Below are 1,153,433 nucleotides of genomic sequence, written 5' to 3' on the forward strand. Positions count from 1 at the left end.
CTACTTTAAGTAGATATCATCACTTTTCCCCCAGGGCAATGAGTGACTACTTCTGTTACATGAATATAACTGAGACAGGCTCCCGAAATGATTCTTTCCAAACAAGTAAGAGCTTCTCCAAGCAGACTTACAATCTCCACCTAAGCAGAGAAACGACTGGCATGTTTCAAAGGAAATCTTGTCTAATTTAAAGCTCTCCCATCTTCACTATGCTGTGAACTCCTTTAGAGCAGAGATGGTTGTGTTTCTCTCTTTATCTGTAATGCTCAGAACAATTTGTAACAGATGTCAAAGTTTTGTGGGATGAGTCCAAACATAAGATGACTAGGGCTTAGTCCTGGATACTGGGGTAGGGCACAAAGGAATGGATAGATTAAATTAGTGTCTAGGAAGGAAAGGGTTATAGAGGGGGTGAGGAACTGAATATAATTTAGAAGTTTTAGGGTTAGAGAACAAGCTGACAGCATGAAAGCATGGACAAAGAAAGTAAGATTTCTGCTTTTTCAACTGTGTTTAAGGTGGAAAAATTGAATTTCATTGGAGGATATAAGTGGGAATTTCACAAGTAGACAAGTCAGAGTGATGGAATGCAGTTTGGGTGGTGTCTATGAATACAAGGTATAAGGAGCTCTCAGAGGCAATTAGAATCTGAAGGAAATAGTTGCTCCATGATGGATCATAGCCAAATTAAAGGGAATCAAATGGAGAATGAACCAGCAATGAAGAAACTCCAAGAGCAAATAGATAAATAGAGAAACAATAATACTGCGATGGTGCCAAGATGGCCAGGCTCACAGCACAGTTAAACACCTAACAAGGAAGAATAAGGATAGATCCTTTGATGTAGATATACACACTGACCATGTATTAAATGATTTCAGTAAAGTGGAGATAATGAAAGCCACAAGAGAGAACACAAAAACGTGAAGAAAGTAGGAAGAGACTGCAGAGATACTCTATTTGGTGAAGATGAAACAGAGAGTGTAAAGGCATAAATGGTGCCTTTATGAGCAGAGGTGGTACCTCCACATGTTTTAATCCTGCAGGGCTAGAAGTAAGGAGGAAAAGATGGAACAATGAAAGACAAAGCAAGAAAAACAGGCATGGGGAGACAAGGCTGAGAGTAGATGGATGGATAAAGAATAGGTACGCCTGTGGAGAAGAGCTGGGTTATGGATATAATGTTGGGAGTTTGGGGAGAAGTGGGGGGAAAAAAGAGGTGCCACAATCAGTGATGTTTTCCCAAAGAGATTTCACAGTGCCTTGAAAGAAAAGATCAATGCGAATAGTAAACTTTCCAAACCAAGAGTTCTATTATGGTAAAGAAAGGAAGAGTAAAGAGAAAGCAGAAGATGGTATGAAAATATGGATTGCTTCACCTTGATGTGACTTGTCAGTCTCGTAACTTTCATTTGAACGGTATTCCAAGTGTGCAGTACTGTAGTCGATCATAGTCATGCATTTTGGATTAGTGAGGATTTAACAATAAATTTCATCATGACTTTGGTGCTAAATTATGCTATGTCCTAAACCACCTCAATTATGAAACATCGTTTTTCAGATTCTAGTTCAATAGTAAGGCACATGTACATTAGCAATTTTGAAAAGATATATATGTATATATATAATCCCAAATTTCAATATAAAAATCATAATTATCGTACAATCTTAGGTTCTGAAGACATATAAAAATTTAAGAAAGGCTATTTTCTCATAGTCAATGAGGATTAAGAGATTAAAAAAAAAAGCTTTATGAATTTCCCCATTGATTGAAGCTTTTGTTTCTTAAACATTTCCCTTCCTATTTGTTATTATTTTCAATCTAAAAATGCAATAGAGTCTTAACATAGCTTGAGTTACATTTATTTACTAATTTCCCATAACTTGCTTAAGAATTTCGAGAGAGTAGAAGTACTCTTCGAACTTCTACACTAATGCTGCTTTCACTGAACCCACCCAACCCATTGCCATCAAGTCGTTTCCGAATCATATTCAATTGGCACCTGAGCCTCATACCCACGTGCATCCTCCTGAAAGAAACATTAGAAGTTTAAAGAAACATTCAGTAAGCTTGCTTAGTAGATGTTCAAGTGTTGATTCTCAAGACTATTATTTTCACACAAATTCGGCTTCTGGTTTGCAATTTTTCCTCTCCCACTGTTAGAAGAGGGCAGAAATAAATACAGTCATTGGAAACATAGATTTTTTTTTTTTTATAAAATGAAAACGGCCTTGTTTCTATTATTGATCTCTCTCCTTTTTTGCTGATACTGGATAACAACTATTAAATTTGTTTGTTTTACTAACTCCTTGCTCAGCTCTCTGATGTTGTAAGAAAAAGACAAACTTAGATAAGGAGATGTTAGGTTACTATAAGAATGTTCTGGAAAGGAAGGAAACATGGGACCCCATCTCAGCAACTATACGCCGTTCAGAAATGCAGTCTCTCCAGGGCTGGATCACATCAAGCTTCATAAAGAACAAGAACAATGGCCATCTTCAGTCAGGATATTTCAATAAGCCTAGGACCTGTCTTCAAGTAGATCCCAAAACATTAACTAAAACCTGATATCTCCTTTATACACTTGAAAACAATAAAAATGAGCACAAACCAAATACATAAAAAGGGAACCCAGGGAATGATGGATGTAGAACTTAGGCTGATGGTGACTTTGAGCAGATGGGAACAGAGGCAGAAATGTGACATAAAGCAAAACACCTGACATTATGTCTCATGTTGATTTGACTATCCAATGTGGAGCACAACCCCAGTTGCACAGAGTTTTGTTCCAGGACATCCCAGTAGCAGGTGGCATCCCTTACATTTATACAAGTTTACTTTATGCAGGGTTATATTTTCTGCACCTGGCATAGCCATAGTAACTTAAATCGTAAGTTCATTTTTTTAGGATGGGTCTGAAGGCTCACTTGTCCACAATTCCTCTGTGGTATCACTGCTTCTGAAGGTACCAAACCAAACCCATTGCCATCAAGTTGATTCTGACTCATAGTGACCCTATAGTACAGGTAGAACTGCCCCATAGAGTTTCCAAGGAGCAGCTGGTGGATTCAAACTGCCAACCTTTGGGTTAGCAGCTGAGCTGTTAACCACTGCACCACCAGGGCTCCTTCTGAAGGTAGATGCTGTCTAAATAGTAAAACAGTGGTTCTCAAACGTAACTATATAAGAATAACCTGCAATGCTTTTTATAAAATCTAGGTTTCAATTCACACTCTATAGTTATTTTGATTAAGTCTAAAGAGAGATCAGCTCCTGCATTTTTAAAAAAGCACCTTCAGTGGTTCTGAGGTAGATGGTAAAGGATCACACTTTGAGAAATTCTGCATAAGGAAAATCCAGAAATTGATGTTTTTGTAGCGTGCTCTGCTTTGTCCAGAGTTGCTTGAAGCTACTTAGAGATTTAACCAGCCGCATAATCTTGCACTAAGGTACTTGAAAGTCTAAATGTTTCATTATAGCACCAAGACACCCATAGAATGAGAAGAGAACTCCCTGGAAAGAAAAGAGAGTTTTAGGTGTTACCTATCCACATCAAAAGAAGAAAAAGTGCTGTATTAGTGGTGACTGTGCGCAAAGTGGCCGTGATCACCACCATCACCACTTCTGCACAATTAGACATTGTTAGGATGGAGGCCATTGGAAGATACCACCCAGCTGGGCTTGGAAGTCTGATGAGATCATAGGCCATTGGCAGATGGTAGCAAAAAAAAAATAAAGCAAAGCACAAATGATAGCAGAAAATGAGCCTTTGCATTGGAAGGCAGTGCACTGCAATCTTTAACTAATGAATGAGAAATGAAATTCAGGTAACTAAGCTCATCAAAGCCTTCAGTATTATATGGTGTGAAATTGAAAAAACAAAATCTTTGCCAAACAAAAACAGGCTGTTTCTTTTAAGAAGAACTTAATCACCATGACTTATATCTTCTTATATTGTTAGATATTTCCATTAGCACATTTTTCTTGAAATATTTTTTAAACGATTGCTTCTATATTTGTAGTTGAGCATTTATGAACAAGACTGGAAAGATACATAAAACATCTCTGGGAAATTGTTGTTGTCAGCTGGCAATGCAAAAGTTAAGAACTAGTTTACTAGGCAGCAGTAGAGACAAACTGTCTCCTACATGTAACTTTCCTAAAGAAATTAAATGGATAATACTTCTAAAATATTATGGGAGATTTGTTTAAAACTGTATCTATTCAGCAGAGAGGATTTGGAAAAGCAGTGTCAATGAGCAAGAATGGGAAGATAGGCTCTGGAGGAAAGATCAGAAGACTAAGAATGAAAGAAGCTGGATAGGTTAAGCACTAAGACAGCACAAGTTAAGGGACCAAATAAAGAATTGGTTGAGGGCATATAATCTTTTTCTTTTTCTATCTGGATTTATGGAAACCCTGGTGGCGTAGTGGTTAAGTGCTATGGCTGCTAACCAAAGGGCTGGCGGTTCGAATCCACCCGGTGCTTCTTGGAAACTCTATGGAGCAGTTCTACTGTCCTATAGGGTTGCTGTGTGTCGGAATTGACTCGATAGCACTGGGTTTGGTTTGGGTTTGGATCTGGATTTATAAACCTCTTTCACTTACTAACAGCAAGCTTTTAGGGTTAATTTTATCAGTGCCTCAGCTTCCCTATTTGTTGTTGTTATTGTAGAACTGCCTCATAGGGTTGCCTAGGCTGTAATCTTTAGGGGACCAATTCACCAGGTCTTTTCTATGGTGGAGCTCCTGGTGGATTTGAACCACTGTCCTTTTGATTAGCGGCCGAGCACTGAACCATTGTGCCACCAGGGCTCCTTCCCTATCTGTGAAGTGGGGATAACAATGACATTTGTGCCTCACAGGACTGTTAGAAGCAGGCAATGAGTTAACCAGGTAAACTGCTCATGGCAGTGCCTGGCAGCACGTAGTAAGTGCCCAAGTAGCTCTTAGCTCTTACTATTGACACCAGGAGTCCCATGCTGCTTGAAGATATTAAGAAAATAATAAAAACTTCCCCATGGTTAGCCAAATCCCTTCTTCTCTTTCAATTTAAACTCATATTCTCTAATTCTGTCATTCATGGTGATAGGAGATAGTCAGACACTCCACTGCATGATGGCCCTTCAATGTTGAATGATTCCATGTACTTGGAAACATTTGTGGGTGTAGAGCTCTTCAGGGAAGCACGGGCTCCAATCTAATCTCACAAAGTAACATCAGGAAGGAAACAGTCAATGAGGTTACTCCAAATCAAAGCACTTGAGCACTTTAGAGAAGGACTCTTAATCCATCTTTAGGCCACTAAAACATGGAGAGAGAAGTACTGATGTTCAAAAGACACGTACAAAAGGGTTTCTTTCACCTCTTATTTCTTACTATATGTTGAGGTTAAAATTAAAGTTTAGAGAAAGGTTTAGTCTATTAAAATATATTAATTTAGGGTCTATTTATACATTAGGATAGCAGGTATTTATTCTGAATATTTATGAAATACGATTTTAGTTTATCTTAATCTTGGTTTTAATCACCTATTTTTAAAATTTGTTTTATATTTTGTTGTTGAGAATGCATGCAGCAATATATACACCAATTCAACAATTTCTACACTTACAATTCAGTGACACTGATTACATTCTTCAAGTTATGCAACCATTCTTATCCTCCTTTTCCGAATTTTTCCTCCCCCATTAACATCTATTTTAGATAGCAACTTGAAAATAAAAGATGTCACGTACACATATTTGGGTTCTCATAAATCTAGCAAATATTTTTACCCATTAAAAAAAAAATGTACGATAAAAAGACTTCAGGCCTAGCCAAGATGGTAGAATACACAGACGTTTCTGGCGAGCACTCTTTACAAAAAGACCAGATAAAACAAGTGAAATGAGTATATTTGTGACAAAATGGGAGCCCTGAGCTTCAAAGGCAAGCTTAGAAAATGAACTGAGGGGCAGGAGGAGGAGGAGAACGTTCAGAAGCGGAGAGGAGTTACTGGACCTCAATCGCGGAAGCCCTTGGGCACCATTCCCGGAGCGGCAGCGGCGGGCTGGTACTACCATTTGGCCACAGTTTCCTCAGGGAGAAGCAGCCAGTCACATAGCTTACTCACACCTATGGAGCCTGAGAAGAACAGCGCTCTCAGCAAAAGCTAAGTACTTGCGTAGATTACCTTGGCAGAAAACTTCCCTGATATCATGAAAGATGAGAAGATATCTATCCAAGGTGCTCATCAAACTCCACATAAGGTAGATCTGAAAAGACAGTCACCAAGACATATTATAATCAAGCTTCCCAAAACCAAAGATAAAGAGACAATTATAAGGGCAGTGAGGGATAAAAGAAAAGTCACCTACAAGGGAGAGCCAATAAGAATAAGCTCAGACTACTCAGCAGAAACCATGCAGGCAAGAAGACAATGGGATGACATATTTAAAAAATTGAAGGAAAAAAATTGCCTGCCAAGAATTATTTATCCAGCAAAACTGTCTCTTAAATATGAAGGTGAAATGAAGACATTTCCAGATAAACACAACTTGAGGGAATTCGTAAAAACCAAACCAAAACTACAAGAAATAAGAAAGGGAGTTCTTTGGTTAGAAAATCAATAATATCAGGTATAAACCCAAGACTAGAGCGCTGGGCACAGCAACCGGAAGTCAACCCAGACAGGGAAAGCCAAAAAAACAAAGCAAGATTAATAAAAAAAAAAAAAAAACCCTCAAAGAGGGGTAACAGTGATGTTATTATATAAAAGAAAACAACATTAAAATAATAAAGAGGGACTAATAAATGAAATCATACACCTTCCACATGGAGAGGAAGATAAGGAAATACGAACAAATAAAATTAGGTTTAACTTCAGAAAAATAGGGGTAAAAAATAAGGTAACCACAAAGGAGACAAACTATCCTACTTATCAAAATAAAACACACAAAAAAAATAGAGACTCAGTAGAAACAAAATCAACAACAATAAATATGAAGAAAGGACAATACATAATCTACTCAGTGCATAAAATTAAGTGGGAAAAAGAAACTGTCAACAACACACAAAAAAAGACATCAAAATGATAGCACTAAATTCATACCTATCCATAATTACGCTGAATGTAAATGGACTAACTGCACTGATAAAGAGACGGAGACTGGCAAAATGGATTAAAAAAAAAGTTCTGTCTGTATACTGCCTACAAGAGACACAGCTTAGACTTAGAGACACAAACAAACTAAAACTCAAAGGAAGGAAAAAAATATATCAAGCAAACAACAATCACAATCAAAAAAGAGGAGTGGCAATATTAATTTATGACAAAATAGACTTTAAAGTTAAATCCATCAGAAAGGATAAGGAAGGACAGTATATAATGATTAAAGGGACAATATACCAAGAAGATATAGCCATATTAAATATTTATGCACCCAATGACAGAGCTGCAAGATACATAAAACAAACTCTAACACCATTGAAAAGTGACATAGACAGCTCCACAATAATAGTAGGAGACTTCAACACACCACTTTCGCTCAAGGACAGGATATCCAGAAAGAAGCTCTATAAACACATGGAAGATCTAAACGCCACAATCAACCAACTTGACCTCGTAGACATATACAGAACACTCCACCCAACAGCAACCAACTGTACTTTCTTTTCTAGTGCACATGAAACATTCTTTAGAATAGACCACATATTAGGTCATAAAGCAAGCCTTAGCAGAATCCAAAACATTGAAATATTACAAAGCATCTTCTCTGACCATAAGGCCATAAAAGTGAAAATCAATAATAGGAAAAGCAGGGGAAAGAAATCAAACACTTGGAAACTGAACAATACCCTGCTCAAAAAAGACCGGGTTACAGAAGGAATTAAAGATGGAATAGAGAAATTCATAGAATCCAGTGAGAATGTAAACACTTCCTATCAGAACCTTTGGGACACAGCAAAACCAGTGCTCAGAGGCCAATTTATATCAATAAATGCACACATCCAAAAAGAAGAAAGACCCAAAATCAATTATCCCTACAACTTGAACAAATAAAAAGAGAGCAACAAAAGAAACCCACAGGCACCAGAAGAAAACAAATTATAAAAATTAGGGCTAAACTAAATGAAATAGGAAACAGAAAAATAACTGAAAGAATTAACAAAAGAAAAACAGAAGAGGAAGCAAATAACCCAAATAAGAAATGAGGTGGGTGATATTACAACGGACCCAACTGAAATTAAAAGAATCATATCAGATTACTATGAAAAATTGTACTCTAACAAATTTGAAAACCTAGAAGAAATGGATGAATTCCTAGAAACACACTACCTACCTAAACTAACACAAACAGAGGTAGAACTACTAAATAGACCCATAACAAAAGAAGAGATTGAAAAGGTAATCAAAAAAATCCCCCCAAAAAAACCCTGGTCCAGACAGCTTCACTGCAGAGTTCTACCAAACCTTCAGAGAAGAATTAACAACACTACTGCTAAAGGTATTTCAGAGCATAGAAAGGGACAGAATACTCCCAAACTCATTCTATGAAGCCACCATATCCCTGATACCAAAGCCAGATGAAGACGAAATAAGAAAAGAAAATTATCCCTCATGAACGCAGATGCAAAAATCCCCAACAAAATTCTAGCCAATAGAATTCAACAAATCACAAAAATAATTCACCATGACCAAGTGGGATTTATACCAGGTGTGCAGGGATGGCTCAGCATTAGGAAAACAATTAATGTAATCCACCACATAAATAAAACGAAAGACAAGAATCACATGATTTGATCAATTGATGCAGAAAAGGCATTTGACAAAGTTCAACACCCATTCATGATCAAAACTCTCAGCAAAATAGGAATAGAAGGAAAATTTCTCAACATAATAAAGGGCATTTATACAAAGCCAACAGCCAACATCACCTTAAATGGAGAGAGCCTGAAAGCATTCCCATTGAGATCAGGAACCCAACAAGGATGCTCTTTATCATCGCTCTTATTCCACATTGTGCTGGAAGTCCTAGCCAGAGCAATTAGGCTAGATAAAGAAATAAAGGGCATCCAGATTGGCAAGGAAGTAGTAAAAGTATCTCTATTTGCAGATGACGTGATGTTATACACAGAAAACCCTAAGGAATCCTCCAGAAAACTACTGAAACTAATAGAAGAGTTCAGCAGAGTATCGGGATACAAGATAAACATACAAAAATCAGTTGGATTGCCCTACACCAACAAAAAGAACATCGAAGAGGAAATCACCAAATCAATGCCATTTACAGCAGCCCCCAAGAAGATAAAATACTTAGGAATAAAACTTACCAGAGATGTAAAAGACTTATGCAAAGAAAACTACAGTACACTTCTGCAAGAAACCAAAAGAGACTTACACAAGTGGAAGAACATACCTTGCTCATGGATAGGAAGACTCAACATTATAAAAATGTCTATTCTACCAAAAGCGATCTGTACATTTAATGCAATTCTGATCCAAATCCCAACAACATTCTTTAATGAGATGGAGAAACAAATCAGCTACTTCGTATAAAAGGGAAAGAGGCCCCGGATAAATAAGGCATTAACTGAAAAAGAAGAACAAAGTAGGAGACCTTACTTTACTTGATTTTAGAACCTATTATACCACCACAGTGGTCAAAACAGCCTGGTAGTGGTACAACAACAGATACATAGACCAATGGAACAGAATTGAGAATCCAGACATAAATCTATCCACATATGAGCAGATGATATTTGACAAAGGCCCCAAAACAGTTAAATGGGGAAAAGACAGTCTTTTTAACAAATGGTGCTGGCATAACTGGATATCCATCTGCAAAAAAATGAAACGAGACCCATACCTCACTCCATGCACAAAAAAGTGCTCAAAATGCATCAAAGACCTAAATATAAAATCTAAAATGATAAAGATCATGGAAGAAAACATAGGGACAATGTTCGGAGCCCTAATACATGGCATAAACAGTATACAAAAGATTATTAAGAAAGCTGAAGAAAAACTGGATAACTGGGAGCTCCTAAAAATCAAACACCTATGCTCATCCAAAGACTTCACTGAAAGAGTAAAAAGATTACCTATCTACAGACTGGGAAAAAGTTTTTAGCTATGACATTTCTGATCAACGCCTGATCTCTAAAATCTACATGATACTGCAAAAACTCAACTACAAAGAGACAAATAATCCAGCGAAAAAATGGGCAAAAGATATGAATAGACACTTCACTAAAGAAGACATTCAGGTAGCTAACAGATATATGAGGAAATGCTCACGATCACTAGCCATTAGAGAAATGCAGATCAAAACTACAATGAGATTTCATCTCACTCCAGTGAGGCTGGCATTAATCCAACAAACACAAAAGAATAAATGTTGGAGAGGCTGTGGAGAGATTGGAACACTTATACACTGCTGGTGGGAATGTCAAATGGTACAACCACTTTGGAAATCGATTTGGTGCTTCCTCAAAAAGCTAGAAATAGCACGACCACACGATCCAGCAATCTCACTCTTTGGAATATATTCTAGAGAAGTAAGAGCCTTTACATGAACAGATATATCCACACCCATGTTTATTGCAGCACTGTTTACAATAGCAAAAAAATGCCAAAGTGCCCATCAATGGATGAATGGATAAATTATGATATATTCACACAATGGAATACTACGCATCGATAAATAACAATGTGGAATCTGTGAAACATTTCATAACATGGAGGAACCTGGAAGGCAGTATGCTGAGTGAAATTAGTCAGTTGCTGAAGGACAAGTATTGAATAAGACCTCTATTATAAGAACTTGAGAAATAATTGAAACTGAGAAGAAAACATTCTTTTGTGGTTACGAGAGGGGGGAGGGAGGGTGGGTGAGAGAGGGGTATTCACTAATTAGATAGTAGATAAGAAATACTTTCGGTGAAGGGAAAGACAGCACACAATATAGGGGAGGTCAGCACAAGTGGACTAAACCAAAAGCAAAGAAGTTTCCTGAGTAAACTGAATGCTTCAAAGGCCAATGCATTAGGGGCAGGGGTTTGGGGGCCATGATTTCAGGGGACATCTAAGCCAATAGGCATAATAAAATCTACTAAGAAAACATTCTGCATCCCACTTTGAAGAGTGGCATCTGGGGTCTTAAACGCTAGCAAGCAGCCATCTAAGATGCATCAATTGGTCTCAACCCGCCTAGATCAAAGGAGAATGAAGAACATCAAGGACACAAGGCAATTATGAGCCCAAGAGACAGAAAGGGCCATGTGAATCAGCGACTACATCATCCTGAGACCAGAAGAACTAGATGGTGCCCAGCTACAAGCGATGATTGTCCTGACAGGGAACACAACAGAGAACCCCTGAGGGAGCAGGAGAGCAGTGGGATGCAGACCTCAAATTCTCATGAAAAGACCAGACTTAATGGTCTGACTGAGACTAGAGGGACCCCAGTGGTCATGGCCTTCTGTTGGCCCAGGGCAGGAATCATTCCCGAAGCCAACTCTTCAGACATGGATTGAACTGGACAATGGATTGGAGAGGGATGCTGGTGAGGAGTGAGCTTCTTGGATCAGGTGGACACTTGAGACTATGTTGGCATCTCAATGGACACAAAAAGAGAGAGTGGAGGGAGGGAGTGGGCTGTCTCACTAGAGGGAGAGTAATTGGGAATATGTAGCAAGGTGTATATAAGTTTTTGTGTGAGAGACTGACTTGATTTGTAAACTTTCACTTAAAGCACAATAAAAGTTATTAAAAAAAAAAATTTGTTGACTAGTCGATTTCGGCTTATAGCAACCATATAGGGCCTAGTAGGACTGCTGCAAATGGTTTCTAAGGCTGTAATCTTTATGGAAGCAGGCTGCTACATCTTTGTCACACGGACTGGCTGGTTTGACCTCTAGGAGTGCGTGGTCCCTTAGACATCAGGACTCCTTTACCCATTAGAGGTGTTTGTTAAGTATTAGTGTTCAGTGAAACATCATAGACCAATTAGAAATTTAGAAGCTAACTTAATTTCCCGAGTTTTGTTTACTAGAAATAGCAGCAACTGGCAAACATAAGGATATTGATGCCCAGTAAATATGTTTCTTTGAGCAGTGTAAACAAATAGTAGGCAAAATCTGACATGTGTTTCATAACCTCATTTTCTTTAATGTTATTTTAGGAAATTTTAAGAAGTAAAGATTTGACTCCTGTTTACTTCTCCAGCTTAAAAAAAAAAAATGATCTATGAGGAAATTAGGCTGTTAGCAAACATCTCGAAAGGAACACACATAATAAGGCAATTTTGGAGCAATATTGCCAGAAACTCAAGGGGAATAAGTGTGAACCAAGAATTGTATATCCAGCTATGCTGTCCGTCACATATTAAGGCTATAGGAAAATGGTTGTAAGCACGCAAGAACTCAAGGCATGCTGTACCCATGAGTCCTTCTTGTCTTCTGTGCTAAAGGAATATTTTGTTAAAGTACAGTAATTCCCTTTGTTTCAATTCAGTTTTTTTTTTGTTAATTTCAAGAAAATTTAAATTTACAACTTTGTATTCAAAAAAGCTTTCTAAAATTATTTCTTTCGACTTCTCAGTATATATGTATACAGATATCTGAAATGATATTTGTCAAATATTAATCATGGTTAGCCTTGGATGGTGGAGTTTGTGGTAACTTTTTAGTTTCCTAATTTTCTTTTTTTGTATTACTGAAAGTTTATAAGCATACATTCTCTTTATAGACAAAAATTATTCTTAAGGACTATTAAATATTTATAGCACAAAAAAAAATCATGTAGGTTTTCCAAACTAAAAACCAAGACATACAGTATGATTTAAAAAAAAAAAAAAAATTCTGGCTTGTGAATATATGTTAAATAATGTGCTCCAAAGAGAAAAAAGATGTTGCAGTCTGCTTCCATAAAGATTACAGCATTGTAAACCCTATAGGGCAGTTCTATTCTGTCCTATACGTTCGCTATGAGTTGGAATCAACTCAGTGGCAATGGGTTTAGTTTTGGTAATGTGTTCCAAAATTACTTTTTTAAGTTACATTTGAAAAGTTGATTAGTAGTGTCTTAGTCATCTAGTGCTGGTATAACAGAAATACCACAAGTAGATGGCTTCAACAGAGAGAAATTTATTTTCTCACAGTCTAGTAGGCTAGACGTCCAAATTCAGGACATCAGCTCCAGGAGAAGGTTTTCTCTCTGTGTTGGCTCTGGAGGGAGGTCCTTCTCATAAATCTTCCCCTGGACTAGGAGCTTCTCCATGCAGGAAACCCAGGTCCAAAGGATGCACTCTGTTTCTGGCACTGTTTTCTTGGTGTTATGAGGTCCTCCCTCTCTGCTAACTTCCCTTTCATCTCTTGTAAGATAAAAGGTGTTGCATTCCACACTCCAGAGAAACTCCCTTTACATTGGAGCAGGGCCATGGCCTTAGTAAGGGTGTTACAATCCCACCCTAATCCTCTTTACCATAATCTATTCTTACCTTCTTAAAAACAGGTAGAGATTAGGATTTACAACACATAGGAAAATTACAATCACAAAATGGAGGATAGCCACATAATACCGGGAATCGTTGCCTAACCAAGTTGACACTTATTTTGGGGGTACACAATTCAAGCCATGACAATTACCATGTAAGACTAAATGCTAATTAATCTTCTGAAAAAAGTACGATTATATGAAAAAATATAATATTATATGGTTATTACAGATAAAAAACATCTTTGTATTATATCAATGACCAGTTTTGCTTTAGAAGATTACCTGCTACCCTGGAAATGTTAGAGCAGGGAAGGCTGAGAACTAAATGGCAAGTGAAGACTCTGGCCAGTTATGACATAAGATACCTTTTTTTTAATATGCAGACTATTGTTGGCCTGCTGTGGAATGGGAAAGAGGAGGTCAGGAAGAAAAGTTAGGCAAGCTACAATTCCCCACCTGGATTCCCCACCCAAGTTCCTAAGTAAATACACTTCTAAACTTGACTATAGTACCCAAAATCTTTCTAGGATACACAGGGCAGATTAACCAGTAAGTGCATCACGTACCGGTTTACTGTAAATGAGGTATTTTTGATGGGTGAAAAACAGGTGAAATTGGTCACTACAGATTAGTAAGTAGGCACAAGTAAGGTCGTGTATACCTTGCTTGTTTGGCAATCCATCCCTGAGGATACACCATAGGCAAGACTGTGCCATTCAGTTTTGGTATAAACTTGTGCTCTTTGACTTATCTGAGTTACACAAAAACCATATAATTTTTTCAAGAAAAAGAGAAATAAAACTATCTTTATACATTTAAGAATAATTGTTTTTCATTTTAATACAGCAAAGTTGACTGACAGAATTTTGATCCACAGAAATCTAGATTAGCCTTTATTATAAATCACACACAGAAAGACAAAGGGACACACACACACATATTTTTCCATAATTATTTGGCCTGATCTTTCCATGACAAGGCAATAATATGAGAATTAAAATAAATCTATATTAATTGACATATACTTAAGGGGAGACACACTTAAAAGATGGTACAAATTATGTTTTGAGTTTGGTACAAATGTTAACTTTACAAGTGTTTGTAAACTTACTAACTTAAATGTTCGTTGAGTTGATTAATGTTGGATAAGTAATAATGTGTGACAACTTAAAACATGTTTTGCATACTTTTTTAATAAGTAGGAATTATCATATACTGCTGATTGAGTATAAATTGGTTACTTGACTATATATATGAAAAGTCCTCTAGTATGCAGATATTTTGTCCCAGCTATTTTATTTATAAGAGTTTATTATAAGGAATAATAAGAAGAAACTCATCAAAAGTTTTATTTACAATAATCATCAGGTAATTTTGCACAATAGTAGAATTAGGATTACTATTATTCTTGCTGGTATGTTTGGTCTTTGGTTTTCTGAAGTTTTGCCAGGCTGTGTTTGTATGTAGATATTCTATTGTTTGCCATGCTTAGGGATTTTCTGAGCTTCTGAATCTGTGGACTGATATCTTTCATCAGTTCTGAGCTATTATTTTTTCACATATTACCTCTGGATGGTTCTCATTCTCCTCTCCATCTAGAGCTCCAATTATATGTTTGTTAGGCCTTTTCCTTCTATACACTATGTTGCTTTTATATTTTCCATTTTGTTGTCTCTGTGCTGCATTCTGGGTAATATATTTAACTCTAAAACATAGTTCACTAATTTCTCTTTGTCTGCAGTGTCTAATCTGCTGCTAAACACATCCATTCATAGTTTCTATTTTTTAATTTTTTTCATGCCTAGATTTTCTGCATGGTTTTGATTTTCAGAATCTGATTTTTCATTCTTTAAAGTTCCTTTAAATATATTACAGACTAATTTTATATTCAATTTCTGATAATTCAGAATCTGAAATCTCTGTGGGTCTTTTGTTTCTGGTGTTTCCCACTAATGGTATCTTATTTTCTTATGTATTTTGTGGTATGTTACTGTGAGCTCTTCACTTTTCTTGGAACTTAATTGTAAGATTTTTTTTTTCTTAAGGCCTTTGTTGCTCATGACTATCTCCAACAAGATTTTTTGTTTGTTTCTGCCAGGCAGCTGGAGACACTATGGATCTGGACAACTTTGAACCAAATTCTTAGCCTGACATTTTTCAGATCACCTAGATAGTAGATATTTGGGCTGAAAACCCATGTGAGGTTAATACTGTTGTTATTAATTTTCAGGGAAATGCATCCCTCCTCTTGGGCCAAGTTTTGTGACAGTAAATTTTTCTTAGCAGTCCCATTCTGGGTTCCCATCTTGAATTGCATGTTGGTTTACACTCATCAATTCATTTAAAAATAGCAAATAACTATGAATAATATAATAAATTTTATCCAGAATTTTAGCTGTTTTGTAGATATGTTGATGACGGTGCTAGTCTTCCATATTACCAGTAATGGAAGGCATATATTTAACAAGCAATTATATTTGGTTATAACAATTAATGACATGGAAATTAAGCACAATATATTTAAAGTGCAAAAAACAGTATCCTGCCAACTAGGTAAATCAGTATAGTGTAGACTTTTAATATCACAGGACTAAAAGATAAACGGAATTGTAGCTTTGACACTACTTAATTGTGTGACTTTTGGCAAGTGTGGTAGTCATGAAGATGCATTGCTCAGACCTCTTTTCGTAGGAATGTGTTGCAAGATTTGTAGTTGGCTGATGGCCTCCAGCTGTCACACCTGTAGATCTACCTCAGAATTCACATCAAAACTACATTTTCCATAGTCTCATCACCACAGCCAATGATTAAGTATGGCTGGAGTACTAGAGCTGGCCATTTCCTCTCAACTCAGGACTCATCTAATGGGAAATCTTTGCTCTAGTAGATACACCTGTCCCCTCCACCTAGAGCCAAGATTGGCGATATTTGGCCAAGACTATCAGAGCTGCACTGCATATTGAGTTTCTTCCTACACAACCTTCTTTCCTTCCTTCTCTTCTTTCACAAGTGTCAGTACTATACCAAAGCCTGAAGGCTCCCACTACCTTCTCCTTTTCCCTCTCCCCTTGGTCCTTCACAGGAATTTCTCTCAATAAATCTGCATCTCTGTCACATCTTAGCACCTCCTTCTTGGAGGACCCAAACTAAGACAGTAATTTACTTAACTTCTCTGCTTCTTACATCATCTATGAATGAAGGCAATAATGCTTACATTAATAAGTTGGGTATTTTAATTATTTTTTTTGTTGTTGAGAATACACAAAGCAGAACATACACCAATTCAACAAATTCTACATGTACAATTCATTGACATTGATTGCTTTCTTTAAATTGTGCAACTTCCTAAGTTGTTTTAAAGAGTAAAAGAATAATGTACATAAAGTGCATACCATGGGGTCTAGGACACTCAGTAAATGGTACTGTTACCAGAACTTCATTGAAAAAAAAACAGGAGAGGATTAACAAAACATGTATTGGGCTAGGGGTAATTTTTTTGGTCATCTCTGTGCTTATCCATATTTTCCAAAATTTCTTCAGCGAATTAGAAAAACAAATATCACAAGCTCGGATATCAGATTTGGGTGACCTTAAGCTCAGATTTTTTATCATGCATTTGTTAATCAATCTTCAACTTACAGTTACAGATATGATAGATTAAATAATTTGCAAAATAATTTTCTCAGCTGAAATTTTCCATTTCTATTCATATCCTATAATGTTAATTGTTTAACTCTGTATATTAAAGAAAATGCAAAACATACACTACTGTATACTTGAGTCTATCCAAATGGAATACACAGGAAACGAAGTGACTATGTTTGTGGAAACAGACTATGGAAAAGTTCAATATTATCTGTCAGAACAAGGCCAGGAGCCAACTGCAGAAAAGACCATCAATTGCTTATATGCAAGTACAAGTTGAAGCTGAAGAAAATTAGAACAAGTCCATGAAAGCCAAAGTACAACCTTGAGTATATCCCACCTGAATTTAGAGACCATCTCAAGAATAGATTTGATGCATTGAACACTAATAACTGAAGATCAGACAAATTGTGGAATGACATCAAGGACCTCCATATATGAAGAAAGCAAGAAGTCATTAAAAAGACAGGAAAGAAAGAAAAGGCCAAAATGTGTGTCAGAAGAGACTAAAACTTTCTCTTGATCTTCGATTAGCTAAAGCAAACAGAAGAAATTATGAAGTTAAAGAGCTGAAAAGAAGATTTCAAAGGGTGCCTTGAGAAGATAAAGTATTATAACAACATGCGCAAAGACCTGTATTTAGAAAACCAAAAGGGAAGAACACCCTCAACATTTCTGAAGCTGAAAGAACTGAAGAAAAAATTCAAGTCTCTAGTAGCAGTATTGAAGGGTTCTGTGGGCAAAATATTAAATGACTCAGGAAGCATCAAAAGAAGTTGGAAGGAATACAGAGTCACTACACTAAAAAGAATCGATCGACTTTCAAACATTTCAGGAGGTAGTATAAAACCAGGAACCCATGGTACTGAAGGAAGAAGTCCAAGCTGCACTGAAGGCATTGGTGAAAAACAAGGTTCCAGGAATTGATAGAATACCAATTGAGATGTTTCAGCAAATGGATGCAGTGCTGGACGTGCTCACTTATCTATGCCAAGAAATTCGGAAGACAGTTACTTGGCCAACTGACTGGAAGATATCTATATTTATGCCTATTCCAAAGAAAGGTGATCCAACTGAATGTGGAAATTATTGAACAATGTCATTAATATCACACAAGTAAAATTTTGCTGAAGATCATTCAAAAGTGGCTGCAGCACTATGTTGAGAGGGAACTGCCAGAAACTCAAGCTGGATTCAGAAGAGGATGTGGAACCAGGGATATCATTGTTGATGTCAGATGGGTCCTGGCTGAAAGCAGAGAATACCAGAAGGATATTTACTTGTGTTTTATTGACTCTGCAAAGGCATTCAATTGCTTTGATTATAACATATTATGGATAACATTCAAAAAATGGGAAATCCAGAACACTTAATTGTGCTCATGAGGAACCTCTACATAGACCAAGAGGCATCAAGAAGCAGTTGTATGAACATAACAAGAGGATACCACTTGGTTCAACATCAAGAAAGGTGTGTGTTAGGGTTGTATCTTTCACCATACTTATTCAATCTGTATGTTGAGCAAATAATCCCAGAAACTAGACTATATGAAGAAGAAAGGAGCATCAGGATTGGAGGAAGACTCATTAACAACCTGCCTTATGCAGATGACACAACTTTGCTTACTGAAAGTCAAGAGGACTTGAAGCACTTACTGATGAAGATCAAAGACTACAGTCTTCAGTATGGATTACGTCTCAACATAAAGAAAACAAAAATCCTCACAACTGGACCAATAGGCAACATCATGATAAATGGCGAAAAGATTGAAGTTATCAAGGATTGCATTTTACTTGGATCCACAGTCAACACTCATGGAAAGAGCAGTCAAGAAATCAAACAGTTTGCATTGGGCAAATTGGCTGCACAATACCTCTTTAAAGTGTGAAAAAGCAAAGAAATCACCTCGAAGACTAAGGTGCACCTGACCCAAGACATGGTGTTTTCAGTTGCCTTATATGCATGTGAAAGCTAGATAATGAATAATGAAGACTGAAGAAGAATCAAAGCCTTTCAATTATGGTGTTGGCAAAGAAAACTGAACATACCATGGACTGCCAAAAGAATGAACAAATCTGTCTTGGCAGAAGTACAGCCAGTATGCTCCTTACAAACCTGGATGGAAAGACTATGTCTCACATACTTTGGAGATTTTATCAGGAAGGATCAGTCTCAGGAGGAGGACGTCATGCTTGGTAAAGCAGAAGGTCAGCAAAAAGGAGGAAGACCCTCAATGAGATAGACTGACACAGTGGCTGCAATAATGGGCTCAACCATAACAACAATGGTGAGGATGGTGCAGGACCGGGCAGTGTTTTGTTCTGTTCTGTTGTACATAGTGTTGCTATGAGTCAGAACTGATTTGACAGCACCTAACACCACCACCAATAACAAGCAAAACAATTTTGAAATTTTGCACAAAGTCACTATGTTCAAAATTTTACACCTAGATAAATTTCTAAAGAAGATTTAAGAATTACATATACTTTTACTTCTTATAAAATCTTTCATATTTGTTTGTGTTTAATGTACCTCTTTCAGTGGATCCATCTTTATGTGATTAAAATATGTTCTTAAAATTCTGGTCATTATACTTTTGCACCTCATTTAGCAAAATGTTGTTGTTAGTTGCCACTGAGTAAATATCTATAAATCTTGAAATTTGTGCCAAGTTTTCCTTTTATTCTGTGCCTAGTACATATTAAAAATGTTAATTTTATTATCTTCAGAAAGTAGTTTTTGCTTTAACCATTTAGGGTATTTTGTAATAGCTGAAATATTTTTCACTTCAATAGAAATATGTTTAATAGTGGAAACTAGAAAAACAAAAACTTTACCATACAGTCTTTTGAAGGCTTCTGCTAATGATTTTTAATTTGTCAAAGTGCCTCAAAGTATGGGGTGATGCCAGTAGTTCCTATCCATTACTCTTTTCCTTCTTTTTCTTTGCCAACAAAAAACTAGTTTTATTTGTGAAGTCAATGTGCTCAGATAAAACTAATTTCCCGTACTGCCTTGCATCTAATTGCATGCATGTGCCTAGATCCTAACCAATGAGATAAAAGCAGAAATCTGTGGGGTTGATGTGGTCTGGGAAAGCTTATCCTTTCCGTAAAAATTGTGGCAGATGCAGGTGGCGCTATTCATTCCTTCACTTCGTCTTTAGAATTTAGATGTCTTACCTTGAGTTGTAGCAGCTATTTGTGACATGAGCCATTTGTGACAGAAGCATAAGGAAGAAAACCAACACACAACGTAAAGGTAGAATTCTTGATTCTTGATGGCACGTTAAATAACTAAACATATTCTTAACTGATTGGTATGATTGAGAAAAGTCCGTTGTTTCCTATGTTCTGTCATCACTTGTCTCCGTTGAACCAACACCATCCTTAGCTCTTCCCAGGCTTCTTTTCATTCTGATTAAGTTCTGAAGTTGTTTCATTAGATGATTCTAATCTCTATAAAAATAATTCAGAGCCTTTCCTTATACAGACCCAAACTTCTTACTTTCAAGTAGTACCAGGATATGTTTTACATATTAAACGTTAGCATGTGTGATTCTTTTGCTGTATCCCACAAGGCAGAACTGGGAAGATACATAACAAAAGAGAATCAGAATGTTTCAAGGTGAGTTTTTTCTACAAAGCCCAAAATAACTTTTAGTTGGGTTTTATCTCTCATAATCAGAATGTTCCTTAGAAGCAAGGATGGTGAGACGACGTCTCACATACATTGGACATGTTATCAGGAAAGATCAGTCCCTGGAGAAGGACATCATGCTTGATAAAGTAGAGGGTCAGCAAAAAGAGGAAAGCCCTCAATGAGATGGATTGAAACAGTGGCTGCAACAATGGGCTCAAGCATAGCAATAATTGTAAGGATGGTGCAGAACCATTATCCTACCAAGAGTTATATAACCTGCTCTAACTCTGGTAGAGCAGGTTATATAACTCTTGGTAGGATAATGGGCAGTCTTTCTGTTGTGCATAGATTGCTATGACTAGACAGCACCTACAACAACATCACTCATAACATCTCTCATACATGTGCTTGGGAAATGGGCAAACAACTTTAAATTATTTGAGATCATCCAACGTGAAGCTAAAAATTAGAATCCAATGATTACCCACCTCTGAACTATTTGAATTATAGCTTTGCAATAATCTTCCAGTAATTGCATGGGTCTAAGGTGTTTTCTTTCCATTTTGAATTCTTTTAAATATAAGCTTATTTTAAAATTTCATATTCTAAGAGTTTTACTTTGCTTTTACTTATGTTTGTTTTCATCCTCTATATTTAAATTCCTATATTTAGGCAATTTCCTACTGAAATTCGATCTTCAGGTGAGGTTGATGACTGCTGATGACATTTGAACTGTACAGAACTTTTGTTGTTGTTGTGTACTATCGAGTCAATTCTGACTCATAGTGAATCTATAGGACAAAGTAGAACAGCCCATAGGGCTTCCTAGACTGTAATCTTTATAGGAGCTGATTGCCAAGTCTTTTCTCCCTTGGAGCTGCTGGGTAGGTTTGAACTGCCAACTCTTTGGTTAGCAGCCAAGCACTTAACTATTGTGCCACAAGGGCTCCTACTGTAGAGGGCATACAGTGCCCAAAATATTCTTTACTTGCATGAATTTTCTACTCCTTTTACAATAAAAATATTTTGTCTCCAAAATCTCTTGTTAAAATTCAAATATTCAAATGTGGTACCTGGAATAAATAACATTTTAAGTCATTAACACTCACTAACACATTTTTTAATAAAATTAGTTAGTATACATGGTCCATTGAACCTTAAGTAGATAAGTTTTATAGCTAAATCAATTCTTGTGTTTATGAAATTATTATTTTTGAGTGGTATTTATTAATGGAATTTTATTTTAGCTTTCTACCAGAGTTAGAGCAGGTTATATAACTCTTGGTAGGATAATGAGATATTATTTCAGTGCTAGAAATATTAAAAACTAAAATTGGAAATTGAGATGAAAGACCAAGAAATTACCTTAAACCTCCATGGTATTTGCAAAAAAAAAGTAATATAAACTTAAAAAGTTGATAGGAATCAAATACTAAAGCCTGAAATGGAAATTTTAATATCTTCTCTTCAACTGCTATAAATTAATCAAAGAATAACTCAGTAGAAAGAGGACAACTCCCAAAAGAAAAAAAGGCAACAAATATTAAAATTCCTCAACTAAGTATTTAAAAATAAAAACGTAAATTAAAACAACAATGTGATACCAGGGTTTTATACTTGCCAAATTGGCATATTTTAAAAATTGATAACAATCATTGTGTTGAGAATACAGAAAAAAAAAGAACGAAGAAAAAGCATTTCCTTGTATTGATGAAAAGAAGGTTAATTGACAAAGGCTTTTTGGCAATTGGGTGCCATGTATCACAATTTTTCTGGCCGTTTAAAAATATGTACCAAATCTCTTGACATATATATTTATTGCCACAGAAACTCCTCTCCTAGAAATTTGCTCTGAGGAAATGACTAATGGTATCTGCAAAATATCAGCTTTATTAAAAGCTGTAAATGTCTAATAATCAGGAATTGGTTAAATAAATAAATGCATTTCACAAATTAATGGGCAGTCTTTTTAAATGGCCACATTAAAACATGTTTGTTGACATCTAAAATTATTCAGAAGTATTGCTAATGGGAAAATATTCTAAAAAATAAAAATACATATGCATATAAAATATAAATAGATGTAATTTTGGAAATATATACCACTGTGGTGGGAGTTTGTGTGATATCTTTTTTTTTTTTTTTCATTTGGCTCATCTATATTTATAATTTTGAAACAGTGAACATGTACTTCACAGAGTTTTTAAAAATATTCTAATAATTTATATACAAAAATGGATACGTCTCAAATATATCCTCCAAATAAACCTTAAGCTTTGATTCTTTTTAATGAAAGAAAATTGGAAAATGTATTAGAAACTCCTGAGCTGTACACTTGGCACAGAGTCCCTATGTCTAACCACTGTCCTTCTTCACCCCTAGTTGTAGAGTTTCACAGTTGTGTTTGTAATGGCTAAAGCTCTAGTGGGACCAGGTATGGACAGTTGAGCAAACGAAGCCACTTAATGTCACCTTCCCCATAATCTAGAATTGGAATTCACATTTGCTAGTGGGCATCACTGGACCTGAAGACAAATGAACCCAGATCTATGGTGTGCCATGATAGGAAGGAAGAGAAAATTGGCAGAAAATTGGCCTATTCAGAAAGAGAGAAAGAAGATGAGGAAATAATAATGAAGATGAGGAAATAATAATGAAGATGGGAGGCAACCTAATCCCAAAGAAACAAAAAGAGTAATCTTAGTTACAGGCTCGTCTCCAAAGCTTACAAAGCCTAATTGTACTTCCTAGCTCAGGATTCCAAGAGATACTTATATCCTTATGATAAAGTCTGTTCTTTTGTTAAACTAAGTTAATTAAGTTTCTGTTATTTGCAAAGAGCATGGAATAAGACATAGTCTATCAGCCAAAAAAGTAGAAATCACACCAATTATTTTAACAAAGAGAATTTAATAGAAGGAATTGGTTTAACAGGGACTAGAGGATTGAAAAGACAAAGAGGAATACTGATGTATCACAGAGGTAGTAAATGCAGTAAGCAGATACCACCCATAGAACTGAGAACGAGAATATTAGAAACTAGTAGTTGAGGAATGACTGCCTGACTGATACTTGTACTTGGGGATCTTGAAGAGGCTCCAGCAAGCTGACACTCAGACATCTGAGGTTAGAATGCCATCCAGCTGGTGCCGGTCTCACAAAAAAGGCAAAATGAGGCTAGTTATAAGAATTTCGGGGAAAGAACTGATGATTGGAACCAACTGCTACTGTTATTGGCTGTCATTTTCATGGTGAAAAAACCATTGCTCAGGTGATGTTGAAAGGAACAGGAAGCAGAACAGGAAACAGCATGGCCCTTCTTACTCCTCTAGGCTTCCAGTCTCCCTTTAGAGTTCTCTACTCTCAAAGTTGTATTAACGGGTCTTCCATGTAGGTGTATGGATATTATCCTATCGCTGACAGCATTGTGCCTCAGGGTGGATGTTGAAATGCTCTTTTAGACGATGAAAGTGATGCCATTTCTCTTCAATTTGTCATTCCTGGCATAGTAGACCATATGAGTATTTGATTCAAAATGGCCAATACCAGTCCATTTCAGCTCACTAATGCCTACAATATCAATCTTTATGCATTCCATTTCATTTTTGATGACTTCTAATTTTCCTATATTCATACTTCATACATTCCATATTCTGATTATTAATGGATCTTTGCAGCTGTTTCTTCTCATTTTGAGTCATGCCACACCAGCAAATGAAGGTCTCAAAAGCCTGATTCCATCCATGCTGTTAAGGTCAACTCTACTTCGAGGGGGCAACTCTTCCCCAGTCATATTTTGAATGCCTTCCAACCTGAAGGGCTCATCGTCTGACACTATATCAGACAGTGATCTGCTGCTATTCATAAGGTCTTCACTGGCCAATTTTTTCAGAAGTAAGCCACCAGGTCATTCTTCCTAGTCTGTCCCGGTCTGGAAGCTCCATTGAAACCTATCCACCATGGGTAAACTCAGCCAGTATTTGAAACAGTGTTGGCATAGCCTCCAGCATCACAGCAACAGGATCCACCGCTGTCAATGAACTGACAGATGTACCAACTATTAACACCAAAGATGAGAAAATTGAAGATTTTTACCAACTTCTGCAGTCTGAAATTGACCAAACATGCAATCAATATGCCTTGATTAAAAAAAAATTTTTTTTTTTTTTTTTGATAACTACTGGTAATTGGCATGTGGAAGTTGGAAACAAAGAAGAACAATTGGTAGTTGGAAATTATGGCTTTGGTGATAGAAACAATGACAGAGATCAATGATAGAATTTTGCAAGAACAACTTATTCAGTGTAAATACTTTTTTTCAACTACATAAACAGTGACTATAAACATGGACCTCACTGGATGGAAAACACAGAAATCAAATCAACTACATCTGTGCAAAGAGAAGATGAAAATGCTCAATATCATGAGTCAAAAAAGGCCAGGGGCCAACTACAGAACAGATTATCAATTGCTCATATGTAAGTCTAAGCTGAAGCTAAAGAAAATTAAACAAGTCCATGAGAGCCAAAGGATGACCTTGAGTATCCCACCTGAATTTAGAGACCATCTCAGGAATAGATTTGACTCATTGAACACTAATGACTGAACACTAGATGAATTGTGGGATGACATGATGGACATCATACACCAAGAAAGCAGTCATTAAAAAGACGAGAAAGGAAGAAAAGACCAAAATAGATGTCAGAAGAGACTGTGAAGCTTGCTCTTGAACGTAGAGTGGCTCAAGTGAATGGAAGAAATGATGAAGTAAAAAAGTTGAACAGAAGATTTCAAAGGGCAGCTCAAGAAGACAAAATAAAGTATTGAAATGTGCAAAGACCTGGAGTTAGAAAACCAAAAGGGAAGAACACACTTGGCATTGCTCAATCTGAAAAAACTGAACAAAAAATTCAAACTTCAAGTTGCAATACTGAAGGATTCTATGGGCAAAATATTGACACAGGAAGCATCAAAAGAAGATGCAAGGAATACACAAAGTCACTGTACCAAAAAGAATTGGTCAATGTTCAACCATTTCAGGAGGTAGCATATGATCAAGAACCAATGGTATTAAAGGAAGAAGTCCAAGCTACACTGAAGGTATTGGTCAAAAACAAGGCTCCTGGAATTGATGGAATATCAATTGAGATGTTTCAAAAAATGAATGCAGTGCTGGAAATTCTCACTCGTCTATTCTAAGAAATTTGGAAGACAGCTTCCTGGCCAACAGAATGGAAGAGATCCATATTTGTGCCCATTCCAAAGAAAGGTGATCCAACAGAACGCTGAAATTATCAAACAATATCATTAATATCATACACAAGTAAAGCTTTGTTGAAGTTCAAAAATGGTTGCAGCAGTACATTGACAGGGAACTGCCAGAAATTCAAGCCGGATTCAGATGAGGATGTGGAACCAGGGATACTATAGCTGATGTCAGATAGATTCTGGATAAAAACAGAGAATGCCAGAAAGTGGTTTGCCTGTGTTTTATTCACTATGCAAAGGCATTCAACTGTGTGGATCAGAACAAATTATGGGTAAAATTTTGAAGAATGAGAATTCCAAAACACTTAATTGTGCTTATGCTAAACTTTACATAGACTAAGAGGTAGTGGTTCAAATAGAGCAAGGGGATACTGCATGGTCAAAAATAATAATAATAAATTTTTTTTTAATATAAGAGTCAGGGTTGTATCCTTCACCATACTTCTTCAATCTGTATGCTGAGCAAATAACCAAAGAAGCTGGACTATAGAAAGAACGTGGCATCATGGTTGGTGGAAGGCTCATTAACAACCTGCCATACACAAATTACACAACCTTGCTTGCTAAAAGTGAAGAGGACTTGAAATACTTACTGATGAAGATCGAACACTACAGCCTTCTGTATGGATTACACCTCAACATATAAAGAAAACAAAAATCCTCACAATTGGACCAATAAGGAACATCACGATAAGTGGAGAAACGTTCAAGTTGTCAAGGATTTCATTTTACTTGGATCCACGATCAATGCCCATGGAAGCAGCAGTCAAGAAATCCAAGGACGTATTGCACTGGGCAAATCTGCTGCAAAATACCTCTTTAAAGTATTAAAAAGCAAAGATGTTACTGTGAGGACTAAGACCCAAGCTATGATATTTTCAATAACTTAATGTGCATGCAAAAGCTAGACAATGAATAAGGAAGACAGAAGATGAATTGATGCCTTTGAATTATGGTGTTGGCAAAGAGTATTGAATATACTATGGGCTGCCAGAAGAACAAACAAGTCTGTCCTGGAAGAAACATAGCCAGAGTGCTCCTTGGAAATGAGCATGGCGAGACTTTGTCTCACATACTTTGGACCTGTCATCAGGAGGGACCAGTCCCTGGAGAAGGACATCATGCTTGGTAAAGCAGAGGGTCAGCAAAAAATGACGAAGATCCTTGGCAAGATGTATTGACACAGTGGCTGCAACGATGGGCTCAAACATAACAATGATTGTGAGAATGACACAGGACCGGGAAGTATTCCGTTCTGTTGTACATAGGGTCACTATAAGTCGGAACCAACTCGACAGCAGCTAACAACAACACTGTCAAAGTCTAACAAGAAGACAGCTGGGAAAGCAGAAATGTGGTTTGCAGGGTCCCAGCCCTAGTAAGATAAGACAGAATATAAACAGACAGGTTTGAAACTGAGAGTAAGTGCCTTAATAACAAGCAAACATGGAAAAAGTAAATTTTATTTTACTTCTTAATTCTGTTTTATGCCAAATATACAGTCTGAAAATACTTGCAAAATGAATGAATAACTGTAGAGAAACCATAAGAACCACTCAGTAGATAATGAGTTCAGGGGAAATTTGCTATTTTGGCAGCCTATGTTCTACTAAAAAAAAAGTCTTTTAATTAGTTTTGTTAAGTCCTAAATATAATGCTTTATGAATTTACAGGCAATTTTATGTTTCTGTTGAATGAAAATGCAAATTAAGTTGCTAACTTTTTTGTTCAAACATACTGAATTTTGACAGTATTTGCATGTTAACATCTTCTGTCCACTGAGAGATATATCAGTTAAATTATCCTATTTTATGGGGTTCAAAAAATAAATTTACAGAAAAACTTAAATAGTATTACAAACTTACAATTCTAGATAAGATATAGTAGATAGAAGTAGGTCAAGCTGCCAATGAAATACCTAAAAGAAAAAACAAATTAATTAAAATATTATGCTTTTAAGGACACTAGAATCAATGAAGTCTAGACTAGTCAAAATTCCAAAAAAGGAAGCTCTCTTCCCAGGCAAGCTAACAGTCACCAGACATTTTCTTCCTTGGAAACATTTGCCGGTTCTGGACATGTGCTGTATGTAGATTGTTTGCAAAGATGGCCATGAAAATTCAACCTACTCCTGTATACATGTTCCTCTGTAGTGTGACTTTACTGCTCCTCCCATTAAAAGGGAGAGTGTATTTCCTCATTCCTTGAGTACGGGCTGGCCTTGTGACTTGCTTTGACCAATACATTTTGGCAGAACAAATGCACAAGTTCTGGACCCTGGGCCTCCAGAGGTTTTGTTTCTTTAGAACATTGACCTGAGATTGCCATATAAAGATGTCTGGTCTAACCTACTGGATGATGATAGGCCAAGGGGCAGAGACCCAAGGTACCCCAATCTATAGCTACTATTGTCATTGTTAGGTGCTGTTCAGTGGATTTTTTACTCATAGCGACCCTATGTGATGGAGTAGAACTGCCCCATGGGGTTTTTTAGGCTGTAAGTTTCACAGAAGCAGATCATTAGATCATTCCCCTACGGAGCAGCTAGATAGATTCAAATCACCAAACTTGAGGTTAGCAGCCAAGTGCTGAACTGTTGTGCCGTTAAAGGCTCCTAATCTATAGCACTCCCATGTACCAAACATGTGAATAAAGCCATCTTGGACCATTTAACCCCACTTGAGGTGAGAGATGACTGCAGCTACATGAGGACCCCAGGTGAGGCCAACCAATAAGCTACCTAACTGACTCTAGCCCAAATTTCTAACCACAGAGTTACGATGAAATAGTTGTTTTGAAGCCACATAGTTTAGAGTGGGTTGTTACAGGGTAATAGATAACAACTGAAGAAAATGGCATCACTAATGGCGTACAGGTGGTGTGGACCACACCAGGTGACACTGTCAGAAGGGGTGACACCAAAATGACTGTCAATAAAAATACCCCTGTAGTTAGTTATAACAAAACATTTTTTGTAAACCCAGTTTACATGTATCAATATACCTATGAGGCTAAAACTCTATGCTGACTTACTTTTTGAGCCTTCTAATGTGCTCTGGTCAGAGCTGTTGTTATTACCCAATTACAGTGAGGCTTCGAGTCGTGTGATTTCCTCTGCACATGCTATAAGCAATGGCTGTTGTTTTCATTGCTGCTGATGTTTTTATACTTGCTGATTTTGTCCAGTTTTCTGGTGTTTTAGCTACAGTATTGTGGTAATTAGCATTTGTGAACCTATATCAATAGCTTGTTCGAGAATGACGTAGTAATTAAAGGAGAAGAAGGAGCAATGATATATGGGAATTGGGATTTATGAATAACATTAGCACAAATATCACTACTAAGGATTCTGGTAGAGGAGGAGGCCCACGGTTAGGGGAGGGTGACACCATGAGTTACTGCACTGGGTGACACCAACCCTAGCGACACCACTGACTGAAGGACTAGCCTACAAGAAAGGAAGAAAGAGAAAGTAGTGAAGCTGTTGACGTCCACATGGGCTGAAATGACGGATTAGAATTTAGAAGATCCCTAAACAGTTGACTAGTTTTTCTTATGGAATTTTTCTGAAGGATGGAATGATACGGAAGGCTAGGGAGCAGCTGATCCAGAAACTTCTAACAGGCGGAAAGGAAACTCTCACAGTGTTGCAATGCTTAGGAGACAAAGTCTTGCCAGAGGGAGGGGGCCTGCATCAAACACATGTCCAGTCTCGTACTCAAGAAATTTGTCATATTTTGAAGCTACGAGAAGTAGAAGGACACAAACTTTAACTTAAACTTCCAAAGGGCCAAGTTGCATCTCCTATAAGCTTCAGGTTTGAGGTCACGGAGGATGGCCAGGGTCTCAATCAAAAGCTGAGGAGCCCCATGCTCAAGGAAGAGAGACCACTCAGAAGTGAACAGAGACTAAATAAAACAGCAGCCCAATTTAATCCTAAATTAGAGTGAAGTTATCAGCTCCTTACCCTTTCCATCTAACAAAAGAAGGGACAAGCCCTCCCTGGGGAAAAATAACATCAACCGCAGCCTCTATAATTCTTTTATACAACACCCAACATAAAATAAGGAATTCTGAGCCCAGTCCTGACACAGGCACCCAGCCCAGATGGCATCGAAACCCATCTGGTCACAGATACCAAGGGGAACTCAGAAAATGCCAAGGTCAAAGTGTCACCCTGCCAGAGGCTCAGGGCCCAGAGTTTGTGTAGATCTAAGGGCAGTGTGCTCCTGGAGCCCACTGGCCAGGCACTCAGCCTGTATCAGGGGCCGGTAACAAGGGAGAAGTCGTTTCTCAAAAGGAGGATGGTTATTTTCTAAAAACAGCATAGTTTTGCTGTAAAATTACAGAGGCCTCTGCATGATTCACTGATCAGGGCTGGCCATAGGGTTCGTAACTGTGCCACAAACACTTCAAGCAGAATTGCATCTGCTGGATCAGGTGAGTCAAGGGGAAGAGTGTTTTGCACTGCAGCCTTGACCAGCTAAAGAAACTTCTTTTGCTTTATACCCCACTCAAAGGTAGCAACTTTATGGGTTATCTAACAAATGTGTTAGAGCAACAAACTCAAATATGGTACAAATTACTCCAAACCTCAGAAGGGTTTACCTGGTACTTTGCCTCTTTATTAGCAGCTGCACATTGCCATCCAGCCGATTCTGAGTCAAAGCAACCCTATAGGACAGAGTAGAGCTGCCCCATAGGGTTTCTAAGGAGCTGGTACTGGCTACTGGATTCTGGTGGATTTGAATTGCCAATCTTTTGGTTAGCAGCCTAACGGTTAACCACTGAGCCGCCAGAGCCCTTTATTAGCAATAAGGAGTGCAGAGTATAGCAACTTTTAACTCTGGAGGGGATATTTCAACAATGTTTTACATTACTAGGTATCGAGAAATATCACTGAGGTGGTAGGCTCCTGGAATTTATAAGTTTTGTTTTCTATCTTCTGCATGTATGTGCATAACCCTGGCATCTAGAGTACCTGGTACCTAACCCTATGATAGGAAACCCTGGTGGAGTAGTGGTTAATTGCTATGGCTGCTAAACCAAAATGAATCCACCAGGCACTCCTTGGAAACTGTATGGGGCAATTCTACTCTGTCCTATAGAGTCGCTATAAGCCAGAACTGACTCGACAGCAACAGGTTTGGTTTTTGGTTTGACCTGATGATATGGAGCCCTGGCGGAGCAATGGTTGGCTGCTAACTGAAAGGTGAGTGGGTCAAACCCACCCGTGGCTCCACAGGAGAAAGACCTAGCAATTTGCTCCTATAAAGATTATAGCCTAGGAAATTCTATGGGGCAGTTCCACTCTGCACTATAGGATCGCTATGAGGTGGAATGAACACAGCAACAACAACAAACTGACGAGTTCAGCAATATGGCCCAGGGTGCTATTTTATAGACTAAATTGTGGCACAAAGCAAGGGGGTTGATACTACCCTAAGGTAAGATGATGATATTGTATTGCTATCCCTGCCAGATGAAATCAAACTGCTTTAGGTGTTCTCTGTTTGCTGGCATATAGAAAACACTCATTTGCCAGATAGCTTCATAGAGGACTTTGCTGATTTGCTCACATAAAGAGACTATATATGTACCGTCACCTGTGTTTGAAGTTACCACCTGATGAAACTTACAACATCCACTCGCATTCACCAAGACCCAACTGTTTTCTGCACAAACCAAACAGGCAGGTTTAAAGGGGATATGAGAGGAGTCACCATCTCACCATCGCCGCAGTGTTTCCTTCTGTTGTGCTTAGGCTCTCTATGAGTCGGAACTGCCTTGAGGGCACCTGACAACACTGTCCCCGCATCTTAAACTTTAGATGTCAGCTCTAGTTCTGCTGGGATGGATTTTGATTTTGGATTCAAATTTTGGTAAGGTGAGGGAGTTCCAGGGGCTTCTACTTGACCCTTCCTCCAATAGTTATTACGTCATGTGTTATGGGGGCCGATGCAGCAATTCTGAGAGGTACAAAGAATATGTATTGAAACTGTATATGTATGTTACGTGCCTGGGAAAATTTACAGGATTGTGAGGGAACCCTCTGGGCCTGTTATGAGACAGATTTGGGCCAAAATTCCATTTATCACACTGGGGCCCAGTTGACTAGAAAGACATTCTGGGGCCCCACGTCTTGGAATTGACTCCTAGCTAGTGTACAATAATTGCTCCCAGGTATTTCTCTTTCCCAAAGCACAGTAATTTACTCTAGTAAAAGCAACTGATTCCTTTGGAGGAAACTGGAGAAATTTTTGCATACATTATCATGTTTTTGGCTCCCCTTCAGTCAAAGTGTTTTGGTCTATAAAATGAATTGGGTCTGTGAACTCTCTCAGATCTAATTACCAGATGAGAGACTACCCACTGCCCACTGCCATTGACCAGGCTGAGGCAAATGAGGTGCCTAGAGCACAAAATTTAAGGAGGCTCTCTTTCTTAGGTTTGTGCAAGTGTGGTACTTGCATGACCCTGAGAAGGAGAGCTTCCTTAAGAGTCAGGCACCAAGGACACAAACTTTAAGGAAGCATTTATTTGCAGGTTTGTACAAGCGCAGCCACTGTACTTGCACCCTCAGAGTGAGTCTCTCTTTAAATTTGGTAGCCTAGATGCCTTGCTTCCCTTACCCTAGTCCCAAGCCTATAAGGGACAATGGTTGCTCACTTCCGGTCTTTTTGCCTTCCCGAGGATGGTGTTGTTTTTGTGGTTGTCATTTTTTACTATTGTTGTGCTATACAGTTCAAATAACATCTATGTGGACTGCCCATCTGATTCAGTCCTAAAGCCCTCATCATCACGAAGCCTTCTGGGTCAGATAATGTTGATTATCTTTCTACAGCTGTTGTCACAGATGAGAGACATGCCAAGTCTCTTTCCCATATAATCCCGTAACTTTCACATGAGAGACATACCGAGACACTAAATTCAAATAAAATTGCAATTTGGTAGCTACATCAATTAAATTAGAAAAATTCTTTTCAGAGTAGTTATAGAAATAGCCTGATGGTCTGACCAGGCCTTGAGCAGAGAACTTAAAATTTGACTTTGTCATCTTCTTTAAGGTCTCCTTTGTAATTAGAAGAAGCTTGAATTCTTCCCACTCCTTATAATGATCTATGGTCGCAGACAAGTCTGTCTGCAAAAGCCTTACCTTCAGTAGGCAGGCTTTCAGTTGACCACAGGTGATAATGTAAGTAATCTTTTCACCACTGTGGGCCATGAGGCCTACTGGTAGCTGGATCCTCACTACCTTAAACCAAAACCAAGCCAAACCCATTGCCATTGAGGCGATTCCAATTCATGTAGCATTGTATCCACAGATATAGGGGTTAGGATTCCAACACATATTTTGGGGGGAACACAATTTAATCCTTAATATTCTGTGTTGTTCACATCAATTCTTTTTTGTTTAAGATAACTGGAGTCAGTTACTATTGTTTGCAAACAAAAACCCTAAATGATACAATGGGGTTTTACAAAAATGTTTTCTTGACTTAGAAAAAGATTTTCAACAAATTATTCCATAAAAAAAAAGTAGCGTGCAAAATCATGTGATAGGTTCAACAAAAAGTAGTAAATTCATACAGAAAAATATTTGAAATGTATATATCAAACACTTAACAATGATTTTTCTCTAGGAGGTGGTGTTCTTGATGATTTTTACTCTCCTTGCTAATTCTTACTTTTCAAGTATTTTTAATACCAATGCATCAATTATTTAATCAGAAACAAGTATTTCTTGGAAGGAAAAAAAAAATCAGATTTTGATATTAAAGTTCAATTACTTAACTTTAAAAATTATGAAGAATGCTAACTAAATTCAAAACTAAAGGAAAGAATAAGGTCATTTTCATTATTCAAATAAGGTCTAAAACTGCAACATGGAAAAACAAGTTGGCCACAGTCAGTGCACTCTGTGACTTAGCCAGCCAGAGGCGAAGGGCCTGTGGGTGGAGGAGGAGCGCTACTAGATCTTTTGGAAACTTTAATTCCACTCTTGCACTCTGGAGACAGCTGATTACACTGGTGTATTATTCCTCCCACTAGCGCTCTGAGTCCTTTCCATTTCTTCACCTATTAGTTCTTCTTTTTGCATTAAGGCCATTTTCATTTGCAACTGACCGTAAACCCAACTCAAATCAGCTTATGCAGAAAAAAAGAAGTAGGGAAAAGGGTATTACCTTCCATAACAGGAAAGTCCAAGGATGAAGATAACTTCATACATTGTTATTGTCAGGTGTCATCATATCAGTTCCAACTCCTAGGGACCCTATGTACATCAGAATGAAACGCTGTTTGGTCCTGCACCATTCTCAGCAATCGTTGTTACTCAGCCACTGTGTCAACCCATCTCGTTGAGGGTCTTCCTCTTTTTCACTGATCCTCTACCAACCATGATGTCCTTCTCCAGGGACTGGTCCCTCCTGATAACGTGTCCAAAGTATGTGAGATGTAGTCTTACCATCTTTGCATCTAAGGAGATGGATGTCTTCTCAGGTGTCTTGGACCCCATGAGGCCATTGTCCTTTCCACTTTGAGGCCATATCTTTTTATAACCTCCAAAAAGGGAGTGGCTTGCATTTTTCCCTCATAGCTTAAGTTTTTTTCTGTGAAACATCTCTGGCACATTTGCGTCCCATGTGAGTATATACCAAATGAGGGAAATTCTATAATAATGCAAAAATAATATTACAAAACTGCGCCTTATTTTAAATTGCCATTTACTAGCTGTTGGGGAAATATAACATCTTGACATAAAAAAGAGAGAACTGGCTCTTCTTTCTAAATCCATAAATGCAGTTGGTAATGATCTTGCAGGAACTGTCTTACCAGAATGTCTCACAGAAATGTGACATTTGGTTACTAAGTTAGAATCCATTTAAAGATAAAAAAAAAAAAACCCAAACCCCTTGCCACTGATCCAATTCTGACTCATAGCGACCCTACAGGACAGAGTAGAACTGTACCATAGAGTTTCCAAGGAGCACCTACCTGGTGGATTTGAACCGCAGACCGTTTGTTTAGCAGTTGTAGCACCTAACTACTCTGCCACCAGGGTTTTCTATTTAAAGGTAACAGCATTAATTTCTCTCTTTTTTCCAGGTTATCCAGAATAACTATCTTCTTTGGTAGAAGATACTTCTGAAGCAAGAAGCAGAAACTAACTTAGCAGCTGAAAGTTTCCTAGTCTTAAGAATGGTGATTGTTGCTTATTACATCAGTGGACACAGATCTACAGAGCTGCCTCCGAAGGTAATTTTGAATGAATCAAGCCCTTTGGGAATCAAGGCAAAGGTTTCCTATGTGCCTGTTGATTTGAGTGTGTCTCATAGTGCCAAAGGCAGTAACGGAACCTGCAGCAACGAGCATACTGATAAAGGTGCGGAATAGGTCACTAGCCAGAGTTCAGCTACAAGATTTCTTTGTGGTCTGAATTTTCACAGCAAGGTGGTTATACAAGCTCAGGCAAATCTCAAGAGGTTGGATAATGATTCACGAGCCAATAGGAATGTTTCCATTTTAGATGTAGTCATTATTTTGGTAATGTCATTGATTGCTTAATTCTGCTAGTTTCTTTAACGGCAAAGGGAAATGGAAACCATTCCTGTAATTGCCAATACACAGCTTTGCACAGAAACCAGTTGAACTGCAATGAAAGCTATGCCAGGGTTTCGGTTAATGAGGTTTCCCAGTCAATCATCGGTAGTTTCAGAGGGCCTGCTCCAGGAGTGTGCTACTCCAGGTAAACTCTGCATTGTTAGCTGTTTCTATAGAGCTACAATGAGTGTCTCTCAAGAATTTGAAAGTAGGGGAAATGAGTTTGCCTTAGGAAACAAACCATTGAAATCAACGTGTGAGGTAGCACTAAGGAAATATGCCTCAAAGAGATTGAATGGCTCCACTGGCTAATTGTAACCTGACTGAATGAAACAGCAACATTTAAAGAAAGATTGTGTTAACGAAGGGAAAATGAGCTTGAGAGAGAGATTGAGGCTATAGCAAAGGGTTTTGTTTTGTTTTTACCAGTTGCCACCTATCTTAGTTATCTAGTGCTGCTTTAGCAGAAATACCACAAGTGGATGGCTTTAACAAAGAGAAATTTATTCCCGCACAGTCTAGGAGGCTAGAAGTCTGAATTCAGGGTGCCAGCTCCAGGAGAAGGCTTTCTCTCTCTGTCAGTTCTGGGGCTGCTAACCAAAAGACTGTCATCAATCTTCCCCTGGTCTAGGAGCTTCTCAACGCAGGAGCCCCAAATTCAAAGGACGCGCTCTGCTCCTGGTGCTGCTTTCTTGGTAGTATGAGGTTCCCGTCTTTCAGCTTGCTTCTTTCGTTTATATCTCAAAAGAGATTGACTCAAGATACAATGTAATCTTGTAGATTGAATCCTGCCTCATTAACATAACTGCCTCTAATCCTGCCTCATTAACATAATACAGGTAGCATTTACAACACATCGGAAAATCACATCAGATGACAAAATGGTGGACAGTCACACAATACTGGGAATCATGGCCTAGCCAAGTTGACACACATTTTGGGGGGACACAAGTCAGTTCTTGACACCATCCCATTTTTGTCAGAATAGAGTTGTGCTCCATAGGGTTTTCAGTGGCTGATATCTCGGGAGTAGATTGCCGGGTCTTCCTTCTGAGGTGCCTCTGGGTGGACTACAACCACCAACCTTTCCATTAGCACCCAAATGCATTTACCATTTGTACCACACACGGTCTCAAAAATACAAAAGAAGGAAGTATCAATTCAAGCATCCAGAGAAGGAATCTGGCAAACACGAATCTTACTGGCCAGTCTAGCTTTGCATTAGAGATGGCTGAGCCTGGCTATCTTTTACCTGAAGCTAATTAAACATTGGAATATTGCAACTTCCTTTGCTCCAATTCAGACTCCTGATTATAATAATATAGTTTTCCCTAAAAAGATGGTTTTTATGATTCTTTTCTGAATTGCTTATAATATTTTGTGCCTCTCTTACGATTGAGATGCATATTTGAAGCTTTCTTCCTATAGGTATTTCTAAGTACTAATCTTTTTTTTTTTTTAACTGTTGAAAAGATGTTCCACTTCCTCCTGTGTTAAATGTAGTTAGTTACTAAGGTTCCTTCTGGCTTCTCAGTATAAAAGTTCATCACTCTCATTTAGAACAAAGCATATAAGTATATTCTTATCTTCACTTCCAAACAAATCCAAATTCTTAGTCAATTTTCACTTGTAAGGACTTCTATAATATCCTTAAATCATCTCTTTTGTCTTATCCTCTTTAGTGCTAATCAACCAAATTATATATTGCAAACATGGCTCTCTTAATTAAATCATGATCTTTATATTATTATATCATAAGGAATCTGATTTTTTTCACAAAAAAAGTATAATAAATTTTGTATTGAAATAGCTAAATTATATCACAGCAGTTGAAATGTCATTTAATCTCATACTGTTCTAGAGAGTGTCAAAATGATACATTCCATCATCAAGACAGGAGGGGAAGTTTGGAATTAAACTGAACTCTGATAAATAGCAACATTCATTGGCAGCCAGTAATACCTGAGGTGCCATGAAAACCACAAGATCAAATTATTTTCTTATTCTACCTTAGCACACGTGGGGCTCAGTTGCAAAAGATTCAAATAATTGTGTCTGATTACTTTAGTTCATTCCCATGCTGGCTGGGTAAAGTCAGAAAAAGTTTACTGAAATAAATCTTAGCAGTAATGATCTGACCGAGACTAGAGGAACCCCCGAAGCCACGGCCCGCAGACTCTATGTTAACTCGGATCCAAAACTATTCCTGAAGACCACTCCGACAAAGATTAAACTGGACTATGAAACATAAAATAATACTCATGAAGAGCATGCTTCTTAGTTCAAGCAGATACACGAGACCAAATGGGTGGCTCCTGTCCGGAGGCAGGATGAGAAGGCAGGCAGGGACAGGAGCTGGTTGGATGGACACAGAAAACCTGGGGTGGAAATGGGGAGTGTGCTGTCACATTGTAGGGATTGCAACTAGTGTCACATGACAATATGTGTATAAATTTTTGTATGAAAGATTAACTTGAGCTGTAAACTTTCACCTAAAGTACAGTAAGATAAATAAATAAACCAAACAAATTGTAGCCTTGAGATGGTTTTTCTCAGGGCCAGGGCATAAAGTTGTATATGTACAGCTTTGTTGCTGTTAGCTGCCCTTGAGTCAATTCTGACTCATGGCGACCCCATGTGTGCAGAGTAGAACTGGGTTTTCAAGGCTGTGACCTTTCGGCAGCAGATCACCAGGTCTGTCTTCTGAGGTACTTCTGGGTGGGTTCGAACTGCCAATTTCTTGGCTAGTAGTCAAGTGCTAACTGTTTACACCACCCAGGGTGCCACTCACTTTCGCAGTTGCACTAGACTTGTGTACTTCTTGCAGTTTTGTCTCAGCAGACTGACTGTACGTGGCTTGAGAATGAGGAGGTTTTCTCCTAAACTGAACAAAAGCACCATCCTGGCTACGCCAGGTCTGGATTCTTTCTCCAGATACGTACAGTAAGCTGGAATCTCTACCTGATTAGATTACAGCTTTTACTAAACCTGTTTTCTTTATGTAACATTTCTCCAAGTAAACCAATGACTTTAGTGAGAATGCCATATTCTGAAATAAAATAATAAAAATAATGATTAACTTTTATGGTAGAAATATTAATGGAAATCTAATGCATTTACTATTGGTTCGTCCCTGTTACAGTCAGCCGTTGTAATTTATTTCAGTCAAAATATGGCTAAGAACTTTGAACATCATGATATTAAAAGGGATACAACTAGACAAAATATTGGAAAATGATCCATGTGTAGTTTAAAAAGCAGTGTAACAAAATAATAAATGTTGGAGAGGCTGCGGAGAGATTGGAACTCTTATACACTGCTGGTGGGAATGTAAAATGCTACAACCACTTTGGAAATCTATTTGGCGTTATCTTAAACAGTTAGAAATTGAACTACCACACAACCCAGAAATCCCATTCCTCGGAATATACCCTAGAGAAATAAGAGCCTTCACACAAACAGATATATGCACACCCATGTTTATCGCAGCTCAGTTTACAACAGCAAAAAGCTGGAAGCAACCAAGGTGTCCATCAACAGATGAATGGTTAAATAAATTGTGGTATATCCATACAGTGGAATACTACGCATCATTAAAGAACAGTGACGAATCTGTGAAACATTTCATAACATGGAGGAACCTGGAAGGCATTATGCTGAGCGAAATTAGAGGCAAAAGGACAAATATTGTATAAGACTACTATTATAAGATCTTGAGAAATAGTATAAACTGAGGAGAACACATACTTTTGTGGTTACGAGGGGGAGAGGGAGGGAGGGTGGGATGGTTTTTTACTGATTAATTAGTAGATAAGAACTGCTTTAGGTGAAGGGAAGGACAGTACTCAATACATGGAAGGTCAGCTCAATTGGACTGGACCAAAAGCAAAGAAGTTTCTGGGATAAACTGAATGCTTCAAAGGTCAGCGGAGCAAGGGCAGGGGTTTGGGGACCATGGTTTAAGGGGACTTCTAAGTCAATTGGCAAAATAATTCTATTATGAAAACATTCTGCATCCCACTTTGAAATGTGGCATCTGGGGTCTTAAATGCTAACAAGCGGCCATCTAAGATGCATCAATTGGTCTCAACCCACCTGGAGCAAAGGAGAATGAAAAACACCAAGGTCACATGATAACTAAGAGCCCAAGAGACAGAAAGGGCCACATGAACCAGAGACCTACATCATCCTGAGACCAGAAGAACTAGTTGGTGCCCGGCCACAACCGATGACTGCCCTGACAGGGAGCGCAACAGAGAACTCCTGAGGGAACAGGAGATCAGTGGGATGCAGACCCCAAATTCTCATCAAAAGACCATACTTAATGGTCTGACTGAGACTGGAAGAATCCCGGTGGTCATGGTCCCCAAACCTTCTGTTGGCACAGGACAGGAACCATCCCCGAAGACAACTCATCAGACATGAAAGGGACTGGACAGTGGGTAGGAGAGAGATGCTGATGAAGAGTGAGTTAATTATATCAGGTGGACACTTGAGACTGTGTTGGTATCTCCTGTCTGGAGGGGGGATGGGAGGATAGAGAGAGTTGGAAGCTGGCAAAATTGTCACGAAAGGAGAGACTGGAAGGGCTGACTCATTAGGCGGAGAGCAAGTGGGAGTACGGAGTAAGGTGTATATAAGCTTATATGTGACAATCTGACTTGATTTGTAAACGTTCACTTGAAGCTCAATAAAAGTTAATGAAAAAAAAAAAGGAGTGTAAGAAATAAAGTAAAAACAAAAGCACAACCAAAAATTTTACCTTAAAATACTTATGAATATTAGGAAGAAAAACCAGTGGTTCCCTATTAAATGCTGAAAAATCATAAAACAAATGGCAGTGAACGCAAAAACAATGTGTGAAGGAAGGTAAGTCTGTGCATTAACAATTATGCTCTGATTTAGAAGATATAGGAAAACAACACTTGTAATAAACTCCCAAAAGCAGGAGAGCAAAAAATGAAGATGCAAGGGCAGTTATGTTGTTAGGTGCTGTCACTTAACAACCCAGAGCAATGCCATGTGACAGAGCAGAACTGCCGCACAAGTTCCGTCGGCTGTAATCTTGATAGGAGCAGATCACCAGGTCTTTCTCCCACAGAGCCACTGGGTGGGTTTGAACCGCCAACCTTGAGGTTAACAGCCAACTGCTTAACCATTGCACCGCCAGGGCTCCTTAGGTATAGTTATAGGAATTTATAACAGGCCGAATCATATAGGTGAGCAAAAAGAGCTTGAAAAACAGAAAAGAACACAAGAACTGGGAAGGTTGTCCTGTAGTCAAGAGATCTTTAGGGATCTTATTGTAAATGGTGAACAATAATGAAGACATTAGAATAAACACTACAAGTAAAAGAAAAAGGAAAGACTGGCACAAAGGAGAAAAGAGTAGCCCCCAAAGTAAGGAGTCGTCCCTGGGTGGTACAGTTAACTTACTCAGCTGCTAAGCCAAAGGTTGGAAGTTCGAGTTCTGAAAAATTACTCCTACTTATGAAAATTTAATCACTGAAAATGCTGTGAAGCCCAGTTTTACTCTGACATGCATGGGGTTGCCACGAGTTGGAATTGACTCAATGGCAACTGGTTTTTTATTATATTGAAACCACCTGGTTTAATCCAGAATCATCTCCCTATTATAAAGTCATCTGGTTAAAAGAAATATATATATTTTTTTTTTTAAGTCATCTGGTTAGCTACTTTAATTCCCCTTTGCCATGTAACATAACATATTCATAGGTTCCAGGGATTAGAATATAGATATCCTTGGGGGGTAGGGAGGGGCATAATTCTGCCTACCACACTGCTAATTAATAATGTTACATATACATTTAATCCACTGTATTATTATCCTCATTTTACACTTGGAGACAATGAAGTAAAGCAGTTAATTACTTTGTCTAAGGTCAGACAGCCAGCTGAGTAGGAGAGCTGGGAAGAAAACCCAAGCCATCAGGCTCTGGAGGTTCTGCTCTTATTCAGACTACTCCTTATTCTCTCACTGAATACATTCCTCCTTACTTTGAAAAGCAAAAATAAAAGTAATTGCTGTTGAGTCAATTCCAACTCATGGTCATAGAAAAAAAAAAAGAGAGAGAGATTGCATTCTGGAGTTAGACTATCTGCATTCATATTTTAGTTCTGCCACTTACTAGCTGAGCAACTTTGAAGAAGTTACTTAACAACTCCAAGTCTCAAATTTCATCCTCTGTAAAGCTGGTCTAATAACAGAACCTACTTCATGGGGGTTTTGTGAGAATCAAATATATAAATTTCATGTAAAGCTCTTTGTAGAGAGCCTGGCCTATAATATGCACGTGCACCTTTATGTAAATGGCAATGTTTCTGGATTTAATGTTGTTGTTGTTGTTGTTAGGTGTCATAAAGTTGGTTCCGACTCATAGGAATTCTATGTATAACAGAACGAAACTTTGTCCAGTCCTGTGCCATCCTCACAATCATCACCATGTTTGAGGCCATTGTTGCAGCTACTGTGTCAATACATCCTGTTGAGGGACTTTCTTTTTTTCACTGACCTTCTACTTTACCAAGCATGATGTCCTTCTCCAAAGACTAGTACCCCCTGTCCAAAGTATGTGAGATGAGGTCTCACCATCCTTACTTCTAAGGAGCATCCTGGCTTTACTTCTTACAAGGCAGATTTGTTCATTCTTCTGGCAATCCATGGTATATTCAATATTCTTCGCCAACACTATAATTCAAAGGCATCAATTCTTCAGTCTTTCTCATTCATTGTCCAGCTTTCATATGCATATGATGTGACTGAAAACACCATGGCTTTGGCCTGATGCATTTAGTCCTCAAAGTGACGTCTTTGCTTTTCAGCATTTTAAAGAGGTCTTAAAAAAAAAAAAAAAATTTTTTTTCTTTTTTGCAGCAGATTTGCCCAACGCAATGCATCATTTGATTTCTTGACTGCTGCTTCCATGGGCATTGATTATGGATCCAAGTAAAATGAAATCCTTGACAACTTCAATCTTTTTTTCATTTATCATGATGTTGCTTATTAGTCCAGTTGTGAGGATATTGTTTTCTTTATGTTGAGGTGAATAAGAAATATTTAATGAAACTTAGATCAAGAAGATCTCTGCCAATGCCTTCTGTGCAGCTTGGACTTCTTCCTTCGGTTCTTGATCATATGCTACCTCCTGAAATGGCTGAGTGTTCACCAGTTCTTCCCGGTCCAGTGACCCCATGTATTCCTTCCATCTTCTTTTGATGCTTTTTGTGTTGTTCAGAGTTTTGCCCATAGAATCCTTCAATATTGCAACTCAAGTCTTGAATTTTTTCTTCAATTCTTTCAGCTTGAGAAATGCTGAGCATGTTCTTCCTTTCTGGTTTTCTAAATCCAGGTCTGTGCACATGTCATTGTAATAATTTACTTTGTCTTCTCAAGCCACCCTTTGAAATCTTCCGTTTGGCTTTTTTACTTCATCATTTCTTCCATTTGCTTTAGTCACTCTACATTCAAGAACAAGTTTCAGTCTCTTCTGACATCTAGTTTGATCTTTCTTTCCTGTCTTTTTCATGACCTCTTGCTTTCTTCATGTATGATGTCCTTGATGTCATTCCACAACTTGTCTGGTAATTTGGGCATTAGTGTTCTATGTGTCAAACTTGTTCTCGAGATGGTCTCTAAATTCAGGTGGGATATACTCAAGGTCATACTTTGGCTCTCGTGGACTTGTTTTAATTTTCTTCAACTTCAACTTGAACTTGCGCATGGGTAATTGATGGTCTGTTCTGCAGTTTTCCCCTGGCCTTACTGAGATTTAATATTAGCTGTTAAACCTTGGTAGCATAGTGGTTAAGTGCTACAGCTGCTAACCAAAAGATTGGCAGTTTGAATCCACCAGACGCTCTTTGGAAACTCTGTGGGGCAGTTCTACTCTGTCCTATAGGGTCGCTAGGAGTCAAAATCAACTCAACAGCAGAAGTTTTGGTTTTGGTTACTATTTTTGTTGTTGTTGTTGTTATTAGATCCTGGAATATTTTGTTTTCAGTTTAATTAGATATTCAATTTCAAATAATATAACAAAATTTGGTCAAGGGAGCAAGGCTATGGATTTAAGTAGCTTTGAGAAAAACCCAGGTAATTTTACATCTGAAAATTAGCAGCATCAACAAGGAGCATTAACGTCAGGATTGAGATTTTATTGTTAATAGGCTGTCTTGTTGCAGCAAGGAAAGTTTATATTTCCAGTCCGTTTTCGACCAGTCATTTGAATTCATTGGTGGCTATCATCAGGGTATTAGCATATGAGTATCTTACTATCCAAACTCTAGAATTCAAAAAAACTGTTGATGGTGATGGGAGAGAATGTTAATGGTATTTTCCTCCATATTTAAAATGCTGCAGACTTTCCCATATTCCCATCCAGGATATAGCTCTGTGAATAATACTGGCTTTTGAAAGATTTGGATAATAGATTACTAAAAAAAATACAGACTGTTGACTATTGTCCCACAATGTCTTCCACCTCACCCCTTATCTCTTGAACTCCAGCTCTTGGAAATTTGTGGGTGTGGGCATATGTGTGCCCAAGGAAAATTCATTTATATATATGGGAATGCTTCCAGGTAAAAGATCTCCAAATAAACAAATTCTGTTAGAATTTAAAGAGTCTTTTCTTCTGTGACTGTGTTTACAGTTGAGTCTTTTAATATTATTCCTTTGAAATATTTCAAGTTGAAAAAATTAGAATAGCTGGAACTAATAGAGATTTGTCCTGGAAAAAGCTTAATCATGACTTTTGGGTTAACTACAGAAAAATAGAGTTTATTTCAGACACAGACCTTAAAACTTACTCTGCTCTTTTAAAACTTCAGATGTAGGGGGGAAAGTGAAATCAATTTGCAGGTTCAAGTGTGCCAATTGTGAGGGGAAAGCAAGTGGAAACCAGCAACATTTTCCTCAGAGATGCACTAAATGAGATCTGGATTTCATGAGCTTTTGTAAGCAATTAAACATTACCATGACCTTGAGAGTGCTTTCTCTGAATTCTGGAGGCATGTATGGAATGTTTAATTCATTTTTTTTTTTTTTTGGGTCAGTATTTTCAATTGCTTTAATAGATTTATATACTACCTCTAGTACTTTAATTTTACACCTGAACATTCTTACTCAAACTAAAAAAAAACAAAAAACAAAAAACCCTTTTGTGTAATCAACAGTGTCTAAAATAATACATCATTTTTTAACATGTGGAGGTGAGGGGGGTAGGAAGAGAGAGGAAAAGAGGAACAGAAAGTAATGTCCATCTGTCCATCTAGGGAAATGGAGGAATGGAGAGGGGAGAGGTGAGGTAGGAGAAAGAATTTCACTGAAAGATGAAGAAATCTTTTTATATTGGATTATACAACCCTCCATCTTCTGTAAAATGTTGATTTTTTTTTTTAAGCCTAAATGAATGTTTATTTTTTACAAGTGTTTAGCAATATTACCTTATTTCTATTTTACAATAAATATCATTATCTGTCAGCAAAATGTTAATTTTCTATGGGTCGTTTTATTCCATGTCTTTTGGAACTTTTTTTTTTAATCACTCATTTTAATTTAATTTGCAAATGGTAAATTGAATCCATACAAAGTATACAATTTGTGGAGTTTTGACAGATGTATACACCTATAAAACTACCACTGCAATCAAGATACAGAATGTTCCGCTAGCAAGTGGCCATCTAAAATGCATCAATTGATCTCAACCTACCTGGAGCAAAGGAGAATGAAGAACATAAAAACACAAGGTAATTATGAGCCTAAGAGACAGAAAGGGCCACATAAATCAGAGACAATATCAACCTGAGACCAGAAGAACTAGATGGTGCCCGGCTATAAGTGATGACTGCCATGACAGGGAACACAGCAGAGAATCTCTGAAGGAGCAGGAAAATAGTGGGATGCAGACCTCAAATTCTCATAAAAAACCAGACTTAATGGTCTGACTGAAACTAGAAGGACCCTGGAGGTCATGATCCCCAGATCTTCTGTTAGCCTAAGACAGGAACCATTCCCAAAGTCAACTCTTCAGACAGAGATTGGACTGGACTATAAGACAGAAAATGATACTGGGGAGGAGTGACCCTCTTGGATCAAGTAGACACATGAGACTATATGGGCAGCTCCTGCCTGGAGAGGAGGTGCGAAGGCTAAGGGGGACAGAAGCTGGCTGAATGGACACGGAAATACAGGGTGGAGAGAAGGAGTGTGCCAATTGTGAGGGGGAAGCAAGAAGAGACCAGCAACAGCCTCCTCAGAGATGCACTAAATGAGGTCTGAATTTCACCATTAGGGGGAGAGCAACTTGGAGTATATAAAAAAGGTGTATATAAGTTTTTGTACAAGCGACCGACTTGATTTGTAAAGTTTCACTTAAAGCACAATAAAAATTAAAAAGAAAAAAAAAATACATTCTTCACAGCCCTTTGCAATCCTTCTCTCTTGGTCCCTGACCCTAGGCAACCACTCATCTCCTTTATATCACTATAAGCTTCTTGGCATTTTCTAAGATCTGAAAAAATGAAATTATATATACATGGTTTTGTGTTTGACTTCTTTTACTAATCATGATATTTTAGAGATCCATCCATGTTGTTGTATATATCAGCAGTTCATTTCCTTTTACTGCTAAGTAGTATTCCATTGTATGAATTTACCATTCTTTTTTCTATCCTTTCACCTGTTGATGAACATTTGGGTAGCTTCTAGACTTTAGCCATTGTGAATAATGCTGACCTGAGCATTCATATACAAGTTTTTGGGTGGACATAGATTTTCATTTCTCTCATGTAAATTAATACCTAGGAGTGGAATTGCTGGATCACATGGTAATTATATGTCTACCTTTATAAGAAACTGATCAGCAGTTTTCCAAGTAGTTGTACCATTTTACATTCCCACCAGTAGAGTGTAAGGATGCTCCACATCCTTACCAACACATGACATTGTCAGGCTTTTTAATTTTAACCATTCTAATGGGAAGTTCTACTCTGTCCTATAGGGTCATTATGAGTCAGAATCAACTCAACAGCACACAACGGAGACAATGGATATGAAAGGTCCCTGTTGGCACAAACGATTTGCTTTTGGCTACAAACTGAAAGGTTGGCAGTTTGAACCCACCCAGCAGCACTGCAGAGAAAGGACTGGTGATCTGTTTCCGTAAAGATTACAGTCAGAAAAACCCTATGGAGCTCAGTTCTACTCTACAGCACATGGGTCACTGTGAGTCAGAATCAACTTGACAGCAACCACTTCTTTGGTTTAATGGTTTTAATCTGCTTTTTCCTTTTGATGACTAATGATGTTGAGCATTTTTTATGTTTATTTGCTGTTTGTATATCTTCTTTTATAGAGAAGTATCTGTTCAAATCATTTGACTATCTTTAAACTGGATTATTTGGCTTCTTATATATATATATTTTTTAAGAGCCCATTATATACTCTAGAAACGAGTCCTTTGTCAGATATATGTGTTGTGAATATTTTCTCCCAGTCTAAAGCTTTTCTTTTCGTTTTCTTAATGGTGTCTAAGTTTTAAATTTTGATAAAGACCTATTTGTCAATTTTTTTTCCTTTATGGTTTATGCTTTTGACATTATACCTAAGAAATATTTGCATAACCCAAAGCTAGAAAGATTCTCTCTGATGTTTTCTTTTAGAAATTTTACAGTTTTAGCTTTTATACTTAGGTCTATCATCTATTTCACGTTAAATTTTTATGTATGGTGTAAGATAGTGGTCAATGTTCATTACTTTTTTAAAGAGTATTCAGTTGTTCCAGCAACAGTTGTTGAAATAGCTATCTTTTAAGGCTAACTCTCCATGTTCTGTACTAACCAAAGTTCACTTTAAAGTGTTCAGTGATATTATATCCATTTGCAATAAATATCATCTGCCAATAATCAGTAATTCTCCAAAGGAGATTTCATTCCTTACCTAAAATTGCTAAAGGAAATTTTAGAAGTGGGGTGGGGGGGGTGAAATTTGATAATCTTTCTCTAGGTTCCATTCATGAACTAATTTTATCCAATGGATGTTGTCGACCACCTACCTTGTGCCATGTATCACGTTAAGAAAGAGACAAGAATAAGAAACCATTTCTTAGAAGCTGTCACTCTGGCACAGGATAAAAACACACTATGCACAATTCAGTCACAGCTATAACACAGGTTAGGGAAAAAAAATTTTGACAGGCACAGAAGAGGGAAATTAACTTCCCAGGAAAGTGAGAGAAGACTTCACAGAGGTCGTATCACTTGGACAGGTCATCTTTGTTCTAATTCCTTTTACATTCTTTCAGAAAGGAATCACACTTCCTATAGCAAATCTAGAAAGTATAAATAAAGACATACTTTATCAAGCTAGCTTTTTAGGTGCTTGCAATCTCATCAGGATCAGAAAAGGCAATGAAGAGATGTGTCATAGGTAAAGAAACAAAGACCTGTAGGACTTACCTGATAGTCTCACCTATAGATGAGAAATTTTATTGATATGATCCCAAGATCAAACTGCACGTAAACGTAAACTCTTTGTTTTGGGCCAACAAAACTTGCTTCTGAGGAAAAAGGGGATGGATGTAAGAGGAAACGGGATGGGTACGAGAGACCCGGAAGTGAGGATTCCATTAACTGAGCAGAGATGTATCAAAATAGTTGTTAGTGGGTGCTTTTCAGTCCATTCCAACCCACAGAGACCCAATGTGACAGAACAGAACTGCCCCATAGGGTTTTCTTAGCTGTAATCTTTACAGAAGCCTATTGTTATGTGCTGTTCAGTCATTTCTGACTCATAGCAACCCTATGTACAACAGAATGAAACACTATCTGGTCCTGCACCATCCTGACAATGCTTGCTGTGTTTGAGCCCACTATTGCAGCCACTGTACCAATCCATCTCATTGAGGGTCTTCCTCGTTTTCACTGACCCTCTACTTTACCAAGCATAATACCCTTCTTCAAGGACTGGTCCCTCCTGATAGCATGTCCAAAGTACATAAGACAAAGTCTCCACATCCTCTCTTCTAAGGAGCATTCTGGCTGTCTTTCTTCCAAGACAAATTTGTTCATTCTTCTGATGTTCATGATACATTCAGTATTCTTCACTACACCATAATTCAAAGGCATCAATTCTTCTTCAGTCTTCCTTACTCATTGTCCACCTGTTACACACATATGAGGTGATTGAAAATACCAAGGCTTGGGTCAGACGCACTTTTGTCCCCAAGGTGACACCTTTGCTTTTCAACCCTTGAGGAAGATCTTTTGCAGCAGCTTTGCTAATGCAATATGTTATTTGATTTCTTGACTGCTGCTTCCATGGACGTTGATTGTGGATCCAAGTAAAATGAAATCCTGACAACTTCAATATTTTCTCTGTTTATCATGGTGTTGCTTACTGGTCCAATGTGAGGATTTTTGTTTGCTTTATGTTGAAGAGTAATCCATACTGAAGGCTGTAGTCTTTGATCTCCATCAGTAAGTGCTTCAAGTCCTCTTCACAGAAGCCTAGGGTCTGTGATTTGCCTCACACTCACCATGTGCCAAGCGTCCTAAGTGCTTCATTGAATTCTCACAGCAATCTTGGGAGAGTTTTACAGACAGAAAATGAGGCAAGAGATGTTAAAGCCACCATGATAGATTATATTATCACTTATTATTATATTATATTATCACTCTCACCTCCATAAGCCAAAAATAAACAAAGAAACAAACCCATTGCCATCAAGTTGATTTCAACTCATAGTGACCCTATAGGACAGAGTAGAACTGCCCAATAGGATTTCCAAGAAGCAGCTGGTGAATTCGAACTGCCAGTTTTTTAGTTAGCAACTGAGCTCTTAACCACTGAGCTACCATACATTTCTTCACTTTATCAATGCTTGTTTTGATCATGTGACTTGTTTTGGCCTCATGGTGGACAAAGTGTACTTCCCTGTCTCCCTGCTTTGCAAGCCTTTGAGCTAGGCCATATGTTTGCTTTGGCCAATGGGACGTTTGCAGATATGACAAAGGCAGAAGTTTAAAACATGTATGCAGGAATGGGTTCTTCTCTTATGTCTCTGCCATCACTAGGAGAAAAATGTCCCCTCAGGAGTCTTTTGTTGCAAAGAACCTGAAAGCATGGAGCAGACCTGAAACCAACCTGTAAGCTGGAGCACAGCCCAGCCTGGATCAGGTAACCCATAGAAAAGTGAGAGAGAATAGTTTATTGCTGCTTTAGTCATTCACTAATATTAGAGGCAGTTTGTTATTAAGCCACTTAGCTAAGTGGTAGAAAGGATCTGAGCCATGACAATACGGCTACAGAGTCTGTATGCTACCTCTACTCATAAATAATGAGTTATTTTCATACATGCAGATAAAGATAAATCAGTAGGCCAATGAAACTAGAGTTCTATAACTCAGGAGAAAGTTATAGGTCTGGAATTAAGAGCATGTCTTATTAATTAGTGTCCTGAACCATGGCAAATCATTTAATCTCTCTGTGCTTCCCTTATAAGACTATTGTAAAAATAAAATAAAGTAATAACTGTCAGAGCCCTTTGAAATGTTAAAAGTGGTATGGAAATGCAGGTTATGCATTTTTTAAGTCTGTTTTTGTGCCTAAAATTGTGCCCGGTGTGTAATAGGTGCTCAGTACGTATTTGTTAAATTGAATATTTTTCAAACAGTATCCTCAGTTTATAAATAACAAAAACATAATCAAAGTACGTTTATCATTAAGGAAGTAATTAAATTCTCTTCTTGCCAAGAATGCAGAAAAAGTCAAAGAAGTCACTTCTGCTTAGAGCAATAGACATGTATTAGATATACGGACAATGTTCATTTCTGCTGCCCTCTGGGTGGCGCAAAAGGCTAAGCACTTGACTACTAGCCGAAAGATTGGCAGTTCAAACGCACCCAGAGGTGTGTCAATGGCTTCTGAAAGGCCACAGCCTTGAAGGCCCTATGAGGAGTTCTACCCTGCGTACATGGGGTTGCCGTGAATTGGAACTGATTTGATGGCAACTAACAACAATTTTTTTTTTTTTTTAACAACAATGATTACCCAACTAACTGTTCCCAAGCTAATGTTCTACAGATTCTGTGATTAAGTGAGAACGTTGTTGTGATCTTATATTAGGACAGTTTCTAATTCAAAGGGTGTTTTATTAGTGGGAAACGATTTGAATTTACAATTTGTTAATGCAGTTAAAATTGTGCTTTATTTATAAAACGCAGATAATTCTGTAAATAGCCAAATAAGAATCTGAATATAAAAGTTGGATCACTGTGACAGGAAGAAAATGTTCATTTATTCTTTCTCCTTCTCTATTCACCATGAAGCAAGATAAAGCCAAATAAGATGCCTCATCTTTAAGACATTTGCACTTATTCCCTCAGGATTCAGGCTATGGTCATGCTTAGATCTTGCGTCTGGATGAGGTGGGCAGCTGTTCTTGCCTGTCACTCTTCTTCTGTTTCCTCACATCAAACCACAGCGAAATTCAAGACTGGAAATGTTATTTAACTTGTTCTACTTTCTGTCGTTAACATAGGCTGCCTCCTCATCCCAAACTTATCCGATAATTTCTTGAGAAAATTTTTAGTGGTGTAGATAAAGGGTTATTTCTGTTAAAATATTAAATTGGAACATTTGAACAGCATTGTGTCACTGACATGAAATTGACTAACACTCTGGAAGCAATAAATTTTACTTAAGCATCCTTCACTGAAGAAAGCACTTCATCTTGTGGCAGATATTCTCCAGTGAGGGCTTTGGGTGAAACTCCTTCTGTCTCAGCTAAAAATCTCTAAAAAGCAACTCCTGTCTCTGAACCATTTCTGGCCTGTGGTTAATATGCGCTAGCAATGTAATTGAGTCTATCAGTGTCATTAGTACATTAAGAGACATAGACTAACTATAGTACTGAAAGAAAGAAAGGAAAAGATCAATCATCTAATTATTTTTGCTGTAGATTTTTATCATAATGATTCCCTTATTTTAGTTCTTGAATATCTATCGTATCTGTAAAAGACCAAAAGTTTTCAATTCTTTAGAAGTGTCTAAGATAATGGCAGGAAAATAAATAGCATGAATACAAATATAACTAATATCCTGGATTCCTTGACAGGATCCAGGGTGTCAAAGTTGGTTTTAAACTACTCGCCAAAAGTTACTTAATTTTGTGGTTCTAGAGCTCCAGAGGAGCCCTGGCGGCGTAATGTTTAAGAGCTCAACTGCTAACGAAATTGTCAGTAGTTTGAATCCATCAGCTGCTCCTTGAAAAATCTATGGGGCAGCTCTAAGTGTCTTTTAGGGTCACTATGAATCGGAATGGATTAGGTGGCAACAGGTTTGTCTGTTTGTTTTTTCAATAGTTCCAGAAGGAGGAGCCCTGGTGGCACAGTGGTTAAATGCTCAGCTGCTAACTGAAAGGTCAGCAGTTCAAACCCACAAATTGCTCCACGGAAGAGAGATATCTTCCATGAAGACTACAGCCTTGGAAACCCTATGGAGCAGTTCTACTCTGTCCTATGGGTTTCTATGAGTTGGAACACTCCACGGCAATGGGTTTAGTTTTGTTTTGTTTTTAAATTTATAGCTCCAGAAGCAGAAGTTAAATAAGAATTTAACAGTATAGTAGGACCTTCTTAAATCTCCTTTTAAATGGGAAAAAAAAATGAATGTGTTGCTCAAGATTTCATGTTATGAGGAAGATATTAAGACTAAAGTGCCATTTTTAAAATCTGATGAAAATGAATTTTTTTTTTTAATTAAAAAGAGTGTTTCTAAGCCCAAAGTTGCACAAACCCAAATTTTGGAGGCATTCTTAACATCTTCCTCTAATTTTTGCCTTAATATTTGTTTCTTAGTCAAGTCATTTCAATTGAACCCCCCATATTTCTTTCAAGTCATCTTTTTTTTCCCCATCTCCATTGTCTTCACCTACTCTTTCCCTTTTCTGATCTCTACAGTATAACTTGAATAATGTTATCACAAAAATATACCTCTGATGCCTAATACCCATAGTTGCTCTTGGGCTAAAGTGAATACTGCTCAAACAATATCTTCAGTTCATAAATAACAAAAACAGTTAATTTCTACTCCTGACAAGAATGAGGAAAAAATATCTTCTTGATCTAAGTTTCATTAAATATTTCTTATTCACCTCAACATAAAAAAAAAAAAAAAATTTTTTTTTTTCATAAAGAAAGCAAAAATCCCCACAACTGGACCAATAAGCAGCATCATGATAAACAGAGAAAAGACTGAAGTTGTTAAGGATTTCAACTCAGATCCACAATCAACACCCATGGAAGCAGCAGTCAAGAAATCAAACAACACATTGCATTGGGCAAATCTGCTTCAAAAGACCTCTTCAATGTATTAAAAAGCAAAGCCGTCACTTTAAGAACTAAAGTGTGTCTGACCCAAGCCATGGTATGCTGTTTTCAATGGCCTCATATGCATGCAAAAGCTGGGCAATGAATAAGGAAGACCAAAGAAGAATTGATGCCTTTGAATTGTGGTGTTGGCAAAGAATATTGAATGTACCACGGACCGCCAAAAGAAAGAATAAATCTATCTTGGCAGATTTACAGCCAGAATGCTCCTTAGAAGCAAGGATGGTGAGACTTCGTCTCACATACGTTGGACATGTTATCAGGAGGGACCAGTCCCTGGAGAAGGACATCATGCTTGGTAAAGTAGAGGGTCAGCAAAAAAGAGGAAGACCCTCAATGAGATGGACTGACACAGTGGCTGCAAAAACGAGCTAAAGCATAACAATGATCGTGAGAATGGCACAGAATCACGCAGTGTTTTTTCTGTTGTACATAGTGTTGCTGTGAGTCAGAACCTATTTGATGGCACCTAACAACAACAACATTTATTACAATAAAAGGCAAAACCTTTAGTATGTCATAATAGGGCCTTACATTGACTAGCTCCACTTCTTTGTCTTCCAGTTACTCTAGACTTATTTCAAGAACTTGGAACAAACCAAGCTCCTTCTTGCTTCAGAGCTTTCGAAGATGATCCATCTTCTTCCTGAGAATATATGTACATGTATATACACACACATACACATAAACGTGCATATATACATACAGGCAGTCCCTGGGTTATGAATGCATTCCATTCTAAATCTGCCTTTAAGTCGGCACGGCTCCTAACTATCGTCAGTTAGTCAAATGTTTGTCTTAGTGTATAGTATATAGTGTAACTTTCTGTGCATGAAAAAACATTAAACAAACATTTCTAGATACACTAAGACATCTTTAACAAAATATTACAATAATAGTAATGTTTTGATGCAAAGGTAGTGCGCCTGTTTGTTATTACGAACCATTGTATGTACCTCAAATTTTCAATATATTAGGCTTTACCAGGGTTGGTTTGTAACTTTGGGTTGTAGTATTTAGTATTGAGATTCTTACACATATTCGTATTAACAGTTGCCTTTTGCCTATTGCTGTCAAGTCGATTCTAACTCGTAGCAATCCTAAAGGACAGAGTAGAACTACCCCACAGGGTTTCCAAGGAGTGGCTGGTAGATTGGAACTGCTGACCTTTTGTTTAGCAGCTGATCTCTAAACCATTGCGACGCCAGGGCTCCTAATACATGGCTATTTTTATTTCACCTGTAGCACCACCCACCCCACCCCCACTCCAGATAAATTCGCAGCAAATCCCAGACAAACTATGAAATCTCCTGCTAACTCACATTTATCCTTAAGACTTCTGCTCAGGCGTTACTTGCTTCCTTCATCCTCTGCCAGACCAGGTCATACTTTCCTGTTATATGCTCCCATTGCACCCAGCGCTTCAACTTTATAACAATTATTTCAGTGTGTAATTATTTATTTATTTGTGTGGTTCTTGAATGAATGTCTGTCTTCACCCCTAAACATTCTGTTCCTTCAGGGAGAAACTGTGTCTTCCCCTCCATCTCTTAGAGTGCCTGGCTCATGGTAAAAAAAAAAAAAGCTTTTAATAAATCTCAGTTGAAATAATTATGGTGTGGGGATTTCCGCAATAGAAGCCTGTTTGTGGTGCTTTCTCTGGATTCTTCATGGTCAATTGGCTGATATCAGAAGGTTTCCTAAACACAGCCCCTGCTCTCGTGGTACCCTTAGTCTCCCCAAATAGAGATTTTGTCTTCTTTTTTATTTCTTCCGAAGCACCTGATAAGGTGTTGTTTTTCCAGCAGATGCAATTGTTCTCATTTTCAAAATGAATGCACAAAACTTAGAAGTAGTGTTTATCTTCTTGATTTCTTTAACTTTCATTAAATATTTCTTATGTATCACAAAATTATTTTTCCCTAATGAACATAGAACAATATTGTCATAGAAAACAGTCTATAGGAAAGTACCACTGACGTAAATGTTCTTATGAATCATTGTTAACCAACACTATAATCAGTTGAATGGGGAAAAAATTAATGGAAAAGGTTGATAGATTATCTTATGAAAATGGTTCTCAACAACACTAGTTGATTTCAATTGCTTAATTTTAATTTTTTTATTCTAAATTGGAGAAACTAATTTTTGCCATATCACTGTATTTATGTAAACCCAAATATTATTTAGATTTTCTATTTCAGTATGGAAGCCCTGGTGGCATAGTGGTTAAGTGCTATGGCTGCTAACTAAAAGGTCAGCAGTTCAAATCCGTGAGCTGCTGCTTGGAAACCCTGTGGGGCAGTTCTACTCTGTCCTGTAGGGTCGCTTTGAGTCAGAATTGACTCAACGGCAGTGGGTTTTACTTCACTATGAGTAAGAAAATGAACATTAAGAAAGTTAGAATAAATCTGGGAGAAATTTTGAGAAGGCAAAAATGCCTTCATAAATCCTGTAGGGTACATTTCTTAGAACAATTTTATAGCATTTTTTTTAAGAGACCAGTATATTTTCCTGACTGAAAATTTACCCTATACATCTTAGCTCTTAACAAGAACTATTCATTGTGTTTTACTAATTTCCAATAAAATGCTATATAGGATTGTCTATTTGCTAGTATTTTCATAATGACTCCTTATCTAGTCAAAGTTTTCTGCAAAATTATAGCATCGAATTGAATTAAGAGATGTAATGATGGTTTCATCCAGAAGGTGGCACTGTTTAAAGGGAGAAGGAATTCTGAGCAATTGAAAGGAAAATAAATCTATAAAATTAAATATGTCCCCAAATGATAGCAGTAAAATATTAAATGAAGTTAACACGTGGTTATGTGACAAGTTCCTGCCTCGAGTACACCTGTGTAGATGGCTCAGAGATTTCCTGTCATGAACATACTTTCCGTTGTCGCCTTGTCACCCCCATACAATGGTATCTATTCCATTTGGCATAAGGTTGTTCATCTTAAAAACAAAGCGTCGTATAACCACATTCAAAGCCCTCTGCTTCTTGAATCTACTTATGAGAAATAGTTAAGCAGGAAATGAAATATTACTTCTCCTGACTGCATCACCCTAAATCAGAAATAAATTATACAACTGGCATATCTTAAATTACCTTTCCCTCACTAGGTAAATAATTTTACTGTATACAGAAAATCATTGAGTTAATTCCTTTACCACTCTGCATTTGAAAGGAAGTGCTTGCACGCAATGTCATTTCTAATTTCCATCAAATTGGATGTTTCAAAGCACTTTTAAAGACTACTGCTGACCTTCGTTGAAGTTGATACTGTGCAAAGCTCAACTGTTTCATTTGCTTAAAATGTGTATGTGAAAAAAGTCTGTTCTTCGGAAAATACTAGTTGAAACGAGAATTTTTCCAATTATTTGTTTCACCCATCATTGGCAACTAAATCTGGAGCAAAGATACTTCAGCAATTGTGTGATATGTGAAAAATAAGTTACTGTAAAAGTTCGGATCAGACTCACACTGCCAACTGCACAGCAGAGGATTTATAAAGATTCAACTCTAACCCGGTCTTTTCCCCACATTTGTAACACGTGGATTTTAGCATTTGACCATCTGATCAAATTAAATTAAAGGTACAGCACCATCTTATGGATACTTCTATATCTGTAAAATTTGAAAATATAAAAAATCGTTTTGACTGGGTTTGGAAGAGGCTTGTGAGTAAAACCGATATTGTGGGAGGAGAATATTTTAATTTAACAAGGAAAAAATGATGCAATATTGAATAATGCGGGGTGTGTGTGCATGTGCGTGCATGTGTGTGCACGTGTGTGTGTGATGGTGTGGTAAATAAAGGCACAAACTGAGAGTTGTACATTTTTTTCCTTTCAAAACTGAGAGTTCTGCCAAGCAGGAAAATGCACAGCTACTATTACAGTACAGATTCATCACTCTGCGAATTGAGGCATGTGGCTGAGAGAACTCTAAGTGTCTCAAAGACGCAAGGACATCACCAAGCATTACCTTGAAAAGATGCTTTGCAACTAGAGAACTACTGAGATTTCGAAGCCTTCTCACTAGCCACAGCCATGAGCTGCCCTTCTCAAAGGGTGCTGGGAAATTTAGATCTGATAATAAACGTATTTAACTAACTGCTGAAACTGTGAATCTGGTTATAAAATCTTTTTATATTTGTGTAAATCATAGGTGATTTATGCCTATTATCATTATTCAGATTTTTGACAGGGATTTTAAAAAAATGCACACTTCCTAACCATCCTTCCTATTATTTTATTATAGAACACATAGCCAGTTTAAGAAGGTTATAGAAAAATTGATGGTCCAAACTCCTCAATAGATTATTAAGTCATGGTTAAGTATGCATCACCGAGCCCTGGTGGCAGTGGTTAACCTGGGCTGCTAACTAAAAGGTCAGCAGTTTTAACCCACCCATCGCTCTGCTGGAGAAAAGACCTGGCGATCTGCTCCTGTAATATTTCAGCCTAGGAAACTCTATGGAGCAGTTTTATTCTGTCCTGTAGGGTTGCTGGAAACCCTAGGTGTGTAGTGGTTAAGTGTTGCCACTGCTAACCAAAAGGTCAGCAGTTTGAATCCACTAGGTGCTCCTTGGTAACTCAATGGGGGCAGTTCTACTCTAGGGGTCACCATGAGTCGGAATAGACTCCACCGCAACGGGTTTGTTTTTTATATAGGGTCGCTATGAGTCAGAATTAGCTGGAAGGGACACAACAACAAAAGTATGCACGGTTCATATCTTTTGTTCACCATAGCTGTCAAATTGATGTGTGATTTACCCAGGTCATATGGTTTAGAATCATTGCTGTTAAGTGCCATCAAGTCAATTCTGACTTCTAGTGACACCATGTGACAGAGTAGAATTGCCCCATAGTGTTTTCTAGGCATGGGAGAAAGATGTGACTGACAGTCTGCTTCCATAAAGATTTACAGCCTCGGAAGTCCTGTGGGGCACTTCTACTCTGTCTTCTTGTTGTTGTTGTTGTTGTTCTTAGGTGCCTTAAAGTCATTCCAGCTCATAGTGACCTTATTATGTACAATAGAACAAAACACTGCTTGGTGCTGCGCCATCCTCACAATCATTGTTACATTCTGTCCTATAGGATCACTGTGAATTGAAATCTTTATGGAAGCAGATTGCCTGGCTTTTCCTTCCTCAGAGTCTCTGGGTAGGTTCAAACCACCAGCCCTTTGGTTAGCAGCCCAGCACTTAAACACTGGACCACCAGGGCTTCTCAGTATAGAATCACTCCCCCTCTAGTCAAAACACAAGTACAATGGTTTTTACCATTTTAATATTTTGGACTCTGTGATAACCGCTTTGGATCCTCCCCTTAGAAAAAGTCCACAGATATAACACATTTTGTACACAATTTTAGGATTTTCTGGACTCCCTGTAGTTTATCTATGCTCTATGGTTTTAGATAGTTATTCTATTTTAACATTTATTTCTTTTTGGCCATAATTTTGACAGAAGTGAAAGTCATGAGCTTAATTAAAAAGATATGAATAGTCTTCTTTTGGAAGAGAGGGTCTATAATTTACAACACACACACACACACACATTCTTACATGATTTTGACTCTTTTCCCCTAGAGCTAAATTATATAAATTGTATAAACAAAGAGGTTCTTATAGGTTTATTTTTATATAGATTTTATTTTCATGTTATTCACTCTGGAATGAAATATAAATATATGATGCTGGCTACAAACAATATAGAATTTTTTGCTTTAACCTCACAGAACAGTGCAGGTTCTAAAATATTGTCCAATTAGGGATCATTTTTTATACAATGCAGATGCTTGACTCTAAATTATATTTAAAATATAAACTTGGCACCGATTTAATAAAATTAAGCTCTTTTTAGATAGCCAAATCAACAGAAAAAAAATTTGAAGAATTCTAAGCATACCATATACACAGTTTTATTTTCACTTCTCACATGTAGATAGGCATTTTTATCTTGATTGAAAACCAAAAGAAATTTCACAGATTTATAATAATAGCCTGATGTTTAAGTTCAGATCCAAGGCATTCTATCAGATGTCAAATGAAAATTTCCATGTTATTATATGCAGAATTATCTTTATATGAAACTTTGATTTTGTTTATTAATAATCAAGAACATTTTTGGTAATTTAGTACAATAGGAATAAAAACCTTTCACAGTTTATACCTTTAAGTTTAATAAAATTTACTGGATATATTTGTTCAGCACAGTGCAATACCTACTTCATCCTTAAGCCTGTCTGAGAGAAGAATATTTGAGTGCAAATTTTGCTGAGTAACAACAATGCATTATTCAATAGGAAAATTAAACACATAACCCTGAAGACAAGGTGTTCTCAAAATATGGTCCTCAAACCCCTGGGGTCTCTAAAGACCCCAGAGGAGTCTGCAAGGTCAGGCCTGTTTTCATACTGTTACTTGCCTTTTTCACTAGGTTGACATTTGCATCAGTGATGTAGAAGCAATCGTGGTAAAACCGTCGCTACCTTAGCGTGAATCAAGACAAAGACAGTGGTACCAAAATGCGCTAGTAACCGTTGTCCTTACCACCGCCATGCCACACCTCATAGGGCAAAAACAACATAAAAATACAAAACCAAACCAAGTCAAAGAAAACATAAGCTCCTTTCACTTAAGAATGTTCCTCATGAAACAGTAAAAATTATTAATTTTATTAAATTTGATCCTAGGTTACACTTTTTTCAATATTCTATGAGACAAAATGGGAAGGATACACCTAATACACCTCGGCTACGTATTGAAGTACATGATCGTCTCCACGCAAAGCAGCTATTTGAGTTTTGAGCTGATCTAGCCCCTTTCTCACAGGATACCATTTTTATTTGCGAGAACAACTGACATACAAATTATATTTATTCAGACTTGGATATTTGGCAGATAATTTCCTCAAAATTGAGTGAAGTGAGCTTATCATTTTTAGTAAAAAAAAATTGACAGTGTTTGTTTGCCAGTGATAAAATTTGAGCTTTCGGGCAAAAATTAGAATTTTATAAAACTTATATCTGCTGCAATGAGCTTGGTGGTTGCCGGGTACTTAAAGACTTTTCTCATGAGATCGCTGGTTATGACAAACGTGACATTTTGATACTATGTAATAAAATGTATCAACCTTTGAGAGATTACTTAAGTCAGTGAACCAATATTTTCGAAATGACCAGTGAATTATGTCACATAATTATGCATGGGTAAAAGATCTGTTCAAAATACAAGATAGAATAATGGATCGTTTTAATATCATAGAGTAAGAAAAATTTACTGATGTAGTTTCAGATCTACATTGGGACTAACCTTAAGAAACTATCACTTGTCAAGTTTTGGTGTAATATCAAAGAAGAGTATCAATAATTACATAAAGAAGCTATTAAGATATCCCCATTTTTCCAACTGCGTGTCTATGAGAGATTTAGTTTTCTTTATTTACTTCAACCAAAACAATATATTGCAACAGATTGAATGCAGAAGCAGATATGAGAATCCATATGAATTCTATTAAGCCAAATATTAAAGAGACTTGTAAGGTGTAAAATAATGCTATTCTTCTCACTCAAATTTTATTTTGGAAATATAATAGTTTTTGCATAGAAATATATTATTTATGTTATGTGATAGGTTTATTATTATTTTAAAATGTGTTAATAAATAGCTATTTCTGAATTTTTTTAGTTTTATTTTTTCTAATATGAAAAATACCAATAAATATAACCTATATAAACAAAAGTTCTTTGAGGTCCTAAATAACTTTTAAGGGTGTAAATGGGTCTTCAGAACAAAAAGTTTGATAATCGCTGATGTAGACTATAGTAATAAAACCAACAAACAAAAAAACCAAACCCATTGCCATCAAGTCCATTTCAACTGACAGTGACCCTATAGGACAGAGTAGAACTGCCCCATAGCGTTTCCAAGGAGAGGTTGGTGGCTAACCTTTTGGTTACCAGCCATAGGTCTTAACCACTAGTGTACCACCAGGGCTCCAGACCAGAGTAATAGTAAATGGTTAATAAAGACATATCCTTATTGTTCCCACCTGATGTCATTTTATTATCCCTTACATTGTTCTCCAGTAAAAACTCTACCTAGTAACGGTTTAGTCTTCTTGAGCATTATGGTTGAAATTGTGCCAGTTTTTTACAGTAGTAGAATTCTTATCTCTTTTCTGATCCATAGGTTGAATTCCTAGCCAATCAATGCAATTCTCTTTACAGTGTTCTAGTATACTGCTTAATATGAAATAGGTACTCAATCAATGTTATTGGTGGTATAAAGTGTATGTAACAACAAAATCGATTCAAGTGCAAAAAACTATGAAAGCTAGTGGAAAAATCTATTATACCTTATGGCATCAGTTTCTAGCTTTTATATATTCCCACAAAAATCTCACATTATTTGGGTCTTAATTAGGATGGCAATATTTACATTTAAATTACAAACATTATCCAATTCTAGGCTAAATATCTGCTTCTCTAGGGGGCTATAATACTTATTATATGCAATTATACCATGAATTCATGCAGTGCTTTTCCTCCTAACACCTTGAGCACATACGTCATATGGCTTCTACCTTTTCCTTCCTCTCCAGACTTCACAAACCAAATTATTTTCATTCCCTTTCCCTAAATATTTCACAAACTGGAAAAACCAAACAAACAAAAACAAAGCACTGCAATCTGTCACTAATGAATGTCCACAGATGGATTAGGAGCAGAAATACGGTAGTGTCTTGTTGTGGGGTCAAATCTCGTTACAAAAATTATGAAATATTTCACTTCTCAATAAAACACCAAAATATATGTGTGATGGATTGAATTGTGTTCCCCCAAAATATCTATCAACTTGGCTAGGTCATGATTCCTTTGTATGATTGTATAATTGTCTATTATTTTACCATCTGATGTAATTTCCCTATGTGTTGTAAATCCTATCGCTATGATATAATAAGATAGATTAGTGGCAGTTATACCGATGAGGTCTACAAGATTAGTTAGTGTCTTAAGCCAATCTCTTTTGAGATATAAAAGAGAGAAACGAGCAGAGACACATGAGAACCTCATACCACCAAGAAAGCAGTGCCAGGAGCAGAGTGCATCCTTTGGACCTGAGGTTCCTGTGCTGAGATGCTCCCAGACCAAGGGAAAACTGATGACAAGGACCTTCCTCCAGAGTCGACAGAGAGAGAAAGCCTTCCCCTGGAGCTGGTGCCCTGATTTCAGGCTTCTAGCCTACTGGGCTGTGAGAGAATAAATTTCTCTTTGGTAAAGCCTCCCACTTGTGATATTTCTGCTATAGCAACACTAGATAACTAAGACAATATGTCTGGGAGTTTCTTTGGTCTGATTGGAGCCCTGGCGATGCAGAGGTTAAGAGCTCAGCTGCTAACCAAAACGTCAGCAGTTCAAATCCACCAGCCATTCCTTGGAAACCCTATGGGGCAGTTCTACTCTGTCCTATAGGGTCACTATGAGTCGGAATTGACTCGATGGCAATGGGTTTGTTTTTGTTTTGTCTTAGTCTGATTATTTCATAGTTAATAATTTAGAAATACAAATTCTGAGCTGTGTAAAATCCATTCATGGAACCATTTACAACTTCATCTACATTATTTTCCATAGTTCTATGGTTAAAAGTGAGCTTAATAATAAAGTCATTATATGAACAGTAAAATACCTGACATTTACTGAGAAATTAGTATATATGCCAAATAGTGTTTTAAGCACTTTACATGCATTATCTAATTTAAGCTTTATAACAACTCTTTGAATGTATCTTCTGTGTGTGTGTGTATGTGTGTGTGTGTGTGTAAACGTGGACTACTCATTTACCAGTTACTTTATGTTAACCATTGCTATATATTTCCCCCCACTATCTGTAACAGGTGAGATTCCAGAAGATTTCTCTGCTAGGATGCAGATTCTAACTGGACATCTTAGAGCTTTAAAAGATTTATTGTTTTTATCTTACTTTTGTAAATTTATTACTCCATTTATTACGAGCTGGCCTTGTAAGTGGATAGTTTTTTTTTTTTTTTCATACATATTTTCAAAACTGGTCCTTTTATGTGACCTGAAAAAGATTTCTCTCTCTGTTGTAAAATAATTTTAGCTATAAACTGGACTACAATAGATAATAGGTTGTCCTCTTTCAAAACACTTAAGGGATTTTGTGAATTTCTTTTACCTCCATAAGAGCATATATTATTGTAATTGTTTATATTGTGTTTGTGTGGGTTTCCTATCATCCCCTCCAGGACTAAAGCTTGTTGTTTTTATCTACTCAGAATAGCACAGAGCCTAGAGTGGGTGCCCCAAAAGTGCCTGTTGAATGAAAGAATGACTCTGCCTGAGACTTGAGTTAATAGCTTCCTTTCAGTCAAATGCACAAATCAATTCTCAGTCAGAAAAGAGCCCACCTATAGGTATTCAGGTCACACACCTGTTCTTAACTATCATTGCCAAAACACATTTTAGAATCCATTTTATTTTTGTGCATCCATCTTTCCTTAGCATTATAGGTGTTTCATTAAAAAGCAGTATAACTTCGATTTGTTTTTATCCTCACCTTGAGAAAAGTAAAAATGAATCGTTGAAGAAGTTCTGGTGCATTCTGTATACTTATGAAATGGTACAAACCAATTGTAGTCTTATGTTGCACATTATTTATTCAAGTATCTTAATATTCTAACTACCTGAAAGATTTCATGTTAAAGGAAGAAATCTGGTAAGAACATTAATGTAAACACAAATTGGAATTTTTAACTAAAAATTTTTAGGGCACAATTAATCTTTAGTGATCAGGTCTTCTTTGCATGTTCCTATTCTTCCAACTATCCCTTAATTGGAGAGGTATGGAGGGTTTCTGGGGACCCCTCATTGGCCCTCTTTTCACTATGTGTACATAATTTCTGGACCATATAATCCACATCTGTAGCTTCAGCTACCACCAATGCTGATGACTCCCTTATCCAGCCTTGAGTAACAGGTTTGCATTTCCAACAGTTCTAGAAGCAGGATCTCTCTGATGTGCTCCATAAACCTCTTGAAACTTGATGTGTCTCCAAACCTGCTTCTCTTCTATAAGCCCGTATTTCATCTATCATCATCCATTTCCCAACTTACCCTATTCTGGGAATCACCATCCACTCCCTGCCTCAGCCCTTCATATATATTCTATTAATTCCTTTGTCCATCTTCATCTCCAAAGCTTTTCTCTTTCTCTTGTCCCCTACCTTAAATTCAATCCCTCATTATTTCTCTCCCAGATTCCTTTAAAAATTGCATAGTATCTTGCCTCTGGTTTCATTGCCCTTACATTGCTCCAAATAGATTCTTAAGAGGTGCAAGTCTTCCTGAAGCCAACTCTTTAGGCAAAGATTAGACTGGGCTATAAGACATTAAATTATACTGGCGAGGAGTGTGCTTCTTAGCTCAAGTAGACACATGAGACTATGTGGGCAGCTCCTGTCTGGGGGTGAGATGAGAAGGCAGAGGGGGACAGGAGCTGGTTGAATGGACATGGGGAATACAGGGTGGAGAGGAGGAGTGTGCTGTCACATTATAGGGAGAGCAACTAGGCTCACGTAACAATGTGTGTATAAGTTTTTGTATGGGAAACTGACTTGAATTGTAAACTTTCACTTAAAACACAGTAAAAAGAGAAAAAAAAGTTACAAATCGCATTATGTCTTACCTTATTTAAAATCCTTCTGTGTATTACCATTTTCTTCAGGATATGGTTTAAATTCCAAAGCATGGCACCCAGGGCCATTCCTGAATTTGCCTCTGTGTGTTCTCTAGTCAGGAGCTCTCGTAGCGCAGTGGTTAAAGTGCTCTGCTGCTAACCTAAAAGTCTGTGGTTGGAACCCACCAGCTGCTCAGCAGGAGAAAGATGCAGCAGTCTACTTCTGTGAAGATTACAGCCTTGAAAACCTGATGGCACAGTTTTACCCTGTTCCATAGGACAGAGTTCTGCTCTGCCCTATAGTTGCTATAAGTTGGAATCAACTCTAGTCTCATATTCCAAACATCCTCACATGTATCCTTCATTTCAGCCATGACAGTTTACTTGCAATTCCTTGAATGTGGCAAACAGTTTCATGCTCCACCTGTCTACAGTGCCTTCAAGAGCTCTGAATTATCCTTCAAGATACCCATCAAGCATTCTGGAAGCCTTGCCTTACTCCAAGCCTTACTCTGTCCTGAACAAGGTGTTTCTTCTCTGTATTCCCATAATCTGTGGTATTGGCCTGATCGTCAGATTGCAATGCCAGTATCAATTTTCTTTTTTTTTAGTAATTGATTTTCTAATTTGTCATTCCTTAACCTGTAAGCTTCTTGAGGTCAGAGCCTGCATCTTTTTCTTCTAAATATACCTGGAATAGGTTTGTTTGTTTTTAACATGTTAGTTTTTTAATCAATATATATTTAACTAATCAAATCCTTAAACATTCTCTTTGTTGTCTTTTGGACATTTCTTAAATTGATGCCTATTAAACCATTTTCCTCTTCATGGAGAAAACATTGCATATATTATTTTAAAAATTATTAGATGTTTTCCAGTGGCATCCCCAAAGCTTGGAGCATCTTTGATTTGGTCATCATTTTTAATAGGAAGAAAATAATAAGCTATCACATCAAGTAAGATGAACTCATTAGTAAAAGAAACTGAAAAATATGCCTTGGATTAGTGAAGAAAGGAAAAGCAATAAAACTGCTATCTTTGAATTGTACTTTTATGTCCCAGAATTAAATTCTCTTATTTTAGTCGTCAGTTTATTAAACACCATACATTTAATATATTGGTTTATTATCAAGGCAAAATTGCATTTAAAAAAAAAAAGCAGCTCTTTGGAATTAGGAAACCGTGTTCTTGTTCCTTTAGTTGCTAGTCTGTAACCTTAGGAGAGAGGAGTCTTTAAGTCTCAGGTTCTTTATCTGCAAAACGGGACTGAAAATAAGTAAATGAGATCATGTATGTAAAAGGCTTAGTGCGACAGCTGGTACAAAGCATGGAAATAGAAATAAGAATAATGATATATAATACTTGCCTCAGAAGATTACTTTGGTGACTGTACTGGATAAGTACTTTCAGAGAACTTTGCAAACTGTAAAGCATATGTAAATATTGAATATTATGACTTGAATGATTATCATTTATTGTTTACCTTGTCAAAAATAAAACGTCTTTAAAAGCATCAGTTTTTGAGATTTGTTACCTGCTGGCAGTTGGCAATCAGCCTGCTGTCATGCCCTGGATGAACACCTTTTATGTAAGCAGGATGCTCACACTGTGGGCACCAATTACGGAGTGACAAATAGGCAAGGCTCCCCAGGAGTAAATGCCTCATTGTCTTTTACCCCATCTAGGGAGAGGGTCAGTAAATGCGGAAAGAAAGCTTCTCTCTTGTGTACCTAACTGTGCAAGTGGCCTGGAAAAGCTAAACCTGCTATTTCGCCACGGGGCAGATGAGCTCAGAGCTGGTGATTGTTTTAATTGCCCGCTGTTACTTCCACTGAGCTTCCTCACCTCCTTGTCAGCCTGGTGGCTGCACACTCCCTCTTGTGTTGAATGTATTGTTTTGTCCATTTCCCCCTGTCAGGATTTAGGACACCAGAAATAGAATCACAAAAAGAAACTCCAGGTGGTTCTGGCATTGACTGAGAAATCTGCTCAGATATTGCAGGCTTCGGGTGCAGCTACCAGACGCCCACTGGAGGCCAGAGCCAACAGTGACCAAATCCACCGCGGGCTCCACCAAATGTTAACAGCGCGGGATACCGCGGGGCACGTAAATTATTTGCAGAATAAATGTCTACACTACACTGGTCTGAGTTAACCGCATTCCAACCCAGAAAATAACCGAGCTCCGTTTGAGCTGAATCAGAGTGCCATTTCGTAAACATAGAATCTATATTGCTCATGCATCTGCAGGAATAAAACAGTTTAAAAAGAGAGCCTCGTTTGTACTTTTGTTGTTGCTTTGTTTTTTAAGAACGTGCACCTGACTTGTATCATTTGGACTTCGGCTTGAGCGTCAAACAACAGCGGAGCAGGAAGAGGGACTTTCTGAAAGTCTCATCCCAACATTATTTCGGAGTGAAGTGTTGTGGCTCCATTTTCCGGCTCTCTGGTTTAACCCTAGACACCAGGGTCTGGTCCTGGCGATCTCTTGACCGCTTCCCTCCCCTCCTGTCGGAGGTCAACGGTCCCCCTCTAATGTCCCTAACCCCTAGGAAGCTTGCAGGAGAAAAAGACGTGTGTGTGTGTGTGTGTGTGTGTGTGGTCCCTACAGTACGAGCAGCCCCAGGTAAGTGTCCACAAAGTCACCACCCTTGCCAGCTCCCCGCCTTTGCAAACCGAACGCGGGCCACCCGGGCTCGCGGGTCGGGCGGCGGCGGCGGCGCGCGCAGGCGCAGTCCGCGGCCCCGCGCCCGCTCCTCAACATTCCATTCCACGTGTTGCTCGTTGTAGGCGCCACAGGTTCCCCACCTGCGCCCGGCGCTCCGGCCGCTCCGCCTCTGCGGGCCCGCGGGCCGGGACTGGCCGAGCAGCTCCCTGGCGCGCCGGCTCCCCCCGGCGCTAACTCCGCCTCTCCGGTCGGCGGCTGCCCTCTCCCCCGCCCCGCTCTCTTCCCGCTCCTGCCCGCCCCCAGCGCCCTGGTGGTAGGAACACTCTGGTCTCCAACTCGACGTGTCCGGAAAGCCCGGGCCACTTTCCCTTTCGGTCTGCGGCCGCGCTGCGGGCCCCGTGCTCGCTGGGACACGAGGGCGCAGCCGCCGGAGTGAGGCCACTCGAGCACCATGCTGGACCCGTCCTCCAGCGAAGAGGAGTCGGACGAGGGGCTGGAAGAGGGGAGCCGCGATGTGCTGGTGGCCGCCGGCGGGCCGCAGCGAGCGCCACCCGCCCCGCTTCGGGAAGGGCGGCGGGACGCGGCGGGGCGCGCGGGCGGCGGCGGCGCGGTCAGACCCGGGAGCCCGAGCCCCTCGGTGCTGAGCGAGGGGCGAGATGAGCCCGAGCGACTGCTGGACGAGGAGCAGGAGCGGCGGATCCGCCTGCAGCTCTACGTCTTGGTGGTGCGGTGCATCGCGTACCCCTTCAACGCCAAGCAGCCCACCGACATGGCCCGGAGGCAGCAGAAGGTGAGTTGCAGAAGCGGGCGCCTCCTGCTGCCACTTCTCCCCGGGGAGCTCTCCAGGGAGAGCCCCGGGGCGCCTGCCCGCAGTACTCTTAGGAGACGCAGGGCACAGTGTTTTTGTTAGGGTTTCAGGGCTAAGGCATCTTTGGGGGAAGACAATGCTTTAGTCTGCAGGTTGCAGCGGATGCGTCTTCTCCCGCTGGTTAGCAGGAGCTGTCGGCTCGCCATCCGTGAGTCCAAGACCGACCCACAGCGCGGGATTAGAATGCAACTCCCAGCAACTTTAATTTCTAGCAGTGGCGTACCCCTGCCCACCTAGCCGGGCAAGGTATTGCAGGAGCTGGGCTTTACCGTGTGTCTGAATGTGTGTCTCTGGCTGAAACAGGCGGAGCCTGAACATTTCTTCTGTTAGCTAGGGAGAAGTCTTCAGTAGGGCGAACGGGTAGAAATTCTACTTGATGAATAAAAAGAAAGTTCAGTTGACAGGTTTCTTCTATACTGCCATACAACCAGGGCATCAAACCCAAACACTGGAGAAGGCACACGGTTTTGTAGAGTTTTTCTGGCTAAGTAATTCCTGGTCTGGGTGGGCCTAATGAAACCCGCTATTGATCAAAAATAAAGGATTGGTGCATAATCACTTGATAACAAATGCTTTTTCTTTTCTCTCTCCCCAAAGAGGTAAGAGGTTTCAGGTGAAATGTCTGCCAACTTCAGTTTTAAAACAAGACCCCAGGGGTCTAATGTTCTGTAGCAGACAAACCTAAAGAGGTAAATTGCTCTAATTGGGTAAATGTTTACAATGGGAACTGTCTACGAAACCTTTTTAGTAGAATACTGAACCTGTAAGGTTCTGTAGAAATCTCTAAGAGTCCCCTCAGTTTTCAGCAAGACCCAGAGAAGACTGTAATTTGCCCAAGGCATACTGACATGCACAGCCGTTTATTGGTTTTCTGAAATATTAACTCCAGCTTGTGAACCATTTTTTAGGAAACTGAAGAGCCTTTGAACTGACTTGAAATACAACTGTAGTTCAGGGTAAACCAGTCCACCCCTCTCCCACCAGTAGGCCCAAACTGGGCAGCTCTTTTGGAACCATTCATTCTGTGAGAGTGTTTATGGAACCATTCCCTTCTGCTGTCAGCTGATCACACAAGTCCACCAGGTAACCAAACTGCAGGGAGTTCATGGAGTCACAGAATGTTAGAATTGGAGAGGCCTTGGGATCCTCTAGGCAGACTCCTGATTTTGGAGGAGAGAAGGCTGTCAGAGTCGTGTTTTCAGACCCAGACCCAGTTGGCATGACTGAAGCCACCATTCCTCAGGTGAGTTTTGAGTGCCCTGTGGAGTTTATGGTTGCCTCCTCCACCTCTGGTGAGTGCCGTACTTTCTAATCCAACCTGTTCCGAAGCAGTCACCCATTGCATCTACTCAACTGTGTAGGTCAAGCAGCTTTCAACTTCAAAAGTCATTCTTAAACTAAGTGTATGAAATTTTTGATCATATGTGACCATATAAAATCTATGAATATCATGCAGCCTCCAGTTGAGTCATCCATGTTAAACTGTGTTAAAGTGTAAAAATAATGCATGATGAAATTAAGAGCCTATTCTTACTTGGAATATTTTCCTTAAAAATCCTTTTGCAAAAAGCCATTTACTGGTAGCTTATTTATAGCCTTGTGAATACTTGTTACATTTTATCAACGAAACAAACTCTCCCTTATCCAAATAATACAGATCTCTCTGACCCCTCCTGTTTAAATAGAATGTTTGTTTCTCCAGAAATTATTTGAGTTGGCAAACGGGTGCATTGACAATACTACCAAGGTAACGATTGTTCTCACCTCATCCAGGTAGTCCCCCAAATAATTCCAAACTACAAAAAAGAAGCAAAGCACTGCATAGATTATTCTACGCAGGAATATTTGGAAAGCTTGGAAATTACTATTTTCTGTAAGTTGAGAGCCTTCAGATAAACTCCTGTGAATCACTTTCGTTTTTTATTAAGGAGGAGGCCCCATAGCAAGCTAAGTATTTACCTTATCCAAAACTTATTCAAAAGGTCCCCCTCTTTAAAAACAAACAAACAAACATGGTGTTTGCTAAAGGGATAAAGGGAGCTGGAACAATTCTTGGCGGTAAAGTTTCTTCCTGGGACAAAATGAAGTGGGAATTTAACTCTGTTCATGTGAATTTGATGCAGAAGCCAATAATTAATGCCAAAAAGTTTACTTTAAGTCTTGAATCATACAGTTGGGTTATATGAAATAAGTTAACAGGATAATTGCAACATCACTAACCGGTTTTATACTTTTATTCTCTATCTTCAAGTAATCAGACATCCAATAAGAGGACTTAATAGCTTATATTGTTGTCATTGAAATGCATATCGCGGCTTACTCACTTCTCTTCAACTTTGAGAATTTAGAAACTCGAAAGTTCAGTTCTGAAAGGGTCCTCATTTTATGAGTGAGGAGAATTAATCACAGACAGATAAGAGACTTAAGGACTCAGGTGTCTCATCACTTAGAACTCTCTGTCAGGACCACTATTTTTTCTTTTTTTTTTAAAACCGGAGCTGAGCCTTAAAAAAAAAAAAAATAGTGTTGTTTATTTTTCACTTGACTGAAATGGTCCACAAAACTAGTAAGGGGCTGTGTACATGAGCTGTTTGAGAAAGATTAATAACATTAAAGTTAAAGTTAACTAGCCATGAATTTCTTTGCTCTTGGCTGGATTATTTCAACTCAGAGGAATAACAGGGGTCAGTTTATGCCAGTCTGGCTCTCTGGTCAATTACTGGTGGCTTTACAGGAAATCCTGGGGGTGTGGACCGGATACCATGATCAAAGCTCCATGCTAGGTGGTCCCACCACCTAAGTGAACATATCCATGATTTCACGCATGATACAAGTATGAAGTATCAAACAGCCGTCACAAGATGAATTGTGAGCCATGCTCGAGCCTCTGATGCTTATTTACCTTGATTACCTTTGCGTCATCAATCATCACAATGCTAACAGGAATAATGATGAACTTTGGATGATTCTAAGATCATGGGCTAAGGTGGGATCAGTGTTGAAATGAGAGCAAACCAGTTATTACTTAATAAGGGCAGTTTGTTTATCAGATTTTTGGAAAACATTGAAAGCCTGGAGGAAAAAGTAATAAAGGGGGTTCTTGGTGGTTAAAAGGTAGGGCAACTCTGACAGGTGTAATGACCAACACACAGGAAGGTGACTTTGTCTGCTCCTGTAGAATGGCAGTTTCCTGTCTGCAGGTCTAAATTCATGACTGTCTTTTAGCTGTGTATGATTTAAAGTGCCAATAGTTTTGTTTAGCCGGAAGTCTGTAGGCTTCTAGTCAGTGGTAGCTCTCTTCATTTTGTTTTTATTATTAAATTCAGTAAAAGCCAATTAATATGTTGCTAAGGGGGCAACTCTTACTTTTTCATCTAGAAATAATGAAGAGGGAATTAAAAAGATTAAAATGGTATCTAATCACTTTCCATTTGATTCATATGCCTGTGTTCTTTGAGTTTCTGTGTGCCTTGCCACTGTTATCACACTGACTTGTGCCTTATTAAACCTTTTTATGTAATAATCACTCCCACCACTTTGCATTATTTTCCACGCTAGTTCTCATTTTAAGAAATGTGTACAAATAACATTGTGAAATTGCAAATGGTGGACAGGTAAGCTTCTTGGGTACAGTTGATCTGGAGGAGAGCATTGTGGGGAAATAGTATCTGGTGAAATAAGATATAGGGGTTCTTCCTACAACTCCCCCAGCTGAATATTGTACTACAATAAAGTCAGCACATTTATCTCTCTTTGGAAACAGTACTCTTTCCTGTTGTTATCTTCTGATTGTTTAAGTGATCCCCAAGCTCAGGGAAAGAGCCAATTTTATTAAAATAAAAGAGCTGGAGATTTATAAAGGCAGAGAGTCACCTTTCCTTATGCTACAAGTCACTGTACCTTAGAGCTGTGTTGCCCTACTTTTGTGCCCTAAGACACAGCCCCAGCCTGATGTATTCTTGTTGAGTCCGTTCCAACTTATGGCAAAACCAAGTATTACAGAGTGGAACTGCTCCATGTGGGAATAAGCCTTTCTTCTGCAGCTCCACTGGGTGGGTTTGAACCACTGACCTTTAGGTTAGCAATCAAAAACCAGCCTTATTTAGAGAATATCTCAAAAATTAGTGAGATTAGGGTAGAGGAAAGGTAATGTAAGTGCAAAGTTGAAGGGCCTTCTACTATTCTGTGGAAATGAGTGTTGCTGAACAATATTTACCTTTTGTAAAGAAAGCTATAAAAATGATGTTAACCTGTTGGTGTAGAACCAATGCGTTAGAAGTGACACTTTCCCAATGCCATTCCCAAACCCCAGAGACAGGTAAGCAGTGGGGAAGCCTTGCTTCCTTGCCTGTGGATTTCCAGCATATCTCTGGATAGCCTTAAATGGCCACCCTCTTAGGGAGCTGAGATACTTCATCCTTGTGCTCCTTGGGCTTTGGTACCTTCTGGTACAAACACAGAAGCCATGGGGTGTAATGTTTGCTGCTTTTAATAATAAGGAATACATTGTACTGTAGAGGGTAAGTTGGAAACCGCACATTAAAGTAAAACCTCAGACTGGCCTTAAAACAGTATCTCAGAGAAAAATGCTTGTTGTTCCAACTGATTGAACTAACCCTCCACAGGGTATCCTGGGACCACAGCACTTAATTTGGTGGAATGAGTTGTGCTAATGAGAACTCAGACGGATTAAGTGATATTGGTGTTTGCTTCATTCCTTCAAAAATGAAATCAGCTGTAATTTTGATACACCAATGACTGCTTACAAAAGTGAAATAAATAAAATATTGTAATTGTGTGTTTTCCCTCTTTTGATTTTTTTCTTTTTTTTAATGACACCATCCCCCTTCTTTGTAAATGGACAAGACAAACAGCACAGTTGTAAAGTCATTTAAAGATCTTCAAAACAAAATAAAGAAAGCTAGCAGCTGGATTATGAGGTATGGAAATCCTGAGTGGAAAATCCTAACAGTTTTCATCCCCTAGTGAGGCAGACCACTTTTGGTTTATTGTGCTACTTTATACAGATTTTCAAATTAATTTAGGCCTTTTTTTGATTGGGAAGCAGAGTGTGGGTTGCATAGCAGTGTGGTGTTCACACTTGCATAATTCAGTTTCTAAGCTAGGAAAGACCTAATGTTTGTACATCACGAACATATCAGTGTGACAAATGACATCTTCCTTAGAGTTTTAAGAGTGATCAAGAATCAATTATGGAATCGTTATCCAAAATCTATGTCATTTCATTTTATTACGACTGTGTTTATCGCAGGAAACCTGGTGGCGTAGTGGTTAAGAGCCACAGCTGTGAACGAAAAGGTTGGCTGTTTGGATCTACCAGGCGCTTATTGTAAACTGTATGGACAGTTCTACTCTGTCCTGAAGGGTTGATATGAGTCGGAATTGTCTGCAGTGGGTTTGGTGCTTGTGTTACCCAAGGATTTTGACTGTGATTTTTTTTGGTAGAGCTGTGTTTGTTATTCTTGGTTGCATATTTAGAATCACCTGGATTATTTTTGAAAATTTCATTACCCAGGCTGTACCCCAGACCAGTTAGTCTTGAAGCTTCCTGGGTGATTCCAGCTTACAGCCATGGTTGAGAATCACTGTTGTAAAGGCAAGCTACAGGGAAATGGCTTAGTTTCACCCAGACAACGTGAATGTGTTTGCAGTAGTGAGTGGGATTATGATGTAATTAAATGGGTGTTTTGTATTAAGGAAAAGGCAGTAGGGATGCTATAAGCAAGGAATAAAAAATGCACCAAAGTAATATTTTGGAGCCGTGGAGTTCATTGAATCGGTACATTGGGGAGGCCAGGGCATAGACTTTTAAAAGGTCTTTAATTAGGTGATACGCTGGAGGCTATTAAACTACATTAGCAATGATGTAATTTATTCATTATGAAACCACAGATTGACCACTACATTAACAACAGAAAAGAAATACAGGATGCTGAGGCAAGCAGGAGTGTTGTCGTCCATTCCCGGGATGAACTGGGGGGGAGAATATAGTGAAATCTCGAAGTTGGAGTTGACACTGAGTAATGTCTAACTGAAGAGTGCATTTCACAAAGGTCTTACAGGCTAGTTCATGGGCAGAATGTCTTCTCAGAGTATGAAATAGTAATGCATAAAGGTTTTTCAAAAAGTAAACTTTGGGAGGCATTCTCAAGTAACTATTTTATTAAAGTAATTAAAATGATTTAAATAAGAATTTATCCAAGACTGTTTTGAAATGCTTCTGTCATCTCCAAAATTCTAACATTAGGTGGATGGTAAGGAAAAGCCTCTATTTTCTTCAAATTCCATCAGTAGATTTAAGTCATTGGATTGCATTTGGGAATGTTCTACTTTTTAGAGCTTCCTTGATGCTTCACTTTGCTTTGTGAAACTTTATCACATCACTTTGTAAACTTTGTGGTTTCAGTATTTTCATTTTATATTCTTCATTTTTATCCTTCATCAAGTTAGTGATGAATTTTTACAGTGTAAATGTTACTGAGACAAAGGGTACCAACGATTTAAAGGTTATCTTTGCCAGTTTAATAGCTGAGATGATATTTAATTTGTTCCTTTTTTATTGCTTATGAGGGTGAATTTTTGTGTGTGTGTGGGTGGGTGTGTATGAATGGTCTAATATCCTTTTCCTATTTTTTTCTGCTGAGAGTTCATTTTTACTTATTAATTGACGTGAACTCCTTATCAATATATTGAGTGAAATGTTCCATTGTGAAGGCTGTTTCTATAATATGTTTGCCTTCATTTTTTAAAAAAAATTTGTTTTGTTTTTGGACATCCTTCTATTGATGTTTTTCTTAATAGCTTCTTATTTTTTACGTATTCTCTTAGACAGTTAACTTCCTATCTGGAGTTAAAGTTTGAGGTGAGGAAGTGACTTTTTTTTTTTTTTCCAATTAGCGAAGCAATTGCATACAGCCTAATTTTTTGATTAAGCTCTATTTTTATTACAAGGCTGAAAGGCAAAATTAGACGTATTAATTTGTGAATTGTCAAATATTTATTGAGCCCTCATTCATTAAGATGCTTCATCCTCCGCTTTGTAATAAGATAATGAAAGCATATATAGCTATGAATTTACCTCTAGGTGCAGTTTGGCATCAGCCCGTCTGTTATGTTACAGAACTTATATTTATTTTCTTCTAATTAGGCTATATTTCAGACTTTATTTTTTCCTTGAACAATATTTAAATAGCTAATTGTAAGAATAATTTAAAATTTTCAAGTGGTGAAGAAATTTTGTATTGGCAATAAATTTCTAATTTTATTACATTGATAGGATGTAGTTCACTGAACTATCCTTGGCATTTATAATGTTAGTTTTGTTAAGTTTTCCATTGAACATTAGTACATATTCTAACTTTAACAGTTTGCTGTATAGCTAGAAATTAGCATTATTTTAGTAATCACTCCTATCTTATTTTTGTTTTCTTGATCTGTCATTGACTGAATTAGGCTACTATAAATCATGTGTTTTTAATATATGTATTGAATTTATAGCAGTCCTTGGGCATAAGTTTTGATGCTAGACTTTTAGAAGTATAAAGATTCATAACTATATATTTATAATCAGTGAAAAGTAACTCACTTTGATCCATTTATTGTGTGTGTGTGTGTGTACATGTACCCCAGTGCTTCTAGTTTGTCAGATTTTAACATTGAAACAGCTACTTTCTTTTGGGGAGTTTATCAGAGATATGGATAAGTAGCCATACTACATACACACACACACACACACATATACTCACCTACATATACATACAAGTATGTAAAGACACATACATACGTATTCATACACACACACATTCTTTTTTTTTTAATTGAAAATTATTTTATACAATGATTTTAGCCTAGTGAGGGAGCTTGAAACATTTTATTAGTCATAGGTTTAATCTTACTCTGCTTTCCATTTTATTTGTTGTTTTTTGTTTCCTTTGTTGTATATCCTGCTGTCTTTTGCTATTTGGATTCTATTTTGTTAATTTGGAATGTATCTGGAAAAAGAGGAACTGCCAGGTGCAGTGGTGAGTCTTGCTTTCTCCAAAGAACGTTCTTCGCAGGGAGGGATTTGGCTGCCTGCATTTCTGGGCATTTCAGTGGTCCCTTCCTGGAGCTAGGATATGGCATCCTGGAGCTAGGTACAGTATGGCATGATATAACTTTTCCTCTGCCTTCCACATGATCATATGTACTGTTTTGATTCAAAGGGCAGAACACGTGTGTTTTAAGAGTTTGTTTCTCCAGTTTTCATCATGAATTATGACTTTAGCAGACATTCCTCTCAAAATTGAGCTATGGTTTTATCTTTTGTCTACAGTGTTGCTACCATTTTTTATTTTTATGGATCCATATTCATGTATTTTTGTACTTGGGATATATTATCAGGAGGGACCAACCCAGTCCCTGGAGAAGGACATCATGCTTGGTAAAGTAGCGGGTCAGCAAAAAAAGTGGAAGACCCTTAACGAGAGGGCTTGACACAGTGGCTGCAACAATAGGCTCAAAGATAAAGATTGTGAGGTGATGCAGGACCGAGCAGTATTTCATTCTGTTGTACATAGGGTCGCTATGAGTTGGACCCAACTTGATGGCATCTAACAACAACAAAAATTAATATTTTTATTGGAGGTGGAAAAAATAAATTCTACCATGAAAGCCTATATTCTTACTACTTTAACAAGTTTATGGAAATATATTCCATATTTTATTTAAAGAACTGAGAATCTTAATTGGGTTTTCTAGAAAAATATCTAAAACTCAAAATTCTACTTTAGCCAAAAAGTCTTATAAACTGCTGAATATCATCAGAAACAATTATGAGATATAGTAAGACAACTCTAGCCTACATTTGCAAAGCCTGGGTTTTCTTAGCAAGATTGCATATGTTCTGGAGCTGTGGTAGGTAGGGTGACTGAGATAGAGCCCATTCTTTTCTTCCATATTTGCTTCAAGGATATCCACTCTGAGTCCTGGGTGGTATAAAAGGTGAACGCGCTCGGCTACTAACTGGCTATTAACTGAAAGGGTGGAGGCTTGAGTCACCCACAGGTGCCTTAGAAGAGAGATCTGGCGATCTACTTCTGAAAAACCCTATGGGGCGTGGTTCTACTCTGACACACTTAGGGTCACCATGATTCAGAATTAATTCAACAGCAACAAATTGTTTTGGTATGTCCACTCTCTTTTGATAAGTTTTACATAAAGGGCATCTTTATAAAGCTTCCTCTCAAGAAAAAAAGGGTTCTTGGTTTACAGTAAGTTTGAAGGTCATTGTTTTAGAAAAATACAACTGAAATGACAGATTTTTGTTGTTAGTTGCTATCAAGTCAGCTCCAACTCACGGTGACCTTATGTATAACAGAACTAAACATTGCCCAGTCCTGTGCCATCCTCACAATTGGTATTTTTGAGCCCACTGTGGCAGTCACTATGTCAAGAAAGAGGCTAAAATTTCCAAATAATTATGAAAAATTATATCTATGTGATTCAAGTGTATAATATCATAGAACATTTTCATAGAGGGAGTTTGATCACTGTTATGGATTGAATTGTGTTCCCCTAAAATCTGTGTCAATTTGGGTAGGCCATGATTCCCAATATTGGGGGATTGTCCACCATTTTGTTATCTGGCGTAATTTTCTTATGTGTTGTAAATCTGTGATGTTAATTAGGCAGGATTAGTGGCAGTTATATTAATGAGGCAGTGCTAGGAGCAGAGCACATCCTTTGGACCTGGGGTTCCTGTATCGAGAAGCTCCTAGACCAGGGGAAGATTGATGACAAGGACCTTTCCCCAGAACTGACAGAGAAAGCCTTCCCCTGGAGCTGGCACCCTGAATTTGGACTTCTAGCCTCCTAGACTATGAAAGAATAAATTTCTGTTTTTTAAAGCTATCTACTTATGGTATTTCTCTTATAGCAGCAGAATATTTAACTAAAACAATCGCCAAACCTTCTTACTTTTAACCTCTTACACGTATTTATAACTTATAAATATATAAACAATATATAATATAATGACATAATTATATGTGATATGTAATATGGACCAATAAGCAACATTATGGTAAATGGAGAAAATATTGAAGTTATCAAGGATTTCATTTTATTTGGTTCCACAATCAACACTCATGAAAGTAGCAGGTAAGAAATCAAATGACGTATTGCATTGGGCAAATCTGCTGCAAAAGACTTCTTTAAAGCGTTAAAAAGCAAAGAGGTCACTTTGAGGACTAAGGTGAACCTGACCCAAGCCATGGTATTTTCAGTTGCTTCATATGCATGCAAAGCTGGACAGTGAATAAGGAAGACTGAAGAAGAATTGATGCCTTTGAATCATGGTGTTAGTGAAGAATATTGAATATACCATGGACTGCCAGAAGGACAAACACATCTATATTGAAAGGAATATAGCCAGAATGCTCCTTTGAAGGGAAGATGACAAGAGTTCATCTCAAGTACTTTGGACATGTTATCAGGACGGACCAGTCCCTGGAGAAGGACATCATACTTGATAAGGTAGAAACCCGTAAACCAAACCCGTTGACGTTGAGTCGATTTCGACTCATAGCGACCCCGTAGGACAGAGTAGAACTGCCCCATAGAGCTTCCAAGGAGCACCTGGTGGAGTCAAACTGTGGGCCTTTTGGTTAGCACCTGTAGCACTTAAGCAGTATGCCACCAGGGTTTCCTGATTAAGGTAGAGGGTCAGCAAAAAAGAGGAATACCCTCATCCAGATGGATTGGCACAGTGGCTGCAACAGTGGGCTCAAACATAGCAATAATTGTGAGGATGGTGCAGGACCGGGCAGTGTTTCACTCTGTTGTATGTAGGGTCGCTGTGACTCAGAACCAACTCTGTGGCACCTAACAACAGTGTATATATTTAAGAGATGAGTGATACAGGGATGCATAGTTTAATCCAACAGATCCTGGCATAAGAAGCTGAAATCTAGTAGGTGAGATGTTGCATTTCCAGTCTTTCAAATAGGTAGAGATTGAATAGACAGTTGTTTGCAGCTCAGAGGAAAGACTTGGGCAGGAGAAGTAAATTTGGGAGTTGTCATATGCATGATAATTGAAGCCAAGGGCTTAAATGAGATAAATGTCTTAAGGCAAGAGAATCTAGCATTGAGAAGGTTTCAATGGCTCGATCTTAAAGAACTTCAGGTTTTGGAAGACTGGAGAGAAGGCTGAGCTGGTAGAGGAAATGGAGATGGAACTGCCAGATGTATAAGAAAAAACCAGGATGGTTCCAAGTCACAAACTCAGAGAAGAGCTATTTTCGTGAAGGACATAGAAAACAATGTCACGTGCTCCTGAGAGGTGGAATAAGATGAGGATTGAGAAATGTTAATTGGATTTAGTAATGTGGAGGTGACCCCAACGTTGGTGACCCTAGCAATTCGTTTTAGATTTAATTTCACACAACCAACGTTTTCATACATTGTCATTCTGAAACTACTTTGTATGCTGGGTTCTGCCTTTCTTACATTAGCTGATGAACAGCTTGAGTTATTACTTGGTGGCTTTGCCACCTGAGAAGCTTCAGCTGAGCTTCTCTTCGTATAGACTTTTTCTTGGGAGGGGGAGGGAAACGATATAAATATAAATGTATGTATATGCATATGTGTATGTTGTTTTTATTTAATAAAAATTAATTAAAAATTTTAGCGATAAGCATAGGGTTCAGATGTGGTATCGTTGAAACGTAGATCATTAAGTGTGCTATAAAGAGCAAATCTTTAGCTACAGTTGGGTGCTATTTGTCAATGAAAAGAGCAAATTCAAAGAACTTGTGCAAATGCTGGAAATACATAGTCAAATGAAAAGGCGAGAAGAAGCCAGGTTGTTTGTAATAAATTTATCTCAGTTGAGGATAGCAGAGCAGCCGGTTAGGAGGAAACTGGGGTCCTGGCAGCTTTTTGTATGAGAGCCGCAACACCAGGTGAGACTTCTATATAAAAAAGAAGTGAACTTCTGTTGCATTTAAGCTGATTTGTTTAAGTTAACTTATTTAATTTAATATTTGATCTTTGCTATAACTCAAAAAACCAAACCCATTGCCTTCAAGTCAATTCCGACTCACAGTGACCCTATGAGACAGGGTAGAACTGTCCCGTAGGGTTTCTAAGGAGTGCCTGGTGGATTCGAACTGCCAACCCTTTGGTTAACTGCCCTAGCTCTTAACCACTATGTCTCCAGGGTTTCTGTCTTTATTATTAAAAAAAAAAAAAAAAAAATTATAGCAGGTCTTAAATGCATACTGCAAGTAGAATGCTTTGTAATTTAGAGTAGGTAGGTAGGCAGGTTTAGGTAGATAGAGAGATACAGAGATATATGGTGTTAAGTCCACGCTAACTCTTGGAGACCTTATGTACAACTGAACAAAAGGTTGCTGGGCTCTGTGTCATCCTCATGATCACTGGCATGTTTGAGTCCATCATTGCAGCTATTGTGGCAGTCCATCTTACTGACGGTCACCCTTGGCCTTGCTGGCCCTCTGCTTTACCAAACATGATGTCTTCTTCCAGCAATTGATCCCTCCTGGTACCAAGCCCAAAGCAAGCAAGTTGGACAGTGTTCTGTTATCATCCATTGAACTATTCACTGGCTAATTTTCGGAAGTAGTCACCAGGCTTTTCTTCCTAGCCTGTCTTAGCCTGGAAGCTCGGCTGAAGCCTGTCCACCATGAGTGACCCTGCTGATATTTGAAATACTGGTGGCATAGCTTCCAGCAACATGCAAACCACCACAATACAACAAACTGACAGAGTAGTGGTGGTGAAGTAATATACTCACACCTTCATTTCTTATTCCTTCCACTGTAGACATTATGTCTGGGCTCTTGCTACTGACAATTTTAATTGCTTATGAAACAGGCTGCTGAGCCATATCTTGAACAGTGCCTGAGCCAATTTTTTTTCCATCTTCCTCTCCTTGCCCTCCCCTAGCCCATCCCTGCCTCCAAGTAAAATCCTGATGTTAGCGCCCCAAATGGTGAAGTGTTAACCAGTGTTTCTTCTAAGACCGTGGAAAACAAGTGATACTGATCTAAGCCTGTCAAATAAGAAGGATGGCACCAGCCACCCCCCTGAGCCGATGGGATAATGGCAGGAAAAGATCAACATGTTTGAGATACAACCACCGAAACCAAACAGAAGAAAGAGAGTGCACATTCCACAAGTCCCTAAAACTTATGGCCCCTTTTCCCTTAAAAACCTGAGCTGATCGGTAGTCTGGTGAGACAGACGACTTTAGGAGGAGATCATTCCCCTCTGTCCCTGTATACCAGTATATCTAATAAAGCTCTTGCTAACGACCTTACCTGTCTCAAGAATTGGCTATTTGCGGCAGGTGGCTCTAACACGTGAAATTGTGGTAACACTTACATGATATGCATCTCCTCCTCCTTTTTTGTTAAAATGTCCTCAGCCCTAGATAAGACAATTGTTTTCCTAGCTTCCCTTGCAGCTAGGGGTGGCCGTGTGGCATAAGCTCTGTCTACTTCTGAGACAGAGACAGATAGCATTGCTGCTATCCTTCTCTCCTCCTCTCTCCTACCCCTGTAACGTCTGCAGCTGTAGCGGTCATCTTGTGACTATAAGGAGACTAGTAAGGGAGTTTCATGGGTACTGGTTTAGGCACAGCTGAGTCTGAAGCCATTGACAGCAGCATCTGCATCCAGGCTTTTCTCTGAGAAAAATACTTTCCTAAGGTTGATAATTTATTTTATGTTCTGTTACCATCATTAAGATCTCTGCAATTTGTTTGGTAGTTTATCCTGCAGATTGAAGATTGTTTAATGGAGTTTACGCTCTCAAAACTGAATACTTTTCACTGAACAACCGTGTAGCATGCCTTGCCTGCATTTCTTTTTCTTAAAAAGACTTTACATTTTTCCTGGGGTTTTAACTTGTTTTTCTCTTCCCTATCCATCGTGTTTGCCTTCGTTGCCTCTTCAAGTTGTTCCAAATTATGAACCACTAGCTCTTAATGAGGATGGTAGTGCTTCGTAGCAGACATGTTAGAAATTTGTGGGAGTGGGTTTGGTTTTCTCAGTGATTGAGGGTTGCTACTGGCATTTATTGAGTGGAGTCCAGAAATTCTAGAAACCCAGAACTGAATGATAAAAGAGTTGTCCTTCATCCTACTAACATTTAAATATCCTATCAAACATTGGAAACCCTGGTGGCATAGTGGTTAAGTGCTATGGCTACTGACCAAAAGGTCAGCAGTTCGACTCCACCAGGCACTCCTTGGAAACTCTATGGGGTGGTTCTCCTCCATCCCGTAGGTTCATTATGAGTTGGAATCGACTCGTCAGCAATGGATTTGGTACAGTAGCTTTCCTAGAAGTATGCACAACTCCTGTATAAATTGAGAGAAGGTTGAACTTTCCAGGGAATTGCTCAGCATTTTGGAAATAATGTCACCGACAGCAGTGATGCTTATGATATTTGCATCACGAATACATCATCTGGTTTCAGCCTTCATTTACACTTGCCACATTCTCCTTGATTTTATGGATATATACGAAACTATTTAGTCCTTATTTCACAACGTCAGAAATAAGGAATAGCGTTGACAGTATTCAGTTAAATATTGCCTAACGTCTCTTAAGTCAGGACTTCTTCATTTTCAGTGGGTGTGCATACCTAGTTCATTCTGTCTTCTAGACCAGTCATGCATAAGGGTTCACATACTAAAATACATAATATGTAAATTATTGTACTTAAAAAAAAATTTTTTTTAGCTTATTTCGATTCCAGCTAGGATATGTATGCGTGTATGTGTGTATTTATTTTAATTATCTGTTTGGATAATAGAACCTTGTATACATTTTATTTCTGGATAGCAAAAACAGTATCCTTTTAATTAGAGGGCGTAGGGGGTGGCTTATCAGTGAGGGCCCCACAGGAAATAGCTGTCATACTCCAAGGGCCAGTTCACAGAGGAGTGGGCAGGGTTAAGGGAACACATAAGGGGTGGTGAAGCATTTGAGAATGAGCCATTTGGGGGTGAGTAGCAGGGAAGCCCTTACTATCCCCCAGGACTAAGTGGGCAAAAGGGGGGAGCTGTGACCTGGAGTGGGCGGGGGCTGGAGCAGTGAGAGAGGGATCTCTGGCAGTAGTTGTGGCCTCCAGTTGAAGAATTCAGTCGCTGCCAAACAGTGCATGGCAGAGAGGGATATATCTCCCATCTTCTTTCTCTTCACTCTGATTTTTGCCTGGTACCTCCCCAGGTGGCAAAGGTGCCTGGGTGATGTGGTTCATGGAGGCACAGAGCAGGAAAGAGAAAAAAAGGAGAGTGGACCTGGGGGGCAAAAGGGGAATATCCACCTCATGGGATGTCCTGTCCAGTTAGGTATGTCCAGAGGATAACCTTAGTATCTCTGTACTAGCCCTCTTCTTCTAGATATGTCCCTCTGTAATTTTCCTCTGCCTTGCTCTCATCTGAAACGGATGTTTGGACAGCAGGCTGAGTCGGCATCTGTTCTTCATAGTTAAAATGTTTTTTGAGTGGAATCCATTGTTTTCTGACTCCCTCATTTTGTTCGAATCCATTATACAAGCACGTTCGTAAGAACAAGTATATGGTAAATTTTCCGATCTCTTGCAGGTCTAAAATTTTCTCTATTTTGATGGAAAATTTGGAAAAGCATAGAAGGTTGAAATCGTTTTTCCTCAGAACTCTGAAGGCATGTTCCACGATCTTCTAGCTTCGAGTGTCCCTCATGAAAAGGTTGATAGACATCTGGTTTCATGCATTTTCAAATGACCCATTTTTCCCCCTCTCAAGTGCTTTTGATGTTTTCCACTTTATCCTTGAGGTTCTAATATGTGATCAAAAAAAAAAATAAGTTTTGCTGAGCACTTACTGGCTAAAGTCAGCTAGAAAACCTGTTCTGTTGCTGTCAAGATGATTCTGGCTCACAGCAACCTTACAGAGTAGAGCTGCCCCATAGGGTTTCCAACGAGCACCTGGTGGATTCACACTGGTGACTTTTTGGTTAGCAAACAAGCTCTGAACCACTATGTTGTCAGGGTTTCCACATTCAGCTAGAGATAGGAGCATATCCTTCAACTTTTGGAAATTCTCTTTTCTTTGTGAATTTGATGTCGGGGGAGGCAGCGAGGTCAAGGGTGGCGTTGGCTTTTCTTTGGGGTGAAGCAGCTCCTCAGAGTCATCTTATTGTCTTTATTAACGCACTTATAAATTCCAGAAAGTTTATATGAATGAATTTTCTAATCATACTCTTCATATTGGTTGTAGTTAACAAACAAGTGTTTTATTTTAACCTGACTCTTGGCTTTTCTTTAGGTGTACAGGGTAATGCAAAACTTGCTTTGGAGAATCAAAGAATATTATAACAGCATACAGTCCATGGGTTACGAATGTCTGACTTAAGTACAACCCATAGTTATGAACCAATCCCACAAAGCCTATTAAAAATTCCAGGTACATAAAATGGTTTGTAATAACAAACAGGGTCTACTTTGCAATGCACATCAAAACGTTATTTTATGTTAAAGATGTTTTAATGTATCTGGAAGTGTTTCTTTAAATTTTTTATGCAAAGAAATGTATACTATGTACTATATGCTAAGACAACATTTGACTAACTCATGTTAGGTATGAACCGTACCTAACTCTTCCAGCTTATGTACTGTACAAATTAGACTTAAAGACAGACTTAGGAACAGAACTTGTTCATAATCTGGGGACTGCCTATATTCATATTATATGTGTAGTTAAAATATTCCCTGTTTTTCTTATGTTTCTATTTTCTGTGTGACTTAGTGGTGTTATTTTTGACTTCTCTGTGTATTAATGGATCTATAAGGCCCATAGATTCCAAAATGACCTTGATATGATGAAATGTAAACACCTGGCTGGAGAAGGAAACTTGGAAAAAAAAGAGTTGTTGCTCATTCACAATTATATTTTTGCCCAGAGCCATTAACTTCTATGTATTAATTAAGAATAAAAATGAGAAGGTTCTCATCTAGTTAACTGTCAGACTATCTTCAACATATGTATAATGATTCCCATGTTCCTGTAATCATTTATGAAATTTTATGAGATGAGATTTTTTGGGAGGATATTTTTCTTTAAGGTAAAATAGTGGAAACTCAATTAACCCAATCCAGTTAAATGGAAATCCTTAAGCAGCTTTAGCAGCAAACCAATAAGGAGGAGAGAAAATTAGGAATACATTCTAAAAAGCAATTTGTGAAGTATGTGCTAGGGTCAGGAAGAGACCTGAATTCATTAGAAACTTTTTGGCAGAAGTTGCATGACTCTTTTTATAGTGCGTGGCCCTTCAGCCTTGCTCCCTGACCAAATCAATATGTAATGGTTTCAGTAGGTAGTACCATCTGTGTTTTTTCCCCAAGAGTGAGGTACATGACAATGAGAACCTTTTAACTTTTTATGAAGCAACTTCTTTTATTCTCATTAAAGACAGCTCTCTTCAGCCTATTTGCTTAAATACTCCACTTTTTACTTGAGTTTTTCTCGCCAGGGACCTGACTAGACCCCAATGTTTTCATTAATTTCAGAATTCCACATGGCTGTTCAGAGGCTGCACAGGAGGATATTTTCAATATCTTCTCAAAAAAAGTATAGTTTGAAATGCCAGCTAGACATAATGCGCTTGAAATATTAATGTTTACCAGGTTCTGGGATGTCATTCTTCAGAGCGTGAAGGTTAAAAAGCAAGTGATAAAACACATACGGCTTTTAAAAATAAATGAGTAGGATTAAATGACATTTTTGTGTCTTAGAAGTTTGAGCTCATCTGATTTCTATTTCTGTAATTTGCTCAGAGACTTGTAAACAGACTGCTCAACCTCCTAGACTTGGTAAGTGATGGAGTTTGAATTTGAACTTAGAGCTCTCTGCCTCCAAAGCCTTAGATCTTTACCTCAGGTGCTTCCTCCAGGTGCCTGTCTTTTTTCCTTGCAAAATAAGAGCTGCTCTGTTTTGATCATAAGAGCTCTCATTTCAAATTGCTTTGGTAGATTGCACCAAACTCAGAAGTCTGTTGCAGGACAATCAGGTGTCCCTAAGGCATCTCCACACAGAGTGAAAGCCCAACATCATGTGGCTTATTTTGTGCTCTTCCACAGTGACTTTATAAAAGCTATTCCCTGAAATCTTACAACCCACCAATAGTTTAACCTGATTAATAAAAAATGTCTGCCTTGAGCATTATACTCCTTTAAGAATTGTCCATATGGGATCAAAATGACAACAGCAACTCAAAAGATTAGACAGGAAGCTTAGGAGGCTGTGAGTTTATGTTAATGGGGGAGGAATCACTTGGAAAAGGGGGGCGAGAATGGTTGTACAACTCAAAGAATGTAATCAGTGTCACTGAATTAAGTATATTCTCAACAACGGCAAAATAAAAAAACAGGAGTTCCTTAGGATTGTATGGGAAGCAGTTTGAATAGGAAAATAAAATGTCAGGACCTCATAATCGGACTTTTGAATTCTCATAAGCTGTAATATAGTCTGTCTAAACACTAAGGAGTTATTGATCTTTTTCTTTTTCCTTTTTTAAACTGTACTTTAGATGAAGGTTTACAGAGCACATTAGTTTCTCGTTAAACAGTACAGCACATATGGTTTTGTAACAGTGCCGCCAACCCCACGACACATCAACACTCTGCCCTGCTTGACCTTTGATTCCCTGTTACCAGCTTTCCTATCCCCTCCTGCCTCCTCGTCCTTGCCCCTGGGCTGCTGTGTCTTTAGTCTCATTTTGTTTTATGAGCCTGTCTAATCTTTGGCTGAAGGATGAACCTCAGGAGAGACTTCAGTTTTAAAAGGGTGTCTGGGGGCCATACATTCGGGGTTTCTCCAGTCTCTGTCAGACCAGTAAGTTTGCTTTTTTTGTGTGTTACTTAGAATTTTGTTCTACATTTATCTCCTGCCCTGCCTGGGACCCTCTATTGTAGTCCCTGTCAGAGCTGGACGTCATCTTGTTGTGCTGGACTCAGTTTGGTGGAGGTTGTGGTAGTTGTGGTCTGTTAGTCCTTTGGACTAATCTTTCCCTGTGTCTTTGGTTTTCTTCATTCTCCCTTACTCCAGATGGGGTGGGACCAGTAGAGTATCTTGGTGGCTGCTTACGAGCTTTTAAGACTCCAGACACTACTCACCAAGGTAGAATGTAGAACATTTTCTTTATAAACTGTTACGAGGCAGAAGATTTCTGCTTACTTCTCTCCATCTCCTTCCTGGATGGAGGGAGCTGACTCTCAAGCCAGGAGGAGTTATTGATCTTGATTGAGTACCTGCCCTTGGGGCCTCTGTACTCAGGGCTTACCACACCCTTCACCAAAGTAGCATTGATTGGGATTATTGAAAGTTGTCATTTTTTAAGAAGTAACTCAACTTAGTTTATCTTTTTTCAGTTTTTACTATCTGTTCTCTCTTATTTGTAAATCTCTAGAGTTTTATTATTATTTTTTTTTTTCCGATTATAGAAATAACACATGCTGGTAGTAAAGTGTTTGGGAAGTACAGAAACATACAGAGAAATAGAGGGAAAGATGCTGAGACTCTGACCAGCTGTGGCAGCAATGAGTACTGAGTCACACATATTTATTGGCATTGTTTCCATGCCACTTTTCCCCTGATCATGCTATAAACTCAATTTTATATATATATATATGTGTTTTTATTTTTCACTTAGCATCATATTCTGAACATTTTCCTATCCTAAAAAAACCTCTTTGTTATTTTTTTAAAGGTTATATACTTTTCCCTTATACACATATGCTGTGATTTACTTAGCATGTATGCCCTGAAGACCATCTGAGAATATATTTATGGTGGGGGTAGTCTCAGGAGTGAATTTCGTAATATTTCTAGGCTGGGAATAACCAAGTTGAGTGTTCACCTTTTGAGGCTTGGTCAGGAAAAGCGAGGGAAACACCATGAGATGGATTGACGCGGTGGCTACAACAGAGGGCTCAAACTTACCAAAGAGGGCTCAAACTTACCAGGACCAGGCAACATTTCGTTCAGTTATGCATAAGGTCACAATGAGTTGGTGCTGACTCAATGGCTATAAACAATAATCGTTACCGCTGTTAGGTGCCATCAAGTCGGTGTTCAACATAACGAAACACTGCCTGGTCCTGGCCGTCCTCACAGTCATTGCTATCTATGTTTGAACCCATTTTGTCAGCCCATCTCATTGAGGATCTCCTCTTTTTTGCTGACTCTACTTTACCAAGCATGATGTCCTTTTCCAGGAACTGGTCCCTCCTAATAACATGTCCAAAGTATGTGAGATGTAGTCTTACCATCCTTGGTTCTAAGGAGCATTTTGGTTATACTTCTTCCAAGACAGTTTGTTCTTCTGGCAGTCCATGGTATATTCAGTATTCTTTGCAACATCATAATTCAAGTCCTCCTCTTCTGTCTTCCTTATTCACTGTCCAGCTCATAATTTTTCTCTAGAACAGAGCCTGTTGCTGTAGAGTCGATTCCGACTCATACCAACCCTATAGGACAGAGTAGAACTGCTCCATAGGGTCTCCAAGGCTGTAAACCTTTACAGAAGCAGACTGCCACATCTTTCTCTCAAAGAGCAGCTCGTGGGTTTGAACTGCCAGCCTTCCGGCTAGCAGCTGAATGCCTAACCAGTGTACTGCCAGGGATCCTTTCTCTAGAACATGTGTACTAAGATATACTTTAATGAATAGTTTGTAAGAATCTTCATATCCCTGCGGCCTGGCCAGCCTTGAATATTATATTAGAGATGTCTCTGTACAATAGTTAAGATGCCTCCTTTTCATGTTTATCAGCCATGGTTGCAGCCTGTTACACCAAAGGCTCTCGTGAGGCAAGCTGAGAGCCGAGACTTCATGTTGGGGTGTCGCGGGAGGCCTTTACATAGAGAAGGCATGTGCCACCAGGAAGCTTGATCTGACCCCACCTCGGAGGATCTGTGGTGGGACGAGGAGTTTGGGGGCATTTCAGGAACCTAGGGAATGAGCATGAATTGACTGTGGTGGCGGTCAAGATAGAGAAGAAAGAGAGGAGCCCTAAAAGATGTTTCAGAAACAGAATGAGATGCAAATGGGCTGATGTGAAAGAAGAGGATTTAGAGCTTATTCTTAGGCTCTTGGTGTGCCTCTTGTGGACTGGCAATTGCCAAGATGTGACACACAGGAGAAGAAAAGAATTTGAAGGTATTCCAGTGAGGATTGCGTTGGCTCTGAATGGAAAGCCTGTCTAATCATGGCCTAAATCGTTGGGCTTTGTTAGGGATTGAATTGTGTTCCCCCAAAATCTGTGTTGTAAATCCTGACCCCTATATCTGTGGTTATAACCTCGTTTGGCAATGGGTTTTCTTTGTTATGTTAAGAGACCATGTCAGTGAAGGGTGTGTTTTAAGGTAATCACCTTTGAGATATAAAAAGAGCAGATGAGGTGTAGAGAAGCAGCAGAGGTGGAGGAAGATACATAACACACCATGTAAGGATCACCAAGGAACAAGGACTTTCCCTCAGAGCTGACAGAGGGAAAACCTTCCTTTAGAGTTGGCACCCTGAATTCAGACCTTAGCCTCCTAAACTGTGAGAAAATAAATTTCTGTTTGTCAAAGCCACCCACTTGTGGTATTTCTGTTATAGCTCTTTAAAGAATGAATTATTTTTTGGAATTTTTTGGTAATGCCATATTTTTTTCACTAACAGAATGGATGCTGAATCATTATTTGAAAAATGGGGTGCCAGTTGCAGGTGGGCCATATCAGTTCCGTGTTCCACAAAGTACATCACAAACACGGTACATATCAGTCCCACAGCCCAGGAAGTACATCACAAACTGTTTTCAGGGAAGCGAGCACTTTATAAAAGACGCCATCAGGGAGGTGAGTAATGCATGCGGGCCGTATTGGTCCTGTGTTGCATGAAGCACATCACACATATGGTACATATTGGTCCCGTGGCTCAGGAAGTACATCACAAACTGTTTTCAGGGAAGCGAGCACTTTATAAAAGACGCCATCAGGGAGGTGAGTAATGCATGCGGGCCGTATTGGTCCTGTGTTGCATGAAGCACATCACACATATGGTACATATTGGTCCCGTGGCTCAGGAAGTACATCACAAATTGTTTTCACCCCCAAAATAACTCATTTGCTTGAATATTTCCAAATGCCGTAATTGTACCTTCCCAGTAAGACAAAGGAAATAGTAAACACACTTGCAAGCCTTATCTTGCTGTAGAGAAACCAAAAGACACAAAAGTTTCACACAGTCACTTCTGCGGGGAGCATTGCCTTATATGAATGGCCCCCAACACTCTGATGTGGCGCAGACTAACGTCCTTGTTTTTTAGGCAGTTGCATGGGTACTCACCACAATGCCAGAACATACTAAAGTGGCACAAATGGCTGCCAGTAAACCTCCAGGGGTGGAAAACGTGATGGGTGGTTTTATCTACCAGCCTGCATGACAGGAATACAGCACAAGGTAACTAAGACAGGCTTTATCTCACTTTCTACGAACTCGGGCTGGGGTGGTGGCTCTGTGATGCATCAGAATGCAGCCTCCCTCTGTTTTCCTGCCCCTCCATCCCTAGCACGAGGTTTTTGCGTTCCTGGTTCCAACTACCTGAAGATGAGGCACCTGTGTTCCAGGCAGAAGGAAGGGGAGGGGTCCATGGGCTGCATTCTGGAGAGACTTTATTCTAGACCGGAACCCCTCCTCACTTTTTTCTACATCTTACTGGCAAACCATACCGGTAAGGAAAGCTGGGGATATTAGTATTTTGCTTACTAGTCTCTGTACTAGAGGAAAGCAGAGGGCAAGGGATTTGGAATGGGAATTAAGCCATCTCAGTAGGCCAGCAAGGGGGCAGATAATAAATTTTGGATGTGTTCATGGAGAGATGTTTAGGCAATGGAAAATAGTACGTAGATTTATTAGTGTCAGGGCTTGAAAGATGGATGTGGACGCAGTCTGTATTTGCTTCATAGTCAGTCTTACAGCTAAAGGACTTCAAATTGCTGTTTCTAAAGTGAAGCTCTCTAGGTTTTTCCTCTGTGGCTTCTGTTGTTTCCTAAATCCCATTCATTAGGTCTCATGTCACTGTTGTTTCAGGCCACACCCTGCACCATCAGTCACAAGCCAAGATTGTGTGCCAGAATGACATCCCATCACCCTGGTTCTATTTGCAGCCATTTTATTAATTGCCCTCAGAAGTTTTTTGGTTATGCGTATAGTGTGAATGAGACTGTCCTTTATTCATGTTTGGAATTTAATTCCAGTCTGCACTTTATTAGAGATATGACAATAGTCAAAGTTTTCAACATCCATCCCTTCCTCCCTCCCTGTAGATAACTATAATCTGTAGAATGGATTGCTGTGAGGATTAAATAAAATAATATATGTATAGTAACTCTCTCAATGACTGTTCCCTTCCTTTCTCTCCCTCCACTATTTTGATCACTCCAGGGAATTAGCAACCCCTTTCTTGAGGGTCTTGCTTGCTTCTCCCTGTCAGAGTTCCCTCGCTCCCTGGCTCCAAGAGATGAGGGTCAAAGCCACACGTAAAAAGTTTTCAGACTCCACCACAAACTACTTCCGCTCCAGGGAGAAAGGCTTTTAAGTAATTTGAAACCTTTTATAGGTTATATTTGTATGGGTCATATTTTCGTATATAACAAGCCAGTAAACATTAGCTAATTTTTTTTTTTAGGTCTTACACAATATAGTGATGTCCCTTTATACTATGATTTTTGAGGATATGCCTCTTTTTGAATTAAACTAAGTGGAACCAACAGCTGTAGTGCCAAAGTGGTGCTTTCATGTCCGCAAAGGTACCTGACTTCTCTGGGATCAATTCAGTATTCCTTTTATACCAAATGCTTACACAACATAATAACCTTAAGTGTTTTTCTATGTAGAGCATCTTGCTGTCTACACACATTTGAAACTATATTTTCTATCATTGTTTGTGCGTACTGTTTAACAGCACCAATTACTGTTAGGCCTGACGTTGCTTGTGGAAGCCTCCCTCAGTCCTCGCCTGTGTGCTTTGTTCCAGCTCAGCCTAGGAGAGCTAATGCCTGGTGTTTTGTTTGGTGATGTTCTATAGCAAAAGTGGATGGTATCTTTGTCTTTGCTATCCAATAGCTCAGTTCCTCTCTGCAGACTTTTCTGTTCATCCTCTTCCTCCCCTCTGACTTTGAATTATTACATGTTGTGAGTACCAGACAAGTGAAGACAAAATCCTCAGTTCTGGCAGCTCCTAGAACATGGAGTTGCTATGGCCTGGAGCCTTGGTGGTGGTAGCTGATTACAGCAGGCTCTCCAGAAGGATGGTGCTGGGGTTTTCTACCAGAGACTCCCAGCAAAACCAGGATCCTCTGGGGCTTTGCCTTGGGCTCCAGATAGAGAATGTTTGCAAAGCACTGAGCAGTGACACAGTGGCTGCCCTTTCTCCCCTCTTCTGTTGCCTCTCCCTTCTTCTCTAGTCTCTACCCACTTCTCCAGCCTCTTCCTTCCTCCCTCTTGCCTCCCTTCTCTCTTACCATCTTCCCCTATCCTCAGACTGATTCATTCCTCTGGGAGGGATTTGATATAAATAGTGTGAATCATTCAAAATGATATATGCATAGCTTAAGATTTTAATAAAACATAATACTTAAAGTACATTCATTTGTCAATCTTTTGGGTATATTGTTGGGGTCTATTCAGGAAAACAACCATTACCAAGTGGTTCAATAGAGGGAATTCAATATAGGGAACTAATTACAAAGGTATTGGAAAAGCCGAAAGAGCAAACAGCAATCTATTATACAATAAAGAAATTATCAACAGCAGGAAGCTGCTACCACCTCTTGGGCCAAAGGGACAAAGGAAGAAGTTGGTGTCATCAGAGTCAAGGAGGGTTGCTGCATGGTGGGAGCTGAACTATAGCAGAGGAGCTGCTTGATGAGAGCAGAACCCAAGGTCCAAGGTCACCTAGAGGGCACTGGAGCCATGGAGAGGTTGTCAGCTGTGAGCTGGAGCAATGGAGGAGAAGTGGCCACTGCTGGAGAGGCATGGGAAGCAGAAAGAGAGAGGAAGACATACCTTCACTTCTCATCTCATGCTTTCCACCTCCTGCAGCAGCTGTCTGGGAAGCCTGGGAAATGCAGTTTGTAGGGTCCGCCATCTGAAGGGGGAAGACTGGAGAGCAAACAAGTGAAGGACCAGCTTAAAGGCCAAGGGCTTTTCCTTAAGTACAGTTCTAAGGATTGGAGTCCTGCATGATTTTTCCAGCATGAGCCACATCCAGTGCAGATTCTTTAAAGTGGAGTTTTTGGAGTGGAGATTGCAAAGCAGTTTGCGTGCTGGATTCTGCAGTAGCCTCCTAAACGAGTTTCTGGCTTCCATCCTTGCCACCCCCAACCCCAGCCTGTTCTCTACAAGCAGTCAGAGTGGTTCTCTTACAGTGTAGGTCCGATTGCTTCTCTGTCAGGACCTTCCAGTGGCTCCCATCGCACCCCCACCCCAGTAAAAGTGAAAGTCCTTGTAGTGGCCTGAGTGGTCTCTGACCTCATCTCCCTCATCTCCTGCTGCTTCCACCTTGCTGTCTCTACTCTAGCCATACTCACCTTCCTTTTGTTCCTGGAACATGCCAGGCATGCTTCCACCTCTGCCTGTTTGTTCTTGCTGTTTCTCTAGCTTGAATACTCTCCCTCCAGGTGTCCCTCCCTCACCTCTTTGAGCCTTTGCTCAACCATCACCTCAATGAGACTTTCCCTGACCTTGCTACTTAAAATTGCCCTTCTGGGTCTACTTCCGCCAGTCCACAAACTGCCTCTCTCCTGCCCTGTTTTATTTTTCTCTGTTGCACCATCACCTCCTGATATACTATATAACATATTCGTTATCCACCCCACCTCCCTCCCCCACCCACGAAAATGTAAGCTCCATAAGGGCAGGAATTTTTTTTGGTCAGTTTTATTTGTAGAACAAATGTCTGGCACATGCTGTCATTGAACGAACGACTGGAGTATATTTCTCTAGATTTTTAAGATTTTTTTCCCCTGAATTTTTTTCAGTTGTGTTAGTTACATTTGACAGCACTAATTTATCAGCTTGCTTTCAATGAGTCTTTCCAAAGTATTTAAATTTTTATAGAACTAAAATAATTTTTACAGAAAAAATAACTTTTCACTAAAAGTTTTGAGGTCGTATAGGCTTCCGGGTTCAAGTTACAACTCTGCAACTTACTAGCTTTTTGACCGTGGGCCATTACTTGTGTGTCAGTTTCCATCTCTGTAATAAAAGGACAGTAATAGTAACCACCTCAGCATGGTTGTGATGATTAAATTAATGCAGGAAAAGGCTTTAAATAGTTTACACATTAAGTACTCATTAACTCTTAGCTGTTATTATTAGTGTCAGTTTACATGTCCAGGTGGCTGTGAGGATCAGGTTGTCTGCTATGTAAAGTATAATTGACTGACAGCCTCAGGTGCTGCCCCCTCTGCATCCACCTTCCCTCTGAGGCCACTTTTTCTTTAAGGCCATGCTTCCTGCAGGTTTCTCCCAGCCAATGACTGGGCAGGACCAGTAGTCATCAAGTTGACTGTGTCTCATGGTGACCCCGTGTATGTAGAACTGTGCCCCATGGCTTATTTTTTGGAAGTAGATGGCATCTTTTAAGATGCCTCTGGATGAACTTCCATTAGCAGCTGAACACATTAACTGCACCACCCAGGGACTCCAGTGGCTGGCAGAGAAGCAGTAAAAAGACAGACCCATTCTCGTGGGTTGTGAGAGTCCTTTAAGGGATGACTTAGGCCTGAGGACTCCTCCATCAGCCTGGTTGAGCCTTTCTTAGAACTGTGCTGTAGTCCAATCTTCCTCCCTTCCCTCTCTCCTTCCACAGGCATCAGACCTGTATCTTGACCTGAGGACTCTGCCTGCCTTCTCCTGCTCCCACCCAGTATGTCTTTTGCACACCTAATCCTGTTTTGGCGTCTGCTTCTTTGTGAACCCAAACTCATGCACAGGATAGTTAAATTACAACTAATTGAAGTGATAAGTAAACTGACATCAGTGAGTTGAGAAACAAACACAATTGAGTTATTATAGGGTGATGCAGATAGTTAACTTGCTCAGCTGCTGACCAAAAAGTTGGTAGTTGGAGCACACCCAGAGGCTCCTTGGAAGAAAGACTTGATCTGCTTCCAAAAACTCAGCCAATGAAAACCCTATGGAGTGCATTTCTGCTCTGACACACGTTAAAAAGAAAACAAATCCGTTGCCATCCAATTGATTCTGACTCAAAGCGACCCTATAGGACAGAGTAGAATTGCCCCATAGAGTTTCCAGGGAGTGTCTGGTGGATTCAAACTGCCAACCTTTTGGTTAGCAGCCATAGCACTTAACCCACTACACCACCAGGGTTTCCCTGACACACATAGGGTCATCATAAGTTGAAATTGACGTAACAGCAACTGGTTTAGTGGGAGCAGAAGTGCTTGGGTGGCCAGAGAGGAGTCTACTAGCTACATTGTGCCCTGGGCAGAGGAAAATTGTGCCAGGGTGCATGGAGACCATCCAGTGAGCCCTTTCGTTGGCCATGTAGGAGCTTCTGGTAGGAGAGATTATTAGCCTTTTGAATTTAAAACTCCTTGAATGCAAAGACCCAGTCAAATACTTCTTTTATATAAGCCACGACAGCTACCTATGGTAATAAATGTATAAATGCTTAATAAAAATTTGTTAAATTGAGTAGACATTCCTTAATGGATGCAGTCTATTCATACTTTGCTTGGAAAGTGACAGCAGGTGGTGAAGACGTTGGAGAGCTGGGGAGGGCAGGGGCTGAGGAGCGCTAGAGTTCATGAGGCCTGCGCCTCAACCCAGGGAACGCCCCTGGAGATCTCTAGCCGTGGCATTTCTGATGTCCTGAGCACAAATAGGCTGTCAGAATTCATCTGTTCTGGAAGTATATCTTAAAAGGCTTGTTACAGTGCAAATTAAAATTGTTTTTTGATGATTTTTGACTAAGAATATTAAATATAGTGAAAAAAATAATATTTTTTCCCCAGATACAGATAAAGTTTCAGAATGCTATAAAATCGTTTGTAAATAAAGCTTTTAAAACCTTCGAAAAACACAAATGCATTAGATTTGTGTTCATGACAAATAGTGGGCAGCTGATGTGCTTATTAAGTTAATAACTGCGAGAAATGGAAGTTTTTCAGTTGTCTCTAGATAGCATAGTAAGGAAGTTAAGTTTAGACTGAATTTCTTTTTTCACGTGCTGATGAAAACTAGATGCAGAAGGTGGAAATTGTTCATTAACCTGCCTGGGACTCTGGAAGGCAGGGCCCATGCCCTTGCATCAGAATTGTTAATAGAACATGCAGTGCCATTCCAAGATTTGTCAGAAGCATTTTTTCTTCCTTTGTGAAGCCTTCAGCTCTTGTGTGCAAATCACCCGGTTTCCTAGATGTAGTTTCTCTCCCTTGCTCCCCATCTACTGCTTCTGAGTTTATCTGGAGTGAGTTACTTATGGCTGCTGGTTGCCATGGTGTCTGAAACTCTTGAGGGAAAGATCATATAAATCATTGATTTGACACACTGATGCAAAGTATTAATACAGCTCACTAACTTAGAAATATTTATTTTACCCAGTGGTGCCTCTGGATGACAGAAAGGTCATGCAGAGAAAAACACGGGCATTAAAGAACATGGATGGCATCCCTTCCATTCACAGCTCTGCCACTTTCTAGTGTATTACTTTGAATACAGCCCCTGGGTGGCGCAAAGGATTCTCACGCTTTGCTGCTAACCGAAAGGTTGGAGGTTTGAGTCCACCCAGAGGCTGCTCGGAAGAATGGATGATCTCCTAAAAATTCAGGCATTGAAAACTTTATAGACCACAGTTTTATTCTGACACACATAGGGTTGTGTGTGGGAATCAACCCGACAGCAACTGGCTTTATCTTGAACACATTAATAGCCCTTTGTAAGCCCTGACTCCTTACCTGTAAAATGGGGTGAAAAGTTGTGAGGAAAAGTGAGCACAGACTTGGTGCATGCTAGCTTGTACATAAATGGTCTCTTCTCTGTGAGGCTGCACATGGGTTTGCCAGTTTCAGGGGAGACTTTTTTTCCTCTGGACTCTATACAAATTGAGGAGAGACTCAGATTCCCTTGCCCCATGTTCCGGCAAGGACTCAGCGTGTGAGGGCTGTGTCTCGGAGGAAGAGCTTGTCTTCCTGGGACATGGCCTCAGTGGGCATTTCTCTCTCAGCTGTGCTTGTTACTGGGCTCAAGAGTAACCCCAGTAACTTTTTAGGGACTTATGTAAAACTGTAAGGTTGGTGTGAGTCGGAATCGGCAGCAACGGGTTTGTTTTTGTATCAAACTAGAAAACCTAGCTCTAGGCAAAATGTCGAGTATTCTAATGAGGTCATCTCAGTAGATAGAAGGTTCAAACCTTCTATCCTGGCAAATTACCATTGTGGTTGCTCTATAGCAGTGGTTCTCTTCTGTTCTCACCTAATACTGCTTCTGTCATCTAGGCATGTTTTCTTTTTTTGGTTTTGCTAGATTGCTTTCAATCAGAGGCACTGACCAGGGCCTTAATACCCTTACCACTCTCACCACTTCTGCTGCTACCCTGTGCCAGGCACGCTCTCTCCTGCCTCCTTTCCATAATGTGAAATACACTTTGCTTCAAGAAGATTGAAGTCTAAGCAAGTAATATTTAAGAGCAACAGCTAAAAAGACTGTCGGAGTTTGAATTGTAACTTCGCTAATTACCAGCAGGGTGAGCTGAAGCATAATTACTTTTGAAAACTTCAGCTTTCCCATGCATTAAATGGGGTAAGAGTAGTACTTTCCCTTAGGGCCATGTTACCCTTGTTGTTAGGTGCCATGGAGTTGATTTTTGACTAAGAGCGTCCTATTGGTAGGGGGTCAGTGTTGAATTAGATTAGAAGTGAAGGGTGTGAGGAATATTGGAGAAGAGAGACTCATTGTCTTCAGAGCAGTGGTTCTCAAAATCTAGTGTGCACAGAAGTCACCTGAGGTGTCCTTTAAAATGCACATTCCTGGGGCTGGTGCCAGACATTCTGGGTCAACAGATGTGGGATGGGGCCCAGAATCTGCATTTTAACAAGTACCCCAGTTATAGCTGCTGGCTACACTAAGAAACTTGGTGGAGGGATGCCACAAGGTTGTAGGATGGTGTACTGCTCTAAGGGGAGTGGGTGCCAAGGTGAGGTCATCTTAGGAAATGAAAGAGAGATTTGGCTGCCTTTGTGATATAATCAGCTTTTGTATTTGTTTTGTGTCCTAGAACCTCATTTTTTTACTTTGCATTCAGACTATTCATTCTTGCTTATTCCTTATCAAGATATAAATAACTAGCCTATCCATTCCTTAAAATTACTTAGGAGCCCTGGTAGTGCAGTGGGTTAAGAGCTCAGCTGCTAACCAAAAGTTCGGCGGTTCAAATCCACCAGCCGCTCCTTGGAAATGCTATGGGGTAGTTCTGCTGTGTCCCATAGGGTGCTATGAGTTGGAATCGACTTGACGGCAATGGGTTTGGTTTTTTTTTTTAAATACTTGGAGAGGGTCCCTGGGTGACACAAAGAGTTTGTGCGTGACCGCTAACCTAAAGGTTGACAGTTCAGACTCATTCAGCAGTGCCACAGAACAAAGCCCTGGTGCTCTGCTTCCTTAAAGGGTGCAGCCAAGAAAGCCCGGTGGAGCAGTTCCAGTCTGTAACCCATGGGGTCGCCAGGAGCTGGAATCGGCTCGGTGGCAATGAGTTTTTTCTTTATTTTTATACTTGGAAAGTTAGCAATGTAGTCTTTTATTTCGTAGCTTATATTACAATTCCTTTATTTCTGTATTAATCCCCATGCTGAATCTCTATATATATCGAGACATTTCAAAACTGTGAAGTGGCCTTTCAAGCACCTCATTGTTGGCCTTAGATTTCCTGTGTTAGGCCACTTTCACATTTAACGAAACTCAACCTAAAGTTTACTTTTGAGATTTAAAAAGCATACCCCTTAGGATTCTCAACATCTGTAAAATATTTACAATGATTTTCTTGGTATTTGAGAGCTTTATACCTTTTGCTTTAGGCTGCAATTTAGTATATAGTATTTCTAGCATATGAAGCAATTTTTCTTGCACAGGGTTGTTAAATCAGTTTTACATCTTTTTATTCCTTAGAGATGAATAAACTTTGCTTATGAGGTTTTATAGTACCTTTATCACTTAATATTTGAACAGCCTCAGCACTTTAATTTTAATATGGCTAAATGGAATATGTAAGATATAAATGCTTGCCATTTAGTCCCTTGCATTATAATAAATGTTTAAAAAAACTTGGTCATGAAATCCCTGCAGATACACAGCTAGAACCCATCTTATTTCTTCAGTCCAGAATTTTTAGAATGCCTTCTCCTTTGATAGTGTTTTAACCATGGTGTCATTGTGCAGCCATCATGCAACTTTGTGTTTTCTGTCTCTTCAAATACTTTTTGATGATCTTCTAAAAAATCTTTGTCTTTGAATGGAATCTCAAGTAGGGACCATAACTTTTCCTGGATAATAAAAACCAACACCATTGCCATCAAGTTGATTCTGACTCATAGCGACCCTAGAGGACAGGGTAGAACTGCCCCATAGGGTTTCCAAGGAGCGCCTGGTACATTCAGACTGCTGACCTTTTGGTTAGCAGCTGAGCTCTTAACCACTGTACCACTAGTGCTCCCCTGGAAATAGCTTGGATAATATATCAAGTTTTCTTGTTGCATGTGGTCACATAAAGTCTCATTTTAGGAATAAATGTCCAATCTTGTGTCATAGTCAGAACCCCAGGCTTCATTTAAGGTTGAAGGTTCTCCCCTCCGCTTGTGGGCCTGCTTCAGGCTGGCAGCCTGCAGTGGGGCAGGTGGGCCAGGCTTGCTGGCCTGGGTGCCTGACTCCTAGGAGAAGATGTGATGAGAGCTGGGAGACGAGGCAGTACTGTCCTTTCTTGATTACCCTGCTGCTTTGTGGCATTGGCAGAATCTGGGCTTGGCAAGAGTTCAGTGTTAACTGCAAACACCGATGTGGATGTTTTCTTGTTTTTTTTTTTTTTTTTTAAGATTTTCTTCCGGGAGCTTCCAACTCCAGCCCCCACGTCACTGGCGATGCCTCTGTTTGATGGATTTTCTTTCTCACATTATACCTCTACTCACCTTCTTTTGAGTCCATCCCATGCTAAGCAGGAAGCTTATGTGATGACATTTTTAAAATGAGCCCAGGACAGTTCCCTCCTTCAGGGCCACATCTGGTTTTTAGCAGACACCCCCTTTGTCCCTATGCACTTTGGTAAGCTGCATGTCTAGTGCAGCCTTCTCTCTGGGCTCCGCCACCAAGCAGGCAGCTCCCGTCTCTGTTCACCTTTAAGGTTCTCAGACATGGATCTAACTGCAGTCCCTGGTGACGCCTCTAAATTCAACGGGGACATGGCAGGCTAGGCTATTCTATTGGTTTTCTTAAAGCTCCTCTCAACATAAAGTGGGCGGTGGCGATGGAGGAAAAAAACATGTCAACTGTTCCAATGACCCTATCTATGAAATTCTGTCTTGGCTTCTTCAGCTCAACCAGTTTATACTCCCAAGCTGGGTATTTAGCTACTGGCCTGAAAAACACTGTGTTTGATTTGTTTTGTTGCCACCTCCTTTAAGACCTGCACTTTACTTTGGGAAGTAGTAGTACTTGTCACCTATTGTTTTCAGGCCCTCTGTCTGCCTGCAAGCACAAACAACAACAACTACATAAGGCCTAGACCTGGCACCTTTTCTCTGGGCTGAGCCCTTCCCGAGGCTGTGCCCCTGCAGAAGAAGCCTGTGCTGAATTTCAGCCCCCCTGCCCTGTTGGTCAGCTGGGTGCCTTCACGCAAAACACTGACTTCACAACCCCATGTGGGGGTGCAGGCTGTTTTGTTCTTGGTCATTTGCAGCCTTGACTAAAATTGGCACACAAAGAGCCTTGCTTTAATATCCCATTGTGTTATACTGGGTCAGAATGAGCAATTTAACATCTAGTAGTAACCAGGTACCTACTGTGCACAATCGCTAGGAAAACACAAGCTGTACCTGGAATCCTCCCTGCCCTGGGAGATCCGGCAAGCACGCAGTGCACTTTTGGTTGAATTGATTTAGGTGACCTTACAGTATCATGATGGAGACAAATTTATATATAAATTAATAAATATAACATGAGGTATGTAGAAAGTGGAGAATAAGAAAGCATGGGAACACCTCTGCAACAGGGATTGCTTTTAATTGGGGTGACTGGAAAAGGCATAAAGAAGGTTGGTGCCATCTGAACTAGTACTCCGGTAAGATTTTAACAAAGGAGATGGGTTCAGAGGAGGAGAATGAAATAACAATAAGAGCCAAGATATGGATGTATGAGAGCGGCAGGATGGAGAAGCGTGAGAGGAGGACTTCCTGTGGTCAGTCTGGCGAGACTGGAATGTGTGCTCCAGGAGGACAGAGTCAAGTTGGAAAGGTCAAACTGTGGAGGTCTCCGAGGGCCATGTCAAGAAGGTGGAACTTTATGTGGGTAATACTTGTGTGGTAATGCCACATGCATCAGACCCAGCTCCCGGTGTGAGGTAGACCATGATGCTCTTGGAAGATGGTATGTAATCCACAGTGGTATCGCACAGCCACCACTCCCAGGAGGGCTGAGATTGTTGAGAAAGTCAGTCATCGCCCTGAGTCTTTTTGGCTAGTTTCTTGCTTCTGAATGATTAGTGGCATCATGGATTGAATTATGTCCCTCTCCAAAATGTGTGTATCAATTTGGCTGGGCCGTGATTCCCAATATTGTGTGACTTCCGTACATGTTGTAAATCCTGCCTCTATGATGTTAATGAGGGAGGATTGGCGTGGTCTTTGTATTAGTGAGGCGGGACTCAATCTACACGACTGGATTGTGTTTTGAGGGAATCTCTTGAAGTATAAAAGACAGAAGCAAGCAGAGAGACAGGGGGACCTCCTCGTACCACCAAGAAAGCAGTACTGGGAGCAGAGCGCGTCATTTGGACTCGGGGTGCCTGTATGGAGAAGCTCCTACTCTGGGGGATGGTTGATGAGAAGGCGGACAGAGAGAGAAAGGCTTCCCCTGGAGTTGATGCCCTGAAATTGGACTTTGGCCAACTTTATTGTGAGAAAATAAACTTCTCTTTGTTAAAGTCATCCACTTGTGGTATTTCTGTTTTAGTAGCACTAGATGACCAACACGGGTGGTGACCCTCTTCTTCTACCTCACTAATGGAATTTGTGGTAGAGAATTTAGGCTCAGATAGCATCAGTGGAGGAAGAGTGGTTGGGAGGCCTAATTTGAGTGTTAAATTTATCAGAAGCACCTTGATACTACTCTTACCATGAGCTTATGGGATGATAATAAAAGCTAGAAATATATATGGAAGGGGAGGATGGTAACAACCAAATCTTAGGCTAAATCTTACCTCTTTTAATTTGGATGTTGCTGCTTTGGGCCATGCATCTGTCATTACTTCTGAGCTTTGTCGAATCTCTTTAGTCTTATGTGCACCACCACTCCTCACCATGCATATGTTGTTTCGTAACTTTGAATACCTATCTCACCTTTCTAACTGCATCAGATTTCCAGGATTTCAGTTCTTTATCTGATGTGACTTCAGGTATATACTTGAGTGTATACATCATACCCAAATCCTAGACCACAAACTATGTAATTTAGGATACATTACTATTGATGCATGCGAAAAGAGATATTTTCTATTTAGTTTGTTAATTAATACTGTTTTCTCTCCTACTGCTAGTCTTCTAAAATGCTAATTTTGCATCAGTGTGACCGTACAGGATATCTAACGATATTTTTTTAATTCGTCATAGGTGGTATTGAGTATGGCTTTGATCGCATCTACATTATTATGCTATACTCTTTGAGAAGTTAGCTCTTAGAAATAAAGTAATTGAAAATATATGCCCATTAGGTGATTCACCTATTAGAAATGAGAGGTTTGTTAAGGAGTCCTGGTTTTCAGTGTATCATTGAGTATCCCTTTTTGGAGTTGCAGTGTGGTGGATCACTTTTGTGTGGTCTTTTCAGCCATGGTCTTGTAACTCCCACCCAAGTGATTGGGCGGGACTGTGTGATAGGGTAATTGTGGCCCACCAAAGGAATTGGTCAGTTTTGCCATTCCACTGGGCTTGAAATGAGCCATCCCATAGGTAGCAAAGAGAAGATTCCACCACCCCCAAGGAAAAACAGCCAGGAGCAGAGGGTGCATCCTTTGGATCTGGGGTCCCTGTGCCGAGAAGCTCCTGTACCCAGGAGACAGTGAGCTGTAACACTGAAGGCAGCGAGAAGCAGCAGTAGAGACCCAGTAGCAGTAGATCTGGCAACAGGAGACAGCATGATGGACTTCCTGGCGCACGGAGAAAAAAGCTGAGGGCCTTTGGGCAGAGACCTAGGGCCAGGGAGGGGCGTCCCTGTGAGTACAGCTGGGAAGAACCTGTCCTGATGGAAGAGCTATATCCTGAGTGTTCCTGAGCCTGAATTGTAACTGTTACTTCCCTAATAAACCCTGTAATTGCAAGTATTGTCTGTGAGTTCTGTGTGGCCATTGCAATGAATTACTGAACCCAGCAGAGAAGTACAGAGTGCTGTGGGAGGGGCAGTTTGTGTCAGATTGGTAAAGATGGCAGGGGGAGGTGGCATGTCTGCCCTTCACCTCCTAAGAGTCAGTCTTGGGCTGTAGATCTTGATTCTCCTTCCCCCTTGTGAAGTTAGAGGGAGTCAGACACTGCCCAAATGCTATTTTTATAGGTGTCAAGAGCACTGAGGATACATTTTTTAACTTTAGAACCGTGAAAGAAAATGTTTACCACTAATTTTAGAAGATATGTTTTAACAAATGTGAAATACAGTTTAGTCACTTCTGGGTGGTATTCTTGCTCTTCTAGTTCTCATCCTCTTGCATTTGTGACACTGAAACCCAACTTGTAGGTCACACTCCAGGCAGGGCTAGTTTTGTCTCTAGTGGGGCCTGTACTAGGAGCTGGGAGCAGAAAGCCACAGACCCAGCTTTGGGTTGGTCTTGTGTTCCACCCCGCTCTCAGCTTGGTGCTCTAGTTTCCTGAAACTGAATTCCTGTCTTACTCATCTGTGATCACTTCTCTGCTGGATCTCCTGGTGTCTTTTCAGACTCAGTGTACTCATCTTGAATACATTGCTCACATTTTTGTCAGGCCTCTCTGCTCATAATGCCTTGCAAGCTTTGCTGTCCCTCCGCCTGGATCCTGTTCACTGTGAGCTTTTGGCTCCTGATGACCCCCCACCTGCCCTTTTATCTTGAGACTCATCTTCCTGTCTCACATCTGCTGTTGCACCCTTGGTCCTCTGCCATCTGTCTGTTAGCCAACACTCCTTTTTCCTCGTGCTTGTCTTCTGATCAGTGTGGAATTTCGAGTCAAGCCCTCCCTGGTATATCTTGTCAAACCGCTCAGCTTTGTGGTGAAATTATTTCCTTTGTCAGATGTCATGAGTTAGCATGATAACATGATAATTAGGAACTGGGTCTTTGTTAGAGAAATCACACATGCATTGTTTGCTGTACATTTAAAAATATTACTACGTGTACCAAAGCACTAGTTTCTGTCTCCTTCATTTTGTTTTCCTCTCCAAAGAGGATCACGTTTTATTATCCTGAGAACTTTTCGAGGGCTAATCGGTTCATTCAGGTTTGAACCCCTGCTAAGAATTTGTATTTCTAACAAGTACCCAGAGGATGGTTGGTAATGCTGCTGGTTAGGGACCAATTCTGAGAACCACTGGTTGAGCTGTGGTCCTCAAAATTTATTATACATAAGAATCACCAGAGAATCTTGTTAAAATGCAGATTTCAATTTGGTATATCTGGGTGGAAATGCAAATTCTCAGCAGAGTTTCAAACCAGAATGAACTGGTTGAAGCCCTGAACTTGTCTCATGATTTCATGTCAAAGGTATATATAATATGCCAGGTCAACAGCCAAAGTATTTAAAGCTCCTACATATTTATGGGGCCCTGGTGGTATAGTAGTTAAGAGCTTGGCTGCTAACCAGATGGTCACAAAAGGTTGGCAGTTCAAATCCACCAGGCGCTCCTTGGAAACCCTATGGGGCAGTCCTACTGTGTCCTATAGGGTTGCTGTGAGTCAGAATCGTACTCGAGAGGCAACAGGTTTGGTTGGTTTGTGTCTTAGTCATTGTCATGGATTGAATTACGTCCCCCCAAAAATGTATGCATCAACTTGGTTAGGCCATGATTCCCAGTATTTTGTGGCTGTCCTCCATGTTGTGATTGTAATTTTATGTTAAAGAGGATTAGGGTGGGACTGTAACACCTCCCTTATTCAGGTCACCTCTCTGATCCAACGTAAAGGGAGGTTCCGTGGGGTGTGGCCTGTACCGCCTTTTATCTCTCAAGAGATGAAAGGGAAGCAAGCAGAGAGTTGGGGGACCTCATGCCACCAAGAACGCAGCACCAGGAGCAGCATCCTTTGGACCCGGGGTCCCTGTGCCTGAGAAGCTCCTTGACCAGGGGAAGATTGAGGGCAAGGACCTTCCTCCAGAGCCAACAGAGAATTATGAGTGATAATAGGTATTTCGTGTGTAAAGCCACTAAGTTTCAGGGTGATGTAACAGCAAGAGCTAATGCTTATGTGAGTCAGTCCTGGCAAGACCAGTGGAAGAACTGCCCAGCTGCCCAAATTGCCAGTTCACAGAATCATCACCTAATACATTGTCATTTTCAGCTGCTAAGTTTTTTTTTTTTTTTAAGTTTGGCGTTCATTTGTTACACACAGGAGCTAATTGCTATATGTGTGTATACAGTAGAAGCTCAGTTCTTATTTCCTTTCTATACTCAAGTCTCTGGTTGCCAAAATATGCCCATCTCCCTAATGTCTGTCCCTTGAGGTCCACAGTCTTACAGTTAATTTAATTTTTTTCCCTCTCTTCTCTTGCGATGTGTTGTTAGGCTCTTAGTAAGATCTTTATAGTGTGTTACTTATTTCAGTTACTGCCAACAGCAGGGCCTTGTTGCATTGTGGTTGGGCAGGAATAACAGCTGCACTGTAGACTCTGTTACAGCTCCCTCTATGACCTCCATAATCACACATGTGTTATAGTGACTTTACAGTGGGGCTTTATCATCAGGCAGATGCAGTAGGTAAAATGAATACTAAATCTGAAACCAGAATACTAGAGTAAAAACTCTAGCCATGCTAGTTATTAGCTGTGTGACCTTGGAGAAGTTTCTTTAACCTCTCCAAAACCTTAATTTCTTGAACTCTTGTCTTTTCACGTGTGAACTCATTTTCTATTTCAGTCTTTGGCTTTATTCTTTCCATTTCCAAAATGCTGCTGTATTTAAGATCCTAGGCTCTTTCTACTTCTATTTCCCTTTAACTTCCAACCTCAGATGCACAGATTGAGTTTGTATTTTAGATTAACCCAAAACCAAACTTGTTGATGTGGAGTCAATACTAATTCATAGATACCCTATAGGACGGAGAAGAACTGGCCCATAGGGTTCCCAAAGCTGTAAATCTTTGTGGAAGCAGACTGCCACATCTTTCTCCTGCAGGGTAGCTGGTGGGTTCAAACCTCTGACGTTTCAGTTAGCAGCCAAGTGCTTTAACCACTGTCCCACCAGGATTCCTGTATTTTATAGTCGTTAGGAACCATCTAGTCAGCTCTGACTCATAGTGATCCTATGTACAGCAGGACGAAACACTGCCTGGTTCTGTGCCATCCTCAACATTGTTATTATGCTTGAGCCCATTGCTTAGCCACTGTGTCAGTCCATCTCATTGAGGGTCTTCCTCTTTTACACTGACCCTCTATTTTACCAAGCATGATGTTCTTCTCCAGAGACTGGTCCCTCCTGATAACATGTCTAAAGTGTGTGAGACAAAGTCTTGCCATTGTTGCTTCTAAGGAGCATTCTGGCAGTACTTCTTCTAAGACAGATTTGTTTGTTCTTCTGGCAGTCCATGGCATATTCAATATTCTTCACCAACACCATAATTCAAAGGCATCAATTCTTCTTTGGTGTTCCTTATTCATTGGCCAGCTTTCGCATGCATATGAGACAATCGAAAATACCATGGCTTGGTTCAGGCACACCTTAATCCTTAAAGTGGCATCTTGAGTTTTAACACTTTAAAGAGGTCTTTGCAGCAGTTTTGCTCAGTGCAGTGTGTTGATTTCTTCTCTGCTGCTTCCATGGATGTTGACTATGGATCCAAGTAAAACAAAATCCTTGACAACTTCAGCCTTTTCTCTTTTATCCTAATGTTGCCTTATTGGTCCAGTTGTGATAATTTTTGTTTTCTTTATGTTGAGCTGCAATCCACACTGAAGGCTGTAGTCTTTGATCTTCATCAGTAAGGGCTTCAAGTCCTCCTCGCTTTTAGCAGGTAGGGTTGTGTCATCTGCATACTGAAGGTTGTTAATGAGCCTCCTTCCAATCCTGATGTTGAGTTCTTCATAAAGTCTGGCTTCTTGGATTATTTGCTCAGCATACAGATTGAATAAGTCTGGTGAAAGGATACAACCCTGATGCACACCTTTCCTGACTTTAAACCACGCAGTATCTCTTTGTTCTGTTGGAACGACTGCCTCTTGGTCTATGTATTTTAGAATAGGGACTCAACTGCAATGCCTGTGTTCATTCATAATCTCTTTTCTCTTGCTCCTTCGTTCTGCCCAATATTATACTCACTAGATAAAGTTGGACAGAACAAGTTGCAGTCAAGATTCTTTCATCTGTGAAGAATAAAACACCTATTTAGGGAGCTAAGGAACAAACAGTGATTTATTATAAGGGAAGGGTCTCTTAGTACTTAAGGGCAGGGTGACAGCAAGGCCTTATCAGGGGCTTGACTCAGGAACCCTCAAGAACAAATGCAGTCAAACTTTACTTTTCTGTGTGGGATCACACAGCCTTTCCCCTCTGCATCTCCTGGTTGTCTCATTCTTGATGCTGCAGGCCAGTGTATTCTGCTTTATCATATGCAGGGCTTTGAACAGATTATTTTTGGTTTGACCTACTGCTACGAATTTGCATTTCCACCCCAGATACACTGAATTAGTCTTATGTGTACATAAGAATCACCTGAAGATTTGTTAAAATGTAGATTCTGATTCAGTGTATCTGGAGTGGAAACGCAAATTCTAAACAGGTGGTCAATGGGGGTGGGGGAGTTGGGGTAGAGGGACAGCCAGGTCAAAGCCCTGATAGTGTGGCTGATCTGCAGCCTTGAAATTGAAATTGGTACTGCTTTAACTACCAACAGACTGCCTAGAATTAGTTCCTAATTCCTCAGAGGAGAGAGGGAGGTGAAGAAAGGCATACAACGGAGTATTACTAAGCCGTAAAGAGATGTGAAGTCCTGATGCATGTCACAGTATGGAAGAACCTAGAAAATATTATGCTGAGAGAAGTAAGTCAGTTTCAAAAAGACAAATACTGTACGATCTCACCTGTATGAAACGAGCAAATATATAAAAAATATATAAAAACCAAAAATTATTAGTCATTACAAGGGGTGAGAGGGAAGAGGACTGGGGGAGTCTTTTGTTTAGAGGGCATTGAGTTAATGTTAATGGTAGTGGAATAATTTGGAAAATGTCATCAATGTAATCAGTGTCACTGAGTTGTATATGTAGAAATTGTGGAATTGGCGAAGGTTTTATTGAGTATATTTTTACCACAATAACAAAAGACAAAGTGAAGGAAGTGAAATTGGAGCAACATCTTGAAAGGTAATTCGATGATCAATTTATAAGTAAGTGGTGCAGAATAAGGGATCGGGTAAATTCAGAGCAACAGAAACCAAGTGTAAAGGTACCAAGATGTGGTACCTTTGAGAGGCTTTGGGAGGTGTGAGCAGCAAGAGATAAAACTTGCCAGAAAGGCAGGAGCTGGGGATGCAGGCCCTTTCAAGGGTTTCCAAGGAGTTGTGTCTTCATTATGTAGATTGAGACCTAGTGAAGGGTTTTAAAGAGGGAGCAACATCAGACAAGTGCCTTTGTATACTGTCACCATGAGTTGAAATTGACTTCTTGGCAATGGGTTTTTTTTTTTTTTATTCTAGACAGCCACAAGGATGTTGGGTAGAGGAAGGCTTGGTGAGTGGCAGGGAAAGTCCTAGTAAAATATGCCAACTTGAACTAGGTAGTAGTTGAGTAGGTGGTTGGAGAGAAACTGTGTGAGGAGACTCAACAGAATTTGATCATGGATTCAGTGAGAGTGAGGAAAAGATAGGGATTTATGATGACTTCCAAGTTTGGGGTTTGAGCAACTCAGTGGATGATGGTACATTTCACCAAGATTGGGAATGCAGGAGTAGATGACTGTGATTTTGGCAGTATGATGGACTAGCTGACCCTTGGGGTTCCCAGATGTTGTATACTGAGCCCCTAGGTAAGGTCAGAGGTCTGAAAATACTGCAGTCCAGAAGTTTGGATAAGGATTCCAAAGTAAGTTGGTAAAAACAAATTCTCTTGAACAGGATCATACCGGTAAGTTGGAGGAGGGAGTTCACTAGGTCTGAGTCAGCTTGCCTTGCAGCCCAGATATCTTTGGGTGCCTTTACCTGGTAGAACCAGACACTGTCATTAAGTGTTGGTACGTGCATCTCAAGTTGTGTTCTCTCCAACGTTTGATTTTTGCTTTTTGACAGTAGGCAGTGACACTTTATAGGTCAACATAGTGGTGTGATCGGACTGGTTACATTCCTTCTAAACTTACGAGTTCTGTGCCCCTTTGATAGCCTTTTCCCCGTTGTGGCAGATACATATATAATTAAGTTCTGTGGCTTGCTTTCTCCCTTCATCCTTGTATGTAGTTGGGGGGAAATTTCTCCTACTATGTCCTTAATAAGGCTAAAAAAAAAAAAAAAGGGCTAGGAAAGAAAAATACCCTGTGCAGTAAATGAGCACAGGTTTTTTCCTGGCATTCGTTCAGAACTGAGGACTATTGGTATTCAAGGAAAGCTTTAACAAAGGCTTTTGTTTCTCCAACTCAGGTGTTCTTAGCTAATTCTGAAAATCAGCACAGTCTCTTAAGTACTTTAATCATACGAAATTAAAGCATTGTGTTCCCTTGCGCCTTCTCCCACATTCAAATTTGATAGTTGTGTTTTTGATTTCTGCTCCTGATTGTAGTTCCGTTTTAAGAACACTTCCCTGGTATAGTAGTTCCTGAAAGGCTCACCCGGCTCTCTAGCTTATTTCCTTTAATTGTCTATAGAGCAAAATCATGATTGTTCTTGCCCTAGGCATCGTCTGGACTAACAGTGGATAGTGTAGACAAGTGTTTACTTTTTTCCTTTCCCCTGCATTTATATCTTCTAGCTGTGTTTTGTGGTATAGTGGTCTTTGAATTTATACAATAGGTTAAAATATACCATCTTTTATCTACCAGCTTTCTGTTTTTCATTGTGATCCATATCTTGTTCATATATACAGCACATGCTTATAAAAAAATCACATGCTTTTTAAAATAATTTTTGTTGTTTTCGAGAATATACACAGCCGAAATACACCAATTCAGCCGTTTCTACATGTACAATTCAGTGACATTGATTACATTCTTCAAGTTGTGCAACCATTCTCACCCTCCTTTTCTGAATTGTTCCTCTCTCATTAACATAAACTCACAGCCCCCTTAGGTTCCTATCTCATCTTTCTACTTGGTGTTACCACTTTGATCCCATAGAGAAACCTGTCCCATTGCTGTGGAGTCCATTCTGACTCATAACGACCCTGTAGGACAGAGTATAACTGCTCAATAGGGTTTCCAAGGAGTGGATTCGAACTGCTGACTCTTTGGTTAGTAGTCAAGCTCTTAACCGTGGCACCAGCAGGCTCCAATCCCGTATAGATAGATCTTAAAAGAGCTTAAGGCAGACATTGTTTACTAGTTAAGCTGAGCAATTGTTTGGTTTTAAGAAGACTTCAGGGGACATTTTTGGTTTAAGGTTTAAAGATTATCTCAGGGTAGTAGTTTCTGGGGTACATGCTCATAAATTTTAACATAAAAATGTGTACTTTGTTCTTCACATACCATACTGTTAGTACTTTCTACATTGGACTTCATAATAATGAGCTTAGTGATTATTTCCATATTGTCATATTTTTGGTCATTATGCTTATTTTTATTTTTTAATATTAAGCATCAGAGTTGTCAAAGAGGAAATAGAGGAAGGCTTCAGATTGGCAAGGCTCCTTCACTGGATTTCAGGGTAGGCTTGAAACTGGCAAGAGCAAAGCTATGAACCGGAATTTCAAACAGAAGAGAGGTCATAAGTATAGACACTCAGAGGAATTACCCTCTTGGACCAGATTGCTCTTTTGTTTGCTCTCAGACTGACTGCACTGCACAAATATATCATCTGTTGATCAGTATCCCCTGAAGGAGACTTAGTGTGATTCTGCCACTCTTGAGACCATGCATGCTCTACTGTGGTATGCAGTGGTACCAGAGAGGTGGAGCAAGAAAACCAAAGGGGATCTAGACGTTGGCGAAGAAAACCAAAGGGGATCTGAACATCAGTGATGGTAGATTTCTCCTCGTTTTCTTTAACCGCCTCATTCTTTTCAGTGCTGTTTTATAAAACGCCGTGCTAGATGTGGTGGTACATGGTTGTCATTTCACTGTTTTTTCACCCAGGATAAAAAGTAAATTCCTTTTAGCACTCGCGCTGGTTTTATCTTAAACTGTATTTATTTTTTTCAGTGATGGTAGAGGAACATATGTGGTGGTGGTGATGGTGATGGTCAGTACTACAGAAGGAAAGTGGACCTACAATTACCATATAGTCTCAGATAAAATTGCCGGCTTTATAGAATTGTTTAAAACTTACATTTCCCAGAATGAGACTAGTGATTATGATGTTGGCGTGAGTTAATGTGCATTTGATAGTGATGGTACTGTGCCAGGAGAAATTTGATGACATTGAAGTAGGTGTGGTATGACCGAAATAGGAATTTCATATTGGATTCTTTTTCTCCCGATAATAGACAATGTTTTCTTTTTACTTTTCACTATGCCAGAAACATTTAAAAATGTTCGTAGTATATATTATTTTCTTTTTTATTACACTTACTGATTTTTATGCTTTTCTTAACACATTTTCTTGATTTAGATATTAGCTTGGAAATGTTTAATTCAGTTTTGTGCAAGCTGTTGCATCAAGACATCATTAGTTTTAGATGATAAAATTACAGTACCCACAGAACGAGTTTTTATTTTGTCTTCATTACGCTTAGAAACAAGGCTGTGGTGAAAATTATAAGGTGTAGGTTATTTTCATAAGCACTTGTATCAAATTAATGATCATCTATAAGATAAAATGTGGCATAATTGACTACAAATTACAATGCTGATTATAATGAAGCAGCAACACAAACATTGAACTTCTCAGTTTATAGTGGTTGTTGAGTTTTAAACATATAACCACCCAAAACCAAACCCACTGCTGTCAAGTCGATTCCGACTCATAGCGACCCTATAGGACAGAGTAGAACTGCCCCATAGAGTTTCCAAGGAGCACCTGGCGGATTTGAACTGCCGACCTCTTGGTTAGCAGCCATAACACTTAACCACTATGCCACCAGGGTTTCCTTTAAATATACATATACACAAATATGATTCTCCGATTCAAAATAGCCAATACTAGTCCATTTCAGCTCACTAATGCCTAGGATATTGATGTTTATGCGTTCCATTTCATTTTTGACAATTTCCAATTTTCCAAGATTCATACTTCGTACATTCCAGGTTCCAATTATTAATGGATGTTTGCAGCTGTTTCTTCTCGTTTTGAGTCACACCACATCAGCAAATGAAGGTCCCAAAAGCTTTACTCCATCCACGTCATGAAGGTTAACTCTACTTTGAGGGGCAGCTCTTCCCTAGCCATCTCTTGAGTGCCTTTCAACCTGGGGGGCTCATCTTCCAGCACTATATTAGACAGTGTTCCCCTGCTATTTATAAGGTTTTCACTGGCTAATACTTTTCAGAAGTAGACTGTCAGGTCCTTCTTCCTAGTCTGTCTTAGTCTGGAAGCTCAGCTGAAACCTTTCCTCCATGGGTGACCCTGCTGGTATCTGAACACCGGTGGCATAGCTTCCAGCATCACAGCAACACGCAAGCCCCCACAGTACGACAAACTGACAGACATAATAAACGGAGAAAAGATTGAAGTTGTCAAGGATTTCATTTTACTTGGATCCACAATGAACAGCCATGGAAGCAGCAGTTAAGAAATCAAAAGACGCATTTGCATTGCATTGTGCAAATCTGCTGCAAAGGACCTCTTTAAAGTGTTGAAGAGCAAAGACGTCACCTTGAAGACTAAGGTGCGCCTGACCCAAGCCATGGTATTTTCAATTGCATCATATGCATGTGAAAGCTGGACAGTGTATAAGGAAGACCGAAGAAGAATTGATGCCTTTAGAATTGTGGTGTTGGTGAAGTAAGTTGAGTATACCCTGGACTGCCAGAAGAAGGAATAAATCTGTCTTGGAAGAAGTACAACCTGAATGCTCCTTAGAGGCAAGGATGGCAAGACTGCATCCTGTTGTCAGGAGGGATCAGTCTCTGGAGAAGGACATCATGCTTGGCAAAGTACAGGGTCAGCGCAAAAGAGGAAGACCCTCAACGAGGTGGATTGACACAGTGGCTGCCACAGTGAGCTTAATCATAACAACGATTGTAAGGATGGCACAGGACCGGGCAGTGTTCCGTTCTGTAGTGCATAGGGTCGCTATGAGACAGCACCTAACAACAGCAACAACATACACAAATAAGACATGCATGGTATGTGTAAACCTGTGTCTTCCCCATGCCTAACGACTGACTCAATTAGATTTTCACTCTTCTGCTCCAACCCCCCAATGGCTGTCTGTTTCACTCAGCACAAAAATCCAGAGTCCTCACAGTGACCTACGTGATCTGTACTGCTGGCCCTCTGACTTTATCTCCTACCTATACGTATCTGCCTTGCTCTTTTCCAGCTACCACTGGCTTCTGCTGTTCCTCACACATGTGGGGCATGCTCCCTTCAGTGCTCTGGCTGTTCCCTCTGCCTGGGATGCTTCCCCAGCTAAGGACCTAGCCCATTTCTTTACCTCCTTCAAATCCTGGCCCAGGTGTGACCTTCTTTATGAGATGCACCCTGACTACTGTTTGGAAATGGATTTTCAGTTTGTCTGTACGTTATCAAGTTAGTTAACAGGGAAACTCAGGTCTGAGCTGGCCCTTTTTGGAAAATGTAACCTGAAAAAAACCAAACATTGTTTCAACCTGTCGTTTCTTTTGACACTGAATTCTTGAATGTCCTCACCACCAAATCCATTGGCCTCATTTTCAGCTGGTGTTCCCCCCCCCCCCCCCCCCCCCGTAGCAGGGTACTCCTCTGCTTCTGAAACTTTTCCCACTAAATTTTGGTAATTCTATCTCAGAGTACTTTTTTTTTTTTTTCTCACTGTTTCAATGGCTTTTGTCTGTTTTCTTTATTAGCACCAGCTTTCTCCAACTGCTTATTTAGGGTAGTCTCTCAAGGTGTAGGCCTTAAATCTTAGTGCTTTCCTGTTTAGCTGTTCTACCTTGATGATCTCCCCCAGTCTCATTATTTCAGTCATCACCTACCTCTCCCAGGCCTTTCTTGGCCCTTATCTTCAAGGGTACACCTTCCTGAGCAGTTTATAAGTTTGCTTTAGCCAAAGTGTTTATTAAGTTGTTCTCTGATTCCTGGATGCCTATCTTTTTTTCACACCAGTTAAAGTTTCCTTGTTCATTAAGAACCAGCTCAAATCTGTTTATCTTTTAAAACCTTCCCAGAGCACTCCAGTCTGGTGATGTGTCTTGAATTCTTACAGCAGTTCTATAATTCATGTCTCACTTAATCAAGGATTCTTTTATTGTTAACTTGAACTATTCTTTAAAAAACCCTTATTGCCCTTGAAGTACATTTTTTAAGGGAACTGTCTTTGGGTTAAAATTGAACATTGAAAGTGGACATGAACTTGCATCCTTACCTTTTCAGAAAACTTTTTTATGTAACAGTTTCTCTTTTTTCAAGTTTTAGTATTTAACGTAAAAGATGGTATGTATACATTCCTTAATACTTTCTTGAATTGATTTACAATAACATTTTAATTTCAATTGGATGGAAAAATGGTCAACTCTAGTAGTAATTAAACAATGCAAACTACTAGATGCTGTTTTCAGCTGATAAATTAGTAGAGATTTTGAATCCTGTAGTGGCCTATTATGTTGCCATTCAAAATATTATATGATCACAATTAGCTAAAGGAAAAATAAAAATGTTATGGATATAACAGGCTGGAAGGAAATGGGAAAATGTTACTACTAGTGATGCCTGGATAGTGAGGCTGTCTTTTCGCCTCTCTAGATTTTTTTCTCAAAATTTTTGTAGGATGTAGATGTCAAAGTACCGTATTGCTGTTCTGCAGTTCAAGGCGAGGAATGTGTTCACATAGGCTGAAGGGAGAACGGAAGTGCAGAGAAGTGCATCACTTCATTATCATTAAATTGTCTTTTTAAAAAGCCAGCAGTCCCTTATTCTCAGTATGAAGATTGCTTAATTTCATTGAGACAGAGCTCCCGCAGCGTGGCATTAAAAAATCCTGTTTTCTTTGTTTGGCTTCCTCCCTTACAGTGTTGCATTAAAAATCCTGTTTCCTTTGCTGGGCTTCCTCCCCACCAGCTTTGCATTGAAATCCGGCTTTTGCTTGGAAAGAAAAGGCTATATTTAAATCCCATTGTGCCTTCGAAGTATAATTAAGAATGTTGCTGATATAACATATGTGAACTCCCTACTTGTAAACCCCTTAAAAGTAACTTTTCTCCTAGCCCTTGGGGAGCAGTCTGGCAGCAGCAGCTCTGACTGACACCTTTTCCTGGAACAACGAAATAAAGGTGCTTTTCCTGTTCTCCTACCTTGATCTCTCGTTTATTGGCCAGTACCAGTCATGCTGATCAAGAACCTGGGGTTTTCACCTGGTGACGTCACTGCAGAGGAGAATTTGGGTGGTGCCTGTGTGACTCTCACTATGTTGTGGCAATTTGCATAGTGTGCTGTGATTTCTCATTCACTATGGTTTTCCTAGCCATGGTTTTGAATGAACTCAGTTTATATTTGTATACCAGCATTTTAACATCTGTTCATTTTTACATACGTGGTGCTACTTCATTTGGCTATAAATGGTAGAACCTGACAACAATTTACTGCTATTCGCTTCTCTCAGTAGGCTGATGAGTCTGAGTACCTGAGTACCATAGGCAGAGAATATCTATTTATGGTCCATTTCCCCGTAATGTGAATGAAAGGTCAGACCCAGGGAACATGCTGTTATATCTCCAGATGACTTCAGGACAGGTATGGCTGGGTAAGATATGGGTGAATGGGCTTTGATAGTCAGGTTCCTAAATGCTAAGGATTCAAGATTCTTTTTAAGTTCACAATTTTTAGAGCTTTTATTTATAGTTACAGGTGTGTAACAGTTACAGTTATTTACAGTGCAGGTCTGTGATTGTTTTACACACACTTTTTACATTCATCTATCTACGTTTTTTTTTCCTAACTCTGTTTTACTTAAGACCTTGATTTTGCTAACTGTGCCTTCGCCAGTCAAGGAACTGTTAGGAATGTAACCTGCTGACATTTTTCATGGAATGACAGTTCTTTTTTATATGCCATTCTCCATTAAAAAAAAAAAAATTAATTGCTGTCAAGTTGACACTGACTCATATGATCCCATGTGTAGAGTAGAACTGTGCTCCATAGGGTTTTCAGTGGCTGATTTTTTGGAAGTAGATCACCAGGCCTTTTCTTTCGAGGTGCCTGCGGGTGAACTCAAACTTTCAGTCTTTGTGTTCGCAGGTGAGCACATTAACTCTTTGCACCACCCAGGAACTCCTATTCTCCGTTACTAGGAGAGAATTAATTTTTCATCTCTGTATCTTAGCAATGATTAGGACGTGATAAGTACTCATTAGGTATTTTTGAGTTTTTGTAGAGTAAATGAAATATACACATGAGGATACACATAGACACATAAAGCCAGTGTTTTATAACATGATTTAGGTTATGCTCACATTGTCTAATTAGAATGTAGCCATTCTCTTTTTTTTGGAGTATTGAAATATGGTATGCCTTTCATTCTAAATTGTTATTTCCCTTTTTCTAAACTGATTTTCATTAAACTTGCAAAAAGGGAAGGGTATCATAAAGTATTACAAACTTCTGCCCCTTATTTTTACATCTGAGAGTGGAACTCTAGTGGGAGCCACAAGGTATGCTTTTGCCCATGTGGCAGCTTTCTTCCTCTCGCACTCACAGTCAAAAGAGATCTCTGATCTTTAGCAAAATTGCTTTAGTGCGACAGTGATGACTTTTTTCACAAGTTCACTCTGTGGCCTCTGCTGAGATGGAAAGTTAGGCATGAGGTTCATGTGCTTGAAGTTTTATTGGCAGCAATTCCACGGACTTAATGTAAACCAACAACTCGCAGGAGCTCAAGTACCAGTTCAAGTACTTCCCTGCCCCCAACCCCCCCCCCCAAAACTGTGCATAAAACTCCCAGATCTCATGGCTCTTTCTTTAAAAAGGAGTTTTATCCCTATATCTCCCACTGAAATACAAATGTGATAATAAATTCTAGTGAAAATCTCCTAATTGAAGGTATTGTTTTTGGAGGCTAGAATGATCCTCTTTTTCATGGTACAAATGACATAAGATTATATTTACATTCTATTAGGGGAAGAAAAAAAACCCAACAACGCCTGTAATGACCAATCACATTTCGTTGCTTGAGGTAATGGTGTAATGTAGATCTGAGTCACTTAAGTCTCACTTGGTGTGACATTGGACTTGGCTTAAATTTTGCAGTAAAGAGAGGAGCTGATTAATAGCCCCTGTTGATCATATTGGAGGGGAAGAAGGAAAAGGAGGAGGTGAACTTTCTAGTAGGTCACTGAGTTTCATGGTAGCACTTCCTCCAACACAGTTTGCAAATGAGTCTTTGAATAGCCTAATAGTAGGGCTCTCAAATGTTACTTTGTCCATAAAAAAGAAAAAAAAAAACTTCTGATTTGATTTTTCTTTTTGTACATTAATCCTCTAGTTCTTCTATTTACTTTTAAGCTCTGTTCATTGAAAACCCTGATTGATTTCTTTTAATGGTTGTGCTTTAGAAGTACCTTTTTTTTTAAATATAATTTTTATTGTGCTTTAAGTGAAAGGTTGCAAATCCAGTCAGTCTCTCACACAAAAACCCATTTACACCTTCCTTTTTTTACACACTCCCAACACTCCCAATTACTCTCCCCCTAAGGAGACAGCCCGCTCTCTCCCTCCACTCTCTCTTTTCCTGTCCATTTCGCCAGCTTCTAACCCCCTCCACCCTCTCATCTCCCCTCCAGGCAGGAGATGCCAACATAGTCTCAAGTGTCCACCTGATCCAAGAAGCTCACTCCTTACCAGCATCCCTCTCCAACCCATTGTCCAGTCCAATCCATGTCTGAAGAGTTGGCTTCGGGAATGGTTCCTGTCCTGGGCCAACAGAAGGTCTGGGGGCCATGACCATGGGGGTCCTTCTAGTCTCAGTCAGACCATTAAGTCTGGCCTTATGAGAATTTGGGGTCTGCATCCCACTGTTCTCCTGCTCCCTCAGGTGTTCTCTGTTGTGTTCCCTGTCAGGACCGTCATCGATTGTAGCCGTGTACCATCTAGTTCTTCTGGTCTCAGGACGATGTAGTCTCTGGTTCATGTGGCCCGTTCTGTCTATCTCTTGGGCTCGTAATTGCCTTGTGTACTTGGTATTCCTCATTCTCCTTTGATCCAGGTGAGTTGAGACCAATTGATGCATCTTAGATGGCTGCTTGCTAGCATTTAAGACCCCAGACGCCGCTCTTCAAAGTGGGATGCAGAATGTTTGCTTAATAGATTATGTCAATTGACTTAGATGTCCCCAGACCCTGCCTCTACTACACTGGCCTTCGAAGCATTCAGTTTATTCAGGAAACTTCTTTGCTTTTGGTTTAGTCCAATTGTGCTGACCTCCCCAGTATTGTTTGCTGTCTTCCCTTTCACCTGAAGTACTTCTTATCTACTATCTAATTAGTGAATACCCTTGTCCCACCCTCCCTCCCTCCCCCCTCTCGTAACCACAAAAGAATGTTTTCTTCTCAGTTTAAACTATTCCTCAAGTTCTTATAATAGTGGTCTTATACAATGTTTGTCCTTTTGCAACTGCACTCAGCATAATGCCTTCCAGGTTCCTCCACCTTATGAAATGTTTCACAGATTCCTCACTGTTCCTTATCGATGAGTAGTATTGCATTGTGTGAATAAACCATAATTTGTTTATCCGTTCGTCCGTTGATGGGCACCTTGGTTGCTTCCATCTTTTTGCTATTGTAAATAGTGCTGCAGTGAACATGGGCGTGCATATATCTGTTCGTGTAAAGGCTCTTATTACTCTAGGATATATTCCAAGGAGTGGAATTGCTGGATCGTATGGTAGTTCTATTTCTAGCTTTTTAAGGAAGCGCCAAATTGATTTCCAAAGTGGTTGTACCATTTTATATTCCCACCAGCAGTATATAAGTGTTCTAGTCTCTCCACAGCCTAACCCAGCATTTATTTTTTTGTGTTTTTTGGATTAATGCCAGCCTTGTTGGAGTGAGATGAAATCTCACTGTAGTTTTGATCTGTATTTCTCTAATGGCGAATGATCATGAACATTTCCTCATGTATCTGTTAGCTACCTGAATGTCTTCTTTAGTGAAGTGTCTGTTCATATCTTTTGCCCATTTTTTAATTGGGTTATTTGTCTCTTTGCAGTTGAGTTTTTGCAGCATCATGTAGATTTTAGAGATCAGGCACTGATCAGAAATGTCATAGCTAAAAACTTTTTCTCAGTCTGTAGGTAGTCTTTTTACTCTTTTGGTGAAGTCTTTGGATGAGCATAGGTGTTTTATTTTTAGCAGCTCCCAGTTATCTAGTTTTTCTTTTATATTATTTATAATGTTTTGTATACTGTTTATGCCATGTATTAGGGCTCCTAATGTTGTCCCTATTTTTTCTTCCATGATCTTTATCATTTTAGATTTTATATTTAGGTCTTTGATCCATTTTGAGTTAGTTTTTGTACATGGAGTGAGGTATGGGCCTTGTTTCATTTTTTTGCAGATGGATATCCAGTTATGCCAGCACCATTTGTTAAAAAGACTGTCTTTTTCCCGTTTAACTGTTTTGGGGCCTTTGTCAAATATCAACTGCTCATATGTGGATGGATTTATGTCTGGATTTTCAGTTCTGTTTCATTGGTCCATGTATCTGTCGTTGTACCAGTACCAGGGTGTTTGACTACTGTGGCGGTATAATAGGTTCTTAAATCAGGCAAAGTAAGGCCTCCCACTTTGTTCTTCCTTTTCAGTAATGCCTTATTTATCCGGGGCCTCTTTCCCTTCCATATGAAGTTGCTGATTTGTTTCTCCATCTCATTAAAGAATGTCCTTGGGATTTTGATCGGAATTGCATTAAATGTATAGATTGCTTTTGGTAGAATAGACATTTTTATAATGTTAAGTTTTCCTATCCATGAACAAGGACCGTTTTTTCACTTAATATATGTCTCTTTTGGTTTCTTGCAGAAGTGTACTGTAGTTTTCTCTGTATAAGTCTTTTACATCTCTGGTAAGATTTATTCCTAAGTATTTTATCTTCTTGGTGGCTATTGTAAATGGTATTGATTTGGTTATTTCCTCTTTGATGTTCTTTTTGTTGGTGTAGAGGAATCCAACTGATTTTTGTATATTTATCTTGTATCCCAATACTCTGCTGAACTCTGCTATTAGTTTCAATAGTTTTCTTGAGGATTCCTTAGGGTTTTCTATGTATAAGATCATGTCATCTGCAAATAGAGATAATTTTACTTCTTCCTTGCCAATCCGGATGCCCTTTATTTTTTTATCTAGCCTAATTGCTCTGGCTAGGACTTCCAGCACAATGTTGAATAAGAGTGGTGATAAAGGGCATCCTTGTCTGGTTTCCGATCTCAAGAAGAATGCTTTCAGGCTCTCTCCATTTAGGGTGATGTTGGCTATTGGCTTTGTATAAATGCTCTTTATTATTGTGAGGAATTTTCCTTCTATTCCTATTTTCCTGAGAGTTTTGATCATGAATGAGTGTTGAACTTTGTCAAATGCCTTTTCTGCATCAATTCATAAAATCATGTGATTCTTGTCTTCTGTTTTACTTATGTGGTGGATTACATTAATTGTTTTTCTAATGTTGAACCATCCCTGCATACCTGGTATGAATCCCACTTGGTCATGGTGAATGATCTTTTTGATATGTTGTTGAATTCTATTGGGTAGAATTTTGTTGAGGATTTTTGCATCTGCATTCATGAGGGATAGAGGTCTGTAATTTTCTTTTCTTGTGGTGTCTTTACCTGGTTTTGGTGTCAGGGATATGGTGGCTTCATAGAATGAGTTTGATAACATTCTGTCCTTTCATATGCTCTGAAATACCTTTAGTATTAGTGGTGTTAACTCTTCTCTGAAAGTTTGGTGGAACTCTGCAGTGAAGCCATCTGGACCAGGGCTTTTTTTTGTTGGGAGTCTTTTGATTACCTTTTCAAATCTCTTCTTTTGTTATGAGTCTATTTAGTTGTTCTACCTCTATTTGTGTTAGTTTAGGTAGGTATTGTGTTTCTAGGAATTCATCCATTTCTTCTAGGTTTTCAAATTTGTTTGAGTATAGTTTTTCATAGTAATCTGATATGATTCTTTTAATTTCAGTTGGGTCTGTTGTAATATCGCCCATCTCATTTCTTATTCGGGTTATTTGCTTCCCCTCCTGTTTTTCTTTTGTCAGTTTGGCCAGTGGTTTATCAATTTTGTTGATTTTTTAAAAAAAACATCTTTTGGTCTTGTTAATTCTTTCAATTGTTTTTCTGTTTTCTGTTTGATTTAGTTCAGCTCTAATTTTTATTTTTTTCCTGGTGCCTGTGGGTTTCTTTTGTTGCTCTGTATTTGTTCAAGTTGTAGGGATAATTCTTTGATTTTGGCCCTTTCTTCTTTTTGGATGTGTGCATTTATTGATATAAATTGGCCTCTGAGCACCGGTTTTGCTGTATCCCAAAGGTTCTGATAGGAAGTGTTTTCATTCTCATTGGATTCTCTGAATTTCTTTATTCCATCCTTACTGTCTTCTATAATCCAGTCTTTTTTTGAGCAGAGTATTGTTCAGTTTCCAAGTGTTTGATTTCTTTTCCCTGCTGTTCCTGTTATTGATTTCCACTTTTATGGCCTTATGGGTAAAGAAGATGCTTTATAATATTTCAATGTTTTGGATTCTGCTAAGATTTGCTTTATGACCTAATATGTGGTCTATTCTAGAGAATGTTACATGTGCACTAGAAAAGAAAGTATACTTGGTTGCTGCTGGGTGGAGTGTTCTGTATATGTCTACGAGGTCATATTGGTTGATTGTGGCATTTAGATCTTCATTGTGTTTATTGAGCTTCTTTCTGGATGTTCTTTTCTTCACCGAAAGTGGTGTGTTTAAGTCTCCTACTATTATTGTGGAGCTGTCTATCTCATTTTCAATGGTGTTAGATTTTGTTTTATGTATCTTGCAGCCCTGTCTTTGGGTGTATAAATATTCAACGTGGTTATATCTTCTTGGTGTATTGTCCTTTTAATCGTTATTTAGTGTCCTTCCTTATCCTTTCTGATGGATTTAACTCTAAAGTCTGTTTTGTCAGCAATTAATATTGCCACTCCTCCTCTTTTTTGATTGTTGTTTGCTTGATATATTTTTTTCCATCCTTTGAGTTTTAGTTTGTTTGTGTCTCTAAGTCTAAGGTGTGTCTCTTGTAGGCAGCATATAGACGGATCTTGTTTTTTAATGCATTCTGCCAGTCTCTGTCTGTTTATTGGTGCATTTAGTCCATTTACATTCAGGGTAATTATGGCTAGGTATGAATTTTTTTTATGAATTTCATTTTGATGTCTTTTTTTGTGTGTTGTTGACAGTTCCTTTTTCCCACTTGATTTTATGTGCTGAGGTAGATTTTCTTTATATATTTTTCTTTCCTCATATTTGTTGTTGTTGATTTTGTTTCTGGGGAGTCTGTATTTTTCCCTTGTATTTTATTTTGATGAGTAGGATAGTTTGTCTCCTTTGTGGTTACGTTACTATTTACCCCTATTTTTCTAAATTTAAGGCTAACTTTTATTTCTTTGTATGGCCGTATCTTCCTCTCCATATGGAAGGTATATGATTACATTTCTTAGTCCGTGTTTGTTATTTTAATGTTGTGTTCTCTTATATAATAACATCGCTGTTACCCTCTTTTAAGCTTTTTTTTTTTTTTAATCTTGCTTTGTTTTTTTGGATTTCTCTCTCTGGGTTGACTTCTGGTTGCTCTGCCCAGTGTTCTAGTCTTGGGTTGACACCTGATGTTATTGATTTTCTAACCAAAGAACTCCCTTTAGTATTTCTTGTAGTTTTGTTTTGGTTTTTACGAATTCCCTCAAGTTGTGTTTATCTGGAAATGTCTTCATTTCACCTTCATATTTAAGAGACAGTTTTGGAGGATATTTGATTCTCGGCAGGCAGTTTTTTTCCCTTGATTTTTTAAATATGTCATCCCATTGCCTTCTTGCCTGCATGGTTTCTGCTGAGTAGTCCGAGCTTATTCTTATTTGCTCTCCTTTGTAGGTGACTTTTCTTTTTTTTTTCTTTTATCCCTCGCTGCCCTTATAATTCTCTCTTTATCTTTGGTTTTGGCAAGCTTGATTATAATATGTCTTGGTGACTTCCTTTTAAGATCTACCTTATGTGGAGTTCGATGAGCATCTTGGATAGATATCTTCTCATCTTTCACAATATCAGGGAAGTCTTCTGCCAACAAATCTTCAACAATTTCCTCCGTATTTTCTGTTTTCCCTCCCTGTTCTGGTACTCCAATCACTTGTAGGTTATTTCTCTTGATAGAGTCCCACGTGATTCTTAAGGTTTCTTAATTTTTTTTTCATTCTGTTATCTGATTTTTCTTCAAATATATTAGCGCCAAGTGATTTATCTTTGAGTTCAGAAATTCTAGCTTCTACTTGCTCAATTCTGCTCCTCTGACTTTCTATTGAGTTGTCTAATTCTGTAATTTTATTGCGAATCTTCTGAATTTCTGATTGTTGTCTGCCTATGGATTTTTCCAGCTTATTAAACTTTTCATTATGTTCTTGAATAATCTTTCTGATTTCTTCAGTTGCTTTATCTGTGTGTTCCTTGTCTTGTTCTACATATTGCCTCATTTCCTTCGTGATGTCTTGGAGTGTTCTGTATATTAAACTTTTGTATTCTGCATCTGGTAATTCCAGGAATGCACTTTTATCTAGAAGATCCCTGGATTCTTTGTTTTGAGAGCCTGTTGAGGTGATCATGGTCTGTTTCTTTATGTGACTTGATATTGACTGTTGTCTCTGAGCCATCTATAAGTTACTGTATTAGTTTATGCTTCCTTACTGTGTCGCAGCTGCTTGCTTTGTTTTGTTGTGGTATACCCCCGTGGGTTGCTTGAGTGAGTTAGCTTGATTATTTTCGCCTTTGGAGCTCTGGTGTCCTGTCCCCAGCTGGCTAGAGCTGTTATCAGGTGTATCAGTCTAGGAGTGCATTCAGTTTTCTTGTATGAATTCAGCTCAGGTTTCCAGGTAGCTGATAATCAAGTGTGTGGTACAGGCTCTGTCCTACAGTCTTAGAGGGGCAGGGGGGATTGGCTTATACACCAGTACCTGATTGCAGCATGGGGTCACGCTGTGAACAAGGCAGGGTGCTGAGAGCCAGCCCCCAGGTTTCCCTGAGGAAAACGCGTCTCTGTTCCCTAGAGTGTGCTGGTGGGTGGGTTCTGCAGAGGGACCATGGGCACCCAATGTTTTTGTTTGTAAGGACTGTGAGGTACCAGTTATCTTTCGACCCCTGGTGCGAGTGGCTGGGTGACGTGAGTGGAGCTGCTAGTCCTTAAGTGCCTGATGTGGGTAGATGAGGACCTTGTTTAATAGGCAATGCAATGTCAAACGTCAAACAGCCACCTCTCCATCGCACAGCTGAAATGGTTGGAGTTTGCCAGCAAGGGCCTATTCTCCTGAAATAGGCCCACACAGGTCCATGCAGAAGGGAAAGGTGCTCAAGGTCCATGGACAGTTTATGCCTGGACAGGAGCCGCTTCTGTCCTGAGCTAGCAAATTATATTTTCCCCCAGTTGCAAATTTTTTCCTTGTCTAAGGCCAGGAGGATGGCTCTAGGCCCTCACCAGGGTCTGTCTCAGGCCCAGGGGTTCAGCCACTGAGGCAGCTTGGGGGTGGGGGTGCGTGGTAAAGTATACACAAGTACTTAGCTTTTGCCAAGAGCACAGTCCTCCCAGGCTCCGGAGGTGTGAGTGGGCTGGGTGGCTGGCTGCTTCTCCCTGAGGAAACTGCGGCTGAAAGCTAGTACCAGTCCGCTGCCGCCCCTACTGCCGCTGCTCCGGGAATGGTGCCTGAGGGCTCCCCACGATTCAGGTCCCGTAACTCCTCTCCACTTCTGATCAGCCTCTTCCTCCCCCTGCCCCTCAGTTCATTGTCTGAGCTTGCCTTTGATGCTCAGGGCTCCCAGCTTGTCACAAATATACTCGTTTCACTTGTTTTTTGGGGTCTTTGTTGTAAAGAGTGCTCGATGGAAGCGTCTGTCTATTCCACCACCTTGGCTCCGCCTTCCCTTTTTTTATATGTATTTTTATTGTCTAAGTGAAAGTTTACAAATCAAGTCAGTCTCTCATACAAAAATTTATATACACCTTGCCATATACTCCTAGTTGCTCTCCCCTTAATGAGACAGCACACTGCTTGCGTCCACTCTCTATTTTCGTGTGCATTTGGCCAGCTTCTGACCCCCTCTGCTCCTTCATCTCTCCTCCAGACAGGAGCTGCCCTCTTAGTCTGATGTGTCTACTTAATCCAAGAAGCTCACTCTTTACCAGCATCATTTTCTACCCCATAGTTCAGTCCAATCCCTGTCTGAAGAGTTGGCTTTGGAAATGGTTCCTGTCTTGGGCTAATAGAAGGTCTGAGGACCATGGCCTCCGGGGTGCTTCTAGTCTCAGAGAAGTAGAAGTACCTTTTTTGGGCTTCATGGTTTTATAGCTAGAATTTACAATTAAAAAAAAAAAAATTTACAATAGAGAAGTATCAAATGAGGCTTTTTTTTTTTTTCTCCAATTAAATGGAATAAGGTTACCTTAAAACTGAAGGGAATATTTAGTTATTGAACTTGGAACTATCTTCAATGTGTTGTTACTTTGCAGTTGATAAATTGTTTGCTTTATGATTAATCTATTTGCTTTTGTCATTTTTTCTAAATATCCTACTGTACAGAAAATTAAAGATGCCCCAGTTTCTAGTTGCAATTTTTTTATGTAACTGTTGCAAACTGAAAAATGCAAAATTACTGAAAAATATCTGTTGAGCCTATCTTTTATGTTTATCCTTTGCTAATATAATATGTATAAAAAATATGTATGGAAGCAGTTAATTTTTTTCTTAGCTTATTTTGCTGCTTACTGTTTGCTTATTTTAAAATTGTTGCATATTATTATTCAGGATTGCTTCTCTTCTTTGCAGGCCTTCTTTTGTAAGCAGTGGCGTTTGCATCCTTTGATTTTAGCAGGGTCAGAATTAGAAGATTTAATTGATTTCGTGCTATTTCCTTGGCAGTGTCAGTGAGTGCAAGCCCATTTGTTTGTTCTTGTTCACACGAAATAGAATCCTCATTTATAGAGTTTACATTTGTTTTGCTCCTTTATCTCACAACAGCAACATATTCCTTTGGTGATACCCCAGGGCTGTGGGTTTCTGCAGCATAGTCACACTGGAGATGGCCTGCCTGGGTTTGAATGCCTGCTGAGTCAGTTAACCTCTTTGTGTCTATAGTTTTCTCACCTTGAAATGGGGATAATTGTTCTTACCTAGGCTGTCTTTTTTATACTGTGATTATTGCTATGAAGTATAATGGGTAGTTGTATAGTACACCTCATTTTATAAATAACATAAGTGTTAGTTTTGTCCTTTCTTTGCTTACAGCATTTTGCAGTGTTTGGAAAGGTGGCTAATCTTGTGCTATTTTGAATGCGGCTGGCCTCAGTGGATTATAATTATTTGATTGGCAACTTTTGAGATATAAAGCTCTCTTTGGGGCCCCATAGAGGAAGATTGCTGTTATTGAAGACTTTTAAAAACAAATTTAAAAAAATACGAATTCCATCTTTTCTGCTGGACTCATTGTTTTCTAAAATGACTCCTTTCAAGTTATATTTTTAAAATTACTCTAATATACATGATTCATGAAGAGATGGAAGCTGATGGCTTAGAGTTACTTGAGAGTGAAGTAGATTATTTACGTAACTATTGAACTATACCAAAAGCTTTCCCAACAAAACTTTTAGGTAATGCCACCTTCACATGATATGAAACAAAGAGAGCTGAATCTTTACCAGTTTAACATTCATCATTTCTTTATTTCATAGGATAGTTAAAAAATTGTTTTGTTTTGAGTGTGGTTTTTATGTGCATAGAAGGTTGATCTTGTAATGCTGTTCACAAGATTTTTCTCCTCTTTGTAAAACACGTTTGTTAACAAAATTGATCTAGTATCTCTTCCTCCGAAGTGTGAAGGGAAGGAAACCTCGAAGTAGTCCTGTTGGATTCTTTGCTTTACCCTCTTGTTGAAGGAAAAATAATACATGCTAGAATTGATCATCGCAAGTAGTGTAAATTTTATACATTGCCTTAAAATGTGGTGAATTGAATTGACCAGGGTGGAGAGAGTGGAGAGCATTGCTCTTTGATGACCAGGAGAATGTCTAGGTGCTACTGTTACTGACCTCAGGCTGAACACATCCAAATATGGCTGAAGGCCAAAGCTCTACAGAGTTGCTCCTTCTTGAGGGAGAATAGAACAGCACCATCATCGTATTCCGGTGTCTGACTTCATTTTCTAGAAAGTTGATCTAGAGATGAAGAGACATTTTAATATTTAACAATGCTTAAGTTATTTAAAACATTTGCACACTTTAGGTCCAGAAAAGATAGTGTAAACCCCTTCTTCCGTGCTCTTTCCCTCTAAGCATACCACACACCCTGGAAAATGGCATAAGAGACAACCAAAAGAGAACTCTGAAAGGTGGTAAGAAGAAGGTGAGCTGGGCATTGTGTCCCCTTACCCAGGAGAAGACCACCCAGACCTAGCATTACTGGACCTGTGAGTTCAAGTGCTAAAAGAACAGAACGGTCAACTGCGAATTTTATACTTGGTGACACTATTGTTCCAGAAAGAAGGGGAAATAAATATTCTCAGATGAAGAAAAACTAATAGAATTTTTTTGCTAGTAGATTCACAATTAAAGATTGGCTAAAGAAAATTCTTTAAACAGAAAATAAATGGTAAAAGGAGAAATCTTGGAGCACCATGAAGGAAGAAGGAACAAAGGAAAGAGCAGAAATGTGTTTATTTACCATAGACTATTCTTCATGATTTTTATAAATCATATTTGATGATTGAAACAAAAATTTTAATACCATGTAATACTCAAGACAATGATATTTAAAAGTGGGAAGGTAAAAGAACCTAAATGAAAGTGAGATTTCACTCCTGTGATAGTCATACCAGTAGACTATTATAACTCCCACATATATATTATAATACTCAGAGCAACCATTACAAAAACTATACAAAGAGATACAATCAAAGTTTAAATAAATCAAGATGGAGTTCTAAAAATGTTCAAGTAACCTGAAGGAAGGTAAGAAAGGAGAAACAGAGGAATGAGAGCCAGAGGAAACAATAACATAACAGATTTAAGTATTAACATCAGTAATTATCAACTATGTTTGTGTATTTCTTTTTTTCAGTTCTAAGATTTTTTTTCATCATGTATCTTTCTGTTTTTTGGCACATACACATTTTTTTCATCATGTATCTTTCTGTTTTTTGGCACATACACATTTGTGTTTTCTTTTGGTGGATTGACACCTTTATCATAGTGTAATGTCCCTGTCTGTCTCTGGTAATTTTCTTTGCTCTGAAGTCTGCTTTATCTGATGTTAATATAGTCACTCCTGCCGCCCTTTGATTCATGATTGCATAATGTATCTTTGTCATTACATTTATTGTCAATCTGCCTGTATTGTTATATTTGAAGTTTCTTGTAGGCAGAGTGTAGCTGGGTTGTGGTTTTTATTCCAGTTTCAATCTCTGTCTTTTATTTGATATATTTAGACCACTTACATTCAATATAATTTTATGTTAGGGCTTAAGTCTGCTATTTTAGTCTTTGTTTTCTTTTTCATTTCTTTGTTTTTCTTATCTTCCTATTGCTTTCTTGAACATATTTTAGAATTTCACTTTGATTTATCTACAGTGTTTTTAGTATATCTCTTTGTATAGCTTTTTTAGAGGTTATTCAAGAATTATATATACATAACTTATCACAATCTACTGGTAGGCTCACTTAACCAGTTCAAGTGGTGTATAGCAACCATACCTCCCTTTACGTCCCTTTGCTTACCACCATTTTTAATATAATTATTTTAAATATCTCTTCTACATATATTTTGAACCACATCAGACAATGTTATAATTTTTTCTTTAATGACAAGCATAATTTAGAAAATTCAAGAATACCCATATTTTCTTTGTTCTTTTTTCCTGATGTTCCTGGGTTCTTTTTTTAAATCGTTCTGTGTTTAGAAACTTACTATTCTTTTAGGGTAGGCCTGCTGGCATCACATCTCCTAGTTTTTTTTTCATCTGAGAAAGTCTTGATTCCCTTTTTTTTTGAAGGATATTTTTTCTGGACATGGAATTGTAGGTTGACAGTTCTTTTCTTTCAGTGCCTCAATGATATTGTGGCACTTAGTTCTGGCTTCCATGGTTTCTGATAAGAAATCCACTCTCATTCTGATTGTTTTCCCCCTATAGTTATGGTGTCATTTTTTTGGGGGGGTGGGGGGCTGCTTTCAGGATTTTTTTTTTTCCTTTGTCTTTAAATTTCCAACATTTAATTATTATATGTTGGCATGGATTTCTTTGGGTTTATCCTACATGAGGTTTGCTTAGCCCTTTAACTCTGTAGGTTTATATCTCTGGCCAAATTTAGGAAGGATTCAACTATTGTTTTTAGTACCTTTTCAGACCCACCCTGTTTGTTCTATCTTTCTATGACTTCAATGACATGAAAATTAGATCTTTTGTTATAGTCCCATAGATCTCAGATACTCTGTTCATTTTTTATTTTAGTCTATTTTCTCTCTGTTGTCCAGGTTAGGTAATTTCTGTTGTTCCCTCTTCTACTTCACTGTTTTTTTCCCCCCGTCTGTCCCCTCTGTTCTGCTATTGAGCCCACCCATTAAGTTTTATTATTTTGGTTATTATATTTTTCATTTCTAAAATTTCCATTTGGTTTTTCTTTATAGCTTATATTTTCTTGCTGGGACTTTCTGTTTTTTCATTTGTTAAGAGTATTCATAATTATTACTTGAACCATTTTTATCATGGGTGCCTTAAAAATCATTGTCAAATAATTCTAATATCTCTGTCATCTCGATGTTGTTATTTCTTGATTGTCTCTTTTCATTCAATTTGAAACCTACCTGGTTCTTGGTTATGACGAGTGATTTTCGATTAAAATCTGGTATTCTTTGTAATATGTTATAAGACTCTGGATGTTATTTAAACCTTCCCTTTTAGTTGGCTTTTCTTTTTGGATTCTGTCCCAGTGGGAGGAAGGGGAGTACTGCCTCATTGTTGCCAGATGGGGATAGATATCCATGTTCTTCACTCGGCTTGAAGTTGACATCTAAGAGAGTGGAGCTCCTTCTTAAGACTGCTGGGTGGAGTTCCAGTTCCACTCCGCACTGATATCATGGTGGGAGTGATGTGGTTACCACTGGGTGGTGGTGAATGTCCTTCCCCTCCACTAGACAGCCTCTTCTGCCACTTCAGTGGGGACAGGGGAGGCTCCTGTGTTACTGCATGGGGGCTGAAGTTCAGGCTCCCCATGTAGTTTCTACTGACCCAGGGGAGGGGGCCTTATTACTGCCCGTTGGGAATGATAGTCCTGGCTGCCTACTTGGCCTTTCCCGTCACCCTTCAGGCAGGGGGTGTTGGGCATCACATTACAGCCTTGAGTAGGTAGAATTCTAGGCTCCCACTTGGTCTTTGCTGGCAGGGTTGGGGTTTGGGTTGTAGTTTTTTCTGTGGAAGTTAGCTGAAATAGAGAGGTTATTGTCTGAAAGTTTTCTGTTTGTTATGCTTCCCCGTTCCTGGTCCTTTGGTTTGTCCTTCTGTTGTTGGGAAATACATTTTCTCCATTTTAATTTTTTTTGTCCCCCAGCCCCACCCATTCATGAAGAAGGTATATTGAAACATTATTCTGTATTATGCTTCATTTAGTTTTCCTGGAAATTACTCTAAAAAACCAAACTAATTGCTACTGAGTTGATTCCAAATCATGGCGACCCCATGTGTGTCAGAGCAGAACTGTGCTTTGTAGAGCTTTCAGTGGCTGATTTTTTGGAAGTAGATTGCCAAGACTTTCTTCGAAGGTGCCTCTGATTGGACTTGAACCTCTAACCTTTTGGTTAGCATATGAGTGTGCTGACCATTTAGACCACCCAGGGAGTAATCTGTATAGAGATCACAGAGATGTTTCTCATTGCATTGCATGGATGAACTATAGTTTAATTGCTTTTATGAATCATGACATACTATCCTTGTGTTTGAGTCATTTTGTGTTTTTCTAGTGTATTTTGGGGATATATTAGAGATGGGATTTTTGGATCAAGAGTAAACATATTTATAACTTTGCCACAACTTTTTATTGTAGAGATCTTATAACATATTTTCACCATGAGTTGGAGCTGACTTGATGGCAGCTAGCAACAATCGGGTTGGACAGTTCCCACCCCTAGTTCCTCCACTTTTTCTGGCTATTCTTGCTATTTATTTTTCTACCTGAACTTTTTAACCAACCATCAAAGGACATCAGATTGTTTACAGAGTTTGAACATTAGATTATGTGTGCATTATCTTTTTTGTTTCATTGGTTAAAAATTTAGTGTGGAAAAAAGATGGCATCTCAAATCAGTGAGGAAAAGATCAACTTTTTAATAAAAAGTGTTGGAACAACTGTATAACCATATGGGAAAAGATAAAATTAGATTTCTTCCACACATGATACACCAGAATAAATCCAAATTCAGAATAAATTCTAAATATGAAAAATGAAATAGTATAAGCACTGAGGTGTGGGTAAACTTTTCTATATATGGTTCAAAGTCCAGAAGCAATTAAAAGAAGACAGTACATTTGTATGGCAGAAAACACATAAACAAAGTCAAAATACTCAGAAAAACTGGGGAGAAATTTGCAACCTAGCACAGATTAAGGACTAATAATCTTGATTTGTGAAGAGCACCCAAAAACTGAGAAGAAAAAGAGTGATAACCCAATAGGAAAAGAAACGGCAATAGATATGAACAGACAGTTCAAAGAAAAATAAATGCAAATGGCCCTTACACATATGAAAATATCCTCAGTATTCAATGATATTACAATGCCGATATGATATCATTTCTCCCCTATCAGACTGATAGAAATCCAAAAGTTTAATTATATTCTTTGCTAGCAAAGCTTTGGGAAAACAAACACTCTCAGACATTGGCCATGAGTTCAGATTGGCCAGCATCTGTACAAGAGTTGTTTCAAGATACAGTGGTTTTGCACATGGAAATTATAATTAGATTAGGCCTTAGCTCCTGCTAGCCATATGACCTTGTACAAATGTCTTAGCTTCTCTGAATTTTAGTTTCCTTGTCAATGAAATGGTGATGATACAAATATTTTACCTTGGATGATTGTTGTGAGAATTAAATGTTGCATTACATGTAAACACTCAGGTCTTTGTATCTTCATCTTTGTTCATTATTGTATTTTTTTTTTTTATTAAATGATGGGTGTTAGTCACTAAGGAATCAGGAAATTTAAGAGTAAGTCATTTGGCTGCAGATCAAGGAGGTGAAAGATACTTAGAGGCTGAGACTGGGCAATGGTCAACAAGCCAATGCTTTTTGCACGTGCGAGTTACTGGGCTTGGGAAGGTCTGAGCATGGAACTGGGGCTCTCTGCTGAGGTCAGTACAATAGAACCCCAGGAGAGCTTTTTAAAAACCCAGAACAGCCTCTCTCCCAGTCTGATGTTCACCAACTGGAGGAGATGGTAAGGGTCCTGGCCAAGAGAGAGAGGAGGGTGGAACAGATGTGAAGCAGAGAAGAGAGGCTCTTTTTCAGAGACCCAGCTTCAGAGTTAGGTCTATTCCAGGTCCTAGACAATGAAAATTTGCAAAAGCCAGAACCTGTGTAAGGCGGAAACCTGTCAGAGAAGGAAAACACAAATGTTTTCCACTAAAAGAGAGTGATAGAAAAGTGGTAAGACTGCATACTGTCAAAGGCAGAAAACTTGCAAGACCTAGAAAAACAAGGCAGTCCTGTTGAGTTCGGGCTCTCACAGGTTTCACTGTGTTTTCTTAAATATTCTGAGTGAGCTCCGAGTCTGTTTCTTGCCACCAAAATAGGTTTTCTAATTGCAGCAGATCACTGTCTATAACTAATTATCTCTTCCGTTAGTACATTTTTTTCTTCTTATTTTTTTTTTTTCTGGTGGCGCGTGTTTTCAGTATTAGAATGCTTGCTTACTAATTGAGTACGTTTAAATTTTTGATTGGCAATATGGATTTTGAGAAGTATGATCTGGTAAGACAAGCCACCAATGAGGCAACTGGCACTATGGTGCCACCCACCTGTGGTAGGACAGTATACCAATGAGAGCTATATAAGATAATTTATTGCCGGACCTTTCCATTAGGTTACATGGGGAACCTCTCATTTTCCAAACCCAGTGATGCAGAAAAAGCAAAACAAACCCATCAGTGCTCCATAACTGTTACATAGGAAAGCCATAATTAGGTTTGCAAGCCTTATCTCACAGAAATAAAGGAGATAAAGGGAAAAAAAGGCAAAAGTTTGCAAAACTAAGACATCCAGGAAGCATCACTGGATAGAATGCTCAACCTGCCTAACAGTGAGGCTCCAGCTCAGGTCTGCTGAGCTTCACACATTTCCAAAGGGTCCCATCTTGATGCTAAATACATTAGAATCTGAATAATGCCTTACCTCTGAGATCCAAAGGTAAAAAAAGTGGCTGGTGTGCCTTACCTTCGAGATCCAGAGGTAGAAAAAAGTGGCTGGTGTGCCTTTAGGAGCGCTGGTGACACAGTGGTTAAGAGCTATGACTTCTAACCATGAGGTCAGCAGTTCCAGTCCACCACTGGCTCTTTGGAAACCCTATACTATCCTATTGACTGGATGACAACAGACTTTTTTTTTTTTTTTTGGTATACTGTCAACCCAATAGTAACAAAGGAGTTTAAAAAACTTGCTACTCAAATCCATGGACAGACAGCATCCGCAGAGTTTGTTAGAAATTCAATCTGTAGCCCTACCCCAAGACTACAGAGTTAGAATCTGCATTTTAGCAATGTCTGCAAGAGATTTGTACGCACATTAAAGTCTGAGAAGCGCTATCTGGAGGATCCTAATACAGTAAAGCTATCTAGTGGGAGAGGAGGAGAAATAGAGATGCTATGCACCTAATTTAAAATTTTATTACCTGATTTTGCTACCCTTTCATTCAGAGTAGTAAGACTTTTTGGCTGTACTCTAAAAAAGTAATTTACTATGGACTTATAAGCTAAGTTTGTGCTAAACATTCTTCTCATGGATTGAATTGTGTCCTCCAAAAATATATGTCAATTGGATTAGGCCATGATTCCCAGTGTTGTGTGGTTGTCCTCCATTTTGTGATTTTCCTATGTGTTATAAATCATAATCTTTGCCTGTGGTTAAAGAGGGTTAGGATGGGATGTCACACCCTTGCTTAGGTCACATCCCTGATCCAATGTACAAGAGATAAAAGGAACGGGACTCAAGCAGAGAGTTGGGGACCTCATACCACCAAGAAAATAGTGCTGGGAGGAGAGCACATCTTTTGGACTGGGGGTTCTTGCACGGAGAGCCTCCTAGTCCAGGGAAAGACTGATGTGGGGACCTTCCTCCAGAGCCAACAGGGAGAGAAAGCCTTCCCTTGGAGCTGGCACCCTGAATTTGGACTTCTAGCCTATTAGACTGTGGGAAAATAAATTTCTTTTGGTTGAAGCCATCTACTTGTGGTATTTCTGTTAGAGCAGCACTGGATGACTAGGACAATTCTATACACATTTTGCAATTTAATATCTTGAATTTAGGAGGTAGGTTCTAGACTACCTGTTTTACAGAGGGGAAACTGAGGCAAAGGGAAGTCTTTGTTTTCCTAAAATACAATGGCATTATGCAATAAAGAAATTATTTTGATAGGACCATCAGATGTTTCTCTACTTGATACAGATTAAATTTGCTGGGGCATACTATTTGATATAATAAAATAGTTCCTTTAAAATTTAAACGGAACTTAACCTTTGAGAAAGTGGAACTTCATCTTTTCTTTCTGCTAACAGTAACTCTTCATAGTGACTCTATAGGGTCACTATGAGTTGGAATCGACTCAACGGCACCTAACAACAACAGTAACTCATCGCAGTGACTCTATAGGGTCACTATGAGTCGGAATCGACTCAATAGCACCTAACAACAACAACAACAGTAACTCATCACAGTGACTCTATAGGGTCACTATGAGTCAGAATCGACTCAACAGCACATAACAACAACAGCAACAATAACAACAGTAACTCATCACAGTGACTCTATAGGGTCACTATGAGTCGGAATCGACTCAATGGCACCTAACAACAACAACAACAGTAACTCATCACAGTGACTCTATAGGGTCACTGTGAGTTGGAATCGACTCAGCAGCACCTAACAACAGCACCAACAACAACAGTAACTCTTCATAGTGACTCTATAGGGTCACTAGGAGTCAGAATCGACTCAGTGGCACCTAACAACAACAGTACCTCTTCATAGTGACTCTATAGGGTCACTAGGAGTCAGAATCGACTCAACAGCACCTAACAACAACAACAACAACAGTAACTCATCATAGCGACTCTATAGGGTCACTGTGAGTCAGAATTGACTCAACAGCAGCGGTTTTTTTTTTTTTTTTTTGGTAACAGTAACTCAGTTATTTAGCAAAATGATTTCAATTGGCGCTACTTTCTGAGAGTTAAAAAGGAAATTTGACTTATTTTTCTATCAATGACTACTAAAAAAATTTTTTTTTTTTTTACTACTAGTTTAGAGGTAATAACTAATGTTGTATTATAATCATGTGGAAACTCAAGGGTTTATTCTTTATAATCCTTGTCCAAGTCTGATGATTCTCTGGAATCTACTATGAATTGTTTTGATATTTTTCATTATTAACCATGGCTTTTTTTTTCTTTAGGTCTGTTTCTGCTATGTTTTTCTGTTTCCAATTTCTTGCTTATAAGCCCTTCTTGCTTGTAAGCAAGAAGGCAGAGAATAAATTTTAGAAATATGTATTTTCATTGATTTCTAAATGAAGGATAATGTTTTGATCTTTTGCTGCATTTGTGGATGAACTTTTCTGGGATACCGCTTTATGACATTAGCTGTTAACTTTTTTCCAGGTGTGGGGTGAAAACAATTCTTTGAATACATGTATTAGCTCTTCAGCATTACTTGGGACCCTGGGCATTTTTCTTGCCAGAAGCAAATTAGCTAACATTTTTAGTCAGTCTGGGAATGAAAATGTAGTCAATGAGCTTTGCAGATTGACGTTATTAACAGTTTTGACTGGGGAAAACAAACTGTACGTTATGTGTAGGATGCTAAATATCATGATTTACAAGACTAACATACTTAAGCCACTTTGTTTATTGTATTTGTGTTGCAAAGTCTATGCAGAAAGTTTCTCTTAGCCTTTGTACATCTTAATGGCCCCTTGGCTTTTGCCTACAAATCTGCCTGCTTCATTTTTTTTTTTTTTAAACCTTCTACTTTTTACCTTTGGCTCTAAGTTTTGTGCAGAGCTCTGTAGGCTGAACTAGGTATAATTTTCATCTAGCCTCTTATCCAGAAGGTTTTTTTTTTATCCTTAGGAGGGCTTGATCACTAGAGGAGAATCTCATATTTGATGACGTACAGGGCCTATGGGGAGATGATTGACACAGTAGCCCCAATGATGGAGCTGAATATACCAGTGAGCATGAGAATGACGCAGGGCCTGGCAACCAATGTTTTGTTCTCTTGTACATAGGTCACCAGTAGTCAGGCTTGACTCGATGGCAGCAGTCTATCTATCTTCCTATGTACCTGTCTACCTATTTATCTACCTATTTACTTATGGGTGGGTGGGTAAGTATCTACTTAACTACCCACCCACCCACCTGCCTTGTTGTAGTAAATGGCCTCTGGGATCAAAAATATCTAAGGGAGGCTTGTATTTACCCAAAACAAGATTTAATAAATAAATTTAACCGTATTTGATTGGTGACATCATAGTTTTGTAATTCACAGTAATTTATAATAAAAAAGGTAGTGAAATGCTGGCTATATTCAAAACCATATAATGAAAATACAAGAGATTCAATTTGATGTGTATTAGAGCAGGGATTGACAGGAAACATGGAGCTCATCAAATCACAAAAATAAAGTGCTATTATACTTGTATTATAATATTATAACATGACCAGTGTTGCCCCCATATTCCTATATACACATTGATGAATTTAAGAAATAAAAAAGTAAAAACTAGAACAGACAGTAAAAATTCCCTTGAAAACTTTCACCCAGTTAGCATTTTTATGGAAGATGTTTATTTTATTCAGTATTAATAATCTAAGGGAAGTATTAAAAAAAAAAAAAAACTGGCAGCTAGTACTTCCATCGTTTAAAAAGAAACACTATCTATTCATTAAGATGTATTTTCCAAATATCCGTTGTCTCATGTGTGCTATGCTAAAAACAATGTAACCAACTAAACCCTTAAAAATAATTTTGACAACAGAGCTATTCTTCATAGATGTACAGTTTTCAAGCAATGACATGGTCATAATGCCCCTTCTTCAGGCTCCAAAGAAGGACTCTTCCTTCATATATTTCCAGGCATTTACTTTAGTCCAACTTGGTGTTGATAAAGTTCACTTGTCAAGAACATTTTTGTACTTTAATGACTCTTAACAAAAATAAGCAAGGTAATTTACGAGTGACGGTACTTTTGAATGGTTTTGACTAGGGAACTATAAACACTCCATTTATGGTAATAAACAGTTGGAAATGATGAGTTATATAATTTCACAATAACACTTTAGCAAAAAAACTTAAATGTAATTATTGCAAATTAGCATAATTAAGCAATATAATTACAGTGAGCTGTTCATATAATTAAATCTAAAAATTGAACTTATATAGAAAATTAAAGTGTTTGTTCTTTTTCATGATTTTGCTTTAAGTATTTTTTTTTAATTGGGAGCGGGAAGAGAAGAAAAACATAAATACAGGTATTCATTTGCATCTTGCAGTGAGGGTCAAAAGAGGCTCAGTATGATGAAGTTGTAATTAGTTTGCACTTTTCTCTGAAATAATAACATTAATTTTTAAAAAAACTTTTTCCCCTTAGTTATACAGCTTAAAAAACGAGAATGGAAAGTGAGAGGGCTGCATTCCTATTATTTTACTTTTCCTGCCATGTTCCCTATTGAATATAATATGAAAAGAATCTGATTCCTAGCTGTGGGTTACTAGGGAGGATTGACAAGCAGGACTTTGAGAGCCTACTAAAAATGTCCAATATGTTTTCTTGTATGTTAATCAACAGTAGCGTTGGTTCTGTAGAATAAGTTCATAGTAGGAAACTTTACTTGCTTTAAAAATGGCTATAGCATTAGTAACAGAACTAGGTTTTATCCTGAGCACGTACTCTGCTGGAATACCTAAAATATGGTCAGAACAGAAATATTTTTGAATGAATAGGTAGTATGTGCTGTGAGTTTGAAGATAAATAAGACATTGGTCCTACCATAAATAAAGACACTTTTTACATGTACACACACACACAGTGTTCTTCTGGTTTTGATTTACATGTTTTTTTGCTTTCTAGGACATTGATTACGTTATAGACTTTTTAGTTTTAGCATTTGTCAGCTCAGGGTTTTACAACATCTAAAGTAAACTGTTGTTAGCTACCTTTGAGTTGGCCTCTAACTCAAGGTGACTCCATACACAACAGACAAAATGCAGCCTGATGCTGCTCCATCCCCAAGATTGGCTGTGGATCAGACCAATGTGATCCATAGGGTTTTCATTGACTGATTTTTGGAAATAGATCACGAAGCCTTTCTTCCTAGTCCATCTTAACCTCGAAGCTCCTGAAAGCAGTTTAGCATCATAGCAATATGCAAACCTCCACTGACAGCGGTGGCTGTACGTGAGGTGCATTGGCTGGGAATCCAACTGGGTGTCCCACATGGAAGGCTGTAGTTACCTAGGAGTGCTAAATACTGCTTCTGTTGTTGAGTTCTGCTTTGTATCCATATGTAGTGAAAATTCTGTAGAGCAGTTTTTTATCAACTTATGTACCCTCTATGGTTATACCGCTCTTCCCATCTTCCAGATGGGGAATTGATACACTCCAGAAATCACTAAGTAAAACAATTGGAACAAATAGAATCTTTAGTCCTTTGAAACTTTAGCTCATTGATCATTTTTTTATTTTTATTTTTTTAATAACTTTTATTAAGCTTCAAGTGAACGTTTACAAATCCAATCAGTCTGTCACATATAAGTTTACATACATCTCACTCCCTACTCCCAATTGCTCTCCCCCTCTTGAGACAGCCCTTTCAGTCTCTCCTTTCATGACAATTTTGCCGGCTTCCCTCTCTCTCTATCCTCCCATCCCCCCTCCAGACAAGAGTTGCCAACACAATCTCAAGTGTCCACCTGATATAATTAGCTCACTCTTCATCAGCGTCTCTCTCCCACCCGCTGACCAGTCCCTTTCATGTCTGATGAGTTGTCTTCGGGGATGGTTCCTGTCCTGTGCCAACAGAAGGTCTGGGGAGCATGGCCGCCGGGATTCCTCTAGTCTCAGTCAGACCATTAAGTTTGGTCTTTTTATGAGAATTTGGGGATTGTATCCCACTGATCTCCTGCTCCCTCAGGGGTCCTCTTCTGTGCTCCCTGTCAGGGCAGTCATCGATTGTGGCCGGGCACCAACTAGTTCTTCTGGTCTCAGGATGATGTAGGTCTCTGGTTCATGTGGCCCTTTCTGTCTCTTGGGCTCTTAGTTGTCGTGTGGCCTTGGTGTTCTTCATTTTCCTTTGCTCCAGGTGGGTTGAGACCAATTGATGCATCTTAGATGGCCGCTTGTTAGCATTTAAGACCCCAGACGCCACATTTCAAAGTGGGATGCAGAATGATTTCATAATAGAATTATTTTGCCAATTGACTTAGAAGTCCCCTCAAACCATGTTCCCCAGACCCCCGCGCTTGCTCCGCTGACCTTTGAAGCATTCATTTTATCCCGGAAACTTCTTTGCTTTTGGTCCAGTCCAATTGAGCTGACCTTCCATGTATTGAGTGTTGTCTTTCCCTTTACCTAAAGCAGTTCTTATCTACTGATTAATCAATAAAAAACCCTCTCCCACCCTCCCTCCCTCCCCGCCTCGTAACCACAAAAGTATGTGTTCTTCTCAGGTTTACTATTTCTCAAGATCTTATAATAGTGGTCTTATACAATATTTGTCCTTTTACCTCTGACTAATTTTGCTCAGCATAATGCCTTCCAGGTTCCTCCATGTTATGAAATGTTTCAGAGATTCGTCACTGTTCTTTATCGATGCGTAGTATTCCATTGTGTGAATATACCACAATTTATTTACCCATTCATCCGTTGATGGACACCTTGGTTGCTTCCAACTTCTTGCTATTGTAAACAGAGCTGCAATAAACATGGGTGTGCATATATCTGTTTGTATGAAGGCTCTTGTATCTCTAGGGTATATTCCTAGGAGTGGGATTTCTGGGTTGTATGGTAGTTCTATTTCTAACTGTTTAAGATAACGCCAGATAGATTTCCAAAGTGTTTGTACCATTTTACATTCCCACCAGCAGTGTATGAGAGTTCCAATCTCTCCGCAGCCTCTCCAACATTTATTATTTTGTGTTTTTTGGATTAATGCCAGCCTTGCTGGTGTGAGATGGAATCTCATCGTAGTTTTAATTTGCATTTCTCTAATGGCTAATGATCGAGAGCATTTTCTCACGTATCTGTTGGCTGCCTGAATATCTTCTTTAGTGAAATGTGTGTTCATATCCTTTGCCCACTTCTTGATTGGGTTGTTTGTCTTTTTGTGGTTGAGTTTTGACAGAATCATGTAGATTTTAGAGATCAGGCGCTGGTCGGAGATGTCATAGCTGAAAATTCTTTCCCAATCTGTAGGTGGTCTTTTTACTCTTTTGGTGAAGTCTTTAGATGAGCATAGGTGTTTGATTTTTAGGAGCTCCCAGTTATCTGGTTTCTCTTCATCATTTTTGGTAATGTTTTGTATTCTGTTTATACCTTGTATTAGGGCTCCTAGGGTTGTCCCAATTTTTTCTTCCATGATCTTTATCGTTTTAGTCTTTATGTTTAGGTCTTTGATCCACTTGGAGTTAGTTTTTGTGCATGGTGTGAAGTATGGGTCCTGTTTCATTTTTTTGCAAATGGATATCCAGTTATGCCAGCACCATTTGTTAAAAAGGCTATCTTTTCCCCAGTTAATTGACACTGGTCCTTTGTCAAATATCAGCTGCTCATACGTGGATGGATCTATGTCTGGGTTCTCAATTCTGTTCCATTGGTCTATGTGTCTGTTGTTGTACCAATACCAGGCTGTTTTGACTACTGTGGCTGTATAATAGGTTCTGAAGTCAGGTAAGGTGAGGCCTCCCACTTTCTTCCTCTTTTTCAGTAGTGCTTTGCTTATCCGGGGCTTCTTTCCCTTCCATATGAAATTGGTGATTTGTTTCTCTATCCCCTTAAAATATGACATTGGAATTTGGATCGGAAGTGCGTTAAATGTATAGATGGCTTTTGGTAGAATAGACATTTTTACTATGTTAAGTCTTCCTATCCATGAGCAAGGTATGTTTTTCCACTTAAGTATGTCCTTTTGAATTTCTTGTAGTAGAGCTTTGTAGTTTTCTTTGTATAGGTCTTTTACATCCTTGGTAAGATTTATTCCTAAGTATCTTATCTTCTTGGGGGCTACTGTGAATGGTATTGATTTGGTTATTTCCTCTTCGGTGTTCTTTTTGTTGATGTAGAGGAATCCAAGTGATTTTTGTATGTTTATTTTATAACCTGAGACTCTGCCAAACTCTTCTATTAGTTTCAGTAGTTTTTTGGAGGATTCCTTAGGGTTTTCTGTGTATATAATCATGTCATCTGCAAATAGTGATAACTTTACTTCTTCCTTGCCAATCCAGATACCTTTTATTTCTTTGTCTAGCCTAATTGCCCTGGCTAAGACTTCCAACACGATGTTGAATAAGAGCGGTGATAAAGGGCATCCTTGTCTGGTTCCCGTTCTCAAGGGAAATGCTTTCAGGTTCTCTCCATTTAGAGTGATATTGGCTGTTGGCTTTGCATAGATGCCCTTTATTATGTTGAGGAATTTTCCTTCAATTCCTATTTTGGTAAGAGTTTTTATCATAAATGGGTGTTGGACTTTGTCAAATGCCTTTTCTGCATCAATTGATAAGATCATGTGGTTTTTATCTTTTGTTTTATTTATGTGATGGATTACATTAATGGTTTTTCTGATATTAAACCAGCCTTGCATACCTGGTATAAATCCCACTTGATCATGGTGAATTATTTTTTTGATGTGTTGTTGGATTCTATTGGCTAGAATTTTGTTGAGGATTTTTGCATCAATGTTCATGAGGGATATAGGTCTATAATTTTCTTTTTTTGTAATATCTTTACCTGGTTTTGGTATCAGGGAGATGGTGGCTTCATAGAATGAGTTGAGTAGTATTCCGTCATTTTCTATGCTTTGGAATACCTTCAGAAGTAGTGGTGTTAACTCTTCTCTGAAAGTTTGGTAGAACTCTGCAGTGAAGCCGTCCGGGCCAGGGCTTTTTTTTGTTGGGAGTTTTTTGATTACCGTTTCAATCTCTTTTTTTGTTATGGGTCTATTTAGTTGTTCTACTTCTGAATGTGTTAGTTTAGGTAGGTAGTGTTTTTCCAGGAATTCATCCATTTCTTCTAGGTTTTCAAATTTGTTAGAGTACAATTTTTCATAATAATCTGAAATGATTCTTTTAATTTCATTTGGTTCTGTTGTGATGTGGTCCTCCTCGTTTCTTATTCGGGTTATTTGTTTCCTTTCCTGTATTTCTTTAGTCAGTCTAGCCAATGGTTTATCAATTTTGTTAATTTTTTCAAAGAACCAGCTTTTGGCTTTGTTAATTCTTTCAATTGTTTTTCTGTTCTCTAATTCATTTAGTTCAGCTCTAATTTTTATTATTTGTTTTCTTCTGGTGCCTGATGGATTCTTTTGTTGCTCAGTTTCTATTTGTTCAAGTTGTAGGGACAGTTCTCTGCTTTTGGCTCTTTCTTCTTTTTGGATGTGTGCATTTATCGATATAAATTGGCCTCTGAGCACTGCTTTCGTTGTGTCCCAGAGGTTTTGATAGGAAGTATTTTCATTCTCGTTGCTTTCTATGAATTTCCTTATTCCCTCCTTGATGTCTTCTATAACCCAGTCTTTTTTCAGGAGGGTATTGTTCAGTTTCCAAGTATTTGATTTCTTTTCCCTAGTTTTTCTGTTATTGATCTCTAGTTTTATTGCCTTGTGGTCTGAGAAGATGCTTTGTAATATTTCAATGTTTTGGACTCTGCAAAGGTTTGTTTTATGACCTAATATGTGGTCTATTCTAGAGAATGTTCCATGTGCGCTAGAAAAAAAAGTATACTTTGCAGCAGTTGAGTGGAGAGTTCTGTATAAGTCAATGAGGTCAAGTTGGTTGATTGTTGTAATTAGATCTTCCGTGTCTCTGTTGAGCTTCTTACTGGATGTCCTGTCCTTCTCCGAAAGTGGTGTGTTGAAGTCTCCTACTATAATTGTGGAGGTGTCTATCTCACTTTTCAATTCTGTTAAAATTTGATTTATGTATCTTGCAGCCCTGTCACTGGGTGCATAAATATTTAATATGGTTATGTCTTCCTGATCAATTGTCCCTTTTATCATTATATAGTGTCCTTCTTTATCCTTTGTGGTGGATTTAAGTCTAAAGTCTATTTTGTCAGAAATTAATATTGCTACTCCTCTTCTCTTTTGCTTATTGTTTGCTTGATATACTTTTTTCCATCCTTTGAGTTTTAGTTTGTTTGTGTCTCTAAGTCTAAGGTGTGTCTCTTGTAGGCAGCATATAGATGGATCGTGTTTCTTTATCCAGTCCGTGACTCTCTGTTTCTTTATTGGTGCATTTAGTCCATTTACATTCAGGGTAATTATAGATAAATAAGTTTTTAGTGCTGTCATTTTGATGCCTTTTTATGTGTGTTGTTGACAATTTCATTTTTCCACATATTTTTATGTGCTGAGGCGTTTTTCTTAGTAAATTGTGAGATCCTCATTTTCATAGTGTTTGACCTTATGTTAATTGAGTCATTACGTTTTTCTTGGCTTTTATCTTGAGTTATAGAGTTGTTATACCTTTTTGTGGTTACCTTATTATTTACCCCTATTTTTATAAGTAAAAACCTAACTTGTATTGTTCTATATCGCCTTGTATCACTCTCCATATGGCAATTCAATGCCTCCTGTATTTAGTCCCTCTTTTTGATTATTGTGATCTTTTACCTATTGACTTCCGTGATTCCCTGTTATGTGTATTTTTTTTTTAATTAATCTTAATTTGTTTGTTTTTGTGATTTCCCTATTTGAGTTGATATCAGGATGTTCTGTTTTGTGACCTTGTGTTGTGCTGATATCTGATATTATTGGTTCTCTGACCAAACAATATCCTTTAGTATTTCTTGTAGCTTTGGTTTGGTTTTTGCAAATTCTCTAAACTTGTGTTTGTCTGTAAATATCTTAATTTCGCCTTCATATTTCAGAGAGAGTTTTGCTGGATATATGATCCTTGGCTGGCAGTTTTTCTTCTTCAGTGTTCTGTATATGTCGTCCCATTCCCTTCTTACCTGCATGGTTTCTGCTGAGTAGTCTGAACTTATTCTTATTGATTCTCCCTTGAAGGAAACCTTTCTTTTCTCCCTGGCTGCTTTTCAAATTTTCTGTTTATCTTTGGTTTTGGTGAGTTTGATGATAATATGTCTTGGTGTTTTTCTTTTTGGATCAATCTTAAATGGGGTTCGATGAGCATCTTGGATAGATATCCTTTCGTCTTTCATGATGTCAGGGAAGTTTTCTGTCAGGAGTTCTTCAACTATTTTCTCTGTGTTTTCTGTCCCCCCTCCTTGTTCTGGGACTCCAATCACCCGCAGGTTATCCTTCTTGATAGAGTCCCACATAATTCTTAGGGTTTCTTCATTTTTTTAAATTCTTTTATCTGATTTTTTTTCAGCTATGTTGGTGTTGATTCCCTGGTCCTCCAGATGTCCCAGTCTGCATTCTAATTGCTTGAGTCTGCTCCTCTGACTTCCTATTGCGTTGTCTAATTCTGTAATTTTATTGTTAATCTTTTGGATTTCTACATGTTGTCTCTCTATGGATTCTTGCAACTTATTAATTTTTCCACTATGTTCTTGAATAATCTTTTTGAGTTCTTCAACAGTTTTATCGGTGTGTTCCTTGGCTTTTCCTGCAGTTATCCTAATTTCATTTGTGATATATTTAAGCATTCTGTAAATTAGTTTTTTATATTCTGTATCTGATAATTCCAGGATTGTATCTTCATTTGGGAAAGATTTTGATTCTTTTGTTTGGGGGGTTGGAGAAGCTGTCATGGTCTGCTTCTTTAAGTGGTTTGATATGGATTGTTGTCTCCAAGCCATCACTGGGAAACTAGTTTTTCCAGAAAATCCACTAAAAAAAGAAATGCAGCCAGACCCCTATCAGAGTTCTCCCTCTGGCTCAGGCTATTTGGATGTTAATGAAGCTGCCTGGGGAGGGTGGGGGAGGGAACAGAGAGATAGGAGAGTAGCACCTCAGAATATAGCCAGAGTTGCTTGTCTTGCTTGGAATGACTATTATATATGAGATTTCTGCGGGCGGGTCGCCTATGTGTGCTGGCTGTGTGGAGATTGCCCCCGGGGGGTCTGGCCCGCTGGAGTCACGGTCAGTTCCTCCGCTTCCAGCCCCATGCCCAGCGTCAAGGCTCCCCTACTGGGACGGTGCACTCTCGACTCCAAAATCAGTCGCTGCCTCCCGGGGACTTCTCGTCCTTCCTGCCGCGTGGCCGTGCCGCTCCCGCGAACCAGGTGGGCCCCTTCCCGGGGTTAGTTCAGATGGGTGGAGCAGCTCCGCTTGCTTGTGCCGTGACCGAGTGTCCCGGCTGGGACGCTGTTCTCCCCACTCCAATACCAGTCGCTGCCTCCCGGGGACTTCTCCTATCGGCTGCGTCCCACGCCGCCCGTGCGACCCGGCTGGGCCCCTTCCCGGGGTTAGTTCGTGGGGGTGGAGCAGCTCTCTGTGCTTGTGCCGTACCTGACTGGTACGCTGCCTCTAGGCTCTGGAACCAATTGCTGCTTCCCCGTATTATTTCGTTCTCCGTCTCTAAATCTGTGTTTGTTGTTCAGGGTTCGTAGATTGTTATGTATGTGATCGATTCACTTGTTTTTCCGTGTCTTTGTTGTGTGTTGGATCCGAGGTGGCGTCTGCCTAGTCCGCCATCTTCCTCATTGATCATTTGATCAGTTCTTATTCTCTGTTCCTACAGAGCACAAAGTTTTATAAAAGGAAATATATAGGAGGAAAATACCCAAGTGAAATCTTTATATACCCAAGGACCAAGAACACTGGAATCAAAGTAGAAGAGGAAAAAAGCAACAGTAAATGGTTGTGTAGACAATTAAATAAAAGATGAGTTACTTCAGTTTAGAAAATTATCTGCCTTATCAGTCCTACTTAGCATTGTATAATGCAATAAACATTTTTGAAAAAAAAATCATGATTCTTTTATCTCTATATGTAAAAAAACCTCTTTAATCTGGTAAGGAAGTCAAAGAAACATATGTTGATGTCCTTAGCTCATTATGGTGTAAGAGAGAGCTCAATGATAATTTTACGTAGTGTGTATCAAAAGACATCATTTGATTTTTAAAACTAAAAATGGCAGTTTTTTTTTTTTTTTTTTTTTTAACTATTACAGTGTCTGTTACCCTTTTTATTTTGTTTTAAATGTTCAGACTTGAGGCAGGGCCAAGATGGCAGAGTAGCCAGACACTTCTGGTGGTCCCTCTTATGACAAAGACCCAAAAAAAAAAAAAGCGAATAGATTATACATGACAGTCTAGAAGCCCTGAACATCAAAGGCAAAGCTGAGGAATTGGACTGAGTGGCAGGGGGAGGGGGAGAGATAGTTCAGAAGCAGCAGGTAGTTGCCAGACCTGAACTGGCAGGAACTGGCACCCTGAAGGCCAGATTGTCTGACAAGCACAGTGAGGTAAACAGCAGTGTTCAGGATGTGTTTTGCACATCGGGAGAGACTGAGCAGCAGAGAGTCTGCTCAGCCCTCCAGAACCAGCAAGAAGTGGCCCACAATTGGCTAAAGATAAATATATACATCTAACCTACCACACAGATCAAAAAACAGCCCATTTGGGAAGAACCTTTCTTCCATTTACCTGCTCCCTCCCTGCTTTGCACCAGGTCCCAGGCCAGCTTTTGTGATTATCACTTCCCCTAGGCTGGAAGTAGTGCCTATCACCCACCATGAACCATTCTCCAGCCTGGGAGAAGGAATAAATTAACAAATGGGAAAAAATAATCTGCAAGCTCCCCTAAGCGAGGAACTCAGGTCAGGTATAGTTCCTTTGCCTAGGCACAGGCATAAGGGGTCCGCAGACTTTGAATGCCTTTCACCCCTGCATAGACCTGTGTGGGCCCATTCAAAAGTGTAGGCCCTCATTAGCACAGTACAACAGGGTATGACATGGAGCCTAACTTGACTGTATCAGCTACATGGCAGAGTGGCAGGTTTGTGACATTTGACACTGCTCTGTCCTATAGCAGGGTCCTCACCTACCCACATCATGGGCCTGAGGACTGGTGGCTCCACCCATGCCACCTAGCCACTCCTGACAGGGGTCTAAGAATAAGTGGTGCCTCCCAGTCCTTACAGCCAATAGCATTGGGTGCCCATAGTCCAGCTGCAAAACCCACCCACCTGTGCACTGTAGAGAACAGGGACATGCTTTCCTCCCAGATACTCAGGGGCATCTGTCGGCCCCCTGCCTTGCTTGGCGTGTAACCCCCTACTGCAGCCAGATATCTGTGCCTAGTCTAATCACTCCTGCCCGTCTAGGACTGTAGGTAAGAGCCTGCACCACACACTTGGTGACCAACTGTCTGGACTCCTGAGATGAATACATACCAGAAAAGTAAATAGACTCCTGGGCTCACATAAAAACCTAGTAACAAATCGAACTATGTGGTGACAGGATGTTAGAGCTTTGAAGGCTCCAATAATCACACTAGCTTACATGAACAGCCTATTTGGGTATATCAAAACAAAACAAGAAGCTAGGACATAGTGAGCAAGCATAAAATCAATATAATAAGTTATTGATGGCTTGACGACAGCAGTCAATATCAAATCACATAAAAAAGCGGACCATAATGGCTTCAGCAAACTCCCAAAACAAAGATTCAGGAAATCTTCCAGAGGAAGATAACTTGGAATTACCAGAGGCAGAATATTAAAGATTAACACACAGAACTCTTAAAGAGATCAGGAAGAAGATCAGCAAAAATGCAGAACAAGCCAAGTAACACACAGACAAAGCAATAGAGGAACTTAAGAATATTATAGAAGAGTACAGTGACAAATTTGACAGGCTGCAAGAATCCATAGAGAGCAAACAGAAATCCAGAAGATTAAGAAGAAAATTTCAGAATTAGACAACTCAGTAGAGAGTCATAGGAGCAGAGTTGAGGCAGTGGAAGTCAGAATCAGTGAGGCTGAAGATAAAGCACTTGACATCAACTTATTTGAGGAAGTATCAAATAAAAGAATTAAAAAAAATGAAGAAACTAAGAATTATGTGGGACTGTATCAAGAGGAATAAACTACGAGTGATTGTAGTGCCAGAACAGGGAGGGATAGCAGAAAATACAGAGAGAATTGTTGAAGATTTGTTGGCAGGAAACTTCTCTGATGTGAAAGATGAGAAGATATCTATCCAAGATGCTCATTGAACCCCACACGAGGTAGATCCCAAAAGAAAGTCACCAAGACATATTATATTCAAACTTGCCGAGACCAAAGGTAAAGAGAGAATTTTAAGAGTGGCTAGGGATAAATGAAAAGTCATCTACAAAGGGGAGTCAATAAGACTAAGCTCGGACTACTCGGCAGAAACCATGCAGGCAAGAAGGTAATGAGATGACATATATAAAGGCTTGCAGGAAAAAAAAATGCCAACCAAGAATTGTATATCCAGCAAAACTGTTTGTCAAATTTGATGGCAAAATTAGGGCATTTCCAGATAAGCAGAAGTTTAGGGAATTTGCAAAAACCTAACCAAAATTACAAGAAATACTAAAGGGAGCCCTCTGGTTAGAAAATCAATAACATCAGATAACAGCCCAAGACTAGAATATAGGGCGGAGCAACCAGATATAAACCCAGATAGGGAAGTCACAAAAATAAATCAAAGCTAAAACACTGAAAATAAGGAAACAGAAACGTCAATATGTACAGATGACAACATTAAAACAAAAAAGAAAAAAAAAAACAAAAAAGAGGGACTAAAAATGTAGTTATAGATTTTTCATACAGAGAGGAAGTCAAGGTGATATAAAGAAATAAAAGATTGGTTTAAACTTAGAAAAATAGGGGTAAATATTAAAGTAACCATAAAGGGAATTAAAAATCCTACACATCAAAATAAGAAAGAAGAAAAACACTCAACAAATACAAAATCAACAATGAAAAAGATGAAAAGAAAACACATAAAAATGACTCAGCACAGAAAAGTGAGTGGAACAAAGAAACTGTCAACACACACAAAAAAGAAATCAAAATGACAGCACTAAACTCATACCTATCAATAATTACGATGAATGTAAATGGACTGAATGCATCAATAGAGAGAGAGAATGGCAGAATGGATAAAAAAAAAAACAATCCATTTATATGCTGCTTGCAAGAGATGCACCTTAGACTTAAAGACACAAACAGAAACTCAAAAGGATGGAAAAAAAATATATCAAGCAAATAACAATCAAAGAAGAGCAGCAGTAGCAATATTAATCTCTGACAAAATAGACTTTAAAGTTAAATCCACCACAAAGGATAAGGAAGGACACTATATAATGATTAAAGGGTTGCTACAGCAGGAGGACATAACCGTAGTAAATATTTATGCACCCAATGACAGGGCTTCAAAATACATAAAACAAACAGAATCGAAAAGAGAGATGGCTCCGCAATAATAGTAGGAGACGTCAACACACCACTTTCTGTAAAGGATAGAACACCCAGAAAGCAACTCGGTAGAGACACAGAAGACCTAAATGCCACATTCAGCCAACTTGATCTGATAGACGTATACAGAACACTCCACCCAGCAGCAACCAAGTATACTTTCTTTTCCAATGCACATGGAATATTCTCCAGAATAGACCACATATTAAGCCATAAAGCATGCATTAACAGACTCCAAAGCATTGAAATATTACAAAGCATCTTTTCTAATCATAAAGCCATAAAAGTGGAAATCAATAATAGAAAAAGCAAGGAAAAAAATGAAACACATGGAAACTGAACAACACGTTGCTCAAAACTAATGAGTTATAGGAGAAATTAAGGCCAGAATAAAGAAATTCACAAAATCAAATACGAATGAAAACACATCCTAGCAGAACCTTTGGGACACAGCAAAAGCAGTGCTCAGATGCCAATTTATAGCAATAAATGGACACATCCAAAAGTAAGAAAGGACCAAAGTCAAAACATTAAACCTACAACTCAAATAGCAGCAAAAGAAGCTCTCTGGCACCAGAAGAAAGCAAATAATAAAAATTAGAGCAGAATTAAATGAAATAGAGAACAGAAAAAAAATGAAAGAGTTAACAAGACCAAAAGCTGGTTCTTGGAGAAGATCAACAAAACCGATAAACCATTGGCCAAACTGACAACAGAAAAACTTGAGAGAAAGCAAATAACCCAAATAAGAAATGAGATGGGTGATATCACCACAGACCCAACTGAAATTAAAAGAATCAGATTACTATGAAAAATTGTACTCTAACAAATTGGCAAACCTAGAGGAAATGGACAAATTTCCAGAAATACACTACCTACCTAAACTAACACAGAGGTAAAACAACTAAATAAACCTATAACAAAAGAAGAGATTGAAAAGGTAATTCAAAAACTACCAACAAAAAGAAGCCTGGGCCCTGATGGTTTCACTGAAGAATGCTACCAAACTTTCAGGGAAGAGTTAACACCACTCCTACTAAAGGTATTTCAGAGCACAGAAAAGAATGCAATACTCCCAAACTCATTCTATGAAGCCAGCATAACCCTGATACCAAAACCAGGTAAAGACACCACAAAAAAAGAAAATTACAGACCTCTATCCCTCATGAATATAGACACAAAAATCCTCAACAAAATTCTAGCCAATAGAGTTCAACAACATATTAAGAAAAATAAATAATTCACCATGACCAAGTGGGATTCATACCAGGTATGCAGGGATGGTTCAACAGTAGAAAAACAATCAACGTAATCCATCATATAAATAAAACAAAAGACAAGAACCACAGGATCTTATCAATTGATGCAGAAAAGGCATTTGACAAAGTCCAACACCCATTCATGATAAAAAAAACTCTTAGCAAAATAGGAATAGAAGGAAAATTCCTCAACATAATAAAGGGCATTTATTTTATTTTTTTATGCAAAGCCAACAGCCAATATCATCCTAAATGGAGAGAGTCTGAAAGCATTCCCCTTGAGAACAGGAACCAGACAAGGATACCCTTTATCACCACTCTTATTCAACATTGTGCTGGAGGTTCTAGCCAGAGCAGTTAGGCTAGATAAAGAAATAAAGGCATCCAGATTGGTAAGGAAGGAGTAAAAGTACCTCTGTTTGCAAATGACACGATCTTATACACAGTAAATCCTAAGGAATCCTCAAGAAAACTACTGAAACTAATAGAAGAGCTCAGTAGAGTATCAGGATACAAGATAAACATATAAGAATCTTTGGATTCCCCTACGCCAACAAAAAGAACATTGAAGAGGAAATCACCAAAATCAAAACGATTTACAGTAGCCCCAAGAAGATAAAATACTTACGAATAAATCTTACCAGAGACATAAAAGACCTATACAAAGAAAACTGCAAGGCGCTACTGCAAGAAACCAAAAGAGACCTACGTAAGTGGAAAAACATACCTTGCTCATGGATAGGAAGGCTCAACATGGTGAAAATGTCGATTCTACCCAAAGGAATCTACAGATACAATGCAGCCCCAATCCAAATTCCAATGGCATTTTTTAATGAGATAGAGAAACAAATCACCAACTTCATGTGGAAAGGGAAGAGGCCCCAGAAAAGTAAAGCATTACTGAAGAAGAACAAAGCGGGAGGTCTCACAATACCTGATTTTAGAATGTATTATACTGCCGTGGTAGTCAAAACAGCCTGGTACCGTACAACAACAGATGCATGGACCAGTGGAGCAGATTTGAGAATCCAGTCGTAAATTCATCTACGTATAAGCAACTGATATTTGACATAGGTCCAAAGTCTGTGAACTGGGGAAAAGACAGCCTTTTTAACAAATGGTGCTGGCATAACTGGATATCCATCTGCAAAAAAATGAAACGAGACCCATACGTCACACCATGCACAAATACTAACTCAAAATGGATCAAAGACCTAAATATAAAATCTAAAACGATAAAGATCATGGGAGAAAAAATGGGGACAACACTAGGAGCCCTAATATGTGGCATAAACAGAATACAAAACATTACTAACAACGTACAAACACCAGAAGAGAAACTAGACACCTGGGAGGTCCTAAAAATCAGACACCTAGGTTCATTGAAAGAGTAAAAAGACAACTTACAGACTGGGAAAAAAAATTTGGCTATGACATATCCAATCAGGGTCTAATCTCTAAAATCTACAAGATAATGCAAAACCTCAACAACAAAAAGGCAAATAACCCAATTAAAAAATGGGTAAAGAGTATGAACAGGCACTTCACCAAAGAAGACAGGAGGCTACCAGATACAGGAGAAAATACTATCATTAGCCATTAAAGAAATGCAAATCAAAACTGTGATGAGATACTATCTCACCCCAACAAGGCTAGCATTAATTCAGAAAAGAGAAACTAACAAATATTGGAGAGGTTGTGGAGAGACTGGAACACTTATACACTGCTGGTAGGAATGTAAAATGGTACAACCACTTTGGAAATCGATTTGGCACTTCCTTAAAAAGCTAGAAAAAGATGTACAAGATCAAGCAGTCCCACGCCTTGGAATATATCCTAGAGAAATAAGAGCCATCACATGAATAGATATAGGCACACCCATGTTCATTGTAGTACCGTGCACAATAGCAAAAAGATGGAAACAACCTAGGTGCTCAACAATGGACAAATGGGTAAATTATGGTATGTTCATACAATGGAATACTATGCAACAATAAAGAACAACGATGAATCTGCAAAACATCTCATAACATGGATGAATCTGAAAGACATTATGCTGAGTGAAATTTGTCACAAAAGGACAAATATTGTATGAGACCACTATCATAAGAACTCAAGAAATGGTTTAAACATGGAAGAAAACATTCTTTGATGGTTATGAGGGTGCCCCTTGGAAGTCCAGAATTATCCAGTTGAACAATGTATTGGTAGCAGCTGCGTTTTTGACTCTAGAAAGTCATGCTAGATGTGATGTCTTCATCAGAATGGTATTCACTAAATAGATAAAAAAAAAAATAGTAGATAAAAATTACCTTGGGTGAAGGGAAGGACAACACACAATACAGGAAAAGTCAGCACAACTGGACTAAACCAAAAGCTAAGAAGTTTCCTGAATACAACCAAACACTTTGAGGGATAGAGTAGCAGGGTGAGGGGGGTCTGGGCACCATGGTTTCAAGGGACATCTAGGTCAATTGGCATAACAAAGTGTATTAAGAAAATGTTCTCCATCCCACTTTGTTGAGCGGTGTCTGGGGTCTTGAAAACTAGCAAGTGGCCATCTAAGATACATCAATTGGTCCCAAACCAGCTGAAGCGAAGGAGAATGAAGAACATCAAACATAAACGAGGAAAATCGAGCCTAAGGGACAGCAAGGGCCACATAAACCAGAGACTCCTTCAGCCTGAGACTGGAAGAACTGGATGGTGCCGAGCTACCAACAATAACTGCCCTGACATGGAACACAACAGAAAGTCCCTGATGGAGCAGGAGAAAAATGGGGTGCAAAACTCAAATTCTAGTAAAAAGATCAGACTTAATAGTCTGAGACTGGAGGGACCCCAGAAGACATGGTCCCCTGACTCTCTGTTAGCCCAGAACTGAAACCATTCCTGAAGCCAATACTTCAAACAGAAATTAGACTGGGCAAGAAGACATCAAATGATACTCGTGAAGAATGTGCTTCTTAGCTCAAGTAGATACATGAGACTAAATGGGCAGCACCTGTCCAGAGGCAAAAAGGTATAGGAGCTGGTTGAATGGACACAGGAAATCTGGGGTGGAAAGGAGGAGCATGCTGTCACACTATAGGGAGAGCAACTGTGGTCACAATGCGTGTATAAGTTTTTGTATGAGAAACTAACTTGAACTCTAAACTTTTGCTTAAAGCACAGTAAAAAAATTAAAATTAAGAAAAATGTTTGACTTAATCATTGTGTTATAGATAAGTGGATTTTCAAAAAATAAGTGACTTAAACTTTCTATTGGCCAGTTTATTGTCTTAATCTTTAAAGTTAACCCTAACTTGGGAACGGCTCAAATTAAAAATAAATGACAGTATAATATGGAAAAAATATGACAGTGTACCTTGAATGTCCAGAATTTATCCAATTGAACAATGTATTGGTAGCAGCTGCGTTTTTGACTCTAGAAAATCATGCTAGATGTGATGTCTTCATCAGTCTATCCAAAGATGATTTATAGCCTTGCTCTTATACGGATAAGGAAATAGAAGAAGAAGAAATTCAGTGACTTGAATGGTAGTGGAAAGCTACTTACTAGCTAAATGACTTATGTGCTTTATTTATTCTTAGTTTCCGTGTGAGTCAAACGTGGTAACAGTGATCTTGTTCCTGGAAGAATTGGATGAGGGTATGTTGGCCTGTAGCAAATGCTGAGACAATGATGGCTCACTTGTCTATCTTGTCAGAATTAGAAATCGCTTTTATTAGAACGTGTCCCTTATTCCATGTGTTTATCAGAATTTGACATAGTTGCTGACATCTTCCTTGTTTACCAAAGAGGTCTCGCTTTCACTTACAGTCAATACAAACATGGTATATGCTAATTGCTAACATCTAGCACATTGACAGAAGTTAGATGCAAGGTGGATAGGAACAGCCAAGTTGGTATAAAACAGCATTTTTCAAAGCGTGACCTGTGGACAACCTGTTCAGAATCTTCTGGAATATTAGCTAAAAAGGCACTTTCCTGGGCCCCATCCTAGACTTTATCAGGCATGACTAAGTAGCTTTTGGAGCCCTGGTGGCATAGTGGTTAAGAGCTATGGCTGCTAACCAAAAAGGTCAGCAGTTCAAATCTATTATTTGCTCCTTGGAAATTTTATGGGGCTGTTCTACTTTGTCCAGCAGGCCACTATGAGTCCAAATCAACTCAATGGCAATGGGTTTGGTTTTGGTAAATGGCTTTTTGAAAATCAGCTCCTGGAATCTGCATTTTAAAAAGGACTACAGGTGATTCTTTATACTTTCAACCTTGAGAATTCCTGCCTACTGTGGTCTCTGAAACTCCTCAGTTTGTAGGGGCAACCAGTTTATCAAGAGTTTCTTATAGAAATGACAAACTGTACTATGGGAAATATGAAAATTACACAGATGACCTGCCTGGCATGCACCCAGCTCATCTTCCGGTCTGAGATCAACTAAATGCTGTGTGTGCCAAATGCAACTTGTTCTGAGCAGAGGAGGTAGACGAGCAAGAGAACATACCTCTTTATTTCCACTTATCAGGGAATGTGAAGAATTTCTAGGCAGAGGGAAAGAAACACTTCTTCTAAATTATTTCTAGAAGTGAAGCACAACATTTTCTAAACCTCAAAACAAACAAAACAAATCCGTTGCCCAATTCAGACTCATAGTGTCTAAACCTAGTTCCATGACAAAAAGGGCCTCAAGTTCAAATATATTTGGTCAAAAGCTTGACTGAACAAATTTAACCATGTTTCTCTATTGTATGGTGTCACAGAGCCTTGGAGAAGTGGAATATAGCATGCAGTGGTCCCCAAGCCGTTTGACGTAAAAACATGCCCGTGGTGTGTGTAATACCTATTAACACCTGGCATTAGTGTCTTCTTGTGAGTGTAATTTGGGAAATGCTAGCATACAGATTGACAGGTGGCAGGACAAAGCAAAAGCAGAGACTGTTAATAGAGTTGTATATACGGGCAAAAGTCTGTTTGAGAGTAAATGTAGACATTTACGTGAAGTTGCGCACACCAGATTTCGTTGTTGTTGTTGTTGGGTGCCTTGGAGTTGGTTCTGACTCATAGTGACCCTGTGCACTGCAGAATGAAACACTGCCTGTCGTGCACCATCCTTATAATCGCTATGCTTGAGCTCATTGTTGCAGCCACTGTGTCAGTCCACCTTGTTGAGGGTCCTCTTTTCCGCTACCCTGTACTTTGTCAAGCATGATGTCCTTCTCCAGGGACTGATCCCTCCTGACAACATGTCCAAAGTGTGTAAGATGTGGTCTCACCATCCTTGCTTCTAAGGAGCATTCTGGTTGTACTTCTTCCAAGACAGATTTGTTCATTCTTTTGGCAGTCCATGGTATATTCAATATTCTGCGCTAACACCACAATTCAAAAAAAAAAAAAAAGAAAAATTCTAAAAGGCGTCAGTAATTCTTCGGTCTTCCTTATTCATTGTCCATCTTTCACATGCATATGATGCGATTGAAAATACCATGGCTTGGGTCAGGCACACCTTCCTGTTCAAGGTGATGTCCCTGCTTTTCAACACTTTAAAAAGGTCCTTTGCAGCAGACTTACCTAATGCAATGTGTTGTTTGATTTGACTCCTGCTTCCATGGCTGTTGATTGTGGATCCAAGTAAAATGAAATCCTTGACAACTTCAGTATTTTCCTAGTTAATCATGAAATTGCTCATTGGTCCAGTTGTGAGGATTTTTGTTTTCTTTATGTTGAGGTGCAAGCCATACTGAAGGCTGTGATCTTTAATCTTCATTAGTAAGTGTTTCAAGTCCTTTTCACTTTCAGGAAGCAAAGTTGTGTCATCTGCATAATGCAGGTTGTTAATGAGTCTTCCTCCAATCTTGATGCCTTGTTCTTCTTTATATAGTCCAACTTCTCGAATTATTTGCTCAGCATACAGATTGAATAGGTATGATGAAAGGATACAACCCTGACGCACACCTTTCCTGACTTTAAACCAATCAGTATCGCCTTACTTTGTCTGAATAAATGCCTCTTGATCTATGTAAAGGTTCCTCATGAGCACAGTTAAGTGCTCTAGCATTCCCATTCTTCTCAATGTTATCCATAATTTGTTATGATCCACACAGTCAAAGACCTTTGCATAGTCAATAAAACACAGGTAAACATCCTTCTGGCATTCTCTGCTTTCAGGCAGGATTCATCTGACATCAGGAATGATATCCCTGGTTCCACGTCCTCGTCTGAAACCAGCCTGAATTTCTGGCAGTTTCCTGTTGATACACAGCTGCAGCTGTTTTTGAATGATCTTCAGCAAAATTTGGCTTGTGTGGGAAATTAATCCATTTGGTTGGATCACCTTTCTTGGGAATAGGCATAAATATGGATCTTTTCCAGTCAGTTGGCCAGGAAGCTGTCTTCCATATTTCTTGGCATAGATGAGTGAGTACCTCCAGTGCTGCATCTGTTTGTTGAAATATCTCAGTTGATATTCTGTCAATTCCTGGAGCCTTGTTTTTCGCCAGTGCCTTCAGAGCAGCTTGGACTTTCTTTAGTACCATGAGTTCCTGATCATATGCTCCCTCTTGAAATGGTTGAACATTGACTAATTCTTTTTGGTATAATAACTCTGTGTGTTCTTTCCATATTCTTTTGATGCTTCCTGGGTTGTTTAATATTTTCCCCATAGAATCCTTCGCTATTGCGACTTGAGGCTTGGATTTTTTCTTCAGTTCTTTCAGCTTGAGAAACGGCAAGCATGTTCCTCCCTTTTGGTTTTCTATCTCCAGTTCTTTGCACATGTCATTATAATACTTTATTTTGTCTTCTCAAGCTGCCCTTTTAAATCTTCTGTTTAGTTCTTTTACTTCATCATTTCTTCCTTTTGGTTTAGCTGCTCAACATTCATGAGCAAGTTTCAGAGTCTCCTTTGACATCCATCTTGGTCTTTTCTTTCTTTCCTGTCTTTTCAATGACCTCTTGCTTTCTTCGTGTATGATGTCCTTGATGTCATTCTACAACTTGTCTGGTGTTTGGTCACTAGTGTTCAATGCGTCAAATCTATTCTTGAGATGGTCTCTAAATTCAGGTGGGATATACTCAAGGTCATATTTTGGCTCTTGTAGACTTGCTCTTATTTTCTTCAGTTTCAGCTTGAACTTGCATATGAGCAGTTGATGGTCTGTACCACAGTCAGCCCTGACTTTGTTCTGACTGATGATATTGAGCTTTTCCATCATCTCTTTCCACAGATTAGTCAGTCTGATTCCTGTGTGTTCCATCTGGCGAGGTCCATGTGTATAGTTGCCGTTTATGTTGGTGAAAGAAGGTATTTGCAATGAAGAAGTCGTTGGTCTTCCAAAATTCTGTCATTTGACCTCTGGCATTGTTTCCATCACCAAGGCCACATTTACCAACTACTGATCCTTCTTCTTTGTCTCCAACTTTCACATTCTAATCACCAGCAATTATCAACTCATCCTGATTGCATGTTGGATCCATTTCAGACTGCAGCAGCTGATAAATGTCTTCTATTTCTTCGTCTTTGGCCTTAGTGGTTGATGCGTAAATTTGAATAATAGTCATATTAACTAGTCTTCCTTGTAGGCGTATGGATATTTTCCTATCACTGCCAGCATTGTACTTCAGGATACATCTTGAAATGTTCTTTTTGGCGATGAATGCAACACCATTCCTCATCAAGTTGTCATTCCCAGCAAAGTAGACTATATGATTGTCTGATTCAAAATGGCCAATACCAGTCCATTTCAGCTCACTAATACCAATGTTCATGTGTTCCATTCCATTTTTGACGATTTTCAATTTTCCCAGATTCATATTTCGTACATTCCAGGTTCCAGTTATTAATGGATGTTTGCAGCTGTTTCTTCTCATTTTGAGTTGTGCCATATCAGCAAATGAAGGTCCCGAAAGGTCTGCTCCATCCACATCATGAAAGTAAACTCTACTTTGAGGAGGCAGCTCTTTCCCAGTCGTTTTTTGAATGCCTTCGAACCTGGGGGCTTATCTTCCAGCACTATATCAGACAGTGTTCCGCTGCTGTTCGTAAGTTTTTCAGTGACTGATGCTTTTTAGAAGTAGACTGCCGGGTCCTTCTTCCTAGTCTGTCTTAGTCTGGAAGCTCAGCTGAAACCTCTCCTCCATGGGTCACCCTGCTGATATCTGAATACTGGTAGCATAGCTTCCAGCATCACAGCAACACACAAGCCCCCACAGTACGACAAACTGACAGACATTCTTAGGCTATATGGCCAGGTTCCATATAGCCTAAGAATAATGAGGAAGGAGGAATTTTTAATTCCTCTTAGGAGACTTGTTAGTGCATGACTTCCTATCATTGGTCTTTTCTTGGGTCATTATAATTGCTGAATTAAATGTTACTTTCAACTGCTGTTGAGTTGTCTCCCAACTCCTGGTGATTCCATGCACAGCAGAACAACATGCTGCCTGATCCAATGTCATCCCCATGACATGTTGTGGATCAGATTGTTGTGGTTGATGAGTACATTGACTGGGGATCAAACACTGGTCTCCTGCATGGTAGATGGGAATTCTTCCACGGAACCATCAGTGCCCTCCAGTTTCTCTTAGAAGACTCATTAGTACCAGGCTTCCTACTGTTGGTCTTTTCTTGGGTTTGTGTAATTGCCAAATTAAATCAGGATATTTAATTGGAACACATCATCATGAACTTCTGCTATGAAGCAATATTTTAAGTTGATGTTTGTAGAATTTTTAGAATACCATAGTACAGGATTGCCACATACTGGGATGTAAGTGAGCATAGTTTTTTTTATTTTGGATGACAATTTCCATACATTCACCCAGTATCTTAGTTTTATTGAAGCGGAATGTTATTATGGTAATTGTTGGGACTTCAGAAAATGTCAGAGGCATAGTACCTGAATTTGGTTTCTTTACATTTACAATGAATACTTCAGTTTAGATCTAAGAAGTAGACAGTTTGATATCTCATTCTCCATGTGCCCCAAAGCAACACTTTTAAGTGTCTGCATGGGTCTTCTCTCATAACAAAGAGGTGGTTATGCATATTTTTGTCACTTTAGCAGTAGGTAAAGCTGCTGTTACTCAGTTTCTTAATATTATATCACAGGACCTCATGCCCTTGATCAGTAAAGTTGTCGTGGGTTGTTAAGTGTAATAATTAGCAGAGAATTCAAGAAGGCCATACAACAATCTTCAGAACTTCATATTATTAATTCTAAGTCAGGTATGTACAAAACTACAGGAATGCTAAGGTTATAAAAACATGAACACAGAATGTGGGAGTCCCCTGCACATACAACGTGATTGCACCATTAATGCCTGTCAGTAAGGGTCCGTTCATGAGAGAGACCACGCAGTAATTGGAACAGAAAAAGTTTAATAAAAAATTATTGAATATAATAGAGGATTAACTGTAAAGGGATAAGAACTCTTAAACAATATTATTAGGTTGAGGGAAAGTGCCCAAGAAAGAAACAAACTTGGGAAGAGGGGTCCCCTTCCCAAGGCTGGGTTCAGACCTCATTGGAGAAGGCATAGTTGTAGCCCACTACATAGCAGAGTATTTTCCTGAGTTGTCCAGGCTGGTACACAATGACCAGGCAACCAAGAACCCGGCTTCAGATTACAGGTGGGTTAAGACTGTCAGGCAGAGAACAGGTTGAGGTGGCCTCAGTCTGGTGGATGGGTGTATGAAGGGATTTGGGTGATGGAAGCGTGCTTGCCGGCTGAGCAGTGTGAGTTCTGGGGTGTAGAATGTCCGCATTGGGAGGGCCATGGTGAGGCATCCACTGGGTCAATAGCAGGGCTGCACGCTCACTGACACATGTATCTGGCCTGGAGCACTACTGTGTGTACCCTTTCTAGGCCTTGCTTATAGCTGAGAGGTAGGAGCAAGAAGAAAAAAAGACAGGCCCACTGGGACCAGAAAAGAAAAAGCAACTTTCTCCTGAAATGTCCTTCTGGCATCCTCTACTGACAAAGCCTACCATCAGGTTTGTTGCATAGGACAAATGCTTACCACGCTCAGCTCCATTATCTAAAAGCAGGCAACAAAGGGTGGATTTGGAAGTGGGAGGCAATAGATTGATAGCTGGCACATCCTGATGTATTTTCTACCTTTCCTGTAAGTCATCACGGACAGTTTTTGAGTGTTTTAGGGATCATAAAACAAACCCAAGTACCTCCAATGGCTTATTTTGGTTTTAATATCTCCCATCCTTAGAAATTAAGCTAAATTTACAGATTTCTAGATTTGAATATGCTTCAATAACTATACAGGAAAAGAGTACATAAGGGGTAGTTCTGGCGAAAAAACCTTAGAGCTAACCTAAGTGATAGTTCAAATAATCTGTATTATGCTCCTTACCTAGATTGTTATACTAGAACATTCCATGGAATACTTTATGGTCAGCTGGGAGAAAAAAGATAAAATTATTAGGGTCACTGTTAATGGATGATGGGGACTCTGGATGATCAATTTGTCTAGACACATTAAGGTATTTAAGTCTGTTAAGCAGCATTTATGTTGTAAACCTATTAACTATCCTTGGTAATGTAGTAAAGTTGAGCAATAAATTCCAGATTCTAGCCTTTATTTTCCAATCCGAACATTTTGTTAGATGTGTTTTCTTTGTTTGGTGAGTACCGTAGTAGAAAAAAATATAGGTCAAAGTAGTATTTTTTTTATTGCCAGTTCTAAGCACTTTTATTTCAGTGTAGAGCTGAGATCATCCCCAAACTGATTTATTCATTGAGAAGAGAACACTAATCTTCTCCACCCTCAGAAATAAAACATTTATGTAGAGTCAATTTTTTTGTAACTTAAATATATAATTTTGCAAATTACCTACATTATAAATAACTTCTAACAACGTAATACTCAACATCTCTGGAGCGGCTCTACCACAGTAAGAATATCCAAAAACCGGAAGGAAATAGGGTTAGTAGCATTCATTTCTACTTCTGGAAAGGATCATACAACAATGGTTTGCATACTCAACACTAATATAAATATTAATACAAATAAAGGAATGACTCCTATTTAAAAAAGAAAGTCTAATCGTTGGAGAGGTCAAGATCGTGAAACATACAACATCCATACAGTGTTAGTGTTGTAGGTCAGTAAATGTTGCTCCTCCTTTTATAGACCTATTCGAGTTTAAGGTGGGGGGGCTATAGCAGATGAGCCATATTCACGTGCATTCTTTTTCTTTTTTGTTGGGGTGAGGGGTTTCTTTTCTGAGTTATAGAGCACACGCTTCATAGCAGCTGCTGCATGTAAAATGATACCATTGTCACTGTTGGCTTTTCCTGAGCTCTTCACAGTTTTGAGACCCTCAGTAGTGGCTCGTACCTGTCCTGGTTATCCGAATACTTGCTTTAATCCTAACTCAGAAAGATGGCTGTGTGACGGATCAGGGTAAAAGCGAAGGTAATTTTGGAATGACTACAACTCAGGCTGTGAGCTAATATAGGTAGGAGACTTAATTTTTGGTTTCACCGTCAAAATTAGTAAAACATTTCTCATATGGACGTAAACTAGCTAAAATACAATTATAAAGGAAGTAAACACTAAAAGTATGTGAAGATTCTTTCAGCATTTATCAGGGCACTCTGCTGTACTAGCTATGGGAATACAAGGGGGAATCGTGGCTTTTGCCTTCAAGAAACTCATTAAAGGAAGACAGAACACATATACAGGTAATATTAAATAGATAACACATTACTAAATAGGTACAAGAAAGTCCTTTCACTGAAGTATACATGCATGTGATTGCTAAGAATAAAAACGAGTTACCATCGTGTTAACTCAGGCTCTTGGCAACACCATGTGTGTCAGAGTAGAACTGTGCTCCATAGAGTTTTAAATGGCTGGTTTTTTTGGAAGTAGGTCACCAGACTTTTCTTCTGAGGTGCCTCTGGGTGGACTCAAACCCCCAACCTTTTGATTAGCTGAGCACGTTAACTCTGTACCACCGAGGGATTCCATTGTTAAGAATAATGTGTGCGTTGAGTTGGTTCCAACTCATAGAGACCATATAGAACAGAACAGAACTACTTGTAGAGTTTTCTAGGCTGTTATCTTTATGTGGGAACCCTGGTGGCATAGTGAGTAAGAGCTACAGCTGCTGACCAGAAGACAGGCAGTTCAAATCCACCACATGCTCCTTGGAAACTGTGAGGCAATTCTACTCTGTCCTGTAGGGTCGCTATGAGCCAGAATTGACTCAATGGCAACAGTTTTTTTTTTCTTTTGGTAATCTTTATGGGAGCAGATGGCCAGGTCTTTTCTCCCACAGAACCACTGGAGAGTTCAAACTGCCTACCTTTTGATTAGCAGCTGAGCGCTTAACCATTGCGACACCAGGGCTTTTTATTGATAAGAATACCCCTGGGGGTTATTCATTGTTTCACTTATAGTTCTAACAAACTTATTTACCTAGTTTCCAAGCACATGGTATTAGAAATAGCAGGTGAAGATAAGTGCTTCTGTAGCCAGTATAAGTGAATTAGAGTGAAAAATGATAGTTGACTTCAGGGCAAGTTTCAGGATATACTGTAGAGCAGATAAGAATTAGGGAGCCCTGGCAATCTACAGGCAATGTAGAGAAACTGACCCTTCATGATGCATTGTGCCCTGAGGGCCTTTCTGTGTTATAGTCTGCTGCGATAATGGACATTGACAGTGATGACAGAGAGGTTTAAGAAAGGCTTGCATATTTTCTGCCTCCCTACCTTAATAGCACATACTCTAGTTATAACAAAATCCTTGGCATTTCCTTAAAATGCCATTGAAGATATATTTTATGAAAATGGTAACTTAAATGAGCTTTTTGTCTTTAAACCAAACTCTCAGTGAGTCTAAAATCATCGGATATTCATTTGCGCAGGATTTCAGATAGCAGATGTCTTATTATATTGGAATTATTTTTTTCTGAAGGAGAAAAGATAACTGGAACGCACAGTTTATACCTGTGGTTGCCAAAATGCAACATGGTAGGTAGTCTTCAGCAATTGTAGCTATTCACCGGCAGAGTCTAGATCATGACGTGTAGCTATGTCAAGTTTTGGCTTATAAGGAGTCATTTTAAAGCAAGTTCATCAGTTTTGCCTCTTCTAGAGAAGCAGCTGTTACAACAGTGCCCTGGTACTGATGAGGGAAAAGGAAACGACAGGTGTCAGGATTAAAGCCTAGCTCCAAACAAACTGGAGTTCAGGTCCAGCTGGATCCTTAGTCAGGGGCCAAAGGGGCAAGAGCAGTGCAGTGGCTGGGAGCCTTGAGCACGGTCGGTGCGTTGTCCTCTTCGCAGCAATTGGTGACGGTGTAGCTGCCGCTTACTTTAAGCCTGAGCCTCAGTGCCTGCCTTGTAAATGCTTCTTTCCATTCAAGACTGGTTAAAAATACGGCATAGGTGGGAGTCACAGCTAGAGACCTTAAGTACAAGAATTCTCATTTTCTTAAGTAACCCACTCCCACCCCTCAGATAAATCTGAGTCTAAATTGTGGACTAGAAAACCAGTAACAACACAACTGTGTTACTTCTCATTTTAAAAAATAATTCATGGTTAATTCATCACAGTGTACCATTTTGCATATTTTTTAAATGACTTGATAGCGATGTGTGCTTGAACTGCATAATACTTGTCACAAAGTACTTGTTTCCGTAACTAAAACATTACATTTTTAAAAAGGTGAATTGAGCGTGTCTGATTTCTCTGACTGTTTCAGGAGAGGCAAGAGACCAAGGATGGCGGAGGCATAAGCTACTGAGCCACAAGATCGCCACCTAGTGGTGAAAGGTTACTGTGCTTTATGGTTTGTGTTGCGATTTCATATAAAATTATGATAGAAAATCCCACAGGAGATGACAAGCACTGTGTCACAAGGGCAGCCATCTAACATTCTTTCAGACCCTAACATGGGATTCCACAATAACAAAACATTCTCTCCCTGCCCTTCCTCTTCTTACCAGGGCCAGAGTATAGGGAGGTTTTGTTGTTTTTCCTAGCACGAAGGGAAGAAGTAGAAATCCTGACTTGTGATTACCCTTTATAGAACAAATACTGGCAATATTTACTTCTTGCACTTAAGTGTTGCATCTTTTAAAGCAGCAGAATAAGGAATTAAGTGAATGTCTTCAAACAGCTCTGAGCTGTATTTCCCAAGTGTGGTTTGATAAGTTCAATAGGATAACTTTTAATGTTTTTAATTTGTTTTTTCCTTTCTGAGTTTATATGCACTAGGACAAAAGTAATAGGAAGTTGGGGGAAGCGAAAGGTGTATTTCCTTAAAACACATACAAACAAACCCATTGCTGTCAAGTCGATTCTGACTCATATAGCAACCCTATAGGACAGAGTAGAACTGCATAGGGCTTCCAAGGAGCTGCTGGTAGATGCAAACTGCTGACCTTTTGGTTAGCAGCCAATCTCTTAACCACACGCCACCAAGTCTTAGTTGAGTTTTTCTCGTTTCAAAAAATAACTCATGTATATTTTAGAAATAGGAAAATAAAGATAATGAAATAAATGAAAATAAGGAAATTAAAATACATTGTTAATCAGAAATAGATTATGTAAGTCCTTACAGTCTCCTTTTGTGCACATAAATGTTCGTTACTAAAATGGGATCCTGCTCTGCTTTCCGTTTTATGTTTTCACTAACAGCTATCATTAACTATTCTTCAACAACATCATTTTAATGGCTGTGTAACACCTTGTACCAGCCACCGCTCGTTTGTCAGTGGGGACTTGTGCTTTGCTATGATACTGAACAGGCATCAGCAGAAGCTCTGTACTAAGATGGATTAGGAAGAAAGGCCTGGGGATCTACTTCTAACAATCAGCCAGTGAAAACCCTATGGATTACATCAGCAGATCTGCAACTGATCATGGGGCTGGCATTTCATTCCATTGTGCATGGGGTAGTTGTAAGTCGGGGTGGACTCGACGGCAGCTAACACCAACATATTCCATTGTATTGATGTGTAGTTATTTAGTCAACCAATTAGACTTTTATATTGCCGATAAGGAAACGCTGGTGGCATAGTGGTTAAGAGCTATGGCTGCTAACCAAAAAGTTGCCAGTTTGAATCCACAGGTGCTCCTTGGAAACCATATGGGGCAGTTCTACTCTGTCCTGTAGGGTCACTCTGAGTCGGAATCGACTCGACGGCAATGGGATTTTTTTTTTTTAATTGCTGGTAATAGTGAAAAATTAGACACCATGTTTTGAGGGCATGCTGAAAATGTTCTTGAGAACATAGCCTGTGTGCTAGACGTTATGCCAGGCCGGGGAGACGACAGGAGACATGGTCCCTGTGCTGATGGAGCTGTGTTCTGATGGGAGTGCCAAACACTAAGCAGGTAAACGTAGCCAAGGTTGTTAGAGCTGGAGATAAATGCTGTGAAGGAAATATGATGAGGTAGACCTTCAGCTGGGGTATGTGTGGACATGTGTGTGCATGTCTCTTTTAGATAAGGGAGTGGGAAAAGGGCTTCTTCCTTTGAGCTGAGATCCAAGGAGCAAGACTGAGGCCAGCCACCACCACAGTCTTGAAGAAGAGCATATGAGGCAGAGGGACTGGTAAGTACACAGGCCCTGAGACAGGGAGGGGCTTTGCTTGTTCTTGTGATGACAAGATCTTTGAGCATCTCTGATAGTTCTTATTCCTTTTTAGAAATCAGTCATGATTTAGTGTCTGCTCTTAAAATGTTGGACTTTCTATTGCAGCTGCATATACAGGGTAATTTGAGGGAAGTATTTGAAATATTCATGTTATAGTTTTCTCTGTAATGAAAATATGAAAACTCCTGCTCTGTTTATTTAGTTCTTTATGTTATGTCCTTTAGGAATTAAAAAAAAAAAAAAAAAGGTTTTACACATTCTATTGTAACTTTTTAGATACTTAAAAATATTTTTTCTATCATGAGAGATTTTTATTAAGAGATTTTAGTATATCGTATACTAAATTATACAATGACTTACAAAAGTCATTAGTTCTAATATTTTTTAAAATTGATTCTCTTGGTTTTTTCAAGTAGATAGCTAAGAAATTTCTAGTAAAGATAATTAAAAAAATTTTTTTCTCTCCCGTTTCTTCCTTTTGATCATTTATAATAAGGGATTAGGGAAGGAAGGAGAGAACTCCTTGGTTAGGGCTTCATCATGGTGTTAGAGTGCTTCCCTGGAGATTCTTGAAGGTATTGTGAAAATGAGAATTCTGGTTTGACCAACAGTCAAAGAATAATGTTCAAAGGTAGTGGTTGGAGGGTTGGGCCAAGGAGTTGTGATCTGTGGGAGTAAAAAGGAAAACTAATGAAATCATAAAGTAAATAAGGGCCTGAGTGGTCGGTCATTTCACACATTGGACATAAAGAATTTCTTTTAAAGAATGTAATGATATATAATATTACCTTATTTCCCACTCAGTACTCTTACGAACAAAAATCCAGTATGAATGCTCTAGTTTGTACAAATGTCTGGTGTGTGGTATACTGAACTAGAATTCTACAAACCCTATCCATGGTGCACTGAACTAAACTGACCGAGGCATGGTACATTGGGTTAGCTGTTGATGTTGAGATGCCAGTTGTTTTGCTGTGAGTAGTTTCTTTATCAGGGGTGAATGGTGTACCTTTATTTGTTCACTCTATTCATGCTTAAAACTGAACATTCTGCATTGGTTTCCCATCTCACTAATTGCTTTGCTTTTGTAAAAAAAAAAAAAAAAAATTGCTTGGCTTTTTATTTGCAAAGAAAATAGACCCTTTGAAGAACTACCACTTAAATTTACTTGGAATCTGTAATTCTATACGAAATACTTTTGAAGGAGCCCTGGTGGTGCAATGGTTAAGCACTTGGCTGCTAACCGAAAGGCTCTGTGGGGAGAAAGACCTGGCGATCTGCTCCTGTAAAGATTATCAAAAACCCAAACCAAACCCAGTGCCATCTAGTCGATTCCGACACACAGTGACCCTATAGGACAGAGTAGAACTGCCCCATAGAGTTTCCAAGGAGCGCCTGGCAGATTCGAACGGCCAACCCTCTGGTTAGCAGCCGTAGCACTTAACCACTACACCACCAGGGTTTCCCCTGTAAAAATTACAGGAGGAAACCCTATGGGGCAGCTCTACTCTGTCGTATAGTGTAGTTATGAGTTGGAATCGACTCGACGGCAGTGGGTTTGATTCTTTAAAGAGGGACTGTCGCATTTTTTAATAGTTAAAGGTATATGGAAATGGAATGTTTTCTGGACTAGTTTATCTCAATCACATTGTGTCATCTGAGTGATGAAAATCTCTTCTGTTCACTGATGGGTGTGTTTCAAAATGCATTTTGTCAGGTCCAAGGTTGCAGTTTGATTGGCAGGCACCAAGCCTGCTTTTTGTTTTTGAGGTTCCATCCTTTTGAGTATTCAACGCAAGAGAACAAATGTGCTGTGTGGAAATTGATCTATTGTTTACCGGCTGCCTTAGCCATTTGCTTTAGTTCCCTGAAGGCCTCAAACTAACAGCAAAATGGATTTTCTTTATTAGTGGTGATTTGGAGAAACACTTAGACGCATATAAATCAAACTAACTTTACTGATATGTCAGTGATACGACTGAGATAAAAATATATTTATTTCTGTCACTTAACCCCTTTAATTTGTCATTTCTGATACTGTGGCTTCAATTCTGAACAAACATTTTAGATCATGGTTTATAATTACATTGAGTTTTTTTGTTGTTCGTTTTATTTTTTCCCACATTTTAAAATTTATTCTGGAACTGAAAAACTTCCAAGATAGATTAATGTTTCTGTAAAAATTCATTCTTTCTGTCTTGCTATGCTTAGAATACTTAAATAACAATGAAATAAATACGTGGATAAAGCCGTGAAATCACAATGTACTTGGTAATGGCATCCTGTGTAGTCTTTCTTCAGACTGTGTTTCAAAAGCTGTTGCTAACCTGGCAACAACAACAACAACAACAATCTGGCAGCCCCTGTTAATTCCTATGCTGGTAGAGCTCACAGTGTACTTGACTTTACGCAGCTTGGGTCACACTGAAGAAATAGTTCAGGTTGGTGAAAGACAAAGAAAATGACCCTAGGAAGATTGGAATATTCGAAAGAAGAACCAAGAACCGCAAGGTTTAAGAATTTGTCTGTCTGTCTCTGAAAATAACCCTACCTCATCCCATTTCTAGTTTTCCTAGCTTTTCTTTCTGTTGTCTAAAATCTGAAAGTTAGACTTTATTACTTCATACCTAATTTCTAGCTCCTCAAGCATCATAGTAGTTGCTTATATAAGCCTGTGATGTCAGCCTTTAAACCGCATATATTACAAATTGATCATTTGTGCACACTTTTACCTTGTCGGCATACTTTTCATATCATTTATTGTACTTTATATTTTTTGGTCAGCATAGCTTCAGCAGTGTTTAAGAAGTCATTCAGTTGGGGGGATTGTGCATATGTATATACACTGTGGGTTCACGCATATTACACTATGAATTAAAAGTAGTTTTTGCCTTTCCCCTTCATTTTCCGATTTTCTGCACACCTACTTCATTATATACCTGATCATAGTTAGTTTCCCTAAACCCTTTAGTGCAGACTTAATGCCTAGGAAAAGTTATAGGGATGGGCTTTTGGGAGAGCTCGGCTCTACAGAAGGCTTGGGTTTTCTGTCTATGAATTTTCAAGTGGTGGACCAATTAAGCAGAAATAGTCAGGCACTGCAGAATCTTTAAGAACCATCCTGAAACAAATTTCAAACCTGGATGGTGTTCATTTGAAGAATGAATGGGGAGATGAGTACTAGATTTAAGCATAATTTTTAAGAGTTTCGTATAGATTAAGTTGGATGTTTTCTTTATGTCATTTTTATTGTGCTTTAAGTGAAAGTTTACAGATCAAGTGAGTCTCTCACACAAAAACTTCTATACAACTTGCTATATACTCCCAATTGATCTCCACCTAATGAGACAGCCAGCTCCCTCCCTCCACTCTCTTTTTCGTGTCCATTTTGCCAACTTCTAACCCTCTCTCCCCCTCATCTCCCCTCCAGGGAGGAGAGGCCAACATAATCTCAAGTGTCCACCTGATCCAAGAAGCTCACTCCTCACCAGCATCCCTCTCCAACCTGTTGTCCACTCCAATCCCTGTCTGAAGAGTTGGCTTTGGGAATGGTTCCTGTCCTGAGCCAACAGAAAGTCTGGGAGCCATGACCATGGGGGTCCTTCTAGTCTCAGTCAGACCATTAAGACTGGTCTTTTTACGAGAATTTGGGGTCTGCATCCCACTGTTCTCCTGCTCCCTCAGGTGTTCTCTGTTGTGTTCCCTGTCAGGGCAGTCATCGGTTGCAGCCAGGCACCATCTAGTTCTTCTGGTCTCAGGCTGATGTAGTCTCTGGTTTATGTGGCCCTTTCTATCTCTTGAGCTCGTAATCACCTTGTGTCCTTGGTGTTCTTCATTCTCCTTTGATCCAGGTAGGTTGAGACCAATTGATGCATCTTAGATGGCCGCTTGCTAGCTTTTAAGACCCCAGATGCCTCTCTCCAAGGTGGGATGCACGATGTTTTCTTAATAGATTTTATTATGCCAATTGCCTTAGGTGTCCCCTGAAACCATGGTCCCCAGACACCCGCCCCTGCTATGCTGGCCTTCGAAGCATTCAGTTTATTCAGGAAACTTCTTTGCTTTTGGTTTAGTCCAGTTGTGCTGACCGAACCTGTATTCTGTGTTATCTTTCCCGTCACCTAAAGTAGTTCTTATCTACTATCTAATTAGTGAATATCCCTTTCCCACCCTCCCTCCCTCGGCCCTCTCATAACCATCAAAGAATATTTTCTTCTCTGTTTAAACTATTTCTTGAGTTCTTGTAATAGTGATCTTATACAATATTTGTCCTTTTGCAGCTGACTACTTTCACTCAGCATAATGCCTTCCAGATTCCTCCATGTTATGAAATGTTTCACAGATTCATCACTGTTCTTTATCCATGCGTAGTATTCCATTGTGTGAATATACCATAATTTGTTTATCCATTCATCCATTGGTGGGCACCTTGGTTGCTTCCATCTTTTTGCTATTGTAAGCAGTGCTGCAATAAACACGGGTGAGGATATGTCTGTTCGTGTAAAGGCTCTTATTACTCTAGGATATAGTCCAAGGAGTGGGATTTTTTTTATGGTAGTTCGATTTCTAGCTTTTTAAGGAAGCGCCAAATTGATTTCCAAAGTGGTTGTACTATTTGACGTTCCCACCAGCAGTGTACAAGTGTTCCAATTCTCCACAGCCTCTCCAACATTTATTATTTTGTGTTTTTTGGATTAATGCCAGCCTTTTTTTTTTGTTGTTGGAGTGAGATAAAATCTCATTGTAGTTTTGATCTGCATTTCTCTAATGGCTAATGATCATGAACATTTCCTCATATATCTGTTAGCTGCCTGAATGTCTTCTTTAGTGAAGTGTCTATTCATATCTTTTGCCCATTTTTTCATTGGGTTATTTGTCTTTTTGGAGTTGAGTTTTTGCAGCATCATGTAGATTTTAGAGATCAGGTGCTTATCGGAAATGTCATAGCTAAAAACTTTTTCCCAGTCTGTAGATAGGTAATCTTTTTAGTCTTTTAGTGAAGTCTTTGGATGAGCATAGGTGGTTCGTTTTTCAGAGCTCCCAGTTGTCTAGTTTTTCTTCTGCATCATTAGTAATGTTTTGTATACTGTTTATGCCTTGTATTAGGGCTCCTAATGTTGTCCCTATTTTTTCTTCCATAATCTTTATTGTTTTAGATTTCATATTTAGATCTTTGATCCATTTTGGGTTCATTTTTGTGCATGGAGTGAGGTATGGGTCTTGTTTCATTTCTTTTGCAGCTGGATACCCAGTTATGCCGGCACCATTTGTTAAAAACTGTCTTTTCCCCATTTAATTGTTTTGGGGCCTTTGTCAATTATCAACTGCTCATATGTGGATAGATTTATGTCTGGATTCTCAATTCTGTTCCATTGGTCTATGTATCTGTTGTTATACTAGTACCAGGCTGTTTTTACCACTGTGGTGGTATAATAGGTTCTAAAATCAGGTAGAGTAAGGCTTCCCACTTTGTTCTTCTTTTTCAGTAATACCTTATTTATCCGGGGCCTCATTCCCTTCCATATGAAGTTGGTAATTTGTTTCTCCATCTCATTAAAGAACGTCGTTGGGATTTGGATCAGAATTGCATTAAAAGTATAGATTGCTTTTGGTAGAATAGACATTTTTATAATGTTAAGTCTTCCTATCCATGAACAAGGAACGTTTTTCCACTTAATATATGTCTCTTTGGTTTCTTGCAGAAGTCTACTGTAGTTTTCTCTGTATAAGTCTTTTACATCTCTGGTAAGATTTATTCCTAAGTATTTTATCTTCTTGGTGGCTACTATAAATGGTATTGATTTGGTGATTTCCTCTTTGATGTTCTTTTTGTTGGTGTAGAGGAATCCAACTGATTTTTGTATGTTTATCTTGTATCCGGATACTCTGCTGAACTCTGCTATTAGTTTCATAGTTTTCTTGAGGATTCCTTAGGGTTTTCTGTGTATAAGATCATGTCATCTGCAAATAGAAATACTTTTACTACTTCCTTGCCAATCTGGATGCCCTTTATTTTTTTATATAGCCTAATTGCTCTGGCTAGGACTTCCAGCACAATGTTGAATAAGAGTGGTGATAAAGGGCATCCTTGTCTGGTTCCCGATCTCAAGAGGAATGCTTTCAGGCTCTCTCCATGTAGGGTGATGTTGGCTATTGGCTTTGTATAAATGCTCTTTATTATTGTGAGGAATTTTCCTTCTATTCCTATTTTCCTGAGAGTTTTGATCATGAATGAGTGTTGAACTTTGTCAAATGCCTTTTCTGCATCAATTGATAAAATCATGTGATTCTTGTCTTTTGTTTTACTTATGTGATGGATTACATTAATTGTTTTTCTAATGTTGAACCATCCCTGCATACCTGGCATGAATCCTGCTTGGTCATGGTGAATGATTTTTTCGATATGTTGTTGAATTCTATTGGGTAGAATTTTGTTGAGGATTTTTGCATGTACATTCATGAGGGATATAGGTCTGTAATTTTCTTTTCTTGTGCTGTGTTTACCTGGTTTTGGTATCAGAGATATGGTGGCTTCATAGAATAAATTTGGTAGTGTTCCGTCATTTTCTATGCTCTGAAATACCTGTAGTAGTAGTGGTGTTAACTCTTCTCTGAAAGTTTGGTAGAACTCTGCAGTGAAGCCATCCAGACCGGGGTTTTTTTTGTTGTTGTTGTTGGGAGGTTTCTTTTATTACCTTTTCAATCTCTTGTTATGTGTCTATTTAGTTGTTCGGCCTCTGTTTGTGTTAGTTTGGGTAGGTAGTGTGTTTCTAGGAATTCATCCGTTTCTTCTGGGTTTTCAAATTTGTTAGAGTACAATTTTTCATTGCAATCTGATATGATTCTTTTAATTTCAGTTGGGTCTGTTGTAATATCGCCCATCTCATTTCTTATTCGGGTTATTTGCTTCCTCTTCTGCTTTTCTTTTGTCAGTTTGGCCAATGGTTTATGAATTTAGTTGATTTTTCCAAAGAACCAGCTTTTGGTCTTCTTAATTTTTTCAATTGCTTTTCTGTTTTCTATTTCATTTAGTTCTGCTCTAGTTTTTATTATTTGTTTTCTTCTGGTGCCTGAGGGTTTCTTTCATTGCTCTCTTTCTATTTGTTCAAGTTGTAAGGATAATTCTTTGATTTTGGCCCTTTCTTCTTTTTGGATGTGTGCATTTATTGATATAAATTGACCTCTGAGCACTGCTTTCGCTGTGTCTCAAATGTTCTGATAGGAAGTGTTTTCATTCTCATTGGAGTCTATGAATTTCTTTATTCCATCCTTAATGTGTTCTATAATCCAGTCTTTTTTGAGCAGGGTTTTGTTCAGTTTCTATGTGTTTGATTTGTTTTCCCTGCTTTTTCTATTATTGATTTCTACTTTCATGGTGTAAGTCAGAGAAGATGCTTTGTAATATTTCAGTGTTTTGGATTCTGCTAAGGCTTGTTTTATGACCTAATATGTGGTCTATTCTAGAGAATGTTCCATGTGCACTAGAAAAGAAAGTATACTTAGTTGCTGTTGGGTGGAGTGTTCTGTATGTATCTATGAGGTCAAGTTGGTTGATTGTGGCCTTTAGATCTTTCATGTCTTTATTGAGCTTCTTTCTGGATGTCCTGTTCTTCACCGAAAGTGGTGTGTTGAAGTCTCCTACTATTATTGTGGAGCTGTCTATCTCACTTTTCAATGCTGATGCGTTTGTTTTATGTACCTTGCAGCCCTGTCATTTAGAGCATAAATATTTAATATGATTATATCTTCTTGGTATATTGTCCCTTTAATCATTATATAGTGCCTTCCTTATCCTTTCTGATGGATTTAACTTTAAAGTCTATTTTGTCAGAAATTAATGTTGCCACTCTTGCTCTTTTTTTATTGTTGTTTGCTTGATATACTTTTTCCATCCTTTGAGTTTTTGTTTGTGTCTCTAAGTCTAAGGTGTGTCTATTGTAGGAAGCATACAGACGGATCTTGTTTTTTAATCCATTCTGCCACTCTCTGTCTCTTTATTGGTGCATTTAGTCCATTTACATTCAGGGTGATTATGGATAGGTATGAATTTAGTGCTATCATTTGGATGTCTTTTTTTGTGTGTTGTTGACAGTTTCTTTTTCGCACTTAATTTTATGTGCTGAGTAGATTATCTTTATATATTGTCCTTCCTTATATTCGTTGTTGTTGTTTTTGTTTCTGCTGAGTCTCTATTTTTTTCTTGTATTTTATTTTGATGAGTAGGATAGCTTGTCTCCTTTGTGGTTACCTTATTATTTTCCCCTGTTTTTCTAAATTTTTAACTAACTTTTATTTCTTTGTATTGCCTTATCTTCCTCTTCATATGGAAGGTATATGATTACATTTCTTAATCCTCTTTATTATTTTAATGTTGTCTTCTTTTATATAATATCATCGCTGTTACTCTGTGAGCATTTTTTTCTTTTTTATAATCTTGCTTTGTTTTTTTGGATTTCCCTGTCGGTTTTGACTTCCGCTTGCTCTACCCAGTGTTCTAGTTTTGGGTTGATACATGATATTATTGATTTTCTAACCAAGGAACTCCCTTTAGTAATTCTTGTAGTTTTGGTTTGGTCTTTACAAATTCCCTCAACTTGTGTTTATCTGGAAATGTCTTAATTTCACCTTCATATTTAAGAGACAGTTTTGCTGGATATATGATTCTTAGTAAGCAACTTTTTTCCTTCAATTTTTTTCTAAATATGTCATCCCATTGCCTGCTTGCCTGCGTGGGTTCTGCCGAGTAGTCCGAGCTTATTCTTTTTTTTTTTTTTTTTAATGATTTTTATTGTGCTTTAAGTGAAAGTTTACAAATCAAGTCAGTCTCTCACACAAAACCCATATACACCTTGCTATGCACTCCCAATTACTCTCCCCCTAATGAGACAACCCGCCCTCTCCCTCCACTCTCCCTTTTCGTGTCCATTTCTCAAGCTGCTGACTCCCTCTACCCTCTCATCTCCCCTCCAGACAGGAGATGCCAACATAGTCTCAAGTGTCCACCTGATCCAAGAAACTCACTCTTCACCAGCATCCCTCTCCAACCCATTGTGCAGTCTAATCCATGTCTGAAGAATTGGCTTTGGGAATAGTTCCTGTCCTGGACCAACAGAAAGTCTGGGGGCCATGACCAACAGGGTCCTTCTAGTCTGAGTCAGACCATTTAGTCTGGTCTTTGAGAATTTGGGGTCTGCATCCCACTGTTCTCCTGCTCCCTCAGGGGTTCTCTGTTGTGTTCCCTGTCAGGATAGTCATCGATTGTAGCTGGGCACCATCTAGTTCTTCTGGTCTCAGGATGATGTAGTCTATGGTTCATGTGGCCCTTTCTATCTCTCGGGCTCGTAATTGCCTTGTATGCTTGGTGTTCTTCATTCTCCTTTGATTCAGGTGGGTTGAGACCAATTGATGCATCTTAGATGGCTGCTTGCTAGCTTTTAAGACCCTAGAAACCACTCTTCAAAGTGGGATGCAGAATGTTTTCTTAATAGATTTTATTATGCCAATTGACTGAGATGTCCCCTGAAACCTTGGTCCCCAGACCCCTGCCCCTGCTATGCTGGCCTTTGAAGCATTCAGTTTATTCAGGAAACTTCTTTGCTTTTGGTTTAGTCTAGTTGTGCTGCCTTCTCCCGTATTGTGTGCTGTCTTTCCCTTCACCTAAAATAGTTCTTATCTACTGTCTAATTAGTGAATGCCTCCTCCCACCCTCCCTCCCTCCCCCCTCTCGTAACCAGAAAAAAAAAGTTTTCTTCTCAGGTTAAACTATTTCTTGAGTTCTATAATAGTGGTCTTATGTAATATTTGTTCTTTTGCAACTGACTAATTTCACTGAGCGTGATGCCTTCCAGGTTCCTCCATGTTATAAAATGTCTCACAGACTCCTCACTGTTCTTTATCGATAAGTAGTATTTTTTTTTTTTTTTTTAGTATTCCATTGTGTGAATATACCATAATTTATTTATCCATTCGTCCATTGATGGGCACCTTGGTTACTTCCATCTTTTTGCTATTGTAAATAGTGCTGAAGTAAACATGGGTGTGCATATATATGTTCGTGTAAAGGCATTTATTTCTCTAGGAAATATTCTAAGGAGTAGGATTTTTTTTTATGGTAGTACGATTTCTAGCTTTTTAAGGAAGTGCCAAATTGATTTCCAAAGTGGTTGTACCATTTGACGTTCCCACCAGCAGTGTATAAGTGTTCCAGTCTCTCCACAGCCTCTCCAACATTTATTTTGTGTTTTTTTTAGATTAATGCCAGCCTTATTGGAGTGAGATGAAATCTCATTTTAATTTTGATCTGCATTTCTCTAATGGCTAATGATCGTGAACATTTCCTCATGTCTCTGTTAGCTACCTGAATGTCTTCTTTTGTGAAGTATCTATCATATCTTTTGCGTATTTTTTAATTGGGTTTTTTGTCTCTTTGCAGTTGAGTTGTTGCAGTATCATGTAGATTTTAGAGATCAGGCGCTGATCAGAAATGTTATAGCTAAAAACTTTTTTCCAGTCTGTAGGTAGTCTTTTTACCTACCTACAGGAAATTTCTTTGCTTTTGGTTTAGTCCAGTTGTGCTGCCTTCTCCCGTATTATGTGCTGTCTTTCCCTTCACCTAAAGTAGTTCTTATCTACTATCTAATTAGCGAATGTCCCTCTTCCACCCTCCCTCCCTCCCTGCTCTCGTAACCAGAAAAAGAAGTTTTCTTCTCAGGTTAAACTATTTCTTGAGTTCTTATAATAGTGGTCTTATGCAATATTTGTTCTTTTGCAACCGAGTAATTTCACTGAGCATGATGCCTTCCAGGTTCCTCCATGTTATAAAATGTCTCACAGACTCTCCTCACTGTTCTATATTGATGCGTAGTCTTTGGTGAAGTCTTTGGGTGCACATAGGTGTTTGATTTTTAGGAGCTTCCAGTTATCTAGTTTTTCTTCTCCATTCTTTTTAATGTTCTATATACTGCTTATGTCATTCATTAGGGCTCCTAACATTGTCCCTATTTTTTCTTCCATTGATCTTTATTGTTTTAGATTTTATATTTAGGTCTTTGATCCATTTTGAGTTAGTTTTTGTGCATGGAGTGAGGTATGGGTCTTGTTTCATTTTTTTGCAGTTGGATATCCAGTTATGCCAGCACCATTTGTTAAAAAGACTGTCTTTTCCCCATTTAAATGTTTTTGGGCCTTTTCAAAGATGAACTGCTCATATGTGGATGGATTTATGTCTGAATTCTCAATTCTGTTCCATTGGTCCATGTATCTGTCGTTGTACCAGTACCAGGCTGTTTGACTACTGTGGCGGTATAATAGGTTCTAAAATCAGGTAAAGTAAGGCCTCCCACTTTGTTCTTCTTTTTCTGTAATGCCTTATTTAGCCAGGTCCTCTTTCCCATCCATGTGAAGTTTGTGATTTGTTTCTCCATCTCATTAAAGAATGTCGTTGGAATTTGGATCAGAATTGCATTAAATGTATAGATCGCTTTTGGTAGAATAGACATTTTTATAATGTTAAGTCTTCCTACCCACGAGCAAGGTATATTCTTCCACTTATGTAAGTGTCTCTTGGTTTCTTGCAGAAATGTATTGCTGTTTTCTCTGTATAAGTTTTTACATCTCTGGTAAGATTTATTCCGAAGTGTTTTATCTTCTTGGGGGCTACTGTAAATGGCATTGATCTGGTGATTTCCTCTTTGTTGTTCTTTTTGTTGGTGTAGAGGAATCCAACTGATTTTTGTATGTTTATCTTGTATCCCGATACTCTACTAAACTCTTCTATTAGTTTCAGTAGTTTTCTTGAGGATTCCTTAGGGTTTTCTGTGTATAAGATCATGTCGTCTGCAAATAGAGATATTATTACTTCTTCCTTGCCAATCTGGATGCCCTTTATTTCTTTATCTAGCCTAATTGCTCTGGCTAGGACTTCCAGCACAATGTTGAATAAGAGTGGTGATAAAGGGCATCCTTGTCTGGTTCCCGACCTCAATGGGAATGTTTTCAGGCTCTCTTCATTTAGGGTGATGTTGCCGAGCTTATTCTTATTGGCTCTCCTTTGTAGGTGACTTTTCGTTTATGCCTCGCTGCTCTTATAATTCTCTCTTTGTCTTTGGTTTTGGCAAGTTTGATTATAATTTGTCTTGGTGACTTTCTTTTCAGATCTACCTTATGTGGAATTCGATGAGCATCTTGGATAGATATCTTCTCATCTTTCATGATATCAGGGAAGTTTTCTGCCAACAAATCTTCAACAATTTTCTCTGTATTTTCTGTTATCCTTCCCTGTTGTGCTAATCTAATCATTCGTAGGTTATTTCTCTTGATAGAGTCCCACATGATTCTTAAGGTTTCTTCATTTTTAAAATTCTTTTATCTGATTTTTCTTCAAATATATTAGTGCCAAGTGATTTATCTTTGAGTTCCAAAATTCTTGCTTCTACTTGCTCAATTCTGCTCCTCTGGCTTTCTGTTGCCTACTTCTCTAATTTTATTGTTAATCTTCTGAATTTCTGATTGCTGTCTGTCTTTGGATTTTTCCAGCTTACTGAACTTTTCATTATGTTCCTGAATAATCCTTCTAATTTGTTCAGTTGCTTTGTCTGTGTGTTCCTTGGCTTGTTCTGCATATTGTCTCATTTTCTTCCTGATGTCTTGAAGGGTCCTGTATATTAAACTTTGTATTCTGCATCTGGTAATTCCAGGAATGCACTTTCATCTAGAAGATCCCTGGATTTTTTGTTTTGAGAGCTTGTTGAGGTCTTCATGGTCTGTTTCTTCCATGTGACTTGATATTGACTGTTGTCTCCCAGGCATTTATATGTTATTGTATAAGCTTATGCTTGCTTACTGTGTGATAGCTTCTTGCTTTGTTTTGTGTTGGTATACCCCTATGGGTTGTTTGAGTGAGCTAGCTTGATTATTTTCGCCTTTGGAGCTCCGACGTCCTGTCCCCAGATGGCTAGAGCTTTTATCAGGTATATCAGTCTAGGAGTCCATTCTGTTTTCTTGTATGAATTCACCTCAGGTGTCCAGCTAGCTGATCATAAGCATGTGGTGCAGGCTTTGTCCTACGGTCTTAGAGGCACAGGGGTGATTGGTGTAGGTACCAGTATCTGATTGCAGCAGGGGGTCATGCTCTGAACAAGGCAGGGGGCTGAGAACCGACCTCCAAGTATCTCTGAGGAAAGCATGTTCTTGTTCCCTACATCATACAGGTGGGTGGGTTCTGCAGACAGACCACGGGTACCCAGTGTTTTTGGTTGTAAGGCCTGGGAGGTACCAGTTATCCTTGGACCCCTGTTGCAGGTAGCTGGGTGATCTGAGTGTAGCTACCAGTCCTTAGGGCCCTGATGTGGGTAGGAGAGGACCCTGTTTAATAAGCAAACCAATGTTAAACATCAAACACCCACCTCTGCACCACACAGCTGAAATGGTTGGAGTCTGCCAACAAGGGCCTATTCACCTGAGATAGGCTCACACAGGTCCATGCAGAAGGGAAAGGTGCTTAAAGCCAACACAGACTGTTTATGCCTGGATAGGAGCTGCTTATGTCCTGAGCTCCCCCAGTTAGTGGAGCTGGCAAATTATCTTTTCCCTCAATTGCAAATTTTTCCCTCCTCCAAGGCTGGGAGGATGGCTCTAGGTGCTCAACAGGGCCTATCTCAGGCCCAGGGAATTCAGCTGCTGAAGCCAGCTTGGGGGGGCGCGGTAAAATATACACAAGTACTTAGCTTGTGCCGAGAGCACCGTTCTTCTCAGGTTCTGGTGGTGTGAGTAGGCTGTGTGGCTGGCTGCTTCTCCCTGAGAAAACTGTGGCTGAAAGCTAGTACTAGCCTGCCACTGCCGCACCGGGAATGGTACCTGAGGGCTCTCCACAATTCTGGTTCGGTAACTCCTCTCCGCTTCTGAACGGTCTCTTCCTCCCCCTGCCCCTCTGTTCACTTTCTAAGCTTGCCGTTGATGCTCAGGACTCCTAGCTTGTCATAAATATACTCGTTTCACTTGTCTTTTTGGGTCTTTGTTGTAAAGAGGGCTCGCCAGAAGCGTCTGTCTATTCTGCCACCTTGGCTCTGCTTCCGGATGTTTTCTTCATAAGAACAGCTAGTTTGGTCTTTAAATACCTTGATATATTTAATATTTAATTCCCTGTCATTCCTGTGTTTTCAGTTCATTCCTGTACAAAGTCTTTATTTTCAGCCATTAAATACCTTCTGTTTAGATGTCCTAGGTTTAGCCTGTCTTCTTTTTTAAGTTCAACCCATTTTTCATATTAATTTTTTTGTGGAGGGAGGAGTTAGGAGCATTTTCTTGGGTTATAAGAACTCTAATAAAATCCTATCTGAAGAAAATCTCACTTATTCTGAAATTGATTTGTTTTTTATTTTCAGTCCACACCTCTTTGTTTGTAGACTTTGATACAGGGGCCTTTGTTTTTTTCTTCAAAAAAACTGCCCAATACTTAATTCCTTATTCTCATGTGAACATGTAGCATTTATTATGTTTTATTTCCGTCAGCACTCCACTTTTAACCATAGCTTAACTAAGAAAATGGATAAACACAATTTGTATTTCATTTTCTGTGAATGACTTATTCAGGTCCATGATTAGTATTCTGTATGCTAAGGAAATTATCCCTTTCTCTCTCCAAATTGCAGATGCTTTTCCATGCATATTTTTGCTTTTCTAAATTATGTTTTCGTTGCATTGTTTTATTCATAAGTTTTAAAGTTTTATGCAGTCAAGTTATCATTGTTTTCCTTTATGACTTCTGGGTTTATCTGTAAATGACTCGAAAGCTTTTGTTGAACGTAGACATTTTTTCTGTAGACATTTGTAGGTGTACATTAATTTCTTAGAGAATACTGCTGGGATTATTTTGTCCTGTTGCTGTGGGAGGGGAAATGATGGGTCCCCACGAGTCAGAATCAACTGGAAGGCAACTGACAACAATGTTTGGGGACTAGATGTTTTGGATTGGGATGTGATGTTTACAGTAAATGGCTGAGTTTTTTGTATTCCTTAGAAGATACTCCCTGTAAGACCCCTTTTCCTTTTCCAAAGGAAGATAAAGTGGTTGAGGCAATTAAATAGGAGCTCGACTACTAATTACGAGGCCCTAGGAGTAAATGAGCAAATTAGAGGCTAATGCTTCTTTGAAATGTGCTGGCCTTTGGGGAGACAGGCTAGTAAAGAAGTAAGCCTTCGTTTCTGACAGATAAAAAAGAGGCTGTAGAAACATAAAGCCCTGATATCCTCTGGGCTGCCATAGTTGGCATTTTGCATCCATCTAGTCTGAATGATGCTCTGATACTGAAACCTACTCTTCTGGAGACATTCCCTTTGCTTCCTCATCTTCCTGTTTCCCACGGGTGGCCAATACAGCCAAGCTGAGAGCTAAGAGAAACCATTACCATCGTGCATACCATTTGACATTTCCCATTTCTGAGGGCATGTGGACTACGAGCATCTTCTACCCTGAACCAACATGAGAAATAAGAGGGTGAGCGATTCCTACTTTGCGTTCAACATCCTGTCAAGAGCCAAGGTATCCTGAAGCTGACAGCGAAGTTTAGTGAAAAGGAAACGATTAATGTTTCTACTGCTAAAATAGGCTTTTCCTCAACCCTGGTAACTAGTTCAAGACTGATACCTGGGGAGGACCAGTCTACTTAAGTCTGAATGAAGAGAAATGACGAAGTGGAGCCCTGTGACCTCCAGGAGACCAGATTTATTACATAAGACTCAATTGAATCTGAACTAGATCATGGAAACTTAGTTTTCTTTAATAATTTATTTTATCTTTTGATGTTGAGAATTTACACAGCAGAACATATGCCAATTCAACAATTTCTACATGTACAATTCAGTGACGTTGATTACATTCTTCAGGTTGCACAGCCATCCTCATCCGCTTTTTCTGAATTGTTCCTCCCCCGTATGAAAAGGCTTCTTGAGGCCTTGTCATAGCCCAGTCAGCCTAAGAACACCAGGGATGAAGCTGTAATTTGATAAAGTCAAGTGAATTGACACATTGCAGTGAAAGAAACCACATACCAGAGGAGCTCCTTACCTATCAAACGAAAAGAATTATGACAGGATTTTGGAGAAGAACAGAGTTTTGCTGAAATTTAAATGATGCAAGGTCTCTCTAGACTCAAAGCAAAGCAGACCAAACCAAAAACCACACCTGTTACTGTCAAGTAGATTCTCACTCATAGACCCAATAGGAGAGAGTAAAACTGCCCTATAGAGTTTCCAAGGACTGGCTGGTGGATTTGAACTGCCAGCCTTTTGGTTAGCAGCCCTTACTGTTAACCACTGCACCACCAGGGCTCCAAGCAAAGCAGGGCTATGTGTAAATGGATGCGCATCAGGTCTGAGTGCAAAGGGGACCAGAGTCTTGTTCCCTTGGAAATTACAAAGTTAAGAGTGATGTGGAATGTTGTGGCTAGAAACCCCTTTTCTGAAATGCTGCACCTGGGTTATAAATTAAGGTTGCCTTTCTGTGTCAGAGTGACTTAGATCCTCTAGGCAAGAGTGGAATCCTTCATCCTTACTAATATGGTTGTAAATGGCAAAATTTCCGATAGTCCACAATTTTAGAGAGCAAAGTTTCTCAGTGTGTGAGAAAACAGTGAATCGACTTGATGGCAATGGGCTCGATTTTTGGTTTTTAAGAAAATAGTAGACACTCAAAGAAGGGAGTTGTTATACTTCATAGTAGTAGCATGTCCTTGGGAGAAATAGTGTTTCCTTTTAACTCTTCGGAAACCCTGGTGGCGTAGTGGTTAAGTGCTATGGCTGCTAACCAAAAGGTAGGCCGTTTGAATCTGCCAGGCGCTCCTTGGAAACTCTATAGGGCAGTTCTACTCTATCCTGTAGGGTCGCTATGAGTCAGAATCGACTCGATGGCACTGAGTTTGGTTTTTCTTTTTTTGGTTTTAACTCTTCAGCTGGCCTTAACCATGTCTGTTATTTCAGCCTGATGAATGGCTGGGCTGATTTTTACTTTCTTGGTCTGAGTTAATTTTTACTTTCTCAGTCTCTTATGGCATACTCTCAGTTTCACAGGAGGATATTTATACTATCTAGTAAGGTGCCCTGGTGGTGTAACAGATAAGCTTTTGGCTGTTAATGGAGAGGTTGGCTGGTTGAACCACGCGGCAGCTCTGCAAGAGAAAGACCTGGCAATCTGCTTCTGTAAAGAATACAGCATACCAAACCCTATGGGGCAGTTCTACTTTTTCACATGGGGCCACTAGGAGTTGAAATTGACTTAATGGTACCTAACAACAGCAACAGTCTTTGAGTAATGAGCACTGGTGGCACAACGGTTAAGCAACTTGGCTGCTAACTGAAATGTCAGGAGTTCAAACCCAGCAGCAGCTCTGTGGGAGAAAGACCTCACAGTCTGCTCCCCTAGAGATTACCCATTGCCATTCAATCAATTCTGACTCATGGCAACACTATAGGACAGAGTAGAACTGCCCCATAGGGTTTCCAAGACTGTTGGAGATGCAGTGGTTAAGTGCTTGGCTGCTAACCAGAAGGTCGGAGGTTCACACCAATAAGCCATTCCACCAGAGAAAGATGTGGCAGTCTCCTTGCATAAAGATTATAGCCTTGGAGACCCCATGGGGCAATTCTACTCTATCCTACAGGGTCACTATTAGTTGGAATTGACGACACCTAACAACAACAACAGGTCTTTGAGCACTGTTTATGTCAGGGACTGTTTGTTCTCTCCAGTTGCACCATTTAAGTACTGCACAAGTACCTTTCCGGCTTTTTAAACTGGTGGTTGGACCTTGGGAGTTGTCTTGTGAGGGTGCACAATCACATTTGGTACTGCTTTGTGTCATTCCCGGGGTGAGGTGGATTTTTGTGAGTGACTAAAGATGTTCCTGAAGGTGCCCCTTCCTGCTAATGGCAGATTTCCTGGAAAATAGTTACTGTTAGGTTTGAATTGACTGCCTTGTCCCCTGCCTGAGGTGTATCATTCAATGTGCTATGCATTGCACCAGGCACCTGGATTAATTACTAAGATGAATATATTGTGGTTTTGTTTTTGAGGAACCACGATCTATGAGGGAATGGGTACGGGAGCAAATCATTGCAGTGTACTGTAGGGAGTATTAGAGTCAAGGTAAATAAATCGTTTTGGGGACACAAAGCTGCCAATGGCTAATGGCCCATTCCCAACTTTCGTTTGAACTTGAATAAGTAAGTCTTCAATCATCTAGAATCTAGGCCTTGGCACTGGAATATGTCTGGGTTTGAAGATGAGAGATGAGAGTCAAACTGTCAGCTTGCAGAGAGAAAGCATCATCCAGAAAGTGGTGTAATTGATAAATAACAGCTAGTAGGCCTACAATTCCCAAGAACATGTATACACAGGTCATGATATTTTACATAGCTGCCAAATGGCATAAAACACAAGTGCTTATACTTTCGGCTTTTTTTTTTTTTTTTTTGGTAGGGGAGAGATACAGGGAGGTTAGATACTTTATCTTAGATAGAAAAAAAAAAAAAAAAAAAACAACCCAGCGCCATTGTCTTAAATGACTCATTTGGTAGGTGGAGGAGCCAAGATCTAACCTGGAGTTTGAGCTGTTCTTGGCACGTAAAGTTTTTCTTCTTTCCGGAATGGCTCCCCCAGGGAATATTTAGTGCTGCAAAAGGGTCTAGAATAATGGTTTCTGAACAGTCCTGCATACCCTTAGGAAACTTATTATTTACACAAATATTGATCAAGGCCACTGTGTACCCGGTGTTTTCTAGGCACTAGGGATTTAGCTGTGAGAAACAAAAAGACCTCATTCTCATGGGACCTGATTTCTAATGTGGAGGTGGTAATCCTTGGGGCTGGGAGGGTGGGGGCCACCAGCCAAGATCAGCATGAGCCCCCACCTCCACCTCAGCCAGAGCAGTTTCACTTCATCTGTCTTCCAGGGTGGGCTTTTAGATAAGCTCTCTTTTGAGCAAGGGTGGGGGGTGCAAAACAAGTTGGAAAAATACTTTATAGAAAAAAAAAACAAAAAATAGGAAGCTAGCAATACTTTATTACCCCTTGCTTAATTCACTTATAATGGAGAGAGTTCTGAAAGTAGCAGTTGTTATCATGTCTCCAACACCAAACTCACAGCATTAATAAAAATATTTATACCTCAAATTTGAAAGACAATATTATCCATAAAATTTGGGTCATATCTTTATCACATACTCAGATCATAAGTATCAAAATTATAAATTCTTGCAAGCAAAATTTCCCAATGTTGACAAATATTAACTAGAATAGATGTAAGAATGTCAGTCCCTATTCCCTGGCCTCTAGCTGGACATCCTTACCGTGTAAATTGACTAACTTATAAATTTACTGCTTACATCTTTGTATCTATAAATCATTTTGATTGATTCAGGCATCATCTCATCAGTCCTTTCTAAAAAATCCCGTGACTGCTTAATCTTCCCTCTTCCTTTTGAAATTTGCTGTTGGCCTTTTAATGTTCCTTATTAGCACATCTGCCATGCTCCCTGGCTTCTCAACCATCTCCCTAATGAGTGCTAACTTGTCACTTACATGTGTAAAAACTGTATTTAGAAGTTGGCTGTAAACATTACCCGCACCCATTGCCATTGCATTGATTCTGACTCATAGTGACCCTAGAGTACAGGGTAGAACTGCCCCATATGGTTTCCATTGAGAGGCTGGTGGATTTGAACTGCTGGCCTTTGGTTTAGCAGCTGAGCTCTTAACCACTGCGTCAGCAGGACTGCTTGTAAACATTGGGGCATAAAAATTCAAAGTCCATATAATCCCTCCTAAGCAATTGACAATCGATTGCAACAAGTTTTTTTTTTTTTTTTCTTTTTGGTTTTAAGCAGGGCTTTGAACTGGTTCATTCCAGTTCAACCCCTGGCTGAGAATTTGCATTTCGACCCCCAAATATAAAAAAGTAGTCTATATACAGAAGAATCACCTGGGGATCTTGTTAAGATGTAGATCCTATCTTATGTGTGGAGCTCTGGTGGCACAGTGGTTAAGTGCTACGGCTACTAACCAAAAGGTCAGCAGTTGGAATCCACAGTCGCTCCTTGGAAACCCTGTGGGGCAGTTCTACTCTGTGATTTGACGACAGTAGTTTTTTTTTTTTTCTTTTTTATACATAAGAATCTTGAGAGAGAAAGAACTGAAGAAAAAATTCAAGCCTCAAGTTGCAGTAGTGAAGGATTCCATGGGGAAAATATTAAACGACCCAGGAAGCATCAAAAGAAGATGGAAGGAATACACAGAGTCATTATACCAAAAAGAATTAGTCGATATTCAGCCATTTCAAGAGGTGGCATATGATCAGGAACCGATGGTACTGAAGGAAGAAGTGCAAGCTGCTCTGAAGGTATTGAAGAAAAACAAGGCTCCAGGAATTGATGGAATATCAATTGAGATGTTTCAACAAACAGATGTAGCGCTGGAGGTGCTCACTCTTCTATGCCAAGAAATATGGAAGACAGCTTCCTGGCCAACTGACTGGAAGAGATCCGTATTTATGCCTATTCCCAAAAAAGGTGATCCAACCGAATGTGGAAATTATAGAACAATATCATTAATATCACATGCAAGCAAAATTCTGCTGAAGATCATTCAAAAACAGCTTCAGCAGTATATCGACAGGGAACTGCCAGAAATTCAGGCTGGTTTCAGAAGAGGACGTGGAACCAGGGATATCATTGCTGAAGTCAGATGGCTCCTGGATGAAAGCAGAGAATACCAGAAGGATGTTTACCTGTGTTTTATTGACTATGCAAAGGCATTTGACTGTGTGGATCATAACAAACTATGGATAACATTGTGAAGAATGGGAATTTCAGAACACTTAATTGTGCTCATGAGGAACCTTTACATAGATCAAGAGGCAGTTGTTCGGACAGAGCAAGGGGATACTGATTGGTTTAATGTCAGGAGAGGTGTGCATCAGGGTTGTATTCTTTCACCATACCTATTTAATTTGTATGCTGAACAAATAATCTGAGAAGCTGGACTATATGAACAAGAACGGGGCATCAGGATTGGAGGAAGACTCATTAACTACCTGTGTTACGCAGATGACACAACCTTGCTTGCTGAAAGTGAAGAAGACTTGAAGCACTTACTAATGAAGATCAAAGACCACAGCCTCCAGTATGGATTACACTTCAACATAAAGAAAACAAAAACCCTCACAACTGGACCAAGGAGCAACATAATGATAAACGGAGAAAAGATTGAAGTTGTCAAGGATTTCATTTTACTTGGATCCACAATCAACAGCCACGGAAGCAGGAGTCTAGAAATCAAAAGACACGTTGCATTGGACAAATCTGCTGCAAAGGACCTCTTCAAAGTGTTGAAGAGCAAAGATGTCACCCTGAAGACTAAGGTGCGCCTGACCCAAGCCATGGTGTTTTCAATCACATCATATGCATGTGAAAGCTGGACAATGAATAAGGAAGACCGAAGAAGAGTTGACGCCTTTGAATTGTGGTGTTGGTGAAGAATATTGACTATACCATGGACTGCCAAGAGAACAAACAAATCTGTCTTGCAAGAAGTACAACCAGAATGCTCCTTAGAGGCAAGGATGGCGAGGCTGTGTCTTACATACTTTGGACATGTTGCTCAGGAGGGATCATTCCCTGGAGAAGGACATCATTCTTGGCAGAGTACAGGGTCAGCGGAAAAGAGGAAGACCCTCAACAAGGTGGATTGACACAGTGGCTGCAACAATGAGCTCAAGCATAACAACGATTGTAAGGATGGCGCAGGACCAGGCAGTGTTTCGTTTTGTTGTGCATAGGGTTTCTATGAGTTGGAACCGACTCAACAGCACCTGACAACAACAACAACAACATCCCCCACATATTCCATCTCAGGACAAATGCTGACGAAATAGTAAGTGAGCCAGAACAGAGATTTTAAGATGGGAAAAGATGAAAAGAAAATATCTACAGTAAATCTTACGAAACGGAATAGTAAAATAACCAGCAAAGGCATTGCAAGAGGAGATTAAGCTGTACGTTTTATTGATATTATTTTGTCCTAAACTATTATAGTTTTTTTTTTTTTTATTATAGTTAAAAAAAAAAAGTATATGTATGTGTGTGGGTGTGTTTATTCGAATCCACCAGCGGCTCCACAGGAAAAGGACTATGGTACCTAAGTGAAACAAACAGTTTGTGCTTTTCCACCAACCTGAAGGTTGGCAGTTCAAACCTACCCAGTGGTACTGCAGAAGAAAGGCCTAATGATCTGCTTCCATAAATATTACTGCCAAGAAAACCCTATGGAGCAATTCTGTTCTGTCACAGATAGTGTCACCATGACTCAGAATAAATGACAACAGGTGTGTATATATATATATATACACACACACACACACACATATACACATACACATACATATACATATACATATACATATACATATACATATACATATACATATACATATACATATACATATACATATACGATTTAATAGAAGAGTTGAAGGAGCCCTGGTGGATCAGTGATTAAGTGCTCAGCTGCTAACCGAAAGTTTGTTTCCATAAAGATTACTGCCTTAGAAACCCTATAGGGCAATTTTTCCCTGTTCTGTAGAGTTGCTGTGAGTCAGAATTGACCTGACAGCACACAACAACAACAACATGAGAGTTTGATAAGGTTACTAGATACATGGTAAATATACCAAAGTCAATAGCTCTTCTTTATTCTGGCACTATGATCTAGAAGTGAAAGTGAAAATCCATTTTGAATAGTGACAAAACTGTATAATATTTAGTGATAACAGGAAAGGCATAAAACCTAGGTTAAGAAAAAAAAATTCCTGATATAACATTACATTTGAAGAAATGGATTGGCATTTCTTTACTGGATAGAAGATTAAGTATTGTGCAAATATCAAGTTGTCCAAAATAAATATACAGACTTAAAACCTTTTCATTTCAGATCCCAACAGGGTTATTTTTGAAACTGAATGAAATAACTGTAGAGTTTATGTGGAAGAATATATGTCCAAGAATACCAAAGTTTATAGAGGAGGAAATTGCCTTACCCAAATCAGAATATTCTCTGAGTACACTCTTGTAAATTCATTGTAATCCAAGCAATATAATATTATATTAAGAATAGTCAGATGAATTCATGGAACAGAAATTACAATCTAGAAATATATTCTTGTATAGATCAGAACTAACATGATGAAGGTGGTAATTCATTAAGAAAAATATAGATTATTTATTGAATGGTGCTTACACAGTTGAAGGAAATGTGAATTCACTTCTTACATAATATAACAAAACAAAACAAAGTCCAACTGGGATAAATGTAAATGTAAAAAGTAAAACAAAAACCTGGAAGTTGGAGAGACCTTCTAACCAAGACTAGAAATACAGAAATATAAAAAGAAAAATATTTGACTTTGTGAAATATTTCATGTAACAAAAGAGATCATAAACAAGGCAGTAGCCCAAAAAGCTAGAACCCCACAAATGTACTGCAGATGAAAGTTTATAGCAATAATATGAAAAACTTATTAATAGACAAAAGACAATTCGGTAGAATAATGAGAAAGAAATGAATGGACAGTTCACTTAAGAGGAAGTTGATATGATAAAATAATTTATAAAAGGCACAGGGTGGCAATTAAATGTTGCTTTATACTCATCACATTAATGTAATTTAAAAACGATTATAACACTCTGTTATGACTATGGGGGAAAAGGTGTTCTTACATGTAACTTTTTCACAATGATCTATTAAAACTAAGTACATCTACCCTTTGGTCCGGCATTCTCATACCTGGACTCTACCCCATAGATTAAAAGCACCGTTTAAGTAAGGACACATGTGCAAGGATTTTTTTGGTGCCTTATTTGTAGTGTCATAAAACTGAAAACAACGTAGATGCTATTAGAAGGGGAATGACTGGATAAATTGTGGTGAAGTCACACCATACACTATTATGCAGCCCCTAAAAGAATAACTTAGAGCTATACCAAATTTTTTTATATCAAATTAACCAAAAAAAGAATAACTTAGAGCTATACCAAATTAACCAAAAAAACCAAACCTGTTGCCACTGAGTTGATTCCGATTGATAATGACCCTATAGGACAGAGTAGAACTGCCCTAGAGGGTTTCCACGGCTATAATCTCTATGGAAGAAGACTGTCACGTTTCTCTCCCTCAGAGGGACTGGTGGGTTTGAACTGAGGACCTTTTGGTTAGCAGCTGAACCTTTAACCACTCCACCACCAGTGCACTTCCGGAGTGATTTCCTGGAAGTACAGTTGAGTAAGAAATTCAAGCTACCAAAAACTATAATTTCAAATTTTTGTAAAACAAACAAAAAATACAATAATTAAAAATCTCTCTATACAGTATGTCTGTGTTTAAGTAGTTGTGTATTTGTATTTGTAGAATTATAAGTATGAAGAAAAACATTCAAAGTTGTATTATGGTTTTTAGCAGTTGGTGTTGGCGAAGTCTGTTGAAGTATGAGTCCCAGTATATGGAAGAAGGTGAGGAATTAAGCAGTGGAATTAAGTAGAAAACCAAAAACAATTCAAAAACTAAATTAAAAAAATTATACTTTAAATATTATGATTGCATTTATGTATTTATGTAAAATTATGTATATGTGTGGGTATATGTGTAGAGAAATAAGATTTAAAGAAAATCATCATAATCTCTTTTTTTGGATGTCTGATTTCAAGATAAATCGAGGCTGCATACTTAACTCTTTTCTTCTAAAAATATTGAAGTGGCCAACAAATACAGAAAAATTAGAAAACTTGGCAATAGTGCTAGAAAACATGGAAGGATGCCACCAAATGGCCTGAGACTGAGGAATTTCTAGGAGTTCTGCAGCAGACAGGATCAGATGGAGAGGAAAGCCCATCAGAGCTGACTGGCCCTTGATGTAACAGATAAGGGAGGGGCCTGCCTAGGAAGTAACCTGGGAAATCAGTGAGTGGGTTTCACCCAAAAGGCTTCTGTGAGTCTTTGGACTCAGGGTCGCAGGCTATGGAAGCATGGTAGGGAGGGCTGTGGAATGGTGCAGAGGTGCAAAGGTGACAAAATGAAGGGCCTTGGTCCTGGGTTTTGGAACAGGTATCAGTGGATGCTACATGTGGACTCCTGGCTTTCCTCACTGAAGACTGTTCACAAAATAAAGTGGGAGATTTGCTAGTGGGCTTGAAAACCTTGTATGCTTACCCTGAATGAATACTTACAGAGGAAAAAAACATTGTGAACCAAGAACTCTATGCTCCTTCTTACCCACTCTGGGCAGAGTTGACTTTCCTGCCCTTCACTTTCGGTTGGCCTTATGACTTGCGATAGCTAGTGGGATGTTAGTGGGTATGATGTGAGCAGAGGCTTGAAATGTGCTGTGCTGTTGGATTTGCCTGCCTGAGAGCTTCTGAACACACCATAAGAACAATGTGCCTCTGGTAACTCCTGGTCCTCGAGCCAGGACCACTATGAAACCAGTGGAACAATCACCTTAACTGACCTGCAGCCTGGAACAGAGCTGGCCCAGTTGAAGATTAGTGAGCACGAGAACAAATGCTTATTGTGTGCGCTGAGATGCTGTGTTGGATGTTACGTAGCAGTAGCTGAATACAAAACCTGTTTTTGTTGTTTTAAGGTGCCCTTGAGTCAATTCCAACTCATAGCAACCCTATTTACAACAGAACGAAACACTGCCTGGTCTTATACCACCCTCACAAGTTGTTATGCTTGAGCCCATTGTTGCAGCTATTGTATCAATCCATCTTGTTGAAGGTCTTCTTTTTCACTGACCCTCTATTTTAATACATCTGCATCGACTACATCTGTGGAAAGATTTAATGGAAAAGCTCAATATCATCAATCAGAACAAGGCCAGGGACCAACTGAGGAACAGACCATCAGTTGCTCATATGTAAGTTCAAGTTGAAGCTGAAGAAAATTAGAACAAGTCCACGAGAGCCAAACTATGACCTTGCATATATCCCACCTGAATTTAGAGACCATCTCAAGAATAGATTTGATGTGTTGAACACTAATGACCAAAGACCAGACGAGTTGTGGAATGATATCAAGAACATCATACATGAAGAAAGCACGAGGTCATTAATTAAAAAGAAAGGCAAGAAAGAAAAGAGCAAAATGAATGTCAGAAGAGACTCTGAAACTTGCTCTTGAATGTTGAGTAGCTAAAGTGAAAGGAAAAAATGATGAAGTAATAGAGCTGAACAGAAGATTTCAAAAGGCAGCTCTAGAAGACAAACTATTATAATGACATGTGCAAAGACCTGGAATTAGAAAACCAAAAGGGAAGAACACTGGAGGTGCTCACTTTTCTACATCAAGAAATTTGAAAGACAGCTGCCTGGCCAGCTGACTGGAAGAGACCCATACTTATGCCTATTCCCAAGAAAGATGATGCAACCAAACACGGAAATTATGAACAATACCATTAATATCACACACAAGTAAAATTTTGCTGAAAATCATTCAAAACCGACTGCAGTACAGTATATTCACAGGGAACTGCCAGAAATTCAAGCTGGATTCAGAAGAGGATGTGGAACTAGGGATATCATTGCTGATGTCAAATAAATCCTGGCTAAAAGCAGAGAGTATCAGAAAGATGTTTACCTGTGTTGCGTTGACTATGCAAAGGCATTCAACTGTGTGGATCATAACAAATTATGGGTAACATTACCAAGAATGAGGAACCTGTGAATAGATCAAGAGGCAGTTGTTCAGATAGAACAAGGAGTTACTGCATGGTTTAAGTCAGGAAAGGTGTGCGTCAGTGTTGTATCTTTCCACTGTACCTATTCAATCTGTATGCTGAGCAGATAATCCAAGAAGCTGGACTGTATGAAGAAGAACAGACCATCAGGATTGGAGGAAGACTCATTAACAACCTGCATTATGCAGATGACACAGCCATGCTTGCTGAAAGTGAAGAGTACTTGAAGCACTTACTGATGAAGATCAAAGACCACAGCCTTCAGTATGGATTACACCTCAACATAAAGAAAACAAAATCTTCACAACTGGATTAATAAGCAACATCATGATAAAGGAGGGAATATTGAAGTTGTCAAGGATTTCATTTTACTTGGGTCCACAATCAACACCCTGGAACCAGCAGTCAGGAAATCAAAAGACTTATTGCATTGGGCAAATCTGCTGCAAAAGACCTCTTTAAAGTGTTGAAAAGCAAAGATGTCACCTTGAAGACTAAGGTGCGCCTGACCCAAGCCATGGTGTTTTCAATTGCCTCGCACATGCGAAAGCTGGACAGTGAATTAGGAAGACTGAAGAAAAATCAAAGCTTTTGAATTGTGGTGCTGGTGAAGAATATTGAATATACCATGGACTGCCAGAAGAACAAATCTGTCTTGGAAGAAGTGCAGTCAGAATGCTCCTTGGAAGCAAGAATGACGAGACTTCGTCTCATGTACTTTGGACATGTTATCAGGAAAGATCAGTCCCTGGAGAAGGACATCATGCTTGGTAAAGTAGAAAAAAACAAAAAAGTAAAGTAGAGGGTCAGTGAAAAAGAGGAAGACCCTCAGTGAGATGGATTGACATAGTGGCTGCGACAATGGGGTCAAGCATAACAATGATTGTGAGGATGGCACAGGACTGGGCAGTGTTTTGTTCTGTTGGGACTCGATGACACCTAACAACAACAACTACTACTACTTTACTAAGTATGATGTCCTTCGCCTTCTTAATAACATTTCTAAAGTACATGAGACGAAGTCTTGCCATCCTTGCTTCTAAGGAGCATTCTGGCTGTACTTCTAACAAGACAGATTTGTTCGTTCTTCTGGCAGTCCATGGTATATTCAATATTCTTTGCCAACGCCGTAATTTAAAAGCCTCAATTCCTCTTTGGTTTTTCTCATTCATTGTCGAGCTTTCACATGCATATGAGGCAATTGAAAACACTATTGCATGGGAATCCTGGTGACGTAGTGGTTAAGTGCTACGGCTGCTGACCAAAAGGTCAGCAGTTCCAATCCGCCAGGTGCTCCTTGGAAACTCTATGGGGCAGTTCTCCTCTGTCCTATAGGGTCGCTATGAGTCGGAATTGACTCAACGGCAATGGGTTTGGTTTTGGTTTTTTGGTTTGCTTGGATCAGCTGCAGCTTAGTCCTTAAAGTGACACCTCTGCTTTTTAACATTTTAGAGAGATCTTTTGTAGTAGATTTGCCCAGTGCAATGCATTGTTTGATTTTTTGATGGCAGGTTCCATGGGTGTTGATTGTGGATCCAAGTAAAATGAAATTCTTGACAACTTCAACATTTTCTCCATTTATCATAATCCACTGTATTAGTATCTTAGGGCTGCCATAACAAAATACCACAAACTTGGCTTTAAGGATCCCTGGTGGCCCAGTGATGACGGGCTTAGGTTGCTAACCAAAAAGGTTGCTGGTGCAAATCCATCAGCCGCTCCTTGGAAACCCTATAGGGCAGTCCTACTCTGTTCTATAGGGTTGCTATGATTTGGAATCGACTCAGCGACAAAGGATTTGGTTTTGTTTTGGTGGCTTAAGCAACAGAAATGTATTATCTCACGGTTTTGGAAGGCTGGTAGTCTGATCCTGGCTTCTGGTAGCCCCAGGTGTCCCTTGACTTGCAGTTGCATCTTAGCATTGCTGTCTTCCCTCTGTCTCACTGTGTCACTTCTGGTCTTTGTAAGAACAGATGAATTGGGATCCACCCTACTCTGGTATGACCTCATGTTAACCGATAACGTCTTCAAAGATCCTATTTCCAAACAGAGTCGCCTTCACAGGTACTAGGGGTTAAGACTTCAATATATCCTTTTGGGACACACAATTCAATCCATAATAGCAACAAAGGAAAGTTCAATAAATACTAAAGAGTGGAAGCCATTCAGTCTTTATTCTCTTGTCTAAATCCATTTAAACTAGAAATTGATAGAACTAAAAATTCTAACCTAACAGATACTAAACATTCTTCTAAATGATTTTGCTATCAGAGAGGGTATAAGTGAAATTAGATTGAAGGATTGATAAGAAACATACTCTGTAACAAAGCTTATGGTAAGTGGACAAAACTGTGGTTGGTAGTAAATATATAACCTTATGCTTTTGTTGAACAAAAAGTTCTGAAAATAAGCAGAGGAAGATTTCAGGCCTAGAAACTAGGGAGTCTAAAACAAGTAACTTTTCCTTAGAAATGGTTCTGGTTTTATTGCTAAATATAAGCCAGTGCTAACGCTGTTCCATTTTTAGAAAAGAAAAATATGTATAGCTCTTTACACTTTAAAGAAACTAAGTTGGCTGGAGGTAGAATTTTTTTTTTAGTTAGTATATATTTCCAGAGTGTATGTACTTTCTGTTTTTATAGAAAAGACTTGAATAAATTTTAGCAAATTAATTTTTTAACTTCAAAAACAACTTTCAATTATTTAGACCTTCTTTTAGAGATTAATACATATGGCAGTGTGCAGTGGTTGAAATTGGAAAGTTATTTTTTTTTTCTTTTTATTTTAAAGTCTGAAATGCTTGCAAGACTTAATTCAGTATCTGTGAACTAGATTGATTTTTTTCTGGCCTTTTCTCTCTCTTTTTTTCCAGCCTATAATTACCTAACAGATTTGACCTACAATATACAAGGTTTGCAGAAGACAGAAAACTAAGCAGACACAAGTTTATAACCTATATAGCATGGAGAACAAGCGGAGTGTGGGAAAATGTGAAAGCCAAACATGAGAGAGCAAAATGAGTGAGCTCTAGCTGTCTTCATTCCTTTAAAATGTGAAAATTGATTTAAGGAAAGCTACGGAAACCCCGGTGGCATAGTGGTTAAAAGGTCAGCAGTTCGAATCCACCAGGCAGTCCTTGGAAACTCTATGGGGCACTTCTACTCTGCCCTATAGGGTCGCTATGAGTCGGAATTAACTCGACAGCAGCGGGTTTGGTTTTCTGCAAGAAAAGTGGGATGAGAATTTGAAGTGCAGTCATAGGAAAGTAGTTCACTACAAATAGAAAAAAAGGTTAAAGAAAAGTATTTTGTAGGCCAGCCTTGTCTCTGATATTAAAGCAATGCCTGAAAAAGTGATGCTTGCTCATTATAAAGCATTAGAGATGTGTCTGAACATATAAAAATGGTCAATACCAAGGCTATGTTTCTTTTAGGAAGCCTTTTTTGAACTTCCGGTCTGGGATGTGTTCATTCATTTTGTGTCCAAGGCACCTTTTCATTCTTTCATAGCGATTGACACATGCACACATGGGGTCCCCATGAGCCAGAATCGTCAGGACGGCAACCAACCACAACATTAAAATGATCTATGTTTAGCTTTCCTGTTAGCCTAGATATCCTTAAGGTTTAAACAGTGTCTTCATTTTTGTACATCAGCCATCTAGTGCTGATAATTTAGTACCGCAACTAAGAGCCCTCATTAAGTGAACATTGATCACTGAACTGATTATTTTATTAGGATTGATATAGAAGGAAAGCATAAACATTCCTTAGGCTTTAGGCCAACTAGCTTCTCAGAAATGCTCTACCAGTTTTCATGCTCCCCATTAATGTTTGTACGTTCCCGTATCACCATGTCCTTCCCAACACTGAGCATTTTAATTTAAAAATATTTGTTAATCAATAAAAATAATTTTACTGCTTTACTGTGCCGCCTTTTCATAACTGGAGCAATTGGACATTGAAAAATGTATATTAAATCACGTGAATTGTTCATGTCTTCTGTCCTTTGGCTTTTTTTTTTCATTTGTCACTTTTTTTTTTAAATTGTGATTTAGGTGAACATTTACAGAGCAAATGAGTTTCTTATTAAACAGCTAATACACAAATTGTTTTGTGACATTGGTTGCCAGCCCCATGATGTGTCACACCCCTCCCTTCTCCACTGCAGGTTCCCTGTTTCAATTTGTCCAGTTTTCCTGTCCCTTCGTGCCTTCTTGTCTTTGCTTTTGGGCTGGTGTGGCCACTAATCTTGTATACATGATTGAACTGTGAAGCATGACCCTCACATGTGTTATTGTTGGCCCTATACCAAAAAACCAAATCCAGTGCCATCAAGTCGATTCCGACTCATAGCGACCCTATAGGACAGAGTAGAACTGCCCCATAGAATTTCCAGGGAGTGCCTGGCGGATTCAAACTGCCGACTCTTTGGTTAGCAGCCATAGCACTTAACCACTACGCCACCAGGGTTTCTTGTTGGCCCTACAGACCTGTCTAATCTTTGGCTGAAGTATGTTTTGATGTTTTGAGATATAACTCTAATAGAGTTATTTATTATTTCTTTGCCTATTTCATATGGTACAATTTTCTTCCAGTTTCCCTTTCAGTTTGCTCTGGGATCTGCTTTGACACACAAAGTTTTGTGTAGAGTCACTGATACTTTGTGAACTCTTTGGCATGGAAAGACCTTCTGTGACAAGAGCCTAGATATTTACCTTTATGTTCTCATAGGTTTGTATGGTATAAAGTTCCTGGGTAGTACAAATGGTTAAGCACTTGACTACTAACTGAAAGGTTGGTAGTTTGAACCCACCTAGAGATGCTTTGGAACCTGGTGACTCAGAGGTTAAGAGATCAGCTGCTAACCAAAAGGTCGGCAGTTCAAATCTACCAGCCACTCCTTGGTAATCCTATGGGGCACTTCTACTCTGTCCCATATGGTTGCTGTGAGTCGCAATCAACTCGACGGCAATGGGTTTGGTTTTATTTTTTTTAGGGGTGCTGTTTGGAAGGAAGGCGTGGCGATCTGCTTCTGAAACGTCACAGCCTTGAAAGCCCTACAGAGTGCAGTTCTACTCTGGGACATGTGGGATCGCTCTGGGTCAGAACTGACTCGACGGCAACTAGTTTGGTTTCTTAAGTTTTGTGTCACTATCTTGTCCATGTGTAAAAGTTCATTGCAATTACGGGATTTATATTAACCTATGTGTCAATTTTGGGAAGCACTGACACCCAGCCTCTCTCCAGAAACATGTGGTGTGTTTCTTCAGTTATTTAATCCTTCATTTAAATCTCTTAGTAAAGATATATATTTTTTCTTTATAGATTCTATAAGCCTTATTTATTCATTTTTGGTATTTCAGTTTGTGATTGTTTTTGCCAGAGGATTTTCCTATTAAATTAAAAAAAAATTATTTTTACTTTACAGGAAAGCTCTTGACTTTTGGCAAATTTAGCATCTAACTGTTGACTTTACTGAACTCCCTTATTAATACCAATACCTGCTCAGTTTACTAACTCAGGTTTTCTAGATAGAAAGTAAGAGTCCTGGTGGTGCAATCGTTAAGCGGTTGGCTGCTAGCTGAAAGGTTGGAGGTTTAAACCCACCCAGTGGCTCCATGGGAGAAAGACCTGGCAGTCTGTTCCTGTAAAGATTACGGCCTAGGAGACCCCATGATGCAGTTCTACTCTGTCCTTGATGGCACCTAACAACAACAAGAAAGGCAGACGGAAAATAATAGCTAAATTAAGTGGCATTCTTATTTTCTTCTGGCTTTTAATGGGACTACCATTAATATTCACCATTAGGAATGCTATTTTTTTGTTGTTTTGTGATATGCATTGTGATGTTAAAGCTATTAAAGTTTATTTAATTAAAAAAATCGGGAATGGATATGGAATTTTAACGAATTTTTTTAGCATGTATTAAGATCTTTATGTGATATCCAAATGTTTGAGCTATTAGAGTAACATATTAATAGAATTTTTATTATTAGACCATTCTTGAAGAAATATGACCTGGTCTTGATGGATAGTTATTGTCATATACCATATGGATTTACTTTTATATCCCAAATATTTAGTATAGTCACATTTTTCTTTCTTTCTTTTTTTTTAAACATTTTATTGTGCTTTAGGTGAAAGTTTACATAGCAAATTAATTTTCCAGTCAATGATTCTTACACAAATTGTTTCATGATCTTGCTTGCAGTTCACTGCAATGTGTCAGCACTCTCCCTGCCTATTTCTTCCCTGGGTTCCCCATTTCCATTAGTCTAGTTTCCCTGTCCCTCCCTGACTTCTCTTCTTTGGTTTTGGGCAAATGTTTCCCTTTTAATCTTGTACAGTCATTTGTTCTAAGGAGCACATTCTTCACCCATCTTGTTGATTTTATAGCCCTGTCTATTTTTGGGCTGAAAGGTAGCCTCCAGAAGTATCTAGACTTTCAAGTTAGAAGGTTGTCTTAGGGCAATCGTCTCAGAGGATCCTCCATTCTGTTTCAGACCTGTAAGACTTTTTTTTTTTCCTACATTTTTTTACCCGTTCTCCCTGGGACCTTCAGTTGTGATCCCAGTCAGAGTGGTTGGCCGTGGTAGCTGAGCACCATCTAGTTCTTCTCGTCTGAGGTTAGAGGAGGCTGTGGTTCATGTGAACCATTAGTCCTTTGGGTTAATTGCTTCATTTGGTCTTCGGTTTTCTTCATTTTCCTTTGTTCCTGGCAGGACATTTTTCAGTTTTCATGGGCTTCTCACACCCACATTCTGTCTCCGTTTTTCTATTCTCTTCTTTGTTGGTGATTTCACCTTGTCACCCTGACTCAATTCTAAGCTCTTTTCTTTTTTGCACTCTTCTATATCAAGTGGATCATCTCAGTACTAGTTCTATAGCTAAATTCATGGAATCTCTTCCCCTACCCATCTCCAAGAAGAGTCATAGTGGTGGTGCTGTGGTTAAGTGCTCAGCTGCTAACTCAAAGGTTGGCAGTTCAAACCCACCCAGCGACTCCATGAGAGAAAGACCTGGCAATCTGCTTCCATAAAGATTACAGCCAAGAATACCCTATGGGACAATTTTACTCTGTCACATGGGGCTGTTATGAATTGGAATTGACTTGATGGCACTAAATAACATCAACTCATATCCTTCACGTGGTTTATTTGAAAGTCCTCCTAAATGGTCTTTCTACCTGCCTCTCTTCCACCCTTCCTCAGCTGTCAGACTCCTTTTCCCCCTAATACACGCATCTGTTCTTGTCTGCTCCATTTTTAAAGTGAACTGGTGCTGTCCCATTGCCTTCACCGTAAAGTTGAAACTCATTCTCTGAGTCTTTTCTAGTTTTGACCACCTGTAGGTCCCCACAGTTGTACTTGCCCCAGCCTTATTGTATCACTTAATTTTACAGAAACATAGCATGAGGTTCTTGTAGCCTAGAATGATCTACTGCCTAATGTTGGCCAGGCGACTCCTGCAGCTTCCCTCAGTTCCACTTCATCTTGGAAGTGTTTTGGGATACCTCATCTCTTCACCCTAATTTTAGGTATCTTTCCTCACTACTGCTATTATATCCATCACATGTATATTGTATTTATTGCACAGTATTTTAATTGTTCATTTTCTTGTTTCTTTTATCCACTAGTAACTTCTCGAGGGTGAGAGTTGTGTGCCTTACTCATTGACTGTGCTTCCTAAATAATAGATGCCCAATAAGTGTATTGGGTGAGTGAGTGGACGGATGGATGGATGGATGAACACACTACCTCTTGCTCACATTGTAGTAGACCCAATCTTTTCTTCTTATCCCTCACGGCCACCAGAGTTTTCTTTCTGAAAGATAAGTCAAATCAGTTTACAACAGGGTTATAAATCCTCTAATGACTCTTGATACCCGTGTGATAAAGTACTGTAAGCTGTGTTTCCCCAGACCTCAACAGCACAAGCCTGTATTTCTCATTTTGGATTGCAGGTTAGAATTCCCTGGGAACCTTTGAACAATGCTGGTGCCTAGGCCCTACCCCAGACCAACTAAATCAATCTATGGGATCGGATCTAAAACAAGATAAAACTTGCCCTGCCCATAACCTCAGAATTTCTAACAGCGTCCAGTCACTCAGTTTATCTGGAAGTGTCTGAGTAGAGGCTCATGAGAACACTGAAAAGTCTTCCCTGCTCTGCTGAGACCTACTCCACTGCTCTGAGGTGGGCTCGTCAAGGGCATTGTTTCTCTAGTTGTCCCTGAAGCTGGACGCCTGCCCCACAGCAGCTCACACGGCTCCTGCACCCTGGTTCTGCCCCAGCACGTGTTGTGGTTACTATACAGTACTGCCTAGTGGGTGCCACTAGCACTCTGCAGACACATTGGCATCCTCAGTGTGCAGGAGCTGGGCCATGCTCTTCAGAACCCTCCAGAGACTTGATCTCTGTGGGTGCTTTAGGGGGAAGAGTGGCTTTCTCCTCTTTTTGTGTTAAACTCTGTTAAATGGGCACCAAACAAAACAAAACTGCCTTATGCCCTCATATGAACTGAGTTTGGAGAGTTGCAGATACTGTCTTCTGTGTAGTTCACTCCTCAGAAGGTTACTTTATCAGTAGGTTAAGGCGATCTGCCTGACTCTTCCCTTAGAGTGAGCTTTTCTTTTCTTTTTTTTAAACCTAGGGGACCTTGTTATTGTTAGTTGCTATCGGGTGGATTCCAACTCAAGGAACCCCCTGTGTCAAGAGCAGAGCTGCTCCATAGGGTTTTCAAGCTGTGACCTTTTGGAAGAAAATCACCAGGCCTGTCTTCCAAAGCATGGGTTTGAACCAACAACCATTTGGCTAATAGTCAAGTGATTAATTATATGTGCTACCCAGGGATCTTGGGAGCCCTTTTAGTCCTTCATATTAAAAATAAAACACAACAAAATGACAACAGCAAAACATTTCTCTATAACAGTATCATATTCTTTTACAACTTATTGTTATTGAATTGATTTCATAATCTGCATACCAAAGCTATGATGTTGTGTGGAGATGGGGTTGGAAAGACGAAAATTACTTTTTTTTGTTTGCCTGCTGTGTGGTTGGCACTGTGTAAGTGGGGCTTTACATACAGCAATCTCATCAAGTGAGGCAAGAGTCCTGCTGGTTAAGAGCTCTACAGAAAGGCCTGAACCCCAGTTCTCCTTCCATTGATTGGTGTTCCTGGGCAGTTACTTCATCTCTCTCTGTCTCAGTTTCCTTATATGTAAAATGGAAAGCAAAGAAAGAAGGAAAAACCAAATCCGTTGCCGATGAGTCAGTTCCGACTCACAGCAGCCCTGTAGACAGAGTAGAGCTGCCGCATAGGGTTTCCAAGGCTGTAATCTTTATGGAAGTAGACTGCTACATCCTTCTCCCATGAAACAGCTAGTGGGTTCAAATCACCGATGTTTCAGTTAGCAGCTGAGCACTTAACCACTGTGCCAATTTCATAGGTTGGTTGTGTGGATTAAATGAAATAATATATGTGAAATGCTAAAAATAGTATCTGACACATGGAGAGTGCTTAATAAATGCTAGCTATTATTATGAATATGGGAATTATAGTAATTTAACCCACACAGCAGTCATTTGAGAGTTATTTTACAATCCCTTTTTTAGAAGGCAGACAACTGAGCCCCAGAGAAGTCGCTTATTGAAGGTCACACAGTCAACAGCTGGCAGATTCAGACCCACATCCATCTATCATGAAGCCCATGCTATACCATATCGTCCCTGACAAAGAAAGAGATAAAGGCATTTAAACCACTAATACATATTTTGAAGCCTGTAGTAAGGAAGTTTTGAGTTTTCTTTTGATGTGAAAGCTGAGAATATTGACTTTGGCAAATGGGTTAATGAATGCCATCTCAGAAATGTTGTTCTATGTATAGAATGATTTAGAAGAGGATGAGGCTGTTCCAGGGCGAAGAGTTGGGGATGTGAGTTGATGGATATGGAATGAAGAAACAAGGTTGGGTCAGGGAATAGCCCAGATACCATAGCATGGAGCTCTCCATGAGTGCTCAAAACTGTGCCAATGAGAGCTGTGGAACTCAGTGCTGTGTTCCCAAGGTATAGACAGCTCTGACATGCTTTGAATCTGGAGTGAGCAGAAATGCTGCAATATCCCCATCCAAAGGGAGAGAATGAGATTTGGACTCTGAATTTTAGCTATGAATTTTAAAACCATGTGCTGGCAGAAGAATAAGAGCTAAGGTTCTTCTTATCCAGTAATCATAGAACTAAGCTGAATTGTCTTGAGGGCAGCGCTAACAAAAAAAGCAAAACATCAGATTAGTTATAGTTGTCTTCCTCAGTTATTTACTCGATTCTCTAAAAACTGTTGCGGTCTGTATCTCACATTGACCGCAGACCCAATTTGACAGTGCAATTTGAATGGAAGCCTTACCACAATCTAGAAATTTATATTTATGGCAGCTGTGACTTTTTTTTTTTTTTTTTGGTTGTGGCACTTAGTGTCAGCTGTATTTCAGGGTTTCTACATGTTTTCATCCAAGCTCTGCTTTGCAGCTTGGTTGTCATTCCTCATTTGGGTTTTCTTCTTAGAATAAAACACATCTCCTCTGCTCTCTTGTGGCTTTATTCGCATGGGAACTGTGGGCTATTTAAGACTGAAATACAAAACATAAAAGGGAAAATATTAAACATATGGCTTCCAAAGGAACTGTTATTACTGATATAATTGTGTACAATATGATTTTCTTCACATTCAAGAAGAAACTTTAAAAATAGCATACATTTCATTCTTCTCTGCAAAATTAAACATATTACTTAAGTCCTTTTTAGGCGTTTTGATTTTTTTTTTTTTCTTAAAATCACAGTCCTCTATTACTAATACTGTCTTAAAGGTCAGCATCGAATGGCCCGTGGGTGGTACCATGACATTTCTAAAGTGTTTCCACTTTCTCTTTACTTGGTCTTAAGACTAAGCCACCATCTACCTGCCTCCTAAATTTGGTTTTAAAAATGTCTTAAATAATATTTGGGAAAAAGGAGGAATATTTTTTAAATTCCTGTTTTCCTGACAGGATGATCTTACTTAGATTTATATATGATTCTGTTGCATATTTCTGATACAGGTAACTAAAACTGTTGGTTATCTTCACCCTTGCTACTCAAGCACTCTAGAGCGGAAACTAGGAAATGAAAGTCGATGACACCCTGGATTTGGGCTTGCCAGTATCAACCTTTTTCTATGCCTGATAGCTGTCAGGTGCTTGTCTCACTCGGCCCAGTCAGTGGTCACAGAAAGTCTAGGTGTCTGCTTTAAACCCTACTTTATAAATGACATGTTTGGCTGTAATTATCGTATTTCTCTTTGTCAATTAGCGATTGACAGCTGGCTGCAGACTATAATAAAGCTCTATATGAGACCAAAAATTCATTTTAGCATCTCTGCCCCTGGTCTATGCTTGTTTTTCTGGAATTGGGAACAAGAAGGAATGCAAGCTTAGCGTCTCCCCCAGTGAAATAACACGTGAGAGGGAGCAGGTCAGTCACAGTAAGGATCCCAGAATTCTAGAAGCTTAATTTTTCAATGGTAGGTTATCTAAGTTCTTCTCTGAAATGCTTGTTTCACCCTTTCTAACTACAATCTAAAGAGTAGACTGACTGTCTTGGAGCTTTTCAAATCATTGATAGCTTCCACTGTCATCTTTTACTAAAGGTGCTTCGAGTTAGAGTATTTGGAATGCCAATAAGTGACTAATTTACAGTTACTGAAACTGTTTACCCACTGTCTGGGGATAAGTCTAAGGAGATGGGAGAAAGGCACAAGGGGGTGCCAACTGTGCAGAATTAAAGCCTTTGTTGGTGTGACTGCATGCTTTGAATCTCTCTCTCAACTATTGATTTTTCCTTTTAGAAGTAATAATGTAGTAATCCCTCTCCAAGCAGGAAGCTTAACTTTCCTGAAAACCACTGTGGTTGGCACAACCATGGTCTCCTAGGAAATAAGGGGTTATGGTCACATAATATTTAAAAGCCATGGACTTTGGAATCAAGCAGATCTGGGTTTTGAATCCCAGCTGTATCATTTATCAGCATAGTCAGTTTCCTTAACTTCTGAGTTCAAGTTTTCTTATCTGTAAAATGGGGATGACAACTAAAGATTGATGTTGTTAGGTGCCGCTGAGTCAATTCCAACTAATAGCGACCCTATGGTGCGACAGAAGGAAATATTGCCTGGTCCTGCGCCATCCTCACGTCATTATGCTTGAGCCCATTGTTGCAGCCACTATGTCAATCCATCTCATTGAGGGTCTTCCTCTTTTTTGCTGACCCTCTACTTTACCAAGTATGATGTCGTTCTCCAGGGACTAGTCCCTCCTGATAACATGTCCAAAGTATGTGGGACGTGATCTTACCATCCTTGCTTCTAAGGAGCATTCTGGCTGTACTTCTTCCAAGACATATTTGTTCGTTCTTTTGGCAGTCCATGGTATATTCGGTATTCCTCGCCAACACCATAATTCAAAGGCATCAATTCTTTGGTCTTCCATGTTCATCGACTAGCTTTCACGTGGGTGAGGTGATTGAAAACACTATGGCTTGGGTCAGGTGCATCTGAGTCTTCAAGGTGACATCTTTGCTGTTCATCGCTTTAAAGAGGTCTTTTGCAGCAGATTTGCCCACTGCAATGGATCGTTTGCTTTCTTGACTGCTGCTTACATGGGAGCCCTGGTAGCATAGTGGTTAAGAGCTCAGCTGCTAATCAAAAAGTCAGCAGTTCGAATCCACCATCCACTCCTTGGAAACCCTCTGTGATATAGGGTCACTATGAGTCGGAATTGACTTAATGGCACACAACAACAGAGTTGTAGGAATTACATGAGAAAATGTTCTTTAGTGTCTTATACCTAGGAAGCATTCAATAAATGAAGAGATACTTATTTTTAAAAATTATATTTATCTTTAAAAATTTCGTAAACAAAATTTCGTAAAGCATCTGCTTCAAAACAATCTATGTTTGGTTGCACTGAAAAGCCTGCTTTTGTAGGCAGCTCTTCTCTACCAAAGCTTTTTAAAATTGCTTAGGGAATAATGATTTTTTATTAAGTAGTTAAAAAGTGCCAGACATTTGTCTTTTATATTTGTTTTGTTTTTTATATTTATTAGTTCATCTAATTCTTAAGTCAGTCCTGTGAAGTAAGTAGAACTGCCCTATAGGGTTTTCCAGACTGTAATTTTTACAAGAGCAGATCTCCAGGCTCCTCTGGTGGAGTTGCTGGGTGGTTCGAACTGCTGACCTTTCAGTTAGCAGCCAAGAGCTTAATTGTTGTGCCACCAGGGCTCCTAGACTCCTAGACTGGTAGAGCAAGTAGTAGAGCTGGGATTTAACTTCAGCTCTACCACCAGGGCCAGAGTTGTTACCTGTCACACCTTATCAAATCAGCTAGGATGTCATCTGCTGATGCATTCTCCCACAGTTTTCTGTTCCAAAAAGTAGTTTTAAAAGCCTGTAAAGTAGCCCTTACTTGTTTGAGATTTGGAGCCCTGGTGGTGCAGTAGTTAAGAGCTCAGCTGTTAACCAAAATGTTGGCAGTATGAATCCACTGGCCACTCCTTGGAAACCCTGTCAGGCAGTTCTATTCTATCCGGTAGGGTTGCTATGAGTTGGAATCTATTCGACGGAACGGGTTTGGATTTTTTTGAGATTTATTGTCTCTTGCACTGGCATACACTGTTGCTAGCACCTTTTCTTTCTTTCTTTTTTTTTTTTTTTAATTGTACTTTGGATGAAGGTTTACAGAACAAACTAGTTTCTTATCAAATAGTTAGTACACACATTGTTCTGTGACATTGGTTAACAACCCTACGATATGTCAGCACTCTCCCTTCTGAACCCTGGGTTCCCTATTACTGGCTCTCCTGTTCCCTCCTGCCATCCAGTGCCTGCCCCAGGGCTGGTGCACCCCTTTAATCTTGTTTTGTTTCGTGGACTGGTTCAATCTTTGGCTGAAGGGTGAGCCCCAGGAGTGACCTTATTACTGAGCTGAAAGGGTGTCCAGGGGCAATACTCTCAGGGCTTCTCCAGTGTCTGTCAGGCCTGCAAGTTTGGTCTTTCTTTCTGAGTTAGAATTTTGTTCTACATTTTTCTCCAGCTTTGTCGGGACCCTCTATTGTGACCCCTGTTAGAGCAGTCAGTGGTGGTAGCCAGGCACCATCTTGTACTGGACTCAGTCTGGTGGAGGCCTTGTTAGATGTGGTCCACTAGTCCTTTGGACTAATCTTTCCCTTGTATCTTTAGTTTTCTTCATTATTCCTTGCTCCCAAAGGAGTGAGACCAGTGGAGTATCCTAGATGGCTGCTCACAAGCTTTTAAGACCCCAGACGCTACTCACCAAAGTAGAATGTAGAACAAGTCGACGGCAGTGGTTTTTGGGTATTCTTTATAAACTGTGTATGCCAATTGAGCTAGATATTTCCCGAGATCATGGTCCCCACAGCCCTCGGCCCAGCAATTTTGTCCCTCAGGGAGTTTAGATGTGTCTATGGAGTTACCATGACCTTGCCTTGTACAGGTTGTGCTGGCTTCCCCAGTATTGTGTACTGTCTAACCCTTCACCAAAGTTTCCACTTGTCCATTAAGAGTTTTTCCTCTTCCCTCCCTTGTAACCATCAAAGATTTTTTCTTTTTGTATGTAAACCTTTTCGTGAGTATTTAGAGTAGTGGTCTCACACAATATTTGTCCTTTTGTGATTGACTTATTTCACTCAGCATAATGCCCTCCAGATTCATCCATGTTAGCATCTTTTTTTAAGTGTTAGCAAGATGGCTGTTCAGAATTACCTTGGTTGTTTAAGGGCGTGTTATTCTGAGCTGGATCTGTGTATCAAGGTGGAAGGGAATGAACAGTTCTCCTCGTTTCCCTATCCCATAGTCCCACAAATGTGGGCATTACAGCCAGGTAGCAGTCAGTATCAGGTTTGTTTGAGGGCAGTAAACGAAATGGAATATTGATGTAATGATCACAGATGTAAACATGTTCTTAAATCTGTATAAAATTGCCTTATTTCTAAATTAGAGTTGGCTAACAATTGCTCTATATTAGTATGACTCTGGTTCAAGTAATTCAAAAACTATATATTATCTGTTCATCTTCACAAAAGATAAAGAAATTGAGGCCAGAAGCCAAACCGACCTGGCGTTTACAGCCTAGCTTCACCAGCTGTGTATGGCCTGGGGCATATCTCCTATCTGGAGTGTGTCTTCTCAGCTATAAAATAAGGACAATAATAGCTACCACTTAGGCTTATTTGGATAATTAAATGAGTTTACATGTAGATGAGCCAGTTTAGCACACACTAGGCTCTTAGTTAATGATAGGTGCTACTTCAACTTCTTTAATTTTTATTGTTATTCAATACATTTCTCTACCCAGTCGTACCCATTACATTCTTAGCAGATGGAGTATGCTTTTGTTAAAGAAATGTCATAGACAGCTTTATTATAGATGCTGTTAGACCATTAGTGAAGTGGATGCTGTGGGAAGATTGAGAGCTGAGTAAAAGGTGTGCTGAGGTCCTTCAGATGTAGAGTCTGGGTGCTAGGGATTCAATGATGCCTGATCTCCTAACTGCTCTGCCTTCTTCTCCCCATGACTGACTGCTCAGTTGTGCATTCATCCATGCATTCATCAAGTATTTATTTAGATTTCTACCATGTTCTGGACACTAGTCTGGCTGTTGTTCTAGCTTCTAGGGTTTATTTATTCATTTATTGTATTTTTACACAGGTAAGGAGTCTAGACTGACCAGCATCCTCTCTATGCCCATTTTAGTCAGTTGTCTTCAACCAGGAGGGACTATCAGAATGGCATATGCTTTCAGACTGGAATTTCAAAATCCTTGAATTAGAGATGTTGAAGCCTTACATGATGTAATTGTCGCTTGAGCCCTGACTTTTTGCTGGAGTAAAATACAGCAGTGAGCCTTCTAAATCCTGACAACACATTGTTTGGCCAACACACTGTTTGAACAGCCTGACCTCTGTTACTTGCCAGAACATATACAGTTCAGTTGGTATAATCCATCACAATGTTGGATGACCTGCTCTGTTTGAATAAAAGTCATTGAGACAGTGAGTCAGGGAGCGACTCCACATATGTCTCAGCGAGCATAGCATACTTGGTGAGCCATCTGATTGTAACCCAGCTGAATTGCTGTAGGGATAGCAAGAACGGTGAACCCAGAGAGTAAGATGCCTGGGCTTCAAGGAGTGGTTTTGGTTTAATGGGCTCCAGACTTTGTAGATGGGGAGGATGAGGCTTGGCGAAGTGAAATGGTTAAGTGGGTGCTATTTAGCTAAGGATATTGGTTAAATATGCGATGTTCAAGAATATTGAATATACCATGAACTGCCAAAAGAATGAACAAATCTATCTTGGAAGAAGTACAGCCAGAATGCTCCTTAGAAGCAAGGATGGTGAGACTACATCTTATGTATTTTGAACATGTTATCAGGAGGGCTCAGTCCCTGGAGAAGGACATCATGCTTGGTAGAGAGTCAGCGAAAAAGAGGAAAGACCCTCAATGAGATAGACTGGCACAGTGGCTGCAAAAATGGGTTTAAACATAGCAACAATTGTGAGGATGGCACAGAACCAGGCAGTGTTTCATTCTGTTGTACATAGGGTCAGTGTGAGTTGGAACCAACTTGACAACACCTAACAATGACAACACAATTTGAACAACATTTAACCAGTTAGTGGCATATCTGCCTGCCTTGAATATTTCCTTCTCTGGGCTTAGGCATTTGACTGTTTCCTCTATTTGGGATATTCTGCTTTGGATATCATAATCTGATATTTGCATTTTTTTTTTTGCATTATCTCTTAGTCAGGTCTCCAGTCTTACATTCTTTAAAGAGTTTTTCCCTCCCTCACTATCCTATCTAAAATAGCACCCTGTTTATCCTTCTCTATCCTGTTATCTTGCTTATTTTGCTTTATAACACTCAGCTCCATCTTACCTTGGATTATATATTGATTTATTTTCTTCTGTATCTTTCTGTCTTTCCCTCTAGAATGTAACCTCCACAGGGTGGAGCATTTGTTCTTTTTACAGGTATATTCCCAATGCCTAGAGAATTTCCTGGCATGCAGGAGGCACTCTATAAATATTATTTGAATTAGTAAATAAACTGATTAGCTTATCAGACATTTATGTACCTATGGTTACCAATATTATGATGGTTGCTGAGGATGCAATTATAAATAGGATTGTTTTTTTGTTAGCTGCTATCAGTTGACCCGAACTCATGGTGACCCCATGCACAACAGAATGAAATGCTGCCTGATCTTGTGCCTTCCCCATAATCAGTTGCAGATTGGACTGTTGTGATTGGGAGGGTTGTCATTGGCTTATTTCCAGGCCTTTCCTCCTAGTCCGTCTTAGTCTGGAAGCTCTGCTGAAACCTGTTCAGCGTCATAACAGCATGCAAGCCTGTACAGACAGACAGAGGGACAGTGGCAATGCATTAGGTGCATTGGCTGGAAGTTGAGCTCCCACATGGAAGGCAAGAGTTCTACCACTGATCCACCAATGTGCCCATAAATAGGGTACAGTCACCCAAAACAGGATCGTATTTTCTCATAGAAGAGAGACAAGTAAAACAGGACATTTAATGTGTGTGACATTCTGTGATAGGGATATGAATAGGATGGTGTGGGAGCATATAAGAGGAATTTTAGCCTTAGGGCTCAGAGAAGGCATCCTGGAGAATGTGATGCCTAAGCTGAGCCTTAAATGGCAAGTAGAAACAGCTTGAGTGAAGAAATCTGGGGAGGGCTGGGCTGGGCAGGGCAGACATACCAGGTGGTTGTTGTTCTTAGGTGCTGTCGAGTTGGTTCCAACTCATAGGGACGCTATGCGCAACAGAATGAAACATTGCTTGGTCCTGCAGCATCCTCGCAATTGTTGCTCTTCTTGAGCCCATTGTTGCAGCCACAGGCTAAATCCATCTCATTGAGGGTTTTCCTCTTTTTCACTGACCCTCTACTAAGCATGATGTCCTTCTCCAGGGACTGATCCCTCCTGACAACGTGTCCAAAGTATGTGAGACATAGTCTCACCATCCTTGCTTCTAAGAAGCGTTCTGGTTGTACTTCTTCCAAGACAGATTTGTTCATTCTTTTGGCAGTCCACGGTATATTCGGTGTTTCTTGCTAACACCACAGTTCAAAGGCATCAAGTTTTCTTCGGCCTTCCTTACTGATTGCCCACCTTTCATATGCATATGAGACGACTGAAAACACCATGGCTTGGGTCAGGTGCACCTTAGTCCACAAGGTGACGTCTTTGGTTTTCAACATTTTAAAGAGGTCTTTTGCACGAGATTTGCCCAATGCAATGCATCTTTTGATTTCCTGACTGCTGCTTCCATGGGTGTTGATTGTGGATCCAAGTAAAATGAAATCCTTGACAACTTCGATCTTTTCTCCATTTATCATGATGTTGCTTATTGGTCCAGTTGTGAAGATTCTTGTTTTCTTTATGTTGAGGTGCAATCCATACTGAAGGCTGAGGTCTTTGATCTTATCAGTAAGTGCTTCAAGTCCTCTTCACTTTCAGCAAGGAAGGTTGTATCATCTGCATAACACAGGTTTTTAATGAATCTTCCTCCAATCCTAATGCCCCGTTCTTCTTCATATAGTCCAGTTTCTCATGTTATTTGCAAATTGAATATGTATGGTGAGAGGATACAACCCTGAAGCACATCTTTACAGACTTTAAGCCATGCAGCATCCCTTCGTTCTGTTCAAACGACTGCCTCTTGATCTATGTACAAACCAGGTTGAGGGAACCGCATATGGAAATGCCTAGAGGAGCAAGAGAGTTAGGAGAATTTTAGGAGTTATAACTATCTATGAGAATATATGGTGAATGAGATCTTAAAAATTGTATAGTTAATGAGATCTTAAAAAAGTTTTTTTTTTGGTCGTGTTGAGTATATAAATTTTTACATATGTTGATGAAATAATCAAATACCTACTCATAATATTTATTTGGCTATACATTTATTCCTAAAATCTCATATTATATAAAATATGTTGAAAATACTGCTTTAATAATTCCTCAAACATCTTGAAGCTTTTCATGTGTATTTTCCACATCAGTGTTATCATATATAGAACCTCTTGTGGGTTATCTAACAAACCTTTCCAGAGCTTGTCATATTTACTTTCCCAGGGTCATTCATTTATTCATTCAGTGAGCAATATAGAACAACTGCATTGTGCTAAGCACAGTGAATGAAAATGGACAAAACCCTTGTTCTCAAAGATGAAGCTTAGATTTTGAGTGTTTGTGATACAGTATGTTTTGAATGGATATGATGGTGTTGCTATCATTGTTATGCCCACATGTATCTATTTGTATAACATTAGGAAGACCACTTATGCCCTTTCATCTATTTCTTTGGACAATTACACATGCCCGTATTTTCAGATAATGTTCATACGCAGCTATCATTGAATTTGTCAGATTTCTTATTGTCTTGATTAGGAGTTATCATTCTTATCCCGCTATGCCCTTTACTTTCTTTCCCTTCCTTCATCACCCCCATAGAGTTGTATTAAATTTTTAATTCAAAAAATTTTTTTAATTCAAATCACTAGTTATTATATTATTATGGGCATATAAATATTCACAACTGAAAATTGTTGTACAGTATGATTACATTTCCTTCCTTTTATTTTTCCTGAAGCTAATGATGACTTGTTTATTTGCTTGCTTAGTTTTCACGATACCAATTCTTAATTTTCCTATATCATTGAACAGCCTCCCACCCTCCACAAGGTTGGTCATATTCAGGAACATATCTCTTCTGATTGTGTGTGTATGTGTGTGATTTAGAGACCTCCATTCACTAACTGGACCAGTTGCTGTCCAGGTTACCTTGTAGGTCTTCCTGGGACTTCCCTTTACAATTAACCTGGATACTCCCTTTGTTTTTTGCCTGAACCATTTTCCCTTATTCCTAAATCTACCTTTTTCTTTTTTGGTCTTTCCCTTGTTTGGGTGGAGGACAACAAAGTTCACTGTGATGGCAGCCCTTCACATGTCTGCCTCTTAGGTCATTGGTTGCCTTCTATGACTGGTACACAGCTATCATCCTTGGATCTCCACTCTCATTTTGGGAATTCCTTTCCCCTCTCTTGGTGGAAAATTCTATTTTCTGGCCTTGTCTTTCTCTTTCTTGGGAGAATACCTCACTTTGAAGAAGCACCTCCTGAGAGAGGGTGCATGGGAAGACTATTTTTTAAATACTTGAATTTCTGTAAACCGTCTTTTTCTCAACCATTCAATTGACAGTTTGACTGGGTATAGAACTTTAAGTTAGAAATCAGTTTCCTTCAAATTTTCGAAGCTTTTACTCCATTGTTTCAGTTTCCAGAGAAGAGCCTGAAGTAGTTCTGATTCCTAACCTTCTCTTTTTTTTACAGTGAGATGCTTTGATATGTGTTTGTTTTCATCCTTTGTGCTGGGAACTCAGCATTTTTAATATGGAAATTCATACCCTCCACTTTTGGGGCGTATTCTTGAATTGTCAATAATTTGCTCTTCAGTATTCTCTGCTTTCTGGAATTTCAGTTAGTCTGGTGTTGAACTGCGTCCCTGGGCCTGTAATTAATTTACCTTTTCAGTTTTATTTTCCATATCTTTGTCTTTTTTTTTCTCTGTGTTCTGGAATTACTTGAACTTTATCTTTCAAAACCTCTATAGAATACTTCATTTCTGTTATCATATTTTTAATTTTCAGGTGCTTTTTTGCCTGAATAGTCCTTCTTATAGCTTTATACTCTTATTTTATGTTGTATCTTTTATTTCTCAGATAATATTGGGAGTGTTTTCTGTTTGTATTGATATTGTTTTTGTCTTGCTGCATAGTCTGTTTCTTCCAAGTTGCATTTTACTATTTGTCGTGATTTTTACCTTTTTATTAAAGGCTTTTCTGACCTTTCTGACAACCTTTGTACATTTTTTAAGAAGAAAGGGATTCAAAAGCTGTTTGGAAGCTCTCAGCATATAGGCGAGGCTTAATGATTTGTGATCTGGCTGAGCTATTTGGGGGGAATCCCTGGCCATCACCTACATTTAGGTCTTTCACCTTGGCTAGGTTGGATTCCTCAGAGATGTGTCTTCAGTCTCTAGCCTGACTGCCAGTGTTCCCAGGAATGAATGGAGGGAAAAGCTTGGTGTTTAACGTTGTTTATGAAATGTTCATTTCCCACTTTAATTGTGTCTGGGTCTCACAGGCCAGAGACTCTCTCTTTTTCAGAGAAGAAATCTTTAGTCTTTTGCTGGAATGATGAGGGGTGATTAGTTGCTCAGCAATATAGTGTTGGATAGGAGATATCAGCACATGTTTTATAAACGGCTTTTCCCCAGACTTGTTTTCTTTATCCTCCACCCCTTCTTTTACCAATGGTGCCAGAGTTGTTTGCTGCTGCCAATTTATGAGGCTTTCAAGGATCCTTTTGTATAGATCGGAGTTGGTACTTAGCCATTTCCATTGTCAGGCTAGAATTTGGTTTACTTGGGTCTGCTAATTAAGTTAATAATTGTCCATATGTTTTTCCAGCTTCTAAAATTTTGTTGCAATTGAGATTCTTTTCTTATTGCTATTATTTTTGTAGTTGGTCTTAAAAAAATCTGTTTATACTTACAGTGAGTTTTTTTTAGGAATTAATATAGTTTAATGATATATATAGCTATTAAACAGGAAAAGTGAGTTAGATGAATATATCTCTATAATTATATATTTCTAAATGTATATACATATGCAAATAATCAACACTGAGGATTGCTTTGCAGTATGATTCTGTTTTTCTATTTTGTTTTTCCTGAAGCTAATGATAACTCACTCCTCTTTTTGCTTAGTTAATTAAACAGTGCTTTTTAATTCTATGTTTTAAAGAGCCCTGGTGGTGCAGTGATTAAGGTGCTCAGATGATAACCAAAAGGTGGGCAGATTGAACCTACCAGCATCTCTACTGGAGAAAGATGTAGTATTCTGCTTTTGTAAAGATTTACAACATTGGAAACCCTTTGGGGCAGTTCTGCTCTGTCCTATACGGTTGTTATGAGTTGGCATCAACTCGACAGCAGTGGGTTTGGTTTGTTTTTTGGTGTAATAGTATATTTTACATATACAGTTAAATATAAGTTTATTTAGTAATTGTATTATATCTATATATGCCTATGGATGTAATTAGTATATAACCCATTGTTGTCAAGTCAGTTCTGACTCTATACGACAGAGTAGAACTGCCCCATAGGGTTTCCTAGGCTGTAACCTTTATGGGAGCAGATGGACAGGTCTTTTTTTCTATGGAAACACTAATGGGTTCATACCACCAGCTTTATGTTAGCAGCCATGTGCTTAACTACTGCACCACCAGGCCTTCTCCCAATTTGTATATACATATTCTATATATAAAGTTATTCATTGTACATATATGCCCATACATGTGCTATATAAATATACACACATACATACACACATATGTAAGTACATGAATTTCTGAAATTCTGAATTATATTTAGTAAAGATTCATAAAAAAAAAAAAAAGACCTGTTGCTGTCCAGTCGATTCTGACTCATAGTAACCCCATAGGACAAAGTAGAACTGCCCCATAGTTTCCAAGGAGTGCCTGGTGGGTTTGAACTGCTGACCCTTTGGTTAGCAGACATAGTACTTAACCACTAAGCCACCAGTGTTAAAGATTCATATAAGCTGCAGTTATCTTCTATTTCATACGCTCACTTAAGAAATTAATCTTATTTAGATATTGATTCTTCCCCTTGGTAGATAGCTTTGTTAAAAATGTTTACCATATAATTTGAATGAAATAAGCGATGTAAGACTAAAATCGAATGAGGAAGATAAGTGGCTTTCTTCAAAAATGGTGACAATTGGATTAATAGCAAAGGTCTGGACAAGAAAAAATTATGTATTCCTACAATCTCATTTCCAGATATTACTCAGTAATCCATTAAAATCATTAAGGCTCTCTATAAATGAATGTGATGACTGTGTAGTCTAATGAAATTAAGCTCTCCTACATAATTTTCAGAAGTTTTCAAAGCCTTGCCCAGTGAAAGCTGGACAATTTCTGAGAATTTATCTCTTTATTTGCAAGGTGAATTGCATGATTACAGCACCAAGCTGATAATCATTTTCTATTTGTACTTTTGAAAAATTAGAAACTTTATTAAAATGGTATTTCTGTTTTTTTCTCTAATCTTTGCATTTTAATCCATCCTTTGTCTTGTGTCTTTAATCCTGTCTCTTTTTCTGCAGGCCTCTGCCTCCTTATTCTTAGGAGTGTAGGCCTTTTTATGTAAAATAACTATTACTCAGGGCTATAATAATCTTATTACATCACTGGACCCTGAGTTTCAGACAGGTGTCTAAAGATGTCATTCAGGTGAACAGACCCAAACAGGACAAGTTCCACATTGGTTTTAGCAGTGGTTCCTAAGACTATAGACTGTGATTCTCCATTTTGAGGGAAATTAGTAAATAAACAAAACTGTCTTAGAAGAAGTACAATCAGAATGCTCCTTAGAAGCAAGGATGGAGAGACTGCGTCTTACATACTTTGGACATGTTATCAGGAAGGATCAGTCCCTGGAGAAGGATATCATGCTTGATAGAGTGGAGGATCAGTGAAAATGAGGAAGCCCCTCAACGAGATGGCTTGACACAGTGGCTGCAACACTGGGCTCAAGCATAACAACAATTGTAAAGATGGCACAGGACCAGGCAGTGCTTCATTCTGTTGTACATAGGGTTGCTATGAGTCAGAACTGATTCGACAGCACCTAACAACAGTGAATTCCTGGTCTTCTTCAACTTCATAGAACATGGTTTCCTGCTCTGCTTCAAAAGTTACCTGCAGATTCCTGGGTCTGTTATTTTTTCTTTTAGGACCTCAAGTTTTTTGAAATGAGAAAAACCGTAGACATTATTTTTGATTTGTGCTAAGTAATATTTCCTCTTATAAACAAAATGTACTTTTTAAGTGTATTAAATACTACCTTAGCCAAAAACCAACCCATTGCTGTCCAGTTTAGTGCTTTTTATTTCTGGCCTTTTTTCTACTCTGAACTCTGTTGGTAAAGATTGGTTTAAGTAGGTGGTTTGCAGGTATCACTTTGTTCTTTAATCCCAAAGGCTTTCATGGTAGAAAAAGAATTAATTGAATGAACTCGGTTCTATCTAATTCTGAAAGGTCCTTTAGCACCAGCTCTAAGAACTGCTGAGGGAAAGGTCAGTAAACATGCAAATCCCATCTTGCTTTGGGTTTAAGAAGCTTTTGCCCCATGTCTGCGGGTGCCTGATTTCCTATACTGTTTTAAGAGAGATGGAGATTATTTGATATGATGTGCCATTTAAAACGTGGCAAAAATGTATTATGTTTTTAAGTAGGAGGTCCTCTTGAAAGAGGCAGAGACTAAAATTCATGTAGTTTACACCTAAGTTAGGCTCTTAACTTCAGCGTTTGGACGACATCTCAAAAATATTGTTGTTTGCACAAACATGGTGCTTTATATCAAGTAGAAGAGGCAGCCGTTTCTTGCTCTCGAAATAAAATGTGAGATTGTGTTTGCCTTGATTAACTTCTGGAGCTCTGGTGGCATGGTGGTTAAAGCGCTCAGATAATAACCAAAATTTGGATGGTTCGAACCCATCAGGCACTTTGAGGGAGAAAGATGTGGCAGTCTGCTTCAGTAAAGATTTATAGTCTTGGAAACCCTATGGGGCAGTCCTCCTCTGTCCTGTAGGGTCAATATGAGTTAGAATTGACTCGATGGCAATGGGTAGTTATACATGTATATAAATGTTTATAAGAGTCTTAATAAGAATGATTGCACATAATTTATTATATTTTACTTCAACTTCTAAAAAATGTGCTTTATTTTCAGCCTGACCATTTCTTTGTTCTACTGATCTAAATACATGACACTAACAGGAGTGAGAAATTTATTTATTTGAAAGCCTGCAGACAATATAGAAATGAATAAGGCTTGGCAGTTCTCAACCAAAAGGAACTTATAATTTCCTGGGCCGAGAATGGCAATATATATGTATAAAAAATTAAGATAAAATTGTAATACAAGATAACCAAAAAACCAAACCAAACTCACTGCTGTCATGTCAATTCTGACTCATAGTGACCCCACAGGGTTTCTAAGGCTGTTGCCATGCAATGAATTGTTTTTTTTGTGGGCTTTCTAGCCATGGTATTGAAACTCCCATCCAGATGATTGGGTGGGACTGTGTGATAGGCTAATTGTGGCCCACCAAGGGGACTGGTCAGTTTTGCGATTCCACTGGCCTTGAAATGAGCCACTCCAGAGATGGGAAAGAGAAGAGCCCACCACCACCAAGGCAGGAGAGACCAGCAGGAGAGACCCCAGGAGACAGTGCAATAGGCTTCCCGGCCCATAGAGTGAGAAAGCTGAATGCTTTTGGGCAGATACTAAGGGTCAGGGAGAAGCCTACGGCCTGACCCACAAATTTGGGACTTGCCAGCCTCCACAACTATGAAGACCTTTTCCTTTATACCATTCATGAGTTCTGTGTGATGTTGCAGTGAGTTAGGAAACCTAAAGATGGGAGGGAGAGTACTGAGGGAAGAGGAAGTAGTTGATGTTAGAGATGATAGAGTGGTACAGCAGCTTGCAAAAGTTGGACATGTGGGACATTTTTAACCTCCACCTCATAGGAACCAACTTTGTGCTGATTCTTATAAGAGAAATTGTTCGTTTAGCTGTAAATCTTTACAGAAGTAGATCGACACATCTTTCTCCCACATAATACAAGATAATATCGAAAAATTACAGTGAAATTATTAATAAATTATAAAAAGAAGCAGTCTCAACTTTTCGTATTTCTGTTTGCTCCTCATAATAGATGTGATGCTTTTATGAGGAAAATATTGATTGTGAATATCATTTTGTCAAATGAGGTTGATTTTTAAACTTAAATTTAGCATTCTGGGTATGAAAATCAGAATTGTTTTGGAAACCTAGCTATACGTATGTGGTTATCTCAGGCTTCTGCTGACCCCTAACTGTTTCTCTGTGAGCTATGTGGATATACTCAGGAAGACAGCTAGGCCAATGGGGTAAGGTCTAGCCTAGCTAAGCCGTTCATAACTTTCTGTTTATTTTAAAACCGATTCTCTCCTCTTTAGGCAGTATCCATGTGGGTAATGATTACCTATGTGGCTTTTTCTTTCGATTAATAAAATTATAGTTTTTCTTTGTTTCTCCTAAACTGCAAGTATGTAATAGTTGCTTGTCATTTGTTTCAAAAAAAATCTATTAGAGATTGGATGTCTACACAAGTGTTACTATAAGAGGGCTGTTCAATAATTTTTCACATTATTCAATTTTTCAAACTTCGGTCAATTTTTCAGGACATGTATATCAGTGATGCCTAGAATTGGGTAGGTTCAAACTGCCAACCATTTGGCTGGTAGTCAAGTGCTTAACCGTTTGTGCCACGCTGGAGCCGTAATATATGGTTATGATAAGGAAAAAAAAATCAGAGTGTTACGGAAATTCAATTACATATCAAGGGTACAAATATGCCTTAAATCTTACAGCTCTTCCTTTTATTTTATTAACAAATGTGATGTATACAATTCTTTTCATAATATAAATGGATTTCAAATCCAGTTGAACTTTTTCATATTGAGAATTTAAAAATAATGATACTGCATACATACATACATAGGTATTACTCTACAATATTAGGATACAAACGTTATCACCAACTACACACAGCAGTATTGATTTTTAACCTCACTTTTTCTAAGTCAAAGTTTTGTTTTGAATCCATAAACTTTGCTAGTACGCGTTAATATATATTCATGCGGTCCTTGTAATTTTCAATTAGTTCATTCTTGTGCTCCAGGGTTACTAAGTTAGCCATCTTTTGAAGCCAGAATCTAACCTTTAACAAATCTGCAAAATATTTACAATTTTTAAAAAATTCACCTGTCTTAGGGCTCTCTAGAGAAACAGAACCAGTAAGATTGATTGATAGATTGATTTTTAGAAAATGGCTCACACGATTGTGGGGGCTGGCAAGTCTAAAATCTGTAGGTCAGGCGACAGGGTGGAAATTCTTGTAATCTTGTATCCCAGAATTGGTAGGTCAAGTAGTGGGAGAGAGAAGGAATTCTGGCAAGATGTTTGTTTATAGCCTGGAGGTAGAATACTCTCTCAGGAAACCCTTTGTTCTTTTAAGGCCTGCAACTGATTGAATGAGGCCCACCCATGTTATACAAAGTAACCTGCTTTAGTTAAGTCCGGTTGATTTAATCATATGCAGCTACTTCATAACAATATCTAGACTATTGTTTGACCAAACAACTGAGCACCATAAGTCTATCAAAGTTGACATGTAAAATCAACCATCACAGCTCCTTTTTGGTCATAAAGTCTTGATTAAACTTATATTCTTTTTTGTACCATCAGTGTTCTTGGTAGAAAACAATAACAAGTGATATTCTGATCCCATTTCTTCACATAGAAGATGAAAACAGATGGGGCAGTAGCAGCTTGAATTTTATTATATTCTCTATTTTGTTAACATAATTTAATGTGGAATTCAGGGAAACTCTACATACGAAAGCTCCTTTGGAAGAAAAGGATGTGTTACTTGAATTGCAGTGTTTTCAAAATAAACTCTTAAAGTCGAAGTCTTTACATATTCCCATCAGTTAAAACGTAAACACAGACCCTTCTTGTATAATGTCTTGTTTCGTAGTTTTACCACTCTGAATATTTCGTCCCCAGTAGTTTGGATATTTTTCTGCAAAACAAATAGCGTTCTCCCAGGCATTGCTTTTCAGGGCTTTTTATTTTTGTTATAAATAGAGCACAGTTTTTAACTCTGGGGACTCATTAATACATAATGGAAATTTTCCTGATTTAATAACCCTTTGAGTTAATGCTGTGTCTGTCATCTGACAGCCTCGTCTCTACTAAATATTTAAATGACTGACCCCTTTTTAGTATCCTTATCTCACATGTAAAGTTGATCGTTTCATGTAGTAGATAAAATTAATGATAATACAGTTTATGAGACATTTTGGTTTTCAATATTGTGTGACCTTTGTGACTGGTTTATTGAGTTCAGTCTGATACTGTTCTAGCCTGCCTCATAAAATAATTTTGAAGATGCTTAATCTTCATCATGCTTTATGCTTAAGATGGATATGTTATGGGAATTTATCAGCGTGGTTTTCTTGGTACTTTTGCCTAACTTGGTAATGTTTACATGTGAATAAGACATTTTGGCTGCAGAAGAGAAGAATTATTGCAGTACACAAATCCAAATTTGATAGAATACTCATCATACTGCCTAATTAGTGACAAACTTTTTTATTTGGGACTGTTATTAGAAGAAGGAAACCCTGCTGCATAGTGGCTAAGAGCTACAGCTGCTAACCAAAAGGCTGGCAGTTTGAATCCACCGGGTGCTTATTGGAAACCCTATGGGGCAGTTCTACTCTGACCTGTAGGGTCGCTATGAGTTGAAATCGACTCTACGGCAGCGGGTTTGGTTTTAGTTTTACTAAAGAAAAAAAGAAAAAGAAATCCTGTTATAGTGGAAAAAGAGATCCCTTAAAAATTAAATCAGTTTGCCTATAAAGTTCTAAAGGGTACTGTGATCCATTATGAATTCAGAAACTTCATTTAGAAAGTTAAATTTGCCTGTATTCTTAAGAATATTGTTAAAACAGAGTAAAAATTTTTTAAAAAGTAGCAGTAGGAAATACTGAGATATGAATTTCTATTTAGTTCAATAATTACAGTTTAAAAATCACATGATAGGCATCGTATTTATAAAATAAAAAGAGTTTGATAAAATATATATTCTGAAGAGCTAAAAGCCTTTTAATAAATCTTTTTAATTAAATTACATTAATTCTTTATTTTTAATGCTGGAAGCTATGCCATTGGTATTTCAAGTATCAGCAGGGTCACCCACGGTGGACAGGTTTCAGCAGAGCTTCCAGACAAAGACAGACTGGGAAGAAGAGCCTAGTGATCTACTTCTGAAAAAATTAGCTGCTGAAAACCTTAGGGATAGCAGTGGAACGTTACCTGATATACTGCCAGAAGACGAGCCCCTCAGATTAGAAGACGCTCAAGTTATGACTGGGGAAGAGCTTTCTTTTCAAAACAGAGTGAACCTTAATGACATGGATGGAGTCAAGCTTTCAGGACCTTCATTTGCTGATGTGTCTTGACTCAAAATGAGAAGAAACAGCTGCAAACGTCCATTAGTAATCAGAATGTGGAATGTAAGAAGTATGAATCAAGGAAAATTGGAAGTTGTCAAAAATGAAATTAAACACATTAGTGAGCTGAAATGGACTGGTATTGGCAATTTTAAATTGGACAATCATATGGTCTATGCTGGAAATGACAGATTGAAGAGGAATGGCATCACATTCATCATTAAAAAGAACATTTCAAGATCTATTCTGAAATACAGCACTATCAGTAATAGGATAATATTCACATGCTTACAAGGAAGACCAGTTAATATGACTATTATTCAAATTTTTGTACCAACCACTAATGCCAAAGATGAAGAAATTGAAGATTTTTGCCAATTTCTGAAGTCTGAAATTGAGCAAACATGCAATCAAGATACACTGATAACTACTGGTGTTTAACATATGAAAGTTGGAAACAAAGAAGAAGGATCAGTAGTTGGAAAATACGGTTTTGGTGATCAAAATGACAGGGGAGATCCCATGATAGAATTTTGCAAGACCAACCTCTTACTCATTGGAGATAACTTTTTGCAACAACATAAATGACAACTGTACACGTGGACCTCACCAGATGGAATACACAGGAATCAAATCTACATCTATGGGAAGAGACAATGGAGAAGCTCAATACCATCAGTTAGAACAAGGCCAGGGGATGACTGTGGAATAGACTATGAATTGCTAATATGCAAGTTCAAGTTGAAGCTGAAGAAAATTAAAACAAGTCCATGAAAGCCAAAATACAACCTTGAGTTTATGCCGCCTGAATTTTGAGAGTTTCTCAAGAATAGATTTGACACATTGAACACTAATGACTAAAGAACAGACGAGTTGTGGGATGACATCAAGGACATCATACATTAAGAAAGCAAAAAACCTTTAAAAAGACAGGGAAGAAAGAAAAGACCAAAATGGATGTCAGAAGAAACTGTGAAACTTGCTCTTGTACATAGAGTAGCTAAAGCAAATGGAAGAAATAAGGAAGTAAAAGAGCTGAACAGAAGATTTCAAAGGGCAGCTCAAGAAGACAAAGTAAATATTATAATGAAATGTACAAAGACCTGGAGTTAGAAAACCAGAAGGGAAGGACAAACTCAGCATTTCTCAACTGAAGAAAAACTCGCCTTGAGTTGCAATAGTGAAGGATTCTGTGGGCAAAAAATTCAGTGATACAGAAAACATCAAAAGAAGATGGAAGGAATACACAGAGTCACCGTAGCAAAAGAATTGGTCAACATTCAATCATTACAGGAGATAGCATACGATCAAGAACTAGCGGTACTGAAAGAAGTCCACGTTGCATTGACTATATTGGCAAAAAACAAGGCTCCAGGAATTGAAGGAATACCAACTGAGATGTTTCAACAAGTGGATGCAATACTGGAAGCGCTCACTTGTCTATGCCAAGAAATTTGGAAGACAGCTACCTGGTGAGTTAACTGGAAGAGATCCATATTTGTGCCCATTCTAAAGAAAAGTAATCCAGTGGAATGAGGAAAATATTGAATAATATAATTAATATCACGTACAATTAAAACTAAGCTGAAGATGATTCAAAAATGGTTGCAGCAGTAAATTGACAGAACTGCCAGAAATTCAAGCCGGATTCAGAAGTGGACGTGGAACAGGTGATATCATTGCCGATGTCGGATGGATCTTGACTGAAGACAGAGAGTACCAGAAAGATGTTTATATTTTATTGGCTATACAAAGGCATCCTATCGTGTTGATCATAACAAATCATGGATAACCCTGCAAAGAGTGGGAATTCCAGAACACTTATTTATGCTTATGCAGAACCTGTACGTAGACCAAGAGGCAGTCGTTTGAACAGAGTAAGTTAATACTGCGTGGTTTAAAATCAGGTAAGGTGTGTGTCAGGGTTGTATCTTTTCACGTTACTGATTCAGTCTGTATGCTGAGCAAATAATATAAGAAACCGGATTATATGAAGAAGAACATGACATCAGGATTGGAGGAAGAATCATTATGAACCTGCAATATGCAGATGACACAACCTTACTTGAGGAAAGTTAAGAGGAATTAAAGCACTTACTGATGAAGATCAAAGATTATAACCTTCAGTATGGGTTACACTTTAACCTAAAGAACGCAAAAATCCTCACAACTGGACCAATAAGCAGCATCATAATAAATGGAGAAAAGATTGAAGTTGTCGAGGATTTCATTTTACTTGGATCCACAATCAGCGCCCATGGAAGCAGCAGTCAAGAAATCAAACAACATATTGCCTCTGGTAAATCTGCTGCAAAAGACCTCTTTCAAGTGTTAAAGAGGGGTGCCTGGCCCAAGCCATGGTATTTTCAGTTGCCTCATATGCATGCAAATGCTGAACAATGAATAAAGAAGACCAAAGAAGAATTGATGCCTTTGAATTATGGTGTTGGCAAAGAATATTGAATATACCATGGACTGCCAAAAGAATGAACAAATCGGTCTTGGAAGAAGTATAGCCAAAATGTTCCTTAGAAACAAGGATGGTGAGATTTTGTCTGATATACTTTGCATATGTTACCAGGAGGGACCAGTCTGTGGAGAAGGACATGTTTGGTAAAAAAGAGGGTCAGCGGAAACGAAGTCTCTCAATGAGACGGATTGCCATGGTGGCTACAATGGGCTCAAACATAGCAATGATTGTGAGGGTGGTGCAGGACTGGGCAGTGTTTCATTCTGTTGTACATAGAGTCACTATAAGTCAGAATCAACTCCACAGCTCCTGACAACAGCAACATTTATTTCAGAAGCAAACATTTTTCTAACTTTTTATGAAGTTCTTCAGAATCAAACTCTGGTTAATTAATTTTTTAAAAAAGGCAATAGTAGGTAAATGAAGACATACAAATAGATAAAATTTATAAAGTCAATTAAATTCAATTTCAGAGTACTTAAGAAGGTAAATCAAATAGAACAAGGGAATACTGCTTGTTTTAAAATTGGAGAAGGTTGCACCAGGGTTATAGTCTTTCACCTTACTCATTCAACTTTATGCTGAAAAAATAATTCAAGAAACTGGGCTATATGAAGAAGAACGGGGCATCAGGGTTGAGGAAGACTCATTAGCAGCCTGAGAAAGGCAGATGACACAACCTTGCTTTTCAAAAATGAAGACATCGTGAGGCACTGATTAATGTAGACAGCCTTCAGTATGGATTACATCTGAACATAAAGAAAATGGAAGTCCTTACAACTGGACTAATAAACAGCATCATGACAAATGGTGAAGAAACTAAAGTTGTGAAGAATTTTTTTCTTCTTGTATCAACAATCAATGCCCACGGAAGCAGCAGTTAAGAAATCAAATGACATATTCCATCGGCAAAGCTGTAGTTAAAGAACTCTTTAAAGTGTTAAAAAGAAAAGATGTCTCTATAATGACTAAGGTGCACCTCACCCAAGCCATGGTCTTTTCCATTGCCTCATATACATGCCAAAGCTGGACAATGAAAAAGGAAGACCAAAGAAGAATTGATACATTAGAATTGTGGTGTTGGTAAAGAATCATATACCGTGGACTGCAAGAAGAACGAACATATCTGTCCTTTAGGACGTACAGCCAGAATGCTCCTTAGAAGCAAGGATGGTGAGATTTTGTCTTGGTTACTTTGGACAGGCCATCAAGAGAGACTAATTGCCGGAGAAAGACATCATGCTTGGTAGAGGGTCAACAGAAAAGAGGGAGACCCTAAGTGAGATGTATTGACATTGTGGCTGTCGTAATGGACTCAAACATAGCAACGATTGTGAGGATGACGCCAGGACCTGGCAACATTTCACTCTGTTGTATACAAAAGGTCTCTGTGAGTCGGACGGGACTCAGGGCAGTTAAGTGCAATGACAGCAAGAAGCTAATAATAACAGTAATAGCAAGAAAAAAAATAATGTAGGTAATAATAAATGATAACCAACACCACCTTCTATGCTCGTAGAAAAAATTGTGAAAAGCAAAAGCAAATTAAATGGAATGGAAACTAAATATTTTATATGTGCATGTAAAACAAAACTTTTTTGATGATAAATTATGACTAAATGAATCCTATTGACTGGATGATTTAGCTGGAAGTTCAGGGAGAAATGTGATGTATGTGGGACTGCACAGCTCTGCTTGGTGGGGAGTGTTATGCATCATGTCTGATTGCACAAATGATAAGAAAGTTTATGCAGGGTGCCATTTCACTAGTGTTCAAAATGTGAATCACCTCTTTTCAATTTTTGAATTTTTATTAATAAGAGTTAAAAAAAAAAAATTGGTGATCTGCAGCACATTGGTTGGGAGGCTCTGCTCTGTAAAACCCCTGAGCAGGTGGGTAGGGGAGTATGTGTGTCCACAAGTGGGTGCAAGCGTTTGTGTGTTTATATACAACTAAGCTTGCTTTAAATTAGTCATCTTAATTTTTGGCAGCCCTGGCTTTTGGCTAAAGTGTACTATTATACAAACCAAGATCACAGGAAGAGAAAATGCTGCTTTCTTCAATCATAACTGTATTCGAACACTCCTGTCCAAGTATTTTCACTTATTTTACACTGTGTTGGGAAAAGAGGATGTATTTTCCCCAAAATATCACTGAACCTTTATTTGAAATTAGGCTTTTTTTTTTCCTCCTGCTTCCTTATCATAGTTCTTGGTATGTAGTAGGTTCTCAGTAAATGTGTATTGAATTATAGAATTATTTGATATTCAAATAAATATTAAATAGCAACATAGCCCTTCTAAATGAAAGTTGAGGCAATTATTGCTTTAAAATTTAAAGATTCCTGTTTGTATGCATTTAGAAAGCTGTAGGATGATATAATAACTAGAAGTGATGTGCAAGAAAACAAATAATGTGAGAATGAACTTTTGTGCTTCAGATGTATGTACCATAAATGCATTTTTGTCCTACAGAAGTCATGCTTGAGTTAATTATACCCTGTCAAGTTTTGCCATCAATAAGCTCATGTGTACCAGGGTAAAACTGTGTTCCACAGGGTTTTCAGTGGCTAATTTTTTGGACGTTGAGTACCAAACCCTTCTTCTGAGATGGCCTACTTTTGAAAGGTCACAGCCGGTGAGAACCCTATGGAGCACAGTTCTACTCTGACACACATGGGATTGCCACCAGTCTGAGTCAACTCAGCAGCATCTGGTAATTGAATTTTAATTAGAAAGCGTGCTTGTAAGGTATGAGTATTATTAAGAAACAAATCTAGAGGTACCAGTTGCTTTCAGTGATAAGTAATCTTTTCCCCTCAGGATTGTTGAATATCTTGATCCACTCCCAGAGCCCCCATTGGTCACTTCCTTGGGATGTCTCCCTTTGGAGAGTGAAGTTCCAGTATCAGCATCATACTATACACTCCCACCTGTCTCTTCTTTTTTCTTCCTTTCTCTTCTGAACCATCTGTCCAACCACCTCCTCCTTTTCCTCTGGCCTGCCCAATTCCCAGTCAATGGGGGAAATTATTATTTGATGTGCCTCTTTCTCTTAGGAGCAGGTTGTGAACCTACTAATCTGATGTTAAATTGCTATATACTTTACAGGACTGATGGGCTTACATGTTGACCTGTTGCAAGAATTTCAACAAGGAAGGGACCCCTATAACAATGCTAATCATCCCAAGAGCTTCTGTCATTGTAGAATGCCAGCCATACTGATGGGCAAAGGTAGGGTCTGTGACTAAAAGTCTGGGAAGATGTGGCTAATCACATGGAAGTCTTTGAATTGTGTAAAATTTGCCCTGTGTTTTGACATTTTAGTTAGTTCATAAAATTCCTTATACCATGCAAAGTATTTTGGTTCTAAATTATTATTTTTGTAATTGCTAATGTATTAGTTTAATTCCTATGTAGATGTTGTAATTCTTTTTCTACCTTACTTAATAGTTTTCACATTGATATCCAGGTACATTTTAAGAATGCTTAATATTAAGGATTTCAGAAATCTCTTCCAGAAAATATGAGAATATGCTATTTATGCTTGGCTACACAAATAATTTTGAGTGATTCTATAATTTAACAATGTAAATAGATACTATATAGGGTCAGCAGGGGTTTGTTAATAGAATTTTGTGTGAGAGACTAAAAAACTAGCATTCAAATAATGTCTTCCAGGATGGAAAAAAAATCATATCTTTCACACGAAATATTGAAGCTTTTCTGCATATTCACATCCTAGATTATCGTTCAATTTTTAGCATCCTGAATCTTTTTTGAGTTCTTGAACATCTGTCATGCCAATTTAAGTTCTTTCTCTTAGAAAATGAGCTGATAATACTTCCAAATGCTAATGGAGAGTGAATTCTTCAAGTTGACTATCTGTGTCTGTCAGTAGGCAAGCAGCAGGTGGGGGCAAAAACAAAGGCACACCTTTTACCAGTAGACCATATAGGTTTAGGACCAAAATACATATACCATGGCCTGAATTACACAGTATTTCCTGTTCGCCAGCCTTTGTTCTTACGTGATTAGTACAATGTAGGCTTTCCCTTTAGACCAGGTGAATGGGACACCTTGTCACCAATGAATGGCAGTGCACAGTGGCCCTTCTCCATCCCTTTGGCTTCCATTGTCTTTGGAGGCTTGTTTGTGCTATGCACGTGTGGCAAGAGCCTTTCCATGTTTACTTATGTTACTTTAACTTTATATGATATGGCCTAGTATTCTGTTAAAAAAGATTTTCTTGTAGGTTTGGTTTAAAGTCATCGTATACAATCGTCATCCACCTTCTGTACAGGCAGGTTAAGTTTAGGTTGTAAGTAAGGGCTAATTCTCCTGGACATGGTGAAGGAGAATATGTGTTTAGTGTTACCCACACTGTGTTCTAAAGAAAACAAAAATCCTCACAACTGGACAAATAAGCAGCGCCATGATAAATGGAGAAAAGATTGAAGTCAAGGATTTCATTTTACTTGGATCTACAATCAATACCCATGGAAGCAGCAGTCAGGAAATCAAAAGATGCATTACTTTGGGGAAATCAGCTGCAAGGGACCTCTTTAAAGTGTTGAAAAGTAAAGATGTCACCTTGAAGACCAAGGTGCGCTTGACCCAAACCGTGGTATTTTCAATAGCATCATATGCATGTGAAAGCTGGACAATGAATAAGGAAGACTGAAGAAGAGTTGATGCCTTTGAATAGTGGTTTTGGTGAAGAATATTGAATATACCATGGACTGCCAAAAGAATGAACAAATCTGTCTTGGAAGAGGTACAACCACAATGCTTCTTGGAGGCAAGGATGGCGAGACTGCATCTTACTTTGGACATGTTGTCAGGAGGGATCAGTACCTGGAGAAGGACATCATGCTTGGTAAAGTAGAGGGTCAGTGGAAAAGAGGAAGACCCTCAATGAGGTAGATTGACACAGTGGCTGCAACAATGGGCTTGTGAGTAACAAGGATTGTAAGGATGGCGCAGGATGGGGCAGTGTTTCGTTCTGTTGTGCATAGGGTTGCTATGAGTCAGAACCGACTAGACAGCACCGATTGTGTTCATTCTTCTGCTCAGTGGAATACATGGTGAGACTCAGAGGTTCCTTGTTTTAGTTCCCCATACTTGGAAAATGATGACGTTTTCCATTATGTCGAATGAGAGGTTTGCTTGAGACATAAGCATTTTTAGGTTACATGTTTTCTAAACAGATAAAATGTAAGATTCTTAAGAAGTGCTTATATTTTAAGCACTTTTTTCGGAATTACACAGACCTGAAGATAAAGCTGCTCACTATTTCTTTGTCAAGAGCAAAAGCCTGATTTAAATACTGGTTTTAGTCCTATCCTATGTAGCATGTACATCTATCTTTACATTTTAAGTTGGTCAACAATCTAAATTTTGACAATTTAAACCAAAAATACCCCCTGAAGTCTTCTTAAGACCAAACAATAGTTTAGCTTAACTAGGAAAAATGTGGGACCAGAACATTATGCTCTTTTAAGAACTATCTGTATGGGATCAAAGTGACAACAGCAACTTGAAAGATTAGATGGGAATCTTAGGGGGCAATGAGTTCATGTTGATGGGGGAAACAACTCAGAAAAGGAGGGTGAGAATGTTTGCACAACTTGAAGAATGTAATCAATGTCACCGAACTGTATATGTAGAAATAGTTGAATCGGTGTATGTTTTGCTGTGTATATTTTTAACAACAACAAAACAAATTTAAAAAAAATCTAAATTTTAGAGTTACAGCTAAGCATTATGATGCATAAAAACCAAACCAAACCCATTGCCGTTGAGTTGATTCCAACTTATAGCGACCCTATGAGACAGAGTAGAACTGCCCGATAGGGCTTCCAAGGAGCACCTGGTGGATTTGAACTGCCAACCTTTTGGTTAGCAGCCATAGCTCTTAACCACCACACCACGAGGTTTTCCTTATGATGCATAAAACCAGAAAACCAAACCCACTGCCGTCGAGTCCATTCTGACTCATAGCGACCCTATAGGACAGAATAGAGCTGCCCCATAGATTTTCCAAGGAGCGCCTGACAGATCTGAACTGCTGACCCTTTGGTTAGCAGTAGCACTCAGCCACTATGCCACCAGGGTTTCCTTATGATGCATAGATAAGTCTAAATCTATTCTCTGATCCCTTTCCTACTTTTGATTTTGTTTGGCCACATTTCTTAACTCTTTATTACCATCTTCAGCAAATTCCAAAGCCAGGCGAACATCAGACTTTCTCAGGAGCTTTAAAAATGTATGGCTTTCTGGGCCCCTCAATTCAAAATTCTGAAGTAGTAGGTCTCAGGTACCTGAATTTTTAATAAAGCTTCTGGGGATTATGGTTAGCTAGACTTGGGAAACTCCCTGGTTCTTCATTCTTTAAAATGGTCGCTTGATGTCTCTTAGTGGCATCTCAGCTGTTTGGTTTTAGTCAACACAACATGTTGAGTTTTGCTGTGGACATTTCCCTTGATGTTCCCCTTCAGACATCACTGACAGTATTAAAGGCCACGAAACAGTGTCAAGTCCTAAGAGGCAGAGGTAACTAGGCAGAGATGCCTAAGACAATTCAAAGAACAAAAGCAAGGTGTGTCAAAGACGAAGAGAGTGAGGGCCAGAAGCTGATGCTGAATCATGCTTAGATAGTCAAGAAAAGAAAGCTGGGGATTAAAATGACTGGCGAGGGTTGCCAAATAGAGCAAACAAATATAGGATGCCTAGTTAAATCTGAATTTCAGATAAATGACATGTAATTTTTAGTATAAGTATATCTCAAACAATGCATGGTGCATATTTATAGTAAAAATTATTTCAGATAAATAAAAATGCATAAACTAAAAAATATTCATTATTTATTTGAAATTCAGATTTAACTGGGCGTTCTGTATTTGATTTGGCAACCCAACCAGAAAACCTGCTGGCGTGGAAGGAAGATGCGGCATACTGTTTAGACGTAGCAGTGTAGCATATAATAGCATTCAACTAAACTAGCCCTGGAAGCAGGCTTTGTTTATAAATACCTTAATTGTGTTTGTACGTGTTTATTGCTTTCCTGGTTAATTTCTTGGAAGCCAGCTTTATAAGTTATAGAATGAGTTCCTATCGGCTTTTCCCTTTTATTGGGAAATCATTGTGTGTTCTTTTTTGACTTCACATGGTAAACAAATAAATGTGCTAAACATTTGCTTTTACTTATCAGCAATATTCTGGACATGCATTCAGGATTGCTTTTAGATTCAGAAAATCTAAAACAAATATTGATGTCACCCTGGTCTCAGTGAGACTGATTCCTAAAACTGTGCTTGGCTGCTAACGGAAAGGTTTGTAGTTCCAGGCCAATCAGAGGCACTTTGAGTCCCCCAAAGAGGTACCTTAGAAGAAAGACCTGGCAATCTTCTTCCAAAAAAATCAACCGTTGAGAACCCTATGGGGCACAGTTCTATTCTAATGCACATAGGGTCATCGTAAGTGGGATTTGACTCAATAGCAACTGTTTTGTTTTGTTTTTTTTAGTCTAGGTGTTAGCTTCTTTTAATATTAATCTTAAAGAGGACTTTTATCTGTTTAGTCTTCACAAATCCTTGAGTTTGGTAATATAAATATGTTTGCCCTGATGCTTAGGAGGTAACACAACATTTTTGCCAGACTAAATTTTGTAAGGTAAAGAAGGAAATAAATATGAAATAATTTTTATTGTTAAAGGGTGGTGAGATCCTTGTATTTTTTGCCCCTAAATATATGGATATAAATGTAATAATTAATCAATATAATTTTATTTATTGGAAATAAATGTTTTTTAAAAGTTGCTGTAGCCAGGACTTCTGTTTTAGGTATACACCAGAATTTTATTATTTGTTAGAGAAATGATAAGCTAGGTATTAGAAGATATTAACCATGCTTTGTGTGCAGCTTACTAGCTTAGGCCTCCTTTCTGGAAAGGTCAGGCAAAACAGACAGTGCTGGTTGCCTGCATAGCAGCCCTTGTTTTGCTACCCTTCTTCCTTAACAGACCCTTGGTTTTACTCAGATATCAGGCCCCATTACTATACAGGGCTGGCTGGCTTCCTCTTGATTCCCTTGGGTGAATTTTGCCTGATCTGTCACGGTATTTCAGTTTCTTTACCCCAGAGATTGCTTTAGGAAGGGCCACATGAATCAATTCTGGCCAGTGACATGTGGGGAGAATCTGCTGGATGAGGAGCTAATTCTGGGGTAGCTTTTTCTTCCTTGTACCCCTTTTTCAGGAGCCCCTGTGGCCAAGTGGTTAATCACACAGCTGCTAACTGAAAGGTCAGTTCAAACCCATCATTCACTCTGTGGGAGAAAGATGTGGCAGTCTGCGTCTCTAAAGATTTACAGCCTTGGAAACCCTATGGGGCAGCTCTGCTCTGTCCTATAGGGTCGGAATTGACTCCGTCAGCAACGGGTTTGTTTTTGATACCCCTTTTTCACAGTAAAGACATTTTCTTTAGCCTTTGGTTATTGTTGTGTGAGGATGCTTTGCGTAGAGTTAATGTGAATTTCTTTGGAGGTAATAAACCTGAGGACAAAAGCTAGCACATCAAGGATGTAAGAACCAGTTGCTGTTGAGATGGCTCCAACTCATGGTGACTTCGTGGGTATCAGAGTAGAACTGTGCTCCACATAGTTTTCAATGGCTGATGTTTTGGAATTAGATCACCAGGGCTTTATTCCAAATTGCCACTGGGTGTGCTTGAACCTCCAACCTTTTGGTTAGCAGCCAAGCACATTAACCATCTGTACCACCCAGAGGTCCCATCAAGAATATAGACAGATGGAAATAGTCTAGGTCCTTGATGACTTCAGTGAGCAACTGAATTAACTGACTCTGGAAAGTTCTTTCATTTAGACTCCTTGAGATATGTGATAATAACCCCCTTATTGTTCAAGCTATTTTGTGTTGGGGCTTCTGTTATTTAGTTGATAACATACTAACTGAGGTAGAGGATTAGCATTCCAGGTAGACCTTAATGGCTTATTGAGACCTGCCACTGCTTACGTCAGGGGATGGACCACTAAAGATGGCCGGCTGGAAGTTCCTTACCTCGCTCCTCACCCTTCCTTCACAGATAGCTGTTTCCACCATAATATACCTATTTTAGAAAGCAGACAAAAACTTCAAACCTTTCTGGGTAAATTTGTGCCATATTCTTTCAAAAGCAGCTATTCCAAACCAAGTATTACCTATTGGAAAAGGCCATTTTGTTGATTTGAGATGGTCAGTAAGTTTAAACTTTTAGACTGGCAAGCAGTTGTCTGCTTCTGAGTCTGTCTGAATATTCTGTGGTAAACATATAATCACTGCGTTTTGCAGATGTGGCTTCAGCATGCAGAACTTGCCGTTGAATACCAGATGGTATTGAGGCACGAAATTCTTCCTGCCTGAGAATAATATCATCTGCGAAACAGTACTACTCACACTGCCACTCAACAAAGAAACCCTTTGTTGTTTCTTCAGGACTCGCTTTGTCTGACCATCACTTATTATTTGGACAACTCACTAACTATCTTGGAATTCTCTTCTCAGACTGTGCCCGCTCCCTATTCCCACTCTCAGTTTTACCACCACAAGGATCTTTTGCTCAATGATTAGGACAGGAATCATGCCCAGAAGAGCAATACTGAACGGTGGTTGTTGTTAGGTGCCATTGAGTCGGTTCCAACTCGTAGTGACCCTTATGTACAACAGAACAAAACACTGCCTGATCCTGCACCATCCCACAACCGTTGTTATGCTTGAGCCCATTGTTGCAACCACTGTGGCAGTCCATCTCATTGAGAGTCTCCTCCTTTTTCGCTGACCCTCTACACAGCATAATGTCCTTTTCCAGGAACTGATCCCTCCTGATCATATGGATGATTCCAAATGGTAACAGTCTATTTTTTCTCCACCATTGATGAATTCAAGTTAGCAGATGTATTCAGTGTGGGGGATATATCGATGACTGACACCTTGGTTAAGGAATCTCTAGTCTAGTGAGGAGGAAGCCACATGAGCAAATGATAGAGGCACGAGGTACAGAAGTGGCACAGAGAAGATGGAATGACTTATTTTGGGGAAACAGGAGGAGGGAGACTTCTTGGAGCTTTCCTTTGAGTTACGTTCTAAAGGTTGAAAGGGTGTTTGCTAGGACATTCCAGTGAGAGGGAACAGTGTATGCAAAGTCAGAGTGGCATGAAAGAGGATGGGTGAACAGTGTTTTGAGGGCAACTTAGAAGGAGGAGAACATTTACTCACCTCTTAAGGCTAATCAAATTACGTGATTGGCTCTGCTAGGCTCTGGAAGTCATGTGTCTTGACTTGAGTGTACAGAATGTGACCTGAGTTTAAGAAGAAACCCCAAGGGTAGCCAGTGGCTAAGAGCATGTCCAGTCAGACTATCTGAGAGTATACCTGGCCCTGCTCCTTAATTATACGAACTGGGCCACTTTCTTAACAATCTTTGGAAAAGAGATTAGAAATGTGCTTAGTATATAGTATGTGGTCAATAAATATTAACTAGTATTACTAGTTATTAAGTTATCCATCTAATAGGGATGTGGTCATGGAGAAATCATATTGTTTCTAAAGGTCAGCAGTCCCTTCTTTATCTCCTTAGACATATTCCACCAGGCAGATCTAGGAGCATTTGCAGGTAAGCACTGGCTAGAAGCTTTGATGTCTAGTGATGGATTCTTTCTCTGAGGTTGCAGGACTTTCAGGTGGCTGAGCATGTGCTGATTGCCTCCCATTTCTCGCCTTGTTTTCCACAGGAGACATCCCAGGAGCTTTGTTTGGGAAGCCTTATTGATTTTGTCAGACCTTAACGATCTGTGTGGAGGGACTGCTAGATTGCAGTAAGAACTTCTCAGAGTGGTTTATAAACTTTGTTTCCCTTTCAACTCTCTACCCCAGTCATTCCTGAATTCCTTGGTTTCAACAGAGATCGCTAAAGTGTTGGTTTGTATTGGCTTTATTTTATTTTTTTCCATTTCAGTTTTCAAGTAGACTTTTTTTTCCTTTTCCCTTTTTTATTGTGGTAAAAATATACCCAGCAAAACCTTCACTAATTCAACAATTCCTGCATGTTCAATTCAGCGACATTGATTATATTTTGTTCAGCCTTTATCGCTATCCTTCTCCAGATTATTCCACCACCGTTCACATAACTCAATGTCCCTAAACAAAAACTCCCCTTTCACCCTCCCTCCCACCGCTGGTAACCATTAATAATGTTTGTTTTCTATACATTCACTTAGTTTATATCTGTGAGATCATACAGTGTCTGCCCTTTTCCAGCTCAGCATCGTGCTTTCTGCGTTTATCCATCTTGTGGAATGCATCAGGACTTCATTTCTCATTATGGCTGAGTAATATTCTCTTGTATGTATGTACCATATTTTATTTATCCATTCATCTGTTGATGGACATTTCAGTTGCTTTTATCTTTTGCCTATTGTGAAAAGTGCTGCAATGAACATTGGTATGCAGAATTCTGTTTGCATTGCTGCCTTCACTTCTTGTGGGTGTATTCCCAGGATTGGGATTGCTGGATCCTACAGTAGTTCTATGTTCAACTTTTTGAGAAACTGCCAAACTGCTTTGTTTATTTGTTAGCCCCCAAAAGGCAATGCCATAATGGCTTATAATTTTGCCAAGGTTTGAGTTTGACTGGGAAGCTGATGTGAATGTGAGTATTAGTAATTCACTTAGCTGGCGAGTGAGCCTAACCTGTCATTTACTATCCACTACACAATGGGATTTTGCTGTTTTGTACTAGTCATTTCGTTAAAATATGCTAAAGAGTTATTAGCAAAGTTGAGGCTTTTTAGCCCCCTTGTCAATACGTGAAACAAGATAATTCAGCCTCCCAGAATAATTTTATTTCCAGTCTGCCTCAGGCACTTAGATTCTAGCCTGCACTGTTCATTGGGGCTAGTTCATTGGATAAGAGGTTTTTCATATAAAATAACATATGGAAAGAGTACTATATATATATTGGAATAAATTAAAACAAACTTATCACCGAGGGACAATGTGCTATGGAATTTTCCCACTGGTTGATTACCTTATTAAGATTTGTATCACTTACTATTTGGTTCAACTCAGTATTACCAAAAAACCCCAAGTAAGCGTGATTTGTACATATAGTTTATTTCTCTCTCGTAAAGGATGTGCGAGGTCCAGAGTTACAGTGATCGCACCACACTGGGAGGACTAGACCCTTTTTATCTTGCTGCTCCACCATCCTCATGGACCAAGATGGCGGTTTCAGTGATCATATCTAATTCCATCCAGTAGGAAAAGAGGAAAGAGAGAAAGGGGTAAAGCATTTGCTTTAGCTGGCTTTTAAGCTTTCCTGGAAGTCATGCACACTTTTGTCTGTATCTCCTTGGCCTTAACTTAGTCACTTGACTATGTCCAGTGACAACAGAGTGGTATTTATGGTCTTAGATAGGCATATTCACTGTCCCAAATAAAATTGGGTATCAGTGATTATTGATTAAGAGGGTGAGAAAGGTTCCTTGGAAGGGAACTATTAATAGCAATGTCTCTCACTGGATTTGTAATGTATGAGGTGATGAAAGGTCTCAGAAAAATGGAAGGAGCTGGTTATTTTGCCCCAGTAGTTTTGTGGAAATCTTTTTTGGAAAGTGTTGGTAGGAAGGGAAAAGGAAAATACCATCTATCCTTTAGTCTTTGCCTGGTAGTATCTTTTACTGTATCTAACTAGGAGGCATTAAGTTCTGCCTTTATGCATTTCAGGGGTTATCTGAATCTGGGAGTAAAGCTTTTTACTTCCTTGAAAAACTTTTGTCTGCTTACCTCTCCTTGAGGTATGTATGTACACACCACCTCCCACCTTCATGTCCTAGAGATGCAATACCCACTAATCACCTGCCCTATTGATGTGGAATCTGATTGTGATGGCCTTTACTCGTCAGGATGTCACACAGCCTTCTCTGAGTGTCAAGACTGCTGGCGACAGGGATTGCAGGTCAGGGCAGGCTCCACACAGCATTGGTTGCTGGGCCCCAGAGCAGTGTAACAGTTGGTCTCCCGCTGTAGGAAAGATCCTGGGATAAGTCCTCTCTTGATCCATGATTTGAAAAGAAAGGGCTAGAATCTAATTTGAACATGTTAAAAAAAAAAAAAAAAAAGGAGAAAAAAAGAAAAGAAAAAGAAACACCTAAGAAATGGGAGACATCTCTGAAGTCTGGAAGCTAAGCATTTTTCCTGTGGCACTTATTAGCCACAAGATTTAGAAAATTGAGCTTTTACTCTTTGGTATTTGAAATATTCTTTTTATGAGGTGACTCCCTTGGTTGTATTTAGATATTTGCAAGGATATTTATGTTCTTGTTAAGTTTCTGCAATTTAGTTTCATATAAAAAGTTCTTTTAAATTTTCCCTTAGATAATTCTGATAGCCAAATATTTCTTTATATTTGAAAAACATTTTACTCATTCATTGGTAAATATAGAACTCTGAACACAGGATATGGGTAAATCTAAAATGTAGGCTGAATAATAATACAATCAACCGCCCCGAAAGAATGTAAACGGTAGGTTAGATCAAACTGGAGGAATATGAACATGTAATGGCATGTTTCAGGATTCTTTCCTTAACCCTGAACTGGTGAATATTTTTGTAATGACCCGGATTAAGACAATGGGTAAAACCAGAAACCAAATCCGTTGCCATCCAGTTGATTTTGACCTATAGTGACCCTATGCAATGGATAATGCCTTCTTCTTATTATTAGTGGATATAACAAAACCAGGAGAGCTATTTTGGTCATTGGTAAAAGAATCAGAATTCTTAAAAAAATTTTAATCAGCTGGGAAAATGGATGATCTAAATCTAGCCAGATGAAACGTTGCTTAATGAAGCACATGTAAGAATCTTTTAGAAAGTTTTGTTGATTAGCAGTGTGATGTGAGTCAGTTATATGATGTGACTGCCAGGAAGAGTTAATTTGTTTTTAGATTGAATTAATAGATGTTGAGTGCTTCAGATGTGGGAAGTGGTCCTCCCACTTGTCTCTCTGTTGGCCACACTATAATAGGAAAATTATGATCACTTTATCCAGTACATTTTAAGAGAGAGATTGCTGTTGTAATGAGTTTCATTTCTTGATCTTATAATTTTCAAATACTTAGATTTATTTAACATGCTTATTTTATGCACAGACTGGAAGTACTCTTAGGAGAATACCAGGATGGGGGGAACTGGAAAAGTTTATCCTAGAAAAGAGAAGACTTACGAATAAACCAGTACCTGTGAGTCGGGATTGACCCGATGGCAACGGGTTAGTCTTCAAGTTGTTGAACTGCTATTCTGAAGGAGAGTAACACTTAGTTTATTTTGTCTTAGACAGCATAGAGTTAGGATTGTGTGGAAATCATCAGGAAGCAGATTTCAATTCGTTTTTGCTGTACTAAATTAGAATAGGCTTCATTGTGAAACAATAAAAATGTGTGTGTATGTGTGTATGCTTGCATGTGTATATGTGTGTGCATTTGACTGAGCTCCGGTGGAGATTGAGAGACCTCTCAGGGTGGATTTTGTGACAATTTATTCCTTAATTAGAATGTTGAATAGGGTGATTACTGTAGCTCTTTTCTGACTTTTTAAATCTAAGGTTCTTTGCAATCCTCAAGTTTGAAAAGTTCAAATCGCACCTGAAAGGAGAATCAAAAAGTCAATTGGTCCGCTATGTGGCCCCCCTGTAGGGCCATCTCTAAACTATGTGCAGTGGATCATCCTTGTTCTGAATCTGAAGATGTGCAAGGTGCTACTATAGCTTATTTTAAATCACATTAATTAAATGTTGATAGATAATAAGGTACTGGGATTTAAAAACCAAAAGGAATAAAATGATGTCCATTGAAAATCTCCTTTCCATCTTTGTTCTCCATCTGCCCGTTTCCCGTGGCTACCTCCACCCCTCCCACAACTTGCATACAGAAGCAAATTGAAGTACATGTTCATTCTTACTTTGATTTTTTTCTGTGAACATGGTGGCTTGTTTTACATATGGTTTTTGTTTTTAATTTTTACTGTGCTTTAAATGAAAGTTTACAAATCAAGTCAGTCTCTCCTACAAAAATTTATATACACCTTGCTATATACTCCTGGTTGCTGTCACCCTAATCCCTAATGAGACAGAACACCCCTTTCCACTCTCTATTTTTGTGTCCATTCAGCCAGCTTCTGTCCCCCTCTGCCCTCTCATCTCCCCTCCAGACAGGAGCTGCCCATGTAGTCTCATGTGTCTACTTGATCCAAGAAGCTCACTCCTCACCAGTATCATTTTCTATCTCATACTCCAGTCCAATCCCTGTCTGAAGAGTTGGCTTTGGGAATGGTTCCTGTCTTGGGCTAACAGAAAGTCTGATGACTGTGACCTCCAGGGTCCTTCTAGTCTCAGATCATTAAGTCCGATCTTTTTACAAGAATTTGAGGTCTGCATCCCACTGCTGTCCTCCTTCAGGGTACATACCGTTTTATAACTTGCTTTCCTCCTAAAGATATTTTGAAGATCGTGTCATATCAGCATATTATTTTTATACAGTTCATAGTACTCCAGTGTTTAATTAGCCTCTTATTTATTTAATTAGCATCCTATTTATGGACATTTATGTTGCGTTTTTTTTTTTTTTCTGTTAACAAATAACCGAAACCAAAAACCAAACCCAGTGCCATTGAGTGAATTCCGACTCATAGCGACACTATAAGACAGAGTAGAATTGCCCCATAGAGTTTCCAAGGAGCACCTGGTGGATTCGAACTGCCGACCCATTGGTTAGCAGCCGTAGCACTTAACCACTACGCCACCAGGGTTTCCAATGCTGCAGTAAACAGCCTTGCACATATGTCATGTTGCACTTTGCAGGTATGTCTGTAATATCAATACCTAGAGTAGAATTGCTGATCAACAAAGATGCAGGAATTTATTTGCAAATTGTCCATTGCTTTTGTTATATTAATTTACATGCTTCCAAACATGAAAAAAAAATGATGTCTCATATAGTTTTAATTTGCACTTTTCTTATTATAGATGAAGTTAGACATACTTACATAAGCTTAAGAGTCATTTTGCTAAATATATCCGTTTTGTCTATTTTTTTTATTGGCTTATTGGCCAAGTTCTTATCAATTTCCAGGAGTTACTCTCTGTTTGGAAATTAGCCCTTCGACAAATGAGTACCTAAATTTTTTTTTTTCTGGTTCATATTTTTTCTAATAATTTTGCTTATGGTGTTTTTTTTTTTTTTTTTTTTGGCCATAGAAAATTTATTTCTAGTGTTTCTGCAGTTAAATTTACGACTTGTGGATTTTTGAGTTAATGGTTAGAAAGGCCTTCCTCATAACAGTGTTTAAAGGAATTCTCCCATATTTTCTTGTAGTACCTTTATGGTTTCATTATTCACATTAAAATTTTTAATTCATTTGGGCCATAACAGGGTGTGAGGTATAGTCCAACTTATTTTTTTCCAGATGGCTACAGTTGTTCTAACATCATTCACTGAATAGACCATTCATTCACTGAACAGAGGTATTTTCTAATACATTTTTGTTTGTACTTAGATCTGTTTTTGGGGTCTGTTCCATTGATCTATTTGTTGGCATATAATACAGCTTATTTTTATAATGAAAATGTTGTTGTTAGTGCTGTCAAGTCATTTTCGACTCCTAGCGACCCCATATGACAGAGTAGAACTGCCCCATCAGACTTTCTTGGCTGTCATTTTTATGGAAGCAAATTGCCAGGTCTTTCTCCCTTGAAGCAAACTGCCAACCTTTTGGTTAGCAGCAGAGTACTTAACTATGTGCACCACCAGGGCACCTTATAATGCTAATAGATTTTTAGGAAATTCTGCTTTTTGACAGGTGTGCCCGCTGCTGGATTTAAGTTTAATTTCCTTTTTCTCCCTATCTCTTCTGTGTGCAACAGTAGACCTCATCTTTATACTAATATAATATTTATTCATTTATTGACTGCTTGGGTAACACTGTAATATTTACTGTCATTTTATGTCTAAAAAAAAAAAAAAGCCTGATATTTAGTCAGCTGCTGTGTTCTGTAAACTACATCATCTTTGTTGGAGTTTCCATGAAGGTGGCTTGCTCAAATCTCCTTTTTTTGATTCACATGCATAAATTTTCCATTCCGTAATTACAAAAGAGTATCTTATTGTTAAAATACCTGAAATTAAACACTAATAAACTAGAAATTGCAAAGATGTTATTTTAGAGCAATTTTTAAAGAACAAAATGCCTTTGATGTAAGAAACTGGAATGAAGAAATCCACAGGTTCTAATTTTTTAATGATATTTATCATATTCATTAAGAGGGGATTGTACTAAAGAATTGAAAGTCCCCTCCAGTTCATTGCCATTTTCAAATACATTTCCATGGACCCTTGGATTGCAAGTCAAAGCCATTCTTGGCGATTCCTGGGGCTTGGCAGCTAAAGTGCTCTCAGCTGCCTCGCTCTCAGCAATTGCTGTTCAATTTCCACCTGGTCCCTTTTGTGAACCACGCTCGGGGAGCTGAAGTCATGGACTTAATTTGCTTTGTTGAACACACATACACAAGAGGTCCCTGCTTTCTTTCTCTTCATATTATAAAAAGGGGAATGAAATATAATGGCCATGTTCCTGGGTTTCAGATTGGTTTAGCTTCCCCTAAAATGAAGGCGATAACCTTGGTGAAGAAATGGAATGGTCTTCTGTCCTCGCTCCTGAGAACAAGAGCGTTTGTTTACACCTGGATAGAATAGAGCACTTCTCTATCAGCCTGTTACTACCAGTAACAGTTCCTTTACAAACTGTCTTGTTTGTTCAACTCCTAAATAAAACCTGTTTTTGAAAGAGCCTGTCTTATATTTGAATGGCATTTTAATAAGCCTTTTGAGCAGATTTTAAACTTATTTCAGTCAACCTTCTTTTCAAAGCCAAATCACACCGGTTTGTTTCGTCTTTCTAATCCTTTAACCGTTTTAGCCTCGGCATGTTTTCAAATGCTTCCCATCTTTCTGTAGAATTCAGAACTGGACTGAGTTCTTTAATAAAGTCTAATAGGGGATCGAATAAAATGGAAGGCTTACTCCATTGCTGTTCTTATATATCTGAGGATTTGTTGTTTTATCTCAAAGACTGTATTGTTCTTTCTCCATTTAAGTATTTAAAAGAAAGAAAGAAAAAAAAAAATCTCTGCATGACCTAGTCCACCCGACCTCCAGGGAGGTAGATGCTCTTGTAGTCATGGCTGGCTTGGTAGGCATGAGCCTGTGCCATTGCAAAAGGGCCTCGTGCTCAGATGGGCCCTGTGCTTGGTTTCATGCTCTGCTATTGTTGTCTTGGAGTCCCTGGGTGGTGCAGTTGATTAAGCACTCTACCACTAACCAAAAGGTTGGCAGTTCGAACCCACCTAGAGACACCTTGAAAGAGTGACCTGGCGTTCTGCTTCTGAAAGGTCACAGCCTCGAAAACCCTATGAAGCAGTTGTACTCTGTACACCTGGGGTCACTGTGAGTCAGAATTGACTTGATGGCAGCTGGGTTTTTTTTTTGGTTGCTGTCTTGAAATTCTTGATAATTTTTTTAACAAGGGGCATCACATTTTCGTTTTGCACTGGACCTTACAAATTATGTAGCCAATCTTGCTTGTAGCTGATGAGTAGAGGACACTGTTGCTAAGTTGTAACCCACATCTCACCCATCCTCAGTAATAATTAATCTAGCTAGGCCCACAGTGAGGAAATCTGGTTGTAAACTCTTCCTAGTTCCACAGCTTTTCTCCCAGCATGCCTGAAGACATTGTCGCTGCCCTGCTGTTTTATCTCTGTTCTTTATGTTGTCCTTTGGGCTTGTCTCCTCCTTAAGTTTAAAAGCTCGGCTGCTAACTAAAAGGTCAACAGTTCAAATCCACCAGCCAATCCTTAGAAACCCTATGGGCCAGTTCTCCTCTGTCCTATAGGATTGCTATGAGTTGGAATCGACTTGATGGCAACAGGTTTGGTTTTGGTATCATCGCTTCATTTATCTCATCTCAGGTACTGAGATATGTTTGTTCATGGAATCCAAACTTTTGGTATCCAACAGATGTTCTTCCCAGAGCATTCTTTCTCAGGACCCCTTCTGTTCCTTGCAGTCTTCCTTGCTATTACCTCTTGTCCTGGGCCGACTTCAAGAGTGCTTGTCCACTCTGCTCTCTCTGTTCAGGACAGCTGGTAATTCTGCACAACAGTTTCTCATTCAAATTTTCGATTTTTCCCTGTTTGTGCCAAGACCTGGGAGGTAATCATGGGGATCCCATCTGGAGTTAGAAAGTTGGATCGTTTTTTTTTTTTTCCTTTCCTCTGCCTTTTTTTTTTATTGTTATAAAAAATATAGATAACACATTTGCCAATTCGACATCTTTCCTGTGTACAGTTCAGTGACACCAGTTACATCAATCATGTTGTGTAACCAGCACTAGTATCTGTTGCCAAATTTTCCATCAGTGAATTCTATTTTAATATCAGAATTCCAGTGGACACAGGTCAGTGACTTGGAAGCATTTTAAAATTGAGCCATCAGTCAGAGTAGTAGGAATTTTTAGTTTTGATCTTTCTTTATGATAAGGTTAATCCTAGGTGTCAAATCTAATATACATGGCAAATAAACTTTTATGGATCATTACATTCCGTGGGTTAGCTAATTTATCAGCTAATTTCCTTTTTTCCTTGCAGCTTAACAAGCAACAATTGCAGTTACTGAAAGAACGGTTCCAGGCCTTCCTCAATGGGGAAACCCAAATTGTAGCCGATGAAGCATTTTGCAATGCAGTTCGAAGTTACTATGAGGTAAGTTTCAAGAGCTTTGTTTTTGGCATTCTAATTTTTTTTGTTTTGAAGATTTTTTTTAAATGGCTTTCCCATTTTTAGAAGCTCACCAGAATGATAGGAAGCCTGTGAGTTTGCAGCCTTTCTGAGAGCGTTGTCAATTCTATTTTGCAATTTAAGAACTTTAATTCCACAGCCTGGTTTTGAGAGAGAAACAGAATTGGAAAGTACCTGTATTCACATCTTTTGTGGAGAAGTAAACTGTTTAGAAAAATCATCTGGAAGTGATTGATATACCTGAGTATGGCTATTATCTTTGGGTCCACATGTCTAAATGATCCTTTCTAATCGAGATTTCAACAGTAAATTGCTATCTTGTGCCATTTTGTTCCCTGGCTTTGTAATAATTAAGGCAAGTAAGTAATTTCAAGAGGATAAATTGAATTCTCTTTTCTTCCGGAAGGAAGAATGCTACCAACACTACTTTGCTATTTCTTCTGATTTTAGCTTTGTGACTCATCAGGAATTCTCTGTGGATTTCCTATGAGCACCAGCTTTCACACATGGTCATTAACTGCTTTGGTGAGTTGCCAGTAGATGTTAAGTCTAGAGAGTTGCCTTATTTCCTAAGCCTTTCAGAGTCATTTGGGAATGGATTTCTTCCATTGTGCAGCTACTGTAAAGGTTTCATCTGAAGAACCAGAACATGCAAACATATATAAGACAAGTAAAAAAGAAAGAAAGAAAAATGTAGAGATGCAAATGTGTCTGAACGTCCCTGAAGCAAGGAATATCTTTGTGTGAAGGATAGAGTAACTGGATATACAGATAACTGGTTGGATTTGTACTTTGTTGATGTTATGCATCAGAGGCTACTTAATGCAGCTTGACGGAGGTTTCCATCATCCCAAGCCTTGATCTGTTCAGGTGGATGAGCTTAGAGATGCTTGCTTTCCAAATATGTGAATGACAATGAAGTTAGTGACAATAGTGGATACATTGTCTAACAGACCCTTAACTCAGAATGTCTAAACAAATATAAGACCTCAAAACTCTTAACAAATACAGGTTCATATATTTCGTCTTGTAAGAATCAAAGCCTGAGTCTTACGAGATCAAATCTTGCCCTGAATCTTACAAGATGAAATGTAAGGTCCTATACTTGCATCATGTAATAAAACAAAAGAAAAACCAAAAGTCTGTGTTCAGGGTGGAGGAAATTTTTTTAAAAAATAAAAATACGCTTATTTTTAGTTTTGATAAATATACTATGGTACTGTCAGATGGTGATATTAGGGAAACCAAAACCAGGTGAAGGGCATGTATGTGACCTCTCTGTACCATATTTTCAACATTTGTGTACATCTAAAACGATTCCAAAATTAGCGTGTTAAAAAAAAAAGAAAAGTAAGCATGGTATCATGTGGCCACAATTTAGTAAAGAGCACACTGAAGTGGTGTTAATAAAAATATTGTAACTCCGATGAAGGAGAGAATGTCCCCATTGTATTCTACTTGAGCGTTGTGCTTTCCCTGGGCACTATATGTAAATAAAAAGATGTGGCCCAACATAGGCATTTTGGATTTGAAACATATTCTGTGTAGGTTACTGGAAAGAACTGGAAATGTTTAGCATGGAGAAAGATTAGGCTTGTGCTGTTTGTAGTCCCAGGAGTAAAATTAGGACACAAGTGGGGAGGATTTCAAGATAATATCACCAGAGATTGGTTGCACTGCCCAGAGACAGGCTGGCCTGGCAAGTTCAGCATCACTGGAGGCTGGGTTCTGGCCATGCGTCACAATCTCTTGAGAAGCATATTGTACAGACAGTTCCCAGAGCTCTGTCCAGGACTTCCAGAAGCAGAATTTCAGAATCTGTACTTTACAAAGCCTCCCAGATGATGGTGCCTACAACTGGTGCATTGCTAACCAGTGAAATTAGATGGCTGTTTGCTAGCATTTTGTTCCAGAAAAAGATGTAAGCATCGAAGAGGTGGTTCAGCTAGGTGACCAAGGGGCTTTTATTCTTTTGATAGTATTTCTAGCCAGTGTTTACTTGTGAGACTATATCCAAATTGTCTTTGTGCTGTCTATAAAGTGGTGTCCAGATTTGTGATATTTAAAAAAATATTTAAGAAGGCTTCAGCTCCTGATTTCCATTTGGAAAGTTATTGTTTTCCAGATAGGTGTTCAGTAAACTCTTGAATGAATGAATTGTCTTGGAAAACATTGTTAGAAAAATTAAATAAGATAAAGGTGCATTGCTTCTCTGTTTTTTTCGCAAAAGACTTCTTTTTTTTAAGAATTTTTTTTACACTTTGCTATGACAAACAATGCTGGTACTCTTTACTATTAATTATTACTTTTATTATGTAGGGAAACCCTGGTAGCGTAGTGGTTAAGTGCTACAGCTGCTAACCAAAGGGTCAGCAGTTCGAATCCACCAGGCGCTCCTTGGAAACTCTATGGGGCAGTTCTACTCTTTCCTATAGGGTCGCTATGAGTCAGAATTGACTCGACGGCACTGGGATTGGTTTGGTTTTTTGGTTTATTATGTAGTATGTTTTCTACAGCTTACAGAAGGATATCACAAACATCTAATTTTTGTGTGTATGTGTGATGGTAAACAGTGTATGTGTTGGTACCCACAAATTACATAAGTAGAAAGTGAAGCTCACAGATGTTAAATGACTTTTCCAGTGTCATGTGTTTGGGAAGCATCTGAGCTAAGTGTGAATCCAGGTTTCCTGGCCTTCTGTAAACTGCAATTGTTTCACAGTTGTCATTTTGAACACCTGTGAGTTGGAATCGACTGGACAACAATGGGTTTTGTTTGTTTTGGTGTCATGTACTATGCAGAGCACTTGAAAAAATATTTTTATTCTTTACAATAAACTTTTTAAATGGGTAGAATTATTCCCACCTTACAAACTTACAGCCAAATGTAAATGACGTGTACCCAAAGCTGCATAGCTGATAAATAACCAAAAAACAAACCCATTGCCATCAAGTCGATTCTGACTCATATCGACCCTATAGGACAGAGTAGAACTGTCCCATAGGGTTTCCATGGAGTGGCTGGTGAATTCGAACTGCCAACCTTTTGTTTAGCAGCCTATCTCTTAACCACTGTGCACCAGGGTTCCAGCTAATAAATAGCAGAGCTAAAACCTCATTCTTTTTACCATAGTTTACTTAAAAAACAGATTCATGGGCTCCAACTAACACCTGTTGAATCCGAATCCCTGGGGGACCCTGAAGTCTGAATTTTGAACCTGAACCTGGATAATTTTGCTTCACACTAGAATTCAAAAAAGATCTTGACCTAGATCTTATAACTTGTAGAATATATGTTTCAAGAGGATGGAGCCATTTCTGTCCTTGTTGCCATTGTTTAGCAGACAAGCATATTCAACAATTACTTGTTGAATGAATGAATGGGTATTGCAGCATTTATTGCTCTGTATAGAAACTGTATATTTTATTCTTTTCTTTATTCTTATTTCCCCTATAAATCTTTTTCTGATAGTATCATTTCAGTGTTGCTTTGAGATTCCTATTGAATATGAGTATTCTCAATTTCATGGTTTTGTTTTTTCTTAAAGATGCATCGGAAGCATGTTTAGACTTCCTGTTTTTTCTAACTTAGAGATTTCTGTGGTTCTGTGATCTTTTTTGGCTTCTTAGGCTTTACGAAGTACATTCTTTCAATGATGCTGTGTGTTGTTTGCTATATAAGACTGTTTTCAACTATTAAGAAGTTGTCCTTAGTAATTTACACAATTATGAGGCGTAGAATCCTTTATCTAGGATGACCGTTTCTAACCATGGAATTTATATGACAAGTCCTAATGAATGTTTATAACCAATTAAATTGAAAATATGTCTTCATACTCTTCATAAAAGTTCTAAGTCTGTTTGCAATTGACTTCTTTCTCTCAGCTCCAGAAATGCTGTTTCTGCAATGATTTTATGAATAGCCTTTTCCATCTTGATTGCACATCTCTATTTTCTGTGGACAAAAGAGTCATCTGTATCTTCTTGTATTGGTTGTATCTTCATTTCTCTGGTTTACTTTCTTTCTCTTTAATGCTTGAGTTCTTAGTGTGAGACTCAAGATAAATTTCTTCTCTCCACATTTTTTAACCAAAAGCATTTCTCTAGGTACCATTCATTTTTTAAAAAGGTAAATAATTTCTTTCAATGGCATCATGACCAGTTGGGTTCTGTGTGTTTTTGTGGAATGTCCTCTTGGGCATGTATGGGTGTTTATCTTTGTATGCCTATATCTATGCCAATTTCAATAAATATTTATTGTGAATACTGTTCAATGTGTTACATAGAAGCGTATATCATAAAAATGATAATGATTTTTCAATGACAATATAATTCCAATGGCATTGTTTTTATAAAATGTTTTAAGTTGGCTGGACCACTAAAGCAATCAGAATAAGAAAGAAGAAACCTGGTTTTGAAATTTCATCAACCTGTTTCTTCCTAAAGTTAGCATAACTAGGGGGAAAAAAAAAGGCCGAAACATGGAAACCACTTAACTAGGCAGACATGGTGGCAGAGTAGGATTAGAATTAAAAAAAAAAAAAAGGAAAGAAAGAAATGTTCAGTAGCATACACAGCACCTTAATAAAAGTTAGCAGTTATAATCATGATAATTTTATGGCTGCTGCAGGGTTGCTCAAACCCTGGTGGTGTAAGTGGTTAAAGTTGGCAGTTTCAATCCGCCAGGCGCTCCTTTGAAACCCTATGAAGCAGTTTTACTGTGTCCTACAGAATCACTGGAAACCTTGGTGGCGTAGTGGTTAAGTGCCACAGCTGCAAACCAAAAGGTTGGCAGTTTGGATCCGCCAGGTGCTCCTTGGAAGCTCTATGGGGCTGTTCTACTCTATCCTATAGGGTCTCTATGAGTCGGAATCGACTCCTCGGCAACAGATTTGGTTTTGGTTTTTTATAGGGTCTCTGTGGAGCCCTGGTGGTGCTGTGGTTAAGAGCCTGGCTGCTAACCAAAGGGTTGGCAGCTGCTCTTTGGAATCCCTGTGGGGCAGTTCTACTCTGTCCTATAGTGTCGCTATGAGTCGGAATCGACTTGACAGCAACAGGTTTGATTTTTCAGTTTTTATTTATAGTTAGATTCTGCAATACTGTTACTTTTTTTTCTAATTGCAGTTTTTTTTTTTTCTTTTTTAATCCTTCAAGCATCTCACTGTCTACAGAGAGGCATAAAACGGACACAGATTCTATAAGTGTTTGTTTTTTCTTTCTATCCATATCTTTTTTTTTTTGTTTGGTTTTTGTTTTTCAGTTTAGGTCACTTGTGCTGACTGCAAATGTGTAGACATAGGTTTATTGCAATATGTTCCTTTCCAAATTGTTCTTCCCATCAGATATCTCCTTCTATTACATGAGACTCTGGTGAACTTTGTCCAAAGAAAACCCATGACGGTGTGATTTATAATGGATATGTGGACAAATAGCTGGCCTTTCACTTGAAGATTTCCAAAAGAAGATACTACATAACCGCTTACCAGCTGCCTTCAGCATAATCTAAACTTTCAAATCCCATTACTATGCAAAAGAATGGATGTTAGAGCTTTCCTTTTTTTTTTTTTGGTAGGCTAACTTTGTTCCCAGCATTTCAGAAAGGATATGTAGTTCTCATAATACTTCCGTTTGTTTGCTTTCTCTTCTGGTTCCAAAGAATGGGAGAGCATTACAAAGCCTTTTAATCTTTAAAAAATTCCCAAAGAAGCATTGAACTAAGTCTTGCCCCCACCACCACCCCCAGTGTTTGCTGTTCAGATTTCCTACCTGTATAATCAGACAAAGGAGAAAAAGGCAATACATTTTCAAACATTTCTGTGTTTATTTACACATTTTATATTAATAGAAAAATTACTCACTTTCATCTCTAAAATTTGAACTCTAATTTTGGCCCTTTTAAGTTTGTGTACTTTTAAGCAAAAACAAACAAAAAAATGTATTATTAAATTCTGGTGTTCAGAAGTGTTCCAGTTTGATACTACTTTAGGAACAATTTTTTAAATTATACTTTAGATGGAGGTTTACAGAACAAGCTAGCCTCTCTTCAAATGGTTAGTATACATATTGTTTTTTGACATTGGTTAACAACCCCACGACATTGTTAACATTCTCCGTTCTTGATCTCGAGTTCCGTATTACCAGCTTTCCTGTCCCCTCTTGACTTCTGGTCCTTGCACTTGGAACGGTGTATCCCTGTAGTCTCGTTTTGTTTTATGGGCCTGTCTAATCTTTGGCTGAAGGGTGGATCTCAGGAGTGACTTCATTACAGAGCTAAAAGGGTGTCCGGGGGCCATACTTTCAGGGTTTCTACAGTCTCTGTCAGGCCAGTAAGTCTGGTCTTTTTTTTTTTTTTTTTTCGTGAGTTCGCATTTTGTTCTACATATTTCTCTAGCTCTGTCAGGACCTTCTATTGTGACCCCTGTCAGAACAGTCAGTTGTGGTAGCTGGGCACCATCTAGTTGTACTGACCTCCGTCTGGTGGATGCCAGGGTAGTTGTTGTCCATTAGTCCTTTGGACTAATCTTTGCCTTGTATCTTCAGTTTTCTTCATTTTCCCTTGCTTTCCAAGGGGTGAGACCAGTGGAGTATCGTAGATGGCCACTCACAGGCTTTTAAGACCCAAGATGCTACTCACCAAAGTAGAATGTAGAACATTTTCTTTATGAACTATGTTATGCCAGTTGAGCTAGATTTTCCCTGAGACCATGGTCCTTATAGCCCTCAGCCCAGCAATTTGGTCCCTCAGGGAGTCTGGATGTGTCTATGGAGCTTCCATGACCTTGCCTTGGACAAGTCGTGCTGGCTTCCCCAGAATTGTGTACCGTCTTACCCTTCATCAAAGTTACTGCTTATCTATTGTTAAGAAGACTTTTAATATAAATAAAATAAACGTTTATGTTAGAGAATTTTTTAAATATTTAAAAATGAAAGCAGTTATCACCTGTATTTCCAACAGCTCTAGACGACTTAACAGTTTCTCTTTTATAGATATGGTAACTGAAATCATTTTAATTTTTTTTACATAATATATCATGTGCATTCTTTTCCTTTTTTTAAATTTATTTTATTTTTGTTGTTATTGAACATACACCAACTCAACAGTTTCTACATGTACAGTTCAGTGACATTGATTAATTCTTCAGGTTGTGCAACCATTCTCACTCTCCTTTTCTGAATGGTTCCTCCTCCATTAACATAAATTTACTGCACCCTGAGCTTCTCAATTAACGTTTCCAGTTGCTGTATAGGGTCGCCATGAGTCGGAATCGACTCGACGGCACTGGGTTTGGTTTTGGGTTTGGGTTTGGGTTGCCAGTTTGTTCACATATAGGTAGTCCTTTAAATAAGCACAATGTGTCATGAGCATTACTTAATATCCAATATTTTCCATAAACGTGGTTTTAAATTGCTGCATAATAGACCATAGTGTGGCTATATCTAAATTTTATTTAATTTCTTTTTTATCGTTAGACATTTATGTTTGCTCCATTGATATTCCTAAATTGGTGCATCTTTGATAAATTTCTGCAAATGGCATTATTAGTTTCTAAGAGATGAGCATCATTTAAGCTCTTTATACAGATTAGTGAATTGCCCTCAAGAAAAGTAGTAACAATTTATGCTACCATAACAATATATGAGAGTGCCATTTTCTTCTGCACACTCGATATTATGAAAACAAATGCCAGGTATTAGGTTTGCTGGTTTCTGTTTTACTGTTAGTGACGCTGAATATTTCCTTATGTGCATTGGTCATTTGGATTTTTTTCTTCCCTGTTCCCGTTCTTTGCCAATTCTTCCATTTGGATGCTTACCTTTTAAATGTTGTTTTATAGGTGTCCTTCCAATGTGAAGAAGACTATTAACCCTTTGTTATATTGCAAATTTTTTTTTCCTTTTGTAATTTTTTTATGTTTCCTTACCTCTGAAATTCACTTTTTAATTTGTTCTAGTAAAATAAAATACATTCACAGTACAAGTAGAGACTAAGCCCTGGTTGTTTCCCCCCCTCCCCTTTGGGTTCTATCTTAGATTCTATTTCTTGTTCATAAAGCACTGGTCACCGTGGCTGCATAGTGTTTCTCCCTCCCCTTTCTCATCCCAGCACCCGTCACTCGTGGCTGAGCAGCTGTGTTACTTAGGCTTCACTTAAGAGTGCACTGTGTTGGTGTTACTCATTCTACTGCTGTGGGCCTCGGTTTCCCTATCTGCAGAAGGCGGAAGATCATCTCTGAAGCTCCCTTCAGTTGCCCAAGTCACTGAATGTTAATTTGTTTCTTTATATGTATCGTTTTCCTTGTCCTGCCTGCAGACTTCCACATCCCCCATGTGTGAAGGATAAAAAAAAAAGAGGAGCATGGCTGGAGATTATACCTTCAGAACAAATCTTCAGTCCATTATTTTTAAATCTTTATATGCTTTCATGCTTTTTTTTTTTTTTTTAAGTGTTTATTGCTCTTCCTTCCTATTCCAGAACACTGAGGAACTTGACTTGGGGAGCCAGCTTCTTCCTGAGGAAATTGGCAAAATCGGCTTTATCTTCCACCACCAGCAATCATTTTTGTATCATTCTTTTTCTTTTATCCACTTTCTTCCCCTGACATTATAACCCAATTTTTAATATTTAAGAAAGAAGTGCAGTTGTTTAGTGTTTGGTTTGTGAAAATCGAGAGCCCTGAAGGCTTTTCTTTTATCTAATTTCCTTTTTTTAGAATTGAAATGTATACCGTCAGCGTTACTTGCCTTGTTTTTGCAAGCTGGAGAGTGCAGGACTGGAAAGATATGCATTTAAATATGTTTATGAAAATCTCTTGATACCATTTTACTTTGGAATAGAAATATTCACTTCTCCTATTCCAAGGGATGTTTAACCTGTCAGAATCTCTTCTGAATTTTGAAATAATGCCCTTGGAAAGGCCTGTTTTTTCATTCTGAATTGGTGGTCACTAAGTAAACCAAGATTGGCAGCCTATGGCAGGAAGGGGTAAAAAAAGGTCAACATGTCCATCGCTGAAATCCAGTCACCAGTAATGAGAAATGAGGTTTTAAATTTGCATTGAGCTCTGCCGATCACATTGTATTTGTATTTTTGCTATTAGCTGTTACAGTTCACATTGTATTTTCTTATACTCTATGTATGGCGTTTTAAATTAGGTATGCCATAAGACTCTGGAAAATGTGTCTGAAATTCCTACTTCTATTTAGGGTAACTCGGTGTGTGCTGCCTGTCACTGTGCTTTGTAGAGCTGCCTGCCTTCTTAATGGCGTCCGTTTTTTTATGAAGACTGGGTAATCCAGGGAATGTAGAATTTGGTTGCTGGAAGATAGCTGAGGAAATCATCTCGTTTGAGCATTTTCTTTCCCTTTCTTCACTCAATTTTTGAAGACACTGAGATTGTGACTTTTTCAAGCCCACACGACAAATTTGTGGGAGAGGGCAGGATGAGACCTTTCTTGCTTAACTCTTAATTTTCCCTTTCCTTCTGCTTCTACATTTTTACAAAAGGATATTGCATCTTAACAGGTGGGCTGTTGGTAAGTAGGCCTAGTGCCAATTCCCAGTTTATTTGGTCAGTGATACAGAAATTTAACAAACTGTAATAAACAAATACGATTTGTGCAAACTCTTTCTGAATTGTGGTTTCAGGCCTAAGCACTAAAATAAGCATCTCATTCCAGGTAGCCACAAAGAGCAGAAGCACATGTGGTTTATCTCAGTGTGGCATTTACCAATCCCCAGCCCCAACTAGGGAGCACTCAGGTTAGGGTTAAGACCCATCAGAAGGCAGGGCCTGGCCAGGTATGAGATGTGTAGTTTAGTGCTTAGGCCTGACACCACAGTTTGGAAAGAGTTTGCACAAATCGTATTTGTTTATAACACTTTGTTAAAACCCAAAACCAAACCCATTGCCACCGAGTTGGTTCCAACTTACGGTGACCCATGAGTTACAGAGTAGAACTGCTCCATAGGCTTTTCTTGGCTATAATCTTTATATGGAAGCAGATTGCCAGGCCTTTCTTCCACTGAGCTGCTGGGTAGGTTCGAACCGCCAATCTTTCCCTTAGCAGCTGATTGCAAACTGCTTCTGCTACCCAGACTCCTTAGACTTCCTTTTAAGGGAACGTTTGTAAGTACCAGATTATCAGACATTTTTGGTTCTTTAACTAAACACAGTGTCAGCAAAACCATATCCTCTCTCAGGGGAAAAGACAAGCGAGTGCTGAGTGGCTTCCTGAATAGAAATGCTGCCTGCAGCTTTCAGAGGCCCTGGAAAGCCCATTTGGGCACAGATTACATTTTGTGTTGCTGCTTCATTAATCTGGGCAGTGCTCTTTAACTTTGAATGTCTTATTCCTTCTGAAGCTGTTTAGTTTCATTTATTTTACTTTAAATTATCCTGTCAGCTTAAAGTTAAGTAGCATTTCTTTGAATACCTATAGTTAGCTATCTAGCTTATTAGGCAAACTATACCTTACGTGGATAGGTTTTTTGGTAGCAGAAAGGTCTTCTTAATTTAAGACTTGAAGTTTTCCTTCATTATTTTGATCATTGCCCCATTTCTAAAAGATTTCAGGGAAAAGCAACCTCATTTCTCTGACTCTCTTTATGCTCCTGAACGTCATGAAGTTTGTGCTTGCCAAGAGCCACTCTTAAGTCATTTCAGTGCACTTCCTTTGCTTATCCTCGATCAGATTTATTCAGTAGTCCTTTGTATCAGTAAGTTCTATTTTTAAAGCTTTTTCATTTTTCCTTTGGCTTCAAGGGTTAAATCTTGAGTGGAAACATGCGTACCCTTGTTAGCACAGGTGCGACAGGTGCTGCTGTTACCTTGGCATATTTAAACCTTTCCTCTCCCAGAGTCATAAAAATGGGAAGACTAAGCACCTGGAAAGGAGCCCTGATTGCTCAGTGGTTAAAGCACTAGACTGCGAATTGAAAGGTTGGTGGTTTGAACCCATCAGCCGCTCCCCGGGATAAAGATGTGACAGTCTGTTTTCTTAAAGATTACAGCCTTGGAAACCCTATGGGACAGTTCTGCTCTGTCCTATAGGATCGTTACGAGTCAAAATCGACTCCACGGCAACGGGTTTAAGCTCCTGGAAACCTTAAAGTATTAACCAAGTAAAATATACAAGATAATGACTGCTTAAGATGGTCGCTGATCATTTGTTTCCTATTACATTATTGTTTTAGCTGATTACATTCATATCAATTGCCATCTAAAATACTTATTGAAAGCCCTGTTTTCATTTGGTACCATGTAAAACACACTAAAGATGTGGTCCTACCATTTAACACTTTACAGTTTAAAAACAGTTACTCATTTTTGTCACTGAAGGTACCTGTATGATGGAGAATTTTGTTTTCATAAGGTTATTGGGAAGAGTTTTCTTCTGCATGTGAATCCAGGTTTGTGATTAGAGTTTTATTTTAAGGTGGCTCAACTGGTGTCAAATAAAAAAAATCCCAGCTTAGATAGGGAGAAATTTTGTCAGAAAGAAGAGGGAGAGGGGACTGTTGCAATAGAGGGTTTCTTAGGCTGAGTTCTTTAGAGAAGCAAAACTAGTGAAGTGTATCTATGTACGGAACCCTGGTGGCAGACTGGTTAAGAGCTATGGCTGCTAACCAAAAGTCTGGCAGTTCAGATCTACCAGCTACTCCTTGGAAACCCTGTGGGGCAGTTCTGCTCTGTCCTATGGGGTCGCTATGAGTCGGAAACAACTCGACAGCAGTGCGTTTGGTTTTTGGTTATATATATATATATGTATATATATAGAGAGAGATTTATCTCAAGGAAATGGCTTATGAGGTTGAGAGGCTGACAAGTACTGAGTCCGTGGGTCAGGTGTCAGGCCGGAGGCTTCTCCTGACTCACATAGCTGCAGGGGTTGACAAACCCAAGATGGGTACGTCACACGGTAGGCTGCTGGTTCAAGTCCCAAGAACCTGAGGTCAGGTGATGATAAGCTGGATGCAGGATGCAGAGCAAGCAAATTTGCCCAAACATTCCTATATATTGGATTCAGGCCACGTCCCTGAGGAAACTCCCCTTACAACTGATCACATCGGATCACATCATGGAGGTGAGTGACTACATTATATCACAAAATGAAGGATAACTACATCATTACATAACTGCCAAACCACTGAGAATCATGGCCTAGCCAATGGATACACAACCCTAACCATCACAGAGGGGTAGAGGGACAACTATAACAGGAAGAAAGCTCTGGCCATAAGACCAGCAAGCATCTCAAGAGTTAGGAAAAAAAAATTTTTTTTTCTTCTATAGAGATAAGGGTAAAGAAGACTAGGGAAAAACAGGTGTGGCAAAGTAGGATGGCTTATGCTGAGGCCAGCCTGTTCTCCAAGCCCACCCAAAGGTCCCTTAAAGAAGGGTTGTATGTTGGCTCAGGCTGAGGGCAGGGGAAGGAGGCTTGAGGGAAGGAGAGAAGCTTAACCAAAGTTTGGTTCACAAGCATTTTGTTTCTGATTGATGAGTGGGGACAAGCAATTCAGTTACTCATTTATGAGGCAAGGAATGGGGATTTGGAGGGTCTGTGTCTGGCCTGGCTACTGGTGAACAAGGTGGCGTCTTTGAGTCTTATGTAAGTCATGTGGGAAAGGGTGGTTATTTGCAGTAAGCTTTTTTTCTGAACAAAAAGGGTTGGGGTATTTCATTAGTCATCACTTTTTCCAGAATCACGAGGTTCAGGTCAAATTCAAGTTTGTCACTGGTCAATTAAGATTTAATGTCTTGAAGGACAGCTATTTGAAAACAGGCTATTTAGGAAATGCCTATTATTTCTAGGAGGCAAGGGGATAATCCGTTTTATGCATTTATCCCATAACCCTTCAGGCATCCACTGTGTGTGAAGTGCTATCCAGGTGCTCTTCAGGGTGCATGGGTTCTACCTTGCTCTTAAGCACTTGAGATTCTCTCAAGGGTTCAGGCATGTTTTCAACTACGATGTGAGGGAGAGCTGTGGTGAGTGCTAGAAGAGAAAAAGATGATTTCAGAGAGGAACTAATGAGTTAGCCCTTTACAGCTGGTGTTCTCAAGCCAGATAGAATTCAGGGGGTCCATCAGCTTAAATGGGAAAACAATGCATTTTTATTTCCACTAATCTCTAAATGAAATTAGGATTCACTTACATTATGAATGTAGACGGTGAACCACAGTAGTACTAGCAGTACCTGAGACTTTATCACCAGTAGAAATAGGTCTGTTTTTATATCATGTTGCATTGTATTACAGCTATATCTAAATACTGATTATGTTTATGAACTACACTGAAATTACAGTGCATTTAAACCCTCATTACATTTTGTTAATGAGTTATTAAAGAAACACATAGATTGCTAGAGCACAATTTTGTTTTTAAAAATATTTTATGACTGTATGTTAGTGTAATTGCTTTCCTCTGTAGAGAAAGGAATTATGGATTTCCTTTGGATTCCTGTGGCTTTAATTTTATACATCTAAAAGCATTATCCAGAAAGGGATCCCTGAGCTTTCCCAGACTGCCAAATGATTCATGCTACGAAAATGGTTAGGAATCTCTGACGTAAAGGACCTGTGAAGGCTTCGTCACAGAGGAAGTAGAGTTTAAGCCAAGGGAAACAGACAGGTGGACAAAGACAGTTGGAATTCCAGATCTAACACCGCCTAGCTATGTGGCTCCTGGAAATGATGTCACCTGCCTGTGCTTCAGTTTCTTCTCCTGTACAAAAGAGATAATCATGTTTTTACCTCCCAGGATTGTTGATGTTGATTAAACCAGTTAATGAATTTAAATTGCTAAGCACCTTCCATGCGCTATGTGTGAGCTGCTATTAATATTATCTCCTGGAGCACTGGTTTCCCAAAAGTACCCACCATTGTTCTGCACAATTCAACACTTCATTTATATCAACACATACATGTTTTCTAATAATCATAAGCTCTTTCAGGGCAATGAACTATGATTTATACAGTAGTATGTCTATATTAAGTAATCAATTTATTTGAGTTAAACAGTTCCTTACTTAAATATACAGGTACTTAAGTACCCAGTCAGCTACTGCCTCATAGCCTGGGAATATTAAGATGAATAAAGCAAGATCCCTGCCCTCAGTCTACTGGAAGAGACAGATGCATAAGCAGTTAATTTTTAAAACTGCCCTGGCCCATTTTACCCGTTGGGGTGGGGTACCACCTGAGGCCACACACCTCTTTTAAAGTTTTACTTTTTGTCTTGAACAAACACAGAGGGCTTCAATATGCTTGCACCTACCTCAAAATCAAAATACTACGTACATGTTGTTGTTGTTAGCTGCCTTTGAGTTAGCTCCCCAACTCACAACGACTCAGTGCACAAGAGAACGAAACGCTTCTCTGTCCTGAGCCATCCCCATGATTGGTTGCAGATTGGATCGTTGTGATTTGTGAGATTTTTATAGAAATTGATATTGTGGGGGTTTCTCATGAAGCTGTGCAAATTAAATAAGATTAAACACGTTAACTTGTTTAGCACAGCTTCAAATGGTAACTTTTAAGGTGAAACATAGGAAACTACCAATATTTGACCATTTTTGACCCACCAACCAAGGCAGTTTCATGTGGTAAGCCTAATAGCATTCATAACAGTAATAATGTATTCTACTTGCTATCTCTTGGATGTGATTTTATGTGTTGCGGTAATCTTATAAACATCCAGTTGTCAGAGGCTGGTTGATTTGCTTTCAGGAACATTATGGGAGGTGGATTACTTTTTAGGGGTGTACTAAAGACCCAAATATTCCCATACATATACATACCTTTATGAAATACTCTCTTACATGCTTGTATAATACATTAAACTTCATTTACTGTCAACATATATTTGAGAATATATACTTTAACACCATTATGTTTTTAAATATTTTGATATGTCCTCTCATATCAAATTTAGCAGTTAGAAGTGTTATTTAATGGTAGTGTGATTTCACTGTGGCATAAATTTATTGTCTTTAAAACCATTTTCTCTAGAGTGACTCATTAGGCCTGGTAGACACCTTCAGTAAAACAGTCATTTTTGCTTTATCACCACTCAGCGCAACATTCCAGTGTCCACTGATTATGTGCGATTGCAATAGCCAGTGCTCCAAAACTAGGAAGAGACCACAAAAGTGTTTCATTAAGACATAGTATGTAGGAAACATTATTTTAGTATTTGTAGTTTTCTATTGCAAGAACTCTTTCCTTTTTGAGCAAGTTCTTTTCACTTTGAGATGGTTTGTATGTACTTTTATAAATTATAGCAAATGGTTGTAGAGAGGTAGTTTTTCTTCCCCTCATGGCCTTTTATCTCCAAGATTTTCATGAAGCAGTAAGTGATGATTTTCTACTTTTGTGATTTTTTTCTAGTCACTTGGAATATATTTAATCTGTTACATAGTGATGCGATTTTAGCTTGACTACTGAGTTCTCTGTTCTAAAAATTTATGTTACGTAAAACCCGTTGCCATTGAGTCGATTCTGAATCATAGTGACCCTATAGGACATAGTAGAACTGCCCCATAGAGTTTCCAAGGAGCACCTGGTAGAATTTAATTCTTATTCTAGCTTACCTTCTACTTTTCTTATAAAATTGGCTGCATACCTGATGGTGTAGCATGGGCAGATGGTATTAAAATAGTGATGATTATAGCGGGATGTGAGGGGTCCTTCAAGAGGTAAGGTATTAAATATACTTAACCCTGTGCCATGCATGTTGTGAGGGAAAAAGCAGAGGAGCCATCCCTCTCTCTGCCCAGCATGATTGGCTTCATTGCATGCTCTAGTGTACTCACAGTGGTGAGTGTGGTATGAACGCAGCCCCCCTACTTTCCTTACCAGAAGGATCCTCCAAGGAAGTGGGTGATTTGAATAATCTAGAGAGCAGAGGAAGGAGCCCTGGTGGTGCAATGGGTTAAGCATTTAGCTGCTAACCAAAATATCAGCGGTTTGAACCCAACCTCTGGCTCCATGGGAGAAAGACGTGGCCATCTGCTCCCGTAAAGATCGCAGCCTGGGAAACCCTATGAGGCAGTTCTGCTCTGTCCTATAGCACCACTACGAGTTGAAATCAACTTAATGGCACACAACAAGAGAGCAGAGAGGAGGGGCTCTATGTGGGGACTTCTGGCTTGTTATCCTTCCAGAGCTTCCTCTATCTGTCAGGCTGGTCCCCCAACACCCTCAAAGGCTATTCCTGGTGATCGTCACTTTTGTGCACAATTATGCATACCTGTGAACTCTGACTTGCCCACACCTATCAGTGGATAAAAGGGGGGGCCAAGTCCATATAACATTGAGGAATTTGTACCTTGGCTTTCCGTATACTTCAAAATTTTGCAGACTTATAATGGCAGAAGGTGACAATCCTTGAAAGTGTGATTAATGAAGCAATAAGTGGCAAGTGATTATTATCAGAAACGCAGCAGCAGCTATACAGGATAGAGTCCACCATGACCATAGATTTTTTGGGCAGATGCTTTCTGACTGAGAAACAGGTTCATCTCATTGTACGTACCGCTATCTCAAACCAGCTGATGGCTGGAGTTTTGTGCCCATTCATGGTGATCTCTGAGAGGTGGTCAGTGGTTGCTGCTTCTACTTCTCTTTCCTTTAAGTCTGTGTTGTAATGCTCTGATTATAAAGGCCTTAACATGACACTGTTTGATCAATTCTCTGATGTGTTTGTGCCCTAGAATGCCATAACAAATGACCACAACTGGGTGGTCTATAACAACAGCAGAAATTTATTCGCTCACAGTTCTGGAGGTTAGGAGTCCAGAGTCAAGGCGCTGGCAGAGCCATGTTCTTCTCTCCTAAGGCTCTAAGGGAAGACTCTTCCTTGTCTTTTCCAGCTTCTGGTAACTCCCAGGATTTCCTTGGTTTGTGACAGTGTAACTCCAAATCTGCTTTAGTCTTCGCATGATTGTTGTCCCTCTGCATTTCTCTGTGTTTCTTTTGCTCTTTTTGTAAAAACACCAGCCATATTGGATTAGGGCTCGCCCTACTCCAGTGTGACCTCAGCTTAAATAATTACACCTGCACAAACCCTATTTTCAAACAAGATCACATTCACAGGTAAGTCGAGGATTTCAACTTACTTTTTGGGGGGACACAATTCAACCTATAACACCTGCCAATTTTTAAACCCTTATTTTACTTAACTCCTTTATACACACTTAACTCTTTAGCAATGGGAAAAACAGAAAGAACTGTGATTATCTGAATATGCCCTATGTAGCTTTCTTTTCATTATTCTGTTACCTTTGTAGAAGTCTCTGGCCACTCTTACCTACCTGGAGAACTCTACCTCTCCTTTAAGACTGAGTTCAGAGGTCACATCCTTTAGGTAACGTTCCCTAAAACCCCTCCTTCCTCCCCCTTCCACCTTCTCGTCTCCCCTCCTTTTTCTCATTCCTGTTTTTCCCTCTCCTTCCATTCTTCTTTTCCCCCTTTCCATGATTTTTTCAGGTCAAAATATTTCAAGATATATAGGAGCGTTGGCAATTGTTGGTATGAAGTTTTTCCAGTAGTCAAATTAAGATGCAATAGTTGAACTGCATAATGACAATCATATAAACTACATGTCTTAGTTATGTGGTGCTGCTGTAACAGAAATACCGTAAGTGGATGGCTTTAATAAAGACAAGTTTATTCTCTCACTGTCGAGTATGCTAGATGTCCAAATTCAGGGGACTGGCTCCAGGGGAAGGCTTTCTCTCTCTGTCGGCTCTGGAGGAAGGTCCTTGTCATCAGTCTTCCCTTGGTCTGGGAGCATCTTAGTGCAGGAACCTCAGGTCCTAAGGACGCACTCTGCTCCCAGTGCTGCCTTCTTGGTGGTATGAGGTCCCATATCTCTCTGCTTATTTCTCTCTTTTATATCTCAAAAGAGATTGGCTTAAGACACTACCTAATCTTGTAGACCTCAGCAATATAACTGCCGCTAATCCATTGTATTATATCACAGTGATAGGATTTACAACATAGAGGAAAATTACATAAAATGGTGGACAGTCACACAATACTGAGAATCAAGGCTCAGCTAAGTTGATAGATATTTTTGGTGGATACAATTCAATCCATGACACTACATATATAAATTTTCCACCTGAGGAAACCGAATGTGTTTTAAGTAAAGAATATGTAATATACTGCTGCTTTTTTATGCCAAGATAAGTAGTATTTCAGTATTGCCTGCCCAGTAATTTTACTATGTGAGGAAAATGATTATGCCCTTTCCAAGGTACATTCTTAAATTTAAGGCAGGTTAGCTAAAAGGTGGGAGGAACGGAAAGATTTCAGTTGCTAAATGTTGTATAAAATTTTTTTCTAGAATGCTGTTTACTCTGTAATCTTGAAGCTACTTTTTTTTTACTATTTACTTTTGGTTATGAAAATTACGTATTAGTTTTTGAGTTCCACAGTAACTTTCAGGTAGAAAATCTGAGAAGTGTCATCTGTAAGTCATCTGTAGTCAGTATTCACTGGAGGAGAAGAACGTTTCTGCTATTTTTTTTTTTTTAATGCCAATGCGTGATAATTCCTGTAAATTTTCCTCCGTGGTCTTATCCATTTCATCTTTTTGTTTATTCAAAATGAAAAAGAAACCTATCTTCAAGAATTATTTAGTCTGTTTTTTATGTCTTTGTACCTTCAATTTACACTTTTTTTTTTTTGAGGTTGCCAGACTTTTCAAGCATTGCTACTGAATATCTTTTATCATTGCTTGTTTGGTGAGACCAAATTGAGAAGAGGAGAAAACTTAATTGGGTTCTGACAAGCCTATTGGAGAAATTAACTCAAAATAATAATATAAGTGGCAGATGATACCAAATATGTTGAAAATGAGCTGTAGGATTGGTCATATTCCAAATTCAAAAGTAAGAATGTATAGAATTGATATATTAGGAAGGAGTCTTTGTTTTGCCATTTAATTCATTCTGAAGTTCCCATAAGTGGCAAATTTTGTTGGTGTATTGAAAATTAGATATAATACACATGTGTTACAGAGATTGCCAGCATTTGAAATTTTATTTTCTGTTCTTGTAGATTGAAGGAGGTTCCCATTCCAAGTAGAGGTGAAATCCCATTTTATTTCCGTTGGATCCTGTTTTCTTACCATTGGTGACTGTGATTTCTCTACTTCCCCTTAACCACTGAATTAGAGTAATCAATGCCCCAGGCCCTCTCTACCTTTGACCCCTGCCCCCACTGAGTTACCTAGTAGATGAGATTGGAAGGAGAAACTAGGCATATCTGCCTTTCTTTTTGGAGCTTGTTGCCTGCTGGAAGCCCCCTCACCCTCTATTTTTCTAGGCCATTAGCTGAGGCTGTTGGCAGAATCCGCCTACCTTTTTGGCAGTAGTGAGTGGGTAGGGGGTTGGCTTGCCCTGGGGAGGTTGGGCCACTCACTCCTTTCTGGGGTAGCCTGCAGCTTGGGGGTATGTGGGCCAGAACAGTGAGGGTGAGGATTACAGATCCACGATCCCTTACCCAAAAGCCTTGAAACCAGTTTTCAGAACTCTGGATTTTTCAGACTTTAGAAAAGTAACACAGTACATACACCATGTGTTAGGTAATATTCTCACTGGGGCCTGGAGTAGCTCTTGTCATAAAAGAAGTATTTCTGTAGCAACACGTATGAGTGTGCACACTGAGTGAATACATAGATTATCAATAGACTCACATTAGTTTAGATCAGGTTTTGCCCCCAGATGAGTTTGCTGCAAACTTATGGAGAGGAAAAACAAAAAAAATTTCCGGGTTTTTGTATGGAATTGTGGGTGAAAATTATGACCCTTAGTAAAATCTGGGGGAGCAAAATCATAGGTAGTTAGGTGATTTTAAGCCCCGGTGGTGCAGACCGTGTGGGGTCCTTACACTGGAGTTGTGCACTGTAGTTGCAGATTTGTGCTGTTTGCTTTTTGTCTGCTCTGGATTGCGTGAGAGGTTTTAAGCTTAATACCATGGCCAGTTTTGACCATGGCGGATAAGTACACCTGGCTTTGTCCGCAGGAAAGTAGCCCTTTCTTTAGAGGCAGGACTGTACACTCTAGATCTTCCTCAAAGGAGCATGAACCTCAGATTAGGCTAGAGGTGGGACAGACAGGTGGCCCTGGAATACAGCCCTGGAATGCCTAGCATTGTCATAACCATAGGTACAGGGAAGAGAGAATATTTTACTGCCTTTTAGGCATAGGCAGAACAATATTAGTTGCTTTCACATTACAAGGCACAAAAATCCCATGTGAGTTATAGAGGAACCAAACTTGTATCTGTATGCTTGCCCATGGGCTCAAGTCACCACCCTACCAGGTTGGCTCTGGAGGGAGAAACCTTCTCCATGGAGGAGGCAGGTTATGACATGTAATCAATCCTAACTAGAGACAGTGGCTGGTCTGATAATGTTAGTTCACAAAGAATGATACCATATCACTGGAAAGAAGTTATATGCAGTGAGTGGTAAGATTAACGGGAAACAGAAATGAAGAAGTTGTATATATGATGGAAAGGGTTAAGAACCTCAAATGATACCTGATAACTGAGGCAATCAGCATTGCAAAGAAGGAAACAGTGACTCAAATATCATCCTCAAAGAGGAGAATGTATACATAGATGGATTCCTCACCACCACCCAGGATTCATAAATTCATCCCACTAACCCACCACTGCCATTGAGTTGATTCCGATTCATAGAAACCCTACTGGACAGAGAAGAACTGCCCCATAGGCTTTCCAAGGCTGTAAAATCTTTCTGAAGCAGACTGCCACATCTTTCTCCCAGGCATAAATTCATTGTGCCAATATTCGCCTCCCAATGAGAGTAGTTAGGTTCACAGGTCATAGATTTAGGACAACTGGTGTAGACTTAATAACAACTTAGCAAGGCTAAAAGCAAGGGGTTTGTTTTGTTTCTTGTTTGCTCTTTTTAACTTACATTTATGAGTCCCTGCTGTAGTCTTGGAGCCCCCGTGGTTCAACAGTTAAGAACTTGGCTGCTAACCAAAAGGTTGGCAGTTCAAATCCACCAGCCGGTCTTTGGAAACCCTATGGGGCAGTTCTGCTCTGTCCTATAGAGTGGCTACAAGGTGGAATAGACTCGCTACGAGGTGGAATAGACTCCACGGCAATGGGTTTGCTTGGTTTTGGCTATAGTCTTTGCTGAATATTCTTTTGCCTGGGATAACTGTTCTAAAGCAAGTCTGGGTATTTAATCCTACAGATAATAGCCATACAGAAAAAACCTGTAGGAACTGGAAAGAAGAAAATGTGATAAAAACAGAAATAAATGAAATAGAAAATTTAAAAGTAGTAAAGAAATAAAACCAAAATCTAGCTAAGTGAAAAGACCTATGAGACAAGTGCTAATGAGACTGATGAAGAAAGTAGAAAAAAATGTACAAAGAAACACAATTAGGAATATGAAATGAGATTTAACTACAGACAGAGTAAATATCTTTTGAAATCATAAAAAATACTTTGAGCAATAAATTTGGAAACTAAAAGTGGATACTTTTGTTGGAAGCAAAATTGACTCAAGAAGAAATGAAAAACCTGGGTGAACTGTGGTCCATTGAGGTAGTGAAGTGATAACCAGGTCGCCTCTATCAAAAGTCTAGGCTCAAGTAATTTGACAAAACCTTCATGGAAAGGTAATTTCTCATTTATAAAAATTGCTTCAGATATTAGAAAAACAGGGAAATCTCATTTGATGAGGCTAGTATATCTTTGCACAAACCAAAATTTAAAAATAGAAAATTAAAAACCATTCTCATTTTGTATCTCATTTACATCTCATTACATGGATGCAAAATCCTTCATAAAAAGTTAGCACATAAATTTCAGTGGTATCCATTATGATGAGGTATTGTTTATCTCATGAGTGTATGAATGATTCAATATCAGAAAAGCTACTAATATAATCTACCACATTGAGATTAAAGAGAAAAAAACATGATTACTTTAATATATGCAGAAGTGGCATTTATTAAAATTCAACATCTATTAAGGATAAAAACTCTCAGTAGACTAACACTAGAAAGAAACTTTGAATATCAATCAGAAATTTGCATAAAATATCATTGTTAATAGTGAGGACTTGAAAGCTTTCCAGTGAAAATCAAGAATAAGGATGCCTGGCATCACCTCTACTATTCAGTATTGTAATGGAAGTCCTAGCCAATGCCATAAGAAAAACAAAAAGGAGCCATTGAAGTTGTAAAGGAAAATATAACCTATACTTATTCGTAGATAGGATGCTTTCTACCTAGACAATTTCAAGAAGACTTAAACTATTAAAACTAATACAACTTCAGCAATATTGCTGTATAAAAGCTAAACATACAAAAATCTGTAGCATTTCTGTTAAACAGCAGTGACTTACTAGAAAATATTGTTTTTGTTAGGTGCTCTCGAGTCAGTCCCAACTTACAGCAACCCTTTCTCCAGAGACCGATCCTTTGTGATAACATGAAAATAACAGTATAAAAAATAATTCATTCTCAAAAACAACTAAATCCATAAAGTACCTTTTAGTTATAAATCCAACCAAATACTACAAGGCCCCAAGGGAGAGATGTTATAAAACATTACTGAGAGATACAAAAGAAGAGAGATACCGTATTTTTTTCACAAATAACATGCCCATGTAAATAACGTACCCACACATATAACACACATAGCGTGCCTAAGAAAATAATCCACAAGGGGGTTGCGAAGTTGCCAAAAAAATGTATAAAGCCTGTGTTATTTGCATAAAAAATACAATATATCACATATCTGAATGAGAAGACTCAGTGCCATAAAGTTGTGGATTACCCTAGCTTTACCAGTAAATGCATTGCAACTATAAACAAACTCCTATCAGGGTTTTGTTTTGTCTTGTGTTACTTGATAAGCTGATCTTAAAATTTACATTGAGGAGAAAAGGATCAAGAATAGCCAAGACTATAATGAAGAAGAAGAATTATTTGGTGAGATTGGCTCTACCAAAGATCAAAGTTATTGTAATTAGTTTAAGCCACTGAGTTTTGGAGTGGTGTATTATATAGCAACAGCTGATATAGCCTCCTCTGCAAAATTGTCTCCCTTATTAATCTCCTTGAGGGCTGGAATTAAACCTTAATCTCATCTTTTTAATATGTAGCTTCTAGCACAGTATCTGGCACATCATAGGCTCTCAATGCGATTTGAATTAAATTCATAATGTCATTATTCTCTGTAATGTAACTTGGAATATTCTTCATGCAGTAACATATCTACTTCATTTTATCTTCATATTATTTCAGTAAGACTATAGAAGTTATAATATGCATAATGAGTTCAGCCTTTAGCTCTTCTGTAGATTTAATTCTCATAAAACTTAATATCTTACAGCCATACCAGAATGCAAAGATAAATAGGCATTTGGAATCTGACCAAATTCGTTTGAATTTTAATGGGCATAAATCAAACTTCATAAATTACACTCTCTTCTGCATTCTGAATTTAAGTCTAAATCTCGTAACTAACACTAAATTGAAAACAATTTCCCCTTCTTATTCAGTCTAGCAAGTTACAAGATAAAATGGTAATCAACGAAGTAGAAACTCATTATTACTGATCTTGGAAGTAGTGGAGGAAAAATCTACACTGTAACCTTTGTATTTGAATATAAGAGGAGATGGAGGGAGATGATGAACACATATGTAAACACAATTTTAATGACAATATTTGGTGGTATTGTTATCTTTGAGCCTAGAACAAAATATATCTTAAAACTAAACTCAACCATTTAGATGAGGTTAATGTCTGATGTGGAAAGTAGGCAACTCAAAAAAGAAAAAAAATATCCCCAAGCAGACCATTCTGAATAATCACCAGAACTTTTTCAGATCTCTAAACAGGTTTTTCTGCTCCTGTGGTTAATAAGAGTCAAGGATGAGGAACAAATGGGCATTGAGCCCACTTTTGGGGCTCTACCATTTCAAAGTTGTCCCGAAATCCTAAAATAGATTCTATGTCTTCCTAAGCCCCAATCAATCGTGGAAGGTTAGCATAAGCTTCGGCTTCTAAGACCAGCACCGTGGAGATCGGTTAACTCTGAGTGAGCTCTTACCAGTCAAAAATAGCAGGGCAGAGGTGATCAAGGAGATTTTCTCATCTAGATCACTTACATTTTTCCAATTCACAGGTCACAAAACCTTTTCTCATTTATTAGGTAATTTAATCCCTCTTGAAAAGCAGCAGAGAAGAAAATAGCACGAATATGGAGTCATCACACCAGCAGAGACAGTGCACTGAAGCGCCCGCCTTTGTGACAGACCTACCATGAAATCCAGTGTCCGCCACAGCCAGCTGTGTGCGGTGAACCCCTCTGAGTCTCAGCGTTCTCATTTGTAGGATGGGGAAATAATGCCTGTGTCTCAGTAACATGTCGAGTATTAGGTGACCGTTCACATTTATGCGTAAATCGTCAAGCACGCCGCTAGCGTGTTACCAGCGGTGGTAGAGTCAGTGCCAACTCGTGGTGAGCCCGTGTGTCAGCGCAGAACTTTGCTCCGCAGGGTTTTGAATGGCTGATTTTTTGGAATTAGATCACCAGATCTTTCTTCCAAAGTGCCTCTGGGTGGACTTGAACTTACGACTTTTTGGTTAGCAGTTGAGTGCATTAACTGCATCCCTTAAGGACTCTGCTAGCATGGTAGGAACTCAATATATGGGCTTTCCCTTCTTCTCCCAATTCTTTAAAATCCCTTTCTTTCCTTTTGCACCTAATAAAATGCTTCTCATCTTTCAAGAACAATCTCAATCTCCGTTTTATGATCTCCACAGCCAAAACTTCCTGATCTCATGGTGCATTATTTTCGTACCTGTTTGACAGTCATTAATTTTGCCTTATATGTACTTAGGTGCTTTTATGTCTGTCTGTACTTTCATTCGGTTTAGAATGTCTGGTCTTATATGTTTTTTTTTAATCCTGCCTCCTCTCTCCTGCCCTTATACTAGTACAGTGAAACTTGCTCTGCATCCCAACAAATGTTAGACTTTGCAAAACGCTCATTCTTGAAACTATTAAGGCTTTATTAGCGGCTTTTGTAACCTCTACTTTATACAGCTACCCATTTAAAAAAAGCAAAAGTAGAATGGGCAGTGATTTGACAAGTCTTCCTTCAGCAAGGCATTACATTGACAACAGTTGTCCAGAAAAAGGCTTATTTAATATCAAAAGATCAGAGGCCATCTGCCTTAACATTTTCTCTCCAAAAGCCAAGAGTAAATTCTGTCCACATCCCTGTCTCTGAAAAATGGAATGAAGTAGCAACAATTTTTAATATATAAGTAAACATTACTGGGTTATAAATCCTCCTTTAACTTATCTTTTATATTTATATATACAAAGTTATGTATGCTGTATTCTGTATTATATGTATAATATTTATGTATATATTATATATAAATTCAAAATGCTTATTATTAAGGGAAAACTTTATCATATTAATTATGTACACTTCAATACCTCAAAGAAAACCCTAATATCATATCATCAGTAATGCTTAAAGCAAAAAGTTCTAATGGCACCTAACCTCTCCAAGCTGGAATGCCTTCTATGCTCACCCCAAGACCAGTCAAATTCTGCAATTCACAGAAACCTTCTCTAGATCAATCCAGCCCAAAGTGAGCTCTCCTTCCATTTTGAACTCTTACATTATTATTTTCTTAACTTTGTATTTATGTTATATTTTACAATACAAAGTACATACAATATATATGTGTATTCTTTAAAAAAAATTAAACAATTTTTAAAGAATAAGCACTTGTTTCCTTAATTTTTCTACATCCTTTCTTAGGAAATTATTTATACACTACCTTGTGATATTTTTCTGCAGATATTGAATGCAGTGTTAATCTACTCCTTTCCCTCTTATAAAGGTTTACCTTGCACCTCAATTAAATTATAAGCTCCTCGAGGGTAGGACTTTGCTGTATTCCTTTGTATTTCACAGAGCCAGCACACCGATTTGTACAAAACAGGGCATCAAACTGGTTTGTTTCATTTGAATCCCTGCTGAGAATTTGCATTTCCACCCCAGATATACTGAATCAGAATCTACATTTTAACAAAATCCCCAGGTGATTCTGACATATAATAAATTTTGAGAACCACTGCTCTACTTGTGGTTCTCAGAACTGGTCCCTAACCAGGAGTATTATCATTGCCTGGGAACTTGTTAGAAATGCAAATTCTCAGCAGGGACTAACCGGTTCAAAGCCCTGGTACAAAATCAATACTTTCATGATTTTATATAATAAAAATGATTCTCTGTCATGATAAAGTGCCCAAATGAAAGTCAAAGAGGGGTATAACATAACAAAGAATTTAATGAAAATACTCTTAGTTCTTCTCCATTTTGAAGACATGTTCTATTGTTTTCATACCCTTTCCAGGAATACAGCTCAAGAGCAATCTTTTGAACAACTATGTGATTGATTGATTGATTCATTCATTCATTCCTATGTGTATCAAGAACCTATTATGTGCCATGAATAGTTCTAGATGCTGGAGCTAGAGCATTGATCAGGAAAGGAGCAATTTCCTCTGACAGGGATCACATTAGAGGGTTCTGGACGAGCTGGAGAAAAATGTAGTACAAAATTCTAACTCACAAAAAAAAAAAAAAAAGACCAAACTTACTAGCCTGACAGAGACTGGAGAAACCCCAAGAGTATAGCCCTCAGATACCCTTTTAGCTCAGTAATGAAGTCACTCCTAAGATTCACCCTTCATCCAAAGATTAGACAGGCCCATAAAACAAAACCAGACTAAAGGGGCATACCAGCCCAAGGGCAAGGACTAGAAGGCAGGAGGGGACAGGAAAGCTGGTAATAGGAAACCCAAGGTCAAGAACGGAGAGTGTTGACATGTTGTGGGGTTGTTAACCAATGTCATAAAACAATATGTGTGTTGTTTAATGAGAAGCTAGTTTGTTCTGTAAACCTTCATCTAAAGTACAATAAAAATAAAGAAATTAAAAAGAAAAGGATTCTTATCCTCAAGAATCTTTCATTCTATGTACCAGGAAATTCAAAGATGAGGTCAAGGTTATATCTTACACAAGAAGCTTACACTCTGATATGATAAATACTCTAAGGCATGAATTAAGTGTCACATGGGGCAGCCTCACCATGGGGCAGTTTATTGGCACACAGTTTTGACATCCTAATATAATATTTTCCCAATTATATTTCATACAATATCTTAAATGTGCCCACACAGCATGTGTTCAAAGCTTTTAAATTTCATATTTAAAAACAAATCTTAGTTTTATATAATTTTTCATAGATGTTTGAGCTCCTTAATTTTACTAGCAATAGAAATTATTACATTTTAGGTGTTTAATTACTCTATTTTTATGCAAATAATGCACACCTTCTGTGTTTGCTGCCACGCCCTTCCTGCAGGAGGTATTTTTGTAAGTGTGCTATGCTAATTTTTTTTACAGCAACAAGTGAAAGAGGATTGCCAAGGTGGCACTTCTGAGGGTGCCTCATGGGGAAGAGGGCGCACCAGCAAAACAAAACAAATGCAGAAGGCACGTGTTATTTACATAAGAATACAGTAATTCTTCACAGTATTTAAAGTACTTAAAACAGTGTCTGGCTCATACACAGACCAGTATGTGTTAACAACCAACAACACCATCATTATTGTTACATCAAAGTCTTATTTTCTTCCTTTATCAATAAAAAAGACTCCAAGGTCTTTAAGGGACTTTCTTAATCTCATAATTTTCTGCTTTGAGATGGAGCATGTGGTAGCACTTTCCATATATCAACATTGAAGACTGGTGATCTATTACATGTTTGTTAACATCTCCAGCTAAAATATGATTGGCCATTAGGGACAAAGTATTACATGATTTATAAAGGATTCAAGAAAATAGTTACAGAGCTTACATATGCCAACTTCAAATACAAGGTCTTTTTTCTTCTCTCACACCCACATACCTCCCCAAAACAAACAAGAATAAAAGAAAGCTTATAATTAGCTTTCTTGGTACAACATTTTTCAGTATGTCAGTGAAGAGCCTTGTTTCACCAGCTAGTTGTTACATAACTAACCCATCTCAAACTGCAGGAGGATCAGCTATGTCACCAATAACTCAAAATTTAATTCGAGTTTGAGGGAAAAAGGAGGTTATAGTCATGTGAGAAAGCAGAGTATTTGTATATTCCACATACAAAACTGGTTCTAAGCCAAGACCTAGAGGTAAGTTCTTGTTGTTCCAGTTGGTGTCTGTTTAACTGAGAAGATTATACAAATAGGAATTACGCAGGTGGGAAAACTAAGTCCATATGATTCAAGAGGAAGAGTGATAGGGTTAATCCAAAAATACAGACAGTTGTGTGTGATGGTCCTACAAGTAAATTGAAGTGGCCACAGTATTCACTGTTTCTATCTTCTCTATACTTTTTGAACCGTTTTCATCTTTCTTAAATTCTTAGCTTGATTTTCTACATCTCACTTTACTTTTGCATTTTAAGTTCTTTGGTAATTTCTTCTTCTATTTAATATTTTACTCTTCTTAATCATTTAATAAAATCAAACAAAAAGGGCCATAGGTGAAACAATTGTAGAAAAAAAAATCCATAGTAAACTGGTGAGATTGAACTACCCCAAATTTGATTTTTTATGTTTATGTCACAACAAAAGCACATCTGTGCAAGATGGTTTGCTAGGTGTGAGGCACAGATTGAGAATAAACTAGAACAAAACCCACTGCCATACACAGGAATACATCTATTCTCTAGGTGATTAATATAGTATTCTTACAAACTGTAATTGCTAATATTTAAACTATACCAGTTGCCATTGAGTTGACTCTGACTCATGGTGACCCCATATGTGTCAGAGTAGAGCTGTGTGCCACAGGATTTTCAATGACTAATTTCTCAGAAGCAGATCACTAGGCTTTTCTTCTGAGACGCCTCTGGATGCATTTGAACCTCCAGCCTTTGGGTTAGCAGCTGAGCTTGTTACCTGTTTGCACCCCTAGAGACTCATTTCAACTGTAGCTGTTCATAATTTGTTGGATAATAGTAATTCATGCTCAAAAACCAAAAACAGACCCATTGCCCTTAAATCAATTCTGACTCATGGCAACTCTATAGGACAGAGTAGAACTGTCCCATAGGGGTCCGAACCACTGACATTTGGTTAGCAGCCAAGCTCAGAAATCTATTTTTGCTTAGGAGTCTGTGGCTTGGCTGCGTGATTCTTCAGGTCTTGGATAGACTATTGTTTGTGGTCACCTTTGGATCATGTAGGCAACTCTGCTCACCTAGGCTCGGCTCCCATATGTTTGTAGGTGCTTGTCTGTAGGTTGATCTGGGGTGGCCTTGCCTAGAACAACTGTACCACCAAGTAGTTTTTCATCCTCTATCAGGCTGGCATTGTTCGTGTGGTAGTGGCAGGGCTCCAGTACAGTGAGGAAGAGAGCAAGACCTCCTGAGGCTTAGTTGGAACTGGCACACCACCATGTCTGTGGTAGTCAGCAGGCCATACAGATTCCAGGGTGTAGAAATGCATTCCATGTGATAGTAGGAGCTGCTAAGTCACACTGCAAGGAGTGTTGATACAGGGAGGGAAGTAATTGGGGCATTTTGCCCCAACTTTTTTTTTTTTTTTTTTACTGTTGGGGACAGATTGATGAAAATCTATTGCTGTTGAATTGATTCCAACTCATGATGACGCTGCAGGATGGAGTAGAACTGGTCCATAGGGCTTCCTAGGCTTTACCATTTATGGAAGCAGATGGCCAGGTCTTTTCTCTTGTGAGGTGGCTGGTGGGTTTGAACTGTCGACTTTCTGGTTAGCAGCAGGATACTTAACCATGTGCCACCTGGGAAGTTTCTGGCTTCACTTATCAGCAAGACTTGACTCTGTGTCTCATCTCGAACTGGCCTTTCAGAGTCCCTACTCTCTGCTTCAGCTCTCTGAGGCTTTTATTTTTTTTTGCCCCTGAAACACAGGCTTCATGAGTACACATTCCTAATAACTGCTACCTTACTTCTGCAGTGCTGACTCTCTGCCTGTGTGGACCCCTCCATAAGCTGCCCCCTGCTGGAACCTCTGAGGACCTTGAGCTCAGTTAGGAGCTCTCTGATGATACCTGTCCTGCCTGCGCTTCTCCTTTTCCTACTCCATCACCTTCCTCTACAACACACATCTCCTGATTGGGATCTACTTTAGAAATTCATATTCACTTATTCTTGTTGCCGAGTTAACAGACCTCTTACCATGCTGTCATATTCCCACATTTTCTACTCCCAGCTTTTTCAGTCATTCGTCCCTGTCTTGTAGAATGTAACTGTCAAGGTAATTCAGAAGCCAATATAACTATATTATATTCCATGTTTAGCATACTCAGAACTCTCTTTCTTAGATTCAGAAAGACTAAGAGGAAAAAGGGTATTTGTATTTAAAAAAAGAATTTTTTTCCCTGTACTTGTTGCATTTATGTCTGAGAATATGTGGGAGTAATTTAGGAGAAATGAGAAATTAAGGAAAAAATACTACATTAATGTACATAAGGTTTACCAATTTGCAATCAAATATAAAATGTTAAAGTAAAATTTTGTTGTAAAAATAAAGATACTGCTTTCAGAAAATATTTATTGTTAGCGTTACTTGCTTTTTTGTTGTTCTCAGTAAACCACTTAGAGCCAGTATTCTGTTCCCCCCAAATCCCATTACGATGCATTTAGTTCCTCACAGAAATTGTCATTTTCAAGCTTACATGCAAATTAAGAGTTGTTTGATTCCTAGAGATGTCATAATTTCATAGTCCTAGATACTGTGACTTGTGGAATAATTTATGGCCTCTTCGGAATTCCCTACCTCTTAGAGTTGCTATCTGGGTAGTGCTGTGTGAATATATTTAGCTATTTTTCTTATCACAGTAGAGATATCTGGGAGTTTGGACATTTCTAACAGTAGAGGTCAAGGGACAGCAGAGAGATGGAGATTAGTTGGTCTCCCTACCTGCCCCCCGAAATTAATGAAAGTTATAACCTCCTTGAAATTCTAATTTGGAACCTAGAAGTTACAAAATTCATACTAAAGCACAAAACCCAAACTCATTGCTGTCGAGTCAATTCCAACTCACAGCGACTCTACAGGACAGAGTAGAACTGCCCCATTGGGTTTCCAAGGAATGGCTGGTGGATTTGAACTTCCAGCCTTTAGGTTAGCAGCTAAGCTCTTAACAACTGCACCACCAGGGCTCCATAGGATACATGCATACACCTAATTTGCATTTAACTCTCTTCTCCTTACCTAGATGATGACCTCTTAAGGCCAGGGCCATGTTGTATCCTCTGTAACATAGACCCCGGCTCATATCGGTACCTTGTGTATAGTATCTGAGTGTTACATGTTTGTTGTTGGTGCTGATTATTTAAGCATTATTCTTTTGGACATTTAGTCTGTGGCAGCATTTTCTCATCTCCTCACTGTCTAATTCATACCTTTGTTCCTTGGTGGCAAACACTGATTATCTTCACTCCTTCTCTGACCACATGCTCAGCCAGGGAAGGAGTTCTCCACAGCAGGAGAAATCTTGGTAAGTCCAAGTCTGTCATTGTGATTACATTCCGATTTCCAGAGAATCCATTAGGCATGAGTTTGTGAAGCAATTCTAGCCAAAGAGACATTGAGGTAAATCTGGTAGGTTTTGGGGGAAAAAAAGACAATCCTTGCTCTTAAAAAGAAATATGGGAGAAGAAAAATCTCTTTATGCCCTAAATTTTGTCCGTATTTGATACCTGAACTACAATAACCACCTTGGGACCACGAGCGAAGCCAACATAAAAGGACAACCCAACATACTTTAAAGAGGCGGAATGGAAAGATGGGGAGAGCGGAGATTTTTGAACCACTGGATCAGCCAACCCTAGTAGCATATTTCAGTTATCCTTAGGCTACCTGCATGGTTCAGCAGAATCAAAATACTCTTTAATACTAAACTTTTAAGTAATTTTGATTTATCTTTCAAATCTCAAAAAAAAGGATCCCCTTATCCAAGTTTGGCCCCCTTTCTCATTTATCCTTTCTCTTGGTACTCTGTGCTTTTCCTTCGTAGCCCCTTATCACGATTTGCAGTTATGTTTTTTTTTTTTTTATGGGTGTTTATTTGTTTACTATCTGCCCTTACTAGATAATAAAACAAAAGCAGGGTTGTGTCTGTTTTCTTCTCCAATATATGTCCCACACTTATATTTGCGTAGCACTTAGTAGATTCTTGGAAACTCTGGTGGCATAGTGGTTAAGTGCTACAGCTGCTAACCAAAAGGTTGGCAGTTCGAATCTACCACGCGCTCCTTGGAAACTCCATGGGGCAGTTCTACTCCGTCCTATAGGGTTGCTGAGTCAGAATCGACTTGACGGCAACCAGTTTGGTTTGGTTTTGGTTTTAGTAGATTCTCAGCAGCTATTTCAATGAATAAAGTTGATTTCACCTTGTAAGGTGGCAATATATCAGGTTAACAAAATAAGTTTATGCATGTTTCCCTTTTGTTGAATCTTTAGGCCTAGGATAAGCATTTAATGATAAAAGAAATTGACAGTGAATTGGTCCTGCTTCTCACAGCATGGTATACTGGGTGGCATGGGACAATACACAAGAGCTGGTGCCTGGCCAGCTACATGCTCTAACACATGAATGATTCCTGTCTTTGCCTTATGAGTAGAAAAACAAACAGTATGAAGTGGTTAGGTAGCTTTTCCCAACTATCTAGAACTAAAAACTAGGAAAGAAAATTAGGGCTTAAAAAAATTCTTACCTATTTATTGTTTTAGAGTTTATTCAAATTGTTATGTACCATGATTAAGTGCCTAGTGTCCTCTGGCCAATAGGATTTCAGTATGCAGTGCACTAATATAAACTCTTGGATTGGCTTAACTACTTCTGATGTCACAATCTCCCCATTAAGTCATAATGTTTTTGAAATCACATTGTACTAATCACAACTCTTGTTATGTTGTTTCTTTACAAGAAAGATAAACCACCAAAAATAAAAATGCTGGATGGAGCAAGATATCTTTGATCCACATAGACCTTTCCCATTTACATGCTTTAATTATCTACTGCCAGCAATTGAAGTCAGCTTCTGTACTTTCTTTTACATTTGATGTTATTTTGTTTTTCATGTATGTCAGTTAATAGGCAAATGGAGGGATGAGCCTACGTAGAATTACTCTTTCAAGTCACAGTTCTGCTTCGTCTCGACTATTGAGGCTTAGCATCTTTCTACTCCTTAGCCTTCCGGACACAAAAGGAAAAGCCATTTGGACAGCCCACCTGAATATAACATTTCAGGTGGGAAATCGGATTATATCAGAATTAGGAGAGAGCGGAGTGTTCGGGAATCATTCGCCTCTGGAAAGGGTGTCTGGTGTGGTGGCACTTCCTGAAGGATGGAATCAGAATGCTTGTAACCCTATGACCAATTTCAGCAGGCCTGAACAGGCAGAGTCTTGGCTGGCCCTTATTGAACGGGGAGGCTGTACCTTTACACGTAAAATCAACGTGGCAGCAGAGAAGGGAGCAAATGGGGTGATCATCTATAACTATCCAGGTACGGGCAACAAAGTATTTCCCATGTCTCACCAGGGAACAGAAAATATAGTCGCTGTGATGATAGGCAACTTGAAAGGCATGGAACTTTTGCATTTGATTCAGAAAGGAGTGTATGTGACAATCATAATTGAAGTGGGGAGAATGCACATGCCCTGGTTGAGCCACTATGTCATATCTCTGTGTACCTTTCTGGCTGCCACGGTTGCTTACCTCTTCTTGTACTGTGCCTGGAGACCTAGAGTGCCCAACTCCTCCACCAGGAGACGAAGACAGGTAAAGGCGGATGTGAAGAAAGCTATTGGTCAGCTTCAACTGCGAGTGCTCAAAGAAGGTGATAAGGAACTGGAACCAAATGAAGACAATTGTGTTGTTTGCTTTGACATATACAAACCACAAGATGTAGTGCGTGTTTTAAATTGCAAACATTTCTTCCATAAGGCATGCATTGACCCCTGGCTTGTAGCCCACAGAACATGCCCCATGTGCAAGTGGGACATTCTGAAGACTTAAGGAACCCAGAGAACCTTCTCAAGATGTAACTGAGTTTTTCCAAAGATTAAAATTAGGTGAATTCTCTTGTGGTACTTTACGTAGAGAGAAAATCCCACTTCATCTTCTCTACCCAAGTACTAAAGAGGATGAAATTCGTGTGTTTTTAAAATAAAACTCCTTATCACGCCCAGCTATTTGAACTTGTTGTTTTTCTAATTGGTTTTACTTCTTATACATTTTTGCCCGCATACAAATAACATTAGTATAGGTTGAAAACAATATTAGCCTTTATCTTCAAATTAAAGGGCTTAATGACATTGATGTCACAGAGAATTAGTCATGGTACTTTAAATTTTCTCTTTAAAAATACTAATATACGTGTTTTGCTTCCATATTTTGTTCAGTTTTTGGTATCCATCTCTGATCGATAAACTTCCTCCTAGCTTTAGATCTTGTTTTAATTCTATGTGATTAATTAATTTTATTAATACCCAGAATTTTCAGGAAATCTGGTTTCCAGAGCTACTGACTGGGTGGGTGGGTGGGTAACGTGTTCTAAATAGTTATTTTAGATGGTAGTTGTTTTGGGGACTTGACTAAAAATGATTGGAAATATTATGGCCTCATTTAGGGGAGGCTTACAAACATTCACCTTTGTTTGCCAGAACCCTTTAAATCCTAGCATGGTCAATCCCATTTCCCTTCTAGAAGTGTCTCTAGTAAATGCTTCTCTTTTCTTCTCAAAATGGTGGTGAGTGGTTCCTCTGTTGGGTGCATTTTGATAACAGTGAAACAGCAGAGCTTAAATTTTGTTCAATTGGTTTTTCAAATTTTACCTTTAGCCTTATTTTGCCTCTTTCTCTGTATACCAATAAGAGGCTGAAAGAGTGGGGTTTTGTTGTTTTATTGAAAATCTCCTTTTATGGATGATACGCTAAACCGTTAATTTCCATCTTGGCACTTTGTGTGTCTACACACTTATGTATTACACTAAAAAAAAGGCAGAGGGAGTTATATGGAAAACAAATCAAATTACCAGAAGATTTCCAACTCGGCACTTTGTGTTTCTACACACTTATGTCTTAACACTAAAAAAAAGGGGGGGGTGGTTATATGGAAAACAAGTAAAATTACTGGAAGATTTTAGGAAAGAAAAATCAACCATTGTGAGCTGACGTTTTCACACAGATTGTCTTTTCTTTCTGTGCCCTTTTGTTTTCAGCCAATGGAGACTTTTCCCCTCCCCCTTCCCCTTTGTTCCCTTAAGTTATCATGTTTTAGCCCTAAAATTGTTTAACATTTCATAAACCGTGCTGTTCCCTTAGTCCCTGGGAGACCCAAGCAAAAGGATCTCTTAGTAACTACACATAAGAGACCAGAGACATTTATGTTCAAGGTCAAAATCCTTGGCTTTTGTTTTCCAGGTGGTGAAAAAGAACCACTGAAATATGCCCACGGGAATGCATATGGCGGCAGCAGCGGTTGCCCATGCTTGTTAGCAAGTCCTTCTTTGGCTCTGAAGTGATGTTGTGCCACTGACACCAGTGCAGTGAAAATGTAGGCAGAGCTGACTCTATGTGTGGGGTCTTCCACCAGGGATGTTTGATGAGCTTGGCAAAAATTTTGTTTAAAAAGCATCAATTTATGACCTTTAACAGTCACTGCTGTCAATGGTTAACTTTAAGTGGGGAGCTTGAAGTTTTTCTTTTTTAAAATAAATAGTTGCATTTTTGTTTAGAATGAATCATGCTAAACTAATATTGCTATTAGGAAGGAAGGCCTGGTGATCTCCTTCTGAAAATCAACCAGTGAAAACCCTCTAGAGTGCAAGGGCCCTGATCTTCAACCAGTCCTAGAGATGGCCCAGATCCAGCCAAAAGCTTTGTTCTCTCGTGCATGGGGTTGCTGTGAGTTGGGGCTGACATCACGATAGCTAACAGCAATATTGCTATATTTAATCATTTCCTCTACGGCCTTCCTGCTCTTCCCTCAAAACAGTATTAAATTAGGAACAGATGTTAGGGTCTGCAAAGAAAAGAGCTTCTCTGGACACTAGTCTTTGTTTTTACTCCCATCACCCATAAAGATAGTCAGTGTAAGAATGAGAAAGTGAGATTCAAATAAATTGAATGGGATACTCTACTTAAAAAAAAAAAAAAAACTATCAATGAGTTTTTATTACATAAATTTAGTATGATGATTTATAAATAAAAAATTAGCACCTGAGTTCACCACTTTTATCTCACATTTGGTCATAGTGCTAATTTTTTATCATTTGTTTTTTTAAAAGCTTGCCATTTTGTTGAAAATATTTTCTTCCCTCCTGGTGAAGAAAAATAATTTTAAATGGCTTTCTTAACATATGCTTTCAGGCTTTGAAAAGCATACAGTGTATTAATTTTATATTTATAAATGAAAATTACATTTAATTTTTAACTTAATGTGATACTTGCTAACATTATATGTAGCACAGTAATTGAGTTCATCTTATAACAGCATAGAAATCACCCATAACAACATTCAAAACATTCAAGCCAATAAATTCGCAGCATGCTCGAAGCTCTTATCTAATTGGCTGTGTTGTCTTTTATGTCATAATCCCTCACCCAACAGTAAGCAGTATCTAGAGATACAGTAATGAAACTGGGATTTTTTTTTTTTCAATCTAAAGTTTTTCTCTTTCTCTCTCTAATAAAACATCTGGAACTCATAAGACGTCTTTAAGAACTCCTTATAAAAACATGCTGGCTGACAGTGGAACTTGCTTTCACCCAGAAGATTTTTTTCATTTTATCATTTTCAATTGATTGCCAACAGATGTGGAAGCCACCTTTTTTTATTGAGTCGGTTCTTGAGTCACTAGGGGAAGAGAGAGATGAATCTACTCAAGACTGGCACCGGGAGAATCAACGCTGTGTCTTCCTGGCTTGCGAAATTCAGTTTTCTTTGGCTTCTTAGTCAGAACTGTTGCAGAGCCAGCGCTGTTTGGACTGCTTACATGAACATATCCTTCCATGTGGGGAATCGCGTGTTGTCAGAGTTGGGGGAGACTGGAGTATTTGGAAGAAGCTCCACTTTGAAGAGAGTAGCAGGTGTTATCGTGCCACCAGAGGGAAAATCCCAAAATGCATGTAATCCCAGTACCAGTTTCAGCCGATCAAAAGGCACAGAGACTTGGCTTGCCCTTATTGAACGGGGAGGTTGTACGTTCACACAGAAAATTAAGGTGGCAGCTGAGAAAGGAGCCAGTGGTGTGATCATCTATAACTTTCCAGGAACTGGCAATCAGGTTTTTCCCATGTCTCATCAGGCCTTTGAAGACATCGTGGTGGTGATGATTGGCAACTTGAAAGGCACAGAAATTCTCCATTTAATCCAGAAGGGAATTCACGTCACAGCTGTGGTTGAAGTCGGGCGGAAACACATCATCTGGATGAACCACTATTTTGTGTCTTTTGTTATTGTTACCACTGCAACCTTAGCCTACTTCATCTTTTATCACATTCGAAGACTTTGGGTAGCAAGGATTCAGAACAGGAGATGGCAGCAATTAACAACAGATCTCAATAAGGCATTTAGCCAGCTGCAACTCCGGGTGTTAAAAGAGGGGGACGAGGAAATCACTCCAAATGGAGACAGCTGTGTAGTTTGCTTTGAACTCTATAAGCCTAATGATACAGTTCGTGTTCTGACTTGTAAACATTTTTTCCACAAGAATTGCATTGACCCTTGGATTCTAGCCCATGGGACATGCCCCATGTGCAAATGTGACATCCTTAAAGCTCTGGGGATTCAAGTAGATGTTGAAGATGGAGCAGAATCATTGCAAGTTCTGATGTCGAACGAATTGCCTGGTACCCTATCACCTATTGATCAGGGGGCGAATAGCGAACTTCCTCCTGCAAGATTATCCGATAAAGTGACCCACGTGGATGAGCAGCCTAGGTCTGAGAATGACAGCCAGCCTAATTCAGTAGTAGAAGAGGTTCATCCTTCACCTTGACAGCATGACCTTTGAGGAAGTGGATTAAACCTGTTGGTCAAATCAGGTCCAAATACTGACAAGCAGTTGGTCTGTTTGAAGTGTGATATTTGTGTCTTTTTTTGTGAGTTCAGTAATTTTCTAGATTCTTTATCAAGCCTCAAAAACAGAAAGAAAAAGACCTAATAGCAGGATTTAAAAAAAATTTGATCTTCGCTAAATTAGTTTTTTGTCAAGGTGTGTTACACCTATGAGTGTATATATGTTTTTATCTGTGTACACATACATGTAAAAAGCAAGGACAAACGCTTTCCCCTAAATGCTTTTTGTATGTATATTGGACATACATTGTACATGGATGTTTTGGTAAGAAAGTTGTTAATATAGTTGCATGTTGGTTGTAATACAGAAGCCGTCGATTAAGTTTGAAAAATGTAAGTTGTATTTTATGTGCTACAAACAGTAAAATTTATCTTTTGATATTATAGTTATGGCATGATGTATTAGTTTTGGAAGCATTGTGCTGTATTTTTTCATTCTCGGCATGAGAATTTTTGTTGTACAGAATTTTCTTGCTCTTATTCTTGATATGGTTTTGTTCAAGCAATTAGTACATTTTACATGGTCAGCATCTGTGTAATGACAGCAACTCTAAAAGAAAAATACCAGCATGCTTTTAAATGAATAGCACATATTTCAATGGTCAATATTATTTATTAGAATTGTTAAATGTTCTTCATACCTAGAAATATTTAAATGATAGAGAATTCCAATAATATTTGATCACGAGCTATTTATTTCACATGTGATCCTCCCCACTTCCCAATCTTATTTTACCATTAAATAAAAAATTTTACAATATGCCAGATTATTTGAGATAAGTAACAAAGTATTAGAAATGATTATGACATCTTGGGATTATGTTTTGTTCACTGTACCTCCAGGGCCTGTCACTGTGCCTGGCACTCAAGCATTTGTTGAGTGAATGAATGCATGGATAGTGATGAATAGCTTTTTCATAATGCAACTATGATGCGTTCATCTGGAAAAACTGGACAGTTTCCCTCAATCATACAAAATGATGAGAAATAAATGCTGAAAATTTCCATCCTAAATTACTCTGACAAAAGATTAAGTTTTGATTTTAACCCAGAATTCATGACTTCAATTTAGTGTGCATGATTTTGTTAGGGAACTTTAAACTTTCCAGCGCCAACACTAGATTTGAATTGTTGGGGCAACCCTTGGGAGAGGCGTAGCGAAGAGGGATTTTGTGAACTGCTCTGTGCAATTAAAAAAAAAAAAAAAAAACCCGTTGCTGTCAAATCTGTTCCGACCATAGCGACTCTATAGGACAGAATAGAACTGCCCCATAGAGTTTACAAGAAGTGCCTGGTGGATTCGAACTACCAACCTTTTGGATAGCAGCCGTAGTTCTTAACCACTATGCCACCAGGGTTTCCGCTCTGTGCAATAAGTACGGGAATTCAGAGACAGGCAGAGAATCATGCTCGGCTCTCACTGTGATCCCCAGGAAGACTAAGCAAGGAAGAGGAGCACTCATATAAGGTCAGGAAGAATCAGGGCACAGCAAAAAATGGGCAGGTGACCAGGCAGAGGTGATGCTGTGTTTGGCACACACAGGGTTTTTACAGCCAACCCTGGGGAGGTTTTGACGATGTGAATCACAGGGTCTGTGTTCTTCTGTGAAACAGCTGCATAGCACCAAGGCTGCTGAAGCTTTAGCTGTGTTGAATCTTTTTGAGTTTACCTTGGGAGAATAAAGTCATTCCCTGAGGGACCAAAGACCACATTGGAGAGGCAGAATACCAAGGGAGGATCACCACCTAAGCCAGGATAAACTGCGTTAGACCAGCTACTCTTGCCCTCACTGCCACTAGGAGCTCATAGCTAGGGTGGTTTCCGCTGGTTGCCCAAGGGAGTCTTTGGAGCCATGGAAAGAAATGCACCCAGTAGTGTTGGCAGTTCCCACATCCAGGGCTCTAGGATCATTACAGCTTTGAGCACTGTTAGAAAATTTATGTGGGTAAGTGTTCCTTGATAGACCTGGCTCTCGATGAGTTTCTTGGTTGCTCTTTATGCTAACAATGCCATTGCCTTCTCTTTCCCTTCTGCCTTTGCATCCTCATTGGTTTCTTCTTTCACCTCTTTTCCTTTCCTTTGCTCATCAGTGCCAACTTTAGACCTGGTGTGCTCCTCCTGTGTAAGAAATTAGCTCATACACAGTTTTATAGTAGGATGTCTCTTGTTAATTAGGACATTTAGTGTTACACACAGTGTGCTTGTTTTCTCAATTTGAGTTTTCAATGGACGTTCATTAAGGGGTGGTTAGCATGTATATATGTGTGTGTGTGTATGTATGTATATATATTTGAGGGGTACCTTAGTTTCCTAGGACTGCCATAACAAAATACCACAAAGTGGGTGACTTTAAAGACAGAAATTTATTTTCTTGCAGTTTTGGAGGATGGAAGTCCTAATTCAAAGCATCGGCAGGGCCATGCTCTCTCTTCTGCTCTGGGGGAACATCCTTCCTTGTCTCTGCCATCTTCTGGTAGCCCCTGATGTCTTTGGTGTCCCTTGACTTGAAGATGTATATTCATATGATGCCTGTCTTCCCTGTGTGTGACCCTGTCCGCTTGTCTGTCCCCTCCTTTAATAAGATGCCACTTAAAGGGATTAGGATTGGGACCCACCCTGCTCTGGTCTGATTTAACTGATATCTTCAAAGAAAGACCCTGTTTCCCCAAACAAGGTCACACTCACAGATTCGGTAGTTAGGACTTCAACATATCTTTTTGAAGGGCCAATTCAATCCACGGCAAGGGGGAAGGGTGGGTCAAGTCAGTGCACTTGGGAACTGTCACTGTTGAGTGCTTACCAGACAGTGGACTAAGTGCTTTCCATCACTGTTTCTTGTATGTCAGAACAAAACAGCAGTTTTAATCCTTGTCTTTGGAGAATTGTAAACAGATCAATAAACCACTGCTACTCTGGGTTTTTTTTTTTTTTTTTTAACTCTGGGTTTAATAACCAGGACCTGGAAATAGCACTGCTATGTTGAATATTAGGTATTATTCATTGTAGTCAGTTTTTACCTTTTCTGTTGGCTATACGTATTCTTTTTGTACTTAGCGATGCAAATATATTTTGCCACAATGACGTGGGAATATAATGTGAATTATTTTGCTCCTAATATGGGTGTTGTAATGGGTTTCATTTTTACTTCTTTGTATATGATTTTGCATTCTCTGGTAATAAAATTTTTACACCCCCTCCCCCTTTCTCTGCTCAGTGGAGGTTGATGTTCCTATAAAAACTAAGACTTTTTTTATTATTACTGGCAAAAATTACATTTAATATTTACTAGAGTGCAAATGATTTTAAAGCACCTTACCACTGAGTGGGTGATGCTGTAGGTAGAACTATTTACCCTATCTGTGCAGCACCTTTTTATTCCAAGGCACCCTGACAGTCTCTTGTATCTTGCTATAGAATTATTATAATGCCATTGTCTTATAGGGAGATGTCGGTCAATCATTATCTGCAGTAATGTAACCACTTTAGGGGATTTAGCGATCCAGGGATCTGACTTTTCTGAAAAGGGATTTAAGCTTAGTGTGCACTTAGTGGGATTTCCCCTTATGCACTCAGTGGTTCTTGAAGTAGCATGCAGGATTGATGTGGGAAAAAGGATGAGAGTTTGGGGAAACGTGGCAGTACAGAGAGGAAGTCTACACATGCCCTGCTTTGAAGGAGTCATTTAGAGTGGTGACTTCATGCTCCACTCCTTCATTTATTATGAGCACTTGTGTTTTTTTTTTTAAATAAATGTATTTCTTTGCCTTTGTATTTACTGCATTTTCCTTTAAAGTTTAGTACTTAGTGATGAAAAACAAGGATTATTGGTTATTACAGTTACCAGTACAAAAGTACCTTAAAACACATACCTAGTTTTCTGAAAAGCAAGAAATTTTTTAACGCACTTTCACTTTGCAGTAAGAGATGAGCTGCTTCCTACTCACAGGCGAAGAGTTGCTTCACCACACTTTCCACAAACACATCCCCTTTTCCCTGCTACGCCACTGCTTATAACACCTCTTCCAGCAATTAATGGCATTGTATTTGCTAGACCCTCAAGACACAGTTTTTTGGTGATTTCTGCTGCTGATGTGAATTTTATTCATTATTTATTACTAGGGATACCGTGATTTCAAAATTTCTCTACACCCATAACCATCTCCATTTCAGCATCATGCAATTGTTGCCACGCATCAAGTTCTGCCATGTCTGAAAGTTGCCCCAACTTCCAGCATCTTTCTCAGAATCCCTCTCTGAACTCATTGATCCTTTGTCTCCACACTTCTCCAGGGTTGCTCTTTGTTCTTCTTCCCAGCAGAGTTTCCGTTAGCCACCTGTTTCATCCTGGCCCATCTCTTCTACTTTCAGCCTAGAGCCAATTGTAAACTATTTTAGTCTTACTCTACCAAGTGCTACTGAATTCCTTGTCTCCTAGACTTTCTGTAATACCATTTGTCTACCCTGAATCATCCTCACTCTCTGCTTTTAACACTTCCATTCCAGAACAACCACTTATTCCTCAAGTTCTAAAACATGATGACCAGTATATTAAAAATGATTATTATCCCATTTTACCCAGGCCTTTACTTCTGTTTAAAAATCCTTTATTAATTTATTAACACCCTTTTACATTCCCCAGAGAGCAGTGCTTCTCAACCTGGCTACACATCAGAATCACTTGGGAAAGTTGTACGAAGCTCAATGTTCAAGCTGCACCCAAGACCCCAGGGTGGGACCTAGGCATCAGTGTTTTAAAGACCAGAATTTATTAGTGGTTACCAGGGATGAGCAGAAGGGAGGGGAAAAGGGAAACTCACTCCTTCAGAGACACTAAGCTTCTGTTAAGGGTAATGGGAAACTTTGGAAATGGATAATCATGATGATTGAACAACACAATAAACATGGCTCATGTCACTGAATTATACATTTGAAGAATGCTGAAATGGCAAAATATTTATTACATACGTATTTACCTCAATTAAAAAAAAAAAAAAAGGTTGTGTAGGTGATTGTAATGTGCTGACGAGGCTGAGAACCACTGCCATGGAGTGCCAGAGAAATCTTACGTTACAGGCAGTCCTCGGGTTACAAACGAGATCCGTTCCTAAGCGTGTCTTTAAATCGAATTTGTAGGTAAGTTGGAACAGGTGCATATGGTCCTTATTTAGACTTACTTTAATGCGAGACAAGGCTTGAAGCCTTGTCAGTGATTTAAAAGCTGTGCATGCAGCAAGTGCAGGTGATTGTGATGAAGAATTTGCTGGGAGTAGGAAGGGGTTGGTTCATTCATTTCAAAGTGAGGGCAAATTTACAGAACATTATAGACAGGTACAACTTGTCTGTAATGTAAATCGGAAGTTCATAAATTGCAGATTTACTGTAATCAGATTCCCAATTTCATCCTCTGCTTCTTTCAGTTTAATTTGTTCTCATTGTATTTAAAATATTTGGTTCATAATCACTCTTCTCTCCTCATATCTGTTAAATCACCACACAGCTTCAATTTATCTTTAACAATTTGCTCTTTTCTTCTAAGTTGAAGGAAAGCACATTTCTTTCTAGGACTTTCCAGTCCCTCATCCTATTCTTCATTCTTGGTATGCTCCAGGACGTTGTTCTGTTGCAACACATTTACAGGCATTTCTAGATTGGTGAGAGAAGGAAAACCACTCTATATAAGACACTGACTAAGGGAAATAAATATCTACAGCAGCTTATGTTCCTCTAGTCAAGGTGATGTGACATGTATACAGATTCCTTCAGTGCAAGGAAGAAAGAGTTAAGTTTCTTGTAGAGGAGTCAGTCGTTTTCTGGGACTATGAAGGAATGGATTTCAACTGGACAAAATGAAAAAGCCTAAGAAGGAAGAAGGGCATTCCAGTGGAGAGAACAGTGTGAACAGAAGTTTTTATAAAGATGCTTTGAGTATCATGTGGAGTTTTGGTTAAGAAACCTGAAAATGTAGACAGATATCTCAGTAAGATGACGTTCATATGACTCAATCTATATTTATTAGGTACGATATTAAAACAAGTCGCCTTCGAGTTGATTCAGACTCATGGTGCCCCCATGTGTGTCAGGGTAGAACTGTGCTCTGTAGAATTTTCAATGGCTGGTTTTTTGGAAGTAGATAACCAGACCTTTCTTCTGAGGCACCTCTGTGTAACTCAGGTCCCTGGGTGATGAAAACAGTTAACGTGTTTGTCTGCTAACTGAAAGGTTGGCGGTATGAGTCCACCTGAGTGAAGCTGGTGAATGCAATGGGAGTGGTAGTGGTAATAATAGCTACAATATGCCAGGGAGCTGTTATATGCACTTAACAGGTAAAAACTCATTTAATTCTAACAATAACTCTGTGAAGTAGGCACTGTTAGTATCCTGTTAGTATCCCCAGGTTTTAGATGAGGAAACCAAGACTCAGAGAGGCTAGGCAACTTGCCCAAAGTTAAACAGCCAGTGTGTGCAGAGCCTGGATTTGAACTTACTCTGATTCACAGCCCATGATCTTAACCCTATGCTTAAACTAGCCTGATAACACTGATTTGTAAGTAAAGGGGAAAGTGTTAATATTAGTCTAATTTTGAGCATTCAAATTATTGGACGCTGGAGGGAAAACCCCAGCTGACAGCACTGAAAGTGGAAGCAGAGGGTGGTTGAAGTGATACCTCGTGAAATCTCAGTATAACCAGGAAAGGTGAAGGAGGGGACATGTGTGAGGGTCTGGGTGAGGTGTGTCTGATGGGGCAAAAAGGAAAAATAGATCAGCAGGAATGGATGCTTCCATTTAGGAAGTACTGATTCTGGAGTTGGTAGCTGTTTTGTGGGTTAATTAGTCAGAAGGGTTTTGATACAGGCTGTCATTGCCTTCTTCCTGAAGTCTGAAAAGGGCGAAACGTAATTTCTAAAATGCCCCTGATAATTGGTATCAATCATTTTTAAACATTCAGGGGTGAGAAGCACAGTTGCCTACTGAAAAAAAGATCACGTGAGTTTACATCAGGTGACCTTTATTTGCGTCTTGTCCCCCGGGCAACCCATCTTATGTGTCAGACCAGCAGTATCAGCATCGCTTGGGAACGTCCATTGCAGACCTAGTGGATCAGGAACTCTGGGGGCCCAGCATCTCTTTTAACAAGTCCCCCAACTGACCAATGCACACTCAAGTTTAAGAAACTCTGTTGTCTTAGTTCAGTTAGCTAGGGATTCTTCAGACAGCTGTAATCATTAATAGTATAAATGAAAAGTAATTACCAGCCTTACAGCACTACACCAATAATAGTTGGTATTAGGACTAAGCAATTCTACTCTGTCCTATAGGGTCGCTATGAGTCGGAATCGACTCGACGGCACTGGGTTTATTACTAAACTAAGATACATTTTCAGCATATTTCACTTGACTTATGCGTGACTTGTACATATAGATTTTAGGCAAGCTGAAAGAAGATAGTTTTTTCATTCCACCGCTTCACTAGAGGTCTGAGAAGATCTCGACATGCTGAGAAATTGGGCCAAAAATGAAATTCAGAAAGGAATCATGTAAATTTCTAGGCTTGGATCCCGAAAACCAGCTTCATAAATACTGAATGAAGGGAAACTCGGTTTTGACTCTGTAAATACACAGCTGAGAATAAGCACAAGGTGAACCATTGGGCATGTAAGTGGGCCATCTGAAGGTGAATGGCATTGCCTGCATTAATAGCAGCGTTGGTTTTTAACTAGAATTAATTGCTGTCTTCTCCTTGATGCTGAGGTATTATCCGGAAAGTAGGTACCCTCATTGATTGATTGGTTCATACGTTCATTCAACAAATATTGATTGCCCTGAAAATACAAAGGTGAATCATACAAAACTCCTGGCCCTCACGAGCCTTACTTTCTAGTGGGAGAAAAAGATGATAAACAAAATAAATGTACAGTTTATTAAATGGTGTTAAATGCTATGGAGAAAAATAAAGCAGAAGACAGGATAAGGAGCTGCAGGAGGGAGAGGTGCAATTTTAAATAGGGGAGGCTTCACCAAGAAGAGAAACAGTTGACCAAAGATGTAAAGGTGCTGAGGAGCTGAGCTGTGCCTCATTTAGAACCTATACAGGAATAGCAAGGTGTGTGCAAAGGAGGGCTGCCAGGATAGTAAGGGGATTCTGTCATCTGAGGAATGTTTAACATGGAAGACAGAAGATAGCTGTTATGGATTGAATTGTGTCCCCTCAAAATATCTGTCAACTTGACTAGGTCCTGATTCCCTTGTATGATTGTAGGATTGTCTATCATTTTATCATCTGATGTGATTTTCCTATGTGTTGTAAATCCTGTAACTATAATGAAATGAGATGGAATAGTTATATTGATGAGATATACAAGATTAGATAGTGTCTTAAACCAGTCTCTTTGAGATATAAAAGAGAGAAGTGAGCAGAGAAACATGGGAACCTCATACCACCAAGAAAGCGGCGCTGGGAGAAGAGGGCATCCTTTGGACCTGAGGTTCCTTCCTCCAGATCCGACAAAGTCCTGAATTCAGACTTCTAGCCTACTGGACTGTGAGAGAAAAACTTCTCTTTGTTAAAGCCACCCACTTTATTAAAGCCGTTTCTGTTACAGCAGCACTAGATGACTAAGACAATAGCATTAGCTGCCATTAGACACTTGAAGAATGGCCTTGGGAAGAACTTATATTTTCTTTGTTATTCCAGGAGAATGTTGCCACCTGGACCCAAAGAACTTTCCAGTAGTGGGTCCTGTCCATAGACAAAGTATTATAGAGTTTCTCTTTCTTAAAGGAGTTCGCTACTGTTCGAATGTCATCTTAATGGTAGTGGCGGTGGTGAGGGAATTCAAGTTTTGAAAGGGTGATTGGATTTATACCTTTGAAGTCCCTTACAATCCTGAAAATCAGATTCCGAGATTTAAAAACAATAACATTGTTTTTCCACACATAGTTGCCATCTGGTGGAAAAGCAAATAACTACATGGTATAAACAAAGAAATTCACTCAACAAATATTGATTGAGAGATACTATATGCCAGGGAAATTTAGTAAACAAATGTTAGATTCATTTTTCTGTAACTTAACAGAATGTTTGCTTTTAAGACGATTTATTTTCCAGGATTTGTTTTTCCATTTTCATTTTGGAGCTTTGTTTCCCTGCTGTAGGCTATTGGCTTATCCAGAGTAAATAACCTGCTATACTTAGGATTCATGTTTTATAAATTTAGAATTTGAGAGGGAAGTACCTCATTCTCTGGTGTCCTGGTAGTATTGTGGGAAATAAAATGGCTTGGTTTTTTAAAATGTCTTTTCTCCCAACCTTTGTGTCGACATTGGTACATCACCCATTTTGAAGAAAACTCTTTTGTGTGGTAAAGAACCACTATGTATCGCTTTCCAATGCATGTGGAATGATATTTTGCAAAATACAAAATCATGTGTTTGATTTACTCTGAAATGCATAAAAAAAATAAGTTGAATTGATGAGTAGATAATGTGATTGAGCAAATAGAGTAAAATGGTAATTGTAGAATTAGGTACTATATATATATGTATATATATGGGTGTGGAACCCTGGTGGCACAGTGGTTAAGAGCTCAGCTACTAACCAAAAGGTTGGCAGTTCAAATCCACCAGCTGCTCCCTGGGAACTCTATAGGGCAATTCTACTCTGTCTCATAGAGTCGCTATGAGTCGGAATTGACTTGATGGCAATAGGTTTATATATATATGTGTGTGTGTGTGTGTTCACTCTAAGATAGTTTCAATTTTTCTGTATGTTTAAAAATTTTCGTAAGAAAATGTTGGGGAGATATCATGCTTGTGGGTGTCATGGTAATGTCAGATTACTTCAAAAGTTTCTAAAAGTTTATTCTGTACTTTTCTTGTTGAGGGACAGGGAGCAGTTTGGGGACTGTCAATGGTCCAAGGGTCACACTTTGAGTAGCACTGATTAAAAAATCTATGTCATATATATTTTCTCATATAATACTAAAAAATTTAGGAAAAAAAAAAAGATAGTATCCCTATTCCTCCAGTGAGGAAATCCCAGCCACAGCTGTCAGTTCTGACTCATAGCAACCCCACAGGGTTTCCAAGGCTGTAATCTCTGCAGAAGCAGACTGCCATATCTTTCTCCATTGAGCCACTGGTGACTTCAAATGGCCGACCGTTCGGTTAGCAGTTGATGGCTTTAACCACTGTGCCACTACGGCATCTTCCAATGAGGGAGTTGACCCAGAAAAATTCAGAGTCTCTCAGCTTGAACTCTCAGGTTTTCTGGTTCACCTCCAGTTTTTGCTGCATTATTTCCCTGCTGAACTTGGAAGAACTCAACAGATCACATGTATGCTAAAAATAGAGGGGACTTGGTGGGAGTTGAAGGTAGTTAAGCTATAAGAGAGTGGCGGGGAAGTAGAAGAGAAGGTGAGGTGAACAAAATGACGCCGTTTGAGGTGAAATAATGTAAAGCTGCAAGGCATCTTGTTTGCTGTATTTAATAAAGATAAGTAACCTTAAGGGTTTACTGAACATTAGATATTAAGAGAGTTCAAAGGAAATATACTAAATTTCTAGACTTTATTTTTTATTTCACTTTAATGGGGGCAAAAAAAAAAAAAAAAGCTTTGTAAACTGGGCAGAATAAGGTAGCTCAGTTCAAGAACTTTCAATCACTGCGTGAAACATGGCCTGGAATAGGGAAGGGCAGAAGGATTGGCTGGGAGAGGGGTATCTTCTTTGATTTTGTATGTGCGTGCATAAGCTTTTCTTTGGAAATTCACATTTACCATGTCATTCCTCCCTTTTTCCTTGTGAACACAGCAGCATGATCTTTCTTCACCATCAGGGCCTCAGTCTCAAGTTATACAGTGTTCCACAGATTGCAAGCCCAGCTAAAGTCCGGTGATCCCTTTATAATTGTGGCCATAGTGAGTGGTTTGGTGAATTCTTCAGCTTCAGGCTCTGTAGTTAACAGAGTTAAGGAGAATTTGCCGTGGTCTTAGGGAGATTTAAGCTAAGTATTGAGTTGGAACATACCTATAAAGGGAGGTTCAGTGATCTACTATTAGCTAATCTTAGAAGAAAAAAGATTTAGAACAACTTCATTATACTGATAAAATAATGGGAACATCATATATATTCTTTTTTTTTCTTCATATATATGCATACAGATATTTTTTTCAAACAACGCTGTTACGTTTTTCAAATCATCTTTATGTTCATCTCAATTCCTGCCACAGACAAAGAAAGAACATTGGCAGCTTGCGGCTTTCAATTTGCTTTATATTTGATGTAAAGGATTTAGATTAGTTATAAGGAAGAGTCTTTTGAGAGTACCTGCGTTTCTAGGTTACAGAAAAAGGTATAGGGTTATCCTTTAAGTTTATTCTTTAAATAAAAGACATTGTTTACTGTCGGTTTGAAGTTGTAATTTCTTCACGTTTGATAAATCAAGCAAGCGAGATTGGTTAAATCAGTTGTTTCCAAAACTTTAGGTTTCATGGATCAGTAAAACAAAAAAGGTCAAGTACAGTCTCTTCTCTTTTTTCACTTTTTATTTATTTATTTTCAGCCAAGAAAGATTATTAACAACTACAACAAGGAAAATAAACCCACTGTTTACTCCTAACGTTGTCTTGAAGGAGCCCTGGTGGCGCAGTGGTTAAGAGCTTGGCTGCTAGCCAAAAGGTCAGCAGTTGAAATCCACCAGCCAGCCACTCCCTGGAAACCCTATGGGGCAGTTCTACTCTGTCTTATAGGGACGCTTTGTCTTATAAATGAAGTGACTTTTTACACATATCATTTATTATGATATTGAAATATTGAATAAATTTTGCTATGTGAAAGTGTCCTTTGTGGTACTGATGTTTCTTTTTTACCTCGATTCTGTGAAAAGTTCATCTCACACTGGTCAGAAGACCAGCCTTTAGGTTAGATAACATTCAGAGTCCATGACTAGTCCAAGGACCTACTACTGTACTTTAAAATGTGAGTATCTGATGGCACCAGACGCTATGGAAGCTTTAAAGGTGCGGCGACAATTCCTTGCTCTCTCCAAGGAGAGTGAGAAGGATACACAGGCACCATGCAAAGTCTGCTACACCATGAGGCCAGGTATATTTAGTGCCTTCAGAGACATGGAGAACTGCCAACGAGGCTCAGAATAAAGAAATGACATCAAGCTGTGGAGTGCTTCACAAAGGACATGAAGTCCACTCTACCTGCCAAGTCCTCTCCAGTCCTCATGCTCCTGGCCCTCTTCAGCTCCATTTAAGGAGCCATAAGTTGATAGATATATCGCCAGATTTATCTGCAGGATGGGGAAGAGAGAGAGCATCTGTGCTTACATCTTGCCTTCTCTGCACTCTGGCTGTGTGTCCGTGGGTCTATCTTTACCTCTCTGTACTTCCATTTTTTACCTTTAAAATGAAGATACGTGTGTTGTCGTTGTGTGCCATCGAGGTGATTCTGACTCACAGTGACCCTGTAAAACAGAGTAGAACTGCCCCATAGGGTTTCCTGTGCTGTAATCTTTATGGAAGCAGATTGCCAGGTCTTTTCTCCCTCAGAGTGGCTGGTGGGTTCAAACCACCAACCTTTCAGTTAGCAGCCGAGTGCTTAACCATTGTGCCACCAGGGCTCCTTAAAATGAAGACTCTAGTGCCCATGTTATGTGGTCGTGAGGGTTAACTGATAACACGTAAAGCCTCTTGAATAAATTTCAGCTATTTTCAAAATGCAGTTTTTTATCACATGGCTCCCTGACTTAAATGTTTTAAGGGCATTGTGTACTCTTGGGATAAAGACCAAACTTTTTTCCAGGACTTACAAGACCCCCATTCCTCTCTAGCCTCCTCCCACTGTACTTTTGGTCCCTTTGCTCCAGCCAAAGGGTCTTCTTCAGGCCCACCTCTAATGGTCGTGTTCCCGTTACCCACTGGGCCTGCTGCATCCCCTCCTTTGCAAGCTGATTCCTCTCAGTCAGCTCTCTGCTCGCCTCCTCAGAGAAGCCTCAGTGACCTCGCAACTAGATTCAAAACCTTATTGCAAACTCTCATGGCACCGGAAATCCTCAGTCATGTTTACCAAGCTGCAAGCTATATTAATTTATTCAGATATTTGATTGTTTTCTCCACAGTAAGCTTTGTGAAGGCAACAAACCCACGTCACTTGGCTTCCCAGTCTATTCCCAGCCCTGAGCGTACTGCACAACCCAAATTTGCCTTGGGAACTATTTATCGAACGAATGGATGAGGCAGGGGAGAGGGAACATACGGAGAGTGTTGAGGGCTGAGCAAGTTTTGTCTTTTGTTGGAACAGAAAGTCTGTTCCTGGGAGCAGTGGCAGAGGAGGCTGGAAAGGTAGGTTGAAGGAGATTTGAGTGAGTGATGAGACTGGTGCAGTGCCAGCAGGGAACCCATTGACTGGCTTCGAACGATGTAACTCACTAAGAAATACTGGTTTTGAGACAGGAAAACCTGAAAAACACTTTCAAAAGCTCTGTGATTATTTCTCCAAGGACAGCAGAAATTATGGGGATTAGTGGACACCATTTTATTTGGCATTGTTAAGGAGAAATTTGCATCTTTTATAAGTGGAGCTCTTGTACGTTCTCTGTGTTCTCCTGGCTGAGCACAGGCTGGCAGCCTTCCCAGGATCCATCTCGTAGATAGCCACAATGATTTGGCAAGCAGGTAATGCTTTTCTCGTCATTGTAAGCCTTTTTAATCAAAGAAACAAGGTATGGTTTCTTCAAATCAACAGCTATGTGTGAACAATAAATGTATTTGAAGTCTTATTTGTACAGCTGAGCAGACTTATCCCTTTGCACGTATAGTTTCTTGGTGTAGTCATCCCATTTCAGTGTTGTTATTAGTTCACCATGACCTTGTTATGATATTCAATGACTTTCTTTGGTATACAAACTGAGCAGGTGAGTGGAAAGGGCAGCAGTTGGTGGTAGTCAGCTGGAGGACCTATTTGTGGTTAAAACGCCCTGAAGTATGGAGAAATGGAACATACATAGCAGTTTTTAGTTTCCCGATGTTAGCTTCCTAACCTCCACGGTGAATCGGTTATGTGTTCAGTGGCATTTTCACAAGAAGGTCACTGACTGTTAATTCCACAAGTGTTGGCCAGCACCCAGCAGGGTGTATGGCTGCCAGAGGAGAACTTTGGCTGGGTGGGGGTGGGGGAAGGTGAAGGAACCACAAGAGTAAGTGAAACAATGTTGCTTTTGGAATCCAAAGGCCAAGATTTGGTCTCTACTCTCCCATAACTCTGTGACGTTGGTCCAATCTCTTCTCAGCCTAAACCACTTAATCTGTGAAAGAGAACAATAATCAAGGAGGCACAGGATGGCTATGAAGACTCAAGGAGGTAATGAGAAGAAGCCCCATGAGGGTATGAGGTCTTATTGTGGGAGAAAATATCTGCTCATCAGTGGGTCTGCTGATATACTGAGCAACCATGACATCTTCAACACTAACATAGTCCCCTACGGATAGAGAAGTTAGCTTCACATCTTTATTACCCTGGGTAGTGAAAAGTTAACATAATTGGCTGCTAACTGAAAGGTTGGAGGTTTGAGTTCACCTGGAGGCCCCTCAGAAGAATGGTCTGGTGACCTACTTCCAAAAAAGTAGCCTTTGAAACCCCTATGGAACACATTCTACTCTGACACACATTGGGTTGCCATGAGTTGGAATCCACATGACAGCTACTGGTTTGATTGGCTTAATACCTCATTAACCAACTCGGAAAGGATTCAGTTGGAGAGATGTCCATGACCCTTAGGTGGAAGGCATGTAGGTCAAGATGGGATCATATTACAGGCCCTTCAACATTGCATACTGCCTGTCCTGAACATCCCTACGTTTTGGAGAGGAGATTTGGGGCCTCCATTATGTCATTAGGTACCATGAGTTATAAAACATTTTGAATCACTGTGGAACATAAAATATTTGGAGATATTAATTGCCTGGAATGCAAAATGCAAGTGGCGTTAGTGTCCATGCCTAACTGTAGATGACTTTTCTCCCCCAGGTTTTTCTAAAGAGCGACCGAGTAGCCAGGATGGTTCAGAGTGGAGGATGTTCTGCTAATGACTTCAGAGAGGTATTTAAGAAAAATATAGAAAAACGTGTGCGGAGTTTGCCAGAAATTGATGGCTTGAGCAAAGAGACAGTGCTGAGCTCATGGATAGCCAAATATGATGCCATTTACCGGGGTGAAGAGGACGTGTGCAAACAGCCAACTAGAATGGCCCTCAGTGCTGTGTCTGAACTTATTCTGAGCAAGGAACAACTCTATGAAATGTTTCAGCAGATTTTGGGGATTAAAAAGCTAGAACACCAGCTCCTTTATAATGCATGTCAGGTAAGTGGTCTATGATTTTTTCCACTTTCTCTGTCTGACTCATAAAGCAAACATGAAGTGTTTATAAGTCTATGAAGGTATGCTTTGCTTCCTATAATCATTTTGCTTGAAATGTTGAGTGAAATTGAATTTTAGTAAGTCAAATGATGATGCTTGAAAGAAACTTTGAAAGAATTATTTGAAAGAAGGAGAAGAATATTAGTACTTTTTATCTAGTAGATAATCGTTCCCATGTACTGTATTTTATGACATCAGGTTTGTGCCTCTTGGGTATATGTGGAGCATGCCCCAAATAGTAAAATGAAAATTGTCTGATATCTGAAGAAACTTGACAACTTATAAGAAGCAGGTATTTCTCAGTGCAAAATAATTTTTCATATAGATAGGATGCTGATTTTCTGAGTTTTCTGAAACTAACTAAAATTTCAAATTTTGTTCTCTATCTCACCCACATAGAAATGTAAGAAATGACTGTTAAACTATGTGATTTAAAGAGGTGACGAGTGAATAAGATTTTTTTTTTAGTTGTTATTCTAGTCGTGTATATGAAAAAATTGAATAAAATCCCGTGTTCTATATCTTTCATCGTTAGACTACGTGATTTGTCTGATAATGTGTTCCTTCTGTATTTGCATTTTGTTTATTTTGGAGGAATAAATTATTTAACTATGCCCCAATATACAATTTAAATTGATAAAATTCTGGCATTTTAAAATTCGTATGTTCATTAAGAGCTATGTTTCTGTAATGTACATTCATTTATTTTTAATCTTTCCACAAATCTACTTAAATTCTAGATTCTATCCATATCATGTACTTTGCATTACTATTTGTGGATCATTTCAAATAAATAAGTCAAATCCCGCCCCCCCAAAAAAATCCATTGTTGTCAAGTCGATTCCAACTCATAATGACTCTATAGAACAGAGTAGTACTGTCCCATAGGGTTTCCAAGTAGTGGCTGGTGGATTAGAACTGCCAGCCTCTTGGTTAGCAGCCAAATTCTTGACCACGATGTTACCAGGAAACCCTGGTGGCGTAGTGGTTAAGTGCTATGGCTGTTAACCAAGAGGTCGGCAGTTCAAGTCTGCCAGGTGCTCCTTGGAAACCCTATGGGGCAGTTTTACTCTGTCCTATAAAAAAAATTTTTTTTTATAGGGCCGCTATAAGTCAGAATCAACTTGACGGCACGTGGGTGGGGTGCTACCAGGGTTCCACTAAATCAACAGAGTTCATTAACAGTAAAGGAATATGGTACCTTGGCCCATGAACAATTCACATGCACACACACACTAATTCTTTTCACTGTGCTGTTAAACCAGGTGGTGGTTTGATAATACTGGAGGATGATCATGCAACCAAAAATCTTCTATTTTAAAAGATAAATGTAACTCTTGCTTTGTATTTTTAATGACAGAGTAGCTTATTTGTACAGTTCAATATTGATGAACATAATTTGGTAGCACGATTGAGATTTAGACATTCAGTAAATATTCATTGCGTGCTTATTTCAAGTCAAGAATCTTGCTAGATGTTGGAAATACCAAGCTTAGCAAAATAAAATTTCTCTTCTCCATATGTCAGTCTCATAAAGAAGATAGATCTCTAAATGAGTAATTACATGCGCATTTGGAGTTTGTACTAAGTGTTCCCATTGCCGTCAAGTTGATTCTGACACATAGTGATCCTATAGGACAGAGTAGAACTGCCTCATAGGGTTTCCAAGGCTGAAAATCTTTATGGAAGCAGACTGCCGTATCTTTCTCCTGTGGAGCGGCTGGTGGGTTTGAACCACCGAACTTTTGGTTAGCAGCCAAGTGTTTTAACTACTGTGCCACCACGGGTCCCTGTACTAGGTGTTACAGGGACATAAAATATATTCCCATGTACCTTTGAGTTTATATTTATTAACTGAAAATGTTTTTAAATTAATACTTTAGCCTACTTTTTAAGATTACTCCTAGAGCCATAGTGTGGACCCCCCCACCATGTCTGTCCTCTATGACTTAGAATATACTTCTAATTCAAATCTATAACTATAACTATAACAGCGGATTCCTCTATTTTTTCTTTCAGCTCTATCAGTTTTTGCCTCATGTATTTGATGCTCTGTTGTTAGGAGCATACACATTAGGATAATATGTCTTCTTGTAGAGTTGATTCTTTTATTGTTACGTAATGTCTCTCTTTATTCCTTGTTCTGAAGTCTGCTTTGTCTTAAATTAATATAGCTACTCCAGTTTTCTTTCTCCATTGCTTTACTTTTTTTATTAATTTTTTTTTTATTTTGGTGAAAGTATACACAGCCAAAGATACACCATTTCAACACTTTCTACACATATAATTCAGTAACATTGACTACAGTCTTCAAGTTGTGCTACCATTTTTGATATCCTTTTCCAAAATATTTAACCTGAGTCTTTAAAGTGGATTTCTTGTAGACAACATATAATTGGGTCTTGCTTTTTTTAATCCACTCTGACAGTCTCTATATTTTAACAGGTGTCTTTAGACCATTCATATTTAAAGTGATTCTTGCTATAGTTAAGTTTTACAGTCTTTGTAACTTTTATCTAATCCTTGCATTTGTTGTTTTTCCCGTCGCTTTTTTTAAACTGTATCTAGTTTTAGTTGCACCTTGTATATGATTACATTTTATATTTGCTTTTGATGTATCATTTATACCTTTTTGCAAAGCTTATTTAGTGGTTGCCCTCAAGTTTATAGTATGCATTTTAAAATTATCTAAATATGCATCAAATAACACTGTACGAATTCATGTGTAGTGTAGCTGGTAAGAGACTAGAGATATCAGGAAGAGCGTCCGGAAATCAAGCATAAACAGGAACATGATATATTCAAGAAATTCTTTCTGGATAAGACATTGAACTATTAAATATATCTGTGTATATGTATGTATATTAGACATTTTCTGTGTGCCAAGCTCACAGTATCAGACTTTATTTATTGTTTTATTAATTGTGGAAATGTATTACTACAAAGCATAGCACTTGTTTTTTCTGGTAGATTGTCAGAATTTATCCTTTTTTAAAAATAACTTCAAAAGCTATGGAAAAGATTGTTGTTGTATACCCACAAAAAGTTCCCAGTAATATTTAATGCTTTTAACTGATAATTAAGGTCATAATATATTAAATCCTTTTTGCTTTAGATTAGAAAAAGTTAAATGTTTCTTTTTACCCTAATCACCTTAGAGCAGGGCCATCTGGTCCTTATCTTAGTGTCTTAGACTGCGTTCTCTAGAGAAGCAAAACCAGTAAAGTATATATATATATACACACACACACACACGCACATATATATATATATGTATATGTATATAGAGAGATTTCTGTCAAGGAAATGGCTCACATGGTTGTAGAGGCTGGAATGTTCCAAGTCTTTGGGTCAGCATAGAGGCTTCTCCTGATTCATGTAGCTGCAGGTGCTGGCAAATCCAAGATTCGCAGGTCAGTGAGCAGGGCACTTGCTCACAGGCTGCGAAGATTGATGAATCCCAAGACTGGCAGACAAGACCACAGGTAAGCTGCTCACTCAAGTCCCAAGAACCATAGGTCAGACAAACAGGAGCCAGCTGTAAAATCCCATGCAATCAGTAAAGCTCCCAAGCCTTGCCAGAACGTTCACTTATATTCGATGCAGGCCATGTGTCCAAGGAAACTCCCTTTCAACTGATTGTCTCCTCACAGAAGATCCCATGATGGGGGTGATCACATATCAAATCTCAACAGAGAAATTATCACAACATTTTACAACTGCCAAAACACTGAGAATCATGGCTGAGTCTTAACCATCACACTTAGGAAGATCTTACTTGTGTAATGAATAAAAAAAAAAAGTAATGGATGGCAGCCATTAATTCTAGCTATTTACCACAAACTGGTAGAAGGGCCTCGTTAAACATTAAAAAATGTTTAAAACTGTGTAATTCTTTAATTGTGAAGTGTTTACATGATTCTTATATCAAGATCTTCAGATGAATGTGGCTCTCAAATAGGTCTGTGAATTGACATCCAAGGCTTGTGAACTTTCTATACACATGGTATGATACTAAGATCAATACCAAAAGCCAACCCCATTGCTGTCGAGTCAATTCCGAATCATAGCAACTCTATAGGACAGAGTAGAAGTGCCCCATTGGATTTCCAAGGAGTGCCTGGTGGATTCAAACTGCTGACCTTTTGGTTCATGCCAAGCTCTTGAACACTGCACCACCAGGGCTCCACTGAGATCAATAGGGTTTGAAAAGTATAGTTTCTCTACCTGATTTATTTTGAGAAATTAGATGCTATTGGGATTGTTTTTGACCCTGAGTGAGAGCCACTGAAAAATATTGTGGTAGTAAAAGACAAATCTTTGTTTCCTTTTGAATATCACTGTTTCTCCTTTTCTAGTTGGCCAGCTCCCCATTCCACCCTGTATCACTATAGCCCATGAATTACAAACTTGCAAATTAACAAATCTGAAACTTCCCAAGCTCAGTGGGTTAAAAATGTGAATTTTTTTCGCCAAACCTGGTTTCCCTTCTACTATAGTCATAGTACAGCCTCCTACTTATATAACCTGTAGCCCTACCTATCTTCTTGACTTCCCAACCCAAACAATTGGCTTGTACTGCTACTTCCACCATAATAATGCCTTATTTACACTGTTAACTATTTCCTAAACCATTGCCATAGCCAGAGACATGAATACCTCACACATGGAGCATAGCAGTAGCCTCTTACGTGCGTCTTTCTTCCAATCCTACTTATTTTTATTGCTATATTAATATTATCAAAGCATTATCTTAAATTTCATCACAGCTCTGGTTTAAATAGGAAAAAAAAAATAGGATAATGGTTTCTCTCCATGAACATAATAAAGTCCATGTCCTTGGCTAAGCTTTCAGCAACTAAGGTGTTTGTCTGCTCCCCACCTGCCTTTCTAATATACCTTCTGATGTAACAATTCTTTATACACTTTGTGTTCCAGGTAAACTGAATTGCTCCCTGTTCCTCACTCACACCCTGTGTTCTCTTGGAGTTTAATTTTCGTTCACACTGTTGCCTTCACTTGGAATTTCCACTTCTCTATTTTTCGAGACCCAAGAGGAAGCTTGACTCCCCCACAAAATCTTCTCTGCTTTTTCCCTTACTCATTTTTCTTAAATATTGTTGTTGTTGGCTCCTATAGAGTCAGCCACGACTCATAGTGACCCCATGCACAGTGGAACAAAATACTGCCTGTTCCTATGCCATCCCCATGGTTGAGGGTTAGACCATTGTGATCCACAGAGTTTTCACTGGTGGATTTTTGGAACTAGATCACAGACCCTTCTTCCCATTGAAACCTGTTCAGCATTATAGCAACACATTAAAACTCCACTGTTAGATGGGTGGTGGCTACACAGGAGGTGCATTGACCGGGAACTGAACCTGGGTCTCCTGCAGGAAAGAAAGAACCCTGCCACTAAACCACCAATGCCCTCTTTTAAATGTTGTGGCAAGGAAAAAAATCCATGAGGAATTTGCAATTATAATTCCTGATTATAATCCAAAAGCCTTTGATATTCTACTCTGTACTATAGATATTTATGTATACCTCTTTCTCCTACTACATTTTAACAATTTGAGCTTTTGATAAATATTTAATTGATTTTTGTACCTTTGATTCTACAGTATATTTAAGGTATTTCCTGTTGTAAGCATTATATGTTGAATGACGGGAGGAACATAAAGTTGAATGTGGACATTGTTGAGGAGTGTGAGGTAGTTAAGTTGGACTCTGGAGTAAAACTATAGGGTTTGGCCCTTGGTCCCACCGATTATTATGTGTGCAACCCTGGGAAAATTGCTTAAACCTCTCTGTATACTTCACATTTGTACCACTAAAATGGGATGATGATAATTCCTTTGGATTTCTCTGAAGTTTAAATAAGATGCTTATAAATGTTTACAACAGTTCCTGATATAATAAATGCAATATAAATTTAGCTCTTATTAGCTATGATTAGACTAAGGTTCTAATCTACTCTAGGAGACTCTTGTAATATCATTGATAATGTCTGTGTTATAGTATTTAGTGCTAAACTCTCAATCTCAGTATTCATTATTAATGTGAACGTGTTTCAACTATTTCATTGAGGTAAGTATAGTTAGTATATAATAGCTTGAAAATATTAATTCATTACTTTTATCAAAAAGATGAAATGTTAATACCAAATTGAAATACTAAAGAAAATGTGTAGGAAACTTTACCAAGTTAGAGCTAGCATTTTATACACACACACACACACACACACACGCATGCCTGTTTTCTCTAGGCTATAGAAGTCCTGTGGTTTTTATTTTTTAGGTTAAATTTCTTATGTTCTTGCTTTTGAACACTTTGATCGATTATTTAATATAGCTTAGTTCAGTTCACATAGGGTAATTTTATATCTAATTAACTCATTCATCTTTTCCCTACTTGAAAATATTCAAAGGAAAAGTGTGGTTTGGGGAATGCATCTTTGAGGCTTTTTGAACTGTTCTACAAGAATTCATGGCAGAACTGCTATCTCTGAGTCAGGTTTTTATGCATAATTTACAAGGTAGATATAAGGCAGTTCACTAAAATCTTTGGAGCCAGCATACAGAATGCTGCCTGATTCTTTCATGCATAACATTGTATAGGCAATGTGTTACTGCTCTTGAGAGTTTGGGAATAGCCTCAATTCCTTATGTTCCTTCTGTGGTATGAAATTACAAATAGAGTAGTAGTTACCTTGTAGCTGTTGGCTAATTCTCAAAGGTCAAAAAAAAAAATGGAAAAAAGGGTTTTCTTTTTATGGGGCTGCAGGGTGTCTTATTAAAAATGGGTCATCTTGGAGGAAATGTTAAGGTCTAAGAACCTTTAAAATACAAGTGAAATTATTCTTTGTGTTTTCATTAAAAGCGAGACTTAGTTTTATCATTCCCATCATTGGAGGTGGATTTGTTTTACTCCTGTCCTTGGGCTAGGATGAGCCACCAAAGGGCATACATTGCAGTTCGAGGTAGAGAAGTGCAACAAGCATAAGACAACTATGAACAATATGTCATCAGATAGTACTTTCTTTGTTGCTAAATAATTTAGGCAGTCTTCTCAGAAGATTTGGAGATTGATCCTGGGCAATGACGCAGGGAAGAAGGCAGGAAAAAACAAACCAAACCAGTTGCCATAGAGTCAATTCCAAGTTATTGTGACCCTATGGGACAGAGTAGAGCTGCCCCATAGAGTTTCAAAGGAGCAGCTGGTGGATTCAAACTGCTGACCTTTTGCTTAGCAGCCAAGCTCTTAACCACTGAGCCACCTGGGCTCCAGGTAGGAGAAGCACAAGCAAAATACTTGATTTGTAAAATGTAACATATTTGTTAAACAACGAATAAACCAGTTTGTATAGATAACAGAATTATACAGAAGTTAGGTGTATAGATTGCTGCAAAATATGAGGGGACCTGAATAATAGGCATCATTTTCTCATTCATATTCATTTACTTTCATTCATTCATATTCTCTTCTTCCCCCTGCCCCCTCCTCTCCCTCTCTCCCACCACTTTCCTCTACCAAAGTTTCTCATCCAAATCAAAGAACAAAGAAAGTGATTTGAGTGACAGTTTTCTCAATTCACCCAAGTAAGGCACATAATTAGAACTGTTCTGGATGCATAGAAGAGAGTTAAATTCATTACCTATAATTAGGTCTTAGTTCTGTCTGACAGTTGGAATCTTTGAGAAATTTTGAGCAGGGAAAGGACATGATAAAAACTTGTAGTAAGGAGAATAGTCTGGGGGTGGTTTAAGGAGAAGAGTCAGATTTGGGAGACAGTAGAAAGCATTTGATAAGCTAACGCACTAAGTAATCCAAGTGTGCAGCGATAAAGTCTCAAACTAGGCTAAAAAAAAAAATGGTTATGACAGGCTGTTACTAGAGATCTTGGAAAGGGTATAGTGATGTTAATTGATGACTGGGTATGGGAGGGAAAGGAGAGGGAAGGAATAATGGCAATTCTGACATTTTACCCTGATCAAGGGTGGTGGAACCATGTGTAGAAATAAGGGGACCATGTTGAGGAATGGATGGGAGTAATGATCATTTTAGTCTGAGTTTGAAGTCAGTATGGGCTAACAGAAAGGAAAGGCCTTGCCTTCAGTTGGAGATGAAGTGCTGGAGCTCAGAAGAGAGGCCTGAGCTGTGTGCTGACATAGGCCCTTTGGTAGAGACAACTGCAGACACTCTGAAGTGTAGAACAGCCAAAAACCAAGGCTGTGTGTTTGTGGCTCAGAAAATACAGGGCTAGCAAAGAAGACAGAGCAGGAACAATCAAAGTCACTGCAATAGAGTTACTCTCTATCTTTTTGATAAATTTGTGATTCAGGTGATGATAGAGAATTAACAGGGTCATTGATGAAGTAAACTAATTTGCTTATACTTAATAAAACATTTAAGGAGCTCTGGTGGTACGGTGGTTAAGTGCTTGGCTGCTAACTGAAAGAAACGTTGATAGTTTGAACCCATCCAGCTACTCCATGGGTGAAAGACCTGGCAATCTCCTTCTGTAAAGTTTACAGCCAAGAAGACCTATGGGACAGATGTACTCTTTCCTGTAGGATCACTATGAGTCAGGATTGACTTGACAGCAGTGGATTTTCTTTGGTTTAGTGGTCAACAATATTAATATCAGGACAAACACCCTGACTCCAGAAAAGAGATTAATTGATGCTTAAAAAGTGCTGTAAAAAAACACTACTTTAAAGGCCTTTTTTTTTTTTTTTTAAAGAAATGACCAAATTTAATAAATTCAAATAGGTGGTATTTGTAGTTTTTAAAGAATTGGAAGGGTAATATTACAAGGTACAAATGGAGCTGTTGGGTAAAATGTAGCAAAGTTAGTTTTATACTGTGTTTTGGATTTTCTTAACAGGAAGATAGTTGGCCACCATCACGAGCTTCCCAGCTCTCACAAGGACTTCTGCTAAGGGAGATTTGCTGATCTCCCTCTGGCCAGTATTACTTTCATGGAGCAAGAGAACATTAGAGTAAGGAGAGCCTAGGGTTGAGATTTGAATGAGGACTAATAGACTGCTGCATAAGGTCAGCATTTTCTCTAGTTCTCAAAGTCCATTATTTTGCCATCTTCGCAAACCCATTGGCACCACTAACCAGGAAGAAATCCTCTTCCCTCTGAATTTTCACAATACTTGATCAGCACCTTTCTCATAGCAATTGTATTGTGTTTTACATACTGTTTTTGCTTGTTTCTGTATTAAGTATGAACCCCTTGAGGGCTACAACCTTTGTAGCTACTGAAGAGCATGCAACACTGCTTTCTGTAGGTATAGACAAAAATGCTTATAAAGTCAATAAGTACCTCACGTACCATCCAAATTGTCACTTGGGAACATTGAATTATGTCCCCCCCAAAATGTGTGTATCAGTTTGGCTGGGCCATGATTCCTGGTATTGTGTAATTTTCCTGTATGTTGTAAATCCTGCCTCTGTGATGTTAACGAGGGAGGATGGACAGCAGTTGTGTTTGTGAGGCAGGACTCAACCTACAAGATTAGATTGTGTCTTGAGGCAATCTCTTGAGATATAAAAGAGAAAAGCGAGCAGAGAGACAGGGGGACCTCATACCACCAAGAAAGCAGTGCTGGGAGCAGAGCCCATCCTTTGGACCTGGGATCCCTGTGCAGAGAAGGTCCTAGTCCAGGGGAAGACTGATGAGAAGGCCAACAGAGAGAGAAAGCCTTCCCCCGGAGCTGATGCCCTGAATTGGACTTCTAAACCTCTCTCTATATATATTTGTACACTTTATTGGTTTTGCTTCTCTAGATAACCCAGCACAAGACAACAGAGTTTTAGCCTGTGTCTTCGTGTCTCTTTACGAAGAATTTAACAAACCTCTGTAGTCTCAAGGTGGATGAAGTGTAGGTCTGAGGTTGCCATTTTCAATGTTTTCTATCCCAAAAACCATAAAACCTCTCCTAGAACAAAAGAATAGAGGCTCCAACGCAGGACATTCTCTCAGAGTGGTGATGTTTTTCCTTTTCTGAGTTAGCCACCCCCTCGAGAATCTTGGGTAAGCTATAAAATTCAAACAGTCCCACAGGGGGAAAAATATATATTTCTACAAAATTCTGTTCACAGCTGGAAAAGGTTCATAGACCTCAGATTAAGAACTCCCTAGCCTACAGAATTCTGAATGTGGAAACAGTAATCCACGCGTAATGAGCAAGAGGAAAATAAAAAGTACCTCTTTGCTAAGTATTTGTCAAGGCAGTGAAATAGTTTGATAACTAAAGTGGTAAAATACTCCGTGTAATAGAAACTAGAAGCATTGCAGAGTAAAGACGCAGTTGGGCATCTGCTACTGTCAGGGTTGAATGACCCTCTTTAAAAGACCTGGGAAATATTCTGTGCCAGGAAAGGACATCTGTGGGGTAAGTAACCTTTTGTCACATAAATGTTCAAGTTAGGCATTAAAAGTAAAAGAAAATAAAGTTAAAAGATGGACTTGTTCTCAGCGGGTAGGGACTTGCCTCTGGTCTTTCCCACAGGCACCAGAGTCCACCTATCCCCACTGTCTGTATCCAATAGCCCAAGGACTACGCTCGGATGTGTTATCAACATTTTAATGTCTAATGCCCCACATCTATAATTTATCCATTTAGGCTTTTCATTTTTGTTTGTGTAAAACTACATAAGTGCTGTGGAGGGTTCAGAAGAAAGAGAATTATTTTCATTGTAACAGTACTTGAACTATTTTGGCAAAATGAGATGTGCCTGAAGTGCTAGAGAAACATTCTGACACAAAAAATGTATAGAGAATCCTGGCCAAGGAGTCTCAATACCTGATGCTGGTTTGCCTTATGCCTCAATGGTGTAATTCAGGACTTCACTCTGCATGATTTTGAGTGGACTGGATGTGAGCTGTGAGGGAAAGAGTGAAGTCAAAGACCACACCTAGGTTTGGGGCTTGAGCAGTTTGGAGAATAGGGGTACCATTTATATGAAATGGGATTACTCATAGAAGGAGTGATTTGGGGTGGGGAGCTAGAAATCAAAATTCTGTTTTGGTCTTGGTAAGTTCAGGGTGCTTTCCTTCTTGCAATTTGAGATGATAAGTAGACAGTTGGAAATATGAGATTGAAACCCTGGCAAAAGGATGGAGCTATAGATACACACTTGGGAGTTGGCAGTGAGCCGATGAGATTGATAGCCATGGACTTGGAGGAGAGCACCTAAACATGTAGGTGGAGAAAAAGTTCAAGGCCCAGGTCCTGATGCTCTCTGATGTTTACGAACATTTACCTTTTGTGGGAGTACATCTCTAGTTTCATGATTAAAATTAAAGGAAAATCCAATTTTGACTTAGTACAATTTATTTTTAAATATTGTGTAAAATGAAGCATATCATGATTAAAATTAACCAACTGGAGATTGGTTGGAGGGATGTGGGTGTGGTTATAAAAGGACAACACAAGGGATCCTTGTATTGGAACTACTCAGTGTCTTGACTGTGGTGGTGGGTACACATAGGTGATGAATTGTGTAGAACATAAATTGTGTAGAACATAATATGCACATATGCACACAAACGAGTAAAAATAAAACTGGAGGAATCTGAGTAAGACTGGCGATTGAAGCAAAGTTAGTATCTTGGTTATATATCATACTGTGTAGTTGTTGTTGTTAGGTGCCATCAAGTCAGTTCCCACTCATAGTGACCTCATGTACAACAGAACAAAACACGGTCTGATCCTGTGCCATCCTCACAATCATTGCTATGTTTGAGCGCATTGTTGCAGCCACTGTGTCAATCCATCTTGTCTAGGGATTTCCTCTTTTTCACTAACCCTCCACCTTACCAAGCATGATGTCCTTCTCCAGGGACTAGTCCTCCCTGATAACGTGTCCAAAAGTATGTGAGACAAAGTCTCGCCATCCTTGCTTCCAAGGAGCACTCTGCATGAAATTCTTCCAAGACAGACTTACTCATTCTTCTGGCAGTCCATGGTATATTTCATATTCTTTGCCAACACCACAATTCAAAGCAGTCAGTTCTTCTTTGGTCTTCCTTACTCATTGTCCAACTTTCCCATGCATGTGAAAAAAACCTGTTGCCGTCGAGTCAATTCTGACTCATAGCGACCCTATAGCACAGAGTAGAACTGCCCCATAGAGTTTCCAAGGAGCGCCTGGTGGTTTCGAACTGCCAACCTTTGGGATAACAGTTGTAGCACTTAACCACTATGGTACCAGGGCTTCCCCATGCATATGAGACGACTGAAAACACCACGGCTTAGGTCAGGTGCACCTTAGTCCTCAGTGTGACATCTTTGCTTTTAAACACTTTAAAGAGGTCTTTTGCAGCAGATTCGCCCAATGCAATTGTTGTTAGGTGCCATCAAGTTGATTCCAACACATAGCGGCCCTGTGTACAACAGAACAAAACACTGGCAGGTCCTGTGCCATTGTCACAACCGTTATGCATAATTCCATTGTTAGAGTCACTGTGTCAATCCATCTCATTGAGAGTCTTCCTCTTTTTCGCTGACCCTCTACTTTACCAAGCATGATGTCCTTCTCCAGGGACTGATCCAGCTGACAACATGTCCAAAGTATGTGAGATGTAGTCTCGCCATCCTTGCTTCTAAGGAGCATTCTAGTTACACGTCTTCCAAGACAGATTTGTTCATTCTTTTGGCAGTCCATGGTATATTCAATATTCTTCTCCAACACCAAAATTTAAATACGTCAATTCTTCTTCAATCTTCTTTATTCCTCGTCCAGGTTTCACATGCATAGGAGGCAATTGAAAACACCATGGGTTGGTTCAGGCACACCTTAGTCTTCAAGGTGACATCTTTGCTTTTCAACACTTTAAAGGGGTCTTTTGCAGCAGATTTGCCCAATGCAGTGGGTCTTTTGATTCTTGACTGCTGCTTCCATTAGTGTTGAGTGTTGATTGTGGATCCAAGTAAAAGGAATTCCTTGAAAACTTCAATCTTTCCACCATTTATCGTGATGTTGCTTATTGGTCTAATTGTAAGGATTTTTGTTTTCTTTATGGTGAGGTGTAATCCATACTGAAGGCTGTGGTCTTTGATCTTCATCAGTGCTTCCTGACCTCTTCACTTTCAGCAGGCAAAGCTGTGTCATCTGCATAATGCAAGTTGTTAATGAGCCTTCCTCCGATCCTGATGCCCTGTTGTTATATAGTCCAGCTTCTCAAATTATTTGCTCAGTATATAGATTGAATAGGTATGGTGAAAGGATGAAACCCTAATGCACACCTTTCCTGACTTTAAACCATGCAGCATCCCCTTGTTCTGTTCGAATGACTGTCTCTTGATCTATGAACAGCTTCGTCATGAGCACAGTTACCTGTTGTGTAATCCCCATTCTTTGCAACGTTATCCACAGTTTGTTATGATCCACACAGTGGAATGCCTTCGCATAGTCAATAAAACACAGGTAAACATCCTTCTGGTATTGTTTGCTTTCAGTCAGGATCCATCTGACATCAGCAGTGATATCCCTAGTTATGCATCCTCTCCTGAATCCAGCTTGAATTTCTGGCAGTTCCCTGTTGATATAATGCTGCAGCTGCTTTTGAATGATCCTCAGCAAAATTTTACTTGTGCATGCTATTAATGATAAAAATTGTTCAATAATTTCTGCATTTGGTGAAATCACCTTTCTTGGGAATAGGCATAAATTATCTCTTCCAGTCAGTTGGCCAGATAGCTCTCTTCCAAATTTCGTGGCATAGATGAGTGAGTACTTCCAGTAGTCCATCGTTTGTTGAAACATCTCAATTGGTATTCCGTCAGTTCCTGGAGGCTTATTTTTCAACAGTGCCTTCAGAGCAGCTTGGACTTTTTCCTTCAGTTTCATTGGTTCCTGCTTTTATGGTACTGCCTGAAGGAGTTGAACATGGACCAGTTCATTTTGATATGGTGACTCTGTGTATTCCTTCCATCTTCTTTTCATGCTCCCTGCATCGTTTAAGATTTTACCCATAGAATCCTTCACTATTGCAACTTGAGGCTTGATTTTTTCTTCAGTTCTTTCAGCTGGAGAAATGCAGAGCGTGTTCTTCCCTTTTAGTTTTCTATCTCCCGGTCTTTGCACATGTCAACATAATACTTTGTTTTCTTGTGCTGCCGTTTGAAATTTTCTGTTCAGCTTTTATGTTATCATTTTTTCCTTTTGATTTAGCTACTCCACATTTAAGAGCAAGTTTCAGTGCCTCTTCTGGCTTCCATTTTGGTCTTTCCTTTTTTTTTTGTGTATTTTTCATGACCTCTCGCTTTCTTCATATATTATGTCCTTGATGTCATCCCACAACTCATCTTGTCTTTGATCTTTAGTGTTCAGTGCAATGTGTCATTTGATTTCTTATTTTTTTTCAAATCCTGAATTTTTTAAGTAATTTTTATTATGCTTTAAGTGAAAGTTTACAAATCAAGTCAGTCTCTCCCACAAAAACATATGTACACCTTGCTACACACTCCCAATTACTCTCCCACTAATGAGACAGCCTACTCTCTCCCTGCACTCTCTCTTTTTTGTCCATTTCGCCAGCTTCTAACCCCCTCCACCCTCTCATCACCCGTCCAGGCAGGAGATGCTAACATAGTCTCAAGTGTCCACCTGATCCAAGAAGCTCACTCCTCACCAGCATCCCTCTCCAACCCATTGTCCAGTCCAATCCATGTCCGAAGAGTTGGATTCAGGAATGGTTCCTGTCCTGAGCCAACAGAAGGCCTGGGGGCCATGACCCCTGGGGTCCTTCTACTCTCAGTCAGACCATTAAGTCTGGTCTTATGAGAATTTGAGGTCTGCATCCCACTGCTCTCCTGCTCCCTCAGGGGTTCTCTGTTGTGTTCCCTGTCAGGGCAGTCATCAGTTGTGGCCGGGCACAATCTAGTTCTTCTGGTCTCAGGATGATGTAGTTGCTGGTTCATGTGGCCCTTTCTGTCTCTTAGGCTCGGAATCGTCTTGTATCCTTGGTGTTCTTCATTCTCCTTTGATCCAGGTGGGTTGCGACCAATTGATGCATCTTAGATGGCTGCTTGCTAGCGTTTAAGACCCCAGATGCCACTCTTCAAATTGGGATGCAGAATGTTTTCTTAATAGATTTTATTATGCCAATTGACTTAGATGTCGCCTGAAACCATGGTTCCCAGACCCCTGCCCCTGCTGTCCTGGTCTTTGAAGCATTCAGATTATTCAGGAAACTTCTTTGTTTTTGGTTTGGTCCAGTTGCGCTAACATCCCCTGTATTGTGTGCTGTCTTTCCCTTCACCTAAAGTAGTTCTTATCTACTATCTAATATTTTTTTTAATCTAATAAGTGAATGCCCCTCTCCCACACTCCCTCCCTCCCCCCATCATAACCACGAAAGAATGTTTTCTTCTCAGTTTAAACTGTTTCTCAAGTTCTCATAATAGTGGTCTTATACAATATTTGTCCTTTTGCAGCTGACTAATTTCACTCAGCATAATGCCTTCCAGGTTCCTCCATGTTATGAAATGTTTCACACATTCCTCACTGTTCTTTATTGATGTGTAGTATTCCATTGTGTGAATATACTGTAATTTATTTATACATTCATCCATTGATGGGCACCTCGGTTGCTTCCATCTTTTTGCTGTTGTAAACAGTGCTGCAATAAATATGGGTGTGCATGTACCTGTTCGTGTAAAGGCTCTTATTTCTCTAGGATATATTCCAAGAACTGGGATCTCTGGATCATATGGTAGTTCTATTTCTAGCTTTTTAAGGAAGTGCCAGATTGATTTACAAAGTGGTTGTACCATTTGACATTACCACCAGCAGGGTATAAGCATTCCAGTCTCTCCACAGCCTCCCCAGCATTTATTATTTTGTGTTTTTTGGATTAACGCCAGCCTTGTTGGAGTGAGATGAAATCTCATTGTAGTTTTGATCTGCGATTCTCTAATGGCTAATGATCGTGAGCATTTCCTCATACATCTGTTAGCTACCTGAATGTCTTCTTCAGTGAAGTGTCTATTCATATCTTCTGCCCATTTTTTAATTGGGCTATTTGTCTTTTTGCAGTTGAGTTTTTGCAGTATCCTGTAGATTTTAGAGATGAGGCGCTGATCAGAAACGTCATAGCTAAAAACTTCTTCCCAGTCTGTAGGTAGTCTTTTTACTCTTTTGGTGAAGTCTTTGGATGATCATAGGTGTTTGATTTTTAAGAGCTCCCATTTATCTAGTTTTTCTTTTACATTCTTTATAATGTTTTGTATACTATTTATGCCATGCATTAGGTCTCCTAATATTGTCCCTATTTTTTCTTCCATGATCTTTATCATTTTAGATTTTATGTTTAGGTCTTTGATCCATTTTGAGCTAGTTTTTGTGCATGGAGTGAGGTATGGGTCTTGTTTCATTTTTTTGTAGCTGGATATCCAGTTATGCCAGCACCATTTGTTAAAAAGACTGTCTTTTCCCCATTTAACTGTTTTGGGGCCTTTGTCAAATATCAACTGCTCGTATGTGGATGGATTTATGTCTGGATTCTCAATTCTGTTCCATTGGTCCATGTAGCTGTTGTTGTACCAGTAGCAGGCTGTTCTGACTACTGTGGCAGTAGAGTAGGTTCTAAAATCAGGTAAAGTAAGGCTTCTCTGAATTTCTTTATTCCATCCTTAATGTCTTCTATAATCCAGTCTTTTTTGAGCAGGGTATTGTTCAGTTTCCAAGTGTTTGATTTCTTTTCCCTGCTGTTCCTGTTATTGATTCCCACTTTTATGTCCTTATGGTCAGAGAAGATGCTTTGTAATATTTCAATATTTTGGATTCTGGTAAGGCTTGCTTTGTGACCTAATATGTGGTCTATTCTAGAGAATGTTCCATGTGCACTAGAAAAGAAAGTATACTTGGTTGCTGTTGGGTGGAGTGTTCTGTATATGTCTACGAGGTCAAGTTGGTTGATTGTGGCATTTAGATCTTCCCTGTCTTTATTGAGCTTCTTTCTAGATGTCCTGTCCTTCACCGAAAATGGTGTGTTGAAGCCTCCTACTATTATTGTAGAGCTGTCTATCTCACTTTTCAATGCTGATAGGTTTGTTTTATGTATCTTGCAGCCCTGTCATTGGGTTCATAAATATTTAATATGGTTATATCTTCTTGGTGCATTGTCCCTTTAATCATTATATAGTGTCCTTCCTTATCCTTTCTGATGGATTTAACTTTAAAGTCTATTTTGTCAGAAATTAATATTGCCACTCCTGCTCTTTTTTGATTGTTGTTTCCTTGATATATTTTTTTCCATCCTTTGAGTTTTAGTTTGTTTGTGTCTCTGTAGGCAGCATATAGATGTGTGTCTCTCGTTGGCAGCATATAGATGCATCTTGTTTTTTAATCCATTCTGCCACTCTCTGTCTCTTTATTGGTGCATTTAGTCCATTTACATTCAGGGTAATTATGGATAGGTATGAATTTTTTTTTATGAATTTAGTGCTATCATTTTGATGTCTTTTTTTGTATGTTGACAGTTCCTTTTTCCCACTTGATTTTATGTGCTGAGTAGATTTTCTTTATATATTTTCCTTTCCTCGTATTTTTTGTCATTGTTTTTGTTTCTTCTGAGTCTCTATTTTTTTCATGTATTTTATTTTGATGAGTAGGATAGTTTGTCTCGTTTGTGGTTACCTTATTATTTACCCCTATTTTTCTAAATTTAAAACAAACTTTTATTTCTTTGTATTACAGTATCTTCCTCTCCACATGGAAGGTGTATGATTACATTTCTTAGGCCTTCTTTATTAATTTAATGTTGTCTTCTTTGATATAATAACATCGCCATCACCCTGTGTTGGGCTTTTTTTTTTTATAATCTTGCCTTGTTTTTTTGGATTTCCCTGTCTGGGTTGACTTCTGGTTGCTCTGCCCAGTGTTCTAGTCTTGGGTTGATACCTGATATTATTGATTTTCTAACCAAAGAACCCCCTTTAGTATTTCTTGTAGTCTTGGTTTGGTTTTTACGAATTCCTTCAACTTGTGTTTATCTGGAAATGTCTTAATTTCACCTTCATATTTAAGAGACAGTTTTGCTGGATATATGATTCTTGGCAGGCAGTTTTTTTCCTTCAGTTTTTTAAATATGCCATCCCATTGCCTTCTTGCCTGCATGGTTTCTGCCGAGTTGTCTGAGCTTATTCTTATTGGCTCTCCTTTGTAGGTGACTTTTCTTTTATCCCTCGCTGCTCTTATAATTGTCTCTTTATCTTTGGTTTTGGCAAGTTTGATTATAATATGTCTTGGTGACTTTCTTTTAAGATCTACCTTATCTCGAGTTCAATGAGCATCTTGGATAGAGAGCTTCTCGTCTTTCACAATATCATGGAAGTTTTCTGCCAACAAATCTTCAACAATTTTCTCTGTATTTTCTGTTATCCCTCCCTATTCTGGCACTCCAGTCACTCAGAGGTTATTTCTCTTGATAGAGTCCCACATGATTCTTAAGGTTTTTTCATTTTTTTTAATTTTTTTATCTGATTTTTCTTCAGATACATTAGTGCCAAGTGATTTATCTTCGAGTTCAGAAATTCTAGCTTCTCCTTGCTCAGTTGTGCACCTCTGACTTTTATTGAGTTATCTAATTCTGTAATTTTATTGTTAATCTTCTGAATTTCTGATTGCTGTCTGCCTATGGATTTTTCCAGCTTATTAAACTTTTCATTATGTTCCTGAATAATCTTTCTGAGTTCTTCAGTTGCTTTATCTGTGTGTTCTGCATATTGCCTCATTTCCTTCCTGGTGTCTTGAAGGGTTCTGTATATTAAACTTTTGTATTCTGCACCTGGTAATTCCAGGAATGCACTTTCATCTAGAAGATGCCTGGATTCTTTGTTTTGAGAGCCTGTTGAGGTGATCATGGTCTGTTTCTTTAAGTGACTTGGTACTGACTGTTGTCTCCGAGCCATCTATAAGTTATTGTATTAGTTTATGCTTGCTTACTGTGTCATAGCTTCTTGCTTTGTTTCGTTTAGGTATACCCCTATGGGTTGCTTGAGTGAGGTAGCTTGATTATTTTTGCCTTTGGAGCTCTGGTGTCCTGTCCCCAGCTGGCTAGAGCTGTTACCAGGTATATCAGTCTAGGAGTCTATTCAGTTTTCTTGTATGAATTCAGCTCAGGTTTCCAGGTAGCTGATATCAAGTGTGTGGTACAGGCTCTGTCCTACAGTCTTAGAGGGGCAGGTGTGATTGCTGTGTATACCGGTGTCTGATTGCAGCAGGGGGGTCATGCTCTGAACAAGGCAGGGGGCTGAGAACTGACCCCCAAGTGTCTCTGAGGAAAATGTGTCTCTGTTCCCTAGAGCGTGCTGGTGAGTGGGTTCTGCAGAGGGACCGTGGGCACCCAGAGTTTTTGGTTGTAAGGACTGGGAGGTACCAGTTATCTTTGGACCCCTGTCGCAGGTGGCTGGGTGACCTGAGTGGAGCCACCAGTCCTTAGGTCCCTGATGTGGGTAAGTATATACCTTGTTTAATAGGCAAAGCAATGTCAAACGTCAAACAGCCACCTCTCCACCGCACAGCTGAAATGGTTGGAGTTTGCCAAAAGGGTCTGTTCTCCTGAAGTAGGCCCACACAGGTCCATGCAGAAGGGAAAGGTGCTCAAGTTCCATGGACGGTTTGTGCCTGGACAGGAGCCGCTTCTGTCCTGAGCTCCCCTGGTTAGTGGAGCTACCAAATTATCTTTTCCTCCCCATTGCAAATTTTTTCCTTCCCCAAGGCCGGGAGGATGGCTTAGGTGCTCGCCAGGGTCTACCTCAGGCCCAGGGATTCAGCCTCTCAAGCGGGCTTGGGGGTGGTGGGAGCACGGTAAAATATACCAAGTACTGAACTTTTGCCAAGATTGCTGTTCTTCTGAGGTTCCAGAGGTGCGAGTAGGCTGTGTGGCTGGCTGCTTCTCCCTGAGGAAACTGCGGCCGAACACTAGTAGCAGCCTGCCGCCACCGCTCCGGGAATGGTACCTGAGGGCTCCCTGCGATTCAGCTCCAGTAACTCCTCTCCACTTCTGAATGGCCTCTTCCTCCCCCTGCCCCTTAGTTCATTGTCTAGGCTTGCATTTGATGCTCCGGGCTCCCAGCTTGTCACAAATATACTCGTTTCACTTGTTTTTTCGGGTCTTTGTTGTAAAGAGGGCTCAATGGAAGTGTCTGTCTATTCTGCCATCTTGGCTCCACCTCATTTGATTTCTTGACTGCTGCTTTCATGGGTGTTGATTGTGTATCCAAGTAAAATGAGATTCTCGACGACTTCAATCTTTTCTCCATTTTTCATAATGTTGCTTATTGGACCGGTCGTGGATTTTTGTTTTCTTTGTGTTGAGGGGTAATCTATACTGAAGACTGGAGTCTTTGATCTTCATCAGTAAGTGCAGTACTATAGTTTTGGAAAATATAATCAGTGGAAATTGAGCAATGTGTATAAAAGATCTCTCTGCATTTCTTACAACTGCATGGTCATCTGTAATTATCTCAATTGAAAAAGTAAACCTTTAAGAAAATTTCATAAAATATTAAATTATATAACCTTTCAATTTAAATACATTAAATGTTAAGCTATTATAAACAACAAAGTTAATAAGTAGTCAAAACTTAAAAAAAATCTGGGATATTAAATAGAGAAATTTACTAATTAAAAAAAATTACCCCACTGATTTACCTCTTTTAATTCTATCTAGAATTACATAAAGCAAAAGATAAGCAATTTATATTATGTTTGTTTCCTCTGTCCTATAGGGTTGCTATGAGCCGGAATTGACTCGACGGCACTGGGTTTGGGTTTAAGATAAGACTATTGAAGGACAGTGTAGTACAGCAATTCTCTGCTTTTCTTTGCCTGTAGTTTTCAGACAAATGCAATTAAGGTATTAATATTTTAGAAAGTAGTAGAAAACTATCTCCTACGAAGAAAATACTTGCAAAATTGAGAAGTGATCTAAACAATTTCACTTAAAATTAAGTAACAGCTGTTAATCTGAAGTTATTTAAGTGTTTAAAGATGTTAAATAGTGGTTTTTGTCGAAGTTGGAAGGACAGCTATGGTCTTTTGTTTTAAGATGTCAGATGTTATTTCTTGGTGGAGCTGTAAAGGGAGACTATGACTCCTGTAGAATCAAATAATCAGCTTATTATCATTTTTCTGTGGAAGAAAAAATATTTACAATAATTTAAGCAAAGATCAAAAGATAGTCCATATTACATTTAGTATATTTGATGTGTTGTAGTTACATTGTTCTTATACATCCTTTTTGCTTTTAGAAGCTGTAATAAGTGATTTAAGTTACCTGGAGTAGACACTTATCACATATTCTTTCCCTTCATAATTGTATTAATTCTTAATTTAAATCCCTTTGGCTTTAGACACAGTGAAGACAGAGTTGTTTCCATTTGATTTTGAGTCATATATTCATTCACTTACAATAAAAAGTGTCTTAGTTTTTTAAGATGAGATAGAAACTCTTTCACAACAAGGATTTACTTGAAGAAAAACTTCCTTACTTTTGCAACTTATTTTAAAATTAACTTGATTTTTTTTATCAACTTGAAAGATATTTTTTTAAAACCAAACCAAAAAAAAAAAAAAAAAGACTTCTTTGTTTCCCTTTAACCAGTCCTTCCTGCCAGACACAGCATGATCTTTTCTCTTCAAAGCACCTATCTGATCATGTCACACCTCTGCTTTAAACCCCTCAGTCAATTCCCATTGCTGTAAGAACAAACTCCCTATGCTCTAATGTGACTTATAAATACTATTAGTCATTTATGAAGTTACCTGCCTCTCTCACCAGCCCCACTTCCCCCCTGCCTCTTGTAGCATCCCATTCCCTCAAAACACTGTCTAGTCTCACTGCCGGAACTTTTATGTCATCTTATGGAACATCCTCCCCTTTCCTTGACTGTCCATATAATCTCTAGTACTACCATCCTGTTTGCCTGGTTTACTTCTACTCTTCTTTTCAAGGCTGTTTTTTAAGTGTAATATGGTCAATTTGTGCTCATTCAGCAAATGGACAAAGCTTATCTGTATTCTGTTGGGTGTTTATTGTTGTATTCAGTTCCTATCTGATCTTTATGTAGACCTTTACCAAAGTGTGGATGTATTGTTGTGTGTCCATGGTTCTTAATGACAGGAGTGGGAGAGGGGATGGAATTAGGACCAAGAGAAATGTCTGTCTTATTCAGGTCTGCATCTCCAACCAGTATTTACACTGAGCATAGCTATTAGGAAGTCCACAATTTCACATTTTTTTATAGTGAACTAAGAATGAAGATTGAAAAAATAATTGGGGAAAAAGGAATTGTGAGGAAAAGTTAAAATAAGTTATATAAAAAGCTAAAGAATTATTCCAGTGGAGAAGCAAAAGTAAGTTTCCATCAAAATCGAGGATATCTCAGGAGGAGGAGCCAACGTGGAGCTATAGGCAGAACTACCATGCCATCTCTCCACAGCAGACCTGAAAAACAAAGTAAAATAAAGACAAACACTAGTTCTGGAACCTTAAGGATCAAATGATGAGATAAAGAACTCAAGCAAGAATCGAATGGATTAAGAAACTGACAGAGAACAGAGAGCAAGGAGAGATATGGAGTGGAGGTACCTTACCGGCTAATGCAGCATGCACTCGCCATCTTGGACTCCTGTCGAAGATTGGCAAACAGGGAGTATGGGAAATCAGCTTCATGGAGCTCCCAGCAGGAGACAGAGCACCCAGTAACCAGCAATATACACTATCCTACCCCCGCACCCTTCTTCCCCCTGATTGGCCTCCGCCACTTCCTGGAAAGCCAAGGTTGCTTGGCCAGGGAGGCGCCAGCTCCATGCTGCTTGGATTCACCCCACCCACACAGGCTGTCCCCTTCAGTGCCATCTCTTTGTTGCCAGTGTTGCTTTTTTTGGCTTCTTTTAATTTCTTTTCCGCCTTTCACCTCCTCCCCCTCCTTTCTCTTGAACACCTGGCTCCACGTACCATCTTTGCTTCTTGACAGTGTGTAAGCTGCCACTTGTCTGGGGAACTGCTTCCCTGATCTGTGCCACCATGTTGGTGGAATCCCTGGGGCTGTTATATTGGTTTTCTTTTTGCCTTTTTGTTTTTCTTCATTTCTCAATCTCTCATCTCTTTCTACTTACCTTCCTCTCTTATCTCCTAAATACCTGGCACTGTGTGCCATCTATGCCCCTTCTAGCCAGACTGTACTACAAGGCTGACGACCACCTCCCCCATCTCTGCAGCTGCACCAGTAGGATCCCTGGGAGCATTTTTCTTTTAATTTTATTTATTATTCTTTTAATTTTAATTTTATTTATTATTATTACTTTTTCTTTTTTTTCCTTTCTGTTTTTCTTCATTTCTCAATTTCTTGTCTCTCTCTACTTACCTTCTTTTCCTGTCTCCTGAGTACCTGGCAGTGTGTGCAATCTCTTCCCCTTCCAGCCAGGCTGTACTACATGGCTTGGGAACCATATCCCCTGTCTGCACAGCTGTACTGGTGGGATCCCTGGGAACATTTTTTTTTTCTTTTTTCCTTTTTGTTTTTCTTCATTTCTCAGTTTCTCACCTCTGCATTCCAATGGCAGGCTCCCTTAGCACCCTGTTTTCTTTCTTTTGGCTTCTGTTTCTGTCTCTTCTCCTTTCCCGTACCCAACTTACCTCCACACATCACCTCCCCCCACAACTATCTGAAACATGTGCTGAACATTGCACCCCTGAGCAGCACAGGCACAGCCTATTGGAACCTGCTCTGCACTGACCCCTGGCCTGCCCTACTGGAACCTGCCCTGCATTGACCCCCGGCCTGTCCTGTCAGCCCCAGTACATGCCACAAACAACTCATCCCAGCCCCTCCCCTTCAGCTGGACCTGCCTTGCTGCACTATAACTGAGTGACTGGCCCTGCCCATTGGACAAGGAGGTGAAAAGTATCATGCCCATAGACAAGCAGAGACTGCACAGCCTACTTGCTCAGACATAATCAAATAAAATAAAGCAGGGTGAAACAAAAATCTACAATCAATAAATGAAGGAAATAACTACTGAATGTCCTGTAGACAGCAGACAATATCAAAACATAAAAATAAATAACAGGACAGGATGGTTCCAGTAGTCTTCCAAAATAAAACACCAGATGACTCACTGGTTGAAGAAAAGGCTCTGGAACTACCTGATAGGGAATTCAAAACTCTAATAATCAGAGCTATCCAAGAGTTGAAGCAAAAAGCAGGAAAAAATAGACAAATTCATGGGAAAGGCAGACAAATACATGGAAAATACAAAGAAATAGAAGAATTCAGGAAAATAATACAGGAACAAAATGCCAAAATAAATTCACAACTAGAAATCATAAAAAAACAACAGTTAGAGATCCAACAGATAAATAACAACAACATTTCAAAAATGAACAGTGTCATAGGTCTGAGGAGCAGGTTTGAAACAATGGAAGACAGGATCAGCAAAATTGAAGACAAACACTTGAATACCACTGTGTTTGAGGAAAAATCAGAAAAAAGAACAAAGAAAAATGAAGAAGCCCTGAGAGTGATGTGGGATAACAATCAAAAGCAAAAATTTATGAGTGATCAGAGTTCCAGAACAGAGGGAGAAACAGAAAACACAGAGAGGATCATTGAAGAATTGCTGACAGAAGACTTCCCTGATATTGTGAAGGATGAAAAGCTGACCGTCTAAGCTCAACGAACCCCAAAAGAAAATCACCAAGGCACATCATAATCACACTCCCTAAAATTAAAGACAAAGAAAGAATCCTCAGATCAGCTCAAGAAAAACAGTCACATTTACAGAAGGGAAACAGTAAGACTAAACTCATTACTCGGCAGAAACTATGAAGGCAAGAAGGCAATGGGATGACATATATAAAACCTTAAAAGAAAAAAATTGCTAACCAAGATTAATATATTCTGCAAAACTCTCCTTCAAATATGATGATGAAATTAGGACATTTCCAGATAAGCAGAAATTAAGGGAATATGTAAAAATCAAACCAAACTTACAAGAATTATTAAAGGGTGTGCTTCAGTTTGTGAAACAAAAACATCAGATGACAGCCTGAATCCAGGATGCAGCATCACACCAGCCAGATACCAACCTAGGAAACGAACTCTCAAGGACTATTCAAAACCAAAAATTTACAACAGGGAACCAGAGAGGTTAGTCTGTAAATGACAACAACATCAGAACAATAAATGAGGGAATAAACAGTGCAGGTATAGAACTTTGTAATGGAGAGGAAGGCAGTGCAATACCACCTAATAAAAGGCTGGTTCAAACCTAGGAAGATAAGGGTAAATTTCAAGGTAACCACAAAGAAAGTTAACAAACCTACTCCTCAGAATAAAGAAGAAAAACATAAAGTCTCAGAAGTCTCAGTGAAAACAAAATCTGCAAAAACAAAAGAAAAAAAAAATCCACAAACAAAAGGAATTCAGCACAGGAGAGTAAGATGAACAAAGAAAATGTCAGCACCACACACACAAAAAAGAAAGCCCTACAAAATAACAGTAATAAACTCACACCTACCAATAATTATGCTGAAAATATATGGCCTAAATGAACCCATAAAGAGAGAGTGACAGAATGGATAAAAAAACAGGATCAGTCAATATGCTGTCTGCAAGAGACACACCTTAGAAACGAAGATGTAAATTTATTAGAAATCAAAGCATAGAAAAAAAGTATATCAAGCAAACAGCTACCAAAGAAGAGCAGGAACAGCAATACTAATCTCAGATAAAATAGACTTTAAAACAAAATCCACCATAAAAGACAAAGAGCATTATATAATGATTAAAGGCACAATTCATCACGAAAACATAACCAAAATAAATATCTATGCACTGAATGACAGGGCTCCAAAATACATAAAACAAACTTTAACAACACTGAAAAGAAAAATTGACCATTCCATGATAATAGTAGGAGACTTTAATACACCACTCTCAGTAAAGGACAGAACATCTAGAAAGAAACTCAGCAAAGGTACAGAAGACCTAAAAGACACAATCAGCCAATTTGACCTCATAGACATGTATAGGACACCCCACCCAACAGTTGCAAAGTACACATTCTTTTCCAACACACATGAAATATTCTCCAGAACGGATCACATCTTAGGCCACAAAGCAATGCTCAACAAAATCCAAAACACTGAGATAATACAAAGTATCTTCTCTGATCACAACACCATCAAAGTAGTAATTAACAACAGAAAGAGCAAGGAAAAAAAATCAATTACATGGAAACTGAATAACATCCTGCATAAAAATCACTGTGTAACAGAAGAAATCAAAGATGGAATAAAATTCCAGAATCAAAGGAGAATGAAAACATATCATACCAAAACCTTTGGAACGCATCAAAGGCAGTGCTCAGAGGTCAATTTATAGCAGTAGAGGCACACATCGAAAAAGAAGAAAGGGCCAAAATCAAAATATTAACCCTAGAACTCAAACAAATAGAGAGCAGCAAAAGAAGACCACCGGCCCAGAAGAAAGGAAATCATAAAAATTAGAGCAGAAATAAATGAAATAGAGAATAGAAAAACAATTAAAAGAGTTAACAAGACCAAAAGGTTCTTTGAAAGGACCAAAAAAAATCAACAAACCACTCTCCATATTGACAAAAAAAAAACAGGAGAGAACACAAATAACCCAAATAAGAAATGAAATGGAGGACGTTACAACAGACCAAACTAAACTAAAAAGGTTCATAACAGAGTATTATGAAAAACTATAACAAATTTGAAAACCTAGAGGAAATGGACAGATTTCTAGAAATACACTACCTACCCAAACTAACACAAAATGATATTGAAAATCCGAACAGACCCATAACAAGAGAAGAGATTGAAAAGGTAATTTAAAAAAAAAAAAAAACACTCCCAGCAACAAAAAAGCCCTTGCCCAGATAGCTTCACTGGAGAATTCTACCAAACTTTCAGGGAAGAGCTTACATCAGTAGTACTCAAACTATTTCAGAACATGGAAAAGGAAGGGATACTTCTGAAATCATACTATGAAGCCAGCGTAACTCTGATACTGATACCAGGCAAAGACACCACAAAAAAAGAAAATTACAAACCAATATCTCTCATGAATATAGATGCAAAAATTCTCAACAAAATTCTAGCCAATAGAATTCAATAGCACATCAAAAATAATAGTAATGATAATACACCACAACCAAATAGGATTCATACCAGGTATACAAGGATGGTTGAACGTTAGAAAATCAATCAACGTAATCCACCACATAAATAAAAGAAAAAAATCACATGATCATCTCAACCGACATAGAAAAGTCATTTGACAAAGTCCAACACCCATTCCTGATAAAAACTTTCAATAAATTGGTGTAGAAGGGAAATTCCTCAAGAAAATAAAGGACATCTATACAAAACCAACAGCCAACATCACTTTTAATGGAGAAAGGCTGAAAACATTCCTCTTAAGAACAGGAACAAGACAAAGATGCCCTTTATCACCAATCCTATTTAACATTGTGCTGGAAGTCCTAGCTTGGTAATAAGGCAAGAAAAAGACTTAAAGGGCATCCAAATTGGTAATGAAGAAGTAATACTGTCCTTATTTGTGGATGATATAATACTATACATAGAAAACCCAAAAGACTCCACGAGAAAACTACTGGAACTAATAGGAAGAAAGATTCAGCAGAATAGCAGGATACAAGATAAACATACAAAAATCAGTTGGATTACTATATACTGATAAAGAGAACAATGAAAACAAAATCAGGAAAACAACACGATGCATAATAGCCCCTAAAAAAAAAAAAAAAAAAAAACCGCTTAGGAATAAATCTAACCCGGGATGTAAAAGACCTATACAAAGAAAACTATGAAACACTACTACAAGAAACCAAAAGAAATCTACATAAATGGAAAAACATATCATGCTCATGGATAGGTAGACTCAACATTGCGAAAATGACAATTCTACCCAAAGCAGTTTACAAACACAGTGGAATCTTAATCCAAATATCAACAATATTCTTTAAAGAGATGGAAAAACTAATCATTAACTTTATATGGAAAGGGAAGAGGCCTTGGATAAGTAAAGCACTATTGAAGAAGAAGAGTAAAGTAGGAGGACTCACACTACTACCTGACCTCAGAACCTACTATACAGCTATGGTAGTCAAAACAGCCTGGTACTGGTACAATGACAGACACATTGACCAATGGAACAGAATTGAGAATCCAGATGTAAATCCATCCACCTATGCTCACCTGATCTTCGACAGGAGCCCAAAGTTCATCAGATGTGGAAAAGACAGTCTTTTTAACAAATGATGCTGACAAAACTGGATGTCCATCTGCAAAAAAATGAAATAGGACCCATACCTCACACATACACAAAAACTAATTCAAAATGGATCAAAGACCTAAGTATAAAACCAAAAACTATAAAGATCATAGAAGAAAAAAATAGGATCAACTCTAGTGGCCCTCATACATGGCATTAACAGGATGCAAACCCTAACTAACAACACACAAACTTCAGAAAATAAACCAGCTTACTGGGATATTCTAAAAATTAAACACATGCTTAACAAAAGACTTCACAAAAAGAGTAAAAAAAGAACCTACAGACTGGGGAAAATTTTTTGGCTATTATAAATCTGACAAAGGTCTAATCTCTAAAATCTACATGAAAATCCAACACCTTTACAACAAAAAGACAATCCAATGAAAAACCGGGCAAAGAAAATGAACAGACACTTCACCAAAACAAGACGTTCAAGAGGCTAACAGACACACGAAGAAATGCTCGAGATCACTAGCTATTAAAGAAACGCAAATCAAAACCACAATGAGATATCCTCTCACCCCAGCGTTACTGCCATGAATCAAAACAAAACAGACAATAACAAATGTTGGTGAGTCTGCAGGGAGTTTGGAACTCTTATGCACTGTCGGGAATGCAAAATGGTATAACCATTTTGGAAAATGATATGACGCTTCCTTAGAAAGCTTGAAATAGAAATGTCATACAATCCAGCAGTCCCACTCCCAGGAATATATCCTAGGGAAGTAAGAGTTGTCACATGGATAGACATATACTAGGGAAGTAAGAGTTGTCACATGGATAGACATATACACATGTTCATTGCAGCATTGTTCACAATAGCAAAAAGAGGGAAACAACCTCGATGCCCATCAATAGATGAATGAATAAATGAATTATGGTACATACACACAACGGAGTACAATGCAACGATAAAGAACAATGGTGAATCTGCGGAGCATCACACAAGATGGATGACTCTGGAGGGCATTATTCTGAGTGAAATAAGTCAGTCACAAAACAACAAATATTGTACGAGATCACTGCTATAAAAACTCATGGGAAGGTTTACAGGCAAAAACAATCTTTGATGGTTATGAGGGAAGGGAGGAATGGTGATGGAAAACACTAAATAGACGATAGATAAATGGTAACATTGGTGAAGGGTAAGACAGTAAACAATACTGGGGAAGCCATTACAACCTGTCCAAGACAAGGTCATCGAAGCTCCATAGACACATCCAAACTTCCTGAGGGACCAAATTACTGGGTTGATGTTTGTAGGGACCATTGTCTTGGGGAACATCTAGCTCAATTGGTATAACATAGTTTATAAAGAAAATGTTCTACATTCTACTTTGGTGAGTAGTGTCTGGGGTCTTAAAAGCCTGTGAGCAGCCATCTAAGATACTCCAACTAAAGACTCAAGGGAAAGATTAATCCAAAGGACTAATAGACCACAACTATCACGACCTCCACCAGACTGAGTCCAGTACAACTAGATGGTGCCCACTGACTGCTCTAACATCGATCACAATAGAGGGTCCCGGACAGAGCCGGAGAAAAATGTAGAACAAAATTTTAACTCACAAAAAAGAGACCAGACTTACTGGTGTGACAGAGACTGGAGAAACCCTGAGAGTATGGCCCCAGACACCATTTTAGCACAGTAGTGAAGTCACTCCTAAGGTTCACCCTTTAGCCAAAGATTAGACAGTCCCATAGAAAAAAATGATACTAAAGGGGCACACCAGCCCAGGGGCAAAGATTAGAAGGCAGGAGGGCACAGGAAAGCTGGTAATAGGGAACCCAAGGTCAAGAAGACAGAGTGTTGACATGTCATGAGGTTGTTAGCCAGTGTCGTAAAACAATATGTGTACTAACTGTTTAACGAGAAGCTAGTTTGTTCTGTAAACCTTCATCTAAAGTACAATTAAAGAAAAAGATATCTCAAAACAAAAATGATAACGTGCTTTTCTTTCTTTCAATCAAACTTAGAACAACAGAATAGAATTCCAATATGGGTCCAGTCTGTAAAAGAGTAGGATTTCTTGGCAGAAGAAATCTATTTGTAGGAGACTGAGAGATATATGAAGATTTAAATGATGGGGTGTTACATCAGTCAATCAGATAGTACTTTTATAGTTTAGCACTAATACAAACTTATAAAAATGAAAGGAATATTTTTAAAAGTACATAGAAGGAAGTAAAACATTACTCAGTATCTCACCATCCAGAAGTGTATCAGGGAAGTTTGAAAGAACAAACAAGGGGTTCATCTCTCTGGAACTATTAAGGACTGACTTGCGTGAAGATGGAGGTATGGGCTGAATGAGCTTAATGACAATCTAATGTAGCCCCATGGAAAGAAGGACTTCTTGGTTTCAAATTGTTGTTGTGCCCAGATTGGGCAAAGAGTTATTATAATTAGATTTCTTGGTAAAAAGCTTTTTTTTTTTTTTTTGGTGGGGAAAAAAAAATAATGGAAAAGTACTCAAGGGATTAAATTGGGTTATCAATCTAATTAAACAACATTCTGCATTTCCTTTTCAATAGGTAGTTGAGAGAACTTATTAAGATTTTTTGAGTCATTTAACCCTTGCTTAAATCTGTAGATCACTACCATTAAGTAATCATATGTGTGTAATTTCTGTTTTATTTTTAAGCTGGATAATGCTGATGAACAAGCAGCCCAGATCAGAAGGGAACTCGATGGTAGGCTGCAGCTGGCAGAGAAAATGGCAAAGGTAAACTATTAAGTTTGACATACTGCACTATGTTTCTTTCTGCATAGACTTTGTGAATGGAAAGCATAAGACTTTATCACAGGATGAGAAAGCCTGCATAATTTCTACTCTTTTTAACACCTTTTAACCCCAAATATCTGAATGCATATTATCTAAGTGGAGCATCTTGTTCTATATCCATCCTTATAAATGAAATACCTAAGTTAAATGATAAAATTTGGTTTTTTTCCTTTAAAGCAATACCTGGATTTCTCAAACTTCCAGGTTTAGGAGAATTTCAGTATTGCACTAAGCAAAACATAATCAGGAAGAAAATCTCTCCTCCCTGAATTATGTAATATGCTCCAGAGCGTCCAGCATGGGGCCTGGCACGCGGTGGTGTCCACTTCGCATCTGAATTAGTGATTCAACGATGGGGCCTGGCACACGGTAGTGAATAAGTGATTCAATGAATAAATGAAAAATACACTTTGAAAAATCAAGTACATAGCCTGGAGGATAGAGTGTGTTCAATACCATAATGTAGTTATTTTTTTGTGTGTGTAATCACTAGGTTCCTATGAATAGAATTAATTTCACATAAATGCCATGAGTTTCTTTTTAATGCTGAAGGCATTTTTGAAAGAATGGAACTTAATTGTCTTAATTATTCTTTAGTGAATTGATGGATTAATTTACTTTGATGATATAAAAATTTTAATCTGTCCAATAGAATTGTGGTTATAGTGCTATTGATTGTTCTGAGAATGAAATTTTCTACCTTTCCCTTCACGCTAAGCAGAAACATTAAATGTTTAATGTATAGAACTTCTCCCTCTCAAGAATCCTCCCTATTTAGGGATTTTTTTTTTCCACTTTTTTGTTGTTGTTGTTGAGGTATAACATATATACAGTAAAGTACATAAATCTTTACAGTCTGATGGATTTTTTTTATGTTTCTACCCATGCAACTACCTTCCAAATCAAAATATTGATTTTTCTGAACTTGAGAGGGCTCCCCCATAGTGAATGTTTTTTTTTGCTTTTTTGTGCTTCTGCAAAGAAAATGTGTATGTATGAATATAAAACCCACGAAATACATGATATAAACTATGAGGATGATAATTCTGTATTTATCGAAATATTTATTAACTTAAAAAAGTAGACCTTTTAACTCAATACTGAAGTCACTCCCGATGTTCACCCTTCAGCCAAAGATTAGACAGGTCTATCGGGCCAACAATAACACGTGTGAGGGATGTGCTTCATAGTTCAATCATGTACACAAGACTAAATGGGCACACCAGCCCCAAAGCAAAGACCATAAGGCAGGAAGGGACAGGAAAACTGGATGAATGGAAACAGGGAGCCTGGGGTGGAGAAGGGGAGAGTGTTGACACATCTCGAGGTTGGCAACCAACGTCACAAAACAATTTGTGTATTAATTGTTTAACGAGGAACTAATTTTCCCTGTAAACCTTCACCTAAAACAATTTAAAAAAAGTAGAGGAAAAGGGGTAGCAGGAACCCATAAATTGGGTAACAGGGGTCACAATAAACTGTGAGAACCAAACCAGAGATACCTGAGGAAGAATCTCCAGATGAATGAAGACACGGGGAGGATGTGAATTAGGTGCTAAAGAGTTACATTTACATAGAGGGCAGGGGTTGAAAGGATAACATACCACATTACTATTCTCTGGATATCTGGAGGGACAAGACATCATTCTAGGAAGACGGTATAGCACTCTAGAGATTCGAGTATGGAATTCACGGGATGGAAATCAAACAACTTGAGGCAGTTAGAAGCTTTAGAGAGAACAGCGCTTTACCTAAAACCTTTACCTCAATTGGAACCTAGCTGGAAGGGAATTTGTTTTTCTTAATGGCCTGAGATGAAGAATTAATACAGGGAGGTGTGCCAGGCATAGTGGGACAGGACACTGGACCTGTGTTGAGCATTTGTTAAGTTGCCCTTGTGGTGCAATGGTTTCGTGATCATCTGCTAACCAAAAGGTCAGTGGTTAGAACCCACCAGGAGAAAAGATCTATTGATCTGCTCCCATAAAGATTACAGCCTAGGAAACCCTATGGGGCAGTTCTACTCTGTCCTATAGAATTGACCCAGCGGCACACAACAACCTTGTATATAGATTGTACCTGAAACAGCACATGCTGTCATAAATTAGACTGCTCCTCCAAGGGCCTGACTGAATAGGCAATGCCTTCGGATAAAATTCAGATGATTTGCCAGAAGATCATGGGATAGGACAGTCAGCCTCCTATGTGTTCTCAAGTTCATGTCTGAGGAGAAGAATGCCTGTTCATAACCTCTGGGCCATCTAAGAGGAGAGGGCCAGTGATGAACACAGAGGCTCTTGCCTGAGAGGACCCTGGTGGTTTCATCAGAAATGTTGATAAAATAGAGAAGTGTGGAGAAGAAGTGAAGTCTATGGCATTGGACAGGAAAACAAAAAACACCAAAGATACCTTTCAGTGAAAATATTGACATAGCAGATACAGCAGATTTAATTATTTTCTACTTCAAATTTGCCACACTTAAGCCATTTTAATAAAATATTTAAAGTCTAATTATAATTAACTGACCTTATTGCATTATAAACCCACTTCTGTCAAGTCAATTCTGATTCAGAGCAACCCTATAGGATACGTTAGAACTGCCCCATAGGGTTCCAAGGCTGTAATCTTTACAAAGCAGACTGCCACATCTTTCTCCCACAGAGTGGCTGGTGGGTTTGAACCATTGAGCACTTAACCACTGTGCCACCAGTGTTCTTTCTGTTGCATTATATCCCTACAATAATCTTATGAACCTACAAGCATAGACCATATCATTAATTTATTTTTATAGGCAAAGCAACTGAGGTTTCCAGAAAATTATAGACATCACCAAGATTACATGACAAATAAGTGGCAGAGGCAGGAATCAAACCCTGGCCTTTCGACTCCAAAGCTCAAGCTCTCTTGCTTAGACCTTACTGCCCCTCCAGCCCAGTGAATTCAGAAGTGTGGTTTATTAATAGTTAATAGTTGGCAATCAGGAACCCCTCTTCTACACTTCACAAGACAGCACAATATAACAGTAAACCTCAGGACAAAAATCTGTTTCAAGAGCTATAAATATGATTTTAGCATTTTAGCCAAGAGATAATTAGGAAGGGATAGAAAGAATATGAACTGGTCCAGAAAGACCTGTGGTCAAATCCATGATTGCTATTTGCTAGACGTAAAATATTAACGTAAGTTATTCACTGTTTTTGAGCTTCAATTTTTGTTTCTGAAAATTCTTTGAACAAGTATTTATCAAGCACCTGCTATGCACTAGGCACTATTTTAGGCACTTGGTATACATCTGGAACAAAAACCAGACAAAATTCCCTCCGTGCCCTAGTGGAGCTTATATTTTAGTCGAGACAGACCCACAATAATTGTTACTTAGAAAATAGAACAGAAATAGTGAGACAAGGAGTGTGGGAAGGAGGGGAAGGTGATTAAAATTTTCAGTGAGGCAGTCAAGGTAAAGAAGATGGCATTCCGTGAAAATGTGACCACCCTTACAACCAATAGTTCAGTTGGTGCCATGACCCTGAGATAAAAACCTAAAATTGATGTAGGCGTGAGAAACAGAGCAGAGATTAGCTTGGAGAAGCTATTCGGTGGTATGAACCCCAGACTTTATCTAGTGAAGAAGTTGACTTAGCAAGCTTTATAAATGAGAAATGTTTTATGAAGCACATTATTGTTTTCCTATATCTATTGTGTTAGGGCCACTAGACATTATCTAATGTGTTAGAGTCACTAGTGAGTGAACTGTTCTGTACAGTGAAATAAATTAGCCCATCTAAACATGGCTTGGAGCCCCGGTAGCCAAGCGGTTAAGAGCTCAGGCTGCTAACCAAAAGGCCGGCAGTTCGAATCCACCAGCCACTCCTTAAAAACCCTATGGGGCAGTTCTACTCTGTCCTGTAGTGCTGCTGTGAGTCAGAATTGACTTGACGACACCCAACAACAAACATGGTTTATAGGAGAAACTCTTCACAGTTAAACAGCTAGAGACTGGCCCTGTCTCTGGTTTAGCTCTAATTTAGACCTGGAAGTGAAAGGCCTCCTACTTTGTTCTTCTTCAGTATTGCTTTAGTTATTTGGGGCCCCCTTCCTTCCCATATAAAGTTGAAAATTAGTTTTTGCTTTTCATTAAAGAATGTTATTGGAATTTGGATTGGGATTGCATTATATCTATAGATCCCTTTTGGTGGTATTGACATTTTCACAATGTTAAGTCTTCCAGTCCATGAGCATGGAATGTTTTTCCATTTATGTAGATCTCTTTTTGTTTCTTACAGTAGTATTTATAGTTTCCTTGTATAAGTCTTCTACATTCCCTGGTTAGGTTTATTCCTAGGTATTTTATCCTTTTAGGGCCTATTGTTAATAGTACTGATTTCTTGATTTCCTTTCAGAGTCCTCCTTGTTACTGTAGAGGAACTCAAATGATTTTTGTTTGTTGATCTTATACCCTCCCATTTTGCTGAAACTGTCAATTAGTTTCAGTAACTTTCTTGTAGAGTCTCTGGGATTTTCTATGCGTAGGATCTTGTTGTCTGCAAATAAGGATAGTTTTTACTTCTTCCTTTCCAATTTGGGTACCCTTTGTTTCCTTTTCTTGCCTTATTGCTGTAGCTAAAACTTCCAGTACAATATTGAGTAAGAATGGTGATAAAAGACATCCTTGTCTCGTTCCCATTCTCAAGGCAAGGGGAATGCTCTCGGTCTTTCTTCATTGAGAATAATGTTTGTTTTGCATCTAAGTCTTCAATTATTTTAGGGAATTTCCCCTCTATTCCTATTTTGCTGAGAGTTTTTATCAAGAAAGGTGTTGGATTTTATCAAATGCCTTTACTGCATCAATTTAGATGATCATGTGATTCTTTCCTTTGTTTTATTTATATGGTGAATTACATTGATCAGTTATAATTTAAAGCATCAAATTTAACATATGTACTTGTCTTATGTACAATTGGTTTTATTGTTTCAAAGTGAGAGGCAACACAAGCAGTCTTTAAAAAGTTGATGAAATACTATCAGTAAACTTCAGAGCTATACACAGAGTTGTGACCTTTTTCAAAGGTAGTGGAGGGGAGATTCTGAGCATAGTCTGTTCCCTGGAGAGTCTGAAAATACTGATAAAACACTCAATTTTGGTGATGGCTGCCACTGTCGTCCTTGATAGATGATAGTGAATGGGGTGTTTTTAGTTAAAGCCAAATAAGAGTAGGTTTTTCTCCCCACCCCCCCCGCGCCCCGACGTGCCGATTTTAAGATTTCCATAAAATGACAGCTTGAGAATTTAAAAAAATTTGACGCCCCAGAACTTTAAAGGATGTAATATATTTGCCTTTGTTTTGGTAAAATATAATTCTTAAAAAGGCAAAGTCATGACTCGTGCAAATATAAAATGAACACACATTAAAGATTTTATTCAACTTCTAATTAATGAATGAACCAGTTAGGTATTAAAACTAGCCCAAAGAGCACTTGAGAAACTAGGTGTTTTTAGGCAATGTTAAGATTTGTGGGTGTTATGATTTGAATTGTGTCCCCCAAAAATGTGTGTCGCCTTGGCTAGGCCATGGTCCCTGGTATTGTATGATTGTCCACTATTTTGTTATCCAGTGTGATTATCCTGTGTGTTGTAAATCCTTCCTCTATGATGTTAATGAGGCAGGATTAGAGGCAGTTATGTTAATGAGACAGAACTCAATCTACAAGATTAAATCAATCTCTTTTGAGATATAAAAGAGAAAAGTGACCAGAGAGACAGAGGGACCTCATACACCAAGAAAGCAGAGCAAGGAGCAGAGCGTGTTCCTTGGACCTAGGGTCCCTGTGCTGAGGAGCTTCTAGACCAGGGGAAGATGGATGATAAGGACCTTTCCCCAGAGCCCACAGAGAGAGAAAGCCTTTCCCTGCAGCTGGTACCATAAATTCAGACTTCTAGGCTCCTAGACTGTGAGAGACGAAATCTCAGTGTGTTAAAGCCATTCACTTGTGGTATTTCTGTTATAGCAGCACTAGATAATGATAAATAAACTCTGCTGTGTAGTGGTTAAGTGCTAGGGCTGCTAACCAAAAGGTGGGCAGTTTGAATCTATCAGGTGCTCCTTGGAAACTCTATGGGGCCGTTCTACTCTGTCCTGAAGGGTCGCTATGAGTCGGAATCAGCTCAACAGCAATGGGTTTTGGTTTTTAGATAACTAAGACACTGGCTTTTGGTTTAAGACACTGGGTTAGATTGAAAAGTGGTTAATTTCCTAGAAGGCTTCAAACTGTAACCTTCAGGATATGTTACTCACCAGACACACATTATCTGCATCTTTTCCAGACAAAATGCTACAAGGTAGCATGTCACTTCACTGGCTGGGACCTTTAATCGGTAGTAAACAGTGACTTGAACTAAAAACATTTCCCCAGATCAGCCTTGGATGGCTTTTGCCAACACATGATACTGAAAGGACCTGCCTTTCCTACCTTTTGCCTTATTCTTATATTTTGGATGATTTTTCTGACAAGTTTTAAAGTTAGTCCACAAATATAAAAATATTTTTCATGGCTTATTTCACTTTTTTAACCTAAAAACCATTCCAAAACTGTGTATATGTATATATATATATAAACACTCACACGCATATTATAGATATGCACACATGTATACACATATACACACCCATATATATATAAATATACAAATTTCCAAAGAAAACCAAGTATTCTATAGTTGGGCAAAAAACATCAGTTGCCGTTGATTCAGTTCTGACTCACGGTGATCCCATTTGTGTCAGAGTAGAACTGTGCTCTGTAGGGTTTTCAGTAGCTGATTTTTCAGAAGTAGGTCATCAGGGCTTTCTTCTAAGTCATCTCTGGGTGCAGTCAAACTGTAAGACTTTTGGCTAACAGCCAAATTTGTTAACCATTTATACCACCCAGGGCTGTATGTTTTTCCTAAGGATGCAAGGCTACTGTTTTGGAGTGCTGACTGAAGCTATATAGAGGTGTTAAAAGGAAAAGTAAAAATTTTCCTTGGGAAAGTTAATAGTTAATGTAGATATTGTATTGAATATCCCTGCGATCATAAATATGCAGTTTAATCTTGATTATATGTAAATTATATTTAGAGAAATATAGCAAGGTTATATTAGAGGAAAAAAACACAGGTGGCGTGGGACGCTGGGACCCACTCATGAAGTGGAGCCAGATGTTCCTTTCCACGTCCTGAACGAACTGGTGCAGGCAAAGCAGAGAATAAGTGCAGCTTGACAAGAGCACCATGAGGTGTTCTAGCCGGCCTGGCGATATGGATTTCTTAGGTTCTGCTTTGAATGATGCAACGGGAAACCACAGTAAAGGCAGTGATTTTCTGGAGCATTAGGTAATTACTTTAAAGATGGCTGCTTTAGACTTTCATCCTCAGCCTTTGTACATTTGGCGCCCTTTTGACATTGTAAAACTTCATATTCTCTTCTTGTAAGGGAAAAAAGCTAAGTGCCAGGTTGGCAAAGATTAAAGAAAGAAGCAAAAATGTGAGAACCAAGTACTCTCATTTGCTCTTTGTGGTAATACAAATTGGTATAATCTTCTCTCAGGGCAATTTGGCAGTATCTGTCAATATTGGTCTAAATATAAATATTTGGAATATTCTTTTAACTGAGTAGAAGAAACCAGTCTATTTGCAGAAATAGAAGAATGGAATGGCAATATTCATATGGTTCAGGAAGAGATTAGAATTTTCCAAATTTATATTGTTAATCTCTTTTTTACTTATAGCTTTTATCATAAATTGACTTTTTGTTTTAAAGTTAAAAATGTCAAAAACCTTTTGTAAAAAACTGAATTAGTGACAACAAAAGAACTTGGCCTATTTATGTAAAGTGAAAGATTAAAACTAATTTTAGTCATATGGTCATATTACTATTCCGCAGAATGAGTTTTTGTACTTGAATGCTTTTTTATAAAAAGCACACCCTCCTAGCCTCCCAACAATACATATCTGTGGTAAGACAAAGTGATGAATCTTTGTTTCCTAAAAGGCAAAGCAGTGTATCCTGGACATTTTTCTTATAGACCAGTTACCCCAAGCATCAAAACTACCCGTTGTCATCGAGTCAATTCTGACTCATGGCGACCCTATAGGACAGAGTAGAACTGCCCCATAGGGTTTCCAGGAGCACCTGGTTGATTCGAACTGCTGACCTTTTGGTTAGCAGCCATAGCACTTAACCACTACCCACCAGCATCAAAACTCGCAGTAGCTAATTAAGACTCCTGAGAAAACCCTGGTGGCATAGTGGTTAAGTGCTACAGCTGCTAATCAAAAGGTCTGCAGTTCAAAAATCCACCAGGCGCTCCTTGGAAACTCTATGGGGCAGTTCTACTGTATCCTATAGGGCCACTATGAGTCGGAATCAACTCGATGGCAACAGGTCAACAGGTACATACCTGAGCGCCAACGTGTCTTACATGCATATTTTCAGTTTGTTTTTCCCTTATGTACATATCTTTTCAAAACTAAAGTTAGTGTGAAAATGTATATACGGTTGTTCATTTTTTACCACAGTGATCCTCAGTGAGATTTATAAGGAACCTTTACATATAATCAAAATGTCAAAGCCTGAGGCTTTGAAAGCCTAGAGACTAAATTATAAGGTGGTGGTGGTGATGGTGGTGGTGGTACGTGCTGTCAAGTTGGTTAGGACTCACAGCCACCATATGTACACTGGAACAAAACACTGCCCGGTCCCGCACCGTTGTCCCAGTCATTGCTGTGTTTGAGCCCATTGTTGCAGCCACAGTGTCAGTCCATCCCATCGAGGGTCTCTTCTTTTTCACTGGGCATCTACTTTACCAACCATAATGTCCTTCTCCAGGGACTGATCTTTCCTGATAACATATCCAAAGTATATGAGACGATGTCCCCCCACCCTCGCTTCTGAGGAGCATTCTGGCTGTACTTCTTCCAAGACAGATTTGTTCGTTCTTCTGGCATTCGGGATATATTCAATATTCTTCACCAACACCATAATTTAAATGCATCAATACTTCTTCAATCTTTCTTATTCATTGTCCAGCTTTCACATGCATATGAGGCAATTGAAAATACTGTGGTTTGGGTCAAGCACACATGAGTCCTCAAGGTGACATCTTTGCTTTTTAACGCTATAGGGTTGATACATTATTTTGCAACCACTGTGTCAATCCATCTCATTAAGTGTCTTCTTCTTTTTCTCTTACCTTCTACCAAGCATGATGTCCCTCTCCAAGGACTGGTTCATCTTGATAACATGTGCAAAGCGGCTGCAACAATGGGCTCAAACATAGCAACAATTGAGATGATGGTGCAGGACCGGGCAGTGTTTCCTTCTGTTGTACATTGGGTCACTATGAGTCGGAAGCAACTCAACAGCACCTAACAGCAACATTATATTGATATTGCTACAATTTCTAAAACACTGAAGTCTAAACATCTTGCATAATCTTTTGTGATAAAAGTGAAATATGACTTCTGTTAGTAACATTGTTATTTTTAAAATTATTTTTAAGGAAAGAAAATTCCCCAAGTTTATAGCAAAAGAAATGGAGACTATGTATATAGAAGAGTTGCGGTCTTCAGTGAATTTGCTAATGGCCAATTTGGAAAGTCTTCCAGTATCGAAAGGTGGTCCAGAATTTAAATTGCAAAAATTAAAACGTTCACAGAATTCTGCATTTTTGGACATAGGCGATGAGAATGAGATTCAGCTGTCAAAGTCTGACGTGGTGCTGTCATTCACCTTGGAGGTAAGTGGCTTTATCCCATGCTCGCCTCTGACAGCATAAATGAGGCTGCAGAATACTTGCTGCTGACCTTTGTGGTGTCTTTTAGAATTTAAAGCAGTGTAATATGTTTTGAAGTGGTTAAATTCTTCTTCATTTCCTAGACAATCAGGTTGTGCATGCAAATGAATGCAAATTGTCCCTTAAATGTAACAGCAGTATTAGGATTAAATAATAAAATAATAAAAGTTTTGAAATCAGTCTTTTTTACGCCAACTAGGCTAGTGTAAGTTCCTTGCTAAAGTAAATATCAAAGTATATTTGGGGTGAAAATAGCATTTAAAGATATCATTGAATTCTTTATAATTCAGAAACCCCTTTCAGGCTTTTGGTTAACCTTGCTTTTAATCTCTTTCATCGAGGGGATCCTCCTTCTAGAATGAAATCAAATAAACCAGGTGTAACGGACAATACTGGTTACTGTAGATGATGAAAAGTAAAATCAAGATTTCTCCCATTTGAGGATGGGTACAGTAAATATTTTTACAAAGAATAAGAACAAATGCCGTGCATTTTAAATTGTGTTCTTCAAAACTTCAGTTTTGGTCCTTTCTGTGCAAATCATTGGAAACCAAAGATGCTGATACTGAACCTTAAAAGATCTACCTGTTTTTCGTGATTATATTTCTTCATTGCTAAACTATATATATGTATCTATGGGTTTGTTTATACACTGCACACACCACAATCATTTAGTTTCTAGAAGAAAGTGTATGAAACAAAAGATAAAAGATTATATCATAATTAAAAATGTCATGTTACTAAAAAAAAAATGCCAACTTTCTTCTATAATTTCTGCTCTGTAAGTAAATACTAGCAATGTCTAGCTTAAATTTACAGCTGTTTCAAAAACTACACTGTAGCTCATAGCTCACTCCTTGCATTCTTTTTTAAATTAATATTTTATTGTGTTTAAGGTGAAAGTTTACACAGAAAATTTAAATTGCAAAAATTAAAATGTTCACAGAACTATGCGTTTTTGGACGTAGGCTCCCATTAGGTTCCCATTTAACAACTCTGCATTCTTATTCTTATTCTTCTCCTCACTTATTGACTGTATCATTATCTCACATTTCACATTTACAACAATAGTAGAAAATGTACTGTCAACTATTTTGCTCATTAATATCATACCCCTGGCAGTAACAAACGCTGAGGTAAGCGAAGCAAGAGTAGCACTGGCCTTGACATTTAAGGTTATGTATTAACTTGGCTGGGCCATGATTTGGCAGTTACGTAATCGTGTAATTAGGCAGTTGTGTAATGATGTAACTTGGCAGTTATATAGTGATGTAGTCATCCTCTGTTTTGTGTTCTGATGTGGTCATTCTCCGTTTTTGCATGATGCTAATTTCGCATTTAACAACCTGGTCTTTGGAACCTAACCATGTCAATAAGTAAAGAGAGGGTATAGTCTCACTTTGCTGGTTCCCAATGCTGCTGATTGACAAAGAAAAGTACTTGCAGTCTTAGGAGATAATTTTAAATTTCTTTGTATGCTACTTACTCTTGATGTGCTCAGTTCATGGCACTAAAAGCAAATCTCAGGGTTTTTTTTTTTTCCCTCCTACTCAACTCTAAGATGAATTCAAGCCTGATGATGAGACATCTGCCTCTCACTTTCTTAACTTCCAGTCTAAGAATATCTTTGTAGGTTAATAGATTAAACTTAGTGTCAGAGTAAAAATATGAGGCTTTCTTCTTCCGACTCAAGAGTCAGTTCTGGGTTTGCCTATTGACTTTGCCAAGTGGCCTTGCTACTGAACTTCTCCTTAATCTCTTCAGCCTCATAAACTAAAGATGTTTGATTTGAAACATCTTTGTTTATTACTGTAGGACTTCCTCAGCATTCCAGCCTCAAACCTCCTATTGAATGAAATATAAAATGCCAACTCTTTTATTTTTAAAATATTTTAAAGAAAACAAAATCAATTATTTAATTCCAATATAATTTTTTTCTAATAAGACCTTAGCATTTAAATTCATCAATGGTTAAAAAAACATTTTTTGTAGAGCAGATTATTTTTGTGAAGTCTAAATCTACCATTATCTCTATATTTACAAATGCAGAACTGAAAAGAGTTCAAAATATTTTTTCTTTTGTACTGTTTAGCAGTGTTAAACAATTGCAAGTAATTAGTTTCTTATGAATTCCGTTTTCTCTTTTGAAAGCAAAATTAGGCTGGTTAGTCAATGCTTAAGCGGCACCACAAATTGGTATTCCGTACTTCATTGCCAGTATGTGGAAAAGGTGCTGTTTAGCTGACAGTAAAATGGTCTTAGGAAGAGAATCTGAGCTGAAACTTCATTTTGCATGATCTGAGAATCTTGAATATTTAAGACGTTGTTTTGAGTTCCTGGACTGCTGTGCCTATATGAGGCAGATATTTTTCTACCATAGCATACTATGGATCTATTCTCTGGTACCCTCAGTATTTTAAGTAGGAGCTATGTGTCCCTGGGTGATGCTTGGCTACTACCCTAAAGGTTGGCAGCCTACCCAGTGAAGAAAGCCCTGACAGTCTTTTTCCATTAAGATTACAGCCAAGGAAACCCTATAGAGCAATTCTACTCTGTAACACATGGGGTCGCCATGAGTCAGAATCAACTCCATGGCATCGGGTTTGGGTTTTTTGGTTTTTATGTGTCTGATGAAATCATGTTAAGTACATACTGCACAATGCTTCTCCATACAACAGCTGAGAGAATAGATTAGTAGTAGGAGGGCCCCCGTAGTCATAGGGCCTGTGCCATCAGCCTAGCTAGCCTGAGTAACTAGCCCTAGGCCATAAGCCTAGCTTTGCTCTTCAGACCCCAGGTTTCAAACTAAGAAAACTCCAAAAGGCAAGTGGTTAATTCAAGTTAAAGCGCTCACATTTCACCACTCAGACTTGGCAGCTGGTACAGTAGAGAAAGAATCGTTTCTAAGAACCAAAGATTATGTCTAAGGAAAAAAAATTGGATTTGAAAGACTTTGCTCAGATTTCACCTTCTATATCGACTCGATGGCACTGGGTATCTAGAATTGCTATACACCCATTAATCCTCTCACTACAACCTCTCCCCTTACCAAACTCTACTTTTATCACAGCATTTATCAAATCAGTTGTCACTGAGTCAGCTTCGACTCACTGGCGACCTATGTAGAGCATAGGGTTTTCAATGGCTGATTTTTTGGAACTAGATCTCCAGGCCTTTCTTCAGAGGCACTTCTGGGTGGACTCGAACAGCCGACCCTTCAGTTAGCAGTCAGTCAAGTACTTAACTATCTGCACCACCCATGGGCTCCCACAGCCTTTATTACCTAACTACCTAACGTATGCTGCTGCTGTTGTGTGCCATTGAGTCAATTGACTCATAGCAACCCTGTACCTAACATATAATTCAGTTATTATGTTTATTACTTGTTATTTGCTCTTCTCTGCTAGAATGTAAGCTCCAGGAGGGAGTTTACTGATGTTTCACAAGAGCCTAAAACAGTGCCTGGTGCACAGTTCACTCCGTATGTATTTACTGAATTGCAGAGGTTGATGGCATCAAAAAACAGCAGTTAGTCATACAAGATTACTTGAAGATCTCCCCATTCAGAAGCCTTTAGAGAGAATAATAAAGCAAAGAGGCAAGCTAATCCACAGAACACTAAGCCTACAATAACATTTTTAAAAATTAAATAATAGAGTAAAACTAGAAAAACAAATATCCAACTGTGAAGTTCTGAGTCTGTATTCTCTAAGGTGAGTGGTGCCAGTGGCATGAATACAGTTGCTTTTTCACACTGTTTTCAATGCCCTCAGGCTGGCAGACCCCATGACTCCCTCTCTATCTAGTAACATATGGTCCCCGTTTTCATCATCTTGCCCACCGCCATTTTCTCACAACATACACAGGGGCATGGGTCACATAACTCTGGTCAATGCATCACTCAGAAGCATATTATCTGGTTTCATATCTTTCTTTTTGCTCCTAGGGTAATGTTGACTATTTTATCTTTTTTTGCATCAGTCACAAAGACTTCCCACAAGAGAAGATGAAACATAACCATAGGTCCATTTTATTTCATGTAGTTCCATTAATATGTTTTGGTGGAAAGTGGTTGAAACAGTTATCTGAAATTAGTTGGTTGATTGTCCATGGAAATCAGGGGTGTCTTTATCATTAATGATTGAAACTAGCTATTTTTTGTTGGTTCGGATGGTTGTATTTCTCTTTTGGAACTCAGAGATGTAGAATTGTGTTGTTTTGTTTATATGCATAGATTCATAACAGAAGTTACATCTTTTGAACGTGGCAATTCTGTAGGATAAAACATTCCCTGCACAGATGGGAGTATTGTTTGAGAGCAGAATGATGTTTCACAAGTTGTATGTTTAAGGAAGTTCTATTTACAGTGGCCTGTAGTAGAGGTGACAGAAATAGTGCCAGGCAGATGCTTGCTCCCTTCTCTCTTGCACTTTGGCTATTAAACACACCACAGAAAGAGATGCACTACAAGTAGCCGTGTTCCAAAACAGGAACCAATGACATCAGGATGTCTAGACTTATAGTGCAGTACACGATTCTGGAGTCTCAAATGTTCTAAGTGACCATCAGAAATTTTATCACTGAATGAAGAAAAAAATCATTAGAGTCATGGTGGTCAGTGGATAGTACGTAGTTGGCTTTTAACTGATGTGATTACACATTTCATTTGTGTGGACTTCTGGTTAGTTGCGGTGGTGTAAGAGTTTTACCCGTTTTAATGTTACTAACCACAACCTTGAGTCATTAAAAATGCTTAAGTTCTTTTGCTTATTTTATTTAATTAAGATTTAGTCCTTCACCCCATTTTCCCTGAGTATTAGAATAGCTGTGAAAGGTGTAATTTTTTATCTGTTAATTCTTCATTAAGTCCCTTCGACCCTTTTCACTTAAGTCCTTGTTTTAATTCACATGTTTGCACATGCATTTCAGTGTACAAAGGACAAAAGCTCAGGCTGCGGAAGCTAAGCGGTTTGACTTTCACCTGTTCCTTTTTAGAAATCAGTTTCCCATATATTTTAATGAAACAAAACAAATCACAATGTGTATTCATATTTACAAACATAGACCTCCTGTTGCACCAGAGCTGAAATGAAAACCAGTTCTTTTAAGATGGATTTATTCTTTGAGAATAATTTTGCCTCAAGATTCACGTCATGACTGTCTGAAAAGTGGGATGACTCTCATAATGTATTACGTGATCAATAAGTGATATTGATGATGTCTTGGTGGAGGCTTTGGTAGCTACATACCGTGAGTGCTGTAATCTTGTTTGTACAAATACAATGTGAGATCAATAAAGAAATTAATGTGCATATATAAAAATGTCATAAAATCTATTATTTTGAGAATTTAGAGAAGTTCATGGTACAAATTTTGATTAAAAAAAACTTCAGCAAATAATATTTACATTTTATGTGTGCATTTAATAAGAATGTTAGGACTGCATGCAATATTAAGATTGGAAGCCTTTTATACAAACATAAAAAAACACAAACATTAAAAAACACGTGACCTATGTGAGACCGAATGGTCAACAGTTACTTTAAAACAAAGACAAGAATGTAGAGAGACAGGGAAACTAGATTAATAGAAACAAAACAGCCAGAACGGAAATAAAGAGAATGGTTGTGGGTTGTGAAGAATGTAACTGATGTCATTGAACAACTGTGTAGAAATTATTGAATGGGAATCTAAACTGCTGTTAGACTTCACCGAAAACACAATAAAATATTATTTAAAAAAATGTATACGTATGTGTTTCCTGTCTCCTAGGAGTTACAGATACAAAAGGCAGCATCAGTTTTTCCACACTTTTCCAATTCATTACATTCAATTAGTACCTTCCTTTATTATTTTTTTTTTAATGGGTAGGAAAATTATCTTTTCCTTGTCAAGTTAGTATTAAGATGTTCAGTGGAAAATTATATTTTCTGTATGTTTTGAAGGAGCCCTGGTTTCTCAGTGGTTAAAGCACTTGGCTGCTAACCAAAAGGTCAGTGATTCAAACCCATCAGCTGCTCCATGGGAGAAAGATGTGGCAGTCCGCTCCCATAAATATTTGCAGCCTTGGAAACCCAATGGGGTGGTTCTACTCTGTCACTGTGAGTCAGGATAGACTCTATAGCAATGGGTTTGGTTTTGGTTTGATACTATTTTGATAATAAGATATACAATGCCAAAAATGGCGTAAAGAAAAAGAAATTTTTTTTAATAGTAGTCCTCTAAAATAAATGACTATAGAAAATTTCTGATGGTGTAGTATATTGATATCAGTGAATTGGTATGATAATGACAATGAAATACCAGCCATAAAAATTATATCACTTTGTACAGAACTCAACATATATTTCTTTATCACATTTGCAGAGTTTTCATTTATGATTTTGCTTTACCTCATGCAGACGTTCAGTAATTTTTTAAGGGTCAGAACTTAAGTTTTACTTAATTCATTAAAGCTTATATTATGAGATTTTAGCCTGACTTTCATTTAACAGCTGGTAGGAGATATTTCTTCAGATACCAGACTTCCTCAAAATGTTATTTACTATAACTTCAGTGAATAGAGATAGATTATAAAGAAGACAGAAGAAAGACCATTGATGTTACCAGATAACTCTTTCAGTGGTCTTCCTCACTGCAGTTCATGCTACTGTCTCTATATATTGCTAAGTGTTACCAACTTGACGTATTTTTTAATATGTTTTATCTTTAGATTGTCATAATGGAAGTGCAAGGCTTGAAGTCAGTTGCTCCCAATCGAATTGTTTACTGTACAATGGAAGTAGAAGGAGGAGAAAAACTGCAGACAGACCAGGCTGAAGCCTCAAGGCCACAGTAAGCCATGTGAAAAAAAGAGTTTTTTTTTCTTCCCAAAGAAGCATACTTTATTTATTTGCAGAATGGTATGGTATTACACTCTGAAATTGCTATTTGGCTAGCTTTGTTTCAACTGTGTCAGAACCAGTGTGTGCCTTTCTGGATAATGATGTCGTAATTAGAACCATAGCAGAATCCCTGTGCAGTACAAACAGAATATCCAGCATTCAAATGTGAAGCTAATTACTAGGCAATAAAATGTAAATAAGCCTTTTCTAAGAAAAACGCGTTATTATTACAAATAATTATTTACACTGTAGGACAGGATCCCATTTCAGTTGTTAGAATTGCAACTCAGTAGCTTTTCCATCTCTAAGTCCATATAGTTCCGTGGTGATGTTGTTGTTGCTGTTGTTAGGTGCTGTGGAGTTGGTTCCAACTCATAGCAACCCTGCGTACAACAGAAAGAACACTACCCGGCGCTGCGCCACCCTCACAGTACTTGTTATGCTTGAGCCTGTTGCAGCCGTTGCATCAGTCCATCTCATTGAGGGTCTTCCTCTTTTTCACTGACCCTGTACTTTACCAAGCATGATGTCCTGCTCCAGGGACTGGTCCCTCCTGACAACATGTCCAAAGTATGTGAGACATAGTCTCACCATCCTTGCCTCTAAGAAGCATTCTGATTATATTTCCTACAAGACAGATTTGTTCATTCTTTTGGCAGTCCATGGTATATTCAATAATCTTCTCCAACACCACAATTCAAAGATGTCACTTCTTCTTCGGTCTTCCTTATCGTCCAGTTTTCACATGTGTAGGAGGCGGATTGAAAACCAAGCTTGTTGACATCCAGTCAATTCTGACTCATAGCAACCCTGTAGGGCAGAGTAGAACTACCTCTGTAGAGTTTCCAAGGAGTAGCTGGTAGATTTGAACTGCCGACCTTGTGGTTAGCAGCCAAACTCTTAACCACTGCACCACCAATTTTGCATCATATCTCAAAATGTTTTGGAGAGTATGCTTCAGTTAGAGACATAAATGTTAATCAGGAATGATGAAGCGTTCCTTGCTGGCGTTTTTATGCTTTAAATGCTAGGAGTGAGTTTAATTAAATTTGGAAGATACTCTCTTTAACGGATTTAAACTTAGGAAACATCACAGTTTCTGGTAGAAATAACCAGGCAGGCCTAAGGAAATAGAATGAAACTTGCCCGGCTTTCATGTGTACACTGCCTTTAGAAAACATTTTTTTTTTTTCATTCCATTTAGACTCTATTCAGAATGTCTTACAGAACATAGGGGTTTTTTTTGTTTTTTTTTTTATTACCTTGTCACAGTGTCAAGTATGTGACCTGTTCGTTCAGGAAACTTCTGCTGAGAACCTGGCTAGGCAGTAAAGATAGAGATGCCATTTTCTTTAGGGCAGGCACAGTCTAGGGGGTTATGCCAAGGGGACGAAAAGGGTCAAGTGCAGCAGAGAGGTATACACAGAGTACTATGAGAAGGATCAAGCCCACGCTTCTCCCTGTGCCTTACAAACCCCTATAGATCTGCCTATGCCTCATTATATCCAGGACCTTATCTTGCCCCTCTCCCCGTGTCAACTGCTATCAGCTACCCTGAACTTCATGTAGTTCCTCAAGCCTTAATCTCATCATTGCAGCTATTTTTCCTACTGTCTGCAGTCTTCTTCCTTCTTACCTTTGTACAGCTGGATACTTGACGTTGAGCATCTTAATGTAAAAATCACCACCTCAGAGAAGCCCTTCCCTTTAAGATACTTCTGGCTCGTTGCTTTTTAATTCTTAGACTGACGTGTTTCTCATTTGTTTGTTTGCACTTGCTTCTCTCTTGACAAAAGCGCACAGATCCTCTCCTATTTATGCCTGTATCTCAGTAGCTAGTAAGCACTCAATCAGAATGTATTAATTCAGTTGATTGAACTTATTTTTTTGACTTAGACACAGCAAATATTTGTGGGTATAATATTTACTGTGGCAGGCAAGTAACTGTTAGAGTTGTTGGGTGCTAAAGTGAAAGTTACAAAAAGAAATCATATTTTTACTCAGAGGCAACAGAAAAAAACCCATTGCCACTGAGTCAGTTCTGACTCACAGTGACCCTATAGGTCAGAGTAGAGCTGCCTCCTAGGATTTCGAAGGAGCGCCTGGTGGGTTTGAACTGCCAACCTTTTGGTTAGCCACCGGTAGTTCTTAAGCACTAGCCACCAGGGCTTCAGGAGGCAAAAGGTTTGTTTGTTTGTTGGTGGTGAGAGAATAGGAAATAGGGCTGTTCTTATCAGGGCATAGGAGTCAGGGAGAGGTTTTGTTTTGTTTGTTGGTTTTAAAGAAAGATTGTCTTGGAAAATGTGTGCTGGTGGAATGATCCAGTAGAAAGGCAGAGAGATGGGGAGTGGAAGTAACTGCAGGGAGAGAAGGTGAGTAAGTCAGCTGTTGACCTGGGAGAATGAATAGCTGAGCTTGGAGAAGCAAGAGGTGAAAAGTCAGTTAATCAAATATATTTGAAAACTCTTATGTTTTTTGATTGCTGGTTGTATTAGGAATGAAGTAACCATAAATGTGTTATAACTCACGTGCTTACTTGCGTAATCACCAAGAATTATAAAGATAACGTATACATTCAAGGCAACACAGGCAAAGCAAAGCAGCCTCATCCTTTTATTTTTTAAATACATCAATGGGAACAAAAGATAAGAGGCCTACAGTTCATCTGAAAAGTCATCTCGGGAAACAATAGTTAATGATTTGGAATTATATAATACTTTGTCTTTTTTCATGTAGCACAAATGTTCATTGTAGCATTACCTATAATAGGCAAAAGGAGGACCAACCCAAATACCCATCAACTTAAGAATGGATAAAAAAAAATGTGGTATATCCATGTAGTGGAATATTAATCAGTCATAAAAAGAAGTGAAGTACTTATGTCTGCTACAACATGAATAACTCCTGAAAACATTGCTACATGAAAAAAGACCAAAAAAAAAAAGTATTATATAATTCCAAATCATTAATTATTGCTTACCAAGGTGACTTTTCAGATGAACTGGATGTCTCTCTCTTTCGTTCCCACTTATGTATTTAAAGTGCTTGCAGCATTATAAATTCTCTCCAGCAGTTTCTCCACACCCTCACCCATGCTCCTTTTTATCTGATTTTTTTTTTTATTATAGTCATAGAGTAGGTGTGAAGTGGCATTTCATTCTAGCTTTGGTTTGCATTTCCTTAATGATTTATGATGTGGCGCCTTTTTCCATGAGCTTATTGGCTTTTCAAGGAGTCCTGGTGGTGCAGTGGTTAACAGCTCAGCTGCTAACGGAGAGACCAGCAGTTCAAACCCACCAGTGTCTCCTTGGGAGAAAAGACCTGGAAATCTGTTCCTGTAAAGATTACAGCCTGGAAAATCCTATGGGGCAGTTCTATTCTGTCATACAGGGTTGCTGTGAGTCAGAATTGACTTGATGGCACTCAATAACAACATCATCTTTTCAGCTATAGGGAAATAATGAAATACAAGCCCTAGGTCCTACCATGCCACCCCAGTGACAGAGAATTGTGGTCTTGGCACTCCGGAAACCCACTGAAGGCACATCAGTGTGCCACCACTCACTTATTGGGAAGCTCTCTTATGGTACTTGTGTTAGTTTATTTTTTAATCTTCCCACCAGTCCTTGAGATCTTGAGAGGGTACAACTCCCCTGAGAATCTCAAGGCCATGTTATCTGACACTGAAATTTCTTCTTTTTTTAGGATTTGTATTGAGGTATAATTTACATGCCATAAAATTCATCCATTATAAATGCATAGTTGAATGATTTTTAGTAAATTTCTACAGTTCTATAACTATCATTACAATTCAGTTTTGGAACGCTTGCATCAGCCCCCAAAGTTCACTTGTGCACATTAACCGTCTATTCCTTCTCCTACTACTAACTCCAGGCAAATGCTGATCTGCTTTCTAGCTCTAAAACTTTACATTTTCTGGACTTCTCATGTAAATGAAATCATGCAATATGTAGTCTTTTGTGTCTGGCATTTTTCACTGAGCATAATTCCTCCAAAATTTTGAACTAATTGATACTTAAATATTTGGTCAGTGAAATGGATTGACTTATATCTAAATAGTTACATTATTTCAACAGTAACTTTTTTCTCAAATAGTAAAAGTTTTCATAAGGTGTTGCCCATTTGATTTTTAATATACTCCCAATGTAAGAAATTCTAGTAGTAAAGAAATGTAAATGAATAATTTAAATGATTTAAAATACTTGGAAGTTAAAAGAGAAAATATTACAAAAAGCCTCTAGTATTCTCAGAAAAATAAATTTTTTGTTACCTTTTCCACAAGGAAATTGGCTAAAATAGCCTTTCTGTGTTTCCTCATGAACACTGAGTTAACTTTTAAAATGAATTAAAAGATTTGTATTTATCATTGTATTCAAGGGGTAGATTAACTTCAAAATGTATCTCCTGAACGCTGATCAACTGCAGCTTTTCAATGATGTCGTTACTTTCATCTTGCCACAACAGGAGAGAATTTCATCTCCTCCATTATCATGGTGAATTATGCCTCAGACACGTTTTCTAAATTTTATTGCTTCAACAGTTTGTGCTTTGTTGGAGATCAATTCATCCTTCCGTCTGGTACTAATTAAAGTACCTTATTTAATCCATATTTCCAATAAATGTAATCAAGATTTCTAGCCTTTACTTATTTCATTCCTGTAGTTCAGATTTCCTGCCGGCAATTAGGTGGAACCAGCATATGAGGTTGGTACATAACTTAGAATTTAGGACCTGGGGTCTAATAAAAGTGGTGATTATAGACCAGTTTGATTTATAAAGAGTGGTAGCAAGCTGATCTTTATTTGTTAGAGTTTTATTTTTAATTTTTATTTTTTAACATAGGGAAGGGAATATGAATAAACTGTCATTTTCACTTACAGAGAACACAGTATTTATGGGCATTTAAGTTATAGTTTCATAGCGTCTCAGTGAACCAGGAAAAGTTTTGCTGTCTATGAATGAGGTATGGAAGCATTGTTGCCACACTTTTCTAGCTTTTTACCATTTCTAGACATTGCAGTATTTCAGTTTTAACTTAAACCCTTAATGATACCACCTGAAACGAAACAAAGAGATAGAGTCTTAGTCTGGGTCCTCTAGAGGAGTACCATCAGTGAAACGAATATAGGTGTAAATAGACAGAAATTTACTTCAGGGAAATGGCTCGCACAATTGGGAGGACTGAAAAACCCCAAATCCACGGGTCAGGCAACAGGCTGAAGACCTCTACTGGCTCACAAGCTTGAGGGGAAGGGACTGCTGATGAACCCAAAATCTGTAGGTCAGGCAACAGGCTGGAGACTGCTGCAGACTTACATTCCAGAGGTCAGGTGATGAGAAGAGTGCAGAGTTGAGAGAGAGCAAGCTATGCCAGAACATCTATTTATATCCTAGATGCAAGTCACACCCCCAAGGAAACTCCCCTTTCTACTGATTGGCTGCTCACATCCGATCATAAAATGGAGGATAACTGCATCATGACTGCCAAGCCACTGAGAATCATAGCCTAGCCAAGTTGGCATATAACATCAACCATCACAGATAGTAAATGATTAGCTAAAAGCAGGGGCGGGGGGGACAGTCTGTAATGTCATGTAGTAGTCACAAATGTCCTGATATGTAGTGATCTTTAAAACACAGCCCCACAAATGACAAGCATACTTTGCCTAAACAAACACAAGAACTCGTAATACCTGACAGAGGGTCAAGACAGAAATCGCTATTAGGGAAACACAACCAAAGAAATGGATTGTTAAAAGCTAGATAACTGGGATCTTCTAAAAATTAAATACTTCTGCTCATCAAAAGATTTCACCAAAAGAGTAAAAAGAAAACCTACAGGGTGGGAAAAAAATTTTGGGCTATTACAAATCAGACAAAGGTCTAATCTCTAAAATCTACAAGAAAATCCAATACATTTGCAACAAAAAGACAAATAATCCAATTAAAAAATGGGCAAAGGAAATGAACAGATGCTTCACCAAAGAAGACATTCAAGTGGCAAACAGACACATGAGGAAATGTTCACCATCTCTTGCCATTAGAGAAATGCAAATCAAAACCACAATGAGATGCCCTCTCACCCCGGCATTACTGGCACAAATCAATAAAACAGGAAATAACAAATGTTGGAGAGGCTGCAGGGAGATCGAAAGGAACTCTTATGCACTGCTGGTGGGAATGCAAAATGATAGCAACCACTTTGGAAAATATGGCACTTCCTTAGAAAGCTAGAAATAGAAACACCATATGATCCAGCAATCCCACTCCTAGGAATATATCCTAGAGAAATGAGTCATTACCCGAATAGACATATGCACACCCATGTGCATTGCAGCATTGTTCACAATAGCAAAAAGATGGAAACATCCTAGATGCCCATCGGCAGATGAATCGATAAACAAACTATGGTACATACACACAATGGAGTATTATACAACAGTAAAGAACAATGATGAAACTCTGAAGCATCTCATAACATGGATGAATCTGGAGGGCATTATGCTGAGTGAAATAAGTCAATCACAAAAGGACAAATATTGTATGAGACCTCTATTGTAAAAACTCATGAAAAGGTTTACATACAAAAAGAAACAATCTTAGATGGTTATGAGAGAGGTGAGGGGTGGGGATGGAAAAACACTTAATAAACAATAGATAAGTGGAAACTTTGGTGAAGGGTAAGACAGTACGCAATACTGGGGAAGCCAGCACAACCTATACAAGGCAAGGTCATGGTAGCTCCATAGACACGTCCAAACTCCCTGAGGGACTGAATTGCTGGGCTGAGGGCTGTGGGGACCATGGTCTCAGGGAACATATGGTTCAATTGGCATAACATGGTTTATAAAGAATATGTTCTACATTCTACTTTGGTGAGTCTTAAAAGCCTGTGAGTGGCCATCTAAGATACTCCACTGGTCTCACCCCTTCGGGTGCAAGGAATAATGAAGAAAACTAAAGATACAAGGGAGAGATTAGTCCAAAGGACTAATGGACCATATCTATCATGGCCTCCACGAGACTGAGTCCAGTAACACTAGGTGGTGCCCAGCTACCACCACTGACTGCTCTAACAGAGATCACAACAGAGGGTCCTGGACAGAGCTGGAGAAAAATGTAGAACAAAATTCTAACTCAAAAAGAAAGACCAGACTTGCTGGCCTGGCAGAGACTGGAGAAACCCTGAAAGTATGGCCCCTGGACACCCTTTCAGCTCAGTAATGAGGTCACTCCTGAGGTTTGCCCTTCAGCCAAAGATTGAACAGGCCCATGGAACAAGTCAAGACTAAAGGGGCATGCCAGCCCTGGGGCAGGGACTGGAAGGCAGGAGGGAACAGGAAAGCTGGTAATAGAGAACCCAGGATTGAGAAGGGAGAGTGTTGTCATGGGGTTGTTAACCAATGTCATAGAACAATGTGTGTACTGTATGATGAGAAACTAGTTTGTTCTGTAAACCTTCATCTAAAGCACAATTTAAAAAAAAAAAAGGATTGTTAAAAATCCTGGAAACAACATGTGCCATGTCCTCTGCCCCTTCTCCACCTAATAGTTGTTTTATTAAAGGCATTTGAAGGTTAATGGGTCTCTGTCCCCAACTTCCTCAAAATAATAGAAAGGGAAAGAGTGATAAGAAAAACTAAAAGTTGAGTTGTTAAAGAAATAAATTTAAGAATATTAGGACAGAACATTCTTCTACTCCGTGAAAATTATGGCTGGTATAGACTCCAGTACCTTTACAGGAAACTTTAAATTCTGAGGCAGAAGTATAATAATCTGTCAGACTTTTGAAAGAATACTGCAGCTACAAATGGAAACGTATCAGAATGACAAGGTGCTCGAGCAAGTGCGTGGGAGATTAAATACAGGTCGCGTATAAACCAAGAGAAGCGAACCATGCTTTTTTTTTTTTTTTTAACAGCACGTTAGTTTTCATTTTAATTTAGTAATGTCAGAATAATTTTTGAAGTACGTTCATTAGTCAGCTGCTCTTGCAGACTAGAGATAGAATATGCTACTTTTTTATGTATGATCCATCAAAAAGTGTGCCTATTTTAATAAACCAAGAGAAAATCTCTCAAACTGTACAATTTTTTTGTCTTTTGTCATTTTCATCTTTAAAAATGTGGCAGATTGCTTCTCCTTATATAAATAGATTCACTCAAAGTAACATTTCTCTAAGACTGATACTGCTGGTGCTGACCAAAATGAAGCCTAGAGAAGAAAAACATTGGCCACATAAATTACAAATATTGAGAGTTTATTTGCAAGTAAATAATTCGGTTCATTTAGTGGACACTTTTTTTTTTTTTTAATCTGTGGATCCCCACATAGTTTGTGGCATCTTTATTAAAGGGAAAATATGATGGGGCTTGGGTTCCAGGTGCTGGATGGAGAGCAGTGGTGAGCTCCAATGGCAAACAGGGAGAGAGGTTGGGAGAAAGCTTGTATAGTTATGATTATTAACAACAACAACAGTGGTGGATTTATAGCTTGTAAATAGCTTTACCTTACATTCTGTAATTTGGTTTTCAGGGTACCTTTCTCCATTTCTTTTTATTATTATTCCATTTGAGTTATATAGCCAATTTATCAAAGATGTTAAATTTAACGAGTGTAAATAGACAAGAACTTTAAGTCTTATACCACCAATGCCCTCAGACACTCTAGGATCTCCCTTCTATGTCCCTTGAATACATCTTGGCAGATTCCACAGCTGTTCTGGTCACTTTCAGGTATTAAGTACCATTTTCAGATATTTGAAAATTTCAGTCTAGTTTAAGTCAAAACTTGGACCTTTCCTTCCAGCTGACCCAGAGACCTGTAGTTGGGAAAAGGGTACTGTAGCCTGTTCTTTTCACTTATCTTATTTTGTACCCCCACCTGCTCACCATCAACTCTTTCTTCCACTTTTGGGTAGAGTTCAGGTAGAGAGGAGAAGGTAAGGGGTCAAAATGTCTTTGTAGAAGGTGTTGTTTGTAGTTCTGTCTTGATCACCAAATTCTGTCATGGAAAATGTCCAAATATAACTTTCTGTGATGTGCTTCTTCGGAGACCCCCTGCTGCCTGGGACTTCTGACAGTCCTCCGTTCTTCCACAGAGACATGTAGTCTGTGGCTGCCCTCTTTCCTCTGCCCTTGACCTAGTGGTCTAATATCATCCACATATTCTCTTCTTGCTTGAAAATTATTGCCCTAGCATATGGCTGAGGTAAATTGGAAACTCCATGAAAACAAGGGCTATTTATTATTCCTCCTGGTTACCCTCTAACATCAGCCACAGTGACATGCCTCAGTAGGTACATAGTAAACTAATTACTTTCTGTACCCTTTAGGAAGTTTTTTTTTTTAAAAAAAGACCTCCCAGTGGGTCTTGGGATATGCCATTTGAGCCAACATCTTCCCAGATTAGCAGGATGTCCAGTCTGGCTCTTCCACCTCAACCCCCATTGTTTCTGAAATTTCATGAAAAACATATTCACATTAAAGTCAGCCGTTTGCTTGTGTGTGTTCACTTAAGACTGGCGTTCCAGGGCCACTTCCAGATGTTTTCTACCCTGGCTGCAACAGTGTTTTTCAAACTGAGATATGGGACCACCTGGGTGAACAAGACAGCTTTCCAAGGAATGTCTAGGGACAAATATAGTTTTAAAAGAATCTGTATATGAATTCTCAACTTCCATAAGTAGTCTTTCCTAAAGCTCTCCTGTCCCGCAAAGGGCCTGCTATAAAAGGTCTTTTTTGCTAATCCTTTTTCACAGTTGTCCATCTTCCACTTTACAAAGAAAGGCATGCTTCTCACCAATTGGAGTCTAACTATGGTTCTTGTCCCAGAGAGGAAAAACCTCCAGGGCACCATTCAAAAGACAAAGGTTAGCAGTTTTAATCCACCAGCCGCTCCTTAGGATCCCTATGAGGCAGTTCTACTTGTCCTATAGTGTCGCTATGAGTTGGAATCAACTCAGTGGCAATGGGTTTGGTGTCTTGTTTTGTTTTTTGTTTTTTTAAATTAATTCTGACAGTGTGATCGATTGATGATGTGATAAACCTTCTACATATTAAGTAGCTTCTACTTCTGTGCTTTCAACAAAGTTGATGGATTTATTCATGTTTCAACTGCTAAGTGGTTGAAAAACAGTTTTTGCTTATCAATCAATATGTGGTTGGGGGCCATTTAAATAGGAAGGAATTAAACAAATTGAGGGACATTGCTATAACGAGGCCCCCATGTACTTATTTTCTTAGATCTTACAACAGAAAAGCAAAAACCTGGATTAAAATTGATGCTAAACTGTCTCTCAATCTAGCATTAAGTGATATTCACCTGTGGATACATGAATTAATTGGGAAAAAAAGCACTATCCATTTCATTGAGAAAGACATACATATCTAATGAACATTTTTTACTTTTTATATTTATTACTAATACAAATTTGTGATATATTTGTTTTGGATCTGTTGAATACTACTAATAATAGTGATAAAAAGTCAATCCAGAAGAAAATTTTACTCCTTAGAGTCTTAGTGTCCAAGGAAATGAACATTAAATATATATTTCTTTCTTCAGAGACTGGTCCCTCCTGATAACATGTCCATGAGATGAAGTTTCTTGTCCTTGCCTCTAAGGACCATTCTGGCTGTACTTCTTCCAAGACAGATTTGTTCCTTCTTCTGGCAGTCCGTGATATATTTAACATTCTTTGCCAAGACCATGATTCAAAGGCATCAATTCTTCTTCAGTCTTCCTTCTTCATTGTCCAGCTTTTGCATGCATATGAGGCGATTGAAAATACCATGGCTTGGGTCACAACACATGTGTATCAGGCACACCATAATCATCAAGTGACATTCTTTGCTTTTTAACATGTGAAAGAGGTCTTCTGCAGCAGATTTGCCCAATGCAACACATCATTTGAGTTCTTGACTGCAGCTTCTATGGGTGTTGATTATGGATCCAAGTAAAAGGAAATCCTTGACAACTTCACTGTTTTCTCTGTTTATCATGATGTTGCTTCTTGGTCCAGTTACGAGGATTTTTGTTTCCTTTATGTTGAGGTGCAATCCATACTGAAGGCTGTAGTCTTCGATCTTCATTAGTAAGTGCCTCAAGAGAGTATGTACATTTTAAAAATTATTTTAGGTAGTGTCTGAGAAAAAGTTTGAAGGCCATTTCTCTAGGGCATGTCGTGTATTGAAGCCAGAACTAAGTCTTCAGGTCAGAGGACTCTACTAATTGTTCCCAGACCTATCATGCTTCTGATGCTGATACAAACTGCTTCTCCTCCACAGTCAGAAGGGATGCTTTTATTCTCAGCTGCTGCTACCCTGAAATCTAGAGCTCAGTCCGCAGTTCAGGATCTAGGCCTGAGACCCACCACCACAGACCAGAGTGGTTCCTCAGGTGACAATGAAGGATGACTCTTTCCTCAGAAGGCGCTCAGTCAGTGCCATACTATACTAGAAAGAGCCTGGACTGTTGCCTTAGAGCTCTTTATTTTCCTTCAAAAGTACTTCGCCCAGGATGGCTGAGTGTTTGCTGCCTCAGAGACACAGAATACCATTTTTAGGTTGATTCAGGACAAGCCCACTGGTACCATCCCTTCCTATCCTCATGGTGATTTTTTTCTCATAAGCCATGTCCTTTGTGCCACCGACTGCCAGAACAGCTTCATTTACCCTCACAGTCTTCTTCACAGAAAAGGAATTGAAATCCCAATCTAGATCCACACTCCTTACTTCCCCCAATCTCTTGCCAGCCCCACTTCTGCAATCTTCAAAGAGCACAAGTAGAAAATAAACAAATCAGCTTTATGATTATGTAAGAGAAGAAGTTCTGCCTCACCAGACACATCCAGGGTACTAATTACTCAGAGTATTACTGTGAAAGAGAGTGGGATTTGCATATGTAAAGACTTCTCAGGATCCTTGGAACAATCAATAGATGAAGATAATATATAAGTGACACTGATACTGATAGGTAGGAAGGACATCTTAAGAAACCTAGTTGAATACCATTCAGTGTGGGTTGGTAAATAAATTCATATTTTTAAAAATGACCACAATCTATAATATTTAAAGGTAAAAAAGAAATATATTGGAAGTGAAGAATAAGAAAGTAAAGTTTTTCAATAATTCCAGATTTCAAGGTTTTGAAAAGTGAATTCAAGGGTAATTATAGTGGGTATTTATCAGGACCGCATGGTTTTTAGTCAAAGAATGAGACAGACAAGAGTATAAACCCCAGCTTTGCCACAGATTAGCCGCGTTATCATGACTAATTACATAAACTTCTTTGAGTCTTTTTCTTCATTGGTAAAATGGGGACAGTAGTACTTATTTCAAGGATTATTTTGTGACTTCATTGGGATAATGTGTATAGGGACACGCAGCCATGCTCTCCCCATATACTCCAATTTTTTTTAATTAATTTTTATTGTGCTTTAAGTGAAAGTTTACAAATCAAGTCAGTCTCCCATACAAAAATTTATACACACCTTGCTATACACTCCTAATTGCTATGCCCCTAATGAGACAATACACTCCTTCCTTCCACTCTCATCGTGTACATTTGGCCAGCTTCTGGACTGCTCCACCCTCTCATCTCCCCTCCAGACAGGAGATGCCAACATAGTCTCATGTGTCTACTTGATCCAAGAAGCCCGTTCTTCACCAGTATTATTTTCCACCCCATATTCTAGTCCAATCCCTGTATGAAAAGTTGGCCCCAGGAATGGCTCCTGTCTTGGGCTAACAGAAGGTCTGGGGACCATGACCTCCAGGGTCCTTTTAGTCCCAGTCTGACCATTAAGTCTGGTCTTTTTACGAGAATTTGGGGTCTGCATCCCACTGCTCTCCTGATCCTTCAGGAGTTCTCTGTTGTGTTCCCTGGCATGTACGCTAATGTTTTTAGTCTTTGCTTCATGTATTTACTTTTGTATTTCTTTACTCATGTGTTCATATGTCTACTTTCTTTAACCCTTTTCTATAAGCATTCTGTTTTTAAGTTTAGAGAATTTCTAGGAGGGTCCCCATACTTGACGAGCAATTGCATATTCTTAACAAGAGACAAGAACATTATTTCATGAAGCGAAATTTGTTTTTGTCTCCTGAGCCCTGTCTGAAAATTTTGCTTTGAGCATTTCTATTGTCAGTGAACATTTATTTGTTAGACACTCCATGACCATTTTTTAAAGATTTGAGAGTTAGCTTTTATCACAAAGAGATAGTTTTCAACGTGAATAATGCGCTAGTGTCAGTTATGAGGAGAAAACGTTCTTTGGTTGTCATGTATTTACTATCAACGTTGGTTTCGTTTCTCAGTTCATGTCATTGAAGGTTTATATCTGCCCTGGTAAAATGTAGCTGTCAAAGCATCACTAGCCCGTGCAGCGGAGCATTCTGCAATTCTTGGTGGAAACTGCAGCCGTGTCTTCCGTGTCGGCGCTGTGTTAATACATTACGTGCAGGGCGCTCAACTATGACTTCTTCTGGGGCTGTGGAATTGAAATTCAGCTGGAGACTCCCACTGAGACTGACATGCGGATCAGCAAAAGAAACAATAATACTAGATAGAATGCAATCTTGTATTATCATGATTCTTTCAGATATATGGAAATATGGAGGGGTTCATAAAAATGTCTGGGAACCCCTTGCAGGTCCTCTGAAGTGAGAAGAAAATTCAGAAGAGTGTTTCTGTAAATCAGTGCTCAAATGGCCCCGGAAAACTGGAGATCCAAGTGGAGTGGGAGCCCAAAATACCATTCTCTGTCATGCCTCTGGACCTGGCCACAGCGTGCTCCCCCTGGCCTTCCTCTGCCCAGGAACTCTGATGAGTGTTTAAAGACCCACTTCAGCTTGCTGAGGGTTTGCACCCACATTGATCTAAGCACACTCCCTTCTTTGATAGCACTTCTTTTGCTTAAAGATAGTACAGTGTTAATACCATATGTTGTAATGTATTTCAATTTTTATATTCATTCCAGTGACTGGTTATGTATAGATTCATAGGAAAAATATTTGTTTATAACATCCGTAGTGTGTGTTTATGTATATACACATAAGTATGCAGAGATTTTTTTTCAGTTAGGTAATTGTATGGGATATGGTTGCAGTGATTGTAATAAGATGAAGATTGGCATTCTTTGCAAGTGACCTTTATTTTAAACACTTGTGTTTTAGTTAGCTAGTGCTGCTATAACAGAAATACCACAAGTGGATGGCTTTAGCAAACAGAAATATATTTTCTCACAGTTTAGGAGTCTAGAAGTCTGAATTCAGGGCATCAGCTCTATGGGAAGGCTTTCACTCTCTGTCAGCTCTGGAGGAAGGTCCTTGCCTCCTCAGCTTCTGCTTCCTGGTTCCTTGGAGATCTCCATGTGTTTTGGCATCTGTCTTACCCTATCTCTGCTTCTAGCTTGCATTTAATCTCTTTTGTATCTCAAAAGAGATTGACTCAAGATACATGCTACACTAGCCCTGCCTTATTAAAATAACAAAGATAGCCCATTCCCAAATGGGATTATAACCACAGGTACAGAGGTTAGAATTTACAACACATATTTTGGGGGACACAATTCTATCCATAATAGCTATATACCTCCTAGCTCATACATTTAAATGGTGTAATTCTCATTTAACAGAAATCAGCTATCTTCTTTTCTTACTTCGGTCATGCTTCTGATCTTGTTTTATATAATAATAATATATGTGTGTGCAACTGCTACAGATTCTCTATTTTAAAAAGAATTTTCAGCTCAAACCACATAAATGACAGTTGTCCCCTACTAAGGCACTTTTGAAGGAGCCCTAGTGGCACAATGGTGAAGCTTTTGGCTTCTAACCAAAAGGTCAGCCATTCAAACCCAACAGTGGCTCCTCAGGAGAAAAGACCTGGCAATCTGCGCCTGTAAAGATTACAACCTGGAAACCCTATGGGGCAGTTCTACTCTGTCACATAGGGTCGCTATGAGTTGGAATCTACTTGACCGCACATAGCAACAAGGCACTTTGATTAGTACATTCATGGCAGTGATTTTCCTCCTTATATTGTATTTGTTTTTGTTGTGGTTATTTAGTAAACCCAACACGAAATTGATTATTTTCAAGTTAATACGTGTCTGTCAGTTTGTCATACTGTGGGGGCTTGTGTGTTGCTGTGATGCTGGAAGCTATGCCACCAGTATTCAGATACCAGCAGGATCACCCATGGAGGACAGGTTTCAGCTGAGCTTCCAGACTAAGACAAACTAGGAAGAAGGACCCGGCAGTCTACTTCGGAAAAGCATTAGCCAGTGAAAACCTTATAAATAGCAGCAGAACATTGTCTAATACAGTGCTGGAAGATGAGCTCCCCAGGTTGGAAGGCACTCAAAAGATGACTGGGGAAGAACTGCCTCCTCAAAGTAGAGTCAACCTTAATAACATGGATGGAGTAAAGCTTTTGGGACCTTCATTTGCTGATGTGGCACGACTCAAAATGAGAAGAAACAGCTGCAAACATCCATTAATAATCGGAACCTGGAATGTACAAAGTGTGAATCTAGGAAAATTGGAAATCGACAAAAATGAAATGGAATGCATGAACATCAATATCCTAGGCATTAGTGAGCTGAAATGAACTGGTATTGGCCATTTTGAATTGGACAATCATATAGCCTACTATGCTGGGAATGACAACTCGAAGAGGAATGGTGTTGCATTCATTGTCAAAAAGAACGTTTTGAGATCTGTCCCGAAGTACAACGCTGTCAGTGATAGGATAATACCCATACACCTACAAGGAAGACCAGTTAATACGACTATTATTCAAATTTATGCACCAACCACTAGGGCCAAAGATGAAGAAATAGAAGATTTTTATCAGCTGCTGCAGTCTGAAATTGATCGAACATGCAATCAAGATGCATTGATAATTACTGGCAATTGGAATGAGAAAGTTGGAAACAAAGAAGAAGGACCAGTAGTTGGAAACTATGGCCTTGGTGATAGAAACAATGCCGGAGATCGCATGATAGAATTTTGCAAGACCAATGACTTCTTCATTGCAAATACCTTCTTTCACCAACATAAACGGCAACTATACACATGGACCTCGCCAGGTGGAACACACAGAAATCAAATTGACTACATTTGATGGAAAAGCTCAATATCACCAGTCAGAACAAGGCCAGGGGCTGACTGTGGAACAGACCATCAGTTGCTCCTATGCAAGTTCAAGCTGAAACTGAAGAAAATCAGAGCAAGTCCACGAGAGCCAAAATATGACCTTGAGTATATCCCACCTGAATTTACAGACCATCTGAAGAATAGATTTGACGCATTGAACACTAGTGACTGAAGACCAGATGAGTTGTAGAATGACATCAAGGACATCATCCAAGAAGAAAGCAAGAGATCACTGAAAAGACGGGAAAGAAAGAAAAGACCAAGATGGATGTCAGAGGAGACTCCGAAACTTGCTCTTGAGCGTCGAGCAGCTAAAGCAAAAGGAAGAACTGATGAAGTAAAAGAACTGAGCAGAAGATTTCAAAGGGCCTCTCAAGAAGACAAAGTAAAGTATTGTAATGACATGTGCAAAGAGCAGGAGATGGAAAACCAAAAGGGAAGAACACACTCGGCGTTTCTCAAGCTGAAAGAACTGAAGAAAAGATTCAAGCCTCGACTTGCAGTAGTGAAGGATTCCATGGGGAAAATATTAAACGACGCAGGAAGCATCAAAAGAAGATGGACAGAATACACAGAGTCATTATACCAAAAAGAATTAGTCGATACTCAACCATTTCAAGAGGTGGCATATGATCAGGAACCGATGATACTGAAGGAAGAAGTCCAAGCTGCTCTGAAGGCACTGGTGAAAAACAAGGCTCCAGGAATTGATGGGATATCAATTGAGATGTTTCAACAAACAGATGCAGCGCTGGAGGTGCTCATTCTCTATGCCAAGAAATATGGGAGACAGCTTCCTGGCCAACTGACTGGAAGAGATCCATATTTATGCCTATTCCCAAGAAAGGTGTTCCAACTGAATGTGGAAATTATAGAACAATATCATTAATATCACATGCAAGCAAAATTCTGCTGAAGATCATTCAAAAACAGCTGCAGCAGTATATCAACAGGGAACTGCCAGAAATTCAGGCCGGTTTCAGAAGAGAATGTGGAACCAGGGATGTCATTGCTGATGTCAGATGGATCCTGGCTGAAAGCAGAGAATACCAGAAGGATGTTTACCTGTGTTTTATTGACTATGCAAAGGCATTGGACTATGTGGATCATAACAAACTTTGGATAACATGCGAAGAATGGGAATTCCAGAACACTTAATTGTGCTCATGAGGAACCTTTACATAGATCAAGAGGCAGTTGTTTGGACAGAACAAGGGGATACTGATTGGTTTAAAGTCAGGAAAGGTATGCATCAGGGTTGTATTCTTTCACCATACCTATTTAATTTGTATGCTGAACAAATAATCCGAGAAGCTGGACTATATGAAGAAGAATGGGGCATCAGGATTGGAGGAAGACTCATTAACAACCTGCATTATGCAGATGACACAAGCTTGCCTGCTGAAAGTGAAGAGGACTTGAAGCACTTACTAACGAAGATCAAAGACCACAGCCTTCAGTATGGATTATACCTCAACAGAAAGAAAACAAAAATCCTCACAACTGGACCAGTGAGCAACATCGTGATAAATGGAGAAAAGATTGAAGTTGTCAAGGATTTCATTTTACTTGGATCCACAATCAACAGCCATGGAAGCAGCAGTCAAGCAATCAAAAGATGCATTGCATTGGGTAAATCTGCTGCAAAGGACCTCTTCAAAGTGTTGAAGAGCAAAGATGTCACCCTGAAGACTAAGGTGCAGCTGACCCAAGCCATGGTATTTTCAGTCACATCATATGCATGTGAAAGCTGGACAGTGAATAAGGAAGACCGAAGAAGAGTTGACGCCTTTGAATTGTGGTGTTGGTGAAGAATATTGAATATACCATGGACTGCCAAAAGAACGAACAAATCTGTCTTGGAAGAAATGCGGCCAGAATGCTCCTTAGAGGCAATGATGGCAAGACTGCCTCTTACATACTTTGGAAATGTTGTCAGGAGGGATAAGTCCCTGGAGAAGGACATCATTCTTGGCAGAGTACAGGGTCAGCGGAAAAGAGGAAGACCCTCAACGAGGTGGATTGACACAGTGGCTGCAACAATGAGCTCAAACATAACAACGATTATAAGGGTGGCGCAGGACCAGGCAGTGTTTCGTTCTGTTGTACATAGGGTCGCCATGAGTCGGAACTGACTCAGCAGCACCTAACAACAACAACATGGCTTTTAAAAAAAATTATCCTTTCTAAGCTTTCCTGTTTTGAAGGGAATAAAATCAAACCAAACCTGTTGCCATAGAGTCAATTCCGATTCACAGCAACCCTATAGAACAGAGAACTGCCCACTAGGGTTAACAAGGAGAGGCTGGTGGATTCAAACTGCCAACCTTTTGTTTAGCAGCTGACCACTTCACCACTGAGCCACCAGGGTTCCGTGAAGGAAGTAGAGACGTAAATAAATCTTCTAAAGTATTGAGAATTATTCAGGGAACATTTGAAGAACCCGTTGTTCATGGTAGTTTCTCCTTCCTTATGACATTTGAAGAAAGCTTATTAAGTATAGGAACCCTGTTACCCAAATGATATATAACAGTATTTTTCCTAAAGTTTTGTTTTGCTTTGTTAAAAGAAAGAATAAGCCTTATGTAAACTGGTGGTGCAGTAGTTAAGAGCTCGGCTGCTAACCCAAAGTCGAGAGTTCGAATCCACCAGCCAGTCCTTGGAAACCCTCTGGGTCAGTTCTACTCTGCCGTATAGGGTCTCTATGAGTCAGAATTGACTCAACAGCAACGGATTTGGTTTTGGTTTGGATGCATCTTCCAAATAAAAACTATAAAAAAACAATAAACCAAACCCATTGCTGTTGAGTCAATGCCAACTTATAGTGACCCTATAGGACACAGTAGAACTGCCCCATAGGGTTTCCAAGGCTGAAATCTTTACAGAAGCAGACTGCTACACCTTTCTCCCGCAGAGCAACTGGTGGGTTCAAACCGCCGACATTTCAGTTAACATCCAAGTGCTCAACCACTGTGCCACAAGGTCCCCTTAATAAAAAAAACTATAGGCTCTGGAAACACTGCTGCAAAGATATTGGCATTACATTATTTAGAGTTTGGGGCGACAAGTCTATTTTTAGTTTCCTTTGCTCTTAGAAAGAACCTTATTGACTTAAGACCCCAAAAGAAGCCACACTGATGGTATGTGTGGCAAAAGAAATAAAAGAAGAATTAGCTTATTTTGAGAAAAGTAACACTTTTGTATTCCTGGCTTAGATTTCCTTATTACATAAAATGCAAGATGGGTTTAGTTGGCAAAAATTTGAAATCTTTGGCTTATAAAATAGCAAAATTCTACCTGGAGCAAGTTTGTGAAATTCTCACTGTTCTAATGTTTAATTTTCCTCCTTTTGCCATAATATAGCTTTGCTGGCAGATGGCAACATTTGGATCATTTGAATTTGGCAAAGGCCCCTAAGAATTTTCAAAAATCTTAATATTTGCATGTGGAAAAAATCTGAAATTTTACATAGCTCTGCCAAAATGATAGAGACTGGGTTTTCTGCATTTTTCTTATTTTTGTGTCCTTTATTCACATTTAAGTACTGTAGATTCTAGGAAAAAAGTGAAGCAATACTTATCCACTGTATTATAATTTTATGGATTTAAAAAGTTAACCTATCAACTTTCACATCTAAAAACTGTGTTCCTAAAGCAGCATTGTGTGTTTTTGTTAAAATAAAACCAGTATCTGAAGGTCAACGTTTACATCAACATTAAACAACTTTACCTGTCAGTTCTTCCTGAAAACTAAAAATGTTCACATCCAATTAGTTATTTGAGGCAGGTGGGCCGTTTCAGGGTACCTCATTCTCACATTCTTTCTCTGCAAATACTATATTCTAGGTGAAAGCCACAAGCCACAGGCCCAAGTTCTAAGGGGGAAGCTCATTATGTATAACTCTTTAATAACTAAAACAAACCAGAAAACCAAACTCATTGCTGTCAAGTTGATTCCGACTCATAGCAACCCTATAGGACAGAGTAGAACTGCCCTATAGGGTTTCCAAGGAGAGCCTGGTGGATTCGAACTGCCAACCTTTTGGTTGGCAGCCATAGCTCTTAACCACTATGCCACCAGGGTTTCTGACCAAAACAGACGTAAGTTATTCTGAGTTCAAGTTGGAAAGAACTCATGTCATAGCAAGGTTTTGGTGGACTTCAGAATTTGTTTGAGCTCCATGCTAAGAATACACTCGTCTAAGAGTGGGACTAGGATTATAAAATGGTTTAAAGCATCCTGATTTCTGCAGCAAACTCATTAAAATTGCAAAAGTAACAGTATTTCTGGAAGACTCAGAGCAGATTTGTGGGCTCAACGTGATTAGTCACTTTTGTGATGAGATTTACTGGCAGATGGACTTGTTTTCCCCATAATCAGACAGATTGGCGATTACATTACAATTTCTTCATTAATATTTTCTCAGGCATATCTGTGAATGTTTAATGGCTCAGTTTTTCAGAGAAGATCCCCAACCAAGCCAGTGACCTTTGCTGTTTTCCCTCAGTTGGTGGGATCCTTAGAAAGAGAGATTGTTTACACCGAGCTGAGCTTGGCTTTGTTGCTTTGACTCCATGGGGCTGCTCTTTCTATTTGCAAAGAGGCTAATTACTTAGCTACTGCGTTTGTTGTTTTGGTTTGTTTTCTGGCCATCACGTAGCTTGTGGTGGCCTGGGCAAAAGTGTCCCTCCACCATATAGTCATCCTTTTCTTAAAAAACCAATCCAGAGATGTAATAATCAAAGAGTGAGTTCCTAGGAGTCGATCAAACTGGTTCATTGCTTTCTGGCACCACTGATATAAATTAAGATGTATTACAAGGAGAATAATTAATCTGATCCAAGAATATTTATCCATATGGCAAGGATGAGCAAGAATTTCACAGTAAATCATAATCACTCTCTCTTATTAGATAGGAGACAGATACAATTTATCCCGTATTACTTTAATATATGTTTCATATTGTATGCAGTATTGTCCTTTCTAAAAGCAACTTTTACAGTGGCCAATACTTACGGAAGAATTGAAAGAAGTAAATCTCAGGGGAAGGCTATTGCTAAAAGAAGTCCTACGATTGAGTTATCCAGGCTGATGCTGGGCAGTATACCCTCCTTCTTTCTGGGCACCTTCACTTGAACATCTTAGACTCTTCAACATCAACACACTCAAATAGAAGCACTTATTTTTCACCTTTGAACACATTCCTTTTTTTCTGTCTACCATCTTAATAAATAGCACCTCTGTCTGCTGAGGTGTCCAAGCCAGAAGCTTGGGCATTTGTAATTCCTTCTGCTTTCTGACTCCCCACATCTAAGTCCCGGTGATTCTGCCTCCTTAATGCCCACCAAGCCTGTTTCTCTTTCAGTGCCTTCATTGCCAGAGCAAGGTTTATTTCAAGAACCTCTATTTGATCGCTCTGCCTTCGTTCTTTCCTCTCTTTAGTCTCATTTCTAAAATAAAGCTCTGATTATGTCATTTCCATCCTTAACATGTTTTAGTAATTTCCCTTTGTCTTCAGGACAAAGTTTGGCACAAATGAGTCTGCATCCCCCAGGCCTTTTTTACCTCTCCACCATACCTCTTATGTCTTCCCAGCTTAGGTGCTTACCCTACAGGGTCTCCCAGCAGGAGTGCTGTGGGCATTTTGGTGGGAGCAGTTTTCATCTGTGGAGCTGTCCCCTGCATTGCAGGTCATTTAACTTGCCTGGTCTCTGCCCACACACATTGCCAAATGTCCGTAGCAGGATAAGATACATCCCTGGGGAGAACTACTGACTACCCTCCTGGACCTCATGCTTGTAGCCTGCCTTCCTTTCATTCTCACTGAACTACGCATAACTTGTCTTCAATGGTTTAGGTTAGGGCACTTCTCTCTGTAAAGCCTTCCCTGAGCTCCCACCCAACCTCCTCCCCGAGGTCTTCCTTCATGCCTATGTATACTCCGTCCCCTGAAGTTCTCACATTTTGTTGTAGTCGTGTCTCTGTCTGCTGCCCCCCATAGACTGCGATCTCCCTGAGGCAAAGGCCAGGTCTTGGTCAGCATTGCATCCCTAGGATCTGGCTCAAGGACTTACCTCTGACTTGAGGAAGCATTTGACCCCCAATAAATGACAACAGTCTTGAGTCTGTTATTGAAGCCTTGGTAAGAGTAATTCATCTATAGTGAGAACACAGATTAACCAAAATTAGACACACCCGTAAGACTGTAGATATGTACTGACGTACCCAGTAATTTAACCAGTTGCCGTCCCGTCAAGTTGACTGTGACTCATGCAATTTCATGTGTTTCAGAGTAGAACTATATTCTATAGGGTTTTCAATGACTGATTTTTTGGAAGTAGGTCATCAAGCCTTTCTTCCAAGATACCTCTGGGTGGACTGAAACTTCCAACCTTTCGGTTAGCCACCAAGCTTGTCAACCAATTTACACCACCCAGAGACTCCACGTACTAACAAGCCTACTAATGTTCATGCCTGAGAAAAGTTAAACATGAGTCCAAATGGTCTTACTAGCAGCTGGGAGCAGGTTGTCACTTAATTTCTACCCACTACACAGTTAAATACAATCTGCTAAGTGACTTTGTAGAAGGCACTTTCTATGGCCTAAATCTTTCTTTACAAATTGAGAATAATATAAGACTAACATTTGTGCAAGAAAAAAAATGTCATGTATTATTAAAAGCTCTGTAAATCACATGGAGCTTCTTAGAGAAAGCACACCTTAAATTTAAGCTGGTATTTTAATATTCCTAAAGCTGCTATAGTAGTCTAATTTAAGAAGTGTGGGGGTACTTTTCAAAAAGACATCTTTGTGGCCAAGGTAGAATATGTTTGTTTAACCAGATACACAACTGTGATTGTTTTCACTTAAAATTTTTCCACCCACATTGCTTGCTTCTAGCTTTTGTGTATGTAAATAAGGACTAACAAAGCAATAGCTAAAAAATAGAGACATAATGTAAGAAAAAGGAAGCTGTAATTCCAGAATAATTAAATATTTAATCTGGAGTCTAAATTCCATCTGATCTTGTTAACAGATATAATTTTTGTGGTCAGAGGACCCAGATAATGTTGTATCTTCTAAAACCATGCTACTTTCTTTTCAAGAAAATCCTAAAAAGATACCAAATTTGCCTTTGGCACAAGTTCTACGTGCTTCCACTGAAAAATATACCAAATGTGTTTTACCTGATTAGATTGGAATACAAATCCATAGTTATATTTTGCAATTCTTCCAAACATATATACTTATCAAGCATGTTATTTGGTTAACTTAATATCTGTGACACATTAAAAGGGAAATTGGAGGTAAATAGTTTTCTAACCTTTAAGATAACGTTTTGAATTTACAATATCTACAAATAGACTTTACCTCAGTGCTTGGTTTTTGTTTGTTTGTCTTTTAATTGTGCTTTAGGTAGAAGTTTACAGTTCAAGTTAGTTTCTCATTCAAAAATGTATACTCATTTTGTTTTGTGACATTGGTACAATCCCCACAATGTGACAGCATTCTCCCCTTTTCCACCCCGGGCTCCCTGTGGCCATTCTTCTAGTTCCTGTCCCTTCCTGCCTTCTTGTCTTGATTTTGGACAAGAGTTGCCCATTTGGTCTCCTGTATTTGATTGAACTAAGAATCACATTCCTCGTGTATGTTATTGTTTGTTTTATAGACCTGTCTAATCTTTGTCTGAAAAGTGGGCTTCTGGGGTAGTTTCAGTTATGAGTTAGCAGAGTGTCCAAGGCCATAGTCTTGTGGGTTCCTCCAGTCTCTGTCAGACCAGTGAGTCTGTTTTTTTTTTTTTTATGAATTGCAGTTTCAGTCTACAGTTTCCTCCCACTCTGTCCAGGACTCTTTGTTGTGATCCTTGTCAGAGCGGTCGGTGGTGGTAGCTGCACACCATCTAGTTCCTCTGCACTTACGCTGGTGGAGGCTTTGGTGCATGCAGCCCTTTAGTCCTTTGGGCTAATATTTTCTTTGTGTCTTTAGTTTTCTTCATTCTCCTTTGCTCCAGGCAGAATGGGACCAATAGGTGTATCTTAGATGGCCACTCCCAAGCTTTTAAGACCCCACACACAACATCCGACAAAATGGAATGTAAAACATTTTCTTTTTGAGCTATGCCAATTGACCTCAGCGTCCTCGGAGACTGTGGACCCAAACCTCAGCCCCAGCAACTCGTTATCACAAGGTGTTTGTATGTGCCTAGCAAACTTCTACGACTTTGCCTTGGTCAAGTTGTGCAGATTTCCCTTATATTGTGTATTGTCTTCTGCTTCACCATAGTTGATACCTGTCTACTCTCTAGTTAGTGATTTCCCATCCCCCTCCCTCCCCAACTTTGTAACCATCAAAGAATGTTTTTTGTATGTAAACCTTTTCTTGAGTTCTTATAATAGTGGTCTCACACAATCTTTGTCCTTTTGTGAATGATTTATTTTATTCAGCATAATGCCATCTAGATTCATCCATGTCGTGAGATGTTTGGAGAATCATCATTGTTCTTTATAGTTGTATTCCATTGTGTGTCTGCACCGTATCTTGTTTGTCCACTCATCTGTTGATGTGCACTTAGGTTGTTTCCATCTTTTTGCGATTTTGAATAGTGCTTCAATGAACATGTTGTTGTTAGGTGCCATCGAGTCAATTCTGACTCATAGCAACCCTATGTACAACAGAATGAAACACTACCCCCAGTCCTGCGCTATCCTCACAATCATTGTTACACTTGAGCCCTTTGTTGCAGCCACTGTTTCAATCCATCTCGTTGTGGGTATTCTGCTTTTTTGCCAACCCTCCACTTTACCAAGCCTGATGTCCTTCTCCAGGGACTGATTCCTCCTGATAATACGTCCAAAGTATGTGAGATGTACTCTCGCCATTCTTGCTTCTAAGGAGCATTCTGGTTGTACTTCATCCAAGGCAGAGTTATTCGTTCTTTTGGCAGTCCATGGTATATTCAATATTCTTTGTCAACACCAGATCAAAGGCGTCACTTCTTCCATGAATATGAGACGATTGAGAACACCATCATTTGGGTCAGGGGCACCTTAGTCCTCAACATGACATCTTTGCGTTTCAACACTTTAAAGAGGTCTTTTGCAGACGATTTGCACAACGTGATGCATCTTTTGATTTCTCGACTGCTGCTTCCGTGGGTATTGATTGTAGATCCAAGTGAAATGATATCTTTGAAAACTTCAGCCTTTTACCTGTTTATGTTGCTTATTGGTTCAGTCGTGAGAATTTTTGTTTTCTTTATGTTGAGGTGTAATCCATACTGAAGGCTGTGGTCTTTGATCTTCATCAGAAAGTGCTTCAAGTCCACTTCACTTTAAATAAGGAAGGTTGTGTCATCTACATAACGCAGGTTGTTAATGAATCTTCCTCCAATCTTGATGCCCTGCTCTTCTTCTTGTAGTCCAGCTTCTCGGATTATTTGTTCAGCATACAGATTGAATAGGTATGATGAAGGGGTACAACCCTGACACACACTTTTCCTGACTTTAAACCACCGAGTACCCCCTTGTTCTGCTCAAACAACTGCCTCTTGACCTATGTACATGTTCCTCATGAGCACAAGTAAGTGTCCTGGAATTTCCATTCTTCGAAGTGTTTTCCATAAATTGTTATGGTCCACACTGCCAAATGCTTTTGCATAGTTAGTAAAACATGGGTAAACATCTTCCTGGTATTCTCTGCTTTCAGCCAGGATCCATCTGACATCAGCAATGATACCCCCGGTTCCACGTCCTCTTCTAAATCCAGCTTGAATTTCTGTCAGTTATCTGTCAAAATACTGCTGCAGCATTTTGGATGATCTTTAGCAAAATTTTGCTTGCATGTGATATTAATGATATTGTTCAATAATTTGCACATTGTGTTGGATTACCTTTCTTGGAAAAAGACATAAATATGAATCTCTTCCAGTGAGTTGGCCAGATAACTGTCTTCCAAATTTCTTGGCATAAATGAGTGAGTACTTCCAGCACTGCATCCATTTGTTGAAACATCTCAACTGGAATTCTGTCAATTTCTGGAGCCTTGTTTTTTGCCAGTGCCTTCAGTGCAGCTTGGATCTCTTCCTTCAGGATCATTGATACTTGATCATAAGCCACCTCCTGAAATGGTTGAAAGTTGACCAATTCTTTTTGGTATAGTGACTCTGTGAATTCTTTCCATCTTCTTTTGATGGTTCCTGCGTCATTCAATATCTTGCCCATAGAATCCTTCAGTATTGCAACTAGAGGCTTAAATTTTTTTCTTTAGTTCTTTCAGCTTGAGAAACGCTGAGCATGTTCTTCTCTTCTGATTTTCTATCTCCAGGTCGTTGCACATTTCATTACAATACTTTACTTTGTCTTCTCAAACTGCCTTTTGAAATCTTCTGTTCAGCTTTTTTACTTCATCATTTCTTCCTTTTGCTTTAGTTACTCGACATTCAAGAGCAAGTTTCAGCGTCTTTTCTGACATCCATTTTGTTTTTTTTTTTCTTTCCTGTCTTTTTAATGACCTCTTGCTTTCATCACATATGATGTCCTTGATGTCATTCTGCAGCTCATCTGGTCTTAGATCATTAGTGTTAAATGTGTCAAATCTATTCTTGAAATGATCTCTAAATTCAGGTGGGATATACTCAAGGTCATACTTTGGCTCTCGTGGACTTGTTCCAATTTTCTTCAGTTTCGACTTGAACTTGTATATGAATAATTGATGGTCTGTTCCATAGTTGGAAGCCCTGGTGGCATAATGGTTAAGGTTTTTTGGTTTGGTTTCCATAGTTAGCCCCTGGCATTGTTCTGATTGAAAATGTTGAGCTTTTCCATTGTCTCTTTCCACAGATGTACTCGTTTTGATACCTGTGTATTTTATATCCAAGTGTATAATTGCCATTTATGTTATTGAAAAAAGGTGTTTTCAGTGAAGAAGTCATTGGTCTAGCAAAATTTTATCATATAATCTCCAGCATCATTTCTGTCTTCAAGGCCATTTTTTTCCATCTACTGATCCTTCTTATTTGTTTCCAACTTTCGAATTCCAATCGCCAGTAATTATCTTTGAATCCTGATTGCATGTTTGATCAATTTCAGACTGCAGAAGTAGGTAAAAGTCTTCAATTTCTTCATCTTTGGCCTAAGTGGTTGTTGAGGAAATTTGAATAACAGTTGTATTAACTGATCTTCCTTGTGGGCTATGACTATTATCCTATCACTGATGGTGTTATACTTCAGGATAGGTCCTGAAATGTTCTTTTTGAGGATGAATGCAATGCCATTCCTCTTCAAGTTGTCATTACCAGCATAGTAGACCATACGATTGTCCAGTTTGAAATGGCCAATATCAGTCCATTTCAGCTCACCAATACCTAGTATATCAATGTATATGTGTTCTTTTTCATTTTTGATGATTTCCAGTTTTCCTAGATTCATACTTTGTACATTCCACATTCCAATTATTAATGGATGTTTACAGCTGTTTCTTCTTTATTTGAGTCATGCCACTTCAGCAAATGAGGGTCCAGAAAGCTTGACTCCATCCAGGTCATTAAGGTCAACTCTACTTTGAGGAGGCAGCTCTTCCCCAGTTGTATTTTGAGTGCCTTCCAACCTGAGGGGCTCATCTTCCGGCACTGTATCAGACAGTGTTCCACTGCTATTCATAAGGTTTTCACTGGTTAATTGTTTTCAGATGTAGACTGCCAGATCCTTCTTCCTAGTCTGTCTAGGCCTGGAAGCTTAGCTGAAACCTGTCTACCATGGGTGACCCTGCTGGTACTTGAATACCTGTGGCATAGCTCCAGCATCAGAGCAACACACAAGTCCCCACAGTACGACAAACTGACAGATGTGTGAGGGGGTAATGAACATGGGTGTGCATATGTCTATTTGTGTGATGGCTCTTATTTCTCTAGGATATATTTCTAGAAGTAGGATTGCTGGATCATATGGTATTTCTATTTCTAACTTTTTAAGGAGGTGCTATATTGTTTTCCATAATGGTTGTACCATTTTACATTTCCACCAGCAGTGCATAAGAGATCTAGTCTCCCAGCAACTTCTCCAACATATGTTATTTATTTATTTATTTTTTGTTGATATTGTCTGGGTAAGGTGACATCTCACTGAAGTTTTGATTTGCATTTCTCTAATGGCTAATGATCATGAACATTTCCTTATGTGTCTGTTAGCCACCTGAATGTCTTCTTTGGTGAAGTGTCCAGTCATACCCTTTGCCCATTTTTTAATTGGATTATTTGTCTTTTTGTTGTTGAGGTGTTGAAACATTTTGTAGATTTTAGAGATTAGATCCTTGACAGATACGTCATAGCCAAGATTTTTTTTTCCCTTCTGTAGTTTCTCTTGTTACTCTTTTGGTGAAATATTTTGATGAGCATAAGTATTTAATTTTTAAAAGCTCCATTTATCTAGTTTCTCTTCTCGTGTTTGTGCATTGTGATTGTTTACATTCCATTTATGCCATTTAGTAGGACAGCTAGCGTTGTCCGTATTTTTTCTTCCATGATCTTTACTGTTTTAGGTATTATATTTAGGTCTTTGACCAATTTTGAGTTAGTTTTTGTATATAGTATGAAGTATGGATCTTCATTTTTTTACAGAGGGACATCCAGTTACGCCAGCATCATTTGTTAAAGAGACTGTCTTTTACCCCCATTTAAGGGACTTCTGCCTTTTGTCAAATATAAGCTGCTCAGAGATGGATAAATTTACATCTGGGTTCTCAATTCTGTTCCATGTGTCTGTTGTTGTACCGGTACCAGGCTATTTTGATTACCATGACTGTATAATGGGTTTTAAGATCAGGTAGTAGGAGGCCTCTCACTTTGTTCTTCTTCAATAATGCTTTACTTATCCTGGGTCTTTTCCCTTTCCATATAAAGTTGGTGATTCGTTTCTCCATCTTATTAAAGAATGCTGTTGGAATTTGGATCAGGATTGCATTGTACCTGTAGATCACTTTGCATGATATTGACATTTTCACGATGTTGAGTCTTCCTATCCATAAATATGGTATGTTTTTCACTAATGTAGGTTTCTTTTAATTTCTTGCAGTAGTGTTTTGTAGTTTTCCTTATATCAATCTTTACATTCCTGGTTAGATTTATTCTTAACCATTTTATCTTCTTGGGAGCTGCTGTAAATGATACTGATTTCCTTTTCAAAGTTCTCTTTGTTGGTATAGAAGAATCCAGATGATTTTTGTATGTTAATCTTGTATCCTGCAACTTTGCTGATTTTTTCTATTAGTTTCACTAGCTTTCTTGTGTATTCTATGGGGTTTTCTATGTATAATATCATATCATTTGCAGATAGGGATAATTTTACCACTTTTTTACCAATTTGGATTCCTTTATTTTTCTTGCCTTCTTGCTGTAGCTAGTATTTCAAGCACAATGTTGAATAAGAGTGGTAATAAAAGGCATCTTTGTCTGGTTCCCGTTCTCAAGGGGAATGCTTTCAGTCTCTTTCTGTTGAGAATGATATTGGCTGTTGGTTTTGTATAAATGCCCTTTATAATATCAAGGAATTTCCCTTGTATTCTATTTTGCCAAGAGTTTTTATCAAAAATGGGTGTTGAACTTTGTCAAATGCCTTTTCTGAAGCTATTGAGATGATCATGTGATTATTTTCTTTTGTTTTATTTATATGGTGGAATATGTTGATTGATTTGCTAATATTGAACCATCTTTGCATACCTGGTATGAATCACACTTGGTCTTGTTGTATTATTTATTAGATATACTATATAATTCCATTGGCTAGAATTTCGGTGAGAATTTTTGTGTCTATATTCATGAGGGATATTGATCATTTTTTTTTTTTTTTTCGGTGGTGTCTTTGCCTGGTTTTGGTATCAGGGTTATGCTGGCTTCACAGAATGAATTTGGGAGTATTCCTTCCTTTTCTATGCTCTGAAATAGTTTGAGTAGTATTGACGTGAGCTCTTCTCTGAAAGTTTGGTAAATTCTCCTGTGAAACTGTCCAGCCCAGGGCTTTTTGTTGTTGTTGGGTGTTTTTTGTTTTGTTGTTACCTCTTCAATCTCTTCTTTAGTTATGGACCTGTTTAGTTTTTCTACCTCAGTTTGTGTTAGTTTAAGTAGGTAGTGTGTTTCTAAGAATTTGTCCATTTCCTTTAGGTTTTGAAATTTGTTGGAGTATAATTTTTCATTGTATTCTATTATGATTCTTTTTATTTCAGTTAGGTCTCTTGTGATATCACCTGTTTCATTTCTTATCTGGGTAATTTGCTTCCTCTTTTATTTTTCTTTTGTCAGTTTGGCCAGTGTTTTGTTGATTTTGTTCATCTTTTCAAAGAACCAACTTTTGGTTTTGTTTATTTTGTCCATTGTTTTTCTGTCCTCTACTTCATTTATTTCTGCTCTAATCTTTGTTATTTCCTTTCTTCTGGTGCCTTTGTGCTTCTTTTTCTGCTCTCTTTCTATTTGTTCAAGTTGTAGGGTTAATGTTTGATTTGGCCTTTTCTTCTTTTTTGATGTGTATGTTTTTGCTATAAATTGACCGGTAAGTACTGTTTTTGCTGTGTTTCAAAAACTTTGGTAAAATGTGTTTTCATTCTCATTTGATACTATGAATTTTTTGTTCCATCCTTGATTTCTTCTATTGCCCAGTAGTTTTTAAGCAAGGTGTTGTATAGTTTCCATGTATTTTATTTTTTTCCCTTGCTATCTCTGTTATCGATATCTACTTTTATGGCATGATCAGAAAAGATGCTTTGTATTATTTCAATGTTTTGGATTTCCTTGAGTCTTGCTTTGTGACCTAATGTGTGGTCTATTCTGGAGAATGTTCCATGTGTGTTAGAAAAGAATGTATACTTTGCTGCTCTTGGGTGGAGTGTTCTGTGTATGCCTATGAGGTTGAGTTCGTTGATTGTGGCATTTAGATCTTCTGTATCTTATTGAGTTTCTTTCTAGATGTTCTGTCTTTCACCGAAAGTGGTGTGTTGAAGTCTTCTACGATTACTGTGGAGCTGTCTATTTCTCTTTTCAGTGCTGTTAGAGTTTGTTTTTATTTATTTTGGATCCCTGTTGTTGAGTGAGTATATATTTATTATGGTTATGTCTTCCTGGTGCATTGACCCTTTAATCATTGTATAGTGTCCTTCCTTGTCTTTTATGGTGGGTTTTGCCTGAAAGTCTGTTTTATCAGAGATTAATATTGCCATTCCTGCTCTTTTTTTTATTACTGTTTGCTTGATGTATGTTTTTCCATCCTTTGAGTTTTAGTTTATGTCTTTGTGTCTGAGGTGTGTCTTATAGACAGTGCATAGATGGATCATGTTTTTTAATCTGTTCTGCCACTCTGTGTGTCTTAATGGCATTTATACTATTTACATTCAGTGTAATTATTGATAGATATGAGTTTACTGCTGTCGTTTTTCCTTTTTTTTTTCTTCGCGGTATTGATGGTTTCTCTGTTCCACTTAATTTTCTTTGCCAAGTTCTTTTTGTTTATGGATTTTCTTTCTTTTTTTCATTATTGTTGATTCTTTGTATATCTGAGTAGGCTAGGTGTGTGTGCTACTTTGGTCATTAATGTGGCCATAATGAAGCCCTTACCTCCTGTCTCCAGGTGGGAGGAACAGCTACTAGAAGTGTGAGCACTGGACTCTGTTTACTGTTCTTTCAGAGCTGCTGAGGATGTAGGTGACTTTGGTGAGGTGATATATCTGTCCTGCTGGTCAGCTGGTCGTGGGTTCAGGGGGTGTTCTCCCTGGTCGTTGGGTTGGGTGTTGTGTGGGTGCTCCACCGCTTGCCAGATGATCAGGGCAAAAATGCCTGAGTTGTTGGTCACCAAATGTGTGGTGCAGAGACTCTCACTTACAACCCTGGATGGGCAGAGCTATGTGGTGGTGTGTGGAGCTGGCACAAGTCTCTAGATACAAGTGGGGGGCAATGCGGGGGGCGAGGCAGGGAGCTAGTAGCTGTTCCCTGCCTGGTTAGAGGGCGTGTCCCTGCCTGTTAGATCACATAGAGAGGGGGCAGGGTTAGTGCAGCCAGTCCTTGGGCACCTGGAGCCATTGGCTGGAGGGATTGGGGGATGCCACTAGTCCTCAGTCCCCTGTCATGGGCAGCTGGATGGAGTGGGCAGTACCATTGGCCCTCAGGCCCCTGGCATAGGTGGTTGAGGCCCCTTAGGGGATGGGGCAATGGTGAATGCCATAGGTCTGCAGCTCATTTTTGACCTCTTCAAGTGGGCTTCCGTTGGGAACCCTGCCCTCCTTGACCTAATGAGGACCATCTGTGCCAGCTCATCCAGCAAGGCACTGGTGCAGGTGATCAGAGGAGGTAAGGGCACTGCAAGACTGTGGTCCCCCTGCACAATGGCTGGGTGAAGGGGTGGGTACTTTGGAATGGGCCTAGAGCTACAGACTTAGAGGGCAGGGCCGATGCCCAATGCCTTAGAACTGCAGCTCCTGCCTGGCTGCTGCCAGTGAAAATGAGCTTCAGCTGGGAACTCTGCCCACCTCATGCCAATGTGGACATGCTGTGCCTCAGCCAGCAAGGCAGTGGTGCAGGCTATCACAGGAGGTGTAGGGCACCTCAAGCCTGTGTACCCCCTGTACCAGTGGCTGGGCGAAGGGGCAGGTGGCCCCAGACAGGGACTGTGAGTTCCTGGCTTAGGGGACATGGTAGTGTGGAATGCTAACAGACTGGTGCTGGAGAAGGTAGGGGGCTTAGTAAGGGGGAGGGAGTGTTCCTCGGCCTGTGAAGCTCTGGTGGGTCACCAGAGCTGTGATGGGTTGGGTGTGTGCGATTAAATTTCACAGTTCTGGTATCACTCCTATTTGATTCTGGACGTATGTGCAGAGTCACTCCTGCTTAGCTGTACCAGATGGGGTGATTTTTAACTTGGGATGCTGCTGCTTATCTTAATATATCTGTACTGTGCTAGCTTGACTAGCAGGACACCGGCAATCCGGTGATCCATAATTCTCCATTTCTGCTGTTTTTGAATTGTCTCTCCTTCCACTTGTCGTTCAGTCCAATTCTTCTTCTTTGTCTTTGATTCTTAGGGTCCCTAGATTGTCATATATATCCAATTGTCATGGATTGAATTGTGTTCCCCCAAAATATCTGTCAACTTTGCTATGCCATGAATCCCAGTACTGTGTGATTGTCTACCATGTTTTCACCTGATATGATTTTCCTGTGTGTTATAAATTATATCTCTATGATGTTAATGTGATGGGATTAGTGACCGTTATGTTAGTGAGGCAGAACTCAATCTACAAGATTGGATTGTGTCTTAAGCCAATCTCTTTGAGATATAAAAGAGAGATGGGAGCAGAGAGGCACGGGGCCTTATACCACCAAGAAACAAGAGTCTGGAGAATTGTACATCCTTTGTACCCAGGGTCCCTGTACTGGGAAACTCCTCGACCAGGGGAAGATTGATGACAAGGACCTTTTTCCAGAGCCAATAAGAGAGAGAGAGCCTTCCCCTGGAGCTGATACCCTCAATTTGGACTTCTAGCCTACTACACTGTGAAAGAAAAAAACTTCTCTTTGTTAAAGCCATCCATTTGTGGTACTTCTGTTATAGCAGCACTAGATAACTAAGACACCAATTCACTTGCTTTTTGGGGTCTTTGTTGTAAGAGGGACAAAATGATGCATCTGACTATTCTGCCATCTTGGCCCCACCCCTCAGTAGTTTGTTTTTTATTTTGGGAAAGAATTTTTAGTGAGTGAAAGAATTATTAGAGAGTCATCTCATAGAGAAAATTATGATTACTGCTTAAGTAATCATGTAGCATTTAATTCTCATGAAATATTTTATAATAATTCTCAGGCAGGGCACAGATGTAATGACATATACTGAGGATAAAAAAAAAAAAACCCATTGAATCAATTCCAATTCATAGGAGCCCTATAGGACAGAGTAGAACTACCCCATAGGGTTTCCAAGGAGCCACTGGTGGATTTGAACTGCCACATTTTAGTTAGCAGCCAAGCTCTTAACCACTGCACCATCAGGGCTCTATACTGAAGATAGGACAAGAAAAGTATACTCAAAAAGACAAAAAAAAAAAAAAAAACTGTTAAGCACCAAAATGCAGAAACGTAAATTAATTTAGGCTCTCAAAAATAAGTTCTTATTGACGCATTTTTCAAAAGACACCTATTTCTCACTAAAGAATTTTGTCTAAAGAAATTCTCATTTCTTCTCAATTGGCTGAGTTAAAGAGATTGGATGAGAAAAGAGCAGTAGTCTCAGATGAACACACTTAAAATACAAATGAGTTGTTTACCAGCCTGGAAAAATCTGATATATAGGTATTCACTTGAGTCATAGAGTCTTTCTCAATCACTATAAATATGCTAAAATCACTGTTATTATTTTAGTTAAATGTAATGCCATATCACTTTAAAACATTGTTCTTCTTAGGTGTCGTTGAGTCAATTCAGACTCATAGTGACCCCATGTGACAGAGTAGAACCACCTACCCCATAGGGTTTCCTAGGCTGTAATCTTTAGGGAAGCAAATCGCCAGGCCTTTCTCCTTTAGAGCCCCTGGGTGGGTTCAAACTGCCAACCTTTTGGTTAGCAGCTAAACGCCTAACCTTTGCACCACCAGGGGCTCCTTCACTTTAAAATACAGAGGTGGTTTTCAGTGTCAGGTGATTGCTCTGATTTAAAAACCCCCTTTGAGTTGTGGTAACTTGAGCCATAAAGACTGTCAGTCTGAAGACATGAAATATTTTGCATATTTTTTGTGCACGTCAATAGCAATCTGGTCTAGAGCTGTCATATCTCCAACTTGTGCGATTGTCCAATGTGGCAGTGATTGAGTGACCACAGTTGCTGATTTTACACAGTTTTCCCCTCCTGTGATAAACTATACACAGTGTAGTAAAATATGCTGTCAAAAAACATATTGGTCATCTAATATTGTGGCTCTTCTTGCATTCCTTTAAAGAGTAATTGGAAAAAAAGAATATGGTGTCATTCATTCATTCTTCCATTCGTCCAACAACTGCTTATTCATCATTCCTCTGTGCCAAGGATTGCACAGGTTTGGGGCTGAAATGACACCAAAGACAGACATGGCCCCAGCAAATGATGCTTGTAGTCTAATTGGGGAGACAGCTAACACTCTGGTAATATATAATTACAAATGGGGTAATTGCTCTGAAGAAAAAAATAAGATTATAGTCTAATTTATTGAAGAAGGGGGTGCTCCAGCAAAGTAGGTGGAGATGGTTAGGGCAGTCTTTCCGAGAAAGTAACTTTGAACTGTCAACAGAATAACTGGAGTAGTTAACGAGACCATGGTAGGGGATGGTGGGGCATCGGGAATGAGCATTACTAATGAAGGAACAAGTAAAGGCAAATGCCCTGTGGCAGATGCTTATTGGATGCAGGTGACTGAGGAATTGGGATGGTTGAGATGAGGCTTGACAAGTATCTAAGGGCCAGATATGACCAGCCTTCAGGGCCATGTTATGAATATTAATCTTCACCTCACTATCTTGTTCCCTTATCTTACATTTTCTCTTTCACCTTTTTCCCATGTTTTATGGTAGCACCCTCAGTGTGCTTTGAGTTTTAGCTTTTGTTTACAGATATAAGATTTTCTTAATGTTCTTCAGAGCTATAAAGTATTACTGGAGGAAAGAAAAAGGAATGGCTTTCATATTCTGGAGTTGGTGGTAAACAGCTGCGTATAAAAATAGCTCCTGTAGAAAACACCAGCTTTGCACTTCTCCTGCGTTACTGCAGGAGCTATCCTTCATGACTGGTTACTCCATCTCTGCAGCTGGATAAAGCACACCAGATAAATATTTTCTCCTCTTACTTCTCAGGTTACCTTAACCCCCTTCTTCTGAATCTCTTTTCCCTAATTTATCATTTTCTCATCTTTCAACCCTACATCTGCTTTTTTGGAATGCCCCCAATCTCCATGTTGTTGTTTGGTGCCGTGGAGTCGGTTCTGACTCATAGCGACCCTTTGTATCCCAGAACGAAACACTGCCCAGTCCTGTGCCATCCTCACAATCCTTATTATGCTTGAGTCCATTGTTGCAGCCACTGTGTCAGTCCGTCTTGTTGAGGGTCTACCTCTTTTCCACTGACCATGTACTCTACCAAGCATGATGTCCTTCTCCAGGGACTGATCCCTCCTGACAACATGTCCAAAGTATGTAAGATGTAGTCTCGCCATCCTTGCTTCTAAGAAGCTTTCTGGTCGCACTTCTTCCAAGATAGATTTGTTCATTTTTTTGGCAGTTCATTGTATATTCAATATTCTTTGCCAGCACCACAATTCAAAGGAGTCAATTCTTCCTCAGTCTTCCTTATTCATTGTTCGCTTTCACATGCATATGATGCCATTGAAAATACCATGGCTTGGGTCAGGCGCACCTTAGTCTTCAAGGTGACATCTTTGCTTTTCAACACTTTAAAGAGGTCCTTTGTGACAGATTTGCCCAATGCAATGCATCTTTTGATTTCTTGGCTGCTGCTTCCATGGGTGTTGATTATGGATCCAAGTAAAATGAAATCTTTGACAACTTAAGTCTTTTCTCCATTTATCGTGACGTGGCTTATTGGTCCAGTTTGAGGATTTTTGCTTTCTTTATTTTGAGATGTAATCCATGCTGAAGGCTGTGGTCTTTGATCTTCATCAATAAGTACTTCAAGTCCTCTTCACTTTTAGCAAGCAAGGTTGTGTCATGTGCATAACACAGGCTGTTAATGACTCTTCCTCCAACCCTGATGCCCCGTTCTTCTTCATATAGTCCAGCTTCTTGGATTATTTGTTCAGCATACAGATTGAATAGGTATGGTGAAATGATACAACCCTGACGCACACCTTTCCTACCTTTAATCCACTCAGTATCCCCTTGTTCTGTCCGAACAACTACCTCTTGATCTACGTACAGGTTCCTCATGAGCATAATCAAGCATTCTGGAATTCCCATTCTTCTCAATGTTATCCATAATTATTATGATCCACACAGAAGAATGCCTTTGCATAGTCAATAAAACACAGGTAAACATCCTTCTGGTATTCTCTGCTTTCAGCCAGGATCCATCTGACATCAGCAATGATATCCCTGGTTCCACGTCCTCTCCTCAGTCCAGGGTGAATTTCTGGCAGTTCCCTGTGATATACTGCTGCAGCTGCTTGTGAATGATCTTCAGCAAAATTTTGCTTGTGTGTGATATTAATGATATTGTTCGATAATTTCCATGTTCATTTGGATCACCGTTCTTGGGAATAGGCATAAATATGGATCTTTTCCAGTCAGTTGGCCAGGTAGCGTAGACAAGTGAGCACTTCCAGCACTATATCAATTTGTTGAAACATCTCAATTGATATTCTGTCAATTCCTGGATCCTTGTTTTTTGCCATTGCCTTCAGCGCAGCTTGGACTTCTTCCTCCAGTACTGTCGGTTCCTGATCATATGCTACCTCTTGAAATGATTGAACATCAACTAATTCTTTTTGGTATAATAACTCTGTGTATTCCTTCTACCTTCTTTTGAAGCTTCCTGCATCATTTAATATTTTCCCCATAGAATCCTTCACTATTGCAACTCAAGGCTTGAATTTTTCCTTCAGTTCTTCCCTTTATTTTTCTATCTCCAGCTCTTTGCATGTCATCGTTTATGTTGGTGAAAAAAGGTATTTGCAATGAAGAACTCGTTGGTCTTAGAAAATTCTATCATTCAATCTCCAGCATTGTTTCTGTCACCAAGGCCATATCTTCCAACTACTGATCCTTCTTCTTTGTTTCCAACTTTTGCATTCCAATCACCAGTAATTATCAATGCATCCTGATTACATGTTCGATCAATTTCAGACTGCAGAAACTGATAAAAATCTTCAGTTTCTTCATCTTTGGCCTTAGTGGTTGAATAATAATCATATTAACTCGTCTTCCTTGTACAAATATGGATATTATCCTATCACTGACAGCAGAGTAGACTATATGATTGCCCAATTCAAAATGGCTGGTACCAGTGCATTTCAGCTCACTAATGCCTAGGATATCGAAGTTTATGCATTCCATTTCTTTTTTGATGACTTCCAATTTTCCTAGATTTGCATTTCGTACATTCCATGTTGCGATTATTAATGGATGTTTGCAGCTATTTCTTCTCATTTTGAGTCGTGCCACATTAGCAAACGAAAGCTTTACTCCATCCATGTGATTAAGGTTGATTCTACTTTGAGGAGACAGCTCTTCCAAGTCATCTTTTGAGTGCCTTTCAACCTGGGAGCTCATCTTCTGGCACTATATCAGACAATGTTCCACTGCTATTCATAAGGTTTTCACTGGCTAATACTTTTCAGAAGTAGACTGCCGGGTCCTTCTTCCTAATCTGTCTTAGTCTGGAAGTTCAGCTGAAACCCATCCTTCATGGGTGACCTTGCTGGTTTCTGAATACCAGTGGCATAGCTTCTAGCATCACAGCAACACACAAGCCCCTACAGTATGACAAACTGACAATCTCTATACCTGCCTGTTACTTCCAGTACCATGTGCCACCTACGTGTGCCATCACGTTCTACCACTTAGCCTCGTTATTGGCTCTGGCCATTCTAGGCAACTCAGCCCAGTTGCCATATGTCTTAGGCTGGCTTCTCTAGAGAAGCAAAACCAGTAAAGCATATAAATATACATAGAGAGAGAGATTTATATCAAGGAAACTGCTCACGCGATCATTCAGGCTAGAATATCCCAAGTCCATGGATCAGCGTAGAGGCTTATCCTGATTTACTTAGCCTCAGGGGCTGGTGAACCCAAGATCAGCAGGTCAGACAGCAGGGCTCTTGTTCACAAGCTGTAAAGAACAGTGAATGCCAGCATCATCAGGCAAGACCACAAGGCTTCTCCTGACTCATGTAGCTGCAGGGGCTGGCAGACCTGAGATTGGCAGGGAAGAAAGCAGGGCTCTTACTAACAGGCTGTGAAAATCAATGAATCCCAAGATTTACAGGTAAGCTGCTGGCTCAAGTCCCAAGAACTGGACGCCAGATGATCAGGAGGCAGCTGCAGGATCCAGCGAGGCAAAAGCCAGAATGTCCACTTATATTCGGATGCACACCACATGCCCAAGGAAAATCCCTTTCACCTGATTGGCTACTCACAGCAGATCCCATCATGGGGGTGATCACATATAAACACTGAGAATCATGGTGCAGCCAAGTTGACACACAGTCTTAATCACACCATTCTTCACTTTTCATGATTACCTCTATCTGGTTGATTTAAGGCTCTTTTGGTAATCATGGTAGCTCAAAGCGGGGTTAATAAAGGAACATAAACAGGGTCAACCTCTGCATGTACCAATCAAAGCATGGGGAGAGACCTTCAGGGTAGAATCCTGAATGTTAAGAGAGACAGAATTCCCTTCTAGATTAGACTTCCCATGAATATATCACAGCTAAAGCCCAACCTAGAGTCTAAGGTCCTTAGACCAGTCAAAACAAACACCAGCTGTGTACTGCTACAAAGTAGTACGAGGACTGGAATTTCAAATTTTTCGTTTCAGAATTCCTTTAAAACAGAACATGTAACGATTTGGGGGATTATAAATTTCCTTGATGGTATCTTACTGTCCGATACAACATTCCCCAAAATGCTTCCTACGTCAAGATTGGTCACCATGATTACACAAAAATAGTTGTGCCTTACATTCACCAATGGGGGAGCGTTAGCCGTGTTTTCTGTAGCTAATGCAGCTTTAATGGACTTCCAGAAAGGCAGTAAACTACAAACAAAAGCTGCATCCTCGTCTAATATGGATAAAACCCAGGGCGTTTTAAGACCTGCTTTCTACTATACTTAAAGGACACATTTTCTGCCACTTTCCACCACAAATAGACTGTAGGATCACTCACAGTGTTTCCCTTAGAGAAGTGGGTTTGAGATGCAGTCACGACCTACTCCTTTGCACCTCCGCCCTGACATTAGGGAACTGGAGAGCTCAGATGACTTAAGAACAAGCATTTGTTTTGTATGCCTTCTAATTTGCCAGACATTGTGATAGGTATTTTGACTATTGATTTCTTTTATTCTTCTGAATTATTATTTGAGGCAGGATTTATTCATTTTTCTGTTTTCTAGATAAGAAAACAGATCCTCAAAAAGTTTAACTGACATACCTAAGGTCATTCAGCTATTGACCAGTGTTATGGATTGAATTGTGTCCCCCCACAATGTGTATCAATTTGGGTAGGCCATTATTCCCAGTATTATGTCATTGTCCACCATTTTGTCATCCGGTGTGTTTTTCCTATGTATTGTAAATCCTACCTCTATAATATAAATGAGGTGGGATTAGAGGCAATTATGTTAATGAGGCAGGACTCAGTCTGTAAGATTAAGTTGTGTTTTAAGTCAATCTTTTTTGAGATATAAAAGACAGAAGTGAGCACAGAGACATCGGTACCTCATACTACCAAGAAAGCAGCACCAGGAGCAGAGCACATCCTTTGGACCCGAGGTTCCTATGCTGATGCCCTGAATTCGGACTTCTGGCCTACTAGACTGTGAGAGAATAAACTCCTCTTTGTTAAAGGCATCCACGTGTGGTATTTCTGTTATAGCAACACTAGATAACGAAGACAACGGTGAAGCCAGAATTAAAACTAAATCCTCTTAGATTCCCAAGGCCATATTCTTTCCATTATATCATAGTCTTCTCTAGATTCATCATATTCATGTTCTTTAATGTGTGCCTGGTATGTTCAGAGCACAATGGTGATTCCTTCGGGGGATGCAGCAGTAGTTGCTAAGTCGTGAACATAGAAAGGTAGTGCAATAAACTTCCTCCTTAAAAGGAAGGCTGTATGTAACCATTCTCAGTGCTACAATACTTGTTTACATGCTGCACGCTTCTCACCTTGCCACAAATCTGAGTTCCTGTAGGCCAGAGACTTTTTTCCTTTGTCTTTATATTCTCAGCATCCAGCCTGTGATGGACAGGCACATTGCCATTGAGTTGATTCTGACTAATGGTGAGCCTCTGTGTGCAGAGTAGAACTGCTCTGTAGGATTTTCAGGACTATGACTTTTTGGAAGTAGATCACCAGGCCTTTCTTCTAAGGTGCTGATGAGTGGGTTCAAACCACCAACCTTTTGGCTAGAGGTTGAGCACATAACCATTTGTCCCACCCAGGGACACTTGTGATAGGCACATACTAGGTGCTTATTAAAATATCTTTCCAGAGGCTCTACAAGTTAGGATGAGAATTACAGAAAGTTGTTAATTGCATGCTCTTCAAGCACCACCTAGGTAAACGTTGGAGAAACATAGATCATACCAGCAATTTCTACCCTTTAGAACCCTTTAAAAAACTTTAAGAAGATTCCCATTATTTCATGGATATAAAAAATTTTTCCAAAAAAAAAAACAATTTCAGTGTCCTCAAATTTTCAAAGCATGTCTGTGCAGCAGTTATGTTCCAAGGTATCTAAAAATTAGATACTGGACCAAAAGAACTAGATGGTGCCCAGCTACCACTACTGACCTTTTTGGTCAGGGCTACAATAGATGGACCCTGATAGAATGGAAGAAAAACGCAGAACAGAACTCAAATTCTTAAAAGTCTAGACTTACGGGATGAGATGAAACTAGAATACTCCCTAAGACAATCGCCCTGAGACACTCTTTAAACTTCGAACCTAAAACTATCCCCTGGGGTCACCTTTTAGCAAAATAACAGATTGGCACACAAAATAAAGGATATTACATATATGAATGGTGCTCTACTAAAAAAACAAAAACAATCTGTATGAAACCAAAAGGTCAATGATTACTCTAATGCAGTGATGAGAATATAAGGGGGGGGGAGGGTGTGACAGGGAAACTAGAGTGCTAGAAACGGATCAGCCAGAACCAATGAAAGAGAATATTGACACATTGTGAAAAATGTAACTAATGTCACTGAAAAATTTATGTAGAAATTGCCAAATGGGAACCTAATTTGCTGTGTAAACTTTCACTGAGAAAACAAAATATTATTTAAAAAAAGTTTAGTTACCAGCCATCATAAATCTACAAGTAGGGGTTTCTTTTCTGGATTTGCATAGGTCTCCACAAGTCAGGGGCCGACTTCACGGCAGCTTACAGCACAACAAGAGGTCTCTTAGGGGCCAGAAGCAGTGAGATGCCAGTGCTGAATTCTCTGGTCTGTGATGAGTATCAGACACTGCTACTTAACACGTTTCCTCCAAGGTTGCTTGTGATGGTGTACCATAGTGCTAGTACTCCATTAGATGCTCCTGGACAGGTGTCAGTCCCCCCTTCCCCAGCCATGTGTTACATACTTCAGTATCTGCTTGCTTCTGCTCAGTACATGTTGCCCTTGTTGAATGGCTGGGTGCTTTTGGCTATCTTCACACCCCCTCAGGAATGGTCTCAGGCAGCTCTATTCTCCCTGGCATCTGGGTTGTTGTTGTTAGGTGCCATTGAGTCAGTTCTCACTTACAGCAACCCTATGTACAGCAGAGGGAAACACTGCCTGGTCCTGCACCATTCTCACAATCGTTTTTATGTTTGAGCCCATTGTTGCAGCCACTGTGTCAATCCATCTCGTCAAGGGTCTTCCTCTTTTTCACTGACTGTCTACTTTACCAAGCATAATGTCCTTCTTCAGGGGCAGGTCCCTCCTGATAACATGTCCAGAGTACATGAAACTTGTTCATTCCTCTGGCAGTTGGCATCTGCCAGATACCATACGACTTCTGTGCAGTTGGAAAGTCTCTTTATTTCACCTGAAGAAACCAACATTCAGGAAAGAAAAAAAAAAAGCTTTCATCAGCAGGAAGGCTAGAGGAGGACCATTCCCAGGAGAAATGAATTAAAATCGTGTACATAATTCAGCATAGTATTTTCTCTTCAAAATCCCCATGTTACTGCCCCAAGACAGGATCAAGAGTCTTTTTGCCTTTGGATTGGCCCCCAGCAGCTGAGGAGCATTTGCTTTTAAATGTAATCCATTAAGGATAGGATGCACTGAATTATATTAATGTGTCAAGTCTTAGGCCTTCAAATTAAGGAAGACATAAACAAAGAATATCCTCACCCACATGACCAGCCCCAAAGAATTTTAACACTTCCTAAATTTCTGTCAAGTTAGAGATTAATTGTTGAATGTTATCCGGTAAAGCAAGTATGGTACTTCAACTTAGTAATGGGTGTGTACTCAACTGTCAAACTTGGTAGTGATTATAATCTAATGTTTTGGACGTCTTGGAAGAAATACAACCAGAAGAATAGTGAGAATGCCCCTTAGATGCAAGGATGGCGAGACTATGTCTCACCTACTTGGGAGCTGTTGTCAGGAGGGATCAGTCCCTGGAGAAGGGCATCATGCTTGGTAAAATAGAGGGTCAGCAAAAAAGGAGGAAGACCCTCAATGAGATGGATTGACCCAGTGGCTGCAACAGTGGGTTTAAGCATAAAAATGATTGTAAGGATGGCACAGGACCCAGCAGTGTTTCATTCTGTTGTACATAGGGTCACTATGAGTTGGAACTAACTCGATGGCACCTAACAACAACAACAATACATTGGAATCCTATATTTGTAGTGCTTTTGGTCTTTAAAGGGTAATACATTAATTCTATGATATTTCAAAAGATTTTTCCCAGTTCATATAACACATCCAGATTTTACTTTCATGTCAAAAAGTAGGAGCAAATCAGGCTGATGTTGTACCCCACATATAGTAACACCATGACCATAGCTTCGAGATTGAGAAAATAGGACCAGTGTGAATGTGAATGTACACATAGGTGAATCACTATAAAACAGCTAATTATTGGTTTATACAATATAATTGTGCTCATTTCCACAGATCATTGCATTTCATTATTTGAACCTCATTCTAGGGATTTGTATGTATGTAACAAAACTTTATACTTGAAAGTTAAACCAGTTTATCTTATATATCTATTACTTCGACTCTCTGCCTATACATAAGCTCCTAAAAACTGTGGTTTCCATCTTATAAAAAAAGTTATACTTTCTTTTTTAGACTGGTTTGCCTAAGCAAAATTGTAATTGAAGACGGGACAGATTGTTGTATTTAAAATGAGATGCTTCAAGCTAATGTCTTTGAACTCCCCTGCTCTGAGGGGGAGAAAGGAAAGTGCTGTAGAGATGTATCTTCTGTCTTTCTGAAGCCTGATTTTGAGCTAACTTGCTTGCTAGACTTTCCTCAAAGAAAATGGTATGAGTGCAGTATGATTTCTCTGCTCTGGATGTGGCATGGAAACTCGATAAAGGAAATACAGACTTTAGAGGACAATCTTACCCCATTATTCTTGAGGCTTCACAAATCTTTAGGGCAACAAAATGGGAGCTCTCTCTTTTAAGGGAAAGGGGACTATCTGAGAGACTGAGGATGAAGCCCAAAGGATTTTTCTAGTACTTTGAAAGTGGTCATTACCCCCCCACTAATCCCAGCCCCACCCCCAAATATTCTTCTATTTAAATAAGTGCAAGATGTCATCCCAGGATTTCTTCTTTCTTTACCATGTTTGAATAAACAAATACATTTGTCTTGTCTTTTCACCATAATAAAAATTTTTATTCAGTGTTTTTGAAAGGTCCTCCCAAAAGCCTAAAATGATAACATTTAGTTACTTAAAGGGATGTTTTCTGTTTATTCTATCAAAATATACATTGTATCAGCACTTAGGTGGTATTATTTTTTAAAAAAGAAGTTTATAAAGATAACATGCAAAAATACATTAAGTAACTCTCAGTATATAAGTCTAACGATTCTAGGTTAGTCTTTATTAATCCTTCCTCCCCCCCCAGCCCCCTTTCTCCCTTCCTCCTTCTCACTTCTGTCTCTCTTCCCTGTTTTTGTTTTTTTGTTGTTGTTGTGTTTTCCCAGTCCTTGAGGTCTCTCATTATCTCTTTGCTATTGTCTGGATATCTCTGATATTGTCTGGATTTTAGTGTGGCCATTTTATGAAACTATAATTTTCAAAACTATCAATTTCTTTTAGGTAGATATTTTAGCAGTAGAGTTAAAGTCATACCACTACCACAGATGCTAATAAGAATAAAAAAATCCAAACCACAGCCGTGCCATTGCCATTGAGTCAAATCCGACTCATAGCAACCCTATAAGACGGAGTAGAACTGCCCTATAGCATTTCCAAGGCTTTAATCTTTACAGAAGCAGACCGCCACATCTTTCTCCCATGGCGTGGCTAATAGGTTCCTTCTAATGAAAATAGCTAACATTTATTGAACACCTTCTGTTTGACAGGTGCTGTGCTCTTATGGGTGTTAACATGAATCATCTCCTTGTATGCCTCAACAGTTTTATAAGGAAAGTATTATTAAGTTATGGAAAAGCTCAGTGCTAGTACATGTTGGAGTTGAATCTGAGCCTAGACACTAGGTTTCTGGAGTCTGAACTCTTTAATCTCTTCCTCACTGTGACTGCACTCTTTATTGTAAGGGAAATATGTAAGCTCAGATATTGATTGATTTTTTCTTTCCCTTTTTTTTTTTGTTTTAACTTAATATGACTTTTTGTTTATGCAGCATCGTTCAGCACAGTGTTGTGATGTTTGCTTCATTGATTTCATTAAGGTTATCATCTTCAATGTACAGCCATGCAGAGTAATTACCCTGGTGGTGTTAAAAGGATAGAATGGCATGCTTTGGGGTCTCAAATGACAATGTCATTTATAGGATAACAGGTTTTCCTTGTGGCCCAGGAAGTCATGCCATAATTTTATTTAGTGCCACAGCTATATTGCTTTGGGTATGTGCTTAACCTCTTCATGGGTCAATTTAGAGCGCTCAGATAGAAATTTCAAAGCTTTTAAAGTATGTCAACAACAGTAACACTAATACGTGAGGCAGTTTTTATAAACACTATTGGACACCCAACTTAAACTTAATAAAATATATGAAAACTTTTTATAAATATATTCAATATGAAATTAAAGGAGGAAGTTTAAAACCTGTTCTGTGGATTAACTTAAAATTAAAGGAGAAGGTTGTTTATCCTAAAATTTGAAAATTACAGCAAATGATCTTGAATTGTGAATTATAATGCATTATTTTAAAATCTAGAGTTCAAATTATAATGGGATGATTTGTAGTAAAACTTGGATGCGTAGATAAACGTTTTATGAATCAGTCTGTTTAATTACTTATGATAAACTTTCATATTTAAGAATATTCTTGAATCTTGGGCCGCCTTAGAATTCTCTTTGGTCTTTTGTCCTTTACAATATTTCTGTAAAAACTATTGAATAAGTACAAGGATGTCTATTGCAGCATTGCTTGTAATAGTTAAAATTGGAAACAACCTAAAAGCCCATCAATAGGAGAGCAGTTGAATAAATTATGGCACGGCCATACAAGGAAATGCTTTATAATCTGAAAAAGAATAGTGTAAATCTCTGCACTAACACCTAAAGAGGTTCAAGACACAGTGTTACATCAAAGTACAAGTTATAGAACAGCTTGAATAATCCCATTTATTTTAAAATGAATAATACACATGCACTGAGATGCACATACCCACACAGGCATACAGATACATGAATAGGCCTGGACTTGTCAGGCTCAGGTCTCTACCATCAGGAAGTTATAATGGGCACCCTTCAAAGCTCTTTCATTCTCAGTTTCTCCTACCACTCCCGTGTTAATCATTCCCAAGTCTGTGTCTTCATTATCAGCCTGTTAGCAATAGTCCACACCTGGATTTCAGGCAGCTTGTGAGAATCAGACACTTAAATTTCCCAAAATCAGTTTCTTCACCTCTTCCAGTTTTGACCATGGTAAATGATGTATCACCAGCCATCTATGTTCCCGTGAAAACTTAGTTCTTACACCAGTCTCCCCTTGACTTTGGTTTAGACCCATCAGTATTGGGTAAAATGTTGATACACATGGGCCCAGTGAAATCCCTTAGAAATGTTGAACTTTCTTATTATCAAAAGCTGCTCCTTGAAAAGTGTCACTTCCTGCTTAGAAAGATCTTTCTGTGAAACTGTCTTAGTTGCTTATATTCATCAGGAGTGTTGTATTTAAAAGCAATTTTTACAATGTTTAACATCATTTTTTTAATCAGTGTTTTATTATTTCATTTCTATTTATATAGTTAATAACCAGGCTCTTAATAACTATCTTTTTAAGCTTAATTCCCAATTTTCAGAGATTATTAAGTTATTCAGTTAAAAAGAGGTAGCCCTATATGTTTTTTATTTGGAGCCTTGATGGCACAGTGGTTAAGCACTGAGCTGCTAACCAGAAGGTCAACAGTTCGAATCCACCAGCTGCTCTTTGGAAACCCTTTGGGGGCAGTTCTACTCTGTCCTATAGGGTCAGATGGCAACAGGTTTTTTGTTTTATATGTTTTTGATAGTAAGATATTGGGTCTACTTGGTATATTTTACAAGTATTCCCCATATACCTGTTTTACATATATATACACCTATTTCAGAGTGGCTTTTTAGAGTACACGTGGCCATCATGAGCAGGATGTTAACTTATAGTAAGGTACCAATAGACAAGGCAAGGGATACGGGTTTCTTTGATGTAAGTAAGAGATGCTGGAGCTCATGTGAATGAAGTAGGGTGCACAGAGCAGGGAACACAGCTCTTTGCCCTTCATCAGTGAGACAGGTTTCGCTGACACCCAGTCTCCAAGATGATACATGGTTGCAGATAGTACTACTTGACACAGGTGACGATACCAGCAGATATTTCTGATCAACTCCCTTCATCTCCTTCTCAGTGTCATTATCCCTCTTGATCCTTCTTAGTGAGCTTGTGAAGGGTACCCATCTGTCTTTTCACCAGGTGGGAAAAACTAAAAACAACCCAGCACAACCTTGGCTGTTTACCATGAATTGGGTGAATCCAAATTCCATTATCCTGGAAAATGCCTCCATAGAATAGCAGAAATAGAACTCAGACCAGCTTGACACAGGGCTTCCAACCAGTTCCTTATGGTTTGAACTCCTGCTGTCAATTTGCATTCCACCCCAGATACACTGAATCAGAATTTACATTTTAATGAAATCCCCAAGTGATTCTTATGTATAATAAATTTTGAGAACCACTGCTCTACTAGTGCAGGAGAAAGTTGTGGCAGTCTGCTACCGTCAAGATTACAGCCTTGGAAACCCTATGGGGAAATTCTACTCTGTCCTATAGCGTCACTGTGAGTCAGAATCGACTCTGTGGCAGTGAATTTGGTTTAGCTCCAAAGCCCTGGCTTGAAGTCTATTGCAGAATACTTTTGTAAAAAGAATTTTTTTTTCTATTTCCCAAGAATATCTAAATCAGTGCTCCCAAATATCTGGTGTTTAGAAAGATGTTTGAATTAGGAACCAAAACTTTTATATAGGCAGATATTCTTGGATGAATCTGTTATATCTTCTTCATTTTAAGATGACTAAATTATTAAAATTAAAAAATTGCGGTGTGGGAAATCTTAAGAATTATATGCAATTCTTTCAAGACCTTTCATTTCTACCTGTGTAATTGGATACTTTTTTAATGTTTTCTGTTATAAAATTAGTGATGGTTTTGGAATTACATATAATTGTTATTTGATTATTTTAATTGCTCAATCATTGTAATAAAATTAATGCTAATTTGATGAAGACATTTTAAAAAGCAGTCATTAGATTTGAAACTGAAAAAGCAGAACTATCATTTGAACAAAGGGAGTTTAATATTGATTCGAGTATTTAGTATTTAACATACAAAAACCCATGGCTTTCTTATATAACAGTAGTCAGACACTGTAATGGAAATAGATCTCTTAGGACCTCAGTATAAGATATATAAGATACCTAGTAATAAATTTAACAATAAATGTGTAAGACCTACATAGATGGGAAAATTTTAATACTTCACAAAGAAATGTTTCAAAAATAACATTTTTGAATAAATGGGAGACCTCCCTTTTTTCTGAATAAAAATATTAGTTTATAAGAGTCCATTTCCTATTTGTTCTAACAGATATCATAACATCTTGTAAAGCAACAGTGATTAAAACAGTATAGCACAGCTCAGGTGATAGATTTATATAACAGTTCAAAACCAAACCCAAGTGTATATAATAATGTCATAGTATCATAAAGATGATTTCTTAACCGAATGAGATTTGGACTACTGGAAAATTAAATAAGACTCCCATTTTGTGTCAGTATTAATTTTAGAGAGCTTGAACATTTAAATAATGGAGGCATTAGAAAGAAAAATAGGTTAATAATCATATAGTCTTTGGTTAAGAATAGAGTTAAGTACAATGTCAAAATCAAATTGATAGAACTGGCTACCTCATAAAGGTGCTTTGTAGTTATTTTATCCATTGGAAGATTTACACTGGAAGTCTGAATCCTCATAAATAATATAGTCATAGAAGCAGAGAAAGGCAATGTATTTTGAGTCAAAACCAACTGACAGCAAGATTAGCGTATTCTTATATCACATAATACAGAAAAAAATGGTAGGAAGATAATAACTGGTATCAATTCCTAAAAGTGTTCAAACATGCCAATTAAGTGGGGAAGAAGGAAACGAATATTGAAGATAGGCTTATTATCTTGCTGCCTCCTTACCGACCTTTTTGGGGGGGAGCATGGATTTTAATTCATCCCTTATTGAAAGCAAAAACATTTTCTAACTGTGCATACCTTTTTAACTTTTACTTTTCACAGGAGAAATTATCAAAGTGTCACCATTTATGTTTGCATACTGGAATGTTGAGATTTGTAAGGATAGTTAAGGAGCCCTGGTGGCCTCGTGGTTAAGAGCTTGGCTGCTAACCGAAAGGTTAGCTCCTTGGAAACCCTGTGGGGCAGTTCTACTATGTCCTATAGGGTCACTTATGAGTAGGAATAGACTCAATGGCAATGGGGGGTTTGGTTTGGTTTTTTGTTTTTTTTAGTAAGAGCCAACATATTTATATTTATACACCCCTTTAAAATCACACCTTTTTGTTTAATGTCAACAGAAGCTTTGTCCTCTGGCCCTGTTACAGTTGGGATCCGCAGACATCCTTTTGTCTCAGTTTTTCCTCATCTTTACGACTCGATGGCACTAGTTTTTTTTTTTTTTTTAAGCATATTATTTACACCTTCCTTATTTCATGGAAACTGGATAGTCCCTGTCCTTGTCTGAGAGGTGCCAGACCTTCCAGATAAACTTGTTCTTATGCATTGCTGTAATAGTCACCTAGTTACTGCCTCCATTGGCGTACTGGTTTCAGGAATGGATATTCCAGGTTCCCTTCCAGGCTCTAGCTTAATAATGCCTTCCTATATAGCCAACTTTGTTTTCTAATGCATGACCATGCTTATGTTTATTAGATTCGTCTGATGTGTCAAAGCTTGCCTGTCCCCTTATCACCATTCCTAGCATCCTGTTAGTTCTCTAATTTTGCACAAGTCTAATGATTGAAAAGGGAGCCCTGGTAGTACAGTGGTTAAGTGCTTGGCTGCTAACCGAAAGGTCGGTAATTTGCATCTACCAGCTGCTCTGCAGGAGAAAGATGTGGCAGTCTGCTTCCATAAAGATTACCGCCTTGAAAACCCTACGGACAATTCTACTCTGTCCTATACAGTTGCTATGAATCAGAATTGAGTCAACGGCAGCCAGTTTTTGTGATGGTTGAAAAGCAATCATGTCCCTGAGGTTATAAAATGAGCAAATTCAACGGGTTGGTCACTTTCGAACATTTGTACGTTACCAAATGGGACACTTAAAAACATTTGGAGATAAAAATATTTTTTACTGAATAAAAATTATAAGACATAGTAGTTTATTTTTTTCTAAGTCCAAACATTTATTTTCTCTTTAGTTCTAATCTCTGTCTTGTGTATGTTACTCAATAGACAGTAAGAGTGTAGGTTGACCTCCATATTTCCAGCTGTGTTGATTATGTATATGATGACATCACTGAGTAGATGGAGAATGTAGGAGGTAGAACTACTGGGGGTGGTTGATGATTCTAGTTCCAGACATGTGGAGTTTATGAACATGTGAAACTTTTGGGTACCTTTCCATTAAGGAGGCAATAGGCTAAGTAATTTTAATCCCAGCAGGGAGATTTGGATTTAGGCAGAGATCTGAGCCATCAATCAAAGCATTTTATGTATGCATTGATATTGATTCGTCTTACTCTGTCTAATAAAGTGAAATTGGCAGCACATTTCCATTCATATAGAATAGCAGGGGGTGGGAGGGGCGAGCTTAAAAGACAAAAACACAAGGTGCCTCAGTGATGGTTAATGAGGTCAGTCAGTATGTTTCTCTTTGGAGAATCATGTATTGGAGTAGACTGGGAAATTCAACTGGATTTCACAGAAAGTAGGGTAGCAAAACACACTTCCAGAGGATTTTGAAATCAGAGGGAAAAATGTCATTGATTTAATACAAAAAAATAGTTTTTATGAAAAGGGTTTAGTTTAAAAGATCAGCAAATTCTGTGGGAAACTCTTAGGCTGTGTCTACATGACTTGATTTCAATAAAAGAAAAGGCCTCCAAGGGTTAGCCTTCCAGACTTAACCACATGATGTCGAATAAAGAATAGGCCAAGGGAATTGACTCGGGTTTTTGACCAGATTGCCTGACTATATCCAAGGCTTAAGATTCCATACCGTAAATTGAGAAATATTCTCTACTCTTTTATTTTGGTTCTGAATCTACTTTTATTTTTAATCCTGTTTTAGCCCTGCTTTACCTCAGACCATCTTAATTCTGTGAAATTGCAAAGGTTTTTTGTTAACCCCTTTCTAGAAATCTGGAGTAGAAATTAAACTGCTTTTCCATCCTAATTGAATCTCTCCCTTCCCTCTGGCTTAAGACTTTAGTTTCAAAAGAACAGACTATATCTACATTCTAGTTTCTTGAGTCATTGAAATGGCCTCTTTGCTTTATTATACACATGGTACAATATCATACCTACTCTGATAGGAGAGAAAGACCTAATCGCAATTATTTGTTCAATGCTTATGTTACTTGCTTTCCTCAGTTTTCTGTATTTCCCAAGCTTTCTGAAAAAGATTTACAAGATAAAATAGTTTAGACAATTCCATGGCAATGGCAAATTATTTTGTTGTTTCGTTTTTTTAAACAACGTAAGAAAATTGGTATTTTCTCCTTGGCAGCGTATTTTTAACATGAATCCTGATTTTGTCAAATTTCATATTTTCTTTCACTTACATGACGTTTTGCTCAATAGCGTTTTATTCATGCCGTGCTGAGTCTCATTGCTTGTAATCTCTCATAGTTATGAGAAAAATTGCTAAGATATTTTAATATCAGGTGTGTGTCAGTTACGTTTGTAAATAAGCTAGGATGAATTGGTGTGTGGTAGAGACAAGATCCTCTTAATTAAAAGATAAGCCAGGAAAACATGTTATTTTATTATGATGACTTGAAAAGCCAGATGTCGACAGACTTATTCCATTCCTAAGAGAGTGAATTGGTAAATTAACTGCAAAATATTCATATTTTAATGATGCATATTTGTTTCTTTTTGACAGGACTTTTAAAAAACCATATAAAGTAATAGACCTGAAATAATTACCTCCACTTTTAAAAAAAATAAAGCAAAATACCTATCATAGACTTTTCTAAGAAAAGACTGGGTAAGATCTTTGGCCTGAAAAAAATAGTTTTCCAAGAAACCACCCCTTATATGAACATATCCCTCAGCCATGCAAAAACGTTATAATTTGCATTTGTATTCATAAAATAATAGATTTCAGTAGCCACGTTTATAATGCTTGACCATAACCTAAATTCGTATTGCACCCTATGTGAAGTGTATTACTTACTGTTATTTTTCTTCTTGACTGTGCCATCTGTCAGACACAAAGCAAAGATGAAACTCTTACTGAGCCACGAATAGATTCTGTGTTACTTTGTGTCCCATCTAGGAAGATATGGCTATCTGGAAAAAAATTAATGCTGTATTTTAAAAGAAATCTCTCTTCCTTCTTTGCAGATGGGGAACCCAAGGAGATTTCACCACTACCCATCCTCGACCTGTGGTCAAAGTAAAACTCTTTACAGAAAGCACTGGGGTTCTGGCCCTTGAAGATAAAGAACTGGGAAGGGTGAGTTGTGTGGTCAGCTCTGTGTTGGAGGTAGCTTAATGTTAACTTCTTTGGATTCGGAGTTAAGGAGGGCCAGTATGAACTTTCTGTTCATAAATTACGTAAAATCATGTATTTGTAATCTTTCATGAACCCAGTGTAGAGCTCTCATTTAAGAAACATACTTTTGTCTATAACATAGAAAATCTTGTGAGAGATTTTGAGTGGGTAAGCGGTAAACATAAGATCATCATCACTGACTCAGTCCTTCTTCTCACACCTGTGCTTCATTGGTCATCTAGTGTGAAGGGCACTGGCTGACTGTCCTCATTTGGTGGAAGGTAATTCTCATTTAATATATTTCTATCCATGGTTAGACATATCATCTTTATATTGAAAGTCATCCTTCTCTTTATCTTCTTTGTGATTAGAATAATTACAGAATACCTCTTAAGTGCATTTCTCTCTCTTACCTCTTCCATTTTCCCTGTGAGGTCTCCCACACCTACCTTTCAACATTGAATTTTTTTTTTTTCCTATATTTACTTCCTCATGCCTAGATATATTTCATCTCTAATCCCAATATACCCTCACTATACTCAGCTTTGGCCAGTAGTAAAAACATTGATATTAGGGTAAATTTGGGATCTTAGCACCTCTCTGTGTGAAAGATTATACCCAGTCTTATGTATGAAGTAGATGTGATCCAATGATATGCTATAAGGTTGCCTTCTATACTATAGGAATCTGTCTTACCCAGCCTTCAAACTGCATTCATTAATATTTTCTGGAAAACAAACGCTTCAGATATGTTACTTGAAAATTTCTGGTGAGAAAGATTGATGATGATAGCTTATGTTACAGTCGATGCTGCAGGATACTAGGATCATTCCGTATATTGGAATTTTCTCCCTAAAAATCAGGATTTCTATTTACTTCAAATCCTCTTCTGTTGTTTCCTTCACTCTATTAGAATTTGTTCCATTTCTTTGGATTTTGTGAGTCTGCACGCATTCTCCAGAGTTGTAAGTCTGTACTCACGTTCTAGATTTCTTCTATTGACTTGGTGTATGTAGCTATTAATACCTAATAGAGCTAGGCTATACTTTTCATTCATTTCTGTGCTTATATATTCATATATACAAAGATATAGAGGTAGCATAGTCTAGCAAAAGAATTCTGGAGACTACATATGGTCTTTATGAATTTTGAATCTGGGTTTTTTATTTAAGCTGTTAATACATTGAGTTTACCTTATTTCTTTACACACACAAAAAAAAAAAACATGTTTAGCATATGTGTTCAGTTTTGTAATCCAATTTGTAATGATTAGTATACTTTTTCCTTATTGTAACTATTATTCAGTATTTAACAGCCATTTTAAATTTAATGCTATAATGTAATTCTTGAGCTATTTTTAATTTACTTCTCAGCTCGTGAAATAACATATTAAGCAGTTTTTAATTGTGTATCTAAGTGTTACATTTTCCAAGCAATTGTATATCTGAGGAAGGTCTTTATGATTTTTCTCCATTCACACAAGAAAGACATTTTTTTAAAACCTATTCTACACTTTCTTAACCTCAGCAATATTGACATTTTGAGTAGGATAATTCTTTGTAGTTGGGAACTGTCCGATGCATTTAATGATATTTAGGAACACCCTTGGCTTCCACCCACTAGATGCCAGCAGTCCCCTTGACCCCCAGTCAAGACAATCAAACATGTCTCCAGGTATTTCTAAATGTCTCTGGAGGGCCTGGGGGGAGCAAAATCACCCGAGGCTGACAACTACTGATCTACAGTGATACCTCAGTAGGCTCTGTGGTTATAAACATCATTTATGTTGTAATGACATACAAATTTTTGTTATTTTTCTCCCTTGGAATTCAAAATTTATATATCCAACTTGATATTTACAATTATATATTAATATATATATATATCCAACTTGATATATATCCAACTTGATATTTACAATTAATATATAATTGTAAATATCAAGTTGGATATATAAATTTTGAATTCCAAGGGAGAAAAATAACAAAAATTTGTATGTCATTACAACATAATATAACTGAATACAGGCATGCCTTGTTTTATTGCGCATTTCTTTATTGTGCTTCACAGACATGCATTTTTTTACAAATTGAAGGCCTGTGGCAACCCCGCATCGAGCAAGTCTATCAGTACCATTCTTCCAACAGCGTGTGCTCACTTCACGTCTGTGTCACATTTTGGTGATTCTCACAATATTTCAAGCTTTTTCATTTTTATTGTATCTGTTATGATGATCTGTGATCAGTGGTCTTTGATGTTGCTATTGTAATTGTTTTGGGGCACCACAAACCATGCCCATATAAGACAGTGAACTTAACTGATAAACATGTGTGTTCTGACTGTTCCACCATCCAGCCATTCCCATCTCTTTCCCTCTCCTCGGGCCTCCCTATTCCCCAAGACAGGATAATACTGGAATTAAGCCAGTTGATAACCCTACAATGACCTCTAAGTTTTCAAGTAAATAGAAGAGTCCCATCACTTTAAATCAAAAGCTAGAAATGATTCAGCTTAGTGAAGAAGGCATATTGAAAGCCAAGATAGGCCAAAAGGTAGGCCTCTTGTGCCAAACAGTTAGCCAAGTTGTAAATGCAAAGGAAAAGTTCTTGAAGGAAATTAAAAGTGGTACTCCAGTGAACATACGAGTGATAAGAAAGCAAAACAGCTACGGAAAATGTTTTGGTGATCTGGATAGAAGCTCAAACCAGCCGCAACATTTCCTTGAACCAAAGCCTAATCCACAACAAGGCCCTCTCTTGAATTCTGTGAAGGCTGAGAGAGGTGAGGAAGCTGCTAAAGAAAAGTTTGAAGCTAGCAGAGTATGATGGTTAAGCTTGTGTGTCAGCTTGGCTGGGCGATGATTCTCAGTGTTTTAGCAGTTGTATAATGTTGTGATCATCTCCCTATTGAAATTTGACATGTGAAATGTGATATGTGATTTCCTCCATGATGGAATCTGCTGAGTGGTACCTATGGGAGTGGGGCTTATGGCAGCTCACCACCCCCTCAGCATTCATCTCTCCGTGCTCTGCCACCTACTTCCTTTCTGCTCACCTTGCCAAGGCTTTTAGCTTGTTCTGGATCCTGCAGCTGCCTCTGGTTCATCTGACCTCCAGTTCTTGGGACATGAGCTAGCAGCTTACCTGCCAATCTTGGGTTCGCCAGCCCCTGCAGCTGCGTGAATCAGGAGAAGCCCTGTCCTGATCCATGGCCTTGGGACAGTCCAGCCTCTACAATCACATGAGCTGTTTCCTTGATATAAATCTCTCTCTCTCTCTCTCTATATATATACATATATACTTACACGCTTTACTGGTTTTGCTTCTCTAGAGAACCCAGCCTAAGACACAGGGGTCAGTTCATGAGGTTTAAGGAAAGAAGCCATCTCCAGAACATAAAAGGACAAAGTGAGGCAGCAAGTGCGATGTAGAAGCTGCAGCAAGTTGTCCAGAAGATCGAGCTGAGATAACTGAGGAAGGCGGCTACACTAAGCCGTAGGTTTTCAGTGTAGATGAAACAGCCTTATATTAGAATAAGATGCTATCTGGGACTTTCATAGCTAGAGGGAAGTCAATGCTTGGTTTCAAAGTTACAAAGACAGCCAACTCTCTTGTGAGGGGCTAATGCAGCTGGTGACTTTAAGTTGAAGCCTGTGCTCATTTAACATTCCAAAAATCCTAAGGCCCTTAAGAATTGTGCTAAACCTACTCTGCTCGTGCATTATAAATGGAACAACAGAGCCTGGATGACAGCATGCCTGTTTACAACATGGTTTACTGAATGTTTTAAATCCACTGTTGAGGCCTACTGCTCAGGAAAAAAAAAAAAAATTCCTTTCCAAATATTACTGCTCATTGACAATGCACCTGTTCACCCAAGAGCTTTGGTGGCAATGTCCAAGGAGATTAATGCTGTTTTCATGCCTGCTAACACAACATCCATTCTGCGGCCTGTGGATCAAGAAGCAGTTTTGACTTTCAAGTCTCATTGTTTAAGAGGTACATTTTGTAAAGCTGCCATAGACAGTGGTTCTTCTGGTAGATCTGGGCAAAGTAAATTGCGAATCTTCTGAAAAGGATTCACCATTCTGGATGCCATTAAGAACATTCGTGATTTCATGGGAGGAGGTCAAAATATCAACCTTAACAGGATTTTGGAAGAAGTTGATTCCAGCCCTCATGGATGATTTTGAGGGGTTCAAGACTTCAGCGAAGAAAGTAATTTCAGATGTGGTGGAAATAGCAAGAGAACTAGAATTAGAAGTGGAGTCTGAAGATGTGACTGAATTGCTACAATCTCATGATAGAACTTTAACGGATGAGGAGTTGCTTCTTGTGGATGAGCAAAGAAAGTAGTTTCTTGAGATGGAATCTACTCCTGGTTGTAATGCTGTGAACATTGTTGAAATGTCAAGAAAGGATTTAGAATATTACATAAACTTAGTTGATAAAGCAGCAGCAGGGTTTGAGAAGATTTACTCCAATTTGGAAAGAAGTTCTACTGTGGGTAAAATGCTATCAGACAGTGTCTCAGGCTACAGACAAATCTTTCATGAAAGGAAGAGTAAATTGGTACTGCAAACTTCATCGTTGTCTCATTTTAAGAAATTTCCACAGCCATCCCAGCCTTCAGCAACCACCACCCTGATCAGCTAGCAGCCATCAACATCGAGGCAAGACCCTACACCAGCAAAAAGATTACAACTCACTGAAGGCTCAAATGATGGGTAGCACTTTTTAGCAATAAAGTATTTTTAAATTAAGGTTCATACATGTTTTTAGACTTAATGCTTTTGCACAGTTAGTAGACTACAGCATAGTGTAAACAACTTTTATATGCACTGAGAAACTAAAAAAACTGTGTGACTCTCTTTATTGCAATATTTGCTTTATTGCAGTGGTCTGGAACCAGACCCACAATATCTCCCAGATATGCCTCTATATTTCAAACAGAAATTTTGATTCCTACCCCACAGATTTCTCCATAGAAGCAGTTATCAAGCCAGACCTAGACATCATTGTTTCTCCTTCCCTCATCCTTGCACACAATCTATTTGCAAATTCTGTCAGCTTTCCCTAAATTTATCCTGAATCTATCCACATTTTAACATCTCCACAGTTACCACCCTAATTCAAGGCCATGCTTTCTCACATATATTACTATAATAGCCTGCTTACTAGTTTCTTACTATCTTGTTCCATATGAACCATCTGTCAACCTTCAGCCACTATGATCAGTTTAAAATTCAAACCAAATCACCTCATTTTGTTCTTAAAATGCTCAATGACTTCTTTATTTGAAATTGAGATCAGACTTCTTATCCTGGTATAGAATGCTCAACAGGAATTCTCAATATGTGGCCTTGGACCAGCAGTATTAGCAGCACCCGCACTATATCTGCTACTTCTCAAACTCTGAAGGTGGGGCCCTGCAGCCTGTTTTAACAAGCCCCTCTGGTGATTTTGATACACACGAAAATTGAAGAATCCCTGATGTACATGCATTGGCCTCTCTCTCCCCAAATTTATCTCCTGTTTACCTCGTTGCTTACTATTATCCTTCCTTCATGCCTGGCTTTCTTTCTTGTTCTCAAACATCTCACACTCATTCTGCTTTAGACATTAGGTGGTTAGACATTTTGTAGCCTAGGCGAGTGTTGGTGTACACACAAGTAGAAAAAATTAGTGACCATTTTTGGATGGCAGAGCTACTTATCTACTTTTATAATTAGAAACAATAAGTTTTTCTTTTAATTTGAATGAAAAAAACCATACACAATCTAAAATCTATAATTTAAAGTTGTTGCAATACATATCTAGTGATCTTGGTTTCTGTTATGGATTGAATGGTGTCCTCCAAAAAGTTATATTGAAGTCCTAACCCCTGTACCTGTGAATGTGACCCTGTTTGGAAATAAAGCTTTCTTTTGCTCTGTTAATGAGGTCATAGTGGATAGGGTGGGTCTTAAACCTAATCCTATCTGAATGGTGTCTTATGAAAAGGGAAAAGAGACATGGAGAGTCACAGGCACAGGGGGAACATGCCATGTGGGGATCCGTCTATAAGCCAAGGAACACCCAGAAACAATGAAGGCTGCCAGAAGCTGAGATGAGTGGAGAGAGTGTAGCCTTGCCAATGCCCTGAATTCAGACTCCTGGCCATCAAAACTGTGAGACAATAAATTGCTGTTCTTTAAAGCCACCCACTTGTGGTATTTTTATTGTGGCAGCACTAGGAAACTAAGGAAGTTTCTAAAGTGAAGTTTGTTGGGTTTTTTCCCAATTAAAAATTTGTGTTTTAGCCAAAATAAAGCATTTTTTTTAGAAAGGCAAGAAACAGAGCACTTACAAATAGGTTTATGCCACAACAAGATACCACTGTGCACCTACTATAATGGCTAAAATCCAAAAACCTGACAATAATAAATGCTGACAAGGATGCAAAACAACAGGAATTCTCATTCATTTGTGGCAAAGTAAAATTATACAGCCATTTCGGAAGACTTCCAAAGTGTTTTCCAACAAACTTGCCAGTTTCTTGTAAACTTAAACATAGACTTACCATGTCACCCAGTAATTACCCAAGTATTTTTAAAGTTTTTGTCCACACAAAAACCTATGTATGAATGTTTATAACAGCTTTATTCAAAATTGGTAAAAACTGGAAACAATGAAGATACCCTTCAGCAGGAGAATGGATAACCAAACTGTGTACAACCATACAATGAAATACTATTCAACAATAAAAAGAAATGAGTTATTGGCTCACACAGCAACATAGTTGAAACCTAAATGCAAGTAAAAAAAGTCAGACCCAAAAGACTGCATACTTTATGATTCCATTTGTTCTAGAAAAGACAAAACTATGGGGACAAAAAACAGATGAATGTTTCCCAGAGATTGAGCAAGGGGGGTGTGGTTGACTACAAAAGGGTGCACAGGAATTTTTGGGGTTAAGGAGCTGTTCTGTACGGTTGGGATGTTGGATGCATGATTGTATGTATTTGCTGAAACTCATGGAACTATGTATCACAAAGAATGTACTTAAATGTATGCAAGTTAAAACACACAAATATCAACAAGAATCTGAGGGCATCCCAGCATGGAATGCAGCTAATGACAATTGAATTTAACTGTATTACAAATATATGCCATAACTGCTCTGAGGGGGTGGTAGGAGAAGGAGCAGATCTAAGTAGCCTAAGGGAAAAATAGTCACCTGAGAAACACTACCTTAACCAAATGATGAAACTTAACACCATCAGTGATGTCATATGCATATCATGTACCCCCAATACGATGTGAGGAGAAGGATACATGTCAACTCTGGAATTCTTTCTAAAAACCCCAATGTAAACCCCGTCTAACCAAGAGAAAAACATCTGACAAACCCAGCTGGGGGAACATTCTACAGGATACCAGGCCAGCTCTCTTCAAGACCGTCAGAATCATGAGAATAAGTCTAAGGAACTGTCACAGAGCAGAGAAGACTAAGGAGACATGACAGATAAATGCAGTGTCATGTCATGGATTGGATCTTGGAACAGAAAGAAGACATTAATGGAAAAACGTGAAATCTGAGTAAAGTCTAGAGTTTAGTTAATAGTAAAGTAGCCATGTAAGCATCTTAGTTTTCACAAATGTACCATAATAACATATGCTGTTAATTATGGGGGAAACTGGGAGAGAGGTATACAGGAACCCTCAATACTGCCTTTACATCTTTTCTGTCAATCTTAAATTATTCCAAAATATAAAGCTTAAGTAAAAAAAATTATAATAAAGAAGCCTTCGAAGTAATTTTTTCAAAATACTTCAGGTTGTATTTTCTAAGAAAAGAACATTTTCTTCTATCGCCTTAATTCCATTATCACAATAGTAAGTTTAATGTTGATTCAAGATATGTGATATATAGTCAATACTCAGAGTTTCCTAACCCCAAAAATCTCTCTAAAAGCTGGTTTTCCCCCAGTCCAGGATGCAGTCAAGGATCATGCATTGCATTTGTTTGTCATGGCTCTTTAGTCTCCTTTATTTAGACTGAGTCCCTTTGCCTTTTGTTCTGTTTTCCTTTTTTTTGTTTGTTTGTTTGCTTGCTTGCTTGCTTTCATGATAGTGACATTTTTAAAGACTTCAGAGTGGTTGTTCTGTAGACTGTTTCTCATTCTGAATTTCTCTTGCTGTTTCCTTGCGTAAATATTTTCAGCATGAACACCACCTAGATGTATTCCCGTTGCATCGTATCCGGAGTCCTATAATAGCAATTTTTGCCAATACTGGTAGTGTTAAGTATGATCACTTGGTTAAGGAGGCATCTTCCAATTCTCTTCCCTTTAAAACACCTTTTTTATCTTTTGTATTTAATAAAAATCTGTGGGTGTTACTTAGAGATTCTTCAACTACCTTTCACCTGTGGTGTTATCTACAAACTCATTCTTTTTTTTAATTCAGTGTATTATAATCAATTTCTGTAATTATTCTTTTGTGATGATCATATTGTTCCAAAGGCTTGTGTGTGTGTGTGTGTGTGTGTGTGTGTGTTTCCTCTTCGTTCCTTTTTCTTTTTAAACATGGGCCCATCAGTCTTTGCTTTCTGGTACATGAGATGTTACAGGCTCACCTTGTCCCCCTGCACCACACCTGTAATTAGCCCTGATTCTTTTTAGTGGTAATGGAATTTAAAAGTCAGTATTCTGTGTATCAGTGTGATGGTGGTCGGGCCTGGCCCTGGGTGTGCAGGGTGTTGTCCTGCGGCTTCCAGGGCTAACCCAAGTGAGATGGAGTTGCTATGGCCCTGAATACCAGGATCCCCAGACTGATAAGGAATATTACCGCAAGCCCATGGCCAAGCTGACTAAGGAGGAAAAGTATGAGCAGGAGCTCAGTAAGACTCAGGTCATCAAAAATGCCCCAGCGACCAAAATAAGCTCTGTGTTTGAAGACCCAGTGGTCAGTAAATTCACCAACATGATGACGAAAGGAGGAAACAAAGTGCTGGCCAGGTTCCTCATGCTACAGACCTTGGAAACTGTGAAAAGGAAGCAATTTGAGAAGTACCATGCTGCTTCTGCAGAGGACCAGGCAACCACTGAACACAATCCGAACACCATCTTCCACCAGGCTCTAGAAAACTGTGAGCCTGTGATTGGGCTGGTACCTATTCTCAAGGTCAGCCTCTTCTACCAGGTTTTCGTGCCCCTATCCAACTGGCATCGCTGCTTCCTGGGCACGAAGTGGATGCTCACTGAGTGCTGGAGGGAAGAAGCACCAGCAGATGTGATGCCGGAGAAGCAGTCACATGAGCTGCTACAGGCTTTCCACAACCGAGCCTGGTAAACAAGAGGAAACACAACATGCACAAGATGGCCCGCTACCAATGGTGGTAGAGAGAGGATCAAGGCTCCTCTACCCTAGGGAGTCAACAACTGCCATTCCCTGACACATCACAATAATCAGCCCAGCCTTTCTACCCTAGTCCAGGAAAGAGGGAAGCATGTTGAAAAGTGGGTTAAGGGTGCAGCTCCTTTATAACTGCAGGCCTCACGAAGATTGGACAGCATGCCAGTTGTTCATTAATCCCTCTTTCTTTGAGGGCTAGAACATGCTCCCCTTAGCCCATGTCCTTGCTAAGGGGGAACATGCTGACTTGAGGAATTCCACCAAGAAATTCAGGGCCCATCCAGCCTCCTCTTCTCTCAGCTTGGAGTGGACCTTTGGCTGATATGAAAGAAAGCAGTTTTAGTATCAGAAAAGGCTTATTGACTAGTGTAGCATGTGGTATAGTACAGCCATTTATTGAAATCAACTGGAGAAAATAGGCTTATTTCCAAAGTGGTCCTTATATAGAATGCATAAAAGCCCCCCCCCAAAAAAAGAGATCATCACTTCATAGTTAAAAAAACATTTTTAAATCCAAGAGCGTCTCGAGAAGACAAAGTATTATAATGACATGTGCAAAGAGCTGGAAATGGAAAACCAAAAGGGAAGAACACACTCGAAGTTTCTTAAGCTGAAAGAACTGAAGAAAAAATTCAAGCCTCGAGTTGCAATAGCAAAGGATTCTATGGGGAAAATATTAAACGACGTAGGAAGCATCACAAGAAGATGGAAGGAATACACAGAGTCATTATACCAAAAAGACTTAGTCAATGTTCAACCATTTCAAGAGGTGGCATATGATCAGGAACCGATGGTACTGAAGGAAGAAGTCCAAGCTGCTCTGAAGGCATTGGCAAAAAACAAGGCTCCAGGAATTGATGGAATATCAATTGAGATGTTTCAACAAACAGATGCAGTGCTGGAGGCACTCACTCGTCAATGCCAAGAAATATGGAAGACAGCTTCCTGGCCAACTGACTGGAAGAGATCCAAATTTATGCCTATTCCCAAGAAAGGTGATCCAACCAAATGTGGAAATTATAGAACAATATCATAAATATAACATGCAAGCAAAATTTTGTTGAAGATCATTCAAAAACGGCTGCAGCAGTATATCGACAGGGAACTGCCAGAAATTCAGGCCAATTTCAGAAGAGGACATGGAACCAGGGATATCATTGCTGAAGTCAGATGGCTCCTGGATGAAAGCAGAGAATACCAGAAGGATGTTTACCTGTGTTTTATTGACTATGCAAAGGCATTCAACTGTGTGGATCATGACAGATTATGGATAACTTCGCGAAGAATGGGAATTCCAGAACACTTAATTGTGCTCATGAGGAACCTTTACATAGATCAAGAGGTAGTTGTTCGGACAGAACAAAGGAATACTGATTGGTTTGAAGTCAGGAAAGGTGTGTGTCCGCGTTGTATTCTTTCACCATACCTATTCAATCTTGTATGCTGAGCAAATAATCCGAGAAGCTGGACTATATGAAGAAGAATGGGGCATCAGGATTGGAGGAAGACTCATTAACAACCTGCGTTATGCAGATGACACAACCTTGCTTGCTGAAAGTGAGGAGGACTTGAAGCACTTATTCATGAAGATCAAAGACCACAGCCTTCAGTATGGATTACACCTCAACATAAAGAAAACAAAAATCCTCACAACTGGACCAATGAGCAACCTCATGATAAACGGAGAAAAGATTGAAGTTGTCAAGGATTTCATTTTACTTGCATCCACAATCAACAGCCATGGAAGCAGCAGTCAAGAAATCAAAAGACGCATTGCATTGGGCAAATCTGCTGTAAAGGATCTTTTCAAAGTGTTGAGGAGCAAAAATGTCACCTTGAAGACTAAGGTGCCTCTGACCCAAGCCATGGTGTTTTCAATCACATCATATGCATATGAAAGCTGGATGGTGAATAAGGAAGAACAAAGAAGAATTGATGCCTTTGAATTGTGGTGTTGGTAAAGAATATTGACTATACCACAGACTGCCAAAAGAACGAACAAATCTGTCTTAGAAGAAGTACAACCAGAATGCTCCTTAGAAGCAAGGATGGCGAGACTATGTCTTACATACTTTGGACATGTTTTCAGGAGGAAACAGTCCATGGAGAAGAACATCATGCTTGGCAGAGTACAGGGTCAGTGGAAAAGAGGAAGACCCTCAACAAGGTGGATTGACACAGTGGCTGCAACAATGAGCTCAAGTATAACAACGATTGTGAGGATGGCTCACGACCAGGCAGTGTTTCGTTCTGTTGTGCACAGGGTCACTATGACTTGGAACTGACTCAACAGCACCTAATGGCAACAACAACAACAAATCAATATATTTATTTTCTGTCTTAGAATACATGCAAAATAGTTTCAGAAATACTGTACCAATACCACTATGAACAATAAACTTACAAAATAAAGTTCAGTGTTTTTTTTGCAGTTCTTTTTTGTCCTTGGAATATATCCCAGTAAGTGTGTATGTTTGATTACCCGGTCCAAGAGCACCTCAGTGTGATAGAAGATAAAAGTTCTCTTTTATATTCTAACAGTGCAAATCACCTAAGAAGCTATGGTTCAGTCATTATGGGGAGATTTTCAACAACAAATCCATCAGATAATGGCTCTCACCTAAGCAAATAACAGAAGGACTTATGTGATCAGTTTTTCTAGACTGAAGTAAGATTGACTGCCTTGATTTGCGACTAAGTGGCTCTGTGATCCGGAGGCATTTATTCTTTGGGTTTCAGGCTCCTTAGTCTGTAAAGTGAGTGAGGTAAACAACAAAGCCATTTTATACGATGATTTGAATTTTGTGAATGTGAGTTTCATTCTCTCTCTAGCCGCCAGTGTACTTTTATTTGTGTTAGTGCCTCTCCACCCTCTGTGTACTTAAGAACCAACTCGAAGAGAGTTTAAGACTCAGGCTCTGGCCCGCACCCAAGATTTTCTTTTAGTTAGTCTGGGGTAGGCTCAGGAAGGGGTATTATTTAAACATTTCCCAAGTGATTCTTATGTGCATATTGGGGTGAGATGCACAGATAGAAGCTGTATCTGAGATACTAATGTGCATCCAGGGTAGAGAACTAGTGACTTATAAGAATAACAACAACAACAAAATGATCGTAGTGTATAGATTGGTAAATGTAAAGCTCAAACTTACATGGGCCTTGGACACCTGACGGTCGTGTTCTTTGGCAAGGACTTGGTTTACAGATTCTCTTTGTAGATGGCAGATGCAAATGCCTGTTTAGGGACATAAAGGTGGCATATGGAGATGTTTCATCCGAATTGGTAGCCAGCCCTCCACCAGGTGCTAAGGGAATACTTGGAGGATGAGCAGGGATTTTTCTCAGGAAACAGTTATGGGTATGTCCTAGCAGGTGAATAGCTGACCAGTCAAGCACCCAGAATTATAATCAAGATGATTTGGGCTTGAAAACCTTCAAAAGAAAGGCTTATCTAATATAACCATATGACAGTCTCAGTCATAGTCCCATGTAACATCTATTTGTGGACCCTGGAGTTTCAGAATGAATTATTGCATAGTATACTAGAAAAAAATTTATTTATTTATTTATTTTTTATACTAGATAACTAATTTGCTGAATGGAGATCCTGGATACAAAGTAAATCTTAGAGCCTTTCTACCAAAATAAATTTTTAGTTTTAGAAATGTTGTCATGAGACCTTTCTGATAGTTGTTAGAAAAAAGACCTACTGTCTGTTCATACAGCTGAGTTTATGGCTTGGTCCCACATAATCAGTACACACAGGAGGAGACTGATGCATCTGCCTCCACATGGCTGAAGGAAACACAAGAAGCAGAGAATCTGTTTTCACTTACAGTGCAGTGGTGCCAGACATCTTATCTTTTCTAATTTGATTAAATATTTCAAGACAGCAAAAAGGCTAAAGGCTTGCTCCCTTCTCAGATATAAATTTCGAGAGAAGTAGTTGTTATTTTTAGTTGCCTTCAAGTTGGTTCCGGCTCACAGTAACACTGCTTACAACAGAACAAAACACTGCCCAGTCCCATGCCATCCTCACAATTGTTGCTATATTCGAGCCCCGTGTTGTAGCCACTCTGACAGTCCATCTCCTTAAGGGTCTTCCTCTTTTTTGCTCACCCTCTACTTTATGAAACATGATGTCCTTCTCCAGGGACTGGTCCCACCTGATAACATGTCCAAAGTATGTGAGAGGAAGTCTTGCCATCTTCCATTCTCAGGAGCATTATGGCTGTTCTTCTTCCAAGACAGATTTATTCGTCCTTCTGGCCATTCTGTTGCTGTTGAGTTGATTCCTACTCATAGCAACCCAATAGGACAGAGTAGAACTGCCCCATAGGGTTTCCAAGGAGCGGCTGGTGGATTAGAACTGCCAACCTTTTGGTTTGTAGCTGAAGTCTTAACCACTGTGCACCAGGGCCTCCATTCTTCTGGCAGTTCATGGTATATTCACGATATTCTTCACTAAAACTGTAATTCAAAGGCATCAGTTAATCTTTGTCAGTCCTTACACATTGTGCAGGTTTCACGTGCATATGAGGCAATTGAAAACCCACCGTGGCTTGGGTCAGTTGTGCCTTAGTCCTTAAAGTGACATCTTTGCTTTTTAACATGTCACAGAGGTCTTTTGCAGCAGATTTTCCCAATGCAATGTATCATTTGATTTCTTGACTGCTGCTTCCTTGGGTGTTGCTTGTGGATCCAAGTAAAATGAAATCCTTTACAACTTTAATCTTTTGTCCATTTATCATGATGTTGCTTATTGGTCCAGTTGTGAGGATTTTTGTTTTATGTTGAGGTGTAATCCATACTGAGGGCTGTGGTCTTTGATCTTCATCAGTAAGTACTTCAAGTCCTCTTCACTTTCAGCAAGCAAGGTTGTGTCATCTGTATAACGCAGGTTGTTAATGAGACTTTCTCCAATCCTGATGCCTCATTCTTATTCATATAGTCCAGTTCCTCAGATTATTTGCCTCAGCATGCCGATCGGATAAGTATGGTGAAAGGATACAACCCTGACACACACCTTTCCTGATTTTAAACCATGCAGTATCCGCTCGTTCTGTTTGAATGACTGCATCTTGTTCTATGTACAGTTTCCTCATGAGCACAATTAAGTGTTCTGGAATTTCCAATGGTAATGTTCTTGAAATTAAAATTTTCGTTTTATTTGTTTCTCTCATGTTTTTCTTACTGTTTGAGTGTTTGTACTTCTATTCAACATTTATTAATAAACCACAAAAAAAAAAATCTATTGCCATCCAGTCGATTCGTACTCGCAACCCTATAGGACAGAGTAGACCTGTCCCATAGGGTTTCCAAGGAGTGGCTGGTGGATTCAAACTGCCAACCTTTTGGTTAGCAGCTGAGCTCTTAACCACTGTACCACCAGGGCTCTTTTTGTAATATGGATATGTTCAAACTTAATAGTTCAAAGTGACAGTCATTATGCTTTCTACATGTCAATACTATTTGGGAACAGCAAGTTGTGGTCAATTTCAGATACATATTAAATATTAAAATAAATGAGCTTTGCTGAACTGATTATTCTATTGAAAGAAACTATCTTTTAAGCCACTTATCAAATCTGAATGTTGCAAGTAAAAATCAGCTTGTATATTTGTCCTTTCCATTGTTGTTTCCTCTGTTTGCTTAAGTATCAAAGGAGAGCCATCCGAGGAATTATTAGAATATGTACAATTTTTGTTTGTTTCTGAAACTTGACAAGAGAAGCTATTTATTGTTGTATTCAAACAACCATCTTTTTTAGAAGGAAATACTGTCACCTTTGTTGTTGTTAGGTGCCATCGAGTCAGTTCCAACTCACAGTGACCCTGTGTACCACAGAACGAAACACTGCCCATTCTTGAGCCATGCTTACAATTGTTGTTATGCCTGAGCCCATTGTTACAGCCCCTGTGTCAATCCATCTCAGTGACGGTCTTCCTCTTTTTCACTGACCCTGTAGTTTACCAAGCATGATGCCCTTCTCCAGGGACTGATCCTTCCTGACAACATGTCCAAAGTATGTAAGACGCAGTCTCACCATCCTTGTTTCTAAGGAGCAATCTGTTTATACTTCTGCAGAGACAGATTTGTTCATTCTTTTGGCAGTCCATGGTATATTCAGTATTCTTCTACTGTCTCCTTTTAGGAGCTCTAATTCACTAAAACCTGTTGCAGTTGAGTCAATCTGACTAATAGCAACCCTATAGGATACAGTAGAACTGCCCCATATGGTTTCCAGGGCTGTAAATCTTTATGGAAACAGACTGCCACATCTCTGTCCTGTGGAGCAAGTAGTAGGTTCCAACTGCTGACCTTTTGGTTAGCAGCCAAGTGCTCTAACCACCAGGGCTCCTTCTAATTCACTAACCAAACCAAAGCAAACACATTGCCTTGAAGTTGATTCTGACTCATAGCGACCCTATAAGACAGAGGAGAACCGCCCCGTACGGTTTCCAACGAGCGCCTGGTGGATTCGAACTGCTGACCTCTTGGTTAGCAGCCATAGCTTTTAAGCACTACACCACCAGGGTTTCCTCTGCTTCACTAGTCAGTCTCATTTCTCCCTTCTTGCCCCTGTTGTTTGCCTGGAGTACATATATGCTTTTTTTTTTTTTTTTTTTTCTCCGTATCTATATAGTTCTGGTCGATTTGAGTTCTCTGTAAATTCCTCATTTTTGTTAAAATTTTTAGGAGCTACATTATTTTTTCAGCTAAATGCAGCAGCATATTTAGCTGATATCCCCCATATATAACTAGTTAGGATTAGAGAATTTAAAACGTGTCTCTAAGTGCCTGCCTTATAGGCAGTTATCCTAGAACTTTTCTCCATACGAAAAAATACATCAGGAATAGATGACAGATATTGAATAATTAACCACCCTAATTTTTCATGAATAATCATGCAGTTAAATTCATAAAAATCTCTTCAGACATTTCCTTTACTCAAGCAGACAAAATTTGTATTTTAGAATTTAAAAAGAAATGCAAGCATTATCCATGTACATATGAATCCAAAAAGCATTAGAAAAGCTGCTGGCAAAATCATAATTGTAGGTAATTTTCTTCAATATCAAAGAAGAATTTAACGTCCAATTTTACTGAAATAGCCAGGACTAGATGGCTGCTACTCTAGTCAGTAAATAATATAATTTGCTGCAAAATGGAATGGAAGTTCGGTTGCATTTCGTACATGGCTAATTCAATTCACCTTCCACAGGAGACTTTTATTTTTGTTATTTTAGCAAGAAGTAATTGCTTTTCTGAAACTAAAAATCACCGAAAGGTTCTCCTTCCTCCTTTAGTCCTTTCGTATAGCAAACAGTTCCCTCACAAGACTTCGTAGTCCAATCTCACAGGTGAAGGGCCAGAAAAATTCATACATGGTTTGCAAATTCCTTTTAAATTTTTTTTTCAAGTAGCAACTAATTTTATGGCAGGTTCATGAATCGTGCTGTGAAGTGTTACAGAGGGAGCTTGTTCTTTCAATTCTTACGTTAAAGGGAAAGGTGACTTGAGAACTTGCATCAACTGTCCCGCAGCAAGTTTACCTTAGATCTCTGAGGAGCTGGCCAGGATCCTCACTGTTGAAGTAGAGGAAAGCATTTTCTCAGTTTCTAACCACTAAATCGGGGAAGAAAGTTAGGAACAGGCATCCTCCATGGAGGCTTCGTGTGAGCGATTATAGTAGCAGAAGCCGATACTTCACTATTTCCTCAGACAATGGAGGCTCACCTCTGTCCCAGGTAGAACAAATATTAGACGTCCACTGTACTCCTTCCTTACTTCTGGGTGATTACGTAAAAACCACATTATTGTTAGAGCAGAATGTTTTAAACTTAAAGCACTTTGTTTTCTAGGCTAAAGAATTGCCAGCATTTTATGTCTACATATGTATCCATAAAGGATTAGTGAAGCTTTTCATCATAGGTATTTTTTTTTCCATTTGAAAGAAGATAATGAATAATCCGAGGCTCAGTTATGCAATTTGAAATGTAGGCAGGACACACAAAGTTCAGCTAAACACAACTTTAGTATTCACTAACCTTAGCTCCTCTGCACCTGGTTCACGCTCCCTTCCAACTTAGCCATTTGATGACGGTCCTAGGATGTATCTGATTTATGTCAGAAGAAAATTCAAATGCAAATTTCATCTAAATTTTGCCACCACCTAATTCCCAGACTCTTAACCGTTTCTCAAATATAAACCAAAAACCAAACCCATTGATGCCTGGTCAATTCCAACTCATAGCAATCCTATAGCGACCCTATAGGACAGAGTGGAACTGCCCCATAGGGGTTTCCAAGGAGCGCCTGGTGGATTCAAACTGCCAACCTTTTGGTTAGCAGCCGAATGCTTAACCACTAGGGTTTTTCAAATATGACCTATACTAAATCCATATTAAACTATGTATAATTTTCTCAGCAGAAGTCTTTTACTCCTCTGGGTCTTTGCACATACTCATTTCCTAGGTCTTACCTTTCTCCTCTAGGTCTGTCTGTCAGATTCTCATTCCATTTTCAAGATGGTTCAAGCAATACTTGTTGTGTAAAATCTCCCCGCTGTAGAATGAGCCAGTGGTTTCCCTTCCTTTTATTCAGGCCCCATCTTAGCTCGTTGAATTACAATCTTTTAAGTGTTTTTTCCTCCCCTTTTTGTGAATATGAATTTCTTGACGTTAGGAACTGTGTCATATTCTAGATGCCTAACAGTGTCTGGAATATAGGAAATGCTTAAACTACACAATCTCGCTAGGAAATTGAGTATTTGCCCTGTAAAGTTGTTAAAAATTGAATCCTGATAAAGAAGCAAATATTTTCAAAGTAATTTGGAGTAAAGATTCAAATGTGTGTGCTGTATGTTATACCTTGATTAAAAAAAAAAAAGTAAGCTGTGTTGTGGGTGTATGTTTGTGTGTATGCACGGATTATCTATTTATTGTTCTACTTGCTAGTGATTTTGTTCTTTTAACTCTAAAGAGTTTACTAGCACAGTTGGTTGAGTTTACAGGAAGTAACTCCATTTAAGACACTCGACGGCACTGGGTTTTTTTTAAGACACTATTAAGACTCAGATTGTGGCTGTCACTAAAGTCTTTGTGAAACCAGTGAAGAAGAGAAAGCTGATAGGGTAAAGGTGAGAGTGATCATAGCCTAGTTCATGGAGAAGGGGATACTTATGTAGGGGCCTCATGAAGGGGTACAATCCGATGGTACGCAGTCATCGTGCCTTTGGACTCCCAGTGGTGAAACATTTGTTGGAGACATGTTAACTACAGTTTCTTCCAACTTCGTACATTCACAACTACAGTGACACTTAGCGCTTTAGCTTTTGCTTTCCAACAACAGAAAGTGTTTAGCTTACTCCAGTTGTAACTTTACACAGATCCCAGTAGTCTAATGACATCCTCTAAAATTAACTTTCTTCCTGAAAAGCAGCTTATACACGAAGGCTGCCCCATGGCTATTAGGTCTAATTTCTTTCAGATATGAAGCTGATCTATTTTACTTTTCTCTTAACCTTGAGGCAGGTGAGAATCGAGATAGCTGTTCAAAAGGAAATATATTTAGTCAATAAAGAAGATCTACTGGAAAGAATTATTTCCTTGTCAGAAAGAAAATTTTGGGGAAGAAAATTCTAGCATTATTTGTTGAAAAATCTGTCCTTTCTCCACTGAATCACCTTAGCACCTTTGTTAAAGATTAGTTACCTGTTTATCTGTGGATCTATTGCTAGACTCTCTATTCTGTCCCATTAATCTATATTTCTATCTATATAATAAGTCTTGAACTCAGATAGTGATAGTCCTCCAACTTCCTTTTTTTTTTTTTTTCCGCCCCAAGTGTTTTGGCTATTTTGGGTCCCCTTCATTGCCCTATGGAAACCCTGGTGGCATAGTGGTTAAGTGCTACGGCTGCTAACCAAAGGGTCAGCAGTTCAAATCCACCAGGTGCTCCTTGGAAACTCTGTGGGGCAATTCTACCCTGTCCTATAGGGTTGCTATGAGTCGGAATCGACTTGACGGCACTGGGTTTGGTTTGGTTTTGGTCATTGGCCTATGAATTTAAGACTCAGTATGTCAATTTCTAAAAAAGCTCAGTGTATACACACACACACACGTATGTATAGATATACACACATATTTGTATATATATATATCTATAAATATATATATACATATATATATGTGTGTGTGTATGCTTCACTGGTTTTGCTTCTCTAGAGAACCCAGCCTAAGACATTCACTTATTAGTTCTATTAGCTTTTTAGTAGATTCATTGGCTTACCCCATAGGCAATCCTATTATCTTCAAATAGAGACAATTGTACTTTGTCCTTTCCAATCTAGATACCTTTTATTTATTTTTGTTGCTTTATTGCAATGGCTAAAATCTCCAATAAAATGTTGAAAAGAAGTGGTGAAAGCAGTCATCCTTGTCTTGTTCCTGACCTTATGGGGGAAAGCATCCAGTCTTTTCCCTTTAGGTATGATATTGGCTGTGGGTTTTTGGTAGATCCTCTTTACCAAGCTGATGAAGTTCCTTTCTGCTGATTTCTGTCTAATCGATTTGGCTCTTATCTTTATTTCTTCTATTCTACTTGGTTTGGGTTTAATTTGCAAATTTTTTTTTTCCTTAAAGTAGAAGCTGAAGTCATTGATTTGAGGGATTTCTTTTTTTCTAATATAGGCATTTAATGCTGTAAATCCCCACTAAATACTGCCTTAGTGACATCTCACAAATTTTTATACCTTGTTTTCTCACTTTCATTGAGTTCAGAATACTTCCTTTTATTTTTTTACGCCATCTTTGACCCATAAATTATCAGAAAAGTGTTATGTAGTTTCGAAGCACTTGATCTTTCTGGGATTGGCCCTGCCATAGGAGCCATTAAGTCATGAGCAAGTCACTTAACCTCTGTTCCTCTGCTCATGGGTCTCTCTCCTGCCTTGAACTTCATGCTCCACCACCCTCCCATCTTATCATGTACCTTTCTGAACTCACTCAGTTATTTGGAGCATATGAAAGTATATCACTGAGATTTCTCATACTCTCCTGTCTATCTTTGTATCCCATTATTTAAGTGACAAATCAGGAAGGTTTTCATAAGTCTTATCATTTTGTAAACTGTCAGGTTTTAATTGTTTAGACCTTGCATAGATATCTTGTTGAGATATTGAAAGTCAAATTTCCTATTCTTCAGGTTGGTAGTTGCTTTTTAATATAAATCTGTAACCTATAAATTAGCTGCTGTTATTGTTAGTCACTATCAAGTTGATTTTGACTCATGGCAACCCCATACATGCAGAGTAGAACTGTTCCATAGGGTTTCAATGGCTGTGACCTTTCAGAAACAGATTGTCAGGCCTCACCTCTGGGTGAGTTTGAACTGCCAACCTTCAGTTATTAGTCCAGCATTTAACTGTTTGTACAACCCAGTGTTGTTGTTGTTGTTAGGTGCCGTCAAGTCGATTCTAACTCATAGAGACCCTGTGTACAACAAAACGAAACACTGCTGGGTCCCGTGCCATCCTCCTGATCGTTGTTATGCTTGAGCCCATTGTTGCAACCAAGTGACTCCTTATAAATTAGCCAGTCCCAAAACATTCTGCTATAATTATAGGTTCCATGTTCTTCAGTTTAAGACTGCTACTGAAGTTACTCAAGCTTAGACATTATCTTTTACTCACTTCTTTCCATCATACCATCATACGTTATGGACTGAGAGAAATAAAATTGACTTGACACTAAGGAGTCTCATAGTACTTAATCAAAAGAGTGAGAAGGAAACTAAATAAATTATGTTAATGTTTCTGAAATAATTAAGGGGTTAATGTGCTGAGTTGAGGAGAGGATGTAAAATGCAAAGTGCCTATTGTTTTCTTAAAGTAATTTTCCTTAGGTATTCATTTAACTTCAGTGTCAAATTATTTACATAACAAGAGTAATGCCTACTTTTTAAACATGATGTGAGAATTAATTTAAATTTCACAAAGCACTGTGAGACAGATGCTCATTTGAAAGGTTCTCCATAAATGCCAGGCATTATTATAACTAGACTAGTAAAAAGAAAAGCCATAAAGCTACTCATGCACGGTCTTCTAATGGAAACTGTATTGGTAAGGAAATTTAAAGGTTACTGCTATTCATAATTTATGGCTGAGAGGAGTATATCAAGAATAGTAATGATGCCTTCCTGTCTAGATAAATGTTAAGAAATATAGATATAGCCGTGATGGAGTATATTGTTCCATCCAAGAAGTATGAAATCCATACCTTACAAGCAATAAAAGTAATATACAAAGGTGAATCGAGACCATTTTCTTTAATTTAGCCAGGAAAAATACAGTGACAAACAAACATGGTTATGTCTTTCAAAATCTTCAAGAAAAGCTTTGAAATAGAATAAATAATCCTTAGTTATTTGAGTATATAAAACTTAACATTTATTAGAAGCACAGTATGCTTGGTAGAGTTCATGCTAAAAAAAATAAAATAACCAGCTTCAGGGTTAATTGTTTTGAAAAGAATTTTGATTTAAGAAAGGAAAGTCCAAACTTTCAACTAAATGAATTAACTCAAAGTGAAAGAAAGATATTCCCAAAAGATTTCATATTAGTGGAATGCTTCAGGACTCTAGGAGAAATAAGCCTTAACTAAGAAAATAAATGTTCAAGTAATCAGAAATAGCTAGTGATAGAAATCTGTCTAAAAATACCTTTGAATCATGTACTTAATAAGAAATTTAAAAGGCAGGTCGATTTTTCCTTTATAATTAAATCTCAGCTTTATTGTCTATGCATGACTTTCCTATTGCCACAGTAACAAATTACCAAAAGCTTAGTGTTTAAAACAGCACAAATTTGTATCTTAAAGTTCTGGAGGCCAGAAGTCCAAGTGGACCTCACTGGGTTAAAATCAAGGTGTCAGCAGGGTTGTATTACCTTTGGGAAAAATCTTTTTTTTTTTTTGGCTTTTCTAGCTTCTAGAGACTGCCTACGTTCCTTGGCTTCTGACCCCCTTCCATCTTCAAAGCCAGCAATGACTCATTGAGTCTTTCTCACATCACATCACTTCAACAGTGACTGTTCTACCTTCTTCTACATTTAAGGACCCTTGTGATTATATCGGGCCCAGCTGGGTAGCCCATAACACTCTCCCTGTCTCAGAGTTAGGCGGTCAGCATCCTTAATCACATCTTCAACCTTAAACCCACCTTGCCATGTAAGGTAAGGTATTCACAGTTCCTGGGATTAGGGTGTGGACATTCTTTGGGAGGTGATTATTCTGCTTACTGTGGTCTACAAATGGAAAGATCAAAGTTTCATAGATGTTTAAAGACTGGCAAATGTATGACATGCAAATTCTGGCATTTACTGCTGTCATTATTTTGTTATCAAATGTTAGTAGTACTTTAGCTGGCAATCGTTTTTCTCTTTTCTTCTTAATGCAGAGTCAGTTGTAGGTTTGCCTAAATCTGAAATTTTAATTTCTTTAAGCATCCTTCCATCCAACCAACCAATAAACTAACCAGTCAACAGATACTTATTGAGTGTCTACTGTAAGATGTCATGGGAACCATGGTGAAGAATGGCTTAATTAAAGATTCCGGCTTAAATTGCCCTATGTACCAAGGATGAATAAGACACAATAGCTCCTTCCCTATGCCTACTCCGTTAAGTGCATTCCAAGTGTTCCTTCACATGGTAGTTAATTATTAAGTACAGATGTCAGAAAGATTTGAGAATAACTTATATACCTTTTTTTTTTTCTCTCTTGCCCTCTCTCCAGCCCCTCAGTATGCCAAAACAACAAAGCTTTTAATCTGTGTCTTTTACAAGCTGCCAGGAAAAAGTATATAATTAGCATAATGCTTTTTTTTTCTTTTACACAGAGGGAGCCCTGGTGGCGTAGTGGTTAAATCACTCTACTGTTAACCAAAAGGTCGGCAGTTTGAAACCACCCGCGGCTCCATGGGAGAAAGATGCGGCAGTCTGCTTCTGTAAAGATTTACAGCCTTGAAAACAGTATGGGGTCACTATAAGTTGAAATTAACTTGATGACAGTGTTGTTATTTTGCGGGGGGGTAGTTTATAAAGAACGTACTGTATAGAAGGAAGGAGAATCGTGGTTCTCTGTCAGGTCAAGTACGCATTTAGTAAGGGGTTGGGAGTTTGATCAATTCCGTATTGTAAATTCCAGGACTCTTTCCAGCTTTGAAAATAAAGGGAACTGGATTTGGCTTATGGACAATAAGGTTGACAGAAGACCGAATGCTGATCTTTCGGTCTACAAAAGAGCATTGTGTTCGTGAGAGTGAACAGGTGTTCTTTATCAGCTGAAGAGGACGTGAGCCAGTGATATTAAACCAAAGGAGAAATAATTTAGACTGAGCAACCTCAAACGTACTAAAACACTAGGAAATGTTAGTAAGGAACTATGTATTTTGGAGGAAATTAGTGCTAGTTATTAACAAGTGATAAATATTGATTGAAACGAAGTAAATTCAGTCAGTCCTTTCACAATGCATGCTCTCTCAAGGTCCTAAGGTTTCAAGGAAGTACTTGAATGGCTCAGAAGAAACAGTCATTGTGAATCTTTGCTAAACTATAAAACCTCTGTCAGCTCAGTAAGAAAGAGAGAAAAATGTCAACGGAGCCCAAAAAGTCAAGGTTTCTCTTAGAGATAGGCTGTCCTTATCTGGAGAGATGGTCCCTCAGGCATTTGCTTAAAATCCCCTCTGTCTCAAGGACATCTGATTGTTGTCACAAAGGAATTTTAATAAAAAATTAAACATGATTCCAGCTTATTAGTCTTTCAGTCTATTCTTACTCTGTCTTAAGGATATTTTTAGGGCCAGTCCACCTCTCAGTGGGATATGAGGATACCTGACCAGTAATTAAGTCACGTGACTCCTGTATTCAGCCGGATAGAGATTATTCTTTATTCGAGGGTCTGAAAAATTGATTATGTCTTTCCCTGGCTTAAAAACATCTTTTGATTATATGTTACCTGTAAGATAAAGTACAAACTCCTTAGCAAAACACTCCTTCTTTTACACTCTATTCCTAGTCTTTCTTTCTAGTCCAATCTCTTAGCACAACCTTTCAGTTTCCTTACCCTCTTCAACCCATCTGACCATCCTCATCTTCCCGGCCTTTGCACATGTTGTCTTTCTAGCTGAAATGATTTTGCCCAACTTGTCTGGTCTTGTTCACTTAAGACTTAAGTGAAGTCTTCTCTGACTCCTCGAATAGAATTGGTTCCTCAAACCATTGCAGCCTGGCCTGCCTAAACCTCCTCTAGTCGAGATCTCCAGTGACCTCCCTATTGTTAAACTATGCAAGCTATCCTTTCAGTATCTTCTGCGCTTCACTTTTCTGATTGTCATGTGGCACTGATGGCCATTTCTGACTCCCTGAAACACTCTCCTCTTTGAGTTTGCTGCATTTTGCTCTCCTGGTTTTTCTTCTACCTGTTTGGACCCTGGTCTCAATTACAGGGTCCACCTTGAACCGTGTTGGCGCAGTAGTTAAGAACTTGTCCGCTATCCAAAAGGTCAGCAGCCTGAATCTACTAGCTTCTCCTTGGAAACCCTATGGGGCAGCTCTACTCTGTCCTATAGGGTTGCTTTGAGTTGGAATTAACTCAAGAGCAACAGGTTTGGTTTTGGGGGTTTTTCTTTCTTTTCCTAACTCTTAAAGTAGGTGTTCCGTGGGAATCTTAGCAATCGAGGAGATAAAGAGAATTGACATGGTAGAAGATATAATGAGCATTTATATTATTTGAAGTTCTTTTAAAAAAAAAAAATTTTTTTTTTGGAGGGGGGGCAAGCACTGGAAATGGACATATATTGTTCATTTTTTCTCTAAGAAATATTTTTTGGAAAAGGCTCTGAATTTTTTTCTAGCCCCAGGGCCTAAATATATTTCACACCATTCAGTTTTTTTAGCTCATAGTAGGAATGCAGATGTCCGTTGGGATAGAGTTTAAAATTTAGGGAGTCATGGATTCATAGTTCACAAACTTCAATTAATATGATGTGTACACAAATGCACATGGCTTGGCTTTAATCAAAGCATTTCAATAAAAGGAAAATAATATAGAGGTGCCAACTGGTACAAGTTTATTTTAAAAGATTATTCTGGATACCATATTGTTCTAAACATAACCATGCATATATATGTACATATTTTACATTTTATTTTTGAGCTTTATTTTTTCTTATGTATTAAATTTGACAGAATGTTAAACAAAGCCTAAAATTCCATTTTGTGCTTATCATTACACTTTAGCAAAGATGACAAGTGATGTTGACATTTTATTATGAGGAAGATACATTGGCTTTATATTTAAGATAAGAAACCGTTGAGTTTGTTAACTGACAAGACATTTAAAGTGTTAGGGACAAAAATAAACTAGAAGAAGCAGAAATGTATATAGAAAGGTTAAGAGAAATGAACAGCAAAGAACAGAATACACTGCTATATAAGAAGTGAACTATTTTTACAGAGTTTTAAGATAATTTAGATGTGAGTCTAGAATACAGGAGAACTTCAGTTTTTATTTCTGTTAAATATCTTAATACTTTAAACACCTCTCTGAACATGAAGTAAGTACCATTGAAATAGCACTGATTATCATGAAAGAAATTTCTGTAAGTACTTAAGTAAAATATTTATAAAGCACTGTATTAATATGTCAGGTACTGCTAGATGCTATAACAAACAAATTACAGCATTTCAGTAGCTGGGCACAATAGCATCCATACAGTTATCAATTATCTGATAATATTATCCTTCCATCACTCAGGTGCGTAACAGTTTCCTGCTTTTGTTTGTTGTTATTATTAGGTACCCTCGAGCCAGTTCCAACTATAACGACCCTATACACATCAGAATGAAACACTGCAGGGTCCTGCACCATTCTTATAATCGTTGTTATGCTTGAGCCCATTGTTGCAGCCACTGTGTCAATCCATCTTATTGAGGGTCTTTCTCTTTTTCACTGACCTTCTACTTTACCTTTTTCTTTTTTCTACTTTACCAAGCATGATGTCCATCTCCAGGGACTGATCCCTCCTGATAACATGTTTATATCTGGGTTTATTTGCCATCATCTGCTTGGCTTCTCTGTTTTCTCACATACATAGCTAACTCCCTGTATTCCCTCCATTTGATAGACCTGGAATTTTTTCAGTTATCAGATCTGAGGATTCTGATAATAAGAGACTGTGAGCTCCTTGAGGGATCGTAGCCATCCATACCCTTTTATCTTTGTGTGTCCTGTAGTGCCACAGATTCGGCATTCAAAGGCTTCTTTAGTTGAACAGGGCTGAGCAGTAAATCCTTGCACTGACTTCAGTTAGAAACACCCTTGAGAAAAATGAAACGTGGCAGAAAGTGTGGTATTTCATACTGGAATGATTCTTAATTGCGGATCACCTGCAATTAGTTCTGTTGGGATCTCATTCCGTAACCCCACATTGGCATTTAGACAAGGAGAAATTATTTAAAAAAATTAATTTAAGCATTCTTTTCTTTTAAAATACTTTTAGAGATCGAAACAATACCAATTTTTATATAGACATTGAAGGAATAAAGAGGAATAAAATCTGTAGCCAGATCATGCTTTAAAAAAAAATAAAAAGTAGGGTTGGAATAATGAAGGGAAAGAATTCCTCAGACTTACTAGGATCTATATGCTCTGTCTTGGTCTTTCGTTCTTTTTCTGTCATCTTCTAAGTTAATATGACATTCCTTTGACTACTGGTTTGAGCCGAAAATTATCGACTCATTTTTCTTTTTTGTCATTTAAGAAAGAATCTGTAAAATATTCTGTGGGGTATTTTAGCGGTCAAAGAGAACTAATTCTAGAGGATGGTGATAAGTTTTTAAAACATCACAAATGCCACTTGATTTGTTCTTGAACAAATCATTCATATGCTTGAGCGTCTAGATACGCTTGACTCAGCATAGCTGTGGCTTTTAGGATAGGCTGGAGAAGTAGGCTGGAGAATTTAACAACTGGCAAGTTGAGAACAGTTGGAGCAAAGTTTTCTTGGCGATGTTGTCTTTCCCAGAGAGAGAGAGAGCCTTGCTTAAAGAAGATTTCTCTGTGAATATTTCCACTCATGCATGAAATGAGGATTTTTTTTTTTTTTTTTTTTTTGGGCAGGGCATGTCAAATTTAGTTGCCAAGTACATTTTAAAAATAGTTTTAGCATAGGTGAGCATGTTTATACTTCTTCATTAACATCCAAACTTCAGGTGTATTTACCTTCTGTGTTGGTTTAAAATAAAAATGGTTTAGCTCTAGTGCACTACATTTTATACCTTTGTCTTGCCCTTTAGAATACATCGCATGCCATTCTAAAATATCCGTTGAGGCTTAGATGTAGGCTATGTCTAAACGGTTTTATGACTGATTGAAAGGGAAAAAGTGCATTGTTTTATCTGTATATATAGCATTTAACATCCAAAGAGTAGGCTTTCATTGCTGTGTTGGCTTTGTGGAGCTGTACTGTTGTAAAATAATCATTTGGTAATTTGACAGTTTTATTAAAAATAATTACTTTGTTTCAGGCATTAAAATAGCATGGTTATAGTTTTGAAAACATCTAGTTAGAAAAAAAAAATCTTTTGGTATTGATCTAGAGCAGAAAATGTGTTGTGGTCAGACTTTTTCATCTCTAATTGATTTGATTTCCACTAATACTATTTTGCAATGAAGCATATTAGTGCTGCTTCACTTTTTTTTTAAGCATGTTATCTGTAATTTCAATGAATATTTCTTTCTGAACTTTTTTGCTGTGAGGAGTTTAGAGGATTCTTGAAATTATAGATGTCCATTAAGTATTTTTCAACTGTCAATTCAAATGTCGCTTGCTGTGCTATTAATTCATTAGGAAGTGACACAGGAAGAAAACTCATTATGTGATAATATGAAAACACATATTTGTCAAAAAATAAATGAGCCTGCCTTGAAAATCCATCTGCTGTGGTGGGAGGGAGTCAAATGGTGTGTATTAGACACATTGAAGCATTGACACCTTCTTTTCAAACAGGAAAATTCGTAGCAAAGACTTCGGTGACAATCCGTAGGCACTCTGTAGCATACACTGAAGTATTCCCTTTTGTGTTCCCTACAGGTGGTATTATACCCAACTCCTAACAGCTCCAAGGCAGCTGAGTTGCACCGAATGATAGTTCCAAAAAATAGCCAGGACTCTGACTTAAAAATCAAACTGGCTGTGCGAATGGATAAACCGCCACACATGAAACACAGTGGGTGAGTGTGCACTTGATGGTATTTTCCCCTGAATTATTGGGTTTCATTGCCATGTAAAACTTTTGTCATTTTTGTGGGAGACCCAGTGTATCAGGCTTTCATGGGGTTTTCTTCTCCCAGAATGAAAGATTTAGGTTGTTTTATTTATTTATTCATTTAATCCGTAGACATCTTTAAAGCTAGATACATGTGTATTGAGTTCATATAATGGTCTGCATGCTAATTAATGGCACCTGATTGTCTTGGTTTTGTACTTTTTTATGTTGATAAAGAACAGTGATGTCTGGAGAGGACTATTACAAAATATACATCAGAATTTAGTAATGATTCAAGCAAGTCTAGCATGCCGTTTCCTGGAAATAGTTAAACTTATCTAGAAAATACAAAAGCTGAAAGGTGGCTCAGCTATAGCCCAGAAGGCAGTATGAGTTTTGACAGGAGGGAGATGAGTGTTTATCCAAAGTGTGAGTGAATACTAAATCAACACTGGAGGAAACTGATGCTGAGAGATAAGCCAGAAGTACAGGAACCATCCCGTGGGGATCACCGTGGGGCAGGGTCAACCTTCGTCTCTGCCAAGGTTCTTTTTCTCTTGTAGTTGGTGAGGAAACCAGTCTGAATTCTTGAATACAATAAAAAGAATTTTCAAAAATCCAGGTCTTTCTCAGATTAACACTTTAGGGCACACTACAGCCAAGTCCGGGATTGAAGTGTTAACCATAAGGAAAGAATGTGACTATTTTTTCTTGCTATGGAGAGAAGTAATTGCTAAAGTGACTCACTCTGAGATTAGCATAACAAATAGTCTAAGAAAGTACATTCCTGCACAGAGAGGTCTACTTGCTTTGGAGCAAATCACCCACTGGGGAAGTTAATGATTCAGCAAGATAAGGAGGACTCTTTGGATGATCATTGAGGAAAATAAAATTACTCTGAGCAGGGGGCAGCCCAAATGTATCTACTACAGTTGGAATGCAACTAAGGACCATATTGCTTCCTTGATCTCAGTGGGCAGTGTGTACAATGTTGGAGCAAGCTTCACAGAGGACAAGGGAGGGTGGACTCTTAGAAACCAGTTGTCCTTGTGTCCTGTTAACCAGTTGGACCAGCTGGGGACTCTGGGAACAGTAATTTGGGTAGCTATGTTATATCATCTTAATGTAGTATTGCAAAGTAAAGTCTACTGTGGCTCAGCTCCTAATTCAAACGGAGTTCTTTCTTTCATTCATCCATCTGTCTGCTCAACGTTGATTTATTCAACAGACTTATACTTTGTTCCAGTCAGAACAAACCGAATGAGCTACCATCACAGGCCTTAAGGAACTGATAGTCAGAAATCAGACAGATGTACAAATAATTATAATATTGAGTGATATGTGCTATAAGAGAGGAATGGGAATCTGGTAGAAGCAGCACCTGATGCTGGCTGGGAGAGTCAGTGAAATTCTCACAAGACATCTGACTTTTGGGCTGAAACTTGAAGGATGAACACAGCAGATGGGCAGTGAGGAGGAAAGCATTCATTCCAGTCACATGACATAGCATGAGTCCTGGAGGGCTGTGAGCTTACAATGGCCAACTAGGGTGCTTTGAAACTAGAGAGTTATGTTCGAGTTAAACGTAATATAACACAGTATGTTCCAGGATCTTTAGTTATTTCTTTGTTATTTTTTACTGAGTCTCTTCTTCTGATGAATGGCTCAAGAAGAAATGGGAGCCTATGGATTATAACACCAAGATGGCCTCAGTTTACGCATGGCCAGCACCATGGTGAATACCCCTGAGGCTTTCAGACTGTCCGAGGGCACAGGGCAAGTTCTGCAGTCTTTAGCTCCTATCAGGATAAAAGTCCTGCTTTAGCCTTTGCAGTTAGTTAGTTTGGAATGTTCCAGGGCAGGTAGTACAATCCAGTTCTGTTCCAAGACTTGACTGTTTTGCTCTTTTATCACTCCTTTGGAGGAAGGAGAATTCAGACCTTGTTGACCAAATCAGGACCCCCCCAGAATGGATGTGGAGTTGTCTTCTGCCCACAACTACAGGTGTAGGAAAATGAAAGGGGATAAATTATACTCTGTCAGTCTAATCCATAAAGCTCAAGAACTCACCTTGGATTCAGACCAGGTATACTTCATACTGTAGCCACGACAATGATTATGTGCCACTGCTAAGAGATATTAACATGCCTTTCTAGACATTTAGGTATCTGCAGGTAAAGAAATGCGAAGAGAAGGAATTCTAGAACTAAAAATATCTGTGATACTGCACTACAATAATGTGTGATGCAGTGTCGTTAAGATAAGAATATCATATCCATAATAATAGTTCAATAAAAACTATTTTAACACCAGTCTTGGAAGCAACAAATAATAATCTAACAGAATTAAAAGTTTTCCACATTGCTGCTGTAAGAGTAGTATATTCCTATGGTCAGGGGCTGACAGCTGCTTAAGCACAAGCATTGTTCCGGTTTCTTAGTGCCTGTATGATAAATCCCGAAAAACCAAAACCAAACCTTTTGCTGTCGAGTCAATTCCGACTCACAGTGACCCTGGAGGACAGAGTAGAACTGCCCTATAGAGTTTCTAAGGAGCACGTGGTGGATTCAAACTGCCGACCTTTTGGTTAGCAGCTGTAGTTCTTAACCACTACGCTACCAGCGTTTCCATATGATAAATATGGTTGTTAAATAAATATCATTAAGTATTTTGACTATCACCTTGTATATAGATATATATGGGAAAGCATGATTTGACCCACAGTATTTTTATAGCTATGTTCATCTTTGCCTGAAGTGCTTCATAAATGGATTTTACTTTACTTAATTACATTTAAGAAGAGAAATAAAGGCAACTAACCTTTTTTTCTTCTAAGTATTCTATCACACGTGAAAGTAATAATATAACAAGAGTAGTAGATTAATAGCATTTTGCTTTGGGACTGGATTGTGTTCTGTGAATAATTCATTCTGTAATGAATAATTAACAGATGAATAATGAATAATTGAAAAAGAAACAAGCCAGGTTTTAAAAAGATTAATTTATCTTTAAAATACGGCAACCTCCTCTTACAGATAGAGTTGCTAAGTGGATTAAAAAATAAACTTGAGGATTATGGGTTTTTGTCTTCAGAGCACTTTTCAGAATTTGAAATACTTTGGGGCTTTAGTCATAAAACATTTTCTCTGTTATAGTAATTTGGGCAACAGATACCTCTTTCATATGAACTGTTTCAGCATGTATTCTCCATTTTATTCATTTGCCACTTATATATGACTGTTGTATTGCCCTTAAATAAATATTTTTTTGTGGATGCTATTTACATTATGTGTTCCCAACTACAGTGTAAGTTTCTTAGACCAGTTTGAATCTCCAGTGCCTCCCACGGTGTATAATCAAAGATAGATATTAATATGAATAATGGTGATGAAAATGATGGTGTGGTCCTTAGAATTGTAAGGAACATAAAAAAGTAAGAGCAAACTGCATTTATAAGTTGAAATTGTGGTGCAGTGGTTGACAATTCAGCTGTTAACCAAAAGGTCAGCAGTTCAAATCCACTAGCCACTCCTTAGAAACCCTATGGAGCAGTTCTACTCAGTCCTAGAGGGTCGCAATGAGTCAGAATCAACTCAATGGCAATGGGTTTTTTTTGTTGTTGTTGTTTTAAACACAATTCTTAGGGGATCGAGTATAATTTTAATGTAAAACTACCTGAAACACATGGTGTTAGTTCTCAACTGTTGCATGTAAAAATGATCTTTTTTTGAAATAGAAAGTAAAATGTATCTGATCTATAGCTCGTGTTTCTGATCAAGTGATCTGTCCATGACTATGCATTAGAGTTTAGTTAACAGGTCTAATAAAATGCAAATGAAAATAGATATTTGATTAGGATTAAATAAACAATGATGATGTGATCCTCTTAAAAACCAAACTGGGCATTACCACATGACATATATTTGGCAAAAAAAATTGAGCTCATTTTTTCTTTAGGAGTATATCATATAACTAACTCTTAGATAAATCTGTTAAATGAATTACCAGCTGGAGTTTGAATGGTTAAAGATCCACATCCAGCTTTTGAATTTATATTACTGCCTTTCTGTGTAGCTGGAAGAAGTGTTCTTGAGCAAATGAGCTAGCCTTGAGCATAGCCTAGTGGCTAAGTAACAGTATTAACATAGAACACAAAAACACTACCCCAATTTTTATTAAATGACATTAATTTCCTAATTCAAAGGTTGTTTTCTCAGCCAAAAGAAAGGCAAAAATAAGGCTGAATTAAGAAAACAAACAAGTATGATGGAAATTATATCTACAACTGAAAAAGAGAAAGGAGAAAATTCAATTGGTTGTCACCGATCTGTGAAGACATCATGACCAGAATCTATCAGAAGTGTGCACGCAACTGATTATTTTTATAGTAAAAAATGAATAAAATATCATAAATATATAGAGATTGAAGCTTTAGCACAGGTAAGAATTGGCAAGATAAAATTTTAGCAGAATCACTGCTGTATTAAGGTTTCTTTTTTGTAAAATGTCATACTCAGCTCTTTAAACATTGATTGACTAAACGGTGGTATCTGATTTTTGCATTTGTCATTTATGAAACTCTCCAGCTTAATGTTCATTCGTAAAGGTATACAGGTAGTCCCTGACTAATGATGGGGTTCCAGGCCAATGACTCCTTTGTAAGTCGGTTCTGACTTAAGTCAAATACCTTTTTTTTTTTTTTTTTTTAATTTTTTCACTATTGCCTTTTATTATCAGTATCTTTATAAATCCGAACTTTGTCTTTGGGGGTTGGGAACATTATGTATAAACTTACAGATATATTTTAATACATACATACATACATAAAAAAAAATCAATAAATCATAAAAATTTACTCCAACAAAGAAGACGAGTTGGATGACGTTGGCATTTTGTCGGTTGCGATAATAACGCCACTTGTGGAAGGTTCTGGATTATCTGGATGACCTCTGGGAATGGGGATGGTGTTTCTAGTCAGAAAATTAGTGAGAGTCATCAGTATGGTCCTTTTGTTTTTTTCTTCATATATTTTGTGGTAACATCTCACTGCTTCTTGAATCTGCCTATCGATTTTAGCAAGGTGATCAGCATTTGCATCCATGTTTTCAAGAAACTGAAGCCCTGATTTAGTTTAGAAAATGCTCCAGCTAATCCTTTCACTGTAAGGTGTTTGTTTTTGTTTTTGACAACTTCTCTCCTTCCTCTTCCTCATGATTTCTTTCTTCTTTGGAGTTTCTTTCCTCTTCAAAATCCATTAAGCCCTGATCTGTCAAGCCCCTTTCTTCACGACTTATGAGCTGTTCCACATCAGCGATATCAAGTTCTAAGTTCAGCTTTCTTGCCATATGGACAATTTTTCCACCAATCTCTTCCGTTATATTATTCTGATCAGATGCTTGGAGTGTATTCACATAACTCACCTTTTTTTTTGCCCCCCATACCCCCTGTGTGCATTTTCCTGTAATTTCCTCCCAGAAAATGTACTAACAATAAGATGTACAAAAAAGAGAAAAAGCTGAAGGTTAAGTGCTGTTCGTCATAACTAAAATACGTCATAAGTCGGGGACTACCTGTAAAGTCACTGGGTTCATCTCTTGCCGCTGAGGGGAAGAAAACAGTTCAACTCTAGCCAGAAGAAGGTTCTGGATAAGCACCAAGCTGACTGCATTGTTATATTATCTCACGCTTTCCCATAAAAGGGATCGGGCAATCAGGGTCTCTGATTTCATGCCTGCATAACCTTTCAATCATACACTAAAATTCAAGCATAAATTTTGCTCCTAAAGTGAAACTTGTCGTGTGCCATTGAGTCAATTCCAACTCATAGCAACCGTATAAGACAGAGTTGAACTGCCCCATAGGGTTTCCTAGGCTATAATCTTTAAGAGAGCAGATCGCCTGGTGTTTTCTCTCATAGAGTAGCTGTTGGGTTCAAACTGCTGACCTGTAGGTAACTGAGCACTTAACCATCATGCCATCCGGGCTCTTTGAAGTGAAACTACTGCACTCTAATAAAGTTGTATTATCTTGGTTATGAAGCCCTGGTGGTGCAGTGCTGGATTGGCTGTTCAAACCCACCCGTCGCTGCGCAGGAGAAAGATGTGAGTCTGCTTCCGTAAGATTACAGCCTTGGAAACCCTGTAGGGCAGTTCTCTTCTGTCCTATAAGGTCGCTATGGATTGGAATGGACTCAAGGGCAATGTGTTGTCTTGCTTATAAGGACCCCTGGTGACCCAGATGGTTAAGGACTGTGCAGCTAGCCCGAAGTTCAGCAGTAGAAACCTCTCTAGCTTCTCTGAAGGAGAAGAACCTGGTGATAGGCTTCTGTAAAGATTACATCCAAGAAAACCCTTGGGGGCAATTTTTCTTTGTCGTATGGGGTCGATGTGAGTCAAAATCGATTTGATGGCACCTAACAACAGCAACAACTAATCTTGCTTATAATCTTCAGCTAATTTAGGGTATAGTCTGATGACCAACAAAACAAAAAAACCTGTTGCTATTGAGTCAATTCCGACTCATAGCAACCCTATAGGACAGAGTAGAACTGCCCCATAGGGTTTCCAAGGAGTGCCTGGTGGGTTTGAACTGCCACTACACCACCAGGGTTTCTGGTGACCAAAGGGAGGAGAATATTATGTCAAGGTGTCATTTGCTTGAAGGATTCAGATCTTCCAGAAAGGACAGGTCTGGTCTTTCCCGTAAAAATTTGATCTCTCGCAGAACAACAGTAATGAAATTAATGTGAACGCTCACGCACTGAGAAAAACGTAACCAATGTCACTGAACAATTTGAGTAGGAATTTTTTAATGGGAACCTAAACTACTGTGTAAACCTTCACTGAAAACATAATAAAATATTATTTGTTTTAAAACGATCTCCCATTTTAAACCTACCTTTTGGATTTGTTTCTGTCTACATCTTTATTTAAAATAAGTTTTGTTTGGACGCCTGACCTTCACCTGAACATGTATATATAAGCCTGTTGCCATCCAGTCAATTCCAACTCATAGCTAGCATTGGTGGTATAGTGTTGTGTACAGCTGACTTCCAAGTCATTGACTGGGTTTGATTCCCAGGCAACACTGAATATGTTTTTTTTATATTTATATTTGAAATTGCAATTTGAACTTTGCTTAGTCTGGCTAATCCTGATTTCAAAGAAATTCCACTTCTTGTAGTTTTGCCAAAACTTCCAAAAAAGTTCTTAGATGATTGATTCATTTTCCAAATATAGCTTTCAGAAGAACAGTCTATATGGGGTAATTTATAAACAGTTAATGCACAGAATTATAATGGAACAGTTTCACTTTATTAATCGAAGCATTATTATAAAATCTTTGTATTATCTAAAGACACGGTAGTACTTTTTTTTCCTTTGCATACATCCATAAGTTTTGAAATATTAACACGAGTTTATAAAGCAAAAATCTTGGGCTTGTTTAAGCCTAAGCATTGTAGGTCAAAAAAAAGTTTTAGACTTTATCTTCAAATATTTATATTTAGACCTTTTCTCGGGTATATGTGGCCGAATTTGGGGGCAGATGGGGGAAGGTGCAATAGTAGTTATACAGAATAAGGATGAGTTTAAGAGCCAAAAGACTTGTGTTTTGGTCCCAGCTGTACCACTAACTTGGGCAAGTCATGTCATCTTTGTTGGCCTCAATTTCATCAGTTGCAAAAAGGGACAGTGGACTAGAAAATTTGAAAGGCCCATCCTTGTTGTTGTTATTGTTGCTGTCGAGTCTATTCTGACTCATGGTGGCCCCATGTGTGCAGAGCAGAATTGCTTCATAGGATTTTCAGTGTTGTTACCTTTCCGAAGCAGGTCACCAGGCTTTTCTTCTAAGGTGCCTCTGAGTGGGTTCGAACCACCAACCTTTTGGCTGGTAGTCAAGGGGTTAACCATTTGCTCCAACTAGGGACTCCCTGAAAGGCTCCTTAGCCCTTGGAAATTTGTGGTTCAGTAAATCATTTCCTCTCCCAACCTCTCTAGTTGCCCCCTCCACACATTCCATAGCCACACCATACACTTAAAGGAGGAACAGAGTTCAGGGAGAGTAGAATTGGTAGTAAAAGGCAACATACAGAGATATGAGAGATTTGGCAATTTTTTTTGAATACTCTCTAGGCAAGGAAAAAAGTTATGAAGACTAACTAAAACATCAGGCTAAAAAAGATTTCCATGTAAGATTAATTTGAAAAATGCAGGATATGCTATACACCCAGGATACAACAATTGGTTTCTATTCACCTGGCACAGCAGAGGAAGAAGGAGATCCAGGAATCGGAGAAGAAAATGGACTATAAGTTTAATGTGACATGAGACGAGAAGAAATGAATGGTATCTAGCTACCATTACTGAATGTTTTGATCAAGGACCCAATAGATGGATCCTAATCAAAAGGAGGAAAATCAGGGAACAGAAATTCAAATTTGTTATGAAAACCAGACTTACTGAGTCCATGGAGACTGGGAGGCACTCCTCAATCTACTGTCTGGAAACAATCTTTAAACCTTGAACCAAAACTACCCCCATGAAGCTATTATTAAACTAAACAACAGGTTAGCTCAATTAGTAAAAAAGGCTTGCCTTAAGCATTGTGCTGTTATAAGGGATTATCTGTATGAATTCAAACTGGCAACAGTTAATCTAAAGCATAGATAAGAGCTTTAAGGGTCAGAGAGCCTAAATGGTGATGTAACAGTATGGGTAGAGATAGCGAGAATGATGACACATTGTGAAGTATGTAATCAACATCATTGAATAGCACATGTAAAAATTTGTGAATGGGTGTATGTTTGCGTATGTATATTTTGCAGCAGATTTGCCCAAAGCAATACATTCTTTGATTCCCTGACTGCTGCTTCCATAGATGTTGATTGTGGATTCAAGTCCAATGGAATCCTTGACAACTGCAATATTTTCTTCATTTATCATGTTGCTTATTGGTCCAGTTGTGAGGAATTTTTTTGTTTTCCTTTATGTTGATGCATAATCCATACTGAAGGTTTTCATCAGTAAGTGCTTCAAGTCCTCTTCGCTTTCAGCAAGCACCCAGTGATCTACTTCTGAAAAACTAGCCACTGAAAACTCTATGGAGCACAAGTCTACCCTGACACGTGGGGTCGCTGTGAATCGACTATACTGTACCTCGTTTTTGCCCTTCCTCGTGCCCCTTCTCAAGCACCCATGATGGCTGCTGGGGACCAGTAAGAGAAAGCCTGAACTGGGAGTGCCAGCTCTAACCAGCTGTGTCTTCAGGTCACACTGGGTTTTCAGTCACGTGACTCCTTAGGTCCTTCAGTCACGTGACTCCTTAGGTTCTTTATCTGTACAGCAACACATTGGGCTCCCTAGATGATCTTTATGGTCCCTTTCAGCTCTGAAGCCTTTCTTTTAATTCTTTACTTTAAACTTAAATTAGACCTATCTTAAGGAAAATAAAATGGAAATAGGCATGCTCCTAGGCAGGATGAAAACAGTTAAGTGATTTCCAAGCCACAGTATTCTCTTTAAAGACAGCAGTATAAACGGGAAGCAGGATGCAGCGTGGTGAAGAACAGACTTTGGAGTTAGACAGACCTGGGCTAACCCTGTCACTCACTATGCAAACTTGGTGACATTATCGAACTTCTTATATGCACACTTTTCTTATCTGCAAGGTTGGGTTCTCCTGAACATGAAGTGAGATATGCCCGTTAAGCATGTAGCACAGGGCCTGTTACATAGTCAGTGCTCAACTAACTAGTAACAGTCATTATTAAAGATAAGTTTTATTTTTAAGAATTATAATCCCTTCAACCATAATAAAATATTCTTTTAGTTTTAACCACATCATTTAATTTTATTCAGAAGAATGCTCGAAGACAGATGGGAAAACACAAGTATACAAATCATTAATGATTCTTCAAAGGTATAAGTTATTTCCCTCCCTGGGGTCTTCTGCTTAATTGTTAAACCATAATTTACATTTTTATTTGACAGCCAGTGTGGATGTAGATAGTGATGGTTTGTTTCTCTTGGTTTGTTTGTATTGCTGCTAACTTTATTTTGTCTTCTATGTACAAGGGGAGAAAAGTGAAAATCTTACATAAAAGCTTTCCACTTTGTCTAAGCAACTGACTTGTGTGATTTATCTAAGAAATAAAGCTCAAGCTCTAAAAAGAACACCTGGAGGTTATTTCATGACAAGTGGGAGGAATGAGATAGACTTTTTTCCTAAATTTCAGCCCAGTGCATTCTAGTTTTAAAAAAAAAAATTGCAAATGCTTTTAAAACATGATTTTTTAAATAACTAGTGGGGTCTTTTATAAATTTTCACACAATTTCTCATTTTAACTTAATTTTCTTGTTTAAATCACTAAACAAGTATTGCTTGATCTACCCAGTCTTTTAGGCTGTGCTACTTGTCGTATTAAAATTTGTGCAGTTTTATGATACGTTGTTGATCCCAATAGTTTTTACAAACCAAAGAGGCTACTTTAAATTTCATCTTGAGTATTTGTATGTGTGTATATTTTAAATTTACTTCTCTGTGTGCTCCATTTAGGAGACATTGACAAGCCTGAAGAGCCTACTCAGTACTTTTTGTTGTGGTTGATGTGTGCCTTGGAGTCTATTCCAACTCATAGCAACCCTATAGGACAGACTAGAACTGCTCCATAGAATTTCCAAGGCTGTAATCTTTATGGAAGCAGACTACCATACCTTTCTCCTGTGGCGTGGCTTGTAGGTTCCAACCACCGACCATTTGGTTAGAGGCCAAGTATTTAACCATTGCCTCACGAGGCCTCCTCCTCATGTCTACTGAGAGGCCCATGCTGACCACCATACACAGAGTGGTGCTCTTCTCCCCTCCACCATCTCTCTCTGCTTTTAAGCAACTGGATTCTTTTTTAAGCTCTTATATTTAGCATGATATATTCATTTGTGTTTGACATTATATTTATTTAACTATTGTTCATTAACTTTGTCCCCAACTAGAATGTCATCTCTTTAGGATGATTGTCTTATTGACTAGCTTTTCAATTAAATATAATCTCCATAAGGTAGGAACCTTGTCGTCTTTACTGCTTGTATTTTAAACCCAATTTTTAGAACATTGCTTAAAAGCTAAATATTTTTTGAGTGAATGAATGAATGTTTTTATCCCAAGAAAGAATAGAATGCATAATTTATGTTCACAGGCTTTTATATTCAAAGCAAGTAACCGATTGTTTGGATATAAACTTCAAATTATAATATTATTTAATTGGTTACCACTGTGAATTTGTTGGAGGGTGTTGCAAAATATTATTGCCCTGGAAGAATTATAGGAAGTTTCATTAGTCCACAAATTTCTGTATGAGTAGAAATCTAAATACCATTATTATAAAAAGTATGGTCTTTTCCAAAAGCTGTAAATTCAAAATCTTCATATTCTTTACAATGAGGTTTCCTTTTTTTTTTTTTTTTTTTTAATGACTTTTTGGGTAACTGTAATGGAAAAAGTAAATTTCTAATATTATCTATTAACCGTCTACATTTATATTTAGACCATTTCTATAACATATGGAAGGACCGTGGGAGGAAGTTTCAGCAACATTTCCTATGAGAAGGATACCCTAGAGTTCATACTTTTTTATTTCATAAGAATGATGCAGTATATTTTAAAAGTAGTATATTTAAAATGAGATTATCAAATTCTGAAGGCAAAAGAAAGTTCTAGATTTGAGCTTTGTTCATATTATCTTTAGGGAATCAGTAAGAGTCATTTTGTTTTCTTTCTACTACAGGAGCCTTTGAATTTGAAGTAGTCATACTGTATTTATTTATTCTGAATTTATTCTGTCAACTCTATCTGGTATACACTTTTACTCAAAAATGCTTCAGAAATATATTCTCCCAAACAACTGACAAAAAAGTAGAATGACGGGAAATCAAAAGCAGCCAGTGCCTTGATCATCAGAGAGACAAGAGGAGGCTTGGAGTGATAAACGAGAGAGGAGTGGAGGGGCAAGGAAAGGAATGGGCTGACTGCCAGCAAGATTTGCAAAGATTTCAACGGGTCAGAGCACAGCAGTAGGTCAAAATCAGCGTGTAATTTAGGAGCCCAATGGTTTCATAAACTGGAAAGAAGGATGAAACAAGGGCAGCAGCAGCAAAAGAACTAGATCAGTATATACTGTTAGGAAGCCCCTGACACAGGGGGAGTAAAATAGCTTAAGGGTATATGACAGAGCTCCAAAGGGAAGAAAATCAGTGTTAGCGGGAAGCAATGATGGGTGGGACATTGTCTGAAAGTACGGAAATGATTAGAAGAAGTTTTTTCTAATTTATCTAATAATATATTTAATTCTGGCATTCTTTTCATAAATGATAACATACAATCCTGAGAAATATTTCCTACTCCTTTCTATGTGATTATAACTAGAGTTTGGCAGAATGGGGCATTGGTAATTGTCTTAGTTATTTAGTACTGCTGTAACAGAAATAACATAAGAGGGTGGGCTTTAACAAACAGAAATTTATTTTCTCACAGCTCAGGAGGCTAGAAGCCAGAAGTTAGAGTTCCAACTCTAGGGGAAGTCTTTTTCTCTCTGTCGACTCTGGAAAAAGGCCATTGTCTCTGCAGCTTCTGCTTCTTGGTTCCTTGGATATCTCCATATGTCTTAGCATCTATCTTACCCCATCTCTGCTTCTAGCTTGCATTTAATCTCTTTTATATCTCAAAAGAGATTGACTCAAGATACATCCTACACTAATCCTGCCTCATTAACATAACAAAGAAAACCCATTCCCAAATGGGATTATAGCCACAGCATAGAGGTTAGGATTTACAACACATATTTGGGGGGAATACAATTCAACCCATAATATTCCACCCTTTGGCATTCAAAAATTCATGTCCTTGCCACACGCAAAAACACATTCACCCAGTCACATCATCCCAAAAGTCTTAAATCAACTCCAAGTCCAAAATCTCATTTTCTGAATCATCTAAATCAAATATAGGTGTGACCTTAGGTGTATTCCATCCTGGGGCAAAATTCCTCTTCATCTGTGAACCTTTGAAATCTAGAATACAAGTTATCTGTTTCCAAAGTACATTGTTTGAACAGGCAAAAGTAGACATTTCCATTTAAATGGGAGAAACTGGAGAGAAGGAAGGGATAACAGGCACCAAGCAAATACAAAACCCAGAAGAACAAATTACATTAGTTCTCAATGCTTGAAAATAATCCTTTCCTGTCTGAAACCATCTAGGCAATGGCACGGCACTCCAGACTCTGGGTATTAGCTATGCACTCTGGATTCTGGGGGGAGGCCCTCAGCCCGGGGCTTCAGCTCTGCCTTTGAGGCCCACTGGGAGGGACAGCAACTCTGCTCCCTTGGCTTTGGGCGGCCCCATTCTCCTAGTCTATTTGAATGGTGACCCCACCCCTTCAGCCCTGGCAGGCCCTGTTCTTCTGCCTCTTTGTTATGGCAGCCCCTCCACCTCAGCTTTGGGCAGCAGCTGCATCCCACTGTCACATCTTAATGGCAGCCCTACACTCCATAATCAAGTTGGCAAAGATCTAACTCTTCTAAACCTAGGAGGCTGTGGCCCCACACTTTTAGATCCAGGAGACAGAGCCCCAGCCTTTGAAACCAAGGAGGCCCTGCTTCCCATGTTCCTTCCAACAGGAATGGTTCTTTTCTTTTCTGGGAGGACAACAGGTGTAGCTCTTTTGGCCTGTTCCTTACTTGTAGAATTTCAAGAGGCAGGTAGCATTTTTTCCTTTTGTTCTTTGTCTGTGTCCTTCAGTCTAAGCTGATAGGTTTTCTGCTATGGTAGTTGCTTAGCTCCATCAGTCACAGGCTTAATCCCTTTAACAAAAGTTTATATAGCCATGTCCTTGGTGAACATTCTAGGACACATGTCCTTAGTTTGTTCAACAGAATTTTCCAAATATTTAAGTTCTGTTTTCATTTTGCACAATTCATTTTTAAGTCCATCTCTTTCCTCTTGCATTTTAGTATATGCAGCAAGGAGGAACTATGTGGCCTCTTTAAGATCTTGTTTAGAAATCTCATCAGCCAGATATCTAGGCTCATTACTTACAAGTTCTACCTTCCGCCAAACATTTGAAAGTAATTCAGACAAGTTCTTTGCCACTGCGTGAAAAGCATCATCCTTCCTCCATTGTCCAATTACACGTTCACCATGTTCTTTTAAAGCCTCACCAAAAGCATATTTAACATCCACATTTCTAGCAACATTTGTTCCTGGTGTCATACATACTCCCTAAGATGACAGAGACTTTCTCTATAGCCCTCCTCACTTTCTTCTGAGCCCTCACCAGAATAGCCTTTAACATCCATGATTCTACCAACAGTCTCTTCAAGGCAATCTGGGCTTTTACTGTTAGACACCTTAAAACTCTTCTGGCCTCTACCCATTACCCAATTCAAAAACCACCTCCACATTTTAGGTGTCTGTTAGAGCAGTACCCCACTCTTCCAGTACCAGATGTCTTAGGCTGGGTTCTCTAGAGAAACAAAACCAGTGAAGCATATATGTATATATATATACGCAGTTGTGGAGGCTGACAAATCCCAAATCCATGGGTTAGATATCAGGTTGGAGGTTTCTCCTAATTCATGTGGTTGCAGGGACTGACAAACCCAAAATCAAAATCAAAGTCAGGCAGAAGGCTGCTGGCTCCCTGGGTTGTGGGAACTGGTGAATCTCAAGATATGCAGGTCAGACAGCAGGCTGTCGGCTCATATTCCAAGAACCAGATGTTAAAGGATGATAAGTCAGATGCAGGATCCAATGTGAGCGAGAGAGAGCTTTGCTGGAACATCCATGTATATACTGCAGGCAGACCATACTCGCAAGGAAACCCCTTTTTCAATTGGTTGGCTGCTCATAGCAGATTTCATCATGGAAGTGATTACATTTTATCAGATTTCATCATAGAGATTACATTATGGAAGAGCAATCAGTCCAATGTCTGCCAAACCACCAAGAATCACAGCCCAGCCAAGCTGACATACAACGTCAGGTATCACAGTAATAGAATATAATGTCACAGGCACATTTTAAGTTAACAATAATGGGGTTGGAGGCAAAATGAATTTGTTTTAGCTGGATGAATGGGAGTTCTGATTATTAAAAGAAAAGTCATCACAATTTTATCACTAATTGATACCAGGTTGATGATATGAGCAGAAACCAAAAAGGATTTGTTATTGTTGTTGGGTGCTGTTGAGTTGATTTTTGCCTCATAGTTATCCCACGTGACAGAGTAGAACTGCCCCATAGGGTTTCCTTGGCTGTACTCTTTATGGAAGCAGGTCACCAGGTCTTTTTCCTGCAGAGCCACTGGGTGGGCTCAAACCACCACATTTTCTGTTATAGGCAAGTGCTTAACTGTTATGCCATGAGGGCTCCTTACAAAAAGTTTTCAAGTATTAAAATCTCTAATCTATCCTAGAATCATTATATCCTTAAGGTTAAAAAATCCAAAATCCAAATGCACTGCCGTCGAGTCGATTCCAACTCACAGCGTCCTTAAGATTAGTACATAAATATTTAAACTAGAGGGAAGAACGCGTAAATTCATAATTTTAAAAAGAAACTGTGTCTTTCAGAAAAATATGAATATATCTTAGTACGTTTACTTATTTCATATGTTAATGCTTCTAAAAAATGTTTTAAATTTCTTTTAACAATGGATTAGCAGGATATAGCAAGAGTCCAAACGCCAGTTAGAGGAAATTTGAATATCAGCTGCTTTCCACCTTTGTGAAATTGGCAGCCTTATCCTTTCTTCCACTTAAATTAAAATTGATCCTTAATTTACCATTTCCTCTTTACCCAAATTAGTTAATCCCTATCTCTCTGTAGTGTTTCCCACAACTAAATCCCTTTCCATTCCTTTGTATACCTTAGTTCCATCTCCATCCTCTCAACAAACAGTTTCAATAACCTCCCTGCCCCATTTTCCTGTATTTTGACTCTGGTATAGAACCTATTCAGGAAATTAGAATTACTGTTTATATCTCTGGTTTAAAAAAAAAAAAAAGTCTACTGCTTCACCATTGCCTATGGGATTAGATTCCAACTCTTTAACCTAGTATCCAAATTCTTCAGAAATCTGGCCCCATCTAGTCTTTCCAATATTTCTGCTCTTTATACCCAGCACAAACCCCCAACTTCAGCCAAATTGATCAATTCATATACCCTGAACATGCTTTTACTAACTCAACTCTATTTTTCTACTCTTTTACTAAACCAGACTCTACCAACACTAGCACAGATACACCAAGAAAGGTGGTGTATGTACTCTATAATTAATCTAACCTTCCTCATGAGCAGACTCTCAGCTAACGGCCAAGCTCACTCAGCTCTGCCCTACTCCACTGGTTTGAAGGACCTTGTGGGTCCTTCTATACCACAAGAACCTAGAGAAAGGCTCAGGGGAACTCTGCTGTGACCCTCCCTCTTCCTCACTTGACACCTGCCACTTTGTCACAGGGCAGCCTGCATGTCAGTATCCTCTTTGGGATGTGGAGCTGAAGCCATTCTACCATGGGCACAGTCCTCAACTCCAAGGTGTATTTCTCACAGCATGAAGCACTCTCCATATATGTAATGTTCTGACTATTCAAGCTGTATCATGAATAAATGGGTTAAAAATTATTTATTAATTAAAATTATCCCTACAAGTTGCATTTATGCAAAATCAATTGGTTGTAATAAATTATATAAAATGAAAAATTGAACTTTGTGAAACGGAGCACAAATCGCATTAATGATTGATAGGTAATATGAGTGGAATGAAAAATTATGAGGCAAGGAGAAGAACGTGTTTATCCTGCTGGCAGATATTCAGTGAATGGATTGCAACCATGATCTTGCCTGTAATGTTTCCCATGGTAATTGTCAGGAAGAGGTATGAAGAATAGCGGGACCTTAATAATATGCCTTGCCATTTTAATTGCCGAGAAAAGCAAGAGAATCTTAATTGCCAGGAGACGCATTACTAATTAAAGTGTCATTCTGCATTCATTCTGAAATAATTAGTTTGAATATTTGTAAGAGCTGAGATATAAATTTAGTTCCAAATTCAGGAGCATACCCACAACAGACTTGGTTAAAATGATTTATGGTTAAAAAAGGTTAACAATCATAAAATTTAAATGTTTCTTTAATTTGGTACAATTTAATTTTTTATTGGATTATTGAACTTGAAAGAATGGAGTTCAGAGCATTTTAAAACAGTATAATTTTTAAACTGCTAAAAAATAATTTTTTTATAATACTAAGTTGAATTCCTAAGTTGCTTTCAGATTTCTGGGGTATTGATTTTTTTTTTCCCCATTATTTTGTTTCAGCATTTATCACAATTTGGGGAAGATCTACTTCTTTTATCAATAATGCTGTCAACATATGGTTTCAGTGTATCGGAAATTCAGTTGTGATTAATAGACTTTTAAAATTCTAGATTATATCTCAAAAATCACTGATTAAACTAAATTAATCTAAAATGACATGAGCTTGAAAGGAATTTAAACAATATATTTATCACCAAAAAAGAAATCAGGTATCAAATGTGACCTGAAACATTTTAAACGTATAGTTACCTAAAATCACCAGATGAAGTTTCACCAAGATTAAGGACATGCTAGGAAAAATGAAAAAATAGAATGTCTTTCAATCTGTTCTATAGGGTCACTATGAGTTGTAATCGACTCAACAGCATTGGATTTTTTTTTTTTCAAATGCTTATCGTATAAAATTAAAGTCATGTGTCCTACTTCCTCAACAATTATAAGACTTACATCTGAAAGTTAAAAAATTAAGAGTACTCATGTTTTTCTCTTTTACAATTTGTACACATTTCTACTCGTTACAGAGACTCCTGGTGGATCTACCCTTACCACCATGTTGGTTGATTTGGGATATGAGGCACAGAAAATTGAAGGTTGTATTACTCAGTTCATGGCGCATCATCCCAACCCCTCCCTTGTTTTGCTTCTTAATCTTTTCATCCTTGATCTCATCTTTCATTCTGCTCATGCCCCATAGGTAGCTGCTGGGTATTTGGTATGTACTCTTGAATGTTATGTATCTTTGTAAATTATGTAGTGTTTTGTATGTTTTAAATTTAGATAGATTGTGCTGTAGATAGTCTATGCTCTGATATTTTACGTTAAGTATTAGGTATTTAAGACCTTTGTACATTGTTATGTCTTCTAGGTCATTGTTTCTTGGCACTATATGGCATTTCATAGTTACCTACCACGTTTTACCAATCTAGTCCCAAAATGATGAACACCGAATTGTCTCCAGTTCCAGTTACCCTAAATAATACTCCAGTGATCATCCTTTTCTATGTCCATTTGTGGACCTGTGTGAGAATTTCTCCACCATATATAACCAGAAATCGGGCATATACTGAATTTCACTAAATATTCCCAGATTGCTTTCCAGATTAGCTGTTCCTGTTTACAATCTTGTTTCCCTGTGTCTTCATTCAAAATTATATTACTTACCCTTTAAACTGTTGCAGTTCTGATGATTGGAAAATAATGTTTTCTTTTGTTTTATAAGTTGGAGTGTAATGTAGAAAAGTCCTCTATAGGTCTGGAGCTATCCTTTTTTCATTCCATATTATTTTATTTCGTATGCTTTTACGTATTTCTCTTTATCATTTTCATTATTTCTAAAGGATTTTGTCTATCTTACTACTCTTTTTAAAGGACCAACACTTGGTTGTGTTACTTTTATCTCTATTTCATTGATTTCTGCCCAAATCTTTGTTTCCTTTCTTCTTGTTTCTCTAGGTTTGCTGGGTTGTGACTTTTCCAACTGCTTGAGTTCTGTACTTCAGCTCATTTCCTGTATTTCTTGGTCATCCCAATAACCTTAACATTTTAATGTGTAATTTTTGTATGTTGTTTTATTTTGATTCTGGTTTGGTTTGGTTTAGTTATTCGTGAATGGTTTTTTCCCTCCAGAAGATTGTGTCACATTGAAGGAGATTTGTTGTTGTTGTTATATTGGTCTTTTGCATAATTTTTTACCTCATTTTATCTTTAATTCCCTTCCATATTGGCATAACTATGAATCTTTGTTCTCTTTGCACCACTCTTCACGATACTCTTTTGGAATTATTCCCCTGCAGTCTTGTGTTTCTCTACTCTCAGAAGCAGCATCTTTTGTTCCTTTCTTTGCTTTTTTCACTCTTTGCAGTTATTTGTCGTAACTACCCAGAACAAATAATTGTATATGTGTTTCTTGGATAAATAGTTGTATACATACATGCTTCTTGAAAGTCTTCTTGAATATTTAGCTTCCCTTAAGAGTCTCAACCATTTCAAACTTTCAGCACTCTCACAGATAAATTAATTACTTGCCCTACTTTTTGGAGGTTAATTTATAATATGGTAAAGTTTGGGTTTGGGGAAACCCAATTACAAAAGGTGATTTCTGTGAGGAGTCCTGTCCTGTTACAGGTTCTCCTCCTTCTCCACAAAAGGGAGATCTAGTCTAGTGTTTCCTCTAAACTCTTGTTATCCTTCCTTATCCTCAAATATTACTGGAAAAGCGAGAATAATATTTACAGTGAAGTTTTTAAAATAAGTTCTAAGAGCCTGTAAGGAACGTGCGAGTCACTCGCACTAAGTAGGGCTCACTGTCGCAGCCCATCAACCTGCAACTCTTACGATTAGCCTTTAAAGCAAACTGTATATGCCATAGGATTCTTGCCCAGGTTTCTAATACATGTGTTTTCATCAGTGATGTTCACCATCAGTTCTGAAAGAAACACGTAGTCAGTAGAGCAACAGTATAACTGTAGTAGTTGGACCCTTGCTGTATCAGTGATGTGAATGTACTGGAGAGATTCCTTAATAGTAGCAGGCTGTTTTTAAATAAAGTGTGTATCCATAGTCTGTTAGGCCATTACCCTTTGAGAGTATTCGTCTATTAAACCACTATTAGCAAGATGATTCAGCAGATGACTTCTTATTCCTGAACATCAAAATAAAGAAGCTAACATTCATTAAAGTGCTAAGTTCTTCGAATATATTTCCTTATTTAGTTCTCACAACTCTTTTTGATAGCTACTCTCATATCAACTTACGGATGAGATTACTGAGGCATAAAGAGGTTAAGGAATTTGCATATAGCTAGTAAGTAGCCAGGGTTTTAACCCAAGTTTGTCTGGTTCCAAAGCTTGTTCTCTGATTCTCTTGGCAATACTGCGTCATAGTACACAGTATGAGTTTACAAAACTCAAATGCCACCAAAGGCCAGGCAAACCAGATAAATCCATGACATAATCAGATGGAAGTTCATTGGAGTGAAATGGTCAGGGTTATGGGACTCAAGAGAATATGCCCTGAAAAAGGAATTCAGTTGTTTTTTGTTTGTTCGTTTGTTTTTAATGCTGTGCTTTCAAAGCACATCTTCAGCCAGATTTGCCCTAGAAGTTCCCCGTTTTGCATCTGTTGGTTTAGCCTCTCCCCACCCCTGTGAATTATTACCTGTGAGTGATTTTGGAGGCTCTGCATGTTGCCACCTATTTGGAAACAGCTTTTATTATTTTCTTAACAAGTTAAGGACCTTGTTGTTTTTGTTAGGTGCCATCGAGTCAGTTCCAACTCGTAGCGACCGTGTGTACAACAGAATGTGTCAGTCCATCTCATTGAGGGTCTTTTTTTTTTTTTTTTTGCTGACCCTCTCCTTTACCGAGCATGATGTCCTCCTCTAGGGACTGTTCCCTCCTGACAACATGACCTTGGGTAGCCACATATTTTGAAATTCATTTCCTTGAGATAAAAGAATGTAAAGAATTAAAAATAATGCAACTTATTTTTTAAACCTTCTTTGTGTGTTACTTTAAAATAATGAAGTCCTCGTTAATTTACGCTGCTATCACTCTGCCGTCTAATCAAGTGATGCTTTCTAGAGTGTCTCTGTGCTTATCTGATGTGGAGGTTATAGAGGCACAGCCTTGTTAGTTTGCAATAACTGATTTGCAAATATTAGGGCCTTGATTTAGGACATATAATTTGTCATCAGTCTGATATTTATTCATCTTCTCAGAATTTTAATGGTCTCAAGGTTTGGCCTGGTGCATATCTTAATTCATAACTATGTTTTAAGCCAGTGCCTTTGTAGTAAATTATATAAAAATAAAATCCGCGTAATATCTTTCAGCCAAATGAATACACTTGATCTCCTGTATGTAGCTCCTTTGCTAAACTGCATTTAGATACTATGCCGGGAAACACTTTCGACATAGGCTTTACACGTTAAAAGTTTAGGATATTTTGACGTAATCAATTCAAAGAATTTACCTGATTCTAAAAGCAAATGGTTTTGATAGTTTAAATGGAAGATTAGGAAACAGAGTTCTTGATGTTAAAGTGTTCTCCAGTTTAGATAAAAAGATAAAAAGTCCTTTTAAAAGCGTTCAGGTATAATAAATAGAATTTGGATCACCAAATATTCACACTCCTAAATCAATGGCAGATTAGATAGCACACAGGGCTGGAGATGTGAATGTTATATAATGAGGATAATAAAGGAGTTGAATGTGATGTGCCTCGGGTGCATGTTAGTAGCTAATTCCAGTGTGAACGCTTTGCAATCATTTGTTGGTTGAGATGCATGTGTTCAGCTAAATGGAAACCTTGGACCTTCTCTCATACACTCCATTACTTGTAATTGAACACCTGACTTCTATCATGCAGCAAATTACCATCTGCACTGGATCTGTCTTTTGTGCGTACGGATACCCTGATTAGAATTTTGCAGACAGGCAGATACAGGAAAACACAAAGACAACATTGTGAAACACTTCCAGCCATAATTTTTGATTACATATTGAGACTCGTTTAATTATCTTCCTCCTTTTAATTAGCCCTTCTTCTTAGGTCAATTGCTTTTTTTATTAACCTGACATGTTAGCAGTTTGTTAATTGACATGAAATAACATGAGACTTTTCTGGGTATTTCGTATGAGAGATACACGTACTTCAGGAAGCCAGGGAAAACACGAAGAGGTACATTTGTTCATTAGCCCCTTACAGCATTTGTCAGTAGCATTGCGTGGTGCAACCAAAAGGTGTTTTCTGTCCTTTGAATTCCTGTCCTTCTGTTACTCAGAACGAATTTTTTTATTTGAGCTGTTACAAAAATGTGAGGCTGTGGGTGTATGTTGAAAAGAAAAGAACCTTTTCTGAAATCAAGAGAATGATGAAAACTGAAGAAGAAATGGACATCTATAGATGCTAATAGGTAGGAGAGAGATAGGCAGAGAGAGCTTACCTGCAGGTAAGAAAATTAAAGAAAAAGATTTAGTCATTATCAAGCCTTGAAGCTCCAAGCCTATATACTGCTGTTTTATATTACACAGAATTTTTATGTGCCAGTAGTATCCCTTTTGTGACATTGACTAAGACCCCCCAATTTGTTAATTCCTTACATACAAGTCAAAGTATAAAATATATTCAGGTGATGAGTTTTTTTAATGAATTGTAGTACGAGAAAATAATACATACATTTCTATGGAGTATACTGTAAAGACATTACTGATTATGCCTAGAAAGATAAATTTATTTTCCTCCCCCAAATTCCTCTAGGATCTGGTATAAGTATCCTATACTGGGAGTGGAGGAAATGTTTAACTGGAGCCCACTTAACCATTGGCATTGTATTCAACCATTTCAATAGGACTGGTTTTCTTTTTAAACCGTAAATGAATCGTTAATAATATATCATCACAACTTTGAGAAACTATGTGATAATAATAGAAAATCATTTGTTTCTCTGTTATATATTTCCTTATAGTCTACTTTATTCTAAAGACTGTTCGTCATTGCTTTATATGGGCATAGAACTTAAAAGCCAAAAGGTTTTGGGACTGCTTGGTGCAGTATAGATAAAACACTAACGGTAAGAGTAGTGGACCTTTCTAAAAGTGTGTGTGCATGTGTGCATGTGTGTGTGTGTAACCTGCACTGAATGTACTCTGGGCAAAGCACCAGGATGAATATTCTGGCAAATACAAAGCTATATTTGCATAACCCTATCTTTTTTTTTATCGAAACCCTGGTAGCAGAGTGGGTAAGAGCTGTGGCTGCTAACACAAAAGGTTGGCAGTTCAAATCCACCAGGCGCTCCTTGGAAACCCTATGCGGCAGTTCCACTGTGTCTTATAGGGTTCTTATGAGTCAGAACCGACTTGATGGCAAGGAGTTTGGGTTTTAGTTTTATCCATAGTGAGACTTGTGCAGTTTTCCTGTCTTGTTTGTAATGTTTTCATCCACTTGGGGGCACTATAATCAAATTTAAGAAGAAAGGAGAAAAAATGTTATTTTGTTTATTTCAGTTAGAGAAATTGTTTGCTCATTGTATTGTAGGGATATCTAATTAATTATATACTTTTAGATAAAATTCCTTTTTACTATATAGATATTATTGGGGTTTTTGGTTTGTTTGTCAGTTTCAGCATAAGTATAGATTAAAATAGTGGTTCTCAAAGTGTGATCTCCTGACCAGGAGCAGCAGCAACATCTGAGAACTTGGTAGAAACGCATGTTCTCAGGCCTGCCCTACTGAATCAGAAACTCTGGGGTGGGGCTCAGCAATATGTGTTTTCACAGTCTTGCCACGGGATTCTGATGCTTGCCAACGTGCATGTTGAAATAAGTGCTTTTTGTATCTCCAACCATTAAAACATTGCTCTAGCAATTAGCTTGGTGCTTGACTTGTAAAATTTTGTTTTTTAGGAAAGGTTTTTTCCTGCATTAAAAATAAATAAGTGTGAAGACTTAAATGAAGCTAATTTTTTGTCACTTATTGTACATGTGAATGAGAACAGCCAGTTGATGAGTCAATTTTATCACTCCTTCCGAAAGGAAAAATTTTGGTCAAGTAAAAATTTGAGATAAATCATAGTATTATGTAGACAAGTCCTCCAGTTAATGGAATTCTTCTAATCTAACTCCTTGTAATGATAACCAAGGCATGGCCTAGATTTCGCGATAACAATATTTCTTTACACCCCTATCATATTTTTACATTTGTTAAAAGGGCTGTCATATGTATTAAGTCATTTGATCCCCAGGATAACCCCTGGAAGTGATCAGAAAACCAACCATTACCTCAATTTACAGTTAGAAAAACTGAGACTCAACTGAGACCAGGTTTGTAGTTCTTCACTAAGTTGAATAGTCTAGGGACTTCCTTTAGACTATTGTCTTTTTAATAAGTATTGAACTTTGTTCCTCTGTTCCTGAGAGGTAATGGAAACTACTAGAATAGAATACTGCCACTCTTAAGGAAAGAACTGCACACTTTTAATGTTTTAGTCAGGAAGGAGAATCTTCAGGTGCAAGTGACTGGACTCTGAGGTTGGGACTTGATTTTCGGAGTTTTCCCTTCCTGTGGGGTTCTCTCACACCCTTTCCTGACACTGTGCCGGACTTCACATGTGCCCTACCTCTGCCTCGTTTTCGTCTGTTGTTGACAGTCTTTTCCTTGTTTCTCTTTGGGTGGTTAAGGTAGTATAGAACTTGCCGACGGAGAACAAATGAGAAAGTAATCACAGAAGATAGAAGAAATTTCCAGCAGAGCTTGCTGTCAGTCTGGTGGATTCTGACCTGTTTGTCTGTCGTGGTAGTTTGTGCTGGACTTAGAGATCACCTTGTGAGGGTCCTCTGTTTTGCTTTTAGTCTTTTCTCCAAATGAAGGCTTTTACCTTAACATCCACCCCCAAGGAAAGGCCTCCTGTATATGGAACACTTTCCATTTCACAATCAAGAATGATGCTTCTATCAGCATCTGTGATAGCATGCACCTTGCTCCATATATAAGGAGTGCTCTTTACCTCATGTTAGATCCTGTTGTTCTCAGAGCTGACCACCGTCTCCATATAGAAAAGGTACAAGCTTATGTGAAGATAAGTGTAATATGTATATAGTAGCTGGAGGCCATTCTTTCATAATTAACTATAATGCTAAAGTCAATCTTGTAGCAAAGCCTGGAAGGGTAAATACTCAATGCACATTGCTAATCAGTACTTACAGATTGGCCTTAATATAGTTTTGTAGTATCAAAAGTATCAGAAGTTAGTTATAGAATGTGTTTATTGTAGTCTGTAGCATAATCATGCCTAGCCAATACATTGTTTTATTAACTGAGATAATATGTGTCAAATGCTACGCCCAATGCCTGGAACTTTGTAAATCTCAAAGAAAGAAAGGAAAAAGAAATCTGTTTAAGGAAAATGATGATGATTAAAAGCACTGAGAATAGTTACTCTAAGAATATTTTACATTCTTGGAACCTATTCAACATAGAATATACCTTAATGTAATATTTTAGTCTTATCGTTTTTCTCAGAATTTTTTTTTTTTACTTTCTGATGGAGTAAAAGCTTAATTAACTTGAATGCTAGGAAAAGAAGGCTAATTTAAGTTTAAGTGGAAAGCTATTTTTATTTTAAAACTTACTGTAGGAAATTCTCTAAAATTTACTAGAATTCTATGCTGCTTTTTGGAATTAAAAAAAAAAAAAAAACCAGTGTCGTCCAGTCGATTCCGACTCATAGCGACCCTATAGGGCAGAGTAGAGCTGCCCCATAGAGTTTCCAAGGAGCACCTGGCAGATTCGAACTGCCGACTCTTTGGTTAGCAGCTGTAGCACTTAACCACTGCACCACCAGGGTTTTTGGAATAGAGTCCATAAATACATTTTAATATCCTCTGATGAAGAAGGGTCATTTACTTGCCTCCGATCATTGGGCTGAGAAGCTCTCCTTTCTAAGAGCTCCCATTCTCATACTATTTTCTGCCTTACGTTAATGTTACTGGTGAGTTCACCTTCCGTTCTAAAGTGCACATTATCTACTGCAGATTTGCTCACAATTATAAGGGTATCAATTGTCACTAAATAGTACTAACTCCAAGACCTGTCTTGCAGTCTCAGAAATAAGCTTATTTTCTTCCCCCTTTTTCTGTAAGTGTAAAACAAAGAAAAAAGAATCAAATTAAAGATTATTTAGATTCCAGTCAATTTAAGATGATAGTAGAATTGATGATAACTTTCTTATAATTCGTGTATCACACTGGAAAGCAGACATAAATGTACAAGCAACTGAATCAAACCCCACTCCCAGGGATGTAATTACGGTATGGATCTTTAACCAAGATTCCTGTTTTATTTACGTAGGGAAAAAAATAACATGGTTTCTTAATTGAAAATGAACAAATCTCAAGTTTCTTTTCCATTCTTCTGCTACTCAGTGGGGCCACCATAAAAAAGGAGGTAAAAATATTTATAGGCTGTTGCCCTTCTTGCACTGATTTTTATTGTGATTTATGTTATCAGTGTTATTTCGTAAGACGAATACATAAAAAAACAAACCCGATGCCGTGGAGTCAGTTCTGACTCGTTGCGACCCTACAGGACAGAGTAGAACTGCCCCATACAGTTTCCAAGGAGCGCCTGGTGGATGCTTTCAAATTGGTTTTAACTCTTTGCTTTAAATTCTTTGCTCTATAAATTCATGAAACAGAGTTCTAGTCTTTCTCCCTAACTTTATGGCTAAATGGAAGAGGACCTCTGTTTATGTTTGTTTTAAAATGAGGTGCTGGTATACTTTTTTAAAAAACAGTAAAATATTTGACATATTTCCTTTCCTCTGTCTGTGTTTCTGTACTTCATATCTGGTTTATGAATGGGCTATTCTCTGTCAGATGATTGTCTTAAGATAGGAATATTGGTTTGAACTAATGTATGTTAGTGTTGCTTTGGGGGAAAGGTGCTCATTTTCTGTACAGACTGGTGCCTTTAAAAAAAAAGAAAAGAAGGAAAGCAGAGGATTTGCTTTGTTCCAAAGTGGGATTTTAGAAGGAACTGCTTCACAAGTTTCTTTGGATGTGGTGTTACAATTGTTTTCACAGAGGTAGTATTATATTTTTCCAGTAGATGGCGCTAGCATTCCCTGAAAATAGAAAATAGCTATTCTCTCTTGAACAAGAGAACTTGGTATTAAAGGTGGTACTGTTTAAGTACTATTAAGTAATCTTCAAGGCATTGTCTTTAAAAAAAAATGTAAAAAGAAAAGGTTAAAAAGAGGTGAAGTGCTAGTTCACTTTAGACGTATGAAACTTGTTAAGAACCTTTATCAAATTAATACAGAAAAGCTTTAATGTTTACTAGCATGTGAATAATCGGAGGTATCGCTTAGGGCAGTTTTAACCAAAATTATCTGAGACTTGAAATTCTGAATATGTTGTATAAAGGCCAAAGGTTTGGTTTGGTTTGGTTTCTGTCGATTATCTTGGTTTCATTTTTCTCGGTAACCTGCATTCCTAGGCCAGAAGTGCAAGTACACCCTAGTTTTGTAGGCCCTGAATAAATGGATCTAATTCTAGGCTTTAAGTTAAAGAAGAAAGAGAAACATACAACCCTAGTCCAACGAATCCCAGCCTTTTTATACATGGGATCCTTGTTACCACTTTCTTGATTCTCTGATACTTTCTCCTCTAAATAAACAAATGTATGAAAGGGAGAAACTGTACATCCAGGTACTTTTTGGTAGTAGCCAAGAATTTTCTAGTTGGTTGACAAGTAGCGATTTCTTAAGAACTTAAGTAATTCAGTAGCTGGAAAACATAATGTAGGTACAATATACAAATATTGCTTTAACTTGATAAATAAGAAAACCTAGATTTGTTGTTGTTGATGTTTTTAACTTGGATGATGTCATAAATATACTTCATTTTAGGAAAGGTATTCCCTTTTTCTTCCCCACCGTTTGAAAGTTTTTTCCCCCCTAAACAGACGAATGGTGAAGAATTTATTGCCCCCTTCTACTCCACCTAGCTTCCCAAGTTTCCTTTAGAAAAGTTAGGTTGAAATATATTTGTCTATTCTGCTGCTTTTAACAGCAACAGCAGCTGTAATAACAGTGCCCTGACTTGTATGGTGCTTTTTGTTTTCAAAGGCCCTTTCCATATATCATTTCACTAGATTGTTATAACAACTCTGTCTATTGCAGTCAGGGCAAGTATTGCTATTACTATTTCACAGATGAGGAAAGTGAAATTCATACCTGCCACATAGAGGTTAAAGGCTAAAAGGACGTATCTCTCCCTCTTCATCTCTGTCTCTCTCTCTCCTTCTCCCTCTTCTTCTTTCTCTCCCTCTCGTCCTCCCTCTTCATAACTCTCTCTCTTTCTGTCTCTCTCACACACCCAGAGATTATTTTAATTCCTTCATCTCTATTTGGAAGGAACACTTATTCTGCGCCCCAGCTGTTTGCTCCCCTGTGGAGGGACACTCTTTACAGTAGTACCCCTGGCTTCTGTCCACCCTGTGTTTTGACTCCCTGATTGGGTAAAGCTGAAAATGGGCACGCATAGAGCAGCCCTTTCCACTCTTTCTCCTTTGAAGGTAAGGTATCATAGGAGGACCTGCTCCTTCCCACATAGGTCTTTGAGGGGCAACTTCTCCCCATAAGAGGCTTGCCCTGTCCAGCACTGCCTGTGACTGTGGTGGGGAACATGTGTGTAATAGTAATACTGAACCTCATAAGAAAGCCAACTTCTAACTGAAAGAAGCCATATTCTTCAGTGTTATCTTTACTGGTTGGTGTTAAAGGTGATATTTTGGCCTCCATTTGTCAACTCTTTTGTCTTAAATCAATTTGTTCAGAAATAAGGCAGAGAAAAGGGATACTAAATGACAAAAAAAAAAAAAAAAACTCACCGCCAAGTCGAATCCAATTCATATAGAGACACTATAGGACAGAGTAGAACTACCTCATAGGGTTTCCCAGGCTGAAATCTTTATGGAAGCTGGCTGCCATATCTTTCTACTGAGGAACAGCTGGCAGGTTTGAACCACTGACCTTTTGGTTAATAGCTGAGTGCTTAACCGCTGGGCCACCAGGGCTTCTGGTACTAAATGGTTGGCCCTCCTTAAAGGCTAACAGTGTTTATGTATCAGAAGGTCAAAAAAAAAAGGATACAAGTGAGAATTAGAAATCTGGTGGCATTTTGAGACCTTAGGACATAGATTATTTTCTATTCCATTTTGGTTAAAAGGCCCTTGGGATCCTCTGAGCTTGGGCCATTTACAGCAGAGGTTCAAACTGTCTGCCCTAAAGTCCTGGGCACTCATTGTGGGATAAATGGGGTAGGTCCCTAGGTGACACGAACAGTTTGCACTTGAGTACAAACCTAAAGTTTGGTGGTTTAAGCCCACCCAGTGGTGCCACGAAAGTCCTGTTGGCACGGTCCTACTTTGTAACACGTGGGGTCTCCATGAATCAGAGCCGACTCAACCACAACAGTTTTTTGTTGGTTTTGTTTTTTGGACTCCTGAACCTCCATGCCTGCTTTCTTGGCATCTGCTTCCTACTTCCTATACATTGTGATCTTCCATACTGAGTTAAAGTTTAAGATGACATTCTGCTGCTAAGGCCATTTGAATACTCTTAATATAAATATGAACAAATATAAAAGTACCCATTTTATGAACAATCCAAAGACTTTTTACTTTGATCCCAAAGTAAGGTGTTATATAAATTTTTGCTAGAAAGCTGTCTATAGATACAATGCAATCTCAATCCAAATACCAGTGACATTTTTTAATGAGATGGAGAAACAAATCACCAACTTCATATGGAAAGGAAAGAGGCGCCAGATAAGTAAAGCATTACTGAAAAAGAAGAACAAAATGAAAGGCCTGATTTTAGAACATATACTGCCACAGTGGTCAAAACATCCAGGTACTGGTACAACAACAGATACACAGACTGATGAAACAGAATTGAGAATCCAGACATAAATCCATCCACATATGAACAGCTGACTTTCACAAAGGCCCGAAGCCTGTTAAACAGGGAAAAGACAGTCTGTTTAACAAATGGTGCTGGCATACCTGGATATCCATCTGCAAAAAAATGAAACAAGACCCATACCTCACACCATGTACGAAAACCAACTCAAAATGGATCAAAGACCTAAATATAAAATCTAAAATGATAGATATCATGGAAAAAAAAATAGGAACAATGCTAGGAGCCGTAATACATGGCATAAACAGTAGACAAAACATTACTAACAATGTATAAACACCAGAAGAGAAATTAGATAACTGTGAGCTCCTTAAAGTCAAACTCCTATGCTCATCCAAAGAGTTCACTAAAAGACTAAAAAAGATTACCTAGAAATTGGGAATAAGTTTTTAGCTATGACATTTCTGATCAGCATCTGATTTCTAAAATCTACATGATAATGTAAAAACTCAACAGCAAAAAGACAACCGAATTAAAAAATGGGCATAGGATATGAACAGGCACTTTACCAAAGAAGACATTCAGGCTGTTAACAGATACGTGAGGAAATGCTCACTATCATTAGCTATTAGAGAAGTATAAATCAAAACTACAATGAGATTCCATCTTACTCCAACAAGGCTGGCATTAATCCAAAAAACACAAAATAATAAATGGTGGAGAGGTTGTGGAGAGACTGGAACACTTAAACACTGCTGGTGGGAATGTAAAATGGTACAGCCACTTTGGAAATCAGTTTGGTGCTTCCTTAAAAAGCTAGAAATAGAACTGCCATACGACCCAGCAATTCCACGCCTTGGAATATACCCTCAAGAAATAAAAACCTTCACATGAACAGATATATCCACACCCATATTCATTGCAGTACCGTTTGCAATAGCAAAAAGATGGAAGCAACCAAGGTGCCCATCAACAAATGAACGGATAAATAAATTATGGTATATTACACACAATGGAATACTATGCAATAATTAAGAACAATGATGAATCTGTGAACCATTTTCTAACATGGAGGAATCTGGAAGACATTATGCTAAGTGAAATTTAAAAAAAAATGAAATTAGTCAATTGCAAAAGGACAAATATATGAGACCACCATTATAAGAACTCTAGATAAAGTTTAAACACAGAAGAAAATATTCTTTGATGGTTATGAGGGTGGAGAGGGAGGGAGAGGGGTATTCACTAACTAGATAGTAGGCAAAAAATTTTTTAGGTGAAGGGAAGGGCAACATATAACACAGGAATAGTCAGTACAACTGGACTAAACCAAAAGCAAAGAAGTTTCCTCAATACAACCAAAACCTTCGAAGGCCAGAATAGCGGGGGCGGGGGTCTGGGGACCATGGTTTCAGGGGACATCTAGGTCAATTCCTATAACAAAATGTATTAAGAAAACGTTCTGCATTCCACTTTGGTGAGAGACGTCTGGGGTCTTAAACGCTAGAAAGCGACCATCTAAGATGCATCAATTGGTCTCAACTCACCTGGAGCAAAGGAAAATGAAGAACACCAAAGACACAAAGTAAATATGAGCCCAAGAGGCAGAAAGGGCCACAAAAACCAGAGACTCCATCAGCCTGAGACTGGACGAACTAGGTGGTGCCTGGCAGGGAATACAACAGAGAATCTCTTATGGAGCAGGAGAACAATGGGATGCAGATCTTAAATTCTCATAAAAAGACCAGGCTTAATGGTCTAACTGAGACCAGAGGGACTCTGACGATCATGGTCCCCAGACCATTTGATAGCCCAAGATTGGAACCATTCCCAAAACCAACTCTACAGACAGGAATTGGCCTGGACTGTAAGATAGACAATGATGCTGGTGAGGAGTGAACTTTGTGGCTCAAGTAGACACATGAGACTATGGTGGGCAACTCCTGTCTGGTGGCAAGATGAGAAGGAAGACGGGGAGAGGAGCTGGTTGAAAGGACACAGGAAATACAGGATGGAGAGGAGGAATGTGCTGTCTCGTTAAGGGGAGAGCAGTTGGGAATGCACAGTGGGGTGTGTGTGGCTTTTTGTTTGAGAGACCAACTTGATTTGTAAACTTGCACTTAAAGCACAATAAATAAATTAAAAAAAAATTTTTTTTTGCTAGAGATTTATCTCTTTCATTATACTTTTATTATAAGCATTCCTAAAGACACACCTAGGAACAGCCATTTCAGTTATTCCAAAAATATTTATGGAATGCCTGCCATGTGCGGGCACGATGCTGAGTGACAGAGATAGGTGAGTCCTCACTGACATGGTACTGGCTTCATGGAGCTTGCAGTCTTGTATTGGAAATAGACATTAGTCAAATGATCCTAAATCCGTGGCAGGGCAACCAATGGAAGAAATATCTACATGTTTTATAATGAGTGTAATCTGGGAATATAACCTTGTTAAGTAGCCCTGAAGGCACAACTGTTAAGCATTCAGCTGCTATCCAGAAGATTGGAGGTTCAAACCAACCAGTAGTTTCATGGGAGAAAGACCTGGCGATTGGCTGCCATAAAGATTACCAAAAAAAAATCCTAGTGCCGTGGAGTCGATTGCAACTCATAGCGACCCTATAGGACAGAGTAGAACTGCCCCATAGAGTTTCCAAGGAGCACCTGGTGGATTCGAACTGCTGACTCTTTGGTTAGCAGCCATAGCACTTAACCACTATGCCACCAGGGTTTCCGCCATGAAGATTACAACCTAGGAAATCCTATGGGGCAGTTCTACTCTGTCACGTGGGGTCGCTATGAGTCAGAATTGACTCGATGACAGTTTTGTTTATGATAAAACGCATTCAGTGATGTTCAAATAGGAGTAAATCATCAAAACTTTTGAAAGAGGAGGAAGAAAATACAACCAGGACCAAGGACTGCACAGCAACAACCACCACCTTGTTGGGGATGTCAGGGAAGGCTTTGCTGAGAAAGTGACAGTTGAGTGAGGGGACAGGAAGAAATGGGACATGTGGGACTCAAGAAATAAACCAATTTAGTGTAGATACCGGATATGGATGAAATTGTAAGATACGTGGAACTGATGAGGTAGGACCAACAACATGCAAACAATGGAGGGAAGTCAAATTGGGCAGCTAGAACCAAGACAGTATATTTGCAAAGGAGTGCTTTAATCTTTGTACCACCAGGGCTCCTTACATATAAATATTGCGTATCACATTTAGCAATGTTTAATCATTGAACTTTGCTTTGGGAGTACTGTACCTTCAAATATAAATGTAGTTTGATAAGTGCATAAAAGTCTTTGCTAGACTTTTTGTGTCATTATTTCCAAGCCATCTGCATTTTCAGGGAGACGTATGCTTAATGGAGTACGTCACAGATATCTAGGATGGCGTACAGTGAGCTATCTTATTTTAATTGTCAGGTGCTGCAGAGCTTTATGTCAAGTGGAGCAGCGTGTCCTTCCCTTTGGAGCGCCTTGTCATCTGACTCCCAGAGGGTCAGATCTTTTCAGCTTCTACCCTTTTCCCCAGAACCTTGACCTAAACTTGGCTCTGTGCCAAGGGGAGGGGGCGGTTGCTCAGTATGTTCCTCGGACATTATTTCCATCTTATCCCTGTTATGAGACGTTTTATAATCAGCTTGGAAAGCCCACTAATTTTCTTTAATTTTTAAACAAAGAAGCGAAGGTTCTGCAGATGTAGAAAAAGTATTAGTATATTTTGAAGGACATTTAAATTGGGCAAGATCATAAAAACCATGCTTTACAGAGTTTGCTTGCTGTGGTAGAATATATTAGAATGATATCCAAACATACATACGTAGTTTTATAAGTATCAACATTGGCAAGATCATGAACTATCATATATATATGAGCATTTTTTGCTGCTAATTGAGATACAAAAGAAAGTTGATGAGTATTTATCAGGAGATAAATACAGAAAAAAAAACTGCCTTTCTAATTAAAGGTTTCTCTGTCCAGTTTGATTTAATTGGATTGTTTGGCTTATATTAGCTTTTTAAAACTACTTTTCATAGAACTACTGGTAGAATTTTCCCATTTCAGTTTTCTGTTACTGAGGTGAACACCCCCTTTAAGAGTGACCAGTTGTACTTGTTCTTGATGTCTTGTCTGAGGGTGGAATGGGGCTTTATGCTTTCTCATCTTGGCAGGGTGCCTCTATTCATATTCTACATTGTGCAATGGCGAGTCAGTTTTTAAAAGATAGTTTTTATCCCTTACTCTGTTGTACTTATCTAATAATGCTGATATGAGCTAAGATTTAACTCAGATTTAACTGAACTTTAACCAGCAGAAGGTGAGACTTCTTAGCAAAAGGGAGGGTGACAGTTTTTATGCTACCCACCCTACAAAGGAAACCCTGGTGGCATAGTGGTTAAGAGCTATGGCTGCTGACCAAAAGGTCAGCGGTTCAAATCCACTGGGTGCTCCTTGGAAACTCTATGGGGCAGTTCTACCCTCTCCTTTAGAGGTTCTATGAGTCAGAATCGACTCCATGGCACAGGGTTTGGGTTTCTTTTTTTGTTTGTTTACTCTACAAAATGTGGTATAGAAAAATAAGAACTTTACGTTTTGTTCACGTTTGGTTTTATAAAGTCTCCTCTATGTGTGTGTGTATATGTTGTTGTTGTTAGGTGCCGTCGAGTCGGCTCCGACTCATAGCGACCCTGTGCACAACAGAACGAAACACTGCCCGACCCTGAGCCATCCCCACAATCGTTGTTATGCTTGAGCTCATTTTTGCAGCCACTGTGTCAATCCACCTCGTTGAGGGTCTTCCTCTTTTCTGCTGACCCTGTATTCTGCCAAGCATGATGTCCTTCTCCAGGGGCTGATCGCTCCTGACAACATGTCCAAAGTATGTAAGACGCAGTCTCCCCATCCTTGCCTCTAAAGAGCATTCTGGTTGTACTTCTAAGACAGATTTGTTTGTTCTTTTGGCATTCCATGGTATATTCAATATTCTTCGCCAACACCACAATTCAAAGGCGTCAGTTCTTCCTCGGTCTTCCTTATTGCATTGTCCAGCTTTCACATGTATGTGATGCAATTGAAAATACCATGGCTTGGGTCAGGCACACCTTAGTCTCCATGGTGACATCTTTGTTCTTCAACACTTTAAAGAGGTCTTTTGCAGCAGATATATATATAAACCCACAGCGGTCAAGTCAATCCTGACTCGTAGAGACCCTATAGGACAGAGTAGAACTGCCCCATAGGGTTTCCAGGAGCAGCTGGTGGATTCGAACTACCTACCTTTTGATTAGGAGCTGAATGCTTACCTCTTGTGCCACCAGGGCTCCACTTCCTGTTTATATAGCACGCACAGTTTAGCTGTTCCTGCTTAACAGTAGGAGTTGAACAATTTGGATTTTCTCTGGTCATAATTTCTCTCAAAGTTTTACTTTTTTTTTTTTTTTTGGCAAAGATTTCTTTCTTTGTTTTTCCACCTCTTGTCCTCTTTCCCTTAAGAATTTAGAAAGTGTAAAAACCACTGGGAAGTCTTTACCTCTGGGTGTCTTCATGCCCAGGTCATGCTGTTTTCTTGAATCAGTTTCTTTTCTCATCCTTAGCTGAAAACCAAACCAAAAAAAAAAAAAATCTTCCTCTTACGGGGTTAAATAAAAGCCAGAACGCAGTGAAAGGAAAGTTCCTTTTATGCAGGCAGCAGAGAATGTGCAGGACTGACTGAAAATGCCCGAGGGCATTCGGTCCCTATTGGTTTTCACATCAAATGCAAGGGTGCCCACAGATAGCCTGTATTGTTGTCAGTTAAATGGGATCATGAGTGTCTGAAAGGTGTTTGAGAATGAACCGAAAATCATTTTCACAAGTGGATGATTACTTCTGCCACATGTTAACCGAACTCTATCAGAATGGCCCAGATTTTTGAGCCTGCATTAATTGCTCTTTCAACCTTGACTGAGGTTTCTCTTTAAGAAAGCCCTTTCCAGGACGAAACTACTCTATATATTGATTTTTATATATATATATTCTTTTTGTGTTTTTCTTTGAAAAAATGAAAGCTCGGTAAAAGAAAAGCCTTGAACATTCAATATGTAGATAGATTGTTTCATTTCTTAGAATGAAGAATTAGACTCATGAGTAATCTGCCAAAAGTAATAGCCCTTTTTTCTAAGCAGTGTATAATTTCCGTATCCTGTATACAATTATGTTTTTCAAATATTCATTAGTGATGATTTTTCATCATAAAGTAAAACCATGAACTCTCACAGCATGGATTCACTGCAAATAAATTGTCATTGTCCCTATCTATTAGAACTATATGCCACCAGTCTAATTGAAACCAAACTACAATATTTAGTAATATGTTTGGAGAATTTTTTGTGTGTTGAAGCATTCTTTGAACAAACTTCAAGTTCAAAAGGGTTTATAAAGTACTCTTCAAGGGTTTAAATAAACATGTTCTTTATTTCACATTCCCATTTTCTATTCTAAATATGGCATAGAGAAGTGTAATGCTTATTTGCTATAACCTGAATAATATAAGATACCTTATAGTTCAGACTTTCTTTTGTGTTATGAAGATGAACCAAATCTCAATTTTAGAAACTAATCAGAAAATGAGTTTTTGAAATTTCATTAGCTTTTGTGATTGTATATATTAGCACAGAATATATAGTATTTATGGGGAAAAAGATGACTTAATAAAACTAATTTCTGAGGTTGTTTTTTTTTTTTTTTTTTTGCTTAAAAGAAACAATGTTATATGTGAATCTTATTTTTTTTTTAAATATTCAAAGGGGTATACTTTGTAAAAATGGGCATTTAAAATTATTTTATAAGCATTGTAGTATTAACATGTGATGACATGTAAAAATCTATTTGAAAATTCAGCAAAAATCAGCATAGTAGTTATGTTGATTTTTGTTCTACTTAAAGTTTATTTTTCCCAACCCTCACTTTTCCCAATAAATTCTATTGCAGAAAGCCACTTTACTGAGACTAGAATAATACATATTGGTAATGGTTAGCTTATATTTCAAGAAAAGTTTTTATGTTGTTGTCACAGAACATTCTGATGGGTTTCATAAAAGACTGTGTTTTTTCTGGAAATGAGAGCTTTTAGAAGAAACTAGATCTTTCAGGTGGCCTATTAAGTCAACAAATAGCTCTTTGGAGGGTCCTGTTGATACCACAGGGGGAAAAAAATTTCTAATGTAAGTGTTGAGATACTCTAATGACTGTAGATAACTATTGATATCAAGGATTTTTTTTTTTAATTCCCAATTTGCCTTATTGGTAGTAACTCTTTAGACTTGAGGTTTGGCCATTTCCTAAAAAAAACAAACAAACAAAACAGAAGTGGGTCAATACCAAAATTATCTTCTGATCATGTTACTCTTGACTTTTCCCCTAACAGCATAGTACAAATTCTACACACCCACCTCATATTTTAAATATACAATCAAAAATCTTACAGTTCAGTTTCTCATGTCTCTGATATTTGAGGATAGTATATAACCTGAGAATAGTTGGAAATACTTAAGGAGTACATTGTCACAGATGATTGAAACATTGATAGGATTTTATTTGGTTTTGCGCCTTGCTTCCTAGAAATGACTTTGATTTTTCTTCAGAATAAACTGTGCTCCCCACTGGAAACAACCGTAGAAGAGGGATTAATACCTTAAGATTATTGCTGTGTATACTGATTTATAAAACCAAATGCTTCCAAGCTTTGCTCTTGTGTTTTAAATCCGAGCTTTGTGTCAGTCAGTGCTGCTAATTTCTTTGTTACCTAATCCCATGTAAGAAGAGAAGATTTTAAAGTTAAGCAGGCAATTTTTTTGTTTAAGGGGAACAACTTCTGAATTCCTTACTTAAGTTGGATATGTTGATGAAAGCAAACATTTTAAGTAGTATCTGAGCACTTATTTTTAAATAATCTAAAATACTCTAGTTAAGTGAGTATTGGAAATATTTCAATGAAAAAAGCATTATATTTAGAGTAAATCATCATTGAAAATATAGGCTTGTGAGATATGTTATGCACAATAGAATATTTTTTATCCATTCTAATAATAATTCTTGGGTCAAATATAACTTCGACTAGAGAAGTTTTTCGCCTCAGGCTGTACTCTGATAGACTGAGAGAGTACTGGAGCTTACGGGATGATTTGAAGCCTGCTGATATTTGTGTTCCTTCATTTTTCATCTATATGTGCCTTGACTGAAAGAATTTAACAAGGATAAGAAAAAAACCATCTGTGTAAAGCCAAATTCTATAAGTTGATGAACATGAGTAATGTTGAATGCCCCACCAAAAAAAAATTAACCACTTTCCTCTTAAATAAGGTAGAAAAAATTCACAGTACCTATTAGAGAATTTTTTATTAGAGAATGTTTCTGTCATGCTGAGAGATAAATACTTATTTTATTGGATAACATTATAACTTGTCACATAAAATCCAGTTAAATATGTGTTCCCAGTTTGTCTGGTATTTGGCAGGTATGATTTACATACCCGTAAGAAAATAACAACTTTCTTTTTCATTCAAGTTAATCATACAATTGAGAAGAAGCTGGAATGACTCAGCAGCTTACAAAATATTCAGGAAGAATACAGCTGCAGAGCCAACCCACCAACAAATCTGTAGTATTCTAGCCAAGGCACCTCCTCCAGGACGATAAACAATGGATGATATTCTTCTCTGCCTTTATTTGATAGAAGCGGATTTCATAAAGCTGTAAAAAATCAATTTGTCAGAATGCAGATAACAAGAAAATATTAAAACCAGCTTTGTTTTTTTTTTAATATTCTAGACTGTTTTTATGAAACAGAAATAAATGAGAAGTAAATATGTTGCTATCAAGGACCTATTTAATTAGCGCTATGGCCATGATAAGGAGCCCTGGCTGCGCAATGGTTAAAGCACTCAGTTGCGAATTGAAAGGTCAGTGGTTTGAACCCACCAGTGGCTCCATGGGAGAAAATCTTGGCAGTCTGCTTGCATAAAGATTACAGCCTAGAGAACTCTATGGGGCATTTTACTCTGCCATATAGGGTGGCTGTGAGTTGCAGTCAACTCAAAGGCACCCAACAACAACAATATGGCCACAGTATATCAAATAGTTAGATTTAGCCCTGGGTGCTGTACCTTCTCATGTTACAAAATTATGCAGTTATAATTGATGTTCATAACAATGATCCTTTCCTAAATCATTAACTATATATCAAATTATATTTTGTGACTATTTGGGATGAAGACAATCTGTTGTAGATAGAGCATTTGAAAATTGCTTATAGATAGATAGAAATATGTTCTATCTGATAATAGAGTAATTCATTTTTGTGGTAATTAAGGATATTTGAATGTCCTATGTGTGATAAACGGAACCTAGTGCCCAGTAGAACATAGTATCAGGTTCAATGTAACTTTTATATATTTTTCTAAAATCAAGAAAAGCTTCTTGGACCTTAAAAAAGACCTTAGATACTGTAAATTAAAATTTTTAAAATAGATCATTTATAACCTAACTCCAAACATTAAAAAAAGACTAGTGATTCAGCAGCTATGCTAGGCATAAAAATGGGTTGGGGGAGTGCATTTTTATTTTTACAGATGCTTTCTAATAAGTGGTTTATCTGATGGTGACTAAAGATTCCAAAGATTTTGACCCATTTTCCTTATTCCCTCCTGATCCCAAACCTCTCAAAGCTGATAAGACCTGCCTACAAAGAGTTCAAACTTGATATTGGCCTTAAAAATGGAAAGCTCCATTTAACCATGAAAACTTATAGGAGTTCTCCATGTACTCAAAGGGACAAATGTCCCTATCTTTGGTCTCTAGGTATTCTACTTAGTTTACCAGAGAATATTACTACAGTCATCCACATCCTTCAAATCTTTAACAGTAGTAATGTTTCTGATTTTAAAAGTAAGATGTGTAAAGATAAACTAGTCAGCACAAAAAATTAAGTGGGAGAAAGAAACTGTCAACAACACACAAAATAATACATCAAAAGGACAGCACTAAACTCGTACCTATCCACGCTGAATATAAATGGACCAAATGTACCAATAAAGAGACAGAGAGTAGCAGAATGGATTGAAAAAACACGATCTGTCTATATGCTGCCTACGAGAGACACACCTTAGACTTAGAGACACAAACTAAAATTCAAAGGATGGAAAAAAACATATCAAGCAAACAACAATCAAAAAAGAGCAGGAGTGGCAATATTAATTTTGGACAAAATAGACTTTAAAGTTAAATCTACCACAAAGGATAAGGAAGGACACTATAAAATGATTAAAGGGACAATAAATCAAGAAGATATAACCATATTAAGTATTTATGCACCCAGTGACAGGGCGGCAAGATACATAAAACAAACTCTAACAACATTGAATAGTAAGCAAGACAGTGCCAAAATTATAGTAGGAGACTTCAACACACCACTTTCAGTGAAAGACAGGACATCCAGAAAGAAGCTCAATAAAGACACGGAAGATCTAAATGCCACAATCAACCAACTTGATCTCACAGACATACACAGAACGCTGCACCCAACAGCTGCCAAGTATACTTTCTTTTCTAATGCACATGGAACATTCTCTGAAATAGACCACATATTAGGTCATAAACCAAGCCTTAGCAGAATCCAAAACATGGAAATATTACAAAGCATCTTCTCTGACCATAAGGCCATAAAAATAGAAATCAATAAAAAAAAAAGCAGGGAAAAGAAATCAAACACTTGAAAACTGAATGATACCCTGCTCAGAAATGACTGGGTTATAGAAGACATCAAGGGTGGAATAAAATTCATAGTATCCAATGATAACGAAAACACTTCTTATCAGAACTTTTGGGACACAGATAAAGCAGTGGTTCGAGGTCAATTTATATCAATAAATGCACACATACAAAAAGAAAAAGAGGGCCAAAATCAAAGAATTATCCCTACAACTTGAACAAACAGAGAGGGCAACGAAAGAAACCCTCAGCCACCAGAAGAAAGCAAATAATAAAAATTAGAGCAGAATTAAATGAAATAGAGAACAGAAAAACAATTGAAAGAGTTAACAAGACCAAAAGCTGGTTCTTTGAAAAAATTAACAAAACTGATAAACCATTGGCCAAACTGACAAAAACAGAAGAGAAAGCAAATAACCCAAGTAAGAAATGAGATGGGCGATATTACAACAGACCTAACTGAAATTAAAAGAATCATATCAGATTACTATGAAAAATTGTACTCTAACAAATTTGAAAACTTAGAAGAAATGCATGAATTCCTAGAACCACACTACCTACCTAAACTAACACAAACAAAGGTGGAACAACTAAATAGACCCATAACAAAAGAAGAGATTGAAAAGGTAATCAAAAAATCCCAACAACAACAAAAAAAAGCCCTGGTCTGGATGGCTTCACTGCAGAGTTCTACCAAACTTTCAGGGAAGCGTTAACGCCACTACTACTAAAGGTATTTCAGAGCATAGAAAAGGATGGAATACTACCAAACTCATTCTATGAAGTCACCATATCCCTGATACCAAAACCAGGTAAAGACACCACAAGAAAAGAAAATTGCAGACCTGTATACCGCATGAACTTAGATTCGAAAATCCTCAACAAAATTCTAGCCAATAGAATTCAACAACATATCAAAAAAATAATTCACCATGACCAAGTGGGATTCCTACCAGGTATGCAGGGTTGGTTCAACATTAGAAAAACAATTAATGTAATCATCATATAAATAAAAGACAAGAACCATATGATCTTATCAAATGATGCAGAAAAGGCATTTAACAAAGTTCAACACCCATTCATGATAAAAACTCTCAACGAAATAGGAATAGAAGGAAAATTCCTCAACATAATAAAAGGCATTAATACAAAGCCAATAGCCAACATCATCCTAAACTGAGAGAGCCTGAAAGCATTCCCCTTGTCGGGAACCAGACAAGGGTGCCCTTTATCACCACTCTTATTCAACATTGTGCTGGAGGTCGTAACCAGAGCAATTAGGCTAGATAAAGAAATAAAGGGCATCCAGATTGGTAAGAAGTAAAAATATCTCTATTTGTAGATGATATAATCTTATACACAGAAAACCCTAAAGAATCCTCAAGAAAACTACTGAAACTAATAGAAGAGTTCAGCAGATTATCAGGATACAAGATAAACATACAAAAATTAGTTGGATTCCTCTGCACCAACAAAAAGAACATCGAAGAGTAAATCACCAAATCAATACCATTTACAGTAGCCCCAAAGAAGATAAAGTACTTAGGAATAAATCTTACCAGAGACCTAAAAGATCTATACAAAGAAAACTACAAGATACTACTGCAAGAAACCAAAAGAGACCTACTTAAGTGGAAAAACATACCTTGCACATGGGTAGAAAGATTTAACATTGTAAAAATGTCTGTTCTACCAAAAGCGACCTATAGATATAATGCAATTCCAATCCAAATTTAAATGACATTTTTTAATGAGATGGAGAAACAAATCACCAACTTCATATAAAAGGGAAAGAGGCCCCAGATAAGTAAAGCATTACTGAAAAAGAAGAACAATGTGGGAGGCTTCACTCTACCTGATTTTAGAACCTATTATACTGCCACAGTAGTCAAAACAGCCTGGTACTGGTACAACAACAGATACATGGACCAATGGAACAGAATTGAGAATCCAGACATAAATCCATCCATATACAAGCAGCTGATATTTGACAAAGTCCCAAAGTCAGTTAAATGGGGAAAAGACAGTCTGTTTAACAAATTGTGCTGGCATAACTAGATATACATCTGAAAAAAAATGAAACAAGACCCATACCTCACACCATGCACAAAAACAAACTCAAAATGGATCAAAGACCTAAATATAAAATCTAAAACAATAAAGATCATGGAAGAAAAAATAGGGACAACACTAGGAGCCCTAATACATGGTATAAACAGTATACAAAACATTACTAACAATGCAGAAGAGAAACTAGATAACTGGGAACACCTAAAAATCAAACACCTATGCTCATCCAAAGACTTCACCAAAAGAGTAAAAAGACTACCTACAGACTGGGAAAAAGTTTTTAGCTATGACATCTCTAATCAGCATCTGATCTCTAAAATCTACATGATACTGTAAAACTCAACTACAAAAAGACAAATAACCCAATTAAAAAATGGGCAAAGGATATGAACAAACACTTCACTAAAGAAGGCATTCAGGTAGCTAACAGATATATGAGGAAATGGTCACAATCATTAGGCATTAGAGAAATGCAAATCAAAACTACAATGAGACTCCATCTCATTCCAACAAAGCCGCCATTAATCAAAAAAACCAAAATAATAAATATTGGCAAGATTGTAGAGAGACGGGAACACTTGTACACTGCTGGTGGGAATGTAAAATGGTACAACCATTTTGAAAAGCAGTTTGGCACTTCCTTAAAAAACTGGAAATAGAACTACCATAACTACCATATGATCCAGCAATCCCACTCCTTGTAATATATCCTAGAGAAATAAGAGCCTTTACACAAACAGGTATATGCACACCCATGTTCATTGCAGCACTGTTTACAATAGCAAAAAAATGGAAGCAGCCAAGGTGCCCATCAACAGATGAATGGATAAATAAATTATGATATATTCACACAATAGAATACTACGCATTGATAAAGAACAATGATGAATCTGTGAAACATTTCATAACATGGAGTAATCTGGAAGGCATTATGCTGAGTGAAACTAGTCAGTTGCAGAAGGACAAATATTGTACAAGACCACTATTATAAGAACTCGAAAAATAGTTTAAGCAGAGAAAAAAATATTCTTTGATGGTTATGAGAGTGGGGAGGGAGGGAGGGAGGGAGGGGGTTTTCACTAATTACATAGTAAGTAAGAACTGTTTTAGGTGAAGGTAAAGACAACACACAATACAGGAGAGATCAGCACAACTGGACTAAACCAAAAGCAAAGAAGTTTCCTGAATAAACAGAATGCTTCAAAGGCCAGCGTAACAAGGGCAGGGGTTTGGGGACCATGATTTCAGAGGACATCTAAGTCAACTGGCATAATAAAATCTATTAAGAAAAAAATTCTGCATCCCGCTTTGGAGAGTGGCGTCTGGGGTCTTAAACGCTAGCAAGCAGCCATCTAAGATGCATCAATTGGTCTCAACCCACCTAGATCAAAGGAGAATGAAGAACACCAAAGACAGAAGGTAATTATGAGCCCAAGAGGGCTCATAAACCAGAGAGTACATCAGCCTGAGACCAGAAGAACTAGATCATGCCCAGCTACAACCGATGACTGCCCTCAGAAGGAACACAACAGAGAACCCCTGAGGGAGCAGGAAAGTAGTGGGACGCAGATGTCAAGTTCTTGTAAAAAGACCAGACTTAATTTTCTGACTGAGACTGGAAGGACTGCGGAGATCACGGTCCCCAGACCTTCCGTTAGCCCAAGACTGGAACCATTCCCAAAGCCAAGTCTTCAGACAGAGATTGGACTGGAGTATGGGATAGAAAATGATACTCATGAAGATTGAGCTTCTTGGATCAAGTAGACACATGAGACTATGTGGGCAGCTCCTTTCTGGAGGGGAGATGAGAGGGCAGAGGGGGTCAGAAGCTGGCTGAGTGGACACAAAAATAGAGAGTGGAGGGAAGCGGTGTGCTGTCTCATTAGGGGGAGAGCAACTAGGCGTATATAGCAAGGCGTATATAAATTTTTGTATGAGAGACTGACCTGTAAACTTTCATGGAAAAAAGCACAACAAAAATTAAAAAAGAAAAAATACAAAAAAAGTAAGATGTACTCTCATACAATGCAAAATCGTACAGCTACTGTGGAAAACAGTTGGACAGTTTCTTTTAAATTAAACACACACGTCTTATAAGACCCAGCAGTCCCATTCCTAAATATTTACTCAGAAGAAATGAAAACATATACCCACACAAAGACCTGTACCAAATGTTTATAGCACTTTATTCGTAACAGGCAAAAAATGGAGGGAAAAAAAATAAACAATGTCTGTCAGCTGGTCAATAGGTAAACACATTGAGGTAAATACATACAATTGAATACCCTACTCAGCAATTAAAAAAAAATGAACTCCTGATACATACAATATGAATGAATCTCAATAGCATCATACTAAATGAGAGAAAGCAGACATAGTAGGCTGTTGTTAGGTGCCCTCAAGTCAGTTCTGACTCATAACAACCCTGTGTACAACAGAACAAAGCACTACGCAGTCCTGAGCCATCCTCATAATCACTCCTATGTTTGAGCCCATTGTTGCAGCCACTGTGTCAATCCATCTCATTGACGGTCTTCCTCTTTTTCACTGACTCTCTACAAAGCATGATGTCCTCCTCCAGGGACTGGTCCCTGCTGATAACATGTCCAAAGTACAAGAGACGGAGTCTCACCATCGTTGCTTCTAAGGAGTATCCTGGCTGTACTTCTTCCAAGACAGATTTGTTCGTTCTTCTGATAGTCCGTAGTACATTCAATGTTCTTCGCCAACACCACAATTCAAAGGCATCAATTCTTCTTTGGTCTTCCTTTTTCATTTCCCGGCTTTCGCGTGCATATGAGGCCATTGAAAATACCATAGTTTGGGCCCCAAACTCCTTAGTCCTCAAAGTGACATCTTTGCTTTTTAACACTTTAAAGAGACCTTTTGCAGTAGATTTGCCCAGTGCAATACATTGTTTGATTTCTTGACTGCTGTTTCTTTGGGCATTGATTGTGGATCCAAATAAAATGAAATCCTTGACAACTTCAGCATTTCTCCGTTTATTATGATGTTACTTATTGGTCCAACTGTGAGGAGTTTTGTTTTCTTCATGTTGAGGTATAATCCATACTGAAGGCTGTGGTCCTCGCTCTTCATTAGTATTTCAAGTCCTCTTAGCTTTCCAAGTAAGGCTGCATCATTTGCATATTGCAGACTGTTAATGAGTCTTCCTCCAATTCTGATGCTATGTTCTTCTTCATATAGTCTAGCGTCTGGGATTATTTGCTCAGCATACAGATTGAATAAATACGATGAAAGGATAAAACCTTGATGCACACCTTTTCTGGTTTGTATCGTTGGCTACATACCGTATAATTCCTCTTAAAAGATGTTCTGTAGAACAGAAAACTATATGGTTAGAAATCAGATCAGTCATTGCCAGGGCTGGGGATGTAAGAAAGGGATTGATCATAAAAGGTCATAAGGGAATTTTTCAAGTGATGGAAATATTTTATACACTGATTGTGGTGGTGGTTGGTTACATGACTGAATATGCTTGTCAGAACTCATCAAATTGTATACCTGAAACAGATAAGTTGTATTGTGCATAAATTGTATTAATAAACTTAAGAAAAGGGAGACAGGCTCAATGTAGCAATTGTAGAAATGCAAAAATGCATAAAGAAGAATATTAAATACATCTTTAATCTCACCAGCCAGAGATTAGGTACATGTTTACATTTTGGCGTACATCTTTCTGTTTTCTTTTTTTTTTTTTCTCCTTGTACATGAAATGAGCTCATATGACTGATTTTTTTTTTAATCAATATCTTATTGTAAGAAATTTTCTATGCTGTTAATTCTTTTGAGTCATTACTCTTAATGGCAATGTTATAATTTCTAAATGTTTGATTCTTAGATTGATTTTTAGGTTTGGAATTTTCAATGTTGTAAACAATATTACAAACATATTTTTCTTCACTCTTCTCTCATTTTTGAATGTGGTCTCTATGCCAAAAATCTGCTTCTATATCAGTGAAAAAGGAAGCTAGACAGTGACACTGAATACCTAATCCCAGAATTCATTCTTTTGGTGAAAAAAACCCAAATTAAGTTTGTTGAAGTTAATTTCACCGTATTCTCATTGAGTATGGTTATCTTTTCTGATGTATTTTATACGTATCCATTTTTGCATCAGAATTTTGTCTGGCTAATGTGAAAATTTTAGGAAGGCAGAGACTATTATATTTTTTCTGTATTTATAACATAAAACCCCATATAGCACTGATAATATTCCCTTTAGACAGATAGTCTTTTCTTGAATATTAATTTTTTTCTTAAGTGGACATGATGGATGTTCTTATGACCTGTTTCTTTCTAATTATGTTTGGTCAATTGTCATTTCTTTACGTATGTTGGGTTGAATTCCTTCTTCTCGTGCAACAGCCCAAAATACCTCAGAGTCCCAACATTCAATTTCTTACCTTGATTCCAGTCTCATATTCTATTTTACTACCTTTCTTATAACACCTTCCACCAATCCTTAAATATACACATGTGCCCCCACCCAACCTCTGCTTTCTGTCTTCGGGGAAACCATACATCATCACTGGAATTTGTTGAGCATCATTTCGAATGTTATTGCTGCTAACAGCATTGTTCCTTATGCAGGACATTTCCCTGTCAGCAAGACCTACGCTGGACTTGTTTGCTTGTTGATGGTTTGTGTATCACTACTCAGTTTCACTTGCATGTGACCCAGTTGCCGAGCAGCCTGCCAAGTGAGACATTTTGAGAGAGCTAAGAAGCAGGCTGTGGTCACAGACAAAGGTTATTCTAAATGTCCTCTGTGGCTCCTGGGCAGCTATTTGGTGTGTATCTTGATCATGCACTTTTATAGAGGGCATCCGTCATGTCCAGAGTATCTAGCTCCTGAGGTCATTGCAGTGAACCCTGCAACAGGAGCTTGGAGGTGTGCATTTCAAGAGAGGGAAATTACATACGAAAGACAGAGAGCAGCTAAACACCTATCGCTACAACTGTGGAAAGAGAAATTAGAGGCCAGAACAAAGATGGGGTAAAGGGTTTTCAGGAGACCTTGAGAGGAGATAGTGAAGAGATGAAAACAGGAGCAATAAGTGCTTCTGTCTGTCATTAAGTGAATTTTCCATTACATCCACAAGCCCAGACAATATGGTATCACGAGGGCACAATAGACGTTAGCCAAACACTTCAGCTAGCTGATGATTCTGAAAGAAAATATATAATTGATTGGGACAGTTTTGGTTATGCTTTCCAATGCAAAAGGCTAGTTGTTTTTATTTTAGTATTTAGTAATCTTTTGGTATTAATAAAAGCCCATTGCTGTCAAGTTGATTCTGACTCATAGCGACCCTGTAGGACAGAATAGAACTGCCCCATAGGATTTCTTTCCAAGGCTGTAAATCCTTACAGAAGCAGACTGTCACATCTTTCTCCCATGGAGCTGCTTGGTGGTTTCGAACTGCCCACCTTTTGGTTAACAGGTGAGCACTTTAACCACTGCACCACCAGGGCTCCTTTTAATACCAGTAACTTTTTTTGTCTGATTCTGAAAATTTAGAAAATACAGGGAATAAAGAAGGACATTTAAATCTGCCATAATAGTGACACTTGAAGGTAGGATTCTATTTTGAAATATTTATTTCATATAATTCTTTTAATTCCAAATTATGAAGTACAGTTTTGGGTTTTATGTATAGTTTTAACCTTGCTCTTTTCACGTAACGTTATACAGTGAGATAATTTCTACGGTGTCAATTTTGTCAAAAACACGATTTTAATGGCAGCATAGTATTTCTCTCTATGGATATGCCAGCATTTATTCAAACAGGTCTACTGTTGGACATTTAGATCGTTACTAGCTTTTCAGTAACACAAATAACACTATTCTGAGTATCCATGTAGTTACATACCTCTACTTAAATGTCTCTAATTTTTACCTTAAAATAAACTAAAGGGTGAAAAGAAAAAACAGGTAGGATTCTTTCTGTGTTTTGTCAAGTTGTCCTATAGAAAGTTGGTCTCTGCTAGTCTCCCACCTCAAGCAAAAAAGAATGCTCATTCATTTCACCACTCCTTAACCGACATCCCATATTGCTTTTTTTAAAGGGAGCAAAAAGTATATTTCAGCTTTGTTTTGCAAAAGAAAATTACTTTAATAAGGCCAAAACTAAAAATTCTAGCTAAGGTTTTAGTTTGAAGAATTGCAAGAGAAAGTCTATAAAGACTCGAAGCCCTTGAGTAAACTGTGTTTTTAATGGTCTTTTTTTATCACTCAGATTGTATCCAAATTAGGTTAGTATGAATAATCTGTGCAATTCTGGACCTTCCCTTCAGAAAACTGATAACTTAAAATATTGACGAATCTTACTGTAACTTTAAAATTCGGCCTCCGTGTCTTGTATTTTTAACTTTTGACAGTGTTTCTCATGGTTGTAGGAGATGTGTGTGCGTGAAGTTTCATAGCATGATTTTAAAGTAGCTCTCCACGGCAAGCTCACGACAAGCTTGATTCATTTTTAATTTCCTATTTCTCCTCTCTGGTACTTAAGCCTATCATCTATATATTCAGTAAGAACAAAAATTCTGTTCTCAAATGATTGACTACTGTAGTCATTTCAATTCCAGTTACTAACAGCAATGCAAAGTGAAACCATGAAACTGTGCTAAATTAGGCAATGTCATCTTCACTATTATCAGAATTTCATAGTTAGAAAAATTTGTAGCAAGAGGCTCCCACAAGCCAAGTACATGAGCCCTTAGAAATCAGAAAATCCAATCCTTTCATTTGATAGTCAAGGAAATGGAAACTGAGGCTGGTGCAGTCACCACTCAAAGTCATCCAGCTGAACAGCTGTCCTTCACCTAGGGTTCTCAACTTTACAGCCAGCGCCTTCTCCAGCCACACTAGCCTGCCCTGGTCATATCAGAACCGAGGCATTTGAGTGCCATGCTCTTCCTTCATAGCCTTTGCCTCTTCCAAGAAGTGTGTGTAAGAATAAAATTCCTACCCGTTCTTTGATTATCCTTTCTAACTCCAACTTCGTTCAATTTGTGGTAAGAACTGACAAATTGATAAGCCACATAAATCAATTTCCTTTCAGGAACATGGAATAAGTTCAGTCATTTTGTAACACAGAAGCTGCATGTTGCCTCCAGATTCCAAATGATCTAAACTTTCTCTTTAGCAGGCTGGTCTCAAAAATAAATACCTATGGACGAAATAGGATGACTCAGAGATGCAACATTTTTCATGTAAAATATTCTTTTGCTTGTTTTCCTTACCAGATATCTGTATGCACTTGGACAGAAGGTTTGGAAAAGATGGAAAAAACGTTACTTTGTTCTTGTTCAGGTGAGCAAGTTTTTTTTTGTCTTCGTTTTTGTTTTTGTTTTCTTCCTGCTACATAGCTGGGAAACACTGGTGGTGTAGTGGTTAAGAGTTACGGCTGCTAACTAAAACGTCAGCAGTTCAGATTCACCAGGCACTCCTTGGAAACCGTATGGGGCAGTTCTGCTCTGTTCTATAGGATCACTATGAGTTGGCATCGACTCGATGGCAATGGGTTTTGGCTACATAATCACTCTAAAGCTAGGATTGACAAACGTTTTGATCTCAGGACCCTTTCCTCTCTTAAAAATTATTGACCTCAAAAAGCTTTTTTTAATGTGGGTTATATCATTTGCTGTATTAGAAATTAAAACTGAGAAAATTAGAAATTATCTTTAATTCATTTAAGGTTTAGCCATCTATCCATTGCTGAGTAAGGTTACTTTATTGATGTCCCATTATAGTGTGGTAACTTCGTGAAAAGTAAAAAATTCAGTCAAAGGTAATTTTATCTATATAGCAAACATCCAGCCAATTTTTTTTTTCCTAACTGAAAAATAACTTTATCTGATATGATTAGAACAAATGTGTGGTCAACTAATTAATAAAATACCTAAATGTGTATATATACAAATGTGTGTGTATGTGTGTTGTGTCTTAATTAAAAACATATAAATGTGCATTCTTTTGCCAGGATAGCCCAAGCCTGTATGAAGTAAAGGTCCCGGTTTGGAGTCCTGGGTGATCCTCCAAAACCACACATGTAAATCATCGTCGGTGGAGCAAGAACTTAAAAACATTTACTAAGCAATTGGAGCCCAGATCTTTCTAAACATTCTTATTGTATTCCCATCTTTTATAGATGGCTATCCCACATCCAACTTGACAAAAGTTTGTGCCTTTATCAAGTCCCTCCAAAGCATTCAACTGATTTTTCACAGAAATGACTACTTTTTCAGTCATATTTTATGTGTTTATATAGAATCTAATTTAATTCCATGATTACAATAACTAATGTTATTGGCATCAACTAGTTTGACACCCTTTCTAAGCATAGATTTTAACTGGTGGAAACACATATGAGAACACATGAGAGTGTGGCCCAGGAACCGCAGATGTTCAACACGTCACACGCATTAGTCATTATGTGTTTAAGGAATGAATGGAGGATGTTAATCTGGAGGCCTGGTTAAGTGATAGTGGGCTAAAAGAGCTTCAGTAGATTGTTTGAACATGAAAACTAGACTTTGGTGGATCAGTCTTGAGGGATCAAATGATCACCTCATGCTTCTCGCCAGGTGAGGGTCTAGATAATCCCTTTCCTTTTACCTTATTTTCCAGCATAGGATTACAGAATCACAAACTATTGAACAGGCAGGTATACTTCATATTATCATTCCATGAGAAAGTTTAGAAATGAAAGAAGGGAGATTGTTGTTTAGTTTGTTTTTTTGTCCGTGTCTTTGAAGAGCTAGAACGTTCTCCCAGTGACAAAAATATGTGTTTAGCATTTTAAAAGGCAAAATCCAGTTTAAACCAAGGTAGATAAGCTCATGGAAACCCTGGTTGCTTAGTGGTTAAGTGCTATGGCTGCTAACTAAAAGGTTGGTAGTTCAAATCCACCAGGTGCTCCTTGGAAATTCTATGGCGCGGTTCTACTCTGTCCTATAGGGTTGCTATGAGTCGGAATCGACTCGACGGCAATGGGTGTGGGTAGGTAAACTCATATACTCCATATTTGAAATTTAAGAAAACACTGACCAAGCTACAATGAATTCACATTTATTCTATCTGAGATATCCTATCTTAAAATTTGAAGTCATGTGTAAGCATTATATCTTCACATATATGTACGTATACATATAACACTCACACACAGAGTCCCATGCCCAAACATATTGAGGCATACATGCCAGTATTCTACTTTTTTTTTTTTAATGTACTTTAGATGAAGGTTTACAGAACAAACTAGCTTCTCATTAAACAATTAGTACACATATTGTTTTGTGACATTGGTTACCAACCCCACGACATGTCAGCACTCTCCCTTCTCGACCTTGGGTCCCCTATTACCAGCTTTTCTGTCCCATCCTGCCTTCCAGTCCTTGCTCCTGGGCTGGTGTGCCCCTTTAGTCTTGTTTTGTTTCATGGGCTTATCTAATTTTCAGCTGAAGGGTGAACCTCAGTAGTGACTTCATTACTGAGCTAAAAGGGTGTCCAGGGGCCGTACTCTCAGGGTTTCTCCAGTCTCTGTCAGACCAGTAAGTCTGGTCTTTTTTCATGAGTTAGAATTTTGTTCTACATTTTTCTCCAGCTCTGTACAGGACCCTATATTGTGATCCCTGTCAGAGCAGTCATTGGTGGTAGCGGGGCACCAGCTTGTTGTGCTGGACTCAGCTTAGTGGAGGCTGTGGTAGTTGTGGTCCATTAGTGCTTTGACCTAATCTTTCCTTTGTGTCTGGTTTTCTTCATTATGCCTTCCTCCAGATGGAGTGAGACCAGTGGAATATCTTAGATGGGTGCCCACAAGCTTTTAAGACCCCAGACGCCCCTCACCAAAGTAGAATGTAGAGCATTTTCTTTATAAACTTATATCATGCCAGTTCAGCTAGATGTTCCCTGCGACCATGATCCTCACAGCAATTCAGTCCATCAGGGAGTTCAGATTTATCTATGGAGCTTCCATGACCTTGCCTTGTACCTGTTGTGCTGGCTTCCCCAGTATTATGTACTGTCTTACCCTTCAGCAATGTTACCACTTATCTCTTGCCTATTTAGTGTTTTTCCATATCCCCCCTGCCCCGTAACCATCAAACATTGTTTCTTTTTGTGTGTAAACCTTTTCATGAGTTTTTATAGTAGCGGTCTCACAATATTTGTCCCTTTGTGATTGACATTTTTCACTTAGTGTAGTGCCCTCCAGATTCATCCATGTTGTAAGATGTTTGGCAAATTCATCATTGCTCTTTATCGTTGTGTAGTGCTCCGTTGTGTGTATGTACCTTAGTTTGTTCATCTGTTCATGGACATCTAGGTTGTTTCCATCTTTTTGCTATTGTGAATCATGCTGCAGTGAACATAGGTGTGCATGTGTCTATTTGTGTGACAGCTCTTATTTCTCTAGGATATATTCCTAGGAGTGGGATTGCTGGATCGTATGATATTTCTATTTCTAGCTTTCTAAGGAAGTGCCATATCATTTTTCAAAATGGTTGTACTATTTCGCATCCCCACCAACAGTGCTTAAGAGTTTCAGTCACCCCCTAGCCTCTCCAACATTTGTTATTTTCTGTTTTTTTGATTCTTGCCAGTAGTGCCAGGGTGAGATGGTATCTCATTGCGGTTTTGATTTGCATTTCTCCAATGGCTAGTGATATCGAGCATTTCCTCGTATATCTGTTACCTGCATGAATATCTTCTTTGGCAAAGTGTCTGTTCATTTCCTTTGCCCGTTTTTTAATTGGATTATTTGTCTTTTTGTTGTAGAGGTGTTGAATTTTCCTGTAGATTTTAGATATTGGACCTTTGTTAGATTTGTCATAGCCAAAAAATTTTTTTCCCAGTCTGTAATTTCTTTTTTTACTCTTTTGGTGAAGTCTTTTGGTGAGCAAAAGTGTTTAATTTTTAGAAAATCCCAGTTATCTAGCTTATCTTCTGGAGTTTGTGTCAGTACTCTACTTTTTGAAGTTTTAAGCACAAATGAATTTTCCTTTCAATTCCTAATGTAATGGGAAGACAAACTGAATGCACACACTTCAAAATCAAGATGGATATGTATGGAGTTTCAACAAGAATGATCCACGGGGAGAAACTGGGTAGTCTTTATGCGTATGTTGAAAGACAGCTATCATTCTGCCTGCACGCAGCTTGTAGGTCCATACCTGCAGGCTGCATTATTGAAAGGTGAAGGAGTCGTTTTTTTTGTAGAGAGGACAGTGCATCCCTGCTGTGCCTGCTGCTGCCATCTGCAGAATGGTGCTCTGGTGATAATGTGACTCTCATCACCACTGGTGAGTGTGTATTAGATGAGTGATATAGCTGGAGATCTAGCCATCAGCCCAAGAATTTGTGCTCATGAAAGCTGACTGAGAGTCAGGTTTGGCCAGCTGCAAAGTCATTGTTCAAAGGGAACGCTCGAGAAGCTGCCGAGGTGAACAGACTTTTCAAAGGCTCTCTTATATAAACATTTAAATCAGAGTCAAAAATGCAAAACAGAACTACTTGTTAATATGAGGATGTTTAGCTTCTAGGTAAGACCAGTTTGGGCTCCTGTTTAGATTCTAAAGCTAATATAATTATGGTAGTAAATAGACTCTCATGTTTTCTGAGAGGCAGAGATATTTTTTATAATGATGAAGGTAAATTTTGGTTCAAGCCAGATTGAAAGAACAGTGATTTTGAAGAATACGCTTGAAGTCTTACCAAAATTAATTTGTGTATGTTCGCTTATTCATTTTTCTTGTGCTTGTTCGATATTTTAATATTAGATTTGGAGGATCTCATTGGTGCAGAGTACTTATTACAACTTTAATATATTTTATTTCATCATAACGAAACCATTAAGTATCTTTAAAACTCTGTATTTGTGATTTAACAAAATCAGTTATTTCTGAATTCTGTTTTCTGCTAGCACCACATAAAGAAACTGTACGCTTACAGATATTACATATTCTGAGGTACATCCAGAAATTCCTGAATTGCTCACCTATTAATGTAATAATTATTGCTGTATTATCTTTAATATATTACCTTATTTACTCAGAATAAGGCTATGAGGGGAGGTGTTATTGTTATCTCCATTGTACAGACAAGAAAACTGATGTACAGAGGGGTTGTGTCTTACCCAGGCTGAGGCAGTTAGCTCTTATTTCCTCTGCCATATTGCTGTGATTAAATCGATGCACACAACTACAGATGATCTGAAGACAAGCAGGTACAGGATTAATCACCGTGGATCATTAGTTCCACGAGGTACAAATCAGTGTTACTACATAAAGAAATGGCCAGTAAGCAATGCCAAAAGAGTTCTCTTGGAGAGGTCGCATACCGTGTGACATCACTGGAAACTGAAGCTGACGTCTATGTTGCTTTGGCCCTGTATCAGAGTGTTCCTTGCTCGTCGTTGATGTGTCAGAATCATGACTCAAAGTTGCTGCAAACAACAGCAGACTATCAAGACATAATGTTAATTAAATATCAGCTGAGTTGGCACAGGATGTAAACAGTCAGCCATGCCATGGGGTGATCCGTACCCATTGCAAACATGCGAGAGGCAACTGTTAGTGAGATTCCGTCAGAATCTGCTTTAAACTTAAAGAAGCGGCTGCCCCAGCCTACTGATTTCTGAGATATCCCACACACGTGGGGATCCCCTGCCGTAGGCTCCTCTCACTGTCAGTCGGAATCAACTTGACAGCAACTGGTGGGAAGCCCTTCTATAGAAATTGTGATGTTCTACTGCCTTCACTTTCCCCATGGCCGAGATATTTTTTATAACGATGAAGGTAAATTTTGGGTCAAGACAGATTGAAAGAATAGTGATTTTGAAGAATACGCTTGAAGTCTTAACCAAAATTAAATTGTATATGTTCGCTTATTCATTTTTCGTGTGCTTATTCGATATTTTAATATTAGATTTGGAGGCTCTCATTGGTGCAGAGGACCTATTACAACTTTAATACATTTTATTTCATTATAACGAAACCATTAAATAGCTTTAAAACTCCCTCTTTATATTTGTGATTTAACCAAACTTACCCATTCAGTAATCAGTTTAAATGTCCTTTTTTCAAATGGGCCTTTTCTGCTCATCCAACCTAAAATACCCTCCAAATGTATTTTCAAAGCATTCATTTCTAATTAAAATTGTCTTGTTTGTTGATATGCTTATTTTTTTTTATTATCCCTGTACCCCATCTACAATGTACGGTCCATGAAAATAAGGATCTTTCTTATAAACTGTTGTATTTGTGGAACCTTAAACACTATGTGGTACGTGAGTAGAAACTGAGTAAACATTTGTTGAATAAATGAATACATGCAAATCACTCTGAGCATTGTTATAAAAAGACTGCCTTTTCTTTCTCCAGCTTGCACATTGATCGGTAAATATCTTTTTTATGTCATTTGGACAAGACAGTTAATAAATATATATTCCCTTCTAATCTGTCATGAACTTGAAATATATTCATTTTCCTTGATCAAATTAAGGTCTGGGATCCCTCCCCCACCAAATAACCCTAGCAGCACCTTTGGCCTCTGCCAAGAATGTTTCCAGCCAAGGATTTGTTTTAAGCCTTAATCTTCACTGAAATTAGATGATGGCAGTTGTTAAGCTGCCAGCTGTTAACATGATTCCTACGGTAGGAATACAGCATACAAACCTGAATGCTGCAGTTGCTAAAGACCCAGAGTTAGCATTTATATATGTGGACACAGGCAGGTGTTGAACAGGTTGACAATTGAGAACCAAACAGGCAGTTTCCCACACCAGATGCATATACCTCATGGAACCACAACAACTTAAAGATGAGGTGCTCTGTCAAGAGCAGTGACAGCTAAAACCTCATTTAATGCTATGCACAGATTAAAGTTGGATTATATCCCCCAGTTCTCGCTAAATCCATTTTTTTATGGAGTTATTAAGAGTAGGTTGGGTTAAGGACATTGAATATTTACCATTGCTATGTCTTTCCCCTGAAGAGATTTTCAATTGCAATATAGTAAGTTATTTCAGCTTTGTTCGGTAATACACCAGTAAGCTTGTAAGTGAAAACAAATACTAGGCTGAAAAATTGAGAATCAGTCATACCACCTGTTTCTGTCTAATTCCCATCCCAAGGACCTGGCACATGATGATGTGGCAGAGTGGAGACTGCAGGACGGCTTCAAGCTGGGAGCACAGGGGCAGAGTGAAACCCTGGTCCCCATAGCTAGTCTTTCAGCAGAGTATTTTAATTATTAGTGCCAACTAATACAGACAGTTCTTTTACAGTGCACCTTCTCCAGATTCCCCTTGATGTGGATACTGGCTAGCAAGCCTGTAGCTATGTTAGCACTCTTCGGAAGGATTCACCTGAATGTGTACTATGGATTCCTTGTAGGGCTGGCCTTGAGAATGTCATTTAGCATGACAAGGAATGGGTAAAAGTAAGAACTCTTGTAGGTATTGGAGGAATCAAAAGAAGAATGAAATGTGGCATCATTTTGTGGAAATATAATCAGGAATCAGTGAGTCAGAAGGATTGTATTAAATAGTTAGTTGCTTCTGCAGCCAATGTAGGCCAGAAGCCAAACTGTACTTTCTTCAGTTGTTACCTGGGTCAGATTTCCTAATTGTCAGTGACAGCTTTGATAGTCGTTGGTATTTTGTTACTCACCCATCTGTACTCTTCATTATGGCTCCAGGCCTAATTATCTACAACAGATTCTGGTTTTATTGGGTGATCTTTTAATATATCAAAATAATATTAAAAGAAATACAAAATAAAATTTAAAAGTGTGTTTAATATATTATCATTTAGATGGCCATGACTCCGGAAATTGGGGAGCTCCTCTACAGCTGGTTTATTTTTTCAAGTACGCTTAAAGACTCTTTAAACTGGTACTTAAAGTTTTATATATTCAGCATGTTCAGAAATAATCATATTTTTAAAGCAAGCTAGAAATACAATACTTAAAAATAAAGTATGAAACCTCAGCTTAACCTTTTCTTGAGGTTACATGAAGGGAATAGCAACGTTAGTGTAAGCAGTTAACAATGCTTTTAAAAAACAAGTAGTCTTTGACAGCTAATTTTTAAGGCCAGGTCTTAAATGACAAGTAAATTTTTAGCATTTTAGGTAGGTTATGCATATCAAGTTTGGATACTTTTAACATATGGCAACATGAACACATCAATAACTTATATAATAAGATCTTTAGAGATAAACCTATTTTTTATTTTTTAAATTTAAAAAATATTTATTGAAATATATATCCAAGATAATGTTCATTGGAAACAGAGGATAGTAGAGGTATTTCTGCTTTTTCTTCTCTTCTTCAGTTTCTTATTCATTTATGTATACATATAACAGACATCTTCAATAACGTAGTCATTGTGTTCTTAGTTTGCCGGTAAAACTATGTAAAGGAAACAGCCAGTGAGGGTGGATGTAGAGAGAGGCAGAGGGGGCAAGAGAGAAGCAGGTGTGAGTCCTAGGAGAAAGACAGAGAACTCTTACCTCCATTGTTCTTCCCCAATAGAATTTTATCTTCATAAATAATTGTTACCCTTCCGAGTCATCTTGATCACTGTATTATTCTTATCTGGAATTTTTTTAAATCTACAAAATTGAAATTGAATAAAAAATAATTCCCTATAACCAAAAGACTTGCAGTGTTAAAACAAATTTTTAATACTGAAGTATAGCTGCAATTATCAGTAGCAAGCAACTGATAAATGCATAAATATATGACATATATTGATGAATACTTATTAAACATAAAAAAGTTAAATTTTATGAGACATACCTTTATTAATGAGTTATATAGGGCTTCTCCCAATTTATCTGTGAACCAATATTATTTATTCAAAAATTATAAAGAGTTCCATATTCATTCTTTTTTGTTTGTGCCATTTGTAGAGACACAAGCATGGAGAAACCTGGTTCACATAAATATGAATACGAAAGCTGAAGTTTTGCCACAGTAGTCACTCAGTTTCTCCAGCTGTTTTTTTAAGGCCCGAGTTAGATGCCTCAAACACACAGAAACCTATTATAAAAGCTGTTTTTAATATTCTTTCAGTTTGCAGCTAAATTAGCTTCTTCTACAATTTTGCTGAAAGCAAAAAACATGAAAATCGTTTCAAAATAATTTGGTTTGCCCCCGAGTCTAGAGAACCATCTCAGCCCATTTCGATCTCAGTCCATCTAAACCACACTGCATATAAATGCCTGTGAGAAAATGAAAATTGGATTTGCGATTGTTCATTTCTGTCTGCACCCTAGCTAGAGAGTAGAGGGGTGGGTGGATTCTGATAGCGCACTAGTGGAAGAGTAGCGGTAGTCCAAGGGAATTTCCTGTCATTTGACAAATATCAGACCACAAAGGATCATTGTTTATTCAAGGAAAAGAGAAAAGGACAAAAAACTAGTATGGAGACCTAAAAGAGATTCTATAACATTAAAATCAAATACATTGGCTTTATGTTTTTAATGATTTATAAGAAAACACAGACTTTGTTGAACAGTTTGGGAAAATGAGATAAGAGAATTGGCCATGATTAAAAGAAATAAGAGGAGTGAAACTTAAAAAAATTGTTCTCCACTTTCTAGACAGTAATGTACAGAATTAACACTGCATAAAGCAAAATCAGTACTGTAGAAGACAGGATAGACAAGCTCTAGAAATCTAAAATAAAAAAACACAAGTCACAATGGCAGATATTAAGGAAAAAAACCAAAGATGCAATATATGAAAAACCCGTGTTTCCAAGTGGGAAGAGAAGAGGAGAACACAGATAAACAGAGCAGAGTAACAGCAGACAATGTAAGAAGCATTTGCTGATATTAAAAAGAAGCTAGTCTGCAGATAAATAGACTTCCCACATTTCAGGAAAATTTAGTAAAAAGAGATTCATATCCAAATATTTCTTCCTAAATAATTTCTCTTTACCAAAATGTATCAGACATCTCCTTAGCTCTTAATTACAGAAGTCAACAGAGTTATATCTACAGCGAATTGATGGAAAATTATGTGACTAAGGAATTTATTGGACCGGGCAGTGTTTCCTTCTGTTGTGTGTAGGGTCGCTATTAGTTGGAACTGACTCAATGGCATCTAACAACAACGAGGAATTTATTGCTCATCCAAGAAATTCCTCATGAATATAAACATTGTAAAGATATTCTCATAGGGGTCAAGATTCAGAAAAATATAATTCACCCCCTTGAAAATATTTAAAGATGAACTCCCAATATTTGAGGGATGAGTGAGTAGTATCTGAGAAATGTGAAACAATATAAAAGAATTAAAGAGAACGATGATAAAAGATTAACATAGAAAGCTAAATCTAAATCACCGTGTTGTGCGTATCCTGATTCAAATGTAATCATGAAAAAGGATTCTTAAGATGGATTACATACCATGTAAAGAAAAAAAAATTTTTTTTTCATGTGGAATACATAAATTAGGTCATTTTGACAAGAAATTTCTTTTTAATGCAAATAATCACTTCCTGATTAGTTATTTCCCAAGTTGTTTTGGGTGTGTTGTTTCATTTTGTTTTTCCAGAATTTTCATTTTGATGACTTTTCTTATGACTGTGATCCCTCATAGATATGTGTGTCTCCTGACATGGTAAGACCTGATTCCCCCACGGCTGTGATGATTGGGCCTATAACATAGGTGGTGCTAGAATGTGCTAGTTGGATGAAGGGATGAATTTGACCTCATATTTATTGTTTCCTAAACATTTTAAGTGAGTATGTGAGAATAGAAAAAGCAAATATTGCTTGTTATGGCAAGTGGGGAAGGATTGATTTAAGAACACAAGTTGGGTTACTTTTACAGCTAAACTGTTAGAGTTATTTTTTTAACAAGATAAATACATGCTTTGTACTTTCAAAAGTAACACATTTTAAAGTATAGCATCATAGTGAATTTGTTAAATTGAAATAAATTGCATTTCACAGAGAAGAGGCAGGGGGACAGTGTGCCAGACATCAGTTTAACATGTTTAATATGGAGAAACTGAGTCAAAAACAAAGAAACAAGAAGGAAGGAAATGTAGTTGGAAGGAGACAGGGACAAATTTGTATGGGTCTTGGAAGAAGGGGTGGGTTTTACTAGATTGAGAAATAGATAGAAAATGGAATTTTAAAGATGAAGGTGATGTTTTACTGCTTGGTAGTCAGGTGAAGAAAGAAATAAAAGTGGGAGTCTTGCTGGATAGTCTGTCTAGAGTACCTAACACAGTGGTAGCTATATATTCCAACTAATAATTGCTGGGGATCTTTGGAAGCTGCCCAGGGAAGGCAGACCTTCCTGTGTTCTTCATCTTTCTCCCAGCGGATTCCACATTGTTCGTGTGGTGGTGTGTCAGGAGACATTCGTTTAGCCAGGTTTTTAAGACTCTTCCAAATGAAAGGAGGAGATGTGAAACTTTTGAATTATTTGCTGTACATATTTTCTATTTTATTAATAATTGATCACAAAAGCCTTCCTTTGTAATAGTCCCCTTTGTAATAGTCCCCTGATGTCTAATAATTATAACTTAATTATTCATAAGATAAATTTGGCATGTGCATTTGATGTTATATACTAACCCCGTCGATCATGAAATTTTTTTCTGGAATGTAATGAAAGGAGCATGCATAGAGTCATACATACAAAAGTTAGATTTGTTATTAAGAAACCCCATAAAACAAAATTAAAATGGAAGGATTGACCAAGGGATTTAAATTGGTAGTCTCAGCTAGTCCTAAGAATTCTTTTTTAGAGAAACACCTAGAAATGCTGGATAAAATATAATATGTAACCTTTTAAATGCATAGCTCAAACTGCAAAAAGAAGGAAAAACCTCAGGGACCAAAACCAACCAGATGGTTAAGCTTGTGAGTTGTCATTGTAGTGCTCTGGTGCCGGAATATGGAGACGGGGGGGTGCTGACATTGATATTTAGGGACTTGGAATTTAGAGATTGGGATTGTTGATTTAGAGAAAGAAAACACGCCCATGGCCATTCTCAGAGTGGGAATTTGTAGAAGGGATCTTCTCGTATAGTATTTCAAATTTGTATCTCCGTATGATGGTGAACTAGAAAAAGATCTGCCCTTAAATTAGCGAGCCTTGTTTGGCCTGAAGCTCTGAATGTAGAGAAAAAAAGCAAGCCCTGGAAATTTTTAATTATTAATCCATACTTTTTTTTTTTTTTTACTGATAGAATGTTGAATTCTAATTCATTTTATCCAAATGTAAGGGAAACACCCAATTTAAGAAATGACCATAAAAATTTCTCCTATATTGATGATATCTCCGGGGCATCTGGCATTAAAAAAAATAATAATAAAGGAGAATTGAACCCTTAAGTTTTATAGGATCTCCACAGATAAAACTATGCTAAAATGAGGTTGCAATCTAATTACGAAATGATAAACTGATTTATTGACACCCCCAAGAATTTCAGTAATAGAACTATCATGTAATATATAGTTGTATTTAAGGAAATGAAGTATGAAGCAGGTTCAAAAATATAAGACAGGAACAGACACTCTGAAAAATGGATAATCAGTTTTGAAGAGGGACAAAAAGAACTACTAGAAATAAAAACAGTCATTGAGATTAGAACCTTCATGGATAGGTTATACAGTAGGTTAAACATATCTGAAGAGAAAATTAGTGATACAATTGATGATAGAAAATGAGTTATGATCTGAAGAAATTACTCAGAATTCAGCATGGAGAGATGAAGAAATATAAAATGTAAAAGAGTGTCATGGATTGAATTGTGTCCCCTAGAAACATGTGTTATAAATCCTAACCCCTATATCTGCGGTAATAATATAATTTGGGAATGGGTTTTCTTTGTTAAGAGGCCATATCAGCATAGGGTGTGTTTTAAACCAATCACCCTTGAGCTATACAAATAGCAGATTAGGCATAGAGAAGTAAACAGAGATGGGGGAAGAGAGATGTTGTACCACATGAAGGTCAGCAAGGAACCAAGGAAAAAAAGCTCAAAAAACACAGGGACATTCCCCCAGAGCAGAGAGAGTGCCTTCCCCTAGAGCCAGTGCCCTGAATTTAGACTTCTAGCCTCCTAAACTCTGAGAAAATAAATTTGTTTGTTAAGACCACCACTTGTGGGATTTCTGTTAATAGCAGCACTAGATAACTAAGAGAGATTAGAAGATACAGTAAAAAGTAATTTGTGTTCTTGAAAAATTTTCAAAGAACACAAGATAAATAACCTATAATCACACCAGTCAGTAGTAATCACTGTAAATATTTCAGTATGTGTCCTTTTCTTCATATATATGTATACATATATAATGTTTACCAAAAAAAAAGCACACTCTACATTTCTGTTATTAACCTGCTTTTTTATGTCATATCTTATAACTACTTTTGTGTCAGGAAAAAAATCAGTCACATTTCTTTTAATGGCACATAGCATTATACTGTGTGGTTATGCCATAATATATTTAATCAAACCACTTTTTGGTTTTTCCTGTTTATTTTCTTACTTTATGCAACACTGCAGTGAGCATATTGCACATACATCTTTGAGTATTTGTTCATTTGTTTCCTTGAGAAAAATTCTAGATGGGTCTTTGCTGGATCAAAGGGAATGTACAATAGTAGTAAGGCTTTTGGTACCTGTTGCAAAATGGCCTTTCAGAAAGTCTGTGCTTGTTTCCATTCCCACCAAAAATCTACAAGAAAATGCATTTCTACACAACTTCCCTGAGTATTAACAATTGTTTTTTTTATTTTTACCAATCTAATAGTAAAGATTGTGTCATAATCTTGTTAAGTTAAATTTTTAACTTACTAATGAGGTTTTCATTTATTGGCTATCTGTGAATTGAGTAGGTTTATTTGTAAAGGAAGTCCCTGGGTAGCACAAACAGTTTGCACTTGGCTGCTAACTGAAATGTTGGTGATGGGGGGGTGGGGCCAAGATGGCAGAATAGACAGACACTTCCAGTGAGCCCTCTTACAACAAAGACCAAAAAAAAAACAAGTGAAAAGAGTATATTTATGACAAGCTAGGAGCCCTGAACATCAAAGACAAGGTTAGAAAATGAACTGAGGGCAGGGGAAGGAAAAGACAGTTCAGAAGTGGAGAGGAGTTACCGGACCTGAATCGCCGGGAGCCCTCAGGCACCATTCCCTGGAGTGGCTGCGGTGGGCTGATACTAGCATTTGGTGGCGGTTTCCTCAGGAGGAAGCAGCCAGCCACACAGCCTACTCACACCTCCGGAACGGCGCTCGCTCTCGGCAAAAGCTAAATACTTGCATATATTTTACCATGCCCCTCCCACCACTCTGGCTTCAGCAGCTATTGATTTCCCTGGGCCTGAGATAGGCCCTGTTGAGTGCCTTTAGCCATCCTCCCAGCCTTGGAGAAGGAATAAATTTGCAGTTGGGGGAAAAGATAATTTGCCATTTCCACTAACCGGGGAGCTCAGGACAGAAGCAGCTCCTGGCCAGGCATAAACAGTCCTTGGACTTTGAGTACCTTTCCCCTCTGCATGGACCTGTGTGGGTCTGTTTCAGGAGAATAGGCCCTTGTTGGCAGACTATAACTATTTCAGCTGTGCAGTGGGGAGGTGGCTGTTTGATGTTTGACATTGCTTTGCCTATTAAACAGAGCCCTCACCTACCCACATCAGGGGCCTAAGGACTGGTGGCTCCACTCAGGTCACCCAGCCACCCACGACAGGGGTCCAAGGATAACTGGTACCTCCCAGTCCTTACAACCGAAAACACTGGGTGCCCATAGTCCGTCTGCAGAACCCACCCACCTGTACGCTCTAGGGAAGAGGGACACACTTTCCTCAGAGACATTTGGGGGACGATTCTCAGCCCCCTGCCTTGTTCAGAGCGTGACACCCTGCTGCAACCAGATACCGGTACCTACACCAATCACCAATCACCCCCTGCCCCTCTAAAACCGCAGGACAGAGCCTGTACCACACACTTGATGATCAGCTACTGGACACCTCACCTGAATTCATATAAGAAAAGTGAATGGACTCCTAGGCTGATATACCTGATAATAGCTCTAGTCATCTGGGGGCAGGACTTCAGAGCTCCAAAGGTGAAAATAATCAAGTTAGCTCACTCAAGCAACCCATTTGGGCACATCAAAACAAAACAAAGCAAGAAGCTACGACACAGAAAGCAAACATAAAATAAGCTAATACAATAACTTATAGATGGCTTGGAGACAACAGTCAGTATCAAATCACATAAAGAAACAGACTATGATTGCCTCAACAAGCTCTCAAAACAAAGAACCCAGGGATCTTCTAGATAAAAGTGACTTCCTGGGACTACCAGAGGCAGAATACAAAAGATTAATATACGGAACCCTTCAAGACATCAAGAAGGATATCAGGCAATACTCAGAACAAGCCAAGGAACACACAGATAAAGCAGTTGAAGAAATTAAAAAGATTATTCATGAACATAATGAAAAATTTAATAAGCTGGAAAAATCCATAGACAGCAATCAGAAATTCAGAAGATTAACAATAAAATTACAGAAGTAGACAACTCAGTAGAAAGTCAGAGGAGCAGAACTGAGCAAGTGGAAGGCAGAATTTCAGAGCTTGAAATGTTGGTGATTAAAATCTACCAAGGAGTACTGCAGAAGAAAGGCCTGGCAATCTACTTTTCTAAGATTGTTGTTAGGTGGCATCACGTCGATTTCAACTCATAGCAACCCCATGTGACAGAGTAGAACTGCCCCAAGGGTTTTCTAGGCTGCAGTCTAAATGGAAGCAGATCGCCAAATCTCTCTTCCTTGGAGGAGCTAGGTGAGTTCTAACTACCAGCCTCTCAGTTCGTAGCCAAGTGCTCAACCATTGCGCCACCAGGGCTCCTTCTATAAGGTTAAACCAAAATCAAACCCATTGCTGTCAAGTGGATTCCAACTCATAGCGACCTTATAGAACAGAGTAGAACTGCCCCATAGGGTTTCCAAGGCTGTCATGTTTCCATATTTGTGCCCATTCCAAAGAAAGCTGATCGAACAGAATGAGGAACTTATCAAAGAATATCAAGATCACATGCCAGTAAAATTTTGCTGAAGATAGTTCAAAAATGATTGCAGCAGTACTTCAACAGGGAATTATCAGAAATTCAGGCTGGATTCAGAAGAGGACTTGGAAGAAGGGATATCATTGCTGATGTCAGATAGTTCTTGGCTGAAAGCAAAGGATACCCGAAAGGTGTTTACCTGTGTTTTATTGACTATGCAAAGGTATTCGACTATGTGGATCATAACAAATTATGGATAACATTGCAAAGAATGAGAATTCCAGAACACTTAATTGTGCTCAGGTGGAACCTGTACAGAGATGAAGAGGTAATCATTTGTGGTTTAAAGTCAAGAAAGGTGTGTGTCAGGGTTGTATCCTTTCAATGTACTTATTCAGCCTGTGTGCTGAGCAAATCTGAGAAGCCAAACTACATGAAGAAGAACAGGGTATCAGGATTGGAGGAAGACTCATTGACAATGTGCAATAAGCAGCTGAAACTACTTGCTGAAAGCAAAGAGAACTTGAAGCACTTTTTGATGAAGATCAAAGACCACAGCCTTTGGTATGGATTACACCTCAACATAAAGAAAACAAAATCCTCACAACTGTACCAGTAAGCAACATCATGATAAACAGAGAAAATGTTGAAGTTGTCAAGGATTTCATTTTACTTGGTTCCACAATCAATGTCCATGGAAGCAGCAGTTGAGAAATCAAACAATATATTACACTGGGAAAATCTGCTTTAAAAGACCTCTTTCAAGTGTTAAAAAGCAAAGATGTCACGTTGAGGACTAAAGTGCACCAGACCCAAGCCATGATATTTTCAATTGCCTCATATTCATGGGAAAGCTGGACAATTAATAAGGAAGGCTGAAGAAGAACTGATACCTTTGAATTACGGTGTTGGAAAAGAATATTGAGTATACCATGGACTGCCAGAAAAACAAACCTGTCTCCAAGAAGGTACAGCCAGAATGCTCTTTAGAAGCAAGGATGGTGAGACTTCATCTCACGTACTTGGTCATGTTACCAGGAGGGGCTAGTCGCTGTAGAAGGACATCATGCTTGGTAAAGTAGAGGGCCACCAAAAAAAAGAAGACGACTCTCAACCAAATGGATTGACACAGTGGCTGCAATAGTGGGCTTGAACATAGCAACAATTGTGAGGATAGCGCAGGACTGGCAGTGTTTTGTTCTGTTGTAAATAGAGTCACTATGAGTCAGAACTACTTGAGGGCACCTAACAACAAGCTTTTCTGAATCATACTGCCGCATCTTTCTTCCACAGGACAGCTGGTGGATTGAACCTCTGAGCTTTTGGCTAGCAGCTGAGGGCTTTAACCACTGCACCAGCAGGGCTCTTTCTGTAAGATTACAGTCACTGAAAGCCCTACAGAGTGCAGTTCTACTCTGAAACTCTTGGGGTCACCATAAGTTCAAATGAACTCAACAGCAACAAATTTGTTTTTTGTTTTGTTTGAAAAGCAGATTTTGAATAGGGTCATGCCTCAGACTTACGGAATTTTTTTCTCAGTGGGTTATTCTGCTTGATTGTATATGGAATCACCTAAGCTCTTTTCTTAAAGATAATCAAGTTTGTGTTTTTTAGGATTGCCAAAGATTAGGAATTGCCAAAACAAAAACAGTTTAGAGATGTAATCTATACCCCAGTGTCATAGGAATTCATTTTTGTTCATTTGTTTGTTTTTAACTTAGTTCCCTAAGTGAGAGGAAACTACAAGAGGGGAGTGGTCAAGTGACAAAGTGTGTAAATTGAGGCACTCTCTATGGACCCATCCATACCTAGCTGTGGTAGACTGACTGGAAGAATCGCTTTCTTTCCTTCCAGGCTACTGTTTGAGTAGTTGCTAGGTCATTCCTGAAAGACGTCGGAGCCCAAGAATCAGGAGGTCATCAAAGATGACTGGATGCGTTGAACCTATAGAATCTAGAAGTTGCAATAGGATCTAAAAGTTGGTGTGCAGTTCAGTAGACTCCAATGTAGTGATCAACACAAACATCTGTGCATTTTACTTTGCAGAAGAGCAGAGCCAGCTCCTCCCTTCTCAGGAGCAGATCACATGTTTTTTTTTTCATTTTTAATGTAACAATGGCTATCTCCACACTTACACACACCATTACCCCCAACCTCTCTTTCTCACCTGGAGTACAGACTTCCGGTGAAAATAGATGCTAAAATAAAAGATAGATAAGGCCATTTTATGCCCGTTTTTCTATTGTGTTTTCTGTGTCTCCCTGATTGATATATATTTTTGACATATTCTGGATATGAGTCTTTTGTTGAATATACCAAAAACCAGTTGCCATTGGGTCAATTCCAACTCATAAAGATTCTATAGGACAGAATAGAACTGCTCCATAGGGTTTCCAAGGAGTGGCTGATGGATTCAAACTGCCAACCTTTTGGTTAGCAGTCAAGTTCTTAACCATTGCACCACCAGGGCCCCTTGTTGAATATATGTATTGCAAATAGCTTCTCTCAATCTGTGGTTTGCCATTTTTGCTTTCTTTGTGGTGTCCTTTAATGAAAGCAAATTCTTCATAATATAATCCATCTTATAATTTTTTTTCTTCTGTAATTAGCTGTTTGTGTCTTCTGTAAGTAATCTTTGTTTATTAAAAGGTATGCATATGTTTCCTTAGTTCCATCTAATTTTTAAGAAAGCAAAAGGGAAGTAATTCACATTAACTAAACTGTTTTCCATGCAACCCTGTGTTCTAGGATATTTTGTAATTTATGTATTTATTAGTCCACCAAACATTCTTTTCTCCTGCTGGAAACAGCTTCTCCCTTTTTCTGTTTTGGGGGAAATTCTGAGGGGCTGCTTGTCATAGCATTCAATGTTCTTTGCCACTGTTGTGAGCACTTGACCCAAATTGGGGCTCATAATGATAGTCTCACCCGTTGGCCACACCGATTCGTCCAAATATGGCCTTATGACCCAAGCTGGGACAACCAGGGAGGCGACTGCAGAGCTGTTGGAAGCTATGGTTCCAGCCCAGAGAAAATCAACAGAAGAAAGTGAAGCCAATTCCAAAAGAGAAGCAGAATTGAGAGATGGAGCAGATCTTGGCCATATTAAATCATTGGTTGCCTAAAGCATACTCTTCCCTGGCACTTCCTGTGGGTTTTGTTGTGTGGGCCAATAAATTTCCAACTTTTATTGAGTTTTTTTCACATGGGGCAGTTCTACTCTGTCCTATAGGGTCACTATGAGTCGGAATCGACTCGACGGCACTGGGTTTTTTTAAAGTCTTAAAATAAGTATGCTTTAAAGTAAGATACCATATATTAGTGTATTGAAAGTCGCAAGCAACCCAGCAATAAAAGAAGCCTGTATATCTTTCTTTAACCTAATGATCCCCAAACTTACTTTTAACGTGAATACTTTTCATGACACTTCTATTAATATCTCATGGAATCCTGGCCAGTAGATCATTGATTTGGGAAATGCTCAGCAATGACCTAACTACCAGCTGACAAATGAAAGATGATTTAATTTCTGAGCAAGATTTTGAAAATGCTAAGTTTAACAATGATTTATATGCAAATTATGTTTTTCTTTTTATATTTGGTAAAATAGCCTTCTGATAAAGAAAAAGCTAAATTTTATGAAGTTCATGTCGCCAACTACAAATTCTTTTTTTTCTCCTGAGCAGGTTAGCCAGTACACGTTTGCTATGTGCAGTTATAGAGAAAAAAAGTCCGAACCACAGGAATTGATGCAGCTTGAAGGATACACTGTGGATTATACAGATCCCCACCCAGGTAATTCTGAGTTGAAGCACTTTCCCCACCCTGCACGTATGTCGTTCTTACCAACATCCTTCCCCTGGTCTACATTTCAGACTCGACTCGAAGATCAGGTACTTATTTCACTTATATACCAGACAAGACTTTATGAGATTCAAATTATGTCTTTTTGTGGGCTGTTTAATTTTAGCCATAACTCATCATTTCAGTTATCTTAATATAAGGACGCAATAAATAAGAGTTACTATAATAGAAAACTTACACAAGAAATATCAGCAGTACTTACAGACACTTCTTCACTGGGAAGCAGAAAGGTACAACAGATAGAAACAGGGAGAGAAATGCCAAGTGAATCATTATATATTATATTACACTAAGGAGCCCTGGTGACACGACAGTTTTAAGTGCTTGGCTGCTAACTGAAAGGTTGGTGGTTCAAACCCGCCCAGCGGTTCCACAGAAGAAAGACCTGGTGATTTTCTCCCATAAAGACTGCTGCATCCTAGAAAACCCTGTGGGGCAGATCTGTCACATGGGGCCACTGTGAGTTGGAATTGACTCAAAAGCATTCAACAACAACAATTTTATTTCCCAATAGCATATTCTTGACTTCTCTCCTTTCCTCCATGTTAATACTTGACATTGTACTAGACACCTGGTATCCAAAAATAGTAAGTAAATGAATGAATCAATAAATACACAGAGATTAATGAAATTAATATGGAGAGACAGAGGCAACTCAGGAGAAAAACTTGGCAATTTACTTCCAAAAATTCAGCCATCGAAAACCCTCTGCTGCACAGTTCTGCTCTGACACACATGGAGCGGCCATGAGTTGGAGATGAATCAACTGCAGCTAGTTTCACACGCCCACCTGAACTGCTAAACTTAAGAAGTCCAGAAATATTAACTGCTGGAAAGATGAACTTTGGGAACTCTCATGCGCTGTGGGTGGGAGTATTAATTGGTACAACTGCTTTGGAAGACAGTCCAGTATTATCTCCTGAAGTCTACATGCTTTTGTAATTGGTATGTTCTTTAAATTTCCTATTCTGTTTGTTTTGATACATAGAAATTAAGACTTGATTTTTGTATTTGACCTTGTATCCAACAACCTTGCCAAATTCAGTTATTAAAATCTGCTAATTTGTCTGAGAAAGAAAAAAATAGAAAGATTAACAAATAGAAATCTGTGACCACACTTGCTAACTGGTCACTTCAAATGCAAAATTTTATCTTCTCTGTGAAAAAATTTTGCAAATGATACAACATCCATATGTACTATACAATGAAAAGGTACCATTTTTAAAGCCTTACGTATTATTTTGGCTGCTAATCTCAATCATACGTTTCTTCTGCACGTAGGAAGAGAGATGTGTCAACAGATTAGACTTCCTTCTGTGGCAGATAGGTGTGTGTGTGGGGCATGTTTGTAAATGTTTGTAAAATGGTACTGTGTAATGGACTGTTTGTTTCCCTGAGTTATCTTAATTTCCAAAGTGATGGGGAAGCTTAAACCTTTTTGTTACTGTTTCCCTTCCAATCTTGAGTTGTGGATTTGGTCCTCAACTAAAAATTTTTTAAAGCATTAAGCTGCTGATGTCAAATCCATTCTTACCCCATGAGGCCAGTTAGTTAATAAGATTGAAGTCTGCCAGTAAGTTTGGAATGATGTCTTTCTTCCTCCACAGGCCTTCAGGGCGGTCAGATGTTCTTTAATGCTGTGAAAGAAGGAGACGCTGTACTATTTGCAAGTGATGACGAACAGGATAGAATATTATGGGTTCAAGCCATGTATAGGGCCACAGGTCAATCATACAAACCCATTCCTGCAATTCAGACCCAGAAGCTGAATCCCAAAGGAGGAACTATCCATTCTGATGCTCAGCTTTGTAAGTTTTGTTAAAAAAATAATTTGAGTATCAATTAATAAACCTTAATAAGATATAAAATTATCTGAGGCAAATTTGTTCAGTGTTATAGTTTACATCATTAATATAAGTTATGCTAATGTAAGTTATTAAGAATAATATTTTTCATTTTATTTTATTAGCGAATAAGAAAATTATGAAATAATCATGGAAACATTTTCAAATATAGCTTTAATAATTATTAAATCAAATATTTTAACATGTTATACTCTTTGCAAAACTTTTCGGATTTCTCCTAGGATAAATTAATTTGTCCTTAACTTTAAGCTCAAATTGCAGCTTTTCGTTCAACACCCTTTAATCTCAAGATTCTTCTCCAGGGGAGTGACCTCTTGCCACGCGTTATTTTCTTCTACTTTCACGCATCCAATAGCTTCTCTTTTTTCTTTTTGACACCTTTCAGTATCATATCTGGGCATCTTAAACAAGGCCACATTAGGGCAAAGAATTAAAGATGGAATACGAGCTCATCTTTTTTTCTATTTTCTTTAAGAAATCACAGGTCACGTTCATAGGTTATCTTAGTTTTAGACACATTTTTTTTAATTGTAGTGAAAACTGTTGAGGAAACCTGTATATTCAAATTAAAAAAATTGGTTTAAGCTTCTCTTATTCTTTTAAATTAGTAGCATTATGATTTTCAAAAGTAAAAGTAAAAAGAAAAAAACACATTATGGTTCATATTTTCACCTTAAAATTTTTACTCTGCCTATCTGTCCCCCCACTCCCCACACATACGTGTAGAGTATGATATAGCAGATATGCATTTTTCCTCAGAACTCTGGTGTGCATAAATATAATTTTATTTCTCTATACCTGAGCAAAGGGAGCCCTGGTGGCCCAGAGGCTAAGCATTCAACCACTAAACAAAAGGTCAGTGGTTCGAGCCCACCAGTCGCTCCATGGGAGAAAGACGTGATAGTCAGCTTCCATAAAGACTACAGCCTTGGAAACCCTATGGGGCAGTTCTACCCTCTCCTGTAGGATCCCTGTGAGTCAGAATTGACTCCACAGCAATGGTTCTGATCTGGTTTTTATACCTGAATGTATCTTGAATTCCCATTCCTCATGTTGCCAAAAACAATTCAGGTTAACACAGTTACTCTCAGATTTAAATTCAGTCAGTGCAAAACTCTTCTTCTTCCTCTTCTCATTCCCTTTCATCCAGGGTAAATTAAGTCAGAGGAACTGCATATAACTATGACGTCATTTTATGCGACATCTGGTTCAAGACTATTCTCTGTCCATAATGGCCTAGGGTATAACATGGCTTAGTGGCCCATTCATTGTGTGCCAGTATGTTTTTCTCAAGGAGCCCTGGTGGTGCAATGGTTAAGCTCTTGGGTGTTAACCAAAATGTTGTTGGTTTGAAACTCACCCAGAGGCTCCACAAGAGAAAAGACCTGGCAATCTGCTCTCATGAAGATTTCAGCTTAGGAAATGCTACAGGGCAGTTCTACTTTATCCTGTAGTGTCGCTAGGAGTTGGAATCAACTCAGTAGCACACAACAACATTGTTTATAACCATGGACCTGCCATGACAACTGGTATTGAGGTCTGCCTGCTCTATGTCCTCCTTGCCTCAACTCCAGATACCTTTGAGTCCTTTACCTCATGGTTGCTTAGTTCTTGCCATAGTGGTGCCATAGTAACTTGTTAGGTATTCTCCTACGGGCCACTGGAGTGCAAAGTACACTGGAAGGCTCACTTGGGACATTTCTGTCTTACCACAGCCCTTATCCATTGCTTCTTTACTACGTAAGGATCTTGTTGGTTGTATCTCTGATCTTCCAGACGCAAGCCCCCTTCAGCACTGTGCAGGAGCGTTCTTATTGCCCAGCTCTGCTGCAGCGTAAACTCTGGACAGATCTCTTCCCAGTCCCCTTGCCTGACCTATACTTTTTGGCTTCTGGTTTTGGCTTTTGCCAGGTGAAACCAGTGTTTTAGAACTTGACTTTTCTTCCATCTCCATAGGCCAGTCCTTGCCCCTTCCTTCCTCCATCCGCCCACAAGAAGCCATTCCACAGCATTCAATGTGAATCTCCTTTGTTTGTCTTTTTGCAAAATTGCATTTTTTGTGCATGCGTTTGGCGTCAATCTACTTAAATGGTATCGTTATTTATCTTACTCTGTTTCACTTTTTTCACTCAGCTCCATGTTTTTAAAACCCACCCGTTTCTATGTGTTCGTCTAATCTTATTCTTCTGATTGCTTCCCGCTGTATCGTGGTGTGTATTTGCCTCATTTTACCTCGTCACTGTGTCTTTTTGACTATTCACTCTCCCAGTGATGGAAACCTAGAATGTCTCCAGCTCCCTGCCAACATAATGTTTGGTTATTCCAACTATGGTTAGGAAATGTCTCTACATTTGTTCAAATCTTCTAAGTCATTTACATTTTAATCTTTTCTCCAGAGAGCTCATTTATATTCTTGGTTAAACTAATTTCCAAACAGTGCATAGTTCTGTTGTTGTTGCACCTTATTCCTTATTATATTTCCTAGTTGGCTATTACTCTTACAGGGAAGTGCTGTTTTCAGGTGCTTATTAGTTAGTTTTAAGAACTTATGACCTCATGGTTATCATCGGCCTTGTGTGTGGTGGCTAGGAAAAGTGTCTGAGAACCACCGGCCCAGAACATTAAGACCAGTGCTAGACAATATGGAATTAAAAAATGATCTAAATAAGCAATTGCTGCAGATAGCTATGTAATCTATTTCTATTAAAATTTTTCTACTGTTAGTATCAATTTATTGTCAAGGCAGTGCTGATCAGCTAAATGGAACTGAATTTTCTAGTCCAGCTGATTAACTTGTCTAGCTAAAATCTAAACTTTCAGTTGTGTTAACAATTTGCGTGTTTTTCAATCTGTTAGTAATTTCCAATCAGAGCAGACTCCTGGTGTTTTATCTCTCTTATAAAATGAAAGAAGGAAGGGAGGGAGGAAGGGAAAATAAAAGAAAGAGAGAAAGAAAGGCAGGAAGATAGAAAAACTTGTTTCTATCTCATCAGACCGAGAATACTAACCCTGCCATTGAGTCGCTGCAGAGAGTAGTTTTACACTCAGTATCTTCCTTCCTTCCTTGTCTTATGCCTTATTGTTTTTTCTTCTTTCCTGGTTATCTTTTGGAAGTATAACTTTTAGAGTCAGTAGTAGAAACTGAGAAAATAAAATAAAATTAATGTGACTTGTTATATAAATAACTGTTCCTCACCCATTGAAATGTGCCTTACTTCTCATTTCTTTGCTGACCTGTAGCTGGTAAAGGTAAGTTTTCTCTTTTTCTTTTTTGGCTTAAATTTATTAGCATTTTTGTAATGATATGATCTTTGAAGAAATATCATGATGCTGTTTACAGTGCCAGTCATCTACTTTCTAGCCAAACTCTCCTACTTTTTAGCCAAACCCAGAATATTTAGGTTAGCTTAGCTTTACTATTTAGGAAACAAAGATGTCTGTTTATAACAACAGAGAAGTAGAAACAACCTAAATATTTACTATTTATGGAGAATTAGAAGTAAAGACTATGACCGACCATGTTACAATAGCATGCAAAAAATTATATGTTAACTGAAAAAAAATTAAATTATATATATGACATTATTTTCACAGTGTAAGAAAAAAACAGTTAAAAAAGAAAGTGTAGGTAGAATTATACCTAAAATATTCAGAGAATAGGTTTAATTGGAAGGACTAATTGCTATTTTATTTCTTCCATTTCCCAAATTTTCTTTTAAGTATTTATTTTATAACTGGAAAAAAAAAGTTTGCTTTTAAAACTAGGCATTTTGAATATTTAGGGGTAGTCAGAACAACATAATAATTTTGCAGAAGAATATCTAAATTTTCTTTTTTAGGCTCTAAATAATCGGTTGCCATCGAGCCAACACCGACGCGTGGCGACCCCGTCCGTGTCAGAGCAGAACTGTGCGCCACGGGGTTTTCACTGGCTGGTTTTCCCGACACAGGCTTCCAGGCTTTTCTTCTGGGGCACCTCTGGGTGGACTTGAACCTCTAATCTTTTGGTTAGAAGTCAAGCATGTCAACCGTTTGCACTGCCCAGTGGTACAAATAATAGTATTTATTTATAGATTTCTCTCATGGATGAATATATTCTGTTTCCTTTTTCTCTGACACTCAGAACATCTAAACAAAGGAAACAGAGAGAACTAAAGGAGAGTGGGTTGTGCTGCCGTCTGGTTTTTCTGCTTTGAACACCGTTCACTGTCTTTTGCCTGACCTGCACATTCTTTGGTTGAACCATCTTTGCTGTCTCCAACCAAACCTTTGTGCAAGCACCCTGTTGTTCTCTCACTTATGTATGTAACAGAATACAATATGATGTTACATAATACGGTATAACACCGTAGTAACTGACTTCCGATAATAATGCCAAAAGTGAACCAACAAAGTTATCTCTTATTTGATTTTAAGCCAAATTTTTTTTAAAACCTTAAGTTGGGATATTCACTTAAATTTGATTCTGCAAGTTTCTTTTCCTAATCAATCTAATAAATTAAAATTTTCATACTTCATAGGGGACGTATTAGTCTTACTTTACATTGAAAACATTTCAGATTAATGTTGAATATTGGTGTACTTTGGTTATCTGTGGATCTAGATGTCCGTGTTGATTAAAATTATCACACGAAAACGTTATTTACATGTTGTTTGCTGCAAAAAGCAAGATGCATAAATCTATACATCAGTTTTTAATCAATTTAACAAAAGCAAGCTAAGAAATTACTTGGGTCAGCAATAGAGGTGTGAACAAACCCTTCGTTAATGTATCTCTCAACCGTTACTCGTTTGTCTTCAGCATAAAACTTGAGTGCGTGGAACAGGAACATAGCAACCAGACAGATCTACGTGAAATGTTAAAACATTAAGTCTTCCTATTAGAGACTACACGTGTGGTATAAAAAGAAAGATGGTGTGTACTTCTCTGTGCCACTTTTAACTTTCTATAAATTTTCAAGTTCAAAGACAGCTTGAGCTAAAATAAAGTCTAATGAGGTATAGGTAGCAGTAAATGTAGCTACAGGCAAACTCTTAAACATAAAAACTCTTAAACATAAGACAGTTTAAACACAAGTTATTATCTTTCAAATATGGTTTAAGCCAAATTTGTTAAACCAAGTTATTGTGCTTCAAAAGAGTCCCTGGGCAGCACAAACTGGGGGTTAAGCATGGTTAAGAGGTGGGCATCTAACCAAAAGGTCAGCAGTTCATATCCATCAGCCACTCTTGGAAACCCTCTGGGCAGTTCTACTCTTGTCCTTTAGGGTTGCTATGAGTCAGACCTGACTCGATGGGACCTAACAGCAACTAATCTAAAGGTTGAAATTTCAAACCCACCCAGAGGAGCTTTGAAAGAAGTGCCTGGCAATACTCTTCTGAAAGGTCACGGCTGTGAAAATCCTATAGTCCAGTTCTACTGTGATATATATGCGGTCACCATGAGTTGAAACTGACTCAACAGCAACTGTTTATTATTATTATTATTCATGTGTTTCTAAAGGGTCATTTGCTGCTTAGGTCAGCTCAGAGTTTTTCAGAGGATGAGACCAGCACTTAGATCGCAGCGCCCTCTTCTGAGTCCTTCTGATCCCAGGTCTGGGCACTGAGTGGTCTCAGAGTACTCATGAATGGTCTTCTCCTCTCCCCCAGAGTCCCTCTTGCCCCGTTTTTTCTTCTCTTTTTCTTTTATATCCTAAATCTCTCGTAACAATAGCAAAAAGGCAAAATCATTAGAATTAGTTGCAAAGGAAGAAGAAACTTTGCAGCTAAGTTTTTTCTCATCTCGTATTCTGAACTCTGATTTAGACACTTTTACTGGAACCTGGATTCTTGAGCACATCGGGCTGGCTGTGGGCAATGCCCACTAAATAGGCCCCCTCCACAGTGGAGCCTGCCAGCTTGCTAATAGTCCTCACATTGCCTTTTATGTTAGCGACTTTCTAGTCAGTGTTAACTGTTTAAATAGATACTGGCAATCTACTTATTCCTCCCTCTTGTCTTCCAGTGCCTACTACTGTAATGAAAATTTTTAATTTTCAGGTTCCATTTGAATAAAACCTCTATAACTTCTTAAGCCTATAGGCACAATAGTAATCTTTCTCAGTTAGGTTTAATTCCATCCACTGTTACCACACCTGGTGACAGTACCTCCTAAGACACTGGAGCATATATCCAACTGTTACCATAGAAACTCTACCACTATGCTCAATTACCGTTTCCCACATCTGTAGTTAGTCCATAGGTTAATCATCACAATTTCTGACAGTTCTGCAGCACATTGTTTAAGCACATATCTTGTTGCTTTGTTTTGATAATTTCCTTAGATCATTTCGGAAGACAAGCAGAGCTCAAATGTGCCAGTATCAGTGAGCATTTGAATAGTGCCATGAATAATTTTCCACTTAAAACTAGTCACCATAATTTTATGTTACAGTAAGCATTAATCGAAAGTAGCTCAATAGAACCCAATTTTAAAGCAATTCTCCAAGCCTTGGATTCAGTTATGTTTATTGATTGAAGGCATGTTTTCCATTTGATTCAGATGATGTCTCTGCGACACCTAAGAATTAAAAGTAGATATGTTATGCCAAAAGGAAGCTATGTGAATATGCTTTTATGAAAATAGGAAGCTAGACAATGATACATCCATGATAGCTGATTTCCTATTTTATTTTAGTTCATGAGAGAATTTTAAAATCAATGATTTCTCAGACAGGGATATCAAAACTGTTGGTTTTTTGGTTTATTTTTATTTCTTCGTCAATAACATATTGACACGTGATGAAGTAGTTTTGCATAAATTTTTTTGAATTGTGCTTATCTGACCTAGAAGGGGAGACCTAGAGATGCCTGGCCCTTACAAACTCTATTGTAAACATGGAATAATCCATCACTAAGAGTATATTTTCCTTTGATAGGATTAGAGCCCCAGAGAGATTACAGGGATTTTTAATAAAACTTTTTAGTGGGTTGTTTGTTCTTTTCATTGTTAGTATAGTTCTACATTTTATTATTTAAATTGATATCATGGCTATTTTTGATCACTAACAGTAATTGTTGGACTAGTGTTTTTCCACTCATGTGTCTGATTTGGCAAGGCTTGCCACAATAGTAAATACAGTGGTTTGGAGCTACATTTCATGAAGGAAATACTTCATAAATTCTTTTTTTTAACTATGATTTAATTATAGGGATAGACTGTAGACTCATGTATTTACTCATGTATTTTATTTAAAAAAAAAAAAACCTAAGTATGTTATTTTAAAAGAAAATTTCACTTCTACAAACCTTTACGGTAAAAGGAGAATTACGGATTTTTTTCTCTATGATTTATTATATATGCTGTTCCCAACAGATAAACCATTAACAGGCGTTATTTTTAACTTCTTCTTCTGACCTTTTCTGGTGAGAGAAGTAATGAATAAAACTCAGCAGATGTTTTATAAAAGTAGTAATTTAATTTCATACAGGTTGTACTAAAAGGATTTTTTTTTACCCAGAAAAGTGGAGAAATGAAGATTCTCAGATAAATTCTTTAAAATGTAAAATAATATCCAGATTTTATAATACACGTGCCTTGTATTTTTCACTACTCTTCTGCCTACTCATTTGAGATTATTTCACATTATCATTTATTTCACATTAAAAGACTGTCAGACAAAAGAATATAAGAGACATCCAATCATCTTAATTTCTCAGCTCAGGAAAAGCAGTTTAGTTTTGTGTTCATCCAATTACAGTAATATTAATTTACCACATACAATGTATTTAATCATTCAAGTAAGTGATTATGAAATGTAAAGGAATACATAGGCTGCTTTTTCCATGGACCATAATCTCATACCTTATCTCATCAATGAACCGACATTTATGCGTACTTGCTACATTCACCTTTTGGTATCTGTCATTGATGGGATAGAAATTAGTTTGTTTATCCTTTTTTTTTTAAAAAAAAATGTGATTCTGAGGACCCTTCAGCTTCAATTATATAGTTCTTCCATCCACAAATATGGCTGAAAGTTGAACTTGACATGGATCAATATGATCTGGGGCTAAATACCTAAATGTGACTGATTATGTTAGCATCATGTCCACAGATCAATATTGAGTTTTATTATGAGCCTGATTCTATAATTGGGTTTAATCAATAAACTTGTCTCTTTCCTTTGCAATTTTAGATTTTAAAAACTACATTTAGCTCACATTTAGAACTCTGCTTTTCTTGTAATGACTAGAGAGAGATCTATCTATGAATTTTAAGCAACAATGGAGACTCAGCTCCCTTGTGAAGAATCCACTTTTATCTTGATAACTGATTGCTCGCCTTAATGTGTGTACATTTCTAACAGAGCTCATGTTGTAACACCCCAGCACTCCTTTTGGGTAGTGTGTGGCTTTTTGTATCTCTACCTAGTAAATAACTTACATTGAAGACTTTGACAAAACATACCATTAATGAAAGCAATCATAAAAGCTTGCCTTTTGATAAACCCGCAGGGTCCACAGGCGTTGAAAGATCCAATCTGTAAAGAACAATAAATTTGGGCCTTTGATTGAAGTGCCATTTGGGACGTTACGCTTTGTCTGGATATTTGCACAAACATGATGCTTCCTTTTTCATGTCTCTTAAACTTGAAGCTTGAGAGCGTTCATTGTCATTTCTACATTAAGGTTGGTCCCATTAAAAGCTCCATACAAAAAGAAGACTGGAAATGATCCAGCTGAATCTTGTGTGTTCATTTCTGCCCTAGTTTGCCATTTGGAAAGCAGGCTTCTGGCCATCGTTGCTATTTTTTTATGAATAGATCTGAGTCCTTTTCCAGTCAGTCCCCTCAGTAAATATATACTTAAAATGCACCAACTTTCCATAAGATTGCAAAATAAGAGTATTCCTGTGATGCACATTAGAACTAGCTTTGAATGAAAATAGAATTTCTTTATTCCAAATGATTTGTCAATTTTTCCCTGTCATTTTTTCAGTCTAGGCTACAAAACTTCGCAACTTATATTAATATGCTGAATTCTTGGCATCATATTCTACATAATACAAGGTCGTCTTCTGTTATCATGAGATACGAATTTCGTATTCCTCAAAAACTGCACTTGTTCATTACTAAGCCAGAAAAATTAATACACACATCCTTCTCTGATTTTACAGATGCAGACCGTTTTCAAAAACATGGCATGGATGAGTTTATTTCTGCTGATCCTTGCAAGCTGGACCACGCCTTCCTTTTTAGATTACTCCAGAGACAGACTTTGGATCACAGGCTGAATGATTCCTATTCTTGCTTGGTGAGTACAGTCTATCTAGTCCCCTATAGGTTAGGATAAAAGATTTTAAAAAGTGAGAAATACCTGTTATGAAGTGGCACTTTATTCCTGATTCATTTAATGACTGTAGTTGGAGTTAGGGATAAAGGATTTCAATCAGTGGTTTCCAAATTTGAAAATTATACGCTTGAAGACCACTGCTATGCCACTCAATAGACGGGAGCATAGATGCCAAGAGACAGTGAGCTGTGGTTTATCAGTCCCTCTAGAGTAGGCTGAATGAAAACAGAAGGCTTTAATGAAGATTAAAAAAAAAAAAAAAAGCCTCCATGAAACCCTGGTGGCATAGTGGTTAAGTGCTACGGCTGCTAACCAAAAGGTTGGCAGTTCGAATCCACCAGGCACTCCTTGGAAACTCTAGGGGGCAGTTCTACTCTGTCCTGTATAGCACATGACCAAGAGTCAGAATTGACTTGATGGCAATGGGTTTGGTGGATTTTTTTTTTTTTTTTATACAGACATTTTAAGTTTCACGTTCTGCTCACTGGTTGTTGATATCTTGTGCTTCTCTCTTTTGTTCCTAGAAGGGCAACCTAAATGATGGGAGAAAGGAACAGTGAGGTAGACAATATGGCTGTAGTAAAAAAGTCCCTGCGTGGTCAAATTGTTAATGTACTCAGCTGCCAACCGAAACGCTGGCAGTCTGCGTCTACCCAGAGGTACCTTGGAAGAAAGACCTGGAAATCTACTTCCAAAAAACCAGCCGTTGAAAAACTTATGGAGCACAGTTCTGCTCTGACACATATGGGGTCCCCATGGGTTAGGAGTCTCGTGATGGCAGTGAGTTCTATAGCAGAGGCAAGCTTTAGTTTCATGTAGCCCTCAGAAGATAATTTAAATTCCTAAAAAAAAAAAGAGGAATTAGGTAATGTAGCTAAACTGCTACCTGTTATGGTTTGAAACTTGGGATAAAAATGTAATTTATATGTAGAAGGAAAGCTTGCTGCCTCAGAATATGGGGATTAAACTTTATAATCAGTGAATCATATATGTCTTTCCAAGCACTTGCTTGTATTGTCAGAGGCCATTCCTCTGAGATTGTTCTGACCAGCATGTGCCTGCTTCTATCACAGCTTTAGTCTCTTGGCCACCAAACATAGTAGCTCCAGGCAACAAAGTTACATTTTCTTTACAATGTGATTTTGGACAGAATGTGCTCCCCACTTGTCAGAGATATTTCAATGAAAAAAATAGACAGGAAGAAATGAAACAACTTAAACTGCCATGATCACACTGACGATTCCTTTGTAAACCATTTACTAAGTACCTATTATTCTACATGTAATTGTATAGTCTGAGCCTGATCCAGCTCAAACTTTACGTCACAAAGCCCTGTGACATGTGTCCATGGATAGCATACCTAGAGTGAACATCAATAAGGGACAGTTTCCTCCTGGCTTCCTCTCAGTGGGGTTAGTACTGAATTATCGAAAGGAGTTGTTTGGACTTTGCAGTCGTCCTCATGTGTGATATAGAGTCTGAGAAGACCACCACAATGCATACAAGAGGGAAGCAAGCATGGAGTGATTAGAAAGAGTGTTGGAGGCAGGATGACCCTGGATGTCCTCTTGCATGATTACGCTGCCCCCTTTTATGATTCTCCATTCTCCTTTCTTTATTATCTTAAATTAATCCATATAATGCGTGGAAACATTTTCTAGCCCAGCTCTACCTAAGGCTGTCCTCCAGTGTTCATCCAACCAGGTTGCCCCCGATTCATGCATGTACCCACGTGTACACCTGAACATCTCTCTTCAGGAAGCCAGGTGCTACTACTGTAAAGCATGAACTCTGTTATACTGGCCACAGAAAGACGAACAGAATGAGAAAAATACCCCAGAGATTTAAGGGCCCGAATTATCCATGTATACAACTGCTAGACTTACGGAATTTTTCTCTTTATTTTGTAAAATGCTTTCGGTTAGGAGGCAACTGCAGTTATAGTGTCTGCTCTACCGTTCTCTTTTTAATTGATTCATAAAGAGAATGAAATGTTTTTGGAATGTCACCTTTTATAACTGACAATTTAGACACAGTGACTAAGTTTGAAGGGCAGCTGAGAAGAACAATTTCCCCTGACTTGCTGTGGCAATACGGCAAGACTAGTATTAGGTTGCCAGTGTCCCAAACAGTTCCAAAGTTGATATTAGCTCTTCTGAAAATGACGTGATATACCAGCGTCCAAAGACTGTTTCATGGAGCTGCTGCTCATGATGCCTGCAGGTGTCTACAAAAAGAAAATCTTAGTACAGAAAGAAAAAATTATTACTATTTTTCTTTTGCAGGGTTGGTTTAGCCCTGGCCAAGTCTTTGTGTTGGATGAGTACTGTGCCCGTTACGGTGTGAGAGGCTGTCACAGACATCTCTGCTACCTTACAGAACTGATGGAACATTCAGAAAACGGTGCTGTCATTGACCCAACCCTGCTCCATTACAGCTTTGCATTCTGCGCCTCTCACGTGCACGGCAACAGGTATTTTTACTTGCAAACGCACAGTGAAATTTGTAGGGTTGACTTGGGAAGAAAGAGAAAAAAAAATGTGCTTAGCCATTGTCACCTAGTAACAGATTTTAAACAGCAAACACTTCTTGCAAAAGGGAAAAAAAAAAAAAAAAACCCACGAAGGAAAAATGTACATCAATGTGCTGTTGATTTAGGTGGGCTGCACAAAAGGTTCTCTTTTATGTTAAAGCCACTTGAAAGACGGAGAGAGAGACAATATCTATGAGATTAGAAACTGCCTTTTGGTTTTTATGTGTCACCCACTACTCGGGTCTGCACAGCTTAAGTATCAATATGTATTTATATTGTGATGCGTGTGTATGCCTGGGTGGGGTTTGTTAATAGGTTTGCGTATACCTAATGATCTTTGCTTTTTCATGGTGGAATAAAACTCTGATTGATTAAAAAAAAAAAAAAAAAGACAAATAACGGGGTTTATGAAGCATCTTCTTTGAGACCTTTCCCTAACCTATACTTTAGGAACACGTATCCCCTTATCTCAAGCCCTGCTTCTAGTACTTTCCACCAGTGACCTCATCTCTTACTTTATGAAGACAACAAAAAATTGCCTAAGATAGACCCACACATGCACACAGCTGTGCACTTCTGGGCTTAAAAATCTCTCCATGCAACTCTCCCTCTATTTCTTTATCCTGGTCTCCAGGGAATCTATGTTAGGGCTCCTCCCATAAAAGAATTGCCCCTGATTCCATCCCCTTTGACCTTGCTTCAATCATTACTCCATCTCTCCCTCTATGGCTTCCCCAAACCTTCCTAAGCTGCACCCTAGCCTCAAAACATAGCATAGTGCTCAAGGAATTCTGAACTCAGACAACGTAGGTTCAAAATAATACTTATTAACTATGTGATGGCAGGCAAGTTTCTTCATCTGTTTGCGTTTCAGCTTCCCCATCTATAAGAAAGACATAATGGTGTCTCTCTTATAAGTTAGAAATTGTAGTGATGATTGAGTCAATATATGTCAAGTGCTTACAATATTGAGTTTTCAAAAAAAAAAAAGTTAGCTAACTGCTCATATTTCCTTCAGTATTGTTACTTGGCCAAGCTACCATTCCATCATTTTTTTTTTTATCTACTGAACCAAACTTCTTTCACCATTCCTTCTGTCTGGCTTCTAGCCCCTCGCTTTCATAATGGGGCTTCTGGAAATGGCCTGCCTGATATTGTAATCCAGTAGCCTGTTCTTGGGTTTCACTCTCCTCATCTCTTTGAAAAGTCAGTGCTGTGGAATATCCAGGGTCCCATGCTTCTTAAAGTGCTGCTTGTCAGCCCTGACCAGAACTCTCTAGGCTCACCTCCTTTTTTTTTTTTTTAACACGTTTGCCAGTAGTTCCTGTTGCTCTTGACACCTACGTACAGTATAGTGTTTTCCTGGCCTCTGTCCTTGAAACTGATTTCTTCTTTCTGAGAATTTTTCCACTTCAGTGATCTTGTCCCCTTCCACAGCTTCAACTATGACCTCTCTAGATACAGATCATTCCACCCCAGTTCTACTAAACTACAGATCTCTAGTTACCATTGGTACCTTGAATGTTCCTGCTGGCACTTTAAACTTGACCTGCGTAAAATCAAGTTCATCATCCTTTTCCTTTACCACTTAGATCCAACTTGTTGACATGTTAAATGTTCTTTTTCCATAATACCCCTCAAATTTTTCTTTTTCCTACTTCCATTGCTTTTACTGTAACACTTGCCTTCATTTTTTTCTTGCCTAGACATCGTGAGTCAGAATCGACTTGACAGCAATGGGTTTTTTTGTTGTTGTTGTTGTTGTTGTTTACTGCTTCTTTCTCCCTGTTGTAGTCTATCAATCAGCCTTAAAATTACAGATTTATCATACCAGTTACCTTCAGTAATTCCCCTTTGATTTTGAAATTAAAAGCAGATTACGAACTATAGAATCACAATTTCCTCAACATCAGCCCAGTCTATCAACTCAGTCTTATCTCCAAGGTATTCTCCTCCACATAATTTACCCTGGCTAAACTATTTATTCTCTATGAAATATATCTTTTTTTCCCAGTTTTTTTTTTAATATTTTATTGTGTTTTAGGTGAAAGTTTACATAGCAAATTAGGTTTCTCATTTAACAATTTTTATATAACTTGTTCCATGACATTAGTTACATTTTTTACAATGTATCAACATCCTCATGATTTCCATTGTTTTTGTTGTTTCCATTAATCTAGCTTCTCTGCCCCTCCTTAACTTCTCGTCTTTGTTTTAGGGTAAATGTTGACTGTTTAGTCTCATATAGTTGATCATTAAAGGGGAGCACAGTATTATCGGGTTTATTTTATAAGCCAATGTGTTGTTTGGATGACAGGTAACCACGGGGAGTGGCTTCAATTCAAAGTTCAAAGAGTATCTTGAGGCGATAGTCTCAGGGGTTCCTTTAGTCTCTATCAGTCCAGTAAGACTAGCCTTTTTTTAGGAGTTTGAACTTTGTCCGACATTTTTCTACCTTTCTGTCTGAGACCTGCTATTGTGTCTCTGGTCAGAGCAGCCAGTAGTGGTAGCAGGGCACCATCTAATTCTTCTGGTCTCAGGCTAGATGAGGCTGTGGTTCATATGGGCTATTAGTCTTGTGGACTAGTTTCTTCTTTGAGTCTGGTTTCCTTCATTCCTTTTTGCTACAGACTGGTAGAAACCAATAGTTGTATCTTAGATGGCTGCTTACAAGCTTTTAAGACCCCAGATACTACTTACCAAACTAGAAAGAAGAATATTATCTTTATGAACTATGTCATGCCAGTTGACTGAGTTGTTTTTCCCAGTTTTGAAAAGTTAAATATCACAAAACTTCGCTATGAAGACTTTTAAGTCATTTAAATACTAAAACCTTTTTATCAGTAGTTATCTCATGACCTTTACCATGCATATATGGTAACCATACATGCACACATGCACACATTTCTGTTCTACAGGATGCTGTTTTGAAGGCAAAAACTAGTTCCTATTCATCTATTATCCTTTGCAGACCTTAACACAGTGGTGGTAGAGTGGTTAAATGCTATGGCTGCCAAACAAAAGATGAGCAGTTCAGATCTGCCAGGTGCTCCTTGGAAACTCTATGGGGCAGTTCTACTTTGTCCTATAGGGTCGCTATGAATCGGAATCAACTCAGCAGCAATGGGTTTTTTTTTTTTTTTTTTTGGTTTGCATATTGTGGGTTCACAATAAATATTGGTTAACATCCCCACTGCTGCCATTCAGCCCACAATAAACAAGATTGACTCTAGTCTCAGAATCCATTCAGGCTTTCACCTCATTAAGTAACTCAGCCTTGTTTGGAGATTAGAAGAATGTTGTAGATTGTAATAGTTTTCCAATTATCCCAAGCTAAACCCTCTGCACTCAGCGACCATGGGTGAGTAATGCAGAGGGGAACAGGATGGCTAATCTTTGATAGGCAATGTGAGGGGCTCTTCTACTGAAACTGTCACATAACTCCTGGCTCTGTCTTAATTCCTCCTGACCAATGGAATGGATATCCAAAGATTGGCATGCGAAGTGAGGCAGCTGTCTGAAATGGGCAAGTATAACATGGTTGCAGTGAGAAAGAAAACCTAAGGAATATTCTATGGTCAGATTATTTTAGTGATCATTACAAAAAGGTAAAATTAAATTGAGAACATTAAGTAGGAAATTTAGCTAATGCACCCCCAAAATTTATGTGCTGAAGACACATTTGAATGGAAAGTTACTGAGGCAATTGGGAGCTGCTGCCACCACCTGGGAGGCAGCCTGGTTTGAATCTATAGGTTGCCGGAGTTACTTTGATTCTGTAAACCTATTATTTTCTCTAAAATGGTACTCTGTAAAGGGCAAGAATACTAATGGGAAAGTACCGGATCATGATCAGATACTGTATAGGTATTAAGTATTGTTATGATTCTAAAACGTTTTCCTTTGTCACACAACACAAGGCTATAAATTATGAGAGGAGGAAAGTAAACAGGGCTATAATGTTGCTGTTGTTGTTGTTATTGTTGTGTGCCATCAAGTTGATTTTTGACTCATAGCAACTCCGTGTGACAGAGTAGAACTGCCCCATAGGGTATTTCTAGGCAGTACTCTTTACAGAAGCAGATCACCAGGTCTTCCTCCCACGGAACTACTGGGTGGGTTCAGACCATGCAGCCGAGCACTTAATCACTGCGCTACCAGGGCTCCTCAGGGCTATGATACATTATACTAAGTAGAAATATTTCAGTGTATATATAATTATACTCTTAATTTCTTTGCTAGTGACTATCCAAGTTTTGGAAATCTCCCCTTGGGAAAATGTGCTTCTCTCATCCATCTCTGTGGCATCTGGTATTTATACAGACCTTTGTTAAAAGTACTGTCGATGTCAAGTCTGACTTTTCTTCCAGTGTTTGCCATCACCTTTTTTTATGGTCATTTTTACATCTGTCAAGACACACATTTAGAAAGTCGCTTTGCTCATTATCTGAACTACCTCTGTCAAAAACTCAAAAGGAAAAAAAAAAAAAGAGCGCCTTTTGTCAGTGCCTTAAGTGAAGGGCAACAGCGCTGTGTGGATTTGAAATCTTTCCAGGAGCACATCCTTTTACACAGCGTTGAGTTCTTTAGGCGGATTCCTTCTGTGGAGACACATCTTCTCTGAATAGCGCTCCGAGTGTTTCAGGAATAAAAGAATAGAGTTAAACAGAAAAGGTCTTGCTGGTGCTAAGACTGAGGAAGAGAGAGAAAAAGAAAGGGAGAAAGAAAAAAAGTGCGTCAAGGACAGAAACAAACACACTCCTGCAAGAGGATAGGCACACACATCCGTGAATAACACAGCTACTTACTCAGCGGCAGTGCCACTAAGGACTGACAGGGAGGAGAAAAGAGACTCTTGCAGACAATGCATTGTGGGGCAAAGTTCTAGGCTGATGTGTGTGGTTATACATCTTGGTTTTGTAAGTCAGGCTGAGGGTGGAGAAACTAAAGCAGCATCACAAAATGGCTTTTACGTCTCAATTTAACGTGAGATCCGCAGTGTATTCACCTACTCTTCTATGGTTTAGTAGGGCCACCTTAGAGCTCTTCCACGCCTGACAAGGGCCAGCTCAGATATGCTAGCTTTCAAGTGCAGGGTACAGAAGTCCGACAGACAGAACTATAGTTCATTCTAAAGTAATGCCTATGACCTTTGCATTCCAGGTCATATATCACAGAGTGGTAGGGACCCTTAATAGACATCAGCCAAACAATTGTACCACCATACCCCTGTCTTCACAGATGCTGACATTTCCCTTTGCCTGTCACTTCAGAAATTGTGCCTCAACTTCCTGCTTCTAATTTTAGAGACAATAATGCTTTTTTTAGTAAAATCACAAATCATTACATCAGACAGGATCATCAAAAAATTTTACCACTTCTTAATTCTAACCTTGAATATATGACCTTTAAGAGTTAAGTATATAAATATCACACAAATTATAAATCTGGGCACAGGTGGGCAACCAGGTCAAATGTCATAAGCAAGGTTATCGTTTTGTGATGTGGCCAACAGATTTCATCCTACATGCTTGTTGTTGTTAGTAGCCCTCGAGTTGATCCTGACTCATAGTGACTTCATGTGTGCAGAGTAGAACTGTCCCGGAGGGTTTTCAAGGCTGTGACCTTTCAGAAGCAGATCACCAAGCCTGTCTCCCAAGGTCCACTGGGTGGGTTTGAGCCGCCAACCTTTCAGCCAGTGGTCTAGCGTATAACTATTTGCACAACCCAGGGACTCTTCCTACATACCATGTGTGTTCAGAGACAGAAGAGGCAGACGGCCTTAAAGCACTGAGGGATCCTTTTTGATTCTATCAAACTACAGAGCCACCTCAGATCTGCGTTAATCAGAGCCTCTGCAGACTTTTTAGTGATAGCATCTAGCCTACCCAATCTCTACTTCAATCCTGAAGCAAGGTTAGTATGTCTTTCAAAACGAAACAAAACAAACCAAGAAAAGGGGGGAGGGGGACCAGAGAGAGAGACTGGTGGGTTAGAAATAGCTGTGGGTTCAGAGTCAGAACATCTGTGTTCCTGTCCTGGATCTTCTACTCATGAGCTATCTGATTTGGACCAATTGGCCCTAATCTGTGTGAGCCTCAGTTTCCCACCTATTCATTGTGAGTGATAACAACCACGCTGTGTACCTACTATGGTTTCTAAATGAGTCAAATGAAAAGATATAAACACTTTGTAAATGATGCAGTATTACCTATATATCAAGTGGTAGTATTTTATATACAGTGTATTAGTTAAATAAGCTCTCGGGGTTGTTCTGTAAAAGACTGAGAGTACTCAGGCGAATTTTGAGAATGTCAGCCTCAGATCAGCACACTGCAGACAAGTTGCAAGCAGAGAGAAGGGACTGGAAAAGCCTCACTTCATCTACTGTCCATGATCATGGGCAGGAGCAGTGGTGAAGTTCTGAAGACATCCTCCTCCCCTCACCCCACCACCCCACAGAGTGGCTAGAAAGCACTGTGAGCCTACTGGGAGTTGGCGAAAATATAGGCCAGAACAGGAGCCAAGGACCTCATCATCCAAGGAAAATAAGTAGTCAGACTCTGCAACTTAGGTATTAGTCACTGGGGTGACCCTCTGTCTTCCCTTGACACCATTTATTCACACCAAACAACTCATATCTTTTTCTGAACCACTGAATATAAAAGCCTACTCTAGGTCAATAACTGAGGAAGAGGCAAGGGAAAGGCAATGTTTCAGTATGCGCTAGAATATTTCACTTTAACAATGAACAGAAAAAAGAGCTAAGCCTCTGATAGTGCGCTTTTCTTAAACCTGGTTCCATGGAACCTTCTTAGCATCTACACTTAGTTGTGGAGAAGAGTTTTTGCTCTTGAGTTGGATCACCATGTAGTTCTTCTAATCTACTAGAAATTTTCAGAAACATACCTGTGTCATCTAACGCTGCCAAACACTGCCCAGATGAAACACTGCCCGGTCCTGCACCATCCTCACAGTCGTTGTTATGCATGAGCCCATTGTTGCAGCCAACTGTGTCAGTCCATCTCATTGAGGGTCTTTTTCGCTGTCCGTCTACCTTTTTTTTTTTTTTCTACCTTACCAAGCTTGATGTCCTTCTCCAGGGACTGATCCTCCTGATAACATGACCAAAGTATGAGATCTAGTCTCATTATCATTGCTTCTGGCCGTCCATGGTGTATTCAATATTCTTTGCCAAAATACAATTCAAAGGCATCAATTCTTCTTCAGTCTTCCTTATTCATTGTCCAGCTTTCACAGGCATATGATGCGATTGAAAATACCATGGCTTGGGTCAGGCACACCTTAGTCTCCAAGGTGACATCTTTCCTTTTCAACACTTCAGAGAAGTCCTTTGCAGCACATTTGCCCAATGCAATGCGTCATTCGATTTCTTAACTGCTGCCTCCATGGGTGTTGATTATGGTTCCAAGTAAAATGAAATCCTTGATAACCTCAATCTTTTCTCCATTTATCATGATGTTGCTTATTGGTCCAGTTGTGAGGATTTTTGTTTTCTTTTTATTGAGGTGTAATCCCTACTGAAGACAGTAGTCTTTGATCTTCATCAGTAAGTGCTTCAAGTCCTCTTCACTTTCAGCAAGCAAGGTTTTATCATCTGCATATCACACGTTGTTAACCTTACCATGGTACATTTGTTAAAGCTAAGAACCCAATATTAGTATATTACTATTAACTAAATTTCAGTCTTTATTTCAGGTTTCACTAGTTTTTCCACTAATGGCTTTTTTCTGTTCCAGAATGCAATCTAGGACTTCACGTTGCCTTTAGTAGTCATATCCCCTTAGCCTCCTCTGATCTGCAGGTCTCTCAGACTTCCCTTGTTTTTCAAGACCTTGACAATCCCTTTTGGGATTTTGTTGCTCTTGAATTACAGAGTTGTGTGTGGCAGTAGTTTTAGTTTAGATTAGTTCCAAAAGGTTTTTTGTTTGTTTGGTCGTTCGGCCCCAGGAAAGACTAGTTATCAAACACCTTCATCCGTGGCCTGTTCATCACCCTCAAACAAAAGCTGAGTCACCAAGATCTATCTGTATCTTTATAGTTAGATTATTGCTTTATCTGTAAAAGTGTGTCTACTCTTCTTAAAAACTTCCAAAGTACATAGAAAGTTGTAAGAGATTCAAATAAGAAAAGGACCGGGAGGAAGGAGTGTTTTGGAAAAAGAAGACAATATGATTTTAAAATTTCACTTTCAAAATATTTTTTCATAGAACACCTGTTTCTTCTATCTCAATGAAAGAGAATGAGTGGAATTAATTTCTCCTTCTGGATACTTAAAATTGCAGAACTAAAAGGACATGGCTTATGTGATATATGACCGTCCAAATGATAGATCATTTTGATTCAAACAATAGGGGGTATTATAGGTTAGGAAACAGAAATAAGAAGAGATTATTGTTTTCTCCCTCATCATCTTCTGTCATTTCTTATTCTCATGCGGTGATTTCCTCTCCTTTCCATTCTGTTCACAAATGGATATTGGTGGGAAATATATGAAGTGCAAAGTGGCTTTTACATGCTGTGCTGGAGGCAGAATTGACAAATCAGAACTACCACCCTCCAGGTGTCTCTCTCCTCACTCTTAGAGGAAGTAAAGATGTCCTGCATTCCTTATAGGAAAGGGCAGGTGAGATGAAGCCTGTAAGACACTTAAAAGCACCATGAACTTTGTCACTTGCCCACTCATTGCTTGCAAAATTTCTCTTACAACAGACCACCAAATTGTCAGGCTCAGCAAACTTACCTGATGAGTTGGGGGAAAAATAAAAGTTTTTTTTTTTTTTTTTTTTTTAAATAAGCAAGAAGTCTACTTAGTCAACCTAACCAGACTTTTCTATGCACCGCTGTATTCACTCAATCCACAAGCTTCCTAAGCACCCTATGCCAGGCAATCTGCTGCCTCCTAGAGATTATAAAGGCCAAAAACTCATTGCCATCAAGTCAATTTCAACTCATAGCAACCCTATAGGACAGAGTAGAACTGCCCCATAGAGTTTCCAAGCAGCACCTGGTAGATCCGAACTGCCAGCCTTCTGGTTAGCAGCTGTAGCTCTCAACCACTATGCCACCAGGGTTTCCTTATAAGGCCCAGGACATATTTATTACTGTAGTATCTAGAAGCTGCCCAACTGATAAAAGTGCTTGAGAAAATAACCATGGAAGATCTTGTAGCTTTCATTCAATAATAAAATAAAATGCTCAATATGCATTGTTTTTAAGATTTTGGACAGCGATTATTCTAGATCCAGGTAGCACTGCCTTTCCTACTGAGTACAAGAAATGCTCATCTGCACTGAATGATGCTTTTTAAGTGGGAATTGTGGGGAAGTCCCGTGACTAAATAATTATGGGAAATGCTGGTTAGCAAAGTTAAACAGGTTTCTTTATTGTTGACCTTCTCAGACTCCTTAACATACCATGGTTACCCTTCAAATGTCCAAAAGGATCACATAATTTATATTACTTGAGAAAAATTGGGGCTGTTTAACCCTGTCTGTTCGAGCACGTTACAGAATCATTGTTTCTCAAATTATGTTTTGGAAAATGTTAATAGCCAGTAAGTGCACTTTACTCAAAATTCCCCAGATGCAATAGATATTAAACATGCAAAAATTTGCTCTTATTACTTTTTGTGGGCCTTTAAAATTTTACATTATCCTGGAAAAATAGGAATATAAAAGGTGAAATCTAAGCCATCCAAACAGGAAAGTGAAGGTGTCAGGTGGGCCAAATCTGGATTTTCAGGTAGATACCCTCATCGATAATTGTTTCCTCTTCTGCTCGGATACCTGACTCTGCTACACAGTTTTGTATCTTTTTTTCTTAGTTCTTTCTTAATGAACTATATTGTCCTTTGTCTTCATAGAAACTAATATCCTATCTGATCTACTCCCAAAGCCATCAGAGACCATGTAAAATGCACTAGTAATGCTGTTTTTCCCTCTTGTTCCTGAGCTGTCTTCAAAAAACATCTTTCACAATTTAAGCCCATGTTGTACTTTTTATAGGACAAATTGATGGTCATGACAAGACATCTAATATATATAAAGGGTTTTGTTTGCTTGTTTTAAAATAACTTCATCTGCCAGATTGATGAATAGCACAAATTACAAATTCCCCTAGTTCATAGAGGAAGATCATGGAATTAAATGAGTAGGCCTCATGAACTTTTTTTTTGGTGGGGTGGGGGATGAATCTGCCTTTCAAAAAAGTGTGTCTGTGAGTGTGTGTGAGTGTGTGTGTGCACACGTGTGTGAGACCTTCTTTGGAAACAGAATTTGCCGCATCAGCAGTTGTAGATCAGACTGTCAGGCATCAGTGGCAGAGGTTTCTGTTGTACGAATTCTATTCTTTAAGAATCTGAAGAATAATTAACATAGACACAACTGTACTGTACTTGGTGTTCAGTTGCTGGTTAGATAATACCAGAAGGAAGTTCCATGTCATTCCTTGTTTGATTGTATCTATAACTAAAAGAATTGTTCCTGCTGCTATTAAACCATGTTTTAGAATCTGTTCATATTTTATGCTTCTTACACAGAGCACTCTTTTTTTTCTTTCTTTTTTTTTTTAATTAAAATCCTGTAATGTCAGTAACTTCAGGCCCTAGAAAAAGATGAAAGTATCAAATCTTGATACCTGAGAATACCCTTCTCTTTTAGAGCCCCTTTAATATTTAACTATCAGTTGCAGAGTCTAAACCCCAATTAACATTCAAATCAGAAAATTGGTTCTTTTATGTTAAAAAAAAAAAAACACATTTTTACATTGTCTTTTTATCAGTGTCAAAGATGCAGGATTCTTTTTATTTTTATTAACTCAGGGGAAGAATTCTGTCCTTGATATTTCAAATAAACTATTTCGCTAATAACTAAAATGGCAGCTAAACACTAAAATCTTCTGCTCAGTATAAATACATGCCATTGTTACTAGATAGCTATTTTTACCCAGAATATTTAACTACAATTCCTGCTTCTGTTCGCTTTTCACAGAATTTCCTGTTTTTCCTGCTGTTAGATGATAGGAAGATTCCAAATAATTTATGCCATATTAATACTAAGAAAATATATTAATAATGGTATTTGGTATTACTAATTCATGAATTCACGTAATCTTGTTATAAATGGTATTTTTATATTCTACACATCACTCATTCAGTTATGTATCAAGCAGCAGCAATATGCCAGCCACTGTTCTAGGCACTGGGGATGCAACGTGAAGAAAGCAATCAACAAATAGATAAATATATCACATGTCAGATGGCTGCCATATGTGCAATGTCAAGCACTATGGGAGTGGGGGATTGCACCTTTATACAAGGTGGTTAGGGATGGCCTCTCTAACCCTGAGTCCTGTGAGTAGAACCCAGTGAGAAACTAGTAAGCCAGCCACATGTTATGTAGTGGAAGAGCTGCCTGGCAGAGGAAACAGCAGGTACAAAAACCCTGGGACAGATGGGAGGATGCCTCCTGTGTGGGAGGACTAGGAAGGAGGCCAGTGTGGCTAGAGTGGAGGGATAGGGCAAGTGAGAGTGTGGGTGAAATCAGAGAGACTGAATGATTGTGGGGAGGAGAGGTACTATGAGGGCTTGTAGACCATTGTCATTGGCTTTTCCATGGAGTGCCACCATTGCAGGGTATGGAGCCAAGAAGTGCTAGAAGAGGCCCACCAGGGTGTGTTGACAATGCTCTAACAAGGAAGTAGCTTGAGGAAAGAGAGAGAAGTTCGATGGCCTTTTTCATCAATTTGCATAGGTATATTTAGTGATACAACCACGCACAACTTTCTTGTATGAGCTCTTACTGCTGTCTGTGTAATAACGTAATTATGTTATAGTTTTTGTCTGAATGCCCAAATTGCCAAATGGGCGATTTGTATAGAACTCCCCAGCTGTACTTTTGTGATCGGTGTCAGGGCTTGTCAGGTGAGGTAGCAGGCTGAGTTTTATGCTAGCATTGCTCTTCTGGGGCGGGGGGGAAACAGTATTTTGCCATTTTTTTGTCTGTAGTTAACATTGAAAATGCTTTCTGATGGAATAAAAGTAATCGATACATTATTCTGAACCTCAAATTAAATAATTGATGGTTCTAAATTTAGGAATATAGTATAATTATGAGAAGTGTTTTCAAAGCATGAATTCCAGCAGCATACAAGTTTGTGAAGTAACTATTTATTTTCTATTGGAGAAAAAGTCTTGAATTTAATGTTGCTTTGATATGAATAAGAGGTCTTTTTGGTTTTTTGTATGTCAGTATGATTCAAGTATAACTTTTCAAATTAATTGCTTTGATTCTAATTGACTAGTTAACAAGTGTCAGATATATACATACACACATATACACATATGCGCGTGTGTGTGTATAATTGGGAGCATCAAATAAAAATCTTGTTGGCAATGTTATTTCATGCATTTGTTTTTCCTTGTTTTTTACAATCCCTGTTTCTACCTATTTTACATTAAAAGTTGGTAAACTGGAATGATAATACATAAGCCTTTGGGAACTTAAATGTAATCTTTAGAGAAATAAGCTAATAAGGGAAAAAATAATTGTTGTTAATTATCATTTAATGAAAAAGACTCATTTTGTGATTGAACTATATAAACAGGATTTGAAAGGAATATGAGATGAATGTTTTTTTCTAGGTTAACAGAAGCAAAAATTTAAAATTTATATGCTCAAAATTTTAAATGGTTGCTGTACAGATAAATGTTTAAAATGATACAGAATAAATTTTAAGTCCCTGCTATTAGATATATTTTATATTTTTTAATCCTAACCATAGTAAAAGAAGGTTCAGTGAAGCTTTCATAGCTACTTTTAAAATCATAATGGAAATTTGCATTGATTCCATAGGGATATTTGGTTAACTGTAAAAATCTTGAAAAGAAATATAACTTCTGTTCATATATTTTTTTTATTCAAATGTTTGTATTTACTTGTATGGTTACATATTTATACCAAAAAGCAGTAGAGTAGTAAACCTCTAAATTTATCCAAAATTTCTATATGTTTCTTACAATTCAAATTAAACCTACAGTTCGTGTTAGCTTTATTTTTATTTGGAAGAGAAGTGGTTAAGACATTTTAGCTTGCATTCAATGTATTTTTTATAATATTCCCATTCAGGGGATATTCATTTAATTGGTTAAATGTTTGGTACCATTATAAAACACTTTTCACTGCCATTTTCAAGGACTAGTCATTATTCTCTGAGATCTGGAAAATATTTTTTGTAATATTTTACCTTAAAGGCCGTCTAAAAGAGAATAATCGTATTTCTTTCATTCTAGGTCAAAATACGAAGTAAATGACTGTAAACATCTCCAATAAATTTTCTCTATAGAGATAACTTATATGTATATTCTAGCTCATCTCTGTTTTTTCTTAAATATTTGGGTTCTTCAGGGAAAAGTATTCTGATTAATATAGTTCATTGTACCTGTGTGAACCTGGCATTAAAATAGTTTAAAGTATTAGCATTATTGTGTTCTATGATATATAAAAGTAAATGGTCTATTAATATAAATTACTGGTTCTGACTTCTTTTTTCCCAGGCCTGATGGAATTGGAACTGTTTCAATGGAAGAAAAAGAAAAGTTTGAAGAGATAAAAGAGAGACTTTCTTCCCTTTTAGAAAATCAGCTAAGCCATTTCAGGTATATTTTCTGTTCATAATACGAGTATTTGCTCTTTCTACTTCACACAATTCTCCAGTCCCTGCCCTAAAACGATTCATGATGTCTTTTTGCTTCTACTCAAGAACTATCAGTACCTCCCTCCATTGCCTGCAGAGCATGATCCAAATTCATCTAGCTTACGTTAAAGGCTTTCTGTGGTCTGATACCCAGCCTGCCATTCCATTTCCATTACTCATTTAGGGAATCCATTCTTCCTACAATATCCATTTCAGTGTACTTCTGGCTTGCCTGTTGAAATTCTTATCCTTGCATGGCCTCTTTCCCCAGCTCTGGTGACTACTCACCTCTCTGTATATATATCTCAATTCTATCCTCCAGGCCAGGACACTCTCCAGGTCCACTTCCAAGTGGAACCTTTCTTGATTATTCCAGGAAAGAGTAGTCTGAAGTCTTTTAGCATTTATTGTCTGTACTCTTCACTTGTCAATTTTGACATAGTTATACATTGTTTAAGTCAATACTTATGCTTCTATTTACAGACTTTGAAAACAAGGGCCATAGCACCCAGCAGAGTTCCTTGCTTGATAAATATTAGTAATTGGTACTAAGAAACATTTGCAGGGAGAAAGATAAAGATTTGATAGTATTTATTTTTCTCTGATTAGAGACAGTTCAACAGAATCAAATGCCTAAAAACAGAAATATTCTAATACATTTTCTTTTATCACTCTTATTATTGGGCCTCATAAAAGGTGACTATATCAGAATATCATGTCTTACAGAATGTCTGACATTTGCATGTATGTGGTTTGGAATCATTTTATGTGAACTTATTGAAAAAGTAAACTCATCTAATGTTCCCCCCGGAAACCCTGGTGGCGTAGTGGTTAAGTGCTATGGCTGCTAACCAAAGGGTTGGCAGTTCATCTGCCAGGCTTTCCTTGGAAACTCTATGGGGCAGTTCTACTCTGTCCTGTAGAGTCGCTATGAGTCGGAATTGACTCGACGGCACTGGGTTTGGTTTTTTGGTTTTAATGTTCCCCCCAGGAGGGTAGGGCTTATTATTTACCCATTTGAACACTGCCTGGCTACTCAGAGCCTGTTTCCTTATCTGTAATATGAAGGGCTTAGAGTCAGTGATTTTAAAACAATATTGAAAGAAGAAATTTTCAGGGAGTATACTGTGTCTTGGAAACCCTGGTGGCATAGCGGTTAAGAGCTACAGCTGTTAACCAAAAGGTTGGCAGTTCGAATCCACCAGGCACTCTTTGGAAGCCCTATGGGGTAGTTCTACTCTGTCCTATAGGGTCGCTATGAGTCAGAATTGACTTGACGGCAATGAGTTTTTTGGTATACTGTGTCTTGGAGCCCTGGTAGGTGGTGGTTAAGAGCTATGGCTGCTAACCAAAAGGCCAGCAGTTCGAATCCACCAACTGCTCCTTGGAAACCCTATGGGGCACTTCTACTTTGTCCTATAGGGTTGCTATGAGTCGGAATCCACTAGAAGGCAACAGGTTATCAACAGGTATACTATGTCTCAGCTGTGGAGGACATTTATATAATTAATATAATGTAGATACAGAATTTAGATCTAACCCAAAAAGATGATGCTATTATATTAGAAGGATACCAAAAACCAAAAACCAAACCCAGTGCCATCGAGTCGATTCTGACTCATAGCGACCCTTATAGAAGGATATTAAGAAGGACAAAAAGTATGTTTGGAGTTGGAGAGAAGTGGTCATAAAAAATGGGGGGCAACAATACATAAAATAATGGTTTTCAAGACATTAAATTTAAGGCAATGAATAACAGTAATCTCTGAGGAATGGGGAAAAAAAATATGTAAGCCCTGTAATTGCTTCAGCTTAGTGTAGATCTCTAGGTATTTTCTCCCAAGGAGCACTTTATGGGTTAACCATTGCACCATGGTCCCCTAATGTTAAGGAGAGATGTCAAATATAAAAAAGTCACAAATAGAACTTCTAGAATAACAGCCAGAGGAAAAAAGACACATAAAGGAGCAAAGATAAGAATAAGAACAGATTTCTCTTCAGAAATAATACAAACAAGAAGATAATGGAACAACATCTTTAATTTACTGGAAAAAAAAATAAATAAATAAACCTAGAAGTCCAAACTCAGAAAAATATCTTTCAAAAGCAAACACAAAATATAAAATTTCTCAGACATACAAAAGCCAAAAGAATGCATCATCAGCCAACCTAAACTATGAAAAAAAATTAAGGAAAGTCCTTCAGACTGAAAGAAAGTGATACCAGAAGGAAATACGGATCCACACTAAGGAAAGATGAGTATGGACATGGTGAATACATGATTAAATATAAAAGACTATATTATATTCATCTCTTTGAAAGATAATTGACTGTTTAAGACAAAATAATAGCCATGTAGGGTCAGACTAATAACATATAGTTGTAAAAGGTATGGCAACAATGTTACAAAGGCCAATAGGGGAAAAATGGAAACTACTGTAAGCATCTAATATTACTTGAAGATAGACTGAAAGTTAAAGATGTGTTTTTAGCAAATGCTAAAAAAAAAAAAAGACAAACTATGAAGATAAAATGGAATCAAAATAATGCTCAATTAATGCAAATGCATATTATCAAACTTCTCACTCAACATGAAATAGGCAATCTGAATGTCCCTATGTTATTAGAAATATTAAACTTGTATTTAAAAACCTTTCTGTAAAGAAAACTCTTGGTCCAAACCCAGTGCCATCGAGTCGATTCCAACTCATAGTGACCGTATAGGACAGAGTAGAACTGCCCCATAGAGTTTCCAAGAAGTGCCTGGGGGACTTGAACCGCCAGCCTTTTGGTTAGCAGCCTAGCACTTAACCACTACACCACCAGGGTTTCCAATGGCCTACTCCTGGTCCAGTTGGCTTCACTGGTGAACTCTAGCCAGGGTTTAAGAAAGAATAATACCAAATCCATGTAAACTCTTCCAGAAAATTGAAGATGAATAAATACTTCTCAGCTCATTCTATGAGGCCAACATCACCCTAATACCAAACCAAAGACATGACAAGAAAGGAAAACTCCAGAACAATATCCCTCATAAACATAGATAAAAAAAAAAAAAAACTCCTAACAAAAATTTAACAAATTGAATCCAACAATATATAAAAAGGATGATACCTCATGATGAACGTGCTATATCCAGGAAGGCAAGGTTGGCAAGGTTGAAAATCAATTGTCTAAGTCACCCTATTAACAGGTTGAATTTCTATTAATAAAAAACCATATGATCATCTCAATGGATAGAGACAGAGCATATAAAAAATCCAACATCTATTCCTGATTTAAAAAAAAAAAAAAACGTTTAGCAAACTAGGAATAAAAGAAAACTTTCTTAACCTGTGAAAGACATCTATTGAAAACCTAGAGCTAATATGATAGTTAATGGTGAAGGACTAAATGTTTTCCACCCAAGATCAGGAATGAGGCAAGGATGTCTGCTCTGACCACTTCTCTTCAAAATTATAGTGGATGTTCTAGCGAGTACAATAAGGCAGAAAAAAAGACACTAAAGTCATCCAGATGGTGGGGGGGGGGGGTGGGGAGTTAAACTGAGATATACCATGTTCATGGGTCAGAAGACTCAATATTGTTAAGATGTTAATTCTCCCAAAATTGGCGTACAGGTCCCATGGAATACCAATCAAAATCTTTGTAAGATTTTGTACAAATGTACTAGCTAATTCTAAAATTTATGTGGAAACTCATAGGATTTACTATAGCCAAAATGAGTTTAGGAAAGAATATTGAAAGTCTAACACTACCTAATTTCAAGACTTATTATAAAGCTACGATAATCAAGACAATGTAGTATTGAAAGCCCAAAAATAGACCTACACACATATGGCAATTAATTTTTAACAAATATGCAAAGGCAATAGGCAAAGTATATTTTTTTCAGTGAGTGATGCTGGAAATATTAGATGCCCAAATGCAAAAAAAAAAATTAACTTTAATCCTTACTTCACTTAAAAACTTAGGAGAAAAACCCTCTGTCCTTGAGTTAAAGATTTTAAATAAAATACCAAAATCATGATTCATAAAAGAAAAGCATTGTTAATTTGAACTTCATCGAAATTAAGAGCTTTCACTCTTCAAAAGACATTTTTAAGAGAATAAAAGATAAGTCACAGAGTGGGAGAAGATATTTGCACAATGCACATCCCCAAAAGGACTTTTATCCACAACACATTAAAAAAAAAAAAAAAAAAAAACTGTTGCAATCAAGTGGATTCTGACTCATAGCGACCCTGTAAGACAGAATAGAACTGCCCCACAGGGTTTCCAAGGAACTGCCAGTGGATTCAAACTGCTAACCTTCTGATCAGCAGCCGAGCTCTTAATCATTGTGCCAGCCGGGGTCCTAGCCATACTTGCAGGTATTGTTACCAAAAAACCAAACCAAACCAGTCGCCATCAAGTCGATTCTGATTCACAGAAACCTTACAGGACAGAGTAGAACTGACCCACAGGGTTTCCACGGAGTGCCTGGTAGATTCAAACTGCTGATGTTTTGGTTAGCAGTCAAACTCTTAACTACTATGCCACCAGGGTTTCCATCCACCTATTGTTAGTACGGCTAAAGTGAAAAAAGAAAGAAAGAAAACAAACAAAAAAAGAAACTTGAACATACCAAGTGTTGGCATGGATGTGAGAAACAGGAACTCTCATACACTGTTGATCAAAAAAAAATAGGATGTAAAAAGGTACAACCCACATTGGAAAATAGGCAGTTTCTTAAAAATTTCGGTACCTATCAGTGTGACCCAGCCATTTCCCTCATAGGTATCTCTCCTAAAAAAAAAAAAAAAAATCTCTCCTAGAGAACATAAAAGCTTATGTCCATTCAAAGGCTTCACATGAATACTCATAGCATCAGTGTTCACAGCAGCTAAAATCTGAAAACAAGCCGAATGCCCATCAACAGGGGAATGGATAAGCAGTGTACTCTATTCAGTGGACTACTACTCAGCAATAGAAATGAATGAGCTGCTTTGTTACATGCAGCAGCATGAATGAATATCAAAATAATTATTCAGAGTAAAAGAAATTAGATAAAGTTATGTATACTCTATGATTCCTCTTATTTAATAAGTTACAGAAAATACAAACTAATATATATGACAGAAGGTAAATCAGTGGTTGCCTGGGAGTGGGGTGGAATAATTTGGAGTCATAAATACGTACGCTACCTTGATTGTAATGATGGTTTCATAGGTGTATATGTATGTCAAGATTTACCAAATTCTGTGCTTTAAATATGTGCCGTTCACCATATGTCACTTAAAAAAAAAATTGCCGTGGAATGGATTACAACTCATAGCAACCCTATGGAACAGAGTAGAACGAGTCCATAGGGCTTTCCTGACTGTAATTTTTATGAAAACAGATTGCCAGGCCTTTCTTTTGTGGCATCTCTGGGTGGGTTTGAACCACCAACCTTTGGGTTAATAGATAAGCGCAAACCATTTGCACCACCCAGGGACATACGTCACTTATTTATCTCTAAATAAAACTTTGAAAAGGCGGGAAAAGCTACATGCTTCTCTTTCATAGCAAGAAGTTAGTAGGTTAGTATCTAAAACTGAAAAATCAAGAAGTAGAAATATTAGCATGTGGTTGGGAGACATGAAATTTAAATACCAAAGAATCAGCTAAAAACTGAAAACAGCTTTTGTTTTGTTTTGTTTTCTGGAAAGCAGAAAATTACTCAAGGAAATAGAACTGTCACAGGGGACTTCTTTTTTTTTAATAAAAAGTCTTTTAGAAGTATTTCCTCTTTAGATTGTGTGCATATATAACTTTGATAAAAACAAAAACTGTTTAAAAGTGGGTGCGGAAAAAAAAAAGGACTTAATTTTAGGACTCATCTATATATAAGCTCATGTATCTGTATAATTAATTAACCAAAGTGGGAATAAGGGTAACTTCAATTTATTCAGATTAGGTATTAAACTTGGTTGAGTTTTATTTGATAATTGAGGGTTTTCCCTTTCGCTTTGCTTTTGTAGAGCTATCAAGTGGTAGAATCCCCAAATATTTATCCTGAAAGACAGAAGAAAACGATTCCCTTCCTTTCCAACTTGTTTCATAACGATTCATTAAGGTTCCGTGTAGTCGTTCCCTGTACTTTATTGATTCAGGATTGTTGAATTATTTACACATCTTGAGCAGCTAATGCTGATTCAGAACATACCCAGTGGGACCTCAGAGCCCTGAAATGCTAAACGTAAGTAATCAGGGGATCGGTAACTAACGTTTCATTCATAAAATATGTCCCCCACAGGTTAATGGAAATGAACAATAGGAAAGACAATGGATGGATTATGCAAATACACCGAAAAGATTTAACCAGGGGGAGGGGACTACAAGAACCCAATTTGTGTTTTATTTAAACATGGATTAAGGTTGATGGCATACAAGATGATTAAAGCCACTTTGCTAATTTGTGACTGCTCTCCATTGCACAGGAAAACCCCTAGCAAAATAAATTGGTTGGGCTTTTTTTTTTTTTTTTTTTTTGCGGGGGGTAGCTGACGGGTACATGGAAACAAGAGTAAGTGAAGGAAATTTTTAACAGTAAATAAAATAATAAGCACAATATTCTGAAGAGAAATTAGAGCCACCAGATTTATGTGACACATATTTACATTTATCTGAGAATAATGAAGAGTTTATGAAACTGAAACCCAACCCTACTAGAAATTCAGCTACTACTTTGTTTTTAAAGGGAGGAAGGGAGAAAATCTTTTTCTTTTCTTTAAAATTTGGTCCCATAAAACAAATTGAACCTACATATATGTTTGTAAGGAAACTTGTTCAAACACAGTATGAAAAAAAAAAATTTCATTATTAATTCTGCCTGAGAAAATATGCCTGCTAAGTCCCTGAATAATGGAAAAAAGCATGGCGTGAAGGAAACTTGTTTCCAAGTTATTCTTCTGAAGATTTTTAAGTCAGAACAAGGTGGCAGTCTATGGGGCAGCCCAGCAGCTTGGAGCACTTGATCTTGGGGTGGAGTGGAATGGGGAGAGTGTTGCTGAACCAGGTTCAGCAAAGCTAAGAGCTCCGCTGGACCAGGAGGCCCTGACATACTGTACTTGTTAAGTGGAAAGTGACCTAAAGAGCTACTCCCTTCTAAAGAACAATAAACCTGTTAGCACCACGTGGCCACTAACTTCTGAGGAGCCCACCCACTTTCCCAGCCTCCTCTGACCCTAATTTCAGAACATCCATATGAGATGTCGGTGTGTGTTAGGAAAACAAAGGACCTCTGCTGTCGCAATGGTTAAGCGCTTGGCCTCTAACTGCAGGTCAGTGGTTCAAACCCACCAGCAGCTCTGCCTCCAAGGGAGAAAAGACCTGGTGATCTGCCCCCAAAAAGATCACAGCCTAAGAAACCCTATGAGGCAGTTCTACTCCCCTATAGGGTCACTATGAGTCGGACTTGATTCAACGACACACAATAACAGAATGGTATTAAAAATATTTGGAATAAATGATTCTTTCCTGGAAAAAGACCTGTACGAAAAAGACCTGTAGAGGGTTTAAATGTGTTGGGTGAGGAGGTTGAAGAGTTAGACGTGAGAGAAGACCAGCAAATGTCACGCAAGAGGGAAGCCAAAATCTTATTTGTCCTAGAAGTTGTGGCATAGATTTCCATCTTAAACCAGACATAAATGTAGGAGAAAGTGGGGGAAATCGTTTTATCTGAGAGCTTAATAACAAATAAGAAAATATTAGGGAATGTGTTTTAATTATCTCTTTTCTCATGCCAGCCAGAGCTTCTTTTTTTGTTTACTACATTCTTTTAGGATATGTACTGTCAAAACTTTAGGACATTTTCATTTTCATCTCAGTTTGTAGACATTTAAAAACCTTCATTGTTTCAGATATTTAAATCATAAGTTTTCCAGGGTGAGTTGATACTCTTTTAACCTCCTTTTGTTCCTCTTCAATAATGCCAAGTAATACAAGAGAAATTTTATTTCACGGTCTGAGATAAGTGTTTGACTGCTTGGTTCTTTCTTTTGTTTTTAAAGATATTGTTTTCCCTTTGGACGACCTGAAGGTGCTCTAAAAGCTACGCTTTCATTACTTGAAAGGGTATGTTTGAACATTACTTTATAAATACTATTTGTGTTCTCAGTTGCTGTGTATTTTAGTTACTGAACGAGGCAGGCAGTCCCATTCCTCACAGGCGTGTTCTCTTCACTGAGTTCCTCCCACTTCATCAATTTCACACCTTTTCTTACTACATTCCAACTCTCCCTTTATCCTCCTTTCTTCCTCCCCATTTTCCGAAGCCAGTCATCATCCTCATGTCCTGAAATTACAAGATCTTTCTGGTAGTATCCGTTTTTTTTCCTATCTCTTTTTTGCGCCGTGAAATAAATAAAAATTTTTTTTTAGTTAAGTATAATTATCTCTGCTTTTCACACTTCACAGTTGTCTTTTATGACCCTTCCCGTCTTTATGTTTTCTTCTACCTCTCATATTCTTCATGCCTGTAAGAGGTTATCATTTAGCCTTCATAAACATATCATTCCTTCCATTCAAAGTTCATCTCCGAATTTATTTCAATTGCTCCAATTTATGTGTACCTTAAAAGAATGAATAAGTTGTAGAAACTCACTTTCCCCAAAATAGAAATAGACAACAAGGTTTTATATCCATGTGAAGAATCACTTTCTATTGAAAGTGTATTCTCCACTCCTGCTTTTGTGGCAGATGACTGTAGATGGAAAATACCGCACCTGTTTATAAAACGGTTCCTATGCTAGATGGATGCTAACGGTTAAATGAGGTGTACAACTCATATTCCTTGTCAAAATTAAAAAGAATTTCTAGGGATTATCTACAAGTCATGCTTGGATTATTCTAACCTTGATTTATGGACTTCAAGCACTTGTTCTTGTCCATTTTCATGCCAAATTAATTTCAGATACTATATTGTTTATTAGCACATCTATTAAAAGCAAAAAGGAAAAATATTGTTCAGACCTTCCATCTGTATTTCTACGATTTAAGGACTTGGTAGATGAGGGTTAGAACCGATGACTAAAATGAGATCTTCGGATCACATATAGACTCCATCTACATATCCCTGTCTTAGCCCAGATCACCATGTGTTCCATGATAGAAATATTATTTTAGTAATTATCTGTTTTATTAGAATTTTCATAATGTTAAAAACTATATGTAGTGTAGGCTTTTCAAACTGTACATTGCATCCTACTCCTTAAGGTACCATGAATAAAATACCATTCTGAAGGATCGCTTTACTTTTTGGAACCGCAGGCCCTCCTGGATCTCTCAGGCTGCCTGTCTGTGCTCTGATTTCCATGACAGGCCCCCTCCCCGAGCAGGGAGTAGGAAGTAAGAGCGGAGATGCCCGTGTGCCCTGCACTGACAGGTGGCAGGGTGAACAGTGACCTTCTTCCAGTTATAGTCACTAATCTTGTCTCCTGCTGAATTGAGAAGTGTTAAGGGCCATTTCTTCATCTTTATGTCTCTTCACTTACTGACATCTTAGAAAATGAAATAAAATCTGCGTGGGAACCATTCTTGATGACTGTGATGCCATGGGAGGGTGTGGGGTGGAAGCATGAAACAGAGGTTTTGTCTCCATTTTGCACTTGCCAGCCCTCTTCTGCATTTGCCAAGAAAGAGAATCCAATTCCTCCCACTCCAGGTTAAGTGCCCAGCTCTTAGATAATATGAAGTACTGCCTGATTTAAACCCTGGACTCACCTCTGGGTCAGACATACATATTCTAATATTAATGGCTATTTCTGTTATTTAGAAGTTTGTCATCATGGGGAGGCCTATTAGTAAAGTTTATGGTTCTGCACATCAAATAGAATTCATCTTCAACTTAAATTTTAGTAATGATCACACTAAAAATAATAGTGCATGTTTAATGCTTGTGTACTCCTTACTGTGAGTACAGGGATTTTTCTAGCTACGAAAGGTCTGATGTGCCATTCTAATTAAAGTGTTATAGTTTGTTTTTTTTAATATGAGAAGGGGAAGAATAATTGAATTTTATATGGGAATAAATTTGTAGAATGATAAATTTTGGTGTTTTCAAAAAAGGAAACCTTGCCTAACAAAATTAAAATGTTGTCAAGGATCACTGATGCTTGGGGGAGCGAGTAATAGAAAATCCTTAGTGCTGAACCTGACCGTAAAGAGAATGAAATAACGAAGCATGAAATAGATGCTTTTGTGTCCTTTCGATATTTCTTTCAAGATAAAAGACAGAATGATAAGAGCACTTACAAAAGCACTGTCTGTTCTATATTAACATTCTGCCATATATGTTATAATTTAAATGAAAGCAAAGCAAGAAAACGTGTATTAAATATAGGAAAGAATTCAGCTTGATAATAGCATAGCCAGAAGTTATTGTGAGCAGTTTTATGAAAGCAAGAAAGTTTCAAGAAAAATTATCATTATAAAAGTGTTTAAATGCATTACATTTTGAATTCTGGATATAATTTATTTTACCCTTGCTCGACACTGATTTTTTTTTTTAATTCTCAGAAGTTTCTGTTTATTTTAACATTTTCTTCTCCCTCAGCATTCATTTCACTAAATCAAAGAAGTTTGCTTTCCCTCTTTCTTTATAGCCTGCCATACTATCTTTCAGCAGATCATAATAGTTAAATTAATGAGAGTAGAAATCCTGATTTTTTTTTTTAAAGCTCAAAAATGAGGCTTACTCTTAATGGGATTTTTGTTATTGTTTTCAAAGCTAGTGCTCATGAGATGTAAGGTTTTTAAATTAGGGATATACAAGACAAACTTTGTTTATTGCTTGTCCCAAAGACCGTAATCCTGATCTGAAACAGCTGCTCTAATGGTGTCGTGGGTCCCTGGAGGAAAAGCAATGGTCACACTGAATGGTGGCTTGGCGTATGGGACGTTTTGATGTGCATAAATGAGGCTTAGACAGGAGGAACCAAGACCGGAGGATTACGTTCCCAGTTGTGAAGTGCCGACTCATTACTTCCCCTGATGTTACTTAGGGCCCCTTCCTCAAAAACAGTCAGGACTGGGACAATTTGTGTGATTTGTGTTTAGTATTTGTTTGACGGTATTTCTCTTCTCTTTTACTTTGGTAGGTTTTAATGAAAGATATTGCCACTCCCGTACCAGCAGAAGAGGTGAAGAAAGTGGTCAGAAAATGTCTGGAGAAAGCTGCCTTGATCAATTACACTAGACTCACAGAATATGCCAAAATAGAAGGTCAGTGCAGTGAGCAATTGCCGAAGTGGCCGAGAGAGCCAACAGTGCCTATTAACTGAATTTTCTGTGAGAAGTCCTTTCCTTCCCTGAACAAACCTGTACCGTGGCAAAGGGAAATGTCTCATTAAAATCTCAGCTGGTGAACTGAAGAGCTTTTTCCTATTCATTGCTTTAATATGCCTCCTGGGACTCCGCTTGAATGAAAGACCCAGGATTCATGCCTAAGTTGTCCTTTGTTCTTATTTTGAGTTTTCAAGAAACCAAAAGGTGTTTTCATTGGTTGTATTTTTTGACATTACTGTAAGTATGTCTAACATTTAAACTATGGGCGGTGTATTCTTTCCTGATCAGTCACCCTGTAGTATGACGTAATTTTATTTTCTGTTCTGCAGTGTCTCTCAGAAGGGGGAAACTTGTTGATTATGGTGAGGGCTGAAATAAACTGATAGAACTTTCTATAGTTTTTAATTGCTTGCGAGGTACTGATGCATTTGAAAGGTTAGATCCCTTGAGAGGACTGTGCTTTTTTTTTTTTTTTTCTCTCTATTCCAGGTTTTGTTCATCAAAGATAACGATATTTACGTTGTTTAGAAATAAGTAGATTAAAATTTGTAGCAAAGTCGTGAAATCAGCTTTTATTCAAAAATTCCTTAAGATAATTAAAAGTAACAGAAAGGGCCTCAAATGCTTCACTCTAACTTTCATGAAATTGGCCTGTATAGTATATCTAGCATTAGCTTATGGAGGAAAAGGTTTGTAGTTAATGTTAAATATCCATATCTAAAAATAAAAATTTAAAATTAAATCATCCATTAGAAAAAAAACTAGTAATTTTTGATAGGAAATTGTACCCAGTGAATTATAAAGCTACGCGTTAGTTGATATTAAGACACTGCTGTCTTAATTTGGATAATGAAAAAGTTGATTATACTTGGCTGTGTTATCGTTCCTTTTTTCTCTCCAAATCTGGTCAAGCTTTCTAACAAGCATGAGATAACCAGCCTCCTGAGTGATTAGCAAAAAAGCCATCTCATCGCTATAGCAACCAATATTATATCACGAGAGTAACAACATGAAACCTCCTTAGTTACCAGTTTAACATCATTAATTATGATATCACGTTGTGTTAAAGCAAAAGCGATGCGTATTAGACCATTTGGGGAAAGTGGGAGATAAACAGCTTGGTTTTCACATTTTGAATACTCATTCAAATAATTTTTATCTTTTGGGAATATTGAGTTCTGAACACAGATTGAAAGAATTGATATAAAAATAGATATATTAAAACCTTTCAAATCTGACAAAGAAAAAACAGTCTGTAGACTACCTAGAAAGACAATGTTGTTTTATATGAATGTTATGAACTCTATTCAAAAAAACTATCATTGTCTTTTCTAAGAATACTGAAAAATATGAAGTGTATTTCTTTGTTAATCTCTCTCTGTATTTTTTTATTCATAAGTCTATTTTAACGTGGATCAAAAAAGAACTTACTTATATTTGTACACAGCCATTGGGCTTCTTTCCTTAAGTAGCTAGATAAACATGTTAACATGCTGTAAAAAGGTATAGTCCTTCCTCCTGATCACTCAGAAAAACGAGCCTGTGTTAGAGAAAAAACAATAGTAGGACCAAATGGAGAGCAAGCAGGAAAATTCTCCCATCTTCTTCCTTTCTGGAGTCACCCTTCTTTTATCTTCAATCTAGGGCGGGAATATTGTAGATGATGGTTCCTAGAAACCCAGTCCAGGAGGACTGCCAAGTAGTCTCCTTTCAGAAAAGCAAAATGCTTGCTCATTAGATGAGAAAATCTTCTGTGCTTTTCATTCTCTCTCTCTTTATCTTAAAAAGTAAAGTGCTTTTGTTTCATGTCCAGCAGCAGACCAAGAACAAAATCAAAATTAAGTTATAGAAATAGATAGTAGACTACTTTTTTTTCCTTCATTGGCCTTCTTCATTATGTGAACAGCAAGGGTTTGCTTTTTCTCCTAAATTCTCTTTTCTTATGTTTTAGGCCCAGCAGAAAAGGAAACAGGTAATTCCCATTTGTGCATGCACGTGTCATAATTTCTAATGTGGTGCTGTGATGTTTTCATATTGATGAATAGCTCTCTCCTCTTCAGAGCTTCTCTTAATTAGATAATTTTTGACTAGGATACTGAAAATACTTTGATTTTATTGGAACTATGGCTAATGCTTTGTGGGGAAAATATAGGCCATTTATATCTGTAAAAGTTCAGCAATGCTTTTTTTAATATGAATTCAAAGCAAAAACCTGGAGCTGTATTAATGTTATGCATTATCTTTTAAGCATGGACACTAAACTTATTTGGAAGCTGTTGCCAATATTTGAAGGGCTCTTAGAACTAGGAAAGAGGGCCATCTTCCTTTATCACTCCTGGAAAATAACATGAGAGCAAAAAGCATAAATGCTATCAAATAAAAAGTAAGAATTTCTTAACTTTGAAAGTTGTTTATAACAGGAATGAGCAGAGGTTATCCAATTCCATTCTCAGGAAATTGCAAGGAAAGAATTCTTTGGGTGTCTGAACTTTTCAAGGATTTATTACTTTTTTCTTGTACCACTTATCACAATTGTAATTAACTGTGTGTGCTGTTATCCGTTTATGCCACGTATCTCCTCCTTAGCCCCTTGTAGGCAGGGTCCTTACTGAGTCCTTCTTGGTTGTATCCCCAGCACCCAGCCTTGTGCCTGTTAACACCAAGTAGGTACTCAGTACTTTGGAGAGAGGAAGGAGTTTAGTTTTTGTTGTTAGGTGCCATCGAGTCAGTTCCAACTCATAGCAACCCTATGTACAACTGAACGAAACGCTGCCCAGTCTTGTGCCATCCTCATAATCATTGCTATGTTGAGCCCATTCTTGCAGCCACTCATGGAGAGTCTTCCTCTTTTTTGCTGACCCTTTACTTAACATAGGATGATAGCCTTCCCCAGGGACTGATCCCTCCTGATAACATGTCCAAAGTATGTAAGGCGTGGTCTCGCCATCCTCGCTTCTAAGGAGCATTCTAGCTGTATTTCTTCCAAGGCAGATTTGTTCATTCTTTTGGCAGTCCATCATATACTCCATATTCTTCACCAGCACCGTAATTTAAAAGCATCAATTCTTCCATCTAAAAGCAGCAAGAGACAAGTGAAGATCCTTTCTAATCCTAGTTTTCTCGTGTTAGTCAAATTTTACATATAACGTTATAAACAAGTTTTCTAGAGTTGTTTTTAACTGAAGTCTTCCATTAAGGGCTCTATTTCTTATTTTTCTTTTCTACTTTTTTTCATTTCTTTTCAAGTATTTGACCCAAGACAGTTCCAGGAACAAAACACTCAGTGCCAGCAAAAGGGAAAGGAACACACCTACAGTGATAAGTGCACTTTAGAAAAAAAAATGAATTAGAAAAAAATATGAAACTATTACCACCCCCTGTCTAATGACAGCCCATTGTATTAGCAGCAGTCCCGTGTGCTTTAACAAATGTTTTCAATACCTCATATGGCATATCATCCTCATGGCTTTCCTGTTGTGAAATGGTTTTTATCCTAGTTTACACGCAAGATGTCCGGGGTTGGTAGTGGCTACAGCTACAGGCTACAGCTGGGACTGGAGTCAGGTGTCCTGATCCTTAACCCCAGAGGCTCCACTCCTTCCCCTGTGAGCTATGGAGAGGTCACATTGTGCCTACAGGAAGCATGGAACAGAGATGCCTTGTGGGGTGGCCCCATTCCCATCAAAGAGACCAGGGGAGAGCAAAGGTGCTGTACCTGCTTCCCACCAGACACCTGTATTTAACATCCATACCGTTGATCCATCATGCAGGTCAGCAACTCTAGGAAAAATACTTTTATTAAAACTAAATGCATGTGTAGAAGAGAGGAAAATCAGTGTGATCTCCTTAATTTCGGTGGAATGAAGGCAAAGTTAATCTCAATTGAAGAACGTTCTCAAGTAACAGAACAAGTACTTTTAAGAAATGTAGCTCTTTTTCTTTAGTTGCTTTCAGTAGCAAGTAAATTTAACGAGGTTACCTAGTAAATGGAGTCCCTAGTGGTGCAAATGGCTAATGCGCTTGGCTGTTAACTGAAAGTTGGAAGTTCTAGTTCACCCAGAGGTGCCTCAGAAAAAAGTCCTGGCGCATACGTCCAAAAACGGACATTGAAGATCCTGGGAAGTGCAGTTCTACCCTGATGCACTGGGGTCACCGTGAGTCGGAGTGGACTCTACAGCAGCTGATACCTAGTCAGTGTTCTTAAGTGTGTTCTTAAAAGTGGGTAAAATTGAGAATATCATTTGTATATGTAAGAGCTCAAATGTTTAATAACACTTTCAAACAGTAGTCTCTTGAACATTATAGTAATTTCCCCCAACTTCTTTGTACCATCAGAGAAAGAGTAAGGAGCCCTGGTTTCACAGTGGTGATTAAACATTTGGGTGCTAACCAAAAGGCCAGCAGTTTGAATCCACCAACTGCGCCTTGGAAACTCTATGGGGCAGTTGTACTGTGTCCTGTAGGGTCTCTATGAGTTAGAATCAACTTGACAGCAATGGGTTTGGTTTGGTTTTAAGAAAGAGTAAAATCCTGCCTAATATTTGTCTAAATCTTGCCATGTACCCCAGCGTTTTTTGTTTTGCTCTGTTTTTCATTCCTTCGTTAACTCCTTAAACAACTCTACAGAATAGATATTTTACAGAAGAGGTGACTTTGAGGAGAAGTTCATAGCCTGCAACAAGGTCATGCTGTTGCCTTTAAAGTGTAGTGGAGGTGGGATATGCTCCCATGTCTCAGACACCGTAGACCTTTCCATGCTTTCTCTATTGGCTGCCCTGCCTCCAAGGACAGTCCGACTGGAAGTAATGACTTTTTATAATAAACACCTTAGCCCATCACAAAAGCCACGAGTTTATATTTGTAGAGCTACTTTTTCCAAAAATAATGATGGTGATAATAGTAAGAACTTATGTGCCAGTCAGTAGTGTAAGCACTTTACGTGTCTAGACTCTTTTATTCCTCCCAAGAACCTTTTGCGAAAATTGCTATTGTTATCATTCCTTTTTCAGGAACTGGGCGGGAGCAAATTTCTTGGAAACGCTGGTAGTATAGTGGTTAAGAACTACAGCTGCTAACCAAAAGGTCGGCAGTTCGAATCCACCAGTAGCTCTTTGAAAACCCCTTGGGGCAGTTTTACTCTGTCGTATAGGGTTATCATGAGTCAGAATCAACTCGACGGCAGTGGGTTTGGTTTTGGAGCCCTGGTAGAGTAATGGTTAAGAGCTACAGCTGCTAACCAAAAGGTTGGCAGTTTGAATCCACCAGCCACTCCTCGGAAACCCCATGGGGCAGTTCTATTATGTCCTATAGGGTTGCTATGAGTTGGAACTGACTCAGTGGCACTGGGTTTGGTTTTTGGTTTGTTTTGAAGCAGAGAGGTTATACAACTTGTCTTGATCGCACAGCTAGATAGCAGGAGATTAGAACCTACTATCTACCTACAGAGGGGCCCTGGTGGTGCATTGGTTACAGCTCTTGGCTGTAGGCAGTTTGAACCCACCAGCCTCTCCGTGGGAGAAAGATATGGCAGTCTGCTTCAATAAAGATTACAGCCTTAGAAACCCAATGGGGCAGTTTTACTCTGTCCTGTAGGGTTGCTGTGAGTCAAAGTCAACTCGGTAGCAATGGGTTTGGTTTGGATTTTTATCTACCTACTGACCTACGCTCTTACCTTCCTCTGCCTTCTTCCCTCCCTTTTTTGGCAGGCTTATATGGTTAAATTTGCACTCACTTAAAATGCATGGGGGATCCAACTCTGCTGTAGTCATTGAAAGGCCATTCAGTACAGCACTGTCCATAGAAATAGGATGTGAGCCCAAAATGCAAGCCATGTATGGAATTTTAAATTTTCTGGTAGTCACGTTAAAAAGGAAAAAAGAAACAGGTGAAATTAATTTTATCTAATACATAATATGCAAAATATTTTCATTTCAACATGTAACTGATATTAATGAGATAGCTTTCCTTTATTCATACTCTGTCTTTGAAAGCTGGTATGTCTTTTACTCTCAGGGCACACCCTGTTTAAGAGCAGCAGGCTGCTCAGTAACCCCATGTGGCTGGTGGCCACTGGATTGAACAGCATAGGCCTGTGTAAGACTAAGAGTTGGACTCTACAATCTGAATTTTCATGTTTGTTTTGCTGGTAGATCTCAGGATATCAGGTGTTGAAAGTGACTTAAAATTTGCAGCCACCCCCACCCCCTCAGCGAAGAATCTCTCTCCTCCCTTCCTGGTTCATTTTTTGGCATAGCACTGATCATCATCTAACACACAATATAAATTCATTTATCCTTCTTATTTTTCTAGAATGTTAGCTCTATGAGGACAGAGGTTTTTTTATTCTGTTTTGCTTTTTTTTTTTTTTTTTTTTGGTGAAAATATGCACAAGGAAACATACACCAAGTCAACAATTTTTACATGTACAGTTTGTTGACAATTGTTATATACCTTACACTGTGCCACCATTCTTACTGTCTTCACCCATGTCATTTAACCATCGTTAACTTACTCTCTGCCCCCTTAAAGTTGTCTTCTGTGCTTTAGAGTTACTGTTGTCATTTTGACCTCATATATTTAATTCTTTAAAAGAGCACAATGCTCAAGACAGACATTCTTTATTTATTGAGCTAGATTCTTGTTTAGTTTAAAGATGACATCATGCAATAGCTTTGGTTCCAGGTTTAAAATTTGTTTCCCTGCAATGGGTTTGTGGATTTCTCCAGTCTCCATGTGTCTAGTAAGTCTAGTTTTCAATCATAATTTGAAGTTCCTTTCCACAGTTTTCCTCCTTTTGATCAAAATCTATCTCCTAGCTGAGACAGAGGTTTTGTCTTTCAGTAACTGCTATACCCTCAATGCCAAGAAAAGTGCCTAGCACAGGTTTGGTCCTCGAAAAATACTGATTGAATAAACAGATCAGTTTATAGCACAGAGTTACCAGGCTGTTTATAGTAGAAAGAACAACAGTAAACTGGTAAGCTGGCTTACAAACATCATACAGATCTGTATCTGATTAATGAACAATGTAGGGCAAAAACTAGCCACTTAAAAATGACACGATTAGAAGAATTAAATTAGGAATCTGCGCCCTCATCACAGGGAGGTTGAAGGGGGCACTGACTGTGGGCCAAAGAAGCCAGAAGTTATAGATAGCAATTGCCCTAACAGTGTATAGTAATCTAACCTGTTTTAATTGCTTCTGTAGTTCAGCATGTTGCTTGGTTTTGACTCAGTTTTCTTCCATCTTTGGGAATTCTTCAAATTCTCCATTGGCTGGAAACGTTTGAAAAATAAAGGCATTTTAAAACTTCGATGGCACTGGGTTTTTTTTAATGTATGACATAAAACAAATGGCGTTTCTAATGGCCTTTCTTTCTTGGGAGTTATTTGCATGTGTTTCATGAGAACAGATAGCTCATTTTGGGAATTTGAAATTTCTCGAAAGGAATTTTTTGAGGGGAGGGGAGTTTATAAAATACCACCATTTGGATGAATTAGCTTGGTTTCCTTTTGATTACTAATTAAGAAGTGTTGCCACATCAACTAGTTTTCTTCTTTGGTTTATCACTAAATATCAAAACCTTCTGTCATCAATTCCAGCTCATAGTGAATCTATGGGTTCTACTCTGGGTAGGTTTTCCATAGGGTTTCCAGGGCTAATCACTAACTATACTATTTATATAATAGTGAGATCCTCTTTATTTAAAATCTAGGATTTAAAATGGCAGTGAAACCTCATTTTCCTAATTATGCTTTTCTTAAAAATCCCATACCTTGTTGATGCAAATCAGCTATTATTTTCAAAGAAGAAACAATTTGTTGTTTAGAGAATTTCTTGTAGGCAAAAATGGCGGTAATACATCTAATAGCTGTCCTTGCTTTCTCCTGAAAATTGTGTATCATATTGTGATTCAAGATGAAGGAGGGGAGATTGCTCCTTAGAGCTTGCTCTTGGCCTGTCATCTTTTGCATAAATTTGGTGCCTCGGCTGATTGGCTGATTGTGGATTCAGAAATGTGGAGATGCCTAAACAAAAAGTAGCGTGGAATGAGGTGGCGAAGTCTTTGTGAGGTGAGGTGAGGATCTTTCTCGGCACTCTGGTTGCCAGGTTCCCAGGTCTAGCCTCCTGTGCTCTCATTTCCAGAGGCTCAGTTGAGCAGGATAGAGATGCCTTCCCAGAGGGCCATGGTGCTTATGAGGAGACGTTTCAGCGTGGCAGTCCTTACGTCATTAGGAGGTGTTTGCCATCTGGGTGACATTTTAATTTAGCACTCCATTGTCAGACCGTAGTGATAAATATTAAATAAATAAAGTCTTTTTTTCTGCTTAAGAATTTCTGTGATGGTAACAAATGCAGACACTGAGTATATTAAAAACGGCTTGGGTAATGAAAATGATTTTTGTTATCAGTGAATAATTTCTTTCTAATGTATCTAAGGTAACAAGTATCAATCATAAAATTGTTATGTTTCCTTATAAATTTGACTTAAATTTTTCTAAGTGCTTTTTAATTATTGCATGTTACCATGAATTGAGAAGATTAAATAATAGAGCTGAAATTTTGCATTCCTGTAAGCACTGACAACACTGAACAAAATTTGTGTATTAAAAACACGGGATACTCACCCTAATAAGAATCCAACAGATAGTTCACGAACTTTGGGCTGTGTGACTGGGATGATGGGACCTTGGCCTGAAAGTAAAATTTCTATGACCATTTCTGCTTCTGAGTCACCTACTGATTGGGAACAAGGTGATATATACAATCTGGCACAAAAACAAAGAAAAAGACTCATTGTCTTTTTCTTTAGAATACTTGAGAAAATCATATAAATCTCTTAGAATTTTGGGCCTGTAGAACCATATGCGTACATATAGTAAAAACTCATTATTTGAGTAACACTCATTTAGTATTTGTGATCATCTGGATAGGGATCCAATTGAAATTTATTTTTGTACTATATATAAAGAAAAGCCTTGGGTATTTCTAGATGGTCAGTTAAATTATGTAAGAAGATAAGATTTTTTCTGATATCCATGAATTACTTTGATTCTGTCATCTAACTTAATACACTTGAAATGTTAGTTTTAAACTATTCTTATCAATCAATTCTATATCGATTCAACGCACAGTTAGCCTAATTGTATCTAATGTGTGTACAAGAAAGTATTAAGATCTTATTCCCTTTTAAGGACTACTAAGTAATACTAATTCACTTTGGCCTTTTCAAATCTAATCTGGAATGAATGAGGATTCATACTGTTTATTTGCCTCAGTTCTTCTCCCACCACCTTGCTAGCCACAGGAGAAAAGAACCACACACTATATAATGTGTGTTCACACTAATTGGTTAGCTTATATCCATGTTGACAGAGTAATTCCTATGTACCAAGTGATGTTTGGGGGGTATAATAAACAGGGTGGTGGGCTTAGCCTTCTAGAGGAAAATGAAGGCATTATTACTCGTGTCTGATGGGCATTGTACATGCTCTAAAGCTCTGAGTGTACCTTCAGTTAGCTGAATGCTGAGGAAACATCTGTGTCATGCAGTAGTTCCATGCGTGTTCAGGTAACTCACCAGCTAAGCACAAAGTCAAAGGAGGACACAAGCAGCATCTTGTACACCAGCGGCAACTCAATGGCAATGCTTGCAACACTCTCAGAACTGACGCTGCACTCATTGTTCACCCAAAGGAGAGGACTAGGTCTCTGTCAACCCCGACAAATCATGGGGATGTTTAAGGGCTTAGTTCTCTGTCCTCTAAAATTGGTTCCACATCTGCATTCCTTTAACATCTTCCCTAATTTAGCCGAGCTTAACTCTTTCTTTTTTTTTAAACTCTAAGAGGAGCCCTGGTGGTACAGTGGTTAAGAGCTCGGCTACTAACCAAAATGTCAGCAGTTCGAATCCACCAGCCTCTCCTTGGAAACTCTATGAGGCAATTCTACTCTGTCCTGTAGAATCGCTATGAGTTGGAATCGACTTGAGGGCAATGGATTTGGTTTTTTTTTTTTGCTTGTTGGTTGGTTTGGAAAAAAAAAAAAAACTCTAAGGAAGCCGTAATAATTGTTACTCCACTTACAAAGACTGCTGACTGAGCACTGCCCTGCTGCCATCTGCCTTTGGCTTTCTACCCCTTCAATTAGCAGCACCAAGGAGCCCTGGTGGCGCAGTGGTTAAGTGCTCAGCTACTAAACAAAAGGTCAGTGGTTGGAACCCACTAGTAGATCTGCAGGAGTTAGATGTGTCAGTCTGTGAAGATTACAGCCTTGGAAACCCTATGGAACACTTCTGTTCTGTCCTAGAGGGTTGCCATGACTTGGAATCGACAGCAAGTGGGGTATCTCCAGCACAGAATGATTTTTTAGCCTCTGCTGAGGTGTCCTGTGACCTAACTAGAGATACCTCACCTTGGTCTAGCTACATCTCTTTGTCAGTGAGTCATCCATCCTTTCTCTCCCTTTTTTTTTTTTTTTCTGCAGAACAACCTGTCAGTACTCAGTCAAAATAAGTACATGGTACACCCTATGACCTTGCAATTTCACTCTTGCTTATGCATACCAAAGAAATGACAACTCAGGGTCATCAGGAGTCATGCACAAGTATGTTCATCGCAGATTTATTGGTGATAGAGAATTGGAGGCCATCCGAAAGCCCCTCACTGTGGAAATCGATAGAGCACGTGGTGGGCAGTTAGAAACAGTGCACTAGATGTACAAACAGCAACAGCGCAGAGTGAGAAAGTAAGAAACAGCACAATGCGTAAATGCATGCATCCAAACAGCCATACATCTTTTCAGTCGCACGTATGAAAAGAAAGATGCACATGAAAGACATTGGAATGATTGCTAATGGGAGGAGAACAAAGAAATAAGTAGAAATAAGAAAAGAACGTTCCATGGACAAAATAACAGTGTGCTAAGCTGAAGAATCTGATGAACTCAGTCCTCTGCACCTGAATTCTTAAACACACACACACCCCGTAGTCTTCAGTCATACAAGACTCTTCTGCATTTGACACATTTGATCATTCCCTCTGTGAAAAACTCCTCTCCCTTGGATTCCTTTACAGCTCTCTCACATAGTTTTTCTTCCACCTCTTTGGCAACCCTTTTCAGTTTGCTTTGCTGCCTCCCCCTTGTGCTTTATGCAGTCTCTGAGTGATTTCACCCACTTTATCCTCATCATTTCAACGACGACCTCCAACCTTTATCTGTGGCTCAGTCCTACCTCTCAGCTGTCAGCAACATCTCCCACCCTCCCAATATAGTTAACTATCCAGTCCCGCCAGTATTAGGTCTTTTTTTTTTTTTTCTCATCTCCTCCCATTCCTAATGCTACCACCCCTCATCATCTCTTGCCTAAACTGTATCAACTGCTTTCTAACTAGTCTCCCTATCGCCATTCTTGTCACCCTCCCGGCCCATCCTCTATGTTGCCACCAGAGAGCTTTCTAAAATACTCTTTAGTCCAAGGCTAATTCTCAACTGACTTTCGGTTGCCCACACTGGATTAACTGAAGCTCTTTCCACTTATTCTTCCATTCTTATTTCTTAATATGTCCTCAGATATGACATTTCACCACTACTGAGCTGTTTGTTATTCCCTGCAAATGGCATGTTATTGCTGCTACCTGGCTTTCTCCCAGCTCTTTAGCTTGCTAATGTCTCCTCATCTCAGGCTGAATTCAGTGTCTCCACCTCCAGGTGACCATGGCTCTACCACTGTCTTACAGCCATCAGTTTATTCTCTGTCTCCTGTACACTAGTGTTAACTTCCTCCAGGTAATGATGGTGTTGTACTCCTATTTTCACCCCTAATATCTTGTTACAGCCTACTTGGCAGTCCACTCCTAAGTACTTGTTAAAGGAATGAAAATATCATTTTGTAGTCTTTTTGATGCAGGTCTTTGCCCAATACCCAAAAGAAAGCCAAAAAACCAAACCCATTGCCATCGAGTCAGTTCTGACAGCAACCCTGTAGGACAAAGTAGAATTGCCCTGTGGGGTTTCCAAGGCTGTAATCTTTGTGGAAGCAGACTGCCACATCTTTCTCCTGCAGAGCAGCTGGTGAGTTCAAACAGCCAAACTTTTGGTTAGCAGCTGAGCGCTTAACCACTGCACCACTAGGGCTCCTTACTCAAAAAGAGGGCAGAGATTTATTTTTTCTTGTCATATGTTCTCTCACGATACAAATTCTAGCATTTTATCTAATTGTATACCACTATTTATTGTATCTTCTTTATTGTAACTAACCCCAATTGATATTTTTATCTTTCCTTTTTCTAGATTATTCTCCAAGTTTGTTTAATGTGTACTATAATCTAGAAAAAGGAAAGATAAAAATATCAATTGGGGTTAGTTACAATAAAGAAGATACAATAAAACAGAATTGTTTTAACTTCCTTATAAAACATGGCATGCTCCATTTTAGCTACTTCATTTTCTACATAGACTTGTCAGCCAACTATTTATGCTAGGAAAAAAGAAATGTTTCACACCAAGTGATGCTGTGAAAGCTCCATGCATCGTCTTGATTCACAAGGAATGTTGAAAGAAAAAGATTCATAAAATAAGAACATGAGGCAACTGCACAAGATAATGCATCAAGAACACTTAATTGAAAATACACCACATTCCACAGGATCTGGGAAAATTATCTTACACTCTTCCAAAAACTTCTGTGAATATTTGTCTTCTTTAAAAGGTCTTCATGTGAAGAGATGTAGAGAGAATGTAAGCACCCCCTGAGAAAGCGAAACATTTGTATAATGTCTATTTGATGTGCTTCTTACCAGGAGTTATTCCCTAGGCCATGGTCTGTAACACTCTGAACAGCTCTTGCTAGACTCTTACCGCCTTGCTCTGAAGATTCATGGAAATCTCATTACAAGTGTTCAGCACCTGTTCCCTAAAAGGTCTCAAAAAGGATGTCAGTTTGCTCAGCTCACTTGACAGTGGGTCATGTATTTGTTGGGTTTTTTGTTTGTTTGTTTGACTTCTATATGGAATGTGATTCACAGATAAATGGCATCTTGAAATAATAAGCTTTCTTCCTTTCATGAGCAATTTTGTGGAATTTATCATTCTCCAAAGCCAGAGTTTGAAAGCAACTGATGGTGACCCTCCTCGTTTATTTACTAACATGTGTCAGCAGGTAAACCAGGTGACATACAGCAATGTGTCTCCTGCAGCACCTTGTTAATCCGAGTAGTTTAGATGTATTAAAAAGTCTTTTCCAATTGGACAAAACCACAGTAATACAAACTGACAGATTCTTATTTCTCAACAGTGTTTGTAAGCACTCAAAGCCTGCACAGATGAAATAGTCTTAGAAATTAGAGAAGCTTCGTTACTGTAAAGCCATAGCTAAGCAGCCTGTATAACTTCAAGAACTAAATCAAAAGACCTAATTGAAGGTATTTGTAACACCAGATTTTTTTTTTAATTTCAAAAGGGAAGCCTATAAAATAGCCCAGAGGCTTCAGCACATACGTACATATTCATAGCGGCTGGCCGATGCAGGGTGTTAAAACTGCAGAAATATGCCAGATGGCACTAAACCCAACCTACGCTCCACACCTGGGCTTTACATTCATCCAGCTAAGAGACTTTCTCCAAGCCTTCACGTCAAATATATTTTCACTACTAATGCAAGAGTTGGCTGCCCTAGCAGATCTGTGCCAAAGCAAACAAAGACGCACATACAGACATCAAGATCTTTTGAGTAATTTCTTAACACCCAAGGCTGTAAGTCTTTCCCACAGTATCTTTCATATTCTAGTTGCTGTCTCCAGGAAGATTCTCCTTACTTCTCCCTCAGCTTGCCTCCCAGCTGGCAAGCCTCTGGAGTCCTTTTTACATCTCCCGTTGCCCAGTCCTGAACAGACCTTCATCCCATTGCCTCACTAGACCCTGTGGTGCCTGAATCCCCCATTGTTCCTAGGCAGATTTTCTCCTGGAGAGTGGTAAAGAGTGAAAGGGGCTGAAGGAGCAGGAGAGGGTATGAGAGTGTACACGTGGTGGTGCTCCTTTTATGTACGAACATAGTAAATGACAATGAAGAGGCTGTTTAGGTAAATATAATTAGAAGACAAGAAGGAGTAATCATTAAATTAAAGATGCTGTGTTGTTTCTGTGTGCTGTCAAGTCAATTCCAAATGATAGCAAGCCTATAGGACAGAGTAGAGCTGACCCATTGGGCTTCCTAGGCTAAAATCTTTATGGGAGCTGATCACCAGACCTTTTCTACCTTGGAGCCTCTGGTGAGTTTGAACCACTGACCTTTCCATTAGCAGCCAGGTGCTTAACCATTGTGCCACCAGGGTTCCTTAAAGATGCTATAGCACTTAATTATATAATAATTGAATATTGGCATGGCAGTCACCATTATTGAGATTGTTTGGATGAACTTCTAAATCTAGATTATATTCAAGGGAAATGAATAGAATGTATATAAAAAGAGCAGTAAAGCCAGGGAAAGGACCACTTATTAATTTCAGCTATTGCATGTACATGTGTGTACACATACTTATGTATACACATGACATGGCTAAAGACCAGTCTTTAGAAAAACCTGTTATACAATTAGCTAGCAAAATTACCAGTTACAAAATTGTATGCTGTCATTAGACTCCTACAACATAGTTTTAGCTAGAGCTACCTACAGCAAACTGAGTAGATAGCGTAGAAAACTTTCTTCTTCAAGCCTTCATAGCCCTTGAATACAGAAACACTGTAAAACTTCAGGTTTCTCTGCTTCACAAACGATACTCAAACCAAAGCAGATATGTGTTTCTCAGCTCATGTGAGTGACATAGTTTATCAAAGTCTATGACAAAGGTAAACCAAATATTAAATTTTTTATTGTACTTTAGATGAGAATTTACAGAGCAAATTAGTCTCTTGTTAAACAATTAATATACATATTGTTTTTTGACATTGGTTGCCAACCCCACGACATGTCGACACTCTCCCCTTCTCGACTTTGGGTTCCCCATTTCCACCCATGCAGCCTTCCTGTCCTCTCCTGCCTTCTAGTCCTTGCCCTTGGGCTGGTGTACCCATTTAGTCTCGTATCTTACTTGATGTGGTTGAACTATGTGTATTATAGTTTGTTTTATGGGTCTGTCTAATCTTTGGCTGAAGGGCGAACCTCAGGATTGACTTCATTACTGAGCTAAAAGAGTGTCCAGAGTCCATACTCTTGGGGTATCTCAGTAAGTCTGGCCTTTTTTTTTTTTTGTGAGTTAGAATTTTGTTCTACATTTTTCTCCAGCTCTGTCAGAGCAATTGGTGGTGGTAGCTGGCACCATTTAGTTGTGCTGGACTAATAGCTGGTGTGGTGGCTGTGGTAGTTGTGGTCTATTAGTCCTTTGGATTAATCTTTCCCTCTTCATTCTCTCTTGCTCCAGCCATGGTGGAACCAATAGAGTGTCTTAGATGGCTGCTGACAAGTTTTTAAGACCCCAGATGCTACTTGCCAAAGTAAGATGTAGAACATTTTCTTTATAACCTATGTTATGCCAGTTGAGCTAGATGTCCCCCCAAGACCATGGTCCTCAGCCCTCAGCCCAGTAATTTGGTCCCTCAGGGAATTTGGATGTGCCTATGAAGCTTCTCTGGATTTGCCTTGGTCAGGCTGTGCTGACTTCCCCAGTACTGTGTACCCTTACACTTCACCAAATTTACCACTTATCTATTGCCTAGTTAGTATTTTTCCCTCCCCACTCCTTCCCTCCCTCGTAACCATCAAAGATTGTTTCCTTCTGTGTGTAAACCTTTTCATGAGTTTCTATAATAGTTGTCTCATACAGGATTTGTCCTTTTTTGATTGACTTATTTCACTCAGCATAATGCCCTCTAGATTCATCTATGTTGTGAGATGTTTGTAATTGTTCTTTATTGTTGCATAGTATTCCATTGTGTATATGTATCATAATTTGCTTCTCCATTCATCTGTTGATTGTTTCCATCTTTTTGGTATTGTGAATAATGCTGCAATGAACATGGGTGTGCATATGTCTGTTCATGTGATGGCTCTTTTATTTCTCTAGGATATATTCCTAGGAGTGGGATTGCCGGATCATATGGTATTTCTATTTCTAGCTTTTTTAGGAAGTGCCATATCGTTTTCCAAAATAGTTGCACCATTTTGCATTCCCACCAGCAGTGCGTAAGGGTTCCAACCTCCCCACAGTCTCTCTAACATTTGTTATTTTCTGGGTTTTTTTTTTTTTTTTTTTTTTTTTTGTGCCTATAATGTCAGAGAGAGATGGTATCTCATTGTAGTTTTGATGTGCGTTTCTCTAATGGGCTAGTGATCGTGAGTGTTTTCTCATGTGTCTGTTAGTCACCTGAGTATCTTCTTTGGTGAAGTGTCTATCACATCCTTTGCCCATTTTTTAATTGGATTATTTGCCTTTTTGTTGTGGAGGTGTTGGATTTTCCTATAGATTTTAGAGATTATTATACCTTTGTCAGATTTGTCATAGCCAAAATTTTTTTCCCAGTCTGTAGGTTCTCTTTTTACTCTTTTGGTGAAGTCCTTTGATGAGCCTTAGTGTTTAATTTTTAGAAGATTCCAGTTATCTAGTTTATCTTCTGATGTTTATGTATTCTTAGTTACAGTTTATATCCTATTTATGCCATGTATTAGGACCTGTAGCATTGACCCTATTTTTTTCTATAGTCTTTATAGTTTTGGTTTTATATTTAGGTATATGTTTCATTTTGAAATTTTTTGTGTGTATTATGTGAGGTATGGGTCCTGTTTCATTATTTTACAGATGGACATCCAGTTTTGCCTGCACTACTTGTTTAAAAGACTGTCTTTTCCCCCATTTAATGGACTTTGGGCCTTTGTCGAAGATCAGGTGACTGTAGGTGGATGGATTTACATCTGGGTTCTCAATTCTTTTCCATAATCAGTGTGCTTGTCATTGTACCAATATCAGGCTGTTTTGACTACTGTAGCTGCATCCTGGGTTCTGAGGTCAGGCAGTGTGAGGCCTATTACTTTATTCTTCTTCAGTAGTGTTTTACTTACCAAGGGCCTCTTTCTTTCATATAAAGTTAATGATTAGTTTTTCCATCTCCTTAAAGAATGCTGTTGGTATTTGGATCAGGATTGCATTGTATCTGTAAATTGCTTTGGGTAGAATTGACATTTTCACAATGATGAATCTACCTATCCATGAGCATGGTTTGTTTTTGCATTTATGTAGGTCTCTTTTGGTTTCTCACAGTAGTGTTTTGAAGTGTTCTTTGTATAGGTTTTTACATCTCTGGTTAGATTTATTCCTGAGTATTTTTTTTTTTTTTTTTATAAATGATATTGCTTTCCTGATTTTCTTTTCATATTTCTCTTTATTGGTGTATAGGAATCCAACTGATTTTCGTATACTTATCTTGTATCTTGCTACTGTGCTGAATCTTTCTATTACTTCCTGTAGTTTTCTCATGTAGTCTTTTGGGTTCTGTACGTACAGCATCATATCACCCACAAATAGGGATAGTTTTACTTGTTCCTTACCAATTTGGATGTCCTTTATTTCTTTTTTCTTGCCATATTGCCCTAGCTAGGACTTCCAGCACAATGTTAAATATGAGTGATAATAAAGAACATCCTTGTCTTGTTCCTGTTCTCAGGGGGAGTGTTTTCAGTCTCTCTCTGTTGTGAATGATGTTGGAAGGAGGAAAAGGAAAGAATGTGATGTGTGGAGCTAAGTGAGTGGTAAGAGAAAGAGAAGCATTAAAAAAGCAAAAAATAAAAGGGAAAAAAAGTAAATAAAATGGTGAGAGAGTGAGAATGGGTGGGTAGGGGTGAGGAAGACCTGGGGAGGCTGTGTGTTTGTGGCTTTCTAGTCAAGCAGTGCAGCCTGTCAAGAAGGAGTGGGGGCAGCATGCAGGGCTAGGTGGGCAGGAGAAAGGAAAGGAAAGAAGAGAAAGAGAATAAATAAAACTAACAACAACAATGAATAAATATGGTGCTGAGGGAGCCAGCTGGTATCTCTCTTGCCAGGTGGTGTGGCCTGGCTCCTCAGTAAGGGGTGGAGGCAGAACAGGGCCTAGGTAGGGGGGAGAAAGAAAAGAGAGAAGGGGAAGGATAAAGAAAAATAAAAAATATGGAGCTGAGGGAGCCAGCTGGTGGGGGTGGCACAGATTTGGGGAAGCTGTGTGCTGGTGGCGCTCTAGCTAAGTGGTACAGCACAGCCTGTCAAAAATGGGCAGGAATGGCACACAGGGCTAGGTGGGCAGGAAAAAGGCAAGGAAGGAAAGGAGAGAGAGAGAGGAAAGGAGAGAGGAAAAAAACTATTTTTTTTTTAATGGCACTGATGGAGCCAGCCAGTGGGGGCAGCACAGAACCAGGGAGGCCATGCCATTGGTTCTCTAGATAAGCAGTGCAGCACAGCTCTTCAAGAATGGGCAGAGTCAGTGCACAGGGCTAGCTGAGCAAGAGATAGGCAAGGAAGGAAGGGAGAGAGAGAGAGAAGAAACAAAAAAAGTGAAACAAACCAAAAAAACATATATATATGGCATTGGGGGAGCCGGCCGTTGGGGGAGGAGCAGACCTGGTGGCAGTGAGCTGGTGTCTGTCCAGCCAAGTGGCCATGCCCCATTGGAAATAAGGGAGGCCACATAGAGGGAAGAAGGGTGGGGGTGGAAAAGCATGTATCCCTGGTTACTGGGTACTCTGTCTCCTGTTGGGAGCTCCATGAAGTTGCCTTCCTGTACTCCCTGTCTGCAGTCTTTGGTGGCTTTAGTCCAAGTTGGCAAATCAATGCTGTGTTAGCTGGTAGGGGACCTCCACTCTATAGCTCTCCTCATTCTCTGTTCTCTGTCAGTTTCTTATTCCATTTGGTGCTTGATCGAGTTCTTTATCCCTTCATTTGATGCTTAAGGTTCCAGGATTGACATTTGTATCTGTTTTACTTAGTTTTTTGGGTCTTTGCTGCAGAGGAATTGCACGGTGATTCTGTCTATACTGCCTTGTTAGCATTGCCCCAGGTATTAAATTTTTGTATGCAGTCTTCATAATCTTTTCTTTGTAATTCATCACCATCATTCCTTACTTTAAGATCTTAAGAATAAAATATGCTTTCATATTCCTTATAAAGAAAGACTCTCAGAGGGTCATGGACAGTTTTCACTCATATGTATCTGACTTTTTATGGCTTGTCACTCATGGATCACCAATTACTGTTGACTTACAGAGATTGCTCAGTTTGGATTCAGCCTGGCTGCCATTGGCCTATACTCCAGTGGCCAGTTATCCTTTGTTCCACAGCTGGCCATTGGTTTAGAAATGAATTTATTGATGTGAAAAGTAATCCGGGTAAAGTAGTTAATGTGACTGTGACCACAGGACAATTATTCCAAAGCACCGTATCATTAGCATGATTAATTCCAAGGAGGTATTAACTGGAACTGTTGCTTTAAATGACAGGGTCATTAAATGAGTTGATCCCAAAGGGAGCCTTGGAATTAGAAGGCCACGGACCTTTTGTTTTCAAACAACTGTGGCATTAGTATTCTCAGGGATTTTAAATGGTTGTTAGGAGTCCATACCATCCTAGATTAGTTATTTTCATTCACACATAGGACTGTCCAGATATCAAAACCCATTGTTGTTGCCTCAGTTCCCACCCATAGCAAACCTATAGGACAGAGTAGAACTGTCCCATTGGGTTTCAAAGCCTGAAATCTTTACAGAAGCAGACTGCCACACTTTTTTCCCTCAAAGTGGCTGGTAAGTTCAAACCACCGACCTTTTGGTTAGCAGCCAAGTGCTTAACCATTTTGTCACCAGGGCACCTTTGTCCAAATATCTACACCACACTAATTCAGATAGTAACATAGAAATGTACAATGTGTTCAAATTCTGCAGAAAAAGCCATTGCCTACTTAAAATGAGGTTTATGTAAAGTATAGCTTAATTCAGGTAAAGGAGGAAATTGTCAAAGTTTACACAGGTCACCATTGTTTTCAATTTGGTTTTCATAAACACTAGTAGTTCTCCAAGTGTGTTCCCCAGACCAGCAGCATCAGCATTACCAGGGAACTTGTTAGAAATGCAGATTCTTGGACCTTACCATTGACTACTGATCCAGAAACTCTGGGGGTAATGCTAAGCAATCTGTGTCTTAAAAAGCCCTCTAGGTGGTTTGGATGTGGGGAAGTTGAGACTGCTGATACATATTGAAGATACTCCATGCACTGATGAAAGCAATATATATTCCAGCACTCATAGAACTGATGTAGGATATGTTAAACCAAGAGAGGGTCAATGATACATTATTCTCTTGCATTAGCTGACAATGCCAGGTCTTGGGGTTGTCACAGATATCGGGGCAAATATAGGCCAGGTTGACCCTCAAGGCGTTGGAGAAGTTTAGAAAACACCTCTCTCCAGATTCTGAGGCAGTCTTCTTAGCAGCAAGTTATATTACTCCCTCTAGGGTACTAAGCCCAGAGAGTTCTCCAGAATCATCTAAACTAGTCACAAGTTCTAAACCAAGTGGCAGTTTGGGCAGGGAGGGGTTGTTTTGTTTAACATTGGAGAAAGTATCTAATTTCCCGCCCCACCACACCCCTTCCCTCCTGGGAAGAGAAGGCCTATGAGTGTTGAGATCTGCCCAGGATCAAGACTATCTGGAGCCTGGTTGTCCTAGGCTCTGACACCATGTCAGTAAGGACAGTTGCGGTGCCTAGAGAAGGAGGATGGGCCAGAAAATCTCAATAAAAATTAGACTTTACAACCAAACCATCAATCTGAATGAGGTGTACAAAGAGAACATTGACACCAGATAAAAGTTAAGGTTCAAATTACGCATGAATATAACAAATGACAATGGGAGTCAGTAAGAACCAGCTTGGTGAATTTCAATATTTTGTGCTTGGCTATAATCCTTCTTCATTTTAGAACATTTTTACTTTTCTATGATAGTGCCCCTGATTCCCCAAAGCCATTCCTTTTAATTTCATCTCTTTATTAGGGAACCAGTAAAAATTCCCTGAGCCAGCTAGGGTGGTATAAAGGGGCTTATGAGTGGACAGAGCTATGTAATATAGAGGAGGTAGCTCAAGCTTTTTCTGATCTCTCTATTCAGAACAAATCACTTATGTGCTCTATAGCATTGTATGTGTGCGTGGTGTAGTTTTTCCTTATATTTCAGCTGGAGTGGGGTGGAGAGGAGGAGGCATTCACTACTTTGGAGGAGAGAACAGAGAAGGGAAATGGAGGAATCCATTCCACTATTTCTTCACCCAGGTCTGAGAGTAGATAAGTTTTGCCAACCAGTAGTCCACAGAGGAAGGACAGCCAGAATGCTCCTTAGAAGTGAGAATGGTGAGACTTCATCTCCCTTATTTTGGACATGTTTTTAGGAAGGACCAATCCCTAGAGAAGAACATCATGCTTGATAGAGGGTCAGCGAAAAAAGAGGGAGACCCTCAGTGAAATGTATTGACACAGTGACTACAACAACGGACTCAAATATAACTACTATTGTGAGGATGGCACAGGACTGGGCAGTGTTTCTTTCTGTTATACATAGGGTCGCTATGAGTCAGAGCTGAATCGATGGCACCTAACAACAAAAACAATTCAAAGAGGAGGCTGGCTGTGTTTGCTGCTGGATGACCTTTTGGGTTCCAAGCAGGAAAAATCAGATGTGCCCTTGGCCCAACATCCTTGTTCTTTTAAACCTTGCCAGATGCGTCCTTATTGCATGGGCTCTCAGAGTGTCCCATGTGACTGCTCCCACATTGCTAATCTCTCTGCTTCTTCCAAATCTCAGTTCTTCCTTTAATTCCCTAAACAGTAGTCATCCTCTCATTTCTTCCTTTTCTTTGCCCATCTTTTTCCCAGGACCTGCAGTTACCCCTACAGTCCAGTTTAACTCTTGCAGGCTTCTCACCTCAGTTATCTCCTAAAAGTCATGGCTTTCTCCACGTTCATTTGGTTTTTGTTCTTTAGTGGGAAGAAGACACAGTGGAAGAGTGAGTTCTTTCCTTTGGATAGGAAGAGGAAAAATGAGGGACACTTCCATGTTAGACTGATGCTAATTTTCTCTGACCTAGAGTTTCTGCACTCACACACATACTCACTCAAAGAATAATTTCATCCTGAAGGACCCCATGAGCAATTTAAAGTCTCCTATTGACACATCTTTGATCTTATTTCTTGCAAGCTGATAACAGTGCTCTTGTATATTGACTGCATTTAATTCACTCCCTATCTGGCTTTATTATAGAACTTTCTCATATTGGCCAAAAATGGATGGTATGTACCCTATACCCTACCTCATAATCAGGTTAGGAAGAGATAAGCATAAATTCTCCAAGGCAGAAATATTACGTTCATCGTTACATCTCCTCAGTTGCTAGCACAGTCCCTCACATGCAGTAAATGTTCGTTGAATCAAATTCAGGGCCACAAAATCTGGGGATGTTGAAGAACCAAGCAAGAGTGCATCTACAGGAATTATTTTTTGATACATCTTAGCTGGTCTTCATGGCTGCAATACCAGGGAGGGAAGAGGTAGGCAGTAATGGGATGGAATTATTGCTATACTCCTTCAATCCAGCACTATCTTGAGCTATGTCTTTTTTAGCTGCATGTACAGATACAATTGCTATGCTAAAAGTTAAGGTCAAATGTGTCATGTACATATCACATGTGGAGAAAAAAGCACTGAAATTATCCAGCTGGTCTTCTCCCCATGCTGTCTTACAGCCTTCACTGTAAGCTGTTGGTGCCTCCACTATTAGAGACAAAATGGCAGGAAGGGGGGCAGCAGAGAAGAATATACTGGGAGTATACACCCTCTCTGAAGTGGGGGAGCAGAATTAAAGTCTACCAAAACAAAACAGCCAAGCAGTCTTTTTATACCTTGTCCAACTTCCTACCTTTCCCCCTGTGGGATCACTTCTTAAATGTACAGAGGTATAATTAAGAGCAATTGCTTTGGAGAGCCAAGGAATGTTATCATAGAAAAGTAAAAAATGTTCCAAAATGAAGAAGGGTTCTAGCCAAGAGCAACACATTGAAATTCAACAAGAAGCCTTGCTACTTTTGGCATATTTGTTTTAAATGTCACTATTTGAAATGTATTACAACAATCAGCAACTTGGCATGGAGCTTGAAGAATGTAGAAACATCTGTAATGCTGTAGAAATGTGGCAAAAAAAAAAAAAAAAAGAGCTAAAGAGAACATTGTAAGGAAGAATTTTCAAATATTCAGTGTTCATATTTTTTAATGGAGCTATTGATAACCTTGTTATCTAATCATGTTTTGGCTATAAAATGCATTAAACTTCTTGGCCGCAGTTAAATGGGTGATAAACAGAGATGGCACCCATAGGGTACTTGATAAAAATGCTATTTATTTAAAGTATTAGAGTGGCCATTATGTTCAAGTACGAAGTTTCAATCCTCTCAGTGAATTTAATCTAGGAAGAATAAAATGTTTTAGACGGCTTTTTAGTTTCTTTGGAACAAAGAGTACTCTCAGAGCTTTATGTCAAATGTAAAAAGCTAGTTTTGACATTCACATTTAAACAGAAGCAAGCCTGGGGGTTGCTTTCTGTAATTCTTTTCCATTATTACATTCTTGTGGTTAAGGGCATGGTGACTTTTTAAACTCCTCAAACTTTCAGCCTTTGAGATACATATATGGAGCCCTGGCGGCACAATGCTTAAGTGCACGAATGCTAACTGAAGGTTGGCAGTTCGAACCCACCAGCTGCTCTGGGGGAGCAAAAACTGGGCGATCTAACCCCATGGGGCAGTTCTACTCTGTTCTGTAGGGTCACTTGAGTCAGAATCGACTTGACAGCACACAATAACAATATGTATGTATATGTTATTCCTATTTCAGAGAACTGAAAATAGAAAGGAATTCAAGTCATTATGACACCAGAGGTAGAATTTTAATCCCATCCGTGTGACGTTAGACATCCTTTTTAACCTTTATGAGTCTCTTTCCTAACCTGGAAACTGGGGTCATTATTCCCTAACCAGTAGAATGGTTGTGAAGATTCAGTAAATAATGTGCTAAAATCTTTAGGAAAATCAAGTTCCTCATCTGTAATAATATCACACGCAAGCAAAATTTTGTTGAAGATCATTCAAAAACAGCTGCAGCAGTATATCAACAGGGAACTGCCAGGAATTTAGGCTGGTTTCAGAAGAGGATGTGGAACCAGGGATGTCATTGCTGATGTCAGATGGATCCTGGCTGAAAGCAGAGAATACCAGAAGGATGTTTACCTGTGTTTTATTGACTAGGCACAGGCATTCGACTGTGTGGGTCATAACAAATTATGGATAACACTGTGAAGAATGGGAATTCCAGAACACTTAATTGTGCTCATGAGGAACCTTTACATAGATCAAGAGGCAGTCATTCAGACAGAACAAGGGGATACTGATTGGTTTAAAGTTAGGAAAGGTGTGCGTTAGGGCTGTATTCTTTCACCATACCTATTCAATCTGTATGCTGAGCAAATAATCTGAGAAGCTGGACTATATGAAGAAGAATGGGGCATCAGGATTGGAGGAAGACTCATTAACAGCCTGCATTATGCAGATAACACAACCTTGCTTGCTGAAAGTGAAAAGGACTTGAAGCACTTACTAATGAAGATCAGAGACCACAGCCTTCAGTATGGATTACATCTCAACATAAAGAAAACAAAAATCCTCACAGCTGGACCAGTAAGCAGCATTATGATAAACGGAGAAAAGATGGAAGTTGTCGAGGATTTCATTTTACTTGGATCCACAATCAACAGCCGTGGAAACAGCAGTCAAGAAATCAAACGATGCATTGCATTGGGCAAATCTGCTGCAAAAGACCTCTTTAAAGTGTTGAAAAGCAAAGATGTCACCTTGAAGACTAAGGTGCACATGACCCGAGCCATGGTATTTTCAATCACATCATATGCATGTGAAAGCTGGACAGTGAATAAGGAAGATCGAAGAAAAATTGACGCCTCTGAATTGTGGTGTTGGCGAAGAATATTGAATATACCATGGACTACCAAAAGAACGAACAAATGTGTCTTGGAAGAAGTGCAGGCAGAATGCTCCTTAGAGGCAAGGATGGCGAGGCTGCATCTTACATACTTTGGACATGTTGTCAGGAGGGATCAGTCCCTGGAGAAGGACATCATCCTTGGCAGAGTACAGGGTCAGTGGAAAAGAGGGAGACCCTCAACAAGGTGGATTGACACAGTGGCTGCAACAATGAGCTCGAGCATAACAATGATTGTAAGGATGGCGCAGAACCGGGCAGTGTTTCGTTCTGTTGTGCGTAGGGTCGCTATGAGTCGGAGCCAACTTGACGGCACCTAACAACAACAACATCTGTTATAAAAACAAGTAAATTTTTATGTTCCCTTTTCTTATGAATAACACATAATATAAACATATACAAACACATTGAAATAATATAATCTAGAAGTAAAACCTAACATTTGTAGGAAACTTAGAATTTCTTAGCTAGAAGGAATCTCTAAGATTATCTGGGTGGTCAGTGGTCCTTAGTATCTATTAGGTTTATGAACCACTTAGAGACTGTGATGGAAGTCATGGTCCTTCTTCCTCCAAAAATATCACTATACACAAAACTTGGCATATAGTCTTAAGGGGTTCAGGAACTCTCTCCCGAAGCCTATCCTTAATCCCCTAGTTAAGAACTTCTAATTTAATACCTTCGATCTAAAAATAAAGAAATGAAAGATAAGTGATAAACTCTTGAGAATTAAAAATTACTTTGAGGGCTATTTTCCAAAGAAATCTTTTCTCTCATAATTTAAGAACATACCATTCATCAGTATTTGCCAAGGCTGGCAAGCATAGATATTAGGCGCCCTTGCAAGTCTCACCTCCACCACTTATTAACTTGCATTTCATTTCTCCAAGCTTGTTTCTTTACCTGGGAGTTGTATGAGTAACAATACCAAGCAATGAAAAGCTGTTAGGAAAATTAGTGTGGTAATATATGAGAAGTGCCTGGTGGTGTGCCTGACACATACATAGTAGGGTCTCTGTAAATGGCAACATTTATAACCATAGTCATCATCACCATCTTCTGAAAATGCAGTGTGTGCCCCTGTGGCAGCTTCTCTTTTTTTCTAGAAACCCCCTCCTCATTTACTATTGCTTTAGGACCATGCTTCAGCTTATCTTCACCTGATTTCTCCCCTAAACCAATCTGCTTTCAGCCATCTCCCCCCAGATCTCCTGCATCACTGGAATGTTTGCTTTGTGTTGTTTCCAGACTTAACTACAGCTCTTATCTGCCTGACTAGACTATAATAGCTAGATCTGCCCTCAAATGGAGTAGGCTATAATGAAATGTCCTGAGCCGCAGTGACTTCCCCCTCTGTGACGATGTTAAAGAGATTTACGGAACAGATGGAAGACTTGATAGTTGATGTCTAAGGATCCCTTCTGTAGTAATTTTTGAATTCTGAATTGTTTGAGGTCAGGGATATGCCTTATATATCTTCTTAACTCCCCCCAGCTAAATACATTTGCAGGTACACTCAGTTCTATGGTGTTTGACTGGCTGATTTTTGTAAAATATTACTATACATGTGCCTTTGATGCTTGTCACAGATGAATAATGGTTCCCCATTCAGCAGAGGAATTTAATAGGATGTGCACATGGCTTGGGGGCTGGGGACTGTAAACCCCCACATGCATCACACCACTTCTGAGCTATGAAAAAAAAAAGAGCTATAGTAAGCCTTTAATAAATGTTGGCTGGACAAGCACCAGCACCAAACATAAGTATTTATTGCACCATTGTAAGTCCCTTGGAACAAATTTGTTGTTAGTTGCTATCGAGTCGCTGGTGACCTCATGTACAACAGAACAAAATGTTGGCCAGTCCTGCCCATCGTCATGATCTTCGGTATGCTGAAGTCCATTGTTGAAGCCACTGTGTTTTTTGTTTGTTTGTTTTACTGTACTTTACATGAAGGTTTACAGAACAAACTAGTTTCTCATTCAACAGTTAGTATACATATTGTTTTATGACATTGGCTAACAGCCCCAAGACATGTCAACACTCTATTCAACCTTGGGTTCCTTATTACCAACTTTCCTGTCCCCTCCTGCCTTCTAGTCCTTGCTCCTGGGCCGCTGTGCCCCTTTAGTCTGGTTTTGTTTTATGGGCCTGTCTGATCTTTGGCCTTTTGAAGGAGTGACTTCATTCCTGAGCTGAAAGGGTGTCCAGGGGCCATACTCTCAAGATTTCTCCAGTCTCTGTCAGGCCAGCAAGTCTGGTCTTTCTTTTTGAGTTAGAATTTTGTACTACATTTTTCTCCAGCTCTGTCCAGGATCCTCTATTGTGATCCCTGTCAGAGCAGTCAGTGGTGGTAGCCAGGCACTACCTAGTTGTACTGGACTCAGTCTGGTGGAGGCCATGGTAGATGTGGTCCATTAGTCCTTTGGACTAATTTTTCCTTTCATTCTTCCTGGCTCCCCAAGGGGTGAGACCAGTGGAGTATCTGAGATGGCCACTCACAGGCTTTTAAGACCCCAGACGCTATTCACCAAAGTAGAAGGTAGAACATATTCTTAATAAACTATGTTATGCCAGTTGAGCTAGATGTTCCCCGAGACCACGATCCCCGATCCCCACAGCCATCAGCCTAGCAATTCGATCCCTCAGGGAGTTTGGATGTGTCTATGGAGCTTCCATGACCTTGCCTTGTACAAACTGTGCTGGCTTCCCCAGTATTGTGTTTTACCCTTCACCAAAGTTACCACTTATTTATAGTCTATTTAGTGTTTTTCCATCCCCAACCCTCGTAACCTTCAAAGATTGTTGTTTCTTATTTGGGTTATCTGCATCCTCTCGTGTTTTTTTTGTCATTTTGGCCAGTGGTTTGTCGACTTTGTTGATCCTTTCAAAGAACTAACTTTTGATTTTGGTATTCTATTTATTGTTTTTGTATTCTCTATTTCATTTATTTCTGCTCTGATCTTTATTGTTTGCTTTATTCTGGTGGCTGTGGGCTCCTTTTGCTGTTCTCTTTCCATTTGTTCAAAGTTGTGTAGCTAATGTTTTGATTTTGTCCCTTCTCTTTTGATGTGTGCATCCATAGCTATAAATTGACCTCTGAGGACTGCCTTTGCTATGTCCCAAAGGTTTTTATATGAAGTGTTTTCATTCTCTTTTGATTCTAGGAATTTTTTGATTCCATCTCTGATTTCTTATATTACCCAGTGGTTTTTATTCAGTTTCCATGTAATTGATTTTTTTTCCTTGCCCTTCCTGTTGTTAATTTCTACATTGATGGCACTGTGGTCAGAGAAGATACTTTGTTTTAGTTCGATGTTTTGGATTTTGTTGACAGTTACTCTGTGGCCTAAGATGTGGTCTATTCTGGAGAACATTCCATGTGCGTTGGAAAGAATGTATGTTTGCAGCTGTTGGGTGGAGTGTTCTATATATGTCTGTGAGGTCAAGTTGGCTGATTGTGCCCTTTAGCTCTTCTGTATCTTTGTTGAGTTTCTTTCTAGATGTTCTGTTCTTTATTGAGAGTGGTGTGTTGAAGTTGCCTACTATTATTGTGGCACTGTCAGTTTCTGTTTTCAGTGCTGTTAGAGTTTGTTTTATGTATTTTAGAGCCCTGATATTGGGTGCATACATGTTTATTATGGTTAATCCTTCAAGATGGATCATCCCTTTAATCATTATATAGTGCTTTTCTTTGTCTTTTATGGTGACTTTTCTTTTAAAGTCTATTTTATCTGAGATTAGTATTGCCACTCCTGCTCTTTTTTGGTAGTTATTTGCTTGATATATTTTGCCATCCTTCAAAAAAAAAATTTTTTTTTTTTAATTTTTAATAAACTTACATCTTTGTTTCTAAGGTGTATCTCTTGTAGACAGCACATTGCTGGATCCTGTTTTTTTTATCCTTTCTGTCACTCTCTGTCTCTTTAGGGTGCATTTAGGCCATTTACATTCAGTGTAATTATTGATAAAAAAAAATGATAGGCATGAGTTTATTGCTGTCACTTTGTAGTGCTTTTTTTATGATGTTAATGTTTCCTTTGTTCCTCTTACTCTCCTGTGCTGAGTTCTTTTTGTTTGTGGACTTCTTTTTCATTTCTTTTGTTTTTGTAGATTTTGTTTTTATTGAGACTTTCTTTTTCTTCTTCATTTTGATGAGCAGGTTTGTTAACTTTCTTTGTGGTTACCTTGAAATTTACCCTTATCTTCCTAGGTTTGAACCAGTCTGTTATTGCTTGGTATCACCTTGCCTTCATCTCCATTAGAAAGTTCTATACCTATACTGTTTATTCCCTCCTTTATTGTTCTGATGCTATTGTTATTTACAGATTAACCTCTCTGGTTCCCTGTTGCAATTCTTTTGGTTTTGGATAGTTCTTGAGAGTTCATTTCCTAGGTTGGTATCTGGCTGGTACAATCTTGCCTCCTAGATTCAGGCCATGATCTGATGTTGTTTGTTCTCAGACCAAAGGACTCCCTTTAATAATTCTTGTAAGTTTGGTTTGGTTTTTATATATTCCCTTAATTCTTGTTTATCTGGAAATGTCCTAATTTCACTGTCATATTTGAAAAAGAGTTTTGCAGAATATATTATTCTTGGTTGGCAGTTTTTTTCTTTCAAAGTTTTATATATGTCATCCCATTACTTTCTTACCTGCATTAAAAAAAAAAAAAAAAAATGGCTTCCGCCAAATAATCAGAGCTTAGTCTTATTGTTTCTCCTCTGTATGTGACTTTTTGTTTTTCTTGAGCTGCTCTCAGGACATTTTCTTTGTCTTTGGTTTAGTGAGTGTGATTATGATATGCCTTGGTGATTTTCTTTTGGCGTCTGTCCTATATGGGGTACTTTGAGCTTCTTGGATGGTCAGCTTTCATCTTTCATGATATCAGGGAAGTTTCCTGTCAGCAATTTTTCAATGATCCTTTCTGTGTTTTCCATTTTCTCCCCCAGTTCTGGAACACCAATCGCTTGCTGATTTTTGCTTTTGATTGTATCCCACATAATTCTCAGGGTTTCTTCATTTTTCTTCATTCTTTTTTCTGATTTTTCCTCAAACACAATTGTAGCCAAGTATTTGTCTTCAATTTCGCTGATCCTGTCTTCCATCATTTCAAACCTCCTCCTCAGTCCTTCTATGACACTGTCTATTTCTGAAATCTTGTTGTTTAATCTTTTGGATTTCTAATTGTTTTTGTGTGATTTCTAGTTGTGAATTTATTTTGGCAATTTGTTCCTATATTACTTTCCTGAATTTTTCCATTTTTTCTGTCAGTATTTTCCATAAATTTGTCAGCCTTTTCCATAAATTTGTCTATTTTTCCTCATTTTTGTCTGCTTTTTGCTTCAACTCTTGGATAGCTCTGAATATTAGAGATTTGAATTCCCTGTCAGGTAGTTCTAGTGCCTTTTATTCTACTGGAAAGTGATCTTCTGTTTTATTTTGGATCCCTACAGGTACCATCCTATCCTGCTTTTTTATATGTTTTGATATTGTCTGCTGTCTTCGGGACATTCAGTAGTTATTTTCTTTGTTTATTGATTGTAGATCTGTTTGTTTTATCCTGCTTTTTTTTATGTATTTGGTTATGTCTGCGCAGGCAAGCTGTACATTCTTTTTTATTTGCTCACTTGTGGTCATGATACTTTTCACCTCCTTGTCCAATGGGCAAGGTCAGTTGCTCAGCTATGGTACAGCAGGGTAGGTTCAGCTGAAGGGAAGGGGCTGGGATGGGTTGTTTGTAGCACATACTAGGGCCAACAGGGCAGGCCAGGAATCAGGCTGGGCAGGTTCTGGTAGGCCGTCCTGTGCTGCTCAGAGGTGTGATGTTCAGTGCATGGTGCAGGTAGGCAGGAAGGAGGGAGAAGGTTGTGATGTGTGGAGCTAATATGGGTATGGGAAAGAAAAACAGGAGCCAAAAACAAACAAACAAAAATAGTGCTAAGGGAGCTTGCTGTTGGAGTGGAGAGATGAGAAACCGAGAAATGAAGAAAAACAAAAAGGGATAAAGAAAGAAAAAAAAAAAACTAGATAAAAATCTGGGGGAAAAAAAAAGAAAGAAAAGAAAAACTCTCAGAGGTCCCACCAGTGCAGCTGCAAAAACCAGAGAAGTGGCTCCCAGGCTGCATGCAGTGTAGCCTGACTAGAGCACCAGATATTTGGGAGACAGGAAAAGAAGGTAAGTATGGAGAGATGAGAACTGAGAAATGAAGAAAGACAGGAAAAAAGAGAGAAAAAAAAAAAAGAAAAGAAAGACAAAAACATGCCTCTAGGGGTTGCGCAGAGTGGGCAAGTGGCTTCGAAGCCAAGCAGTACAACCTGGCTAGAAGGGGCTCCCAAGCCACAAAAAGAAAAAGAAAACCAACAAACAAAACAAAACAGAACAAAGAAAAAAAACTCAAGGATTCCACCCGCTTGGTGTCATGGGCTGGGGGAATGGCTCCCCAGGCAAGGGCACTTCACAGCCTTTCAAGAGGAAGCGAAGATGGCACACAGAGCCAGGTGTTAGAGAGAAAGGGGGGAGAGGTGGTGGGAGGCACGGAAGAAACCAAAAGAAATGGTAAAAAGCAAAATCAGCCACAGACAAATAGCACTCAGGGACCCAACCAGTGTGGGCGGGGTGAATCCAAGTGGCCCAGGCTGAAGCAGTTACCTCCCAGCCAAGAGACTGCAGCTAGTGGGAAGCTGAAGGAGGAGGGGAAGAAGGATGGGGCTACCCAGTGGTCTTTTGTCTCCTGCTGGCAACTTCATGAAGCTGCTTTCCCGTACTCCGTGTCCACCGATCTCCGATGTGGGTGAGGTGAATCCAAGTGGCACAGACACTGCACTTCCCAGCTGTTGGAGCCACCACAGCCAGCCAAGAGGCCCGCAGCCAGCCAGGAGCAGTGGGGAGAGGATTGTGAAAAAAAAAAAAAGAGGATGGGGGGTGGGAAAACATGTATTGCTGGTTACCAGGTGCTCTGTCTCCTGCTGGGAACTCCGTGAAGCTGCTTTCCCATGCTCCTTGTCTGCCAATCTCTGACAGGAGTCCAAGATGGTGAATCCATGCTGCGTTAGCTGATAGGGAACCTCTGCACATATGTCTCCTCTCTCTCTGTTCTCTGTCAGTTTCTTATTCCGCTCAGTGTTTGGCTGAGTTCTTTATTTCTTCATTTGACACCTTGAGTCCCAGGAATGACATTTGTCTCTGTTTTACTTAGTTTTTCAGGTCTTTGCTGTGGAGGGATGGCATAGTGCTTCTGTCTGTGATGTCATATTGGCCGGAAGTCTTGCGACCGTGTATTTTGATGCCTTCCAACCTAGGGGGTCTTATCTTCTAACACTATATCAGACAGTACTCCATTGTGACCCATAGGGTTTTCATTAGCTAAAATTTAGAAGTAGATCACCTTTCTTCCTAGTCTGCCTTAATCGGGAAGCATCACTGTGATCTGTGCACCATGTGTGATGCTGATGGTTTGAAAGACCAGTGGCATAGCTTCTAGCATCCTAGCAACACACAAGCCACCACAGTACAATAAACTGACAAGCAGGTGGTGTCGAGAACAAAATCAAACAGGGCAAAAGTTTTAGGGAGCAGTAAGTTGAGGGAAAAGATGTGTTGCAGAAAGAAAAGCAGTTCCTTAGGTACCACAGGAGGAGCTCTTTTTCTGAAAATTATATTTCTCTTCCTTGCAGCCTCTTTATGGGGGAGAAATAGAGACCCCATGAATCTAAGGTGATGTTTATCTTTAATCCCCTTATTAGAAACTCTGTTCTTCACATTCAGTTTTGAAAAAGTGTCATTAAAGAGGGCACCTCTGATTTCTGCCAGTTTGTTGTGTCTGAAATTGTCTACTTTGCCTTCTTGGTTGCTGAATTTCAGGTAGCTGCACTTAACCTTATTGTGGCTTGCCTTTTTATACCAGTTTGGCTTAATGCTGAAAGAACCTTGAGCTTCAGAGAACTCTGTTTTTTTGCGGGGGGGTGGGGAGGGTGGCGGGCAGGAAACGAAGGTAGGAAATCAGTTAATTGCAGGCTGTCAGAGTTGTTTTAGGTGACTTCGTGCTTTTTTGAATTTAAGATCAACATGAACTATAGACATTTCAGGCTGGGAATTTAAATAGCAACCAAAGAAAGCCTGGGCTTTGCTAATGCCAGGAATGACTCATCTGGTGAGAATGGTATTGTATTGATAATACAATACAGAAAGAGAGAAAAGACTGTGGTATCTGCTCTCTTTGTGTTTCTGACCTTGAGGAGAATTATTACTGGTTTGTTGCAGAAGTTGAGCAGCCAATGTGCTGACACACCTGCTAGTTCGTATATATTAAATGGCAAAGCACTTGCAGTTCCCTGTGATTGCTTTGTGGGTGAAATATTTTCTGCAATCTGGTGAGCTTTTTTTTTTTTTAATATTCATTTGTATTTCTTACATCTCTTATTTCTCCAAAATATGCTTTCTCATTCTACCCTGGTCTCATCGTTACATCATAGAATATGTTTGGCTTTTTACTTTCAAGGTAACGTTATTGTGTTGTTGTTTTTTAATATAGAGACCATGAACCATGCAAGTCCTGCTAGAAAGCTGGAAGAGGTTCTCCATCTAGCAGAGCTCTGCATAGAAGTCCTACAGCAGAATGAGGAGCACCATTCAGAGGTGATGACTTGTTTGAACTGGGGGATACGGCTACACATGACGCTTTACCCTAGTGGGAGCAGCACTGCAGAAAAGGCACGCGTATAGTCTTTGATACACCTCTGGCCATTCATCCTTAGAAAACTGACAACATGGGAAACTCTGGAAATATAACTCCTAGATATTTCCAAAGCAACTGCGGTGAAACCTGTGAGAGCTGGAAATCGAAGGGACTGCCTTGTTTTTCTGAGTCTTGAAAGTTTTCCGCCTTTGATAGGTATAGTCGTACTGCTTTTGTATCACTCATTTTCGTGGAAAATATTTGAGTTTTCCTTCTCTGACAGGTTTCCACCTTACACAGGTTTAGCTTTTGTAGGTTTTACTGTGTGTATATATATATATATATACACACACACACATAATTTCATACTTATTCCTGATAACAGTCGTGTTGTATGGAATGCAGAAATGCTTATGGAATCTGTCCAAGGACACACAACTAATAAGAAGCAAAACTGATACACACAGCCCACCTTTTGATGCCACATCCCTTGTTTTCCCCATGCCATGATTGCCTTAGTCTAGAAATACAAGTTAATCACTGTGAAAAGGGAAAATTAGTGATAACACGATAACCCATAACCCATAACACGATAAAAGAGCAAAATTAAGCAGAAGGTGTTTGTAAAGGTATGGTTGATGATTCTAGTCTTTCACTCTTCCTGTCAAATATTTTACTTCTTTAAATTTTTCCCAAACTTACATCGTCTGTAATTTTTAAAGGCGTAATTATATACTAACATGTATTACAGATACGAACTAGTTTTTCACCAGGAGAGCTGCTTCTTCTAAAACTTAGAAACTCACTCTTTCTAATAGTCATGAGTTTATGTACAAAAACAAAAGAGTTTTGGGTGCTTTCAGTTAGGTAGGAGAGATATGTGGGGTTACATAAATACAATAAATTTCAGTGCCATGATAGCCTTCATTCCTGAAGAAGCATATGAAATGAACAAGAATAAAAAAGACCAGATTCATGTGAATGTACATAGAATATTTATATTTAATGAAGCTCTAGTTCTCAAAAATGAAAGAAACTACAGGAACTACATTTTAAACAAATTCTTGGAAATAGTATTCCTGAAACCTTACTATAGGTAACTAAGATTTATTGTATCTGGTTATAAATATGATCATTCAAAACATCTGCTTTTGGCTCACACTGTGGAATCTAGTTTTTACCTTACATCTGTCATGTGTGAACTTGTTATGGATATTTTATTTTAAACTGAAGAAACAGCTGCTTCAATAATTTGAAATGAATTCCCAGGTGGTTTTTTTCAAGGCTAGTACCACTGCTGTGTTACAATGAAAATGGTTATATGATAAAATATATGTAGGTTTTGTCTTTGTCTTTTGTTAAAAGGCATTATCATTAAAGTATTAGGCCTTTTTGAATTAAAAAAAAAATTCCAATTGGATATCCAATTACAGTTTGTATTTTAGCTAAGCAGGTCCATCCAATATTCCTACAAATTTTAGAAAACTAATATTTATTTTCTTGCGCTAAGGAAAATAACTGTCCTGTATTTAAATGTAACTTAAGTCTTATATACTCCACACAGGAATTCATGGGTGGTGCAAATGGTTAAGTGCTCCACCACTAGCCAAAATGTTGGCAGTTCAAACCCACTCACAGGCACCTTGGAAGACCAGCCTGGTGATCTGCTTCTGAATGTCACAGCCTTGAAAACCCTATAGAGCAGTTCTACTCTGTGCACATGGGGTTGCCATGAGTCAGAATCGACTCAAGGGCAGCTAATAACAACAGTGTTCTCCACACAGTCACTAAAGTGCTCGTGAAAATATAATGTATCCAAAAACCATAAAAATGTAAATATTATTTATTTTCTGGTCCATAAAAATACAGTTGATGCTAGTGAACAGAGATCATCATAACTCATAGAAATCACTGTACTTTATGCTGAAATATAGAACTCTTATAATGACCTCTTTTTAAAATACATTGTAACTACGGCATTTTTCCATTTCACAATGCTTCCAAATTCTTGGAATCCCTCAGGGAAGAGAGGTAGGTAAAATTGTTCCCACTATTTTTCTAACTCTCTTATGTGAAAGTAAGATAGAGCCCACTCTGGTTATAATAAATTTTAAGCCAACTTAGTTCCTGTCCTTGGAATTAAAGGCTCAGAATTTCTTTGAACAGGCTAGTGTGTGTTGTACCGTTGGGAATGTGTCTGATTAATAATTGCCTGCATAGTTACTGGCCATCTAATTAAAACACAACTAATGGGATTTTGGTATTTTCGTGTTGGTTTGTGCCATTATTTGTTTTTTGCTTTGTCTTTTTTTTAAGCCAGAATTTCTATCTTTTTTTCTGAACAATATTGGGGAGTGAATTGGTCTGATTCCAAAATCATTTTCAGACTGAATTGCTAGACTTCACTCAACACTGGTATTTATATTTCTGGATGTTCAAGCTAGAGTTTCTTTCCTCCATGAAAGAGCCCTGGCTCCGCTCCCTTGTATCTGCCTCAAAGAAACCTTCAAGTGAGTCGTGTGTCAGCTCCTTTTCTTTTCACTCTACTTCTCTCCACAGTGGCAGTTTACTTTACAGGGCTGAGAGGTTGTTTCTATCCGTCAGCAATTTCTCAGTTAAGCAGGTTTCTTGTCCTTCAGATCTTTGACAATAACTTACTTATAAGACAGTCCTCCCTTCTCTCTGAAGGTCTCTTGACCTCTTCTCCCAGGTCTTTCTTGAGAATTCCTGCATTTTCTCCTCAGAAAGATAGTTTAAGCTCCTTTCAAGAAAATCTTTAAGGCTGTCTTCACATTCCAGTAACTGGTCTCTGTCCAGAAATTTCAGGCAAACTGATCTGACAACTGTCCATCCAAAAGGTCACTCACTCTGACAAAGCCCAGATGTACCAGTGATGCCAGAGTGGAATACTACAGGCCCACCATTTTACTGACAAGAAAATGGAGATCCAGGAAAGCTTAAGTAGCTTGCCAGAGGTGCACAGCTAGTAAATAACTGGGTAAAGACTTCAGCTAGACTCCAGACTTGGGCACTTCCCAGTAAACCACATGGATGTTTCCAGTTTATGTAGATATGTACAGAGTGGCCGTCCTGCCCTTCTTCTTCTGTTAGGTTTGCCACTCAGCATCCTAGCAGGGACTTAAATGCGTGGGGAATGATTGAGATGCAAGCATGTCATTCTCTTCCTACCTTGTGCTCCAGCAGACCCTGGGATTCTGCCTAAGAGTTTGTTGCTTATTGTTGCAGCAAAATCTTAATTTAAGACCCCTGAAATATTTTGAATATAATGTTGTCTACCTGATTAGTGACACTGTAAGCAACAAGGGTATTTGGGAGGTAATTTGGTATTTGTAACATAGACAGATCTCACTTTACTGAAGGTGCTGGATTCATTCTGCTCTTTACCTGGCTGTATCCAAGGACTCTGCCAAGTACAGAGTCAGGACAGGGAGCGGAGCACAGTGTGGACACACACGTAACTGCATGTGCTCACTCACAGGAACATCAGTATTTGAGCCAGACTGTGAGTCAGAATTGACTCAACAGCAACAGGTTTGGTCTTTTGTGTGTGTGCATATGCGCTCCTGGGTGGATTCTAACATAAAGAAAAAGGGCATTTGATTGTGTTGCATTCATTTTGCTTATTTGTGCCCTTATCCCTCTTCACTGGCATGCACATCTAAGAAGCATCTTAATGTGTCCATGAACAAGATCTTTTCTATCTATTACTCATTGTAATAATGTCAACAGTTATACTAATGTTAGTTACATATTATTTATATCTGGGTAGCCAGGGAGGTAAACCAACATGTTTAGGCCATTTCAGAGAATGGGCTTAGGGTTGGAATTTAGGTTAGCCTCTGGGCCAATGACTGTCCCTCAGTTTGGAAAAGGATGACCCGCAAGTGGCTTCCATATGACTAAGTTATAGGGGTGGAATTCTGCTGGCAGCAGTAACTCCCCAAGAACTGCATGGGCAAGAACGCCCTGCCAAGAATGTTTGCTAATCATTCACTAATTCTCAAATATATAAGAAAAAGAGTAGTATTTTACAGTAATGTGTATTTTCAAGCATTTTCAGCTCTTCATCTCATTTGGTTTTGTCAGTATTTACATTCAAGTATGAGTCTGGTTAGGGTGTGATTTTGGTGAATCAAAAAAGTTGTAAATAAGCTTATGATTAGTTTGACTGTAGTTTAGATCTCACCCTGAAGGTTCTAGCCCATTCTACTGGCCTCTTAAAGGCGCTAAAATATTCCTGGAATATGGCCTCCCAGCATCATATTATTTGTGTGTGTCTGTGTGTGTGTGGTAAGGGTGGGGATACCCCAGACTCTGGATTGTCTCCAGAGCTTTCAGGACCATTTACAAAATACAGGATTGCAAATTTATTTTGTCTTACAGGAAAAATAGGCACATAATACATTCCAAAGTCAGGTTCACCAGTTTTGCTCATTGATGCAACCACTACCCTTTCTTTGTTGTAAATTATTAAATTTTTACTATGTTTTGAGGGTAAAAGTAATCAAAAGCCTGAGGCCTCAAGGAACTTGAGAAAGGCAAATAAATCGGACCATGATAGATGCTTCCGGCAAGGAGAAATTAGAGGTTATTAACAGTGGCTTGATAGCCAAAGCATTATATATATATATACATAAAAATATACACATATATATATGTATATACATACACACATAAAGATGGCTGTGCAGATAATGTGTCATATATAGCTACTACTATAAAGAGGCTATATGTGTTAGGGCTTGGTCTCTAGACACCAGCTGACCTGGATTCAAATGATGGTCTGTTACCTACTACCTATATGACTTTGGGCAAGTTATTTAACGTCTGGGAGTTTGCTAACATATAAGATAAAGATAATTATACCATCCACCTCAAAGTGTTGTGTGGGGACTTAAGTAAGACAATAGATTTAAAGCCTTTAGAACAGTACTTGGCACATACAAAGTATTCAATTTGTGTTGGACATTATTGTTTTTAAAACATGTAATCTCACTCTGTAGGATCTGCGTGAATTTTGGTGTATTTTGTAATTCCTGATAACAATACTAGTTTATTACATCTGTACAACAAGGAATTTTCATATTCATTTGATTCTCACTACAGCCCTGGGGGAGGTTAGCCAAGTACTGTTCTTGCCCATTGGTAGATGAGGAAATGGAAATCCACCCAGAGAACTGGTTTGCTCACGGTCTCTCAAGTCTCTTCACTATGGGTAGAAGCTCAGTACTCTGTTCCCAGGTTAAGTGTTCATCCTTACTTGGCCCCATTTTCAACTATGTTCCATCATCAACCTGGGCTCTCTCAAGAATCGGCAGCCTGCCATGCACATCATTTTCACTGCACAAGATTTATTTATAGTTAGAACTTTGATGGCAATGGTATGGCTGAGGACTTACAATCAAGTTTTGTTTTATATTTCCCTCTTAAACAAATTATGCATTGCCTTCTGCCTGACTAATTATTGGCTTACCATTAGAGCCAAGATCACTTTAACCTAGATAATTATGACTTTTGACCAGCGCCCTACAGATGGATACATTTCTGAGAGGAGTTTTCTCCCTCTTGATGGAGACTCTCATGCTGTTGAACCTCAGCCATCTCCCATGAAGTAGTACCCTAGGAAGGAAGTTATATAGCCCCTCTTATCACCAACCTAGAGTGAAACAACTGCCACCCACTAAGGTGGCAAGAAAGAGGAGAGGACAAATAATAGACTTGACCCTCTGCTCCCAAGGCTTTAGCTGAGGACACTTGCTTTCATTCTCAAAGTCAATGATTGCTTAAAGCTTTCTCTAGTCATCATTAGGGGAACAATAAACATTCATCACAGATCGGCTTGCATTTATGAGGAAAAACCTTACCAGAAGTATAAAGGCATAAGTATATACTTCTGCAAAACATAATGAGAATTTGGAGCTGATGGCAAAATCTTGCCAACCTGAAGCTATTTTTAAAAAATATGTAATGCATGTTTCATTCTCCACCATGACTCTGTCTTACACGTTTACTTTAAAAAGAGCTTTGGGAATTTCAGAGTCCTGAGATAATCCTGACTTAACATGACTGTTATTTTCTTAATTTTAACCTTTTGCAAAGGTATTGACTGTGAACTGGAAGTGAGACTTTGAAAATGTCTCTCTTTGCAGTACTGCATTTTTACTAGGTTTTCTATCCTGCTGTTAGAGTGAGGAATCTCAGACTCTTCTTAGCTTTGTCACCATAGCAGCTCCAAAGACAGGAATGAGATATGTGTGATTAAATCCTGCATGCTATTTTATCTTTTATTTTTGTATTATTTGTCCCAGACCTATTTAGGAAATATTTAATCAAAAAGATAACAGTATTTGTAAAGGGGAATATGCTCAGTTTGCATAGAGCATACCATTTACCAAAGTTTCCACATTCATATATTTGTTACAGCAAAGTTGAGGCTATATGCATTGAGCTCAGGCATCAAAACCTCCCTAACTCTCACTTCTATTATTTGTACTACACCACTGTTCCTTTACTCAACTTTTTCTTCTATTTACCATCTGCTAATTTGTTATGTGGTCATTATTTTTTTACTAATACATTAATCATAATTATGGCAAATATCCATTATTTTAGGACCTTATTAACAAAAGTTTTTAAGAAAATACTTAATGTGTTAGAATAGCTTTTCTCTTTTGTGGCGTGACTCTTCCGATTATAATCTGACTTCTACTTGAAGAAATTAAATTGAGTTTTACAAACATAAATCTCGTGTATTTGCAGAAAGCTTTTAAAAGTAAATGTGGACTTCTTTGGCTGTAATATGATGAATCATTTTTTTAATGAAGAATTTTAAATGGAAGAATAGCAAAAATATTTGTATCACAGAAATGTGTGTGTTTTGTAGTTATTTGGTTAAAAAATTATGATACTACTAAAAGCACAATTAAAAAGACAGGAAAGACAGCTCACTAAAAGCAGTATAAAAATGGCCCTTGTACATTAAAAAAAAAATTCCAAACTCATTTGTAATTAAAGAAGTGCAAATTGAAACCCAACTGACACTATAGTCAGAGAAGTCTATGTTACTTTCAAGAACTTTCTAAGAACTTGATGTTTTGACCCATGAAAACAGCAGAGATTTTTTTTTAAGTGATTATTTCCATTACCTACAAGGCATTGTTGTTGTTAGCTGCCATTGGGTTGATTCCAACTTATGGTGACCCTATGTGTGTCATAGTAGAACTCCACTGTATAGGGTTTTCAATGGCCGGGTTTTTGGAAGTAGATTGCCAGGCTTTTCTTCTGAGGCACCTCTGGAGTGGATGTAAACCTCTAGCCTTTTGATTAACAGCCAAATGTGTTAACCATTTGTACCACCCAGGCACTCCCAGAAAATGCCTAGCTAAGTATAAAGTAATAAATAGAATATACAAATACTTATCCTTGTTGTGTTTACCATCTAATTTAAAAGTTAGACATTAAAATATCCACATATATAATCATATAAGCAGTGCTAAGTCCTGTGAAATAAATTACTGAGTATCAGAGAAACTCTCTAGTACAACCCAGTTTACACGAGAAGGACAGGAAATACTCCTCTATGGTAGTGTATTTAAGCTTGAGACCTGGAGCAGGGAGGCCATGCAGTGCTTTATAAGGCATTTAAGGGTTTTGAATTTTATTCTGAGTGCTTTGGGAAACTAAAAAAAATGATTTAGACCGAGAAATGGTTTTAAAATGCTCAATAGCTAGTGGATGGAGAAAGGATAGAAACAGACATTTTCCCTTGAGAACAATTTGTAACAGGTAAAGAGCCTTATTCCAGTTTCAGTTGCCGTTGGATTGACTCCAACTCATGGCAATCCCATGCGTGTTAGGGAACTGTGCTCCACAGAGTTTTTAATGGCCTTTTTTTGGAAGTAGATCACCAGGCCTTTCTTCTGAGGTACCTCTGGGTGATCTCAAACTTCCAACATTTTGGTTAGCAGCTGAGCATGTTAACCATTGGCACCACTGAGGGACTCCACAGAGCCTTATGCATACTCTTTAATCCAGAAATTTCTAAAAGTTTATACTAAAGAAGTAGTCAATATTATATTAAAAGTTTTGTGTGTAAAAAAGATACTTAGCACACTAACATTGGGAGTAGCAAAATTTTGGAAACAGCCATTTTAGAAGGGAAATGGTTGAATAAGTAACATATCCTTTCAGTGCAATATTATGCAACATTAAAAATTAAATACAGCAGAGTACAATGCCAAATGTTTTAATGTTTCTATCCACAGAAAAAGAAATATTAAAAATAAACACACCAGTCCAACACCCATTCCTGATAAAAACACTCAATAAAATAGGTATAGAAGGGAAATTTCTCAACATAATAAAGGACTTCCATGCAAAACCAATGGTCAACATCGTTCTTAATGGAGAGAGGCTGAAAAAATTCCCCTTGAGAACAGGAACAAGATAAGGATGCCCTTTATCACCACCCCTATTTAACATTGTGCAGGAAGTCCTAGCTAGAGCAATAAGGCAAGAAAAATAAGGGCATCCAATTGGTAATGATGAAATGAAACTGTCCCTATTTCCAGATGATATGATACTATACATACCAAAGAAAAAAACCAAACCCAGTGCCGTCGAGTCAATTCCAACTCAGTGACCCTATAGGACAGAATAGAACTGCCCCACAGAGTTTCCAAGGAGCACCTGACGGATTCGAACTGCCGACTCTTTGGTTAGCAGCCATAGCACTTAACCACTATGCTACCAGGGTTTCCAATACTATGCAAAGAAAACCCAGAAGACTCCACAAGGAAACTACTGGAACTAATAGAAAATTTCAGCAGACTAGCAGGATACAAGATAAACATACAAAAATCAGTTGGATTCCTATACATCAATAAAGAGAATGATGAAAATAAAATCACAAGAACAATACCATTTATAATAAAAAAATTTTTTTTTTTATAATAGCCCCTAAAAAATAAAATACTTAGGAATAAATCTAACCAGGGATGTAAAAGGCCTATACAAAGAAAACTATAAAACACTGCTGTAAGAGACCAAAAGAGATCTAAATAAATGGAAAAACATACCATGCTTCTGGATAGGTAGACTCAACATTGTGAAAATTACAATTCGACCCAAAGCAATTTACAAATGTAATGCAATACCAATCCAAATACCAACAACATTCTGGAAAGAGATGGATAAACTTATTAACTTTATATAGAAAGGGAAGAAGCCTCGGATAAGTAAAGCACTATTGCAGAAGAAGAATAAAGTAGGAGGACTCCCTGCAATACTTGACCTCAGAACCTGCTATACAGCTACAGTAGTCAAAACTGCCTGGTACTGTTACAACAACAGATACATTGACCAATAGAACAGAATTGAGAACCCAGATGTAAATCTATCCACCTGTGGCCACCTGATCTTCGACAAGGGCCCAAACTCCATCAAATGGGGAAAAGACAATCTTTTCAACAAATGCTGCTGGCAAAACTGGAAGTCCATCTGCAAAAAAATGAAATAGGACCCATACCTCACACCATATACAAAAACTAATTCAAAATGGATCAAACACCTGAATATAAAGCCAAAAACTATGAAGTTCATAAAAAAAAAAAAAAAATTGCAATCAATCCTAGAGGCCCTAATACATTGCATTAACAGAATACAAACCACAACCGACAACACGCAAACTCCAGAAGATAAGTTAGATAACTGGGATCTTCTAAACATTACACACTTATGCTCATCAAAAGACTTCACCAAAAGAGTAAAAACAGAACCTACAGACTGGAAAAAAAAAAAAAATTGGCTATTACAAATCAGACAAAGGTCTAATCTCTAAAATCTACAAGAAAATCCAACACCTCTACAACGAAAAGACAAATAATCCAATTAAAAAATAGGCAAAAGAAATGAACAGACACTTCACCAAAGAAGACATTCAAGCAGCCAACAGACACATGAGGAAATGCTCTCAATCACTAGCCATTAGAGAAATGCAAACCAAAATAAGATACCACCTCACCCCGGCATTACTGGCACAAATCAAAAAAAAAAAAAACCAGAAAATAACAAATGTTGAAGAGGCTTCAGGGAGATCGGAACTCTTATGCACTGCTGGTAGGAATGCAAAATGTGCAACTGTTTTGGAAAACAATGTGGTGCTTCCCTAGAAATAGAGCTACCATATGATCCAGCAATCCCACTCCTAGGAATATATCCTAGAGAAATAAGCGTCGTCGCACAGATAGACATATACACACCCATGTTCATTGCAGCACTGTTCGCAATAGCAAAAAGATGGAAACAACCTAGGTGCACATCAACAGGCTAATGGATAAACAAACTATGGTACATACACACAATAGAGTATTACGTAACAATAAAGAACAACGATGAATCTTTGAAGCATCTCATAACATGGATGAATCTGGACAGCATTATACTGAGTAAAATAAATCAATCACAAAAGGACAAATATTGTATGAGACCACTACTGTAAAAATACATGAATAGGTTTACACACAAAAAGAAACAATCTTTGATGATTACTAGGGAAGGGAGGGGTGGGAATGGAAAAACACTAAATAGACAGTAAGTGCTAACTTTAGTGAAGGATAAGACAGTACATAATACTGGGGAAGCCAGTCAAGGTCATGGAAGCTCTATAGACACATCCAAACTCCCTGAGGGACCAAATTGCTGCATTGAGAGCTGTGGAAACCATGGTCTGGGGGAACATCTAGCTCAATTGGTATAACATAGTTTATAAAGAAAATGTTGTATGTTCTACTTTGGTGAGTAGCATCTGGAGGTCTTATATGCCTGTGAGCAGCCATCTAGGATACTCCACTGGTCTCAGCCCTTCAGGAGCAAGGAAGAATGAAGAAAACTAAAGACACAAGGGAAAGATTAGTGCAAGGGCCACATGGACCACATCTACCACAGCCTCCACCAGACAGAGTCCAATACAACTAGATGGTGCCCAGGTGCCACCACTGGCTTCTCTGACAGGGATCACAATAGAGGGTCACGAACAGAGCTGGAGAAAAATGTAGAACAAAATTCTAACTCAAAAAGAAAGACCAGACTTTCTTGCCTGACAGACTGGAGAAACCCTTAGATTATGGCTCCCAGACGCCCTTTTAGCTCAATAATGAAGTCACTCCTGAGATTCACCCTTCAGCCAAAGACTGGACAGGCCCATAAAACAAAATGAAATTACAGCAGCACAGCAGGCCAGGGGCAAGGACTAGAAGGCAGGAGGGGACAGGAAAGCTGGTAATAGGGAACCCAATTTTGAGAAGGGAGAGTGTTGGCATGTCATGGGGGTGTTAACCAATGTCATAAAACAATACGTGTACTAGCTGTTTAATGAAAAACTAGTTGTTCTGTAAACCTTCACCTAAAGTACAATAAATAAATAATAAAATGAGAATTCTAAACAAACTAAGGAATTGGATACTCTGTCCCAATTAACAAAGAAATAAAATAATGGCAGAAAAAAATAAAAATAAATGAATACACCAAAGCATTCACAGTCATTATCTTTAAATGCTGATATGAAAGGAATTTTTCTTTTTGTTTTGATTTATGTATTTTCCAAATATTCTAGACTAAACATGTATTTATTTTATTAAAGCAATAAATGTTATTTTATATCTGTGTTCTATTTTGAGTTTCTTATTTTATCCATCCATCCCAAATTTGTTTGTTATTTAAATGTATATGTATAGATTTTTTTCTCACTTGTTGAAAATATTACATTTTATTGGTAGTACTTTTTATGAAACTAAGACATGTTGTAAAATGTTTTCAGTGGCACAGTGTTTGTGTTGTTTCTAACAAGTATTATATTTCTACTTCGTGTCTGTCCTTTTACAGGCATTTGCCTGGTGGCCTGATTTGTTGGCTGAGCATGCGGAGAAATTTTGGGCTCTGTTCACAGTGGATATGAGTACTGCACTGGAGGCACAACCACAAGACTCCTGGGATAGTTTCCCTCTTTTCCAACTGCTTAATAATTTCCTCAGAAATGACAGTAAGCGTTTGCATTTTTTTTACTATATGAAATGGGGAGGAGAGGGTGAATGTTGTGTTTGTGGATATGTATTCACAGAGTCCTACCACTGGCCCAGGAGCCCTGGTGGGCCAGTGGTTAAGCACTGGGCTGCTACCCTCAAGGTCGGCAGTTCAAACCCACCAGCCGTTCCACAGAAGAAAGAAGTGACGGTCTGCTTCTATAAAGATTTACAGCCTTGGAAACCCCTTGAGGGGTGTCCTATAGTGTCACTATGAGTTGAGATCAACTTGATGGCAAAGGGTTTTGTTCTGTTTTACCATTGGCCCAAAAAAAGTCTCCGTGTGCCTTGAGCTTTTGGTCTCCTCTCACGTAGCCCAGCCTACCTGGTAACATGAACACTTGCTCAATCACCCTAATTCTATCAGGCCAGAGTCTGGGGGAGACTAGTGACCCACCCACATTGCTCCATTGGCATCTGCAGTTCCTCTTACTCTTACCCTCCTGCCTTCATTGAGTACTGATAACATAGGCACCCTTCTCATTGTGCCTCAACATCCTTGAATCAGAACATCTTCAAAGGTTAGCATTTCTAAAGTATTTGAGAACACTCCTATCACTGAAAGACACCTTAGAAATTTATAATTATTCTAGAAATCATGCTGTGCTAAAGCTACTACTAATATGCATTATAGTAATATTGTTTGCCATAGAGGGGTTTTATTTCTACAGATGGTACTAAAATATTGTTACATAGTAATGCTTGCTCATTCAGTATTTAGCAATTGAGGAGAATGTAAAAGTTATCTATGGAGAGTATTTTTTCCAATGCAATAATGCCTTTTACAACTATTCCGGTAGATGGTGCTCTAGCAACCAGTACAAAACTAGCTTTTAATCAGGATTATTGGGGGCATTTCTTAACATACAGATTCCTAGGCCTTTCCTATGGTAATTCTTTTTAAAGTTTCCCTTTAGACCCAAGTTTGATAACCACTGATAGCCTTTGCTTCAACACTTGGCAGTAATCAAGGAGTTGCTAATTTTCTATCCTATAAAATTCTTCCCATTGTTGACCAAGTTCAACTCTGCTTCTTCCTAACCTCTGGTTGCAACTTTTTCTCCTTTATCAATGCAGCAACCTTCTTGTATCATGTATTTTCGTCTCCAGCCATAGTCCCACATCTTTCAACTCTTCCTCGTGTTAGTGTGTTCATCCATTGTTACTCTTATCATCTTCCTCTGAACAGAGCTCCCTCCATTTCTCAGGGTCACTCTGGAGGTATAGTGTGACACTGCACTCTGAAGGTGTAGAAAACACAGTACTCAGATGTGACCTGAATAACCTAGAGCCCAGGGAGAGGTACCTTCCTTCTGCCCTGTGTTCCTACAGCTCCAGGCTGTTCTGAATCTCCAAGAAACTTAGTCATAATCTGCATACATGTCAAACTTGCAGGCTGTTTTAAAACTCCGAATCTTTTTGCGGATCTTTTTGCGGCTCTTTTTCCAAGATGCAACTATTATGCCCTTCTAGTTTCAAACCTACCCCCACACATCTGTAAGTTTGTCGTACTGTGGGGACTTGTGTGTTGCTGTGATGCTGGAAGCTATGCAACCAGTATTCAAACAACAGCAGGGTCTCCCATGGTTGAAAGGTTTCAACAGAGCTTCGAGACTAAGACAGACTAGGAAAAAGGACCCGGTGGTCTAAGTGAAACCCTTATGAATAGCAGCAAAACACTGTCTGATATGTGCCAGAAGATGAGCCCCCTCAGGTTGGAAGGCACTCTTAATATGACTGGGGAAGAGCTGCCTCCTCAAAATAGGGTGGACCTTAATGACATGGATGAAGTCAAGCTTTCGCGACCTTATTTGCTGATATGGCACGACTCAAAGTGAGAGCAAACAGCTGCAAACATCCGTTAATAATCAGAACATGGAATGTACAAAGTATGATTTTAGGAAAATTGGAAATTGTCAAAAATGAAATGGAACTAATAAAGATCGGTATCCTAGGCATTAGTGAGCTGAAATGGACTGGCATTGGTCATTTTGAATGGGACAATCATGTGGTCTACTATGCTGGGAATGACAACATGAAGAGGAATGGTGTTGCATTCATCATCAAAAAAAAATTTCAAGATCTATCCCAAAGTACAACACTGTCAGTGATAGGATAATATCCATACGCCTACAAGGAAGACCAGTTAATACAACTAATTATTCAAATTTACACACCAACCACTAAGGCCAAAGATGAAGAAACTGAAGATTTTTACCAACTTCTGCAGTCTGAAATTGATCAAACAAGCAATCACGATGCACTGATAATTACTGGTAATTGGAATCCGAAAGTTGAAAACAAAGAAGGATCAGTAGCTGGAAGATATGGCCTTGGTGATAGAAATGATGCCAGAGATAGCATGATTGAATTTTACAAGATTGACGACTCCTTCATTACAAATACCTTTTTTCACACAACATAAACAGTGACATGGACCTCGCCAGATGCAACACAAAGGAGTCAAATCAACTATATCTGTGGAAAGAGACGATGGAAAAGCTCAATATTATCAGTTAGAAAAAGGCCAGGGGCTGACTGGGGGTCAGACCATCAATTACTCATATGTAAGTTCAAGTTGAAACTGAAGAAAATTAGAACAAGTCCACGAGAGCCAAAGTTTGACCTTCAGTATATTTCACCTGAATTTAGAGACCATCTCAAGAATAAATTTGACACATTGAACACTATTGACCAAAGACCAGATGAATTGTGGAGTGACATCAAGGACATCATACATGAAGAAAGCAAAAGGTCATTAAAAAGACAGGAGAGAAAGAAAAGACTAAAGTCGATGTCAGAAGAGACTCTTAAACTTGCAATTGAACGTCATTTAGCTAGAGCAAAAGGAGAAAATGATGAAGTAGAAGAGCTGAACAGAAGATTTCAAAGGGTGGCTCAAAAAGACAAAGTATTATGATGACATGTGTAAAGATCTGGAGATAGAAAACCAAAAGGGAAGAACATACTCAGCATTTCTCAAGCTGAAAGACTTAAGAAAAAATTCAAGCCTCAAGTTGCAATACTGAAGGAGTCTACTGGGAAAATATTAAATAATGCAGGAAGCATCAAAAGAAGATGGAAGGAATATACAGAGTCACTATACCAAAAAGAATTTGTAAATGTTCAACCATTTCAGGAAGTAACATATGATCAGGAACCATGGTACCGAAGGAAGAAGCCCAAGCTGCACTGAAGGCAATGGCAAAAAACAAGTCTCTGGGAATTGATGGAATACCAGTTGAGATGTTTCAGCAAACAGATGCAGCACTGGAAGTGTGCACTCATCTATGCCAAGAAATTTGGAAGACAGCTACCTGGCCAACTGACTGGAAGAGATCTATATTTATGCCTATTCCAAGAAAGGTGACCCAACTGAATGCGCGAGCAGTATCATTAATATCACATGCAAGTAAAATTTGCGGACAATCATTCAAAAGCAGCTGCAACAGTATATCAACAGGAGACTGCCAGAAATTCAAGCCAGATTCAGAAAAAGACGTGGAACCAGGGATATCATTGCTGATGTCAGATGGATACTGACTGAAAGCAGAGAATACAAGAAAGAAGTTTACCTCTTTTTTTTTTTTTTTTTTTTTGACTACACTAAGGCATTCGACTGTGTGAATCGTAGCAAATTGTGGATAACATTGCGGAGAATGAGACTTCCGGAACACTTAAATGTGCTCATGAAGAATCTGTACCTGTATTAAGAGTCAGTCTTTGGAACAGAACAAGGGGTTACTGCATGGTTTAAAGTCTGGAAAGGTGTGCATCAGGGTTGTGTTCTTTCACCGTACCTATTCCATCTGTATGCTGACCAAATAATCTGAGAAGCTGGACTATATGAAGAAGAACAGGGCATTAGGATTGGAGGAAGACTTATTAACAACCTGAGTTATGCAGATGACAGAACCTTGCTTGCTGAAAGTGAAGAGGTTTTGAAACACTGATGAAGATCAAAGACCACAGCCTTCAGCATGAATTACACCTCAATATAAAGAAAACGAAAGTCTTCACAACTGGGCCGATAATCAAAATCATGATAAATGGAGAAAAGATTGAGGTTGTCAAGAATTTCGTTTTTAGAGGCGGGGCCAAGATGGCGGACTAGGTGGACGCTACCGCGGATCCCTCTTGCAACAAAGACTCGGAAAAACAAGTGAATCGATCACATACATAACAATCTACGAACTCTGAACAACAAGCACAGACTTAGAGACGGAAAACGAACAAATACAGGCAGACAGCGACCGTTTTCAGAACTAGGAGCCAGCGTACCAGGCAGGTGACCTTCGGAGCCCAATCTGGGGCAGAGCCCAGGGGGGCAGACGGCACAGACAAGGGGCCCAGCCCTACCCCCCCGAACCCATCCCGGGAGAGAGTCTAGCTGGTGGGCGCGGGCGGCGTAGTAGCGCAGCCGGAGGGAGAAGCACCCGGGAGGCAGTGACTGATCTTGGAGCAGGGAGAGCAGTGTCCCAGCCGGGGAGCCGTCCCACCGGGAGTTTGGTGGGAAGCGGGCGGGGCGCGAGCGGGGGGGGTCAGCTGTATTTCCCTAAAGCGACCCCGGGGCAGGGCCCACACGTTCGTGCGGGGGGACGCCCACCCAGTTCACGTGAGCGGTACCGCGCACTGGAGGGAGAAGTCCCCGGGAGGAAGTGACTGGTCTTGGAGCGGGGAGAGCAGCGTCCCAGCCGGGGAGCCGTCCCGCCGGGAGTTTGGCGGGAAGCGGGTGGGGCGCGTGCGGAGGGGGGTCAGCTATATTTCCTTAAAGCGACCCTGGGGCAGGGCCCACACGTTCGTGCGGGGGGACGCCCACCCAGTTCGCGCCTGTGGCGCGGCACACGGGAGGGAGAAGTCCCCGGGAGGAAGTGACTGGTCTTGGAGCGGGGAGAGCAGTGTCCCAGCCGGGGAGCCGTCCCGCTGGGATTTTGGTGAAAGCGGGCGGGGCGTGAGCGCGGGGTCCAATTATATTCCCCTGAATTGACCCAGGGGGTGGGCCCACCTGGTCATGCGGGTGACGCCTACCCAGTTCGCGCGAGCGGTGCCGCGCACCGGAGGGAGAAGTCCCTGGGAGGAAGTGACTGGTCTTGGAGTGGGGAGAGTAGCGTCCCAACCGGGGAGCCGTCCTGCCCGGATTTTGGCAGACGGGGGCGGAGCGTGAACGTGGTGATCAGGTCTATATTCTGTGGTGCTACACTCCTAGCTCTCTGATCCCTCCCCCACCCTCCCCAGGTGGCTCCATTAACATCCGAATACCTGGAGCCAGAGGGAGAATTCAGATAGGGATTTGACTGCATTTTCCTTAGCTGAATACCTGGGAAATCTAGTTTCCCAGTGATGGCTCGGAGACAGCAGTCCATATCAAACCACATAAAGAAACAGACCATGACAGCTTCTCCAACCCCCCAAACAAAAGAATCAAAATCTTTCCCAAATGAAGATACAATCCTGGAATTATCAGATACGGAATATAAAAAACTAATTTACAGAATGCTTAAAGATATCACCAACGAAATTAGGATAAATGCAGAAAAAGCCAAGGAACACACTGATAAAACTGTTCAAGAACTCAAAAAGATTATTCAAGAACATAGTGGAAAAATTAATAAGTTGCAAGAATCCATAGAGAGACAGCATGTAGAAATCCAAAAGATTAACAATAAAATTACAGAATTTGACAACGCAATAGAAAGTCAGAGGAGCAGACTCGAGCAGTTAGAATGTAGACTGGGACTTCTGGAGGACCAGGGAATCAACACCAACATAGCTGAAAAAAAAACCAGATAAGAGAATTAAAAAAAATGAAGAAACCCTAAGAATCATGTGGGACTCTATCAAGAAGGATAACTTGAGAGTGATTGGAGTCCCAGAACAGGGAGGGGGGACAGAGAAAATAGTTGAAGAACTCCTGACACAAAACTTCCCTGACATCATGAAAGACGAAAGGATATCTATCCAAGATGCTCATCGAACCCCATTTAAGATTGATCCAAAAAGAAAAACACCAAGACATATTATCATCAAACTTGCCAAAACCAAAGACAAACAGAAAATTTTAAAAGCAGCCAGGGAGAAAAGAAAGGTTTCCTTCAAGGGAGAATCAATAAAATAAGTTCAGACTACTCAGCAGAAACCATGCAGGCAAGAAGGGAATGGGACCACATATACAGAGCACTGAAGGAGAAAAACTGCCAACCAAGGATCATATATCCAGCAAAACTCTCTGAAATATGAAGGAGAAATTAAGATATTTACAGATAAACACAAGTTTAGAGAATTTGCAAAAACTAAACCAAGACTGCAAGAAATGCTAAAGGAGATTGTTTGGCCTGATGACCAATAATATCAGGTACCAGCACAATACAAGGTCACAAAACAGAACACCCTGATATCAACGCAACTCAAATAGGGAAAGCACAAAAACAAACAAATTAAGACTAATTCTAAAAAATAAATAAATAAACAAAATAATACACATAACAGGAAATCATGGAAATCAATAGACAAGCGATCACAATAATCAAAAAGAGGGACTAAATATAGGAGGCATTGAACTGCCAGATGGAGAGTGATACAAGGCGATATAGAATGATACAAGTTAGGTTTTTACTTAGAAAAATAGGGGTAAATAATAAGTTAACCACAAAAAGGAATATCAATTCCATAACTCAAGAAAAAAGCCAAGAAAAACGTAACGACTCAACAAACACAAAGTTAAACATTATGGAAATGAGGATCTCACAAGCTACTAAGAAAAATGTCTCAGCACAAAAAAGCATGTGGAAAAATGAAATGGCCAACAACACACATGAAAAGGCATCAAAATGACCACTAAAAACTTATTTATCTATAATTATGCTGAATGTAAATGGACTAAATGCACCAATAAAGAGACAGAGAGTCACGGACTGGATAAAGAAACACGATCCATCTATATGCTGCCTACAAGAGACACACCTTAGACTTAGAGACACAAACAAACTAAAACTCAAAGGATGGAAAAAAATATATCAACCAAACAATAAGCAAAAAAGAAGAGGAGCAGCAATATTAATTTCTGACAAAATAGACTTTAGACTTAAATCCGCCACAAAGGATAAAGAAGGACACTATATAATGATAAAAGGGACAATTGATCAGGAAGACATAACCATATTAAATATTTATGCACCCAATGACAGGGCTGCAAGATACATAAATCAAATTTTAACAGAATTGAAAAGTGAGATAGACACCTCCACATTTATAGTAGGAGACTTCAACACACCACTTTCGGAGAAGGACAGGACATCCAGTAAGAAGCTCAATAGAGACACGGAAGACCTACTTACAACAATCAACCAACTTGACCTCATAGACTTATACAGAACTCTCCACCCAACTGCTGCAAAATATACTTTTTTTTCTAGTGCACATGGAACATTCTCTAGAATAGACCACATATTAGGTCATAAAACAAATCTTTGCAAAATCCAAAACATCGAAATATTACAAAGCATCTTCTCAGACCACAAGGCAATGAAGCTAGAAATCAATAACAGAAAAACTAGGGAAAAGAAATCAAATACTTGGAAAATGAACAATACCCTCCTGAAAAAAGACTGGGTTATAGAAGACATCAAGGAGGGAATAAGGAAATCCTTAGAAAGCAACGAGAATGAAAATACTTCCTATCAAAACCTCTGGGACACAGCAAAAGCAGTGCTCAGAGGCCAATTTATATCGACAAATGCACACATACAAAAAGAAGAAAGAGCCAAAATCAGAGAACTGTCCCTACAACTTGAACAAATAGAAAGTGAGCAACAAAAGAACCCATCAGGCACCAGAAGAAAACAAATAATAAAAATTAGAGCTGAACTAAATGAATTAGAGAACAGAAAAACAATTGAAAGAATTAACAAAGCCAAAAGCTGGTTCTTTGAAAAAATTAACAAAATTGATAAACCATTGGCTAGACTGACTAAAGAAAACAACCCGAATAAGAAACGAGAAGGATCACATCACAACAGAGCCAAATGAAATTAAAAGAATCATTTCAGATTACTACGAAAAATTGTACTCTAACAAATTTGAAAACCTAGAAGAAATGGATAAATTCTTGGAACAATACTACCTGCCTAAACTAACACATTCTGAAGTAGAACAACTAAATAGACCCATAACAAAAAAAGAGATTGAAACGGTAATCAAAAACCTTCCAACAAAAAAAAGTCCTGGCCCAGACGGCTTCACTGCAGAGTTCTACCAAACCTTCAGAGAAGACTTAACACCACTACTACTGAAGGTATTTCAAAGCATAGGACAAGACGGAATACTACCCAACTCATTCTATGAAGCTACCATCTCCCTGATACCAAAACCAGGTAAAGACATTACAAAAAAAGAAAATTTTAGACCTATATCCCTCATGAACATAGATGCAAAAATTCTCAACAAAATTCTAGCCAATAGAATCCAAAAACACATCAAAAAAATAATTCACCCTGATCAAGTCAGATTTATACCAGGTATGCAAGGCTGGTTTAATATCAGAAAAACCATTAATGTAATCCATCACATGAATAAAACAAAAGATAAAAACCACATGATCTTATCAATAGATGCAGAAAAGGCATTTGACAAAGTTCAACACCCATTTGTGATAAAAACTCTTACCAAAATAGGAATTGAAGGAAAATTCCTCAACATAATAAGGGGCATCTATGCAAAGCCAACAGCCAATATCACTCTAAATGGAGAGAACCTGAAAGCATTTCCGTTGAGAACGGGAACCAGACAAGGATGCCCTTTATCACCGCTCTTATTCAACATCGTACTTGAAGTCCTAGCCAGGGCAATTAGGCTAGACAAAGAAATAAAGGGTATCCAGATTGGCAAGGAGGAAGTAAAGCTATCACTATTTGCAGATGACATGATCGTATACATGGAAAACCCTAAGGAATCCGCCAGAAAACTACTGAAACTAATAGAAGAGTTTGGCAGTCTCAGGTTATAAAATAAACATACAAAAATCACTTGGATTCCTCTACATCAACAAAAAGAACACCGAAGAGGAAATAACCAAATCAATACCATTCACAGTAGCCCCCAAGAAGATAAAATACTTAGGAATAAATCTTACCAAGGATGTAAAAGGCCTATACAAAGGAAACTATAAAACTCTGCTACAAGAAATTCAAAAGGACATACTTAAGTGGAAAAACATACCCTGCTCATGGATAGGAAGACTTAACATAGTAAAAATGTCTATTCTACCAAAAGCCATCTATACATATAACGCACTTCCAATCCAAATACCAATGTCATATTTTAAGGGGATAGAGAAACAAATCACTAATTTCATATGGAAGGGAAAGAACCCCTGGATAACCAAAGCATTACTGAAAAAGAAGAAGAAAGTGGGAGGCCTCACTCTACCTGATTTCAGAACCTATTATACAGCTACAGTAGTCAAAACAGCCTGGTACTGGTACAACAGGCACATAGACCAATGGAACAGAATTGAGAACCCAGATATAAATCCATCCACGTATGAGCAGCTAATATTTGACAAAGGACCAGTGTCAGTCAATTGGGGAAATGATAGTCTTTTTAACAAATGGTGCTGGCATAACTGGATATCCATTTGCAAAAGAATGGAACAGGACCCATACCTCACACCATGCACAAAAACTAACTCCAAGTGGATCAAAGACCTAAACATAAAGACTAAAACGATAAAGATCATGGAAGAAAAAATAGGATCAACCCTAGGAGCCCTAATACAGGGCATAAACAGAATACAAAACAATACCAAAAATGATGAAGAAAAACCAGATAACTGGGAGCTCCTAAAAATCAAACACCTATGCTCATCTAAAGACTTCACCAAAAGAGTAAAAAGACCACCTACAGACTGGGAAAGAATATTCAGCTATGACATCTCCGACCAGCGCCTGATCTCTAAAATCTACATGATTCTGTCAAAACTCAACCATAAAAAGACAAACAACCCAATCAAGAAGTGGGCAAAGGATATGAACACACACTTCACTAAAGAAGATATTCAGGCAGCTAACAGATACATGAGAAAATGCTCTCGATCATTAGCCATTAGAGAAATGCAAATTAAAACTACGATGAGATTCCATCTCACACCAACTAGACTGGCATTAATCCAAAAAACACAAAATAATAAATGTTGGAGAGGCTGCGGAGAGATTGGAACTCTCATACACTGCTGGTGGGATTGTAAAATGGTACAACCACTTTGGAAATCCATCTGGCGATATCTTAAACAGTTAGAAATAGAACTACCATACAACCCAGAAATCCCACTCCTCGGAATATACCCTAGAGATACAAGAGCCTTCACACAAACAGATATATGCACACCCATGTTTATTGCAGCTCTGTTTACAATAGCAAAAAGCTGGAAGCAACCAAGATGTCCGTCAATGGATGAATGGGTAAATAAATTGTGGTATATTCACACAATGGAATACTACGCATCGATAAAGAATAGTGACGAATCTCTGAAACATTTCATAACATGGAGGAATCTGGAAGGCATTATGCTGAGCGAAATGAGTCAGTTGCAAAAGGACAAATATTGTATAAGACCACTATTATAAGATCTTGAGAAATAGAAAAAAAGGAGAAGAACACATACTTTTGTGGTTACAAAAGGGGGAGGGAGGGAGGGAGAGGGCTTTTTATTGATCAATTTGTAGATAAGAACTGCTTTGGGTGAAGGGAAAGACAACACTCAATACAAGGAAGGTCAGCCTAATTGGACTGGACTAAAAGCAAAGAAGTTTCCGGGATAAAATGAAAGCTTCAAAGGTCAGCGGAGCAGGGGCTGGGGTCTGGGGAACTTGGTTTGAGGGGACTTCTAAGTCAATGGGCAAAATAATTCTATTATGAAAACATTCTGCATCCCACTTTGAATTGTGGCGCCTGGGGTCCTAAATGCCAACAAGCGGCCATCTAAGATACATCACTTGGTCTCAACCCACCTGGAGCAAAGGCAAAGGAAGAACACCAAGGTCACACGACAACTAAGAACCCAAGAGACAGAAAGGGCCACATGAACCAGAGACCTACATTATCCTGAGACCAGAAGAACTAGTTGGTGCCCGGCCACAATCGATGTCTGCCCTGTCAGGGAGCACAACAGACAACTCCTGAGGGAGCAGGAGACCAATGGGATACAGACCCCAAATTCTCATGAAAAGACCATGCCTAATGGTATGACTGCGACTAGAGGAATCCCAGAGACAATGCTCCCCAGAACTTCTGATGGCACAGGACAGGAACCATCCCCGAAGACAAATCATCAGGCATGAAAAGGACTGGTCAGTGGGGGGGAGAGAGATGCTGATGAAGAGTGAGCTAATTAAATCAGGTGGACACTGGAGAGTGTGTTGGCAACTCTTGACTGGAGAGGGGATGGGAAGATAGAGAGAGAGGGAAGATGGCAAAATTGGCACGAAACGAGAGACTGAAAGGGCTGACTCAATAGGGGGAGAGCAAGTGGGAGAAGGGAGTAAGATGTATGTAAACCTACATGTGACAGACTGATTGGAATGGTAAATGTTCACTTGAAGCTTAATAAAAATTAATTAAAAAAAAAAAAAGAATTTCGTTTTACTTGGATTCACAATCAACACCCACGGAAGCAGCAGTCAAGAAATAAAAAGAAACATTTCATTGGGCAGATCAGCTGCAGAACTCTTTAAAGTGTTGGAAAGCAAAGATGTCACCTTGAGGACTAAGGTGTGCCTGACCCAAGCCATGGTATTTTCAATTGCATCATATGCATGCAAAAGCTGAACAAAGAATATGGAAGACTGAAGAATTGATGCCGTTGCATTGTGGTTTTGGCCAAGAATATTGAATATGCTATGGACTGCCAAAAAAACAAAAAAATTTGCCTTGGAAGAAGTACAACCAGAATTCTCCTTAGAAGCAAGGATGGCAAGACTACGTCTCACATACTCTGGACATATTACCAGGACAGATCAGTCCTGGAGAAGGACGTCATGTTTGGTAGAGTAGAGGATCAGCAAAAAGAGGAAGACCCTCAACGAGATGGACTGACACAGTGGCTACAACAATGGGCTGCAGTGTGGCAACAGTTGTGAGGATGGTGCAGGACTGGGCAGTGTTTCGTTCTGTTGTGGATAGAGTCGCTATGAGTCAGAACCAAATCACTGGCACCTGATGACAGTTTCAAACCTAAGTCCATGTTTTTACTTTTATCTTTGTTTAAAAAAAAAAGCTCCGTATGAAGTAGTTGTTAAAAAGCTTGGCTGCCACAGTAGTCAAAACAGCCTGGTATTGGTACAAAAACAGGCACGTAGACCACTGGAACAGAGTTGAGAACCCAGATATAAATCCATCCACATACGAGCAGCTGATATTTGACAAAGGCTCAGAGTCAGTTAATTGGGGAAAAGATAGTCTTTTTAACAAATGGTGCTGGCATAACTGGATATCCATTTGCAAAAAAATGAAACAGGACCCATACCTCACACCAAGCACAAAAACTAACTCCAAGTGGATCAAAGACCTAAACATCAAGACTAAAACGATAAAGATCATGGAAGAAAAAATAGGGACAACCTTAGGAGCCCTAATACAAGGCATAAACAGAATACAAAACATTACCAAAAATGACAAAGAGAAACCAGATAACTGGGAGCTCCTAAAAATCAAACACCTATGCTCATCTAAAGACTTCACCAAAAGAGTAAAAAGACCACCTACAGACTGGGAAAGAATTTTCAGCTATGACATCTCCGACCAGCGCCTGATCTCTAAAATCTATATGATTCTGTCAAAACTTAACCACAAAAAGACAAACAACCCAATCAAGAAGTGGGCAAAGGATATGAACACACACTTCACTAAAGAAGATATTCAGGCAGCTAACAGATACATGAGAAAATGCTCTCGATCATTAGCCATTAGAGAAATGCAAATTAAAACCACGATGAGATTCCATCTCACTCCAACAAGGCTGGCATTAACCCAAAAAACACAAAATAATAACTGTTGGAGAGGCTGCGGAGAGATTGGAACTCTTATACACTGCTGGTGGGAATGTAAAATGGTACAACCACTTTGGAAATCTATCTGGCGATATCTTAAACAATTAGAAATAGAACTACCATACAACCCAGAAATCCCACTCCTCAGAATATACCCTAGAGAAGTAAGAGCCTTCATACAAACAGATATATGTACACCCATGTTTATTGCAGCTCTGTTTACAATAGCAAAAAGCTGGAAGCAACCAAGGTGTCCATCAATGGATGAATGGCTAAATAAATTGTGGTATATTCACACAATGGAATACTACGCATTGATAAAGAACAGTGACGAATCTGTGAAACATTTCATAACATGGAGGATCCTGGAAGGCATTATGCTGAGCGAAATTAGTCAGAGGCAAAAGGACAAATATTGTATAAGACCACTATTATAAGATCTTGAGAAATAGTATAAACTGAGAAGAACACATATTTCTGTGGTTACGAGGCGGGGAGGGAGGGAGGGTGGGAGAGGGTTTTTTACTGATTAATTAGTAGATAAGAACTGCTTTAGGTGAAGGGAAGGACAATACTCAATACATGGAAGGTCGGCTTAACTGGACTGGACCAAAAGCAAAGAAGTTTCCGGGATAAAATGAATGCTTCAAAGGTCAGCGGAGCAAGGGCGGGGGTTTTGGGACCATGGTTTGAGGGGACTTCTAAGTCAATTGGCAAAATAATTCTATTATGAAAACATTCTGCATCCCACTTTGAAATGTGGCGTCTGGGGTCTTAAACGCTAACAAGCGGCCATCTAAGATGCATCAATTGGTCTCAACCCACCTGGAGCAAAGGAGAATGAAGAACACCAAGGTCACACGACAACTAAGAGCCCAAGAGACAGAAAAGGCCACATGAACCGGAGACCTACATCATCCTGAGACCAGAAGAACTAGTTGGTGCCCGGCCACAATCGATGACTGCCCTGACAAGGGAGCACAACAGAGAACCCCTGAGGGAACAGGAGATCAGTGGGATGCAGACCCCAAATTCGCATAAAAAGACCATACTTAATGGTCTGACTGAGACTAGAGGAATCCCGGCGGTCATGGTCCCCAAACCTTCTGTTGGCACAGGACAGGAACCATCCCCGAAGACAACTCATCAGACATGAAAGGGACTGGATAGTGGGTAGGTGAGAGATGCTGATCAAGAGTGAGCTAATTATATCAAGTGGTCACTTGAGACTGTATTGGCATCTTCTGTCTGGAGGGGGGATGGGAGGATAGAGAGAGTTGGAAGCTGGCAAAATTGTCACGAAAGGAGAGACTGGAAGGGCTGACTCATTAGGGGAAGAGCAAGTGGGAGTACGGAGTAAGGTGTATATAAACTTATATGTGACAGTCTGACTTGATTTGTAAACGTTCACTTGAAGCTCAATGAAAGTTAATAAAAAATAAAAAAAAGCTTGGCTGCTAACCAACAGATCGGTAGTTCGAATCCATCAACTGCTCCTTGGAAACCCTGTGGCACAGTTTCACTTTGTCCTGTAGGGTCACTATGAGTCAGAATCGACTCGATGGCAACTTTTTTTTTTAATAGCTTCCTATGAGTCAGAATGGACTCAATGGCACACAACAAAATAGTGTCTTTGGTAGTGAAGATTAAATAATAACACCTCCCATATAAAACCAGTTGTTGTCAAGTCAATTCTTATTCATAGAGACCTTGTTGGACAGAGTAGAATGGCCCCATAGGGTTTCCAAGGAGCAGCTGCTGAATTTGAACTGCTGACGTTTTGGTTATCAGCTGAGCTCTTAACCACTGTACCACCAGAGCTCCTCCTATGTAATAGATGCTAAATAAATAGCATCAATACTATTCATCTGTTAAAACTTCAGTCTTGATTCCTTCAAACATCGTATTCATTCTTCCACCAGTTTCATTTCATTCCCAAAATGATTCAGCCACAACGTGTGATCTCAGAAGTTGGTAAACCTGCATTCAGTATCTACACATGAATCATTCATTCTGCAAAGTCGCTTCAGCCAGCTTTTGAGTTCCAATTTGTTTTCTCACTGCCAGCTAGCGAACTATTTAAACCTCTTCCTTTCCCAGTCTCCTTTCGTCATTCACTTTCAAGCTAAGAAATCACAAGTCAGATTTAATATTATCTTAAGACAAATGTGTAACAATAAATATGCTGCCAAAAATAAATGAATGGATTATGTATTAAGCTCCCGAATTAGAAATAAACAAGTATAGGGTTATTTCTAACACTGCTTTCTCTATTTGCATGAATACACAAGAATTGGCCATATTTAGATTTATTTGGGAGTTTATTCCAAGATGAGGCATTTGTTAATGTTCATAGTCAAGCAGTTAGTAAAGATGGTGAATCATTTAACTTACTCAGCATACTAGAGATTATTTTACAGAGAAAAAACGTTTTGTAGATTTCATAGAAATTTTCTTGGAACCTCTACTACAATTAAATTTTTGTGTGTGTGTGCTTTAGATGGAGGTTTACAAAGCAAATTTGTCTCTCATTAAACAATTAATACACATTGTTTTGTGACACTGGTTGCCAATCCCAAGACGTGTCAACATTCTCCCCTTCTCCACCTTGTGTTCCCCATTTCCGTTCATCCAGCTTTCCTTTCCCCTCCTACCTTCTCATCCTTGCCCCTGGGCTGTTGTGCCGATTTAGTCTCATACAGGGTCCAGCTACATGTATTATTGCCTGTTTTACGAGCCTGTCTGATCTGGCTGAAGGGTGAACCTAAGGAGTGGCTTCATTACTGAGTTAAAAGGGTGCCTGGGGGCCATACTCCGGGACTTCTCCAGTCTCTGTCAAACCAGTAAGTCTGGTCTTTTTTAATGAATTTGAATTGTGTTCTGCATTTTTATCCAGCTCTGTTGCAATCCCTGTCAAAGAAGTCAATGGTGGTAGCTGGGCACCATTTAGTAGTGCTGAACTCAGTCTGGTAGTGGCTGTGGTAAAAAAAAAAAAAGGGTTTATTAATCCTTTGAACTAATCTTTCCCTTGTGTCTTTGGTTTTCTTCGTTCTCCATTGCTCCAGATGGGGTGGGACCAGTGGAGTATCTTAGATGACCGTTCACAAGCTTTTAAGATCCCAGACGCTACTCACCAAAGTAGGATGTAGAACATTTTCTTTATAAACTGTGTTATGCCAATTGAGCTAGATGTCCCCCAAGACCATGGTCCCCAGCCCTCGGCCCAGTAATTCAGTCCCTGAAGAAGTTTGGGTGTGTCTATGAAGCTTCTATACTTTGCCTTTGTCAAGTTGTGCTGACTTCCCCAGTATTATGTACTGTCTTACCCTTCACCAAAGTTACCACTTATCTCTTGTCTAGTTAGTAGTTTCCCACCCTACCCTTTCCCTCCCTTCTAACCATCAAAGATTGCTTCTTTTTGTGCATAAACCTTTTCATTAGTTTTTATAATAGTGGTCTAATACAGTATTTGCCCTTTTGTGATTGACTTATTTTCCTCATCATAATGCCCTCCAGATTCATCTATGTTGTGAGATGTTTCGAAGATTCATCATTGTTCCTTATTGTTGTGTAGTATTCCATTGTGCGTATGTACCATAGTTTGTTCATCCATTCATCTGTTGGTGGGCACTTAGGTTGTTTCCATCTTTTTGCTATTGTGAATAATGCTGTAATGAACATGGGTGTGCATATGTTTATTCCTGTGACAGCTCTTATTTCTCTAGGACATATTGCTAGGAGTGAGATTGCTGGATCATATGGTATTTCTATTTCTAGCTTTTTAAGGAAGTCCCATATCATTTTCCAAAACGGTTGTACCATTTTGCATTCCCACCAGCAGTGCATAAGAGTTCCAATCTCCCTGCAGCCTCTCCAACATTTTTTATTTGTATCAGTAATATCAGGGTAAGGTGGTATCTTATTGTAGTTTTGATTTGCATTTCTCTAGTGGCTACTGGGACACTCTGGTGGCATAGTAGTTAAGAGCTATGACTGCTAACTAAGAGGTCGGCAGATCAAATTCACCAGGCACCCCTTGGAAACTCTATGGGGCAGTTCTTCTCTATCCTGTAGGGTCACTGTGAGTTGGAATAGACTCGATGGCAGTGGGTTTTGGTTTTAATGGCTAGTGATTGCAATCATTTCCTCATGTGTCTGTTAGCCACCTGAATGTCTTCTTTGATGAAGTATCTGTTCATATCCTTTGCCCATTTTTAAACTGGATTATTTGTCTTTTTCTTATAGAGGTGTTGGATTTCACTGTAGATTTTAGAGATTAGAACTTTGTCGGATGTCATAGCCAAAATCTTTTTCCCAGACTGTCTACTACAATGAATTTATTGAAGTTTATTTATTTTTATGAAGAGTTCTTGCATTGCAAGTGTAAATGTGTGGATTATATCAAAAGAACACTGAAATGAAAACAGCAGATATTTAATTTTCGATGATACTTGCAAATATTTTATTCAAAAGTGTTTTATATTTTTCTCCTGTTTCATACCATTTCTATAATATTGCATAAAGAATTGTTGTAAATGCATTAAGTATTGTTTTGTGCTATTTGGTTGTATTCAGTGCAGTACTCAGTCAAAACAGAGCGTATATTACTGATCTCTTTTGATCAATGTCAATTTGAGGAGTAAGTCCAGATTTGGGCGTTGATTTTGCAGTGATTAACAGATTTTAGAAAACATCAATTATTTTGGAGAGAAACAGCTTCTTGTGTAGTGAGATAAGTAGAAAATTTCCCCAGCGCCATAATTTCCTTTTGGTATTGGGAGTACAGTGTAGTCTGGGGAATTGAAGTAGAATGCAGAGACTGTCATCCCAAACTCACAAGTTACTGTCCAAAGCCAAGGCCATTGTGTAATACCTCAGTAGTTGATAAAACATAATTCTTCTAGCTATTAATGTCACCCTTGATGATAATGAAGAATATTGTTAATGATTATGTGCTTGTTTTGTTAAATTCCCCAAATATTCAGATGGTAATTTGGTGAATTCAATTCAAATGTTAAATGTCATAGTTGCTCCCGAAGTATCATTCTGGAAAGCTTATGGAAGAACATAGAACTTCTATTATTTTAGCCTCCCCTTCAAAGAAACATCTTTATATCACTGCCATGGCACAGCACTTTTTGATGTGTTGACCCAATTATAGTTATAGTCCAAATTCCAATTAATTACAACTTTAACAGCCAGGGGTAACAGGAACAGGAAGCTCTGAAAATGTCCAGTCTTGGGAAGGGAGATAATTTGCTGAATAATAGTACTTACGTGGTATACTGCTAATTATATACAGACTCTAAAAAAAAAAAAAAACCTCTAAATAGTTGTCAGTAATTGACAATAATGTTATATATTAATACTTGCTCTTCTAAAATTTAAAGTTACTAAAACCTCTCAAACAGAGATGTTTGTTAGAATTTGTAGAACATTTGTGGCTTAAAAACTTTATAGCTGAATTTTTTCTTTTTTGATGAATAAGTCAGATATTCCCACTACCAGTTTGCCATCTCTCTTTTATCAAGTATGAAAACCTTTATGCTTTAATTTTTAAAATAGGTGTTTATCTTCTGGAGCGTGGGAGGGATCTTAGACAAATCTCTTCATTTTCCAGCTGAGGAAACCAAATCCCTGAGGAGTGAGGAGTCTGGGCCGGGCTTGCCAACAGGGAATTTGTGATGGAGAAGAATTGGAACCTGGTTGGTTGGCCTCCAGTTCAGTCTTGGTTCCACAAGAACCAAAGCGGATCCTGAAAGCCTTCTATAAAATAATATGGTATTTTTAAGACAGACATGAGAGTCCCTGAACTTTTAATTTAACATCAGAAAAAACAAGGGCTCTGAGTTGTGGGGGCAGAGGAAGGGAGTTGGTTAACAAGTACAGAAAAGACCAAATAAAGGCATATATTGTCTTAACGTTGTTTGTCATTAGGTGCTGCCGGGTCGGGTCAGTTCCAACTCATAGTGACCCTCTGTACAACACAACAAAACACTGCGCGATCCTGTCTTAAAACATATATGTTACAAAACGTCCATGACAACAGTTCCAGGGACTGAACTAATTAGTTAGGAAAGGAATTGAAGACAGAAAATTTCATTTCTACTTTAAGGGGGAAAAAAAGCAGTCTGGGATATGTGCCTTTACTTACAGTTAGCCGTGATTAGGAAAAGTCAGCTCTGAGAACCCTTGGAGATGAATGTGGTTTTCCTCATGGGAAGTGTACCAGCTGCACCACAATTTTAGCAATTGTCCCCAGTCTCCCGCCCCTCACAGACTCACCCACTGATTACCAGAGCAAGACTGATGATGAAAACAAACTCAAGCTCCTTGATTTCTGTCCAAAAAAAAGACTGCCGTGGCGCCCCCGCCTGCTTGCCCGCTCTGTCTCCATCCACCCTCACTCACTCCCCCCAACTAAAGAGATAATTAGATGGGCAGTCACTTTAAATGGTAGCTAAGGAAACAGTTTTGAAAAGGGGATGTATTAAAATTGAGGGAAAATAAATGTTTTCATAATGAAGCAATTAGCATGCTAGTTAAATGATACTGAAAGACTGTAAAGCTAGTACAAATAGGTTCTACCCTTGCAGGCTATTTGCCACAATTGTCCTGTTGATAATAGATATGGCAAGTGACCGCTTCTGACAAATGAAAGCCATCTGCAAATGGCACAAATCATTTCTTTCGGCACTACTGAAAGGCAAACCCTTGGAGCTAGTCACCTTTTAATCTGTGGATATGCTAGCAAGTGGCAAATGACCATTCTATTGGGAACGGAGTCCCAAGGGAAAAATACCATGGTGCTTCTTCTTTAATTAACAGCCTTTTCACATTGCTAGCACATTAAAGCCATCCCGAAGAACACCCGTGCTTATATAATCAATGTCACAGCGCCTGTGCCTAAACGAATAGTAAATGTCCGCACTCTATGCTAAGTGAAAACCTGTTCTCCAAGACTTTCACCTTCATAAAGATGGGCTCATAAAAATCGAAAAAGGAAAAATTGGAATGTGGTCTCATGAGGATAAAAAGGCTAGTGTTAATAATTAACGAGGAAGGTGAAGTGGAGTCAAATTAGCCATAATAGAGCCCAGAGTGACTGGCAAAGTCACCTCTCATTATCAAAAAACTCATTAAGAAATGAAGAGGTGGAAATCCCGCTGGGTTCTTCTCACACTTAGGCTGTATCACAGATTATTTTTCAGATTTCTTTCAAATGAAGAACTGTTAGGTCACCATATTGTATATGAGGTTAATCTTCAGGCTTTGAGATATGGAGGGCTGGCACCTGCGCGTTATTCTACCTCACATGCTTAAATGAGCCGTGCATCGGAAATTCATGTGTTGGTGTTTATAGGTCTTGCTGTCTATACATATGCTGGGGACAATGTAGAAAGGATATTGCTTCTCCATGACAGCAAGGCTGTGAGCCAGCTTCGTGTTGTAGATACACACTTTGACCAACGAGGCAATGACACGAAAATGTGAACACATATATAATGTGCAAACGGTTAAGCACTTGACTGCTAGCCAAACGATTGGTGGTTTGAACCCATCAAGAGGCACCTCAGAAGATAGGCCTAGCAGTCTGCTTCTAAAATGTTGCAGCCTTGAAAACCCTTTGGAGCAGCTCTACTCTACATATACTGTTTAACAAGTGCCCCCAGGGGAAAGAGAGAGTTAGGTGTGTTTTTAGAAGTATTTAACTCCAATCCCCAGAGTTGATTGAATTCAGAATTGTGGGTCAGAATTTGTTTCCCTGACCAGTGTAACAAAAAGGAAATATAAAAACAAGGAATCGTCCACCTTTTTCCTCAATTAAATTCCACAGCACTGCTCTAGTTGCTTTACTACATGTAGATTTTTTTTTAATCTGCTTCTTGTGCGTTCTTAGAGGTTAGTGGTTTAAAGACAATAATCTGCTCCAAAACGTCTGTAGATCCTTCAGTGCAGATTTGCAGGAAACATCCATAACTCCTGGAGGCCCAGAGGACCCGGAGCCCCACACCGGAGGGCTATTGATCATGCCACAGCCCTGCTCAATTGTTCCCATGAATGGGGACAAGTATTGGGGCACATGTAACCGGAGTAAAATTACAGCCTCTCCATTTTGCTTTACTATCAAATCATCTCCTAGAGGGCAGCCTGGAAGTAGTCAGACCCTAGCCTTCTTTATCTTTTCCCAAAGCCATGGTGAATGCTTATATTGATTTTTTTTTTTTTTCAAAAAACAGGTGCTGAATACCTACAATTTACAAATCCCAGGCACCTTCCATATGCACGGATAAATACGAAGTGATTCTTTCCCTTGAAAGGCATAAAATGTAGTGGAGGATACAGACCTATATACTACTAACTAGACTGTAGACATAGAACTCAATTCTGTGTGCTGTGTTATGAAATTTTTAATTGTAGTTTTAAACTAGGATTTGTAACTCAAAACATAAGAAACCTTATAAAACCGGTACTGTACTGTCTTATTCCTTGTCGCTTTGTCTCTTTCCTCTCTCTCTATATTGTTAGGTGCTATCAAGTCAGTTCTGACTCATGGCAACCATTTGTACAATAGAATAAACCATTGCCCTGTTCTGTGCCATCCTCACAAACATTGTTATGTTTGAGCCTATAGTGGCAACCACTGTGCCAATCCATATATGTATGTGTGTATATGTGGTCGCTATGAGTCAGAATCAACTCAGTGGCGATGGGTTTGGTTTTTTTTGGTTTTATCTCTCTATATATGTACACACACACATATATATGCTAAGTTCTGGGGTGGTGCAAACAGTTAAGTGCTTCACTGCTAGCCAAAAGGTTGGCAGTTTGAACCCATAAAGAGGCACCTCAGAAGACAGGCCTGGCAATCTGCTTCCAAAAGGTCACAGCCTTGAAAACCCTCTGGAGCAGTTCTACTCTACATGTATTGTTTAACAAGTTCCCCCAGGGGAAAGAGAGAGTTGGGTGTGCTTTTAGAAAGTTATACTAGTAAAGGTGTAAATTGAATATTAGCAACCACATGAAATTATCAAATTTTAAATTAAAAGGAGAATAAACTCCAATGAGTTTCCTATTCTACTTAAATTTCAGAGGGATGCCCTCAGAGCTTACCTTAGGGTGTGGGTTTTTATTGATATTTATTCAATAAAGAGACATATTCTCAGTGCCTCCCTAATGTGCTAGATTCTTGGCTGGGTGGTTTTCCTAAATCTCAGGGGGGTTCTTGGTTGGTTGTGTTTTTGTTTTGCTTTGTTTTCCTTTTACATAGTGTGGTTTTAGGCTGCAGTCCTCCTGACTTCTGTCTTGAAGTCTATTATTTTCTGTGACAGGGATCCTCATCATGTGTACTAGTCAACAAGGAGAGTGGACTCTTAGCTGTATGACTTAGTCTACTGTGCTTGCACTGAGGATTGATCTAAGTTGCAATCCCTTATAAGTGTTGCGTATGGCGAAGTCTGTTATTTTTATTGTTGTTTTATTGTTGTTTCTGGTCATGACTTACTTATTTCCTTCTGAAATGCCTAATTAGAATTTTAGGATGAGAAAAGCATCCCTCCTAGTAATCCACTAATGCTAACTAATTGGAAAAAGACAAGGCAATGTGGAATTGGATTACATGGGTTCAGGAGTCAGCAAAGTATTTTTACCCTAAAAACAATGCATGAGCTCTTTTATCTGTTCTTCATTTTACTCAGTGATTATTATATCTGTAATTGTTATTAATTGGAGCATAGTTTAAATTCTCTATTGAAATCTTACTATTAAGGGCCTGTGACAAGTACTTTTGTAAACGTAAGACTCTTTTTGGTATGTAAATAACCATCACTAATTTATTAATTATTGGGATATTCAAAATAATTGGGCTCATCTACATCCCTCGTTTAGCTTTTATTTAAGTCTTTTGCTGTCTTTTTTGCCATTTCTAATTGTACCGTAGGCCTTAATGTCATTGATGCTTCATTATTTGCTAACAAAGTGATATTTGGAAACATGGAATCTTTGGTGGGAAAAAATTATTATTTTATCAGCAAAGTAGGTGCTGGTTCTCCATTTATGTTCCTCTAACGACTTTTGAGACTCGTCCTGAGCAATCCTTCCTCTTCCCTGTGCTCAGACACTTGCATCAGGAGCCTTCTTGGATGCGGCCACATTGCCATCTTGTCTCTTCCCATGAGTTGTTGAAACGAGTGTCTTGTAAGGGCTTCATTTGGACAGGTGGCCACCCCAAATCATAACCTATCTTGTCAAACCGTACGGAGAATATAGAAGCACTCGCTCGGTGCCTGGGGCTACATATTAAGACAGCTTTTGACAGTTCTGATAAGAGTGGGATGCAAACTGGCATATGGGTAACTGAGAAAAGGAGCATACATTTACATAGACAAGTACAGGGTAGCGTGTATTGCCATAGTCTTGCCTTTTGAAACTGAATTTCCTCTTTTCTGTTCTTTCCCCCTCTATGTATACTTTCCCTTCATTTCTCCTCTTTATGTTTTTCTTCTTCTCTCTTTATCTCCCTCTCTCCCTTCCTTTCTTCCTTCTTATCCCTAGTTACAGAAGAAGTAATCCAGCCAGTTTTCTAAAACTTTGGCAAGTGGGTTTATAATTTGGTTTTTAAAATATAAAAGAGCTCCCAGCTGAAATGTGAGCAAACTTTGGCTAGAATTCAATATTTGTGACAGTTCTTAAGATACAGGAAATCTCCATTTTCTCCTACTTCTGCATGATGTGCTAGTTTGCTATCCAGGGTAATGACTGACCAGAGAAAACCCTCCTTTGCCACATTCATTAAAATAAGAGAAATAAAATAGCCAACCTTTGTAGCCAGTAGGATTTTAGCAGCCTGATCTTAGACATATGGATCAAAAATAGGGTTCCTCATAACAGTATTATTTAAGAGCATATATTTTACATAAATCATAAGGGCCTGAACAGTTTTTATGTTGTTGTTGTTATGCACCATCGAGTTGATTCCTACTCGAAGCAACCCTATACAACAGGAGGAAACACTGCCCCGTCCTGCACCATCCTCACAATCATTGTTATGCTTTAAGCCCATTGTTGCAGCCACTGTGTCGATCCATCTTTTTGAGGGTCTTCCTCTTTTTCTCTAACCTTCTAGTTTACCAAGCATGATGCCCTTCTCCAGGGACTGATCCCTTCTGATAACATGTCAAAAGTATGTAAGAGGTAGTCTCGCCATCCTTGCTTCCAAGGAGCATTGTGACTATACTTCTTCAAAGACAGATTTGTTCATTCTTTTGGCAGTCCATGGTATATTCAGTATTCTTCACCAACACCACAATTCAAGGATGTCAGTTCTTCTTTGATCTTCCTTATACATCATCCAGCTTTCGCATGCATATGAAGCCATTGAAAATACCATGGATTAGGTCAGGTGCACCTTAGTCCTCAAGGTGACATCTTTGCCTTTCAACACTTTAAAGAGGTCTTTGCAGCAGATTTGCCCAGTGCAATGCATCTTTCTGTTTCTTGGCTGCTGCTTCCATGGGTTTTGATTGTGGATCCAAGTAAAATAAAATCCTTGACAACTTCAATTTTTTTTTTCTCAGTTTATCATGATGTTGTTTACTGGTCCAGTTGTGAGGATTTTTGTTTTCTTTACGTTGAGTTGTAATCCATACTGACGGCTGTGGTCTTTGATCTTCATCAGCAAGTGCTTCAAGTCCTCTTCACTTTCAGCAAGCAAGGTTGTGTCATCTGCATAACACAGGTTCTCGGTGAATCTTCCTCCATTCCTGATGCCCCGTTCTTCTTCATATAGTCCAGCTTCTTGGATTATTTACTCAGCATACAGATTGAATAAGCATGGTGAAAGAATACAACCCTGAGGCACACCTTTTCTGACTTTAAACCATGCAGTATCCCCTTGTTCTGTTCAAACGGCTGCCTCTTGACCTGTGTACAGGTTCCTGAAGTGCACAATTAAGTGTTCTGGAATTCCCGTTCTTCACAATGTTATCCATAATCTGTTATGATCCACACAGTCGAATGCCCTTGCATAGTCAATAAAACACAGGTAAACATCTTTCTTGTATTCTCTGCTTTCAACCAAGATCCATCCAACATCAGCAGTGATATCCCTTGTTCCACGTCCTCTTCTAAATCCAGCTTGAACTTCTGGCAGTTCCTGGTCAATATACTGCTGCATCAGCTTTTGAATGATCTTCAGAAAAATTTTACTTGTGTGTGATATTAATGATATTGTTTGATAATTTCTACATTCGGCAGGATCACTCTTCTTGGAAATAGGCATATAAATATGAATCTCTTCCAGTTGGTTGGCCAGGTAGCTGTCTTCCAAATTTCTTGGCATAGACAAGTGTGCATTTCCAGTGCTTTATCAGTTTGTTGAAACATCTCAATTGGTATTCTGTCAATTCCTAGAGCCTTGTTTTTCTCTAATGCCTTCAGTGCAGATTGGACCTCTTCCTTCATTACCTGATCTTACGCTACCTCCTGAAATGGTTGGACATCAACCAATTCTTTTTGGTATAGTGACTCTGTATTGCTTCCATCTTCTTTTGATGCTTTCTGCATTGTTTAATATTTTCCCTGTAAAATTCTTCAGTATTGCAACTCGAGGCTTGAATTTTTTCGTCAGTTCTTTCAGCTTGAGAAATGTAGTGCGTGTTCTTCCCTTTTGGTTTTCTAAGTCCATGTCTTTGCACATGTCATAATACTTTACTTTGTCCTTCAAGCCACCCTTTGAAATCTTCTGTTCAGCTTTTTTACTTTATCTTTTCTTTCTTTTCCTTTAGCTACTCAACATTGAAGAGCAACTTTCAGAGTCTCTTCTGACATCCATTTTGGTCTTTTCTTTCTTACCTATCTTTTTAGTGACCTCTTGCTTTCTTCAGGTATGATGTCATTGATGTCATTCTACTACTTGACTGGTCTTCAGTCATTACGGTTCAATGCATCAAATCTATTCTTGAAGTAGTCTCTAAATTCAGGTGGGATATACTCAAGGTTGTATTTTGGCTCTTATGGGCTTATTCTAATTTTCTTCAGTTTCATCTTTATAGCTTTTTTATAGCTGCTATTTAATATAATCCCCTGAATAATAATGTAGAAATCTCAGTATAATACCCAAGTTTTCATTCATTCATTCAACAAACATTTGGGCATTTGCTCTGAGCAAGAGATTGTGCTGGATACAAAGAATATAGACATGATTCCTGCTTCAGGAACCTTGCAGGTCAGCAAGTGTGGTGGAGTGTAACAAGGACCACAGTGGAAGCCTGTACAGGATGGAGAGTAAACAAGGCCAATCAGTAATTGGCCAAGGGGAGAGTGGAAAGAAGCATTTCAAGAAAAGATTTAAAGAGTAAGTATATACTTGAATTGAGTCATAAAAATCATTATGGCTGGACCACAGGAAACAGGTGGGTCAGGCAACAGAAATGCGCTGGTGGGGCAATTTTAAGATACATCCTGGAGCACTTTCAATAGCATACTAAGGCTTTTGGAGCTTGTTTGAGGATCCACTAAATGATCGTCATCTTTAGGAGTGGCATTATCAGTTTTATATTTTAACAAGCCCCTCTGCTTGAAGTTTGGAGAAGATGAATTGGCAGAGGGAAAATGAGGAGCCTAAAGACCTGTTAGGAGATTATTGCATTGATCAAGGAGGTAGATGAGAGGGCTGGAGCTAAGGCAACAGCAATGGTGATGAGGAAAGGCGACGAGGTATATTAGAAGCATTTTAAAGATATAAAGTTAGCTGGTCTTGAATACCAGTTGGATATAGGAAGTGCAGGAAGGGCCTGCTGTACAACTCCTGTGTTGTTGCTGTGGTGACCAGGTGGGCAACCTCGATTTTTTTACTCCTAGGGTAGAAATAGGAAGCCCTGGTGGCACGGTGGTAAAGAGCTTGGCTGCTAACCACTTAGCTGCTAAACGGTCAGCAGTTCGAATCCACCAGCTGCTTCTTGGAAACCCTATGAGGCAGTTCTACTCTGCCATATATGGGTGCACTGTCAGTTGGAATTGACCCGATGGCAACAGGTAGGATGGAAATAGAAGAAGAGGAGTAGGTTTGTGTAACAAGATAATTAACTCAGTACTTATCAAATATATATTTTTTAAAAAAGAGAATTCTTGCTAGAGACACATTTGAGTCAACTGCTACTTCCTCTCAGAATCATCATAACATTTAATTTGAGTGTGGTTCTACTTATATGCTTCTTGATTTTAACAAAGTATGATTTAATAGCCAACACTCCTAGGCTCTAACTGTATAATAAAAGTAGCGTTTGAAATGATAAGGTAGACTTGCTCCTTTGTACCTGTGTTAATTTGTTACATAAGCCATGTTTCAGCCTTAATGTAGTTAAAAATAATGATAAAGCTTAAGAGTATCAATAGTACTTATAAATTAGTGATGTAAAACTGTCCAGCTTCCAATAAAGATTGCCTTATAAGCACATTGACTATTTCACAGTGTTAGTTTGTTTTTCCATTCAGGATTTTGTTCACCCTCTTGACTTTTTCACATTGTAGCTGAGTTTGTCAGAATTCTAATTCTGAAAAAATATAATCCATCAAAGGTATGGCGTAACATGTCTGTCGTTTATAAGATGTGTTGTTACCTAAACAATCTACTACGTTTCCGGTCCTTAAAATATGACGAGGTTTGGATGGAAGGGTAGACAGACAGACAATAGTTTGTGGTAACTCAAAGGATAACGGTGTTATGAACTACAGGGGTCAAGTGTAGGGGCTCTGGCATCAGATTGCCTGGGATCAGATCCAGCTTCTACTGCCTAATGGCTAAATAACCTTATGCGGGTATCCTAAATTTTCTGGACCTCAGTTTACTTATTGGTAAAGTTGAAAACAATAATACTTGCTCATAAGGTTATTGTGAAAATTATATGAGAGAATGCATTTAAAGTACCTAGCACAGTACTTGGCACTCCAAAAATGCTGGTAATGATGAGAGGGGGACAAGAAAGAGAAGAAGTGTTCCCAAGTAGAGACCCAATAAATTCAGATTTGGGTATGTATTTTTTTTAATTTGCCTACCGCTATGAGTCAGAATTGACTCCACAGCACTGGGTACCACAATTATTTAGATGGTTTAAGCGAGAATATTTCATCCTTAATGTTTAGCATCCTTATTTAGATGGCATTTGGTAAAAGGAACTGAATTACATGATCTATAGCACCTTCTACCTCTATGATTGAATCTCCAGGAATAAATAAAGCTCCTTTCTGTTTGCTAATGAAAACATCATTAAGATAACATTAGTCTCCTAACTAAGACATTTATCTTTAAATATGATTATCATTCCTGCTTTAATGGAAAATCTTTTAGCATATAGACAAGCCAGAAAAGATTATTTAACCACAGAAGAAATACTAAAGCATATCAGTTAGAGATAGAAAGAAATCAATATTGTATTTCCTTCTGTATTCAGAATTACCTCCTCTTTCATTTTCGTATGTCTGTAGTTGTCCAGTCTCTGGCAAATTTCAGAAACATTTAATTAAAGTGACATACCATGGGTCTCTTCGTATGCATACCACTGTGGTAAGCATTATATACTTTGCCGAAGTTTTAAAACATTGTGTAGATTTTCAGAGTATTTTTTATGAAAAAACGTGGGAAGTTGGCATATTGAGGTCTATTTAGCTGAGTATTTTCTAACAGAATACTATTGAAGTTGCTAGAAATTAGATTTAGAAACTATAAGCATAGTTTACAGCATTATGCAGCTATCCAAATCCATAAAAATGAATGAGATTACGTCTCTCCACTTTCCACCTCTGTCACCCTAGTCTAAGCCACTGTCATCCTTGACCTGGTCTGGTGCCATCAAGGACTGAGTACTAACTTTCCACTCTGATTCCGGACTTCTCACCTACTCTTTTCTTCACAGCAACCAGAGAGATCATATCATGTCACAGTTCTACTTAAAAATAATAATAATAATGCTTCTCATTATACTCAATAAAACCCACGCTCTTCCCCCCCCCCACCCCCGCCATGTCCTGCAATCTAGACCTCTTCTTGGACTGCTCTGCCCTTCCCTCTCTCTACTCCAGCCACGCAGGCCTTTTCCTTCTACAAGCACGCCAGGCTCATTCCCTCCTTACAGCCCTTGTGGCAGCTGTCCCCTCTACCTGAAAACTCTTCGCTCCAAATCTTCCATCATTTGGGGCCAACTAAAATACCAGCTCTTCAGCTGTACTTTCCTAACTACAGAGGATATTTTTTCAATGAGCATATTTTCACTTTAAGGATCATTTAAAAAAGAAAAAGTCACAACTCGGTTAGGATATGCTCACTTGAGAAATATTTACAATCTATAGCACCCAGCCACTGCCAAATCCACCTCTGCCAAGCCAATTCCGACTCATAGCCAACCTATAGGACAGAGTAGAACTGCCCCATAGGGTTTCCAAGGCAGTAATTTTTATGGAAGCAGAACACCACATCTTTCCCCCACAGAGTGGCTGGTGGGTGTGAACCACCTACCTTTTGGTTAGCAGCCAAGCGCTTTAACCACTGTGCCACCAGGGCTCCTTCCTGTAGCATTATTACCCCCCAAAATTTACTTACAAATTCTTTATTGACTATTACTTAGCATTCCTTAGTATTTTTCTACAGATTCTGTATTATGTCATGGTACAATTTAGGCACATACTGGCCTCTGGTAGTTTGCTATCAAGGGTACTGTGTCCTGTGCATAGAAAGCACTCATCACCTGGTGGAGGAGGTGCCCTTGCTCTGCAGTGCTCAGTTCTAGCCCAGTAGCATGGATCCTACTGCTTTAGGTAGGATGTATCATACTACAATTCATTAAGGACAAGGGAAAACTGAAAAATGCATGTGATGTGCTGTTTTTAAATACAAATATGGAAAATTGGATGACTAAAAACAAAATTCACAAATAACTAAGAAGTTCACAAATCAGAACAGACAATACCAGAGCCACAGTCCCACTCCTGGTGAATTAAACAAGCATAAAAACCCAGTGCCGTGAGTTGATTAACTCTTAGAAATAATCAAGCTTAGCTCTTGGAATTGAACAGATTTAGCTCTTGTGTGATATACAGCATAGCACAGAGATTATTGTTGTTAGGTGGTGTCGAGTCAATTTCAACTCCTAGAGACTCCATGTGACAGAGTAGAACTGCCCCACAGGGTTTTCTTGTCTGAAATCTTTATGGAAGCAGATTGTCAGGCCTTTCTCTCACAGAGCTGCTGAATGGCTTCAAACCGCCAACCTCGGTTAGCAGGTGATTCGTAATAACGAATGCACGCACTACATTTTTTAAGATGGGTTTAGCATATTTGGAAGTGTTTTATATACATTCAAAAACAAACAAACCTGTTGCCATCGAGCTGATTCAGACTCATTGCGACCCTATAGGACAGAGTAGAACTGCCCGTTATGTTTCCAGTGCTGTAATCTTTATGGAAGCAGCCTGCCACACCTTTCTCCCATGGAGGCTGGAGGGTTTGAGCTACGAACCTTTCGGTTAGAGCGCTTAACTACTGTGCCATCAGGGCTCCTTTTGTATGCATAAAACCAAAACCCACTGCCGTGGAGTCGATTCTGACTCATAGCCACCCCATAGGGTTTCCAAGGCTATAAATCTCTATGGAAACAGACTGCCACATCTTTCTCCCACGGAGCCACTGGTAGTTTTAAACTCCCAGCCTTTCAGTTAGCAGTCAGTTGCTTTAACCACTTAACCACCAGGGCTCTTAGATAAATATTTGACTGCCTGGTGCTAAATAATGTACCTGTTCTGACTTACCTACAAATTCAACTTAAAGACAGACTTAGGAACAAATCTAATTTGCAAGCCAGGGACTGCCTGTGCAGACCTTCAGGGGTATCAGCAGCCCACTTGTATCTCAGCAAATGTTTATGCCCTCATATGTTAGACCTCACAGAAAGTAAAGACATAAAATGCAGAAACATTTTACAGAGATGTAATCTATTTGTGTTTCTGACAGCCATAGAGAGAGGGCAGTTACACATACTCTTTGATAAATTTCCATGACATAATATTCAATACAGGGAGCAAGGTCCATTATCCTCTATATCTTATCAATTCTGTGTCAGAGCAGTCCCCACAAACGATCCAGCGCTTGACTACTGGCCAAAAGATTAGCAGTTTGAACCTACCCAGAGGTGCCTTGGAAGAAAGGCCTGGTGATTTGCTTCCAAAAGATCGCAGTCCTGAAGACCCTATGAATCACAGTTCTGCTCTGCACACGTGGGATCACCAAGAGTCGAAAGCTACTGGTTTCTGTGTCAGAATCTTTCAGGAAACATTTTGTCATCCATATTTTCCAAATGTCTGATATTATCCCTCTGACAAACACTGTTTCTGCTTGGCTATTTCAGCACTTTTGTGTAATGGAAAATTTCACAAACATTTGCAAGAAATCTTTGTGCCCTTGGTTGTCCGCTACGTCGATCTCATGGAGTCCTCCATCGCCCAGTCAATTCACAGAGGTTTTGAGCAAGAGACATGGCAGCCGGTCAAGTAGGTATCTTGCCTAGTATCCATAGATCGTCTCCTCTTCGATCCTGACCTTATGACTTTACACATGGCCATCTTCAGTTATTGCTTATGGTGGTCCCTTCCCACGTTGTTTGTTTCTTTACAGGAATATCGCCAACAGCCTTCCCAATGTAGCTCTTCCAAAAGTTCCAAGTCTGCCTCTTAATCTTCCACAGATTCCTAGCTTTTCTACTCCTACATGGATGGCTTCTTTATATGAGTCCACGTGTGTATCCCTCACTTATTTCCTGGTGGTGTGTTAGCTAGTGCATGGCCTGGGCTCTGTTCTGTGCAGATGTGTTTAGAATGCATGGCATCTATCATCAGAGGAATACTATGTTTTGGTGTTATTTGTTTAAGTTTTTTAAGCTATTAAGCTAAGCTTAGCGTATTGATGATAAATGACGTAGATTAAAAAAAAAATAATACTGTTTTGATGTAGTTCATATGCAATCTATGGGGCAGGGGTCATTTTGTGACCTAGGTTTTAGACTCTACCCTAAGCAATATAGCAAGAGTGCTCCATATTTAGCCAGTCAGCAAGGTAAACAATATTTCTAGGATTTTTTTAGGCCCCTCTGGCTTTGTTACTTCCCACATGACTTCCCTTGTGCATGTAGAAAACCATTGTGAGAACAGTTTAATAATATAATCTTCTCTTTTTATCATAGTCTCAGCTTTAACGAAACGTTATTGCAGCTTTCAGGGATGGAGTTATTCTTATTTCACAACACCAGGAAGTTCTTCTTTGTCCCTTTTCTGTATCAGTTGGTACAACTTGTTGTTTTTAAATAATCTTTATCATTAAAATCATATTTATTAACTGCACATAGTGAGGAGCCTAACTGTTGCAGACTCAGTAATTAACAGTCACCAAAGCAAAGAGGACCTGGCCTTTGGATTTCATCAGACCTGCATTTAGATACTAGCTTATTAATTGTCATTCCTTTTTAGCCCCAGTTTCCGTCAACTCTAGGATGGTTGTAACACAGAATTTAAAAAATATTTTTCAGAGGATTAAAAGAAACAATACAACAGGGTGCCTAGCACATCCTAAGCTCTCAATAAGTGATGATTAACACTACTGTTCTATATTACTATTATATTATCACTATCATCAGTCATTATTATTATTATTTATAGCTTATAGTTTCAAAATTACAAGCTTCACAGCACTCAGATGAACTCAGGAACAGTCCTAGTTTTCAAATGGGAAAACTCAGGCAGGTGGTCATATGCTTTGCCCAAGATTTCATATGAAGTCAGCTAGAAAGAATAACTAGAAGAAGAAAAATAGCTACCATATATTGAGAATTTACTGTGTTCCAGTAAATTCTTCATCTCATTGGATCCTTATAACAACCCTGTGAGGGAAGACTTATCATCCCCATTTTACAGTTAAGGAAACTAAGGCACAAAGAAGTTAAGAAACTTGCCCAATGTTTCATAGCAAATACATGACAGAAGCTAGATTTGAACCAGGTTTGTTTGACTCCAAAGTCCTCACTCCTATCATTGATTCTGCCTCCAGATGGACATAAAATAAATAAATAAAAATAAAGCCATTGCTGTTGAGTCGATTCTGACTTACGGCAACCTTATAGGGCAGAGTAGAACTGTCCCATAGGGTTTCCAAGGAGTAGCTGGTGGGTTTGAACTGCCGACCTTTTTGGTTAGCAGCCATCCATAGCTCTTAATCACTGTACCATGAAGGCTCCAGGTGGACATAGGGGTGAAGAATTTATCCAGTACCCTTTCTTCCTATCCAACCATAAACTGACAAATCTAGTCTCAGTCAAGTATGCATACAGTTGAGAAAAGAGAAGAAACGACCAAGAAACAGAACAATAACTTAGAAAATAGTTGGACGGTATTTCTCCCAGCTAAAATCATCATTATACTCGTAATAATCACTGAGATGTTATGAGTCAGTATTTTTCCTGTAGGCAAAGTGTTTTGGCTCACGATAGTGTGTGGGGTGTTGTCTCTGTTATGTTCAGGAATTAGCTAGGAAGTAAAATAAACCCGTCTAAAGTTGCTATGAGTTGGAACTGACTCGATGGCAGCAGGTTAATTTTATGATAAGGAGTCCTGGTGGCGCAATGGCTAGATGCTCAGCTGCCAACCGAAGGTCCGCAGTACGAACCCACCAGCTTGCTTCTCGGGAGGAAGGACCCAGCGATCTGCTCCTGTAAAGACTAGCAGTTCTACTCTATCACGTGGGTCACTATGAGTCGAAATCAGCTTGATGCACACAACAGCAAGTTCATGATATCTTTGTCCTTGTTCATACTGTTTTATATTAGATTCCTCTTCTTCCTCATTCCTCATCTATTGAACGCTCTTTATTTTGACCAAAGATACTATTGTGAGCATTATTCTGTGAAATTTAGTTTGTTGTCTTCACTATTCCGTTTTTTGAGATATGAACCCTGAATCCCTTATTTTTGGAGGCCCCTTTTTAAAATGGTCTATGTCTTAGGACAGGAATTATGACAAGTTGTGGCTTTATAAATAAAGCACTTGTATTTTGACCATTCTGGGCAAATAAAAAACATGTTTTATAAGTGAGTCACCATTATTGTTACCTCCCAGGATTTTCAACATCCAGCTCTTTGTCCAAAAGTCCAGAATTACTCAAAATGTTATGATTTTATTGCAATTAGTTTTTTCAAAGAAGTTTTGTTATAAAACATTGAATAGCAAGGAGTATTTCCATTTCACTAATAGAGGAAATTATGCATACAACTACAGATTAAGTGGAAAAGAGCAGTATCAGAGGGCCTGAAAATACACCCCTGCCTACCAATACGTAAATCGTGTTAGGAGGGGTCCTCTATGTCTCTCTCTGTGTTTAGAATCTTCTTTCTAGATATTTTAGCTCTAAAACTATATGCCAGTCAGCAAGTTTCCTGCTGGCATTTTTAGGAAACTGTCCCAGAGTCCATTATTCACATTTAAATTCTTTAATCTGTTAATAATACCTTTAGGAATGGATCACTGTTTAGAAATAATTTTAAAATTAGTTCTGACTAAAAAAAACAAAAAAAAGTTCTGACTAAATTACAGGTTATATGCACCAGCTCCAGAGAAAAACTATTTACATTTGATTATCTGTTTAGTTATAACAAATACTTATCATCTTAATTACATTGCCAATTAAGCACATTTATTGTTCGGAATCTTACCCTAGTATTACAGGACAGAGGGAAAATATAACCAAATTCATGACAAACATTTAATTGTCACATATTATGAAAAAGTCCATTTTCAATAGAATTCAACCTTTACTATTTGGGACCTTGTTTTGGTGATGGATTTTGTTGAAATTGTTGAGTTGTGAATGTTGGATTTTGTTATTGTTGAGTTGTGTCATTACAGAATAGATATGTGTTTCAAATAGTTAATCAATTTCTATTTCTCCAAAGTAAAAAACTGTAAGAAGCCGATTTACTTCTCTGCCAAATATATATCAGCTATTCTCAAAACATAGGTCCTGGGATCTACCAAGCTATACACTGTGGATATATATAGGGGGGATTTACTTAGTTGTTTTTTTTTTTTTTTAAGCTAGCTAATTAAGACAGGAAACCCTGGTGGCGTAGTGGTTAAGTGCAGCGACTGCTAACCAAGAGGTCGGCAGTTCAAATCCACCAGGCGCTCCTTGGAAACTCTATGGGGCAGTTCTACCCTGTCCTATAGGGTCGCTATGAGTCGGAATCGACTCGACGGCAGTGGGTCTGGTTTTTTTTAATTAAGACATATTTAGCTAAACAATATATTTTTATAAAAGTTTTCAACCATGCTCTTGTGATAAATTTGAGTTTATTTGATTAATTTTATTGTACAAACTAAAAGTGTAAATTTTAAGTTAATCTATGTTAAAAATATTAAGAAGTAGTCCTGGTGGTACAGTGGTTAAGCGCTTGGCTGCTAACCGAAAGGTCGGCGATTCGAACCCACCAACAGCTCCACGGGAGAAAAGATGTGGCAGTCAGCTTCCAGAAAGATTTGCAGCTGTGGAAACCCTGTGGGGCAGTTCTACCCTGTCCTATAGGGTCTGTGTGAGTTGGAATCAACTTGATGGCAACCGGCATTTTTTATATGTCAAGCAGTTGCTGGGAAGCTGAGGCAAATGATCTTACAGCAGCTTTTTGTTGTTGGTGTTGGATTTTCTTTGGTTCTCTTTAACAATTAAGTTTTTGGTATAAAGGTAGGAATATTTTACTTTCAAAACATCAAATTCCCTGTTAGGTTATATACTTGCATCATGAGAAATAATAGCATTAGCCTTTGCCCAAATATTCTATGTACTCCCATACAGTTACCTTCATACATGATGTGAAAATACTGTCCCCTAGAGTAATTTTGTCGTTATGGTGCCTGCATAGCAAGTATTGGTATCGTAGTTAAACGTAAGGGCCGCAAATACATGATTCTGTTCCAATATCAGAGCATCTTGGGTGTCATTTCTGTATCAGGCCATACATACCCTGTAATAAGCTGGGTTTTAATTATGAGCTAGAAAAGGCAAAGCATTTCAAAAGAGAATGCGATTTTTTTCCCTACTCAGCCTCTATTGTTACTTTTATGTCCATTACCTGTTTCACCTTTACCAGTAATTGAGAAATTTAAGGGCCCTGCATTATATGCTACATGCCTGTAGACAAACAAAAGCCATCGTGATGACAAAGGCACGTTTGTATTGGTGGAAGAAGTTGCTGTCATATGGATTATTTTGCATAAAGCATACATCTCTGAATTTCTAGAAGGAAATGTTTATATATTTATCTTTATACTAGAGATTGGTAAAGAACATTTAAAATGTTGGTTCTCATGTACAAAATTGGACATATTTTCCTTAGCAAAGTATCCTTATCCATTGTACCCCATTTTTGAAACCTTACCGCTATATTTGCTTCTGTTTTGTTCTCCTTGCCTTGCCTAATTACTTAAGAAGTAAAAAGGAAGAATTAGAAGGCCGAAGAAATAAACTATTGGATCATTAGATATTTCATATGGTGTTTTTTAATTGATGTCAATTGATATGGAAAGGAAAAAACAATCTATTGGTGACCCACATAGTTAACAGTAGAATTTCATGATGTTCATTTTTTCCTTTTTCTTCTAGCAATGGTTCAGCAACATCAGAGGACCTTTTCTGGAAACTCGATGCCCTGCAAATGTTTGTCTTTGATCTACATTGGCCAGAACAAGAATTTGCCCACCACTTAGAGCAAAGACTAAAACTGATGGCCAGTGATATGATAGAGGCCTGTGTTAAAAGGTAGACATGTATTTTCAAGTTGCTTCTTAATACGCTAGCACTCAGATTATCACTTTCAGCTAAGTACCTGTTAGATCACCATCACAGGAAAGGCTTCAATATATACAAGTATTGCAAAATTTAATTCCCTTTAGCTCTCTGACCTGAATTCAGGGGACCCAAGTAGTTGGTGAAATGTTTGGAATTGGCCTGATGCATTTTTTCATCCACTGCCCTCATCAGTAGCACCAGTATACCGTATTAATCATTTCAGTTGTGCTTATTATTTTCTCTCTGGGAATACTGTGCTTTAAATTCCCAAGGTAATACTTCCTGAGACATATGGAAAAGATCTGTTATGTACTTTATACATTATGTACTGTATCTGTGTGCTGGGAAATGGCATGGCAAACTCAAAATATGATCAGTGGTATCAACTGTTCTAGGATTACACTCTGTTTTCTGGTATTTTCTTCCCACATAAGATGAGTTCCAAGTATCCATCTATATTCTTCACAACGTAGCCGGAAATAGGCTATGAGCCCATGGATTCTTCCAAATTGTTTTCAGTTTTTATTAGTGCTTTTAAATTCATCATTACATTCTAACTGGCCAAACATTGTCTCTTTTCCCATTGGCCTTGCTCATGATATGTATAGAATAGTTTGGGGCATCTGTAGGAATAACAGTCAAATACTGGTTGAAGTAATTGAATAAATCCCAAACTCTTCAATCCAAGAAGAATCCTATCTCTAGAATAATGTTTAATGGCCCCATAAGACTATGGATCAGATTATTTAATGTTTAAAAAAAAAAAAGTCCCATTTGTCATTTGAGATGCTGATGTTTCAAATCTATGGATATTCTCTGGCTACTTTAGCAAAATAAATTCCAAAATACTTGTTATAGAGTTTCTTTCAAAAACCTAATTGCAACATTGAGTATTTGAAAGAGAACCTAAGTGACATAAAACAATTACACATTCTCTCTTGTACCTTAATTGTAATGTTTGGAGTTTTCAAGACTTCCAGTTTTTGGTTTTTTTTTTTGTCTTTTGTTTTTGATAAGTCCTCACATAGAAGATTTGTTCTGCTTTAATACAGAGAAGCATATGATTTTTCTATTTGGAAGTTAATTCAGGCAGTTAAGTGAAATTAGGAGGTTTTCCATTAAATGTGATACACTGGATATAACAATTAGCTTCATTTGAGTAGACCTGTGGTCTGAGTGACTGTATAAAGCTAGGCTTAATATAAAATATCACAGTCTGATCTTTCATATGTGACACCTTAGGAGAAGATGTCCCGGGCCCTTGCTCCCAAGGACTGCAACACTGCTCACTCTTCATTTGCGTGTTTTAAATTAGCATGCGTAGTGTTGTTTTCAATTTTACAAATCAGGTGGGACATATGTCAAATTTTTTTTACTCTGCATTCATGTTTTAATGAATAGGACAAGAACTGCGTTTGAACTCAAGCTACAAAAGGCAAGCAAAACGACTGACTTACGCATTCCAGCCTCAGTGTGTACAATGTTTAATGTGTTAGTTGATGCCAAAAAGCAAAGCACCAAACTCTGTGCTCTGGATGGAGGACAAGAGGTAAGTGAAGTGCCCCCTGTGGAAATGCAGCAAGGGCTGCCCTGAGAGAGGAGGGTGCTGTTTCCAGAAGGCACTCACGTGACTGTGCTAAAAAAGAGACCAAGTTCTCCAACACCGAGTCTTTGATCTTCCTTATTACAAGAATGGAACGTCCTTACTTTGCTCCTGTGGGTTTTTCCTTTTTTGTAAGAAGACTGCCTCAAATTTTACAAGTGGCCGTTGAATTTCAGATATACCTTTTAACAGCTTAAGTGTTGCGTATTTGCATGAACCTTGCTTTTTACAAGCAAATTAGGAAGCTACCTCCTTTGTTTAGACAAATCTAGAGTAACCAGAGTTTGCATCCATTAAGGCAAGTCACAAAAAAATAGCATATGAAATAGATAATTTACACAAAAGTTTTCATTTTTTCTTAAAGATAAAGGAGAAGCATACTCAGAAACAAGGCCTAGATCTTTTCAATAAATATCCCATTGTGTTAATTTTATTTACATATATATGTGTATAGATATATATATATATATATATTTTTTTTTTTTTTTTTTTTGTCCAAGAACACAATTTTATTTTACCCCGTGCTTTATTTTTGTTAAGAGTGGTGTTTGGGTGAAAATGGATCTCATTTTCTTAGATTATCTGTTTAAGCTGACATTTTGTTGCCTTTTTTTTCCATTGTAATTACTTTTTCGTCATTTCTTTATTCTTCCCTTATGTTCTCTTTCATCGTCTTTTTTCCCCCACGGCATGATCCAGTTTGGTAGTCAATGGGTAAGTCTCATCTTTTTTTTTTTTTGTAAAAGTACATTATCATTTGAATTATTTTTGTAAATGTACATTTTTCATTTTCATCTTCTAAAATTAAAATTATGTGATTAATTCCATTTTCAGGTTTTTGGTTTCTGTGTGTGTGTGTAAGCTTACTGTAACCTAACAACAGCCTAAAGACACATTAAAACATATGTAAATAATTATATTTTACATAATATCTTCTCTGTTAGGCTGCAGTATCTGCAAACTACCCTACATTTTTTGTTAATAATTTATTGAGATGAAATTCACACAACATAAAACGGACCATTTTAAAGTGAACAATTTAGTGGTAGTTGGTGCATTCACAGTGTTGCGTAAACATCACCTCTGTCTAGTTCCAAAACATTTCCACAGTGCCACAGTAAAACCCCTTTACCCTTACATTTTTAAAGATAAAATTAGTTAAAACCAAATCAATATGCTTTCCTTTCAATTCAATTTCTAAATAAATTTAGAAGCAGAGTGATTATTAATATTTTCAAGATATCTATATCTATAATATGTTTTCATTAGTCCAAGGAAACCCTGGTGGCGTAGTGGTTAAGAGCTATGGCTGCTAACCAAAAGGTCAGCAGTTCAAATCCACCAGGCGCTCCTTGGAAACTCCATGGTACAGTTCTACTCTGTCCTATAGGGTCGCTATGAGTCGAAATCGACTAGACAGCAACAGGTTTCATTAGTCCAAAGGAACAAACCCATTGCCATCAACTCAGATTCTGAATCATGCAACCCTATAGAACAAAGTAGAACTGCCTCATAGAGTTTTCAAGGCAGTAATCTTTAAAGAAGCAGACTACCACATCTTTTTCGTGTGGAGCTGCTGGTGGGTTCAAACTGCCAACCTTTCAGTTAGCGGCCAAATGCTTACCCGCTGCACCGCCAGGGCTCTTTGTTTCATTAGTACCAGACAATTATTACAGTGTTAGACTTCAGATGACATACAACATGTATCCTGATAGCCCTAAATACTTAGACCAGCAGGCTACACTCAAGGTCACTTCATACAGAACAACCCAATTTGGGGTTCAGAGAGATGCAAGTCCCCCAGTGATACGATCTTTCTGCCCACTCACGGCCCATCATGGGCCTCCCTCCTCCCCAACAAAGGACAGTCCTGAGGTACCACCCCAGAACCTCAGAGAAACGTGGTTTGAAACCATTTACACATACAGGATTGACTACATTATATTCTTTTTCTTTTTTAAGCCAAATGTTTTTGTTCTCTACCCATACCTGTTGACATAGAGTCTATTTCGACTCATAGGGACCCCACAGGACAAAGCTGAACTGCACCATAGGGCTTCCAGGGAGCAGCTGGTGGATTCAAACTGCTGGCCTTTTTGGTTAGCAGCCTGTACCACCAGTATGTTAAATCTTATAAGTCTTACAATTGACATCAGGGAGTCAAACTCAGGGCAACTCTTTATTAGGCTAATAATTCTCATCCAGGGGGCTTAGATAGCTGGAAGTGGATGAGAAGACCTACCAGTTGTGAAGTTTTCATACCTACCTGACCCAGATATAGACATTAGCTATTTGGGCAGGATTTATATTTATGTGTATTTATGTGTGGTTCCGGTGGTGCAGTGGTTAAAGCGCTCAGTTGCTAACCATAATGTTGGCAGTTCAAACCCACCAGCTGCTCTGAGAGAGAATGATGTGGCAGTCTACTTCCATAAAGATTTACAGCCTTGAACACCTTATAGGTACGCTATGAGTCGAAATCAACTCAACAGCAGTGGGGTTTGTTTATACCTATTTAATTCTTTGAGCAATTCAGGGAAAAATATATTTCCAATATCATAGCATAAACCAAAACAGAAAAACAAAACCCATTACCGTCGAGTCGATTCCAGCTCATAGCAACCCTATAGGACAGAGTTGAACTGCCCCATAGGATTTCCAGGGAGCACCTGGTAGATTTGAACTGCTGACCTTTTTGTTGGCAGCCATAGCTCTTAACCACTATGCCAACAGGGTTTCCATCATAGCATACACCCTTACAAATAAGTAACTGATATGTGTTATAGAATGTTCAGGGATTATCATTCGCTGATCACTTAAAACATGAATTATTATCTCTAATTACCTGACCTGAACAGGCAGCTGGTTTAGCAACAAATGGCTCCTATCTACCTCCTCAGGTTTTTCAGTACCGAGATGTAAGCCTTTGATTGTCTGCTCAAGAATATTGTCTTAAGTCCCTTCCAAAGCCCATCCATTTTTCATCTGGTTTATAGAATCATCTTGCCTCTTTCCATTAATACTGAGTTATTCATTTGTTTTTATTTTAATATACGCTTCAGTACCTGACACACAATAGGCACTTAGTAAAATATTTGTTGAATGAATGATTGAATGATTCATTGTCACAGCTTTAAAAAATCCTTCCTTGTAAGAAACAGCTTGCTCTAGTACTTAAAAAGCAAAGCAGGCACACACACAAATGACAAAACATTGTTGCATTTTCAAATGGTTCTTTGCATTGCTAGGTGGATGGTTTTGAAGAGTAATCTGCTATTGTTCATTATGTCTGCGTCTATACCATCTCACTAGAGACAATCAGTTCCTCACAACTGTCACACAATTAATATAGTTCAAAATGTGCAGGTGAAAAACTCATTAGCAGCCCTGAAAAAAAAAGTGGTGAACAAGAATTTCAGTGCAAAAGGTTTTATACATTATTTTTCCTCTCCGGTACATATCTCCACATGATTGCACAGCTTTTCCTTTCTATACAAGCACAAGATAAGTTTTGGAATGGTTGCAAATTAGTAACTCTGTTACATGCACAGGTGAGCCAGTACATCCCAGTTTAGAGACAGCAACAAACTTGTTTAAAAAACTGGCTTATTGGACACTTTGGAACTGTATAAAAATATACATTACATAGTTCAATCTAGCAGAGATTTTTTTTTCTAAATTACCAAGAAATTCTCAGAAATCTGTACTAAACTTGTTACGTCGTCATTGCTGAGATAAAAACCTCTCAATTATTTACCCTCAACAATGCAGCCCCTTCTCCACTCCTAAATCATTATTCTGTTTTCTTATGTGGCACATGATGATGCAAACATGCTCACCACAGCCCAGAATAGTGTTTAATGAGGCGATTAGTGACTGAATGATCTGCTTCTGTGACAGCTGTGTGTAATGAGTCAGCAATCCCAGGCCAGTCCCTCAGGGACAGATCACAAAGCCACGGAAGTGTTTAGAATCCTCGTTATCCATCAGGGCAGAAAAGCAAATGACTGCATGAGCCGTGGGCACTCATCTGCCTCCAGCAAAACCACCCCCTCCATGTTCTCCTCCACTGACGACGAAAGCACGTTAATGGGGCAACTCAGGGGCCCCTGCTTGTGTGGGATTTGTTCTCGAGCAAGGAAAATGCCTCCATTTCCAGAACTAACAATCCAATACCATCCCAAGAGAAGGACCAACATCTTTTCAGTATGCTGGATTGTGCTGGCATTCGCTGAGTCTTCATTTCTTTTGGGTTTGCTTGAGAGCAGTCAGGTGAACGATTATATTTCCCTCAGTGTAGGGATGCCAGGATTTCAGACCTGTGCCTGGTCTCTGAATTCCCTGACTTTCTGAGGTAAGGAAGTAGGATTCCTGAATGGTCATCTTAGTTATCTGGTGGAGCAGCAGAGCCCACAGGAGTCTACTTTCAAGGGCAGATATGGGGAGAATTAGCCTGAGAACGGGCTGGAATCTACCCAAGCCCTGGTAGACAAGATTCTTGATCTATTTTGAAGCAATTCTGGTAAGAATGGTTTAGATTTTTATTGGTGGAAACAAAAATAATAAACTCTGTAGATTTGTATCAAAAATGCAGTCTGTTAATCTACATGAAAAGAAACCCGTCAGTTTTGGCTTCTGTAATACAAACATCTATGCAGATAAATTTGTCTCTTGCCTGTTTGTGATCTCTGTGTGTTTGTGTTTTTCTTTGAAAGCTACCTGGATCCCTGATTTATACCTTTTCCTACCTAACTTTCTGTTATTGATACGTAGCCTATGTGGATTATTCTCTTTACAGAATATAGACATAAAATATGAATTCTCGGGCCACCTCCCCAAGCTCACCCACAGTGCATAGGGGCCACCTCTACCACCTGTAAAGCCAGAACCGATTCTGGATGTTCTAGATAAGTTTAATGTTAGTGTAAGTCAGATCTGATCAGATAAATGAATTTACAATAGCAAAATCCCATATTATAAAAACCTCATGCTGTTTGGGTTTGCCCCTTGGATAATACATTTAAAATGTATAGTTTTGTTCCTTCCTTTTTATACTTTTTTTTGCTTTTGCTTATACCTTCTCTCTCATTCCGTATTTTCCATCCTTCTTTCTTCCCTCTCTCCTTCTCTCCCTCCCTCCTTCTCTCCCTATTTATGGCTAGTTCAGGTATCAGAGCACAGCAGCCTAAGGATCCTGTGTTATAAGAGAATTTGATGGCTCTTAGGTTCATTGGCTTTCTCTGCCTTTCCATAAAGCCCAGACCCCAGTACCCAGTGCCGTTGAGTCGATTCCAACTCATAGCGACCCTATAGGACAGAAACCATATAAAATGACCTCTTTAGAGGCTCATCCCTTGATTTTAAGAATTGCCAGCATGGATCTAACCTCAAGATTTAACATGTAGAACCCCTATTATTTCATTTCCAGAAGGCTTCTAATGACATTTGAATTCTTTTGTGTTAAAAAAATAAAATGTGTGGCAAATGGAGATAAATGCTGTGGGTAAAATATAGTTTAGAATGTGGAGGTCTGGGTGCCTCAGTCCCCATGTGTTCCAGGGCACCTTCCACTGTAAATGAGAAGCTGGAAGCCCATTTCCAGCATCCCTTCCCTAATCCACCCCAAAGAGGAGCCTCAGTCGGTATTGAATGTCATCTGGCTGCACAGATGCTGAGTCTGGAGAGAGAAGGATGTGAAAAGAGCTCCCAGGCTCGAGGGCCACTGCGAATTCATTTGCATAAGCTCCTGCACCACCCAGTTAGTGGCCAGGCTTCTAGCCAGGAGCTGGGGGGCCTTTCATTTTTTAAGTATGTCTGTGGGGGGCTTACCCAGCACACAGGCCTCTGCACGGAATTGTTCGGTTGGCCTTGAAGCCATGTTCATGTGAAGGCCTGCCTGGCTCAGAAAGAGATTACTAATTTAGGCTAGATCAGAACCTCAGCTGCCAGCCAGCTAGGTCAGGTCCTTTTTCTTCTATGTTCTTTATTTTCGCCTCTTTTCTTTTTCTTCAAGTGATAGCAAAAGTGTCAGCATTGTGGCACTAGAAACCCACCTCTATGATTCTGTTTCATTTGTCCCTGGAGGAGCACAAGTTTGGGTATCGAGAAGTCTTACAAGTGAGACAGATGGGCTTGGTAAAATACATGCCCACAGAGCTCCATGTTCATACGTGTGTAGGTGATTTTAGACCATTTTGCCATTCCCCACACACACAAAGACAAAGGGGAAGACTCTACATGCTCCAAAATTATGACTCCTTTCCTTCATAGGTATGTAGGTAGATGATGACCACTTGTAACCGGCAAAGCCCAGGAGAAAACATCATTCTCGCATATTCCACAGCAGATCTAAGATGATGTTTTGTTTTGTGTGGAAACTTTGAGACATGTTTTCAGAAAGGAAAAAAATAGCTTTCAAAAAACTTAATCTTAGGAAACCATTCACCCAGCAGCTGTTAAGTTGGTCTAATGTTTATACTGACCCGAGTACTTTCACTCTATTCATTATGTTAGCTGTTCCAAGAAGCCTTGAACCATCAAGATAGGGTTAGTCTTTACAAGTCACATTTTCTCTGAAGTGGCTATTGGGGACAATCTGCTGTCAGATAAATGCTTCTAAAGGAAGAATTACTGTTTAAATGGATGTGCCTTCGCATACCGTAGAAGCCCAGGCTCTGCTAATTTCAGAATGGAACACTCTAGTATTTTCTAAAGAAAGCAAAAAAAGAGTCTTTCAGGTTTACTTTAAATACATCTTTTTTGTATTTCTTTAAAGGCGCCTTCTTTTTATGAGGAAGAAGGAATAAAACTATGGATTGAGCATCATTTCATTATACCTTTTAGGGCCTATTAATTTGTTACCATCTATTCACCTTTGTTGATGAAATTTTCATTGTGCCCTTGCTTGAGCATATTGTAAGAATTGTATAAACTGCTGCTCCCTGTGCTGACAAAAAGTTCCTTTTAGCACGAACAATTGGGCGCTCGTTTTACTTCTAAAGCACATTTTAAATAACTTAGGAAGGAGAGTTGTCAGACATGAAATGCTGTATTAATTAAATCTTTTTCTAGTCTTTTTGCTTCTCCAGCTAAATCCACCCTTTAGAAACATACATGGCCACCTTAATTACAGAGAAGAAGACAAAAAGTATCCTTCACATTCCTCCGTCTGAATAAGAACGAGAACTCAATTCATCTAAATAATAACCCCATTAGCTGCTTAACTCAACAGTGCACATAGGAGAATTTTCAAACCACAATGTAAGAAGTATTGCTTGGTGGATCGTTTGGAAGGTTTTGTTCTTCTAATGTTGAAAATGGTCCTTTTAAGTAAAGCTGATATATATCATAACTAGCAACTTTAACACATTTCTGGCTTGTGACGGAAGTTTTGTGTTCGTATCAACTAACCCGTCTTTTGTCCTTTGATATCCAGCAACAGTACCATTCAAAAATAGACGATTTGATTGACAACACAGTAAAAGACGTCATTTCACTGCTAGTTTCAAAGGTAATGTATTACTTGTTCATCTTTTTAAATCAAATTTTAAAATAATTTTCAAGTGAGAGTTTTTAGAAATAGCTATCTTATACACATCTAGTTGTTGCAAAACAAATTTAAGAAAATACCCAATTTTAAGAAAAGATATGAGCAAGAAAGAATATAAACACTCCTGATCGCAAACCTACTGATTTTTTGTTTATATTGAATTGTGGCTTTTCTTCTTAAAAAGACCTGGGTCTTCGGTGATGATCATTAGTTCACGTTTGTGTCCTCTTACTATTGGTTTTAACGCCAAGGCTGGTTTGAGTAGCTGTCAGTCCTAGTTGGGGTGACAACAGTACAGCTCTAGTGCTGGACTCTAGGCTGACAAAAAAAGCTGACAGAGCGAGGTATGAGGTTCCCTACTCCCAGGAGTACCCCCACAAATTCCTATTTGATGCTTGAAATATGTTTGACAAAAGCTGTCACACGAAGCTTAAATGGGTGTGCCTTTTGGAAGAGGTTAGCGGATGAAATCCACTGAGGTGTCACTGACTGCCATGGGTGGCATTTGAGATCAGGGAACAATAGGGAAAGGAAGACAGAACCCAAGAGCACCAGGAGCTTAAAGTGGGTGGGGAGAGAGTCTGGGTATCCTCTGAGTGGCGCTTTCACATGAGCAGATACAGCTCTTGTTCCCATGAGGCCTGATTCAAGAACCCCAAATCAGGCTTCATACAACAACTGGAAGAATGTACAAAACAAAGGAAAAGCCACTTTGAGATAGCTCAAACACGCATTTCTGATAGACATTTTGCTGCATTTGGATAAAGAGGAAGCCACACTTCCTTCTTTTTATCTCACTTCTTCAACCCTGCTTCAGTAAAATCCTCTCCTTATCCCACATTTCTTCATAAATAATAAGAGAATGAGCCAAGACTCTCAGTCTCGTGTAGCATTCAACTATATATACCCCTCCTGCACACACACTTTCTGTGCCTAGAAAAGGTCCTGGCTTTCCTTCTCTGTGTCCTTCTCTCTCCACCAGCAGCTAAATGGAGCCCAGGTGGTGTAGTGGTTAAGAGCTTGGTTGTTAACCAAAGGTCAGCAGTTCAAATCCACCACCTGCTCCTTGGAAACCCTACGGGGCAGTTCTACGCTGACCTATAGGGTTGCTATGAGTCGGAATCAACTTGACGCAGCGGGTTTGGTTTAGGTTTTAGCAGCTAAATACTGTGTTTCTTGTGCTTCCATCTTCAGTCTGCTTTTTGATCTCATTCTACAGTCTTTTGTTATTTTCACATTTCTGGCTTTAACTATGTGCCATTGATTCCCAACTTTGTCCCAGAGAGGCAGCACGTTCAAAGCCCAGCTTCAGACCACACTCCCTGAGTTCAAAATCCTGACTTGTTAACTGTTTGACAGTGGGCAAGATATTTAACTTCTCTGTGCCTCAGTTTCCTCGCCTATAAAGTAGTATTTGTTGTTTCTGTTATTATGTGCCATCGAGTTGATATTGAATCATAGGAACCCCAAAAAACTGCCAATTAGAGTTTTCTAGGCTGTAATCTTTACAGGAGCAAATTGTCAGGCCATTCTCCCTGCAGAGAGAGGTTCAAACCTTTCAGTTAGCAGCAGAGTGCTAAACCATTGTGTTACAAGGGCTTTTACAGACATTGACCTTATGAAGATGTACAGGAAGCCGCCGGAAATGTGGGTTTGTAGGTAATATCAGCAACACCAAGAGCAACAGCATCAGCTAATACTTAGGTAGTTCTTACGGCGTGCCGGCTGCTGCTCCAAATACTTGACAATAGGAACTTCTTTAATCTCCAGTAATACTTACTAGTAATTTCCCTACACCAATGTTGTTATCATCTCTAAACTCATATTTTGGTGACTTCCTGTACATCCCCACAAGCTCAATATCTGTAAACACCCACATTGCTATCACCCCAAGAGCTGTCTTGTTTTGCCATCTCCGTTATCGGTCCTGCCTACTCCCTTGTGAAGCTTCACTCTCCTAAGATTGTCATCGTCCTAGAATCCTCTCAAGCTCCTCGTACAAGAAGACACACAAGAGACAATCTTCTAAAGGCCCCCTCCCCTCCCACTCCATTCTCATTGGCATTGCCACACTCTTCTAGACCCTCCTCACTTCTTGCCTCTTCAGTCTCCACCATGTCCCCCCTTCCTCCAGCCAGCTCCCCACACAGTAACCTTTCTGAAATACGATCGGCTGATTTTTTTTGCCAACCCATAATATGTTGTAGATGCTGCCTACTGCCTGTGCCAGTGCTGCCTAATTATGCCCGCAGTCCACCTCAAGTTTAGTTGGTATTCCATGAAAAGAGATTGCTCACAAATTTGGGGAATACTGGCTTCCCTGAAAGGAGCCCTGGTGGTATAGTAGTTAAGTGCTCAGCTGCTAACCAAAAAGTCAGTGGTTCAAAACCACCAGTCAGTTCACCAGAGAAAGATGTAGCAGTCTGCTTCCATAAAGATGAAAGCCTTAGAATCCCTATGGGGCAGCTCTACTCTGTCCTATAGGGTCACTGTGAGTCCAAATTGAACAGCAGGGGGTCAACAGGGTTCCTTAAAGGCCGTGACCATGCAGTATTTGAGAGTACGAGGTCCCCACACTTAGCACCTCCCCAGACCCTTTATTCCAGAATTCCTGATAGTAACTTGCAGAAGATTAATGTTCCTTAGAATATAGTTCATGAAAGGTTGGCCCATGAGAAAACTTTTTAGTATTACCTGCAAGTCTCTTCACGGTGGAATTGCTCTTGCGTCTCCAGTGATCTCATCTCGTGCTCTGGCCCTTCCAGAGTTCTAGTGGCCCCACAGTGAATTGCACCTCTATCTTTCCAAAAGCCTTCGAAAGCCTTTTCCTCCTTCCCTCTTATCACTCACCTAGGAAACTGTCATTATTCTCTCCAAGCCGCCTCACCCTGCAGACAAACAGCTCTCTCTTCACCAGTGCCTCGTGTGTACATTCCTTCTTGCATTTCCCATGTGCTTACATCTTTGTCTCCGAACCCTTTGGGGACAGAAGTCTTGTTCTCTTTATTCATTGTGCTTAGCACAGTGCTTGCCATATAACAACCACTCAGTGAGTGTTTGCTGTATGAGTGGCAGTAAGAGAAGATGAAAAACTTAAGAAACTTGCTCTGGCAGCATATTTGGTTCTGTTTCATCCATAACCTAGAACATGGAATAAAGTACTGTGCATAAGATTATATCCTTTCACGGGATCCCTAATGAAAAATGACATTGTACCAAGAAAGGACTGAAATCGATGGCCCTCAGTCTTACAGTTGCAGGCCGCAGCTGTGTGCCGGGCAGCATGCTCAGTGCAGGAATACGGTGCTGAGCAAAACAGACAAGGTCCCTGTCCACAGAGAGCTTGGTGACCCCCGGGAGGACACAGAAACAAATGTTAAATTACACTCAGGCAAATGCATCGCATAGGAGAGCCTACAGTGGAGTGGGTGCATCTGATTAGGGAGAAAAGGAAAAGCTTTCTCAAGGGGGCAGAGCTTGAGCTGAGTTCCAGAAGATGCAAGAGTTAACCAGAAGAGAGAAGAGAGGAGCATTTAGGCAGAAAAACTGCAAGTGTTAGGCACATGGTGCAAGATGGGGCTGAGGGGTGGCCATTGCACTAAGGACTGAAAAGTCTTCATCCTAAGAGTCGTGGGAAGGTCACTGAGTGGTTAGGGGTGTAGGGAGTTGGGGCGGGGAATTAATCCCATTTGTGCTTCGAGATGGTTTATCTTACTGCCTATAGCAAACATTGAAAACAGGGCAAAGTCAGTGAAGGCAAGGAGAAAGAGTTAGGAGGCTGTTATGCTGGTCTTGGTGAGAGACCATGCTGTCTTGGTGGAATAGTCCAAAGACGTTTAAGCTGTGCAATAGGCAAGTGTTAGTAATGGAGAGGGCAAGGAAAACATTAAGGATCATTCCTAAGTTTATAGCTTGAGCCACCAGGTGGGTGGTGATGTCATTCACTGATGCAGGGAACCTGGAATGGAACAGATGTGGAGGGAGAGACCACCATGTCAGTTCTGGACACACTGACTGGGAGCTGCCTCGGAGACATCCCAGGGAAAAGGTGCCAAGGAGGCGTTCAGATATTTGAGTCTGCAGTTCAGAGGAAGGATATGGGCTCCAAATATCAATGTGATTTTAAGACCTCAACAATTGAAAATGATTCCGTATCAGTGGCTGCTGTTCTCAGGCAGGTGCTTTGTAACTGGAACCCCTATGGAAGAAATGGAAAGCAACCTTACAGGAAGGGGTGAAAATAATGGTCTGCCTGGCCAGAAAGGAACTTAGATCATTTTTACTGGAAAAAAAAAAAAAATTGACGGGAGGAACTTCAAATCTTGCCAAAGAAAGGGTATAAGAAATGTCAGATTTATTGCCACGTTATATAAAAATAAAGCCCTGCTGGCACAGTGGTTAAGGGCTTGGCTGCTCCAAAAGGTTGGCAGTTCAGATCCACCAGCAGCTCCTTGGAAACCCTAATGGACTGTTCTACTCTGTTCTGTAGGGTGGCTGTGAGTCAGAATCGACTCCATGGCAACAGGTTTGGGGTTTTTTGAAATTGTTGTTGTTGTTAGGTACCATCAATTTTGTTCCAACTCATAGCGACCATATGTACAACAGAACAAATTAAATATTAAAACTAATTAAATCAACCAAAATGTGTTATAGCCAGAAGAGCAGGGTCATAGTCTTGTTTCTTCACATCAATAACTTGGCCCCCTTGACAAGTCAGTTTCCTCATCAAAAAATAAGAATTATTAGATTTAAAAAAAAAAAATCTATGGCCTTTTCTCAGGCTAAAACTAAAATCCTTGCATACATTTCTGCATGGATTCTGCCAGGAACCTGCATCTCTTGTCTAGAACCCCGTAACATGCAGAATGCTAGATTTGGAAGAGAACCTTGATATCATTGACCAGGAGCTTTTTAAGAATTCTTAGAATTTCTTCAAATATATCTTAGATAACACCCCGAAGTATTGCACCAATCAAAACCAAGCTGCTCTGAATGAGAAGGGGAAGGAGACCTAGAGCCAGGGTGACCCATCTTCCAAGGCAAGCCTGATCACCAGAGTCCCATTGCCTTATTCACAAATGAGGAGATGGAGCTCAACATGACATGGTAGATAGCAGCAGACCCAGGACTTGAACCCAGGGATTCATAAGTCTATAATCTACACTACACAGAACATCACAGAAGAGTGGTAGCTTCACCCTCCAGTCCGCTTATCCGGATTGTACTAATCGCCCTGTGTACCCTCCTTTGGTATTTGTTCTGGACACACATACACCCTGGGAGACCAGTTTGAGCAAGTAGTCAGTTAGGGCAAGCTGTAAGCCAGATAGATGAGAGTGGAATTCATTGTATGTAATGATGAGGATGCTGAAGAAACACTGGGAGGGCTGAGAGTAAGAATTGGTGAGGGGAAATGGCCAACAGATCAAAGATAAGACGTGACAACTCTCAGAATGACTGCTTTCCTGTAAGAGGATCTCAGCAAATTCTGAGTATGAATTAAAAGATTATAGCAATCTTGTGAGAGGGATTTAGAAAAGAATATACTCTTTCCGTCTGAAGTACACACATTCTCTCTCTTTCTTTCTCTCTAATAACCTGAAGTATTTTCTCCTGAATTTCTCTTAAGAATAAGATGGACAGAGGGGTAAGTCTTACATGTACCTGGCTGCCTAGAGGACGTAGTTAAAATATCTCCCCAACCAGCCTGGGGAAATTAATTTAGTTACCTTTACTTGTTTGGTTCAAGGCCATATATTCAGAAAGCACTTGTTCAAATCCAAGGATGTGCTCAAAAGTAATAATACATACTATCAGAGGACATCAGTCCAGAGGAAATATGAAATAAGATAGGTCTGTTTATTAGTGGGGGCTAAGGAAAAAGAAATAATGAGGGAAGGCACCAGCATCTGAGCTAGAGGTCCTGTTTTGAAAGTTGTCTCAGATGCTTCATGAGACAAGGTATGGTCTGAATAAATCTGTGCTGTCCAACAATATCCATCCTTAACTCAGAGATAGAGTCTAGAAGGACCTTGTAGGAGTCAGTGGAACAAAGCTTCAAAGAAGTGGATTCACAGGTGGAGAAAAGAAGGTGGGGAAGAGACCATTGCATTGTATCATAACATTGATATTCTGATTCAGGGAAAGAAACCTGTTTTCCTCTAGTCTATGACATTCTGGTTCCATGTGGACTTTTAACAATGCAAATTAAAAATCTTACCAAATAAAAATAAAGCATCTGCTAATAGATATCCTTACCCCATCCCTCCCTGCAAAACACTGAATTTTTCAGTAGAGTATCTTTTTTTTGTTTTGTGTTTTTAATACTAAACCCAACTTCATGATCAGTCTTATTTATGGATGAATATCTTTTCTATGGAAATATATATATAATTTGCAATGTGAATGATACAAATACCCCTTGTTTACATATGAAATCTCACAGAAAAAAAAAAAAAAGTAAGAGCCTTGTTTTGAGCCCGTCGGTCTACAGCTGGAGTCCTCCCCACCACTTCTTGAATTTGATTCTACCTCCCATACATGTAGGAAAATGGATCTTATACCCTGTTAAAATTCAACAGGAAATTTAAGCCCAACATGCCTTGTGGCATACTTCATGTTTCCTTCTAACAGGTATTTCAGAGTGCTTTCACCTTAATTTCCCTCAGAGTTTGCATCATGAGCTAAAGTCAGTAATTACCCAGACTTTAGGTGTTAAATATCACTCAAACAAACCCAGTAAATGGCATCCACAATAAAGACCAGGGAAACAAAGAGATTACAGTGTTTCATTCCAACCTGACACCCTCAGGAGAACAGAGAGCACAAGGCAAACCCGTAAGTATTTATATACTCCCCAAGCTGTACCAGAAAGTTCACAGGAAGCAGTTAAAGACACAGCAACTAAACCTAGCATCTAACTGGATGTCTTTGGAACCTTGCTGTTTCATGCAATTACAAACCAGATGGAAAACATATCATGATTAGTCAGTCTTGACATTAATAGAGTTTGTTTTTTAAGGTAGCTCTTCTACCAGGTGTGCTTTGATACAAATCTTGCAAAGCAGACCTTCCTATAGGAACCGTATGTCTCAGCTGGTGGGTCCCAGTGGTACAGTGCTGTTCACTGCCATGTAAGCAGTGAGAGTCCCTACTGGATCCCGCCACCCCAGGGACCATTTGGGGGTGGAGAGGTACGCAAGACGTTCTCCACGCTTGTTAAAGTGGAGGCAAAGAATGTCGGAACGTGGATACAGTAGAAGCAGGCTACACATAGGACTTCCTTCAATATAACTCAATGCTGCATTGTATCTAAAGAGAAGACAAGGCTGCCAGATACGTGTTATCCACTCCATTATACCAAGCGTCATATAATCCACTCCTTTATGGCCTGTGTATACTCCATTTTCACTGTCTAGTGACGCAGCTCCTGGCCCACCTCACAAATGAAGCTGATCCAGTCTCCTACAGTCAAAGCCATTCTTTCCTTCCTTCAACTTCAATTAAACTTTTTGCCCATCTACACCGGCATTAATACTTACTGCCTTGGGTGGTGGTCGGTTGTGTATATGTCTGTCTCTCCTACTAGTTTGTATGTTCCTTGAGGGAAGACTCTAAGACTCTCATATCTTTGTATTTTCCATAGTAGGCACACCATGATAATAATGATAACAAAAGAGCATTTACTGAGCATTTGTTATATACTGGGCACATTACATATCATCTCATTTAATCCTTACAACAACTCTGTAGCATAGTGGTGAAGAACACGAACTCTGGAGCCGGACCACCTATGTTCAGATCTTTCCTCCTTTGCTGTCATCCAAATGACCTTGAAACAGACTGGATTCTTCTGACTTAGAGCCTGAACTCAATTTTGCCTCAGTTAATATTCATCTAATTAGACCCCTTAGTTGATGACCGAACTCACTATTACTACTTATCACTAAGCAATCCTAAGGCTACCCCATTAACTTGTGATTTAGCATGTTTAGGTTTTAGGACTTAGGTCATGGATAGTGATTTAGCTGATCATACCAGTAGTATTAATTCTTTACATTTCTTTTTAATATATTGACATTTTCATGGTCCTTTCACATGATGCATCTCCACTGATCTTTACGCCATCCTTGTAAGGTAGGCAGGGTGACTGTCATTTTTCCCATTTTACTGATCATAAGTACACTGAGGCTGTTGTTGTGTGCTGTTGAATCGATTCCGACTCGTAGTGATCCATAGGACAGAGTAGAGCTGCCCCATAGCATTTCATAGGCCGCAAACTTTACAGGAGCACATTGCCACATCTTTTCTCCAATGGAAATTTGAACCACAGACCTTTTGGTTAGCAGCCAAATGCTTAACCCCTGATGCTTAACCACTGAGATACCAGGGCTCCTCACACTGAGGCTAGAGAAGCTAAATGACTTGACTGTTGTCTCACAGTGAGAAAGTAGCACAGCTACAGCTTGAACTCAGGCCTTCTAAGTTCATCTGTAGAGTTCTTGTCTCTGCCTCGCCTTGTCCCTTGATACCACACGTGCGCACATATGCTCACGAGAAGGCACCAAGAACCAGGTGCTGTGTAGAGCCTTCTTCAATGGCTCAGGTTGTCCCGTAACCATAGAGATCGTCGCTCTCCTCGTGGCAAATGAGATCACCCAGCACGCACTGCTCTCAAGATTTGAGTTACAAGAGATGAGGCATTTTCCACAGAGGGCCATTAAGTTTGGAATTCCCTTCCCCTGGTCTGACATGGCCCTAGAGTATTGGTCTTCTGGGTCTTTGCAAACCACATCAAGTTAAGTTAACCAGTCATGACTGGTAGGAAATCCTAGTGGGCAGGAAGAAAGTGCTAAATTGACTTTTAGTTGTGAGCAATTTGTAATTTTGTGTGTTTTGCTGTTTTGTACCCCTGAGGATAACTCCCAGCCATATGTAATTCTCATTCTTTAAAAATAAAATTTGAGTCAGCAGTTTACATGATTTTGTTTCTGTGCTCTTACATCATGTCACAAATGATGTGATGGTGAAACCTACAGGGAAGTTTTTCTTTCTTTTACATAAACTATTTTGCAGTAATTGATCAGCCATAGAGATGGATTATCTCCTGTGAAATCGCAGTGAAGTCTCTGGTCACCAGAGACCAATAAGCTGTGTCCCTACAACTATTATCACTTTGTTGAAGAAGCTGCTATGTGAACAAAAACCAGCCTTTGTTAATTTGCCTTTTCGTATTTAAAAAACCTGTCAGTCTTTTCCCTGTGAGAGGGGATAATTTGTCAACAGCGCATATTATTTAGCTCTAAAGAGGAAAGATGTCGGGCAATGTATCCTTATTAACATCTCTTATGCATTTAACTTCATGCCAGACCGTAATCTGTTTCCACTCAATAAAATAAAGTTCTCTACATTGTGTAATATATTACAGTGTACTTGTGTTCCATTTCATAGAAATAAATATAAGATATGGAAAACATTTGTGAAACCAATTTGAGTTCCCTTCCCCCATCCCACCAGATTTGACTAATGAAGGAAGTGAGGCCTGAGAGGTACAGTGGTGTGTCTGAGCCCACATCATACTCAGTGGCAGAATTAGGATATGTCTTCTCTGTCTAGTGCTCTTTCCATTGTTCTCTGCATTGGTGTGTCTGGTTTAGCCCCCAACTACTTCGTGAGCTTCTGAAAGCAGGGATGATTCCTCCAACCATTGTATGTCCCAGTTAGAACTGCTTGGCATGTACTTGGTAACTAATGTGGGACCTCATTTCAGTGTTATAAGAGCCCCAGATTTCACCCTCCCTTTTTACTGTCTGTTCTTTTTTATTTAACCTCTTGTGTAGATGTTAAAAAAAAAAAAAAATGGGGACACATTCAGGTAATATATATAGTAAGGAGCTTGATTAAGCCTATCATTGTTTCTCTACATCTATATTGACTTTGAAACGATTTTAAAGGATAGTCTCATGAACTTAAAATTATTGGTAAATGGTTTAAATTATCTCATGAGTACAGGCAGTCCCTAGGTTATGAATGTCTGACTTACGGACAACTCATACTTAAGAACCGGCTGCCATAAAGCCTATGCTATTAAAAAATTTGAGTTAAATAAAATGGTTCATAATAACAAACGCATGCACAACTTTGTGATGCTCATGAAAACATTGTGCGGTTTGGAAGTGTTTCTTAAGTGTTTTATATGCATAAAAAAAGAAAAAAGCTTCTTAAGTATTTTATATGCATAGAAAGGTAAAATATGTGCTATATACTAAGACAAACATTTGACTAACTGATGCTAAATTAGAACTGTATGTACTTGTTCCGATTTACCTATAAATTTAACTTAAAGACAGAGTTAGGAAGAGATCTCATTCATAACCTGAGGTCTGCCTATTCAATGACTAGGCTCTTATTACACATTATTTTTTATTTCAAAATTTTTGTCCATTATTTGAAGCAATGGAAAAGGATTTAAGAGTACATCTTAAAAACAAAATAATATCCATTACAAGTTAACCCCTCACTGTCAGTTAATTCACCGCGGCGGTTCGTGCCATGGGTGAAGTTGGCTCAGAAATTGTTTGCCCTGTTACTCTTCGCATGCCCACTGATGTTCTAAATACTCATTATGAACTGTGTCCCAGTTTGTTTCAGTGTTGGAAGGGGTGCTGTCTAAGCTGTCAAGGTATGATGAAGGCACTTTCTTTTCATCCATTCTGTCATTCACCGTAAGTATTTGAAAGAGATTTTTTTGTACTGTGGCTTAACTGTTGTTGTATTACTTACGTAACAGTTAAGGAAATAATTCTCATAATTATCTCTCTCTGTCCCACTTAAGGTGAAAGCAGCTGCAAAATATGTTGATGTTCCAGTAAGTATTTTTTATCTGCTTTTTAAAACCGTATATAAATTCTTTGTCTTCTTTTTTTTATAATTACAGTTCACCACAGGTCTATTTCAAATCTTTAACCCAGTGCCATGCCCTTAGGGAGAAGTTCATTTTCTTTAAGCAAGCACTAACCCTCATTACAAAGCTTGGCAAGGTTATCTCAGTGACTTTTTTCCACTGTAACTTGGGAACTCTCTTTTATGCAGGTCAGTTTAACATGATAACATGGCACCTCAGTTGCAAAAGGTGGCTATAGCACTCTAGGATCGGATAGGAAATGCCTCACACTATTTCTACAAAAATGTTCACCCTCCTCTCCCTCCATCTGAAAGCTGTAACAGCTTTCTTATAAGAGCTAAAAAAAAAAAAAAATGGTACAGAGGAACAAGTTAAATCAAAGAACTACTTCTTTTAACACAAAAGTGTTATAAATCAATATTCTTCACTTACTTTAACGTGTGGTTTTTCCCACAATTCTTGGGAAATAATTTATAACCTGCAAATTTGTCCAAAAGGTAAGATAACGAGGCCATTATGAAACTTGCTGCACTACAAGAAAATAATTCACATATAAATGTTGTCAACAAGTTAGTGTGGTATTTTTTTTAAACATTATAGCAACTTAGTTTTTGCCTTAAATTTTTCTATCACATATCTGAACAGAGCCTCAGGTATTCCATTTCGTCATGTATTTTGGCATATATATCCATTTTCAAAGAATTAGAGCACAGTGAGAGACTCTTACATTTCAAACGTAAGGGAATACAAATCATCTCAGGTTTAAGACTGTACTCGAGGAACATAGTATCTCCAGATCACCATTATAAGAATCAGTGGCTTGAACACTGGCATACTTTCTATATCAGTTGTAGATGGCTCTTAAATTTTAGAACACATAACCACATATTGTACTATGGGGTAGATAAAAAACCAAACCCATTGCCGTCAAGTCGGTTCCAACTCACAGTGACCCTATAGGACAGGGTTTCCAGTGAGCAGCTGGTGGATTCAAACTGCCAACCTTTGGCTAGCAGCTGAGCTCTTAACCACTATGCCACCAGGGCTAGTGCCCAAATTTATTGCTGCTGTGGTCATAAAAGAACAAACAATTTCAAATGAAATGGTTGTAGACTTTCCTGCCTTTGTGTTGGCTTTCCTTGGAACAGGGGTTTTTATTTAACAAATGACTCCCAGAGAAGCCTTGGCATACTCCAGTCCTGTACCTAGAATCAGAGGATACGTGCTGAGCAGTAGATAGAATAATCACTTGGGCCCACCACCTGTCTATCGGTTTGTCATACTGTGATGGCTTGCATATGGCTGTGAAGCTGGAAGCTATGCCACCAGTGTTTCAGATACCAGCAGGGTCACCCATGCTGGACGAGTTTCAGTGGAGCTTCCAGACTGAGACAGAGTAGGAAGAAAGGCCTCGCAATCTACTTTTGGAAATTAAAACCTATGGGTCACAAGAGAATAGAGTGCTGGAAGATGAGTCCCCTAGGTTGGAAGGCACTCAAAATACACAGTGGCAGCAACAATGGACTAAAGCATACTAGTGATCGTGAAGATAGTGTAGGACCAGGCAACATTCTGTTCTGTTGTACATGGGTTCCCATGAGTTGGAGCCAAATCAATGGCAACTAACAACAACAGTCATATGTGTAGGGTTCCACAAAGCAGCATCAGAGAAGAGAGAGAGAATCTGGGGAGAAGATTTTTATATGTGGTACTTTTAAAAGAAAGAGGCAAGTAATTTGGAACATCTGAACTTTGTTGGACTTTCAAGCACATGTGTTATAATAGGGCTTTGTTTTATTTCTCACTACAAATGGAAAGAGACAGCATTATTATTCCTGTTCTTAGGAGTTTTGGAATTCTTCCTTTGCCCCTGTACTAGATCTGAAACCCATAAAATTTCAAAGTTCAAAGTCACAAAAAAGGTTCATTTACTCTCCTCAGTGCAGAGACCCTTCCTCTAATATTCCTCAGAAGACTCATTTGGCCTCTGTCATGGATTAAATTATGTCCCCCCAAAAATGTGTGTATCAACTTGGTTAGGCCATGATTCACAGTATTGTGTGGTTGTCCTCCATTTTGTAATTGTAATTTTATGTTAAAGATGGTTAGGGTGGGATTGTAACACCTTTACCAGGTCACACCCCTGATCCAATATAAAGGGAGTTTCCCTGGGGTGTGGCCAGTCAAGAGATGAAAGGGAAGCAAGCAGAGACAGGAACCTTATACCACCAAGAAAGCTCTGCTCCCAGCACTTTGTTAAAGACATCCACCTGTGGTGTTTCTGTTAAAGCAGCACTAGATGACTAAGACAGCCTCTGTTTAATTTTGTCAATGATTGCAGATCAACAGAAGGCAGGTTCACCATAAGGCAGCCTACTCTTAAGTAGAATGAGTTAAAATTCTGTACCTCTGTGAATTCTTCCCATTAACCTGGTCTAATCCCTCTTCTGCATGATAGCCCTTCAGATAACTTCAGATACTTGATGATAATTATCATGCCTCCTCTTCCCAAGAGGCATCGTGGCTGTCACAGGAACGTATTGTCTGAGGAATTGTTTTTTCTAGATTAAACACCCTCAGTTTCTTCACTAAACCTACTAATTAAACATATACTTAACTCATGCTAAGTGCTGGACAGTGGACATACGTGATGAAATTACATTTCCTGCCCAAAAGTGTTGACAGTCTAGGGATGAAAAAGGCCGACAGACACATCGTCATGAAAACCACTGTAGTAAAGATGAACAACATGGAATAGGAGCATAAGAAAGTGCCATGTGTAGTACCCAGACTCTTCATCATGCACTCACTTTCCTTGACAATTGCAGTTTACCAGTATCACTGTTCCCCCACGTGTATGTCAGTTTGTTGTACTGTGGGGGCTTGCGTGTTGCTGTGATGCTGGGAACTATGCCACTGGTATTCAGATAATAGCGGGGTCATTCATGGCAGTCAGGTTTCAGCTGAGCTTCCAAACTAAGACAGACTAGGAAGAAGGACCCGGCGGTCTGCTTCTGAAAAGCACTGAAACATTGTCTGATATAGTGCTGAAAGATGAGCCCCCCAAGTTGGAAGGCACGCAAAAGATGACTGGGGAAGAGCTGCCTCCTCAAAGTAGAGTCAACCTTAATAACGTGGTTAGAGTCAAGCTTTCGGGACCTTCATTTGCAAATGTGGCATGACTCAAGAAGAAACAGCTGCAGTAATAGGATAATATCCATAAGCCTACAAGGAAGACCAGTTAATACGACTGTTATTCAGACTTATGCACCAACCACTCAGGCCAAAGATAAAGAAAGTGAAGCTTTTTTACCAACTTCTGCAGTCTGAAATTGATCAAACATGCAATCAGGATGCATTGATAGTTACTGGTAATTAGAATGCTAAAGTTGAAAACAAAGAAGAAGATCAATAGTTGGAAAATATGGCCTCGGTGATAGAAATGATGCCGGAAATCTCATGATAGAATTTTGCTAAACCAACAACTTCTTCATTGTAAATAGCTTTTTTCACCAATATAAACGGCAACTATACACATGGACCTCGCCAGATGGAATACACAGGAATCAAATTGATTTTGAATTGTGGTGTTTTCAGTCGCCTCATACACATGTGAAATCTTGACACTGAAAAAGAAAGATCAAAGAAGATTCGATGCATTTGAATTGTGGTGTTGGGAGAAAATATCAAATATACCATGGACTGCCAGAAGAACGAACAAATCAGTTTTGGAGGAAGTATGGCCAGAATGCTCCTTAGAAGCGAAGACAAGACTTCATGTTGCATACTTTGGACACACCATCAGGAAAGACCAATCACTAGAAAAAGACATCCTGCTTGGTAAAGTAGAGGGTCATCAAAATGAAAAAAACCCTCCATGAGATAGATTGACATGATAGCTTCAACAGTGGGCTGAAACATACCATCAATGGTGAGGATGGTGCCAGGACCAAGCAGCATTTCCTTTTGTTATGCGTAAGTCACCATGAGTCAGAGCTGACTTAACAGCAACAACATATACATAGGTTAGTATACAGACATTTGTTTTGTTGCTCTGTTAGCTGAGAAAGCCTCTAAGCAATGAGCTCCAGTAGCGATAAACACACCTACTACTAGATCATGGTTTCTGATCTCCAATAAAAGGAACCAGGACTCCTTGAAGAAATGGTTGATTGTAGGATTGTGGCAGGAAATACACAAGATAAGCCTGGAGCATCTTGTAGTGAGGAAGTGCTCAAGAAAAACTCTCAGTAATGGGGGTTATGTCATAGCGGCATAGAAGCTAACTGTAAGAGCTCCCAGATGGCCAAAACTGGAACAATTTGAGCAACAAAATAAATAAAATAGTATTGGATTATAACCCAAAGTATAAGATGAATATCCATGAGTACATACTGTTATAAATAAATGGTTGAATAAGGGTATCTGAATAAAATTTGGACTTAGTTAATAATAATATATTGACATTGCTTCATTAATTGTGACGAATGTACCATACTAATGTAAAAGAATAATAAGGGAAACTGGGCATGGGAAATACAGAACTCTGTACTACCTTTACAATTTTTCCATAAACCTGTGACTTTTCTAACATAAAAGGTTATTAGAAAAAAAAGAGCACTGGCCTAGAAATTATAATACCTTAGTTTTAATTACATTTTTACTGCAGTATGACCTTGAAATAACTATGTGACCTTGAGCATCACTTCACTTTAGTGGTCTCAGTTTAGTCATCTATAAAATGGGTAAGTTATATAAACTGCATTAGTCCTTTCAACAGTAACATTCTATCATTCTATGAGTTCTTGATGTCTGGCCAGGTCTACCCAGGAGACAACAGCACCCAAAAATGTCACCTGGCAGATGATGAGAAGATGAAGAACTAGAAAAGAAATTCTGTATAGCAAGAACAAATGCTTTATAGCAATATTGTTATCTGTTGGGATTTAAAAAGAGATTGTGATAAAGAAAGCAAAAAAAAGAAAACATTGATTCTTTGAATTGAAGCATAAAAAAGAATCTATTAAGTGACACTTCTAATGCAGAAGCAAAGGAAAAACTTATGTTCCTAGAACATACTAGATTGTCAGATATGCCTTATAATTGTAGTACAGTTGAAGAGGTATAAGAGCTAACAGAAAGTGACTCAAATCAAGCTGCTTGTATGTTATGTTATGACTATAAAAAAAATATAGTCTTATGTATATTTGTAATAAATATTTTCATGCCACTTCTTTATAAAGAAAAAAAATAGCATAAGTAAGAAGAAGAAAAAAAAATTCCTAACAAATGACATGTGCAAAGAGCTGGAGATGGAAAACCAAAGGGAAGAACACGCTCGGCATTCCTCAAGCTGAAAGCACTGAAGAAAAAATTCAAGCCTCGAGTTGCAATAGTGAAGGATTCCATGGGGAAAATACTAAATGACGCAGGAAGCATCAAAAGAAGATGGAAGGGATACACAGAGTCATTATACCAAAAAGAATTAGTCGATGTTCAACTATTTCAAGAGGTGGCATATAATCAGGAACCAATGGTACTGAAGGAAGAAGTCCATGCTGCTCTGAAGGCATTGGCAAAAAACAAGGCTCCAGGAACTGATGGAATATCAATTGAGATGTTTCAACAAAGAGATGCATCGCTGGAGGTGCTCACTCATCTATGCCAAGAAACATGGAAGACAGCTTCCTGGCCAACTGACTGGAACAGATTCATCTGTATGCCTATTCCCAAAAAAGGTGCTCCAACTGAGTGTGGAAATTATAGAACAATATCATTAATATCACACGCAAGCAAAATTCTGCTGAAGATCATTCAAAAACGGCTGCAGCAGTGTATCGACAGGGAACTGCCAGAAATTCAGGCCGGTTTCAGAAGAGGATGTGGAACCAGGGATATCATTGCTGATGTCAGATGAGTCCTGGCTGAAAGCAGAGAATGCCAGAAGGATGTTTACCTGTGTTTTATTGACTATGCAAAGGCATTTGACTGTGTGGATCATAAATTATGGATAACATTGCAAAGAATGGGAATTCCAGAACACTTAATTGTGCTCCTGAGGAACCTTTACATAGATCAAGAGGCAGTTGTTCGGACAGAACAAGGGGATACTGATTGGTTTAAAGTCAGGAAAGGTTTGGGTCAGCGTTGTTCTTTCACCATACATATTTAATCTGTATGCTGAGCAACTAATACGAGAAGCTGGACTATATGAAGAAGAACAGGGCATCAGGATTGGAGGAAGACTCATTAACAACCTGCGTTATGCAGATGACACAACCTTGCTTGCTGAATGTGAAGAGGACTTGAAATACTTACTAATGAAAATCAAAGACCACAACCTTCAGTATGGATTACACCTCAACATAAAGAAAACAAAAATCCTCACAACTGGACCAGTGAGCGACATCATGATAAACAGAGAAAAGAGTGAAGTTGTCAAGGATTTCATTTTACTTCCACCCACAATCAACAGCCATGGAAGCAGCAGTGAAGAAATAAAGAGACGCATTGCATTGGATAAATCTGCTGCAAAGGACCTCTTCAAAGTGTTGAAGGGCAAAGATGTCACCCTGAAGACTAAGGTGCACCTGACCCAAGCCATGGTATTTTCAGTCGCATCATATGCATATGAAAGCTGGACAATGAATAAGGAAGACCCAAGAAGAATTGACGCCTTTGAATTGTGGTGGTGGCGAAGAATATTAAATATACCATGGACTGCCAAAAGAACAAACAAATCCGTCTCAGAAGTACAGCCAGAATGCTCCTTAGAGGCAAGGATGGCGAGACGGTGTCTTACATACTTTGGACATGTTGTCAGGAGAGATCAGTCCCTGGAGAAGGACATCATGCTTGGCAGAGTACAGGGTCAGTGGAAAAGAGGAAGACCCTCAACGAGGTGGATTGACAAAGTGGCTGCAACAATGAGCTCAACCATAACAATGATTTTAAGGGTGGCGCAGGACCGGGTAATGTTCCGTTCTGTCACTATGGGTCGGAACTGACTCGTTGCCACCTAACAACAACAGCATGCTTCTTGGCAGGGAAGCTGGTTAGGTCCTCCATGCTGTCCTTCCAATCAAGGTGATATACTGTGACCTTCAGGGTGATTTGGCAGATTTACTCTTGATTAAACTACCCTATCCTGGAGTGGGGCTCCTGTTAGAGCTACACAGTTCACGATCCCACTTAGAACCTTAGAATGTCCATGTTGGCAAAGACCTCCAACATAAAACAGGGGTGAGTCTGTCTTGTTCATCTGTAACTTAAAACCAAAACCAAACCTAATGCCTTCAAATCGATTCTGGCTCATAGTGACCCTTAGAACAAGTTAACTTAGACCTGAGAGAGAAAGCTGGTATATTAGATGCAGGACCAGGTTGACGATGTTCACCTTAGCTTTACAGTCTAGAACACGAAGCCAAAACCAAAAAACCAGCAGGGTTAAAAATACCACATTAGAACTAACAAAACAAAGTATCCCCACCTATAATATAAGGAAAATATAGCTAATTAGCAGTGAATGTTTAAAAGTTATGTGAATAATCATGTGAGAAGGTAACTGCGGTATTTGCTTAAAAAAAAAAAAAAATAGGCTGGTGGGAACCTGTGGAGGCAGCACAGGAGAGGGGCACACACCCAGGCTCGAGAGCCAGACTGCTGTGTTGAATCCATGCTCCATGACTTCCGTTAGGATCTGTGTGACTTTGGGCATTGCTTTCTTGTCTATAAAATAGAGATATAACTACATCTCTTATAGGCTTGTTGTGGCTATGTTAGGCCCTTTTCAGGGTTCCTATAATTGAATTAGTGTTCAATAAATGTTAGCTATTACTATACAGTATTATTGTTGTTGATAATACTAAAATCTATAAAATAGTAATTCTGCCCTATACAGTAGTGATCACATCTGTATTATTGTGAACAAATCACATCCATGTTTCTTTAAAACAATGAATACTTTTTGCCTTACTTCCTCATGCATAACGCAGCCAGGATAGTTCAGGGGATCTGGAAATATTGGCTTATGAACAAATAAAGGAAATGGAAATGTTACCATGGAAAGGAGGAAAAATCTAAGAGACAAGAAAGCTTTCTTCGATATGTAGAGTTTCCATTTAGAAGAAGGGGCATCCTGAATCTGTATCAAGAGGGTAGATCTCAGAACAATGGTTAAAATCTAGTTGGAGGCAGAACTGAAATCAGTGTCAGGCAATATTAAAAAAAAAAATTAATTGTTGATGGAGTTGATGTATTATAGCAAAGACTAGACCATTTACCAGATATGGTACTGAAAATTTTTGCATCATTTAAGTAGGAAATGTGACCAGATGACTCTGATTCTGGAATTTTGTTCTATAGGTCATATTAGTTCAGGATATTCTGGCGAATGCAAACATATGTATGTAAAATGTCTGTTGAAAATATTCTTATTAACACCATCACACACACTCACACACTCACACACACACACACACACACACAACTAGACACTGAGGTACCGTAGCTACGAAGACTTGTGTCACAGATTAGGATTACTGTGACCGAGAATAAGGAGGAGGAAGCAAGGGAGAAGCTGACCCCATTAATGGACTTCATAGTCCCAGTACCTGAGCCTGGTTATCTGTCCAAAAAAAAAAAAACCCTGTAGCCGTCAAGTCAAATCCAACTCATAGCCGATCCTATAGGACACAGTAGAAGTACCCCATAGTGTTTCCAAGGAGCATCTGGTGGATTCAAACTGCCAACCTTTTGGTTAGCAGCTGAATTCTTAACCACTACGCCACCAGGTTTTCTGCCTGTCCTAAGAGGAAGATGCAAACGGCTTATCTTTCTCTTGTCTTCACTAGTAGTTGTCTTTATAATGATACTTCTTTATGTAATACTTCTTTAGAATGATACTTGCTAATGATTACTAGCCCCTTAACTCCCCAAAATGTGGCTTGAATCCAGCTCTATACTGTACAGACTGGATGCAGAGTCCAGGATCTGAGTTAGAGCTGCAATTTGCCCCTTCTACACACAGCCATCTGGCCTGTGGGCTTCTGTTTTCTCACCAATGTCAGGAGGATAGTAGGATCCCTGTGCTGTCTCCTCAGAAGGGTCTTATGAGGATTCCATGACACATCAGCATGAAAGTACTTTGCACAAATGTAGAGCACTATTGAAACAAATAGGATTATTATTGCTTCCACCTAGAATGGTCTTTCCTGGTTCTGTGCATTCCTCTGCAATTTCCACCCCCTACTGCAGAATGTGACCATTGTCCAAACAAAAAGCTATTTGGCCTCCACAAAGTGAAAAACATTAGGCTTTTTCCATACTTTTCTTATTTTAGAATATTAAGCACCTTGCGTGTATTAATGGTGGCTTTAAAAGGCAGTTAGTGATGCAGTTTGTTTACTGGTTTCTGATACTGTTTGTTACTTACATAAGGCCACCTGAATATTCCATGCTTTACGTCACAGAGAGAGCCAAGCAGAACATGGGGAATGGAGCACCTGCCCACTGGGACGTATTCACCTGGAGAGAGAGATGCATCAGGACCAGATTAGGAGTCTGACCATTATAGATGCAGGGAGCGTTGGAACCAGATCAGGTCCCAGTAAATTTAAAATTCAAAAGCTAAATTAAGTAATACCCACAGAGTCTTAGTTTCATTTCTTCAAGTTCTCAGTGTAATTTCCATAATCTGCATCATTACCACCATAAGTAGATGAGGGAAGGGCTAATGAACATTATTATAAACTGCAGACTTAATACATTTGTCATCATTATGATTATTACTCATGAAAATAATAATATAATCTCTCATGTGATATCCACGTTAGCACATTCCTCTCACCTCAGAAATGGTAGAGATCCTTATTAGATTAGAAATAGCAAGAAAGGTACTAGATGCCCCTTGTGTCCAATGGGTAAGGCATAAAAAAAAAAAAAAGGCATAGTAAGATTAAAATGGAGCCCATACATCTCAGTTGAAAATCAACTTGCGTATCTTCCATTAATATTTCAAGCTAACACCAATGATACAAGAAAGATGTTTGAACACACTAAAGCTGTTTCTAGACCTATAACTACACAGATTATGCCACTGCTTAGAAGAAATAGTGTGAAGCATTCATGCAAATGTTAAGAATGAAGACAAGGTGCCTACCTGAGTCATAGGAGCCTGAATTCTGGTATCAGATGCTCTAGTAGCATTACTGTAGAAAACTCCCCTTTAGCAACTATACTAGCAGGAACAGACGGACCACCTTTTTCCAGAGCAAGAACTCTGGAGTGATGGAGCACTCTCCCTTAGAAATGTGGGACTGAAAGAAATGTACATACTTAAGACACACATGTTACATGCTTCGAGGCGTTTTCAAAAAGGTGTGAGTGTCATGATCCTTAATTCAGAATTGTTTTACTCCCAATTTGGGGTCAAAATACATTATAATGTTAATTAGTGACTATTTGAATACTGCAAAACTTAAAGAGGAAGGTGACTCTAGCCACTGCACAGCTTGACCTGATAAGTTCAGATTTTTATAAAGAACAATGATAATTTTTTTCACTCATTGTTTCAAAAAATTCTTATTAGAAAATTTTGAAAACTTCATATTCTTGTGACTACTTTTGTATTATTTATGTCCCCCTCTTTTTAATGAATTACTCCTCTTCCCATCAAGCTTCTGTAATATCTAAGTTGGCATAAGTCTAGTTTGAAGGCTTCAGCTCTGTGTGTTTTTTTGTGCGTGTATGTGTACATGTAAATACAGTATCATTATTGTACTTTTTAGAAAACCTGGCAAAATCTTTTTATTTTTATAACATAGTCATCACAGATCTACTCAAAACTCTATTCTATTTTTTCAGTATTTGAGAACATACAACTTACTGAAACTACACCAAATGGCTTTGAAATGTTTAAGAACAGTCTTACTCAAATATAAAAACATAGAAATTGGTTCATAAATGCCCAAATAATAAAGAATGTATTTAACAGTGAGAGAAAAATTGTATGGTTTTTAACAATCCTTGGGATAACCTATGTGTTTGTAGAATGTTTATGTTCACCAATGAACAGTTACAAATGATTTAAAAAAAATGATTACGGAATATTAAACGCCAGAGCTGAGATAAATAATTTCTATGACAGTTTCAAACTTAGGCTATTATTTTAAATCTTATAAGATCCCTTTTTTTTCCCCTCAACTGGTAGTGAATGACCAGTTGCAGGTATTTCATTTACAAAGCACGTAGATGATCATAAATCAAGATATCACAGGAGACAGAATTGATTGTTTCTCCAAGGCAAGCTTTTCTAGGTTATTAGAAGTGCACTTTAAATTAAGTCAATTAGACTGTAGCTTCTAGTTAATCTTTGCAACTAGGATAGTATATTTAAAAACTTGTCTCCTTGTTAAGTAGGCATCATGACAGTGCTTTCCTAGCGTATTGTTAACCTCCAGTGGGAGGTTAAGCGGCTTCTCCTGTGTCTATATCTGTTGCTGTAAGAACTGACTGCAGCGTTGCACCCACCTACCCCTGAATGGTGAAAGGGAAGGCTCGCACCTGTGGGATTAGGTGTAGCAGCAGGAAGTAAGAGCATTTGCAGCATATAATTAACAAGGAATTTTTTCTCTCTCTTTTTCTAAACGGCATGTTCATCCTGATAGGTTAACCAGTGATTAACCCTTGAAAAAATGTGCTGGAGTCTGCACCCTTACTGCAGTTCATTCACTCCCTGGTGTATTTGGTTACTTCTGCAACCACTGTCAGAGGAATGCACCTTAAAACACTTCCTTTCCTGGCGTGTGCATTAATTTCTTTATGCTCCTGAGGGAATTTTTTTTTTTTTTTAGGTTTTGGCATCTGTTTACTATAACTTCCGGTAGCCAAATCCTGTTCTCTTCTGAATCAATTTAGAAATAATTCAGGAACTATTGTGATTTAGAAACTACAACCCTGCTAAAGAAGGTGGAGAAGGCAGTACTAAGTGAATTGGGCCTCTCAGAGGTTTAAATGGGAGTATGAAAAAAATCAATTTACTCTCTGAATGCTACTTTGTATACGGCTTGTTTACAATGTGGTTTTTAGTTGTTATCTTCTTGGATTCATTAATTTATGAATCCAATTGGGTTCTATAATTGAATCACAAATTTTTTAAAAGATTTCTAAATATGGCTTTCTAGAAAACAATGTTCTTGACCAAAACACAATCCGAATTCACGGTGGTTGAAGTTTAACAGGCTGCTGCTTGGATAAAAAAAAAAAAAGGGACCCACTTTTCTAGAATTCCTAATGACCTTCTCTCTGTGTAGTTCAGTCCCATACGTTCTTTTTATTTACATGCCAAAACAAAAACAAAAACTTAACTGTGTGCTTAGTTTTCTTTAACTAAACTTCATTTCCTAATAAGATACCCTTTATGAATGGAATTAGATGCAGTGACTTTCAAAGTGTGAAAATTTTACTGCCTTAAAAGAGTCTTAGCACAAAGGAGCACTGAACCAGCGATAATGTCTTCTAGCCAAACACGTTTGTACTGTGAGTAGAAACTGTTTAAAAGGAAAATTACATCTTTTTCAGCAATTTATCAGGGATAATTACCCTTCATACACTACAGGAAGGATAAAGTGTTTTAAAGAACTATAATTCTAATTGGTAAATGTCACCAGCTGTTGTGGTTACTCTTACTTGTGTGTATTCTTTTAATGATTAGAGTTTCATGCCACAAGCTACATGAAAATATATTCACTAGGTGTGAAATTCCCATATGTCACAGTTTCAAGACTAGGTAAACAGCTCCAAGATAAAGAACTAATGCTAATGAGAAATCTAAGAATCCTGGGTTTTGTTTTCCAAGCACGTGGGTCTTAATTTGCCAAGAGTGGAGAAAATGCATCTTTCACAACAAAAGGAAAAAAGACAAAGAAACACTTCATTTGTTCCAACGAACTTTCCCTCACACCCCATCCAAAGATACTTGTTTCATGAGAAAGTTGTGAAACTCTCTCAACTTCCAGATTTCAGTATTATGTCCCTTGGGCTGGCCAGTAAGGAACGGCGTTTCATTTTCTTTTAAGCTTCAACTGCAAAACGTTTGTGACTTTTGGATGATGGAGGGTAAACTCTTCCTGGATGATGTTTCATGGTATGTAATGTTCTCTTGGAAGTGATCAATGAAACAGAAGTGACCTGAGAGTCTACAGCAGGTGTTTAAAGTTCTTATTTGCCAGGCCTCCTGGCAGTAACTTAGTTCTTCCAAGCCTGATGGGCCAAGTGATTGACAGGATTGAACTTCTAAGCATAGCCGTCCTTTGAAAGGTGGAAATAAAAATGGGGTTGGAGTGAAGAGACATGGTGGAGAAAGCAAGCTCTCATTTGTCTATTGTCTAATTCTCAGTTTAGCGGGGCTCTCCCCCAACTGCCGGGTATCACAGATATCATAGCATCTTGTTTCCAGGCACCTGACTGAAACTCGGATGCTGAGCTAACTGGTCATTAGGTATAAGAAATTGTTCTCATGTCATTTTCATCCTCTGGCAATATGTTTCCTGAATGTTTTTGTTTTCAATGTTTTGACAAAATTTGAGAGGCAAGAAGAGAAATACTAATGAGTTAGTTTTCCTCAAGTATTAATCTTCATGCAGATTACCCTGGCTTTTCACTGGAAACAGACCGATACATAAAACACCCCCTCAAAAAAAGTATAGGTTTTTTTTATTATTCTTGTAGTTGTTTAAACTTTGAAACATTGTTTATGAGAATTACACAGCAAAATAGCAAAGGTATGCGTTCAGTAAGCTGCCTCTGCTAGGTTTGGGATACATTACCTACATTGTGTATAAATGCTCTTGAAGGAAAGACCAGTGAAGATATTTATATAAATAATTGTTCATATTTTAACTAATTCTTGTTACATCAGGGTTACACTGGAAAGGATCCTTGAATGTATATGATATTTCCCTTTAGGATAAATATATGAGCAGTAAGAACATTGCGGTGATTTTTACTGCATAGGAATAAGTTGTTACCAAAAACTCAAATTTTTATAAATGGAGTAAATGAGATGAGCCCATTGCCTATGCTGTACACTGGTTTGCATTAAAACCCAAAAAACCCAGTGCCATTGAGTCAATTCCGACTCATAGCGACCTTATAGGACAGGGTAGAACTGCCCCATTGAGTTTCCAAGGAGCGCCTGGCGGATTTGAACTGCTGACCCTTTGGTTAGCAGCTGTAGCACTTAACCACTATGCCACCAAGGTTTCCAGTGGGTATACAAAATATACCCAACCCCAAAGAGTAGCAAGGATGGCACAGGACCACGCAGGGGTTCTTTCTGTTGTACATAGGGTTGCTATGAGTCAGAACCAACTCACCGGCACCTAACAACAACGTGGCAAGGAGAATTTATAATATTAACTACCCAACCTACCCTACCACTACCAAAAACCAAACCCATTGTCATCAATTTGATTCTGACTCATGGTGACCCCAGGTGTTACATAGTAGAACTGTGCTTTATAGGGCTTTCTTGGCTGGAATCTTATGGAAGCAGATTGCCAGAACTCTCTTCCACAGTGCCTCTGGATGGATTGTAACCTCCAACCATTAGATAACTTTGGAAAATTATTTAATCCACATTTTTGGCTCTTCATGGGAAAATTGTTCATCAATATTCCTACCGCATTTCTAAAATAAAATCAATCCTTAGGATAAAAGATTATTAAGATTGATAAAAACTAATGGATGGAAGCAATAGATAATCCACAAAATGTTTACATTTCATTTTGCAGTACACTAAGTTTTTTGCCCAATATCTTCTTAGTGATGTTTATACTTGGTAAGAAAACTTGTTTGTATTCCTTGAGGACCATGATAGTGGAGGGAGGGAACCCAAAGAAAGCTAACATTGCTTGTTTGTTTTTAGTATTATGGATAAACTAGCCAGAGATGATGAGAAGTAAATTGTATTTGTAATTAGAAAATGATAATTACGTGTGGGGAAATTTTTAAAAATTCATTCACTAATACTGCTTGACATATTGACCTTCCAAGATAGACGTTAAAAAAAAAAGAAGATAACCACTGGCTTACAATCACATATTTCTAATCACTTTAATAATGATGAATAGCTCTGACCTCAAGTTGTGGACATCAGTAATAAACTGTTTTATTTAGTTTGATTATGGAATTGGCTTAAGTCACTCGTTGATTTGGTCTTGATCATATTTTAATGTAATTCTTAAAATAATATAGTGAATAATTTTTCAGGGTTGTAATTAAATAATACCTTTAAAACCTTGGTTGATGTCGTTTTATTTTCCATATTTTCTCGCACAACAGAAACCTGGAATGGACCTGGCAGACACCTACATTATGTTTGTTCGGCAAAACCAAGATATTCTTCGAGATAAAGTCAATGAAGAAATGTATATAGAAAAGTTGTTTGATGTAAGTAACTGCACTCGCAAGACATGCTGGCTGTATAGCTATACCGCAAAGGGGAAGTTGTATTTTTATGATATGTTTGCAAAGAAGACTTTTTTTTAATTTATCATTTTATTACATGCAGCTAATATGGTTGATAATTTTTATATTTCTTTGACTGCAGAGGGAAGCCTTAATTGGCTTCCTTTCCTAGACAAGAACTGTCATGGTTAGAATGAGAGTCTCAAAAACCTTCTAAGGTTAATTTTTTAACAAGCAAGATGAAATTCATTTTACCATTGTGTACAGCATTATTTCACTCACCTTTGCCGTATTCCACGAACAGAATAATATTGTAATGGATTTGTCCCCTATTATAAAAGTTTTTTTTTTAAGTCAACAGAATGTTCTTCAGTTAAACAAAGAAATAAGCTGCAGTAAAGCCAAATATCTGCCACTCTTCTGTTTTGAACATTTTTATCTTGATTTACAGTACTGATATGTGCTAGCAAATATAATATTACAGCTTTATCTGTAGTAAAATCTTTACTTAGGCATGGTAAGTCCTGGAAATGGAAGACTGGGGATTTAGATACCCTGATCCTCAAGTTTCATTTATTGAGTATCTGCAGAAGAGACTAAGAGAGCAGTCAATTTAAACAGCAATGCTGTCACCCACTTGCAATAATTTAACAGTTGATCCAAAGTAACTAGTACTTTTCTTGTGACATAACTTTGCGTAATTCAGCACAAGGCTGATTCTGGAATATAATATCTGCTTTGAAGTGCATTTATTTGTGTGCATCTTCTTTGCGTTTTAGAGATGCTTTCTGGCAGTTTCATTTAATTATGCAAGTTACTGCAAATGTTTTCATAACAGCAATTCACGGGCTTCACGGTGACACTTCAGCTGTGGTAGTTACAGAAGGTCTCGCCACGTCATCATCTCCACCATGGTCTGTTCATGTCAGTGTTCGCCATTCGTCAGATTGGGTGGCCAAAATGAGTCTTAGCTTTCATACTTTATGTTTCTAGCCTCTACCCAGGCTGTTTTACAATAAAAGTATCATCTGTTTTAATAAGCTAAGTGTTAATGTGTGTGAAAAGAATGATTTCCTAAAAGCTTTGATGCCCTGCAGGGGTAAGAAAATTATCATCCATCCAGCTGGCTCTTTTACAAAATACTGAAGCCATATTAGCGACTTCTGCTTCCATTTGGTATTGCTCTGAATTTACAAGCATATGTCTCACTTCCAAGTTCTCTTACTTTTTTTGCTTATGTGATGATTTTCAAAACTGTTGAACAGAAAGGGAAAGTTTAGTTGGTGTTCTTCTCATAAAGTTTCTTCTTAGTATGTAGTTCAAGCACATATTATATGGTGGGAAAAAAAAGGCAGAGCCATCCTGGAAACAGACAGTTGTAGATAGATTTGTGGCACAGCAGTTAAGTGTTCGCTGCTAACCAAAAAGGTCAGCAGTTCAAATTCACCAACCACTCCTTGTAAACTGCATGGGGCAGTTCTACTCTGTCCTATAGATAGGGTCACTACAAATCAAAATTGACACAATGGCAACGACATAGATAGATTTGTTGAGCGTATGTGTGTGTGTGTATTTTCTTAACATCTTGAAACTTTTTTGTTTGGTGACCTGTCTACTGCCAAACTTAAGCATTCTTGCCACAGAGGTGGGATTTATTCTCTTCAAAGATATTCCCCATTGCTACTCCCCTTTGTTCTCCAAACTTTCTTTTGAAGGCTTCTATATGCGGTAACAGTAACAAACAAAACTAAGTAACATGAATCCAAGGAGGCCAACATTAAAATGATGTGCTATTTTAATGTCCCTAAATATGTGTACATTCTTTTCAGGGCCCAAACATTTGACATGGCTGTAGGTTTGCTTCTAAAAAGAGCCCTTGACAAGCAGCCTTTTGGGTTTGGTCTTGAAGTCTTTGTCATTTTGCATATTCACACTAGAACATTGGACTTCTTACTTGTAAAACAGTTGTAATGTCCTTAAACATTCTAATATTTTCGAGTTGCACATTCCCATTACTATAATTAAAAATAGATAGTAGACCCTAATTCAATTGATATATCATCAAGAATGACAGGTATGAGGGGGTACGAAGAGCCCCTAATTAGCCAAGACTGAATTTGCCTCAATTACAGCAAGTAAATGAGAGCTTATCAAGCATGTGTCGAAAGGTAAAGTAGAATGTGTATCTTAAGGAGCAGATCATTACTGAGAAACATTATGTAATTATTGGAGATCCACTTGGCTGGAACTTAATATACTGTTAGGTGTCAAGAAACAGTTGAAAATAATGACCCTATAAATACTGTTAGCAACCTTAGCCTGTTACAGATAAAAGATTGAAGAGAACAGTTTTGTTCAGACATCATGACAAAATTTGCTATGCCAGTTAGAGTATTTCCTGACTAAGTAAATGGATCCTCCCAACTCTAGATGCAGAAGAGGACATAGACAGATATTACAGTGAGTTAACACTTAGTGGTTCTAAGCAACCCAGATAAGGGTAGAGGGGCTTCTGTTTCTAGTCATGCAGCATGAGGGCTTAACTCCTTTAGAATTATATGCCTTTTACCCGGGTAACATTTAGTTTTGGAAATACCACTTACAAAGTCAGTTGTCATAAAGTGAATTCTAACTTATGGCAAGCCAGTTCCCTCTGTTAACAGCATGCTGGTTTTCAGTGGCTAATCTTTCAGAAGTAGATCACCAGGCCTCTCTTCCAAGACACCTCTGAGTAGACCTGAACAACCAACCGTACGCTTAACCATTTACACCATGCAGGGAATCCATACCATGTATTACAGTACCTTTACATACAACAACTAGGCTATTGAAAAGTCTGTTGAACTCTCCAGGAGGGTAGTAACTAGTGACCTTGTGGTGTCCCTTGCCTCTAAAACATTTCAATCAATTAAGCATCTTACTTGATTTTTGTGGTTAAATAACCTAAAATTAAGTTTAAATCATTATACCAATGACTTAGGACAAAAATAACCATTGCCCTCAATTTGTGCCCATTGTGAGAAGTACTTAGTGGGATGAGAATGGTACCCCCTAGAGTTGTCAGTGAACAACCGAATAGCCATATGCTGTGACCCTGCTGTCTGAGATTCTTGTACTGCTAGGACCAGCTTCCATGGATAAGTTTCTAAACTTCACAGTCTTAAAGGGGAACAGATGACTAAAATCTGTATTATCATAAAGGTCATACAAAGAATAATCTTGGACTTTTGCACCAAGTCTTTGAATATTAAAACTAAAAATACCCTTTGAAGACCAAATAAGGTTAATATGAGGACAAATATCAAAACATTTCACTTCACTCCATAAGTGGTTAAACTTATGAGACACTTTACCCTAACAGACATTATTGACTGAAAACAAATAACTTCAAAAAAGTATAAATAAATGGATGTCACATGTATGCTGTTAACAGAGGGAACTGGCTTGCTTTAAGGTACGTTCCTAATCTTTTAAAATAGTCATTATTATTATTAAAAGCCACAGCCACCAACACTACCATTCTCTGGACACCTCCATGTGCCAGGAACTGTGCTATCTATGTCATCTCCAACCCTCAGTTGATTTGCTTTCATTTCTGTTTTGTCCTTATTTTTCAGCTAAGGAATCTCCCATTCAGAGAATATAAGTGATGTTCAGTGTTGAGTCAAACTTGGGGACGGTATCTCTCTAGTTTTGAAGTCCATGCTATCTCTACAGTACGACAGATTTACACAATTCGAAATGGTAAAATCGTATTGTAAGAAGAGCGCTAGACCGAGAATTTAGATACCTGGGTTTCAGCCGCGTTATGTCATTAATTGCCTGAGTGAGCTTTGAAAAGTGAGAACTGTTTACTCCTCGTTCAATTAGTATACCTAAACTGAAGAAATTGGCCTAGAACTCTAGCTGGTTCCTGAAATACCTTGCAGATTTAAAATTAGTGATTCTTTTGGTTTTAATTTGAGCAATGATAACAGGAATTACTGGTTTGGTTGCATGATGAGTCTTACACTCCAGAGTAGCAGTTCTTAAATGTTTTTGTGATGGCCAGGTAAAAGCAGGGTCCCCCGTCCAAGAAGCAATAGTGAGTACAGTACATAATAACATAGAAAACGGATTCTTTATAGAAGAATAACTATGTCATATGATGTCTGTGTATCTACCACCATCGTTCTGAACCCCAATTTTAAAAAAATAATTGGTAGTCCCATACCCTGTATTTATGCTAAGCATTTCCAGGTGACCAAAGGATATTTTAAACAGAAGCTATACCTGCCTCGCAAGTGGTCACAGATACACACTGTAAGTTTATCATCTACATGTTACATTTACTTCATTACTTAAAAAAATATGTATCTTATCTGGGAAAGAGAAATCTAAAGGAAATTCTCCAATAGGGGGAGAGAACATGGATTTGCCCAAAAGAAGGCTTTTCTGCTTCATTAAGTGTCTCTCATACCTCAGTGTCCTTTTTCTTACAAATAGAACCTTATTTTCAGCAGCCTTTTCAAGCTGCTATCAAATCAAAACCTTTCAACTTGTCTAATCCCAATATAAAAGTACAACAAAGGTTTTCTGAATCTTAAGTTCTATTTTTAATTTCTACCAAGAGTCCCTGGGTGACGTAAACGGTTAAGCCCTTGACCACTAAACTAAAGGCTGGCTGTTCAGATCCACCCAGAGTTGCCTCGGAAGAAAAGTTAGTGATCTGCTTCTGAAAAGTCACAGCCTTGAAAGCCGTATGTGCAATTCTACCCAGCACGCATGAGTTCACCATGAGTCAGAATCAACTTGATGGCAAGTGGGTTTTTTGGTTTTATGATTCCCAGGTAGAGTGGCTGCCCACAATGTCAGGTTTAGGGCACATAGCATGAGCCAGAGGTGTCCATGTTTCATGAGAGAAGCTGGTGCATTCCTTGAGAGCTTGGATCTCAGTGCTGGAAGCCAGTGATGTTTCAGAAATCAAAATAGACGTGTATAGTGATTTTCGAAAGAGTACCCTCTTTTGGTCATTTCCAGATCCCCAAGAATGTTACAATGCCAAGGCACTACTTATTTTCTGGCATAGACACCAAACCTACCTAGCTCTCTCAACCTTTGTGTATCTGTTTCACATTGCCTATCCTGAGTCCCTTTGAAACAATCTGATTTTAGCTCTCATGTTGCAGCAGACACATGAGGGTGCAGCCTTTAATTGGTGAATCATGCAGATTAAACATTTAATTGTTGAGGAGCTTCATCTCAACGAGATTTCTTAAAATATTGATATGATGTCTTATGAAATTAAAACTCTTTAAATGATAGTTAATCAGTTATATTCATCCAAACAGTGTTATATAAAGGATTAATTTCTCCAGACTTTCCACGAAAAGAATTCTCACTTTCCAGTAAGGAAACTAAATGAAACATTTTAAGTCAAATTGACCTAAACTGTATATATAAATGGGTTCCATAGCCATTTGAAGATATGCTAAGATAAAAGGAAGAAAAATTAAAATATTGCAAGTGAATAGTCTTCTCAAAATGAAACTGATTTTGCACTTGTTTGCCACTGGACTCCCAAATAAGGAAGGGGGAAATGCTCCAAGTTTTTGAGTTTAGTGTTTCATGCCAATGCCAAAACTTGTTGATGCAAGAGTTTATTTATCCTTGGTAAGAGCAATACTACTATTATTAACTTATTTAAAGTTTCAGTTTATTATAATGTTGGTTTCCCAAGAATATTTGGAATCAACAAAGCATCCATGAGAATGTCTGCCAGATAAAATTTTCTTCCAGAATATATACTTTATAAAGTCAAATAAATAATACTTGCTTGATGGTAGTGCTTAACCCATATAATTTGAGACAACATTTAAAATGCTGTTGGAGAAAAACACGTGACTCAGGAAGATTCATCAATAGTTCTGCTACCAAAAAAAAAAAAAACCAAACCCGTTGCTGTCAAGCTGGTTCCAAGTCATAGCGACCCTATGGGACAGAGTGAAACTGGCCCCTAGGGTTTCCAAGGAGCAGCTGGTGGATTCACACTGCTGACCTTTTGGTTAGCTGCTGAGCTCTTAATCACTGTGCCACCAAGACTCCAGTTCTGCTACAGGCAAGACAACAGGCACCTACTAATAAATCGGCAGTTTTTCAAACTACTCACCTCCTGGGAAAAAGCCCCTTTCCTCAGAAGTGGGACTCCCTACTTCAGAAGCCTCCAGTCTTCCTTCACAGTTGACATGTGAGTACTCATTGTATCGAAATAAGATCTGCGATGTCACTAGAGTCTTCACCCCCCTCCCCTGCCCCAGAAAATTCAAGTTTTTTAAACATTCTTCCTCTGACTTACAATTTCTTATTTGGAGTAAGTGTGATAACTGCAGAATTATTTTTTACTTTCAACACTGAAAACTGGCACTAATATAGGATTTCCCCACATAGGGACCTCAAATGGCATTGCCCTAGTAGGGCAAGTATTACTTACTATATACTCTGTAATGTGTATTTAGAGCTAACCATCTACTTTTTAGTCATATTCTTTGGGTGAGTTTCTCTGTGTATGTAATCAGCCTTCTTTATTAGGAATGTAGGCTAAAACTCAATAATATGGAAGCTGAGCAGACTTCCCTTACTTCTTGCATTTCTGGTAAGTCAGTGATATTATCAACATATTCTCTTACATGCGAATATCAACTTAAAAATAGCAGTTTACCTCTTTTCCATGATCTTTCGCTTCGGAATGACTGGACAGTTTTATGCAGACTACATAAATTATTGTAGTTGCCCATTACAGAGCAGTTTCTATCTTTTTTGGTTTTGGTTCTATACAAGAAGTATTCAAATGTAAAACGTTAACTGGTGGTTTATTCTGCCCAATTATGGTTTTCCTGTTAACACTGAAAATTAAATGTGAATATTATTCCCGTGTCATAAACATTGTTTTCCTTTTCCATCAACAGAAAAGAGTGGGTATTTTAAGTTCAGTGAGGTACCTGAGGCTGTTTGAGGTAATTTACTTCTAAACATTGTTACATTGTGTGTCCTGGTACCTCATTTTGTAAGAAAGGTAGATAAAAATTTGGCTAATCTGCTTTTTCTGTGTGTTGTAAGAGTATGTCTGAGTCATCTCACATTTCACACTGTCTTATTGAGATTCTTTAGCACAGTTCTCCAGATGTTACTTTTTTTTTTTAATTGTATATAGAAAATGCTTTCTTTTACCTACAGTGTGGTAGAGGGTAGACTCAAAATGAAGTTACCTGACCTCTTTTAAGAGTCATAGGCAAACCTGCTCCCTACATTGGTTGGTCTGCCTCAGTAAACGCAATGTAGAGCTTACTCTTGGCTATTGTTTTTTTTTTTTTTCGCTCAAAGTTTAATGTTTCTCTTTAAAAACTCTGCTCTCAAATTATAGGTGTCTGGCTTATTTTAGCTAATAGTCCTTATTTTAATGTGAAGTTATTATTTGTAAGTGTAAGAATTTACAGGAGGCTCTACTTTTGATGTATGGTGTGTGCCAAAAGAGCTTTGGCAAGTCGAGACTCAGTGCAGAGAGGCCAAAGGCCCTCATTCGAATCTAAGCCGTTGGTGAATTAAAACCTGAGAAACTTGAGATAAGCGTGCCTAATTGCCAAAAAGAAACTCAACAAGAAAATGTATTATAGCTTGTTGATCTTATTTCTTTGATAATTCAAAAGGATCTTCAAGAAATATGTGGGCTTCTTCCTTCGATTCTTGAAATGTGATCATGAAACACAATTGTCATTTGGCACATTCCCAGAATTACACATCCTTGCATGAGGCACCTGGACATATGTGGCGGGCCTGGTAGAATCAGCTAATTAACAACACAGGCTTAAACAGGCACCTCGTCTGGCATGCACTTAGTTGCCTGATGGTGCTCAGCAGGACTTGGTAGTGCTTTTTATTTTTCTATCCTAATGGTCTGCTGCCCACCTAATTTTGCCTTATTGTCAGTCACTACTTACCACAGCTTGGGGCCCTCCCAGGAGGCTAAATTATTATCAAAGGATTAGGGAGATGTAGCCTTGCAGCTCTGACATTTCTGATTACTTGTCTATGCCAGAACACTAATTAGCTGTGACTAATTAAGAAAAATGTTCCTGCCATAGAAAACCATTTAAAAGAACGGAGAAGTAGAAAAGCAATTCAAAAGCTGAGCAGTGCTCAGATTTGCTGAAGCTCTTTAGATTTTCACCAGAGCCTCAACTCACCTTTAATTGTGCTCCAAATTTAAATTAAAAAAAAAAAAAAATCCCACATGCAAACTGATCTGAGATTTTTCTGCTTGAATAGGAAAAAACCAAAACTGTCAGTCACCTCAGCTGTCAGAGATGGTGAAATTATTTTGGATAAATAGAGGGTGGCAAAACTTTAATTTAAAGCAAGAAATTTTTCTAAACACCAAAGGCGCAAATGTGCGCTTGCCTTTCATCCACCCACACTAGTAACAGTGACTTTTGCTGAAGAAGTTAGGATACTCTTCTGAAGCTTGTGTAAAGGACAGTTGAAATGATTTGAAGCAACGTGTTGAACATGTCAGAAGTTATTTCATATTGATCTCAGGCTGCTGACACCTTTAGGATGGTCTGGCAATACTGACGCCTCTGCGCAGAGCCTGGCATCTCCACGGTGAATTTGCATGCCTGCGCCGCAACTGGTCGCCAGTGACTTATTAATGGGAAAGCCTGAGAGAAAGAGAATGGCTTCGCCTGAGACCAACCTCTCTGGCCATCAGTTGACCAGTGCAATGTTTTCATAGAAATGATAGCTACTACTCTCATCCCCTTCAACCCCAGCCTCACAGGCCAATGACACCAGCACAGCTTTAAGGCCACTTTCTATGATGGCTTTGGGCACTTCCCCTCCCTTCTGCCCACCTTGCCCTCTGCAAGCCTTCCTTAGAGCCCCCCTTTACAGGGTTGACACCACTCACAAGTGGGCACAACAGTGGCAACCAGGTCACCACTACTACGTCCAGCTTAAAAAAAGGAAGAAAGAAAGAAATCTGTGTAAAGCAGCAGCTATTGTGGCAAAAGCATCATTTAGGTGTGCTCGTTGAATGCACTCAGAGGAAAGTATCTAAAAGCACCATTTTCAGAGGGACTCGGAAACATGTAAACTCTACACGGTTTCCTGATCTCAGCCCAGCCCTAGGCAAGAGGCCATCTCAGTTTTACTCTTAATATAGGCAAAATGTTTTGTTTGAAAGGAAGTTCTAACCCCATCTCACCTCAATTCTCCATGCCATTTTTTAAAACCATTTCCTCTTTTCTCCTTATGGAGAACAAAAAACAGGTCGTCAGCTTCCTCTAGGGAGTAATCCTTCCTATATATGAAGACTGTTATTAAGGCACCTGTCATACCTGTCTGCTCCAGGATAAATAATCCCTATTTGTTTAACTTCTCTTCATAGGCCCCTTTTCTAGCCCTTTAATCGTCTTTGTGACTGTTCTTTGAAACTTCTCAAAGTGTTTTCCGCCATGCTTAGGGTTTAAAGTCAGGAATAGGATGCAGTATTTGAATGTGGCTGAACAAGATTCTTTCAAGCCATATTCCTACTTACACATTCGAATACATCCTTTTCTCATACGTTTTGCTCTATGGATCTCCATAAAATTTTTCCCATATTTTGCCATATTTCCTTTTATTGACTTTCCTCTCAGTTACTGCCTATCTTATATGCATATAATATATATGCGTATTGATACAGAATGTTCTTTTCAATTGATGTTTGGGATGCACAATCTCTAGAAAACAAATCCGATTCACCGTTTAACGCCTACGTGTAAGGAATGGAGGTATGTGTTGGGATTAAAAAGTTGGCATTGGTTTTATCCCATATAGTTAGATATCTCTGTTTTGATGACTCGGTAGGACTCTAATTAGAATAGGAAATGGAAACCCCTCTTATTAATCATTTATTCATCCAACCGATACTTATTAAACATTTTCTAAAAGCCACATGCTGTGCAAGGAGCTGGGAACAAAATGTTAAACCTGAGAAAGTCCTTTCCCTAAGGGAGCTTACATCTGATGGCTTAAATGGGTGTTTTTCAGAAAGTTGTTGATTTCCACTTAAAAAAAAAAAGTTCATTTTTTCATCTGCAGAATGAAAATCAACAGATTTTTTTCCAAATAGAAATTCTATCAAAAACTAAAATCACGTACCCCTTTAAAATAGATAATAGTGAGTATCTAGGAAATTTATTTATTCCTCTCTTTTTTTCAAATGGATGATGGAAAGTTGCAAAAAATTAAAGTCAGTGCAATGTTTGGAATAGCTCTAGTGCCTGCAACAGCGAATGCCATGACTGGGAGAGGAGAGCACCCTCTCTCTCTACCCTTCCTGGATCCTTTGCTCAAAAGCTGGGCTTATATCAGCTCCCAGGAGAGCTCTGATGTTCCCTCAGAGAGAAGTCAGCATTGCCACAGCGACAATATTTTACTGCCTTTCTTTAAAAACAGCCTACAAACCAACAAGTAGAGGGCACCCAGGACATGTTGCTTGATGGTGGGCATGAACAGGCAGCACCGCCACCCAGCCATACCTCCAAATATGCCTCAGGCAGCCCCCAGAAGTGGGTGCCGAGGATATGCTGGAGAGGTAGCTCCCTGCTTGGGTGACAGCCTGTGGAGCACATGGACATCTGAGCACGTGTGTTATCCTGTCTTTATGTACATGGACTTTCATATATGTGGGCCCTTGTATAAAGACATGGGAATTTATTAATTTACATATTCTCTCCTTTATTCATTCATCACCTAAAGTGATATTAAACTGTTGTCTTTGAAGGTTCGTTTTATCCCTGTGTTAAATTTCTCTCACCAATTCAGTTGTTTACTTCTCTGTGATTTCTACAGCTTTAACATCTGTTAAATTATTTTCCTATTAAGAAACGTGATTCAAATGAACAGTTAATCTGTCTTCTGGTGTTCAGCTATCCCTTTTCTATTGAAGAGCTGCCCTGCTGCTATACACACGTGTGTGTGTGTACATACACATACATGTTTATATACATGTACATACATATATACTTACATATCTCACACATACACAGCATTTTATATTTCCAAATATTTAGAAGCATTCAATCCTTCAACAAATATGCACTGTAGGCTATGGGCCAGGCATTTTGCTTAGAGCTGGAGATATCCATAAAAATAAGGCTCAGCTACTGCCTATTGAGACAGGCATGTATCATACTGTGCAATTTTTTTTTTAGATCTTTTTTTATTGTTGTTGAGAATATACACTGCAAAACATACACCAGTTCAACACTTCCGTCATGTACATTTCAGCAACATTGATTACATTCATCAGGTTGTACAACCATTCTCATCCTCCTTTTCTGCGTTGTTCTTTCTCATTACCGTAAACTCACTGCCCTCTAAGCATCCTATCTAATCTTTTGAGTTGCGGTTGTCACTTTGATAGCATCTAGGTAGTTCATAAAAGAGCTTAATACTCCAAGCAGACATTTCTTTACTAGTTAAGATATTATTTGGTTTTAAGAAGATTTCAGGAGATATTTAAGGTTTAAAGATTATCTCAGGGCAGTAGTTTCAGGGGTTCTTCCAGCCTCCATGGCTCCAGAAAGTCTGAAGTCCATGAGAATTTGAAATTCTATCCTGCATTTTTCCCCTTTTGATCAGAATTCTTCTATAGAATGTGCAATGTTTTTATAGACAATTATGCAAAGTTCTAGAAGCAGAGAATATGGGAGTGCCTGATTCTACTTATTGGCTTCATAGCAGAGATAATGGTTGAGCTGAGACTTAAGGGCTGCTGTGAATCTGGCTAGGGAAAGAAAGCTGAAAATAAAGTCCAGAGAGAGGAACTAACATACTCAGAAACCAGAGACACAGAGATGGGTATTTATTCAGTTTGCTAAAAATGGCACCTGAGGGGTATACCATGAGTCACAAAGGGGAAAGGTAGCTATTTTCTTCAGTCCTTACAGCACTCCTGAGAAGTAATTTTGGAATGATTGTACTCCATTTTAATAAGGAAAGTGACTCAGGAAGATCTAACCACTTATTCCCAGGCTTTTTGTTGAAAATAACCTGTACCATTTGATAGCAGTTCCCGGAGTCTTTAAGATTTTATTTCTTTTCATATAGATCCTAAATAATTGATTTGGAATGCAATATTGATCAAAAATTTTACATACAGTATTCAAAATGAGTCATCTGACCAGATTAAAAGGTCATACTGCCCCTATTCTAGACTATCCATGCATTGTCATAACTGGATTGACCACTGAGCTCCGCCAAAACATTCACTGGTCATTTTAGTCAAAAGAGCAGCCAAAACCAGTCAGCATCCCATCATCTGTCATTAAGTAGGGGAGGGGGACCAACTGGTTATCTGACAATTTCACTTTGTAATCACTACTGTTCTTAGCACCGGAAAAAGAGGCATAGAATAAACTCACAGAGGCACTTGCCTACTTGATAAAAACAGTGAATAATAAAGAACAGTATTGATTTTAATGCCCTCCTTGTGGTGTAGAGGAAGATAGACTAGTTTAATATTATTTTCATGACATTTTGAGAATGAAAGAAATCTTGGATTAATGAAATAGCAGTGAATGAAAAACAGGTCATGCGGCTCCCAATGGTTAAAGCGCTGAGCTGCTAACCAAAAGGTCGGCAGTTCAAACCCACCAGCCACCCCATGGGAGGAAGATCTGGCAGTCTGCTTCCATAAAGATTACAGCCTTGGGTAGTTTACTCTGCCCTATAGGGTTGCTATGAGTCAGAATCAGCTGGATGGCAACGGGTTTACTGTTACTTAAACTCTGTTATGTACCATTAAAAAAAAATTTTTTTTCTTTTTTTTATGTAACAGAATAGGCTCCAGTTTATCCGGAAAGAGCTTGGTTATTCATGTATTTTTTAAAAAGAGAAAGTATGGAACTTCGAAGGATAAAAATGGTTTTTTAACACTCAACCAGCATTTATTAGGTACCTAGTATATGCCAACCCCCCTATGTTAGCACTTATGTTTTCTCATTCTTAACAGACATCATAGTGCCCATAAACTGTCATTTGCAGACTTCCTCATAGAGCTAAAAATTAAAATTGGCCCTGAATATGAACACAGAAGAAAAAAACATGAATCAAGTGCTTCTCTGGACTGCATTAAAAATAATAATAAATGCAGCTGTGTACATAGATTGAGTTCCCCTATGGATGAACCAAGGATCTTTTTTCCACATTGCATTGTTTTGTTATGTGGCATCCTTTCCATTATTCCTAAGCATTAAAGAGTAAGGCATCATAAAACAAGACTAGCCTTAGGAAGGGGCCACGTGAGAGAAGCATGGTATAGCAGCCGTTTGACTGGTTATTCTAACAGAGCATGGTTCTTCAAAGAACTTAGAAATGGGCTAAGAACTATCTTTCATCTTTGTAAATATGGATGGCTTCAACTTGCAAGAAAATTTGGTTGGCTTCTTGGAAACAATTAATAGGCATCTCCAGTATTGCCGACAACCCTGTGTTAAGATGATGGTTAGTGACCACCAGGAGTGGTAGAGGCTGTTTTCTTAGTTGTCTGCTGGAAACATCAAACTACCCTTAAAGAATCAGAGATTCTATTGAGGAAAAAAATGTCCAGACTGTTTTCTAAAGGGACATGGAATAAACTAGTAGTTATGAGCACAGACTGGAACCCAGATATAAGATAGAAATCTCAATCCTGCCAGTTATGCTTGTTGTATGAATTGATTAAGTAAATTCCTTAGTAAAAAAAAAAGAATTCCTTAGTATACACTGTTAACTACATACTGAAATCAGTTTCCACATATACGAAATGAGAATAATAATACCTACCTCATCATCAAGGTTGTTGTAAGAATTAAATGAAATTTTAACTGATGCACTAGAACTTCCCATGGAAGATAAGAAACTATCAGATATTTTATAAACAGAATTCATTTTAATAATTATAGTAATAAGAATAAATAGTACCTTTGTTATTAATTCATTCATTCCTTATGACAACTTATTGTTTCATTTTTCTAATATGTGTCTACTTCAAAAAGATGCAAAAAAGCATCAGTTTTTTTTTTTTTAAAAAAACAGGCAATAGAAAGTTCGAGAACTCCGGATTTAAACAGTGTTTAAGCAGTATATGAAAGGAAAAGAATGACAATTTACCTTTCCTTTCAGCCCATTTTTACAAGAATCACAAACTATATTATTTCCTGTTCCTCTCACAGTCATATTCATGGTATTGTTGTAGAGTGTAAGAATCTTGTTATTTTAAAGCAAGACTCATATAATCTCTCCCTCATATTAGAGATGAGAAAACTGAGGTGTAGAGAAGGTAAGTGAAGGGCTCAATCAAGCAAATAGTTAATATTGTGAGAAGGGCCAACACCGCCCACCCTTCCCACTTCTGCATTCACGTTCTCTGGTGTGTGGACAGCCTGCCCACGGCTGCCAGGTCCAGTTGGAAATCTCTGTCTTTCCACCGTGAACATATTTGAGCCTAGCTTGGAATGTTGATAGATGTGGATTGGGTTGAACACTTCCTGTATTTTTAACTGTAATATGCTATTATCAGTGTCTCCTTAAATATAGCCCTTAACGGTATCCCACGATAGCAAAAAATAATCACTCTTAAAACTTTCAAAATGTTTGTACTTTTTGGATCTGTTTTTGGAACGAGATATGATCGTTTCCGTGGGATGCCTTGAAAAGAGGGGCAGGGGGAGAGTTGGTTTTATTGAGTCAAATTTCTAATTAATATAAAATTTGCATTTTGGTATTTAGGAATGGGAAGCAAGTGAAATAGATGCTAAGAATTTAGCTATATTAGGTAGATGTACTGTTGACAAAAGGAACACTCAATATATAATGAAGTATGAGTATTTGCTTTTTAATATCCTGGCATAATTGTAGGACATTGATGTTTCTAAAATATTTTGTTACTCTCTATAGCTATTAAATGATCCCAGCTGATAGCTTCTGTTTAGCAAACTTATCAAAACTTTCTGCATTTCAGGAGAAAAAAAAAAATGTTCTTTCATTCAATTCCACTTAACATTTAAAAGGTTTACATTTGCCAAGGTGAAATTTTCTAGCGACTCAACTTGTAAAACAGACGGCTTCCGCTGAAATAAATGAAGAAATAAGTTAACAGACATACTGTGGAAATTTCGCCGTTGCATGTCTTAGTACCCTAAAAAGTGTTGTTGGTTTTTGTTGTGTTTTGTTTTTTCTTTTTCTGCTGTCCACCCATAGAGACAAGCATAGCTGGAGAAGAATGAAAATATATCAACTTGTTATACCAATTCATAATAATAAAAAGTTGAACACTTAAGTAGAAAATATATCAGATTTGTTCCCTAGCAAAACAGCTAAACAGCTATTTGTACCTGGCCATCATCATCAGAAGGGCCTTCTGACAGAAATCATTTGCTTGAAGCAGCCGCAATATATAAGCCCTATGTGGTCTTGCGATTCAGATTTAGGAACATCAACCACAGAGGGTCTGAAGGCATTGTGCATTAGTATGTATTGAGAACTCATTCCAGGTGGCAAGCAGCTGGACTTTTTTTAAATAAAACTTCCAAAAGAACCATGAAGTGCTTGTTTTCAGGCGATAAGTGTTATATTTAATGGAATCATCCTCAAAATGCTCTAAATTAGGCAAGACAGGGAATTGTGAATATTTAATATATTTGTTTTGTATTTCCACCAGTCAACAGAATAATGAAATTCCTTAACTACTTCTCTTTAACTTGCATGAAGAAAGCGCGGTGTGTTGCTAAATCTCTTTTCACCAGCACTGCGGAGAAACAACTTTAATCCTTGTTAGAAAATTGCCGAGTCTGGGACTGACAAAGAGCTCATGCTTGTTCCATTGTTGGTGCTCCGCGGCCCCAAGAGCAGAGCCCTTTACAGCTGCGTGGATCCCGCCCGGCTCAGCTGCACTATTTAGGAGAGGACGCTTGTCAATTTCTATTGACAATGGAAAGAGTTTTTCAGGGCCTGTAGCAGTGCTGACACAGTTGGGGATCAATGCCAGCCATTCAGACTGCACCCTCTTTCATTGCTTTGGTTTGTTAATTCAAGACTAAAGGTCCACTGAGGGGGTTCAGGGTGTTTAAGAAAGCTGATGAACTGCAAGCGTTTATAGCCCTGGTGTGGCAATTTCCATAGTCAGTGGCAACTCCTGGCACTGAGGGAGCTGTGTCCTTGTTGACCCTCTTGTTATTAAAAATGCACAAGTGTTGCGCTTCTCAATATTTCAACACTCTTTCATTGTCAATACCACCTTCTGAGCCCTTCAGCTTGTTGCTTGCTCTAAAGATCTTCTTAGATTGGGTTTGAAAACTTCACCTTAAACACTAGATTAGACTGATGTTCTGTTTTCCGTGCTCCTGTTGATTTGTTGAACCTTCCCAGGGCTGGAAAGCAAGTAGCAGCTTGATAGGGAGACAGGCCGCTAATATGATTTACCAGTCTACAGTCATGCACAATAAGTGTGAATAAATACAGGGGTCTCACAGAGTCAACCCTAGCCTTTCCTTCTCTTTTATTTTTGCTTTAAAAGAGATAGCTCAAGAAAATGAAGTGAGTAATGCATGCCCTTACAGGAGTTGAATGAACCACGAAAAGAAAAAAACACGTATTTCATTGTTAAAGTGGTAGGCTGCCGTCATGGATTGATGTAGAAAAAAAAAAATGTATACTATACACTTACTGCTTTATTCCTGTGTAGACCAAAGCAAAGAATAAACCAGTGCCGCCATCCCCGCGACTTCAGGGCAGGCTGCAGCGCCCCTTCCTTGTCACCCCCTGAAGGGAAAAAGTGAAGAGTCATCTAAGTTGTTTCATAAAATTAACTTTTCTGAAATGAAGAGATATTTTCTGAACATTCAGAATTGACTGTACATTCATCCTTTTCAAGTGTTGTTTATTTGGGTTGGGTGGGATGGGGTAGGCTGGAGTGGGCGAGAATGAAGCTAGCCTACCTTTGACTGTTTTCTCATAATGGAAAAACTGGGATCTAAGAGTAAATTTTGTTCTTTCACCATATTCCAGCACCTAAAATTGGGACATATCAGTGCCCACATTAGAAATAGGAAAATGCTAGGTTTCAGCTTGGTGGTTTTGTTTGTTTGGGGTGTGTGTGTGTGTGTGTGTGTGACCATATTCAAGAAAGCAGCAGTCCTAGCAGGGGTCTTTTTATTAGCCCATTCATAGTGGCAGCATAAACTCTGAGCTGAGCAAAGCTGAGCTGCTGCTTTCCCTTATTTGCTTGATTTAGCTGAAATTCCTCTTCCTAAATATACCTAAAAATAGATATTCTTATAGAGTATTTTTTTCTTATAGATTTTTTTCTTATGATACAATTTGCATTCAAAGTAAGATGGTGAATGGTAATATTGCTTGAGCATTTTCCTTAATGATACTTTTCTTTCCTCTATTTTTATAGTTGACTTTAGATCACTATATTCCCAAATTGTTTTTCTCTAAAATTATATTCTTGGCACTGTGTTAAAGAAGTGATAGTAATAATAATTTCTGTGTTGTATTTGTTGTTCACTCAGTTATCACTTAATTGTCAATATCATTTATATGGAATGGTAAAATGAAGTTAAATTAATTTTAAATTATGTGCGGATATTTTTAAGAACATAAAAATATACATGGAGTCATTTTAAGAAAGTATTTTCACTTTCCCTCAAATTCATATGCTTTACCATATTTATCATAACTGTGCAGTCTAAGAGACAATTAAGCGGTATGTTCTCTACACTTCGTACAATACATAATATTTTCTGTCCCACCTCAAAAAAGAAAAATCCATCATCTTCTTCAGAAGGACTGTAATTTTGAATAGTCACATCCATTCTGCTAACACTTTAGCTTTCAAATTACCTAGAGAGTGATATGGGGTAAGAATCTTAATTCAGAGCACCCATTCATTATCACCGATCCCTTTGAGTTTTTACCTGTATTAAAATAGAACTCAAGAACTTGAGACTATAAATTATTTGAAATTAGAAAGTACAGATTTTAAGTAATGTCAGAAACTAAAGTGAGTATCTGTAAGGGATTTTGAGATTTAACATGTCAGCCCAAGTGCTAAATTCCCTAGCTGCTTATTTTTAACATAGGTGTGTCATTTTCTAAAACTTCTCATTTCTTATACTTTCAACACTCTTGAAAATTAAAAAAGTAATCATTTGGAAGGAGCAAAATTAGGTACATAAATAACATTTTAAAATATCGTGGCCTGTCCTGCATTTTAAAAGCTTAAAATTTTCATTCACCATTTGATATAGTATTTAGTAAATCGGTAATTCCTTTTAATTAATTTATCTCACTTTATGAATGTACGTTCAGTATACTAATAAATTAATAGGAATAAGTGTGATGAAATGTGACACTAATTTATTTTTAATTTATACTTAAAGTACCATTTTTTATGGTGCTAAATTTTATTAGAATAACATTAATAAAAACAAGTCAAAATGAATCTCAGACTTATAGAGATTATTCTTAGAAGTTGAATTTTTTATTTTATTTTGTGGAGAAAAAAATTGTTGTAATTTTTTTATGTGTTTGAGCACCTAAAACATGCACACACGTATGTGATTTGTAATGTCACTCTTTATGCTTACAAACAAGGCACAAAAATCTCTTCTCCTTCAAAAACTCTTTTTTGTTTCCTAAGTGCTTTCTGAACTTTGATATTTCTCACCGTTATGCGAACAAGTAGCCTTATTGTTGCTATATCACCTAAGTCTCGCTTCAGCCAGCACATGGTCACCGAATCCCTTGAAATGTCATTATTCTTGACAGATTGCCGTTTTTTGAATACTGGAACACAATTTCTTCTTTTGTTACACCCATAAACACTTGTATACAAGCATAAAGTTACATTAGAGAAGAATGTCAGCCTTTTCCTCAGGAGAATTATAACAAACAGGGCAAAAATTCGAACCCTTCAAAAACACACACAAAACAGAACATCTTTTCCTTCACAATTTGGTCAACTGGCATCTGTTTTGTGATTCTTACAATATATAAGAATTCCATTTTGATATGTTCCTTCCTAAGATCTCAGTAAATCTTTATTATTAGATGATTTTAAAACATCTTGGCAAATACTTAACAACCAATAGCAGGTAAAGGTCTGATTGAGGATTACTCTTTTGTAAGCTGTGAATTTTTTTTCCTTTTTTTTTTGCCTTTGTTCTTTTGAAATCTTATTTCTGGGTATTGACGAGTGCTTTTTTTTTTTTTAATGGCATAAGGCATCTTACTCTCTGACTTTTACATAACATGTAGGATAATAGGAAATTTTGCTTTGAAAATAATTTCCCTGTTTTGTCCTGCTGTTTGGCAGTCCATTCAGTCACATAACATGTATTTAGTACCCATTGTTACCTACAAATTACAAAGCAGCCCACTAGGCTGCAAAGTGCAAAAACACTGTTTCCCATGAATATGTTACAGCTGCAAGACTGTAATGTTAATTCACGTAAAGAACAGTCTAGGTCAACTTAGCAGATTTGCTAGCAAAACATACAGTTCTGTTAACAGGAAATTATAGCATTATTGACTTCAAGTGCTGATCTGTGGTAATTTCAGAGTGTTTCATTACCCTCTCATTACCGAATCTGTTAAATGAATACTGCAAAGGTTGTTTTCTTTTTTGTTCTCCTCCCTTCTGCCCCATCCTTCTCTCCAGCAATGGTACAGCAGTTCCATGAAAGTCATTTGCGTGTGGTTGGCTGATAGATTAGACCTTCAGCTTCATATTTACCAACTGAAGACGCTCATCAAGATTGTGAAGGTAAACAAAATGTGTTTAGATGTGACTTGCTCACCAAGCTATAAAGAATAACAGCAAGATATTGACACACAAGAAAATTGTCTTTGATATCACTGAGTGAATAAAAAAAAAAATTTTTTTTTTTTATTTAGGAGTACTTAAAAACCAGTGCTTGCTAAGACTGATTTGCTGTTGTTTACTTCCACTTTTAGTTAGATTACTAAATAACCATAATGTTCTATTTTTGCATTAATAAGTAAAAACTGTTATATTAGCAAGTAAGCATATATTGAGATAATGTATATCAACCCATAGTACATATTCCTGAACATCCTAGGCCCACAATAATTATGTATTAATTTTCTTAAGTATAGAAACGTTTTCTCATAATACATGTACTTCACACTTATAGGATCGTATATCATTACCAGGGCTTTGTGAACTGTTTCTGTTGGTAGAATAAGGAGGGTCTCAGGTTTTTTTATAACCTGAAATGAACACTGTCACTCCCTGAGTTCTTTTGGATACGTGCTCTGTCCTATATGTTATGTCAGTTTGAGCATCAGAGACCATTCAAAACTACTACCACAGACGCATATCAGCTCAGCAGGGCCGTTTTGACTTTGCTTTTCAAGAAGAAAGTTGATAACCTACGTGTTGTGTTTAGTGAGTAGGGGCTTTAAAATAATATATTTATTCAAAGTAATTCTTCACACTTTATAAATTCTGGCGGGAGCACATTTACCCATAGTATAACCTTTTCTTAAAATTAAAGACAGAAATTCTATCTTATGGCAGAAAACATAGCTCTAAACTATGAGAATCAGCTGTTCTCTTTAACGGATGATCTTTACTTTCACTTTAGTAACATTTATCAAGGAACAGTGTGTATGTATGTATATACACATACATGTATAGTGCACACACACACACACACAGAGTGATTCTCAAAGCATCATTCTGGGCCCAGCATTATCAGCATCACCTGGGAACTTACTAGAAATGCAAATTTCTGGCCCCCATCCCAAACCTACAGAATCAGAAATTCTAAGGATGAGGCCTGTCAATCTCTGTATCAACAAGCCCTCTAGATGATTCTGATACACAGTAAAGTCTGAGGAGAACCACTGTATTGTATCATCAAAAGAAAGCTTCTTCCCATGTTAAAATGTTTCCCATCATTCTCTTGGTTTGTTTCTACAGTCTAATTAAAATATATATTCTTTTGTGCCATAGACATAAGGTTATCACAGGTTAGAAAGACCCGCAAGTAGGAAATTTCCATTCTAAAGTCAGAAATTAGCACATCTCCTGCACAAAGAACCATTCCTGGGATGTTGCATAGTAGCTATCATGATTAGTCATAAATAGCAAGTAAAATTATGGCCACCTGCTAATTTTTAATACTATAGCTACACATAATATTTCAATGGACAGAATACCTTTGGTCCAGAACACTTCCAGGTGCTTTTTCTTTTACAAAGAAACTGAAACAATACTATGATACGTTCACACTTGTCTTAGTTTCTATATTGCTTCTTCCTTGTTTCTGTAAATGTGACTTGAAGAGTTGTCAAATGAAGTTTGTTTTCCATAAGAGGGAATCAGGGTAATCTGTGTGCACCTTCTAAATATATGCTTAGGATAAGGTTGCAGTCTAGGCTGTGACTGTCAGAATTAGCTGGTTACCCTTAGGGTCAGCCGTATTTCCAAACTAATGTCCAGTGTATTCAAGATATCAGTAACTACAGATCAGTCAGCTGGTATTAGTTGATAGACTGTTAAGCTCTTAAACCCAAAAACCAAACCATTGCCTTCAAGGCCAACTCATAGCAATCCAATAGGACAGAGTAGAACTTGCCTCATAGGGTTTTCAAGGCTGTGATCTTTATGGAAGCACACTGCCGCACCTGTCTCCTACAGGGCGGCTGGTGGGTTCAAAACTTTTGGTCAGAGGCCAAGTGCTTAACCACTGTGCCACCGGGGCTCCTTGTTAAAGCTCTTAGTTTTAGGATAAAAATTTTTGTTTTTTAAATATTAGTCCATCATTTGTTTCTTCCGGTTATTCCTTTTCACGTGGCATTACAGCTTATAATCAAGCATTACTGAATGTTTTATAAAAGAACAATTGATAATTTCATGAGTTAATCAAATTTTCATTGTACCCCAATCCAAACTGATTTTCTTGCTTTAATATATTCTTAATTATGGCTATCGATAGTCAAGACCGACAAATATAAAATTAAATCTCATAAGTATGTTCGTCCATGTTTTGCTTGGTCCCCAAGCTCAGCCAGTGCTTTCTTTAATCAAGTCATAGGGCTTTATTTAATAATTGCAAAGTATTATTTTCACAATTAAAATCTAGGTGACTTAATAACTTAATGTGCTAATAGTTTTTTTTCCTTCCTTCTTTGGATATAAACAGACTTTAACCAATTTCATACATAGAATCATCAACTGTGTCCTGTTCATAGTGATCATTTTCCAGTGAATTGAGGAAGCTACTGAGTACCAACTTTACAAAATTCTGAAGGCTCATAAGTATGCTTTCCTTCCATCCAGATCACTTAGACTTGGCCTGTAGGTGTACAGCAGAACAGTACATCCTACCAAGGAGCCAAACTACTCACCTCCAGCATGTAGTCCTTGTTACTCAGAAGGCATTGCCATTCTTCAGTGCCATGAAGATTTACACGATAGCCAACTTTGTGCCACGAAGACACTTAGACACTAATTGGTTCATTCATCTTGTTCATTAAGATTAAAAAAACAAAAAAAAATCCAGTAAGATTCCACAAAAGATTTAGGGCTATGAAGTTACTTGTGAAGTTTTAACATCAGAATGATTTGTTTGGGGTGAGGAAAAATCAAAACGGCGGATAGTTTTGTGTTCTCCATAGCAGCCATATGATATTTAAAAGCAATAAATATAAATCAGGAGCCCTGGTGGTGCAATGGTTAAGGACTCAGCTCCTAACTGAAAGGTTGGTGGCTCAAACCCACCCAGTGCCTCATGGGGAGAAAGACCTGGAGATCTGCTTCCGTAAAGATTACAGTTTAGAAAACCCTATGGAGCAGTTCTACCCTGTAACACATGGGGTCCTGAGTCGGAGCTGACTCAACAGCATCCAACAACAAACAAACTGCCTCTTGTGCTAAGAGAACAGAAGACAAGTGGACAATACCCTGTGATAGGCCCTTACATTGAGTAAGAGCCAAGAGAACCTTTGCAGCAGCCACAGAGTATAGCTAACCCACTGCTGTGGAGTCAATACCGACTCACAGCGATCCTACAGGACAGCGTAGAACTGCCCCATAGGGTTTCAAAGGAGTGGCTGGCTGGTGGATCTGAACTGCTAACCTTTTGGTTAGCAGCTGAGCTCTAAATCACTGTGCCACCAGGGCACCACAGAGGATATCTAAGTGTTGATAACATTTTATGAATTAATTTTTTTTTTAAAGAGGGAGACAATTTGCAAGGATACCTGTCCTACAGCTCACCTAACTGGTTACTGCTTGGTAATAAAATAAGGAAGTGACGTTTTCACTGAATGTAAATTAGAAAGCCTCCAGGACTAAAAATCCACAATACAAATCTGCCCTGGACAGCATCAATAATTAAGCTAAGTCTCAGGGAAGTCATTCCAATGAGCTATGGAAGTCCGACTCACAAACTCAGTATATAATTGTCAGTGGGACAATAATACTTTATATCAGATGCATCATCTGTAGGTGGATATTTTATGTGTTGGACATATTTTTGATCTAACTTCAAGACTGTTAAAGGCTTGAACACAAATCTCTATGGTAATAATACCGTGGACATCGGTCACCAGATTCTCTACATGAAATTCACCTTTCAGAGTTACTTCACAGGTTCTGATGCAAATTACCATGAGTTTCGGTGTGAGCCAGTGCCACCTTAATCATAATAAGCTGAACAGTTTAGAAAGAGAGTGTGAGGGTGATAGATTGTATGTGCCCTAAAATAAAATTAAAAAAAAAAAAAGCCCACTGCCGTCGAGTCGATTCCAACTCACAGCGACCCTATAGGACAGAGTAGAACTGCCCCACAGAGTTTCCAAGGAGCGCCTGGTGGATTGGAAACTGCTGGCCTCTTGGTTAGCAGCCATAGCACTTAACCACTGCGTCACGAGGGTTTCCATGCCCTAAAATAAACTACAAAAATTAACGTGAATATAGGTTTGATCATTAAAAAAAGCTCTCTGAACCTAAGTTTTGCTTGCTGTTTATGATCTTAGATATTATCCAGTGTTTCTTAGAGTTCAGTTTATTTTTAGACAAGTGATGCGCAAAACCCATAATTTTATAGCTTTTTAGTTACGAATTTCATTTATATCAAATGATTATACAAATGAAAAAATATGATTCATCCTTCATCCTTACTATTGACTTATCACTTCCAAAACTTGGAATGATACCATAGGGCATAGTCAGGTAGAAGACAACAGGAAGATGAAATGGGGAAGTACCAGTGTTCTCACTGCCTTGTAGTAGTTCTGCATCTTCCCACAAGTCTATTAGTAAAGGCCAGGTGTGTATATTGAGGGGATTAAGATACTATCTATCAACACTTCCTATCTCATGTGAGTAAGTGCCTTCAGCTCAAGTGTCTCAACATGATGTTTTCCTTCTGCTGTGTTCAGTGAAATCAAGCGTCCCTTGATGTTAATTTCCAGCTATTGGAGTTGTGATATTGGGCCAGGAAGCCCAATATTCTTTTCTTCTCATTTGACTTGTTTCATGTATTAAGTGCAAACAAAGTGGCTACCAGCAATCATTTAGAACAAAATCATGGGAAACTGATGTGCACTGATACATTGGGGCCAGTCCACTGAAATCTGCTTATGATTCAGAATCTGACATAAGACAGCAGAAAAATCTTGAAAGACAGCAAGCATTAAAAATGGCTCTAGCAGCATCTCCATAGATGGGATATGTTCTTTGCTTCCTCATTTATCTAATTCCAGATTTGTTTTTCTCCAACTTAAAAATTAGTAATAAAAACACCAGTCTTATTTAGTCTTGGAAAACTATGTGTAAAAAATTGAATTTTAAAGAGTATAAGAAAGCTTTATAGGTTACATACCTTAAGTGCCATGAAACTTTGTTTTATGGATTTTATTTAAGGAGTCGATATAGAAACAGTAACAAGATTTTTTTTCTACTTTTTGATCTACATATAGTGCTCGTAGTTTGAATAGCACTATCCAAAGTCTCTCGTTCTCTCCCCAGAAGTAGACCAATAAGATGACTGCCATGGGCAGCAAAAATCTGAATCTACTAGTAGACTATCTCGATAAATAATACCAAGATCATTTTTTAAATGCCAACTGAGTACCTATACATATGTACAGACATATATCAGTTCATACATTAAACTGTCTACACAAATTCTCTTCTTCCTCCAGAAAACCTACAGGGACTTCCGATTGCAGGGCGTGTTGGAAGGAACACTGAACAGTAAGACGTATGATACTCTGCACAGACGATTAACTGTAGAGGAGGCCACAGCTTCCGTTTCGGAAGGAGGAGGACTTCAGGGCATTACTATGAAAGACAGTGATGAAGAAGAAGAAGGATGATCACACCCAGCTTGTAGGAAGACCTTGACGTTGTTGATTTTGTACCTTGTCCTTGTAACTACATTTATTGTTTTGACCAAATGTAAATGCTTGTATTTCACTCCACTGTTTCAAAATTAAACCTAGAAAGCAACATGGAAAATGCCAACTTTTTTTTTTTTGGTAAGGTCATCCTCCTTTGTGTAGCTTGACCTAAAATGAGCTTAGCTCTGTTTGTGATTGGAACGTGAACTTTTATTTTTATAAGATTGGATCTTTTTTTTTCCTGTAGTCACGTCAAACTACTGTCCTGTACGTAGAATGAAATATGTATTTCTTATGATAAAACATCGTGAGAAGCAGCCACTTCTGATCACTAGGCCAATTCTATTGTATCCTTGTTAAAATGGTGTGTACTTTCTGGTTTATAATTTATGTGCAAGCTGTGTTTTGTAGTTAATTTGCCATTGTTGTGATGTGTGTAAAAACTTTAACCTTGATTCTTAGTACTCTAAGTTGGCCTGCAGGTGTTTTCCTGGCCTTAAAGGACTACCAAACCCAAATACAGACTAGACTTTCCAATGGGCTTGTGTCTTGTTCCATTCTGAACATTTCTTCTTTCAAATGTAAGAAATCCCAGGGTAAGGAATAGTAAATATGCTGTCATCAACATAACCATATTCTTCTAAGTGTAACAGCTTGCAGGCAATAAAGATCCATTTGACCATAACCACTTCTGTATTTATTAGACTTGTATAGATTTAATGCAGTAAAAGATGTTTGCAGTATTTCGAACATCCCAACTATCTGGCTCTTGTGTTTTTGCTTTTCATTTGTTTTGTTATATTTAGTTTTGTTTTCAGTCAAATGAGTAAAAGATAGTAACACTGTGCTTTGCATCTGGTAGGCACACATTTGTTAAAAGAGTTACTAGGACAGTGTATTTCCATAGCAAAGGAAATGTTGACTACATATTCGCGTATTGCATATTATTAACATTAGTAATTAATAGTACCTTTAGTAATTTGGGGTAATAATTGGCATTATTAGTTACTAAGGAGGTGCAGTGGTTAAGCACTTGGCTGCTAATGGAAAAGTTGGCAGTTCAAACCCACCAGCCGCTCCACAGGAGAAAGATGTGGCGGTCTGCTTCCGTGAAGATTTACAGCCTGGGAAACCCTCTGGGACAATTCTACTCTGTTCTGTGCGGCCACTATGAGTCAGAAGCAATGACAGCAATGGGTTTGGTTTGGGTTTTGGTTTCTACCAATTCAACATTTTTGAGGGCAGTTTGTTTCAGGACACTCTACACCTTTATGCCCAATACTTGTTCCTTCAAGCACTCATATCCAGTTATATCCCCTAAGTTCCCAATAACACCTTCCCCTAGCCTGTGGCTCCATAGCTTAAATTGCTTTATACTTAGAAATTACCCTTCTCTTTCTTTAAATAAAATGTTCATTTCCTTGATAAAACTCGTCAAAGCATAATTGGCCCGATTTATTCTAAAGTGTGAATGACTGATGACCTCCTTTCACTATACTGGAACCCAGTCTTGAAAGCAAACCAACAAACAATTCTTACTAAAAGAAATACCTAGCTGATGGAATGCAGCAATAAAGAGGAAAAGCAGGAGCTGCAGCAGAAAGCATTTGGGACCCAGAGGGTCTTGCTACTGGCCTGGCCTATTAACGTGCCTACTGCCTGGTTGCTGGTCAGCCATTTGTAGCTTCTCTCCAGATTTTGGTGTTCCTTGTTCCTTCCTTTCTAACCCCGGAAGATTTGTAAACGTTTCTTCCCCTCTCTCATCCTCAGCATTTTTCACAGGAGAACAGTAGCAGTCAAAGGCAGGTAGTGGTGAGGTGCATGCTTTTTATGAGAACTCCCTGGACTAACCCTTGAGCCACAAAACTATGTGAAAATAAAGTAACAGAAAAAGAATGAAAAGTAGTTCTGGGGATTTTGCCCAGAAATTCTGTTCAACCTAACTGCAAATTGCTTGAAATGACTTAATTGTTCATTGGTGTGACTGGTAGGGTGAAAGCCCAAGCATCAGCTTTATTAAAAGAAGCCAAGTTTTACCTGTTGTTATTCTTCTTCTCTAGTACTTTGAACATGTTATCAGTAGGGACCGATCCCTGGAGAAGGATATCATGCTTGGTAAAGGAGAGGGTCAGTAAAGAAGAGGAAGACCCCCAACGAGATGGATTGACACAGTGGCTATTGACACAGTGACTGCAACCTTGGGCTCAAACACAGCAATGATTCTGAGGATGGGGCAGTGACTGCAACCGTGGGCTCAAACAGCAATGATTGCGAAGATGGGGCAGTACCGGGCAGTTGTCCCTTTTGTTGTTCATATATGGCCGTTATGAGTCGGGACCGACTCCCGGGCATCTAACAAGTCTTTAAAAGTATTTTTGAAGGCATTTTAGTTGAATACCTAACAAATATTCCAAGATTTTTGAAGTCAATATCGTTTTTAACTCAAAAGAAATAGCTCTAAATGGTATGGGGAAGGAGAAGAAGTACACTCTTTGCACAATTTGGTGAACGTCGCAGAAAAAAAATACCATCGTCCAATGTCCAGCCAGAATGGATTTGCTCAATAACACGTCTAGAAGGGCAACCTACCTTTTGGAGAAAAATAATAATAATGTATTTTCTTGGAACGGGAAAGAGCCATACAGAGCTTAATGTAAACCGCCCGGCTCCAGCTGTGGGTCGCTTTGGCATTCACGAATTTTTCCGCTTGAATTCCCTTTAGTTCTTGTTCATTGTCCCTCGCTCGAAAGAAGGGATTTCCTGCTACTTTTGCAATAAACGCCCCTTCAAAGTGTCTCGGGGCTCCCACCCGGCCCCCCAGCTCAGGGCCGGGTCCGAACAGACGCCAACCACCAGCGCCGCCCTCCTTTGCCCGCTACGACCAGAAAGGAGGTTCGCGAGCTTCCAGAAGGTGCGCGGGAGTGAGAAGGAGGTGACTCGCCCGCGCCGCTCCAGGAGCCCTTAAACTTCCCGCTATGGCTGTCTGCCTCCCAGGAAGGACGCACCCGGCACAGCCCGGTAGAAGCGCGCCGGGCCCAGGCCGAGGGCTGCGGGCGCGCGCCAGTCGCCGCGCCGCGGCGCAGATCCAGCCCTGGAACCCCTCCCGGCCGGAGAAGGGCGGTGAGAGCCAGAGCTTGCTAGCTCTTATTTCTTACACCTCCACCAAAAAATGGACATTTCCCGGTCCGGGTCCCTAAAGGGAGGTGATAAATGGGAATTCCTGCGAGATGTTCCGACCCCGCATCTAGGAAGCGGGCGGAGAACCCAGGCCGCCCGAGCCCTGCGCGGCTCCCTGCACCGAACCCCCAGCCGCACCGACAGCCCGCGACCCTTCCTGGCCCCTTGGGCTGTCTGCGGAATGTGGCGGCCTGGTGTGTGGGGTTCGGGAGACAGTCCCCGTCCTGTCCACACTTCAGTCCCTTCCCCACCCCTGTCCCTGTGCTATGCAGGGAGACCAGGTGGGGAGGGTTCTCCTTCCCGCTCCAGGTCCTGCTCTCTGGGCGGCGGGAAGCGCAGGGATGCGCGCGTGGCCCGGGTCCTTTGCTGCAATTGGAGCCCAGCCGCAGACTGGGGCGACGGGCGATGGGGTGCAGACCTGCCTTGGGAGGCTCTCCACTGTGATGTCGAAGTCAGATATTGAAGGCAGCAGAGACGGGTACTGGCTGTGAACTGCAAAGCTCAGAGCCTGGGTTCCATAAGTCACAGGAGCCAACCCGTCTCAGACTTTATCTACGTGTCCTATGTCCAGTTTTCAGGGAGAAGTGAGCCCTGGACGGTGAGGGAAGAATTCCTTCTGTATCCGCAATGAAAAAGGTCTCCTGGTTTAAAAGACACCCCAGGAACAGTGCCCCTGACAGCAGTTTGGGGGTCGCGGGGTGCCGCAAAAAGCGCGGGCCTACGAGTTAGCAAAGCCTGGGGTTGACTAAACCGCCACACCTCTTCCTGGCCTATAAAGTCTGTGGCCTTGAGCGAGTCACTTAACCTCTCTGTAAAATGGGCATTGAATAAGGAAGGTCGTTGTAAGGATTGGAAACAATGAGTAATTATTGGTGGCCGTTACTAGCTAATTCTTAAAGTAGAACGGATTCAAAAGATATCCTGGGAGGCCTGCCTCTGTCTACAGCACCACCTCTCACTGGGCCTTCTCCCTGGGATTGGCACCGGGTCCTTCTCCACCACAGTGGGCTCCGCGATCTCAGCCCCGCCCCTGGCCTGGCGATGGACTGTCTAGAAATGTCCAGGTCCCCAGTTATATATACACGCCAGCCAGCGGGGAGGGAAGGAGGGGGTGGGGAGGGCCAAGCCCACCCTAGTCTCCAGAAAGGATGGGCACTACAGACAGCAGCTTTCCGAGCTATGCCTGGAGGCGGGGCGGGGGAGGGGGGAGCAGCTGGAGAAGTGTCATTGAGTCCACATGGGGATGGTGTTGGCCACGGACTCTGAAAGGGGACAAGGATGACCCCGAAGGCGTACCAGGCCTCGGCCTGCGGCCGATGGGCTGAGTGCAAGAGAATTTCAGGGGCATTCTTCATGGTTCCCAATATTTAAGGGGACCTAGGACGCCGTCCTGCGTCCTCGACCAGGGACGGACACAGCAAGAACCTGGAAAATTCGAAGCAGAATTCACAGAGAGGCAGAAGAGGCCGCCCGAGCGTGCCCTGAGTGGCCCCGGCTGTGGAGCAAAAAGGGGTGGCAGGCGACAAGGGCGAAAGCACTGAGCCCTGGGCTGGGGTGGTCAACTGGCAACACTTCTAGGCTGCCAGGAAACCTCGAGCATGGTAGAGGCCTAGCGCGCGGCCGAGGGCGCACCCTAGGTCACAAGCCAGCGAGTCTGCAGCGGCGAGGAAGAAGCACGCCCTGGCTGCGCCGGACCCGCACACTGTCGGGCCCGCACTCGGTGCCCTTGGGGAGGCAGCAACTGGGCACCCGTGAAAGGGAAGATACCATGCCTTGCATTTGCCTGGGACTGGGACTACTTTTTTAAACCTGAAGGGAGTCCCCTCTCCCCGTCATTCCTTAAAAATAGCCAGCGGGCAGCTTCTGGGCATCAGACGCAGAGAACAGGACTTTACCCTCCCGGGACTGTAATAAAAAAACCAAACCCGTTGCCCTCGAGTCGGACCCCTACAATCTCGTTGTACTTTTCAGCTTGACAGTGAGGGTGGTTGTGTAGTGTTAATGATTGTATTTATGTACTTATTTGCGGGCAATAGAAAATAAACACATTCTGGGAAAATTGTTCCCAATGTCTTCCCACCTTATCTATCCCTAGGATCAGTGGTTCTCACAACTGAGACAAAATGAAGAGTTGATTTCAAACTCAAGCACCATAAGACAGAACAGTGACTCTGGGGCTCTGGCCAAAGCTTATTTATAAAGCCCCTACATAGATGATATCAAAATGTACCTGCTGCAAAAATTGCCAAGTTGTGTATCCAATTGTTTTCTTGCCTGCTTTAAATTCATTCTGGTTTGTCTACTAACACCACCTTCTTCCCCTAGCCCTACAAATCCTCTCCTGGGTGTAACTGGAAGCAACAAAATGTGATTAAATGCTCGACTTTATTCTTTAGGATATTTTCTTAAAATGCCAAGAAAGCAAAACTAATTGTGACTTTGGGAGGAGATTCTGGTAGGAAGATAGAAAAAGTTTCTTTAAAGAGGGGTCACACAGTAAAAGGTCAGAACCCAACAGGAGTGGATCTCAAAAAGTGGAAAGCAAAACATGGAAAGACCAGCTGAGCCAGCAGGCTGTGGGAGGGTAGGGCTTTTGTTAGGTCCACTCTGCTGGAAGGCGGGTAATACTTTTTTTTTTAAACACACTTCAAAGTTGCTGTATTGAAGAAGCTCATTCATTGTCATTCATTCAAACTCCAGTTTTTTGTTACATTGTGTGATTGCTAGGTGTGCTCGTTCATCAGAAAGTTGACTAATTTTTGAAATGCATAACGGCTTCTTAGAGATGAAATTTGCTTTAATCAAACTGGGAGTTTTTGAAAAGCTTTTGTGAAAGGTCGTATCCTCTGGGGAACTCAGGACTGAACGTGGGAGAGCGGGGCCCCCAAGGACAAGGAAAGGCCTTGAGGTTGTGAAAAATAATTTAGCAAGTGTGATTCCTATGTGTATTTTAATATTTTCATGTTTAAACCTGAAATCAAGTCATTGAGCAAGAGGTTTTTTAAGTAGAGTTGTCTGAAAACATGTTTGCAAAAAGTTTATAGCTAACTTGTTACCAGGTTGATAGCTTTTCATAGGTAAAGTAGTTTTAGTTTTGAAATATCTCTTCAATCTCAACAATTCCCAGGAAGGAAGGGGCCTTTTTAGTTCCACATTACAGAATAAAAAATAAAAATTCAAGGTAGAAAGGGATCACCACCATCCATTCCTATTAACAAGAAACCCACTAGCTGTGTGGCCTTCCACAGCCAGGGGACCTGGGCGCACAGGCCAAAGCAGGGCAGGACTCTAGCATGGTTTATTCCAGCCCCCAAAATATCCAGGACAGATTGGTCATGGGAGTGTTTCTGAAGAGCTTTCTTAGAAAGGAGGAAAGATTGTTCTTGATTTTAAAGGAAAATCTAAGAATCCAGCTTTAAAAGGATAGTGAAGGACATGGAGGAGAAAGGAGGACTAGAGTTTACCCTTCATTATGGCATCAGTTAGAGGCTGAAGCAGGGACAGAATTCAGGGCATATATCTGAAAAAGTGGACATTTACCATCGTGGGAGCCCTGGTTCTGCAGTAGTTAAAGCTCACAGCTGCTAACCAAAAGGTTGGGGTTTAGGAAAGTCATGGCAGTCTGCTTCTGTAAAGATTACACTCTTGGAAACCCTATGGAGCAGTTCTACTCTGACCCACAGAGTCACTATGAGTTGGAATTGACTCGATGGCAGTGGGTTTGGTTTTTGGTTTGGTTTCCTGTCTTAAGTTCTGCCTAAATGGTTTGGATTAAAACTTCTAGAAATTAATTTAAAATAACAACTGCAAACTACTGGTGGGGGGGTCGAATGACAGAGAATATGGCCAACTTTGAGAAAGAGTTTTGCAGAGAAAAGGGAAGCTGAAATAACACTAAAATGAAAAAGGCAGGGGAGGAGCAAGAAAGGTCATTGCTATTTCTCATTTCCAGTGATAGCCTCCTCCTCTACCCCTCAACCTGAACAATAAGTCCCTTGAGCTTTCCAAGAGACTATGGAGATGAGACACACTTGGCAGAAGCCTGCTCAGGACCAAAGGGCACCTGCCGGGCAGTGAGCCCTCTCGGCTGAAATAAGGGCAGGCTGGGGCGCCACAAACCCTGCCCCTGGCTTGCCCCCAGCCCTGTGTTCCACAGAGTCATTAAGAAAACACAGGTAGGGGCTCCAGAATTTAAACTTACTAGTGGCACCTGGGTTTAAATGCAGAAAAAAAAAGGAAAAAAAAAATCGAATTCGAAAGGCAGTGACAGCAACCACGTGTATTTTGTAACTGCCACATTTCATTTTTCCATCTTCTGTTTTGAATTGGCAAGTCCCAGCTGGGCTGACAGCGGCGTCCCTATCGCTTTCAGTAAGATGTTGTGGCCATCATTTATTTGTGGAAATAATAAGTTGGAAGTTCCTATTAGTCTTAAAGGGTAATGACTTTGCTTTTCAAATAAAACGCTGATGTCAGTCAAATAAAAGGGGAGCAGGTCCTTTGGAACGTGAAGGACCCCAATTATCAGCATGCCTACCGCTTTCTGAACACATCATAGGCTCTTAATTTTAAAAACTCTTTAGCTATTTAGTAAGAACCCTAAGTCAGCATCATTACAGCCAATTTCGCTTTCTCTTCCTTTTTTTCCCCCCTCCCTCTTTCCCTCTTCTTTCGACAGTGTGGTGGAAGTTCGGATGTTCTCCGTCATGAGTAAAGAGCTCTGGAAATCAGCTAATGTGCCAGCACCGGGAACGTATCCAGCCCCATGGTGCGAAAATGGAATATGTGCTGTTGAATTATTATTTTTGTCCTTTTAGGTTTACATCTAGGCTCTTGTATTATGTAAATTTCTGAGAAGCTGTGAATCACAAGGTTAGGGGAAGGAGGGTTTTTGCCCTCTCCCCGCTCTCCCCGAGCAACAGGAAATGGCCCCATCCAGACTTGGAAGGGTTCACAGCCTCTTTTGGGCTTCCGGTTTTCTCTCCCAGACCTAGCTACCCTCTCCACCTTCGACACAACGAACCGGCCGGGGCGCGGTGCCGCAGCTTGGCCTAGGCAGCCCCTGCGGGCCGTGGTCGTGACGTCAGCCGGCTGGCCCCTCGAGGTCACCGCGGACCTCGGGATGCTGGCCCCGCGTTGCTAGCCTCAACATGGATGCGAGGGCACTTGATCACTTCGCGGCGTTTCCGTATCCTCTTGTTCTGTGGGACTAATGGGAAACCATGAGATAGCCCCACTGTTGGTGAAGTTCAAAGAATGAACTTGAATAAAGGACAGGGTGGGAAGAGAAGAAGGAAACTAACTTCCAAATTAGTTCAAACTAGGAAGGCAAGAATTTAACCTAGCATTTTAAAAGTTAAGTAGGGTTCCTGAATGAGGAATGCATGGATGCTAGAGCTCAGCTCTTGAAACAGAGCAAGCCTGGAGGGTCTGGTCTAGGGGCGGCCTAAGAGTAAGGAGAGGGGAGCAGAAAAGGGCCCACCCCCCCAAGAAAAGGGGAGGAGCAGTAAATTTCTTCCCCTTGGCCCAGATGAGGAAGCCAGCTGGCAATGGCCACAGGGAGACTGCTCTCTGTGGACAGCCATCGTACCTTCTCTGTTAGAGGGATGCAGGGCTTGACAGGGAGAACTCAGCAACTGCAATGAAAGGACAAGGGGGAGGAAGAGGTCAATGGGGGAAGACAGGTGAAGGAAACAGTCTTGAGCAGGAGAATCTAACTGGGACGTTCTCTTGTGTCCCCCTGCCTGTCAGTAGGCACCAACAACCTCTAAGCACAGGCCAAACAGCTTTGAAAGGAGGATTCTGTGGGAAGGGGGGCTGGAGCACCAAAACACATTACAAGGCTGTGAAAGGCTATGGGGGAGACATTCAGGGGTGCTCTTCTTTCCCAGTTTAAATTGGCTTAAGAAAGCGTTTTTCTGGAAACTCAAAATGACAGACAAAATTAAAAGGATGCCCCAGTTCATTTTTAAGCCTGCCATAGAACAGGCCTGTTTTCTTGCACCTAATATCTGCCAACCAAAGGGTTGGCAGTTCAAATCCGCCAGGTGCTCCTCGGAGACTCTACGGAGCAGTTCTACTCTGTCCTATAGGGTCGCTATGAGTCGGAATTGACTCGACGGCACTGGGTTTTTGTAATATCTAGATTAAATGGCCCTTCACTTATACCCAGGCTGGTAGAAACAAGTCTATTAACGACTGTTCTGTTAAAAATGTTTTAAATACAGTGCCATCTGTCGCTTAGGCTCTTCAAGCCAGATTCCACAACTATGGGTCTCTATTCAACAGGAGCAAAACAGAAGGTAGCCAGAAGCTCAGAGAAAAAACAAGTCTGAGACCAGAAGAACTAGATGGTGCCCGGCTACCACTACTGACCGAGGTCACAACAGATGGTCCCAGGTAGAACGGGAGAAAAATGTGCAGCAGAAATCAAATTCTTATTTAAAAAAAAAAAAAAGCCAGACAAACTGGAACAGTAGAGAACAGAGGACTTCCTAAGACTATTGCCCTGAGACACTCTTCAAACCTAGAACAAAGCCTAACCCTGAGATCACCTTTTATCAAAACAGCAGAGTGGCACACACAAAAAAAGGATATTACCTTAAGATCAGTGCCCTACTTAAAAACCATCAGTATGAGACCAAAAGGTCAACAATTACTCAAAAGCAAAGATGAGACGATAAGGGGGCAGAGAAACCAGAAAGGGAACAAACAGAGCACAGTTAAAGAGCATGCTGGCACATTGTGATAAATGTAATGTCACTGGACAATTTGTGTGGAAATTGTCAAATGGAACCTAACTTGCTCTGTAAACTTTCATCAAAAACTCAAAAATTTTTCATATTATTTGGGGGCTGGGGGAGGGGGAAAACCGGATCAGACACGCCGTCCCTAAACTCTTTGCAGCCTCCCCTTCCCCCAGCCTGGAGCAGGGGGCGGGGGGGGGGGGCGGGCGCTATGTGGGCCTGCACCAGGAGATGAAGGGGACTGCGGTGGGCAGGGGAGGAGCTCAATTGCGCAGGAAGGGCCGGGGGCCGCACTGGGCTGTGGCGCCGAGGTCCGGGGTCATCGTGACCCCACCGACAGCAGGGCTTCGGAGGCCCCTCCGGGGTCGCCAAGCCTGGCCGGGACGCGCAGGGCGCAGCTGGCGGGCGGCGGTCAACTGGCGGCCCAGGGGCTCCGAAGCGCCCCAGCGCTCTCTAAACCGCTGGAGCCACCACCTCTGGGCTCTCCAGGCGGTCCCACGGAGCCCGGCTACCCTCGGCCTAGCCAACGGCCCTTGAACTGTTCGGGACTCGTGCGCAAGAACGAAGAAGTGGAGAGTCTGGCCCTGGAGAGTTTGCAGCTTCCCTGTTTCACATTGGGTTGTTATTAAAATGGCCCTGCTTGGACACCGAATGGTGGACCAGGGGGAGCGAGACCACCGTGGTACTAGAAGCCGAGATGGCCAAGAGCAGCAGGTCTGCGTGGTGCGTTCTGGGGCTGGAGTTGCCGAAGTACAGTGTACAAGAGGTAACTGAATTTATCAACGATTCCTAAAGATTTCTGGCTCAAAGATTTTGATCTAGCTCTGTCGCTTCTCCATTTCTCTAAATTCATTCTTTGCTCTGTTACTGGACTTTCTATGATCGACTTTTCTTTCACGGGATTACTTAGGGAATAATATTTGAAAATAGCGTCAAAACCGTTTTAAATCTTGTGGATAGTATCAAGGAAAGAGTCGCGCTGTGTGTTGAAAAAGGTTTTTATTTTGTTCACAGAAATGACTTTAAAAAATTGTCTGGGGACTGTTGCAAAATGCTAATTAGTCAATTGCACCAACCAGCTGCTTCTATTATTGCCGGCTGAAGTGTCCGGCAAGAGAAGATATTTGGGGTGTAGCCTTCTAATTGTTCACCTCCCAGCTTTCGATAACAGCGCTGTGAATTGCAAGCAAAAAGTTTGCTGGGTTTTGTTACTTGACTTCTAAGGAGCTCCACGAGTGAGTTGGAGAAATTGAGTTTCTTGTTTATAAACTTCTTTTTCCATCAAGTCCAGCCCTGAGACGGAGGCTTGGAGTCTGGAGGGAACACACCTCACGCCTGTGGGAACGGGTGAGAAAATCCCAGCGTTAGTGCAGGGGCAGAAGCAAGCCGAGCCCAGGTGATCCGTGGCTGTAACCACGGACTCACGCACTGTTCTCACATTTAGCTTCATTCTGTTCTTTTACAAACCGATTTAATACGTAAATGTTGTTTTGGCAGGAATAATTTCACTGGGTTTAAACAAAATCCAGATATAAAGGAAATAATAACAATATAGGTCTAAAAGACAAAAATAAGCCCTCCTTCCTCCCAAAAGAGAGGAGGGCGCAGTGAGTTCACGGACCTCTCCCATACGCCTAACCCTGTGATTGTCTTTCACATGCTATACAAAATTAGCAAGAATTCTTTATTTGCTACCAAGTCCCAAACTAGTTAAAAGCACACTAAAACAAAACAATCAAACAAACAAAAACACCATTGCCCTGGAGTCGATTTTGACTTCTAGTGATCCTACAGGACAGAGTAGAACCGCCCTATAGGGCTTCCAAGGGTGTAATCTTTAGGGGAACAGACTGCCACATCTTTCCTCCTAGGAGCAGCTGGGTTCGATCTGCAGACCTTTCTGTTAGCAGCTAGTGGCTGAGGCATGACTGCACCACTAGGGCTACTTCCATCTAAAAGCATACTAACCAAAACCAAAAACCCATTGCAGAGTGGATTCCGACTCATAGTGACCCTGTAAGACAGACTAGAACTGCCCCAAAGGGTTTCCAAGGAGCGGCTGGTGGATTTGAACTGCCGACCTTTCAGTTAGCAGCTGAGCTCTTAACCACTGTGCAACCAGGGCTCCAAAAGCACACTAATCCAGTGCCATCGAGTTGATTCCGACTCACAGTGACCCTATAGGACAGAGTAGAACTGCCCCATAGAGTTTCCAAGGAGCGCCTGGCAGATTCGAACTGCTGACCCTTTGGTTAGCAGCCGTAGCACTTAACCCAAAAGCACACTACTAGCCTTAATTCTGAACTTGTCCCCCTTATGTTTGTTAATGTGCTAGAAAGTTAGTTCCCACCGTATATTCATTAACTAATCTGAAGTACTCAAGGAGATTCTTTCCTTGAACCTTCAGGCCCTTCTTATTTGTGCCTTATTCCAGCATTCCGCCTCCATCACACATCAAAAGAAATAACAAAAGACCAGTCAATGATAAAGGCTATGAGCAAAAACCATAGAGGAATTTAGGAATGGTTTTCCTCTTCTGGAAGGAAAGTAAGTTGTCTTTGCTGCTATTAAACAGGAAAAAGTGTGGCTGACCCAGAATGCCCGGGAGGGTATGTTCGGAATACAAATGCCTTCCTCTCCCCCTCCTTTAGCTCCACAGCAGCTAATAAGAAGCAAAGAGAAAGCCGACAGCTGTTCTTGGTGAAGGCGCAGGGGTCAGAAATGTTGGAAAGGCCTGAAAACTTTAAAAACATGACCAAGGACAAATGTATGCACTTGGCAGAAGGTTGGAGAAATTATGTTTTCCAATCCATTTTTAATTTTTTAAAAAAATTCAACAGTATCTTGCAGTTTATTAAGAAAGGAGGATTAAAGATGATGGGTTATTTGGTAATTTATGACTATTATATCTCCTTTTATTTCAGATTAAAGGAGCCCTGGTGATGCAGTGGTTAAGCAGTTGACAAACTGCTGATGGAAAGGCTGACGGTTCGAACCCATCAGCCACTCCACAGGAGAAAGATGTGGCACTCAGCTTGGAAGCCCTATGGGGCAGTTCTACTCTGTCTTATAAGATCATTATGAGTCAAAATCAACTTGATGGCAATGGGTTTGGTTTGAATTATTTCAGATCAGGACTTAAATATGAAGCTGTTAAAAATATGCAAGTCTTTAAGTAATATTTTTAAAGAGTTAATAAAGCTATGAAATCTCCTAGGAAAAGAGAACGGAAGTTTTCCTGACAGAACTTTATTTTAGGGTAGAACTTTTTTCTTGTTTTCTCGGAAGGTCCTAACTCAGAGTTTGTTATCTGGTCTCTTTCTGTCAAGAACTGCCTTGGTTCTCTCAGGATGTCTCACAAAAGACAAAACCACACACTTGAAACTCACCTTCTACCACGATGGAAGGTGGGCAAGTAAATAGAGGCTTTCTGTGGTTGGGAAGGGGAAGGTCACTTTAATCATCAGCTGTAGAAGAGATTATAGGGTTCCCTGATAAAATCCAAGGAAGGTATAACCAAGTTCTTATTTTGCCACTAACAAAACAAACAAGGCTCCAGTGCATTCTTTTTAGCAAATTAAACAATTTTAAGTGATCATCTTTAGACACTTCTACATTTATCAAAAAGTCTCTTGGTTTATTACTGGTTTTTGTTATTTTTTCAAATGTGTTTGGAGAAAACCCAGTACTGAGCAGATCTGACAGTAGAAGTAAACCCTTCATAAATACATGTGGTGTTTTGCTTAATACAATCCTTACTTAATAGAGATCCTAAAAAAAAATTAACGTGTGTTTCTGGCCTAGGTTTGGAATGAAAAACACTAATAAATGTTGGGATATCGAGACCTGGATGTATCAAAGACTTTTTCAGTCTTTAGGATTAGGCAGCTCAGCGCTATGCAATGGACATAATTGCTGCTTTATGATATCTGTGCTCCTCAAATGACATCATACTTTGACTTTCAAACACTTGTCAAAAAGGCAAATTCCGAAAAGACCAGTGAAAAGCAAGCTGTTGGGATATTAAGTATACGGAACAAGTGTACCCCTTAGCCAGTAATATCCCTTTTTAGTTTAAAAAAGAAATTCACCGAGGTCAAATAAAGGCTCTTTTGCAGCTAAGAAGGAGGCGACAGTGAGGGAGGGGGGAAGGAGAGACGGAGGACACGCGACGAACGTAAAACAAACTGGTGGCACGCAGTCAAGAAGACAGGTAACGCTTCGGAGGCGGGTGAGTTGTACAAAGTCAGCTGGGCGCACCACAGCTTTCCACAGCCGGGCTGGGCTCGAGCTTCTTTGCTTTTTCCTTAAAATCTGGCCCTGGGTCGGAGGAGTCCAGCAGTAGGGGGATTTTTCGATGTTGGGAGGCGGCTTGTAGGAAAGGGAACCTGATCCTCCCCAAAAGGCAGCAATTAAAGTCTTAACAGCGACCCATCTGTCGTGGGACCTGGACGCCCTCCCCCCAGCAAGCCCGTCCCGAGCCCTTTGTCTGAGCCGAGAAGAGGAGGCAGATTCTGCGGCCCTAATAGCAAAAGGAAAGTTTTCCAGCCTGGGCGAGCCGGGAGTGGCTGCGCCCGGGCAATGGACGCTCCTAATCGCCGCCCGGGGGTGTGGCGCCTCTTCCCCGGCTCGAGTCCTGAGCTCTGCGCTTGCCTCGTTTTGCGCTTCTCTACGGTTGCACTCTGTCCTCCTAGCCCGAAGCTGCCCTGAAACCTGAAAGGCCAGTCGCATCCAGACCTTCCCCACACCTGGCCCTTTGACCGCTCTCAACTTTCAGCGGGACTCTAGCCCCCTCCCCTAGTTCCTCAGCAAGTGGGTTTCCCCACTATCAACCCAGCCGGCCTGCTTCATCGCTGGGCATCTGGCGCTTTTCTAGCCCGGGCTCTCTCCGTGTCCAACCTTCTCAGCTCACGGGGCCACGGTGGAGCAAACTCTCGCGGAAAGCCAGTGTGGGGCTGAGGGCTTCGGGTTGCTGGCTTGGAATGTGCTGGGAGACGGCTCTACCACGATGGGGTAGAAAGGAGGCCAATTGGGGCCAATTTCCTCCGTTTGGGGTCGAACTTGGCGTCTTTGGGTGGAATCTGATAAAGGCGCGCCAATCCCAGAGTTTCCAGTCCGCGTGCATCCACCCTCCCACTGACGAGCCCTCCCAGGGCTTTTGTAGGAAGGGGACACTCACAGCACGCTTGCCCGATTCTGGGACCCGCCACCTCCCCTTCTACGCGCACCCACTCTGGGTAACTCACCAGACAGATGGCACCCTGGGCTACAGCCGGCGGCCACCCACCGGAGCAGCCAGGCCGCAGGGCCCTCGGCTCGCAGCTCTGCGCGCTCCCTGGGCCTCCCGGCGCGAGCTCGCGGCCGCTGCGTCCTCCAGCCTGGCGCAGCCCCTTGTGCGCGCCCGTCCCCGGGGCTTCGTTCCGCGCGGTCGCATCCTTGCGCCGGGCTACGCCGAGGAAGGTGAACGCCGCTGCTCCCCGTGCGCTCCGCGCCGCGCCCACCTAAGCGGCGGGAACCCGCGCAGCCTGATCCGGTGCCACTTGCGTCTTCCCGGAACACTAGTGCGTTCGACCGCTTCGCCCTGGGGGTCTGGGCTTAGGGCCATGCCCGGAGAGTGCCCGTATGGGGGGTGCTGCAGGGGCAAGGTGTCCGCTCGCTAGTTAGGAGACGGAAGTGCAGTGGTGGACACGACACTCGCGCCGCCGGCTCGCCGTGCTCGCCGCCCCGCGGAGCACACACACCTTGGCTGCCGCCTGCGCAGCTTCGGGGAGGTGTGCGGGCACCGGCAGCCGGGGGGCGAAGGCGGGGATCAGTAAGTTCGGTTTCCCATCTCAGCTCGCCATTCAGCACTTAAATACTCGAGAGAGAGCTCTAGCTGATGGCTGATAGTTAAGAAAGAAACGCTCTGTTTCTGGACTCTCAAAGGAGTCATAGGAGCGCGCGCGCACGTGTGTTTGTGTGTCTCGGAGTGGGGTCCCGTCGGAGCCGAAGTTTCTTTTGGTATGACACTGCTTATTCCTTGCATCTCCTCCTTAATTTTGTGGATGCGTCTTTCCCAGGCCTATTGTGACGGGCATCGCAGTTACAAAACCACAAACATAACAAGCCTCCCAAGGCCTGTAATTCTCAGGGGCGTTTTGAGACGCCAGTTACCTGCTGGAGTCTTCCAAGAGTCCAGATTCGGTTCAGGCAGCGCAGAGTCTGGGACTCCGGGAGCTCGCAGCCCTCCGCCCTGGAGGAAGAGAGGGCTGCGAAGGAGGCGGTTCTGGCCGGGCCGGAACCGGGCCGAACCACAAGAGAAACCTCGGAGTCTGCTGCGGGAGGCTCCCTGGCCGCGGCTCTCTGGAGCCTGGCGTTTGATAAATATAGCCTGGCGTTTGCCCCTGAATTAGGCTCTGTTTCCTTATTTAGCCCTTGCACAATGATTTTAGATGATGTCACTTAGAGCTAAACGAGAAAATTGATCTCAGATTTGCTTGGCCTCTAAAGCCTGGTTAAGCAGATTGAGAATTAAAAAGACAGGAAAAAGCCGTGGGGGGAGGGGTTGGGGAGCGAAGTGTGCGCCCGCGAGTGTGTGCGCGGAGGGGAGGGCGCACCGCGCGGCCAAGAGCGCCCCCGCCTCTTCTGGGCGGGGGCACCTCGCTCGCCAATGAAAAGTAGTCACTGACTGCAAAGGAAAAAAAAAGTTTTCCTGTTGACTGTTGGAAGCGAATTGAGCAATTATCTAGTTTACCTTCTCCTCTTGGAAGTTAACGATTGGCGAGATCTTGGCTGCGTTATTGACACAACACTTTCTATTGACAGAAATAAGTAGTGATTGTCCTCGAGTCATGGGCTGGCAGGAGTCCATTGGGCTGGGCAGGCAGGTTCGGCTGGTGATGCTGGGGAGGAGGAGGAGGAGGCTGCTGGTGGTGATGGTGCCCGTCCCCCTCTCCGCAGGTCTGTGACAAGGAGGGAACAAGGCAACGACGGTGCAGCCCGGCTCCGGCTGACGGACGCTGGCGACTCAGACATGGACAGTAGCTGCCTCAACGGGACCACCAAAATGTTAGCGACTGCTCCGTCCCGAAGCAACATGATGAGCACTTCCAAACCCTTGGCTTTCTCCATCGAACGAATCATGGCGCGCACCCCCGAGCCCAAGGTCCTGCCCGTCCCCCACTTCCTGCAGGGAACCTTTCCCAAAGGGGACCCCAAGCACTCTCTCCATCTCAACTCGCCAATCCCCTGCATGATCCCTTTCGTGCCAGTGGCGTACGACACAAGCCCCAAGGTCGGAGTGGCCGGCGCCGAGCCGCGGAAAGCGAGTCTGGAGGCCCCGTCGGTGCCGACGGCGGCGCCCTCAGCGCCCGCGTTCAGCTGCAGCGATCTGCTCAACTGCGCGTTGAGTCTCAAGGGTGACCTGGCCCGCGACGCGCTGCCGCTGCAGCAATACAAGCTGGTAAGGCCGCGTGTGGTCAACCACTCTTCCTTCCACGCAATGGGCGCCCTCTGCTACCTGAATCGAGGCGACAGCACGTGCCACCCGGCGTCCGGCGTCAACATCCACCCGGTGGCCTCCTACTTCCTCAGTTCCCCTTTGCATCCGCAGCCAAAAACGTATTTAGCTGAAAGGAATAAACTGGTGGTCCCAGCGGTGGAAAAGTACCCCTCGGGGGTAGCTTTCAAAGACCTGTCCCAGGCGCAGCTGCAGCATTACATGAAAGAAAGCGCCCAGCTTCTGTCGGAAAAAATCGCTTTCAAAACCTCCGAGTTCAACCGAGTCTCCCCTAATGCCAAGCCCAAAGTTTTCACTTGCGAAGTGTGTGGAAAGGCAAGTAGTCTACAGAAGAGAGTTGCTTCCTTCATTCTACCTTCCTTCTTTCCTTCCTTCCTCCCTTTCTTCCTTTCTTTCCTTCCTCCCTTTCTTCGTTTCTGTCGTTTTTATTTGGTAATTATTTGCATATACTTGTTATACGGTTCTCACCCCCCACCCCCTCTTGCCGGGTTTTATATCAAAATGCTAGTTCTGCTAACTTGTTCTACATGTAATTAACTTTAAGGTCTTTAACGCGCACTATAATTTAACCCGTCACATGCCGGTGCACACAGGAGCCAGGCCCTTCGTTTGCAAAGTGTGTGGAAAGGGCTTCCGGCAAGCCAGCACCCTGTGCAGACACAAGATCATCCACACCCAGGTGTGTTCGTCTGTTTCGATTTCACCCGCTTTATTTCCGGGCTGTTCGTAGAAAGGTGGCCGATAAACCCCTACTCCTCTGCATGAATTTTGTTTAAAAGATGCTAGCTGGACAGGGGTAAATGCCCTATGTTGTTTGCCTTTGTTCTGCATAAAAGAGTTTGAGGGTGTCGTATTGTGTCTTTGAGCTTGCAGGACTCTACTTAAAATCAAAATACCCTGACTAATCTGCTTTTCCTTCCTCCTATTTAGGAAAAACCCCACAAATGTAACCAGTGTGGCAAAGCATTTAACAGAAGTTCCACTTTAAACACGCATACCCGAATACACGCAGGTTACAAACCGTTTGTGTGTGAATTCTGTGGCAAAGGATTTCATCAAAAAGGTATCGACCCTATGCGATGTTGTTTCTCACGGTGCTCTCACCAAACACCCTAGTTAATGTTTTCGGGATAGTTTAGAAAACGACCTTAAAGTGCAACTAGATAAATGGCGTCTATGTTGTCGTTCTAACCCGTAACTCGCAAGGCTTCTTGTTACTAAAGAAAGTTATGCTTTGTATGCTGTGGGGGATATTCCTTTTTAACAGCATGTTCTCGTTTTATATAAGCGGATTAATAAATGTATGTTACAATGCGGAGGCAGAAACGGCCTCACTGTTGATGTTAAAAATAAATTTGGAAAGAGAAGTGCAGGCGCGGAGAGCAGGGGCCGCTCTCCGGCCTCGGTCTCCTTTCACCTGTCCGCGCCTCGCTTTTAAAGCTCCCTTTTCAGAACCACGTCCCTGTCATTTGTCTGTTTCAGGGAATTACAAAAACCACAAGTTGACCCACAGCGGGGAGAAGCAGTTCAAGTGCAATATCTGCAACAAAGCTTTCCATCAGGTTTACAACCTCACATTCCACATGCACACCCACAACGACAAGAAGCCCTTCACCTGCCCCACCTGCGGCAAGGGCTTCTGCAGGAACTTTGACCTCAAGAAGCATGTCCGAAAACTGCACGACAGCGGACTGGGGCTGGTCCGCACGCCCGCTGGGGAGCCGGGCACCGACGCGCCCTCGCTACAGCAGCCGCCGTCGGCGACGCTGCCGCCTCTGCAGCCGCCACTGCCGCCCCCTGGACCCCTGCAGCCCGGGCTCCATCAGGGCCACTAATAATGGAGGTCAAGGCCCACCTCCCAGCCCCAGCCGGAGCCCTACTGCTGAGGCCAGGCTCGTCTGCGGAACCCAGGGCATGTTGGGCCCCACACTTTATGGCCGACCAGAAACCCCGGCAGCCCCCTCGGCCTTTCACCTCTTTTGCATGCAACTGCTAAGTGGTTCTGTGTATTATATGCTATATAGGCATTAACAGTTACGAGACTTTTGGAAGGTTTTGTTTGTTTTTTGTTTTATTATTATTTTTAATTTGGAGAGACTTTTCATCTTGGGTGGAGAGATGGTGTTTTGTTTTTAAAAACAAATTTCTGCTGTATTTATTGAGATCTGTATTATCCGGGAATGCTGCACTGTTTTAATTTTATTATTGTATATATTTCCATTTGTGTTGATTCTACGGTCTCCAGATGCCTGCTGATAATTATCATTTCCTCTTTCCCTGAGGTAACAGTGTGTATGTTATATATACACACACATAGATAAGTGTGCCTGCACAGGCACGTTTCACACTCGTGAGCACACACGCACACACATACACACATGCGTACATACTAGCTAAGAGTGGTTCCTTACGGATGAAGTCAAAGTTCGGTTTTGATTCTTGCACGTGGAAATTGATTCATAAACTGTTGGAAATAAATACTTGGAACATGCTTATTTAATCAACAAACTTCAGGGCTCTGTTCACATTATTCAGCTAGAGATCTCGGATCCTGACACTCCTTTTTTGAAAGTTCAGCCCTGAAATAGTAATACCTGATGTTTTGATCTGAAAATTCACCAAAAGCAAGGAGTAGTCTCTGTGAATAATTACAACTTTTGGCAAAGTTATGAAATTTGGTAAAGTTCTGAGACAGAAGATGTGGAATTTTCTAACAGAAACGTGTCTCTGGCCTTTGCCAGAGAACAACACATCTAGGAAACGTGGGTAATATAAACCCTCACACATGGAGAAGGTATAGGTATCACGTAGAAGGGTGTCTATTGTTTGCATCCTGAAAGCACAGACTGACTTGTACACAGCTGGCAAAGGGGCCCTCCGTGTTTTTATATGTGTATATATGTTTATAGATGAATATACTTCCATTCAAGGAGGAAACATGGATGAAAACCAAACTGTGGCTGGTGCCAGGTCCTTGAAATGCTTCAAGTGTTAATCAGCAGCTCCGCTGTGAGCTCAGGCTCTGGTGTTTTCTAACTGCAAGTCTCTCCTGTTTTCTTGCCAAAACAGTGAAACAACTGCTAAAGACTTTAATTAAGAGGGGTAATTAGTTCAGATTTATCAAAGCCGGGTTGTTATACTATTAGCTGCTCAGTAGAAGCTGCCAGACAAGCTCACAGCCCAGCACTGACGTCCCGCGGTAGCGGGGCCACATTCTGGGAGTGAGGCCCGAGGAAGCGGGCCGCAGGTGTCCTCGCTCGGCCGCAGGGGTCTCCACCCCGCCGCCGTGGTCCCAGCCGCCAGGCCGGCCCAGTGGGTGCACCCCGGCTCCTCCTTCGGCCCTAGGGATCCAGCGTGGGTCAGCCGCGCGGCGAATCCACGCGTGTCCACAGTGCGGGTGCAGGCTCCGGAGAGCCCAAGGCTGTCTTCCCGCTCCCGGAGCAAGGCTGCCGCGTCAGCTCTCGCCGAACAGCCCAACGGGTGCGAGGGAGGCTCGGGGAAGGCGTTTAAATCTGCGCTCCTGCCTCACTGTGCGCCTGACCGCGCGCAAGGAAAGGCGGCGCCAGGGCCGCGAAAGCGCGAGGCCGCAGATGGGCAAGAGGCGCCTCAGGGGCGCTGCGTCAATTTCCTTGTCAATTTCAAGGTGGGGAAGACTTGAGGGCTCAGAGTGCCCAAAGCGATGACCCGCAGGGCTCCTCGGTGGCTCGGGAGGCAGGGAGGTGGCAGGGGGCCCCAGCGGGGTGAACGTGGGCTCGTGGAGGCGCGGCCCCTCCGGAACCCGCAGGTCAAGCCCAGCCTAGACCCCTTGGGGGCTAGGGAGACAGGTTCGGGGGGGCCGAGAGCCCCGGCTTGGGGTCGCCCGGGAGGGTTCCAGACGGCAGTGAAGTTCTGACACCGCATGCAGACGTCCCGGAGTCCAGACTCCGACAGCGCTTGCTTCAGGATGCAGGCCGTTCGCGATCTTGTCGCTCTAGGGCAGTGGGGCTTTTAAGGTTCATCCCAGCCATCATTAGATCCAATCTCTTCTTTTATCCTTCCCTGACCAGTCCATGCACCATTTTGTGCCTTGCTGAGACGAGATCCGAGTTAGATTTGATTTAGGAAAGCGATGGAGGGTTTTGGAATCCATCGTTGGGTGGATTCTGAATCTGCGCTGTCCGCAGAAGTGCGGTCTGTCCCTGAGTAGCGTAGCCGACCTGATAATCTTTTCCCAGGCGCTGACCACATTCCCTCCCAGCTGCCCCCACCGCAGAAGTTTCTGAAGATGCACAGGGAGTTTAGGGGTAACCGCCTTTTAGCAGTGGCTTGGTCAGATCTTGAAAGCAATTGTCCTCTTTGAGTGAGCAGAGTGAGGTCAGGGATCATTACAATTTACAACTTATTTATTTAGATCAAAGGGCAGAAAATGGCTTTGCTCTTTGAATTTGTATTTGAACTTATTTTCAACTCCAAACTCCAGGATATAATTCTTCTAGACTTTGAAAGTGTGGTGATTTTACTGTTGGAATAACGGCAAAATACCTCAGGTTAGGAAGTATCTAAGCATGGTGTTTCCACCGTCTAACCCATGTCAGTGGACTTTGACTTACGTTGAAAATAGAAGTCTTTCATGGAAGGGTAGACTTGGTCTATGACAAGATTAAAAAACTAACACCACTCCTCCCCCCCCCCCCACACACACAAAGAGAAAAATTTTACAGTGGAAGAGCTGTCATTGTAATCCGGGATGACTTTGTATAATGTCTGGCTTGGAATGGTGCAATGTTCCGGCGACTGCAGGCACAAGGAAACAGTTGTCTATATGATCACAGGTTTGAGTAGTCTGAAGTGTTGGTGATCAAGTAGGGAAGGCCAAAAGGAAATTCTCTAAAACTAAGCACTCAAGAGAACTACTTGTCAGGAGGGGAGTTAGGGATGATCTTTGATTTGTAACAAAGCTTTTAGAGCTTCAAGGAGGAGCTCCTTAAAGACAGTATGAGCTTAGAGGTTAAGTTTGTTGTTGTTGTCAGGTACCATTGAGTAGGGTCTGACTCATACCGACCCTGTGTACCACAGAACGAAACACTGCCCGGTTCTGCGCCATTCTCACAGTCATTGCTGTGTTTGAGCTCATTGTTGCAGCCACTGTGTCAATCCATCTGGTTGAGGATCTTCCTCTTTTTCACAGACCCTCTACTTTACAAAAATGATGTCCTTCTCCATGGACTGTTCCCTCCTGATAACAAGTCCAAAGTACACAAGACAGGTCTCACCATCTTTGCTCCTAAGGAGTGTTCTGGCTGTACTTCTTCCAAGACAGATTTGTTCGTTCTTCTGGCAGTCCATGGTATACTTAACATTCTTCGCCAACACCATTATCCAAATGCATCAATTCTTCTTTGGTCCTAATTCATTGTCCAGCTTTTGCATACATATGTAGCAATTAAAAATAACATGGATAGGATCAGGTGCACCTTAGTCTTCAAAGTGACATCTTTGCTTTTTAACACTTTAAAGAGGTCTTTTGCTGCAGATTTGCCCAATGCAATGCGTCTTTTGATTTCTTGACTGCTGCTTCCATGGGCATTGATTGTGGATCCAAGTAAAAGGAAATCCTGGAAAACTTCAATATTTTTTCCATTTATTATGATGTTGCTTATTGTTCCAGTTGTGAGGATGAAGTCAAAGAGATGAACAGAAGATTTCAGAGGGTTGCTTGAGAAGACAAAGTATTATAATGAAATGTGCAAAGACCTGGAGGTAGGAAACCAAAAGGGAAAAACAGTATTCAATATGCAGATGGCACAACCTTGCTTACTGAAAGAGAAGAGGACTTGAAGCACTTACTAATGAAGATCAAAGAGTACAGCCTTCAGGAGTTAAGTTTAAAGGGGAAAATTGATGAAGAGGGACACTTAACTAATAGTGGAAGACCTTCCAATTCTCCTCCTCCAGTACACATAGAAAGGTGGTATTTTCCTTAAGTATCTGGCGTCTGTGTGTGCATGCACAAGTCTGTGTGAATTGGCTTTATCCAAGCCTGCCTTCTTTCTACCAGAAGTTAACCAACAGATCCACTCATCTTTAGTGAGAAAGAGTGCCAATATAGAGATTACCTGCTGCGGGAGATGATTTACATTCAACTCTTCCTGTTAGAATTAATTTTTCACATAAAGAAAGATGGCCCCTAGGGCTATATGGACCAGTTTTAGAGTTGCTGACCCACTGGAGCCTTATGCTTTGTTTAGTTTTGTTAATCAAAATGTACAGCAGAAATACTAATGTAGGTAGCTAATTCCTGTCTATTTTATTTTAGAACACTTCCCAACTCTTGATTTCCAATAATCTCTTCCTGAAGGTTGTATCTGTTCAGACTTTCACAATTTTGAGAACAAGTTATAGTAACATGTGAGGTTAAGACTAAGGTGCCAATTTTTAGTAGTAAACAAAAGCTATATTCAGGGGCCTCATCAGAGTGGTTACCTGGTGGTGATATTTGAAGCTTAGTGAGATTTTTTTTTTTTAAACAGAACTTTTCTCCTTTCCAAATGTGGAAGAAATTAATCCACAAGGTGCAATGAATTCAAGGTCAATGAGTAATACCCAGAATCCGTGTACCATGTTTGATAGATTTACCCCTTATATTAGTGGCAGTTAGCAACATCAGAAATCATAATTTTGCTAGAGGTGACAACTCAATGCATTGACTGAGTTATAATCGTAATGGGCATGCTTTGTCTTTGTAAAGTGTTCATCCCAAAATACACAATATAGAGCATAAATGATCTAACGTTAAAAATTGAGGCAAAAACAAAATGTTTTGCCATTTTATAAAGCCTTGTAATGGGTAAATCTTTGTTACTTAGGAGTTTGTGATTTAAGAAATCATGACTTACTCTGTTACTGAGTGCTTTTTTTTTTCTTTTTTGCATTTTTAAATAGTGGTAAAATATACCAAACCAAAATCTAAACCCACTGCCGCTGAGTCGATTCCGACTCATTGCAGCCCTGTAGGACCGAATGCAACTGCCCCATAGAGTTTCCAAGGAGCGCCTGGTGGATTCGAACTGCCAACCCTCTGGTTGGCAGCCGTAGCACTTAACCATTACGCCACCAGGGTTTCTGTAAAATATACATAACATAAAATTTGCCACTTTAGCCACTTTTAAGTGTATAATTCAGTGGCATTAAGTACATTCTCAGTGTGTATCCATCATTACTCTATTTCCAGAACTAAAACTCTTTACCCATTAAGCAACAACTCCCACTCCCCCCTTCCCCAGCCACTTGTAATCTCTATTCTACTTTCTGCATTTACAAAAACATGAAAATTAAAGACTAACCTAAATCTCAATGGGTAATAATACGAAATTGTTGGGTGGTCCAAAGAAAAAGTAATTTTGAACCAGACAAAACATTGCCTTTTGCTATGATTTCGCCAAAAGAACAGATTACTTCACACAAGAAGGTGTATGTTTCCCTTGGTTAATTAAAAACCAATTAAGAAAAGAAATTTAGTATTTTGAAACTGTATTTATAAGGTGAAGATGCCTGGTTATGAACCTCATTACTTCTAGGAATTAATGCATGTGTCTATTCCAGTTCCAGGGCAGACTAAAAACAAACAAAGATGTACTAATCAACACAGTGGTCATTTGCGTGCTCTTGGTGGTAAAGCAATTGCCAGTTCTAGCCAGCCTAGGTTATTCACTCTGTGTGAGAGAGAAGAGGAAGCCTAGTGTTTAAATGACCTTGATAGGAAAATCCATCTCTCCTATCATATTTTTCTGCTTGTATTGTGACATGTTGCCCATAACAAACTTTGAGAACAAGTCAAAATCCATCATGCACTCGAATGGGCCTGAAGTTATCATAAATAACCGTGTAAATTTTCTGCTTAAGTTCGAGGTGACACTGGTGTCAGATGAAATCATGTTGTTATTGGTCTTATGGAGATTAAGTTACTAAGTAAAGATGAAATCAAATTCTGCCAAGACAAGTCTCCAGGGTTAATATTTCCCTGTCAAACAAACAAATGTTGCTTCTGGGTAGCAAGGGGTGGGAGTAGGGAGAGAAAGCATCCTGCATCAGTTCTTAACTGGAGCTAGAATTCCATCCAAAACCAAGAGCAGAGCTTTAGTTTGATTTAACTCCCTCTTTGATATCAATAAAACAGACTTTTTTGTGTGTGAGAATTCTGGTCACAATAGTAAATGGAGGGAAGTCTTTCGACAACTCACTATAGAAATGTAATTTATCAGTTAATGTGAACTAGATCTGAAGTGAGTAAAATATTTCACCAATGTACGTTGTTCACACACATTTACGAATAGGAGTTTTTGGCAGGCTTAAAATTTCAGCAAAAAGCAGACTTTAGGTACACATATATAAGACAGATTTCTCAGTTTCTTCAACAAAAAAAAATTATAAGAGGGAGAGACAAATGAGCAAAACCTATTATTGTTAAAGTGTTGTTTTTAGGTGGCATTGAATTAATTTTTGACTCACAGAGACTCCACATGACAGAGTAGAAATGCCCCATAGGGTATTCTAGGCTGTAATCTTTATAGGAGCAACTTGCCGGGTCTTTCTCCTGTGGAGCCTCTGGGTGGGTTTGAACCACCAACCTTTAGGTTAGCAGCCAAGTGCTTAATGGTATGCCAACAGGGCTCCTTATCAATTAAAATAGATTTCAAAAATAGAATAACTAATTGCCATATATGGATCTTTTGTCAATCCCAATTCCATCAAATAAACAGAAAAAAAAAAACATTTATGACTTCTGAGACAACTGGAAATTTGAACACCCACTAGGTAGTTAATAAGATTAAGAAATTGTATTTACTTTTTAAGATGTGAAAAAGGTATTGTGTTTTGTCTTTTAGAGCTATGTACCCAACTATTTAAGGGTGAAATGATACTGGCTGATGTTTTGGGATTTGCTTAAAAATAAGATGGGAAAAGGGGACAGATAAAAAAAAATAACATGGGAGAAGGTAGAGATCAAACATGATCAGTTATGAGTGGTAATTCATGGTACATGAGAGTGTACTGTACACTCTGAATAGTTTTGATTAAGTTTGAGATATCCCACAACAAAAAATTAAAAAAAAACTTTTTCAGTAAATGGTATCTTTTTACACACAAATAAACATTTTCCCATAAACTCTCATAATCATATCATCTTAAAGCATCAATTGTATTTGTTTTGACATCCTTTCTAGTCTTATTCCAGGATAAATACCATTTCCACAAAGAGCTTTAAACATTTTGATCTATTATAATAAGGTCTGTAAAAGGACTTGAAGTGGAAAGGGAGATAGGACTTTTAAGAGACATAAAATACCTTCTAATAATTGCCTTTACGGTGTAAAAGAAGAGAACAAATGGATCGGTTAGTCTCCTGAGAGACGGGAAAGCTGAAAGTAAATGACAATAGAAAATGTATATTGCTTAGGCTCTTTCAGGTAATAAGGAAGTAATACACGTAGGTGGGGGGTTATTGAAAAGCAATCGTTGGAAGGGAAACTACGTCAGCAGCCTACAGTCACTTTGGGTCCCTGGCCTGAGATGTACAGCAGGCCTGCCAAAATGGCAGAACTAACCCCCCAGCATTCATTCATTCAAAGTGCAAGGCACTAGCCACCAGCTTAGGTGTTGGGTATGCAACAGGGAACAAGGCACATATTGCTTTATCCTCCTGGAATTTATATGCTAGCTGGGAAGACAGGAATCAAATTGTGTTTTTTCCACTTATTTATAAATGTGTATAGCATGCTCTGTGTTCATATAATAAGAGTATCTTAAGCATAGCCTGAAACCAAGTGATTCATTTTTTGTTTGTTCATTTAGAGCTCTGATGGAGCAGTGTTTAAGAGCTCGGCTGCTAACCAAACAGTTGGCGGTTCGAATCCACCAGCTGCTCCTTGGAAACCCTGTGGGGCAGTTCTACTATTGTCCTTATAGGGTTGCTATCATTTGAAATTGACTCAACAGCAATCGGTTTGGTTTTGGTTTGGTTTCCTTTGTTATTGTTAGGTGCCATAGAATTGGTTCCGATTCATAGTGACCCTATGCACGACAAAATGAAACACTGCCCGGTCCTGTACCATACTTGCAATTGTTGCTATGCTTGAGCCCATTGATGTAGCCACTTCGTCAATCAATCTTATTTAGGATCCTCCTCTTTTTCAATGACCCTCTATTTTACCAAGCATGATGTCCTTCAGGGACTGGTCCCTCCTGATAACATGTCCAAAGTATGTAAGTTGTAACCTCTCCATCCTTGCTTCTAAGGAGCATTCTGGTTGTACTTCTTCCAAGACAGATTTGTTCATTCTTTTGGCAGCCCATGGTATATTCGATATTCTTTGCCGAAACCACAACTCAAGATTGTCCACTCTTCTTCTGTCTTCTTTATTCATTGCCCAGCTTGGCATGCTTCTGAGGCCATAGGAAACACTGTGGCTTGGGTCAGGTGTACTTCAGTCCTCAAGGGGACATCTTTGCTTTTCAACACTTTAAAGAAGTCTTTTGCAGCCCATTTGCCCTTCATTTCATCTTTTGATTTCTTGACTGCTGCTTCCATGGCTGTTGATTGTGAATCCAAGTAAAATGAAATCCTTGACAACTTCAATCTTTTCTCCATTTATCATGATGTTGCTTATTGATCCAGTTGTGAGGATTTTTGCTTTCGTTATGTTGAGGTGTAATCCATACTGAAGGCTGTGGTCTTTGATTGTCATCAGTAGGTGCTTCAAGTCCTCTTCACTTTCAGCAAGCAAGATTGTGTCATCTGCATAACGCAGGTTGTTCATGAATCTTCCTCCAATCCTGATGTCCTGTTCTTCCTATAGTCCAGCTTCTCGGGTTATTTGCTCAGCACACAGATTGAATAGGTATGGTGAAAGGATACAACCCTGACTTTAAACCATGCAGTATTCCCTTGTTCTGTTCAAGTGACTGCCTCTTGAGCCATGTACAGATTCCTCAGGAGCACTATTAACTGTTCTAGAATTCCCATTCTCTGCAGTGTTATCCATAATTTGTTATGATCCACACAGTCAAATGCCTTAGCATAGTCAATAAAACACGGGTAAAATCTTTCTGGTACTCTTTGCTTTCAGCCAGGATCCATCTGACATCCGCAGTGGTATCCCTGGTTCCATGTCCTCTTCTAAATCTGGCCTGAATTTCTGGCAGTTCCATGTCAATATACTGCTGCAGCTGCTTTTGAATGAACTTCAGCAAAATTTTGCTTGCATATGATATTATTGGTTCCATTTAGAGCAGTGATTTCCCAATTAAGGGACAATATTTTTTCCCCTCGGGCACATTTGGCAATGTCTAGTGATATTTTGATTGTGTCGACTGAGGGAGGGTACTAGTGGCACCTAGTGCGTAGCGGTCAAGAATGCTGCTAAACATCCTATAATGCACAGGACAGTCCCCTACAACAAAAATTTATCTGAACTATTTTATCAATAGTGCCAAGGTTGAGAAACCTTGACTTAGAGGTCCTAGTTCCTGATGAAGTTCTGATGGGGACAATTTAACTTCTTCATCTGACCTGTTAATTTGGGTGCTGGTTCTTGGTCCGCTCGATTGTTCCCGGAGAACAACTTAGGTTTCTATGGACCTGTCTTAAAGTTCACTGAACTTTTGTTCTGCAGTGCCCAATATTCTAGTAAGCTTATTCAGTGAAATTTTTATTTCAGATTTTATAGTTTTCAGGTCTAGAAGTTCCATTTATTCTTCTTTTATAGTTTCAATTTTTATCCGCTGAGATTCCACGTATGTTTACTCATTAAACTCATTGCTGTCGAGTCGATTCCTACTCATAGCAACCCTATTAGGACAAAATAGAACTGCCCCATAGGTTTCCAAGGAGTGCTTGGTGGATCCGAACTGCTGACCTTTTGGTCAACAGCTGTAGCTCTTAACCACTATGCCACCAGGGTTTCCATTTACTCATTATGTACCATATTTTTCTTCAGATTTTTGAACATTTTGTAATAGCTGTTTTATAGTCCTTCTCTGCTAATTACTGCATTTGTCATCTAGGGATCTGTTTATATTGCCTATTTGCACTATTTGTACAGATTATATGTTGACTTTCTTGCTTCTTTGCATGTCTAGCACTTTTTTTTTTATTGCACATTAACCATTATGAATACTGTATTTTGAGAGTCTGAATTTTTATCTTTTTTAAAAATAGTGTTGAGTTTTGTTAAAATAGACAGTTAATTTACTGGTAGATCAACTTGATCCTCTTGAGGCTTGCGTTTAGGTTATATTAGGACATTCTATAGCAACCTTAAGGTCCCTGGGTGGTGCAAATGGTTTGTGCTTGACTACTAGCCTAAAGGTTGGTAGTTTGAACCCGCCCAGTGGTGTCAAAAAAGAAAGGCCTGGCAATCTGCTTCTGTAAAGATTATAGCCAAGAATAACCTTATGGAGAAGTCCTACTGTATAACACACAGGGTTGCCATGAATTGGAATCAACTAGATGACAGTGGGTTTGATTTTTTTTGGTTTATAGTAGCCCTAGTGTCAGTATGGGTGGCTATGATGTTGGCAGTAAGTTATAGCACTATCCTGACCACTAAAAATGACTATAACGTGAACTTGAAGCATAGTACAGGTCTTTGTTTTTTGCTCTGTCAACTCTTCTAAAAGTTTTCAGAATATATAACTTCTGCTTTAATCTATGTCTACTAGAAATATCTAATATAGATCATCTTTCCTGCGCTGAAGGATGTAATAGTTGTGCTGAGATAGACAAATAGAAAAATGAGAGCCCAGAAACTAACCCTCACATATAAAGAAAATTGATTTATGGCAAAACAGGCATTGCAGCAGATTAATGAAGGAAAAAAGGCCATTCAGTAATGATGTTGGGTCAAGGCGTTAACATGTGCAAAAATTAAATTGTATACCTCATCTCACACACAAGAGCTATTTCCTGATGAATCAAGACTTACATGTAAAAGGCAAAGTAATAAATTATTAAAAGAAAATTTTCTATTTTTTTTCTTAAAAACTTTGGGGGTACAGATGTATTTAATATACAGAAAAAGTAAAAAATATAAAGAAAAGGTTTGATAAGCACTACCACATTAAAATTAAGAGCTTCTGGAGGGGAGAGAGATGCTGATGAAGAGTGAGCTAATTAAATCAGGTGGACACTTGAGAGTGTGTTGGCAACTCTTGTCTGGAGGGGGGATGGGAGGATAGAGAGAGAGGGAAGCTGGCAAAATTGTCACGAAACGAGAGACTGAAAGGGCTGACTCAATAGGGGGAGAGCAAGTGGGAGAAGGGAGCAAAATGTATGTAAACTTACATGTGACAGACTGATTGGATTTGTAAATGTTTACTTGAAGCTTAATAAAAGTTAAAAAAAAATTAAGAGCTTCTGTTTATCAGAAAGCACTAGAGATAAAAATACTATATGCTGTGTCTTAGTTGCCTAGTGTGGCCATAACAAAAATACCAGAAATGAGTGACTTTAAAGAAGTGACATTTATTATCTCATAGTTTTGGAGGATAGAAGTCTAAATGAGGTCATCAGCTCTTAGGGGAGAGCCCTTCTTTGTCTTTAGCACTTGTTGGTACTTTGCATTCCTTAGCTTGTGTATGGTTCCTCATATAGTCTCTTCTCCCTGTGTATGTCTCTCTCTTGTGTCTTCTTTTCCGTTCCATAAGACACACTCAGAAAGGATTAGGTTTAGGACCCACCCTACTCTGGTATGATCTTATTAACATAAAGAAAGAAAATGCCTCATTTCCTAACAGGGTCACATTTACAAGTACAGGGGTTAGGACTTCAATGTATGTTTTGGGGGAAGACAGACAGAGGACAATTCAGTTCATAACAGACTGGAAGACAGTATTTGCAACACAAATAATTGCTAAAATGTTCAACCTATATAACTGGCTAATGGTACACAACACATATAAAGAAACCTACAAATCAAAAAGAAATGACAAAACACAACTAATAGAAAAATTGGCAAAAACTTGAAACTATATCAAGAAGAAAACCAAAAGCGTTCATATACATGTGAAAAGACCCTTGCCTTCTTCGTAATCATCAAAATACAATGGAACCTAATTTCATATCTAACCAACTGGAAAAATTAATTCTTACAACAGCAAAGATGGCAAAGATGTGGAGCATCCAAAACACCCATGTCACCTTGACAGGAAAGTAACCTGTTTTCATGCTGGAAACCATTATCTAATATTATTACCTAGTATCTTGGAAACCCTGTGGTACAATTCTACTCTGTCCTGTAGTGTTGCTATAAGTCACAATTGACTCCACTGCTATGGGTTTGGTTTGGTTTTATAGGAAGAAAACAGACCATTTGCAGTGAAGAAGTAAAACTAGTCTAATAGGTTGGCTGTTCTAACATATCCAGCAGCTCCAGGGGAGAAAAGACCTGGTGATCTGTTCCCGTAAAGATCACAGCCTAGAAAACCCTACTGGGCAGTTCTACTCTGTCACATGGGATCACTATGAGCTGAAATTGACTTAACTGCACCTAACAACAATGTCATGGATTGAATTGTGTCCCCCCAAAATACCTGTTAATTTGGCTAGGTCACGATTCCCAGTATTGTATGATTGTCTAACCGTTTTATCATCTGATGTGATTTCCCTGTGTGTTGTAAATCCTATCACTATTATGAAATGAGATGGATTAGTGGCAGTTATATCAATGAGATCTGTAAGATTAGATAGTGTCTTAAGCCAATCTCTTTTGAGATATAAAAGAGAGAAGGCAGCAGAGAGACATGGGGACCTCATACCACCAAGAAAACAGTGCCGGGAGCAGAGCGTGTCCTTTGGACCTGAGGTTCCTGTGCTGAGGTGCTCCCAGACCAAGGGAAGACTGATTACAAGGACCTTCCTCCAGAACTGACACAGACAGAAAGCCTTCCCCTGGAACTGACACCCTGAATTTGGACTTGTAGCTTACTGGACTGTGAGAGAATAAACTTTTTTTTGTTAAAGCCATCCACTTGTGATATTTCTGTTATAGCAGCACTGGATGACCAAGACCAACAATAACAAGTGAAACTAGGTAGAAATTTCTGTAGTTGGTCTTTCTTTGGAAGGTACTGAGAGAATACAGTGAATTTCATTCTCAAAAATGTCGTTGTCATAAACACCCAACTCTTAAAAACTACTTCATATAGCAGTGTGTAGCATTGCTCACCTAGGGCTCTTGGCAAAATGTAGAAGTACAACTTAGTAAAAAAAATTGCTTGAGGGTATAGCAGTTTGATTAAGTAGTGCAAGTCTCCATTTTTAAAGAAACAGGTATTCTATTGGTGTAGTTGGATGAAAGCCAACCCAGAAGTGCCTTGAAAGGCAAGCCTGGCAATCTGCTTCCATAACGTCATAGCCTTGAAAACCCTATGGAGGAGTTCTACTCCACGTACATGGGGTCACAATGATTTGGAAACCACCAGAAGGCAATTAACAACAACAGTTGGGTTGTAGTTCAGGGACTTCTTCAAACATACTATGTTTCTTTTGAGATTTAATAAACTTTGAGCATCAGTGAGTTAAGGTGGCATAACTTGGAAATATATTGCTGGTTAAACCAACAAACAATGCTTCAAAAATTCAGATGGAGGATAGAATTAAAATCCTATTCTGAAAACTGAGGAACCTGACTAGGCCTTGTGTGTGAAAAGATTGCTACACCACAATAGCATGGAGAGGTTCTGAGGGAGATCTTTATATAGGGCCAAGATTTCTACTAAAAAGTAATTTTTGATTTTGCACTTATCCACAATGAGTTATCAAGACTTAATTTTCTATTTTATAATGCAGGGCTGCAATGATTTTAGCCTGGAGAAATTTTAAACCAGCTGTCAGCAAATCATCATTTCAGCCATAAAAAACAATCTCAGGTAGTTATTCTAAATATATAACAATGTAATATATAAAAAAAAAAAATTCAACCATTGTGGGAGGTGGCATGTGATAAGAACCGATGGTACTAAAGGAACAAGTCCAAGCTGCACTGAAGGCATTGGCAAAAAACAAGGCTCCAGGAATTGACGAAACACCAACTGAGATGTTTCAACACACAGATGCAGTACTGGAAGTGCTCATTTGTCTATGCCAAGAAATTTGGAAGACAGCCACCTGGCTAACCGACTGGAAGACATCCATATTTACGCCTATTCAAAAGAAAGGCGACCCAACAGAATGAGGAAATTATCAAAGAATATCATCAAATATCACTAAATTTTTGCTGAAGATAATTGAAAAATGGCTGCAGCAGTACATCAACAAGGGAACTATCAGAAATTCAAGCTAGATTCAGAAGAGGACGTGGAACAAGGGATAGCATTACTGATGTCAGATGGATCTTGGCTGAAAGCAGAGGATACCAGAAAGATGTTTACCTGTGTTTTCTTGACTATGCAAAAGCATTCAACTGTGTGGATCATGAAAAATTATGGGTAACATTGCGAAGAATGGGAATTCCAGAACTCTTAATTGTGCTCATGTGGAACCTGTACATAGACCAAAAGGCAGTGCTTCAAACAGAACAAGGGGATACTGTGTGGTTTAAAGTCAAGACAGCTGTATGTCAGGGTTGTATCCTTTCACTATACTTAATCTGTATGCTGAGCAAAAAATCCAAGAAGCTGGACTACATGAAGAAGAACAGGATATCAGAACTGGAGGAAGACACATTAACAACCTGCAATATGCAGATGAAACAATCTTGTTTGCTGAAAGTGAAGAGGACCTGAAGCACTTACTGATGAAGATCAAAGACTATAGCTTCAGTATGGGTTACACCTCAACACAAAGAAAACAAAAATCCTCACAACTCGACCAATGAGCAACATCATGATAAATGGAGAAAAGATCAAAGTTATCAAGAATTTCATTTTACTTGGATCCACAATCAACAGCCATGGAAGCAGCAGTCAAGAAATCAAACAATACATTGCATTGGGCAAGTCTGCTGCAAAGACCTCTTTAAAGTGTTAAAAAAACAAAGATGTCAGTTTAAGGACTAAAGTGTGCCTGACCCAAGCAATAGTGTTTGCAATCACCTCATATGCATGTGAAATCTGGACAATGAGTAGGGAAGACAGAAGTAGAATTGATGCCTTTGAATTATGGTATTGATGAAGAATGTTGAATATACATACCATGGACTACCAGAAGAACCAATAAATTTGCCTTGCAAGAAGTTCAGCCTGAGGGCTCCTTGGAAGCAAGAATGACAAGACTTCGTCTCACATACTTTGGACATGTTATCAGGAGGGGCCAGTCCTTGGAGAAGGACATTATGCTTGGTAAAGTAGAAGGTCGTCGAAAAAGAGGAAGTCCCTCAAGGAGATGGGTTGAGACAGTGGCTGCAATGATGGGCTCAAGCATAACAACAATTGTGATGTTGGGGCAGGACCTTGCAGTGTTTAATCCTGTTGTACACAGGGTCGCTATGAGTGGGAACCAACTCAACAGCACCTAACAACAACAACAATATATTACCACTGGTGAACTTCCCTAGGTATGTTGGTTGTAAATATACTCAAGTAGGACAGTAAATTGCCTGTCGCCTGTCTGTAGGTTGCAGTTAGTTTGGGTGGTTGTTTATTCTCAAATTGTAAGAAGTTATTAGTGTAAAGGGCATAAAACATATATCTTGCACAACACCTACTCCCCAGTATGTTTTTATCTGATGCTTTCTAGGCTGACCCTGGAGTTTGGACATGAATGTTAGTGGGTTTGTGAGTTTTTTGGGTTTTTTTTTGAGGATTTTTGCATCTGTGTTCATAAAAGATATTTGGTCAGTGGCTTTGTGTTGTTTGGTGTTTTTACCAGGCTTTGAAATCAGGGTAATGCTGGCTTCTTAGAATGAGTTAGGAGTGTTCTTTCCTCTTCTATTTTTTGGCAGAGTTTGAGAACAATTGATGTTAATCTTTTAAATGTTTGGTAGAATTCACGGGTGAAACCATCTGGTCCTGGGCTTTTTCTGTTGAGAGGTTTTGGTTGTTGATTCAGTCTCTTCACTTATGTGTCTGGTGATATTTTCTATTTCTTCCCTGTGGTGCACTGGTGATTTTGTGTGTCTGCCTCACATCCTACTCTGATTACGCCTGAGGGGGTGAAGCTTGGAACACACACAGCGTTCCCAACTCCCTGAGCTGAATGTGCTTCCCGTAGACTCTTAGCTTTCTCTTTCCCTAGCTCTCTGTATCAAAATTTTCACTGCTCTGCCATTTTGCTAGTATCACTGAGCTGCTTTTGTTGTTGTTGTTGTTGTTAGTTGCCATCAAGTCAGTTCCAACTCATAGCAACCCGACAGGACAGGGTAGAATTGCCCCATAGGGTTTCCAAGGAGTGGCTGGTGGATTTGAACTGAAGAGCTTTTGGTTGGCAGCCGAGCTCTTAAATACTACAACATCAGGGCTCCATTGAGCTACTAGCCTTAATTGTTCTCTAAGATCTTTAATGTTTTCAACAACAGCCCTTAGGCACAGAGTTCTACAGATGGCCTTCCAACTAAAATCCCTCAGACAGAACTGTGGAGCTCTTTGTCTTCATGGCCCACTTGGAGAGCTCCTGTGCCACTGCCCTGGAGTTGGGGACAGGAATCTGCTTTTCTTGCAGTGACAACCCTGCTGTTTGAGTGGCTAGTGGGGTGGGGGAGGGGCTGCAGTCTCTGGTCTTTGGCTTGCCTTTCTTAACATGGAACCTTCTCCCAGAACTGAGCTGGGATGGGGGTAATCAGGCCCCTGGTATTCTAAGCCTACTGTGGCTGGGTTAGAGCTTACACCTGGGAGTAGGAGTTGTGTGGGGGATGGTAAACTTGGTCCTCTTGGCCCCTGGATCTGCATTTTTGCAACCCAGGGATTGGGAGGGGGATGAGAAATGCTGGCAGTGTTCAAAAACTAGAACTTAGGGAGGTGAGGGTGGCGGGCGCTTCATTCCTTGGGGAGTGAAGTCTGTCTTGACTCCCTAAGGCTACATCAATGACTTCTTTATGGTTTTATAGTTTTATAGCTTCTTATAATTTTCCTTCACAGCACTTATCACAGAGTATAATGTACGTTTCAGTGATTATTTGATTAACCTCTTTCTTCTCAACTCCACTGTGAGTTTCTCATGGCAAGGACAATATCTATTTTAGTACTTATCGCTGGGTGTACAATAAATGCTTATGGAATTAGTGAGCAAATGAATTCATTTTATGTGGTTTATATCAACACGTATATTGAAAAAAACCAAAACAGTTGCCCCTGAGTCATTTCCAACTCAGGGCAACCCCTTGTGTGCAGAGTAGAACTGTGCTCCACAGAGTTTTCAAGGCTGTTACCTTTTGGAAGATTCTCGCCAGGCCTTCAGAGGCCCCTCTGGATGAGTTTGAATCAGGAAATTTTCTGTTAGTAGCTGAGCGCTTAACCAAATGGACTTAAACAAATGCCACCCAGGTACTCCATATATACATATAACCCAGGGCCATCTTAACTATAATTTATACATACAAGTTGCTTTTCAGAAATGTTTCTACACATACTCTCACCACACTGTGTATAAATCTCCCTGCACCCTATCCAGCATCAAGTATCATCCTTAAACTTCTGAAGTATGATAGATTAAAAATGTTTTAAAGTGCTTTTATTAATTACTTGGGAGCTTGAATTGTCCATTTTTTGAAGTCTCTTTTTCAAAAGAACTTGCAGTTTTTTGCTGCTGCTGGCCATTTGCTGGTCTTTCCTAAGCATCTGAAGACTGCTGCTGCCAGAGGGCAGGACTCTTGCCTCTAACCTCCCTCTCCAACCAGTTGTGATCTGCAATCTTCCATCACAGCCCTTTTAACCAGTCTTGTTTAGAACTGATGCCCTCCTGGGTGATGAGGAATCAAGTCTGTGGTGGCATGTTCTTCCCTGTCATGGTCTTTTTTTGTGCTGCTTCCTCTCTCTGCCTGCCTCTACCCAGTTTCCTGCAAATTTCAATTCAGGTCAGTCTCCTGCTTCCTGGATATTTACATGGCTTTGGGGTTTGCTCTTTTCTTGATTTCTGTTGGTGCCTCTGGCTTCTAACTCCGTTCCGTCACCAAGCTCCAGACTCTCTTGAGTTCTGCCTTTCTTTCTCCAGACCTCTGGCTTCCTGTCCCTTGACTGGCTACCATCAACTGCCCACTTGGACAACAACCTTAGGAGGTCACCTGGTGTTATTTGGCCTTAGGTCCAGAGCAGAGGAAGTGACAATATATTATCATGAGGGACAGCTGCAGTGAATCAGATGAAAAAAAGATCACAAAACCGAGGAATCTTAGGGAAGTATAGCCATAAGCAATATTTTGTTTAGTATTAGTCTTCCTGCTGCTGTAATAGAAATAACACAAGTGGGTGGTTTTAACAAACATTTATTTTTTCATAGTACAGGAGGATAGGAGCCCGAATTCAGGGCACCAGCTCTAGGGATAGCCTCTCTCTCCCTGTCCACACTGGTGGAAAATCCTTCTCTATTTCAGCTTCTCTTCCTTGGTTCCTTGGCGATCACATGGCATCAGTCTTTCCCCATTTGTTCTTCCTGGCTTCTGTGCCTAATCTGCTGTTTTTACATTTCAACAATGATTGGCTTAAGGCACACCCTACACTGATATAGCCTCATTATCATAAAAATAAAAACCTATTCCCAAATAGGATTGCATTCACAAGTATAAGATTAGAATTTACAACACCTATTTCGGGGGAGGGGGGCATATTCAATCCATAACACTATCTAATTAATAAAAAATCAGTAGAGTCAATTTAATCAAAATGGCCCTTCATAGGCTAGGGGACAGAAATTCACCTGTGGAGGGAGGTTTTAGATAGTTTGTTGTTGCCAGAACCTCCTTCACCCCCTCAGTTATTTCCCCACTACTGGTATTTTGAATTGGTGGTTGTGGTTGAGATCAATGACCTGAAAAACTCCCTTATTTTGAGTCTAGTTAACACTGACTCCCACCTTGGGAGTCATGCTCCTTAACTAGTCTTTTTTATGGCTAGCAATGATCTCAAACTCTCAGTCAAAGCCCTCTTATAGATGAACACTCAAATCTGCTAAGTTCTCACTTAAGAGATGGAGTGTAGATACCACACCTTCCAGGAAGCTTTCTCTGACCTCCAGTCCCCTCATTTCTCCTCTCCATTCGTAAGAATGAGGTGTCCTCTTTGCTACATAATAGCACAGTACCCTGCACAGCTTAAGCATAGCATGTGCCACACTGTGTTACAACTGTTTACTTGTCTGTCACCTAATCTGAACTACTCCTTGAGGGCATGGATCATGTCTTATTTGTGATTGGAACCTCAGAACCCTGCAAGATGACTACCACAAAACAGGTGCTCAATACATGTTTGAACAAAGCAAGGAGGAGGAAAAGCCAAACCTTGGGGAATGTGTTTAAAAAGGAGGTGATGTGTGAATTGAGTCTTGAAGAATGAGAAGGTGTTATTCAGGCCTCAATTTTTCTTCTAACGCTTAGAAGAAATTAGATTAGAGGATCCTTCCGAGATGTCTTATAGATCTAAATAAGGATTCTGTTGTTGTTGTTTGTCATCGATTATAACTCATAGTGGCCCTGCAGGTCAGAGAAGAACTGCTCCATTGCGTTTCCAAGGCTGTAATCTTCATGGGACCAAATCAGCAGGTCTTTTCTCCCCCAGAGCCGCTGCGGGTTCCAACTGTTGACCTTTGAGTTAGCAACCAAGAGCTTAACCATTGCACCAGCAGGACTTCTCCTAAGGGATCTAGGAAGAGAAAATCAGGAAATCTAATGGAATGAGTTTGGAACAATATAGGTTTATCTTAGACCAGACAAGTGTAACTTCTGAAGTTTTTTTTTTTTTTTGAACTATGTAAATGGTTAAATACATACAAAAGATGTTATTGTTGCTGTGTGCTGTCAAGTTGATTCTGACTCATTTAGACCCTCTAGGGCAGAGCAGAAATACCCCGTAGTGTTTCCTAAGCTGTAATCTTTATGGGAGCTGAGGAGTGGCTGCTGGGTTGGAACTGCTGACCTTTCGGTTAGCAGTCAAGAGCTTAAACATTGTGCTACCAGGGCTCCTTTATACAAAATAAAGAAAGTAATATAATAATCCTAAAATTAACAAATAATATCATGTCGTCAAACTTGTTTGATCTATTACTTTTTTCCCTTTCTTTGCTGGATTACTTTAAGACAAATCTTAATCATCTGTACACAATTTTTAAAAAGTTATGTGATTTTAGGTGATATTTGGGTATCATCATGAAATAATTTGGTCTAACTTTCCATTTTCTTTTTGCCATTTTGACATCTTTCTAACTTCTAAATTATTTAATTCCTTTTTAAGTTATAAAAACCAGACCTGGAGAAAACTGCATTATTTAGATGGCTCTTTGCACATTTTGAAATATAATGTACATTAGACAATTTAAAATTTTGATAACTATGTATATCTTAGTTAAGGTTTTTTATGATAACTCTCTTGAACAATTTCAATTTGTTACGTAAAACTACTTTTTCAAATGTGTTTTCTTCATTTCATTGTAAACCAGGCAAATTTTATTTCAAAGGAATAACATTTTCCTGGGTTAATTACTAATGCATAGCTTTATTTGTGGTAATCCTTATAGATTTTGAAGTCTCTGTAAATAGCAAAAGTTTTAATTTGACTAAACAAATATCTGAGTAAATACGACTACCAAAATTATCAGCTAATATTTATAGGACGCTTACTCTATCCTTGCCTCTGGGATAAGGAGGGTGCAGATGTAGGAAAAGACAACCATTTTATAAATGAAGAAACTGGGGTTGAAAAGGTCAGGTACCTCGCTCAAGGCCACACAACTAGAAATGTGATACAAACCAGGTAGTGATGGGATTCAAGCCAGATCTTTGGATTCCTTTGAATCACAAAGGTGTACACATTGCTCATTGCTGTCTTAATAAACTTTAAATTTTAGAATAGTTTTAGATTTACAGAAAATTATATAGTACAAAGAGTTCCTATATGTGCCACACCCATTTCCCCTATTATTAACACTTTATATTAGTGTGGTACATTTGTTGCAATTAATAAACCAATATTGGTACATTATTAAAATCAAGAATCCAGATTTTATTCAGGTTTCCTTAGCTTTTACCTAATGTCCCCATGCATTCGTCAATTTGTCATACGGTGGGGGCTTGCATGTTGCTATGATGCTGGAAGCTTTGCCACCAGTATTCAAATACTAGCAGGGTCACTCATGGAGGACAGGTTTCAGCTAAGCTTCCAGACTAAGATAGACTAGGAAGAAGGACCCAGTAGTCTACCCCTGAAAAAAACTAGCCAGTGAAAACCTTATGAATAGCAGTGGAACATTGATATTGTGCCAGAAAATCAGCCCCTCAGGTTGGAAGGCACTTAAAATACTACGGGGGAACAGCAGCCTCCTCAAAGTAGATTTTACCTTAATGACGTGGGTGGAGTCAAGCTTTCAGGACCTTCGTTTGCTAATGTGGCGTGACTCAAAATGAGAAGGAACAGCTGGAAATGTCCATTAATGACCACAATGTGGAATGTATGAAGTGTGAATCTAGGAAAATCAGAAATTGTCAAAAATGAAATGCAATGCATAAACATTGATATCCTGGGCATTAGTGAGCTGAAATGGACTGGTATTGGCCATTTTGAATCCAGTCCAGTTTGAATCAATCATATGGTCTACCCTGATGGGAACGACAACTTGAAGAGGAATGGTATTGCATTCATTCTCAAAAAGAATGTTTCAAGATCTGTCCTGAGGTACAATGCTGTCAGTGATAGAATAATATCCATATGCCTACAAGGAAGACCAGTTAATATGGCTATTATCAAATTTATGCACCAACCACTAAGGTCAAAGATGAAGAAGGTGAAGATTTTTACCAACTTCTGCAGTCTAAAATTGATCGAACATGCAATCAGGGTGCGTTGATAATTACTGGTGATTGGAATGTGAAAGTTGGAAACAAAGAAGGACCAGTAGTTGGAAAATATGGCCTTGGTGATAAAAAAGATGCTGGAGCTTACATGATAGAAAGACCAATAAATTCCTCAAGGCAAATATTTTTTTTCACCAACATAAACAGAGACTATACATATGGGCCTCACCAAATGGAAACACAGGAATCACATCGACTACTTCTGAGGAAAGAGACAATGGAAAAGCTCAATATCGTCAGTCAGAAAAAGACGAGGGGTCAACTGTGGAATAGGCCATCAGTTGCTCATATGCAAATTCAACTGGAGAAAATTAGAACAAGTCAACGAGAGCCAAAATATGACCTTGAGTATATCCTACCTGAATTTAGAGACCATCTCAAGAATAGATTTGAGGCACTGAACACTAATGACCAAAGACCAGACGAGTTGTGGAACAACATCAAGGATATCATACATGAAGAAAGCAAGAGGTCATTAAAAAGACTGGAAAGAAAGAAGAGCCCAAAATGGGTGTCAGAAGAGACTCTGAAACTTGCTCTTTAAAGTCAAGTAGCTAAAGTGAACTGAATAAATGACAAAGTCAAAGAGCTGAACAGATTTCAAAGGGTTGTTCAAGAGGACAAGGTAAAGTATTATAATCACATGTGCAAAGAGCTGGAGATAGAAAACCAAAAACGAAGAACATGCTTGGCATTTCTCAAGCTGAAAGAACTAAAGAAAAAATTCAAGCTTGGAGTTGCAATAGAGAAGGATTCTATGGGGAGAATATTAAATGACGCAGGAAGCATCAAAAGAAGATGGAAGGAATACACAGAGTCAGTATACCAGAAAGAATTGGTCAACGCTCAACCATATTAGGAGGTAGCACATGATCAGGAACCGATGGTACTGAAGGAAGAAGTCCAAGGTGCACTGAAGACATTGGCAAAAATCAAGCCTCCAGGAACTGATGGAATACAAACTGAGATGTTTTAACAAACGGATGCAGTGCTGGAAGTGCTCACTCATCTATGCAAAGGAATTTGGAAGACAGCTACCTGGCCAACTGATTAGAAGAGATCCATATTTATGCCTATTCCCAAGAGAAGTGACCCTACTGAATATGGAAACCATCAAACAATATCATTAATATCACACACAAGTAAAATTTTGCTAAAGATCATTCAAAAACAGCTGCAACAGTATATCAATAGGGAACTGCCAAAAATTCAAGCTGGATTCAGAAGAGGATGTGGGACCAAGGATATCATTGCTGATGTCAGATGGATCCTGGCTGAGAGCAGAGAATACCAGAAAGATGCTTACCTGTGTTTTACTGACTATGCAAAGGCATTTGACTGCTTTAGATCATAACAAATTATAGATGCATTTCAAAGAATGGGCACTCCAGAACACTTAATTGTGCTCATGAGGAAACTGTACATAGATCAAGAAGAAGTCGTTTGAAGAGAACAATGGTTTAAAGTCAGGAAAGGTGTGCATAAGGGTTGTATCTTTTTTTTTTTTACTCATCCTGTATGCTAAAAAAATAATCTGAGAAGTTGGACTATATGTAGAAGAATGGGACAGCAGGATTGGAGGAAGACTAACTAACAACTTGTGTTATGCAGATGACCAATCTTGTTTGCTGAAAGTGAAGAGGACTTGAAGCCCTTACTGATGAAGATCAAAGACCACAGCCTTCAGTATGGATTAAACCTCAACATAAAGAAGACAAAAACCTCACAATTCAACTAATAAGCAACATGGTGATAAACAGAGAAAAGATTGAGACTGTCAAGGATTTCATTTTACTTGGATCCACAATCAAAACCCATGGAAGCAGTGGTCAAGAAATCAAATGACACGTTGGATCAGGCAAATCTGCTGGAAAAAACCTCTTTAAAGTGTTGAAAAACAAAGACGACACCTTGAAGGCTAAGGTGGGCCTGACTCAAGCCATGATGTTTTCAGGCTCCTCACATGCATGTGAAAGCTTGATGATGAATACGGAAGACTGAATTGACGCTTTTGAATTTTGGTGTTGGCGAATAATATTCAGTATACCATGGACTACCAAAAGAATGAACAAATCTGTTTTAGAAGTACAACCAAAATGCTCCTTAGAAGCAAGGACAGCAAGACTGCATCTCACACACTTTGGACAAGTTACCAGGAGGAATCAGTCCCTGCAGAAGGACATCATGCTTGCTTGGTAAAGTAGAGGGCCAGTGAGAAAGAGGAAGACCCTCTGTGAGATGGATTGACATAGTGGCTGCAACAGTGGACTCAAGCATAAGGCACAGGTTGACGCGGGATTGGGCAACGTTTCTTTCTGTTGCATGCAGGGTCACTATGATTTGGAACCAACTGGATGGCACCTAACAACAACAACAACAAATGTCCTTTACTGTATTCCAGGATTGTATCCAGGATACCATATTGCATTTAGGTGCCCTGTGTTCCTGGGTTCATTTTGGCTATGACAATATTTCAGACTTTCCTTATTTTGATGACCTGGGCATTTTTGAGGTATCCTGGTCAGGCATTTTGTAGAATGTCTTCTACTGGGATTTTTCTGATGTTTTTCTCATGATTAGACTGGAGTTTTGGGGTTTTGGGAGGAAGACCACAGAGGTTAAGTACCATTTTCATCATATTATATCAAGAAACATGCTACTAACATGACATCACTGTTAGTGTTGACTTCGATCACCTGGGCTGAGAAAGTGTTAGTCAGATTCCTTCACTGCAAAGTTATACTCCTCACCAGTCTTTCCATACTGTTTCTTTGCAAAACAGTTACTATGTACAGTCCACGAGTGGAGAGTTAGGTTCCATCTCCAGGAAGGTAGACTAAGTACATAAATTATTTGAAATTCTTCGGTATGGATGATATTTATTCTCTCCCCCCGTTTATTTATTTAGTATTTTTTATATCAGTCTGGACTCACTGATACTTATTTTACCCTTTGGGTTATAATCTGATACTACTTAATTTTGTTGCTCAAATTGTTCCAGCTTTGGCCATTGGGGGCTTTTTCAATTAACTCCTGTATTCTTTTGACCTGTCTCCATTTTTGTGCTGTGTTTTTGTTTTGCTTCGTTTGAACATTTGCTTACATACTGGCATTAAAGATTCTCTAGGCTCATCTTATGTATTTTCTACCCCGGTCCTAGAATGAACCATTTCTCTAAGAGCCCTGGTTCATTTTATTGGAGAACAGTTTTAGAAGTCAAGATTTGGACTCTGGGTGTGCTTGTTGCTACTGGGGTATCATTGTTTCTAGGCCCTGTCAACTGATATAGCAAGGAGATATATATATGTATACTAACTCATGCATGTACCCATATCTACAAATAATTCTATATGTATCTGTCTATATCATTATTGAACCAAACATGATTTTATATTGATGTCTCAAATGAAAAGCAAGTACCACGTGGATCATTCTAGTCCTTTCTGGTTCCCACCATCCACTATTCATTCATTTATTTGTTCATGTGTAGTAGCTTCAGAATTGCTAACTCATAACCCCATTAGATGAACTAAATCAACTAGAGTACAATGCTTACATATAGTTCCTTTTGCTTTATGTCTTTTATATTCTTCTCATTTCCCCCACCCCTGACTTGTTTCAATAACATCGTTTCATACATTTGTGATGCAGTTAGATTTTCTTGTTACAGTCTGCTTTCCTTCCCGGAATCCCAAGACCTCCAGTGAATTTTTTTTTTAATTTACAGATGTTGAAGTTTTCTCCTTGTGCTTAAAGTTCTGTGCTTTGAAAGATGCATAGTGTAATGTATCCACCATTAAAATATCGTACAGAACAGCTTCTTCGTCCTAAAAAAATCATCTACTGAAGAGGTCAAATAGATAATTAATGATTTCCTCCCTCCAGCCCCTGGCAACTACTAATCTGTTTCCAATTCATAAACATGAACTATCTTTTCATTTATTTAGATATCTTTTAGTTCTTTCATCAGTGTCTTATCAGCATTTTATAGTTTTCTACATACAGGTTCTGTAAATATTTTATTAGATTTATATCTAATTTTTTCATTTTCTGGTGTTACTTTAAATAGTACATATTTTTAAAAATTCAAATTACAGTTGTTCATTGCTCCTATATAGGAAAGCAGTTGACTTGCCATTCACCTGCTATCCTGTGACCTTGCTCTGCTCATTTTTTTTTTTTTTTAAAGATTCTTAGAGGTGTTCTATGCAGACAATCGTGTCATTTCTGAATAAGGAATGTTTTATTTCCTCTTTTCTGATGTGTATACTTTTTTTTTTTTCTGTTCTTATTATACCAGCTAGGCCTTCCACTAGGATGTTGAACAGTAGTGGAGAAAGGGGACCTCCTTGCTTCATCCCCAGTCTTAGGGGAAAAGTATGCAGTCTCTTGTCATTAATTATGAGGTTAGTTGTAGATATTTTGTAGATGTTATTTATCAGGTTGAGGAAGTTCTCCTCTATACCTAGTTTGCTGATTTTTTTTCTTTTTAAATCAGGAATGGGTGGCATTGGACATTATCAAATGCTTTTTCTGCATCTGTTGATCTGGTCATATAAATTTTCTTCTTTGGCCTACTGATATGATGGATTATATCAATTGATATTTGAATGTTGAAACAGCCTTGCATACTTAGAATAAATCTCACTTGGTCATGGTGTATAATTCTTTTTTTTTATACATTATTGGGTCACAAAGTACTGTTAAATAATTTGGGGGATACAAATTGAATAAAAACCATCTCCTGCCTTAAAGCATCTTATAGTCAGTTAGAGGAAAATAAAGATAGGTTCACATTTAACTACAATCCAAGGCAGTACATGGCTATTATTCCAAAAGTGGGAAAACTTCTACACGTTTCTAATGGTGGGAAAGCTCATATCTGGTTTGGAGGAGTTAGGAGATGTAAAATATTAGATACTAATATGTAAAAGGAAATCCTGGTGGAGTAGTGGTTAAGTGCTATGGCTGCTAACCTAAAGGTTGGCAGTTCAAATCCACCAGGTGCTCCTTGGAAACTCTCTGGGGCAGTTCTACTCTGTCCTATAGGGTCGCGATGAGTCGGAATCAACTCAACAGCAATGAGTTTTTTAATACGTAAAATGGGTGGTAGAGATGGTTAAAGTGCTCAGCTGATAACCGAAAGGTTGGAGGTTAGAGGTAACCCAGGGACCTGAAAATCTACTTCCAAAAAATTAGCCATTGAAAAACCTGCAGAGCATAGTTCTACTCTGACATACATGACATCACCATGAGTCAGAGTTGACTCCATGGCAACTGGCTTAGTGTATAAAATGTGGCTCATATGGAATCACCAGGCAGTGTTTTGATCTGTTGTACATTGGGTTGCTCTGAATCGGAATCAACTTGATGACACCCAACAAAAAAACAATGTAGAATCAAAATTCTAGAATTGGAAGGAATCTCTGAGTCATCTAATTCAAACCCTTCCCTTCTCTTACGATGTAGTGCAAAGTCTACTACTAAAGTCTTGCTAAAGAGCTAGGGCTTTGATCTCAAATACCGCATCTTTATGTCAGTAAGCTTTCTTGTGCCTCACACAGCCACCCACTTACATAGGTAACATAAATCTGCTTTCAACGACTTTTAAGTAGCTTATTTAGAAAATAAGCATGCTTTTTTTTCCTTTGAATTTCCTCATTCCTTCAATAAAAAGAAAAATGGAGGTATTAGGTGTGTATGGAATTGCCTAACTGCAATTGAGTAACTCCATCATGTTCTAGTGCCCCAGACCAATAAAGCCAAACAAAGAAAACGTAATCCCCATCTGCTACGATCTGTAGCTGTCCTGCTTCTCCCCCAGGGAGGTGATTCCCGGCTGATGCAGCCACTACTGTATGTTCTCTGCATGGGCTTGCCTTTCAGATGTGAGTTAACTCTTTTTTCTAGATTCAAGCCAATTTTTTTTCCCCTACAGAATATGTACAGAAAGACTTAAGCTGGAGTTCACCCGTGTTTGTTCTTTGTAATTTCAAGAAGTGCAGTTCAATTTGCCCTAAGGATATTTTAAATAAGGGGTTGGCAAAACGTTATCCTAAGAAAGGAACACTTTTGAAGGTTGTTCAAAATGAAAATAGTACATGTCCTAGTTAATATTATTGCTGATAACTGAACTCCTTATATCATTGCTACATGCAATAGTGAATGGCTGGATCTCAGAGAGAGAAATAATTTTCCTGAAATAATAATGATAGTGGCTAATAGTTATACTTCATCTTACAATGTGCTGGGTACTTTTGATAGATGATTTTATTTAATCCTCTCAACCACTCCATGAATTGTTAATATCATCCTTATTTTAGAGAGTAGGCAAATTTGTCTTGGAATTCCTGGGTGGTACAATAGGTTAAGTGCTTGACTTCTAACTGAAAGCCTGCTGGTTTGAACCCATCCAGTGATGCCTTGGAAGGAAGACCTGGTGGTCTGCTTCTGAAAGGTCACGCCCATGGAAAACCCTATGACGCAGTTCTTCTCTGCACGCATGGGATCTCCATGAGTCAGAATCCATGGCAACTGGTTTTTGAATTTTGCCTTAAACAAGGGAGGTAACTTGCCCAAGGTCACACAGTTAGAAGTTGTTGTTAGATGCTGTTCCAACTCATAGTGATCCTATGCACAACAGAATGAAACACTGCCTGGTCCTGTGCCATCCTCACAATCATTGTTATGCTTAAACCCATTGTTGCAATCACCGTGTGAAATCATCTCATTGAGGGTCTTCCTTTTTTTCATTGACCCTGTAATTTACCAGGCATGATGTCCTTATGTTAGTAAGTAGCACAGCTAATATTTTAGCCATGGTCTGTCTGACACCGAAGACTTTCAGTTTTAATCACGGTTTGCTAATGCTCTGCTGCCTCTTACTGGTTGTTATCCTAAGTCCTTGGACAACACCCATTTCTGTAGGCAGGAGCCCCCCAGTCTCACGTACACACTGTGGCTTCCAGTTATCCTGACTTTCGAATAACTCCACAACCTGTCTCCTCCTCTACAGTCACGTCTCCACGTGAATTCTTCAATCCACCCCAAGGAGTCACTTCATTTTTCCTTCTCTGTAAGTCTCACCTGTGTTCAAGCAGCTCTCTTCAGTCAGCGGCAATGCTCTCCCCCATCTGCTCTCTGCCTGTCTGCATTCTAGCTGGGTCAGCTTCAAAAGAAAAATTCCCAAGGGTGGAGAGAAGATAGGCAGTGGGTGGCTGAGCCCAAGGTGAAATAAAATAATGTTTTCTTTTATTGATTTACCAATGTTTGTCTTTTAATTTCTGGAGAGCCTCTATTGCATGCAAAAAATGTTAATAGGAGTTGAAGGTCTTTTATTCATACAGTTCCAATCTATTTTGCAAATAAAAAGCAGAGAAAATGATCCACACATGAACAATCCCCCCAAACCTTTGCTTATTGAAATGGATCAGAGATAATTACTAGGTTGGAGAATTTGCATCCACACAATTTTCTAGTCTCACAAACATAATTTTCTTTAAAATGAATAGAAAATATTTGCTCTTTTAAAAGCTGTTGTGAGTGGTGAAACTGTGTTCTTTCTGTATCTGCAGACATGTGGCTGCAACCGTCCAGAACTGCTACCCCTCATAAAAATAGCTGGGGATTTCTCTCTCCTTCCCAATCTCTCTACCACTTCCAATCTCACTTTGTTTTTTTTTTTTTTAAACTCCATCTGTACTCATCTCAGTGTGGAGATCTATGTGTTCTTTTGGTCATTACATCCACTAAGAAGAAGTCAGTATAATCTTAATAGTTTGGTTGTTTGTAATTTTTTCCTTCAAGATAACGTCACATTCACATACAAGTTGGGTGGATAACTTATTACATTGAGGAGGTTATTCAACCACTTAGTTGTTAGTATTTAGCTGAGAGTTTGAGGAAATTTTAATCAGAGTTGCTGTGAGAAGGGGGTGGGGACGGACTTTTTTTTTTCGGTCTGTGATCCTTGAGAACCATCTGGAATACACACGAGATTCATTTTCTGCCATTGTCTCTCCAAAGCATCGGGCTGTTGTTCCAGGTGTGTGAAGTGCCTCTATGGCTTCAAGTATTAGGTGTAATACTTGATTTTCATTATACTCAACAGCTTGGTCCTTTATTCTCCAGGGGATGTGTTTTCAGTACCACAGGAGATTTCTTTATGCCTAATCAAATGAATCTTTACAAACAGCTCAACTGGTGTAAGGCCTCAGGTGGGCTTAAGGGACCCACAAAACCAAGGTTTTTGTGTATTAAAGGCATTTTGAATTTCTCTGTTTCAGTTTTCTAGAAAAACAACCACCCCTCCTCCTGAGACTAAAGATATTCCAGGGTTCCTTGAAAATATGCAGGAAAAAAAAATAGCAAGGCATGTACCAGATACCGAGGAAAGTAAATGAGGAGACTGTGGGAGAGAGGAAAGAAAGAAGAAAACGCAAACATTGTTAAGGAATAGATAAGAAATAAAAAGGCAGGTATCTGGAGACAAGTTTTCACAAATGGATGAGATTTTAGTGTTGCTCAGCGTGAACACATTACCTTTAAATAGCAAACAACAACAATGACAACAAAAAAACAAGAGTCATTAATAAAAACGAATTAACACAGCTACCGATGACAATATGGGTGAGCCTTTGGAATGTAATTTTAAGTGAAAAAGTCCTCAAAACTCACATCCTGCACGGTACATTTAAAGAAACCTTTTGTAACCGTGAAATAACCTAACCTAACCTGTTGCCATTGAGTGGATTCCAACTCATAGCGACCCTATAGGACAGAGTAGAACTGCCCCATGGAGTTTCCAAGGAGCGCCTGGTGGATTCGAACTGCTGACCTTTTGGTTAGTGGCTGAAGCACTTAACCACTACACCACCAGGGTTTCCAACCATGAAATATAACATATTAAATGTGGATAAAGAGAGCCTTTTTATACACTTAAAAACAACCAAAAGAAAAATATACACTATTAATAAACATAAGTGTAATAAAACTGTATGAAAAGGGAAGCAAGGCAATGATGAACACAGATTTCAAGGAGGTTAGCAGAGGGATGGGATGGGAGAGAATCACATAAGTGGATGTAAGTTATTGTCATTTGTTCAAGTTTTCTGTTGGGCTGTGATTTCACAATTGTCTTTTATTATTAAAACTGACAAACGAACAGTAAATAAATAAAAGGGAGCCTTTTAGATACAAATGATGAGAGCTTGTTATGAGTTTAGGATTATGATCAATGCAGCGTGCACACCTGAGGTCCAATTTAAAAATCTGGCAAAGGAAAGGGGGAAAGAAATATTCATCCTTTGAATAACATACTCCAAGTTTGGTTGATCTCAAAATGCAGGTGCTTTTCCCCCTAGTACTGAGCATTAATTACCCTCCTCACCTTTATATATATACTTATTGGAAACCCTGGTGGTGTAGTGCTAACCAAAAGGTCAGTAGTTTGAATCCACCAGGCTCTTCTTGGAAGCCCTATGGGGCAGTTCTACTCTGTCTATAGGGTCACTATGAGCCAGAATCAACTCGACAGCAATGGGTTTGATTTGATATTTACTTACAGGGTATACACACAAGTATGTATATTATATATCTATACACATATGCATATATATATAAAACAAACAAACCCACACACAGACACACACGAGAGCCATTGGTGGTCCAGTGGTTAAAGCGCTTGACTGCTAACCAAAAGTTCAGCTATTTGAATCCACCAGCCACTCTGTGGGAGAAAGATGTGGCAGTCAGCCAAAGATTACAGCCTTGGAAACTCTATGGGGCTGTTCTACTCTATAGGGTCACTGTGAGTTGGAATCCACTGGACAGCACTGATTTTTGGTTTTCACACACACATATAAGTGTATCTGTAGAGAATTCTCAATGACATCAGCAAACATTAGCCTTTTTGGAGCTAGTCTCTACTTGCTGCAGAAAAATACTGAGAAAGTCATTTTTTCTGCCTGTAGAGTCACTATGAGTCGGAATCAACTCGACAGCAGTGGGTTTGGTTTTTTGGTTTATGTTCCAGGAGAAAGCACCCTCTGCTTTCAGGTAGGAGAGTAGCAGCCCCAAGTAGAACTTCACCAAGTGTATACTAGAGCTCAAAGCATGTCTCCACTTTCAGAAAGAAGAGAACTAAAAAACAAGTATTAAAGTGGACAATTTTCATTTCCAGGCAGGACTGTTCCGCTGCCACTCATAAGGTTTTCACTGGCTAATTCTTTTCAGAAGTAGACTGCCGGCTCCTTCTTCCTAGTCTGTCTTAGCCTGGATGCTCAGCTGAAACCTGTCTGCTAGTATTTGAATACCAGTGGCATAGCTTCCAGCATCACAGCAAACACACAGGCCCCCACAGTACGACAAACTGACAGACACATTGAACACTAATAACTGAAGACCAGACAAGTTGTGGAATGACATCAAGGACATCATACACGAAGAAAGCATGAAGTCATTAAAAAGACAGGAGAGAAGGAAAAAAACCTAAATAGATGTCAGAAGAGACTCTGAAACTTGCTCTTGCGTGTCAAGTAGCTAAAGCAAAAGGAAAAAATGATGAAGTAAAAGAGCTGAACAGAAGATTTCAAAGGGTGGCTCTAGAAGACAAAGTAAAGTATTATGATGACATGTGCAAAAACCTAGAGATAGAAAACCAAATGGGAAGAACACGCTCAGCATTTCACAACTGTAAGAACTGAAGAAAAAATTCAAGCCTTGAGTTACAATACTGAAGGATTCTATGGGAAAAATATTAAACATTACAGGAAGCATCGAAAAAAGATGGAAGGAATACACAGAGTCACTATACCAAAAAGAATTGGTTGACATTCAACCATTTCAGGATGTAGCATATGATCAGAAGGAACCGATGGTACTGTAGGAAGAAGTCCAAGCTGTACTGAAGACATTGGCGAAAAACAAGGCTCCAGGAATTGATGAATATCAACAGATACGTTTTAACAAACAGATGCAGTGCTGGAAGTGCTCATTCATCTATGCCAGAAATTTGGAAAACAGCTACCTGGCCAACCAACTGGGAGAGATTCATGTTTATGCCTATTCTCAAAAAAGGTGATCCAAGTGAATGTGGAAATTATTGAACAATAACATTAATATTACATGCAAGCAAAATTTTGCTGAAGATTATTCAAAAGTGGAGTAAAAAAAAGTGAAGTCAAAGCAATAAAAATAAGCAAAAAGACAGACTAAGTCCTTTTCAAGATATCAAAGAACATAACCAGAACATCTTAAAAATATTACAAGCTTTTATGAAGATACAATGACAGATGGCTTGCTTGGTTGAGTATTAATGGATTTGTCTGGTAATTTTTTTTTTTAAATAAAGATTTCATTGTGTTTTTGGTGAAAGTTTACACAGCAAATTAGGTTCCCATTTATCAATTTCTATGCATATCGTTCAGTGACATTGGTTATATTTTTCACATTGTATCAACATTCTCATTATTTCTGTCTGGTTTTTGCATTTCCATTAGTCTAGCTTCCCTGCCTCCCCGCCTCCACCACTTCCCATCTTTGCTTTAGGGTAAATGTTGACCATTTGGATTCATATAGATGATTTTTTTTTTTTAAAGGAACACAGTACTCACAAGTGTTATTATTTTATGAGTCAATCTGTTATTATCTGAAAGGTGACCTCCAAGAGTAGATTCAGTTCAAAGTTTAAAGAGTACCTCAGGGCCATAGTCTGGGGGTCTCCTCTAGTCTTAACTAGTCCAGTAACTCTGGACTTTTTTTTTTTTTTTTTAAGAATTTGTGTTTTGTTCTACAATTTTCTCTCATTCTATCCGGGACAATCTATTGTGTCCCTTGAAGAATGGTTGGTTGTATTAGCTGGGCACCATCTAGTTCTTCTGGACTCAGAATAGATAGGGCCAATTGTTTGGAAATTTTAGGATCTAGTTTTTCTCCAGAAAGGCTCTTCCAATTACTGTGCATTCTTGGAAGTAATTAGTTGTTGTTGGTTGGCATTGAGTAGATTCTGACTCCTGGCAAGAGTCAGAGTAGAACTGCTCCATAGGGTTTTCAAGGCTGTGACTTTTTGGAAGCAGATAATTAGGGTTGTCTTTCTAGGTGCCTCTGGATGTATTCAAATTGCCAACATTTTGGCTAGTAGTCCAGCACTTAACCATTTGTGTCCCCCAGGGACTCCTTCTTCTTTTCTTTTTTTTTAATTTTGATTGAGCTTTAAGTGAAAGTTTACAAATCAAGTCAGCCTCTCATAAAATAATTTATATATACCTTGCTATATACTCCTAGTTGCTCTACTCCTAATGAGACAGCACACTCCTTCTCTCCACCCTGTATTCCCATGTCCATTCAGCCAGCTTCTGTCCCCCTCCTCTGCCTTCTCATCTCCCTTCCAGATAGGAGCTGCCCACATAGTCTCATGAGTCTACTTGAGCCAAGAAGCTCACTCCTTACCAGTATCATTTTCTGTCTTATAGTCCAGTCCAATCCCTGTCTGAAGAGTTGGCTTTGGGGATGTTTCCTGTCTTGGGCTAACAGAAGGTCTGGGGACCATGATCTCCAGGGTCCTTCTAGTCTCAGACCAGTAAGTCTAGTCTTTTTATGAGAATTTGAGGTCTGCATCCCACTGCTCTCCTGCTCCATCAGGGATTCTCTGTTGTATTCCCTGTCAGGACAGTCCTCAGTTGTAGCCAGGCACCATCTAGTTTTTCTGGTCTCAGGCTGATGTAGTCTCTGATTTATGTGGCCCTTTCTGTCTCTTGGGTTCACAGTTACCTTGTGTCTTTGGTGCTGTTCATTCTCCTTTGCTCCAGCTGGGATGAGACCAATTAATGGATCTCAGATGGCCGCTTGAAGAGTTTAAGACCCCAGAGGCCACCCACCAAAGTGGGATGCAGAATGTTTTCTTAATAGATTTTATTACAGGGACTCCTTCTTAATGGACTTGTTTAATCAAATAAACAGCCTGGTTTGCTGCAACAAGGATGTGTCTTAGACTTTCTAAATTTGTCTGCTTTTTGCTGGAACTACATTTTAACACCTTTGAATTGCCTATTTCTTACTTCTGGCACCATGGTACACAGTGTAGGGAGGCAATATAAGGCCTGGTTCCTAGCCACTATTTTTTTTTTTTTTTTAATAATTTTTATTGTGCTTTAAGTGAAAGTTTCCAAATCACTTCAGTCTCTCACACAAAAACCCACATACAACTTGCTACCTACTCCCAATTGCTTCCCCCGCATAAGACAGCCTGCTCCCTCCTTTCACTCTCTCTTTTCGTGACCATTTTGCCAGGCTCTAAGCCCCTCTACCCTTGCATCTCACCTCCAGGCAGGAGATGCCAACATTGTTTCAAGTGTCCACGCCTCACCAGCGTCCCTTTCCAACCCATTGTCCAGTCTAATCCATGTCTGGCAAGCTACCTAGCCACTATTTTTAATTCAGTGTAAAAACTGACATCTAAAATGAGCATTTGCTCTCCTGAATATAAGGACAGCCTTACTTCTGTAGTCCAATTAGGTAAGTCCCAGTACCTGATATAAGTTCTCCTTAAAAAAAAAAAAAAAAAAAAAAATTTTCTGATAGATTTAATTGGTAACAGTTAAATTTCACCATCAAGTCTATTCCATCTTATTTAAAAATGTACCATCCCAACTTATCCACAGGTAATAGATGCTGTTCTGTAAAGGATTCTCAAATGTAAGGTGATTTTGCAATTACAGGACAGCATGAAGCTTCCATCTGTCTGCCCTTCTGTACTCAACAGCCACAGTCCTTGAGTTTCAGCCAGATAACAAAAGACAATATATTGCCATCCTCATTATTAGATTATGCTGTTGACAGTAAGATAATCCACGTGTGGGCAAGGCTGAGAAGAAGGTGAGCGAACAAAATTCCCTTTCACTCAGCAAGCCTGTGAAGAATGTCATTTGGATTTTGGCAAAAGACACTGTCCTGTGCACATCTCTGGTTGTAGTTCTGTGTCTGCACTATTCAGATCGCACCCCCTAAACAGCGGCTTTATCTCTTCGGGCTTTGTCACTCCCCCTTCCCATGCTGTCAGCTTCTTGGAGGCAGGAAATACGGTGGATATTCCTCTGAGCTCCCTTGGGGCCTGCTGATCTTCTCTGAACGGTAGGTAATCAATAAGGACTTGTTAGGCTAATTTGTTTGCCACTCCTGTTTGCCAACAGTTCACAGCTACAACACATTGCATGATATAGTACTTCGGTGAGACTCTTTGAGTCCTTGTGTCTTAGTTATCTAATGCTGCTATAACAGAAATAGCACAAGTGGATGGCCTTAAACAAACGTAAATTTATTTTCTCACACTTTAGGAGGCTAGCAGTCTGAAATCAGAGTGCTGGCTCTAGGGGAAGGCTTTCTCTTTCTGTCGTCTCTTCGTCTCTTCGGGAAGGTCCTTGTCTCTTCAGCTTCTGCTTCCTGGTTCCTTGGAGATCTCCATGTGTCCTGGCATCTATCTTACCCCATCTTTGCTCACTCACTAACTTGTTTAATTTCTTTTATGTCTCAAAAGAGATTGACTCAAGATATACCCTGCACTAATACTGCCTCGTTAACATAACAAAGGCAACCCATTTCCAAATGGGATTATAACAATAAGCATAGTGGTTAGGATTTACAACATGTATATATTTGGGGGACATAACTCATTCCACAATACCTTCTATGAGCCACTTCATAGAAAACACATGGGACACAAGTTTCTAATACCTGGATTTTGGTTCCAATCTGCTGCTAACTTCAGTGCTCAGAAAAAATTCTTTCATAGGGCTTCAGACTCCTTGACGCCCACCCACATAGAATCTTTAACATCACCTTTTTGGTGAGGCCTCTCCTATCATCATACTTAACATTACAGCCACCACCTCTAACCCAGAAGGCCCTCTCCTCCTTTCCTTGCCTTATTTTTTCCATAGCACTTACCACAATCTCATAGACAATACATTTTACTTATTTATTGACTGCCTCCCCTAAACAGAAGGTAAACTCCATGAGAGCAGGGATTTTGTGTGTCTGAATAAAAGTATCCCCAATACTTAGAATATTGCGTGGTTGATGGTAGACTCTCAATGAATAGTTGCTGAATGAGTGAATGTCTTCCTGTGGTTGTATAACTATCATCCTGCTCAGGAGGAGCAAATGGAATTAATAGATTGGGACTTGAGTCAATTGTTGTAATGTAAACTACACCAAAATTTGTAAGCTCCTTTCCCAGAAGATAGGTTACATATTGCAACAAAAGAAAAGAACACATAATGTTTAAAAATTTCCTATCACAAGTCTCTTTTTGCTTAGAAATTAAATAAATTTAAGGGATCATAAAGTTTCCCCTTTGGGAAATAGCTCTTCAGGATGGCAGAAATTCATTTGGAAGGTTCAAGAACCTCTACTTTAGTTTATCCCCAATCCTGAGAGAATAAGGTCGACTGAGGACCCAGAATCCTATAATAATTGAAGAATCCCACTTTCAGGCACAGGGCAGTAAGCAGCAACGAAACATCTCAATATTGCTTAGTATGGTATTTGAAAGGCAGTAAATGGGTTGAACAACTATTTATCTTGTTCTGTCTTTTGCTGTCCTGCAATTTTCCATTTTAACATAATTTTAAAAAGTCAAAGAGCAATCTAGCTAGAGAAGCACTAGAGAGAAGTACTCCTAATTTTCGGCAATCCTAAAAGCACATCGGCAAACCACTACATCTCAAGTTCCAATTTGAAGGGGTTTAGCTAGAATGATGGTGGATCTCATGGTGCAGCAGTTAAGTGCTCAGCTGCTAACTGAAAGATCAGCAGTTCGAATCCACCAGCGACTCCACAAGAGACCTGGTGATCTGCTCCCATAAAGAATACAGTTTAAGGAACCCTATGGGGCAGTTCTACTTTGTCCTGTAGGATCACTGTAAGTTAAAAATGACTCAACTGCAAGCAACAAAAACAGGGAGCACATTAGTTTTCGTCTCAAGTGCCAGCTCCAAGCTGCTGGCTGCCTGGAACACCGGGTTGAAAATGATCTGATACCACACCTGAGAGCACTAGAGAAGACAGCCATGATCCATTATCAATGTCCACCGTGGCTCAGGGAAGAGGAAACAGCAGCAAGACTGCCATGTATTTGCCAGCCTGAGCTAGATCATCTCAAAGGTGCTTTCCAGCATCTGTTGAATAGCGTGCATGTTATACAATAGGTTGGAAGACTGAGATAGAAACATGCCTGGAGGAAGAAGGAAGCCTGTGGTAGAGAAGTTCCAGAGGAATGGAGTCCTTCTTCTGAGAATCTTTACATCTGGTCACATACGTTTTGTTATTCAAGGAGACTACCGTGATATTCATGGATTTTCATGTCAATCAATTGAATTATGGCACTAATGGTTATTTAAAATAAATAATCTGTGTGACTGGCCAATATCCACACAGTAAATTTGTTACTAAAATGAATACTCTCTAGTCATGATCTTGCTGATTTACAACTGTTCTGATGACCAAAAACCAAAACCAAACCCACTGCCATCGAGGTGATTCTGATTCCTAGCGACTCCACAGGGTTTCCAAGGCTGTGAATCTCTACAAAAGAAGACTGCCACATCTTTCTCCCAAGGAGCCCCTGGTGGTTTTCGGTAGGCAATTCATCGCTTTACTAACTGCGCCACCAGGGCCCCTGTTATGATGGCAATGGCTCTTAATTACCAAGTGCCTTTGAAAGACTGAGCATTCACGCAAAACTTTCTGTCTGGTTTAAAGTATGGTCACAATCATCACTGACAAACAGAAGGGTTAATCATTCATTATCATTTTAGATTTATAAAACCAAAATTTAGATTGATAGTAATTCATAAAGGTAATTTATATATGCAGGGATGGAAAAAAAAGTGCTAAAGATATAAATTTTCATAAATTAGACAGAATTGTCCAAATTGTAAGAAAGATAACAGGAACACGTCAAAATAAAACAACAGCAACAAAATCTATACGGCAAAAGAAAGACTATGGAGGGAGAATTAAAAACTTAACACAAAATGAGAGAGAGTTAAAAACCAATATATCTTTCATATCAGTAAATATAAATGGCATAAATTCGCCTACTAAGAAAAACTCATATTGGGTAAATTTAAATTTGTACATTTTTTTATATAAGGTGCACATCTAAAATAAAGTAATTCAGAAAAGGTTAAAAATGAGAATATACAAAGACAAACGAAGGGAACTAAAGCAAAAGCAGGAATTGAATTATAATCTCATTTGCATAAATAATAGTTATGGTTCACATTTATCGATGCTATATTCCAGAAAATGTTTTACATGAATAACACATTTAATCCTATGAACAATCTTCTGAGGCCTGTAGCCCAACTTACAGGCAAAGGAACTGAAGCACCAAGAAGTTAACTAACCTATCCAGTTGCATAGCTGGTAAATAGAGGAGATAAGATTGAATCCCAGGTTCTAGGTATAGAGCCTAATCGCCTGACAGCCCTCTGCTGTCTTTATAGTAAAAAAAGTAAAATAAAAACATGTACTTTTATACACATAGAATATTTTCAGGAAGGATACACTGAAAATTCTCAAAATAGTACTTTTGTTTAATTTAAGGAGAGTTTAATTTAATTTTACCTTTTAGTTAAACCTCTTTTTTGTTGATTTCATTTTTTTTTGGAAGAGGAGTATAAAATTGGCATTAATATAATATTGGATCCATACATAAGAATAAAAAAAAATATGTAGTAGCCACATATATTTTGAAGTGTAACAATAAAATGAATCTCTGTGAATCATCCAACTTATAAACATAAACTTTGCCAATACCATTACGTTTAGAGTTCTGTTTTAACTTTCTAAGCAGGTGGATGTTCTACTTTATTTTTTTTTTAATTAAAAATGTCATCTGAAAGTATTTGGAGGGTATGACTATACCATTTTGGCTTCTTTATACAATTCTAAATATTTTTGCAAGAACCAAGAAATAAAGCAAAGGGGGAGTGGGTGGGGAGGTGGATGGAAATGTTACATCCTCTCAAGTGTAATGGCTGTGTGTCGCAGTCACAACCAGAGATGCGACAGTACATTAGGCACAGCAACGCCCTTGATTAAGCCCATGCCTGCCTCACTGAATGTGAGTCATTATTGAAACTTCTATTGTAAGTTTATATAACAGGCTATTTTACAACCTCAAAGGGGAGGTGGATTCCTATGAAGAGGGAAGCAATTTAATGCAAGGACTTTGCTTAAAAATAATAAACATATGAAAAAATCATCCATATCGAGAGACTCTTATTACTATTAAGGATAAAATGAGACCTCATCTCCGCAGGTAGCATCAGCTTTTGCCACTTTGCTCTTTGTCTTTGCCAATATCACTTTTGGTTTAAGACAATTGAAAACCTTGAAATGCAATCATTTTTCCTACCTGATTCTGGAGCGAACAAATAAGTATTTTTCAACTATTCCATAATAAGATTAGGGACCTTTAGTAATAATTTAAGCACTCTGACAATATTGTCAAAAGCTTCATTCTAATTCTGAACCCATGGGCAGAATAAACTATGTTATCTGTGCTCTTAGGTGTTCTTTTAAAAATCTCTTTGAATAACCTGGTCCATATAAAATCTTTAGCACTTAATGGAGAAGTTTCAATTCTTGAGATAACTACTCATATGAAATGTTTTTCACTAGTAAATTGAGCTCTAACAAAAAAATATTTTCAATAAATTTAAGTTTCTTAGAAATATCTTTTGTATAATACGTTATTTTCAAGTGATAGTTCACTTCCCTCACTGTCAACTATTGAAATGACAATTCAGGAAATTGGATGTGAAGATGCTATTTGAAACAGTATTTAAAAAAAAACCCCAAACACACAACTTTGATCCTTCAGCATAATCCTGGCACTGCTGGCATACATGTGACTTTGGCAGAAGAATCTAAAAGCACAAAACATCATATGCCGTGTTCCTAGAATAATCCAGACACTGTTACAGCCATGCTTTAGAACATATTTTAAATACATAGAGGAGTGCCTTGAAATAATTTATCATTCTAGTTCCATATAAAATACTTATTGTTATTGTTTATTATAACATTTTTAGTATATAAACAAAATTTATGAGGGGCTCTTTGTATTATCTTTTCCATCACAAAAAATTGCAAATGTCTACTATCTAGAAAGTGATTCCCCTCCTCTCCTTGGTAATCATCAAAGAACGTTTCTTTCTGTGTGTATATCTATTCTAGGCTTTTTATAATAGTGGGACCATACAATATTTGTCCTTTTGTGATTGACTTATTTCACTTAGCATAATATCTTCCAGACTCATCCATGTTATGTTTTTCGGACTCCTCATCATTCTTTATAGTTGTATAGTATTCCAAACGTAATTTAGAGGTGGTTTGATGTTTACATTTTGGAAGTTGAGGTTAGGTTAATAAATTTAAAATGAAGCATATAGACGGCAGAACATAACTAGCTGTTTTTTTTTTTTTCTTTTGTATTGAAATGGCAATTGTTTGGTACCTAATGGACATGGACTAAGTTTGCTTAGTGTAAACACCCCCAATGCTCCCTGAGTGTCTACCTAATATTTGGTTCTGCTCTGAACTGACAGCTTCCCGTGAGGCCAGCTCTGGCAGTTACCTAGTCCAATAATTTTCCTCCTTTCTTCTACATCCTACATGAATTGAGAGCTGGGTACACAAACTGCCTGACCTGCCTTGCTCTGTCTTTCCTAGTTATAGTAAACTTAACCCCATGTCTTAGTCAGGGTTCTCTAGTGAAACAATAAGTGTTATAATAATTGAGAATAGATAGAACAAGATTATTAAAAGATAGAGAATATAAGGTTTGGCTAAAAAGTGTAACTTTTTTTTTATAATAATTTTTATTGAGCTTTAAGTGAATGTTTACAAATCAAGTCAGTCTGTCACATATAAGGTTATATACACCTTACTCCATACTCCTACTTACTCTCCCCTTAATGAGTCAGCCCTTCTAGTCTCTCCTTTCGTGACAATTTTGCCAGTTTCTAACCCTCTCTACCCTCCCATCTCCCCTCCAGACAGGAGATGCCAACACAGTCTCAAGTGTCCACCTCATACAAGTAGCTCACTCTTCATTATCATCTCTCTCCTACCCATTGTCCAGTCCCTTCCATGTCTGATGAGTTGTCTTTGGGAATGGTTCCTGTCCTGGGCCAACAGTAGGTTTGGGGACCATGACCGCCGGGATTCCTCTAGTCTCAGTCAGACCATTAAGTCTGGTCTTTTTATGAGAATTTGGGGTCTGCATCCCACTGATCTCCTGCTCCCTCAGGGGTTCTCTGTTGTGCTCCTTGTCAGGGCAGTCATCGGTTGTGGCCGGGCACCATCTAGTTCTTCTGGTCTCAGGATGATGTAAGTCTCTGGTTCATGTGGCCCTTTCTGTCTCTTGGGCTCATAGTTATCATGTGACCTTGGTGTTCTTCATTCTCCTTTGATCCAGGTGGGTTGAGACCAATTGATGCATCTTAGGTGGCCGCTTGTTAGCATTTAGGACCCCAGATGCCACATTTCAAAGTGGGATGCAGAATGTTTTCATAATAAAATTATTTTGCCAATTGACTTAGAAGTCCCCTTAAGCCAGAGTCCCAAAACCCCCGCCCTTGCTCCACTGACCTTTGAAGCATTCGGTTTATCCTGGAAACTTCTTCGCTTTTGGTCCAGTCCAGCCGAGCTGACCTTCCTTGTATTAAGTATTGTCCTTCCCTTCACCTAAAGTAGTTCTTATCTACTAACTAATCAGTAAAAAACCCTCTCCCACCCTCCCTCCCTCCTCCCCTTGTAACCACAAAAGTATGTGTTCTTCTCAGTTTATACTATTTCTCAAGACCTTATAATAGTGGTCTTATACAATATCTGTCCTTTTGCCTCTAATTTCGCTCAGCATAATGCCTTCCAGGTTCCTCCATGTCATGAAATGTTTCACTGATTTGTCACTGTTCTTTATCGATGCGTAGTATTCCATTGTGTGAATATACCACAATTTATTTAACCATTCATCCATTGATGGACACCTTGGTTGCTTCTAGCTTTTTACTATTGTAAACGGAGCTGCAATAAACATGGGTGTGCATATATCTGTTTGTGTGAAGGATTTCTCTAGGGTATATTCCGAGGAGTGGGATTTCTGGGTTGTATGGTAGTTCTCTTTCTAACTTTTTAAGAAAACGCCAGATAGATTTCCAAAGTGGTTGTACCATTTTACATTCCCACCAGCAGTGTATAAGAGTTCCAGTCTCTCCGCAGCCTCTCCAACTTTTATTATTTTGTGTTAAAAAGCATAACTTATTACAAAAAGCCTTTCTTAAGTAGTGATAAAGGTTAAAAATAACCAACTGGCAAAACAAACAAATGAAACAACAACAAATCAACCATTGAAAACCCTACGGAGCACAGCTCTACTCTGACACACGTGGAGTGGTCATAAGTAGGAATCAACTCAATGGCAACTGGTTTTGGTCATAATACAAACAACCTTTGGAAGCAGAGCAATGTTTTTAGTCCTGAGATTCAAGCTTTTATGAATAGAGGAGAAAGTCATAAAATAACCACCATTAATACTAAATATTTTACTTGAATATGTGCTTTCTAAATAAAATATTTGGAAAATGAACATTATTCTGTCTTTACCTGCTGTTGCTGAAAAAATCTCATCCAATCACTGGGCTTCTAAAGCAGTAATAAATAATTGCAACTGTTTGATTTTTGATGTCTTATACAGGGAGGCAAGCTACCTAACGCTCCAAAGGGATTCTTTTTATACTATGAAACATACTATCTGACATTACATTAAATAGCTTGAAAATACTGTAACCATTGATGCATGGTTGTTGTTAAAGTGTCTTAGAATCAAGGAAAGAAATTAATAAATAAAAAACTCAATCTTAAGAGATCTCATCTCATGGTTTTCTAGTTAAGAAAAAATAAATTAGCACTCCCAGCAGGGGGAAAGCAGTAGATTGCGTGGGGTTCTTTTGAAAAAGAACTTCACTCCAAATGTTAATTCAATTTGCATGCACTTCTGGGAAAGTCATTTATCGTCTTACTCTGCAGATACCATGAATAATATTTATGCTTCTATATAAGCTTTTAATAAAAGATGCTTCTATCTCTTGCAATATCAATTCAAAATAGGTTAATACAGGAAATAATTGAAGGAAAATTTCAAAAAGAATTTGGTATAACCCCTTCGTATATCATTTTAGGGAGTGTTTTTATCAGTGTCATGATAAAAGGCTGAGCACAAGAAACTTCTTGTACTTACCGTCTCCTGGTGTTGTTTAGGCGCCCTGATAGCATAGTGGTTAAGAACTCAGCTACTAACCAAAAGGTTTGGCAGTTAGAATCCATTAGCTGTTCCTTGGAAACACTATGGGGCAGTTCCACTCTGTCCTGTAGGGTTGCTATGAGTCAGGATCTACTTGACAGCAATGGGTTGTGCTGTTTATGACACCCTGGGCTTCTCTTCTTTGGTTCACAAAATTCATGCTGTTACCAGCACAGTGACTCCACTTCCAGCAGTCATGAATTTGGAGAGCTCAGATAACTTATAAAGAAGACTAAAGCTGGCTTTAGTCTGGAAGCAGTAGTCAGGAAATCAGACTACTCACTGCATTGGGCAAATCTGCTGCAAGAGATCTCTTTAAAGTGTTAAAAAGCGAAAATGTCACTCTAAGGACTAAGGTACGCCTGGCCCAAGCCATGGTGTTTTCAATCACCTCACGTGCATGCAAAAGCTGGACAATGAATAAGAAAAACCGAAGAAGCATTGATGCCTTTGCATTATGGCGTTGGTGAAGAATAGTGAATAAAGCATGGGCTGCCAGAAGAATGAACAAATCTGTCTTGGAAGAAGTACAGCCAGAAGCAAGGGTGGCGAGATTTCGTCTCAACATACTTTGGATGTGTTATGAGGAGGGACCAGTCCCTGGAGAAGGACATCATACTTGATAAAATAGAGGGTCAGTGAAAAAGAGGAAGACCCTCAACAGGATGGATTGACACAGTGGCTGCAGCAATGGGCTCAAACACAGCAAGGACTGAGAGGGAAGTGCAGGACCGGGCAGTGTGTTATTCTGTTGTACCTAAGGTCACTGTGAGTCGGAATGGATGCCACGGGACGTAAAACAACAACCACAAAGCTGGTTTAGCTTGTAGTTCTGCACAATATTGCTGATGTTAGCGTGAATTTTTGTTGTTGGCTGCCCTACAGTCGACTCCTACACAACAAAATGAAACTCTGCTTGGTCCGGCATCATTCTCACAATTGCCAGCATGCCTGAGTCCATTGTTGTGGCTATCGTGCCAGTCTAGCTCACCGAATTCTCCCTCACCTTCACTGGCCTTCTGCTTCATCAGACATGATGTCCCCTCCAGGGATGATGTCCTCTCCTGATGTTGTGTCCAAATCAATGGCGTCAGAAAATGTTCTGTTGTGATCTGCAAGGCTTTCGTTAACTAATTTTTGGCAGTAGATCTCCAGGCCTTTCTTCCTAGTGTGTCTTAGTCTAGAAGCTCCACTGAAGCCTGTTCACCATGGGTGACCCTGCTGGTACCTGAAATACCAAAGCTTCCATCATAGCCACACTTAAGCCACTCAAGCCACCACAGCACCACAAACTGATAGTTGAGTGACGGCAATGCAAACTAGGGTGTGAATAGTTACAGCTTAGCTCCAGAATAGGTGTGCTGAACACACAATTATGCAAGAAAATAAAAACCACTTCCCCATTCTTACCATTGACACATTCATCCCTAACTAGGACTAGCTTTTGTTGGGAAGTCTCCTCCTAAATCTTGCCCTCTTCGTGCCTTGGTGAGCTCTCATTTCCCTGTTCTTCTCTATTTAAAGGATAGACTTGTCTTGTCTTTACTAGACATCTTACTGTTTTGGTTTCTCTCAACCCCTTGAGCTGCCCCCCCCGACCCTGCAAGATGCTCAGAATCATTAGATCAGATTGTCAAAATTGCTTTGCTATTTCATAGGAGAAAGGTGAAGACAAAAGCAACTGCAGATGTTTAGTAGATGAGGACAGATCAGATGGCAGAGAAGGCTGTGGCATTGCTGAGTTTCCTGAGTTCAAGTGCCCGTACCTCCACACAATAGCACTGAGACTTTGGCTAAGTTATTAACCTCTTCAGTCCTCAGTTATTTCATCTATGAAGTAAGAATAGCATCTAATTTCTTGGGGATGATGTGAGGGTTAAAAGCAAACCTACAGATTCAATGCTTACTAATTAGAGTGCCAAGCGCATTTAAGTGTGTATTTTTTTTTTTTAAGTTGGACACTTTGAATCTGTTTGGCATCCCTCCACCAGCTGGGAGGCCACAGAATTCAAGCACAGACAGTTAGAGTGTTCAGCCCTGGCTGCAGCGGTAAGTTGAGGTTGGGTAAGTGACTAAGCTGGGTCAGTTCCTCTATGTCATTTTCCCCACTTTAACCCATATGGTTACTTAATATAGCTATCACCATTATTATTTATTTAAATGCCATAGTGACCTATCACATTTTATAGGTTAAAGGGAGAGAAAGGGAAAGCAAGTCCAATATTTGGTGAACATTAAGCCAGTTGCCATGCAGTCGGTTCTGACTCGCGGTGACCCCATGTGTGCCAGGATAGAACTGTCTTCCATGGAGTTTTCAATGCATGATATTTTGAATGGACAACAAGGCCTTTCCTCCAAGGTACCTCTGGGTGGACTGAACCTCCAACCTTTTAGTTAGCAGCCACCCAGTGATCAACCAGGGACTCCAGGTGAACAATAGTTTCTAAAAATAATTTGTGAGTGTGAATCTTCCAGACATTGTGGTGTTTGTCAAAGATACCAAGGTGAATCAGAAAGAGATTCTGCCCTTGAGGAACTTACGGGCTTTGCTTTTTGCTCACACATATGCCCTTACTATTAAAAGCGCCGTTTCAATAGAAGGGAAGTAAAATGCAAGAACAAAAAGGGAAAGACATTGGGGGCATAGACAGGGAGTTAAATACACAGACTGAAAGCTAAGAAACTTAATGCAGAAGAGAAGACTATGGAAAAAGTCAAGAGTTGGGTGAATCAGAGGTAAAACAGAGGTGGGCAGAAAGGCAGAGAGCTTTAATATGAGTGCCAGAGGTTATAGTCATGTATGGAGCCTGTGGGCCACTCACAAATCTTTAGTTGTTCCAGTTTGCAAATCCTAAGAGTTTGGATCTGAAAGAGTGCAGTGAACACACTTTTAATGTTAGTTCAAAATAGCCCCACCTCAATTTTTTGGAAACTATGTGGCTCTAGCATTCATTGAACCATAATCTCAGGCCACAGAGATGAGCCTGGGATCTGAGTTGGGCCAAATACAGTCTCCAGAATTGGTCAAAAGATAGCACGTGACTCAAGTCAACTTCAGTTCTTCCCCAGAATATTTCAAAACTGAGTTGGGGAAAGAATGTTTTTGTGCCTGGACATGACACCACAGAGCTGTGAATGAGAGTTGTAATGGCCACATACTACTCCATCTTAGAGACAAGGAATGGGGCACTTGAATTCAGTTTTCTCTAAGGTCAGCTCCATCTTCACCCTGGTTGGTTATATGAGCCCATCTGTTTCCTTTTGTTTTTATTCCTTAAACTTGTTTGAATAAGAGATCTGTTGAGTAACAATCCAGTGGCGTCTGGACCCAAAGTCGGCTGCTTCTCCAACGGACCAAGGAAGACTCTGGAACCAGCGATCCGGACATATGGTTTATTAGTGGAACTTACGTATGGGATAGTCCAGGTAGTGGTTGGACAAGTGTAGCGCTCCACTACTGCCTACCAGGGGACACAAGCTTATATACTGTTCCAGCTGGAGTTAAGTTAATGTCTTCTTTGATACGTTGTAACATTGATCAGTTTATTTAGAGTTCCCTATTGTTCCTAAACAATGATTTTTTTAATTGGATTTTAGATGAAGGTTTACAGAACAAACTAGTTTCTCATTAAACAGTTAGTGCACATACTATTTATGACATTTGTTAACAGTCCCACAACATGTCGACATTCTCCCTTCTTGACCTTGGGTTCCCTATTACCCGGTTTCCTGTCCCCTCCTGCCTTCTAGTCCTTACCCCTGGGCTGGTGTGCCCCTTTAGTCTCCTTTTGTTTTATGGGCCTGTCTAATGTTTGGATGAAGGGTGAACCTCAGGAGTGACTTCATTACTGAGCTAAGAATCTACCATACATCTAATGTAGTCAGAACAGCCTGGTACTGGTACAACAATACATTGACCAATGGAAGAATTGAGAACCCATATGTGAATCCATCCACCTGCAGTCACCTGATCTTCTACAAGGACCCAAAGTCCATCAAATGAGGAAAAGACAGTATTTTTAATAAATGGTGCTGGCAAAACTGGATGTCTATCTGCAAAAAAAATGAAATAGGACCCATACCTCACACCATACACAAAAACTAATTCAAAATGGATCAAAGACCTAGATATAAAACCAAAAACTATAAAGATCATAGAAGAAAAAATAGGATCAAAGCTAGAGGCCTTAATACACAGCATTAACAGGATACAAACATAACTAACAACACACAAACTCCAGAAGATAAGCTAGATAACTGGGATCATCTGAAGATTAAACAGTAACACTCATCAAAAGACTTCACCAAAAGACTAAAAAGAGAATGTAGAGACTAGGAAAAAAATTTTGGCTATTACAAATCCAACAAAAGTCTAATCTCTAAAGTCTACAGGAAAATCCAACACCTCTACAAGAAGACAAACAATCCAATTAAAAAATGGACAAAGGAAATGAACAAAAACTTTTAAATTCTGCCTCACAAGTCCAACTCATAGCTACCCTATAGGACAGAGTAGAACTGCCCCATAGAGTTTCCAAGGAGTGCCTGGTGGATTAGAACTGCCAACCCTTTGGTTAGCACCCATAGCACTTAACCACTACACCACCAGGGTCACTATGAGTCAGAATCAACTTGACGGCACTGGGTTTGGTTTGGTTTTTTGGATCTCACAAGTAACAAAATGTATTGTTTGAGAGCTACTGAATTTTAAATCTTGATAATTTTTTTGTTTGCATCTCCCATTGGAAGTTTTAAATGGAAACATAAATTCTGATTTTTTATTTAGGAACAAAGCACTTCAAACTGATGATCTGGTTGACTTTTATGAGGAATTTTAATCCTGAATTTTCCTTATGCCCACTTTCACCTAATGGTGGTCATCTTCATCCAGTCTTAGCTTTCAGTACTTGATTTTTAAAACAAAGGTTCCAGAAAATCTGATGTGTTGATGGTAATAAGACTGGCTAGTAGTGACGTTTAACAATTGTAACTTTGTCCTTTAAGCAGTTGTCCATTTCAATCAAAACTATGTGGTTTCGTTGGTCATTCCAGTATCTGATCCATTCAGTGTCTGATCCAAAAAAAAAAAAAAAAAAAAAAATACAGGACTGAGAATTTCCGTATTAGAAAATACTGTAAGTAGCAGTGGGGCCTTGGCTCCCAGCTGCGATTCGAGTAAATAATGCTTTTTTAATAAAAAGAGTGTGCGATTTAAAGGTCACGGTATAATGACTCATTTTTGTCTTTAATATGACCAGTTATCAGAGATGGAGTTAGCGGTGAGATTTCGATAAGAAAGATCTACGATTCTGACTTTCATCTGTTCTCCTTGGCAACAATTCCCAAGAACAGTGTGAAGGAAATTCCAAGACAAAATAGTCAATAGCATAATACATTTTCCAGCATGTTGAGAAATAGCGAGTGAAGAAAATTAAACCTCTAAACGGTTTCCTATGAAAGATTTCATACATTATTTTTTCATACAAAAATGAGGTTGAAAATAGCTCTAAGAACATTTTGTATACTTGTACCAGGTTTAGAGCTATGACAAAAATCTAACATTATGAGTGTATTGATACTTCCAAAACACATTTAAATATGAGTAGGTATAATTTTCATTATAACATGGGCTGAATACTTCCTATTTGCCCAGAATTGGGCTGAGAGCTTTACAAGAGTTAGTTTATTTAATCCTAACAAGAGTCTGAATGTGGTAGATGTTATGAGCTTCATTTTACAGATGAGAAATTGAGATTTGTAGAAGGTGAGGAATTGCCTGGATCTGCCTAGTACAGGAGCCAGAGCTCCAGCCCAGTTCTTTTGACTCCTAAACCTTGACTTTTCTTGACAATGCTGTTCCATGGTAAAGTTACATTTGTTAGTTTACTGTTTTCTCTACAAATACCCACACATTTATCACTTCCCACAACTCAGCACAATTAAGAAATGTTCAATATACACACACACACATTTATTTTTATTTTTTATCTTTTTATTTTGAGAGAATTATAGATCCACAGAAAGTTGAAAAAACAAAACAACACCACCACAGGAAGTTTCTGCGAGCTCTTCACTCAGCCTTCCCCAGTGCTGGTAACCCCTTGCCTAACTACAGTGTACTCTCAAAACTCAGGAAGTTGACACTGGTACTTTCTACAGAGGTTATTCAAATTTTGCCAGTTTACAACTGGTGTGTGTGTGTGTGCAGTACTACCCAAGTTATCTGTGTAACCACCCCTGCAACCAAGATACAGAATAGTTCTATCACCACAGGGCTCACTTGTGCTAAAACACAAAGGTTTTGAAAAATACATTTTTTATTATAATAGCAATGTTTCCTTATTATATATATATAAAAAAAATCAAGCTATATAGAAGAATCTTGAATAAAAAGTTAAAATTCTTCACAATCCTCATCCTTGCTGTTTGGATCCTTCCTAGGAGGTAACCACTGTTAACCATTTGGAGGGCATCTTTTTACAAGGGTGACTATATATACCCCAATTCATGTGCCGGGCTGAGGTTTACTTAGAGGTAGGTAGATATGCCCCAGGTCTGGCCTTTGAGAGAGGTCATTTTCTACTACTGTGATTGCTGTAAATGCGTGCCTGAAACTCAAGTCAGCTAAATAAATTCTGAGACATTTGCTGGAGACATTGGAAAACAAAACATTTCCATGAATTGCTATGCTAGCAAAATTTAAAGCTGGATCTGTCCTTCACATCCAAAGAAACATGCCTGAGAATGAAGCCAGCGTAGAAGACGGTAGAGTTGAGAGATGGCGGAGCGACCAAGGCCGATGGCATCATTTGAGCCCCTGAATTCAGCTGTATCTGTGTGTTCATCCCTTGAACTTCCTAGTTACATATTTGGTTGAAGATAATGACAGAAATTAAATTCTGTCATTTACAGCTAAAAGAGTCCTGACCAATAGAGAAATTCAATACAGATATGAAAACTTGCAAAGCAGCATAGCCCATCTTTAAGAAGTCTGGAAATCCATGTCTGTTTCTAGACAGACCTGTTCCAATCCTGGTTCACACAAACTGGGGTGGAACTTTGGGAGGAGATAATAAGCATTGGTCCAGTTTTTAAAAATGCCCTTAGTGATTGAAGTTCCACTGGTATTCAAAGATAATGGAACCAAAGATTTAATTAATAGAACTCTCCTTCTCATGGCTAATCTGTATTAGGTACCCTGTGGTTTCAGCATATTTCCTCTAGCTACCTCTTTGGGCAATAAATTGTCTGTCAGTTTGTCATACTATGGTGGCTTGCATGTTGCTGTGATGGAAGTTATGCCAATGATGTTTCAAATATGAGCAGAGTCACCCATGATAGGTTTCAGCAGAGCTTCCAGGCTAAGACAGACTAGGAAGAAAGGCCTGGGCATCTGCTTCCGAAAATTAGCCAATGAAAACCCTATGGATCACAACAGAATATTATCTGATATAGTGCTGAAAGATGAGGCCCCTAGGTTAGAAGGCACTCAAAATAGACAGTGGCTGCAACAATGAACTCCAACATACCAAAGATTGTTAAGATGGCACATGATCTGGCAACGTTTCATTCTGTTGTACATGGGGTCGCCATGAATTGGAGTTGACTCAATGACAGCTAAAAAACCAAAATATCTTTCAGGAGGAAGTATACAAATGGAACTGAGTGAAAATATGGAGTCAGAGAGTTAATTTGGTACAAGGATTAAGATTTATGAGCAGTGTAAAGGCATAGCAGGAATAGTCCTGGGGTGGGAAAGACCTGCAGAAAGCCTTTCTTCTGCTGCCCCCTGCTGCTTCCTACCTGCTGTCTGGGAATATCTGGTGGACACCCAACACCTCTGCCTGCCCAGCACATCTCCCTCGAAAGTCTGACCCAGGGCTGAGATTCCAAGCATCAGCGCCACCCCTTTGTTTCAAGACATTGCAGTTGTGGTTACAGGGGATATTAGCATCATACACAGAGTACAACTGGGCCTTTGAGACTAGTTAATAAAACTCCCCTGCACAGAACTGGCAAGCTTTGATATGAGTGAAGTGGGACAGGTGGTAGACTCTGGAACATGGAGAAGAACAAGTCAATGTGAACTCTAGCGTCCCTGGGTTAGCACAAGAGGACGTTGTGGTGAGATCAAGGGTGCTAAAGAATCACGCTCATCTAGATTTCACTCATGGCTCTATTGCTTACTGGCTGTGTGGCCTTGGCCATGACTAGGAGCACAATGTCCTCATCTGCAAAATGTGGGTAACGATAACACCTGTCTCATATCATGGGAACATTTCATAAGGTAATGGCTACAGACCATTTTGCCTGGGCATATATAGATGCTCAAGATGTTAGCTGTTAAGGTTTCCGGGTGGCACAAACAGTTTGTGATTGACTGCTAGCCTAAAGGGTTGCCAGTGGCACTGTGAAAGACCTGGTGATCTGCTTTCGTAAAGATTACAGCCAAGATTTAGCTTAACGAGTAAAGAATGTCTGCCTTGAGCATTATGCTCATTTATAAACTATCTGCATGGGATTGGACTGACAACAGCAACTCTACAGATTAGATAGAAACCTTTGTGACCGCTAAACGTATGTTAGTGGGGGAGGAACAACTCAGAAAAGGATGAGAAAGGTTGTGCAAGTCAAATAATGTAATCCATGTCACTGGATTGTACATGTAGGGACTTGAATTGGTGTTTTTGCTGTGTATATTCTCAACAACAACAACAACAAAAGTATTAAAAAAAAAAAAAAAAAAGATTACAGCCAAAAGACTCTATGGAGCAGGTCTACCTGGGGTCGTCGTGAATAGGAATCAACTAGATGATGAGTAGGAATTGACTCGACGGCAGGGGATAGATGGCAACGGGTTTGGTTTTATGTTAGCTGTTATAATCATCATCGTCATCATTTTTTTTGTTATTGCTGTCTCTGTTGTTTTTATTACAATAAGAAAGATGCTTTAGGGAAGGAGCTGTGCTGAAGGCAACTTAATTCACTTCAAATAGCTTTGGGCAGATATATTTGCCTAGAGCAGCGCTGTTTGCTTGAGAACTGGAGAAGGCTGGGTGAGAAAGGTGAAAGGTGATTTCCACGAGAGCCCAGGAGGCCTCAGGGGAGGAGACACTCTTCCTCAAAAGGAGGGGTGGAGCATAGATATGGCCATTAGGAGAATGAAAGCAACCACCCCAGTTCATGTCTCTTACATCCTACCCACCCTTACATCCTATGGCCCAGCAATTCCACTCCTAGAACTTCATCCTACAGATATTCATTCATCCTCATCTCAGTAACTGGTATTCTCCTAGCCCTAGTTATTCAAACTAAAATCTGGAAGCTATCCCTGATTCCTCCCTCTTCCACTCCATCATCAAGTCTGGTACATTCTACCTCCAAACATACTTTAAAATTTTCTGTTCTATCCATCTCCACTGCCACCCCCTGGTATAGCCCAGGCCATGACTGGTTCTTTCTGCTTATGCTTGTCTCCACCTCCGACCAGTCCATTCCTACACACTGCCACAGTGATCTTGAAAGAAGTAAATAGAATCACCTCCTATTGCTTTGGTGGATTCCCATGGAGCAGAGTAAGTTCCAGACCACTTACTGTGGTTATACAAGGACCTGCATGGTCTGGCTCCCCTTAAGCCTTACCTCCTCTCCCTTACTGCCCTCAGCCACTCTTGCACCCTATTAATTCCTCCAAAACACTTTTCTGCTTTGAGGCTGTTGCCCATGATGTTCTGTCTGCTTGAAGTGCTCAGCCTTTGCTTCTTCCTGTGGTTGGCTCCCCATCCTTCAAGGCTCTCACAAAATATGTCTTCTTCAGAAATACCTTCTTGAACTGTCTAAGTAGGTCTTCCCCAAATTGTTTTAATGTTCATACTTAGCGCTCTGATTATTATCTTCACAGCACCTTTCTTCATTTGAGCATTTTGTCTGTTTCCCTGCGTACCCCCGCCCCATAATACCATACTGCAAGCTCCATGGGGGGAGGGACCATGTTTGTGTTACTCATTTCTGTGTACCTGTGCATAGTACAGAGTGACCCTCATAAGGCACTTAGTCATTCTGTGTACCTGTGCATAGTACAAAGTGACCCTCATAAGGCACTTAGTCAATATCTGTTGAATGGCTGAATGAATAAAGGTTGAATGAGTGAATTTCAGGATAGAAAGAAAAGCAAAACAAAGGATTGTTCTTACAGCCACCCCCTTCCCACATTCCAATAGTATAGACTCCCTTCTCGGTCCCATCTTCCCCAACACCCAATAACTTACTAGTTATTAAGATCAAAGGAGTTCTGGTGGCGCAGTGGTTAAGAGCTTGGCTGCTAACTGAAAGGTCAGTAGTTCGAATCCTCCAGCTGCTCTACAGGAGAAAGATGTGGCAGTCAGTTTCCATAAAGATTACAGCCTTGGAAACTCTGTGGGGCAGTTCTACTCTGTCCTGTAGGGTCAGTATGAGTTGGAATTGACTCTATGGCAATAGGGTTGTTAGGATGAAAGCCTACTGAAGTGACCTGTCCACTAAATAAGGTTTCTTTTCTCATTTGTTTAACCCGAATTAAAGCTCTTATAACAAGGGCAAGGAAGTGTAAAGTGTCAGTTCCATCTAGATCAGAGCTGGGTTGTCATTAAAATGCACGAGTGAGCACCTAGCTCCACTCATGACCTCCAGCAAGCTCTGCTATACAGGTTATCAGAGAAGAGGGATAAGGAAATACCTCCGTAGGATTGTTCAGTGAATTAATTACTTGCATTAAATTAATTGGGAGCCCAAGCAGTGCAATGGTTAAGCACTCAGCTGCTAACTGGCGGGTTGATTGCTTGAACCCACCCAGCAGCTCCATGGGAGAAAGACCTGGTGATCTGCTCCTGTAAAGATTACAGCCTAGCAAACACTGTGGGACAGTTTTACCCTGTCAAAGAGGTCGCTATGAGTTGAAATTCACTCAATGGCTTCCCACAACAACAACAACAACAACATTAAATAAATTATTACATGCAAAAGAATTAATATGTAGACATGGGTTAGTACATGTAAGGCCCTTAGAATAGTATCTGACACATAAAATGCACAACAAATGTTATTGTTTTAAATTACACACATCGGAACAATCCCAGCCAGTCATCTGAAGACTGTATTCCACTGGTCTCAATGGGGATGGGTAAGGGTGGGATCAAATCAGTCCCATTCATCCTTGTACCGAAAGACCCCTGGATGTTAATTCCATGTAATTGCAATATTTTTTAATTTGCTGATAGAACTCACATTTCCATAGTCCTCATTAGATTGAAGATATAAATAAGGTCATGTTAATAGCAATAATTTAGGATCCACTGGTGGGTGTTGTAACTTGCATAACTTGCAAATTCAATACTTGTTCAACGGCCCACCAGTTACATCTGGGCAACTTTCACGAGTTTCTCCTTGGCTTATGGTCACCCTCCTTATGTTTCCCTTCTCTGCTCGGTTGTTCCTGCTACTTATGATCCCACTTCAAGGCAGGTCTCATCTCTGCCCCCTGGTCAGTGGCCGCTGTGGGAAAGCTGATTCGGACCTTGGGCATTCTCTTCTGAACTGCCAAAGCCTCAGCTCCCCCGGTTCTTAAGCAGCTCTTCGGCCCCTTTTGTCCTTTCTATGTTGTGACTGTCACTCGGGATCCCCTCATCTTCACTTCTCTCACTGAGCTCACCTTGAAAACAACAATTTATAATCTCTGCTTTCCGTCCCCTCTGAGCCTTGGGTCCCACCAAAACCAAAAAACCAAACCTGTAGTCATGAAATAGATTCATGGCAACTCCACGTGTTCCAGAGTTGAACTCTGCTCCACAGAGTTTTCAAGGCTCTGATCTTTTGGAAGTAGATTGCCAGGCCTTTCTTCCAAGGTGCCTCTGGGTGGGGTCAAATCACCAATCTTCTGGTTAGTAGTTGTGCATTTAGGAGTTGCCACTCAGGGTGCAATTCCTGTGGAATTAGAAACCTGGGATGGGGTTCAGGAATTTACATTTTCATGAAACATCCGGGTGTCCCATTGGCACATCAGTTTGAGAATCAGAGATCATTAGATAGATGATATAACTTCAGAACCTGTTATGTGTATACTCCTGGGTAAGAATTAAAGGGACAAAAAGAAAAAATAGACATACACACACACGCACACAAAACAGGCTATATTCCTTCTTTTCTCCCTTTTCCTGAGAGAATTTTTACCTCTGTTTCACAGTTGGGGTACAGAATCTTACTTTCCTTCTTTCCCATTCTTAAGAGGTCTAATTATGATGCCCAACCTGCCAATGTCTAACAGGATGACTGTGGATTGAATGTGGACATTAACATGCTGCTTTTTTTTTTTTTTTTTAATCAGAGGGAAGAGGAAACAGAAGCATGAGCTAAGAACAACTGTATCTTGAAGGTTTACTGCCTTCAAGAGAAGGCCACCTTCCTATGGAAATCAAAAGATGACTTCGTTGACTACAACATGACTGTGAAAACTCACCAAGGCAAGAAACACTGGCGTGAACTCTCGGAGCAGATTTCCAAGGGAATTGGTGATTGTCTGTAAGCTGTAGATAGTCCCTGACCTGAATTCATGGGGTTAGAGCATATTTGCGTTACTTTCTGTGTCTTTGTACTTTGAGTTTATCGTGATTTACGTATTTGAACATTTTTCATTTGCATTAATCTAATTTCAAGTTTAAACATTTATTACTATTGTTACATACTATTTGAGTCAGCACTTTAGAATTGTAATGCTTGTTTATACATATATTTTATTTCTTCTGCTATAAACATGTGGTGCAAGAATGTTGGTTTTCAGCATTGGCTTAGGGATTAGGGTGTGTTTTTACCTGATTGAAGTACTTAGTTCTTGGCTAACTCCTGTAACTTAAATATTTGCTTTAGGGTTGTGCACCAGTTTCGATTTCAGTTGAAAATCGGCCTTAAAAGATAAAATTTGTTGCCATCCAGTGGCAAAACTGTGAATTGCAGCATACTCACAATCGTGAGGAAAAAATTTTCAAATTTAAACAGTGACTGGTTTCTTATTAAAAAGAACACAAACTCATTGCCATTGAGTTGGTTCTGGCTCATAGTGACCCTATAGGACAGAGTAGAAGAGCTTCATAGGGTTTCCAAGCCTGCAATCTTTATGGGAGCAGACTGCCACATCTTTCCCCCTTGGAGTAGCTAGCGGGTTGGAATTGCTTACCAGTTACCAGAGGAGCCTTTAAACACTGTGCCACCAGTGCTCCTGGATTTCTTATTATACCCTGTAATAATTATACAGAAACATCCATAATTATAACAGGAAAACAGTATCTATTTGGATTTATAGCCACTGCAACATGAGATAATATAACATAGAAGAACATGGAAACAGAGGCTGGAGACAAATGTTCTGGAGTTGCTTCATGTATAAAATGGGAGCATGTTACCTCCATGATGCCTGGGAGCTGGAAATTTTAGGTTTTTTTTAAGGTCATGATTCTAACTATATACCATACTTTGGTATCACCTACAATAGACAAGTAATATTTTGTATGACGTTATGTTACATAATGTCTTTATATTTATGTGTTTGGGTTTTTACAAAATGTTTCTTTGGCTTTAAGAAGTTTTGCAGAAGTCTGAACTTTTGAAAGTCATTTACAGGGCAAAATAGAGTGCACATCTCCCTCGACGCTTGAATTAAGAGTGAAAATGGCCACTCAGCAAGGGATGGTTCACAGGTGCATTTGGGTAAAGTACCAGTTTTTGTCACTGAGGTGGACTAACAACCATATGTATTAAAAACACTTTTTTGAGTAAGAGATATTCCTTCAGCAAGACTATCTGGTCAGGACTTGTATTAGTTAGCTAGGACATGGGTTCAACTACTGAAAATAACAACAGCGAAATAAAAATACTAAGACAGAATAATAACAGTGGTTTAAAAAAGAGATGAATATTTCAGAGTTGGCAATTTAGAATTGGCTTTGTGACTGCACAGTTGTCCATGGCCCAGGCTCCTCTTGTCTGTACCTTTTATAGTCCATCAGTGCTAATCTGCTCCTCTTCTCATCTACAGTTTGCTCTACCATTCTTCATCTTGAAAACCGTAAAAGGTAAATGGGAAGAGAAGGGAGCTGGAGCTGGTTGTATGGTACAAACTTGTGCCTCTTTTTTATGGAAGGTTCTGCTGCTGATGGGATATCTAGTGCAAGAAACAAATATATTTGATGATATCAATGAATTATTCATTCATACCGATATTAAGAAGGGAAGTAAACCGATGTAATTGATCCCATTGGTCCAGAAGTTCTTAAAGTACTGTTTCTCAACCTTCGCTGCATATTGTAATCACTCAGGGAGCTTTAAAACTACTGATGCCTGAGGCGACTGAGGGAACAATGAGGATTAGGTTAAGGCTTCCCTGACCGAGTTCCATCTGTAGCTGTTCATGCTTCCTACACTGTGAACTCTTATGATAATTAGACTTTTGTTGCTGTTGTTAGTTGCCATTGAGTCCATTCCAACTTGTGGAGACCCAATATGTTGCAGAGCAGAACTGCTCCATAGGTTTTCAAGGCTGTGACCTTTTGGAAGCAGATCACCAGGCCTGTCTTCCAAGGCACCTCTGGGTGTGTTGGAATCACCAACCTTTCGGCTAGTAGTTGAGCGCTTAACCGTTTTTGCCACCCAGGACTACAATAGCTTTATTTGTACAACCTCCCACCTTAAGAAGAGAGACAATGGCTTGCGCTGAACTTTCTTTTCATATGATAAATTTCTGCAAAAGGAGCTAAAAGATAACTTTGCTCAAGTCCACGTATCTGTAGTTGATAGCCCTAATTTGACTAAGGAACCATTTCTTCCAAAAGTTTTATGATTTGAATAAGATTACAAAAGACATCAAATTCCTGGGCTTTCATTCTTAGAGCGGGGCGGGTCATTTCAGACTGTTCAAATCAATGTTGAGTTTATTCCAGTTGTTCACACAGAAGTGAACACAAACCTTCTGTGAATGCATGTGTTAACCCTGCAGATGGAGGGTGACTCTTAGAGAAATACAGTGAGAAACATGATTGTGAGTGTGCATTACTGACTAAGCTTTTTGCCAGAGAGGGCCAATCTTTTAAAATTATTTTTCAAATCAAGCTCATTAATTGATACTAATAAAAAATCCAATGGAAAACCAAAACAAACCAAACCCAGTGCCATCGAGTCGATTCCGACTCACAGCGACCCTATAGGACGGAGTAGAACTGCCCCACAGAGTTTCCAAGGAGCACCTGGCAGATTCCAACTACCGACCCATTGGTTAGCAGCCGTAGCACTTAACCACTACACCACCAGGGTTTCCATCCAATGGAAAGGACCTCACTAATAAACTTCATTGTTTTTAGCCTTTGAAATGAAGGGATACTTTGAAATTTTTTCTATATATTATTTCATAAATCTATCTTAGATAAATTATTGGGAACAAAGATATGTAATTGAGATGTTTTTCATTATTTTCTCTCTTCCTTACTTTTTATTTTTTCTTCATTATTTTTATTACATAATGTCAGCAAAATCAATCTTGTCTCTGAACCTTAAATAAATATGATGAGGAATCACGCGATTATATCTGCCCTCTAATAGAAATAGCTTATGTTTGTATAGCACTATTAAACTTTTCAAATTAGGCTCACAACTGCTGAGTGAATGTTTCTGGGTATTAGAAATTAGTGTTAGGGATATTAATAGCTGTTGAATCTTCATACTGAATTGTAAAAAATGCATTTTAGAAGGCAGGGTACTTTTTAAGGGAACAAGGTGGGGGGAGGGAGCAACTCTTCCCCTTTTGGTGAAGTTGAGCCATACTCAAAAGTTTGATATTGGCAGTTCACAAACAATAGCAACTAACGGTCAGCCATGATCCCTCCTTTGTTTGGACTGCCACTCAGAAGCAGTTTGTACTTTATTGGTTATTTGCAAGAAGAGAAGGGAAAAAAACAACATCAAAACACATTATTGAAATGAGAGCACTTTAATTTATTAGTGAGGCTATTGCCAAATATGAGCACTATCCTTCATGAAAAATAAAAATACTCTCTTTTAATTGATTGTAATGGCTGAAGTTTTTCAGTGTTCTCCTATAGAAATCATCAGCCAAAAACTAGCTCTTCAATCTAGCTAATACCAACAGTACACAGCTCTAGGTGCTCTTTAGTACTAAGCACATAACACCTTAAAAACTGTTTTTTGATTTTCTACTTTGGATGTTGGGATCCCTGGGTGGTGCAAACTGTTAAGTGCTCAACAACTACGTGAAATTTTAGCAGCTCAAACCCACACGGTGGTGCATTGCAGGAGCGGATTACTCAGTAGGCAAAGTAAACACAGGTTTCCTTGTGCTTACTTACTAATCTGTAGTGAACAATTTCAAAGGGTTTCACCAAAGCAGGGTCAGTACGGGCTCACTTGTGCTCACTTAATACTCTGTAGTGAACAATTTCACACAGGTTTCATCACATGTGAAATTGTCCATAGTAAGTAAGTACAAGTAAGCCCATGCTTACCTTGCTGACTGGGTCATCTGCTCCTGTCAGGGACTGTAAATTTGAAAAGCAGCTTTGATTCTGTAGGAAGGTGTTTTGTGGGATTGGGAGAGAGACAGATGGCAGCCATACGTAGAAGCAGAATCTTTGATGTTGTAAAAAAAAAAAAAAAAGTGAAATTGTTCGCTACAGAGGATCTAGTAAGCACAATGCTTACCTTGCCTATTCCATAATCCACCTCTGGTGCCTTGGGAGTCAGGCTTGGTGATCTGCTTCCGAAAGGTCACAGCCTTGAAAGCCCTGTGGAGCAGTTCTACTCTGCAGGCACGGGATCACTGTGAGTCCGCATCAACTTACCAGCAACTAACAGTAATAATTTTGGATGTTAACTGTAACGTGTCCTCTGAGCATGAATTCCTAAATGTCATTTTTTAAATAAGTGTTAGTTTGAAGCAAAAAAAAAAAAAATTTTTACATTCATAACAAAAACAAAACAAAACTGATGCCTGGATCCAATTCTCAGAGATTCTAAATTAATTGACTCGAGGTGTGGTTTGGGTGTCAACAATTTTTTCAAACCTCCCCAGTTGACTGAATGCAGCAATACTGAGACCATTGCCCTAGACCCTGACACACGTGGGGATCACTGCGGAGCTCCTAAAATCTAAAGCGTATCTGTGCCTCCGTCTGTATGTTTTAAGATGTTCCCCAAGTGATTCTAATTGCAGCCAGGTTTGTGAAACAATGTAAGAAAGTTTCAAGATTTTTGGGTCACTTTTTTTTGTGTGTATTAACTGTTATGCTTGAATTTATACACCTATTCTGTTGGATAAAATGAGCATTTTCTGGTTCTAGGAAAACTACAACTATTTTGTAATTTTAGCTTTCCTTATAGAAAACCAAAACACCAAAAACCCATTGCCGTCGAGTTGATTCTGACTCATAGCGACCCTACTGGACACAGTAGAAGTACCTGATTAAAATCTAAACTGTCTCACCTGGGTTTAACTGAAATGCTAAAGTACTATCAGTAATAAAATTAACTGCCATTCTCTACACATCTGTGTTTGTGTTTAGATACGATTTATTAACATTTTGAATTGTTGTTGTTGTTAGGTGCTGTTGAGTTGGTTTTGACCCATACAGACCTCATGAGCAACAGAACAAAACACTGTCTGGTTCTGCGCCATCCTCAAGACAATTTCTATGCTTGAGCCCATTGTTGCAGCCACTGTGTCAATCCATTTTGTTGAGGGTCTTCCTCTTTTTTGCTGACCCTCTACTTTACCAAGCATGATGTCCTTCTCCAGGGACTAGTCCCTCGGGATAACATGCCCAAAGTGCCTAAGGGAAGCCTTGCCATTCTTGCTTCTAAGAGCAATCTGGTTGTACTTATTCCAAGACAGATTTGTTTGTTCTTCTGGCAGGCCATGGCATATTCAATATTTTCACCAATACCATAATTTGAAGGCATCAATTCTTCTTGATTACATTAAAATGGAAAAAACCCTGATTTCATCATTTGAAGATCTCAGAGAGAACCAATTTTAGTGATAGGAGAACTTTTAAAAGACCATAGCCTTCTCCATTGTTGCCAACTCCTCAGATATTCTGGGTTGGGTTAAGAGTTGTATATCCTTGCAAAAGAATTCTTTTCACCACCTTCATCTCCTCTTCCCTTATTCTTATACACCAGGTAGCCCACACACAGTGTCATCCAACTGTTGAAAAGCCACTTATATGGGAACCTCAGAATCTTGCCACAATCAAGAGTTTAGCCATGAAGTTACTGGCTTGTGTCATCTTTGTGTTCCACACAGAATTTACTCATGAGGTTGTGTTCCCCATCTTACAAGCAAATTCATTCAGGGGTTGTTTGGAGCATTTTTATCTTTGGGGCTTTCAGTTACAGGCCTGCCTGCCCAAGCTGCATTGAACATTTAGCTCCAGCTCTAGATGATAATCTAACATAGGGAAGTATGTCTGACCAAATATGGGATGGCAAGCCTGTGCAAACTGAAAGGGCTCCAGCGAAGGAGCTCACTATTAATGATCAATGAGTTAGGTAATTCTGAGTGAGTCAAAAAGCAGGAGTTCAGAAATGTCTTCAGAAAATACCTACTAGGACCTCTCATTTATTTGTGCTTCAGATTTCCAGTTTTGGGGCCAAAGTTTTTTTTTTTTGTTTTGTTACACTAACTAAAATGAATTCCATGGGAGCGGGGGTGGATCTATTCAACATTTTGATAAAAATGACCAGGTTCTTCAAAAACTTCCTCAAGGAAATTCCACAGTACAGTGTGTGGAATGTGTGTGCCACAGGAGCGCTGCATTTTGGGGAGAATCTTACCCCCACTCTTCACATTTTCTTAGAAAGGAGGGCATTTTCATTCCATTCCAGGGAGAGAAAGGCTACAGAAGGGACACTTCCAAGTTCTCCCTGCCCCTTTGCTCTCCTCCTCATGGAGATGGATTAACAAACCTGACTGGTGAGTTTTGAAAAAGTAATTGAATATTCTCAACTTTTCAGGTTCTCTCCTTTTCAGATCTGCCTATGCAAAAAGGAGGTGTGTCTGGGCTATCTCCACAGTGCTATATACTGCGACAAAGCTCAAGCACTTCTCCGTGATGTTCCTACCACATTTCTTTAGTCCTTCCACCCTCCTATTCTCCTAGATAAATATTTCATGCCTTCTCCTCCAACTTCCAAGTCTCCCTTCTCCAAACCCCATTAGCAGCTTCCTTCTTTGCTCAGAAACTGACACAAATTCCTGGAGACCCAAACATTTTTGGTTCACTAGTCAGAGCAGGTGTTTATGGAGGTCAGGTGATCAATGAAATTTTGGCCCAATGGGTTCCTGAACCTTTGTATGGTATTTCTCCAATTCTGGAATGTATACTTAGACTAGACATACTCAACAACTGGCAGAATCCCCACATTGGTTTCATGAACATTTATTCAATCATTCAATTATTGAGAGAATGAATAAATTGCCTCTGCAGGAGAGACAAACAGTTGTTCATCACTGCCTGTGGGTAAGTTCAATTTTAGGGCAAAGTGTTAGGAAATCCATTGAAGCTGAACACTTAAGCCACATTCTCCATTCCAACTTTTATCAGTAATAATGTACGTGCTTTGATTACCATCTGTCAGATTCCTCCATCTCTTGGGGCAGGGACGAGAGGGATGTTATTTGTTGACCCCTTAAAACCACAATTACAAGCTCCAGAAAAGTAGAATAAATACGAGTATTTTGTTGCAAAATTATACCCAGATAAGCCAGTGCAGAGACATTTAGCGTAGATATCTAGTACTTACATACCTATATACTGAGTTCAGGAAGCTCAGAATTTTGGGAGATCTCCTTGTACATGCCTGTGTTCCATCTGGGGGCCCAGTCCAGTTGAGCCCTTCCAAAAACATGGCTTCTGGGAAGACTTGAACTCTCAAAACTGCCAGAACTCAAGTTCCAGCTCCCAGAACTCAAGTTCCTTGTGGCTGATACGTATAAAACCCCAAATCTGTTGTTGTCGAGTCACTTCTAACTTCTAGCAACCCTATAGGGCACAGTGCAACTGTCCCATAGGGTTTCCAAGGCTATAATCTTTATGGAAGTAGATTTCCACATCTTTCCCCTGCAGAGTGGCTGGTGGGTTCAAACAGCTGACCTTTTGATTAGCACCTGAACACTTAACCACGACACCACCAGAGCTCCTCGCTGATAGGTGCAGCCCTTCTTTATTTTTAATTCATTACAAAATGTTTCCTTGTTTAAGACATGGGAAGAGAAGTTGTTCCCAAAATATTTTGTGCATGGAAGAAAGGTGATTGATATAAACAGGGACAGCAACAGCAGTCTTTGGAGCTCAGCCTGGAACACATTTACTGTATCTGAAATATTCTGTACTTTTTTCCAATTATATACGTATTTTCTGCTTTCAGAATACTTTGGCAATTGTAAGCATAGAATTGCTAAACGTAAATGATGAACCTTTTTAAATAAAATTTCATTTAAAAATCATCTGAATCAGAATATAATAAATCTCCAACAGTCATTTATTACCTGAGTTGTTCAAAAGCAATTGCCTATTTTAATTGATAATAACAAGCTATACAATTAAAAAAAATCACAAAAAGATCATCTAATCCAATCTAAATTCCTTTCCGAGAGAATCAGTCAATGATGTTGCTAAGAAAACGGAATTGAAAAACTGTTCACCTTGTAGCCATTGTTACATATCTGGTACTGAGACTTGTGGTTTGGTTTCCGTTGAGGGATTTTTCTTTGAAAATGTGAAAATCAAGGTAATGGTTTATTGTCAGAATTTTGTTGCTATGGAGGTATTCATTATCTTGGAACACCTAATGCAAAGGCAACAAAAAGAATTATTGAAGGCATAAATGGAATATGAACTTGCGACCCCCTACACTGCAGCTAGGAGAAGCCTCTTTCTTTACCTTTCTTAATGGATTTTCCGAAACTGATCTTTGAGAATACAGGATGGCAGTTGGAGGGAAAGCATGATGTCCCTGGAGAAGGACATCATGTTGGTAAGGCAGAGGGTCAGTGAAAAAGAGGAAGGCCCTCAACAAGATGGATTGACACAGTGGCTGCAACGATGGACTCTAACATAGCAATGACTGTGAGGATGGCGCAGGACCAGGCGCAGCATTTTCTGTTGTACACAGGGTCAGTATGAGTTGGAACCAATTCAACAGCACCTAACAATAACAATGGTCACAGGATTGCAGTTAAGGAGTGGGGAAGCAGAGACAGGAAAAGAAGAAAATTTGGTGTTTGGCTTAGTGATTTCAATATACTTAGAGCTTGACTCTTGTGCCTTTAGGACCTTCAAGTAAATGACCCAAGTCCCAGTTTTGGTCTTTTCCTAGGTCCTTCAAATGGATCTAGGCAACAAAAAAGGAGCCCTGGTTGTGCAATGATTAAGCACTCAGCTGCTAACCCAATGTTCTGAGATTCAAACCGACTAGTTGCTTCAAGGGAGAAAAGACTGGGCGACCTGCTCCATATAGCTTACAGTCTAGGAAACTCTGCGGGGGCATTTCTACTCTCTCCTATAAAGTCTCTGTTACTTGGAATGGACTTGACGGCACACAACAGCAGCAATAGGACCCAAATGAGACACATCACAAATGTCACATGAAAGCCTGGTTACTCTCATTAGTAACTGTCTTCAACGTAATCCAGACAGCATCATATTTACTCATTCCAACTCACCATGTCCTTGATTTTATCTCATCTGACCCCTGGCTCCTGGCTTACAATACCAGCCTTAATTTAAATCCTGGGTTTGACTTTCTGATTCTGAAAGTGTCATTTTGGGCATACCTTTTGTTCTTTCTATGAGCAAAATTTTGGTACTCAACTTTTAATTCGGGCAGCTCTAGAGTTTCTACACTGGAAATGCTTAGGGTGGCAAGAGGGTAGGAACCTGTAAAGAAATTGCACTTAGGTGACAAAAATTTTTAAAAATTAAAAAATTTTATAAATGCCTTTGTCATACTTAGAATACATGAAAAAATACCCTTATTAAAGAATATTGCCCCTTCTTTAAGACTCATGATAGTTTAGAGAAGGACAGTTAATGGAGATTAAATGGGAGAGCTCTGAGTCTGAACCGACTCCACGGCACCTAAGAACAACAACACATGGGGGAGGGCAGTAATGCCTCCAGTTTCAAACATGACAGCTTCCAGTAACATATTTTCCAGTGTATTGCCCTTGACTGCCCATCATGGGAGAGTGATCTGACATTTACAACTACTAGCTGCACCCAGAAATGGTAGGGTATATTGCCTATACCACAAAAACTTCTACGATAAATTGGTCAGAACTTTTATAGCTATGGGTGACAGAAAATCCAGCCCAAGTTGGCTTAAAACCGAAAAACAAATAAATCAACCTGTTACTGTCCATGGATTTTGACTACAGCAACCCCATGTGTTACAAAGTAGAACTGCTTCATAGAGTTTTCAATGGTTGTGACTTTTCAGAAGGAGGTCGTCAGGCTTTTCTCCCTAGGTGCCTCTGGGTAGGTTCGAACCTCCATACTTTTAGTTAGTAGCCAAGTGTTCAACCATTTGTGCCGCCCAGGCACTCCTTAAGTGAAGAGGAATTTATCTACTATAAAAAAAAAATGTACAGGGGTATTACTAGCTTCAGGTGCTGGGCATGATCTCTCTCTGTTCCTTGGTGTTACTCTAGTCCACAGGTTAATGTCATTTTCAAACAGACTCTCACCTTGCAGAGGCGAGAGGGCTGTAGTAGCTCCAGCTTCACATCCTCACCCTTAAGAGGCTAAGAACTTCTCTTCCCAATAACTTCTGTGTAATTCCGTGAATTCACGATCAGTGGAAAAACTTGTGTCTCACACCCATCCCTGAACCAATTTTCATGGCTACCAAGATGAACACTGGTGGCATAGTGGTTAAGTGCTACGGCTGCTAACCATAAGCGTCGGCAGTTCGAATCCGCCAAGCGCTCTTTGGGAACTCTATGGGGCAGTTCTACTCTGTTCTATAGGCACGACTATGAGTCGGAATCAACTCCACGGCACTGGGTTTGGCTTTTTGGCTTATCAAGATGAAATTGTACTAGTTGGGTTCGTGCTCATCTCTGAACCAATCACTGTCATCATAGGAAACTAGCGTTCTAATATGTTTGCTCTGAGTTACATGTTCAATCCCCGGAGCTTGAACATGAGCCCCCTCTTAAATTCCAGGACCAAAAGTGGGAGAAAGTGGGCTCACCAAATGCAAGTGAGGTGATGTTCCTGAAAGAAGAGGGGTGGATGTTAGATAGCAAAACTACAAATATGAAATATTTTCCTTGCTTATATTTCCACTTTGGTCTTAATTTCCATTTTTTCAATTTCTTCATCCCCCTAAAAAACCACAACGAATGAAATAGGATGTATATGGGATTTTCTGAAAGGGGTCTGAATGCCTGTCTTAGCCTGTCATTTCCAGTTCAATAAATTTGCAGTAGGTATTTTTTTTTTTTTTTTTTTACTCTTATGCAGGGCACTGTGTTAGATAATGTTTGGCTGCAGAACAATAAGGCCCAGGATTGTCTTTTCTTTTTTTTTTTTTTTTACACAAAATAAGGATTTATTTTTTGGTAACAAAAAATTTTGGGGAGAATGTTCTTACTCGCTCTCATCCATGCAGAGAATCAGGAGCCCAGACTCATTCTTCCTTGTGACATCACATCACTCTAGCTGGCAAAGGGGAAAGAGAAGATGAAGAAGGCCCACATGCTTCTTTAAAAGCCTTGGTCTCAAAGTAAGACACTTTAGTTCCGCTCTCATTTCTTTGGGGATAACTAGTCACATGGCTACACGTAGCTTCAAGTGTGGTTGGGAAATATAGTTCCCTCCTTGTCTGCCACCGGGAAGGCAGTGTGGTCGAAACGTGAAACTTGTAGACGCTAATCCTGTAGAAGGGGACCTTGCTTTCTGTGGACACAACTACAGTACAAAGAAGATGATGAAAAATAAAAAGAGCATTAAAGGATTCTGGGGACTCAGAGGAGGGAGATTTTTCCTTTGGAAAAATTGGGCATTTTTGTGGTGTTTCAGATTTTAAGCTCTTGAGTGCTAGCTTTAAAACGTACTGAACTTCCTTGGTATAGTGCCATTTGCAAACTGTGCCTATACTGAAGTTGAGTAAATGCTGCTTGAAGGTGAGGTGGCTTCTTTTTCCAAGGGTGGCTCTGCTTCCTTTGAAACTCCCCAAATGCCTGGTACCATGGCCTGCTCATAGCAAGTGCATAGGAGTACTTGGCGGGCATACCTGGAACCGATCTGACTCCAGGATCTTCATCAATTAAAATCTCCTTCCTCATTCTTTTCTTTCTCTCGCTCCTACTCAAGTTGTTCTTGGTCATCAACATGGAGCCCGCACCACTTTTTTTTCCCATGACTATGACTCCACTCTGACTTGACTTTCTTTCTGCTCAGAGCCATCACTCAATAGTACATGTAGTGCCACATTCAGATCCATCATTCCCTGGTTAAACCCTAGCAGCTAGACAATATTCCCTGAATATTATTTTGATTGAGATTTCTGAATTGTTGTCTGAGGATCCATTCCATCATACTGGAAAAGGTTAGATTATCGACTTTTATCTCTCTACTCAGGTCATACGTAAAAAACAAACAAAAAGAGAATATATCATTTTGAATTTTTCATATAGAAGTGCTTTTTTTGTTGTTTTTTTAAAGTGGACCTCTGCTACAATCAATTTTAATGCTTTTGTGCACTTCTGTAAGGCGCCATTTACCCAAGTCTAATTTATTCTTAGAAAAATCTTCCAACTCTGAAATAAGAGCAGATCTCTATATCCTAATGTCAACTGTTTGCACTATGGTGTTAACATGGCATGCATTGAGGCATATTTAGCTTTAAGTCCTCAGCTCAAACTATTTTATAATCTCCAGCAGAGAAGAAAACCCTAAGAGAATGTGCATTAGAACAAAGCGCAGGCTCTTGTAATTGCATACATCTCAAGGTTGGAAAATCTTTTCATGCCTGATTGCATAGCTCCCCCTCACAACCATCTTATTTTTGCCATTCCAGTGCTGTAGCTCTAGTTACCAAGAAGACTTCAACAGTGGCATGAATATTGGAAACTCCTTCCTGTCTGGGGAAGGAAGGAGAAATTGGGGGGGTGAAGGTATGCTCTTAGTGGGAAGCTCGGGTAGTATGAAGACACGGAAAAAATGTTAAGGGACATCAACACACTCAGAGCACACATGGGTAGGGAAGGGCAGATCCTAATTTTGTGAGGTCTTAAACTCATATGAATTTGAGGAGCTCTATTTAAGAAACAGAGTACAAAATTATAAATGTAAAATTAAGTACAATAGTGATTATTTATTTAGAATGAGAAAAGAAATCACAAGTTTGAAATTTTAAAAAGATGGTAAACACCACCCATATCACAGAAGGAAGAAAAATAATGTTATTATTATTAATTGCCTACCTGGCACACTTCTGCAATACTTTTTTTGTCTATAGTTTTTACCGTACACCTTTTGATCAATTCTTCATATGACATTGATTTTGCAATTCCATTTAGTGTAAAGAGAATAGAAAGATAATTTGGTGTTTCCTGCAGCATGGTTAATTGAACTTTGTTTTTTATTTATTGATGATTGAGATGCATAAAACATGTAACTTAATATTCTACTTCTAGTGCTACTATGAGTTTATGCACTATAATCATAAGCATTGTGATAAATTCTAATTCACATAATTGTATGGTGAATTTATGATTCCATACAATGTGTTATTGAACGTGGTCTTGATGAGAGTTTCCATTTCCATAAGCTGTCAATGAGAACCATCTCCTTTGCTCAAAATTTACATGTCTGACAGTTGGAAGAATTTTGTACCAATTGGCTTTTGGCTTCCTACATTTCAACCTTTTAAAATCTCCACAATCCACATATATCTTGTCCCAGATGCCATTGGACTGTTCATATTACGATACAAGCTCTGACCCTGTACCTTAGTGTCAGACTCTGGGTGTGTTCGCGCAATGGTGGTAGTAATATTTCGGCAAAGTGATAACTGAATGGTTCATGGAAGTGACTGTAGAACAGAAATATATTCTATTAAACTCAAACTAAATGCATATCCAAGTCAACTTCCCCTTAACCAGATCCCCAAAATGTCCTGGCTATTGCAATGCTACTCTACAAGTGTGGCAGAGGGCAAGTCAGAGTGGAAGGAGATAGTTGTCTCAATTCATTGCACTTAAAAGATCTTACTTTTGCAAATTAAAAAAAAAAATGAGTTTAAGGGTTCAGGTAGAGAATCACAACCAGTAGGACATACGTATTAAGAGATTTATCTTGAGGAATTGGCTTATGGGATTGTGGGGGATGACTAGACATGTCCAAAATCCATGAGGTGGCCATCAAGAAGGGTAGGCTGGAACTCTGTGGCACCAGGTGAAGCTGCTGTGCATAGGTGAGATTTCATCTTCTTTAGGGAAGCTTCTAAGTCGCCATGAGGTGGAATTGACTTGACAGCCGTGGGTTTGGTGTTTTTTTTAGGGAAGCTTCAGCTCTGCTTTTAAGGACTTTCAAATGGTTGAATCAGGTGCATGAAGATTGTCTAGGATAATATCCTTTACTTAAAGGCAACTGATAATAGACTTTAATCACATCTACAACACTTCTTCATAGCAACACATAGATTAGTGGTTGATTGAATTACTGAAGTAACGGGTGGTACAAACAGTTAACACACTCAGCTGCTAACCAAAAGGTTGGAGGTTTGAGTCCAGCCAGGGGTGCTGCAGAAGAAAGGCCTGGCAATCTACTTTAAAACAATCAGCCATTGACAACCATGTGGAGCACAGTTCCACTCTGACAGGTATAAGTGTAAAATGAGTTGGAATCTACTTGACAGCAGCTGGTTTTTTTTTTTTTTTTTTTGGTAGTCTTTCCCAGTTGACCTATAAAACTCATCATCATAGGGTTTTCCAAGTTTTGAAAGAGAGGGACCCTGAGGCTTAAGCTTCCAGAGCTTTAGATAAATCTGCATCTGGAGAGGACACAGAGAAGAAGATGGAAAGGGTAGAGAAGACTGTGTAATTTTGGCTCAGATAAATATCGCAGCCCAATTTATTTATCCCAAGCTATTTATTTCATAATTTTCTAGAAGTCTTAAGGGATTTCTCTAGGTTGAAGTTATAGAAGGGACTACACTGGATTTGTCAGGGCAATTCGGTGTTTGACCCCTGAGGAGTGGAAAATTTGTGGTCATATTAAGCAGTACATCACACAATAGGAGTATAGAGTTGTTATTTACCTCTATTACCAAATGCTTGACAGTAATAAGGATCGATGCCTATTGAGTAGCCTGCTTATGAGAAATTTTGTTAGTCCCAAAGGGATCTACCTGTGTCTAGTTTTTAAAAGACTTTTAGATGCCAAGAAGGCAATAACAATGACAGGGTTTTTGAAATGAATACTTTTTCAAAATCAGTTTATTTGACTGTATTTTCTCATTGAGTTTAGAAAAACTTTCTTTTAAAATAAATACCAGAGACATGAATAATGCTTTTGAAACATTGAACACTGGGGTCGAGACACTTAATCAGGGTTTTTTGTAGGTAGAGTCTAGTCAGAGTGATGTTTTGTAAGAGCTGTGGGAATACTTATAAGTGGCAGTGTACAACGTATTTGGACCTTGGTTTTGAAATGTTGCTTAAAGTGTTTGAAGGATTCATTTTTGTGCATTCTGTTCAAGGGCAAACAGGCTCTGAGGCTGCTACTTCATGGGAGGGAAAAGCCTCACTGTTTTCCAGAACATGTCAGTGAATCTTTATGTGGATTTGTAATATAATCAGTTCTTTCAGGAAAAAAACTGTTTACTTGAGTGTATTTAGCTTTTTTTTTTTTTAGAGGGGGTTTCCCTTATCCAGTGTTAACTTTTAAAGATTAGAATTTTCTTATGTTTACATGAACATGTACATCCCTAAAACCAGATTAAGACCTCCTAATACATCCGGAGAAACCCTGGTGGTGTAGTGGTTAAGAGCTACAGCTGCTAACCAAAAGGTTGGCAGTTCGAATCCACCAGGTGCTCCTTGGAAACAGTATGGGGCAGTTCTATTCTGTCCTATAGGGTTGCTATGAGTCGGAATCAACTCGACTGCAAAGGGTTTGATTTTCTGATTAATACATCCTGATTCCAGGCCTCTCTTACATCATGACCAGCTAAAGCATCCCAGATTCTGCAGGATGAACAGAGAAGGCTTTATTTGGCTCCATAGCCATTTCTCAGAGGCTACTAAACCTATTTTGAAACTACCAGGAAGAGAGCTGCTTCCAAAGTGAAAAGATTAGAGTAAACTGTAAGTAGCAGGGTTATGCAGTAGTGTGGAGGTCAACCAGCTCCCTGAAAACAATGTCCTCCTTTTATAGTGTTTGCTGATTTCTATGGTTTAAATACTCTCATCATGACCAAATTCAAGCTAACAATGACTCTCAAAACTCCTAAATATTTAACAATCAGAACTAATAAGAGCCAGCTCCAGCATACCACTATTTACTTCTTCCTCTAATTTATTCAGCAAACATTTATTAAGTACCTACTATGTGTTTTTAGCTACCATACTAGATCTTCACGAGAAAAAATTAATAGGACCTAGCCCATCAGAAATTTACCATCCGTTCTCTCTCAACATGAAGAAGTTGCTTAAAATCTGGGGTGTAGAATTCAGAAACAAATAAAAAGCAGTGTCTTATGACCTGGGAAATTTGTACCAATGTTCGAGGTTGAATGTGGAATTGTTCATTTGTAATATCAATAAATTGTAATGAGCATTTTCACTGCTGCATAAGATATGGATTTCCTTGAAAGTGATGTCAACTGATCTTGTTTTCACTTTAAAAAAGCTACCAACTACAAACCAGTTGCCATCAAGTCATCACCATGAGTTGGAATCAGCTCAACAACTGCTGGATAAAAATACTAAAAAAAAATACTACTACCCGATAATTAATTCTATTTCTTTGATGTTTGAGTCTAGGACTCAGTTCACACGAGGCACTCTTCCTATACCAGTGCTGCTGTTAAAATCTTTTGGTTGATCAGCTACTAGGGAAAAATGGGGGACGTTTCTCCTTCTCCCATGTATTTCTGCCTCTGTTCATAGGTGAGAGAGTTGGCTATCATCCTACTCTCCCACTTCAGAGGAATTTTGGTAGGGGACTTTCTGGTCTTGTTTTTTTCACCCTTATACTCATTCCTCCCCATAGAAAGAGGAGTTTCCAACTTGATTTATCGGAGCCTGAGTCACTATGTTAAAGACCATTTATTACATTAAAGATGTAATAAATACATTCTCAGAACACTAAGAGGCATTGTGGCTAGTGGCCTTGCTCTAAAATAATTGCTAACGTAAATTTTTCAGACAGAAGGAAAATGATATCAGAAGGAAACATGGAATATCAGATATGAAGGGAGAACAGCAGAAATGGTAAATATCTGGATAAATAGAAAAGAATATTCATGTCCTCTTGGATTCCATAAAATACGTTTGATGGTTGAAAGCAGGATACAAGGTCAACATACAAAAGTCAATCGTATGTCTATATACTCAAAATAAACAAGGGAGCCCTGGTGGCACAGTGGTTAAGCGCTCAGCTACCAAACAAAGGCTGGTGGTTTGAACCTACTAGCTGCTCCACAGAAGAAAGATATGGGAGTCTCAGAAACCCTATGGGGCAGTTCTACCCTGTCCTATAGGGTCACTATGAGACGGAATCAACTCGATGGCAGTGGGTTTTAACGATAAACAATTGAAAACCAAAAATTAAAAAAAAAGAATGCCTTTAAAATAGCCCCCCAAATTTAAACACATAGGTATAAATCCAGCAAAACATGTGTGGAATCTGTATGTTGAAAACAACAAATTAAAGAAGACCTAAATAAATGGAAGTAGAGGACTTAACACAGTAAAAATGTCAATTCTCCCCAAATTGACCTACAGATTCAATGCAATTACAATAAAAATCTGAAAAGGATTTTTTTGAGATATAAACATTCACGTGCGAAGGTCAAGGAACTAGACTAGACAGAACAATTTTGAAAAGGAAGAATAAAGTTAGAGGACTCACAGGACTTGATTTTAAGGCTTATCATAAAGCTGTAGCAATCAACACTGTGTGGTATTGGCAAAGAGAGAGATGCACAAGTGGAACAAAATAGTCCAGAAATAGACCCACCCAAATGTGGTCAGTTGATTTTTGACAAAGATGTAATGTCTATTGGATAGAAAAAGGATAGCCTTTTCAACAAATCATGTTAGAACAAGTGGTCAACCACATGCAAAAAAAAAAAAAAAAAAAAAAAAAAACCAGAAAAACCTTATTATACCTCTCACACCTAATGCCAGAATTAACTTAAACTGGATCATAAATCTACATGTAAAATTTAATATAATAAAAATTTAAATGTAAACCCAGGAAAAAATATTTGTGACTTGAGGTCAAGAAAAATTCTTGGATATGACACCAAAAGCCCAACTGATTAAAAAAATAGGACTTCATCAAAATGGAAAACTTTTGCTCTGCAGAAAACACTGTTCAGAGACTGCAAAGACAAGGTACAGACTGAGAGAAAATATCTGCAATCCAGATATTTTATAAAGGATTCCTATCCAGGATATGTAAGTATCTTTCACAACTCAAGAGAAGGAAAAAAAAAAAAAAATCCAATAAAAATGTGCAAAATACTTGAAAAGACACGTCATCAAGGGGTTATATGGAAAGCAATATTCAATGTGATTAGCCATTAAAAGCAAGACAACCAAACCCGCGACTGTGGAGCCTATTCTGACTCATAGCGAGTCTATAGGACAGAGTAGGACTGCCTAATAGGGTTTCCAAGGAGCAGCCGGTGAATTTGAACGGCCAGCCTTTTGGTTAGCAGCCATAGCTCTTAACCACTACACTGACAGGGTTTCCCATTAGCACCATTAAAAAAAAAAAAAAAACCAAACCCATAGCCGTCGAGTGGATTCCTACTTAGCAACCCTATAGAACAGAGTAGAAGTGCCTCATATAGTTTCCAAGGAGCTCCTGGTTGATTCCAACTGCCGACCTTTTAGTTAGCAGCTGTAGCCCTTAACCGCTGTGCCACCAGGGTTTCCAAAGGAAACCTGCTGCTGTTTATTTGATTCTGACTCAGCGACCTGCCATTAGGGAGATGCAAATTAAAATCACAATGAGATACCACTCTACACCTATTAAAAAAAAAAACAACACACCTATTAGAATACCTAAAATTTAAATGACTAAACATATCAACTGCTGGTGAGGATGCAGGGTAACGGGAACACTCATAGACTACTGAGGGGAATGAAGACTGGTAGAGCCACTCTGGAAAATGAGTTGGCAGTTTCTTATAAATTGCAACTTGCAATCCAGTTCCTCAGTATATAGAAATGCAAACACAACAACCTGTACATGGATGTTCACAGCGGCTCTATTCATAATTGCCAAATGGTGAAAACATCCCAAATGACCTGTAGCAAGTGAATGGATAAACAAACTGTGGTATAGCCACACCATGGAATACTACTGAGCAGTAAGAAGGAATAAACTAAACATACAAAAACCTGGAGGAATCTCAAAGGCATTAGACTGAGTAAAGGAAGCTAGTCTCAAAACATTACTTACTAGAGTTCCTGGATGGCGCAAACTGAAGCCTGGACTACTAGCTGAAAGGTTGGTGGTTCCAACCCGCAGCAACTAACAATGCCAATACTAACTTTTGGATTAAATACAGTTCTTCAAGTGGATACAATTTATGAAATTTTTGAGAAAATAAAGCCCAATGCAAAAGGTAACATACTGTAGGATTCCATTTATGTATCATTTTTTAAGAGATAAAACTATAGCAACAGAGAACTGATCAGTGGTTGCCCGGGGTTGGGGCTGAAAGCAGGATGAAGGGCTTTGGGGGCTGTTACAAATGTCCTGTATCTTGATTGTGGTGGTGGTTACAGGAATCTTTACATGTGTTAGCATTCATAGAACTGTACGCACAAAAAACAAGGTAAATTTTACTGTAGGTTTATGTAAAAATTAAAATACTGGACAGAAAGTTTATCTCTTGATATTTTTCTTATTTACTCCATCAGGCAACAGGCCGGTTGAGCTTATTCCACTTGCCAACAAATTTCTCAAAATAGTGAACACCAGAACTTCCCCGACTGTTTTTTTTCAGGGAAATGTTTCCAAGAGGAATTAATAGCAGTCTTGGGCGGGGGGGGGGGGGGGGGGAATACAAAACAAAACAAACAAAAAAACTTTCCCAGCACAGCCAGATTTCTTTTTTGTTTTAACTAGATATTTCTAGATTCTTTAATATGTTATTGTTTGAAAAGAATTTTTCGTATAGCATCATCCAAGCTTCTATGACCAGAAGTTTACCGTTCTTGGGGTATTGATTAATGTCTTCCTTGAGGAACCAATATTTATTGGACCAAGACATGGAAACAGCTTCTGCTTACTTTTTTTTTAAACCATCCTTATTGAAATTACTTAATGAATGACAAAACTTGCCAATTATAAATCTATAACTTGATGAGCTTTTACCAATGCATACAGTTAAGCAAATACAACCAAAATCAAGATGTATCATTTCCATCAACCCAAAAAGTTTCCTGAGTCCTTTAGTGTCAATCCCCTTGCCCCAGTCCTGGCCCCTTGTAAACACTGATTTGTCTTTTGTTACTATAGCTTTGCCTTTTATATACTTTTTTTTTTTTTAATTAATGGAATTGTAGGGTATATGGTTTTGTAAGTTTGGTTTCTTTCACTTTGCATAGGGCTTTTGGGATTCATTCATGTTGGTGTGGATGTTTATATATGTATAAACCTGTTTGTTACTGAGTTTTAAGAGTTCTTTATGTATTCTAGATACAAGTCCTTTATCAGATATGTGATCTGCAAATATTTTCTTCCAGTCTATGACTTGTCTTTTCATTTTCTTAAGACTTGCAAAGAGCAGATTTTTAAATTTTGATGAAATCCAATTTACCAATTTTTCTTTTATGGTTTATACTTTTTATATCCTATCTAAGAAATCTTTGCCTAACCAAAATTCACCAAGAAAAAAGGTACTCATTTTGGGATCATTTACAACTTTCATTTAGACTGTCACACTGCCAAGTTGCTCCTCTTTTTTTGTGACCAGTAAAACTGAATAGCTCATGAAGGTAATAAATTCTGAACATCAGATTTGGAGGAATTTCTTGAATTGTACAAAACTGCAAATATATTTTTGAAAAATAAAATTCTGTTTTATGCTCTTTTGTATTTTTTACCCCAGACACCTTGAATCAAAGATGGACAATCTTTCTGTCAATTTGAGACAAAGAATTTAAGAAGAATCCTGTTTTCTGATTAGGATTTCCATCTCTGTGGGAATCAGTTCAGGTGACATAAATATTCCAGTCCATAAAAAATATTGAGCTGTGTCTATATTATTCATTATTTTGGAAAATATGTATGGAGTACTTGCTTCTTCTAGGTACTGGGAATAAAGTGGTGAACAAGATAGACAAGATTTCTACCATACGGAGCTTATATCCTAGTGGTGGAAGATAGATAATGAAGAGGTAAATAAATTCAGATGGTAATAAGTGCTAAGAAGAAAATATATCAGAGCGAGATTGAGTGCTCAGTAAAAACTCAGTGAGGAAGTAACATTTAAACTGAGAACTGGACAACTATGCAAGTATCTTCTAGGGGAAGAGCTTTTCTGCCAAAGGGAACAGCAAGTCCAGAGGCCCTAACATGAGAGGAGCTTCACATGTTCCAGGATAGAAGAAAAAGCAGTGTGTCTGGAGCAAAGTGGGAGAGAGAGATGAGGTCAGAGAGGGAATCAGGGGCCACCACAGGTAGGCCTACCAGGCAAGGCAAAGTCACTAGGTTTTCCTCCAACTAGGATAGGGAGCTAAAGAAGAATTCTAGGCAGAAGAGTGACAGAATCTGGTTTACATTCCAAATTCTGGTGACTATGTAGAAGCTCTAGAGAAGTGAAGTTGAAGAATCAATTTTATGAAAACAGGGAGACTGACTGGGAGGCTGTTGCAATATCCAGATGGAAGATGATGGCTCACGGACAGGATGGGATTACATGCGATGGAGGGAAACAGATTAGCTCAGGATGTTTTGGAGATGAGAATCAATAGGATTTACATGGAGTTGGACATGGGAGATGAGGGAGACAGAGGAATTAAAGGTGACTCCTGGGTTTTTGAGTTGAGCTATAGGTCGACAGTGATCTTATTTTCAGTGAAATATGAAGTATGATCATTAGATCGATGACTGGGTCAGAAGGGGAGAAGGAAGCTTGAGGAGAGAAGAAATGGATAAAAGCTATTTTGTGAAGTGGGGGAGGGAATATGAGGGCAAGTGAAAAGCAGTTGTTGGAAAGATTGTTGTTTCCCAATTTGGATTAGTTTTTATATGATACAAGTTTTCAAATATTTTTCTGATATGACCCTTGTCTGTGGGAGTCCGTTCTTTATGAGAAGTGAGGGACTGAAGAGAGAATACAAAATGCCATTGTATGCCATTGTGTGTCCTGAGTGTGGAGTGCCTGGCCTGGCAGCCAGTGGGCCTTCTGCTGACACAAGAAAAATGTAATTCCAGTTCTCAGCACAAATATCTGCCTCTAAATATCTGGGAATACTCATAAGAGTCTTATTAAACATGAAGGAATTTACAGTGAAGGTTTAATGATTGTAATAAGAGCATTCACCCTAAATGTACCATTTCCCACATTCCAGAATTCTGGTGAGTCTAGGAATTGAGCATAATCCCATTTATCCATCTATCCATGTGTGATGGTTAAAACTGTGTGTCAAATTGGCTGGGCCATGATTCTCTGTGTTTATATGTGATCACCCCCATGATGGGATCTGCTGTGAGTAGCCAGTCAGTTGAAAGGGAGTTTCCTTGGACATGTAGCCTGCATCCAAATATAAGTGGACATTCTGACTTTTGCCTGCTCTGGGTCCTGCAACTGTTTCCTGTTTGTCTGACCTCTAGTTCTTGGGAATTCAGCTAGCAGCTTATCTGCTGATCTTGGGATTCATCAATGTTCACAGCCTGTGAGCAAGAGCCCTGCTCTCTGACATGCCGATCTTGGGTTCACCAGCCCCTGCAGCTAAGTGAATCAGGAGAAGCCCTAGGGTCTTGCCTGCTGATCTTGAGATTCTTTGATCTTCACAGCCTGTGAACAAGAGCCCTGTTTTCTGACCTGCTGATCTTGGGTTCACCAGCCCCTGTGGCCGCGAGAATCAGGAAAAGCCTCTATCCTGCTCCATGAACTTGGGGTGTTCCAGACTCTACAATCCCGTAAACTGCTTCATTGATATAAATCTCTCACTATATACACATTTATATGCTTTACTCGTTTTGCTTCTCTAAAGAACCCAGGCTAATACATTTGGTACTAAGAGTGGTTCTAGAGAAGCAAAATTGTAAGAATGAGATTTCTAAATTGGTTCTCAAATCCAGTTAGCCTTAAAGATGATGATGACTCTGCTTCCAGCAGTAAAGAGGGCACAGCTAACCCATGGCATGAGGCGGCAATGAAAACATGCAAAATATCACCAACAACAGATCAGGTATTGATGACAGGCAAGGCTCTGGGTGAACTCATGTGTGATATCTTTCTACAGTTTTGTCAGAATGAGAAGTATAAGGAAGCTGATTGGTTGGTCCTACTTTCACCAGACAAACTGGTGAAAGAAAGAGATGTGCTCAGGGCCACGGAGTCAAAGCTCAAGTGCCACATAAATGACCTCAAAGTTTCCACTTGTGCTTGGAAAGAAAGCCTTATTTCTTGTACTAACAGAGCTGATATTGCCAAAACCAAATCCAGAGTCTTATTGCTAGAGTGTCTGAATTACAATGCTAGCTCAATCGCCAACCTCAAGACCTGCCTGAAGTTAAAGTGAGGGTATTTACTGAGAAGAAATGGGATCCTAAAACTTGGGATGGGGACGTGTGAGCAGACATTCAGTAAGATGGAGATACTGAGCCCCTAAATTTTGTTGAATCACTGCTACCAAAAGAACCCCTCCCATTTGAAGAGATTACTTCATCTTTGTCTGCTGCACCACCCTGCCCAGAAAAACCATTAGCCCCTCCACTCCCATCTAATGAAATTAGCCCTAGCCTAGCTGCCTCTAAAGAGCCCTTGCCTGAGTCATTGCCTGGTGTATCGCCTGAGGCAGATGCTTTACAGGATAATGCTGAATGTTCTCAAAACCCACACTACAGGTTCTGGCTTCTAGACCTGTAACTAGACTTAAGTCCCAGGGAGCCCCAAAAGGTGAAGTACAAAGTGTGACCTAGGAGGAGGTATGCTATACTCCGAAAGAACTGCTTGACTTTTCTAATGTGTACAAACTGAAATCTGGGGAGTATGTGTGGGAATGGCTATTAAGGGTGTGGGATAATGGTGCAAGGAACATAAAGATGGATCAGTCTGAGTTTACTGATATGGGTCCACTAAGCACAGATTCTCCATTCAGTGTTTCAGCTTCAGAAGTTAGGAAAGAATCTAATAGTTCATTTGCTTGGGTTGCTGCAGCATGGATTACAAAGTGGCCTACACAAAATCAAGTTGAAGTACCAGACCTGCCTTGGTATACTGTAGAAGAAGGTATCCAAAGGCTTAGGGAAATGAGCATGCTAGAGTGGATATATGAGGTTAGATCCACAGATCTGCACACTGAATGCCCAGAGGACACACTTTTTACCACAACTGTGAGGAACAAATTTGTGAGGGGAGCTTCTGCATCCTTGAAGACTGCTGTGATTGCTATTTTATGTATATCAGGTTTGACAGTGGGAACAGTCCTAACTGAATTAAGACACCTAACTACAATGGAATAGGAATCCATATTTATGCCTATTCCCAAGAAAGGTGATCCAATGAATGCACAAATTATTGAACAATATCATTAATATCACATGCAAGTAAAATTTTGCTGAAGTTCATTCAAAATCTACTGCAGTGGCATATCGACAGGGAACTGCCAGAAATTCAGGCCAGATTCAGAATAGGATGTGGAACAAGGAATACATATCATTGCCGATGTCAGATGGATCCTGGCTGAAAGCAGAGAATACCAGAAAGATGTTTATCTGCATTTTATTGACTATGCAAAGGCATTTGGCTGTGTGGATCATAACAAATTATGGATAACATTGCAAAGAATGGGAATTCCAGAACACTTAATTGTGTTCATGAGGAATCTGTACATAGATCAAGAGGCAGTTGTTTGGACAGAACAAGGGGATACTGAGTGGTTTAAAGTCAGGAAAGGTGTGCATCAGGGACGTATCCTTTCACCATACCTGTTCAATCCATATGCTGGGCAGATAATCCTGGACTGTATGAAGAACAGGGCACCAGGACTGGAGGAAGACTCACTAACAACCTGCGTTATGCAGATGATACAACCTTGCTTGCTGAAAGTGAAGAGAACTTGAAGCACTTACTGATGAAGATTGAAGATGACAGCCTTCAGTATGGATTACACCTCAATATAAAGAAAACAAAAATCCTCACAACTGGACCAATAAGCAACATCATGATAAACAGAGAAAAGACTGAAGTTGTCAAGGATTTCATTTTACTTGGATCCACAATCAATAACCATGGAGGCAGCTGTCAAGAAATCAAGAGATGAATTTACTGGAAAAATATACTGGGAAAGACCTCTTTAAAGCATTGAAAGCAAAGATGTCATCTTGAAGACTAAGGTGTGCCTGACCCAAGGCATGGTATTTTTGATCATATCTTATGCATGTGAAAGCTGCACAATGAATAAGGAAGACTGAAGAAGAATTGATGCCTTTGAATTGTGGTGTCGGCAAAGAATATTAAATATACCATTGACTGCCGAAAGGACAAACAAATTGGTCTTGGAAGACGTACAACCAGAATGCTCCTTAGAAGCAAGGATGGCAAGACTGCGTCTTACATACTTTGGACATGTTGTCAGGAGGGATCAGTCCCCAGAGAAGGAATCATGCTTGGTAAAGTACAGTGTCAGCAGAAAAGAGGAAGACCCTCAACAAGATGGATTGACACAGTGGCTGCAACAATGGGCTTTAGCATAACAAAGATTGTGAGCATGGCGAAGGACTGGGCAGTGTTTCGTTCTGTGGTACATAGGGTCACTATGAGTCGGAACTGACTCAAAAGCACCTAACAACAACAACTACAACAAACAACTGCAATGGGGCTGATTGGACCCAGTGGTAGTAGGGGCCAAGTGGCAGAGCTCAATCGACAAAGACTAGGTGGGTTTGGTTACAGTAATGGACAGCGGAGTCAAAGCATTCATCAGAATAGTCTGACTTGTATGGATTTTTGGCTTTGGTTACTTAGTCATGGTGTCCCTAGGAGTGAAATAGATAGGGAATCTACTAAATATTTACTTGAACTGTACAAAAGGATGAATTCTAGGTCAAGTGAACAGCAATCTAACTCGAATCACCAGAATAGAAAGTCACAGTCCCCCAGTCAATTCCCAGACTTGAGTGAGTTTAAAGGCCCATAACCCTTACACGAAGGGAAGGCTGGGTCCCCTTGAAGAAGGACTCCAGTACTCTGCTAAAAATTTATACTGTTAATCTCTTTCCCAGCCTTCCCATAGGGATCTATGGGTTTTTATAAGAATGACTGTTTTGGGGGCAAAAGGAAATAATCAGACTTTTGGGGGATTACTGGATACTGGCTCTAAACTGATACTAATTCTAGGAAACACAAAACATCACTGTGGTCCAACAGTCAGAGTGGGGACATATGGACGTCAGGTTATTAATGGAGCTTTGGCTCATATCCATCTCACCATAGGTCCAGTGGGTCCCTGAACTCATCCTGTAGTGATTTCCCCAGTTCCAGAATGTGTAATTGGGATAGATATACTCAGCAACTGGCAGAACCCCCACACTGGATCCCTGACAAACAGAGCAAGGGCTATTATGGTAGAAAAAGCCAAGTGAAAGCCATTAGAACTGCCCCTACCTAGGAAAACAGTAAACCAAAAGAAATACTGCATTCCTGAAGGGATTGCAGAGGCTACTGCCACCATCAAGGACTTGACGGATGCAGGGGTGGTGATTCCCACGACATCCCCATTCAACTTGCCTATTTGGCCTGTGTGAAAAACAGATGGATCTTGGAGAATGTCAGTAGATTATTGAAAATTTAACTGGGTGGTGACTCCAATTGCAGCTTCCATTCCAGATGTCGTTTCACTGCTTCAGCAAATTAGTATCTCTCCTGGTACCTGGTATGTAGCTATTGATCTGACTAATGCCTTTTTCTCCATATCTGTTTCTAAGGACTATCAGAAGCAGTTTGCCTTTAGCTGGCAAGGCCAGCAATACACTTTCAGTTGCCTAAGTCAGACTACATCAACTCTCCATTCCTATGTCGTAATTTAGTCTGAAGGGACTTTAATTGCCTTCCCTTCCACAAGATGTCACAATGATCCATTACATTGATGACATTATGCTGATTGGACCTAGTAAGGAAGAAGTGTCAACGATGCTGGACTTAATAGTTAAACATTTGCATGCTAGAGGGTGGGAAATTAATCCCACAAAAATTTTGGCACCTTCCACCTCAGTGAAATTTCTAGAGGTCCAGTGGTATGGGGCATGTCGAGGTATTCCCTTTAAAGTGAAGGATAAGTTATTGTATCTGGCTACACCCACAACTAAAAAAGTGGCACAGGGCCTAGGCTCTTTGGATTTTGGAGGCAACGTATTCCTCATTTGGGTGTGCTACGCTGGCCTATATACCAAGTGACTTGAAAAGCTGCTAGTTTTGTGTGGGGCCCAGAAGAAGAGAAAGCTTTGCAACAGGTTCAGGCTGCTGTGCAAGCTGTTCTGCCACTTGGACCATATGATCCAGCTGATTCAGTGGTCCTTGAAGTGTTAGTGGCAGATAGAGATGCTGTTTGGAGTCTTTGGCAGGCCCCTATTGGTGAAGCACAGTGCAGACCCTTAGGATTTTGGAGCAAAGGCCTGCCATCCTCTGCAGATAACTACTCTCCTTTTGAGAAACTTTTGGCTTGTAACTGGGCCTCAGTAGAGACTGAATGCTTAACCATGGGACACCAAGGCACCAAGTGGCTTGAGCTGCCCATCATGAATGGGTGTTTTCTGACCCACGGAGTGATGAAGTTGGACATACACAGCAGAACTCCATCATTAAATGGAAGTGGTATATACCAGATTGGGCCAGAGCAGGACCTGAAAGCACAAGTAAGTTGCATAAGGAGGTGGCCCAAATGCTCATGGTCTCCATTCCTGTCACATTACCTTCCATCTCCCATTTTGCACCTATGGCCTCATGGGGAGTTTCTTATTACATGTTAAATGAAGAAGAGAAAACTTGTGCCGGGTTTACAGGTGGTTCTTTGCGATAGCCAGGCACCACTCAAAAGTGTACAACGGCAGCTACACCCCTTTCCTGGGACCTCCCTGAAGGACAGTGGTGAAGGAAAATCCTCCCAATGAGCAGAACTTCAAGCAGTGCACCTGGTTGTTCACTTTGCTTGAAAGGAGAAATGGCCAGATGTGTGATTGTATACCGATTCATGGGCTGTGGCCAATGATTTGGCTGGATGGTCAGGGACTCGGAAGGAACATGATCGGGAAATTAGAGACAAGCATTTACAGGGAACAGGTATGTGGATAGACCTTTCTGAATGGGCCAAAGAAGTGAAGATATTTGTGTCTTATGTGAATGCTCACCGAAGAGTGACCTCAGTAGAGGAGGATTTTAACAATCAAGTAGATAGGATAACGCTTTCTGTGGAAACCAGTCATCTTCTTTTCCCACCTACTCCCATCATTGTTCAATGGGGTCATTAACAAAGTGGCCATAGTGGCAGGGATGGAGGTTATGCATGGGCCTAGCAACATGGACTTCCTCTCACCAAGGATGACTTGGCTACAGCCACTGCCGAATGCCCAATCTGCCAGCAGCAGAGACCAACACTGAGTCTCTGATATGGCACCATCCCTCAAGGTGATCAGCTAGCAACCTGGTGACAAGTCGATTACATTGGACTACTCCCATGATGGAAATGGCAGCATTTTACCCTTACTGGAATAGACACTTACTCTGGATATGAGTTTGCCTTCCCTGCACACCATGCTTCTGCCAAAACTACTATCCATGGACTTACAGAAGGCCTTATCCACCGTCATGCTATCCCATACAGCATTGTCTCTGATCAAGAGACTCACTTCACAGCAAATGAAGCACAGCAGTGGGCACATGTTCATGGAATTCACTGGTCTTACCATGTTTCTCATCATCCTGAAGCAGCTGGCTTGATCGAACAATGGAATGGCCTCCTAAAGACACAATTATGGTGCCAGCTAGGTGGCAATACCCTGCAGGGTTGGGGCAAGGTTCTCCAGGAGGCTGTGTATACTCTAACTCTGCTGTTTCTCCCATAGCCAGGATTCATGGGTCCAGGAATCAAAGGGTGGAAATGGGAGTGGCACCACTCACTATTACCCCTAGTGACCCATTCTCAAGATTTTTGCTTCCTGTCCCTGTAACTTTATGCTCTGCAGGTCTGGAGGTCTTAGTTCCATAGGGAGGTATGCTCCCACCTGGAGACACATCACTGATTCCATTGAACTGGAAGCTTAGAATGCCACCTGGCCACTTTGGGATCCTATGCCTATGAATCAACAGGCAAAGAAAGAAGTTACCATACTGGCTGGTGTGATTGATCCTGATTACCAAGAGGAAATAGGATTGATATTACATAATGGAAGTAAAGAGGAGTATGTCTGGAATGCAGGACATTACTCTGGGCATCTCTTAGTACTACCATGCCCTGTGACTAAAGACAATGAAAAACTACAGCAACCCAATTCTGACATGACTATTAATGGCCCAGATGCTTCAGGAATGAAGGCTTGGGCCACCCTACCAGGTAAAGAACCACAATCAGCTGAGGTGCTTGCTGAAGGCAAAGGGAATACAGAATGGGTGGTGGAAGAAAAAAAAAAATTAAATACCACTTAAGTCCATGTGACCAGTTGCAGAAACGTATTTCTGCTTTTTAAGCGTGCATCAAATATTTTTGTTTTCTTTACTTATAAAATATAAGAAGTAAATGGGGCTAGTGGGTTTTTGGTTAAATGCATGTTAGTTGTATCATGTTAAGTGCAAGTATGACTGTGATTGTCTTTATTCAGAGATAATGTATAGTTTGGGGAGATGTGTACAGGTGCCAAGTTGACAAGGTATGGACTGTGATGGTCAAGATTGTGTGTCAACTTGGCTGGGCCATGATTCTCAGTGTTTGTATGTAATCACTCCCATGAAAGGATCTGCTGTGAGTAGCCAATCTGTTGATAGAGAGTTGCCTTGGGTGTGTGGCCTGCACCCATATATAGTTGGACGTTCTGGGTTTTGCCTGCTCTGGATCCTGCAACTGCCTCCTGTTCATTTAACCTCTGGTTCTTGGGACTTGAGCTAGCAGCTTATCTACTGATCTTGGGATTCATCAATCTTCACAGCCTGTGAGGAAGAGCCCTGCTCTCTGACCTATATATTCATATTCAGGCCACGCGCCCAGTGAAACTCCCTTTCAGCTGATTGGCTACTCACAGCAGATTCCATCACGGAGATGATCACATATAAACACTGAGAATCACGGTCCAGCCAAGTCGACACACAATCTTAACCACCACACCATCCATAACTATTCTTAATGCTTACATTATATTGTATTTTAGTACCAGGTCGCTGTGTTATTTACATGAATAACCCATGCCTGTGATTCCCAGTTTTACTTGCTGCCATGACAGGTCCCAAAAATTCAAAAGGAGAAGAGTATCAACTCCAAGGATACTCACTACAAGGATAAAACTTGGGCATTCACTAGTGACAGTATATAAAAAAAAATGTCCACACGTACCCTAGTAATTTTGTTTGCTCCAAATGACATTAGCAAACATGTACTGTAGTATTGGAGAATATTTCCAGTTATAATGGTATCAAACATAGTTTATAAAAAATTATATTCTAAACCAATAAATTCCATATTAACTTAATTATATCAGCAAATTACTCAAACTCATTAAACCCACAAAGGAAATATAATCAAAGTAAAACAATTATAAAGCATGTTGGCATTTTCCAGGTAATGCCTCCATTAAGAAGTAGATTCTCCTTTTCCCTGCTACCTTTTATGAAGAGTGCTAACAGTGGCTACAATTTAGGTTCCAGTAGGAAACATGACCGCACTGACATCACTCAACAATGATATTACTGCTGATGGGACCTTGTGTTTCCCTGTATTGGAGTTCAAAGTTCTTCATCCGGGCAAAGGTTAAGAGTGCATGCTAAGCAGCAAAATGAGTGGACTGTGCTGGTTATTCTCCATTTGCTCCCTCCCACCCATACCTTGATACATACCCTGCCCCTTATTCTGTGTGTTGTAGGACACTGACCCCTATGCATTCCATTACCAGGGTTCCCTGGCTTCCAGTTGGGTTTGGCCAAAGAGAGGCTATAATAGGGTATTGGAAGGTGGGGGGAGAAAGAGATTTGAATATTTATTCCCCTCTCTTCCACCTTTGCTTGGCCACAGTTTTCAAAAAAGCTTCTTTCTATGGTTATAGCTTCTGTCTAGAAGCTGCTCATCATAACTCCAAACTTTCTTCAGGCTCTGGGAAACTATTCTGCATCCATGTTCCTTCAGTCTTGGGGTGGCAATAATTGCCACTATTGCTGGTCCCTGGGAGTTTCACCATCCCTCTTTGGTTCTCTTAACCCTGTCTATACCTCTGTAGATAATACTTGCATAAAACTCTCACAATTATATCCTTTATATTTGCCCTTTATTTCCTGCTAGAACATTGACTGATATACCATGGAAGAGAGGACAAACTGGGGGTGGCCAGGTGAGGGCAGCCATTGGGATTGGGATGCAGCTGCAAATAGTGGGGAAGATGCAGCTAGGTAGACAGAATGCAATATCCAGAGAACGTAGACAGAGACAACTGTTGGTGTTTTAGAGGAGCAATCAGCATCAGAGAGTAAGAAAGAGAAGTAGTAGTATGTATTGATAGGCAGGTGAAGTAAGGGATCCCAAGAATCTAGAAGAAGGTCATCTTTGAGCAATCCTGGAAGCCAGGTAGACAGCATAAGGAAATCAGGGATTCTAGATGTCAGGGCTATATGAACCAGAATTCCTGTCTCTGGGATTTAGCATGTACATGGAAAAACTTCAGTCTATGTGATTAAGTTTCTGAATAGATTATGAAATGCTGGTTAACGCGCTCCTTACATTTGTTTGTTCACCCATTCGTCAAATATTTATTGAGCTCCTTCTTTATTCTAGGCCCTGGGTTGAGAGTCAAGTGTATAAAGGTGACTGAGATACATTCTTTGACTTCACTGGGCTCACTGTCTACTAAGAGGTGAAGACTGGTGGGTACGTAATTGTAATACATGGCTGCTAGACTTCTTTATCTGGATATGCTCTGCAGGTTCCTCAAACTAAATATACATGAAACCGAACTCATTAACTCCTTCTAAAAAGCATATCTCTTCCTCTACTCTCCGTCTCTATGCATAGCACAGCTATGACCTTGTCTCAGGACAAAATAATGTGACTCTTTAAGGCACTGGTTTATTCCTTGGCTGACAGCCATCATCCCTCTTTTTATCCTCTCGGTGTATGTCTTTATTAGAGAGTTTTTCTTATTATTTTTTTGCACTGCCAAGGTTGAGAACTACTGCATTAGATATAACTCCATTCTAAATTGGGGTCACAATATATGTGTGTATGTGTGTGTGTCTGGGAAGGGGAAGAGTCAAGTATTTCATACTAAGTGGATATAAGGGCTTGGAGCCAGGTAGTTATTGTTGGAGATGCCAAAGATATAGTGTGGCTCTAAATTCAGGTGGGATATACTTAAGATCATAATTTGGCTCTCATGGACTTGTTTTCATTTTCTTCAGCTTCAACTTGAACTTGCATATGAGCAATTGATTACCTGTTTCACAACTGACCCTTGGCCTTGTTCTGACTGATGATATTGAATTTCTCCATCATCTGTTTCCACAGATGTTGTCGATCTGATTCTGGTGTATTCCATCCTGAGAGGTCCACATATATAGTGCCATTTATGTTGTTGAAAGAGTATTTGCAATGAATAAGTCATTGGTCTTGCAAAATTTCATCCACAATCTCTGGCATTGTTTTTACCACCAAGGCCAAATTTCCCAACTACTGATCCTTCTTTGCTTCCAACTTTTGCATTCCAATCACCAATAATTATCAATGCATCTTGATTGAATGTTCAAATTTCAGACTGCAGAAGTTGGTAAAAAGCTGCAATTTCTTCACCCCTTGGCCTTAGTGGTTGGTGTGTAAATTTAAATAATAGTGATATTAACTGGCCTTCCTTGTAGGCGTATGGATATTATTCTATCACTGACAGAGTTGTACTTCAGGACAGATCTTGAAATGTTCTTTTTGACGATGAATGTGATGTCATTCCCCTTCAATTTGCCTTTTTCGACATAGTAGACCATATGATTGTCTGATTCAAAATGACCAGTATCAGTCCATTTCAGCTCACTAATGCTGAGAATGTCAACTTTTATGCATTCCATTTCATTTTTGACAAATGCCAATTTTCCTAGATTCATACTTTGTACATTCCAGGTCCCGATTATTAATAGGTGTTTGCAGCTGTTTCTTCTGATTTTGAGTCTTGCCACATCAGCAAATGAAGGTCCTGAAGGCTTGACTCAATCCATGTCATTACAGTTTGAGGGTGCAGCTGTTTCCCAGTTGTCTTTTGAGTGCCATCCAACCTGTGGGGCTCATCTCCTGCCACTATACTGGACAATATTCTGCTGCTATTCACAAGATTTTCATTAGCCAATTTTTTCAGAAGCAGACTGCCGGGTCCTTCTTTCTAGTCTGTCTTAGTCTGGAAGTTTATTTTTTCTCTTTTTTCATTGTAAAGAAATTTCTGAGACCTCTCAGACTTATTACAACAAGCACCACTGCAACAAAAATATTTGAAATTCACCTTTTCAAGGAACAATATTTCTCATTGCATATTTTGCAAAATTCCTGAATCATTTGAATAGTATTTTGAATCACAGAAGAAGGATTTTGGCTGGGTTAATGTTTCATCAGGGTGGGAGCAGGCCAGAGGGGTTTATGGGATTGCCATGGAAAGCAAGAGAGAAGCAGCCTGAACCTCATTGCCCTCACTGGAGTCACGATGCTCCAGGGCCCCTTTCCAACTTTTCCCATTCAGGAACTGAATTTTGACTGATTTTCCACTAGTGCTCAGCCATTTTTAGAACAAGTCACGGTGACCAGTCATAAGATTAACTCATTTCAGCAAGCATTTGCTGAATGCCTTCTGTGCTGGATACTCTCCTTTGAACCTTCCAGAACTTCTACCCCTTCTCTATCTGCTCTGTCCCCTGGAAGGCTGACCTTTTCAGATTATACCAACCCTTCTGGCTTTGCATTAGTGGAAGGCACCAGCAAGAGATGGGAGGGTAGGAAGAGAGTTAAATAGGGTTATTGTTCCCTAGGCCAAGGATTTGCAAACATGGCCCTTAGGCCATATCTGGCATTCAGTTTGTTTTTGTAAATAAAGTTTTACCGGAACACCAAAATCAAAACCAAACCCATTGCCATCGGAGTCAATTCTGACTCATAGTGACCCTATAGTACACGGTAGAACTGCCCTATAGGGCTTCCAAGGAGTGCCTGGTGGATTCGAACTGCCGACCTTTTGGTTAGCAGCCATAGCTTTAACCACTACACCACTAGGGTTTTCTCCTGGAACACAGCCATATCCATTTGTTTAAGTATTGTCTGTGGCTGCTTTCACTTTTTGACCAGTTGATAAGTTGTTGAAACTGAGACCATATAGTCTGCAAAGCCTGTTGACCTCTGCCTTAGGTAGCTCCTTTACAGAAAAGTCTGTTGACCTCTGCCTTAGGTGGCTCCCTCTCTGAGAAGGGTTATTGATTCCTTAGGCAACTCCATTCCTGTCAAAAGCCACCGCTCTGGTAGCATTCCCTGCAGCTACAGCTACAATCACAGCTAGGGCTCTTCCTGAAGTCTGGCGACCATCTCTTCCCCTTGCCCATTGTAAGCCTACAGATATTTCCCACTGGTGCCTGCCCCAGGGTGAGTCACCATATTTTGCTGCCTTCCTTTAGCACACTCCCTTTTGTCTCCTAATTTACCCTGCTAGTTTGTGCCTACCCTTTCCTGCTGGAACATTCGCTGACACACCTATTACACGCATAACAGTGCACTAGAACAATGCAGGTGAGGGAGAAACGAACCCTAAATGAACAGGCGTTACTATGCGTCTTATGATCTGATCAGGAGCGCCGGTGGTGCAATAATGGTTAACTGCTTAGGGGCTAACCAAAAGGTTGGCAGTTTGAAGCCACTAGCCACTCTGTGGGAGAAAAAACTTGGTGATCTGCTCCTGTAAAGATTACAACCTGGGAAACCACACGGGACAGTTTTACTCTGTTCTATAGGGTTGCTATGAGTCAGAATTGACTAGATGGCATACGACATGATCTGATGGTGGTGACTGGGGAGGGATGGCAACAAGACAACTATAATGCAAGGAAGACTGTGATACATACAGTTAAGACAGGAAGATACACACATGTACTAGAGCCAAACAGAGAAAGGAGAGATCGCATCTGGCTGAAATATTCAGGGAAGGCTTCATTGAGAAAGTGATATTTGAACTGAACCTTAACACAGGGTGTCTGAGCTATGTAATGCAGGCATAACAAAAACAACAACAAAAGATACCACAATACATGGTTTTAAAAGATAGGAATTTATCGTCTCCCAGTTCTGGAGGCTACAAGTCCAAACCAGGACATTGACTCTAGGGGAAGGTCCTCCCTCACTGGTAGCCCTGAGAGTTCCTTGGTGTTCCTTGGATTGTAGACAATTCATCGCATGTTCTCTTTTCCCTGTGTGTGTGTGTGTGTCTGTCTCTGAGTCTGTTTTTCTTTCTTGTAAAACACCACTTAGAAGAGATTAGGCTTAGGACCCACCCTACTGGGATGTGGCCTCATTAGTATAACAGAAGAAAACTTTTTCCGTATTTACAGGTACAGGGTTTAGAACTTCAGCATAACTCTTTTGGGGATACAATCCAATCCATAACAGATGAGTTAATTTTAGAGAGGTGGATATTTTTAGAAATGAGAGTTACAGATAAGTGGAAACGAGATTATTTGGGGAAAATTAAATAATAATTGCCAGTTTCTTTAGCTAAACACTTGGCAAAGCACTTTGAACATTATTTCGTTTTAGCCTTGTAATGACTCCATCAAGTTGTTCCTGTTATTATCCTATTAACAGATAACAGGGAACCAAGGCTCTTTAAAAGCTAAGCAACTTGCCCAGGATTTATAGCTTGAAGGGGAAATGTAAGGATTCTGACCCAAGCCCTTAATCCTTAGGGAGGGAGCAAAGTATAGATCGCGTTTCACAATTGGTCTTGGGCTGGTTTTGCTGCAATATAGTATGTGTGAAGGTGGATCAGAAATCAAGCTGAAAAGATTCATTTTGACTGTATATTGAAGCTAAGGAGTTTGAACTAGGGTGATAGCTGCGGGTTTTTAAAGGATGGGGTAGACATTGTGGGTAAAGTTGGTGGGTCAGAGGAAGAACTGAAGCAAATTTGGTGTTTTAGGTCTGGTTAGTGGAGACTAGGAAGATGGTGTCATTAACAGAGTTAGGGAACACAGGAAGAAGAGAAGACATTAGAGGAACGAGGAGCCTGGTTTTGAATATGTGAAGCTACAGATACAGCAGAAAATTCCAACTTCCAGAAACAAGAATTTTTTTTTTCCTACTATTGGAGATGTGAGTGAATTTCAGAAGAAAGTTCTAGGCTCTGGATGGTTGATATGAGAGTTCAATAGCTAAACACACATCTGTGACAGGTGTGAGAAAGGTTTAAGTGGTGGAGAAAGTTGCAAAAACAGCAGGGAAGATGACCAGTGCCATTGACACCCAGCCCACCAGACCATGGATGAACTTCAGGAGGTTTCCAATACCCCCATGAAATTACATGCAAAATTTAGTGATTATGACATCTCTAGGGGAGAGAGTGCATAACTTTACTGAGACTTCAGCGGTACGTGACTGTGCAAAAGTTAAAAAGCTCTAATTTAAAGGTGTGCCGAGGAAGAAGAAGCCCTGGTGGCGCAGTAGTGAAGTGCTAGGCTGCTAACCAAAAGATGGGTGGCTCCCCAAGAGAAAGTAAAGATTACAGCCTAGGAAACTCAATGGAGGGCAGTTCTACTCTGTCCTACAGGGTCCTTATGAGTTGCAATTGACTCCATGGTAATGGCTCTTTTGTTTATTTGTTTGTTTTGTTTTTGGAGGAAGAGAAATCAGTCATCAGAGTTTATTACAAAAGCCAAGAAGTGTTAAGAGTTTCAAGAAGGAAAGACGGTGGGTCCCCAGGGCCGATTATGGCAGACGTGTTGAGGGAGATGAGGGCTGAGAGGCAGCTGCTGAATTTGGTGATTAAGAGCTCAGTGGCCTCTAAGCAAGTAATTTCAGTAAAGCGGACGGGTGGAAGTTTGGGTGCAAGGTAAAAAAAAAAAAGTGGGAGTTTATTCCTGGTCTTCCCAGCTCAGTAAATCCACCCTCTTGCTCAAGCCATGTTTCTCTTTCTCTGCTTGTCCCCACTCCAACCTCAATCTGAGTGGGGCTTGATAATTTTATAAGACATATCCAGGATCTGATATAATCTAGACAATAATTATTTAGTTCTTGAACTCTTGCCAGACGTGGTTGGTTAAACTTTGGAAGCATTTTACATATTTAGAAGTTCTTTTTTTTTACAGTGTATTAATTCTACTAATTTTATTCTTACTACCTACCCTTTCAAAACATGAGTTACTGGTCCCTGAATCCTTGGATTCGTCCACTGTGGACATTATATGCTAACTATATGATTTAAATAAATGTATGGGCAAGTGCTAACTATATGATTTAAATAAATGTATGGGCACGTGGGGCAGTTCCACTCTGTCCTGTAGGGTCTCTGTGAGTTGGAATTGACTCCACAGCAACGGGTTTAGTTTTTGGGTTTTTATGTAAGGTCCCTGCCTAGTGCTCAGCTGGTAATCAAAAGGTTGGTGGACCCCGCCCAGTGGCACGTGGGAGAAAAGGCCTGGAGATGTGTAAAGATTACAGCCAAGAAAACCTATGGGGCAGTTCTACCCTTTAACATTTGGGGTAGCCACATATAGCAACCAACTCTATGGCCAAAGGTAACAACAACATGGGCTGTGTTGTGTTCGCGTATATTTTTCTTTTATGCCTCGGTTTAATCAGAAAGGTTAGGAGGGAGGATGGCGCGTGGATGAGTGTGCGCATGTGCAAAAATGTTTCATTTTGTGTTATGGTCTTGGGGCTAGTCTTTACGATTGTATTTCCCGCTGTCCCTCTAGGACTACATCGTCAGGACTCTCCAAGAACATTGGACTTTGTCATGTACGTAAGGACTCTTACTGGTATTGGATGTGGACACACTAGACTTCATTCCTCCCTGTCCCAGTTGGCCGGCCTCGAAAGCTGTCCTGAGAACTGTCATCCGGCTTATTTCACAGGCTGTGAAAACACTTTAGAAAGTGTACAACGCTAAATGAAAGTGAGATACATGGGCTTGCAGCTTTCTTTCAGGAGATACGCACAGCTAGTTAGCGGTGATGCCCAGATGTTTTTTCGTCCTTCTGCGCCCTGCCTCCCCTCTTCCCGGGACAGGTACAAACTCGGTCAATAACTGTGCTGGGAGAAGGTGATGCCCCCCGGAGTCCAGCAGGTCACAGATCCGAGAGGGAGAAGCCTTTCGGGGCGGAGCAGGGGCAGGGCCTGACCCAGCACCCGCAGCGCCGCCGATTGGCGGAGGAGAAGGTTGTTCCCCGAGGGCGGCCGCCGACTGGCTGCGGGAGGAAGGGCATGACGTCTTTAGGAGTTGAGCAAACGCTCCCTGCTGCCGGGCCCCATCCCAATATCTGGGGGAACTCGGAGCCGGCCGGGCGCCCACCCTGACCTCGGCGGCGGCGCGCGTCCGCTCTGCGCCCTGGGGAGGACGAGGTGAGGAGGCGCGGGACAGGCCGGGCCGCGGGGCGCTGGGCTCACCGCGGAATGCGCTTGGAGATCGCCGGCCGGGCGCGGGGGGCGCGGCGCGGCGCGGGCTCGGCCTCGGCTCCCAGCCTCGCGGCGGCCCAGGCTCCCCTTACCCTGAAGGGGGCCGGGGCCGGACCAGGCCGGGCAAGCGAGTGGGGAGGTGGAGGCAGTGGGGGCTGCCCGACCAGGACTCCCTTCCGGGCGCGTTCCTGCCAAGGAGGGAGGGTGGTCGGCGCGGCTCCAGAATTTCTGAACTGGAAGGGGACCGGATGGCAATTCGGATTCCTTTAAATTTTGGCGGGGCTCAGGGTGATTGCTGGCGAGTAAAGGGCTGGTGTTGAAGCAGAGGAACACTTTATTTTGGACTGTACGACCATTTGGGTTGTTAGAGACTAAGGGGGTTAAACCCTACCCAGACTAACACCCCTCCCCCACGTCCCCAAACTATCCCTGGGCGACGTTACCAGTTTACCTGTTGTTAAAGTGGCCTTTCAGCTCCTGCCTGCTTAACACAACTCAGATCAGAAACGTCTCGCAGTGTCTATCTCGGGCTCTGAGATAAAGGCCCTGAAGCAAGCTGTCCAGACTCTCAGAAAGGGCGGGGAGGTTAAAAAAAACACCCCAAACTCACTGCCTTCGAGGCGGATTCCTTGCCTGCGGGAGGCCCCCAGGGGCTGCGTGGGCCTTGGGAACAGTTGCGCCCACTCTGCTTGATGGAATGGGGCTGAATGGCAATTTCCAGAAGGGGTGTGTTTTTCAGGCACTGACTTCAGGGGGAGAGAGACAGAGACAGAGTTAGTTCAGTGACCTGAACAAGGTTTAACATTTTCTGATATTGTGGGTCATCAGTTATTGGAATGTGAGGAAGGTGAATGAATGGTCCTTGAGTCAGGCAGTGGAGTTGGAATACTTTATTTTAAAAAATCTCACTGGTGGCAATTTGTGCGTGTGTTTTGTCACTTACACTCCTCCTGCTTTTGCCCGATAAAAACGAGTGAACCTAGCGCTGCGTGACCTTTTGGCATTTTAACCTGGTGAGCCTTTCTGTAAAGCGAGTACGGGGACAAAGGTGGAAGCCGACTTTCCCGAGTGATTTTCCCATGCCTCAGAAAATCATATTTGTTATCAGTTTCAGGTATTAATGGTGGCAGTGTGATCAGAAATGTAATTTATTTTAATTTTATATGTCCTATTCCCCCCCCCCCCCCCCATTAGTCCTATTAGTCCTTTATTTAAGCATTAACAGACCTTGTTTGGAATATGAACTTTGGTGCCTAAGCTGTCCTCATTTTCTTTTTTTAAGTTTTTTAATAATTCCAAATATTCTTTTATTAATATTCTCATCAAAATAACATTATGAATGTAAGTTCCCTAGGCGAGCCCACAAAAAATTTTACACAATTCATGGAATCATGGAAACATTGTGCATTTGCAATGGGAAGTAACCAGAAATATTAGCAGAGTCACCCAATCTAAGATGCAGTCAACTGCAAATTGCATTACTATTTCAGAGATGTTAAAATGTGAAAATTTGTCTGAAATTTGAAGAAATACAGTATTAAAATGTTACTAATCCAAAGAAGTTGGAGAAAAGAAAATAAGAAAAATACTTCTTCATTTTGAACATCCTGGCCTAAAGGATAAAGTTGAAGAGAGGGCTCCTTGGGCTCTAATTTTCTCAGAAAAATATAAAGGAGGAATTAATACAGAGCCTTACCACAGTGTGACAGGAATGGAAGGCTGTGTTTCCTGTTAGTGCCTGGGATTTTGCTCAGCTTTGTGGAGTGGGCAGGCCTGAAGCCTTTTTCTTAGCATTTACTGAATGCCTTCTGTGTACCAGGTGCAGAGTATTGGTTCAATTAAACTGTGCAACAGCCCTGGAAGGTAGATACTAATGTGATTGCCATTTTGCAGATGAGGCACAGAGAGGTTAAGTTATAGACCAAGGTCACTTAATAAGTGGGGGAACTGAGGTTTGAACCCAGGTTATTTGTGGTGGAAAGGAGTCTATTCCTTTGAGTTGTACGTAGATCTGTTGTACATAGGGTCACTATGAATCAGAACCGACTCCATGGCACCTGACAACAACATTCTTTTGAGTTACCTATTTCCTGTTGCAAGTTCTGGGCTCCTGGTCACTGAGGTTAGTGCAGGTAGCTTAGGTGGATATCCTCCATCGTGGTTTTTGGTATTTTGTTTCCCTGTTTAGTGTACTTTAGACAGATGTTCTAAGTCAGAATGCATATATATGGTTGAATACACATGGTTAAATATTACTGCTTCTCTTGTAATCCATAGTGCCTGTCTTAGTTATCTAGTGCTGCCATAACAGAAGTACCACCAGTAGATGGCTTTAACATTTATTTTCTCATTGTCTAGTGGGTTACAAGTCCAAATTCAGGGCATCAGCTCCAGGGGAAGGCCTTCTCTCTCTGTCGGCCCTGGAGAAAGGTCTTTGTCCTTAATCTTCCCCTGGTCGAGGAGCTTCTCGGGTGCAGGGACCCAATGTCCAAAGGACGTGCCCTGCTCCTGGTGCTGCTTTCTTGGTGGTATGAGGTCCCCAACTCTCTGCTTGCTTCCCTTTGCTTTTATCTCCTGAGAGATAAAAGGTGGTGCAGGCCACACACCAGGGAAACTCCCTTTACCTTGGATCAGGGAGGGGATCTGAGTGAGGATGGTGTTACAATCCCACCCTAATCCTCTCAACGTGAAATTACAATCATAAAATGGAGGACAACCACACAATACTGGGAATCATGGCCTAACGAAGTTGACACATATTTCTGGGGGGACACAATTCAATCCATGATATTCAACTTTTTGCCCCCCCAATCACATCCTTGCAACATGCAAAACGTATTCGCTCCGTCATAATCATAGCAAAAGTCTTAACCCCAAGTCCAAAACCCAAAAATTCCTCTTCATCTGTGAAATCCAGAATACAAGTCTGCTTCCAAGGGTACAATGGCAGAACAGGCACAAGCCAGACGTTTCCATTACAAATGGGAGAAACTGAAGGGAAGGAAGGCGTAACAGGCACCAAGCAAGTCAGCAGAACGCATCACATTAGCTCTCAAAGCTTTGAAAATAATCCTCTGTTCTCTGAGACAATTTACACAATAACCCTGCCCTCCAGCTTCTGGGCATTGGCCACTCTCTGGATTCTGAGTGGAGGCCCCTCGGCCCTGGGCTTCAGCTCCACCTTCCAGGACCACTGGGACGGTAACTCTGTTCCCTCGCTTTAGGCCTGCAATGCTCCTAGTTCATCTGAGGGGCAAGTCCACCCTTAAAAACACCAGAGGCTATGGCTCTACCCTTTGAAACCCCTGAGGTAAAGGCCATACCTTTTGAGACTGAGGCAGCTTAGCTTCTTGTTTTCCTTGTCTCTTCAGCTTCTGTTTTCTGGTTTCTTGGCCTCTTGGCTACTTGGGCCTCACACTCGCATCTGCCCTGCTGGGGCAAGTGTTCCAAAGCTCAGTAGCTCCACCGATAAGTGCCCGGAGGCACCCCACTTCACCAGGAAGCCTCCTGCACACAGGCACTTGGCTCTCTGGCTCTGTGGGTTGGCTCCACCTCTGTCTGGTACTGGTCTGCTGGTTCTCTGCTGCTGCCAGGTCTCTGCTGCTGCTGGCTCTCTGTTGCTGCTGCTCCTCTAACCACTCACAGTTTCAAAACCTCTTCCACATTTTAGACATCTGTTAGAACTGCACCCCACTCCTTCGGTACCAAATTCTGTCTTGGTTATCTGGTGCTGCCATAACAGAAATACCACAAGTGGATGGCTTTAACAAAGAGAAATTTATTTTTTCACTGTCTCCAAAACCCACTGCTGTCAAGTCGATTTCGACTCACTGTCTAGTAGGTTACAAGTCCAAATTCAGGGCGTCGGCTCCAGGGGAAGGCTTTCTCTCTCTGTCAGCCCTGGATGAAGGTCTTTGTCCTCAATCTTCAAGGAGCTTCTCAGGTGCAGGGACCCCGTGTCCAAAGGATGCGCTCTGCTACTGGTGCTGCTTTCTTGGTTGTATGAGGTCCCCAACTCTCTGCTTTCTTCCCTTTTCCTTTTATCTCTTGAGAGATAAAAGGTGGTGCAGGCCACACACCAGGGAAATTCCCTTTACCTTGGATCAGGGAGGTGACCTGAGTGAGGGTGGTGTTATAATTCCACCCTAATCCTCTCAACATGAAATTACAATCACAAAATGGAGGACAACCACACAATACCAGGAATCATGGCCTAACGAAGTTGACACATATTTTTGGGGGGACACAATTCAATCCATGACAGTGCCCAAGTCATGCCTATGCTTAATTGAATCAGAATATTAAGCTGAAAGGGACTTTACTATTATATTCCAGTCTCAATGAGGAAATTTGTGTTCAAGCGAAGGAACCTACAGCTTTCTGTATGGCCCAGCTCCCTGGTCTGGCTTTTCCCATCATACCAGGCTGCATTTTATACCATCTAGTGGTCTCTGAGGTCTGAGGTCTGGGGAGAAGGCTGATCTTTTGAGGGGATGTGAGTCCCTGTCCTTACTCATGTGTCTGTTTTATTTTTTCTGCTGCAGAGGTTTTCATGATTTTTATTTAAATTTGCTCATTCATTTATTCATTCTTTCTTAAAATACTTTTGAGTTTCTATTATGTGGGAATATGGAGAATATGGAGCCACTGGGAATATGGAGATAAAGAAAATGCAGTTCCCACCCTCACAGAATTTACAGTTTAGCAAAGAGACAGACATGCAATCAGGTAAGTATTTTGGGTTAGACTCCAAGCCACAGCTGGCTTTCCATTCCGTTTCAGTGAAACTAAATTTTTGGGCTAGAGACCAGGAGAATCCTGGGTTTTAAATCTTTGTATGACTTTGAGTTCGCGATGGGCCTGAGAAAATATGTTCTTGTTGTTGTTGTTGTTAGGTGCTGTCGAGTCAGTTCTGACTCATAGTGACCCTATATGTACAGCAGAATGAAACATTGCCCAGGCCTGCGCCATCGTCATGATGGTTGTTATGCTTGAGCCCATTGTTGCAGCCACTGTGTCAATCTATCTTGTTGAGGGTCTTCCTCTTTTTCGCTGAGTTTCTACTTTACCAAGCATGATGTCCTTCTCCAGGGACTGATACCTCCTGAAAAGATGTCCAAAGTACCTGAGGTAAAGTCTCGCCATCCTTGCTTCTAAGCGGCATTCTGGCTCCTTAGAATTCTAAATATTCTTAGACTAGGTTAAGTAGTGATAACAGATGCCCCCCTGCTTCCCCAAAGTCTGTTCTTTTTTTTTTTTTCCCTTTCCTTTCTGGCTAAGTATTTTATGAAGATTTTAACATGGAAGCATTAAAAGAGTGAACCAGATGCAACAAGAAGTGAAAGCGTGGAGACCAGTGTCGATACATGCCCAAACTGAGTTCTAGGGAGCCTGGGAGTTGGGAGGGGTTTGGATCAGTTTGCCATCACCAGGTGCTCTGTTAATTCTGGAACTCTTTTAGAACTCTCCAGGCCTGTTGTGGTCTGGATACCAAATAGGTAGTGTGGGCCAAGACTCACAGCTGTAGAGCTGCCCGTGCTTATTTATAGATACCAGGACTTCCTGGTAACTCAGCTTTTTAAATACACTTGCATTTTTGAATGTAATGAAAGGGTAGATACAAATCATTTGTACTTCTCATTGATTAACTTATATTCTTCATTATGAACTCAACTCAAGGATAATTTAACTTATCCTTAGTCTCAATATTTAATCAGAGTATATGCCTGATTATTGCAATCAATTTGACATCGAGAAATATTCCCATGCAATTTGATGGTTTTGATATGAATCACTGAATTATGTTGTAGTGGAATTATTTTAAAGATCTAAAATATCAGGACACAAAGAGCACATTCCTGACTATGGGGCTGGAGAGGAAACATTTGGCCCTCATCTCTTCAGCGATGAAGTTGTAATCCTTTATACATCTTACCATGGAAATAATGGAAATTAGGAGGAGCCATGCCTACCCTTTTTATACTCAAAAATTTATATTGCCTGGTGCATTGTCCTGGATGGGTAGGTGGTTTGTGAGTTTCAAAGGTTTTCTGGCTGGGTTGATGCTATGAGAAGGGATGAAGAAAATGAAAGCATTGTTGTTATTTGTTGGAGAAACAACAGCTGTATGAAGACCTCAGCTGTCTTCATCCACCCTCCCACGTTTTATAGCATAAGTACTATGTGAACAGTATTAAAGAACTTAATCTGGTTACATTTAAAACTCACACCAACAAGAGCAACAGACTATATTATTATGACTCATTCATAGGAACTTGGACAATGCTTTTTATGAAATATAGAAAATCCCTTATTCGCTGGGCCTCACTCTCCTCATTAGTAATATCAGGTCCATTCTGAACCTAATACTCGGTTATAAGCAATAATTGATAATTTACCACTAGATTTTGATTGGGGCCATTTATTCAGATAAAACTACCCCATCCTGCTCCTGTTAAACCCTACAAAAATGGGCAAGGACTAGATTGCTGCTTCTTTGTCAAATATCTAACATCCGGCTATGTACACTTTAAGTGTTCATGGTATATATATATATTTTTAAATTAAAGAGAGTCAAAATCAACCCTCCATAATTAATGGGCAACAGATTCTATTTTGATAAACCCATCAAGACATTTTTTGTTATATTTTTATTTAAATATTAGAAAATATGCTTGAAACAAGTGACTAGCTACTATTACATTAATATATATCGCTAGAAAGACCAGTCTGCTCACCATCTGAAAAGACCTCCCCAACTACATACAAGATCTTCTGGCCCGAGGTTGCCTTTTTCTCAGGTATGATCTATCATAAATATGCCTCACAAGATCTGCTTTGGTGTCTTCATATGATGTACTCACTGACTACAGGATATCTCATGGTCACTGAAAGAAAATGGTGGGATATGTACAGAGGGCTGAGCTCTGTCTTTATCTCTTTTTCACTCTATGACCATTTTCTTCCCCATTTCTCTTGAAAAGGATAGAAAATATCAAGAATATTTAAGCATGGTTTCCCCTTTATTCTCCTGTGTGTATTGTCATTGTTATGTGCTGGACAATCAATAAGGAAGACCGAAGAAGAATTGATGCCTTTGAATTGTGGTGTTGGTGAAGAATACTGAATATATCATGGACTGCCAGAAGAACAACCAAATCTGTCTTGGAAGAATTAGAGCCAGAATGTTCCTTAGGAGCAAGGATGGCAAGACTTGGTCTCTTGTACTTAAGACATGTTATCAGGAGGGACCAGTCCTTAGAGAAGCATATCATGTTTGGGTAAAATAGACGGTCAGTGAAAAAGAGGAAGACCATCAACAAGATGGATTGACACAGTGGCTGGAACAATGGGGTCAGACATAGCATGGATTGTGAGGATGGCCCAGTACTGGGCAGTGTTTCGTTCTGTTGTGTATAGGGTCTCTATGAGTTGGAACTGACTCAACAGCACCTAACAACGATATTGTAAAGATAGGTAAATAGTAAATTAAGAGAACTTCACCCCCTTGAGATGCAAAGAGTTAAGGCACTGTTCTACAATATGTTCTATTGCTTCCGAAAGGGTACATCCATGGATTATCTTTCTGTCTTAGTACCTCTGTGAGCAATTCACTGTAATATCCCCATGAAGTTTAGAGACATTTCAAATTCCTGATTGATTCTAGGTAAATCAAAAATATTTACCTTAGTGCTGTTCTTAGAAATCTTTTAAATTTCATTTTTATGATATTTGAAACATTGACCCTTGATTTGTTAGAGGGAAATCTGGTTAGATTTTGTCAGGGGGAGGGCCCTGTGTCCCACCTCTGCCAATGTGACATCTCTCTTCTGGGTTTTTTCTTTCTTTCTTTGCCCTCCTTATTCTCCCTAGTTTTTTCTTTTTTTCCCTCTTTCTCCTCTTGCTTTTCCATGCCCTACTTGCTTGTGCTACATGGTGACATCAACACCCAGCACTGTCAAGAAACCTCACTGGAGCCTGTGGGTGAGCCAGGAATCTCTGTTATCTGATTTACTGAAGGCATTGTCAGAAATACAGATCTGGTTTAGTTCCTGATATTCTCGGAAAAAACCACACATTTCAGGACAGCCAACCTAGGCATTTCTATGACTTACCAGATACTTGCGTTGCCCTACCTAGGAACAATTCAGAAATCCTCACTGCTGCGTGTTTCTTCTTTTCTTTTCCTTCTAAATTTTGTTTATTTTGTTGTTCTTGAGACTATATACAGCAAAACATACCCCAATTCAACTGTTTCTACATGTACAATTTAGTGACATTGATTACATTCTTTGAGTTGTGCAACCATTCTCACCCTTCTTCTCTGAGTTGCTCCTACCTCACTAAAATAATCTCCCTGCCCCCTAAGGCTCCTATCTAATCTTTAGAGTGATTGTTGTCAATCTGATCATATTGAGAGCTCTTAAAGGAGCGTGATGCTCAAGGCAGACCTTTTTTACTAGTTAAGCTAAACTACTGTTTGGTTTTAAGATAACTTTAGGGGATATTTTTGGTTTAAGGTTTAAAGATTTTCTCAGGGCATTAATTTCATCAGGGGTTCATCCACCTCCTGTGGCTCAGAAAATCTAGAGTCCATGAGAATTTGAATTTCTGCATTTCCCCATTTTTGATCAGAATTCTTCTATGAAATCTTTGATCAATTTTCATTAATGGTAGCCAGGTACCATCCAGTTCTTAGGGTCTCATGGCAAAGGAGGCAGTTGTTCATGGAGGCAATTAGCCACACATTCCATATCCTCCTTACATTGCTGACTCTCCTTCCTCTGTTGCTCCAGGTGAATAGAGACCAATTGTTTTGCCTTGGATGGTCCCATGCAAGCTTTTAAAGCCCCAGGCACCATGGGATAACTAGGGGGTAGAGCAGAAATACTAAATACATGATTAGACCAATTAACTGGGATGTCCCATAAAACCATGACCCTAAACCTCCAAACCAAGGAACCAAATCCCATGAAGTGTCTGATTGTACATAAGCAGCCTCAGCAGCTACTCTTTTTTGTCGTTGTAAATATGTCTATCGTGTGACTTTTGCCAGTTCAACTTTTTACAGGTGTACAATGTATTGACAGCAATTACAATAATCAGCTGTGCAATCCTACCCTTAATCAAAGCAATTTTCCCATCACCATTAACCCCCATTTCCCCCCTCCCTTCCAGCCCTAGTAACTAACCATCAATAAACTTTGGTCTCTGTACATTTGTCTTTTCTTGTCTTTTTATATAAGTGAGGTCATACAATATTTGTCCTTTTATGATTGGCTTATTTTTATTTTTATTTTACTCAGCGTAATGTCTTGAAGCTCATCCATACTGTGGCATGTATCAAGACTTCATTTCTCCTACTGGCTGAGCAGTATTCCATTGTATGTATGTACCACGTTTATCCATTCATCTGTTGATGGGCATTTAGGTTTTTTCCACCTTCTGGCTATCGTGAATAGTGCTGTAATGAACGTTGGTGTACATGTCTCTTTTTGAGTCTGCTTTTAAGTCTTTTGGATACATACCTAGTAGTGGAATTTCTGGGTCATATGGTAGTTCTGGTAGTTCTATTTTTAGTTTTTTGAGGAACCACCACGATGTTTTCCACAATGGTAGTACCATTTTGCATTTCCACCAGCAATGGATAAGGGTTCAATTTCCCCACATCCTCACCAACATTTGTTATTTTCTGTTCTTTTTTTAATCCTAGCCATTCTAGTGGGAGTGAAATGGTATCTCATTATGGTTTTGATTTACATCTCTCTGATGGCTAATGATACTGAGCATCTTTTCATGTGTTTGGTGGCCATTTGGATGTCCTCTTTGGCAAATGTCTATTCAAGTCCTTTGCTCATTGTCTTAATTAATTTTTTACTCTAACAGAAATATCATAAGTGGATGGCTTCAACAAACACAAATTTATTCTTTCACCAAGGTTTAGGAGGCTAGAAGTCTGAACTCAGGGTGCCAGCACTAGGGGAAGGCTTTCTCTGTCTGTCAGCTCTGGGGGAAAGTCCTTGTCTCCTTTCAACATCTGTGGGCCTAGCGTTCCTTGGAGATCTCCATGTCTCTTGGCATAAATCTTCCCCTGAGTCTAGGAGGCTCTCCGTGCAGGGATCCTGAGCCCAAAGGATGTGTTCTCGTCCCAGCTCTTCTTTCTTGGTGGCACAGAGGTCCCTCTCTCTGCTTGCTTCTGTCTCCTTTTATCTCTTATAAGATAAAAGGCAATGCATACCACACCCCAGGGAAACTCCCTTTTCCTTGGATCAGGGCCATGGCGTGAGTAAAGGTGGTGACTTAAGTAAGGATGATGCATCCCACCCTAACCCTGCCTCATTAATAGAACAAACATAACCAAATCCTCTTTAACATAACCTAATCCTGTCTCGTTAACCACAGGCAGAGGTTAGGATTTACAGCACATCACAAAATGGAGGATAATTACATCAGATTACAAAATGGAGGACAGTCACACAATACTGAGAATCGTGGCTTAGTCAAGTTGACACATTTGCAGGGGACAGGATTCAGTCCATGACACCCGTTTTATGATTGGGTTATTTGTCTTTTTGTTGTTAAATCATCAAAGTTTTATATATATTTTGGTTATTAGATTCTTGTCGGCTATATGGTTTTCGAAGATATTCTCCAGTTGGTAGCATGTCTGCTCATTTTTTTGGTAAAGTCTTTTTATAAACAAAAGTTTCTAATCTTTACAAGGTGCCATTTATTTATTTTGTCTTTTGCTGGTTGTGCTTTTGTTATTATGTTAGATAATCCGTTGTTGAAAGCTAGGCCTGACAGCGTTGCCACTGCTTGTTCTTCTAATCTATGGTTTTAGTTTGCACATTTAGGTCTTTAATCTATTTTTGAAATTGTTTTTGTGTATGGTGTGAGACATGGGCCCTATTACATTTTTCTACCTGTGGAAATCCAGTTTTCCCAGCACCAGTTATTGAAGAGACTCTTCTTTCTCCATTGAATGAACTTAGCACTCTTGTTGTAAATGAGTTGACCATAGATGTGTAGGTTTATTTCTGGACTCTCAATTCTATTCCATTGGTCTATGTGTCTATTGTTATACCATTACCAGGTTGTTTTGATTACTGTAGCTGTATAATATGTTTTAAAATCAAGAAGTGTGAATCCTCTTACTTTGTTCTTCTCTTTCAACATTGTTTTAGCTATTGGGGCCTCTTTCCATTCCATATAAAGTTGAGGATTGGTTTTTCTGTTTCTGTAAAGAAGGTTGTTGAAATTTTGATCAGGTTGTGTTAGGTATTTGATAACCTTACAGTCAAATGAATAGTGCGTCTGGAAACTTCTGTGCTGAGAACAAGTTTCAAGATATTCAAGTTACTAAAGTGGCCAGTGGTTAAGTATTTGACTGCTAACCAAAAGGTTGGCAGTTCGAATCCACCAGCTGCTCCTTGGAAATCCTGTATAGAGTTGCTGTGGGTCAGAATTGACTTGACAGCAACAGGTTTTTTTGGGTTTTTTTTTTTTTTTTTGATAATCAAATGTTTTTCCTAAAATATGCTTAAATTCAAGGTAGAGTTTATCTTGTCAGGGAGACAGAAATGGTTTTCAGTGGAAGACAGGAAAGGGTTTGAGAGAGGAACCCATACTGGATGGAGAACTGATCATTTACTATACTGTTAAAGTTGAGGTCATTTGGATCTGATTTCTTTCTGAAGCAAGAGCTGGCAGGAGAGTAATAGCATGTGTCAGGTCTGCACGGTGTGGATCTGTATGCTTTGGTAAAGAGGAGAAAATCCCGAGTGTTAGACATTCCTAGGAATCCTGCTTCTGTTTAAAAACAACGACTCTGGTGGGACAGGCTGCAGTTCAGTTTCTTCACTTGTAAAATGGAGATAATAATGGCAGCTACTTACAGGATTGGTGCAAGGAGGAAATGAAATCATGTCTGTAAAGCGCTCAGTATAGTGTTTGGTATATAATATCTAATCAGTGGTAACTATTGTTATATTGCTGTGAAAACGAAAATGACAGAAATTCTGGTTTAAGAATTCCCTGCCTGTAAAAAGTGAAAGTAAATTCCCAAATGAAATTCCAGTTTCATTTCAGTCCCTGCCACTCTTCCCTTTCCTTTCCTAGTTCCTGTAGAAAGTCTGCCATTACAAATACATATCCCTGTTTTACATGTGTGTATGGCTGTCCCTCCTGCCATTCCCTATCCCAAGAACACACAAAGGAGGTGGGAAGGAGGAGGAGAGATTGCCGCTGAGTCTGGGAAGGAAGCTGTGATTATAAATCAAGTGTGTGCTGAGGGAGGAATTGTCCAGGAATCAGAGAGATTAAATGATCTGAGCATGCTCCCTTGTGCTAGGGTGAAGAATTGCAACTCAGAATAGAAGATACAAGACCATGTGGTCACCTATGAGTACACGCATTTTGGTCCCTGTTGGGAAGATGAGACCATATCTGGATATATGCATGTGCTCAAAGGAATCACTGTCTTTGGACCAAGGCTTCCAACCAGTTCATTCTGGTTCAGACCCCTGCTGAGAATTTGCATTTTTAACAAGTTCCCAGGCGATGCTAATGCTGCTGGCTTGGGACCAGTTCTGAGAACCACTAGTAGAGCAGTGGGTCTCAAAATGTATTATACATAAGAATCACCTGGGGATCTTGTTAAAATGTAATTCCTGATTCAGTATATATGGGGTGGAAATGCAAATTCTCAGCAGGGTTTTGAATCAGAACAAACCAGTTTGAAGCCTTGCTTTGGACTTAGTTTTATTTACTGTGTTGGACACATCATGAGTCTTTTGTAAATACTTCTTGACTGAATGAATGAGTGGAATTATGAAATCTGAAGCAGCAGTTAGAAAACTGGTTGAGGTTTAATGTAATGTAGTAGGATGTGGCAGGGAGAGGAAACCCAGGGAGGAGGAACAGCATGTTTAGAGAAGGGCTTTGAACTGGTTCATTCCGGTTCGAACCCCTGCTAAAAATTTGCATTTCTAACAAGTTCTCTGCTGAGAATTTGTATTTCCACCCCAGGTATACTGAATGAGAATCTGTCTTTTAACAAGATCCCCAGATGATTCTTATGTATAACGTCCCCAAAACTTGTTAGAAATGCAAATTCTCAGCACGGTTTTAAACTAGAATAAAATGGTTTGAAGCCTTGGTTTAGAACAACAAAGGACAGTGAGGGTGAGGCTGCATGGAGAGATGGGGGGGTCACAGGCAGGGGCAGAGTGATTTAGGGCTGTGCTCCTCAAACTTCTAACACCCGTGATGAAAGACCAGGTTTGTTTGTTTACTTGCTTTGTTTTCTTAAATTTCCACCCTTTTGAGTACTAATGCTTTTGTAAAATTCAATAACTGAATTACGAGGAAAATGATCAGGTGATATAAAAGTTACTAAATGCTCACTTTCCATGTCTAACATGTCTGATCACCAACCGACAGATAACAGTTCACTGACCATGCTGGGTTGTAGATTGCACTCTGAGTAGAATTGGTTTAGGGAACAGTCAGAGGTGAAGCTGGAAAGAGGTCAGACCTAGACTGTGAAGAGCCTTATACAGTACTGCATTCTGATGTCATCAGAATTGGGACTAATTTGGATGGGCTGCTTTCTATTACCCTCCTGGGTTTGCACTGCAAATTAATTTGTTGAAAACTTTTATGCTGAGTAGATGTTTGATAAAAACACATTAAAAACTATGTCAGCTTAGCAATTATTGATTAGTGTAACATAAATTACTCTGTATTTCTCTATTTTGGGATTGTACATGCTGTTTTGGAAACTTGCGTTGCTGTAAGTAGCATAACTTTTCCAAGTGTTCCCCCTAAACCCCGTCTATTCTTCTCTATCTTGTATCAGCTATTATTTGAGTTGGTTGAATTTTACAGCAGATTTCTAAAGAGACCAGAACTGCCCTGAACTGCCCTGTAGGCACTCCCTGCCTTTTGTTGTCTTGCTCTCTGATGCTTTCTTCACAGTCACCAGGTTTCAAGATGCTGCGAGTACAGAGGACCACACTGGGCAGGCTGGGGCTCAGCCTCTCCCGGGGCTTTCACCACAAAGCAGTGGTGGCCGTCAGGCGGGAGGACGTGAACTCCTGGGAGAGACGGGCGCCACTAGCCCCCAAACACATCAAAGGCATCACCAAGCTGGGCTATAAGGTCTTAATACAGCCTTCAAATCGGCGGGCCATTCATGATAAGGTAAATATTTCTGGTTTTTAAAATATGTAGGAATAAGAATAGACCGAGATAAATAAAGACACTAAGAAGTACGCAAGAAAAGGGGACAATTTTGGTAAATGCTATAACATATATAATTTTGCAACAACAGGATAACAACCAAAAAATACGTGTGTGATTATGTAGCTAGATATGTGTGCGTGTGTGTGTAAGGAAGGCATATGTGAGTGTATGGGCGTGCATGTATAGGTGTACTTGTAGGCATATGTATATACACATTTGTGTGTGCTGCATGTATATCCATATATATGTAACAAAGCAGCACATAGGGGCACAGTTACGGAGGCTTCCTAAACGTATCCAAACAGTATTCTTGCAGTATTGGTTTACTGGGTTAAAAGGCTTCAGACCATAGTCTCATGGAACAACTTAGTCAGTTGGTATAATGTAGTTCACAAAGGTAATGTTCTACATCCTAGTTTGGTGAGTAGCATCTGGGATCTTAAAATCTTGTGAGCGGCCATCTAAGACACAACACAATAAAATATTGTTAAAGAGAATATGTGGGAATAAAACGAACCTGTGTGTGAAAATTAAGGAGCATATCAGTGAACATAAAATGTTTGCTAGGGTTACTTTAACATCGCTTGGCATTAGGGAGACAAAAGTAAACAGAGCACCATACTGGCTTCCAGGGAGCACTTTCTTTGGTAGAGCTTAATCATGAGTGTTTACCTTGTGAAGCCCTTTAAGGTCATCCATCACTCTGATATATTTCATTCTGTTTAATGGCTGTGTAGTAAGTACACCATTGTACTGTGATTTATTTAACCAGGCTATTTAAAAAAAAAAATTTTTTTTTTTTACTCTAAATGGACAAATGGACTGTTTTCAAAGAAGCCAAGCAGAAACTACAAGTTCATTTGTTTACTGTCTCTCCTCACCGTCTTTACCTTGCTTTAAAGTGGACTCCTAACTAGATGTATCTTCATTTCATCCAAATGCCACATTGATGCTCCTTTAACTCTGTCCTGATCATACCACCCCTTTATTTAAAAATATGAAACGACTGTCTATTGCCTCCGTACATTAGCTGTGCCATCTGGAGCAAATCTGTAAGCCTCAGGCTTCCTTTTGGTAAAATGGGGGTAATAATAGTACCTATCTCTTGGGAGTTTTATGAGAATTAAATAACTCAGCCAAAGACTTTAGCAAAGCACATAGTAATTTATCAATAAACATCAATGATTATTACTATTATTGGTATTTATTGTCCAGTAAAGCTCATTTGTTGTTGTTGTTATTAGGTGCCCTTCGGTCAGTTCCAACTCATAGCAACCCGGTGTATAACAGAAGGAAACACTGCCTGGTCCTGCACCATCCTCACAATCATTGCTATGTTTGAGCTCATTGTTGCAGCCATTGTGTCGATCCGTCTTGTTGAGGATCTTCCTTTTTTTTCCCTGACCCTCTACTTTACCAAGCGTGATGTCCTTCTCTAGGCGCTGATGCCTCCTGATGATATATCCAAAGTATGTGAGATGAAGTCTTGCCATCCTGCCTTCTAAGAAGGATTCTGGCTGTACTTTTTCCATGACTGATTTGTTCTTTCTGGCAGTCCATGGTATAGTCAATATTCTTTGCCAACACTATAATTCAAAGGCATCAGTGGTCCTGAAAGCTATACTCCATCCACATCATTAAGGTCAACTTTACTTTGAGGAGGCAGCTCTTCCCCAGTTGTATTTTGAGTGCCTCCCAACCTGAGGGGCTCATCTTCTGGCACTCTATCAAACAGTGTTCTGCTGCTATTCATAAAGTTTTCACTGGCAATTTTTTTTTTTTTTAAAGTAGGTTGCCAAGTCCTTCTTCCCAGTCTGTATTAATATGGAAGCTCTGCTGAAACCTGTCCACTATGAGTGACCCTGTTGGTATTTCAAATACCAGTGGCATAGCTTTCAGCATCACAGCAACATGCAAGCCACCACAGTACAACAAAGTGACAGACGAGTGGTGGAATAAAGCTTATATTACTCCTGAATATCATGATGATATTCAGCCTCCTTTTCCAAATTAATTTACCTATTATGCCTTAAATGTCTCCTTGCTTTCCTGACTCCATATTTTTTTTTATATACATTCAATGCCTCTCAGTGACATTACTCCTCTGTATTTCCCATCTTAATCTCTCCAAATCCTACCTAGTATTTTAGGTTAATTTTAAATTTTCACATTTCATTGATCATCCCACCTAGGAATTATCTCAATATCCATTAAGCTACTACATCACTTAGATTCTGTTGATCGTAATGTTCTCTCAACTTCTGCCTTATTTTACTGTGATCCTGGCTTATTTACTATATTTTGTGAGCTCCTTTACAGGAGGGATCTTGTCTTATTTTGTGTCTTATCATCTCAGCTTGAAGGCAGTCCACTAGACAAAATATCAAAAAACCAAAACTCATTGCTGTCAGGTCAATTCTGACAGATAGCAACCCTGTAGGACAGAGTAGAACTGCTCCATAGGTTTTCCCAGGCTGTAATCTTTACGGAAGCAGGCTGCCACATCTTTCTCTGATGGAGTGGCTAGTGGGTTCAAACCACAGACCTTTTTTTTTTTTTAATTAACTTTTATTGAACTTCAAGTGAACGTTTACAAATCAAGTCAGTCTGTCACATATAAGTTTATATACATCTTACTCCATACTCCCACTTGCTCTCCCCCTAATGAGTCAGCCCTTTCAGTCTCTCCTTTCGTGACAACTTTGCCAGCCTCCAACTCTCTCTATCCTCCCATCCCCCCTCCAGACAGGAGATGCCAACACAGCCTCAAGTGTCCACCTGATATAATTAGCTCACTCTTCATCAGCATTTCTCTCCTACCCACTGTCCAGTTCCTTTCAAGTCTGATGAGTTGTCTTCGGGGATGGTTCCTGTCCTGTGCCAACAGAAGGTTTGGGGACCATGACCGCCGGGATTCCTCTAGTCACAGTCAGACCATTAAGTATGGTCTTTTTATGAGAATTTGGGGTCTGCATCCCACTGATCTCCTGCTCCCTCAGGGGTTCTCTATTGTGCTCCCTGTCAGGGCAGTCATCGATTGTGGCCGGGCACCAACTAGTTCTTCTGGTCTCAGGATGATGTAGGTCTCTGGTTCACGTGGCCCTTTCTGTCTCTTGGGCTCTTAGTTGTCGTGTGACCTTGGTGTTCTTCATTTTCCTTTGCTCCAGGTGGGTTGAGACCAATTGATGCATCTTAGATGGCCGCTTGTTAGCATTTAAGACCCCAGACGCCACATTTCAAAGTGGGATGCAGAATGATTTCATAATAGAATTATTTTGCCAATTGACTTAGAAGTCCCCTTAAACCATGGTTCCCAAACCCCCGCCCTTGCTCCGCTGACCTTTGAAGCATTCATTTTATCCCGGAAACTTCTTTGCTTTTGGTCCAGTCCAATTGAGCTGACCTTCCATGTATTGAGTGTTGTCCTTCCCTTCACCTAAAGCAGTTCTTATCTACTAGTTAATCAGTAAAAAAAACCCCTCTCCCTCCCTCCCCCCCTCGTAACCACAAAAGTATGTGTTCTTCTCAGTTTATACTATTTCTCAAGATCTTATAATAGTGGTCTTATACAATATTTGTCCTTTTGCCTCTGACTGATTTCGCTCAGCATAATGCCTTCCAGGTTCCTCCATGTTATGAAATGTTTCACAGACTCGTCACTGTTCTTTATCGATGCGTAGTATTCCATTGTGTGAATATACCACAATTCATTTAGCCATTCATCCGTTGATGGACACCTTGGTTGCTTCCAGCTTTTTGCTATTGTAAACAGTGCTGCAATAAACATGGGTGTGCATATATCTGTTTGTGTGAAGGCTCTTGTTTCTCTAGGGTATATTCCAAGGAGTGGGATTTCTGGGTTGTATGGTAGTTCTATTTCTAACTGTTTAAGATAATGCCAGATAGATTTCCAAAGTGGTTGTACCATTTTACATCCCCACCAGCAGTATATAAGAGTTCCAATCTCTCTGCAGCCTCTCCAACATTTATTATTTTGTGTGTTTTGGATTAATGCCAGCCTTGTTGGAGGGAGATGGAATCTCATCGTAGTTTTAATCTGCATTTCTCTAATGGCTAATGATCGAGAACATTTTCTCATGTATCTGTTAGCTGCCTGAGTATCTTCTTTAGTGAAGTGTGTGTTCATATCCTTTGCCCACTTCTTGATTGGGTTGTTTGTCTTTTTGTGGTTGAGTTTTGACAGAATCATGTAGATTTTAGAGATCAGGCACTGGTCGGAGATGTCATAGCTGAAAATTCTTTCCCAGTCTGTAGGTGGTCTTTTTACTCTTTTGGTGAAGTCTTTAGATGAGCATAGGTGTTTGATTTTTAGGAGCTCCCAGTTATCTGAAAACCACAGACCTTTTGATTAACAGCCGAGCACTTTAACCGCTGCACCACCAGGGCTCCCTATTGTATGAAATAGAATAGTCATAAATACTAAAGTTCCCTAGGTGGCTCAATACTAACTGAACCAAAAGAAATGAAAAGTAAACATTGTAGATATATGTCTTATCTTTTAAAAATGTAACTGAGCAGTGAATCACTATTTAACATTTAAAGTTTCAGTCAGTGCATTGTTGGTACAAAATATGCATTTCACAAGTATAGTTATTTAAATTGCATATGTTAGTGGTTGTAATAAAGCTATAAACTGTTCTTCAATATGAGTATGTGCTAAATTTTCAAATTTTTTTTTTTTTTTGCTATAGAACTCAAGCATGATGGATTTTCTTTAACACGCAAGGAAAAACATTAGAAGTATTTGTCCTATTATTTGTTCTAATCTGTACAGAATTGTTATTCCTTCAGAATTATGCCTTTATTCGCCACCCCTATTTGTTAAAGGAAATAGGAATTCAGAAAATGAGGGGAATAATCTTTAATCAAAATTACGTTCCCAGGAATACGTCAAAGCTGGTGGTATTCTTCAGGAAGATATTTCTGAAGCTTGTCTGATTTTGGGAGTTAAGAGACCCCCAGAGGAAAAATTAATGCCCAAGAAGACCTATGCCTTCTTCTCCCACACAATAAAAGCGCAAGAGGCCAATATGGCCTTGTTGGATGAGATCCTAAAACAGGTAATTAGTGACCGATATTCAGAAATGTTAACACGGATGAATAATAATTTTTGCTTTTAGCTCTCCATGGAGTTTTAGTTTTCTTTCATCATCAAGGAAATACATCACCTCATGTTACTCACATCCACGGGAAGAGTGGTCTACAAGATGGTGCCTGGACAGTTCTGCTGCTCTTCAGGGCTCCTTTGCTGTGCAAGTTTAGGGTTTGTAATGACAGGAACCAAGCATAGTCCATTCTTTTTATAGTCTTATATGGAAAGAATGATAAAAGCTTTTCCTCCAAATGACCACCAATTCTAAAACCAATTTTTCCGTTACTACCAAGTAGAATTTTAGAGCTGAAAAGAACCTAGGGATCATATAATCCACTACTCTTATTTTTCAGATGGGGCCCAGAGAGGTAAATTGACTTAGCTGAGTTTGCACAGCTCTGTGGTGCCAGAGCTGGACTGCAAACCATTTTTGTTTTTATTAACATTCATCATGGGAAAAAGCACTTTTTGGGATACAAATACGTTGGAAAAGCTAGCAGCTGTTTAAAATATAGGGTAGTCACAAGCAACAAATATCGGCTGCATGTCTGCAATGTGTCTGACACTGTTTACTGCATGAAAGTACAAAATGGTAAGATATTCCTGTCTTCACAGAGTTTACATTCTAGTGGGAGAAGACAGATGATAAGCAAATAATAATACATTTTTTGTTTCACTTGGTGTAAGTGTAATGGAAATAAATATAGAAGGAGAAAAGGAATGCTGGACACTGGGAGAAGTGAGGATGCTGGTTTAAATGGGATGGCTAGGGAGGACCTCATCAAGAAGTTGGCATTTGAGCAAAAATTTGAAAGACGGGAGAGAATAAGCCATATCCATTTGGCAAAGAGTATTTCAAGCAGAGAGAATAGTAGTGCAAAGGCTTGAGGGTCTTTCTGAGTGGAAGGTTAGAGAAGATCATGCTCTAAAAAGCTTATTCTGAGGCGAATACCAAAACCAAAAAACCCACTGCTGTCTAGTTGATTCTGGAGATAAAAGTTTATTAATTGTTACCAGGAACTGGGGGGAGGAGGAAATAGGGGGTTATTAGTAAGGAGTACTGAGTTTCCGTTTAGGAGGACGCAAAACATTTGAAAATATATAATGGTGATGGTTGCACGGCCTGGTGAATGTAATTCATGTTATTGAATTGTACACTTAAAAATGGTTAAAATGGTAAGTGGTGTATATTTTTCCCACAATGAGAAGAAAAGCTAATCCTCCCTGCTGTGGGAACATACCAGTAGTTGGGGGTAGGCAAAAAGAGCACGATTGGTAAGGAGACTGTTAGTCTAGGCTAGTCTAGACTCTGGGCCGCAGATGTTGGTGGCTTGTACCACACTTGTGGAAATGGTGGTTGTGATACATGGGCATTTAGATCCTGCATGTATTTTAGACATTGGGTCTTGCAGGATTCATGGGTGGGGTGTGAGAAGAAGAGAGGAGCCAGGGATGTTTCCAAGGTTTTGGCCCAAGCAGCTGGAAAGAAGGTGTTGCCATAGATTGAGATGGGAATGAAAGAGAAGCAGTCTTGTCTGGGAGGGTCAGGAGTTGAGTTTAGGGCCTGTTGAGTTTGAGATGCCTCTTTGGCATTCAAGTGAACATGCTGAGTGTCTGTTGGATATGAACCTGTAGCTCAGGATGGTGACCTGAGCTAGAGATTGCAGCTGTCAGAGACTAGATGGTATTGAAAAACATGAAACTGGATGAATGCAGGAAGTGAGCAGATAGAGAGGAAGTCCAAGGTCAAAGTCCTGGGGTAAGGATGTTTGAGCATTAAAAATTAGACTATAGTCTGAAAATTGTGGAGAGGATAGGAGAGTTCACAATGCAGGAAAATGTATTTTATATAGGAATATAGAAAACCCTGGTGGTGTAGTGGTTAAGAGCTACAGGTGCTAACCAAAAGGCAGCAGTTTGAATCCACCAGGCACTCCTCGAAAACCCTATGGGGCAGTTCTACTCTGTCATTTAGGGTTGCTATGAGTAGAAATAGGCTCGACAGCAAGAAGCCGTGTTTTTTTTTTTAAATAGAAATATAGAGTTCATTGATATTATTTTCAAATACACCGGACCTGGGCTATAGTTAATTTGCATTGTTTTTGAAGAACTTCAAAAAGTAATTAATAAAAATAATATTATAAGAGGAATTTTTCACCTTAAGCAAGTAAACTCTTTAAAAAGTATTTTTGAATCACTTTCGTTATGTGAAATTTTGTTCATTCCAAGAAACTTAATAAAAACAGACCCAGCCGGACTGCTTTTTGGCAGCATTTTGAAACCAATTACTTGGAGTTAGGTGAATATTCAACAACATCCTTAAATTCATGCACTTGGTAAATATGGTATGATCCTTGAGGAAATAAAATGACCATTTAAAACATTCTCTAATTACGATATTTCAATAACTTTTAAGCATGAATTAATAAGGCTTTCCCAAGAGAGGGAAAGGCTTGCAAGGAAAAAGGAAGAATGAGAAATTAGTGAAGGAAGTGAAAAGAAGGCATTTGGTACTTTTGAAATGCAGCTTACCTGTAGGAAGTTGGATAGGGAGACAAAGGGCAAGAGAGAGAGAAAGAGCTTTGTATAAGGACTTGAGAGGGAGTGTTGTTATTGTTTTTAAGGTAGAGGAGACCTTGGTGGGTTCAGGCTGAGAGGAATGAGCCAGCGAAAAGACAGATGATGCAGAAGAGAGGTAATAGTTGAAGGAGAGTGGTCTTGGAGGACATGGAAAATAGCTGGGATCTATCTCACAGGGATTAGTTTCAAATAGGAGGAGGGACAGGAAAGAAGGATATGAAGATGAGTGGGGATGTAGACACATTTGTAGCTGGTCCAGGGGAAGAAAGTTCAAGGAAATTATACATTTATTATTTCACTGACTACCATCAAGGGGTATTTAGCATCTTGCTAGGAACATTTTTTTTCATCTTCATTCTCTCTCAGTGATTCCTGCGATTGGTTTGTGACCTGGCATTTTCTAAATAGTTCATGGACCACCTCATGGCAACTTCTGTTAGCAAGTCAAGATATATTTTATAAGAGGAAAAAATGTGAAATAGTTTCTTACTCATTGTCTTAGTTATCTAGTGCTGCTAAAACAGAAATACCACAAGTGGATGGCTTTAACAAACAGAAATTTGTTTCCTCACAGTTCAGGAGGTTAGAAGTCCAAATTCAGGGTGCTGGCTCTAGGGCAAGTCTTTCTCTCTTGGTTGGCTCTGGAGGAAGGTCCTTGTCTCTTCTGAGCTTCTGCTCCTGGGGGATCTGCATGTGGCTTTCGTCCCATCTCTCCTCAGCTCACTAGTTTAATCTCTTTTAGATCTCAAAAAAGATTGACTCAAGATATACCCTACACTAATCCTGCCTCATTAACATAAAAAAGACAACCCACAAATGGGATTATAACCACAGGCACAGAGATTAGGATTTATAACATGTATTTTTTGGGGACATAATTCAATCCATAACACTCATATATGTGCTTTTACTCATTGATATCAAGCTTAATGGGCTTGATTTGAAATTCTGATCCTTTCTTCAGGAAATCCGACTTATTGATTATGAGAAAATGGTGGATCATAGAGGAATGCGGGTAGTGGCATTTGGACAGTGGGCAGGTGTGGCAGGTAGGTATGCGAGGGCTTTTACATCACCAGCTTTCTAACTTTGCCTGAGGAATAACTGTATGTTTTTGTCTTTATTTTTTCCTGTGGCAAGGGGATGGAAGGGTTCATTCCCACCAATAAAAATCAGCATAGAGTATGATTAAGTGTGATAAATATCAGAGGAATAGGAGATAAATTATTGAAAATATATTTTATTACAAAATTGAAAAGAAAAAGAGCAAGGAGAAACGTAACGACTATAGACAGGCTGTGATTTTTTCAGGTATCCTGTTTGGAAGGCTAGAGGGAGAGCCTAATTTGGTGATAAGACATTGGGGAGCAGAAGAAAGGGAAAAGGAGAAAAGGGAAAAATGGGAAAAGGCACAGGGCAGGGACAAACAGAGGAACAGTCTAGAAAGAACAAGAACTGGAGTTTGACAAAAAAGCTTAGATTGTTTTTGTCCTGATTAGCATTCTGTACTCTTCTCAGTTGAGAAACAACTGCAATAGGTTATGATTTTGTATCATATTAGACTATTTTAAGGTCAAAATAAGGTAGGTCATGTCTTTGGCCTTATTTGCTTGGTGGGAACATGGAGAGGGAAGGTTGTATTCCTAAAAGGAATAAAGGGAGAATGGATGCTGAGGTCTTTGTTACAATCTGAAGGATATCCAGTTTGAGACATCCATAAGGTTATTGGCTAGGTCTTAAAATTAAAAGACATTTCTGTATTGAAGATACAGATTTGGGGTCTTCAGCAAACAGACAGGATTTGAAATTTAGGACTGGATGAGATTACTTAGGAGAAAAAAAAAAAAAAAAGATTGAAGAGAATAGGGCCCAGGACAGAATTCTGAGGGTGACTAATGTGTAAGGAAAGGGCAGAGAACACTAATATAACAGGAAAGGGCAGGAGAAGAGGCGTCTACAGAAATGTAGGTTGAAAATGTTCAAGTTAGGGATGTTGAGAGAAGAGAGTGTTTCAAGGAAGAGGGAAGAGTCTATATTGCCCAGTTCTTCTGACAAGTCAAAATCTGAAAAATGTCCATTCAGCTTAGCTATTTAGGCCATTAAATAGTTATTGGGGGTCCTAAGGTCAATGGAGATTTTGTTTTTATTTTTTGTAGGTACGGGAAAGACTGCAGCATATTTAAATGCTGATAAAAATTATCCATTAGAAAGAGATAGTGAAGGAAATATTTCAGGAGTGAATTCCATGGGAAGTCAGGAAGGAATGGAATCTGTAGAATGTATGTAATGGAATCTGCAAGTGTAGAGATGAACCTTAGACAGGAGGAGGGGATCCAGCTGGGTTAGTGCATTTGGTGGCAGAAAGTTGAGGGGGATATATCTACTTAGGCTACTGAAAACCAAAAACCAAACCAAACCCTTGCAGTTGAGTTGATTCTGACTGACAGTGACCCTATAGGTCAGAGTAGAACTGCCCCATAGAGTTTCCAAGGAGCAGCTGGTGGATTCAAACTGCTTTTGAATTAGTAGCTGAGCTTTTAAACCACTGGGCCACCAGGGCTCCAAGGCTACAAAGACCCCTTCCAAATCTGAGATGCTATGGTCTGTGATTCCTCAGGGCACCAAGCAGGTTGAAGGAAGGGCAGAGAGAACAGCTTCAACTCCTTTCAACTAATAGTGGTCTTTCTATTGGTCTGATTCTGCAATAGGGATGATCAACATTTTACACGGAATGGGTTTAAGGCTCCTTGCTCTGGGACATCACACACCTTTTATGGTGAGACTTTTTTTTGTTTATTTTTTGGAAGTAAGTATCACACTTTTAGAACAGAACAATATCTCAGCTCGTAGACTAACCAGAATCACATGTGCTTACTTCTAGCACATTGGCATGGCTCATAACTACAGGAACAGCAGTCAGGCTGTGCAAGCTGTCCGCGATGCTGGCTATGAAATATCTCTGGGTTTGATGCCAAAGTCCATAGGGCCCTTAACATTTGTGTTCACAGGGACTGGTAATGTATCTAAGGTAAATCCTACCTGCCTTTTTCCTGTAAAACAGCTTGAGGCTCTGAAACTATCCCAAAGAATGTGGGCATTTCAGAGCACTGCTTTTCCCATGAATGGATACTCGGGATTTTGTCCTTTTCTTACCTATGTAATTTTCTGATAGTGAAGGAAGACCAGTGGTCCAAATATTTTTTAGTTGATTTTTGAGGCTTGGGTTTTTTTATTTTTATTTAATTTGAAAGGGATAACTTCTTGTTAGCGAGAGTGAAGGTCTTTTCTTGGGGTGATCTATTTTACCTCCACCGCTCAGATGCCCAAAAGTTTGGGAGGGACCCCAAGATGTCAATTTTCAAGACTTCTGTAGGAGAGCTTTGACAATAAGATACTAAGAAGTTTCTTCTTTTAAAGACTGGAATTAATACTTTCTGCCTTTTGGGATGATTTTGAGAATACATTTGTGATCCCCCGGAGAAACTTATAATTATAAAATAGATCTTTTGTCAAAGACAATAAAATATTTTGCACATAGGAGGTCACTATTTGTATTATATTGTGAGATAGTGACCTGATTTTTTCTTTTGAAGTAAGTATAGTTTCTCCACTAGAATTAATTCCGCGATGGAACAAAAGGGAAATAGAATTATTTCATTGTACCATCATTTCTCAGCACCCTTGTTGCTCTCAGTAACTTAAGTAAAAAAATTATGCCCCTTTTAAGGAGTACTGTTTAAACTGGAATGAAAGCTGGCTTGGAGACTGTGGGTAAGAGTTCCATGCATATTTCCATGTTGCTGTCCTGGTTGCAGGGCAAGTGGACCTATGTAACAGTAGGGAAAATCAACAGAAATTTTTGCAAGAAACAATGTTGGCTCTTCTCCTATTGACTTTACAGGGAGCTCAAGAAGTATTCAATGAACTACCTTATGAATACGTGGAGCCTCACGAATTAAAAGAAGTTTCCCTAACTGGAGGTATTGGAGGAAAGGGGGGAAAGAGCACCTGTATGTTTTACAGTTTTTTAACAGTCTGTGTGTTATAATATTTTATCACCATAAATCTTCATAATTTGTCAGCCACTTTACTAATTTCTTTGTCCTCTGCAAGACCTCAGGAAAGTGTATGGGACGGTGTTAAGTCGCCATCATCATCTTGTCAGGAAAACAGATGGTATCTATGATCCTGTAGAGTATGACAGATATCCTGAGCGCTACATAAGTCGTTTTAATACCGATGTGAGTACCATAGTCAGCTTTTGAGTTGGTTGCTTATGATACACTATTATTAGATTGTTTTCAAGGAGAGATATTATGAATGAGTACATTTGTTTTAAAAAAACAAAAAACATTTATTTTAAATTTCCCATATTGACTTGTCCTAAGTTCTTTGGGGACCACCAGCTGGCCGCAGGAGTTGGCTCTTAATTGTGGAGTAGCCTTTGCTTAGTGGTTTTGGTGGTCGCTGTGGGTATGCCTTTTGCTTTACTGTCTCTGTTTCTACTTTAGTTCTGCACGTACTTCATAGCTCCAAACCGTTTCCTGTGGATTTCTTTCTGTATTTATCCTGGACTGTTAGCACTGTTGGCAAAGCACTATGTCTGTAAAATTTGATCTGAACCTAGGTTTATATGTTCGATGACCACCAATAGCAGTCCTAACCTCAGTTAGCCATTCTGAAATGCATGCCACTGATTACAGCGTACCGGGGTGAAATAGTGTGGCTATCTAAGAACAGACCTGTGCCCACTGTAGAAAAAAACTACTTACGGATGTTTAAGTCCTTTTGATGGAGATCAACTGGCATCATCCCATACGAAGTACAGTATATTTGTGTATTCTGTAGTCATTGGTTATGCAACAGTCCTTCCCCAATAGAACGAACGTGAATCAAAACCCAAAATGCATTCATTTATTGTGAAAAAGGAATGCTTTAAATAATTTTTAATATGTGTGAACAGCATAGCATTTTTGGATTCTGGTAAGAAATTAAGCTGTTATGACATGTAAAGCATGTTATAAAGGGGAGTCTTATCTGTAGCTTGAGAGTGCTTGAGATGCTTGAGAAACAAACATTATGAAACTAGCTAAAACTGAATAATTTTGGATTGAGTAAATTGCCATCCCTTCTCTCTTCACCAGAAATACTGGTGATTGGATGCATTCTACAACTTAGTAATGACCCAGTTACCGTGTATGCATGCATGTAGCATTTTTCCCCGTGGAGCTTACAGATGTTATCTGATTTAATCTCATAGCCTTCCTCTGAGGAATGGGGTATGTATTAGCCCACCTGGTAGGTAAGGAAAACAGAGCTCAGGGAAGTTGAGATAGCATGAGTCAGATCACACTGTACTGGTGGTTGAGCTAGACATAGAGTGCAAGGTCACTTGACTCTCCTTTCCTTTTTCTTTGCTAGGCAGTACATCACAGAATGAGAGTATTAATATATTTATGTTCATATATTTCTCTATCATGGGAAAACTCTACACCGAAATCTGAGTGGTTATGTATTGTCTTTGCTTCAAAAGATGGCCACTAACCTGGCAAATGAAAGTGCCAATTCGGCACACTGCATTGAGACAGGTTATTATTATTTTTTTCTCATCGAATTTGGAACTTGCTTTCCAGATTGCACCTTATACAACTTGTTTAATTAATGGAATCTACTGGGAACAAAACACCCCTCGCCTGCTAACCCGACAAGATGCCCAGAGTCTCCTGGCTCCTGTCAAGTCCTCAGTTCCTAGTGTTGAAGGGTGCCCTGCACTGCCGCACAAGTAAGGACTGTAGTTCAATAACCTTGGCAGTTTTTAACAGCAGTGCCTGCTATGAGGAACTCAAAGAATCTAACGTTCCTGCAAGTCACTGGTCTTGATTATTAATGACTGTTTGCTCTTTTTTTATTGAACCTCTTGGTGGCATTTGACACAGTTAACCTTGCCTCCTTCTTGAAATCCTCTTCTCTTGGCTTCTGTGACTCCACCTGTTGGACAAATATCATCTCCTCAGAAAGATCTTCCATTGCTTCTGAAGTCTCAGTTTTCTTTAGCTCGTTATTCTGTTGTTTTCTATTTTTCCTGAAATTCATGATCACTTATTTTTCTATGTGTATGATTTTTCTCCAGTCCTACTAGAACTTAATCGCTTTAAGGCTAGGGGACCTTTTTATCTTGGTAACAGGCACCCAATACATTACCTGACATAATAGGCACACAAATATTTATTGAGTGTTGAATTGATTAATCAATAAATATTTGTGGAATGCCTTGTCTGCGTGAGAACTCTGCTAAGCTGAAAGGCAGAGAAGAGTAAAAGATAGTTGCTGCCTCCAAAATGTAGCTGGAGAAAAAAGACATCCACAGAAAACATAAATTGAAGCTATAAGGCAGCATATAAATGCCAAGAGAGTGTTATCAGCAATCAGTGTCATAGAGTTTAGAAGAAAGTAGGAGCACTGGGCTCAGTAAAGCCTTAAAAAGGATAATTGAAGATTTAGATGGGTAGAGAGGAAGATGAGAATTTCTGGTGATAGGATTGGTGCTTGACTCATAGTGACCCTATAGCACAGAGTATAACTGCCCCATAGTGTTTCCAAGAATGTAATCTTTACAGAAGCTGACTGCCACATCTTTCTTCCATGGAGCAGCTGGTGGGTTTGAGCTGCCGACCTTTTGTGTTAGCAGCCAAGCACTTAACCGCTGTGCCACCAGGGCTCCTAGGGTTTGTATAGGCAAGTGGTAATTGGACATTGGGCAGGAAAATTCTGGTCGACTTCTAAAGGGTTTAGAATGCTGGGCTGATCATTTTATTCATAATTCTAGAGATTTCTGTGCAATAATGTGAAATTTTGTAGTACTAAACAGGACAGAGGTGGTGTAATCAAACCTTTGTAAGTTATCTAAAGATGGATAACTAGGTTAACTGTAAGTAGTCTGTTGTCAATGATTTCTCTAGGGAAGGGATTTTCCACTTTAGTTTATTTATTTTTGCCTGGAGAGAATATAATTTGTATTGGAAAGATTCTTGGCATTCCAGAAGAACACAGTGGTTTTAACAGTGAGCTGTAGGAAAAAAGAACCAAAGGGTCTGGAAAATGTTTGGCTTCCACATTGAAAATTATTCCAAGCACCTTTCATTTTTATTCAGTTTTAGTCTTTTTGGAAACTTCATAGTTCTGTGCTCTCATCTAAGTATTGATGTTATTTTCAGACTTGTGGCAATATGTGACATTTCAGCTGACACAGGAGGATCTATAGAGTTTATGACTGAGTATACGACAATAGAGCGCCCCTTCTGCATGTATGATGCAGACCAGCATATTATTCACGACAGGTGAGTTGGCTAAAGTTACTAGATGGTGAGAGATTTAGAATAATACATCATACTTACCATGATATACTTGTTAAATTACTCAATATTCTACATCTTTACAAAGATTGTCCAAATTTGGAGAGAGAAGCTCAAACATGTTAAAACTTTTGCTAGAGAAACCACATGCAAATGTGAACACTTATATATATAGTATATTTAACTGGGAGTTGGGCTGCTGAAGAATGAAAACGTTTTGTTTGAAAAGTCTGGTCTATTTTCTTGTATACTTTATACAGAATTATAAATGACAGGGACACAAATATAAGAGTAGACCTCTGGAAAAGTTAGAGTGTACAAATATAATTCTGTACATCTGAATAAAACATTGCTTCTCCTAGTGTGGAAGGCTCTGGGATTCTGATGTGTTCCATTGACAATTTGCCGGCACAGCTTCCAATCGAAGCTACAGAATACTTTGGAGACATGCTTTATCCTTATGTTGAAGAAATGGTAAGCAGAACAGTGGCCTCAGCAGCCACCCTGTGCCTCTAAATAGAATTGGGGAGTGACCTTATGAATGTTCTGGTCTTCTGTATCTCAGAAATCTGTTGTAAAATGAGACGCCAGCTCTTCTCTGAGGTACTTACTGGCACTCTTTTATGTCCGTATTCTGCTGATTTTCTCAGGGGGAATGTGATTATATTACTGACTTCGTGTTAATTGCATTTATCTCTCATTATGCACATTTTATTAAGAATATTCATGACGTATGGGATGGGATTTGCTTTCTTTTTAATTTTTCCTGCTGTCTAGGTCAACTTCTATTGGGGCATTCTTACTGTGCTGTGATTAACAGATTTGACTAATCAGAAATATCGAAAATTATACTGGACTGTAGCCACTAATGCGTAGTTGCGTGATGGTTTATGTTGAGGTCAGGTGTTTTTTCTTTTGTGACCAGAGATTGATTACTGAATTACTATGTTATCTAAATTCCATTTTCTTTGCAAAAAAAAAACCTTTCTTATTTTAGTATTTATCTTAAGTGTTCATATCTTTTCTATTTTTTTCTATTACTAATAATTGTTTGCTTATGGCAATGATTCTAAAGACAGAAATAGTGGTTCTTGTCCTCTTCATTTGTAGCTTTTCTCAGGAGCTGCCACACTAAAATGGTTAGTGGGGCATGAAAAGTGAACTTCTAGCCTGTGACCTTCTTTTCATTCAAATACTATCCCATTTTGACTTTTGCTTTTCTCCTGGAATATGTCAGCAGGGAGATGTTGCAGGCTTTAGAAAATGCATGCAGCAAGCATCATTGTATTGCACCTCCTCTGTGCCAGGCAGTCTTCCGAATGCTTTATATATTTTAAATCTTCATAAGAAGCCTATGAGGTGGGTACCATTCATTAAACCCATTTTATAGATTAGGAAACTGGGAGGTAGAGAAGTGAAGGCCGAGAAGGGTTGCTGATCTAGTGCAGGATATGCAGTGTGTCTCCAGTTGTGCTTAGGGACTGAAGTCACATGAGCAGGAGAGTACGAATGCTGGACTTTACTGGAGACATAGATTTGCTCTATAGCCTTGAGCAAGGCACTTCCTTTCTGAGCTTCAGATATTCCACCTGTAAAATGGGGAGTTTGTGCTATATAACCATAATGGTCCCTTCCTGTTCTAACATTCTGTAATCTAAATGTCTGAGTGCCAGAAAAGTGTATGTGTAAAAAAAAAGTAATAATAAATTTATCCAGATGGATACCATTTTTGATGCTCTTCATTTGTTTCTCTGGTATCATTTCCTTCAGCCTGAGTAACATCCTTTAGCACTTTTTATAGTGCAGTTTGCTGACAACAGATTTTCTTAGCTTTTCTTTACCCGTAAATGCCTTTATATTGCCTTCATACTTGTATATTTTTGCTGGATTAGTACTACTTGATGTATAGTGCTCTAAGTTGACATTTTTTCTTTTTTAGCACTTTAAAGATGTTTTGCCACTGTCTCCTCACCTCCTATAGAGTCTGAAGTGAAGTCCATGGTAATTCAGCCACAATCTTTCCTCTCTTTTTGGGATTCCAGTTGCCTGTATATTAAAACCAAAACCAAATCTGTTGTTGTCAAGTTGGTTTTGACTCATAGAGACCCTATAGGACTGAGTAGAACTGCCCCATAGGTTTTCCAAGGGGCAGCTGGTGGATTCAAATTGCCAACCTTCTTGGTTAGCAGCTGCCTTTTTGGTTAACCACTGTGCTACCAGGGCTCCCCTTGTATATTAGAAATTTTGGTATTTCGCACAAGTCTTTTTCTCTCTCTTCTGTAGATAATTTCTATTGATGTTTTCAAGTTCAATGACTCTTTCCTCTGTCGTCTCTATCCTGATTTGTTTGTTCTTCTGGCCATTGTTCACGGTATATTCAATATTCTTTGCCAACACCACAATTCAAATGCATCAATTCTTCTGTCTTCCTTTTTCATTGTCTAGCTTTCATATGCATATGAGGCAAATGAAAAGACAGATGATGGCTTGTGTCAGGCACACTTTAGCACCAAAGTGACATTTTTGCTTCCTTCCTCTAGGATTATGGTGTAGCAAGTCCTTGCTGCCTTGATAACCTAAAAACAGAAGATTTTTAATGTTTTGCCCACTTTTACTCATTGGGAGGGTTGGTCTGAAATCAGTTATTTCACCATTGCTGGGTGAGAAATGCACATCTTAGAAGGTAACATGTTTTTACCTACATAAGCCAGTACTTGAGAGAATTTTAGGCAGTGTGACAAGGTTACAAATGTGAGATGGTGAGTTTTGAGAGCTGTTTGGCCAGTCCTGAGATAGGTGGTATTGCTTGAGTTTCTGCAGACTAAGTCAGCTTCCATAACCTGTTCACCTTTTTCTTGTCGTTGACATATAATGGCTCTTCAGGCAGTAGTGCTGGAATTGATCTTAGCACTCTCTTTAAGCACTGGGTACCTGTGAAAATTGATGGCCGTCTCTATTTAATAGTATTGACATGTGCATACCTGCTTACCACTAAAAAATTTAGTGTTTGGTCTTTTTTTTTTTTTTTTTTTCCCCTTCTGGTAACTGGATGGAAACTGTAGTTCCAGTAAATACACTGCCCTTTTTTTTTTAATTAACATTTTTTTTTTTTTTTTTACTGAAGATCCATACCAATGCTGTAGCATTCCAGGGCACAGGCTATCACTTTGCCACCAATATAGCAGGTTTGTTTCAGGGGAATTCAGTAAATGTTTACTGAGTGTCCCTTGAGACAAAGTGCGGATAGGGATGAAGAGAAGTAAGACACAGCCCCTGCCCTGTAGAAGCATGGGATCAAGGAAGGGGGTGAGAGAAGTGTGCAACACCTCTGCAAGGTGGAATATGACAGCCATCAGAAAGGTGCAAATATGGTTGTGGACAGAGGAGGGTCATGTCTTGTTGGTACAATCTGGAAAGTTTTTATGAAAGAAATGACTTTAGAGCTGGCTTGTTTGTGATAGAATTTGTACATTTGTGTGAGATGAGAGACATACCATGTTATAGAAGTAGCATGACAAATGCGGGAGTTGACCCAATACAGAATTTTCTGTACATATCAAGTCTAGCTGAGTAATGCTAAATTTGTTGGGACCATATGATAAAGGTACTTAATGCCAGAATTAATTAATTTGGAAAATAGTGATTAGCTATCAAAACTGTTATGTACAAGACATACCATATGTTTCATATGCTGACAGTTTTGTAATGGTTGAATTCTAGTGGGAGAAACAGGAAGTTGTAATTGAGCAGTTTTTTTTTTTTTATGTTTGTTTTTAGGTGGACTCATGGAAATTGTTCAATTTTCTTGGGAAAAAATTCAATTTAATGTTAAATAATTAAATATTATATGTATCCATTTATCATATGTATAAATTTTTTGGTAGCCGTGATGACATGGTGGTGAAGAGTTCAGCTGTTAACCAAAAGGTTGTATCTTAGTCATCTAGTGCTGCTATAACAGAAATGCCACAAGTGGATAGCTTCAACAAAGAGAAATTTATTCTCTCACAGGCTAGTAGGCTAGAAGTCCAAATTCAGGGTGTCAGCTCCAGGGGAAGGCTTTCTCTGTCAGCTCTGAGGAAGGTCCTTGTCGTAGTCTTCCCCTGGACTAGGAGCTTCTCCACGCAGAAACCCCAGGTCCAAAGGACATGCACTGCTTCTGGCACTGCTTTCTTGGTGGTATGAGGCCCCCAACTCTCTACTTGGTTCCCTTTCTTTTTATCTCTTGTAAGATAAAAGGTGGTGCAGGCCACACTCCAGGGAAACTCCCTTTGCATTGGATCAGGAATGTGATCTGAGCAAGGGTGTTATAGCCTACCCTAATCCTCTTTAACCACTGGCAGAGATTATGATTAATAAAACATAGGAAAATCACAAATGGAAGATAACCACACAATACTTAGAATCATAGCCTAACCAAGTTGACACATATTTCTGGGGGGCACAATTCAATCCATGACAGGTTGGCAGTTCAAATCCCCTGGCCACTTTGTGGAAGCCCTATGGGGCAGTTCTACTCTGTCCTCTAAGGTTGCTATGAGTTAGAATCCACTTGATGGCAGCGGGTTTGTTTTTTTTGTTTGTTTGTTTTGCTTTGTTTATTCATTTATTGATTATTTACTATCTTTTCATGTGGCAGACATATGGTAACATGCCAAGGGCAACAATGCCTACCTTCAAGGTGTTTTGGGGGGCAGATTTTGATAAAGGCTTTACAGAAAAGGCAATTCTTCAGCAATATCTTTTTAGGACAAGGAAGAATTCTTTGAGTGATCAACCAAGAAAAGGGAGTTCAAGGCAAAGGAAATAGCATGTGAGGCATCCACATTGCATAACACAGATACCTGTGAAAGCATGGCACAGGTAGGGATCTCCAAGCTATTGAAGTGTTAAGTATGAGGCCAAAGGGATGGTTGAGGTTAGAGAAGAGAGCCAGATTGTAGAGATTGCCCTGTAGACCTCACAGGGAGCTAGACATTGTATCTTGAAGTCAATGAAGAGCTATGGAATTATTTTAAATTACCACAGGAGAAATAATCAGATTAGTGTTTTATATGGGAAGTAAATGGAAGGAAGAGAGGTGGTAAGGAGTTCCCATGATCTAAGAGAGGCCTAAAGAGGACTGTGAGTTAGAGATACAGAGCAGACAAAGTGAAAAGATAGACAAGATTTCAGTAGTTTAATCATATGCTTCATAAAATTAGAACCTCATTTTGTTATCTACTAGTGGTTTCTGTCCTGGAGGTAGAGGAGTCTTCTTGAGAAGAGAGATGTCCCAAAGGTAGCTGGGAGAAGAAAGCAGTATGAGGACAAGAGGTGTGTCAATTCCATGTGTTTCCCACAGAATGCCCTGGCTTATACGCACACACAAGCATATATATATCTATATATATATATAAACAAACCAAAACCAAACCCAGTGCCGTTGAGTTGATTCCGGCTTATAGTGACCCTATAGGACAGAGTAGAACTGCCCCACAGAATTTCCAAGGAGCGCCTGGCGGATTTGGACTTCCGACCCTTTGGTTAGCAGCCTTAGCACTTAACTACTACGCCACCAGGGTTTCCATATATATATAGATACATAGATATACAGATATATAGATGTATATATATGAAGCAAAAGGAAGAAATGATGAAGTAAAAGAACTAAACAGAAGACTTCAAAGGATGGCTTGAGAAGACAAAATAAAGTGTTATAATAATGACATGTGCAAAGAGCTGGGGATAGAAAACCAAAAGGGAAGAACATGCCCGGTGTCTCTCAAGCTGAAAGAACTGGAGAAAAAATTCAAGCCTCAAGTTGCAATAGTGAAGGATTCTGTGGGAAAAATATTAAATGATGCAGGAAGCTTCAAAAGAAGATGGAAGGAATACACAGAGTCATTATACCAAAAAGAACTAGTCGACGTTTAACCATTTCAACAGGTAGCATACGGTCAGGAACCGATGGTGCCGAGGGAGGAATTGCAAGTTACACTGAAGGCACTGGCGAAGAACAAACGCCAGGAATTGACAGAATATCAACTGAGATGTTTCAACAAAAGGATGCAGCACTGAAAGTGCTCACTCGTCTATGCCAGGAAATTTTGAAGACAGCTTCCTGGCCAAATGACTGGAAGAGATCCATATTTATGCCTATTCCCAAGAAAGGTGATGCAACCGAATGTGGAAATTATAAAACAATATCATTAATATCACAAGCAAGCAAAATTTTGCTGACGATCATTCAAAAGCAGCTGCAGCAGTACATCCACAGGAACAGCCAGAAATTCAGGCCGAATTCTGGACGTGGAACCAGGGATATCATTGCTGATGTCAGATGGATCATGGCTGAAAGCAGAAAATACCAGAAGGATGTTTACCTGCGTTTCATAGACTATGCAAAGGCATTCGACTGTGTGGATTCTAACAAATTATGGATAACATGGCAAAGAATGGGGATTCCAGAACACTTAATTGTGCTCATGAGGAACCTGTACATAGATCAGGAGGCAGCTGTCCAAACAGAACAAGGGGATACTGCATGGTTGGAAGTCAGGAAAGGTGTACATCAGGGTTGTATCCTTTCACCATACTTATTCAGTCTGTATGCTGAGCAAATAATCTGAGAAACTGGGCTATATGAAGAAGAACAGGGCATCAGGATTGGAGGAAGGCTCATTAACAGCCTACAATATGCAGATGACACGACCTTGCTTGCTGAAATTGAAGATGACTTGAAGCATTCACTGCTGAAGATCAAAAACCACAGCCTTCAGTATGTATTACACCTCAACATAAAGAAAACGAAAATCCTCACTACTGGACCAATAAGTAGCATCATGATAAATGGAGAGAAGATTGAAGTTGTCAAGGATTTCTTTGGATCCACAATCAACACCATGGAAGCAGCAGTCAAGAAATCAAAAGACGAATTGCATTGGGCAAATATGCTGCAAAGGACCTCTTCAAAGTGCTAAAAAACAAAGATGTCACCTTGAAGATTAAGGTGCGCCTGACCCAGGTCATGGTATTTTCAATCACATCATATGCATGTGAAAGCTGGACAATGAATAAGGAAGACAGAAGAAGAGTTGATGCCTTTGAATTACGGTGTTGGCGAAGAATATTGAATATACGCTGGACTGCCAAAAGAAAGAGCAAATCTGTCTTGGAAGAAGTAGAACCAGAATGCTCCTTAGAAGCAAGGATGGCGAGACTGCATCTTACATACTTTGGGCATATTGTCAGGAGGGATCAGTTCCTGGAGAAGGACATCATGCTTGGTAAATACAGGGTCAGTGGAAAAGAGGAAGACCCTCAACAAGATGGATTGACACAGTGGCTGCAACAGTGAGCTTAATCATAACAATTGTAAGGATGGCACAGGACCAGGCAGTGTTTTGTTTTGTGGTGCCTAGTGTCGCTATGAGCTGGAACTGACTTGACAGCACCTAACAACAACAAATATATATATATATATATATATCCCAGTAAAAAAATATGTATGTATTATAAATGCCAATATCCCAGGAATAGCCTAGGTGTCTTGTGCTTTACATACACGAAAGTTGTTTTAAAATTTATTCTGATAGAGTAAATACTCTTCTGCCATCATCTGCTAGGTGCATTTTGTTCTTTCTTAGTTGGGTGAGTGCTCTAGACCTCAGCCTATGATTCAGGAGAAAAGAATGCCTCATTACCCCATCTCTGCCCATCAGAAACAACAATACTGACTTAACTGACCTTTACCCTTTTACAGTCTACACAAGGGTTGGGTATACTGGAAGAGAAGAACTAGAAAGATGCTGAAATGTCAATATGAGAGATGTGACTTTTTATGTTGGCCAGATGACTCATTTCTTGAAAGATAATATGAAGAGACTGTGGATGACTTTTTGAGGTCTACTTGGTGAAGTCACTTTCCCTACCATTTTTGTTGATATGCCTATACACAGAGCTAGTATTGACCTGAGGGGGACTCTCTAACTTCAGGATTGGTGGCCCCATTGTCTGGAATACTCATCCTCTACTTCTAATGGAATAGCCAGGACCTTTGGAATGGAATAGGAGGCCTTCAGAGGGAAGTCAATGGCTATAAAGCTTGGGGTGTTATTTGCCAGTTCATTCAATATGGTTCATCTAACTAGTGGGAAGGATAAGCTTTTTTGTGTGTCCCCTGCAAGCAAAGATGATTGTAATCAAATTTTAGCTTTAAAATTTTAGCTGGTGCTGAAGCAACACGTTCGTACAAGCAGAGTTGATTTCTAGTAGAATGCTTCATTGCCAATTATTTGTATTCGGTGATCTTAAAACTGTTTTTTCAAATTATTTTTTTCCTTTGACTAATATTTTAATATGGATACAAACAAAAAGAAACCTTTTTCACAGCGCCATTTACCTCTTACCAGTCTCATTTTCCTTTCAGATATTATCAGATGCGACGCAGCCTCTAGAAAGTCAGAATTTTTCTCCTGTGGTACGAGACGTAAGTTATGAAAAGAGTTCCCTTCCATGACTGTATTTTTTTTCCACCGACATCCTCACTGTCTTCTCTCCCCTTCCCCTTTCTCTCTGCCTATCTCTCTTAACATCTGTCACTCTGTCTCTTCTCTATCAATTCATGAGCCAATGTTGGTTGGGTTACACTGTGAATACTAAGGACATGTCTTGTGTCTTACATACGTTTAGGCAGTGATCACGTCCAACGGTACATTGCCTGAAAAGTATAAGTATATTCAAAAACTCCGGGAGAGCAGGTGAGTATTGTTTAAATATCATCTTATGAATTTATCCTTATCTTGGATTTGAAAAACTTGTTTAGCGGGAGTGGGGTTTATCAGTTCTTGATGTTAGGATTATGAAATATGAAAGTTTTGATAATGTGGGGCAAATTGTGTAAATGTAGGAAAACTGAACTAAGTAACTGACTGAAACCAATGGACATTCTTGTTCCTTGAACAGCAATATGTGTGTATTGTAGGTGGAAAGGAGGCAGGAAAATGTTACACTTACATTTATTTTTATTCATTTATAATTAATGAAAAGTTGTCATGGCCTAAAGATTCTGACAACAGAGCTTGGTGAAATCCCTGACACCAGGCCATTTCCATAGTTACATGTTGGTAAGAAAACTGGGATATGATTCAAAAGTCATTTAATGAGAACCACTCATATTCAAGATAAAACGTACTGAGCACTGATAATCTTATAAAGATGAGTAAGACTTAGTCCCTGTCTCAGAGATTATAGTTTATGAGAAAGACAGAATCGTCCGTCAGGAAGGCACAAATTCTAACAGACTTGCTGGTCAAGAATTAAAACTCTGCCTAGTTACTAGTCTCAAGTTTTCTACATATAATTCATGGCATTTGTGATTTCGAAGTTATGGTTCCAACTGTTTTCAAGTGACCCTAAAGGTAAATGACAAGGTAATTTCTAACGTGGATGATAATAATCTCCTCGGATTCTTGTGAGGAGTAAATAAGGTTTCGAGTGTAAAACTCCTAGCATGATTTTGAATCATGTCCCCTGGAAGTTATGAGATCAAGTTAGTCAATTATGAATGAGCCAAGCAGTGGTCCAGCATGTGTCCCATGCGTGTGATACTGGGAATTCATGAAAGTCTATGAACATATGTCTCAGAGACGTCGAATCTGCTGTTTTTCATCATATATGTGCGATAATAATTAATGAAGAATGCTTGCCTAGGGAACACCTGTTGAGGCTCTTGTTGTTAGCAATGTGGAAAGAAATAGCCACTTCAGTGTTTAGGTGTTAGTTTGGTTTGGGGGCAGCAAGATTCTGTTATTTAAAAAAAAAAAAAAAAAATTATTTCCCCCTTTTTTGTAGGGAACACGCTCAGGCACTTTCAATGGACACCAAGAAAAAGGTGTTGGTTCTTGGAACTGGCTACGTATCAGAGCCTGTATTGGAATATCTGTTGAGAGATGGCAATGTAGAAATAACAGTAGGTAAATAAGCCCTGCTTTTGGAAGCAAATGGAGAAAAAAAACCCCAACTAATTTCATAGCAAATGAATTTTAGATGACTGTTTAGAATCTAAATTTGCAAAATTATTTTTGGAGATGTTAAGATATGTTTTACTATCTAATTAATGGATGAAAATCTAAAAAGTTGACTTTTTAAATTCTTAAAATAGGTTCTGACATGAAGAATCAAATTGAACATTTACAGAAGAAATATGATATTATTCCTGTTTGTTTGGACATTGGTAAGCAACAAGAGAAGTTGGGCTCCTTGGTGGCAACACAGGATCTCGTCATCAGGTAGATATCTGGCAAGAAATGAGTCCCATACTTTTTTGTTGTTGTTGTTATTATTTTTCTCCTCCCCTCCTCTCCTCTTCTTTTCTTTCTTTTAAAGTAAAACTTTAATTCAAGTATGAATGCAGAAACACGCACAAATCATAAGTAAATAGCTTGATGGATTTTCCACAATGAACAAGTTGTATAGCCAACATTAAAATCAAGAAGCAGAACATTAATATTACCCCAGACGCTCTCCTTGTGATCCCTTTCGGTCACTAATACCTCTTGCCAAAGGGTAAACATCATCTTGGCTTCTAACACATAGGTTAGTTTTTGCCTGCTTTCAAACTTCATATAACTGGAATTATTCAGTATGTCCTTGACTGTGTCTGCCTTTATTGTGATTATGAGCGTCATCAGTGTTGTCTGTAACTGTAGACAACGAACTGTATTCATTCCCACTGCTGTATGTATTTCATTGTTTGAATATACCATAATTTATTTATTCATTTGACTGTTCCTGGATGTTTAGATTGTTTTTGGTTTTCGGCTATTATGAATGTGCTGCTGTAAACATTTTAGGATGTGTCTTTTGGTGAACATATATACACATTTCTGTTGGGTGTATACTTGCACTGGAACTGGTGGATCATAATGTGTGTGTCACACATTGAGGTAGATATTTTACCCTTTTGGGTTTATAAAGCTTAAGTGAAAATAAACAGAGTTTCTCTGACTTTATGGCCAAGTTTTATCTTAGAGATAAATGTTAAAATATAGTACTTATTGTTTTCTAACAAAAATTGAGATCCAACTTCTAGATACAGAGCAACTATGGGTAACCCTATAATTAAACTTGGCTTTGAGGTATCAAAGTGATGAAAATAGCCATTTATTCTTAGAGTATATTTTTTCCAAGATGGAAGGAGAAAAATATATGCTCACTCATAGTAATTGTCTAATCACTTCCATAGTAAGATCAGATTCAAAGTATATTTTTGGAGGAAGTTCTAACAGGTTTAGAAAAACAGATACAATGAAAGGTAAATCTAATTACATGGGGGGAATTTTTACTTTATCTCTTGATATCTTTAAATATAGGCTCACCTTGAGCACTTAGGATGTTATTCAATTTATACAAATTTGGTGTACATTCAATTTTATTCAGCAAAAATTCACTAAAGACTGGTAGATCTTGGCTGGTGGTGATATGGCTATGAACATAAATTCTAACTCAAATCAATGCCCCAATCTCCTATCTAAGTACAATGAAAATTTTATTTAAAAATTTTTTTTAATTAAAACAAAAAGAAAATAATTTTAAACATATTTGGAACTAAATCTAAAGCGAAATATGAAAAGATGATGGATAAAGGCAATAGTATATTAATATATGAAAATTTTAACATTTAGCAAACTGGTAACCTTCAATAAGGTTTAGCATTAGCAAAATCTGTTATGTTGTTATTGTTAGGTGCCATCAAGTTGGTTCCGACTCATAGCAACCATATGTACAACAGAACAAAACACTGCCCAGTCCTGTGCCATCCTCACAATTGTTATGCCTGAGCCCATTGTTGCAGCCACTGAGTCAATCCATCTCATTGAGGGTCTTCCTCTTTTTTGCTGACCCTTCACTTTACCAAAGATGGTGTCCTTCTCCAGGGACTGATCCCTCCTGACAACATGTCCAAAGTATGTGAGACGAAGTCTCGCCAGCCTTGATTCTAAGGAGCATTCTGGCTGTACTTTTTCTTCTAAGACAGATTTGTTCGTTCTTCTGGCAGTCCATGGTATATTCAATATTCTTTGCCAACACCATAATTCAAAGGCGCCAGTTCTTCTTCTGTCTTCCTTATTCACTGTCCAACGTTCACATGCATATGATGCGATTGAAAAAACCATGGCTTGGATCAGGCGCACCTTAGTCTTCAAGGTGACATCTTTGCTATTTAACACTTTAAAGAGGTCTTTTGCAATAAATTTACCCAATGCAGTGCACATTTTGATTTCTTGGCTGCTGCTTCCATGGGTATTGATTGTAGATCCAAGTAAAATGAAACCCTTGATAACTTCAATTTTTTCTCTGTTTATCATGATGTTGCTTATTGGTCCAGTTGTGAGGATTTTTTTTTTTTTTTTTTTTTTACATTGAGGTGTAATCCATACTGAAGGCTGTGGTCTTTGATCTTCAGCAGTAAGGGCTTCTAGTCCTCTTCACTTTCAGCAAGCAAGGCTGTGTCTTCTGCATAATGCAGGTTGTAAATGAGCCTTCCTCCAGTCCGGATGCCCTGTTCTTCATATAGTCCAGCTTCGTGTATTATTTGCTCAGCATACAGATTGAATAGGTATGGTGAAAGGATACAACCCTGATGCACACCTTTCTTGACTTTAAACCATGCAGTACCCCCTTGTTGTGTTCAAAAGACTGCCTCTTGACCTATGTATAGGTTCCTCATGAGCACAATTAAGTGTTCTGGAAGTTCCCATTGTTCTAATGTTGTCCATAATTTGTTATGATCCACACAGCCGAATACCTTTGCATAGTCAATAAAACCCAGGTAAACATCTTTCTAGTATTCTCTGCTTTCAGCCAGGATCCATCTGACATCAGCAATGATATTCCTTGTTTCACGTCCTCTTCTGAAACTGGCCTGAATTTCTGGTACTTCCCTGTTGATGTTCTGGTGCAGCTGCTTTTGAATGATCTTTAGCAAAATTTTACTTGCATGTGATATTAATGATATTGTTCCATAATTTATGCATTTGTTTGGATTGCCTTTCTTTGGAATAGGCATAAATAGGGGTCTCTTCCAGTTGGTTGGCCAGGTAGCTGTCTTCCAAATTTCTTAGAGTAGAGGAGTGAGTACTTTCAGCATTGCACTGGTTTGTTGAAACATCTCAGTTGGTATTCCATCAATTCCTGGAGGCTTGTTTTTCACCAATGCCTTCAGTGCCGCTTGGACCTCCTCCTTCAGTACCATCGGTTCCTGACCATACGCTACCTCCTGAAATGGTTGAACGTCAACCAGTTCTTTTTGGTATAGTGACTCCGTGTATTCCTTCCATCTTCTTTTGATGCTTGCTGTGTTGTTTAATGTTTTCCTGTAGAATCCTTCAATATTGCAACTCAAGGCTTGAATTTTTTCTTCAGTTCTTTCAGCTTGAGAAATGCTGAGCATGTTCTTCCCTTTTGGTTTTCTAACTCCAGATCGTTGCTCATGTCATTATAATACTTTGTCTTCTTGAGCAGCCCTTTGAAATCTCAGTTAATTCAGTTTCTATGCTGAACAGTGCTAATGGCATTCAACACTACTATACCATAGTCTTCCTTACATACTTTATTTCATAAGTCGAAGAAAGGATATTTTGGTGTAAACAAAGTAATGGGGAGAGAATTTCAAAATAAAATGAGTACAAAATATGTTTCACAGAAAAAATTTTGTAACTAACATGTCAAATCTTCATATGGGTTTAGTTTTTCAGTTTCAGTTTTTAATGCGTTAAAGCAAAGTAGGTGATTTTGATAAGTTACTTTTACAATTCCATTTGAAATTTGTGTATGTTTTTCACAAGCAGCATTTCTGATATTTTCAACCATTTGGATGAATTGGGTTGGAATAAAACTTTGATTTTTTTAATGACATTCAAAGGCCTACCAAATTTGGTAACAATTCTTTTTCTTTTTGGTTAAAAAAAAGAGTCAAAAACAAAGATTAGGAATTTTTTTAGGAACTTCCAATACTGGCAAACTACATACACGATTTTATTCTACGTGATATTAAATTTATGTAGCATTATCCTATTTTATTGACCTGAGGAGGAATAAGTGCTTGAGGGATGTTGGTTTTTTTTTTTTTTTTTAATGAAATAGAGGGAATCTGAATTATGTAAGATGAATTTGACAAAGTACACTGATACAATGTGATATTGTCTACTGTGTAGATTGCATTACCAAATAAGCAGTAAGCTAATAAAACTTAAATGTTGCTGCTCAATTGACAGAATGTTTTAATATTCCCTACATAAACCCTGGTGGTGTAGTGGTTAAGTGCTACGGCTGCTGACCAAAGGGGGTCGGCAGTTCAAATCCGCCAGGCACTCCTTGGAAACTCTATGGGGCAGTTCTGCTCTGTTCTGTAGGGTCGTTATGAGTTGAATTCGACTTGACGGCACTGGGTTTGGGTTTTTTTTTGGTACATAGAATATGGTTATACTACTTAATATCAACATTTATAGAAATTATTTTCTGTGTATGTAATTGTGCAGTTCGAGTGCCAATTTAAAATACCAAAGCCAAATATTTAGAAAGCCGAATCAAAATTGAGTGTTTTTTCAGTATAGCTTCATTTTTTCCTCGTCGTATAGATTTTTTGTCCTTTTGGTTAACAGCCAAAATGGAAAGGTTAGGAGAGGTTAGGTCGTGTTGAGGAGGGCTTTAAATGTAGAAAGATGAATTGTTTTCTGTAGTCTACAAGGAGTCGTTGATCATTCCTGAGAGAATAATTTCGTCAGAGCAGTGCCACCAGGGTTTCTATCTAAGGGTATAAAAAAAAAAAATTTTTTATTATTATTATTTTTTATAGCTTAATACAATTCAAGGTATGCTGGAAGGTAGAATTGAAAGTTCCTGATTAATTTCTTCTTTTGTTTAAGCTTATTGCCATATGCATTGCACCCTCTTGTGGCCAATGCATGCATTACGAGCAAAGTTAACATGATCACTGCCAGCTATATTACGCCAGCGCTAAAAGAATTGGAAAAGAGGTACGTTTCAATCTTTTCAAACCAAGTGAGTTGCCCCATAGCATTGTTTTCATTTATATCCAACTTTGCTTCTTCTTTTCACCTGCGACAGAGTGGAAGATGCTGGCATCACAGTCATTGGCGAATTGGGATTGGACCCTGGCCTTGATCATATGTTGGCAATGGAAACGATAGATAAGGCAAAAGGAGTTGGAGCCACGGTGAGCTCAGTTTATACCCGAAGGTCCTTGTTCTTGTGCGAATGAAATAATTTACTGTAATTTTGATTAAAGATGCGGTTATACTGCAACTTGTATCTTGACTAGAATTTCAGGTAAATTCTGTAACCGCAGAAATATCTATGGTAAAACAATGCCCAAGACCTAGGCAGTAACCACTTTTTAGAGAAATAGATGTTACTGCGGTATTTTGGTTTAATAAAAGATTTTAGATTTCCTTAGAGATTCTGTAGTAAGATTTGAATTTTAAATGTTGGCATAAGTCTTTGAAATGTCATCAACCCATTGGTGTGCAAAGTATTTTTTACACATGAGAAGAAACTGTTGGATACGCTTACTGTGATGAATTGGATGAAATATTTTAATTTCTTTGAATTTTTATTGATTTGAATACAGAAGTCAGTAGGAACTGACCAAACAGAATTGACCTAATAGTTGGATTTTCACTGACTAAAATGTTAGTCTCAATCTCTAGAGGCTTTAAATAAATATGTATCTGTTTATATGTATAAGTATGTATAATAAATGAATATATGTATTCATTATATATATTAATACATATAATAAATGTATATATTCATTGGTGACTTAATCTAATGGTATATATGGAGATATTTTTGAAAGCCTTAGTAAATGTAAGAGAAGAAAACTAGCACATTTATTTCGTTCATGTCATTGTACTCATACTTAATTACTAGGTACATAGTTTTCCCTAACATATTGATTCTTTAATTTACAGATTGAATCTTATATTTCCTACTGTGGTGGACTTCCAGCCCCTGAATATTCAGACAATCCTTTAAGATACAAATTTAGCTGGAGTCCAGTGGGTGTTCTCATGAACACCATGCAGCCTGCCACCTATCTGCTCGATGGAAAGGTAAAGGAGTATCGTTAAAGCTTTACATCTGCAATGACTAAGCAAAAACTCTTTCTGCCTGATACGAAGGCCCCTTCAATGGTTATAGTGCCTGTCTCACAGTAACTTCTCCAGCAGCCATTTCCTAGTATATATTTTCTCTTCCGTGTAGAATGATCCTCACTGCTTCTAGCAAAGCCTGCACTCTTTCTTGCCTCTTGGACTTCTTGTGAGTAGTCTCTGCAATTTGAAATTTGCTTCTTAACCAAGATAACCCTATGGAGCAGGTCTGCTCTGTAAAACATGGGGTTGCCATGAATTGGAATTGACTTGTTGGCAACAGACAACAGCATATGTAAATACTGGTCAGCTTTCAATTTATTTCATCTTGACAAACATTTACTGAGTACCTACTCTGTGCTGGGCTTCGGGCAAGACACCAAAGGCTGTAGCATGAAGTTCCTCACCTAAGAGAACTCACAGCTGAGTGGGAAATGGCTCCTGAACGAAGGCTTTGGTGGGCAGGGAAAGAAAGTAAAATTTCTTCCTCAGCTGCTGTGATCCAGTTCCTTGCTGTGTGACAGGGCACAGCAGCTCTCTGAGTTTAGTATTATTTTCATCATTTTACAGTAAGGAAACTCTGGCTCAGATTAAGTTCAAGGTCATTCAGCTGGGATTCAAACCCAGGTCTAAATAATCCCAACTCATTGCTGTCCAGTCGATTCCGACTCATAGCAGCACTATAGGGCAGAGTAGAACTGCCTTATAGGGTTTCCAAGGCTGTAATCTTTAGAGAAGCAGACTACTACATCTTTCTCCCTCGGAGAGGCTGGTGGGTTCCGACTGCTGACCTTTCAGTTAGCAGCCGAACTCTTAACCACTGTGGCACCAGGGCTGCTTAAATAATGTCAAAGATTTTCCTTCCCTTTAAGATGCCTAAGATGAGAGGACCACAGCTGCCAAATTGTTTCATGGCAGGAAAGGCAGACACTGGGATAAATCACTGTAATCCAATGTGAGAAATTCCAAAGAATGCTGAAGTACCACAGAAATACAGATGAGAGGACAATCGGGGGAAAGGAAAATCAGAGAAGAGGAGATGACCTGGTCCTTGAAGGATAAGAAAGTTTTAGCTAGGCAGGGATGCTGCCATTAATGAGCTTGGCACTGTGTGGGGGTCTGTGCTATCTGAGTTACCTAGGGCTGCTGTAACAAATATATAACAAGTGAGTGGCTTTAAAAAACAGGGATGTATTGTCTCATAATTGTAGAGGCTAAAAGTACAAATTCAGGGCATTAGCAGGACTAGGTTTTTTCTTTCATTGTTGGCTCTAGGGTAAGATCCAAGGCTTTCAACTGGTTCATTCTGGTTCAAACCCCTGCTGAAAATTTGCATTTCTACCCAGGTCCCAGGCAATGCTAATGCTGGTTAGGCACCAAGTTAGAGAACCACTAATAGAGCAGCGGAGAACCACTAATAGAGCAGCGGTTCTCAAAATTTATTATCCTGGCAGCCATTTTATGAATTCTCAGTGTATCTGTGAATCTAAATACATGTCACGCACAAAGGAGTAAAGTGGAAGAATTTCTTAAGACACAAGGTGGATGTTATTATCAGCCAATATTGTTTGTGCCTACAGTCTAGAGAGTAGTTCAGCCTTGACTGCACACTGGAATCACCAGGAAAGTGTAAAAAGTACCGGGGCCTGGGCCTCACCCTCGAGAGTCTGATTTGGTTGGCCTGGAATTTGCCCGGGATTTGGGGTTTTTGAAAACTCCCCAGGTGATTCTAATGTGCAGTTGAGCTTGAGCGCCACTGATTTAGTGACAGAGACCTCCAGCTGTGCTCAACACACCGCTAAATACACAGGGGACTTCAGGATGGTGCTGGGAAGATGCATTCCCACGTTTCAGGATATGAAGCAGGATCCCTGAGTTTTGGTCCGAGTGCTGCATGCCTGACAGTGTCAGTGACAGCCAGGCAATTGTTAAGGTCCCATGGGCTTCTGTGGCCTCTTGGGTGATGTGCGCACCAGTGTTGCATCATTTCTTTGATTTGACACATGAAGGTTTGGACCTTTCACATAGCACACATCCTTTTGCGTGTACAGCCTAGCTCCTTTTGCAGCTCAGCAGCCTCTCTGACCTGCAATCTTGGAAAGAGACCCAGCCTGCGTTCAGTAAAAACTAGCATGTTCATGCAGGAAAAACTCTTGCTTCAATCTGGGCAAGACATCTGTTTTCAGGAGGCTGGAAAAAAGAAAAAGATGATAACAATGAAAGGGTGAACAGGGTGCAGCCTAAGAAACAGAAAGAGCAAGGGACTTGATGCTAGCACGCCTGGCTTTGTGTTTCAGCTCTGCCATTACTGGCTGGATGGCAGGAGAACATTCATTTAACCTGTCTGAGCTTGGGCTGCTTGTCTGAAGATATGGGCAATAATCCCAGCCCTGCAGGGTTCTCACACTGTAGCTCAATGAGGCCACTTAGATTACAACTTGCCTAATGGCCTATTGCGCCCGGCATGAACTTCCAGCAAATATTAGCGACATGCAGAAATTAATGGTGGCAAGACCTCAGCAAAAGCAAGAGGTTCTTTTCAGGCAGCAGAGGCTGTATTTGTTGAATTTGAAGTTTTTCCATTTCATTCTGAACTCCTTTTGTAAAAGGAGTGCTTTTTGCATCTCCTTGACACTGAGAGAAAACATGATGCTTTGCTTTGGTAGAATGATACTTTTTTCAAGGTCTTGCTCAAGTTTCCACTTGTGAATGGAGCCTTTCCTGACCACTCATGATTCTTTTCTCTGCACCCCCACACTCTGCTTTGTCTGTGTCTAAGCAATTTCCGGGTGCTGTATTATTCACTCGGTAATTCAAGTGCACCAGTCTGTCTCCCAAGCCAGACTGTTAAACTTCTTCAAACCTCTCTTGTATTCTTGTCCCTCTGCCCTGTTGGCCACCATCCCCCTCCACCATGGAGCAGGCCTTAAATAATTCACCAAATCATAAAGGGGGACCCAGGTGACCTCTCTGGCTTCTGCTTAAAATGGAAGCCTTCAACTCTTCCAGCAATTAGGCAGTGACCTTGAATTAGGACATACCTCATTGTCCTACGTCCTTGCAGTAATTTCCAACCATTGGTACCAGTTCTAACTTCTAGCTTCAGAGCTGATTTCCAACAAGTCTAATTTTTCTTCCGCATCTTTGAAGAAATGGTTTTGTCTTCTCTCAGTTCTGTTCTCTCCACGGGTGGTGGTATACATCCCTTTATCCGTGGCATCTGAGAGTAATGTGGCAGAGCTTCGGCCACGCTCCATCACCTTCTTCAGCTTCCTCCCCCAGGCTACCCCAGCTAAACATACTAAGTAAGAAGTATGCAAATGCAATAGACTCTGCAAAGCAGCTTCAAGATAAGTTTTCTCCTTCTCTTTCCATTACGTCTTTCCCCTCGACTGCAGCACTTAGCCCTTTCATTTCAGAAAATCAAGAGTTGCCGCTGCTCTCCGGGTTCCTGCAGCCATTCTTAATCCAAGTTTCAGGTGCATCTGTGGTGGCATAATCTCGAATGCTGTACTTTGTCACTGTTGTGGTTGAGGTTAGGTGCCGTCAAGTTTCTCGACTCGTGATGACCCCATGTGACAGAGTAGAACTGCCCTATAGGGTTTTCTAGGCAGAAATCTTTATGAAAGTGGATCCCTAGGTCTTTCTCCCATGGAACCGCTGGGTGGATTCAAACTGCCAACCTTTCGGTTAGCAGCAAAGTGTTTAACCATTATGCCACCAGGGCTCCTTAGTTTGTCACTATCCCTCTCAAAATATTGATCCCTAACAAGCATAATTAAAGGGGGGTGGGCAGTATGATGTAGTGGAAAGAACACAGACATTTGAGTTGGATAGACCTGGGTTCAAATCTGCCTCTGGGTGTCTATCTCAGGCTCAGTTTCTTGCTCTGTAAAATGGGTTATTGAAGGGATTAAAGGTAATGTATATAGAGGGCATTCCTAGCACATGGTGGGCTCCGAATGAATGAGTGCCTGTATACTTCCTGTGTTAAATTTCTTCCTTGTTTAGCTATCAAGCTTATTATGATTATTTTGAATATTGGTTCTAAAACATGTGACAGTGATTCTCAACTTTTGGGAGACATGTATGAGGACTAGAGGAAGAGTTGGACTTTAGAGCAGCCTGTGACAACAATGAATGTGAGCCGCTGTTTCTGCTGGGTGTGGATCTTGGATATGAGCATTGTTGGGGCAGAGGAAAAAAAATGCATATTTTCTGCAAAATAGATTAAATACATCTTCCAGTTTTCATCAGAGTCACTAATAAAATATTAAACAGGACAGGGCTTAATACTGAACCCTGTGATACGCCATTCAGAAATAAAAATCTCCGTTGATATTAAGTGACGGTGATTACCCAATACTGATACTACTTTGTGGATATCAGATGACAATGTCCATCCAGCAGTTTTGGGGTCAGGTTGCTTAGCCAGTTGTCAGTCTCTCTAACTGAATCCTTGTCATTCAGCTCCCATTTCCCTATTCTCTTTGCAAAGATCTCATGATAGACTTATGAAACAGCTGATTGATTTCTGATTGGTAAAGTGCTGAAATATTATAGTATTTATTGAGATTTTCTTTCAAAAAATTTCCTGGCCTTCAAATAAGCAAATGAAATTTTAGCATTGCCACAAGTTAGAGAGGTGAAATGAGCATGTCTTAGTTATCTGGTTCTACTACAACAGAAATACCACAAGCGGATGGCTTTAACAAGGAGAAATTTATTTTTCACAAGTAGGCTAGAAGTCCAGATTCAGGATGTCAGCTCTAGGGGATGGTTTGCTCTCTCTGTCAGCTCTGGAGAAAGGTCCTTCTCATCAATCTTCCGCTAGACCAGGAGCTTCTCTGCTCAGGAACCCCGGGTCCAAAGGACACAGCTTTGCTTCTGGCGCTCCTTTCTTGGTGGTATGAGGTCCACCTGTCTCTCTGCTTGCTTCTCTTCTATATCTCAAAAGAGATTGGCTGAAGACACAATACAATCTTGTAAACTGAGTTCTGCTTCATTAACATAACTGCCACCTATCCTATCTCATTAACATCATAGAGATAGGATTTACAACACAGGAAAATCACATCAGATAGACAAAATGGTGGACGATCACACACTACTGAGAATCATGGCCTAGCCAAATTGATACACATATTTTTCAGGGACACAATTCAATCATGGCAGTGTGGAAACCATAAAGGTCAACACTTGCTTTCTTAGTATTTTTTTTTTTTTTTTAATTTAGAATCCTGACCCAAGCAATTTGCTTTCAAGAAATAGTGCGTAACTCGTCTCTCTGGAGATATTTATTGTGCAGTCTAGAAGAACTGCACAAGAAAATTAAATGGAAAGCATTCTTCTCTCCCTTCAGATCCTCTGGGAATTTTAGATGGTCCTTGGTACTATACAAAGTGGTCCTTTTCACGGAAAGAACATGGCCAGGCCTCACCGTGGTCAGTGTAGCCCTTCTCCTTTGGGCTTGAGCCAGATAGAAATAAACTTCTGTTCTCTTTCCTACTAAGGCATATGTAGAGTCCACCCACAAATGACTTCTAGGAATCATTAGTTTAGCCCGAGATCCCTTTGGGCGAATTCCCCTGAGTCAATCGTAAGGTACCTTGACAGCTCCTTCGCGTGATCTTGTTTGGTGCAGCTTTAGAGACGTGGCCAGAGACGGTTTCTAGAGGTGCTGTTTTTGTTATTGTGTTCCACTGAGTCAATTCTGACTCACAATGACCCTATAGGACAGAGTAGAACTGCTCCATAGGGTTTCCTAGGCAGTAATCTTTAGACCAGATCACCAGGTATTTTCTCTCTCAGAGCAGCTGGTGTGTTCCGACTGCTGACCTTTTGGCTAGCAGCTGAGCACTTAACCATTGTGCCACTAGGGTTCCTTCTCCAGTGGGGTGCAACCAAAATCCACTTCCACCAGAAGCCCCAGCCATGATTCTAGCCCTAATTTTATAACCCCAGGGTGCTTTTCATTACCTCAAAAGCTGTCATAAACTTTACCAACTAAGAGAAAATTTAGTCCTTTAATTAAAACTAAAGAAAAGTGCTTCGGTATGTTTTGGGTGTGTATGATGGAGGAAGGGGTGTTGATGAGAGGGGTGTAGATAAGAGGAAAAAAAAAGCTTGGAATCAGTGTTTAACTTCTCACCAGCAGTAAGATTGGAGGTAACACTCATTTGAATATGTTCTTGGTGTTGTCCTTGTTGTGAGGGGAGACTGAAGGTGTACATCATACATACATCTGTACGTGTACTAGTCTAGGCTCTGAGCAACTTACAGTTCATCTGGCACAGTTCCTGGTACTTGGTAGACATTTGGTAAATGTCTCTTCAATGAATGAGATAGGAATTGTATTTTGTTCATCAATCTCTCATGCAATCCACAATTACTGTAATCCCTAGCATATAGTAGGTGCTCAATAAATGTTAGCCATGTGAATGAGATGTACAAGACTGGTACCTGATGCAGCATTAGGAAGGGGACCAAACTAAAACCAAACCCATTGCCCTAGAGTCAATTCTGAGTCTTAGTGACCCTATAGGATAGAATAGAATAGAACTGCCCCATAGGGTTTCCAAAGAGTGGCAGGTAGATTTGAACTGCTGACCTTTTGGTTAGCAGCTGTAGCTCTTAAGCACTATGCCACCTGGGTAATAAGGGGATGGGGGTAAAGAAAGAGAAGAGTGAGAATATTGCCATTGCTATTTGAGTAGAGAAGCCATTTAAATTAATATCTGTTGCTTTTAGCTTATTATTAAAAACAAAAACAAAAAACCTCTGGTGGAACATAATTCAGTTACATTTTATCCAGAGGCAAGAAAAAACTGAGAACAATTTTCCAAACAGGGTCACATTTACAGGTACAAGGGTTAAGACTTCAGCAAAACTTTTTGGGAAATACAATTCTATCCATAACACCCACCGGTGCTTTTTCAATGCTCTTCAGGTTGTGAACGTTGCAGGGGGAGCCTCCTTTCTTGACGCTGTGACTCCCATGGATTATTTCCCGGGACTAAATTTGGAAGGCTACCCCAACAGAGACAGTACAAAATATGCCGAGATTTATGGCATTTCGTCTGCGCACACTTTGTTGCGGGGAACACTGAGATATAAGGTAAGTAGCTGTATTTTTGATCATTTTTATTGCCTGTTTTGACGTAAGTGACGTATATGCTGAGTTTTTCTTAGTCATCAAAGCGATTGAGATGATAAACCAGATTAGAGCCTGTTTTCTCAGGATTCTTTTGATTGAGTCTTTTAGAGACTCAAAAGAGCAAGCAAAAAGGGAACTTACAAACTCATGAGGAGTAAGGCACAGGCGGAGGGACAGCTTCAGGTTACCAGGATTTGGGAACAAGTGACCTCACCAGGAGGAGGCCTGGTGGTACAGTGGTTAAGTGCTTAGCTGCTAACCAAAGGTCGGCGGTTTGAACCCAAAAGCTATGCTATGGGAGAGAGATGTGGCAGTCAGGCTCCGTGAAGATTTACAACCTTGGAAACCCTTCGGGGCAGTTATACTCTGTCCTGTAGGGTCACTATGAGTTGGAATGACTCAATAGCAATGGCTTTGGGCAGGGGCGGATTATCAGATAAATAATGTGATGAGAACGTGAAATTGTTCACTACAGATTAGTAAATAAGCACAAGTAAGTCTGTGCGTACCTGGCTGAGTGGGTAATCTGTCCCTGTCAGGGACTGTAAATTTGAAAAAAGGCTTTGATTCTGTAGGAAGGTGCTGTGGGGTTGGGAGAGAGATAGACTGACGCCAGCCATACCTAGAAGCAGAATCTTTGATGTGGTGAAAAAACGTGAAATTGTTCAAGGGGCTTCCCTTGCCTATTGGATAATCTGCCCCTGAGTTTGGATCTCACCAGGACTCGGTTTCTCTTCACCTCTTGGCTCTGCCTTCCCATGTTGGATTCAGTCTCAGGCCTTTTAGGCTCAAGTCCAGTAGGAATAAAAAAGTACATTTTCCTAATAGTCAAAACTCTCATTTTTGTCCTAATAATAATAATAATAATAAAATAGCTGGGACTAATTCCTGAAGTCAGAGAGATAAGATGTGCTGATCGGCTTGGCCTATATTATGTGTCCCTAGAGCTGAAGATAGGGTCAGTGTTACTGGGAACACATGACCTTGGGCTGGGGGAAAGGTCCAGGGTGGGAGGGCCTTCTCCAGAGCAAATCTGAAATTTTGTTTCTACAAAATAGAGAGTAGATTCTAGGAGCATAAATCCCAAATGTCCATGCACATTTATTAATCACAAAAGAGCAGTTACAGATATGGCCAGATCAAGACAACCAGCGTACCTAAAAGGCATCCAGCTGTGATTTTAGATCTCTGCTTCGTGGGATTTCCTGGCTAGGGCCAGAGAGAGCATTTGTCTTGTGTGTGTTATTCAGATCCACGAATTATCTTTTTTTCAGAAAGATGTGAGGCACATGAGCCTATTTGTGAAAACCTTTCAATTCTTCTGTGTACTTACCCCTTGTTCTTACCTTTTTACTAGCTGTTCCCTCTGCCTGGAACTTTCTGTCCCCAGATATCTGTATCATTCTCTTTCATATCCTTCAGGGCTTTGTTCTCAGCGAGGCCGTCCCCTACCATGTTATTTAAAATATGAAGTTGTCATTAGCTGCCACCGAGTCGATCCCACTCATGGCAACTCCATACACAACAGAATAAAACACTGCCCAGTCCTGCACTATTTCTGTTACCAGTTGCAGACAGGACCTTTGTGAACCATAAAGTTTTCATTGGCTGATTTTCAGACTACCAGGCCTTTCTTCCTAGCCCCCTATTTTAGCCCTCCTGTTTTTTTTCCCTCTGATTTCCTCACAGGAGAGCATACTTCTAGGGTCCTTCACTTCATCCATTGTTCAGAATCCATTTATCTAGTCATTTGTTCTCTGTCAGCTAACTGGAATGCTGGTGAGGGCGTGGGGATGAAGCCTATACGTACATGTACTTTTCCCTGCTTTCTATACCTACAGTCTAGCTGCTGAACAGACAATTACAATTTGTGTTAAGTGCCAGAGAAAAGCCCGAAACCAAACCTGTTGACATTGAGTCAATTCTGTCGTAGTGGCACAGTGGTTAGACACTGGGCTATTAACCAAAAGGTCAGCAGTTTGAACCCACCAGCCACTCCACGGAAGAACAACGTAACAGTCATTGTTGTTGTTGTTGTTGTTAGGTGCCGTCGAGTCAGTTCCGACTCATAGCGACCCTATGCACAACAGAACGAAACACTGCCCGGTTCTGCACCATCCTTACAATTGTTGTTAGGCTTGAGCCCATTGTTGTAGCCTCTGTGTCAGTCCATCTTGTTGAAGGTCTTCCTCTTTTGCAGTGACCCTGTACTTTACCAAGCACGATGTTCTTCTCCAGGGACTGATCCTTCCTGACAACATGTCCAAAGTATGTAAGAAGAGTCTCGCCATCCTTGCTTCTAAGGAGCATTGTGTATATACTTCTTCCAAGACAGATTTGTTCATTCTTTTGGCAGTCCATGGTATATTCAATATTCTTTGCCAACACCACAATTTCAAAGGTGTCAATTCTTATTTGGTCTTCTTTATTCATTGTTCAGCTTTCACATGCGTACGCTGCGATTGAAAATACTGTGACTTGGGTCAGGCGCACCTTAGTCTTCAAGGTGACATCTTTGCCTGATTATAGCCTTGGAAACCCTATGGGGAAGTCATACTCTGTCTTATAGGGTGACTATGAATATGAGTAAGGGCTAGAGGTGTATACAAAATGCTACCAGAATCCAGGGAAGAAGGGAATGCCCACTCTCCTAGGGAGCTCAGAAGGCATGCTGAGCTGGGTCTTAAGGGAGAGTTGTTAAGCATTTCACATGTGAGAAGAGTGGCCTGTCCAAGCCCAGGAGCAGCCTGTACGGAGGCCCAGGTCTCTGAAAGAGCACAGCATGTTTGGAGAATGGTAAGTGGAGGAAATGATGATTGGAGTCAGGCTGTAGGGTGTAGGGCATATTGAGACCAGTTTTATAAAATAATATACCAAAGACCTCATGGTCCTGTAAGCAATGGACACACGAGGGATTTTTATCAGAGGGGTGACAGGATCGCATCTACATTTTAGAAAAATACCTCTGATCTCTACTTCTTTTCCTTCTCTCTATATGAATTAGGAGTCCCCAGGTGGTGTAAACAGTTACATGCGCAGCTGGTAACCAAAAAGTTGGAGGTTGGAGTCCACTCAGGGGCTCCTGGGGAGAAAGGCCTGGCAATCTATTAAAAAAAAAAGTCATTGAAACCACTGTGGAGCACAGTTCTACTTTGACACACATGGAATCGCTATGAGTCGGAATCAACTTGAGGGCAACTGATTTTTTTTTTTATACGAATTACAGTAGTGACTTTTAACCAATAGAATGGGTTATCTGCTTTTGGGGAATATTCTTATAAGTACCTTCTTCCGTTATAAAAAAGAAGACGACTGATTGTACTATTAATATTCTGCTAAACTTCATGTAACACATGAAGAAATTGCCTTTATGTTGCCAGAAAATCCCGTGCACATGTTACCTGGAAAAAAAAGACAAGACCAAATTTTTTTAGGCCTCTTATATAAACCGGTGCGATTATATGACACTATTGATTGCAGTTCAAGCTTGAAAATGGTTGCATCCATACCATCAATACAAATGACTTATTTTCAGCCTGTTTTCTAAATTAGTTATAGAGATAGAACCCTCTTTTTGAACAAAGCTTTAAATTCTTTTTCTTTAAAGAAGGAAATTTCATGTACTACTTATTAATTCTTGTTTCAGGGATATGCCAAAGCTTTGAATGGATTTGTAAAATTGGGTCTCATAAACAGAGATGCATTTCCTGCCCTTCGACCTGAGGCCAGCCTTCTTACCTGGGTGAGTGACTCCAGAATTGTGTGCTGTCAGCTGCTCTTCAGAAATGCCTTCTGAACTTTGAGAACTGAACTCTGCTTTGGACCAGCAAAAGAACCCATTCTGTCTCGTATGTGCAGGAAAATAAATACTAATCCCAAAGTCTCCAAATAGGGAACCTTGCTGTTACTGGAGGTTGGAGAGGACATAGAAGAGGACATAGAGGCTGACTCACCAGGCCTGTTTCCTGCAGAACCTCTGCCATTTGACTGCCCCTCAGCCCTGGGAACAGATGGACTTGCTCTCTGTATTGAGCTCTGGGCTCTGCCAGTTGTCAAACTCATGACAGGAGTTAAGCTCGGGCCTCCTGAAGGTGCTAACCCAGGAGGGATGCTGGTGATATCTCAGAGCTGGAGTCCCAGCCCCCAAATCCCAACAGTTCTCTCATTTGACCATTTGAATTTTATTGAGTTTATGCCCTTATCTTTGTATTACCAAAATCTTAGAGTCTTGGGGTTAGAAGTGAACTTGGAAGCTTGGAACTGAATGTGAAGTACAGCTTTATTAACTGACCAGGAATTAACTTGTTGCTAGCTGCTTAGTCATTCGTCTTAAACTGGTGTGCCCAGATTCCAATAGAAATGCCAGAAATGGATCACAGGAATAAAGGACTGATATTGCCAATCCCCATTAAATCCCCCAAAGAGACATAGCATTCTTGCTAGCCAGCTGCTTTTAAGTTCAGTTTTTTTGTGTATGAGAGCCCTTCCAATCTAAGTTTTACTTTTCATAAATATACCTGTTGGACAGGAGTGAATATTTATAGAGTGAAACTGGGGCTGAGGCAGCTAGATTGGGAAGGCTGGGGCAGGGATTCTTGGAGGTGGTCCCAGTAGCTACAATCTAGAACAGGACTGGGCAAACTTTTTGTAAAGGACCAGATTGTAAATATTTTCAGCTTTACTGGCCATATGGTCTGTGTCACAACTCTTCAGCTCTGCCATTGTAGCACAAAAACTGCCGTAGACAATATGTAAACAAATGCTGAGTTCCAACAAATCTTTATTTACAAAAACAGGCAGTGGGCTGGATTGGGTCTGTGGACCTTGGTCTAAAGCTGAACTTTTCCCACAGGAGCCTGGAAAAAGTCTTTTTTGGAAAGTAGAAAAAGCTCCTACTTTTTCAATGTTCTTCTTCCTTTGGGATTTTTGTTATTTGCAAGGCCATCCTCATCTGTTGAACCTACAAAGGAACTGTGGTTGCTACTAGCAACCAGAGCACTAAGCCCCTTTTACTTTATCTGGACAAAAATTGACTGCCGGAGGGTAGAGGAAAATGGGTCAGAAAAGTAATGGAGAGGGTGTCCAAAAAGGTGGAATGTGCTAGTAGGTATGGTAGTGTTCTATTTAGTATTGAGTTGATGCTATAACCCATTTTTATTGCTGCAACATCATTCTGGACTCCGATGCATTTACTGATGTGCGTGCTTGCACGTGTGTGTATGTGTTATAACTTGTCATTTCTAATTTGAAATGCAGTCGAGGTTCAATGTCTCAAGAGGAAAATTTCTCAATTTATTAGGAATTTAAAATTTTTATCTTTTTTTTTTTTTTTTTAAATCAGAAAGAACTCCTCTGTGACCTAGTTGGGATTTCACCCTCCTCCAAGCGTGACGTGCTTAAGGAAGCTGTCTATAGAAAACTAGGAGGAGACAGTACCCAGCTAGAGGCCGCTGAAGGGTAGGAACCCACTTACAGCAACTTAGAGCAGACTACACTGGAGTGATGATTTAGCCCTTTCTAGTCAAGGAAAGGTCGAGATAGAAACATTTTAGGTTTGCCTTTGATGGATTTATTACTGTGATGTTGATCTGTTTGGAGAGCTTACCATGCATCATGTTCATTTGGAGGTAAGAAGTAGGTAAAGAGAGACGTTCAATGGTAGTTGTAATTTGGGAAATACTAGTTTTGAAATCCTACCACTCGGCTCCTGAGAAAGACAGGATGATTTTGTTTCCCTATAAGAGATTCAAGGAACCCTGGAGGCGCAGTGGTTAAGCGCTGGGCTGCTAACCAAAATGTTGGTGGTTTGAACCCATGAGCTGCTCTGCAGAAGAAAGATGTGGCAGTCTGCTTCCACAAAAATTAAAAACCAAAAACCAAACCCATTGCTGTCAAGTCCATTCTGACTCATAGTGACCCTACAGGACAGAGTAGAACTGCCTCATAGGGTTTCCAAGGAAAGGCTGGTGGATTTGAACTACTAGCCTTTTAGTTAGCAGCTGTAACTCTTAACCACTGTGCTACCAGGGCCCCTGCATAAGGATTGTTGTTGTTGTTAGGTACCGTCGAACCGGTTCCGACTCATAGTGACCCTATGCACAACAGAACGAAACACTGCCTGGTCCTGCGCCATCCTTACAATCGTTGTTATGCTTGAGCTCATTGTTGCAGCCACTGTGTCAATCCACCTCGTTGAGGGTCTTCCTCTTTTCCGCTGACCCTGTACTCTGCCAATCATGATGTCCTTCTCCAGGGACTGACCCCTCTTCACAACATGTCCAAAGTATGTAAGACGCAGTCTTGCCATCCTTGCCTCTAAGGAGCATTCTGGCCGCACCTCTTCCAAGACAGATTTGTTCGTTCTTTTGGCATTCCATGGTATATTCAATATTCTTCACCAACACCACAATTCAAAGGCGTCAACTCTTCTTCGGTCTTCCTTATTCATTGTCCAGCTTTCACATGCGTATGGTGTGATTGAAAATACCATGGCTTGGGTCAGACGCACCTTAGTCTTCAGAGTGATGCATAAGGATTACAGCCCTGGAAACCCTATGGAGCAGTTCTGCTCTGTCCTATAGGGTTGTTATGAGTCAGAATTGACTCCATGGCAATGAGGTTTTTTTTGTTGTTGTTGTTATAGGAGATTCAGGAGTCCCTTGGTGGTACAATGTTTAAGTGCTGTACTATTAACCAAAAGGTTGGTGGTTCAAACCCACCCAGAGACAGCCTTACTTCTCAAAGGTCACAGCCTTGAAAACCACATGCAGTGCAGATCGACTCTGCACACATGGGGTCGCTATGAGTCAGAATCGACTCGATAGCAACTAACAACAATAACACAGGAGATTCTCTGAATCTTCTCCAACTACTTTAAAACATTCCTTCGCATGACGTGGTAAAAACCCATTGACACAACAAAGCCATGGTGCATTGTGCTGATATCCTTAATGTGAGACAACTAACCTGCAAATTAATCCCACATAAAGCTTTGCAACAACCCCACCTTACAATGCTGAGCTGTGCTCCAGGCATCATAGCCTAGGGAAGGTCTGGGGTGATTCTAAAGGGTAAAAGATTATTGTTGTTATTGTTTAATGTAGAATTCCAGGAAGTCCTACCACTTGGACTATCATCTTGTGATTCTGCCCCTTAAAGATGAAATTCAAGGAGCTCCTTTTTGCTTCCCGGGTGAAAACACACTGCTTGAACTAACACAGCCATCTTTTGTGCTTCTCAGGTTGGGCTTACTTGAGGATGAACAAGTCCCTCAGGCAGAGTCCATTGTGGATGCACTCTCCAAACATTTGGCCATGAAGCTCTCCTACGGTAGGCCGTGGGGTATTAGCTAAACATCCCTGAAGAAGAATCATAAGATGCAATCAGTGCCACCTGAGGGTTAAATTGGAGGGCTAGAGCCAAGTAGTACCAATGGGGAGGTATGGTATGCAGGGAAGGGCACTTGGGTTGTTTTTCCAGAGGAAAGAATGAGAGAATTAATAAGTAAGAATGAAGTTGGGTGCTATGAGAAGGAAAAAAAGAACATTGGTTTTATTTTAAAATTTTAACGATTTAGGGAAATGCTGCAGAAACGTTTTAGGGAGAAAAGCCTGTTGCCTTTGCAGCAGGATGATAAAAAATAGTGCAAATTAAGTCATAATTTAGCAGGAGGCATTTAAGCAGTTATTTTTTAAATGCCTAGGCCTCCAGCAATTCACTGACTCTGAGTTTACTGCTGGGATGATACCCTCTACATGGAGACTGTTGCTGTGGAAATGAATAATACCAACTGGTCAGAGGAACGCGACCAGAGTTACAGTCTCCTGGAGTTTTTCACTTGGTCTTTGGGCTACAAAGCAATATGGACAGTTGTGAAAAGACCATATCTAGTGGGAAGGGAAACTTATAGGAACGGAAGGGCAGGTGGAGATGAAGTACAAAATTTGAGTTGTAATGATAGTGATATTTTAAAATGTCTATTTGTTTTAAGGCCCTGGAGAGAGAGATATGATTGTGATGAGAGACACCTTTGGAATTAGACATCCTTCTGGACATTTGGAAAACAAGACAATTGATCTTGTAGTTTATGGGGATATCAATGGCTTTTCAGCTATGGCAAAAACTGTGGGGTTACCCACTGCCATGGCGGCCAAAATGCTGCTTTATGGTAAGTTCTATTCATTTGCAGACTGAATCTATCTTCATAGCACTTCCCAGTCATTCAGTTCCTGGACATGAAGTAATTACTCTTGAGCTGAACACTGGTGGCATTCCCTGTAAGTTATACCCCATCTCAGAAGACCCATGTGCCTGAAAGTCACCTTGTGGTGAGTGAAGAAGATAGACTTTGGAGTTGGGCCCAATTTTAGTCCCAGCTCAGTCACCAGTTTTACTTAACTTTCTTACATTATTTTCTGATGGTGTTGGCAGTAGTTAATGCAGTTAAGTGTATAAATTTTGCCACTAACTCCAGCTGTGCTTTTGATCTAAAATTAATCCCTTTTCCATACAGAGCGCTGATTAAGTCATAATTTAGCAAGGGGCATTTAAACAGCTATTTTTAAAAAGCTAGGCCTCCAGCAATTCACTGACTCTGAGTTTACTGCCGGGATGATACCCTCTACATGGAGACTCTAGCTGTGGAAGTGAGCTTCTAACATCACCTTTCAAATGGTAACTACAAACTTATTTTCTTCCAGGTGAAATTCAAGCCAAAGGTTTGATGGGGCCCTTTTCAAAGGCGATCTATGGACCAATATTGGACCGAATTAGAGCAGAAGGCATCGTATATACTACCCGGAGCACTGTCAAACAATGATTGAGAATCATATTTTATTTATCTTACAGACAACACAGCTCTTGAACATTTGTGTGACAAACATGTTGTTAATGTGCTATTTTACAGTATAAAGTACAAGATATTTTGATTAACTCAATACAGTGACGTTCTTAAAATAGAAATTTTTATTTTAATATGAAAATAAATGGAAAAGGAGATGCCAGTAATTACCAGAGAACTTTAATAATTCTACCATGTATTTTTTTCCCGTGTATGTAAAAGCGGGAGCCCTCGTGGCACAGTGGTTAAGCGCTTGGCTGCTAACCAAAAGGTCAGCAGTTCGAATCCACCACCCACTCCTTGGAAACCCTATGGGGCAGTTCTACTCTGTCCCATAGGGCCACTGTGAGTCGGAGTCGACGGCAATGGGTTTATTTTTTCATGTGAAAGTGCTAATGATTATGCTATCTATTAATTTATTGTGCCACTTTTTTCTTATAAGAATACAGTAGTCCCCCCTTATCCACGGGGGATGTGTTCCAAGACCCCCGTGGATGCCGGAAACCAAACCCTATATATACTATGTTTTGTCCCATACATAGGTACCTATGATAAAGTTTAATTTATAAATTAGATACAGTAAGAGATTAACAACAATAACTAATAATTAAATAGAACCATTATAACAATATACTGTAATAAAAGGTCTGTGAGTGTGGCGGGACTGAGCAGGACGTGGCAAGATTTCGTGACACTACTCATTTAACATTTTTGGACCTCGGGAAAGTGAAACCATGCATAAGGGGGGCTACTGTATATATTCCCCTAATCAGCAGGTGAAGTTTACCTGTTTAGTCAGAAAAATTTCTTCATGCAGCTGTATTTTTCAAGTGGATTTTGTTAGATACCTATATAGATTACCTAACTAGAAACCTTTGTAATAATGCTATTTTATAATTTGTTGTAAAGTTATGATTTACTTAGTAAATGTCACTTTTTGTAGTTTTCTCTCGAGTGTTTGGAAAAGGGAATAGACAAGATTAAACTGCATACCACATGATCATCTCAACAGATGCAGAAAAAGCACTTGGCAAAATTCAACACCCTTTCATGGTAAAAGGAGGCTCTGGGTCGTGCAAATCATTAAGCACTGGGCTTCTAACTGAAAGGTGGGTCGTTTGGATCTACCCAGAGGGACCTCAGAAGGAAGCCCTGGTGATCTGCTCCTGAAAGATCCCAGCCATTGAGAACTGTGTGGAGCCCAGTTCTGCTCTGAAACACCTGGGGTCACCGGGAGTCGGACCTGACTAGATGGCAGCTGGGTTGACTGGGTTTTGATAAAAGCACTGAACAAACTAGGAATAAAAGGGAACTTCCTCAACCTTATAAAAAGGATCTATGAAAAACCCACAGCTGGCATCATACTTCATGGTGAACACCCAAACCATATCCACTGTCACTGAGGCAAGTCTGACTCCTAGAGACCCTATAGGACAGAATAGAACTGCCCCATAGGGTTTCCAAGGCTGTAAATCTTTACAGAAGCAGACTGCCGCCATTTTTCTCCAGTGGAGTGGCTGGTGGGTTTGATCCTCAGATCTTTTTTTATTTGGTTAGTAGCTGAGCACTTTAACCATTGGGCCATCAGAGCTCCTTAATGGTAAGGTAAATGACTCAATTAAAAAAACAGGCAAAAGAACTGAATAGCCATACCTCCAAAGAAGACACACAAGTCATCAATAAGTGCATAAAAAGATCCTCCACATCATAAACCAGCAGGGAAATGCAAATCAAACCCACAGTGAGATACCACTTCATACCAACTAAGATGGCAATATAAAAAGATAGATAATAACAAGTGTTTAGGATGTGGAGAAACTGGAATGCTCATATTGCTGGTGGGATTGTAAAATTATATAGCCATTTTGGGAAACAGTCTAGTAGTTACTCGAAAGGTTAAACATAGATATATCTCATAACGCAGCAGTTCTGCTCCTCTGTATATAACATGTATCCACACAACTTGTACACAAATATTCATAGCAAAGTATTCATAATATCTAAAAAATGGAAACCACTCAAATGACCATCAGCTAGTAAGTGGATAAACAAAATATGGTATAACTATGCAATGGAATATTATTTGACAATAAAAAGAAATGTACTGATACTTGCTACAGCATGGATGAACCTTCAAAAATTATTCTATATGAAAGAAGCCAGTCACAAAAGACCACATATTGTATGATTTCACTTATATGAAATGACCAAAGTAGGCAAATCTGTAGAGACTAAACACTGAAAGGGGGTTGCCTAGGACAGGAGGGCTGGGGAAAAATGGGGAGTGACTGCCAATGGGGAGAGAGGTTTTCTTTTCATGGTGATGTGAATGTTTTCGAGTTGACTGTGGTATTGAAGGAGCCTGTTGGTGCAGTGGTTATGAACTTGGCTGCTAACCAAAATGTCGGCAGTTAGAATCCACCAACCGCTCCTTGGAAACCCTATGGGGCAGTTCTCTGTCCTATTGGGTCGCTATGCATCACAAATAATCTCTGGACATCAATCATACATTAATAAGTAAAGACATTTATGGCATTTCTTTACCACAACACTGAGTTTAACACGATAAAGAAACACAGCTCTGGCACATTGATTCCACTGTCAATCTGGAACAGCACCCAGATTGATTTGGAGCTAGCATCTGGGACGCATGTGGGGGAAACCTGTTGGCTCTTAGTACAATTAAAGTGATTGGTTTGGGTTTTATGATAACAATGAGTGATAAAACCAAACCTTTTGCCATCAAGTCAATTCTGACTCATAGCGGCCCTATAGGACAGAGTAGAACTGCCCCATAGGGTTTCCAAGGACAGAGTAGGACTGCCTCATAAGGTTTCCAAGGAGCAGCTGGTGGATTCAAACTGCTGACCTTTTGGTTAGCAGCTGAGCTGTTAACCACTGTCACCAGGGCTCCAATGAATGATAAAGGGGATACAATTGTTTGAAGAGCTGGTCTAATATCAGTGCTGGTGGTGGTAAATAGAAAAGGAAATGCCAGTATGCTTGAGTAAGGATAGATGCATTGACCCTCAATAAATTTTCCAGCAGAAATTTTAATAACAAAGGTGGTGGTGATAGGTTCTTGGAGTGGATGGGTTATAGTTTATAAGCATATATCTTTACCAAGGGTCAGCACATTTTTTCTGTGATAAATATTGTAGACTTTACGAGCCAAAGGGTCTCTGTCACAACTATTCACTTCGGCCATCATAGTGTGAAAGCAGCCATAGACAATACATAAACAAGTGGACATGACTGTTCCAATAAAACTTTATTTACAAAAGCAAGCTGTGGGCAGACTTGGCCCTCAGGCCATAGTTTGTGGATCCCTTGTCTAACCATTTTGGCAGACTTAATGCTTACATCTGCCAGATCTTTCTACCTCTTTTATGGCCTATTCCAGATAACACTAATACTTGCATTTTCTAGTTTTTCTTGATCTAGACTATTGAGACACTAGAAGCTTCTCCTCTGAGGGGCAGTGTGATCAGATCTACAACACACTAGCTATTTCCTTCTCCAGATAATGAGGATAACAGCACCTGATAAGATGGCTATAAAATTGAATGAGATAACCTATGAGAAATGCCTGACACATAGTAGATGCTGAAAAACCTTAGTGTTCTTCCCTCTTTTTTGATAACACTTTTTGCCTGATGTTCATGTTAAAGTTAATGAGATTTTAGCTTTGAGATTTTTTTCAGTATTTTAGATACCTTTGAATTATTCCTAAAAGACCCATGCTGCCCAGACAAGCCGTATATGTATCTGCTCTATAAAGAAACAAGAACCCGTTGCAGATTCGGATTCATGGTAACCTCGTGTGTCAGCGTAGAACTGTACTCCATAGTATTATCAGTGGCTAATTTTTCTGATTAGATTGCCAGGACTTTCTCCCAAGTGCTTCCAACTGAGGGCCTTAAAGTGGTTTTAGTGGTGGAAAGGACCACGATAATCATTTGGCCAAACCTCGGATTCTACAGAAGAGGAAATGTGCCCCACAAAGTTAAATGACTTGCCTAAGGTACACCCCACCAAGGTAACACGACTTAATATTGAAATTTGACAGTCCAAAATATGCCCAATATACTTGACAAAATTCAAGGAGAATCCTGACTTATAAGACATCTCTTAAGGTAGATTATTTAACATGGCCGCCACTAGCCCATATAACGCCTTTGTGAGAATTAGTGAAAGGAATTCCTTCTTAGGGACACTTGTACTAATTAAGAAATTGTCCCCAATATATAATTTATTAGGCCAAAACAAAAACAAAATTTATTACTACCCTTCGATGGAAAATTATCTTAGTAAATATACAAATCTTCCATGTGTATGATGTGATTACCTTCCACTTAAGTATAGTGCACAATTTGCAGAGCCATACAAATTAGCTGGTCTTACTCTTATGCATTGTATAGCATCAGCTTTCTTGAGTCCCGGGGTGGTGCAAATGGTTAAGCACTCAACTACTAGCTGAAAGGTTGGCGATTCGAACCCACCCAGAGGCACCTCGGAGGCAGATCAATCCATAACCTTGAAAACCCTGTAGAGCACAGTTCTACGCTGTGCACACAGGGTCACCATGAGTCACAGGTAACGACACTAGCTTTCTAATGACTTACATCTCTTGATTTTTTGGAAGTGAAACTACGTTTTACACAGCTGGCTTCCAGTGCAAAAGCTGGCTTTTCTGAAGCAATATCTGTTAGTCAGTGGCAGCTAATCTCATAACTTCCCTTTTCCAATTTTGTTATTGTCCTAATACTCATTCTTAATGTTCATTTATTAGCAGGAACTACTAAAAGAGTTTTAATTTTTTAGGTTAAGAGGTCACGCCCTGTCTGTTTAAGTTGTTGGTGTAGTAAAATAGAAGTCTTCTAGAGTCTTCCAGTTTTATGTTGGTTGACAATGCATGACACATCACTAGATAACTAATTCATAAACCCTGGGAATCCCACTCCCAGCCTGTGCGCCTGATGAAGCCGAATTGATATTCCTCTTGTCTTCATTTGATTGAAGCTGATTCTGGGCTGTTGCCATGCAGAACTAAAACAGTAGCCCAGCACTTGGCTCCAATAATTTGAGTTCGGAGCCAGGTTCTTGGGGAAGTTGGCACAGGGTAAAACAAGCCCCCACGCTTGAACAGAAACCTGATAACCCCAATAAAGAAAAAAATGTCTGGTTTATTAGTAAACTATTGATGAAAGGAGATTTCTTTTCCTGAAATTGAGAGAAATGCTTAAAAGGAGGTGGAAGTTGAACAGAAATTCATGGAGGAAAGAAGCTGGAAGACCAAGAGAAAAAATGAGGGAATAGCAACTCACAAAGACATGAAATGGTAAAATGCTTTAATAATGTAAAAAAATTAAGTGTTTTGGCCTGAACAGTGGTCCAATCTAGTGCTTGGACTACGAATTTTGATATTTAACATCGTCTGAACTTGTGCAAATGTCCCAATAAGTAAGATGCTTAATGAGGATGGTTCTTTGCAGCTTCGTATTCATCTGTCCACACATTAAATGTCGATGTTCAGAGTTTATTCCAGGCTTCTATTTTTCTTTATGTATGCTGTCTGGGTGCATGCATCTTACCACATGGCTTTGCTTATTGTCTATTTCTCTAGTGAACCCCAGGTATTCTCACCCGAGCTTCAGGCTATGTATTCAACTACGTGCTGGACATCTCTGTTTGGATATCTCCCAGACTTCGTAGACTCAATGTGGGTTTAAGAGTTTATAGTATAAATCAGTGTCTTTCAGTAGGGCCACTATATGCATTTTCCCCCAAACCAGTTTTTCCATCTGATTGCCCATCTCAGGAAATGGCAACCCTATGATCCTCCTAGTGGAGTCCCTTGGTAGAATAAATGGTTAACGTGCTTGGCTACCACCTGAAAAGTTGAGGTTTGTGTTCACACAGAGGTGCCTCAGAAGAAAGGCATGGGGGTCTACTTCTGAAAAAAAAAAAAAAAAAAAAGCCATTGAAACCTTTATGGAGCACGGTTCTACTCTGATGCACAAGGGGTCGTCATGAATTGGGATCAACTTGACAGCAACTAGTTTTATCCTCCTCGTTGCTCTGGTTATAATCTTTGTTATGGATTGAATTGTGTCCCCCCAAAATGTGTGTCAATTTTGCTGGGCCATGATTCCCAGTATTGTGTGATTGTCCTTCATTTTGTGATCTGATGTAATTACCCTATGTGTTGTAAATCCTAATCTCTATGAAGTTAATGAGGCAGGATTAGAGGCTGTTATGTTAATGAGGCGAGACAATCTACGGGAGTAGAATGTATGTTGAGTCAATCTCTTTTGAGATATAAAGACAGAAGCAAGCAGAGGAGAGGGACCTTATACCACCAAGCACAAAGAGCCAGGAGTGGGGCTTGTCCTTTGGACCTGGGGTCCCTGTGCTGAGAAGCTCCTAGACCAGGGGAAGATTGATGACAAGGACTTTGCCCAAAGCCAACGGAGAGAAAAGGCCTTCCCCTGGTGCTAGTGCCCTGAATTCGGACGTCTAGACTCCTAAACTGTGAGAGAATAAATTTCTGCTTATTAAAGTCATCCACCTGAGGTATTTGTTATAGTAGCACTAACCTTGATGCTTTCTTTCATCTCATTTCCATATTAAACAAATCAGCATTTCTTTTTCTTCTCCATTAAGCCCCTCCAGTCCATTCATGTCTCTCTACCTACATCCAGCTAGCCTGGTTCAGGCCACTGTCATCTTTTATGTGGATCACTGCAACAGCTTCTCACCTGACCTCCCTGCCTCCAGAATTGCCTCCCTGATGTGTCCCTTCTCAGAGGTAGATTCTGTGAATACACAGTAATGACAACAGTTATCAATCTTCCTCATCAACTTTACCAATATTTCCTCCTTATTTTCTCGCCATTTTATTTTCTCTTAGGCCATCTCTGAATCTTATTTATCTCCCTGAGCTTAGAACAGGATACAGTACACAGACAACAAGTGGAATGGTTTGCACTTAGTCTCTAAAAAGCCCAGGAGATGCAGCTTTAACTTCCTGAGTCTATTAAAACACTTACTTGAAGTAGAAGTTATATAAGAGACTTTGCTATTTAAATATTTTTCATTAAGAACCTTAATGCTGATAGTTTATAGTTTTCAGTACACAGTTTCATCAAATGAGTTAGTGACAGGATAAGAATTGTTGTTGTTGTTAGATGCCATCCAGTCAATTCCAACTCATAGCGACCCTAAGTACAACAGAAGGAGACACTGCGTAGTCCCGTGCCATCCTTCTAGTCATTGCTATGTTCGAGCCCATTATTGCAGCTACTGTGTCAGTCCATCTCATTGAGGGTCTTTCTCTTTCGCTGACCATCCACTTTACCAAGCATGATGTCCTTCTCCTGGGATTGGTCCCTTCTGATAATGTGTCCAGAATATGTGAGATAAACAAAGTCTCACCATCCTTGCTTCTAATTCATCTCCCTGTGTGGCTAATTCAGAAGTGAAACAACTCCTCTAGGACTAAAGCCAGGTAATAGGAATCTGAGAGATGTGGCAAATGGCAAGTCCAAAATTGCAGAGAAAAGTATTCTAAATTAGCATATTTGGGAAGTTTCTCAAAGGTTAATCTGTGTCTCTTGTGGCCTACTTAGAGTGCATCACACTGATTAGAAGTTATGTTGTGTATGTAACGAGAAGTTTCAATTTCACAACCACAGTTTCTCTTACTCCCACTTCCAAATCTTGTTTTATTTTTTAAAATAAAGATTATCTTTTAAAAAAAAGAAAACAAACAACTTACTAACTATAACACCAAGGATATCCAGTTCCTTAAAACTGGTCGAGGGTACCCAACTTTATGCCTTAACATTTAACACCACCTACTTTAATGCATCTATTGTGCTAATGAGGAGGCAACCTCTACTGTACCAGAATATTATGCAATCAGGAGTGAGAAGATGATAATCAATTGTAGTTTATAATAATAAAAGCATGTATTTATTTCATAAAAAAATTAACAGAATAGATATACCTTTGTCAAAATAGGTAATGTATTACATATTGAGGAGCATTACAGCCGAGTGTGAAGTTCCGTTCGTTTGCTCATCCATTTTTCAACCCAGGTTTGTTGTGCACCTTCAATGTGTCACGTACTGTTCTAGGGGTTGGGATTACAGAGGTTAACAAAAGAGTCAAAATTCCTGTCCTCATGGAGCTTACATACTAATGGAGGAGACAGACAACAAACACATAAATATAAAATACAATGTCAAGAAACAAAATGTGCTATGGAGAAAAATGAAGCAGGAAAAGGACACAGAGAGGGACTGGGGGATGGGGTGATCACTCTGCGGATAATAAACACAGCTCAGGGCGCCACGTGATGTCCCTTCTGATGGCTAGTGTTAAATATTTTGAATATCCTCCTTGAGAGGACGGGATGTTACTTCCAACAGGCTGGTGGAGAACGCTGCTCTGAGGAGGTGATATTGAAGCAGTGGCTTGAACCCACGAGGCGAACGATAGGACTAACGCCTCAGCCAGCGAAAGTGTAAGCAGTACAACTCTTGGAAAACAAGAGTACTAAGAGACGTAAAGATGTTCATACACTCTGACCCTAAAGTGACAGGAATATCCTAAAGAAATAATCCTAATATATTTTTATATAAAGAAATATTGGTAATAGGAAGAATTTGAAAATAGCCGAAAGAGCAAACAGGAGGAAAATAATCTTTGGTACATGTATTAGAGCAGGGTTTCTCTACCTAGGTGCTAGTGTCATTTTGGATTGGACAATTCCTTGTTCTGGGGGGTCTGTCCTGTGCCTTGTAGGATGTTTCCTAGCATCCCTTCCTCTACCCGCCGCTAGGTACCAATTGCGTCGCCAGCTCCACACCCCTCTCCCCCACAGTGTGACAATAAAAAGCGCCTCCAGACATTGCCGAATGTTCCTTGAGGGGAACCACTGTACTAGATGGCATATTACATAGCCTTGACAATGATAGGTTTATAAATTATGTGTAATAAAAAATGCTATGTAATGATATAAAAAACAACACAAATTACCTTCACAATAAGCCAACAATTATAAAATCAAAGAATGGGTGGATAAAAGCTGGGGCTATAATAAATCAGTGAATAAAATTTTGGTAATGAATGGAAATAATTGGGAAAAACTTATTTGACTTATTCATCTGACTTCATTTATCCTCATTTCTCTCAGAATTGATCATTGTCTCAGAATTAAGGGTCAAGAGACTAGGAAAGGTCACTATATCTGACAGGAATTCTTTTTTTCATTTGTTGCAGGATATAGTTATTAGAATTGTCTGGAAAATGCTTAATTAGCATACATGTTACTTGCATAATTTTTCTTGGAAAAGATTCAGCAAGGCACCTCCCTAATAATGTCCATAAAGCGGAAAAAAAAAAAAATAAATTCTGTATCCCTCAAAGGCTGTTTGTTCCTAGGACGAAGGCTAAGGAGAAAATAGACAAAATAATTAAGGTGACATGTAGTACTGGTTGAGATCAGGTTGTGATTACACACTGTGGGCGTTGAAGGCACAAAATAAGAGGACTAGGAGCTGACGTTAGAAAAGCGAACAAGGAATTAAAAATGAACATTTTAGCCTTTCTCACTGAGAGGGTGGGAAGCACATTAATTCATTTTGTAGCCTGTAGAGCAGTGCTTACCAACCTTTTGGGATACGTGACACTCTACTCTTAGACTTTATTTTTCTCTTTCCCCTACTTCATATCTCTTCATGACTGCGGCTTTAAAAGGAAAGCTTTTTTTTAAAAAGGAAAGTTAATTAATTTTAGATCTGTTTTAAGGATTTGGTGAAAATCTCCTGATACTGCTTGAGGACAGTGGAGGCTCCCTGAAGTGTTTATATACTAAAAAAAAAAAAAAAAAATTCCGTTGATTCTGACAGTGACCCTACAGGACAGAGTAGAACTGCCCCAAAGAGTTTCCAAGGAGCTGCTGGTGGATTTGAACTGCTGACCTTTTGCTTTGTAGCCTGAGCTCTTAACCACTGTGCCACCAGGGCTCTGAAGTGTTTCTATAGAGCCAATTAAAAAAAAAAATCAAAAACAAAAACTGGTTGCCATTGAGTCAACTCGGACTCATGGCAACCCCACATATATCAGAGTAGAACTGTGCTCCACAGGGCTTTCAACGGTTGATTTTTCAGTAGATTGCCAGGCCTTTCTTCAAAGGTACCTTTGAGTGGATTCAAACTTCCAACCTTTTGGATAGGAGCCAAGCACATTAACTGTTTGCATCACCCAGGGACTCCTCCTATAGAGCAGTGGTTCTCAAGTGGTAGCATGCAGTAGATTGCTACACCTGCTTCCTGAGTTTCTGTATTCCAAGTCTTAGATGGTGCAGTGTAATGGATTACTTTTTGCATGGCCCTTTAAATAAATAAATTAATTAATAATTATTATTTTTTTTTCTAGCCATGGTCTTGTAACTCTCATTCCCACCCAGGTGACTGCATGGGACTGTGTGATAGGGTAATTGTGGCTCATCAAGAGGAAGGGTCAGTTTTGCCATCCTGCTGGACTTGAAATGAGCCACCCTACAGATGGGAAAGAGCCCACCACCACCAAGGTAGGAGAGACCGACAGGAGAGACCAGCAGGAGATGGTGCAGCAGGCTTTCTGGCCCACAGAGCGAGAAAGGTGAATGCCTTTGGGCAGAGATTGAGGGACAAGAAGAAGCCTACACCTGACCCATGAATTTGGGACCTGCCAGCCTCCACAACTGGGTGAGCTGTTTCCTTTATACGGTTTGTGAATTCTGTGAGACATTGCAGTGAATTAGGGAACCCAAAGACATGAGGGAGAGTAGGAGGGAAGAGGGAGTAGTTGATATTAGAGATGATGGAGCGGTATAGCAGCTTGGGAAAGTTGGACATTCGGGACATCTTTAACCTCTACCTCATAGGAACCAGTTTTGTGCTGATCCTTATAAAAGAAATTATTCGTTTATATGGGAAACCAGGATTTGCATTTCTAACAAGTTTCCCAGTTTTGCTGATGTTACTGGTCTGGAGACCACACTTTTAGAACCACTGGTGTAAAAAAAATTCTCCTGCTCTCCTACTCTGGACCCTGAACTGAGCACTCGTGGGGATCAGTGCCCTCCTCCTCAGGCCATGTTATAAAATGCTCCTGGCAGAGGCAGAGTGCTGCTTCACGTATCAAAGTCCTGCTTGTTACCATGGTTTGCCTTGGTTTTTCTGTACTTCAGCTCTACACAGCTTTTGTTGTTGTTGTTAGGTACTGTTGAGTCGGTTCTAATTCACAGCAACCCTATGTACAACAGAACGAAACACTGCCTCGTCCTGTGCCATCCTCACAATCGTTGCTATGCTTGAGACCATTGTAGCAGCCATGGTGTCAGTCTATCTAGCTGAGGGTCTGCTTCTTTTTCACTGACCCTCTACTCTACCAAGCATGATGTCCTTCTCCAGGGACCGGTCCCTCCCAATAACATGTCCAAAGTATGTGAGATGAAGTCTTGCCATCTTCGCTTCTGAGGAGAATTCTGGCTGTACTGCTTCCAAGACAGATTTATTCATTCTTCTGGCAGTCCATGGTATATTCAATATTCTTTGCCACCGCTATAATTCAAAGGCATCAATTCTTCTTTGGTTTTCCTTATTCATTGTTCAGCTTTCAAATGTATATGAGATTGAAAATACCATGGTCAGGTGGACCTTAGTTCTCAAAGTGACATCTTTGCTTTTCAATACTTTAAAGAGGTCTTTTGCAGCAGATTTGCCCAAGGCAACACATTGATTTCTTGACTGCTGCTTCCATGGGCCTTGATTGTGGATCCAAGGAAAATGAAATCCTTGACAACTTCAATCTTTTCTCCGTTTATCACGATGTTGTTTATTGGTCCAGTTGTATTTTTGTTTTCTTTATGTTGAGGTGTAATCCATATTGAAGGCTGTAGTCTTTGATCTTCATCAGTAGTGCTTCAAGTCTTCTTTGCTTTCCAAAACCAAGACTGTGTCATCTGCATATTGCAGGTTGTTAATGAATCTTCCTCCAGTTCCAGTGCTGCATTCCTCTTCGTGTAGTCCTGCTTCTTAGATTATTTGCTCAGCATACAGATTGAACTACACAGCTGTATTTCCTGACAATTTGCCATAACGTAAGCACTCTAGAATTTAAATCACCCTGGTCCTTGTCAGGAAACCCTGGTGGCGTAGTGGTTAAGAGCTGCGGCTGCTAACCGAAAGGTCGGCAGCTCAAATCCACCAGGTGCTCCTTGGAAACCCTATGGGGGCAGTTCTACTCTGTCCTTTAGGGTCGCTATGAGTCAGAATCCACTCAACGGCAATGGATTTGGTTTTGGTTTGGTCCTTGTCAATCCACCTGGCTTCCAACCCCATGCTTAGCTTGACCTTTGCTTTTGTTGGTGTCCCCGATTGGCAAATCTGCCTGCTTCTAACTCATGGCTTGATTCTAAACCAAAGGTCCCTAACCTTTCTTGGTTCATGGTGGCCTTAGTTTCTCAGTACCATTTTTATTCTCTCCTAAGCCAAAAGAACCACAGCCCTGGTGGTGCAGTGTTTAAGAACTTGGCTACTAACCAAAAGGTTGGCAGTTCTAATTCATCTGCTGTTCCTTGGAAACCCAACACGGCAGTTCTACTCTGTCCTCTAGGGTCTCTCTGAGTTGGAATCAATTCAATGGCAATGAGTTTGAAGCTAAAAGAAATTCCTAATGGTTCTATTTACTAAGTAGTTAGGTCTTGTTATGGAATGTGTCTCCCCAAAATGCATGTTGAATTCCTGGTCCTTGTACTTGTGGATGTAACCTTGTTTGGAAAGAGGGTTTTATATTGTTACATTAACGAGGTCATTTTTTTTTTACCAGTGTAGGATGGATCCTAAACATAATCACTTCTGAGTTACAAAAAGGCCGGAACAGACACAGAGGCGCACACAGAGGAAGACAGACACTATGTGAAGATCGTTTACAAGCCAAAGAATATCAAGGAACCAAGGAACACCTGCAGCTACAGAAAAGGCAGGAATCAACGTGGCTGAGATCCTGATTTGGACTTTTAGACTCCAGAACTGTGAGAAAATAAATTTCTGTTCTTTAAAGCCACCCACTTGTGGTATTTGTGTTACAGCAGCCTAGAAAACTGAGACAGGCTGAAATAATTTAATAATAGTAGTTTGTGCAGCATCGGCAGGTGGTGTTGTATTTCCCTCAAAAATTTATCATTTCCATAGGTGCCCTGTGTGCCTCAATGCACAGTTAGAGAACCACAGCACCATACACTATTCCATTCCATTGGCCTTTTTTCAGCTTCCATCACCCAGTGGACTCATATCTAGAGTTTGCAGCTACACACACCCCAGTACAACATGCCATAAACAAATACAAATTGATGGCAATATTTATATTTATTTTTGCAATGTCTTGGATAAAAATCATTTAAACAATGTTGGGTGAGGTGTTATTCTCATAAAAACATCTTTCAAAATCAATGTATTTCTATTTTCCACAAAAGTTAAAATTGCATGCTTAAACGGAGTTAATCACTTAGGTAACATGATACAATAGTGTAAGACCAGATACTGCACTATATCATTAAACTAAACAATTACACAGAACTAGAAAATCGACTCAGTAGTAAAATATAAAAATCTACAATTATAAATATAAATTTGGTCCATGGAGACACTAGAGCTGTATTTACAGTAAGTATCAGATTATTTCTACTTTAGGTGAATACTGTAGTTGTGAAATACTGAATATCATAGAGAACAGTGTTATATTTATAGTCTACTATATTAAAAGTTATATTTCTAGCAAACCTGATGATTGCTACAAATATATCTAAAAATTTGACACTAAAAACAAACATGTTTTCTGTAGTTGGGAATTCCTAACATCTATAAACTGAAATTTTCTGTTAAAATCAATACAGAAAAAAAAAACCACAATTCCATTCTTAGAAATACTGTAAAATTCAATAATTTTAGTTCAAACATAAGTGAATTACAAGAAGTCTTGCAAAAAGGCACACATTGTTAGCGATGTAAATTTGGCAGCAGAATCCTATGTCATGAAAGTTACTGTCAGGTGCTAGCAAGTAAACAGATAATAGAAGAATGGACTGATTTTCCTGTCTAATTCCAAAAGAGGAAAATTAGGTTCAGACGTGGGCTCCTCCCACCCCTTTCTGGATTAAACTAAAGACTCTAAGCTCTCAGCAATATTTCCATCTGGCAACGCTGTGCCATTACTGTCCAGAGAGATGGACGGATTCTCTTCCTGCCTTGTGCTCACAAGGCTGAGGATGGCTCTGTAGAGAAACTGATACTGCTCCTAGAGAACAGAGAACAGGAGGTTATAAACTGGAAGTTTAGTGACGACACACGGATGTCAAAAGGAGGAATATTTGTAGACACATGTCCGCACTGCTCATGGAAGGGCACTGAAGGCAGCCGTGTTAAGGGCTCTGTTACATTCTGTATTAATGTGTCTGACTAATTTAAAGCAGCTTCTCAATTAGCCAACATTCATTGGCCTAGAAATTTTGGCTTCACATACATTTGCAATCAGATTGTTGTCAGCTGCTGTTGAGTTGATTTCAACTCATAGCAATCCGTGTGACAGAGTAGAACTGCCCCATACGGTTATCTTGGCTATAATCATTACAGAAGCAGGTCTTTCTCCTGTGGAGCTGCTGGGTGGGTTTGAACCACCAACCTTTCTGTTAGCAGCTAAGCACTTAACAGTTGTGCCAGCTGGGCTCCTTGCAAATAAGGAATCTTGTTCTTATACATTTACTTTGTGGAATCAGAAGGTGATGTGACGTGGTTCTGTTTGTCACCTTGTGTGAAAACCTTTTGGCACTAGGAACCTGTGAGCCACTCATAAGTCAGTTCCTCATTCTCCTTTCTCTAGTGATTATGAATCCCGCTGGGGCTGTCGATTTAGGGAGATGCCCCAGAAAGGACTCTGCTGCCAACTCAGTGACCCATGCAGAATGCAGGCCTTGCATGAGATCCACAGTTCACCAGGAGTTCTTCACACTCTACCAGGCTGACTGGTCCTATGCTGTGCTCTGAGCAAAGGTGAGCACGTGCCCTGCTGTGGTCTCACAGTAGAGGCACGTAGCAGAAGGAAACAGGTTTTCTATCACAGATGCCACCTCAAGGGAGGGAGGCGGGCAGTTTCAGAGAACAGGAGCCAGTGACTAGCATCATAGCAGAAGACAATCGTTAGGGCCACGTATGAACGTGCGCATCATTAACCGCATTCATGAAACCTGAGTTAAAGTTCCTCCTCCAGAAAGCCATTTCACACAGGACCAGCCTGATCCAACTCACCTGGCCCAAATGAGACTTTAATGGGGGCTCCTCTGAAGTGCATGCGTGCAAGGTCACCTTGACCTCCAGCCATCAGGTGCAGGCTGGAGTTTTCAAGGTGGATTTTATAAGGTCAGTATACATACACAGACCAGGAGCCGAACGGGGGCCTATGGTTTCTACAACCACCCAAGCTTTTCCCTTTGGGGCATTTGTACTACATAAGTTCCCTATTGTCCTTCCAGGCATTTCTGCAATAATAAAACTCTCCAAATTACTATCAGATTTGGGACTTATCTCTCCAGAAATGCTGTGTCCCTTCCTTGATTCTACATTTCCCGCTTAGTCTTAAAGTACCCAAGAATTAGCCCATGGTTCATGTCAGAAATTGAATTTGGCTTGAGAAAAAAGTAAACAGCTCCAACCCTTAAGTCTTTCAGGCCTGCTGTGTGAGTATTCTGTGAGGCTAGGCAGAATGTGCGCCCTGGGAAAATAACTATTTACTGGGAAAATCAGATCAGTTGGTGCTTCTACTGAAGATATTTTTCAGTATTAAAACTTACATTCATTGTTCTGGTTCTATGGATTGTGAACTGAATAACTTGTAATTCAGCTTGGAAATATATGCTAACATTTTCACCCAATGTTATCTTTCTTGAGATAAGATAAAAAAGCATTCTCTAAAACAGTATGTAGTTCTAACAATAAAAAAGTGCTTCATTACTTACAATGTCGGCAAAGACTCCTGGCCTCATCAAATTGATCATCTTGGCTACCTGGTAAACATCCATGGAATTTTCTTTTTCTAGTTGGTGCATAAGGGTTGTCAGAGCAGAGAAAGTTCCTGCTGTCACTCCTCCGTGCCTTGTAGCAAAAGGAAGGGATAGACACTCCATTCAGACGCAGCAAATAGCTGACACGTGGAACTCATGGAGCACATAACTTTGACGACTTTACAGTAAAAACCACCAAACATTTTAAAGTATTGTCTCTCACTGTGCAAAGAACTATGGTTTAATTTCAAATACTGCCAAATGTTCATTATATTAGTAATGGGATACTTTATAGAAGTTTAATATTTGCTTATGTATTTGTTATTTTTGTACTGTGGAAGCATAGAAATAAAAATGATCTGATTGAAGTTATATATATGATGTGTATATATAATTTCAGTATTAAAAAAAACAACCAAACTCATTGCCGTCAAGTCGGTTTCAACTCGTGATAACTCATAGTAACCCTATAGAACAGAGTAGAACAGCTCCACAGGGTTTCCAAGGAGCGGCTGGTAGCTTCGAACGCTCCACCATTTGATTAGCAGCCGTAGCTCTTAACCACTGTTCCACCAGGGCTCCAATTTCAGTATAGGCATTTTTATTTGTTTGCAATACAAGCCAGGAAAAATCTATCAGATAAATGTTCCTGTTTCTGATAAATTAAACAATGTATCAATTGTACTCCTATCCCAGGAAGTCAATGGCTGAGAACTGTCCCTCTGATTAAAAACCCATAAAACTCGTTGCCATTAAGTCAATTTTGTCTCATGGTGACCCCATGTGTTACAGAGTAGAACTGCTCTATAGGGTTCTTTTGGTTGTAATCTTTATGGGAGCAGATTGCCAGGCCTTTCTTCCACGGTATTGCAGGGTGGGTTCCAACTGCCAACCTTTGGATTAGTAGTTCAGCACAAATGGTTTGCTCCACCCAGGGGCCTCTCTCTGGTTAAAAAACTAAACCCATTGCCACTGAGTTGATTCCGACTCATACTGACCCTACAGGACAGAGTAGAACTTCTCCATAGGGTTTCCAGGCTGTACATCTTTATGGAAGCAGACTGCCACATCTTTCTCCCACAGAGCAGTGGTGGGTTTGAACCACCGACCTTTAGTTCGCAGTCGCGTGCTTAACCACTGCGCTGCCAGATCCCCTTCTCTCTGGTTAGCACCTATAAAAAATCAAGCGCTAAAACACCGACTCATCCAAGTGTGCTCAGGATAAAATGCAAGGGCAGATTCTTGTGATCACGCACTCATCTCCTGTCTTCAATAGGCACTCCAAGTAAAGTGAAAAAGAAAATTCTGTGTTAACCTTGCTCATAAAAAAAAAAATAAATCACTCAGGGAGAATCACCTCAGTTGACTCAAAGCATTAGGTTGGTACAACACCCAGGGAATGCTCAGGTGTGAAAGGCCAAAGTATGGAACTTACTCATCGTGAACAATCATGGGCCCATCCCTGTTGGCAGCTTCTTCCTTGATAACGCTTATGAGTTCAAAAGTTTTACTAATGGGACTATCAGGATTTGGCCATTTGGGACACTGAAAATGCCTCACTTCAAGTACATAATCATCCTGGAAGAAGAAAGACAAAAGTAATATTTTTAAAAGGGTAACACTAGTCATTGAGGGTCTATCGTGAGTGCAATAACTGGAGAAAAATGAGGAATAACAGTAAGGTAAGAAAAACCAGATGGTATGTGTGAGTGAGCAGCTGTACTCCAAGCACATCCCCCTTCATGGAAGGAAGAAATAACTGTGATGTCACCTTTGTCATGTACAGATTAATTCTGTAGAATAAGAAAATGTAATCTCTCTCTTCCTTTTTTTATTGTGGTAAATATATAGGTAACAAAACATTTGCTATTTTTCAACAATCTTCGCATGTATTGTTCGGTGGCATTAGATACACTCATCATGTCGTTCAACCACCACCATTCCCGAATTTTTCTATCACCCTTAACAGAAGCTCAGTTAATCTCTTTTTCAATTCTAAAAATAAACCTTTGTGGGAGTATCATACCAATGCTAGAAAACCATGAGATTATGTACCAAAGATATGTCCATGATACTAAATTTAAAGTTACCAAAAGAAATCTCCAGTGTTAAAATTTGTTTCTAAAACAGCATAGACCTTTTCAAACACCAGCAACACTCAAGTTCAACTATGGGAAGGATAAGTTTGCACCGCTCAGAGTGAAGACACCGGGCAGGAGGTTGGAGATCTCTGGTGCGTGTTTCTAAATTGTTTAGGGAACAATCACAGGTGGAATTAAGCATGGAGCATTAAGGGCTCACAGGGACCTTGGAACCTTCCAGTTCCTGTCCCTCATATTACAAACAGGGAAATATAAGTCTCCCAAGACCACATAGCTCATCTGTAGGACTAGAATCAACATGTTCAATTTTTGTTTGTTTTAATCAAGTAGGAAACTGTTCTGTTACTATATTGTTTACATGATTACTCTCTTTGCATTATCAAGTTTTTATATTTTGGTCATTTCAATATTCTACAGAACAACGAATCCACATAGAGTTTAAAATCAAACCAAACCAAACTAGTTGCTGTCGAGTCGATAGTGACCCTATAGTCATAGTGACCCTATAGGTCAGAGTAGAACTGCCCCATAGAGTTTCCAAGGAGCACTTAGTGGATTTGAACTGCTGACCATTTGATTAGCAGCCATAGCACTTAACCACTATGCATCCAAGGTTTCCAATATAGAGTTTACTGGTTCAGAATTAGAGTATGGTAGAGTGAAACATCTAAACCATCTAAAATATGACTTAATCTGTTTCTGACAGAGAAGGTACTCTAAGTCTCCTGTGTGTTATTCATTACTAATAGCAACCTTTAGTATTTTAATGTAGCTCTATGTAAGTAATTAGTGACAAAGAATTCAGATTGGTCTTGGTAGATAACTAAGAGTTTAGTGAAACAATCCTAGTTCACTGTACTGTACAGTTTCAAAGTACTTCTTCACTTATCAGTTCATTGTGCATTGGAGAAGCGTAGTAAGTTAGTTTGGGTAAGTAATATTTCTCCCATTTTACTTAGGAGAAGAGCTTTCTTATACATGAGTATTGGGATTAATGAAAATATTTGGGTGTTTATTTTCAACTCAAGGCTTATCAGTAACTGTTTTGTAGTGCAGTACAAGAGAAGCTTTTTTCTCTCCTGTGTGTGCAGAAATCCAACAGTGCACTTTAGTGGTGATGAACCTTATTCTATAAGGTTTTGGAAATGAAAGTGACAGATAAGATGACATTGATAACTTGGGTAATCCATCTTAATTTGTAAGAAATCAGATTCCTTCTTTTTATTTCTAGGAAAAATAATTCAATCAGCATATATTTAACATGTACTAAGATGAAAAGTTTGCCATTTAAATAATGGCCATACCTGTGTAGCTTCTAAGATAAAATCTTGAATTATAAGTTTTTCCTCATTCGAGAGACATTTATGTTCTTCAGCCATCAGAGTGACCTTAAAGCTCTCACAATTTATAGGCTCATCTTTATTTGGCCAATAAACAAATTCATCTTCTGCCTGGAAGATTAAGAACCAAAGATTCTAGATTTAATAAAACATCTAATAGGTCCAAAAAAGCAAAATCAAACCCACTGCTGTCGAGTCAATTCCAACTCATAGCAACCCCATGGGAGGACAGAGTAGAACTGCCCCAGTGGGTTTCCAAGGCTGTAAATCTTTACGGAAGCAGACTGCCACATCTTTCTCCCATGGAGCAGCTGGTAGGTTCTAACCACCAACCTTTTGGTTAGCAGCCAAACACTTTAACCACTGCTCCACCAGGGCTCCTTTGCGTAATACGTCAGATTGTGAAATAAAAACTGGTTGTCATAGAAAACTCAACTCAAAATTTTCTTCAAATTCCAAAATTTAGTATTAAAATCTTCTGGTGTCTTAAACTAGAACGATGTGCAGAATAAAATATCACACTTAAGAACCTTGATTACTGCTTTGCTTTTTGCTTTCTTAGCTTATCGATAACAATGGGAAATTTGTTGCTTCTAAAACTGACAAGTGAGTACAGAAAACTGAAGTGATTTCAAGGGCTCAGCAATTTCTAGACTCGTTTCGAATGGTCAGTATAACATAGATAAGAAATGAATCTGAAGGTTAAATTTATATAAAAAGCATAACTGAAATAATTTTGTTTTACTTTCGGGCTTCTCCAAACAAAGATAAAAACGAGAATGAGATACCACTGATTTTCTGATACTAGGAGTTCACTTTATTTCAAATCGGTCTTTTTGTGTTTCTAGGGACCTCCCTAAATTGAGGTAATCTTGAAATATCCTTAAAAAAAAAATGTAAATAGAAGCATACGAACTGACTTCATCCATGGTTTCAATTCTTATTTTCTTAGTACTGTCACAAAATACTTAAATTTAAGCTAATTTTAATCTACTTTCATTTAAAAATGTCATTCAACAATTTTAGACCTGGGAGATTGTGTAACTAACCTAAGTCCAACAGTAGATAAGGTATGTCTCCAAAGACATCGATTTCTTAGTTGAAAAAAAAATTACTTTGCTTGTTTGTATTCTAGAATTCTGGCTCTAGTTTCTGTTTCGATTTGATAATTTCAGTGTAAGGAAAGAACAAAAAGTGACCCAAAGGACTTACCATGTTTTGACCATCAGGAAGCATAACCACCAGCTGGGCGTTATGGTCCCAGATCATTCTCCAGAAATCCTTGATGGTATGGAGCAGAGGATGCTGGGTGATGATGAACTCATTGCTCTGATAATAACCCTACAAACCCAAAGAGAAGATCAGAAGCTTTTCAGCTCCAGCTATGACTTTGAGCATTCAAAAAAATACTTATAATCAATGGACCTTAAGTCAAAGTAGTCTTGTTAGTTTCGGATGTGTCTATAACTAATAATGTGATTACTATAGCTATTGTTTACTGGGCACTCCTTTATGCCAGGTACAGTGCTGTTTTCTTCCCCATAAGTCATTCATTCCTCAAAACAGGGCTATGAGATAGGAACTGTCCCACTTTACAGAGGATTAAACTGAGGCCCAAGAAGTCAAGTGTTGTGTTCAAGCTTACACAGCTGTTACCTGTATGGGAAGACTTAAAAAAAAAAAAAAAAAAGGCTCGTGGAAAGTGTCTCCTACACTAGATAAAGTGGAAATCTACATGAGAGTTTATATTTCTTGCTTTCCACATCTCCTTAGGTCAGTCAGTCCCAATGACAGATTGCTGAATTTCAGACCTCCTGACAGGTTCCAGTGTCCAGACATCCTGGCTGCTCTTCAGGAGAGGAACCAGCGAGGTCCCTTGGATATTTTGCTGCAGAAACCTGGAAGCTAGTGCCATCAGATTAACTGTGACTTGCACGTTGACCCAGAAACCCAGTGCTGTCGAGTCGATTCCGACTCATAGTTGATACTTAATAAAAATATGACTTTTTGATAAAAACATGACCTTCCACTGTGAGGTCTTTCAGACCCCATTTCTATCCCCCCTGGCCTCATTTGAAGTGTGGGTCATATTTTGGATGCCACCACCATACACCTTCCTGTTTCTTATATGGATATTTATTAGCTTTTTTTTTTTTTTTTGGCATAAATGGAACAGTGCTTTTGGCATGGGAATTAGGGCCATTTCATCTGAAATCAAGTTCTGTGATGGGCTGATCTGAAATAGTAATGATGGTTACATACCAGCTATTAAAGCACTCACCCGTTGCATTAAAGATCTAAACAGTAGAAGGGAAGAATTGTATTTTTAGAACTCCAGGTCTCTAACTGAGCTCAGTTGGCGGGGGTAGGACTTTGTTGCAAACCAGAGTGGTAACTTTGGTGAGACTGGGCTTTGCTGAAGGTGGTGTATCCGATGAGAGTGAAGCCTCTTGGATGGGTGAGTATATGTTTTGTGTCCACTCATCAGTCCTGAATAATGATTTTGGATTCTTGCACCTACTCATTTGTCTTACTTGAGCTTTCTCTAATCCCAGAACACATAAAAACATCAAGGAATGCTATTATTTTATTGCTGCTGTGGACTATGGGCCTGCTCTTGTCCAGTTTGACTTATGTCCACCAACTGTGCTGCCCAGGCCCACCACAGTCACTGCTTGGCAGCCCACTCTGGTTTTGGTTCTGGTAACACTGGCTAACAGGCAGTCTGCCCGATAACTTCTGTGACTTACCATGATATAGGAGGCATTGATGTAGTCTGTGCCTTCACCGCTCAGGGATGAGATGCCAACCCTTGATCTTTCCACTAAACACAGAACATTCACTGTCAACAACCACGTTATAGCACTGTTCCCCTGAGTCCCAAATTGCAAAATATAGCTGCATTTCTCAAGTCAAGTGCCATTAATCTTTAACCTAATTTTCTATTCATTTTTAAAAGAGAGTTCAAGGGTTTAAGAGTCCTTATTATTACCAATTACATTATGCACACCAAGACATAACTAGAAAAGTCTCAGTATAATGCATTGTCCCAAGATATAAAAAACATTGTTAAATTGCCTACAAGGCTTTTATTATGAAAAAGAAGTTTTAGTCAAGATTCAATGTAACCTACCAGGGATGATGGAGGAAGTTCTGTTCTTCTCCCGGTTGCACTGCTTCAGTGCTGTAGAATAGTCACTCTGCTGAATGTTGGATTGGCTCAGGAGCTGAGAAAAGGAGTCAAGAGAAAAATACAAGTTATTTCATTTAAGTCGCTCAAACATGTAAACACATGCACACAAACACACACTCATATACATGCGAACACACACATGACCCACCCAAGGTACTGAATAAAAACTTATTTGGCTTGTTTTCCAAGAATTCCTTGAACTAAACCTGTCTTAGCGAAGTACCTGGCACCTCTATGTTCTATACAAGAGGAGCTAGAAGAAGCAGAGAACTCTCTAGTTTGACTTTCAGGCTTCGAGGATCTTCCTCACGGCTTCCTCTACAGATATACATGCTCATATATGCTCCATTTCCTCAACTTAAATCTCACACTGCAGTTTGGAGGTAAATTGCACATTATTAGGGATATAAAATTAGGGCCAGATTGAATTGTTTAGGTATCTCGACCGTATGCAATGCAAAAATGAACAAATTCTAGAACATTAAATAAGTGTAGTAAAAGCTAAGAAAAATCTTGATTTTTTTCCCCATGATAATTATTTGGATGTTTTATTGGACTCTTTCCAAAACATTTTTCTAATATACAGGTGTTCCTGCTTTGCTGGTACCCTAAGCTTGTGCTTAGTCTAACTACTGGGTAATTCAGCATTATGTAAACCACAGGATAGAAATGAAATATAAGGAAAAAAACGTGATCTGGATTTTATGAGATCAGCTTTTCATTGTCAATTTCTAGGTTCAGGGACCAAGAATATGGTTAGTATGGTATAGATTTCTTAAAATGACTTCTTTTCTTCCCAACAGCTATTTAAAACTTTATTTTAGAATGTGTACACACACACACACACACATGCTCGTGTGCACATGTTCGCTTCTGTCACAGGGCGCCCCCTCCACATCCAGCCCTGCAGCCCGTACATTTACTGCTATCCACACTCAATTTTTTCTCTTTTCAAACACAAATTCCTGTACCTGTGTTCCTGAATTCTACCTCTTTGTATCTTCTCAGGAGCTCTGCTCCTTCCATTTATTTCCTCTTCGTACCCCGCTATGGTCTCTTCCCATTAGTTTTCAAACAAGCCCATATGTCTCTTATTAAAATGTAAGCAAAGAAACCTAAGATAAACCAACCAAAAATCTCTTTTCCTTCAACTCTAAGTTTCCCTCCAGCCATCTTTATTATTCTCTTCATAGTCAAAAATTTTTAAAGAGTTACCTACTCATTGTCTTTAATTTCTAACATCCATTCCCTGGGTTTTGGCTTCAATAATGTACTTCCCTGAAATTGCTCTTACAAAGGCCAAAGATGACTTTATGGCTAAAGCCAAAGGTCTCTTTGGTCCCCATTATATTTAATATTTGTCTTTAGCATTTACCACCTCTGTCCCTTTCCTCCTCAAAACATTATTTTCCTCTGTATTTATTATCCCTCACTGTCTCAAATATTCTCCTACACTCTGATGCCTCCTTCTTCCCTTTCTTTTATGGGTTGACTATTCATTGGTCAGTTATAATCTTTCATAAAGAATCTTTCCAGAGTCAAACACAGGACTTGGTGACTTATTGAACACTGCAGTGAGGAGAGAAAAGAGACAAGCATAACTACTCCTTTTCTGATTTGGGCGGCTGGGAAAGTGATGATATCGTTCACTGAGACTGAGAATTCAGGAAGAGGAAAACAATGCTTGCAGGGTGTGGCAGGGAAAAGATAGTGAGATTACCTCAAACATACCTAATTTTGAGGTACTCGGGAGGTGTCCCAAGAGAGGTGTATATAGTTAGCAGTTGGACACATGAACCTGAAGTTCAAGAGAGAGATCTCACCTGGATAAATGGACCTGGAAGTCATCAGCCTAGAGAAGGTTACTTGAAGGCATGGAATTGGGTCTAAACTCAAAAAACTAAAAAAAAAAAAAAGGAGGCACCGTGTACATGCCCGATAAGTATGTGAATAAATAGGTGTGCGGTTTAATTCAAGGAAAATTTCCTGTGGATAAACTTAAATGAATGCTTTTTTTATAGGACACTAAAAATATATACATATACATAATTTCTTTTTTTATTAACAGGAAACAGTCAAATATCTCTCTTTTATCATTAGATTTTACAGTAAAACCTGTGACAGCTGGAACCTGTGTAAGGTGGAAACCTGTCAGAGAAGGAAAACTCAAGTATTTTCCAGTAAAATGACTGATAAAAAAGTGGTTAACAAGGTGAAAGAAAAAACAAGGCAATTACACTGAGTTCCAGTTCTCACAGGTTTTACTGTAACTGATACTTCCATTTTGATCCTATGATATCTAGTTTAAACCATATCAATTCTTTGATACAATTATATAGGGAGTAAGTCATATCTGGAGCCCTGGCGGCACAGTGGTTAAGAGTTTGGCAGCTAATAAAGGCTGGCAGTTCAAACCCACCAGCCGCTCTTTGGAAACCCTGTGGCGCAGTTCTACTCTGTCCTATAGGGTCGCTATGAGTCAGAATCGACTCGATAGCAACAGGTTTTTCAAATCATATTTAAACAGTAATTCTGTTGAAATGGGTAATATTTTCTTCTTCTTTTTTTTTTATTTAGGGAAAGGTTTTCCTAGCAACTTAATGTTATTAGCTGTTGCAGGAACTTCAACTGCTTTTTTTTTCCTTTCCCTAAAGCATCCCTTTATAACTCAGATAAGCTTGGCTGAGCACACAATTTGTCTTCCTGACGGCAGGCTTCTAACTTCAGCATTTGCCACATAATCTTTCTCTTTCTTTTCTAAAAGCACAAAAGATGGTGACTGAAGGGGAGGAAGAAGGCCAGAGGGGATTCATAGTGGCTAACATTGTGGCAGAAAAAAATACAATCTCCAGGTTTTCCAGGATCTTCCATATTTTTCCTAGGTATTTATCCTTTTCGAAAACTGGCCCTGTTTTTATCAGGAATCCTAAGTGAGAGGCCAGAAAGGAATCACGTGGAACAAAATAACAGAACCTCCATTCCTGTGGAAAGCCATAACTCTGCAAACCCCCTACTCCCAGGCTGAGGTCCAGTAACACCTGGATTCTTTGCTCACTGATTTCTGAAAGTCAGAGAGCCAGGGACGCAGGAGGTATGAAATTGAACAAAATGCACTCCCCTCTCCAGTTCTTTGCCTCGTGACAGGGTGAGTGGGAGAAACCAGGGCTGAAGAAGCTATTGTTCTGATGTGGCCCACTCTTGTTCAGGGGTTTCAAGTGAGACACAGAATTTTCCAAAGAGGAGCAGAGCACAAACAGTCTGAGCCATAGCACTCATGGTAAGTGGTCTGGTGTTTTTTCAAAGTAAAAAGAGCACTTACCTAGTCTATATTGTAAGCCCTGCCTGTTCATTCTGTGAGGCTGTATGCCCTCCTTTCCAAGTTTGCATTGATAAAAGTTAGTCTAAGGTTTCTGAGAACTTTACTTTTTGCTACTCAAAATTATTCTACCGTGGCTTTGTTACCTATTACAAAGAGCAAACATGGTTCAAATACAAAGCCTTTGCGCCAACAATGCTTTCAACCCACGCGCATGGCCTTGTAGGCTCAAATGAGAAAATGCAGGAGCATTCAATTCTGTGTTGACATCCAAGAGGCCCCCAAGAGAACTCACCTTGAATTGCTTCTCTAGCTTTGTTTTGCCTGTTGGTCCAGGAATAAGGAGAGCGTTGACATAGGCGTGGATATGGCTGTCTGGCACCTCAGTTTCTTTACTAAGTATGGCCTCAACCAGTGCATCGTGAATGAAGACATACTGTTCCTAGCAAAACAAGGACAATAAGGAACATTACTTTAAGTTTTCCTCATACTTATCTAGGTACAAAAGCCATACCTTCCACTGTAAGACAACAAAGATTTTACAAAATGAGAGAAAAACTCAGAGACTTGCTTACTGGATCTGCTAGGAAGTCAGATGGAGGAGAGAAGGCAGTCAAGGGAGAACACAACCTCTTCTCATCCCTCAATTCTTTATTTGTTGTGTACTGGTATTTGTGGGTGGGAGGTAGGAAGCAACACAACGTCCTCTCTGCCTATCCTTCAAATTCCTCTCTCAGCCCATCCTTCAAACCCAGGGCCCAGTTCCACAATCTACATGAGGGTTTTCCTGACTTCTATACTTCTGGTGGCGTAGTGGTTAAGTGCTATGACTGCTAACCAAGTGGTTGGCAGTTCGAATCCGCCAGGTGCTCCTTGGAAACTGTATCGGGCAGTTCTACTCTGTCCTATAGGGTCACTATGAGCTGGAATCGACTAGACGGCAGTGGGTTTTGGTATACTTCTGGTGGGTCTGCCCCTTCTTCCAACTCCAACTCTCTTCTTAGTCTGTCACTTGTAATTCAGCTCAATTACAGATACAGTCAAGGTTTCTGGGTGGTGCAACTGGTTTGCACTCAACTACTAATCTAAAGGTTTGTGGTTTGAACCCACCAAGCAGCACCACAGAAGAAAGGCCTGGCAATCTGCTTTCATAAAGATTACAGCCAGTTCTACGTGGGGTTACCATGAACTGGAATCAACTAGTGCTTCATGTCTGGGGCTCTTCCCTGGTCTTATCTAACTAGAATGTCAATTCCTCGATGGCCTGAAGTTTTGTTAGGTTTTGTTTTTAAGCCCACTAAAGACCAAGCAGAGCTTGATATAGAGTATGCATTTAATGAAGATTTATTACTTGGCTAAAAACACCTCCGTGGATTCAGAATGAATATCTCTCAGTTTTATCCACAGTTCCAATTGAGGAAGAATGAGAACCATAGAGACATTCACATTATAAAGACCTCATGCTTGAGATTCATCTCTGGTCTGAAAGCATATAAAAACATCTGTGGGTGGACAAGCTGATAATGAAGGACCATGCCATATGCTTCTGATTGCTTTCAAGCGGCCATTCATACTTTTCCAGTTAAATTTTCTTATTTAAAAAGAGTGAAAATAAAATACAGACTTGCAGACTCTGTCCTCTGTCATATATGGGTCTATAAGGGGATATAATTTGAGCATAATTCATGGTTTTTAAAATAAGTAAATTAATCCTTTCATTCACTACATGTATGAAAACTTGAGTGTTTTGCTAGTAGGGATAGGTGTTGACTGATCCACTTACTCTCTCTCTTTTTTTTTTTTGCGGGGGTGGGGTGGGGGTCTTCTCTGTGACCTGTGTCATTTTAAAGATCTCCCCATTTGGTTATGAAACAGACAAAATGTAACTGGCCCATCCATCCATGACTTATTTGCAGATTCCAAAAACCAGTCCCACTGCCATCAAGTCAATTCTGACTCGCAGAGACCCTATAGGACAGAGTGGTATGCCCCACAGGGTTTCCAAGGCTATAATCTTTACAGAAGCAGATTGCCACATCTTTCTCCTGCAGAGCGACTAGGGGGTTCGAACCAACGGCTTTTTGGTTAGCAGCCAAGTACTTAACCATGGTACCAGCGGGCTGGCAATAAAACCTGCGGCTCCTCCAGCTTTAGTGTTCTAGTGACATTCCCAACACAATAAAGGTATCCTTTTATCATACCTCAGTCTGCACCAAGTAATTTCTTTGTGAACGAATGTGTTTTAAGAAGCCAAATATGTTGACAGTTCCTTCGTGATGAATTTGTTGCAGCATGCTGTCTAGCACAATATATGTGCCTGTTCTTCCAACTCCAGCGCTGAAGGGAGGACATAGAAATATTTCAATGTCACGCATTCAATAAATCTGAATATAGGTCACTACCAGCTGTCTTGCCAATTAAAATAGTTTCCTTTCCAAAGCAAATGAACCACATCATAAATAATTTAGTGACCTAAAATCACCAACACTTTGGTAGATAAGCAGAGTGCTTCAAACAACAAAAGTCTCCTTTTTTATTTTTTTGCTCTAGGTTAAGCGGCAAAACAACCTATTTCTGTGGGGCATTTCTTATTTTCTTATAATATCTATTATTCATTATATATCATACAATGAAAATATTATGTAGCAGAGCACAGCAAACAGACATTTAATCTGAGAATAATGGAAACATGAGCTTCACCAAACCCTGAAAAGGAAAGGTCCCTAGGTCTGTATTGCCAGGTAGGCATGTTTGCAAAGGTTTCTTCATTAATGGGAAAAAGAATTTGATTAGGCTTTCAGCTGAAAATATTTCAGTGAGATCGCAAGGAAGAAAGCATAACTTCAGCCATTTCTAAAGGGCCATTATCTATCAACAGAATTCATAGGCAGGGCTTCTTTTCAAATGCTGTGACAAGTAGGAAGTGCTAGAGTAGAAAATTAGCACCTGCTCTACACAATAGCCTGGTCCTTCTCCATTGCTAGGAAACAATTCCTGACCTTCAGAGCTATTTTTTCTACATCCTCCCATTTTCCTCAGCCTATCCTCAGGGTAACAGATTAAAAACCTCAAGATAGGTCTCTCAAACTTTGAGAACAACTCCTGAGGTAGGTAATTAGAATGTGTTAGATAGGCTGTATATCAAAGGAAAACACTTGCTTCTGTTAAAAACACAGACACTGCTTTGACAAAAATATTGCACAGAGAAACGAAGTTAAATTTCGCAATTGTAAAACTTGGCGTGTAGTCAACACTCTGTCAACGTTAATTGCTACTATTATTTAAACTAAAAAAATATTACATTGAAGCATCTAAAATATTTTTTTTCTCTTCTTTTGGAATCATTGTCTCTATTCATCAACCCAGTCTTGGAAATTAAAGTCCTTGGGCAACCATGAATTGCTAACACATTCCTTATAAAATAGTAGAAAGAACTTAGAAAAATGAGAAAGGGATTCTGGCCCTCGAATGTTTAAAAACAACTTAAAAGGCATTTTGCCAAATTCCTCACGGTCTATGTGCTTCAATTTCCCAACTGTAAATCTAGGCTAATAACTCTTCAATATGTTATTAACTCCTAGGGATAAGGTTGTATCTCAAGCATTTTCATGCCATGGTATTACATGTTGTAATAAATGCCTGTTTAATGACAAAACATTGTTCCACCTGCCTCACACAGTTAATAAGTTTAAATTCAATACAACGATAAAATAGAATAATGAATATTATAAAAATATAAGGTTCTACGAAATACTCATCAATTAAATTCTGAGTCTGGTACTTCCTTGTGATTAAAAACCAAAAAACTAAACACGTTGCTGTCGAATCAGTTCCAACTCTGAGTGATACTACAGGGCAGAGTAGAACCGCCCCATAGGGTATTCAAGGCTGTAATCTTATGGAAGCCGGCTGCCATGTCTTTCTCGCCTAGAGTGGCTAGTGGGTTTGAACTGCCACCCTTTCAGTTAGCAGCTGAGCACTAAACCACTATGCCACCAGGGCTCCTTTCCCAGTGATTAGTACTTATGAACATGGGCATACAGTTTCATCTCCCTCACTTCATGAAATCATTTCCATTTTGGCAAAAACTTTGTTTTATTGATTTCTTTTGGTATTAGTCATTATAAAAAAACAGAAAGAAACCAAACCCGTTGCTGTCAAGTTGATTCCAACTCATAGCAACTCTATAGGATAGAGTAGAACTGCCTGATAGTTTACAAGGAGCACCTGGTGGATTCAAACTGCTGACCTTTGGTTAGCAGCTGTAGCACTTAACCACTATAGCCACCAGGGTTTCCATGAGTCATTACAGGAGGTTAGAAATAAATCTCAAACTCACCTGCAGTGCACAACGACAGGCCCCACTGCATGGCGCTTGGCATGGGATGCCTTCCGCACGAAGGTCAGCACTGGCAGGGAGTACTCTGGCACCCCCATGTCAGGCCACTGAGTATAGTGATACTGCGTGACCACCCGACCGCTGGGCCTTCCTTTCTGGGAGCCCTGGAAGAGTTCAGATAGCTAGTAATAGTAACACACACACACACACACACAGAAGAAATTCCAGGACACAAACTCAGGATTCATAGATTGATATTGGCAGCTCATAATGAAGCAAAAAGAGTACATAGTCATTGTTGTTTTTGTTTTTCCTTATTTCAATTTTTACTCCTTTTAATTGGATGTTGGGATTATGTTAGGGCTGTCCTCTGCAGTTACCACTCAGCACGGGGGCAGGATTTTCTGTTCGCGTATCATGTCCACTGCACCCATAGGCACCATGGCCAATCTGGCTCCAAAGCTAAGGCTGGCATTTAGAGACTCAGAAGAAATCTTTGGCATTGAAGTGTAGCTGTGATAAGAACTTTTAATGCCTTTAGTTATATATATTTTTAACTGGTCACGGTTATACAAAAAATGGGCGATAGATTCATGACAATTGATTTGCTGATATCATTGGCTGATATCCATCATTTCGTGACTCACCTTTTTTATCTTTGTGTTCCTTACAGTAAAGTTCCTCACAGTATAATAGGCAAGCACTTGAACACTCTTCTGAGTGACCAGAAAGTTTCCATACTCCTCACTACCATCAACAGGCCAGTACTGGTCACATTTTCTCTGCAAAAGAGCAAGCGAAGGTGCCATTTCCATGTTTCAAATGCTGAATGAAAAAGTCATTTCTGAAATCAGTAAAGGTTTGAGACAGGGACAGGAATGGACTTCCTCACTTTTCTAAATATGTTCTTTTCTAAGTGATTACATACGTAGTTGTAGAAGAGACCAGTGATAGAATCACAGACTGAAAGAGATTTCAGATGATCTAATCCAAATTTCGGCCCTTGAGGTGAGAAATCTGAGGCCAGGCACATTAAGTCACTAGTTGAAGGCAGGGCCAGGGCTAGGGCTAGGGTCCAGGTCCTGTGAACTAAAATCTATTTCACTCTATACTACATTTCAGTGAGTCTCACTTCCCTTTCTCTCATTGTGAAGCACACGTTTTAAAGATAGCTGGATTCACAGTGAAACTTTTTGACCCATGATGTTAACAATTTCCCTTTAGATGTCATACTTACAAGGAAGTAATACCTATTTGCTTTCATAACTTGTGTTGCTTCCAGCGCCAACTCTGTAAAAAGCAATTTAAAGCACCTGTAATTGCTATTGGGGGAATGACATTATAGAGTAGCCACATACCCTTCCTTTCTCCACGAGGTTTGTTATCATGACGATAACTTCCACGTTATGCTCCCATATCATTCTCCAGAAATCTTCAGCTGTGGATTTCAGTGGGCCTTGGGCAGCAATGTAAGCTTTTGGTCTGTTGTACCCCTGAAATAACAGATGTCAAATGTTTCTTATTATCTGATCAATGTGCTTTTTTAACCATATAATACTTAAGTTTTTTAACGTCAGCATACTTTTTCTTTAAAAGAAAACCATAAAAAATAAACTTGCAAAGCTAAAGAAACTTGATAGCTCCAGCAAAGGTAAGTGTCCACCCTTATATAACTATGAATTTTGTAAATAAAAAAAGAGTTCTTTTTGCACTGACCCACAACTGCAACTCCCAGCACCTTTAATCCAAGTGCATTTAGTCCAAGTACATTTGCTATGCTTAGTATCTGGTCCTGAACTGTGCTGCTTTGAAATGTGTTTCAGGCCTCAGGGCTCCATTATTTACAACAGTAAACCAACCTCTGGTTTTGTGGCCTCCTTATGCCTTTCTTGGTGGTACTGAGCAGTGCTAATCAATAATAGTTAACTGTCGCTGAGCGCCTATTGTTGGTCATGATGTTTTACAAATATTAGCCCTAATCCTTAATATATAAAAAATGGAAGCATCATCCCAGATATGGAGATGAGCAAACTGAAGCTCAGAGGAATTAAGTAACTTTCCAAAGTCTCACAGCTAGTGACTGGCAGAACTCTGACTCAAAACCAGTTCCAACTCCAGCATCCGTGTTCTTTCCAGCATATATACTGCCTAGTCTGGAAGCACAAAGGAGTTACCTATAACGAACTCACTTTATGCTGATATTCAGTACTTGTTTCTTTGAAGTCAGTGTTGCCACAGCATAAACCTGAAGGCAAACAGACTGAGAAGTCAGGGGCAGAGAAAGAACTGAGAGCTGCTGACCTTCAGTTGACCACAGTGAAAAACCAGTAAGTTGGCGAGTGGTCTAGACTCCCTGAAGAACTCTGAAAAACTTCACAAATCCAGGGCATCCTGAGGAATACCCAAGAATATAAAGGCTGATAACTGGCTTAGTAATCACGTTTGCCTTTTAGGGTCACTGTGAGTCAGAATCATCTTAATGGCACACAACAATACCATCACCATGGGAATTTGTCAGTCAGTACATATCGATCATCTGCCACATGAGTGGCACTGTGCCAGATGTTATGGGATATTCAAAATAAGCACTGGCCCTGCTCCTCACCATAGGAGTTATAAACCCATCTGAATATACATATTCTGCCTTTAAGGAGCCCTAATGGTGCAGTAGTTAAGTGCTTGGCTGCTAACTGAAAGGTTGGTGGTTCAAATCTACCAGCTGCTCCGTGGGAGAAAGATGTGGCAGTCAGCTTCCTTTTAAAGATTACAGCCTTGGAAACCCTATGGGGCAGTTCTCCTCTGTCCTGTAGAGTGGCTAACAGTTGGAATCAACTCGACAGCAAAGGGTTTGTTTTGTTTTACCTTGAGCATACATTCCCAACCTAAGCAGATGAACTCTTACTCAGAAGATAAACCAAATACAATAGTTTGAGTGTCACTTAATCTAAAATGCTATTAGTTATGGGATATGTTAGACATTCTTTATTGCTGATTTGTACTTTTTGTTAACGATTCAATAACATGTATTAAGCATTAGCATACGTACAGCACCATGGTATAATAAATTCATAGACTAGTATAATTTCCATAAACTTTTAAATTAAAACATGCTTACATCGACGTAATTGGCATTGATGTAATCAGTCAGTTTGCCATCTTTTTCAGCAAGTTGTGCAAGTTTAACCCTGCTATGATCATCTGAAATTAAAAAAAAAAAAAAAGAGAGAAATCATTTCACTGTAGCAGACTACTTTTCAGCATAAAGGTCATTTTCACTTGCATAGTAATTTATCAAATGGAACTAAAATCAATGCAAAAATCATTTACTGTAATAGGCCTTTTGGGGCTACAGAGATGACAAAGATAAATATAACAAGAGTCTTTGCTGTCAAGAAGACTTCTAATGTCTTAAGTGAGAATAGGACATACACACAGGAAGTAATATACAGGAGTCAAGTTAGAGGTACAAAGTATTAGAGAGCTAGGCAGACAGAAATTGTATTAGGTTGAGATAATGATAAAAGTTTCCATAGAGGCTGAAACCTAAAATTGGCATCTTCGATGGATTTTCAAGGATGGGGTTGAGAACAGTGTTGCTACTCATGCAGAAGAGAGATGAGGGACTCGGAAAGCTAGGGAAGGATGGCAGCATATGTACTCTGAGCTGAGGAAGGAAGAAAAAGTAGAGAAGGCAGCAGAAGAGTCCCTAGGAAGGTTCTGTGAATGGTTACAACAAACAGCTCTTTCGACCCTCGAGGAAGAACTACTGAAAAGAGAGGGTGGAGAATAGTTGCCCAAGAAAAGAGGAAGTGGATCCTCCACTACCAATTAAAAAGGATGAAAACTAATATATTCATGGTAATTCAAATAAATTGGAATAAGGAATTAGGGATTAACTTCTCCAGGGAACCTATGTTTATTTGAAGGAGCTACATTAGTGTTACAAGAAAGAAAATTGGTAGTTTCACTGAGCAAACTGTGTATTTCAAGAATGATGAAGTAGGAGGTGGGACCAAGATGATAGAATACTCAGATGCTTCCACTAGTCCCTCTTACAACAAAGACCTGAAAAAACAAGTGAATCAATTATATATATGACAAGCTAGGAGCCCTGAACATCAAATGCAAAGTTAAGAAACTGGACTGAGTGGCAAGGGGAGGAAGAAAAGGTTCAGAAGTAGCGAGGAGTTGCTGGACCTGACTCAGCAGGAACCAGCAGCGCTCCTCAGCCCCGATTCCGTAGCATGATGTGGTGGGGCTGGCGGCAGCATTCGGGATGCAGTTACTTCAGTGAAAGAAGGCGAGCAAGTGGTGCAGCCCCGATCCTCGGGCGTGACCACAGCAGGGCTGGTGGTAGCATTTGGGACAGAGAGGAAGCAGCACAGAATCTACTAATACCTCCAGAATCAGCGAAAAACAGCGCTCTCAGCATAAGATAAGTGATTGCATCTAATTTACTGTGTGGATCTAATAGCTCTCCTTTTGAAAGAACTCTCTCCCATTTATCTGATCACTCCTCTCTCTGCCCTGAGTGGCTTCAGTGACAGTTGACTTCCCTGGGCCTGAGATAGGTCCTGCTGTGCACCCTGAGCCATTCTTCTGGCCTTGGAGAAGGAACAAATTAACAATGGGGGAAAAATAATCTGTCAGCTCCCCTAAACTGGGAACTTAGGGCAGAAGCAGCTCCTGTCCAGGCACAAGTGGCCCACAGACTTTGAATGCCTTTCACCCCTGCATGGACTCATGTGGCCCCATTTCAGCAGCGAGACCCTTGCAAGGGTGTATGTGCCTGGCATTTGACTTTAACTGTTTCAGCTATGTGATGAAGAGGCAGGTTTTTGACCTTTGACACTGTTCTGCCGATTAAGCATGGTCCTCACCTACATCAGGGGCCTGAGGACTAGTGGCTACATCCACACCATCTAGCCACCTGTGACAGGGGTCCAAGGATAAGTGCTGCCTCCAAGCCCTTACAGTTAAAAGGATTGGGTGCCTATGGTACAGCTGCAGATCCCATCCATCTGTGCACTCTAGAGAACAGAGACATGTCTTCCTCACAGACACCTGAGGGAAGATTGCCAGCCCTCTGCCTTACTCAGAGTGCAACCAGAAATGTAAGCATACACCAATCACCACTGTTCCTCTAAGACCATAGGTGAGAGGCTGCACCACACAGCTGGTGATAGACTACCTGGACACCTGAGCTGAATCCATACAAGATAAGTGAATGGACTCCTAGGCTCATATACCTGGTAAAAACTCTAGCCATCAGGTGACAGGATGTTAGAGCTTCAAAGGCTCCAATAATCCAGTTATCTCACTTGAGCAACCTATTTGGGTATTTCAAAACAAAACAAAGCAAGAAGCTAGGACACAGTAAGCAAACATAAAATACATTAATACAATAACTTATAGATGGCTCAGAGACAACAGTTGATATGAAATCACATAAAGAAGCAAGCCATGATTGCTTCAACAAACTCCCAAAACAAAGAATTAAGGAATCTTCTGGATGAAGATATATTCCTGGAATTCCCAGAGGTAGAAAGCAAAAGATTAATATACAGAACTCTTCAAGAGATCAGGAAGGAGACCAGGGAAAACCCAGAACAATCCAAGAAACATGCAGATAAAGCAGTGGAGGAAATTAAGAAGGTTATTCAAGAGCATAATGAAAAATTTAAGAGGCTACAAGAATGCATAGAGAGACAGCAGTCAAAAATCCAGAAGATAATAAAATTTCAGAATCAGACAACTCAATAGAAAGATGAGTAGAATTGAGGAAATGGAAGCCAGAATTAGTGAGAGTGAAGATAAAACACTTGGTACCAATATAGTTGAAGAAAAATCAGATAAAAGAATTAAAAAAAATGAAGAAACCCTAAGAATCATGTGGGACTCTATCAAGAGAAATAACCTACGAGTGATTGGAGTACCAGAAAAGGGAGGGAAAACAGAAAATACAGAGAATTGTTGAAGATCTGTTCACAGAAAACTTCCCTAATAGTGTTGAAGAGGAGAAGATATCTATCCAAGATGTTCATTGAACCCAATAGAAAGTAGGTCCCAAAAGAAAGTCACCAAAACATATTATAATCAAACTTGCCAAAACCAAAGATAAAGAGAGAATTTTAAGAGCAGCTAGGGATAAACAAAAAGTCACCTACAAAGGAGATTCAATAAGAATAATCTCAGATGACTTGGCAGAAACCATGCAGGCAAGAAAGCAATGGGATGACATATATAAAGCCTTGGAGGAAAAAAATTGCCAGCCAAGAATCGTATATCCAGGAAACTGTCTCTTAAGTATGAAGGTGAAATTAGGACATTTCCAGATAAACAGATTAGGTAATTTGCAAAAACCAAACCAATTCCACAAGAAATACTAAAGGGTGTCCTCCGGTTAGAAAATCAATAACATCAGCTAACAACCCAAGACCAGAACACAGGACAGAGAAACCAGATGTCAACCCAGATAGGGAAATCACAAAAACAAATCAAGGTAAAAAAAATGCTCAAAACAGGGAAACAGAGACATCATTATGTAAAAGATGCCAACATTAAATCAATAAAGAGGGACTAAAAAATGTAGCCCTAGATCTTTCATATGGACAGGAAGTCAATGGGATATAGAGAGATAAAAGTTTGTTTTAAACTTAGAAACATAGGGGTAAATAATAAGGAACCACAAAGGAGACTACAATCCTGGCCCCAGCCCACTGCCGTCAAGTTGATTCTGACTCATAGTGACCCTATAGGACAGAATAGAACTGCCCCATAGACTTTCCAAGGAGCACCTGGCGGATTTGAACAGCCGACCTTTTGGTTAGTAGCCATAGCACTTAACCACTACGCCACCAGGGTTTCCCTAACAATCCTACACACCAAAATAAAATAAAAACATAAAGATTCAGCAAAAACAAAATCAACAACAATGAAAAAGAGGAAAACATAATTTATAAAGAAAAACTATTCAACACAAAAAATTAAGCGGAAAAAAGAAACTGTCAACACATATAAAAGGCATCAAAATGACTGCACTAAACTCATACTTATCCATAATTACACTGAATGTAAATGGACTAAATGCACCAATAAAGAGACAGACAGTGGCAGAATGGATAAAAAAACATGATCTGTCTATATGCTGACTACAGGAGACACACCTTAGACTTAAAGACACAAACTAAAACTGAAAGGATGGAAAAAAAATATATCAAGCAAAAAATAATCAAAAAAGAACAGGAGTGGCAATATTAATCTCTGACAAAATAGACTTTAAAGTAAAATCTACCCCAAAGGATAAGGAAAGACACTATATAATGATTAAAGGATATCACCATATTAAATGACAGGGCCTCAAGATACATAAAACAAACTCTAACAGCACTGAAAAGTGAGATAGACAGCTCCACAATAATAGTAGGAGACTTCAACATGCCACTTTCAGTGAAGGACAGAACATCCAGAAAGAAGCTGAATAAAGACACGGAAGATCTGAATGCCAGAATCAACCAACTTGACCTCATAGACACATACAGAACACCCAACAGCAACCAAGTATACTTCCTTTTCCAACACATATGGAACATTCTCTAGAATAGACCACATATTAGGTAATAACGCAAGCCTTAACAGAATATAAAACATAGAAATATTACAAAGCATCTTCTCTGATCATAAAGCCATGAAATCAATAACAGAAAAAGCAGGGAAAAGAAACCAAACACATGGAAACTGAACAACACCTTGCTCAAAAACGACTAGATTATAGAAGAAATTAAGGACAGAATAAACAAATTCATAGAATCAAATGAGAATGAAAACACTTCCTAACAGAATCTTTGGGACACAGCTAAAGCAGTGCCCAGAGGTCAATTTATAGCAATAAATGCACACATCCAAAAAAAGGAAAGGGCCAAAATCAAAGAATTATCCCCACAACTTGAACAAATAGAAAGAGAGCAACAAAACAAACCCTCAGGCACCAGAAGAAAGCAAATAATAAAAATTAGAGCAGAATTAAATGAAATAGACAACAAAAAAATAATTGAAAGTTAACAAGATCAAAAGCTGGTTCTCTGAAAAGATTCATCAAAATTGATAAACCATTGGCCAGACAAAAGAAAAACAGAAGAGGATGCAAATAACTTGAATAAGAAATGAGATGGGTGATATCACAACAGAACCAACCAAAATTAAAAGAATCATATCAGATTACTATAAAAACTTGTATTCTAATAAATTAAAAAAACTAGAAGAAATGGACAAATTTCTAGAAAAAACCACCTACCTAAACTAACACAAACAGGAGTATAATAACTAAACAAACCCACAACAAAAGAAGAGATTGAAAAGGTAATTTAAAAACTCCCAACAAAAAAAGCCCTGGCCCTGATGGCTTCACTAGAGAATTCTGCCAAACTTTCAGAGAAGAGTTAACACCACTACTACTAAAGGTATTTCAGACCCTAGAGAAGGATGGAATACTCCCAAACTCATTCTATGAAGCCAGCATTTCCCTGATACCAAAACCAGGTAAAGACACCACAAAAAAGAAAATTACAGACCTATTTCCCTCATGAACTTAGAAACAAAATTCCTCAACAAAATTCTAGCCAATAGAATTCAACAACATATCAAAAAAATAATTCACCATGAACAAGTGAGATTGGTACCAGGTATGCAGGGATGGTTCAACATTAGGAAAACAATCAGTGTAATCCATCACATAGATAAAACAAAAGACAAGAAACACAGGATCTTATCAATTGATGCAGAAAAGGCATTTTACAAAGGCCAACACCCATTCATGATAAAAACTCTCAGGGAAATAGGAATAGAAGGGAAATTCCTCAACATAATAAAGGGCATTTATACAAAGCCAACAGCCAACACCATCCTAAATGGAGAGAGTCTGAAAGCATTCGCCTTGAGAACGGGAACCAGACAAGGCTGCCCTTTACCACCACTCTTACTCAACATTGTGTTGGAGGTCCTAGCCAGAGCAATTAGGCTAGATAAAGAAATAAAGGGCATCCAGGTTGATAACGAAGAAGTAAAAGTATCTCTATTTGGAGATGACATGATCTTATACACAAAAAACCCTAAAAAATCATCAAGAAAACTACTGAAACTAATAGAAGAGCTCAGCAGAGTATTAGGATACAAGATAAATATACAAAAATCAGTTGGACTCCTTTACACCAACAAACAGAATGTCAAAGAGGAAATCACCAATTCAACACCATTTACAATAGCCCCCAAGAAGATAAAATGCTTAGGAATAAATCTAGGAAGAGACGTAAAAGACCTATACAAAGAAAACTACGAGAAACTACTGCAACAAACCAAAAGAGACCTACATAAATGGAAAAACATACCTTGCTCATGGATAGGAAGACTCAGCATTGTAAAAATGGCTATTCTACCCAAAGCAATCTATAGATACAATGCAATCCCGCTCCAAATACCATTACATTTTAAAATGAGATGGAGAAACAAATCAGCAACTTCATATGGAAGGGAAGGAGGCCCTGGATAAGTAAAGCATTACTGAAAAAGAACAAAGTGGAAGGCCTCACACTACCTGATTTTAGAACATATTATACTGCTACAGTAGTCAAAACAGCCTGGTACTGGTACAACAAGAGATACATAGACCAATGGAACAGAATTGAGAGTCCAGACATAAATCCATTCATAGATGAGCAGCTGGTATTTGACAAAGGCCCAAAGTCAGTTAAATGGGGAAAAAAAAGTCTCTTTAACAAATAGTGCTGGCATTAACTGGATATTCATCTGCAAAAGAATGAAACAAGACCCATACCTCACACCATGCACAAAAACTAACTCAAAATGGATCAAAGACCTAAATATAAAATCTAAAACAATAAAGATCATGGAAGAAAAAATAGGGACAATGCTAAGAGCATGGCATAAACAGTACACAAAACATTACTAACAATGCACAAACGCCAGAGGAGAAACTAGATAACTGGGAGCTCCTAAAAATCAAATACCTATGCTCATCCGAAGACTTCACCAAAAGAGTAAAAAGATTACCGACAGGCTGGGAAAAAATATTTGGCTGTGACAATTCCAATCAGCATCTGATCTCTAAAATCTACAGGACACTGCAAAAACTCAACAACAAAAAGACAAATAACCCAATTAAAAAATAAGCAAAAGATATGAACAGGCACTTCATCAAAAAGACGTTCGGGTGGCTAACAGATACATGAGGAAATGCTCACGATCATTAGCCATTAGAGAAATGCAAATCAAAACTACAATTAGATTCCATCTCACCCCAGCGAAGCTGGCATTAATCCAAAAAACACAAAACAATAAATGGTGGAGAGGTTGTGGAGAGACTGGAACACTTACACATTGCTGGTGCGAATGTAAAATGGTACAAGCACTTTGGTAATCGATTTGGCACTTCCTTAAAAAGCTAGAAATAGAACTACCATAGGATCCAACAATTCCACTCCTTGGAATATATCCTAGAGATATAAGAGCCTTCACATGAACAGCAATACGCATACCCATATTCATTGGAACACTGTTTATAACAGTAAAAAGATGGAAGCAATCAAAGTGCCCATAAACAGATGAATGGATAAATAAATTATGGTATATTCACACAATGGAATACGACGCAATGATAAAGAACAACGATGAATCTGTGAAACATCTCATAACATGCAAGAATCTAGAAGGCATTATGCTGAGTAAAATTAGTCAGTTGCAAAAGGACAAACACTATATGAGGCTACTATTATAAGAACTGAAGAGAAAGTTTAAACACAGAAGAAAATATTCTTTGATGGTTACGAGGGAGGGAGAAGGGTATTCGCTAATTAGATAGTTGACAAGAACTATTTTAGGTGAAGGGAAAGACAACACACAATACAGGAGAGGTCAGCACAACTGGACTAAACCAAAAGCAAAGTAGTTTCCTGAATACAACTGAACACTTCAAAGGCCAGAGTAGCTGGGATAGGGATTTGGGGACCACGGTTTCAGGGGACATCTAGGTCAGTCGGCATAACAAAATGTATTAAGAAAACATTCTGCATCCCACTTTGGTGAGAGGTGTCTGGGATCTTAAGCGCTAGCAAGAGGCCATCTAAGACACATCAATTGGTCTCAACCCACCTGGAGCAAAGGAGAACGAAGAACACCGAAGACATATAGTAAAGATGAACCCAAGAGACAGAAAGGGCCACATAAACCAGAGACTACATCAGCCTAAAAAGAAAAACTAGATGGTGCCCAGCTACCACCGATCACTGCCCTCACAAGGAACACAACAGAGAATTCCTGAAGGAGCAGGACAGCAATGGGATAATGCAGACCTCAAATTCTCATAAAAAGACCAGACTTAATGGTCTAACTGAGACTAGAAGGACCCCAGAGGTCATGGTCTCCAGACCTTCTGTTAGCCCAAGACAGGAACCATTCCCAAAGCCAACTCTTCAGACAGGGTTTGGACTGGAATATAAGACAGAAGATGATGCTGGTGAGGAGTGAGCTTCTTGGCTCAAGTAGACACGAGACTATATGGGCAGCTCCTGTTTGGAGGTGAGATGAGAAGGCAGAGGGGGACAGGAACTGGCTAAATGGATATGGGGAATACACAGGGGAAAGGAGGAATGTACTGTCTCGTTAGGGGGAGAGCAGCTAGGAGTACACAGCAAGGTGTGCATAACTTTTTTTGTATGAGAGACTGCCTTGATTTGTAACCTTTCACTTAAAGCACAATTAAAAAAAAAATGACGAAGTAAATACAGGCCAAACCATGACAAAGTTAAAGATAATTCTCGGATATTCATACTTCTACGACAGTAGCAGTCCACTTTGGTATAGGGTGTGTTCCAGAAATAGATGTACGGCAATGGAACGGGATACCAGGGCTGGGATACCAGGCAGTCCTAGGTCTGTATTTTGGCTCTAATATTTTTAGATAGGTGTTACTGAGTAAATTTTCCAGGTTGTTTTTACTTAACTCTAACATAGGACTGTTATTACCTATCTTGCCAGGTTGTTTCAGGGATTTAAAAAAAAAAAATGTATTTAAAGTGTTAGGCACGTAGTAAGAGTTCAACAAATGTTAATTTTCTTCCCTTTATTAACTATGTGGTAGGGAACCCTGGTGGCGTAGTGGTTAAGTGCTACGGCTGCTAACTAAAGGGTCGGCAGTTCGAATCCGCCAGGTGCTCCTCGGAAACTCTATGGGGCAGTTCTACCCTGTCCTGTAGTGTCGCTATGAGTCGGAATTCACTCGATGGCACTGGGTTTACTGGGAGGGAGGTTTAAATTTTAGCATGTGGAGGGAACAATCTAACAGCAATTTCACCCCGTCTAAGGAGCAAAAAAAAAAAAAAAATTTTTTTTTTTTTCTTAAGGAGCAAGTGAGTTTTTATGTGCAGTTAACGTACTTGTTTCTGTGGAGGAAGACAAACATGTAGCTGAGCCTCCTACTAAAAAAAAAGAAAAAAAAATTGGTGTAAGCCCTGTAGAAACAAAGGTGGCATCTGTGAAAACTATTTAAGAGAACCTGATAATAAAAGGGAGAAGCACGCAGCTGCATCAGCTTCTAGAAACTAGAATGCAATGAGAATCTTAATAACCAAGCTGATAATACCATATTCATCTGAAGCAAGAGGGGCCCACCGGGTAGATGAAGAAGAATATAAGTAGAAGTCTTAAGGGGAAAAAAGAAGAAAATGAAGATGAATTTCAAGAAAAGAAGAGGGAACAGATGTACACAGGAGGACGAGGTGCTTTAAGAAGGTGAAAGAAAGACAGCAATTTCATAGAAAAAAAGAAGTAAACGTGTATTAAATAAAACAGCCAGATAGCTGCTCTTTGAGAAGAAATGAGGGAGAACAGCCGAGAAAACAAAGGGAAAGAAGGAATGGAAAGAAGAAATGGAGAGAAGAAAGTCAACCAATTCTTTATAAGATCCCAGGAAGAATGGTAATAAAGGGAGGAGAAGAGTAAAAGAAAAAAGAGGAAGCATATTTAACTTGGTTAGCAAATTCACATAAAATTAGGTCAATCCTAAGTGAAAGTAAGATCATGAAATATAAATAAATAATGACAGAAGCCACAAGAATAGCTGTATAGTCCATGAGCTGGAGGAAAGCACTGGATTAAAATTTGACTTTGTTTTGTTTAAAAGAAACATATGTCAAGAACTGCAGAACATTTTTGTTTGAGTGATATAAGGCTATGTATTATCTAATCCAGGTCTTGTTCCCTGATACAAAGGTCATGGAACAGCTATGCTGAGGTCTCTGTCAGCTTCAGGTCACCATTTAAAGGCATAGTGGTGACAATGATGATAAAGTCAGAGCTGAGTTGAGCCTATACTTACAGGCAACGATATTAATATATCGGTTCTTGTGCTTGTTGTCTGGATGGTTGGAGCTGTCTGCTGTAATACCTAAATCAACAGTACAGCTCTGTACCTCCTGGAAAGAAATTGTAGGGATATCATTTTAATGCATATTCTTTCAAACACAGTGCCTTAAAATGTGGACGACAAAACAAACACAATAATCTATTTTAAAAAGTTTTTTTTTTTAATCTTATATCTACTTGTTTGCTAATAGATAATGCAGTGAAATAATGCCTTACCTGGTAAAACTCTTTCAGTGTCTAATGAGGGAATGAATGCCAAAAAAGTAAAGAAATCAAATTCCACAGCACACGACAAATGAGAAAAAAAAGCGTTCGTATTAGGTTTACAATGGAAAACTACGATCGTGCAATAAATACATTTGTCAAATACTAACAAAACAGAACGTTTCAAACAGTTGCATGCAAATCAAAGCATCTAACAACTTGGAACCTCACAATTACTTAAAAGAAAAAAGAAACACTTTTAAAACGAGATGGTGGTATAACACTAAGATGAGTTTTTAAAAAATGCAGATGAGAAAAACCACATATTTCATGATAAGTTTTGGCTTATTAGTTGAATTTACTAATTTCCAAATATAATTATATTTGACCCCTACAGCACTATCTGAAACTTTTTTTTTTTGAACAATTTTAAAGAGTAAACAGCTTCCTATTAGGTGGTTTGTAATAGGAGATGTACAGGTATCAAAATATTGAAAAAAAACTTCCAAAATTTTTATTATACCATGTCATTTTGAAATAAATTTTATGTATGGTTTTCTATGTATTTAATTAGTGGGCCTTTCTTTTGGTTTACACTTCAGTGGGTACGAAAAAAGTTATTTCTGCCAATTCTCTTTTACAATGAATTAAAGTCCCTTTTAGAGATGTTTTCTATCTAAACATATTAGTTTGGAATTTATAATTATTTATTGTTATGATAATACCATGAAATTATAAGATTATCTCTGGTAATGTATATAACCCCAAAATGCTTCTGATTCATCAGTAAATGGCTCAGTCTCTCTCCAAACATGCTTTTAAGGCCACTTTCCAACAAGTCATCTGACTTCAGACTTAATACATGACGACTTAATACATGAACCACTTAAAAGGTATAGAATTACTAGTTATTAAGCAGCTAATTATTAAGCTAATGAAAAATTTTCTTGTATTAGACTATGAGTTTGAAGAAAAAAACTAAGTAAAACTGTGAGGTTCTTTGATTAATTTAATTACTATGAACAGCTTAATAATATTCAAAGTTATTTTAGAGCTGTGAAAACCATGAATCTGTCTTTTGGGCACGTGCCGTTTGTGACTTTTAAATCATCTATTTTTACTTATGGTTTTTAATACTTGGAAGATTAGATGTGGTCACTATTTCAATTACAATTTTATTTGGTGTTAGCCTGATACTTCCTACAAGTTAACATGGCATCACCAGTAACAGCTCGCTTCTGGGAGGAAAAATGGTTCACTATTTTAAAGGTGTGATTCTTCATACTAGTCCACTTTACTTAGGGTTACTTCACACTGCTTTCTTGGTCAATGTAACTATGATTTAGATTTCTTTTAGGATTAAATGCATTGGTTTCTATTATTTTAAATTTGGTGGGAAAAAACCCAGCACACTTCTTTTCTTTTGATTTCTTAAAACTTCCAATCTCTGGCATTTTCCTTTTCTGAGCATATCCTGAAACCAAACCCACACCACGCCACAGTAGCTTACTGTCGCCACTCCTGGGTGGCAGCTGCTGTATAGTGGGCAAAGCAGACCACCGTCTGATCAGACTCAGTGCCCAATGTGCTCCAGAGAGGGGGGTCCACAGAGCACCTGGAGGGTAAGGGAGGCAAAAAGGCAAAGTGATGCTTCCTAGAGGGGAGCAGCCAGAGGGGAGGCTGAAGCTGGCTTGCCTGCTGGCAGGATAATGTAAAAGGCATGAGCTTTAGAATCACAGATGTGGGTTTGAATCCCAGCTCTGCTGCTATTTATCAGTTGTTAATTAATGTCCCTTAAGTTTGATTTGGGAGCCCTGGTGGTGCAGTGGTTAAGAGTTACAGCTGCTAATCAAAAGGTCGGTAGTTCAAATCCACCAGCCACTCCTTGGAAACCCTATGGGGCAGTTCTACTCTATACTACAGGGTCGCTATGAGTTGGAATTGACTTCATGGCAATGGGTTTGGTTTTTAAGTTTGATTTGAGGAGCCCCGGTGGCACAGTGGTTAAGAGATTGGCTTCTAACCAAAAGGCTGGCAGTTCAAATCCACCAGCTGCTCCCTGGAAACCCTAGGGGCAGTTTTATGGGGTTGCTATGAGACACAATCAACTGGAGAGCAATGGGGTTTTTTTTTTTTTTTTTTTTGGTGGCACAGTAGTTAAGTGCTTCGCTGCTAATGAAAATGTCGGTGGTTTGAACCCGCCAGCCGCTTTACAGGAGAAAGATGTGGCGGTCTGCTTCTGTAAAGATTTACAGCCTTGGGAACCCTGTGGGGCAGTTCTACTCTGTCCTATAGGATCACTATGAGTCAGATTCGACTCAGTGGCAGTGGTTTTGGCTTTAGTTAAGTTTGATTTCAACAATAAGAACAGAAATTATAAATACCTCCCGCAGTTGGGTGAAAGTTGAATGTAGAAGCACAACGATTGGCAAATTATGGGGTGCTCACTTTGTTGTTGTTAGTTGCTGTTGAACCCATGTGTGCACAGTAGAACTGCTCCACTGGGCTCAAGACCATGACCTTTCCGAAGCAGATCACCAGGCCTGTCTTCCAAGGCCCCTCTGTGTGGGTTCGAAGTGTTGGGCTGGTAGTCGAGTGCTTAAACGTTTGTGCCACCCAGTGAGCCCTACGTGTGGTGCTCATTAATGGTAGCTTTTATTTTTTGTGGTTGTTATTGTTAAATCAGAGGAGCCCTGGTGGCGCGGTGGTTAAATGTTCAGCTGCTAACTGAAAGCTCAGTGGTTTGAATACGCCATCCACTCTGTAGAAGAAAGACGTGGCAGTCTGCTGCTGTAAAGATTATGGCCTTGAAAGCTTGTGGGGAAGTTCTACCCTGTCCTATAGGGTCACTATGAGTCAGAATCCACTCCGCAGCAACAGATGTGTTGTTTTTTTTTTTTTTTTTACTGTTAACTCTTGGCTATGACTCCCTATTTTAAAAAATCTGTTTAATTTTGATTATTAGTTCAGTAGGCTATGGCAATGTGCAGCAAATATCTCTACCCTTGATATCTAAGAATATTTTAACTGGATATTTCTGGAAAATTTTCACTGCTTATGAAGTTCAAATGTTTTCTTGGAAACGCATATTTTCTTGAGATGTGAGTTTACCTGGTGTAATAAAAAAGATTATCTAAATGCTTTTGTATTTATACTGGTATAATACAATTAAGGGTTTGTATGTATTTGGGCTGAAAACCATGAAATTTAGTAGTTTAGTATAATTTATATAATTTAGAAAATGAAAAAGAATCAGTGCTATTAAATCAGATAAAAAATGAATACTGTAGATCTGTATTTTATGGGTGAGAATTAACAGTGATGTTTTTACTTTTTTCACTAGTACAACTTGGCTTTGTACAATCAAAAACCAACTTTCTAAATTATATGACAATAAGCAACACATCTCCTAAGCACGTGAGCAATTATAGAACTAATGTTTTCTCTAGAAATGCAAGTGCTGTCAATGCCTGCAGGTCAAGAAACAGCCTACTGTTGCTTCTTTTAAATTTACTATTTCCTATATTATTTAAAGTAGACATACTGAAATCATACCTCAAATTCTTCAGTAAACCCACTACTTGCATGTAAGTCGGCAACATGCTTTGGAAACTGCTTTATTGGAATTGCTCCAACATCATCTAAGTGAATTAAATACAAATTGTATTAGAAAGGATGACAATTCAAAAGAAATGATGGTGCCTATCATTTATAAGGAAACCCTGGTGGTGCAGTGAATAAGAGCTATGGCTGCTAACCAAAAGGTCAGCGGTTCAAATTCACCAGGTGCTCCTTGGAAACTCCATGGGGCAGTTCTACTCTGTCCTATAGGGTCGCTATGAGTCAGAATGGAATCGACTGCACTGGGTTATTTTTTTGGGGGGGTTATCATTTATAAAGTACCTTCTTCTAAAACAACTTCAAAGTTGATCTCTTCCTATAATCCCGATTCTGAAGATCGTGAAGACCTGCACTTTAGAATCACTGCCTGAGACTGAATCATTGGTCAATGAAACATTAAGCAACAATTAACAATTTTTTCTAGATTTACTCTTACTCATAACCTGCATTTTAGAAATCTGATTTGACCAAGACTCTCTTTTCCATTCATACTCTAAAGAGAAAGGAAGTCACTTTGAATGTTAATTTAAAATACTACCAAAGCCTCATTTCTTATCAATGGAATGCAAACTTTTATGGATCACTTTCTTTCATGAATGGGAGCTGCATGTAAAATGCTGGGGAAAAAACGCGTAAATAACATTTTTAATTTTACCACGGAATAGGCATAATATACAGTCCGACTTCACTCTCATAAAATTGTACAGTTTAATGCCTTACAGTCAAATAGTCGGATGTTTACATTAAAAAGCATCTTTTCCTTTTCTCTACAAATAATAGAAAACATTCCTATGTGGAATATTCATTAAAGGTAATGTCAAAAACCTTTGGGACTTTTAATCTGTAAAATTTCAGGAATTCTAACTTGAAAATATGCTAGGTAAACAAAGTCATTTGAGCTGTTAATTATTGTGAAGGGGCCAAATTATTTTAACTGGCTCTGATTTTTTTTTTTTTCTCTCCCTGCAAAGGCATTCTCAGGTTAAACACATTACGAGTTCACAGTGTGCAACTTCACAAGCGGTTTCCCTGACAAGGGAACATCAAACACACTGCAGTAGAAACAGGTATTTACATCAACAGCTGTTCAGCATTTAGGCCATCTAATATTTTTAAGCTTCAGTTACCAAGAATTTGTTGATTAAAAAAAAAAAAAATAGAATCCATCTGTTCTTTCTCTTAGGTGAGTGGACGTGAATACTAAAACTGAATTAGCCACTCAAGCTTAAGAAACACTAGATAAAGGTGTAATTCCGCTTTCACACCTACGGGAGGATCTTGCCCAGAAGTAGCTCCTATAATTAAATACAAAAACAGAAATAATTTGTCACACCTAAATCATTAGTTCTTCCAGTAAATGTCTTCAAGCCCATTGATATTATCCCACAAGGCCAACCTCTGTTCACAAATAGGCTGACTACTCTTTATTTACAGTCAGGGATTATTTTGTAATTTCTTTTATTAACTGGACTGCAAGTAAGTGAAAGGAGCACCTTTTCATTTTTCGGATTTAACATGAAAGTGTGCATACTCAGGTGATCAGGAGTGAAACTTTGAGAGCTGAGCAGGTGACAGGAGGAGATGCCCTTGAAAAATGACAGCATCATTACTCTTCTCACATTCAAAATGGAGGATTTTGGGTTTCCTGGACAAGGTCTTGATTGTGGATTATTTTATTTGTTGCTAATAACAAACTATGTTGGACTCTGGAAAATACTGGAATTGATTTGCATACCCATGTTTATGGGGTGTGTAGAAGAAATATGTTTGAAAGTGAAGGGGATCAAAATGCAACAGATAACAGCTGAGAGTCTCAAAATTCTAAATATGCTAATTAGAAATGGTGCTCCACTAAAATGTACAGCACTTAATAAAAAGGTAGAAACACAGAACAGTGGTGGTCAAGAGCCATGGTTGATAAAAGAGCAAAGGTACTTCTAATTTCTATAACTTTTGAAAGCTCTCAGTTACTTGTTGTACTTTGATTTTCTTTGCTTTCAAACGTACCTCTTCCGCATACCCCGTAAGCAGGGGTATACAAATTCCAATATTACCTAAATAAACGCTTCTCTCTCTTTCTATCTCATTCTATCATGAGATTGCAGAAGATAACAGCATCTAGAACTTGGGTCTCTAGTAGTAATATGTAAATACAGACAATTTAAAAAGAGGCTGCTGTAAAATGACCACGTAGATGAATTTCTCCTTTTGTACTCCTTGGTTTGGTGATTCTAAATGTCCTTGTTTCATCCTATATCCTACAGTACTTTTTACTGTTAACTTATCAAATTTTGATAAGAATAGTCAATATTTTCCCATTCAGCCACTTAACATTTTGACTTTAAGTGTCTCAGTCAACCATTCATTCTTTGTGCTCATGTTTTTCTTCCACCACTACTCCCACTGTTTCATAGTTCTGTTTCTTTCCTAATGGAGTTAAGAAATCCTTTCTGACATAAACTCAGGTTACCAGAAAGGATCTGGACTTTATCCTTATTTTTGTTATTTTCTTCTATCCACACTGACTGCATTGATTTAGCATCATTCTTCTTGTTCATGTTTCCATTAATGTCTTAGACATCAGTGAAAGTCACCATGATTCTTAAGTAATTTATTACTGCTAAAAAAAAAAATTTTTTTTTTTTTATAAATCTTTGTGTCCTCTAACATAGTGTTCTCAAAGATTTGTAAGTTATTTAACAGTATCATCTGTATAGATAAGAATGTTCAAAATTAATGAGAACAGGGCAAAGTTGACATCTGATGTACTAAATATTTTGGGCAACATAAATATTTACTAACCTACGGTGTGGCCATTTGCAAAGCACCTCAATAAAAACAAACTCCAACATTGCTTTTCATTCACCATCTAACAGTTATTCACGGTTACATTTTAAGCTATTACCTGAAATTGGAAAGATAGGTGTCGGGGGTGTGGATATGACTCGAGGAGACGTACTGTCCTCTAGATAAAAGTGTGCAGTCTGGAAGCATTTCCTGGAGAGAAAAGAAAGCAATTTACACTACTAGCTGCCATGGATAATAAGACAATATCTAAGCTTCTTGAAAATTATGACAGAACTCTAAAGAATTAAAAAAAAAAACCCAGAAATCAACATCTATTTTAACAACAGAGAAGATTTTAAAGAATCATATGGACTCCAAATTGATCTCAGCTTCACCTGTACCAGAAGCAGAAGAGCGAGGAGATATCAGACATGCTGAAAGCAGAAATGACATCTGAAGTTCTAGTTGGTACCAAAAAATATTTTGCTGTGATAGGATCTACAATACCCTAGTTGTTTTTTCCATTGTGGCTGTATTCCGATGTGTCCTGCCACCTTGTACAGCACCAAAGTGCAAATGAAAGAATGTTCAAAGCTATTTTCACTCAACGTCCTTCTGGGCATATTCGGCTGCTAGCAAAAAGGCAGCAAGCTATGACTTTGCAGAGATGAAATTTCACAGTCGGAACATTTTGATGAAAAAAGAAAGTAGAACTTAAGCGAGGAAATAACAAGCATATAACCAATAACAGGGGTGATTTTCTTTCCAACAGATGCTAGCCTTGTCGATGAGGGTTTTGAGAATGAATACAACTGGAATCAATGATAACTAGGATCTGCAATGTCACCTGAATCTATCTGCATTCAGATAACAAGAGTAACAGCTGGTAAGAGCACACTACGAACTATTGAGAAGAACAAATAAGCAACTGCTGATACAAAGTAGAGGCAGTCCCTGGGTTATGAACAAGATCCATTCCTAACTGTGTCTTTAAGTCGAATTTGTAGGTAAGTCGAAACGGATGCATATAGTTCTTATTTAGCCTCACTTTAGTGCAAGAAAGGAACACTGGTGGCACAGTGGTTAAAGTGCTCAGCTGCTAACCAAAATGTCGGTGGCTGGAAGCCACCAGTTGCTCCGCAGGAGAAAGACGTGGCACTCTACTTTTACAAATATTTACAGCCCTGGAAGCCCTACAGGGCAGTTCTACCCTGTCCTATAGGCTTCCTGTGAGTCGGAATCAACTCCACAGCAGTGTTTTGTTTTTTTTCCTGGTTAGTGTAAGAAAATGCTTGAAGGCTTTTCAATGATTTAAAAGCTGCGAGTGTGGCCAGTGAAGCTGACTGTGTTGAGGAATTAGTTGTGAGTAGGGGTTGGTTCAGTTTTTTCAAAGTGAGGGCAAATTTACATAAAATTAAAGGGCAAATACAAATCGTCTCTAAATCCGAGGTTTATAACCCAAGGGCAGCCTGTGATGTGAACCATCCTTAATTTAAAACATTTAGATAATCAGACCTGCTACTGACACTCTTTGATGTGGGTCACATAATTTATTTGACGTCCTGTTCAGGAGTGCTTACGTTTAAAGAGAAATATTTGAGTGAAAATGCCAATATTTTCCACTGAAAAGCTTCGAGCTACAAGGTATTTTCCCTAACGAGCTTTAACATTCCACTTGGTCTTAAATGGTAACACGCCTAAACTGTGATATTTTTCAATACATCAGTTCCCTGCATAATATTATGCAATGGGTTCCTACTGCAGTTAGAATGACATTCAATTATTTCGGCAAAGCCTGTAAGGCCTTGTGAGGCTCCTGTCTGTCCGCAGCCTCATCTTCTACAGCTCTCTCTCTCCTCTGCAGGGCTCCAGCCACACAGATCCTCTCTCTTTTCCTTGTTTTGGGGGCTTTGCTCTTGCCATTCCCTCTGCCTGCCTGTCTGCCATCATCTGTCTCCCTCTGAGGGTCTTTCCCTGACCACGCTAGCTAAAAGTTTCTGTCCTCCCACCAAGACACTATTTTGTGCTCTTTTATTTGCTTGTGGTGTTTTTCACCGAATACTATTTCACTATATTAATACTAATTACATATTTGCTTATTTGTCTCATGTATTTATAACTGGTCTCCCCTTGTCAGAATGTAAGCCTGACAAAAGCAAAATACAATCGATCTACATTATTTGTGGATTCTGAATTTTTGAATTCTGTATTTACGGAATCACCTACTCATTAAAAAAAAAATTTTTTTTTTTTTTGATAATCCTAAAATCAATATGTGGGTGGCTTTTGCAGTCTTCCATGATTGTGGACATGTGCAAAGTGGTAAAAATTTTGAGTCGCTGGCATGGACGTTTTCAGTTGAGGTTGAACAAAGCCACTCTCTGCCTTCTTGTCTCAGCTCTCATTCTCTGAAGGAGAGTCCTTTCCACAGTCTTTTTAGTACCATATTTTTTTTGCATTTTTGTTGGCGATTTCACTGTTTAAAACGGCTCCCAAGCATAGTGCTGAGGTGCTATCCAGCATTCGTAAGTGCGAAAGGGCTGCGATGTGCTTTATGGAGGAAATACATGCGTTAGATAAGCTTCGTTCAGGCATAAGTTATAATGCTGTTGGGCGTGAGGACAATGTTAATGAATCAACAACATATATTAAATAGGTGTCTTTAAACAGAAACATACATAAAACAAGGTTATATATTGATGGGCTGACAAAAATTTCGTGACCAGAGGCTCACAGGAACCTAACCCTTATTTCCCCTAGGAACAATGGCTCACTATTTACGAAGTCAGTATTTGTGGCAACTTTATACAACATAGCTTCTGCAAACAACAACAGTCAACTGTGCTTTGTCTTAATAACTGAAAAATCTGTCCTCTGTGCCAACAACTGTGTCTGTTGAGTTGTTCTTGTTCTTAGGTGCTGTCGCGTCAGTTCCGACTCATAGTGACCCTATGTAAAACAGAACGAAACGCTGCCCTGTCCTGCGCCATCCTCACAACTGTTTGTGTGTTTCAGCCCATTTTGGTAGCCACTATGTCAACCCATCTTCTTGAGGGTCTTCCATTTTTTTGCTGACCTTCTACCAAGCATGATGTCCTTCTCCAGGAACTGACACCTCTTAATAACATGTCCAAAGTACATGAGATGGAGTTTCACCACCCTCGCTCCTAAGTAGCACTCTGGCTGTACTTCTTCCAAGACAGAATGGTTTGTTCTTCTGGAAGTCAATGGTATATTCAATATTCATCGCCAACAGCGTAATTCAAAGGCATCAATTCTTCTTCAGTCTTCTTTATTCATTGTCCTGCTTTCACATGCACATGAGGTGATTGAAAACACCATGGCTTGGTCAGGCTCACCTTAGTCCTCAAAGTAACATCTTTGCTTTTTAATACTTTTGGAACAGATTTGCCCAATTGCAATATGTTGTTCAATTTCTTGACTGCTGCTTCCATGGGCGTTGATTGTGGGTCCAAGTAAAATGAAATCCTTCACAATGTCAATATTTTCTCCGTTTATCATGATGTTGCTTATTGGTCCAGTTGTGAGGATTTTTGTTTTCTTCATCAGTAAGTGCTTCAAGTCTTCACTTTCAGTAAGCAAGGTTGTGTTATCTGCATACCTCAGGTTGTTAATGAGTCTTCCTCCAATCCTAATGCCCCGTTCTTCTTCATATAGTCCAGCTTCTTGGGTTATTTGCTCAACATACAGATTGGATAAGTATGGTAAAATGATACAACTCTGGCACACAACTTTCCAATTTTAAACCATGCAATATCCCCTTGTTCTGTTCAAATGACTACCTCTTAGACTATGTACAGGCCCCGCAAAAGCACAATCAAGTATTTTTGAATTCCCATTTATAGCAATGTTATCCATACCTTGTTATGATCCTCACAGTCGAAAGCCTGTGCATAGTCAATAAAACAAAGGTAACCATCTTTCTGGTATTCTTTGCAGCCAAGAACCATCCAGTATCAGCAATGATAACTCTCATTCCACATTCTCTTCTGAATCTGGTTTGAATTTCTGGCAATTCTCTGTTGATACAGCTATTTTTGAATTTATCTTCAGCAAACTTTTACTTGTGAATGATATTAATGATATTGTTCAGTAATTTCCACATTCTCTTGGCGCACCTTTCCTTGAAATCAGCACAAATATGGATCTCTTCCAGTCGGTTGGCCAGGTAGCTGTCTTCCAAATTTCTTGGGATAGACAAGTGAGCGCTTCTAGCATCGGATTTGTTTGTTGAAACATCTTAATTGGTATTCTGTTGATTCCTGAAACCTTGTTTTCCGCCAGGGCCTTCAGTGCAGCTTGAACTTCTTCCTTCAGTATCATTGGTTCTTGACCATATCCTACCTCCTGAAATTGTTAAATTTTGCCCAATTCTTTTTGGTACAGTGACTCTGTATTATTTCTTCCATCTTCATTTGACGCTTCCCATGTTGTTCAATACTTTGCTCATAGAATCCTTCAATATTGCAACTCGAGAACTGAATATCTTCTTCAGTTCTTTCAGCTTCAGAAATGACAAGAGTGTTCTTCACTTTTGGTTTTCTAACTCCAGGTCTTTTCACATTTCATTATAATACTTTACTTTTTCTTCTTGAGCCACCCTTTTAAATCTTCTATTCATCTCTTTTACTTTATCATTTCTTCCTTTTGTTTTAGCTACTCTATGTTCAAAAGCAAGTTTCAGAGTCTCTTCTGACATCCAAATTGGTCTGTTCTTTCTTCTTAATGGCCTTTTGCTTTCTTCATGTATAATGTCCTTAATGTCATCCCACGATTCATCTGGTTTTTGGCCACTAGCGTTCAATGTGTCAAATCTATTCTTGAAATGGTCTCTAAATTCAGGTGGGATATAGTCAACATCGTACTTTGATTTGTTTTAATTTTCTTCAGCTTCAACCTGAACTTGCATGTAAGCAATTGATGGTCTGTTTCGGTCTTCTTCTGACCGATGATGTTGAGCTTCTCTGGCCTCTCTACCCACAGATGTAGTTGATTTGATTTCTGTGCATTCCATCCAGCGAGGCCTACATATATAGGTGTCATTTATGTTGCTGAAAAAAGGTATTTGCAATGAATAAGTCATTGGTCTTGCTTTGTTTCTATCACTAAAGCCATATTTTCAAACTACCGATCCTTTTTCATTTCCAGCCTTCACATTCCAATCACCAGTAATTATCAATGCATCTTGATTGTGTGTTTGATCAATTTCAGGCTGAAAAAGTTGGTAAAAATCTTCAATTTCTTCATCTTTGGCATTAGCGTTAGGTGCATAAATTTGAATAATAGCTGTGTTAACTGGCCTTCCTTGTAGGCATATGGATATTACCACTGACAGAGTTGTACCTCGGGGTAGATCCTGAATTTTTTTTTTGATGATGAATGCGATGCAATGCCTCTTCTATTTGTCATTCCCATTCATAGTAGACCACATGATTGTCCAATTCAAAATGGCCAATACAGGTCCATTTCAGCTCACTAATGCCTAGGCAATCGATCTTCGAGTGTTTCATTTCATTTCATTTTTAACAACGTCCAATTTTTCTAGATTCATAGTTAGTACATTCTACATTCTGATTATTAATGGATGTTTGCACCTATTTCTTCTCATTTTGAGTCATGCTGCATTAGCAAATGAAGGTCCCGAAAGCTTTGCTTCATCCATGTTATTTAGGTCGACTCTACTGAGGAGGCAGCTTTTCCCTGGCTGTATTTTGAATGCCTTCCAACCTGAGGGGCTCATCTTCTGGCACTATATCAAACAATGTTCCACTGCTACTCATAAGGTTTTTACTGGCCAGTTTTTTCAGAAGTAGACTGCCAGGCCCTTCTTCCTAGTCTGTCTTAGTCTAGAAGCTCCACTGAAACCTGTCCACCATAGGTGACCCTGCATCCTGAAATACCAGTGGCACAGCTTCCAGCACTACAGCAACACACAAGCCACCACAGTACAGGAAACTGACAGAGGAGTGCTGTTCATGTTGTAGGTGCCCAATATATTTGTTCAAAGAATTATGTGCTGTGAGTGGTATAGAATTATATACTTTATTCGTATCTTAATGTTGCAAGCAAAAAAAAAAAAAAATCCTAAAAGCAATGGTGTGCATAGCAAAAACAAATCCCTTACTGTGATAGTATAAGCCTTTGATAATCAAGCCTGTGAGGACAAAGATAATCAAGAGGCTATAAGAACATCTTCAAGAGAGAACAGTAGTGTGGGAGGAAGACCAGTGGATGCAGAATCAAATGTCAAAGGGACGCGGAGCTAGACTCATATCCTGGAAAGTGGAAGGAGTATAGCAGACTGATGAGGAATGGGAGGGATGAGGGCCACAGGTTCCACGGTAAAGCCGCTGTGCCATTCAAAGTCCACATATTAGCAGAATTGAAACCATACCAAAGTAGAAACTAAAGGGAAAGCTGGCTTATCATGAAGCACCATGGCATCCATGCGACCACACATGTGGCATGTTCTGATACATCAGTATGGGCTTGATACCTATTTTTAAGATTAGTAACTTAATCTGTAATCTGTTTAAAAGATTGTTGTTGTTATTGTATGCGCTCTAGTCCATTCCGACTCATGGCGACCCTATAGGACAACAGTAGAACTGCCCCATCGAGTTTCCTAGGCTGTAGTCTTTTCGGGATTAGATCACCAGGTTTTCTTCTACTGAGCTGCTGGTTGGGTTGAACTGCTAACCTTTTGGTTAGCAGCTGAGCACTTAATGATTGCACCACAAAGTTGTGTAAAATAAATTTACACAAGTCAGTGAAAGGGTTCTTATTTATTTTTCAATGAATCTTCGTTGTAAAATGTCCAAAGGGACCTAGTCCTATACGAAAGCTGATGTAAGAAACCCTTCAACAGCATCTCAGACATATAGTTAACAATGTGTCGTTTGAAAATCTTACATGACAAGGAGCTCATTTCCTTATGAATCACCTCTGTTTGCTAGACATTTGTTTCTTACACTAACACAAAACCCAGTTCCTTCTTCCTATCTTTGACTGGTACCCAAGGAGGAGGCCTCTTTCATTCCACTGATATGGCTCTTATTGCTGATATTCAACAGGAATGGAACCAAAAATCTACCTTGTGGTTACTTTTACACATCAGCTCTAGTTCTGTACTTTAGAGGTTTTTAGATTATGGTATCTTTCAATACCTAAACCCTACCTATCTGTGGTCATCACCCTCCTCAACTTTTCTCCTTGAAGATTATACTCCAATAAAAGAAACAACTGCAGATGCTTGAAACTGCTATGTTCTCCCCTGCCTCATAATTTCTCCTTCTTGCTTTAAACATAGTTCTCCTTCTATACAGAATGTCTCACTCACCAATATGCCAGGCAAACACTTTCCTTCTTAAAGACAAATCAAGGCGTCTGCTCCGTAGAACAGCCCCTCATTTCCTAAGCTGACTTCAGCCCTCCAGCTTCTCTATTTTCCTACAGTCGACCCAGACTTCCATTCACACTTACACATATGAAGAATGTTTTAAAAATATACTATCAATCCAGGGGTGACCTTCATTTCCTGGATATTATTCTAAGCTATTTTATTGAAATATTTTTATTAATTGGTAGTTAGGGTAATTATTTTGTGACCATACCTGTTTTGTTTCTATATTGCATAGATAGATAAATAAGTGAAAGAAAGAAGGAAAAAAGAGATCATTTCTTTTGAATTTTGTAAACCCAATCAGACACAAGTTCTATCAATGTTTGAATTAAGTAAACTCAAATATTAATACAGTGCCAGGAATACCATAGGTGCTCAATGTCTGTTGAAAGATTATATGGATTTCTAGTAGCAAGTATATCCCACCAACCATGTTATTCACCTGTGTGCTAAACCCTTCTGACTACCTGAGTCTCAAATGAGATAATGTGAAATATTAAAACATTTGGATGGGAGAGATGGAATATATAGGTAGAAAAAGATGGATGGATGGCTGGAGAGATAGATTCAGGATGTGCCAATGACTAAGAGAATGGGAAGAAGGCAGCATCTTATAGAATGGAAAAAAGTAAATTAAAACATATTGGTTTTGAACTTTAGCATGTTGCTAATATATTTCTACTCTTTTCAGCTATGTAACCAAATCTTTGTTGGTTTTAGAAAATAAGGGTCCAATAATGTTACTTAGCATTAGTTTCTCAATGTTGTTGTTGTTGTGTGCCATTGAGTCGATTCCAACTTATAGCAACCCTATAGGAAAGAGCAGAATTGCCCCATAGGGTTTCCACAGAACGGCTGGTGGATTCAAACTGCCGACCTTTTGGTTAGCAGCCTGAGCTCTTAACCACTTTGTAACCAGGGTTCCAATTTCTCAACAGACCGTTATACATTATACCAAAAAGCTTACAAACGGGAACAATTAAAATTAAAACAGTACAGGATAAATTTCAGATGACAGGCATCTATATATTGCTTCCTTGTATTTTATAGTTTTACATAGGCAGTGACATTCTACTTAAAAGGCAGCATGGTACTGGGAGGCCTCCATTCTGGATTGCTAGCTAACCTCAATGACCTATGAGTTTAAATTTAAGACCAGGAGAGAATTCATATTACTTTTCTTCCCATTCTCCTAGCCCAAACAAGCATGTTATTGGAAAGTTTTCTTCTATACTGCAAGTATAACTTTAGTATTTTTTAGGTTCTAACGCTTAAAAAAGCTCTCGAAATATTTCCCTTTCTCTTTTTAAAAAGAACTATTTGACAATCTTCCTTGTTGAAGTCATTTCGCACCTTGGAAGCTTATGGTTGGCTCATGTAAATTATACCTTAAAACATCTGGAAAATAATTTCAGGCGTATTATTTAATGTATGACAAGATTCAATATCTATAGTCCATCTGTTCTGTATAAGCAGTGAATGTCTTCACGTCTATGTGCTAAGTGTTGATAACTATGTCTCCTGCTAATTATCACTCAGCCACGATGAAAAAGTGATGACTGTTTTAAACTGGTAGACATAGGTCCTATCAATCAATGTTAATCTGATTATTTAATTTACACCTTTTCATCACAGTAAGAATTTAGAATTAAAAACTAGACATGTGTAATTACTATTTCATCTCTTAGTATCCATATACAAATATGAAACAATATTCAGTGTGCTGCATTCATAAGAGAACCCCTAAAGAAGGTCTGGCTACAGTCTTAAAGATGATCTGGTAACCTCACATCCCAAATGATAAAACCCACCAAAAACCAAACCCAGTGCCGTCAAGTCGATTCTGACTCATAGCGACCCTACAGGACTGAGTAGAACTGCCCCATAGAGTTTCCAAGGAGCATCTGGCAGATTTGAACTGCCAACCCTCTGGTTAGCAGCCATAGCACTTAACCACTATGCCACCAGGGTTTCCAAAAAACCCATTGCTGTTGAGTCTGTTCCAACCTACAGCATCTCTACAGGACAGAGTAGAACTGCCCCATAGGGTTTCCAAGGAGCAGCTGGTGGATTTGAACTGCCAGCCTTTTGGTTAGCAGCCAAGCACCGAACCACTGCACCACCACGGCTTTGGCTAAATGATAAACAGAGGGGACTAATTCTTAGGTGGGTAAGTGACATGCTCGAGGCCTTATAGAAAATATCAAAACTGGGAAAGAGAACCAGATTTTTATCACCTCTAATTTGTCCTGTTCTTCTGTTAAAACACGCTTCTCTCAAGGTTTATCCAAACATAAGGAACCACTTTGAGTTAGGTAAATTAGACCAAAGAAAAGATTAGCTATTAAACTCCTGTTTGATTATTTTTTTCTCCCAAAAATTAGATTAGGTAAACTTTTAAATATATAAACTTGTAAAACTCATAGGACTATTAGGATTCTTACTGGCACGTCACTGAATTTTTTTAAACCTTTCCATAGGCAGCAGTTTCCACAAAGCTTTGAAATGTTTCCATATTGGCTGGTGAAATCATATAATTTACAAATGACTTTATACTAGAGTTTGAATAATTCAAACTTTGAAGAATGCACAAATATTGTCATCTTTAGTGTTTCAGCAAATTACATCCCTGTTAGTGTATTTATTACTGAGCCAAAAAGTTACATTTTGAAGTCAATTAACTTCAAATAAATGTGCATAGATCAAATATGTTAAATTTTGAAATGGGTAAGTGTAAAAGTGACAAATTTTATCAAAACATTTCATAAATATTATAAAATATACACATAAAACCATTAAAGTGCTCAAATTTTAAACTAGTAGCACTATATTCAATGTACATGATTATTTGTGAGGAAAAGAGAAACACTGGTGGATGTCAAATTAATATGTTTTCAACTGGTAACTTCATCTTTTTTCAGACAGATAGGGTGATCCACAGAAGACAAAAATCACACCTGATTTTAATTCTCCACAAAATATCAAATCATATTAAATAAGACACTGATTTTCAAATGTGCAGAAAATAAACTTGAACTACTAAATCATAGCAATTAAGAGACTCATTCTAATTATCTCAATCTTATAAACAATCTGACGCCTTTACTGGAAATTGATCCTAATTCTATTTACTATGAAGTAGAATTTGGTCCAATTTTCCATTTTATTTTAAAGTTATTTATCCCAAATTCTCATTAGTTAAAGAAAGATTGGTTTGGCGGGGAAAATAAGAATGGATAGAAACCAGCAATCCGAAAAAACATGATATCATTGTTGGTAAGAACGTTTGGTCAACGAGTCCGTTGGTGAGTGGGGAGAAATGCAATAAGGATTCTTATGGAACAAACATTTATGGATTATGTTCAAGCACTCTTCTAGGCACAAGAAGAACATGGAAGTGTCTGATATAGCTTGTAGACTGTAGACTCAAGGCTTGTAGACTTCTGTAAAAAAATCACTGGCAGTTACAGGATGACTAAGGTACATAGTGAAGAAAGCAGGTTTGTTTGTATCAGGGCTCCTAACACATGTAGCTACCACCTGTCTGTGGTGGCTTGCGTGTTGCTATGATACTGGAAGCTATGCTACCGGTATTCGAAGTACCAGTAGAGTCACCCACAGCAGACAGGTTTCAGTGGAGCTTCTAGACTAAGACACACTAAGAAAAAAGGCCTGGTCTGGTGATCTGCTTCTGAAAACTGGCCAGTGAAAACTCTACAGATCACAACAGAATATTGTCCAATATAGTGCTGCAAGATGAGTACCCTAGGTTGGGAAGCAACAACAAACTCAAGCATGCCAGCAGTCAGGAGGATGGCATGGGGTCAGGCAGCATTTCCTTGTTGTACATGGGGTCACCATGAGTCAAAGCAGACTTGAAGGCAACTAACACAACCGATGTGGGATAACAAAAGCATGACCTATTCTTCATCCTCTGCAGTTTACTCTGTTTGGTAAAGGAAGCTGTATATAGAACACAGTTGGCCATGAAATCATTCTATCTTAGCCAGCCAACGTCCAGCTACATGGAAACTACATGTTCCAGGCCTCATAGTCTCCAGCACGGCCAGCTTATTCCTGCCTCCAGGCCTTCTGCCTGCTATGCCCCTGCCTGAAATGGCCTTCTTTATCTCAACTTTCTAACCTATCTCAAACCCTGTATTTTACATTTACCCTGTCCATTCTGACCTACCAAGACCCCTAATTTTCTGCCCACTATTAAAAAAAAAAAATTTTTTTTAATTAGCATTAGTAATTGCAGCTGCTACATACATACTTTTGCATAATATTTTCTAAAATTTTCATGGGAAATTCTTTTCCCCAATAAGCATACATTTCATGAAGGCACTGATTCTCATTCATTCATTTTTTGTATTTCCTCATAGTGGTTAACACAGTACTAAGTACACGGGGGAAACCCTGGTGGCGTAGTGGTTAAGTGCTATGGCTGCTAACCAAAGGGCTGACAGTTTGAATCCACCAGGTGCTCCTTGGAAACTCTGGGACAGCTCTACTCTGTCCAATAGGGTCGCCATGAGTCAGAATTGACTTGACCGCAACCAGGAAATATATGGGAGATACTTAATAAACACAGTAAATATTTTTTAAATAAACTAATATATTTTGGAAGAACATATAAAGAATGGTAATACAAACTTATAGAAAGATACTGCTGAACAAAAAGGAATTAATTATAGATTTGCTGATCAAAATTCTCTTTTAATACAAAAGCTTAAAGTACTGAGCTATGCCCTTTCTTAGTTTACAGATTTCTTATATCATTATAAAGTCCTTGTATTCGAACAGATACAGTTATACTGACTTACATTATATGTTTAGAAAATTTGCTAATTTGATATGTGTTCTGCTTGCCATAGCATGGAAAGGTTATAACAGATGCAATTCTTTGTCCTTTCAAGGGCTTTAATAGGTTATAGATGAGAATGAAGCCATATTTCATCCTCAAAGCAAATGACAAAGAATTTAAAAATCCCATGCATCTAAGTAGAGTCACTAATTTATTTTTTATCTATATTTTAATTGCTTGATTTTTATTTTTGTGCCTGGGTTATCATATTTTGTTAGCAGTATGCACAGTTGATATGTATCTTATACAAACTGTACTATTATAAAAAACACTAGTATTTCTTACTATATTAAAAATTGTTTCCTTAGTAATGACATTTGGAATAACTTTTATAACAGCTCGGGAAAAGCTTAAGTTTTATATTAAGTGCTACGATAATATTTGAATGTTGTTAGACTAATAAAGTACAATTGTCAAAATACTGTATTAAATATTAACTAAAGTAAAGCTTCCTCCAATGTACCTTTAATTATTTAAGTATGAAAAACAACCAAATCTTTTACCTTTGGATTCACAAATTCACCTTATTCATAGCTACTGGAATAAATTATTGACAGCTCTGAAGGAAAAATAGTGTTGACTATGCTTTGAAGGCTTTTCATTATCTGCTTCATAATACCAATCAAACATGGGCAAAATCTGAGCTTTATTGAAATTTCAAAAACAAACACTCAACTTACCTCCAGTAGATGAGAATACCCACAAGAACCACTAGACAGATAAAAGTCAGGGCTGACACGATCACAAGGGGTATAACTGTCTTCTTCTCGGATTCCAAACCCTCAGCTAGACCAATACGAGACTCATGGCTACTATTACTGGCCTCTGTAGTCAGAGAAAATTGAGAGAGTTGATATTTAAGCTCCAGGTAAAGTCACAGCATCTTTCAACTAATTAATTGCATCCTTCAAAGTTGTTACTTACCTTACAAATTTTGACTCTACGTTTAAAAGCCAATTTAGGTAAAACAAAGTTTAAAAAGTAAGGCAGGCTATCAGAGCTGAATTACGTTATCTCAACAGAGAAGGGCCAGGTTCTGTGGCAAGAAGTGAGCATAATACTGCCTTGAAAAGCTGGCTAAAGGGAAATGGAAGCGTTAAAATAGCAAAACTACCAAGTTTTCAATTAAAATGCTACTTTACTGAATCACCATGTATCGTCTTGCTTTTTCTAAAATTAATTTAATGGAATTATTTTTAACTCTGCAATTAAGTAAATAATTAGGAAGAGTCAATAATTTCAGGAAGACAGGATAGCAGGATAACCCTTCTTATATCAGGATAACCTTCAATTGAGCAAGCTATTTCAATTTCAAATTTAGGTTGGTTTTCAATGTTATTTTGAACGCTCTTCTTATCAAATGCTTTTCTCTATAAAAAATCCAAATATTATTGCACGTGAATTGAAGAAACACATAGATCTAAGAAATTCTTTTCAAACGTACCAATGTAAATAACAAAAAAGGAAATAATGAAAAACCCAAACTCCACCTTTGGGTTAATTTCAAAAGATGGCAGATGACTATTTTTGTGACCACTCAGGAGCATTACTGTACTGGTACTATTGTTCTGGTACAGCAACTAGAGCTATTCTTCTGAGTTTTTAACAGAGTTTTAGAGCTACACAGTACCAGTGGCTGGTAACCATCTTTCCCCTCTGCTCTGAGGTGTGTTCAATGGGAAACCAAGATGAGCAAACATTAGAACCATTTCTAATATGATGATACACTGCCACTGTTAACAAAGTAAGACCTCTTATCCTGTCTCCCTGTAGAAGTTCTGAAAGAACAAGATTTAAGTTCCCCAGAAGAACCAACATTGGTTCCTAAACTTGGCACATTTGGGGCTTTTATATCGGGAATTTTTCTCAAGACAGAAGGGATCAATTTAATTTTAAATATTTAAGAATAAGAAATTTGAAGGTAACATAAATGCATGAATATAGCATGAAAATATATCTAACTGTAGAGAACTTAAGATTTTACAACGATCACTTGTAACCAAGAATGATTAAAGCAAGGACCAAGAATTTAATCCACTCATAAAGAAAATGTGCCAAAGTAATATAAATGACACCCAAATTTCCCAAGAAATTTGCACTTGTGACTATGGATGCATTTGCTAGAAAAAACATGCATTCAAAATGTGCATTCCAAGGTGTGACTTGAAAATTGTACAAAAAATGACAATATTGTAATCCAGCTGATTCTGAGCTGTAGTTAATATGCTTGGAAGAAAAGCCAAAGCATCACTTTTTATCATGTCAATCACATGTCCTGGTCACAATGTGTCATAGTGACACACATCCGGAGGCTTAAGTTATCTGATCGGCAAATGCACTGAGAATTTCTACATGAAATTTAGGAAAGCACCTTAGTTCATACACAGTGGTCTTCACATTTTTCCTATTGCAACTACCGTTGCCTAAATGGAAAGTTTGTGGATAGTACATGAAACAATCCGCTTAGCAAAGTCTCTGGTACCTAGTAATGAGTAATGTTGGTTGACCTTGTTATCTACATCAGTTGTTCTTGAAGTGTGGTCACCAGGACGGTGGCATCATCATTACCTGGAACTTGTTAGAAATGCTCTATGTGATACATATGTAAGGCTTATATAACACTTAAAATATCTAATATATACCATATACATCACATAAAACACATGCACTGCACACACATACAAGTGTGCACATAGGGTCCTGTAAATGGACTCTTCATAACCTCTCTGGGAGGTCTGATTGAGGAACAAGAATCACAATTCCATGGTAATTATGTATTACGAAACCTAGGTCTTTTATACCAAACGGGCTACCACATGAAGTACAGTCCACTGGTTCTGTATACACTACGATGAGGTGCAACTAGTCCTACTTTTATTTTCATTTAATTGAGGTTAAAATATCTGTTTTGATATTATTCAGTAGTGTGTGTGGACTACCTAAATGGCAAGAATCAACTAGTAGACGATTGGAAAATAAAGAACTAAGATGAATATTTAAAGATGTTTTGAAAATAAAATGGTATAATTTTGGTGTTACAATTTAAGCATTATATATGTATTACTATCCAGTCACGAAAACATGGTCTCTAAGAGACAGACACCATAACACATTTCCACTCTCAGTTCTGTATTTACTCCCTAAGTAACCTGGGTTGACTAATCCAGTATCTTTGGGTCTCTGTTTACTCATTCATCCATTGCAGATACTAATATCTGCCTTATCTATGTTATTTTGAGGAACACGTCTTGTAACTTGTTCCACACGCTAGGAATATGTCATAAATCGTAAGTTTTAGAATTAGTCTGTATACGCTTGGTAAAGGGGTATTCCAAGTATTGGGTAAAATAGATATGATATTTTACAGATAGAGTTTTAAAAACAGGTATAGATTTTTCTTTAATCTTGTTTGTTCTTATTCACCTCATTAATTTTGTTAGCCTGATGGTAATGGCTGTTATATCCATATTGTTTTCTGCTCACCAGTGGGAAAATATACTCTTAATAATTAAATAAACCTCAATGTATTGAAGAGAAACTTGCTAAATTTTAATCAATGATTCTAGGTTTAGCATTCTGCAATACATATGGTATTTCTATATAGCAAAATCTAGCAAGAAGATATTGGTAATGTCACTACCTAGTAAGACAGACATATGGATGGGTTCCTGATATTTTCCTTTACAATAAATGTAATAAAAATTTCAAAAAAAGTACTATAAGGGAAGATAACTATTCTTATATATGTCAAAGCTAATGAATATAGTGACCTATGAATTTGTTATACGTTTTTACATATCAGAGTTTAAGTCTTTAAAGTGGAATGTAATGACAAACAGGTACCAAGGCAGAAAACAGAAAAAGTTCTCTATCAAAACATACCAACTTTTAATTGCTGCTGCAGTAAAAGAAAACTAGGCCTGCAAATAACAAAGAAGAAAACCAGCCCTATGAGACTGATATCTACGTTCTGGGTTATAAATAGCCACTTGTATGCAGCAAGAGCGCAAGATGTTACATTAGCCTGTCTTTTGATCTACTGTCAAGATTTAAATGTGCTCCTTGCTAATTTTAAAAATACTTTACAATATAATAAAAGGAAATCACAAAATTCTGACCATTGATTCAATGAAATTATCTAGTATTTCATATGCTTAATGGTACCGAATTTCCCTTTTCTTTCCTTTGGCTTTTGAAGCAAACATCTGTATTATATACGCTTCAGGTTAATTGTCCTAAGAAACATCTGGCCAACAAACCTAATTTACATAAAATACGTTAACAAATGAAATGATTTCTACAGTAATGTTCTAGTGTTTTTACATCTTGTCATACAGTAACTATGCAGAGTGTGCACATTAATGCATATGATTTAACTTCTTAGAAAGATGTATAAAAGCAAATACAGAGCGGAAGGTATTTTGTTGGTCCATACTGCCCTCTTTAGGCAACACTGAGGTAATCAAACAAAGACAACAAAAAAGATGAAAACCTTTCTTAGCTTACCCTTTCAAAACATAGGGATAGAGCTTTTCTATTTAAAAGCTGCCCAAGCGGGTGTGGACCTGTAAATGATCTGATTCCTTCCCATGTGATGGCTCAGAAAGTGGTGCCTATACCACATTTCTGTCAGAGTTTGTAATTCATTTTATAATTCAATAGAATTAGTTTAGAATTTGAGAATGCAAGGATGAAAGATCAAAATCACCATCTAAAAATAGCACACTCAAATCTTGTCATTTAAAAAGCAGTAGAATAAAAAATGCATTATGCACACACAATTACTCCCACATATAAGGCATCTTGTAGAATATTAAATATTGACAATCAATAAAAATGACTTTACCGATTTTGGAGAGAATTAAATTAGGACTAAAACATCTTGAGTATTCACGTAAATAATAAGATCATACTCTAAAAACTGTAAAATGATTCGCTGGCTTTTTTTTTTATTAAAAAGAAAAATGATATGTGCCGTTCTACCAAATTTCTATCTCCTCATAACTTTTCTATTTTACTTTTCAAGGAAGGAAGAAAACCACCACACCTCTGTCTATCTTTTGGCCCATAACTGACCTGCCTCTGAAACGCTGAACATTTCTGCATGCCCACTAGTAACAGACGCTGCTGAGGACTGTGGGGATCCAGCAGTCATTTCTGAGTCACCTGCTTCCAGGACCCCATCAGCATCTCTTTCGGTCATGTCTGGAAAACCGAAATCTGTGGAAGTCTCATTATCATTAAGGCTATCTGAAGTACTTTGGCCTGATCCACTCTCTTCATCACTTGTAAGAACTGCCCACGATTTGGATTCTGGGGTGAAAGGAAACAGGGCACTACCAGTCTGAATGTCGTTTTCCTCTTTTGCATCGTTGTGCTTTGAAGGTAGCACATTTATTCGTGGTGTTTTGTCAGGACTTCTGTCCATACCAGTTTGACTGTCTGAGGTTACACCTGTGACTTTCTGCTCTTCTTCAGAATTCTCAGATAGTGAATGTGAGACTAGGTTATCCTGGTGCACAAGACTGTTGTCCTGGGTGTCTGAATCATTCGTGACCTTTTCCTGAGATTGTCTAGAGGATGAGCATGACATACACTTATGTATGGTTAAGCCATCACTATCTCTGTCACCATCATCATCATCATCATCATCCATATCACCTCCACCTACTAAATCAGCACCGGAACTGGCACTGTGAGTCAGTTCAGCAGTTGTTTTAGAAGGAAAGAGCGATTTCACTGTGATTAAAGAACCACCTCTGGTCGGAGAAATGGCTGTAATGGAAACATACTCATTTCCTACAGGGACAGAATCATCAGCAGATACGAGTGTATCAGAAACAGCTGTTGGAATACCAGCAAATACCTCATCAGTAATAGAAATTTTGGTGGAAGTGAAAACGTCATCAGAATATACAAGCTTATTCACAGGTGTTGTCAGCAATGTATCAACTGATAAGACAGGAGTAGCAAATGTATGCCTTCCTTGTGGGGGAAAGGCATGGCTGATGTGCCAATTGGCAGTTTGGAATAACTCATTGTTACTGTACAGTGGAGGTACCACTTGCTGGGGACTTTCACTTTTAAGTAAAACTCGTTCAAGATATTTCTTACTTGCATAAGAAATGGTTACACCTTGAAGTGAAGTGGACTGCTTACTAGAAGTAGGCAATACATCAAAAACTGGCACAGATGTAGAGTGCTGCATGTTTTTACTCAAAGCGGAATCTGATGCTATGAGATGCAATATTGTAGAACTAATTTTGTCAACCTTGGGGGTTTCAGCCAATACTGGATCACTAGGCACAGCTGGAAGAGCAGTTTTAAGCAAGGTGTCAACATCGGAAGCCTGAAAGGGAGCTTGCAGCAATGCTTCAGTATTAAAAGAAGCTGAGGCCTCATAAAGGAAGAGCTGAGTTGAAGGAGATATTTCACTAGAAGCGGGATCAGAGAGTGCTGGCTCTGAGGTTGCACTAAGCACAGGTTTAAGCAAAGTGTCACCAAAGGTTTGAGATACAGCATGTGTAGGTTGAAGAGCAAAATTATTTTCTGGAGTTTGACTAATTTCATGATCAAAAACCTTAGTGATGGTACAAGCTAGAGACTCTGGGAGTACGCCCTTTGTGCTAGAAATGAAAGTGGGGGTTTCTTGTAAAGATGCACTCAAATTATTTACATTTTCATACGGGTCAGGGATGACTGTGCTTTCAGAATGGTAAATCATCTCACTGAAAGAAGAAATTGGCAGTTCAGTCTCATTTCCAGATATTATGTCACTTTTCGGAAGCCGCTTATTATCATCACCAAACACAGATGTTGTATATGTAAATTCAGCTACGGAAACAGGTGAAGAAATGTTAAGGACTGTCAGACCATCTGTGTCAGGTAAAAGAAATTCACTACCAGAGGAAGCTCCAGACCACTCCACATCATCAGAGAGGGCACGAGTAGGCTGGAGCAACGCTGCAGTTGGGGCTATTAACGAAGACTTAGGCATCAGTACATGGCTAGGGCTGCTAAATAAGGAACCCTGATGAGATACATCAACAGAATCATGCACAGGTATTGCAGAACCATGAGAAACAGTGGAGATGTATTGGGAGCCCTTGTTATCGGATAAGGCATGAGAAAGTTCAGGCCCTGGAGAACGTGCATGCATCACGACATCAGCGCTGCCTGGTTCCACTTGAGAAAACATGAGCGTTTTAGAAAGGACACCAGCTTCACTACCAAATTCCAATGTCTCTGAAGCAGCATGAGCAGTGCTTTGATGTGACACCACATCAGAATATTGAGCAAGGCTGGGCTCTAATACCAAATCACCCCCAGCCACTGGCAGAGACGCATGCGGGGACACCTTATCACTCTCAAGAGCTGAAGTAACTTGCGGAAGGATTTGAGAAGCTGTATACAGATGGTGAGACAATTCACTACTGAAGGAAGCAGAGAAAAATGGAAGCAAAGGTGCACCATCATAGGAAGACAGGATGGAGTCAAATGACACATCAACACTGGGAAATACAGGCGTAGCATGCAAGGCCGAATCACTACTTGAAGCAGCAGGGGTAGTGTTGAGGATCTGATTGTCAAGCAACAAAGGGGTGACTAGAGGAAAGACTTCACTACTGTAGGAAGGTTGAGGAGGTGTCTCACCATTGTGTACTGGTTGAGTTGTCTGTAAGGGAACCATGTTGACGGTGGGAACCGAATCATGTTGTCCATAGGATGGAGTGAAAGCGTGAGGTGTTACCTCAGTCGGGAAGTAGGCCAAGGTAGAATAATGCGGCATTTCCGTATCTGTGACTGAGGGAACCTGTGACCCCAGTGGGCCCAGAGAAAAGGACTCAGTTGTCTTTTCAGATTCATCAATATGTACCTCAGAGTAATTAGTCTGGCGAAACCTCTCAGTACCCGATCCCACATCGTGCTCTGTTGTCTCATCTGTAGTGCTAAGAAACCACATGTTTCCATCAGTGGAAGGATCCTTTAAAGATTCTTCCAGACCTGAAGAGACTGAATCTTCTGAAGCATTTCTCATAGTTTCTGGAATAAGGACATCATTTGTGATTGCCTCTGGGTTCTCAGAGACGAATGGTATAGCAGAAGTCGTAGGACTGGAGCCTGAAGAACCATCAGCTTCCGTATCGAGTTTGAAACCAGGCAATAAATTCTCTTCCTCACTGATATCAGTAGATACCTCTGGTGATTCTGTAATAGAAACCGTATTTAAAGCTTCCACAGTCCCAGACAAGTTCATCTGTGGATATCTAACAACAGTCTTAGAGCTGTCATTTAAAGAGGCTGAAGTACCTTCCACAGTATGACGTGGCTGCTGAGTTACCGTTTGTGAAGCTGAGGAAGTATCTTTCCCTGGGACTAATTCAGTTGCTGTCTGGGAAGTAGAATTTAAAAATGTGTTGGGAACATCACCCTTTCCAGAGTATTCACCCCCTCTTGTTGGGGATCGGTTAGTCTCGGCCTCATTGTATTTAGTCCCCACGCGATTGTAGTTCGTCGTGGTAGGAATCTGTGGTTCCTTTTTCCTTATTTGGTTTGTGGTGCTGTCTCTTCCAGGATTCACAATAGTATCTTCTTCAATCTCTTTTCCCTCTCCTTCCTCCTTTGAAAAACAAAAGAAAATTAACGGAACACAAGGAAATAAGAAAAAGACTACGGCTTAATTAAAAAAAAAAAAAAAAAGCAAATCCATTGCCGTTGAGTCAATCCTATACCACATTATACTCTTAATCTTCACTTGTATGATCCTGGGAGCTTCTTCCTGCTCATAAACCACCATCCCATAGAAGCCATCCCTGTATCCTATAACCTGTACCATCCACCCTCTAGGGAGAATAATTACATTTAAAAAAAAAAACATCTTATTTATGGCCACCTTTATTTTAATGCTATGGGAGGAAGTAATTATATTAATAGGTTTATAAGGAAGACATAGTTGATTTTATTTATTAAGAGTGTAATTTAACATGCTATTTATTTTCTTGTTTTATGTTTCTTTGTTCAGTTCATCTGGTAGCAAGCTAAACAGCAATTAGCTTCTTGTAATATGAAATGGCAATGAAACTATTTCAAAGACTAAAGTGGTTGCATATTCAGACTAATTATGTATATTCAGAATAAATCATAATTCTTAAGTTATCATAAGGAAAACATTTAGGACAAGAAGAGATTTTTTTTTTCCTTTTATTTTTAATACTTTCCACTTAAGACTTAAGCAATGTTTTAAAGGCACCTTGTCAAAATATGATTCCAAAACTATTTAATTTTGCACTTCCCTTAAAAATACCATTCAGAAGCCCCAGGTTTTAATCACAAGGATTCCTGGTGGCGCAAATGGTTAAGTGCTTGACTGCTAACCAAAGGGTTGGTGGCCTGAACCCACCCAGTGGCTTCGTGGGACAAAGACCTGGCGATTTACTTCCATAAAGATCACAGCCTAGAAAAACCCTATGGGGCAGTTCTACTGTGTCACATGGGGTTGCTATGAGTTGAAATTGACTAGACAGCACCTAACAATTAAAACAGGCTTTAATCACACATAGTCACTGTAACGGCCTAGGAATATTCTTGCTAGAGGTCAACCCATGCTTTATGTGTCTGGTAGAAAACGGGATACATTATAATACATCTAATCATATGTTTAAGAACTAAATTCCCAAAGACATCAAAATATTATTTTCTAGGTCCACATGGGATATGATTTTTTCAGTGTCCTCATATTCAGCTATTTGTAGCACTGTCATCTATTAGATACAGTTCTTTAGGCTATGTCTATTAAATGAAGAAAAAAGTTTCAAGTACAGATTAGTAAATGAAAATTTGGCCAGTATCAGTAAAAAAGAACCTGAATCTTAAACCACGTGTGCTGATGGACATGCTCAAAATGGCTCTTCTTTTCCCTAGGCAAGTTTCTTCTCTAGTGGTCAGTGCTTCCTCATGAAATTTTGCATTTTGTCTGATAGCTTGTTCCTAAGGCTATCAGAGAGATTTTGCCAAATAATTTCTTGAATATGATATTCCCCTAATCTACAAACCTAAAAATCTCATGTAGAAGAAAATAAGAATAATTTGCCTTGACTTGCCCTTGGTGAAAAGTTTTTTGGTGCTCAAGAATCCCTTCTTTCCTTAGAAGTTCTCAAAAACATTTGCTTTATAATCTGACCCAGACTTTTGCTAAGGATCAATGGTTAGGCTTAGCAGTATGGACTTTCTGAACTCTTCATAATTTCTGAAAATATGGGTATATCTCTAGTTTTCCAGCACTGTCCCACACACTTCTAACTTTTTTCTGCTCTCTTCAGATCACGATTTCCCCAACCTCTTCCCTCATTATCAGCAGATGGCCTTCCTGTTTAATTACAGAGAAAACAGAAGCCACCAGACAAAACCACGCTTTTTCCTAACATTAAACAAAATCTTTTCTTGCCCCTTTTTGTCCTGTTGTAACTCAGGAGTTGAAGTTTCCCCTCCTTTGCAAAGCTAATTCTTACACCTCTATGTTAAATCTAGTCCATATCATATTCTTGGGAACTGAATATGATTATTTTCTTCTCTATTGTATTTTTAATGTTGTTCTCTCAATTAGGTTATTCTCATCAGTTTAAATGAACTCATATCTTTCCTACTTAAGAGGAATATATTAAAAAAAAACAACCCTCAAATTCAACTTTTGTTATTATTCCTCTCTTCTCCCCTTCATTGCTAAAGTTCCTAAAACACGTCATGTTTTTTCTCTGTACCATCTAATAATCTCTATTGACTCCCACAGTAATATAATTTCTTTTCCTCTTTGCTTTTTATTTCTCCACATGAATACACTCCTACTGTAAGGTATGTATATATCTATAAATTTTTTCTTAAAATATAATCTACTCACTTCTTCTGTCAGGTCTTTTTTTGGCAGAGGGCCTACACACACACACCCTTCTATTGCTTTCTATTCTAGCATATTTTAAATTTTATAAAGTCCAGATTCCTACCAAAATCTGATTAAGGCAATGGTCATTCATACATATACAGATTTAAGGTACAACTTCAAGGAATTAAGAAACATTCCATTCATTAATTCTTCTCCATACTTCTAGTCTCTCAAACCATTAAATAATAAACTATTGTTCTTTAAGGCCACTCATTTGTGGTACTTTTTTGTTATGGCAGCACTAGGTAACTAAGATAGAATTTGGTACCAGAGAGTGGGGGTGCTACTCTAACAAAGAGCTAAAATGTGAAAGTGGTTTTGGAATTGGATAATAAGTCGAGTCTGGTAAAATACTTCATAATAAGAGACTACATTGCCTTGAAGAGACTGTTTGTAGAATTACAGACATTAAGGATGATTCTGATGAGGGCTCAGAAAGAAATGAGGAATCCTATAGAGAAAGCTTCTATTGTGATGAATACAATGTTGCTAGAAACGTGGGCATTAAATGTACTTCTGGTGAAGCTTTAAAAGGAAATGATGAACATGCTACTGAACACTGGAGGAAAGACAATCTTTGTTATAAAGTAACAAAGGATTTGTGTGAATTATGCTTGATTGTTTTGTGGAAAGTAGAACTTTTAAATGATGAACTTGAATATTTGGCTGAGGAGACTTCTAAGCAAGATCTTATAGTATCATGGTTTCTCCTTGCTGCTTATAGTAAAATGAAGGAAGAAAAAGATACACACCCTCATCTCAGTTATTGACATGGTTAGGCTCCAAAGACCAGGTTGTTATCTAAAATCAGTATTATGTGAAAATGTAGGATGACCACATCAGAACACAAAATGGAGGATGACTACATTATTACATAACTGCCAAATTCATCACTACATAACTGTCAAACCGCTGAGAATCATGGCCAGCCAAGTTGACGTGCAACCTTAATCATCAAAAGCCGGTGCTACTCTTGCCTCACACCTCGGTGTCCGTTACTGCCAGGCATATGCCATTAATGTGCAAAATAGTTCAATAGTAGATTTTTTACTATTGTTATAAATATGAGTTGTCAGAAAATGAAATAGTTGATAAATAAGGAGAAGGTATGTTGAGAAATGAACAGCACATTCGGGCTTAGAATGTAATTAATATAAGATACATCATTTTCTTCATGTTTTAAAATTAAGATATTAAAATCAGTAGGTATTCCTTAAATACCCATTTACGTGGAGGACACTGCTAGGAGCAGACACATGATATAAATAGAATCATCTAAACACAATCAAATCATACGGGTAAAAGAATGCATATAATTTATATTTTGGCTTGTATTTTTCAATCTATTATCATTGATTAAGTTATTTACAAATAAGCTAGCAATATTAAAAATTGGTGAAATATTATTTTAGTCCTTTAGAAAAATCTGAACATTGAAAAAACTCTATAGCTATAGCTCATACTTACATTCACTTTTAAAGTTCATCATTTTATTCATTATCACTAAACTTTTTCTTTTTGTTATTTTGTATTATACTAATCAAGGTGTCTTCCGACTTATCCATAATATAAATTACAAATACAGATAATACAAATTTCATAACTATAAAGCTCAGCAATTCACCCCAAAGACACTAATGTGACATTTGAATCCCAACTGATTATTCAAAATACTTAACATTTGAATATAAAAATGACTATGATACCTTGATTATTTCTTCAGCTCCAGTCAATTCAGGGAAGGGGTCAAGTTCTACAAAATCAAAATACAAAATTATTAAAAATATTATTCAATATTTCTGTCTATGGGTTTACCTTTGGATGAAAAGAGGAAAAAGAAAATAAAACCTGTTAGTTTTGAAAATGCAGAGTATCTCAAAAACGAAAACTCAAATTTTAGTTTTCAACACTTCTCTATATAACATAACACCACATACACCTATACATAACTGGATTCAAAATCTTGATCTTTTTCCTCCACTCCAACTCCCCTCTCCACTCCCACCCCAAGTCTGAATGTAGCTAAGAAAGGAGAGGTGGACAATAAGGCTGAAATAACTAAGTGTAAAGAAACCCAAATAATTTTTCATCAGTGTATTTACTTTTACCCTAAGCAGGGCTTCAAAAAAAAAAAAAAAAGTATAGTTGGGAAAATGCCAGGGATTTTCTGTAGACTTGGGGGTTCTATTTTCTTATTCAGATACCTCTTCCTTAAGTTCCTCTTCTGAGGGAAAAATAATTCTTTGCACTCTTCGGATTTGGGCTCATATTTGCTTGTATACGGGGTGCCGCACCAGGTCAGTGGAGAGTGACTGGGTCCCTTCCAGCAGGTCCCAGCTTGGGCTGGCACTGGGAAGAACTGAGCAGAGTAATTCTCAAACATTCTCCCCAGGGAACTAAGGTAATGCTGCCTAGGCAAAAAACTGGTTGACCAGGATCATTCATGCCTGTCTTCCCCAACATACCAGAATCAGTAAATTTCTACACCTAGATATCTCAATGCTACTACAGTAGGACCTGTCAGGAATATTAGGAAAGACCTGGCTGTCTCTCTCCAGCGAAGGATCTAGCCACACTGCCATATTACTGAGGGATCAGAGGAGAATTTTTCCTGAGTCTTTATCTGAGGTGACTAGGTCATTGGGAAGATGGTAGACAAGGTGATAGCGAGGGCTTAAGCATTAGGATACTTCTTTTATTCCTATACTTTTACAGAATCTTTCTCCATCTGCAAACTTCATGTTCTTCACTGTCCCAATGATACTTATGTTCTAAGTTTTATGCCTTTACATGCCCCAGAAGGAAATGTAAATTCACTAAAAATTTCAAAGGCATAACTGAACTAACATTAAATGTTTATCAAGTCCAGGACTGCTTTGGAATACAGACAAACTTACTTGAGCTTAATTTTATCAGAAAATGTTTAGGTATTAAGCAATGTCAAATGATAAAATGCAGTTATATCCATGAATTCATTTTAGAAAAGAAGTCAAATAAAATTTATAAGTAGTCCCAGCCCCCAGGGGAATTTAGATAGTTAGTACTCTTGACTACTTAGTTGTTTCAACATTACTTACCCTGAACAATTTTCACTGTCATAAAAATGAAAATACTTGTCAGAAACAATCAGTTTTAAATTTTAACTCTCAATTTTTTTTTCTTGTTAAAACTGACCAGGAAAGAGTTTGAAGTTTTTTATTTGAGCCATTAATTTCTCCTTTTTCTACTTTTGCCCCATAAAAGCGTTCACCTATTGTTCTTCATATTTTTTAATCTTTATGTTTCCATATTAAAGTAATTTCAATGCCTCAAACACTTGCATCTCCATAACCTCCAAGGAAACCATTAAGTGTGAATTTAAAAATGAGATGTCTCTACACTGTGACAAATAAGAGCCTTTAACATGAGATTCTAAATACCACAATTAGAGAAGTTCAAGCATGTAAAATTCTCTGAATTCAGCATGTGAGACAGTACTTAGATTTATTGGAAATGCTTTCAAATGGTCAATTTTTACATACTTTTAAAATACTTTAATGCTAATACTGGAAAATTTATTAGTGGTATGTCATTATCAAATACCTATTAGTGCTGCATATATTACCATACTGTAATTTTCTGTTAAGCAGGCTACAGAAAAAAAAAAAAAAAAAAAAATCTTAACAAAGAGTCCAGTCTCTTCCACATGTTTTGGGAGGTGTTGTAAAATAAAAACACTGTCTAACTTTCATCATACTTTCAATGGGCAAAGGTGGCTTTCTTATTTCATTGCCAGGGCTGGGTTGGGTATGTATGATCATCACCTTGAAGACTAATTTCCTTTTCTTTCAATATTCTCAGTGTGTAATGTGTTTATTTCTATCCTCTTACTGGAGCATAAACTAACTATATGGATTATGGCTCCTATTATGTTAAAATATGCGATCTTGGCCAACCATAACTCCTAAAGTGCACCAGTAAGTTCCACTAAAACTGGCTGTGCTCTTCACTGCAGTAAGAAGTTTTCTGTGGGCCTCCTTTAAGCCTGACAGGTAACACATGTGGGCCCAAGCAGCTGTTGAGGACCTTTTTGTTTCATGGGACTCTCATATGTGATTATGCGAAGTATGGGTGCCTTCATATTGGTAAGGATCAACCTACTTTGCAGGATCTGCATTCTGGTTGCCTACTGCACTCAGATAATTTGAATGAATTGAAATTCTGTGCTTGCTCAGGAACACTTCAATATCTCCTCAACAAAATATTCTAGAAGTCTTTTACCAAGTCTCTCCAGAACTATTTTGAAATAAAATAACTTTTGGAAGACTGTTTCTATCTTTCTAGAAATTATGAAGCCATACTTTTGGTTCTAGAAATCCAGGACCATGGCACCCAAGGTCTAGCTCTGCTGATTGGCACAAAGTTGCATATTGGGGACCACTTTATCTGCTATTTTCCTCATAACAGTGGTATTTAATTAGCTACTGGTCTGACTCAGGCCCCACTGGTATATTAAATAGTTTAAAAATTATAGAATCTTTTTGCTTCATCAAAACAGATTCTATGAAGGCTACAAAAAGTCTGATAGTGAAGGTTATCAATATGTTTTTTAATTTTTTTTTTGCATAAGCGCTTAAAATTCACATTTGTGTAATAACAGAACAAAGGCTATTGACTCATTCTGGTTTTGTTTTGGGGCAGATGTAATGCTAGATACTCTAAAATAACACGTTAATAACACATTAATATTCCATAACACAAAAAAGCAACACTGATGAAGGTTGGCAAGCAAGGCTTATTTAATTGTTTGAAGGTAAGCCAAGTTTCACAGTGCAAAAGGTAAAAGCAATGCAGACTGCAATCACTTCAAACTGTGATCTTAAACATCATTACATAATAACACCAATAGCATAGGATGGTACAGGCAGAGAAAGGAGAGATGTATAGTGATTTAACAAAGACAATTGTTATACAACTAAAAAACACACACTAACAGGCACATGTGCTGATCTAATTCACCATGCATTTAATTACCAAGACCCTAAAAATGTATTTAAATAATGTCCTCTCTAACTGTACAATAATTATCTCTACACGACAGAAGAGAAATGAATACAATTATCTTAGTTTCAAATGAAATGAATATATTTATGAATTGTTCATTCATAAATACACTTTTCTACAAAGTCTTTTAAAAGAATATACATTTCTTCTTAACAGTAAGATTTCAATGACAAATTTAAATTACTTGTGTCAGGATATAAATTTTTGCATTTATTTTAAAATAACAATTTAAAATAATACCTCATGAGCATCAGTTTATGGTGATACTGGTGGATATAACTAAACCCAAAACCAACCCATTGCCGTTGAGTTGATTCTGACTCATATTGACCCAGTAGGACAGAGTAGGACTGCCCCATAGGGTTTCCAAGGAGCGGCTGGTGGATTCGAATTGCTGAGGTTTTGGTTAACAGCCAAGCTCTTAACCACTGTATCACCATAACAACATTAAAATGGATAGGTGATAAATTAGCCAAATGAGCCAGCGTTAAATACACAATTTGGAAAATTGAGTTTTTCTTCACAGATCTTGATTAGAATATTTGAACTCTATGACAGAAAGAATGAGGACATTAATAAATTACGTCCATTTTTTTAAACAAAAGTAATAAACAATACAGCATTTAGAAAATAAGCTATACTAAATAATAATAAAACAACTAAATGAGGTATACTACAGTGTTACTAAGGAAATGGAACAATATGATTAACAGGATGAAATGGTACAAATAAAAACCATGAAGTAAGCAGCAAACGGAAAAGCCACATAAATCACAAAAGTCACACATCCTGTCGGTACTATCACTACGAACCACAAGATAGTACTGCTGTCAAGGTTATTACTGTGATCCATTTGCCATAGAAACAATATTTAAGATAATGCAATTTCAATACTGGATGGCAAACGTATGGACTGAAATGCTACTGCAGCCTTTAAGACCAGAAGAATGAGTTCTAAAAGAACTAATATTTCCTTCATAAAGAATAGGAAGACCACAAATTTTGGTTAGACTGGCTTTTGATGGAGGAATTTTTGATAGAAATAATTTAAGAATAATCTATCTAAGTGGGTTTTTTTTTTTTTAAAACTCTTGTCTTTTAAGAGGCATATAATATCAAAATATTAAACCAAATACCATCTTTTACTAGAAAATCATTGCTGTACAGAACGGTTTAAGGGACTTAGACATCCATGGAGATTAAATGATGTGTCCAAACTAACCTCTTAGTATTACAATGTTCAATCATGTCCCGATCCTTTGAATAAATAATAAAAATTAAGTTATAATATTTGTTATTTCAAATGAATGTGAAAGTATTACAAATGATACAAAAATCTTGTATTTGGTGCCAATACAGACTCAATCTAAAAGGATCATTCAGAAATCAATTCTGTGGAAAATAGATTTTGATCTCATTTTTCATATGCAATAAGCTTCTCAAAAAACAAAACAAATAAAAAAAAAACAAAGAGCATAGTAACATGAAAGAAGTTTAACATTCTGGCCTGGTAATCAAGAGCATAAAATAAATAGCTAAAAGTCATTATTTTTTTGTAAATTCCTGAAAAATTGTTTTATATATAGAAATTAGATTGGTATAAGTAAATCCAGGATAGTAAAATCAAAGGAATATGCTCAATATAATTTGTTTTCTTGAACACACATAAAGGTGGAGGATATTTTTTTACATGCCAATTACATATGATTATTGGTCAATGTTCCATTGTTACAGATGTCATTTTCTAGGTGGATCAATATGGCAAACTTAGGTAAGGGTTGACCTTCAATGGAGGAGCATGATATGATATAGTTATAACCATGGTCAGTTAATTTTATACTCACCTTCTATTAAGGCTTAGAGCTTTTCACTTAAAAATAACCTGATTTGGGAAAACAATGCTAAGTGAAGGCGACAGGAAAGATGGTTATAAGCATTCCATATGGAGGTCATAAGAATTATTGTTAAATAATGATATAGCTATTAGTAACAATATAGCCAGTAAAAATAATCATTAGCTATCAACTTTTTAACTTGGGAGACATTTTAGGAAGTTTGATAGGCTGTGGTTTGGAAGGGTACATATTCTCACATCTAACATCTTATGCTCTGACGGATACATTCTCTAACTTAAAGGTTCAACTAGTTAGAGCAACTATGGAGAAGTGATCAACAAACATACATTTTATTTAAGCTCATATTGGATTAAAGACCTTGCTATATGCATTTAGGCCACAATGGCAAACCAGTGCACATCAGTTTTCCTTCCATACATAAAACTGTAATATACTATTATTACTATAATTTATAATCATTCATTTACACTAAAATCTTGTAAAAATTTCAATGGGTAGTATCATGTCTGGATGACCAGATGATATTTTACATTTAACTATGTCTGTCTGTGTGCATATACACACACATATACTTTCATTCTATGACTTTAAAACTGTATATCAACAAAACGAAAACCCTAATTCAATTATATAATTTGTCAAATTATGATGGTCAGCATTTTATTTTCTCAATAAACCACAAGGGAATTCAATTATTGCATATGCTTTGAGATCAAAAGATTTTCCCATAATACTTAGAGAAGATGCATGCAAATAAAATACAATTAGGAACAATTTTTGTATGTATGTGTATGAAACAGTACTGGAAAATCAACTATGAGGAAAGCTCCCCAAACTATAGAAAGTGGATAAAGGTATTTCAGATAAACTGTTGAGGTGTTTTGTATAGATATTTCAAACTACCTCACATGATATTAGGGACATGCATATACTTACTACAAAATGATTTGGGGGCTGAAAAGAAATAATACAAATGAAACCAACTCTTATTATTTAAAATAAAAGTCTCCATACTCACATAGTAGCTTGATTTGATAACCATTACAAACACTATAAATGTGTTTTGCTGTTTTTATTTACAAATAACAATCTTCAATATTAAGAATCAATTTACTTATTGATCCTGCCCAGACTGGCTGAATGAGAATGGGCTGCACACTTCACAAAATTACCTGAAGATCCACACTTAGGAGAGAATCATTTTACCTTTTGGCCAAAAAAATATAAAGTCAGAGAGAAAGCACCAATGCATTCAGAAATGAAACTAGCCTCATTTATTTAGAAAATATGAAAGATTACCAGGCAGGCACTTACCAAGGTCATTGGAAGGCATGTCGACAATCAGTTGGTCACTGTATTTTCCATATAAGCCATTAGTGCATACGGCTACTATTTGAAGGACATAGCTCATATTGGGCAGTAAATTATTAAGAATAGCACCCTAAAAGAAGGACGTTGGTAATTATACAGATGTGTTAGTCTCATAGTGGTACTAACATACTAGACATCTGTTCTTAGAAATCTTTTTCTCATTTGTCAATGGAAAATATATTTTATGAACCTAAGAAAATGCCTCTACAATGTGACATTGAGCTTGTGGTATTTACGAATTACAAAATACTGGGAAACTAAGCTTTTTTTTTGCTTTTTCATAAGATTTAGTTTTTAAAAGTTCTATTTTAAACTACCTGTTGCCGTCAAGTCGATTCTGACTCATAGCGACCCTATAGGACAGAGCAGAACTGCCCCATAGAGTTTCCAAGGAGCGCCTGGTGGATTCGAACTGCCGACCTTTTGGATAGAGGCCATAACACATAACCGCTACACCACCAGGGTTTCCCCATTTTAAACTAAAACTCATTAAATTCATAAATGACTATTCTAAACTGCAAATTAATATTTTATACAAAATAAATGCATCACATTTGGAAATAAGTACAATGTGAAAAACACACTGAAAAACCAATTTGTCCCCTTTATTCTGACAATATGTAAGCAAGACTGATAAAATTATTATCTTCATCACATAATTATGAAACAAAAAATATTATATACTCATGAATCCCACAACCTTCTGCTGTTCTTATTTATAAATAACAATCTTCAATATTAAGAATCAATTTACTTATTGATCCTGCACCAGACTGGCTGAATGAGAATGGCCTCCACACTTCACAAAATTACCTGAAGATCCAGACTTAAGAGAAAATCATTTTTCCAGCTCATAGTATCTCTATATTCCCAGCTTATAGTATCTGTACATTCTACCAAGACAGCTGAATAAAAAAGTTATTAAAATTTTTTATCCATTTTGTTCATATGAGATTAAACACCATGATAATGATTACAGTTTTTATTTAAACGCAGGCTGCTAGAGCTTGCAAGACTGTAGTTCCCTACCTGCAGGTTCTAGTGCCTTTTCACTTGCAATGGGGAAAGCTATGCAGCCATCCTGGAGACACCCAGATGAGGTCATCTCAACTACACCCCACCCTATGGCCAACTCTTCCCTGCTAAGGCAAAGCTTAAAGTTGAGATGCTCTGGCCACAGAAGGAATTTGCACTTTATTTTCTTTCATTTGTGTTTATGTGTTTTGGGGGGAAGGATAGGGGGAATCTTTTCATAAGAATTACCTATATCATGTCATCAAATTTCTGACCCAATCATGACTTTGAATCAGTTGCCTTGATATTTGACTCAAAGAAAAGAACTTTAAGAGTCCCCTACTGTTTTTCCCGTGCTAGTATAGTGTGATATGGGAAACAATAAACAGCATATGAGGGCAATGAGATTCTAGGCCTGACTCTTGACTCTTTCCACAGCTGTGAGATCTTAGTTAAGATATTTAACTATATTGTTGTTAGCTCCTGTGGAGTCAGCCCCCAACTCATGATGACTCCACACACAACAGACCAAAACGATGCCCAGTCTTGAGCAATCCCCATGACTGGTTGTGGATCAGACCATTGTGATCTATAGGGTTTTCACTGGTTGATATTTGGAAGCAGATCACCAGGCTTTTCTTCCTAGTCTTAGTCTGGAAGCTCCACTGAAACCCGTTTAGCATCACAGCAACACAGATGCTTCCACCAACAGGTGTGTGGTGGCTGCACATGAGGTGCACTGACCAGAAACTGGACCAGGGTCTCCTGTGTGGACGATGAGAATCCTACCACTGAACTATACCAATGCCCCCAATTGTTCTCTAGGTCCCTTTATTTGTACAAAGGGGCTATATTACATGATCTCCAGTTGACAAGTTTTCTGTATGGATCTACTCTATCATATTTTTAGTGTTGACAAAGTCATGATCTCCTTAAAATTCAAAATATAATAAAGACATAATAAAGGGCACTTATACAAAGCCAACAGCCAACATCATCCTAAATGGAGTCTGAAATCATTCCCCTTGAGATCGGGAACCAGACAAGGATGCCCTTCTCTTTATCACCACTCTCATTCAACATTGTGCTGGAGGTCCTAGCCAGAGAAATTAGGCTAGATAAAGAAATAAAGGGCATCCAGGAAGAAGTAGAAGTATCTCTATTTGCAGATGACATGATCTTATACACAGAAAACCCTAAAGAATCCTCAAGAAAACTACTGAAACTAATAGAAGAGTTCAGTAGAGTATCAAGATACAGGATAAACATACAAAAATCAGGTGGATTCCTCTACACCAATGAAAAGAACATCGAAGAGGAAATCACCAAATCAATACCATTTACATACAGTAGCCCCCAAGAAGATAAAATACTTAGGAATAAATCTTACCAGAGATGTAAAAGACCTATACAAAGAAAACTACAAGACACTACTGCAAGAAACCAAAAGAGACCCACATAAGTGGAAAAACATACCTTGCTCATGGATAGGAAGACTTAACATTGTAAAAATGTCTATTCTACCAAATGCCATCTATAGATACAATGCAATTCCGATCCAAATTCCAATGACATTTTTTAATGAGATGGAGAAACAAATCACAAGTTTCATATGGAAAGGAAAGAGGCCCCAGATAAGTAAAGCATTACTGAAAAAGAAAAAAGTGGGAGGCCTCACACTACCTTATTTTAGAACATATTATACAGCCACAGTAGTCAAAACAGCCTGGTACTGGTACAACAGCAGATACATAGACCAATGGAACAGAATTGAGAATCCAGACATAAATCCATCCACATATGAGCAGCTGATATTTGACAAAGGCCCGAACTCAGTTAAATGGAGAAAAGACAGTCTCTTTAACAAATGGTGCTGGCATAACTGGATAGCCATCTGCAAAAAAATGAAAACAAGACCCGTACCTCACTCCATGCACAAAAACGAACTCAAAATGGATCAAAGACCTAAACATAAAATCTAAAACGATAAAGATCATGGAAGAAAAAATAGGGACAATGCTTGAAGCCCTAATATATGGCATGAATAGTAAACAAAACATTACTAACAATGCAGAAGAGAAACTAGACAACTGGGAGCTCCTAAAAATCAAATATCTATGCTCATCCAAAGACTTCACCAAAAGAGTAAAAAGATTACCTACAGAATGGGAAAAAGTTTTTCGCTATGACATTTCCAGTCCGCATCTGATCTCTAAAATCTACATGATACTGCAAAAACTCAACTACAAAATGACAAATAACCCAATTAAAAAATGGGCAAAGGATATGAACAGGCACTTCAGTAAAGAAAACATTTAGGTAGCTAACAGATATGTGAGGAAGTGCTCACGATCATTAGCCATTAGAGAAATGCAAATCAAAACTACAATGAGATTCCATCTCACTCCAACAAGGCTGGCATTAACCCCAAAAGTAATAATAATAATAATAAATGTTGGAGAGGTTGAAGAGAGACTGGAACACTTACACACAGCTGGTGGGAATGTAAAATGGTTCAACCACTTTGGAAATAGATTTGGCGCTTCCTTAAAAAACTAGAAATAGAACTACCATATGATCCAGCAATCCCACTCCTTCAATTTATCCTAGAGAAATAAGAGCCTTTACACGAACAGATACATGCACACCCATGTTCACTGCAGCACTATTTACAATAGCAAAAAATGGAAGCAACCAAGGTGCCCATCAATGGATAAATGGATAAATAAATTATGGTATATTCATACAATGGAATACTATGCATCAATAAAGAACAGTGATGAATCTGTGAAACATTTTATAACATGGAGGAATCTGGAAGGCATTACGCTGAGTGAAATTAGCCAGTTGCAAAAGGACAAATATGGTATGAGACCACTATTATAAGAAGTCAAAAAATAGTTTAAGCAGAGAAGAAAATATTCTTTGATAGGTACGAGAGTAGGGAGGGAGGGAGGGAGGGATGGAGAGGGGTTTTCACTAATTAGGCAGTAGGTAAGAACTATTTTAGGTGAAGGGAAAGACAACACACAATACAGGAGAGGTCAGCACAACTGGACTAAACCAAAAACAAAGAAGTTTCCTGAATAAACTGAATGCTTCAAATGCCAGTGCAGCAGGAACAAGGGTTTGGGGACTATGGTTTCAAGGAACATCTAAGTCAATTGGCATAATAAAATCTATTAAGAAAACATTCTGCATCCCACTTTGGAGAGTGGCGTCTGAGGTCTTAAACACTAGCAAGCAGCCATCTAAGATGCATCAACTGGTCTGAACCCACCTGGAGCAAAGGAGAATAAAGAACACCAAAAACACAAGGTAATTATGAGCCTAGGAGACAGAAAGGGCCACATAAACCAGAGACTACCTCAGCCTGAGACCAGAAGAAAATGGTGCCCGGCTACAACTGATGACTGCCCTGACAGGGAACACAACAGAGAACTCCTGAGGGAGCAGGAGAGCAGTGGGATGCAGACTCCAAATTCTTGTAAAAAGACCCCGGAGGTCGTGGTTCCCAGACCTTCTCTTAGCCCAAGGCAGGAATCATTCCCAAAGCCAACTCTTCAGACGGGTTGGACTGGACTATGGGATAGAAAATGATACTGGTGAAGACTGAGCTTCTTGGATCAAGTAGACACATGAGACTATGTGGGCAGCTCCTGTCTGTAGAGGAGATGAGGGGGCAGAGGGGGTCAGAAGCTGGCCAAATGGACACAAAAATAGAGAGTGGAGGGAAGGCGTGTACTGCCTCATTAGGGGGAGAGCAACTAGGAGTATATAGCAAGGTGTATATAAATTTCTGTATGAGAAACTGACTTGATTTGTAAACTTTCAGTTAAAGCACAATAAAAATTTAAAAAAAAACAAACCATAATGAAGAACACAGTGTAATTCAAGGTAAGGTTTGACATATTTTAGTACAGCATCTGTCGCCTCCTTCCCCCACTGGAGAGTTTCTTACTGCTTTTAAAGTAAACGAAGGGCAAAAATACACAATCATTTGTGATTTCTTACCTTGGAAATTAAACTGTAATGTTATTGTGCTATCAGTACATTAAAAAAACTGGCTTTATAGTTACCAAGTCTTGATAGCCATCTGTCAGAAATTCATGCTTGGTTTGGTCGTCTCCTTCCAACTGCTGGTAAAGGACAGCAAACTTCTCGATCATGGTATCATAAACTACTCGAGGTCTCTCCCATGTAACAAGAAGGCTGGTGTAATTCTCTGGGTCAGCTTGAACATTTTCTGGTTCTGAACTACAAACTTCAGAGGAAAAAGAAGTATAATTGTTGATTCAACCATTGGCCTCCAGGATTTGAACAAATAACAGAAACTCTATGAAACATTTTGTTGTATTTTATTTCTGTAGCAGATAAAAAAAGTTACACTTTCACACTTTGGGGCTTTTGTTTATGCCACTTCTTCTACCTGAAATATGCCTTCTTTCCCTCCTGTATTTATCTGCTGAACACCCACCTCTCCATTCTGGCTTTGGTCAAATGCTACCTCCTCCATTTATGCCTCCTCTGATCTCTACTGCAGTGATCTGTGCCCTTTTCAATTTCCTGTTTTGTTTTACCACTGTTATTGCTTTCATTTCATGCCCTCTGACTGTTTCTGAATGGGTCTTACCTCCTCTATTAGATTACAAACACAAGAACCGTAGTTCTTCATTTCTGTATTGCCTAAGACAATGTCTTGAATATATCTGGAATAAAAATTCATTTTTTAAAATAAAAGAACAAAGAATATATTCAAGTTCTCGTGACTTCTACTGTTTGGATACCACTTATTTCTCTTGTTCGGGATCTGACAAATACATTTAGTTTAGGATCAGAAGAATTCAAATTATAAAAAACCGCCTACGATCAGAAATTTGGAGCCCTGGTGGCACAGTGGTTAAGAGCTACGGCTGCTAACCAAAAGGTTGGCTGTTCGCATCCACCAGCCGCTCCTTGGACACTCTATGGGGCAGCTCTACTCTGTCCTACAGGGTTGCTATGAGTCGGAACTGACTCGACGGCATCGAACAACAACCACAATTGGGAATTTTGTTATCAGAGAAGCTGCAGAATTAAAATTCCAAATCAGAGAAAACCACTGGAGGACAATAAAAACTATCATTTTAGTATTTTTCTTTTTTATTTTTTAGGCCTGTTAATAAAAATCCCACTTTGGCAATCATAAATAGATTAAGCCAAAAACTTCAGGGGATTAGATTTGTCTGTCTCATCTGAAAAAGTAATATTTTAGGAAAAATTGTTCGGGCATTACTTCGAACAAATTCCAGCTCTTGCTGGGAATTGTGGCCAAAACTTAGTCTCCTGATACTTCTCTAAAATAACATTCATACAAGTGGTAGTTTAGACTAACTGGGAAGAGAAAAATGATAAAATCTTAGGATATCATGCTAATGAAGCAAACTAATAGGATAATGTCTTCATAGGCCAGATAGAGTTTGCAAAGGAGAGGGAGAAAAAAGGTCTCCAGGATCAAAGGGGACGCCAAGAGAATCTGGGATTTGCTTTCAGGACATACTTGGAGTCACAAAGCACTTGAGGGGGGCGTGCATTGACTCAGGCCAACCAATCATCACTGCCGTAAAAGCTACTTCAAAGACTCAGTGAGACCAACCAAAAACCCACTGCCGTCGAGTCGGTTACGACTCATAGCGACCCTACAGGACAGAGTAGAACTGCCCCATAGAGTTTCCAAGGAGCGCCTGGTGGATTTGAACCGCCAACCCTTTGGTTAGCAGCTGTAGCACTTAACCACTACGCCACCAAGGTTTCCACTCAGTGAGAATGGACCAAAAAACTTCACTAGTCTGTAGTTCATCAAATGAACACAGGAGGGCATCCAAAACTAACAATCTGCCTAAAAATTCAAACTTAAATTTTCCATCCTGTGTTTAGTATCACCAATTTTAGCATATGTACGCCTTGCCAGCAATGGTATATGAATGCTTCAGCAAAAATATATATACACTTCATGTGAATAAACACCTATATAGCTGTATACGGGAGCCCTGGTGGGGCAGTGGTTAAGAGCTTTGCTGCTTACCAAGAGGCTGGCAGTTCGAATCCACCAGCCACTCCTTGGAAACCATATGGGGCAGTTCTGCTCTGTCCTATAGGGTCAGTATGAGTCGGAATCAGCTCAGTAATGAGTTTTTTGGTTTTATAACTGTATATGAGTTAGAGATTTAGGACTTCTCATTGCAAAAACAGTGGGGCTATTTTTTTATTTAGAGTAGGTTGAGTGTGGGTTTTTTTTTTAGACGGGGATGAGAAGGCAATTCTTTCATTAGCATAAAAATATGAAAGTGTACTCAAATTTAGGTCTAGACTATATCATGTTACTCTATCTAATGACACATCTACTAATATCCACCAGATGGCAGGAGATTATCAGATCATCACACAATGGAGCTATTCACTGGAGAAAGAAGATTGCCTCATTCTTGCATCTAATGAATCCCAAATCCACTTTTAGAAGGTAGAACGTGATTCTGGGCAATATCGTTTGTAGATTTTGTCCTCCAAAGATCAATCCCATTTTTTAGAGAGTGAAAATGACTTAAAATGAACTATTCTCTTCCCCAAGAGAGAACTACCTTAAAATGCTTTAAAGTTTTATGCATGCACAGAAAACACAGAAATCTCTTGGGAAAAATACAAAATCAGTAGCTGAAAAATACTCAGAGAACTACTGCTTAAACAGCACAAATTATTTTGGTTGGATTTCTGTGTTTAAGTCCATCTTGCCTTTATAGTAAAAATCAGTAGATGCTTCAAACTTTAAAATTCAGCATTTATATAAAGTGGGACTCAAAAAGCAATTCGTATTTCCTTGCCATCAGCATTTCACTCTCTTGCTTTCTTCCTTATAAACCTGTAAGAGTTTATTAGTCATTTGCTTAATAGTTTACACTTACTTTTTAATTATAAACATATTTATAAAAACACCCCTTTTGTTTATCGATAACAGTTTAGTAATATGTTATGAAGCTTCAGATGATTCTTACCTTTTAGATGCTGAAATAACAGGATTTATGGAAAAAGATGTACTTTAACCTACCTTCGTGACAGAAGTCTATACTTTCCTGTACTGACTATGATCTTGCTAAATGGGTGCCCTTCTACAGATAGTCTTGGATCTTTTAAATAACAATTTAGTCAATTCCATACACATGATTTGGTGTCCAATCACAAAGCAGGGTAACCACCATGGAAGAAATGATTCATTTCCACTGAATTTTCCAGGTTTGCCTTATAGTTCCTACTGAAATCAGCCTAATTTTTATTAGATGGACCAAAACCAACCAAAGCCATTGCTATCAGGTCGATTCTGACTCATAGTGACCCTACAGGACAGAGCAGACCTGCCCCACAGGGTTCCCAAGGGTGTAAATCTTTATGGAAGCGGACTGCCATATCTGTCTCCCACTGAGGAGGTGGTGGTTCGAACTGACAACCTTTCTGTCAGCAGCTCCTATTAGACGGACATATATTCTATAAAGCACTTTATCTGGATTGAAAATCAATAATGGTTTTCCAGATGAACATATTCTTAGACTTTAAATACAAGCTACCAACTGACATAATAAAATAGTAACAAAATAGAATTCCCTTGATCATGGGGAGTTCAGAACCATGTTAATGCTCCATTCCTTTCTCTTGGACTGCTTCACATACCCCAATTCCTTTCTGGAAACTACATGTGATCTGGACCATTTACTGATTCTTTTGGGAACAATGGCCAGGAAGGAGAATCCAGTTCTGCGGGTCCTTGGCTATAAGCCTGGCTATGACAAATCTGGGACTATGTCAAGTCACATAGAGTACAAGTAGGTGCTACAGTACTACAGAAAGGGAAAGGATAATCACGTATCAAGATCGAAGATGCGTTCTCCTCAACTCCAAAAAAAAAAAAAAAATCCTTGCTGTCAAGTTGATTCTGACATATAGTGACCCTATAGGACAGAGGAGAACTGCCCCATAGGGTTTCCAAGGAGGCGCTGGTGAATTGGAACTGCTGACCTTTTAGCTAGCAGCCATAGCACTTAACCACTGTGCCACCAGGGCTCCGGTTCTCCTTAACTCAGGAGCGATAAATGTTCTTGCTTAAAAACTTGTTTTTTCACATTCACTTGTTATCTACTGAATATCCACCTACTTGGTCCAGGCACTTTTCGCATGCAGAAGAAGAAGGTGCTTTCACTGTCTTCAGAAAGTTCATTCCCATGACAACCTCTAACCTTTAAATTCAGTAAACTCTAAGATGTAACAATACAGTTTTAAGTCCTGGGCCTAATCTACAGAAGAATGCAGTAAATTTTTTGAAATTTGCCATTTAGAACAAATTAGGTTGCATTTTTCAAAATCACGTGTACTTCCCACTCTAAGTTGTGAAAGCATTGGAAACTTTTAGCTGACACAACGTCCTGTGGTTTATCCTCTCATCACTTCCATGAAGAGTGAATACACAGGGATGGACATGCCTTGTGGAACAAGTACCAGAAGAGTAATAATCGATGCACTGAGTGTCATGAAGAAAAAGTAGACAGAAAAGCAAAAAAAAAAGGGCATGGAGAATGAGAGGTACAAAAGGGGAGAACATGACAACTCTTTGGCTATGACAAGCCTCTCTAGTAATCACCAAACTTGGAGCAGATGCCAGAGCAAGGTACAACTCTCCTTCTACCTTTGCTGCCCTAAGTGTGCACCTTGGAAGAAGGGCAGTCTGTCCTGATGGAGAAGGTCCAGTCTTAGCTCCATGAAATATGAGTAACAAAATGAATGGAGGTAGAAGCGATTCATGATTGGTGGCAGAGAAAATGTCACAATTACCTGAGATGCTACTAGGTTTTACACACTTATTTCCCACAAACCTAGAGCTTAGTACAGTTTAACACAACTCATGACAGACGTATGCCGTGAATGCGTGCTGATAAATCCACCACAACCCTCTTCGAAGTTTATGAGCCTCATTTAAAAAAATATGGAGGCAGATACTTCGATGAGAGAAGATTGATGATTTACGGTCCCAGAAGACAGCTGATATTGAGGTTGTGATCTCCCCCCAGGGAGTAGCGGATCTTAACAAAACTAAACTCAACACTGCCACAAATGTTAAAATATAATAACCAGAAAACATCTATCACTGTTATGTACTTTTAAATGGTTATATCATTCACTTTATATAAATGACCAAAAGAGGTCTTCTTTAGTCAGTCTTCTCTAGGGACACAGTGTAACTTTGTCAGCTGTCCAATTTGAAATATATAATTTTCTAAGAAGTAATCTTCATTTCAGTTTTCTGCATATAGTTAAAGTGTTTATGCACATGCAACCTTAACAAACGCCACTTAAAAATACTGACCTTCGAGAAGGTGAGTCCACTAGCATATAATTAATTCACCGCGACATTTTCCAGGAAATTACAGAAAATTTCTTGTAGCTCAAATACATTATGCTATAATGACACTCCCTTCATGCTACTCTGCCTTAAATAACATTTTATATTTTATTTTTTTAAAGTTTGCCTCAAATGTTACAGTGCTAGCAAATGAGATCTGAAGTGTATTTATAATTCTACTCAACAAACTATTTAAAAAACAAACATTTTTTCCAAAGGATTAAACACGGAAAACTTAAATAGCACTCTATACTTGTGATGGAGCCCTGATGGCACAGTGGTTAAGAATTTGGCTGCTAACCAAAAGGCTGACAGTTCGAATCCACCAGCCGCTCCTTGGAAACCCTGTATGGGGCAGTTCTACTCTCTCCTATAGGGTCATTATGAGTCAGAATTGACAGCAATGGGTTTGGGATTTTTTTTCGCTCTATACTTGTGACATCTTGTCTCTTTATACATTTATACAGGTGATGACATAGTAGCTATGAGTCTGGAGCATATTTTGTTCAAGGGACTACACTGCTTTGCAAACTTGAGCTCATTTAAGCCTCTCAACAACCTATTAAGACAACCATTTTTAACTATCCCATTTATAGGTGAAGCAACTGAGGCATGGTGAAGTCAGGTACCTTGATCTTATCCAACTAATAGGTATCAAAGCCTTGGTAGTGCAGTGGTTAAACACTAGGCTGCTAACTGAAAGTTTAGCGGTTTGAACCCACCAGGCGCTCCACAGGAGAAAGATGTGGGAGTCACTTCTGTGAAGATTACAGCCTTGGAAACCCTTTGGGGCAGTTCTACTCTATCCTTTAGAGCCACTGTGAGTTGGAATAGACTCGATGGCAGTAGTTTTAATAGGTACCAGTACTGGCATCTGAAACCAAAAAGTCTAACAAACTTTAAAGCCCAAGCTTTTTTTTCCCACTGCTTCAGCAGGACCCTACTTCTTAGTGAAAGAGCCTTGCTAGTGAGCTAAGAGGGCAATATGGAAGTGTCTGGGACCTGGAAAGGTCAGGATAAAGTTGAACTTCATCTACTTTATACTTGTGCAATGTTTTTATTAGGAGCCTTGGTGGTGCAATGATTAAGTGCTCCGCTGCTAAGTGAACGCTGGGACCCACACAACTGACCCACAGGAGAAAGACCTGACATCTGATCTTGTAAAGATTACACCAAAAAGCAAACCAAACCTCTTGTTGTCCAGTCAATTCAGGTAACATAGCAACCCTATAAGACAGACTAGAACTACCTCAAAGGGTAGTTCCAAGGAGCAGCTGGTGGATACAAACTGTCTACCTTTTGTTTAGCAGCCTATCTCTTAACCACTGTGCCACCAGGGTTCCCCATAAAGATTAAAGCCTAGAAAACACTATGGGCAGTTCTACTCTGTCGCATGGGGTCACTCTGAGGCAAAAATCAACTCAACAGCACCTAACAACAACATCTTTGTATTGCTACTCACACATATTACTCATTTTCTAAATAAATAAATAAACCATTGTGGGCGAGTGATTCCAACTCATAGGGACTCTATATATAGGACAGAGTAGAACCGCCCCATAGGGTTCCCAAGGATCACCTCATGGATTCCAACTGCTGACTTTTTGGTTAGCAGCTGAACTCTTAACCACTAAGCCACCAGGGTTTCCCATTATCTTAAAGACAGCTTTTATTAACTCCTTCATCAGATGGTTCTGTTAAATTCTGTGATTCTTAGAAGGGCCATTGTCGATTCCATGACACCAACAAGAAATGCCTTTGTAATAAATGATAGCCCTATATAAAAAAGGAAAAAATAGAGGATTGAAGCTCTGATAAAACTTGTATTCATTCACAAACATTTACCGAGTGCCTGCTTTGAATGCAAAAACGAGTAAGGCATGGCCCTTACCCTCAAGTTTATATGAATATACAGATCTCACATGGTTTTTTGCAACTATTTGCAATGTATTTTATAAAATACATTTTCCTATAATGTATTTGTTGAGAACAATGTTCTGACAATTTTGGTACCACCTTTATCTCTTGGTCAATAAGGATGTTAGATATTTATAATAGCAAAAAAAATATGAATATCTGGGTGTTGATATTAGGGGATTTTTATTTCCTTCTTTATATTTATCTACATATTCTACTTTTTAAGTAATGTCCATATAATAAAAACTTGTTTGCAGAGTAAATTTAATAAATATTAAATCCTGTACATAAATCAATTCTCAATTCTTATTCTCAAATTCAGTTTCAAGAAGTAGAAGGGAGATAAGAGTATCCACTAAGGAAAAAGACTAAAGGAAGACCTCAACTTATGATGGGGTTCTGCTGGGATGACTCTGTTGTAAGTCAGTTCTGACATTAAGTCAAATACCACTTTTTTTTGTTGTTGTTCTCATTATTATTGCCTTTTATTATCAGTATCTTTATAAATCCAATCTTTGTCTTTGGGGGTTGGCATCAGAATGATAATAATAACAGGAAGTTACGCGCTACAACATTGTATTACGTAGTACATATTACTAACAATAAGATGTACCAGAAAAAAGCACAGTTCTAAGTGTGGTTCATAATGAGCCATAAATTGGGCATTACCTGTATCACAGGAATGTGCTCAAGGAAAATGATCAATAAATGCTTCTTGAATGCAAATGCTCATGATGGGAAAAACAAGAATTCAAGAGTTCCAGATGCAAAAAAAAAAAAAACCTCTAAAATTCTAAATAGATTCATAGTCTCCTTTTTAATTGCCCCCCAAAAGCAAATAGCTCACTTCTTTCTTACGATTTTAGTAAATGCAGACAGTTATATGATGGGAATCTGTAAAGTTATTTATATAATAATCTTTATATGCTAAAGGTTCATTATTGTTAAGTGCAACAATAATTTTCACAGTCATTTAGAAGCCTATTTCTTTACAATTTTATTAAGACAGTGATACTATCTTTTAAAAATTTAAATCTTTCTTTCCCTGAAATGCTCTTTAATTTTGAAATGAACTGTATGCTGATGTTACTGTATTGTATTTTTCTGAAGCCTTTGCACATTTTTAATTATTTAAAGGAAACTCAGCAAAGAACTACTTGGCCCCATCCAGCCTGGAAACCTAAAGCCATTCTTTCCTTCTGTGCTTGTTTCCAATAACACACATGTATTCCTTTGCCCCAAAGGCTACCTAATAAGTAAACCTTGACCCATTCTTTAATTCATTCATTTGTTTATCATTTATTCAACAAGAGGTCAGAGGGCTCTTACTACCTGCCAGATACTTTATCAGGTGCTCTAGGTAATAGTGAAGTTAATCATATCAGATCTACCAAGGACTTAAGCCATGTACTTAAACACTGATGAAGAGAAGCAAGAAGGGAAACGCGCCATGACTGCAGGTAAGGGTCTACGATGGTTTAGAAGAAAGACTATTTTCAATTATGGGGGATGGGGAAGGCACCATACAGAGTGGTAGCATATGAATTGATCTTTGACAGTGGCTTGCATTAAATCAGAATACCAGTTGACTAAATATTTAACTGCATGGATGAGACCTATCCAATGAATGTAACTTGTGTTTTTGAATATACAGTTTTCACTACAATCTCAAAATCATGTGTTTTTGACAAAAATTGACACATTAAAATCATAGATGAGCAAAAATTCAATGTAGCTGTTGAAAAAATTTGCTTTTCATAACCTCTTACTACCTTAGTGGGGGGCTAAATCTTGGCAAATAGCATGCTCGACTGCTAACCAAAAGGTTGGCAGTTCAAGGCCACCCAGAGGCACCTTGGAAAAGGCCTGGAGATGTATTTCTGAAAAATCAGCCATTGAAAACCCACGGAGCTCAGTTCCACTCTGACACACACAGAGTTGCCATGAGTGGGAGGTGACTTGATGGCAACTGTTTTTTGTTTGTTTGTTTGTCTGCTGAACTCATAGGGATGGATGTGGGTAATTAAGTCTGGAGGAGCTATTGTTAGGTGCCATCAAGTTGGTTCCGACTCTTAGTGACCCTATAGAGCAGAGAACTGTCCCACAGAGTTTCCAAGGAGCAGCTGGTGGATCTGAACTGCCCACCTTTTGGTTAGCAGCCAAGCTCTTAACCACTATGCCACTAGGAAGGACGGAGGACCAAGATAAATGGTTCTGCCTCAGAAGAATGCGAAGGCTGTGGCTGGATGAGGTTAGTACCTGGCACTCTGTGAAGCAGACTGAGCAAAGAGGAGGATCAAAAAGCTCAGAGGGCGAATGCTCTAAGGCCCAGTAAGGGAGATGGCAGAAGAGATGTTGCTGTTTACATAATTTTAAAATAAAAACCAATGACGTTAAAGAAACGAAACTTCCATAAAGACTGGTATTGGCTTTTGAGTACCTTTGTTTATTCTAAGGTGAAATAAAGTAATAACACCTTCTAAGCAGTATTTTCCAAACTTGCATGACAGGTGTTTTGGTGAGGTGCTGTGTTTTATAGCCCCTCCCCATCACCCCACACATCTTTAGTCAGAACGCAAACATTACATAATAGTTGGTATGACTGGAGTTTCTTGAGAAAGCTGGGGAAGTGGCTTCCATGAGCGTAAGTACACAGCCAGACAGCCTGTGAACATGTGTTTTTAATTGCAAAATGTGTGTGTAAGCCCCTTTGATGTAATGAGTTAGTCTATTTTGAGTTGTTCATTCTAGTTAGCGCTACCATTTTGTTTTGTAATCAAGCTATAGACAAATAGGTGATAAACAGATAATTACCATATTTTTCAAAAATAATGTGCCCATGTGAATAACATGCCCACACATGCAACACACATACAGTACCTAGGAAAATAATGTATGAGGGGGTTGCGAGATTGGCAAAAACGTATAGCGCATGTGTTATTTGTATAGAATACGGTAGTTTTCTGATAATCACAATAGTGTTGCAACTGGGATGTGAAATTCTATAAAATACACATGTCGTCCAAGGGAACAAGATTGACACCAACAGGCTCACTCAGGAGAAATGCTTTCCTTTTTCCCTACCATGTATCACATAACCCCAAACACCAAGTAGTTTAGAAAGTGTTGTTCCTTTATTTCACTTTAGGATAAACAAAGTACCCAAAAGCCAATACTTTTTTTTTTTTTTTTTTTAATGTCTCATGTCTTCAACGTTGTTGGTTTTTATTCTGAAACTACATAGGCAGAAATCATGCTCCTCTCTCTACATAAAGGGGCCCAGGTGGTGCAGTGGTTACATGTTTACTCATCAAAAGGTTGGAAGTTCAAATCCACCGGTTGTTCCTTGGGAACCCTATGGAAAAGTTCTACCCTGTTTTCTAGGGTCACTATGAATTGGATTCGACTCAAAGGCAATGAATTTGATTTTTTGGTTTTATATATATAAAGGATAGTAGTGAGAGCTTTGGAAGCCTTTGGAATCAGGAAGACCTGGGTTCAAATACAGACTGTCACTTTCTAGCTGTGTGAACTTGGGCAGGGCACAGGCTCAGCATCTTAACCTATACAATGAGGCAAATAAAGCCGACTTTATAACCATGATGTAAGGTTTAAGTCCAATGATGTGTGTAGTTCAATACCTGGTAGAGGACAGTCACACAATACATTGTAGCCAATGTTGTTGTTATTACTTTGAGCCGTCATCATTTAACTGTGAAAACCACACTGTTCTGTATTAAATCAGAACTACATACAGGTTTACACATATGTAAGAGGCACCCACTGAGTATAACCTGCCATGTTTTTATTATGTAGAAATGAATTCTTTCAGTCAGTGTACATTTACTGAACAGAAGCTTTATTTGAGCTCAGCAATAGAGATAAAAAGATAAAAGACTTAGTTACTCTCCTCATGGAGCTCAGAGCCCATTAAGGGAGACAAACAGGTTAACAGATAATTACTATACAATGGTAACTATTATGAAGCATGGACACATAGACAACATTGGAGCACACAGGCACATGGTCCAGTTTTAGACTGGAAATCACTGACTTCGATTCTATGGGTATGGTGCCTCCTGGAGTGTACAACCCTATGCCTAGGCCAGAGCCAGACGCGCTGGGATGAGGTAGAGTCAGATACAGCCTCCCAGTTGAAGCAATGCCTTACTGGAGTCTTGAAGAATGAGGAGGACACAAGCAAGTGAAGACAACATGGAAAACACGTTATGAAGGGGAAATGGCACATACAAATGCAATCTGGGAGAATGTGGTCTACCATCGTCAGTGGACCTTGGGGAGTTCAGTATGAGAGAACAGTGCTAGTGGAGAGGAGTACGTGCTAAAACCAGTAAATACTAAACAGGGCCTACCACACGATGAAAATCACTTTGGATTTTATTCTAAAAGCAATGGAGGCACTGAAGGATTTTAATAAGGTATCATGGATAAAAGTACATGACAAAAAGAATCATATTTAATTAACTTGCTTTTTGGTCTATTGTATTTTAGAGGAGCTGGTTAAATCCTGTCTTTCCCTTCCTCCCCCTATCAATTATCTATTATTTCCCAGACAGAATGTTATGGTATTGCTATTGCTGGTAGAAATATAATTAAATTTTTTCACTTTGGGACAATTTAATGTGAAACTTAATGTCACATTAAATACAGCTATTTATCATTGTTATCTCTCTTTTTTTGCTTATTAAAGGGTAAACAATTCTCACAAACATCACATTGAAACAATAGAAGCATGTTGTTTTAATGCCTAATCTTTAAAAGCAGACAATTATTAAATTAATATTATACATGGCAAAAAATTCGCTGCAATGCTGAGATCAAAGACGACCATCTATTTGGAAATGTTTTAAGTCTCCAAAGCAAGGACCACTTCAACTGTTTCTTTCATGAACCAGTATAACCTCAGTATGAACTGAAAAGGGCAAGTCAGCAGAAACATCTGATTGTGTCCTCTGGACATTCCTAAAGACTTCCAACTGCTATGTTAGCTTCAAAGGACAGGGCCCTTCTGAGACCTTCCCCAATGTCGCCTCCCCTGTCGGGACCTAACAAACACAAACTGCTTTTCTCCCAAAGAAGGAAATGGGAAATGACTCACTTTGCATTCATTAATTATTCAGATGCTAAGCTCTTCCTTGGGAGCTGCTAATACAAAGATGAGCACTTTAAAACCCAAATCATGTGTCAAGATTCATCACAAATGTGGCTCTCCCATGCAGGTTCCCTGATCACTCCAACCACAAGTGATTCTCCCAAGCTCTGAAAGTCTTGGCCCTTTATTTACTCCTCTGTTATAACTCTCAGCACAGGCAACTTCCATAAGTGAATCTGGAAGTGAACTTAGAAGTATATATATGGCTTGGCTACCTATTACTATGTGCTTTGGAAAAATCACTTTTTCTAAATGCTTTGGAAAAATCTTTTTCTTGCTGAATCTCAGTTTTTCTCATCTGTGAAATGGGGTTATTCATTTGGAGAAGGGCAGATTTTTTTTTTATTGTTGTGAAAATATATAAAACACAACTTTTGCCAATTCTACATTTTTCAGATGTACAATTTAGTGCTATCAATGACATTAATCACGTTGTACAAACATCAGCCCTGATCATTGCCAGACTTCCCATCACCATAAACAAAAACTCACTGCTTCTTAAACAGTGGCTCTCTCCCCCGACCCCCCGCCCACCTGCCCTTAGCAACCACTGGTAAACTCTGGTCTCTACCATTTGCCTATTCTTGTTATTTCATATAAGTGAGGTCATACAATATTCGAAAGACAGATTTTTTTTAAATTGCTATTAAAAAAATCTAAGCCCAATATCCGTTCCATTACACCACATTGCCTGCTACAACACTGAAGCTGTGAGAATTGCAGAAAACTTATATTTCATGCATACCTGCTTCATGAATCTCTTCCTTTCCAGTATATGAGGAAAACACCTGCCTGGAGAACTTGTACTGTTGTTCTCGAAAATTATTTTGTAAGTAGTCCATCAGCATGACATAACCTGACTGCTGCATTGTAAGAACTTCACAAAAAACAGCCAACTGGAAGGAAGACCAAATAAATTAACATTATCTGCTCCAACTAAAAAAAAAAAATTTTTTTTTTTTTTTTTTGCTCCAAAGGCATCAATAAATGCTTTAAAACTGATATTTTTGAAGTAAGACTAGAAAACGATGCTCTTTTAAATTGCTTCATATTGTATCACTTGTTTGAATTTCCCAGGTTACCTGGCTTTCAGAGATGCTAACTGTATCTTTAAAAACAATCCAGTCAACGGTGTCCGTGCAGGGAGGTGACGTCAGTGAGCCATTGTAAGTGTAATACTTGTCAGTGGAGTTTGGCAGAAGGTTCAGCAGTATGAACGGATCTAATACAGCCTGTTTCCCTACAAAGTAATAATACACGTCTCAGCTGGAAACCCAACACTGGAAATCAGCCATCCAAAGTTTCTAAGCAACAGAGACACGTGCTTTGTTACGTTTTTAACCAGAGCAGAAATTTTAAACACATTTTGAATATATTTCAAAAATGGTGATAAAACTAGCATAGCCAAAATGTTTTTATATGTATCACTATATAGTCTTAGATGTCTTATCTTTACATCAGCAAGGAGCTGAGTGATTATTTTACATATAAAAGATATTTAGAAGCCACAGGATCATCTTGACAGACACAGTAATTGCATTTCATATGACTCAATACCAGTTCGTGAAAACAAAAACAAAGCCTCTCAAAATACATTGCTGTAGAGTTGATTCCAAATCACAGTGACCCTACAGGACAGAGTAGAACTGTCCCACAGGGTTTCCAAGGAGCAGCTGGTGGATTCCAAACCGCTGAACTTCTGGTTGGCAGCAGAGCTCTTAGCCACTGCACCATCAGGGCTCCACACAGCAAACAGAAGGAAGGAAGCTTCCTTATCTGAGCACAATTCTCTTCAAAAGCCTATGTTGTCGTTAGGTGCCATTGAGTTGATTCCAACACATAGTGACCCTATGCACTACAGAACGAAACACTGCCTGGTCCTGTGCCATCCTCACAACAGTTGCCATGCTTGAGCCCACTGTTGCAGCCACTGTGTCAATCCACCTCCTTGAGGGTCTTCCTCTTTTTTCCTGACCCTCTACTTCACCAAGCACGATGTCCTCCAGGGACTGATCCCTCTTGACAACATGTCCAAAGTATGTGAGACACAGTTTCACCATCCTTGCTTCTAAGGAGCATTCTGGTTGTACTGCTTCCAAGACAGATTTGTTCATTTTTTTGGCAGTCCATGGTATATTCAATATTCTTCGCCAACACCACAATTCAAAGGTGTCAGTTCTTCTTCAGTCTTCCTTACTCATCGTCCAGCTTTCACATGCATATGAGGTGAATGAAAACACCATGGCTTGAGTCTGGCGCACCTTAGTCCTCAAGGTGACATCTTTGGTCTTCAACACTTTAAAGAGGTCTTTTGCAGCCCATTTGTCCAATGGGATTTGTCTTTTGATTTCTTGACTGCTGCTTCCATGGGTGTTGACTGTGGATCCAAGTAAAACGAAATCCTTGACAACTTCAATATTTTCTTGGTTCGTCATGATGCTGCTTATTGGTCCATTTGCGAGGATTTTTGTTTTCTTTATGTTGAGGTGTAATCCATACTGAAGGCTGTGGTCTTTGATCTTCATCAGAAAGTGCTTCAAGTCCTCTTCACTTTCAGCAAGCAAGGTTGTGTGAGCTGCATAACATAGGTTTTTAATGAGTCTTCCTCCAATCCTGATGTCCCATTCTTCTTCATATAGTCCAGCTTCTCGGATTATTTGCTTCGCATACAGATTGAATAGGTATGGTGAAAGGATACAACCCTGACACATACCTTTCCTGACTTTAAACCTTGCACTGTCCCTTGTTCTGTTTGAATAACTGCCCCTTCATCCATGTACAGATTCCTCATGATCACACTTAAGTGTTCTGGAATTCCCATTCTCCACACTGTTATCCATAATTTGTTACGAGCCACACTGTCAAGTGCCTTAGCATAGTCAATAAAACAGAGGTTAGCATCTTTCTATATTCTCTGCTTTCAGCCAGGGTCCATCTGACATCAGCAATGATATCCCTGGTTCGACGTCCTCTTCTAAATCCAGCTTGAACTTCTGGCAGCTCCCTGTTGATATGCTGCTGCAGCCGCTTTTGAATAATTTACAGAACCATTTCGCTTGCGTGTGATATTAACAATATTGTTCGATAATTTCCAAGTTTGGTTGGATCACCTTTCTTGGGAATAGGCATAAATATGGATCTCTTCCAGTTGGTTGGCCAGGTAGCTGTCTTCCAAATTTCTTGGCATAGACGAGTGAGCACTTCCAGTGCTACATCTGTTTGTTGAAACATCTCAATTGGTATTTTGTAAATTCCTGGAGCCTTGTTTTTTGCCAACGCCTTCAGTGCAGCTTGGACTTCTTCCTTCATTACCATTGGTTCCTGATCATATGTTACCTCCTGAAATGGCTGAATGCTGACCAATTCTTTTTGGTATAGTGACTCTGTATTCCTTCCATCCTCTTTTTGATGCTTCCTGCACTGTTTAATATTTTCTGCATAGAATCCTTCAGTATTGCAACTCGAGGCTTGAATTTTTTCTTCAGTTCTCTCAGCTTGAGAGATGCTGAGCACGTTCTTCTCTTTTGGTTTTCTATCTCCAGCTCTTTGCACATTTCATAATACTTTACTTTGTCTTTTCAAACCGCCCTTTGAAATGTTCTGTTCAGCTCTTTGACTGGATCATTTTTTCCTTTTGCTTTAGTTACTTGGCATTCAAAAGCAAGTCTCAGAGTCTCTTCTGACATCCATTTAGGTCTTGTCTTTCTCTCCTGTCTTTTTAATGGCCTCTTGCTTTCTTCATGTATGATGTCCTTGATGTCATTCCACAACTCGTCTGGTCTTTGGTCATTAGTGTTCAGTGTGTCAAATCTATTCTTGAGACAGTCTCTAAACAAACATCAAACTTAAGAATGACTTATTTAAGTCTTTTCCCTAGAGACCAAGAATGAGGCAAGGATGCCCTCCTGTTACCATTTTAATTGAACGTTGAACTGAAGGACCTGGCCAGTGCAATAAAGCAAGAAAAAGAAACAAAAGTCATAAGCAGTGGATAGAAATAATACCAGACTAGGGTCCAAATTCTGGCTTTTTCACCTATCAACTATATAGCTTTAGGGGTCCTTGTTAAGTAAACAGAAATACTAAGTTTCTAGTTAGTGAGTTTTTAGACATGGAGGATTTTGGGTCATTTGGTAAAAAAAGGATTAGGAGATAGTACACAGGTAGCGGGAAACCCTGGTGGCGTAGTGGTTAAGTGCTATAGCTGCTAGCCCAAGGGTCGGCAGTTCAAATCCGCCAGGCGCTCCTTGGAAACTCTACGGGGCAGTTCTACTCTGTCCTGTAGGGTCTCTATGAGTCAGAATCGACTCGACGGCACTGGGTTTGGTTTTTTGATTTACACAGGTAGCTGGATAGAGACAGAAGGTAGACAGGGTAATGAAGGCAGATGAGTATCTGTCGCTAGCCAGTCTAAGAGACTACTAATTTTGCTTCCTATTAAGAGCCAGGACATAGGCGGGATAACGCTGTTCTGGAATCTGTGGTATTTTGTGGCAGCAGTGGCTCTAATGAACTGCTTCCCTCAATAGCTTCAGGTAGTAGATATCGAAAAGGAAACTTCAGTCAAAGAATATGGGCAAATTTATTCTTAAGCTTATATAAGTCAGCTCCTAGAAAACCCCAGAAATAACTGGAGAAATCTTGAGAGAAATGGCCAAAGTTCAAAGTTACACATGTCAGGACTAACAGCCCAGTGTTAACACAGGGCTGTCCTTGTCCCTACAGGCTGGTGTGAGGCCTGGGAACATTAACAATTCATATTTCATTTATTTTTAAGTGTAGGAATTCAAACTAGCTGCCTTCTTTCAGTCTGGATAGAATCCACATTCTGACTAAATGAGGTAAAAATTAAATACGGTTTATGGCATTCAAGGTTCAATTTGGCAATTTAGGTGGAAGGGGGTAGATAACAACTTCACCTTGTGATTGCACCTCCCAAAAAGGAAAAAAAAAAAAAAAGAGAGAGAGAAAGAAAGAAAGCTGCCCTGCAAGAATTCACATCTTCTTGATTTTGAAAAGTTCGGTCAATTCAGGCCCTCGCATGTAACTGACAAAGATCAATCAGTCCTAGGTCAGGCTTCTGCTTTCAAAAAAAGGATCTACGTGAGTCTCATTTCTGATGTCAAACTTTGCAGCTTCCAAGAGAGTAATAATCTTCATTTTATTGATAACTCAGGGCAGTTTTAATACTCTGCATGTAGGTGCTTAATAAAAATTAAATAATAATAATAACAGGCTTCCAGTCTATTGCCAACGTTGCCAGAAGCATTTGCTGCGACAAATTACAAGAGTCATGAAATACCAGGCAGAACAATATCAAAGCATATTGCATTGTTCTATGTGAGCATTCACCTTTTCTGAGAATCTAATCTCCTCATATTGGTAAAGCAAAGGGTACGTCAAGAAAACCATGAGGGAGTAAATGTTAACTTGAGTAAAAAATGCCTTTTTCACTTTAAAATATGATTTTTGAAAACAATTACCTGCTTCCATATTAGAAGTTAATGCACAATGAAGAAAAAAGAATAGATAAATACATTTTAAATGCAGGATATAATTCAACTATTTCCGAGAACAAAATCAGAAAACTTCTATTTCATACTTATATTAACATTTCATGTAACAAAATTTTCTGATGAATTGTTCTTTAGTGAGAAATATGTAAACTCTCAAGCCTGAGACGTCAGATGTTGCTTCTCTTTAAAAATGTACTCACTTCCTCCTTTTGGAACAAGTGATTTTTTTTATAATATTGTAAAAGTTCATACGCATTCAAACTAGAATGTTGAAGAAAGCTATTTCTCTGAGTAACTTACCAAAACGACTAACGCTCTCAACACCATCAATAATTGCTTTGTAATCCAAATTTTCTTCTATTCCAACCTGTTAGAGAAGAGTGATATTCTAAAGACAGGATAAAATATTGTATTGACTATTCAATAAAAATGCAAATATTGATGTATTCCATTTTAAGTATTCAAAAGTAATGGGCTCTAAACACACAATTTTTTTTTTTTTTACAGCAAGGTAAAAGCAATCCAAAACCAGATAACCTTAAGATTTCCACTAAGAAATTTTAAACCGTTCTATTTCAGTTACTGCTATATAATTATGATACATTGCATGTATAAAGCAGCGAGTCTGTGGACTCATAGAATGGTTTGGTCCAGTTGGAAGTGACTTATTTAATGAATACAAAAGTCCCTTTTTAAACACAGTAGCTAAGGAATAGTTTTTGAAAATGACCACCAGTGATATTCCAACTGTGAACGCTTCTATTTATTAGCAATTGTGTCTTGATATTTTACATCAGTATTTCATGTGGCCAAAAATACAATTAAAAAAAAAAAGTGCTAAATCTATACATAATGATTACCTCAAATAAAATGGATAAAGCTCTTAGCCTTCCTCTTCCTTTAACTGCTTCCTCTAAACTGGAAAATCGATCTGCATCAAAGCAGTAGATTTGCATCTGAAATGTAACAATGGCAGCTTTATTATACACAAAGACTATAAAAATCAGCAAAGAGACTTGATAAAATAATTTACAAATTTAATAAATTCAATTAGAAAATTCTATAGACCATATAATTCTATATTCTGTATAATTTCAAAATATTTTTTATCAATTACATGTATATACAAGTACACTTACTATCATTTATTATCCTTCAATGGGGAAGGAAATACAGATGGTCAAGACTAACTTTTAGTCTCCACATATAAACCTTTCTTTGCCTTTAAGTTAGGCATATATAAAACCCCAAATTACCACTTTGAGGTTACCAGGGGACCCTGAAATGGTAATTTACTAGAGTAAATATCTTGGCTACCAAATGTTATTTTAACTATTTTGCTAGAATTCTCTCAAATATGGGTTTCATCCTTTCTTGAATTTATATGCCTTTCTTGATGATTCTGAGTTACCATTTTTGGACATCATTCTGTTGTTGTATATTAATAATAAAACTATTATTTAAATACTAAAACTCTATGTTAATACTGAAACTCTCAAGGACTCACTGCTTCTACCCAAAACATACTGAAAGAGTTTTAGGTACTGTACTTTAAGTTACCTCTCCATCTGTGAGACTATCCCTTGTAAATTTCAGCTCCAGTCCATATAGGTCTATTATAGCCTTTATTTTCACTTATAAAGAGCCCTGGTGGAGCAAATAGTTAAGTGCTCTGCTGCTAACCAAAAGGTTTGTAGTTTGAACCCATCCAGCAGCTCTGTAGGAGAAAGACCTAGTGATTTGCTCCCATAAAGATTATAGCCAAGAAAACCTTACGGAGCTGTTCTACTGTTACGTGAGGTCGCTATGAGTCAAAAATGACTGGACGGCACCTAACAACAACACCAACAACATCCTCACTTAAAATTTGGTGCTTCTCATGTCATGGGCTTGGAAATCAGGTAACTAAGCTAGTTAGAAGTATAATTAAGGTAAGACGAGAAAGTCTGAGAACACTGAAGTGTGATTAGTGCTAGGATAAGCGGAAGAGAGGATGTGGAGCAGAGGATGGCAATGGCCCCTGCCTTGGGTGGGCCACCAAAGTCTTTTTCAAAGAGGAATTCAAAACTGACCCCTGAAGGATGAGCAGGTTTTACTCAGGTGAAAAAGTAGAGGAAATGGATGTACGTTCAGGTCAGAAGGTCCAGATTGGGAAAGACACATAGGAAGGAAAGTATGAGAAGTATGGGAAATTGAAAGTAGTTTGCTCTGAATTCAACCGAGCATATATAGGGGACTAAGAGGAGAGGAGAGAGATGAGGGTGGAAGGGTAGACAGGAGCTCTTTTTAAGAGGAGAGAGATGAGGGTGGAAGGGTAGACAGGAGCCACATCAGGAAGGACTCTGAGGCTGTCCTAGCGGAGTGGTCTTGAGAGCAATGGGGAGCCACTGATGCATTTCAACTAATGGGGCTCTGGTAGGGGGCTAGATGGGATGAGAGGTGGATGAATGGAATGGGGGTGGGGTGAAGATAGAGCGGATAGATCAAGATTGGAGAGAGGGAGATTAGTTAGAAGGGTATTTAATAGTCCAAGTTAAAAACTATAGTGGTTTCAACTTTTCTCTTACCTCCCATATCATTCACGGGCAGAACTAAGAAGATGTGACTGTGGGATGTGGGAGACCAGAAAAATGCAGCAAGTCGAGGGTGCCCCTCAGGTTCCCTACTTGCACAATTACATTTAGGGTGTTTTCGAAAAACAAACAAACAAACAAACACCTCTGAGAGAGGGCTTCATAGGCTTTTGAATAAGAAAAATAAATGAGATTCAGTGCACAAATTCTGCATCATTTATTTTGTTTGCTCAACGCTTTCTGTTGTTGTTGTTAGGGTTTTTTTGTTTGTTTCATTTTTTAGCTTCTTGTTTTTTTTTTTAAGAAAGCCGAACTCTCAAAAGTAAAGTGTTCTTTGTTTAATGAGTAGACTTATTTTTTTGGCAAACCGTATTTAACAAATGTGCTTTTTTTCCCAAAGGATATTTAATATATAAAAAAAACTATAAGCCTCAAATTTGAAAGGGTTATCTACATTTCCAAAATGTTTTTTAGTGTTTTAAAAGATAGTCCATCCTAGTCTTATTTTTATTATCAGTAACTATTTTGGATTATGAACATAAGGTAGTTTCACTAGAGATAATTCAGAAAATAAAAGAAACTTTAAAGTAGAAATAAAAGGCACCCACAATGCCATCACCAATAGACAACTACTATCAACATTCTCTTCAATTATTTTTATAATAGTAATAATTCATTCTCTCATTTAAGTCTCACAATAACTTTATAAGGTAGGTTGAGTACTATTATGTCCATTTTATAGATGGGAAAACAGAAACTTAAGTAAATCAGATATTTTGAACAATGTTACAGCATATAACTAATAACCAAATGGTAGAGCCAGGGTTTAAATTTAGTCCATTTGACTTCGATTCTGCACTATTTAATTAGTTTTAGTGTTTTACAAAATTGGGGTAATGAAACTGTGTACACAATTTTGTATCCTGCTTTTAAAAAACATTAATATTTTATGATGAACCTTTTTCTTGTAAATACACCACTCAAAACATGATTTTTATAAGATCAATACATTTCGTCATCATGTATTTAATAACCTTTTGTTTCAATTTTTTTAATACTGTAAATAAATCTTTGCACATACTTTTTTTTAGAATAAATTGCTTCAAACTGAAATGATGAGTATTGAAAATACACACATTGAAGGCTTTAATAAAAACAAGCAAACTGCTTCCTAGAAAGTCTATCAATTTGTAATCTCTCCAGATATATATGGAAGTGTTTGTTTTACTTTCATTATTTATCATAATTGCATTAATTCTGCCAATTTTAAAGCTGAAAAAAGTTCTCATTTTTATTTGCATTTCTTTGATTTTTCTTGATGTTGATGAAATTTCCCCCATTTTTTCCCCACTGGGCTAGTAAAGAATTTCATTCATTCACTTATCATCAACATTTACTGATCACCTATAAGTGGAACTTTGGGTTACCATGGGGTCAAACATCAAAGATGATTCTTATTTTCATGGAGGATAGTCTTGTGAGAAAGACAGCTATTAATAATCTAAAATATAACTGTATACATTCCAAAATTTGAATTATAAATTAATCAAATTATATGCTAAATACAAACTCAATGATTTAGAAAATGAAATAGTAATCAGGGGAACTACCGACTTACCTCAAGTGGAAATTTTTGTCCTTCTAAACTATGTTCTGACCCATCAGATGACATGTTGCATTTTCCCCAGTGAAAAGTTATCTTGCTTGCTTTGAACACCATTTCAGAAACTCCTCCACTGAGACGGTAGTCATTAGTGAGATTAATTTGCACTAAAATAACAAACGACAAAACTGCATCTAAGTTTCTAAAAATCAAAATTACAAATTTCAACTAAATTTCCTTTTATCTAAGGTACATTAAAAAATCGCTTATTTGATAAGTTAAAAAAAATCAACTGAAATTCTGGAAGCTGAACTTTGTAGTTCTTTCCTTTTATCTAAGGTACATTAAAAAATCACTTATTTGATAATTAAAAAAAAGTCAACTTGAAATTCTGGAAGCTGAACTTTGTAGTTCTATACAATATACTTAAGAACATCCAGAACTTCTATCACAGACTGTGGCAAAGAAGGTGGACACTTCATTCTTATTGAAGAAGGGGTTTTAGCCATCTCATATTTGAACTCTGAGTGGCACTCATTAGAATCTTCAACTCCCTTATTTGAATCCCACAGCAGATTTTATCCGGCTATATTTTATGAGTCGTCTGGAGATTAATGATTCTCTTGAGTGCAAGATTTGATGTCTCTCAATCAAATTTAAACCATCTTTGTTCAGTGGCTGTTGACATCAGCCACTGAATTCAACATATTGGCCAGCAGGCTAAAGATATAAACTTCCATTCATTATAATAATAATAATGACAAATATAGCAATAATTATAACCATGACGGTCAACATTTATTCACCACACATAATATGCCAAGTACTAAACTATGTACTTTCCATGTATTAATGATTCGATCCTCCCATGACCCTAGAAGGTAGATATCATTATAATCTTTCTTTTACAGATAAAGAGTTGCTGAGAGGTTAAGTAACTTGTTCAGGGTTACATAGGTAACCTCTAGCAGTGTGGTTCCAATGTCCAAGGGCTTAACCACACTATGCTAGAAAAACAGAGTTCGACGGCCACCCCCTTCTAGACTGGTCATGAAAATGTCAAGATTTAGGGCAATGTATATTTATGTATTTAATGAATACTATAACATTTTTTTTATAACATGTAATAATTTTCTTAATTATACATTCAATAATATACTTTTTTAGTGCTTATTATATGTCAGGTGCTGATGCAGAAAAATTTCTACCCTGATGGGACTCACAATTAAATTACAGTCATGCATTGCTTAACGTCCATGATAGGTTCTGTAAAATAGGACATTATGCGATTTGGAGATTGTGCAAACACCATTATATACACCATTATTTACAGGCAGTTCCCGGGCTACAAACATCTGACTTATGGATAACTCACATTTAAGAACGGACTGCCATAAAGCCCATTATATTAAAAATTTGAGTTAAATACATACAATGGTTTGTTATAATGCACACAATACTTTGTGATCCTCACGAAAACACTGCACAGTCTGGTAGTGTTTCTAAAGTGTTATGTAAGTGTTATGTCTGCTACCCTAAGTTCTCTGATCAGGATTTCTGAACTCTATTATAACCTTAAGGGACCATGGACATAGATGTGGCACATGGCTGTTTTACATCCAAATAACTATATTACAGCAATTTGGAAAATATTGAAAAAATTCACCCATGATAAAATCACCCAGGCATAACGACAATTAAAATTTTGAGTATTTTTCTCATCCTTTTTCTATGTGTATATTTGTTTTTGCATAACTTACTCACATAGATATAATCTTGCTTGAAGTAAAACATCACAAAAGAAAAAAATGTTCATTGTCAAAAAATTATTTTGTCCATATTTTATAGCTTAGTGAAGGTGTTTTTTGGTTTTGTTTTGTGGTATTATATTTTCCATGTTTTAAAAAAGGATAGTATCAAAAAAAAAAGGCACTTACAGAGTGCTTCTTAAGGATGCCTATATTTTAAAACCTATATGGAAACCCTGGTGGCGTGGTGGTTAAGTGCTACAGCTGCTAACCAAAAAGTTGGCAGTTCAAGTCCACCGGGCACTCCTTGGAAAATCTATGTGGCAGTTCTATTCTGTCCTATAGGGTCACTATGAGTCGGAATTGACTCGACAGCAATAGGTTTTTATATAGAACCACTAGCAGTTTTCTTTCTTAAAAATCAATTATAGTCAACTGCTTTTTTCATATCCAAATGTTGAATATGGAATGAGTCTGAGTAGGCAGGTCCAAAATTTAATGTCCAAGAAAAAGAAATCCTGTTGACTAAATAACAGAAAGTGATGGAGTCACTAAAATGCATTAGCGATATGATATGATATGATATGATCTATCATATCTGCTAGTGGAAGCATCATTATTGTTATATTGATCTTTAATAACTGCACATTACAGGAAACCAGGAATGATGTAATGACTCTAGTCATTTTATTTCTTATGCAAATTTTCAAAATGTTGCCTATGTTTCCCCGCTGTCTTTAATCCAATTAGTTTGTACTATAATAGCTTATTTCTAGTGTATTTAACTTTATTTGTAGGAAAATGAGATGAAACTAATCAAAACAAGATCTAGTTCCGTAAAACATATTAAAGTCACAAACAGAATGAAATGTCTTACCTGTTTTCCCAGTGTTGTGAATGAAGGTATTTTCCAGAGATGGTTTATCCCAACCCTGAAATTTAAGTTTCTTAAGATTCACGTTTACTTGTGTAAGATCTTCATCAATATTGATAGGAGATTGTTTGGGACTATTACAGACTGGGTATTTCTTTCCCCAATTCTTTTGATTCAATGCTCCTAGGGAAAGGAATGTGTGAGAAGTTAATTTCTTACATTACTGAGAAAAAGCTAAATTTTATATAATAGTACATTACATAAAAATAGATAGGATAGCAGGAAAATAAGGACATTTTTGAACTAATTCATAAAACAATCATGCCTAGATTTACATCCTGGGTGTTAATATGAGGCACTATCAAAAGAGGTTTCTAAAACAATCACACCCAATAACCAAAATTTTGGTTGGCCATCACACTCTTACAAATTAACAGAAAGTCTAATTTAGTCATATAATCAGTCCTAGTCTAGGGTTCCAGACTGAAAGGAGGCCAGATGATGGGCATTAAAGTCTAACCTCCTTACCACTTTCGGGGGGGGGGGGTACTCATATTCAGACCTTCTTTCTCCCCCTTCTATTCAATAATTTGGTTTAATTTCCATCTGTTCAGGGCTTTCTTTATAAAACTGTAATAATAACCAAGCCACCCTTGAAACTTTAAAATATCTCCCCCCTCCTTTTTTTTTTTTCTTTCTCTTATTTGGAAATAAGAAAAACAAAACAAAACAGGGCTTTCTTTCATAGTTTCTACTTACTTACTCACAGTGAAGCGAACTTTTACTTATGGGGTCACCATGAGTCAGAACTAACAACAACAAATCAAAACTTTTGCCTTTATTTCACACTCACCTGAAACCAAGAACCATCTCTCACATCCTTATCTCACTGCACATTAGCTTCTGAAGCATGTTCTATTTAAAGTTCCATTAAAATACATGAAATGTTTTGAGTCCAAGTCTTAAGCTCTCTCTGAGTAAAACTCTAGAATTTCCGGAGCCATCACACGAGGGGCAGAATAAGACAACGCAGTTTTCATCTCATATCCTTTTGATTTTACACAATTGATATTTAGGAAAATTATAAGTAAACATACCTTCATTACAACCCTAGTCTACACCATCTTTTTTTTCTGACAAGGGAGTCTAAAAGACTGACTTCCATCCAAGCTCACTCTAACCACCACCTCTTATAATGTGACAAAGTGAACTTTTGCAGAGTTTTAGCCCAAGAAAGAAATGCTGTTTAGTCAAGCTCAAAACCACCTTATGTAGACAGGGAAATCTAGGCAATCCATTTCACAATGGGCAACTACCAGAATCAACAGGTGCTGAAAACTTCCTTCATTTTACAATCTAGCTCTATTCCTAGAGAGTACTTGAGTACAATATGCTTTAAATACGCACCAGAGTGCATATTTTAGCTTCCAAAAGGGAGCAGCTTTAACGGTATGAGTAATATGTTGATTTCAAGCTAAAGAATACCGGTGTAGGGATGATAAAACACTGCTTATTTTACCAACATTAGTGCAGAAGAGGCAGAGAGAGAAGCCGCAGCGTGAATTGATAAGGTCTTTCTTTATTAAACTGTTGAACACAGTGCCAGAAATTCCAAACACATGTAGGAAGAGTCACACAGTTGTGGTGTGCAGGAACATAAATTTTTTTGTCTTGAGTATCACTTATCACTGCATATGATTGATGAACCCGCTGTTTTTCATAGGTTTAGTGATCTTTTCCATGTGGATGTCTAACAGGGATCTCAAACATAGTATGTCCAAATGTACTACATTTTTGCCCCGAAACAAACCCGTCCAAGAGTCTGCCATGCCCTGAATGGAGAAGTCAGCCTGATGCCACTTTTTCTCCCTCAGTTAGCTTTCCTGGGTCTATCTTCAAAATACACCCCTAATCAGACCGTTTATCACTCCCACCATAACCACCCTAACCCCAGACACCACCATGGCTTGCCTACAGTCTTGCTACTCCATAAGCAGCAGAATGGCATGCCATCACCTAGAGGGTGGTTAACACACTCCAGCTTCTGCTGTAGTCAGTTACCAAGTCAGAATCTACATCTTAACCAGATCCCCAGGAGATTCAGAAGTACATTGATTTTTTTTTTTAAAAATAGAGTTTTTAGAGCAGCTTTAGGTTTATAGAAAAATTGTGCAGAGAGTAAAGACAGCTCTCATGCACCCCTTCTTCCTTCTGCACAATGTTCTTCCTGTGATTACCATCTCACATTCCTAGGGTACAGTTGTTAAAACTGATGAACCAACACTGCCACATTATCTCTACTTTAGTTTTCTTCTTCGGTTTATCACTATTTGACAAATTATTTATGTTTATTTATTGTCTCCACAAACTAGGAAGTGAGCTCAATGATAGAAGGAACTTTCTTTGTTCACTACTATACCCCAAAGCCTAGAAAAAAGCCTGGCACATAGTATGTACATTTGATGAATGACTGAATCAGACAAACAAGAAAAGATGCTTTTGTTTTAGGAGCTCACAGGGATCTAACATGAAATGGCAAATGATAAAAAAAATTAATTAACATATTTCTAAACTTACTTACAGGTCACATTTAACTCGGTTATATGATGCTTCCGTTGAGTAGTCTCTACTAAACTTCTGCTAAAGTATATCAAGAAAGACCTGATGGCCAAATTATATGCTCTCTGACATCTTACAGCACAAAGACACGTAGGAACTGAATTATGTTTAAAGTACACCAATGATTATACTGAGTGTGGACCCAGTTTAAAACGCTTCCCAGATCATGGTGCTTAGCACAGTGCAGGCTCAAGATGTGCTGCTTTAATTTTTATGATTAAAAGACAAAATAAAAGAGGCCAAAATAGGAAAAGGAAATTTTTTGGTGGAGAGAATTAGTTCAGAAAAAAATAAGATCTTGAGGTTATTCTTGCAAAGGACTAAAAAGGAGGTTTTCCATATCACCACAGGTAGAAAGCCAGGGGGAAATGACCTAATGGTTTAAGATTTTGCATAGGAATGAAACATAAATAACCGATGCATATGGTACACTTTGCCTGTCTTTAATAATGAAACATTAGACTCATCTTATTCCTAATCATTATTTTAAAAATTCCCTAAGAGTTTTAGCAGCACATGGAGATCTCAAAGCACAGAGCGGCTAAAGCCCAGGATGCCGCGCCTGAGACCGCCCAGGGTGATGGCCTGTTCAGAGTTCATTAAAATGCTCTGCTATCCCCCCGAGTGGTATTAATGACTGTTGTGAAGCAAGAAATCAGGACGCTCATTACAGCAGCAGATTATCAGGCTGATTCACCCATGAGGAGCACTGCAGAGCACTAAACGGGAGCTCTAGAGAATTATGATAAATTACTCATTTACGCTTTCATCCATTCTTTTAGCCATTCGCTGACTTACCTGTATTTATACCACTCTTAAAAATTTTGTGCTTACTTGTACTGCAGCACTTAACACACTATAATTTAGTTGTCTGTTAACTTGTCCCTTTCCCTTCATGTGTATCCTATTGCCAGTTCAGGGAATGGCATGTGTAGGAACAAATTAAATGCTTGCGGAATAACCTTTGTGCACCAAATGGATGAATGAGTTCAGTGTTTACACATTGCTCACCCTCTATTCCAGGCAGAGTGGAAAGCAAGTCGATGTGCGTGAGACATAGTTCTAGTTTGTTTGTTTGCCTGTGTATTCTTACATTCCAGAATGGCTGGGGTGTTAAATAAATACACAAATATCTAAAGGCATAGACAGGATGAAGGAAAGTAAGCAAGGTGTAAAAACAGCGTGGAGACAGAGTCTGACCTCCTCTAACTTCACAAGGGGGAAGGAGAATCAAGATCAACAGCCTAAGGCTGATTCCTATGAAGCAGATGTCAGGTATGCCTCCTCTCTCTGTCGTCTTCACAAATTCTGACACCAGCCATCCCACCCATGGAAATCTCTATCTCTCTGCTGGGTTCAATAATTCATTTCAATGGCCACACAGAACTCACAGACAATACTCAGATTATGGAGGCTATCAGGGAAGTAACAGGAGCCCTGGTAGTATAGTGGTTAAGGGCTTGGCCGCTAACCAAAAGGTTGGCAGTTCGAATCCACGAGTTGCTCCTTGGAAACTCTGAGGCAGTTCTACTCTGTCCTATTGGGTCACTATGAGTCAGAATCAACTCGACGGCAATTTTTTTTGTTTGTTTTTTTGGTTTAGGCATGTAACAAGTTATTATTCACAAACACTCAGGATACAGTTCTTCCATCAGGACAGCCTCTTCCCAGCCATGCCACAGACATGCCTCTCTCTGGCCCCTTGGTCTCTGCCTTTCTCGCTCCATGAGCTGGGAAGCCCACAGCACCATCTCCTGCCACCACTTCTTGCTGTCTTCAACGTTCCAGCTCTTTCTCGGTCTTCTCGTTCCAGAGCTTCTTAGCTCAGGGATCCCGGGTCCAAAGCACATGCTCTGCTCTTGGCTCTCCTTCCTTGGTAGTGGTGGGATCCTCTCTTTCCCACCTCTGGGATGGCTCATTTCAAACTCAGCAGGATGGCAAAACTGACCAATCCCCTTGGTGGGACACAATTACCCTATTTGTACAGTCCCACCTAATTACCTGACCATGATTTCCTTCATCCTGTCTACTCCTTTGGAAACCTTGGTGGCGTAGTGATTAAGTGCTATGGCTGCTGACCAGGAGGTCGGCAGTTTGAATCCACCAGGCACTCCTTGCAAACTCCATGGGGCAGTTCTACTCTGTCCTATAGGGTCGCTATGAGTCAGAATTGACTCGACAGCAGCGGGTCACACACAAAAGCACACATGTTACAACGCACACGGAAATCAAAAGCACACTAATCCAGGCTTTGAAGGATGGTCAGAATTTAGACAGGCAGAGGGGAAACTGGGAGCACATCCAGTTGTTGATGAGCCTAAGCATATGCATAGCAGCAGGAGCGTACAGGCAAGGCTTCAAGAAGGATGAGCAGTCCAGTTTGGCCAACAAGCAGGGAAGAGGCAGGGAAATTCTACAGTGGGAGATCAGCTTGATCCAAAGAAATAAAGAGTGGATGCAGGGAAATTCTACAGAGGGAAACGGAAAGGCAGACAATCAAATGAGTTGGCCACTGGGCGACAGGGAGGCTTTGCTCCGGAGAGTAAGGAGATCAGAGCTGCCTTATCAAGGAGATTAGTCTGGCAGGAATATGCAGGATAGGCAGGTAGAAGAGGCTGCAATTAAAGACTATTTTCATAGACATCTTCCATTTTCTTTATTTGACTTTGTAACATCCCTGTACTTATCTGAACTACAATATGTCTGTCTCTGATTCATGCTATATTTTCAGTACTTTTCATAGAGGTTGGCAGATAAGATTTATTTGTGGAATAAATAAATGCTTGAATAAGGTATCTCCAGTTATCTACCCTTCAATGTCCACAGGATGTAAGTCTTGACTAATTCATGTTCTAGATTGGAACACATTTTAAAATACATTCTGTGTAGTGAAATATTCCTCTACCAGTCACTAATATGAAAATAATATCCAATGAACACTAAAGTGTAAGATAAATAGGAAAAAGCAAGAACCAATGCAGATTTAATATTTGGAAAAAAAAGTGAGGAAATGATGAAAGTGAAAAGAAAGTCAAAGAAGGCAAAAATCATTCCACACTTCCCTATACTTCTTGCTTTCTTGCATTAATTTTTATAGGTTTTTAACTTCCCACATCAAATAAATAGGCAAAATAATTATAATACTGTGTAAGGCAGTCATCAGAGGTGCACCGAAAATTCATAGCAATATGATAAATATCCAATATTGATTTCTTTTCAAGGTTACCATAAATTGCTATTATTTAACAAGATTTGAGTAATGATAAACTTAGAATCCACCAGTCGTCTGTCAGTTTGTCACATTGTGGTGGCTTGCATATTACTGTGATGCTGGAAGCTATGCCACCAGTATTTCAAATACCAGCAGGGTCACCCCTGGTGGACAGGTTTCAGCGAAGCTTCCACGCTAAGACAGACTAGGATGAAGATCAAAGCCTACAGCCTTCAGTATGGATTGCACCTCAACAGAAAGAAAACAAAAATTCTCACAACTGAACCAATAAGCAACATCATGATAAATAGAGAAAAAGACTGAAGTTGTCAAGGATTTCATTTTACTTGGATCCACAATCAACACCCATGGAAGCAGGAGTCAAGAAATCAAAAGACACATGCATTGGGCAAATCTGCTGCAAAAGATCTCCTTAAAATGTTAAAAATGTCACTGTAAGAACTAAGGTGCAACTGATCCAAGCTATGGTACTGTCCATTGCCTCGTATGCATGCAAAAACTGGATGATGAATAAAGAAGACTAAAGAAGAATTGTTGCATTTGAATGATGGTGTTGGTGAATAATAGTGAATATACCATGGACTGCCAGAAGAATGAATGAATCTATCTTGGAAGAGGTACAGCCAGAATGCTCCTTAGAAGTGAGGATGGTGAGACATCATCTCACATACTTTGGACATGTTATCAGTAGGGACCAGTCCCTGAAGAAGGACATTATGTTTGGTAAAGTAGAGGGTCAGCAAAAAAGCAGAAGACACTCAAAGAGATGGACTAACATAGTGGCTGCAACAATGGGTTCAACCATAACAACGATTCTGAGAATGGTGTAAGATTGCATAATGTTTCATTCTGTTGTACATAGGGACACTGTGAGTTGGAATTGACTCGATGGCACCTAACAACCAGCAAGAAACTTGGGATTGATTCTTTAAAGACCAGGATATTTTTAAGAAAACCATACACCGCTTTTTTAAAAAAGATAATATTTTATTGTGTTTCTGAAGAAGGCTTACACAGTAGTTTAGGTTCCTATTCAACAATTTCTACAGAAGTTGCTCAGTGACGTTGGTTACATTCTTCATAACGTGTGAACATTCTCATTATTTCCATTTTGGTTGTTCCATTTCAACAGATACTGCTTTTAATCTTAATTAATTTCTTGTCTAGACCAGGTTTTGATACAAGATAATGTTTTTGTTTCTACGTATTTACATATGCAAGCACAAATGTGTTATATTAAGGTGAGGACTACAGTCATGATTGTGGCATCTATTACGAATTGCCCTGAATAAATTCAGGACTTCTTATCAGTTTGTTTTGGTTTAAACCCCTGCTGAGAATCTGCACTTCTAAGAAGATCCCAGGCAATGCCATTGCTGCTGGTTAGGGACCAATTCTGAGAACCGATAGTAGAGCAGTAGTTCTCAAAGTTTAGTATACATAAGAATCACTTGGGGATCTTGTTAAAATGTAGATTCTGATTTAGTATATCTGGGGTGGAACTGCAAATTCTCAGCAGGGGTTTGAACAAACCAGTTCAAAGCCCTGAATAAATTCTACTCAAGATTCCATTCACTGTAAGTCACAGCTTTTAAATTACTGTGAGCTTGTTTTCTCTAAGCGAACTAACCCAAAATTAAAAAAAATAATAGTATAAAGCTATCAGCAGCAAGTGACTTGGATTTAAATTTCAATTTATTTAAATCTGAAAATGAGATAGATCAGTTTTGTTTCCACCCAAAACATGGTATAGGATTTAGAGCAAAATGGAAAGATGATTTATTTAAAAGACATTTTTCAGATGTAACAGTCGGCTGCTTAAGAAAAGGCAGCTTTCCCAAAAGATAAACTAAAAATTACTGCATAACGATCATTAAATGATTACATATCATACCAGTCAATGCCATCACATAAGTTGACTGAGAGCAAAGGATAAAGGATGTCTTTGATAACATGCCCTGTCGACACCAAGGATGAGAATGTGTTTACATGCACGAATCAGGGTGCCTGGTTGTGTTTTTGGCCAAGACAGTTTACGGATCTACAAAGAGTGAAACAGTTGGTGAATGTAGACGATGGCTCTTATTAAAGCCACACTGGAAGCAGATCCAATGAAAACAACTTCAGAAATACAAGCCGTTCAGTCAAGACTGTACTTTATTATCTGTCTCAATGGAGCACTCACATCAGGACAGCAGAAAATCTTTGTCAGCCTGGCTGATGCATCCAACTGACAAAGGGCTATACATGGCAGAGAAGTTAGCTATCAATTTATTTAAGAAAGTTCTAGCTCAAATATTAATTAAGCATACTTGTTAACTGAAGTTCGGTATAAATAGGAAGAGAAAGGTGAGAAATTTTTTCAAAGTTCCTCGTTAAAATTCTAGGGATTTTTCACAGACAAAACAAGAAGAAAAATGACTGCCCTAGAAGGCAATAAAACTAAGTTTTTGCAGACCATACACAAAGGAATAAAAACACAAGAAGAAAAAAGATCTAATAACACTGACATGATCAAATACCATCCCCCAGGCTCTGACAGGAGTGTATCTGGTGTATGACTGCTAACAGTCCTGCTGGTAGGAATTATGGAGGGAAAGACAGACTTTGAATCTGGTTTTGCATCTGCAGACTTTGAGATTTCCATGGAAGCATATCAGGTCATCAAAAGAAATGGGGCTGGGAACCCACTGAAAAATCTGGACTAGAGAGAGGGACTGGGAAAATATTAGCATATAAACCAAAAACCAAACCTGTTGCCGTTGACTACTGATCCTAGGGGACAGAGTAGAACTACCTCATAGGGTTTCCAACGAGTGGCTGAAGGATTGGAACTTGTGACCTTTTGCTTAGCAGCCAAGTTCTTAACCACTGTGCCACCAGAGCTCCGTTAGCATATAAGCAGTACCTTAAAATCATGGGTGTGGATGAGATATTTCAATTAAAATCGACAGAGTGAGAAGATCAATGATAAGACACTGAGGAGCATAAACATTCAGGGAGCATAAGAGAAGGAGGTATTACCAAAAGAAATTAAAAAATGAGCATCCTGAAAGGAAATAACAAATCTAGGAGAAAATGATTATCAGGGAAGCCACAGAAGGATGGTTTCAACAGTGAAGGATATTTTCATCCTTTTTTTATGAGGGACAAAAGTAAATGTCTACATAGTAGAGACAGCCCATACGGTGATGACTGGAAAGTGTCTAACGGATTTGGTTATTTCCTAACTCCAAACTTCATATTCCTAGAATAAAATGATTTTAGTGAAACAACGGACTTGTAATTTTGACTGTAGTAGGTAGAAGGGCGAATAAAATGGTTTTAGTGGAACGATGGACTTGTAATTCTGACTGTAGCAGATAAAAGAGTGAATTGGAGGAGAGAAAGCTGAGTTAAAGGAGTGCTTTTTAAAAGCTTGCTGTGAAGGCAAGAAGAAGGATAGGATGGTGCCCGAGACAGATAGAGGTATGAGGAATGGAATGTCTTCTTTTTTGGACAGAAGAAAGACTTAAGCACAACTGTCTATTGAGAGGGAAACATTATTACTAGCAGGAGTTTGACATATGCCCACTCCATGATCAAGATACTCAAGAAGAGAAGATACAGAGCATGGGTGGAGGATTATTAGGCTAAAAAAGGAAGAGAAATAACAAAATAAAGGAAAGAAATAAGAATTCATATGGATCTAGCTACATTTAGAGATGGGGGAATGAGATGAAAAAATTCAGCCTATATCTTACTCTCTTTGATTGCCAAGTGGCAATAAACACTAATCTCACCAGCAACAACGTAAAGAAAAATTAATGGCAGCAAATCCTTTCAAACATGTTCATTGCTGAATAATAATAAACATTATGTGACAACAGGGTCTTTCTAGTTTTTTTCTTTTAAATAACAGAATAAAACAGAAATGCTTCTTGAAATAACAACAGAAAGGATTAAAATAGAAAAAAACTTCCCCAAAGAAATAAAGGCCTGTTTGCCTTTTACTAAATCTGTGATTTCCCAATCTTGCTATTGTATCATGGTCCTTCCAAATCAAGTGAAAGGTCTATAGACAGACACTTATATGGCTATCAGATTGAGGGGAATTTATTTCTTCATGAGAAATTTGTAATGAATAGTCTGATGAGAGCTAACAGAACCTGAGAAATTTAGAAGACATAGATGGTGAAAAATTATTACCCAAACTAAAAACATGGAATAAGAAAATAATGTTTAAGTGATAACTAGACCAAAGTTCTATTTAAAGATAGCAAACTTATAGCCTGGCTTTTAAAATCTTAATACTGATTTTACGAATTCTAGTTAAAAAAATTTTAATGTGGCATTAAACAAACTTTGAGAACCAGACACTATTTTGCTGCAGCTCTATTCTGTTTTCTGAGGCTCCACTTATTTTTCATTAGTCTCAGACAGGAAACTCTTATAAACAGGGCAGAAGCCTAAACATCAGCCTTTTCACTTTGCTTCTAACTTATTTCTTAGTGATGATGTTTAAATATAAGTGTTCTAATATAAGAAATCCTGGCATACGAAAATTTGTTGGTAATCAATTTACATACATACACATGTGTGTCTGTATATACATGTGTATATATTTTTTATATATATATCTACACAGAGAAAGAGAGAGAGGCCCTGGTGGTGCAATGGTTAGGCATTCGGCTGTTAACCAAAAGGTCATTGGTTTGAGCCCACCAGCTGCTCTGCAGGAGAAAGATGTGGTAGTCTGGTTCCATAAAGATTTACAGCCTTGGAAACCCTATGGGATAGTTCTGCTCTGTATTACAGGGACTCTACGAGTTGACTCAGTGGCACACAGCAACAGCAACACCGTGTAAAGGCTTTACACGAAAATGCTAGGAATTACTGCCAAGGGAATATCAATCCCAACTAAAGATAAAATACTGAAATTGTTATACAAGCCAACTACATTTGTTAATATATTGACTTTTCAAGGTTTTATTTCAAGTGCAAAAAAAGAAAAAATGTACTTGCAAGGATTCAAATATATCTTGACTTGGGCCTTCTTATTCAGGCAGGTGGAAGATTCTGTAACAGTTTATTCAGAAACAAGAGATTTAAATGGGTTCTTTTGTAGTTTCCTGCCCTGCATGACTGCCATAGTGTGCATCACAAAGCCAAGGCAAACGAAGTGAAGCAGGCACTGAGAAGGGGAGCCCCTAAGAAGGCACAGAAATCCTACAGAGGGCTTAGGACTTCCACAGGCAATGAAATTCAGGGAAGGGCAAGGCTGGCTGGAGTATGAGCCAACATAACCTAGACCTTTGAGAGGTTAGGCAGCCCCAGGTGACTTTTATTTTAGATGTTGTTGTTTTTGTTGTGAGGTGCCCTTGAGTCGGTTCTGACTCATAGCGACCCTATGCACAACAGAACAAAACACTGCCTGGTCCTGTGCCATCCTTACAATCATTGTTATGCTTGAGCTCATGGTTGCAGCCACTGTGTCAATCCAGGTCGTTGAGGGTCTTCCTCTTTTCCGCTGACACTGTACTTTGCCAAGCATGATGTCCTTCTCCAGGGACTGATCCCTCCTGACAACATGTCCAAAGCATGTAAGACGCAGTCTTCCCATCTTTGCTTCTAAGGAGCATTCTGGTTGTACTTCTATGACAAATTTGTTCGTTCTTTTGGCAGTCCATGGTATACTCAATATTCTTTGCCAACACTACAATTCAAAGGTGTCAATCCTTCTTGGGTCTTCCTTATACATTGTCCAGCTTTCGCATGCTTATGATGCGATTGAAAATACCATGCCTTGGGTCAGGCCCACCTTAGTCTTCAAAGTTACATCTTTGCTTTTCAACACTTGAAAGAGGTCCTTTGCAGCAGATTTTACCCAATCCAATGCGTTGTTTGATTTCTTGACTGTTGCTTCCATGGCTGCTGACTGTAGATCCAAGTAAAATGAAATCGTTGACAACTTCAGTCTTTTCTCTGTTTATCATGATGTTGCTCACTGGTCCAGTTGTGAGGATTTTTGTTTTCTTTATGTTGAGGTGCGATCCATACTGAAGGCTATATTCTTTGATCTTCGTTAGTAAGTGCTTCATGTCCTTTTCACTTTCAGCAAGGAAGGTTGTGTCACTTGCGTAATGCAGGTTGTTAATGAGTCTTCCTCCAATCCTGATGCCGTGTTCTTCTTCATAGAGTCCAGTTTGTTGGATTATTTGCTCAGCATACAGATTGAATAGGTATGGTGAAAGGATACAACCCTGACACACAGCTTTCCTGACATTAAACCAATCAGTATCCCCTTGTTCTGTCTGAACAACTGCCTCTTGATCTATGTAAAGGTTCCTCAAGAGCACAATTAAGTGTTCGGGAATTTCCATTTCTTTGCAGTATTATCCATAATTTGTTATGATCCACACAGTCAAATGCCTTTGCATAGTCAATAAAACACAGGTAAACATCCTTCTGGTATTCTCTGCTTTCACCCAGGATCCATCTGACATCAGCAATGATATCCCTGGTTCCATGTCCTCTTCTGAAACCAGCCTGAATTTCTCGCAGTTCCCTGTCAATATACTGCTGCAGCCGTTTCTGAATGATCTTCAGCAAAATTTTGTTTGCATATGATATTAATATTGTTCTATAATTTCCACATTCAGTTGGATCACCTTTCTTGGGAACAGGAATAAATATGGATCTCTTCCAGTCAGTTGGCCAGGAAGCTGTCTTCCATATTTCTTGGCATGATGAGTGAGCACCTCCAGTGCTGCACCCGTTTGTTGAAACATCTCAATGGATATTCCATCAATTCCTGAAGCCTTGTTTTTCGCCAATGCCCTTAGAGCAGCTTGAACTTCTTCCTTCAGTACCATTGGTTCCTAGTCATATGCTACCTCTTGAAATGGTTGAACGTCGACTAATTCTTTTTGATATAATGACCCTGTATATTCCTTCCATCTTCTTTTGATGCTTCCTGGGTCGTTTAATATTTTCCCCATACAATTCTTCACTGTTGCAGCTCGAGGCTTGAATTTTTTCTTCACTTCTTTCAGTTTGAGAAACGCTGAAAGTGTTTTTCCATTTTGGTTTTCTATGTCCAGCTCTTTGCACATGTCATTATAATACTTTACTTTGTTTTCTCCAGCCGCCCTTTGAAATCTTCTGTTCAGTTCTTTTACTTTATCATTTCTTCCTTTTGCTTTAGCTGCTCAATGTTCGTGAGCAAGTTTCAGGGTCTCCTCTGACATCCATCTTGGTATTTTCTTTCTTTCCTGTCTTTTCAATGACCAAGCCTTCCTTTCTTCATGTACGATGTCCTTTGTGTCATTCCACAACTTGTCTGGTCTTTGGTCACTAGTGTTCAATGTGTCAAATCTATTCTTCAGATGGTCTCTAAATTCAGGTGGGATATACTCAAGGTCATATTTTGAGTCTTGTGGACTTGCTCTGATTTTCTTCAGTTTCAGCTTGAACTTGCATATGAGCAATTGATGGTCTGTTGCACAGTCGGCCCCTGGCCTTGTTCTCACTGATAACATTGAGCTTTTCCATTGTTTCTTTCCACAGATGTAGTCATTTTGATTCCTGTATGTTCCATGCGTATAGTCACCGTTTATGTTGGTGAAAAAAGGTATTTGCAATGAAGAAGCTGTTGGTCTTGCAAAATTCTATCATTCGATCTCCAGCACTGTTTCTATCACCAAGGCCATATTTTCCAACTACCGATCCTTCTGTTTCCAACTTTCGCATTCCAATCACTAGTAATTATCAAAGCATCATGACTGCATGTTCGGTCAATTTCAGACTGCAGCAGCTGATAAAAATCTTCTATTTCTTCATCTTTGGCCCTAGTGGTTGGTGTGTAAATTTGAATAATAGTCATATTAACTGGTCTTCCTTGTATAAAAAAAATCCAGTGCTGTCGAGTCAATTCTGACTCATAGAGACCCTATAGGACAGAGTAGAACTGCCCCATAGAGTTTCTAAGCAGTGCCTGGCGGATTTGAACTGCTGACCCTTTGGTTAACAGCCGTAGCACTTGTAGGCATATGGAGATTATCCTATCACTGACAGCGTTGTACTTCAGGATAGATCTTGAAATGTTCTTTTTGACGATGAATGCAACACGATTCCTCTTTGAGCGGTCATTCCCAGCATAGTAGACTATATTTTATGATTGTCGAAAATGGGCAGTACCAGTCCATTTCAGCTGACTAATGCCTAGGATATCAATGTTTATGCGTTCCATTTCATTTTTGATGATTTCCAATTTTCCCAGATTCATACTTTGTACATTCCAGGTTCCAATTATTAATGGATGTTTGCAGCTGCTTCTTCTCATTTTAAGTGATGTCATATCAGCAAATGAAGGTCCCGAAAGCTTTACTCCATCCACGTCATTAAGGTCGACTCTACTTTGAGGAGGCAGCTCTTCCCTAGTCATCTTTTGAGGGCCTTCCAACCTCAGGGGGTTCATCTTCCGGAACTATATCAGTGTTCCGCTGCTATTCATAAGGTTTTCACTGGCTAATGCTTTTCAGAAGTAGACTGCCAGGTCCTTCTTCCTAGTCTGTCTTAGTCTGGAAGCTCAGCTGAAATCTGTCCCCCATGGGTGACCCTGCTAGTATCTGAATACTGGTGGCATAGCTTCCAGTATCACAGCAACATGCAAGCCCCCACAGTACAACAAACTGACAAGACACGTGGGTGCTATTTTAGATCGTTTTAACTAAATAATGCTCAGGAACTGCCAAAATTAAGAAAAGGTAAAAGTCCCCAATACATTTGCAGATGAACAAATTCCTCTATTTTGCTCTGGTTTAGTTAATGTCTTCACATGGCCACTACCAAATAACAACCCTCACACTTCTAAAGGTGTTCAAGTCAGAGTCAAATTAAGAAAATTCTTCAAATACTTCACTGTTTTTCACTGCTCACACACACACAAACTTTTTAGTTATACTAGGAAGATCAAAAAGGATTGCAAAATATTTTTTCTTCAGTGGTAGGTATGATTCCAAGTAGCAATAAAATAGTAACTATCTCAGTTCCCAGAAGACACCACTATCCTTTGCTTAGGAAATTTAACTAAAATTTTGGGAGTTGCAAAGATGTTGATCCTAGCCCATATTTGTGTAAAAACTGACAAAGTGGCTGAGGACAAGACATTTGTTTTCAAGTAGTTCATTGTGATTTCATTTAGTAGAACTCTAAAACACCAAATACAAGAAATCTTTCCCATGTAAGGTTTAATAAGTCAAAATTCATCAGGCCTTGTACTGAATCACTTAGACCTTAAAACTAAAAAAACACTCAGTGCCTTATAACCTTCTAAATAGGGATTATATTTTATTAATTAGTCTTCTGATACCCTGTTCAAAGAGCACATGTCTAGGACTTTGATATGTAACAGGAAAATGCATGCTGGCCACAAATATATTTCCAAATCCAAGTTTGTTTGACCTGCTGACCCTATTCCCTGGACCAGCAGGGACCAGCTACTTATTGTCTTAGCTACTATTAATGGTGAAGTGGATAAGTGCTACAGCTGCTAACCAAAAAGTCGGCAGTTCAAATCCACCAGGCATTCCTCAAAAGCTCTATGGGGCAGTTCTACTCTGTCTTATAGGGTCGCTATAAGTCGGAATCGACTTGATGGCAACAGGTTTGGTTTTGGTTTGGTACTATTAGTAATACTTCTAGGTCTGAAAATACAAATATGAATGTGCCTTCATTGAGTCCAGGATCTAGGAAGAGGAAACGTATGGATAAACAAATCAATGCAAAGAGAATTACAAGTGATCTAATCAAGGTATGTATATATGATCAGTCTCCTGGGGTATCAGGATTGATTTGGAAAAGGAGATGATGTTAAATGTGGAAAGCTAAGTTCACTAGGTCAGCATATTCCAGGCAAAGGGTATCCTTCTCCTTCTTGAGCCTGAGCAAGATGACCCATTACCCTGATAACCAAAGAAGACACTGGGGTTTTGATATTTAATTGCAATCTTCCAGTCTGGGATACTACTTTGATTCTTCACTTTGGTTCTCCATGTATGGCCTGGCCTCAGGGTCCCATGCCATGCTACGCTCTATTAAATCAAGTATTTTAGATTATGACTGTCCTGGCTTCTGATCATAGTTTGTTCATCACAGAATCTCAGGATTGGGAAGGACCACCTATTTCAATTATCCAATCACTACTTGAATCTGCTCTAAAACACTCTTGGTAACAAGTTTTTCTGCCTAGTCTTAAATACCTCTGATGATGGGGTCTCTTTATCTCCTGCAGCATAGCTTATTTCAACTTTGGACTTTGTTAGAAAGTTATTCCCTCTATTGAAGCAAGTTCCTGGTAGCTTCTATAATTCTCTCTAAATTATATCCCCTTGGGGTCATACAAAAATGATTTAGTTATATTTCTACATGTTGCCCCCATAAATAGATGAATACTGACACTGTAGTCTCCAAAGCCTATCTTTTTCATGATATAGCTCTTAGTCATGTCAACCGTTCTTCATATGTTAAGACTCTTTACCCACTAAAAGTCTTTCCTCCAAATACTCTCCAATTTGTCTATATTCTTTGTAAAGGTTGGCACCTAGAGCTAGACACAGTATTTTTATGAAGTATGGAAATATAGATGAGTTTTTAGGCTATAGGAGATGTCTAAAACTTTATCATCATAATAACAACAGTAATTTACATTTGTACAGTGATTTCTCTGGGAAGCAGCACGGTATGATGTTGAAAGCATGGGTTCTAAATTAGACTGCATGGGTAAAAACTCTGTCCCCACAATTTACCAGCTGTATAACCTTGGTTAAGTCTCTTAACCTCTCTGTTCCTCTGTATTCCCACCTATGCAATATGGATCGTATTAGAACAAACTGTGAGGCTTTAATGAGCTAATACATGGGAACTAATGATCACAGTGCCTGCCACAAAATAAGGACTTATTCTCTCCATTTTACTACACTCTACCCTTTCTCCTCCTCAAGCACACCACTTTCCTTTCTGTCTCAGTGCCTTCGCATTTATCACCCCCTTGCCTGAAACATTCACCTCTTCCCCCCTCCTGCACCCCGACTCTTCACTGGCTGCCTTTTTCTTCCAGTCTCAGCTGGTACGTTGCCCTCTTGAAAAGGCCCTTCCCCACTTCTGCCAACTTAACGTCTATCACATCATCTTGTTTATTCCTTTTGCAATACTTCTCATACTCTGCAGTTATCTGGTTTGTTTATTTGTTGACTGTCTTTCTCTCCCTAGGAGCATGTAAGCTTAACCAGGGCAACCTTGTCCGTTCTGTCAACTGTTGTATCTGCACAAACGCATACTGAATGACTACATTGATGAGTGTCATCTATAGTTACTACTGGTTTTGTTTTCACCAGCATTTATCATCTCTCTTGGTTCTCAAATGTGCTCTCAGAAGCAGGCACGTAACCGCATTCACATTTTTGGAACAACTAAAATGTATACCAAACGCATCTCACAAATGTAAGGGAAACCTGGTTACAAAAATGGAAAAATCCACTAAAACTCTCCAAACATTTCTCAGCAGCTACAGGGAATTCAGTGCAATGGAGCATGAAACTCCATTTCATGTGCCCAGTTTGTCATATTAGGAACTTTCAGGACATGCAATAAAAGGCAACAGTTATTTAGAACCCAGAACGACAGTGTTACCATGACGGATGTATTTAATTTAGCCTGCATTTGGCCTCATAAACAAAACTCTTCTAATAGAGGCTAGGTAACAAAATCTTAGAGTTGCAAAACGAATTCTCACTGCGACAGCCTGCTTCCATTTGTTTTATTTTGATCCACCAGCGAGTATGAAGAGAAGAAAGCTCGCATAATATGATGTATTTCTGAGCCTCTGATACTGCTTTCATAATCCAACTAATTTCTATGGAAAAATCATTAAATATAGAATTACCAATTGAATTACCTTTGTTTTTCGACCAAAACTACGGGGTAAATTCAATAGTTGAAACTAGTGCAATCCAATTTCTGCTTTGGTCGGCACATATTTGGGAGCTCTGTCGTATTATCTTTCCCTTTTTTATTAAACAATTAAAATTCACATATATTCTCAGTATAAAAAAGCAGCACATAAGACTATAGAATAAAATATAAAGTCTCTATTTTACTCCTACTCTCTTTTAAAAGGTAAATTCTATTAGAGCTAAGGTGGCTAACCAAAAAGTCGGCAGTTCGAATCCACCACACACTCCTTGGAAACCCTATGGGGGAGTTCTACTCTGTCCTATAGGGTCGCTAAGAGTTGAAATCGACTCGACAGCAATGAGTTTGGTTTTGTTTTTTTTTTAATTAACTGGTTGTTATATATGCTTCCAGTTCTTCCCTTCCCCCGCTCCTCATACATTTTTCTTTTTGAAACAAGCTCACATTTACAGAAAAGTTTCAAGTACAGACAAAGACAAGTTTTTTCCTTGAGAGGATGGTATCAATTTCGTATCCCACCAACACTGAGTGCTCCAGCGTGTGCATGCTAAATACAAGGACATTCTCCCGTATAACTACAATGCAACCATCAAAAATAAGGAAATTAACACCGACACATTAGTACCATCCAGCCCTTAGACCTCATTCAGATATCACCGTCATGTCTCAATAATGTCTCAACAATGTCCTTTATGGTAGTAGGATTCTGTTCAATACTGTATATGTATTTGTCACGTCTCTTTCACCTCCTTCAATCTGAAACAGTTCCTCCATTTCTCCCTTACTTTCGTGATCCAGATATTTTGAAGACTACACGTATTTCATGGAATGCCCCTCAGTTTGGGGTCATCTGCTGTTTCCTCAGATTAGATTCGAGTTATGCATTTTCCTAGGAGTGTCACAGAAACCAGGCTCTTTTCTTCTCACTGTGTCCTATTGGGTGGCACAGGATTTCTATGTGGACCATGACTGTGGGGGTTTACTTTGATCCTTGGATTTAAGTGGTGTCTGGGAGACTTTTCCACTATAACGTTATTCTCCTTGTAATTAGAGAATATTTTGTAGGGAGGTACTCTGGAACTGTGTCAATATTCATCATCAAATTTAATTTTTTACATATTAATTTATATTGGTATGAACTTATGGTTTCCTATCTTAATCGATGGGATACAGTCCATCATTATTTATTTATTTTCATGCTTAAACTGCTCCCAGTTTGGCCAGTGAAAGCCCTTTGAACTGGCTTTTGTGTTATTTTTACATGCCCCCCAATTCTTTGAGTACTTCTTTTCTATCACAAGATTTTCCTGCCTCACCTTGTATTTTCCCTGCCTGGAATCAGGCTTTTCTCTAAGGAGTCCTGGTTCATTTTAGTGGAGAATGGCATCGAGAAGCCAGTATCTGGACACTGGGCATGCTGCACTCCAGCCCTTTCAGGGTACAAAAAAACCCCCAAAACAAAACAAACCCACTTCTTTCAAGTCAATTTTGACTCACAGTGACCCTATAGGACAGAGTAGAACTGTCCCACAGTGTTTGCAAGGAGTGGCTGGTGGATTGGAACTGCCAATCTTCAGGTTAGCAGCCAAGCTCTTAAACACTGTCACAAGGGATATATATATATATGAAGGCGCACAGGCACACGTGCACACACACTCACACACACACACCCCATCTATACATATTAAAAGCCATGAGTTCACACTGATACTTCCATTTCTAATCCAACACCAAAAAATTCATAAGAATTTTCTTCCTTTCCATGTTGTAACTCACTTTTCCAACCGTGAGCTATTAACCTTAACATGTTTACTTATTTAGTCAGTCATCCTAGATGTAACCAGTCTCCCATGCAGCACTCTCTTCATGCTGTCCGGGCTCCAAGTATGAGCCCGTCTATGCAATGCCGTCCTCATTCTGCTCAGACTCTGACACCCCGCTCAGATTACTTCCTTCATGCGGACACCTTCTGCACCCTGCTTAGGGTCTGATACCTCACACGCTGCGTCTCATACAGATGCCCTTCTTACTGGGCTTGGGGTCCTATGCCTTATGCCTATATGTAAATACTCTTCTCACTTGTTGGGCTCCACCCCAGGAGCCCATCTAGGCCTATACCCCCCTCAGTTCTTTTAGTCTCTGACACATCACAGCAGGCTTCCCCACCATGTGGATGCCCTCATCTCCATTCTTGGGTTCTGACACCCCACGCAACGCAGCCCTCCTACCGAGACACCTTCTCACCATGTTCATGCTCTGACATTCCACACCAAACTACCTCCATGGGTCACCTCCTTCACTTCATGTGGGCTGACACCCCATACCAGAGAGTCTGCGTGCCATAATGACACCCTCCTCACACTTCATGGACTCTTAACACCACACACCAGGCAGCCCTCCTACATGAATATCCTCCTCATCTTACTTGGGCTGATTTCCTGGGCCAAGCCACGGCCTCCTGTGGATGCCCTTCTCACCCAACTTTGCATCTGACACTCCGCCCTGGCCAATTTCCCTTTGCGGGTGCCCTCCTCACTGTGCCTGGGCTCTGATGCTGGCTCTGGGCCACTATGGCTCCATCCACTGGCAGGATGTTTGGCCTCATCTAATGGCTTTTTTTTTTTTTTAACGGCTTTAAGACTGAAATGTTCAGGAAGAAATGAAGCTGAAAGGAAAGGAAGGGAAGAGGCAGAAGAAAGTTACATCCCCAGTCCTTCTGTCCATGCATTTACATTTGTATATGGGTGCACAGACACATGATCTTTTTTTTTTTCTTCTTGTTTCTGCGTAAACGGAATCACATTACACATGTTGATGTGACTTACTTGCTTGTCTCTGGACAATAATATGTCTTGGAGATCGATCCATGTCAGCACTCACAATTTTGCCTCACTCCACGACATTCCATAGCATAGGTGTACTCTTAACTTATTTTGCACACACACACACGAGTGCAGTTATTTACTCTCCTATTCATAGATGTTAAAGTTATGTCCAATTTTCCTTATTACACCCAAAGCTTCCCTTAAGATCTCTGCACATATATTTCTTACCTTAGAAAACTCATTCCATTAAATTAGAGTGACAAATTTTAGATAAAGAGAAGCAGTAAAACAGCAAACACATCTCTGATTTGTGGCTTCTAGAAAGCTGCTAAAGAGTGAAATAACCAGCAAAGCTCTAATCTTGTTTGATGAAAATAAAACTTTTTTAAATCTGGTATGATTTGAGGGGCTTAAAAAGGCTATCTCCCTCACAAAACTGACAAAGTACCCGAAAATCTCACGAAATTATTCTTTTAAGGATTGTACCTATACTGATAGTCTAAAAATGTAAATATCTTCTTTGGAAGGGCTGCCCATTAACTAGTACCTATTAGTACATCGGAAACCCTGGTGGCGTAGTGGTTAAGTGCTATGGCGCTAACCAAAAGGTTAGCAGTTCGAATCCACCAGGCGCTCCTTAGAAACTCTATGGGGCAGTTCTATTCTGCCCTGTAGGGTGGCTATGAGTCGGAATCGACTCGACGGCAGCGGGTTTGGTTTGGGTTGGTTTATTAGTGCATCAGAGTAGGGTTTATCAGATTAGTAAAACAACATTTGAGAACAAGTTCTGAGAGATGAAGTTGTCAAGAACAGAATTCGATGACATCAGGCTATAGATGAAAGTTTGATAAATGGAAGAGCAGACATCTGGCAAATTCCTGAGCATGGAATGTTGCCTGAAGGGCAGGCAGGCCCTGTTGCGACAAAAGAGATGGTATTCAGGGTAGTGGTTGGGTTGTGTGTAGGAATGTGAGGACTCAGAGAGGTTGTAAGGGAAGCATGGCGCCCAAGGAGCAGTTACAAGGACACTTTGAAAGTCAAAGTGCATCTGCTTCACAGTGGTTCTTAGGGAGGAAAGAAAAACCTAGCTGGTCTGAAAATTTCAACGTCATTAAAACACGCACTTTGCTTTCATTTGTTAACTAAAACTAGTTTATTTTTTAATGTGTGCTTTCTTCTATTTTGAGGAGCCCTGGTGGCGCAGTGGTTAAGCATCTGGCTGCTAACCAAAAAGTCAGCAGTTTGGGTCCACCAGCCACTCCATGGAAATCCTATGGGGCAGTTCTACTCTATCCTATAGGGTCACTGAGTCGGAATCAACTCGACAGCAATGGGTTTGGTTTGGTGTTGGTTTTCTTCTATTTTAATAATATTCTGTATGAAAATAAGAAACTATTCAGTCAAAGAAAACAAATACCAGGAAAATCAATGATAAAATATAATTACAATCCAGTGTTCTTTAGCAATGTTGCTTCAATAGAAATCTTACACTACCAGTTTTGTTAGTGTAGTCATAATTGCTTTATAGAAGTATTAGGGCTGTCCCAATGTTTACATAATATATAAGAAACTGAGTTAGGTCATGTTTTTTGAGTGTTGTGATATAATTCTGTTGAGAGTTGAAGGCATTAAAGGATTTTTTGTTTAGTGAAATTATACCTCTGGCAAGGCAATTTTGTTAAATAACCATAATTATGTTTGAAAATATAGACATCTCCATTGTTTAAAAATAACTTTACTTACATTTTAATCTCTCCTTTTTACAAAGAATATTGTAAAGAAATAACAATCATTAATCTTATTATCTTCCAAATTTAACATCCTTTATGAATAAGTTAGCCAAGGCAAACCAACTACCACCTTTGTAGGGCAAAAATAAAAGATCTTTGTACCCTGAGCTCCATCAGCTGAAAAAAAAGGGATAAAAATTGGTAAGTAGCAATGTGGCCAAGGCACAGACAGGTGAGAGGCTATAAAGAAACTGATCTGTGTCAGCTTATAGGGACTGGGGCAGACATACAAGGAGACTGAGTGGCATCAGCAATTATGGATTTTTAGAGAACTGAAAACCCGTTGCCGTCAATTCCAACTCATAGTGACTCTATAGATCCTGGTGCTCCTTGGAAACCATATGGGGCAGTTCTACTCTGTCCTATGGGGTCACTATGAGTCGGAATTGACTCAGTGGCAATGGGTTTGGTTTTCATTTTTTTTTTTTTTTTTTTTTTGTTTAAAGAACTGAACGAGGTCTAAGTAGGTTAGACCGGCTTCTCCACCATCTAAGTGGGAGAAGCAGATGTTTTTGGGAGGCTGGTAATAGACTCTTAAGGGAAAAGAATTGATCCCATCCTCTTCCAGACCCGCTCTCCCAGGAGGGACAAAGCCAGGATCTTTCTATACAGAGAGCTGATAAGTCTTAAGTAGGGTATATGAGGCGAGCTTGCTATGCTGGTGATGTTGGCGGTTGTTGAGACTGCAGACTAAAGGTATCTGAACCCTTCAAGGATAACAAATATCATCTACTCCACTAGGACCCTTAGCCTTGCATGGCCCTGTATCTCAATGAGCTTAATCTGGGCTGCAGAGATAGACCTGGTTCTTCCACTTCTCAGAGTTCCCCGGGGTTTCATCTGGTAAACTTCAGGTTATTTATTAGATTTGGGGAATCTTTTGTGTCAAAGAGCTAACTACTTAAGTTGGTCCATATTATTTTGCTGGGTTAAGATCTAGCTAGCCTAGATGATCTTTCATAGAGTGGACCCATTACCATCCTTGGGTGGCACAGTTAAGTGCTCAGCAACTAACAGAAAAGTTGGTGTTTCAAATCCACCCACATGGGAAAAAGGGTCTGGCCATCTACCTCCATAAGATCACCACCACTGAAAATCCTACAGAGCACATTTCCACTCTGAAACACATATGGTTATCATGACTCAACTCAACTCAGTGACAAACGGTTTGGTTTGTTGTTTTTTATCTGAGGAGTTGCCCTTAAATCTTGGAGACAGCACCATTCCTAAAGAGAGCTCTATGGGGTCTTTTCTCTACCCTGATATATACAGTCTCTTTTCTAAGAAATGGATTAAGAGCCATGGCAACTCCTTTTTGTGATTAGTGTAGGAAGTAAACAGTTTTTACATTCCCCAGCCTCTCATGAAGGAGGGTTTGAATTTCCTTCTTAGGCTTACATTCTCCCTTGTCAGGTCTAGTGTGATATAGGCTTTAGGGTCCAGAAAAGGTTCCAAATAGAACTACTACACCTGGAGCCATCATATATGAGAATATCTGGGGGGTGTATCAAGATCCTCCAGGTGGCCAAACTATATAGCGGAATGGCTCCTTTGGTATTTGTAGGTAATCACCAAGTTCCTTCCCCATTTCCCTGGTTAGAATAAAATTCTCGTGTCCATTTCAGCACCCTCAGCAACTACTTCTGAGCATTTCCTCAGGGTTCTCTGGTACCAGCAAGCAAAAGTCCCATCCAGCGTTTAATTGTGCACACATGTGGGTTGGGAGCAGAACTTTAATGAATGACAGGGATGTCAATAACGGACGTGCTGCCTATTGAATTCTACTCTGAAGGTATTTGACTATATTTAATGATGATAATACTTTTATCAAAATGATAAGCTCCTTACTGCAAACTTTTGAGAAAAGTATCCTGTCACTAAGTCAAACATTCTTTCCAGGGTGATGGTGAACAGGCTATCCTCCATCTATGAAGAATATCCTATGATTAAGAAGGGACAGGAAACCCTGGTGGCGTAGTGGTTAAGTGCTACGGCTGCTAACCAAAGGGTCAGCACTTGGAATCCACCAGGTGCTCCTTGGAAACTCTATGGGGCAGTTCCACTCTGTCCTATAGGGTCGCTATGAGTCGGAATCGACTCGATGGCACTGGGTTTGGTTTTTGTTTTGTTAAGAAGGGACAGAGAATTTCTTCCCCTTGCACTGAACATGCATTGCCATGTGATGTTTGGCACACTGCCTCCAGGGCGTGGATGAGGGTGGTGCAGACTGCAGTAGAGAAGTAATATGGCTGGTTGGAAAATTAGTGAGAATAGGATATGTTCAAAAGAGAACTGGTGGCTCAATGATTAAGTGCTGGATTGCTAACCTAAAAGTTGGTGGTTTGAATCCACTCACCTCTTAGGGGAGAAAAGACCAGGCAATCTGCTCCCTTAAAGATTAAAAAGATTAAAGAGGTCTTTTGCCACAGATTAGCCCAGTTTGATTTCTTGACTGTTGCTTTCATGGGTGTTGTCAGTCCAAGTAAAATGAAAACCTTAATTTCTTCAATCTTTTCTCCATTTATCATGATGTTGCTTATGTTCAGCAGTAAGGATTTTTCTTTTCTTTATGTTGAGGTATAATCCATAGTGAAGGTTCCAGTCTTTGATCTTTATCAGTAAGTGCTTTAAGTCCTCTTCACTTTCAGCAAGCAAGGTTGTGTCATCTGCATAAAGCCAACTGTTAATGAGTCTTCCTCCAATCCTGATGCCCAGTTCTTCTTCATATAGTCTAGCATCTCAGATTATTTGCTCGGCATACAGACTGAAAAAGTATGGTCAAAGGATACAACCCTGATGCACAACTTTCCCGACTTTAAACCAATCAGTAACCCACTTGTTCTGTTCGAACAACTGCCTCCTGATCTACGTACAGGTTCCTCATGAGCATAATTGCTCTGGAATTCCCGTTCTTTGAAATGTTATCCATAATTTGTTATGATTATTCGTCCATAACTAGTCATGGCTTAATTGGGAGTTTTTCATATAACCTGGAGGTATATTACAAATCCTCCCAAGCCAAGGGGGAAAAACTAAGGCCAAGGAAATGGAAAAAAAAAAAAAAAAGAATTAAAAAATATTTCAACTTTGAAAATGAACCAATAAACAGTATTTACTTGAAATAAGACAACAGCTTGGATTGAGAAATTTTGTAGTTGCTATTTATTCGCTTATAGCAATTGCTATGGAGTTCCTGGGTGGTCCAAATGGCTCACGTGCTCAGCTGCTAACTGAAAGTCTGGAGGTTGGAGTCCACCCAGAGACACCCTGGAAGAAAGGTTTGGTGATCTACTACCAAAAAATCAGCCATTGAGAATGCTGTGGAGCACAGTTCTACTCTGACACACATAGGGTCACCATGAGTTAAAATGGACTTGATGGCAACTATTTAGGTTACTAGTTAGTAATGGCTATAGTGCCTATGGAGCCCTGGTGGCACAGTAGTTAAGAATTCGGCTGCTAACCAAAAGGTCGCCAATTCAAATCTACCAGCTGCTCCTTGGAAACCCTATGGGGCAGTTCTACTCCATCCTATAGGGTTGCTAGGAGTTGGAATCAACTCGATGGCAATGGGTTTTTGGTATAGTGCCTATAATTTTGAAATATCTCAAGATAAAGGGTATTAGACTAAAGTGACTATACGCAGCTTCATGACTTGGATGGTCCCCTGTTATGGATTGAATTGTGTACCCCAAAAATGTGTGTCAACTTGGCTAGGACACGATTGCCAGTGATTGCCTACCATTTTGTCATCTGATATGATTTTCTTATGTGTTGTAAATCCTACTTCTATGATGTTAATGAGGCAGGATTAGAGGCAGTTATGTTAATGAGGCAGATCTCAATCTACAAGATTAGGTGGTGTTTTAAATCAATCTCTTTTGAGGTATAAAAGAGAGAAGCAAACAGAGAAACAGGGGAACCTTGTACCACCAAGAAAGTAGTGCCAGGAGCAAAGCATTTCCTTTGGACTAGGGGCCCCTGTGCAGAGAAGCCCCTAGACCATGGGAAGATATATGACAGGGACCTTCCTCCAGAGCTGACGGAGAGATAAAGCCTTCCCCTGAACCTGGTGCCCTGAATTTGGATTTGTAGCCTCCTAGACAGAATAAACTTCTGCTTCTTAAAGTCATACACTTGTGGCATTTCTGTTACAGCAGCACTAGATAACTAAGACATTCCCTTAAGCAGTATAATTTTACATCTCACCATGAGTTGTTTCCCTTTTTTGTACATATTTGTTCTGTTATTTTTTAATGCAAGCTCCTTCAACAATTTCTTTTTCAAAAAAAGGAGCAAAATGTAAAAGTTTTGGAATATTCTAATTAAGAAAATGGAATTCCTTACTGATCAAGCATGTTATTGTTTTTAATGTCATTTGAATAGAAAGCATTTTTGCACAGATTGTAAGAAAAAGTTACTTCTACTTAATGTCTTCACATACTGTGAATGCACTATGAACTAAGTTAGCATGCTTTTTCACACTTAAATAGATGTCAAATAATTTTCAGCTATAACCTAAAACATACAATCTTTCTAAGGTATATGAATTTCAACATAGCTCTTAATCTATTCCAATATGTCTCAAACATGGTGAACAACTTGCATATATCTCCTTGGCAAAGATTAATATCTATCTGGCCAACAGCTACTTGCTGTTTAATTACTTAACATTAGAAAATTGAAAAGTGGTGTGATTATCTATTTAAGGCCAAATATTAATTTAGGATCAAATAAATGCAGTGCCTTAGATCTCTGTGGTTTCTAATCCATATAAATGTCTTGCAGTGATAGCGCATAAATGATTAAACAAAGGCCAGATACGTTAGAGGAATTTGCATCATATGCCAGAACTTAATTTTCTACTCGATTTACTTTAAAAAATGTTAGGGGCATAAAAACACATCAATAGGACTTGGATTTTAAATCAAGTCTTCTCTCTCAGTGCTTATGCTTGTACAAGCAATGCCCATAAATAAAAGGAGTAGAAGAGTTATTACAATTTACTGAAACATGTACGTTTTGGGGATAAAGGATCATGATTAAAAGTCACAGAACCCTCTCCCAAATCTACTCTGGAACCACATAAATATATTCCGAATTAGCTTATGTCATTATCGCCATAGAAACAAAAGTTGTAATTATTCTCCTAAAAAGGAAACAATAGAAACTGCTCTCTAAAGATGAACTGTTCCCCTTTCAAAAGAGAATGAACTCTTTCATGCCAACAGAGACTCACTTAGAAAATGGTGACTGGGATGGGCAATCCTTTGATCTACAGGTCAGCAACACTGTCAATCAATTTCCAGATGAATCTGAGCACCAGGGTGGGTGACTGCTTGGAGTATATTTTGAAGGCATACCTAGGCTATAGGTTACCTGAATAATTGTCCTGACTTCTCTTTAAAAAACTCTACTTTCTGGTAAATGATGTAGAAAATGTGACTGAGCTGGCAGCGATTCAGATAATCAACTATGAGAAATTGATTCTCACTGAGTTAGTACAATGATCCCAGATAGCAAAGTGAATGCAAAGTGAGTATACTGCTTCACAGCAGAGAAGAAAATCAAGTTGTGTGGTACTTACATGCTCTCAGAGAGAAGTCTGGGTAAAATGCAAATGTGTGGTGACATCGTCATTTTTCTAGGAGGACATGATATATTCCTATCCTAATTACAATTAATTACCTGCTCCTTAAGGATAGAGATGATCAATACTGCATTTCCAGTTTACTGATCAGTAAAGATCTTCACTGGTACCTTTAAGTAGAACTAGGCCCAGACACAGGCCTCTCAAATACATAAATAATTAGACCATCCACGAATGAGGAAATATGGAGGGGTAGAAGACTTTCTGTGATACAAAACAACTTTTAATTACTCCTAGAAGAAAAATTAATTTAAATAAATTTCTATTATGTTGAATAAGACCTGTTAGCTCCCTTTCCCCTGCTGGTTTATAATAGAAATACACGTTGAATGTCAGAAAGTTAGAAGATACAGAAAAGTAAAAGACAAAAGGAAAAAAAAAAAAAGCCAAATTAAAATACAAAAGGCAAAAGATAAAAAATAAAAGGCACCCACAATTCCAATTTCCAAAAATAACTGCTCTTAACACATTTCTTAAAAAAACACACACAGAAAATAAAATGACATCATGCCATGCCCTTGACTTTGGAACCAGCATTTTTTATATCTACATCAGAATTCAAAACCTAACAGCTTTAAGCCTGATGTTACTTCCCATCTCACTGTTATCAGACGTGGCCATCAGGGTTCCAGGAGCCCTGGGTCTGGTGTCAAGACTGGTCTTTGTGACTTCATCCCTCTGTTCTTCTTTTTGTAAAATGGTAACACTTTCTGCTTCTCAGCTTTGTTCATTCATGCAATGAGTTATTGCTGAGTACATACAATGTGCCACACCGAGAAAGGAAAGATGAATAAGGCATGGAGACTACCATGTCCCTATGTTATGTGCAACAAGGAAGAGGGCACAGGGATAGGACATGAAATGCAGGGATCAGCCCTGGCCTGGGGACAGAAGGAGTCAAGAAGCCTTCATCTGAAGGAGGTGCAGGGGTTTGGTGTTCAGTCAGAAGCAGAGGAACCAGGTTTTGAAAGGGCTGGATGCAGAACAGGAAGAAGGGAACACAATTATGAGGGATGAAACAGGAGATGGGGGCGAATCAGATCATGAAAGTCACTCTATGCTACACTAAGGAGGCCATTTTCATTCTGGAGATGACAGGGAGCAATAAAGGGTTTTAAGCAAGACAATGATATAATCACATGTGTACTTTAGAAAGAAAACAGTACAATGGACATAAACCTGGTACAAAACAAGGCCTGAATATTATAGAAGATGTACCTGAGTTTAAATAATAATTTTATTGAGCACTTCCTACTCACCAGGCACTACTCTACGCGCTTTGCATATATTTTTGGGTGGTTACGATTATTAACTGAGACAAAAGAGGAGAAGCCTAAAGTGGAGCCCGGATTTGAAGTAGTCAGGGAGCTTGTCCCCACAGCTTGTGCTTTTATCAGACAAACCAGCAAAAGAGCCCCTACTATAACCTGCTTCATTAGAATACAGGCAAACTGATAGTCTTTGTCTCACATAAGCACCCTGTGAATGTGTGTGACAGTGTTGATAGTCTGAAAGGAAAAAAACAAACCTGTTGCCATCAAGTCAATTCCAACTGAAAGCGACCCTATAGGACAGAGTAGAACTGCACCATAGAGTTTCCAAGGAGCATCTGGTGGATCTGAATTTCTGGCCTTTTGGTTAGCAGCCGTAGGTCTTAACCACTACACCACCAGGGTTTCCAACTCTCCTGTCTCGGATTCTATAACATCCTCCCTTCCTCATGCCTCTGTTTTTTGGTCTCTTCCTTTAGCTTACTAACTAAAATGTTTATACTAAATCATGTCCAAAATCCTTTAAATACAAATAAGTTAATAGCTAAAAAATTAAGCCATTGCTGAAAAAAAAAAAAGATATAAATTTCAGTATGCAGAATTTTGGATAAGATGGAATATGGATACCAGTTACATTAGAATTCATTCACAGGATCTGAAAAAGTTCATCTCATCATGTTCATAGATTTCGATCTGACAGGAAGAATATTACAGAGGTTGGCGCACAGCAATTTCTGACTCACCTACCTGTCTCAGCACACCTGCTCCCTTTGCCTAGAACAACCTTTCACCCATGTTGGCTTCGTTAGCTCCTGTTTATGCTTGATATCAATTTGAAGCCCTTTACTCTGGAAAGTCTTCCCCAAATCCCTTAAGCTATTTAGGGACCCCTAGACACTGTTTGTGGAGCCCTGGTGGCACAGTGGTTAAGAGATTGGCTGCTGACCAAAAGATCAGCAATTCAATCCACCAGCCATTCCTTGGAAACCCCACAGAGCAGTTGTACTCTGTCCTATACGGTTGCTATGAGTTGGACTTGACTCAACGGCAATGAGTTTGGGTTTTTTTTAGACCCTGTTTGTGGACAGAGATGATGAAGAAGCCAGAGGCCTAACGTGGAACAGACCATCAGCTGCTCGTATACAAGTTGAAGCAGAAGAAAATTAAAACAAGTCCACAGGAGCCAAAGTACAACCTTAATTATATTCCACCTGAATTTAGAGACCATGTCAAGAATAAATTCCATGCATTGAACACTAATGTTTGAAGACTAGTTGAGTTGTGGGATGACATCAAGGACAGCACATATGAAGAAAGCAAAAGGTCCTTAAAAAGACAGGAAAGAAAGAAAAGACCAAAATGGATGTCAGGAGAGACTCTGAAACTTGCGCTTCAACATACAGTAGTTAAAGCGCATAGAAAAAATTGATGAAGTAAAAGAGCCGAACAGAAGATTTCAAAGGGCAGCTTGAGAACAAAAAGTATTATAATGAAATATAAAGACCCAGAATTAGAAAACCAAAAGGGAAGAACATGCTCGACATTTCTTAAGCTGAAAGAGCTGAAGAAAAAATTCAAGCCTCAAGTTGCAATTTGGAAGGATTCTATCGGCAACATACTGAACGATGCAAGAAGCATCAAAAGAAGATGGAAGGCATACACAGTCATTATAGCAAAAAGAATTGGCTGATGTTCAACCATTTCAGGAGACAGCATATGATCAAGAACCGATGGTACTGAAGGAAAAGTCCAAGATGCACTGAAGGCATTGGCAAAAAACAAGGCTCCAGGAATTGATGGAATACTAGTTGAGATGTTTCAACAAATGGATGCAATGCTGGAAGTGCTCACTCGTTTATTCCAAGAAATTTCGAAGACAGCTACCTGGCCAACTGACTGGAAGAGATCCATTTTTGTGCATATTCCAAAGAAAGACGATCCAACAGAATGTGGAAGTTTTTGAACAATATCATTAATATTACATGCAAGTAAAATTTTGCTGAAGATAATTCAAAAACGGTTACAGCAGTACATCGACAAGGAATTGCCAGAAATTCAAGCCAGATTCAGAAGAGGATACGGAATGAGGGATATCATTGCTGATGTCAGATGAATCTTGGCTGAAAGCAGAGAATACCAGAAGGATGTTTATCTGTATTTTATTGATCATGCAAAGGCATTCTACTGTGTGGATCATGACAAATTATGAATAACGTTGTATAAATGGGAATTCTCAAAACATTTAATTGTGCTCATGAGGGACATGTTTTAACAGAACAAGGGGGTGCTGCATGGTTTAAAATCAGGAAAGGGGTGTATCAGGGTTGTATCCTTTCACCCTACCTATTCAATCTGTATGCTAAGCATGTAATCTGAGAAGCTGGACTATATGAAGAAGAATGCAGCATCATTATTGGAGGAAGACTCATTAACTACCTAGTTATGCAGATGACACAACCCTGCTTGGTGAAAGCAAAGAGGACTTGAAGCCTTTACTGATGAAGATCAAAGACTACAGCCTTCAGTACGGATTACACCTCAATATAAAGAAAACAATAATCCTCACAACTGGACCAATAAGCAACATCATGATAAATCAGAGAAAAGACTGAAGTTGTCAAGGATTTCATTTTACTTGGATCCACAATCAATGTCTATGGAGTCAAGAAATCAAATGATGGATTGCATTGGGCAAATCTGCTGCAAAAGACCTCTTTAAAGTGTTGAAAAGCAAAGGTGCTGCTTTGAGGACTATGATGCGCCTCACCCAAACCATGGTGTTTTCAAATTCCTCATATTCATGTGAAAACTGGACAATGAGTAAGAAAGACCAAAGAACTGATGCCTTGGAATTGTGGTGCTGTGAAGAATACTGAATATACCATGGACTGCCAGAAGAATGAGCGAATCTGTCTCAGAAGAAGGGCAGCCAGAATGCACCTTCAGAAGCAACAATGGTGAGACTTCATCTCATGTACTTTGGACATGTTATCAGGAGGGACTAGTTCCTGGAGAAGGCTATCATGCTTGGTAAAGTAGAGAATTGGTGAAAAAGAGGAAGACCCTCAATAAGATGGATTGACATGGTGGCTGCAACAATGGGCTCAAACATATCAATGATTGGGAAGATGGCATAGGACTGAACAGTGTTTTTTTCTTTTTTTTCAGTTTTATGTAGGGTCACTACAAGTCAGAACCAGCCAGTCGGCACCTAATGACAACAACAGACCCTATTTCACCACAACCTTCCACTGCAGTTTTTATCATACTTTATTGTTGTTGTTTGCTCATTTGTGGTTGCTTCCATTTAACATTGCATCCCCAGGGCCTAGCAGTGTCTGGCTCATGTTACACGGCCAGTTTGTACTAGTCGATTAACTTAATGATCTCAATGCTTTAAATTTTCCTTTTTCAATGAGTATGTAATAACATTTAGGTAGTAGGCAAGACAGGGAAGTAGTTAGAAGCTGACTCCTTCATGTTCTAGCACAGATTAATTTGTACCTAAAAATGTTCTCAAAGATATATAAGGACACTGTATGCACAAATGCATCTGTATGTATATAGCCTTGCTTTGAGAGCAGACTTGGCATTTTGGGAATGAAAAACTATATGCTATTTATGGAAAAAATGCTGCAATTGGATCTTACTTCCCAGATATGCTCATGAAATATGAAAGGAGAGGAACTGCACATGTAAAGGTTAGATTAGCCATTTGTAATTTAGAGATAATCTAGCTTGCCATATGCCAAATTTGGAGTTTGCTTTGGCAATGATTTTGGCTGGCTCTGCCATTATTCATATTTGCAGGTTGCAAAGGGCTACAAAATACTTTCCTGTTTTCTATGTATGTTTTACAGCTACTTCTCATATGCTGGAAGCCTTGGTGGCATAGTAGTTAAGTGCTACAGCTACTACTAACCAGAAAGGTCAGCAGATCAAATTCACCAAATGCTCCTTGGAAACTCTATGGGGCAGTTATACTCCATCCTATAGTGCCACTATGAGTTGGAATTGACTTGACGGCAACGGGTTTGGTTTTTCTTATGCGCTGAATTTGCCCTGAAATCACTCCACTACACATACATACATATATATGTACAACCTGCGTTATGCATATGACACAACCTTGCTTGGTGAAAGTGAAGAGGATTTGAAGCACTTATTGCTGAAGATCAAAGGCCACAGCCTTCAGTATGGATTGCACCTCAACATAAAGAAAACAAAAATCCTCACAACTGGACCAATGAGCAACATCACGTTAAACGGAGAAAAGACTGAAGTTGTCAAGGATTTCATTTTACTTGGATCCACAATCAACAGCCATGGAAGCAGCAGTTAAGAAATCAAAAGATGCATTGCACTGGGAAAATCCGCTGCAAAGGACCTATTTAAAGTGTTGAAAACCAAAGACGTTACCTTGAAGACAAAGGTGCGCCTGACCCAAGCCATGGTATTTTCAATTGCGTCATATGCATGTGAAAGCTGGACAATGAATAAGGAAGACTGAAGAAGAATTGACGCCTTTGAATTGTGTTGATGAAGAATATTGAATATACCACAGACTGCCAAAAGAACGAACAAATCTGTCTTGGAAGAAGTACAACCAGAACGCTCCTTAGAAGCAAGGATGGCAAGACTGCATCTTACATACTTTGGACATGTTGTCAGGAGGGATCAGTCCCTGGAGAAGGACATCATGCTTGGTAAAGTACAAGATTAGAGGAATAGAGGAAGATCTCAACGAGGTGGACTGACACAGTGGTTGTAACAAAGGGCTCAGGCATAACAATTGCAAGTATGGCACAGGACCATGCAGCGTTTTGTTCTGTTGTCCATAGGGTCACTATGAGTCGGAACCAATTACATATGGAAGTTCCAGTGGCGCAGATGTTAAGAGCTACAGCTGCTAACCAAAACATCGGCAGTTTGAATCCACCAGCTGCTCCTTGGAAACTTGATGGAGCAGCTCTACTCTGTTCTAGAGAGTCTCTATGAGTCAGAATTGACTCAATGGCAATGGATTTTTGGAATATATATATATATATATATAAATAGTTGTTGCAAGAAGGATTTGGAATGGCTCTTTGTGATTATATTATTACTAGTCACAATTCCTCACATGGTAAGAACTACTAAGTATTTACTGGACATCTACTATGTGTGAGACACTGCTTTATGCAAAGGGATACAGTAGTGAAGAAAATAAAGCTTTGCCCTTCAGAAACTTATGTTCTCTCCTGCCCCATCCCAATTTATTTACATTTACCTAGAAAGATGTCCACTATTGTTGAGGTAAAAGCCGGTTACAGAGGAGCACATATAGTAAGAGGCCACAGAATGGCAGAAACAGTAGGTCTGAGGACATTAGCGGTTATCTCTAGACAGTGAAATTCTAGCCATTTTTCACTCTATATATATAATTGATGTTTTTCAATGAACATGTATTACTTTTATAATGAGTAACAAATGAAGCAACTTCCATAGTTGAGAAAACATGTATCAGATTGGCCCTGATGGTACTAATCAAGATAATGGCTCAGAACTCTGACCTTGGCATTGAGGGAGATTGATTAGAAAGGCATCTATAATCTATTGCATTCAGTCTCCTTAGCCTGGGCATGGTCTCTTATCTCTCCATTTGTCAGCAGAGGTTATTTTTTTTAGGTTATAAAATCAAAGTTATTAAAAAAGTTACAAAAGCAAACGTTATATTAAAAAAGTGTTTTATTAGAGAGTTGAACAGCTTCCCCTAAGGGAATAAAGTTTAACCCAAGTAGACAAAAATCAGATTTTAAGTCCGAGATTGCTGCTCCTTCCTCGGAGACCATCAATCTCCACCCTGGCCGTGGACGACTGCTGGACTGGACTGGGATCCTGCACCTCTGCTGACCTGCTCCACACAGGGTCTTCCTATTCTCATTTCCAGCTCTTTTAGAGGAGGCCCATGGAGGATATACTTGGGCTCTTTTGTTTCCGGTACTGTGCGCGCAGACATGTGTGAGTGGGGGAGGCCCTGGGTGGGGAGCGATCCAGCAGGTCAGCTAGCAGCATCACACTGAAGATGGAACCCTTCTCTGGCCACGGCTTTCTCCCTTGATTGTCTCACAAGGACTCTCTGCTGCCTCTCTCTTGGCTCGGGCTTCCATCAGGTGCATTCTCCCCAGGCTGTCAAACTCTATAGGCCTAAATCGTAGCTCTAAATAGAGTTCAGGCTTTATTCCCTCCCCATGGAACCCTAGGTTTACACAGTTTGAGAAATGAATCTGGGCAGTTCATATAAGTAAACCAGAATTTCTAGTTAAGAAGCTCTCTGAAGAGTCTATAATTGTTTGAAGGCTGGTGTGTCTCCACATTCTAGCCAACAGAAGCCTCAGCTCTGGCTCTGTCAAGGGGCCTCTTATCTAAACAAACCATATACATGGTTAAAGTAGAAAACTGGAATTTGTAGCTAGCAGGATAGACAGATAGTCACGTAGACACATACATTCAGTGAATACAGGAAATAGAATCAGCCAGTCCTAAATATATCTCATTTAACTTCACAATCATTTTTGTGATTCTATGTTTTAGTTATTTAATTATATTTCGCTTAATGGAAAAAATATTTCTGGACATAAGAAATGAGTCATTTACTTATTTTTCATCTTACTGAAAAATCTTTGGTTTAAAGAGTCAGATTTACCATACAGAAGAAATAGGAAACTGAACTACATAAGCCTTTCCCTCAGCCTTTATTGATGCATGAAGTAGGAAGACAGCATATGTCAACTTAGAATAATTGTAATGATATTTTGTTTTATGTACCACAGAATGAAACACTGCCCAGTACTGCATCATCTTTAGGATTGTTGGTATGGCTACGTTTGAGTCCGCTGTTGCGGCTACTGTGTCCATCCATCTCATTGAGAGTTTCCGTTGTTTTTGCTGATCCTCTACTTTATCAAATAGGATATCCTTTTTTAGCAATTTGTTTTTCCTGACCAGTCCTTATGGATAACAACAGCCTGATCATAGATGGCTTTTACTAACTATGTAGTATATTCCTTTTGCTGAAATATACATTTCATGAACTAGAGCACTCCAGAGTAAAGAATACAGATGGTGAGGTAAAGGAGGTCCTGAAAAGAAAAGGGGAAAAATACAACCAGACAGGAAACCCAGAAAGGTTAAGCAGAGAGAGGAGGAGGAAGAGCAAGGTTTTCCCATCCTGAGCCACCAGTGGACATGGCCAATCTCTTCAAGACTCTACTAGGTGCTGTCACCAGGGGTAGCTGTGTGATGGACTACAGAACCTATACAGCTTTTCTCAATAACAGAAAGACTCATTGTAACTTGAACTTTATTCAAGAGGAAAATTCATGATAGTTTTACTATCTGATAAAATTAACAACAATTTTGTTCTTTGCCGGGCTATTCTGTAGCCACATCTTTTTATACTAAATGCAGCAACAGCAATTCTATACTAAATGATAGTTGCAGACAAATAAATTCTGAGTTTCGGGCTATTTAACTGCACCCTATTCAGCCTCGAAAGTGAGGCAGACTGTAGTCATACGCAGGAGCAGTTTGCTCAGAATATCAATCTTAGCTAAACTTTTAAAAATACACAGATGAAGGGAAAGTCTTGCCCATAATAAGCATTCAAGCAAATCAACTCCTAAATCTTCTTGCGAGATTATCAGATATGCCCAGACTTGTTCATTCTGTTTGGGCTGAAGTTAAGACACTGCCAAATACTAATCACCTGGATTTGTAGCATACTTGCTCAAAGAGCTTTCCTACAATATGGAGCCTCTATTTCATCAATACACAATTGAATAAGACATTATTAAAGCTTTTTACAGATAGGAACACTGAAAGGCAGATCAGTTAAGCAGCCTGGTCAGTCTGCATGTTTGTGCTGACTGGAAACTCTGACCTCGAGTGCGCTCTACACCGCAATTAGACGTCTGTGATTTCCTCTCACTGTGACTCCACCAACCAAAGACCCTATATTCTGGCTGGTGAAAACACAAAGCTGTGGTTCTTATTCAGCTACTTTGTTCTTCCTATCTAGAAAGAATCCAAATAAATAAAAAACCTTTTTGTCTCAATCTATTTGATTTTTTTTTTTTTTAATTTCACAATATAAATAGCACAGAGGAAGAAGTGAAAGTCTCCTTCCTCCTACAGCCTCACCCACTTCCACAGTCCCACTACCCCAGGGTAACCACTGCCAACAGGCTGGTGTGTATCTTTCCAGGCCTTTCTTTTTTGGCCATATAAACATACAGATGTTTAACAGAAATGAGCTAATTCTATACATAGAGTTGTAAAACTTGCTTTTTTACTCTGAAGTAGGAAATGTGAAAGGAGCAGCCGGTTTAATACAAGGGGTGATGAATCAAAGAGGGAAATATACTTTGTTTAAAGGATATCTTGGATTCTAGGAGTAAAAAGAAGCCTGAATGAGCCAGAGACCAGCCATTATTCTACATGGATTTAAATTTTCTTTATGAGTTTGGCTTATTTTCTGATAGGTCAAGAGAGTTAAATACTAAACTTAACTATATCTAAAAATAAAAGCCAAACGCCAAGCCACACCATACAAAGCATAATACCATGGGTCTTTCATTTTCCATAAGTAGTTTCTTCTAGACTGTAAGTTTGCTGGAAGGGAAAGACAATCTAGACAGGACACTCTATTTAAGAAAACAGAATCGATTCGGTATTTAAAACTTCCCTCCCTCTGGGGTCTCCTGCCCAGTGTTTAACAGCGACTCATGTGTGGCCAAAGCAGCCTCACTTTCTTACTTGCATACTTTAACCAAAACTTTAAAGGTATCTAGTTTTAAGAACACTTCAGAATATACCAATATAAAATTTCACTTTCAAGTTGCTTTAAACTATGGTGAAAGACACATAGTATAATGCTTTCAGAAGTTCAGGAAATAAAGATTGTATTTCAACAGTGATTACTTTTGAGTTAAAATGCATGCATTTCTGATATCATATCATCGCTGGAGGTTCCAAAGACCTAACAACTCAAACAGAAGGACGATTTTCACATCTCATGATAACTATGGGCTATGTCTCCATGATATTTAAAAAAATGCCAGATGAATGATGGATATTTTTTCCCTACTATATTGTCTTTATTTAGGCATTGTCATTAAAAAAAAAAATTAAGGTTAATAGAAAGAATAAAATTTCTAAAATTCTTAAAGGAAATAAACTCACTATGGAAAGAACTGGATTTTCAGTGCTGACATTCTCAGATTTCCAATCCACTCTTTCATCACAGAGTGGCAAAAAAATCCTTGCTTACCTTCCTGTAATAACTTTAAAAATGGGGCTGTCGACTGTATATCAACCCTGTCATTTCTCAGCATAATTACAGCATACATCCTCAAAGACGAGTTGTTTTTAGCCTATGTAAAAAGAAAGGTCTAATACTCTCTCCTCCTCTTCCACCACCTTTTTCTCCACCCATCTGGTAGCTAACTTGGATTTGTATTGTTGCTTCACATATTATAATCATATACCTTTTATAAACAACCTTTGCCTAAGTGATTCCATTTAAATAATGTTTCACACAGAATAATATTTTTACATGGTTCCTGGTTAAGCGATGAGCTCTCTTACAAACAGGTTTTATGATGTAGTTAGCAATTGTATTAACAGAATTCTATATTTAAATCCTCTTCACTTTCAGCAAGCAAGGTTTTGTCACCTACACATCACAAGTTCTTAATAAGTCTTCCTACAATCCTGAAGAAGATCAGAGACTACAGTCTTCAGTATGGGTTATACCTCAACATAAAGAAAACAAAAAGCCTCACAACTGGACCAATAAGCCACATCGTGATAAACAGAGAAAATATTGAAATTGTCAAGGATTTCATTTTACTTGAATCCCCAATCAATGCCCACGGAAGCAAAAGTCAAGAAATCAAATGACGTATTTCACTGGGCAAATCTGCTGCAAAAGACCTCTTGAAAATGTTAAAAAGCAAAGATGTCAACTTGATGACTGAGGTGCGAGTGAACCAAGCCACGTTATTTTCAATTGCCTCATATGCATGGGAAAGCTGGACAATGAATAAGGAAGGCTAAAAAAGAACTGATGCATTTGGATTGTGGTGTTGAAGAATATTGAACATACCATGGATTGCCAGAAGAACAAACAAATCTGTCTTGGAAGAAGTACAGCCAGAATGTTCCTTAGAAGCAAGGATAGCGACACTTCATCTCACATAGACATGTTATCAGGAGGGACCAGTCTCTGGAGAAGGACATCATGCTTGGTAAAGTAGAAGGTCAGCAAAAAAGAGAAAGGCCCTCAATGAGACTGACTGACACAGTAGCTGTGACAATGGACTCCAAGACAGCAATGACTGTGAAGACGGCACAGGACCAGGCAGTGCATCATTCTGTTGCACGTGGGGTCACTATGAGTTGAAACCGTCTCGGTGGCACCTAACAACATATGTGGACACTCTAGGGTGAGTCGCTTCTTCAGAAATTGCAGCTAATTTGGTAAATTTTAAACAATAGCACAATACAAGAAGGGACACAAGTATATAGCTCAACAAGCTAAGCTGTTATATACAAAACTAGGATTACATGTGACTAAGACCAATTTACTTGAGCCAGTCATAAAATTAGTTCTAATAAAGAATAGTAAAAGTAATTTATCATGCAATTTTATATGGTTAGTGTAGTTTTTCACTTTTTAGGCAGGATAATAAGCATAGAAATTGAGAACTCCAATTTTTAACTTTAACTATTCGTATTAAAAATAAAATGAGATAATAAACTTTATACTGACTAGTCCACATTTTTCACCTTTGGCTTTGGTGTGATTTGCTTCAGAGAAATATGTTTATTTGGATAAAGGCTTTCATTTGTTTTCTGTTTAATATTCTAGGAGTTCAGACAAAACATGAAGCCACACTCAGTTGGAGCTAAGCAATTACAAAATAGTTCTCCTCTGAGATTCTTTCTAGTCTCTCCCTAAAAAAACAAAAAACCTGCTGATGTCAAGTCGATTCTGATTCACAGTCTCTTCCTAGTATCTTCCAAATTCTAGAAATAGATAATTTTGTAAACCAATGAGAAACACCAATATAAGTAGGGCAACACATTCTTTAAAACTCTGGTAAGCTTCTGCCGTCATTCTGCTCCCACCCATCTCTCCTTTGAGACCTGCCACTCCTCCATCTATAGCCAATGACTTTTTAATGAGATTATTGCTTTGATCACTAGACTGTAACCTGAAGAACCTAAAGCCAAGAGGCCTTAAGTTATAAGCAGGATGATGTAACTTGATCATAAAGCAAATCTTGTGCATTGTTTAGGCATAGACCTGTCCCTGAAAATCTGGCCACTCTATAGGTGCCATGTCTATACTCAATTAGCCCAGTAAAACGAGAAGCTCTCTGGCTTTCTCCTAAGATAAGAGGATAAGGATGGGCACAGAGGTATGCCCTCTCACTGTTTTATCTGCTGAAACCCATTGGTAAAATTGCAGTCCTTTCCTGACCTGATGAAGTATGTCTGGCTGCTTAGGGGCCACAGGCTGCTGGGAAACACATCCCCTACCCCACTGGTCAACCTACATGGCCCCTTGCTTGGAATGCTGAGAAGTGTAACCTCTCTCTCTAGGATATAGGTCCTCCATTTTCTGACTCTGGGTACAGGAGGAACGGAGGACACACTAAAGCTTGTTTTTCATTTTGCTCATAACTTGTAAATATCTGAATTCTCGTTTTAAAGGTCCACTTGTTAGAGGAAATTACTTGCTTTTAGTTCCACCTCTGGGAGTAGGAAGTCATTGGTTAACAGAAGTAAACTAGGCTGATTTTTATTCTCTGAATATCCCTCTAAGTATTAAGTTTTCCACAACAGTCATATATTAGTTTTTTAATCAGAACAAAAACTATCTAAAAAAGAATAGGGTGGTGAATTTTTAAAATATGGCTTGTGATAGTCCTAGTTACTAAACATGTAAAAGACCAAAATGTACAAAATTTTAACCCTCAAGAAAAAACTCTTTGGAGAAAAGTTTATCCTGGCATCAAGTATTTGTATATAAATATAGCAATTATCTTGATTAGTGCACACATTTCAATGATTCTGAAACCACTACTGGCAGTATCTAAGTCTTATAAAAAGATATCCTGCATTAAATATTGCCCAAATGGTGACATGATCAGATGTTTTCCAGAAGAACCTGGGACCTGTCCCTCATGATGTCCTCATGCATGGTTGGAGATGCACTCTAACCATTCATAATCTCTCCTAACACGTTCGCCATAATCATTGGGTGGGGTGAGATGGAGCAAAAATCACCTGTAACTTTCACAAAACACTAGGACTTCTACTTTGGAGAAAAAGAATGACAAAATGGGTTATGGCTTCCACTTATAAAATCTTAAAGAAATAGTTTTGAAAAGACAAAAAGGACTTTATTACATTAGTTAAGAAATTTATGGAATTGTTATCCCATTTGGCAGTACATACAAAAACATACATGAAATTCAATAAATAAAGTTGGTCTCAAGATAAAAGATTCAAAATGAGTATAACCTTTTGAAATATCCCTCCTGGAAGGGGACAGATGGGAAAAAGTGATTCTTGCCCCTTCTCTCTCTTTTCCTCTCACACTTTTTTTTTTTAATTGATTAACTTATTGTTCTTTAAGTGAAAGTTTACAAATCAAGTTAGTCTCTCATACAAAAATTTATATACACCTTGCTATGTACTCCTACCTGCTCTCCCTCTAATGAGACGCACATTCCTCCTCTCCACCCCGTATTTCCCATGTCCATTCAACCAGCTCCTGTTCACCTCTGCCTTCTCACGTTGCCTCCAGGCAGGAGTTACTCACATAGTCTCATGTGTCTACTTGAGCCAAGAAGCTCACTCACCAGTATCATTATCTATGATAATTATCTATTATCCAGTCCAATCCCTGTCCGAAGAGTTGGCTTTGAGAATGGTTCCAGTCTTGGGCTAACAAAGGGTCTGGGACCATGACTTCTCAGGTCCCTCGAGTCTCAGTCAGACCACTCAGTCTGGTCTTTTTACGAGAATTCGAGATCTGCATCCCACTGTTCTCCTGCTGCATCAGGGATTCTCTGTTGCGTTTCCTGTCAGGGCAGTCCTCACACCTTTTCTTCCCACTCTGAAATTATGCATCTGTGTAGTGCCTGAATATTGAGAATTGCAAAAACCAACCAGCTGCCTTCGAGTCAACTCTGACTCATGACAACTTCATGTGTGTCAGAGTAGGACTGTGCTCCACAGGGTTTTCAATGGCTGATTTTTCAGATTTTCCAAGGTGTCTCTGGATGGACTTGAACTGCCAACCTTTTGGTTACCAGCCAAGCGTGTTGACCGTTTGTACCACCCAGGGACTCCTCGGAATTGTGATTTTAATGGAAGGGGATGTCTTAGTGTTCCCTCCTAGGAATCACAGCATTGCAAATGCCAGGAGTGCAGTGATATGAGCCAGTCTCACTTTGTTCAAGGTTTCTTGGTGTACAATCTGCCAGCTGATTTCTGGGCAAAATCAGCTAAATGGGATTAAGATTCAGGGCTCAAGAAATGTGGCAACAGCCTTTTAAGAAATTCACCTGTGATCCAAGCCTCACTGATCAACAATGGAGAGTGAAAGAATAAACGTTATTTAAAAGGATTTTAGATTGGCAGGGCAATCAAATCTTTCTTCTTGAAGTACAGCCACAAAGCATGTTTGATCTGGTACGCTGGCAAGGCAATTTGAAAGGCATATCCTTGCCCTACTGCAGTGAACTGCTGGAAGAAGGTAAACACAGACCACCATGTGTCAAACTGAAAGAGGCTGACTAGATTTACACAGGAAAAAATGCAAGTGGCTTTCAAAATGCATAGCTGAAAAAACATAGTAAAAGTAGAAATCCAAGGAGAAAAGGATATGTTTTCTGGAAAATAATTGCTAACACACTTTCTTTTTCTGAAATATTTGGGGGTCTTGAATATTTAAATATGATTTCTAATTTGATGGCCCGCGAATATTGTTGTGGTTAATGATTTATCTAAGGAATTCCCTTAAAATTACTTTTACTATACCAAGTAAAAGCCAAATGTTTCTGCCAGATTTTTTGGACAACATGTTATGTTCTTTAAAGATGAATGCTGTCATTTATTTTTACAGAGCAAGTTGGCTTTAGACAGAAAGTAATACATGTGCATTGACATAAAGACACATTTTTCAAGAAGACTCATTTGGCAGTAAAATCACCCCAAGAAATAGTGTCTGAGCTAGGATTTTGGGGGGGAACTGGTGGTAGATAAATACTGCCTGAAGTAATGATTAGTTAAATAAAAATGATAGATATGAAGAGGTAGTATAAAAATGAATGACCTATTTGTTTATCCTAAACAATTTCACTTGTATTTCTATTAAAAGTGGACATTTTTTTCTATTTGAATAAATTTAGGTCTTGTTCTTGTTGTGTGATGTTGAGTCAATTCGGACTCATGGTGACCCTATGAAACTAAAAAAACCAAATCCATTGCCATCGAGTCAATTCCAACTCATAGTGACACTATAGGACAGAGCAGAACTGCCCCATATGGTTTCCAAGTAGTGCCTGGTGGATTTGAACTGCTGACATTTTGGTTAGCAACCATATCTCTTAACCACTACACCACCAAGGTTTCCATAATAAAACTGCCCCAACTGGGTCTCCTAGGCAGAAATCTTCACGGGAGCAGATTAAAAGGTCTTTTTTCCCATGGAGTGGCTGGTGGGTTTGAACCGCCGACCTTCTGGTTAACAGCTGAGAACTTACCCTCTTAGTTTCTCTGATTTTGATTCTAAGTCCTAGACCAATTTTTCGCTGTGATTCATACAATATAAAGGTTTAAAAGTATTTTAAGTAAAAGCTAAAGGTATTTTTTTTTAAGTACCTTGAAAAGTAAGACTTATAAGTAAGGATTTTAAACAAAGGAAGAAAAATGAGGCCCACTGAAAACATTTTCTCTTAATCTGACTTTATTAAAATAATTTAGGTTATAATAATATCAACAAATAAACATTCAATTGAACAAAATCAGAATTCATTTTGGGTAAAACAGAAAACAGCAAGTTAGAAATAATTTCTTACACGTTCCTTTAATATGTAAGTAAATCTTCAAGATGGCCAAAAAGATATGGGAAGATATTCAACCTTATTAGCAATCGGGAAAATGCAAATTAAAATGAGATTCAACTTTTTGTCAATCCAAAATCAAACCTGTTGTCATCAAGTTCATTCAGACTCATAGAAGTGTTATAGGACAAAGTAGGCCTGGCCCACAGGGTATCCTAGGCTGAAATCTTTATGGAAGTAGGCTGCCACATATTTCTCCTGTGGAGCAGCTGGTGAGTTTGAATTGTCCACCTTTGGTTACCAGCTACGAGGGCTCCTTTGTGTTAGTGAGTATGTGGCTGAATGAACAAAAACTAATTTGACCACATTTTTTTTTATTAATATTATAAATATTCAGGCCCTTAGATTGATCCATCAACCCTTTTTATTAAAGTCATTTTTTCTGAAAAAGAAATTGCACAAGTATATAGAGTTACATATCTGAGGGTGTTCATTACATTGTTCGTAATAGCAAAGCAAGAGCAAAGACAACAAAAATAGCGTAAGAAAGAGTTGCATTTAAAATAATTAAATATGGCATAGAATTATGCATAAATTTTGCTTTTATGAATTCAATCAGGATTTTAAAAATTAGGATTTCATAGATATATGGGACATAATTAGAAATGAGTAAATTAAGCATAGGTCTTTCTATATAATATCATAAAGCTCTATCTCATACCCATCTGCAAAGTAATCGACAGTATATGCCTTAATTTGTTTACCTTTCCTGTTTTGATGGGTATTTGGATTCTTTTCCATGCTTTAATTAATTTCCCAGAATAGGTAATACAAATGGCTAATCAAAATCAAAATCTTGACTTGAATGGTAACTAAACAAAAGCAATTTAAAACAGCTAATGTCATTTTTTTAGCCTACTGTATGAGTAAAGATTATTAAAAAATGATAATGATCAATCCTGGCTAATATTCAGTGGGGTAGCCAATTCCACATATTATAGGTTAGGGTAGCTGCTCTAGAAAGCAATTATGCAGTGGTATCAAAGTCCTGAAAAACATTTACTTCCTTCTACTCAATATTTGCATATCAAGGATTCTCTAGCAAGGTAATGATTAACATACAAATATTTGTATCTATCTTTTTTTTATTTTTCTATCTATCTGGCATTGTTTATAGTAGCTTATACAAAAAAAATAAGGGAATGGTTGAATAATGAAGCATTTATTCAATGGAATATTAGGTAGTCATTAAGTATCACGATCAGAGGAATTCATCACTGAAATGAGGAAATGCTGAGAAACAATTTCAAGAGATAAGTTAGATGAATAACTCTACGTATAAAATACACAAACATAAGATACTAAAAAACAGACCCGGAAGAAATGTTCCAAGTTTTTTAGTGGACATCCCTGGTGGGAGTAAAGAGTGATTTTTATATTCTTCTTTGTGTTTGAATGTATGTTCGATATTTTCTATGATGAACATTAAATATTTTTAAAGTAAGAAAAATACAAACAGTTTAAGGAAAGAAAGAAAGAAAATGCATTCCTATCTACAAAATTCATCACGTTGCTGCCATTCATCCATAAAACAAAGTCCAAATTGGACAGGCTCACAGTAAAAAAAAAAAAAACACAGTAAAGTGCTTTAAATCTGATTCTATCTCATTAGCCCAGTCTTGTTTCTAATGAGTACCAAACTTTGATGCTCAACTCTATCCCAGATGGTCACAAGGCACTCCATGGTTCATTTAGACCTTCTCCTCGCCCCTATGGTTTCTGATCCTGATTCCTAGTTGTAAATATAACAGGCCAACTTCAGATATTCATGATGTTCTAAGCCAAGTCTGGTAACCTGACAAGATCTTTTTTTAGTCTGTGACTCCCAATTAACTCAGCCATAGTAATTCAGGTAGAAGCCCCTCCAAAGAGCAAGTCTCCCTTCAATATTTGTTAAATGAATAAAAATAGCCACTATGGTCATCATGGAGTCCTGGTAGTGCAGTGGTTAAGAGCTCAGCTGCTAACCAAAAGGTCAGCATTTTGAATCCACCAGCTGCTCCCTGGAAACCCTATAGGACAGTTCTGCTCTGTCCTATAGGGTTGCTATGAGTCGGAATCAACTCAATGGCTACAGGGGTATGGTGATCATAAGAATAGCAGATAACATTAACTGGGAGCTCTACATGTACAAGGAGGCTCTGTGCCAAGTGCTTTACGTTTCATGTATCTCATTTAATGCTCAGAAAAATTCTCTATTTCACATATGAGAGAACTGAGCCTCAGGTACTGATGCATATTTCCCAAGGACATATAACTAATATGCACCTGGATTCAAACCCAACTCTGTTTTACACTACCAAATCTGCTTACAGAAAATCCACCAGAAGTCATTTTGCATTCGATATATTTCTTTCATTAATCTAACTCAATTCCACGTAGCTAAGTTAAAGTGATGTGTAAATATGTTGAGTTATAAAGCTTCTTTTTATATATAAAAATAGATACAAAGGCAAGTACAATTTTCTGCTGAATCTCATTATATGTTTACCTGTGTAGGACCAGCCAATCTCTTCCACAAGTTTTCTCTGTTGCCTGTAGTATCCATAAGCCCAATCTATAATCAAGAAAAATCAATTGATCACTCTCCAGAAAAAATATTTGTTCAAATTAAAAAATATATGTAAGAACCCCAAATCAATCATACCACAAATGGAACTTGATCACTTCTTCCCACGGCATGTTCCCAACATGTCCCCTCAACCCCAACCACCATGATTACAGACTCTGGTAAACCTCTTACAGGTTCTGGTACAGACTCTGGTAGTTAGTGTAAATTTTAGGGAGGTACATTTAAGGCATCTGAAAGTTCAAGCAGGGACAAATCAAATATTCTGGGTAAAACAGGAACAATTTAGAAGATCTCACCCCTAACAGGATCAGAAAGGCCAGTTTATCCTTCCTCCAAATTTTTCTTAACATTATACAAGTTTAATACCTGAAATCCTGGTGATTAGAGATACCCTTGGGTTTAAATCCAAGTTTTATTGGTAAATGCCTCTAGGAGACCCAAGAGATTATCATGCTTTTGAAAGTTACTTCCTTGCTAATGCAAAACGAAGTTAGTTGCCTTGAGGAAATGGGAAGTGAAGTGTTGGCTAAAAGAGAGATTATGTTAGACAATGTAGGTGAATTTGCAACCTGTACTTCCCAAGGAACAGAGCTGCCAGAGTAGTGTAACAGAGTAGGAAACCAGAGCACCATATAGGTAGTGGATGCCTCATGAACCAGCGAGAGACTCTAGATCTAGAACACGAGGCAAGGAGTGTAGAAAAGAAGGTGGATGGAAGTCAAAGTCTCAGTCTGCATAATTCAAAATTGGCCAGGGGCCATGCCTGCACCCAAGAGCTGGAGATGTTACGATTCATCCTCCTCCTTCCAGGGACACTGTCTCTTAATCCCAGACTATAGTAACATCAGTACTCAGTTTGGCCTCATTGTAGGTAAAATAAACCTTTGTGGGCTAGGTTTAGAACCCCACCAGCATTGATAGAACTGTTTCTACAGAAAAGGCGACAATGAGCTAGTTTATAAATGAACTCCTGGAACATTACTCATTTATCAATTGGGGTTCTACCAACACAGATTTCATTTGGTATTTCATTTGGAATTTATTTAAAATGATATCATATGTATTGATCTTTCACAATAGTTGAAAAAATGAAACTTGTATTCTCTCTGTAATTTTTTTTCCTCTTTATTGACAGTTTCACATTTCAGAGAAGGAAATATCTAAAAAAAAAAAAAGGACATTTCAAAATTATTTTTCTCTCTTCCATATCATATACTTTCCAATTATTACACATGATAATAATTATTAAACTATATTATAAAAACTACAAGGAAGACCAGTTACTGTAAATGCATATTCAGGACCCAAAGATTATTCAAAGCCAAAACCTAACTTGGAGAAATACACTGTTTTTTTCTAAAAAATTTACTGATAAATCCAGGTAAATATTCCACTGACCATGTAGCACATTTTGATAAATATGTGTGTGTATACACATATATAACAGTTTTATTGAGATATAATTCACGTACCATATGTCATGGACTGAATTATGTTCCCTCAAAAATGTGTGTATCGACTTGGTTAGGCCATGATTCCCAGTATTGTGTGGTTGTCCTCCATTTTGTGATTGTAATTTTATGTTAAAAGGATTAGGGTAGGATTGTAATACCACCCTTACTTAGGTCACCTCCCTAATCCGAGTTAAAGGGAGCTTCCCTGGGGTGTGGCCTGCACCACCTTTTATCTCTCAAGAGATATAAGCAGAGGGAAGCAAGCAGGGAGTGGAGGACCTCATATCACCAAGAAAACAGAGCCAGGAGCAGAGCCCTTTCTTTGGACCTGAGGTCCCTGCACTAAGATGCTCCCAGGCCAAGGGAAGACTGATGACAAGGACCTTCCTCCAGCGTCAACACAGAGAGAATGCCTTCCCCTTGAGCTGTAGTCCTGAATTCAGACTTCTAGCCTATTGGACTGTGAGAAAATAAACTTCTCTTTGTAAGAGCCATCCAACTGTGGTATTTCTGTTATAGCAGCACTAGATGACTAAGACACCATGCAATTCACCCATTAAAGTATACAATTTAATGGTTTTTAGTATAATCTTATAGTTTTTCAACCATCTCCATAATTAAATCTAGAAGATTTTAATCACCACAAAAAGAAACGTCATACTCTTTAGACATCACCACCCCCATCCCACCTAACCCTAGGCAACCACTAATCTACTTTCTATCTCTATAGATTGTACCTGTTTTGGACTTTTCATACAAATAAAATCATATAATATGCAGTCTTTAGTCTTTAGTGATTGGCTTCTTTCACTTAGCATAATGTTTTCAAGGTTCATCCATGTCATAGCACATATCATTACTTCATTCATTTTAATTGCCATATAATATTGCATTGTATGGATATACTTCATTTTGTTTTTCCATTCATCATTTAATGGGTATTTGGGTTGTTTATACTTTTTGGCTATTATGAATAATACTCCTATGAATATTTGTGCAAATATTTATTTTTCTACTTAAAAAAGTAAATATTAGGTTTACAATTTATAATTAAATAAAGCTGTCCCATAAAATGGTAATCATTTAAGATTAAATTCTGGGACAAATGGTTCCTCATGATCATGCAATACATACAAATGGATGTTAGAGAGGGCCTGAAGAAATCATTTGACTCAGACTTTAATAGTCTGGGAAAAATAATTTCTATTTTAGAGATATGGCAATTTATACCAAAGAAATGTAAATGCTTTGCACAGTTAGTAAGTGACAAAAATGGCAACAATAATGCATGACTCCTACTCTCAAAATATCAAGGATCCTGAACAGTACTGAGAAGACTGGCTCTCTTTTAAGGTGCTTTGCCTGAGCAAAAACCCCACAGCATGTATGCCCTTCAAAAGAAACAAAATAAAACAAAACAATACAGTGGTTTTTGCAACCTGGAATCATTCGGACAAATAAAGTATAGAGAATTAACTCAACACCTGACTTGTACACAAACAGGAATTTTCCTCCAAAACTTTGCACTGACCATAGAGAAAAGATTTAGTGTTATTCTTTTATGTGTTTTAAGTACAAATGTTTTAAAATTTGAAGATATTTTTGTCATATAAATGCATTTGAATCATTTCAGAAGACCAGATACCATACAAAATCCTACATTTAACAAGTATCCCTTTGAAATAAATAAAACCGTAAGCTCATGTTTTAATGATTCAGTCTAAAGCATGACAGCAGAATATCGCCAGATTTTAGCTTTCCTTCTGAGTTTTTTTTTTTTTTTTTTGGTTTTTGTAAGGCTTTACAGCTACATAATGAGCATTTGTCCCTGCTTTTTAATTACTTACATTAAGAAAGCTTTTCAATACTAGATTCCCAGGTGTTGGTAGCTCTCTTCAGTTCCTTTATGTATTGTTCCCTTAATTGTTACTTCAAACAATCCGTTACACATTCATATGCTAATTACACAGACCCTGGGCGTGAGAGAGTACCCCACTTTTAAATTTCCACTTAGAGGTCTGATAGATGAGATGCAATAGCTCCAATGAACAAGAAAAAAAAGAAGCTGGGTTTTTTCTTTTTTTTGCATTATATACTTTAAAAACCAGTAAATGCTATATAAAATAGAATCTCTCCAAGCTCTTAAAAAAAAAATTTTTTTTTTTTAATCAATTAAAATGATGAAATATAGAATGGTAACTTCTATGGATTTGATTTAGTTTCTTTTGTTTTTACATCTAGTCTCTTTGCATTTAAAAGTATTTCCCAGGTCTGTTTTGGTGTGAGTGTTTTGTGGTAATAACATTAAGACAAACATTTCAGGAAGGAATTGCACGCGTGATGTACGACAAGAAAGTATAACTTAATTTTTTTCAACGCTCCTCTAAAATTTATCCTGAAAAAATATTCTGCGTGAAGTGGATTTTTGACCTGCTAACAAAATTGAGAGAAATTAGCTTTATATTATTTTAGGCAACCTTACATGTTTGTATTTCAACCCAGTTCATCCTGTACTTATCCTGAGAACTTACATATATGCCCAAATATATTTTATATATAAAAAATATATATGTGTGTGTGTGCTTGTGTCTATATATATATATATATATATATATAAGCCCTGGCACAGTGGTTAAGAGTTCAGCTGTTAACCAAAAAGGTCGGCAGTTCAAATCCACCAGCTGCTTCCTAGAAGCCTTATGGGGCAGCTCTACTCTGTCCTACAGAGTTGCCATGAGTTGGAATCAGCTCGAAAGCAACAGGTTTGGTCCAGGTTTATATACATATATATATATATATATATGTATGTATGTATATGAATATATGCCCATATATAAGGAGACCTCGTGGCCCAGTGGTTAAAGCATTCAACTGTTAACCAAAGGGTCTGAGGTTCAAAATCACCAGCAGCTCTGCAGGAAAAAGATGTGGCAGTCTGTTTTTGTAGAGATTTACAGCCTTAGAAAACTTAAGGGTATCGATATGAGTCCGAATCCACTCGATGGCAGTAGGTGGGTATATATAGTATATATATATGTATATATGCATGTATGTACATGCATATATAATCCTTTATTTTTCTTGACACTCATATAATGGAAATCAAAGTTTTATTTTCCTTGATAATCACCATATGGAAGATATAGATAAATGCCAAATAGCATTACTTGCTCAAGTTTTCTAAAACAAAAAATAAAATCAGGGTGCTCATTCCTACTAAAAAATACAATCATAAATCCTTTGAATTATAAAAATCCCTCTGATTATGCCCTTATCCTAAAGAAAATCTCTGCTTTATGCTGATCAACAATTTATCACCTTCATCCTACTATACAATCTAGCAGCAGTGCTCTGACAAAAGAAAAAAAATACACACACATATAAAAATGTTATAAAATGGCCCAAGTATGGCAGGGAGAAGAAACTGAGTGATCTTCAGAAAGGAAACTTCAGATAGATGATACCCACAGACAGATGCTGGTTATCTCAAAGGGAACCTTTCGAAGGTAGATGAGATTTCTAGACCATTTCACACCCTTTAATGAAATTATTAAGGAACTTCAGTGGGGGACAGGAGGTGACTTTTGGTAGAAGTCTGGAAAGGCTGAGAAGAAGGAATAAAATTAGAGATGGCCTTTTGTAAAGGCCTTGAGTTAAGACTTGACAAGAAGAGACTTGGGTAGATGAACAGAGTTGTTCCAGATAGAGGAAAGGGCATAAGCACCAAGAAGCAGCAAACAGCAGAACCAAAGGTTTGAGGTCAGCTGGTCTCTTACTCAGCATCTGAATAGGTCATAATGGGCTTATTCTTGGTGATGGCTCACTGTAACACAGGGTCACGCCAATCTTCGCACATTTTATTTTCTTCTTACTCTCTGCTCTTTTCCAGATTTTTTTTTTTTTTTTCAAATGGGAAGGAGGTAGTCTGTTGAGTTGACTGAAAGGTGTTGAATATATTTTATATATTGGGTATATTTAAAAAAAAATATTAAAGAGTGTGGAATAATTTAAAAAAATGTTTTCTAACTGAAGTGAGTGGTGAGGGGAGAGAGGGAGAAAGGTTGGTGGCTTGTGAAAGCCTGGAGATGGGCCTGGAAACTCCTAGACACAGTCTACTATCATAAGAGCAATTATTAGCCACTAAATAATTTGACAGTCAGCCGTGCCTAAGACTGAAGTGAAAGTGATAAGAACAGGTTGACAATGACAGCAATTCTAACCATCTATCTTTTTTTTTTTTATCTCTGCAAACAAAGTAACAGAAACCCCTTCTCTGATAAGAGAGTAAATAAATAAAACAAAATCAGCAATATGAGTTCTTTTAGGAAGGAAATCAGCTTTTGATTAAAGGACACCCTCAAAAAATCATCTGGGTACAAAAGTTCTTTATTTCTTCAGATGTCTTCCTCTGTTTGATAAGAAAGCTGACTTTACAAGTCAAGTAATTCTGAATCAAAACCTAATTAGTGTAACTTTCTAAGCAAATTATATTTGCCCATGAATATAGTACACATCCTATGTCATCAGACCTCTCAGGTTTTCTCTGTAGATTTGGCTTGTCAAATTGTGTTACCATATAGCCTATCTTTACCTATCTGGGATATAAACTTTTATCCATTATATTTACAAAGACATTTGTGAAACATACTTTAGCTAATTATGGAAGTTCGGCTAATATGGCTTGTTTAGATACAGTAACAGTTCAAACATTATGCTTATTGTTCATCACTTTAGATGTAACCAAACTCCCAAAAAACATACTGCTTTTTAAAATATATTATTTTCCACCTAAACAAACTGTTTTCCAATTTTGCCTGCTTTACAGCGTTAAGAGAGAAGAGTTTCGCTAGTTTTCTCCCACTGCAAAGAGTTAAAAATGAAAGTACTTGTGACCATCTCAAAATTTAAATTGCAACGAACGTAGTGCCAAAGGAAAGGACACATTCATTCTTATTGTTGAATATAAGGTATTCTGCAAAGGTCTGAGTTGCCAGAATCCAGGTTGACCTCTTAATTTAAGGATGAGGTTGAAGAAATGAAAAAGTGGATGCTTGAGGCATTATACTAAAAAAAAAAAAAAAGGTAAAATTATCAAAGGGGATAGAAAGGTTGAACATAATGGAGAATGCAAAAGAACAATGGGAACCATTTCTTCCAAATGCTTGTTTTGGATGTGAGATATCCAATTAAATATGGATGTCTCCCAGGAGTTCACTGGTGGGCAGTTAGATTTTATTGTTCCTTAGACACTGAGGACTGTGCATGCCTTCCCAGAGGGACTTTGTATGCTGGCAATACGTCTACCAGGCCTATTCAAAACTTTTCAATGAGAGCTCAAAATAGTCACAGGCTTAACTTGGAAAGTAGTTAGGGCTGTTTCCTGTACTCAGATATATGTGTTTGACCTAATGTGAGTTATCTGTATTTCTGAAGCTATTTTCTGTTGAAAATGTTAATCTAATAACTTTGTTCATTAGTACACAATTAATACATGTATTTCAGACAAATTAAGAAAAATAAAGAGAAGCAAAAATAGTAAAAAATCATTAACAATCCCATCTACAGATAACCACCGTTTCTCCAGATGTTAAACTGTGTCTATATAATGAATTTATATTTTCATAACTAATGTACTCTATTCATTGGTAGCTTGCTTTTTCTACAAAATTATAAATCACTGACATCTTCTCAAGTTAACAAATGCAGTTTTATAGTATCATAGCAGTTCACTTAAAGCATTCTCTGATTTTTGGATATTAAAATAGAAAGTTGATTTAACATTAGAAAATTTGTTGTTTCTTGGTCTGAAATGATTATGAGTGATGATGGTTTCCTTAAGCTAGACTTGCTTGAGGTTTATGTATTAAATAAAGTCAGTGAGAAATTAAATACTCCCCCTTTGTCTTGTCAACTTGCTTCTACAACACCAAGAAAACACCAAGATGGCAAAAACTCATTGTTACGGTACAGTGCTATAATCATTACAGCTTCCTAGTTTTACATACTTAGCTAATAGTGAATTTATCCACCACATGAAGAAAAATCCAGTCGCCTACGAAACAGAGATTATTAGAGTAGAGACAGAAATAATAACGTGTCAAAATAACTATTAGAAGCAGCAGCTAACAGTAATATGAAAAGTGGGAAGAGAACCAAACCTGTATAAGAAAAACAACATGGAAGTGGGTAGGAAACATGGAGCTCATCAAATCACAAAACTAAAGTGCTATTATACTTGTATTATAATATTATATCATTACAGTATTATATTATTATCTGTGCAGTAGTAATGTGCTACCATATTTAGATTGCTGTTGTGAAGTCTTAGGCCTACGTGCTTTCACTGAAATCACCACAGAACAAGAATGTCTGCTGTGCTGCTCTACAGTCAGGATCTCCCAGGCAGCTGTGGATGACCGGCACATTAAAATAACCAATTAGAGGGTACGATGGGATTCCATCCACATTAACCACGAAAAGCAGAGAACACTAAGCAAATGCATAAATGAAGAAAAACGTGAACTATTATTAATATACAAGAATACATGAATTAAATGGAGAGACCCAGCACATTCTTAAACGGGAGCACCAAATTTTGCCAAGTATCAGTTCTTTGCAGATTAATGAATAGGCTAAATCTCACCGTGGTGCTTTTAATTGGCAAAATTATTGTAAGGTTTATCTAGAAGAATAAGTGGAAAGGAATAATGGATAAGAAAGTTCAGAAAAAGAAGGAAATACTGATGGTTTGGTCAACCAGATATCAAAGCGTAAGTTAACAGGCAGATCAGTAAAACAAGGTACACAGCACTATAATTGGAACTAGTAGAGTATAAGTTTAGTCTGTAATAAGGGACGTATCACAATCAGATAAGAAAATGATGAAAATTAAATTAAGATGTTAGGAAAAGTAGCTACTTGGAAAAAAGTTCAATCATACTTCACACATACATTAACATAAATATCAAGTGGACTAAAGAACATCGAAAAAAATGTACAAAAAGTATAAGAAAAAATGCAATAATTTATCAAAAGATGGGGAAGGCCTTTCTACATGTGGAAAGAAAAACAAAGAAACATTCACAGCTTTGATTACATAATATTCAAAACTAACACAGAAAAACATTTGAGATGCAAATTATAAATGTTCAACTACTGATAAATGTTCAAACATATGCAACAAATATAACAATATATTCTGAATATATAAGATTCTTACAAACCAATAAAGCCAAAAATATGAGTTAAGAAGTTTCAAAAATGCAAATACAATTAATATGTAAAAAACTGTTAGACTTTCCTCGTAAATAAATAGAAATTAAATTAACAGTGAAAAACCATTTTCCAGCTATCAAAGTGTTTTTTATTTTGCTTATTTTTTTGTTTTAAGTTTAATATTCAATGACGCCCAAAGACTCTTGAGATGTTTCGTTACCTACAAGTGGAAGTATGAATAAGTATAAACTTTTTGAAAAGTAAATTGGAAAAAATGATCAAGATCCTTAAAATGTTTCCTATTCTTTAACGCAGCAATTCTATTCCAAGAAATATATTTTAAAGGATTAACAGCGATGAGAACAAAGGGCCATGTGTCAAGATGTTTATGGCATTTAACACCACAGTGAACAACCGGAAAACATGTTAAAGTACAAAAAGCTGGAGAAGTTTAAACAATTAACATTTATAATATGAAATCATGTGATGCCCTTAAAATCATTTTCAAAAATATTTACTGAAATGGAAAAAGTACATAATTAAAATATTCAACAGTTAATGATACAATTTTATCAATATATATATTCAGAAATGTAAATTTCTCTGTGCACTGCTACTGGGAGTGATTTTTTTTTTTATGTGTTCTTATGTTTTCCATGTATTTTAAAGTTGGTATTAGTTAAATATTTTAATTTAAAATGGTTATGCGCCTCTGAAAGAATGTCTCTAATTCTACAAATAGATACGAGACACATGTAAATGTGTTCTGAAGGCTAAGTAAAAAACAAACAACAACAAAAAAACTTGCAGCCCATTTTTCATTTCTTATTTTGGATTTTACAATAAAAGGTCCTCCTTATTCACAACACAGTGTTTGCAGTAGCTAGAGACAGCATTAGCAACATAAAGTTAAGCTTAGGAAATCTTAGCCAAGTCTACACGTGACAGGCAATCTGAGCACTTCAGCTAGCAAGATGATGAAAACAAAGAGCCATAGCAAAATAGGCAATACAGCAAACTCCGGTTTATTTTCTTGGCCACAATGATCAGATTGGCTGGGTCTTCTATTTCTGGGTAAACTATGAAATAGCCTTATTTTAATTTGTGCATTACTCTTAAACAAAAATTTTTTCTTAGATAAAATGAAGCCCAAACGTTAGCATTCATCCATTAGGCAGGAAATTCTGGCAGCTTTATGTGTTAGCAACCTATTCTGAAATAGGTGTGGATCACATGATAAAATTACTGCCAGCATGTTGACTGATTCATTGTGTAGTTATGCCTCAGCAAGGCAGAAAGATTTTCTTGACTCCCTTCCACGGTATTGACTGAAAATTCATTTCTGTCACAAATTTCATATTTATTTTTTTACTGTTCTAGAAAAACATTCATTCTTAAGAAATATTTATTATGAGAAACAAATTTGTCATTTTTTCAATGGATTTTTAATGATTTGAGATTATTTTCTACTTGCTGATAAATTTTATAAACTTAGTCACTCCTATTGCTCATTAAACCTACGTAAGCTTGGGCAACATTTCAAGAGGAAATCAGGGTGAACTTGGTAAAAAAAAAGGTAGATCCGCCTAATTTAAACTATAATCACATATAAACATTTTGTGCCTCTTTTCACTAAATTCTTAGCATCACGAGTCTAGACCCTGCCTTTGACTGGTGACCTTGGACAAGTCACATCTCTGGTTATATTTCTACCACTGTAAAATGGGGCTATATAACCTCTCTTTAAAAGGATACTAGAGCAAGAGATAGGGTATATGTAAATCCACTTTTAGCATTTCCTGAATTTTAACATGCATAGCCACAAAGTTATCCATTCATTTGTTTACTGTTACTATCTTATTCTTAGCTCAAAGTCCTCTTTAGTCTTAAAGATAAGTATGGACACTCAAAGCACATCGAAAATACAAATGTTGAACTAAGTCCCCCAAGAACAATCTGAACACAGAAAAACATAGTATTTCATGTTAATTAAACTTAAAGGGACTGTTCTTATCTAATTACCTAGCTACATACCAAAAAGAAAACATTTTAAAAAGCAAGATTTTCAGAATATTCATACCTTCCTTGTTTCAGAAAGGAACCCTGGTGGAGCAGTGGTTAAAAGCTACGGCCACTAACCAAAAAGGTCGACAGTTCGAGTCCACCAGCCGCTCCTTGGAAACCCCATGGGGTAGTTCTACTCTCTCTTTTAGGGTCACTAGGAGTTGGTTTGGTTTTGGTTGTTTCAGAAAAGGCTTAAGGCTGCTTGTCTGAAACCACTGTTTATTTATTTAAAAAAAGAAAACCAAACCCACTGCCATCGAGTTGATTCTGACTTACAGTGACCCTATAGGGCAGAGTAGAACTGCCCCAAAGAGTTTCCAAAGAGCGCCTAGTGGATTCGAACTGCCGACCTTTTGGTTAGCAGCCATAGCACTTAACCACTATTCCAAAATAGTGGTTTCTGTTTATTTATAAGTTCATATTATTTATAGTTTAAAGTTGTTCTTAATTATAGAAGCACTTTTCCCTGTAGTAATTTTAAGGAATTAAAATGCCTGGATGACACCCTCAATTAGTTGGCTTTCAATTGTTACTGAGTTCTTACCTATATTAGTCATTGATTTTGCTCATAACTATATAAAAAAGATTATATCTTCTGCTTTATTGGCACAGATGATTTGCTGCCAATAGACTATCGAGTAACAATTATTACTCATCAACTTATTTCTCTCTGTTCTAAAACTTATTTGAAGTGAGTGGAAATTGCTCAATTCCTATTATCCTATTAGCTCAGTAGAATGGCACAGTGTAGAGATGTTGCTAATTCAGTTGGTTGAATCACTTTGTTTGCTTCACTTGCCTCTGTTTAGTACTTTTACACACCTCTCCCCATGCCTCTATCTGCCAAGCATCCAACTTGTACTCTCTTATCTTTCTGATGTAGATACGTGCACATTCTCCATGGAGCTTGAAGCCCCGTGATCCTCATTCTATGAACCACCAAAGTTTGCCTTAAGAAAAGACCGGTCCATTGAACCACCAATCACAGCACCCTTATCTTCAGATCTTACAACTGGTGATCTATCCTGACTGGTGGGGAGCACTGGGTCTTACTGGCCCACTGTCCAACAGCTCTTCCCAACTTCTGCCTGGAAACTGAATGCTCTCCTCTGTGACAGCTGCTGGAAGATGCTCATTAGGCTGCCTTTATAACGCAGGTTTATTGCACAAAGAGGAACAATATCTAAAAAGCACTCCTGTTCAGTACATATTTAATAGCCTGGGAGAGTACATCTCATTAGTTAGTTTTTACATACAACTACAAATGGTTGGCCAGGGGTTGGGTATTCTTTATTTTGGAATAGTTAACTCAATTGGAACAAATATGTTTTTGGGTTTACTGTTCCATTTGTGAGGATGTCAAGAAACTCAACAGGTTAATGCAGTGTTTTTGACCTGGAATACAACCAGGACTCTGCTGGCATTTTGCCCTGGAGTTACTGGGCCACTGGGACATCTCAAGATAATTAACACACTCCTGCAGTGTCTAATGTGATAATGGTGATATTTAAATAAAACAGGTTTCTTACAACAGACCAAGGGTAGCATCTTCACACCTCAAGGGGGAAAAAGTGTTTTTATAAAGGGGTTTAGGCCTTGAAGTTTATATCTAACATAACATGAAGACCTAGGAAATGGAAATAAAACTCATGTCTTCTCTAATACACTTTGTAACAATGAAGTGACTTCACACCTTTCTGAAATTTACACTTTTACCATTAATTTCACTAATGACAAATGTTTTTGGATGGAAAATGTTTAATTGATAATTATTCATCCTAAGTCTCCCAAAGAAGAGAAATAAAATCTCATCATACTCATACTGTGTTCAAGTGAGCGTTATTTTATTGATATCTTGAGTTTTGTAATAAAAAGCAATAGAGTGACTGAATGAATCTGATTAAAAAGAAATGCTACATTCCCCACTCCAATTTTACTCTAAAATATAAAAATGGTAATCTTTTGATTACCCACATTTATTCCCCCATATTTATTCTTTAAATGGTCACACTGACTGACTACAAATTACAAGAAGGAAAAAAAAAGCAAGGGCTAACTGTTTAGTGACCTGTGTCTTCATGTTTTGCACTTCCATTTCATTAGAGATTTCGTATTATGTTATATAGTTTACAGGTACTGGTTTCCTATAATGGTTCAACTTCTCCAGGCAAGGGGACCTCTCACAAAAATAAAAAGCTATTTTCCATGTCTGATATTTTGAAAGGTTGTGTGTCATAATGGAAAGAGACTAGAATGAGAGGTCAGACCAGAAGAACTGGGATTGTAATTCTTGGCTTTTAAACTACCCAGCTGTGAACCTTGGAACAGTCATTTACTAACAGCCTCGGTTTCAATATCTGAAAAATGAGGCCCTCCTATTCTGATAGATGCCCTGGTGGTGCAGTGGTTAAGAGCTTGGCTGCTAACCAAAAAATCAGTAATTTGAATCTACCAGCTACTCCTTGGAAACCCTATGGGGCAGTTCTACTCTGCCCTATGAGGTCACTAGGAGTTGGAATTGATTCGCTGTCAATGAGTTTGAGTTTTTTTGGTTTATTCTAATAAGTTGGCGCAATGATTGAAGCATTCGGCTGCTAACTGAAAGGCCAGCAGCTTGAACCCACCAGCCACTCCGTGGGAGAAAGGTGTGGTAGTCTGTCTCCATAAACACTAAACCAAACAAACGAACAAAAAAACCCCCACCAAACCCATTGCCATCGAGTCAATTCTGACTCAGAGTAGCCTTATAGGGCAGAGTAGAACTGCCCATAGTGTCTCCAAGGAATAGCTGGTAGATTCAAATTGCTGACCTTTTGGTTAGCAGCCGTAGCTCTCAACCACTACACCACCAGGGCTTCCCATAAAGATTACAGCCTTGGAAACCCTATGGGGATCGACTTGACGGCAATGGCTTTGTTTTTGAGTTTTATCCTGACAAGGTGATTTGGAATCAAACAAGTTAATGTATTATCTGAATGTATTTACAAAGGATAAGACAATATATTAACATAAGCAATAATGCTTTCAGCTGGGAAGTAAACTGAATCCTAGTCCCACATTATTTTTTAAATGAACAAAGGTTATTTAAGGTATTACTAAGTCAAGAATTTTCTCTATCTTTTTTGTTCCATATGAGATAATACCCAATTACCAAAAAAAAAAAAAACCACTGCCGTCAAGTTGATTCCGACTCATAACAACCCTACAGGACAGAGTAGAACTACCCCCCGTGGTTTCCAAGGAGCAGCTGGTGGATTTGAACTGCTGACCTTTTTTTTTTGATTAGTAGCTGTAGCTCTTAACCTCTGTGCCACTAGGGCTCCAAATACCCAATTACATTGTTTAAAATGGCTCTTATATTGCTTACAAGTTCTGTGGGCAACACAAATTTTTCTCTAAGTACCAATTCCGTTATCTACAGAATAGGCATGAAAATCATACCAATTTATGCTATAAGGCTCAAATGGGATTAAACACATATAGCTCTTAGTCCAGCGCCTGGTACACAGTATACCTGAATATATATGTGCATGTGTGTGTGTATGTTATACATGGATTTATAAATACATACATTTTTATTTCTTTTGTGGTTATAGTTCATTCTGCTACTACTTTTTTTGCAACTTCAGCAATTTATTCATGGCTTCATCTTCTTTATAAAACAATAAACTTAATTTTGAAAAAATGCCCAAAAATATGGTGGCTACAAGTCATTTTCCATGAAGATATGTTCAGGAATATAATGCTTACTGAATTTCAATACAAAGAGAAGTATACATTTTGTACATGTCTCCTGATAGTTTTACTCAATAAAATACTAAACCTGATAGAGAACCAAGCAATCAATAATATGCAGATTTTAACTTAATTTAACTAAAATTAATTCATTTCAAAAGCTGAATAGTTACAAACAGTTTCAAAGCATATGAGTGCACAGAATTCTTCTCATATCACATTAGCTATACTACCAACTGAAAGGCTGGCAGTTCAAATCCTTCCAAAGGTGTCTCGGAAGATAGGCCTGGGGGATCTGCTTCCTAAAGGTCACGATCCTGAAAAGCCTATGGAGCAGTTCTGCTCTGTACACATGCGGTCTCATGAGTTGGAATCAACTCAAAGGCAACCAACAACAAGAACAACAACATAGTCAGTGTTGAAGTCTTGATATTGTCAACGTACAAACACCAGAAATCAGAAGAAAGTAAAAGAGTTACACAGACTACCCACAGTGACAAACCTAAAATAGGTAATGGTGTCTTATGTAAAGGAGAAAATCTGAAGCAAGCTCAAATAACATTAAAAAGTAACAGGGAAAAGTTGAGGAGTTGACTATACAACCTTTAAAAATGTGAAAGGCAAATTCAAAAGTCTATGAACTATTTGGTGACTTGACAAATGGCCAACATTGTTCAACTGCTTCTTCAACAATTACTATAGATGACGTTCTGATATCAGCTATTATCAACAAAGTTGAATTGTATTAAATATACTGTTAATAAAGTAGGCAAACATATTAATATTTTAGGAAGATTTTTTTATCAAAAACTGGATATTTAGATATAAATGTTTATGTTTTAACAGATATATTTTAGTTACTTATAAAATTCAATTCTGTGGAATGCCCTGTTTAATCACTATGCTGCCAAATTTAATGGTCATGTACAATTCATTCAACAAATGGTCAGTGGGCTCATATTACACCCCATGCACCAGGACCCCACAGCTTAAACTAAACAGGACTTCTTCAAGGAGGTCACAAACCAGCAGCATCATACAAAAAGTTCTTTAATGTGTCACTGAAGTTAACTGCAAACTAAGAAAATAGAAACCACTGAAACACAAAGTACTTTAAACTAACTTTTTTTTAACTAGAGAAATAATAACTAACAGAAGATGTAAATGCCTTCCATTTAAAATAAAACCTATGTACCTCCACCATCACTCGTCTGCCTGTTTGTTGTACCGTGGTAGTTTGCGTATTGCCATGATTCTGGAAGCTATGGCACTGGTATTTCAAATACCAACAGGGTCATCCATGGTGGACAGGTTTGAGCAGAGCTTCCAGACTAAAACAGACTGGAAAGAAGGAGCTGGCAATCTACTTCAGAAAAAATTTGTCAGTGAAAACCTTATGGATAGTAGTGGAACATTGTCCGGTATAGTGCTGTAAATACAACTGGGGAAGAGATGTCTCCTCAAAGTAGAGTTGATCACAGTGATGCGGATAGAGTAAAGCTTTTGGGATATTCTGTTCCTGATGTGGCACAACTTAAAATGAGAAGAAACAGACACAAACATCCATTAGTAACTGGAATGTGGGATGTATGAAGTATGAATCAAGGAGAATTGGAAGTCATAAAAAATGAAATTAAATGCATAAAAATCAATATCCTAGGCATTAGTGTGCTGAAATGGACTGGTACTGTCCATTTTGAATCAGACAATCATATGTTCTACTATGCCGGGAATAACAAATTGAAGAGGAATGGTGTTGCATTCATCATCAAAAAGACCATTTCAAGGTCTATCCTGAAGCACGACACTGTCAGTGATAGGATAATATCCATACTCCTACAAGGATAACCAGTTAATATGACTATTATTCAAATCAGGCACCAACCACTAAGGCAAAAGATGAAGATTTTTACCAACTTCTGCAGTCTGAAATCAACCAAACATGCAATAAAGATGCATTGGTAATTACTGGTTATTGGAATGTGAAATTTGAAAACAAGAAGGATTAGTAGTTGGAAAATATGGCCTTGTTGATAGGAATGACACCAGAGATCACATGACAGAATTTTTCAAGACCAATGACTTATTCATTGGAAATACCTTTTTTCCATCACATAAATGGCAACTATACATGTGAACTGTGCCAAATGGAATACACAGGAATCAAATTAACCACATCTATGGAAAGAGATGCTGGAAAAGCTCATTATCATCAGTCAGAACAAGGCCAGAGGCTGACTGTGGAACAGACCATCAATTGCTCATATGCAAGTTCAAGTTGAAGCTGAAGAAAATTAAAACAAGTCCACAAGAGATAAAGTACGACCTTGCGTATATCCCACCTAATTTAGTGACCATTTGAAGAACATATGTGACAAACTGAACACTAATGACCAAAGACCAGATGGGTTGTAGGATAATACCAAGGACATCACACGTGTAGAAAGCAAAAGGTCATTAAAAAGATACTAAAAAAAAAAAGACCAAAATCAATGTCAGAAGAGACTCTGAAACTTGCTGTTGAGAGTTTGGTAGCTAAAGAGAAAGGAAGAAATGATGAAGTAAAAGAGCTGAACAGAAGATTTCAAAGAGCAGCTTGAGAAGACAAAGTAAAATATTATAATGAAATGTGCAAAGATGTGGTGATAGAAACAAAAGGGAAGAACATGCTCGGCATTTCTCAAGCTGAAAGAACTGAAGAAAAATTCAAGCCTCAAGTTACAATACTGAAGGATTCTATGGACAAAAAGTTGAATGACAAAGTAAGCATCAAAAGAAGGCAGAAGGAATACAGAGAGTCACTGTATCAAAAGGAACAGGTCGACATTCAACCATTTCAGGATGTAATGTATGCACAAGAATTGATAGTACTAAAGGAAGAAGTCCAACCTGCACTGAAGACACTGGCGAAAAACCAGTCTCCAGGAATTGACAGTACCAATTGAAATATTTCAACAAATGGATGCAACACTGGAAGTGCTCCCTCATCTATGCCAAGAAATTTGGAAAATAGTTACCTGACCAACCGACTGGGAGATATTCATATTTGTGCCCATTCCAAAGAAAGGCGATCCAACAGAAAGTGGAAATTATTGAACAATATCATTAATAGAACATGCAAGTCAAAGTATGCTGAAGATAATTCAGAAATGATTGCAGCAGTACACTGACAGGGAACTCCTGGATATTCAAGCTACATTGAGAAGAGGATGTGGAATGAGGAATATCATTGTTGATGTCAGACGGATCTTGGCTGAAAACAGAGAATACCAGAAAGATTTTTACCTGAGTTTTATTGCCAGTGCAAAAGATTCGACTGCGTAGATCATAACAAATTATGGATAATACTGTAAAGAATAGGGATTCCAGAACACTTAATTGTGCTCATGAGGAACCTGGACATAAATCAAGAGGCAGTCATTTGAACAGAACAAGGGGATACTGCATGGTTTAAAATCAGGAATGGTTTGTGTGAGTTAGGGTTGTATTCCTTCACCATACTTATTTAATCTATTTGCTGAGCAAATAATCTGAGAAGCTGGACTATATGAAGAAGAAAGGGGCATCAGGATTGGAGGAAGACTCATTAACAACCCGTATCATGCAGATAACACAACCTTGCTTGCTGAAAAGTGAAGAGGACATGAAGCACTTACTGATGAAGATCAAAGGCTACAGCCTTCATGTTTAAACCTCAAGATAAAGAAAACAAAAATCCTCAAAACTAGACCAATAAGCAACATCATGATAAATGTAGAAAACATTGACATCATCAAGGATTTCATTTCACTTGGATCCACAATCAAAGCTCATGGAAGCAGGAGTCAAGAAATCAAAGAACGTATTGCACTGGGCAAATCTGCTGCAAAAGACCTCTTTAAAGTGTTAAAAAAACAAAGATGTCACCTCGAGGATGAAGGTGCACCTGACCCGAGCCATGGTATTTTCGATCACCTCATATCCACGTGAAAGGTGGATGCTGAATAAGGAAGACCAAGAAGAATGGACGCCTTTGAATTATGGTGCTGTTGAAGAATATTAAATACACCATGGACTGCCAGAAGAATGAATGAATCTGTCTAGGAAGAAGTACAGCCAGAATGCCCCTTAGAAGCGAGAATGGTGAGATTTCGACTTGCTTACTTTGGACATGTTATCAGGAAGGACCACTGCCTGGAGAAGGACATCATGTTTCGTAAAGTGGAGGGTCAGTGAAAAAGAGAAAGATCCTCAATGAGATGGACTGACACTGTGGCTGCAACAATGGGTTTAAACAGCAATAACTGTGAGGGTGGTGCCGGACTGGGCAGTGTTGCTGTTGTACTTGGGGTCACTGTGAGTCAGAACCAACTCGATGGCTCCTAACAACAACAACAACATGTACCTCCAGGAATCCAGGGGTGGTGCAGTTAACACACTAAACAAAAGATTAGTGGTTCCAGTCCACCAAGGTGCCTTGGATTAAAGACTTAGTAATCTACTTCTGCGAAATCAGGTATTAAAAACCCTATGGAGCATAGTTCTACTCTGACACACATGGGGTCCCCATAAGTCAGAATAGATTTGATGTCCACTGATTTGGTTTATGGATGTACCACCAACTAACTGAAATGAGTTTTTCCACATACTATTGAAATCAAGGGAATGTTTCTGGTGACGATAGAATTCCCAGATGTCCCTCTGGTCTCAGAGCAAGGGGCATTCGTAGACAAAGAGATCTTATATTTCTCAAGGAGAACCCTAGGAGAGCGCTTGAGGGTATGCACTCACTTGCATACCTGAACACCCCCAGGTAATACAGTGGCTGGAGAATGCACTGTTTCCTGTAGGTCAGGAACTGTAAAATGCTTTGAGGCAGTGGTCGCACCAGGGAAACTGATGGTAATACCATCACCTTGACATGGCTTTCCCATCTTGGGCTGAGCTCCTGTCATTCAGTGGAATGTGTGTGAAATATATTGTGATATTCCAGTGAGCCTTGCTTATTCACCTCTTCTCAGATGGACAAAGACCACCCTCGCCTCCCTGGTACATCCAACAAGAATTAATATAATTTTATTGATGCCTCATATAATGTTGGAAACCCTGGTGGCATAGTGGTTAAGTGCTACGGCTGCTAACCAAAAGGTGGCCAGTTGGAATCCACCAGGTGCTCCTTGGAAACTCTATGGGGGTAGTTCTACTCTGTCCTATAGGGTTGCTATGAGTTGGAATTGATTCAACGGTTTTGATTTTCATATAATGTTGTCCTTAATGCCCAGGCCACCAAATTATTTATGGGAAACCTAGCAGGGCCTTTGGGTGTAACAAGAAAACTCCAGAGGGTTTTCGTATAGTTAACGCCAGCATGGTGCCTGGCACATGAGTGAATAAACGAATGAAATTTATAAACCTCACACCACGTTTAGTTGTATATTCAGGAGGGGTATAGCAAGAAGCCAGAAAAAACTCATCAAAAAGAAAAAGCATTGAGAATTTTATTCCATAATCTTCAACAATCACCTTAATGTTCTTATTTTAACCATATTTCTTATTTTGGTCCACAACATACCTACTGACCATCAAAGTGTTTCAGCAAAAAAGATTAAGAGATGATTTACAGTTTTAATGAACTTGATTCTCCGAATTCAAGGCATGTCTTCAGGGTTTTTCACAAAAACAATTGATCCTTTTCATGGCTTAACGCCACTCTAACGCCCTGCACACAGCCAGCGGATTGCCATGGACACACGCTCTGATGCCTTTCACTCTCTCTAGGTCTCCAGAAATTTACATTCGGGTACAAGAAGAAAAGAGCAGTGGAACCTTTTCTATGGACAAGATTTACCTGGGTCCTTAAACAATACGCACCCTTGTAAGCGAAAATACAAATTATTGCCAGAAATGTATAGTATGGTAGAAACTTATTTCTACATAAAGCAATGCTTTAAAACTTCACATACTATCAAGCAACCATAAACTAATCACTTATGGCAGTGGTAAACACATGGTTTCACAGAACCGTAACAACCCACAGCTAAGAAGAGCAATGCTAGGTTGTTGCTTCTCCTAAATAGGCACTGAATATGTAGGTAAGGAGGATAATTACGCAACTAAAAAAAAAAAAAAGAGACATTGTGTAGTTGGATAAATTCAGATAACAGTTCCAATTTTTCCCAAACACTAGGTTGGGTTATTTTTGCCTGAATTTTATGAATGATTTCCTGAACTATTATTTATTTAATTTGCATGTGTAAATCAGTTGAGGACTTTTTTCCTTGAATATTAAATAATTTGAATTTTACTGAATCTTATTCTATTGTACTGACAGTACTTAAAAAGAAAACTCAGAGAAAATGTTCTCCTGATACCTGCTGTCTAAGGTAAGAGAATTGTTCCAAACTCCTCATAAGCAATCCCAAGAGAAACTTCCACTTCGCACTCCATCTGGCTGTTAATTTATAGTGTTTCTGAAATTAGTATGGGTTAAATATGGCATCATTTTGCCAAATCCATAGTTCCTAAAAAAGTGATTTAACTGAATCACTGTAAATACTCCGGAAGTGCCAAATTAAACTAAATATCCACGTATGCCATTTATTCTCAGACCACCCAAACATCAGGAGAGGCCTGATATTGTTTCAAGAAGAATCTTTAACTTCCAGGCAGTGGCCCAACTTCCCTGAAAATATCTACAGTATCTTCCTCAAGACAGCACTTCCACACATTCATGCTGGGTTCTGGACCCTCACAGTTGTTTATTCCCCCACCGTAACGTCTACCATTATCTGGCAACTCAGTATTCTCACTGATACTGTGGCTTGGCCTTACACCCCTTTACAAACTCTATTCTACAACTCTGCCTATAAATCCACTTTAGTACCTGTGTGTATGTAATTACAGGATACTTAAACAAACAAAAAGAAAAAAAACAAACTCATTGCCTTCAAGTTGATTCTGACTCTTAGCGACCCTATAGGACAGAGCAGAACTTCCCCATGGGGTTTCCAAGGCTGAAATCTTTACAGAAACAGGCCACCACATCTTTCTCCCACCACATCTTTCTCCCACGGAGCCGCTGGATGGGTTTGAACTGCCGACCTTTTGCTTAGCAGCTGAGGGCTTAACCACTACACAACCAGGGCTCCTTATAGAATACTTAGATCATAAGAAATAAATGATTCAAAAGTTCCTAATTTAATATAGCTTACTTAGTAGGTATTATTACATAATTTTTATATAATAACAAATGTTATCATCATCATCGTCATCATCACTATTAGGCTATATTCTTCACCCTCTCATAAGCCAGAACTCTTCCAGCCACCAAATTTTAGCACTGAAATCTCTCTGACCAAAATCTCTTTCCTCTCTCTGTCTCTTTGACTCCCAGACTTACTAGAAAATTCCTTTTTTTCTCCCCCCAGTGATCAATATTAGGGAAAACAACAGTACCAGGTAAACCAACACAGCTGAAAAAATAAATCCCTACAGTTCATGTATTAGTCCCCAAATCTGCTCCTATTTAGAGTCCTATTAGCACTTAAAATATCTTTTATATTTGTTCAAAAAGGACAGAGCGGTAAATGCTAAATAAAAATTAGAATTTATAGTTGTGATAAAATATATGGTAGTATAACAGAGACAAGGGTTAAATAGGAGGCAATATTCTACTTGCAGGTGGAAACCTGTTCATTTTGTTAAGGATATTGGTTGCTTTTAACAAAGACCCTACAGTTAACTCACTCAGCAAGTATTGCTGAGCCTCTATTGTTCACCAAGCATCAAACATAGTTGTAGTATTTAACATATATTGTTTCCAATTATTTCAGTTCTACAAAGTTCTGCCATTATAAATACCTTGATGTTTAGAAGCAATATGCCAGGAGTCTCCTTTCTATCTGTTTTGTCCTTTAGGTGAAAGTTTGGAGCCCTGGTAGCGCAGTGCTTAAGAGATGGGCTGCTGACCAAAAAGGGTGGCAGTTTGAATCCACCAGCCACTCCTTGGAAACCCCAGGAGGCAGACTCCAAGCAAAGGTACGGGTAGGTGAAGGTTTACAGAGCAAATTAGTTTCCCTTCTGATAGTTTGTATGTAAAGTCTTTCATGACCTTGGTTTCATTCCCCACAACGTGTCAGCACTCTCCCCATTTCCATCCTGGTTTCCCCATTTTCTTTCATCCTGATTTTCTACCCTTTCCTGTCTTCTCATCTTTGTTCTTGGGCAAATAATGCCCTTTTGATCAGGTATAATTGATTGTTCCAGGGAGTACGTTCCTCTTGGAGAAGATTCTTGACTGTTCTATTTTTCCCAGTCCTGAATCCTGACCTCATCACAATTTTACCTGCCTCTCTAAGAGACCTGGACCCCATGATTGGTCATTTCAACTATATGCTAATCAATAAGCTCAAGACCTGGAGCCTCTCTGATTTGCTAGCCTTGGCCCAATCATTAGAAACTCTTGATCAACTCCATCATCCTTTAATCCCTAATCCTGCTTTTGGGCTGTGATGTGTCCAGAGAAAGCCTTAACTGGTGCAATCGTATCTACTCTTGCTCCTTCCAGTCCACCCTCCATCCAGCAGCTCATCATACACCTGCTCCTGTCCTGAAAACCCCTCAGAGAGGAATGCATGGGGGAATGGCCAAAGTGCTTTCCAAGACCTCCAAGGCCCTGCTTGATCTGGTCCCTTTCCTCCTCGCCTCCACCCTCATCTCTTATGACCTTGTGCTCATTACTCTCCAGCCACACAAGTGTTCCAGTTCCTTTAACGCAGGGGTTCTCAAATTCGTTCTTATCATGGTTCATTTCAAAACTGATAATTTTACAGTGCCCTGAGGTAACACCCAAGAGCTGAGCAGATGAACATCAGGCACACCTGTGACGCACTGGAGACCTGAGGGCACTCAGGGTAGAAGCTCTGCCCTACTGCTCCCTAGTGCCTTCTGGCCTCAGGACCTTTGATCAGCCATTTCTCTGCCTGGATATTTTTACTCCCTCCTTCTGGGCCTCCTCATCCACCTGCAATCCTCTGATTCTTCATGTGGTATCTTAACATCACGTCTCCAAAGAAGTACTTCCTCTTATAACTTTTTCACAGTCTTTCTCACAATAATATTGAATAATTTCTGTAGTAATTTTTTGATATTCATTTCCTGTGCTAGCCCGTGAACTCTTTGGTAATTAGCGATGTGTCTATCTTGTATTCTTAGCATAGGCACACAATAAGTGCTCAATAAATATTTACTGAATAAATAACCTACAAATTTAGGATTTATAATCTCAGAAGAATGTTCTTTGCCACCTATAATTCATTTTCCTATCTTGGTCATCAACTTTTACTGGACCAGTGGCTGTGCAAAATCCCTCCCTTTACTATTAGGAGCTGAACCAACATTCTGTTATCACCAAGAAAACAGAAGTCTTCCCTCAGGAAAATTTGCAAGTTTCCTCCCTTCTACCTACTAACTAAATCTTCACTCATACGCTTCTTTCCCTTGTGGGTCATAGAAAGAGCTGTCCATACTTTTTCCCATCTCCTATCTCCTCCATGATTTCTTAGACTTCAATCTCTCCATTTCATTGTTCTCTTTGGCCCTTATAACCCATTCAAGCCCCATCCCCCATCTTTAATAGTCCCCTTTCCCTTACCTACTCTTTCCCAAATGCCCTAAGCATCAGGACTTCTATACGTTTTTCTCGCCGCAGCTGCCATCTTGCTTTGATGAATGTATGCCTGTCTGTCTCCATTCTGTCTGGAGAAGCCTTTAAGAGCAGAAACCAGTGAATCCTTAGAGCCTCTCTAACATAGTGCTAAACACAGAATAACTGCTTAATAAATATTTAACACACAAATGAATAAAAAGGATCCTTGAATACAGAATGAGTGCTAAGTAGTGCTAAACACAAATCAACTCAATAAAAATCTCTTATTTTGTATTTCCCATATTTCACTGCTATCAAAGAACTGTGGCTAGGGACACAATATTAATAATGAAATTCAAACTTTCTCTTGTTACTATTTTCTAGTAATAATGTTTGTAGTTAACAACAAACATGAAATTTACTTCAAGCTCCCTCCAGGACTGACTTTTTTTTTTTTTTTAATTCATCTAATACTTCCTTCTGTTCAATTATTGGAATCTTCGATTATACAGTTGCAACTATGGATAAAAAAATCTTAGTTTTCACAGCACTAGAATATACTTTACCATAATTTTCTATTTCAAATATAACACAGAACCAGACATTTCTCTTTTCAGAATAGCTGTACTTTTTATTAACTCTCTAAAAAAAAAAAAATTTACTACAGCCTTAATGAATTGTCCCCATTAAGTTCCTTCTGTATAGATTTGCCATTGAAATAAATGTAGCGATCGACCTTCTAGTTGTCTACATGCCTGAAATACTGAATAGCTTATTGAAATATTTAACAGCTTATTCAACTGATAAGTATTTCATATACATGTCTGTATAAAATTTAGAGGCACTTAATATAAAACGCTTTATCCTGTATGGTATATGTCTGCTATGTGATATAATGAATCTTATGCCCTGAAATGTGGAGTCATAAATGAGAACTAAAATTAATTCCTTGGGGAAATATTTGTGTTTAGATTGTAAACTACTTCAGAATGGGATTGTTTCCTCTGTAGCTTTTTCCTTTCATGTTGAAACTTTCCTCAGCAGTCCCCAGTAGGAGCAAGGCCTTGAAATGTTTGTAGTCATTCCAAGCACAGGTTGTTACCCTGACCACAACCCCTACCACCTAGTCAGGTTTTAGAAAGGGGAGAGACCACGAAAGGACAAAAAATGGAAAGATTTAACAATCAGAGACAGTGGGAGGGCTGCCGTACCCATCTACCCAGGATGTGCATCAGAATTTAGGCACGCATAGTTATTTTAAACGTACTCAACAGAGAAACATTTGTTCTTTAATATGAAAGAAACCACAATGTATAATTACTAGTTATTACTATTTCTGGGAGAAGAAAAAAAGGGGGTTATTTTATTAAGCTGGGAGACTACAATTTAATCAGACTAAAGACTCCATCATCAGTGTGTTAAGATACACAGTTAAAATTAGAACAATGCATCTTTTCCTAGTTATTGCACAGTTTAAATCCATGCAGGTCACAACTGTGTGTACATAATTACTGAGGAACGTACAGGCTTTTCTTTCTAAGCAAACTTCTTAGATGCCAGTGAAATGTGCGCCCCTAGCAATAAGAACTGCATATAACGTTCCTCAAAAACAATCAAAAAACAATTTAGGTGATTAGTAAGTGTAATATCGAACCTTTCTTTAATCTTAGACATGAGCTTTTATAGTCCAAAGTATAAAAATTCTCATCTTTGTAACCTATACCCAAGCTAAACAGGTGATAAAATTTGTTGGAAAACTTTCTACAAAAGTCTTTTTTTTTTTTTTTTTGCTAAGTTATTTTACAATTCTTCTTTCTACATTCATAACTTCCATGGGTTTAAATGAAAATTATTCTTAAATTTCATATATGCATGGCTATGAATTCTGTTTAATAACACATGTTAGAATAGTGATATTCCTTACTGGCAGGTATTTGCTGCTTCCGCAATTGATGAAATGTTGGTTTTAGAAATAATTTTTTTGCACCAATTTGCCAATTCTGTTTAAAACCAATCTCATATCCATTCACTTTTTTGCACTTAGTTTGCCTTTATCCAGACTCCAACCACCACCCTCTGTCTATGCAATAAAGCAATTGGCTCCTAGCTGATGTCCCTTGTTCTGCCCATCCCTCCTTACTATAGATTAAGCTGTGTTCCCCAAAAATATATGTTGTAATTTCTAACCTCTAGGCTTGCAGTTATAATCCCATTTGGGAATGGGTTGTCTTTGTTATGTTAATCAGGCAGGATTAGTGTAGGGTGTATCTTGAGACCGGTCTCTAACAAAAGCTAGCTAGCAAGCTGAGATGGGAAGACACATGCCAAGTCACATAAAGACTGCCCAGAAGCAGAAGCTCAGAAGAGACAGGGTCCTTGCTACGGAGCAGAGCGAGAAAGCCTTGCCTTAGAGCCAGCGCCCTGAATTCAGACTTCTAAGCCTAAACTGTGAGAAAATAAATTTCTGTTTGTTAAAGCCACCTGCTTGTGGTATTTCTGTTATAGCAGCATTAGATAACTATGACATTCTGGAGCCCTGGTGGAGTAGTGGTTAAGAGCTCAGGCTGCTAACCAAAAAGTCAGCAGTTCAAATACGCCAGCCTCTCCTTGGAAATCCTCCATCCTAAAGGGTCACTAGAAGTCGGAATCAACTCAACAACAATGGGTTATGGGTTACCTCTTTCAGTCCTTTCTTCATTTAATTAATTCAACCAGTATATAAGGATTGCCTACTGTGTGCCAGGCACACTTGGGATATATCAGTGAAAAACCAACCAAAGAAATGGCAAAATGCCTCTCCTTGTGGAGCTCACATTTTAGCAAGAGGAGACAGAAAGTAAGCAATAAAGATAATAAATTAGTAAATTACACAGTATGTGAGAAAGTGAGAAGTGCTATGGAGAAAAGCATCAGAGCAGAGTAAGACAGATGAACGAACAGGTGCAATTTTAAACTGGGTGGTCAAGGTAGGCTTTGTTAAGAAGGTAACATTTAAGCAAAAATATGAAGGAAGTGAATGAGTGAGCCCACAGATACCCAAGGGAAGAACAGTCCAGGCACTGACATAAGGGCCCTAAGACAGGATCAAGCTTGGTGGGTTTGAGGGCCAGCAAGAAAGCCAGTGTCAGCGGAAGCAGGGAGAGCGCAGGGGAGGTTAGGAGGAGAAAACGAAGTGGCAAAGATAAAGAAGGTATCTTCACTTCTCTCCTACTCTGCAAACTTCCAACAGCCAGCAGAGTAATTTTCTTTCCTTAAATTTTTTTTTTTAACAAATAATATACATATGCAATTCAAAACTTCAAATGCTGCTACAAGGCTCAGAATGGAAAACAGCTATACTCTGCCTCATCTAATACCATCTCTCTGGTTCAGTTTTCCAGAAGCCACAATTTTCAAATCTTTTAGCTATCTTTTCTGGAAATTAACACCATAATTTTACACACTTTTACTCCAATTTATAAATTTTACATATTATACACTGCTTTTTTATTTTGATGGATAAATCTTTACTCCAGTAACTTAACCAGCCATCTCATCTCCCCTCCAAACTTCCAAAATAACCAAAAAAAAAAAAAAAAAAGCAAACTGATTGCCGTCAAGTGGATTCCAACTCATAGCGACCCTATAGAACAGAGTAGAACTGCCCCATAGAGTTTCCAAGGAGCGCCTGGTGGATTCCAACCGCCCAACCTTTTGGTTAGCAGTGGTAGCACTTAACCACTACACCACCAGGGTTTCCAAACTTCCAATATGGATATCATAATTTTAGAAATATTCAACATCACAATTATTTAAATATTGATCACTGCTGAGCAGAATAGTGTACTATGATGACATCTTCTTTCTAATCAACTTTTTATTTTTCTTGCAGTTAGGAAATGCTTTATTTTTTCAAATTTGATTTATTTTCTAAGTACCAATAGTGAATTTTCCCCAAATCTGTAAAACAAATCTAGATCTCTAAAACACATCTAGATACTATTTTCCCCCATATGGTCAATGAATTAGATAATGTAGTATTTCCATTTTTCCCCCCCAAAGCCCTTCCATTACAGTCTGGACTGGAAGTGCTATAGCCTATTCCATAGCTGGTATCCTCAGGTTTTCATTCATTCTGAATGCTGCTTCCTCGGTTGCCACTCTGGTTTCCTGGATACCATGAATTCCTTTAGTGTTTTTTTTTTCCCCTTATTCTGATAGAGCACTGGAGCACATTCTCCAGCAGCTTCTGAGACACAGAGCACAGGATAAAGGTTCTGAGACCATTTATGTCTGAGATCGTCTTGTTCTACCTTCACAAGTTAAGGTGGAAGATAACTTCCCCAAATTTTTCAAGGTATACACTGCTTCACTGTCCTCTAATTTCCAGTGTTGACATTGAGGGATTTGGTGCCTTTCTTATTCTTAGTCCTTCGTATGCTGGGCCTGCTTTCATATTCCTCTGTAAACTGTTAGTCAGGAGGCCTGGTTGCACAGTGGCTAAGTGCTTGGCTGCTAAATGAAAGGTTGGTGGTTCAAACCCGTCAGCCACTCTGCGGGAGAAAAGACCTGGTGATCCACTCCCACAAAGATTTGTCCAGGGCAGTTCAACTCTGTCATACAGGGTTGATGTGAGTCAGAATCAAGTGGACGCCAACGCGTTCGGTTTTATGGTTGGATACTGGGTCTACGGAGCCCTGGCGGTGCAGCGGTTAAGCACTCAGTCGCTAACTGAAAGGTCCGTGGTTCCAACCCACCAGGCATCTGAGGCAGATAGATGTGGCAATCTGCTTCTGTAAAGATTACAGCCTTGGAAACCCTATAGGGCAGTTCTACTCTGTCCTATAGGGTCACTATGGGTCGGAATGGATTCAACCTGCCACGGGTGTATAGGGTCTTCTTGGGCTCTTCCAATTTGGAGCTTCATGTCCTTCAGTAATAAGATATTTTCTTGATATTTCTGGTATAATTTTTTCTTCCTTTTTCTGAAACTTCTATTTGTTGAAAATCTACTTTATTTTTTCTCTTTTATTGTCCACTTCTTTGGCCTCTGTTCTTTTTTCAAGAGAAATTTCTACATAATATTGAGTTACTTATTTCACCCATCATTTTTTCCTTCTTTGAAAAAAATGTCTAAGAGCTCATTATTTTTCTTTTATTATATCATTTTAAAAGTATCTTATGTTCTGAACGCAAATTATTTCTCTAAATATATTATGTTGTTGTTGTTAGGTGCTGTCAAGTTGGTTTCAACTCATAGTGACCCTATGCACAAAAGAATGAAACACATTACAGAGCAGACAAATGGACTAAAAATAACATTAGCACATATATAATTAACACATAGAAAAATCAGAAATGTCACAAAAATGTTGTTAGTTGCCATCAAGTCAGCTCTGACTCATGACAATCCTATGCATAACAGAATGAAATACTGCCGGGTATTGCATATCTTCACGATCTTTGGTGTATTTGAGCCCATTGTTGCAGCTATTGTGTGCTGCCTTCCAACCTAGGGACCTCATCTTCCAGCACTGTATCAGACAGTATTCTGTTGTGAACTATAAGGTTTTCATTGGCTAATTTTTGTTAGTAGATCACCAGGCCTTTCCTCCTTGTGTATCTTAGTCTAGAAGTTCCACTGAAACCTGTCTCCCATGGGTGATCCTACTGGTATTTGAAATCCCAACAGCACAGTTTCTGGTATCATAGCAACACATAAGGCAACATGGTATGACAGAATGACAGATTGGTGGTGGGTCAGAAAAATTCTAAAGCCTAAAACTATCTGCGGAATATCCCTCAGAGTCTCAATAAGTTTCCATGAAACACTCAGGCACCAATAAATACACCATAAAATATTCAACACTACAGACACTTTCCATGTACAAAAATAATTAGTGCTATATTTGTTTTCTTCCAACCCTTATCCAAGGCTGTCTGATGTTTATTTGAAATACATCAAAAAGATGAGTAGCATTATCACTACAGTGTCACAAATGATGTTATTCTAGCCTTACAATTGCTTACTGTGAACACATTCAGGTTTTAAAAGATTTAGTGACGTATTTTTAAAACTATATTTAACTTATTTATTTTAAGAGTTTACGAAAGTGTAGTCATCTGTAATTAAAGGATAATGAAAATGAAGCGATAACCATTACAGACGTATAAAATACCATTCTAGAGGATGGGAGCTGTAGGACTGGAGGGCAGTAGCATCTGAAACCCAACTAGAAAGGCTGGCTGGGAAAAAAAATAAGTCTGATGCAAAAACTAAAATATAGTAAAAACAGAAAGGGAGAAAAACGTTGGTTGCATCAGCATTCCGAGAAGACAGAGAAAAAAGTAGAATGAAACTAAGAAATACAGATGTATAATTTATATTCTTTTCAGAGGCAACTGGAACACACATTTGATATGCTATTTATGATGCACAAATTTAGCTGCGACACACGTGGAGAAAGTAGATGTGCAGTTGAATACCAGATGGCGAACACATAAGGTTATAACAATGTGGCCAGATCATAGCCAACATCAATACATTTCACCAAAAACCCTGAGAAATTACTCATAATTGTTTTATAGGCAAACGGGTAACTACTCATAATTTAAAACCATGGCAAGCTTCCTCTTCAATACTTATTTGACAACACTTAACACATTTTGTTAGAACTTGGCATGACAAGACTGAAGTTATTGGTTCAATTTTCACACAGCCACTTAGCTTCTTATTGCTCTGTTCCAGAGACTGGATATCTACATTTGATTATCATTTTGTGATTGGGAAGACATATGAGCAGATGAGTCACTTCAAAGCAAGAGCATACAGCCTTCAACTGGTGACTCAGTTGTCTTTGTATATGAAGAACAGAACATTATAAACATGATCTGAAATATTCTGGATCTCAATACATTACACACTTGAAAAAGAAAAGTCTCTGACATTTAATTCTCTTTCATTTTGTAGAGTTTGTAAGTTGAAAAGTTAAAACATGTATGACATAAATTATATTGCTAAAATATGCTAATTTATATATTTTTAAAATACTTTGACCTCATGTTTTTCTACAGATTTTAATGTACTTGAACTCTAAATCATGAGAGGCTTGAGGTTATTTTTTAAATCATTTAAAATATTCTCCTAAGCTTATGATTAAACAAAATCATGTGAAAAGTTAGATACAGAGGTCACTCTTTAATGTACGGTCCTGGGCCATCATCAAATACTAAATTATTAAAAAGCACTTACCATATACTTACCTCCTGATGTTTGAATGATAAAATAACAGAAGGCTTAAGGTTCTCATTCATATCTGTTCCTAGTTGTTCACCCAGATAGAATAAGAACAAATAAATGTCTTTAAATTATTTTCCACATTTAATTCACTTTGAGCACAAATAAGTGATATTTATAGGTTTAAAAGCTGTATTTCTCTTGTTTTATAATGTATTCTACTCTTACTCTCACCATTATTAAGTAACTGACAAGAGATCGAACCATTACGAAATTTTGTTTAGAAAACATATTCACATATAAGAGACATATTTAATTTTTAGATTATAACATCTGCACTACAGAATTCAAATTGGTAAGACAGCACCTAACTACAACAACAACAATCTTCTTTTGGGGGAAAAATCTCTCTGCAAAGCTAATACGGAAATGTGTGTGTGTGTGTGTGTGTTAGGTGTCATCAAGTCAGTTCCAACTCATACTGACTCTGTGCACAACAGAACGAAACACTGCCCGTTCCTGCGCCATCCTCACAATTGTTATGCTTGAGCCCACTGCATCAATTCATCTTGTTGAGGGTCTTCCTCTCTTTCACTGAACCTCTACTTTACCAAGTATGATGTCCTTCTCCAGGGACTGGTCCCTCCTGATAATATGTCCAAAGTAAGCAAGGCAAAGTCTCACCATCCTTGCTTCTAAGAAGCATTCTGGCTGTATTTCTTCCAAGACAGATTTGCTTGTTCTTCTGGCAGTCCACGGTATATTCCATGTTCTTCACCAACACCATAATTCAAAGACATCAATTCTTCTTTGGTCTCTCTTATTCGTTGTACAGCTTTAGCATGGATATGAGGTGATTGAAAATACCATGGCTTGGGTCAGGTACACCTTAGTCCTCAAGGTGATATCTTTGCTTTTTAACATTTTAAAAAAGTCTTTTGCCCAATGCAATATTTTGTTTGATTTCTTGACTGCTGCGTCCATGAACATTGATTGTGGATGCAAGTAAAATGAAATCCTTGAGAACTTCAATCTTTTCTCCGTTTACCATGATGTTGCTTATTGGTCCAGTTGTGAGAATTTTTTTTTCTTTTTGTTGAGGTGCAATCCATACTGAAGGCTGTAGTCTTTGATCTTCATCAGCAAGTGCTTCAAGTCCTCCTTGCTTTCAGTAAGCAAGGTTGTGTCATCTGCATATAACAGGTGGTTAATGAGTCTTCTTCCAATTCTGATATGTCATGTTCTTCTTTATATGGCCCTGCTTCTTGGATTATTTGCTTGGTATATAGATTGAATAAAAATGGTGAAAGGATACAACCCTGAGGCATACCTTCCCTGACTTTAAACCATGCAGTATACCCTTGTTTTGTATGAACAACTGCCTCTAGGTCTATGTACAGTTTCCTCATGAGCACAATTAAGGGTTCTAGAATTCCCAGTCTTTGCTACGTTGTCCATACTTTGTTATGGATGTCAAACCAACCCCTTTCTTTGAAAACTCGATGTCAAGTCAGGTACCTTGCAAACAATAACAATCTTCAGCTTAATAGCAATTCTTTAAAAATCATGAAGTTTAATTTGAACTATAGAAGCCCGCCTTATGATACTGGATCTAAAATACTGAACCATTTCTCAGACTGCTACAGTTTGAATAAAATGGTCAATTGCTTAATAACAAACTCATTACGTTTAACCTTGACTACATTAGTAGGAAGGCATAATCAGTGTGATTTTGAAAATAAACTACAGGCAGTCCCTGAGTTACAAACGAGATCCGTTCCTAAGTGTGTCTTTAAGTCGAACTTGTAGGTAGATCAAAACAGGGGCATACGGTTCTTATTTAGCCTTTAGTGCAAGAAAAGATTTAAAAGCTGCACATCCAGCAAGTGAAGGTGACCGTGACAAAAATTTATGGCCAGTAGCGGTTGGTTCAATCATTTCAAAGTGGGGGCAAATTTACTTAACATTAAAAGGCAAGTATGAGTTGTCCATAAGTCAGACGTTCATAACCAGGGGACTTACTGTAGCATGAAATATAAAAATAACAATGTTGTATATAGAAGAGAGATTAATACTCAGCCACATGCTTCCTTAAATCTAAAAATTTATGTTTTGAATCCAGAGGTTCACAAAGCAGAAAACATCCCAGGCATAATCTTTCAGCCCTGATACAGTCTCCAGTCAACCACAGACTCTATGCTTTTGCAATAACTGCTTTCTTTAAATGGAGGCAGAACCCATTTAAAGCTGCTATTACCAGGCTAAGTTCTAAGACCAGAGAGTCCATGAATAGAATTAAGTTCTCCCGTTTCTTAGAAAAATATACCACTGAAACATCACAGTGAGGATAGGTATTACCATATACAGAGAATCACAATTTTCATATGAGGAGCAAGGTCATGTGCAGTCAAGGTCCCTGGGCCCTCTGCATAGTGCAGGTGACTGAAAAAGGAACAAAAGCACTGGTACTATGATCAGTATGTCTTGTAAATTATGTCAAAAGGTAGGAAAGTGGGTAGAACAAGGTAATGGAGCAAAAGACTGAATGGGAAAGGGAGTGGTAAGATGATTGGGAGATTCACAACAATAATGCTTCAAGATTTATTTGTGGAGATCATAGAAAATTTATGTATTTACAAAGCAAGTTTAAATTTGAATTTGCCTTACAGATTCCTTTTTGTTTCACACTTTTAAAGCCCAAATGCTTTGATTGTTCTTTTATGTAAAGGCCAGAACACAGAAATCACTGCATACACTGCATAGCTCTCAGATTAACTTTTAGCTAATCCTTAGATTCAAACGTTCTTATGGTTGTCCATTTCCACTTCTTGCAGGAATCCTAGATCTTTCTGAACGAGTCTCGTTCCCCACCACCACCTTTACGAGGCTTTGTTATAGGCTAAGGTCAAGAAGTGGGAAGAAGCACCCTTCATCGTAATCATTGTATAAGTCAGCTGTCTTTGATGACTGTCTCCTACGTCTCCGTCATCCAGGCCTCTCCTCAGAACGGCCGGTGAGTGGTTGTGAGAGATGCTGGGACGGCTGACTGCAGTAGGATCTGTTTCTTCGTAAGCCCTGGCTCCAATTGTTGGTGATTTTCTATAGAATATGGAACTCTAAGGCACTTTTGTTTTCACCCAAGGACCCATATCAGCAATTCCAAGGCAAGAGGAAACGTCCTTGTCAGCATCCTGTTGTGAAATTAAATTATCTATAGCTTCTTTGGAAACCCTGGTGGCACAGTGGTTAGGAGCTATGGCTGCTAACCAAGAGTTCAGTCCACCAGGTGCTCCTTGAAAATGATATGGGGGAGTCCTACCCTGCCCTATAGGGTTGTTATGAGTCGAAATCAACTCGACGGCAGTGGGTTTTGGGTTTTTATAGTTTCTTTGGTTAAGTCAATGTGAAAAGCATATCCTAAGGCTCAAGTCAGTAAAAGAGCATTAAATATTTTAAAGGCAGACATAAATCTAAATAATTATCATTCACTTAAAAATCTTTAGCTAACTATACTGAACAATTTTAGTAGATAGCAAAAATAAAATTATTTTGAATGTATCAAAGTCGAGCTAAGGAAGCACTTATAATTCTTAGGGCCATGTAAAAACTGAAATATTGTAAATTACTTACGTAGTTATTATTTTTCCAAGCAGTTGAACAAAATCGTGCTTACATTTATTAAAGGAGAACTGACAAGAAACTTTGTTTTCTATCCAGAGTCGAGTTCCCATTATTTTCAGAAAACCAAACCATAAATTCTAGAAATTACAGAAATTATTTCTTCAAATCCTAGAAATTCTAGAAGCTATCCTTTCAAATCTTATTGGACAAAATTATGTATCTTCTAATTATAAGGTCCATTAAAATTTTATTAATAAGGAACTAAAATAAAATACCTTTTCTGTTTCATAGGGATGGTGATAAAAAGTGATTTTTTATTGAGCTAAAATGGAATAATCAAAATGTTAAAATTGAAAATAATTATTATAGTGATTATGGTCATCTTAGAACATGTTTAACCCATTGCCATCGTGTCAATTCCAACTCCTAGTGACCCTACAGGACAGAGCGGAACTGCTCCCATAGGGTTTCTGAGGCCGTAATCTTTAGGGAGCAGACTATCACATCTTTCTTCCATAGGGCAGTTGGTGGGTTCGAACTGTAGACCTTTTGGTTAGCAGCCAAGTACTTTAACCACTGCACTACCAGGGCTCCAAGAACATGTTTAGAACCTGGAATTAGCACATGAAGGCAGATATGGCACATAGTATATATTCTCTAAATATCTGTTGAAAGAATGAATAGATAAAATAAACAGAAGAAATTACATTCAAGGGTTTGCTAAAAGTTAAGACGGGCACAGGATTCTGTGTTCTAGCCTGTAAATCCCCAAAACAGTAGGTGCCTGGACTTTAAAAAAAAAAAAAAAAAAGGTATCTGTAATGCAAATTCACATGTAAGACCTTGTTTGAAAATAAATTACTTTTTCTATATTATTTTGCTAAATGATTATGCTTTGAAGCCTTCACTAGTAGATCTCTAGATAATTTCTTTTCTGATTGGACATGTGCTCAGCAAGAGGCCTGCTGGCCTTCCACTGTACCTTCCTGAATAAGAGAAAAGAGAACTAGAGAGAAAAGGGAAGTTGAGCCATTTTTCAGGTAACCCACTCAAGACACTGGAGTCAGCTGAGAGTGCCCCAGAAGGAAGGGAGTATGGGATGGATCACTGGTGGTGAGGACTGAGATGGGCAGAGGGCAGTCTGGGACCAGATCTCCCATGTCATGGGCTTGTGCGGTTGGGAATCCTCACCAGCTTGTCCAAAGAAACCAACCATGTGCCCCAAAAGAGCTTCAGCATTTAGATCCCACCCACAGAGGTTATCTGTGATAGGTGGGGGTTACCCAGAGAATGAGCAAAAATCAAGGAGAGGATTATTACAGAAATTCTCCCTTTTTCTTTCTCTGTTGTTGCTGTTATTTACTATGGAGTTGATTCCAACTTATGGTGACTCCACGTGTGAAGAATAGAACTATTCCATAGAGTGTTCAATGTAGACTTGGAGCCAGGGAGAGGACATCTGAATGAATTGGGGCAATATGATTTACCCTTATCTTTTTATCCAACATGAACCAGTAATCAAGGCTACTTGTTGATTCTCTCTGCAGATACAGAGGTGCTCACATCTTGTTACCAGTTCAGTCCCATTCATAGGCCATATGGTATGCTAGTCTCCAGCACTGAGGTAGGTGTTCAGAGACTAGATCCAAGCAATAACAGATATATAGGAGAAAAATAAGATTTCACAGAAGAGGGAGTGGTTTTCTTGGGACTGTGGAAAAGGATCACAGGTAAGGTGATGCTTATAATCTATCTTAAAGAGTAAGAGGCCTCTCCTGGGTTGTACTGGTTTTCTGAGTCACCACGGCTGATACATCCTAATTTGACCCTTGTTTACACTTCTGACCGTATCCTTGGCATCCAGTTTCAGTTCATCCCTTTCTATTTACCTTGGTCCTGGTCATGTTTCTTACTTCTTCCAGCTCCTGAACTTGACCTCGCTATTCTGAAAACCAAATATGAGCTATGACAACTGTCTCTCAGGTTTCAATCCCTGTCCTTGTGTCCTGTGCTACCTGAGTGAGTGGCCATCTCACTTCTGCTCAGACTTGGGCCATGGGACTATCTATTGACTGGGGAGACTTTTCTTCAGAATATAGAGCTGGATCTGTTCCAAGAGCCATGCAGGCCCCAACATTCTGCTCACTGAAATGTACACAGCAGTCACTGGTATCAGAAAACTAAGTCCAGAGTCATAAATGATACTACCAGAGTCTGTCTTCACTTTAAAAGCTCTCTTGTCCCAGGCCCCAGTCATGGTCTCCAATGGTCCATAAAAGGCACCCTCAGCCCATGTACCCCATGTAATGCTGCCTCAAGACAGCATTTGTCAAGCTCCAGTCGAAAGCTGTTCCATAGCCCAGCCCTGGCCTGCACATAGCTGCTGAGCCCTCCAATCATCTCTGGTCCTTGCCCAGGCCTGGGTCATGGTCTCCCTTTGTCACAGGTCCCCAGCACCTGTCCTCTTCCATGCTTAGCTCTAACTGATACAAGCTCCAGGATCCAAGGTTTCTCAGGAGGGAGAAACAGAAACAAACGAGACAAGCATCTAAATAACCATTCCGTGCAAATGAAATCTAAGCTTTCAGTAACTTTAAAGATAAAACAAAGTTCTGACAGCCTTAAAAGTAGGACAATATGAACTTTTACTGGTAGCGGACTTTATCTTTGATACATTCAGAGTGTCACATGTAAAATATTAAGAATATGATGAAGTATTAAAGATGCAGAAAATATTTTAGAAATATCTAGAAGTCATATACAAATACATCCCCACCCATTTAAAGTTAGAGACATTTTGACTCATGACTGAAAATAAATATAATCGATTTGAACAGGAATGTGAACTTCAATGCTTTGTGGGATGTCCAAAGAAGAGGAAGAAAATAGAGCTATGTTCCCATCACTATTGTTTCAGTACAATGAAAGCCATTAGTTCTGAAGGGCTTCGAAGCTAAGAAAGTTCTACTCTCCTGGGACTTGAGTGTTAAGACAAGCTGAGAGAGACAGAGACAGCAAGGCAGTGACGGCAGGCTTTTATCTAGGAAAACTGAAAATAGAGCAATAATCTGAGGCTTTATGATAATGAATGAGCAGAAGCATTAGACTGGATTTGTTGAGTGAGTTATTTCTATAACGTCACCTCACATCCATTCCTCGTGCACTTCCGTCACTAGTTATCCTGTTCCGTGCCTTCTTTTACTTCTCACAAGTATACACTCCATTAGTTTTTCCTGGGGGGGGAGGCTAATCAAAATCAGCTACTCACTAAGTGCTCCCCTGCACGTTTTGTTGGTTAGAAGTAAGTATACGAAATACTTCTGTAACATGCCTGTACTCATTCATAGAGTCACACCCACCTTGTTCTGATGCATAAATCAGCAAACAAGGCCCTTAGCAGCCCCTCTTGGGCAGAATTCTCAGTTTACGCAATAGAAAGATACTCAAGATTATTCCTCCATTTACCCAAAGGAGGTGTAGTAATATAAGTAAATTTGGCACTATTATGGAAGGGAAGAAAAACACTTCTTTAAAAAAAAAAAAGTATGGTTTGAGAGCAAACTTCAGCTTCCTAGATTCTAGAAAATAAACTTTGAATATGACAAAGAGACTATTCCTACTATATAGCTAACCAAAACGGCAAATAAAGACTTTCAAGAAATTTCTCTAACAGCAGAGACACTTTTTGAAATGCATGCAGCAATATCATCTTTGGATTGAGGAAGCATTTATTTCCTGCTTCTCTTGAAATCTTTCATACTAACCACCATACACAGAATATTAGAAAAAAAATCAGAAATCTTCTCTGAAGGGAATCAGTGAGTAGGGTAAGATCTATGAGAGCTGGACATTTCCAGATGTCTCTAAGTGCTTATACGGTTTATTGTTCTCCTTCAGCACAGGAGGGGTCAGAAGGCTGTCTACATTTCTGAGCATCACTTTCTGCTACCATAACATTTAAATATAACACCAAGGGATGTTACTTTCCTATCTCACCAGAAAAAGGTCTTGTTTTTGGCTTTTTTTGGTTTATTTTGTTTTAACAGAGCCAACCAATGGATCCATTATGATAGTATAAGGTTTTAGAAAAAATAAAGGATGCTTATAAACTTTTAACTGAGTGAATAAATGAATGAATAATGAATGCATGAATGGATAACTTATCCTGGAATGCAAAAATTATTGGCATTATGCACACATAAAATACCACCGATTCCTTTACATATATATATATATAGTTACACTTCTCCATATTTCTGGCCACCACAACTACTTACTGTTTCTTGGTCAGTTACTCTATTCACCCATGGTGCAGGAAATGGAGTCACCGCATGTTGCCTTGGAAGGAGGTAGAAAAGGTTTCTGTGCACAGCTTTGGGTCAAGAAATGTTACAAGATGAGCAGAAAGAATGTAGCTCAGGTTTTCCTTTTAATGGGGGAAAGTGAAGACCTAATCACCTAGATAAAGGGAACCTAGTGAAATATGGGCAGAGACAGGCAGTGAATAGAAAGGGCGGGCTAGCCAAGCAGACAGCATTGTGTATCAGGGATAGCAGGGAGAGAGGAAAAGGGAGGCATAAGAACAACAATGACATGTCCTTACTTCTGAAAGCACTGCTGCCAGCAGTAATGGCTACAAGAGCATCAATTAAAAAACAAAAACTCAAGATTCTTTTAAGAAATCATGTTACATATTTTTCCATAGTGACTAGTTCTTTGAAATATTATGCTAAAATGAACGACTTTATGTCAAACCTTAACTCCTACCACTATCATGGGTAAAGCCCATTTTCACTAACTGTAGAGTGACTATGGGCAGATGCTTGGAATCAGCAGGCCTGGTTTCAAACCCTAGCTCTTCTGTCTTCCAGTTGTGTGATTTTAAGAAAGTTAAAAGATGAATAATAAAAAGAATAGCAATAACAATATCCATCATAGGGTTATAGGATTATATAAGGGCACAAATATAAACTATCTGGTACTATGAATGTCTCAGTGAATGGTTACTTTCTCTCTTGACATAGGCAGTATCGATTATTAAATAAACCCACTACCAACCTAGAGATTAAGGCAAATTTCCAAAGGAAAGAAAAATAGATCGGAGTCACAGAGCAATAAAAAATAGCCCACCCTAGAAAGTCTGCTACCCCAAAACCAAAACTGATTCTGACTCATAGTGACCCTATAGAATAGAACAGAATGGCCCCATAGGGTTTCCAAGGAGTGGCTGGTGAATTCAAACTGCTGATCTTTTGGTTAGCAGCAGTAGCACGCTGTAGCTCTTAGCCACTGGCCCTCAAAAATATCTATGCTTATGCTAATTAAAGAGTCATGATTGATCCTTTTTTAAAATACAAAATATGCCCTTATTTTTTGGTCACTTACTATCCAGTGTGATTTGCATAGATCTAATAATCAGTGAAGAAAGTTGTAATAAGTAGTCAAGTTAAAGAAATTGAGATTTGACTGGGTGAAGAGGTCAGAAGACATGACTAATTGTGGAGCCTGGAGCACCTGGCAAGAAGAAGGACCCAGAGGAGGTACAGAAAGAGGGAATACTGGCCTCCCAAAGTGAAGCCTGACGTATTATGTACCTGGAGAGGACAGGAGAGTACTAGTTCAAAGAGGATAATATGGATTGAATTGTATCCCCCCAAAATATATGTTATAAATCCCAACTCCTATACCTGTAGTTACAATCTCATTTGGGAAGGTATTTTCTTTGTTATGTTAACGAAACAGTTATTCGTGTAGGGTGTGTCTTAAATCAATCTCTTTTAAGATATAAAAGAGATTAAACAAGCAGGTGAGCAGTGAGCAGAGATGGGAGAAGACAGATGCCAAGCCACATGAAGACTGTCAAGGAGCCAAGGAACAAGCACCTCCCCCAGAGCCGACAGAAAGAAAACCTTCCTCTAGAGCCAGTGCCCTGAATTTGGACTTCTGGCCTCCTAAACTCTGAAAAAAATAAATTTCTGTTCATTAAAACCACCCAGTTGTGGTATTTCTGTTATAGCAGCATTAGATAACTAAGACAGAGGAGGAACGATGAATCCTAAACTAAACTGCCTTTTCCTGGAGATTTGCCTGGGTGTCTGATAGACGTGATCTCCAGTATTCAATTGAAAATTATTTTCCTCAACTCTTTGTTGTACAAACTGCTGGCTATTGATGCCTTCTATATCCTTTCCTTATAAGGTTACTTGAGTCATCACCAAGAATCTCAAATAATCCTTTAAGAAAAAGGATCTTTATTTCCAAGGTCAATAATGTATAACACTAGAAGATTAATAAAAATGAAGCAATGGTTGCAATGAAACAACGTTATACACTAAGCCTTCACCGTAACATGTGATACATAAAATCTGTACTGTCTCCTGCAGTTTACTTTTCCTTTAAATATAAAACAAAAAAAAAAACCTAGTGCCATCGAGTCGACTCCGACTCATAGCGACCCTATAGGACAGAGTAGAACTGCCCCATAGAGTTTCCAAGGAGCGCCTGGTGGATTCCAACTGCCGACCCTTTGGTTAGCAGCTGTAGCACTTAACCTCTACGCCACCAGGGTTTCCAAATACTACTGTTTCATTTCTCTTTCAGTAAATACCTTAAAAAGGAGCATTACTATTTCGGGTGCAAGTGGTCTGCAGGAATTCTATTCATCTTAGAGAACAATCCCACCCCACTCCATCAACTCTTATCCTCTAGTGTCCCCATTTTCCTAAACTACTAGAATTCCAATATCTGTCTCCAAAGAATATAATATATAACTACGATTATCCTAGACACGTAGGACCTGAGAGTGGGGAGGAATCAGGCCAGAAGAAAACAGAAAGGAGATACAGATCATATCTACTTTTCTCATTAGGGTCACAGCCAGATTTGTTTTGGGCCAATGCCTATTTTACAGGTCCTCAACTCGGGGGTGGGTCCTTTGTCTTAGAAGAGGGAGCAACAACCTGACGCTCCTAAGCATTTGAATCTTGAAACATGTAAAGGTTTTAAACCAAGAGATACAGGCAATTTGTTCAAATAAAAGCCCCCAGAGAACATACTTCACTTCTGTCCCCCATACTTTTGAGGAAGAATTATTACTTTTTAAAATTAGAATGATACTAGCAAGTGAGAGTTACCTATCATGACATTTAGGGTATCACTTTTAAAGTCTATTAAAAGTCTATTAACTGTCAGGGTGATAAATCTCAAAATCATCTTAAAAGTTATACATGAAAAAAACAAACGAACATAAACAGTACAAACCACTCTTCCACAAATCCAATAAAATCTATCAAAATTCAAGCAACCAGTGGGGTAAGATCTGAAATATATATCTTTAAGAATTCTAATAATCTAGAAGTAAGAGAGCAACACACCCAAATGGGACAAAAGGCAAAATATTGATATAAAAAGACAATTTACAAAAAGGGAATACAAGCAGTAATAAATATAAACATAAGCATTTAACCATATTATTCATCAACCAATTGCAAATTAAACCAATAGTGATGGGGGGGTGGGGCTGTTAAATATCTCATGTTGAAAAAGTTTTGGCAAAGGAACCCTCCCATACACTCTAACAGGGGCATAAACTAGTTCTGGCTTTCCAGAGGGTAGTTTGAAAATCTGAATCAACAGCCTTGGAAATATGTGTACCTTGGTGGCAGAATATTTCCTTCTAATTATTTATGCTAACAAATGATCAGACAGTAGGAGTTAAGGACCTGGGCTTGGATGTTAGACAGTCCGGGATTTTAATCTTACAGCAATCAACCACCAACTAACCATATGACCACAACCAAATTACTTAAACCCTCGTTCCTTGGAAACTCTGTGGGGCAGTTCTACTCTGTCCTATAGGGTCACTATGAGTCACAGTTGACTCGACAGCAACGAGCATGGTTTGGTAAGTCCCTGAGTGGTGCAAATGCTTGACTCTCTCAGCTGTTAACCAAAAGTTGACAGTTCAAGTCCACCCAGAGGCACCTTGGAAGAAAGGCCTGACAGTGTACTTTACAAAAATCAGCCACCGAAAACCCTATGGAGCATTTTTTTTTTTTTGAAAACCCTATGGAGCATAGTTCTACTCTGACATGCATGAGGCCACCATAAGTTATAATCAACTGTCTAGGAAATGTGGCTGGTGGGTACCAAAAACCAAACCAAACCCAGTGCCGTCAAGTCGATTCTGGCTGGTGGGTAAGTATCCTTTAAATAACTACCTAAAGGAGTAATCCAACAAAGAATGATAAAATCATGATATAAAATAATCATCTGCAAGCTCTAAAAAGTAAAAAAAAAAGTAATCGAAATAAGTTTTATAATGCTGGTTATTGAACTAATTATGAACGTTAAAAGAAAATGTAAAAAAGAACTCAATAACAAAGTTATCATTTTAAAATAACAGATCTATATTTACAATATCAAGTAACAGTAACAGGGAAGTTGAAGAAAGATGGTTGGTGAGATGGGAAATAGCCTGCTGGTAGTGGGTAATGCATTTCATGTCTGCTGTCATGCAGGGCTCAAAAGAACAGTTTCTCTCTTGGCAATTACCAAAAAAAAGTTTAAAGCATTCTACTAGTTAATGACAAGAAGAACTAAAAATACGACTCAGAGAAATTCAAAGACTAGACAGTACATAAAGCAAAGACCAGAGAGTGAGTAAAACAAATAAGGTGCATAAATATGGAAATAATGAAACAAGATAGAAAAAGGATGCTGACAAAAATACAATAAGATTTCAGATGAGGTCACCAAATTAACCATATGATTTTTCTAAGAGGATGTCAAAAATACAAACGTAGCTTAAAATACATACGGAAAGTCAAAGTAGAGAAAGGACAAAACAGGACTCCAGTGAACATAGACTCAAAAAAAAAAAAGAGGGTTGTTTTATTAATTCACCTACTCAAAAAATATTTACTGAGCACTTATTGTGTGCCAGGTACTGTGTATACAGAGTGAGTATACAGAGTGAGCAAACGCACAAACCCTCATGGAACTTACATTCTAATGTGGGTAGAGAAAAAAAACCAAACCTGTTGCCATCAAGTCGATTATGACTCACGAATCTAATGCGGGTAGAGAGACAATAAATTAACTTAGAAAAAATGTATAAGTGGCAAATATTATTGAGGAAATTAAAGAAAGGAAAGAAGATAGGGAGCATTTGGGTGGGAGAGATTACAATTTTAACAATAGGGTGGTCAGGGAAAGCTGCAATAAAAGAGTTTAACATTTGAGCAAAAACCAAAGGAAGTAAGGAAGTGGGTTGGTCAGAGTTATAAAGTAAGGGAACTGCAGGCAGAGAGAGCAGCAAAAACAAAGCCCCTGAGGAGTGCTTGCCTGGGAGACTCAGGAGCAATCAGGCCACTGTCACAAGAACAGAGGCAAGAGGGAAGAGAAGCAGGAGGGGCCGTTGCAGAAGTAACAGAAGACAGGATCATTCACGGCTCAATGAAAACTCCAAAGACTATAGCTTTTACTCTGAGTGAGAGAGGAAATTGGTCTTTGAGCATGGGAGTGACATAATCTGACTTCCATTTGAACAAAGTCACCCTGGTTGCTTTGTAAGGTGAAAGCAGAGAGACCAGCTAGGAAGCTACTGCTATAATCCAAGTAAGAAATGATAAAACAAAAAAAAACACCCAAACCCACTGCCGTCGAGTCGATTCTGACTCATAGTGACCCTACAGGACAGAGTAGAACTGCCCCATAGAGTTTCTAAGGAGCGCCTGGCAGATTTGAACTGCCCACCTCTTGGTTAGCAGCTGTAGCACTTAACCACTACACCACCAGGGTTTCCAGAAATGATGATAGCAGTGGATAAATATCACTAGAAAAGATGATCCAGGAGATATACTGAAGTTAAAACCAACAAAATTTGATGACAAATTGAATGTAGGTTGTAAGAGAGCGACAAGGAAGAATCAAAGATGCCGCGAAGGATTTTGGCCTGAGCAATTGAAAGAGTGAAGTTACCATTTACTGAGAAAAAGAAAACAGTGGACATTAGGGGTTGGGTTGGAGGAAGAGCAGGAAATCAGTTTTGGATGTCATGTTTAAGGAGTGTACTAAATATCTAATGGGAAGTCAGATAGGTGACTCCAGGGTTCAAATAAGCATCGCAGTCATCAAAGGTGTCATCAAAGTAGAGAATATATCGTTGTTAGGTGCCGCTGAGTTGCTTCCAACTTGTAGTGACCCATGTACAACAGAATGACAAACTGTTCAGTTCTGCAACATTCTCATAATCGTTGATATGCTTGAGCCCATTGTTGCAGCCACTGTGTCAATCCATCTTGTTGAGGGTCTTCCTATTTTTGCTGACCCTCCACTTTACCGAACATGATGTCCTTCTCCAGCGACTGGTCCCCCTTGATAACATGTCCAAAGTATGTGAGATAAAGTTTCTCCATCCTTGCTTCCAAGGAGAATTCTGGCTGTACTTCTTCCAAGACAGATTCGTTCATTCTCTTGGTAGAAAATATAGTAATGTGATAACCACGCAAACAGTGCAGGTGAAAAAGAGAGGCAATCCAAGGAATAAGTCTTGGGGACTGCAATGTTTAGAAGTTGAGGATATGAGAAGGAACCAACAAAAGAGACTGAGGTAGCCAGTGAAGCAGGCAGCCAATGAGATAGCCAGGAAAACCAGGCAAGGGTGATATTCTGGAAGCCAAGTGAATCACGCATCTCCAGAATAAGAAAGAAGCTGTTAAACTGTTTGTAGGTCAATAAGATGAGGACTGAGACCATTGACTATTGGGTATAGCAATGCCAATGGCACTGGTGATCTTGAGAAGGGCAGTGTTTTGGAGTGGTAGAAACAAAAGTCTGTTTAGAGTGGGTTCAAAAGCACCTGTGAGAAAAGTAAATAGAAGCTGTGAGCATAGAAAACTTTCCAGTAGTTTAGCAGTAAAAGGAGAGAAATGAGACAGAAATCAAAAGAGGACTTCTTTTTAAACAGGACAGCAGGCTAAGAAACACCCATTATTTTAGTCTATTAATTTATATTATCATATGTTTGTTACCGGGTGGGAACCCCAGGTTCTTACTTGGCATGATTCTTATTGGCCAATAAATGAGAAACAGAGGTGGGAGAACATGAAAGGCACCTTTATTTCATTGTGCAAGGAAAGGAGTCAGTCGGAGCTACCTTTGTAAAGGCTGCTTGCCAAGGGCAGGCAGGTAAGTTACTTTTAAAGGGATTTACAAGTAGAGAGTTCATACAAGTTACATCAGTAACATTCTTAATCATACTACCCAGGCGCGATGGGGTTTACCTATAACCAAGCAAAAGCGGATTCAAACGCAAAGCTGAGGGGGTGGGACGTTCAGCAAAGGAAAGTATTTTGCAATACAACACGGTAGAGGAGGAAGCCAGGTAAAGAATACAGCACTGTGGGGGCTCTGTCTGGTGTTAGGCTAGTGATTTGAAAGAAAACGCCAATGCTTTAATTATGAATGGGATATAATGCAAAAAATGAGTTCTATAACTAAAGACGTCACTATTAACAGTAAGCATTCACACAGAGTCTTGCTTCAGGGTGGGAGGAAGTACTTCCAAGGACACTCATACTATCCTTGCCTACATGTCCTGATATTTTACTGCCCTTTCTGCTTTTCAAAAACTTCTGATGTCATTGTAAGCTTTTTCAAAAAACACAGACTACACCTAATTTTATGACTCCAAAGGAATTTTGTGTAAGGCTTCTCACACTGAATATTTAATTCAGGCCTCATTTTAAATAATTAAAACAGTTAAAGCTTTTTAAACAGCAGGATGAAAACAGCACATCTCTTAAAAATTAATGTTAAATCTACTCCATGCCCTTCTGTGCTCATAATTTTAAATTTTAACAATTTAACTCATTCCCTATATAACTGCTTTGTAAAACCTGATTTTCTCAAATCCCACTGGAACCTTCATATTTGCTCAGAGGTATTTTTCAATTCTTCCTCAGATCCAATATTGCTGCTTCTATTACAGATAAAAATAAAAGCTTTTTATTTTTAATACTCTTTTGGTACTGGGTGTTTTAATATTCTATCGAGCCTCACTATTTCAACAAGCACTCTACTTTTCAGTGTCTTTTCATTAAACATATGAGTACTGCGATTATTTTTCTCAGATGGGTGGTTTTCTCATAATTATGCCTTTCTTAAATTGCAATGATTGTATTTTGTCCTGGGCATATTAAAACAAACACTTGAAAATCATTTCTTAAATCATCTATTTTTCAATATTGGTACAACTCACGCTAAGTTAAAAATAATGATTGTTTTGTCAATATAAGTGGTTATGGATTTTAGAACGTCTCATTCTAAGCAGGATGACTTTTTCTGAATCAAACTTTCTTATGGTTGCTGTTCACAGTATTAGCCAGTTACAGAAGACTGTATAAATAACTTCTACCTGTCCACTAGTCTCATCATGATTTAAGCAATTGTTATTCATCAGAACACTGTGTTCTGTAGTCTTCCAGTAAACATCTGCCTCATCTTGACAGACTTTTAATTTTGGCAATTTTTTTTTTTTAATAATCTCTTCACGTTTTATATGTCTTAGCACGAACTCTCCGGCTATAGTATAAACCAGTCCAGTCACCCAAAGAGAAGAAATTCTGATTCTAGTCACAAAGTGTATGGCTTTAGGAGATCCCTCACAGTGCTTGCAGCAGTGTGAGATACAAAGTGAGAACAAATACCTTGCTAGATTATGGTTAAACACCACTACTGTCACATTTTTTAAGACTTAGAATTTTCAAGAACACTGGCTATGTTTTCCAAGGAAAATATCCTTTACTCTACAAATCTAAAACATATGCTGCTCAAAAATTTTAAAGCATTCGATCTATGATAAAAGGCAGACAACACAGCTATTGACAGCAACAGCTAACCAGTGGCTGTAGAATAGACAGGGCTTTCTCCATGCTTGAATCAAACAGGATCTCACATATCTCCGATCTTGTTCTTGGTCAAAGAGGATAAAAGGAACTGAGAGAAACGCTCTTGGCTGGCACTGGCTGGGATGTTGGAGGGATGAAGAGGTGTTAGCGAAAAGGATCCGGTATCTTTTTGTTTCGTTAAAACCCTGGCTTGACAAGAAACATAGGGGAAACTTACCCATAGAATTGGTGCATCCGCTGTGCAGGCCAAAACGTAGATTCTCCCACCACTACTTAGAATAAAGGAACTTATAGTTCTCTTTCTCTCATGTTTCTGGCCACGGTCATCTTTCTTCCCTTCTTCTGCATTCACTATTGTACTCTATTCCAATCACTTAATTTTCCTTCTTAAAAGTCTGAATGCCAGGAGAAAAAGCCCTTGGAAAGTTGTCCACGACCGTGTGCCAATTCAGTTCAAAATCTATATGGGTTCTTGGATCTGTTAAAATGAGAATGTGATTTGATTGACCTACTTTTAGTTCACCTTTTTAAAACAGAAGGAACTGAGTGAATCTGAGGGTGAATGGAATTGCAATTCCAAATGCTGGAAGTGGGATTCCAAGCTTCTTGCTCTGCTAAAGGGTCTGCTGAATGAGCTGAGGTGGTGGTACCATTTCACATTTGACTGGATAAAGTCTATTGCATTTTCTGTTTTTAAAGATTCTGCTTTGGAAAGAATTCTAGTCACTTATTTATGCCACCAATGTTTACTGAGCACCTACTATATGGGTGAGAGATCTTTAGAGCCCAGTGACTCTCTCTTCAGAAGACCAGACTCCTTCAAGAGAGAGAGCTATAGGAACACGTGGGAAGTGGTGTCATGAGTCATGCAGAGGGTGCTGGGCATCACGGTGAGAGGGCACTTATCCCTGGGTGGGAACAGTGATGAAAAGATGACTAGGAATGCATGAGGATGAACGGGAATGCGTGGGGTCAAAAGCCACCACAGAAAATTAAAAAAAACTTGAGCTAAAGTAGAGAAGCACATGAACAGAGATGCAAGTAAAACTGGACAGGTAGACTGACTTCAGGTTCTGAAGCAGCTCCCTGCTCTGCTCACAGCATCCATCATATGACGTCAAGAAATGCATGAATCCATTGGCCCTTCTCAGTGATGGGCAGAAAAAACACAGAGCCTATTATTTTCTTAAAGACTCCCACCAGGCCCTTACACCTCTATGCTTCATTACTGAAGTCAGTTGCAGAAGACTTTCTTTCTGAGAATTACAGAAACACATTATGTAGAAGAAAACACCTCCTAAAATCCAAGTTCTTTTCAACATTCTAATATCTACTGCTACAAACTTTCAAAAAGCTTTTCTATATTGACCTTGGGTAAGCAATAATTTGTCAAGGGAGTAATAACTATGTCAAGTAAGTGTGTTTATTGAACTGTATCTATCTTAGGAAGAGAGCAGGCTGGTGAAGAGTTCCTAGGTTAATGTGGGACGGGTTTGTTGCTATTATCACGGCTATGTCTGTAAGCATTTTGATCAACTAATACGTGTGTTTGGGATTTTTAGGTGAATGAATAGGAACATATAAAACAGACAAATAACTTTTCATTCTGTATTACCGAGTACCATACACAGATCCTGAGAGGGTTAATCAGTGAGAACTTATATTCTAGTCTACAAATCCTAAATAGGACTGCATGTGAACTTATTAAAATTTTCTCACTGGAACTGCATAGCCTGGCATTTTGTACTGTAACAGAATGCAATAAACAAACATAATTACTTCCACCCAGATAAAGTCCGTATCAGTCATTGCTTGATGACCTATTTTCTGTGTTTTCTCCAGTAGTGCAATCACCCAAACGAATTTCGACCAGACTGTATGCCACGGTCTCAAGGCCTCACATTAAAAAAACAAAAACAACAAACAAATAAAAACCCAGCATTCCCTGTGTATTTATAAGTGAAATTTCTTCCATGAAGGCACCCTTTTTCTGCTAGTATTCAGAAAAGACCCAACTTGCCTCACAGCAAAAGGGTTTTACATGTTGTTTTCACTGGTAGAGAGACTACTTGGCTAAATACTTCCTTATCTTCACTTGCCTTAACGCCATAGAGTCGAACACAACTTCATCTCTCATCATGTCTGTAAAAACTACGTTGTTGTTGTTTCAAATTGGCAGATGCTGTAGAATTCTAATTTTAAAAGAGGAAGAAGAAAAAGAGGAGGATGTTTTGAACGGCTCCCTCCAAAGAGGGAACTAGAATACTTTCTTATGTGTGTTTTATCTTTTTTGGGAGGAGGGCAGGTTGGTATAAAGTTTTGAATAATTTATTGACAAACACAAAAGCACAGTTGTGTTTGCTTGATTTCTTCTGCTAAGAAGATAATACTAAATAGTTAAAAAAAAAAAGTCATAAAACTTTTAGGAAGAAAATCAGTTGGAATCATAGGCAAGACAGAAGCCTTACTGAGTCCTCTGGCAGGAAGGATGGTGTTCAGACTGTGCTGCATCTTTAAGGATTTAAGGGCTGCATGCACTAGCCACATTTAGCTAATTAAAAGTGATCCATTCATTATCTTCCTTCACAGGAATCCATTTTGGAGACAGCCTTGCACACTCTATGCTCAAAATTCTTCACTGTAGCAAACTCTGGGCACCAACGTGTTCTCTGACGTTTCAGTACCTAGAGTTTACCTTTATCACAATATAGCAGCTCCCACCAACACCAATTAGGCCTCTCATTGGGACAGGACATAGAAACTATGCAAATAATTTTAACTGTAGAAATTGTGTGACATACCCAGAGTAGCAGGAGTTGAACAGAGTGTACCAGAAGAACGTTTTAATGTGCACATTTTGCTTATATATTTTCCTACTTAGACCATTATTCTGAACGTGGTAGGGTGGAACAGTGAGGAGGACAAAATACATTTGAGTATGGAGTTGCAGAAACCAACCAACCTCTGTATCCAAGCTTCTCCTTTAAGTAAATAATCTGAAACAAGTGATACAGGCTTGTCTTTTTTGTTTCTGAAGAGGGGAAGAAAAAGGGAAAGGGGTACAAAAAAGGCTTAGTGAATGAATAGCCTGAATGAACAGCTAAACGTTTCCCTATTCAAGTGAACGAACTGTTGCTCACAACCTAAGAGAGACATTTTATCCTGGATTCACGGCTTTATTCTGTCTATATCTTTTCCCCTTTATTTTGTCTCTCCCCTTTTCTTCTCACAGACTTACAACCTGATCCATACAATCAAACATTTAATTTTATTTTCCTCTATTCAGATATGCTTCCATTAGGGTAAGATTTATATCTATAACCAGATTAACTCCTTACAGATAAAAGATATTCACTAAAGTTCTAAGCATAGTGTCGAGCACACCATGGCTGCTCAATGAAGATCTACTGAACTGAGTTCCACTGATCGAAACTGGACCCCGTCCCTTTGGAGATGGAAAGCCCTATACTCAGGTCAAAGGCAGAAGGAGACATTCTTCTTGTCCTTTTTTTTTTTTTTTATGATGAAAACAGGAAAAAGTCAGGCTCAAAATATCCAAGATACTTTCAACCATTATACTTAATAACTTTCCCAAAAGTTTTTAAATAGCCTTTTCCCAAAGATTATATAATTTTTTCCTGCTCTAAATAAAGGAATACAGGAAAAACACATATATACATGTCTCTCTCTCTTTTTCATATATTGTACTTATATGCATGTACGTATAACACAGAAACCCTGGTGGCGTAGTGGTTAAGTGCTACGGCTGTTAACCAAGAGGTCAGCAGTTCGAATCTGCCAGGGGCTCCTTGGAAACTCTACGGGGCAGTTCTACTCTGTCCTATAGGGTTGCTATGAGTCGGAATCGACTAGATGGCAGTGGGTTTTTGTTTTTGGTTTATGTATAACACTACATGTCATTTCCCAACTCTCAAAGCCATCAAAAGAAACTTTACTGGAACCAAACATTTTTCATGAATAATCCATTCAACTATATTTTTTAAAAAGACAACTGTCTTGCATCCAACTTTTATATAGTACAGTAAATCTATGGTTTTCCATTACAAATTGAATTAAAAAAAAAAAACTGTGCTTACATTTCAGTCCTTGACAGCTGTCACTTTCTGCTTTTGCTAAAGTTAATGATTATGAACTACTTCATGTATCCTTAATGTATCTTAAGAGCAGATGACAAAATTCTATTGCATTTTTCAGGATTAAAAGAACATTTCTAAAATCAATTTAAAAACTAATTCTGGAAAGCCTGGACTACAGACTAAGTATTTTCCACTGCATTGTTTTTAATTTGCACAGTATGAATTGACAGCCTTCAAGTAATCTGAGCTTGTGGATATTAAGAAAGCCTGAAATGTCACAGTACACGTGCTCATTGTAGAAAGGACAAGTTTTTGCATTTTAAGGGTGAGGTCAGTAATAGTTTAGAGATGGGTGCTTGATAAGATTAGCCTGACACTACAAATATGCTCAAATCCTTTCCATTCTCTACAAAAAAAAAAAAAAAAAAATTTTTTTTTTTTTTTAACGGTCAAGTTCTAACTATAATCCCTATGAAAATAGATCATTTTAAGCAGTGACATTTCCTTTTACTGCTACTCAGGACACTGGCTGCACTTCTTTCAAGACAACCAAGTGCAACCAGAATGCTCCTTAGAGGCAAGGATGGCGAGACCGCGTCTTACGTACTTTGGACATGTTGTCAGGAGGCATCAGTCCCTGGAGAAGGACACCATGCTCAGCAAAGTACAGGGTCAGCGGAAAAGGGGAAGACCCTCAGTGAGGTAGACTGACACAGTGGCTGCAACAGTGAGCTCAAGCGTAACAACGATTGTTAAGGATGGCTCAGGACAGGGCAGTGTTTCATTCTCTTGTGCATAGGGTCACTATGAGTTGGAACTGACTCAACGGCACCTAACAACAACAGGGCACTGAGTTAATCAGAGCAAATGTCTAGCTTCAATTCCTGTGCCTGGTAATAACAAATTTCAAGCTCTACTATTCAAGAAACAAGCGGGTTTTCAGCTTCCACCTTCTAGTTCTCTCTCTTCTTTTCTTCTCTACCAATTATCAACTTCTCTAGAATTGTAGATATTTTCTGCTCCCACTTTCTCTTCCATTTTCTTTTTTTTGGTATGGAAAAAATATAAAATTTATTTTTACTGGACAATAATAGAAGAAAAAGGAGCTACAGTTAGAAAGAATTAGGGAGTGTCAAGTAGACTTTTCTTCAAAATAAGAGCTATTCCACCACTACACACCCCTCCACTTCCTCACTTCTTCCAGATACCACATTCCAGGTCTTCTGCATATGTTAGCACTGGTAGCTCAACAGTTAAAAGTTCAGCTGGTACCCTAAAGTTTGGCAGTTCTAACCCACCCAACTTTGATCTGCTTCTGTAAAGATTATAGCCCAGAAAACTCTATAGGTTAGCTCTACTCTGTTGCATGGCGTCACAACGAGTTGAAATCTACTCCATGACACCTACCAACAATAAATCCTTTTTGCCATTAATGCCTTTTGCTCTACAGGGATTCCTGAAGCCCCACCCACCCACCCTGCATGGTCTACCTCCAACCCTATCTCCTTCTAGGGACATTCCCAGGGGTGGCGTTTTTCAACCCTCCCACAAAACTCACTCCCATACTCTGCAAACTTTGTCATGTATGAAAGCGACTTACATATGGATCTTTCTCTCTTATGAGAACAGACCACTAGGGGAATATTCTCCCTTGAGGAATACTTAGCACATGGGATTTGCTCCACAAAGATTCATTGAACTGACTACTAAGAATATTAAAATGGTCACTTGTACCATTTCTAAAAGTTCACAGTTAATTTTTAAATGGAGCCCCTAACACTCTTCAAATACAGTGAAAACAAGAAGCCTAGACCTGATAAATAATGAAAGTTTTATTTTAAAAACACATACAAAATTAATTACTAAAATAATAAAACACAGCTACATCCAATGTCTATTATATAACTGAAAACAATAAGTTGGAGTCTAACAAATTATGCATGGAGAAGAAAAATACGCCAGAAAGGAAACAGCAAGAATACGTAGTAGTTGACAAAATGAAAGGCATTATATGCTGGTAAGTGGCACTTAGGACCCCATCTTGGAGGCTGGCTCAGCTATTCTTCCACCTGCTGATAGATGTGACTCTATGGCCCAGTTCCAGGACTGTCTGGCCTCCTGAAGTTCCTCTGGTTTGTAAAAACTATGAGGTCAACCACTCTAGTCCATACTCCTCCTTCTAGGGTTACTTCGAAACTGAAACTGCTTTAAGGAGAGAAGGATGGGAAGTTTTCCAAGGCCTTTGTCCTGGGGCACCGGCTTTATCTTAGGATCACATAAAACTTGCCAGTAGCTCTACCTTAAGAAAAATGAAGTAAGATTACTAGTATCATGAGGTTGGCCTAGATCTGTGGTTTTAAAACTTTGTTGTACTCCTGATCAACAGAAGAGTTTTTTTTTTTTTTAATTCTTGTCTGGGCCCTGCACCCACACACTGTGATTTACTTGATCTGGGATGAGGCCCAGGCATCAGTATGCTTTAAAAGCTCCCCAGGTACTTCCAAAGAGCAGCCAGATTGAGAACCACTGGCCTAGATCAATGGTTGTCAACCTTTTTTTTTTTTTTTTGCACAGAAACAAACGTGATGACAATATCTGCACATGCAATTCACTCCCTGGACAGACAAAGATCCTTTACAATTCCCTGTGTGCAAGGCAAGGTACCACCTTACACACTCCATTCAAGAAGACACGCCAGAATGCAAGTGGATAAAAAGGTCACTGTAGAATTTATTTATTTTTTTTAATCTGATGACACTGGCATTGAAAACCAAGAGAAAATCTAGAAAGCTCCTTATATGTGGTCTCTGTTTTGTTATTCAAAGCACATAATTAGGACTCTGGTTGCGACTATCATCTCTGCTAAAAGAGGTCATTTTCAACAGCAATAATTCCTTTTATTCCTACCCAATATACCAAATTAATCAGTTAGCAGAAAATATCTAGTATCAACACCCATATCTTTAGGTAAATGCATTGCCCCATAAGGTTGGTTGCTATGAGTCGGAACTGACTCAACAGCACCTACCAGCCAACCAACCAACCAACCAACCAATAGGATTTTCTAGGCTGTAATCTTTACGGGAGCAGATAGCCAGGTCTTTCTCCTTCAGAGGCACTGGGTAGGCTTGGACCGTCAACCTCTTGGTTAGAAGTCAAGTGCTTAACCATGGCACACCACCAGGGCTCCTTACTGGAGCTTTACTCTTCAAGGAATAAACAGTCCAGTCAGTGAGGGTGAAAGAGAAGAACAATGCTGAACTAAATGCTAAAGGTGAAGGCAGAGGGGCAAAAGGATAAAATGATCTCAAAAAATAGAAAGGTACTTATAGTCATGTTATGAATATTTTAACAGACAATCTTCTTTCCTACTAATTAATAAATTATTCCTTTCAAATGTATATTCGGCCTGTAGTTCCAAGAAACTTGTATTGCCAATTTGTCTATTGCTGGTGTGTTACACAAACTGATTCATGTTTACTGGATAAAGCCAGAAAGTTCACATTAACCAGGACCCTGAAGAGTAGAATTTGCTTTAACATCTTTAAGCAAATAGCAGAAGAAAATAGACAGAGAAGCATGCTTCGCATTTTGATATGCTAGAATTTTTAAGCAGAAACTATGTCAACTCATACTTTTAAAATTATGTTAACTTAAACAAAGCCCCTCGTAAAAACAATTTTAACTAATTACCATATTTTATGCAAATTACACAGGCCTATGTTTGTTTGCCAACCTCACCCTCTCCACCCTGAGGTATTTTCAAAATTGCTGCTATGCAAATTTTTTTACAACCACATTTTGAAAAATTGGCATAGCGGCACTCATGAAAATGCCTCCGGGGGCAGGGAGGCACAGTTGGCAAACAAACATAGATGGTGCGCATTATTTACGTATAAATACGGTACATCAAACAGCATCTAACTCCTCCTCATCAAACTCTTCATCAAGATGCTAAGCCACTTCGAGTTTATTTAATTTTGTAAATCATACTTAAAGGAAGTGACTGTGAGGAAGAAATAGCAACCAAAAAAGAAAAAAAAAAAAAAGGGAGGGAGGGAGGAAGGAAATGGAGGGAAGAAAGAAAGAGAGAAAAGACAAAGGTCCTCACAGAAGAGTAAGTCTTCTTTTCTCTGCTTTTGACTCCTGCGAGGATTTCTAACTCATCCTGTGCCCCGTTCCATTTGAATTCAATTCACTTCAAATAATTGCTGAGCATCTGCTATACGCAGGACTAAATTTAGGGGCAGCGCATCATCTCTGGAATTGATGATAAAACTACAAGCTCCAAAAGCACACAGACTCACATAATGTAACTGCACTCCCTCTCAATCCGCTTGGTTTCCAGAACCATCTTGGGTCACTAACGCTTATGGCGAGCTTTACTAGAGTGGACTTAATTCAAAAGGATAGCTTTTGACTGGCTAGAATACAACCTGCACAGTTCAAGATACTTCATTTCTCATTACTGCCCTAGCATGGTTCCACTGTCCTTTCCTCCTCAATACACACACGCACATTCAAGACGATGCCCTGGTCCCTGGGACACATCCAAACCTGGACGCCAAATCATCTAGAATTAAGCGTTTACTCGTAATTGCTTCTGCTACCACACATGCTGTATCAATCACGGGGGCTTTAAACTTCATGCATAGTGTCAGTGTGCGTAAATAGGTGATGGTTATGTGCACTTCTGGGAGAATCAACAAAAGTAAGGTTCTGGTGCCAGAGTGGCATTAAAGATGATTGGATAAAGGTAAAAACTGACCTAACTCTCCAACTGGGATCAGGATTAAGAGGAAAATGCCAGAGAAAATGGGCCAAATTCAGCAGCAAAAACCTACTGCCATCTAAGAAACTTCACAGCACTACCTTTCTATGAAGTCATTAAAGATATACTGAGCACCTACTCTAGGTGCTGGAAAACTTGGTGGCGTAGTGGTTAAGAGCTACAACTGCTAACCAAAAGGTTGGCAGTTCGAATGCACCAGGCGCTACTTGGAAACTCTATGGGCAGTTCTACTCTGTCTTATAGAATTGACTCGATGGCAGTGAGTTTGGTTTTTTGGTTTACGCTAGGTAATAAGAAGCCCTACTGGCACCATGATTAAGTGCTTGGCTGCTAACCAAAAGGTTGGCAGTTCAAACCCAGTCAGCTGCGCTGAGGGAGAAAGACCTGGTGATCTGCTCCCATAAAGACTACAGCCTAGAAAACTCTATGGAGCAATTCTATTCTGTCAAATGGGGTCAATGAGAGTTAAATCCACTGAATAACAGCTAACAACAACAATTCAAGGTGTTAAACCCAAGAATGCAAAGATGAATGAAACACCGTTTTTCCCTGAGGGAGCTAGTCTAGTGGAGGAGACAGACAGGCTAGACTTGAAAATAGATAAATTATAAGACAATGTAGTGAATGCTAGAACAAATTATGGAAAACTCTCTGTGGGAAGAGAACAGAGCACTCACTCCTGGACTAGCAGTTAATCTCTTCCACTCAACCCCCGTCTAGAAAGGCTACGAAGTGGTCATTAAACATCCTTGTCCTATTGCTGATGTACCTGACGCCATGAGAATGTCTCTGTGGTTTCTGCACGACTGACACACCAAAGGCCAAAAATAGCTCACATGCACCAACACTTCAAATATTTAAATGACTTTAAAAGCTTTTCTAGTTGAGCTGATAAATTCTCATCAGTACTTTTCATCAATAATTTACCAGCTTTTATTTATTTTCTGTTGTTGTTCTAAATAGCGCTGCCCAGGGAACTTTCTGCAGGGATGAGAATGGTCTCTGTCTGGACCGGCCCATGTGGTAGCCACTAGGCACATGTGCCTCCTGGGCACTTGAAATGTGGCTACTGTGACTGAGGAACTATTTATCTTAATTATTTTAAATAGCCACATGTAACTGTTGTTAGTTGCCATCGAGTAGATTTGTCTCATAGTAAGCTCACGCAACAGAGTAGAACTGCCCCAATAAGATTTTCTAGGCTGTAATCTTTACAGAAGCAAATTGTCGGGTCTTTTCTCCTGCAAAGCCTCTAGGGAGGTTCAAAGCAACAAACTTTCAGTTAGCAGCTGAAACTGTTGTACCAACCGGGCTCCTTTACATGTGACTGAAAAACCAAACTCATTGCCATTGAGTGGATGACAACTCATAACAAACCTATAGGACAGAGTAGAACTGCCCCATAAGGTTTCCATCACTGTAATCTTTACACTTAACAATTATCTGTCAGTTTGTCCTACTGTGGTGGTTTGCATGTTTCTGTGATGCTGGAATCTATACCACCAGTATTTCAAATACCAGCAGGGTCACCCATGGTAGACAGGTTTCACTCGTACTTCCAGACTAAGACAGACTGGGAAGAAGGACCTGGCAATCTACTTATGAAAAAACTGGCCAGTGAAAACCTTATGGATAGCAGCAGAACACTGTCTGATATAGTGCCAGATATAAGTGATATGAGTGCCTTATAACAGCATCTGATATAGTAATATGAGCCCGACAGGTTGGAAGACACTCAAAATACAAAGGGGAAAGAGCTGACTCCTCAAAGTAGCGTCGACCTTAATGATGTGGATGGAGTCAAGCTTTTGGGACCTTCATTTGCTGATATGACACAGCTCAAAATGAGAAAAAAATATGCAAACATCCATTAATAATCAGAAGGTGGAATGTACAAAGTATGAATCAAGGAAAATTGGAAGTCGTCAAAAATTAAATGGAACACTTGAAGATCGATATCCTAGCCATTAGTGAGCTAAAATGGACTAATACTGACCATTTTGAATAGGGAAACCATATGGTCTATGTCATGGATTGAATTTTGTTCTGTGAAAATGGGTGTACCAATTTGGCTGGGTTGTGATTCCCAATATTGTGTGACTGTCCACCATTTTGCCATCTGATGTTATTTTCCTATGTGTTGTAAATCCTGCCTCTATGATGTTAATGAGGGGGAGTGGGCAGCAGTTGTGTTGATGAGGCAGGACTCAACCTACAGGATTAGACCGTGTCTTGGGCTGGTTTCTTTTGGGATATAAAAGAGAGAAGCGAGCAGCAGAAAGACAGGGGAACCTCATACAACCAAGATACCTGAATTTGGACTTTTAGCCTACTTTACTGCGAGGGAATAAATTTCTCTTTCTTAAAGTCATCCACTTGTAGTATTTCTGTTATACCAGCATTAGATAATGAAGACAGACTTTGGTACCAGACAGTAGGATACTACTCTAACAGATACCTAAAATGTGGAAGTGGTTTTGAAACTGCAAATGGATAGAGGACACAGAAGGAAGTGAGGAGAAATGTTAACACCAGAGATGGTGCAGCAGGTGATAATCGACAGCAAAGAACAGGTAGCCACACAGAATCAGCAGCAGCAGAACCAGAGGATAAACTGAGATGTTTCAACAAATGGATGCAACATTGGAAGCGCTCACTTGTCCATGTCAAGAAATCTGGAAGACAGCTACCTGGCCATCTGACTGGAAGAGATCCATGTTTGTTCCCATTCCAAAGACAGGTGATCCAATGGAACATGGAAATTATCAAACAATATAATTAATACCACATGCAAGTAAAATTATGCTGAAGATAATTAAAAAATAGTTACAGCAGTACATTGATAGGGAACTGCCAGATATTCAAGCTGGATTCAGAAGAGAACGTGGAACCAGGGACATCACTGCTGATTTTAGATGGACGCTGGCTGAAAGCAGAGGATACCAGAAAGACGTTTACATATGTTTTATTGACTATGCAAAGGCATTTGGCTATATGGATCATAACAAATTACTGATAACATCACGAAGAATGGGAATTCCAGAACACTTAATTGTACTCATGCCGAACCTATACAAAGACCAAGAGAGAGTTGTTTGAACAGAACAAGGAGATACTGGATGGTTTAAAATCAGGAAAGGTGTGCATCGGGGTTGTATCCTTTCACCATACTTATTCAATCCGCTGAGCAATAATCTGAGAAACTGGACTATATGAAGAAAGGAGCATCAGGATTGGAGGAAGACTCATTAACTATTGGTGTTGTCCAGAAGACACAACTTTGCTTGCTGAAAGTAAAGAGGACTTAAAGCATTTATTCATGAAGATCAGAGACCACAGCCTTTAGTATGGATCACACCTCAACATAAAGAAAACAAAAATCCTCAGAACTGGATCAATAAGCAACATGATGATAAATAGAGAAGATACTGAAGGATTTAAATATTTGAGGATTTCCTTTTATATGGATCCACAATAAACACCCATGGAAGCAGCAGTCAAGAAATAAAATAATGTATTCCATTGGGCAAATCTCCTGCAAAAAGAAAAAAAAAAAGGCTTTAAAGTGTTAAAAAACAAAGATGTCACCTTGAGGACTAGGGTGTGCTTGACCCAAGCCATGATATTTTCAATGCATGAGAAAATATGCATGGGAAAGCTGCATGAGAAATATGCATGGGAAAGCTGAACAATGAATAAGGAAGACCAAAGAAGAATTGATGCCTTTGAATTATTGTGTTGGTAAATAATATTGAATATACTATGGACTGCTAGAAGAAGGAACAAATCTGTCTTGGAAGAAGTACATCCAGAATGCTCCTTAGAAGCAAAGATGGCGAGACTTCCTCTGAAGTACTTTGGACATGTTATCAGGAAGGATCAATCCCTAGAGAAGGACATCATGCTTGGTAAAGTAGAGGGCCATCAAAAAAGAGGAAGACCCTCAACGAGATGGATTGACACAGTGGACGTAACAGTGGGCTCAAACGCAGCAACGATTATGAGGATGGCGCAGGATGGACAGTGTTTCCTTTTATCGTACATAGGGTTGCTGTGTGTTGGAATTCTCTTGACGGCACCCAACAGTAACAACAGTAACTGTCTTTACATAATTACGCTGCCACGTCTTTCTCCTGAGGAAGGACCGGTAGGTTCACACCACGGACCTTTCGAGTAACAGCTGAGTGCTTAACCACTGCACCACCAGCGCTCCTTTACTTGCAACTAGTGGCTACTAAACTGGACAGCACAATTGCAAAATATAAAAGTATCTTAGGTTTGTACAATATGATGAAATCAGTTTTGTCTTAATGCTTACACAGAATGTCACACGTGTCCCTGAAGAATTACAATCATAGATTAAAAACCTGTTTCCTTTGTAACCTGCAGTTGCTACTAGGAATCACCTCCCACAGATACTAAATGTTAAAGCAAAATTGAAACACATATTTCTTGTTTAAACTGGCTATGACTTTTATCACTGGCCTTTCTAAGTGAGGTAGCTTTTTAAAATATTTGAGAGTTAAGACATGTAACATGTTAAAAGATATTTAGAAAAGATTTATTCTCAACTAGTTGTAAACTAAGAATGTATCTTAAAAGTAAGATTTAAAGAAGTTTTAAAGATTTAAAGAATCAAATCAACTGGATTGTAGGCTCAGGGATACTAAGATTCTGGAAATTTATGTACTGCTAAATTATTAGTTCCTAGCAGATATTGGGGAGCCCTGGTGGCACAGTGATTAAGAGCTCAGCTACTAACCAAAAAGGTTGGCAGTTTGAACCCACCTTGGGAACTTTATGGGGGCAGTTCTACTCTGTCGTATAGGGCCTCTAAGAGTTGGAATTGACTTGACCGCAATGGGTTTTGGTTAGCAGATATTGGGCACTTGGTTCATATGTAATGAATGAGTAAAGTAGTGTGGACAGAACTTTTCTGTACCTGGATCATGGTGGTTGTTACATGACCATATGTATTTATACATAAAAAAGGTAAGTTATGAATCAGTTAATAATGATAAATAGAAAGGCAGTATAGGAGCACATGGAAAAGTCATGAAGAGGATCTGAAAGAAAGCAAATAGGATGAAAACGTAGCTTCACATGTCATGTGAGACAAGCTAGTAAATTCCAAACTGCAACTGATCTCCTAAGAATGAAAGATGAAAAAGGTTCAGGCTCTAGACTGAGAACCGACAGATGGGCCGACCCAGGTTATGATGTTAGGCAAGTCATTTAGCTCCTCTTGGCTGCAAACCAGAAAGTCAGCAGTTCAAATCCACCAGCCACTCCTTAAAAGCCCTAGGGAGCAGTTCTATTCTGTCCTATAGGGTCGCTATGAACTAGAATTGACTCAGTGGCAACGGGTTGGGTTTTTGGTTTTCGTACCTCATTTTCCTCATCTATAAAATGTATAAAATCAAAATACTTACCTCAAAGGGTTTGAGGAGGATGCAATGGGAAAATGTACATAAAATGTTTAGCACTGGATTTGTACCCAGTAAACACTGACGATGGTAGCTGGATATAAAACACAACTGTACCTTCTTAACCAAGCCCTTCCTCTGAGGCTCTCTGTTCCCGATGCAGGGGGTTCCATTTCCAGGCTGCAGTCTGGCCAGTTAGCAGGTCAAGCAAAACTACCAGGTTAGACGTAACTCAAGTTCTTTTGGAGCACAGGCAACGGGGAACCACACGTTGCTCATCCTTCCAGAAAAACCTGAATTTTTGCCAGAAGCAAAATTCCCACACATAAAATTCTAAGCCAGGTCCCAAATCTCCAGTGCAGACAGGAGAGCAGAAACGGATTCACCAGTGCAATGATTATTCTGGCAAACTTCCCTGAAGTGGAAGCAACCATCAGCTGCATAAAAAGGAGAGGGAAGTGAAAGAAACTGCTACTCTATAAATCAAAAGTAATTAATTTTCTGAATGGAGACTAGTTATTTAGTATTTGGGGTGGTGGAAGAATGAATATGTTATATTTGTGGCAATGATTTGGTTTTGGAGGATAAACAGACCAAGCTGAGAGTCACAGCATGTTGTATTACACTGCTTCCATCCCTACGATAAATTAAGAAATCAATTCTTGCAGAGTTGCCTGTAATTTGTAGTTAACGCGGCTCATAAAGCAGTAAGATATGACTAAAAAGTTCAGGACCTGATTCATTACTTACTTTTAAGTAGTATTTATACACTGGAAACCCTGGTGGCGTAGTGGTTAAGTGCTACGGCTGCTAACCAAAGGGTTGGCAGTTCGAGTCCACCAGGCGCTCCTTGGAAACTCTATGGGGCAGTTCTACTCTGTTCTATAGGGTCGCTATGAGTCAGAATCAACTCGGCAGCACTGGATCTTTTTTTTTTTTTTTTTGGTTTATTTATACATTTGAAGTTACTGTGCTTTGCTGCCCTATAACTCACTCAATTCAAAGATTCTTAATTCACATTAACTCCAAGAAACTATTCTTTAAAAGTTCTTAAAACATCCACCTTTCCTCTGTGACTCATACTTAGGCCTCCTGACGGGAAAGCCACTGCAATTTTCCCCGTAAGACATACCTGTTTAGTGGGTCAAGATTAAATAATAACTAGCATTGTGTAAGTCATTACATTAGTAAAGTTCTCCACCTAGTAGAAAACCTCCCAATTATTTTTGAGAGTGTCCAAATTCACTTAGGGAATGAGCTAGAAGTCATCTTTAATTTCTACCTCCCTAATTCAAAATCTCCTTCAGCTGAATAACATTACATTGTGTGTTATCAATTCATTTTTAAAAGAATATTATCATGTATCAGAAATCAAGTCTATAGTAAAAACTTGTTTAATAATCTAGAAACTACTAAAATGTCAATGTCACTCTAGCCCAGTGATAATCAAAAGTGTAGGCCCGGGGCAGCAGCATCACCATCTCCTGGGAATTTGTTAGACAACATGAAGATTCCCGGGCCTTGCCCCAAACCAAAAAACCAAACCCACCGCTGTTGGGTAGATTCTTACTCATAGCGACCCTATGCGACAGAGCAGAACTGCCTCATGAGGTCTCCAAAGCTGCAAATCTTTAGGGAAGCAGACTGCCACATCTTTCTCCTGAGGAGCAGATGGTGGTTTTGAACTATCGACCTTTTGGTTAGCAGCCAAGCGCTTTAAACACTGGGCCTCCAGGGCCCTCGCCCCAGACCTACTGAATAAGAAACTCGGGTGGCCCCAGCAATCCGTGTTTTAACAAGCTGTCCAAGTGAATCTTACATACTCTAAAGTTTGAGAACCCTGATCTAACCAGTTCTGCTAAAAACAGTTGAGGCTACAGCACAGTATTGACAGGATTATGCAGACAGGTGAACTCACAGATAAACCCTTTCCGCACTCCCCGCACAGTATGACTTCCCTCTGTGATACCTCACAGGCATTTAAAAGCAAAGGATTTGTTTTTTCAGTTCATATACTCTAATGATAATCTTTCCAAAAGTCTAAATAAACCCCAAGCCAAACGCATTGCTGTCGAATCGATTCAGACTCATAGCGACCCTATAGGACACAGTAGAACTGGTTTCCAAGGCTGTAATCTTTACAGAAGCAGACTGCAACATCTTTCTCCTGTGGTGCAGCTGGTGAGTTCCTACCACAGACCTTTTGGTTAGCAGCTGAGTGCTTAACCAGTGCACCACAAGGGCACCTTTGGTCTAAACACCTAGTTCAAAATATCAGGACATTCTGGACACAGAGAATGATAAGGCTCTGATCACCAAGACACTCTTAATCGCCAACAGTGAACGTCTTAGTGAACTCTATAACATGTTCCTGGGAATGGTAAGAACGGCGGCCTAAGATTCAAGTTGCACTGGAGCTGTCACTCTACACAGGCGCAGACAATCCATAGACCTTCACTGAGCACCTGTTACAGGTACCGGAATACTGTCCTGCCTCTGAGGATATGGAGATGACTAACAAACACATTCACAAGTACTACAGTCGGTGTTGACGGAAAAACAACTGAAGTAGAGGCTGAATTTTTTATTCGTAGGTAACATATCTCAATTTTTCAAAACGTGTTACCCAGAGATCAAAATATTTGTCCCAGTTCAGATTGCCAATGCCTCCAGGTTAGCCCGTTGGCAACAATATAAGTCCAACTTTGTTAAAATGGTGGGAGATACAAAATTAGTCATCTTCCACTCTCAAACAAAACACATTTTGAGTTCCAATACAGGCTTACATTTGACTTCATCCCCTAAACTTGTGGTACTCTTAAGAAACTCAATTCTTTACACTTCACTTTGACATCATCAAGGAGTTTAAGAAAACATCCAATACACTGAAATCTATACAACCAAACACAACAGGCTACAAATAATGCTTTGCCGAGAAAAGCCTTTGTAAAATGCGGTATATCTATGCAATGGAACATCATTCAGCCATAAAAATGAATCGAGCGCTAATATACGTTACAAGATTGAAACCTTAAAAACATTACGCTAAGGGAATGGAGCCAGGCATAAAATGCCACATATTGTATGATTCCATTTCTATAAAATGTCCAGGATAGGTCAATCTATAGACAGAAGGTAGACTGGTGGTTGCCAGGGGCCAGGGGAAACGGAATGACCGCTCATGACTATGGGCTTTCTTCCTGGAGTGGTTCAAATGTTCTGCCTTTAGATAATGGTGGTGGCTGTACGACTTGTGAATATGCTAAAAAATCAGTGAATTGAACTTTAACAGGATGAGTTGTACAGTATTTGAATCATATCACAATTAAAAAAATAATTTGGCAATATACTAAGGGTATGTGGCTTTGATGACATACAGTGCAATACTTTACAATTTATTTCCCTACTTACTGAGGCTTACTTTAAATAATAATTTAAGAACCGTGAGGACCTGGCTTTCTTACGAAAACAGATCCATAATAAAAACATATATTCAACAGGTGTGCACCTGATGACGCCAGCACTTCTTAAAAATGTCTTTTTCTCTGCAGAATCAACAATACCTTTCAGAGTCAACCAGAGCCTGAGAGTCCCTTGCAAGTCCTAAATGTCAGCTGTGTGTATCACATCACCCTGAGAATTTTCATAAAGCTTTGGGAATTTAAATCACGTCCGTGTAGCAGGTGAGCTATGGGCAATTACCACCATGTTTGCAATGCAATTTCCATTAGTTAGAACATGAACACCATTTCTGTTAGTAAAGGTTACTCCGCCAAGAGCCGCACCATTTATCGGATAAAAATGTAGGTTGATATCCACTTGATTAAAAACAATCTAAAACTAAAAAAAGAGAGAGAGAGATCCTCTAACTGAAAAGAGCTAAATATGTATACTCGTCAACTTTAAGTGCAACATTTTCTAAGTTTCAAGGAAGCCAAAAGGAATGCCTCCAAATCCTATTATATTGTATTTTGACTGAAAATCTTCACGAAGGGAAAAAAGACATTTCTTTAATGAAAATGCAAAAATTCAAGCTTACGACTCTTCGAGAAAACGACTGGGGAAAAAATGGGATCTGCCTCCCAGGTAAAGATTCTAACCGGCTATTTCGGAATGCCATCTCAGTATTGAACGTGTAACCTGGGAAGAGGTGACTGAAAGACGAATTCAGGAATAAATATACCAACCTGCAGCTCTCCTCTGGTTTTGGCAGCAGAGCAAGACGCTGATAGAGATTTTGATTGAAACTTTCTTTTTTTTTTAAGTAACTGCCTAGCCTTGAATGTAACTAAATTAAAACTATCGAAAAACACTGGAAAGTCCGGTTGGTGCTTGTGCCGGTTACTACCTTTCAGGTGTGTGTGACATTAATTCACACCAGACCCGTGTATTTTTCACTTAAGCCCGTAATGCGGTATAGTATATAGCTCCGCATCATGTTTGTATTTCTGGTTATTTATTCTTTATCTCCTTAAAAAAAAATCTAAAAGGCTCTGCACACTTTGCAAACGAAGAAAGAGACGAGCGGCGGGAGCGGCACCATTACCACCCCACCTCTCTCTTCTGGCGACCCAGGAACGTACCCCGCCGGCAGACGGCAGGTGGCAGAGGTGCGAAGTGGGGAGAGGGCGCCTATCTCCCACGCTGCTGACATCCACCGCGCCGCCCGTGGCCGACACGGCGGGATCGAAGTCGACGGTCCCTTTTTCCTGCTTAGATGGCGGCAGCGGCAAGTAGGTAATACGCTGAAATCCCTCCAACCCCGTCCCACCAACCCCGGCAATGATTCCCCACCGAGGTCTTCTCACTCACCCAGGCGGCACACACAGAGGAGCTGGATGCAAGCGAGGAAGCACTTTAGGATTTGCATTTCCAGACGGTCCCGGGGCCCCTCAGCGCGCGGCACCTCGGCTTCTCGGGGTGGAGAGGGAGGAGGCGCGAAGGGAATGTTCTTTCTTATCCTCCAGGGTATAGATGGGTGTGAGGCGTGTGCGTGTGGTGTGTGAGAGAGCAAGCAAGCCACCAGTGGAGAGCTAGGCGCGCGGCGGTTGGGAGCGGGGAGCCGCTAGCCGAGGCGCATGCCGGCCGGCGGGCTGGCGGGCGGGCGTCGCTCTCCGTCCGTGGCTGCGGCCCTCTCGCTGTCTGAGCGCTCCGAGCGCAGAGGCGCCTGCTGCCGGGGACGCGCGGGCCGGGCTGTGCGCGCACGGCGCACGGCGGGGGCGGGGGCGCAGGGCGCGCGCGGGGAGCATGAGGGAGCGCGCAGGGAGCAGAGGGGCGCGGCTGGCGCACCCGGGCGGGCTCCTAGGGAGCGATTTTCATATGGACACCCCCTCTCCTCGCCCCCTGCCAGTGGCTTAGCTGCTCTCCAGGGTTTAGAATCTTCTCGGAGAAAACGTCTCTTCATTAAGACTCCATCCCTTTGGAAGGGAAGAAGAGGCCAAACCCCCATTGTCCCGCACAGCCAGAGGCTGACCCCTGGAAATGTTTTTCAGCTTATTGTTGTCCTCCTTGCAGATGCTAAAAGGGTTCAATCAGAAAGTAGTGAGGGCATCAGGATAAGCTGGTTCCCCTTCTCTTTCTTTCCATTTCTCCAAGGACCAAAGTAGTGCCAGACTCGATTACCTCTGGGGCAATTGACTCTAAATAATCTCCGGCCCTGATTGTGACCAGTCTGACCCTGCCCCTCCCCCAGACCCCGTTCAAAGGTCCTGCTGTACACAGCTGCTCCGGTAACTTCGAGCACTGCATTGGTCTTCCCCGACGGAACTACCCAAGTGTCTCACACAGTCTGAAAGAGAAGATTTTTTAATTGCTTGATTGAAGTGTTTACAAAAGGAATATAATGCCTGTCTGTTGCTGCTGGCTCACAGCCGGAAATGTCAGGCTACATGTATGTGCTTGTTTCTATGGGGCTAGACCGTGAGCTCCGTGACGGCAGAATTTGACTTATTTAGTATTATAGCCCCAGCTCCTAGCACAGCGGCAAAAAATCCGTAAATGTTCTGTAAATGCTTGTTGAATTAATTTGAAGTCTAAATGAAACACTGATAAGATGGTATCCCCTGAGGCTGACCACACCCACCCCTGAAAGTTAGTGCACTTTTCATACATTTGCACCTCCATTATATCCTTCAGCAATGAGCATTTTTTTCTATTTACATGAGGCCCAATTTGGAAAATTTTAGGAGTCCACTCTAATACAGAAAGTCAAGTTCTGGAATTATCCCTTGTATTCTTAGCATCAGATTGTTGTACAGTGTGTCCTCCTGTGTCGTGTTCTTGCCTCCAAAATAGTATTTTAGCTTTAAAAATGTAACAAAAACTCATAGCATACAAAAATGGGTCCTGAATACATTCCAAATGTTACTAGAGGTTCTCAGGAATATCCACAGCCTCTGAATACTTGGCAAAACTAATGATTTGGTTTGCTATTGCTTTAGGAATTGATTATCATTGTGTAATAACAGAAATCAAACTAAACTCTTTCTTCAAGAAACATAAAAGTATTAAGAACTTAACCCTCGATCTTATTTTTCCCATAAATGACATAGAAATGCTGCAGCTTTTACAAAAATTATAGTGGGATTGATGCTCGCTCATATGAGTTTCCCCTTTGGAAGAAAATTTTTGAACCATTTCTGCCAGCGTAGCAAGAGGTGTGTCTATAAGCTGGAAATGTACGGGGAGTTCAGAGAAAGTACTTATTTAATACGGACTGGAGCAGGCAGGGAAAGGTTTCCTTGAGATGTGTAGTTAAGGGGGAAGGACTAGCAGGGGAAAACTGACGTCAAGAGGGTGGGGACAAGACTGAAAGAAGCAGACATTTTGTTATTAAAACAACATAAATTAAAACTGAGTAGCTGGAGTAAAGTCAGACTATGGGGAACATGGATTTCCTAGCAGAGGAGTCGATACTTGAAATACTAAGCATCACCCATTGTGTCGAGTCAATTTTATTCCGACTCATACCCACCCTATAGGACAGAGTAGAACTGCCCCATAGGGTTTCCAAGGTTGTAATCTTTACAGAAACAGACTGCCACATCGTTCTCCCACAGAGCAGCTGGTGGGTTTGAAGCACTGATCTTTCGGTTAGCAGCCTAGTGGTTAACCATTTAGAAGCTAAATTTGCTCAGGGGAATGTATTGTGGTCCAAACCAAAATCAAACTGATTTGCCGTCAAGTTGATTCCAACTCCCAGCAACCCTATAAGACACAGTAGATCTGACATTTTGGTTAGCAACCATAGCTCTTAGCCACTGCACCACCAGTGGTCCAGGAGCCCTAATGATCAAGGCTACCACATTAACCTGACAGAATAAGCGGAAAATAACGACACCAATCACCCTAGTATGTGGCCAAAGAGTCTCATCGCTAGTCACTCTTTTGAGTTGCATCCCAAAACAAAGGCACCACTGAAATCAGTTAGCCTGGTAAAAGGAGCAGGTAAATCCTGTTGTCTCCACTAATTCAATTCTCCTAGTTAAAACAACTGTCATTCGCCTGGGAAGGCATAAGAACCACCTTGAGGGAGTAGGTCAAGTTTCTATTGAGGTGTGTATGGGAACAGGATGGCAACCAATTGTATGTGACTGAGTGACAACAATGGGAAACTGACCTGGAGGACCAGCCCTGGTGGCTCTGATAGTCCTGGGGAGTGGTGGTGAAGTGGGAGGCTCAGAGGTTCAGACGCTGGAAAATAGGTCACTGCAACAGCCCATTTGATTCTCATCTATTGAAGTATTTTTGCAAATTCAAATTCATGTTAAGCCAAAGCTTTGAGAGTGTTACCGCTCTCCATAAGTATAATCTACCATTTAATAAGAAAGGTTTAAAGAATGAGACAGGAATGATTGTATCAGGTGGACTTACAAGGATAAGGAATATTTCTAGAAGTTAAAAAAAAAAAACATTACTGTCAAGTTGATTGCAACTCATAGCGACCTGTAGGACAGAATAGAACTGCTCTGTAAGCTTCCTAAGGAGCAGCTGGTGGATTCGAACTGCTTTGGTTAGCCACCAAGCTCTTAACCACTGCCCCAGTTAACTGAGGATTTGGCAAAAAATTTCAAAAGTCATAGTTTTCATAGAGAAAACAGATTTGAGGTTCTTTAAAGTCCGTTATTTATGCATTCAACCCATACCTATTGTGTGTCCCTTGTGTATCATGCAGAGGCTGACAATTCGAACATGGATTACCCCATCCCTGCTGTAAAAGGCCTAACAGTCTAACAGGAGAGAAAGATATTGCTATTAGAAGATGTCTTTGTGTAGGCTTGCCCAATAAAATACAGGACTCCCAATAAAGTTTGAATTTCAGATAAAAAATGAATAAATTTTTAATATGAGTATCTCCCATATAATTTTTTGAATATACTTTTATTTAAAAACATCACTGTATATCTGAAATTCACAATTAACTGGGTGTCCTGCATTTTTATTTGCTAAATCTGGCAACCTTACTTTGGTGTGTCTTGGGATTGTCTGATGTCAGGGCTAAGGCTAGTCGTTTGTGCTTGTGAAATGTTCATGGTTTTCCACAGGTCTTGTTGTTGTTAGTTGCCTTTGAGTTGTCTTCAACTCGTGGTAATGCTGTGTGTTAACAGAGCAAAAATTGTCTGATCCTATGCCATCTTTCAGCACTGTATAATATTCTGTTATGATTCCTAAGGTTTTCATTGACTAAGTTTCAAAAGTAGATTGCCAGGCCTTTCTTCCTTATCTATCTTAGTCTGGGTGCTCCACTGAAACCTGTCCACCAGAGGTGACTCTGCTGGTATTTGCAATACTGGTGGCATAGCTTCCAGCATCACAGCAACACATAAGCCACCACAGTACGGCAACCTGACAAACGGGTGGTGGTAGGTTTCCTTACTCAGCAGATTATTTCCAAAGTGTCCCTAACATGTATATAGGTAAAGACAGATGGGGGAAATGGATATTTTCTCTGCAGAATCTGTTTGGCTCTTAAATTCAAATGGAAGTGCTATGAGGCTACAGAATATTGTACAGTTACCAAATAAAATATGCAATTAAAGGGGGAAGTTAAACATAATAATAAGCTGTTGCCATTTGGCTCACATACATTATCGCTCATTTCTATTTATTGTCATTGAAAAATATATTTGAGCGAAGGTCAGTAGGTTAAGCAATTACATGTTTACAGACCAATTATTATTTCTTTGAAAGTAAAATAAAGTTTTTATAATCGTAAGGCATTCATCGGAAGCCAGTATCATTTTACTTGAAACCATGTCTTTTAGATTACAAGCATAGATTTGTCATGTGTTTTGTACATTACAAATTTTGTTCACAACCGATGGACACGATGGGATCTATTAAGTATTCTTGTAATATAGTGAAATTTCTGAAAAGACTAAAGGGTCATTTCATTTTCTGCAGTATAGTCAAATCTTATATTTGGAATTGTCTTACTATGACTTTCTACTTAAAAAAAAAAAAAAAACAGCCTTCCTGACTGCATGAGCTTTGCATCAAGGTTCCTAATAACTCTTAGGAGTTTAGCTAGAGGGCCTGTTACTGCCTTTTCCCAGTCTCAGTCATAAAACAGATGGGAGGATGCTCAGTGATAGGCCTGGAACTGAGAGTGATATCGTGCCCGGAGTCCACCTGAAAGAGGCAGAAGTATGTATGTATGTATGTAACTGCTGCATGTTATATACGTAACCATTCAGTAGCTTATCATGATAGACTATAGAATAAAGTTATTACCTTCAAATTAGATAATTCAGTGAGAATACTGTATTAAAGAACACGGAAAGAGAAGAGTAATTTTTTCCACGTCAAGAATATTTAGTATAGTATGAGATTCAAAACAAATTTTCCTTCATGTATGAGTAGAGTATCTTTTCTCACATTTTTTATATTTTAAATTTAAAACAGTGGTTAGAAAAAAAACCATAAACTTTGAAAATTATTTGTAGATGAAAATTGCTTAAATTTCTGCTTTGCCCTATTTAAAAAAGCATTAAGTCATCCTGCCAAAGACCTTCATCCTCTTCTTAAAACACTTTACTTGTCAAAATGCAATCTTTGGATTTATTTTTTGTGTGGCTAAAGCATATTTCTCTCTCTATATATATATTTAATTAAAGGAATTAAGAGTCTCCTTGAACCTGCCTTTATCCCAAATTAAACATTTTACTTAACTGACCCATTTAAAACCATTTTGATTTTTAAAACTTTTCATTTTGAAATAATGTTAAACTGAAAAGTTGCATAATTTGCATATACTCTTCACCCAGATTCCCCAAACATCATTAGCATTTTAGCGTTTTCATTCTCCTCTCCTCTCCTCTCCTCCCCTCCCCTCCCGTCCCCTCTCCTCTCCTCTCCTCTCTCTGTATATATGTATGTATGTATATATGCATACACACACATATACACATACATCTTTATATGTATATATACACACACTTTATAATTACATTCTGTGTATATATGTGTATATATGTACATATATACATATAAAACCAAAAGCCAAACCTGGTGCTGTTGAGTCGATTCCGACTTATAGAGACCCTATACAACAGAGTAGAACTGCCCCATAGGGTTTCCAAAGAGTGCCTGGTAGGTTGGACCTGCCGACCTTCTGCTTAGCCAAGCTCTTTAACCACGGCTCCACCAGGGCTCCCATACACACACACACATACACACCTATGTATATGTATAAAACCTAAACCAAACGCATTGCTGTTGAGTCGATTCCGACTCACAGTGACCCTATAGGGCAGAGTATCCAAGAAGCGCCTGGTGGATTCGAACTGCTGACGTTTCAGTTAGCAGCTGAACTCTTAACAACTACGCCACCAGGGTTTCCAATTTTATACATATATATACACATACATAATACATTCTGAAATGTTTGAGAATAAGTTGCAGACATGATGCCCCTTTGTTCTTAAAAACGTCAGTATTTATTTCATAAAACAGATTTTTTTTTTCTTGTATAAAAACCCACTGCCGTGGAGTCAATTCCGACTCATAGTGACCCTATAGAACAGAGTAGAACTGCCCCATAGAGTTTCCAAGGAGCGCCTGGTGGATTCTAACTGCCAACCTCTTGGTTAACAGCTGTAGCACTTAACCCCTACGCCACTAGCTAGCCATGTTTAATTAACAAAGCCAGGACTTTAACACTGATATAATAATATCATCTATATGAAAACCTCATTCAAATTTCAAGCACTCTGTATTTCTCTTTTTCTCACACAGAGGAACTTGTTTACTTCCTGCAAATGTTTTTGCTGCTGTCTATATCCAGCCCTGTGTGCTGTCTGTTCTTTGTTGTCATCTGAAGGCTCCTCAAGTGGAAATCTATGGAATGACGTTTTTTCTGAGAGCCTTTTCTCAAGGGATTTTCTCAATTTTGTATCCTAATAAGCTTCTACAGCTACTTGTAGGATCATTAGATGCACTAACCCTGTTTTTCCCCATGAACTTAAAAAAAAAACCAAAAGCCATAAAACAAAATAATGACACACAGCAGAACATTATTAAATAGAATTAAAAGTGGCTTCTTCACACATTTCCAGTATTATACAACCCCTGGCAGCCCACTGGCCAGGTTCTTCTCAGTTAAAGCTGTAGCACTGCTTTCTAGGTACTTAGGTTCTGCCCCATGGGTCCTGGGCCTCTTCACAGCACTCTGCTCCTCTGATCCACAGTGGGTTTTCCCTAGGTTATGAGTCACTAAGAGACTGGTCCAGGACAGACCTGGCCCACTGATACATTATTATTTTTTTTATAGATTGTATTTTTTTAAAGTAGTTTTAAGTTTACAGAGAAATTTTGCAGCAAGTACAGGGAGTCCCCCTATACTCCCTCTACCCCTATAGACTGTTTATCCTATTATTCACATCTTGCAGTTGTATGGCACATTTTGTTACAATTGAGGAGGAACCAATATTCATACATATTATAACTAAAGTCCATAGTTCACATTAGGGTTCACTTTTTGTGTTGTGCAGTCTTATGGGTTTTGATATATGCGTAATGTCCAGTGGCCATCATTATCAAATCATACGAAATAGTTTCACTGCTCTAAAAATGTAGAGATGTCCTGTACTCCACCCATTCACCCCTCTCCTTCCTCTGGATCTCTGACAACCACTGATCTTTTTACTCTATGTTGTTGTTACTAGGTGTCCACAAGTTGATTTTCAACTCTTGGTGACCCCACGTGATAGAACAGAACTGCCAATAGGGCTGTCTAGGCTGTAACCTTCACGGAAGCAGACTTCCAGGTCTTTCTCTCAAGGAGCCACTGGGTGAGTTTGAACCGCCGACCTGTCAGTTAGCAACCGAGCACTTAACTGTTGTGCCACTACTGTCTCTATAGGTTTGCCTTTTACAGACTGTCCTATAGTAGAATCATACACTGTGTAACTTTTTCAGACTGGTTTCTTTCACTTAGCAATGTGTGTTCTTCCTTATCTTTTTGTAGCTTGACAGCTCATTTCTTTTTATTGCTGAATAAATACTCCATTGTATGAATGTACCACAGAGTTTATTTGTCCATTTATACCTATTGAAGGACATCACGGTTGCTTTAAAATATTGACAATTATGAATAAAGCTTTTATAAACATTTGTGTGCAGGTTTTTATGTGGGCATATGTTTTCCAACTCATTTGGGTAAATGATCAAGGAGTGTGATTGCTGAATCATATGGTAGAACTACATTTAGCTTTGTAAGAAACTTCCACAGTACATTCCAAAGGGGTTTTTGCATCCCCACCAGCAATGAATAGGAATTCTTGTTATTCCATATCCTCACCAGCATTTGATGTTGTCAGTGTTTTATATTTTAGCCATTCTAATAGGTGTCCCATGGTATCTCATTGTTGTTTTAATTTCTCATTCTCGAATAATGTTGATGTTGAGCATCTTTTCATATGCTTGCCGCCTGTATATCTTCTTTGGTGAAGTGCCTGTTCAGAATTTTGCCCATTTTGTAAGTGGATTGTTTTCTTAATTTTGAGTTTTGAGAGTTCTTCATGTATTTTGGATACAAGTCCTTTATTAGATATGTATTTTGAAAATATTTTTCATAGTCTGTGGCTTATCTTTTCATTCTCTTAATAGTATCTTTTACATAGTACACATTTTTTATTTTAATGGGGTCCAACTTACCAATTTTTTCTTTCATGGATCATGCTTTTGATGTTGTATCTAAAAAGTCATCTCCAAATCCAAGGTTGCCTTGATTTTCTCCCATGTTATCATCTAGAAGTATAGCTTTGCATGTTTCATTTAGGTCTAAGATCCATTTTGAGTTAATTTATGTGAGAGATTATAAGGTTTCTATGTAGATTCATTTTCTTTTTTTTTTTCTGGCATATGCCTATCCTGTTGTTTCGGCATCATTTGTTGAAAAGACAGTCTTTTCTCCATTGAATTGCCTTTGCTTCTTTGTGAAAGATCAGTTGGCTATATTTTTGTGGCTGTATTTCTACACTCTGTATTCTGTTCCAGAGTATTTGCTTTTTCAGCAGGCAAAATATTTAAAATATCAATTTGCTGCCCAACGTTGAAAAGTCAAGCTATTCACCTTTAAAAATCTGGATTTTTAGCTCTCGGAATATCTCTTGAAAAAATTGGAAGATGTGCCCATACAAGGCAACTATTAGCTAGAATTAAGTAGTAGGCTGTGCTTTCCAGCTCACCAACCTCTCCACTGCTCCCCAGAATTTTCCATCCATCTGAGGCACTCCCATTGGCATTACTGACCTGGCTCCTGGTGGCTTTTGGATGCCTGTTAACTGCCCAAGGCCCTACATTCCCTGGCAGCTGTTATGGGAAAAAAGGTGGCTATTCTAGAGAAGGTTATAAGTGTCTTGAGTTTCTTATCTGTGAAATCAAGACCATCTTAGCAAAGCAAAGAGACTGATTTAATCTGCTTATCAGCTACTCTCCAGTCCATTGTTCTTTGGTGGTATCTTCACCTTATTAAAGAAGCATTTGTTGATTCCAGAATATTCTATTAAAAGCATGAGTTATAATTACTTAGAAAAGGAATTAGTGATCATGGTTTTTTGGGTTTTAGGAGTCATCTTGGATTATTTAAGAATAAGCCATGCTAGATCTATGTTGTTTCCTTGGGGAGGCTCATCTTGCTTATTATCAGATACCATGCCCTTCCCTCCAACCCCATTAACCTTGTTTCTGGCTCTGTAATATACATGATTCCCAGTTACCTTGTGTGACTACTTCATAGGTATTTCAAGTGCAATATGGCCCAAAGAAAAAACTCATCATTCCTCCAAAACTCTTGCTTTCTATAGTGTACGCAATCGTTAAAAAACCGTGGAAATCTGCTTGGCCTTTTTTTCCTCACCACCCTCATCTAATCAGTCTCAAATCCTACAGTTCACTCTTAAATTCCATCATGTTTCTTTTATTATTTTTTTACACAATCATAAGGGCCTGGCATATATACAGTGCTTAATCAGTGTTTGCATATATGAATGAATTCATCAAAGAAGGCCAGCTATCAAGCCAGTTGCTACCAGCTACTTCTATGATCTGCTTTTTAACAAGGTTGCACAGAACTGGAATGTATCAGCCTGCATCCTTGATGTGTTCCTGTCTTTTCCTGGACACTAACTTAGACCCTCTCTTAAACTAAGGGAAGCATTCCTTCTCTGCGTTTTGATAACAGACTTAGACTGCTTATGACACATTCACTTGCCATAGAATTTACTCAGTGGCCCTCTAGTTGCTAGTTCTTCAACTGACAGCATGGGCTAATAGCCCTACAACACCCTCAGGATATCCCCAGACTCACTGTAATCTTATCCTCTTTCTCTTAGATCACAGTGAAACCCTACTTGATTCCATTCCATTGCATTGCAGGAAACCAGCCACTCTTGGAGATCTCATTCTGAATTATGCAGCAGCATTTGGCCTTCAGTTATTTTAAATGTTGTGAGTTAAGAAACACCTATATTTCTGGACTGTTGCAAAACCCTGACATGTGTCACTGGCAACTCTAAGCATCCATTTTGACTTACAGTGTTTCTGGACAGCTTCTCCTGTTCCCTAAAATAGAAATAGAAGCTGAAGAGGTCCACAACCCCATAAGATTCTATCATTACTCATAAGAAAGGATATAACTCAAACTAATAATGTACAATTGAGAAGTTTGTATAAACCAAGCATCTTAGTCATCTAATGCTACAATAACAGAAATACCACAAGAGGATGGCTTTAACAAAGAGAAATTTATTTTCTCTCAGTCCAGTAGGATAGAGGTTTGAATTCAGGGCCTTAGCTCCAGGAAGGCTTTCTCTCTCTGTCAGCTGTGGAGGAAGGTACTTATCATGCTTCAGTCTTCCGTTGGTCTGGGAGCATCTCAGTGCAGGAATGTCAGGTTCAAAGGACACCCTCTGCTCCCAGCACTGCTTTCTTGGTGATATGAGTTCCCCAACTCTCTGCTTGCTTCCCTTTCCTTTAGTCTCTTGAGAGATAAAAGGCGGTACAGGCCACACCCCAGGGAAACTCCCTTTACATTGGATCAGGGACATGACCTGAGTAAAGGTGGTGTTACAATCCCACCCTAATTTTCTTTAGCGTAAAATTACAATCACAAAATGGAGGACAAACACACAATACTGGGAATCATGACCTAACCAAGTCGACACATATTTTTGCAGGACACAATTCAATCCATGACACCAAGATTCCAGAAAACTGATTATCAACCCTCTACTGTACTTCCTTATATCATAATAGTGATTATAGCCACACTGATATAGCAGCTGTTAGGTACCAAGTATCATTCTAAGGACATCCTATATAGTTGTTTAATCTTCGTGATGATATGGATACCATTATCATCATCCCAATTTCACAGAAAAATTGAGGCTAAATGATTTGTTCAAAGTCACAGAGCTCATAAATGACAGACCTGGAGCGTGAACTCAAAGAGGTTGGCACCAGAATCCATGATCTTAACCATTAAACTATTCTGCCTCCCCCTAAGGACTCTTGGGAGATTCCACGCCAAATAATTCTTTACCAGACTCAGGCCAGATGCCTTATGTAGTTGGAAATTTGTGCCTACTTTGATTTCTGGATACACAGTACACTTTACAAACTTTGCCCCTTGTCAAATGGTGGTAACAAGAACAGGCCCGGAATTCAAATGTGCTGTCTGCCCAAATAAGATTATTATTAGCCCCAGAAGTATTTTTGCCTTCTGTTTCCATTCAGTATTTTGGAACATAAACTGAAAAGAATGGGAAATCAGTAGAGGAGAGTTGAACAGAAAGAGACATCAGCCTCCCCAGGAGTTGGTAGGATGGTGCAGGTTCTCGCCAAGGCTTTGGATCATGCCTGAGAGTAGGTGCAATGAATAAACCAATGAACAGACCCATGAAACCCAAATGGCCTTAAGATTTTCAGCTTTACAAGGTCACTCCTTCCTGTACAATTCAAATTAGAATACTCTGAGACCCCATCCTGAGTAACTACAGAAAATCAAGGCATGGCTAGAATGTAGAGTAAAAACCAGTCGCTGTCAAATGGATTCTGACTCATGGTGACCCCGTGTGTGTCACAGTAGAACTGTGCTCCATAGGGTTTTCAATGACTGATTTTTTAGAAGTAGATTGGCAAGCCTTTCTTCTCAGGTAGCTCTGGGTGGACTGGAACCAACAACCATTTGTTTTGTAGCCAAGTGTTAACCATATGCATCACCCAGAGACTCCAGCCAGACTATTCCATTGCCGTCAAGTCGATTCTGACTCGTAGTGACCCTACAGGACAGAGTAGAACTTCCCCTTAGGATTTCCAAGGAGCAGCTGGTGGATTCCAACTGCTGGCCTTTTGGTTAACAGCCAAGCTCTTAACCACTGTGCTATCAGGGCTCCAGCCAGGCTATAGTGGTAACAAAATTCACTGAAGACTTGAAGAGACTGTCAGAGAATTACATTGCAGGAGGGAAACCTTAGAACAAGATTTCAGATATCTCTGCATGCTTCATGTTGTTTTGGAGGGAGACTCCGACTCCCTGGCTGCCTCCTTAGCCTGCAGCCTGACACCAGTCATTCTTGTACTTCATTCATTCTACAAACATATTTTATGTTCTTGTTTGTTCTAGATACTGTGTAACAGCAGAGGGAAAAACCCATATGTAGTCTCTGCACTCAAGGACCTTACAATGTAGGGAGTGTATTAATTTTACTTCAACTAAGTAGTAATTGCCTCAACTGTTCCTTTCCAGAATAGGCCATGGGCCTTAACTTTGCAAACCAAAAGACCCCTTAAAGTGTTTTACCTACTAAAGGCCAGCCTTTCCCCGAACATAAATTCTACCTGTGGAAGCAACTGGACATTTAATCTCTGAAACACTCTCTTACTCTGAAATCAGAATTGCCTTGTGTGGAGGCAGGTCTTTTTTTTTTTTTGTGGAAAACCTTCATAGGTGATTCTGATACATAGCAAGGGTAAGAACTAAGAAATAAAAGATTAAAAAAAGGGGAAGATAACACTTATGTACTAAAATATTATAAGAAACAGGCATTTAAGACTTTACATTAAAATAACAAAGATGATAAATCTATAGTAACCACAAACAAAAGGAGTAGATTTATAAGAGGCCAGATAAGTACATTATATAGAGAGGTTTATATTTATAGAGATAAGAAGTCTTAAAAGGTAATAAGATTGAAAATAAAAGGAAACCCATTTTAAGAAGAATTAAAATAGAAATTAATGAAAAGGGACAAAAAATACATAAATAACAAAAGATGCATAAGGCCAATGACGCACAGAGGTGGCAGAAGATGAAAAGAAAAGAAGCTTAAAATCAAAGCAATAAAGTATGTTAAAGCAACAGCCTTAGAAACCACATAGGTAAAACAAGCAAAGGCTTTTAAAAATAAAATTCAAAGAATGTGAAAGAGAGGAGTAGAGAAGGCAAGCTACTTGGAGAGATATAGTAATGCAGAGGAGGCCCTGGGTAGTGCAACTGGTGAAGTGCAGATGGTTAAGCAACTGTTGGTTGAAAGGTTGGCAGTTCAAATCCACCGAGAGGAGCTTTGGGAAACAGGCCTGGCTTGTTGATCTGCTTCCAGAAAACCCCAAGGAGCAGTTCTACTCTACACACATGAAGTTGCCATGAGAATGAATGGACTCAATGGCAACTAACAACAACAAAGTAATGCAGAGTGGGTAATGTATAACTTGGGTTTCCCTACTCACATCCTCAAGGCTGGAGAACAGAAAGGCAATTTTTTTTTTTTTTTTTGCCCTAGAGCCTCCAGCGTCTGGTTAATTTTTAAAACTGTATTAGATGACCTGTACGGAACAATAATAGTATTTTACCCTTTATGGACTACCAAAGCAAAACCAAACCCATTCCCTTCAAGTCAATTCTGACAATTAGCAACGGTCTTAGGCTGGGTTCTCTAGAGAAGCACAACTGATGAAGCGTGTGTGTGTGTGTGTGTGTGTGTGTGTGTATTATACATATATATACATATATGGAAACCCTGGTGGTGTAGTGATTAAGATCTGTGGCTGCTAACCAAAAGATCAGCAGTTTGAATTCGCCAGGAGCTGCTTGGAAACTCTATGGGGCAGCTCTACTTGGACCTACAGGGTCCCTATGAGTCAGAATCAACTTGATCGGCAATGGGTTTTATATACATACATACACAGAGAGAGAAAGAGAGATTTATATCAAAGAAATGGGTCACGCAGTTGTAGAAGCTGGAAAGTCCTAAGTTTGCACGTCAGGCTAGAGGCTTCCCCAACTCCTGTAGCTGCAGGGGCAGCAAACCCAAGACAGATAGGTCAGACAGCAGGCCTCTGGCTCATGGGTTGCAGAGGCTGATGAATCCCAAGATCAGCAGGTAAGTTCCTAGCTTAAGTTCCAAGAACCAGAGGTCAGGTGCAGGATCCAGAGCAAGTAAAAGCCAGTGAGCATTGTCAGAAAGTCCATATATATTGGATGCAGGCCACGCCACTAAGGAGACTGGCTTTCAACTGATTGGCTGCCCATAGCAGATCTCAACAGGGAGGTGATTACATTATATCTGATCTCTTCGTGGAGGTAATTACGTCGTTACATAGCTGCCAAACTATATCATAACTGCCCAATCAGTGAGAATCATGGCCCAACCAAGTTGACACACACCCTTAACCACTACAGCAACCCTACAGAACAGAGTAGAATTGCTCCAGGCTGTAAATTTTATGAAAGCAGGCTACCACATCTTTCTCCTGTGGAGCAGCTGGTGGGTTCAAACTGCTGACCTTTCGGTTAGCAACTGGGTGCATAACCACTGTATCACCACGGCTCCACCTATATGTCAAGTATTTTTGTATCAGCTAATCACTACCAAACCACACAAATTAGATATACATTGCCCCATTTTGCAGATATTCCCTGAGGCTCAAAGAGTTTGTCATCACTCAGTTAATGAACATGTGGTGGTGGAATTTAAATTTTAACATCGAGTTTCTCTGATTCCAGTGTGTAGGCTCTTTCCATAAATACATGTTGGATTTAGTCAGCCCTAGGAAGGCTCTTTCTCAAGCAGTAGCCCAGTATTTACCATATCACTTTAGCAAGTACCCACAATTCAAGTTGAATTGACAAGTTTCCTTCTAACTCTATATTCCAATAAATCTGGTTCTCCATAGCACATAGGCCTAAGTATCTCTATACACATATATTTGGTTAATTAAGATTTAGAGATCCACCAAGCATGTTTGATAATGTAAAATGCCTGAGGATGAGGGCAAATTAAAGAGTAAAATCAAAATAGGGATATAGATAATGCCAAGTGAGTATATCAGTCAAAATGGGTAGGTTATGCTGCAATAACGAAGAAAATCAAAATCTCTTGTAACTTAGCAGGTCAACAATTTATTTCTTGCTTACTTGAAGTTCACTTCAGGAGGGTAGCTGCCTTGGATGTGGTTGTTCTGTAATCTAGGCTGCTTTGAGCTTTTGGCATCTCCTTCTCAACATGTGTTTTCATAATCTCAGGGCAAGAGAGTGTTGCTGGGTCTTGCACTGCCAAGTTTAATGTCTCTGCACAGATATGATATATATCACTTCCTCTCCAACCTATTGGTTTCCCAATATGCTTAGAAGGAAAGGAGAACCAAATATGGGTGAGTACAGCCAAAAGAGACAGAGAGAATATGAAAGTACAAAATTAAAGAGATATAAAGAAATTCAAAATCAATACAGTACACTGTTTTATGATTGCATAATGGTTTGATAATTGTTTTGCTATCTCTTCTCCAGTTTTGAATGTTTTAAAGTCTTTCAGGGAAAATACATAAGAACACCTTTTGTCAAAGCACATACAGCTCACAAAATGTTAACCCACATTCTCCATCAATCTTTGAGATGTTGCTCCATCCCTGAAGGCTTCTGTGGGAGGCTGCAGGAGGTGGATGAATAAGAGAGAAGGGACTGACTATGACAGTTAAGCAAAAAGTTTGTATTATAAAGGCAAATCGCTCCTCTGACTCTTTCCTACCTTTTCACCTTTAAAAAGAAAAATGTTCATTATATTTATATACATTAAGATCATGAAGGTGTGAACCCTTTATCTGCTTGAATTTATAACAGCACAAGCCATTCCATCACTGCTCAGAAAATGGGGGGGGGGGGAGAGATTTACCACTTTTAACTTGAGCCACATTTCCTTCATTCTTCAGTCAGAATATTGTTTTAAAAAGCACTATTTCTGGAAATAAGTAAAGAGCCTGAGGAAAGAATATGGTCTTTCGGCTCAGCTAAGGGACATTGTGTACCTCTCAGTTATACCGCAGAGCTAATGCAATCTAAGTTACATTCCAAATTGAAAGGACTTTCCAGATTTTTATATACTTGTAACAGGTTTTTGAAGAATCTGGACTCAAACATATGAGAGAGTTGAAATTTTTCCACAGAATGTCCTCAGTTTACTATTCTGGAAACTCCTTTTCCCGTCCCATCACTTTATCTTGATCAGAGTCCATAATTTTTCTGGACTCTGATGTTTGTTGCTATAAATTTGTCCTTTAATGTTTGGTAGAATTCACCAATGAAACCATTTGGGCTTGGGGCTTTCTGTTTTGGAAGATTATTAATTATTGATTCAATTTCTTTAATAGACGTAGGCCTATTGAGATCATCTAGTTTTCCTTTCGTGAATTTTGTTGTTTCATGCTGTTGAGTCAGTTCTGACGCATAGTGACGCCTATAGGACAGAGTAGAACTGCCTCATAGGGTTTCTGTAAAGGATTGAATTGTGTCCCCCCAAAATATGCATCAACTTGGTTAGTCCATGTGTGGTTGTCCTCCATTTTGTGATTTTCCTATGTGTTATAAACCATAATCTCTGCCTGTGATTAAAAAGGATTAGGGTAGGGTGTAACACCCTTGCTCAGGCCATATCTCTGATCCAATGTAAAGGGAGTTTCCCTGAGGTGTGACCTGCACCACCTTTTATCTCTCAAGAGATAAAAGGAAAGGGAAGCAAGTAGAGAATTGGGAACCTCATAGCACCAAGAAAGCAGCACCAGGAGCAGAGCAAGTCCTTTGTACCTAAGGTTCCTGTGCTGAGATGCTCCCAGACCAAGGGAATACTGATGACAATGACCTTCCTCCAGACCTGACAGAGAAAGAAAGCATTTCCCTGGAGCCAGTGCCCTGAATTCAAACTTCTATCCTACTGGACTGTGAGAGAACAAATTTCTCTTTGTTAAAGCCATTCACTTGTAGTGTTTCTGTTATAGCAGCACCAGATGACTAAGACAGTTTCCAAGGAGCAGCTGGTAGATTTGAACTGTCAACCTTTGTGGACTTAGCCCTTAGCCACCACACCACCAGGGCTCCTTTGTGAATTTTGGTAGGCTGTAACTTTCAAGCAATTGGTCTATTTTCTCTAGGTTGTCAAATTTGTAGACATAGAGTTTATAATATTCTTTTATTATTATTTTCAAATCCATAAGATCAGTAGTGATTGTCCTTGTTTCATTTCTAATATTGTAATTTGTGTATCCTCTTTTTTTTTTCTTTTCTTGGTTTATTTGGTTTTGTTGATCTTCTCTGCTGGTTTCCTGTTTTCAATTTTAGTGATTTCTGCTCTTATTTTTATTATTTCTTTTCTTCTGCTTACTTCAGATTTAATTTGCTTTTTTCCTAGTTTCCCAGAATTTGTATTTTTGTGACCATGTAAATACCATTCATGTAATATCCCGTGATTTATTCTCCTTTCTTGTGTAACTTTGTTATCCTTGAAATTAATAATTGTCTTTTTTGTTTGCTTTCCTGATTTTCCACAAATGCATGGTAATTCAACTCCAAACTTTTGCCAGATAATATAGTAAATCCTCTTTCAATATTTTCAAACATAATAGGTGTTCTATTTTTAATATTTTTGGAGAAAACTCCCCAATGAACTGATTTGGCTTCAGTCTGAACTAGGTTGCTCCAAACTGCTCCTCCTGAGATCTCCTTTCACCTTCTTCCTGGGAATCTTGTCACCTCTTTCTTGTGCCAGATCTGTTTCTAAGATCTGCTAGTAGCAAATTTTGAGGGTATCTCCACCCTTATCTTGAAGTAAAAGAGCTGAACAGAAGATTTCAAAGGGCGGCTCAAGAAGACAAAGTATAATAACAACATGCAAAGACCTAGAGATAGAAAATCAGAAGAGAAGAACACGCCTGACGTTTCTCAAACTGAAAGAACTGAAGAAAAAAATCAAGCCTCAAGTTGCGATATTGAAGGATTCTAGAGGGGGGAAATATTAAATGACACACAGAAAGCAACAAAAGAAGATGAAAGGAATACACAGAGTCACTATACAAAAACAATTGGTCAATGTTCAACCATTTCAGGAGGTAGCGATTGGTCAGGAACCAATGGTACTGAAGGAAGAAATCCAAGCTGCACCGAAAAGCATTGGCAAAAAATAAGGATTCAGGAATTGACAGAATACCAACTGAGATGTTTCAACAAACGGATGAAGTGCTGGAAGTGCTCATTCATCTATGCCAAGAAATTTGGAAGACAGCTACCTGGCCAACCAACTGGAAGAGATGCATACTTATACCTCTTCCCAAAAAAAGGTGATCCAACCCGATGCAGAAATTATCAAACAATATCATTAACATTACACATAAGTAAAATTCTGCTGAAGATCATTCAGGAGCGGCTGCAGCAGTATATCAATGGGGAACTGCCAGAAATTCAAGCCAGGTTCAGAAGAGCGCTTGGTACTAAGGATATCATTGCTCATGTCAGACGGATCCTGGCTGAGAGCAGAGAATACCCAAAAGATGTTTACCTGTGTTTTATTGACTATGCAAAGGCATTTGACTGTGTAGATCATAACAAATTATGGATAACATTGTGAAGGACTCTTAATCGTGCTCATGAGGAACCTGTACTTAGACCAAGAGGGAACAGAACAGGGGCATACTGCATGGTTTTAAGTCAGGAAAAGTGTGTGTCAGGCTTGTATCCTTTCCCCATATTTATTCAGTCTGTATGCTGACTTTTGCTTGCTGAAAGTGAAGAGGACTTGAAGCACTTACTAATGAAGATCAAAGACCACAGCCTTCAGTATGGATTAGACCTCAACATAAAGAAAACAAAAATCCTCACAACTGGACCAATGAGCAACATCATGATAAATGGAGAAAAGATTGAAGTTGTCAGGGATTTCATTTTACTTGGATCCACAATCAACAGCCATGGAAGCAGCAGTTAAGAAATTAAAGGACACATTGCATTGGGCAAATTTGCTGCAAAGGACCTCTTTAAAGTGTTGAAAAGCAAAGATGTCGCCTTAAAGACTAAGGTTTTTTCAATCACTTCATATGCATGCAAAAGCTGGATGATGAATAAGGAAGATCAAAGAAGAATCGACACCTTTCAATTATGGTGCTGGTGAAGAATATCGAATATACCATGGACTGCCAAAAGAATGAACAAATCTGTTTTCGAAGAAGTACAACCAGAATGCTCCTTAGAAGCAAGGATGGCTAGGGTCTGTCTCACATAATTTGGACATGTTCTCATGAGGGATCAGTCCCTGGAGAAGGACATCGTGCTTGGTAAAGTACAGGGTCAACAAAAAAGAGGAAGACCTTCAAGGAGATGGACTGACCCAGTGGCTGCAACAATGGGCTCAATCCTAACAACGATTGCGAGGATGGCACAGGACCAGTCGGTGTTTCATTCTGTTGTACATGGGGTCACTGTGAGCTGGAACCCACCTGACAGCACCTAACAACTACCCTTATCTTGAACTGATTTTGGCTGAAAGTTGAATTCAAGACTGAAAATCTTCTTAGCTCAGAATTTGGAAGGCATTGTTCTATTTTCTTCTAGCCTTCAGAAATGTTGATGAGAACTCCAAAACCATTCATATTCTTGATCTATATTCTCTCTCTTTCCAAATTTAGACTCTTTTGATTTTACCTGATTTTCTGGAATTGGAAAATAATGTGCCCTCTCCTGGTGCAGTATTAATTGAATCCATTGTCTTGATACACAGTTGGATCTTACAATCTGTAATATTTCATTTATTCTGTAAAATATTTTTTAAATATTGCTTTGATGATTTCCTTCCTTCAATTTTCTGTCATTCCTCTGGATCCTCAGTATTTGAACGTTGAACTTCTTAGACTAACTTTTTAATTTTTCTCTTTTCTTCCGTCTCTCTCTCTCTCTTTTTTTTGCTTTGCTTTCTGGGAGATTTTACTCAACTCTTGTCTTAGTTATCTAGTGCTGCTATAACAGAAATACCGCAAGTGAATGGCTTTAAAAAAGAGAACTGTTGTTGGCTCATAGTCTACGAGGCTAAAAGTCAGCAGTATTCGGGATGCCAGCTCCAGGAGAGGGCTCTCTCTCTCTGTGTCAGCTCTGGGGGAAGGTCCTTGTCATCAATTTTCCCCTGATCTAGGAGCTTCTTAGCGCAAGAACCCCGGGTCCAAAGAATACACTCTGCTCTAGGCACTGCTTCCTTGGTGGTATGAGGTCCCCCTGTCTCTCTGGTCACTTCTCTCTTTTATATCTCAAAAGAGATTGAGTTAAGACACAACCTAATCTTGTAGATTGAGTCCTGCCTCTTTAACATTAAAAAAAAAAAAAAAAATACCCCATTGCCATTGAGTCAATTCCAACTCATAGCGACCCTATAGGATAGAGTAGAACTGCCCCACAGGGTTTCCTAGGAGCACCTGGTGGATTCAAACTGCTGACCTTTTGGTTAGCAGCCAAACTCTTAACCACTATACCACCAAGGTTTCCCCTCTTTAACAGAACTGTCTCTAATCCTGCCTCATTAATATCATAGAGGTAGGATTTACACCACATAGGAAAATCACATCAGATAACAAAATGGTGGACAATCACACAATATTGGGAATCATGGCCCAGCCAAGTTGACACATATTTTAGGGGGGACACAATTCAATCCATAACAACTCCCTTCCAATGTGTCTATTGAATTTATTATTTCTTTTATCGTATTTCTAATTTTCAAGAGCTGTTTTTGTTCTCCTGCTCTTAGTTCATGAATGCTAAGTTTTACCATCTATTTTACCTTCTCCAGAGACTAAAACCTTCTGTCTCTACCAGGGTGAGGGAGGGATAGTAACCTAATTGTATAGAGTACCAAAAAAAAAAAAAAACCCAAACCCTTTGCCATCGACTCATAGTGATCCTACAGGGCAGGGTAGAACTGCCCTATTCCTAGGAGCACCTGGTGGATTTGAACTGCTGACCTTTTGGTTAGCAGCCCTAACACTTAACCACTATACCACCAGGGTTTCCAGAATAGGGGACAGGACCTAGGATTCTAACGTCTTCTTAAACAGGCTTTCAGTCAATCTTCTATTTTTCAAAGCCTTCTTTCCCCTTACTTCCAAAAGTACCTGGTGCTCCCAATTACCGGAGTGTTTTCAGGGATCTATAATGCAAATAGTGTTGCTTATCAGCTTTTATCACTGCCAGCTTAGGATTCAACTTTGTCAGGGCTGGTAGGTCAGTTAACATTCATCTTGTTCTTCAGATTCTGTTTTTTCTTTCTTTGTCTGCTTTTGCTATTATTTCTTCTGTTTTCTTTATCCTTTGTGGTATTATGCCTTAAAAATTCCTAATAACTGTTGTTTAAGTAGGGCTTCCATAAGGAGTAGGATACATTTATACCTTCGATCCACCATATTTAATATCTTTAATCAGGTGGGCACCAGAGATCTTTATGAATGATTCATTTAGAGTCACCCTCCCCACCCTTGTCACTTGACTTTGGGAGAAGAAGGGCATGGGACAGAGAAAGAAAGCCCTTTCAACACAAACACTAGATTCTGTAGCAAACTGAAGTCTCTCTACCTTTTGGTGGTTGCCCAGTTTTTCGTTCCAGAGCTGGCTGGTAGTTCCAGAGCTGGTTCTAGCCACTTATAAAATGCTGTAATAAGAGTCTGGCCCCAATTTTTATTTTGGGGTGACTCTTGTTAGACTGTAACATTTACTTTTGGCTTTGGGCCTCAGCCAAAATTCTGAAACAACAGGAAAAATCTGCTCAATATCCTATAACATTTTTAATTAGTTATTATTTATTTCCTAAGAATTATTTTTAGTTCGAATTAAATTGTAAAGTTATCCTGATTGATCAAACAGTTGATTATGGTTATTTTGTTTGAATTTCTTTCACCTGTGCTTTTTGCTCATCTGTATCTTTTGTTCTCAAACATAAGAGTACAAACAGATTTTTGTACTGTTTGTACAAGTTATGCAGATCTTCAAACAATAATTATTCAGAGCCAAGAATGTGTCTGTCTAGCCAAATGAAAATATGATTAGGTATATTTCATAACATATGGCTCTGTGTGATAAAGAATGGAAGTATTCATTTAGGACATATGGTAGAAAAAAACCTTATATAAGACATCAATCAAATAGATCACTGCGTATTTTGAAGTATTTCAATTTTTAATGGCCTAAACAACTTTACTACTAGTTCTAGCACCTTGCATACACACACAGGGACACACACACACCAGAAATTCTCAGGAGGCAAGACTAAACGGTATCACAATCAATGATTTATAGTTCTGTAATGTCACTTCCCCTTTTAATGCTCTCTGATTCCATTGAAGTAACTTCCTTGGAACTGCATCTACTTTTAGCAAAGATCATTTCATTCCTTGTCATTGTTCTTTTCCCTCATATCATTCTGAAATAAAATATGAGTTTCTGTTTCTATATGATGGAAAACAGACCTGGTGGCTCCATTAATTTTTGGACACCAGAGTTTCCTGTTTTCTCAATCCTCCCACTTTTTCTGTGGCAGTATGGCACCGCTGGATTTTCCCCAATAACAAGACTATCCAAAAACAACATTGCTGCTTCTTTGCCTAGGGCTTCCTTATTCAGAGTTGATTTTCACCACTGCTTTTGGTTTTACGAGCTTACTACAAACATGAGGCTGCCCCAAAATGAGAGTTTTGCTCATCCTATGTCTTGCATATTCCCGTTAGCAATATTTTACAATACCGTATTCTGTAAAAATTTAAACAGATTAGAGTTGTAATTTCTGGTAGCTAATTAAATCACAGTAGAAGGAAATAAAGTGAAATTATGCTGCACTACCATTAATTTGTTCATCTAGATTAGGGTGCTTACTTAGGTAGGTGAAGCTTCAGTCTTTGTTTAGGATGATGATGTCTGCTTTGTGTAGGTGGCCAATCAGAAAAGCAACATAATGGGAGTAAGTGCTAGCTTTGCCTGGAATTGAGCCATCTTGCCCAGAGCAAAAGGGAAGAATGAACTCTACCAGAGTGGTGCCAATTAACAAAGGTTTTTCTTGAGGTGCCTGGCCAAGGTGTTACAGTTAAAGCACAATGTGGGCTTTGAGGCACAGAGACCCATTTGGATGCTGGTGCTGTCATTTGCTTGCTCTGTGAGCGTGGGCAGGTTACTTACCTAAACCTCAGTTGCCTCATTGGTAAAATGAGGATATTATTTATCTTAAAGGATTCTAATGAGGATTAAATGAAATAAAGCGGGTAAATGTCCTTTGTAAATTTTAAAGTGCCATGAAAATTCAAGTGGTCTGATTATTTAGTGATTTTTATAGCTGAATGTGGATTTGATTGCATTGCAGAATTATATATAGCACAGTGCCTGACATAGCATATGCTTAATAAATGGTAGTTGCTTTCCTTACCTAAAGAAGAAAAATGTTTCATCAGTAATGATAAATTATGAGACACCATATAGATTCCACTACAACATAAACAGTTTTGGGTGGGAGGGGGGAGATTTATAGGGATTATTCTAAAACTATATAATCTAATTTGCCAGGTATTATCATTGTTATAAGGGGCCCTTGTTTAAGTCCTTGGTGCAGTGGTTAAGTGCTCACTTGATAACAAAAAGTTCAGTAGTTTGAACCCACAAGCTACTCCACAGGAGAAAGACGTGGCAGTCTGCTTCCATAAAGATTTACAGCCTTGTGAATCTTTACTCTGCCCTATATTGTTGCTATGAGTTGAAATTGACTCGTCAGCAATGGCTTTGGTTTGGTTGTCATTGTTACAGAAAGAGTAGCAACTACGCTCAATTGGGATGTATGGCACAAAACATTTTCCTTTTACCAAAGATAAGACTAAACCAAAAACCCATTGCTGTTGAGTCGGTTCCGACTCATATTGACCCCATAGGACAGAGTAGAACTTCCCCATGGAGTTTCCAGAGAGCGCCTGGTGGATTTGAACTGCTGAACTTTTGGTTAGCAGCTAAACCCTTAACCACTGTGCTACCAGGGCTTCCAAGATAAGATTAAGTAAGTTAAAATCTACATGAGAATAGCTTAGGTGGTCATGATAGTAATAATGGTGAAATTTAACACCTTTTAAGAAGTAGAAGGCAACTTAGAAATTCCCTTTTTTATTTCAGGCAAACCAAGGTTGCTCAGAGATCTCATTTAATAACTAATTATTTACTTAAATGACTAACCTATTAAGTAATCCATCTGTTGTTGTTGTTGCTGTTCTTAGGTGCCATCAAGTCGGTTTCGACTCATAGTGATTCTATGCACCACAAAAACACTACCTGGTCCTGTGCCATCCTCACAATTGTTGCTGTACTTGAACCCATTTTTGCAGCCACTGTGTCAATCCATCTTATTGAGGGGCTTCCTCTTTTTCACAAGTAACCCATTTAGTTAATATGAAAACTAGAATGAAAATCCCAGATCTACCGATCCATAATTTAGCTCTCTTTCTATAACACCAGGCTACCAATTCTATCATTTACGATTGAGTTAATTTGACAGGACAGCTTTAGAACATATTAGTCATTGGCAAACATTCTATTATTAAAATAATAATGAATCTTTTCTAAATTTGGTATTTCTAGAAGTTATGCTTTCTAGAAATACCCATTAACCTTATATCTTGTGCCCCGTTGGCATGTCCCCACCTATTTAATTAGTAAATCTGTGCTGGATAAAAAGCAAAGATGTCTCTTTTATGACTAAGGTGTGTCCAACCTTATTGATCCTTTCAATCGCCTCATATGCATTTGAAATTTGAGTCCTGAAAAAGGTAGACAGAAGAAGAATTGGTGCATTTGAACTGTGTCATTGGTGAAGAATACTGAATATACCATGGACTACACGAAGAAAGAACAAATCAGTCTTAAAAGAAATACAGCTTTAGAAGTGAGGGTGGCAAGACTTCGATTCACTTACTTTGGATACATCATCAAGAAAGACCAATCGCTAGAAAAAGACATATTTGGTGAAGGAGAGAGGCAATGAAAATGGGGGAAACCCTCAATGGGATGAATTGACACAGTAGCCACAACAATGGGCTCACACACAGCAATGATCATGAAGATGGCACAAGACCTGGCAACGTTTCATTTTGTTGTGCATAACAGAATGAAAATTGCCATGAATTGTAGCCAACTCGAGGGCAACTAACAACAACATCATGGTGGATAAAATGGAACTGTTGCTCTCCCAACAGAGGTGAGAGATCCTGTGTATTACCTCCCTCAACGTGTGTCCCGACCTCTACTGGTATGCAGGGGCTGGAAAGCTAAAAACTACATCTCTCAGACTCCCTTGAATTCCACCTGAGGGAGTCCTATTTGAAACTGAGTGTGGTAAGAGGGGCCGGGCCTGTGGATCCATTTCAATGGCATCAATCGTGGTAGAGATGACATAGAGGTGACATGACTCTGGGGCCAGCAGCTGTTTTGGAAGTTCCTCATTCTACTGATTCTTTGTTGAATCAGAGATGGTCCACTTTTGACGGCCCAGTTCTGCAATGTGGCTTCTTTGGGGATCATTCCTGGGGACCCAGACTCAAGGAGGATTAATCTCTTGTAGTAAGTCTCTTTATTTTAAGCTAAGGTGAATGAGTTCCGTTCTCTGCCACAAAGCCCCACTGATTCAGTGTTTTATTTCATTGTTATTTTTAAAATATATATTATTAGATTAATATTAAGAATATTCTTGCTCTTTATAAAACAATACATGAGACATGTATTAAAATACTAGAAAATAAAAAAGTGTAAGGGAGCAAAAATCATCTGTAATTCACCATTTAGCAATAAACATTACATTTCGGGGTATTTCTGTCTTTATTCTGTATATCCACACACCAACATAAGTGTGTGTCTGTACATGTTTAAAGATTTTGCAATCACATGGAATATGCAGGGTTTTGTGCACAATTGCCTGATTTTTTTTAAACTTAATATTATATCATTAGCATGTTTCCATATCAATTCAAACAAAGTTTAAAGTATATTACGGACAGTTATTTAGTTCCTGAGTTCGGACACAGAGTTCAGAAAGTGAGGATCCAGTGTTTTCTAAATCTATTTGTTCCTGAGTTTCTGATAGCAAGTAGTGGGAGTTCAGAGAGTAAAGTCTTTACGAAAAATTCTGTCCAGTTATTTTGTTGTTTTTCCAGGGTTTAGATACCAAAAGTTTGGAGAATGCAGATGGCAAGGGATGCTTTTATTGAACTCCTTCCATATGGTGGACACTCTACTAGGTGCTGCGAGAACACGATGATGAATAAAACTAATAAGGACCCCTCTTTCTTGGAACTTAGAGTTTATGCAAAGAAACAGACATTAATTAAATCACAGACATTAATCACATACATAATTATGTCATACCAAATGAAGCACATGCTGAAAAGCAAAGTATAAGGAGGGGCTGGCCTAGTTTTTTTGGTCAGGGTCATGGAAGCTTTCTCCGGGGAAGTGAGCTGTGAATTAAAATCTGGTGCATGATTAGGCCATATTGACCATTTGAAATGGGAGAAGATGGGACTGAGATAGTGCCACATGCGCTGTTCCTGGCATGTGAAAGGCCTTAAGGTTGTGGGGAGCATGGAATGTTCTAGAAGCTGAGAAAGCAATTTCATCTGTTTCCTGAAATAAATCTCTTAAAGGTGGATTTTGTTCTTTATCTTTTGCTTCTTTCCCGTTAATTTTTTTTTTAATATCATAATGTTTCTGTCTTGTCATTCACCCTTAATGAGGGGAGTTCTAACTCTGTATTTGTCTACTTGGCATTTTCCAATTTGGATATTGTATAGAGTATTGTTTTGGGCCAGGCCTCACTGATTCAAGGTATGGTTGTGTCTCATGTCCCTTCTGGGGATGCCACTTCTTCTTGTTAGGATTGGCATTTACGAGAGAGGCTTTGGTGTGTTTATTTGATCAGAAATTTCTTGAAGCTTATGGTATATGGATAGTCATCTTCAGCAGTTTTCAGTTTTAATACAGCGTTGGTGTCTGAAGGAAGCCACACTAAGAGTCAAGATCCCAGACCGTTCAGCCAACACCCACTTCTCAGTGTGGCTTAATTTTTCTGACTTAGTGCAAGATGTAATCCTTACTGCAACCACTTAAGGCTAATTTCCACTTTATTCAAGAAAAAATTGAGGAAAGTACACACTTTTTTTTCCTTCACGCTCTTTTTCACTATACAAACAATATTTTATAAAAGAGAAATCCCATAAACCTGCCACCATTTCATGAAAATCAATAACAACAACAAAAACATTCAAAACACTAAATAAAAAACAACAAAGCCTAGTATTTTTTAATTCCCTTGCCACCCTTTTTCAAGTATATACATTTTAACAGAGTTGCCATCACGGCATAAGTACAATTTTGTACTCTGTTTTTGTTATTGTTTTCTTTTTTAATTCACTTTGTATTGTATCATACAGATTTTTATATTTTCAATTCAGTCTTCACAACGGTAATGTAATGCTTTCATGATTCAGTGACTAAGTCATAGTTTTATTAACCATTTCTTTGTTGGTGGATTTTTAATTACTTTCACTTTTACCATTGTAGTATTGCAGTAGAAGTCTGCAAGCATGAATTTATTTTCTTTAAGTTTTTTTTCTTCTGTGGATGAATTAATAGAAATGGAATTATGAGGAGCATGCTCGTAATAGGTTTTTTTTTTTTTAATGAAGGGATGCTGTAAGAGGGCCGTTGCTGTTTCACACCTTTAAACTTTGTCAGTTTTCCTTAGCAATTTTCAGTAAAATACTTAAAATTATGAAGTATATGTTTATCATTGGTAGCACCAAGAAAGAGAGGAAGTAGGGGGCTGTCCTACTCTTCAAAACACCCGCAATGGGGCACAGTTCAGTGGCAGCCCTTGTAGTCAGGTGAGCAGGCCGCTTCATTCTCACATGTTAGACTGGGATCAAGTGCCCCAGTCAAGGCAGTCTGGAGATTGAGAGCCCTCTCATATGAATCACCAAATACCACAGTGTATCCAAATGGTATCTTTACATGCCGTCTGGCTAAAATTCAAAGTGCAGTGTTCACACTACTGCTGTCAGCTTTAAAAAAAAAAAAAAAATCCCTTTGAGTTGATTCCAGCTCATAGTGACCCTTAGGACAGAGTAGAACTCCCCCGTAGGGTTTCCAAGGAGCACCTGGTGGATTCAAATTGCTGACCTTTTGGTTAGCAGCTGAACTCTTAGCTTAACTGATGATTTATTTTATGTCTATGTTTATGAGATTTCACTTCTTGGTAGAACAAAATTATTCAACATAACATTTAAATATTATCTAAAGTAATATTTACCTAAATATTGTCTAAAGTAATGCTTATCTAAATATTGTCTAAAGTAATATTTATTATCTGAACTAACATTTATCTAAATATTATCTAAAGTAGTACTTTATCTAAAGAAATTTTTAGCATTGGGTATATTAAGAAACACAAGCTCAATATACCTGGAACTCAGTGTTATGGGTTGAATTGTGTCCCCCCAAATATGTGTTGTAAATCCTAACCTCTATGTCTGTCGTTGTAATCCCATTTGGGAATGGGTTGTCTTTACTATGTTAATGAGAAAAGATTAGTGTAGAATGTGTCTTACATCAATTTCTTTTGAGATATAAAAGAAATTAAACAAGCAAGTGAGAGAAGCAGAGGTGGGATCAGATAGATGCCAAGACTCACGGAGATCTTTAAGGAACCTGGAAGCAGAAGCTGAAGAGACAAGCACCTTTCTCCAGAGCCAATAAAGAGAAAGCCCTCCACTATAGCCAGTGCTCTGAATTCAGACTTTTAGACTCCTAAACTGTGAGAAAATAAATTTCTGTTTGTTAAAGCCGTCCACTATTTCTGTTATAGCAGCACGAGGTAACTAATATACCCAGTTAACACAAAAGAGTCATCGTATTGAGAAAGGTTTACATAGATATTGTTAACTAAAATAAAAAATATGTGTATTTATACTTTGTACATTGCCCTGGATTCATGGGGTTGTGGAGAAAGGGGGTACCAAGAAGTATGAGAGATGTCTGTCCTTGCCTTCAAGGAGCTGTTGTTGTTGTTAGGTGCTGTTGAGTTCATTTGAACTCATAGTGACCCTAAGCACAACAGAACGAAACGCTGTCCAGTCTTGCGCCATCCTTACAACCGTTCCTATGTGTGAGCCCATTGTTGTAGCTATTGTGTCAATTTATCTTGTTGAGGGCCTTCCTCTTTTTTGCTGACTCTAATTTACCAAGCATGATGTCCTTCTCCGGGGAATGGTCCCTCCTGATAACATGTCCAAAGTATGTGAGATGAAGTCTCACCATTCTCCCTTCTAATGAGCATTTTGGCTGTCCTTCTTCTAAGACAGATGTGTGTTCATTCTTCTGGGGGTCCACGGTATAGTCAGTATTCCCCAACACCACAATTCAAAGGCGTCAATTCTTCTTCGGTCTTCCTTATTCACTGTCCAGCTTTTGCATGCACATGAGGCAATTGAAAATACCATGGCTTGGGTCAGGTGCACCTTAGTCCTCAAAATGACATCTTTGCTTTTTATCACCTTAAAGAAGTCTTTTGCAGCAGATTTGCCCAATGCAAGGAACTACCATGCTCTAATTTAATGAACACTGGTTGATTTTGTTTGCTTGATATCAGCCAGTTGGACATTAGCTGGAATGTCTACTGCGTATGCAGGCATTTTTTGCTCTCTGTAAATATAGTGTGGGATTGTTGGAGTCTTTGGTGCAAACTTGTACACGTACAAGCGACTGACAACCTCTTCAGGTGTAATGCTTATTTATAATGCTTTCGTTTAATTTTTTTTTTCAGAAGTAGTTGTTTAATATACTCAAGAATATACTATCTTTTTGTTATAGAAATGAGTTTTTGAGTAAGAATTTTGGAACCTCCTATTATCCTGTGTGATGTAGTGCTTTTTCAACCTATCATTCAGGATAGATGGCTTGCAAATTATAATAAGGTAGACCTACATTGTGGGTGAACAAGAACAAATTTAAATACGTGTTGAAATGATTTTAGAGCAAATTTCGCAATGCTAATTGTGCTTCGGAGTACCTTCTCTTATGAGTCAGATCTAACCAAAGAATTGCATGTCTCTCAATTGTTACATAAAGCAAATGTATAACTAGATCACAAAATATTACTATTATACAAGAGAATACTACATAAGTTCAAAATTTTTTTGATAATTAAATGTATAAGTTTGAGTATGTTATATAAGATGTATGTGATTAACAGGTCTTTCATAAGTATGAGATATTTGGCAAAAAATAAAGACAAATATTGTATGAAATCATTACTGTAAGAACTCATGAAAAAATGTATAATAATTCTGCAGAACTTCCTCAGTGCCATAAAGGAAAATAGGTTCCTACTTTTAATACATGAACATAAGGTACAGGACAAACATTATGTATTTTCTTTATGTTTTTAGAGGAAACAACACTGATATTATCTACAAATTTTGTTGTTACATGTCATTATTTTTTATACAGCCAATGTTAAAGAACCCCATATGTTAAGATCATATTTTTATAAAAAGTATCTGTTCTCTTGTTAAACAAAATTTAATTGGAAAATTCCCAATGCAATTAACTGTGTCTTAATTTGATATTCATTTAAAAATTTTAGTCTAAAATTCTTGTCTAAATTACCTGTTAAAAATGGATATTCCCCTCAACAAAATAACAGGCCGTATTCCTTTTAAATTACTTAACCTGCTTTTTCTGACAAATACAATGGACTTTTAAACTATCCTTTGGTATAATAGGATTTATCATGTAATGCTTTGTTTTTCAGGAAATGAGATGAATTAAATTGAATACTTGGTTTGAGCATAAACTCTACTAGATCCAATATTCATTATTCCTAAAGCTAAATTCTCAATTTATTTTGGGGTTTGTTAATATTGAGCCTTTAATTACTTAGAATTAGAAATGAGATGGATAAAACTAAGCATCAGCAGAGCCACCCTATGCTGAAAGTGCATTTTGTGGCTTGTGTTAATTATGACTTATTATACTGCCTTGCTTTGCTTATGAGAAAAAAAGTGAAGAACATGCTAAACATGGCAATAATCCAGTGTAGATTGGGCAATCACTGGAATTTCAAAAGTTTTTACACCTTCTGTATCGGCCTACACAATATTGCACAAAATGAGAAAATAAGTCATTATGCCATAATTTAGTGGCATTTTATGCCTTTAAACACAAAATTTGTACTAGTATGATAGTAGAAATATAAGACTTAAAATTATTACAACATGGAGTAGGGAGAGAAGGTAGGATTGTTTATGAATCTATGCACATATGGGGGAAATGGCACAAGGGAACAAGTTTTGAAATGTTCAATAAAAATAGCTTACCATCTGCATTAGTTATCTATTGCTGCATAACCAATTACCCACAAATTTAGCAGCTCAAAGCAGCAAACATTATCTCACATAGTTTCCAAGGATTAAGAATCCAAAAGTAGCCTTGCTGAATAGTCCTGACTCAGAGTCCTTCATGAGATTGCAGTCAAGCTGTTGGCCAGAACTGATGTCTCTGAAGACCTAAGTGTGGCTGGAGGATTTGTGCCCCAGTGCATTCACATGGCTGCTGGTAATTCATCACTATGTGCTGCTCGCGACATGACTTCCCCTAATGCAAGCACTATAAGATAGACCTTGCAGTCTTTTATAAACTAACCTCAAAAATGACATACTATCACTTTATCCAGCCCCTTCTACATGTCAGGGACTGTGCTACACAATGGAGATACAACAATAAACAAATAGGCATGGTCTCTACGCTCGTGGAGATAAAGAAATACCAGGCATTTACTGTTATTAAAGCTACGTTAAGGAAGGCCACATACTAGCTCATAGGCTCCCGTAGTATTTTGTACTTCCTCAACATAACCCTATTACTTATCTGTTTTCGTAAGTATAGGGATCTTTCCTACCTCAACTACTACTTCTCATGTTCTCTGATGATTTTCACTTTCATTTCACCTTATTACACAATCCATGCAGACCGTGAAACTTGTTCTCATCTAAAACCTCTTTACTCCCATAAGTACTAATTTAAACATGCCAATCTCTAATCACAACTGATATTTCCACGTTCCTTATTTAACAAATTGTATTAGGATTGTGCTTCCACTCTACTGAGATTTCTAGTCCACTTAGCCTCATACTTTCTTCTCATCTGTCATATCTCTCCTGTCTTCACTTCTCTTCCTATTCTTTTAGTCTCTATAATCCATCCTTTTAATTTTCTCTTGCCAGTATCCCAAATTCACTTCCCCCTCTTTGGTAAAACTTTAAACCAGAATGAGCCATTATCTCATTTCTTTACATCTTTGGGTAACAGCTAGTGCCCTGCAGAAGAAATCCAGAACAAGTGAAATTGGTTTCACTACAAATTTATGATCATCAAACTCACATGTATCCCAGTTCTGCTAGAAACCTTATCTCATTTTTCAAGTGAGCTGCTTTTTCCACTATATATAACAACGACTTCATTCCTTCTCCATTATCCTTAAATATTTGGCCCAGCATCCTCACACCCTTAACTCTCAGCAGACAGCTTGCATAAAGGAAATTGAAGCCACCAACTCAAGCTGCCTCAACTTCTCTCTACTCTATTTCCAAACATAACTCTAGCTACATCCATTGTCTTCCAACTCTCTTCTTTTAATGAAGGAAATGCACTGCTCTGTTCTTATCCAAAACTAACACCTCTGTATATGCCCTGCATCACAGCCCTCTCTCTAGAGCTTCACCTCATCAGTTATCATCAAGTTCCTCTGGCTCTTCAACCTCTCCCTCATTACCATATCATGACTTCAGCATTAAAATTTTGCTTTAAGCTTGGGACAATATTTTCACCAACATTAGGATAAACTAAAGCAAGCCCCTCCTGAACCACACATCTGTTTTTATCTATTTTCCTCCCCCCTGTATTTTTCAGCAATCATATACCTCATTCCGTTTCCTCAGAAACAGCTCTTTCTAAAATTAACAGTGTCTTCCATGTTGCTAATGCCAGTGGATACCATTTTAGTCTTTCTTGATCTGTATCAGTTTTTTGTCCCAATTGACCAATCCCTCTTTTTTTTTTGGAAATTCTCTTTTCCTTAACTTCAATAATATCTCATTTTTGTAGTTTTACTCCTATCGCTATGGCAACTGTTAGCCCATGTATTTTTTGGGCTCATCCTCTTCCACTACCTGACAATAAAATATTGGAGTTCTTGGTTCATTTCTATTTTCTCTCTACTCTATCGCTAAGTGATCTTGTTCCTCCTTGATGGATTAAGGTAAAGATATTTGCTTTAGCATATAAAACCCTAGTTTCAATGGCTTAATTAAAGAAAAGCTGATTTTGTTTTCACAGCACAGTCCAATATGCTCATTCACTCCCACACAGGAGGCCTTCTACATATTGATTCTGAGATCCATGTTCCTTCTAGCTGGTGAATCTCTCCATGGGTAATAAGAGAATTTTCCATTCAACTGGCAGATGGAAAAGAGGACTAGGAAGAAGATACAATAGTCCCTTAATCATTTCAACCCACAGGTCGCACATCTTCCCAGAAACAATGCTGTACTATGGACAAAGTCCATAAGTCCTTGATGATCAAATGCTCTTTCTGAAACACTGTGCATGGTAGATTAAAAAATTCACGTCTTTATCCTGAAATTTCCTTTGTCTTCCAAAAGCCTGCTTGACTACTGCTCCTGGATGTTTCATAGGCATCTCAAACTCACCTTTTGATCTTATTTCCCTCCTCCATTATTCCTTATTTAAGTATATGGATCCACCATCTCCCAGGCTGCTCACTCCAAAAGGCTGAGAGCCTTCTTTAATACTCCTTTCCTCTGAACTCTGAAGTCCAATTAATCTACTCCCTAAATAGTTCTTAAATTCATCTAATTCTAACCTTCTCTATTAACATGACTACTATCATTTCTCACTGACTACTATAAAAACCTTTTAATTGTTTCTCATATTCATTCTTTTCCTCTCCAAGAAATTCCCTAATAACTAAGATTCAAATAAGATTATGGAGACTTTTGCTTTCAGTCATCACAGAGTAACTGGAACTAGACTTGCTGTCTTGACATAAATACTAGTCAAATATATGAAACAACTGTTTTTGGACATTGAACAAGAGCCAGCACAAGATGGTGATCCCTGAGATAAGGGCAACAAATAAGGTGATCCTTACCATCACCCTGGAGGCATTTTCTGGACCACAGAATAAGAAAGGAGTAGCCACACAGAACATGGCGACCTTACTGAGTTGAGGCGAGACAGAGATAAGAGTTTTGGGAGGCCGAGGCAACTAGAATATGAGGAGCAAAGGGTAGGAGAGACGGGAACTCTTCAGATAAAAAGCCCCAGAAGTCTGTGTAGGAATAAATTTGAGTCTGTTGGTGAAATCAATGAGCCAAAGCAAAGAAGTACCCAGGCTTCCTCAGGCCTAGGAGACATTCAGATGTCAATGATCCAGAACCAAGATAGCTTGAACGCTCAGTATATCCAGTAAAGACTCCAAATGGATCACACTTTAGCAGTAATGTTAACCTATCCATAGAATAAAGGCTACTCTAACCCACCCAAGCATAGGGTAAAAACAGGTCTCATGAATGAAAAGTACTACGTACAATGTGAGTGTACAACAGAGCTACATAATTTCATCTGAAGGGTCTAGAAACACTTCCTTGTGGACATGATATAAAACAGGTGGTCAGCATTAAAATACTGAGTTAGGAAAGGCACAATATTAAGACTGTATTGGGTATATTAAAAGTGAATTAAAGTTGAATTGAAAACACGTGTTCATATAAAAACTTGTATGTGGTTATTCATAGCAGTATTATTCATGACAGCCCAAATTTAGGAACAACACAATGTCCATCAACTGATGAATGGACTAACAAAATATAGTATATCCATACAATGAAATAATAATTAATCATAAAAAGGAGTGAAATGATGTTTCATGCTACAACATGGATGAATCTTGAAAATATTTTGCCAAGTGAAAGAAACCAAGCACAAAAGATCACATATTGTATGATTCCACTTATATGAAATGACCAGAATCGGTAAATCCACAGTGGATGGTAGAAGGCGGGAATTGGGACTGACTGCTAATACGTACAGGTCTCCTTTTGTGGTGATGGAAATAAGATAGTAATGATGGTAGTACAAAATAGTGAATACAATAAGCATTCAGTGAGTGTACTGACTTGTACACTTTAAAGAGGTGAATTTTATTTCTCAATAAAAATTTTTGAAGTAAATTAAAATCATAAAAAATCTCTAATATTTATATTCAAAAAAGGAAATGTGTTAAAGAAATGTAAAAAATAATGAAAAGGTAGAATCCGAAATTGCACTTAAAATAAAACAAAAAGGAAGCTCAATTGGCGATAAAAGGCGATAGTTCTTGGAAATTCATTGGAATCTGGATCAGATCTACTGGAAGCTTGAGGGCATAAAACTCTAAAACGATGGATGTAGTGGTTGTTTTTATTACTCACTGAAGAGAAATTCTGCATTGTAGATAAATGGTAGACTTAACTAAAATGTTAATAATGATGTTTTGAAATACTTGTATTTACTTTGTCTCCTGATTTCACCCTTTCCCCCTAATATCAAAACTTTGCTGTGTCAGTAAATCCATAAATTGATGCTAAAAGTTTTTTCACAAAAAATCATCCTCATGTAGTAGGTGATGAATCATTTTAGAAAAAATACTAGTAAAGTTTAAAAAACTTAAAAAAATAGAGTTGAATTCAAGAGATAGGTAAATCCCAGCTGCCAGAAAAAGAAGACAGACAGAAGTCAAGGCAAAGCAATAAACAGGTGCTGATATCAATGTGGCTTGTGGGAGTTGGGGAGCAAGAGGCTACAGTTTTCATACTCACATGGGGAAAGGAGATAGGGAGAGAGAACTGACCCAGTCCTTAAACCCACATCTCTAAAAACCGCCCCACTCTGTCTATCTACTATCCAAAAGAAGCCTAGTAACTATTGGGGTCGTTATTCATTATCAGGTCAAGATAAATCAGTCACTACTATTAAACAGGTCTTTTCTTTCCAGAGAACAGGAAACTAGTTCTACCAGGTAGTCTTCACGTGAAGGGTAGATCTCAATACAAGGCCTTATTTGTCCATTGGAAAATGATCAAATCTTTTCTTCCTCTTTCTTTTCCTCTCTCCCTCCTTCCTTTCTTCCTTCTTTCCTTTCCAAATAGCTCACATTTCTGATTAGAAATTATAATCCAGACTCAACCCTAAATGGTGCAAGCTTAAATTTGATTAACGTTACTCATGGAGATAGTGATGTTTGGTATTCAGCTACTTAAGAAACTGAAGTGGTGACCTTGGTAGAAGATTAGAAATTAGAAGAAAAGTTTATATAAAACCCTGATGTATGAACATTTTCCTGACCCAAGTGCCGTGGGATTCTCTTCTCTTCTCTCTCTCTCTCTTTCACATACCCATACACCCCTAAGTTATGCTTACAATTAAAAACTATACACAACAGAAGAAAAAAAAATACAATGAGAATTATTAAATTAAAAAAAATGGGAGAATGTTTATAGCAAGAACCAGAAATGTCAGCATAATTCAAAAGGCCTCAAAAATTATTATTAAGTTGATTAATAGAGAGGTTCCTGCTACTTCATCTGTTGAGACCTAACCCTTTCTGTTTGCTGTGTGGGATCCTCATCCCCACTTATGTAAGCACAAGTGCTGTGGGAAGGGAGCGCCAGGTCCAAAGATGTGGCCACTAGTTACGGTGAAATATTCCCTCTCTCATTTCATGCCTTTGATGGTTGACAATAGACAGAAAGCAGCTGCAGCAGTTAGAATACCACATACTATCTTAGAAGACAGGTGGGTAAAGAAATGCTTATACATGAGTAATAGATGATTCAATTAAGCCCCTCTTTCCAGCTGACTAATGGTCCACAGTTTCTTTGTAATTTTTTTTTTTGCAGTAGATGGTGTTAATGAACCCAATGTTCTAGCAAATAGCAGAGCTTCTGTATCCCTCTTGTTATGACATGTTTCTTGGGATGAGCCTTGTTGGAGTGGTGCAATTAGGAAGGGTTGATGGAGAATGTGTCGTTGACACAAAGTACAAACTAAAAATGTCTTCTTGTATTTTAAACTGGATGGATTCTGGAGCACCTAAAAGTCAGATTGTTATGTTGGAAGTGTCTGCAGAATATGTGTCATAGCAGGATTTCTGCAGCAACATCAAAGCAGGAGTGAAATCTACCAATGAATACTCCAGGCCATATAACAATTCATAAAAGAAGTTGGTGTTCCCAAGCAGATAGCGCAGACATTATTTACTGCTTTACAAGGAATTGTGAAGTATAGTCATATACTCACCTTGGACAAATTAGTTTTAATTTTGAACATATTAAGATGTCCAGAGATAAAGCTATTTACGAGATAAGATACCAATGGGCAAATAAAAATTGCCAGAAATTATTTTATATGAAATTATTGAACACTTAAATATTGCTTCCAAGGAGGTTTTTAGAAGTATTATTTTGAATTGAATTACTACAAAAGTCCTGATGTGGAGATACGACTTCAATTAGGAATATAAATTGTAAGATAAGTATGTTTAAACTTTTCATGGATCAAATTGTTTTAAAAATGACAGTTAGTGGCACTTTGTATAGTCACATTTGGTTAGTTAAAATTCAGTGTGAAATCTATGTTTTATTACTGTATGTGTAAATGTGATAAAAAAAGTGATAGCTAGGATAAAAGACAAAAATTTGATGTTGCACTATGTGTTTTTCACTTACACAACTAATGAAATTGACAAAGTTATTCCTGCAAGTGGAAGAGAACTTGGGCTTGGTGCTCTGGCAGGTAGAGCTTTACATTCTGCTATTCACAAATATTTTGCATTCACTGTGAGAATCACATCTGAGGTCCTAAAGTTAAGTGGATCATTGTCTATAGCAGTGATCTTCAACAGAATTTTCTGCAATGATGGAAATGTTCTATATTTCCACTGTCCAAGACGGTAGACACCAACTACATGTGGCTCTTAAACTCTAGAAATATGGCTACCATATCTGAGGAACTAAATTTTCACTTAATTTGTTTATGTTTAAATTTGAATTTAAAAAGCCTCATGTGGCAAATGATTACATTATTAGACCGTGCAGGTCTATAGCACTGATGTATATGGGAAGTTTAGACTACATGGATGCAGGGTCTAAATTCATCTGTTCTTGCATATATGACAATGTTATTGATTAACAAAAACAATCATGAAGAGGGTAAAGTACATCATCATTTGCTGACAGAAATCGTGGGAATTGAAGATTATTATGGTGACATGGATTTTAAAATAGCTGGCATCATCAACAAGGGAATGACTATAATACAGATTAATATTAAATTACCAGGAGTAGCAATAAAAATTTAATGTAGGCTGTTCTGCAAGCCTCAGTGGTGAAAGGGAAGATATTTCAGGTAATGAACAAACAATTCAAAAGCCTCAACCATCTAGGAATTAAAACAAACATATTATAGAAACTGTCCAGATTCTATTTTTTTTTTAATGATCCAAATTTCTGGGACCAGATGGATGTAATTTTTTGAAACTGCAGGTAGAATTGAGAGTAATTATTAGTCAGCTGGATGAACAAACATTTTCTGTATTTGCATCAACACATAGTGCCATTTATGAAGCAAAAGACTGCAAAGATGATTAGGGCCATAATTAGAATCTGAAGCAGTTTACACTGACTTAATAACTGATACCAGAGACACTGAAATAGTGGGAAACCTGTATCCAAATATGATTGCAGTAATACTTCACAGCTCCCAGCTTAGTCAATGAAAGATTAAATATCTTACTGTCCTGCGATTAGAGGTTGGCCAAAAAATTCAAGTAGAAGATTTTGCATGCTATCTAGCTGGTAAAACAATGAAGCGTTGTTATAAAGTAAGTGGATTTTCAGCTGCAACTCTTGTTAAAACTCTAAACCATAGAAGCAGTATTCCTCAGTTATTATTTAATTCTTCTTCATTGTGATTTTTTTTAAGAACTAGAGATACAATTCAGTACACTGGCAAAACAGCAACATTTCAGGAGTAGATTTATATACAAAATAAAAATATATTAGTATTTTTATTAAAATGAATTACAGGGATAAAAAAAGAATAAAAACAAAATGAAAGACTTAAACTATGAAAATAAGAGTATTTGAAAAATAACCAATGAATTTTTATAAATGAAAATAAATAACTTAATTTCAAAGTAATTCAATGGATGGTTTAAAAAGCAGATTAAACACCTGGAAAGAGATTTAGAAAATTGGAAAATAGATCTAAGAAAATTACTGAGAGTATAACACAGAAAGAGAAATGGATAAAAACATATGAAAGATAAGTTAAGAGAAATATAGGTTAACAACAATTTTTATTTGAAATTATGCACTCTCATTAAAGCCTAACATGATTTTTTTAGATATAGGCCAAGTATAGAAGAAAAAATGATGTAAAAAGTCAACATTTCAAAACACAAGAGGAAATAAGCTCTTAAGAACAAGAGTTGGAAGAAAAAATAAATAGCAAAATTAGATTCTCAAGAACCCAGATATTGTAATGATCAGAAGTGAAATATGAAGTAACTTTTTAATTAAGGAAATAAAATATGAAACCATAAATAAGCAAGCCATTAAACGTAAAATAACCAGGCTAATCTGAACAAAAATCCCAGAACACTCAGAAATAAGAAAATGTAATCACTGAAGCTGCAAGATAGATCTAAAGAGATTATTTAGAAAGCATCAAAAAGATACAAAGAGAAGAAGACAGAATGGACAAGTTAGGACAGATGGAGGGAGGCTAGAATGAGAAAGGAAAGCATATATCTAATTATATCTTCAAAAAAGTAGAAATTCAAGAATGAGAGGAAGTAATGCTTGAAGAGATAGTGGTTGAGAATTTACCAGAACTGGTGGCAGACATGAATCCTGAGATTCAGAAAACATTCTAAATTCCAAGCAGGTAAAAAAAAAAAAATTTCCAAGCAGATACATGAAAATAAATTCAATTCTAGACATATTTAGTGAAACTGCAAAAGACCAAAGATAAACAAACAAAAACACAAAGCCGTTGTCTTTGAATAGATTCCAACTCATAGAGACCCTATGTTGTTGTTGTTAGGTGATGTCAAGTCAGTTCCAACTCACAACAGAACAAAACACTGCCTGGTCCTGCACCATCCTTACAGTAGTGTTATGTTTGAGCCCATTCTTGCAGCCATTGTGTCAGTCCATCTCATTGAAGGTCTTCCTCTTTTTCTCTGACCCTCTACTTTACCAAGCATGATGTCATTCTCCAGGGACTGTCCATCCTGATAACAGACCAAAGTACATGAGAGGAAATCCCTCCATCCTTGCTTCCAAGGAGGACTCTGGCTGCATTTCTTCCAAGACAGACTTGTTCATTCTTCTGGCAGTCCATGGTATATTTAATATTCTTCTCCAACACCGTAATTTAAAGGCATCAATTCTTCTTAGGTCTTTCTTATTCATTTTGCAGATTTTGCATGCATATAAGGCAACTGGAAATATTATGGCTTGGATCAGGTGCACCTTAGTCCTCAAAGTGATGTCTTTGCATTTTAACACTTTAAAGAGGTTTTTTGCAAGAGATTTGCCCAATGCAATACATCTTTTGAGTTCCTGACTGCTGCTTCCATGTGCATTGATTGTGGATCCAAGTAAAATGAAATCCTTGACAACTTCAAACTTTTCTCCATTTATCATTGCTCATTGGTCCAGTTGTGAGGATTTTTGTTTTCTTTATGTTGAAGTGTAATCCACACTGAAGGCTGTGGTCTTTGATCTTCATCAGTAAGTGCTTCAAGTCCTCTTCACTTTCAGCAAGCAAGTTTGGGTTATCTGCATATCACAGGTTGCTAATGAGTCTTCCTCCAGTCCTGATGCAGAGTTCTTTTTCATATAGTCCACCTTCTCAGATTATTTGCTCAGCATACAGATTGAATAAGTATGGTGAAAGGATACAACCCTGATGCATTTTAAACCATGCAGTATCCCCTTGCTCTCTTCGAACCACAGCCTGTTGGTGTATGTACAATTTCCTCATGAGTACAATTAAGACAATTAACTGTTCTGGAATTCCCATTCTTTGCAATGTTCTCCATAATTTGTTATGATCCACACAGTTGAATGCCTTTGTATAGTCAATAAAACAGCAGTAAACCTCTTTTTGGTACTCTCTGCTTTCAGCCAAGATCCATCTGACATCAGCAATGATATCCCTCATTCTACATCCTCTTCTGAGTTGGATTTGAATTTCTGGCAATTCCCTGTCGATGTACTTACTGCTGCAACCACTTTTGAATTTTTCAAAAGATCACTAAAAATGCAGGAAAGAAAGGAAATACCAAAATGGGTGTCAGAAGAGACTCTGAAACTTGCTCTTGAAAATAGAGTAGCTAAAGCGAATGGGAGAAATAATGAAGTAAAAGAGCTAAAGAGAAAATTTCAAAGGGCAGCTGGAAAAGACAAAGTAAAACATAATGAAATGTGTAAATACCTGGAGTTAGAGAACCAAAAGAGAAGAAAAAATTCAAACCTCGAGTTAAACAATTTTGAAGGGTGCTATGGGCAAAATATTGAGTGACACAGAAAGCATCAAAAGCAGATGGAAGGAATAAACACACAGAGTCACTGTACCAAAAAGAATTGGTAAAACATTCAACCATTTCGGGAGGTAGCATGTGATCAAAAACCAATAGAATAACGGAAGAAGTCAGGCTTCCCTGGAGGCATTGGTGAAAAACAAGGCTCCAGGAATTGACAGAATACCAATTGAAGTATTTCAACAAAGGATTGCAGCACTGGAAGCGCTCATTTATCTATGCCAAGAAATTTGGGAGGTTGCTACCTGGACAACTGATTGGAAGAGATCCATATTTGTGCCTATTCCAGAGAAAGATGATCCAACAGAATGCGGAAATTATTGAACAAGTAAAATTTTGCTGAAGCGACCCTATAGAAGTTATTAAAAGTAACTGGAAAGGAAAGACAGCTTTACCTATAACACAGTGTTAATTAGATTGATTTCAGGTCTCTCAAAAGCAACAATAAAAAGCCAAATGATGATAAAATAATATTAGAGGTTTTTGTTCTTGTTAGTTGCGATCAATTCGATTTTGAGTCCTGGTGACTTCATGTGTGCAGGGTAGAACTGCTCCATAAGATTTTAAAGGCTGTGACTTTTCAGAAGCAGATCACTAGGCTTGTATGTCTTCCAAAGAACCTCTGGTTGAATTCAAATTGCCAGCCTCTCAGCTAGTAGTAAAGCACTGAAGCATTTGTGCCACCTAAAGAAAATAAATACCTACTTTTTTTTTTTTTTAGAACTGTATACTCAGCAACTCTCTTTCAAAATTGAGAAAGACATTTTCAAGCAAACAAAAACAGACAAGTTATTATAAGTACTCATTCTTAAGAGGAAATATTAAAAAAAAATAAAGGAGGGGGAACCTTGAAAGTCAAATAGTATTTCTTAGAATATTGTTGAATTTGGTTTGCTAAAACTTTATTGAGGATTTTTTTCATTTATGTTCATGGTGGACATTGGTATGCAGTTTTCCTATAATAGCTTTACCTGGTTTTGGTATCAGGGTAATTCTAGTGTCATAGAATGAGCTGGGAAATATTTTCTTCTCATCAGTATCTAGAAGAGTTTGTTTAGAAATAGTTTTTTTTGTTGATGTTGTTCCTTAAAAATTTTGTAAAATTCACCACCGAAGCAACCTGGACCAGGAGTTTTCTTTGTGACAGATTGTAAGCTATAGACTAAATTTCTTTAATAGATACAAGGCTACTCAGATTATATTTTCCCTCTTGAATGACTTTTGGTAGTTTTTCTTTTTAAAGAAATTAATATATTTCATGTAAGTTGTCGTATTTTTTTGACATAAAGTTGTCCATAATATTCCCTTATTATTCATTTAGTATCTGTAGAATATACATTGTGGCTCCTCTCTCATTTTTGGTGTTGGTAATTTGTGCTTTCATTTTCTTTTTATTTCCTGATTAGTTTGGCTAGAGGTCTTTTACTTTTACAGATTTTCTCAAAGAATCACCTTTTAGCTTCACTGATTTTCTCCGTTACTTTCTATCTCAATTTTACTGAGGTTTAATTTGCCATTTTTTTCTAGATTCTTAAAGTGGAATCTTGGATCATTAATTTGAGACCTCTCCTCTTTCTAATATAAGCTTTTGATGTTCTAAGTTTCCCTCTGAACACTTTGCTAGCTGCATGCTGCACTCACTTTATTTTCTTTTGCATTTGTTCAAAATATTTTCTCATTTCCATTGTGATCTCTTCTTTGTCCCATGAGATATTTTGGGGGGCTCTTTTCCCCTGATCTTTCTGTTATTCATTTCCAGTTGAGATAATAAAAAAGATAAGGCAATAAATGGGAAAAATTTTGCAAATAATGTATCTATAGAAATTCTTGCATGCATAATATATAATGAACTTTCCAAAATGAATAATACAAAAACAAATAACCCAATTAAAAAAGCCACTTCACTAAAAAAGATATATGAATGTCAAGAAAGCACATTAAAAAAAAAAATGCTTAACTTCATTAGCCATTAGGGAACTACAAATTAAAACCACAATTTGGGAACTACAAATTCAAACCACAAATTCAAACCACAATATCTAAGAAACCCTGGTGGTGCAACAGTTAGGTGCTTAGCTGCTAATTGAAGGGTTGGTGGTTTGAACCCATGCAGTGGCTTCAAGGAGAAAGACCTGGTGATCTGCTCCCGTAAAGAATACAACCTTGAAAACTTTATGGGGCAGTTCCACTCTGTCACACGAGGTCAGTATGAGTCAAAATCAACTCAATGACACCTAACACCACATCTTTAGAATGGCAAGAACAACAACAGCCTGACAATTTCAAGTGCTGGAAAGAATGCAGAGGAACTGGGTTGTCACACATTACTTGTAAGAATTCAAAATGATCCAGCCACTTTGGAGAAGGTTGGCATTTTCTTATAAATTTACACATGCATTTACTTATGGCCCAGCAATCTCACGTCTAGCTAATTAACAAAGTGAAACAAAAATGTATGCTCACACAGAAAACTGAGTCTTATACTGAGTGTATACATAATCATAAAAAAGTGGAATCAACACAAATGTATTTCAAGTACGGAATAGATAAATAAACTGTGGTAGATTCATACACTGGAATAGAATCAACAATAAAAAGGAACAAATACTGATATACACAACAACATAGATCAATCTCAAAGGCACCAAGCAAAGTAAAAGAAACCAGATTCAGGTGGCTTCACACTGTTTGATTCTGCCTATATGATGTTCTTCCAAAGACAAAAGAATAAAAAGATGAATCGGGTACTGAGGGTAGAGGAACCAACAAGATGGCCCAGAGGAATTTGTTGGAGTGATGGAACTTTTCAATAACTTGGTTGTGGTTATTGTTACATGACTGAGATCATTTATCAAACTCACAGAACTGTAAATGAAAATGGGTGGTTTTATTGTATACATATAAAAACCGCTGAAATAAATGTGCACACGTTCTGGGCAGCAATTCACAAGGGAAGAGAGGCTTTTCTGAGTTCTATAACCTAAAAGAGTCTGGAAAAGTGAGTGGATCAAAGCACTCTTGGGTTTCTAACCTGCTCAGTCATGGCCAATGGAGCCTCCCTTTGCCCATCATAGTCATGGGCCACACACCACACACACCACACACACACACACACACACACACACACACACATTTTCTCTCTCTCCCTCTCTTCCTCCACAGGCACTCCCAAGCCCCAAGGATAAAAAGTAGCCAAAGAAGATCTCATATTAAAAAAATACAGACATTTAATTTCATAAAGCCACTATCATTTGAAAAAGAGTAAAACATAAAAGACTAAATAATGAGAAATACAAAATAACAAGTTTGCCTTTTTCGGGAAAAAAAAAAAAAACAAGTTTTCAAGGGCTAGGGCATTTTATGCCACTCTTTTAGTAAGGTAGCATAAGATTGCCGGAGAGGACATTTTAAAACAAGAAAAAATACTGAGGTAATTTAGAATATTGAAAGGTAGGTGAATATTTTAATACTTGAATAGTTTAACATATCATTTTATATGCTAGATTATAACAGTTATATTTATGTGAGCCTTGGGAATCAATAGACCTCTCTGTCAGAAGGCTCAAAGAAAAAAATTAAAGAAACTGATTGGTCATCCTGTTTAATTTAATATATTGTATAATTTGGGTTGATCTTCTATAGTCCAAAATAGTATAATTTAACTTAATTTAAAATTTTTCTTCCATATGTTGGGTTTATTCCAGTTTTTCTTATTCATTATATTATTTATTTCAGTTATTTGTTCCTACACGTGTTCATTCAAACACTTTTAGTGAGTATTTTTATGATTGCCACTCTATTTCTTATAGAGGAGGGAGAGTTAAGAATAATAAAAGAAAGCAAGACTTGTATCTTACAGGAGCACGTAATCTAACAGCAGGAGGTGGGGAAATGGAGAATGGAGAACATGCCTGAAACTACTGAAAACAATTTAGAAACCAAAAAGAAAATACTTTTCAATTTAGATTAATATGAATATACATTCTGATATATTAATTTAAATTTTACTTCCTTTCAAAGCCCATTTAATATATCCTTACAAAAAGATGCTGATTTTTTTTCTGACATTAAAAAATTAATTAGTAAAGTTGACTGCCTTTTTTCAGTAACTAAAATGCAATCTATTAGTTTGCGGGTGGAACTTATTTTTCTATTGTGTTGTGCACTGACCAGCTGTTCATTTATATTAAGCCAGGTGTGTCTGCTCAAAAGAGGAGATTATTCAAAGCATGATCAAAGCATTACCTACTTATTCCAATAAAATCACATCATAATACTTCCTGCTAATGCTACTGGCTTTAATATATGACAACAGGTGAACTCCATACAAAAATCCGTGGCTGTCAATTGATTTTGATTCATAGAGTCCCTATAGGACAGAGTACAACTGCCTCATAGGGTTTCCAAGACTGCAATCTTTATGGAAGCAGATAACCACATCTTTCTTCCTTGGAGTAGCTGGTAGGTTGGAACCGCTAATCTTTCCGATTGACAGTTGAACCTTTTAACCACCAGGGCTCCTTATGGACTTCATAGACAAAAGAAAAACATTCATGCATTCTAAAGTCAATTTTGGTAGGAATTCTTAAAGGAAAAAGCAAGCATAAAAGGAGAATTAGAAGGCAAAATTGCTTAGGCAATTACATTAAAACTTATGAAAGCCAGAATCTGTATAAGGCAGAAAGCTGTCAGAGAAGGGCAGCTAAAATATTTTCCACTAAAAGGAGCGATAGAAAAAGTGGTAAACTGCACGCTGTCAAAGGCACAAAACTTGCAAGACAAAACAAGTCAGTCCCATCGAGTTCCGGCTCTCACAGATTTCACTGCATATGAAATATATACATTATTCATTGTAGGTCAGACATAAACATGTTAGAAATGTATAGACAGAAATAATTAACTTCCAAAATGCTTGATATTTGGCTGGGGCGGGGGGGAACCATTGCCATGGAGAAGATTTCAACTCATAGAGACCCTGTAGGACAGTGTAGAGCTGCCCCATAGGGTTTCCAAGGAGCAGCTGGTGGATTTGAACTGTTGACTTTTTGGCTAGCAGCGGAACTCTTAACCACTGCAATAGAAGTAGGGAAAGGCGCGTTTTCAATTGGTAAATGGTCCATAATGCCATACTTTTAAATTTTATTTTCTTAGTTCATAGATTTGTTATTCTGTTAAAAAGCCGTATTTATTTGAACTATATATTTTTGTCAACATTCTTGTCCTGTGTTTGGGGAAAAGGCCACCTCTAATGCAATTCAATATTTCTGTATTAAAGGCTGACTAACAATGTCCTTCTCTTGCTCACACTTCTCACTAGGAAGTTGAAATGTTTTTCTAATTTAAAACATATGTACCATCTGGCTTTAGTGTACATACTTCATGCACTGAAAAACCATGTAGTCACATGATTGAAAAGAACCACTATGAAGTCAGATAGATCTTTTGTCACAAGCTGTGTGGCTATAGTAAAACGATTTACTATCTCAAGACTTCAATTTCCTTATCTGTAAAATTAAGATAGCGATAATTTTCTACAGAGTTGTGATATGGATTAGATATAAATATAGAAAACTGTTAGCTTAAAAACACCACGTACAGCTTTAGAATTGAACATATACTAGTAACTGGTGAAGTCTTTACTTATGTATAAAGAACATGTAACCATTAATCAAAATCAGTCATGATAAAAATAGAAGAAAATTTTCCCAAGGCAAGTATCTGTTATGAACTGGTGATAGTAGCATATGGTGATCATTAGAGAAACGAGTATAATTTCAATTTTCCTTGTAGCCACATTTCAAAAACAGTAAAAATAAACAGGTTAAATTAATTTAATAATGTATTTTATTTGATGTAATATATCTAGAATATTATCATTTCAACATGTAATCAATGTAAAAAACATTGAGATATTTTCATTCTTTTTTTCATATTACATCTTCAAAACCCAGCATGTATTTTATTTTTATATCATGTCTCAGACTAGCCACATTTCAGATACTCAACAACCTCTCATGGCTGGTGGCTTCCATATTGGACAGTGCAGATACAGACTGTTCACTGTAGCTGGATCTAGAAGGAGAGACCAGAGAATGCACTGGGGTACCAACTTGGGGACAGGGGATGTGGTTACACGGATACAGATATTCCCATTCTAGACTTTATGATTGATGATGACTCTTATTTTAACACAGCTTTTCAAAATTTACAAACTGGGCAAGGGGTGCTTAATTTAGCATCCTTAAAATTCAAAATGTGACCACCCAGAAATCCACAGTGTTAGTATCAGATATTACCAATATCAAAGTAATTTCCAATTGAAATAGGTCATAAGGGAAAATTCATATTCTAAACCTGAGAAAACAAACGAAAGCAGGATAAAACCAAGCCCACTGCCTTTGAGTCAATTCCTGCTCATGGGGACCTTATAGGATAGAACAGTTCTGCCCCATAGGGTTTCCAAGGAGCAGCTGGTGGATTCAAATTGCTGATCTTTTGGTTAGCAGCCGAGCTCTTAACCACTGTGCCACCAGGGCTACAAGGAAAGCAGGATAGTTATCTTTAAGCATTTGAAAGAGTCTCAGCAGATAACTCACATGAACGCTCGTTGTTCAAAGGAAGCTGATATTTTAAATTTATATTGCAGAGATTCTATGGGTAATCCCTTTCCTTCCATTTAAGCCCAGTGACAGAATCTCATGTCTGCTGAGAACTAACTTCCTGTATTTACAGCTTGACCGGAACCTCATCCCTTCATTCTGCAATTGTAATTCTTGTGTCTCAATCTTATTCTGGAAAGAGCCCCATCTAAATGTTAGGAAGCCATTAAGAATTCATCTCCATTCATTCTTTCGTATCTCTGCCAAGATTGTTAACAGAGTGCCAAACAGCTCTCGCTTGTTTGTAGATCTGGACTGAGCTGAACAGACAGGCTTACACTGAGCCTTTACTTCCCGTTACAGATGCTCTGAGTTATCTGACTTCCTATCAGATGTAACTTTGATGACTTCTACTGGTTTCATTAGTGAAAACAACAGAAAAAAAAAAAAAGTGATATCCTATCGACAATATCTATAGTGAAATCATGTTACTAATATGGATATTTTATTTCTCAATAGCTATCCTGGTCACACTTTGCAACTTCTTGTCAGCTGGGTATTGAATTTTTCAGCAAGTGTACTTCTCTCTTTTGCGACGTCAGCTGACTCTGTCATTCTTTTTTTTGTAATTGTCATAAGTTTGGAGGCATATAACACATTAAATAGAACAATTTTTGGTGGTTTTATTTCTTCATCATTAAGAAGTTATGTGATGTTAGGGAGAGAAAATATTTGTGTGTTAGAACAATATAGACAATTAATTGATGTTAAGATGTAAAAAGGGAAGGTTTTTGTTATGAGCAGTATCTTTGTTTTGCAGGATTTGGAAGCACTGACCTGTGAACATTTTATTACTCGTAATGTATCCCTGAAACTCTCTCCTCTGCCCTATGGAAGCAAATCATTCTCATCAAGCTATGTTGCTTGTGGGTTTATCAAGCCACGTACACTTTAATAATAGATCAACTAAAGATGAATGTTATTTCTCCTTATAGAACTCCTTAAAATAGAAAAGGCACCACTTACTGCAAGCTATTACCTAATCTCCCTTTCATTCCTATAAAGTCTCAACATAAAACTAACTTGAATAAATCCTGAAAGGGTCATAGTCAGAAATGGCATAAACTAAAAAATCTTAGTATTGACGACTGTATTAAAAAAACCCAAACCAAACCAAACCCATTGCCGTCCAGGCGATTCCAACTCATAGCGACCCTATAGGACAGAGGAGAACTGGCCCATACAGTTTCCAAGGAGTGGCTGGGGGATTCAAACTGCCAACCTTTCAGTTAGCAGCTGAATGCTTAATCGCTGTGCCACCAGGACTGCAGAAGTACTACAATATACAAATGACTATGGGGATTAAAAAAAAAAAAAAATTTTTTTTTATGGGGATATCATATATCCTACGAGAATATCTTTCAGCGAACACTTACATGTTTCTGTTGAATAGCCCTTTCATATTATATGTCAAAATAAGAGAAATTAAATATACCTTTAATTTCAGATCAAACCATATCATATCAAAGTGAATGCATATTAAATGGTCTGAATATACTAGAAAAGAAATTAAAGACATGGAATCACTACTTTGCAGTTACAGTTTTCTTGCAGTTCTTTTAAAAAGAGAAAAGTTAAGTCACAGGATAAAAAATGGGAACAAAAGTAAATATATAGTATATATTAATATATTATTGTACTATATTAAAATATATGGGGTTGGGGTATATTAAAATATATTATACTATATATATGTGTATATCTTTATGTACTTTTTTCCCATTTTGGTTGAGTGCTCTAAATGGCTCTGTCTTTGTTATCCCATGACTTGATTTATTATATATTAATTTATATATGAAATATAAATTTGTATAAATATAGATCATATGTATATGTGTATACCAAAAACAACAACAACAAAACCCATTGCTGTCAAGTCAACTCGGACTAAGAGTAGAACCCCATATGGTTTCCAAGGAGCGGCTGGTGGATTCGAACTGCCAACTTTTTGTTAGTAGCCGAGCTTTTAACTACTTGCACCACCAGGGTTCTGTATATGTGCATACACACAAAATATATATTATATAAATATATTTGCCTCCCCTTTAAAAAGAGCAAAAATGCATCTTGGGCCAAGTTGAGTGCTTCAGGCCTTGTAAGGTCAATGTTTATGTAGATGACTTGGAAAAACCACTGTTTGACTCTGTGTCTCTTCCTTGAAATCTGCATTCAGCAAGCCTGGCTTCCTGACAAACAATGGAACATTCAGCTCATATGTGAGGTAAGAGATCCTACCGATGAGAAGGGAGGGGAGAGTGGGAAAGAGTGGCAACTCCCGTGCAAAGGAGCAAAGCGACGATTCAGATGGAGGGTGGGAGAATGAAGCCTGTCTCCATGCGGGCCACAGTATAGATTCCATGACTGGCACTTACTTGGCAGATAACCCACCAGTGCACTGACCTTGGCAGCTTCACAGAGGTAACCTTTATGTGAAGAGATACTGTTCTTCAACAATGCTCCAATATGCTTGCCACAAAAATTCTTTTTTTCTCTTTTTCCAGTAAAAAGGAGGAAAATACATGGAGAAGCATATTTTATTTTTCCATTTCTTCTTTTACCCCTTGTTGTAGGGGTAACATTCATGGCTCAATGAGGAAATTTTCCTGTGTGCTTTATGTGTTCTTCAGATTCCGTGAGGACGTGTAAGCGTCACAGAGTACACAGCAACAATGACTTACCAGCTCAATGCGTTTTCCCTTTCAATCCAGGGCCACGGAATAACTAGTTCTCCCCAGCAACATTTTGTACTGGTACTTCTGTTACGTGGTCTCAATCTGAATGGGACAGTCTCTACCTCGACTGTGGCCTTTTGTCCTAGTGACCCTTCTTTTACCCATATGCCCCACTCTGAAAGTGACCATGATGGTAGCCTTCTTCCTTCCTTTCATCTGGCAATCAACTGCTTTTAATTTTGTTTTTCTCAGTACTCATGCATTGACAATGAGAGGTGTCAAAATATACATAGTACCTTGTGATTGAGAAAGACCTGATTTAAGCGTGTAGAGGGAGATTTTATACTCTTGCAGTACCAAGCATTAATTCAGTGGGAGAAAACACAAATGAGAATCTAAGCTTGTTTTTTAATGAATGTAGAAAGAGCAAAAACAGTCCAAATTCTAGGGGGAAGAAAAGTATATTCGAAGAGTTGGGATGCCTGTGCAGGCATAGGAGGCTGCCAGCTGAGACTGGTGGTGAGTCCATTCAGAAATTGCAAGTCAAATTTCAAGCCTCCTTGGAATAATGTGCTATTATGCCTGCTAGCTCCAAGTCAGAAGGGCTTTTTCCCTTACAGCTGGCATCAGGTTCAGTGATGAATCACTTGCCTCTTTATGTTTTTGCTCTTCTTATTTTGTTGGAGATTACCAGTTGTGATTGATGGCTCCATGCAACTGGTAAAAGCAAAAAAATAGCTGCTCTAGAGTAAAACAAAAGGGAAGAAAAAGGCAATACTACGCCTCTGCCTTCGGTTTGCAGCTAAACTAGTCAGTTATGCTTGCCCAGGAGTGGTAATTTAATTTCCTATTTTGTACCTCAGTTATCATTATCTCTACTCACAATAGCCAGAAAAAGCCAGATCATGCTATAAATCAAGAAAAATAGACTCTACTAAATAAAAAAAATACTGTGCTCTTAAATCAGACTAAACACTGCTCCAGTTTTGAAGGTTTTTTTTTTCTGCATGTATTTGTATAGCCATTGTATACTTTTTCTTTTAGCATTTTTCATAATTTTAATTAATCAAAGGCTTTCTCGTTTATTGTTAGTCTCCCATGCTGAATTAAGCCCTGAGAGAGTAAGGACAAGTGCATTCTGTTCACTACTGTATCCCTATCACACAACACATAAAAAACCCTGCGGTTAACGTCCATTTCAACTCTTAATGACACATATAAGGTGCTCAATAAATATTTCAAATCAATGAATGATTGATGAATGAATGAATGACAATGAACATGTCAATGAATGTAACAATGAATAATACAAAAATTTATAACTTACCTTGTACATAATTTGTAATGGAAAATCAGCCACATTTATAAATTCCATAAAAATGTGAAGGAAGTGGCTCAATGTTACAAGGAAGAAAGTGAGGGAGGAGTTTGGAAGAGGAGAAATTTATTTTTTGACTTAGGGAAGGGAGATCAGAGCAGGATACAAGGCAGGGGTGGTGTTTGAAGTAGGCCTTGAAGATAGACAAGAAAAGGAAAAGTTAAGGGGCCTCAGAAGCATGGAGAATTTTTCTTTGCTAAAAAAAAAAAAAAAAATTTTTTTTTTTTTTTATTAATGGAAGGGCAAATCTGGAAGCAATGGGAAAGATTCATTGGAGTGTGAAGAGGCAAGTAACGGTCCAATTAGAACGCTACTGTTATAGTCCAGAAAGTAGATAATAAGAGTATGAAGTATGGTGAAGGAGGTATAAATGAAAAGATAGTTCGAATAGAGGTAATACAATGGGAGATGCAGGATTCTTTTGGCAATTAAGTATTTGGACTTGGGAGAGTGATGATTTGGGTGTTCAAATGTTATCAACTGGCCAGCAATGACATTTCTCTTCTTGCCTCAGGGTCTTCCAGTTGCACTTTGATCCAGGCACCTGCTCCCAGGACAGTTGCTCTGTACAAGGTCTGGAGGTCATCTTGATATTTTGTCTCACCCCTAAAGGAGAGTATCTACCTCACTGGCAGTCTCGGGTGACTCCAACTCCGTCCCTGAGAAGATTTTCTCTATCTGATGTGTGAAGCTGGTCAGGGGACATCAGAATCCTTACTGTTGAGCTCAGATCTCTAGTAAACTCTAGATTCGCTGTCAGTTCACCTCACTAGAATCATTAGAACACTTAGGGTTATAAGTACCTGAAGGCCCCATTCAGACTGATAAAGCCAAAAGGGAATATATAGACTTAAAAAGCTGAAAATTCTGAGGTGAGGGATAAACTGATTCCAGGTAGAGTTGTCTACCAGTTAACCTGTTGCTGTCTCGTTGACTCTGACTTGTGGTAATCTCATGTGTGTCAAAGTAGAACTGTGCCCTCATGAATTTTCAATGGCAGATTTTTCAGAAGTAGATCACCAGACCTATCTTCCAAGGCACCTCTGGATGGACTTGAACCTTTGAACTTTCGATTAACAGATGAACAGTTTGATGATTTGCACTAACCAACTACTCCAAAGTCATATTAAAAAAAAGGCAAATCAAACCTGTTGCCTCCAAGTTCATTCCGACTCATAGTAACTCTATATAGTAGAACTGCCCCATAAGGTTTTCAAGGAGTGACTAGTGGATTCGAATTGCTGGCCTTTTGGTTTGCAGCCGTAGTTCTTAAGCACTGTGCCATCAGAGCTCCAGAGCTGTATACTAAGGCTCAAACGATACCTTCGAGACCTGAATTCTACCTCTCTAGTTTGAGCTCTACTTCCTCTCTCTTGGTTGTATTTTTGGGCAAACTCTCTAGTAGCAGTAGAAAGATGGTTGCCTTCAGTCTGGACAATATCCTTCCAGTTTCAAAGTCAGTAGAAAAGTGTTCCCTCCCAGCCTCAGGTCAGGAGGTTAATGTTAGACTAAAATCAGTCCTGTGACAATTCCTGAACCAACCAATATGATCAGGGGAATGAAAGGGACTGATTGGCTTAGGTTGGGGTCACACGACAACCCCTAAGCTGGGCATAAGACTGGCCTCATCTAACACACAAGTATTGAGAATGAGACTATGCAGATCCCCAGAAGGAACTAGGTCAATGTTACCAAAAGAATGGGAAATGGATGCCAGATTGCTTAAAACCAACAAATAGCTGCTACAGAGACAACCCACCATCATCTCACTGTATACTGGTGGAAACACAAATGAGTGGTTTATCGTCAGCATATACCTGGAAAGGTGTCCCATATACATACACTTGAAATTCTGAGAACACTTGTTGCATATATATATTTTTATCTTCCAAAAATATCTGATATATTAATACTAGATAAGATGCTTAATAAGATTTAAAGGTATAAGAGATTCTAATTGCCTCTTCCATCTCCTCTGTGGGATCAGTGATCAGTACACAGGTAAACACTAGAGAGGAACGCCCTACAGATCACTGGATAGTAGGATATTTGCTCTGTGTGCAGGTCTGTCCTCTGTGGTACTTTGTCCAGAGAGCTCTAGCTGCAATGGTCTCCTTAGAATCTCAGCTCCATCTACTCAATTCTGAAGCCTGATGCTTTCTATTTAGGTTCGCCCTTCCATGTAGTACAGTCCAGAAACTCTCTCAAGATAGTCATAGAACTCACCTCCATTGTTTTCCATCTCTCAAGTATCACTGCTCTTTTTTGCCTAATGTTCAAAAAAAATGTTCAGTGTCTTCTAAATCATTGTTTCATGTATTTTGTGGCTTTTTGTTAGTTTCTAGTAGGGGTGGAGGAATAAATCTTGCCCCTGTTACTCTATCTTGGGTGGAAGCAGAAGCCCATAACTTTTTGTAAAGGGAAACTATTATTTGTAACTTCAAAGAACTGACAAGGAAATAAATTTTTTGAAAATCCACCTCTTCGGCTGTATAATTAAGCTTTAATTTGGAATTGTAAAAATGACAAAACTAAGATAACTTTCACTCTACTATTCTGTAAGAGATTTTGTTCATGAGACATAAAGGTACTTAAAGTAAGCTGAAATATCTTCTGAGACGTAAAAAGAAGTAAGATTTTTGCTGTCCCAAATCATATTACATTCTAATATGTAACTATTGTATTACGTACATGGTAATTTTCACATGACCTAAACACTTATATTATTTTCCTGCTATTTAAAGTCCAGTAGCTACTAGATAAAAGTTTCTGTTATTTTACACTCTTTTCTCTCTAGTCTCTGTCTTTTCCAAGTGGTTTTTACTAGCCTTGGTAGTTAAAGCAAAGATCACAGTATAGATTTTTAGTTAGATTTTCAGTTTCTTGCCGCTTCTCTTTCTTCAAAGCGTTTTGCTATAGGATATTTTTAATATACTCTTTCATCTTAGTAGTTTTTGTAAAATACTAATGACTCACATGCTAATGTCTTTATGCAAAGACAGATATATTGTTTTTGGAAATTATAAGGTAGTTCATTAAATGTTTTTCAGTTTTGAAAGGTTTTACATATATATATATTGCCACCTCTTTTTGGGAAGGGTCATTGTATTGCCAAGCAACAATGGCTGCATAGCAGTAGATGCAAAAATCCTGGTGGGCATTAGGTTTACCTGTGTTTTAGTTTTTGAAGTCAAGATAAAATTTCTATTTCTTAAAAAAAGAAAAAAATTATATATATAAATTAAGTCAAGGATACATGCAGAACAATTAGTAGCAATAGTTATAATTAAACAACCAAATTTAGCACTCAAAACAATATTTAGGTTGCACTTATCAGTGATGAGCCATCTAGAAGTCACTTTGCACACACACAAAAAAAAAAACTTTGCACAGACAGACTTTAATCAAATTTTATGGTCAATATTTAGAGAACTAAGGAGCCCTGGTGGCACAGTGGTTAAGTACTCAGTAGCTAACCAAAAGGTCAGTGGTTTGAACCCACCAGCCACTCTGCAGAAGAAAAATGTGGCAATCTACTTCCTTAAAGATTTACAGCACTGGAAACCCTGTGGGGCAGTTCTGTTCTGTCCTATAGGGTTGCTATGAGTTGGAATCGACTTGATGGCAATGAGTTTCTTGTAAAGGGTAAGATTTTTATGAGGGAGGACAGTACAAATGTTGAACAGGGAGTCTTCCATGGCTTTTGAGATCCGTGGAAAGATAAATATCTTGGGAAGACTACATAGAAAAGATGACATTTAACCTCAACATTATAACTTAAAAAAAATTTTTTTTAATCATAGTTCAGATGAAGGTTTACAGAGCAAACTAGTTTCTCATTAGATAATTAATGCATATATCATTTGTGCATTGGTTGTGACATTGGTTGCCAACCCCATGATATGTCAACACTCTCCCCATTTCAATCTTGGGCTCTCCATTACCAGCTTTACTGTCCCCTCCTGCCTTCTCACCCTTGCCCCTGGGCTGGTGTGGCCGGTTAGTCTCCTTTTGTTTTATGGGCCTGTCTAATCTTTGGCTGAAGGGTGAACCTCAGGATTGACTTTATTACTGAGCTATAAGGGTGTCCAGGGCCATGCTCTTGGGGTTTCTCCAATCTCTGTCAGGCCAGTAAGTCTTTCTTTTCTTTTTTTTTGTGAGTTAGGATTTTGTTCTACATTTTTCTCCAACTCTGTCTGGGAACCCTCTATTGTGATCTCTGTTCAACATTATAACTTTTAGGAAATGTTACTTCTTCCTATAGAAATAAACGAAATCTATGACAAAATTCCTAGGTTGGGTAAGCTAGAAGGGTCATGCATATTTTTGGATCAAAACTGTGGAACATATTCTAGGATGAGTAAGGGGCACTACTTGACCTGATAGGCTACTAAAAGCTAAGTTTTGTTTTCAGGGGTTGTTATCATATCAAAAGAAAAAAGCACTCGATTTTCCAACTTTCCTGGAATAAATCTGAGAATTCTTTCAGAGTTAGATAATTTAAATAAGCACTGAAAATAATTTCTGATCAATGAAATTATTACCGTATTACTGAACCCTGTAGCTCTGAATGTATCATCCAATAGTGGCTGGTACAAAAGAGGACACAAAATAAGTAGAGTGCACATTGATCAATTAAAGGGAATTACTACATCTTTCTGGGAATTCAAGATAATACTTGACAACTGCTGGTAAGTTTTTATTCGCAGGGTTGACCTTTCCCGGTTCATGAGGAAGACAAGGATATGACTATCTTTATTTTCCTGTTGGGTTTTACCAGTTTAAATGTGTCTGTAAAAATGTTCCTGAGCCACCAGTAGGTCGTTTCTAGTTGCTCATGTAAAAAGCTCATATAGAATATTTATGTTACATATGAACAGCTTGAAGTTTCCCGGCCTGCTTGAAGAATACACTGATGAAGAAAAGAAGAGACATTAAATCCAGAGACAGGTAGACATATGCCTGATAAATTTCACTTGAGGTACGGTTAAGTGGAACAGGTACAAAATATAGTTCTTACTTATTCAAAGGCCATAAGGGCAACTTTTTGGCAGAAGTTTAGGGCCATCTCCTTAAAATGTCAATTCATGCTGAAATAAAAAGCTTGCACCAGAATGTAAATCACCTCATTGCATCCCTCATCAAGAAAATCTTACTACGGGAAAAATGACAACTGAAGTAAATCGTGCGCTTAGTGATAATAGTTGATTTACATCTGACACAAGCTTCTTCATCACTTTCCAGTAACAAACAGTTCTCAGACAGGAAGCTACTCTGCAGATGGCCCTCTAAATAGCAATAATATAGAAATCCTACAGAAACCATCTCTGATCCATAAATTATCCACAGCTCCAGATCTGAAGACTTCGAGTAATGACCTTGTTAATAGTACAGGAGAGTTTCTTCTCTATAAATGATGCAGAGGCAGAAGTTTTAGAGAGAATACCCAGTCATAATGATAGATGCAATGTATAATTGGATAATGTTCCTGGTATGAGTCGGTGCTGGGCCCAGTTAGTTCACAAGTACCTGCTGGCGTAGGTGAAAGTGTGACAACATAAAAAGGTCAAGGGCCTAATATTACTAATTGTATATATATATATATATATTTTTTTTTTTTTTTCTTAGTTCTGTTGTTTTTAAGGGCCATCGAGCCAGTTCCAACCATAGCAACCCCATGTACAACAGAACAAAACACTGCCCAATCCTGTGCCATTCTCACAATCATTGTTATGCTTGAGCCCATTGTTGCAGCCACCATGTCAACCTATTTTGTTGAGGGTATTCCTCTTCTTTGGTGATGGTATGTCCAAAGTATGTCAGACATAGTCTCGCCATCCTTGCTTCTAAGAAGCATCCTGGCTGCACTTCTTCCAAGACAGATTTGTTTGTTCTTTTGGCAGTCCATGGTATATTTGATGTTCTTCGCCAACACTACAGTTCAAAGGAGTCAATTCTTCTGTGGTCTTCTTTATTCTTCATCCAGCTTTCACATGCACATGAGGCAATTGAAAACACCATGCCTTGGGTCAGGCGCATCTTAGTCTTCAAGGTGATATCTTTGCTTTTCAACACTTTAAAGCAGTCCTTTGCAGCAGATTTGCCCAATGCAATGTGTCCTTTGATTTCTTGACTGCCACTTCCATGGGTGTTGATTGCAGAGCCAAGTAAAATGAAATCTTTGACAACTTCAATCTTTTCTCTGTTTATCATGATGTTGCTTATTAGTCCAGTTGTGAGGATTTTTGTTTTCTTTATGTTGAGGTCTAATCCATACTGAAGGCTATGGTCTTTGATCTTCATTAGCAAGTGCTTCAAGTCCTCTTCATTTTCAGCAAGGCAGGTGTGTCATCTGCATATTACAGATTGTTAATGAGCCTTCCTTCTATCCTGATGCCACATTCTTCTTCATATATTACAGCTTCTTGGATTATTTTCTCAGCATACAGATTGGCTTTATATGGTGAAAGGATACAACCCTGACACACACCTTTCCTGACTTTGAACCATGCACTATCCCCTTGTTCTGTTCGAATGACTGCCTTTTGATCTATGTACAGGTTCCTCATGAGCATAATTAAGTGTTCCAGAATTTCCATTCTTCGCAACGTTATCCACAATTTGTTATGATTCACACAGTCAAATACCTTTACATAGTCAATAAAACACAGGTCAACATCTTTCTGGTATTCTCTGCTTTCAACCAGGACCGATCCGATGTCAGCAATGATATCCCTGGTTCCACATCCTCTTCTGAATCAGGCTTGAATTTCTGGCAGTTCCCTGTTGATATACTGCTGCAGCCACTTTTGAATGATCTTCAGCAAAATTTTACTTAGGTGTGATATTAATGATATTGTTTGCAAATTTCCTCATTTGGTTGGATCACCTTTCTTAGGAATAGGCATAAATATGTATCTCTTCCAGTCGGTTGGCCAGGTAGCTGTCTTCCAAATTTCTTGGCAGAGACAAGTTAGCCCTTCAATTCATTTGTTGAAACATTTCAATTGGTATTCCATCAATTCCTGGAGCCTTGTTTTTTGTCAGTCCCTTCAGTGCAGCTTGGACTTCTTCCTTCAGCACCATCGGTTCATAGTTCTAACCCAATGCCGTCGAGTCAATTACAACTCATAGCAACCCTATAGGACAGAGTAGAACTGCCCCATAGAGCTTCCAAGGAGCACCTGGGGATTCAAACTGCTGACCCTTTGGTTAGCAGCTGTAGCACTTAACCACTACGCCAGCAGGGTTTCCTTGTAGTTCTAGGGATACCAGATTTAACCTGGAGACTATCTAAACAGTGGCAATATTGCGCAGAGTGTGTTGCCACACTACCTCTGTTGAAAAACTGGTTATACTACTTCCTAGCTTTGCAAATTCAGGTGATTAACATAAACTTACTAAGCCTCAGTTTCTTCATGTATAAAATAGGAATAATGATAATCATACCTACCTAAGCGTTGTTCTGAGGATTAAAGAAAAGAATTTACGTAGAGCACTCAGTGGATAGCATGCTCAATACATGTTAACTATTGTTTTTATGAATCAAACTGAAGTACTTTCTGCAGTACTTGATTAAACACTAAAATGAATCATAGGTATGCCAAGTATTATTGAAAGAGCAGAAGGAAGATGAATTCTGTGGGGAGAAGTATTATACTAGGCTTCAAATTTTCTAGCTTGTGAGGGTGTACATTTATGAAAAAGTGATGGCAAGTTTCTACACCTAGCTTTAGTAAGCTGAAAACTGCAGAAAAGCAATCCAATGTGTTTCAGACTCAGTGTATCCTGAAGATTTACAGAAACAAATATACGTTCTTCCATAGAAATTTTCTACTTCCTCTGCATCAGCAGAAGAGACACTTAGATGCCAGTGAAACAGTGCTCACTGATAGAGTATATATAATGTCAGTTTCATTCAAGTCAAGAGGTTGCACCATGAAAAAGTATCCTCAAATATAAATCCCATGGCGTCAGAGCAGTACTAGGTAACTTTAACTGAGAGGATACTCATTCAAGGGCTTAGCATGAAATAAATAATTGCTGAAGCACTCAAGAAGAAAATACCAACAACATTAACTGACTTTTGCTTGGTTCCATTAGGAGGAGTCTAATTGGAACTACCCTTAGGCAGATACAACGGGTGCACTAAGGTCCAGTCTGCCACACCTGCACCTACAAAGAGAGAAAATTGTGCCCTCCTCCCACCATTCAGGATCCCCCAGGACTGGGGCTGGTGGAGCAGGACTAATGCTCAGAGTGCTGAGCTCTTGGGGAAAGTGCTTGCAAGCCAGGGCTTCAGGGACATCAGAACAACAAGGGAACTTCACTGGGATCCAAACCCTAGTCATATCCTAGTGCTGGGAGAGGGGCAGGCTACTATAGATTGAGGGCATGATCACATAAAAAACTCATTCTGCTCGCTACTTTTTTTTTTTTTACTGTGATTTACCATGTAGCCTCCAGTCCTTCAAATATGTATTTTACACTGTTTCTTCTGTCTTTTCACTGTTGTCTTACCTATTATTGAAAAGGCACCACACTGGGACAGTGTGTTCAGGAAGAGTCATTCACTTTATTTTAGGCTCTTTTTAAATGTCACCTCCTCTACGGGGTCGCTATGAGTTGGAATTGACTCAAAGGCAATGGGTTTGGTTTTTTGGTTTTCTCTGAGGCCATCCTCTTTAAATATCACCCTCCCACCCCACTCCTCAGGGCTTCAAACTGGTTCATTCCAGTTGGAACTCCTGCTGAGAATTTGCATTTCTAAAACAAGCTCTTAGGTGATGCTAATACTGCCGGTTAGGGACCAATTCTGAGAACCACTAGTAGAGCAGTGGGTCTCAAAATTTATTACAGTAAGAATCACTTGGGGATCTTGTTAAAATGTATATTCTGATTCATTATATCTAGGGCAGAAATGCAAATTCTCAGCAGGGTTTCAAACCAGAAAGAACTGGTTCGAAGCCCTGGAATTCTTAAGCTACTTTCTGTTTCTTCTTAAAATTTTATCAGTACTTTACATTGTTATTTCTGGTTCAACCATACAGTTCAAGTCAGCTTTTAAAAAGTACTGATTCTACAAAACAAGGATATATGACTTCAAGATCCAGTGCTTTTAAATCTTTGATGAGCTGTGTTTCTTCCTTAACTATATTTCTATGACTATCTCTCCACTGCATCTTTTTGGCAGTTGATATAATATTTATTTACACGGTTTTCCCTTATGTTCTTGTTATAAATGGGTCAGAATAACCTTGGGAGCATAATTCTTGAGTTCCTCCACAGCTGCTCCTAGTCATTGAAGTTTCTACCACCATTTATAAAGCACTGTTATATCCAGTTACATAATATTCAGAGGCAAATGTCCTCTAAATCCAGTTCTACAGCTATTGACAGAGAAAGGGCGTGCACAGTGGTAGAGCTGGGGGCTGGCTGCCTTCCTAAACTACAGTCGTCCAAACGGCACTTCCTGATGAGTCATGGGGAGGGTATGGGCAGGGCGCTTGCCTGTCATGACTGAGTTACCGAAGCGCTCCGTACTCTGAGCATATTTTCACCAGGGCCAGTTCTATACAGAGACAGTTGCGGCAGCTATTTTATTTAATTTGAGGGTCCTTAAATGGTTGGTTAGTCTGAGTAAAAATTTTATTCATATTACATGATCTGAAATTCCTGCCATAGACACCTTCTACAGGTATACATCTTCCAAATAATTTTTTTTTTCCTTTAACCACTAGGGTTACAAATTAGGCACCTGACACATTAGCAGGGGTTAGTTACCTGATCAATAATTCACTACATCTCTCCTCAATCAGCAGGAGCACTGGCATCTGACAGGTGACCGAAGAGTGGCAGTTTATTATAAGAATTAAATAAGAGATTGTATGTAGAGCACTCAGCACTTAGAAAAAATAGTAGCTCTCCTTACAATTGAAGCCCTGGCAGTGCAGTGGTTAACTCAGCTGCTAACCAAAAGGTCAGCAGTTCAAGTCCACCACCCGCTCCTTGGAAACCCTATGGGGCAGTTCTGCTCTGTCCTATAGGTTTCACTATGAGTTGGAACTGACTTGACAGCACCTAACAACAATAATAATAATGTTACAATTAGGAAAAAGAGAATAAGTGGTTGTCAGGTTTCCATGGTAGGTTGAATACCTCTTTATGGCCTGGCCCCTTAAATTCTCTCTAACTGTTATGAAAACCAGAGACTTTGGTCCCACTCATGCGCCTGCAGTCCCAGAAACTCTTGAGAAGAAAGTTGAGGTGGTTTTCTCTTCATGATTTCTATTCTTGAAAGTATTCACACTGATTAATATCAGATAAGTTTTTGATATGGATAATAAAAACACACAAAAAAAACAGGTAACCTTTAGGACAGAGGCACGCAGCAGTGAAAGGAACACAAATTTCTTCTCACTTCAGCCAATGAGAGCTTGCCTCTCTTTCCCTTTCTTTTTACTTAGTCTCCTTTCTTCTGTCCCCAAAGGTCCTCAGTAAACACTTGGTTTCCTGAACACTAGCTATAAAATGGGGGCTTCAGAAGTCCTCTGACTTCAGGAGTGGGGAGGAAAATCAGCCCAAGGCTGATTCCCATGAGGCGGAAGTCAAACATATGTCCACTCTCCAGCCTTTTTCCAGTTCTGATACCAGTCATCTCTCTACGGCACTCTCTACTTCTCTGCTGAGTTTGATAATTCTTTGCAATGGCCACACAGAACTGACAGACCATGCTCACGATTATGGGGTTTATTAGGGAAGTTGTTGTTCTTAGGTGCATCAAGTCAATTCTCACTCATAGTGACCCCACATACAACAGAATGAAACACCGCCCAGTCCTGCACCCTCACAACTGTGATGCTTGAGCCCATTGTTATAGCCACTGTGTCAATCCGTCTCGTTGAGGGTCTTCCTCTTTTTTGTCAATGCTCTATTTTACCAAGCATGAAGTCCTTCTCCAGGGACTGGTCACTCCTAATTACTTGTCCTAAGTATTCGTGACAAAGTCTTACCATCCTTGCTTCTAAAGAGCATTCTGGTTGTACTTCTACCACTAGGAAATTAACAGGCTACAATTCAGTATAAGGATCAACTTGGAAGTAACAGGAAAAACTCAGGATACAGTTCTTTGATCAGAACAGCTTACCAGCTGTGCCCACAGGTGGGCCTCTGCTGCTGGCCACTGCTTGAGCCCAGCCTCTGCAACTGGGCCCTCATTCTCAGCCTCTTTCCTCACTTGGGCAAGAGTTACAAAGCTCTTTAACTCTGCTGCTAAGCGCCCGGAGGCAACCATTTCAGCAGCAAGCCTCCTACCTGAAGGCTCTCAGCTCTCTCTGTGGGCTGGGAAGCTCACCTCACGATCTTGTCCCAGTCTCCTAGTTCCCACCATTTCGTAATGCTGCTGCCTACAGTGTTACAGCTCTCTCTGTCTCCTGGCTCTAGAGGGTGCACAGTGCAGGGACCCCAGGTCCAAAAGATGTGCTCCACTCCCAACTCTTCTTGAAGGTAATGAGGTCCCTCTCCAACTTGTGGGTTTGGCTCTGTTTAAGCCTGGCAGGACGGCAAAACTGATCAATCCCTTACAAGGGTTCCATGTACCTTATTTGCATAGTCCCACCCAATCATTTTGTGGGAGTTACAAGACCATGGCTAGCAGGGCCACACGATACCAATTCACTGCATGCACTAGCGTTTCCTCAGATGCTTCCCAACAGAAGACTCGAATTTACTTCCTATTTCAGGAGACTCCTAGGTTTCCTCAATATTATTATCATTTCTCCACATGCTGCTTATTATCTTAAATGAATACACAGAATGAGTAAAGCAGATGTTTAAGCAACCTCTCAGGTGATTTCTGGGATACAATGAAAGGTTAATTTTCCTTTTGGTTTTTGCAGACTTGGGCAACATGATCCATAGATCTGACCTTTCTGGAGCTATGATGCCCATGCTATATCAACTCCTCTTAGGTAGACTTTGTGATCATAAGACTAAGAAATTAGAGAAAGAAAAACAATTCTATGTAGGCCACTTTATGAGGTACCATTTCCTCTGGGAGACAGATCTAGCTTCCTCTGAAAAATCACCAAACTCAGTAGTGCCATAGTTCTTAATACTGCCCAGGAGTCAGGAAAACAGGTTCTTTTCCTCTCAGCTTTTGCCCTTGGGCAAATCACTCAACACCTGTGAGCCTTCTTTTCCTCATCTATAAAATGACTGTGATATTTAAATTATCTACTTCACCAAGTATTATGAAAATTGTTATGAAAATCAAAAACATATTTTGAATTCAAGAAACATTTATGGAATTGAATGGAAAAGGTAATCTACTGGGCATTGAAGATACAGTAATGACTAAGAACTTCCTTAGATAGGAAGTCAGATACATAAACTAATAATGGTGATTCATCATAGTAACCATTGCCTTCAAGTTGATTCTGACTCATAGCAATTCTATAGGGCACAGCAGAACTGCCCCATAGGGTTTTCGAGGCTGTAATCTTTACGGAAGCAGACTGCTACATCTGGCTGGTACATATGAACCTTTCAGTTAGCAGCTGAGTACTTAACCACTGTGCCACCAGGACTCCTTAGTAAGTAACATAATAAAAGTACAACAGAAGCTCGTTTTCCCATAAGATCAGAACTGATGAAAGACTGATTAATCAAAAAAGTTAATTTAAGCAGAATATTATGTACATTTAATTTCACCCTTTGTCATGGATTGAATTGCCCCTCCAAAAAATGTGTGTATCAGTTGGGTTGGGCCATGATTCCTGGTATTGCAAGATATTCCTATATGTTGTAAATCCTGCCTCTATGATGTTAATGAGGGAGGATGGGCGGCAGTTGAGTTAGTGAGGCAGGACTCAACCTACAAGATTGGATTGTGTCTTGAGCTAATCTCTTGAGATATAAAAGAGAGAAGAGAGCATAGAGACATGGGAACCTCATACCACCAAGACAGCAGTGCTGGGAGCAGAGCACACCTTTGGACCTGAGGCTCCTGCACTGAGATGACTGATGCATCACAAGGACCCTCCTCCAGAGCCACAGACAGAGAAAGCCTTCCTCTGGAGCTGATACTGTGAATTCAAACTTCTAGCTTACTGGACTGTGAGAAAATAAACTTCTCTTTGTTAAAGCCATCCACTTGTGGTATTTCTGTTATAGCGGCACTAGATGCCTAAGACACCCACATAAATATACATTTGTTGGTGAACCTTTTCATGTTTAAAGAGCACGTGGGTTTACTGATTGGAGTTCTCAGTTTCCTTTCTTCCATAAACCACACCTACAAGGCTTTATATATAACCCCCAGTAATTACAGTTTTTAGGAGCCCTGGTTGCACAGTGTTTAAAGCACTGAGCTGCTAATCGAAAGTTAGGTGGTTCAAACTCACAGCCACTCCTTGGGGGAAAGATGTGGCAGTCTGCTTCTATAAAGATTTACAGCCTTGGAAATCCAATGGGGCAGTTCTACTCTGTCCTATAGGATTTCTATGAGTCGGAATTGACTCAATGGCAGTGGGTTTTTGGTAAATTATAGTTTTCTTAAAATGGAATGAATAGAATGGTTAAACACAGCTTTCTTAAAGTAGAATGAGAGCTTAAAGACACTTGGAAAATAGACACACTCAGAAGACACTTAAACAGAAACGATCCAGACTTTTATGATTTCTTTTCCTCAATCTTGCATCACTGTCTAGCCCACATCTGACTCACGGGCATTTTTTTTAGAGGCGTGCCCCAAAAGGTAACTTAGTTTCAATCACATTAACAATTTACTGGTTTAAATACTATTTAAATAATACAAGTATTAAAAACAACTGGCATAAATAAGTTTGGGAACAAATAAACTGAGTCTTGCTAAGTATGTAACTCAGCTGGCAGAGACAGAAGGGTGTAAGACACTGGAGAGAGGCTTCTGGTCAGGAGTGTTGGACAAGCAGTGATCAACAGTGAGTGTGCTCACAGAGGGAGTGGAGAGGGTGTTGGTGAACTGTAGCACTCTGCTGCAAGCTGGTGAAGTAGACTGGTAAAAAGAACTTCATCATGTGTGTAAAGTGTTTCGAGAGCACAGTGGAGCTACTGAGTATTTCTGCCTGGATTTGAGATAGATACCGCAGAGAATGTGTCATTTGTAGTTGGATTAATGGCTTAAAAAAAAAACACAAAAACAGCTGTTGAGGGGATAGGGGAAGGGCAGGAGGGCTCTTGAGGCATAGGAAGTAGCATGTGTAAACCAAGGAGGTATGAATTATGGAAAATATACTTTGGTCATACTTTCCTAGTAAAATCTGTTGCCGTAGAGTAGATTCCGACTCACAGCAACCCATAGGACAGAGTAGAACTGCCCTACAGGGTTTCAAAGGAGCACCCAGTGGATTCGAACTTTCGAGCTTTTGGTTAACAGCTGTTGCTCTTAACCACTACGCCACCACGGTTTCCACTTTAATAAGTGTGGCCAAAGAATAGGGTGCCTGGGAAGAAGTGAACAGATAGGTATGATTTTAATCACTCTGTTCAATTTTTCAAAACAGCCCTACCCTACTCATTTTTAACCACCCAGCTCTCTGAATAGTCATCCTATCTTTACGCCACTTTGTCAACATTTCTGAACAGGTTCATCTGCTAAACCTCCTTATGTACACGTGAAAGAGGGAGATCATGAAAAGCATCAACGTAGGCATATTCCCACCCTCTATAAGACTGAGGGAGCCTTCATCACTAGTGGACTGAGAAGGCTAAAGACCCATTTGTACCCACGCCAACCAAGTGCAAGTGCAAGCTCTTCCACCAGCCATTCTGGAGAGAAATTGTGATCACATAACACCTTGTAATGTTAGGAGGCTGACCTTTACCCATCTCACTTTCTTTTGGGATTACTGTTTACCTGACTGAAGTCTACTCCGTTTCCAAGTTTGGGTTCAAATGCCCCCTCTCATAGATAGTGTTCTCTGAACTCTATCCTACTGTTCCTTAGTCTGATGACATTACCCACTCCTTTGTCCTACCATAGCACATTTCTTGAACTTCTGGTACCGCAGTTATTTCATTCTACCTTTAGTCAAGGGCTATTAGGTACACATCTGTATCTGCCAGGAGATGTGAGCTTCCTGGGCATAGGGTCTTTACTTTCAAGACTCTTTGCTTCTCCAGCAGAACCTTCCACATTGTACTCAGTAGGTTCCCAATAAATATTTATTTGTTGAAAGGAAGAAATAAAGCTATGAATAAGAGGTCTTGGTGGCCTGGAAGGGAAACACAGTTGCACTTACAAAACATGCTCCTAGAAGTGATGGCAAGAGTTGGAAGAATAAAGAACTTGGAAGGCATCCAGTCCATAGGCATGTGGAGATTAGAGGTCTGGAAAATGGGACCTTTAAGAAAAGGTCAAAGGAACTGGGATAGTTTAGAATGGAAATGAGAGGGTGTAGGGGAGTTAGTAAGAGGCTTTAATTATATACATCAAGTGATTAAGCACAGGAAGATTCCCAGATGTTTTCTGGTTCTACTGAGAATGAAACCAAAAGTATACCATAGAGTTTGTCTAATTCTCTTCAGCATATGTTTTAAAATAAGGGTATTTTCTTCATTCACAATGTTTCTGTGTAACTCTAGAGAAAGAAAGGGGAGCAATGGATACTTTGCAGGTCGTTTGGGTTTTATTGTTGTTAATTGCCGTTGACTTGGCTCCAACTCATGGTGACCCCACGTGCAACAGAATGAAATGCTGCCTGGTCCTATACCATAGTCATGATTGTTGGTATGCTTAAGTCCATTGTTGTGGCCAGAATATATTTTCAGTGCCTTCCAACCTCAGGAGTTCATCTTCTGGGGTTATATCAAAAAATATTCTATTGTGATCCATAGGGTTTTCATTGGCTAATTTTTGAAAGATTACTAGGCCTTTCTTCCTAGTCTTAGTCTATAAGCTCTGCTGAAACTTATCTACCATGGATGACCCTCCTGGATTTGAAATACCAGTGGCATAGATTCTAGCATCATAGCAACAGTATGAGAAACTGGCAGACAGGATTTTATTACGTTGATGAAATACAGATTTGTCAGTGTCTGGACAATTATCCATGTGTTTGACCCAGTGTCAACATTGCCTGGTCTACTATATGTGCAGGGAGCTAACCAGTCTCTTACAGGTGTGTGCCCTGTATGTAAATGTGTCTAACGGCTGATTAGACTGGGCCTGGTGTATGAATGAGATGCTCCATTCTAATGACACTTCCTGTCTGTGCTAATCTAGATGAAGAAAAGAGACACCCAAAGAAGTATTTATTGTGCAATTATTGAGGACATGACAACAAAACCCTCAGAACTGTGCCCCTTATCAGAATGAGAAGGCCGGCCACTCTCTTCGATGCCCAGGAAAGTGGGGAAGCAGGTCAACTCACCCTTAATTAGCTGTTCAGTCATCCTGTGCTAGATGTTCCCTGAAGCATGACCTAGATCACCACGTAAACAACACCTTTCATACAGGTATGAATTCTGTCTGAGAGGCGATAACT

At 38.9% G+C, this 1,153,433-nt stretch overlaps 6 protein-coding genes and 3 pseudogenes across 20 annotated transcripts; 8 read left to right on the top strand and 1 right to left on the bottom strand.

Moving 5' to 3' along the window:
• The first annotated feature begins 67,879 nt into the window (after positions 1-67,879).
• CADPS2 (calcium dependent secretion activator 2) lies at positions 67,880-682,229 on the top strand. 14 transcript variants are annotated; one of them, XM_064289767.1, is made up of 32 exons: positions 67,880-68,218; positions 246,363-246,476; positions 299,760-300,092; positions 331,153-331,233; positions 340,828-341,064; positions 347,834-347,955; positions 401,197-401,308; positions 429,901-430,040; positions 479,973-480,039; positions 499,455-499,563; positions 501,240-501,440; positions 504,738-504,746; positions 510,658-510,794; positions 513,119-513,306; positions 526,943-527,044; positions 535,119-535,182; positions 538,206-538,329; positions 540,344-540,364; positions 571,970-572,073; positions 574,136-574,144; positions 584,015-584,171; positions 615,647-615,788; positions 615,913-616,032; positions 620,938-621,093; positions 622,525-622,672; positions 623,426-623,440; positions 630,162-630,236; positions 640,916-640,999; positions 641,110-641,142; positions 656,521-656,628; positions 676,373-676,477; positions 681,892-682,229. In XM_064289767.1, exons 1-32 carry the CDS (start codon positions 67,880-67,882, stop codon positions 682,063-682,065), a joined length of 3,930 nt encoding a protein of 1,309 aa, XP_064145837.1. In that variant the 3' UTR covers positions 682,066-682,229. The 14 variants fall into 14 exon arrangements, with proteins under 14 accessions (XP_064145837.1, XP_064145835.1, XP_064145844.1 ...); XM_064289765.1 differs by lacking the exon at positions 623,426-623,440; XM_064289774.1 differs by lacking the exon at positions 615,913-616,032.
• RNF148 (ring finger protein 148) lies at positions 279,733-280,720 on the top strand. The gene has a single exon (XM_010587387.3). The coding sequence runs from the start codon at positions 279,748-279,750 to the stop codon at positions 280,657-280,659; it is 912 nt and encodes a 303-aa protein (XP_010585689.1). The 5' UTR covers positions 279,733-279,747; the 3' UTR covers positions 280,660-280,720.
• Positions 283,517-284,859, top strand: RNF133 (ring finger protein 133). Its single transcript, XM_003407241.2, has one exon. It carries the CDS (start codon positions 283,517-283,519, stop codon positions 284,642-284,644), a length of 1,128 nt encoding a protein of 375 aa, XP_003407289.1. The 3' UTR covers positions 284,645-284,859.
• LOC104845618 (small ribosomal subunit protein uS7m-like) lies at positions 405,184-410,732 on the top strand (annotated as a pseudogene).
• Positions 682,230-698,902: 16,673 nt separating the features above from the next.
• On the top strand, positions 698,903-701,345 carry FEZF1 (FEZ family zinc finger 1). Of its 2 annotated transcripts, XM_064290375.1 has the most exons (5): positions 698,903-699,453; positions 699,604-699,825; positions 700,055-700,189; positions 700,441-700,573; positions 700,993-701,345. In XM_064290375.1, the coding sequence occupies exons 1-5, from the start codon at positions 699,025-699,027 to the stop codon at positions 701,343-701,345; spliced, it is 1,272 nt and encodes a 423-aa protein (XP_064146445.1). In that variant the 5' UTR covers positions 698,903-699,024. The 2 variants fall into 2 exon arrangements, with proteins under 2 accessions (XP_064146445.1, XP_003407288.2); XM_003407240.4 differs by having other exon boundaries at positions 698,903-699,825.
• An 83,280-nt stretch (positions 701,346-784,625) lies between these two features.
• LOC135232299 (uncharacterized) lies at positions 784,626-787,641 on the top strand (annotated as a pseudogene).
• Positions 787,642-809,879: 22,238 nt separating this feature from the next.
• Positions 809,880-861,942, top strand: AASS (aminoadipate-semialdehyde synthase). Its single transcript, XM_003407023.4, has 23 exons — positions 809,880-811,387; positions 816,334-816,510; positions 820,087-820,171; positions 821,831-821,898; positions 822,004-822,150; positions 823,024-823,102; positions 823,236-823,363; positions 824,756-824,904; positions 826,337-826,459; positions 826,837-826,948; positions 834,885-834,944; positions 835,148-835,215; positions 836,309-836,430; positions 836,619-836,745; positions 841,384-841,494; positions 841,586-841,694; positions 842,452-842,592; positions 849,581-849,748; positions 853,434-853,529; positions 855,129-855,244; positions 857,028-857,116; positions 857,778-857,954; positions 858,487-861,942. The coding sequence occupies exons 1-23, from the start codon at positions 811,148-811,150 to the stop codon at positions 858,603-858,605; spliced, it is 2,811 nt and encodes a 936-aa protein (XP_003407071.2). The 5' UTR covers positions 809,880-811,147; the 3' UTR covers positions 858,606-861,942.
• Positions 861,943-872,580: 10,638 nt separating this feature from the next.
• Positions 872,581-1,040,754, bottom strand: PTPRZ1 (protein tyrosine phosphatase receptor type Z1). The gene is made up of 30 exons (XM_023544662.2): positions 1,040,610-1,040,754; positions 1,017,418-1,017,483; positions 970,409-970,588; positions 967,799-967,950; positions 964,468-964,563; positions 963,908-963,974; positions 959,174-959,331; positions 958,837-958,987; positions 945,660-945,844; positions 940,510-940,636; positions 934,003-934,049; positions 926,437-929,980; positions 922,041-922,185; positions 909,189-909,280; positions 906,218-906,303; positions 902,675-902,695; positions 902,412-902,508; positions 892,140-892,222; positions 890,383-890,517; positions 889,672-889,806; positions 889,025-889,188; positions 886,887-887,022; positions 884,981-885,127; positions 881,310-881,403; positions 880,927-881,000; positions 879,389-879,517; positions 878,141-878,287; positions 876,170-876,312; positions 874,690-874,825; positions 872,581-872,975 (listed from the first exon to the last, which is right to left on the bottom strand). The coding sequence occupies exons 1-30, from the start codon at positions 1,040,752-1,040,754 to the stop codon at positions 872,835-872,837; spliced, it is 7,023 nt and encodes a 2,340-aa protein (XP_023400430.2). The 3' UTR covers positions 872,581-872,834.
• An 82,009-nt stretch (positions 1,040,755-1,122,763) lies between these two features.
• LOC100664635 (polyribonucleotide nucleotidyltransferase 1, mitochondrial-like) lies at positions 1,122,764-1,123,655 on the top strand (annotated as a pseudogene).
• The last annotated feature ends 29,778 nt before the right edge of the window (positions 1,123,656-1,153,433 follow it).

This window comes from Loxodonta africana, chromosome 8 (genome assembly GCF_030014295.1).
Source record: "Loxodonta africana isolate mLoxAfr1 chromosome 8, mLoxAfr1.hap2, whole genome shotgun sequence".
Taxonomy (NCBI): domain Eukaryota; kingdom Metazoa; phylum Chordata; class Mammalia; order Proboscidea; family Elephantidae; genus Loxodonta; species Loxodonta africana.

Bases quoted from the DNA above. Each gene is read 5' to 3' on its own strand.
- CADPS2 (XM_064289767.1), top strand. From the start codon at position 67,880: ATGCTGGACCCGTCCTCCAGCGAAGAGGAGTCGGACGAGGGGCTGGAA. The intron at 499,564-501,239 runs GTAATTCTGAGT...CTTCCTCCACAG, and splicing joins TTATACAGATCCCCACCCAG to GCCTTCAGGGCGGTCAGATG. The intron at 513,307-526,942 runs GTATTTTTACTT...CTTTTTTCCCAG, and splicing joins TCTCACGTGCACGGCAACAG to GCCTGATGGAATTGGAACTG.
- RNF148 (XM_010587387.3), top strand. From the start codon at position 279,748: ATGAGCCTACGTAGAATTACTCTTTCAAGTCACAGTTCTGCTTCGTCT.
- RNF133 (XM_003407241.2), top strand. From the start codon at position 283,517: ATGAATCTACTCAAGACTGGCACCGGGAGAATCAACGCTGTGTCTTCC.
- FEZF1 (XM_003407240.4), top strand. From the start codon at position 699,025: ATGGACAGTAGCTGCCTCAACGGGACCACCAAAATGTTAGCGACTGCT. The intron at 700,190-700,440 runs GTGTGTTCGTCT...CCTCCTATTTAG, and splicing joins ACAAGATCATCCACACCCAG to GAAAAACCCCACAAATGTAA. The intron at 700,574-700,992 runs GTATCGACCCTA...TGTCTGTTTCAG, and splicing joins CAAAGGATTTCATCAAAAAG to GGAATTACAAAAACCACAAG.
- AASS (XM_003407023.4), top strand. From the start codon at position 811,148: ATGCTTTCTTCACAGTCACCAGGTTTCAAGATGCTGCGAGTACAGAGG. The intron at 826,949-834,884 runs GTAAGCAGAACA...TTTTCCTTTCAG, and splicing joins ATCCTTATGTTGAAGAAATG to ATATTATCAGATGCGACGCA. The intron at 836,431-836,618 runs GTAAATAAGCCC...TTCTTAAAATAG, and splicing joins CAATGTAGAAATAACAGTAG to GTTCTGACATGAAGAATCAA.
- PTPRZ1 (XM_023544662.2), bottom strand. From the start codon at position 1,040,754: ATGAACCATGATAAGAACGAATTTGAGAACCCCTGCGTTAAAGGAACT. The intron at 964,564-967,798 runs GTAAGTCGGTAG...GTTACATTTCAG, and splicing joins GACAAAAATTTCCACTTGAG to ATGCAAATCTACTGCTTTGA. The intron at 934,050-940,509 runs GTAAGTGCCTGC...TTGATTTTGTAG, and splicing joins CATGCCTTCCAATGACCTTG to AACTTGACCCCTTCCCTGAA.